The following is a 1,153,433-nucleotide window of genomic DNA, read 5'->3' on the forward strand; positions in this document are numbered from 1 at the left end:
CGGTGTACCGTAGGTCTCTAGAAGAGCGTAGCGTTCCAAAGGATTGGAAAAGGGCACAGGTCATCCCCGTTTTCAAGAAGGGACGTCGAGCAGATGTGCAGAACTATAGACCTATATCTCTAACGTCGATCAGTTGTAGAATTTTGGAACACGTATTGTGTTCGAGTATAATGACTTTTCTGGAGACTAGAAATCTACTCTGTAGGAATCAGCATGGGTTTCGAAAAAGACGGTCATGTGAAACCCCGCTCGCGCTATTCGTCCACGAGACTCAGAGGGCCAAAGACACGGGTTCACAGGTAGATGCCGTGTTTCTTGACTTCCGCAAGGCGTTCGACACAGTTCCCCATAGTCGTTTAATGAACAAAGTAAGAGCATATGGACTATCAGACCAATTGTGTGATTGGATTGAGGAGTTCCTAGATAACGGGACGCAACATGTCATTCTCAATGGAGAGAACCGAAGTAGGAGTGATTTCAGGTGTGCCGCAGGGGAGTGTCATAGGACCGTTGCTATTCACAATATACATAAATGACCTTGTGATGACATCGGAAGTTCACTGAGGCTTTTTGCAGATGATGCTGTGGTGTATCGAGAGGTTGTAACAATGGAAAATTGTACTGAAATGCAGGAGGATCTGCAGCGAATTGACGCATGGTGCAGGGAATGGCAATTTAATCTCAATGTAGACAAGTGTAATGTGCTGCGAATACACAGAAAGATAGATCCTTTATAATTTAGCTACAAAATAGCAGGTCAGCAACTGGAAGCAGTTAATACCATAAATTATCTGGGAGTACGCATTAGGAGTTATTTAAAATGGAATGATCATATAATGTTGATCGTCGGTAAAGCAGATGCCAGACTGAGATTCATTGGAAGAATCCTAAGGAAATGCAATCCGAAAACAAAGGAAGTAGGTTACAGTACGCTTGTTCGCCCACTGCTTGAATACTGCTCAGCAGTGTGGGATCCGTACCAGATAGGGTTGATAGAAGATATAGAGAAGATCCAACGGAGAGCAGCGCGCTTCGTTACAGGATCATTTAGTAATCGCGAAAGCGTTACGGAGATGATAGATAAACTCCAGTGGAAGACTCTGCAGGAGAGACGCTCAGTAGCTCGGTACGGGCTTTTGTCAAAGTTTCGAGAACATACCTTCACCGAAGAGTCAAGCAGTATATTGCTCCCTCCTGCGTATATCTCGCGAAGAGACCATGAGGATAAAATCAGAAAGATTAGAGCCCACACAGAGGCATACCGACAATCCTTCTTTCCACGAACAATACGAGACTGGAATAGAAGGGAGAACCGATAGAGGTACTCAAGGTACCCTCCGCCACGCACCGTCAGGTGGCTTGCGGAGTATGGATGTAGATGTAGATGTAGATGTAGATGTAGATAACATTATGGTCACTAGTGGTGGCGTTCTCTACAACTTTCCACTGCTGGATTAGGTGCGCAGCATTAGGCGTAGCCAAGGTCACATCAATGTTTGTGCCTTGGCCACCTCCCGCAACGTAGGTCGGAGGGTTGCCAGGCTTGTTTGCCACCACCAGCTGCAAGGCCATGATGGCCTCTTCTGCCCTCTCTCCATTTGCGTCCCTGGTGCCGCTGTACCATAGGGGGGATTTGGCGTTTATGTCTGCAGTTGTAATTACTTTCCGCCCCCGCAACGCCGTGACGACTGTGGTAAGGTGTGCCAACTGTCTCTCAATGTCATCACCATACTGAAAGTACATGTTGATGAAAATAGTTGTTCCAGATGGAGACTGCAGCTCCACGACGTTTCAGTGGCTGGTTGTGAACTGTGTTAGAACTGTGGCTCTTAGGAGTTTGTTTGTTATAATTATCGCCAATCTAGGGTCTTCTCCGCTGCTTACAACTTGCCAGGTCGCAGCTGTGAAAGCTAATTTCCCATTTAGGGAGTACGGCTCCTGCAGACAGACCGGATCCAGTCTCCTCTCCTCCACTTCCTTACGTAGCTCCTGCATTACAAGTCTACTGTTATGGGCGTTAAGTTGGCCAATGATGATTTTCGTCATGTGGTTTTATGGGAAATACGTGTGAATTCTGTCGTTAGGCCAAGTCTTGTTCCAGTCAAATGTGATGCGTCCGTTAGCCAAAACTGCTTGCTGTTAGATTTCGCCCAGGTCGAATTTTTCGCCACGTCTTTCAAAGGCTTTCTTAAGTAGGTCCCGCCTTACATACTACTTACCCCAACTGAAACTAACTTACTCTAAGGACAACACACACACCGAGGACCGAGGGAGGACTCGAACCTCCGACGGGGGAGCCGGGCGAACCGTAGCAAGGCGCCTGAGACCGCGCGGCTACGTCGCGCGGTATTGGATAAAGATGTCGAGCGTTGTCAGGAAGTAAATTCCTATCGGTCGCGAAATGGACACTAAAGGGAAATCCAGAAATGTTTTGTTTGCAACACATAGCTACCTCACGGCGTCAACCTGAGCACCATTGTCTACAGCACTGTGAATCTCATGGAAGAACAGAGTGAGCAGAGTTTCACAAGGTCGCTCTTCCGGAACCCATGTTGATTTTGATAGAGGAGATTTTCGTTCTCTACAAATGTCATTATACTTGAGCATAAAAATGTTCAATACTTATACAACAGATTGACGCCAGCAATATAGGCTTATGATTATATGCATCTGTCCTATGACCCTCCTCGAAAACCGGGAATGACCTACGCTTTTTCCAGTCGTTAGGTACCCTTCGTTACTCAGGTGATCTACGACAAAATTACTGCTAGAGTGGGAGCAAGTTCTTTCACATACTCTTTGTAGAATCTTACAGTTGTCTCCACTGGCCCTGATGACTTTCCATTGCTAAGCAGTTGTTGTTGCTTTTCTATTGTGCGATCGGTTATCACAATATCGGTGATTTTGGCGTTCGCACGATGATTGAAAGGCGCGACCGAATTACGAACTTCCACCGTGAAACAAATACGGACGACTGATTCAGTATGCCGGTCTTCTGTCTATTACCTTCCGTTTGGGTGCCTGTATGGTCACTAGGTGGCTGAATAGACGATTACGAACCGCTTATTGATTTTACGTAGGATTATAACCTCTCAGGATTTTTAGACAAATTAGTTGACAAAATTTTATTTGCAAATACCTTGAACACTTCTGTCATTGTTCTCCATATCCTCATTTTCTCTTTGTTCGGCTTCTGTTTGTGAGATATATTGTGACGTCTCCTGAATCGGTGATGAAGCTCTCTTTGTTTACGTGCCAGGTTACTAACAGGCTGTTCTAAATTCACCCGAATCCCGTCGGGAGATGAACCAGATCAGTTTTACAAATCTACCTTGTTCGATGCCGCTGCGATATGACTAAATGCGCTAAGCTTAGCCGCATCTGGGCACTGACGTGTACCAGTGCTAAGAGGTGAAAATTTATGTCGAACTAGGACATGAACCCGGATTTTCCTCATAACGCGAACGGTCGCCTTCACCGTCCCCCTTCCTTTCCGGCGTTTGGTTTGGGTGGTTGTCATATGACAACTCTACAATGTACTGTTTACGTACTGGCTGCGCGCGTTCGCTGTCGAACTTGTGCTTGCTGCAGTTGGCTTCGCGTGTGTAAATTCTTATACACGAGCACTACGACACACTCTTTCGGAAATACCACGCTAAAATTCACATTATCTAACGAGTATGCGAGACTAAAAGTTGATGAAATCGAAAGCTTTCTGCAAGACGAAGTACACGTTAATTGCAACGGGCTTATTGACATCCATTATCAATTTAAGCAGTGTCGTCAAGGCCAAGCTGATTACAGATATTGAACAATGTCAATCGAGGATTAACATTACCACACTCGGACGGCCACATGGGAGCTGTGTCACTGGACGATGCGGGTTTATCCAGGCGCACCGTACGAATCTTTGAACTGTCCTTCGAGGTATCGGAATACCGAAATTGATGGTAACAGACGCATTACGACAATGCGGTACGGTGATCAGCCACATCGCAGAAAAAATGGACAAGTTTCACAACTTATCCAGTATTTAAAGATGTTAGGCAGGTACGGTTTGAGTTGACAAAACATGTGTCCTCATATTTGTACATCGCGGAGAGCCATAGTGATTTACGACGGACAGTAAAGGACCTGTTCTGGGTGTAGCAGCAAGGACCATGTTCGGTCGGAATGCAAGAAGTAGGATTCGACGCGTTCCCTAAAGTTCTTCGATACTTCACGCACAAAACACATCACTCGATCAATAAGAGTGACTCGGTGGTATGGATATGAGGAGAAACACCTGTAACGGATCACTGTTTTTCTACGATCTGCACGGAGTGTGGCAGGCACAATAACAGGACCCGCTCCATCGTCATCTACGCTCTCACTGGCACAGGGAAACGAAAGGAAAGAGCATTGTTTGCACATATTGCTCCTCCTTTTACAAAGAGGTACGACCGCTTTCTTCCCGTCAGTGACATAAACTGCGTTCTGGTTCCGAAAGATCGAACTCCCAATTTCAGTACCTGCAAGGAACTCCAAGTCATTTGCTGGGACATGAACCTGGGTGACACATGGAAATCGACCCTCGAGAATAGGGATTGTTTCACATTTTTAACGGACATTCAACGAGCCTCATTGACCGTATTTATGTCTCCGGTGCACTACAGGAAGCAGCGATTGCTGCTAAAATATGGCTCACGGGTTTTAGTGATCATTTAGCGTACTTGTATACCATCAACCTATCACGTGTGTGAGGACCTTGCTATTGGCAGATCGAGAATGTCATCAGCGAATTGAGAACGTGTGAGACACATATGAGAGAGAACTCCCAGCATACGCAAGCATGACACAATGGTGGCTGGGATGCGCGAAGCCGGCTTTACGTCGCACCCTTGTTACGAAAGCCGAGATAAAACGCAGTGGCCTGGGACACTGTGGAGTATTGATGAACTGTGCTTCGTGAACTGTGATTGTAAATCTCGCCTCCTCACCGTCAGACGGAAGTTAACCGTGTTAAAGAGCGCGTTAAGAAGCTCACGCGACGCAGAATAGAGGACCTGCCTATAGGGCCAGATGCTTGGACGGCATTGCCGCGGAGCCTCCATCAATGCCTCATGTGATACGTAAAAACGACGATTTCGTCGTTCATCGACACATTCCATACCGCGGATGGTCGGCGTCTGAAGTTGCAAAGGGACATAGCTTCAGCATTTTTGGACAGACTTTGTCGGCTGTTCACTGGTGCCCGAACAGATCCCCTGGTGTATGAAGAGATGTTACGACCAGTACATGTGATACTGAACCGGATGGACGAGGAAGTACGCCTGGAAGTGTCACGGAAGGTGAAATATTGGAAGCACTCACAAAAGGGGCAGCAAATAAATCATCGATGGGGCTTTTACAGATTTACTGGAGTCCCAATGGCTAACGATGTACAATGAGTCCATGCAGCCTCACACGTACATGGTATCTCCAGATACCAGCTCGCCAGCTCAATGGTGATTGTAAAGTCTTTGGCCAATTGATGGCGACACGGCTGACGACAATACTTCCCCAGGTCAAACATGTCTTGGAATACGTAGCAACATACAATCGGCGTTCAGCAGCTGTTGACACATTGTTGCATTGGTGACCACCTGCAGACTTAGAGCATCTCTGATCTCTGTCGTTTCTTATCAAGCTTTTGACCGGATTAATCACGACTTCCTAACATCGGTCTTGCACCGCATGGCGTTTCCACCCGTTTTCATTCAGATCATCATGCGGTTGCTGCGGGGTGCAGTCTCCAGAGCGATAGCCAACAGTCGAAATGAGCTCAGTCAAACAGGGCTGCCCGCTACCAACGGTCCTCTTCGCGATAGCGCCTGGACCGCTCATGAACTGGCGCTCACTGGCATGCAGCTGAGGGGTAACACCTTCATCTGTTCGGCGTATGCGGACGATCCGCTGTTTCTCTTGCTATCGGAAGAGGTGGTGCGAATGTCCCTCGATTGGATCACACAGCATGGAGCTGCGGGAAGTACTGTTCTGAAGACGGAAAAATCGCTTATGGACGATGACTGGATGGGGACATCAGCCCATTACGAGTGGTCGAAACGTTGAGATCCCTGGAGATTCCATTCACCCCTGATCTACGGAAGACGCAAATGATGATTTACATACACCTTGTCCTGATGATATGCGTTGGGTGCGAGATAATTCCTTGCGAGTCCTGAACATGATACAAGGCGTGCAGTGTGTCAACGTATATCTGGCGTCACGGTTGACACAAACTCCACAGATATTCCCAGTGTTGACGGGAATTATACATGGCCTACTGGGAGCATTCAGATATTTTGCTAGCCACAGGATGATACTCAAGGCCCGTTACACCACTCTTACCCTCGGCTCACGGGACTGTGGCTTCGGCCTTAGGAAGCTTCGGTGCCGTTCATGCGGGCGATGCTCAGAATATGGCACCGCTGGATGCATATAATGTCGGCACTGTCTGACGATCTACAGCCACGATCTCAGGTGCCGCCTGCTCCAGTAGGCAACATTTCACCGACTCTTGCTCACTGTAGACAACAGCTACGTCCGTCATGGGCTGTCGTCGTCCGCAGAACCGTTGGTGGGAGATATTTATAGTCCCTTAATGTGGTGTAATGACAGGAACGTGATGGGACGGCGATACCCGGTGCAGGCCTGGTTCACCCTGTGCAGGCCCCGCCCGCCTACCCTGCCTCCCCACCCCCTCCCTAATCGGCGGCTCGATCCTCATGTTATGTTCTATATCACAAATATATGACACGGGCTGCAATGCACGTAATAAACGAGGATCCTTCACCCCTATGCACATGTTACGAGCTCACGGACATGGATGATCACTGTTTAGTGTGCACAAAGGCGATGGAAGTGCGGATTCTGACACATCGTATAATAGCGTCACTTAGTGGTACCACTTACACAGAGATCACACCGGCAGTAATTCTTTACCCGGACGTGACGTACTTCCCCCGACAAAAGACCACTGCGATTGGTGGATTGCAGTGATGTCAGTGAGCTGCTTATACGACAACAATAGAATGCTGGTTCTGCAGTTTTGGATGTACTTACATCAGTATCTCGAGGAGATACAGCGTCGAACGAAATATGGAACACATTATGCCAATTTATTATGAAGGGTATTGATGGAGCCTTCCAACATTTGAGGTGTCTCAGTTATCAGAAGTAGTTACTTTTGACTGCACACGTGAACGAACCCTTATGAACTGCGAATTCTGAGAAACCCACATGTCCTTCTCTGTTGGAGAGTTTGGAGCTTCTTATCTTTGACCTAATATTGCAAGTCAATTATTTTCATTTATTGAGGGAGAGAATACCATATTATTTTGTTATAATTTTCTACCTCTGTGACATTTTATAACCTTTTTTGCGTGGGTCCATGTGAAACGTATGCAATAAACTTAAAAATATAAATAAATAAAGATCGGTTAAGGCAAAAAAGGGAGTAGTTTCAAAGAAGCGGTAAAAACAAAAACTAACAAGGGTAGCATCTAGATATAAAAAAAGAGACAAATTCAGTTTAAAAAAAAGTGAGAGATCAGCACTTAAGGAAACCGATTAAGGCGATCGCTCGCGTTAAGTGAAAAATTCGGGTTCGAATCCCTGAATCCCTGTCCAGCAGTAATTTTCGCCTGTTGACATTGAGGCATTTGCGTGCCCCGATATGGTAGTCGTCAAAGAAACCTTTACATAATTCTTCGTGACAGTCACATACGGAGTGGTATAGGACATGCTGCCACATACTGGTGACAGGAAAACATCGGTGTATAAGTTAGAAAATGAGAAACATTATTAGGTGTATTCACTTTTGAAACATCCGCTAAATCCGTTTGGCAGAACATGTGATTAGGATTGTGGAAAGGGCCAAATAAGGTTGGGATCAGTTTCACCTTAATGTTGTAATTTAATAACACATTAACAAAAGGTTATATGGTGCAGAGAAATGGTCATATTCGCACCTTACATGACCTTTACAAATCGCAATGAGAAGCTGAAGATGACACCTAACGTAAACCGACAGTTATGAGAACATTTGCCTATCAATATGTAGTGCAAAAAGGGATGGCAGTCAATCGATGGTGATTAACACACAATTCCTATACAATGCATGTCTTTGAGCGGAAGGTAGAACAGAGAACGCGAGTCGAGTCGCTTTTAGTTTTGTAAAGCCAGCTCCACAAAGGCGTAGCTAAACTGCGCTGCGAGAGTTACGCCGGCGACCATTTAAAGGGGCGGCAGGAAAGAGGACAGCGACCCGGGGCCAGGTGATTCAAGCTGGAGGGCCACCTGTGGTGAGGACATCGGTACGAGAGCAGAGAAGAAGCTTTAGAAAACTGCGTTTCGAAATTCCAACGGGATATGAACAAAAGCAAGTGACACATTTAAGTCCAGCAAGTGTGACTCACGGTAATGTCGATATGCTTCAGGCGTCTAGAATGGGCACAAAACGCCCGATTGGCGGAAACTCCCTAGGAAGGAGAAACCTCCTGAAGTTTCGATGCAGTTTGATAGAAGGGACACTGCAGTTGATAGAGGATGCTTCTACAAAGTAAGAGGAACGCTCGCTCCATTGGTCGGAAAACGCTGTGACATGAAAAAGGAACCCAAGTGGAGGGAGGCAGTTCTGCCATAAGTAGGACAAGAGAGAAATGTAGGAGGGTGACTCTTTTCTGAACTGGTCTAAAGTGCAGAACGGAGCGCGTAACGCTCCGTACAATGCAGAGAAGAAACTGGTGTGGACGCTGCGTTCACAGCAGCTGCACTCCAGCTAAAATTAGCTGTAGCAACGTTTAGCTCCAACTGTGGAGAAACGAACGAGCCAAATTAGTTAGTTGTTCTTGCAAGAACTGAGAGGGCATTATAATATGCACGCTGCTCCAACCATCCTTGTGTATATCGCCACATAATAAGACTAGTGCTGAGTACATGTTTTCTCGCATAACGAGAAACATAGGGAAAGTTTCTGGTGGAAAGTTCGGCAAAGGCCGGAGTAGTTTTGTAGGAATTCAAGTGGGAGAGAGACGCCTTGCAGACAGCAGCTCGTCGCAGCTTAAGGTAAATACTGCGTACACAGGCGTAAACTTTGTTGGTTCACCAGCTTGCGTCCACTTTAAACTCGAGCGGCCTTGGGTAATCTTGCGCTCAAATTTTTCATTTCACTAACCATCCACCGTAGACTTGATTGTCATCCTAAATACTACCGAATTTTGAACCGGAATCGGACGATTTTCGTACTACTGACCAACATCATACCGTATGTATAGGAGCAATTTTGTAAAGAAAGGTCCCATTCATCTTTCTTATTATTGTGCTTAGGATTAGTGTAAAGAAGCTTCCAATTAAACTTTCATAATATTGTGCTTAAGACTAATGTTATTTCAGAGAGTTAATGTTTAACATTGTTGTGTATAAACTTATTTCACTTTTTGATGTTGGCAAGATGCGTTATCCACTGGGCTGTTTTTGTGTTGGCGAGTTGAAAACTGTGTGACAAGCTGTAATTTGGTGAGAAATATTGCGACATTAAACTTGTCATATCACCTCGCACAGTGTTCTCAATTCAAGAATAAGCAAAAATAAAACCCCCGCAACCTTACAAGGTAAAATGATCAGACGATATTTAGTAAAGGACAAGAAAAAGAATCCGTTGCAGAAATCCCGAAGTTACGTGTATGTGACTTTTCAATGAATTCAAATGAGGTAAGGTAGGCTGCATACGAGCTCACAGAACCCAATAAAATAAAGCATGCCTTTTCAGACGATAGCAAAACTGCATTCAAAGTACAGAGCGGCTAGAAAAGTTCGGCGAACGAAAACCAAATTTGTGTTTGAGAAAAGCAAAAGGGCTTTCCTTAGGCAGATGTAATGGTCTTCATAAAACTTATGTGGCTGTCTTCTTTTTCTTGTGGACAAAAGCTATGGAGGATCTTTATTTAATGGACAAATCTCAGCTGATTTTTAATGCAGGTTATTCAGACTGCTACTTGAATAACAAGTCTGCAAGAATAGTTTGTGCTGGAATAGGTAGTAAACCTTTTTATGCTTTAACTTCTGTAGAAAGAGGAAAATTTGTCACCATTTTAGCTTGTATTAATGCCACAGGAAACTTTATCCCCCCCCCCCCCCCCCCCCTGCTCAGCCCCGTCCCTTGAGGTCATATTTGAAAGTAAAACATTCTTACATCAATTTCGGGTCAGTTTTCCAAATGTGTCCCTGATAAAAACGACAGTTTCCGGACGAATTAATGAAGAAGCATTGTACAAATGGTTGAAACATTTTCAGTGTCACCGGGTTCCTGGGCATTGCATCTTACTGTGGACAGTTAGGCGTCTCAAGGAATTTTAGAAACGCTACTGTTTTGAGAAGAAAATAACATAAGTATGATATGCCTACCAAACCGCACAACTCACCACCTGCACCATCAGACAACTTATTTTCAAGTCTCCAAAATCACGCTACGGCTATGAACACAGGCTCTTAATTTGTAACAGATAGGAGCAAGGAAGATCAACAAACCCGCAGTTGGAAACATTTCCAAGGCTGCGTGGATGAGAGTGAGACCACCATCGACTGCGGAAAGTAGATTTCGATCAAGTGGCGTTGAGAAAGTGTACTTGCCGGCTAATACATCGTCGAGCCAAGAAAACACGCCAAATGAAACTGAACATCAGCCTGTGTCTCCTCCGGGCAGCCCACTTCATGGTAGGCCAAATAATGTCACTGCTTCATTCCACGACTTATTGCCGTCTGCAGAGATGTCTACAGCAAAATCATCAGTCAGAAAATGGGAAGCATTACTTCTTACATCATCAGAAAGTATAAACGCAAGATTAGAATAGAAAACAAAAAAAATGTATTCCCAGCCCGGTAGTTTGAAGACACATCATGTTAAGGACAGGCAACATCTACAACATAAATCGCCAGAGTCGGGTTCGTCAGAATCCTCCGAAGAAAGAGATGAAAACCATGACACATGTTGTGAACTCTGCAAAATTAAATAAAGCGATCCAATATCGGCGAAACGCAAGGGACTGTATTCAGTGTCATGGCAATGACAGAGAATGATACCATGAAAATTATGTTGTGCATTGGGGAGAACGAGGTTTATTTGTGGAAAAAAGTGTTGTTAATTTAATGTGATGTGTACATTTTTGTACTGACCGTATTCGCCAGACGTATGACCCGCGTAACCCACGACGTTTCTCATCGAGCCATATACGTTATCTCGCATTTCTAGCTGCTTCTCTAACACAAATAATGACAAAAATTCAGAAATTCAGGATCGCCACCAGCCCAAGCCCACTCCTAACCATTTAGAAAAAAACGGAGCAGTAAAATTATTAGTTTAATTACTTTAATAATTTAATTACAAGTATACAAATTTCTTTAAGTAGGCAGATAAGTAGCACTCGATGTCGTGCATGAAGCAACGTCATTACATTTTACCCACTTACTAGTGGGTAAAATCAACTCCACAGAAATTATCTTTCATGTAGATTATTTATTGTATCTAAGTATTTCGTGGCACATCCTAACTACACGTAACTGGCGCCTGACTAGAAATATTTAAGTAAGAATTACGTGAGAATGTAACAGAGCACAATTTAACTACAGCAAGAAGAAACACAGAAAACGGGGGTGGGAGACAATGATACTGTCATCTCCTTTGCATAAAAATATCTCAGTGAGATTTGCATTACGATACTACGCATGCGCTATTCTGGACAGAGGTTTAACCAATACACGAGGTTGTGCGATAATTATTCAACATACTAACTGCGTCTGCTGCTTGCAAACGGCCAAACTGGAGCACGTTGTGCATTCCGAATCAAACTGTTGTGCCGATTTGTAGAAGGCTCACGAAAGAACAGATATTCTTGCACAAATTATATCTCATTAAACAAGAAAAACTGACAAAATGAAGCCTATTGCGGTGCCGTAGTGGACCAGAAGGGTCATTGATTACGAAACACGTGGCACAAAATCTTCACACAAAGACTAAAGAAACTTCCACAAAATATAACATTAAAATCGCTAAAAGTCATATTCGCTTCGACACAGTATTACACTCACGTACGGTTGAAGTGATCCTAACCAGCTTTTCCTCATCAGATTTACCGTTTGTAATTCTACTTCATCGTTGTTCAAAATGAACAAAGTAACTTCCATAATTTTAACTCAAACACACAAAACTCACCTATTGAAAGAAATATAATTATGGTACATTCGGAAAAATAACTCGCTTCACACGCTTCAGTTAAGGTGAAGTTCTTAAGTATTTCAGCAGTTAAATATAACGAAGTCCTAACTCAACCCGCTTCCTATCACCTGAGACCCCCTTAAGAGCTATGATCCATACTCACCAAGCGTTCACCGAAGAGTGTCGCTTTCTCTTTCGAGATTACCTAGCTCCCCGTGCAGCGGCAGCTACCAGAGGAGTAGCCCTCTGTCACCAACCTCACACACAAAAACAGCCTTCGACTAAGATGGGTAAACCTCTCTGTTCAGGTATTGGAAACCTAAGTTGGTCATCCTGTGCTCTCCTTCTAACGAGAAGCAACGTCGTCTGCTCCCGCAGACGATGACCAACTCAGCGTTTCCCACAAAACAAAACCGAAACCCCACATTAAAACACACATACAATATTCAATAGGCCTTATTTGAGTGCTCAGTCTTTCTGGAAGAGTTCGTGAATTGGGATAAAATCTGATAGTAAAGTGAATAAGTTGCACCGAATTCGACAAGCGTCTTATGAAACGACTTCACAGAGACGTTTCACCCGATTCGCCTAATTTAAAGAAGGTTAATAGGATGACGCAGCTCATTTTCAGATGTTTTTGTGAAACTATGCAGTGTTGCGCTATAGAATTTGTAAGCAAAAGAATATTGCCCTTAAGTATTTACAATTAAAATTTGTTCGTGCGCAAATATTCAGCTGACCTTAGCCTATTAAACCCCGGTGGGTCTTTCCAATCTCTTAAGACTTTGCTCGGAACATATCTGTCTAAGACAAATATGTTGAATTTTTCCATTTCTGCTCCGCATCTTCTTCCTCAGCACTGTAAATGTGATGTTGACAACCTAGTGCTTCCTACTCTATTCTGTGATTTGGGGAGGGACTGCGTGGACGCAGCACTCGGCAGCATATGCACGTGGGCCTCGCGTGTGCGCCAGGATGGAGGAGCAAGGAGAGAGCGAGAGAGAAAGAGAGAGAGAGAGGCAGAGAGCGAGAAGGGGGGGGGGGTAGAGAGGAGGGAGGGGTACGGCACAGGCGGAGCGAATTGCGGCGCCATCAAAGAGCAGCGGAGCGGGCGCCGGCGGTCGCACGTCGCATCTCGCCGGCTGGTGTCCTGGGCGTCTGCCAGGGAGCTGTGGGCGCCAGCATGCGCCTACAAAGAAGCGGCCGCCTTTGATGTGGTGCCGACACCTGCCGCCGTGGCCAATCATCGCTCGCTGCGGGCCCCGCCCACTCCACCCAGCAACGCCCTCTGTTCGGGACTCGCAGAACCTGCTGGGAAAAGTTTCCCTTCATCTCACGCACTTTTGTACAACTTTTTGCTTCCACACCAAAACTTTGCAGTGGTACCCTTCGTTGTGTTCACTGGAACATTTGCTGTAGTTACCCTCATTTCCCCGTGGTGGTAATGTTACGAGGTGTAATTGCGAGGAAGTAATACAAGGTGTTCTAAGAAATCTCATCCGATCTTCTACACAAGCGAAGAATTTTTTTTTTATTTTTTTTTTTTTAGGTTATGATTCTTTTGACTTGTTTGGATGTGGGCAGCCACGAATTCCTCCCTTGTCCCATCCTATTCGCCTCAGAGTGACACTTGCACCCTGCACCCTACGTTTTGTTGGAGATATTCCATTATCTGCCTTCCCCTACAGTTCTCACTACAGTTTCTTTAAAGGGACATCCATCAAGTACGCAAGGCTTCTTTTTTGAAATTTGAACTCGGCTCCTCCCTTGGTGAGATTTGATGAGTTGTGGTAGGACGCTCTTCCTCCCACGCGATGTTTATCTCGGGTGTAAACACGTAAAAATGATTTTTTTTGTTTTAAGCATTGATTAAAACGCTTTATTAGAAATATGTTTTACTTAGAAGCAGACAGACGGGTGTGCTCCAGTCGAAGAAGGGTGGCGCGTTGTTACTTGGCGAGAGGAGAGCTGTTAGCTTTTGGTCTCGCTTTTCAACTCTGTAAGATTGCTTTGCCTTGTCGCAGCAAAGATTACAAAACTTTGGCAGATTTTTCTTTTAGTAAATTTCTGTAGCAGACTTCGATCCGCCGGAAGAGCGCTACAAAAAAGGTGTCGATAAGAAGTGAGCACTCGCTTCTGTATGAATGTCTGTTTGCCTTCAGCTGTGCCTGTATACGCTTTTATTTTTCTAAATCTTAATAGGTTAGCCTTCTCGTAAATTTTCCTTGCTTTATGTATTTTTCGTCCGTGGGGAGCCAACCACGCGGTTGAATATTGGAGTTTGTTGGGCTACCGTCATCACTAACTGTCCGATTTCTTGTTTGTTCTAAAGAATGTTAACTGTTCATGATTGTGTGATGTGATATTGTTGTAACTTGGCTACGATACCTAGATATTGCGTCTCCACAAACCACGTGGGCACGCGGGTGTACCGCGAAACGTGTACCGTTTCACGAGTTATTGCGATCAGTTATCACGCAAAAGCGTTGTATGAATGATTCACACCAATGGTTTTAGGTGTAGATTAAAACGGTGGATGTATCGATGCTTTTCTTTAATGTTTTAGGAATTAATGTTATTAGGAATTGTGTACATGCCTCACATCCATATCTTAGGAATAAATGATTTTATCTACAATTTTCTCTTGTGTTCCGAGGTTACGATTTTGCACCACAGCCACTCAATCGTAGCTTTCCCGTTAGCACATCCAATGCGTTTCCTTACGCACAGGTCCAGTGATTAGTCTCCCCTTTCATTTTATAACAAATACTTTAGATTAAGTCTCATTTTTAGGTGTGTTGCTGGAAGCTGATCTTATGCACAGTGATCATACATTTTCTGTTTGATTTTAAGTGTTTGATTCTTGCGAACAGTGTACGGGAAATACTATTAATTATATCGCATCCACTATGAGCGATATCACAATGTATGCATTTTTATGAGTTTTTGGTCTGTGATCAAATTAATTTATTTTCTGACTCGGCCAAACGTTTGATTAGTTGTATGGTTAGAGTCGGTGGCGACCCTAATCTTAACGTAATAACCCGTATTAACAGGTTAGTTACAACCTGTTTTGACGGATCACTTAGAAACTGACCTTCTATTGATCTAAAGGGCGTAACAAAAATGCACCGCACAAATTGCAGGATACATTCCTCAGACGATGACGAAGAAATTGTGCTGTATGGACACCGGTCAGGAAACCCTTTGTTTCCATGTTACAATTCAGTTTCTCCGACTCATTAAACACGGGAAACACGCAAGAAGAGAACGTTAGAACCACGGGGTATATGCTCTCGTCGTGACGTCTGGTTACGTTGTGTACCGCCGGCGATTTGTGTTGTACGAGGGCAGTTCAATAAGTAATGCAACACATTCTTTTTCTCGGCCAATTTTGGTTGAAAAAACCGGAAATTTCTTGTGGAATATTTTCAAACATTCCCGCTTCGTCTCGTATAGTTTCATTCACTTCCGACAGGTGGCAGCGCTGTACGGAGCTGTTAAAATGGCGTCTGTAATGGATGTGCGTTGCAAACAACGGGCAGTGATCGAGTTTGTTTTGGCGGAAAACCAGGGCATCTCAGATATTCATAGGCGCTTGCAGAATGTCTACGGTGATCTGGCAGTGGACAAAAGCACGGTGAGTCGTTGGGCAAAGCGTGTGTCATCATCGCCGCAAGATCAAGCAAGACTGTCTGATCTCCCGCATGCGGGCCGGCCGTGCACAGCTGTGACTCCTGCAATGGCGGAGCGTGCGAACACACTCGTTCGAGATGATCGACGGATCACCATCAAACAACTCAGTGCTCAACTTGACATCTCTGTTGATAGTGCTGTCACAATTGTTCACCAGTTGGGATATTCAAAGGTTTGTTCCCGCTGGGTCCCTCGTTGTCTAACCGAACACCATAAAGAGCAAAGGAGAACCATCTGTGCGGAATTGCTTGCTCGTCATGTGGCTGAGGGTGACAATTTCTTGTCAAAGATTGTTACAGGCGATGAAACATGGGTTCATCACTTCGAACCTGAAACAAAACGGCAATCAATGGAGTGGCGCCACACCCACTCCCCTACCAAGAAAAAGTTTAAAGCCATACCCTCAGCCGCTAAAGTCATGGTTACAGTCTTCTGGGACGCTGAAGGGGTTATTCTGTTCGATGTCCTTCCCCATGGTCAAACGATCAACTCTGAAGTGTATTGTGCTACTCTTCAGAAATTGAAGAAACGACTTCAGCGTGTTCGTAGGCACAAAAATCTGAACGAACTTCTTCTTCTTCATGACAACGCAAGACCTCACACAAGTCTTCGCACCCGAGAGGAGCTCACAAAACTTCAGTGGACTGTTCTTCCTCATGCACCCTACAGCCCCGATCTCGCACCGTCGGATTTCCATATGTTTGGCCCAATGAAGGACGCAATCCGTGGGAGGCACTACGCGGATGATGAAGAAGTTATTGATGCAGTACGACGTTGGCTCCGACATCGACCAGTGGAATGGTACCGTGCAGGCATACATGCCCTCATTTCAAGGTGGCGTAAGGCCGTAGCATTGAATGGAGATTACGTTGAAAAATAGTGTTGTGTAGCTAAAAGATTGGGGAATAACCTGGTGTATTTCAATGCTGAATAAAACAACCCCTGTTTCAGAAAAAAAATGTGTTGCATTACTTATTGAACTGCCCTCGTATGTCCCTGTTGCTACGCGACGTACTTCATTAGCTGTTTACATGTAACATCAGCTCTTCCAGCGATCAGCACGACCCTTGCAAGCACACCGATTACTAGCAGAGTTAATCACAGACTTGGATCGTGCAATGTGTGCAACAAATGCATGGGTGGTAGATGCATATTTGATGAGAAGGTTAGCTGACAGCATGGCGGTAGCAGTTCTCGCGTTGACGGGTAGGTAGAGATGGACCGATTGCCTGGCCTCCACGCTCTCCGGACCCAAACCCAGTCGACTTCTATGTGTGGGGGGGATTTGAAAGGTCTTATGTATGGAACCACAGTAGAAGCTGGTCAGAGGAAGGCTGTAGGGATACATCAGCGCATCCGAGAATCGCTAAGAAGGAGAGATGATGTACGTATCAGTGCCCACGGAGAACATCTTGAGCTATGGTAAAAATTCCTATTTTAAAGAGCGCGCCGCAGTGCGTAGTGTGAAGCAGTCGCCGTCCGTTTCTGGCGGTGGCGCCGCTGTGGCAATCGCAGCTTTGGTGTCTCCCTCTGGTGGGAAAGGGGAAAGATTGCCTGTTCACGTGCATTTAAGGGGCGCTATGAGATCTCCAGTGAGTCAGTCTGGGTCAGTCTCTCGTCCCCAGCTTGCTAGTCTGTCTCTCATCCGCATTTGTTAGGCAGTAAGCGTCTGTCTGTTGTTCGGAGTGCTAGTATGACTGTCGTTCGGATCAACCGTTAAAACTGGCAAAATGAGAGTCTAACCACTCCGCTAGTAAGAGAACTCAGCGAGTGGTCGCCCGGTCGGGGATAGTTCCTGCACCTGCGAGTTAGGCCGCCAGTCTACTCGAGTTTGCTCAGGCAATGGTCACTGGCGGTTGGATCGATCGGTTGGTAGGTCGCGCACTGAGACACAAGATGACTTGTCCGTCCTGAGTGTCAGCGCATGTGAGTCCAGGGGGCCGCGGCGTATATCGAGGGGTAGTGGCTTCGCGGTCGACACGAGAACAACAGGAGGCAGCCCATGACATCATTCTGGCCGGTGCGAGCTGCGACGCCGTGAGACAGGAGATCGGCGCGCCTTCCTGCGTCCGTTGAAGCGGCTGGCAGCGGACGGTTCGGGAGAACGATTTGGGGGTGCTGCGCCAGGTCTTCTCGAGAAATCGCAGTTTATTAGAAGTCAAGTGATTGGTGATATGTTGTTTGATATACTCTTGCTAAATTCTACTTGTTTTCTTGGTGAGGTCACCAGCCGTTTTGCTTTGGGGTGGTCCCACCATTCTTCTACGTTTCCCACCCGTGGTGAGGTGGTTGTTTATAAATTGGGTGGTCCGTTTTTCCCTTGTGGATTAGCGGCGGGTTAGAGCAACCTGCCGTTCGGGTTGTCCGGTCATCTCCCTATCAATCTACCGTACGTTAGTAGCTGCCTCTGTCATGTTTGTCGGATTTGGTGTGTTAACGAATTTATTGCTTGGAGTGTAACGGCCTAATACCTGAAATATGTTTTGATCTTTGGAAACTTTGATATTATTGCCTATGATATTGAGGGGCGGTATCTGTGTACTGTAGAGCATCTTAACTATTGCTTGGCCAACCTTGTAGAATTTTATATAAGATTGCATTTCAAGGGCTTTTTTTTAAATGATCAGTTTAGCATATAAAGTTGCCACCCTTCCACCGTAAGGCTTTTCTTAGAAGTTAAAATCAAATTGCACCTTCAGTTGCAAGGTTAATATTTTCATTGTTAGTGTTTTGTACCATTTCCATCCCTCCCACGGGGGGTGCATAGTTTTTGTGCTTGCGTAAATTGTTAAAACTCTTAGTTTAAAGTTATCTGGTGTGTTGCAGATTTGCACCAGTGTGGTCTTTCAGAGGCTGTTGTGGGCGGTCGTAACTACGGCCGTGTCAAAAGGGAGCGGCAAGGTTCTCTGCCCGAAAGCTCATACAGTCAAATCTGATTTCTTTCTGCCTTTGAATAAATTGTAACTTTGATATTTAGAGGGTGCTTTCTGATTATAACTTTAAATCTGTTTCTTTTAAAAAATGCTTTTAGGCACTATTAAAGTGAATAAAATTCCTATTTGTTAAAGGGAATTTGGTTATGATTTCATCAGTTACTCCCTGGCAACTACTTCCATGCTTACGTAGTGTGATTGAATGTGTTAATGTTCTTGATGCATCGCTGGTAAATAAAATAAATTCTTAAGAATATTCTTTGAAAATATATCACGGTTTAGAAAAAGTTGATTGTGGGATGGTGGTATGCCGGCCGAAGTGGCCGTGCGGTTAAAGGCGCTGCAGTCTGGAACCGCAAGACCGCTACGGTCGCAGGTTCGAATCCTGCCTCGGGCATGGATGTTTGTGATCTCCTTAGGTTAGTTAGGTTTAACTAGTTCTAAGTTCTAGGGGACTAATGACCTCAGCAGTTGAGTCCCATAGTGCTCAGAGCCATTTGAACCATTTTGATGGTGGTATGTCCTGTTCGTGTGTGTTTCCCATGATTAATGATTTGGAGAAAATGGGTTGTAACATGGAAACAAAGCGATTCCAGACAGATGTCCATGTAACATAATTTCTTCGTCTACGTGTGAGGAATGTGTCCTGCAATTTGTGCCGTAAATTTTTGTAGCATCCTGTATTATGTACATTAAATGTCGTTGAACCTTGACTTACTTTTCAGATGAAAGACCTCATTGTTGTATCGTCTTTTGAACCGTACGATTACGTAGATCAGTCTCTTGGTGAAAAGTGAATGAAATGATCACATGGCATTGATGGCCAGAAGTCCCCACCCGGAGAAGTTCTTCCGCCGAATTGCGTCTTTTCAGGTGACTTCACATGCAGCGACTTGTATGTCGATGATGATGAAATGATGATAAGAACAAGACAACATCCAGTCCCCGAACGGAGAAGAACTGAGATCTGGCGGGAATCGAACCCGGGACCGCTGTAGGGTAACCAGACGCGGTGAGCAATCAGCTAAGGAGGCGGCCTAAATCTCTAGCTGCGTATGATCACTAAGGTAAATCTTGCCTGTGAACTTCAGCTTAGCTTCCATCCACGAACGACTAACTTCTTGCTCGTACGCCTGTTTCTACTTGTCAGCATGCTGCTTAACATAGGCATCGTAAAAGTTTTGATATGTAGTCATGTCGAACACAGTGTGCGTTACAGAATATCACGACTCACTGTGTGACGCACCGTGATTTAGACCGGCGCCGCAGGGAACTCCCCGAATGAAATTTGACATTTGTGCGGCACTTGTTTCGAATTGGGAAGTCCCGATCATGCACGTATGTAAAACGTACAGTTCAGTTCAGAGAGGCTGTAATAGTTGGTGGGTACTTAAATATGCTGTACCCTGAGGATTAATTTTATAAAACAAAATATTATCCGGTATAATAATGAATAATCTCTGAATTTAAAAGTTGGTGTGAGATTTTCATTACCAGCCCGATCCCCGCTTTTAATGAGATTTTGTGAGATTTTTTTCTGGATTCCTCCCACCACCCACGCCCTCAGTTTTGCGATTACGTAATTATGGACGTACCCCAAGTACGATGGGTGTTATTCCTTGATGTCTTATATCCTACCAGCCTGTCTTTTTCTTGCCAATGTTCTACACATGTTTCTCTTCTCGCCAGTTCTGCGAAGAACCTCCGTATTTGTTATCAGTCCAGTTTATTTTCAATACCCGCCTTTACTTGTAGTACCACATCTTATGCACTTTGATCGCTTCTGTTCTGGTTTCCCCACAAACCACGTTCCGCTTACACAACGCCGTGCTGCAAACGAAGATTCTAAGAAATTTCTTCCTCAAGTGGAGGCCGATGATTGATGCAAATATTCTTTTGCCGAGGGAAACCCTCTTTGCCTATGATAATCTGCTTTTTATATCCTATTTTCTCCGTCCGTCATGTGTTATTTCGCTTCCAAGGTAACATAACTCCTTCACTTTGCATACTTCGTGGTCCCCATCTTAGATTTTAAATTTACAGCTTACTTTCGTTTCTGCCATTCTTCATTACTTTCATCTTTCAGAGATTTGCTCTCAATCCATAATGGGCGCTTTTTAATCTGCTCATTCAGTGTAAGAGGCCCTGTAATACCTTCCTATTAACACCGAAGATAACAATGTTATTAGTCAAGCTTACCATTGATATCCTTTAAAAAATCGTCGTTCTTAATCTCTAAAAATTGATAATAAATATTTATTTCTACTACTTGACGTTGTCTTTCTTGTAGGAGCCGATCTGTAATTGTAAATGTTGAAGTCTTCTTATACGAACAGTTTATTAACGAAGATTGCTCTTGTTTGTGAGACTAAACATCGCTGTGCAAGCAATTGTGATCTTGGCAAAAAAGTGTCCGTATAAGAAGACTTCTACAATTAAAGTATTTATTTATTAGTTTATTTTGACGTTGGGCAGCAAAGACCAGATAGCCAACAGTAACTTCAGAAGTGCCGTATTAACATAACTGAATTTCTACAGTTGTTTTTGTTGTTGTGGTCTTCAGTCCAGTGACTGATTTGATGGAACTCTCCATGCTACTCTATCCTGTGCAAGCTTCTTCATCTCCCAGTACGTACTGCAACCATCATCCTTCTGAATCTGCTTAGTGTACTCATATCCTGGTCTCCCTCTATGACTTTTACCCTCCACGCTGCCCTCCAATACTAAAATGGTGATGCCTCAGAAGATCTCCTACCAACCGATCCCTTCTTCTAGTCAAGTTGTGCCACAAATTTCTCTTCTCCCCAATTCTATTCAATACCTCCTCATTACTTATGTGATCTACCCATCTAATCTTCAGCATTCTTCTGTAATATACACAGTAGAAGAATAGAAAGAGTTCAGTGTGCAAACATATGTACCTAATGTAAAAGAAAATCACTAAAAGACGAAAACCATACAGCCCGTAGTTGTGACAACCGTGTCAAGTTAACATTAGTGACATTTGCACAGTTTAAGAATGATAAGAATATTAAGTACAAAGTTAAGTTCGTTTCAACGAAAGAAATAGAGAAACACTAAGGAGAATGACATCTACAGCAACTTTTAATTGAAAGCCTCGATTACAAAAATAAGTTCTTAATGCAAAGTAAAAACACAACCAGATGTCCCAGTTTTCGAACCGGGCTGGTTTCATGGAAGGACAAGAGCCGCATAACTTATAGGTCAAAAATGGATACCGGCGTCTTTTAAATAGTACGTGAGGAAATAATACCTACACAGATCAAACAGGAGAACGTACAGCAATTTCACTTGTAGGGAGGTTGTAGCAAATCGCAACTAATTTTTTGTACCAGGCTGCCCGTGCGGTTGAGTCCTTGGTACATGCCTGTATGACATGAATCAGATCCGCCACCGCCATTGTGTCCTGATCATAGCGTCGAGAAGTAATAATTTTCAACCAGTATTGGTGGTCGGGATAAGATAGGTGTCACAGCCTCATGCGGATGGGAGGAGTCACATGACATCTGCTAAGCCTTATCGAGGTGAAACGTGGCCGTGAAGAGACATTCGGGTAAATGGTTACCGGGTGCCGCTCGCACCATTCTCGTGCTGGGGTAGGTGCCATCCGCAATTCTAATCACGACAAGTACACATCCATGCCCGAGGCAGGATTCGAGCCTGCGATCGTAGCAGTAGCGCGGGTCCAGACTGTAGCGACCATAACCGCTCGGCCACAACGGCCGGCCGCGTGCCACCATAAACGGCTTCGCTGATGGCCAGAAACTCCTCTTTCTGGTCAGACGATTCAGGTGGCTTGTAATGATTTGGTATTTGTCGCTAGAGAGGCTGAAGCAGATCTATTCCATATCTGCTTCTCTTTTTTTTAGAGCCATCCGTATAGATCAAAGCATACTGTGACCAGTGTCCAGGTCCTGATGCATGCTCGTACCCCTTCTGAAATTGGGTGCCAAGCAAGACACCAGGGCTCCTATGAAGAAAGAACCAAACGGAGGGCGGAAGCAAGGGATTTTCGAGTCTTGTGGGAACAGCAGTAAAATATGTAACACTCCTCATAGATGGGAATTAGTAATGGAGTTCGGTTCGTCGTTAGTCTGTGAAGTGCCTGCGCGAGCCTCGAAAACTGAAACGCCACACCGAGGGAGGTGCAATCAGAAATAATCGGACGCATCTGCCAATTTACAGCGAGCATCAATGCAGACGTTTCCACCAACAGTGCGTAGAGGGACGTTGATTTAATGGCTCCAAGAAGAAGACGGAACACCCGTTAAGAGATAACGTAGAGTTTACATAATGTTGCCATGGACAATGCCACCGTAATCGAAGACAGAATGGATCAAGACCTTATAGAGAGTTAAGAGGATTCTCGCCACCGCTCCCCACCAAACACTAGCAAGCAACCACAATGTATTCGCAGTGTGTTCCGCATTGTCCATGAGCTACGCAAGCTTAGGTCTCCCCATAAGTTTGCAGTCAAAGTAGATGCGAAGTAGCTTAGCATGTGACTGAACAGGATGTTTGTGCGGGCCAAGCTGAACTTCAAATGCGAAATAATTGTATCGCTTTCCCCTGATTATCACCACTGTAGGCTCGAATCCTGCCTCGGGCATTGATGTGTGTGATGTCGTTAGGTTAGTTAGGTTTAAGTAGCTCTAAGTTCTAGGGGAGTGATGACCTCATAAGTTCTCCCATAGTGCCCAGAGCCATTTGAACCACCACCACTGCGGAAAATGTTTCTTTGTTATGACCGGTTTCAGTCCTCAGGCCATCATCAGATATCTCAAGACATTTAAAACAGGTTGCATGCTGATATAAAACCTGTGGTGTGAACTAGCATACAATTCATTGTAAGTCACTGTTGTGAACTAATATAATATACTGCATTTGATAGACACCGCTGGGGTTACGGTTCTACTCAATCTAATTTGCTATTGACGTACACTATCATTTCTCAAGGTGCTACCAACCATTACGGTCAAAATATATACGAATTGTATGGTAGGAAATGGAGGAAGGGTTGGCCACAACACGTGCCCTGACAAACATTAATAATTACTAAGTAGTGATGGGGACTAACACCGCTCAGAACAAACATTAGTTCAAATAATTTATTACGGGATAATTAGTGCAGATTCACGTAGCAGTGTGTGATAATTATGGATTACCCGTAGGAAAGGGTCAGGACATGGTCTTACGGAAGAAACCAAATGGATAAGAAACGTGTCCACTGGTGCTAAATAACTATTAACCGCAAAATTTAACTGTTTGTGCCGACTGCTTTGAAAGTTAGTGAATAAATGGATGAGGACCCCAAAGTGCAAACTCATGGCGAGAGATCACCTTAAAGGTGACTGGTCAATTTATATGGAACAACACGTCTGTCATCCTGCATGTTTTTCGTGTACTGTTTCCCTGTGAAACTTAATCAAATGCATGAGACGATGCATGGCGAGGTCACAGGCAGAGCAGAGATGTACTCTGACACGGTGCGCCCCATCTGCTCCACAGAAAACTACTGAGCGTAGTGACGATACAGTTAAATTCAAGTTGCAACGTCTAAGAATTTTTATTTATTTGAACAGTATCGTGTGAAAATCGACTGAGTAAAATGTCGATCTTATACTCAAGATTAGCGTTAAGGAAACATCTATAACTATGTCAGAATGTAAAAGTGTAATTTCTGTGACAAACATTCGCTGGAAGGAGAGACTATTTTGTGAAAATATTAATAATTTTATGACAAGTCAAACATGGAAATGAATGTATGCTATAAATGTCCTGTCGGCAACATTCTCAGGGTGTTAGAACATTTTATTTAAACAATATTAGATCATAGGTACGGAATCCACTATGGATGTTCGACTGCCATTCTTTTGATTGATCTTGGCACGAGCACTGCAAGGGAGGAAAAGAGCGGAAAGCTATAGGCAGTCGCAGTCAAGACGTAGCATTGTATGTATCATGGCATGCCATGTCTGACGATGTGAGCGTTAAATGGTAAAAATTCAGTGTGGAAGTGCTTAATATTTGGTGTGGCAGTGGCTTATAACTCCTGAAGTCGTCTCCCGTTTATTTTGTGTCGGAAAGTAAGAATGTCCGACTGCAAGCAAAATGGAGCCGATGATTCAGCAAGTTAACATGGCTACGGCAAGTGTATGTGAGTTACAAATTAATTCCATCACTGTAGACGTGAAGAACCTATCCAAGTTTTCGTACACCAAGCAACAACTTCAACACCGATTCGACTGCAACCAACAAGGCGAAACATTTTCGTGCTAACCGTCTTTAGCAGTGTATCAGATTGTTACATTCAACCCCATAGTTTCCCAAAGTTTTAATATAGTTTTGCTGAAAGCATTTGTAAAAATCATTGACCCAAAGTCATATACCGATCCAAAGATCCCTGCCCATGTTGTTAAATGTTTTTTGGCATTCTGTACGCTCAAAAGATCGTAGTTAATTAATTTTTGTGTTACGACAAACTTTCAGTGTCGTATAGAAGTAATTTCCAAGAACAATTAGTTACATTCAATTTGAAGAGACAAAAAGTGTGTTCCCTTTGACATGTCATTGTTAAGTTCAACTTTATGAAACTCTCTACCTTTAAATTTCAATACTAGTTATCAGAATATTAACTGTACGTAATTATTCACACTAAAGGTGACCGCTATTGAGCTGTGTAAGAATACTACAGTATGTCTCCATCTGGTTTCCAAGAAAACTTGTTGCCACAAAAGTTGCTAACGAAAATTTGCTTCTAGCACATTTAAAGAAATATGAACTGAAATAAAGTATTGAAGTCGCTCCGTCAGAACTGGCGATCGAAAACTCTTCGCACATATAATTTTCTTTCAGTGGATCTGTTGCAAGGTAAGGCTACATAATTGCAAGCTGTTCGCTGCAGAGAAGCGGATAAAACCAAATCCAGATAGGCCACATCAAGTGTTGTGTGTGTATGTGTAATAACCTGAAATCCTGAAAGTCGAATCCCATTATCCATGCCTCGCTTTGGAGCAAAGTTTAAATCATAAATAGGTGCCTTGCTAATAATAGCATTCTGTTAAGTAATACGTGTCAAAATTTGTTAGATATTACTGTTGATGTCAGAAAAAAAAACAGTGTAATGTTGTGCAGTTTTAATGGAAAAGCTCTGTATTTTTCTGAAAAGCGACACGTAGTCACCGCAGGAGGGACGTAATTTCCTATATTTGTGAGGCAGTCCCGGCAGATAGCGGTACACGCACGGGGTATTGTAAACCTGACCGCCAAACGGATTGACCGTCCATAGTGCGGCGAACGCCGTATTTTCACTTCTGGACCGATACAGAAATTATTTTACACTTTATCACTTCCATTTTAAGCAATTTTAGCGGGTAATACGGCTAAATATTTGCACGTTCCTAGTTAAAAAGCCTTTCTTTCCCTGACACATAACGTTAAAAACGGCTGGATTACACGCGATTCGGACATTTAAAATACAAACTCGAATCGGTCTTATGTGGAAACGGCAGGTTCGGTTAGTGTCCTCTGAATTGCTAACGCCGTGTCGACTGTTTCACTGCAGTTCTAGACGACTGCATCCACCAAACTCTGAACATCAAATCCTTCTGTAACCCTGTGCTCCCTGCTCGTTCGTAGTGCGAGCCCGCCAAAACTGCAGTTAATGGCCAATCTGAGACCACATACCTAGTTCTCCTGATCAGAAAACTTAGAAGGGTCGACGGCATACTTTGCTAGATCGTGAGCGTCAACCTATGACAGCTCCCATTCCAAAGAATTGTGAGCGCCAATCTATGGCAAATGGTTGCTACCAAAGTCGCAAGCCCTGACCAACCAAAAGCCGTAGCACCAGCTCTGAGTAAATTTCCTTTCGCAGTGTTTATGATTGTGATGCCCACAGTCCAGCAGGACGAGACAAAAGACTTGCCTGTGGAGGCGTCCTGTGGTCCCCACACAACAGTGAGTTGTTGACTTTACAAGGCACGCAGCATTGCATGGGTAGGTGAGTTCCTTTCAGAGGAAGCTCCATATTCATATTCGCTACTGCAGTGAGGACTAAGAGCCGTCATGTAACACGTAGCATGGAAGCACCGTCTTCCGCCAGTGTTGCTGATCTGGTGAAAGTCTCACAAAACTCTTATCTGCAGAGAATGGACTGAGGACCTGCTCCCGGGTGGATCAGGTGTGTTGGTGGCACCCCCTGTCCCCCGTCCCCACCCCCACACACAGTCCTGTATCCGGTGACTCGCACCATGTGCTGAGGCCGGCGGAAACGCTGGGCTGTGATTCCACTCCCTGAGAAGTACCAGAGAAATGATCATCGCTCAGTTGTAGATACATTGGAAATTAGAGAGAAAATTGTTCTGTCATTGAGGAATACAGTTTGCTGGGTGACAAGGAATGAAACATGAGCCTATAGCATGGCTATAGCATGACACGTTTGATATAGTCCGTTACAAAATATAGGAACGTCGGAAATTCCAGCTTTAAGTTTCTGATGGCAACTACATGTTACGGAGATGTTTAGCAAACTCAAGTGGCAGACTCTGCAAGAGAGGCGCTCTGCATCGCGGTGTAGCTTGCTAGCCAGGTTTCGAGAGGGTAGCGAACCATACGCGACTGGAACAGAAAAGGGAGGTAATGACCGTGGCACGTAAAGTGCCTTCAGCCACACACCGTTGGGTGGCTTGCGGAGTATAAATGCAGATGTAGATGTAGATGTAGTGAATCGGTCTATTCCGGTCACTACCCATCAGGATGGGTGACAGATATGGTAAGGATGAGAGAAGATTTACGCCACGCGTACAGTCAAAAAGTGGCAGTACCGACAGGTGTTTATTCAAGCAGCCTTATACAGTATTCTGGCCGTCCTCACAGACGCACTGTATTCTTGCAAACTCAGTCAATAGCGGAACGCGCAGACACCTCGATCCGCTGATGACGTCCGTTGTCCTGGGTCATGGGCGGTAACTACAGCGATGCCAATGAGACCACCCGAAGGAACGTCGTCCATGAGGCCAGCGGCGAAGTTGAGTGCGGCACACCGAGGTCTTCAGCTACACACGTCCCCATGTCTTGCCCTTGGGTGCAGTAGCTGACACCAGATGCCTGTTGCCGATTGGCAACGGCCTGGTCAAACATCCTCCCCCCACATCCCTTCGCCGCCGCTGTGACCTTGTAGGCGTTTCAGTCCGGATCCGCGCTGCTGCTGCGGTCGCAGGTTGGAATCCTGTCTCGGGCATGGATGTGTGTGATGTCCTTAGGTTAGTTAGGTTTAAGTAGTTCTAAGTCTAGAGGACTGATGACCACAGATGTTGTGCTCAGAGCCATTTGAACCAACGCACATCCCTTCCCCCTGGTCCAAGGATCGAGCAAGTGTCACAAACTCCCGCCTGCCCAGAGTGCTTTGTCGCACTGTCAACAATACCGTCCAGTGGCTCACCTGATAAGTTCTTCAGCCAGGTTGGCCTCTACTACCTAGCTGCAAAAGCAATAAAATTTTGAAAATTCACAATTCAAGCGCCGAACTTCTCCTACGCACATCAACACTCTACTAATTTCGTTGCGACCAGAAGAAACCAGAGGCGTTGCCATCGAAGCTAGAGTTGGTGTGAGGGAAGCTACTTGACGGGATACTATCAAGTTTACTGGATTGAGTCTACTAAACTTGCACCAGGCCGCTCAGCCAAAAAAAAAAAAGAAAAGAAAAGGTTATAAAGTATTACCCATTTAAAAAAAAAAAGTTCAGATGTGTATGATATCTTATGGGACTTAATTGCTAAGGTCATCAGTCCCTAAGCTTACACACTACTTAACCTAAATTATCCTAAGAACAAACACACATACCCATGCCCGAGGGAGGACTCGGACCTCCGCCGGGACCAGCCGCACAGTCCATGACTGCAACGCCTTAGACCGCTTGGCTAATCCCGCACGGCTATTACCCATTACAATAAACAAAGCTGTTCACACATTCATAGTTATTACACCACTAGCCACTTTCTCAAATTGCTGTCATAATGTCATCCAGTCTTCGCTGTACACTGTGAATCCATCCACGTTGCTGAGCAAGCCCGTCATGGAGTCTGCAAGCAGTGAAGTTTTTGCGAACTGCTGTTCCTTTGGAGAAATCATGTAAGACGATTCAGACTCCTCACTAATCTGATTTTATCGTACCAGCTGGTCTTCGGCCGGGAGTTACGCCCCAGACGGAGCATTGCTGAGAAGCAAGATTTCCCGACCGCTGGCCGGGCCACTTATCGCAGCAGAAAGCAGACGCGGACCATTTTTCTCGGCACAGCCAATTTCAGTTTTAATTCCGCCCCGCGAGGCGGCCGCCGCACGGAAGCAATCAGCTGATGGCGCCGCTGCCTCCGCCGGCCCCACGCGCCCGGTCGATACAAATGATTAGCGATTTATCCTGTTCAAGTTGGCAGCCTTGCTCCGGACTGGCGGTCGGCGTCGGAAGACGGAGCAGACTGTCCCTTCCACCCACTACCGCTGCCAACTCCCGTTTAAGTCCCCCCACCCCACCCTACTCCACATCTCCTCCCTCTCGTCCTTGCACAGCAACGCTCACTACTCGTGAAGCGACGCTGCGCCAAGTTCCTCCACAAGAGAAAAAGGAAGAAGGAAAATCTGAGCAAGAAAAGGTCACACTGCGTTTCCCACATGTTCCAAGTTGGACCTAAGCTACTAGCAACATTCGTATTTTTCCGATACATTGGGGTGAAACAACCATTTCATGTACGTCAGATATTTGTATGTGCATCCTTGTAAGAGATTGCTTCAACGCCTTTGATTCTTCAATATGAAAGAAAAACTACGCTGAGTTAACAAAGTTATGGGATAGCGATGTGTACCTACACAGATCGGGTACACAACACCTGTTGTGACCATAGAAAAATTTAATTTCTATTCTTGCTTTTGTGATCGTAATAGGAGTCAAGGCTCCATAGGCAAACAGCCAGCCGACATTAAGAAATAGTCCACCAGGACGTAGGGACAAGATAAGCAGCGGAGGCTGCCAAGAATGGCTTGATGATCAAATAACTTAGTGTTTGACTTCCTGCCAGAGGAAACAGTACGAATCAAACTTGCGCAATGCAGGATAATTCAGGAAGAGAGAGTGTCAGTCACGACTCGTGTGGAACCAAGTTAAGTTGTGTGCAGCCAGAAACGAAAGTGTCGCGTGGAACCGAAGGCATTCTTGCACAAGCCGACCAATTAGAAACGAGAGTGTCTTGTGCAACCATGGGTATTCTTGTCCAATCCCACCGGCCGGAGTGGTCGAGCGGTTCTAGGCACTACAGTCTGGAACCGCGTGACCGCTACGGTCGCAGGTTCGAATCCTGCCTCGGGCATGGATGTGTGTGATGTCCTTAGGTTATTTTAATTGCGTAGGCTTCCGTGGCCAGAGTCAGTCGACATAAAAGTTTTCTGGGTTTGGTACTGCGATGCGGTACCAAACCCAGAAAACTTTTATGTCGGTTCTTCAGTTAGTTAGGTTTAAGTACTTAAGTACTTCTAGGTTCTAGGGGACTTATGACCTCAGATGTTAAGTCCCATAGAGCTCAGAGGCATTTGAACCATTTTTTTTTTTTTTGTACAATCCGATCACTTAGAAATGAAAGGGTCGTAACTCGTGTGTACCCAAGTACATGAGAAACGAGATAAACGGCCAGGCGGCGAAGCAGCTAGAGGCAGAGATTCAGATGCAGATTCAGAGCCAGTGCCGGCAGTTTGAAGATTCCGCAGCGAGACGCCAGCAGGGCCGAGTTGGCCCATAGCAGCCGATACAGCTGATAAAGACTTCAACTACTAGAAGACGGTGATACTCTGGTGGACACTCAGGAACTGCAGGTCAAGTAGAATTTTTAGAGTTTCATTGGAATAATGTTGAACAGAGGCTGCCAGTCGTCATTGAGGACCTCTCTCAATTACTTAGAGAGATTTCAGCGCTAACCAAGAACAAGTGATTGCTTTGTACTTGTTTCTTATATATACCGGCAATTAGCTTTGAAGTAGCAAGTCCGAATAAATAGACTCTTAGGAAGGGGTTTATGGTCCAACACCTCATATAAGTATATGTGAGAATAAACTTGATATGCCGGCCGAAGTGGCCGTGCGGTTAAAGGCGCTGCAGTCTGGAACCGCAAGACCGCTACGGTCGCAGGTTCGAATCCTGCCTCGGGCATGGATGTTTGTAATGTCCTTAGGTTAGTTAGGTTTAACTAGTTCTAAGTTCTAGGGGACTAATGACCTCAGCAGTTGAGTCCCATACTGCTCAGAGCCATTTGAACCAATAAACTTGATAGAAACTAACCAATCTTTTCTGCCTATTGCAATTCTGTAACCTATTTTCAGGAAACTTATTTGCTTCAAACCATCCCTCTCATCTCCGATATAAAGGTTGATAGCAATTTATAACCAACCCATTGTCGTTAACGTCCTGATCTCGCTACGCAGTTCGCACTTACTTCATTCTGGTATAGTGAGGCTGTGCCGGGATGCGACACATGTAAAGGGCACTGCATTGGTGGAGCTGTCACTTACACTCAGGTGATTCGTGTGAAACATTTCCCACGTGGTTGTCGCCGCACGACGGGAATTAACAGGCTTTGAACCAGAATGGTAGTTTGAGCTAGACGCTTGAAACATTCCGTTTCGAAAATCGTTACAGAATTCAATACTCCGAGATCCACAGTGTCAAGAGTGTGCCGAGAATAGCAGAGTTCAGACATTACCTCTCACCACTGGCAAGGCACTGGCCGACGGCCTTCACTTAACGACCGAGAGCAGTAATGCTAACAGACTACGTGAAATATCCGAAGAAATTAATACAGGACGTACGATGAACGTATCCATTAGGACAGTCAGGCGAAATTTGGTGTTAATGGGTTGTTGCAGCAGACGACCGACGCGAGTACCTTTACTCAAAGCACGACATCGCCTGCAGCGCCTGTCCTGGGCTCGTGACCATATCGGTTTGACTCTAGACAACTGGAAAACCATGGCCTGGTCAGATAAGTCCCGATTTCAGTTGGTAAGAGCAGATGATAGGATTCGAATGTTGCGCAGACCCCACAAAGCCATGGACCCAAGTTGTCAAACAGGTGCTGTGGAAGATGGAGTGGCTTGTGTGGGCAGTGTTTACAGGGATTGGGCTGTGTGCTCTGGTCCAGCTGAGCCTATCTTTGACAGAAAATGATTATGTTCGGCTACATGGAGACCGTTTGCAGCCATGCATAAACGTCATGATCGCAAATAACGATGGAGTTATCACCGACCCATACTTGTTGACGACCGGTTTGAAGAACATTCCGTGCGATTCGAGCGAATGAGTGCCCTACATGAATCCTATCAGATATTTATGGGACATAATCGACAGGTCAGTTCGTTCACAAAATCTTGCACTGGCGACACCTTCTCAGTCATGGACGACAATTGAGTCAGCATGGCTCAGTATTTCTGCAGTGTACTTCCAACGACATGTAGAGCCCATACCATGTCGAGTTGCTGGACTGCGGCAGGCTGAAGGAGGTCTGACTCGATATTAGGAGGTATTCCAAGACTTTTTTCATCTCAGTGTAAAACGTCTGCTCCCGTCTCTTTTGCATGTAACTTATTTACGCAACCTGTTCCTGTATTACACCATCTTCAGGCCTTTTGAGCAGCGTAAAGTGGGCGGAATCCAATCTCGTGAGTGGTCAAAACAGGACTCTCTTTACATCTTCGATTTGCTGGTGGACACCTAAAACAAATTAAAAATGAATTTAACCCGCCCATACCCACCCACTCATGCACGCACACCACACACACACACACACACACACACGCACACACACACACACACACACACACACACACACACACACACACTTGTTGTACAAAGAACCGATGGTTAAAAGGATGAACATAGCTTAGTGGATTCATATAATCGGACATCGACCTCCACAGATGCGTGTCCCTATATATTTCCATGCATTGCAGTGTCTAGAAAGACATTCTACTCCTGATGCATATTCTCTTACGTCATCGACCAACCTATGTCCCAAGAAAGGACTTTGTAGGGCCATCTAATTACCTGCCTATGTTCCTTGTAGTTGCACTTCATTGTCCTGATTCCGTCATCCATTTTATATCCTGACAATTTTGTCGGTTTTGCTGCCTCTCTAGTGATTCAAAAGCCTATTTCTCCATTCTGAAACAACTTAATTGCATTAATAGCCCATGTCTCATGTTAATGCAATAAAACTCATATTTGGATTAGGTCTACGGACTTATAATCTCTTGACACAACTTTTTTTTCTATCCTACTGGTGTAGGTAGAATAGAGTTCATGATCGCTCGTAACTGCAGATACGCACAGGGTGCTGGAACAAAAAGTCATTCGATTATGGCAGAGATAACTATGTGCACAGCTAGCCAGAAGCGAAGTCCAGATTGTAGCGAATGTCTTTAAGTGCCTACCGCTGTGGCAGAGTGGTTATAGGCGCTTCAGTCCGGAACCGCGCTGCTGCTACGGTCGCAGGTTCGAATCGGGCATGGATGTCTGTGACGTCCTCAGGTTAGTTAGGTTTAAGTAGTTCTAAGTCTAGGGGACTGATGATCTCAGATGTTAAGGCCCATAGTGCTTAGAGCCATTTGAATCATTTGTCGTTAAGTCCAGTGAGCGATCTGGAAAAAAAAAAAGTACAGGAAAGGAAAATTTCTATGCAGGCAAGGTCAATATTCAATTATCAATGGCTCAATCGAAGGCTTTGGAGAACTGCCGACATTTGAGGGGTTGTGGTACTTACAGACTCTGTCCCATCGGTGGACATGCTCACCTCACATGCCCGTGAACACCGTGCCCCCTGTGGATGCCGACTACGGCTGTGGTACGAAGTGTTAGTATCTCTGGCTTTTCCATCGTATCAATACTCATATATGGAAGGGCTGGAATGTTTCTAGTTACTGCCCGCCATCCATGTGGACCACGTATTGGCCTCAACGCGGACTTCTAGTACTCAGCCATACACAACTGATATCATCAAAGTGTACGGGCCTGAAGATGGCGTTGACGCAACGTCGAAACTAGTAGCCACATCAATATGAAATCTAAAGTACAGCTGGAGGAGTTTCATTTTTAATAAAAATTATACCAGCTGATGTCCCGCCATCATGGAGTTTAAATATGGATGTACGAAGATACAAGGTATTGGTCATCGCTGACCACTACTTTGTCCCATCTTTCGGAAGGATACGAATACCGTGGCAGAAGAACTGGGCGTCTTTGAAATGATCCATCAATCGATCCAATTTTGCACTTGTTCAAATCTCGGGAGTGGTAGTCAGACAGGCCGCATGCCAATGAGAATACGGGGGATGATGTAGAAGTTCGCTGTCAACATTTCCGACGGGTCCTGTGACACGGGTTTCAGCAATGTAATGCTGCAAAGTCACTTTTTCAACTCTATTGCTCTATTCGGGCCCTTTACCTTGTAGTGCTCAGCTCAAACGCACCAACTGCTTTCAACAACGATCTCCATTGAGTGTGTCCGTCGTTTTCAGTAGCTTCGAAAGAAAACCTTCTCTCTTCCACCGCCATGCTTGAAATCACCGTTCTTGAAGCGTTGAAACCATTCTCTGCAAGTTATTTCACCAGTAGGTAACTCACCATAGATCTTACTCAGAATTTTACCAGCCTCAGTCGCAGATTTTTTCATGTTAAACCAGACGATTAAAACTTACCACAAATGACAAGAGGTGGACTCGTAAGGTGATATTTAGAGCCGAGAATAACTTTAAACAGCAATCACAAATTCAGTAACATTTTCATAACGTTATATGTACAAATGCTTAAGCTTACTTTAAGGTGACAAAAGTCATGGAATACCTCATAATATCGTGTCGGACCTCCTTTGTCCGGCGCAGTGCAGCAACTCGACGCAAAATGTCGCTGGATTTCCGCTACAGAAATATTGACCTATGGTGTCTCTGTAGCCGTCCATAAATGCGTGACTGTTTGCGGTGCAGAATTTTGAGCGCGAACTGACCTCTCGATTGCGTCCTATAAATGTTCTATGGCATTCATGTCGGGCGATTTGGGTGGACAAACCATTCGCTCGAACTGTTCATAATGTTCTTCAAACCAATCGTGAACAGTTGTGGCCGAGAGACATGGCGCATTGTCAGCTATAAAAATTCCATCGTTGTTTGGGAACATGAAGATCATGAATGGCTGCAAATGTTCTCCATGCAGCCCAACACCACCACTTCAGTTGGACCTGAGGAGCCAGTCCATTCCACTTAAACATAGCCCAACTATTATGGATCCACCTGCAGCTTGCTCAGTGCATTGTTGACAAGTTGGGTCGATTGCTTCATGGGGTCTGAGCCGCACTCGAACCCTATCAGCTCTTACCAACCGAAATCGGGGCTCATCTGACAACGTCACGGTTTTCAAGTAGTCTAGGATCCAAGCAATATGGTCATAAACCCAGGGCCGGCCGGGGTGGCCGACCGGTTCTAGGCGCTACAGTCCGGAACCGCGCGACCGCTACGGTCGCAGGTTGGAATCCTGCCTCGGGCATGGATGTGTGTGATGCCCTTAGGTTAGTTAGGTTTAAGTAGTTCTAAGTTCTAGGTGACTAATGACCTCAGAAGTCAAGTACCATAGTGCTCAGAGCCATTTGAACCATTCGAACCATAAACCCAGAAAAGGTGCTGTGGGTAATGTCGTACAGTTAGAAAAGGGACTCACCTCGTTCATCTGGTGTCATAGCCAACTAACGCCAGATTTCGCCGTATTGTCCTAACGGATTTGTTCATCGTACGTCTCACATTGATTTTTACGGTTATTTCACGCAATGCTGTTTGTGTGTTAGCACTGACAGCTCAATGGAAACGCTGCTGCTTTCAGTAGCCAAGTGAAGGCTGTCGGCCACTGCGTTTACCGCGGCGAGAGGAAGTGCCTGAAATTTGGCATTCTCTGGATACTCTTGACATTCTGGATCTCGAAATATTGAATTCCCTAACCATTTCTGAAGAATTTCTTATGCGTCTAGCTCCAACTACCATTACGTATTCAAAGTCTGTCAATTCCCGTCGCCTCACTTGCTCTATGTACTCATCAGACGCACAGGGTGACCTGAGGATTAGTTAAGTTTTACCAAACATTCAGTTTCAATAAAACACTTACGACACTCACAAGTGGTAGGCCTTTTGGATGGATCTTTACCATATGCTGTACGAAAACTACGTTGCACTGTCGTCGGAGGCGTCGAATCTTCAAACCAAAACACACAGTGAGCACGCTTGGAACCGGACAGGGCAGCCATCTTTGCTGCTACTGCCGCTAGCGCTCGCGGCTGCGCGACTCTGTACTAGCGAACCACGTGAGTCAAAACTTGATCTATTTTCCTTCACGATGATACCAGCACCAAGTCTGCAAGTCATATGAATAAGTTTGTATAAATTTTAAAATTTGTTAAGTCCTTTTTGGCAACCCCGTGTAGATGATTTTCTGATTGCTGACTGGAGATTGTAACCTACCCCTCCTTCCCACTTGCGGCTGTTATCCACAATAAGCAAAGCTTTTTGTGAAAGATTTGAGAGGAGTGGAGATTACAATAAACCTTCTAGCTTACTTACCTCTTTGTGTAGAGTTGGCTCCAGTTTTTCTTGTCTAGGAGTCTGATTCTTGAAGCTGAAAATGTCACATTTTAGGTCCCTAGAGTTGCACAGTTCTAAATAAATTTGAAGATTGTTATTGCAGAAGTTTTGTTTTTAGGTTAATATGTTTTGTCACTTTTTAGTACATCATAAAGTATTTTCATTTTTCACATTAACAAAGCCGAAATTACATTGTTCGCACAAAATACAAAAATATGTCAAATCACATCAGAGGCATGATTCCTGCTGTCTCACTCAGCGGAAATAACAATATTGCAAAGAGTTCATAATTTTTCTTGGCAAATGAACTTCTGTCATTTGCTGTTACATTACTACATCTGATTATTATTTCATAAATGAATCCACAAATAAACATAGTAGCCAGTACAGTATTGTGTAATTAGTAATAGAAATTTTAAGTGTGCCAACAGTTCGTATTTTCAAATGTTTCTTAGAAACATAATTTTAACTATACATTCAGAACTAGTACTTATCGATTATAACATCGAAAATAAAGTAATTCCTCCGCATAAATTTTGGCTTGAAATATAACATACTGCGTATAAAATTATATGAAAGTTTTCAGAAAAGCGTTTGATATAATTTTGACCTATCCAAAATGCTAAAAATAATACTGGTATCGACAACTACTGTTGAAGAAAAGTAATGCTAGAGGAGGATGTTCCGTTACAACAAGACCAGTCCAACCCCACCCCTTAAATTCGAACCTTCGAAATTTGTGTGATTATTTCTTTGCAGTACACTGGTTGCCATTAAAAAAGTGAAGCGTCTGGACAGACATGATCGGATTTCAGTTTAACATCCTACGACTACACAATATCGTCATGCATACAATTAACTAGAGCTGCGACTCTCTCAGCCAAGTACAATGACCACTAGAGTTCAATGGTTCTGTTCGTGTTTAGTGTTGTTGCCAGACCTACGTTTGCGTAAGGGGTACGAAAAGTTTCTGATACTGAGCAATCAGTGTTAAAGCGCACGGAAATGTCGCGTAGCTATGTAAAATAACGTTACTAGCATCTGACAGAAATGTGGGTCTCCATTTAGCTAGCTGTTGTAATAGTGCAATATCCAGATTTGTGGGGGATTCGGTTGTAACAGTGGACGACATGGGAACGAGATGGCAAACATATTGTTCGTCAAAATACCGGTGAATTACGTTTGATGCCCGATTATCCTGTGCTTACTGCAACCATTATTAACGATGTCGTTGGATTACGTAGGAGTATTTTGTTGATGATGCTCATGGTCAATAATATGCGCTGAACTGTATGTTCTGAAACACTGCCGCCTGCAGCAGCATTGTATTCTGTCGCCAGATCGCCTGCTATCCTGTTTTATGGGACGTGAAAGCTTCGGACCTCCACGTTCTCTGAAGACGTGCGCTCGTCCAGCACCTGGTCGCCTATTTGTGGTTTCGCCATCCTTCAATTACTTTCCATAGGTAATCACAACTGTAGCACGGGCATAAGCGACCAGGTTCGTCTTTTCCGAGGTGCACCATTTTAGACACCTGGCCACAGCAGTAAGTCCAGTGTCAAAGTTGCTTGTGTCAGTGGATTTCCGCATTCGACCCGTATCGTAACTACAGTGGATCATCGTTCGTGTCTGCATCGCTTATTTACTTTCCTTACAGCATCACCAGCCCACAACGCCACACCACGCATTCACTATTGGAGCGATCAGTGGTCGCAAGACTTTGGCTCATTAGTGTATATTCTGTAGAGGTTATGGCACGAAGCAATGATGGAGAGCTGATAATAAAATATATATCATTGTTAACGACGATAGTTGTACAAAGATTCTAGATCGGAAGTTTTGTCACGTACTGCCTTTCAGTAAAAAACAAGCGAATAATGATCTATCGTGATTCCGCTAACGATTATATAAAAGAATCTGAGAAGAAAAATGGTCTAGAAACGTTATTTAGGAAATAAAATGTAATTTAAAAAATAATTTTTCAACACATGTAGATCAACAAACTAAAGCGTGATTTATCGTTTGTTTATAAATGAGGCTGAAAGCAAACGAACATTTGTGTACTTCGTACTTAAAGGAGTCAAAGGTCACGATACACAGATACTTACGACTGTGTACCTTGTAAACAGGAAAGGGCAATTTTTACGTTCCGAACAAGCAAAGGCGTCTTATTCTACAAAAAGCACTTAAACTTATTAAGAAGTATCAAAAATTATATAACTATATCTATTTTGTCTGCAGTTCGAAATTTAAGTAATAGAGTTGAATCTACATGGCAAATAGTTAGCAAAATGTAAGGTGATACGAGACAGAACAATAAAGATAGCGATCTAGAATTCTCACCTACTTTTTCTTCTGAAATGCAAAAATAAAATCACATATGCAGCTGATTATGCTTTTAGTAAAATATTAATTATGTGTTGTCATTCAACATTGAGCAGTGCGTGGTTTGTGTTCACTCCATCATATATTTTACACCCAGTTTTTGACGTACTTCCACCTCACTACATTAATCTAAATTACTACTGCTACTGAGTTTCTGCTTTGCCTGACCGTTAGCGGCGTTAGCAGCCCGTATCGATATATCCCCTCTCGTAGTATCTTTGCTCGACTGCTATTACTTCCCGATCGTTGTCTGTCGTAAGGCAGTTCGGATAGCTAGTTCGCGTGGCGAGTTCGCGTCTGCCAGTCAGTTGGAACGTGTCTGGAGCGCAGTCCAGGTCTGCCAGTCGGGGAGTTGCTATGCGGCACTAGTGCAGTAGGGGTGGAGCAGCAATGAGGTCTGCGTCGACATGGCTCGCCCAACCATTGCCGCCACGCATTACTTGAGCCGGGTCACGGTCTTCATGGTTCGTCGGTCGGTCGTCCTGCCGGACGACACGTTCTGACTCGCCGATCGTTCATGTATCGGCTGTGTGTGTGTTTGTGTGCATCGACTCCCGATTTGTCTTCGTGCGCGTTTAGTTACTGTTGGGTACCGTTTAGGTCTTCATGCAAGTGTTTGTCAAGTTGTTTGTATAGTTAGCGTTATTTCCTTTGACAAGCGATTTTCAATGTTGTCGGCGTACTGCCTCTGAGAGGTCGGTCGTCTCATCGGGCGACGTGTAACTGGTTCTCTGAGCGCTTCTCGGCCACTTCAATTACCATATTTTAGAACTTGGACCGGTCCTTTCCTGGTGCAGGGATGTCGTTCAGCCAGTGTGCGTGTTTCCTCTGCATGGTTGGGTCTGAGCCAGTATTTCCGCCGACGTGTGTCTGGAAGTGAGTGGGAGACGCACCAGCAGTGCAGTGGCGACGGAGCAGCAGTCGCGGATGGACCAGCAGGCAGTCTGTAGGTTGCTGCGGACCAGGGAAGATATCTCCGTGCGGTGCAGTCGCTGGGTCCGCTGCCGGTCCATGCGCAGTGTCGTAGCGTGTGTGGAGCTGTCCGATCGCTGCGAGCTTGGTGGTTCACCGACCCAGGACGTCAAAATTGAGTGGTTTCAACTACCCAAGCCACGTCCATTCATTTTGTGGTTGTTCGTTTCGGTGGTTTGCTGTTGGGGATGTTTTGTTGTGAGCAACACCGAGTGTTTCTACTGCTGGAATTTAGCCGCCATGCGGTTCAATTAACTATTTTGGCTGACTACAAGTCGAGTGCACCAGTTGAATTTTCTGCCTTGTGGCCGTTAGTGTTCTGGTTACCTGACCTGAACACTAACGTAATTTCAGGCAGCGTGCTTTCCTCACCTATTGTCGCTGTCAAACATGGTGTGTAATTTTGACAGCTAATACATACTCTATTGTGGATTTACACGTTTGTAACCTTTTCTGTTTGAGTTCTCATGTACTGATTGATGGGAAGCAAGTCGTGTCGGTCGGTCCGTGGCTGTCCCCTGGTTGGGTTCCGATGGATCAAGTATACCTCGGCTCACCACCTGTCTGACCTGAGTGAACGAGGGCAGACCGACCTTCCTGGGGGCTTCTGAGTGCCACCGGTGTTTAACTATCTATTTTCAGCTGCTTAAAATTTAAGGCTTATGGTTATTTTTCATTTCTCTTAAAAATTCTGCAAAATTAATTCTTAAATATATCTTTCAAGTTTAAACATTCCAGCCTTCTGCCTTTACGGTAATATCTCTTAAAATTTTGTAGCTTAATTGTGGCTTTCAGCCATTGGTATTGCACCTTGGATATGTTTGTTTTATCTGATTTGGCTTGAACCTTTCCACTTAGCCGTGATATGTTTCATTTTTTATTTTATTTGCCTTTTAATTGCATTTTATCTTGTCGATTTCTAAGACTTCTTTAAAGGTCTACGGTAATATATTGCAAAATTTTGAAACTTAGTAGTGGCCTTCAGCCGTTGGTATTACACCTTGCATATGTTTGGTCTATCTACTTTGCTGTGATGTTTTTTTAAATTATTTTATTGCTATCTTAATTGAATTTTTGTCTTGTTGATTTTTTTAAGATTTCTTGATTGGAGGCATTCAGCCGTGAAAGAGTTGCATTCGGTAAAGATCCGGCTTTGTGCCGCTTTGGTTGTAAAAGTGTTATTAAATTACAATACATTACAATTAGAAGATGAAACTGAACAAAACCTTATTTGGCCCTTTCCACAACCCTAATTACCTGTTCTGCCCAGCGGGTTTAGCGGGCGTATCAGACATATTCTATCTTTCCTAAAATATCTAATGCGTCAGTAAGACCGATAGAATTACAGAAAGAACTGGTGTATTCAATGGACATACCAGTTCATATGAAATGTGACACGAATGATGTAAATAATTACCATCTTCTTTCACTGCTGACATAATTTTCTAAAACATGTTATGACGGTTTGGGCAACTGGTAAAGCTAATTATACATTATGTCACCAAATTTTAAAGGATTGAAAGAAACTTTACTAGTCACTATTTTCTTGTATATGTATATTCGCGTACTTATTTCCCAACATATCACATTTCTCCCAACAACAGACCAGTTTGTCGATGCTGTCCCTCTAGAATGTTTTTCTTTGTTGGCGGAGCCACAACCTCAGTTCTGCTTTCACCGATTCTTCACTATCAAAGTGAAGTCCTCGATGGTGTCTTTAAGTTTTCGGAACAGTTGAAAATCGGATGTGGCCAAGTCGGGACTCTATGGAGGTTGATAGATGAGAGTGAACCCAAGGCGTCGGATTTTGCAGATGGCGCAATGGTGTGGTATTGTCATCCTCAACAAGAGTGTGCTCAATGTGTGGACGAACTCTTGGAATCCGAAACACGATTCAGGACGCTGTTTCTCGCGAACCAATATAGCTACGTTACACATCGTCATGTTACGCGCTAAAATTCGGAGCCCTCTAGCGGCAGAGGGCTGCAAGTACGTGGATTTTAAAAATAAAGATGTAGAGTCATACTAATGCTTGTTTTATTTAAAAAGCTTTAAGTGTTTTCACATAAGGAATTCGGAATGACTGCTTTTCAGCCACCGCTTGTATATGTGTTTCATGCTATATGTTACTGTAGCTCAGATCTTACTTAATAAAAAGCAAACAGCTAAGCGTGTTGAATAACTGAACAATTGTAGATCGCGTACACCTTACTGGTGGTGCGGGGAACCGTTGGGGCCTTACCGTCAACCATAGAGTTTGAGGATGTCATCAGGAACATTGCTGGGAATGTTCGCCACGCAAATGTTAACACTGTGCCACTCTTTTACCGAAAAGGAAAGCTTTGGATGACGCGTTTCATTGAATGTGTAAGTGTAGATCTGGAGTCGCTCAGTAGATAGGGGACATCACACACGGATGTTTCTGGCATTAAGTGACCTGAGCAGCTAATTTTCAAAAGCATTCTGTGTAACTTGAACAGTGTCTATCGGAAGCCTGTGATTTCCAACACTCTCACCGGACCTCTTTTTTGTTACATGTTTACAAAATAAAGAACTGCTAAATAACTATGAACACAGTTGCAACAACAATTGTAAAAACAAGAAATGTGAGCTTGAATACTATAATGGTTAACAATCTAAAATCAAATGGAATTCTCCATCAAAACACATGAAGTTTGTCTGTAAAATCCGAGCTTTTAATACACGACATTCTAAAATCAAACCGTATTTTTGTAGATGTGCTATTCATAATAGAACTTCATCTGGAAATCACGTAAATTGAACAAATCTACCTAGATGGATACAAGTTGGTACCAGATTTCTGAAGTACCAGGAAAGGGGGAATGGCTACACGCAGAAACTGGGTGAAGAACCTATCCTATAAATCTCAGTGAACACTGCATTGAATGGCTATTTGACTGGTGTACTAAATGTGGAAACATAGAAGTTAGCAATTGTAACAAGAAATGTTTTAAACTTCGTTAAGCAATTAGAGGGGCTACTTACGAAACTTAGCAGAAATAACTGGGAAGCACTTGTATGTGGATATTTCAAAACAAATTTCATCTCGAATAGTTCTCATCGAAGAAAAATAGAGCTACTTATGTCCATATTTGGTTCGAATGCTGCTCTAACATTTTCAGAGATAGCAGAAAGACGTAGTGCAATATCGATTAATAATATACACATATGAGCCAGAACATTACGACCACCTATGTAGTCCACTTTTGGCACAGATAACAGCGTTGCGTCGTGGCATGGAAGCAATGCGGCCTTGGCAGGTCGCTAGAGGGAGCTGGCACCGTATCCGCACGCACCAGCACACCAATTGTAACTCGCCATTGTGTTCCTAGTATCATTCCATCACACTCCTGACCAAGTGATATGGCGCAGTATCCTGTTGATTGGAAGCCCTTGGGAAAAATGACCTTCGTGCAGGGGTCTACATGGTCTGCAACCAGTGTAGTATAAACCTTGGCTATCATGTTGCATTGCATGAGGTCCACGGGACCCGTAAGTGGCCACATGAATGTTTCCCAGAGCATAATGGAGCCACCGCCAGCTTGTCTCCGTCCCGCAGAACAGGTGTCAGGGAGCTGTTCCCCTAGCAGACGGCGGAGTTTTGAATTTCCAGGGGCATGATGAAGAACGTATAGGGACTCGAAACGCTCTGCCATTGCGTAACGTCCAGTGCACATTTCAACTGCAGTTTACCGATGTCACGGTGTCAACATTGGCACATGTAAGGGTCGTCGGCTGTAGAGGCCCATCGTTAGGAGTGTTCGGTGCACTGTGTGTTCAGACACACTTGCAAAAAAAAATGGCTCTGAGCACTATGGGACTCAACTGCTGAGGTCATTAGTCCCCTAGAACTTAGAACTAGTTAAACCTAACTAACCTAAGAACACCACAAACATCCATGCCCGAGGCAGGATTCGAACCTGCGACCGTAGTGGTCTTTCGGTTCCAGACTGCAGCGCCTTTAACCGCACGGCCACTTCGGCCGGCAGACACACTTGCATTGTATTGTATTGTATGTTAGTCGGGGACCTAGAAACGACGGAGGTACTCCGTCCCCGCCGCAACCGCAGTGGTCCACAACCCCACGACGACTACCGAGTCCGCCGCTCCACACCGAAACCAGGGTTATTGTGCGGTTCGGCCCCCGATGGACCCCCCCAGGGAACGCCTCACACGAGTGTAACCTCTATGTTTGCGTGGTAGAGTAATGGTGGTGTGCGCTTACGTGGAGAACTTCTTTGCGCAGCAATCGACGACATAGTGTAACTGAGGCAGAATAAGCGGAACCAGCCGACATTCGCCGACGCAGATGGAAAACCGCCTAAAAACCATCCACAGACTGGCCGATTCACCGGACCTCCACACTAATCCGCCGGGTGGATTCGTGCCGGGGACCAGGCGCTCCTTCCCGCCCGGAAAGCAGTGCGTTAGACCGCACGGCCAACCGGACGGGCTCCAGACACACTTGTACTCTGCGCAGTATTACTGTCTGATGCTAGTTCCGCAACAATTCGCCGCCTGTCCTGTTTTATCAGTATGCTATTAGTACCCCTGCCAACAGAAGTGGATATGGACGCAGATAACCTGGCGTGAGACTTCCAGCAGAGTAGTGGAATAAGATGACGCGGATGACGTATGCGAAGCGCTTTAGGGGCAGAACTGCTGACGAGTTGTTTATTTCACGGTTGCGATAAACCGAGCCCTTCAGTTCTTAATCTGCCATTAACCAGCTCAGACTTGGCATTTCCATAATGCCACGCTCTTGGTTCCATGTGCTAGATGTGTAGCGATTCATGCTGGTCGAGTTTTGTACCTTTCTCCATGCCCGTCTCTGCGAGGTGTTCAGATGCTTTGCTCCCACTTAGATTAACTCACGCCTTTATTTTCCTCCAGCTCTCCAGTATCCGCAGTCGAGCCATTGGTGGTTTGCGTAGTTAACATTTGTGCAGACAGGACTGTTTCGTGGCGTTGTCAATCCGGTGCAGACATAAAAGTGCACATGGAGGACATTCTTACATAACTGACCCTTTTCTTTTTCAGAGTGTTCATTTGTGGACATTGTAGAGTTTGCAGTTTTGCAATTTTGGCAGTAACAGTTGCGCCTCCAGGAGCAGCAACGGCAATTGCAGCAGGTTCAGATGCAGCAACTGCTGCAACAGAATGTGTAATTGCTCCGTTCCCGTGTCACCATGGTGGCTGGTGGCTCGGAGCCTACAGAGACGCCTTCCTCCCATCTACCCTGACGCCATTCGCCAGTTTAAAAGAGTCTACAGAAAGATGGGAGAATTACCTGAGCAGGTTCTTGCTGCATTGAGAGGTAACGCGTATTGTCGAGCGAGCTGATAGACTGCCATGTTGTTGTCCAGTGGTACACGGTTTTTAAGAAACAGAGGAAAATTTGAAGACCTCTACTGAGTCCAAGAAACTTAACGTAGAGAGTATCGGTTTGTTGCTCACACAATATTTTGGTCATCAAATCCATGCGGAGGTAGTTTAATCAGCACCACAAGTGCCCCAGACAGTCGTATGTAACGTGAATCGCCGATCTGCAACGTCTCTTGTGTAAGTGTAGTTTCGAGTGTCTCCAATGTGCTACATTGCATGCAGAGTCACTTGTGGGGGACATGATCGTCCGATTAGCACCCGACCCCGAGGTCCAATCTAGGGAGATGGCCTTGTCCACCGTTCTTCAGTTGCCACATGACCTTGCCTACCACTGAGCCGCTGTGTGTTGATGACATTGACAGTTCGAGTGCTGTGACGTCACGCCGCTGACTTTCTTCGCCCGCCTGGAGCTCAAAGGGCACGAGTAAGTCGAAGCGTCGTGATCCCAGCTCGCGAAGTTTCTCGGGTCGTCCGCGTCTTCCGCACCTGTCCCCAGTCGAAGACCAAATCCGTGGTCCTGTACGGATTGTCATTTGGTGCATTCGGAGGCTTCAGTGTGTCTCATGCCTTTGGAGGCTGTTCCCGACGCTCCACAATAATGAGTGGGCAGCCGATTGAGTTTGATGTAAACATCGGGCAATGGACAGACCAGTTAACTTACGCTCGTTTGGCTGAACTGTGTTTCAATGGTTGCCACGTGAAACTGTACTTGTAGTAACAGTACTGTCCACTGTGGGGGCATTTCTTCATCTCAGAACGTTATAAGAATGTGGAAATGCAGCGTTATTAGCGGTTAATTCACCATTGGCGCTCCATTCAGGAAGTTATTCTACAAGTGGCTACACACAAAGAACATTCACACTGGACACAGTGACCGCTTCAGTCATATACCCACCAGGCAGTGGGCATTATGACCAACAGAAACAATTCATACGCCTCTTCCGAAACTGCCGTATGTCTGGTCAGCTATAGACAATAGCTCTCCCCGGTTGTTTTCAGACGGCATCCACGTCCGAACTGCCCATCATGTCTTCTGACAGCCATCTTGAACACTTCAGTTCTTGTGGCCCCTCAGACTTGGCTCGGTTCACAAATCGCTGCTTCATGTCATTCCAGCCACTGTCTAAGACACTGTCTCCAGCCACAGACTTCACTCCTCCGCGTCGGACTGCAAAGCGCCAACTTTAAGGGTCAGTGGAGCGCAGCATACACGAGCAGCAACACCGGCACCAGCTGTCTCGCCTCTTGCCACCGGGAGCATCGGCTTCGGCGGAGGAGGAGACGTGTGAGGTGGATGACTGCGCACACAGGAGAGATGTCAGTAATAACGGCGTCTGTACGTGTAAATGAGTACCAGCACATCAAGGCCTAACTATCTCATCCGCACAAAAACTTCCGACAACTCAGAAACAAAGTGCTGTACTGTTAGACTAGCCTGAAGGCATAATAGAATACAGTGATGAGGAATTCCGTGTAACTACAAAGGTAAAGTAATAGAGCTGAAATACAAACTCACTCATTGTCCAATAACATAAGCAAATCTGAATCGGCAAAAATATACTGAAGTCCCAAAGAAACTGGTATAGGCATCCGCATTAAAATACAGATATATGTAAACATGCGGAATACGGCGCTGTGGTCGGCAACGCCTATGCAAGACAACGATTGTCTGGAGATTAGCAAGAAACTAAACATCTATGGTCCATAGGACGCTAACACGACACCTGCAACACAACTACTACTGGCAACCCCATATGCTCGACCCGTCGAAAAACAGGCAATCGCAGGGAAACCGTACTGTACACAGCACGCAAACCAGCCACACACAGCGCCTAAGCTGTGAGCTGATCTACGGCCGATCGCCCACTAATGTATGACGACCTTGAACTGTTGCAGGGATGCAGCAGCTGCGGCAGGTCCTACAACGAGCATCCGCACGATACCTCGCACTAACATAACCACACCTTGCATGCACTGTCGCAGCTATCAAGTCGCTACTGCCCTTACTACCCGTCCTACAGTCGCAGAGGCTTTTTCCCCCTTGCCGCTTGCCTTGGTACTTTTTTCCCTCTGCCCTTACAAACCGCTATCCTTCGATCGCTTTCGTACACTTTCTGTCTACTGATGGGCCATGTCAATGAGTAATCCTACTCAGACGCATGGACAACATTACAGCCCGCTTCCTGTGACTCACGATTTGAAAACTAACATGTTATATGGAGGTGATAGTAGAACTCTTGGTTTGGTCACCACGTTGGTGTGGGCGTCGAGGGGTCCCATACTTGTTGTTGGCGCAGTTGTTAGATAGGTTACTGCTGCTATTGTGGGAGGTTATCAAGATTTAAGTGGGTTTGAACGTGGTTTTATAGTCGGCGCACGAGCGATGGGACACAGCATCTACGAGGTAGCGATGAAGTGGGGATTTGAAACTTCCTGGCAGATTAAAACTGTGTGCCGGACGGAGACTCGAACTCGGGACCTTTGCCTTTCGCGGGCAAATGCTCTACTAACTGAGCTACCCAAGCACGACTCACGACCCGTCCTCACAATACGAGGCGAGGTACTGGCGGAAGTAATATTGTGAGGACGGGTCGTGAGTCGTGCTTGGGTAGCTCAGTTGGTAGAGCATTTGCCCGCGAAAGGCAAAGGTCCCGAGTTCGAGTCTCGGTCCGGCACACAATTTTAATCTGCCAGGAAGTTTCAAAACGAGCGCATACCCCGCTGCAGAGTGAAAATTTCACTCTGGAAGTGGGGATTTTCCCGTGCGACCATTTCACGAGTGTACCATGAATATCAGGAATCCGGTAAAACATCAGATCTCCGACGTCGCTGAAGCAGGAAAAAGATCCTCTAAGAACGGAACCAACGACGACCGAAGAGAATCTTTCAACGTGACAGAAGTGCAGCTCTTCCACAAATTGCAGCAGAATGCAATGCTGGGCCATCAACAAGTGTCAGCGTGCAAGCCATTCGACGGAACATCATCGATATGGGCTTTCTGATTCGAAGGCCCACTCGTGTACCATTGCTGACTGCAAGACGCAAAGCTTTACTCATGGCCTGGGCCCGCCAACACGGACATTAGACTGTTGATGACTGGAAATATGTTGCTTGGTCGGACGAGTCTCGTTTCAAATTGTATCGAGCGGATGGGCGTGTACGGGTATGGAGACAACCTCACGGATCCATAGACCATGCATGCCAGCAGGCGACCGTTCAAACTGATGCAGTCTCTGTAATGGTGTGGGGCATGTGCAATTGGAGAGATATGGGACCCCTTATACGTCTAGATGCGACTATGATACGTGATACGTACATAAGCATCCTATTTGATCACCTGCATCCATTCATGTCAATTGTGCATTCCGACGAACTTGGACAATTCCAGTAGGACAATGTGACTCCCCACACGTCCAGAATTTCTACAGAATGGCTCCAGGAAAACTCTCATGAGTTTAAGCACTTCCACTATCAACCAAACTCCCCAGACATGAATATTATTCAACATTTCTGGGATGCAATGCAACGTGCTGTTCAGAAGAGAACTTAACCCCCTCGTACTCTTATGGATTTATGAACAACCCTGCAGGATTCATGGTGTCATTTCCCTCCGGCACTACTTCAGAGATTAGTGGAGTCCATTAGGGTGCTTGCAGGGGCCTTACACGATATTAGGCAGATGTACCAGTTTATTTGGCCCTTGGGTATGGAAGAAAAGGAAAATGCCAGGCTTAGTAAAGAAAACAGGAAACAAGACAGTCCGTTCGTTTAGTAGTGTGGCAGCCACTGCTAAATTCGTTCAGACGGTCGTCACAAAGTCAAAGGTGGAGACCACACAAGCTAAGCAAGATAACACAGTATTCATCAAATCCTGGGACAAGGAAGACGTAAAGGAAACACAGGCACCTCTGACAGAGCTAATCGATCTGGAGGAAGCGAAAATGAGACTCAAGAAAGACATCGAACAATGTTGTCATAACTGAGATAGAAACGGAAGAGGAAATTAGTAAGCTGAAATAAAATTCGGAGCTAAATAAAGAAATGATATGCCAGCCACCTAGGAAGCGCGTGGCGTCCCAGCTGCAATGACAGAATGTGATTTAACTGAGTCACTATACGAAGAGAACTTGGAGGGAGAGACAAATCGCAAGCAATTCTTAGAGTAAACATAAATCAAGTTTAAAACAGACCCACAGGTCAAGGTGACAGTAAATTACGTGCTGGAGATAAATCCAAATGTCAGAGCACAACTGGTTACACAGACAAGAATATACATAGCGTTTCGATGAACCACGGTGAAGTACTACGTGTTGCAGTTGCCAAATACTATAACTGCCACAACTATGGGCGCATTGCAAACTACTTAAGGAAAACAAACCGACATCTTCTCACTGTGAAGAGTTTGACCATCCAAAAAAGAACAGTAACAATACCAAACGAGGTCCAGTATGCATTCCAAGTGAGAAAAGTAATAAATGCAGCCAAGAAGTAAAAAGAGTGCGACTTACCAAATGTTCTTGGAGCGGGAAATTCAAAGAACCATATGTGCATTCTGAGCCTTGTGTAATCTGCTGGCGAGCTTCACAGGAAACCGTAGAATAAATACAAAAGCAGCAAGTGTCAGGTGCACAGTCGAAGAAGATGAAACACTGTTCAGGAAGAGAACTATCAAACCCCAGCCCAGTGATCAAACGAATTATAAAGTTACCTTCCATCTCTGTGAGAAATGGAAACGAGAGCGAGATGCAGAAAGAGCCAAAATATTCCTGGCCAAAGTGAAGGGCAGAATGAGAACACACATAGTGACAAAAGCCGAAAACGTGACTAACAGCATAGACAATGCGATAACGCGATAGACAATAAAAATGCCATTAGTAAGAATAATGGAAAGCAGGAGTGAATTCTCTAAAAGTGGCTAAGGAGAAAGAGAAATAACGAATTGGCAGCATGTCTACCTTTAGACAAGAAAGACTTGAAGGACATATTCGTACTTTCAAATTCAGAAAAAGTTGAAAGTGTAGGGTGTGGCATCACGCAAAAAGTAGTGGAGTACAATAGCATGCAAAATAATAGAGGAAGATTATGAAACTACACTGATCATAGAAGCTACAAATGGCAACGGAAATTACGAAAAGAATGCTAACAGTGATGGACACGACATGAGAAGTGGAAGAAGTTTATGGCCGGACCCGCGGCCTGCTTACTAAATGTTTGAAAACGCAATGAGGCTAGCTAAGATGGAGGGTTTGCATGTTCTAACCATAGCAATAAGAACCAAGTTAAGCGCAACCACCCAAACGGCTGTACAAAAACCTTTCCTTTATGGAGGAAGTTAATAATATTCAGCTCAGTGTAAACAACATTCCTACAAATTCAAAGGAACTGCAGATTTTATTTGAAGTCTTAAACAAGAAGCACAAGACACCTCATAGTGAGCATTTGCACAGGCAGTTAGTCATGACATGTGGCAGAATTGTATATGATTACAGATTAGATTGGGCCCATTCCTATATGCTCACTAGGTTCTCGTAGCTTTCACGTATAGTCGAATCGCACGCTAACGACGGTGGAACAGAGACAAATGATTAAAATCGGGCAGACCAATGCGATGCGCAGAGCCATGGTGATGCAGGAACTCGTGAAAGTGTCAGACGTGTAGGACGTACACATACTAAGTGTACAGGAGCCATATTCCAGAAACGGGGCATTACCCCACATGCCGGTTACAGCCCAGATCATAACACCAGGTCATCTCCAAGTGGCTGCGTTTGCGTTGGCAGATAAAGATATAACAGTGCAAAGATATAACAACCGTGTGACGAAAACGCGGTGACAATAGAAATATTGTCCGCCGTAGGAAAATTTCACGCAACTAATCAATATTTTCAGTACAGTCAGCATGTGATTAACAGTTTTGTACCATATATAGCAGTGTTATTAAACGAATGTCTTTTGCAGCCTCGGGTAGTCAAACTTTTGGAAAATCTAGAGCATCACTTTACCAAAACCGAGGGCAAGGAAAAGACCCGAGAACCGAAATCCTACAGGCCGATTTGTTAAATAAATGCTGTAGCCAAGTCCAGGGAATGGTCCTGTGCCGGCTGCCTAAGGGACAACAGACAGTTACTAGGCATGAGCTCCGTGCAGTACGATTTCAGGAAAGGGACATCCACCGAGGATGCGATAAATCACCCAATGAATACTGTGAACACTTCAGACGACAAGTATGTTATAGGCATAATGATTAATACACTACTGGCCATTACAATTCCTGCAACAAGAAGAAATGCAGAAGATAAACGGGCAATCGTTGGACAAATATATTATACTAGAACTGACATGTGATTACATTTTCACGCAATTTGGGTGCATAGATCCTGAGAAATCAGTATCCGAAACAACCAACTCTGGCCGTATTAACGGCCTTGATACGCCTGGGCATTAGAGTCAGACAGAGCTTGTATGCCGTGTACAGATACAGCTGCCCATGCAGCTTCAACACGATACCACAGTTCATCAAGAGTAGTGAGTGGCGTATTGTGACGAGCCAGTTGTTCGACCACCATTGACCAGATTTGTTCAATTGGTGAGAGATAATGAGAAAGTGCTGTACAGGGCAGCAGTCGAGCATTTTCTATATCCAGAAAGGCCCGTACAGGACCTACAACATGCGGTCGTGCATTATCCTGCTGAAATGTAGGGTTTTGCAGGGAGCTAAAGAAGGGTAGAGCCACGGGTCGTAAAACATCTGAAATATAACGTCCACTGTTCAAAGTACCGTCAATGCGAACAAGAGGTGACCGAGACGTGTAACCAATGGCACACCATACCATCACGCCGGGTTATACGCCAGTATGGAGATGAGGAATACACGCTTCCAATGTGCGTTCACTGCGATGTCGCCAAATACGGAGGCGACCATCATGGTGCTGTAAACAGAACCTGGATTCATCAGAAAAAATGACGTTTTACCATTCGTGCAACCAGGTTCGTCGTTGAGTACACCATCGCTTGCGCTCCTGTCTGCGATGCAGCGTCAAGGATAACCGCAGCCATGGTCTCCGAGCTAACAGTCCATGCTGCTGCAAACGTCGTCGAACTGTTCGCGCAGATGGTTGTTGCCTTGCAAACGTCCCCATCCGTTGACTCAGGGATCGAGACGTGGCTGCACGATCCGTTACAGCCATGAGTATAAGATGCCTGTCATCTAGACTGCTAGTGATACGAGGCCGTTTGGATCCAGCACAGCGTTCCGTATTACTCTCCTGAACCCACCGATTCCATATTCTGCTAACAGTCATTGGATCTCGACCAACGCGAGCAGCAACGTCGCGATACGATAAACCGCAATCGCCATAGGCTACAATCCGGCCTTTATCAAAGTCGGAAGCGTGTTGGTACGTATTTCCCTCCTTACACGACGCATCACAGCAATGTTTCACCAGGCAACGCCGGTCAACTGCTGTTTGTGTATGAGAAATCGGTTGGAAACTTTCCTCTTGTCAGCACGTTGTAGGTGTCGCCACCGGCGCCAACTTTGTTTGAATGCTCTGAAAAGCTAATCATTTGGATGTCACAGCATCCTCTTCCTGTCGGTTAAATTTCGCGTGGTGTAGCAATTATAATGGCCAGTAGTGTAGGATCCGACTGCGTGAGAGGCATTAAAATCCTCAATAAAACAGCAACAATTGGCCAAAGACGTTACCAATTGCTATAGTGCAAAACGAACGTACAACAACGCAATATTTCTTCCTATCGTGGGCTACGATTCAAGCTTTTGGGCTCTTACAGTCAGAGAGGTAAGGAGAGAACAGGCCCTCCCGCGAGCACGGAGATGTATACTCCTGCGCCTGACAGCCGCGTAGAGAATAACACCTACGTAGGAGTTGCTGGTAATATTAGGACTGCTACCTTTAGACCTAGCAGCAAGATAGAGTGGTGCAAAATAATGGCTCAAAAAAGCACGAATATTAAAAGGTAAAGAAGATACTGGGCACAAAGCTGTATCGAATAAGGAAATAAAGGCATACGTTGCTAGAGAATGACAAGAATTCTGGGACAGGGCAGAAACAGGGAGGAGAACTTACTAGTTCCTTCCTAATATAAAAGACAGAACCAGAAAGACATACTTCCTTCCGACTAATAGACTTACACACTAGCTACCAGTCCTGGTCCGTTTCCCAGCTACTTACTAAAAGTACTAAAGCACACCACAGACACTTGTGAACGTGGATCAATAGGCCCCTTGGATCACTTCGTCTGGGAATGTGCCGTTAGCCGAGACGTTACAGACAAAGACAGGAACGCATTTGGAAATGAAACAATGTGTACTAGAACAATGAGGAGACCATACGTCACGATAAAGAGACACGCCACGGCATATCATCCACCTACAACAACTTCCTGAAAGCAGTGGGGAGATGAGCCTCGGGGGCGACCAGGAAGGATTTCCTGAGACCCAGACAGCTATTTCCCAAATTCTACACCGTGGGTGAAACTGCAGCGCAACCCCTGTGAATCCTAAGTTGCATCTCAGCGCTCTGGGGAACGACTATCTAGACAAACGAGAAATACACCTCGGAAGATACTGCCCGCAGTTGGCAACGAAACGTCAGGAGGAAGAATTTCTACCATCTGGCTAGGGTTTCTTAGCCCGTAAGTTTTTCTTAATGAAAACGCCTGCCGTAAAAGCCTACACGTTATAAGCTCCTGCCAGTGGTTCCAGCTGCGTGCCATTCGCTGCCCGTCACCAAGCACAGCCCGAGCTACCACCATTCACCTTTGTCACAGCCCTCTTTACCCAGTTTTGATTGGCAACTATTTGCAGGGGCACCGACCATGCAAACAAAACTGCCTTCTGGGAGATGTTGGTGGTTCTAACTGGTGCAGCTAACTGCAATTCACTCTCCATTCTCCAAGCACCAAAGACACAGTACTGATTTCTGTGAGATATTGCCCATTCCAGTGGCTCCAACTCACTCCGACTGCTACCTAAACCTGCCCACAGCAGCACGATCGTGGTGGCTGTTGTGATCACATGACCTGCTCCATCCGCCCTCTACCGGCATGAACGCGACACTTGGAAGGAACCACTGGATACTGGGAGGTCGACTATGCTGTTAGACACTGAACAGTATAATTTTAGATAGATAAGGAGAGTCAAACCATTGTCTACCAAATTTAATGAATTCTCCCTAAATGTGCCCGAAAACAGAGATAAAGCGACGGAACGAAAGAAGCTCCAGCAAACTGCTTTAGATAGGCAATGCAAACCCTACCTCCAGACATCAGTTTTGCCAGATAATCTGTTACAGAGATCACAAAAATCATCAGCCTATTAAGAAGTATTACCTCTTCTATCTATCCTGGTATCATAACCACAATACAAAAATCTTGTTCTGGCTTATAGCGTCATCTTTGACGTATCTTCGTAAACAATCGACGAGTCAAGGCGTTTTTCACGAAAGAATGAAGTTGAAGCAGTAATTCCGACACAAAATTTGAGAGAAGTAACTGACCTCCATTTGTAGATCGATTGCCCTCCTTCCTGAGTTCTGAAAAATGCTTGAGGAGATAGATTACAACGAGTAGTGTACCATCCTTCTGAGAATAACGTTCGAATAAGAGCTCAGTTTGGCTTTCTTAACGACTTCTGTACTGAGAAGGCAATATGTGATCTATGTGTACTTTAACATGGAGTGCTAAAAGTCACTTTTCCTTCTGGTCCAATTATGGTGCCTCTACTTCTTTCAGCATCTCACGAATTCTTTACAACAATTCTGATTGAGGTAAAAGATATGATGTGATACTATTGTGTAAATATCTGACTCTGTAAACTACTGCATACCTAGGGGATGCAACCTAAGATTTTGATCACTGATTCAATGAAATTAAATACCTGACACATACTGAAAGAAAAATTTGAAATTAATCTAGGAAAACTTCTTCTATTATGCGTAATTTTTAATTTATTTAGTGCAAAACTATTACATAGGTGCTCCTGTTTCTGAAGTAAATAATTGATTTCTGTTACGTTGAGTCGTTTGCAAATCGTCATCTTGCAGTTACTACTAAACAAAAATTACGTTAATAACATGGAAGTTGCACATTCCTCATCATTAGGACGTATGTGTATGAATGAACTATGGTTCCTGTAAAACTAACGTATTAGCCATTTTGAATTCACCAATGTAGTACTATGTCTTTGTGAAATCACCGCTTGACTGAGTTTATCTCAGAAGGATTAAAATGAATGTTAGCTTCCTAAAATCTATTCTAATTGCTAGGACGTTATGGTTATTGGTTCCCGGCTATTACCTTAAATAATTTTATTGACTTTTCCTTGCATTTCAGTGAAATTAGTAACAAATTCTGTAATTTTTTTAACTATGTCTAGGAGAATAATATTCATACTGACATGTGGAATAATCGGGTCTACTGCCGGATGTTTGTGTCGCTCAGGTACAATATTTCGGCCACGTAACTCGTTGCCTTCTTCAGGTGCTACCTGAGACTGCCGTATTTGAGGATCTTGTCCAGTATTTATGCCCAGAGGGCGCTGGGTGCTCTCTCTGCCGTCCGCTCCCGCCTGGCGCTGCTTGGTGGACGAGCCGGGAGCGGACGTCCGTGGGATCGCCAGGGCAGGGCCAAAATCTGAGGAGCAGCACCAGGCGGGGGCGGACCGCGAACGGAACGCCCAACATCGGACGGGCCTCAGACAGCTGCCACAGATGGCGACCAAGTCGGGCGCGGACGTCCGAGAGAGCACCGGGGAAGAGAAAACACATTGCAGGCAGCGCCAGGCGGGCGCGGACAGCAAAGACAACACCCAGCGCCCTCTGGGCATAAATACTGGACAAGATCCTCCAATACGGCATTCAGTGCTACAATTGCCAGCGGATGGGGCACATGGCTCGTGCTTGCAAGAACGCTGTAGCGTGTCTGAAGTGCGTGGCAGCGCACGACACGCGCAACGGCCCCAAACCACGTGGTGCCGCCAGCAAGTGCGTGAACTGCGGCGATTCGCACGCTGCTAACTCACGCAGTTGCAGCTACCATACGGTAGCTCGCCGCCACACCGCCGCTCCACGCCCAGCGGCGTCTGCCGCCAAGTCGGCTACCCCGCCCCCCCCCCCGCCCCATGCCCTGGCGAGGGCTGCAAGCCGCGCTGCCTCGAAGCCGCCACTGACCAAGCTGTGGCCGGTTTCTAATCCGCCTTTGCGACCGAAAGGGCTGCACTACCGGAGGAGTTAGTAGCTGTGCATCGCCAGCTCCAGCAGCTGCGTGACGAGCTGCGAGCTCTCACGAAGACGCCGCCGGTTCCTGCCGCCGCCTCCCCTGTGAGTCGGCCAGTGGGGGTCGACGCCACCACGCAGACAACCGCCGCCTCGCCCCCTGCAGCTCTGCACCGTCCGGCTCCTCTCACGCTGAGAAGCCACCACGGAAGGTGAGACGGTGCCTACAACTCCCAGGAGTGCGTGACCTGCAGCCCGCCCTCAAGACGATTGCGGCGGCGCTGCAGGATGGGTCATGAGTCATCATGGACATCCTGTGCCCCTTCACCCCCCCCCCGACCCCGACCAGACTGGCGTGGCTTCTGGGAGGAGGTGGTCACCCAGAACGAGCTCGCCGTCATCAACTCCCACCCCGTATTCAAACCCAGCGACTGGGACATACTGTCCCCCGTCGCGGCAGCCTGGGTGAAGGAAGAATGGCTCTGAGCACTATGGGACTCAACTGCTGAGGTCATTAGTCCCCTAGAACTTAGAACTAGTTAAACCTAACTAACCTAAGGACATCACAAACATCCATGCCCGAGGCAGGATTCGAACCTGCGACCGTAGCGGTCTTGCGGTTCCAGACTGCAGCGCCTTTAACCGCACGGCCACTTCGGCCGGCGGTGAAGGAAGAGTACCGTTCTGGACGCAAGTAGGTAGACGCCGAGGCCAGGGCAGCCAGGGAAGACATCGCACGCCAAAAACGCCAACTTTCCCAACTCCAGTAGCGCAACCTCGAGAGGTCATCACGAGACGGACTCATTGTCGACACCCACCGGCCAGCCACTTACGCCGTTCCTTTTCCTCTTCTCATACTGTCTCCTCTGACTATCCTTTCCTCTTTCCTAAGATCAAAAAAATGCATATGCACGCCGTCATGCCATTCCATACCGCCACGACCCAACTCGCCACACGGCCACGAGGAAGGCGAAGCGCACCAGCGCTAGAACTTCCTAATCACGTCGAGGGTCCACCCTCGCCTGTGCAGCGTTAGAGTCAGCGTCCAATACGGCAGTCTCAGGTAGCACCTGAAGGAGGCAACGAGTTACGTGGCCGAAATATTGTGCCAGAGCGACACAAACATCCGGCAGTGGACCCGATTATCACACATGTCAAGATCTCGCCGGCAAAGCCGGAAGAGTTACAATATTCATACTACTTCGTGAGTAAAAATGACATTATTCTGTCATTTCTTGTTAATGATTTCTCTTCTGACCTGACTCATTAGATTTTTAATGAATGAAACCTGATATATAATTTAGAAATTATGACTGACAGGTACACATGATTTCCCGGCAAACAATGTATGTAAAGTGTATTCAGAAACTGTTTTTACCTACGAACGTCCAGCGTGCTGGAATCTGTATGCTCTGTAACTGTTCATTAGTACTTTGTTGTACGTATATGTATGTTGTCTTGACATACGTCTTGTATTTTGGGAAATTTGATTTTGCTTGTCAGCGGGATTTGGAAATAGATCCCGACCCGAAATTGTTCATGAAGTAAATAAAAGTGAAAGCTGCAGCTTTGGTTATTTTTCACTTGCACTGATTTTACGTACCTAAAATCACACACACCTCGTTAGCTTCGTATTATTCGCAAGTATAAACGAAAAGCATTCAAGAGCATCCCTTTCCCTTCAAACTAGTGAATCTATTACTACTGTAGTTGCCAATATGTAGGAGAATTTCAGTTGTTGGAAAGACTCGCTAAGCAACTGAAAAATAATGTAGCTGACTTGATGTTTTCATCAAGGGCATATACAACAAGGTGTACGAGACAATGCAGCAGTTTTAAGAACACTATAAAAAGTGAGTCGTTTAGACGCGAAATCGTCTTCTGTTTAAAAAATTAACAAAACTGTCAGTGACTGAAGGAAGATCGAAATTAACACCGTGCAAAAATAGCTTTTCTATCAGTAGTGAGAATTTGTATCAACCGTAGATCAACAATAAATTCTTTCTACTTTCAGCGAACGGCGCTACGGCAACTTTTCAAATAGTGACTGGTCTCAGGTTACAACACTTGTTTAACAGACCAGCTGCCTCAAAAATGAACAGCATTTCTCCTCTCACAGAGGTTATTAATTTTGTATAAACCACCACCAAAAGTTTCCGCAGACCCTTCCGCCGCCCCTGAGAACGATTCGGAACGTGAATGTGCTACATTCCTGCGGAAAGTCGTTTAATAATTACGGCGCACCTGCGCAAGTTGTAGTCTGGAGCGGCGGGTGCAGCGCAAAAAACGAAACGAGTTTTCAGCGTAAAAGACTTTTGGATTTGGGCCCGAAATTTCGCCAGCTCTACAGTCACAAGCGGGTAACACTGCCGGCTGACGATAGGAGAACCAATCCCGCGTGGACCTTCATGTACAACTCTCCATTCTCCTTATTTAGGAAAACCATCAAAAACCTAATTAAACAGTTGGTAGATTAACAATAAAACCATCAAAACCATCACACTATAATATGATAACAGGAAATTTTTCTTTTAAGTCATTTATTGTTCGACAGGTATGATGTCATCAGTTTGCTTCATTTTTCCCTACCTTTTCATCTCTATGTAACTAAAATACCCCGTATACTATATAATATCTTGTGTGTGTATTGTTGAATTTCACCACCTGACCTTTACTGTTCCTTTCAGGGCCAACGTAACTGTTTCTGAATCCTGTTGTTTGTAATCTAACCCCTCCTTCCTACTTGCAGCTATTGTCCACATTAGTCTTTTATGAATATTTGCGAGGAGCGAAGATTACAACAAACTTTCTAGTTTACTTATCCTTCCACACAGAGTTGTGTCCAATTCTTCTTGTCTAGAGGTCTAATAGTTGAAGCAGAAATTCTCAAATTTCAGGTCCTCTTGGATCTAATTAAATTTGAAGGTTGTTGTAAAATTTTTGCTGTTACGTTAATATATTTTGTCACATTTTAGTATATCATACAGTCTTTTGATTTTTCACATTAACAAAGCCGAAATTACATTGTTCTCACAAAATAAAAAAATACGTCCGATGACATCAGACGCATGCTTACTACTGTCTCACTCAGCGGAAATAACAATATTCCAAAGGGTTTCCAATTTTTCTTGGCAAATTAATTTCTATTAGTTTCAATTATAATTTCATCAATCGGTTGGGTTGGGTTGTTTGGGGGAAGAGACCAAACAGAGAGGTCATCCGTCTCATCGGATCAGGGAAGGACGGGGAAGGAAGTCGGCCGTGCCCTTTCAAAGGAACCATCCCGGCATTTGCCTGGAGCGATTTAGGGAAATCACGGAAAACCTAAATCAGGATGGCCGGACGCGGGATTGAGCGGTCGTCCTCCCGAATGCAAGTCAAGTGTGCTAACCACTGCGCCACCTCGCTCGGTACTTCATAAATGAATCCAGTAATAAACACAGCACTAAATTTTGTAAGTAAAAATTTAAATTTTAAGTGTGCGAAATAATTCGTAGTTTCAAATGTATCTAAAAAATTAATTTTCACTGTACATTCAGAAATAGTACTTATCGATTATGACATCAAAAATAAGGTCATTCCTTTTCATAAATTTTAACTAGAACTATAACATCGTGCGTATAAAATTATGTGGAAGTTTTCAGAAAAGCAACTGAAATAATATTGACCTGTCCAAAATTCGAAAAATAGCAGTGGTATCGACAGCTATTGTTGAGGAAAAGTAATGCTAGAGGAGGATGTACCACTACAATTTCCTGCTCCATAACCTGTTCCTTCTTGTAGAGAGAGTTATGCATGGTCGCCTTCCTAATGCATTCTTTTTAGTACATTTTTGCTGTCTACTTCTTTTTAGCATTGTATGTCAGAACTATGTTTCAAATGTTTCCACCTCTTTTCCACCAGATTTTCAATGGTTCGCATTTCACATCCATACAATGCAGTACTCCAAAGCATACATTCAAGAACTTTTGCCTTATTTCCGTATTAATATCTGGTATCAGTAGATCTGTTTTGTTCGAGAATTCTGTCTACATCTGCTCAAATCTATTTCTAATATTTTCCGCTGTTATATTGGTTGTTGACAGGATAAATCATTCACAAATGTTTGACATTTCCTCAGTTCTTGGGAGCGAACTGAAAGTTCTTGAAGAATGAATTCAAGGCGACATTAATTACTGCATATAAGAACATCAACGAGTTTCAAAGGTTTGTTAATCACTAGTTAACAGTACTATGATGTGGCAGTAAGATTGTGCTAGCCTAAAGAGTATCACATCACAATCGCCCCAGTAGCCAGTGGAAAATGTCTCCTAGAAAGCAAAAGGCCATGCTTTCCTATCAGTTCTGTCTTTGGGCTCTACTAATGGCTCTCTTTTCTAGTCGAGAAATTATATCTATTCCTTCATCGTCAGAGAAACAAAAACATAGTTGACATATTCCTCTACTGCAGGCAGTACAAAATGCTGCAAAATTTGTTCATATTCTTCCGTATTTAGCGTTCTCGTGGTCATAATATGGCGGTCATATCCTACTCACGGAGACCACCACCATACCATAGCGTCATTTCCTCTCCATTTCACTGCTGGAATTACACTTGTTGCCTTGCATTCGCCGAACCCAGACTCTTCAGTCGGATTGCCACAGGGTACGCAGCGTTTCCAGTTATCCCAGTGGCTTCCCTCTGTACACCATTTCAAACGTCACATAGCACCGAGTAGAGAAACGTGTGGTTTATGAGGAGCCACTCCAGCACTATAGCTCATTCTTCTGACTCCCTGTGCACTGTCCATCATTACATGACGTCTTCCTCATCTTGGTTTATCTGGGGTTGGTTCTTCGCGTTTCCCTTTCATAATCGCAACAGTCGACTTGGCCACTCTTTTTTTTTTTTTTTTTTTTTTTTTTTTTTTTTGAGAGAGATAAGTCTTTTGACTGGTTTGGTGCGGCCCACCACGAATTCCTCTCCTGTGTCAACCTCTTCTTCTGAGAGCAGCACTTGAACCTACTTCCTCAATTATTTGCTCGATGCATTGCGATCTTTTTTTTTCCTTTATAGTTTTTACCCTCTATACAGCTCCCTCTGGTACCATGAAAGTCATTCCCTGGTGTCTCAGCAAATGTCTATCATCCTGTTCCTTCTCCTTGTCAGTAATTTCTACATACTCGTTTCCTCTCCGATTCTGCGCAGAACCTCCTCAGTCCTTTCCTTATCAGTCCACCCAATTTTCAACATTCGTCTGTTCTGTAGCGTCACACCTCAAATGCTTCAATTCTCTTCTGTTCCGGTTTTCCCACATTCCATGATTCACTACCATACAATGCTGTGCTCCAAGTATACATTCTTAGAAACTTCTTCCTCAAATTAAAGCCTATGTCTGATACTAACAGACTTCTCTTGGCGAGAAATGTTCTTTTTGCCAGCTCTAGTCTCCTTTTGACGTCCGCAATGCTCCGTCAGTCTTTGGTTATTTTGCTACCTGGGCAGTAGATATCCCTAACTTCATCTACTTCCTAACTATCAGTCAACATGTTAAGTTTCTCGCTGTCCTCATTTCTGCTACTTCTCTTTATTTTCGTCTTTCTTAGATTTACTCTCAATCCATATTCTGTGCTCCATCTAGTGGATCATGCAATTCTCCTTCACTTTCACTGAGGATAAAAATGTCGTCAGCGAATGGTCAGTTTTACACGGTTTAAAATGACGCTGATAGATTTGTTCTGGGGTGACATCGGGTGACTGTCACCTACGGCTGTTACTCCTTCTCTACTGACAACACAATACTCCACAGCCCATCCCATGCCGCCGGTTCCGATTCTCGTGATGTGCATACGGACGCTCGGATACGTATGGTCAGAAAGATTCTTTGCAGACAGCATTAACGGGTAACTTACTCGCGAGGTTTTTGAATCACAGCAATAACTTCAATGATGTCTATAATACAATCTGGTGCCACCACTCTTCTAGATAACTACACTACTGGCCATTAAAATTGCATCACCAAGAAGAAATGCAGATGATAATGGGGTATACATTGGACAAATATACTAGAATTGACATGTGATTACATTTTCAAGCAAATTTGAGTATATAGATCCTGAGAAATCAGTACCCCGAACAACCACCTCTGACAGTAATAACGGCCTTCATACGCCTGGGCATTGAGTCAAACAGAGCTAGGATGGCGTGTACAGGTACAGCTGCCCATGCAGCTTCAACACGATACCACAGTTCATCAAGAGTAGTGACTGGCGTGCTGTGACGAGCCAGTTGCTTGGCCACTGTTGACCAGACGTTTTCAATTGGGGAGAGATCTGAAGAAGGTGCTAGCCAGAGCAGCTGTCGAACATTTCGTGTATCCAGGAAGGCCCGTACAGGAGCAGCAACATGCGGTCATGCATTATCGTGCTGATATGTAAGGTTTCGCAGGTATCGAATGAAGGGTAGATCCAGGGGTCGTAACACATCTGAAATGTAACGTCCACTGTTCAGAGTGCCGTCAATGCGAACAAGAGGTAACCGAGACGTGTAACCAGTGGCACCCCCTACCATCACGCCGGGTGATACGCCAGTATGGTGATGACGAATACACGCTTCCAATGTGCGTTCACCGCGATGTCGCCAAACACGGATGCGACCATCATGATGCTGTAAACAAAACCTGGATTTATCCGGAAAAATGACGTTTTGCCATTCGTGCACCCAGGTTCCTCGTTGAGTACACCATCAGAGGCGCTCCTGTCTGTGATGCAGCGTCAAGGGTCTCCGAACTGATGGACCATGCTGCTGAAAAGGTCGTCGAACTGTTCGTGCAGATGGTTGTTGTCTTGTAAGGTCCCCATCTGTTGACTCAGGGATCGCGATGTGCCTACACGATCCGTTACAGCCATGCAGATAAGATGACTGTCTTCTCGATTGCTAGTGATACGAGGCCGTTGGGATCCAGCACGGCGTTCTGTTTTACCCTTCTAAACTCACCGATTCCATATTCTGCTAACAGTCATTGGATCTCGACCAACGCGAGCAGCAGTGTCGCGATACGATAAACCGGAATCGCGATAGGTTTTAATCCGACCTTTGTCAAAGCCGGAAACGTGATTGTACGCATTTCTCCTCCTTACACGAGGCATCACAACAACGTTTCATCAGGCAACGACGGTCAACTGCTGTTTGTGTATGAGAAATCGGTTGGAAACTTTCCTCATGTCAGCATGTTGTAGTTGTCGCCACCGGTGCCAACCTTGTGTGAATGTTCTGAATAGTGAATCACTTGCTTATCACAGCATCTTCTTCCTGTCGGTTAAATTTCGCGTCTGTAGCACGTCATCTTCGTGGTGTAGCAATCTTAATGGCCGGTAGTGTAAACCAATTGACGATTAACACTGCGTTTATTATATCTTGAGTTGATGGAAATATCCCTTCATTGTTTTAAAGTCCACTCAGCGTATGTGAACATATACATTATTGCATATATGCATGAGTTAGCCACTGCCATTTCGTTCATGCTTTTGGTCGCTGTTAAGAAAAATACACTGATAAGACAAAAAATTATGATCATTGGCTACCACGGCGTTGGATGTCTCTTGGCGGCGTTGCGGGAACGTGACGCGGTAACGAAAGTATGTAAGCATAGCAGACTCGCACATGGGTCACCATACCAAAGATATGGGATGCAGCTGGGGAAATCTATTGAGATAAACGACTTTGGAAAGGGCTGATTATCATTACACAGAGCCTGTGAATGAGTATCTGGACCGCTACGGTCGCAGGTTGGAATCCTGCCTCGGGCATGGACGTGTGTGACGCCCTTAGGTTAGTTACGTTTAAGTAGTTCTAAGTTCTAGGGGACTCATGACGTCAGATGTTGAGTCCCATAGTGATCAGAGCCATTTGAACCGTTTTTGAGTATCTTAAAAATGGCGAAACTAGTTGAATTTTAACATGCTATTCTGAGCATCTACTGAGCACTCCGTCTTCAGGCCACAAGTGGCCCATCAGGACTATCAGACCGAGGTGCGGATAGGAGGGGCGTGTACTTAGCACACCGCCCTCCCGGTCGTTATGATGGTTTTCTTTGACCGGAGCCGCTACTATTCGGTCGAGTAGCTCCTCAATTGGGATCACGAGGCTAAGTGCATCCCGAAAAATGGCAACAGCGCATGGCGGCCCGGATGGTCACCCACGCCCGACTGCGCTTTACTTCGGTGATCTGACAGGAACCGGTGTATCCACGGCGGCAAGGCCGTTGCCGTGAGCATCTACTGAAGGAGTTAGAAGTATAGTAAAACTACCTCTAGTCGCTAAATGGTTGTACGTCCACGACTCTTCACAGAATGTGGGGTTCGAAAGCTTGTTTGTTCTGTAAAGTAGATTCGATGGTGATCTGGCGAAAGAACACAATGCTGGTGCACGCCCAATAGTTTGAGAACGCACCGTTCATCGTACCCTGTAGAACACGGAGTTCCGCAGCAGATCACCCCTACGTGTTCACATGTTGACCCAGCGACATCGACAAATAAAATTGTAATGTGCACGAGAGCATCGGGATTCGACCGTCGATCATTTGAAACATGTCGGCTCTTCGGGTGAATCACAATTTTGCTACATCAGGTAGATGGTGGTCTCCACAAACGCCAGCATAGAGGTGAACGGCGGCTCAAAATATGTAGCGTGCCATGGATTGAGGCTCGTGGGAGGAGTTTTATGCTATGGAAGATATTCTCCAGCGCTTGCATGGACCTGTAGTAGTAATGGAAGACATGCTGACAGTTGCGAACCACCTGCATCCCTTCATGCTTGATGTATTCCCTGATGGAGATGTTACCCTTCCGCAGTATAATTGTCCGTGTCTTGGGGCCAGAACCGTGGCACATTGGTTTGAGAAGCATTATAAGAAAGTCACGTTGATGCCTTGGCGACCAAATTCACCTGATGTAAATTCCAAGGAACTCGTATAGGTCACTACCGGGCGTCATCACTGCGTACACATATCAGAGGCCCATTATTTACGCGAATTACATGACTTGGGCGTAGACGTATAACGCCACATACCTCCGCAAACATACGAACCAACTGTCGGATACCGAGAGTCAGTTATGTATTTCGTTCGAAAGATGAACAAACAAGGTACTAGGCAGGTGGTCATAACGTTTTGGCTCATCAGTGTGTCTTGTTTCATATTGCACAGTATTAAATCATAGACTAGTTTCTTCACACGCATATTACCGACAAAGACCCCGCACTAAGACTTGTGCTCGTTCACCCCATGAGCCTCAGACTAACTGTCTGCCTGCGTCTTCTGCAGGCGCCAAAAGATCATGTAGCCGAGGGACCACTCTCTCGTCGCCTGTGATCTTGGGTCCTTCTATGACCATTGGCTATGGACAGAAAAAGAAAGTTACAAGTTACTTATAAAGATCTTATTACAAGTCTAACTGCCAAAGAAAAAGATTCTTCATCCGCACAAAGTAACTGTTCTACTAGCCGCTTTGACACCCACAATAAAGAAACGAAATCGTAAAAATAGTTCCAGTTCAAATACAATTTAATACTACTACACAAGGCGGAATTTCGATCTTGCCATAAATAGTCACTCAAGTAATCCTGGATAAGCACCTTCAGAGACCATGTAACCGTCTGGGATGCTGATGACGTGAAGACTTCCAGGGGTCGGCGTGTCGGCGATCGGCGGACTGAACGGTGCCTCGGCCGCTACCAGGGTGTTTCACTCGATGTGAACACGTCCCGCGCCTCAGCGCGGGCTTACACAGTAAGCGCTCCCCACGATACATTTCTGACTATGTTGTGTCACGTATTGTGCGGAAGAAAGTAGAACCGGAAACATCGCTGCCTCTGGTGGCGCAAGTGAGGCCACCTAGTGGCCGCCGATTAGAGTTCGCATACACCGGGGATCCGGCAATGCTAACCCCTGCTCGGTCCGGGGACCCGCTTCACAAGTCTGTTGCGCGGGTGGCCTGTGTTGCAGGCGCCCAGCGTAAGCAAATTAGGTGCAGTAGGGGGTAAAAGGATAAGACTCCGTACCTCGTAGTGATGTTGGTATCTGTATCTTTACAGTTTTATGCGATTCATTTACACACTCATATTGGGCGTAGGCCACCTTATGGTGTGTGTCGGAGAGTTCTTCATGTATCACTATTGCCTCGACGCTTTCCTGTTTAGTAGCCAATGGTGTGCGGGAAGAATGATTGTTCGTAATGCTGAGTGAGAGCTGTAATACGTATGACTGCACCTTAAAGTCTCTTCCGGAAGTATATATAGGATGAAGGGTAAAACGCTGTTTAAGGTCAAGAGTAAACAACTTCTGTCTCGCATCGGCTGCCACTGGAGCTGTATGAGCATCTTTGTACTTGTTAAACAAGCCAGTGACAAAAGGCACTGCTCTTATCTCAATGTTGCCTGTTTTCTCTATGAATCCTATCTGTAGACCTAGGACCTCTTGAAACCAATCTCAACGATATTTTGGAATTTTTCTGTTTATTGTAAGAAACTGAAAAATTTCCTCGAACGCATTCCGAAATAAAGGAACACAGAATCTACCTAGAGGTTGGTATATTCATCATTATGAGTCTCGTGGGCGAACAGAGTGAACTGGTCTTCACAAGATCGTCGTCTGAGGAATCCATGTTGAGTTCTACAAGAGGGAGTTTCGATGCCAGTAATGCTTAAAATGTGTTGCATTGTTCTGCAACAGACAGAAAGCAGAAACATATACTCGCAGAAAGAAACATCGCTATCGCTTTGGATATTCTATAAAACTGGCACCAGACGGTTATATGATCCTCCACCAAGAGAATGGCGTGTATGCGCCTGTCAGTGTCATAGAATCAGCTAAGTAAGACGTGGAAATGTGACGTTAGGAGAACTAAGGTGTCATGTATGGACATGCTCAAGACTACACCGGGAATGAACTTCCACCGTGCGTTAGTGTATCAAAGCAGCCATTCCGACGTGTCTCCAAGGAGTGATATACAATTCGCAGCCGTCTATCGTAGCGTGAGATCTGGGACACAAGAAGATCTTAACCGACATAAACCGGAGACCACTACCACGGCTTGTGACAGAAATTCGGTTTCAAATAGACAGGAATGGCTAGCGTCTGTTAATGAGATTTCCGGTTGAGTGTTGCGGAGGGAAATGCATGTGTTGGTATCTCATAAAGACGATTACTCAGTTAGCACATACAGCTGCCCACCTTCAACAGACCACTCCGCACAGCGAATGGACAGTAGCTGACTGGAACCATGTAGTGTGGTCCGATTTGTGGCAGCTTAGCCTCTTTTCAAATAATTAGAGACGTGAAGTGCACTGAAGACCTAATTGGAAATTTAAACCGCAGTGTGTGTGGAAAGTGTAGTTCAGGCTGAATGTTGTTCTGTTATGTTTCGGACGAGTTTTAATGCCTGATTTGCGGCCACAGATTCAAGTTATCGAGAAGATGCTAGGGAAATTCTATTTCAATATTATCTTTGGCAAAATCTTACCTTTTTTTTTTTTTTTTTTTTTTTTTTTTAGACCACTATGATCAATATGCTGCTGTCGGCCCGGTCTACTTAAATGACGACAGATCTTTTTTTTTTTCTTTATTGATTTTCAATTCCCCCCGAAGGGGGCGGGCTGGCAGCAGCTTACTACACTGCTCTACAGCCTGCAGACTTTTGTTTAAAAAAGGATGAAGAAAGAAACTAGGAAAAACAGGCGATAAAATGGTGATTTAAAGTGTAAAATGGCGTAAAAATGCGGAAAGTTAAAACAGAAAGCAAAAGGGGTTGGCAATGTTGATAAAATACACAGGAATCAGACAAGTAACATAGTAGACACAAAATTAAAAAACATAGCGACGATTTGGTTTCTGTTCGCAAGTGATAAAAAAAAAGCGCACCCAGCGACAGTATGATGGCTGTTCGCTACACTTCCCAAAAGACACAACACGGAGCACGCACTGGAAAAACACACTGTAAAACACTGCACGAAAAAGGCGGCAGAAAGATGGCACTCCCGATCCAAGGCCGATGGAGGGGGGGGGGGGGGCTGGAGTAGGGGGAAAAACAAGGAGGGAGGAGAGGAAAAAACGAAAAGGGGGGGGGGAACCAAGGAGGGAGCGAACTAATAAAGGGGAGAAGGGCAGACGTGAGACGCAATGAGAGGAGGCAGAGGAGGGAAATGTAAAAGGATGCGGGGGAGAGAAGGGGGCAAAGAGAGGGTAGGTGGGGTGGAAAGAGGATGGAAGGGGGGGGGAGAGGGAGCCCAGGAAAAGGACAGAGGAAAGGAGGGGGAGGGAGGATCAGAGTTGATAGGAGGGATAAATGGAGGGAGAGAGGGCATCATCTGGGAGGGGGAGTTGATGGAAGCCACCTTGGGAAAGGAGATGTAGGGTGTAGAGATGGAGGGTAGGGGGGACACAACGGTGAAGACGGGGCAGGGGGCGGGGATTGGAGAGGAGAGGAGCAACCAGGGGGTGAGGGGGTTCAAGACGGTGGGAGGTGTAGAGGATGTGGATATGTTCGAGGAATAGGAGCAGATGGGGGAAAGGAATGAGATCATAGAGGATCCGCGTGGGGGACGGGAGGCGTATACGGAAGGCGAGGCGGAGTGCATGATGCTCAAGGATCTGGAGGGACTTATAGAATTTGGGGGGGGGCAGATATCCAGGCAGGAATGGCATAACAGAGGATGGGACGGATTAAGGATTAGTAGGTGTGGAGGACGGTAGAGGGGTGCAACCCCCATGTCCAGCCGGAGAGGAGTTTGAGGAGTCGGAGGCGGTTGTGGGCTTGAGCGGAGATGAGAGATCCAGGTAAGGTGACGGTCAATGGTGAGGCCTAGGTAGGTGAGGGTGGGGGTGAGGCGGACAGGACGGGCGCAGACAGTAAGGGAGAAATCTAGGAGCCGGAAGGAGCGAGTGGTATGACCTACGATGATTGCCTGGGTCTTGGAAGGGTTGAGTTTCAGGAGCCACTGGTTACACTATGCAGCAAAAAGGTCAAGGTGATTCTGGAGAAGGCGTTGGGACCGTTGGAGGGTAGGAGCGAGGGCGAGGAATGCGGTGTCATTCGCATATTGCAAGAGGTGTACTGGAGGGGGGGGGTTGGGGCATATCTGCCGTGTACAGGAGGTAGAGGAGAGGGGAGAGGACAGAGCCCTGGGGCACACCTGCAGGGGGGTAGAAAGTGTAGGAAGTGGCATTATGGATGGTAGCATAGGAGGTGCGGTGGGAGAGGAAGGAGGCCACCAGACAGATGTAGTTGATAGGAAGGGCGTAGGTTTGGAGTTTAAACAGGAGACCGGGATGCCAGACATGGTCGTAGGTCTTTTCGAGGTCAAGGGAGAAAAAAATGGCGGAGCGACAGGAGTTAAGCTGGAGGGAGAGGAGATGAGTGACGCAGAGGAGTTGGTCATCAGCAGAGAAGGAAGGTCGAAAGCCACATTGGGTGTTTGGGAGGAGGTGGTTTAGGCGGAGGTGGTGATGAATGCGCCGGGAAAGATGGATTTCAAGAGCTTGCTGAACACCGATGTGAGACAGATAGGACGATAGGAAGAGGCATCAGATGGAGGCTTGTTTGGTTTGGAGAACATCAGGATACGGGAGGTTTTCCACAGGTCGGGATAGAAGCCAGTGGCAAGGATGACATTGTAGAGGGTGGCAAGGAGTGAAAGGAACGAGGGGGGGCAGTGTTTGAGGTGGCGGTAGGTAACGCAGTCGTGGCCGGGAGCAGTGTTGCGTTTGGTGTGGAGTGTGAGGCTGATGTCCTGTGTAGTGATGGGAGTGTTAAGTGCAGATGGTGGGGTGTGGCCCAAGTACTGGAAGCTAGGAGCAAGGGGAGGAACAGAGGTATCCGTACGGTCCACAACATCAGGGAAGAGGAAATAATCAAAGTGGGGATCATCTGGGATGGAAAAAACATCAGAGAGGTGGGAGGCAAAGTGGTTGGCCTTACTGAGGTTGTCAGGAAAGGGACGGTCATTAAGGAGGAGAGGGTACTGGGCGGTGGGGCGGTTCCCAATACTTGGAAGAGTTGATGGGGAGCGTGGTGTTGAGATGTGTACATGTCTGGCGCCAGGCACAGCGTTTCTTCGCAGTAAGCAGGTTGTGGATGAGTCGTTGATTGCTCAGATTTTTTTTTTTTTTTTTACTTTATTGTTATTTTAAAACCTGTACAACTCAGGTAGGCTGGCAGCGGCACACTACGCCGCTCTTCAGCCATAGCGTTTTACAAGAGTATAAAACATGGTGAATGACAATGAACAAAGTGACGGGCAAAAGAGAGAGGTCACAGAGACATAAAAAACACGGAGTCGTTCACATGTGACGATAACAACACTGAAAACACGTCGGCACGGCGCACAAAACACTGATGAGTCCGACGGCACAAGTGAACGTAGGAGTGGGACGGCGGACACCAAAAACACTATACGACGTCACACACACGAGACACAAAAGGCGACGATCTCCGGCGCGCGAATGTTCACTATACGTGTGCGAGTCCGGGGACCTGCCAAGAAAGGAGGAGGAGGAAGGGTAGTGGGAGAGCGAGAGGGGAGAGCAGAGATGCCACGGGCAGGGGATTGCTCAGAGCCATTTGAACCATTTTGTAGACTTTCCTGGTTTGAAGAACTTTCGGGTACTCTATCGCGCTTCCGCTGGCCCTTTGAATCATCCGATCTTAATGCGACAGAAAATGTTTGATACTGCGAGAGACATTCAATAAGTAATGCAGCACAATTTCTTTGGCCAATTTCAGTTGAAAAAAAGGTGAAATGTATTGTGGAGCATCGTCGAAACATTCCCGCTTCAGCCCCTATAGTTCACTGCAGTTCCGATAGATGGCGACGCTACACATAGCATTTAAAATGGCGTTGAGTCGTGACGCCATTAGGTTAGTAGACTATTTCGTCTGGCGTCACTAAAGTGCGCATCATTTATGACAGCGGCAGAGTTTAGGTTCGTTCTGCGCATCTGACGTCACAAAACACAGTCAGCCAATGAACAGAAACGACGCTGCCAGAGCTCGACTGCAGTGCAGAGCTCGGACGAGTGTCTTCAGTTTTAGAAACGTTCGGTCATAAATAAAGTAACTGAGTGAAAGCAATGTCTTGATAGCAGACTTTCTTTTATAGAAAGTTTGGAAAAATCATTATTTATACCAATTGCTTCATATTCTATCAATTAATTATACCAAACAAGCAATAAGACTCCTAATTCAGGCAATAGCAAGGATAGGTCTTTGTATCATTCTCACTAACCGCTTTTTCGCAATAAAGACCAGTGGTAATTGTTTATTTCCTATTGTACTTCGACGAAACGTGAGTAATCCATAGTCATACCAACGGTGTTTGTCGGTAGTTTGCGTCCTAGTTTAAACTCTTCCAGAAAGTGTATTGAACGACGAGCTGCGTTGGTGTACTGGATAAAGTGTTTGGCTGCTAAGTGAAAGGTTCCGAGTTCCAACCTTGTTAGAGCTTAGTATTTTCTTTATTTAAAAACAATATCGACGTGTCTTACTTCATGAATTTTATTCGTTTGAATGTAATTTTTTGAAATTTCTAGTGGCAACTTAAATCAACCATACGGAAAGTATAGACTATAGACATTTACCTCTGCAAACTCTTCAAAATTTCGTGCAGTGGTTTACTACTTTTAATGCTGCACAATAACTGCGTTGAACATCGAAACAAAATTAAGTCATTTATGGGGGGAAGGTATCAGTCAAGAAGATGTGTAAAAATCAAATTTTTGGGCCAAATAATTTTTGTGAAATCGAAGGATAAGTGTGTCAAAGCAGTCGGAACACCATGTGTCTCCACAGGCGAGTAGTGCAGTGATGACAAAATCGCGCACAGCGCGGAATGCACGTCTCTGTAGCAGCGAAACGGTTAATGCGGCCGTGGTGGTTTTACTTCATAAACTGCGCACTCCCCCCTAAACGGAAGTTTGCTTGGCGCGTGCAACTGGCAACACAGCAATCTCCCGCGTCTGGGCGGGCATGCGCGAACCGCCAAGATAAAAGAATTGAACTAGGGCTCAAGGGTAGTGTTGACCCGTTGCGAATATCTATGCGGGAGAGTTGATATGTGTGGGTTTGTCCTCAGAAGCTCTTTGCTTGCCGATATACAGGGTGTTTCAAAAATGACCGGTATATTTGAAACGGCAATAAAAACTAAACGAGCAGCGATAGAAATACACCGTTTGTTGCAAAATGCTTGGGACAACAGTACATTTTCAGGCAGACAAACTTTCGAAATTACAGTAGTTACAATTTTCAACAACAGATGGCGCTGCGGTCTGGGAAACTCTATAGTACGATATTTTCCACATATCCACCATGCGTAGCAATAAAATGGCGTAGTCTCTGAATAAAATTACCCGAAACCTTTGACTACGTGTCTGGCGGAATGGCTTCACATGCAGATGAGATGTACTGCTTCAGCTGTTCAATTGTTTCTGGATTCTGGCGGTACACCTGGTCTTTCAAGTGTCCCCACAGAAAGAAGTCACAGGGGTTCATGTCTGGCGAATAGGGAGGCCAATCCACGCCGCCTCCTGTATGTTTCGGATAGCCCAAAGCAATCACACGGTCATCGAAATATTCATTCAGGAAATTAAAGACGTCGGCCGTGCGATGTGGCCGGGCACCATCTTGCATAAACCAAGAGGTGTTCGCAGTGTCGTCTAAGGCAGTTTGTACCGCCACAAATTCACGAAGAATGTCCAGATAGCGTGATGCAGTAATCGTTTCGGATCTGAAAAATGGGCCAATGATTCCTTTGGAAGAAATGGCGGCCCGAACCAGTACTTTTTGAGGATGCAGGGACGATGGGACTGCAACATGGGGCTTTTCGGTTCCCCATATGCGCCAGTTCTGTTTATTGACGAAGCCGTCCAGGTAAAAATAAGCTTCGTCAGTAAACCAAATGCTGCCCACATGCATATCGCCGTCATCAATCCTGTGCACTATATCGTTAGCGAATGTCTCTCGTGCAGCAATGGTAGCGGCGCTGAGGGGTTGCCGCGTTTGAATTTTGTATGGATAGAGGTGTAAACTTTGGCACATGAGACGATACGTGTACGTTGGCGTCATTTGGACCGCAGCTGCAACACGGCGAACGGAAACCCGAGGCCGCTGTTGGATCACCTGCTGCACTAGCTGTGCGTTGCCCTCTGTGGTTGCCGTACGCGGCCGGCCTACCTTTCCAGCACGTTCATCCGTCACGTTCCCAGTCCGTTGAAATTTTTCAAGCAGATCCTTTATTGTATCGCTTTTCGGTCCTTTGGTTACATTAAACCTCCGTTGAAAACTTCGTCTTGTTGCAACAACACTGTGTTCTAGGCGGTGGAATTCCAACACCAGAAAAATCCTCTGTTCTAAGGAATAAACCATGTTGTCTACAGCACACTTGCACGTTGTGAACAGCACACATTAACAGCAGAAAGACGACGTACAGAATGGCACACCCACAGACTGCGTTGTCTTCTATATCTTTCACATCACTTGCAGCGTCATCTGTTCTTGAAAATTGTAACTACTGTAATTTCGAAAGTTTGTCCGCCTGAAAATGTACTGTTGTCCCAAGCATATTGCAACAAACGGTGTATTTCTATCGCTGCTCGTTTAGTTTTTATTGCCGTTTCAAATATACCGGTCATTTTTGAAACACCCTATATATACAGGTTCGCTGGCCAGAGAGAAGAGGCATGAAGTTTGGGGTTCGTCGGTAGCGTGACGACAAGAGGCCGTCACGAGGTCCGAGCAGCCGAAGCCACGAGCTACGCAAGGAGAGCCTGCGGAGAGGAAAGATGCCGCAGCACTTCATTGGGGTCAGCGTCTACTACAAGCAGCAGGCCGACATCCCGTGGGCTGACTGTCAACATTTGTGTCGGACGACCGCTCGTGGCCTGGCTGCCCCCTTCTACCTGGCTGTCATCGGCACCACTCAGTAACCACCGCGACACACGTTGGATCCATGGAGCTACTTGCTGATAAAGGAGAGTAACATTCTGTAATCCTCGTGGTGATCGGTGACATTGTGTACTGGACCTGGTTTGTACCCGACCCTCAGAGTTTTATTCGGTCGGCTCTTTGGTCGTAAACATAGACCGTAGTATTGTACTAGATATTAACCGTCGTTTGAAAATTTCTTCTGATATTGTTTTGGGATTCCTATCTAGTTCGTACCGGATCATTAGTGTTTTAATGAATCAGCTCCTGGTCGGAAATACAGTGGGAACAAATGTACCAAGGCACAGGTTGCCGTTAACAGACGGTGGATTTGTGTTTAGATTTAGATGTTAACCGGCTTAATCCTTTGATTGTAATTATATTTAACATAATCTGAACTACCTGTTGTACTAAGCTGTGCTTTCCTGTCTTTGAAAAATCGGGTCATTATTGGTGTATTTTTCACTGGAACTTGTGGTTCCGACAAGTGTGTTCTCTTGTAATAAGTGCTCATACGCAATGTTTCAAAACCTTCCTTCAGAGCGGCCTTCTTATCTGAGAAGCAACTTTTTATGTATTAACAGCCAACTGTCACCAGGGCTTTAGTCAGAATAAGATTGCCAAAAGGGCTAGGTTGGGATCCAGTCGCACCGCGCTCCTGATTGAAATCAAAAGTTTGCTCGATTTAAAGCAAGCCTTATCATTGTCATTAGTGATTCATGATTTGTTTAAGCTTTAAACATAGGTGCGCATCTTAGCCCCGAACCTTTCGACATACAGTTTCCAAATAAAAAAAAAATTAAAAATACGTCAGTTGTTTGAGTAATTGAGACACACTTGTCATCAATATTACTTGCATTTCTTTCATGATTTGCAGAATGGCATGTAATAAGAGAAACTGTGTCAAGTGCGGTAGTAAACACGTCTGTTTCAGCCGATAACGGGCGGGCTGCACGCCCGGGCCCTTTTAATTATTGTCATGTTGTTCTTGTTTTGATTTCTCACGTAAAAGCTTATTCGTTTTACAAATTTGTTAATTTGTAAGGAAAACAAATTATGATTATATATTATTAAATAAGCAGTTTGTGTGAAAAGGAAGTTACATTGGTGGTGCCTACCTTCCACGTTTTCTTTAATACCAGTGAATAGCACATCTCAGTCGTCTGCAAAGGAGGTTCGTTCCAAGCACAGAGCTATCACTGAGTTTCTTTTTGCGGGAAAGCAGAGCATCGCAGATGTTCACAGCCGCTTATACAATATCTGCGCAGACATGGCTGTGAACAAAATCACGGTGAGTCGTTGAGTGAAGTGACTGTCATCATCAGAACAATGTGGCGCAAACCTGGCCGATCTCCTGCGTGCCGGCCGGCCACACACAGCTGTGACTCCCGCAACGTTTGAACGTGCGGATTCTCTCATACTTGGTGATAAACGAATAACAATACAACGTCTCGCTTCACAACTACATGTCTCTGCTGGTAGCTGACACACTCGTCGGCCAGTTGTGGTACTCACCAGGGGAGGCCACGACGTTTGGAACGCGGATTTACTGCAAACTTCGTTCACTCGTAGGACTCCACGAAGACAACGAAATGTGTAAGCAGTCCCCGTACTTCTCAAGCGTTACTGAGAAAATCACAAGATAATTTCGGTCGTCGAATATATATCTGTGCGTGGCCATTTTAACCATGAATCGGCTGCAGCCGAGTGGTGCCCGCACGGTAGCTCAGCGTGTTTGGTCAAAACGTTAGGTACCTTTTATAATAAAAAATCTGAGAGAACGGATCATAGAACAAACTGAACTGGTGTCATCGGACGCCCGCCCTGAACAAATTCAACGAACAATATAGAACAGTTTTTTTTAAAGAAAAAAAAAGTGTTTGGCGTTCAAGCCGCTGGATCGCTGGATCGAGTTCCGTTCGTCAGTTTATTTTTATTTTCAACACAGTTATTTTCTTTATTATTTATATTACAATTGATATAATTGGGAAGATACGTGTAATCGGATGAACTTTCATTAAATTTACAATGTTATTGGGCAGTCTACTAATTTTTACTATCACAAATAATGTAATATTCATAACTATCGACTAGTAAACGGCCGAAAGCATAAAGTGATACTGAAAATGTGTGCTTGCCCGTGATTTGAGAAATCCTTTATACCTGGGAGGAGCCCGAAACCACTTGTTACCTCCAAGTTTTGACCGGCACAGACGGCTTTCGAAAGATGTACAACTAATCGTCGCTTTCGACATTACGAGTACAAGTTTCAGGATGGTATTTTTCGTAAAAACATGGAAAACATTAAGTTAAAACGGCACCCGCTGCACTGAATAAATGCTAAGTTTCCGCATACGCAAGGTCTTTTGACGTTTTCCGTGGTAAAACAAACCTCGTTAACATTTTCAAAAACCGCTCTTTCAGACGATAGTTTGGAAGCAAACCATGCATAATGCAGTATTTCCTTAAAAATCGGCGCTGATAATTGGTTACGCACTATCGATTGTATTTTAATAACGTCTTTCGAGAAGCAATTTCTCGTTCTCTTTCGATTAAATACGAACAGTTTTGAAGACACGGACAAGCATACATTTTCGGTATCACTATGCGTTTGGTCGTTTACTAGGCGATAGTTATGAATATTATATTATTTGTGATAATAAAAATTAGGACACAGCCAAATATCATTGTAAATTCAATAAAAGTGCCTCCGATTACACGTATTTTTTCCGTTATATCAATTGTAATATGAATAGTAAAGAAAATGCCTGTGTTGAAAATAAAAATAAAACTGACGAACGGAACTCGGTCCAACGTTCCAGCGGTTTGAACGCCAACCATTTTATTAAAAAAAATGTTCTATGCTTTTCTCTGAAGTTGTCCATGGCGGACATACGATGACACCCGTTGAGTTTCTTCGTTCATCCGCTCAGTTTTTTTTATTATAAAGGTAAGCTGATGCACTGACCAAACACGCTGAGCTACCGTGCCGGCACCACTCGGCTGCAGTTGTTTCATTGTTAAAATGGCCACGCACAGATATATATTCGACGACAGAAATTATCTTGCGATTTTCTCAGTAACGATGGAGATGTACGCGCTACTGCTTACACATTTTGTTGTCCTCATGGAGTTCTACGAGTGAACGAAGATTACAGTAAATCTCGTTCCAAACGTCGTGGCGTCCCCTTGCCAGTGGTATGTGCCAACTGAGTTCCTCGTCCCCAAACATAGGAGCAACGAAGGACCATCTGTGCGGAATTGTTTGCGCGTTACAAGGGTGACAGTGACAAGTTGTTGGCGAACATTGTCACAGGTGAAAAAACACAGGTTTGTCACCTGGCACCGGAAATAAAATGGAAATCCATGGAGTGGGGCCACGCCAGTACTCCTCTGAACAAACAGTTCATAGCTGCACCCTCAGCCGGTAAACTCATGGCGACGGTCTTCAGGTACTCTGAAGTAGTTATTCCGTCTGATGTCCTCACTCATGGTGCAACTGTCTACTTGAAAGTCTATTTCGCTGCCGTCAGGATATCGAAGAAACTACTTCAGCGTGTTTCTCGGCACAAAAATGCGAGCGAAGTTCTACTTGTCCACAACAACACAAGGCCTCACACAAGTCTGACCACCAGAGAAGTGCTTCACCGGTCTGTTGTTTCTCATCCACCAGAATCTCGCACGTTTCAACTTCCAGTTGTCATGCCCAGTGATGGAAACACTCCGCGGAAGGCAGTCCGTGCAAGATGGGGATGTTACTAGAGCAGCAAGTTGCTGGCACTGACGTCGACCATTTGAGTGCTACCAACGGGCGACATACAGTCTCTGTAAGATGGAGTAAGGCGTAACACTGAACGGTAATTATGTTGTTCAGCTCGGTTTTATAGCCAGGGGAGTGGGGAGTAATTTGGTGTATTGGAATCCTGAATAAAACCAACCTGCTTTCAGAAAACAGTGTTTCGCATTACTTATTCAGACTCGTTTTTTGTGCTGCGGATAGCTGTAATGTCAGCATCTCCGCAGTTTGGTAGCTCTTAGAGCGCTTGGTGAAGTAGCTTATTTCAGCATATAATACGAGAAAACGATGGCGATTTTCAAGTAGAAGCACTAGAATGTTCGTATTCCGGACACGATAGACCGAGGGCCAATCTAATGTCTGCTCAAGGAGAAGTTGCTGCCAATCAGTAAGAGAATGTAAAAATTCCACGTGAAGACCAGAATCATAAAGAAAGGCCGGAAGCAGCAAATAATAACAGTTCCTTTATTTAAACACCTACTGAATAGAACACCAAGATAAGGACGAATTCCTGTAGTGTGGAAGTCTGTTCAAGCTGCGATAATTCAAAAGAACATAGATAGGGTCCCAGTGGTTTCGAAATACCTGAACACCATACTTTACTTTATGTATGTTAACTGGAGACCCAGGGTTACTGTGCGGTCCGGCCCCCGGTGGATCCCCCACGCAACGTCTCACACCAGACGAGTGTAGCCCCTATGTTTACGTGGTAGAGTAATGGTGGTGTACGCGTAAGTGGAGAACTTGTTTGCGCAGCAATCGCCGACATAGTCTAACTGAGCGGAATAAGGGGAACCAGCCCGCATTCGCCGAGGCAGATGGAAAACCGGCTAAAAACCATCCACAGACTGGCCGGTTCACCAGACCTCGACCCAAATCCGCCGCGCGGATTCATGCTGGGGACCAAGCGCTCCTTTCCACCTGGAAAGCGGTACGTTAGACCGCACGGCTAACAGGGCGGGCACAAACACCGTACTGACTTCTTGTCACATTGAGTAAAATACGTTTGTATTTGCTGTGTAACAGACCACGGTCCCACAGTGGACTACCTGGTCTGAGCCAGAGCTAATTCGGCTTCAGATAGGGCAAATAATTGTCCTCTCAGCATCATGGATAACTGTAGCAGCATTTGATAATACGAGGGCTGTGCAGAAAGTAAGTTACGATCGGTCGCGAAACGGAAACCACAGTGCAGAAACATTTTATTTGCAACAGTTAGGTACACCTTCCACCTACTTCTCTACATAGTCGCCACTCTAACTTCAAGTTTTGTCGTAGTGTTGTATCAACTTTCCAATATCCTCGTCATAGAAAGCAGCCGCCTGTGCTTTCGGCCAGGTCTGCAGCTCGTTGTCTGTCGAAAAATTTTGTCTTCATGGCCAGCGGTTTATGTGAGCAGAAATGAGACTCAGGGGGAGCCAATTACGGACTGTATTGTGGGTGATCAAACACTTCTCATCGGAAACGCTGCAGAAGCGTCTTCATTGCCCCTGCAGTGTGCGGCCGAGAATTGCCTTGAAGAAGGAACTGCTCGACAGTTGTGTTATGTGGGATGCATGACACAGGCGAAATCTCTAACCGGGCCCTCATGCTTGGCGGGAGACGCTATTCCCTACGCATCTTTACGTGCTCAATGTTTCACTCAAAACTGAAAAGAACGTCGCGACACGATTGACGGCCTTACTAGAGACACTGACCAACACATCTGTGCGAAGCTTTACCGGATTTTCCCAGTGGTTTCCATTTCGCGACCGATCGTAACTTACTTTCTGGACAGCCCTCGTAATTGGTGGCCTGCAGTCTCTGTCTGCTTGAGACAACTACGGGTCGCAAAAGGATTGTACCACAGATTACTGGATTGTTCTGAAGGGCGGTCTGTTGAGTGGAGCGCAACATCCAGTAAAATAGTGATACGAATCCCTGTGGAATCTGTACTTTTATGTGTCCTTAGCGTTGAGACTTTGTTAACGACTCCGAACAATAACGCTCAATAGCTAGGGGTCATAACTTATGCCGATGGTATACTGATTGCAGTGCAGACGACTAGAGAGCCAGACTGCAAGCTGCGGTGAGCCTCAGAGGGGTATGTGAGTATCTGGCCACACACTTGGAGGAGAAGCGCAACTGTCCCACTCTTACCTCTCAGATATGTCTGTCAGATATTGGGAAGACGGCCCCGTCGATTTTAAGATCCCATTGCAGCTGCTTTCACTGTACCATTATGCAATCCTCACTGCTGTAGTAAGATTTGCAGAGAGTGCCTGGGTACACAAACTGTGGCGATACAATAGACAGAAGGCCTACAAAGAGGAGTATGCTGCTGAGGCTTTGGGACAAGTCCTGTGCAGGCACGGTGCTCAATAGATATAACTATCCGATGCGTATGTTCTCTTTACCGGCAATCATAAGGGAAATCTCTCCGGATTGAAAGCAACAACCAAATTAGATATAAAATTATGAAACTCGCGTAAGTGGGGAAGATATTGGGACATCATCACAAACGGTCGCTGGATATATGACACACTTCCAAAAATCAAGGATAAGATGCTTGTGAACCACGTAAATCCATCTAGAAGCCTGTTTCGCTGCCTGGCAGGTATTGGATCAGGTCCTGAATACGAGGCAAATTCAGAAAGTAAATGTACTGTGACTACAAGGGGCTGTGTTTTTTTGTGTTTTTGAGTATTGGCAGCACTGACAACAGCGATCATCGCAGGACTACGGTAGTACATGAACCCTCGTTGTAGTGTACAGGTGGGTGAGAGATGTCGATAAGAAATCCAGTAAAGTGATCCGCTTCCTCCTCCGGAGTGCGTATGAGTTGTGTAGGTGTTTAGTATGAAGAACAGAAGAGTGAAAATCCTTCCAGTTTGACTGATGAGTTGGTGCAAAATATCGAGGAAACTTTTCGCGAAGATGGTCGATTGATGGTGGATGAAATTTCTGCGATGTTTCCACAGATGTGCAGAAACGATAGGATACCGGAAATCGTGAAGCAGATGGTTCCCAACACATCTGGCAGAGAACTACAAAAAATCGGATCAGTAGCACCCGAGAGTTTTTTGAACGACTTTAATTGGAAGGTGAGGATTTTCTGAGCTTTGTTGCAACTGGAGATGGAACTTGGGTGGCTCATTGCAAGTCTCAGACAAAAGTCCGTAGTCATTGTGGCGTTACACCAACTCCCCATTTGTAAAAACTTTCGAAATCTCATTTCTGGGCAAAGAAAATCATGGCCTCAGCGTTTTGGAACCGAAAAGGCATCATCTTGGTCGAATTTCTACTTCAGGGGTAGACTATTAATACGCAGCGATATTTTGATACCACAAAAATCTCCGAAGCACTATTTAAAACGAATCAAGGGGAAAGCCGACGAGAGGGTGTGACTGTTGCAGGACAACGACCGCCTTCACACTGCCTTACCCACCATGGCGTTCTTGGACTCATTTCGCTGGAGTGTTCTGGACCATCCCTGGTAGTCCCCCGACTCTGCGCATTCAGATTATCATCTTTTCATCTCTCTGAAGGCACAGATGAGTGAAATTCAGTTTTAAACCGACGAGGAGGTGCAGAAATACGTTCAGAAATGGGGGAAGGAGCTGGGAGGAGATTTCTGAGGGCATAAAAAGCTTGTGCCACGGGTCAGCAGATGCCTCGCGCGGGATGGCGATTATGCAGATAAATAAACGGCAAGCGTATCAACAATATACAGTAATTTTTTTCAAGTACACTTTTCCGAGAAACATACACTACTGCCCATTAAAATTGCTACACCACGAAGATGACGTGCTACAGACGCGAAATTTAACCGACAGAAAGAAGATGCTGTGATATGCAAATCATTAGCTTTTCAGAGCATTCACATAATGTTGGCACCGGTGGCGACACCTACAACGTGCTGATATGAGAAAAGTTTCCAACAGATTTCTCATACACAAACAGCAGTTTCCGACTTTGATAAAGGTCGGATTGTAGCCTATCGCGACTGCGGTTTATCGTATGGCGACATTGCTGCTCGCAGTGGTCGAAATCCAATCGCAGTTAGCAGAATATGGAATCGGTGGGTTCAGGAGGGTAATACGGAACGCCGTGCTGGATCCCAACGGCCTCGTATCACTAGCGGTCGAGATGAGAGGCATCTTATCCGCATGGCCGTAACGGATCGTGCATCCACGTCTCGACCCCTGAACATGCTTCGTATTTATGTATGACACAGAAACTGCCGGCAAAGATCAGTGCATGTGGCAACATTGGTACACCGGACCATATCGCACAAGAGTGCCCAGCCTATGAAGGTCTGGGGACTCAAATGACAGGCATTAGTATAATAAGTGACAGTGTTATAGACGAAGGAAACCGGCACCACGAAAAAGGCTGAGCAAGTAAGATTTCCAAGAGGGAACTTAGAAATATAATTCACTGTAAGGGAATACATAATTGTGTGGTAGAGCATTGATGTGGATGTTGTGAGGACAGTGAATAACACCGAGGGATCACCGACGCCGTAATTAATCTCTACACATATGATGACCAGAAAGAGTGGATATGCGACTAACAACGTGGCAGCTATGGCATAACTGTCAGATGACTAATGTGAGTTTCCTGTCAAACGCAAAATGCAGAGGGTGGTGTTGTGAATCCATTAAGTCCCATTGGCTAACGACGGCACAAGTTCATCTGCGACCTCATCTCAGGGCTGGTATCCTGTGGGTTCGGGACTGCTTGTGAGTTGTATAGGTTTCCTGTAATTCCGCCTCTACAGATTTAGCATGTTGTAACCAGACTCTCACTTGGATAGACGTTAGCAATGTTAGCACAGGTCCTAGACGTTGAACAGGGACTTCTTTTACATTGTCAAAATGGTTAAGATTAGGAACAGCCAGTAAGCCATCTGCTGCGATGGTTTGTAAGATGATCAACGAATTCCGTAGCATGGTTTAAGGGATTTGTGCGTGCTTTCCATACACTACCTGAATAAGTGGCAAAAAAATTAATTTTTTAATTTTTTTTTAGAAAATTTTCTGAAGTTTTCTGAATAAAAATTTTACTTCCAGAAAATTGCACCTAAGGAAGACACGAAATCAGAGAAATTGAAAAGTGCCTCTCTCACATCATGCAGACATTGTTAGGGAAGTAATTACTTCTTGAAACTCGAAATCGCAATGAGAACAGATACCAAAAACTGTTGTGGTGGAATTAAATACTTCGAAAATACGAGTGTTGCATACTCTGCAATGTTTCCATAATGGTGCAGTGTCGAGGTTTAAGCTTGTGGAATTTATGGAAGCTACTGGTTGATTAAATAATCCAAAGAACTATAACTGCCATTAACCTCAGGAGATTCTGCAAAGCAGACATCAGTGTTAGAAGCCAACAAAGAAGCAAGAAGAAAAATAATTCTGAAAAAGAAATAGGAGGGAGAAAAACACCAAAGAGAAAATTAATATTTCCTGGGATGCATTAATATTATGCAGCGGTGGTAGGGGATCAAGCTTTAACTTCAATTTCCCAGAAGTTCCTTTGTTTGGTGTTCTGTTACACATTGGTTAAAAACTACCAAAGATAGAGAGCCAAAATTTTGTGTAGTGTCTTACAACAAACGTAATTAAAAAGTAGACTATTCCTATGACTTAAATTTGAAAACTGATGAGTTAATTATTGAATTCTTTTGAAAATCATCATTAAAAATTGTTTTAAATCATAATACTTGACAGTAACCTTTTCTAAACGTCTGCATTAGGCATCGACATTAAACACAATAGTATAAAGGACTTCCAGAAAAAAAAATCATGCACCTGCATTATTTATGTTTCGAGATATGTGCACCAATATTGCACATGAATAGTTAACATGATTTATTTCATTTGCAACACACAATTCATCAAAAAAATAGTGAGACCAGAAACTTTGTTTCACATATCTGATTGCTCCCAAATTATCTGTTAAATGATAGTACGCATCACATGGGCTTACAACTGTTATTCCTTGAGGTACACTATTTAGAAAACTGACAAATTTTTCAAGATTGTCCCATGTGTTCACGAATCTGTAAATGACATAACAAATCTTGTAGCAAATGTTTGATTACATTTGTAGTCAGCTTTCTGTAGAAATACGACCCGATTTGATTCCAGGTGGCGGTTTTATGTAAACAACAATAAGTAATTTAAAAAAATTCAACGAACGTAGGAGGCTTTTTTTCTCAAACTGAGTCAACTGTAAATTCTTGGTATTAAAGTGAAATCTCCTGGTTACGACTGATAGCACACTGACGGAAAAAGTCACAACACCAAGAAACTATTAATTTAGAGAAATGACATTTCGGAAATACGTTCGTCTGGGTAACATACTTAAATGATTAACACAAGATCGCAGATTAATGTAACAGCGAAATAAGCCATTGCAAATATGAAATGCTGGTACATTTAGTAGGTGTATCCGCTAGATGCAAGCGTGTAAACGTGCCTGTATTGTATTGTATAGGTGCCGGATGTCAGTTTGTGGGAACGAGTTCCATGCCGTTGCTCTTGATCGATCAATACACGGACGGTTAATGCTGGAGCTGGAGCTCCCGTCCGATGATATCCCACACGTTCTAGATTGGAGACAGACTGACGATGGAGCACGCTAAGCCAACACATCGACACAATGTAGAGCATGTTGGAATACAACAGCGGTAAGTAGGCGAGAGTTATCGTGTTGGAAAACACGCCCTGGAATGCTGTTCATGAATATAGCACATCATGTTGAATCACCAGGTGAACATACGGCTTTGCAACCAGGGAGTGTCGGATAACCACGAGAGTGCTCCTGCTATCATACGAAGTCGCTCGCCAAACGGTATCTCCAAATGTAGGTTCAGTGTGTCTAGCACTTCATCTACATCTACATTTATACTCCGCAAGCCACCCAATGGTGTGTGGCGGAGGGCACTTTACGTGCCACTGTCATTACCTCCTTTTCCTGCTCCAGTCGCGTGTGGTTCGCGGGAAGAACGACTGCCGGAAAGCCTCCGTGCGCGCTCGAATCTCTCTAATTTTACATTCGTTATCACCTTGGGAGGTATAAGTAGGAGGAAGCAATATATTCGATACCTCACCCAGAAACGCACCCTCTCGAAACCTGGACAGCAAGCTACACCGCGATTCAGAGCGCCTCTCTTGCAGAGTCTGCCACTTGAGTTTCCTAAATATCTCCCTAACGCTATCACGCTTACCAAATAACCCTGTGACGAAACGCGCCGAGCTTCTTTGGATCTTCTCTACCTCCTCTGTCAACCCGACCTGGTACGGATCCCACACAGATGAGCAATACTTAAGTATAGGTCGAACGAGTGTTTTGTAAGCCACCTCCTTTGTTGATGGACTACATTTTCTAAGGACTCTCCCAATGAATCTCAACCTGGCACCCACCTTACCAACAATTAATATTATATGATCATTCCACTTCAAATCGTTCCGCACGCATACTCCCAGATATTTTACAGAAGTAACTGCTACCAGTGTTTGTTCCGCTATCATATAATCATACAATAAAGGATCCTTCTTTCTATGTATTCGCAATACATTACATTTGTCTTTGTTAAGGGTCAGTTTCCACTCCCTGCACCAAGTGCCTATCCGCTGCAGATCTTCCTGAATTTCGCTGCAATTTTCTAATGCTGCAACTTCTCTTTATACTACAGCATCATCCGCGAAAAGCCCCATGGAACTTGCGACACTATCTACTAGGTCATTTACATATATTGTGAAAAGCAATGGTCCCACAACACTCCCCTGTGGCACGCCAGAGGTTACTTTAACGTCTGTAGACGTCTCTCCATTTAGAAAAACATGCTGTGTTCTGTTTGCTACAAACTCTTCAATCCAGGCACACAACTGTTCTCACATTCCGCAGGCTCTTACATTGTTTATCAGGCTACCGTGCGGAACTGTATCGAACGCCTTCCGGATGTCAAGGAAAATGGCATCTACCTGGGAGCCTGTATCTAATATTTTCTGGATGTCATGAACAAAAAAAGCGAGTTGGGTCTCACACGATCGCAGTTTCCGGAATCCATGTTGATTCCTACAGAGTAGATTCTGGGTTTCCAGAAATGACATGATACGCGAGCGAAAAACATGTTCTAAAATTCTACAACGGATCGATGTCAGAGATATCTACTCGACGACCCTTCTTGAAAACTAGAACTACCTGTGCTCTTTTCGAATCATTTGGAACCTTCCGTTTCTCTAGAGACTTGCGGTACACGGCTGTTAGAAGGGGGCAAGTTCTTTCTCGCACTCTGTGTAGAATCGGATTGGTATCCCGTCAGGTCCAGTGGACTTTCCTCTGTTGAGTGATTTCAGTTGCTTTTCTGTTCCTTGGACACTTATGTAGGTGTCAGCCATTTTTTCGTTCGTGCGGTGACTGAGAGAAGGAACTGCATTGCGGTCTTCCTCTGTGAAACAGCTTTGGAAAAAGGTGTTTAGCATTTCAGCTTTATGCGTGTCACCCTCTGTTTCAATGCCATCATCATCCCAGAGTGTCTGGATATGCTGTTTCGACCCACTTACTGATCTAACGTAAGACCAGATCTTCCTAAGAGTCGGTACATAGAATTTTACTTTCGAATTGACTGAACGCTTCACGCATAGCCCTCCTTACGCTCAAGACAGATTGATTGCAGATCTTCAAGTTACCTGCTTCTAACCAACACAAGGCCATCACTGGTACCTAGGCAGAAACACCGTTCATCAGAAAGTATAACTGACCTCAGCCCTGCCCTTCGATGTACTCTCACTTGACATCACTGAAGTCGTAAACGGCGGTGATTTGGGGTGAGTCGAATGCACGCTACTGGGCGCGTGGCTCCTACCTGTCCTCGAAGTAACCGATTTGTAACTGTTAGTTGTGTCACCGTGGTGATAAATACTGCTCAAATTGCTGCTGCAGATGGCCAGAGCAGTTCCCTGAACACGATGGTCTTCCCTGTCGGCAGTGACAGGTGCCCGTCCACAGCCCGGTCATCTTGCAACCATACATTGTCGTGACCACCTCTGCCAGCAATTACGTACAATGGCTGCTTCCTGCCAAGTCTTTCTGCAGAATCGCAGAAGGAACATCCAGTTCCTCGTAGCACTATTAAACGACTCATTGAGGGGTTAATAATGGCGTCTTTGTCGTCTTAAAGGCAATCTTGTCTAACATCAATTCACCAAGTTGAGTATCAAAGGTAAATAGCACTCACGACGCTGATAAATACTGCTCAAATTGCTGCTGCAGATGCAGCCAGAGCCGTTTCCTGAACACGACATTCCGCGTATTTGAAGCAAACCGGATCTGCATCCTTAGGCGCTACCAGCGCCACTCTTTTGAAACTAGAGCAAAATCTGAATGGACATCATCTTCCGAGTGTAGAAACACGCCTACAGACTTCGGTTTATGCCGATCTACTCCTACTTGTTCTTTGATTTTTTTCCGACTTTGGTTTACGTCGATCTACTCCTTCCTGGTCTTTGATTTTTTTCCCTCAGTCTGGGAACTAGGAGAGAGAGAGAAGTGCCGGACTGCGGGAGGAGACGAGGAGGGGAGGAGGTAGAGCTGCCATGTGTGGACATACGCTGAACGCCTCTGCTCTTGACGCAATCGCAGACGGGGGAACGCGCAGAAGCGTCGCTTCCCAGGAAACCGATCGAGGCGGCACCTAGAGCGACCACAAAGCAGATGATGTGCGGCCTGAGAGAACGTATATGCGTGCACCGACATACGCCCACCCGTACCCACAGCTAGATCCTGTGTCTCTTCTGCGGTCGGCCCCTCATTCCACTGGACACCCTCTCTCTTCTGGCCATCGAGGTACAAAGGCTCCCCGTAATTAATACTCGCCGCTGTGTACACCTGTGGCCGCGGACGTCGTCTACCTTACGTGGTCGACAGCGATCCGATGTTATGTTCGGACATTCCGTACCGCACAAAGGGAAAAGGTACAGAGTCTTCCTCGGGACGATCGGAATATGATAAGTCCCGAATTTAGAAGTCATAATCGCCAATTTGTAACACAACTACAGTATCACAAAGCTGCAGAGAACTGATTCCATTCTACGACTGTTATCTATCTATATGTTTTGTTTATTACGTAAATCTATAATTGCAACCGACGACTATCTGTATTTATTATTGCATTCATTATACATTCTCAGTTTGATACTGTTGAGGATTATGGAGATAGATTACGTGTATAAAAAAGATTATAAGGATTATAAACATTGCGATCCCACACTAGACAGTTTGGTCCAATGATCGTGACCGGGGCAAATATCTCACGAAATAAGTGTCAAATCAAAAAACTACAAAGGACGAAACTTGTCTAGCTTGAAGGGGGAAACCAGATGGCGCTACGGTTGGCCCGCTAGATGGCGCTGCCATAGGTCAAACGGATATCAACTGCGATTTTTTAAAAATAGAAACCCCCATATTTTATTACATATTCGTGTAGTACGTAAGGAAATATGAGTGTTTTAGTTGGACCACTTTTTTCGCTTTATGATAGATGGCGCTGTAATAGTCACAAACATATGGCTCACAATTTTAGACGAAGAGTTGCTAACAGGTATGCTTTTTAAATTAAAATGCAGAACGTAGGTACGTTTGAACATTTTGATCCGATTGTTCCAATATGATACACGTACCTTTGTGAACTTATCATTTCTGAGAACGCGTGCTGTTACAACGTGTTTACCTGTAAATGCCACATTAATTCAATAAATGCTCAGAATGATGTCCGTCAACCTCAATGCATTTGGCAATACGTGTAACGACATTTCTCTCAACCGCGAGTAGTTCGCCTTCCGTAATATTCACACATGCATTGACAATGTGATGACGCATGTTGTCGGTGCATCACGATAGCAAATATCCTTCAACATTCCCCACAGAAAGAAATCCGGGGATGTCATATCCGGTGAACGTGCGAGCCATGAAATATGCTCTTTAATACCGCACGCGAGCTATGTGCCGAACATCCATCATGTTGGAAATACATTGCCATTCTGTCATGCAGTGAAACATCTTGTAGTAAAATCGGTAGAACATTACGTAGGAAATCAGCATACATTGCACCATTTAGATTGCCATCGATAAAATGGGGGTCAATTATCCTTCCTCCCATAATGCCACACCATACATTAACCCACCAAGGCCGCTGATGTTCCACTTGTCGCAGCCATCGTGGATTTTCCGTTGCCCAATAGTGCATATTATGCGGGTTTACGTTACCGCTGTTGAGGAATGACGCTTCGTCGCTAAAAAGAACGCATGCAAAAAATCTGTCATCGTCCTGTAATTTCTCTTGTTCCCAGTGGCAGAACTGTACACGACGTTCAAAGTCGTCACCATGCAATTCCTGGTGCATAGAAATATGGTACTGGTTCAATCGATGTTGATGCAGCATTCTCAACACCGACGTTTCTGAGATTCCCGATTCTCGCGCAATTTGTATGCTACTGATGTGCGGATTAGCCGCGACAGCAACTAAAACAGTTACTTAGGCATCATCATTTGTTGCGGGTCGTGGCTGACGTTTCACATGTGGCTGAACACTTCCTGTTTCCTCAAATAACGTAACTATCGGCTAACGGTCCGGACACAAGGATGATGTCGTCCATGATACCGAGCAGCATACATAGCACACGCCCGTTGGGCATTTTGAGCACAATAGATCAACACGATATCGACGTTTTCCGCAATTGGTAAACGGTTCGTTTTATCACGGGTAATGTATCACGAAGCAAATACCGTCCGCACTCGAGGAATGTTACGTGATACCACGTACTTATATGTTTGTGACTATTACAGTACCATCTATCACAAAGCGAAAAGTGTGGTCCAACTGAAACATTCGTATTTCTTTACGTACTACACGAATATATGATAAAATGGGGCTTTCTACTTTAAAACACCCAGTTGATATCCGTTTGACCTATGGCAGCGCCATATAGCGGACCAACCATAGCGCCATCTGGTTTCCGCCTTCAAGCTAGACGAGTTTCATTCTTTGTAGATTTTTCATTTGATGCTTATTTCGTGAGATATTTGGCCTGGTCACTATCAATGGACCACCCTGTACAAGTAAGTATAAGTAACTACACTGCCTACCAAATGTGAAGAACCTAGACGGCGAGCAGGAAACAAACTGAAATATGACACGATGAGAAGATATATCATGCTATTTCGGTGACTAAAATTAACTTTGAAGTATGACGTTAGTCCTTCCAGCCGGGATGCACGCACTAATTCCACTGGGAAAGTTGTCATGAAGCTGTTGCATCCTCTCTTAAGGCAAACTGGATTAAAACTTTCGTAACAGGTTTTTCATATACTGCATTCTCTAACTGGGATAGACAGCTCATCCCACACAACTTGTATTGGGGACAGATCGTCATTACTGGCCACAGGAGTACCTCTATTAGACGGAGACAGTTCATAGAGACACTATGACTCCCTTACGGACGACAAATAGTCGCGTATCACCGGTGGCGGACTGGCCACAGTAAGCATGAAATTGTGAAGTTGGCCAAAAAGGGGGAGCAACTGGAAGGAGTAATTATGACTCTCTTAATGCTCACATGATGCGTCATATACGGACCCTCTCTATCCACTCCTCAGCATCCTAGCGATGTCGAGTGGATGATGGCTCGCCTAGCCTCCCGGTGGGAAATCCTAGCTCTGGCCTTCTCGTGGCAGGGGTCGTGAGAGGTTCTTAGGAAGAATATGCCTGGGTATAGCTCTTCCAAAGTTCCTCGACAGACAGAGCGGGGTGAATCTTTTGGGGCTTGGGGGTTGCTGCCCCCCCCCCCCCCTGCCCCTGTTTCAGCTGGCCCCAACACAAAGAAGAGAGCAGGTAGCGGTACTCCCACAGGAGACGCCGCGCCAGTTGTTGGCTCAGCATCCGACGCCGCCAGTTCGGGTCGAGCCGCAGTGCCTGCCATCACATGTCCTGAGTGCCACCGGACTTTCACCACCCAGACTGGTCTTGGTGTACATCGTCGCCGTGCCCATCCTGCCGCAGCCAATGCAGAGGTGACCACCGAGAGGGTGAAGGCCAGGTGGTCTAGTGAAGAGCTGCTACGCCTGGCCCACTCAGAGGCAGCACTTACGCTCAAGGGCACCCGGTTCCTAAACCAAGAGCTAGCAAAGGCGTTCCCAAATCGTTCCCTCGAGTCCATAAAAGGACAGCGTCGTGGAACTGCCTATAGGAACCAGGTCGCCGAGTTTGTTGCTGCCCTCTCTGCTGTTGGGGTGGCGACACCTCCATCAGTGGCAGCTGTGGAGCCAGCCGGTTCTTGTGCAGCACCCCCTTCCCCGTCTGCAGCTGCCGATACTGTCGACCAGGCTGTCTGGTCGGCTCTGGCAGCCCTCCCGTCGTCTGGGCCTAAGTACAGAGCAGTCGATGACATCCTGGCGCTTGGGCCAAATACATGGGCCTCAATCATAATGGGCATGCTGTCGGCTGCCCTTGACGTCATTGGCAGCAGGGAGCCATCACAAAATCCTGTTGCCTCCCGCCTGATGTCAGAGCCACGAGGGACGAAGCGGGCCCTGCAGAGGAGGGAGTACGCGCTCTGTCAGTGGGCCTTCTCAAAGAGCGCTGCTCGCAGCATCAGCGGCCTTCTGGATGGAACGCTCCTTCACCCACCACCCCCTATTCCTGGGTTGGTGGAGTTTTGGAAGGACCTCTTCACCCGGCGACCATCTGGTCGGGTGGACCATCTGGAAAGTCGGCTGTTGCCTTCCTCCATCGAGGTTCCCTTCGAACAGCTGTGGGCGCCTATTACGATGGAGGAAGTTGCTTCAGCGCTCCCCCCTCGTCGCTCTGGTGCAGGCCCAGACCGACTGACACTGGCCCAGATTCGCCGTATACCCCATGAGGTCCTCCATAAAATCCTTAACCTCTTACTCTTGACCCGTCGCCTCCCATCCCGACTTCTCCTAGCCCGTACATCCCTGCTGCCCAAGAAGGCCGCCCCAGCATCCCCCGCTGACTTCCGTCCAATCACGGTCTGCTCAGTCCTCGCTAGGGTCTTCCATAAGATCCTGGCGGGCCGTCTGATGCGGACCTGTGTGCTGGACGGGCGTCAGCAGGCTTTCCTTCCTCAGGATGGGATGCTGCACAATACGTTCTTGTTGGACTTGGCGATGACTCAGGCCAGGGCGAACTGTCGCTCCCTCTATGTTGCGTCCCTGGATGTGTCCAAGGCATTCGACTCTCTAGACCATGGTGCCCTGAGGCCCGCCCTGAGGGCACATGGTCTGCCTGACGAGTTCATTGGATACATCCTGGGATGCTATGAGGATGGGGTGACGATGATCTCTGGTCCTGGGAGGTCGCTGGGTCCAGTGCGGCCTTCAAGGGGTGTCAGGCAGGGTGATCCTCTCTCTCCTATCCTCTTCAACCTTTCCTTAGACCTCATGCCTGCTCGCCTCCCAGACTACATTGGTGCCAATGTGATGGGACGACGTCTCAATGCTGCTGCTTTCGCTGACGACCTCCTACTGTTCGCCGGGACTCCAGGATGGCTCCAGGACCTTATTGATGCAGCAACATCTGCCCTTGGGGACCTTGGTCTCCAAGTCAACCCCAGAAAGTGCTTCACTCTCGCCCTCACGGCGTCCGGCCGTGAGAAGAAGATAATGGTCGATGACACCGCGACCTTCAGGGCTGGGTATACCATCCTCCCAGCCCTCGCGATCGAGAGCACTTTCCGGTACCTTGGCCTGGAGTTCTCCACGAGCGGACGCAGCCTCTTACATCCGAGGCGAGAGGTCGAGCGGCAGCTGTCCGTCCTGTCCAAGGCACCACTAAAGCCACAACAGCGCTTGCATGCCCTCAGAACCGTCGTCTTGCCAGGAATACACCATGGCTTGGCCCTTTCGAGGACCCGCCTAGGAGCCCTGTCAGCAATGGACACCACCATCCGCGCAGCAATTAGATCTTGGCTGTGCCTGCCAGCGGACGTCCCCGTTGGTTACTTCCATGCCCCTGTGTCATCTGGGGGGCTGGGAGTGCCATCAGCGCGCTGGCTCAGGCCTCTTCTGCGGCGGAACCGGCTCGCAAAGATGCGGGCATTGGGTGTCCTATCTGACAGGGCAGCAGACGACGTTCTGGGGCGTGAGATTGGGAGGCTTGAGCAGCAATTACGGGGTCACAATACGGTTATACGGACAACGAACCAAATGGGCCGGATGTGGGCTGAACGGCTGCATCTGTCGGCGGACGGTGCTGCCCTTAAGAAGTCTGCCCGAACACCAGGGCAGCATAGCTGGGTCGACAATCCTCGACTAGCGATCACAGGCCGCGACTTCATCTCCTGCATCCGTACTAGGATCAATACCCTTCCAACCCAGGCATGGTTGCAGCGAGGTCGTGCTGGTGACACTAACTGCCGGGCTGGCTGCATCGCTAAGGAAACTGCGAATCACGTTGCCCAGCACTGCTTCCGAAGTCACGACGCTGTAGTGAAGCGACACAACGGCCTAGCGTCTTACATCGCGCAGGGACTTCGTCGCAGGGGCTTCGACGTCCATCTGGAGCCCCACCTCAGGACATCCGAGGGACTGAGGAAGCCGGACATCGTGGCAGTTCGTGGCGATGCAGCCCATATCATCGATGCCCAGGTGGTTGGTGTCAATCTTGACATCGAAGAGTGTCACCAGCAGAAAGTCGCGGTTTACAACAGGGAAGCCGTCCACCAGGCGATTAGGAGTAAGATCCCAGCAGCCAAGAATATCACCACCTCTTCAGCCACCATCTCATGGAGGGGGGTGTGGTCACCCACACCTGCACAGGACCTGCGACAGCTTGGGTTCAAGAACCACCACTTTGCGACGATGTCAACGCAGGTACTCATCTGGACTGTGATGGCAGCACGGCGGTTTGACACCATGACTGCCATAACACGCACGATGCCCCGAACTGGTGTTGGGTGATGGCCCAATTCTACGTTGTCTACGCTGCTGCCTGGCGTCTGTCAACAGGCATAAACCCATCTCTGTTCACGTCTCTTCCTGTCCGTCTAATGTTTGTACTGTATTTGTCATTTGTAAACCCACATTGTGGGTATTTATCTCTATTTGTATGTTCACTTAGACGTGAATAAAGACGGCTGAAATAGCCAAGTGCCTCGCCACCAGACCAAACACATCAGCAGACACTAAGTGCAACTGGCGGGAGTAACTACGACTCTCTTAAGGTATGAAATGCCACGTCACAGAACCAGATACACCAGCAGACACGAGGAGCAACTGGCTGGAATATATATGACGCTCTTAAGTTAGCAAATGCCTCTTCACATGACCCATCACATCACATCAGCATACACGATGAGCAATTTGCAGGGGTAACTATGACTCCCATAAGGTAGCAAATGCCTCATCCCAAGACCAAACACATCAGCAAACTCGAGGAGCAACTGGCAGCACTAACTATGACTCCCTTAAGGAAGACAAATAGTTGCGTATCGCTGCTGATGGACTGGCCGCACTAAGGATGAAAATGTCAAGATGGCGGAAAAGGGGGAGCAACTCCAAGAAGTAACTATGACTCTCTTACGATAGCCAAATGCCTCGTCTCCAGCCCAAACACATCACTAAAAACGAGGATCAACTGCCGGTATTAACTGTGACTCTCTTAAGGTATCAAATGCCTCGTCACCGGGCCAAACACATCAGCAAACACGAGCAGCATATGGCGGGACTAACTATGAGTCCCTTAATGTAGCAAATGCCTCGTAACCAGGTAAAACACATCAGCAAATGGCAGGAGTAACTATGACTCTCTTAACATAACCAAATCCATCGTCACCAGACCAAACACATCAGCAGACACGAGGTGCTACTGTCGGGAGTAACTATGATCCTCTTAAGGTAGGAAATGCCTGATAACCGGAAAAAACACATCAGAAAACACAAGTGGCTGGGGTCAGTATGACTCTCTAAAGGTACCAAATGCCTCGTCACCAGACCCAACACATCAGCAAACATGAGGAGCAACTGGTGGGAGTAGCTATGACTCCTATAAGGTAGCAAATGAGTCGTCACCAGACAAAACAAATCAGAAAACTCGAGGAGCAACTGGCTGGACTAATTATGACACTCTTAAGGTCGGCAATTAGTTGCGTATCGCTGCTAGCAGAGTGGCAACACTAAGGATGAAAATGTCAAGGTGGCCAAAAAGGAGGAGTAACTGGCAGAAGTAAGTATGACTCTCTTAAGATAACAAAATACCTCGTCACCAGACCAAACACATAAGCAAATACGAGGAGCAAATTGCGGGAGTAACTATGACACTCTACTGGGCAAGTGACGCGCAGTACATAGGCCTACCCTCTTTACCTCTCCTTCTCCACGGCTTTCCCCCTTCCCGTGGGCTGGCCGATACGCCAGTCCTCTTTAGGGCTGGTAAGCAGAGTGGAAGTCCGCACCTGGGGCTTTGGGGAGTTACCAGCCCTCCATTGGATAACCCTCAAAGCTGGGACAACACCTTCCGCTGAAGGTCCCGGCCCAACTGTCCCGACTCCTAGCACGCCAACCCTTCCTGGAGTAGAAGTAGCCGAAGAGCCGTGGTTCCACTGCGGCATCTGAAGCCGCGCTTTCCGAAGTAAGATCGGGCTCAAACAGCACCCCCGCCGCGCCCATCCTGAGGTGGGGAATGCGGAAATAACCACCGAGAGGAAGCGAGCTCGGTGGGCGGAGGAGGAGACGCGGGAGCTCCCACTGGCGGAGGCCAGGCTTCTTTGTGCCAGCGACTCGAAGTTCTTATTTGCCAACCAAGAGCTTTTACCCCTGTTCCCGCATCGTACCCTGGACGGCATCAAGTATAGGAGGAGGACGGCGACACACAGGGCCATGGTGCAGCGCGGACTGCACCACCCACCCGCCTCTGAGACGCTGCTGGAGGAGCCACCCTCTCCGCCGGAGCTGGAGCACCCGCCACCGACATCTGCAGTCGACGAGGCAATATGGAGGCACCTCGGCGGACTGCGTTGATCTGCCTCGCGCTTCTCGGCCTTGGACGACCTCGTGAGTTTGGGGCCGGGAACGCCGTCCATGGTGGTCTAGGCTGGGTTTCCAGAGGCCCTCCTCGCCATCGGCTCCGAGGAAGTAGGAAGAAAGAAGAAGAAGGCGCCGCGCCCACCATCCAGGCGGCTGCCTGGTGGTGGCCCTCTGCTCTCCAAGCGGAAGCGCCACCGGTAGGAGTACGCCTTTAGGAGGAACCGTGCGCGTTGCGTGCGAGGCCTCCTGGACGTCGCTCGTCTCCAGCCGCCGCTGGGCTGCTATACTTCTGGCGCAGCCTCTCTACGACGGAGCCACCCTCCACCACAGGCTCCATCCCTGACCGGCTTCTCCATAGCGCAGACTTCGAGCGCCTATGGGGGCCAATCACTGCAGAAGAGGCTGCGGCCGCCTTGCCTCCCAGAGGCTCCGTTGCCGGCCCAGACGGCCTCTCGCCGGTGCAGCTGCGCCGCCTTCCACCGGAGGTCACCACCAAACTGCTAAACCTCTTCCTACTTGCCGGCAAGCTTCCCTCTTCCCTCCTCCGAGCCAGGACCTCCTTGCTGCCCAAAACAGCCGCCCCAGCAACCTCCGCTGACTTTCGTCCCGTCTGTTCGGTGTTAGCCTTCCACAAGGTTCTGGCGACTTGCCTCATGCGGATGTGTGCTGTGGACGAACGTCAGCGGGTTTTCATCCCACGGGATGGGATGCTGGAGAATACTTTCCTTCTCGCCAGGGTGATCTTCGGCGCCGTCCGCCGCTGCCGTTCTGTGTTCGTGGCATCCCTCTATGTGTCTAAGGCATTTGATTCGTTGGACCATGCGGCCCTCCACCCTGTGCTTAAAGCCCATGGTCTTCCAGATGAATTTGTCGACTACATTGAGGGCTGCTATGCGGACAGCACGACGATAATTGCAGAGGGTGGGGACGAGTCCGCTGCTGTGCGGCTATCAAGAGGTGTTCGGCAAGGAGACCCCTTGTCGCCTCTCCTTTTCAACTTTGCCGTAGATTTTGTTCTGGGGCCGGTGTTAGGCCGCCAGGGCAACGCGGCGCCCTTCGCAGACGACATTCTGCTCTTCGCCTCTACAGGGGGACGGGGGGGGGGGGGGGGGGGGGGGCTGCAGTCCCTCACCGACGCAGCAGTAGGAGCCCTCGACCAGCTTGGGCTGCGGGTGAACCTGCGGAAGTGTCTCATCCTCGCGTCGTGGCGTCCGGCCGCGACAAGATAGTGAAGGTTGATGTAGGCGTCACCTTCACTGCCGGCGACACCACCACGCCGGCGCTGAGCGTGGGTGAGACCTTCCGCTACCTCGGACTGCAGTTCTCCTCCTCCGGGCGGTGCCTCTTCCACCCAAGGCGCCACATAGAAGAGCAGCTGTCACGCGGGCGCCGCTGAAGCCACAGCAGCGGCTGTACGCACTCCGTGAAGTCCTACTCCCGGGCCTGTACAATGGCCTAGCCCTGAGCCGCACCCGTATCGATGCACTCAAGGCCATGCATGGACAACTGCATTCGGGCTGCGGTAAGGATATAGTTCCGCCTCCAGGCAGACACTCCCCTGGGCTACTTCCACGCTCCGATAGCCCATGGGGGCCTCGGGATTCCGACTGCCCGCTGTATGGGGCCAATCTTGAGGTGGGGCAGACCCCTTACTGTGTTGCAACTCGAGCCCTCCACCACCGACACAGACCCGGGCGAGGCACGGCACGAAGTGGCGGCGCTGGAACGACACCTCACGTGGGAGGGCCACCTGCTGCAGTCGGCTGCCAAGGTCGGAGAGATGTGGGCGGCGCGCCTGCACGTTACCTTCGGCGGGGCAGCCCTTTCGTCGTCTGCCAGAACATCAGGCCAACATAGCTGGGTAGAAGACACCAGTCGTTTCCCGTCTGGCCTCGACTATGTGGCATGCATCCGCACACGGATTAACGCGCTACCATCCAATGCGCGCAGGAGTCGCAGCCGAGACAGGGATAAGAAGTGTCGAGTGAGGTGTAACGCCGTGGAGACAGCGAATCACGCCGTCCAGGGCTGCGGACTCACCAGTCGAGCTCGTCTGCGGCGTCACGACGCGGTGGTGAAATACGTCACTCGCGGGCTGGCTCAGCGCGGGTTTGACGACTCTCTCGAGGGAGTCCGTATACCCGACATCGTAGCGTCGAAGGACGGCGTGGCGCGTGTCATCGATGCTCAAATCGTCGGTGTCCACCTCGACACCCACTGGTGTCACTGGCAGAAGGCGACGAAGTACGATGTCCCGTCGGTGCGGCGTGCTATCGGCGCTCTCCGACGGGCGGCCAGCAGCATGGAATTCAAGACGGTGACGCTGAATTGGAGGGGCACCTGGGCACCAACATCTGCCTGCCAGATCCTCCAACTGGGATTCCGCAGGCGGGAGCTTAGCTTCATCAACACGCGGGTGCTCGGGGGAACCGCATGGGTCTTCGGCTTGTTTGAAATATGACGTCCCTCAGGCCGAAGTACAGGGATGGCGTGGGTTAGCGAGTCGGTTATTTTCTAGGTTAGTTTGCCCTGACTCTTGGGGCTTCAATATCAGGAGCAATACCGTTCTTTATTCTGTATTCTGTTAATTTGTTTTTGCATTGTGTAATAATCTAAGGTATTCGCGGTTACACCAACAGCGGTAACCGGCACCCCTGTAAGCTCCTCTCGGGGAGTATGGCGTTCTAGTCTTTAAGAAGTGTATACCTTGTGTTATTCACATGTATCATTGTGAATAAAGACGGCTTCATAGACAAATAGTTCCGTATCGCTGCTAGCAGACTGCTCACAGTTACCATGAAAATGTGAAGGTGGCCAAAAAGGGTGAGCAACTGGCATGAGTAACTATGGCTGTCTTAAGGTAGCAAATGACTCGGTACCAGTCGAGACACATCAAAAAATTCGAGGAGTAACTATGACTGTCTTTAGGTCCACAAGTAGTTGTGTATGACTGCTGGCTGACTGGCGTGTCACCTGACAGCTAGAACATGCATAGTGTAAGTTTACAAGCCCAGCTCGGGCTTGGCTAGACCTTGGAGAATAAGGGAGGCGTAAGCTGTTCATAGATACCTACCGTGACGTCGGTATGACGTGTACATGCCATCTTCCGGTCATTTGAAATGTAAATCTACTTCGGTGGTTGTATCGAATTCTGAGAAATGCGAGACTCCATACTGGATTTCGTCAGTTTAGTTGACGGTTGCATTTGACGGGTTTTATATTATACCTTATGTGCTAAGAATATATGCGATTTCGAAGCAGCCGTACATTTCAGTTCTCTCACAGACGCTTTGTGTTGGTAGAATTTGTTGTAATACACGCATGGTAATGACAGATCAGCCGTTAGGGCCTTCGGAGTAGTGGTTTTACTTTGGTGTGAACCCACAGTCATATAAAACTTTATGAAAGCTATAACCACCATATGGCTGTACATCTGGTTTTATCCAGAATCTAGATTTCAGCTTTAGGCTATTTTCAAGTGTTACAACTACAACAGAATGAAGCACAATAAAAGTTCAGACATCAGAAATATAGCAACGAAAACAGTTAAAATAATGCATGGGATGTATGATTAGTTCTCCGAACCTACGTACGAGAAATCATTAGACTTGAGCAGAACACAAGTCATCGTCAAAATATGTATCTTCGGTTGTATACGCCAATTTATCTCCAGGATAAGGGAAAAAAACACGGTTCTTAACTATACGTTTTCACGGCAGCGTAGTGCACAGAGGTGTCGAGTTCAGAAGTGAGATGCAGCTGTTTCGTATCGAGCTAATTTTCTTTCCTTCGATTTTGTAAAAGATTCAGAGCCTCTGTCATTAATTTAATAAAACTAAAATATGTTCTGTAATATTCGACACTATGCACATGTAAGTGCACGCTCTCCCAGGAGTGGGTTGTCATTGTCAGTAATTTACAAATTACGCCTGAATCGCGCAAATGCCAGTAAATATTCGAAACACGTTGCTCATCTGGTAAAAAAAACTACCACTTCGAAGAAAACGCATAGGGTAGACTGACACATTTAAAAAAAAACCTATAAAAGTAACTTGTTCTAAGTCATCTATAATTTGTAAAAGAAAACTGACAAATTAGCAAATTTAGATTCCAGTACGTATGCAGATGAAATGTATTCTGGTGCAGGTAAAGGAATGTTCCTACTGCTGTTTTTATCGTTACTTCACTTAATTTCAAGTGCAGAGGAAGAAGTTTATTTTTCTCCAATGAATTGTAATTTTTCACACAAATTGTGACATAATTCACATGCTCAGCACACAGCCGTGGCGGCCCATATCGCTAGAGCCACTCTGGTGGTTTATCTTCCGTGCCACGGTCAGGGCGGTAAGTAACGCCCTCTCGGGCCTACGCGAGGAGTAACGAGGCGAGATCCTGTGGGGGGTGTGTGCTCCAGGACGTGGTGGAAGACGGTTGTCGGGTTGAGGCAGTGAGTGTGGGACCGGACCTATCGCATGGAGAAATACAAGTTGGCTCTGAATGGAAGGCACCGTAGCAAGCACCGGGAAGTGGGCGTCCTGTAATTGTGTGAAGGAGTAACGATTTTTGCATTGGATGTCCCAGTGGTTCCCGAGAGTTGCGGTGGCTGCTTTCGGAGATGAGAAGAGCTTGTGTCTACGCTCTTTTCCGTACGATGTTGCTGCCTGCCGTTATAAACGGGTGAAAATCAGGCGCTTGTATTGACTATAAGGGAACTGGTGATGTAAAATAACATTTGTGATTGAGTCTCACTTGTACTTTGACAATTTAGAGGCGAAAATTGTGGTGGTTTCATTAGGTCTGGTTCTTTGCTGTGCAACTAAGGGAGTCAGTTATTTGGGGTAACTGAGGGAGCACCATTATGTTGGTCTAAGTGATACGTTCTCTACGTTTTGTCTATGGCTTTGCGAATCAAAATCGTGGTGGAGTACACGTGTGAGTTATTTGCTATTGTATTGATGGTTATGTTGTAAAGACTGTTCTCTGGTGTGTTAAATCACGCGCTGATTTGTAGCCAATCTAACCAGAAGTTACCATTGCTACTTGCTTATGTGCTACTGTCCTTATGATTGGCGTTGTTTGTCTTTTGATTGTGGGTGTGCTCACGTTAAAAAAAGAAAATTACGGCTACTAATCATAAGGGTTGTCTAGTAAGGAAATTGCTTAAAAAAGAAAATTACGGCTACTAATCATAAGGGTTGTCTAGTAAGGAAATTGCTTAAGCTTTTATCATATGCTGGTCTGTTTGCCTATCACATTGGCTTTCTATGCAGTAACTGAAGGAATGTGTGTAGTGGTTCAAGATTGTAGGCTGACTAGTATTTGAACTGGTGTTGAGGTTAAGGGCGAGATCAGCATCCCGCAAACCCGCACGCTGCGCGTGGTTAAATGTACAGCTATTGGGGAGCCGGCTCTCTATTCTTGGATTTTTTAAGTATACCTGATGAGTGCATCGCTGTAGTTTTTCGCGTGCTAAATTGCGGGGTGTCGGTGCCGTCCTAGGGTTAGACTTGTGATGTGTGTTATGTTGAAAGGGAATTAACTGTATCAAACTTAAGAGAGTTTTTAGTTTCTTTTAGCTCTGTACATGGAATGATGTTGATATTTTGTCGATTGCGGCAATAACTTCCTGTGTGGGAGATCCTCTGAGGGACTTGTATTGTACTGTTGCAGTGCAGTCCATCTGAAACGTGCTGCTTAAAACTTGGGACTCAGCTCTCTGATGTTATATATTACTCTTTAACCTTAAAGGTCTTGGATGTAATATGGTTGTTGAGGACTATGTAACAGTTAAATGATTGCTATTTTCCTGTTTAAATGTTGAGTGACTTAAAGGAAAAGAATATTATTTTGTAATTTGTACTGATTGTTCCTTTTGGGTAATACCTGACTTATGTGTTCAATAAATGAGTGTCTAGTCAATGGTGATGCACTGTTCTATTGCTAGCCTACCCCTTCCACTCCAAGGCTTATTGAGCTGCTTTGTGTCGAAATTGTGTTCAGAACACCCCTCTGACCTGACACCTCATTGAGGGGGGGGGGGGGGGGGGTTCAAATGGTTCAAAAGGCTCCAAGCACTATGGGACTTAACTTCTGACATTGTGAGGGAGGAGGAGGGGGGAGCTTATTGCTAAGTTCTTTTCGCAGTATGTAAATAACTAGTATGAAGCTGACAGGTTCTCACATCCAAAGAAGAAAAGGCAGCAGTAGTTTCCAAATTTCCAATGACTGTACCATTTGAACATATAATGTGTTGCTGCTTCAATTCGTGTGCAAGAACAGCTTCCACAGTAGCAACGATACTTCTTATTTACAATCTTTTTACCATTTCAGTAGAGTCTTATTGTAATACTACATACATTCCTGCAGTAGAAGGCACATTTAATTTTGTATAATTAACTGGAGGACTTAAGTTGTGTACATGGTTCTCAAATCAATAAACAGCTGAGTTGAAAGGAAGTGAGTAAAGAGGTAAAACCAAATATGATGAGGCAAGAGAAGAGCTATCCACTGCCTTGTAACCCATCAATACGTTCCCCTTTATTATCACTACCAAGAAACACACAAATATTGTGCGTTTGGGGAAAGAAGTTCTGAAATAAACATTACCCGGTTAGCTATACATTACTTTCATGCTTGGAAATAACTAGGCATTGAAAACAACGAGCAGTCACATTATTGGTGAGAATCACTGTGAAGGCAGCAAGTATACCAGAGGTGACAAGCCACGTTACTTTCATACTATGGTTGGTATAAATCGGCAATCTGTTGCTACAAAACCGTTTCGTGGGTGGTGGCGTTGTTTCACCACGATCGTCGTATTAATGGTATCCGGTTCTTGCTTCTCAGAACTCGATAGTGCCCCCAGTGGTCGATATCGGACATATACACGTCATAGAGGCGTCACGGAGACACATCACGGCGGTGAGATTAACGTCTCCCGGGAGAGAAACGTGACGATCAGATGGAGCGGTAAGAGCATGGTAGGAGGCGAGCGCTGAGCACTAAGGAAATGGAAGGGATTTCCCGAACGAGTTGGGCTGTTTATACAGGGTGGCGCAGGGGAACGGGAAATTTTGAACATTACAGATGGCAGCACTGTTGTGCCGGCAGATGTTCGAAACTTTGCACAATTGATGTGAACGCACTGCCATTTAGTAATCATGGAGAATTGGACTGGTGCTGTGAGAGCGTTTTACAAAAATGGTGATAGTGCGACTGCAGCGCAGAGAACATTTCGACAGCATTACCAACTTGGACGTCTTGGACGTGTCCCATCTGCGCATGCGATTACAACGTGGGTGCGTAATTTTGAAGAAACTGGATCTTCCTTGAAAAAGAAACCTCCAGGTGGCATTCCAACGGTACGTACCCCAGAGAACATTGCAGCTGCTAGAGCTGCAATCGAGAGAAGTCCTCGCCGCTCCGTTCGACAGCATGCATCTTCGCTAGGGATTAAGCGACGAAGCTTACAAACAATACTGCACGAATTAGACTTCCATCCCTTTAAGTTGCAGATTGTGCAACACTTACATGAACGAGGCCCAGCGTCACGTATGGAGCTTAGTAGCCAGATATTGGCTAAAATCAACGAGGACGCGAATTTCCTTGGTAACTTATGGATATCAGACGAAGCCCATTTCCACTTGAACGGATTCGTGAACAAACAGAATTTTCGTTATTGGGCACAGGACAATCCTTGTGAGTTTCACCAGCGACCACTACATAGCGCCAAGGTCACAATATGGTGTGCTGTATCGTGTCACGGTGTTATCGGCCCTTATTTTTTTGAATGTGAGGATGGTAGTGCAGTGACAGTAACATCCGTTCGATATGTTGAAATGCTTCAAACATTCTTTACACCGAGACTGTACGAGCTTAAGATCCCCTGATCTTAGTGTGTGCGACTTCTTCCTGTGTGTACCGTACACACAGGCAAGGTGTACCGTACACGTCCTGCAACAATCCATGAACTGAAGGAGAACATTGAAATCGAAATCACTGCCATTCCCCAAGATTTGCTACACAGCGCACTCCAGAGTTTTCATAACAGGCTTTTAGAGTGTGAACGCCGAATGGGAGCACATCTTAAAAAGTAAAGAGACACTTTTGGACATTTTGATTGTAGAGACATACTGAATAATGGCATACTGAATACATTCACTTTCTTTAATAAATTACTAGTTTTATGAATTTATTCATGGAAATGACGTAATTTCAAAATTTCCCGTTTCCCTGCGCCACCCTGTACAAGGCCCACTGTACAAAGTGTCGCTTTGTAGCTCACAAAAATAATACATGAAAAAGTACTAAAATTGAAGCCAATAGACCTATGGAATAAATGAGGATGTCAGATCGTGCTTGTCGACGTCAAGATTTCAATGCAGCATTAATCGAAATCTAATTCTTGACTGACATTGACTTTTATGAACAATGGCTGAACAAATACTTTAGATACAGTTCGAAATAAGTGCTAATTCACTCATAAATGATGTGTGAAACTGAATCTGAACTCTACAGTAAACGCATACTAAAATACTGAAGAAAATAATTTTGGGTATTAGGCGCGTCATAACAAAACACTGAAGCAACTGAGCATTCGGTGTTTCGACCGACTTTGCAGTGGTCCTCTTGAGGGTAATTAACTGCTTACTACTAACACAGTTTATGTATACCATAGCTGGATCCAGAGTAACGACGAGTTTGGTTAACACTATTCGATTAAATTGACTCGAGTTCAAGGCACTCTTCGGCACATATCAGGGTATCTGCACTTATTACCCTACCCTACTATGTGCCCCGATACCGAAGACATGCATCCACGAAATTAAACATTACGTTATCGGATTGGTGCAGGCGACAAGTTAAATCGGCAGCACTTCAGAATTGGTGAATGTTACATAAGCTAAGACACCACATCGAAGAACAAAAAACTATACACTGCTTTGATGTGACACACTACTGTACATACTCAGGAGTAAAGGTACATGCTTTGAGAGGTGATAGTATTGGTGATTCTGAACAAAACACTTCGTATGGATTTATGCCCTCTGCCAAAAGGTTTCCGAGAGAGAACACATTTAAAGTACATTGGTATTTATTTTCTGCTCAATTCAGACATCGTTAGTGTTCACAGCCGTCTATAAAGTCGCTAAACTACCTCAAACTGGGCTACAAAAGCGACCTAAGCTACGGCGCATGCGCGTCAAGCGAGTTTTTTGATGTCTCCATGCTCTCATGCTCTCTTTGTGCATACCATTAGTCCAAGACCAAAAAATCAATAGGACCTTTTTTGTAGGACGTTTTAGCTGGAGGGTGCTGTTTTGCAATTATTCAAGGAAGTGATATTGCATGCATTCTCTCTCGGAAACTATTCGGAATAGGACATATGTCCACCAGAAGTATTTTGTTCAGGCACAGTAATACTACACTGACCCGGCAAAAAAACTGGTATAGGCTTGCGTATTCAAATACAGAGATAAGTAAACAAGTAGAACATGGCGCTGCGGTCGGAAAAGTCTATATAAGGCAACAAGTGTCTGGCGCAGTTGTTAGATCGATTACTGCTGCTGCAATGGCAGGTTATCAAAATTAAAATGATTCTGAAGGTGGTGTTATAGTCGGCGCAAGAGCGATGGGTCACAGCATCTCCGAAGTAGCGATGAAGTGGGGATTTTCTCCGACATCGCTGCGGCTGAAAAAAGATCCTGAAAGAAAGGGAGTGATGACAACTGAAGATAATCGTGCCAGAAGTGCAATCCTTTCCCAGATTGGTGCAGATTTCAGTTCTGGGCCATCAACAAGTATCAGCGTGCGAACCATTCAACGAAACATCATCGATATGGGCTTTCGGAGCTGAAGGCCCACTCGTGTACCCTTGATGACTGGACAACACAATGCTTTACGCTTCGCCTGTGCCCTCCAACACCGACATTGAGCTGTTGGTAACTGGAGACATGTTGCCTACTCGGATGAGTCTCGTTACAGATTGTATCGAGCGGATAGACGTGGACGAGTATGGAGACAACCTCATGAATCTATGGACCCTGCATGTCAGCAGAGGACAGTTCAAGATGGTAAAGGCTCTTTTATAGTTTGCGGCGTGTGCAGTTGAAGCGGTATGGGACCCCTGATACGTCTAGATACGACACTGACGGCTGACACGTACGTAAGCATCCAATCTTATCACGTGCATCCATTCTTGTCCATTCTGCATTCCGACAGACTTCGGCAGTTCCAGCAGGACAAAGTGACACCCCAGACCTCTAGAATTGCTTCAGAGCCTCTCCAGGAACATCTTTTGAGTTAAATGCTTCTGCTGGCCACCGAAGGTCACGTATATGAATATTATTGTGAGTAACTGTGATGCCTTGCAACGTGCTGTTCAGAAGAAATCTCCATGACCTCGTACTTCTGCGGATTTATGGACAATCCCGCTGGATTCATGGTGTGAGTCCCTTCCAGCACTACTTCAGACATTAGTAGAGTCCATGCCACGTCGTGTTGCGGCACTACTGCGTGCTCGCGGGGGCCCTACACGGTATTAGGAAGGTGTACCAGTTTTTTTGCTTCTTCAGTGTATCACCCCTCGAAGAAGGTACCTTTCCTCCTAACTAAACCTGCATAAATGCTTGACTTCATTTCGTTATTCTTTTTGGCATGACCATGTGAAGAACATTTTTTCTTTCTTGTATTCATGGTTTTGTGTTAATGACTTACTGATTGATTTCTTTTTTAATGGTTTATCTTGGGCTGCTAAAGCCACCTATTAATTTTAACTTCTTCTTTTATGGATTTTGTAAATTCTTGTCAGTATCTTGTTTGTCTTTTTCATATATATCTTTTTTCAACTTGTAGAGGATGTAGAGGGTTTCCATACTCATATTTTGTTAGTTCTCTTTTTGCTTCATTTTCTATGAATATTTTATAGAATTTATGGTTGTATGTATTTGTAAATTTAAGCACTTTTCCACTTCTTTGGTAGTACAACAATTTATTGAATACCTCTAATTTCGCATAACAAAGACTATTTCGTACAGATTTGTTTTTCTACTGGGAAGGGTATGTTGAAAGTTCTGTCTGTACGAACAACAACAAATATTACACACAGTAATTTCAATTACTCTTCTAGTATCTTTCAGCCTTCAGCCGGCGAAATACCTGCTGAAGCGTAGACACCCTGTTAGTATGGATTTGCTGGCCGCTACGGCCGAGAGGTTCTGCGTGCTCCAGTGCTTAACCGCGCGGCCTCTACGGTCGCAGTTTCGAATCCTGCCTCGAGCACGGATGTATGTGATGTCCTTAGGTTAGTTAGGTTTAAGTAGTTCTAAGTCTAGGGGACTGATGACCTCAGATGTTAAATCCAATAGTTCTCAGAGCGATTTGAACCGTTTTCTATCTTATTTGATCTCAAATCACACCAGAGCTCTCTTAAATTCTGATTAATACTGGATCCCCTAAGCCTCTCGTTTCGACTCTAATTTCTTGTCGAGCGAGATGGCGCCGTGGGTAGCACAATGGCCTCGCATTTGGAAGGAAGGCGATTCAACCTCAACCGCTTAAGGCAAATGCTGCGACGGTTCCACTGGAAAGGGCACATCCGACTTTCTTCTAGAATTCGAGCCTCTACTCAGTCTCTAATGACCTCGTTGTCGACGGGATGTTCAACTTGAGTCTTCCTTTTCACTTCCAATTGCTTCTATCACATCACAACAAGTCTTCCTCCTTATAGCGGCCTTCAGTGTTTTCATTCTACCTCCTCTTTTCCTCTGCATTTAACAGTGGAATTCCCACTGTGCTCTCAATGTTATCACCTTTCCTTTTAATTTCACGAAAGACGTTTCCCTCTTACTGCCATTTCCCTTTCGATTTGATCCATCCCGTAGCCATTTGAGTATTTATATTCTTGAAGCAGGAAGCTCTTTGCTCACCAAAAAGAGCAGCATCTTTGTTAGGTGGGTCAGCGTGGATAGCAAGGAGTTCCGGCGCCATGGAAAACTTTACTATGACGAGATACTGTTGCTGTGACGACGAGATAGAGGGGCCTCACTCCTGATGAGCTGCACTTCTAGCTTTAGGAAGGTAATGCCCATTTTTCCTGCACATGTTTCGCGAAAGGACTATTGATCAAGCACTTGCTGGACGCGTTATAGCCATAGAATTTGGATTAGTTGATTTTCGCAAATCTTACTGCGCTTAACGTCCGATCGTTACATCGACACATGTCCTGGTCCACATTTAGGTTCTTACTTCCACCATTCGTTTTTTGATATTTTATTATATTTTACTATATTCATTCTCCCAATGAATTTTCAGTGCTCTGTTGTAATTATAATCGTTGTAAGACTTTGTGAGACTTTCAATTTGGGAAAATGTGGTTACGCACTGCTTGCCTTAAATTTTCGGCCACATGCATACTTCCCTTGTGATTGGAACCCCTACTCCGTTTATGATCATATCAATACAGATTACTCTGAAGTTATGGTTCCTCATTAACCATACAAACTTAATAACATCGCAATACTCGGACTGCCTTTTACCATGGCCTCGATTTCAGTTTTCTGTAATGGATGCTACTTGTGGCATATCCTACTGCATACAACAGTTACATAAATGTTCAGCATGAGAATTAATTTTGTCAGTGCGCGAGTCTGCGAGGTGCAGGATATGTGAAGGAAGAGATGTAGTTGCGAAAGCTAACTCTTGGTACATGTCAGGGCTATGATTTCAGGACTACAAGAATTTCTAATACGTAAAACGTGTGGACATGACTCAGTACATCTACATCTACATCTACATGACTACTCTGCAATTCACATTTAAGTGCTTGGCAGAGGGTTCATCGAACCACAGTCATACTTTCTCTCTACCATTGCACTCCCGAACAGCGCGCGGGAAAAACGAACACCTAAACCTTTCTGTTCGAGCTCTGATTTCTCTTACTTTATTTTGATGATCATTCCTACCTATGTAGGCTGGGCTCAGCAAAATATTTTCGCATTCGGAGGAGAAAGTTGGTGACTGAAATTTCGTAAATAGATCTCGCCGCGACGAAAAACGTCTTTGCTTTAATGACTTCCATCCCAATTCGCGTATCATATCTGCCACACTCTCTCCCCTATTACGTGATAATACAAATCGAGCTGCCCTTTTTTGCACCCTTTCGATGTCCTCCGTCAATCCCAACTGGTAAGGACCCCACATCGCGCAGCAATATTCTAACAGAGGACGAACGAGTGTAGTGTAAGCTGTCTCTTTAGTGGACTTGTTGCATCTTCTAAGTGTCCTGCCAATGAAACGCAACCTTTGGCTCGCCTTCCCCACAATATTGTCTATGTGGTCTTTCCAACTGAAGTTGTTCATAATTTTTACCCTAAGGTACTTAGTTGAATTGACAGCCTTGAGAACTGTACTATTTATCGAGTAATCGAATTCCAACGGATTTCTTTTGGAACTCATGTGGATCACCTCACACTTTTCGTTACTTAGCGTCATCTGCCACCTGCCACACCATACAGCAATCTTTTCTAAATCGCGTTGCAACTGATACTGGTCTTCGGATGACCATACTAGACGGTAAATTACAGCATCATCTGCGAACAACATAAGAGAACTGATCAGATTGTCACCCAGGTCATTTATATAGATCAGGAACAGCAGAGGTCCCAGGACGCTTCCCTGGGGAACACCTGATATCACTTCAGTTTTACGCGATGATTTGCCGTAATTTGCAGTAGTAGAGATAGTGACGATTCTCAACAAGTAAAAGCGCTGAAATGACCTAAAAAGCGTCATTTGTGGTTTTATGGTTATTTGGCTTGTGGTGTAAGGCATATTTTCTGCCTAACGTTTCGTCTTCGAATGTTGGAGACAGCACAAGTGTCTATAACGAGTCAGAAAGCGGTTACAATCTCAAGGTGCTTTCTGAATCATTACAGTGCTGCATCAAGTCTTTAACATTTTAAGACATAACGTTAGATAGAGAAATATGCCTAGTATCTGTAATATCTGTTTGTATTAAATACCTGTTTGGCGTTAGTCAGAGTATATGTTTATCCACTGATCCAATAAAAATTGCAAAGCAAGGAGCATGTATAGTATCAGCGAGGCTGCTACAATTCAGTTGTTTTGTCAATTTGCCTCCACCGAGAAAAAGGGGATATGGATATGGAAAGGGATGAAAGGGACATAGAGCTGATATGGTACTGAGCTATCTGTGGAAAGTTTTTTCTCGATGTCGAAAACCGCTGATATAATTTGTAAATGAAAAAGATAAGAATATCAAAGTTCTCCTGACATTGTTACTTTAACTTATCGACTTTCATTGTAAGTAAATAACTGCATTATGCTTTTTTATGAAAGTTCTGTGTGATGGAACTATTTTTGAGCTCATGGCCTTCTGATTAGGGTCTGCAGTTTTCGAAATTTGTGGTTAGTATTTCCATATTTTAAAAGCAGACTGCAATACACATATTGATGGCAACTAGCTCACAAAAATACCGTACGTTGCGCACCTGAGATATTTCTCCAGTTACAGAATTTACATTCTGCTTGTGTTTACACGTTTACAACGGAACAGATAGTGTAGTCACGTAAAAAAAAATGGACAGAATGCGAATATTGGCATAAGAAAGACTTCATTGTACTATGACCCGTAAAAGGAGATATCCTTTCGCTGCTGTGGGCGTGAATACACGTCCTGCTACGCCGTTTTGATTTCCCTTCACTGCTATAGACATCTGATGCGGATGAGTTACTGCCATATCTCGGTGTATAAGAGAAATCGACTATCTGTCATACAACATATGTGCCTCATTGCCAGATACCATTAGCAGAAAGCCACATTTCTGTATCTTGAAACGTTTATGACATAAGAGGATTGTTATGAGCAGCTGACTCGCGATGCCCACGGACCTGAATGGGCACATCGCGCGTGCAATTATCCTTCGGATATAAAATCCAATAAATGAGGTATCGTTCTGCTCTAATTTGGATGTACAATTTCGATATCTTACCTACATTTCATTGACTGCAACGTATGAACTAAATTCAACCATGTGCCAAGTTTACGTAACGCGTTTTTGTCTCTGCAAAACATTTCAGAATTTCTCTCAATGTTTTACTTAACCTGATGAAGTGCAATAACTATGGCAACAACGAAAACAGAGTCAGGCTTTTATTAAGCGAGAATTACAGAGTGTAAGATATGCAGAAATCAAGTTTAGTCACCCAATAGTTTTCTTAAAAACGGATGATAAGTATTTCATAGCAGCCGGCAAGTCCGCATGTACGGAAGTGGGCGCGTTGCACCCGATCGTTCATCGGATATAAGATCCAATGAGATATCGTCTGCTCTCAAATTTTAATAAAATTTTGATATCTTATCCACATATCATTCACTGAAATGTATGAGCTGAAATCAGTCATACACAAAATATACACAATGTGTTTTTACCTCTGCGAACTCTTTAAAATTTCGTGTACTGTTTTACTTAATTTGATGCAGCGCAATAAAGTATGACGAGTGCCGAAACGAAATTCATTTCTTTACGAGTGAAGATATCAGTATCATGTCGTTTTTGGAAACCCAGAATCTACTATGTAGGTATCAACATGGATTCCGGAAACAGCGATCGTGTGAGACCCAACTCGCTTTATTTGTTCATGAGACCCAGAAAATATTAGATACAGGCTCCCAGGTAGATGCTATTTTTCTTGACTTCCGGAAGGCGTTCGATACAGTTCCGCACTGTCGCCTGATAAAGTAAGAGCCTACGGAATATCAGACCAGCTGTGTGGCTGGATTGAAGAGTTTTTAGCAAACAGAACACAGCATGTTGTTCTCAATGGAGAGACGTCTACAGACGTTAAAGGAACCTCTGGCGTGCCACAGGGGAGTGTTATGGGACCATTGCTTTTCACAATATATATAAATGACCTAGTAGATTGTGTCGGAAGTTCCATGCGGCTTTTCGCGGATGATGCTGTAGTATACAGAGAAGTTGCAGCATTAGAAAATTGTAGCGAAATGCAGGAAGATCTGCAGCGGATAGGCACTTGATGCAGGGAGTGGCAACTGACCCTTCACATAGACAAATGTAATGTATTGCGAATACATAGAAAGAAGGATCCTTTATTGTATGATTATATGACAGCGGAACAAACACTGTTAGCAGTTACTTCTGTAAAATATCTGGGAGTATGCGTGCGGAACGATTTGAAGTGGAATGATCATATAAAATTAATTGTTGGTAAGGCGGGTACCAGGTTGAGATTCATTGGGAGAGTGCTTAGAAAATGTAGTCCATCAACAAAGGAGGTGGCTTACAAAACACTCGTTCGACCTATACTTGAGTATTGCTCATCAGTGTGGGATCCGCACCAGATCGGTCTGACGGAGGAGATAGAGAAGATCCAAAGAAGAGCGGCGCGTTTCGTCACAGGGTTATTTGGTAACCGTGATAGCGTTACGGAGATGTTTAATAAACTCAAGTGGCAGACTCTGCAAGAGAGGCGCTCTGCATCGCGGTGTAGCTTGCTGTCCAGGTTTCGAGAGGGTGCGTTTCTGGATGAGGTATCGAATATATTGCTTCCCCCTACTTATACCTCCCGAGGAGATCACGAATGTAAAATTAGAGAGATTAGAGCGCGCACGGAGGCTTTCAGACAGTCGTTCTTCCCGCGAACCATACGCGACTGGAACAGGAAAGGGAGGTAATGACAGTGGCACGTAAAGTGCCCTCCGCCACACACCGTTGGGTGGCTTGCGGAGTATAAATGTAGATGTAGATGTAGATGTAGATCAGACTGTACAGTAGCAAAAATCAAATTTTTTCATGAAATAATTTTGTATAAATTGGGTAAATATTTCACATCGGCCGGGACTCCGTCTCTCACCACAGGTATCAGCACTTGGCGATCAGTATGGCCATAACAAAAGCCTTCTTACCACGGAATGCAAAGAACACATCTGTCGCAGAGGAAGGGTTAACTCCTTGTGGTTTTTTACGATGGTTCTATGGCATGGGATAGTTTTTAAGCTCATAGCCTTGTGATTAGGGACTGCGGGTCTTCAAAATTTCTGGTTAATACTGCCACCTTTTAAAAGCCAAATAAAAGGTTCTGAAAGTAACTTCTGATCGGTCGCGAAATAGAAACCAGAGTGAAACTCAGACGAAGCTTCGCACAGATGTGTTGGGCAGTGTCTCTAGTATGCCGTCAATCGCGGCACGTCGCTCTTTTCAGTTCTGAGCGCACAGTGAGCACGTAAAGATCCCTAGAAAATAGTGTCCCGCCAAGTATAAGTGCATGGTGAGAGATTTCGCCTGGTGTAACGCAGCCCACATAACATAACTGTCATGCGTTTCGGAGTTTCATTCTTCATGACAATTCTCGGGACTACTGAAGAACGGGATACAACCTGTCAGCTTTGACAAATGACGTCATAATTCACTAGAGATGATTTATTACACTGATTTAACAGCAAAGACGAGTGTTCATAAACAAAGGAATGCAGGAATAAACGGACGGTTGACATATATCACGTCCATTAATATTTTGAACATATCGTTCAAGATATCGCTTGTTTAAGTCCTAGTAATTCTGTAAAAGATAAAGAAGAAAGTAATAGTAGTGACGTTAGCATGGAACATATCAGTTGACATATATATGTGTTGTATCTCGAACTTCAGTCGATCTATATAGATTAATATACACGGGATACAAATTTAACGTACGTCAGTTTCTTCGGTATCGTTAGCATCAGTGTCCTATTCTTCAGTTGTCCTATATAGGTCAGCTGAAGTACAGGATGCAAATTTTACAGGTGTTACTTCTTTCGCCTCCGTTACTACTAGCACTATGTTTTTACATAGATAATATTACTAGCGAAGGGATAAAAACCTGAATACATAATATTTGTAACCCATACTTTAGTTGAGCTATGTAGGTCAACTGTGAAATGCTAATGAAAACGAAGAAATCGACTTACGTAACACTGGCATCCTGTAGCTCATTTGAACTACACAAAGGCGAAAAAAAAGACACATAAAATTTGTATCCCATACTTCAGCTGAATTACATAGGTGAAGTATGAGACACTACTTTTTTTTGCCTTCGTCACTAATTGTATCGACTGAAAATTAGTCTTGCTACTGACGACTAAAGAACTGACAACAGTAAAATTTGTATCCCATTCTTCATTTGAACTATATAGGTCAACTGCGGACGGGAAAATAACGACGTTTATAACATGTGTATCCCATACTCCCGTTGACCTATATAGGTCAACTGAAAAATGGGATACTACTGCTAGCGAAGGCGGAAAAAGGCGACGTACATAATATTTGAATCCTGTTCTCCAGTTGACCAATACTGGTAAATAATAGCAATATTACATATGTTGGTTTTTTTCTTCTAGCTAGTACCAATATCCCGTACTTCAGTTGACCTTTATACGTCAAATGAAGTACGGAATACAAATTTTAACCATGTCGGTTTTTTCTCCTTCAGTAGTGCCAGTATAGACTCGAAAAAATGGTAGTGATACTAGTAATGGAAAGGGAAAAACAGCAACAGCTGCAAAATTTTTATTCCGTACTGCAGCTGACGAACCCATGCTTAACGCAGAACAATATAATACGACATAGAAATAAACCAAAATAGACAAATTAAGTAGAACCTTAAAAAAACTTGCTATACGCAAACTCCTCCGCAAGAAAACCAAAACTCGTCTTGAAAGACATCAAGAAAACTCACATACCCACAAACACAACATCACAAAAAAGGACAAATACATACAAATATACAAAACCAGAAGTTAACATCAACGAGATGAACTAAAATAATTAAAAAACCGACAGAAGCAAATTACCTAACATCAGAAAATTAAGAATTATCGATTAACCCCAAAAAATCCAAATCAACGTTTTAACCATCCCGACCAAACCCAACCAGTTCCTTAATTATCAGCTACCCCCAACCCACCCATTGTTGTTGTTGTGGTCTTCAGTCCTGAGACTGGTTTGATGCAGCTCTCCATGCTTGTCTATCCTGTGCAAGCTCCTTCATCTCCCAGTACCTACTACAACCTACATCCTTCTGAATCTGCTTTGTATATTCGTCTCTTGGTCTCCCTCTACGATTTTTACCTTCCACGCCGACCTCCAATGCTAAATTTGTGATCCCTTGATGCCTCAGGACGTGTCCTACCAGCCGATTCCTGCTTCTAGTCAAGTTGTGGCACAAACTTCCCTTCTCCCCAATCCTATTCAATACTTATCTACCCACCTAATCTTACGTGATCCACCCACCTAATCTTCAACATTCTTCTGTAGCACCACGTTTCGAAAGCTTCTATTCTCTTCTTGTTCAAACTATTTATTGTCCACGTTTCACTTCCATACGTAGCTACACTCCATACAAATACTTTCAGAAATGACTTCCTGACAAATCTATACTCGATGTTAACAAATTTCTCTTCTTCAGAAACGCTTTTCTTGGCATTGCTAGTCTACATTTTATATCCTCTCTACTTCGACCATCATCAGTTATTTTGCTCCCCAAATACCAAAACTCCTTTACTACTGTAAGTGTCTCATTTCCTAATCTAATTCCCTCAGCATCACCCGACTTAATTCGACTACATTCCATGATCCTCGTTTTGCTTTTGTTGATGTTCATCTTATATCCTCCTTTCAAGACACTGTCCATTCCGTTCAACTGCTCTCCCAAGTCCTTTGCTGTCTCTGACAGAATTACAATGTCATCGGCGAACCTCAAAGTTTTTATTTCTTCTCCCTGGATTTTAATACCTACTCCGAATTTTTCTTTTGTTTCCTTTACTGCTTGCTCAATATACAGATTGAATAACATCTGGGAGAGGCTACAGCCCTGTCTCACTTCCTTCCCAACCACTGCTTCCCTTTCATGCCCCTCGACTCTTATAACTGCCATCTGGTTTCTGAGCAAATTGTAAATAGCCTTTCGCTCCCTGTATTTTACCCCTGCCACCCTCAGAATTTGAAAGAGAGTGTTCCAGTCAACATTGTCAAAAACTTTCTCTAAATTAAATGTAGGTTTGCCTTTCCTTAATCTTTCTTCTAAGATAAGTCGTAAGGTCAGTATTGCCTAGCGTAGTCCAACATTTCTACGGAATCCAAACTGATCTTCCCCGAGGTCGGCTTCTACCAGTTTTTCCATTCGTCTGTAAATAATTCGCGTTAGTATTTTGCAGCTGTGACTTTTTAAACTGATAGTTCGGTATTTTTCACATCTGTCAACACCTGCTTTCTTTGGGATTGGAATTACTATATTCTTCTTGAAGTCTGAGGGTATTTCGCCTGTCTCGTACATCTTGCTCACCAGATGGTAGAGTTTTGTCAGTAGTTCTAATGGAATGTTGTCTACTCCCGGGTCCTTGTTTCGACTCAGGTCTTTCAGTGCTCTGTCAGACTCTTCACGCAGTATCGTATCCCCAATTTCATTTTCATCTACATCCTCTTCCATTTCCATAATATTGTCCTCAAGTACATCGCCCTTGCATAGACCCTCTATATACTCCTTCCACCTTTCTGCTTTCCCCTCTTTGCTTAGAACAGGGTTTCCATCTGTGCTCTTGATATTCATACAAGTGGCTTTCTTTTCTCCAATGGTCTCTTTAATTTTCCGGTAGGCTGTATCTATCTTACCCCTAGTGAGATATGCCTCTACATCCTTACATTTGTCCTCTAGCCATGCCTGCTTAACCATTTTGCACTTCTTGTCGACCTCATTTTTGAGATGTTTGTATACCTTTTTGCCTTGTTCATTCACTGCATTTTTATATTTTCTCCTTTCATCATTTAAATTCAATATTTCTTCTGTTACCCAAGGATTTCTACTAGCCCTCGTCCTTTTACCTACTTGATCCTCTGCTGCCTTCACTACTTCCTCCCTCAGAGCTACCCATTCGTCTTCTACAGTATTTCTTTCCCCCATTCCTGTCAATTGTTCCCTTATGCTGTCCCTGAAACTCTGTACAACCTCTGGTTTACTCAGTTTATTCAGGTCCCATCTCCTTAAAAGCCCACCTTTTTGCAATTTCTTCAGTTTTAATCTACAGTTCATAACCAATAGATTGTGGTCAGAGACCACATCTGCCATTGGAAATGTCTTACAAATTAAAACCTGGTTCCTAAATCTCTGTCTTGCCATTATATAATCTATCTGATACCTTTTAGTATCTCCAGGATTCTTCCATGTATACAACCTTCTTTCATGATTCTTGAACCAAGTGTTAGCTACGCCGGCCGCGGTGGTCTCGCGGTTCTAGGCGCTCAGTCCGGAACCACGCGACTGCTACGGTCGCAGATTCGAATCCTGCCTTGGGCATGGATGTGTGTGATGTCCTTAGGTTAGTTAGGTTTAAATAGTTCTAAGTTCTAGGGGACTGATGACCGCAGATGTTAAGTCCCACAGTGCTCAGAGCCATTTCTTGTTAGCTATGAGTAAGTTATGCTCTGTGCAAAATTCTACCAGACGGCTTCCTATTTCATTTCTTAGCCCCAATCCATATTCACCTTCTATATTTCCTTCTCTCCCTTTTCCCACTGTCGAATTCCAGTCACCCATGCCTATTAAATTTTCGTCTCCCTTCACTGCCTGAATAATTTCTTTTATCTCATCATACATTTCGTCAATTTCTTCGTCATCTGCAGAGCTAGTTGGCATATAAACTTGTACTACTGTAGTAGGCATGGGCTTCGTGTCTATCTTGGCCACTATAATACGTTCACTGTGCTGTTTGTGGTAGCTTACCCGCACTCCAATTGTTTTATTCATTATTAAACCTACTCCTGCTTACCCCTATTTGATTTTGTATTTATAAGCCTGTATTCACCTGACCAGAAGTCTTGTTCCTCCTGCCACCGAACTTCACTAATTCCCACTATATCTAACTTTAACCTATCCATTTCCCTTTTTAAATTTTCTAACCTACCTGCCCAATTAAGGTATCTGACATTCCACGCTCCGAACCGTAGAATGCCAATTTTCTTTCTCCTGATAACGACGTCCTCTTGAGTAGTCCCCGCCCGGAGATCCGAATGGGGGACTATTTTACCTCCGGAATATTTTACCCAAGAGGACGCCATCATCATTTAACCATACAGTAAAGCTGCATGTCCTCGGGAAAAATTACGGCTGTAACTTCCCCTTGCTTCCAGCCGTTCGCAGTACCACAACAGCAAGGCCGTTTTCGTTAGTGTTACATGGCCAGATCAGTCAGTCATCCAGACTGTTGCCCCTGCAACTACTGAAAAGGCTGCTGCCCATCTTCAGGGACCACGCGTTTGTCTGGCCTCTCAACAGATACCCCCCCCGTTGTGATTGCACCTACGGTACGGCTATCTGTATCGTTGAGGCACGCAAGCCTCCCCACCAACGGCAAGGTCTATGGTTCCCAAAAAACCTGAAATTTGTCCAACACGTTTAAGGAAATACTTAAATGGGAAATACGTCTGGCTACACTACGCCTCCATGAATATTCATCTATATGTCTTTGTAGTGTCGAAATGCGTCGTTCCCCCTCTCTACAATGTATTTTATGTCAGACCAACAGCCGTCTGCGCTGTCGGTAAAGCCACAGTTGAGGATCTGAACTCAACATTATAATCGACGACAAGATGATGAAAACCTCTATTGTTCAATTTTCTATACACAGAGCGGCAATTGGAAATAACTACAGAACCCTCTGCAACATGATCTTCCATTAATTTCACCAACACATTCTTCGTTCGATTAGAAACTGCTGTGAAATCGGCATTATCGTCCATAGCACTTGAAATTACGGCTATATACGTATAACCTTTTTTTTGTGATATGTTACATTACAGCATCACCGGTCTATTGCGGTCTAACTGTGTTGGTGAGGCAGTAAATTTCCACAGGGCAGTGACTGCATCACTGCAATTCACTTTGGAGGTGTGGCGGTGGGACTTGTAGTCCCGTACCACCCTCTGACAGTGACAATACTACATAAGTCAGGCAGAAAAATTTATCCTACCGTGGGCAGGTATGATTGGAAAGTAATGGACGTAGAATGGGGGCTAGTCCCGCCAAAGGATGCGTCCGTGGTGGGCGTGCCAGACCTGTCGTTAGCCATGGTCGGAATCCGTTTCCTCTAGGATGGTTAGGGGAACCGTATGTCGATGCCAGCGGCATGGAAGTGTGGTCCCAACGTGGCGTAACCCATGGACAGTGTCCCGCAAGGCATCCACTTTCTCATAGAGCCGCCGCGCGTTGTTGCGTATGGTCGTCTTTAGGGGGACGATATCCGCTTCCTCGTGGAGAGTGACAATTCTCGTGAGTGGCGGGGCGTGCAGGCTCCATCTGAGCACCTTGTTCTGCAGGCGCTGCAATGTCCGCATCCTGGTGACACTAATCGTGGCCCATGCAGCAGATCCATACGTGAGGGCAGGCTGGATAACTGTTCGGTAAATGCGGAGATTGGTATGCAGGTTAAGTTCCCTACTGCGAAAGAGCGGGTACAAAGCCCTGGTTAGCTTTTGTCCCTTGTTGGTGACATACTCCGCATGACAGTGGAAGAGCAACTTGTGGTCCATCTGGACCCCGAGATAGGTGGTTGTCGGGGACCAGGGCACCTGCACACCTGCAATCAAGATATTGCGGCGGAGGACTGGGCGCCGTTTCGTGAAGTAAACTGCCGTAGTTTTGGCGGCATTGAGAGCTATTTTGTTTGTCCGGCACCAGGTGATAGTGGCGTCCACCTGTCGCTGGAGGCGGGCGACGACGGCGTCAGTAATGCGGCCAGTGGTGTATATCGCTGTGTCGTCAGCGCATTGTGCAAGGTGGCACTCGGGGATGACCGGCATATCATTGACATAGATATTAAATAGGATGGGAGATAGCACCGATCCTTGCGGAGTGCCTGCCGACAACTGGCGAATGCCAGAACGCATTCCCCGTTGAGCCACTAGGAAAGTCCTACCACGGAGGAAGTCATCCACGATCTTGACATAAATATCCGGTATAGGGGTCTGTGTCAGCATCTTGAGTACGAGGTTGTCTTGCCAGATCTTATCGTAGGCGTTTTGCAAGTCCATAAAAACGGCAGCTGTCGACTTGGCAGTGTTGAAGCCTTTGCTGATGTGTTCAGTGATCCGTAGGACCTGAAGTTCAGCAGAGAGGTGCGAAGTGAATCCAAACTGTTCAGGACGGACCGTCCCAGCTGCTGCAAGAGGTTGGGAAAGTCGGTGAAGGATCACAGATTCAAGGACCTTCGCCATAGTGTTTAGGAGGCTGATGGGCCTGTTGTTGGTGGGGACTGTAGGGTCTTTGAACCTCTTGGGGATCGCAATCAGCTTGGCTTGTTTCCACTGAGGGGGGAAAAGGCCAGATGTGAGACAACAGTTTAAAATCTTGGTGAACAAGATGAGTGGTGTGCGGGGAAGGTGGCAAAGATGTTCATTTAAAATTCCGTCCAATCCAGGGGCCGACCGGCCACGTTTCCGTCGAAGGATGCGCTGAATTTCTGCCATGGACGTAAGAAGGGGAGCAGACTGGGGTGGGCAGTTGCGGAAAGCAGCAACAGCTGTCAGGACTTCATGTTCTTCCTGTAGTTCGTTCGGAGAAAGGTCCTGGACCAGAGGGCGGTTTTGGGCCTCGAATGCATCTGCCAGCGTTTCGACAATTTGCAGGGTATCATATGACAAGCCCGCTGCTGTGCGAATAGGATGGGCAGTCGCTGGCTTAGAACGCCGCAGGGTGCGAATGACAGCCCAGTCAGATTTTTGGTGGAGTAGGAAAGTGGACATCCTGTCCTCCCACTGTTCAGTCCTCCATTCGGCGAGCCGGTGGCTGAATTCGCGTTGGAGGCGTCTCATTTGGCGTTTGTCCTGGGGGTCACGAAACTGCTTCCACCTCCGGCGGTAGCGGTTCTTTTGCACCTTCAGCTCTCGTAACAGAGGGGGCAAGTCGTCCAGAGGTGTTAAATTTCGAGGTGCAGTGGAGGTGGAGAGTTTCACTGCTTTCTGTAATTTGGCGGTAAGGTAATCCACAGTACGGACTATATTGGCCGGTGTTGTCAAATCGAGGTCGTGTCGAGTGGTGTTATTAAGAACCCTGGTAAACTTGTCCCAGTTGGTGAGGGTCGCAGTGGAACGAGCACCAAATGAAAGGGCAGCATTGGTGAGGTGCAAGAGTACTGGCTCATGGTCAGAGGCCAGTTCGTGGATAACTTCCAGCGAAAACTGAGCAGTGATGTTTTTGAAGATGGCCACATCCAGAACGTCTGGCTGGCAGTTAGTACGGACTGGGATATGGGTAGGTTCGTGGGGGCCATAGAATGATAGTGCTAAAGTATCCTCCAGGTCAAGGAGGAGCCGGCCTTTGGGGTTAGACATGCGAGAATGCCAAGCTGGGTGCTTGGCTTTGAGATCTGCCCCAATGATAAGCCTGTTGAAGGATGACAATGTGCGGAGGTCTGCTTCCAGCAGTGGCTTGTTTGGGCTCAATTACGCTGCTGCAAAGGTAATGGCACCAAGGCGTGTGGAGATGGTAACTGCTGTGGCCTCTATGTGTTCCATTGGCTGGAGAATCTCTTGGGTATGGATAAGAGCTTTGTTGAGGAATACAGCTGTGCCTCCACCACGGCGGTCAAGGCGGTCAGAGCGGTAACACATCATATTGCGAAGGCGGAAATCGTCTGCCGGTTTGAGGTGTGTTTCTGTGACCAGTAAAACATCCACACGATAGTCATGGAGGAAGGTGTTCAATTCTGTCTTCATACGTTTTATGCCATTGGCATTAAAAATGCAAGTGACAAGATCCCGAAGGGGCTGGTGGTGGTGTGGAGGTCCATTCGCCATTACAACAATATTTGACTAAGCCCCTCCACTAGGGCGATGACCTTGGAGAGTCCGTCCTCCGACTGACGGAATTTTTGTGCAGTGTCACGAATAACAGCCCAGATGTGGGGTTTCGTGGAAAAGGAGATGACCTGGAGGATTTCACGCATGTCCGCCTGAAAAGACGCATCAGTCTCCACCACTGGGGCAGGGTCCCGTGTGGTCTGCTTGCCCCTACGGCGCGCAGGAGCGGGTGTGGTGGTAGGCAGGGTGGGGGTAGGGGCAGAGGGCTGAGACAGAGCCACAGATGGAGGGAGCTGCAGCTGGTTCCTGTAGTTGGTGAGCAGTGGGAGCCATCACAGAAGACAGACAATGGGGAGGAGACCGGGCTGCAGCAGCAGAGGATGTCGTGGGAGTCTGGGCAGGAAGGTGCACAGGAGCCACCGAACCATCTGGTGCCTGAGTGGCTGGTACCAGAGTGGCTGCTGAGGACAGTGCGCCAGGCTGACCCCGCAAAGCAGGGTAGTTGGTCATGTCCCGTAGCGGTGGGGGAGGTCGACTTGTTCTTGGTTTCTTTTTGGGTGGACGAGAAGACTTCAGTGCCTTCTGATAAACAGGGCACCCCCTCCAGGATGCCATGTGGTGGGGATCGTGCGTCATTCCCGAACATCTGGCACAGGTAGGTTTCTCCAAACCAGGGAGTGTGCAGTTCTCCACTAAATGTGGGCCAGGACACTTAACACACCGCAACGGCAGGGAGCAGTAATTCCCAGTACGTCGTAAACGTTGGAATTTGCGACAGATGGCTGGCCCGTTGCGGCCCTCGTACGATTCAATCCGGACTTTCGTGTACAGAAGATGTCGGATTTGGTAAATCCGCTATATGTCCCCCCTCCGGGAAAGGGAGACGACGTGGGTAGGCCAGGGGATCAATGAAAGTATAACGGTGGGCGACGAATTGATATTCTGACGACCGGCATATACCGACTGCGAGAATAGGACTGTCCGTACTACGAACGATCTGTGTTTTATCGAACCAAAACATTTGTTTTATAGACTCTATGTGAAGGAAATGGAGGGATCGGACGTGTGAGAGGAGGAGACAAATGGTTCAAATGGCTATGAGCACTATGGGACTTAACATCTGAGGTCATCAGTCCCCTAGAACTTAGAGCTACTTAAACATAACCAACCTAAGGACATCACACACATCCATGCCCGAGGCAGGATTCGAACCTGCGACCGTAGCGGTCGCGCAGTTCCAAACGTAAGCGCCCACAACCGCTCTGCGAGGAGGAGACAGATTGTATTGTTGTAAGACTCCATTACGGTGTATAGCAAATGTTCAAGTAGTTTTTTACACAAATTCCAATAACTAACATCAATTATTCTAGGTGTGTATATCTCCATAACGAAATTAGTTTATTATCAAGGTACAGATGTTACGAGACGTAGATAGCTCGGAGGTGATGCTTGGAACGATAGTGCGGACCTGAATTTTCCAAGGTCAGAATTCGTGGAGAGATTATCTCCGAATTAATAAACTTGAACTTGCTAAATTGTTGTACCTACCATCAACCCTCATCAAACAACATAGCACACAGTTGTGCCGTACGATCTGGGTAGCGAGTAAAGGTTTTAAAAATTCCACGAGGAGCAGATAACGACGAGGAATTTCCGCGAGATCGCCGCTGCGGAACACATCTCTTGCTCTCCTGTGGCATTTAAAACGAAATATTTATGTTTCCCAAGTTTTGAGGAGAGTAAAGATGAAAGGAAATAAGGAACTTAGCTAAACCAAATAAAACCAATAGCAAAATCAATAACTACAATAAAAGCACACATAAAGAATATTTATTAATAATAATACATAAATGAAGAATAATTTTAATTAAGTAACCAATAATAATATTTAAACTTACAACATCGAACATAATCAGCAACACGAGTGGACATTTTCAAAAATCGAATGGTTGCCATCATGTCTAAACCCAAAGCCGGCTTTAAGTCTTCAATATTCATGCGAATAGATAAATCCATACTTACAAACAAAAACAAAAAATAAAAAAGTCTTCTCTGTGAAACACTACTCTTCCAAATTATCTAAAACTCACTAAGAGTGAAATTAAGTACAGAATGAATTAGAAAGAACCAATTATTTAAATCAACGAAAAAAATCTACGCAATGTCTAGCGCTGCCTTTTAAAAACACATTCATATATTTCAATTTACAATGATAGCGCTTATCCACAGCAGACATCCGATTTATTATCTTTGGCTCGAAAGTAGGAACATTAATATCTATGAGTAACCTACGATGTTATTGGCCAAAGCCGATGGTGTGTATCCCGTTCTTCAGTTGACCAGAATTTTCGGCTGCACTCTGCAGCGGCAATGAAGATCCTCCTGCAACGTTATCGGTGGGAAGAGTTTGATCATCCACAACATAGCCTATTATTGCCTAATTGCCTCGTCCTGAGTTTCATCTCTGTTCACATGAACCGCTGATCATGAAGACAACATTTTGGCGCAGACAACGAGCAGCAGACGAGCGAATAGAGTTGGCGAAAAGCATTAACGACTGCCTTCAGTGACGAAGGTATTGAAATGTTGGTACAACGCCACGACAAATGGTAGGGTCGCAGCGGTAACAACGTAGAGAAGTTGTTGTAAGGTGTATCCAACTATTGCAAGTAAAACATTTTTGATTTTCATAGTGGTTTCCAATTCGCAACGGATCGGAACTTACTTTCTGAATGGCCCTCGTACAACACACATATTGCTAGCAATTTGCGAGCAGAAGTGCCGTACATTAGACAACGTCTGATATTTCTCCAATCACAGAAGAAGTTACATTCTTCACATAATTACACATTTGTAACTGATAGTGTAGACCATATCTGATCATCCTTAAAAAATGGATGCGAATAATGGCAGTGGGAGTTATTTCTGTACGATTATCTACACTACTAGCCATTAAAATTGCTACACCACGAAGATGACGTGCTACACACGCGAAATTTAACAGACGGGAAGAAGACGCTGCGATATGCAAATGATTAGCTTCTCAGAGCATTTACACAAGGTTGGCGCCGGTGGCGACACCTACAACGTGCTGATATGAGGAAAGTTTCTAACCGATTTCTCACACAAACAGCAGTTGACCGACGTTTCCTGGTGAAACGCTGTTTTGATGACTTGTGTAGAGAGGAGAAATGCGTACCATCACGTTTCCGACTTTGATAAAGGTCGGATTGCAGCCTAACGCGATTGCGGTTTATCGTATAGTGACATTGCTGCTCGAATGGTCGAGATCCAATGACTGTTAGCAGAATATGGAATCCATGGGTTCAGGAGGGTAATACGGAACGCCGTGATGGATCCCAACGGACTCGTATCACTAACAGTCATGATGACAGGCATCTTATCCGCGTGGCTGTAACGGATCGTGCAGCCACATCTCGATCCCTGAGTCAACAGATTGGGAAGTTTGAAAGACAACAACCATCTGCACGAACAGTTCGACGACGTTTGCAGCAGTATGGACTATCAGCTCGGAGACCATGGCTGCAGTTACCCTAGACGCCGCATCACAGACAGGAGCGCCTGCTGAGATGGTGTACTCAACGACGAACCTGGGTGCAGGAATGTCAAAACGTCATTTTTTCGCATGAATACAAGTTCTGTTTACAGCATCATGATGGTCGCATCCGTGTTTGGCGACATCGCGGCGAACGCACATTGGAAGCGTGTATTCGTCATCACCATACTGGCGTATCACCTGGCGTGATGGTATGGGGTGCCACTGGTTAAACGTCTCGGTCACCTCTCTTTCGCATTGACGGCACTTTGAATAGTGGACGTTACATTTCAGATGTGTTACGACCCGTGGCTCTAATCTTCATTCTATCCCTGCGAAACCCTACATTTCAGCAGGATAATGCACGACCGCATGTTGCAGGTCCTGTACGGTCCATTCTGGATACAGAAAATGTTCGACTGCTGCCCTGGCCAGCCCATTCTCCATATCTCTCACCAATTTGAAACGTCTGGTAAATGGTGGCCGAGCAACTGGCTCGTCACAATACGCCAGTCACTACTCTTGAAGAACTGTGGTATCGAGTTGAAGCTTCATGGGCAGCTGTACCTGTACACGCCATCCAAGCTCTGTTTGACTCAATGCCTAGGCATATCAAGGCGGTTATTACGGCCAGAAGTGGTTGTTCTTGGTACTGATATCTCAGGATCTATGCGCCCAAATTGTTTGAAAATGTTATCACATGTCAGTTCTAGTATAATATATCTGTCCAATGAATACCTGTTTAACATCTGCATTTCTTCTTGGTGTAGCAATTTTAATGGACAGTGGTGTATAAATAGTAACCGTACTTCCTTTGACGTATTTCAATTTGCATCTGTAACATCGGCAACGGCTAAAAGAAATAAACGAGTGAAACCAACGCAAACAATTGTCATATATGCACGCACTTAATTAGTATGGAACATTGTCATTGTTTTATAAGCAATATGTGCCCTATTATTACTATTTTCCCATACATATATGTGTCACAATAAAAATCGATTACTTTTGATCTTCATTTTGCCAGTCGGCTGTTTCATTCCTCCGTGAACAGCCCACGTGTGAGACAAAGGCATGCATGGCGCATTTCCTCTGGACGAGCGATCCAACTGAGTCGCAGATAGGATAATATCAAAGGGGGAAGCGCTGACGGTGTCAGAGCGTCGCATCCCATCACATCGCCAGGTGCCTGAGGACAGCGGCCGCAAATTGACAGACGGTTGATATGGGTGGGGCAGAAGGGGCTGGAGGGAGGGTGGGTGGGTAGGATTTCATTAGGGGCCGCGCTGGCGCCGCGTGCCGACTAGCGACCCAAATAGTCGCGCTCCTACCGGCATACAGATGCAGTCCCGCCAGACACGTACCGCTGCACTGGCAGCCAATGGGCGCTGGGTCGCGCACTTTGCTCCAGGGTTCCCACCTACACACGACACATACACTTACACCTACATGTTCGTGATTACTCTGCTATTCACAATAAAGTGCATGGCAGAGGGTTCAATGAACCACCTTCATGCTGTCTCTCTACCGTTCCACTCTCGAACGGTACGCGGGAAAAACGAGCACTTACAATTTTTTCTGTGCGAGACCTTATTTCTCCCATTTTATCGTGATGATCATTTCTCCCTATGTAGGTGGGTGCCAACAGAATGTTTTCGCAATTGAAGGAGAAAACTGGTGATTGAAATTTCATGAGAAGATCCCGCCGCAACAAAATACGCCTTTGTTTTAATGATTGCCACTCCAATTCACGTATCATGTCTGTGACACTATCTCCCCTGTTTCACGATAATACAAAACGAGCTGCCCTTCTTTGTAGTTTTTCGATGTCATCCTTCAGTGCGACCTGATGTGGATCCCACAACGCACAGCAGTACTCCGGAATAGGGCGGTCAAGCTTAGCGTAAGCAGTTTCTTTAGTAGACCAGTTGCAACTTCTAAGTGTTCTGCCAATGAATCACAGTCTTTGGTTTGCTCTATCCACAATATTATCTATGTCATCATTCCAATTTAGGTTATATGTAATTGTAATCCCTAAGTATTTAGTTGAATTTACAGCCCTCAGATTTGTGTGACTTATCGCGCAATCGAAATTTAGCTGATTTCTTTTAGTACTAATGCGAATAACTTCGCACTTTTCTTTATTAAAGGTCAATTGCCACTTTTCGCACCATACAGATATCTTATCAAAATCATTTTGCAAGTCGTTTTGATCATCTGATGACTTTACAAGACGGTAAATGACAGCATCACCTGCAAACAATCTAAGACGGCTACTCAGATTGTCTGCTATGTCGTTAATATAGACCAAGAACAATAGAGGGCCTATAACACTTCCTTGGGGAACGCCGGATATTGATTCTGTTTTACTCGATTACTTTCCGTCTATAACTACGAACTGTGACCTTTCTGACAGGAAATCACGAATCCAGTCGCACAACTGAGGCGATACTCCGTAGGCACGCAGTTTGATTAGATGACGCTTGTGAGGTACGGTGTCTGGAAATCTAAAAATATGGAATGAATTTGACATCCCCTGTCGATAGCACTTATTACTTCACGAGTATGAAGAGCTAGTTGTGTTTCATAAGAACGATATTTTCTGAATCCGTGCTGACTATATGTCAATAAATCGTTTTCTTCCAGGTACTTCACAATGTTCGAATACAGTTATGTTCTAAGACCCTGCTGCAAATCGACGTTAGCGATATGGGCCTGTAATTCAGCGGATTACTTCCCTTTTTGGGTATTGATGAGACTTGAGCAATCTTCCAGTCTTTAGGTACGTATCTTTCTGTCAGCGAGTGGTTGTATATAATTTCTAAACACACATAACTGCTAGATATACCTGTGCCTCTCCATTGTACTCGTAGCCTGAGATCTTTTAATTAGAACCACACCACCGTCACAATAAAGGAAAAGGCATATCGAAGCAGTTACCTACAAAATATCTACCTCTCATCATCTGATCACTGTGTTGTTTAATATTTTAGAACGGACAGGCTAAAATTTCACTTGCAGGTGTTCATATATTGTTACAATAATCCTATTATAAAACGCCTATTATATCCAATCAGTAAGCGAACACAACTTGCATCAGAAAAAAACAAACCAGAAAGCTTACTGCATGCAGTAGTTGTCAACTTCATAACTAATGGGGAACTACACGTGCTCTCTTTCGTTGTTAAGCACCAGCTGACACTTCTGTCCATGGGGTAAACAGCTACAGCAAAGATACAGAAACTTGAATATGTGTGTCCACGGATTGATAAATGTAAGAGACGTAATATACAGTAGGAAAATGGGAAAAGTAGTCCTCATTTTATTTGGAAGTAAATAATTATAAATATAAGTCTTACAGATGGTACAAGATTAGAATTAAAATCTGTGATTATATATATAAACAAGTAACATTTACATTTACATATTATCACCGAAAATAACTTACATTGTGAGTCCAACTACTTATTCTAAAACATAGCTCGCCAGATGGCACATAGACATAAAATTTTATTTCTGACAAAATACACTCTTCTCCCCTTAGTTTATTGCAGTCCATTTTAAGCAGATTGCCCATATATACAAGCTGAGAAAATTTTAAGTTTCGAGATTAATCCACGAAGGAGTTCTATGTTCATAAAAACTAAAAAAGAACGTTTGTAGAAAAACAGGTTTAAGGTTTACTTTCTCAAATTTTACAACTTTTTATCTAAATGGATTTAAAGGACGTTTAAAACTTTCCTGCACCACAATCAGAAGTTTCCTCATGTTCCGTTCCTCTTTTCAATGAGCCTGTGAATTTCCGATGGGTTTTTCAATGCTGCATCAGCCTGATCTACCCGCTCCTTGTCCCGGAATCTCAATGTTTCCAATGCGTGCATCCCTGGATTCATCCCTGAAATACGATACTGAAATATCATGTCTGTCATCCGACATAGGGGAAGCGACTTCCAAGTAAAATCTTCCACCTGTACAGGAATAAACACAATGCATGTGCGAGTACTGGTTGTACACACATGGTTGAAGACGTATGGAACTTACGGGCTGACCGTGTGTAGCGCTTGGATAGCCAAATGGTAAGGCAACCGTGCACAAAGTTTCTTTGTCTTCTTTCCACTATACAGCTGATGGATGTCCATATACTTAACTGCGAGTACATTTCATGTTGTTCCTGTAAGTTTCATACCTTCACTTTTCCTTCAGCGCCGTCGCTATGACATACAACACCTTCTCGTGTTGCAATATGAACAGTTTCAGCACCACAAAATGTAGATTTGGGGCAACTCAGCCAAATTTGACTGCTCAAAATTTCATTACAGACCTATATACCTCCAAGTAAACATCTTTCAAAAACCCTTGGATGTGCAATATCTCTGGACATATTCATCACTCTCATGCTGCCCGCCACGAATTCCTCTCCTGTGCAAACCTCTTCATCTCAGCGTAGCTCTTGTAACCCACGTCCTCAATTATTTGCTGCATGTCTTCCAGTCTGAGTCTCCTCTATAGTATTTACGCTTTACAGCTCCCTCTAGTACGATGGAAGTCATTCCCTGATGTCTTGACAGATAACCTACCTTCCAACCCCTTCTTCTTGTCAGTATTTTCCATATATTCCTTTCCTCATCGACTGTGAGGAGAACCACCTCCCTGCATAACTTATCACCCCACTTAATTTTCAACATTTTTCTGTAGCACCACATCTCAAATGCTTCGATTCTCCTATGTTCTGCTTTTCCCACCACCCGTGTGTGACCATCACACAGTACTGTAATCAGAATGTACGTTCTCAGACATTTATTCCTATGTTTGATACCAGGAAGGCCCTTCTTGCCAGTGTTAATCTGATTTTCATATCCTCCTTGCTCTGTCCGTCATGGGTTATAATTTAAATCACGATATCTTTATTTACAATGGTACCATTTGTATGAAATCAAGCGTACACGTTACCCCAAGTCACGGTCACGTTTTGTATGAAAACCCTACGAAAATTGGTCTAGTAGTTTTGGAGATTAGTATGTTAAGCTTAATTTGTTAAGCTTAACAACCAATGAAATTCAGTTTAAAAGAAGCCTTGAAACATCCCCTTTGAAACATTTATGAATTACCGTGCTGGTAAACCCTTTACGTTATTTCATTTTCAAACAGCTGAGCAAAACTGAACGTACTCAGACATGTCTCTCTTTACTTATTCTGATCATCACTAAACTGACACACAATATTTTTAGCGCAACGCAATCTGACTTTCAATAATCCCTACAAAAGAATGGCCCAGACTAACAATGACCTATACCTTTCACGAATCACTTATCTCACAAAAATCTTCGTTACTCAAACTACTGCAATACAGTGAGAGCTAATACTGCCCGCTAAATAAAAGATTCTAACTACTGAAGGCACTAACTACTGATCGGCATAGTTAGCAAATGAAAGATTTTGATAGAGAACAAACAATGTATTTACCTTAATAATATTCAAAAGCCATATATATATATCAGTTCATGATACCCAATATTACAAATTTACTCTTTCTGATGGACACACGTCCAGATCGTTCGCTCTCAAAATACTGCTATCTCTCTCCCCACATCCACTACTGCTGGCGACTCACCTCCAACTGCGCATCGCTATGCGATGTTCACTTGTAATTGCGCAACACTACAATAGCGAATATTCCAACAATGCAAACCAGTGACAGACTTCACACAGCACAGTCAGTGCTTTTCATATAGAGCGCTATGTGGCGTTACCAACATAAAAACCTAAACAGCCTACTTACAGCCTAAAGGATTTATTGGTGGCCAACTCCTTCTACCCATTTGATGAATTTCGCAGTAGAACCAACTGATTTGAGTGCAATATAACTTCCGCACAATTTCAGTGCAGTAATGTGTTCATTGTAAATAAGTATTATGGTAGCTCTATTACATGTTTATTACCTTATAAATAAATAAAAACTTTTTTATTTTAAATTCAGTGCATTAGTGTTTGTAAAATGATTCTTTCATTCAGTGTTCACTAAAAAAATTACGATCATTCCACTTGGGACCGGTGGAAAGTACATTAGCTTATTTATTTCAGTTGTAAATATTTGTTATGTATTATTACTTTTCTGACATATTCTGCATCCTGGAGGAACTCCTCACTATGGATCAATTGGAATGAAAGTTAAGAAAAAAGCAGACAAAGAGACAGACACAACGGATATACAGTTTTATTATTACTATTAATACAGATTGATTGTAAATACTGGTTTCAAGTGCACTGTACATAGTTTCTAAAGGCAACAAATATTTAAAAATGGTTCAAATGGCTCTGAGCACTATGGAACGTAACTTATGAGGTCATCAGTCCGCTAGAACTTAGAACTACTTAAACCTAACTAACCTAAGGACATCACACACACCCATGCCCGAGGCAGGATTCGAACCTGCGACCGTAGCGGTCACGCGGTTCCAGACTGTAGCGCCTAGAACCGCGCGGCCACCCAGGCCGGCTAACAAATATTTAGTTGCTAAACATAGGGCGTGTAGCAAAATTTATCACCATGTACACTAGATTCCTAAAATGGTGCTTAAGTATCCCCTACAACATAGTAATTATCACTGCAGAAGGTTGAGTGGAGTGCTAATGCGCCCACAGCCATATACACACACGTAAAGATACCTCGTGCGCATCTGTGGTGCGTGCGGCCGAGTGACAGCTGTGGAACCGCCTCGGTGGCAGCCGCCCGCGGATTGTTATTCAGGCTGCCTTCTGGGCGAATTGTCGACATCTTTTCAATAGCCGGTTCTGACAGCGGTGGCGCTCGCGGAAATAGAATTCGTGCGGCGGGCGGCTTACGTCCCGCGGGAAACGAGGAACACTTGGGCGAGCAGTTTAGCCACCTGTGCCGGGAATACGGCCGGTTTCTGCCCTGGTTGCCGTTCAGCTGCACAAAGTGAGACGAGTACAGGAAACAGACAGATGCGAGAGCGTGAACTGAATAACATTCATGAAAGCACGGCTAAGACAGTACTTTCAAACGGGAAACAAAATTGTAGGTGAGAGGAAAACTGGATATAAGAAAACAAGCTGCGGCCAGACAAAATTTCATGATACCGCTACCTGAGTGACACTGCATGAAACACTTTCTAATGTGAAACGCACTGTTAGTCAAGGTGCTTCAGTTGTCGTAAGTTCTAGGAGTCGGAGGGTGGAACGTTAGAAGTTTGAATGTGGTAGGGAAGCTAGGAAATCTGAAAAGCACAATCTCCATCTAGTTATAGTGGGGGGGTCAGGGAAGTGAAATGAAAAGAACACAAGGATTTCTGCTCAGATGAGTATAGGGTAATGACAACAACAGCAGACAATGGTATAACCTGAGTAGGTCTCGTTATGAGTAGGAAGGTAGGACAGAGAGTGTGTGTTACTCTGAACAAGTCAATGATGGGGTTGTTCTCATGAGAACCGACAGAAAACCAGCTCCGACGATAACAGTTCACGTACACATGCTGACATTGCTACCTGATGATGAAGAGACAAAGAATTTAGGATACTGAACGGGTAATTCAGCATATAAATGGAGCGGAAAATCTATTTGTGGTGGGGGAGTGGAATGTGGCTTTGAGGGGAGTAGCAGGAGAAATGGTTACCAGGGAATATGGACCAAGCGTCAGGAATAAGACAGGAGAAAAATCTGCAGTGAATGTCAGCTACTAATAGTGAACACGCTGTTCAAGAATCACAAGAGGAGGAAGTATACTTGGAAAAGGCTGGGAGATACGGGAAAATTTCAGTTGGTCAGGCGGAGATTCCGAAATCAGATACTGGATTGTAAGGCGTACCCAGGAGCAGATATAAACTCAGATCACGATTTAGTAGTGATGAAAGTTAAATTGAGGTTTAAAGAGACTAGTCAGGAAGTATTGTGGTATGAAGAAGTAAGCATGAAGTCATTTTCGGTTATAGATACTGCGATAATGAATAGCTCTGTAGGTATTTTAGTTGAAGAGAAATTGATTTCTGAAAAAAGGGCAAACACAGAAGGTAAAACGAAAAATATAAGTATAAAGAAGTTGAATGCGAAGAAACCATGGGTAACAGAAGAAATAAATCAGTTGCTCTCTGGAGAAATGAAGTGCAAAAATATTCATGGAAATTCAGGAATACTGACATACAAGTCATTTAGGAATGAAATGAATAGGAAATGGGGGAAGCTAAGGCGAAATGGCTACATGAAAAACGTGAAGAAATCGAAAAAGAAATAACTGTCGGAAGGACTCACTCACCATATAGAAAAGCCAAACAACCTACGATGATGTTAAAAAGCAAGGGTGGCAACACTAATAGTGCAATGGGAACGCGAATGATGCCATGGTATACAGAGAAGTTGTAGCATTAGAAAATTGTAGGGAAATGCAGGAAGATCTACAGCGGATAGGCACTTGGTGTAGGGAGTGGCAACTGACTCTTAACATAGAAAAATGTAATGTATTGCCAATACATAGAAAGTAGGATCCTTTGTTGTATGATTATATGATAGCGGAACAAACACTGGTAGGAGGTACTTCTGTAAAATATCTGGGAGTATGCGTACGGAACGATACGAAATGGGCCGGCCGGAGTGGCCGAGCGGTTCTAGGCGGTGCAGTCTGGAACCGCGGGACCGCTACGATCGCAGGTTCGAATCCTGCCTCGGGCATAGATATGTGTGATGTCCTTACGTTAGTTAGCTTCAACTAGTTCTAAGTTCTAGGGGACTGATGACCTCAGAAGTTAAGTCCCATAGTGCTCAGGGCCATTTGAACCATTTTTAGATTTGAAGTGGAATGATCATATAAAATTAATTGTTGGTAAGGCGGGTGCCAGGTTGAGATTCATTGGGGGAGACCTTAGAAAATGTAGTCCATCAACAAAGGAAGTGGCTTACAAAACACTCGTTCGACCTATACTTGAGTGTTGCTCATCAGTGTGGGATCCGTACCAGGCCGGGTTGGCAGAGGAGATAGAGAAGATCCAAAGAAGAGCGGCGCGTTTCGTCACAGGGTTATTTGGTAAGCGTGATAGCGTTACGGAGATGTTTAGTAAACTCAAGTGGCAGACTCTACAAGAGAGGCGCTCTGCATCGCGTTGCAGCTTGCTCGCCAGGTTTCGAGAGGGTGCGTTTCTGGATGAGGTATCAGATATATTGCTTCTCCCTACTTATCCCTCCCGAGGAGATCACGGATGTAAAATTAGAGAGTTTCGAGCGCGCACGGAGGCTTTCCGGCAGTCGTTCTTCCCGCGAACCATACGCGACTGGAACAGGAAAGGGATGTAATGACAGTGGTACGTAAAGTGCCCTCCGCCACACACCGTTGGGTGGCTTGCGGAGTATAAATATAGATGTAGAACTGTTAAATGCGGAGGAGAGAGCGGACAGGTCGAAAGAGTATATTGAAGGCCTCTATGAGGGGCAAGGCTTGCTTGACGTGATTGAAGTAGAAACAACAGTCGAGACGGAAGAGATAAGTGATCCAGAATTAGAAACAGAATTTAAAACTATTGGAAGACGTAAGATCAAATAAGACAAAACATCCCATCAGAGTTTCTAAACTCATTGAGGGAAGCGGCAACAAAAACTATTCACATTGGTGTAGAATATATGAACCTGGCGATATACCATGCGCCTGTCGGAAAAATATTATCCACAGAATCCCGAAGACTGCAAGAGCTGGCAAGAGCGAGACTTACCACACAATCAGCTTAACAGCTCATGCATCCAAGTTGCTGACAAGAATGATGTGCAGAGTAATGGGAAAGAAACTTGAGGATTTGTTAAACGACGATCAGTTCCGCTTTAGAAAAGATAAAGGCACCAGAGGGGCAGTTCTGATGTTTCGGTTGATGACGGAAACAAGACGGAAGAAAAATCGGGACACTTTCATAGGATTTGTCGACCTGGATACAGCGTTCGACAAATGGTGCGACATGCTAGGAAATATGAGGAAAAGAGGGGTAAGCTATAGGGATAGACAGGTAATATGTACAAGAGGCAAGAAGGAATAATAAGAGTGGAAAATCAAGAAAGAAGTTCTCGGATTAAAAAGTATGTAAGACAGGTATGTAGTCCTTCGCCCCTACTGTTCAATATGTACGTCGAAGAAGCCGTGATAGAAATAAAAGAAAGGTTGAAGAGAAGTATTAAAATTTAAGGTCAAAGGACATCAATGATAAGATTCGCTGATGATGTTGCTGTCCTCAACGAAAGTGAAACGAGAATTAAAAAATCTGATGAATGGAACGAACTGTCTACTAAGTACAAAATATGGATTGAAAGTAAACCGAAGAAAAACGAAAGAAATGAGAAGTAGCAGAAATGAGAACAGCGAGAAACTTAACATCGGGACTAATGAGAAGGAAGTACATGAAGTTAAGTAATTTTGGTATCTAGGCAGCAAAATAATCCAATGATGGACGGAGCAAGGACGACATAAGACTCAGACTAGCACTTGCAAAAAATGTATTGCTGGCCCGTCTACTAGCGTCAAATACAGGTCTTAATGTGAGGAATAAGTGTCTGAGAATGTTTGTTTGGAGTACAACATTGCAAGGTAGTGACACGTGGGCTGTGGTAAAACAGTAACACAAGAAAATCGAAGCATTTGAGATGTGGTGATACAGACGATATTGGAAAATTAGGTGGACTGATACGTTTTGCAATGAGTAGGTTCTCTGCAGAATAGGCGAGGAAAGGAATATATGGAAAACACTAACAAGAGAAAGGGGTAGGGTGGTAGGACATCTGTCAAGACATCAGCGTACAACATCCACGATACTGGAGGGAGGGTAAAAGCTGCATAGACAGACAGAGACTGGAATACATCCAGACATCAATGATTGAGGACGTAGGGTGCAAATGGGACTCTAAGTTGAAGAGTTTGGTACAGGAGAGGAATTCCGTATCGAAATTTCTCATCTAAGACAATGTACACTCGGAACTTTTATCACTGATTTTGTCCACATCGACATATTTCATAGCCATACGTATGCATTGCAGTACCAACTGTTAATCTGATCATCGCAGACTTTGAGGATATATAAACAATAGTATTTACTACTATAACATCAGGTAGTTGGTTTGAGATATATTGCAATGAAGGTGTATGTAAATGTTGGTGTGGATGATGTGATGTACAGGTTGGTATGCTATAATGACTATTCTGTTGAAAATTCGTATGGGAAGATGTATCAGGATGAAAATGCTATGACAAGAGGTTGTCTGAAGCAACTGATCATCATATTAGAGAGCTTGGGACGCTAAGACCTTGTGCCTTCAACTGGGGAAACCTAGAATGAGGAGCACTCCGAACCTATAACTGTTAATCTTCAAGCTGTTGATGACGGTCCTTATCACATATGCAGTCCGCAGCTCGAGGTCTTGCGGTAGTGTTCTCGCCTCCAGCGCACTGGGTCCAGGGTTCGATTCCCGGTGGGGTCAGTCATTTTGTCTGACTCAAAATGACTGGGTGTTGTGTGTCATTCATCATCATTTCATCATCATTAACTCGCAAGTCGCCGACGTGGTGTCAACTAAAAAGAACTTGTAATACGGTGGCCGAACTGCCCCGCATGGGGCCTCCCGGCCAACAATGACACACGATCGTTCCATTTCATCAAATATACGAGGGGGAATGTTACGAGCACAACACACTAACGTTCCTAATATGGTGGGAGAAAGCCGTTGGCCTTAAAAAACAGGTTTAAGTCGCCTCGGAATAGATAAATGCAGATCCTGGTCGAATCCTGCCTCGGGCATGGATGTGTGTGATGTCCTTAGGTTTAAGTAGTTCTAGGGGACTGATGACCTCAGATGTTAAGTTCCATAGTGCTCAGAGCCATTTGAACCTGTATGATTTCAAGGGAATATTGTACCATTTTTCCTCCAAACTACTGGCAAGTTTAGGTAACACCGATCACGCACCGTTCTCTCCAAAGTCGACGCTCAGTAATACTGAGATCTAGTCAGTTTGGTGGTCAACGGAGACGCAACAACTCACCCTAGCGTTCACAAAAGCAGTACTGGACAACGCGAGCAATGTGAAGACGGCCCCTGTTGCCGTGGAACACAGTCTGACAAATGTAGTACCGAGATTGTACCGCGGGATGGATCTGATCAGCCAAAACGGTCACACAATCCTATACAGCAATGCGACCTCGCAGAATAACCACGGGGCCGATGGAATACCAAATAATCACCTAACCGATGCTCTTAGAATACAGACTCGGCCAGAAGTTAGAAGAAGTGCGAAACAACACTCATGCGACGAAATGACTTTCACTCATTGCTGTATAGACCAGATGTTATGGCTTCGGCATCGCGTCTTTTTACGGGCATTTCCGTTAATGCTGAGTGGCTTTGGAATCCCAGTTTTCCCAGCCATTTCGTGCTTATGGAACTCCCTTCGTTTTGTTTTGGTGCCGACATTGTTCACCGGTGCGACATCGAATTCTGCAGTGACTTTTGAAGCTGTCGTCCCCTCACTTTTTGTCTCAATTCTCTTCAATGACGGTCCATCAAGATCGCACAACACAAAAAAATGGTTCAAATGGCTCTGAGCACTATGGGACTTAACATCTGTGGTCATCAGTCCCCTAGAACTTAGAACTACTTAAACCTAACTAACCTAAGGATATCACACACATTCATGCCCGAGGCAGGATTCCAACCTGCGACCGTAGCAGTCGCGCGGTTCCGGACTGCGCGCCTAGACCCGCTAGACCACCGCGGCCGGCGCGCACAACACACTTTAGTCCGCAATAGACTTAGCGGATAATGATTTTGCGCGTCCCATGTGTGAAGTATAAGCCTTCGAAACGGTGCCTCTTGAAACATTAACCACTTCGGGTACCTTGGTTACTGAAGGACCCACCATACAATTTGCCTGTGTTCGAATTCACTTACCATCGACGTTATATACTCACAGCTATACAGAACACTGTTCTGAACAAGACTGGCATTTGCAACATTCTGAGCCCATTGCACAGGTCGCTCTTTGTGGTCAAATACAACAGCGCAATCTGCGGGCATGGCTAGCACCTGCATTTATGTTCGAGCATGCACTTATTGTGGTGTATCTACATTTTTTCCAACCTGTATAGCTGTAGTAAGTGCCGTGGACAACTTGACTCTCTCGCTAATGTTGCATTGCAACCTACTGTGTACACAGCACTTACAGCAGGCTGATCCAACTTCCTCGGGAAGGCTCAGCTTGTTTGGCCCTATTATAACCATGCATACGCGCCAGCCACTTGGCCACTCCTGCTAACATAGAGTCCACACAGAATACTGCGGCTTGTAGATGCGCAGTCGGCAGGGCATGCGTTGGCAGAGACGTGGTGGCGAGTCTTGAGGGCACACGCTGTGGGAGGACTACCGAGAGTTGGTGGGGAAGTGCCGCTCTAAACTGAAGCTTATGCTCACATTTTTTTGGAAATATAAGTGGAGCCCCTCCACGTCCACACTTGCATGGTGTCGTCACCTCTGCTTTGAATAGTATCTAAAAGAATTACGCTGATAACGCAGTGATTTATTTTCACTTGGTTTGTTAACCATTTCTAGCTTTCAGAGAAACGTCGTAAATGCAGAATTTTGACTCAAACCTAAAAATTTCTCTTGTTCCCATGCAAAAATTTTCTACTTTTACCAAAACACAACGGATTTCATACGATATCAGCTCTCTAACATGTGCAGACACAACTGCGAAAACATTCTGAAACAGTGGTTTATGAAGTTCATTAAGTGGCTTTATTAAGTTGGGAATTTAGGGAGGTGGGGCCCGGAAAAAGTGAAAGAACCAGAGGTTGTAGAGAGTTTCAGAGAGAGCATTACGGAACGATTGACAGGAAAAAGAAGTACAGTAGAAGAAGACTGGGTAGCTTTGAGAGATGTAATAATGAAGAGAGCAGAGGATCAAGTAGGTAAAAAAACGAGGGCTAGTAGAAATGCCTGGGTAACAGAAAAGATATTGAATTTAATTGATGAAAAGAGAAAATACAAAAATGCAGTAAATGAAGCAGGCAAAAAGGAGTACAAACGTCTCAAAAATGAGATCAACAGGAAGTGCAAATTGTCTAAGCAGGGATGGATAGAGGACAATTGTAAGGAATTAGAGGCATATGTCATTAGGGGTCAGATAGATACTTCTAAAGGAAAATCAGAGAGACTTTTGGAGAAAAGAGAACCACTTGTATGAATATCAAGAACTCAGATGGAAAACCATTTCTAAGCAAAGAAGGAAAAGCAGAAAGATGGAAGGAGTATATAGAAGGTCTATACAAGGGTGACATACTTGAGGGCAATATATGGAAATGGAAGAGGACGTAAGTGAAGATGAAGTGGGAGATATGATACTGTGTGAAGAATTTGACAGGGCACTGAAAGACCTAAATCAAAACAAGACCCCGGGAGCAGACAATATTCCATTAGAACTACTGATAGCCTTGGGAGAACCAGTCATAACAAGACATTATCAACTGGAGAGCAAGACGTATGAGACTGGCGAAATAACCTCAGATTTCAAGAAGAATATAATAATTCCAATCCCAAAGAAAGAAGTTGTTGAAAGGTGTGAAAATTACCGAACTGTCAGTTTAGTAAGACACGTATGCAAATACGAATGGAAAAACTGGTAAAATCCGACCTTGAGGAAGATCTGTTCGGAATCCGTAGAAATTTTGCAACTACGACTTATCTCAGAAGATATATTAAGGAAACGCAAACCTACATTTATAGCAATTGTAGACTTAGAGAAAACGTTTGACAATGTTGACAGGAATACTCTCTCTCAAATTCTGTAAGTGGCAGGTGTCAAATGCAGGGAACTAAAAGCTATTTAGAATTTGTAAGAAACCAGATGGCAGTTATAAGAGTCGAGGGGCATGAAAGGGAAGCAGTGGTTGGGAAGGGAGTGAGACAGGGTTGTAGCCCATTCTCGACGTTATTCAATCTACATACTGTGCACGCAGTAAAGAAAACAAAGGGAAATTTTGAAGTAGGAATTAAAATCCATGGAGAAGAACTAAAAAGCTTTGAGGTTTGCCAATGACATTGTAATTCTGTCAGAGACAGCAAAGGACCTGGAAGAGCAGTTACACGGGTTGGAAACTGTCTTTAAAGGAGGATATAAGATGAACATCAACATAAGCAAAACGAGGATAATGGAATGTAGTCTAATTAAATCTGGTGATGCTGTGGGAATTAGATTAGGAAATGAGCCACTTAAGGTAGTAGATGAGTTTTGCTGTTTGGGGAGCAAAATAACTGATGATGGTCGAAGTAGAGAGGATACAAAATGTAGACTGGCAATGGCAAGAAAATCGTTTCAGAAGAAGAGAAATTTGTCAACGTCGAGTATAGATTTAAGTGTCAGGAATACTTTTCCAAACGTATTTGTATGGAGTGTAGTCATGTATGGATGTGAAACGTGGACAATAAGTAGTTTAGACAAAAAGAGAATAGAAGCTTTCGAAATGTGGTGCTACAGAAGAATACTGAAGATTAAATGGGTAGATCACATAACTAATGAGGAGGTATTGAACAGAATAGGGGAGAAGAAGAGTTTGTGGCACAACTTGACTACAAGAAGGGGTCGGTTGGTAGGGCATGTTTTAGGGCCTCATGGGATCACCAATTTAGTATTGGAGGGCAGCGTGGAGGGTAAAAATCGTAGAGGGAGACCAAGAGATGAATACACTAAGCAGATTCAGAAGGATGTAGGTTGCAGTAGGTACTGGGAGATGAAGAAGCTTGCACAGGATAGAGTAGCATGGAGAGATGCATCAAACCGGTCTCTGGACTGAAGAGCACAACAACAAGTGACGAACTGAGAAAAAGTAAGGTCAACAGCTTATTACTACAGCACACCCTCGGTACAAAATAAACTTGTAACGTCTTCACTTATTTTGTTTCAAAACCCACATCATTTCTCGTTTCACCAGCTATCGATCGCCCCGAAAATTGACATTCTTTCGTTGAAAGAGTCTGTGATTAGTGGAAAAACTCGATAGATAATGAAGTTTTGCATGGGAATCATGTCGTAAAATACTCTCCTCTTCGTGTGCTATCACTTGCCAAACCTCATTTCGATATTTCGAACCTTTACGAAATATGAGGAATGTGGACGAAATTTCAATCTGGGTTTGTAGCTGGAGCGGCGCGATCGTACGTGACTGTAACTACATCGGATCAGCTTTCTCGAGAACGGTGACAGACTTCTCCACACAAGTGTAAGGAGAAATTTCATAGGCAGCGACATATTACTCAATTTCCACGAAAAGCAAAATCATAGCGCCCACCGTTGTTCACTGCAAAATTTTTCAAATTTCACGCAGTAATTTGCTGCCACAATAACTATGACCATTAACGAAATGATAATCACACCATCATGAACGAGACATATAAAGCAAACATGTAACGCAATTTTTTTATGGAATAGTTTCTTTAAAATCCTTTGAGAAAGATTGCAGGGTATGCGGCTCGACACTGTCTGCTTCCTCTTCAAAAACAAAGAAATGAATCCGGCTAGCCCTTTGAACGAAAATTAGTCACTTCTCATCGACCACCTTCTCCTCGCGGACTCCAGTACGGTCGCATAGAGTATTGCTAGGCCGTATAACTTCCCGTACGTCAATTGCTTCCCCACCGCTACCTCCGCATGCCCGCGCACATTCAGCAGCCCGCTAGCTGCAACTGATTTATTGGGTATGCAGAGTCAGTCAGAAGCTGATTTTAATTTGCGCGCCCAACTCTGCAAATAGTACACTATGTGACCAAAAGTATCCGAACACCTGGCTGAAAATGATTTACAAGTTCGTGTCGCCCTCCATCAGTAATGCTGGAATTTAATATGGTGTTGGGCCACCCTTAGCCTTGATCACAGCTTCCAATCTCGCAGGCATACGTTCAGTCAGGTGCTCGAATGTTAGTTGGGGAGTGGCAGCCCATTCTTCACAGAGTGCTGCAGTGAGGAGAGGTATCGACATCGGTCGGTGAGGCCTGGCACGAAGTCGGCGTTCCAAAACATCCCAAAGGTGTTCTATAAGATTCAGGTCAGGACTCTGTGCAGGCCAGTCCATTACAGGGATGTTATTGTCGTTTAACCACTTCACCACAGGTAGTGCATTACGAAAAGGTGTTCTATCGTGTTGAAAGATGCAATCGCCGTCTCTCAATTGCTCTTCAACAGCGGGAACCAAGAAGGTGCTTAACACACCAATGTAGGTCTGTGTTGTGGTAATGCCACGCAAGACGAGGGGTGCACACATCCTCCATGAAAAACACGACCACACCATAACACCACCTCCTCCCAATTATACTGTCGGCACTACACACGCTGGCCGATGACGTTCACCGGGCATTCACCAAACCCACATCCTGCCATCGGATCACCACACTGTGTGCCGTGATTCGTCACGCCACACGACGTTTTTCCCCTGTTCAATTGTCCAATGTTTCCGCTCCTTACACCAAGCGAGCTGTCGTTTGGCTTTTACCGGCGAGATGTGTGACTTACGAGCAGCCACTCGACCACGAAGTCCACTTTTTGTCACCTCCCTCATAACTGTCATAGTACTTTCAGTGGATCCTGATGCAGTTTGGAATTCCTGTGTGATGGTCTGGATGAAAGTCTGCCTATTACACACTACGACTCTCTTCAACAGTCGGCGGTCTCTGTCAGTCAGTAGAAGAGGTCGGCCTGTACGCTTTTCTGCTGTTCGTGTGCCTTCACGTTTCCATTTCCATATCACGTCGGAGACAGTGGACCTAGGGATGTTTAGGAGATGTTATGACACAAGTGACACCCAATCACCTGACCGCGTTCGAAGTCCCTAAGTTCCGCGGAGCCCCATTCTGCTCTCTCGAGATGCTTAATGACTACTGAGGTCGCTGATATGGAGTACCTGGTAGTAGGAGGCAGCACGAAGCACCTAATATGATAAACGTATGTTTTCGGGGGTGTCCGCATAGTGTACATTCAACAAATAGTCAACCCATGTTTTAAGCAGATGTTATACTGACGAGCAAGTGTCGTTTGGACGTGATCACGCAGTAAGTACGCTGACAAGCTCCTGCAGCATCTCATCAATCAAGACTGTTAACGTATCAAGTTCTTACACTCATGCCCCGCAGACGAATTTGCATTGCTTTCTTAGGGGATAGGTTACTTGATAAATTAGATATGTATTTATTAGAGCAATGAAATGTGTGCTTCATGCGAGACGGATCTCGTCATTTCAGTATTAATGACACTTGGACAGGAAGAAATGGACTCGACAGATGGATTGATGGAGGTAGAACCGTTCGTTGCCTAGACGTCCTCTGGACCTAAATCTACAAAGATTTGTTGGGGCATTTGAAAGCTCTTCTGTTCCGAAGGCCCGTACAAGATGCGGAATCATACCCATATTGTGGATGGCGGCAAAAACACACGCAGTACTCCAAGGATACAACAGATCCGGGAATCAATGTGTCTGTGTGTGTGACAAACATTTTGACCATTCCTTGCATGAAAGAGTTTTGTGTGGAACACTGATACTTATTTTTGTGTGTTTCACTTAAACAATGAGATGTGAAAAGTTGCAGAAAATGAGCCTTGACAGAAGATAAGACGTGTGCTAACTCATTTGCATGTAACATGCATATATTCTTCTTCTACGTCTATGAAACGTGTCCTGAACGTATGTTCCTACATCTTGTATGACGAGCAACTGCGGAAAGGAGAAGTTAAGGGAAGCAACAGTTGCAAAAATTAGAGAAAAATGGAATTACATAAGAAGTCGTGGGGGGTGGGGGGAGGGGGGGAGCATCGATATATTTAAAAAGGTTTTTAACGTATAAATCTTCATTCTGATGAAATGTGTACATGACTCAGTTAACCACCTGAAGTACCGTTATGGAGACTGACCTTGGCCATGGACTTATTCGTTTACACAATTCCCTCTTTCTGTACCTCATCCATTTTGGTGTTGAGCCCGCAGTTTATGAGTCTAACTTTCTCACTCAAATGCTGGGCATATCCTGTATAACCGAATACAAATCTCGTGTCTGACGAGGAATATGCTATACACGGTGTTACAAAAAGGTACGGCCAAACTTTCAGGAAACATTCCTCACACACAAAGAAAGAAAATATGTTATGTGGACATGTGTCCGGAAACGCTTACTTTCCATGTTAGAGCTCATTTTATTATCTCTCTTGGAGAATGGCATATTGTATCACAGCCGTCCACAATACGAGCACGAAGAGTCTCTACATTTGGTACCGAGGTTGCGTAGACAAGAGCTTTCAAATGCACCCATAAATGAAAGTCAAGAGGGTTGAGGTCAGGAGAGCGTGGAGGCCATGGAATTGGTCCGCCTCTACCAATCCATCGGTCACCGAATCTGTTGTTGAAAAGCGTACGAACACTTCGACTGAAATGTGCATGAGCTCCATCGTGCATGAACCACATGTTGTGTCGTACTTGTAAAGGCACATGTTCTAGCAGCACAGATAGAGTATCCCTTATGAAATCATGATAACGTGCTCCATTGAGCGTAGGTGGAAGAACATGGGGCCCAATCAAGACATCACCAACAATGCCTGCCCAAACGTTCACAGAAAATCTGTGTTGATGTCGTGATTGCACAATTGCGTGCGGATTCTCGTCAGCCCACACATGTTGATTGTGAAAATTTACAATTTGATCACGTTGGAATGAAGCCTCATCCGTAAACAGAACATTTGCACTGAAATGAGGATTGACACATTGTTGTATCAACCATTCGCAGAAGTGTACTCGTGGAGGCCACTACGTAATGATGTGCTTGATGCTAGTACTGTAGAGCAATGAGTCGCACGTCAACACAAGCACCGAAGTCAACATTACCTTCCTTCAATTGGGCCAACTGGCGGTGAATCGAGGAAGTACAGTACATACTGACGAAACTAAAATGAGCTCTATCATGGAAATTAAGCGTTTCCGGACCGTAGGTGCAACCACAACGGAGGGGTATCTGTTGAGAGGCCAGACAAACGCGTGGTTCCTGAAGAGGGGCAGCAGCCTTTTCAGTAGTTGCAGGGGCTACAGTCTGGATGATTGACTGATCTGGCCTTGTAACACTAACGAAAACGGCCTTGCTGTTGTGGTACTGCGAACGGCTGAAAGCAAGGGGAAGTTACAGCCGTAATTTTTCCCGAGGACATGCAGCATTACTGTAAGGTTAAATGATGATGGCGTCCTCTTGGGTAAAATATTCCGGAGGTAAAATAGTCCCCCATTCGGATCTCCGGGCGGGGACTACTCAAGGGGACGTCGTTATCAGGAGAAAGAAAACTGGCATTCTACGGATCGGAGCGTGGAATGTCAGATACCTTAATTGGGCAGGTAGGTTAGAAAATTTAAAAAGGGAAATGGATAGGTTAAAGTTAGATATAGTGGGAATTAGTGAAGTTCGGTGGCAGGAGGAACAAGACTTCTGGTCAGGTGAATACAGGCTTATAAATACAAAATCAAATAGGAGTAATGCAGGAGTAGGTTTAATAATGAATAAAAAATTGGAGTGCGGGCAAGCTACCACAAACAGCACAGTGAACGTATTATAGTGGCCAAGATAGACATGAAGCCCATGCCTACTACAGTAGTACAAGTTTATATGCCAACTAGCTCTGCAGATGACGAAGAAATACATACAGTTGCGACTTCAGGTAACCCCAAAGCCAATAATCGCACGGACTGAGGTCTGGGGCCTGGGAGGCCAAGCATGACGAAAGTGGCGCCTGAGCACACGATCATCACCAAATGACGCGCGTAAGAGATCTTTCAGGCGTCTAGCAATACTTTTTTTTTTGTTCTAATAAAACCACTGTCATTCCAAGCATGTGTGCTAATTTCCACCTCTCTATCTACATTATTCCGTGGTTTATTAAGTTTTCAAATTTATACTGACTTGTTGATCACCCAGTATATACAACATCAATATTCTCTAAGGTTAAGACACTGCAGATTGATTTGTTTCAACTTTAATTTTTATTGTAAACAATGTAGTAAAATGGTATCCTTGTAATGTATTAATGTACAAGAAAATTTTTGCTATGTTAGTATAACCTGCAACTGTAACATTCTGATGACCATATTTTTGTATATCCATGTATTTTTCCTTTATTTTGTTCGTAGTTCACTTTTTTAAATTAATATGCGCTACATAGGAATGAGGAAAAACACGCCATTTGAGACTACGAGACGAAAAAAGTAATGATGTTTGTTGAGGTAGCCATTTTTCAGAGCACTGTTGTAGTTAGCTACAAAAAAATCTCTTTCCTTCCTATACACGAATTCTTACCTACATATCCGGACAACACGGAATCCTTAGTGGGTGACCTGGAATATTACACAAATAAACACACACAAAAACGAAGCAACGACGCAAAGCATACACGACAACAAGAAAGGACACACAAACACAAGCTCACAAATAAGATAATAAACGTTTTCAACAGAGAAGGCAAAAGACTGCTTTGAAACAGAGAATCCAAAGTTAATCCCAAAAATAGCGAAAGACACGGACCTTTATCTGAAGGCAGGAATACATACGTTTCTACGCAACACATGTGGTGGAGGTATGCAGGACGAACTGCCAGATTATTCAACACGCTGTAGGAAGAAGGTAGGGACAAGCCACTCAGTTTTTGCGGAACATTTAAGAACAATGAATCATAGGTCAGGTAGAAGAGAGAGAGAGAGAGGGAGAAAGGAGAGAGAGAGAGAGACTTGAAAATAAATAATTAGAACAAATAGTGACAAACACCTAATTGCCTGAGAACAAAACTATCACACAAAAAAAAAGAGGCGGGAAAGAAACTAGTATTAAATGACGAAGTGAATATTACAAGTAACTCACTGTTTATTCTAATTAGTTACATGGCAGGGAAACATCACAATAGATCAATAATCCGATTCCTCTCCTAATTTTATAAATAAAAAAACAAAACAGAACTCTTACATGTGACACACACACACACACACACACACACACACACACACACACACACAGACACGCACATGAGGGCGCACATGCTCGGATAAACACACGAACAACAGTAGAGGAAACAAGTACACACAAATATTCGGTGTTACTGGAATTACTTATAGAAACAAATGACACGCAAGAAACCGAAAATGACAGTTGCATTAGTATTTTATTACAAAATTACAGTAGCCTTCATGAAAGCATGCGACTATTAACAGGTTTGCCACATGAGAGAAAAATGTATGAGCTTCAGATAGTAAATAAGATATTTCAGTGCAAGCAAGTTTGTGAACCATTTTGAACCAAAAAATTAAAATTCGAGGGCATCCACTGAGTACGTCTTGTTAAACCACGTCCATATGTATTAATAAAGATTCGTGTGCAGCATTCAAAAGACATGTCTTTGCAAACAATCAGCAATAAAATAACGTACACTTAAAGAGGGAGAGAGAGAGAGGGATACCGCGAGAGAGAGAGAGAGAGAGAGAGAGAGAGAGAGAGAGAGAGAGGAGAAGAAGAAGATGAAAGCAATACATAACGAAGGAATTACCCGCATGGGGCGGATATCGGTAGATGTAGTGTACATTTAAAGACAAACAAATAACTCCAATTTCAGATAAATTTGTATGATTAACTTGAGAAAGAGCTTCACCAACTGTGCAAGTCAATAACGCGTTCGTCCACCTCCAGCCCATATGCTGCTTCGACAGTAGGTTGGTGTTCCACCGCTGTCTGGCCATCATGAGACACATCTTGTGTCTGGACTCTCATTTACTGGAGCAGAATTGTCTTCAGCGATGAGTCCCGCATCAAACTGAGCCCCGGTGAGTGGCGAAGACTTGTCTGGAGATGTGCCGGGTGGCGACGGAACACCATGCTGTCGCCCGCCATACGACCCGACAGTCTAGAGTGAAGGTCTGGGTTGCCATTTATTTTCATAGCACGACCCCTTATGTTGTCACCCGTGGCACCCTTCCAGCACCGCAGTACGTTCTATGCCTTGGTTTGGTGCCCTTCATCGTGACGCAAGCAGTGCCTAAGTTTCAGCAAGATAATGCCCGCCCGCAATCGTTGAGAACTTCTACTGCCTGTCTTCGTGCTTCACAAACCCTACTTTGGCCGGCAAGGTCGCCAGATCTCACCCCGGTTGAGAAAGTTTCATAATTTATGGGCAGGACCCTCCAACCAGCTCGGGATTTAGACGATCTAACTCGCCAATTAGATAGAATTCACCACGATATACGTCAGCAGTAATGGCAAGCTCAATAACTTTTCTCATGAATGCCAGAGAGGGTCCAACTTGCTCAATTTCTGAATCTCCTACTGTCGGATAAATCATTTATTTTCTCTGAAATCGTAACGATTTGTTTGTCTGTACATCTATATCACATCTACCGATTTCCGGCCCTTTCGGGTAATTCCTTCGTGGTGCATCGATTTTTTCCCTCAATGTCTATATATCATTACGAATCTGATTTCTTTATCGCAGTAAAATCTGTTAGAAATGAAGACGATGGACTTGCGTTAAGTCAACAAGGAATTTAGTTTATGTGCTCGATAAATGGCGTCAGCGTGACAATATTATTTCAACGGCGCACAGTTGACGCGGAGAACGCAGGAGGGGCGGGGGTTTCTTGAAAACCGATGGCGTGTAACTTTATCTTTTTCGTAAAAAAACTTTTTCTGATTTACATCTACACCTACATTTATACACCGCAAGCCACCCAACGGTGTGTGGCGCAAGGCACTTTACGTGCCACCTGCATTACCTCCCATTCCTGTTCCAGTCGCGTATGGTTCGCGGGAAGAATAACTGCCGGAAAACCTCCTTGCGCGCTCGAATCTCGCTAATTTTACATTCGTGATCTCCTCGGGAGGTATAAGTAGGGGGAAGTAATATACTCGATACCTCATCCAGAAACGCACCCTCTCGAAACCTGGACAGCAAGCTACACCGCGATGCAGAGCGCCTCTCTTGCAGAGTTTGCCACTTGAGTTTGCTAAACATCTCCGTAACTCTATCACGCTTACCAAAAAACCCTGTGACGAAACGAGCCGCTCTTCTTTGGATCTTCTCTATCTCTTCTGTCAACCTGACCTTGTACGGACCCCACACTGATGAGCAACACTCAAGTATAGGTCGAACGAACGTTTTGTAAGCCTCCTCCTTTGTTGATGGACTACATTTTCTAGGGACTCTCTCAATGAATCTCAACCTGGTACCCGCCTTACCAAAAATTAATTTTATATGATCATTCCACTTCAAATCGTTCCGCACGCATACTCCCAGATATTTTACAGAAGTAACTGCTACCACTGTGTCCGCAGCTCGTAGTCGTGCGGTAGCGTTCTCGCTTCCCGCGCCCGGGTTCCCGGTTTCGGTTCCCGGCGGGGTCAGGGATTTTCTCTGCCTCGTGATGACTGGGTGTTGTGTGATGTCCTTAGGTTAGCTAGGTTTAAGTAGTTCTAAGTTCTAGGGGACTGATGAGCATAGATAATAAGTCCCATAGTGCTCAGAGCCATTTGAACCGTTTATTTTGCTACCACCGTTTGTTCCGCTATCATATAATCATGCAATAAAGGATCCTTCTTTCTATGTATTCGCAGTAGAATACATTTGTCTATGTTAAGGGTCAGTTTCCACTCCCTGCACCAAGTGCCTATCCGCTGCAGATCTTCCTGCATTTCCCTGCAATTTTCTAAAGCTGCAACTTCTCCGTATACTACAGAGGTGGTAATAATGTGAAAGTCTTTGTGAAAAAAATAGTCACATATGTATTCTAAGACATTTTAAGAAGATTCGTTGCAACTGCGTGACTACGAATATTTGATGTGGGTTTGTGTTCTCGGAGTCTTTCGAGCTTTCGAAGTCTATCTCCGCCATTGTCGTCAGGAGTAAAAATACTAACTTCATGGGATGGCACCATTTTCCAGCAACGTTTACGGCCGCTGGCACGAATCAGAGATGGGCGAAACCACGCGTGCACAGAAGGTGAGCAGGGTAGCTCGTAGTAACTCCGGCCCGCCGCTGGATCGAGAGACGTTAGTTGGCGCGTGGGGCAGGAGTCACGTTTGAAACTGCCCCTCCCGACTCCCTACAAGCGCCAAGCATCCGTCGTTGTTTCCTTTCGACATCCAGGGGAACACACTGAGGATTTGAATATGACGAGATACAAGGCTCCACTAAGCAGGTAGCACCTCAAGGTAATTATCGGGCAATCCATGGCAGTGGAGGTTCGTAGCTGTACAGTCTGGTAGATCACAAATTTTTAAATCCAGATAAATATGACAGTGCGAAATTAATAGCGTCTCCCGTGTGACAGTTATGCTGTCAATAATAATAACATGCATAACTTGTCTGAAAAAAATAGAAGATCTGTATTTCTTTTTTTGGGAATTTTGTTGTTTTGTACATAATTAAGTACAGTTGATGGCAAGAACGAGATAATATTTAAACGCTCGCTACTCTCTGTTTTTTATTTTTGTGGGAGTTTTCGCGCTTCTGCACTTTTTCGGACAAAGAATAACATCCCTAACTTACGTATTAGTTAACGAATTTGCTTCTGGGCTGAAAATCAGGCATTCTTTCGTTGCTCCCACACGACAACTTCGCTTCTTAGCTCTTCGCTAATAGTTACGCTTATTTGATTTCGTCACTTTCTCAGACAGCGGATCAGGTCTGGGAGGTCCTAATTCCTTTTGCGGCTTTTCCTAGTAATTTTCTGTTCTGTTAGCGCTTAACAGAGATTTGACAGAGTTCATGTTGACACTGAATAGGAAAGCCGATTTCTGCTCAGTAAACAACCAACTCCAAACACAAACAGCCGTTTGCGGAAATTATTAAACTTAAGTTGTTAATATCTACCAACAAGATCACTTCACTAGAATACAAATGAGGCACTGGGAGCCAAAAGGGGCAAAAATCACACCTTCAGCGACCCCACTTTTATGTGAATATGAGAGAAACCAGTTTATACGTAGATTCAAATGGTTCAAATGGCTCTGAGCCCTATGGGACTTAACATCTGAGATCATCAGTCCCCTAGAACTTACAACTACTTAAACCTAACTAACCTATGGACATCACACACATCCATGCCCGAGGCTGTATTCGAACCTGCGACCGTAGCAGCAGCACGGTTCCGGACTGAAGCGCCTAAAACCGCTCGGCCAGCTTCATGTCAAGTGCGTCTGATGAATACAACAAAGATAACTGTTGCGAGAGCTGTAGCCAGCCAGCTAGCAGTGAGTTGTATTCTGCAACGATCTTGACCCACATCTCACAAACCATATACTGTACCACAACTGACTAAAGCGAACGTCTGCCTCCTGGGTCGGTTCCTCGTTAAATGAGGGCGCTTATAACGTTCCCGCGCTCTTGTACAAGACAAAGTTTTTCAGGTCAATGTTCGGCCTAGTTTGGTGGTGAAGTTTCGAACTGCGATATTAACATAGGCATGGAATTCTCGCGTTTGTCTCATTCATGCATAGAGAACGTATGAAGTCCCTTTTCTTGACCGTATACAAAACGGGTTGCTTTGCGTACCAAACGCTGCTTAGCGGTTTCCGGCCAGAATGTGGCGTTTTAAATCTGCATATCCTTCCCTAACGCAGTGCGGAGTCATACTCCCGCGTTGTAGTGTTGCACTCTAATAACAATCTTTTCCTCTAATAGATGCGTTTATCAACTCATCCTCGCTGCTGTTGCCAATGACTCAGAAGGGCTAACTATTTACTCGCCCCTACATCCGTCGGGGCCACATACGTGCTGCAGACAGCAAGGAAACGGTGACGGGCAGAGACACGTCTATCTCATGTCACGTGGGGTGATCCCGTTGTCGCTGGTGCACGATAAGGCTCCCTGTAGAGTAACATCAAACCAATGACGTATAGTTTACATGCTCACAACATACTCTCGCTACCTTATTGTTGGCGAACTTAACTGGGTACGTGGATTGAATCTGTTGTCTGGCCCTGACTGGATATGTCATAATATTTCCAAGGAATTGCCTTCATTCATGAATTTGCAGCATTGCGTAGTGTTCATATTTTGTGAAATGGCAGCAAACCAGTAGATTGTGTTGCGTGCCGAACACTCAGCCTGTATCAAACTTGTAACTAGCGTTCCCGCTATGATGAAGGGAACAGAACCACTGTCCCAACACTGCGTCGTCTGCTCATGACACATTTTAATTTTAGCAATTAATTTGACCTAAGAGGCGTTCCTTCTCGCTACAGAGAGGATGAAAGGAAACCAGTTGCCGAGATATACGAGGGTTGTTTGAAAAGTAAGGAACGATCGGTCGCGCAATGGAAACCATAGTGAAAATCAAAACTGTTTTCTTTGCACATTTAGCTACACTTCTTTACATAGTCGCCGCTCCGACTTAGACATTGTTGGAGCGTTATACCAAATATCCAACACCATCGTCGTAGAAGACAGCCACCTGTGCTTTCCGATAATTCTCTACGCCGGTCTATAGCGCGTAGCCTGCACCCAAGTCTTGTCTTCGTATCCAGTGTTTCTTGTGAACAGAAATGATAGGACGAGCCAGTTAGGGCTGTGTTGTGGGTGATCGAACACTTCCCATCGAAAAGGCTGCAGGAGCGTCTTCACTGCCCCTGCAGAGTGCGCCTGAGAATTGCCATGAAGAAGGAAGTGCGTGGCAGTTGTGTTAGGTGGGCTGCATTCATTAAGGCGAAGCCTCTCAGCGTGTCCTCCTACTTGGCGGGAGACATTGTTATTCTAGGCACCGTTACTCGCTCACAGTGAGCTCACAACCGAAAATAGCGTCTTGAGGCTACCGAAGAGCATACTAGAGACACTGCTCAAAACGTCTGTGAAAAGCCTCGTCGGATTTTCACAGCGGTTTCCATTTCGCAACCGATCGTTCATCACTTCCCGAACAGCCCTCGTACATGTAGTAATCCAAGAGACAACAGAAGTAGAGATGAGTTAGGCGCATTAATAGCAGTCCTTGACCCTTATAATCTTAATGTAGTTGTTTGTCCAAAACATAACGACACCTGGTTGACTTAAACTCAGATCATGGAAAGCTCTCTGGTTTCCAAACGGATGCCTGTTACACACATCACCTCTAGCAAAGTGAAGAGACATGCGGATAATATGATATCTATACTAGTGGAGTGGTCCGCTCCACCTGGCCTCTGACGGGCGTGTATTGCCCGTCCAGTGGGAAGAAAGTCTCTGAGAGGCTGCAGTGATGTCGCTAGCGGGTGCTCCGTTCACATCTCTGTGCGGGCATTCCAACCGCTGTGGAGCGTAGGGTAAATTAATTAATTTCACTGATAGAAAACGTTCCTACATGTTCTTTACTCAGTGGGATCAGGAACTATGAGTATAAACAAAAGTTTTGACTTATAACTGATTAATATATTCAGTAAAAGTTCATATGCGAAATATGTAATAATATTTCTGATAATAATAATAATGTCACTATCGAAAACAGTTTAAAAGTGACTTCTATGGGAAGTTACAAGTAAAAAATGGTTCAAATGGCTCTGAGCACTATGGGACTTAACTTCTAACGTCATCAGTCCCCTAGAACTTAGAACTACTTAAACCTAACTAACCTAAGGACATCACACACATCCATGCCCGAGGCAGGATTCGAACCTGCGACCGTAGCGGTGTCGCGGTTCCAGACTGGAGCGCCTTTAACCGCTTGGCCACACTAGCCGGCCGGTTACAAGTAAAATGGCCAGTCACTCTGACTTCTAATCATCAAAATTAATTACTCACCTTAGAAGTGGACAATAATCTCGCCACTTGCCACGCTCTTTTGTCAACATTACGAATGGCACACAAGCAGTTACTTCCGTGAACTCTAAGCGATCCAGGACGGTGTATAGGCCTCGCGAGTTCACTTCCTACTTTTAACGAAAAAGCGTTTCGTAACAGCTTGGCTGTGACGTAATTGGGGTCACAACGCACACAGAAATTTGACTGACATGGACAGATTTATATCTCGGTGTGAAATGTCGCTTTTCACTACCTATCTGGCCGTATTATTATAAGGGCGCAGCAGACTGCCAAATGGAACATCTACCATCAACCCCTCCAGGCACATATAGCAGCATCTAAATGGCTGCTTTCTCGGACTCGTATTAATTAATACCTCTGCCGTTTAAAAATTTAAAATCTTCTTAATTTTCATATCACTGGATTTAAGTTGGCTTTAGTTAGTGAAGAAGTATTAGCTCGGCTACATTTAAACTTTGCCGACTAGAATTTTTAGAATGGATCCAACAGTAGAAGATGGCCTTTGAATTCTCTCTTTAAGACTCCTTTAAATTATTGTTGTTTACAGTAAAGTCTTGAAGCTTGGTACAACTGTATTATTTCATCATCGTAATCAAGTGCTATGATTAGAACTTTCTATCACTAATACAAATGATACTTAATCCGTTATGAATAAGGATGTTTTTGTTCCAAATCTCAGTAAATAACTTGAAAACTAATGGAGGTAGCTTAATAGAGCCATGCAGTTAGTGTTTTTGTATCAAACTGGGGCTACACAAGAATTGTAATCTTTCTGAGTAGAATATTTAGCGCCTTCCATTTTTCATACAAACGCTGATTTAGACCAAAATATTGCTCCAGTTAATTTGAGACTTTTAACTTTTGATTTTGATATACGTTTGTACTTTATGAACGATTTTTAGCTTTCTAGCTTCATAATTTAGCGCCTATTATTATTTCTAAATATAATATATTTAGGGAAACATATTCATCAGATCATTCTGAGACTTCACACTTTAACATTAACGTACTCCAGAGTATGAGGGTTGGAACTTGAATAGTGGCAACTATTTATTCACAACCGATATAAAAGAATTAAATGTTTGCACATGATACTGTCCTTCCAAATAGTCATCGCGCTGTTTAGAACCCGTTGCCAGCGATTTGGAAGGCGTAGTATACCGTTAGCAGAGCCTGTTCTGTTGATGGTATGAATGGAGCGGACTTCTGCCTGTTGAATCTCTAGAACAGCTCTGAAGCGAATGCCACTAAGTGGTTCCTTCATCTTCGGAATACAATCAAAGTCACAAGGAGTTAAGTCCATTGAGGATCGTGGATGCAGAGCAGCCACAGCTTGCGTTGTATGCGCCCGCTCAATGTCATGCAAAATATGGGTGGGTTGCACAGGAAGTGTCGCCGCTTCTTTCGCAAAGCTGATCGCAGGTGTTGCTCAAAAAACGAACAGCGACACTGTGCATTGACGGCCTGCCGTGGAGGAACGTAATGTGTTAGGATAACACCATCACAATCGTACACGAGAATTACCATAACTTTCACCATATTGGGGCTCTGACGCACTTTCGACTTTCCCGGTGACCCATAAAGTCGCCATTCTTTGGATTGGCGTTTCAGTTTTGACTTGTACGATGTGGCCCATGTCTCATCCAGTGTTACGATACGGCGTGAGAAAGCCTCTCCTTCGCGCTCATAGCGCTCCAAGTACGTCTGAGTTGCGCCGTAACACATCCATTACTGCATTTCCGTCAAGTCACGAGGAAACCATCGTGATGCAATTTTTCGCATGCCTAGGCGTTCCTTCAGGATGCGAAGCACAGTCGTATGCGCTAATCCGGTTTCGTGGGCGAGCACGCGAATCTTATGGCGTCGATCAAGGCCAACTAACGCGGCAACAACATGCACGTCTTCTTCAGAGACGCTAGGACGACCTGACCGACGCATGTCTGCCACTGTTTTCCGACCTTCGTTGAAGGCTTTTACCCAACGTGCCACTGTTCTGTACGGCAATGCCGATTCCCCGCAGGCCTCTTGAAGACCTTGATGGCACTGTCATACTGTACGACCTCTGGCACAGTCAATCCTGATCCAACTCCGTTGTTCCTGTTTCGAAAACATAGTGACACCGTTACGTTAGACCACTCGCCCACAAGTGACTGTGTTTCCCTCGACTGAGCGCACGCTGGTGACGTGGGACGGGTGAGTCCATTTGCTCGGAGGTAAGGTAGATATGTCAATAACGTGTGCTATCAGCGACAATGGCATATTCCTTTGCATATTGCCTCCAAAGCATTGTTGCCACTATTTAAGTCCAACCTACCTATTAATGTACACTGACAAAATTTGGAAAAGATATTTTAATTTTTAATTTCACTCTTAGATTATGGTGCTATCCTTTGGCTGCTAGGTACAAGTGCATTATGATGACATGGTGCCTGTATAGTGAACTGGGGGAAGTCCCGCGACACTCAGTCACCTCTGTATCTCTTACAATGATACAGCGATTGTTTTTCCACACCGCCTCTTTCTGATAGGACGGTGGTGCTTGCTCTCTCAGCATATTGCTGCTAATGCAGGTGTCCATGCCGCAATTAACAGGTTATCCTTCGTCTCTGTTGATAATATATTCGTGAATCCATATTGCAATGGATTCCTTTTTGATGCTGTCAAACTAGCAGGTTGGTCGGTAATGTGCCTCGGTGTCCTGGAAGTCAAAGGTGTGGTGTTCCTTTAGGAAATGGTCTGCTGTCACTGATTCTTCTGTCTGTCCCCGTCGCACATGCCTAATGTGCTCCTCGCAGCGTTACGAAATACAGCACTACGTTCGCCCAATCTACTCTTGGCCGCATTCACCGGCGATGTTGTGTGTTTCAGGTACGTCATTTTTGGTATGACTTTGGCAGAGCCAAGCCAGTCTTCCGTCTTCGGCTCCTTCACAGCGTCTGGTAGATCTGAGTCCTTTAGCGGAGCACCGTCTAAATTGAAACCTCCATCCCTGTTTGTTATGCTTTCCAGTATCTTTATTTCGATAAATTCGCAAATGATGCTCTCCTGAAAATTTGGCGTTTGCACCACGATACTTGTCTTATCGAATTTCATTTCAGTGTTATATTCAAAATCGTTGTATTCGTCGTGTGTGTCACTACTGTTCATTGAATCTCGGCTTGACGTTTCTGATAGCCTACTGCAATATCACATTTTATTACGAAAATAACTGTGCCAGATACTACGTTGTGTGGGGGAACCAAAGACTTTACTCATTACATAGGAAAAGCGAACATTACCTTTGCATTATCCCTGATTTTTGTTATCTCCGTTGTTGAATTTAATGTTGATAGTTCCGATTTTGTTCGTTCTCTGATAAAGACGAAAGGAACTCCCCCCGCCCGGAACTGTGAATAGTAAATATTACAACTCTTTACTAAGAGTAAAAGTTGTATTCAAGGAAGAAATAAACGTGTGCTTATCTCTGATAAATAATTAGGTGAGACTCGAATTTAAATATTACTCTTTCTAGTCATTCTGATTACTATGGAAAGTTTCAGAGTTGGAGAGACGCTGACGAGATTAGCGAGCGAATCTGGAACGAATATGCAAATAAACATGGCGACTGTCAACGGACTTAAGAGCTCGCAACAAGAAATCTGCCACAGCTCTTTAAAAGTATGTTACCATACGACAAAGCACACCTAAGACGAGTTGAGTTCCAATGTACATTTCAATACACGGTTTGAAAACCAAGAATAAATGCTAATCTTTTCTATAAAACCACAAAACGCAATAAAAATAACAATATACGGTCCCACGTGAGACATACCATATTCACAAGGAATGCGATACATATCTGGCTTTCGGAGACCTTCAACAAAGGTAAAATACCTTCTTTGTAATGTTAAAGACAATCTATGTTGCGTTGCCCATGTTCTATGACAATCTAGAGGGTGATTTTGCTGAGTGGGGACAAACTCCAGCAAACGATTTCAAAGAGCATACAGAGCTAAAAAAGTCATATGGACTAGTCGCTGGGAATGAGTTCTAAGGGAGGTAGGCCCATTTGAAAGTGGAGAAAATCATAACTGACGGAATAGCACTTAGTGACTGAAAGCATGGATGAGAAAACGCCAGGCAAGTGTGAATATTCTGTCCGCACTTTTGTTTCAGTCGTATGGTCGCAGCGAAACACCAGCATCAGTTCAGTCTGTGTGGTCTGGGTAGATGTTGATGAGATTCTTCTGCACGGCAATTCGGAATTCAGCTGGAGTACATAGTGTAGTAGCCACATCACCCTTCCTACCACCAGAGGCATATCTTTCAGACGGAAGGCAGGGATACCCACAGGAAGGGTTGTGGAAGGATTACTAGTCGCAAGAGGGAGTCGCCAACAGTACCCACCCACTTTGAGGCTAAACCGATACTGATTATTCGCTGCCACTATACCATTCTAGCACTAGTATAGGCAGCTCATTCACAACTATTTGAGGTTCTCATGTGTGCTTTCGATCACTGAAACCTACACTCTCAAAAACCTTTCACCTCCGCCTACAGTTGTGTGTATCGCCCTTGGAACGCGCTTCTGGTCATATGTCCAGGTGACCTCTTTTGTTCCCTACAGTCTCAGACATCGTTTGCTGCTGTTTTTCGCCATTTAGCATAATCGCTCTGTATAATTAGTGAGCTTAATCTTCATTGATGGAAGTACAGAGGAAATAAAACGCAAACTGGCAGTAACAAGCAAAACATTACTTAAAAGGAAAAATTACGAGTAAAGCACTGCATGGAAATGGCACGTGGCCAATAAACTGTTCAGAAAGATAACTTTAGAAAATTTTCAAAACATGTCATCGTAGCTCATTAAAGAACTTCCCCGTCAAAAATTACGACAGACATTTATTTTGAACTGCATTGCTGCCAACCTATATTTGGGTGGTATTCACAGAAATTAAAATATTACACGTCTACACTACCAAATACAACATCAATAAACTCTGAGCTGCCTTTTGGCATCTCTCTAAAATCTGTTTATAGACATCTCTCCTCCCACCAGGTTAAGTGGAGTGCGGGCACAAGAAGGAAATACAAACATGAATTTAAAATTAAAATTAACCTGCCTCAAGACTAGTGCAATTTTAATTTATGTCAGTAATAGCTGAAAAAGAGGTTTTCCTTTGTATGTTAAATTTATTTGAATGTATGTTAATATTGTAGTAATCATACCTGCGTTCACGAGTATTTTCACAACCCGTCTGCCATCTTGAGAAAATAAAACAAATGAGAGCACATGAGACATTTGAAGAGCGACAGCACACACTCCAATTCTGCAGAACACGTTATGAATGAGACCACAAACCCACTAACATCGAAACTGATCTATGCTTCCATATACGCAGCAACAGTTTTTACCGAAAACTAATAATAGAAGAAAGTTATTACAAGGGAAAGGCTATAATGGAAGGGAAAAAGTAATAAACGAAAGCGGTAGCGTTCTCGCTTCCCACGCCCGGGTTCCTGGTTTCGATTCCGGGCGGGATCAGGGATTTTCTCTGCCTCATGATGACAGGGTGTTGTGTGATGTCCTTAGGTTAGTTAGGTTTAAGTAGTTCTATGTTCTAGGGGACTGATGACCATAGATGTTAAGTCCCATAGTCCCCAGAGCCATTTGAACCATTTTCGATATCAGAAAAGTGTGCTACAAACCCCACTATACTACTACTACTGCTCATGAGACACAGGTTCAAACTCCCATCTGACTCTTCGCAACAACACACCCTTGACCGCTCTATGAGAACTGACTCAAGACACATAACAGTAAAGCACACATATACACTATGCGATCAAAAGTATCCGGACACCCCCAGAAACATACTCTTTCAATATAAGGTGCATTGTTCTGCCACCTACTACCAGGTACTCCGTATCAGCAACATCAGTAGTCATTAGAAATCGCGAGAGAGCGGAATGGGGCGGTCTGCGGAACTCACGGACTTCGAACGTGCTGGCCGCTGTGGCCGAGCGGTTCTAGGTGCTTCAGTCTGAAACCGCGCTGCTGCTACGGTCGCAGGTTCGAATTCTGCCTCGGGCATGGATGTGTAAGATTAGTTCTAAGTAGTTCTAAGTCTAGGGGACTAATGACCTCAGATGTTAAGTCCCATAGTGCTTAGAGCCATTTGACCATTTGACTTCAAACGTTGTCAGGTGATTGTGTGTCACTTGTGTCATACGTTTGTATGTGAGATTTACACACTTCGAAACATCGCTAGGTACACTGTCTCCGATGTGATAGTGAAGTGGAAACGTGTTGGAACACGTACAGCACAAAAGTATACAGGCCGACCGCGTCTATTGATTGACAGAGACCCCCGATAGTTGAAGCGGGTAGGCAGACTTCTAACCAGACCACCACACAGGAATTCCAAACTGCATCATGATCCACTGCGAATACTACAACAATTAGGCGGGAAGCGAAAAAAGCCACACATCACGCCGGTTAGTGCCAAACGACGCCTCACTTGGTGTAAGGAGCGTAAAAATTGGACGACTGAACAGTGGAAAAACATCGTGTGGCGTGACGAATCACGGCACACAATGTGGCGATCCGATGGCAGGATGTGGGTATGCCGAATGCCCGGTGAACGTCATCTGCCACCGTGTGTACCGCCGACAGTAAAATTCGCAGGGGGTGGTGTTATGGCGTGGTCGTGTGTTTCATGGAGGATGCGTGTGCCCCTCGTCTTTTTTGCGTGGCATTATCACAACACAGACCTACATTGGTGTTTTAAGCACCTTCTTGCTTCCCACTGTTGAATAGCAATTCGGGAAAGGCGATTGCAGCTTTCAACACTATATAACACCTGTTCATGATGCACAGTCTGTGGTGGAGTGTTTAAACGACAATAACATCCCTGTAATGGACTGGCCTGCACAGAGTCCTGACCTGAATCCTATAGAACACCTTTGGGATGTTTTGGAACGCCGACTTCGTGCCAGGCCTCACCGACCGACGTCGATACCTCTCCTCAATGCAGCACTCTGTGAAGAATGGGCTGCCATTATCCAAGAAACCTGACTGAACGTATGTCTGTGAGAGTGGAAGCTGCCATCAAGGCTAAGAATGGGCCAACATCAATATTGAATTCCAGAATTACCGATGGAGGGCGACACGAACTTGTAAGTAATTTTCAGCCAGGTTTCCGGATACTTTTGATCACATAGTGTCCACAAACACACACACACACACACACACACACACACACACACACACACACACAAAGGAACAAAACAATATTTGAGAGACATAAATAATGAACAGAACTGGTCAAAGCTTCCGCTACAATTTTCAAAACCTTCTCGCAATGTACGATATATTCTCGCGACACATGCAATCACTAAGATGGCGTAATGTGGCTTTTTGATTACGAAAAAGGTGTAAATCTTATGTTTTTCAGCGTTTAAGTGCAGCAGAATGCCGTCCAACGAATGTCAGTGTATGACAAACTATGCAACAAGCTAGTACACATTAAAATTTTATCCACAACATTACCGCAAACCCAGTAGTATTTCAATTTCATATTTGTTTACCAACAGCCGTTCATACAGTTGTAGGTGACATGATGTATTTCGAAGAAACGGCAACAGATACACAGAAAATGTGTCAGGAACGGCGCCAACAAACGTAAAAGCCTTGGTGTGACGTGAAGTAAGTAAGGTATTATGAAACTACTCACAGAATACAACATTCGGAACCAGGTAGTACGCATGCAATAACTTTTTATAGTGTAACAAATATCGTATTTTCTGCATGTTTTAGACTTATAGAAACCACTGATGAAAGCGGCATTGTTTCTGAAACTACTTTCGGAGTAAATAAATAAAAAGCAAAAATATTTTGCATCAAGGTGGGTCCACAATTCCATATCGTTAAAATAAATGTAGTTTTTACGAAGATTAAAAGACTGAGATGAGCCAACTGTTTATCTCAAAGGAATTTTCGTGCTGATTCCGAAAGTCGTTTTAGATTGTGAGAGTCTGTAACATTTCCGAATTTATAGCTAACTTCATATCAGGATTTCCATTTTGGTAACTGTAATTCAGCTGATGTTTTTGGGTTACAGCTAGCACGTGATATTGCGTCTGCCAGGATCTGCTGAATAAATGTTACTTTCCAAATCAGCCGTTTAATTTTGATGTCCCATAACAGCTTCCTTTGTTGGATATCTTAATGAGAACTTACTGAATCAAATTAGGGAAAAAAGAAATTGATGGCGCTGCTTCACTGAAAAAAGGGATCAGCCGATAGCGCACATCCTGACATATTAAGGAATAGTGAGTTCGGTAGCGGAGGGAACTGTGGAGATACAACCTGTAAAGAGAGACCTAAGCCTGAATACAGTAAGACGGAAGACGGTTGAAATAGGTGTAGGTTACAGCAGTGATGCAGCGATGAAGATGGTTTCACAGTGTCTGCTACCGTGTATGTTTTGAGGTGCTTACGTCTAGACTAGTCCAATGAAAAAAATTTAATCTCGAGAAAACAATTCACGTTAAACAGAAATAAAAATAAGAACTTTCTTGTGGTGGCCATTCTCGCAACAGCTTTATATAAACTGCAATCGTTCAAAGGAAAAACGCCCTTTGCATAATTATCATTAAGGTTCTTTTATTTAACCTACACATCCAGACGCGTTTCGCCGTAGTTACAAGCCATCTTCCGTGAGTGTCCTGAAATATTCCATGATGTTTTCGATTGTACATATAAATTATAGATTTAAAAGAGTTCCTTGCTGTTTTTGTGATGAAATGGAAAAGTACTTACAAATCAGCACCTAATTCGTTATTTGAAATCGAACTGCTCTCTCTCCTGTGGTAAACTGGCTGAAAGTTTGCGGTTTTCCTTGTGGTCACTGTTTTCGAAATATAGTACTGTTAACTGCCATATTCTTTGTCTAGAGTGTCATTTATTTCTGTAACTGTTGTCAACTTCAGGATTTGCTTCCAGTTGATTTTCCTTAGACTATATGTACTGTCTGTGTATACGTATCTCTCTCTCTCTCTCTCTCTCTCTCTCTCTCTCTGTGTGTGTGTGTGTGTAAATAAATAAATAATAAGATAAAAATGTACACACACGAACACAAGCACACACAGAACTTACATGAACGGACATATAGTCAAAGAAAGCCGGCCGCTGTGATCGAGCGGTTCTAGGCTCTTCAGTCCGGAACCGCGCCGCCGTTACGGTCGCAAGTTCGAATCCTGCCTCGGACATGGCTGTGTGTGATGTCCTTAGGTTTGTTAGGCTGAAGTAGTTCTAAGCCTAGGGAACTGACGACCTCAGACGTTAAGTCCCATAGTGCATAGAGGCATATGAACCCTTTAGTCAAAGAAAAAAAAACAATTGAAAGCAAAACCTTTCGAAGCTCGCAATATTTTCGGAAATCAGTTAAACTCTAGACACATAAGATGGCAGTTACAGTGCTATATTTCCAAAACAGTAACAAGGAAAACTGCAGACTTTCAACAATTTGCCACATTTGGTTAAGGAATAACGAATCAGGTGCTGATCTGTAATTTCTTTTCCATTTTATTATAAGAAAACTGCAATGAACTCGTTTAAATCTGTAACCTTTGTGAGCAAACGATAACCTATGCGCTGAACATGGCTTGTAACCAAGATGAAAGGCGTATGGGTACTTAAGTTATATAAAAAAACTTATTGTGCAGTACGAAAAAGCCGTTTTTTTTAACTACTGCAATTTGAAAACAAAAATGTAGAAACGTATTAAACCTTTGGAAAAGGATACAAAAAACACAACTGCTGAAAGTCACTGGCGATGCAGGCATCTCTGCTATCAGATTTTATTGATACGTCCTCGTGCTTCGGGTTATCAGTGAAAATTTTCTAAATTTGTCAGTGCAGCAGATGCCTTCCTTCCATTTACATACGCTGCTTGGCTATAAATTAAGGATAAGTAAATGCAGTAGCAAATCATAGAATATAAAATGGATGGAGTTATGATAAACATTATCTCGGACTAAAGAACAAAGCCAAGGATGCAACCAGCGCTAGCGCCGTCTGAAGTACCCTGAAGCAAGTTGCAAAGAGGCATGTGAACAACTGAGTCCTGTGGCAGTCTTGCCACAAGAAGCCATAATTTAAATGTCATCAGCAGACGACAAAGGGAAATTACACCAAGAAGTTCACGAATACCGCTCTGCGGTTCACTGCACAGCTTAAGTTAATGCATCGCCTCCAGCCAGCCAGACAAGTCCTTATTAGAACTTGCACAACTTCTCCTCAGACTCTCGAGTTTTCGTCTCCGTCCAGTTCATGGTGTAGCTACTGCTTCCAGGGTCAGACAAATTAATTCATTTGCGTGCCTTAAACGTATCGCACCATACCTGCACAACTTGTTCTGAGAGTTCGTCACACTGTCGTCTACAAGCATTGTGCTATCTGTTCTTTTGTACATCTGTTTCTGTGCATTGTGCCTGTGGGTAGAAAATTTTCGTCTTGGGGTCATTGCTTGTATGCCTGTACTTCTGCATTTCAGTTTGTTTTTTGTTACATGAAAGCAAGCCGGCTATATGAAACTTCTCAAATGGTAATCGTATCAGTGACCTTAGCCGCACAATTCTTTCTGGAATTATGCCTCACCAAACAGAAACTTTATGTCAGACAATGTAAATTTGTAAGATAGTTTGTAACTTTTGTATTTTAGTACTCAACTGTCTGGTAAGGCTCCATTATGTTTTTAACATCAAACGATATTTCAGTAGTATGAAATGCTTACTGAATACATTGACGTTTGCAAATATCCACAGATTCCAACTTGCAATCTCCCCCTTCCTTCCTAATTCCAGTTATTGTCCACAATAAGCAAAGTCTTTTATGAAGAATTTGAGAGGAGCGAGGATTACAGTAAGATTTCTAGTTTACTTAGCTTTTCGAGTAGAGTTGGCTTAAGTTCTTCTTGTCTATGGGTCTGATTCCTGAAGCTGAAATTCTGACATTTTAGGTCTTTATGGCTGAAGTGATATAAATAAATCTGAGTATTTTTGTTGCAGAATTTTTGTTTTTAGGTTAGTATATTTTGTTGTACTTAAGTATATCATACAGTCTTTTAAATTTTTACATTAACAAACCGAAATTACATTGTTCGCCAAAAATACAAAAATTACGTCCGATCACATCAGAGGCGTCTTTACTACTTCTTCATTCTGTAGTAGTAACAACATTCCAAAGAGCTTACTATTTTTCTAGACAAATCAATTTCTGTTAATTTCGATTATTATTTCATAAATTAATCCGGAAATAAACGTAGTAAACAGTACCAGACGGGGTGATTAATAATAGAAGTTATACGTGTGCCAAATAATTCGTAATTATAAATGTTTCTAAAAAATTGTTACTGTACGTACAGAGCTAGAACTTATCGATTGTAACATCGAAAATAAAGTAATTCCCTTTTATAAATTTTAGCCTGAAATATAACATATTGTGTACAAAATTATATGAAAGTTTTCAGAAAAGCAGCCGAGATAATATTGATCTGTCCAAAACTCGAAAATAATACTGATATCGACAACTACTGTTGAGAAACAGTAATGCTAGATGTCCCGTTACGAACTTCACTACATTTCTATTGATGGACTCGATGTTTTTCAAACCTGTTCATCTCCAGTATGTGAAAGATTATACACTACTAACAGAAACTGCAGTAGAATGGCATGCAAAACTTACGGGCGAATAACTTTCACATGATGTGTCACAGCCAAGTAACATCGCTCGATGAAACTTGGACCATACGTAGGAAGAACTGCTACAGTATTGTACAGAAGGAAACTGAAACAAATAGGGAATGAGACAAACAGAAATGACACTTTTATTCAAAGACAATAATTACACCGCAGCCATCGCGATTCGTCATGGGTCTCTGGACATCACATACGGTAGGGCATGGTTCTTAAAAAGGTTTGTGTCATCACCGAAAGCAGTGGACGTTCCGCAGCGTGCTCCAGTGCTGAGCCTCAAGCGGCGAGAGGTGGGAAGAGATAATGTAGCCAGAAACATTGCCGAACAAGATCGTTTTGGTCGTTCTGGCGTTATAGTGTGGACAGACGTAATATTGTAAGGGCGTACTGGAATCCAAATCTTTGAACATGACACACTCACCGACCAGCTTTGCTGTCGCAATGAACTCCTACCCCATGTGCGTCGTTTCAAAGGTACATTAGACTATTACTTCTTTCTCTTTTTTTTATGACAGTGCTTCACCATATCGAACATGGCACGTGGAGGATCTCTTGGAACAAGAGGCTATTCAGCGATTAGACTGGCCAGCCCGTGGCCTGGACTTAAATCTCAGCGCGCACGCGTGGGTTGCACGGGGGAGAGGTTATCAACAGAGGAATAGAACGTCCTACCAACCTCTACCATGGGGACATTCTGCACAGCATGCACTGATATCCGCGGTGATCACACATACTACACTAATGGCCATTAAAATTGCTACACCACGAAGATGATGTGGTACAGACGTGAAATTTAACCGACAGGAAGAAGATGTTGTGATATGCAAATGATTAGCTTTTCAGAGCATTCACACAAGGTTGGTGTCGGTGGGGACACCTACAACGTGCTGAGATGAGGAAAGTTTCCAACCTATTTCTCATACACAAACAGCAGTTGTCCGCCGTTGCCTGGTGAAACGCTGTTGTGATGCCTCGTGTAAGGAGGAGAAATGCGTACCATCACGTTTCCGACTTTGATCAATGTCGGATTGTAGCCTATCGCGTTTGGGGTTTATCGTATCGCGACATTGCTGCTCGCGTTGGTCGAGATCCAATGACTGTTAGCAGAATATGGAATCGGTGGGTTCAGGAGGGTAATACGGAACGCCTTGCTGGTTCCTAAGATGACAGGCATCTCATCCGCGTGGCTGTAACGGATCGTGCAGCCACGTCTCGATCCCTGAGTCAAAAGATGGGGACGTTTGCAAGACGACAACCATCTGCACAAACATTCAGAAGACGTTTGCAGTAGCATGGACTATCAGCTCGGAGACCATGGCTGCGGTTACCCTTGACGCTGCATCACAGACAGGAGCGCCTGCGATGGTGTACTCAACGACGAACCTGTGAGTTAATTAAGTGGTAAGAAATAGAGGTACTGTAATGCAAGAAACACTGACATTACATATCATATTACGTCCATTACTATTGAGGACACTAGGCATGCTATAAGATACGGTTTCAGTTGGTGATGACGCTATTTCATTAACAACCGTTGTTATTAACATTAACAATAATAACTGGTAACATTAGCAACAATAATTATTCGAAGGAGGCTGCATGAAGAAGAGAATGGTTTACAAACTACTCTCTTTGAGATAGGTCTGTACAGTGGCAACATTTCAAAATTCTAACATAGGTGAATGGGGAGCACTACAGCGACGTATTAAATGGATAAATATTGGATAAAGAATGCAGCTTCTTGAATTGGTATAGGCTTCCCTCCTGTCAACAATATTCCTTACAAAGAGTTCGCCAATTTGGCCGTCTTGTAGGCGAGAACAGTGACACAGCTAGAATTACACTTGGTTGTATTTTTCTTAATTTAGTTGTATATGTGATGCTAACTCAATAAATTTTTCCCTGTACCGCAGATATTCTCAAAGAATCTATGTTATGATCGCACATGACGGTCTCAGTGGCAGCAATATGTTTCTTATTTTTCTAATCGGCATCACTGAAATCCCACAAGCACCTATGCAAAGCACAGATATCCAGAAAGCGAATTTTATTCTCCGTTCCCCACTTCATATTTCAATTTGGCTACGCTCAGCGAACACACATAACCTCCAAACTCATGTACCTAGTGTCGCCAAAGTTGGAACACGCCGAAAGTGTTTAGTTTCACCAACGAGTTGCGCAAAAGCGCGGCGCGCATGCGCAGTTGCCGGTAGCGCAGTTGCTTGCAACCTAGTGTCGTCATGTAAACTTGGCTTAAGGAGCGCTAGCGGCAGTTGCGTCAAAGATACCTGACTTCTCTAGACCCGAGGGTGCTAGTAGCGAGTTTTGGTTTGAAGAAGCGAAGTCGGCGACAACAGTTCAGCGTAATTTCTGTACCAAGTACGCTTGTACGCCTATAATTTATGAGTGGCATAAATGTTTTGTAGAAACAGGGTGCTGGGTAACGCATGGGGAATCATCAGGTCGTACAAGCACATCTGACGACGCCGTTGAGTGAGTGAGACAACGTTTTGTCAACAGCCCTTCGAAATCGACTCGGCGTGCGTCTCGCAAACTGCAAATCCACATACGACGTTTGGCGCGTGTTGAGAAACCGTTTGCATCTGAATCCGTACAGATTGAAGATCGTACAAGCAATAAAAGACACTGATGAAATCGATCACAAGAACTTTTGTGTGGATATGCTAAATCGATTACATGAGGATTGACATTTCTTGGACAAAGTCATCTTTCCTGACGAGTCGATCTTGCAGAAGAGTGGTAAGGTTATCATACATAACTGTAGGACTTGAGGCAGTGAAAATCCACATCAAACAGTGCCACATGTTCTTGATAGCCCTACACTGAACGTTTTTTGTGCATTGAGCAAGAACAAAGTGCACGGCCCCTTTCTTCCGTGAGAGGACCAACAGGATGGTGTGTGTGGATATGTTACAACAATTTTTGATACCACAGATCGATGAAAATGACCAAGAACGAAACTTTCACCTCATGCAAGCTGGTGCACCACCCCACTACCCTGTTGACATCCGGGATTTTCTCAGTGAGCGCTTTCTGGATCAATGGCTCGGCCGTGATGCGCCAATTGGATGGCTCTCACGTTTCCCAGACCTGACACAACTCGATTTTTTATGAGGATTCATCGAGGACATCGTGTTTGTACTTCCTGTGTTGGATCCTCTTCCTCAACTTAGAGCAAGAATTTGCTCCGTCATTGAGCAAGTTACACCAGCAACGCTATAGCGCGTTTGGGAAGAAACTGACTTCCGATGTGATGAGTGCAGGATAAGTTTATGGTGAAAACAGTTTATGTGTTTCCCTACAAAATAATCTTAAATCCAGCTCTGTATCTTCTTTCAATAAATTTATGTGAATTTTTAAATCAGTAAAGCCCTCTTCCGTTCGTCAAATTGCGTAATTTTAGTTACATTCTGTACAGTACTGCAGCAGGTTTTCCTTAATATGGTCCACGTTTCATTGAGCTACGTTACTTGGCTGAGACATATCATGCGAAAGTTATTTCCATCCCCACGATTTTCTCAGTAATGTTTATATGCATGAGGGAGGGATGAAGGAAACGAGAAGCAGTTTTCCAGATAATTACGTTCCAGAAGAGCTCTCAACTGCTACTGTACATCCGGAAGGTATAGCGCGTTGTTGGTTTGTAGTGTTGGTGATATTTGCACAACCACAAGTCAACAGACAAGTAGATTTTACGGCTTTACAGTACGTAGTGTATGCAGATCTGAGAACACTAAAGATTGTTCTGGTTTAATTCTCCAGCGAGGAACATTGTTGGCAAGTGTGAATTTATTTTGTTATGGAAAAGAAGCGTAATATGCAACTGCTGCTGGTAAACCTTTCGGGTACGAGGTCGTGGTCCACGAAACTCTGCTCCTCCTAACGTTTCGTACAGAACTGCGCTGGACATCTTCAGAGGCTTTGCTCCTCCATTGAGTCTTGCCGACTAACAAGTCGGACGTGTGAGAGCGGCATATATACTGTAGGAAAAGGAGCGTGGCAGGAGTGAGACGTGATAAGGAGAGATAGTCCTTACCAAAGATAAAACTTAACTCATGGATTGTCGTCTTGCCAAAGATAAAAAAAATAACTGTTTAGCGATTCTGCTGAGCTATTGCCCACATGTCACTAAGTCTCATGGTCTCTATTAAACTTATCCCTAGGTTTATACATTTCTATGGCTTCTCTACGTAGTCGTGGATAATAGTTCGTCGTCATGAGTAAAATTATTGTTCCAGAGAACCGCAGTTGCTGGCTAAAGAGCATGCTTTACTACAGCCGATTTTTCTTTTTTCCTTAGTTGGTAAAGACTTCTTTATTCCTTTAGCCGTATATTCAATTGCTCTTGGTTGTTCCAATATAAACTTTACCAAACGTATACGGAATTTTATACACGCAACATGCTGACAGAGGAGGGCGTTTTTCCTTCACAGATCCGAGTGCTTTTCGTTTGTTGGTTACGAAAGCCTTATTTTACTGTCAATTGTTAGATTGACTACTTAAAAATGTGAGCTGACTATTGCTTAAATAATCCCCAAGGCCAGTTCTGCAAAATGCTGGAGGGTAGGGGAATTCCTTTTCTGCCTTTTCTGCTACAACTGACGTACGTCTCTACTACTGCTCGTATGTCTTTCAAGACTGCTTCTCTTTAAGCAAATGTCTGTCCGTCGGAGTTTCTGCTCGTAGGCACGTACGAAAGTTTGGGCCAGCTGTAGCTTTCATGTAAACAGCACTGGCCACATCAGAAACATTGACACCTTGGTAACACTACAAGTAGCTCGTCGGTAATAAAATATAGTTGTCCCCCCAGGTAAATAAAATGACGGGAAAAAAATCGCAACACTAATAAGGAGTTGTGCGACGTAAACGAAAGTTGTTAGGCGTGTTTCTACATGTTAAAGACGCTGTCTATCCCTATTAAGATGTCCTACGTTAGGAAATTTTACCTCGCACGCAGTTACGTCTTGGAGGCGGCTACAGGATCTGAATACGTCGGCTCGACGGATCTATGAAGCCCTCCTAGGCTGTCCAACAGAGCACAAACTGGAAATGCGGATGCCAACGCTCGTCAGGAAGCAGGTATGGGATAATATTAACAACCCATTCCTGCCATCGGACATCAGTTCGCTGTGGCACAGAGTAGTCAATGACACCTTTCCGAATAAGCAGCGACTAGCAGACATTCGCCTTAGTCAGACGAATGAATGCAGCCAGTGTGGAGATGCCCACACCAGAGACCACCGTATAGAGTGCCGCTACGTGTGGAGAGTATGGGAGTTGTGCCGATTGATGGTGGGACATATCAACCAAACTACACCTTCCAGTGTGACACCAACGTGGATTCTCTTTCCTGACTTTGAACTGCATCCAAGAACGAGGAGCAACGCCGTGGTCTGGCTACTTGGACACACTGCCTACGCCATTTTTGAGTTACAACACAGTGACGTCTTGCAGTACATGGCCTACCTTTGGGAAGGCCATCAACGACTGAACCGTTCACCGAAGTACAGCGAACATTTTGCAAACAGTTTGTCAGTTGCGTTATTGTGTGGTTATCAGAGGATGTTTCAGTTACAGTGATATCTTTGCTAGAAGTATCCATTTGTTTCCATAATTTTCATTAGAGTTTCCATTTTCTTTTACTTTATTACATGATACACTTATTTCAATTGCTTAAAATTCAGAACTCATACACATTTCTTTCAGAATTGTTACCAAATGCACTCTGTGAATAACTTGTCACACCATTCAATTGTTTTTGTTTTCATTCTGTTTTCTTTAAAGGATTTTGATTCTGTGTAATATTCATCTGCTACTCACAATTACATTTCTGTTCATGTATTGCTGTAAAGATGATATGCTGTAATGATGTAATGTTAATAAATAAATAAATAAATTACAAAAAATAAAATCGTGCCAGTCGCATGAGACTGACGCTAGTGGTGCCACTTTGAGAATGAAAATCAGGTTAGCTTTAAATATACGCCGCAACGGTCGTGAGCGTTAGTTACCTTTGAGATTGGACCTGGTGAATTGATGTTAGTCAAGAATGCCTTCAAGGCGACGGAGACGCCATCATGACAGCTCACTGAGATTAACGAGGTCGTGTAATAGCTCTACGAGAAGCTGGTTGTCCTTTGTGCGATATTGCAAAAATGAACGCCGGACGGCCACGTGGCACTGCCGAGAGGGAAGACCATTGTGTTCTGCACATGGTTCTGTCTCATCGTACTCCATCTGCAGCAGCAATATGAGCAGCAGTTGGTACCACGGTAAAACAACGAACTGCTACAAATCGGTTACTTCGAGGACAGCTCCGAACCAGCCTCTACAGCCGCCCATAACTGGGAAAGTGGTGTCCGTGCAGGATTTTGTGCACGAACTACCCTCTCTGAAATGTCCCATAAATGTTTCATGGGATTCATGTCGGACGACCTGTGTGATCAACTAATTCGCTCGAACTGTCCAGAATGTTCGCAAACCAGTCGCCAACAGTTGTCGCCCGGCGACATGGCACATTGTCAACCATAAAAATCCCGTCGTTGTGTGGGAACATGAATGGCTGCAGATGGTCTGCTAGTAGCCGAATATAACCATTTCCAGTCAATGATCGATTCCGTTGGACCAGAGGACTCATTCCATTACATATAAACGCAGCCCACACCATTATGGAGCCACCACCGGCTTCCGGAGTTCCTTGTTGACAGCTTGGGACCATGGCTTCATCGTGTCACACTCGAATCCTACTATCAACTCTTTACCAACCGAAATCGGTACTCATCTGACCAATATAACACCTACAGAGCATCTCGGCGTTGAAAAAACAAAAATAGCTCCCAAATTAGCTCCCATGTTCTCCAAATATCAATTCACAAAATGACGCAAGTCCCTCCACAAGTAGTAATAACAAAAAAAAGAAAATAAAAAAAATGGAGGGAAATATCTAGTATAGAAATCAAAAGAAAAGAAAAGGAAAATTCAATTATAAATTTTAGAAACATAGGAAGGGGGAAAAACAGTAAAAAATATTAAAATATTAGTTATTCCAATACGTAAGAAAACCAATATTATATAGAACGTAGGTCTGGAACACCAAAGATAGTGTTTATTAAAGAATAAATAGCCATACGTTGTAATTACGATACTCCAGCCTCTAGTCTGTTCTAGATCGGAACTTATTTAGGACGTACAGCTTTACAGAACAACAATTGGGACTTTATGAAACGGCGATCAAGAATGGATCGTGGCGAGATTTTTTTGAGGATTGTCAATTCAAGACTTTGGTTCAAATGGCTCTGAGCACTATGGGACTTAACATCTATGGTCATCAGTCTCCTAGAATTTAGAACTACTTAAACCTAACTAACCTAAGGACATCACACAACACCCAGTCATTTCAAGACTTTAATTTGGACATTTAACAGATTAGATAAACGGGAAGGTGAATAGTAATCTCTTTGGCTTTAATGGCAATTCGTGTGAATATTTAAACGCTTTACTGAATAGAGAATTTTAACCGGGTTCGGACTTTGAATTGTGATAGTGGGATACTTTAACTTCACACAACTAGTGATCATAGTTAATGACACTTTGCGGATATTAAATAGAAACAACTTATTTACCGAAAGTGACAGGATATTATCTAACATCTCTCATGCTAGCGGGAATCATACTTAGACATCTAGTTAAAGAACTTCTTTGAATGAGATCGCATCAGTGAAACTATTTATTAATAATTCTTGTCAATAAACTGACGTTGTTAATTTGTATCATAATACAAGTCTTGAACATTAATGTAACTTAGATTAATACACGTTACGGTTACGTGATCTATGCCAAGAACAAACTAGCGATTCGTAACTAAAACAACTGAAGGAAAGGTTAAAGTATGGTAGTCTGTAAACATTGGTAGTGAAGCTACTAAAGATTTTTTCTCTTAGAGTTGAGAAGACCATACGTGTAGTGACCCACGTTTAACATCGGGTTTTAAAAGTAATCCAACTGATACTTAGCCGGGACAATATTAAATAAAAGTAAAACCCTTGAATGACAGTCAATGTGTAAAAAAAATTAAATCAAACTTTCACCCATTAGACGAAAAAGCGAAAACAGAAAAAGGCGTGCTACACCAGTTTGAGGTTTTACAGTCCACTAGGGTCCAATCGATAAGGTCTCGAGCCAGGAGAGGCACTGCTGGCGATGTCATCCTGTTAGCAAAGACACTCGCGTAGATCGTCTGCTGCCACAGCCTATTGACGCCAAATTTCGCCGCACTGTCCAAACGGATACGTCCTCAGGATGTCCAACAGAGATTTATGGGTTTATTTCACGTAGTGGTGCTTGTCTGTTAGCACTGACAAATCTACGCGAACACCTCTGCTCTCGGTCGTAAGGCAAGGCGGTCTGCCACTGCGTTGTCTGTGGTGAGAGGTAAGGCCTAAACGTTGGTATTCTCGGCACGGTCTTGGCAACTGTGGATCTCGGAATATCAAATTTCCTAACGGTTTCCGAAATGGAAACCTACTATTCCACGTTCTAAGTCTGTTAATTCCCACCGTGCAGCCGTAATCACTTCGAAAATCATTCACATGAATCATCTGAGTACAAATGGCGGCTCCACGAATGCTCTGCCCTTTTATGCCTTGTATATGCAATAATATGGCCACCTGTATAAGTGCATATCGCTAGCCCATGACTTCTCTCAACTCAATGTATGATGTAACAGAATTCTGCTCACTTTTCTGGACATATTCGGAAAAATTTTTAATGCCGTTATTTTGTGGCAATGGATTAATCGTCATACATAACCAATCACATACTCACAGACACACACACACACACACTTTCTAATGCCGTTATTTTGTGGCAATAGATTAATCGTCATACACAAGCGATCACACACACACACACACACACACACACACACACACACACACATACATACATACACACACACGAACTTGGTTCACCCTGTCCACACGCTTCATCACAAAGACGGTGGCCAAGAATGTTAAAATTTGTTTAACCAAAAATGTATTTACTTTTTATTTTGGTAGAAAGGCAGAAATTGTTTCATATTAATATTACAGTGAATTTTGTAATATTGAAATCCATACACTCAGATCTTTGTTTTCTTTAAGAAATACATCAGAAAAAACTTTATTTAACACTGTTGAAACGTCCCCTTTTGAAAAATTGTACAAGACTGTGCTTAAACTGACACACATAATTTCTAGCGCAACGCAATCTGACTTTCAAAAATCCCTACAAAAAAAATAGCCCTAACTAACATTAACCTATGCGTTTCACAAATCGCTTACCTCACAAAAATCTTGGTTACTCGAACTACTGCAATACAGCAAGCGCCACTACCGCCAGCTAAATAAAAGATTCAAACTATGGAAGGCACTAGCTACTGATAGGCATAGTTAGCAAATGAAAGATTTTGATAGAGAACAAATGATGTATTTACCTTAATAGTCATAATATATATAGCAGTTCATGACATCCAGTCTTACAAATTTCAAAACTCCGCCATCTCTCTCTCCGCATCCACCACTGCTGGCGGCTCACCTCCAACTGCCGAACGCTATGCGCTGTTAACATCCAGCTGCCCAACACTACAATGGCAGACAACAATGCAAACTGGCCACAGACTGCACACAGCACAGCCAGTAATTTTCATACAGAGCGCTACGTGGCGTTACCAAAAAGAAAACCTAAACACCCTACTCAAAACTCCGCCATCTCTCTCCCCACATCCACCACTGCTGGCCGGTCACCTCCAGCTGCCGAACGCTATGCGCTGTTAACATCCAGCTGCCCAACACTACAATGGCAGACAACAATGCAAACTGGCCACAGACTGCACACAGCACAGCCAGTAATTTTCATACAGAGCGCTACGTGCCGTTACCAATAAGAAAACCTAAACAGCCTACTCAAAACTCCGCCATCTCTCTCCCCACATCCACCACTGCAGGCGGCTCACCTCCAACTGCCGAACGCTATGCGCTGTTAACATCCAGCTGCCCAACACTACAATGGCAGACAACAATGCAAACTGGCCACAGACTGCACACAGCACAGCCAGTAATTTTCATACAGAGCGCTACGTGCCGTTACCAATAAGAAAACCTAAACAGCCTACTCAAAACTCCGCCATCTCTCTCCCCACATCCACCACTGCTGAAGGCTCACCTCCAACTGCCGAACGCTATGCGCTGTTAACATCCAGCTGCCCAACACTACAATGGCAGACAACAACGCAAACTGGCCACAGACTGCACACAGCACAGCCAGTAATTTTCATACAGAGCGCTACGTGCCGTTACCAATAAGAAAACCTAAACACCCTACTCAAAACTCCGCCATCTCTCTTCCCACATCCACCACTGCTGGCGGGTCACCTCCAGCTGCCGAACGCTATGCGCTGTTAACATCCAGCTGCCCAACACTACAATGGCAGACAACAATGCAAACTGGCCACAGACTGCACACAGCACAGCCAGTAATTTTCATACAGAGCGCTACGTGCCGTTACCAATAAGAAAACCTAAACAGCCTACTCAAAACTCCGCCATCTCTCTTCCCACATCCACCACTGCTGGCGGGTCACCTCCAGCTGCCGAACGCTATGCGCTGTTAACATCCAGCTGCCCAACACTACAATGGCAGACAACAATGCAAACTGGCCACAGACTGCACACAGCACAGCCAGTAATTTTCATACAGAGCGCTACGTGCCGTTACCAATAAGAAAACCTAAACAGCCTACTCAAAACTCCGCCATCTCTCTCCCCACATCCACCACTGCTGGCGGCTCACCTCCAACTGCCGAACGCTATGCGCTGTTAACATCCAGCTGCCCAACACTACAATGGCAGACAACAACGCAAACTGGCCACAGACTGCACACAGCACAGCCAGTAATTTTCATACAGAGCGCTACGTGCCGTTACCAATAAGAAAACCTAAACAGCCTACTCAAAACTCCGCCATCTCTCTTCCCACATCCACCACTGCTGGCGGGTCACCTCCAGCTGCCGAACGCTATGCGCTGTTAACATCCAGCTGCCCAACACTACAATGGCAGACAACAATGCAAACTGGCCACAGACTGCACACAGCACAGCCAGTAATTTTCATACAGAGCGCTACGTGCCGTTACCAATAAGAAAACCTAAACAGCCTACTCAAAACTCCGCCATCTCTCTCCCCACATCCACCACTGCTGGCGGGTCACCTCCTGCTGCCGAACGCTATGCGCTGTTAACATCCAGCTGCCCAACACTACAATGGCAGACAACAATGCAAACTGGCCACAGACTGCACACAGCAGAGCCAGTAATTTTCATACAGAGCGCTACGTGCCGTTACCAATAAGAAAACCTAAACAGCCTACTCAAAACTCCGCCATCTCTCTTCCCACATCCACCACTGCTGGCGGGTCACCTCCAGCTGCCGAACGCTATGCGCTGTTAACATCCAGCTGCCCAACACTACAATGGCAGACAACAATGCAAACTGGCCACAGACTGCACACAGCACAGCCAGTAATTTTCATACAGAGCGCTACGTGCCGTTACCAATAAGAAAACCTAAACAGCCTACTCAAAACTCCGCCATCTCTCTTCCCACATCCACCACTGCTGGCGGGTCACCTCCAGCTGCCGAACGCTATGCGCTGTTAACATCCAGCTGCCCAACACTACAATGGCAGACAACAATGCAAACTGGCCACAGACTGCACACAGCACAGCCAGTAATTTTCATACAGAGCGCTACGTGCCGTTACCAATAAGAAAACCTAAACAGCCTACTCAAAACTCCGCCATCTCTCTTCCCACATCCACCACTGGTGGCGGGTCACCTCCAGCTGCCGAACGCTATGCGCTGTTAACATCCAGCTGCCCAACACTACAATGGCAGACAGCAATGCAAACTGGCCACAGACTGCACTCAGCACAGCCAGTAATTTTCATACAGAGCGCTATGTGCCGTTACCAATAAGAAAACCTAAACAGCCTACTCAAAACTCCGCCATCTCTCTCCCCACATCCACCACTGCTGGCGGCTCACCTCCAACTGCCGAACGCTATGCGCTGTTAACATCCAGCTGCCCAACACTACAATGGCAGACAACAACACAAACTGGCCACAGACTGCACACAGCACAGCCAGTAATTTTCATACAGAGCGCTACGTGCCGTTACCAATAAGAAAACCTAAACACCCTACTCAAAACTCCGCCATCTCTCTTCCCACATCCACCACTGCTGGCGGGTCACCTCCAGCTGCCGAACGCTATGCGCTGTTAACATCCAGCTGCCCAACACTACAATGGCAGACAACAATGCAAACTGGCCACAGACTGCACACAGCACAGCCAGTAATTTCCATACAGAGCGCTACGTGCCGTTACCAATAAGAAAACCTAAACAGCCTACTCAAAACTCCGCCATCTCTCTCCCCACATCCACCACTGCTGGCGGCTCACCTCCAACTGCCGAACGCTATGCGCTGTTAACATCCAGCTGCCCAACACTACAATGGCAGACGACAACGCAAACTGGCCACAGACTGCACACAGCACAGCCAGTAATTTTCATACAGAGCGCTACGTGCCGTTGCCAATAAGAAAACCTAAACACCCTACTCAAAACTCCGCCATCTCTCTCCCCACATCCACCACTGCTGGCCGGTCACCTCCAGCTGCCGAACGCTATGCGCTGTTAACATCCAGCTGCCCAACACTGCAATGGCAGACAACAATGCAAACTGGCCACAGACTGCACACAGCACAGCCAGTAATTTTCATACAGAGCGCTACGTGCCGTTACCAATAAGAAAACCTAAACAGCCTACTCAAAACTCCGCCATCTCTCTCCCCACATCCACCACTGCTGGCGGGTCACCTCCAGCTGCCGAACGCTATGCGCTGTTAACATCCAGCTGCCCAACACTACAATGGCAGACAACAATGCAAACTGGCCACAGACTGCACACAGCAGAGCCAGTAATTTTCATACAGAGCGCTACGTGCCGTTACCAATAAGAAAACCTAAACAGCCTACTCATAACTCCGCCATCTCTCTTCCCACATCCACCACAGCTGGCGGGTCACCTCCAGCTGCCGAACGCTATGCGCTGTTAACATCCAGCTGCCCAACACGACAATGGCAGACAACAATGCAAACTGGCCACAGACTGCACACAGCACAGCCAGTAATTTTCATACAGAACGCTACGTGGCGTTACCAATAAGAAAACCTAAACAGCCTACTCAAAACTCCGCCATCTCTCTCCCCACATCCACCACTGCAGGCGGCTCACCTCCAACTGCCGAACGCTATGTGCTGTTAACATCCAGCTGCCCAACACTACAATGGCAGACAACAATGCAAACTGGCCACAGACTGCACACAGCACAGCCAGTAATTTTCATACAGAGCGCTACGTGCCGTTACCAATAAGAAAACCTAAACAGCCTACTCAAAACTCCGCCATCTCTCTCCCCACATCCACCACTGCTGGCCGGTCACCACCAGCTGCCGAACGCTATGCGCTGTTAACATCCAGCTGCCCAACACTGCAATGGCAGACAACAATGCTAACTGGCCACAGACTGCACACAGCACAGCCAGTAATTTTCATACAGAGCGCTACGGGCCGTTACCAATAAGAAAACCTAAACAGCCTACTCAAAACTCCGCCATCTCTCTCCCCACATCCACCACTGCTGGCGGGTCACCTCCAGCTGCCGAACGCTATGCGCTGTTAACATCCAGCTGCCCAACACTACAATGGCAGACAACAATGCAAACTGGCCACAGACTGCACACAGCACAGCCAGTAATTTTCATACAGAGCGCTACGTGCCGTTACCAATAAGAAAACCTAAACAGCCTACTCAAAACTCCGCCATCTCTCTTCCCACATCCACCACTGCTGGCGGGTCACCTCCAGCTGCCGAACGCTATGCGCTGTTAACATCCAGCTGCCCAACACTACAATGGCAGACAACAATGCAAACTGGCCACAGACTGCACACAGCACAGCCAGTAATTTTCATACAGAACGCTACGTGGCGTTACCAATAAGAAAACCTAAACAGCCTACTCAAAACTCCGCCATCTCTCTCCCCACATCCACCACTGCAGGTGGCTCACCTCCAACTGCCGAACGCTATGTGCTGTTAACATCCAGCTGCCCAACACTACAATGGCAGACAACAATGCAAACTGGCCACAGACTGCACACAGCACAGCCAGTAATTTTCATACAGAGCGCTACGTGCCGTTACCAATAAGAAAACCTAAACAGCCTACTCAAAACTCCGCCATCTCTCTCCCCACATCCACCACTGCAGGCGGCTCACCTCCAACTGCCGAACGCTATGTGCTGTTAACATCCAGCTGCCCAACACTACAATGGCAGACAACAATGCAAACTGGCCACAGACTGCACACAGCACAGCCAGTAATTTTCATACAGAGCGCTACGTGCCGTTACCAATAAGAAAACCTAAACAGCCTACTCAAAACTCCGCCATCTCTCTTCCCACATCCACCACTGCTGGCGGGTCACCTCCAGCTGCCGAACGCTATGCGCTGTTAACATCCAGCTGCCCAACACTACAATGGCAGACAACAATGCAAACTGGCCACAGACTGCACACAGCACAGCCAGTAATTTTCATACAGAGCGCTACGTGCCGTTACCAATAAGAAAACCTAAACAGCCTACTCAAAACTCCGCCATCTCTCTTCCCACATCCACCACTGGTGGCGGGTCACCTCCAGCTGCCGAACGCTATGCGCTGTTAACATCCAGCTGCCCAACACTACAATGGCAGACAACAATGCAAACTGGCCACAGACTGCACACAGCACAGCCAGTAATTTTCATACAGAGCGCTACGTGCCGTTACCAATAAGAAAACCTAAACAGCCTACTCAAAACTCCGCCATCTCTCTCCCCACATCCACCACTGCTGGCGGCTCACCTCCAACTGCCGAACGCTATGCGCTGTTAACATCCAGCTGCCCAACACTACAATGGCAGACAACAACACAAACTGGCCACAGACTGCACACAGCACAGCCAGTAATTTTCATACAGAGCGCTACGTGCCGTTACCAATAAGAAAACCTAAACACCCTACTCAAAACTCCGCCATCTCTCTTCCCACATCCACCACTGCTGGCGGGTCACCTCCAGCTGCCGAACGCTATGCGCTGTTAACATCCAGCTGCCCAACACTACAATGGCAGACAACAATGCAAACTGGCCACAGACTGCACACAGCACAGCCAGTAATTTTCATACAGAGCGCTACGTGCCGTTACCAATAAGAAAACCTAAACAGCCTACTCAAAACTCCGCCATCTCTCTCCCCACATCCACCACTGCTGGCGGCTCACCTCCAACTGCCGAACGCTATGCGCTGTTAACATCCAGCTGCCCAACATTACAATGGCAGACAACAACGCAAACTGGCCACAGACTGCACACAGCACAGCCAGTAATTTTCATACAGAACGCTACGTGGCGTTACCAATAAGAAAACCTAAACAGCCTACTTACACTGTATGTGTACTGACTACTTTCTTTATTTTATTTCTCTTTGTATCCTGGGAGGACATTCAGGTGTGCAAATGACGCTGCTGTTTGATTATAGTATTACACTGAAGAGCCAAAGGAACCGATAAGTCTGCCTAATATCCTGTAGTGTCCCGCGAGCATGCAGAAGTGCCGCAACACAATGTGGCACGAACTCGACTATTGTCTGAAGTGATGCTGGAGGGATTTGACACCATGAATCCTACAGGACTGTCCATAAATCCGTATGAGTACGAGGGGGCGGAAATCTCTCCTGAACACCATGTTGCAAGCCATCCCAGATATGCTCAATTATTTTCATTTCTGCGGAGTTTGGTGGCCATCGGAGATTTGTAAACTCAGAAGAGTTTTCCTGGAGCCACGTTGTACCAATTCTGAACTTGCAGGTTGTCGCATTGTCCTGCTGGAATTGCCGAAGTCCTTCGAAATACACTATCGACATGCACTAACACACAATTCAACAAAACCTTACGTTTTAATCTCACAGAACGGGCATATGAATAGTGAAACTGAACAGTTCAAATTTCTAGGTGTTCAGATAGATAGTAAGCTGTCGTGGAAAGCCCACGTTCAGGATCTTGTTCAAAGACTTAATACTGCCATTTTTACTATTAGAACGGTATCAAAAGTGAGTGATACTTCGACACGTAAATTGGTCTACTTTGCTTAATTTCGTTCACATATGTCGTATGGTATCATGTTTTGGGGGAACTGTTCCCATTCTAGAATGATACACTCCTGGAAATGGAAAAAAGAACACATTGACACCGGTGTGTCAGACCCACCATACTTGCTCCAGACACTGCGAGAGGGCTGTACAAGCAATGATCACACGCACGGCACAGCGGACACACCAGGAACCGCGGTGTTGGCCGTCGAATGGCGCTAGCTGCGCAGCACTTGTGCACCGCCGCCGTCAGTGTCAGCCAGTTTGCCGTGGCATACGGAGCTCCATCGCAGTCTTTAACACTGGTAGCATGCCGCGACAGCGTGGACGTGAACCGTATGTGCAGTTGACGGACTTTGAGCGAGGGCGTATAGTGGGCATGCGGGAGGCCGGGTGGACGTACCGCCGAATTGCTCAACACGTGGGGCGTGAGGTCTCCACAGTACATCGATGTTGTCGCCAGTGGTCGGCGGAAGGTGCACGTGCTCATCGACCTGGGACCGGACCGCAGCGACGCACGGATGCACGCCAAGACCGTAGGATCCTACGCAGTGCCGTAGGGGACCGCACCGCCACTTCCCAGCAAATTAGGGACACTGTTGCTCCTGGGGTATCGGCGAGGACCATTCGCAACCGTCTCCATGAAGCTGGGCTACGGTCCCGCACACCGTTAGGCCGTCTTCCGCTCACGCCCCAACATCGTGCAGCCCGCCTCCAGTGGTGTCGCGACAGGCGTGAATGGAGGGACGAATGGAGACGTGTCGTCTTCAGCGATGAGAGTCGCTTCTGCCTTGGTGCCAATGATGGTCGTATGCGTGTTTGGCGCCGTGCAGGTGAGCGCCACAATCAGGACTGCATACGACTGAGGCACACAGGGCCAACACCCGGCATCATGGTGTGGGGAGCGATCTCCTACACTGGCCGTACACCACTGGTGATCGTCGAGGGGACACTGAATAGTGCACGGTACATCCAAACCGTCATCGAACCCATCGTTCTACCATTCCTAGACCGGAAAGGGAACTTGCAGTTCCAACAGGACAATGCACGTCCGCATGTATCCCGTGCCACCCAACGTGCTCTAGAAGGTGTAAGTCAACTACCCTGGCCAGCAACATCTCCGGATCTGTCCCCCATTGAGCATGTTTGGGACTGGATGAAGCGTCGTCTCACGCGGTCTGCACGTCCAGCACGAACGCTGGTCCAACTGAGGCGCCAGGTGGAAATGGCATGGCAAGCCATTCCACAGGACTACATCCAGCATCTCTACGATCGTATCCATGGGAGAACAGCAGCCTGCATTGCTGCTAAAGGTGGATATACACTGTACTAGTGCCGACATTGTGCATGCTCTGTTGCCTGTGTCTATGTGCCTGTGGTTCTGTCAGTGTGATCATGTGATGTATCTGACCCCAGGAATGTGTCAATAAAGTTTCCCCTTCCTGGGACAATGAATTCACGGTGTTCTTATTTCAATTTCCAGGAGTGTATAAACGATGGCTTAGCAAGTGAGGACTCAGCATTTAATCTCTTGTAGGTACGCAATGTTAATATGAGTAGGAAGGACGTATTATATATTTTTCTTCCATTTTTAGCTTCGCCAAGTATTGTGGTTAACGTAGACACAGTCAGTAAGTATATTTAATGTTATAAATCTAGCATTCACTAGCCTAGTACAGAAGGAGCCATACTTTTGCGAAAATACAGTTTTGTTTCTTGTCCGGTGATATCTCTTTTTATTTGGATGGTCCCAAATATGCTTCAAAATTCAGCTAGGATCACTTAAGGTATAGTTTTTCCGCCTCGATTAATGTGACAGTCCCTTTACTAGAACTGAAGTTTCTCATTTTGAGAGTAGTGAAAGGCGATCTATCTAAATTGTAAAAAACGATTCAACAGCCAAGACCGCATAGAATATTTCTTTATTTAAGACAGTTTCAATACACTTTGCTGGCATCTTCAGGTCATAAAATCTTTTTGTTACGAAGCATGTTCATTTTACGACGAGCCTCACGCGCAATATGTCAAGTGGATAAAAATGAGCACATTATAAAAGCTTGTCAATGCTAAAATATTTAAAAGCATAAAGCACCTTGTAAAAAAGTCCATGTAGATATACATATTGCCCATAGATGTTTGTTACATCATACAAAACGTTACAGAACTGCATATCTGTTTACATATGCTGAACATATTCTAAGCAGTGGAACTTGTGGAAAAGGGTCCTGCTTTGTTGGTTACCACGGGTTAAAAGCGGAGCTCCCAACCACCCTCAGCCCAGTCTCCTAAAGTATCAAACGCTACTGCAGACTTAATTCGCCCTGTGCACACATTACATAACAAGGATAGTGGTCAAGTGTGATTAAATTATAAACAGGAGGAGATACCGCAACTACTGAAATAAGAGTCACCTACCAGCTCAGACATTTGTACGAAAAATGTTCAGAGAGACTACATTTCCAAGAACATTCACAAGTTTAATAAATTGTAGAGCACAGAAATGATTGGCAAAAGTTCTGCTTTTGTTGATAATGGGCAGTTAAGGAATTGGCAGACAGCGTTCGGTGAATACTGTCAGTAAGAGAAGGACCACACACTCAACGATCATGGAACAATGTGAATATGGTAGTTGAATATCAAAAACTAAAGGTGAGCTAGAGAGCTTCTCTCTGACGATGGTACTCGGCAGTAGGATTACCTTAGTGAGGGTGGAGAAGCGTCGGTGATCCGAGTGGAGGACACAAGTACGAGATGAAAGCGTAATTACGATCTATCTGTGCGGCAGTGAAATTGTGAACCGTTTTACTCCACCAGATTGCCCAGAAATTCTGCCGCATCAGGCACTCAAGTAAATTGTTACAACATGGTGCCTATGCTGCAGGTAGATGTGGAATGGAAGATGACTCTACCAACGGCAGGAGAAGCGTGTTGCTTGTCGTGTATCAAACCAGCAAACTAATCGCGTACGTTAACGCTATTGATAACATTGGACCCAAATAAAACATCTGATTGCCCATAGAGGGATCATTCTTACAGCCATCATAGATAAGTTCATTTGCATTCACTTTGGATGGTTTTGCAGACCCTTTAGACTGGCAGACACTGATGTCTGGTAACTGGTGAAGCCACCTACATGAGTATCCATCCGCAAGGCATTGTTCTAGTTCCTCACAAGGCTTAAGCATTAGTATTAACCCACAGGGGTTAAGCATAATCTTGATAGTGTGTTTTTTGTTTTTGGGTGTTCTGCCGAGCTGTTGTTCCCATTTTATGATTGCATTAAATGGAGGCAGCAACTTGGCAGAAAGTATGACATCTCAGCAAAATTAACATCTTGATGAATTGGAATAACGGCCCACGAAACTGGTAGAAAAATCTATCTATGTGTATGTATCATCACTGCCTCTTTAACATATCATCTGTCTTTGCATCACAGCTAAAATTAATATTACGAGTTAAACAATCATTACTTCTAGCCTCAAGTGTTTCCTATACTTTAATTACCCTGATATATATATAAACGTTTGAAGTAGGTATGTATATATGCCTGGGACAACCTCCTAAGCCCCTGGATCGATTTCAGTCAAATTTGGCACACTGACAGTAAACTTCACGAGTATCAGCACCATGGGGTCTGTAGCCTCCTAGCTTGAATAGGAGCAGAGATGCTAGCAAAATCGTGTTTTTCATCCCATGCTATATAGGCTACCCTGCATGAGAGGTGTGTAGTTTGGAGACTGCGAAATCAACATGCTTTGCAGGACAGCTTATATGTCAGTGGCAAGAAACGGTTTTCCAGCCTTGATACCTACATGACAAGCATACTGTGTTGCACTAGTATCAGCTTGCCTTATTGGCCTGTTTTGCAGGCGCTACAGGTGGAGATAGACATGGTTGGAACAAAATTGAGATGTATAGCAGATAAGATGGAAAGAGACAAGGGGAGGAGTGGACAGACAGAGAGATTATGGAGGAGGACAAGATGAAAAGAGAGAGGGCTGCAGACTATTTTGACAGGTTACGATGGAACAGACAGAGAAAGAGGGAAGAGGAGCAGCATAAAGACAGGCTTAGGTAGGGATGATCATAACAAGGGGAGGAACAAAATGGACAGTGATGCAGGGGAGGAGAGAGACGCGGGAAGGAAGTGAAATGTGGTGATGAGGCGGACGAGGAAGGAGGGAGGGGGGAGTAGTAGGTGAAAAGAGAGTGGAGCAGATGAAGGTGGACTGAGTGAGGGGCGAAAATACAGTATCTGAGAGAGAGGGTGGAGGAGATGGAGAAACAGATGAGGAATGAGGAGATGAAGAGAGAGAGTGAGTGGTGTGAAGTGAATGGACAGAAAAGATGTGGAAGAGTAGGGTGGACAGAGAGATGGAAAGAGGAAGAGGTGGAGACGGAGCAGGAGTAGATGTGTGCAATATCTATGTCAAATAGTAAGCGGGTGAATCTGTGGGAAAAAGACTTCTCATTTAATAAATTCAACTTGCCCTAGACAGTGCGACTACCCCAAGGGGGAAAGTGTTGGCGGAAAATCAAATTTTTCTTCCAGTATTGGTGCATAATCTGCACAAAGTAATTTATGTAAAATACTGTCTTTAAATTTTTTGGAAAACTTTCTGAATGCTCTAATGTCAGTTTCGTTTAAGGAAGATTTTACAGTGTATTTCACTAACCCGAATCTTTGCTGTTCACACGACCATATTAATAAAGAATCTCTACTTCATTCTGTCAGTTACATGCCTAACGATTGTTAAACAAATTCAAGTCCATAAATAACGGTGTAAGTCTTAATGTGAGGACGACTCATATTATGCAATTCCAAACGAACACAAACTTCATCTAGCACCGAAAGAGACACCAGTGATCATGCAGTAAATGAAAGAATGCCCCAAAAATTCCTTCAAGTCCACCTGTGAAATACGTCAGAATGGAGTCAATATCCTGATAAACTGATAAAAAAGCTCGTTTCAGCACGTTTTTCTCTTAGATACAGCTTTTGTCTTATTGACCTAATGATAAGTGTGTTAGATCATTTTGGGAATTTTTACCATTTGTTATCTTACGGAATTAACCTATGGGGCAATGAACTGAGGCGCAAATAAAGTACTTATGCAACCACAGGCGACCAGTAACAACATCATCAAAAGAAGATAACGTTCATGTTTCAGACAGAGATCCCTAAGGACATATTTTTTTTTTTTTAATGGACTTGTAGTCCGGGGTGATATGTTACAATACAGCATCACCGGTCTATTGCGGTCTAACTGTGTTGGTGAGGCAGTAAATTTCCACAGGGCAGTGACTGCGTCACTGCAATTCACTTTGGAGGTGTGGCGGTGGGACTTGTAGTCCCGTACCACCCTCTGACGGTGATAGTACTACATGAGTCAGGCAGAAAAATTTTGCCTAACATGGGCGGGTGAAGGTGTGGCGGTGGGACTTGTAGTCCCGTACCACCGGGTGATGTACCTAAGGACATTGGATACTTGCAACTCTTAATAAAAGCGATTTTCAATTCAACTGCGACTTCTCACAATCACAGTATAAGACATAAAAATAATCTTAATGGCTCTGCTGGCCTAGGATAAAGACTAGAGTTATAAGGTCATTGCATAAAGGTACTTAGCTACATTGGAAGAACAAATGTTTACTTTAAAACTGCGTCAAAAGAGGTGGTCAACATTACAGACAATTAGTGGTCACTCATTATAGATTTAAGTAACTACTTGTTCCGAAAAACGTCAGAGTAATGAATTAAATATTATGTTATTATGTTACCAATAGAAGGTTGCAGCGATTAATTATAAATGACGGATCATCAGTTTTTGCCAAATTAATTGTTTTGTTACTTACTTATTACGTTTTATCTAACTGGTATAACCACTAATAGCATTAGCCACATTCGTGATTCTATGTTGCCAGTACAATGTACCTGTACAGGTAGAAGTTTAAGAGCTGCATTTCTGTCCCCAGAATGAGATTTTCATTCTGCAGCAGTGTGCGCTGATATGAAACTTCCTGGCAGATTAAAACTGTGAGCCGGACCGAGACTCGAACTCGGGACCTTTGCCTTTCGCGGGCAAGTGCTCTACGATCTGAGCTACCCAAGCAAGACTCACGCCCCGTCCTCACGGCTTTACGTCGGCCAGTACCTCGTCTCCTACCTTCCAAACTTTACAGAAGGTCTACTGCGAACCTTGCAGAACTACCATTTCTTTCAGGACTGCTAGTTCTGCAAGCCTCGTAGGAGAGCTTCTGTAAAGTTTGTGAGGTAGAAGACGAGGTACTGGCAGAAGTAAAGCCGTGAGGACGGGGCGTGAGTTGTGCTTGGATAGCTCAGATGGTAGAGCACTTGCCCGCGAAAGGCAAAGGTCCCGCGTTTGAGTCTCGGTCCGGCACACAGTTTTAATCTGCCAGGAAGTTGCATTTCTATTCTTAGCACAAAGCATAACTTTTCGATGTGTGCGGAAAAACGAAGGATGCGTAAGAAATGCCAAAAGGAATTAAAAGATTATGTAGATTATTTACGCACATCAGTACGACAGACCTCTCACGCCGTTTGAATACCTCTAAAATGAAAAGGTAGAAAAATGTGAAAGTAACTAATTCATCCGTAAAACGACCACGTCATGAACATTTCATGGAAGAACTCCTTTTAGACAAAACACGTTGACTACATCAATGAAAACTTTTAGTAATGAAGCAAGTGAAAAAAGGTCTTTTGAGTATCAGCACTGCTTGACAAGAGTTGCAGTACAAATATAGCATAATTTTCCTGATATGTACAGGAAGTTTCCAAGCTTCTTTCCTATCAACAAAAAGTTTGGCTTTAGTTATAAAATAAACTGTTGGTCAAATAGAAAAATCGAAAGAAGAAATTTCTGGGCGCTTCGAAAATTTAACCTTCATAGCTTGAATCAATGTGAGGGCGCGAGGGATACAGTAAACGGGCAGTGGAGCATCGGATACAAGCTACTTGACTCCCAGGAGAGGTTCCATGCCGTGAACGTAGCTGCACCAGTATCACAGGTGTAAACTGGAATAATGACTCCGACATTGTCAACGACATTTATGCAATAGCCCATAACCCGAATAATGCCAAGACAAATCAGGACAGCGGCATTACTATCTTGGAGAGAATCCGGCATGGAGTGTGCAGTATTCAAACGCGATGCAATTTCCGTGTCGCATCGTCAATATGAAGGATCCAGGGTAACAGTGAAAGGGCAGCGGTATATCGGCTACAAGCTACTGGACTTCCAGGAGAAGTTCCATGCGGTGACCACAGCCGCGCCAGTGTCATAGGTGTTCAGTAGCATAATGACTCCGACATTGTCATCGACACTTATGCAATAGCCCAGAACCTGCCTATTGCCAAGACATGCCCTGAGAGCTCCTTTAATCTCTTGGAAAGAAATCGAAATGGTACCTGTAGTATTCAATCGCAATGCAATCTCTGTGTCACATGGTCAATGTGAGGGAGACGATATTACAGTAAAAGTCAGGGTGCATCAGATACAAGCTACTTGACTCCAAGGAGAGGTTCCATGTACGGACCATAGCCAAAACAATATGAATGATGTACATTAACAGAATGACTCTGGAAAAGTCCTCAACGTGTGTGAAGTGTCCCAGGACTCACCTAATGTCGAGACAAATCCTGAGGGCGGCATTAGTCTCTTGGACAGAAGTCAGCAAGGAACATGTAGTATTCAACAGTGATGCAATTTCTATGGCGCATCACCAAAGTGAGAGTACCAGGGTTACAGCAAAAGGGCAGCGGTGCTTCAGATACAAGCAACTGGACTTTAAGGAAGGGTTCCATACGGTGACCATATCCCAGACAGTATCAATGAAATGCATTCGCATAATGACTCCTGATAAGACCCTCGACGTCTATGCAGTACACTAGCACCCACCTAATGTTGAACAACTCCTCAGGGCGACATTAGTTTCTTTTATAGAAGTGGTAATGGAGCCTGTAGTATTCAGTCGCGATACAATTTCTGTGTCGCACCGTTAATGTAAGGGTGCCAGGGTTACAGTAAAAGGGCAGGGGTGCATCGAATACAAGCTACCGGATACCCAGGAGAGGTTCAATGCGGTGACTATAGCCCCGACAGTATTATAGATACTGCTGGACGTCTATGCAGTAGACCAGCACCCACCTAATGGCGAAACGACCCCTGAGGATCTCATTAGTCTCTTGGAGTGAAGACGGTAGGGTGCCTGTAGTATTCAATCGCGATGCTATTTCTCACAACTCGTCAACGTGATGGTACGAGTGTTATAATAGATGAGCAGTGGTGCATCCGTTACAAGCTTCTGGTCTCCCAGGTGTGAAGCCATGTGGAGTTCGTAGCCTCGCCACTGTCATGGATGTACCCTACCAGAATGACTCTAACAATGTCTTCGAGGCTTATGCAATAGCTCAGAACCCGCCTAATGGTGAGACATCTCCTGAGAGCATCATTAGTCGCTTGGAGAGAAGTCGGCACGGTGCCTATAGTTTTCAATCCCGATGCAACTTCTGTGTCGCATCATCAACGTGAGGGTGATACGGTTACAGTAAAAGGGCAGTGGTGCATCGGATACAAGCTACTGGATTCCCAGGAGAGGTTGCACACAGGGACTAATGCCCCGACTGTATCACAGATGTGCACTATTTGAATGTATCAAACAATGACCTCAACGCTTATGCAGTAGCCCAGCACCCTCCTAATGGCGAAACCACTCCTTCGGCGACATTACTCTCTTGAAGAGAAATCGACAAGGAACCTGTATTAATTAATCGCGATGTATTTTTTGGGTCGCGTCGTCAATGTCAGAGTGCGAGGGTTACGATAAGCAGGCAGCAGTGCATCGGGTACAAGCTACTGGATTCCATGCGGTGACCGTACCCCCTCCAGTATCACAGATGTACTCCAGCAGAATGACACGGACAATGCCCTCGACAATTATGAAACAGGCCAGCAAGCGCCTAAGGCGGGATTACACCCAATGGCGGCATCAGTCTCTTTGAGTGAAGTCGGTATTGATCCAGTACTATGCAATAGCGAAGCAGTTTCTGCGCACATCGTCAATGTGAGTGTGTGAGGGTTACAATAAACTGGCTGAGGGGCGTATGATACAAGCTACTGTACTCGCAGGAGGGGTATCAGGCGGTGGTTAGTTCAAATGGCTCTGAGCACTATGGGACTCAACTGCTGTGGGCATAAGTCCCCTAGAACTTAGAACTCCTTAAACCTAACTAACCTAAGGACATCACACACATCCATGCCCGAGGCAGGATTCGAACCTGCGACCGTAGCGGTCGTGCGGTTTCAGACTGTAGCGCCTTTAACCGCTCGGCCACTCCGGCCGGCGGCGGTGGTTGTAGCCGCGCCATTATCACAGGTGTAAACTAGCATAATGACTGCCACACTGTCCTCGAAACGTATGCAATAGCCCAGTAACCGCTCAATACCAAGAAAAGTCTTGAGTGTGGCATTACTCTGATGGAAAAAAATCGGCATGAAGCCGGTAGTACACAGTCGCGATGCAATATCTGTGTCGCAGCATCAATGTAAGGCTGTCGGGGTTACAGTAAACGGGCAGTTGTACATCGGATTCAAGATACTGGACTCCAGGAGAGGTTCCAAGAGGTGATTGTAGCCGCCACTGTATAATGGATGTACACTTGAAGACTGACTCCGAAATGTACTCGAGACTTGTGCAGTAGCCCAGCACCAGCCAAATCGCGAGACAACTCCTGAGGGAGGCGTTAGTCTCCTGGAGGGAAGTCGGCATGGAACATGTAGTATTATACTGCTATGCAATTTATATGCCGGATCGTCAATGTGAGGGTGCGAGCATTACAGTAAACAGGCAGCGGTGCATCGGATGCAAGTAGCTGGACTCCCAGGAGAAGCTCAATTCAGTCACAATAGCCTCGTCAGAATCTTAGACGTACACTAGCAGAATGGCTCCGAAAATGTCCTCGACGCTTATACAGTATTGCAGAACCCATTTAAATGGCTAGACAAATCTTGAGGGTGGCATTATTCTCTCGGAGAAATCGGCGTGGAGCCTGTTACTATCGATCCCGATGTAAATTCTTTTTCGCATCGTCAGTGTGAGGTTGCGAGAGATACAATGAATGTGTGGTCGTGCATCGGATACAAACCACTGGACTCTCTGGAAAAGTTACATGCGGTGACCATAGCCGCGTCAGTATCATAGGTGTACACTAGCAGTATGACCCCGAGAATGTCCTCGAGGCTTATGCAGTAGCCTAGAACCCGCCTCATGGCGAGACAACTTCAGAGAGTGGCACTAGTTTCTTGGAGAGAAGTCGTCTTGGAGCCTGTAGTATTCAGTCGCAATTGAAATTCGTTGTAGCATTGTATATGTGAGGGCGTGGGGTTACGATAAATGGGCATTGGGGAATCGGATACAGCCTACTAGACTCCCAGGAGAGGTTAAGTGCGGTGATCGTACTCCCTCCAGTATCACAGATGTACACTAGCAGAATGACTCTGACAATGACGTCACGCTTATGCAATAGAAAAGCACCCGCCTAATAGCGAGACAACTCCTGAATCAGACATTAGTCTCTTGGAGACGAGTGCACATGGAGTCTGTATTATTCAATCGCGATGCAATCTCTGTGCCGCATCGACAATGCGAGGGTAGTGCGTTACAGTAAACGGGCATTGGGGTTCGGATGCAAGCTACAGGACCCCCATGAGACGTTCCCGGCAGTGACCGTAGCCACGCCAGTAATACAGATGTACACTACCAGAATGACTCCAACAATGTCCTCAACGCCCAACACCCGCCTAAAGGCGGCATTACTCTCTTGGAGAGAACTCGTCATGCGCCTGTAGTATTCAATCGCGATGCAATTTCTGTGTCGCATCGTCAATGTGAGAGTCAGAGGGTTACAGCAAACGGGCAGTGGTGCATCAGATACCATCTAGTGGAGGAGGAGGAGCTTAGTGTTTAACGTACCGTCGACAACGGGGTCATTAGAGACGGAGCGCAAGCTCACGTGAGGGAAGGATGGGGAAGGAAATCGGCCGTGCCCTTTCAAAGGAACCATCCCGGCATTTGCCTGAAGCGATTTAGGGAAATCACGGAAAACCTAAATCAGGATGGCCGGAGACGGGATTGAACCGTCGTCCTCCCGAATGCGAGTCCAGTGTGCTAACCACTGCGCCACCACGCTCGGTACCATCTAGTGGACACCCAGGAGAGATTCCAAGCTCTGTCTGTAGCCGCGCCAGTATCATAGATATAGATTAGCAGACTGACTCAGTCAGTGACCTCCAGGCTTATGCAATAGTCCAGCTCCCGCCTAATGGCGAGACAGCTCATGTGGGCACCATTAGGATCTTGGAGAGAAGTCGGCATGGAGCCTGTAGTATTCCATCGCGATACAATTTCTGTATCGCTTCTCCAATGTGAGGGTGTGCGGGTTATGGTAAACCGGCACCTGTGCACTGGACACAACCTACTGGACTCGCAGGTGAGGTTCCATGCAGTGACCGAACCCCCTTTCCTATCACAGATGTAAACTAACAAAATGAATCCGACAATGACCTCGTCCCTTATGCGGTAGGACGGAGGCTACTGAGTACATAGCCTTGAGTACTTAGGAAATAAATATCCAAACTATCCATTAGTTATAGGTGAGTACTTTAATCTAGCATCCATCGACTGAGAAAATTACACGTTTATCATATGGGCAAAAGCAAAGAGTCGTGTAAAATTATTCTAGGAGCGCTCTCAACATACACCCTTGAGCAACTGGTTAGAAAACAAACACGAGATGAGAACATATTAGATATCTTGGCGGCCAACAGACCTGATCTCTTTTAGGAAGTTAATCTAGAAGGAGGTATTAGCGACCATAATGTCGTTGTGGCTTCTATGTCAGTGGAAGTTGCAAATGAACCAAAGAAACAACGCAGATTTTTCTTGTTTGGGAAAGCAAATAAAAGTGTCATTAATGAATATCTTCATTGTCAGCTCCAAGCATTCACCGCGGGACACAAAGATATTGAGCATCTTTGGTCGAAATTTAAAGGTATTGTCCACCACGTGCTAAAGAAGTATGTGCCTAACGAAAATGTAGGGTAGGTAAAGGACCCACCTTGGTACAACAAACATAATAGGAAGTTGCTGAGAAAGCAGACAATTTGGCACAGTCGTTTTAAACGTAGTCATTGCCACGCTGACAAACAGAAATTGTGCGAAATAAAAGCAGGTGTCAAAAGGTCAATGAGAGATTCTTTTAACGAATTTGAAAGCAACATTTTATCTGCAAATTCTAAAAATAACCCCAAAAAATTACGGTCGTACGTAAAATCTATGAACACTACAAATAATTCAATACCTCCTCTTGCTGACAGTACAGGTAATGTAACCGATGATGATAAACAGAAGGCCGAAATTCTAAACATAGCTTTCAAAAACTCGTTCACGGTGGAGGATTGCAGCACCATTTCTCCTTTCATTTATCGAATAAACGCAAGGATGCCTGACATAGTGTTTAGTGTATCTGGGATTGTAAAACAGTTAAGATCCTTAGACGCCAGGAAGGCATCTGGGCAGTCGGTATCCCCGTAAGATTATAAGTTTATTGTGCTACAAATATAGCACTATTCTTATCCATCTTCTATCAGAAATCATTGGAACAGCGGAAAGTTCCACGAGACTGGAAGAAGGCCCAGGTCATAGCAATCTATAAAAAGGGGAGAAATTCGCATGCACGTAATTGCCGCCCAATTCGCTGACATCGATTTGTTGTAGAATCATGGAACATATTTTGTGTTCAGACGTAATGACCTTTCTAGACTCTGAGAAGCTCATCTGCAGAAAGCAGCACGGTTTTAGGAAACACCGGTCATGCGAGACACAGCTGGCCCTCTTGGTGCATGATATACAACAGGCTCTAGATACCGGCTCCCAGATTGATGCCATGTTTCTCGACTTTCAAAGGCGTTCGACTCAGTTCCGCACTGTCGCTTGCTCCAAAAAGTGCGCTCTTACTGTCTATCCGAGAGAAAGTTTTCTAACAGACAGAGAGCAATATGTCGTCCTGAATGGGGTGACTTCTATAGAAACAACTTCAGTCATGACCCAGGGCAGTCAGAGTAATAGGTCCACAGCTTTTTACGATTTCATAAACGATAAGGTTGATGATATTGACAGTGGCATTAGACTGTTTGCCGATGATGTTGTAGTCTACAAGAAGATAGTATCACACGAAAGTTGTGAACAAATCAATGAGGATTTGCAGAAAATAAATGCGTGGTGTAATGACTGGCAGTTATCTCTCAATATTAGTAAGTGTAACCTACTGCGAATAACAAGGCGAAAATCCCCATTAATGTACGAGTACAAAATAAATGCCCAGTCTTTGGAAGCGGTGACATCCGTCAAGTATCTGGGTGTGACTATTCGAAATGATCTCAAATTGAATGATCAGATTACACAAGTAACGGGCAAGGCGAACTGTAGATTGTGGTTTATTGGTAGAATCCTGAAGCGATGCACTCCTTCAAAAAGGAAATTGCTTACAATACGTTAGTTCGTCCAGTCTTATTGTTCGCCTGTATGGAACCCGTACCAGTTGGGTCTGATTCAAGAGATTGAGAAGGCACAAAGAAGAGCGGAAAGATTCGTGACTGGCACATTTAGCCATCGCGAGAGCGTTACAAATCTCATAGAAAGTTTGAAGTGAGACACACTTGCAGATAAACGTCGCGCTAAACAGAAGGGGCTGGTCATTAAATTCCGAAATCCGATCTTCACCGAGGCTGTAGAGCATATATTATTACCACCAACTTTCAAATCGCGCAATGATCACCATTCAAAGATAAGGGAAATAAGAGCTCGTACTGAGGCGATCAGACAGTCGTTTTTCCCTCGCGCGATCCGCGAGTGGAACAGAAGGGGGGAAAATATGACTTTGGCGCGAATTCTGCCCTCCGCCACACACCGCTTGGTGGCTAGCGGAGTATATATGTAGATGCAGAGGCTCCTGAGGACGACACTTGTCTCTTGGAGAGAAGTCTGCATAGAGCTTTAGCAGTTTCTGTGTCACATATTCAATGTGAGGAAGCGAGGGTTACGGTAAACTGGTAGCGGTTCATCGGATACAAGCTACTGGACTCCCAGTAAGGGTTCCATGCGGTGACCGTAGCAGCACCAGTATCATAGATGTACGTTAGCAGAATGACTCCTACAATGTCCTCGAAGCTTATGTAATAGCAATGAAGTCGTCTAATACGGAGGGAACTCTTGAAGGCGGCATTGGTGTTTTGGAGAGAATCGGTTTGCCGTCTGTGTTATTTATTGACGATGCAATTTCTGTGTCTCATCTTCAATGTCAGGTTGTGAGGGCTAAGGTAAAATGGCAGCTGTGCATCAGATACCAGCTACCCGACTCTCAGGTAGGGCTCTATGCGGTGACCATAGCCCCGCGACTATCACAGATGTGCACTAGCAGGATGACTCCGACAACGTCCTCGAAGCTTATGGAATAGCAATGAAGCCGTCTATTGGCGAGGGAACTCTTGTGGGCGGCGTTACTAAATGAGCAGTGGTGCATAGGACGCAAAATATTGGACTCCAAGATGAGGTTCCATGCGGTGATTGTATCCACGCCAGGATCATAGATGTACATTAGCAGGATGACTCCGACACGTCCTCGACGCTTATGCATTAATCCAGCACCCGCCTATTGGCGATACAACTCCTGAGGGAGGAATTAGTCTCTTACAGAGAAGTCGGGATGGAACCTTGAATATACAATCGCGAAAAAATTTCTGTGTAAAATCGTCAGTGTGAGGGTGGGAGGGTTACTGTAAACTGGCGTGGCATTAGACCGTAATTCCCTGCTCAGTCTACTGCTAGACTCGGACCACAGGTTTCGTCAGTGTGAGGGGGGAGGGTTACTTTAAACTGGAGTGGAATTAGACCGTTATTCTCTGCTCAGTCTGCTTCTAGACTCGGACTATAGGTTTGGCATAATACAGAATATTGCAGAGGTTCCATTACCTGTTCTCGGGTGGAGGCAGGTGCACATGTGAAGTGGTTACGATGTGCCTGGTGTGCAATACGGCGATCGTGACTTTTCTATGGCACGTTCCCATGCAGGCCAATACCGGCCAAGTGTCACATCCGAATTACCTATAAATGTGGATATTTCAAAAATGAAATTTTCGGCGTGTGTGCTGATATGAAACTTCCTGGAAGATTAAAACTGTGTGCCCGACCGAGACACGAACTCGGGACTCGTGCCTTTCGCGGGCAGCTGCTTTAGCGACTGAGTAACCCAAGCACGACTCACGACCCGTTCCACAGCTTTACTTCCACGAGTACCTCGTCTCCTACCTTCCAAACTTAACGGACTCTCTCCACGAACCTTGCAAGTCGAGTACTCCTGGAAGAGGAGACGAGGTGCTGGAGGAAGTAAAGGAGTGGGGGATTTGTCCTGAGTCGTTCTTGGGTAGCTCAGTCAGTGGAGAACTTGACAGCGAAAGGCAAAGGTCCCGAGTTCGAGTCTCGTTCCCGTACACAGTTTTAAACTACCGAGAAGTTTGAATCTGGATGTTGCAGAATTCTAGCCGTTGGCCAAATGGAGAAACACAATGCGCCCCTTTCAACGCTTTCTCATACAAGTGCGCAGCATCTCCGTTCCCTTCACAGTGATCACTCAACATTTGACGCTGCTCACGCCCTTTATATACAATACCACGCCTGCCAGCGACACTTAACACCAATAGCACCAAATGCACTCTTGTGGCCGTTCCACATATGACAGGGAATTTCTACTCGAATCATTTACATATCCTTCGTTGGCGTGTACATGTCTTTTGGGTGATTCACTCGTTTTGTATGGTGACGTATTTTTATTCTGTTGTATATGCTACGAACATACCAACCATATGATTTTCAAGCTACGTTATGACTACTAGGGACTGCCATCTTATTGCTTTATGCATGCCTGCATGCCGTAGAACTCTAGACACATCTCTTAGCCAGAATCCATAGGCCCCACCATACTGGAGAACAGTGCTATGCAGCCGAGGCCACGGACACTGTCGTCCATGCAGCAGCACGTGACGGTGGGGCTACATGGACGTCTTTTGTCTCCTCCTTTATATTTTCATTAATTATGTTTACATTTTAAAGGCAAAAATACATGAATTCGGAAGAAGAAACTGTAGCCGGCCGGTGTGGCCGTGTGGTTCTAAGCGCGTCAGTTTGGAACCGCGTGACCGCTACGGTCGCAGGTTCGAATCCTGCCTCGGGCATGGATGTGTGTGATGTCCTTAGGTTAGTTAGGTTTAAGTAGTTCTAAGTTCTAGGGGACTGATGACCTCAGTAGTTAAGTCCCATAGTGCTCAGAGCCATTTGAACCATTTGAAGAAACTGTAAAATTATGGAAGATTTTAAGAAGAGAACGAAAAGAAGACAAGAAAGAGCAGATATAGATGCCCCTTTACCAACGTCAACCAGGAAAGAGGAATTGGTATCGGACTTCAAGTCCAGCGTCCCTGTGTGGTGCCACCTATGTTAGTGTTATCCATACGAAAATCACTACCCGCGTCTTCAATACATGCTGGAGTTGTTTGATATCGTGCTCTGTGCGCTGATGTTTGTTAGGTTACAAATCAACTACTAGCAGGTTAGTATGTAACCAATTTTGCATAGCTTTGGGACAATATCCTCCCACGACGCAACCTAAATAAACTATTTACAGATTTTATGTACCTGTAGAAAGAAATTGCAACCCACAAGTAAGGGAATTATTAATCTTGTAAACGCAGATCTGTGTAATGAAAGTTGTTTCTTTGAGTAGTGTTCTTGTTAATTTTACATACAGGGTGACAGTTGCGGAACTATATGAAATAAAATCGCCAAAACTTCTGAACCGTTTGTGTTAGGAGTTCAAACTGCACGGTTGGCCGCGGGGCGTGATTAGACTTAGCATGCGCAAGGTCTGATTTGGTTTAGCGACGAAGCCCACTTTTATTGCATGAATTCGTCAATAAGCTAAATTTGCTCATTTCTGGGACTGAGAGTCCGCTTTTCACGATCAAGAAGTATTTTCACACTCAACAGGTGACTGTGTGGTGTGCAATATCCAGTCACGGAATAATCTGTGCGATATTCCTTGATGGCATGGTGACTATCGAACGGTACGTGAAGGTTTTGGAAGATGATTTCATCCCCATTATCCAAAGTGACACTGATTTCGGCATGATGTGGTTCATGCGAGACGGAGCTCGACTCCATCGAAACAGGAAAGTGTTTGAGTCCTGGACAAGGATTTGGGGAGTGCAGTCTGGCTCTCGGGTACCGAGAGGCCACTGACATGGGCCTAGGTTGGCCACTATATTCTCTGACGCATGCGACTCCTTTTTGAGGGAGTATATTAAAGACAAGGTGTACTGCAATAGCTCCAAAACCTTTGCTGAGCTGGAAACAGCCATTCAGGAAATCATAGATAGCATTGATGTTCCGACACTTCAGCGGGTCCTGCAGAACTTCGCTATTCGCCTGCGCCAAATCATCGCCCATGACAGCAGGACATCCAACACGTCACAACCTAAATCTGAGTATCTGTAGTGATGTTTACCTGTTGAATAAAGTGTGTTCACGCCGTAGTTTGTGGCTAATTTACGTTTCTTTTTCATGTAGTTGAATAATTGTCACCTTGTATATTGCGTAATATCTATGATGTGTAATTTTTGTGTATTAACACTCTCCGGATTCTGCTGTGTATTACATTGAATTATTACGTTTACAATGATGTGTTCATTTATATGATTATTTTGGAATGACGTGCACAGGTTTGACGTGGATTATAGACCAACATCTATCCACAGACTGGTAGAAATACTTCTCCTTTTATTAATATTCGTGGATAGTGAAACATAATTTGCGATCTTCGACTAATGCTCATATTACCTGTTGTTTAATAAGTTTTATGTTTTGGGTGTATTTGTGTGCCTATAATGTGTCAGTGTTCTCACTGTCACTCGTTTCATCGACATTACTGGAGGCACTCGAACTAATAACAATAATAGTTTGTAAATTATGTTCTAAGTGGTTGGCTAGTAAATGTTGCAAAAACGTAAATAAATCAAAAGCCACAAGGAGGAATTACGTACACCACTTATCACACGCTCGTCGAAGTGTGGCGCAATGTGGACTCTGGTAGACAGTGCCGGACATCCGCAGTATACTCGGCGAGCGCGCGAGGGGGTTTTAAGTTAACAGGGCTTCAGAGATGAGAAAGAGCGATAGGTGTATAAATCGGAAAGGGGAAGAAGAACTCTGCTCTCGTTGAGCTACTCGGTCGAACGGCGGCACTTTAGCGTTGGGCGGTAATGAAGCAATTGCCTGCCTGCCGAACAGGGGGCCGGGCTACCGAGCAGAGCGCACGCGAGACTGCGCAGCAGCGCTGAACAGCCGAGCGGAGGAGGGTGCGAGAAGGAAGCGGCGCGCATCTATAACTCACAGTAATAAGATTATAATTTTACAACCGAGCGAACCGTCTCTCACCGCCCGCGGCAGTAAAACAACTTTTATTTCGCCTGCACGGAAGGGCCGTAATAAAAGGATCACACCATTTGAATCCTACTGAGAGCCACGGGGCGCGGCGCGTTAAAATCGATGTATTCCCACCTCCTTTAGCGGCGCCGCTTCCGCCTCCCTCGCCTTGCCACGCCTCCAGAGGGGCAGACGGCACGGAAGGCGTCCTCCGCCGCCGCTGAGCGTATTCCTGGCTGCCGTACCGCAACGCAACGTAACGCGCCCTGATTTAGTGCGGGGGTCAGCGCAGCGCTGTGTTTCGCACCTGTAGGAAATTGCAAGGTAGATTTAGTGCGCCGCGGATGCTTAGCGGGTTGCAGAACCAGCCGGCGACCTGCGAGTAGGACGCCAGGGGCGAAGCGGCAACCACTCATTACGCTGGTGCTAACTGCCGTACCGTCCGTCATCAGCTCGCCGCTTTGTCCGTCGTAACACGTGCGCACGCGGGCTATTGATTGGTAGGTTGGCAGCCCGTACGGGACTCGTAGGGCTCCGGAAATGAGAATCGCCGTATCCCGAGCGGAACTCGCTACAGCAGGTACTCGCATACTGTTGGGTGTGAGTAGGTAATGAAGCCGCAGCTAACCTCATAATGAGCAAACTCCTACACAGCACAGGCTATACTGCTTCGGCTGCCTTTAATACACTACTGCCCATCAAGATGACGTGCTACAGACACGAAATTTAACCGACAGGAAGAAGATGCTGAGATATGCAAATGATTAGCTTTTCAGAGCATTCACACAAAGTTGGCTCCGGTGGCGGCACCTACAACGTGCTGACATGAAGAAGGTTTCCAACCGATTTCTGATACACAAAGAGCAGTTGACCGGCGTTTCCTGGTGAAACGTTGTTGTGATGAGTCGTGTAAGGAGAAGAAACGCAGACCATCACGTTTACGACTTTGATACAGGTCGCATTGTAGCCTATCGCGATTGCGGTTTATCGTATCGCGACATTGCTGCTCGCGTTGGTCGAGATCCAATGACTGTTAACAGAATATGGAATCGGTTGGTTCAGGAGGGTAATGCGGAACGCCGTGCTAGATCCCAACAGCCTCGTATCACTAGCAGTCGAGACGACAGCCATCTTATCCGCATGGCTGTAACGGATCGTGCAGCCACGCCTCGATCCCTGAATCAACAGATGGGGACGTTTGCAAGACAACAACCATCTGCACGAACAGTTCGACGACGTCTGCAGCAGCATGCAGTATCAGCTCGGAGACCATGGCTGCGGTTACCCTTGACGCTGCATCACAGACAGGAGCCCCTGCGATGGTGTACTCAACGACGAACCTCGGTGCACGAATGGCAAAACGTCATTTTTCCGGATGAATCCAGGTTCTGTTTACAGCATCATGATTGTCGCAACCGTGTTTGGCGACATCGTGGTGAACGCACATTGGAAGCGTGTACTCGTCATCGCCATACTGGCGTATCACCATGCGTGATGGTATGGGGTGCCATTGGTTACACATCTCGGTCACCCCTTGTTCACATTGACGGCACTTTGAACAGTGGACGTTACATTTCAGATGTGTTACGACCCGTGGCTCTACCCTTTCTTTCGATCCCTGCGAAACCCTACATTTCAGCAGGATAATGTACGACCGCATGTTGGTGGTCCTGTACGGACCTCTCTGGATACAGAAAATGGTCGACTGCTGCCCTGACCAGCACATTCTCCAGATCTCTCACCAATTGAAAACGTCTGGTCAATGGTGGCCGAGCAACTGGCTCGTCACAATACTCCAGTCACTACTCTTGATGAACTGTGGTATCGTGTTGAAGCTGAATGGGCAGCTGTACCTGTACACGCCATCCAAGCTCTGTTTGACTCACTGTCCAGGCGTATGATGGCTGTTATTACGGCCAGAGATTGTTGTTCTGGGAACTGATTTCTCGGGATCTATGCACCCAAATTGCGTTAAAATTTAATCACATGTCAGTTCTAGTATAATATATTTGTCAAATGAATACCATTTTATCATCTGCATTTCTTCTTGGTGTAGGAATGGCCAGTAGTGTACTAACACATCAAGCAGTACCAATTTTATATAACTGGTTCTCCAGGCTGAATACTAAATGTTGAGTCCTGAGATGAGGGTAATTCACTAACGCTGACTCATCAGGCCATTCTGGCAAGTCGTTTCCCGAAGGCCAAGTATCCGTTCAAAGGATCTGCGAACTATAGTGCTATCAACGCCAGAAAATAAACAATAAATCGAATTAAATGAACATCTTTTGTATTCACTTACATCTGCCACACACAAGTTTTAGCGACCGAGCCAGGATGGCCCAAATTTTCTTCCATATTTTTTTTTCATCTTGTATTTTCAATTTTTCCAATGATCTTTTTATGCGGAAACATTGGTACATTTTTTCAGCTCCTTTGCAGCCAATTCTTAAGACATCTCACTGCTTGCCTATTCGTAAAGAATATGAGCGACAACGGGAATTTTTTAATTCGAAGATACTATTCTATTCAGACGAAATTAAGTGACTGATACAACTAGCTAACAGATAAATGCCTACTCAAAGAGGCATTCCGAACGTAACTCGATCTAGACGTAAGCAAAACTATAAAACAATTTTATACGGACATACATCGACGTAGGTAAGTTATATTAATTGTAACGTGAACAGGTAGATTTGACAATTATATACAAGCCGAAACAAGCTTGTAGTGATGAAATACGACACGCGCAAGCTAAATAAGATATTTTGTATCTAACTGTGCATAAATTTGTGTAAGAAATGTCATATTTTAATCTCATATATGCTGTGGGTTGGCCAGAGAAGAGATTTTCCTGTCTTCTAAACTCAGCTTCGCGGGAAAACCTCACTGCAACAGGAAAACATCGGCTCGGATATATTTCTTTCGGTTGAACGGAAGCTGTTCCGATTGGCCACTGGTACACCAGTCTTCCGCTTTACGCCTCTCGCGACCCGGCGATTTCTTCACGTGCCCTCTTCGCCTTCTGCTTACAGGCTCGTTCAACCGTCGGTTGCGGCCTCGTCTGCACAGCCACGCCCTCCTCTGAAGGCGCGTCTTTAGATTTTCCGTCCAGAGTGCAAAGGCCACTCTACTTGCCAGCCGGAACCTTGCTTCTTGATCAGTTGAGCAACAGCCTCAATCGCAAGCCCGCTTGGTCTGTAAAATATTTATAAACAGCAGAAGATGAAGTAAACGGAAAGGGTGGGTGGGAATCGGTGACTTCCAGCCACACAGAGCATTGTGGTAATGTAATGGTGAAAGTTGAAAATTTCTGCCGCACCGGGACTGGAATCGGAATGTTCCGCTTCTTTAGAATGGTTACCTTCACCGTCTCGGCCATCCGGACACGCTTCTAAATTAGTGCTTCTAAATCAGTGCTTCTAAATTATCGCACGCTGCATTGCAGCGTCCCTCGTCCTTTAACCTCCTGCTCGAAAATTATTCATTCCTGTAGGAGTTCGGACGATAATAGTGCATCTGAATTAAAACTAATGTCAAGAATCGTTGTTTTCTTATGGAAATGTATACAGGGTGATTTGTTCCACAGTGCACAAACTCTAGGGATTGATCAATGAGATGATATGGAACAAAACAGTCTAATGGAATAGAGATCGTTATTTTCAGTGATGCATTGTTACAGAGACTGCGGTGTAATACGCGCTGTACCATACAGACACGGTTCTAGTACGAGTTGAAAATGGATTCATGTGTGTGTGCACCATCGCATGTTCTGCCGCACACGTTCACACTGGCCAGGCTCCATCTGAACATTGTCAATGGCAGTATGAATACGCTGTACCAGTGTCTCCACATCTGGAATGGGCTCTGCAAGCACGATACTTTTGAAATGGCCCCATAAGCACAGATCGCACGGGTTGAGATCCAGTGAATGAGCAGGGCATGCAACTGGACCCCTCGTATGATCCACCTACCAGGTAAGGCACGATTGAGATGCGCCCGGAAGTTAACTGCGGAGTAAACTGGAGCATCGCGATGTGGCAGCCACATAACCCTTCATCAGTGGCACTTCATCCAACAGGGGAGGCAAAGTCACCCGCAAGAAACGCCGATAGTTCCAACCTGTTAGGCGGCTTGAAGGAAAACAGATCGCAAAATAAGGACGCCCATTATGCCTGCGCACACATTCCGGCTGACCGTGGGGGTTCAGCATACAATCCCACAGTTGACTGTTATACGAGGTGCATTCAAGTTCTAAGGCCTCCGATTTTTTTTCTCCGGACCGGAAAGAGAACTGTTTTAAATACTTAAAATGGCTACGTTTTCCTTACTTGAACAGCGTGCAATCATTCGTTTTCAGAATTTGCGTGGTGTGAAACCAATTGAAATTCATCGACAGTTGAAGGAGACATGTGGTGATGGAGTTATGGATGTGTCAAAAGTGCGTTCGTGGGTGCGACAGTTTAATGAAGGCAGAACATTGTGTGACAACAAACCAAAACGACCATGGGCTCGCACAAGCCAGTCTGACGACATGATCGAGAAAGTGGAGAGAATTGTTTTGGGGGTCGCCGAATGACTGTTGAACAGATCGCCTCCAGAGTTGGCATTTCTGTGGGTTCTGTGCACACAATCCTGCATGACGACCTGAAAATGCGAAAAGTGTCATCCAGGTGGGTGCCACGAATGCTGACAGATGACGACACGGCTGCCAGTGTGGCATGTTGCCAAGCAATGTTGACGCGCAACGACAGCATGAATGGGACTTTCTATTCGTCGGTTGTGACAATGGATGAGTCGTGGATGCCATTTTTCAATCCAGAAACAAAGCGCCAGTCAGCTCAGTGGAAGCACACAGATTCATCACCACCAAAAAAATTTCGGGTAACCGCCAGTGCTGAAAAAATGATGGTGTCCATGTTCTGGGACAGCGAGGGCGTAATCCTTACCCATTGCGTTCCAAAGGGCACTACGGTAACAGGTGCATCGTACGAAAATGTTTTGAAGAACAAATTCCTTCCTGCACTGCAACAAAAACGTCCGGGAAGGGCTGCGCGTGTGCTGGTTCACCAAGACAACGCACCCGCACATCGAGCTAACGTTACGCAACAGTTTCTTCGTGATAACAAATTTGAAGTGATTCCTCATGCTCCCTACTCATCTGAACTGACTCCTAGTGACTTTTGGCTTTTTCCAACAATGAAAGACACTCTCCGTGGCCGCACATTCACCAGCCGTGCTGCTATTGCCTCAGCGATTTTCCAGTGGTCAAAACAGACTCCTAAAGAAGCCTTCGCCGCTGCCATGGAATCATGGCGTCAGCGTTGTGAAAAATGTGTACGTCTGCAGGGCGATTACGTCGAGACGTAACGCCAGTTTCATCAATTTCGGGTGAGTAGTTATTTAGAAAAAGAATCGGAGGCCTTAGAACTTGAATGCACCTCGTAAAAGTTGAACATATTGCTCCTCGTAACGGTGGCCTCATCTGTGAATGGGATGGATGACACAAATCCCAGAACCGTGGTTGCCTGGTGAATAAATCAGTGACAAAACTGTTCGCGATATCGAAAGCCTGCACACGCTGTAAGTGATACGGGTAGTAACAGTTGTCATGGAGAATGTTCCACACGGTCGCTTGCGTTACCCTGTACTGATGGGCCAACTGTCTGGTTCTGACATAGCGGTCGCCTTCCAAAGCGTTAATCATATTTTCCTCCAAGCGTGGTACGTCCTTCATGATTTCGTGCTTCCTGAAACGACCCTGTCTCATACAAAAGGCGAAAAACTGTTACAAACACTGAATGCTGTGTTTGTTGTCGACGGGTATCGGACTCCTTATACAACCTTGCTGCCCGCCGCCCGTTGCCATTTGCCCTTCCGTAAGTAAACAGCATGAAGGCAAGCTCTCGATTCGAATACGGAATTACTGTATACAACGCTGTATCACATCCACTACAAGGTGGGTCAGCAAGTGACGTGAATCGTTCACAACATTACCAGTTAGTACGGCAGGAGAGGGCGCTAGGAGGAAACCACCCGGTATATACACTCCTGGAAATTGAAATAAGAGCACCGTGAATTCATTGTCCCAGGAAGGGGAAACTTTATTGACACATTCCTGGGGTCAGACACATCACATGATCACACTGACAGAGCCACAGGCACATAGACACAGGCAACAGAGCATGCACAATGTCGGCACTAGTACAGTGTATATCCACCTTTCGCAGCAATGCAGGCTGCTATTCTCCCATGGAGACGATCGTAGAGATGCTGGATGTAGTCCTGTGGAACGGCTTGCCATGCCATTTCCACCTGGTGCCTCAGTTGGACCAGCGGTCGTGCTGGACGTGCAGACCGCGTGAGACGACGCTTCATCCAGTCCCAAACATGCTCAATGGGGGACAGATCCGGAGATGTTGCTGGCCAGGGTAGTTGACTTACACCTTCTAGAGCACGTTGGGTGGCACGGGATACATGCGGACGTGCATTGTCCTGTTGGAACAGCAAGTTCCCTTGCCGGTCTAGGAATGGTAGAACGATGGGTTCGATGACGGTTTGGATGTACCGTGCACTATTCAGTGTCCCTTCGACGATCACCAGTGGTGTACGGCCAGTGTAGGAGATCGCTCCCCACACCATGATGCCGGGTGTTGGCCCTGTGTGCCTCGGTCGTATGCAGTCCTGATTGTGGCGCTCACCTGCACGGCGCCAAACACGCATACGACCATCATTGGCACCAAGGCAGAAGCGATTCTCATCGCTGAAGACGACACGTCTCCATTCGTCCCTCCATTCACCACTGGAGGCGGGCTGCACGATGTTGGGGCGTGAGCGGAAGACGGCCTAACGGTGTGGGGGACCGTAGCCCAGCTTCATGGAGACGGTTGCGAATGGTCCTCGCCGATACCCCAGGAGCAACAGTGTCCCTAATTTGCTGGGAAGTGGCGGTGCGGTCCCCTACGGCACTGCGTAGGATCCTACGGACTTGGCGTGCATCCGTGCGTCGCTGCGGTCCGGTCCCAGGTCGACGGGCACGTGCACCTTCCGCCGACCACTGGCGACAACATCGATGTACTGTGGAGACCTCACGCCCCACGTGTTGAGCAATTCGGCGGTACGTCCACCCGGCCTCCCGCATGCCCACTATACGCCCTCGCTCAAAGTCCGTCAACTGCACATACGGTTCACGTCCACGCTGTCGCGGCATGCTACCAGTGTTAAAGACTGCGATGGAGCTCCGTATGCCACGGCAGACTCGCTGACACTGACGGCGGCGGTGCACAAATGCTGCGCAGCTAGCGCCATTCGACGGGCAACACCGCGGTTCCTGGTGTGTCCGCTGTGCCGTGCGTGTGATCATTGCTTGTACAGCCCTCTCGCAGTGTCCGGAGCGAGTATGGTGGGTCTGACACACCGGTGTCAATGTGTTCTTTTTTCCATTTCCAGGAGTGTATCTATAATTCTATGACATTTTCAGAGCGGATGCACAACGTAAGTCCGAACTCCTAGGGAATTACACATCTGCGAGTAGAGGTAAGCCGTATTGCGAGGTTGAAACCTGGTAACCAGCACTATTTTCAGGTATTTGGGGAGCTGGCGCCCTCTGGTGTAAGTGTGGTGGAGGTGACGGTCTGGCCAAGGGTTGGCGGGGACTCTTGGAGAGGACAGCACGCGAGGCAGAGCGTATTTGTTTTGAGTTAGCGTGGCTACTTTCCAGGTGTGCACGTGTTCCAGCAGCGACCCCGTGTGTCGTCGTACACGGTATAGATTGCTCTGCAGCAGTTATTGCGGCGTGCTAGCCGTTTCTAGTGTGTTTCGGCAGAACTTTTCGATGAGTAGTTTGGCCGGAAATTCTCCCAGCTTACTTGCCATGCTTGGTTGATGAGAGAGCTTGGGATTTGCTGCTGCCTGTTTTAATGGTTTTGACATTTCTGTGACACTTGTCCTGGCCTGTGTCTCTTGTTTGTGCTGCACTGGTGTAGTGATAATTGACTGCTGCGTGCTCAACTCTCCTCCCTTTTGTAGTCCTTCTTGGTAATGTCTGTTTCTGAACTTTCATCACGTGTGCTCATTCCTCTCTCACAAAGGCTAACTACCGGATCTATTAAGGCTAAGTCCCCTTAAGGGGCTCCGGAACGCCCTATACTTGCAATGTTAAAATAACGCTTATAAATTACATCTTTCCACACAAAGTATTTGAGGTAGGAAGTTGAACTTTTTACAGATTATTTATTGGAATATGGGCTACAACTTAACACAGGGATTTTACAAAATTTTAGTTCAGTTATTAAAGATGATTTTTTTCAATTGTAATGAAAATTCACAACATTTTTTTGCAATTTTTTATTTATATACTCAAAAATATACAGTTTTTTGGAAAAAGGCTGTGTTAAATTATTCAGAAGGTACTGTGTAACATTTACTGAAAGTTTGAAACAAATATGTTTGGAATATCCTTAGAAAACATGTAATTAGTATGAGAAAATAAAAGTTTTGGGAATCGAGCGACAAAGATTGGATTAACTTTTTAGTGCATTCCAGGTCCATAGAATGGATTATCTTCATCCTCTGCAAACTCCTCCTCCAGCTTCCTCTTGTTCCTCCTCCTGTTTACTCTTGCTTGTACTTCTAGACTCTTTACAGCCCTGTCTGCAACCCGAAGGCGTTCCTTGTCTAAAGCAAGCATCGCTCGTACCATGTTAGAACCTATCTTCATTCCCATTTTCTTCAGTTGCAGTTACTGCAACACTGTTCCAAAAGGTGGTCATGTATGAACACTTATCACATTTCAGTTGTATTTCACTAGCAAGTCCTACGTGCTTTATTATGGAGAGTTCCAGACCAACTTCAGTACAATGAATACATCTTACACAGTTTGAAAAAATTCCTTTGAGAACCGACATATCAAATATTTCATTCACATCCGATTCGCCCATAAAACATTCATAGTTTTCACTCATTGAACCAAGCTTCTTCTGTAAAGTATTTTCTTTCCCACTTTGACTGCTATGGGCAGGTGTACTTGAGAGGTTAGGTTCACTCACTTGGTTATCGTCTTTATTGTTTACAGTAATAACACATAACTTTGGCTTTCCAACATTTCTCCTTTTCTTAAAAGCCTTCAGAGGATTTCTAATAACTTTACTTTTACTCATTATTATACTTCAACAAAACAGAGACTCAAGAAACAGAATTAATTACGAATATTTTCGAGATAACGACAGAGTAAATAAACATGAAACAATCGACAATCACACCAGCGATATATATTGAACCATCACAGGTTAGCTACAACACATACTTTATCTCACATCACTAAAATGTACCTGATGAACACGGTCGTTAATAATAACACCATTTGACAGCAGTTTAACAGCGCCGCGTTGGGTCACGCCCATGTGGAACACATTTCAAAAAAAATTTAAAAATAGTTGTAGTCTTCGGAATTGAATAAATTATATATCTATTAAAAGGCAATAGTCTGCAGATTCAGAAAACGCAAAAAAGTAAAAATTCAACTTTTCATGATTTTGAGCCTTTCCGGAGCCCCTTAAACTAAAAAGGCAAATACCGCAGGGAGATCATTTGCGGTTAAGTCTTTAGATTTATTTGTGTATCATTTCCTTCAAAGGGAATTGCCACAAGTATGTATTGCTTTATACTTTAACTGTTCATCTTTTGTTTATCAAGAAGGGAGCTCTTATTAGCACACTAGACTCCCGTTAACGCGAAGCGATTGGGATCGGACCTTGTTCGGATTACCGATTTGTTCGGATTAGCCGGAAATACGGTGACGAGTTTCTAGAATGAAGTATACCAAACAGATAACTAGCTACACCACGGTAACAAACGGGAACAAGTGTGGAAACAATGGCTCACTCTCACTCCCTGCCCTTGTTGTTGGATTTGTTGAGACCTTCGTAGCGTATGAGGTCAGTGCATGCCAGTTGGCTAGCAAAGAGTTTGGTTATGTTAGTTATCGATCGCTGGCATGCGTAACAGTTGTACTCTGTTCGTTCAGGTGTAGTGGTGTACGTATTTTCGTCATGAGTAAACGGAAACATACAACGTTAACTGTCAAAGAAAAACTGAATGCTTTGAAGCAGATAGACAATAGTGAGAATGTATCTAAACTGGCAACGGAACTCGGTGTTAGTAAAGCAACCATTTGTGATTGGAAGAACAACCGAACGAATCTTGAACAGTCCAGTCCAACGTCTTTGGGAAAAACGCTCGAATCTCGGCAGACTTTGAAACAGTCCCAGTACGATAAAGTGGATTAAGCTCTTTTCCTCTGGTTTACACAGGAAAGAGAAAGGGAAACTCCTTCGAGTGGAGCCCTGTTTCAGGAGAAGGCTGTGTACCTGAACAAGTTAATGAATGGTGATGAGTCTTTTAGTGCGAGTACGGCTTGGTTGGACAGATTCAGACAACGTCATGGAATCCAGAATGAATGTGCGCTGATATGAAACTTCCTGGCAGATTGAAAATGTGTCCTGGACCGAGACTCGAACTCGGCACCTTGGCCTTTCGCGTGCAAGTGCTCTACCAACTGAACTACCCGAGCACGACTCACGCCCCGTCCTCACACCGTTACTTCTGCCAGTACCTCGTCTTCTACCTTCCAAACTTTACAGAAGCTCTTCTGCGAACCCTGCAAGACAAGAATTCCTGAAAGAAAGGATATTGCGGAGACATGGCTTAGCCACAGCCTGGGGGATGTTTCCAGAATGAGGTAGTGATTTGTGATTTTTGTCAAGTGTTAGTTACCATTTGCTGAGTAATCTTTCAGACATACTGAAGTGGTTGTTATTGGTTGGCGTGGTTAGCATAAATTTTCTAGACGAGCATTTATTCACGGTTGAGGTAACCGGTGCGTTGCACCTTGAAAAGATCCTTTGCACTGTTTGGCACGTTAATTAACTTTAATGTTTATTTTTATTTATTTATTTATTTATGTATTTTTGAAATTAATGTTTGTGATTTGATGCTGGTCAATTTCTCGTGCCCACTTCTACTCTAGCCTTTTGTACAGTGTCTTTTGTGCCGGCCCAATGAACTGTTGTTTTATTCCTACTGTACTTAAGAGCGGTTTTATGTATGGTGTAGTAGAGTCAGTGTTAACTTCATGACTTGCTGCCGCGGATCGGGTGCCCGATTTCTACCGCAAAGTGTAATGGGCCGTCTACGGACTTCCATCAGGTCTCACACCGGGCTGGTTCCCCATAATTTATTGATTGCCATCTCAGGAACTTTTTTGCTTTACCTGAAATTTTTGAAACATAAAGAGTAGAAACACCAAAGAGCCAAATAAACTGGTACACCTGCACGCCCAAGTGCCGCAACACGTGGCATGGACTCGACTCTCTGAAGTAGTGCTGGAGGAAGCGGACAATATGAATCCTGCAGGGCTGTCCATAAACCCATAGCAGTAGGACGGGTTGGAGAACTCTTCTGAAATGCAGATGGTAGCCAAGCCTGCAGGTAGCGTTGTTGCATTTGATCTCGGACGGCACCTGAGCAACGTCCTCAGTACTTTGCAAGTATCAGCCTTTTGTTCTGAACACTGTTCTGTTTAGTTGGGAGTGCATTATGTTGGAGCTAAGTGAATTCCAACTGGGACATGCTGTTCGTGCTCCTTTGATGAGTGCTTCCATTGCCAAAGTAGTTGAAGTGTTTGGTGTTCTGGAGGCACCACACCGAAGATTTATTACATGTTTGGGGAAAGCGGCGAAACAACATCCGCTAAGCAACAACGCAGACGAAGTGTGTGTTAAAGGATCGTGACAGACGATCGTTGAAGGGACTGTCACGAAATTAAGGGTACGATATATACAAAAGTTACTGCGGAAGTCAATGGAAGCCACGGAGGGAGCTCCATGAACAGGGAATTGGAATTCCAAAACTCCTCATCAGTGATGCAAAAGCCCGTAACAGTCAAACTTCGTGCTGAAGTTGTGAAACCTTGACTATGGAGCAACGGGAGAAAGTAATTTGGTCGAATGAGTCTCGTTGTGCGCTAAATTCTGACCGCGTTTACGTTCCAAAAGTGAAAAATGTCACGGACTCGGTCATGCTATGGGCAGCAGTATCTCGCTATTTCTTGGGCACCATGGGTACTCTGTAAGAATTACTACCAAGGACTATGTTATCACTTGGGCTAATCATTTCCATCCCATTATACAATATTTGTTCCCCAATGGTCATTCTGTGTTCCAAGACGACGTGGCTCCTGTTCACACATGTCGCCTCCCGCAGGACTCGTTTTGTGAGCAAAGCTATGAATTTTCGCATCTCCCTTGGCGACAGCAATTACAAGATTTCGATTTTCTTCAGCCTTGATGGTAAAGTTAACAGAGAAAGGTGAGTGATCGCTGTCCACACCAATAATAGTGTCCACAGCTCTTGGTGTAGTGGCTAGCGTTGCAGTTTCTGCATCATGGGTTCGATTCCCGGCTGGTTCGGGAATTTTCTCCTCCAGGGTACTGGGTGTTGGAATTTTCACTCTGCAGCGGAGTGTGCGCTGATATGAAACTTCCTGGCGGATTAAAACTGTGTGCCGGACCGAGACTCGAACTCGGGACCCTTGCCTTTCACGGGCAAGTGCTCTACCACTCGCCCGCGAAAGGCAAAGGTCCCTTGTTCGAGTCTCGGTCCGGCACACAGTTTTAATCTGACAGGAAGTTTTATATTTATCCAGTCCGAGACGACTGGAAAGTTTTCTGAATGCCAACGGGTTTCCTACACTGTGTTAGGCATGGTGATGTGCTGTCTTCTTGGTGTTTTTGTCCACCCCCTATGTATTGCAGTATTCGTTAATGGAATAAGAAAACCTTGGTCACTTGACTACAGGATCGGCACTCAACCAGTGGAATGAGTCACGTCCCTGATGCACATACATTTTACATGTAGTCGAGGAGAAGGCGGACAGTGGGTTGGGAATTGTGAAAAAAGGACCCAAAGAAGTATGATTCAAATGGCTCTAAGCACTATGGGACTTAACTTATCAGGTCATCAGTCCCCCAGATTTTAGAACGACTTAAACCTAACCTAAGGACATCACACACATCCATGCCCGAGGCAGGATTCGAACCTGCGACTGTAACGGCCGCGCGGTTCCATTCTGTAGCGCCTAGAACCGCTCGACCACTCCGGCCGGCAAGGAAGTATGTTCGGACCATGTAGCACAGTGGGCGCCAATGCTTACGGACCCCTCGGCCGCTTGCGGTCAACATCAAGTAATCTTGTGCCACTTCCCTCCACCCCCCTCCCCCCTCCATCACCCCAGTTCTCAGCCGTATTTAATAATAATATTCATCTAGCGACTAACATCCAAATCCAAAATCGCCAACTTAAGGTAAAAGCTACTTAAGTTTGTAATGTTACTATTCTGTAATACAATAAATACTTACATAGACAGTAATATATTAAGATGTGATTAATTTGAACTGACGTTGGTGAATTCGGTCGTGAGCTAAGTAAAGTTGACCCCTTACGTCATGGCCAGAGCGTTAAGTAGCACGGCCGCTGCGGGATCACAGGATGTTTGTCTTCCACTACTGAAAACGTACAGACACGTGGGACTCGTAGTGACCAGTTGTAATAGTAAATGTTGCGTGACTAGGGCGTATGGTAGGGTAGACCGTTAGCCGGCTGTAAGTCTTTCGATTTGACGCCACTTCAGCGACTTGAAATAATGATGATTAGGACAACACTACACCCAGTCTCTGAGTGGAGAAAATCTCCGACCCAGCCGGGAATCGAACCCGGGCCCTTAGGATGGACATTCTGTCACGCTGACCACTCAGCTACCGGGGGCGGACAGCTTTTATAGTACAAGTTGTAAGTAACCTGGATTCTGGAAGTCGTTCTTCATAACCAACTTCCAGTCCAATTGTATGCCTATAGAGTATGGTCTCAGCTGCGCGACTGGAAAGTCACAGTTCACACTGATTGACGCAAATATCTAGTAAAATAGAAGTGATATCTGGCGTTAAATATGGAAATGTTAAAGGTACACTCCGTTTCCTAATCTATATAAACGATTTAGGAAAACACTCTGAGCATCACTCCTAAATTATTTGCAGATGATGCCGTCATTTACTGTCCTGTAAACTCTTCAAAAGATCAAAACTAATTTCAAAATGATTTAGAAAATATAGTGTAAAACGCAGAAAGTGGCAACTGACTCAAAATAATTAAAAGTGTGAAGTCGTCCTCATAAGGACTAAAAGGAATCCGACAAAAGTAGCTTACACACAAATTCAACTAAATACCTAGGGAATACAATTACGAATAACGTACACTAGAAGGATCAGATATATAATTTTCAGGGGAGGTGAACAAAATACTGCAGCATATTAGCAGAACGCTTAGAAGATGCACCAGGTCTACTAAAGAGACTGCCTACACTACGCTTGTCCGTCCTCTTCTGGAGTATTACGGAGCGATATGGGATCGTTACCAGACTGGATTACTGGAGAACATGGAAAAAGTTTAAAGCAGGGCAGCTCCTTTTTTATTGTTTCGAAATAGGGGAGAGGGTGTCACGGATATGATAGGCGAGTAGGGGTGGCGGTTATTGAAATGAAGGCGTTTTTCGTTGCGGCCGGATCTTCTCATGAAATTTCGATCAACAGTCTTCAGCACTGAAAGTGAAAATACACTCCTGGAAATGGAAAAAAGAACACATTGACACCGGTGTGTCAGACCCACCATACTTGCTCCGGACACTGCGAGAGGGCTGTACAAGCAATGATCACACGCACGGCACAGCGGACACACCAGGAACCGCGGTGTTGGCCGTCGAATGGCGCTAGCTGCGCAGAATTTGTGCACCGCCACCGTCAGTGTCAGCCAGTTTGCCATGGCATACGGAGCTCCATCGCAGTCTTTAACACTGGTAGCATGCCGCGACAGCGTGGACGTGAACCGTATGTGCAGTTGACGGACTTTGAGCGAGGGCGTATAGTGGGCATGCGGGAGGCCGGGTGGACGTACCGCCGAATTGCTCAACACGTGGGGCGTGAGGTCTCCACAGTACATCAATGTTGTCGCCAGTGGTCGGCGGAAGGTGCACGTGCCGTCGACCTGGGACCGGACCGCAGCGACGCACGGATGCACGCCAAGGCCGTAGGATCCTACGCAGTGCCGTAGGGGACCGCACCGCCACTTCCCAGCAAATTAGGGACACTGTTGCTCCTGGGGTATCGGCGAGGACCATTCGCAACCGTCTCCATGAAGCTGGGCTACGGTCCTGTACACCGTTAGGCCGTCTTCCGCTCACGCACCAACATCGTGCAGCCCGCCTCCAGTGGTGTCGCGACAGGCGTGAATGGAGGGACGAATGGAGACGTGTCGTCTTCAGCGATGAGAGTCGCTTCTGCCTTGGTGCCAATGATGGCCGTATGCGTGTTTGGCGCCGTGCAGGTGAGCGCCACAATCAGGACTGCATACGGCCGAGGCACACAGGGCCAACACCCGGCATCATGGTGTGGGGAGCGATCTCCTACACTGGCCGTACACCACTGGTGATCGTCGAGGGGACACTGAATAGTGCACGGTACATCCAAACCGTCATCGAACCCATCGTTCTACCATTCCTAGACCGGCAAGGGAACTTGCCGTTCCAATAGGACAATGCACGTCCGCATGTATCCCGTGCCACCCAACGTGCTCTAGCAGGTGTAAGTCAACTACCCTGGCCAGCAACATCTCCGGATCTGTCCCCCATTGAGCATGGTTGGGACTGGATGAAGCGTCGTCTCACGCGGTCTGCACGTCCAGCACGAACGCTGGTCCAACTGAGGCGCCAGGTGGAAATGGCATGGCAAGCCGTTCCACAGGACTACATCCAGCCTCTCTACGATCGTCTCCATGGGAGAATAGCAGCCTGCATTGCTGCGAAAGGTGGATATACACTGTACTAGTGCCGACATTGTGCATGCTCTGTTGCCTGTGTCTATGTGCCTGTGGTTCTGTCAGTGTGATCATGTGATGTATCTGACCCCAGGAATGTGTCAATAAAGTTTCCCCTTCCTGGGACAATGAATTCACGGTGTTCTTATTTCAATTTCCAGGAGTGTATTTTGTTGACGCTCACCTGTATGGGGAGGCACGATCGTCGTAAAAGGTAAGGTAAATCAGAGCCCGTACGGAAAGATTTAAAGAGTTAGTTGGGAGGTTAAAGAAATAGTCAGAAGGTGGGCCGATGAATCCTCTGGCATTTACTTGAATTGGAACTGGAGAGTATTCTTGTAGACGTGGAAAGCGCGTTATAGACACGGTTATCTTCAAACGTGATTTATGTTGGTAACTACGAATATGAAATTAAATTAAGGCTATTGTAAGACAAGCGTTCAAAGCATTTGGTAAACATTTGTGGTCATGTCTCATAGTGCACAAAATCAAAGTTATTAATAAATTAATGGTCCGCTCACACAGACAACACATCAACACTTCGTCAGGCTGTTGCAGTGCCCCAGCTTTGGAGTCGCTGGGGGTGGCGGCAATCTGAAACAGAGGAAAGTCGACACGGAGGTCTCAGATAGGTGCCGTGCCGACTTACATCGACCAGTACTTGGGTATCGGTGGCCAACTTATCGCGCCGTTACTGTAGCTATACCTATAGCGACTTACGAACTTACGTATGTTACCGGTTAATGCGTTCTGAACATCAGGGGGTGGACAAAAATTCGGAATCACCAAAAACACATTACCATGCCCAGTGCGGTGTACGAGAAACGTTGGTCTTCAAAACAGCTTCCAGCCGTCTCGGAATGACTAAATAAAGGTCATGTATGATTTGCAAGGAATCTTACAGAAATCTATAGGGTGATTCAAAAAGAATACCACAACTTTAAAAATGTGTATTTAATGAAAGAAACATAATATAACCTTCTGTTACACATCATTACAAAGAGTATTTAAAAAGGTTTTTTTTCACTCAAAAACAAGTTCAGAGATGTTCAATATGGCCCCGTCCAGAGACTCGAGCAATATCAACCTGATACTCCAACTCGTTCCACACTCTCTGTAGCATATCAGGTGTAACAGTTTGGATAGCTGCTGTTATTTCTCGTTTAAAATCATCAATGGTGGCTGGGAGAGGTGGCCGAAACACCACATCCTTAACATACCCCCATAAGAAAAAATCGCAGGGGGTAAGATGAGGGCTTCTTGGAGGCCAGTGATGAAGTGCTCTGTCACGGGCTGCCTGGCGGCCGATCCATCGCCTCGGGTAGTTGACGTTCAGGTTTCATAACTAACCTTTTTCGTAGGACTCTCCATACAGTTGATTGTGGATTTTGCAGCTCTCTGCTAGCTCTGCGAGTCGATTTTCCTGGGCTGCGAACAAATGCTTGCTGGATGCGTGCTAAATTTTCATCACTCGTTCTCGGCCGACCACAACTTTGCCCTTTGCACAAACACCCATTCTCTGTAAACTGTTTATACCAACGTTTAATACACCACCTATCAGGAGGTTTAACACCATACTTCGTTCGAAATGCACGCTGAACAACTGTCGTCGATTCGCTTCTGCCGTACTCAATAACACAAAAAGCTTTCAGTTGAGCGGTCACCATCTTAGTATCAACTGACGCTGACGCCTAGTCAACAGCGCCTCAAGCGAACAAATGTACAACTAAACGAAACTTTATAGCTCCCTTAATTCGCCGACAGATAGTGCTTAGCTCTGCCTTTTGTCGTTGCAGAGTTTTAAATTCCTAAAGTTGTGGTATTCTTTTTGAATCACCCTGTATTTTGCGTTCTATACTTTTATATTCCATTTTGCAGTCTTCCTGGAAAATAGTAGAAAGTTCAGGTAATCGGTCGCTGGGGCAGCCCCAACCGCTTAAAAATCGCAATAGACTCGGCGTCGCCCGACACAAACCTCAGTTCGCTAATAACTCGTATGTCGGAACTCTCATCGCCTTATGTCTTATACTGAAGTGCTCTGATATGTATCTGCAGGCCGTATAATTACGATGGAACGCAATTGCCGAGCGAATAACGCTACTATTTTATTTTCATATTTCTAGTTCACTCCGAAGGCGCTATTCGGAATCGTAATGCCAAAAATGGCGATTTTGCATGATAATCCTAAAGCAACATTGGAGATAACGGACGAAAGTGTGAGTAATACTAGTCGTTTTAGCGATGACAGCAGTGACAAAACTGTGACAATGGCCAGTGGCTTCATTCTGTATAATCTGGATCCTATTTCCAACCAGGAAGCCACTTTAAGGCACAAGAGATAGATAGTGGCATTTCTGAAAGCTTTGATTGGAAATCTATGGGACACAAAAAGAGAGAAGAGGGGAAGACCATCTACTTTCAATGACGAGGAGAGACTGCCAAAGCAACCACACTTCACGTGCTCCAACGTAAAGTGTAGCAGTGGGGATTGTGGTGGTAACTGTTTACCGCTTCAACCCAATGTTCCAGAAAATATTACGAAAAGTACCAGACCTTGAAGAAATATAGACTTACGTGACGAAATTCGTGACATGAAAACCGAGCGAGGTGGCGTAGTAGCTAGCACACTGCACTCACATTTGGGAAGACGACGGTTCAATCCCGCGTCCGGCCATCCTGATTTAGTTTTTCCGTGATTTCCCTAAATCGCTCCAGGCAAATGCCGGAATGGTTCCTTTGAAAGGGCACGGTCGACATCCTTCCTCGTACTTCTCTAATCCGACAAAACCGATGACCTCGCTGTCTGGTCTCCTCCCCCAAACAACCCAACCCAACCCATGACACGAAAGACAAAACGTGACATACATTAAATGTATTCGCAGTTGAGCATGTGGATAACCATCGGCTGTATAATGAAAAACAACTATGAAAATTTTTGCCGGACCGGGATTTCCCACTTATTGCTTGCGATCGCCTTACTGTTCGGCTATCCGAGCACGACTCACGTCCCGACCCGAACTTCCACATGTCGTCGACCATGTGTGGACAACATGTACTCGTACCTCCATTACGTATATTCTTGTACAGGGAAGACATTTTACTTGAAACTCACGTGCCCGGTACGGGCGAATAAATACGATACTGCAGTGCCGGTGTTATTCCGAATTACGATGCAATATTCCTTCGAACATGCATGCATGCATGCATGAAAACATGGCATGTTTATAGTATTGCAATGTATATGTAATTTGTTTTATTGTTTAGTTTATAGTTAGTTTAGAAATAATTTTATAATATGGAATAGAGATTCCTCAGGGTATATGTGTTCCGTCGTTAAAACTATAAGAAAATGCGCGTTTTTAATATCAGACGCGTTCCACTTTACTGAAGTAAAGCATCCTCAGTGGCCTGTAATTAAAGATATTTACAATTTGATTTGTTTTAAGATAGAAAAACAGTTAGTTAACATTTTTTTGCATTTTACTTATTGTAATACTTGCTTGGTTTCTCGCCTACGTCAGGAACTGCCGTATGCTAGCACGTCTTTGGCTGGCGCGCTAGCAGACGGCATTTCCTGGTGTAGGCGAGAAACCAAAGAAAGCATTACGATAAGTAAAATCGAAAAAAGAATTTTTACGAACTGTTTTTAAGTATTAAAAACAAATGTAATTGTAAATATCTCTAATTACAGACCACTAATGATGCTTTACTTCAATAAAGAGAAACGCGTTTGGTCATAAAAACGCCCATTTTCTTATAGTTAGACCGGCGGATCAAAAATACGACGGAGACCATGGAAACAGAAACTATGAATTTAATATAGGTTATTTTCAGCGCAAATATTACGTGTGCGAGGGCATTATACGAGGGCTGTCCAGAAAGTAAGTTACGATCGGTCGCGAAATGGAAACCACTGGGAAAGTCCGGTAAAGCTTCGCACAGATGTGTTGGTCAGTGTCTCTAGTAAGCCCGTCAATCGTGTCGCGACGCTCTTTTCAGTTTTGAGTGAACATTGAGCACGTAAAGATGCGTAGGGAATACCGTCTCCCGCCAAGCATGAGGGCCCGGTTAGAGATTTCGCCCGTGTCATGCAGCCCACATAACACAACTGTCGAGCAGTTCCTTCTCCATGCCAATTCTCGGCCGCACACTGCAGGCGCAATGAAGACGCTCCTGCAGCGTTTCCGATGAGAAGTGTTAGATCACCCACAATACAGTCCGTAATTGGCTCCCCCTGAGTCTCATTTCTGCTCACAAGAACCGCTGGCCATGAAGACAAAATTTTTCGACAGACAACGAGCTGCAGACCTGGCCGAAAGCACAGGCGGCTGCTTTCTATGACGAGGATATTGGAAAGTTGATACAGCACTGCGACAAAACTCGAAGTTGGAGTGGCGACTATGTAAAGAAGTAGGTGGAAGGTGTACCTAACTGTTGCAAATAAAATGTTTCTAGTTTTCACTGTGGTTTCCGTTTCGCGACCGATCGTAACTTACTTTCTGGACAGCCCTCGTAGTATGAAAAAAAAATCGAGTGGAAACGGTTAACATGTTATAAAGTCAAAGCGTTGACACTCTCCATGTTATATACATTGATAGGTGTCCTGATGCTTTTGACTGGACAGCATAGTGACCTTACACACAATGATTTTCCTGTGAACACCGACTACTATCGATATAAGCCCGCTCAGGAGACAGCATCGTCACCTGGCAACGAATGACTTATAGTCAGACACACGTACGGTGCACATCGTATTAGTGAGCGTGCTGTCCGTGTGTAGCATGGGGAAGGCACCCTGTGTATCTGAGTTTGACCGAGGGCAGATAGTGATGGCCCGGAGACACGGTTCGAGCATTTTGGCTACTGCACGGCTTGTCGAATGTTCGAGAAGCGCTTTGGTGAGTGTCTTCAACAACCGGCAAGCCCAAAGTGAAACTACATCCAGACGTTGTGGGGTTGGGCGGCCACTACTCATTACAGATGTCGGACGTAGTAGACGGGACAGTTTCGTAGAACAGGACCGGCGGCGAACAGCGTCGTAACAAATATCAGACTTTAATGCTGTGCGGAGTACAAGTGTGTCTGAACACACAGCGCATCTAGCACTCCTAACGATGGACGTTCGGAGCCGATGACCCACGGATGTGCCATTGTTAACACTACACCATCGGCAACTACGACTGAAATGGAAACGTGACCATCGGTACTGGACGTTGGCGCCGGGTGAGAGCGTTGCATGGTATGATGAATCCCGACACCTTTTTCATCTTGTAAATGGGAGGGCGCGAATCCGCTGTATTCTAGGAGAACAGCTCCTTGGCACCTGTTCAAATGGTTCAAATGGCTCTGAGCACTATGGGACTTAACATCTGAGGTCATCGGTCCCCTAGAACTTAGAGCTACTTAAACCTAACTAACCTAAGGACATCACACACATCCATGCCCGAGGCTGGATTCGAACCTGCGACCGTAGCAGTCGCGCAGTTCCAGACTGAAGCGCCTAGAACCCCTCGGCCACATCTGCCGGCTTGACACCTGTTCTGCGGGACGGACAGTAGCTGTCGGTGGCTCCATTATGCTCTGGGAAATATCCGTGTAGGCATCCATGGGAGCTTGTGCAAGGCAGCATCACAGCCACGGAATATGGCTTGGTTCAAATGGCTCTGAGCACTATGGGACTTAACATCTGTGGTTATCACTCCCCTAGAACTTAGAGCTACTTAAACCTAACTAACCTAAGGACAGCACACAACACCCAGTCATCACGAGGCAGAGAAAATCTCTGACCCGGCCGGGAATCGAAACCGGGAACCCCGGCGTGGAAAGCTACCGCACCACCACGAGCTGCGGACTCGGAATATCGTACATTGGTTGCAGACCACGCAAATTTCTTCGTGACGATGATGCCTCCTGACAGCATTGGCATTTTTCAAGAAGACAAACGGTGATGTCACAAGGCCAAGAGTGTCATGAAATTGTTTGAGGACCACAGTGGCAAACGCAACTTGATATGGCGGGCCCCTATCTCGCTGGATCTGAACGCGATCGAACACGGGTTGAACGTTAATGTACGTTGCGTCAGAGCTCAGAGCTCATAGCCTCCCTCTGCGGAGTTTACTGGAATTAGGTGAACTGTGTGTGCAGATGTGGCGCCAAGTCCTTTCAGCGACCCACCAAGGTCTCCTTGCTTCCCTGCGATGACGCGTCGCTGCTGTTTTCTTGACAGAGGTGCCTTTTAGGTAGGTAGTCACAATTCTCTAATTCATTAGCGTATATACTCGGCAGTGCTTATCAGTTGACCCACATCAACATGAACATCACACTCAGCAAGGCGTCTAATGGTGTGTGGCGGAGGGTACTTTCGGTATCACTATCTGGTGTCTCCAACCGTGTTCCACTCGTGAATAGTGCGTGGGAAGACTGATTGTCGGTAAGCCCCTGTAATTGGCTCTCATTTCTCGAATTTTCTTGTCGTGGTCAATACGTGAGGTGTATGTGGCTGTCCTGAAATTTGAATTACAAATCTCTCCGTGATGCACAGCGCCTCTCTTGTAACGTCGGCCAGTGGAATTTGTTTAGCGTCTCCGAAACTCTCTCTCGCCAGCTGAACGATACCGTGACGAAACGCGCCCCTCTTCGTTGGATCTTCTCTACCTCTTCTCTCAGTCCTACCTGATAGGAATCCCAGATAGATGAACAATACTCAAGAATCAAACAAGCGCCTTGTAAGTCACTTCTTTCGTGGATGAGTTACATTTCCTTAAGATTCTTCCGATGAATTTGACTCTGGTATCTGCTTTTCCCACTATCTGTCTTATGTGGTCATTTCACTTAAGGTCGCTCCGGAGAGGTACGCCTAGATATCTTACGGCATAAATAGTGTAGCTGTAAATTGGTGGATTTCTTTCCCTGTGTATGTGAAATATATTACATTTACTTACGTTCAGGGTCTACTGCCAGAGCCTGCACTATTCGTCAGTTCTCTGCAGGTCGTTCTGCAAATTCTTACTATCTTCGGGCTTTGCTGCCTTGGTACAGACAACGGCAAAATCTGCGAATAGCCTTAAAGAACATCCGACGCTTTCAACTATATCATTTGTATACAGGGTGGTCCATTGATAGTGACCGGGTCAAATATCCCACGAATAAGCATCAAACGAAAAAACTACAAAGAACGAAACTCATCTAGCTTGAAGGGGGAAACCAGATGGCGCTATGGTTGGCCCGCTAGATGGCGCAGCCATAGGTAAAATCGATATCAACTGTGATTTTTTAAATAGGAACCCCCGTTTTTTATCACATATTCGTGTAGTACATAAAGAAATATGGATGTTTTAGTTGGACCACTTTTTTCGCTTTGTGATAGATGGCGCTGTAAGAGTTACAAACGTATAAGTACGTGGTATCACGTAACATTCCGCCAGTGCGGACGGTATTTGCTTCGTGATACATTAGCCATGTTAAAATGGGCCGTTTACCAATTGCGGAAAAGGTCGATATCGTGTTGATATATGGCTACTGTGATCAAAATGCTCAACGGGCGTGTGCTATGTATGGTGCTCGGTATCCTGGACGACACCATACAAGTGTCCGAACCGTTTCAGGAAACAGGAAGTGTTCAGCCACACGTGAAACGTCAACCACGACCTGCAACAAATGATGATACCCAAGTAGGTGTTTTAGCTGCTGTCGCGGCTAATACGCACATCAGTAGCAGACAAATTACGCGAGAATTGGGAATCTCAAGAACGTCGGTGTTGAGAATGCTACATCAACATCCATTGCACCCGTACCATATTTCTACGCGCCAGGAATTGCAAGGCGACGATTTTGAACGTCGTGTACAGTTCTGCCACTGGGCACAAGAGAAATTACAGGACGATGACAGATTTTATGCACGCGTTCTATTTAGCGACGAAGCGTCATTCACCAACAGCGGTAACGTAAACCGGCATAATATGCACTATTGGGCAACGGAAAATCCACGATGGCTACGACAAGTGGAACATCAGCGACCTTGTCAGATTAATGTGTGGTGCGGTATTATGGGAGGAAGGGTAATTGGCCCCCATTTTATCGATGGCAATCTAAATGGTGAAATGTATGCTGATTTCCTACGTAACGTTCTACCGATGTTACTACAAGATGTTTCACTGCATGACGGAAAGGCCATGTACTTCCAACATGATGGATGTCCGGCACATAGCTCGCGTAGGGTTGAAGCGGTATTGAGTAGCATATTTCATGACAGTTGGATTGGTCGTCGAAGCACCATACCATGGTCCGCACGATCACAGGATCTGACGTGCACGGATTTCTTTCTGTGGGGAAATTTGAAGGATATTTGCTATCGTGATCCAGCGACAATGCCTGACAACATGCGTCAGCGCATTGTCAATGCATGTGCGAACATTACGGAAGGCAAACTACTCGCTGCTGAGAGGATTGTCGTTCCACGTATTGCCAAATGCATTGAGGTTGACGGACATCATTTTGAACATTTATTGCATTAATGTTGTGTTTACAGGTAGTCACGCTGTAACAGCATGCGTTCTCAGAAATGATAAGTTTACAAAGGTACATGTATCACATTGGAACAACCAAAATAAAATGTTGAAACGTACCTACGTTCTGTATTTTAATTTAAGAAACCTACCTGTTAGCAACTGTTCTTCTAAAATTGTGAGCCATATGTTTGTGACTATTACAGCGCCATCCATCACAAAGCGAAAAGTGGTCCAACTAAACCATTCATATTTGTTTACGTACTACATGGATATGTAATAAAAATGGGGGTTCTTATTTAAAAAAACTCAGTTGATATCCGTTTGACCTATGGCAGCGCCACCTAGCGGGCCAACCATAGCGCCATCTGTTTTTCCCCTTCAAGCTAGACAAGTTTCGTTCTTTATAGTTTTTTCGTTTGACGCTTATTTCGTGAGATATTTGACCCTGTCACGATCAATAAACCACCCAGTATATTGTGAACAGCACACTCCGGATATTATCTTTACATCTCTCGATTTTGTTCAGTTAAGAGCGACGTGTTATCTGCAAGAAAGTCTTGAATCCAATCGCAAGCCTGCTCCGATACTCCTTAAGCTAGTTCTTTTTTCATTAATCGGCAGTGCGGTGCGGCGACAGATGCCTCACTGAAACCAAGGAACACGACGGCACGACGGCATCAAGCTGAGCGCCGTTGTCCACTGCGCTGTGGATCTCATGGAGGAACAGAGCGAGCTGCGTTTCACAAGATCTGTGTTTGCGAAATCCGTCGCCGGCCACACGCTCTGGACATCATATCTGTGGGATGATCGTGGGCCTCAATATATACGAGGTACGTAACGCATTTGAGCTGGTGGTAGTTGGACAGAGGCGGCCGCCTTTAGCGCTGACAGCGACAATGCAGGGTGCGGGGACAGGGGGCGGTTCTCCTCCTCCCTTGGGCCGCTCAGCGCCTCCGCTCGGCTGGGCGGCCATTGATCCGACGTCTGAGCGCCGCGCTCTGGCAGTCCGGCACTTAAAGCCGCCCTAAAGTTGCGCCGTTCGCGGAGAATTTAAACGCGACCGCAGCCGGAATGGGCTCTCTTGCAGCTTGCCTGCCGCAGATAAGGCGCCCTGATTCTTCCCCAGCCACCCCTCAAGACTTGCCACCCTTCACACAGCTACCCGGGCATCGTCACTTATCGTCGCCACTTAGTAGCGGGGTTTGTGGTGCAACTGATCACTGGCGTAGTGCTATCGTACTTAAGCCGACTGAAATAAAAAGAAAAAGTTATGTCTTCAACAGGCATATGGATTAGCCCGCGCCGGCCGAAGTGGCCGAGCGGTTCTAGGCGCTTCAGTCTGGAACCGCGCGACCGCTACAGTCGCTGGTTCGAATCCTGCTTCGGGCATGGACGAGTGTGATGTCCTTAGTTAGGTTTAAGTAGTTCTAAGTTCCATCATGGGACTGATGACCTAAGATGTTAAATCCCATAGTGCTCAGAGCCATTTGAACCATTTTTGATTAGCCCGCTGTCAATGACGTCAGCATTGTGTTATTATACTGAGTAAATTGTCATACAATTAAAGAAGAACCAGACGGACGTAAGATTGCAGAATGGCCATATGGCAGGCACCATTTCTCTAGGCACAAAAAACTGAAGTGACAAAATTCCTTCCTTTTCCTCAGCGTACTGCAGCAATTCGACGCCATATGGACTCAACGAGTCGTGGGAAGTCCCCTGTAGAAATACTGAGTCACCCTGCTTCTATAGCCGAGTATAAATGTGAAAGTGTTGCCGGCGCACGCTGTTGTTCAGAAACTGACCTCTCTACAGGGTCCCATAAACGTTCGATGGGATTCGGGTCGGGCGATCTGGATGGCCAAATAATTTTCTCTAACTTCCGGAATATTCTTCAAACCAGTCGTGAAGAGCTGGGGCCAGTGACATGACTTCGTTGAAAATGGTTCAATGGTTCAAATGACTCTGAGCACTATGAGACTTAACATCTGTGGTCATCAGTCCCCTAGAACTTAGAACTACTTAAACCTAACTAACCTAAGGACATCACACACATCCACGTCCGAGGCAGGATTCGAACCTGCGACCGTAGCGGTCACGTGGTTCCAGACTGAAGCGCCTAGAACCGCACGGCCACGCCGGCCGGCATGACTTCGTTGTTTGGGAACATGAAGACCATGAATGTCTGCAAATGGTCTCCGTTTAGCTGAACATAACCATTTTCAGTCAACGATCGGTTCAACTGAACTATTCCCTGTAAACACAGCCCACAACGTTATGGAGCCTCCACCAACTTGCACTGTGCCTTGTTGAGAACCTGGATCCACGACTTCGTGTGGTCTGCGTCACACTCGAACCCTACCATCAGCCCTCATCAACTGATATCGGGACTGATCTGACCTGGTTATGGTTTCCAGTGTCCAACAAATATGTTCACGAGCCCAGAAGACGCGTTGCAAACGACGTTGTACAACATTGTTAAAGCTTTCGTGGCCACTTGTTGACAAACTACCCTTTTGGCTTCTGTCTCGGGTTCTTCGGCTGACGTTCGTCTGATGATTTTACTGACGTTTCGTCAGGTCGAGTGGCTGGCATTGCCAAAACTTCACCCTGCACTGTCGGTGGTGAACTGGAGCCAAGATCGCGGCCGCAGACTATATGTACCTGGCGCGCCAACGTCCGAGGGCTTCTCGGCAGTCATTTCCGGTGCGGTTCTCCTCTTGCTACCTGCGTCGGTCATCTCGGCACCGCGAAAGAAAGCCGAAGGAGGACATCAACCGCGCTTTCTCCTTCCGCCGTTGGTCAAAGCGTCGGTACAAACTGCAAATCTCTGCCCTGTAGGGGAATCCCGCGAGCTCGGCTCCAGTTCACCACCGGCAATGGAGCGTGAAGCTTCGACAATGCCAGCCACTAGTGCTGGCGAAACGTCAGTATAATCATCAGACGAACGTCGGCCGAACAACCCTAGTCAGAAGCAAAACAAGCAGTTTGTCAGACGGCGTTGTGCTGTTAGCAAAGGCAGTCGCGTGGGTCGTCTGCCGGCGTAGCCCAATAACGCTCAATTTCGCTGCACTAATGGATACGTTCATCGTGCGTTCTACATTGATTTCTGTGGTCATTTCACACAGTGTTGCTTGTCTGTTAGCACTGACGACTCTACGCAAAATGCCGCTACTCTTTATCGTTAACTGAAGGCAGTCATCTCGTGCACACTCTTGACACTGTGGACCTCGGAGTGCGTCCGGCCATCCTGATTTAGGTCTTCCGTGATTTCCCTAAATCGCTCCAGGCAAATGCCGGGATGGTTCCTTTCAAAGGGCACGGCCGACTTCCTTCCCCGTCCTTCCCTAATCCAATGAGACCGATGACATCGCTGTCTGGTCTCCTTCCCCAAAACAACCAACCAACCAACCTCGGAGTGTTCAATTCCTTAACGATTTCCGAAATGGAATGTCCCATTTCCCGTTCAAAGCCTGTTAACTCCCGTCGTGTGGCCATAATCACGTCGGACTCCTTTTCACGCGAATTCACCTGAGTACAAATAACAGCTCCGCCAATTCACTGCCCTTTTACAGTGATCAGCCCGAACATTAAGATATTACGAGGTATTCCATCACTTTTGTCATCTCAGTGTAATTGTGGCTCGACAAATTTTGTCTGCGAAAGGGTCACTCATTGTCCATTTTGAAATTTTATATCGGTTTGCTTTTTTTTTTTTTAATTGTATGACTAGTTACTGAATATGACCGTACAATGCTAACGTCATTGACATCGAGCTAATACCCAGTATATCAATGTATAAAAGTGGCGACTCATTGTGGCATGGAAGGAATGAGGCGTTAGTAAGTCGCTGGAGGGAGTTGGCACCACATCGGCACGCACAAGTTACCTGATTCCCGTCATTCTATTTATTTATTTATTTATTGTTCCGTGGGACCAAATTAAGGCGAAGAAAATATGTACTGTAAGGGCAATGTCAGAATTCCCAGACTATTGAAAAGGGGTCGACAAGAGGTTCTCGAACTTACACCACATATAGCTCGAACAGTCCGTTTTTGAGCCAAAAATACCCTTTTTGTATCTGAAGAATTACCCCAAAAATAATACCATACGACATAAGCGTATGAAAATATGCGAAGTAGACAACTTTTCGTGTTGAAGTGTCACTTATGTCAGATACTGTTCTAATGGTAAATAAAGCAGTATTTAGTTTCTGAACAAGATCCTGCACATGGGGTTTCCACAACAGCTTACTATCTATCCGAACGCCTAGGAACTTGAACTGCTCCGTCTCGCTTATAATATGCCCATTCTGTCTGATCAAAATATCGGTTCTTGTTGAATTGTGAGTTAGAAACTGTAAAAACTGAGTCTTACTGTGATTTAGCATCAAATTATTTTCCACAAGCCACGAACTTATTTCATGAACTATTATTTGATAATGTTTCAATATTACACACAAGATCCTTCACTATCAAGCTGGTGTCACCAGCAAAGAGAAACATTTTTGAATCACCTGTAATAGTAGAAGGCATATCATTTATACACTCCTGGAAATGGAAAAAAGAACACATTGACACCGGTGTGTCAGACCCACCATACTTGCTCCGGACACTGCAAGAGGAGCCGGCCGAAGTGGCCGTGCGGTTAAAGGCGCTGCAGTCTGAAACCGCAAGACCGCTACGGTCGCGGGTTCGAATCCTGCCTCGGGCATGGATGTTTGTGATGTCCTTAGGTTAGTTAGGTTTAACTAGTTCTAAGTTCTAGGGGACTAATGACCTCAGCAGTTGAGTCCCATAGTGCTCAGAGCCATTTGAACCATTTGAACTGCGAGAGGGCTGTACAAGCAATGATCACACGCACGGCACAGCGGACACACCAGGAACCGCGGTGTTGGCCGTCGAATGGCGCTAGCTGCGCAGCATTTGTGCACCGCCGCCGTCAGTGTCAGCCAGTTTTCCGTGGCATACGGAGCTCCATCGCAGTCTTTAACACTGGTAGCATGCCGCGACAGCGTGGACGTGAACCGTATGTGCAGTTGACGGACTTTGAGCGAGGGCGTATAGTGGGCATGCGGGAGGCCGGGTGGACGTACCGCCGAATTGCTCAACACGTGGGGCGTGAGGTCTCCACAGTACATCGATGTTGTCGCCAGTGGTCGGCGGAAGGTGCACGTGCCCGTCGACCTGGGACCGGACCGCAGCGACGCACGGATGCACGCCAAGACCGTAGGATCCTACGCAGTGCCGTAGGGGACCGCACCGCCACTTCCCAGCAAATTAGGGACACTGTTGCTCCTGGGGTATCGGCGAGGACCATTCGCAACCGTCTCCATGAAGCTGGGCTACGGTCCCGCACACCGTTAGGCCGTCTTCCCCTCACGCCCCAACACCGTGCAGCCCGCCTCCAGTGGTGTCGCGACAGGCGTGAATGGAGGGACGAATGGAGACGTGTCGTCTTCAGCGATGAGAGTCGCTTCTGCCTTGGTGCCAATGATGGTCGTATGCGTGTTTGGCGCCGTGCAGGTGTGCGCCACAATCAGGACTGCATACGACCGAGGCACACAGGGCCAACACCCGGCATCATGGTGTGGGGAGCGATCTCCTACACTGGCCGTGCACCACTGGTGATCGTCGAGGGGACACTGAATAGTGCACGGTACATCCAAACCGTCATCGAACCCATCGTTCTACCATTCCTAGACCGGCAAGGGAACTTGCTGTTCCAACAGGACAATGCACGTCCGCATGTATCCCGTGCCACCCAACGTGCTCTAGAAGGTGTAAGTCAACTACCCTGGCCAGCAAGATCTCCGGTTCTGTCCCCCATTGAGCATGTTTGGGACTGGATGAGGCGTCGTCTCACGCGGTCTGCACGTCCAGCACGAACGCTGGTCCAACTGAGGCGCCAGGTGGAAATGGCATGGCAAGCCGTTCCACAGGACTACATCCAGCATCTCTACGATCGTCTCCATGGGAGAATAGCAGCCTGCATTGCTGCGAAAGGTGGATATACACTGTACTAGTGCCGACATTGTGCATGCTCTGTTGCCTGTGTCTATGTGCCTGTGGTTCTGTCAGTATGATCATGTGATGTATCTGACCCCAGGAATGTGTCAATAAAGTTTCCCCTTCCTGGGACAATGAATTCACGGTGTTCTTATTTCAATTTCCAGGAGTGTATAAATAAGAAACAGCAGTGGCCCCAGCACCGACCATTGGGGAACTCCCCACTTAACAGTGCCCCATTGGGACTGAACATCACTACCACTCTCAATATTGCGGAGAATTACCTTCTGCTTTCTGTTCTTAAAGTAAGAGGCGTACCAATTGTAAGCTACACCCCTTACTCCATAATGGTCCAACTTCGGCAGTAATATTTTGTGGTCAACACAGTCAAAAGCCTTCGTTAAATCAAAGAAAACACCTTTGCGTTCGCAACCTTTCATTTAATCCGTCCAAAACCTCACAGAGAAAATAGAATATAGCATTTTCAGTTGTTAAATCATTTCTAAAACCAAACTGAACATTTGACAGCAAATTATGTGAATTTAAATGCTCCAGTAACCTTGTATATACAACCTTCTCGATGGCTTTAGCAAACACCGATGGCATAGAAATAGGTCTGAAATTGTCAACATTATCAATGTCTCCCTTTTTATAAAGTGGCTTCACTACCGAGTACTTTAATCGGTCAGGAAACCGACCACTCCTAAAGGAAAAGTTACTGATATGGCTAAGTACTGGGCTAACATACATAGAACAATACTTCAGTTTTCTGCTAGATACCCCGTCATATCCATGAGAGTTCTTGGTCTTTAGTGATTTAATTATTAACTCAATCTCTCTCTTGTCAGTGTCATGGAGGAGCATTTCGGGTAACAGTCTCGGTACATTTTTTTCTAAGAGCGCTATATGATTCCCTGTTGGGACTAGGTTTCTATTTAGTTCACCTGCTATATTCAGAAAGTCATTATTAAATACTGTACATATTTCCGACTTATCAGTAACACGGACATTCGCACTACGCACTGGGATTGGGGACGATGAGCTCTGACGATCACATCGTCAGATCAGCATATGTGTTCAATTGGGCTCATATCTGGTGAGTTAGGGAGGGGAGGGGCAGCACATCTACTGGAACTCGGCACTGTGTCCCTAGAATCACACTCCTGGCCTTGGGACATGGCGCATTGTCTTGTTGATAATGCCACAGCTGTCGGGAAACATGATCGCCGTGAAGGAGTGTAAGTGGTCTGCAACCATTGTAGGATACACTTTGGTCGTCGTGGGGCCTTGCACGAGCTCCACTGGACTCATGGATGCCCTCGTAAATGTTCCCCGGAGCATAATGAAGCCGCACCAGCTTGTCTCTCTCCACAGTACAGGTGTCAAGGAGCTGTTCCCTGGAGGACGTCGGATTTGCCCTCTCCCATAGGCATGATGAAGAAAGTATCAGCGTTCATCGAACCATGCAACGATCTGTCAGTGTGCCAAATTTCAGTGCCCATGACACATGCAGATGCCGATGTCTCGGTGTTAACATGGGCACATGCATGGGTCGTCAGCTGCAGAGTCCCATTGTAAGGTGCGTTCGGCCCACTGTTGTATTCAGACACGCTTGTAAACTTCCCAGCACTGAAGTCTGACGTTAGTTCCACCACAGTTCTCCGCCTGTCTTGTTTTACCTGTCTGCCCAGTCTACGACGTCTAAGATCTGTAATGAGCGATGGCCGTCCAATCCCACGACGTCTAGACGGGGTTTCTCCTTGGTTTCACCATGTGTTGAACACTCTCATCGTAGTACTGGTCCAACACCTGATAAATCGTGCAGTTTCCAAAATGCTCATGCCGAGCCTCCGGGTGATCACAATTTGCTCTCGGTCAAACTGAGACGGATCGCGCGCTTTCCCCATTCTACACACAGACAGGACGCTCACTGATACTACATGCATCGTGTGTGTGTCTGACTAGCAGTCATTCCTCGCCAGGTGAGGTGGTGAGGTCGCTGTCGCCTGGACGGTTTTTATCGATACAGGTCGGCGGTCATAACAATTTGGCTGATGTGCGTATACCTTGGTACGTGATGCTATCCAGATCTGTATTCGTACAAGTCGCTATCCTGTGACTCTGTCATCTCAGGGAATGTTCATAAATTGTTATAATGATGATATATCTGCCACTGTAGCTGAGTCGCCAGCGCGGCTGAGTATGAGGCAGATGACCTGGGTGCATGGTACATCGCAGTGATACGAGGCTAGAACGGCCGGAATAATCGGTGGTAGCAGAACATTGCTTAAACGAGGGACACGGTATGAAATTTGATGAAACTGTGATAGTTGCCAACATTTCCTGCTTTTGGAACAGTGTTTATAAAGAAGCAATTGGCGGATAGTTTGATTAATAGACAATTGTTTTCCTTGTTCCATAAAAACACGGGAGAACCGCCGGATACCAGTAACTTCCTGCCACGCAGAGTCTTCCGGCCATCTTTAGGTGAATGCCACTGTAGTAGTACTGGCGAGTACGCGCTGAGCTCCGCTATTTAAAGCCTTCTGAGGTGACATTGCGCATGCGCTGCTCAGCGTGCGCGTTCATAACGGCTCCGTGCGCTGCGCCTCGCGCCCTCCACTGCGAAAGCCTGGCGTATCGGTGTCAGGTCGATTTCCATCTTTATGCAGATAACTACGTCGACTACGAAGTTTCTCTATAACAGGATTCCAAGCAGAGCTCAACTGATAACCGCTATCTCGATTGATGAGAGTCTCGTTGTCAGACAATCTTATTTCCACAGATTCATTGATAATCGAGCTTCAAAAGTTTGATGTATGGGCCAAAATTTTTGTGTCGTTGTAATTCATGGTATGGTCTGTGGAAATACAATGTTCGGCGATTGCGGACTTGGTGGGTTGGAGAAGGCGAGTATGCTGTTGGTGTTCCACAATGCGTTCCTGCACAGTTCGTGTTGTTTGCCCTATATATGATTTGCTGCATTCACAAGGAATTTTGTAAACACCAGGTTTACGCAGGCCCAGGTCGTCTTTAACGGATCCCACCAGTGATGAAATTTTGGAAGGAGGGCGAAAGATGACTGTCACTTGATACTTTCTCAATATTCTGCCTATCTGTGAAGAAATATTCCCAATAAATGTTAGATAAGCAGTCGACCTGAAGGCCTCTTCCTCTTGCTTGTTCCGTCGTTTGTAGGTCTTCATCACTCTGTTCACTTGCCTAGGTGAAAAGCCATTCTTCAAAAATACTTTTTGCAGGTGTTCCAGTTCCGCTTGAAGACTGTCGGCGTCAGAGATAGTATGGGCACGGTGGACCAAGGTTTTGAGAACGCCCATTGTTTGTGCTGGATGGTGGCAACTAGTAGCTTGTAGATACAGGTCTGTATGAGTGGGCTTTCTGTACACCGAGTGACCAAGTGCGCCGTCACTCTTCCGTCGCACCAAGACGTCTAAAAATGGCAGACGATCATCTCTCTCTATCTCCATGGTAAACTTTATGTTTTCATGTATGGAGTTCATGTGACGTAAAAATTCTTGGAGATGGTCCAGACCATGAGGCCACACTATAAAAGTGTCGTCAACGTACCGCCAAAATGCTGTCGATTTAAAAGTGGCAGAGTCGAGTGCTCTTTCCTCAAAATCCTCCATAAAAAGATTGGCCACCAGGGGAGACAAAGGTTTCCCCATGGCGACACCATCAGATTGTTCGTAAAATTCGTTGTTAAATATAAAATATGTAGAGGAGAGAGTGTGCTCAAACAACGCTGTAATGTCTGCACCAAACATATTGTCAATGGGGTGTAGTGAGTCCACCAGAGGCACCTTTGTGAACAGTGAAACCACATCAAAACTGACCAATAAATCATTACTTTGCAGTTGTAGTGACTGACGTCGACTGATAAAATCACCAGAATTCTTTATGTGATGTGCACACTTGCCTATCATTGGTTTGAGCAAAGATGCCAAGAATTTTGCTAGGTCGTAGGTGGCTGCTCCAATGTTACTCACAATTGTTTTCCTGTTAGCAGGACGTGGAACCCTGTACTAACCTGTATCAAAACAGAACGTTGTACGGTGCGACCAGTCCGAGTGTTCGAAAATCGCCTCTGAGGGCGACGTATTGTTGCCGCCGGTGCTCTACTAAGGGCGGCACCACCTGCCCCGTCTTGAAGAGCAGGAACTGTGATGGGCGGCACAAGCGCCGTGTAGAGTACGGAGACCTGTATAGGACGTGTATTTGCAGCTTCGGCATCACTTCTCAGCGGGGCTCAGCAGCAGAAGCAGCGTTCTCCTGAATATGGCGAACATTTGTATCGCCGAAATGTTAAATTGAGTTGATTTTAGTATACGGCAACAATCTTCTGGTGCTGTTTCATTTTGATGAGAAAGGTTGATGCTCTCCTTTTCAGTTTTTGAGATAAGTAACGGCCAATCAGTTGTGTTGCAGGTTGACCTGAGACACTTCAACTCCTTCAGACCCTATGTGCATAATTATGAACAACTACTTTAGATTATCTTTGCAAGCGAAAAACACCTTTCTGTGAATTAAAAGTATAGATCATACTATCTTCGACTTCCGTGAATCGATTGTAGACTCTTTTAGCGCCGCCTATGATCGCAGAGAGGCACTAACTGCACTGCAACTCTGTGCAAGCATGGCGGGAAAGAATTCAACTGCGAAAGGTATGTCTTATTGTTTCTGTTACTACGAAGAATATAGGAATTATGTAGTGGTGTTTCCTGTTCTAATATTTAATTAAATGTTGAAATAGGTGATAGAGATCGTAACATCAGTTACACACGCTATAATAACGCTGTGGAAGATATCTGAAAATTGATGTGCATTATTATGCACAAATTGCGTTAATGGTTGTTTAGGACTGGAAGAATGTTGAAGCTATATTGGATCTGTGGAAGTCACAGATTAGTTAGAGATAGTTGTTGACTTATTGCATTTTCAGCTGCAGTGTGCAGAACTATGAAAAGACATAAGAATGTGTGTAATTAGTGTTAATTGCTAATTTGTAAGGCAAATGTAACATAATACAAAACGGAAATCAGTCAACATCTTGACAGATATTTTTGGTCTGAGTAAGGAAGAGGATATTCAGGCTGTGCTTCAACCATTGGAATCTGGTTGTGGCTCTGATACAGATCTCAGTAATGAAGAAGAATGTGGAAACTTACCTGATGTGGATCCATCTTCACGAAACAGCAAACGAGCAGGAGCTGATGAAACTGGGCCTGATGATGTGGAAGATATTGCTGAAGATGTTGTTCCGCAAGTCGCTGAAAATGGCAATTCTGACTATCATGTGGGTGGAGGAATCGTTCATGTGAATAAAGAAGACGGTGATGTACCGGTAATCACTAAAAAGAATAAAGCTGAATGGAAGAAAGGTGTGTTTATCAACCCAGACTCAACATTTCACGAAAACGCAGTGATGGATGATGAAGTTGAGCTATTAAGTCCTCTATCATACTTCAGAAGATATATAAAAGACTATGACTTCGATAATATAGCTGAACGCACCAATATATATGCTCCTCAGAATGGTGATATAAGTTTCAAACCTACAGATTCTACAGAAATTCACTCTATTTTTGTTTTGCACATTGCCACTGGAATACTAGGGTTTCCAAGAGTTCGATTGTTCTGGGACTGAACTTTAGGCATTCAGATGTTCCAGGACGAAACGCCGAGGGACAGACTTTTCAGACTACGCTGTATTCTCCACATTGCAAACAATTTAGAAATTCCAGAGAACTTTAGTGACAGATTGTATAAGGTTCATCCTCCTTACAATGCTGTAAGTGATCGGTTCCTCCAGTTGAAACTAGGAGATAATTTTTGTATTGATGAACAGATCGTAAGATTCAGAGGACATCTTTCAAAAAAGGAGTACATCAAAGAAAAGCCAACACCACGGGGAATAAAAATATTTTTTTGTGGGCAGTCCGGAGAAGCCTACGATTTTATCATTTACCAAGGATCTCTGACAGAGGTGGATAAAGGACTACTAAAAACATTTGGGCTTGGTGCAGCTGTAGTTTTGAAACTAGCAGAAAGAATAGATAAATAGGGACATAAATTTTACTATGATAACTATTTTTCTTCATACCAGCTTCTTCAGGTTCTCAAAAGTAAAGAAATATCTGCTGGAGGTACTGTTCGAACCAACAGATTTTCTAATCCTCCTGTTCTTTCAGACAATGAGCTGAAGATGAGAAACCGTGGCTCCTATGATGAAGTCGTTAGTGCTGATGGAATCGTTCTTGTGAAATGGTTGGACAATCGCAGTGTGTGCCTAGCTTCAAACTTTGTTGGCTCTGGTGAAGAGGATACTGTAAAACGCTGGAGCAAGGAGCCCCGTGATTATGTCACCGTTTGGCGACCAGAAATAGTAAAACTATATAATCATGCTATGGGTGGTGTAGACCTCCTAGATCAACTGATTAGCCTTTATAGGATTTACATTGGTTCAAGGAAGTGGACTTTGCGTCTTATCTTCCATGCAGTCGACTTTGCTATTGTTAACAGCTGGTTGTAATACAGGAGAGACAGTAACAAGCAACGCATTACAAAAAAAAATGTTCTAGACCTTATGTAGTTTTAGCATGAGAGCTGCTGAAGGGCTTATAAAGGTGGGAAAAGTGGTGTCAAGGAAGAGACAGGTAGCGACAGAAATTCAGCACAGGATGGAAAGTCACCACGCAATGACAAGAGGAGGCATGAATCTAAACCTGCTAGAGGAGTAAGACTGGATGCAACAAATCATATGCCACACCTGGATGGAACCGAATAAGGAAAAAGTTGTAAATATGCAGTGTAGCAGGAAGACACTTTTATTGTGACAAATGTGGCCTGCATCTCTGTATAACAAAGTATTGCAATTGTTTTGTTGATTTCCATAGAGGCAAATAAACACTTACCATTTTTAATTGTATTTATGTTTGATTTAGAATTTTTCAAGTGTCTTTTTCCCATTTTCATAAAAAAATAATTTTTTTTGCATTCAACATTGCTTTGTGTTTTGTTGCCTTTGAGACTTTAGATGCACAATTATGCATTTTTTTTAGTGAAGAGAGGTGGAAAAAATTTGAAAACATGTCTAGATATTTCCCTTCAGTGAAATAATATATATTTTGGAGCAAAATATTTTTTTCTCTAACTTAAAGTAGTTCAGATCTGAAGGTGTTAATGTGTTCTGTTCAAAATCAGTCATTAAAACCTACAGGGCGCTTCCCCTTGACCTAGAATCATGAAATTTACTAAGAAACAATGTTTCACACTACAACCAAAGGAAAAAAATCCGAAAACTGTAGATATGGAATTATATCACACGAAAAAAGTTTTTTTTTTTTTTGTCATTTCCTATTCAGCTGTCTGTCTGATCCCCTGTCTGTCAAGATCCATATTTTCAGGAAAGGGCAGACGTAACAAGTTGAAATTAATGTCACATGCTAAGATCTGTGGACTCTTGTCTGTGTAATAAACCATACCTTCTAAATCAATATAGTCAAAAGATACGGCCATTTACGTCACGTACTTTGATACTCGTGAACTCACTCATTAAAACCTATAGGGTACTTATCCTCGACGTAGAATAATGAAATTTGGTAAGAAGAAAGATTTAAAAATACAAGTAAAGGGGAAAAATTAAAAAAATCGTCAATTTTGTAATCATGTTACATGAAAAATATATTTTTTGTTATTTCTTATCCGACTTCAAATTTGAAATTAAAACGTTTTCGAAAGTCTTGGGGTCCGTGGAATTGATATCTTGCCGGTATCGATATCGAAGACAGGGAAAAATCGTCTAGATCTCGATTCCTGTAATGGATGAATTCTCTGTATATGTCATTTAATTTGTCCGGTACCCTCTGTGCACGAGCCCTACTTGCAGGTGAAACTTTTTTTTCTCCAATACTGTCTCATCAACCAAAAAGGCACCTTCAAATTTAGTATTGACAATGCTTCATGACCTATAAAATACAATCAATTAAAAACAATGTTCGTGAGGTGTGGGATCCTTACCAGATATGACTGATGGAGTACATCGAAAAAGTTCAAAGCAAGACAGCAAGTTTTGCATTACCGCGAAATATGGGAGAGAGTGTCACAGAAATGATACAGGATTTGGGTTGGATATCATTAAAAGAAAGGCGTTTTTCGTTGCGACGGAATCTTCTCACGAAATTCCAATCACCTACTTTCTCCTCAGAATGCGAAAATATTTTGTTGACACCGATCTACATAGGGAGCAATGATCACCACGCTAAAACAAGGGAAATCAGAGCTAGACGGAAAGATATAGGTGCTCATTCCTTCCGCGCGCTATACGAGATTGGAATAATAGAGAATTGTGAAGGTGATTCGACGAACCCTCTGCCAGGCACTTGAATGTGATTTGCACAGTATCCATGTAGATGTAGATGAAGATGTAAATATGAAGAGAAAAGGAGGAAGATGTGGTCCCTGTAAGACCGCTGAAGCTGCAAATCCGCCGCTAGAGGGGAATGGTTCCACACCCTCCTGACGGAGGAGCGACCACATGCACGTGTCCACCATCCACTGCACTCAGTCGCGCTGAAAAGAGAGAACTGTAGACTTTGAAAGGAGAGCAAAGTGATGTAGTGCCTTTCCTTACAGTGTAAGGAGTAAACGGAAAGGAAATCTACCTAAGAGCTACCCAATTGTCTGGAGAGCATTGCGTGTCAATTGCAATTACGACAATTAATCCGACTTTTGGGTCAATAACCAATACTCAGTCTGACATCTGGGAAAATGATGCCAACGCTCAATCTGACCTCAGGGCAATGATGCCAACGCTCAATCTGATCTCTGGGGCAATGATACCGACACTCAATCTGAGCTCTGGGGCAATGGTGTCAACACACAATTCGACCTCTAAGGCATTGGTGACACAGTAACTCTCAAGTCTTCAGTAAGGAGGGCATGCACCTGCTCGACACTGGTATTGGAAATTTGGTGTGGTGTTTTAGACAGTGCACCATCAGCCAACAACACCCGTCCTTCCTCGAACGGCTTCAGCCACGTCTTGGCAACTGCAATGACCATGAAGTGCTCTTTGTATACGTGTGCTATTCTTTGACATATTTCCGCTTCCCACATTTCATCTGCTATCAGGAAACGGAAATGCACTACAACCCTAGATCTTCTTTTGAAACCTCCATATCTCTCTCTCTATCCCTTTTTTTTCCTTTAGCACGAATGATTACAGTGACCTTCGACTCGAGTACATGCTCTCTCTGTCGTCTCGTTTTAGTGCTTCCCATGCCCCTCTAGCGATGAGGTAGGGACCTCAGAGCCCTTATGTGGACCACACCTTCTTCCATTGGCAATGACACTACGATGCCGTTCTGAATGATCCAAATATACAGTTATGCGAAAGAACTTACTAGCGATCCTTTTATTGTAGGTCATTGAAGGAACGAAGTGTTCCAAGCAGTTGGAAAGATGAGTAGGTCACTCTTGTTTCAAGAAATAACATCGAGAAGAAAAGCATCGCTACATATCTGCAGGGCTGATGTCAATCAGTTGTCGGATTATGGATCACGTCTTACGCTCGCGTGTTATGACCGCTTTGAAGAGCGAAAATCTCCTCTATAGCAGTCCACATGAATTCCCCAATGATGAGAGATGCAGAGAGCTGTAGGTAGCGACACCCAGATTCACGTCGTATACCCTGACTTCCAAAAGGCACCCGATACAAATGAGCTCTGGTGCCTAGTGAAGTAAATACAAACACACAACTTTCGGACATACAAGCAAATTTTTTTTTGAGTCCTCAGTCCTCTGACTGGTTTGATGAGGTCCGCCACGAATTCGGCTCCTGCACCACCCTCTTAATCTCAGATTAGCACTTGCAACCTACCTGCTCAAATGTTTGCTCGATGTATTCCAATCTCTGTCTTATTCTACAGCTTTTGCCCTCTACGGCTTCCTCTAGCACCATGGAAGTAATTCCTTGGTGTCTTAACAGATGTTCTATCATCCTGTCCCTTCTTCTTTTCATTGTTTTCCACATATCCCCTTTCTGTCCAATTCTTCGAAGGACCTCCTCATTCTTTACCTTATCATTCCACCTAATTTTCATCATTTGCCTGTAGCACCACGTTTCAAATGCTTTGATTATCTTCTGTTCCGGTCCATCTACAGTCCACGTTTCACTACCACACAATGCTGTGCTCCAAATGTACATTCTCAGAAATTCTTTCTCAAAATAAGGCCAATTTTTGATACTAGTAGACTTCTCTTCGTCACAAATAGCGTTTTTGCCAGTGCTAGTTTGATTTTGATGTCCTCCTTGCTCCGTCCATCATTGGATATTTTGATGCCTAGGTAGCAGAATTCCTTAATTTCATCTATTTCGTGACCATTAACCATGATGTTACGTTTCTCCTTGTTCTCATTTCTGCTACTTCTCATTACTTTCGTCTTTCTTCGATTTACTCTCAGTCCATACTCTGTAATCATTAGACTGATCGTTCCATTCAGGAGTTCCTGTAATTCTTCTTCATTTACACTCAGAATAGCGAACCGTATCACAGATATCCTTTCGCTTTTAATTTTAATTCCACTCTTTAATCTTTCCTTTAGTTCCGTCATTGATTCTTCGATGTACAGATTGAACAATAGGCCGAAAGGCTACGTCCCTGTCCCTCACCCTTTTTAATCCGAACCTTTTGTTCTTCGCCGTCCACTCTTATTATTCCCTCCTGCCTCTTGTAAATATTGTATATTATCCGTCTCTCCCTATAGTTTACCCCTATTTTTCTCAGAATCTCGAATATCTTTCACCATTTTACATTGTCAAACGCTTTTTCCAGGTCAACATATCCTACGAAAGTGTCTTGATTTTTCTTTAGTCTTGCCTCCATTATCGATCGCATCGTTGTTGTTGTTGTTGTTGTGGTCTTCAGTCCTGAGACTGGTTTGATGCAGCTCTCCATGCTACTCTATCCTGTGCAAGCTTCTTCATCTCCCATTACCTACTGCAACCTACATCCTTCTGAATCTGCTTAGTGTATTCATCTCTTGGTCTCCCCCTACGATTTTTACCCTCCACACTGCCCTCCAATACTAAATTGGTGATCCCTTGATGCCTCAGAACATGTCCTACCAACCGATCCCTTCTACTGGTCAAGTTGTGCCACAAGCTTCTCTTCTCCCCAATCCTATTCAATACTTCCTCATTAGTTATGTGATCTACCCATCTAATCTTCAGCATTCTTCTGTAGCACCACATTTCGAAAGCTTCTATTCTCTTCTTGTCCAAACTATTTACCGTCCATGTTTCACTTCCATACATGGCTACACTCCACACAAATACTTTCAGAAATGACTTCCTGACACTTAAATCTATACTCGAAGTTAACACATTTCTCTTCTTCAGAAACGCTTTCCTTGCCATTGCCAGTCTACATTTTATATCCTCTCTACTTCGACCATCATCAGTTATTTTGCTCCCCAAACAGTAAAACTCCTTTACTACTTTAAGTGTCTCATTTCCTAATCTAATACCCTCAACATCACCCGACTTAATTCGACTACATTCCATCATCCTCGTTTTGCTTGTGTTGATGTTCATCTTATATCCTCCCTTCAAGACACTGTCCATTCCGTTCAATTGCTCTTCCAAGTCCTTTGCTGTCCCTGACAGAATTACAATGTCATCGGCGAACCTCAAAGTTTTTATCTCTTCTCCATGGATTTTAATACCTACTCCCAATTTTTCTTTTGCTTCCTTTACTGCTTGCTCAATATACAGATTGAATAACACCGGGGAGAGGCTACAACCCTGTCTTACTCCCTTCCCAACCACTGCTTCCCTTTCATGTCCCTCGACTCTTATAACTGCCATCTGGTTTCTGTACAAATTGTAAATAGCCTTTCGCTCCCTGTATTTTACCCCTGCCACCTTTAGAATTTGAAAGAGAGTATTCCTATCTACATTGTCAAAAGCTTTCTCTAAGTCTACAAATGCTAGAAACGTGGGTTTGCCTTTCCTTAATCTTTCTTCTAAGATAAGTCGTAAGGTCAGTATTGCCTCACGTGTTCCAGTATTTCTACGGAATCCAAACTGATCTTGCCCCGAGGTCGGCTTCTACTAGTTTTTCCATTCGTCTGTAAAGAATTCGTGTTAGTATTTTGCAGCTGTGGCTTATTAAACCGATTGTTCGGTAATTTTCACATCTGTCAATGTGAATCGCATCGTAAGAATTGCCTTTCTGGTGCCTTTACCTTTCCTAAAGCAAAACTGGTCGCAATCTAGCACATCCTCGATTTTCTTTTCCAGTTTTCTGTATATTATTCTTGTAAGGAACTTTGGTGCATGAGCTATTAAGCTGATTGTACGATAATTTTCGCACTTGTCAGTTCTTGTAATCTTTGTGTGGATGTTTTTCCGAAATTCAGATTGTATGTCGGAAGAGGCATACATTGCACACTCCACCGTGAATAGTCGTTTTGTTGATTTTATAAATTCAGATGGAATGTTATGTATCCCTCTGCCTTCCTTGATCTTAATACTCCGAAGCTCTCTTAAACTCTGATTCTAGTACACGATCGCCTATCTCTTCTAAACAGATTCGTGCTTCTACTTCTATGTCATCAGACAAATGTTCCCCTCATAGAAGTCTTCAATGTGCTCTTTCCACATATCAGCTCTCTCCTCTACGTTTAACAGTGGAATTCTCGCTGCACTCTTAACGTGACCATCCTTGCTTTTAATTTCACCATAGGTTGTTTTGACTATAGTATACGCTGAGTCTGTCCAATCAATCATTTCTTTTTCGATTTCTTCACATTTCATCTTAGCTCCCATGCACTTCCTGTCTATTTCATTTTTCAGCCACTTGTATTTCTGTATTTTTGAATTTCCCTGAACATTTTTGTACTTTCTTCCTTCATTGATCAACTGAAGTATTTCCTCTGTTACCCTTGGTTTCTTCTCACTTACCATCTTTGTACCTGTGTTCCTAGAATACAGAATTCAGCACGTCCATAACGGAGTGAAGTCGCCATACATAGAGGTAACTTTTGGAGTACACCAAGATAGTTTTATAGGACCAGTACTGTTCACGATATAAATAAATGATTTGGTGCATAAGGTAAGAAAGTCCGCGAGAATATTCTGTTATGTGTCGTATATGGGAAAGTCGCATAAGCCAGTAACTATAGAGACATCTAGAAAGACCTGCACAGGTTAGAAATTCGTAAAGGAAGTGGTACGTGAACTCAACGTGGACAAATGTTGCGTAAAACTGGAGTGATTCCGGTTTTTGCGACTTTAATAAAGTTTTATTTAGATGAACCGCGTTTCATTGCCCACCATGCAAATCTTGAAGTTTCTTACTACGCCCGTCATTTTAATGCCTCTTTTACAAGCTATATGTTCGCCGCAAGACAAAGAATACCGATCGAAACCGTGAATATACGTGACTTTATATTTAAAAATGGGCAGAGTCGTATCCCGTCAAATGGTGGGAGCGGCAGTCAGAGTATCAAAGCACCTTCAGTGCTCACCGCAACAATTATGGTTTTATTTTCAAATTTGTTTTAAGAGCTCATAAACAGTTCCCATGTTTAAAAATAAAATTGCTAATAGTACTGTAGCTTTTTGGCTCTTATATTACAGGGTGTCAATGACTTCCTACTGTCATTTAAAAGAATCGTAGCTTGGAAACTACCAGAGTCAAAGAATCGACGTTTGTTGTAAAATGTTTAGCATATCTCAAAGACATCTTCCTTTCGTCCTTTGTGGCCGATTTGACTTGGAGTGCATCAGAATATGGAGAAATCTAAAGAACGTGCAATGTATCATCTGGTACGCAGAATCTAAATCCGTACTGCGGAATTATGGGCACCAATATAGGACGGCACTAGCGGCAAAGATGAAGCATGATGAACTGGTTCAAAAACTATAGAGACAGGCAGTCATAAAGACGTATCTCACAAAACACATGAACAAATTCAGGATTGCCTGAAAATGTTTGGTGTGGACTAGTGCGCATTAGGGTGATAGGCCATTTCTCTTCGCAGAGAAAACCATAACGGGAAATGTTTACGTGCACATTCTCGAACAGTTATCGTTAACATAGATCAAAGATCTGGATCCATCTATTATTTTCCAGCATACTGGTTGAATACGCACGAAACATTTGGAAGTTTGCCGTAAGCTCTTATGGGACCAAACTGCTGAGGTCATCGGTCCGTAAGGTTACGCACTGATTATTCTATCTTAAACTAACTTACGCTAAGGAAGACACACACATCCATACCCGAGGGAGGAATCGAACCTCAGACGGAGGAGCACGAACCGTGGTTGAAATGGCTCTGAGCACTACGGGACTTGACATCTCAGGTCATCAGTCCCCTAGAAATTAGAACTACTTAAACTTAACGAACCTAAGGACATCACAAACATCCATGCCCGAGACAGGATTCGAACCTGCTACCGTAGAAGTCGCGCGGTTCCGGCCACAACGGCCGGCCACGAACCGTGACAAGGCGCCCGAGACAGCGCGGCTACCCCGCGAAAGCGCAGGATGTGCTGAATAACACATATCCTGAGACATGGAGGGATTGTAATAGTCCCATCCCATGGCCTTCGCACGCTCCCAGTGTCCCACCATTAAACATTTTTTTTTGTGGGATTACGCCAAAGCCGGCGTGTCCACAACACTGGTCAATGACATTGCTACTCTTCGTGCACGTCAATGAAGCAGTCAGAACTGGTTTTGCTGTAGTAGTGACTCGTACATAGCCAGAACTCGAACGTCACTTCTAAGTTCAATGTGAGAAATTCTGCCATAACATAAAAGAATTATTGCTGGTAAACGTTTTACAACAAGACCACAATGCTCTGACTCTAATAATTTCCGTGTTATGAGTTACTGAAATGATAGCGGGACGTTATGAATACTCCGTATTTCCCTCCGTTCTTCTACACACAAGCGTTCGATTTTTAGCACAATGAACTACATTGAAACACAATTTGTTTTTCTTTTGCATGATATTATTTACAACATTCACCTCGTGTTCCCAGCGTACTTTATTTTGATAGTGCAGAATATGGTAAACCTTTAGAATCCTACCCCGAGGAATAGCAGTCGCTCCACAGCCACAAAAACAAAAACAAAAGACGATAGCTTTCCTATCGATCAAAAGAAAGCGCACAAATTACGCGAGGTGAATGTAGAAACATAAAAAGATGCAAACTAGGAAGTCTTGTGTGTCAGAACAGTTCAGTGTGCTAAACTTGAACGTCTCTGCGTGGAAGAACGGAAATACTGTAAGAACCAAGGAAGTGATTACTTACAGTAATTTTCATTTTAAACACGAGAACCGTTTATGATCTCTTAATGGTTCAAATGGCTCTGAGCACTATGGGACTTAACATCTTAGGTCATCAGTCCCCTAGAACTTAGAACTACTTAAACCTAACTAACCTAAAGACATCACACACATCCATGCCCGAGGCAGGATTCGAACCTGCGACCGTAGCAGTCCCGCGGTTCCGGACTGTAGCGCCTAGAACCGCATGGCCACCGCGGCCGGCTATGATCTCTTAAAACGGATTTATGAGCAAAACCACAATTCTTATAGTAGCCACTGAAACTGGTTTAAATAAAACGAAACGCGTCTGGTCTTTATTTTACTATTTTCGCGCTCTCCGTGATAGTGTGCTTGCGCCTTTGTTGGAAAATTTTGTGACTGCGAGAGGAAGCTTTGTGTACAGACTATATTCGTCGGCTAAATGATCGCAGTATTTGAAAAGTACGAGTAATGTAAGCCATCTAATAAAGTCAATAACGTAAAAATAAAATAGTGTGCAACAGAAACTAATATTTTCTGTGTGCATCAAAGTGAGATGAAGAAGAAGATAATTCATAAAATAAAAACAGTAATTTTGTTTCTGTATTTCTCTCGTACGAAATAAGAAGGAAAGTATGTTAATATTATTTTGTTTATGGCGTTTTAATGAAAATATAAAACCTCATTTAAAGGAATTGCTTTCATTTAAATAAAACTTAATTCTACTTTGTAATGTTGACCTATTATCAGCATTAGCTGTGGAGAAAGCTGAAATGAAATTAGCTGCAATGTTGCTGCCGATATAAATTCAGGAAACTAATAGAGATAAATATTAAATAATTAAATTATGTCGTAACAGCGCATAGTTTTTTTTTTATCTTCATCGACTTTATTAATCACCAGATAAAAGTACGGAACCCTTACTACGTCGTTGGATACGCTATTGTAGAGGGACAAAATTGGCAATACTTTTCCCTTCGTGTAGCTGGACGATGCCTGTAACGAAAAAAGTAAATGAAGGAGAAATTCACTATTTATTTTTTTATACTATTACATATATTATACGAACGCGTGGTGTCCGAAACAACAGATTCCACGCGTTCATATAATTTGACAGGCAATAAATCCACCTTCGTCAGTGCGGATGCACAAATACGTCCGACCTCATGCGGGAATGGCAGAGATCGAATATGGAGGAAATGGACATGCGCTGAGGATAGGTGGTGCTCGATGGGAATGTGGATCGTCCGCGAGGCGAGGTAGCCCGTGCAGTTGCGATAACACCGTGTCCCGGACGGCGCAGCGGTTACCGCACCTACCTAGTAAACAGAAGGTCCCAGCTTCGAATCCTTGTCTGGTATACATTTTCCGTCGTCGCCGCTGATGCCGCGTTATGTCCCAATGTAGCTGACAGCACTGTTCCCCACCCTTTACTTTCCTTTATTCTCCTTTCCTCCTCCAAGTTAGATATTACATATATGACGCACTTGCCTCCGGCCAAGTATCAGGTATAAAACTGCAGACTATCGCCTCACAAAATTACTAAAACATTTTACTATCGGCTGTAGGTATACGTAATAATTATAAGAAACAATCTTGTTCTGAGCTTATGTTATGCAGTTCTTATGACTCAAGATGGAGTATAAGAGGTAGTAATAACTTCTGTTGTGGATGTTCTGGTCTTCTCCTGGTGATTTTTTTGAAGGAACCTGGGCAAGAATTCAAGAGACCAAAACAAGTACTATGACTAATGTATATAATCTGTGAAATTTGGCAGCATTTGCATGGGGAGTTAACACATAGTGACAGACACGAGAACAACACATTGTTCGCAAACAGTACTGCAGTGCACGAACACAAAAACTAAACACGATTCGCCCTCTCCCTCTGTCTCTCTTTAGAGTCGGTGGAAAGATAAACTTCCGATATAGTTAACGACTGACTAACGATTATCGTAACAAACTATGCCTTTGATCTTTATACAAATGCCGTAAAGTATGTGTATAAATAATAATTTTTTCAAACAGAGTAATAGGATTATAAGAAATCCGCCGGTAGGAAAGGAGCGATATCGTGATGCGAGTACATGTTCCCACTTTCCTCAACTATTTTAGAAATTCTGATGGAATATTATCTATACGTTCTGTCCCATTTGATCTTAAGTCTTCCAGACCTCTTAAATTCTGGTTCTAATACTGGATGTCCTATCTCTTCCCTATCGTCTCCTGTTTGTACTTCCACCACGTCATGAGACCAGTTCTCAGTCTCATAGTAACCATCAATATACGTTTCCAGCCACCCGCTCTCTCATCTGCATTTAATAGTGGAATTCCCATTGCAGTCTTAAAGTTAACGCCCTTGCTTTTGAGTTTTCCATACGATTGGTCAGTCCTTCCGAAAATCACTCCTTATTCGATTTATTCCAATATCTTATGCAATCTTTTCGCCTTGCTTTCCCTGCACTTCATATTTATTTCATTCGACTTCTGTTTCCGTATTTCTAAATTTCCTCCAACATTTTGTCGATCAACTGCAGTATTTCTTCTGTTACCCATGGTTTCTTCGCAATTACATTCACCATACCTGTATTTTTCTTTCGTAGTTATAAGATTGATCTTTTTAGGGATGTCCATTCATCTGCATGTGAACTGGCTGCTATTCACTACGGCAGTGTTTATAGCCTCAGAGAAAGAGCCTTTTCCCTTCATTCCTTAGTAGTTCCGTAACACACTTTTGTGCATATCGATTCTACCTGTTTAGTCTCTTAAGCATACTCTTCACCATTACTAAATTTATATGAGTCTATATCTGCTCCCAGATACTCAATACAATCTGATTTTGGAACCTCTTCATGACTATGCCATAATCTGACTGTAATTTTCCTGTATCACCCTACCTTATCTTGGTATACCACCACCTCTTGTGATTCTTGAACAGAGTGTTCGCTACTACTAGCTGAAATTTATTGCAGAACTCAATTATTCTTTGTCCTCTCTCATTCTTATTACCAAGCCGTTATTCTCCCGTAACTCATTCTTCTACTCTTTCCCCTACAACCACATTGAAATCCCCCACGAATATTAGATGTTCATCTTCTTTACATACTGAATTACCCTTTCAATTTTCTCATATACTTTCTCTGCCTCTTGATCTACTGGTTGCGCCGCCGGTATGAAGGCCTGAACAACGGTTGTCGGTCTTGGTTTGTCGTCGATTCTGTTGAAAACAACCCTATCACTGAACTGTTCATAGTAACTCACTCACAGTAACGATTGCCAGCGAAATTGGAGACGCTTGTTAATCTCAGTGACACTTTTCCGTGATGTTTCAACGACGTGTACATGTCTATCAACATTCGATGTCGTATTGAGTTCTGAGGAGTGAGAGAAGCCAAATTAGATTTTGTCACTTTGTTGAACCTCATATTTGATTCGTTTTTAATTAGGACTTGTGTCCTCTGAATTTATGCTGTCTGAAATATTGAAAATCTCTGGAGTACGCATCCTTATTGATACAATTTGTTGTAACTGAAAGTAAGGCATAAACACAAAAAGTGTTCGACGAGCTAAGACGCAAGAAGAGTCACATATTGCAAGAGACCACAAGAGATAAGTCACAAATAATGATTTGTCCAAAAAATAGATAAACTTTAATTTTGACGTCTCAGTCGTCAGAAGAATCGGGAGACAAATTTCATCTGCCTGGCACAATGGCTGGCATCGCTTTCTTCGAAGGGAAGGGGGGAGGAGGAGGACGAGCGTGGGGGGGGGGGGGGAGAGGGAAGGTGCAGCACTGTGCAGACATCTACTGCCGATTCTGCCAGCGCTTGGTGATTCTGCAAGCTATTGCAGCTCCTAGCTTTACTGAGATGTCGAGATATGAGACGGTAGAGATGGTGGAACTTGTTACAATTGATACGTGGAAGTTTACATTTGGTAGAAATTCCGCCAGACCGATCTCTTTTGATGTGGAAACGTTTCTAGAAGAAGCACACTGAAGTGACAGAAGTCACTGAATATCTCCTAATATCGTGTCGGACATCCTTGTGCTCGGTGTAGTGCAGTGACTCGACGTGTTATGGACTCAACAAGTCGTTGGAAGTCTCGTGCAGAAATGTTGATCCATGCTGCCTCTACAGCCCTGCATAGTGGCTAAAGTGTTGCCGGTGTAGGATTTTGTAAGCGAACAGACCCGTCGATAATGTTCCGTAAATGTTGGATGGGATTCCTGTCGGATGATCTGAGTGGGTAAACCATTCTGTCGAATTGTCCAGAATCTTCTTCAAACCAATCGTGAGCAGTTGTGCACCGGTGACTGGGCAAATTGTCATCCATAACAATTACATCGTTGTTTCGCTGCAAATGGTCTCCAAGTAGTTGAACATTTCAAGTTACATTCAGTGATGTTTCAGTTGGACCAGAGGAGCCAGCCCACGATAGTATAGAGCAACGACCAGCTTTAACAGTGCTTTCTCGGCAACTTTGGTCCATAGTTTCGCGTGGTTTGCGCCACACTCGAATCCTGCCATCAGTACTTACCAACTGATATCGGGTCTCATCTGATCTGGGTACGGTTATCCAGTCGTTTAGCGTCCAACCAATATGGTCACGAGCGCAGAAGGGACGCTGCAAGCGACGTCGTGCTGTTAGCAAGGGAACTTGCGTCGACTCTCTGCTGCCACAGCCCATCAACGCCTGATTCCGCAGCTCACTCCTAACGGTTACGTTCGTCGTATGCCCCACATCGATTTCTGCGGTTATTTCACTCAGTGTTTCTTGTGTGCTTGACAATTACACGCAAACGCCGCTGCTCTCGGTCGTTAAATGAAGACCGTCGGCCACTGCGTTGTGAGTAGTGAGATGTAACGACTGGAATTGGGCATTCTCGGCACATTCTTGACACTACGGATCTCGGATTATGGAATTCCGTAACGATTTCCGATATGGAATGTCTCATTGGTCTAGCTCCAGCTACAATTCCGCGTTCGAACTCTGTTAATTTCCGTCGTCGGAAACCTTTTCACACGAATAACCTGAGTACATAGGACAGTTTCGCCAATGCACCGCCCTTTCATACCCAGTGTACACAATACTTGGCTCTAAGCACTGTGGGACTTAACTTCTAAGATCATCAGTCCACTAGAACTTAGAACTACTTGAACCTAACTAACCTAAGGACATCACACACATCCATGCACGAGGCAGGATTCGAACCTGCGACCGTAGCGGTCGCGCGGTTCCACTGTAGCGCCTGAAACCGCTCGGCTACCCCGGCCGGCCTACACGATACTATCGCCATCTATACAGGGTTATTACAAATGATTCAAGCGACTTCACAGCTCTACAATAACTTTATTATTTGAGATATTTTCACAATGCTTTGCACACACATACAAAAACTCTAAAATTTTTTTAGGCATTCAAAAATGTTCGATATGTGCCCCTTTAGTGATTCGGCAGACATCAAGCCGATAATCAAGTTCCTCCCACACTCGGCGCAGCATGTCCCCATCAATGAGTTCGAAAGCACTGTTGATGCGAGCTCGCAGTTCTGGCACGTTTCTTGGTAGAGGAGGTTTAAACACTGAATCTTTCTCATAACCCCACAGAAAGAAATCGTATGGGGTTAAGTCGGGAGAGCGTGGAGGCCATGACATGAATTGCTGATCATGATCTCCACCACGACCGATCCATTGGTTTTCCAATATCCTGTTTAAGAAATGCCGAACATCATGATGGAAGTGCGGTGGAGGACCATCCTGTTGAAAGATGAAGTCGGCGCTGTCGGTCTCCAGTTGTGGCATGAGCCAATTTTCCAACATGTCCAGATACACGTGTCCTGTCAGGTTTTTTTCACAGAAGAAAAAGGGGCCGTAAACTTTAAACCGTGAGATTGCACAAAACACGTTAACTTTTGGTGAATTGCGAATTTGCTGCACGAATGCGTGAGGATTCTCTACCGCGCAGATTCGCACATGTTTGTTCACTTCACCATTAAGAAAAAATGTCGCTTCATCACTGAAAACAAGTTTCGCACTGAACATATCCTCTTCCATGAGCTGTTGCAACCGCGCCGAAAATTCAAAGCGTTTGACGTTGTCATCGGGTGTCAGGGCTTGTAGCAATTGTAAACGATAAGGCTTCTGCTTTAGCCTTTTCCGTAAGATTTTCCAAATCGTGGGCTGTGGTACGTTTAGCTCCCTGCTTGCTTTATTCGTCGACTTCCGCGGGCTACGCGTGAAACTTGCCCGCACGCGTTCAACCGTTTCTTCGCTCACTGGAGGCCGACCCGTTGATTTCCCCTTACAGACGCATCCAGAAGCTTTAAACTGCGCATACCATCGCCGAATGGAGTTAGCAGTTGGTGGATCTTTGTTTAACTTCGTCCTGAAGTATCGTTGCACTGTTATGACTGACTGATGTGAGTGCATTTCAAGCACGACATACGCTTTCTCGGCTCCTGTCGCCATTTTGTCTCACTGCGCTCTCGAGCGCTCTGGCGGCAGAAACCTGAAGTGCGGCTTCAGCCGAAAAAAACTTTATCAGTTTTTCTACGAATCTGTAGTGTGTTGCGACCATATGTCAATGAATGGAGCTACAGTGAATTTATGAAATCGCTTCAATCATTTGTAATAGCCCTGTATATGTGCATATCATTATCCTATGACTTTTGTCAGATCAGTGTAGAAAAACCGAGTTCTTGATGCAGTCCGAAAACAAAGGAAGTAGGTTACAGTACACTTGTTCGCCCGCTGCTTGAATACTGTTCACCGGTGTGGGATCCGTACCAGATAGGGTTGATAGAAGATATAGAGAAGATCCAACTGAGAGCAGCGCGCTTCGCTCCAGGATCATTTAGTAATGGTGAAAGCGTTACGGAGATGATGATAAACTCCAGTGGAAGACTCTGCAAAAGAGACGCTCAGTAGCTTGGTACGGGCTTTTGTTGAAATTTCGAGAACAGACCTTCACCGAGGAGTCAAGCAGTATATTGCTCTGTCCTACGTATATCTCGCGAAGAGATCATGAGGATAAAATCAGAGATATTAGAGCCCACACACAGGCATACTGACAATCTTTCTTTCCACGAACAATACGAGACTGGAATAGAAGGGAGAACCGATAGAGGTACTCAAGGTGCCCTCCGCCACACACCGTTAGGTGGCTTGCGGGGTATGGATGTAGATGTAGATATTGTTCGCATCCAAATGTCCGTGGTGTCAGCGTCGTATTTGTTAAACTGAATACGGCTAATTCATGTGATAAAGTGGTTCAGTCCTGTGGCGGAACCGTAATCTTCAAGCATAGTGATGCCAACATTTGTGACATGAATGTTATCCATTCCAGATTTGACATCAATGCGATTACAATTTTCGAATGACTCTTATATGTGCCCGTCGACAAAATAAGTGCAATAGTATACACATACGGGGAAGTCCTTACTAATACTGGGGAGTGCTGGTCCAGTTCCGACAAGGTCGAAGTTTTGAAAGGTGTCCGAGAACTGAAGGTCTATCTCCACAAGCGCATCCCGTCACACAAGTACGTGTGCGGGTACCGAGCCATAGTTTTGTATGGCGGACAGCCTTACAACCGCGCGGCCTGTGGCGCAGTGTTTACAGAAGCGCGTGGCTCAGTTGGCTGCAGTCGCGGCCACACAGCCTGGAACTGTCTCTTCTTTGCCCCTGACGAACGCGGCGGCTTCTAAACACTGAGACCACACTGAGGCCCGCCACTGTACTCACCGAAACGACTGCCGGCGCAAATGTCACTGACAAGAATACTCCCATGGAAACTATTAACGCGTAGAAATCAGCAACCGTAGATACAGAAATGACCGGTAGTAAAAATAAAAATGGTTCAAATGGTTCTGAGCACTATGGGACTTAACTTCTGAGGCCATCAGTCCCTTAGAACTTAGAACTACTTAAACCTAACTAACCTAAGGACATCACACATCCATGCCCGAGGCAGGATTGGAACCTACGATCGTAGCGGTCGCGCGGTTCCAGACTGTGGCGCCTAGAACCGCTCGGCCACCATTAAAGTATGTATCAACTACGTGGCGCAGGTGATACCCATTCCTTGGGACACGGCTGCGGGAATTATTACGTCGGCCTTAGGTTAATTTGTAACCCATGGAAACACATTCAGAGTTAAATTTGACATTTTCCCTGCAGAAATCAGTGGAATAAACCTTGTGAACGTTACCATACACCCTTATTCGTCTGTACAATGTGCGAATTATGGAAAATATAGTACAACAGCTCAACATTTCACTTACCCAACGGAATTACTCCAGTCATTGTGAACCCGCCTATGTCCGAACCATATGAAACAATCTTTAATCGGAATCATTTATCTACACCGTTCATACAGATAAACATTCCGGCAAATAATATGAAGAAGACGGGGGAAATAAATCTTAAAATTATGGAAAACAAAAGTAAAAATGAGATATAATTAAAATAACCCGGCCTCAGATTGGAGAGCCGTTTGAAATAATATCAGCTGTAGGTATCCATCATCATATGTGAAGAAACGCACCATAAAGCAGCTAACATAAAGTTATCGACCATCACAAGATTTTACGTTGTCAGCTGGCCATTGTGGCAGAGCGGTTCTAGGCGCTTCAATTCGGAACCGCGCTGGTGCTACGGTCGTAGGTTCGAACCCTGCCTCGGTCATGGATGTGTGTAGTGTCCTTAGGTTAGTAAGATTTACGTGGTTCTAAGTCTAGGGGAGTGATGACCTCAGATGTTTAGTCCCATAGTGCTTAGAGGCATTTGAACCATATTACGTTGTCCATCTAGCAGACTCACCATCATAAAGTTATCGACCATCACAAGATTCTACGTTGTCAGCTGGCCATTGTGGCAGAGCGGTTCTAGGCGCTTCAATCTGGAACCGCGCTGGTGTTACGGTCATAGGTTCGAACCCTGCCTCGGTCATGGATGTGTGTGTGTAGTGTCCTTAGGTTAGTAAGATTTACGTGGTTCTAAGTCTAGGGGAGTGATGACCTCAGATGTTTAGTCCCATAGTGCTTAGAGGCATTTGAACCATATTACGTTGTCCATCTAGCAGATTCACCATCTTGTTCGTCTTGTAATTTAGTCGATAGCGAAGAACGCAAATTTGGGTGTAAAAAAAAGGAACTGAAGTTTCGTAAGTTGTCAGGTAGTACGTAGCGAGTATAGAAACAACAGCTCCTAAATATATTATACCAGCAGATATTGTAAACCCAGAAGATCGACCATATCCTATCACGAAACGTAATACTCTTAAATCGATGAAAACTCATGCAATACAGAACATACTGAGAGAAGCAAATAAGAGCAGCGAAGATTCCTGGATTCCTACGCAGGATCATATCCCAAGGAAACCCAAAAAACAAATAAAGAAAAATTCGCAAATTTCTTAAGCCTTACAATCATGTAATGAAAAAAGGAACTCACAGAAATCGACTGGAAAAAAGAACTGAATGAAAGTTTCAACAGATATCCACAAAACTGATGGTTCAACGCCAATGGATTTAAATTAAATGTTGATGACATTTTGCTCGCTCAGACCCCGATGAAAGAAACAGAAAGTGTATTCCCCCAAGTATCTATACATAAGTGTGAAATTGTTACCCTGTGTACAACAATTCATAAACTGACCATTTTTCTTTCAAGTGTTACTGTGATGCAGTTGTGTAAAGTTACTTTGTTTCCGGGAAAAAAGGCAGAAGAAGAAGACGAAATTGGGTAGAGACGTCATTTGAAATAGTGAAGAGTAGTTTGGCAGCTGCTTTCCTGTTTCTTCTACTTCTTTTTACGTCCTCTTTTCTAAAAGCACTTGGTTATTAATTTAAGAAAATTGTGTTCTGTAATACTAAATGTTATGTACATATAATTGTGCTTTCTCCCAAGAGTGAGTTGTCATTGCCAAGTATTTACAAATTAAGCATGAAACACACAAATGAAATAAAGTATTCCAAACGCGTTCATTATCTGATAAAAGAAACTAGGTACCACTCAGAATAAAAAGTACAGAAAAGACTGATGCATTTGAAAAACAATTAAAAGGGAACTTAATCTATGCCATCCTTAAAGTATAAAAGAAAATTTACAGAGTAGTTATTTTTGGAGACTTTGTTTCGAAACAAACTGCATAAATAGATGAAATGTATTGTGGCACTGGTACAGGAATATTTCTGCAGCTGTTTTTTGCCGTTGTTTCAGTGACATTCAAGTGCAACGGAAGACGTTCATTTTTCTCACACTAAATCATAGTTTTTGGCACAAATTAGAACATTCTTCACACAACTATCTCGCATTTACCATTGTGGGAGGTTACTTCTAAGTACTTTTCACAATACATATGAAAATAAGGAGTATGAAGTAGGTAGATTCTCACTTTCAAAGGAAGAATAAGCAGCTATAGTTTCGAAATTTGCAGTGAATGTACCATTTGAGGATATGGGTTGCTGCCGTAATTCTTGTGCAAGAATAGCTACCACGGTCACAAGTATAATCGGTATTTACTATTTTTCATGGTTTCAGAACAGGTGTAACTAGACGACAAGCATTATGTATATGGTCCTAAAATGAATAAACAGAGCTGTTGAAACGAGGCCAATAAACAGGTCAAATCGATTAAGATGAGGCAATATGTGAACTACCCTCTGATGCGCATCCTGTAAATAAGCTTCCATTTATTAATACTAATGAGGCACACGCAGTGACTGTACATTCCCAAACAGCATTTGTCAAATGAATATATTGAGGTTAGCCACCCTTTCATGATTGCAAATAATTAAGTACCGAAAACAGCAAACAGTCATGAGAACCATAAAATTGAAGCAGCAAGTATACCAGATGTGAGCTTCATGCCACGGGAGCGAGAGATTTACGCCGGTGACTTGATACAACCACGAAAGTCCCTAGACATCGCCGAAGGTCCAAACACAGCACGTGCAGGTCGTAGTAACGTCACGGAGAAGTGCCAACGAGTTTAATCTAGCGTCTCCTCAGCGTAATAACAAAAATTTTGAACACAATAAACTCTGATATAAGGAATAATGTATAAGTGAACTTGAATCTTTAAAAGAAAATATTTTTTATAAAGTAATGTAAGTGGAACTTCTGTGGGAAATTGTTAATGTATAAGGAGGGAAATGAATTTGAATTAAAAAACTGTGTTTTGTTAGCCTCTTTATTTCGTATAATATACGAAAGAGGAATGTTAATTTTATTAATACGAGGGTGAGTCAAATGAAAACCTTAAATATTTTTTAAAATATTATTTATTGTGCAGAAGTGGTACAAAGCTGTATCACTTTTCAACGTAATCTCCCCCACGCTCAATGCAAGTCCTACAGCACTTACAAAGTGCATTTATTCCTTTAGAAAAAAATTCTTTTGGTAATCCGAGCAGCCACTCATGCGCCGCGTGGCGTACCTTTTCATCAGAACGGAACTTCTTTCCTCCCATTGCGTCTTTGAGTGGTCCAAACATTTGGGAATCACTTGGGGCAAGGTCTGGTGAGTACGGTGCATGAGGAAGACACTCACAATGCAGGTCTGTGAGTGTTGCAACTTTTGTACGGGCAGTGTGGGGCCTTGCATTGTCATGTTGCAAATGGACAACTGCTAACAGCAATCCACGTCGCATTGATTTGATTGCAGGCCGCAGATGATTTTTTAGGAGATTTGTGAATGATGCACTGGTGACAGTGGTCCCTCTAGGCATGTAATGCTCCAAAATGACGCCTTTTTCGTCCCAAAAGAGAATCAGTATAGCCGTCCCTGATGATGGTTCTGTTCGAAACTTCTTTTTTTTTTGTGGTATGGAATGGCGCCATTCCTTGCTCGCTCTCGTCGTTTCCGGTTGGTGGAAGTGAACCCAGGTTTCGTCCCCAGTAACGATTCTTGCAAGGAAGCCATCATCTACTCGTTCAAAGCGCCGAAGAAGTTCTTCACAAGCATCAACACGTCGTTCTGTCATTTCAGGAGTCAGCTGCCGTGGCACCCATCATGCACAATGTGATGTGCTGACCCATGACTAATCTGTAAACATGCTGCAATGTCATTCAGGGTCACTCGGCGGCTTTCCTTCACCATGGCTTCAACTGCTGCAATGTTCTGTGGAGTCACAACTCGTGCCTGATCTGGACGTGGAGCATCTTTCACTGAAGTCACACCATTTGCGAACTTTCTACTCCATTCGTAGCCTTGCTGCTGTGACAAACATGCATCACCGTGCTGAAACTTCATTCGTCGATGAATTTCAGTAGGTTTCACACCTTCACTACGCAAAACCCGAATAACAGAACGCTGCTCTTCCCTGGTGCAAGCCGCAAGTGGGGCAGGCATTTTTATACTGATACTGCGACGGTGTTTGTACATCTGCACGATACTGTCACCTAGAGGCTATTCTGCACGCTGTTTGTAGTACGCTTACCAACTTTCAGGATAATGGCGCGAAATTTCGATTTGCTGTTAGAAATTTAAGGTTTTTATTTGACTCACACTCGTATTTGTGCCTTAAAGTAAGCATAACAAGTAACTTAACGTTACTGTATTCTTCTATATAAAAGTTTATCCTTCTTTCTAATGCTGACCTGTTGTCGGCGGTAGTTGTAGAGAGAGCTGAATAGAGATTACCTTTCTCAATTTCATGAGATGTAATGATCTTGAAGATATAAATTCAAGAAATAAATTGGTACAAGTATTAGGTCAGAAGACTGTGAAAATTATGTCGTGGCAGTGCACAGTTTTCATTATCTTCATCGACTTTTGTAACCAACAGATAAAAGAATCAGTTCCTTTGTCACGTTAGTGGTAAAAGGAACACGCAAACTAGTAAATAAGCTACTTTCTGTGGTAATACTTCCCCCTTCGTGTAGCTGAATTAAGCTTCTCACGAAAATATTAAACAGAGCTGGGAGTCACTATTTCTTTTCTGTTGTTTAACTAGACTTTTCCTTGCCGCTTCTCTAGAGTAAGCATTCGACACTTATATTTCACATATTCCACATAAGAGCCATAGAAACTGATACACCTGCCCAACATTATGTAGGGTCCCCGCGAGCACGCAGGAGTGCCGCAACACAACGTGGCATGGACTCAACTAATGTCTGAAGTAATACTGGAGGGAATTAACCCCATGAATAGTGCAGGGCTGTTCAAAAAACCATAAGAGTAAGATGGGGTGGAGATCTCTTCTGAACAGCACGTTGCAAGGTGTCCCAGATAATGTTCATGTATGCGGAGTTTTGTGGGCAGCAGAAGTGTTAGAACAGTGTTCCTGGAGCCACTCTGTAACAATTCTGAATGTGTGGGATGTCGCATTGCCCTTCAGGAATTGCTCAGTTCTGTCAGAATGCACAGTGGACGCGAATGGATACAAGTGATCAGAACGGATGCTTACTTACGTGTCACATCACGGAGTCGTATCTAAACGTACCGGTGGCCCATATCACTCCTACTGCACACACCACACACCATTACAGAGCCTCCACTAACTTGAACAGTCCTCTGCTGACATGCACGGTCCAATGATTCAAGAGGTTGTCTCCATACCCGTACACATCCATCCAATCGATACAATTTGAAACGAGACTCGTCCGACCAGGCGACATTATTCTGACACCATGACACTGTTGACGGGTCCAAGCGAGGTGTAACTTTGTGTAGGTCAGTCATCAAGGGTACACGAGTGGTCCTTCGCCTCCGATGATATTTCGATAAATGGTTAACACCCTGACACTTGTTGATGGTTCACCATTGAAATCTGCAGCAATTTGCCGATGGATTCCACTTTTGTCATGCTGAACGATTCTCTTCAGTCGTCGTTGGTCCCATTCTTACAGGACCTTCTTCCGGCCGCAGCGATGTCGGAGATTTGATGCTTTACGGGGTTCCTGATATTCATGGTACTCTTGTGAAATGGTCGTGCGGGAAAATCCCCACTTCGTCGCTACCTCGGAGATGCTGTGTTCCATCGCTCATGTGCCGACTATAGCACCACGTTCAACGTCACTTAAATCTAGATAACTTGCCATTGTAGCAGCAGTAACCGATCTAAGAACTGCGCCAGACACTTATTGTCTTATATAGGCATTGTCGACCGCAGCGTCGTACTCTACCTCTCCACATACCACTGTATTTAAATACTCATTCCTATAACAGTTTCTTTGTCGCTTTAGTGTATTTCCTCCTCCTCCCTTCTTTGTGTCCATTCTTCCTCTGCCATCTCTCTGTCCACCTCACCCTCTCATCTCTACCTGTCCTCCTCCTCTGTCTACCTGTCTCTCCATATGCTCTTCCTTCCCCCTCTCTATCCATCTCCTCCCTATGTCCACATCTTTTCTCGTGGCCTCTTTCCTCTTCCCCATTTTCCATCTATCTCCAGCTCCCTATCTCTCTGGCTATCCACTTCTTCCCCCTATGACTGTCTCCTTCTTTCCCTTCTTCCTGTCTTCCTGTCTTTCCTCCCTCTGTCCATCAAATCTTCATCTCTATCTCTCTCTGCCCATCTCCTCCTCCCATTTACTTATTTCTCCCTCTGATCCTGCCTCACTCCCTATCCATGTTTCTCATGTCATCCTCTCGCTAGTCCTCCTTCTCCTCACGCTATACATCTCCTTCATTCCCCATCTCAGGAACGATATCCTCCTCCCACACTCTATATCCATCTTCTCCTCCTCCTAGTCTCTTTGTCATCGCACCTTTTTCCATTCGTTCTCACCTCTCTCTGTCCATTCACTTCTGCTCCTCATTGTCCATACCCTCCTGCACTCGCTGTCCACCCCCCCCCCCCCCAAGTGTCCCATGTCTCCAACCTCCTCTATCCATCTCAAACTTTACCCAGTCAAGTCCATCTCGCACATATAGGCCCTGCGAAACAGGTCCATAAAGTAGGTCAATACTACATTCACAACACATTTGTCGGATTAGGCAGCCTATATGTCAGGGGGTTGAAAAACATTTTTCTTTGCTCTTGACAATTAGGCTGTCCTCTAGTACTCCAATACAACACATGTGTCATTTATGGCAGCCTTAATGTCAGGGATTGGTATACCATTTTTTGTGTCTGATGTGTACACTGCAGTCCAAAGCATGTCAGGCTGATACACTTCCCACACAACATGCCAATTGTACAAGACATCTTATTTGCCAGGGGATGGGAAAACCACTTCTTTCCCATATTTGCTTTTCTCTTGGAGCTAGGAGGTTATAAAACCCACAGTGATGACACTCTCAACGCCTGCTGTTTGAGGAGATCCTGAACATACACAACTGGTCATTCAAATTGCTGCACCAAGACGAAACGCAGATGATAAACGGGTATTCATTCGATAAATATATAATGCTAGAACTGACATATGATTACATTTTCACGCTATTTGGGTGCATAGATCCTGAGAAATCAGTACCCAGAACAAGGACCTCTGCCTGTAATAACGGCCTTGATACGCCTGGGCATTGAGAAAAAACGGAGCTTGGATGGCATGTACAGGTACAGCTGCCCATGCAGCTTCAACACGATACCACAGTTCATCAACAGTAGTGACTGGCGTATTGTGATGAGCCAGTTGCTCGGCCACCATTGACCAGACTTTTTCAATTGGAGAGAGATCTGGAGCATGTGCTGGCCAGGGCAGCAGTCGAACATTTTCTGTATCCAGAAAGGCCCGTACAGGACCTGCAACATCGTGCTGAAATGTAGGTTTTCGCAGAGATCGTATGAACGTTAGAGCCACGTGTCGTAACACATCTGAAATGTAACGTCCACCGTTTACAGTGCCGTCAATGCGAACAAGAAGTGGCTGAGACGTGTAACCAATGGCACCCCAAACCATAATGCCAGGTGATACGCCAGTATGGCGATAACGAATAAATGCTTCCAATCTGCGTTCACCGCGATGTCGCCAAATACGGATGCGACCATCATGATGGTGTAAACAGAACCTGGATTCATCCGAGAAAATGACGTTTTGCTATTCGTGCACCCAGGTTCGTCGTTGAATGTACCATCGCAGGCGGTCCTGTCTGTGATGCACTGTCAAGGGTAACCACCACCATGGTCTCCGAGCTGATAGTCCATGCTGCTGCAAACGTCGTCAAACTGTTCGTCCAGATGGTTGTTGTCTTGCAAACGACCCCATCTGTTGACTCAGGGATCGAGACGTGGCCGCACGATCCGTTACAATGCGGATAAGATGCTGTCATCGCGACTGCTAGTGATACGAGGCCATTGGGGGTCCAGCACGGCAGTCTGTATTACCCTTCTGAATCCACCGATTCCATATCCTGCTAACAGTCATTGCATCTCGACCAACGCGAGCAGCAGTGTCGCAATACGATAAACCGCAATTGCAATAGGCTACAACCCGACAACCATCACGGAAACGTGATGGTACGCATTTCTCCTTCTTACACGTTAATCCGCTCGTGGTCGTGCGGTAGCGTTCTCGCTTCCCACGCCCAGGTTCCCGGGTTCGATTTCCGGCGGGGTCAGGGATTTTCTCTGCCTCGTGATGACTGGGTGTTGTGTGCTGTCCTTAGGTTAGTTAGGTTTAAGTAATTCTAAGTTCTAGGGGACTGATGACCATAGATATTAAGTCCCATAGTAATCAGAGCCATTTCTTACACGAGGCATCTCAACAACGTTTCACCAGGCAACGCCGGTCAATTACTGTTTGTGTATGAGAAATCGGTTGGAAACTTTCCTCATGTCAGCACGTTGTAGGTGTCGCCACCGGCGCCAACCTTGTGTGAATGCTCTGAAAAGATAATCATTTGCATATCACAGCACCTTCTTCCTGTTGGTTAAATTTCGCGTCTGTAGCACGTCATCTTCGTGGTGTAGCAATTTTAATGGCCAGTAATGTAGTAATTATTGCCGAAACTTCGTCGGTATCCATTAATTAATGATTTATAAAGCGGCAAGAGTGTGGTGGTGTACGAGTTTGTATTCCGGCTGGCTACGTACAGCCCCATAACTGGACACAAGGAATTAATGCCAGCACTACAAGGACGTAACAGAAAAAACCGCCGTCGGTATCTTACGCGAATAACCAGCGAAGTGAAACGGACGTTTAACTGCTCCGTGCCAACCAGCGTGGATTTCGAAAACGTTGTTGGTGTGAAACTCAACTCGCATTTTTCTCACATGGCATACTGACAGCCATGGATCAAGGCAGTCAGGGAGATGCAGCATTCGAAAAATCATTTGTCTAAGAACCACATCAATGCATTTTATGAAAAGTACGTTCGTATGGGATATCAAGAGAAATTTGCCACTGGACTGAGAATTTTTTGGTAGGGAGAACGCAGCAATATATCTTGGATGGAGGGTCATCAACAACAGCAGAAGTGACTTCGGCTATGGATCAGGTGAGTCAATTGGGATACTTCCTGTTCATACTGTATGTTAAAGACCGTGCAAACAATATTAATAGTAACTTTAAACTTTTCTCAGACGACGCAGTTATGAATAATAGTGTCAAAGAAGCTGTGCAAATAGTCAGATCTTGTAAAATTTGTAAATTTCTGGTCAGATCTTATGGGACCAAACTGCTGAGGTCATCGGTCCCTAAGCTTACACACTACTTAATCTAACTTTAACTAACTTACGCTGAGGACAACAGACTCATGCCCTAGGGGGGACTCGAGTTTCCGACGGAGGGAGCCACACAGACCGTAACAAGGCGCCTTAGCCGACGCGGCCAGTCGTATCTTGATAAATTTTCAAAGTGGCGGAAAGACTGACAACTTGTTTAAACGTTCGGTAATGTAAAATTCTACACAGCGTAATTTGTTATCCTATGATTACAGTATCAATGAGTGAACTCACACAAATAGCTGGGTGTAACAATACATAGGGATATGAGGTGGTACGATTACATAGTCTCAGTCACAGATGCAGCAGGGGACAGACTGCGGTTCAATTATAAGTGGGTCGTCCAATAAATAAGTTTCCCTATTTTATTTCTCTGTAATACAGACTGTACCTGTAACGTGTGAGTTCGACTGGCATTTTTTGGCAACGCTCACGCCGGTTTACGATGTATACTGCACTAACTTCCCAGCATGCTGCCAGTTTGTTTGGAGTTACCAATATAAAGTGTGTCTGCTTGTGAGTTGCGCTCTGTCATTCGTTCCTTCGTAGAAAAACAACTATCTGCTGTCGATAGCCATCGGGAGTTAACCTCTGTCTATCCGGAAGGCTGTATGGACATTCAAAAGGTAATGAGATCTGAGTCAATCATTCGATCACTGAGACAAAACATCTAAGCATGTAGGGGAAGAAACCTGGCTAAAATGTCCCAAATAAGGCAAAGGCCATACATTTGAAAGGGAAAGTTATGCCAACAGTCTTTTGGAACTGTCAGGGAATGTTACTCGTTCACTGCTTGTCTAGCAACACCACAATGAGAACCGAGAGGTACTGCAATGTCTTGAGGAATCTGAAAACTCCCATCAAAAGAAAATTTGCAGGACTTTCGTCTCGCAAAATTGTCTTCCTTCATGATAAAATTCGGACTCACGCAGCTCGAATGACCCACGTAGAGCTTGGAAGATTCAACTCGGAAGTGTTGCCACATCATCCATATTCACCAGAGTCTGCCCCAAATAGTTTTACCATGCTGCCCCAACTCAATGGTAATGGAGGAGATAAGCGCTTCAATACCGATTATGCAGTCAGATCAACAGTGATCAGCTGCTTACAGGATTAAGACCCGACATGGAGCAACATGAGTTTGAATAAACTTGCATTCCCAAAAATGCTTGGAGAAATAATGCCACTTTGCAGAAAAGTAAGAGAAATATTGAATAATGCCAGTAAACATGATAAATTGAGTGTAATGATTTTTATAAAATAGGGGTACTTACGTAGTGGAACTCCCTTGTAGAATACTAGGAAATTTTTGGAAATTTGTGGTAAAGTCTTTTGGGACCAAACTGCTGAGGTCATCGGTCCCTAAGCCTACACACTACTTAATCAACGTGAAACTAACTTACGATAAGGACAACACACACACCCATGCCCGAGGGGGGACTGGAAACTCCGATGGGGAAAGCCGCACGGACGGAGATAAGGCACCTTAGACCGCACGGCTACCTCCCGCGGCCAGAATACTAGGAAAATGCAAGAAGTTTAAGAAGGCAATTGCATACAAAACACTTGCAGAATATCGCTCAAGTGTGTGTGATTCGTACCAGACAGGACTCGCAGAGGATACTGAATGAAAACAAAGAACAGCGACATTAGTGTTCACTGGTTTGTTCGACCAATGGGAGAGTGTAACGAAGATCTTGAAGAAAGTGAAATGTCAGACCCTTGAACACAGAGCAGCCTCTCATGTGAAAGCCTACTCAATAAGTTTCCAGAACCAGCTGTAAGTGATCAATCCGTACATATTATAAAAATGGATGTACTTATATATGTACGTAAAATGTATGTACATTGCACATCTCCTCCTAAACTACTGACAAAAATTGGTAAACGTATCCTTTATTTTTTGGAAAAACTCGTTGTCGCTTAAGAACCACCTGCTTATCAAAATGGTGTGCGTGGGTTTGAAAAAGAAGTGTAGCTCACGACGTGCAGATACCTGTACTTTAGTCATTCAGTATTTTACAATTAGAGCACCAAGTGAATTGCAACAAGCTACACGCATAAAACCTTTAACAAACTTTTTCCCGCTTACAGCGCCCAAAAGACGGTGACTGGAAAAAGTTTACCGTTGTCTACATTTCCACTGGTCATGTGTTAAAATTACCACATGAAGCATGACTTTTATTTATTACTTCTGTACTTCTAACTGTGTTCGAAACACAAATTTCACAACATTTACATATACCCCTGAATGTACTATCAAAATTCTATCATTGTGCCATACATAGTTCACGAGATATGCCGTGCCTCGTGATGACTGGGTGTGCCCTCGCCGGCCGAAGTGGCCGAGCGGTTCTAGGCGCTTCAGTCTGGAACCGCGCGACCGCTACAATCGCAGGTTCGAATCCTGGACGAGTGTGATGTCCTTAGGTTAGTTAGGTTTAAGTAGTTCTAAGTTCTAGGGGACTGATAACCATAGATGTTAAGTCCCATAGTGCTCAGAGCCATTTGAACCATAGATATGCCGTCATAAGCACTGAGATGAGTGAAAAAGTTCTGCATCCTGCAAGACGTTTAAATTTCTTACTTCGTTGCTACTTGCTCTATTCACAACACATTTCGCAGAAAGTAATCGCATATACCGCTGGAAGTACCAGAAAAATTGCATGATTGGACAGCAGACAGTTCATAAGATACGACGTCGTAAACATTGAGCTGCTTGAAAATGAAAATGTTGGGCAAAATTCGACAGAGATGCGTGTGGAATGTGTGTACAAATAAATATAACATATGTTGACTGTTTGTGAAATACCAAGGCTATACGGAAAGTAAAGACGATAGGTCGCGAAATGGAAACCACAGTGAAAATCAGAACTGTTTTATTCGCAACGGTTAGCTACACCTTCCAGCTATTTCTCTACACAGTCGCAGCTCAGACTTAGGAATCTGTCATAGCGTTGTACCAACTTTTCAATTTCCGCGTTATAGAAGACAGCCGCCAGTGCTTTTCGTCAATTTTCTACTCTGGACTGCAGCTCGTTGTATGTGTCAAAATATTGTCTTCATAGCCAACGGTTCTTTTGAGCAGAGATGAACTTCAGGGGTAGCCAATTATGGGCTGTATTGTGGGTGACCAAACACTTCCCATCGAAAACGCTGCAGGAGCGTCTTCATTGCCCCTGCAGAGTGCGGCCGAGAATTGTGTAGAACGAACCGCATGACAGCTATGTTATGTGGATTGCATAGCTGTAGGCGAAATCTTTCGCCAGGCCCTCATTCTGGGCGGGAGACGCTGATTTCTAGCCCTCTTCACGTTCTCACTGTGAGCTCAGAACTAAAAAGAGGGACATGATGCGATCGACGGTCTTACTAGCAACAATGACCAACGCATATGTGCAAAGCTTCATCAGATTTTCACTGCATTTTCCATTTCGCGACCGATCGTTCCTTACTTTCCGCATAACCCTCATATATTTGACATGTGTGTACGACGGCAAAGCCACGGGTAAGAAGCTCATCCTGAACCCCTGGAACGAGTTAAAGCACATATGGTATGGATGTTAAGTTACAATCTGGAAAGAAATACTGTGGGAGTAAGAACAACTAGCCTCCTATTGAGGTTTGAATGATAACTCGGGGCGGGAAGGGTGGGGGGGGAGGTATAGATGGACAGACAGTGATGGGGAAGGAAGTGACTGATGCAGATAGATAGAGGAGCAGATGAACAGAGGAAGGGCGAGGTGGAAATGGACAGAGAGAAGAGAGAGGAGGAGATGAACAGGGGAGGAGGAGGAGATGGACATACAGAGAGGGGAAGAGGAGATGTAAAAAGGGAGGGAGGAAGAGAAAGAGGTGGAATTGGAGGAGGAGATGAAGGGGGAAAGGAGAGAGAGGTAAGGAGGAGATGGACTAACAGAAGACTGGAATGAACATACACTCGAACAAAGCCATGTATTCAGTCACTCTAGAAATACTTTAAAACACCGCTGCATGTCACTCCACAAGGGTTTATGCAGCCAACGTTAGAATAATTATATTTTGCGCAGAGGCATTCAACCTGTCATTCTTCTAGCGATTGATACATGAAAGGAATAGGCGAAATCCATATAACTGGTACAATGGGATGTAGCCTCTGCCGTGCACGTCCCAGTGGTTTGCAGAGTATAGATGTAGAAGTGGGCCTGTAGGTATCTTGAAGATGAAAACTTGTCATTTTAACTACAGTTATTTGAAGATCATGATATGAGGGCAATTTTGAAAGAGAAGTGCAGTAGATCGAGAAATGGAAACGACAGTGAAAATCCGATGAAGCTTTGCACTTATGTGTGGGGCAGTGTCTGTAGTGAACCTGTCGATGGCGTCATTTCCGAGTACATAGTGAGCACATAAAAATGCCTAGAACGGTAGAGTCTCCCTCCAAGTATGGGTGCCCGCTGAGAGGTTTCACCTGATTTCATACAACCCCACATAACGAACCTGTCATGCATTTCCTAATTCATGACAAGTCTAGGCCGCACACTTCAAGGGCAATGTGGACTCCGCTGCAGCGTTTTCGATGGAAACGGTTTGATTACCCACCATACAGCTCGTATTCGGCTCCCTCTGATGTTCATCTCTGCTCACAGCAACTGCTGGATATGAAGACAACATTTTCGCACAGACAACATTCTGCAAACGAGAGCAGAGAAGTGGCGGAAAGCACAGGCGGCTGCCCTTTACGACGAGGGTATTGGAAAGTTGGTATAAAGCTATGACAGTTGTATAAGTCGGAGCTTGACTATGTAGAGAAATAACTAAGAAGTGTAGCAAACTATAGCAAACAAAACATTTTTTTTATTTTCACTGTGGTTTCATTTTCACGACCGATCGCTCCTTACTTTCCGAAGAGCCCTAGTATAGCATCAAAATGGTTCTGAAACACGTAATGTGTGCTGGCAATTCCATATTACAACAGTCCTTAATAAATGAAGTTACTTTCCAATAGGTATGTGGAATACGCTCAACGACTGTGATATTTCCAAAATGACAGAGAGCAGCAATCAGTCGTCCTTTTCCTTTCAGGTTTTATTAAAGCAAATCTAGATTTCGGATGGTAAATAGCAATTATCAAGTCTTGAATGAACTGTGACAGGGACCCGAACAACTAGGGATTGACGTACTAGGGCATGCATTAAATCTCTTAAATATTGCACTGATAATGGCTAGTTACTTGTCGAACTTTACATTTGCTTTAATAAAGCCTAAAAGGAAAGGCAGACTGACTTCTGTTCTCCCTCATTTCGAAAGTTTATGATAACTTTCCATAGCTGTTCATATTTAATACACGTATCTATTTTGTATGTTTAAGCAATGAAAGAGTTTTTCTTTCAATTATCACGATTTTGATATCAACTGAATGTCATGCAAGCCATCTCCTGTTGGCGGAACAAGAGAGCTCGAGCCGTGAATTAAATAAATAAAGAACAGGAAAAATAATACGTTGTGGCTGATAAACAATCCTGCTGCCGCATAAAATATGACGGCAGCTTCCAGTGTGCTGGCAAATGAAACTAATTATTAAATTTGTGAATTCGATAATTACAATAATTACAAGCATGCGTCAAAAGACTAGCGAAAGAGCAGTGCAGTGAAAGCTGTTACATTTATTCGTTTGGGGCTGTCTCCGCTAATTGGATTTTCCTATATATGACGCAGCACAGCTCTCCCTGGCCTAATGACGTTTTTGAATAAAGTTATTCACATTTTTCTTCAATATGAAGCAATGTGTGTACTGCAGTCACCTCGTAACTTAAATTGTTCAGTCATTCGCCGTTTACTCAACTGTTCATACAATCCAAACTAATGTCCATTCGTGAACTTAGTTCCTGAACTACTCCAAAATTTCGCGAAAACAGCGCTGAGAATGAAGAACTTTTACTCATTTATTTGTTTATTGTGATTTTTGGCCTGTAAGCCATACAGCCAAAGGGGTCATTTCCCAGTTAGTCACCTATGTTATAGTTTGCAAAGACACATTACATTCAATCATTACACAAAAGTGATTTGTATATTTATAAAACAAATACTATGGGAAATTTTTTTATGGAGGGCTTTCAGTGTCATATCATAGCAGTTATGAAAAAGTTTAATGATCCATTGGTATTTCATTAAGCAGTCCGAGTGATGAAGTTCATAAACCTCTTAGTAATAAAAGAAGCTGTTAGCCAAGGCTGCAATTTGTCACTAGTACTAATCTCTTTCTGAATTTATCATACTGTTCGCTGTTGGAAAGCAGAGATATCTCCTCAGGTTGAGAGAAGTAAACATTAATCTGATTAGCCTCGATTCTCCAAAGATGAGCTGCAGAAATCGGCAGCCCCCATAAGCAAAATTATTGAATAATGTAGTTGCAAAATCTCGACGGCAAAAGATAACGTCGGGGAAAAAATTTTAAGTCAGAAATCAGAAATAATGAATAAATATTTCACAGAGTTCCTTCCTTGTAAGTTTGTTAATTTTGAACTTTCGACGACATCCTCCTTAATCGCCGTCAGGAGATGTACGTCACCGAGCCATGGGACTTTCATATGCTACCACCAGAGACTACTGCGAAGTCTTTCAGCTTCAAGTGCATTTTCCATGCCTCACTAATGGTGTAGGAACTGTCTCGGTTAAGGTTGTGGTTACACATACTGAAAGGCAGCAGAGAAATCAGCTGAATCATCCAGAGTCTAACGAAACCAGCATTGCTACCACAGATATCGACATAGTCTCTCACAGTATATAGAAGTTCCATGACCCGTGACCTCTCCATGACATTATTCGGACAAGTGAAATACCTTAACGGTCTGCTGAAATGTTTCCTGTCAACGACTACGGAGAAAGTCGTCGGAAGCTTGAGATTAGTCAATGTTAATGAATGACACGTGCCAGAAAGAGATACACCATTAAACTGGAGCAGTACGGATGGCCCAGGCTGTCAAGGTGATGACGATATTCACGTCTTCAGTGTCGTCCGGTCATTACATTAATTGATACTGGAATTGGCTGTGAATGAAACAAACGGCCAGAAATCTTCAATCTAATATTGTCAAATTGAAAGGGAAATAAATTTTTCCTGTGAAAAGGGTATAAGCGTGAAGATTAGTGTATTTTTCCAGTAAAAGCGGTATGTAAAGTTCTAGTAAACAGTATCTATCGTGACATATTAGCTTTTAAAAATTGTGGAATATCTCTGGATCTGAACCATAATTCGAAATTCTCATACTGTACATTACCTCAATATCCTCACTAATATGTACTGCATTTCCATTTTGGTATCAATCCCATCAGGACGGGATCATTGACGGGATAGTAGACAAGCCTGTATTTCTCTGAATCCTTAACGAGAGTTCCAAACTGGCTGAAGCAATGATCTGTCTACAAATGCAGATAAAACGAACCACTAAGTTATTTCTACTAGTTTGCCTGTATTTTTCACAACTCAACTCTTAGGTTTGTTTGAATGAATGGGTGAAGTATCTGACACTGAACTGACAAATAATCTGATTTATTCAGAAACGGTAACACAATCACAGCGAGACAAAATCCATTAGAGCCAAAACAAGAATCAGGTACGGGAAGCATTATGACTAGGACTCCAAAATGAGGTCGCCGTACCGAAATAACAGAGATTCCCAAAGCAGCAGGCCTCTAACAACCCAAGTGTCACAGCCTAGGAAGGTTTCGCAGTCGGTTGGGCGATGTGACAAGTCAATACACGATTCGAAATGTCATGGCCGATGCTGCTCCATAAACACTGGTCACGAATCACAGTTGAGGGCACCACCGGACGTGTTGCCAGCGTCTCCCAACACCTTGATAAGGTGGTGGTGTACGTCAGCGACTGTGTGGTCTCCACTGCGACGTCAATCGGGTCCTGAGTTACATTTAGGCCTGAGTATAAGCAACATAAAAATGGTTCAAATGGCTCTGAGCGCTATGGGACTGACTTAACATCTAAGGTCATCAGTCCCCTAGAACTTAGAACTGCTTAAACCTAACTAACCTAAGGACATCACACACATGCATGCCAGAGGCAGGATTCGAACCTGCGAACGTAGCGGTCGCGCGGTTCCAGACTGTAGTGCCTACAACCACTTGGCCACCACGGCCGGCTGTATGCAACGTAATTTCAGTTTAGTCTGCATACCCTGAAATATAGTACACTGCTGGAAAAAGGTTATTACGTCAGGAGAGACGACGTTAATTTTGATCCAGTGAAGGAATGTGCCACATGGGAAACAGTAGATGTTCTGATAATGGTTTGAACGTCGTTCGGCAACAGAGGCCGTGGTGACAAAGCTAGCAGACACCACCTGTATCTGTTCTCCAATAGAGAATCCTCAAAGTCAGAAGGCTCAGTGAGTCAGAAACGTATGAAGCAAGCAGGCAATCATGCCAAGGAGACACACTCGTGCTTCCTACACCCAACTGAGCGAGTTCTTAAAGGGGTCAATATGTGCTCTGTCGAGGGGTGGCGTCGTCATTTCGGAGAATTGCAGTTGGTTGTGCTGCATCAGTTGTGCAAAGATTCTGGTGTCAGTGGTCACGTCAACATTCTCACATCCGCAGCCGACGTTCTGGACGTTGACGCAGCACAGACGCCCGCCAGGATCGTCGTATTGTAAGTGCAGTAGTGACAGGTAGTACAGCTACCACAGCGCAGATAAGAGGGTTGGCGAACCCAGGCATTTCAATACGAACTGTTGCGAACTGATTATTACTAGTGTGACAACAGGCAACACCTCTAGTTCACCTTCCATTCACGCCATAGAATCGACGTGCACCGTTCAATTAGCACCCTTAGAGGATCACTTGAATGGTGGAATGGCGCGCCACGGTCATCAGCAGTGAAAGAAGATACTGCGTGCACGCAAGTGGTATTCGTTTGCGCGTACGAAGTACACTTGATGGGCGCTGTCTCGAAGAGTGTATTCATCCAAGACACACTGGCCCCAGCTAGGCCTTATGGTCTGTGCCGCGAAAAGCTACAACTCTCTTTCTCCTTTGGTCTTTCTGGGGGCACGCTAAGCAGCGCTCGGTACGCACAGAATGTTGTTGGCCCCGTTCTTTTCTTTTCTTTCTTTTTTTTGCCATTCTTGTTGTTCCAACATGATAATGCTCGCTCACACAGTGCCTGTTAAACTCCACGTATTCTACAAGACGTACAACAACTTCCATGACCAGCAAGGGCTCTGGCCTTATCTCCAATCGAGCACTTGTGGGATATGATGGGAGGAGAAGTGATTCGTGCGACTCGTCAGCTAACAGCTCTTACAGAACTACAAGCACAGGTCGAGCAGGCGTGGAATCACGTATCGCACAACAGTATTCGCCATCTGTACGATGATCGGCTGGATGCCAGACAGAGCGCCTGCATTGTCGCCCGTGGAGGCTACAGCACGAACTAACATGGGTGTCTCAGCATGGGTCGATACCTGGAACTTCAGAACCGCTTGTGGTACTAATCTGTAAATGTTGTCATTTCATGTACTGCATATGCACTGTTGCAACAACGCAGCACATATGCCAGCCAAGATAGTCGTGTTGTAAGGGCAGCAGTGGCAAATCGTACAGCTACCATGGTGCAGACAAGAGGGATTGTGAGCTCAGACACTTCAACACGAACTGTTGCGAACTGTTTGTTAGTAGTGTGACAACAAGCAACACCTCTAGTCCGTCTTCCACTACGTCTAACACTTTAAAGGGGTCTACTATCTTTTTTTCGACAGTGTATTTCTGAGGCTCTTTGGACAAAGGTTCGAGAAACAGTCATCCGATATGGATATTTATTGGAGAGGGGATTAACATTTCTTTTTACCCTGAGTGATAGCCGTGTCAAGAGGATGCAAACTTGATTGTCAGTGATACAAGAGCCCACGCATGGCTACTGATTTGACTTTGTCTGCCAGCATGGAACTGACGGGAGTGAGTGCCTTCCTAATGCACACCAATTATGTTGATACACAGTACATCTACAGCCACATCTACATCTACATCTGCTCTCCGCGAGCTACCTTACGGCGTGTGACTGAGGTAACACTGTGTACCACCACAACTTCCCGCCTTTTCCGGTCTCGAATGGTCCGCAGGAGGAAGGATTGTTGGTAAATCTCCACGCGAACTAAATCTCTAATTTTACTTCCATGGTCCTTCCGTGTAACAGAGATTAAGATAGGTTTTTCTTGGCCTAAGTGTAAGCTAAATATTATTGGCTTGATTTTAATGGTAATGACTGACTGCAGTTAAGCCCAATCAATAATTTTCATGCATAATTGTCCTGTTCCTCTGACTACAAATCATCATGTAAGTACTGACATTATGAAAGTCATACATTTTGTTAGTGAAAAGATCAGAAGGTTCTTGTACCACTTCTGCTGTTAACTATTACAGCTAATAGTTCGACTTAAAACGATTATCTGTTTTGCCTCGATGTAATCAGTGTTTAAGGAACGAAATTTCGCGTCAATAAATTAAGTTCTCAGCGTCTGATTATGACTATGCCACTATGAAAATGTGGCTAAGTACATACTAAGGAGTGACTGTCAGTTCATTGGCGTTAAGTAGAGACAGCAAGTTTTACATAGTATTTGAAGGGAGAAACCAATGTTTTGGTCTTAACAAGATGGCGGACAGCATCGCCCACTGGCTTTGGGAAATGGCTGGTCTCAGCATAGGTAGCGCCGTGTCCCTTTATTCTTACCTCCATAACCTGACTATTCCACTCCTCACTCCTTCATGATATTCATAAGCTGATTTCTCCTTGGCGATTTGTTTCCATACTAATAGTTATTAAGAATAAGGGACTTTTATGTTATTAAGTGTTGAATGATATATTGTTCATTCATATAGTGTTCCTTGGTTGTTACTCATAATAAAATTTGTGAATTAATGAAATCCGTTTGCCGAAAATAATTCTACCATAACTCGCTTTATTTCCTCCGACAAAAATTATCTGTTCATGAAAAGATTGATAGAAACGCTTGTGACAGGCCATAATAAAGTGCAAGATGATCTTACAGATAATGCAAATCATGTGTTGTCACGTTCGATCAGACCGAGCGTTTTCTTTGCTACTAATTCAAATCAGGGTCGCTTTACTGTTTCAAATCCCCATTGAACGCCAACAACATCCAGAAATGACGTCTTGCAAAGTGAAACACTGAGTATTTTATGCAATACAATGTTGTGTATTAAAATCCGTTTACTGTTAGTACTTGCCACTTCTGTCAAACTGGATCTATCTGCTATTTGTAATTTTTTGTGTTATAATATGCCGGATGGCGTTTTGGTGAGTGCAGTTGCAGGAAATTCTTCTTATTCTTATTCATCTCCTTCCTACAGCTGGAATGCACTTAATCAGCTGTCGATCTTCGACTTTAGATATTCTACGGCTCTGCGTTCGCTCAGATAGGGGATACGTTAGAGGACACAGAGATGGTAGCAAGTAGCAAAACTTCTTAGTCATCATTGTATTCCTTTGAACATCAGGTGAAAATTTCTATTGTTTATACTATTTATAATTGGTAGCCAAAGATCAAAAGCATATAAAAAGTAACTAATGAAATGTACATTCTAGAATATTTTATTCAGTGATAAATAGAAGAAGAAATACGCGAACAGAATGACCTCGGTAGCAAGCAGCATTGATTTTGTGATCTCGCGCGACTGGAATCGAGAGTCGCGCGGCGCAGCAGAACAAAAAAAGCCACAGAAAGCGGAGAGCCCCTCTATCTGTCTCACTTTCAGGCTAATTATTTGCTGTCAAAACACTCTCATTACGCGCCCGGAGCTCCATCCAATTACCGGCTTCATTAAAGGAAGCATTTGGCAGCGTATAATAGCTTAACGTAATCCGTCAATGAGATTTTCCTTGTTTTCTGTGGAAGAAGATTAAATGCCACAAGAGATGGCATATTGTTTTTGAGGGTCCAATTGTGCGCTGGTATATAATTCAGTAGGAAGGTTGAGCTGCATAAATGAAACTTTCACAGAAATATCAGCGCTTTATACGCTACCAATTTACAGAGGGGCCTCACTCGCCAACTATAAAGTGTCCAGTCGGTGAGCCTATCAGTTTTTGTAAATAATGAGACGTCAGCAATTTACAGAATATCGATCTGCAACTATGGGGGTTCGTTCTTTTACCCGTCTTGTATACGGGAGTCATCCGAGATTTACTTTGTTCGCTTTGGACACTTTTTACCTTTTTTTAAAATTTCAGTTTACTGGCTTTCAGTTCGTGCACATTCAGCCGCATCAGTAATGGAAAGACGATACGAGGCAATTTTTTTGTCAGTTACGACGACAAGAATGTAAGGACAATGCAACACCCAGTACTCAAGCGGAAAAATATCTCCAAGCCGCCCGGGAATCTAACGCACACCCCCGTGGTTAGCAGTCTGTCGCACTGACCACGGAGCTACGGAGGAGACCATTGGGATATTCAGCTTAGTGACAGATTCACGATATATCAAAGCTAATTATAGAGACCTTCTAGACGAGTACCCTCTGTAATATTAAATTGGGATTTTATCCGGACAGGACGACTTGATTGTTGTTGTATATTGATTAGATAGTGTGAGGTTTGAGGTGGGGGATAGGTAGCTGTGGGCTTATATTACAAAAACATTTATTAATGACATAAATATTTCTCTACAATCAACACCACAGAACCACTTTGTAGACTAACATCGCGCAGTTTGGATACTCACACACATAACCTACCGTTTGAAATGTACCCTTACTTATTCAATTTTATTTAATCGTATTGCTAGGGCTCCCCGTCGGGCAGGCCGTTCGCTGGGTGCCGGTCTTTCAATTTTACGGCACCTCAGCGGCCTGCAGTCGATGAGGATGATAGGATGATGATAGCACAACACCCAGTCCCTGGGCGGAGAAAATTCCCCGACCCAGCCGGGAATCGAACCCGGGCCCAGAGGATTGACAATTCGTCACGCTGACCATTCAGCTACCGAAATGTACACTGGTCAGTCAGAATACGTTGGTTGTCCAGAAATTGTCTATCCGTCGCGAAATGGATACTACTGAGAAAATCCGGTAAAGATTTCCACAGATGTGTTGGGCAGTGTCTCTAGTATGCCCGTCGATCGTGCCACGTCGCTCTTTTCAGTTCTGAGTGAATAGTGAGTGCGTAAGGATGCGTAGGGAATAGCGTCTCCCGCCAGGTATGAAGGCCTGGTTAGAGATTTCGCCCGTGTTGTGTAGCCCACATACCACAACTGTCGAGCAGATCCTTCTTCATCCCAGTTCTCGGCCGCACACTTCAGGGGCAATAAAGACGCTCCTGCAGCGTTTCCGATGAGAAGTGATCACCCACGATACAGTCCGTAATTGTCTACCCCTGAGTCTCATATCTGCTCACAATAACCGCTGGCTATGAAGACAAAATTTTTCCACAGTCAGCGAGCTGCAGACCAGTGCAGATAACTGGCCGAAAGCACAGGCGGCTGCTTCCTCTGACGAGGATATTGGAAAGTTGATACAAGACTACAACAAAACTCGAAGTTGGAGCGGCGACTATGCAGAGACGTAGGTGGAAGGTGTATCTAACTGGTGCAAATAAAAGGTTTTTGGTTTTCAGTGTGGTTCCAAATTCACCACCGATCGGAACTTATTTTCTCGGCAACCCTCGTATTATGACCACCGACCTATTGTCGATATAACCCGGTCCAGGCGACAGCAGCTTCACAGGGCGAGGAATGACTGCTCGTCTGACACACGCACTGTGCATGTAGTATCAGCGATCGTGCTGCCTGTGTGTAGAATGGGGAAGGCGTGCGATCTGTCTGAGTCTGAACGAGGGCACATTGCGATGGTTTGGAGGCTCCGCTCGAGCATTTCGACAACTGCACGACCTGTCTTGGTGGGATGGGTTCCACTCATTACAAAATGGTTCAAATGGCTCTGAGCACTATGGGACTTAACATCTGTGGTCATCAGTCCCCTAGAACTTAGAACTAATGAAACCTAACTAACCTAAGGACATCACACACATCCATGCCCGAGGCAGGATTCGAACCTGCGACCGTAGCGGTCACGCCGTTCCAGACTGAAGCGCCTAGAACCGCTCGGCCACACCGGGCGGCATCCCTCATTACAGATGTCGAACTTCGTAGGCTTGGCAGACTGATAAAACTGTGGCGGAACTAACATCAGACTTTAATGCTGGGCAGAGTACAAGCGTGTGTGAAACACGGTGCACCGAAGGCTCCAAACGATGGGCCTCTGCATGTTCCAACGTTAACACACTACGACACCGGCTACTACGACTGAAATGGGCACGTGACCATCGGCACTGGACGTTGGCGCAGTGGCAGGGCGTTTCATGGTCTGACGGATCCCCATACTTTCTTGATCATGCCGATGGGAGGGCGAAAATTCGTCGTGTTTCAGGGGAACAGCTCTTTGACATCTTATACTGGTGGACTGGCGGCAACTCCATTATATTCTGGGGAACATCTGCATGTGCATCATGTGGAGCTCCTGTGAGGCACCATGACACACTAGGAGCATCGCACATTTGTTGTAGATCACGTACACCTCTTCATGACGATCATGTTTCCCTAAGGCAATGGCATATTTCAGGTAGATAATGCTTCGTGTCTCAAGGCCAGTGGGGAGTTCCAATTGATCTACTGGCCTCCCTGCTGAACCCAATGGAGCACATCAGGGAAGTGACTTGACGTGGCGTCAGAGCACATCGTCCTCTCCCCGGAATTTAGGGGAATAAGGTAATTTGCGTGTGCAAATGTGGTACCAACTCCTTCCAGCGAACTACCAAGACGCCACAGCATCCATTCCACGACTCGTCGCCGCTGTTATCCGTGCCAAAGTGGTCTTCGGCTATTAGGCATGTGGTCGTAATGTTCTGGCTTATCAGTATATCTGCTCTTGGTCATAATTATCAGAGACAGACAGTAGCCTCCGATTGTATCATGTGAGAAGGAGATTGAAAAATTAAAGTGCGTTTCTATCCCCATTCATTATTATTCAAAACGATAAAAAAACATTTTGTACGACATATTTTGATATCTTTGCTGTTTTTGTACGTAGTTTACTTTAAGATTTAAACACTTGTCGTAGCATTCATAAGCTTTCCTATGCCTTCTGCATTCTCATTCGCCTTTAAATTTTTGAACCCAGACACTGTCGTCCCCTTTCAGTTTACTGCCCTTGTAATAATTTTCGTCCAAAAAATCCTTCAACTCGAGAAAAATATGGTAACCATTCGGATCCAAGTGGAGACTATAAGACAAATGTCAGAAAACTTCTCACCTAAGCTCTTTAGTTCTGCCGTTGATCAACAATTCGCGCCGTTTGGTTTCAACGACGCGGCGTAGTCGGTGAGGGGCCTGAAAGCTAATTTCTGGATGTATGGTCTCTCCTCTACTTGTGAACGCGATGAATAGGATGCTCTTTCAAGACCATAGGACTGTGGCGACAATACTTTTGCTGGTCAGAATTTGTTTGTCTTTTATAGGTTTTGTTGGGGGCCGTGAACGACGCCTTTCCATTGATTGGCGTTTTCGTTTCTAGACTTTTATCTGAAACCCATACCTCGGCGTCAGTAACATTGTGAGAAGTCGTTGCAGCTGCCGTCTTTTTTTTTTGCCTGAAGCCGAGGAACACACCGGGTATACACTTGTTCCTATAGCTCCAACCAACACTAACAAAAAAATGGTTCAAATTGGATCTGTGCACTATGGGACTTAACATCTAAGGTCATCAGTCCCCTAGAACTTAGAACTACTTAAACCTAACTAACCTAAGGACGTCACACACATCCATTCCCGAGGCAGGATTCGAACCTGCTACCGTAGCAGTGGCGTGGTTCTGGACTGAAGCGCCTAGAATCGCTCGGCCACCGCGGCCGGCACCACCACATTAGGAATGAAGCTTGATTCGCCACATTTCTTTAATCTACGGTTGTCTGTCTGCAAATTTCGATACGACCGACTCTTCCTGCATCCACAAACCGTCCTACAATACGGATCTCATACTTGGAGGGAAATTTAATTTTGCCATGCATTCTAAAATCACGCATATACGACGGGCGTTCAATGAGTAACGCACGACCAATTTCGGTTGGAAAATGCTGAATTTGCTCTGGGACATCATGAAATGTTCCCTCTTCAGCTCATACAGTTTCGTGAAGTTTCGATAAACGGCGGCACTATACGTACTCTTCAAATTGGTGTCTCTCACAGAAGGTCCGTTCCAAGCAGAGAGCGTCACAGATTTTCATAGGCACTTTGGAATGTCTACGGAAACCTGGCAATGAACAAAAGAAGGGAGAGTCGTTGGGTGAAGCACATGCCATTATCGAATCAGTTCCCGCGTGCCGCCCGACTGCAAACTGCTGTGATCCCTGCGCTGCTGGAACGTACGTCCACTCTCATTCGAGGTACACAAACAACTTGCTGCACAAGTGGACGTCTATGTTGGTAGTGCTGACAGACTCGTCCTTCAAATTGTTCCTCGCACCTAACAGAAGATCATTAATAGCAACGAAGGATCATCTGTGCGAAGTTGCTTGCTCGTTGCAAGGATGATCGTGGCAATTTGTTATCGATCCACCTTAAATGCTATGAAACACCATTTGGAACAGTGAAAAGCGGCAGTGAGTTCGATTGTGCCACACGCTCCTCCAAAGAAAGAAGTTCTAAACAGCACGCTCATCCGTAAAGTCAAGGAGGCGGTCTTCTGGGAGTCTCTATGGGTTGTTCTGTTTGTTTTTCTCCCTCACTGTGCCACAATTAGCTTTGAATTGTATTGTGCTATTGATGAAACGACTTCAGCGTGTTCGTCGACATAAAAATGCAAACGAACTTCTCCTTCCCCATGACAACGAATGGCATCACACACGTCTGCGTATCCGAGACGAGTTCCTAACACTTCACTGGACAAGACTTCCTCATCCGTCCTACAATACAGATATCGCACCTTCTGACTTCCACCTGTTTGGGCAAAAGAAGGACATACTCTGCGAGGAACGGTACTTGTACGATGGGGAGGATACTGATGGAGCAAGACTTTTGCTCCGACGTCGACTAGAGTGGTACATTGCGGGCATAGAGACCCTCCTAGTAAGGAGGCGTAACACCATTGCATTGAAAGGATATTATGTTGAGAAACAGAGTTTTGCCAAAAGAGTGGGGAATAATTTTATGTACTGGAATTCTGAATAAAACCAAAGTGCCTCCACACACAAAAAAGAGATGTTGCATTGTCTGAGTTAACGAGCATTTCGCTGTCATTTAGGTATATGGCAGAAACAGTCAACCTTCAGGAATTGTGAAGCGAACCCTGTCGTCCAGGACAATGGAACAACATTCATCTTTATATCAATTTTTATTATAATACTATTTAATAATTTTATAGGATTATTTACAGATGCCACAAAGGGCGCAGATTCACCACGAGATGGGGAAACTCACAGGCGTCTGTTGTCTATTGAGGACTAAGCGCTGCAGTGTTTGAGTGAGACAGACGAGAACCTGCATCATAGGGAAACACAGTAGAAGGCTTTTGTGGCCAAGGAGACGTAGCAGTGTTAAATATGGCGGACCAAAGATCGGCCATAAAGGGAAAAATTTATGAAAACTAGTACAGGGAAGTAGTGCAGGGAATCAAGCCACAGTAATTTTAATCTGCCATCCTCCATAAATTTTCATGGTGATCACAATAAATCTTCTATATTGATCATATCTATGATAGTTCAAGATTTACTGCTAAAGTGAAATTAACAAGTTTTGTAAAAAAGATCTGAATGCTAAAATCTGAACGCTGTGGTCGATCTTAACGATCGATATATCATGTAGAAGCGCATCATTAAAATGACAATCATTGTAAATATCAACTTTGTAACTTTATTTGTTTAAAAGATTTAGTAAATTTAAGTTATTAGTATTTTCAGTTAAGCATCAGATCATCATTTCCTCCACACATAACACACTGAACGATGACAGCATGACACTTTATTGAATCATTAGGTAACAGAATATTTGTTGTAAAGTTTGGTCCGTAATAGTTACTTTTATTCTTTAATTATTTATCAGTAAGCACACTGGTGCAAGGCTACTGGCCGTGACATTCAAAATTAAGACGGAAATTGTATTGGTTTTATGTAAATAATTTAACGTTTATTATGTAATGGATATTATTGTTACTTTATTTAGAACGTGAAAGTGGTCAAGCTTTGATTGTTTAAATATGTTAAAATGTAAGGTAATGTTGGAATAAGCTGTAGCCATTCAGATGTACATCTTCAGGAAAGGAATAGTGCACTATTCAGTTGAGCGAAGATGTTCGGCGCGCGGAAACGCGATCGGAGACTGGCAGAGGGCAGTTCTGGTCGAGACACCAAAGGGAACAGTTCGGATGGAGACGCGAAAACGGAGACAACATAGGGGACAGTTCGTATTGAGACGCGAAAGCGGACAGTCGGTCTTTAGGCAGCTAGGAAGTGAAACGACTTAGAAAATTTCTCGTTGTGTGGTATCGCGGGACTTAAGTGTCTGAGCGGTGAGCAGCCGCGCGCCTGGTGTGAACTAACTATTCGTGTGGAGTATCGGACTTGTGTTTCACTATGAGATTGTGAACGATCGAAATGTGTCTTATGAATATGCGCTAGAGTGTAACAGTAACTCTAAACGCGACCACTTTCGCTGTTAGTTTACTTTTTGAATAAAAATTATTCGCTGGCCGGGGTGGCCGAGCGGTTCTAAGCGCTACAGTCTGGACCGCTACGGTCGCAGGTTCGAATCTTGCCTCAGGCATGGATGTATGTGATGTCCTTAGCTTAGTTCTAGGGGACTGATGACCTCAGAAGTTAAGTCCCATAGTACTCAGAGACATTTGAGCCAAAAGTTATTCTAACCAAGTAGCAACTGTGCGGCCTACATAATTTATGGATCGTTAATTTAGTTCCCGATATTATTAGTTCTGTTATTATATGTCATATTAACTTCGTATTTCACAAACTTGCAATCAGCCACACAATTTAACCATAGGGTCACAACTGTCTAATTTATGGCGTGTACTGCGACACGTGCGGTTCAATCCCTAGACGAGTTTGAGCCAAGATATTTCGGTGAAGGGGAACCGCATGTGAGCCCGAACATGTTTGAGATGTTAGGTCGCGATTGCTTATTGAACGCACTTCGCATATATTAAATGACCATCCAGTTCGCTCTTAGTTCCACTATTAGGAAAGTCTATGATACGGTAGTTGCGGTAGGGGGTAGGGGCAGGGGGAGGAGAGAGCAATGCGTGGCTTGTCAGATCAGAACCTTCTGTATTCTTAGAATGACTTTCCCATTGTAGACCTATTGCAATCCTATGCTAGTGTGCCAGAGATTGTCCGAGGCATTGGTGATAAACTATTCATAAAACTTCGAGAAGAAACGTAACTGTCGCCGACTAGTGAAACTTCTGAGGTCTTCTCCGATTTTGGCGCCGCTTGTCTCTTCGCAGTCTGGTAATGCGTGCCGTTCGCAGATCAGCCGACCCAGTGACGTATATAAGAAGGCATCCCCCATGGCGCCTGGGATCAGAGCAGCTCAGGCTAGTCCCATTGGGCGGCAGCCTTGGCCACAGTCCGCTTATCCGCGATGCGAGCCGGCGTCCTCCGAACTTCTTGGCCGCAAACAAAACCACTCCTTGGCTGCCAGAGCCTCCTCCCTCGCAGACCGCACAGCACGGAGTGAAAATGTTTTATTCGCGAGGGCCGCAGAGGCGCAGTTGGAGGAAGTTAAAATACACAGGCCGGCCGTATCTCGGAATATAAAGGAGGCGGCGTGCATTATCTCTGGGGCGGCGCCTTTATATTTCACGGTGCAGCGCCGCCCGTAGCCGGCTCTCGGCGGACACACAACGGAAGCCTCGGTGGTGAGAGGTCATCTGCAGCTTGCCTTGATCTCATGTTGGCTAACTGATGTCACATTCGATAAACGATGAAATCAGCTCGGTTCACCTGAAGAAACGTGACGTCTTGTTGAGGCAACGTTTCGATCAGTTTCGTACTCTTCATCTTCAGGAAAAGTTTTTTTCAAATGGTTCAGATAACTCTGAGCTCTATGGGACTCAACTTCTGAGGTCATCAGTCCCCTACAACTTAGAACTACTTAAACCTAACTAACCTAAGGACATCACACACGAAACGTCCCCTTAGAAAATTTTATGAATTACTATGCTGATAAACCTCTTACATTATTTGATTTTCAAACAGCTGAGCAGAACTGAACGTAGACATTTCGCTCTTTACCCATTCTGATCTACACTAATCTGACACACAATATATTTAGCGCAACGCAATCTGACTTTCAATAATCCCTGCAAAAGAATGACCCTGACTAACATTAACCTATTGTTGTTGTTGTGGTCTTCAGTCTTGAGACTGGTTTGATGCAGCTCTCCATGCTTCTCTATCCTGTGCAAGCTTCTTCATCTCCCAGTACCTACTGCAACCTACATCCTTCTGAATCTGCTTAGTGTATTCATCTCTTGGTCTCCCTCTGCGATTTTTACCCTCGACGCTGCCCTCCAATACTAAATTGGTGATCCCTTGATGCCTCAGAACATGTCCTACCAACCGATCCCTTCTACTGGTCAAGTTGTGCCACAAACTTCTCTTCTCCCCAATCCTAGTCAATACTTCCACATTAGTTATGTGATCTACCCATCTAATCTTCAGCATTCTTCTGTAGCATCACATTTCGAAAGCTTCTATTCTCTTCTTGTCCAAACTATTTATCGTCCATGTTTCACTTCCATACATGGCTACACTCCATACAAATACTTCAGAAATGACTTCCTGACACTTAAATCTATACTCGATGTTAACAAATTTCTCTTCTCCACAAACGCTTTCCTTGCCATTGCCAGTCTACATTTTATATCCTCTCTACTTCGACCATCATCAGTTATTTTGCTCCCCAAATAGCAAAACTCCTTTACTACTTTAAGTGTCTCATTTCCTAATCTAATTCCCTCAGCATCACCCGACTTAATTCGACTACATTCCATTATCCTCGTTTTGCTTTTGTTGATGTTCATCTTATATCCTCATTTCAAGACGCTATCCATTCCGTTCAACTGCTCTTCCAAGTCGTTTGCTGTCTCTGACAGAATTACAATGTCATCGGCGAACCTCAAAGTTTTTATTTCTTCTCCATGGATTTTAATACCTACTCCGAATTTTTCTTTTGTTTCATTTACTGCTTGCTCAATATACAGATTGAATAACATCGGGGAGAGGCTACAACCCTGTCTTACTCCCTTCCCAACAACTGCTTCCCTTTCATCTCCATCGACTCTTATAACTGCCACCTGGTTTCTGTGCAAATTGTAAATAGCCTTTCGCTCCCTGTATTTTACTCCTGCCACCTTCAAAATCTGAAAGAGAGTATTCCAGTCAACATTGTCAAAAGCTTTCTCTAAGTCTACAAATGCTAGAAACGTGGGTTTGCCTTTCCTTAATCTTTCTTCTAAGATAAGCCGTAAGGTCAGTATTGCCTCACGTGTTCCAGTATTTCTACGGAATCCAGCCTGATCTTCCCCGAGGTCGACTTCTACTAGTTTTTCCATTCGTCTGTAAAGAATTCGTGTTAGTATTTTGCAGCTGTGCCTTATTAAACTGACTGTTAGGTAATTTTCACATCTGTCAACACCTGCTTCCTTTGGGATTGGAATTATTATATTCTTCTTGAAGTCTGAGTGTATTTCGCCTGTTTCATACATCTTGCTCACCAGATGGTAGAGTTCTGTCAGGACTGGCTCTCCCAAGGCCGTCAATAGTTCCAATGGAATGTTGTCTACTCCGGGGTCCTTGTTTCGACTTTGGTCCTTCAGTGCTCTGTCAAACTCTTCACGCAGTATCGTATCTCCCATTTGATCTTCATCTACATCCTCTTCCATTTCCATAATATTGTCCTCAAGTACATCGCCCTTGTATAGACCCTCTATATACTCCTTCCACCTTCCTGCTTTCCCTTCTTTGCTTAGAACTGGGTTTCAATCTGAGCTCTTGATGTTCATACATGTGGTTCTCTTATCTCCAAAGGTCTCTTTAATTTTCCTGTAGGCAGTATCTATCTTACCACTACTGAGATAAGCCTCTACATCCTTACATTTGTCCTCTAGCCATGCCTGCTTAGCCATTTTGCACTTCCTGTCGATCTCATTTTCGAGACGTTTGTATTCCTCTTTGCCTGCTTCATTTTTATATTTTCTCCTTTCATCAATTAAATTCAATATTTCTTCTGTTACCCAAGGATTTCTACTAGCCCTCGTCTTTTTACCTACTTGATCCTCTGCTGCCTTCACTACTTCATCCCTCAAAGCTACCCATTCTTCAAATCAAATGGCTACGAGCACTATGGGACTTAACATCTGTGGTCATCAGTCCCCTAGAACTTAGAACTACTTAAAACTAACTAACCTAAGGACACCACAAACATCCATGCCCGAGGCAGGATTCGAACCTGCGACCGTAGCGGTCACGTGGTTCCAGGCTGAAGTGCCTAGAACCGCACGGCCACACCTGACGGCTACCCATTCTTCTTCTACTGTATTTCTTTCCCCCATTCCTGTCAATTGTTCCCTTATGATCTCCCTGAAACTCTGTACAACCTCTGGGTTCTTTCAGTTTATCCAGGTCCCATCTCCTTAAGTTCCCACCTTTTTGCAGTTTCTTCAGTTTTCATCTACAGGTCATAACCAATAGATTGTGGTCAGAGTCCACATCTGCCCCTGGAAATGTCTTACAATTTAAAACCTGGCTCCTAAATCTCTGTCTTATCATTATATAATCTATCTGATACCTTTTAGTATCTCCAGGGTTCTTCCATGTATACAACCTTCTTTCATGATTCTTAAACCAAGTGTTAGCTATGATTAAGTTATCCTCTGTGCAAAATTCTACCAGACGGCTTCCTCTTTCATTTCTCTGCCGCAATCCATATTCACCCACTGCGTTTCCTTTTCTCTCTCTCCTACTCTCGAATTCCAGTCACCCATGACTATTAAATTTTCGTCACCCTTCACTATCTGAATAATTTCTTTTATCTCATCATACATTTCTTCAATTTCTTCGTCATCTGCAGAGCTAGTTGGCATATAAACTTGTGCTACTGTAGTAGGTGTGGGCTTCGTATCTATCTTGGCCACAATAATGCGTTCACTATGCAGTTTGTAGTAGCTTACCCTCATTCCTATTTTCCTATTCATTATTAAACCTACTCCTGCATTTCCCCTATCTGATTTTGTGTTTATAACCCTGTAGTCACCTGACCAGAAGTCTTGTTCCTCCTGCCACGAACTTCACTAATTCCCACTATATCTAACTTTAACCTATCCATTTCCCTTTTTAAATTTTTTAACCTACCTGCCCGATTATGGGATCCGACATTCCACGATCCGATCTGTAGAACGCCAGTTTTCTTTCTCCTGATAACGACATCCTCTTGAGTAGTCCCGCCCGGAGATCCGAATGGGGGACTATTTTACCTCCGGAATATTTGACCCAAGAGGACGCCATCTTCATTTAATCATACAGTAAAGCTGCATGCCCTCGGGAAAAATTACGGCTTTAGTTTCCCCTTGCTTTCAGTCGTTCGCAGTACCAGCACAGCAAGGCCGTTTTGGTTAATGTTACAAGGCCAGATCAGTCAATCATCCAGACTGTAGCCCTTGCAACTACTGAAAAGGCTGCTACCTCTCTTCAGTAACCACACGTTTATCTGGCCTCTCAACAGATACCCCTCCGTTGTGGTTGCACCTACGGTACGGCTATCTGTATCGTTGAGGCACGCAAGCCTCCCCACCAACGGCAAGGTCCATGGCAACCTATACCTTTCAAAAAACACTTACCTCACAAAAATCTTCGTTACTCGAACTATTGCATTACAGCGAGCGCCTCTACTGCCAGCTAAATAAAAGATTCAAACTACTGAAGGCACTAACTACTGATAGGCAAAGTTAGCAAATGAAAGATTTTGATAGAGAACAAACAATGTATTTACCTTAATAGTGTTCAAAAGTCAAAATATGTATATGAGTTAATGACATCCAGTGTTACAAATTTATTCTTTCTGACGGACACACGTCCAGATCGTCCGCTCTCAAAATTCCACCATCTCTCTCCCCACGTCCACCACTGCTGGTGGCTCACCTCCAACTGCGCAAAGCTACGCGCTGTTAACAGCCAACTCCCCAACACTACAACAGCAAATTCCAACAATGCAAACCAGCCACAGACTGCACACAACACAGTCAGTGATTTTCATACAGAGCGCTACATGAGGTTACCAACATAAAAACCTAAACAGCCTACTTACAACACTTCCGTGCACGAAGCAGCAGTCGAACCTGCGACCGTAGCGGTCGCGCGGTTCCGGACTGTAGTGCCTAGAACCGCTCGGCCACTCCGGCCGGCTAAAGTGTTTTCACCTCCCCTGAAGGTGAAGAGGAGGAACGTCGTCGAAATGTTGCCACAACACGACGCCACATTTCGGCTGATAAGCCGAGTAGATTTCATAGATGATATTCGCAGAGAAAACCTGCACTCCCTTACATTTATAATATTCTCGTCGGGTTGGCAGTGGCGGTGTCAGTTATCGCTGAAACAATCGGTTTTCAGTCATATCCGTTTTTTCAATGCCAATTTGACCTGAGTGTTAAAACCGCCCGAACTAATCGGTTTCTGAAATAATTTTTATTAAAATTTTTTTCCTGTAATGTACGTAGAAATAGAAACAAAGATTGTAATATTTTGACTCTCTTAGTTTCAAGATACATAGAATCAAAATTTAAACTAAAGAGGCAAAAAAGATGAAAGTCTATCCACCATTCGCTGCTTTTCTCAAATGCTACAAAAATCACATGTCCGCTTATTGATTCTAACTTTTTGAAAGTCTGCTCGAGTATCATATTGTAATCAAGGATAGTACCACTAGTGACGTTGAAGACGTCTGTTTTTGATGTTAATTTGTCTATTTTCAAGGGTCACAATCAGATAAAGGGGTACCATGTAGACACAGGCAACAGGTCAGCTACTTTTTGTTTCTGTTGTAAACTACACTGAAGAGAAAAAGAAACTGGTACACTTACTTAATATCGCGTACGGCCCCACGACCACGCAGAAGGGCCGCAACACGACGTGGCACGGGCTCGACTAATGTCTGACGTAATGCTGCAGGACACTGACACCATTAATCCTGCAGGACTCTCCATAAATCCGTAAGAGTACGCGGGGGTGGAGATCTCTTCTGAACAGCACGTTGTAAGGCATCCTAGATATGATCAATAATGTTCATGTCTGGGGAAGTGATAAATTCACAAAAATGTTTCTTTAGCCACTCTGTAGCAGTCCAAGGCGTGTGGTGTGTCGCATTGTCCTGTTGGAATTGTACAAGTCCGCCGGAGTGGACAATGGACATGAATGGATGCAGGTGATCAAAAAAATGGCTCTGAGCACTATCGGACTTAACATCTATGGTCATCAGTCCCCTAGAACTTAGAACTACTTAAACCTAACTAACCTAAGGACAGCAAACAACACCCAGCCATTACGAGGCAGAGACCCCTCCGGGAATCGAACCCGGGAACCCGGGCGTGGGAAGCGAGAACGCTACCGCACGACCACGAGATGCGGGCGCAGGTGATCAGACAGAATGCTTACGGATACATACGTGTCACCTGTCAGAGTCGTATCTGGAAGTATCAGGTGCCGCATGTAGCATCTGCACACGCCCCACACCATTACAGAGTCTCTGCCAGCTTGAACAGTTCAATGCCGTCAAGCAAACATGTTTCCAATCATCAACAAACAGTCCGTTGCCGGTATTGACGGGCCCAGGTGGACCGTAAAGCTTTGTGCAGTTATCAAGGGTACACGAGAGGCCTTCGCTTCCTATAGCCCATATCGATGATGTTTGGTTGAATGGTTCGCACGCTGACACTTGCTGATGGTCCAGCATTGAAAACTGCGGCAATCTGCGGAAGAGCTGCACTTCCGTCACGTTGAACGATTCTCTTCAGTCATCATTGGTTCCTATCTTGCAGAATCTTTTTCCGACCGCAGCGATTACGGAGACTTGATGTTTTACCGGATTTCTGATATTCACGGTACACTCGTGAAATGGTCGTACGGTAAAATCTCCACTTCATCGCTGCCTCGGAGATGCTGTGCCCCATCGCTGGTGCACCGACTATAATACCACATTAAAACTCACTTACATCTTGATAACCTGCCATTGTAGCAGCAGTAACCGATTTAATAATTGCGCCAGACATTTTTTGTCTTATATAGGCGTTGCCGACCGCAGCGCCGTATTCTGCCTGTTTACATATCTCTGTATTTCAAGTTTCTTTGGCGGTTCAGTGTACTATCTGCCAGTGCCATTACAATCGACACTGTTCGAACAGCAACACGCAGGGGCTACTGTGTCTCAACATACGTCATTCTGTGTCCCTCTGGTGGTCAGTACTCCGACGTCGCACGTTTATCAGGTTGTAGTGATCGCGTGTCGCGACGTTGCCAGCATATATGTCATGAACGGCGAGAATCATGCAGCAAGTATAAGTTTCCCCTCATTAGCGGAAGATTCTGTGAAGTCCCAAGAGGCAAAACACAACGCACACCAACACCACACAAATACAGAAACATAAAATTTTAGTTTCTCTCCGGAAAGCATTGTTCCAGAAATATCTGAAAATAGTTCCAGTCTCCAGGTTTTTTGGGTTGTTTCTCTTGTGCATTTTTAGGAGGTGCTGCCCCACAGCTGGTAAGCATTTGAAAAATGTCGTGATCACCATGTCGAGCTCCTTATAAAATTCTTTATTTCAAATCAGTTTCGGTCGACAGACTGTCATCAGCTTCTTCAAAGCATATACGGCATCACATTAAGCTAATACAAAATCATTGGTGTCACATAGTAAAACCATGAATTAAAATTACATCTTCAATGTATAATCTATGGTAGGCACTGGACGCTTTCATGTTACACCAGCAACGCTATGAAGCGTTAACGCCGATTGCTGATGTAACATGCTGATGTTACATGAAAGAGCACAGCTTTTATACTGACGATGGAAGTAGTATTACGGTGCGACAACAGTGACAAATACATGGTTTTACTGTCGGGCGTCAGCGATTTCATACGATGTTGTAAATGGTTTTAAGAACCTCATGATGATCTGTTGACCGAAGGTGACTTCTAAATAAAGAATTTTATCAGAAGTTAGAGGCGGTTAATCATGACATTTTTGAAAGATTTCACTTGGTTATCAGGCAGATACCTCAACTTGAAATTCTCTCCCAACTACTACTCCTTCTGCTTCATTTCCAGCTTGCATGATATTTGGCTAAAAATAACACCACTCCCTGGTTGGAGAAATGTAAATGAAAAAAGAAGCTTTCTCACTTGAATATGGCATCCAGGCGGACCACTAGAATACTGCATCAAGATGACTGCACGATACGACTGCAGACTCGACAAAAGTGTCTTCGTTGATCCATTATGCATAATGATTTGATTCACGGATCCAGTTCCGTGGCTCCATCCGTGTATAGCGATTTTACGCCTATGACGTGTGGGGCCTGAAGATGGCATCAATGTAGTGACGAAACTGGTAGTACGTAAGAAGTTTATAAAATAAATTTCTACAATACATACGACTGTTGGTAAATTATTGCATCAATAAACGACAAATATATTGTCAGTTAATACACAGGGAAATTTTATGCAGTCTTATGATACCAGGAGGCCCGTAGGAAATTTTCGGACTTCTATAGTTTTAAATAATGACAGTACGTGCAATTAGTATAGTCGTTGGGTTATAGCAAGGTTGTGGAAATGAAGAGCAAAATTGATTAATAATTAACCGAACGTCGTGAAATAACAATCATGAATTTATGCACATAATTTTGAACAAAATTCTTTACAGAGCATTACAATACTTCGATGTAAACGACATTTGACCTAAAAAACTAAACTTCGTGTACTATTTGTTTTTCACTTTCTGTAAGGGGTACAAAAATTGATTTAATTACCCTTTAAAATGCTACATACAACTGTCCGTGACTAAAGACGGCGTCTGGTAAATACAGTCCTGCTCTTCGAAGCGTTTGTCGCAGTGACTAATTCGTAGTGATACGACATGCAATATTAATAATCAACTACCTTCTTTATTAAGTTTATCCGTTGTGTTACAACAGCTTTCCCAGCGTAAGTCAACAGATGATTAACCGCAACTTCATTGAGTTTTGTTCAAATGGTTCAAATGGCTCTGAGCACTATGGGACTTAACATCTGAGGTCATCCGTCCCCTAGAACTTAGAACTACTTAAACCTAACTAACCTAAGGACATCACACACATCCATGCCCGAGGCAGGATTCGAACCTGCTACCGTAGCAGTCCTGAGGTTCCGGACTGCAGCGCCTAGAACCGCACGGCCACCGTGGCCGGCATTGAGTTTTGTTACAACCATGCGTGCTTCACTGACTAAGCCTCATGTAGCTTTCAGGTTTCTTATCAACATGACAGTGTTTTTCTTTAGTATAAGTTCATGTGTCGGTAATCCTGACTGATCTATGAATGAATGTAAAAATTCTACAGGATACAAATGCTTGTCAGTCTCCTCGTCGGACTTGACGGAGTCAGAACCGCACTGAATCCTTTAATGCCCCTCCCCCACACCCCCCGCCCCCCCCCACACGCACAAAGTTATTCACAAGTTCATTTTTTGGGTAGAATACTGATGTGCTGATAAATTGCTTCATATTTTCGTTGAGTAGAAATACTGTCTGTTCTATTTCTTCGCAGTATTTCCGTCGAATCTTGACGGTGTCCGGTGACAGTTCTTGTTGGACGTCAAGTTGTTCTTTGCCTAGTAGTTTGTCGTTTCGGGAAGAATGTTCTTTAGAGAAGACAAATGATACGACAGGCAAAGATAATGGGCTACCGCAGTGTTAACTGTTATTATCTATGACAATGCTGTATAGCAATTATCCAGTTAATAAGCACTATCAAACAGATGAAATGGTATTTGTATTAAGATAATTTGAAAAGGGAGTCTCTTATTCGTGATTAATAAGCTATGGAGCTAGTCATCTATGATGCCCTTTTGCCTATGATAGTTAAAAGTTCCTCTTACGTTAAAATTTTCCACAAATAGTAAGTTTTAGTGCAAAACCGGTATTATTGGCAGAAGCTGGGCTGATTAAAAAACGTTTCTAACGATACCTCACTCATTCTTGTTTGATTAGTATATGTTGAAAAAAAGGGATGCTGACATGAGAAATAATACAGCGATGAGTCACTACGTTATGTCCAGCTTTTCAAACACAGTACAGCAGCGATTGTGTTTGGCTTGGATGCTACAAGTCCTTGATAGGTTTCCAGAAGAATGTGGCACCATATGCCGACTCAAAGGTCACTAAATCTCTGGAAATTACGGGACGGTGGTTTATGGGCAAGCGGCTGGCGTCCGATATGTGGGTACAGATCAGGGGCATTTGATGGCTAAGAGTTCTATGTGAGTTCACTATTACGACCCTCAAACCACTGCAGCACTATTCTGAGCATCTGTCTCAAAAAGGTATCTGTCTCAGAGAGTTATTTCTGCTTGCACCGCTTCATCACTAACAAAGTGAATTCCTCGTAGGTGTTCTGTAAGTTTTGGAAGCAGATGAAAATCGGAGGGGGCCAGGTCGGGACTGTGTGGACGACGATGTGGAAGACGTCATCACCGTCAGATTACACTTCAAACATGGTTTTTTGGTGGTCCGCAATAATGTTCGCGTAGTTCACTGGTGTCAGGCTGTCTTCAAGAACTACAATAGCACCCCATTGCATAGTTCTGCCTCGCCCACCTGCACTTTTGGCGCAGTGCACGTTTCAAGCAGCCATTCGCCTGGATGAGACGTATAAGGACACAACCGTCGACCGGATCTAACAAGAAATGCGTTCGTGCGACAGGCGACACGTTGTTATTGAGCCACGGTGAAAACTCCGTGACGCTGCGCCCATGGTAGTCATGGCTTTGGATCAACACAGATACACTTAGGAGTCGTGTAATGGGGAGATCCATGTTCAACAATGGCCTATGAACGGTGTGCTCCGAAACACTTGTGCGTGACCAGTGTTGTAGTCTGTCGTTCGATCTGACAGAGATCGCTGCCTGTCCTCGATTACACACTGGAGGACATTCCGACCTCTACGTTTAATGATGATACTTGATCGTCCAATAACACATGGCCTACTCGTTTCTTCGACATCCTCCAACCACTGGCCATAGGTACTTGCGACGGTAGTACGTTAACAAGTCACCACTTTCTCCGTTTCAGAAATTTCCAGCCGCAAGCCCGGAACAATGCCCCCATTGTCAAAACCGCTTATACCAGTGGATTTCCGAGTTTCCGGCCCGCATCTTCGCTACAATTCGCTCTACTGACTGCCCACTCGTCTCTATTCCGCTTACATTCTTTCCTTACTGCTTCACGTGCCCGCAGCACCACCAGGAGGCATTCAACCCCGCGGTGGGCAGCGGTCGTAATGTTTTGGCACATCAGTGCATGCATGACGAATGCAACTCAATTTGTGATGGCACAGGTGTCGGGAAGTGCACAAATATACCAGAGGTCCTACGTTCAAACACCGGCTTATACGTATAGATATGTCCTCTATCTGAATTGGTAAATGTAGCAATAAGTGCTTACTGAAATGAAAAATAAAGCTATACTTGGTCGATAGATGGAATACCGGAGGACCTGATGCGATACCAGCCAGATTCGATTCAACTTACACTACTGGCCATTAAAATTGCTACACCAAGCAGAAATGCAGATGATAAACAGGTTTTCATTGGACAAATATATCACGCTAGAACTGACATGTAATTACATTTTCACGCAATTTCGGTGCATAGATCCTGAGAAATCGGTACCCAGAACAACCACCTCTAGAGTAATAACGGCATTGATACGCCTGGGCATTGAGTCAGAGCTTCGATGGCACGTACAAGTACAGCTGCACATGCAGCTTCAACACGATACCACAGTTCATCAAGAGTAGTGACTGCGTATTGTGACGAGTGAGTTGCTCGGCCACCATTGACCAGATGTTTTTAATTGGTGAGAGATCTGGAGAATGTGCTGGCCAGGGCAGCAGTCCAACATTTTCTGTATCCAGAAAGGCCCGTACAGGACCTGCAACATGTGGTCGTGCATTATCCTGCTGAAATGTAGGGTTTCGCAGGGATCTAATGAAGGGTAGAGCCACGGGTCGTAACACATCTGAAATGTAACGTCCACTGTTCAAAGTGCCGTCAATGCGAACAAGAGGTGACCGAGACGTATGACCAATGGCACCCCATACCATCACGCCGGGTGATTCGCCAGTATGGCGATGACGAATACACGCTTCCAATGTGCGTTCACCGTGATCTCGCCAAACACGGATGCGACCATCATGATGCTGTAAACAGAACCTGGATTCATCAGAAAAAATGACGTTTTGCAATTAGTGCACGCAGGTTCATCGTTGAGTACACCATCGCCGGCGCTCCCGTCTGTGATAGAGCGTTAGAGGTAACTGCAGCCGTGGTCTCCGAGCTGATAGTCGATGCTGCTGCAAAGGTCGTCGAACTGTTCGTGCAGATGGTTGTTGTCTTGCAAACGTCCCCATCTGTTGACTTAGAGATCGAGACGTGGCTGCATGATCCGTTACAGCCATGCGGATAAGATGCCTGTCATCTCAATTGCTAGTGATACGAGGCCCTTGGGATCCAGCACGGCAGTCTGTATTACCCTCCTCAACCCACCGAATCCATATTCTGCTAACAGTCAGTGGATCTCGACCAAAGCGAGCAGCAGTGTCGCGATACGATAAACCGCAATCGCGATAGGCTGCAATCCGACCATTATCAAAGTCGGAAACGGGATGGTACGCATTTCTCCTTCTTACACGAGGCATCACAACAACGTTCCACCAAGCAACGCCGCTCAACTTCTGTTTGTGTATGAGAAATCGGTTGGAAACTCTCCTCATGTCAGCACGTTGTAGGTGTCGCCACCGGCGCCAACCTTGTGTGGATGCTCTGAAAAGCTGATCATTTGCATATCACAGCATCTTCTTCCTGTAGGTTAAATTTCGCGCCTGTAGCATGTCATCTTCGTGGCGTACCAATTTTAATGACCAGTAGTGTAGATTCACAGATCATCGGGACTATCACTTACCAGTCCATCAACGCAGAAATTCGTCGACAGATTCTTAAAGCAGATCGTTTCCTCTTGTCTATCATTTCCAGAGGTCTCTCCGGTATCTCTAGCCCTATTTATCGCAACCTTGGATTTTTTCTTCCACACGTCAGGTGAAGTGCTGATTAAGCTCCATCTGCTTATCTGTATCCGTTACTCACTTCCCGCCCAAATCGTCATCTAGTTTCCTAATGATATTACTGGTGAATAACATGACATTATTTATTGCGCGAGCAAAACACACACACACACACACATACACACACACACACATACCCTTGAATAAATACGAGGTAGTGCTAAAAGTAACGTCTCCAAACTGTTTTTGTGAAAAGTCCTGAAGCTTTCTAAATATAACAAACATTATTAACATTATACATCTTTATTCTTCATGTCTACCTGTTTACTTCTCAACATAGTCACCCTGGCGACGAACACATTTTTCACAAAGAGAGGCCGGTTGGTAGTTACCGTCACGGTGTGGAGTGTGAATTTGTTAACGGAGCCAAAACATCATTTCTGCTTGCACTGCTTCATCACTAACAAAGTTAATTCCTCGTAGGTGTTCTGTAAGTTTTGAAAAGAGATGAAAATCGGATGGGGCCAAGTCGGGTCTATGTGGACGATGATCGACGACAGCCGAGCTAAGCCGTCGGATTGTTGCAGATGTCCCAGATCTCGTGTGTGGTCTGGCATTGACATGGTGAAGGTGAGCGTTATATGTGTGGACGAACCCTTCGAATTCTGAACTCGACTACAGCACACTGTTCATCACGCATCGATATAGTTACATTACGTACTGCCATGTTCCATTCCGCAATTCGGAGCCCTTCAGACGCAGAAGGCTGCAAATATGTAGACACGAACAATAATGATGTGGAATGTTTATAACGTTTCTTTTATTTACAAAGCTTCAAGACTTTTCACAAAAACTAGTTTGGAGGCATTGCTTTTCAGCACCGCCCCACAGGATTACTTTTCGATATATACAGAAAGTACAGATAATTGGCGACCAAAAATCCTGTTCCATATTGTGTTTGTGAAAGCGTTTTGTTTGTAGGTACACCGTTTGCAAATAGAATGTGGCTGGGGCAGGGAGCTACACATGGATTTCCGAATAGACAGACACACAGGGGTGTGTGCGACAATACTCAGGGTATTCACAGAGGAATAATTATGCACATTCGTCAGATAAGGTTTAAGTAGCTCTGTTGTCCGGATGAAGTAGGTGTTTTCAGTATTATTACTCTCTTCCGCTTGAATCACTACTGAAATGTCTCCTAATTTTGTGACCAACATATTTAGCTTAGACGAAGCTGCTCTATGTCACCTCCATGATGTGGTAATATTATGTCTAAAATAGTTAATTGTATGGAAACGGAGGCTGCAACACTCTAGGGGGATACTAATTTAGTATTTCACCCTAAATGCTACCCCTTTACCAGGATTTAAAGTTGTCGTGATCACGTATGCTAATGGAAAGCGATCGGACTGCAATTCATCTCCCGAGGGATTAAATTTCGAAAGGATATAAATTTATCCCAGCGGGAATCGAACCAACTGTATTGTAATTGAGAAGTAAAAGCTGTGGTCATGCAAATGAATAAAGTCACCATCCTAATGAGACAAAAGTAATTTCATGTAAATGAATAGCAAACATGGTAACTAACTGCTGAATTAAACTTCAATTAGCAATGTGTATAGTAATCGGACCCAAAAAACATCAACAAATATCAGCAAGGTATTCAGCCATGAACTATGCTGCTATTTGTTTTGGCACGGCGGTAACGAACTACATATTTCATCCTATCATACACTACTAGCTTTAGTATGTAAAGAGTAATACTAATAACACTGTACTACTGAACAGGGCATAATTTGGGTATGAGAGTACTCTAAAACTTCGCTATCGATAACCAGTAATTTTGATTTCGTTACCAAACTTATTTTAGCTAAAACGAACGCCAGTTAAATCCTCTGGCATCTTGTGAACCACAGCTCTTAACAGTCTCTGAATCTGTTACCACTTGGGAGAATTATAGAAGTCATAAATTTAAGAACGCAAATCTTTCGAGAATGTTTAACGAGTCATACACGAACTTTCACTGTAGTTGTGCCAACAAACAACACACTGATTAAACAGGACTGGGCCATGAAACTGTTTCGTCTAAATGACTTAAACCATACTTGAAAGTTAACTCTTTTTCTAGAGAGTTTAACTAAAGATTCTTTTACTAAGAGCTGAACTTAACGATCTTTAACAACCACGTGGAGCAGTTCACATAAAAGACTGCTTGCTAAGCCAGAAATTATTGCTCCACAAAAATGAACACTTCTTTCCATTAATATAATTTCTCAATTCGTTATATTACGTTTGTTTCAGAACTCTGAATACTCTCGTAACAGGAGTGACTGGGGATAAATAAAGATTTGTGACACGAAGTTAATGTAAGCACTATAATTTGAACACTTCAATAAATTCTTGTTCATGCAAGTGGGTACAAAACGTGTTTTACTTCAACTGCTGAAAACTTACTCAGTGTTCTTAAGCTGCTGAGTGAAACTGAATGCACGTGTCAGTTTGCTATTCTTAATCATTTCAACACTGACCAACAGAATTTGCCCTGACAAACAGAACTCAGACTTTTCCTATTCATTAATTACCCACAATATTCAACGGTAACGCGATCTGACGGCTTAAAAATCATAACTTCAAATAATTAATACAAAAGAACGGCCCCGAATACGAAGAAATCGTAACAATAACCTATACATTACATAAGTCACTTACCTCACAAAAATCTTCATTAGCCGAACTACTGCTGTATAGCAAGCGCCAGTACAGCCAGCCAAATAAAAGATTCTAACTCCTGTAGGCTCTAACTACACTACTGGCCATTAAAATTGCTACACCACGAGGATGTGCAACAGACGCGAAATTTGACCAACAGGAAGAAGATGCTGTGATATGCAAATGATTAGCTTTTCAGAGCATTCACACAAAGTTGGCGCCGGTGGCGACACATACAACGTGCTGACATGAGGAACGTTTCCAACCGATTTTTCATACACAAACAGCAGTTGACCGGCATTGCCTGATGAAACGTTGTTGTGATGCCTCGTGTAAGGACTTTGATAAAGGTCGGATTGTAGCCTATCGCGATTGCGGTTTATCGTATCGAGACATTGCTGCTCGCGTTGGTCAAGATCCAATGACCGTTAGCAGAATATGGAATCGATGGGCTCAGGAGGGTAATACGGTACGCCGTGCTGGATCCCAACGGCCTCGTGTCACTAGCAGTCAAGATGACAGGCATCTTATCCGCATGTCCTAACGGATCGTGCAGCCACGTTTCGATCCCTCAGTCAACAGATGGGGTCGTTTGCAAGACAACAACCATCTGCACGAACAGTTCGACGACGTTTGCAGCTTCATGGACTATCAGCTCGGAGACGATGGCTGCGGTTACCCTTGACTCTGCATCACAGACAGGAGCGCCTGCAATGGTGTACTCAACGACGAACCTGGGTGCACGAATGGCAAAATGTCATTTTTTCTGATGAATCCAGGTTCTGTTTACAGCATCATGGTGGTCACACCCGTGTTTGGCGACATCGCAGTGAACGCACTCTGGAAGCGTGTATTCGTCATAGCCATAATGGCATATCACCCGGCGTGATGGTATGGGGTGCCAGTGGTTACACGTCTCGGTCACCTCTTGTTCGCATTGACGGCACTTTGAACGGTGGACGTTACATTTCAGATGTGTTACGACCCGTGGCTCTACCCTTCACTCGATTCCTGCGAAACCCTACATTTCAGCAGGATAATGCACTACCGATGTCGCAGGTCCTGTACGGGCCTTTCTGGATACAGAACAATGTTCGACTGCTGCCCTGTCCAGCACATTCTCCAGATCTTACCAACTGAAAATGTCTGGTCAATGGTAGCCGAGCAACTGCCTCGTCACGATACGCCAGTTACTATTCTTGATGAACTGTGGTATCGTGTTGAAGCTGCATGGGCAGCTGTACCTGTACACGCCATCCAAACTCTGGCTGACTCAATGCCCAGGCGTATCAAGGCCGCTATTACGGCCAGAGGTGGTTGTTCTGGGTACTGATTTCGCAGGATCTATGCACCCAAATAGCGTGAAAATGTAATCACATGTCAGTTCTACTATATTTGTCCAATGAATACCCATTTATCATCTGCATTTCTTCTTGGTGTAGCAATTTTAGTGGCCAGTAGTGTACTAATAGGGATATCGTTAGCAAAGGAAAGATCTTGCTGCAAAGCAAACAGTGTATTTTTACCTTAATAATGTGACAACGAGTTCAAAAATAATATAATCGTCCATGACATCCAGCTCCAAAAACTATATAATCATGAATAATAATCTGTCTCCAAGTTGGTCACGTCCAGATCATCCGCTTTTGCTAACACTTCAAACCTCTAATCTCTACCAATGCCAACTACTCATTTCCAACCTCCATCACTGCTCGCTGTTCACTTCCAAGTGCCATCACCGCTGACTGTTAACTGGCAACTGCTAGTGCGACCAGCAAAAGAGTCTCTTACATAGTGCGCTCAGCGCTGTCAGAGTTATTAATGCAGAGCGCTACATGGCGCTGCCAAAATACAAACACATTAACAGCCTGCTTACAAACGGAACATTACTGTGCCTGCAGGTGGATGTAGTGGTCATCTTCTGTAGGTGAAACTGTGTCACATGACGCAGCCATGGCTCTTTATGGACTGCCCTCTGAATATACTCTAAGCCAAACAACCGAAGCACCACGAAATAATTTTGCGAATGGGATGGGAATAAGTAAATGTGATGTACATGTACAAATGATTACAGTTTCAGAAAAAATGGATGTTTCATTCAAGTGAAAGCGCTTCACAAACTGAGAAGGTCAACAACGGGTTGGTCCATCTCTGGCCTGCATGTAAGCAGTAATTCGGCTTGGCATTGATAGAGAGAGTCCTGACGGGTAATGTGCCAAATTCCGTCCAACAATTAGTTCGTCAAAATACCGAACCGGTTGGAGGGCCCTGCCGATAATGTTCCAACCGTTCTCAATTGGGGAGACATCAGGCGGCCATGTTGACCAAGGTAGGGTTGGGAACGCACGAAGAAACTTTCGCCGCGCGCGGGTGGGCATTATCTTGCTGAAATGAAGGCCCAAAATCGCTTGCCATCGAAAGCAACAAAACGAGGCGTGGACCATCGTCGAGGTACCGCAGTACTGTAAGAATGCCATGGGCGACAATCAAAGGGGTTCCCGCCATGAAACGAAACGGCACCGCAGACCACCAGTCCTGGTTGTCGGGCTTTATGGCCGGCGACAGTCTACTTGGTATCCCACCTTTGTCTGGGGCGTCTCGTGACACTCTTCTCTGGCCATCAAGGCTCAGTTCGAAGCGGGACTCATCAGTGAAGATACTTCTGCTCCAGTAAATGGGATTCCAGTCCGAGGACGTGTCTGGAGACGTCCCAGACGGTGGTCGGATACCAGCCTGATTGTAGGCATGTAGCCGTGCTGTCTGACAATCAGGAGTGATGGTCTAGGGTGCCGTTTCACTTCATGGCGATACCAATTTGATTGTCATCCGTGCCATGCTACATCACATTCTGACGTCGACGATAGCCTACGACCTGTTTTGTGAACCTTAATGGCTTGTCATCCTGAGCTAAAATTTCAGCAAGATAATTCCCGCCCGCACACGGCTAGGGTTCATAATGCTTGTCTTCGTGCTAGCCAAACCCTATCTTGGCCAGCGAGGATTTCTCCCATACTGAGAACTTTTGGAGTATTACGGACGGGGCCCTCCAGCCGGCTCGGGATATTGACGATCTGAAGCGCCAATTGGAGAGAATGTGGCATTGTATCCTTAAAGAGGACAGGCAACAACTCTGCCAGTCAATACCAAGCCGAGTAACTACTTCCTTAAGCGACAGCGGTGGATAAACTCGTTATTCACTTGCTCAGTTTGTGAAGCTATATCTCTTGAATAAAACACCCAATTCTCCGTAAACTGCAATCATGTCTTCTTTTTTTCCGGTGTGCATCACACCTACCGATTTTCGTCCCATCAGAGTAAGTCCTACATGGTGCGTCGGTACTTTTTTCTGTCTTGAAGTGTATTTGTTTGAAATTTCATATGTCAGAGCCCTTCAACAAATGTAATTATTTTTTAAAGATGGCTGCGTTTTTAAGTGACCGTTTATAAATTAAAATTGAAACAAATGAGCCATCGATCACAATTTTTAGTCTATTAACCAGATTTCGACACTTCTAAGAGTGCCTTCTCAGAATTTAAACTTTAAAGTGGCCTATAACATAATTACAAATTTATGGGAAAAGAAATTTTTTATATAAAAGTGTAAGTACTGACTAACAATACAAGGCAGAGGCAGTACTTAAATGTCACGTATAAAATAAATAACCGGCCAAAAGGGCTTCAGTTGCAGTTTAAAAAAAAAAAAGAATGCATGAAGGCAAGCCACTACGGACTGCTCATACCTGTACAGCCACAGGTTGCAACGGACTGTCTTGTATTGTCATTCAGTACTTACACTTTCACATAAAAAATTTGTATTCCCATAAATTAGTAATTATGTTATAGACCACTTTAAACGTTTAAATTCTGATGAAGGAACTCTTAGAGGTGTTGAAACCTGGTTAATAAGACTAAAAATTGTGTCCGAGGGCTCATTTGTTTCAATTTTAAATTTCATTTTGCCATAACTAGTAACAGTTCATATTGGAGACATATTTAATCCACTTTTCCAGAAATCCTTACGCGGCCTCACTGGCTACCCGCAGACTATCTTTAACACAGAAATCTCACGCCACTTCCCGCTTATCACTCTTTTACATTCTCACCTAAACCTGTCCATTGGGGATGGACTTTGCTACAGTTTTTCTGTTTCATACTGGTTCTACATTCCCTAGGCATGAACCATTTACATATGTTACAATTTAGTACATACAAAACATAACTTAGCTGCAGAAAAGAGATTTACAAAAATATTTCTGTTATTGAAATTACAACATAAGCAAATCTATTTACATGCATCTCAAGTTAAAGAAGTTAAAGGGTACAGATGTTACAGTAGCAGTAATCACATATGTGGTACACGGTTTTCTCGGAGAATTCAATTGATGAAATTTGCTTAGGTAACAATTGAGTCGTTGCGTGAACTGTCGCAACTTTTAGACGAGTTTCCAATTGGTCATCGCTGGCGAACTATCGATCTCATGTCCAGTTTCTCCTTTAAAGCCTCTGGATCACAGACTGCGCAGCCGAGGACCCAACTGGTGATCTAATCGTGTACCTCTGGATGAGTTGTCAGAGCTTGTGGGAGAGGGAGGGTGGGCTTGGCAAGGTGGCGTGGCTCCCAGAAATCTGATGCTATCTCCTAGTAATTTCCGGGTATGCAGCCGGATCCCGTCGACATTCTGGCACGATATTTCGGCCCAGAGACGTCCGGCCATCATCAGGTGAGTACACAACTACTGAAGAGCCCACGTGCAGTCGCGGTATTTATGCCGAATCTCGCGCATGTGAAATGTACTGGCATCCCACAGTACATGCGTCAGGTGTTGACATGTGCAGCATAGCCGAGTTGTACGCGCTGCCCTCGGTGGTGAAAATAAAGGTTCATCTAGTCATTGAGTATCGAACGACACTGTCGATTCCGCTGTGATTGTATAATTTTAATAACAGGATTCCAATTTTTATCCAGCTGAAAGCCGTTGTCACGATTTATAAGATTATTGGCAAGACGTATTTCCACTGATTCCTTGATTACGGAATCCCAAAAACCGGAAACCGGGGCTAAAATTTTTGTTCCATTGTATTCCATTGAATGTCCCAATGAAATACAGTGCTCTGCTACTGCCGATTTTGACGGTTGCCGCAGACGGGTGTATCTTTCATGTTCTATACATCGTTCATGGACAGTTCTTGTCGTCTGGCCAATATATGCAGAGCCACATTCACAGGGAATTTTGTAGACGCCTGCTTTCTTCAGTTGTGAATCGTCTTTAACGGATCCAACCAGTGCCCAGTTCTTTGCTGGTGGACGGAAGATAACCTTGATTTTATTTTTCTTTAGTAATCGGCCTATTTTCGAAGACACGTTCCCGGCGTATGGAAGGAACGCAGTTGATTTAAAGTCGTCATCTGCGTCCTTAGTGCGTTGCTTCTTGTTATGATAGTTGCGCATGGCTTCCTTATTTGGCGAGGAGTGTAGCCATTCTCTTTGAAAACCTTCTCCAACTATCATAACAAGAAGCAACGCACTAAGGACGCAGATGACGACTTTAAATCAACTGCGTTCCTTCCATACGCCGGGAATGTGTTTTCGAAAACAGGCCGATTACTAAAGAAAAATAAAATCAAGGTTATCTTCCGTCCACCAGCAAAGAACCGGGCCCTGGTTGGATCCGTTAAAGACGATTTACAACTGAAGAAAGCAGGCGTCTACAAAATTCCCTGTGAATGTGGCTCTGCATATATTGGCCAGACGACAAGAACTGTCCATGAACGATGTATAGAACATGAAAGATACACCTGTCTGCGGCAACCGTTAAAATCGGCAGTAGCAGAGCACTGTATTTCATTGGGACATTCAATGGAATACAATGGAACAAAAATTTTAGCCCCGGTTTCCGGTTTTTGGGATTCCGTAATCAAGGAATCAGTGGAAATACGTCTTGCCAAGAAACTTATAAATCGTGACAACGGCTTTCAGCTGGATAAAAACTGGAATCCTGTTATTAAAATTATACAATCACAGCGGAATCGACAGTGTCGTTCGATGCTCAATGACTAGATGAACCTTTATTTTCACCACCGAGGGCAGCATGTACAACTCGGCTATGCTGCGCGTGTCAACACCTGACGCATGCGCTGTAGGATGCCAGTACATTTCGCATGCGCGAGATTCGGCATAAATACCGCGATTGCACCTGGGCTCTTCAGTAGTTGTGTACTCACCTGATGATGGCCGGACGTCTCTGGGCCGAAATATCGTGGCAGAATGTCGACGGGATCCGACTGCATACCCGGAAATTATTAGAAGAAGAAATACGCCGGGAAAATTTCAGAAGTCACATCTGATGCTATCTGTCTGCTCTGCCCACCGTCTCCGCGGCTTTCATACTACAGCATTCCTGACATATTTTACTAACGTCTTATTCCATGCAGAGCTCGTTTGGAACCCGCTGTCCCGGCTGACAAGCACGTCATGTAGTCGTATTTCCACTGCCTCTTCAAAGACCGAATCTCAGAAAGTGTCAGCGTGAACACCTTCGCTTTTTCGAAAACAAATATGTGTCCTTCAACGATGCTGTGGTCTGTCACTGCAGACTTGTGAGTATGGACGAAGCAAACAGCGCTGTGAGATGCACCGTCCCATCTGGTAGATGTACTGCATGTTACACCCAGCTGATAACTAGAAAATATTTCGTCAAAGGTAGATTTCTGTTCTTCCGACTTGTCATTTGTGAGCTACAGGTAAGTCGGTACTCTTGAGTAAATATTGATTTGCATGAAAAAATTATTAGCCAAAATATTATGATTCTACAGGTCCTCGCTATGGTTTCGGAGATGCGTGGCAACAATTATGTACGCACAAGGCTCGTAATTCACGCAAACTACAGGCCGATGGTTGCTCTGCGCGAATCTGGCGCCAAATATCATCTCACATGCGTCACATCGGATTTCGACCAGGCGAACTTGGTGGCCAAAGCGTCGACGTCAGTTCACGATAACGCTCTTCAAACCATTGTAGCTCGATTCTCCTATTGCGATATGGACAGTTGTCCTATCGGAGGATGGCTGTGATGTAGGGGAGTACGTCAAGATTCGTCGTGGTGGCTTTAATTACCAGTACAGAACGCACAGAAGTACAAGTGGTCGTCTTCTGTACCATAATTCTGCCTTTCTTGTGTCCGTCCGTGACGTGGTGCTTTTCCTAGCAGCAGTACTCCTGGAAGACGGCGGATCCGAACTCAACCATCGAGCAGGTGTAACAAGATATGTGTTTCTGCCGAGCAGGAGACACGTTTTCATTGATCCACGGTCCAATTTTGATAATATCGCGTTAAATGCAATAGTAAATAATGATGATCTTGGGTCAACATGGCAACATTTGGCTGTGGCTTTGCTACTGAGCCCTATGTGGAACAATGTTCGCTGAAAGGTGTGCTGCTATACCCTTGTGCGGGTAACAGCTATGTAGGTCGTCAGATTTGCCCAGGTTCGCCTCACGTACATCTTCCTCGTCGCAAAGCACACCATACATGCCACCCGCCTTGGCTTCTGCACAATCTGAAACGACCAATTACTGTCATTTTATTGTAACAAATCACACCTACAAGGAAGCAGTTTCGAAAGATCTTATACAAAGTATGCCATAAGTAGAATAAAGAAAAAAGGATGCGGACTGTCTTTCATAAAATACGGAGCCTCTAAAGTTCTGCTTGTGACGTAACACCGACACCACGTTTGACAGCCCACGTTCCTCCCCACGAGGCAAAAATCTGAAGCGTCAGATTCTTAACTTCACGTTTCTCTGTGTGGTGGAACGTGAAATTCCAAGCTGTGACGTCAAAAACTCCTCGTACACGTATCATTATCACGTCCCGTGAAAGGACGGCTTTACTCACAGTGAAAGCCTCCGACTGCCTCGTTCTGTTAATATGCAGGGACGTCCTAGCCCTTGTCCCATTCTTGCGGTTTCACCGTCCTTTAACCACATTACTGACATAGTCAGGGCATTAGCACAGGAATAGCCAATCAGAATCACTGTGTCAGAGATTTTAGTTTCCAAGCGCTGGCTCGCCAGAGTCTGCCCTAAGTCGTTGGGTTTGCCTATCTGCAGCCCACATCGTCACTAAAATGATTTCCTATTGTACTCTGCTCCGCTTTTATGGGGTGATACCGTCGTTTGATTTCCAGTGCAGATCTAAGACTCACACTTTATATTACCGCACTCAAGCGCACATTTCGGTGGAATTAATTATCCTGTGTCGAGCACACACGCGAGATACAAGACTTATTGGCACCAGAGATACTTCAGTCTACTCTGGCTACTTCTATACTCCGAACGATGCGCCGTGCCAAGCTGCCGAGGCTCTGACGATCGAGTATCAGCAGTATAACTGCTAAGGTCGAGTGCAGAGGAAATTCTGCCTCAATACTCAACACCCATTTAATGAGAGAGCTTTTGCTGGTAAGTCCCATCACTCTTCTTATATGCTCTGGATTCGTAAACAAATGGTTCAAATCGCTCTGAGATCTACGGGACTTAACATCTGAGGTCATCAGTCCCCTAGAACTTAGAACTACTTAAATCTAACTAATCTAAGGACATCACACACATTCATGCCCGAGGCAGGATTGGAACCGACGACCGTAGCGGTCGCGCGGTTCGAGATGAAGGGCCCAGAACCGCTCGGCTACACCGGCCGGCGATTCGTAAACACTCAGTCCCATTTCCCAAATTTGCCTCAGAAAGCAGGACGGATTTTCTATGACGACTCCAGCTATAGACAAGAATAGACAAGAACAAAAGAAATGGATATCTAGAAAAGTAAGGTTAGCTACTAGAAATGCAAGAAGAATTGCTTACAAAGGAGAACAAATTGCGATGATGTTCTGCAGAACCACAGGTAGATTTTACGGCTGTTCCAGAAACAATGTGAAAGACAATAAGTATTATGCAAAATGTATATTATTCTATAGTGGAGTACAGCAGAAAGAAAGAGCATGTAAAGATGTGCAATATGCATAAACGGCAAATGGGAAGAATATATCAAGAATAATGCATATATAAACGAAAGGTTTATTACAGAAACGATAAATATAGAAAGAGAGAACCAAGCTTTGATTGCAGTTTATACACCATGGTACGGTTAGATTGAAGAATCAGTTACCATGTACGACACTCTTCAAAAAACTACGACTCAATATAATCAAGAACATCAAGTTATTCTAAGTGCAAGGGTTGGAAATAGTACAGTACATAATGTTGGTAGAATGACCGAGAAAGCGACTTGTAATCAAAAGAGACGATTACTTAAAGATTTTTCTACTTTTTAGGATTTAGAAGTAACTAATGCCTTTTTAAAGTAAAAGATATCACAAGTGTACTTGAAATGGTAGAGGATACAGTCAGTTACAGATTATGTAGTACTGAATAGATGAACATATGGCGAAGTAAAAGAAATACAAGAGTATAGAGAAATTTCGATATCGGGACTGATCACTATCTAGTAATACGTGAAACTGATATTTCTGCCAAGTGCTAGCTGAAGAAACCTTTACCACAAGGAAACTAGAAGAGTTCTTCTTATTCAAAAGTGCCTGTATCAAAATACAGTAAGAAAAAATTTGAACCCTTAGCTACTCGGGAAGTATTGAAAATGACAATACTGAAAATAAAATATAAATACAAATATTCAGGAAGCAATTTAAATAGCTGCAAATCAGGTATTAGAAAACAAAAAGGACTATCGTCGAAGGCGTAGATTGCAAATGGAGTCAAAAGGAATTGCGGGTGCAGTACAACGAAAACAAACAGCATATAAAATATATCTTTCAAAGCTCACCCAGGGAAATAAGCAGATAAATAACATAAAAGGATTACACAACAGGAATACTGAAGAGAGCCCAAAAGCAGACCTAGGATAGACACATTAGTAATACAGAACATGATATTCATTATCACCAACGGATATCACAAAAGGCTTTGAAAACATGAAATTGAAAACAAATGCAAATAATTCATTCACAATAATGTTATGAAACTTGAATGTATTAAATACAATACATACCTTCGGTATGACGCTCATTCGGAAACGAAGAAAGAGGAAAATCCGGAAACAGAAGAAAAAGGCTAGATGACAGTACAATAAAAGAACCAACAGCATCCTTGGAAACCACAAGAAGTCGATAAGCAACACATTCGGACAAAATTAATGCAGAGTCAATTAAATATGGAGGCTTATTGTTACATCTGTTTTAACATGTGGTGGAAGCAAAAAGAAGTACTGTGAAACTGGAAGAATGCAAAGATAATATAGCTGAATAAGAAAGGACAGAAATATATGTGAAAACTGCATGAATACTACAGATAGATAAGCGTACTTGACGCAGCATATAAACTTAAGTAAGAATTTCGAACATAGCTAAAAACAATAGCAGAGTATTTGTTAGCGGAAGAACAGGTCGGATATAGAAAGGGACTATCAATAGCAGACGTCGTTTTTGTTTTACAACAGTTTATAGGAAAGCAGGAAGAGTTTAGCAAAGTCGTCCATATTGCATAAAGTTTTGAGAAAGCTTCTGATAATGTGATCACAGAAAAGTTATAGACAGAATGCAGCACAGACGTTACCTTTTAGAGTTTATATCAGCTATCAAAAGTATATATAAAGAAACCGGTACAAATAAATAAAGGAGTGAGCCAAGGCTGTAATTTATCCTCTACGGCGTTCAATATTTACGATGACGATGCAATTCCCATATGGAAGTCCAGGATAAACATTGGGCTACAACCAAAAATTCGGCAGAGCTAAAATCACTCATATATGCTGATGACCGTTCATTGATTTTTTTCCAGAGAAGACGGTTTAAAAAAAGAAACTTATCAACCAAATAAAATATCTGCAGAATATGATATGAAGGTATCTTCTAGTAAATCTAAGTCAATGGTGTTTTGTGAAAAGTACTCAGTTGTAACTAAGATATTAATTGATGAGAAGCAGTAGAACAAATGAAATATTTCAACTCTTGAACGTAAAATATCGTATGAATATGAAGAATAATTTGAATAAGTTTCAAAGTATCTGTGAAAAAATTGACAGAAATTTAAAGCATAAATCACTTAAAGAAACACGATTGAAATTTTATAAAACAATCGAATTGCCAACCCAATTATATGGAAATGCGTTTGTGTATTGGATGAAACACAGGACAACAATTACAAGGAGCATAAATAAGATTTCTCAGAACAATGAAGTGATGTCAAAGAGTAGATTAAATTCGAAATGAAGATATTCCAAATTAGTTGAAAATTTGCAGTGTGAAAGAAAAACTGAATGCGAAAAAAAAAAAAATGGAGCATGTACAAGCAATGGATTTAGAGAAACTAAAAAAAATGTTCAAATGTGTGTGAAATCTTATGGGACTGAACTGCTAAGGTCATCAGTCCCTAAGCTTACACATTACTTAACCTAAAATATCCTAAGGACAAACATACACTACCATGCCCGAGGGAGGACTCGAACCTCCACCAGGATCGGCCGCTCAGTCCATGACTGCAGCGCCCTAGACCGCTCGGCTAATCCCGCGCGGCTTTAGCGAAACTACCACGTCAGATAAAGAACTATAAAACAAAAGGGGAGGTCCTATCAGACAGAGAAAGAAGGGAATCGTAACAAGCCAAAATTCGCGTAATGTGGAAAATATAGAAGAAGAACGCTCCGAATTATTCTTGCTCTGTATACTCTCAGATTCTACTAACAAAATAATTCAACAGTGCAAACACTTGTCTGCATAATGAACGACGCCTCCGACTACACATAAAGTCACTGCATGATCGCCATAAAATTATTTTACTTTGTAGGGCACGTCATACAACAAAATAATAAACGAAGAATTCATCTTGAATTATATACTGCCTCAGGACCTGTAATACTATCTGCTGAATGCACTGAATACAGATTTAACGCTCTGTATAGCCTCCCATCCTTAATTAAAAAAGTAAAACCGTGTGACTGAGTGTTGGGAGTGAAGAAGAATGGAGCTGTAGCTTTTTGTTGACTGAAATTTAAGAGTTTGTCTCACATTGGCGAATAATGAGGGGTCACTTGGTGACAAACAGTTGCTCCTAACGTGTTAACAACCGTACGGGGTGCGGCAGCCACACTGTTTAAATTTGTATCTATGCTGCCTACTGCAGGCACCTCCATCAGCATCCATGTTGGATGTCTGCTAGACTGCCTCGATCAGATTTAAATAACTTCGAAGCTAGCACGCGAGTTTCACCTTGGTTTATACGTTTAGCGCTTTCTGATATTCTGCCACTACCAGCTTATTATATTGTCTGAGCTGAACGTAACGGCAGGGTTCTTTTTATCGTGTTCCAATAAATAGACCGTCTCTCTGAAGTAAACTAAGCGGAAATCAAACGGCGCTGACAAACTCGCTGTATGCGCAGCTGTGGCAAATCTATTTAATATCCGCTCGAGGAGAAATTTTCAGTATACCTTGCGGAGCTCATAGCACGTACGACGGTAGTCAGAAAATGTTTCAATTCTTCGTCTCTGTCAAAATTTCTTGTAGAGATTATCCCGGTAGTGGTTTCAATTGTGGTTTCGGAACTGGATTTTAAAATCTAACGCATTTCCAGGGGAAGCAGTGGACCCTGACAGCAATTGGTTACGAACTGTAGATTAAAACTGAAGTAACTGCAAAGTACTAGGTAATGATGGAGATGGACTATGCATAACTCCAAAGGAATAGATGTTGTGGAGAGTTTCAGAAGGAGTATTAATTAACGATTGACTGAAACGGGAAAAGGAACACACTAGACGACGAATGGGCAGCTTCGAGAAAAGAAATAGTGAAATTAGTCGAGGACAAGGTAGGTAAAACGACTAGGCTTAGTAGAGAACCTTGGTTATCAGATGAGAGCTTTACTTTAACGTATGAAAGGAGGAATCGAAATTCAACGAATGATGCGGGCAAAAATGAATACATAAAGTGTATCCTCTGATGCGAATATGGAAAAACCATCTGCTGGAAAGTGGAATGACGACAATTGAAATTTTTGCGAGACCAGGACTCGAACCCGGTCTTCTTACCGTTATCCTATACGAACACGACTGACGACCAAACCAGAACCTCCACACGTGGACCACCCTGTGATTACAACCTGCATTGGAGGGTCTTAGGAAAACAGAAGAAGGGCTTCAGCCACAAAGGGTGCAGGCCGAAAACTTGAAGAACGTAGATACAGAACAATCGGTATAACAGTTGTAAATTGTCATAGCTATGTTGGAAATGTACCAGGGCTCCTAGATCTAATAGAAAGCCTCATGCTCAAATCATTATAGGCAGTGTAAGCTGGCTAAGGTCGGGGATAAGCTCAGCCAAAATTTTTGCGAAGAACCTAACGGTGTTCCGAAAGGATAGGCTAAACACAGTTGGCGGTGGCGTGTTTGTTGCTGTTAGAAGTAGTTTATCTTGTCTCGTAATTGAAGCAGATGGTACGTGTTAGCTATTATGGGCAGGGGTCATTGTTGGCAACCGGAATAAAATAATACAGTTGCAGAAAGTTTCAAAGGGAACTTGAGTTTGATGTGGAACACTTACCCGACTCATACGGTAATAGTTGGTGGTGACTTCAATTTACCGTCGATTTGCTGGCGAAAATACATGTTCAACTCCTGAGGTATGCATAAAATATCATCCAAAATTGTGCCTAACGCATTCTCTGAAAATTATTCCGAGCAGATAGTTCATGAGCCCACGAGAATAGAAAACGGTTGTCAAAACACACTTGATCTCTTAGCAACAAATAATCCTGAGTTAATAACGAGCATCAAAAACGGATACAGCGATTATGGAACACAGGGTTGTCGTAGCGAGAATGAATTTTGTAACTCCTAAATCCTCCAAAAATAAATGAAAAATATACCTATTCAAGAAAGCAGATAAAAATTCACTTGACGCCTTCCTGAGAGACAATTTCCACTCCTTCCAAATTAATGATGTAAGTTATGACATCTTCACGGCTTATCAGCCGTGTTGCGTCATCTTCTAGTCGCAACGTTTCAATGGACTGCGTATCCATTATCTTCAGATGAAGATGGCTACGCAATCCATTGAAACACTGCGACTAGAAGACTACTCCACACGGCTGGTAATCTGTGAAGATTTCATAGATGAAATACGCTCAGAAAGCATGCAATCGCATATAATGATATAAGTGTAGACCAGATGTGGCTTGAATTCGGAGAAACAGCATCGGTAGCAATTGGGAGATTTATACCAGATAAATTAACGAACGACGGAGCTGATCCTCCTTGGTACACAAAACGGCTCAGAACACTGTTGCATAAACAACGAAACAAACATGCCACATTTAAACAGACGCGAAATCCCCAAGATTGGCGATCTTTTACAGAAGCTCGAAATTTAGCGAGGACTTCAATGCGAGATGCCTATAAAACTTTCCATAACGAAAATTTTGTCTCTAAACCTGGCAGAAAATCCAAGGAGATTGTGGTCGTATGCGAAGTATGTTAGCAGCAAGAAACAATCAATGCCTTGTAACTCTACAGGCTTTCCCGGCGAGATGTTGACATGTGGAAAAATCGGGTCTACTGCCGGATGTTTGTGTCACTCTGGCACAATATTTCGGCCACGTAACTCGTTGACTTCTTCAGGTGCTACGTGAGACTGCCATGTTGGAGGATCTTGTCCAGTATTTATGCCCTGAGGGCGCTGGGTGCTCTCTTTGCCGTCTGCGCCCGCCTGGCGCTGCTTGTAATGTGTTGTCTCTTCACCGGTGTTACTTCGGACGTCCGCGCCCGACTTGGGCGCCATCTGTGGCAGCTCTCTGAGGCCTGTCCTGTGTCGGGCGTTCCGTTCGCGGTCGCGCTCCTGAGGTTTTTACCCCTCCCTGGTGCTCCCACGGACGTCCGCGCCCGGCTCGTCCACCATCTGTGGTCGTGGCAGTTGTCTGGGGCCGGACCCGCATGTGGCGTTCCGTTCGTGGTCCGCGCCCGCTTGGCGCTGCTCCCGAGGTGTTGGCACTTCCCTGGTGCTCCGACGGACGTCCGCGCCCGCCCAGTCCACCATCTGCAGTTGTGGCAGCTGTCTGAGGCCCGTCTTGCGTCGGGGGCTCTGTTCGCGGTCCGCACCCGCCTGGCGCTACTCCTGCAGTGTTACTACTTCTTGAGGAGTTTGTTGGTTCATTTCGTTGATCCCTAATAAGCTCCAGAGCCGGACTCCACGCCGAGCTAAGCTGGTAACCGCTGTCTCGGTTTATTAGGTTGTCAGTGACCTTTATCTCGATAACCTCCTTTATGACACTGTCCCAAAATCTTGGCGTATGTGTCGCAATTTTGGTGTTGTTGTAGTCCATTGAGTGGCTGAGCTCCAGACAGTGCTCCGCTACGGCAGATTTTGTTGCCTGTCCGAGTCTGGTGTGCCTCTGGTGTTCTTTGCACCTGACTTCCACCGTCCTGGTTGTCTGGCCAATGTTTGACTTTCCACACTGGCACGGGATGTTGTAAATGCCTGGTTTACATAGCCCCAGGTCGTCCTTCACACTCCCTAGCATGGTCCCAATTTTGGAGGGTGGACAGAAGATACTCTTTATATTATATTTGGAAAGAATTCTGCTGATCTTTGCAGAAATAGGTCCAGCATATGGCAGGTATGCCACCTTCTTCGCCTCCTCTGGCTCCTCTTGTGTACCCTGTGGTTGACTGGTACTACGAAGTGCCCTTTGGATGTCTGTGGAGGAGTATCCATTTCTGCTGAACACCAGCTGTAGATGTTCTATCTCTGTGGTCAGACATTCCTTATCTGAAAGAGCTCAAGCCCTGTGAACTAATGTTTTCAAGACTCCATTCTTCTGTGCCAGGTGGTGGCAGCTACTGGCTCGAATGTATAAGCCAGTGTGGGTGGGCTTACGATACACACTGTGCCCCAAAGTGTTCACAGGGCTCGAGCTCTGTGAAAAGTCATACATTGGCCAGACAACCAGGACGGTGGAAGTCAGGAGCAAAGAACACCAGAGGCACACCAGACTCGGACAGGCAACAAAATCTACCATAGCGGAGCACTGTCTGGAGCTCGGCCACTCAGTGGACTACAACAACACCAAAATTGTGAGACAGACGCCAAGATTTTGGGACAGTGTCATAAAGGAGGCCATCGAGATCACTGACAACCTAATAAACCGAGACAGCGGTTACTAGCTTAGCTCAGCATGGAGTCCGGCTCTGGAGCTTATTAGGGCTCAACGAAATGAACCAACAAACTCCTCAAGAAGTAGTAACACTGCAGGAGTAGCGCAAGGCGGGTGCGGACCGCGAACGCAACTCCCGACGCAGGACGGGCCTCTGACAGCCGCCACGATCGCAGATGATGGACGAGCCGAGCATGGACGACCGTCGGAGCACCAGGGAAGTGCCAACACTGCAGCATCAGCGCCAGGCGGGCGCGGACCGCGAATGGAGCGCCCAACAAAGGATAGGCCTCAGAGAGCTGCCACAGATGGAGACCATGTCGGGCGCGGACGTATGAGGCAGCACCGGGGAAGAGACAACACCTTACAAGCAGCGCCAGGCGGGCACGGACCGCGAACAGAGCCCCCGACGCAAGACGGGTCTCAGGCAGCTGCCACAACTGCAGATGGTGGACTGGGCGGGCGCAGACGTCCGTCGGAGCACCAGGGAAGTGCCAACACCTTGGGAGCAGCGCCAAGCGGGCGCTGACAACGAACGGAACGCCACATGCGGGTCCAGCCCCAGAAAACTGCCACGACCACAGGTGGTGGACAAGCTATGCGCGGACGTCCGTGGGAGCACCAGGGAGAGGTTAAAACCTCAGGAGCAGCACCTGGCGGGCGCGGACCGCGAACGGAACGCCCGACACAGGACAGGCCTCAGAGAGCTGCCACAGATGGCGCCCAAGTCGGGCGCGAACGTCCGAGGGATCACTGGGGAAGACACAACACATTACAAGCAGCGCCAGGCGGGCGCGGACAACAAAGAGAGCACCCAGCGCCCTCTGGGCATAAATACTGGACAAGATCCTCTAACACGGCAGGTAGCACCTGAAGAAGGCAACGAGTTACGTGGCCGAAATATTGTGCCAGAGCGACACAAACATCCGGCGGTAGACCCGATTTTTCGACATGTTAATCAATGCCTTCTTTGCACAATAGCGATGGAGATACCATTGAGGACAGTGCTTCCAAACCAGAGTTACTAAACACAGCCTTCTGAAATACCTTCGCAAAAGAAGACGAAGTAAATATTCCAGAATTCGAATAAAGAACAGCTGCCAACTTGAGTAATGTAGAAGTAATTATCCTCGAGGAAATGAAGCAACGTAAATCACTTAATAAAACCAAGTTTTCTGGTCCACACTGTATATTAGGTTCTTTTCAAAGTATGCTGATGCATTAGCCCCATATTTGACAATCACATACAACCGTTAGCTAAACGAAAAATCTGTACCGAAAGACTGGAAAGATGCACAGGTCACACAAATATTCAAGAAAGGTAGTAGGCGTAATCCACGTAATTACAGGCCCATATCGTTAATGTCGATATGCTGCAGGACTCTGGAATATACAGGGTGTTACAAAAAGTTACGGCCAAACTGTCAGAAATCATTCCTCACACACAAATAAAGGAAAGATGTTATGTCGACATGTGTCCGGAAACGCTTAATTTCCATGTTAGAGCTCATTTTTGTTTCGTCAGCATGTACTGTACTTCCTCGATTCACCGCCAGTTGGCCCAATTGAAGGAAGGTAATGTTGACTTCGGTGCTTGTGTTGACATGCGACTCATTGCTCTACAAAAATGGTTCAAATGGCTCTGAGCACTATGGGACTCAACTGCTGAGGTCATTAGTCCCCTAGAACTTAGAACTAGTTAAACCTAACTAACCTAAGGACATCACAAACATCCATGCCCGAGGCGGGATTCGAACCTGCGACCGTAGCGGTCTTGCGGTTCCAGACTGCAGTGCCTTTAACAGCACGGCCACTTCGGCCGGCATTGCTCTACAGTACTAGCATCAAGCACATCAGCACGTAGTATCAACAGGTTAGTGATCATCAAGGACGTGGTTTTGCTGTCAGTGCAATGTTTACAAATGTGGAGTTGGCAGATGCCCATTTGATGTATGGATTAGCACGGGGCAATAGCCGTGGCGCGGTACGTTTGTATCCAGACAGATTTCCAGAACGAAGGTGTCCCGACAGGAAGACGTTCGAAGCAATTGATCGGCGTCTTAGGGAGCACGGAACATTCCAGCCTATGACTCGCGACTGGGGAAGACCTAGAACGACGCGGACACCTGCAATGGACGAGGCAATTCTTCGTGCAGTTGACGATAACCCTAATGTCAGCGTCAGAGAAATTGCTGCTGTACAAGGTAACATTGACCACGTCACTCTATGGAGAGTGCTACGGGAGAACCAGTTGTTTCCGTACCATGTACAGCGTGTGCAGTCACTATCAACAGCTGCTTGGCCTTCACGGGTACACTTCTGCGAATGGTTCATCCAACAATGTGTCAATCCTCATTTCAGTTCAAGTGTTCTCTTTACAGATGAGTCTTCATTCCAACGTGATCAAATTGGGAACATGTGTGGGTTGACGAGAATCCGCACGCAATTGTGCAATCATGTCATCAACACAGATTTTCTGTGAACGTTTGGGCAGGCATTGTTGGTGATGTCTTGATTGGGCCCCATGTTCTTCCACCTACGCTCAATGGAGCACGTTATCATGATTTCATATGGGATACTCTACACCTTTACAAGTACGACACAACATGTGGTTCATGCACGATGGAGCTCCTGCACATTTCAGTAGAAGTGTTCGTACACTTCTCAACAACAGATTCAGTGACCGATGGACTGGTAGAGGCGGTCCAGTTCCATGGCCTCCACTCTCTCCTGACCTCAACCCTCTTGACTTTCATTTATGAGGGCATTTGAAAGCTCTTGTCTACGCAATCTCGGTACCAAATGTAGAGACTCTTCATGCTCGTATTGTGGACGGCTGTGATACAATACGCCATTCTCCAGGGCTGCATCAGCGCTCGCTAACGGAGGTCATTTTGAACATTTCCTGTAACAAAGTGTTTGAAGTCACGCTGGTACGATCTGTTGCCGTGTTTGCATTCCATGATTAATGTGATTTGAAGAGAAGTAATAAAATGAGCTCTAACATGGAAAGGAAGCGTTACTGGACACATGTCCACATAACATATTTTCTTTCTTTGTGTGTGAGAAATGTTTCCTGAAAGTTTGGCCGTACCTTTTTGTTGTTGTTGTTGTTGTGTTGTTGTGGTCTTCAGTCCTGAGACTGGTTTGATGCAGCTCTCCATGCTACTCTATCCTGTGCAAGCTTCTTCATCTCCCGGTACCTACTGCAGCCTACATCCTTCTGAATCTGCTTAGTGTATTCATCTGTTGGTCTCCCTCTACGATTTTTACCCTCCACGCTGCACCCTGTATACTGTGTTCGAACATTATGAATTACCTCGAAGGAAACGGTCTATTGACGCACAGTCAACATTGGTCTAGAAAACATCGTTCTTGTGAAACACAACTAGTTCTTTATTCGCATGAAGTGTTGAGTGCTATTGACAAGGGATTTCAGATCGATTCCGTATTTCTGGATTTCCAGAAGGCTTTTGACACTGTACCACACAAGCGGATTATAGTGCAATTGCATGCTTATGGAATATCGTCTCACTTTGAGACTGGATTTGTGACTTCCTGTCAGAGCGGTCACAGTTCGTAGTAATTGGCAGAACGTCGTAGGGTAAAACAGAAGTGATTTCTGGCGATAAACGATTTGGGAGACAATCTGTGCTGCTGTCTTATGTTGTTTGCAAATGACGCTGTCGTTTATTGAGTAACAAAGTCATCAGAAGATCAAAACAAACTGCAAAACGATTTAGGAAATATATCTGATTGGTGCAAAAGTTTGCAATTGACCCTAAATAACGAAAAGTGTGAGGTCATCCACATGAGTGCTAAAAGAAATCCTTAAACTTCGGTTACACGTTAAATCAGTCAAATCTAAAGGACATAAATTCAACTAAATACCTAGGAATTACAATTACGAATACCTTAAATTGGAAGGAACACATAAAAAATGTTGTGGCGAAGGCTAACCAAAGACTGCGTTTTATTGGCAGGATCTACTAAGGAGACTTAATACACTACGTTTCACCGTCCTCTTTTACGATACTGCTGTTCGGTGTGGGATCCTTACCAGATTGGACTGACGGAGTACATCGAGAAACTTCAAAGAAGGGCAGCACGTTTTGTATTATTGAGAAATATGGGAGAGAGTATCAGTGAAATTATACAGGATTTGGGCTGGACATCATTAAAAGAAAGGCATTTTTCGTTGCCACGGAATCTTGTCACGAAATTCCAATCACTAACTTTCTCCTTCGAATGCTAAAATATTTTTTTGACACCGACCTACATAGGGGGAAACGATCACAACGATAAAATAAGAGAAATCAGAGCTCGTGCGGGAAGATATAGCTGTTCGTTCATTCCGTGCGCTATACGAGGCTGGAATAATAGAGATTTGCGAAGGTGGTTCGATGAACCCTCTGCCAGGCTCTTAAATGTGATTTTCAGAGTACCCATGTAGATGTAGATGTAGAATCATTATGTATATTCCTGTTCAGGGGAGACATTTCAATTGAATGTCACTTTCCCGGTGTTGCCGGATAAATACGATTATGCTGTGCCTGTGTTATTCCGAATTACTATGGAATATTCCTTCGGAAATGCATACAAGTAAGAAGGAGCGTAGCATCTTACTTTTGATCAACACAGGCACCGTAATATCGTAAGACGGAATAGAGACGTCTATAAAATGAATCTGATGCGAAGTACAAAGTGACTAAGCAGAAATGGCAAGATGACAAATACATAGCTATAGAAGTATATGTAGCTAAGGGAGATATAGATATTGCTTATAAGGAAATTAAATAAGCCTTTAGAGAAAGGAGAAGTAGATGTATGAATGTTAAGAGCATAGATGGAAAACCAGTACTAAGGGAAGAAGGGAGAGGTGCAAGTTGCAAGGAATATATACAGGGCTATACAAAGAAAGCGAACTTCAAGGTAATAATACAAAAAGGAAGAGAAAGTAGCTAAAGATGACATGTATGATATTTTACTGCGAGAATAAGCTGACAGAGCATCGAAAGACATACGTGGAAGCAAGATACCTAAAATAGGCAAAGTTCCCTCAGAACAACAGATATCCTTGGGAGCGCCAGCCTCCAACCACACAATTCAATGAGTTTGTGATCATTCTAATGCCAAAAACAATAGGTACTGATAGGTGTGAACATTACCGAATCATCTGTCAGGGCTGCAAAAAGCTGACACTAATTATTTACAGAACAATGGCAATACCGATAGAAGCGGACCTCGGGGAATATAAGTTTAGGTTCCTGAGAAATGTAGGATCAAATAAGGCAAAACTGATAAAAACTCCTCTCGTACAATATAGATTACGGATAGCCAAACCTACGCTAATAGCATTTGTAGACCTATAAAAGCTTTTGACAATGTTGACTGGAATACACTCTTCGAAATATAACCACCGAAACATTATTTACAACATGTACAGGAACCAGAAGCCAGTTTCTAGAGTCAATGGCCATGAAAGTGAAGCAGTGGTTGAGAAGGGAGTGAGACAGGGGATGATAGTCAGTCTATACCTTGAAAGAGCTATAAAGGAAACAAAGAGAAGTTTCGAGAAATAATTAAAGTTCAGGAAAACGAAATAAAAACTTTGAGAGTTGATGCTGCTGCTCAGAGACAGGAAATGACTTGGTGAGCAATTGAACGCTATGGACAGTGTCTTGTAAGGCAAGAGCAAAACGAGGACAATGAAATGTTGTCGAATTAAATCAAGGGATTCTGAAAGAACTAAGTTAAGATATGAGGCACTGAGATTAAGAAAGTAGAGAGAATATAGCATGTAGACTGGTAGTAGTTATTAATGATAAGGAGGCTTGTACAGAAATTTCTATCATAAACTGGATTCTTGTATTATACCGAAGCGCCAAAGAAATTTGTATAGGCATGCGTATTCAAAGACAGAGATATGTAAACATGCACAATAATACGCTGCAGTCGGCGACGTCTATGTAAGACAGCAAGTGTGTGGCGCAGTTGTTAGATCGGTTAGTGCTGCTACAATGGTAGGTCATCAAGATTTAAGTAAGTTTGAATGTGGTGCAATAGTCAACGCACGAGCGATGGAGTGGGGATTTTCCCGTACGATCATTTATCGAGTGTACCGTGAATATCAGGAATCCGGTAAAATATCAAATCTCCGACAATACTGCGACCGGAAAGAAATCTTACAGGAATGAGACCAATGACGACTGAAGAGAATCGTTCAACGTGACAGAAGTGCAGCCCTTCCCCAAATTGCTGCAGACTTCTGCGCCCCATTCACTGAAACATCGTCGATCTGGGCATTGGGAGCCGAAGGTCCACTCGTGTACCTTGATGACTGCACGACACTAAGCTTTACGCCTCCCCTGGACCCGTGAACACCGACATTGTATTGCTGATAACAGGAAACATGTCGTCTGGTCGGACGAGACTTGTTTCAAATTGTATCGAGCGGATGGACGTGTACAGGAATGACGACAACCTCATGAATCCATGGAACCTTCATGCCAACAGGGGACTGTTCAAGCTGGAGGAGGGTCTGCAATGGTGTGGGACTTGTGCAGTTGGAGTGATATGATACGTCTAGATACGACTCTGACAGGAGACACATACATAGGAATCTTGTCTGATCACCTGCATCTTTTCATGACCATTGTGCATTACGGCGGACTTGGGAACTCCAGCAGAACAATGCGGTATCCCACACGTCCAGAATTGCTACAGAGTGGCTCCACGAAAACTCTTCTGAGTTTAAACACTTCCGCTGGCCACCAAACTCCCCATACATGTACATTACTGAGCATATCTGGGATGCATTGCAACGTGCGGTTCCTAAGAGATCTCCACCCCTCTTACGGATTTATGGACAGCCTTCAGAATTCAAGACGTCAGTTCTTTACGGCACTACTTCAGAAATTAGTCGAGTCCATGCCAAGCCGTGTTGCAGCGCTTGTTGCGCAAATGTACCAGTTTCTTTGGTTGTTCAGTGTATACGCATGGTGTGTAACTGGAGTTTTACTTTTTCTATGGAGCCAGATAATATTACGTAAGCATAAACCCCATTCACGAATTAGGACTTAATCGAAGTCCGAGTGGCCGACTTTCCCTGCAAGACATTTGATTAGCATGCTGTGGCCGTGCGGTTCTAAGCGCTTCAGTTTGGAACCGCGTGACCGCTACGGCCGCAGATTCGAATCCTGCCTCGGGCATGGATGTGTGTGATGTCCTTAGGTTAGTTAGGTTTAAGTAGTTCTAAGTTCTAGGGGACTGATGACCTCAGATGTTAAGTCCCATAGTGCTCAGAGCCATTTGAACCATTTGATTAGCATGCTACCAGTCTTCTACTGACAGCAGATGAATTTTAATGTTGCCACTCTTTCATAATTCAACCACTTTCTCACTGGGCCTCACGAGGATGCGTAGACCCCGTTTCATATCTCTGTATCTCAGAAAAATTCTGGGAGCTTCCTGGAGTCGAAACCGAGATCTTCCGCACCAAAGGCAGCGGCGACAACCTTTTAGTTATGGAGACGGCTTTCCGGATGATAATAACAATTATAACGTTAATAATGGTAGTAACAATACTGTGTGGTTCAAAGGCCTGTTGTGAGTCTTTCAATTGGACGTCCTTTCAGTGACTTGCGTATCCTTAATTTATCCCAGCAATCCTAATAGCGTAAGAGGACCTACTGGTTAACCAGGATTCCGTTCCAAAGGCCTTCTCTGGCGAATTTCCACATCGTTGAGATGTGAAGGTTACGTTGCAGCCTGACTGAAACATTCCGTGGTCTGACTGGGATTAGATCGCCCCAACCAATCGGGTTCTAAGCACGTGCTTAACGTTTTTTTCTGAATGCGTGGACAGATAACGAAAGTATCGTCAAGAAAGTGCGTCAGCGTTTTATTTGCTACGGTACTCAATGATGTGCTGACATGAAGAAGTCTTCTTCCCCATCAGTATTACGTACGCTGATGAACGCCATATGCGGTAGTTTATTCACTATTTTATGATGTGATGCGATATAGAAGAATTTTATGCAAACTGGTTCTCATGGCAAAGCCAACAAACGTCATTAGTGTACTTCTTCAGTAAATCTTTTTTAAAAATAGGATAGAATCGTCGTTTGGTGACTATCATGACAGTTGTTTTGTTGGATTTATTGCTTGGCACATATATGGGACTATGACCATTTGAGACGGTCGTAACCCTATAATCACTTAAAGACCGATAACAATGAAATGTTACAACAAAGTATTAGATAGTCACGGATCAATGTTGCAGTTCTACTGGAATGGAAACTATAAAATAACAACAGTGCCTGCTGTTAAAACGGATGATTAAACTGTTCATTAGTGAAGAGCGTATGGATTTTAAGAGTATCGTTCAAGTAAAGGCGCAGTCTTAATCTTTTTTTTTTTTTTTTTTGTCATCAGTCTACTGACTGGTTTGATGTGGCCCGCCACGAATTCCTTTCCTGTGCTAATCTCTTCATCTCAGAGTAGCACTTGCAACCTACGTCCTCAATTATTTGCTTGACGTATTCCAATCTCTGTCATCCTTTAAAGTTTTGGCCCTCTACAGCTCCCTCTAGTACCATGGGAGTCATTCCCTCATGTCTTAGCAGATGTCCTATCATCCTGTCCCTTCTCCTTATCAGTGTTTTCCACATATTCCTTTCCTCTCCGATTCTGCGTAGAACCTCCTCATTCCTTACCTTACCAGTCCACCTAATTTTCAACATTCGTCTATAGCACCACATCTCAAATGCTTCGATTCTCCTCTGTTCCGGTTTTCCCACAGTTCATTTTTCACTACCTTACAATGCTGTACTCCAGACGTACATCCTCAGAAATTTCTTCCTCAAATTAAGGCCGATTTTTGATATTAGTAGACTTCTCTTGGCCAAAAATGCCTTTTTTGCCACAGCGAGTCTGCTTTTGATGTCCTCCTTGCTCCGTCCGTCATTGGTTATTTTACTGCCTAGGTAGCAGAATTCCTTAACTTCATTGACTTCGTGACCATCAATCCTGATGTTAAGTTTCTCACTGTTCTCATTACCTTCGTCTTTCTCCAATTTACTCTCAAACCATACTGTGTACTCATTAGACTGTTCATTCCGTTCAGCAGATCATTTAATTCTTCTTCACTTTCACTCAGGATAGCAATGTCATCAGCGAATCGTATCATTGATATCCTTTCACCTTGTATTTTAATTCCACTCCTGAACCTTTCTTTTATTTCCATCATTGCTTCCTCGATGTACAGATTGAAGAGAAGGGGCGAAAGGCTACAGCCTTGTCTTACACCCTTCTTAACACGAGCACTTCGTTCTTGATCGTCCACTCTTATTATTCCCTCTTGGTTGTTGTACATATTGTATATGACCCGTCTCTCCCTATAGCTAACCCCTACTTTTTTCAGAATCTCGAACAGCTTGCACCATTTTATATTGTCGAACGCTTTTTCCAGGTCGACAAATCCTATGAAAGTGTCTTGATTCTTCTTTAGCCTTGCTTCCATTATTAGCCGTAACGTCAGAATTGCCGCTCTCGTTCCTTTACTTTTCCTAAAGCCAAACTGATCGTCACCTAGCGCATTCTCAATTTTATTTCCCATTCTTCTGTATATTATTCTAGTAAGCAGCTTCTATGCATGAGCTTTAAGCTGATCGTGCGACAATTCTCGCACTTGTCAGCTCTTACCGTCTTCGGAACTGTGTGGATGATGCTTTTCCGAAAGTCAGATGGTATGTCGCAAGACTCATATATTCTACACACCAACGTGAATAGTCGTCTTGTTGCCACTTCCCCCAATAATTTTAGAAATTCTGATGGAATGTTATCTATCCCTTCTGCCTTATTTGACCGTAAGTCCTCCAAAGCTCTTTTAAATTCCAATTCTAATACTGGATCCCCTATCTCTTCTAAATCGACTCCTGTTTCTTCTTCTATCGCATCAGACAAATCTTCACCCTCATAGAGGCTTTCAATGTATTCTTTCCACCTATCTGCTCTCTCCTCTGCATTTAACAGTGGAATTCCCGTTGCACTCTTAATGTTACCACCGTTGCTTTTAATGTCACCAAAGGTTGTTTTGACTTTCCTGTATGCTGAGTCTGTGCTTCCGACAATCATATCTTTTTCGATGTCTTCACATTTTTCCTGCAGCCATTTCGTCTTAGCTTCCCTGCACTTCCTATTTATTTCATTCCTCAGCGACTTGTATTTCTGTATTCCTGGTTTTCCTGGAACATGTTTGTACTTCCTCCTTTCATGAATCAACTGTAGTATTTCTTCTGTTACCCATGGTTTCTTCGCAGCTACCTTTTTTGTACTTATGTTTTCCTTCCCAACTTCTGTGGTGGCCCTTTTTAGAGATGTCCATTCCTCTTCAGCTGTACTGCCTACTGCGCTATTCCTTATTGCTGTATCTATAGCGTTAGAGAACTTCAAACGTATCTCGTCATTCCTTAGTACTTCCGTATCCCACTTCTTTGCGTATTGATTCTTCCTGACTAATGTCTTGAACTTAAGCCTACTCTTCATCACTACTATATTGTGATCTGAGTCTATATCTGCTCCTGGGTACGCCTTACAATCCAGTATCTGGTTTTGGAATTTCTGTATGACCATGATGTAATCTAATTGAAATCTTCCCGTATCTCCCGGCCTTTTCCAAGTATACCTCCTCCTCTTGTGATTCTTGAACAGGGTATTCGCTATTACTAGCTGAAACTTGTTACAGACCCCAATTAGTCATTCTCCTATTTCATTCCTTGTCCCAAGCCCATATTCTCCTGTAACCTTTCTTCTACTCCTTCCCCTACAACTGCATTCCAGTCGCCCATGACTATTAGATTTTCGTCCCCCTTTACATACTGCATTACCCTTTCAATATCCTCATACACCTTCTCTATCTGTTCATCTTCAACTTGCGACGTCGGCATGTATACCTAAACTATCATTATCGGTGTTGGTCTGCTGTCGATTCTGATTAGAACAACCCGGTCATTGATCTGTTCACAGTAACACACCCTCTGCCCTACCTTCCTATTCATAACGAATCCTACACCTGTTATACCATATTCTGTTGCTGTTGATATTACCCGGTACTCATCTGACCAGAAATCCTTGTCTTCCTTCCACTTCACTTCACTGACCCCTACTGTATCTAGATTGAGCCTCTGCATTTCCCTTTTCAGATTTTCTAGTTTCCCTACCACGTTCAAGCTTCTTACATTCCACGCCCCGACTCGTAGAACGTTATACTTTCGTTGATTATTCAGTCTTTTTCTCGTGGTAACCTCCCCCTTGGCAGTCCCCTCCCGGAGATCCGAATTGGGGACTATTCCGGAATCTTTTGCCAATGGAGAGATCGTCATGACACTTCTTCAGTTACAGGCCACATGTCCTGTATATTCACGTTCCGTGTCTTTAATGCAGTGGTTTCCATTGCCTTCTGCATCCTCATGACGTTGATCATTGCTGATTCTTCCGCCTTTAGGGGCAATTTCCCACCCCTAGGACAAGAGAGTGCCCTGAACCTCTATCCGCTCCTCCGCCCTCTTTGACAAGGCCGTTGGCAGAATGAGGCTGACTTCTTATGCCGGAAATCTTCGGCCGCCAGTGCTGATTATTTATCAAAATTTAGGCAGTTGCGGGGAGCGAACTCGAGACCGAAGGCGTTTCGATTATGAATGAAAGACGCTATCCCTAGACCACGGGTTCGCATAATCATCTGACACATAAATCAGAAACGCAGGAAACTGAAGTGTCATTGCCAGACACTGAACTGAGGAAATCACTGCGGTGGAAAACGTGGGCAGAGGAAACCAAAAACGACGCCAAGTCCGTAGCCTAAAAGGCAATAGATACAACTAATAATGTCAGACAGAGTAAATACGGATGAAGAAATCCCTCATTTCTCTTACAATATGCCACACGCTGCAACTGCGTTATAAAATGTCCACTGCTTCATACGAAGACGTGACAGCAACTCTACTGTAGCTGTCACGTCTTCGTATGAAGCAGCTGTATAATGATTGGAATTCACAATATCGTGTGATTTATGGTGCTATACCACAAGTTCGTTTATTTGGATATAACCATATGGGACCTGAAGATGGCATAATGAAATGCCGAAACAGGTTGCTTTCACAATGAAATAATATACACTCCTGGAAATGGAAAAAAGAACACATTGACACCGGTGTGTCAGACCCACCATACTTGCTCCGGACACTGCGAGAGGGCTGTACAAGCAATGATCACACGCACGGCACAGCGGACACACCAGGAACCGCGGTGTTGGCCGTCGAATGGCGCTAGCTGCGCAGCATTTGTGCACCGCCGCCGTCAGTGTCAGCCAGTTTGCCGTGGCATACGGAGCTCCATCGCAGTCTTTAACACTGGTAGCATGCCGCGACAGCGTGGACGTGAACCGTATGTGCAGTTGATGGACTTTGAGCGAGGGCGTATAGTGGGCATGCGGGAGGCCGGGTGGACGTACCGCCGAATTGCTCAACACGTGGGGCGTGAGGTCTCCACAGTACATCGATGTTGTCGCCAGTGGTCGGCGGAAGGTGCACGTGCCCGTCGACCTGGGACCGGACCGCAGCGACGCACGGATGCACGCCAAGACCGTAGGATCCTACGCAGTGCCGTAGGGGACCGCACCGCCACTTCCCAGCAAATTAGGGACACTGTTGCTCCTGGGGTATCGGCGAGGACCATTCGCAGCCGTTTCCATGAAGCTGGGCTACGGTCCCGCACACTGTTAGGCCGTCTTCCGCTCACGCCCCAACATCGTGCAGCCCGCCTCCAGTGGTGTCGCGACAGGCGTGAATGGAGGGACGAATGGAGACGTGTCGTCTTCAGCGATGAGAGTCGCTTCTGCCTTGGTGCCAATGATGGTCGTATGCGTGTTTGGCGCCGTGCAGGTGAGCGCCACAATCAGGACTGCATACGACCGAGGCACACAGGGCCAACACCCGGCATCATGGTGTGGGGAGCGATCTCCTACACTGGCCGTACACCACTGGTGATCGTCGAGGGTTCACTGAATAGTGCACGGTACATCCAAACCGTCATCGAACCCATCGTTCTACCATTCCTAGACCGGCAAGGGAACTTGCTGTTCCAACAGGACAATGCACGTCCGCATGTATCCCGTGCCACCCAACGTGCTCTAGAAGGTGTAAGTCAACTACCCTGGCCAGCAAGATCTCCGGATCTGTCCCCCATTGAGCATGTTTGGGACTGGATGAAGCGTCGTCTCACGCGGTCTGCACGTCCAGCACGAACGCTGGTCCAACTGAGGCGCCAGGTGGAAATGGCATGGCAAGCCGTTCCTCAGGACTACATCCAGCATCTCTACGATCGTCTCCATGGGAGAATAGCAGCCTGCATTGCTGCGAAAGGTGGATATACACTGTACTAGTGCCGACATTGTGCATGCTCTGTTGCCTGTGCCTATGTGCCTGTGGTTCTGTCAGTGTGATCATGTGATGTATCTGACCCCAGGAATGTGTCAATAAAGTTTCCCCTTCCTGGGACAATGAATTCACGGTGTTCTTATTTCAATTTCCAGGAGTGTATCTTGAAATATACGGCTGCTGGTGCATTTGATTGACACTGACGATTACTTACCCGCCGATGTCCCTTGACCATGATGGACCAATAGTGACTGATTGTGTAAAGACGCAACTAAGTGTAATGACCTGAAGTTCGACATAGGCGCGAAATCTGTCGAGCTTTAAATAAACTGCTTTCAATTGTAAGTGGTAGCACAATTACACTTTGAAGGAAGACTCAGGAAGCTCGACAGAACCCATTACGGATAACTTGGTGTTTTGGTTGTTTCAAAATATCAGGTGCCCTTTATACAAAGAGGAGTGAAGAAGTGTACTGAAATATTCAGTGAATTTACTAACAGCGAAGGAAAGAGATCGGACGTAAGCAGATATGCAGGACCGGAGTCCTTACATTTGAGCTGGGGGTGGCTGGGAGGGGTTTTGTCGCGGGGACCGCGAGACTCCAGGTGGCGCTGCTCACACGCCGCGCTGCGAGCAGAAGACGACCGCCATCAGCGGGAAATCGGCCGCTCTCCGTCTTGCGGCCTCTCGCCGCTGCGCCCCACTGTGCCCACGGCTGCCAACTACCTTTCTCAAAAAAGAATTGCCGGCGAGAGGTGCAAATGGCGCCCGATTACGCAGCCCATAAACTTGCCTCTGCTGGAGAATTACCCGCAGACGGCTGCGTGGACGCGGGAAGATTCGTCTGCCTCTGAGGAGAAGAGTGGAGAGAAGAGAGGTGCATTGTGCACGTGGGAAATACACAGCACTGCCAACGTGGAGCCCTTACACGTTGCGAAAGAACGCGTGCTTAGGACAATAGCGGGAGTCTTTCTTGCTTACCGCACAACACTGGTTTCCGTCAGTTGGGAAAAGTCACGGAACCAGTACGGCTCGCTGGGGAAATATACAGGGTATAACGAAGAGGTACGCCACATGCAAGAGGAAAATGTGCAGTACGGAAATGAGTCCAGCAACGATCTATTTCCATATTTCGACTCATTTTCTAGAACACATAATTATGTATTAATGACGGGAGACATACAAAAACAAAGTGAACACCTCCAGAATGAGATTTTCACTCTGCACCGGAGTGCACCCCCCACAGATTTAGTTTCAAAGTGAACACCTTTCATAACGCCACGCGGAGTGGCCGCGCGGTTAAAGGCGCCAAGTCACGGATTGCGCGGCAGGTTCGAGTCCTGCCTCGGGCATTAGCGTAAGTAAGTTTCAATAGTGTGTGACTCTAGCGCCATCTGGAGTCTCGCTGTCCCCGCGACAAAACCCCTCCCAGCCACCCCCTGCTCAAACGTAAGGACTCCGGTCTTCCATGTCTGCTTATGTCCAATCTCTTTCCTTTGCTGTTAGTAAATTCCCTGAATATATCAGTACACTTCTTCATTCATCTTTATTTAAGGGCCACCTGAAATTTTGAAACAACCAACACACCAAATTATCCGTAATGGGTTCTGTCGAGCACCGTGAGTCTTGCTTCAAAGGGTGATGCTGCTAGCACTCACAACTCAATGCAGTTTATTTAAAGCTCGACAGATTTCGCGCCTGTGTCCAACTTCGGGTCATTACACATACAAGGGAACCCTCCCATCTCACCCCTTGTTTCAGTTTCAAAGTGAACACCTTTCTTAGCGCCGCACGGAGTGGCCGCGCGGTTAGAGGCGCCATGTCACGGATTGCGCGTCAGGTTCGAGTCCTGCCTCGGGCATTAGCGTAAGTTAGTTTAAATAGTGTGTGACTCTAGGGGCCGATGACAGCAGCAGTTTGGTCCCTTAGGAATTCACACACATTTCAACATTTCAATCCTTTCTTAGCCTTTCTTGCATGTAACCTAAAACTGCTCTCCGTCAGAATCGATGCATGAACCAATCGCCGTCGCTTTGACGCCAGGATGCGCTTAGGCAATAAGTAGAACTGCGCCTGTATTTGCAAACTTCAACAATACGGGAACTAAACTGTCTACATAAATTCTCCCTGGGTGGAAGGTAAGGAGAGGCGTTGGTAGTCACCAATATTGACCCAAATGATGAAAGAAACTTTTTGTTGGTGGCGTGATTAAACAGTTCGTGAGGAATCATGTCAACCCATAGTTGCCGCATGTGAGAAAATGTAATTCGTTCCCTTTGTACCGACGCTTGTCCCGTGAATTAAAATCAATTGCTAAATAGTACCTACATACATTGTTGAAGGTAATGGACATGACAAGACATCGCGTAAAACACTTTATATCCACATCTACATTCCTAGTCTGCAAGCCAGTATATGGTGCGTGGCGGGGGCATCCTGTACCACTACCAGTCACTTACTTTCTTGTTCCAGTTCAACTCATAGCGCGGGGAAAACGACGCCTTACAGGCCTCCGTAAGAGCCTTCATTTCTCGTGCCTTTGTGATCCTTATGCGAAATGTTTGCTGGAAGCGGTATAATCATTATGTAGTCAGCTTCAAATACGGGCTCTCTAAATTTTCTCAAGAGTGTTCCGCGAAAAGAACGTCTTCTTCGCCCCAGGGATTCCCATTTGAGATCAGGAAGCATCTCCGTAAAACCCCCATGTTGATGAAACCTATCGGTAACAAACCTACAGGACCTCTTCTGAATTTCTTCGATGTCTATCTTTCGTCCTACCTGCTGTGAATCCCAAATACTCGAATAGTACACAAGAATGGGACGCACTAACGTTCTACATGCGGTCTACGTTATCGACGGAATCCTCCAAAAAGCCTGAAGTCGGCCATTTGCCATCTCAACTGCCATCCTTAAGTGATCATTCCGTTTAATGTCACTTTGCAGCTTTACGCACAGATATTTAATCGACGTGACACTATCAAGAAATGCGCTACTAACGCTGAATTCGAACATCGGAATAAAGAATTTTGCAACCAATGCCCACGTAACATAATGCCTTTTTCTGTATATGAGGAAGTCTCCCGAAAATTTTTTGTTACTTCCTGTGTAACAAATGAGCTCGATTTTACAACAGCAGGGCTGCACAAATCTGCCACATTTAAACCTGATGCTCTGAGGCAGTTTGTTCATAGCAGGCGCTGGCCGTAGTGGCCGAGCGGTTCTAGGCACCACAGCCTGGAAACGCGCGACCGCTACGGTCGCCGGTTCGAATCCCGCCTCGGGCATCGATGTGTGTGATGTCCTTTGGTTACTTAGGTTTAAGTAGTTCTAAGTTCAAGGGGACTGATGACCTCAGAAGTTAAGTCCCTTAATGCTCAGAGCCATTTGAACCATTTCCATAGCAGGCAAGACGATTTTTGAACGTAGGATGGCCGTTGGTAATGCAAAAGTAAGAGCAGCCAGCTAGGATAGGGCACCAATGTGTCAAGCCTTCATTTACTGACGCAGTACCAGGAACCGAACAGCGATGCCCAACGCAGTCACAGTTTGGCCGCTGTTTTTCCTTCTGGTGTTCCGAGGTTCGACAGCCAGAGCCAAACCCGGCCAACCACTACAGCACTCGCATCGACTACCTAATATGCGGTTCCTACGTTACGTAAGTGATATCACCAGACACGTGAGTCATGTGCACAGCTACATCACACCAAGTCTGCTTACGCAGAAGTCTTATCTATGACTAAAATCAACTGTAGAACAGTGGAGGACCTTCAGATTCACTGAAGGAACCTATTTCAGCTAGGACAGTCACAGAATAACTGTTCTGATTTAGAGAAAAGACCCGTCGTACCACAATAGCTCGGATGCCTTGATTCTGCGTCTATGTCAGCGTATGAGTACCTAGCAAATATCCATGCATTCAAATAATGTAGCGAAAACAGAAAAATTTCTGATGAGAAATTATGAGTGGATTCTCATTGGGTCCCTTTTATGTTTAGTGTAATAAATGTCTTACTATGTATGAAACAGAGTTAGTGCTTTTTGCAGATAACTCGTTGTTGTGATTAATGGTGTTCAGAAGAAAGAAACCGAAGAGAGTGTCAATAAAGTTTTCATAGATATGTTACGTGGTATTCTACCATAGTAGTCTTCTCTGATTTCGAAAACATACGTAATATACACGCAAAAAAAAAGTTCTGCATCACTTCGGTTCCGAGAATTCCGGAACCTGTACAGAAAATTGGAATAGAGATCAACATAAACTTCATTTCCGGCCTTGTTATTCCTCACGAGAACCACACATTGCATATTGTACCACCACACAGCGAGACCTTCAGAGATGGTGGTCCAGTTTTCTGTACACGCCAGTACCTCTAATACCCAGTAGCACGTCCTCTTGCATTGATGCATGCCTGTATTCGTCATGGCATACTATCCACAAGTTCATCAAGGCACTCTTGGTTCAGATTGTCCCACTCGTCATCGGCGATTTAGCGTAGATCCTCAGAGTGGTTGGTCGGTCACGTCGTCCATAAACACCCTTTTCAATCTATCCCACGCAAGTTCGATAGGTTTCATGTTTGGAGAACATGCTGGCCACTCTAGTTGGGCGACATCGTTATTCTGAAGGAAGTCATTTACAAGATTTGCACGATGGGGTCTCGAAATGTCGTCCATGAAGACAAATGTCTCGCCAATACGCTTCCGATATGGTTGCAGTATCGCTCGGAGGATAACATTCACGTATCGTACAGCCGTTACGGCGGCATCCATGACCACCAGCGGCGTATGTCTGCCCCACATAATGCCACCCCAAAACAACCGGGAACCTTCACCTTGCTGCACTCGCTGGACAGTGTGTATAAGGCGTTCAACCTGACCGGGCTGACTCCAAACACGTCTTCGACGATTGTCTGGTTGAAGGCATATGCGACACTCATCGGTGAAGAGAAGGTGATTCCGCAATTTCTTGGGCCCATCTGTACCGCGCTGCACGGTGTCGTGGTTGCAAAGATGGACCTCGCCATGGACGTCGGGAGTGAAGTTGCGCATCATGCAGCCTATTGCGCACAGTTTGAGTCGTAACACGACGTCCTGTATCTGCACGAAAAGCATTATTCAACATGGGGGCATTGCTGTCAGGGTTCCGCCGAGTCATAATCCGTACTTAGTTGTCGTACACTGCAGTAGTAGAGCTTGGGCGGTCTGACGAAGGGATGTCATCGATAGTTCCTGTCTCTCTGTATCTCCTTCATGTCCGAACAACATCGCTTTGGTTCATTCCGAGGCGCCTAGACACTTCCCTTGTTGAGAGCCCCTCCTGGCACAACGTAACAATGCGGACGCGATCGAACCCCGGTATTGACCGCCTAGGCCTGGTTGAACTACAGACAACACGAGCCGTTTATCTCCTTCCTGGTCGAATAGGCGCATTATTGTTTACATCTTTGGCCGGGTTTAGTGACATCCCTGAACAGTCAAGGGGACTGTGTCTGAGAGACAATATCCACAGTCAACGTCTATGAGTTCTGGAACGGCTGTACCTATAATTACGGTAGAGGCTGTTTAACTGAATATTTTGGATAAGGAATCAATGGTAATAAATTTATTCAGGTATTGTATGAGCAATCCATGTTACAACCACATCAGTAGCCTGAAAACCACTGTGAAGTGCATGGTAGAGGGTACTTCTCATCGATAGCTTCTCCCTGCTCCTTTCACCTTTGTACGCGGTAAGTGATTGGTTAAACACCTCTGTGTCCGCTATAAGTGGTCTACTCTTGCATCAAGTTTCCTGCAGGAGCGATACGTAGGTGCATCTTACACCTTCCTCGAATCTTGAAATTTTGTTAGTAGACTTCCTTGGTCTAGTTTGCGTCTGCCTTCATCCATTTGCCAGTTCATTTCTACAGCATCTCCGTGACGTTCTCTCAAGGATAAAACACTCCGCTGAGCTGTCACTGCGTCTGACTGCCGTGGGGTGGGCCTGGGTTAGAGTCTCGGCCAGGATTTTCTCCGCTCGCGGACTGGGCGTTATGTTGTCCTCGCCATCATTTCTCCGTCATCGACACGCAAATCGCTCATTGTGGCATCAACTGAAATGGCTTTGGAACTTGGAGGCCGAACTTCCCGAGATGGGGACTCCCCGCCGTCAGTGGCATGCGATCGTTCATTCATTTATAGATAAAACAAACCCGTAGCTTTTCGTGCTGCTTTCTTCATGCACGAACGTTCGATATCCCCTGTTAGTCCTGTTGGGTAAGGACCGTTACACACTTGACCAGTCTTCTAAGGTAAGTTGCAGGAGTGTCTTGTAACCAGTTCCCCTTGAAAACTTATTACGTTTCCCTAGTATTCCACCAATGAACCGAAGTCTCCCACCTGCTTTGTCTACGACCGTGCCTACGTGGTCGTTCCATATATTTTACCTACATAACTGTTACATTCGTGTACTTGTATGAGCCGACCATTTCAAGATTGCCTCATTCATTCATTCATTTTCTAGTCGCAGTATGCTCTGTCCTTTCCAATTTTTGAAGTGCAAAAATTTGTATTTCTGAAAATTTGAAACAAGGCGACAATCCCTGCAGCACTTTGAAATTTCATGGAATTTTGATTGAATATTTTTGTAGGGCTTCTTTGCCCAGCCGTACTTCATTATATATAATTTCTTTATCTGCAAACAGTCTCAGGTCACTATTAATATTGTCTGCAAGGTCATCAGGATACAATATGAACAGAAAGGGTGTCAACAGAGCTATTTCTGCATCTATCCATGCAAGATAACATGCAGCACTCTCCCTACCAAGGAATCCTCCCATGTCCCTAAATAGCTGATATGATCGTATAGTGCAGGCAATTGTTTTTAAACTGTTTATGGCTGTGGATCAACCTACAACGGAAAGCAAAAAACAATCGTCTGTCATGTGTCCACAATTGGCCTTTTTTCTTTGGGCAGTAGAAGAAAATGGTTCAAATGGCTCTGAGCACTATGGGACTTAACAGCTATGGTCGTCAGTCCCCTAGAACTTAGAACTACTTAAACCTAACTAACCTAAGGACATCACACAACACCCTATCATCACGAGGCAGGGACAACCCCTGACCCGGCAGTAGAAGACAAATGGTTTACGTAAAAGACTGCATTCAGTTTGGTGCTTTTAAAAATGATTTCAATCCATGTCGCAAATATTTTCTATTCCACACATGACTAATTTCGAAATCCGAAATCTAACTAACCTAAGAACATCACACACGACCATGCCCGAGGCAGGATTCGAACCTGCGACCTTAGAAGGGCGCGCGGTTCGAGACTGTAGCGCCTAGAACCGCTCGGCCACTCCGGCCGGCATTCCAGACACAGCGCCGCTCAGTATCAACAGAAATACGCCTCAGGAGGTGGCATAAACCGCGCCAGTGAAATCGCCCGTTCCCTTTGATCTTTGATGCCCAGCACATTTCGAGGTCGAAAACGACAGATTGCATCGTGGACCTGCAATTCCACTGGACGGGATCGCACTCCTTTGGAGTGTACCGCGGTAACAATTTTTGCTCTGGTGTACAAGGTGGAAGCACAACAGAGCGTTCAAAACCAATCGACGAAATTTGACCATTATCCGAAGAAACAAGTGTATTTGCTTTCTCAGCCCTCTTGTGACATCACCGTGGGAATGGGGCAGAGGAGTGTGACATTGACAAATGCGTAAATAAAATGGCAAAGGGTCTTCCCAGTTCGGAAACACCCTCGTGCTACCCGTTCACCTTCTTTGAGAACTTCAAAAATGTCTCTGAACAGAGGCAGATGGTCGTTGATTCCTATACGCAGCTATGACAGGCAACCATTTCGACAACCTCGAGCTGAGTAGTGGTAGAACATCGTTGAACTAGCGCCTGCTGGTCGTATGCGAAATCTAAGGGACTTCGGAAGTGATGTCTACATATCAACGACTGCCTGTCTCTGTGCAGGCATGTTTATGAACTGCTCAGCAAAGAAGTGCGGGTGTTGCTGAATTGGTGGACCTTTGACGGATTCTTTCACGTTTTATACAACAAGCGAGCGTGTATCAATCTCGCGATTCTCCCCGCCCCCCCCCGTCCTCCCCCCTCCCCCCCCCCCCCTGTCCACCCAACACAGCAACTCCCATGCTGCTTATGATCACGCCACGGGAAGACGGGAAACAGTCTTTGCTGCTTCAGATCACTTTCAAATTTCGTAGAATACTTTCGAATTGTACCATGTGGTTCTGTCTTCTAAACCATAAAAAACAGTGTTCGCACTACACTGTAACACATTCAATGAGGAACGTATTGAGACCTCTGTGAGGGACGGGGAGGCGGGGGGGGGTGGGGGGGGGGTGAAATGACGTTATCCACAGTGTCCGACATTGTTAATAACATCGTCATGTTTCGCATCGCACTGCGAACTCTCTTCCGTAGACTTAAAACACTACCGTCCGCTACTGCTATACCATAACCTCAAAGCTGGAGGCAGGTCATGAAATAAAACTATCTTGTTAAAGTAATTATGGTATAAATCAACAGAGCAGTGTTATCCATTGAGAGGAATTTTGTTATGTTGACCGAGTTGTACCTAACGGAGGTGGCTTATCGGAAATAAAAGTCTGAATTATGTAAATATTCGAACAGTAACAAACAACATTTTTGCCTGTCCACACTGTTTAAAGAATAAAGAGAACTGTCACCAGCCTAATCAGGCAAGAGAATGATAACATTCTTGTTTAAGAAAAAAAGGTGTGGGTAACTTCAACGGGCAAACACAACCTATATTTTGCCACACGCGAGTGCAATGAACTCTGACACCTGCATATTTTCGCGGTTAAGATTGGAAGCTGACAGAGCAGGACAGACTATTTGTATAATTATAACCGATAACGGAACACACTATTACTTTCACGGCTTATTCAAACCGAATAAGTTTTATAACATTACTATTAATATTCACTGCAGAATCATAAATTGGAGATAGGTTAATTATTATTTTTCAAACACTTTCCTAGTTGACATAAAATTATAAATGTAGTTCACTGCAAAATTACGAACTGGTCACAGGTTAAGTCTCTCTCAGTTAAATACTTTACAATTTAAAATGAAAGTTAATTGGAATTCACTAACAGGTTACTTCTCACTGTCTTTTGAATATATAAATTATTGTTTTCATAAATAGTGGTCTTTCTGTTTAATTGTTATTTGACATGGTCATAAAGGATAATCAGTGGATCCTATTACACTATTATTATGCACTTTCATTAACCAAAAGAAACAAGTAGTTAGCATGCATGAGTATATAACTTCCCACTATTGCAGTTTTCCACTTTCACTACAGTGAGACACAATGTTGACAAATTTGCAAGGAACTGACTCACCTTTTAAAATTTACTGCAGCCAGCACTATGATCATTAACTAAGCAAAACTTTATAACCCTCAGTTTTAAGAACTTTTAATCTTTAAAAGAAACAGCAAATTGTCTTTATTACCACAGTCTTCTACTTTCAAGTAAATGATTAAATAGGTGACTTTGAAACTTCACAAAACTTTAAATTAGACTGTTTCCAATACTGGGAGGTTTTCACAAAACTACATTTACTACCTCCCACAATTTCACTAAATCCGCAGTAAATCTGAATACTCCCTTCTTACCAAAGATCAAACAACATTATTTAATTAACTATTTGGCTTTGAGGCCTTAATTTTTTCCACAAACTAGGACACTCGGTAATCATAGTTCAAATGGAGAGGAACCTGGGAGGTGTTGTGATAGGGAAAAAATCAAGGTAGGTACATGAATTCAATTATAGGTTACCCTATATTTGAGCACTCTAACACATCCAACAAGCTGATCCTTCACTGTACATTATTATAGTATTCCGTTACAGTGATTGCGCAATGTGGTGGCAACTGCATGTTGGTAGGTGGATTTGCTGGCAGAATTGCTGGACCCCGTCATTTCTCGGTGGCGATGATAGACATGAATTCCAGACTAGTTCCAGCTATTTATCCATCCATCCGAGGCATTGGAAAGCGGCAGGAAAAGCCTCTCTCGGAACCAGCGCAATATACAACGTTTACATGGGCAGTGCACAGTTTGGTAGCTCGTTCCCGACTGACTGTTTGTTCCACCTTTTCTACCTAGGCCAAACACAATTTGCGCGCGCTACTCAGTTCCGTTCCTGAGGGGAGACACACTGCCTTATACATACAAAACAACTAAGAATCCTAAGTGAGGGTCAGCAGTTTACATAACAGAGAACAAATATTTTAAATAAAACAGAACCTTTGCACATACTGACATTTCTAAAAAAAATTTTCAAAAAAATTACAAATATATACAGTAAGAATTTGAATGACAGATACACTACATTGCATAGAATCAAATCATGATATCGAAGTTTTAACAAAGAAAGGAGTATACAATTTTGTGTTATCGATTCAAACACATTTACAGGAGCTCAACAATGTAACATTAAATAAAACAAAAGGGAAAATAAATTAGTAGAGCATTAGAGCTTTGGTGTTACAGACTGAGTGGAATTCGAATGCTTTCAGTTTGCAATAGACATACTAATGTCCATGTAGTAATCATTAGAACATTTGAAATGCAGTTCTCATTTACTATTACAAAAATACACATCTTCGCGGAAATTTTTCCCAAATTAATTAATTACAGTATTCTATATTTATGCGATAATAATCCGTTCTCGTCGTTCTGGAGTTGTATAGGTGACGTGTTAAGTTTCTTACGCACAATGTTGATAACTGAACCCCACTACCAGGCATATCTAATGAGATTTCATATTTATTACCATAGACGATTTTTACTTAACCGTTGCTGTCTCCTTTGAGGTATGTGTCTGGTGTTTATACCTTCTGTACCATGACAAATAAATGCGACTGATAATTTTATGGTAGGTCAGATGTACTGCTTTAAATATGATCTCAGTTCAGTTCCAGTGCGTTGTATATATGGTTCATGTATCGTGACGTTCCAGTGAGTTTAGAAGATATAAAAGTTCTGACAGAGAAATAAGGCATTAAATAGCCGACAAGAATAAGAAACTGTGTGTCCTTTCATCATGGGGGTAAAAGTAAGCTTTTATGACAGCAGGCTGTGAAACTGTTATAAGTTTATAGACTACAGGCTCGAGAGGATGGTACGCGATCCTCGCATCAACTCTGAGTAAAATACAAAACAATTCTGACAAATAAAAATCCTAATCGTATTAAATGGATTATTATTCACCAGAAGCAAAGCTCACGTTACTGTTTTAACTATATCCAATGGTGGATTTTTTTTTCTCATTCTCCGGGGGAATCCAAATAGTATTTATTTTACTGAAACATTTTTTTCCACACAAGAAATCTGATACTTTTTCATACATGATCATTAGCTAAGAGCTACGAGTTTCAAAGTCGTAAAAAGGATGTGAGAACACTCACTTTCACTTTCGCCGTGTATCGGTTTCTTCAGAACTCTGAAAGCTCAAACAACCAACAATGAGTATTTCCGCTTCGTATTCTCGCGTTTCATGCAAAACCGCGTCGATATTTTGCAGAATAGAAAGGTAGCTATTATTTTTATTTATTTTTTAGTCTTTTTAGATACTATAGGATTGATGTGTGTGTGATTTATTTATGGTGTACCTTTCCGCATGTGAATACTTCCATTATCATTACACAGTTTTATACAATGTGGAAAATCACCACTGCACACTGTACGATTTTTCCAAATTCACTGTAAGAGTTCTCAAATTTCCGAAGAATTTTTTCCACTCATAATTTGTTAATGTCAGTTTGCTTTTACAATATCGTGGTGTTTTCAAACACAATGCCAGGACTGAAATCAAAGCTTCGTATCACTGCTGTTCACTCTGTATATAGTGTGCGTTTCGAGTCATTACTGGTTAAACTATACGTAACGTAGGATCTGCTCTCGTTGTCAGCGTGTAATCCACATCATAATTATTTTATCGTGAAAAAATTTTTCCTCTGCACGAGACGTACAGTTTTCATCGTACAGGAGCTTTAGCTGAGAACGCTATTAGGTTCACTGTTAAAAACAGCAGGTGAGGAGAATTACAGGTGAAAGCTTGTTTTATCTTTAGTACCGTCACATACCTTTCTCGTAGAATTTATCAGCGTAGTTGAAAAAAAAAGGAAGCTTTATTGAAAGCCGACTGTGACATCGTTATAAATTTATAAACTACAGACTCGACACGGCAGTGCACGACAGCTGTATCATCTCTGACTAAAATAAACCCACTGCCGAGTCTTCCACAACATGCATCGTGGTTATTTTTTTTTTATCGCGGAACATCCAGCAAGCGTTATTTAGAACTTTTCCTCTAGTGCTGACATGCATGAGTCTTCTGATCAGCGTTATCTATTGGTATACAGAATTCTTACTTTTCGTCATGTAGGGTCGTTAGCTAGGAGCGCTATTAGGATCACTGTCAAAAACAGGAGGTGAGAACGAAGCTTTCACATCATTACTGCAGCATGGTGAAAGCAAATGGTATTCGCCTGTCTACTTCCACATCGAAGAGTGTCACCAACAGTTGCCGCGCTGTGTATTTCCATGTTCCATCGTGGCTTCGCTTACTGTTAAAGACGTACGGCTTGTTAAACGTTATACGTTAGCCATAAAGTGATGAAGTGGGAGTATGCACGTCGTGTTGCACGCACTGGCCTTTGAGAACAAATAGCGCGTGACAGAGCTAGATTTAACAGACGTATCGAAAAATTGGAAGAAATCTTAATACCTATGTCAGAAACGTCTCACAGAGGGATTACATGGATTAAATTACAGGAATCTCAAAGCGCTAGAGCTTAACGCAATACACACACATGCCTGAGACCTCAAAACACTGCAGTATAGAGCAATTGGTGTGAAATTACGTGCAAATTAACCAATTTAGACACAGAAAAGAGCACAATTACGCCGTTTTTAAGTAACATGCAATTTAAGCTATTTACATTTAAGTAACATGCAATTTAAGCTATTTACACAGAGTAATTAGAGATAATTACGCTGCCTTATTACGATATTTAAAGTTGAAAGGGGACGCTTAGGTGGCGGGAGGGGACGGTGGGGTTATGAGGGAACTTTTGGGGGGAGGGTGCTTGGGAGGTGGGGAACTGGGGCTGTAAAGGTTCGCACAGCTGCTTACATTAAACTTTGTTGCGAAATGTCAGCCAGAACATTGTGACCACCGACCTGGTATTGATTTAAAGCATTCCAGGTGATAGCAGCATCACCTGGGGAGGAATGACGTGTAGTCAGACACATGCACGGTGCATGTAGTATCAACCAGCGTGCTGTCCGTGTGTAGAATGGAGAAGGCGCACGATCTATCTGATTGTGATGGCCCAGAGGCTTGCCACGAGCATTTCAGAAGCTACATGACTTGTTGGGTATGCGAGGAGTGCGGTGGTGAGTGTCTTCAGCACGTGCCAAAGAAAGAGATGAAACCCTCTCCAGACGCCGTGGGGCTGGGCGTCCCTACTTCATTACAGATGTCGGACGTCGTAGGCTCGGCAGACTGGTAAAACACGACAGGCGGCGAATAGTGGCGGACCTAACATCAGACAATAATGCTGGCAGAGTTCAAGCGTGTCTGCACACGCAGTGCATCGGAAACTCCTAACGATGTGCCTCAGTAGCCGATGACTCATGAATGTAAAAATGTTAACACCACGACATTGACATCTACAGCTGAAATGGACACGTGGCCATCAGCACTGGACGTTGGCGCAGTGGCAGAGCGTTGCATGGTCTGGTGAATCCCGATACCCACTGGGTGGGCTTGAATCGCTTGTTTTCCAAGGGACTAGCTCCTTAACAACTGTACCACGGGATGGAGACAATCTGGCGGCGGCTCCATTATGCTATGGGAAACATTCACATGGGCATCCAAGGTCCCGGAGGAGCTCGAGAAAGGCACCATCACGGTGAAGGAGTGTTTTACACTGGTTGCAGAGCACGTACAACCTGTCAAGACGATCATGTATCCAGACGGCAGTGGCATTTCTCAACAAGGTAATGCGCCATGTCGCCATAACAGGAGTGTGAAGGACTGGTTCGAGGAACACAGTGGCGAGTTTCAGTTGATGTGCTGGCCTTCCAGTTCACTAGATCTGAACCTGAACGAACACATCTAGGATGTGACTGAAGGTGACGTCAGAGGTCATCGTTCCCTACCCGGAATTTGCGGGAATTAGGTGACTTGTGTGTGTGCTGATGTGGTTCCAATTCCCTGTGGCGACTTACCAAGGCCTCATTGCTTCTATGCTACGATGCGTACCGAAGTGGCGCAGTGGTTAGCACACTGGACAAGCACTTGGGAGGACGACGGTTCAAACCCGCGTCCGGCCGTCGTAATTTAGGTTTTCCGTGATTTCCCTAAATCTCTTCAGTCAAGAGCCGGTATGATTCCTTTGAAAGTGTGCGACCGACTTCCTTCCCCATCCTCTTCCCCAACACGATGGGATCAATGACCTATCTGTTTGGCTCTCCCCCTAAACCAACCAACCAACCAAGACGCACCGCCGCTCTTATCCGTGCTAAGGCTGGACATAACGATTGTCAGGTAGATGATCATGATGTTCTGGCTGGTCAGTCTATACGCCACAAGCAACGTGTGTGCCGGGATGTAGTTCTCATAGCACTGCCGTTTTCCAATTATCTGCTCCACTCATAAAAGGGGACAGTCGGCAAGTTGCCGTTGTTGTTGCTGCGCTCTACTCGTACTGTATGAAGACCAGTCTGACGCACCCTCCTCGATTGTCTACGCTGTGCAAGCCTCTTCATCTCCGAATTACTACCGATGCCTACGTACACTTGAATCTTCTCACTGTACTCGTTTCTCCTATCCCTTCCATAATTTTTACACCCCACGTGTTCCTCCCGTACAAAAGTAATGCAGACAATCTTGTAGGTGGGGCAACCATAGTTATTAGTATTCACCTTGGGTATTACAAAGAGCTTCATCTGTATGTAGTCCTTTATTATTGGATCACAAGGGGTTTTCGTGGCATTAAAGCCACATCTTCAGGTGAACGTAGAACTAAAACATTAGAGCGGGATAGCTCGGAATCGTTTGACCCAACGTTCATGATCCGTCAAAACCAAACACCTCTAAAAGACAGCATATTACAAAATAAAAACAACCATATTCCAATACAGTGGATGGGTCCTGTCATGACAGAGCAAGCCGCCCGGTCCCCTGTACGCAGTTCCGTATGGATCGGAGAACCGATCACAATGGTACGATTTCTTTAGGACCCATCCACTATATTGGAATGTGGCTTTTTTATTCTATGACACACAGTGTTTTAGCGATATTTTGGTTTAACTGGCAAGGAATGAAGGTAAAAAGGTTCCGAGCGTTTCTGGTTTGATATTTTAGTCATATGTTCACCTGAAGACGTGGCTTTTCTTACCACGAAACCGCTAGAAACAGCTGAAGTGGTTATTAATACCCAAGATGACTAAATTAATGATTCCTTGAAGTCTCTGAATGGATTCTGTCAAAGGATGCCTTCATTTAGTAGAGTTACGCTACGGATTTCTGTACTCTCCAATTCTATACAGTACTTCCTCATCAGTTGACCGATTTGCCCATGTACTTTACTGCATTCATCTGTAGCACTACATTTCAAAAGCTTCTATTCTCTTCTTGTCTGACTTGCTTCACTTCTGTACAAGGCTAACCTGCAGACAAATACCTTCAAAAATATTTCTCAACATTTATATCTGCATTCGCAGTTAACAAATTTCTCTCTTCAGAAACAATGTTCTTCCCATTGCCAGTCTACATTTTATACCGTCTTCACTTCGACAATCATCAGTTATTTCGCTGGGCAAACGGAAGAACTCATCTACAACTTTTGTGTCTTATCTGCTGAGATAATACACTCAGCATCGTCCGATTTACCTCGACTACATTCCATTACCCTTGTCTTGCTTTTGTTGATGTTTATCCAATATCCTCTTTTCAAGACATTGTCCATTAAGTTCAGTTACACTTCCAAGTCGCCGGCCGCTGTGGCCGAGCACTTCGAGGAGCTTCTGTCCGGATCCGCACTGCTGCTACGCTAGCAGGTTCGAATCCTGCCTCGGGCATGGATGTGTGTGATGTCCTTAGGTTAGTTAGGTTTAAGTAGTTCTAAGTCTAGGGGTTTGATGACCTCAGATGTTAAGTCCCATAGTGCTTAGAGCCATTTGAACCACTTTGAACGTCCAAGTTCTTTGTTGTCTCTGATCGAATCACAGACAAACCTAGTAGTTTTTATGTCTCCTCCCCAAACTTTAATTCCGTCTCTAAAGTTTTCTTTGATTTTCTTTGCGGCTTACTCAGAGCACAGGATAATTGACATAGAGAATAGAATACAAATCTCGTTTCCTTTTCCATCATTGCTTCCTTTCGTGCCTTCGACTCTTACAAATGCCGTCTGATTTCCGTACAAGTTGTATGTAACCTTTCCTTTTCTGCATTTTACCCCTACTACCTTCAGGATTTCATAGACTGTATTCCAGATAATAATGTCAAAACTTCTTTTAAGTATTGGACTACAATAAACGAAAGTTCGCCTAGAGTGATAATACATTTCTTAGGAACATTTATCTAGTTTCCCCGAGATCGCCTTCTGAGTTTCTCCATTCTTCTGTAACTAATTCGTGTCAATATTTTCTTGTAGCTAGTAAAGCGATAGCTCAGTAATATTGTTACCCATCAGCTGCTCTTGTTTCTGGAATAGGGAATATTACTTTGTTCTTCGAGTCTGAGGTTATTTCGCCGCTCTTATACTGTAACATCTCCTTAGAAACGTTAGTGAATTACTATGCTGATAAACCTCTTGCGTTATTTGATTTTCAAACAGATGAGCAGAACTGAACGTACTCAGACATTTCTCTCTTTAACTATTCTGATCAACACTGAACAGATACACAATATTTTTAGCGCAATGCAATCTGACTTTCAATAATCCCTACAAAAGAATAGCCTTGACTAACAATAACCTATACCTTTCATGAATCACTTACCTCACAAAAGTCTTCGTTACTCGAACTACTACAATACAGAGAGAGCCAATACTGCCAGCTAAATAAAAGATTCTAACTACTGAAGACACTAACTACTGATAGGCACTGTTAGCAAATGAAAGATTTTGATAGAGAACAATGTATTTACCTTAATAATAGTCAAAAGTCATATATAGCAGTTCATGATATACAGTATTACAAATTTACTCTTTCTGATGGACACACGTCCAGATCGTCCACTCTCAAAATTCTGTCATCTCTCTTCCCACATCCACCACTGCTGGCGGCTCACCGCCAACTGTGCAACGCTACGCGCTGTTCACATTCAACTGTCCGTCACTACAAAAGCGAATATTCCAACAATGCCATTCAGCCACAGACTGCACACAGCACAGCCAGTGATTTTCATACAGAGCGCTATGTGACGTTACCAACGTAAAAACCTAAACAGCCTACTTACATTGCCCCCCATTCTCCCCACAAAAATTTTAAGAATTGTTTTGGGCAGTGTCCAACACAGATATCAAATACACACACTTATTGATACACTGTTGGCGAAAAGCAAAAATTTTCTCACAGTTAATAAAGACATTCCTGATCATTCATCACAGTAGTAATTGCAGTTTTTTTCTCAAAGCCTGAGCAGTAAAATAAAATGCACATGGAAGTAGTGGATTTCCATGCAGTCTTGAACAAGTAGTGTTTTCCTTCCAACGGAAAGACAATGCTGACTCTTGACATGCAGGCGGGTAATGGGCCACAACAGAGCAACCCCACAGCAGAGTCAGTTGAAGTTTTGAAGAATATTGGTAGGTAGATCATCACAGTGCTGACCTACTGTAGTCTTGGTAGAGAGTATGGTATTGGTGGGCCATCAAAGGTGTAGACCCACTGCAGTCCTTGTAGAGATGGCCAGCAGCCATCTGTTGCGACTGTGCAGGTGCACAATCACCATCGAAGAGTCTTGCAGACAATATAGCAAGTCGATAAACCAACACTTGTGCACTCACAAAAGTTTTGGAATTGTCTGTAGAACGAGCCACACTGTTAACCAGTCCCTTGCTGAATTATCAACACACTTGTGAGCACTAACAGTCCCTTTTTTTCGCATATTGTGCATATACTATAATCAACAGAAACGTGTGCAATAAAATGAAACTTAATTTGAAGAACTGGTGCCTGTACAATTATTAATTTACAACATGAGATTACAATTACAAAGGTACAGAATACGTCATTAAAGAACATACCAATACAGATAACATTTGTAGTAATACTGGCTTTAGAAAAGAATCGAAATAGCACTTACATCAGTGTTACAGGAATTATGACATAAGTAAATACATAAAAGATCAGAATAACTTTCGAAACGTCAGCTTCACACATGAGCATTAAAACAAAACAGAATAAATAATGTTTAAACATCTTTACAAAGTAAATAACATATTATTAGAAAAATTCTGCAACATAACTCTTATCAGATAAGCACATAAAGACAGGAAGAACACAAAACACAAGTGTACACAAACACATAGCGGAATAACACAAAAGAGGACAGGGTTTGTTTTACTGCAGTATTTTGGAAACAAAATTTTCTTTACCTTTTGGAGATCTCCCTTCGTTCATCATTATTCCCAAAACGTCCTATCTCTACTTGCTTTCTGTATTCTATTCGTATCCTCTTTCCAAATAATTATTCTTCATTGTAAAGTACCTTTTCTTTTTACAAACTTTTTCCATATAACTTCTCAATGCATTTCTTCCAATTCATCGTAACTCATTCTCTTATATAGCGTATCCACTCTTAAGCTAACTTAAATCTACTGAGCTCAGATGCATAAATTAAGGAACGAAGCAATGCAGCAGCACGAAACAATTAACTCAAACAGCAATGACAAAAAAATGCAAATTGGCAAAGTTGCCACCAATAAATATAAATTAGCAAAGCAAATGCAACATTACAACTAATATGAGACAATGTGCAGCAACAAGAAAAATAAATCAGTAGAAAACTGTCTCAGCAGAGTCATACAAAGTGAAATTCATTAGAACTATGCCTAGCAAACAACAGCTGCAAACGCAATAACTTATACCTAAACATGACAAAGCTCAAGCAGAAAAAATAATACACTAAAGACGACAGTGCAGATAAGGGAAATGTCTATACACATCTTAATGTCTATTTCATTAAAATGGTGCACCAAAACAACTTATTCAAAAAAAAAATTAACAAGTACTTGAAAAGAAAATTATGTATGCAGTTACTGTTATTAGTCCCTTCTTATTGTTCTTTCCTTTCCAAGTGCTCCTTTTCTGACAAATGTGGATCATGAAATTATTAATTAACAGATCTGTTGACAGAAAGTGTTCACATTAGCAAATGCATTTAATTTTATTTTATAAAACCAATGCTGCAACACAGCTGGAAACCAGATATCAAGTGAAATAAGCAACTATGTACAAAGCAAAGCATAAAAACGTCATTCAATATACATGTGGCATTTCATAAGTCAGTAGAAATTCTCTCAACTCTCATTGAAAGACACTTGTCATAATCAGATGTGCAGATGTAAGAAAGTTTCCCATCAATTCATAAGCATTTCAGTAAGTAGCACAAACTATGAGCTCCACAGTATAATCATATGTTTCCAAGTAATAGCATGTCATATTTGCGATGATTTGTGTGGTTAATGTCCTCTTTTTTCTCCACCTAATGGGTTTTTCTCGAGGCAACTGGCACAGCTGGGCACCCACAACGCATTATGTCAAGGTCACCTAGCTTTCTTACCCAAAAATTTACGACACCAGTTTCAACTACAGTGATAGTCTCATATATAAAAATTTCACAGACCTAAAAATTACTGTAAAAATGTGTAGAAACGAAAGCTCATGAATAGCAGAGTTGTGATACATTAACACATGGACACACAAGTCATAACTCTTAATATACAATTCTTGGTTTCCAACATCCTTTTTCACAAGCAAGAGTCCCTAACTTCTATTCATTATTCATATACATATAAACACGTAATCACATTCCCCATATATGGTAGGATCAGATTGTTGATCATAAACATACCTCAACAGCATAATACACATCGTCATCGTAATAACAACATCACAAAACCTCAGCCAAATCTAAAAAATGTCGTAGTTTTCTGCAATAATTTCAAAACCTAAACGATTATATCGTCTGTTGTCATGTCGGTAGATTCCATAGTTTCATTCTTGTCGATCACGTGGTGGAGAATGTATCCCTGAATCGTAACTGCGCTCTGAACTGTTGGTCTGAAGTTATTCTGTCTCCCTTGATAATAATTGTTTTGGTTCCCATATTGTCTGTTTCTATGGTTATCTCTGTCATATACATTACTACAGAAATGCGATCTTTCTCTGTAACTATTATTCTGACAACGGTTGTCATACGGGTGGTGTCTGTTTTGGTCACGATTTGCGTTGTAAGAATAGCCTTGTCGTGTCCAGTTATTATTTCTTTCATCGCGGAATTGTGACGGATGTGACCTGTAATGATTGTTTCCCTGTTTTCGCATCCCACGACTGTCTGTGTCAATTTCTAATTCTTGTAAGAGTCCCTGATAAGCTTCAATGTCGTATTTGCAACGTCCTGCCAAAATAATATGTCATAAATGTTCAGTCAATTTGATTAAGCAAATGCGGATGAGTTCTGAGGGGCTGTATGGGTTTGACAGATACTGATTCTTATGCAACATGTCTTCAAAATATTTCACAAGACTGTAAAATTCAGATTGTTCGAAATGTTTCATCATTATGATGCTATGTTTCACTCGGTCTTGTGTAGCTTGAGGCCAATATGCTAACAGGAAAGCGTGATAAACTTCCCCTTCACTGTGACAATCGTGAATGACCGATCGCATCCTTACAGCTGGTTCATTCTCTAAGTAACCACAAATAAATTCTAACCTGTCCTCCAATGACCAGTTGGGGGGTAAACAATGAGAGAATTGATGAAGCCACGCTTGTGGATGAATGTCGTTGCCAGAATTCTTAAATGTTTTGAATTTACGTGTAGTAATGAACAGTTTATAGTCAAAATCATCGTGTCGGCAGGTCGCATATCGGTCATTGTTACGTCGTGTCGGCGGTTCCATCTCAAAATTCGGTGCACCTGGCCAATTTCTTTAATAATTTCCGAAATGCCCTGTGTTATTATTTTGTGGCTTTTCCGTATTTCTAAGTCCTTCTTCCCGTGTTGGAGCGCGAGTGTCCTCTGAAATACGTAATTCTTGTATTACTTGTGCCAACTGACCTTGTACTTCTCGGATTTCTCTTTTGTGTTGCGTGTTAATTTGATTCTGATTTTGTTTGAATTTCCTAATTTGTTCGTACTCTTCTGTGTCATTAAAGACTACCGCTGTGTGTCATTCACATTATTATCTACCTTCGCAGATAAATTATTTAGCTGACTACTTTCTCTGATAATGAACTAATTTCTTCCATGTGTCTTTCTGAACCAATGTTCAGAGTATCTACTGTGTCCTTTAAGTTTTTTTGAGTTTTTGCAAGCTACGTAACTGAATCGGTAGATGCAACTGAGTCAATCTTATTCTGCAATGTCTCGTCATTTTCAGGAACAATACTTATCAGTTCTTTTACGGCTGCTTCGTGATTCTGTAATGCATTTTTATGCCGCGAAAAAAAGGCTGAAAATGCTCACAAATTTGTATTTTTACGTCATTACAGCCTTTTTGACATTTAGATTTAATTTTAAGTAACTCTGCAGTTAAATCTTCACGCGTTTGTTCGAGCGTTTGTTCCATTGAGTCTAACTTTTTAACTGTCGCTGTGTTTGTCTATGATTTTGTCCCATTGAGTCTAACTTTTGAAGCCGTCGTTCAATTTGTTCCTGATTTTGTTCAAGCGTTGTGTCTAACTTTTGAAGCCTTTGTCCCATTTGTTGCATTAATTGTAATAGCAATGCACTGGTGTCTGAAACCTGTTCCTCAGTGCTATTCGGCAGTGCATTTTAACCGACAATATTCGTATTTTGAAAAGCAGTAAATGTGTATTGACTTATTTGAGAAAACGGTGAGGACGCCAAATCTGAATCTACAGTATTTGAAAGACCGTGTCCTGTCATTTCGGATTCCTGAGGCCAGCTGTTGCCGACCGATCGATCGATAATGCTTCCCTATTCACTAATTGGTTCACTGTCTACACAGTTATTTGCCGCCTGCTCCGTTTCCCTATGCACAAGTACCAAATTACTTCGTTGATTGTCTGTTAATTCATTACACAGTGGTGCTAATAAGCTACGGCCGTCGTCACTATCATTTGTCAATTTACTTTGGAGAACAGTGATACTTTTTCACACGCCATAATTGTCACAATATTTCACACGATGACACAGAAAAGATCAATTTGAAGAGTTAAATAAGAAAACACATAAACATACCACTGAAAATAACATCTAGTTCATTGCAAGCGCAGCTGCGAAATACTTGGTGCAAATCTACATGCATGCCACAACTGTTTTACTGTACAACAACCAAAAACTACAACTACAAAAGAGATTCTCTCTATAACTACGCGTTAGCAATAAACAATAGCTACCCTAATTACACAAACTACAAGAAAAAATCAGAAGATTCCAGTGAGGTATCCTTGGCTAAGGGTCCACATATGTAACATCCTCATAGAAAAATTAGTGAATTACTGTGCTGATAAACCTCTTATGTTATTTGATTTTCAAACACTGAGCAGAACTGAACGTACTCAGACATTTCTCTCTTTACTTATTCTGATCAACACTAAACTGACACACAATATTTTTAGCGCAATGCAGTCTGACTTTCAATAATCCCTACAAAATAATAGCCCTGACTAACAATAACCTATACCTTTCATGAATCATTTACCTCACAAAAATCTTCGTTACTCGAACTACTGCAATACAGCGAGCGCCAATACTGCCACCTAAATAAAAGATTCTTACTACTGAAGGCACTAAATACTGATAGACATTAGTTAGCAAATGAAAGAATTTTATAGAGAACAAGGAATGTATTTACCTTAATAATATTCAAAACTCATCATATATATATATATATATATATATATATATATATATATATATATATATATATATATATATCAGTTCACGATATACCCTATTACAAATTCACTCTTTCTGATGGACACATGTCCAGATCGTCCGCTCTCAAAATTCTGCCATCACTCTTCCCACATCCACCACGAAACCCATACTTCAGTGTAAGAACAGCAATTAATTTAAAAAAGTTCACTATGTCAGTCGACAGATGTAGTCATTTATTTACATGTTACTTTAGCTTATTTGTACCACGACATCATAAATTTCGCTTTAATACTTTTGATACTACTGCTTGGGTCCACGTAGTTGCCATGATCCTATATTGTAATTAAAAGGGTTGGGATTACATTGAAAATGAACAATATTTAACTACATGTCCAATTCTACTAAAGTTCTGTTGGAAATCTTGCAGGTGTGGTTTAAAAATAGCGACGTTGACAGGAATTGTAGAAAAAAGGCAGGGCTTTATAGTTGTGCTCTAGCGTACCTTACTGGGGGAAGGGTGATAGTTGTAATGGCCATATTCGGGAGTGATTTTTGCTGCAAATGGAAAGTAATGCACTTGCATGTGTGTTTGTGTGTATTTGGAGGGAGGAAACTTGGATTTCATGGTCGAGTGGCTGCTCATAAGCAACACATCACGCCGGTAAATGCCAAACGACACCTCGCTTGGTCCAAGGAGCGTAAACATTGGACCACTGAACAGTGTAAAACGTTGTGTGGCGTGACGAATCACGGTACACAGTGTGCCGATCCGATGGCACAGTGTGGGTATAGCGAATGTCCGGTGAACGTCGTCTGGTAGCATGTGTAATGCCAACAGTAAAATTCGGAGGCGGTGGTATTATGGTGTTGTCGTGATTTTCATGGAGGGGTCTTGCACTCCTTGTTGTTTTGCGTGGCACTATCACAGCACAGGCCTACAATGAAGTTTTAAACACCTTTTTGCTTCCCACTCTTCAAAAGCAATTCCGGGATGGCGATTGCAGCTTTCAAAACGATCGAGCACCTATTCACAATGCACGGCCTGTGGCGGAGTGATTACACGACAATAACATCCCTGTAATGGACTGGCCCGCACAGAGTCCTGACCTGAATCCTACAAAATACCTTTGGGATGTTTTGGAAGGCCGACTTCGTGTCAGGCCTCACCGACCGACATCGATACCTCTCTTCAGTGCGGCACTCCGTGAAGAATGGGTTGCCATTCCCCAAGAAACGTTTCATCACTGTATTGAACGTATGCCTGCTAGAGTGGAACCTGTCATCAAGGCTAAGGATAAGCCAACACCATATTGAATTCCAGCATAACAGATGGAGGGCGCCACGAACTTGTAAGTCATTTTCAACCAGGTGTCCGGATAGTTTGTATCACATAGTGTATCAGTGTCACTTTGAAGTGTAGTGTAGCATTTAGTGAAACTCACTTGGCTTGACAGAATCACGGGTAACTTAATTTTTGAAGTATCTTTATAAAATGACATTTTTTTCGTTATGTCTGAACACATGCCCTATCATACCATACATTCTTCTTTTCAGTTTGACCCCCTTACTATACTCCTCGTTTCCTCATTTCCTATTTTATTAAGTTACCTAGTTTTCATTATCCTCCTATAATGCAACATCTCGAACACTGATTCTGTTCTTCTTCGGGTTTTTCACAGTCCATGTGGAACAGATGTATACGAGTTATTATTATTGCTATTATTATTATTGTTATTATAATCATTATTACACCTGAACCGGTGGAACGCTTTTTCGAAAAGGGATAGTTTAAAGAAGACTGTGCTCGTATAGCGTAATACAGAATAAATGAGGGTACCATAAACAGATACAGGATTTGATCGCATTTTTCACCAACGCTCACACCCAGCTGGGCTTGTGTAAAATATATAACTACTGTTGAATCCGCCCAATAAAGTCCTTAACATATCTGGTATAACCGCTGATGCTCATAAATTAAGGATAATTGCAGAATGTGGTGCCATACAACGTGGCACTACACAAAACTGGCGCTAATAGCGCCACACACGACACAGATCTGTAAGTTCACGGTATTGCTGATAAGTTGAGAAAACCACCCCGAAACACATGTGCTACAAAAAGCCACTGTGTTACACAAGTAACGGGTAAGGCTAACTCTAGATTGCGGTTTATTGGTAGAATCCTGAAGCGATGCAGTCCTTCAACAAAGGAAATAGCTTACAATACGTTAGTTCGTCCAGTCTTATTGTTCGTCTGTATGGGACCCTTACCAGTTGGGTCTGATTCAAAAGATTGAGAAGGTCCAAAGAAGAGCGGCAAGATTCGTGGCTGGTACATTTCGCCATCGCGATAGCGTCACAAATCCCGTAGAAAGTTTGAAGTGGGACACACTTGCAGATAAACGGCGCGCTAACCAGAAGGGACTGCTCACTAAATTCCGAAATTCCATCTTCACCGAGGATGTAGAGCATATACTATTACCACCAACTTTCAAATCACGTAATGATCATTCAAAGAAAAGGGAAATAAGAGATCGTACTGAGGCGTTCAGACAGTCGTTCTTCCCTCGCGCGATCCGCGAGTGGAACAGAGGGGGGAAACATAACTTTGGTGCGAATTGTGCTCTCCACCACACACCGCTTGGTGGCTAGCGGAGTATATATGTACATGTAGATGTACTGCGCATATACCCCGACATCAAAACGGGAGGTGATCACTATGCAGACGCAGGCCGCACAACGGGTTGGTATACTCTGGATCAGGTGGTCGAGCAGCTGCTGGAGTATAGCCTCCCCTTGTTGCACCAGTTCTTGTCAGAGCTCCTGAAGTGTCCTAGGGGTATGAAGACGTGCAGCGATACGTCGACTGAGAGCATCCCAGACGTGCTCGATGGGGTTTAGGTCTGGGGAACTGGCAGGCCACTCCATTCGTCTCATATCATCTGTTTCAAGGTACTCCTCCAGAATGGCAGTTCGATGGGACCATGCGTTATTATCCATCACGAGAAAGGTGGGACCCACTACACCACTGAAAAGGCGGATACTGGTGCAAAATGACGTCCCGGTACACCTGACACGTTACAGTTCCTCTGTCAAAGACATGCAGAGGTGTACGTGCACCAATCATAATCCGACCCCACACCATCAAACTACGACGTCCATACAGGTCCCTTTCAAGGACATTAAGGGTCTGGTATCTGGTTCCTGGTTCACGCCAGATGAAAACCCGACGGGAATCACTGTTCAGACAATACGTACTCTCGTCCTTAAACGTGACATGGGACCACTGTCTCCAATGACCATGTACTGTGTTCTTGACACCACGCTCTACTGTGACCAGGGGTCAGTGGAATGCTCCTTTTATGCCTCCGGGCGAATAAACCAAGTCTGTTTAGTCGTCTGTACACTGTGTGTCTGGGGACAACTGTTACAGTGGCTGCGGTAAGGTCCCGAGCAAGGCTACCTGGCCGTCTGCGGGCATTGTTAATGAGATATCGGTCTTCTTGTGGTGTTGTACACTGTAGACGTTCCGTACTGTAGGCCCTGGACACGTTTCCTGTCTGTGGCACACGGAGGGCCCGTGCTACGACATGCTGTGTTTGACCAGCCTCTAGTCGCCCTAGTATTCTACCCCTCATAACGTCATCAATAGATCGTGTTCTTTGAGCTATTTTCAACACACAGTCACCATTAGCACGTCTGAAAACGTCTGCACACTTACTCGCTAGCCGGCCGGAGTTGCCGTGCGGTTCTAGTCGCTACAGTCTGGAGCCGAGCGACCGCTACGGTCGCAGGTTCGAATCCTGCCTCGGGCATGGATGTGTGTGATGTCTTTAGGTTAGTTAGGTTTAATTAGTTCTAAGTTCTAGGCGACTGATGACCTCAGAAGTTATGTCGCATAGTGCTCAGAGCCATTTGAACTTACTCGCTACACTGTACTCTGACATGCACCAACACACCTCTGCGTATGTAAACTGCTGCAAGCGCCACCGTGCGACGACCGCAGGTCAAATGCACCGCATGGTCATATACCGAGGTGATTTAATCCCGCAAACCGCCAACCAGAGCGTTGTTTCATCATGTATCAGCATTATCCTTAATTTATGAGCATGTGTGTCCAACAGCAAACTTTTAAGGTTAGCACGCAAGCATGTAGTTACTAACGCACTGGCATAATACACGTTGCAAAAAATGGACTTGATTCCCTTTCTAAAACTTACGACGTAAGGGGATATTAACCAGGATGGATTCGTTCGTGGTATCGATAACAGATGAGCGCAGTAATTATAAAGAAAGGGGATTTAGTTGTACATAAAACACGATGGTAATGTAAGTATTCGATATGCAAGGACGCAAACGTCTTCAGCACAGAAACACACTGAACACACTGTTAACAAGAATACTAATGTAATCTTTATCAAATGGACTATCAATTCATTTAGAGGGAAGACGATTACGGATGTGGGATTCTGTTACAGAAATAGTTAGCCTCAGCTAAGTGGCAGGCGCGCGGGATTAGCCGAGCGGTCTGGGGCGCTGCCGTCATGGACTGTGCTGCTGATCCCGGCGGAGGTTCGAGTCCTTCCTCAGGCATGGGTGTGTGTGTGTGTGTCCTTAGGATAATTTAGGTTAAGTAGTGTGTAAGCTTAGGGACCGATGACCTTAGCAGTTAAGTCCCATAAGATTTCACACACATTTGATCATTTGAAGTGGCGGGCGATTGGGCCTCTGAGCAGAAATAGTCATGTTAGGGATCGATGTGTGTCAAACTTTCGTAGTAAAACCCAAGGAAGGATAAACGGGGAAAACTCAGGAATGTTACAAGGCAGATACCGTAGTGGTGAAAACTACATTAAAGTCTACAAATACAAAATGATAAACAATTATTTAAGCCTGTTGAAACTCTTCTGCACATAATTTCATGTACTGTAGTATGGAACATAGTATTACCCACAAGACGCAAAATAATGGACACGTGGTACAGTCTTCTGACCACGACCTTGTATTTCTTTTGAGTCATCAGTCTTCTGACTGGTTTGATGCAGCCCGGCACAAATTTCCTGTCCTGTGTCAAACTCTTCATCTCAGGGTAGCTCTTGCAAGCTGCATCGTCAATTATTTGCTGGATGTATTTCAATCTCTGTCTTCCCTCTAGTTTTTACCTTCTACAGCTCCCTCAAGTACATGGAAGTTATCTTCTGACGTTTTAACAGGTGTCCTGTCCTCCAGTCCCTTCCTAACTTCCCATACATTCCTTCCCTCTCTGATTCTGAGCACAACCTCGTTATGCCTTACCTTATCAGTCCACCCAATTTTCGACGTTATCCTGGAGCACGACATCTCACATGCTTTCTTCTTTTCCGGTTTTCCCACAGTCCATGTTTCACTATCATAAAATGCTATGCTCCAATCGTACTTTCCCATAATCTTCCTTCCCAGATTAAAGTTAATGTTAGATACTTATTGACTTCTCTTGGCCCATAATGCCATTTTGACAGTGCTAGTCCGCTTTTTACTCCCTCCCTGCTCCGATCGTAATGGGTTATTTTGCTGCCTAGGTAGCAGGATTTCTGAACATTTACTTCGTGCTCACCAATCCTGATATAAAATTTTCGGTGTTCTCATTTCTGCTACTGCTCATTACTTTCATCTTCCTTCGATTTACTCTCAAACGATATTCTGCTCATTAGAACGTTATCTCCATTCAGCAGATATTGTAATTCTTCTTCACTTTTTATTGAGGATAGCAATGTGACCAGTGAATTTTATCATTGATATAATTTCACCCAGTATTTTAATTCCACTTTTGAACGTTTCTTTCATTTCCGTCATACTTGAACAGTAGGGGTGAAAGACTACTTTCCTGTATTACACCATTTTTTCTGAGCACTTTGTCCTTGGTCTTCCACATTTTTGTACATATTGGATATTACCAGTCTTTCCTAATTTTCTCGGAATTTTCAACATCTTGCACCATTTTACATTGTCAAACCATTTTTCCAGGCAGACAGATACTATGAACGTCTTCTGATTTTTCTTTAGTCTTAGTTCCATTATCAAACACAAAGTCAGAATTGCGTCTCTGGTGTCTTTCGTTTTCCTAAAGCCGAACAGATCGTCATCTAACACATACTCAATTTTCCATTCTTCTGTGAATTGTTTTGGTGTCAGTGACAAGTATTTCAGTCTTCGGAGTTGTGTGGATGATTTCCTGAAAGTCAGATGGTATATCGGCAGACTCATACATTCCACGCTAATATGAATAATCGTTTTGTTACCACTTCACGCAATGATTCTGGAAATTCCGCCTTATTCGATTCCAAGCCTTCCAAAGTTGTTTAAAGGTCTGGTTCTAATACTGGATCCCCTATCTCGTTTATATCGACTCTGCTTCTTCTCCTGTCACGTCATCAGATAAGTCCACCCCCTCATCAAGGCCTTCCTTTTCTATCCTCTCTGCTCTCTGCATTTAACAGCGGAATTCCCTCACGCCCTTGCTTTTTATTTCACCTAAGATTGTTTTGACTTTTCGATGTCCTGAGTCAGTCCTTCGGACTATGATTTCTTTTACAATTTCTTCACATATTTTATGCAGCCATTTCGTCTTACCTTCTCTGCACTTTGTGTTTATTTCATTCCTAAGCCGGCCGGCCGTGTGGTTCTAGGCGCTGCAGACTGGAACCGTGAGACCGCTACGGTCGCAGGTTCGAATCCTGCCTCGGGCATGGATGTGTGTGATGTCCTTCGGTTAGTTAGATTTAACTAGTTCTAAGTTCTAGGGGACTAATGACCTCAGAAGTTGAGTCCCATAGTGCTCAGAGCCATCTGAACCAGCCATTTCATTCCCAAACGACTTGTATTTCAATATTTCTGAATTTTCTTCAGCTTTTTGCACTTGCTCCTATGAGCGATCAACTTAGGTACTTCTTCTGTTACCCATAGTTTCTTTGCAGTTATCTCTATTGTACTTATGTTTTTCTTTCCAACTTCTGTGATGACCCTTTTTAGAGTTGTTCATTCCTCTTCAACCGAACTGCCTACTGAGCTCTTCCTTATCGCTGCATCAGAGAACTTCAAGCGTATCTCTTCATTCCCTAGTACATCCGCGTCCTACTTCTTTGCACATTGATTCTCCTGGACTAGTCTCTTATACTTCAGCCTAATCTTCATCACTAATAAATGGTGATCTGAGTCTATATCTGCTCCTGGGAGCACCTTACAATGCAGTATCTGATTTCGAAATCTCTCCCTGTCCGTGAATTAATCTAATTGAAATCTTCCAGAACATCCTTCTCTTGTGGTTCTTGAACAGAATATACACTATTATTAGCTGGAATTTATTGCAGAACTCAACTAGCCTTTCTCTTCTCTCAAATCTAGTACCAAGCGTATAATTTCCTGTATCCCTTTTTCTATGCCTTCCCCAACAACCGCTTTCAGACCCCCGTGACTACTAGATTTTCATCTCCCTATACGTACTGAACTACACGATCAGTTACCTCATATACTTTCTCTATCTCTTCCTCTTCGGCTTGCGAGCCCGCGCATGTATGCCTGAACCAGTGCTGTCGGTGTTAGTTTGCTGTCTATTCTGACGATAACAACCCTATCACTGAACTGTTCACAGTATCTCATTCTCTGCAGTGACTCCCTATTCATAACGAATCATACCCCCCTTACACCATTTCCTACTGATATCGATTACCCTATACTCATCTGACCAGAAATCCTTGTTTCTTCCACCCCACTAGCATTTTCCTTTCCACATTTCTAACTTCCTACAACGTTCAAACTTATGATGCTCCACACCCAGACTCGTATAACGTTTTTCTTTCATTGTTTACTCAGCCTTTTTTCTCATGTTTACCTCCCCCTTGGCACTTCCCTCCTGGGGAGTCGAATGAGGAGCTATTCCGATATCTTTTGCGAATAATGTATTCAACATGACACTTGTTTTTCAATTACAGGGCACATGTCCTGTGGATACATTGCTCTCTGTGTCTTCACACCATAGATCATTGCTATTCTTCGGTTTTCAGTGACAGTTTCTCGCTTAAAGTGCAAGAGAGTGCCCTGAACCTCTATTCTGTCCTCCACCCTGTCCGACGAAGCCGTTGGCTGAATGAGGGTGACTTCTTTTGCCGGAAGTCTTTGGTAGCCATTTCTGACGAGTTTTACTCAAAATTTAGGCGGTGGCGAGGTTTTCACCCGTGACCGAGATGATTTTGATTACTAATCAAAGACGTTACCCCATACTCCCCCCCCTTTTTTTTTAGAGAGTTGAGTGTTGAGTTGTTGAGTGGTCTGTTCTGGGCAGGGGGAGACAAGGCGGCGGGCAGAGGTCGATACCCAAGGCCTTGCCGCGATGCCTCCCCCATCCAGCCCCTGAATCACTCCCTCAAGAAGCTTTTTTTTTTTTACCGGGAACAGGGTAAATAAACAAAATAACTTTGTTGGTAGAAGCTTATATATTACAGAAATGTCATCCTTCTGGCGGAAATAGCGCGAGACATTACACTCGAACAAGGGGAGCCAAGTTTTTATTAACAACGTGTCGGAAAAAACTGACGTAAGCTAAGAGGTGTGAAGCAATAGACAGTAGAGTTGGGTGAGGCGTAAAGATCGTGTAGGTAACTGATGAAGAAGACGCGGTAGCGCGGTCAGTGCTCGACTTCACTGTGGGCGGTTTGTAAGTACCGCCAGAAGTTAAGGCGCGATTTGTCGCCATCATTATACATGTAGGTAATCGTCCACCCCTTGACCCATACAATCGCATGATTTTTAGTGGCGGAGAAATAAGTATCCTCAGGATGGATAAAAGTCCATGGGTCAATCTAGTCCGACGGAACGCGGAGGTAGCAGGCAACGAACAGTGGCCAAGTTTCCAGACGTCACTGGTGGCAGCACAAGTCAGTTGGTGGACATCATCATCCATGGGGCGGCAAATGGAACAAAGTGGAGAGTCCGTTAGTCCGATGGCGTGAAGACGTTGATTTGTGGCGAATTTTCCACTTGCGACGTGGTACAATGTTGCACGGACGTTGGAGGGAAGGAAAGGCTGATGGATATGACGTCAAACCGTGGGCCATCGATTGCATGGATCTCTGAGTTAGATGTTGTTGCTGGATATGTAACGAAGCAGTGGGGTGTAAAAATCCTTAGGTCGAGGAGAACCCATGCTTGGCAAGAGTGCGTGAGCATAACTGTGGTCGGTGATGAAATCAGAAATGTGCTTCAGATGGTGCCTGATGTGTCCGACTGGTACTGGTGGCGTTATGGTCGTGAGCATAGGAATTTCCAGCAAGGTGCGTGTAAGCGAGGTGCATGGTGCATGGTGGACATGTACAAGGACGCCGCTCGGAGTCGTACATCGCCAAGGCCGAGGCTTCCCGCTCACGGGGGAGGGTGAGCGTTTCGTAGCGGACCTTAAAGAGCGTATCGGCCGTATCCGACAGCAGGTTGGAGGCTGCGACCAATAGTTGATGACAGCAGGAGTACCTGCGCGATGTGGACCATTCTGGACGCCACATGTTGATTGAGGTATTGGACACGTTGTAAGGAATCGGGTCGGCGGAGGAAATTTTGTCGCATCGCCGTGCGGATAATTAGGAGTACACGCCGAAAGTTGATGGTACCGGAGCGGCGTACGGTGACGGTACGTACGGAAGAGGCTCTAAGTCGTCGTGTGAGAGGCCGCGTCCAATGGACATCGCCATGGATTTAGCCACATTCGTGTTACTGCCTGCAGCAGTTCAGTACGTTGTTATCAAATCAAGCACCGTTTCTGTGTTTCATTCCGTGAGCGGACCAAGAGTGGGAGGTATGGCAAGAAAAAAGGAATAAAAGTGAAATAGTGTTAATACTTTCATCCTTCTTTAGCTCCTCTGCATGACTGCAGATGACGTGTCACTGAGCACATTTGTACTGTGCATGCAGTACACGTGAGGTGCCTAGTTGTCTCCACTGCCCTGTGTGGAATTCGTAAGTTCTTTTTCACTTCACTAACCTGCTGCCTTCATGATGATGATGTCCCCAGCGCAGAAAACAGCACGCAGGTCGTGGATTCTTTTTCTTGAGGCTGAAATTAACTTCGCAAGGAACTGCTGCTACGAATAAATTATAACTCATTTGGGATGCTACTCGCGTTTTTATTGATATAGACACGAGAAACTATTCTTGATCACAACGTATTGAACATATCTTTCCACAGTAATTATATCTGGCTAAAACAACACGAAATACATCCTGCCACAGACAACATGTCTGTCTACTGGAACCATCAGAACTGGAGAATCAAATTACATGAATCAAATACTACTATTACAGACAACATGTCTGTACCTAGCGACGGTCAGAACTGTAGTAAATAAAATTGCATGAAACAAATACTGCTGTAACAGACAACATGTCTGTCAACTGGAACGGTCAGAACTGGATAGCTGGACTGGCCGAGAAACTTCGCGCGCCAAGCCAGCAAGGCGTGACCAGAACACCACCGAAGTGCATCGGCAGTAATATCGTCAGTCTTTTGTTTTAGTAATACTTTGATTTTAATAATTTTGAAATGACTGATTGACAGCTGGCTGTTGAGAGATGTTTATTTAAAAAAATTAACCAATTTGGATGACAGGTTTAATTAACGTTTTGGTGCCCTACCGCCGAACACAGCAGCCAATCACAGAGCAGCAGCATCATGCAGGCGGTCTTTCTCACGGGAATGGTACCGAATCTAACGTCTGTCACCGGTACCTCATCCCACATTGCGTCATCTCTATGCTTCTTGCGTCTCCACTGCCCTGGGAATAGCTTCCTGGAGCCTAATATGATGGCTGAATACGCCAGAAATACTACAGAGGTCGTCCGCATACGCACGACACCGAAACCTGTGCTGTCGCGAATTGAGACCAGAAAGATGACTCGTCAGACTCACGATGAGTGGCTCCAGGTTTATGGCATAGACTAGGGTCGAAAGTGGACAACCTTGGCTTACGGAACGCTGCATCGCCACTGGTCCCGCCACACGGCCATTCATCTGATTCAGCGATTTGGCAGTGCCGTACAGGCGCCGGATGACATCGATAAAGCCGGGTGTAAAGCCCACTCGGCTCATCACTGAGAACAGAAAACGGTGCCACACCTTGCCGAATACGCTATCAAAATCAATGGCAACCATTGCGGCGCGGAGTCTACAAGCTGCTGCCAGTGCAACTAAGTCATGACATTCTCCTTGGGCTGTTTGTATATTAACTGTGCCACCCGGAGTTGTCTGTTCCGCGGATCGAATTCTAGGTAGGATATTGCGACACGGCATCGCCAGGAGTCGTGTAAAAATTTTACAATCTGAGTTAAGCAGATTCATGGGACGGTAATGTGCTGTAGTCATTCCCTGAGTCTGATTGTGCATGCGTATAATAATTCCCGTGATAAAGGACGGCGGTGCGGCGTTCCCCATAGTCATCAGTTCATGAAACATCGTCGTCTACCGTGATGCCATTAGTGCGAGGAAAGCGCGAGAAAATTCTATCGGCAATCCTCGACACCAGGTGACTTATTCAGAGCTGCTTCGTTGATTGCATCGTGGACTTCGTCACGCGTAGCTGGTTCCATCAGCTCGTCCGCTTCGTCGCTGCCAAAGGTTCGAGTTACGTGTGGTACCACTGACTCCTCAGCATGGTTGTTGGTAGTCTCCTCCTGGTACATTGTGCCGTAGTGGTCTACAAAAGAATTGAAGATTTCGGCCTGGCAAACGACTTGCTGGGCGCGACAGATGTAGAACTCAGTGAGGAGTCGTTGTTGTCGGTGTTTCCTATTGGAGGTGATGTGATGCATGCTGGGATGTTCTTGTTCCGCCGAATCTTGACGTCGGATCCGCACCATCGAACCCTGCAGTCTACAGCGTGTCAGCGTTACAATTTGTGCCTTAATCCTGCTGCGTTCCCTCTGGGTGTCAGGGGTGGGCGGCTGGGCGTCCAGGTCGCGGAGAACGGCGTAGAAGTAGCCGGTAGTGTGTCGGCGCCACGCAGTTACTTCCTTGTTACACTGAATCAAGCTACGTCGAGTGGCAGGTTTGGCACATTCCAGCCACCAAGTAAAAGTCGCGGAGAACGGCGTAGAAGTAGCCGGTAGTGTGTCGGCGCCACGCAGTTACTTCCTTGTTACACTGAATCAAGCTACGTCGAGTGGCAGGTTTGGCACATTCCAGCCACCAAGTAAAAGTCGTGCGGTACTTAGGTAAGCGACGTTCACAGGTGGCCCATGTATCGGTAACACGTAGAAGACATGTCCATTATAATTATCCGGGCTGTTATGCCGTGGTCGGTTGATGAATTCTGAGGTGATTTTTCCTGCCGATATTTTAGAGCTGTTTAAGTGTTGTTTGACGACCACATACTTCAAGTGGAATGAACTGTTTTATGAGCAAACGGATGGCGTGGCTATGGGAAGCCCCCTAAGTCCCGTAAAATTGCAAACTTCTTTATGGAGAAATTCGAAGAACAGGCCTTAGGTACTGCCAGCAAATGTATGGTTCCGATACGTGGATGACACGTTTGTGTTGTGGAGACATGGTAGGGAGGTACTAAGCCGGTTCCACGAACATCTGAACAGTATAAACTCAAGAATTCAGTTTACTACGGAGGAGGAGATAGACGGCAAACTACATTTCCTCGATGTGCTTGTTTTTAGAAACGAAAATGGTAGTTTGGGCCACTCAGTGTACCGCAAACCCACGCACACGGACCGTTATTTGCACCGGGATTCGAACCACCACCCACAACAGAAGCGGGGTGTTATCAAGACGTTAGCGGACAGAGCTAGAAATATTTGTGAACCTGAGTTGCTCGACGCTGAGATGGAACATCTCCACAATGCACTAACGAAGAGTGGATATTCGTCCGCCGAAATAAAACGTGCGTTGAGGCAGCCACGCAGAAATCATACTGACGTACAGGCTACTGCAAAATCTAAGGTTTTCCTGCCGTTTTTTAAAAATGTAACGGAAAGAATAGGGAGGATCTTGACGAAGCGGAATATTACCGTAATTTACAAGCCCACCAGGAAGATACAGGAATACCTTAGGCAAACCATTGGAAAAATCTGGAGTGTATAGGATCCCATGCAGCTGTGGTGATGTTTATGTGGGTACCACCAAAAGAACTGTTTCTAAATGTTTGGAAGAGCACAAGGGAAATTGTAGAAGAGGAGAAACGGAACGATCAGCTGTTGCGGAGCAAGCGTTCCAGCCAGGGAACCACAATATTCGTTTCGAGGAGACGCAAGTACTAGCGGCCACGAGCGGATACTACGAAAGGCTCTACAGGGAGGCAATCGAAATCGCTAAACACCCAAATAATTTCAACCGAAAGGAGGTGGGCGTCAAATTAAACGGTTTATGGATGCCGGTGTTAAAGAAGATGTGTACCACTCGTCCACTACTGGGTGATGGCAACGGCGATCGACGGCGACAGACATCGGCCAATTGCACTGGCGTTTTCAAAACACGTGGCGTCACGCCGCGGCGCGGGGGCGCACGGAAACGGAATTTAGCGGCAGTCAGTAGCGAGCCAGTGTGTGTGTTGGACCTTCCACTAAGCTACGGACCCCCTTGAAGATGTCTCCCGCAGTCGGAGACGAAACGTTGGGAATTATAATGGACATGATATTTCCGGCCGTGAAAGTTTACATTTTAGTATAATACGTAGAAGACATTCGGGATGATGAGAGGTATCTATCTTCCACGGTGCACGACTGCGCCAGACCACTTGCTGGGGGAGGAGAATGTTGCAGATGCAGGCACAGCGATCCGAAATGGCAAAGGGCCAAAGTTCTGCACCTTGAACAGCAGCTGTGAGTTCCCGAGAGACGTAAATCATATCAAAGCGGCTCGAATAGTGACTCGTCTGGTAAGTACGTCTAGGCGCATCGTCGTGCAGAGCTTCCCTAGTGTCGCGGCGCAGCAGATCGAGGATGACAAGATGCAGTTCTTGGCTAATGTGGTAGTGGGACATTTGATCCTTAGGATGCAGGACATAATTAAAATCGCACCCAAGCAAGTAATGGTCACAGCGTCCAAGAAACAAAGGGGCGATTTCTTCTGAATAGAAGAGTGCCCTGTCGCGTCTGCGGGTGGAGCCTGACGGAGCGTAAATGTTGACAATACTCATCCCCATGTCGGTGACGCCATGCCTCTGGCGGATAGAAGGTTTGTGATATCGGCCACTGGAATGCCTTCTCGGGCGTAGATGGCGTCCCAGGTGGTCACCAGCTTTTTTTTTTTTTTTTTTTTTACTTTATTGTTACTTTGACACCTGAACAAGCAGGTAGGCTGGCAGCAGCACAATACGCCGCTCTTCAGCCGAAGAGAGTACAATGATATAAACAAAGAAGAGACATCACTTGGAAAAACGGCGGGAAAAAACAGTAGACACATGAACATAAAAACACAAGAAGACGTTCACACTCGAAGACAATTCACACTACGAACTGTTGACACGACGCACAAACACTGAAGAAGACGATGGCACTGGTGAACAATGGAGTGTGACGGCGAAACTGAACACTAAACATGACCAGGAGCGGTGTTGCGTTTGGTGCGGAGTGTATCAATGAGATCCTGTGTAGTGATAGGGGCATTGAGTTCCGTGTGTGCAATGTTGTCCAAGTACTGGAAACCAGGAGCGAGGGGAGGGACGGAGGTGTCAGTTCGATCGCGGATATCCGGGAAGAGGGAGTAATCGAACTGGGGATCATCGGGGATGGAAAAGACATCGGAGAGGTAGGAGGCCAAGTGATTGGCCTTACTAAGGGTGTCAGGGAAAGGGTGATCATCATGGAGAAGAGGATAGTGGGGGGAGGGTTTAGTTCCGGTAAGGCGACGGAAGGCTGACCAGAACTTGGACGAGTTGATTGGTAGGGTAGCATTTAAACGGGTGCATGTCTGTCGCCAGTCCCGGCGTTTCTTAGCCGCGAGCAAATTACGAATGTGTCGCTGGAGTTGCCGGTGGCGTCGTAGTGTGTGCGGGTCACGCGTGCGGAGGAAGGCACGGTAGAGACGATGGGATTCACGGAGGAGGAGAACGGCCTGTGGGGATAAGGCAGGACGGTGGGGGTGGATGGCGACAGTAGGGACGTGGGCCTCCACGGCCTCAGACAAGGTCTGCTGGAGAAAGGAGGCGGCATGGGTGACATCGTCAGAGTGGCGTTAGGTGAAGGGGTGGCTATCGACCTGGGTGGAGAGGGTATCCCGGTAGGTATTCCAGTCGGCTCGGGAATAGTCGTGGACATACTTAGGGGGAGGGTCAGTACGAGGGTCGGGGTGGGGGCGACGACCGTCTGAAACGGTGAGGAGGACAGGGAGATGGTCACTACCAATAGGCTCCAGGACATCCACCGTTATGCGACCAAGGAGGTTGGGGGAGGAGAGAATAACATCAGGAGTGGAGTTGGATTCGGGACGGGTGTGCAGGGGGATGGGGATGAGATCGCCTTGAAGGGTGGAGAGGAACCGATGCCACCGCCGTAACTGGGCAGCGGAACGACTATGGATGTTGAGGTCGGCGGCGATCACGTAGGAGGAGAAGGTCCGATCGACGTGGGAGAGGAAGTCGAAGGGAATATGAGCGTTGGGGCGGACATAGATGGTGGCGCAGGTAACAGTAAGGCCGGGGAAGAAGAGACTAAGGATCAGGTGTTCGGTGGGGTCGGGATAGAGAGGTTGGAGCCGAACGGGGATCTGGTGGTGGTGACCAATAGGAATTCCGCCATGTGGTCACCAGGAGAAGGATAAGTGTTATATCCCGCGACGCCTGGAAGTGTAGCCAAGTGTACTTCCTGCGAAGTCGACGTCCGATTCCCATATCATCTCTCGCAGCAGTTGAAGTTTCACGGGAGAGCTAATGGTGTTAATGTTGATCGTCACTACTCGGTAGGTTTGGAGCCGTACCCCGCCGTGGAGGGGGACTCCATCAGCGGAGGGTGACGAGGGGCGAGGCTACGGCGAGTCATGCCGTACGCCACCAGACGGCGTTATCGGAGGCGTACAGTGCCACCTCTTGCGCATTTTAGGTGAACGTTGTTTGCGTGTGTCTCCCTCTGTGTCGGAAGACCGAAGGGAGTCGCGACGCTCTGGGAGGAAGGCCGTTGCGGGAGCGATGAGTGAAGGGGCGTCCATATCATCAGGAGGGTGGGAATAGGAAGTCGTCGCTTTTGGTAGGGGCCCCGGAGTAGCGTCACGTTGTGAGGGTGACGCGTCGACCCTGGCGGTATCCGTAGCAGAAAGAAAGGGTCACCGGTACACGATCCAACGGGCGGCGGCCGGTGGTTGGAGAAGAGACAGCCGATGCGTAGGTAATTGACAAAAATCGGAGGCGCCACGGTAGCTACTGGCAATAGGGTGATTCGTCGCTGAAGACACTCAGACCTTAGGTGATATTCTTTGCAGCACCAGGAATAGGTCTTGGGTTGGCCGTCGTATATGACCGCACGGCACCCTCCTATTTGCAGGTAAAATGACACGTGACGATGGAGATCGATGGTGATCTGTCGTACACCGTTAATAACGGCAGTGTGGCCATATACAGTGCAATAGGGTCTACGCTTACATTCCTCAGAACCCCGTTGTCTCACCGTTAGCGAATTGTGGCCGTGCACTTCCACCCGGAAGAGCAAAGGAGCACACAGCACTACACTGAAAAGCCAAAGAAACTGGTTCACCTCCCTAATATCGTGTAGTTCCCCCGCGAGCACGCAGCAGGGCCGCAGCACGACATAACATGGACTCGACCAATGTATGAAGTAGTCCTGGAGGGAATTGACACCATGAATCCTGCATCCTGCAGGGCTGTCCGAAAATACACGAGAGTTGGGGGGGGGGGGGGGCGGGAGGGGGGTGCAGATCACTTCTTAACAGCACGTGGCAAGGCATCCAAGATATGCTCAATAATATTCGTGTCTGGGGAGTTTGGTAGCCAGCAAAAGTTCAAATGGCTCTGAGCACTAAGGGAGTTAACTGCTGAGGTCATGAGTCCTCTAAAACTTAGAACTACTTAATCCTAACTAACTTAAGGACATCACACACATCCATGCCCGAGACAGGATTCGAACCTGCGACCATAGTGGTCGAGCGGTTCCAGACTGTAGCTCCTAGAACCGCTCGGCCACTCCGGCCGGCCCAACGAAAGTGTTTAAACTCAGAAGAACGTTCCTTGAGCGACTTTGTAGCAATTCTGGACGTGTGGGCTGTCGCATTTATTGCTGGAATTCCGCTATTCAGTCGGAATGCACAAGGGACATCAATGGATGCAGGTGATCAGATAGGATGGTTACTTACGTTCCACCAGTCAGAGTTGTATCTAGATGTATCAGGGGTCCAATATCACTCCAACTGAACACGCCCCACACCATTACAGAGCCTCCACCAGCTTGAATAGTCCCCCGCTGACGTGCAGCGTCCATGGATTGATGAGGTTGTCTCCATACCCGTACATGTCTATCTGCTCGATACAATTTGAAACGAGACTCGTCCGACCAGACAACGTGTTTCCAATCATCAACAACCCAATTTCGGTGTTGACGGACCCATGCGAGGCTTAAAGTCGTGCAGTCATAAAGGGACTTCCGCTCGATAATGATTCGTTGAGTAGTTCGCACGCTGACACTTGTTGATGGCCCCGCGTTGAAATCTGCAGAAATTTGAGAAGGGGGCTGCACTTCCGTCACGTTGAACGAATCTGTTTAGTCGTCGATTATCACTTTCTTGCAGGAATTTTTTTCCAGCAATAGCGATGTCGCTGATTTGTTATTTACCGGATTCGTGAAATGGTCGTACGCGAAAATCCCCACTTCATCGCTACCTCGAAGATGCTGTGTCCCATCGCTCGTGCTCCGACTATAACACCACGTTCAAACTCGCTTAAATCTTGATACCCGGACATTGTAGCAGCAATAACCGATCTAACAACTGATCCAGACACTAGTTGTCTTATTTGGCCTAGCCGAACGCAGCGCCGTATTCCGCTTGTTTACGCGTCTCTGTATTTGAATACGCGTGCATGTACACTCTTTGACATAAAACTCGACCGGCGGCCGGCCGCTGCAGAGGCTAAGTCCGCGCCGATCGCGACATGGGACAAATAAACTGGCCAACTCGCAAATTCTCTAAGTCCGGCAATCTGCACAATCTGGCAACACTGTAGACTACGCCACTTCCTGGAAGAAGTCTTGTCCCATATAAGATAAAAAATACACTGTTTATGCCAGTGGTATAGCGGTACCGTCCTTTGTTTCCGTCTACACTGTCTGTGGCTCGAAAGTAGCTGGCACAAAAGAAATTTTATGGCCTCTTCCAGCTGAATGTTGAAGACATGAATGTAATGGTTATGCAGATTCAATCTGTTTCACTTTCTATCACACCGATAACAAACTTTTATCCAGTAGCCATTTTGCGGCATATTTGTTGCAGAGTGTCCTCCTCTGGACGCCGCATGCGGCAAAGCTCCGGCATCCATTTGCTGGCTACTGGCAGCGGCCGTGGCGACACCAGAGGCGCTGCACTCCCCCGTTCATTATCGAAAGCGCCTAGTACCGCTCATCGCTTTTGATGATTTAAAACGTATTATTATTATTAAATGTTGCTCGATAGAATATTTCTACGATTTCCATTCACACTCGGAAGCAACATAGACCGACGCCCTGATTAGTGGGTGAGTACTGTACTACATTCAAAAATGTTCAAATGTGTGTGAAATCTTACGGGACTTAAATGATAAGGTCATCAGTCCCTAAACTTACACATTACGGAACCTAAATTATCCTAAGGACAAACACACACAAACATGCCCGAGGGAGGACTCGAACTTCCGCCGGGACCAGCTGTACAGTCCATGACTGTATTACATTAATCGGCAAGATCTGCGTATGGTCCGAAATTAATTTATAAATGTTACATACATCATTCTTTTCCTTTCAAAGTCCATTATTTGTGCAACTTTTGGCCAATATTCGGATGTTTTCGTCAAGCCAGAGTGAGCGTCTGTAGTGTAAAGTGTATTACAAAAATGGTTCAAATGGCTCTGAGCACTATGGGACTCAACTTCTGAGGTCATTAGTCCCCTAGAACTTAGAACTAGTTAAACCTAACTAACCTAAGGACATCACAAACATACATGCCCGAGGCAGGATTCGAACCTGCGACCGTAGCGGTCTTGCGGTTCCAGACTGCAGCGCCTTTAACCGCACGGCCACTTCGGCTGGCAAAGTGTATTACAGTTTTTGTTTCATTCCTTATGGTAATTCTATGCGATAAACTGTGTAAATACCTTCCAATGCATGCTCTGTAGCAGTGCAGGAACACTGCACATTTGGAGTCCCATGTATGGATTCATAAACGTTGATCGGAAGTGATAGCTAACTACATGAAATTTAAACCAGAAAAAGTTATCGATTTTGAGGTTTGATAGAATGGAAAGGAATTGCTAACGCCGGTGTCACCAAACGTCTGCAGTTAAATGCTATTGCAAAATTTAGAAGAGAGGCACTATATTTATCTACAAGTTCACTTCATTAACAACCTCCTGACATGTTAGACCTATATGACGAAAAAAGCTCAAATTTGAATCGTTGACAGTAGGTTTGAATCTTTTCGGAAACTGTTTTACAGTGAAGCACCTTGGCATTTGCAAAACAGACACTCATGATATTAACATAATTTACTAAGTGGAAATTGCATAAGATTTAGGTGTAAAGGCATTCTTCAGATTCAGCAATTAGAAACTCCATTAGTTAAAATGGAAAATAAAACGTTGTGCTCAGTGGCCTTTACCGAGATTGGAACTGCCATTTCGTATAGCACCAGCATCCCAACGCATAAGCGAATCGCTGAGCTAACGACACACTGGCGGCAACAGGCTGACTACAGTCATTGCGATGTTGCCTGAGCCTCAAATGCAACATTAAACACACAAACAGGTGTTACTTATGTGAAGAATGCCGTTCTTTGAGTCCAGAAATTAAATATACTTTCTAAGTGTCTCATCTTACGGTGGATTATATCGTATGAGTCTTCGACGTGAAAAACGAATTCCAAGTGAATTTAGCGAGGTAATGCCGCGCTACACCCGGAAGTAAATGCACTCTCACAGTGTTGACAAATACTTGCTACGACGCTGCTGATTCTCAGCTACCTTACGAAACAGTGTTTAGCGAAATGCTTGTCGTGATTGTCCGATACGGTTCTTCAGAGGATAGACGCGCGCGCACGTTTGGTTTTTGTGCGGCGTTCTCCCCTGATAGTTTCTGACGTCGCCTTGTGGGCTATGTATACATTTGAGGCATTCAGTTATCATTAATCCAGAATGAATTAAGTTTCAACTTCCGGAGTGCAAGAAGGCTTTTGACACCGACATTATATCATTACAACGCAGGGAAAGCAAAACGGATGATTCAGTGTTTCTCATTCAGCATGGAGCATGTGAGATAATCTTCCGTAGCGTTCATAATCATCTCAAAGTACAAACGAAGTAAAAATACATCGAAAGCTTATTTTAATTGAATATAATGTAAGATATCAAACACTTTGAACCTCGATATCGAATGTGTCCACGAGCAATCTTTTGCAGCATACATATAGAATGTCATGATTACCATGAGAATGAAGAAATATTATAGTAGGGATGGAAGCAAGAAGGGACGCAGTCAACAAATATTCTATTCCACATGGCATTCATTTCATTTGAGATTTAAGAAGAAGTAAAGCGGGATATTACTTTCGTTAACAAGAAAGATAAGCCGCACATATGGACAACGAGGAAATCTGTGTCTTCATAAGTTTCCTCCTTGAAATGTGTATGCTCTATTACATACTAAGTAGCCTGATCATGGTTTCCGTGATGTTATCCTCTTGTTTGGCCCCTAAACAATGAACAGATTCCAAATGCATGTCTCTGCATGAAAGTAGTTGTTCCAACCCTTCCTGAGTTGTTTTTTGGGTATTTGCTTGGAATTTATGATGCAGACCGCTGTGCCTCTTCCCCCCCCCCCCCCCCCCAAAATCCCTCGACAGTTAGGTTTCAAACTAAACCGTTTTTTATCCACTGGCATAATTATTTATTCAGACAGCATCATCATAAGACTATCAAACATAGCCTTCGTTTAATATCTTGCCTAATGACTGTCGTTTCTTTGTTAATAATGATCCTTGACAAAACATTTTAACGATGATTATATTTGTGTGTGACAGATAACTGAAAAAAGATATTCTTTTATTTTGTCACTCTTCCTTTCTCCACTGAATTGTAAATGTTTATCTTTATAAAACGCGTATTAGCGTCAGAAGGGCAACTGTCGCAATGCGGTCGCAGTGGAATCGAGAGTAGATTGCGTGTGGTCGCACTGACTGAGCATGGCAGCTATTCGGCATCAGAACCTGGAGGAAAGTGTGGAGTACCGGCAAGAATATCTAGACGCTGGTGGAAAGAATACAAGGAAAGGGGCTATATAGGGCGGGAAAGAGGAAGTAGACGGCTCCGTGTGTCTACTGCAGCAAATGATCAATGTTTTTTTGGAGAATATACGTGCTAATCCATTCCTCAGTAGCCGTGCCCTGAAAGAGCTATCTCAGTTTCCCGGCAGCGGAAAGACTGTTACGAGGAGACTGAAAAACGTCGGATTATATTTTTCGGAGAGCTGTTATAAAGCAGCAATTAACCGATTATCAGAGGGCTGACCCCATGGCTTTTTCAGCAGAATATATCGACTTTGACTGGAGTAGAGTAATCTTTTCGGATGATAACATATTTTCTTCCTGTAGCGACGACCTGTTCAACTGAGACGAAGTTTTCTCCATAAGTTATCAGTTTACGCTGTTAGTGACTTTACATTTGTTGTAGGCACAAAATAATAAATATAAACAGTTCCATATATCATGATTTTAGTAGCTCATCCCTCATCTGATAAATAAATGTGACCCACGAATTTGTGAATATTTGCAATAACACGCAAATGTTTTTAGCGTTTGGTAAACCGCCCACGAGGACAATGCTTCCAGCCATTACATTTTCTCTTCTTAGGCTTCTCTCCACAGTTAATTATTATACGACTCTGCGATTCGTTTCTGTCTCCTTCTACCTTGTTTTGGTCATTTTCCGCTACATTCAGTATCCTGTGACCTGTAGGCGGACCATACTTTATTTTTTCAGATCCCAAATTCCACTTCGAAAGAAAAGAGTACTCCACATCATCCATTTTGCAGTGTGTTTCTATATTTCTATCACTTGTATGTTTACTTCAAAGAATATTATTCGTAAACATAAAAGGTTTGCTATCGCTGTTCTTTGCTTTACTTTTGTTAAGCACCCATTTCTCTCTCATTCTGGTCCTGACGTGTTGTACTTTTAATACCATCAGTTTTTATTGCTGTGTTCATATTGAAAGACGTATGTATTCATTACCAGCGATGGCGAGGCATGACAGAATCTCTGACCAGAGAGTTATTTATCGTTGCTAGTCTGCGCTTGACCGCGCGAGACGACAGTGCTACTAGTGTGTGGGGAGTCGGCTGAGGGAGTAGTCAGTCGGCAGTAGTAACAGCGAGTGGACGGTTGTACTGAGCAGGCGTCGGCATGCGTCGACGGCGTGTTCTTCTTGCGACTCTGGTCAGGATTGTGGTGGACGATGAGTATTGTTGTAGAAGGTAATGAAGCAGCATTGCGCACATCTAGTAATGTATGTTAATTGTAATTAATTTGTTCAAAAAATGCCCCAATAATAATTTTTTTATAAAGTAACTCTTTTAAAGAAAAACATTCATTTCAATTTAAAGAATATTTCCTATGCACTTCCTCCAAGAATCAAAACTAAATATACGCCGGCATTGCACGAAGCTGTGTCCATAAATAAGAGCAGACATAGATGCAGTTTTTTATTGAGGTAAGAATTTTTGCTTTTTTATTCAGAATACAGGGTTGAAGGTCAGCGCTGCTGTCCTTATAAAATTTATCAGGTTTAATTATTTCACAGGGCCGAAGTTCAGCGCTGCTGTCCTTATAAAATTTACCAGATATTATTATTTCTGTTAGGAGGTTACATTTCCTTCATGGTTCATTATCTAATTAATATTATTGTGTGGTTTTTGGTCAATTTTCAATTATCAATTTTGTGGAGAGTTTAAGCTTGGTACCATTTCACATTTTTTATTAAACATTATTTTGTTGGGAGGTTACGTCTGGCAACATTTGCCTGATTTTTCATTTAAAATTTCTGTGGCGACATCCGGACCAGGATCGTATTTCTTTTTGAATCTTCTGAGAAGTAGTCATATATCTGCTCTTATTTACTTAAATAGAATTAGCATTTGGAGCAACGCATTTACTAATTTTGTCACTTTCTTTCACAGATCATCGGCAATTCGTTGCTCTTTGTTGTATTTGTGTTTGTTGCTTTTTGCATTGTGCTTGTTTCAATTGTGATTAATTTGTTTTGAGAAAAATGCCGCGAAAAACTGTTAACAGTACATCGCGATGTGTCATGAGTGAAATAGCTGATTCTAATAATTTGACCGATAGTACTTGTGACACACAGTGTAATGATGACAATCCTCCGTTTACTGACAATCAGTGCGTACCGACCATCAATAATGATTTTTATCTTAACGTTGAACAAACGAATTCAGTTGTGTCCTCTGTTAATCTGACGACAATTGATGACGCGGGGCGTTCTGTTGCAATGAGCGCTGCCCAGCTTAACACAGTCGGTTTGCAGGATTTGCGTGACGAACGAACAGATTTTTTTAATGAGAACGAACTGTGTAATCAGAATGCGTCGGATTTATTTAATTCCGAGGTAGTGACTAACAGTGCGCATCCGATGGGCAAACCTTTTGGTGAATCACAGAATGACCAAACGGTCACACAAAACGTGACAATTACAGGTACGCCATCACACACCACGGAGAATAGAGCCGATAATTTTGGCTGGGGTCAAGTTATGGCATTTTTACGACAAATTGATGAAAAACAAAACAACAGTTTCAAGCAACAGAGTGAAAAATATGACAACCTTAGTGAAAAATTAGACAACAATTCCAAACAATAGAATGAAAGACAAGACTACAATCACAAACAACTTATTCATGAAATTAATGAAAAACTAGACAACAATTCCAAACAACTTAATGAAAAATTAGACAACAATTCCAGACAGCTTAGTGAACAGATTACAGCCGTTGCCGCGCAATGTCGTGATACTAAAAAACAATTACGTGAGGAAATTGAGGCTTGCGCTAGGAAAAGTAGTGAAGAAATTAGATCTGTTGTGCAAGAATTAAGGGATATGCAAACAGTTGCAACAGATTCACTTAGAGACGAAATTGGTGCAGTCGGCAAACAATGCTCGGAAAAAGCAACACAGTTACGCGACGAGTTTAAATTAATGACAGCAGAACTTTCGCGCACACTGGATGCAAAGGTAGACGTGAAATTCGACCAACAAAACAGTCAAATTGACGAGCGTTTTAATCACCACCTACAAAACAGTGATACGCGTTTCCGTAAATTTATACAGGAACAAAATAAAGTAAAACGACAAGTCATGGAAACAATTACTGCACAGAGACAGGAAGATAAACGTAAATTGTTTGCGAAAGCAAAAACATACGTAGACAACAATATTGCTACAGTATCAGACGAAATTAATACAATCAAACAGTTGAACACCGAATTGCGTGATGAAATTTCCGATCTAAAATTAAAAACAGATACACACACAGTAGATTTTCAAACAGTGACTGACAGACTCGAACAATTACAACTAACACAGGATTCCGATGTCATCAAACCTGACATTAAAAAATTGAACGAAACCACACGTAAAATACAAAAACAAATTAATGCTTCTGACACTAAAAACGATGATCAGGTAAAAATACTGACTGAAAAATATGATGAATTGGCCAGTCGTATTGACGTTATTGAAAATAATAATGACAGCAAATCAGACGATACTTCACCGGTTTCGTTATACTTCACCGGTTTCGTTTAACCAAACACCTGAAATCCAAAATCTACTGCAGACAATCAGTGAGATAGATTCGTCTAATAATACATTGCGTAGAAAATTGTCAACTTTACAACAAGAAGTGACAGAGATAAAAAATATTGCAGTTAATAACACGTCACAACATACGGCATATTCCGAACATTTGTCACATTCACACAGCCAGTGTAACTTAGGCAATTTACAGAGACTACGTGACTTAGATTCCGAACAGTCACAGGCAAATAGATTCTCATACAATCCTGAACCTGTTCAGACGTACAGAGACGATAATTTTGATTACAAACATTTTCTATCCGTGAGAAAATTTAAAGTATTTAAAAATGACAGAACACAGATTCACCCCCTGGATTGGATACAACAATTTAGCTTTGCTTTTCCACCGACTTGGCCTGTAACGCACAAACTTGAATTTATTTGCAGTTTTTTGGAAGGCGAACTGGCAACTCGTATGAGACCGATGGCGAGACAGTGCTACTCGGTAGAAGAATTTCAGAATGCTTTTCTGTCAGCATACTGGTCGAAGACGACACAGCGCGGAATTAAGGATCAACTAATTAGTTTACCAAATTATGAAAACTCGAATTTTTCCACTGTGACGCAATTTTTTGAGCACATGGTTCAACAAAACCAGTACTTAAGTGAACCATACAGTGAATCTGCACTTATACAATTATGTATTTCTAAATTACCACGATCATTAAGAGTGCCACTTTTAACGGGTCAGCAGAAGGAAAATATTTCGGCATTTAGAGATCTGTTACAGCTTTTGGAAGTGTAACAATAGGATTATTCTTTTATAAACAAAAATTTTTCGTATAATAACCAAGGTCAACAAACATACAGCAATTACGATCAGCCACGCAATTTCAATAGCAAAGCTAATAGACGGTTCAGGAACGATAACTGCCAGAACTTTAATAACAGACAAAATTTTAATTATCAGTATCGACAAAATTATCAGAGAGAGGATCCACATTTTGGTAACAATAGAGGTTTTTCTCGGCAACAGCAACAAAACCAACCAGTTAGCATACCTAACCAACAATGTAATGTACAAGGTTAACCTAGCTTTAATGTTTCGCCGCGTACGCGTATAGCGTCGGGTCCGACAAATAGTAACGCACGGCAGCAAAGGAACAACTACGTACAGAAAACACACTATTTCAAATCCTATCGCAATGCACCGTATAGAAATGACTATCACGACAGACGTAAAAACAATGAGCACAATGTTAAGCGTACGTTTAATAACAGTCGGTTTTACCAACAGCAAAATCATCCGCAAGAACTTATTATCATGAATGAGCCAGACAGAAGGTATCATCCAGAGCGTAATACGTGTGGAAGAAATAACAGAACAGTTCAAATAGTCGAAATGCCACAGAATCCTCCTGAAAATAATAACACGTCAGATAGAATTTGACTAGATTCAGTACAGGTTGCATCTTCCAGCAACGTAAGCAATACTTCAGACACACAGAATGTTGTTCATGAAAATGTTATTACTTTTGACGACATCCGAGACATTCTTTTACAGGAAAGACCAGTTGTTCAAAAAACCATTTCACACCCTATCATCGAAATTTTCAGCAGTAATCGATTCTGGATCACCTATGTCAGTTATAAATGAAGAAACTTTCAACGAGTATAACAAAGAGAATACCTATCCTACGTTACCATTAGGCAAAACGAAAATAAAAGGAGCAGTATCGAGTAAAGGAGTAGATGTTAAATTACAGGCACATTTATCATTTTGTATTGCAGGTCATACGTTTCACTCAAATTTTTGGATTGTTTCCTTACTGACAACAGACGTTATTCTAGGTACGAATTTTCTGGTACAACACGACGCAATTATTGACTTTCAAAATTCCTATTTAATGTTAAAGGATCGAAATGTACAACTAGCTTTAGAATTTCAGCACTCTTTATCTGCAGAAGAACCAACAATTAATCGTACAGAGGTCATTTCCGCATTACGTAACATAGACTGTAATTTCACATTGTTCACAGATACGTACGTACACAACTATAATACTCCAGACGAAGCCGACTATGACGTAATACGGACAATTTCTGATAAAGTTAAACAGAGTAGTGCAAATACAGACGACGAACGCACGCAACTACACAAAATTCTTTTACAGCAAGCTCCAGTTTTTGACAACGTTCCTGGTATTATGTCCGGTTTTATGTATGGATTTCAAGTCAAACAGCACGACACATTTAAAGCCAAGCATTATCCCATTCCATATATTCATAGAGAACAGGTTAAGAAAGAATTGCAAGCTAGGCTTGACCAAGAAATTATTGAACCGGCAGTTAGTCCGTACATAAACCCGCTCCATATTGTTAAGAAAAAGGATGGCTCACTTCGCCTCGTACTTGATTCGCGTCACATCAATGACATTGTTATTAATGAAACAGATCGGCCACAGACACTAGAAGAACTACTACAGAAATTTCACGGTACTGCTATTTATTCTACATTAGATCTGAAATCGGGATTTTGGCAAATTCAGCTCCATCCGAACTGCAGAAAGTACACAGCATTTCTCCGTTTCGGTGACTGTTATCAGTTTTGTAAATTACCATTCGGTTTAACTATTTCTTCTGCAGCTTTTATTCGCGGTTTGAATACAATACTTCCGACAGAACTTAAAGACAGAATCACAACGTACGTAGACGACATTCTTATTGCAGAAGCTAATTGGTCTGAACACAATCTGATTCTAGAACAACTGTTGCAAACTTTTCGTGCACAAGGACTCACAGTTAATCTCAGTAAATCGCACTTTGGTAAAACTTCTATAAAATTTCTTGGACATGTAATTTCAGCAGAAGGCATTGCGCCTGACCCGGAAAAGCTTCAAGCTTTACGTGACATTACTGTTCCTACGACAAAAAAAAAACAACTACGCAGCTTTTTGGGTTTAATTAACTTTTCTCGTAAATTTATTCATTACTCTGCTTTAGACACCCCTAGATTATGTCAATTGACAGGTAAAAACACTATTTGGTCCTGGGACAAGCAAGCACATTCTGAATTTATGAACCTGAAACATGCTTTGTTGAATGCACCACTTTTATCGCACACAGATCTTACTAGAAATTTTTCCATTGCCACCGACAGTTCTAACACCGCTTTAGGCGTACATATTTTTCAGGAATTTGAAGAAGATGGTTCAACAGTAATTAAAAACATCGCATTTGCAAGTCGCGTTCTATCACCTGCTGAACGAAATTATTCCGTTACAGAACTTGAAACATTATGTGTTGTATGGGCTTTTACCAGATTTAGGCATTTTCTGTATGGAAGACACACGACAGTTTACACAGATCATAGAGCGATACAATTTTTACTTTCGGCTAAATTTACACACGACAGATTAAGCAGATGGAAACTTTATTTGCAGGAATTTAACTTTACAGTTGTTCACATTCCCGGCACACAAAATGTTGTAGCAGACGCACTTTCTCTTTCTCTTAGCAACAATCAGCAAGATATCGCAACCAACTTCTGCAAAGCAAATTTCAGCGTCATGTACATTCAAAAAGTTGCATTTGAAAATTTCATTTCGTCGTCATTACAAGACATAGCACAAGAGCAGAGTAAAGACAACGTATGGAAAGAGATTAACCATCTTTGGCAAGATAGGAATAATGTTACCAATAGAAACCATTACACTGTACGCAAGGACATTCTGTTTCGCTGCTGTCATCCTGACAGCAACAATTGGTTATTATGCATTCCTGACGAACTTGTTAACAAATTAATCTGGTATACTCATTTAAGTTACGCACATTACGGAGCTAGAAAATGTTTTCTTATACTGAGACAGAACTGTTATTTTTCGAACATGGAGAAGCGTATTCGACGAGTTTTAGCGTCATGTAAAATCTGCCAGAAAGCCAAATCAGACACGACTTCACATGTTCCTCCATTACATCCCTTGTACCTGTTAAATTGAGACATATGGCCGCTGTAGACATTTTGGTCCGATTCCCAGAACTAATAGAGGTTTTTGCTACATCTTTGTCGCTGTTGAACTCACTTCAAAATTTGTTACCTTCACTCCATTACGCAAAGCTACTGCTAAAACTGTTTCGAAAGCATTTGTAAAACATTTTCTATTTCATGTAGGGCATGCGTTGAAAGTAAATTCCGACAATGTGTCACAGTTTCGATCCGCTATATGGACACATATGTTACGAGCTAGAAACATTTCTCCGATCTATATATCCAGGTACCATGCTTCTTCGAACCCTTGTGAACGATTAATGAAAGAAATCGGTAAACTGTGTAGAATATACTGCCATAAAAGACATATTGATTGGGACACCCACATATTCTCATTCCAGGATGTAATTAATTCCATACCAAATGAATCCACTATGCTATCTCCGTCTGTTATACTGAAAAATGTTGAACCACCTAACAAAATTAAAGAATTAGTAAACTTTCCTACATCCCGTCTACTACGACACCATGAAATAATTGACATTGCGCTGAACAACATCAAATGTGCCGCAGAGCGCAGGAGAAGACAGGAAAAACAGGTTTGTACACGCCGTAACTTCCACATTGGACAGAAGATATTAGTACGTACACACTATTTATCCAATAGAGTAAAAGGTAGGTGCAGTAAATTTGAACTTATATACGCAGATCCATATCGGATTCGCAGCATTCCTCACCCCAATGTTGTACACGTCGAAACTTTGGGAACCAGAAAAACCAAAGGAAACCACCACATATCGAATATCAAACCTTTCATTGAATGAAGATACTTTATGATTTAACATGCTGTAATGCCATTTGCTAATTTTTATGACGACTTGTGCAATTACATTCACATGAATACTTACTGATGATTATCGTATTTTCTCTGGGCAAGTGCCCAGCAGGGTAAAGTTAGCAGGTCACTCTTCTTGTCGTCACACATCAGACCGTGCATATTTTTCCAGATGAACTTACACATTTTATGACCATTTATGCAGTTATATTTATATGACTACTTACTGATGATTGTCGTATTTTTCTTGGCAAGTGCCCGGCAAGGTAAGGTTAGCAGGTCGCTCTTCTTGTCGTCACACATCAGACTGTGCACATTTTTCCAGATAAACTTACGTATCTTATGAATAATTATGCAATTTTATCTAGTGACATATTAATTTTATTAAATTCTCTCTCCATTAAAGTCTTTAATTCTCGCCTCTATTAACTACACAACATACAAGCTGAACACAAAGAAAGTCACATTTCTTGTCATCATTTTTTATGCATGTACGATTGTTTTCCTATTTTGTTTGTATGCACTATGAAATAGTTAAGATATAGCAAACACCAGTTGACTTTGACATTTTGCCTTATGATATCTCAACATCGTGACTACTTTACTTCTTTTTTTTTTTTTGCTGCTACATTGTAATACACTGGGTACATTTTTGTCTCTGAACACTATGTTTTTGAAGTATTACGTTTTCTGGCATGCTATGCTGTATGCTCAATTATTCTACTATAAACCAGTTTTTATCTAATGGGTATATGAATTGAATGCAAGACATTAATCTTTGTTCATCATTTTCAGAAACAAATAACGTATATACGAAATAAATTAAACATAAATATGAATTTCACCTTCGGAATGAACGAAAGAGGATACAATACTTCGTGATGAGGAGTAAATGGATCAGGATTAACAAGCATTAACAAGAATACTATACACATCGTAGAATAGCAGTCTTAACTAATTTTTTTCTTTCAGAATACAAGGCGATTGATGCAGGCTGTCAGACAGAACTACACATCTTAGTTTTAGTGATGAAATATGCTAGAAATAAGGAATAGTTGTGTAATGAGTAATGAAGTGACTTTTTTGCAGATGATAATGAATGCGATGAATAATGATGAAGAATATGCTACTATGGATAATGAAGTTTTTCTTTACAGGTGATGATAATAATGGAGTTATGATAATATAGATAATGAAGTGATGGATAATGAAGTTTTTTTTTTTCTTTGCAGATGAAAATAATGATGAAGTTTATATATTTGCTGTTAGTTAAGAGATGCTATGCAGTTATTTAAGTATTTGTTGCAGTTCTTTTTGACAGTATGTGTTATATTGCATAGTATGATGACTGAAGGTTTTGGAAAGGACAGCTAGGGACCACATTTTTTTATACACATTTCACTACCTGTTAATTCGAAGTTCACTACTTTTCAGCATAAAATGCGTTTCTTCTTTTAGTTTAATAATCAATTTTTGTATTTTGCAGGAGAAATTATTTATGAAATTACTGTGCTATAAGCAGTTGTTCATTAAACGTATGTCATTTATGAATGTGATTACATATACTCTACTTGTTTCATAATCTTGCTACAGCTGACTCATGGCGAATGACGTTACACATCTTCATTTGCAGCAACAACTCAAAAGCAAATATTTTCGTTCTTCAGTAATTACCCAACGCAATGCATTGCTTAAATATATATATATATATATATATATATATATATATATATATATATATATATATATATATATATATATATATACACTCCTGGAAATGGAAAAAAGAACACATTGACACCGGTGTGTCAGACCCACCATACTTGCTCCGGACACTGCGAGAGGGCTGTACAAGCAATGACCACACGCACGGCACAGCGGACACACCAGGAACCGCGGTGTTGGCCGTCGAATGGCGCTAGCTGCGCAGCATTTGTGCACCGCCGCCGTCAGTGTCAGCCAGTTTGCCGTCGCATACGGAGCTCCATCGCAGTCTTTAACACTGGTAGCATGCCGCGACAGCGTGGACGTGAACCGTATGTGCAGTTGACGGAATTTGAGCGAGGGCGTATAGTGGGCATGCGGGAGGCCGGGTGGAAGTACCGCCGAATTGCTCAACACGTGGGGCGTGAGGTCTCCACAGTACATCGATGTTGTCGCCAGTGGTCGGCGGAAGGTGCACGTGCCCGTGCGACTACATCCAGCATCTCTACGATCGTCTCCATGGGAGAATAGCAGCCTGCATTGCTGCGAAAGGTGGATATACACTGTACTAGTGCCGACATTGTGCATGCTCTGTTGCCTGTGTCTATGTGCCTGTGGTTCTGTCAGTGTGATCATGTGATGTATCTGACCCCAGGAAAGTGTCAATAAAGTTTCCCCTTCCTGGGACAATGAATTCACGGTGTTCTTATTTCAATTTCCAGGAGTGTATATATATATATATATATATATATATATATATATATATATATATATATATATATAATGCTTTGTAATTAGGCAATGAGTGCCAATGTTCTCTGTAAAACGACTCATGAACATTATTCTGTAATACTATGTCATTTATTAGCTCCTGTTTTCAATGATGACTTCTGATGGTTTATAATTAGGCAATGAGTGCAAATGTTCTCTGTAAAACAACTCATGAACATTATTCTGTAATACTACATACATGGTACAGAAATGTTCAATAACTGGGCAATGAGTGCCACCAGCTATTAGTGTAATTCTTAATGAAGACTAGTATGTGACTTAATGTCCTTCACTTTCTGGCCTAATTACCTGGAATTAGTGCAATATCCGTTTGTTCTGTATATCCTCATGATCATGGAGCACTATATTTGGTTTTTGCACTAGTTCTACGTTGGTGTACCTTACAAGAACGTGGTGTTGACACGACATGCTGTCCACCACCGTGAGCAATGGAGCTGCTATTATGGTCCCACTGTTTGATGTACCTAATGTACTACCAGAAAGATAACATGGAATATTACTACGACATTTCAGTGTCTTGGCTACGCTGATTAATACTTCTGGGAAAAGAACTTAAGATTATCTCACTTCGTGTTGTGCTTTTGTAGAAAGATATGGACTTTCAGTGCAGCTACGTGCAACCTAAAGTGCTACAACCTTGATACCATCCTTCCCTTTCCTATCCTAATTCTTGTAACATAGTGAAAATCATTTATGCTAACATGATTTGTATTCATGACCTATGCATTTTTTTGGTTTGCTGATATGTTCTGAACTACAGTGTATGTGCACTTATGTCATTTGTTAATATGTTTTGTACTCATTATATATATATTTTGTCATTATCTGATATTTTCTGTACTCAGTGCATGTGCACTATATTTTATTTCATGTTCTGCACCTATATATATGTACATATTCTGTGATTGTAAAAGTTAATTAATTTAAAAGAATTTGTTGCTCATGGCAAGTCCAAATGACTCACCATCGCTGCCAAATTTTTGCCCCCCCCCCCCCCCCCCCCAGTGGAGGGTTATGAAAGACGTATGTATTCATTACCAGCGATGGCGAGGCATGACAGACTCTCTGACCAGAGAGTTATTTATCGTTGCTAGTCTGCGCTTGACCGCGCGAGACGACAGTGCTAGTGTGTGGGGAGTCGGCTGAGGGAGTAGTCAGTCGGCAGTAGTAACAGCGAGTGGACGGTTGTACTGAGCAGGCGTCGGCATGCGTCGACGGCGTGTTCTTCTTGCGACTCTGGTCAGGATTGTGGTGGACGATGAGTATTGTTGTAGAAGGTAATGAAGCAGCATTGCGCACATCTAGTAATGTATGTTAATTGTAATTAATTTGTTCAAAAAACGCCCCAATAATATTTTTTTATTAAGTAACTCTTTTAAAGAAAAACATTCATTTCAATTTAAAGAATATTTCCTACGCATTTCCTCCAAGAATCAAAATTAAATATACGCCAGCATTGCACGAAGCTGTGTCCATAAATAAGAGCAGACACAGATGCAGTTTTTTATTGAGGTAAGAATTTTTGCTTTTTTATTCAGAATACAGGGCCGAAGGTCAGTGCTGCTGTCCTTATAGAATTTATCAGGTTTAATTATTTCACAGGGCCGAAGGTCAGCGCTGCTGTCCTTATAAAATTTACCAGATATTATTATTTCTGTTAGGAGGTTACATTTCCTTCATGGTTCATTATCTAATTAAAATTATTGTGTGGTTTTTGGTCAATTTTCAATTATCAATTTTGTGGTGAGTTTAAGCTTGGTATCATTTCACATTTTTTATTAAACATTATTTTGTTGGGAGGTTATGTCTGGCAACATTTTCCTGATTTTTCATTTAAAATTTCTGTGGGGAGGTTACATTATGTTTATTACTTTTTCTCATTGCCATTACCATTTGTTGTTGTTCTCACATTCCACTGTTATTCTTTTCTCGACTTTCGGATAATACCTGCAAAATGTTGTTTATTCTGTCTAAATCTGGAACTATCAGGAAATTGTTAACAAATGTGACGCAGCGTATCTTTTCACAATTGAATTTAACTGTTAATATTTCCTGTTCCGTTGCTTGTATTGCCTCTGTAATATATATATACGGTGTTAAGGAAAGTGGTACTCCATACTTTGCGAGTCGGTAGTATGGACCAAAAGAAGACAACCTGCATATTGTAGGAGCTACACGCACTTCTTCAGTATAAGAGAAGTGTTTTAAGTAGAACAACAGATGTGTTTCACAGTAGTAAAAGTGAAGAAGTGCTCATAGCTCTTAAGATATTGATTTCAGACTCATTTCTCTTGTTTAGTGGATATGTTTGTCTTGTTTCTGTCCATCCTATCAGCTCTCGAAATGTGGATTACTTGTTTTTAATACCCTGTATTCGAAGCAGATATGTAGACAAAGAACGTCCAAACTCGTTTCCAGACGTTTTATTCCTATTTTATTTCCATTTGTATTTGTTATTGGGCTCTAATGTATTCAAAAACTGGAACCAATCAACTCAGTCCAGGCCAGTTTTTTATAATAGTAAAACTACACTTGCCATTTCGGACCATTCCTATATCAATGAAGGAATTATTTCTTTATCAGTTCATTTCTTCTCTTTTAATTAGCAGCACATATAAACCTGTAACTGATTTAGTTATTGTTATTTTGTTCCCTAATAGACCTGCCCCAATAAACCTATCTATATTTCCTTTTATTATAATTGTACGGTATTCGTATGTTTCTTGGAGGCATGCTGCACTTTTCACTGTTGAATGCCTTGGCCGACTTTTCCTTTAAAGTTAAGCATAAGATAAAATATACTTTACAGTACTTTACTAACAGTTCAATCATAAACTATAACATATCCCCCAAGGTATACACTCTTTTTCTCCAGGTCACTTCTCGAAACTTAGAATATAATTGCGCAGTAATGTTCACATGTAAAATTAAAATGTGTTCAACGTTTCGTGAGTGTATTTCCTCACCACCTGGCATGGGTGAATGATAACACATCTGTCAAACAGGAGAGGCGAGGTCTGTATCACCTAATCCCGGGTCGTTCGCGCTCTTTTCTACCATCCACTTTGACATGGGAAGTGCCTGATGGCGGGGCTAGGAATCGGAGAGTGAACGTACTGGTGACGTAGTTTGAGGTTCCTGGTGTCTCAACCTAAAGCCGTTCACCCTAGTGTGCTTTCTGTCAGGAAATATCGTCCTCGGAAAGTGGACAGGATGGTTTTCCCTTCCTTTGAAATTGTGAGATAGCCAAATCAGCACGTATCCAAGATAGCACACAGTTGTTCACAATATTTGTTTCTCGTAAATCTTTTTCTTTATTCCTCCTTTACATTCAATTTTGATTAAAAATTATATGACAAAGAAACAAATTGTTTTCATGAAACTTCCTGGCAGATTAAAACTGTGTGCCCGACCGAGACTCGAACTCGGGACCTTTGCCTTTCGCGGGCAAGTGCTCTACCAACTGAGCTACCAAAGCACGACTCACGCCCCGTACTCACAGCTTTACTTCTGCCAGTACCTCGTCTCCTACCTTCCAAACTTCTGCTAGGTTCGCAGGAGAGCTTCTGTAAAGTTTGGAAGGTAGGAGACGAGGTACTGGCAGAAGTAAAGCTGTGAGTACTGGGCCTGAGTCGTGCTTTGGTAGCTCAGTTGGTAGAGCACTTGCCCGCGAAAGGCAAAGGTCCCGAGTTCGAGTCTCAGTTGGGCACACAGTTTTAATCTGCCAGGAAGTTTCATATCAGCGCACATTCCGCTGCAGAGCGAAAAGCTCATTCTGGAAATTGTTTTCATGTTTAATATTCCGTAGGCGCATGCAGATATATGAATTTGGTTACGATTTACAAATTTTATGATCTTAGTCATAGCAGCAACGCAGCATACACTAATTGTTCTTGAGCAATGAGAATTACATAAAGATACGTACTCGTAGTGGTATTTAGTTCTCACTAGTATAAAGGGATGACTTATTTCACTAACATTCATGAAATCAGCTGTTTTTTCTCAACTGTAGGCGTTTACTCCGAGTGCGGGCCGTGTTGACACGAGGAGTGAACAGGCGTCAGCGGCCACGGTCTCCTTCAGTAAATGCAACACATTGAACGAACGAGCACGTGTAAAGTCCGTAGAGAATATCTCGCCATAAAACACATTTCTTTCTTCTATATATCTTTGTCAGTGGAAAGATAGAAAAAAGAATTGCATAGCGAAGGCTAGCAATCGTTTTGAATAAGCGAAGCAGATTAGCTTTACAACCATGCAACAGAGTCCAACAGTTCAACAGACTGCTGCACTGTATTGAACAACTTACACCCCACCTCATCATTACCAAAGCATATGAGGAAGGCATATTCTGAAATAAGTCCTACCTGCGTCTTATAACTGACGCCTTAAACTATATTCTGATCCCCGTCCCAGCACCCTCCCCTTGTCAATGTAGGTTTTTGTCAACAGCTATCAGCAAAGGATTTTGCAATGTGGAATCCTCCGAATAATTTATAAACCTGCAGCTGAGACTACACAGCCAATGCAGTTGTCGAATTTTTTCACGGTATGGAAATTCACAGCATTAGTCAGAAGTATTTAATTTCTAAGTTAATGATGGATGATCATTTCTTTACAGGACCATAGCCCGATTCATAATAGCAGAGCCGTCCAGAACTGGTTCCAAGGTCAGCAGAGAATAAAACATCTTCCTTTCGTGCCAAAATCACCAGACCTCAACCCCACTGAAAATATGTGGTTCAAAAATGGCTCTGAGCACTATGGGGCTTAACATCTGAGGTCATCAATCGCCTAGAACTTGGAACTACTTAAACCTAACAAACCTAAGGACATCACAAACATCCATGCCCGAAGCAGGATTCGAACCTGCGACCGTAGCGGTCGTGATGTTCCAAACTGAAGCGCCTAGAACCGCTCGGCCACAATGGCCGGCGGAAATATGTGGGCGGAGGTTACGAGATCGTTACCACCTGGCTCAAGGAATTCAGAACCTCTGTGGGAAAATGTAGAGAATACATGGTGGGAGATAAACGATCATCACAATCTCTCGATGAATGTAGCCTTATCATTTCCCCGACGCCTTCGAGCAATCATAGACAACGAGGGAGGATAGGCAGGGTACTGAAAGAAAGATAAAATCCAAACCAGTTGCGAGGTCCTCAAGTGTTCCGGAAACCTGCTAATGCTATATGGTCCATGTGTATTCTGATTAAATGTGTCACTACGTGATTCTTACACATAACAACTACTAATTAAATTCTTTACTGAAAGAAATAAATAAACAAATGAACGTGCAACGGATAAATGTTTAATTTTGTAGTATTAACCCCAAATTTGGTACACTGTTAATCACCCGACTGTGTTTAAAGAAAATACGTGAGTAACAGGAATCGTAACTGGGCCTGCATAATAACTCCTCCTCCGTTCTGTAAGCCATTTCTTTTCATTCTGTCTTACTTTCATCTCTCAAAACATAATAACAGTATTACCGGTAACATACAGGATAAAATTTCATAACAGCTGATCTTGTAACAGCACATATAAAGATATTTTACATCCTATGGTTTCTCACCGACGGGAAGGAGTGTAGCCCACAATGCTTGATTCATAACGTCACAGCAACACACTATCACTCTTATTACCATTGGGCAAAAACAATTAACCAGAATCATCAAATTAAATTGACCATTACTAAAAAGAATTATGGTAAATCAACACATTCCTACTTATAAACTAATGGTTCCTAGCACTCAGTCATGCACTTTTCATCATTTTCTTCATCAGCCCCACATGGTGAGTGCCAGGTTTTTAGACAATAACAGCTCGTCACATGTATCTTATATCTGTCGTACCTGCTTTGCAATTGAATTCTAACACTTTACTGGTCACCGAATTACTCAATCGAAATATCAAATTTCGTTAACTTTCAAGTTACTCTTCGCGGTCGCGACATACTATTCTCACATTTGCCTATCTTTTACCTGTCTATAAACAGTTTGGTTCCCTCAAAAATATTATATCAAATTAAATATACTCTGAAAGAGAATGTTGACACGTAAGGTGGAACATTAGAGCCTTAAATAACTCATTTCCTTTCCCTTTGCGGAGAGCATTTTGCTCCGCCACTTCCTCAGTCCATCCGGCTGCTTCTGTCGTCCCCAGGCAAGTGCCTTTCTCTTACCACGCTACCGCTCTCCCCCTGCCTACGGCAGGGTGGTGTGCACCCTGGCCAATCAAGGCTCCAGAATTTCAAGCATCTGAAACTCCCGGCTGTCTTCTTCCCAGCACACAATGAAATCTGCCCGCATTTTTCTACTCAATGAGTTTAACGTAAGAATACAGACAAACCTAGCCCCCTTCTCTCCAATGTCAGAGACAGACTACCTCAGAAAACTCTCATGTCACTGCATAACAATACATCATTGCCTTCCCATGATTCTAATAATTTCGTTTCAATATTCACTCCCATTCTACCCACAATGCGTACTATTTACCTTGCTCTCAACCCAATCGTGGCCTATTTAGGGCAAGATAAGTGGGGAAAGTGGGTTTTCATACATTATACCAAAATAATAAACTTATCCAGTTGCTCTGATCAATTTCCTAAACACAGCAGGCTGATTCAATAAAAATCAACAGCTCAGTTCGAGCGTCTGATAACAGATATCTGATACCCGACGTAGCAAGATATTCTAGCAATTGCGTGTGGATAGTAATTCCCGTGACAATAGGCTGATATTTTTGAAGTACAGCGCCTGTGGGCTATCAGGAAGTAAATTCGGAAGAATACGGCCAAATTCAGGGCGCTGCGTTGACGGTGCCCACGCTCGGTATGATGAGCCTGCTTCTCTTACTGTTATTTTGTTTCTTTCGTTCTGAGGTGTACCACGAAATAAAATTCTCATCCGCTAAACGATTTTCCCTTCTATTCGAAAAGCTTCTTGAGTAATCCCGAAGTGAACATTACCTAGAGATGATACTTCTAGTTTTTGAAGTAAAGGCATATGTTTAAGGATAACGAACTGCAGTCGAAGTTAAACCAGATGATACTGAAGGAATTAGGTTATGACATGCGACAGCGAGAGTGGTAGCCATTGTTTGCTATGTGGGAAGCCAGAAACCTAAGGCCTTCAGTAGTAAAATGTATGTAAAATTCAATAACAAGAAATCCTTTTTGATGGGGTAAGGATGCTAATATCATACATATCTGACGCTCAGGAAACCTTATCTGAAAGTATATGACAGGCTTCCTGCTATTATGTTATGTCGCTTGCTTTCAGTAGACGTATAACTAACCCATGGTAGAGCTTTCTCGTCGTCCGAATCACACAAATGGGAATAACAGTCAGAGGGTGTTTACTAAATTGTAGGCACATGGCCACACCGTATATCTAAAATTGGAAAAGCAGACTCTCTCGCGATAGATTGGATGTCTGGATCCTATCATAAAATATTCAGGCTACGAAAACACATTCTTCTTGCTGTCAGTGTGGTCCAGACTGCAACGTTGTAGGCATCCTTTGCCAACCCTGTTGGCATAACAATGATTTGCAGTTGTGGGACGGATTTATCCTGCTAAATTCGCCTGACATTTTCTTGTCATCTGTATGAAATACTGTAAATATTCCCTAGGATGATATCTTATTGAGTTAGTAATATTTTGTGAGTACAAGGTCATTTCGTGCAGAATCTATCTCTTGTCTCATCCTTCACATTGTGAGTTATCAGTTATCTACTGCAGCCGCGATTATGGCAATGAATGAGTTTATGCAGGAATTCCTTGGCATCACAATTGTAAAGCAGTGACTTTATAAAACGGTGGTTGCCTCCGAAAGCAGTTCCAGCTTTGCTGCAAAAGATGTGTCTTATCAATTCCTTTCGGTAAGTTTTAAATCATGTGCTACCTGTCACATGTAAGTGTGTCCTAGCAAACTCGCAGGAGTTGCCATGATAGTAGACCTCACTAATCTTAAGTCACATCAAAATTACTGATAAAATTACTGAACAGATTCGAAGCATCTATGAGAGTCACGAATTTTATTTTGTTCATCAACTCGGTCTGAAATAAGAGGGCAAAAATTACAGGGACAATGACCAAGTTTGTTAGTATGCATTATCTGTGTTAGATCTGGAGGTGGAAACGTACGAAAATGCGCACCTGCACTTTTGCGAACTTGTGTTTTATTTTTGCATCAATATTGTTGTGAACCCATCATCTGGTATCAACGCTTTACATTAGCAACCATTATATCTAATCATTTTGATAGTACACCTGATAATATAGATGAGTAGGACACAAGACAGAACGTAGATAATGTCCGTTTGACGTCAAAAGTGTGTAACATTTTACTTTTTTGAACAGGACAGTCATTTGAGGTTTAGTTAAAATAAGCTTACGCTGCAAGAGAATTCGCTGTATTTTTCAATCTGTGGTCTGTTGTCGGTTTGAAGGCCTTCAACTACATCGGCAACTTAGTGCAGCTCAACCGAGGGCTGTCTGGAGTGGGGTGGAGATGGCAATGTGAAGGTGGCGAGCTGTCGAAGACGATCTTCATATTGTTAGTGCGATTGAGACTTCGTATATTCTTGACGACGTTTAACACCTTTGCGGTCAGTCACCCAATTTCAGAATTCATGTTGAGTAATCCTGCTAAATTGTCATGATATTGTCTTTTTGTATTGATGAGTCATCTGGTTGTCGACATGTTCAAGTGCCATCTACAGCGAAAATTTAATATTACGATCCTCGGAACTAACCTGCAATATGTTTTGTATTTCATAATCAGAACTATCTACATTAACCGTCATCAGAACAATGTCAGGGAGCAGAACCTTGATAACTACTTGGGGACCCGCTTGAGTCGTGTTGTAAGAAAAGGGTAGTTGCTGGTTCACATTATATTACACCATCGAGAAGTAGCGAATTTTCGTTTTTCTCTGTAAACATCCGGAACTAAATTCAGTATCAAAATGCTAAGAAGATATTAGCATTGAGCGAGCTCAACGATCAGCCTATTTTTATAGATTTTTATTTTCTTAGCTATTCTCGTTCTCCATTGCAATAAACTTAATTCATTACTTGCTTGTTCTTGTTACGATTATTATTGTCGTTCCCACACGCGCAAGGGTTTTCACATCCCTATTTGGTATCGATGCACATGAAGAGTGGCTATGAAAGGAGGGAATGATGAACGTTACGTCATGCAGAATACACTTATTTACTTCGGCACCTCGTGATCAACGCTTCAGAAGAAATAAGATACATGAAGATGTCAATAGGAGGACATATACGCTGCCACAACTCTGCAACTACTCCTCTTGATTTAACAGCGTTACCAGATAAACTGGTGGTGCGGAATCAAAAATGTAGTACAGAGTATGCCACAGTAGCAGAAAGCTGCTAATTTCGGACCATGACCGTGAATTACTCTTGGGTCAGCTGCTGGTTAGAGTGTTGCATCTGTAAATGGAAAGCTTTGTCTTATGTCTTGCGATGATTCTGTCTGAATAAGTTGTGCCAGTGGATAAAAAACGGTTTAGTTTGGAGACCTAACAGTCGAGGGGGTCTGCTTAATGAATTCCAAGCAAATACCCAAAAAACAACTCAGGAAGGGTTGGAACAACTACTTTCATGCAGAGACATGCATTTGGAATCTGTTCATTGTTTAGGGGCCAAACAAGAGGATAACATCACGGAAACCATGATCAGGCTACTTAGTATATAATAGAGCATACACATTTCAAGGAGGAAACTTATGAAGACACAGATATCCTCGTTGTCCATATGTGCGGCTTATCTTTCTTGTTAACGAAAGTAATATCCCGCTTTACTTCTTCTTAAATCTCAAATGAAATGAATGAATGTGGAATAGAATATTTGTTGACTGCGTCCCTTCTTGCTTCCATCCCTACTATAATATTTCTTCATTCTCATGGTAATCATGATATTCTATATGTATGCTGCAAAAGACTGCAAGTGGACACTTTCGACATCGAGGTGCAAAGTGTTTGATATCTTACATTATATTCAATTAAAATAAGCTTTCGATGTATTTTTACTTCGTTTGTATTTGGAGATGATTATGAACGTTACGGAAAATTATCTCACATGCTTCATGCTGAATGAGAAACACTGAATCATCCGTTTTGCTTTCCCTGCGTTGTAATGATATAATGTCGGTGTCAAAAGCCTTCCTCCACGCCGGAAGCTGAAACTTAATTCATTCTGGATTAATGATAATTGAATGCCTCAAATGTTTACATAGCTTACAAGTCGACGTCAGAAACTATCAGGGGAGAACGCCGCATAAAAACGAAACGTGCGTGCGCGTCTACCCTCTGAAGAACCGTATCGGACAATCACGACAAGCATTTCGCTACAGAACTGTCTCGTAAGGTAGCTGAGAATCAGCAGCGTCGTAGCAAGTACAGGGCTATTACAAATGAGTGAAGCGATTTCATAAATTCACTGTAGCTCCATTCATTGACATATGGTCACGACACACTACAGATACGTAGAAAAACTCATAAAGTTTTGTTCGGCTGGAGCCGCACTTCAGGTTTCTGCCGCCAGAGCGCTCGAGAGCGCAGTGAGACAAAATGGCGACAGGAGCCGAGAAAGCGTATGTCGTGCTTGAAATGCAGTCATAACAGTGCACCGACACTTCAGGACGAAGTTCAACAAAGATCCACCAACTGCTAACTCCATTCGGCGATGGTATGCGCCGTTTAAAGCTTCTGGATGCCTCTGTAAGGGGAAATCAACGGGTCGGCCTGCAGTGAGCGAAGAAACGGTTGAACGCGTGCGGGCAAGTTTCACGCGTAGCCCGCGGAAGTCGACGAATAAAGCAAGCAGGGAGCTAAACGTACCACAGCCGACGGTTTGGAAAGTGTTACGGAAAAGGTTAAAGCAGAAGCCTTACCGTTTACAATTGCTACAAGCCCTGACACCCGATGACAATAGTCAAACGCTTTGAATTTTCGGCGCGGTTGCAACAGCTCATGGAAGAGGATGCGTTCAGTGCGAAACTTGTTTTCAGTGATGAAGCAACATTTTTTCTTAATGGTGAACAGACACAATGTGCGAATCTGGGCGGTAGAGAATCCTCACGCATTCGTGCAGCAAATTCGCAATTCACCAAAAGTTAACGTGTTTTGTGCAATTTCACGGTTTAAAGTTTACGGACCCTTTTTCTTCTGCGGAAAAAAACGTTACAGGGCACGTGTATCTGGACATGCTGGAAAATTGCCTCATGCCACAACTGGAGACCGACAGCGCCGACTTCATCTTTCAACAGGATGGTGCTCCACCACACTTCCATCATGATGTTCGGCATTTCTTAAACAGGAGATTGGAAAACCGATGGATCGGTCGTGGTGGAGATCATGATCAGCAATTCAGGTCATGGCCTCCACGCTCTCCCGACTTAACCCCATGCGATTTCTTTCTGTGGGGTTATGTGAAAGATTCAGTGTTTAAACCTCCTCTACCAAGAAACGTGCCAGAACTGCGAGCTCGCATCAACGATGCTTTCGAACTCATTGGTGGGGACATGCTGCGCCGAGTGTGGGCGGAACTTCATTATGGGCTTGATGTCTGCCGAATCACTAAAGGGGCACATATAGAACATTTGTGAATGCCTAAGAAACTTTTTGAGTTTTTGTATGTGTGTGCAAAGCATTGTGAAACTATCTCAAATAATAAAGTTATTGTAGAGCTGTGAAATCGCTTCAGTCATTTGTAATAACCCTGTATTTGTCAACACTGTGAGAGTGCATTTACTTCCGGGTGTAGTCCGGCATTACGTCGCTAAATTCACTTGGAATTCGTTTTTCACATTGAAGACTCATACGATATAATCCACTGTAAGATGAGACAGTTAGAAAGTATATTTAATTTCTGGACTCCAAGAACGGCATTGCTCACATAAGTAACACCTGTTTGTGTGTTTAATGTTGCGATTTGATGCTCAGGCAATATCGCAGTGACTGTAGTCCGCTTGTTGCCGCCAATGTGTCGTTAGATCAGCGATTCCCTTATGCTTTGCGATGCTGGTGCTATATGAAATGGCAGTTCCAATCTCGGTGTAGGCCACTCAGCGTAACATTTTATTTTCCATTTTAACTAATGGAGTTGCAAACTGCTAAATCTGAAGATTGCCTCTACACATAAATATTCTTGCAATTCCGACTTACAAGGGGAGGCCGCCAATTGTGAAATTCAGATTCGATTCATACTGCGCATAAAAAAAGCTCATGGCCAGAGGTGTAATGTGGCAAAGCACCAAGATGCACTTCTCAGCCGTTGTCGAGAACATCGACAGTTAAAAGAAACCGTTGCGGTGAAATGCTCTCGACGATTTGTAATATTCTACAGCGTCATGGCGCAGCGGTAAGCGCTCGGGTTCGTAATCCGATGGTCGCCGGATCGAATCTCGCGCCATGCAGTTTTTTTATTATTAGTTTTTTGTAACACACATTAAGTATTAATGAATTGCTTATGCATGTTGGTGAAGGCGGATCGCTCTCCAATTGTACCGCCTCCATTTTCCCGTTCGTTTGTTTAACAGGGTGTACCAGAGCTGTCCCGTCCGAACTGATTTTCGACGATGTTATAAGTTGCGCTAGGGACCGCATCTACCTTCTTTCGAAGTTAGCAGGCAACTACGCTGTTATGGGACGGCTCGTTTCGGCCCATTCAACATCTGTCCTTCATGTGTAACGAGCAAGTAACGGAGTTTATATGTCATACCTGCCACAGCAAGTTTGTGTTCGTGGGGTCTCTGTTCTAATTCGAACGTTTGACTTAAGCTATACGTATTCGTTTCTACGTCTTCCGTTAACTATACGTGGTTAACATTATGAAGACAATTAATAACATTTGTGAAATACAACTTTGTTTGCGGAAAACATAATGATGTTCGAAGTCGCCAGTTTTTCCACGACAAACGACTTTCAACAACTTATTATATGCATAATTGTTGTAACTGATTGCCGGGAATTATATAATATATATATATATATATATATATATATATATATATATATATATATATATATATATATATATATATATATATATTACAAAAAACAAATACTAAAAAAAAGTTGCATGTAGCGAGATTCGATCTGGCGACCTTCGGATTACGAACCCGAGCTCTTACCGCTGCACCACCACGCTGTAGAAAATTACTCATCGTAGAGAGTATTTCACGGCAACGGTTTCTTTTAACTGTCGATTTTCTCGACAACGGCTGAGAAGTGCATCTTGGTGCTTTGCCACATTACACCTCTGGCCATGAGTTTTTATTATGCACAGTATGAATCGAATCTGAATTTCACAACTGGCGGCCTACCCCTGTTAGTAAATTATGTTAATATCATGAATGTCTGTTTTGCAAATGCCAAGATGCTTCACTGTAAAATAGTTTCCGAAAAGATTCAAACCTACTGCCAACGATTCAAATTTGAGCTTTTTTCGTCATATAGGTCTAACATGTCAGGAGGTTGTTAATGAAGTGAACTTGTAGATAAATATAGTTCCTCTCTTCTAAATTTTGCAATAGCATTTAACTGTAGACGTTTCGTGACACCGGCGTTAGCAATTCCTTTCCATTCTATCAAACCTCAAAATCGATAACTTTTTCTGGTTTAAATCTGATGACGTTAGCTATCACTTCCGATCAACGTTTATGAATCCATACATGAAACTCCAAATGTGCAGAGTTCCTGCACTGCTACAGAGCATGCATTGGAAGGTATTTACACAGTTTATTGCATAGACTTACCATAAGGAATGAAACAAAAACTGTAATACCCTTTACACTACAGACGCTCACTCTGGCTTGACGAAAACATCCGAATATTGGCCAAAAGTTGCACAAATAATGGACTTTGAAAGGTAAAGAAAGAGGTATGTAGCATTTATAAATTAATTTCGGACCATACGCAGCTCTTGCCGATTAATGTAATATAGTCATGGACTGTGCGGCTGGTCCCTGCGGAGGTTCGAGTCCTCCCTCGGGCATGGGTGTGTGTGTTTGTCCTTAGGATAATTTACGTTCCGTAGTGTGTAAGCTTAGGGACTGATGACCTTATCAGCTAATTCCCCTAAGATTTCACACACATCTGAACATTTTTGAATGTAGTATAGCACCCATCCACTAATCAGGGCGTCGGTCTATGTTGCTTTCGAGCGTGAATGGAAATCGTAGAAATCTTCTATCGAGCAACATTTAATAATAATAATGCGTTTTAAATTATCAAAAGCGATGAGCGGTAGCATGCGCTTTCAATAAAGAACGGGGGAGTGCAGCTCCGCTGCTGTCGCCACGGCTGCTGCCAGTAGCCAGCAGGTGGATCCTGGAGCTTTGCCGCATACGGCGTCCAGAGGAGGACACTCTGCTAGAATTCTGCCGCAAAATGGTTACTGGATAAAAGTTTCTTATCGGTGTGATAGAAAGTGAAACAGATTGAATCTGCATTACCATTACATTCATGTCTTCAACATTCAGTTGGAAGAGGCTATAAAATTTTTTTTGCGCGAGCTACTTTCGATCCACAGACAGTGTAGACGGAAACAAAGGACGGTGCCGCTATACCACTGGCATAAGTAGTGTATTTTTTCTCTTATATGGGACAAGACTTCTTCCAGGAAGTGCCGTAGTCCACAGTGTTACCAGATTGTGCAGATTGCCGGACTTAGAGAAATTGCGAATTGGCCAGTTTATTTGTCCCATGTCGCGATCGGCGCGGACTTAGCCTCTGCAGCGGCCGGCCGCCGGTCGTGTTTTATGTCAAAGAGTGTACCAGTTTCTTTGGCGCTTCAGTGTATTCTACAGTATCAATAACCGGCCACAGGCGATTAATGGTAAATTTTGTATCTCTGGCTCTCTCGGTGTTCACTGCTGTCACCAACGATCAGAATATTGTAACTTGTATAAAGCTCAGACATACAGTGCTTATCTCTCTGGTACACGGTGGTGGTGTTAAAGTAGATTCATCTATTTGTTCAGTCGCTCAGAATAGTGGACAGGTTAGCTAATATTTATCAAATAGTTATCATTAAGTACCAAATGAACACTTTTTCGTTTGCATCTTTTCTCCGGAGGCCTGTCACTATTCTAAAAGAATGACATTCAGTGTCACTCACGCGTTAATAACATACTCGGACAAATTGTGGGATATGGTACTGACAATCCTGTTCCAAATGGTTCACTCCTATACACTTGTGCCCTATAAATGTACTTTCCCGGAATTGTCTTTTCCAAAATGAGGTCTATTTTTGGCACTTCTTTTGACCCCCTCTTTTCCAAGGATGGATGGATTGATATGGTGTTATATGCGCTCAACAGTGTAGTCTTTAGCGCCCGAACGAAAACAATAACGGGCGAGTGTCATTAAAAAGCAGCAAGTGCAAAAATAAGACTAAAATTAAAGGTGACAGTCTACATAGGCAGTGTGCACGTCAACAGCTGCAAAGTGGAAAGCAGCATGTAAGGAGGAGAACTGCAAGAGAACGTAGGGGAAGGGGTTAAAATGAAACACATAACACATGTTTGGAACTGGCCTACTACAAGAATAAAAAGGAGTGGTCAGCCACTCGGCAACACACTAAAAATTCCAATCTAAAATTTTAGGCTGAAGCTCAGAAACATCACAGTACCTCAGAACTTTCTTGACATTCGCCTCGTCATCGGCTAAAATCGAGGGCAGATCCCCACTAATATTAACTTCCGCCCTGACACAACGATATAAATCACACTCAACTAAAATGTGGCGTACAGTGATTCGAACGCCACAGGCATCACACAGCGGGGGTTCCTCTCGCCGTAGTAAGAAGGCATGCGTAAGAGGACAGTGCCCTATGCGAAGACGTTTAAGGGTCACTTCGTCCCGCCTAGGTGACCGGCAGGAGGAACACCACGGCTGGATGGTGGGTTTCACCAACCGCAACTTGTTTTCCCTCACCACCAGCCATTCCTCCTCCCACAATTGCATAGACTTCCGCCGCAGCACAGAAACGACACCCTGCAAAGGAATAGAACATTGTGTCACCTCCTGTAATCTGCAGGCGTCCTTGGCAGCTCGATCAGCTTGTTCATTTCCTCGTATGCCCACGTGCCCCGACAACTAGCAAAAGGACACTTGCTTGCCCTGTCGTTGTAGGATGTAACGTTGGTCATAAATCAGCTATTCCAACTTCTCCGCTGGGTACAAGTTCTTCAGTGACTGTAATGCGCTCAGTGAGTCAGAGCAAAGTAGAAAGTGTTTGCCCTGAGTACACCGTATCTGCTCCAATTCCTTCAGGATCGCGTGAAGTTCTGCGGAAAAAACAGTCTATTCCTGGGGAAGGCGAATCCTGATGACACGTACGGTGAACACTACTGAGCAGCCAAGAAAATCCCCCTGTTGGGATCCATCAGTGTAGACTACTGTAAAATCATGATGCCTATCTAAAATATTAAAAAACAAAGATTTGAAAGTAAAATCTGATGTACTGTCTTTCTTAAAATTTGCCAAATCTAAAATCAGTCTGGGCCTCTGGAGGAGCCAAGGTGGATATGTGCTCCAACCTCGACGTGAAACATTAAAACCAGCCACACCCATCTCTAAAATGCAATCCTTTGCACGAATCCCATAGGGCCTTGTGGCTCGTTGCCGGTTGCGAAAAAGCCTTTCCAGTGGAGGCCGAGCAACAGTGTGGTATGCAGGTGTGTATGGTGTGGATAATGTTTGATAGGCCTGGCGCACCATTAGTAGACGCCGCCGGAGATGAAGCGGCGGTTCACCTGCCTCCGCACAGAGGCTCGGTATGGGGCTCGTTCTGAACGCCTCAGTGGCCAACCGAATCCCCTCATGGTGCACCACATCCAACAGCTTCAAATAAGTAGGTCTTGCAGACCCATACACCGTGCATCCATAATCAAGCCGGGACCGCACGAAGGCTCTGTAAAACCGGGCAGACAAGTCCTGTCTGCTCCCCATGTGTGGTGACTAAGACATTTTAAAATAGACAGCGCCTTAAGAGACCGTTTTCTCAGTTCCTTAATGTGTGGCAGCCACGTAAGCTTAGAATCAAAAGTGAGGCCCAGAAACTTCATCGTGTCTTTGAAATTCAGAACGGTGTCCCTCATCCTCAGCTCAGGCAAGTCAAAAATGGAACGAGGACGGTTAAACAGAACACATACTGGTCTATTAGTTGAAAACTTAAAACCACCTCTTCTGTGCCCATTTATCCAAACGTCGCAGAGTGAGTTGCAACTGACGGGTCGTCGTTGCAAGGCTTGAAGAAGAGCAAAATACAGAGAAATCGTCCACAAACGAGGAACACTGCACAGGACTTTTCACAACAGGTGTAATACTATTAATAGCAATGGCAAAGACCGTCACACTTAAAACACTACCTTAAGGGATACCGTTCTCTTGTTCAAAGCGACCAGACAGTACGTCTCCGACTCGGTACGGAAAATAGCGTGGAGACAGGAAGGACCGAATGAAATTGGGAAGACATCCACGAAAACGCCATTCGTGGAGCTGCCTGATGATAAATGCCTCCAAGTAGTGTCGTATGCCATTCCAATGTCAAAAAATATTCCCAAAAGCTGATGCTGGCGCAGGAAAGCCTGTTGTATAGCTGCCTCCAGGAGAGCCAGGTTATCAAAAGTGGAGCGATACCTGCTGAACCCACACTGGAAGCGACTAAGGAGTTGTCTGGATTCTAACATCCAGACAAGGTGGTGGTTGACCATCCGCTCCAAGGTCTTTCTCACGCAGCTAGTGAGGGCAACACTACGGTAACTACCCGGGCACGTGCGGTCTTTCCCAGGTTTTAAAAGAGGAATTAAAATTGCTTCACGTCACGAGTCGGGGAAGTAACCGGACATCCAAACAAGATTAAAAAGTCGGAGGAGGATTCTATCCTGACCAGGGGATGTATCACGAGCCCCACACAATGCAGAATCCAGTTCCCACATGGAAAATGGGCACTTGTACTCTTCTGTATTGGGCGAGCGGAAGTCAAAACTGCTCCTCCCAGCAGCCACTCTGTGGGGCTGGAAAGCTGGATTCCGACTGGCGGTTGCAGTAATAGCTGCAAAATGAGCCGCCATAGACTGGCCAATATCTTTTGGAGTCGTTTGGAGAGTACCATTCCACATTAATGCAGCCATAGGGCACCTCCCTCCTCTCCCAGAAATCCTCCTGATGGTCTCCCATTCAATGGAACTTCGTGTAGAACGATTAATGGTGCTCAGGAACTGCTGCCACAACCTCTTCTTGCTCTCTAGTATAATACGACGACACTAAACCCTCGACACCCGAAAGGCTGCAAGGTTCTCTACAGTTGGCCGGCATTTGAACCTACTCAGAGCTGCCCGCCTAGCCCTGATTGCATAGCGGCATTCCACTAAGGGACAGGCTGCCGCTTCGGTTGTCCCGTGGACTGTGGGATGGACGCTTTACTGGCGTGGTGGATCACTTCAGTAATATGATCCACCCATTCCTGGATACTGACCCGATGTTCAAACTGGGCTAGCTGACTATACAGTGCCCAGTTGGCTCTACCGAGCACCCATCGAGGCGGTTTCCGGTTCCACTGCATGTGGCAGGTGAATCCAGATGGCGAAGTGATCGTTGTCGTGTAAGTCATCAACCACTTCCCATTCAGCAGTGTGCGCAATGGCTGGAGAGCAAAGCGATAGATCAATAGCAGAGAACGACCCAGAGGCAATGGAAAAATGCGTGCTTTGACCTGTATTTAGCAAATAGGCACTGGAAGACAGAAGAAGCCTCTCGATTGCTCTACCCCTGGGGCAAGTACTCACAGAGCCCCAAAGCATGTTCTGTGCATTAAATTCACCACAGAGGATTAAAGGGTGGGGGAGCTGTGTAAGAAGATCACTGAGAGCTTCTTCGTCGAGCACATCATGTGGGGGAGGTAAAGCGAACATACTGTTAGCATATGACGCACATGTGCTAATATTGCAACTGCCTGTAAATTCGTCGTGAGGGAGAAAGGCGAGGAGTGGTAGTCGGTGTTGACGAAGATACCTACTCCTCCTCGAGTTCTCTGTCCACTCAGGTCGTCCTTTTTGCGGGGGACATAAGCCACGTAGCTCAGGGGTGTATGTTTCACTGAAATTTGTATCTTGCAGACATACACACATAAGTCTATCCTGAATCAGTAGACGTAGTTCCTCCACATGTGTCCTGAACCCTTGCAGGTTCCAATGTAATATGGGAGCCATCACGGCGGTTGTATTTTCTGTCTCTCTGTCCGCCAGGGTGGGGAGACTGCTGTGGGTGGAGGCTCAGTCTTGGGGCGAGATGATTGCCCCAGATTCTCCATCAGCTCTGGGGAAGAGTCTGATGAAGCGTCTGGTGGGACCACATTAACATGATCCGAGGGTTTACCAGCCGATTTAATCTGTTGGTGCTGCTTGACGTGTGCTTTCCTTTGTTTAGGTGGCTTTGCTGGAACTGGAGCTGGGGTGTTTATGACCATGCTGGGCTTTGGAACAGCCTCAGCCATCGGAGATGCCTGGGGCTCTTCAATGTTAGCTACTGTACTTTTCTCTGCTGTTCGAGGAGGGGCTACAGGCTCTGATACACCTGCTGCCTTGCAAGTGAACTGACATGTGTAGGCGTTCGTGCCAACACTAACAACCTCCGTCTGTGCAGATGCATCGACTTTTGGAGGCGGCTTCTGAACAATGGAGGCAAGAGACGTAACGAATGTGGGGGGGCTGCATGGCCTTAAAGATCCTTTTGGCTTCACTGTAGGGGATACGCTTAGTTGTTTTTATTTCTTGTATTTTACGTTCCTCTAGGAAGATTCTACAGTCCCTACTCCAAACAGGGTGGCTTTCAGAACAGGTTATACATCTGACAGGAGACGAACACTCAACTCCGTCATGGGCAGCGTTACTACAGTTGCCACACATCGCTTCTCCTTTACACCCTACAGTTGTATGCCAAAAATGCTGGCGCTTAAAGCAGCGCATTGCGTTTGGGGCATACGACCGTACGTTTAGGTGAAGAAATCCTGCCTTGATGTGTTCTGGGAGTTGCCTCAGGGGGTTCAGCATTCATTTGCTGGGTACGGTCTTGGCGAACGCGGGGTCCTCGAGCTGTGGACTGGTGTGCGCCGGCAGTCTGCTGACACCGTAAGCTCTGGGCATGCTTCAGCGACCACCGTGTGGCGCAACGGTGGAACGTTGTGTGTCGTAGGGACCGGGGATCTTGGCTTGATTTCCTGGATCGCGAGGACGGTACATACCTCTATAAAAAAACCTTCAATCTTAAGGTGTGCTGCGCGCCGATAAGATGCATGGATGTTGAGGTGGAACAGTCACTAGAAGGTTTCGCCATGCTATATCCAAAAGGGTCTAGAAGGAATAGCTGGAACTTTAAAATCAGTGAAGCGTTTCCGGAATGGGACACTGCTTGTTGAAACATTAACGTCTCAGCAAGCAGTTAACCTTCAAACAGCTAAAAACTTGAGGGAGTACACAATCGATACAAAGCTTCACAGCACCCTGAACTTCAGTAAGGGCGTTGTGACCTGTAGGGATCTTGTTGACATTCCTGTAGAAGAATTGAAGAGTGAATGGACTCAGGAGGGAATTGTTGGCGTTCAGAACATCATGAAAAGGGTGGATATGAACCTGGTGAAATCTGACTCCTTCATTCTTACTTTCAATACCCCCAAACTCCCTCTTTTCCAGTGCTACCCTACTTTCTTTCTATGTCCTCCTTGCTTCTAGCGTCTTACGCTATTTTGCTTCCAAGGTAGCAAAATACATTTGCATTGTCTACTTTGTAGTTCCTGTCTTGATGTAAAGTTTAACAGTAATAGCAGTTCTACTACTCTTTAATACTTTGTGAATGAAGTTGTGGCGTCACGAGATGTAACAACTCACGACAATTTGAATTAGCGCTAAGGTGACGCGCACGAGACGGCAGGCAAGTGTTCCGCTGGGTTTCGCCGAGTGGTGGCGCTCATACAGATCCTCCAGAAAAGTGTGCTCTGGAAAACAGAGCTTTTCGGATGGGTACCGAGTTCTTGAATGCATAATCAGCTGCGCCATTCGGAAGAGATGATTTGGTGGATGACAGCAACGGGCAGTAGGAGGGTAATCTCGTGGGTCCTTGGATTATTGTTTTGTTTCACTGCGTCTGTGGTCGGTATTTCGCATAAAGGGCCGAGAAGCTGTTGGTTAATCGGTAGCTTCCTGTACGTAATTACTGAATTGAATTATCACCTTTAGCACGATGATGTAGCAAGATCTTAACCTGAGCATTCAATGATATTTTAATTGATGAGTTAAAACTGTGGCTGGCGGAGCCTAATTGGGGTTACTGGGTATATGATGGGCCGGTTATTTTTTTTTTTTTTTTTTTTTTTTTTTTTTTTTTTTTTTTTTGTCATCAGTCTACTGACTGGTTTGGCTAACCTATTCATCTCAGAGTAACACTTGCAACCTACGTCCTCAATTATTTGTTTGACGTATTCCAATCTCTGTCTTCCTCTACAGTTTTTGCCCTCTACAGCTCCCTCTAGTACCATGGAAGTCATTCCCTCATGTCTTAGCAGATGTCCTATCATCCTGTCCCTTCTCCTTATCAGTGTTTTCCACATATTCCTTTCCTCTCCGATTCTGCCTAGAACCTCCTCATTCCTTACCTTATCAGTCCACCTCTCAAATGCTTCGATTCTCTTCTGTTCCGGTTTTCCCACAGTCCATGTTTCACTACCATACAATGCTGTACTCCAGACGTACATCGTCAGAAATTTCTTCCTCAAATTAAGGCGCCGGTATTTGATATTAGTAGACTTCTCTTGGCCAGAAATGCCTTTTTTGCCATAGCGAGTCTGCTTTTGATGTCCTCCTTGCTCCGTCCGTCATTGGTTACTTTACTGCGTAGGTAGCAGAATTCCTTAACTTAATTGACTTCGTGACCATCAATCCTGATGTTAAGTTTCTCGCTGTTCTCATTTCTACTACTTCTCATTACCTTCGTCTTTCTCCGATTTACTCTCAAACCATACTGTGTACTCATTAGACTGTTCATTCCGTTCAGCAGATCATTTAATTCCTCTTCACTTTCACTCAGGATAGCAATGTCATCAGCGAATCGTATCATTGATATCCTTTCACCATGTATTTTAATTCCACTCCTGAACCTTTCTTTTATTTCCATCATTGCTTCCTCGATGTAAAGATACCGGGTGGTTATAATTGAAGTGCAGCTATTCACAGAGGTGAAGTGTGGGCTGTAATTATCGTATGCTGGGGAAACTTGGCAGATACGCCAATGCTTTAATTTGGAACCGATTTACCCCGGAAAAAATTAGTTCCCACTATGACCATCAGGTGCAAATCTGGGGCTGTGAATGCAACAAACACGTATAGAAATATTCCCATATGCTGTGGATTAGGAAAGGGACTTGGGCAGTGAAAGTCAAACAGGTGACAAAGGCATAAACTGTTCGCGAGATGCTGCACCCGTAAAGCGACATGATGGACAGTTGCTTGCAGCAGTTCCGGTGGAATCTGAGCAAAGTCTTCCTTTAACTCAAGGTCTTCAGATCGGGTAGAGCCAAATGTCGCACGGATTCAGATCAGGTGATCTTGCAGGCCATGCCTCTGGAAAATCTCTGGAGATAACACGTTCGTGGAAAGTTGCCTAAAGCAGATCTTTCAGCAGGCGAGCTACATGACGTGTTCCACCATTTTGCATGAAAACAGTGGTTCCACACAGTTACACTCTTCCGAAGCAGGAATCGCATGCTGCAGAAGATCGTCTCGGTAAGGTGCAGACTTCGTGGTACACAGACAATCGCTATGGGTGTGTACTCTTCAACGAAGACCGAGGATGAATGTGTCGGCCGGCCGAGGTGGCCGAGCGGTTCTAGGCGCTACAGTCTGGAACCGCGGAACCGCTACGTTAGCAGGTTCGAATCCTGCCTCAGTCATGGATGTGTGTGATGTCCTTAGGTTAGTTAGGTTTAAGTAGTTCGAAGTTCTAGGTGACTGATGACCTTAAGTCCCATAGTGCACAGAGCCATTATTGATGAATGTGTCTGTGAAACCAAAACAGAGTCACATGCAACGATTGCCATGGATCGTTGTGCACAAAACGCGGTTTAACAGTATCCTAAATGCGACATTTATGTACAGTCACTGCAACATGGAGCGTAAAATGTGCCTCGTCAGTCCATAGAATACTTCCCGGTTACACGTCATCAACATCGATCCGTACCAGAAACCGAAGAGCAAATGCAGAACGTTGCTGCAGATCATGAGATTTCAGTTTCTGCAGTATAACATAGACAACATATTTTCCACACTGTTGACCATGGGATGGTCAATGGTCGTGATACAAGACGGGCACTAGCACTGCTTCCCGCTGTATATGCTGTAACAGCAATCTCTTGCACCAGCATAGTACGCCACATCTAATTCAGCCGTGTTTTTGAAATTCTTTACCACCTTCTTAAAGTATTTAATGACGTCGGGCCTCTGCTCAGGCCTATCAGTCGGTGAAACTCTCTCAGTGCAGCGCTTTAATTGATGCCCTTCACATAAAACCGTTTCACTAAAAGCGCAAGGTCTCTCTTTTCGACAGCCAAACCGTTCACTCTTATTATAGCTGTTAAAAAATGACGAAATTCCTCCAGCTGTATTAAGGTGTTGGTTTTATTGGCAACTAGTTTCGATGTTGTTACAACATCATCTTCAGGCCCATACTTGTTGACAGCAACCGTATGTGTCTAACCCTAGTAGTGAGTGGTGAGATAGGTGTGTTCCATGCGGAGGGCAGGTAGTAACTGATATGAAGTTCCAGCAGTTACTACCTGCCTTCCGCATTGAACACTCCTATCTCACCACTGACTACTAGTGTTAGACACATACGGTTGCTGTCAACAAGTATGGACCTGAAGATGATGTAACAATATCGAAAGTAGTTGCCAATAAAACCAACATCTTAATACAACTGGAGGAATTTCGTCATTTTTTTAACATATATTGTATTAGCTGACGTCCCAATTCGTAAACAGGTTCTGCATTATTTCATTAGCATATTTACCAAGTTTCCTTTCCATATGGTAATTACAGCCCACGCTGGACCTCCGTGCGTAGCTGCACTTTAATCATAACTACCTGGCATTAGTTGTCTTAATTATCTTGCCCGAAGATTGCGCTGTAGGCTTGCAATCATGTGAAGTTACATAGACAGCTAAGAGGGCAACCACTTTCCGGACAAGCGGGATTTTCCACGTGTAGATTAAAATTGATGTATGTTACAGAAAACACAGTGTACGTTATCGCGCGCCGCTGCTGATGAAACAACCGGAGAATCGAGTAACTGGCCACTAGCGGCTGTCTCTTTGGCGTCTACATCATTCTGTTTTGGCTCCAATTCTGTTTAATATACACACGAACGACTAGCCTATAGCCCCAATCACCTTGAGCTACTTATGTGAGGAGACCTCGCTCTAGCCACCCAGAGCACAGATTTTGAATCAGTGGACGACAACCTCACGAATGACCTTGAAGATCTATCCAGATACCACAACATAAACCAGCTTAAACCATTTTCATTTGACAAACAAGGAAGCCATTCTCAAGTTCAAAATAGTATGGTCGGGGGTCGAACTGGAACACTACGAGACTCCAAAATACCTAGGAGTGGCACCAGACAGACTTCTCACTTTCAAAAAGCACTGCATTAAATGCAAGTCAAGAGTCTCCACCAGGAACAATCTCCTACGGAAATTGGCCGGATCACAGTGGGGTAGTCAAGCTGAAACAATCGATACATCTGCAATGGCACTATGCTATTCTGCGGCAGAGTATGCCTGTCCTGTTTGGTATAATTCAGGTGGATGCAGCTCTCAACGAAACCTGCAGAACAGGTTGCTTGAAACCGACTCCAGTCAAACTGCTTTACCACCTCGCAGGAACAGTTCGAAGAGGGATAGCTGCGAACAAGGAAAGAAAAGCAGTTGAACAGAAAATTACCCATCCTCTCCATGGGCATGAACCGAATCCGCAACGACTGAAGTCAACGAGGAGCTTCCTTAGGGCATCAAAGAAACTTAAAACCACTGCTGAAAAGCTAGGGTACAACTGTGGAGTGCTACGATATACCTTCCCCCTGATTGAAAAAGAGTTGCTTAAGCTTTACATCCAGGCCATGGCAGGGAATGGACAACTTGGATCAATAAATTGAGAACCGGAGTTAGACGATCAAAAGTTAACTTGGCAGGATGGGGACACACTGATACAAATAATATTCGGCGTAACTGTGGAGGAAACCAGACAGTTCGGAATATACTGCTATGTCGACTGTACCCAGCCTCCTGTACAGAAGATGATCTTAAACAAGCGACAGAAAATGCACTGGAAGTGGCCAAGTTGCGGTCAAAACTAATTTAATCATACTTGTGTAAAATGTATGTACAGTCGTGCTCAAAAGTATCCAAACGCCCTGAATTGCATTTCGCCTGATTCGAATGCAACCCATAGGGCAGCTGTCTAGCAGATCCTCTATTCACCACACGTTACAGTCGTTTGACTATTGAAATAGGTTCCAACAAGTCACCACTAGAAAACACTGATCTGTATCGCAATAACTCAAAATGTAAAGTAATACCAAGGTACTACGAATGTCAGGGAACATCTTATCACAGATAATACGGTTCTTCAGGCTTGTAAGATCACATTTATTACAATGAATGACATACATGAAATGCTACCACTCTCATTATTACGTCAGATAGGTAATTCACGTAGTAAGTTCGTCGTATTCATGATTTCCTCTTCAAAATTACATACCGTACTTATTATTTAACACAAAATTACATTAAAAATTTAAGTTATTCACGAGCACCTAGTTGAGAATATGTATGAACATCAAATGACACGACGAACCGTCTCGTTCTGCATATGGATTCAAACCCAGGTCATGCAGACTAAGCAAAGACTTCGTGACAGACGGAAACTAATAGTCATTCCTGACTAGGCATACAGAGAGTGATATACCTCGATTTTAGACAGTATCAGTTAGCAAATATCAACTTTAAATTACATAACGTAAACATTGTTAACGGACGCGAATTCCTACCCAGCATCTATTGTCCTAGTTAACGAACTACGAGAGATGTTAAATATTGCTTCACCACAAGTGACTTGCTTGAAAAGCCGTGAGGTAAAGCTTTGTGTTGGACAGGGATTCGAACCCAGAACCTAATTAGATTGTCATCGAAGCACAATCAAGTGTGACATATCGGATTTTCTCGGCAGTGGCTAGATGTTGTAACTGAAATGACAAGACGAAACATTAATTTTTTCTTTCCCAGGACTCCAACCTGGCACCTATCGCTGTTATATTCTAGAGAAAACGACCGCTAAAAATGGGATTGTTACACCAGCAGCGACATGTGAGCATGTTTGAACTGGAAATAATATGACGAAGAGTGCAGTGCTGACTGGGAATCGAGCCCCACACACATCGTTGTTGACTGCACACAAAGAGACGTCAGCTACCGAATTTTTCTCCACCAGCAGCTCGGAGTAACATCCTTGAATTTACAATGATTTCGCAAACAGTTTTGTGTCTCACTGGGACTGAAAAACGTCAGTAACGTTAGTGTTGACAACGAATGAAAATACATTGAAAATAAAAATTATTACCCACTAGCAGATAGCTTGATAATACATAATGAAAGCTTTAGTGCCGGGCCAGGATTCGAACCCTTTCACGCGCAATATGTGGAAATGTTGAGGAATCTGCAGTTTTGAACAAACAACAAATTGCAGTCGAGCTGTGTTGTCACGAAGGAATCAAATTCCGCGTTAAGGGCGGTCTGATTTGCATTCCCAGATCAGAACCAATTTTATCGTCATACAGAAGCTCAAATAAAAGATGGAATAAGAGTCCTGTGACCCTACATAGCGTTTGTTTCGTCACTAGAAATAAATAACTAGTATAAGAAAGGTTACTGTTGATAGAGTTTCTATGCGTCGAGACTCCTGACTTTATTGTGGTTCAACGTAATGTCTACTTGCCAGAGAAGGAATAGCATGTTTAACATGAATATCAGACCACAATGTCATTATACCTTCTTCACTTGGCGTAGCCAGAAGAGAACAAAATCTGTCTCTCCTCAACAAAACATCATCAGCAGAAGTTGGACTCGAACCCAGACCATAAGTATATAAACATAGCATCAATCCAAGAGACCACCAAATTTTCGTCCCTATCAATCCCTTTTCTATCATAACTATGGTGCGCCACACTGGATGAGATTTCTGACACACAGACTATCTATAGTGGTTTGCAGCAAGTTCAGTACATTCAATTACTTGGTTGACCGAATCACCATGAACTAGCTGCCTCGGCTACCCAGTGCATACATTCGACTCTATTTTGTAATCACCGAAATAAAATCACGTAACTGACACCTACACAGAACTGCCAACAGTGTAGGATGCAGAAATTTAAACAGGAAGTCTTCCTTTCGACTTGAGCTACTCTACTGCGCTATCTGTTTGTTAAAAACGTCGTGCAGTGCAAAAGAAAAGCTGTAACTGTCTGTCTCTCAGAAGTCTATATCCGGCCATGAGCATTATCTCGCAGCACTGTGCAATGCGCAAGTTCTGGAGGAATTGTTGTTGAGTTCTGGAGGTGTTGTGTCTGCGTGTCAGCTAGTAGCGTAACGGTTAGCGTCGCGCAATGTTGGTAAGACGTCGCGAGTTTGGGTACATTCACTACTACATTTTTTAAAACGCCATACTGCTGTCTGCTGAAGTTACCGATCTAATGGAACTTTGAACAAAATTCCCTTCACTTCTAAACCCAAAATAGTCGCGTGTGGAAAAATGGGTAACTTCTGCGAAATTTTGTTCATTTCAGGTTGAATAGATGGCAAGGCTACAGATGCATCTCGAAACTTTTGTATTATGTATGGGGAGAGCGCATCGTGCCAAAATACGTCAGAAAAGTATTTTCTACATTAGCTGTCATGTGGCAGTGGCATTTTATTTTTCATAAAACCGTGTTTGACAGCGTTAACTCACAACAAGTTTTCTACATGCATGTAATCAATAAACTGCATGTGCATTGTCAGACTGTTATAGATAACATCAGAGAATTCGCATACATCGTTGATGATTAATTTCTCTCTCACGTTAACTAATGTTTTAACAACACTAAAAGAAACCGTACGAAAATTGTGCACTGTATTATAAGAAATGAAATAAAACTACCCACGATAACCTTACGACGAAAGTCTGTTTCAACAAAACTGAGTATCTGAACACTATCGCGCCTCTGTCGGTACAAATTAGTAAAATACTAATCACTTAGATTTCGATTGGGTCTGTGTTTGATTGGTATGCTGTGTCACACACAAGTGGTATGCAAATGGGGCATTTCATAAATAAAGTTATGTATTCCTAGAAACCCAAAATTCGTTTGTCAGCAGCGGGAAGAGGCGTTACCTGTTGTGCAGCACTGTAAGTTTTTCACCATTGCACTACGAGCCGAAAGTATTTTCTTGCGATTTCGTTATCGATGTGTGATCTGACTGCTTGTAGCTCTTTCACAGAAGGGATAAAAACGGTACAGTCAGCAAGACTGCAACCGCAAACCATAACAGACGCTTTCTTTCATTTTAGCACGTTTCCAATGAGCTACGCAAAAGGCATGCGTGTAGGTCTCCTCTTACGAGACCACTAGTGGCTAGAACTCGTAAACCGCTATTTAAAGGACGAGATTAGATGCCATTTTCACGTAGAACGACTTTCCTGGGCTGAAAACCGTAAATTTACTATCTTTTGTTACAGCTCAAGCGTTAATAATAACTCAGATTATTCAATGGAAATGACAGGAAAAATCAAGTGAACTTTGAGGCTTAATTCCGTGCACACCAGGAAGTAACTGGTCGATCACAGAGTTGTCAAATATACCTTGCCTTGTTGCCAAATTTCAGTTACATTACCAGCAGGAAGAAGACGAACTGATGTGATCCTACAGTGGCCTGGGAAGTGACCATAGCTGACGTCTCATAGACGCGGCTGCTACGGCCTGGAATACGTAATCCGTCTAATTCACGTTTCTGTAACTGGGTTTAGGGACTGGAGCGTAGTTACTAATAATACTCAGAACTGACTGCAAACTAAGCTTCATAAATCAGTAACTCTCATAGTTGTTTTTATATATATCTTTCGTAAGTGCACTCAAAACTAAGAAAATCATTGACGAACGTTTTCGTGCCTCGCCGATAGTCGAGCACAACAAACAAATAAAAATAAAAAAAGACTGTGTGCGTGTGTGTGTGTGTGTGTGTGTGTGTGTGTGTGTGGTGTGTGTGAGAGAGAGAGAGAGAGAGGGAGAGAGAGAGAGAGGGAGGGAGAGAGAGAGAGAAAAGAGGGCGAGAGTGAGGGAGAGAGATAAAAATAAAAAAGGATGAGAGAGAGAGTAAGAAATTGTTGCAAAGAAACTGAATCATGCTATGTAAAGAAATCTTTCATTAAAATGACACGTTCTACATCATTACGAAATGTCGTATTCATGATCCATGGAAAAAGTATTAATCTAATCTAATCATATCATATTGCTGACTAGTCATGAAGAGGCACGTATTACAGAAATTTTCGCCAATATCAGTAACCAAATCTAAACTTGAAAAAAAAAAAAAAAGACTACAGTTTTGTAATAAACCTGGACTCCTGTAAAGACCCTTTCGTCCCTGTTAACTAACCACGAAAGATGTGTGATATACATCCATTCAGAAGGAACAAAGTGTTCATGCATTTAAAGATGAAGCGCATGATGTTAAGTTCTGTGACGGAGATACGAACCCAGTACGCAATCGGATTGTTAACTAATTAAAATCAAATGTTACGTATCGGTTTTTCTTACCAGCTGCTAGATATTTGAATCTACAAGAAAGATAGAAATTTTTGTGCCTGCGCGACAATCGAACCGCACACCAACCATCCTCCTTTATCATCCACGAACATATCTTAAGTAACACTTGCTTACTCACCAACAGTAAGATGTGTGCGTGTTTGACCAGAAATAACGACACCTATTGCGATTGTTGGCAACACATGAATAGACATTAAAAATGCATGTTAATTTTCACTAGCAGTCTGGTATGCACGTGATAGGGCTTGAAATTAAATTATGAATATTTTTGTACTGTATCAAGATTCGGACCCACATACTTACCTTTGGAGGAGACCTGGAGAAGATTGCAGTCTTGGGAAAAGGAACGAAATGATTGAACTATACTGTTCCGAGGGATTCAGATCCTTGAAAGATGAGATCCGAATTCGAATCACAGTCCAGGACCAAATTTTTCACGGTCTCTAGTTCAATCAATTACAAGAAAAATAAGAGCCCGGTTCCTTTAAATAACTATCGTTTCATCAAATAAAACAAAATTTTCTTCTGTAAGTAAGTTTACTGGAGACAGTATTTCAGTTTACCATGATTTCCGCCTATGTCATTTCCCAACGTAAACCGGCTCTGCCCAATTGGTAATGAAGGAACGTGATGTTTAACGCGGATTCTGGATTATAACGTCTTTCTCTTGAGCTTACCAGAGGTAAAGTAAATCTGTTTGTGCCTCTTAAAAGTAAATGCCCGAACCCACGCATTGCACCTGTGATAGTTCGTTCCACTTCTGTATACAATTTGCCTGACCTAAACGGGCCCTTTATCATTACAGGCCCTGGGCAGTGCAACATCATTCTGACAACAGTAATGTGCTTATGCTGACAGCCTCACTGTTCGTTTTAGCTGATTTTGTAATCATTTAAATAAAACAACATGGCCTTCCAGTGGGAGACATTTCGTCCCCCTTTTCCTTGGGTGAAATTTGTCAGTAAGCTTTTTGCCTTCCAACCAGCGAAATGCGGCAGAGTACAGCCAGTAAACGATTCACATAACACGATTTAGTGCCGTTTCTTTAAACATTGTCGGAGCTGAAGGAATTTAGTTTCTTCTTAAATCGTCTTATGCAGCAACGTTCACAGATTTTTCAAATAGGAAAAGCTCTTTATCCAGGTACGAAGGTTGTGAGACAAATTTCCCACAGTTTGTGTCAGGTTGATCTTTTCGTCTTCTAGCAGTGCATAAGTATTTTGTCTAAGAGGTATCACAAGTAGTGTTCCTGTAGCTGTGGGAATCATTGGTTGAAAACGAGTTTAACGCCAATGGGTACAGTGCTGCAAAATATTCCTTGAGTGGGCATTACCCACACGTATACAATACTATGAATACCTCGAACGCTGTAGCTAACGTTGCTCTAATAAAATATTTTGTTTTGTTAATTTTTCTGGGTGTTCAGCGTGCAACATGTGTTGTAAATACAGTCTTTAAACAAAAAAATTGTCCGTAAGCTGGACAATACAATCGTGCTGCCATCAGAATTCTATGTCCGGCAATATGCTCGATCTGGCTACATTGTAGGCTGCGCCACTTCCTGGAGAAAGTCTTGAGTGCAGTCTGAGTGTATCGTTTTCCACTGCGACTGTAGTCTTGAGGTAAAATGCATGATTAGCTACTACGACGTCTGGCAACCGAAAGCACACGTCGACATAATTTTTATCACCCCTTTTCTCTTGGTGCTGAATCTATGAGTGTATTTCAAGTGAATCTACAAAATATTTCGCTTTCTGTCACATTGGTAATAACAGTTTGGTTCAAAAATATTTTAGCGAGAGATTTCTTGGCCGACCACCCGCCTCTGTGACCCGTTTGCTGCCTACCGGTGGGGGCTGAGGCACTGCGCTGCCACGCCTTCTGCCGGCAACGTCTGTCCCCTCCTCACTCTCGACGACGTGAAATGCTTTAATGTTGTTGAGTGGTGGCCCATAAAATCTGTCTACATTTTGTGTTTCACACTCTATTGCAACGGAGGCACAAAACCCTTTTTATTTGGTGAGTATTTTATTTCACTAGTATGCAGTACATTAATGTGGCACAGATTTAATTGCATTGTGATCCAGTGCGCTATAATTAAATTGTCATATCCTGTTCTTTTTCCTTTCACAAGAGATTCTTCAAATAATTTATTTTTTTCATGGATTCATAGGTGTTAGTCAAGGCACAGAGAGTAAATGCAGTATAAAGTGTTTGGTTCCTTTCTTTGATTCCTTCTGGTAAATGGATGCAAAACACAGTGTCAATACCTTTCACAACCCGCTACATAGCTACTCAGGCACAATGCTTGTTTTGAGGTCAATACACTAATTAATGGAGAAGTGAACGCTGTTCAGAAGTGATACTTAAAATATTCAATTGGATTTAAGGCGCCTAAATTTCCCATATTTGAAGCTACCCAGAGGAAAAGTAAGTCGCTAGAGCCACTGTTAGTAAATGTCTGCAGAGTGTTCCTAACTGCTACTGTGGAAATTTAGCATAGAGGCCCTACAGTAATCAAGAGGTTCATTCCCTTCATACTAATCACCTTGGCATGTAAGTCTTTTGTGAAGAACAGGATTGAAATTCGTATCGTTGACGGGCGATTCAAATTTCTTCAGAGACGCTTGTATTGTGAAGCAGCTTGACAGTCAGAAGGCCGAGATCTATGACCATTAACACAACTTACTGGGTCGAGTTACCAAGAGGACTTGAAGTGTAAAGGTTCTTCGTGTAAGATAATAAAAGTTGTCACTTATGTGAAGAACCTTTACACTCCAAGTCCTCTTGGTAGCTTGACCCAGTAAGTTGTGTTAATGGTCATAGATCTAGGCTTTCTGACTGTCAAGCTGCTTCACAATACAAGCGTCTCCGAAGAAATTCGAATCGACCGTCAAGGATACAACACCTCCAGAACTCAACAACAATTCCTCCAGAACTTGCGCATTCCACAGTGCTGCGAGATAATTCTCATGGCCGGATATAGACTTCTGAGAGACAGACAGTTACAGCTTTTCTTTTGCACTGCACGACGTTTTTAACAAACAGATAGCGCAATAGAGTAGCTCAAGTCGAAAGGAACACTTCCTGTTTAAATTTCTGCATCCTACACTGTTGGCAGTTCTGTGTAGGTGTCAGTTACGTGATTTTATTTCGGTGATTACAAAATAGAGTCGAATGTATGCACTGGGTAGCCGAGGAAGCTAGTTCATGGTGATTCGGTCAACCAAGTAAATGAATGTACTGAACTTGCTGCAAACCACTACAGATAGTCTGTGTGTCAGAATTCTCATCCAGTGTGGCGCAACATAGTTATGATAGAAAAGTGAGTGATAGATACGAGAATTTGGTGGTCTCTTGGATTGATGCTATGTTTATATACTTATGGTCTGGGTTCGAGTCCAACTTCTGCTGATGATTTTTGTTAAGGAGAGACAGATTTTGTTCTCTTCTGGCTACGCCAAGTGAAGAAGGTACAATGGCATTGTGATCTGACATTCATGTTAAACATGCTATTCCTTCTCTGGCAAGTAGACATTACGTTGAACCACAATAAAGTCAGGAGTCTCGACACATAGAAACTCTATCAACAGTAACCTTTCTTATACTAGTTATTTATTTCTAGTGACGAAACAAACGCTATGTAGGGTCACAGGACACTTATTCCATCTTTTATTTGAGCTTCTGTATGTCGAAAAAATTGGTTCTGATCTGGGAATGCAACTCAGACCGTCCTTAACGCGGAATTTGATTCCTTCGTGACAACACAGCTCGACTGCAATTTGTTGTTTGTTCAAAACTGCAGATTCCTCAACATTTCCACATATTGCGCGTGAAAGGGTTCGAATCCTGGCCCGGCACTAAAGCTTTCATTATGTATTATCAAGCTCTAGCATGAGAACACCTATCTGCTGGTGGGTAATAATTTTTATTTTTAATGTATTTTCATTTGTTGTCAACACTAACGTTACTGACGTTTTTGAGTCCCAGTGAGACACAAAACTATTTGCGAAATCATTGTAAATTCAAGGATGTTACTCCGAGCTGCTGGGGAAAAAAAATTCGGTAGCTGACCTCTCTTTGTGTGCAGTCAACAAAGATGTGTGTGGGCTCGATTCCCAGTCAGCACTGAACTCTTCGTCATATTATTTCCAGTTCAAACATGCTCACATGTCGCTGGTGGTGTAACAAACCCATTTTTAACGTTCGTTTTCTCTGGAATATAACAGCGATAGGTGACAGGTTGGAGTCCTGGGAAAGAAAAATTTTATGTTTCGTCTTCTCATTTCAGTTAAAACGTCTAGCTACTGCCGCGAAAATCCGATATGTCACACTTGATTGTACTTCAATGACAATCTAATTAGGTTCTGGGTTCGAATAGCTGTCCAACAAAAAGCTTTACCTCACGGCATTTCAAGTAAGTTACTTGTGAAGAAGCAATATTTAACATCTCTCGTAGTTCGTTAACTAGGACAATAGATGCTGAGTAGGAATCCGCGTCCGTTAACAATTTTTACGTTATGTAATTCAAAGTTGATATTTGCTAACTGATACTGTCTAAAATCGAGGTATACCACTCTCTGTATGCCTAGTCAGGAATGACTGTTAGTTTCCGTCAGTCACGAAGTTTTTGCTTAGTCTGCATGACCTGGGTTTGAATCCATATGCAGAACGAAACGGTTCGTCGTGTCATTTGAAGATCATACGTATTCTCAACTAGCTGCTCGTGAATAATGTCATTTTGTGTTAAATAATAAGTACGGTATGTAATTTTGAAGAGGAAATCATGAATACGACGAACTTACTACGTGAATTACCTATCTGACGTAATAATGAGAGTGGTAGCATTTCTTGTATGTCATTTATTGTAATAAATGTGAGCTTACAAGGCTGAAGAACCGTCTTATCTGTGACAAGATGTTCCCTGATATTCGTAGTACCTTGGTATTACTTTACATCTTGAGTTATTGCGATACAGATCAGTGTTTTCTAGTGGTGACTTGTTGGAACCATTTTCAATAGTCAAACGACTGTACCGAGGGGCGATTAGAGGATCTGCTAGACAGCTGCGCTATGTGGGTTGCATTCGATTCGGGCGAAATGCAATTCTGGTCGATCGGATACTTTTGAGCACGACTGTACATGCACCTGTACGTTTCCGACACGCGAATAATAATCATTCTTGCCCAGCTGTCGGCTGCACGCTGCTAGGGGCCAGTTACTCGGGCACCGGTCGTTTTATCAGCAGCGGGCCGCGCTGCATTACTTACACTGTGCTTTCTGCAACATATACCAGTTTCTAATAACACATGGAAAATCCCTTTTGTTCTAAAAGAGGTTGCGATCTCTGCCGATTGCATAACTTCACATCATTATTTGACTACATCACGCGATCTCCGCGTAAGGTCATTTAATACGGCCGATCTAGTGGATCCGTTACAAGTAACAACCTTCATGATTACAGTATGGTGCAGTTTTAAATAATTTTAGATCGCTGTTAAGTGCAAGTTCGTTCTCAGTGACTGGACAAATTAATGTAGAGTTAGTCTATTTTGTTTACTATACCTCAGCTAATTAAGGTTTAATGTGTTTCACTTAGTGTTACGCACGTTCACCTGGAATTAATTTACCTTCAAATAACTTTTGACACACGAAGCTTGAGCACTCAACCACGAAATCATTACTGTTCCTTCCTTTGATCCTTGATACTTTTGTGTGGATTAAGTATGTATGTTTATGAATTACAATCAATCATAGCCCAGCGCACACCTAACACTTCCTTGCTCAATTACAGAAGTGGTAAACAGTTCCATCTGAAGAGAATTTCTCTTGTGCTTCCATGGCAATGAATTCTCCGTCACAGTGTGATGGAAGAGGCGTGGCGCAGCGTGGCAATGGGAAACTGAGGGAGGAAAGTAACTAGCAGCAACATCTGATGGCAGTCAAACGTTAGCGTATGTCCAATGGAACCCCGCCCCTACTTCAGACCTCCGTCCCTACTATATCGGCTTTCCTCCATAGGGAGGAGGCATTTGGAATTCGAAAGCCGGCGCTCATCCATCAGGGCCGATGCGGTATTGCCACTTCCTCTTTATGAGACTTTTATCCTTTGTTCGACTTCGCGGGGTCCTTTCTCCACACGCTCACGCATGCGCACACACACACCTACACACACACGGGGATGCTATGGCTCTTGTCTCCGCCGCAGGGACGTGATTCTCCGAGACTAACGTAGCACAGGGTGGCTACAGAGGTAGGGTAGGGGCGTACAAGCGGCGACGATGGCTTCGCTCTCCCACTAACACCAGCCCCTCGCAGATAAATTAGCTCATAAATATTAGACCGGCTGCTTCGGTAATGCGACTTCCCAGCATGCTCCACATGCCGTCCCCCAGTATGGAGAGCGTTTGCCTAGAAATAGGTGTGGCAGGCTCGCTTCAGAAACGAGATTACCTGGCGCTTACCACTACACAATTGATGAAGTGCGTGGCTTGTAGCAGCTACATCATGTTTCAAATAGTCCACCGATTTCATCCTCCTGAAACCGGAAACGGAACCGTAGATAGACTGATGGACACCCATATGAAACCATAATGAAATAAACTTATTTTTCGTAAGTACTGAAAACTTTCTACGGAGATCAGTTATTAATTATACTACAGTTGATGATGCTTCTTTTCTCTCCCACTATATATGAGGGTGTACATTTACTTTCCGATTCACAGACTATTACACAGTCTAACTGTAAATCAAGACGAGTACAACAATAGAATAATTCTAAAACATTTATCAACGTGTAACAGCTATAAAACGGATGTCATTAATATTCATAAGAAATTACTTAAGAAGATGATGAGAAGCTGATAAACGGAGAAGAAAGCTAAATTCGTCGTATTGCTCTACAGAGGAAAAGGATAAAATGAGTGAAGTCTTCCATACTGACGATCAACTTTGGCACTACACATGTGTCAAAGAAAGCGTACATCTTGATTAATACTCAAAGAGAGATGTTTATGGTTCAAATGGCTCTGAGCACTATGGGATTTAATATCTGAGGTCATCAGTCCCCTAGAACTTAGAATCACTTAAGCTTACCTAACCGAAGCACATCACACACATCCATGCACGAGGCAGGATTCGACCCCGCGACCGTTAGCGGTCGCGCGATTCCAGACTGAAGCGTCTACAACCGCTTGGCCACACCGGTGGGCCCACAGATGTTTATATGATGAAATAGGCTCATGTGTGAAATTTTACATAAGCCAGATGAGTATACCTCTTGATCTTCGCTTTAGAGAGTATTGTAACATAGGTAGTAACAAAACAGCTTTCGCTTATTATTTTCAAAAACGCGAGGATAAATTACGACACAACGATCAATATTCGTAAAGAACATAATATAGATTTGACTAAAAACCACGAAATATTTACCAGTTGGAAAGATTACTTTCAACTATTGCTTAAACTGCAAGGCGATTTCTGTAACAAAGCCTTTATGTAGTAGTGTATGATTTATCTTCTCTCTGCACTTGCTGTCTTCTTTATTGGTCTTCCTCTTTCCTCGTTGCCTGGCAGTAGCTAGATTTAACAGCAGTTTAGTACTGTTACCACTCGCACATCATGTCACTAGCAGGGTGCCTCACCTGCACCTGTGATTGAGTAATTTATTTCCAATTTCCACTTTGGGATCTTATAGCTCACAATCAATAGGATATTGTGACTATTTATTTCTATTTCCCACTTTCACGTGGGTAGCACTAAATATCTACGGCCACTGGGCAGCTTGTCTGGCATACCAGTAATTTTATTTGTGGGACACTGCATGGAGGTATTATTAAAATTCAGTGAACTATATTAGATAACTGAAAATCACTTCTTGTACGTAACTTAAACGTTTTAAACGGTACACACTAGGAAAGTTCTTACAGGACATGAATGTTACCTACACATCAAAAAAAGTTCTGCATCATCTCGATTCCGAGAGTTTCGGAACCTCTACAGAAAATTGGAATCGAGATCAACATCAACACCATTTCCGCCCTTTTTATTGCTCACGAGAACCACACATTGCATGTTGTACCACCATACAGTGAGACCTTCAGAGGTGGTGGTCCAGATTGCTGTACACACCGGTACCTCTAATACCCAGTAGCACGACCTCTTGAATTGATGCATGCCTCTATTTGTCGTGGCATACTATCCACAAGTTCATCAAGGCACCGCTGGTCCAGATCGTCCCACTCCTCAACGGCAATTCGGCGTAGATCCCTCAGATTGGTTGGTCGGTCACGTCGTTCATAAACAGCCATTTTCAATCTATCCCAGGAATGTTCGACAGCCTTAATGTCTGGAAAACATGCTGGCCTATCTAGTCGAGCGATGTCGTTATCCTGATGGAAGTCATTCACAAGATGTGCACGATGGGGGCGCGAATTGTCGTCCATGAAGACGAATGTATCGCCAATATGCTGCTGATATGGTTGCACTATCGGTCGGAGGATGGCATTCAAGTATCGTACAGCCGTTACGGCGCCTTCCATGACCACCAGCGGCGTACGTCGGCCACACATAATGCCACCCCAAAACACCAGCCGGCCGGAGTGGCCGAGCGGTTAAAGGCGCTACAGTCTGGAACCGCACGACCACTACGGTCGCAGGTTCGAATCCTGCCTCGGGCATGGATGTGTGTGATGTCCTTAGGTTAGTTAGGTTTAAGTAGTTCTAAGTTCTAGGGGACTTATGACCACAGCAGTTGAGTCCCATAGTGCTCAGAGTCATTTGAACCATTTTGAACCCAAAACACCAGGGAACCTCCACCATGCTGTACTCTCTGGACAGTGTGTCTAAGGCGTTCAGCCTGACCGAGTTACCGTCAAACACGTCTCCGACGATTCTCTGATTGAAAGCATATGCAACACTCATCGTTGAAGAGAACGTAATGCCAATCCTGAGCGGTCCATTCAGCACGACGTCCTGCGGCTGCACGAAAAGCATTATTCAACAAGGTGGCATTGATGTCAGGGTTCCTCCGAGCCATAAGCCGTAGGTAGCGGTCACCCCTGCAGTAGCAGCCCTTGGGTGGCCTGAGCGAGGCATGTCATCGACAGTTCCTGTCTCCGTGTATCTCCTCCATGTCCGAACAACATCACCTTAGTTCATTCCGAGACGCCATGACAGTTTCCTTGTTGAGACCCCTTCCTGGCGCAAAGTAACAACGTGGACGCGATCGGACGGCGGTATTAGCCGTATAGGCATGGCTGAACTACAGATAACACAATCCGTATACCTCTTCCCTGCTGGACGACTGATCGGCTGTCGGACCCAGTCCGTCTAATAGGTGCTGCTCATGCACGGTTGTTTACATCTTTGGGAGGGTTTAGTGACATCTCTCAACAGTCAAAGGTACTGTGTCTGTGATCCACAGTCAACGTCTATCTTCAGGAGTGCTGGGAACCGGGGTGATGCAAAACATTTTTCTGATGAGTGCATTATTGTCGTTTTGAGTGACCATCCCGTGTGCGTTGCGCCCGTCTTACGGCTGCGCCGACCTGTAGATGCAATCGGGTAGCCTTATGCTTATAGCCGGCCGGAGTGGCCGAGCGGTTCTAGGAGCTACAGTCTGGAACCGCTCGACCGCTACGGTCGCAGGTTCGAATCCTGCCTCGGGCATGGGTGTGTGTGATGTCCTTAGGTTAGTTAGGTTTAAGTAGCTCTACGTTCTAGGGGACTGATGATCTCAGAAGTTAAGACCCATAGTGCTCAGAGCCATTTGAACCATTTATAACGTCTGTGGCTGACTGGAAGGACCTCTTCTCTGGCCACTGGACGGCAATCGTATCTTTTTCACAGTGGTGCGAGATTTTAATTCATGGCCACTGGACGGCAATCGTATCTTTTTCACAGTGGTGCGAGATTTTAATTCATCACAGATGCACCAATTTCCACTAAATATTTACGAGATACATACGCACGCCTTCCTTGCGGATCAGTCCATCTAGTGATGAATCAGTACTCAAATACCAACACTAGTTCTTGAAATCAGGCCAAACATACTGGCAGGAACTGCGGTGGGGGGCTTTAATTTTCGTTTGTGTAAAATAGATAGAAGGAAGAAGAAATACGATTTAAGAGTGATCAATGATTCACAGTTATGTGACTAATTATAGCCTTCGTTTCCAATCAACGGAATGCTTAAATGTTTATACTGTGAACGCAGCTTTTTGTATGTGAAGTAGTGCTTTTACGAGTCACCAAGTAACGTGTTAAAGTGCGGCTAGTGAGTACAGGAGTCAGTTTGGATTTTTGATTTACTTTTCTAGTACTTTTATACACCTATTTACATTGTTCACTGCTTCTTATACAGATCGTCTGACTAATTTGCTAAGGCGGTTTTTGTATAAGACAATGTGCTTCGTCAGTGCTATTATTCGTTGTATCGAAACATCTAGAGCCACACCCTCATAGATTTGGTGTGAACATAAAAAAATAATATGTATTAAAAGTTCGGGACTGTTAGATTGGTTCTTACACAAGACATTCAAAATCAATGGCGGTACAGTTGCAATCACTAGTTCCCGTGGAAAGTAAGATCTACATATTCCACACGACTTTATTTCCAGAATTAAATTTCCACTCTGCAGTGGAATGTGCGGTGATATGTAACTTCCTGGTGCCGGACCGAGACTCGAACTCGGGAAATTTGCCTATTGCGCGCAGGTGCTCAACCAACTACGCTACCTAAGCTGACACGTGACCCATCCTCGCACTATTACTTTCACTATTACCGCATCTTCTACATCCTGAGTTCAAGTCTCGGTCCAACACACAGTTTCAATCTGGTAGTAAGTTTCAGTACTTTATTTACCATCTTGGAGAATCATTTTTTTCAAATGGTATGCAGCCTACTTTTTTGTTATAGACTTTAATGACACTGTTTTCTGCATTTGACTTCTTTCATTGCCTTTCTCAATGTCTCTGAACACTTTACTCACGGCTTCATAATTCTGCCTACAGTTAGTTAAATGTTCTGAAACACCTGATGTCTTCGGCTTACAGATGACTAGGACTGTTTTATCGGATGAAAAATACACGTTGTTACTGTGGTGGGTTCGTAGATTTTCTTCTGTAGGGGATCAAGGTGATAAGACGACACTACAACATCTACGAGATAATAGAGGGCAGGGCAAATAAAAGTGGTCCGGACGAGTGGATACGACTGAACGTGAATGTATGCATATAACCACAACCCGCGACGTGCACACCATGTGTGCGGCGTCCACGTGATCCACGCCGTTTCCTTGGATCATATTTACGTAATCTTTACGCTTCACGGAGCTGTTTGCAGAGATCGGTCCAGTCGTGGCCCTCGCTGGCCATTCAGATCACCTGATCTGTCAGTATGCCATTACTGTGTGTGGGGTGCCCTCAAGTCTAAGGCGTACCGTAACAACCCTCATTGTTTTCAAGAACTGCAGCAGAACTTTCCGGATGAGACTGTAGCAGTTCCATCAGTGCAGCTTTGATCCGCCTTGAGCAGCTTGCTGACCAGGGCCCAAAAGTGCCAAGAGATTAATGGTGGTCACTTTCTACATCCGCTATAGTCAGGTTAGAACAGTATTTCCTTTCCTCTGCAGTGTTCGTTTGTACACTGTACTCAACGGGCCGCTTTTATTTAGCCCACACTGTATAATATCAGCTCACTTTATTACAACTTGAACAAGACGAAATACTTAAATTTGTGCAATACATGTGAATATAAGTATCATATTCTTTCTTACTGTCATTGAACCGTAATGTGTCAATTGATATAGCACAAGACGCTTCCATCTTTCCACAAAATATACACTACTCGTCATTAAAATTTCTACACAAAGAAGAAACGCAGATCATAAACGGGTATTCATTGGACAAGTATATTATACTAGAACTGAATACATTTTCACGCAATTTGGGTGCATAGATGCTGAGAAATCAGTACCCAGAACAACCACCTCTGGCCGCAATAACAGTCTTGATACGCCTGGGCATTGAGTCGAACAGAGCTTCGATGGCGTGTACAGGTACAGCTGCCCCTGCAGCTTCAACACAATGACACAGTTCATCAAGAGTAGTGACTAACGTATCGTGACGAGCCAGTTGCTCGGCCACCATTGACCAGACGATTTCAATTGGTAAGAGATCTGGAGAATGCGCTGGCCAGGGTAGCAATCGAACATTTTCTGTATCCAGAAAGGCCGTACAGGAACTGCAACATGTGGTCGTGCATTATCCTGCCGAGATGGAGGGTTTCGCAGGGATCGAATGAAGGGTAGAGCCACGGGTCGTAACACATCTGAAATGTTACATCCACTGTTCAAAGTGCCGTCAATTTGAACAAAAGCTGACCGAGACGTGCAACCAATGGCACCCCATACAGTCATGAAGGGTGATACGCCAGTATGGCGAAGACGAATACACGCATCCAATGTGCGTTCACCGCGATGTCACCAAACACGGATGCGACTATCAGGATGCTGCAAACAGAACCTGGATTCATCCGAAAAAATGACGTTTTGCCATTCTTGCACCCAGGTTCGCCTTTGAGCACACCATCGCAGGCGCTCCTGTCTGTGATGCAGCATCAAGGGTAACGGCAGCCATGGTCTCCGAGCTGATAGTCCATGCTGCTGCAAACGTCGTCGAACTGTTCGTGCAGATGGTTGTTGTCTCGCAAACGCCCCATATGTTGACTCAGAGATCGAGACATGGTTGCACGATCCGTTACAGCCATGCTGATAAGATGCCTGTCATCTCGACTGCTAGTGATATGAGACCATTGGGATCCAGCACGGCGTTCCGTATTACCCTCCTGACACCACCGATTGAATATTCCGCTAAGAGTCACTGGATTTCGACCAGTGAGAGCAGCAATGTCGCGATACGATAAACCGCAATCGCAACAGGCTACAATTCGACCTTTATCAAAGTCGAAAACGTGATGGTACGCATTTCTGCTCCTTACACGAGGCATCACAACAACATTTCACCAGGCAACGCCATTCAACTGCTGTTTGTGTATGAGAAATCGGTTGGAAACTTTCCTCATGTCAGCACGTTGTAGGTGTTGCCGCCGGTGCCAACTTTGTCTGAATGCTCTGAAAAGCTAATCATTTGCATATCACAGCATCTTCTTCCTGTCGGTTAAATTTCGCGTCTGTAGCGCGTCATCTTCGTGGTGTAGCAATTGTAATGGCCAGTAGTGTAGTTGACTGTAACTTTTATGCAGAGTTCTGTCTAAAGCAACTCTCACACTGCTGGATCGGTAGAGAGACGATTCTGTCTTCTTCTGCGATGACTGTTAGCAGGACTGAGTGACATTACGTTCAGACGTAAGTAAGCGAGGAGATCCGGTGGCGTGTGGAAAATTTCTCAGCGCTTCTACGCCACCATCTCTCATTCCTCGTTGCTTCCATGACAAGGTACAAACCTTGCCTTGGCACCTCGACTTCGGGACGATACTACATTGCTCTCCCAACCTCTTCCCCCCTCCCCACCGAAACTCTCGTCATCGCCATGTAATGCTATGTCACGTGACGATGGTCAGGAGGAGGGGGGGCGGGGGAGGAGGAAGGCATGAATGCAGACATAGATGGGTGGCTGGGAGTGACGGAGTGGAGCGACAGCCGACAGCAGTCCCCCTCCGCACCCGGTTATATCGGGTGATCAAAAAGTCAGTATAAATTTGAAAACTTAATAAACCACGGAATAATGTAGATAGAGAGGTAAAAATTGACACACATACTTGCAATGACATGGGGTTTTATTAGAACAAAAAAAATTTTTTTCACAAAATATCCGTCAGATGGACAGCAAGACGTCAGTAACTGCTACCGTGACGGGTGAGAGCTACGCCGATATGTTACAGAATCGCATCATCCCCAGCCTGGCTGATAAACATCTGCTGGAACGTAAGATGCTTATGCAGGATGGCGCTCCACCCCATATTGCTAGACACGTGAAAGATCTCTTGCGCGCGTCGCTGGGTGATGATCGTGTGCTCAGCCGCCACTTTCGTCATGCTTGGCCTCCCAGGTCCCCAGACTCCAGCCCGTGCGATTATTGGCTTTGGGGCTATTTGAAGTCGCAAGTGTATCGTGATCGACCGACATCTCTAGGGATGCTGAAAGACAACATCCGACGCCAATGCCTCACCATAACTCCGGACATGCTTTACAGTGCTGTTCACAACATTATTCCTCGACTACAGCTATTGTTGAGGAATAATGGTGGACATATTGAGCATTTCCTGTAAAGAATATCATATTTGCTTTGTCTTACTTTGTTATGCTAATTATTGCTATTCTGATCAGATGAAGCGCCGTCCGTTGGACATTTTTTGAACTTTTGTATTTTTTTGGTTCTAATGAAACCCCATGTCATTCCAAGCATTTGTGTCAATTTGTACCTCTCTATCTACATTATTCCGTGATTTATTCAGTTTCCTAATTTATACTGTCTTTTTGATCACCCGGTATATCTAGACAGTGACCGAGAATATTGGCCGAGAAACAGGCCACACGGTGAACGCCTTCGTTCAGTAACGCAGCTGCTATCGTCGGGTAGGTACTAAGACGACCTTTTGGGATGGTGTGATGGACGTCTGGGGGTCGCACCTCCATGGACACTGGCACAGATTTCAGAACCAGCTACGGTGGCAGCTGTACGCGGGCAGCGTTTATCTCCTTGGGCAGTAGTATAGACGGTGGCTGCTTCAAGTGACGGAGAAGCAGAGACGACTGCTGCAGTGACAGTGGGACGTCAGTCTCCATGGTCACCACCGTGGGTCTTGCCGGCGACGTCTGGCGAGGATAACTACCCTTATGAATGGTGGGCTCCATGTGGTTCCCAAGTCGTGCAGCGACCGTTAACCATAAAATTACCAAATATACAGCAACCAGGCACCGATGATGGCTGTTAATCAGTTGAAATCGATTTCAAAAATTGTTCAAATGGCTCTGAGCACTATGGGACTTAACTACTGTGGTCATCAGTCCCCTAGAACTTAGAACTACTTAAACCTAACTAACCTAAGGACATCACACACATCCATGCCCGAGGCAGGATTCGAACCTGCGACCGTAGCAGTCGCGCGGTTCCGGACTGCGCGCGTAGAACCGCTAGACCACCGCGGCCGGCTGAAATCGATTTGCAAAAGTGAATACATAAAACATGATTTTGCGACTGGTTGTTGCATATTTGGTAATTTTAGAGATTACTACTGTTGCAAAACCCAGCGACGTGCTGATTCTGTGGGCAAAAATTCTGTATCAGAATCACTGACACTCTTGTAAGAGCAGCACAGCTGGATTTTATGACGCCGATACAGCTCGGCGGAACCTTCAACAGCGTATGAAGAACGTCTTAAGGCTCTTGTTATAACACCACGCTCCAAACACTGTTTCTTCCCAAAAACATTAAAGAAAGCTTTATCCTGTGCTGAAACTTTGTCTCGTTTAGCAGAACGCATTGTTAATGCAGTGAGTGCAGAAAATGGGACAGGGTACGACTGCGATGACCATTTAATAAGTCTGCCAGCATGTTCCTGACACATGGCAGGAAGTAGTGAGGAGGAATGAATATACCACATGTTCTACTTCACCGTTAGGTTGAAACGTTGAATTAGCCGACAGGTGTGAGAATTATCGCACACACAGCTTAACGGCTCAAGAAAATGTTCAAATGTGTGTGACATCTTATGGGACTTAGCTGCTAAGGTCATCAGTCCCTAAGCTTACACATTACTTAACCTAAATTATCCTAAGAACAAACACACACACCCATGCCCGAGGGAGGACTCGAACCTCCGTTGGGACCAGCCGCACAGTCCATGACTGCAGCGCCTGAGACCGCTCGGCTAATCCCGCGCGGCTTAGCGGCTCATGCATCCAACTTGCTGCCAAGAATAATATACACAAGACTGGAAAAGAAACTTGGGAATGTGTCAGGTGACGATAAATTAGGCTTTAGGAAAGGTAAAGGCACCAGAGTGGCAATTCAGACTTTGCGGTCGATAATGGAAGCCAATAAGAAGCCGTCCTTTACATATAAAAGTGGGAACCTCGCTAGTTCACGACAGTCAGTTTTAGCCCTGACGACGACCATGGAGGTAGTGGTCGAAAGCTCGGAGATTTATTCTGATTTGACGCGGCATGTACACCGAGAAGTTTTTACTCAGGAAATACGTCGCGAAAGACTTCGTAGCCAAGACTAAAGAAAAATCGTCATAGGATCTATCGGCCTGGAAAAAATGTTCGACAATGTGAAACAGTGTAAGATGGTTGAAATTGTGTGAAAGGTTGGATTTAAGCTATAGGGAAAGATGCGTAAATATATAATATCTGCAAGGACCAAGAAGGAATAATAAAAGTGGAAGTTCATGTGCGAAGTCCTCCGATTGAAAAGCGTGAAAGAAAGTGATGTATTCTTTTACCCCCACTGTTCACCAGTGTTCTAAATCTACCTGCCTGTAGTTTGTCATATCTGCTAATTTGTAATGAGTCCCACTGCCCGAAAAAAATTTGTACACCAAAGACGACGTCGATTTTGATCCGATGACAGCATATGCCACCTGGGGAATAGCAGATATACAGATATTGCCGTCGTCTATCAACCGATAGCGTAGTGGCCTAGCTACCAGAGGGCCACATGTCTCTACCCTCGAATAAGGAATGCTTACAGCCAGAAGGCTTGGTGTGGTGCAAACATGTGAAGCAATCAGGCAACTATGAAACGTGTGAATCAAGCAGGTAACCATGCAACAGAAATACACTCGTGCTTCCTACAGCCAAATGAACGAGTTTGAAATGGGTCATATTGTGATCTTCTGACAAGGGAAACTCCCGTTGCACTCCCTCAGATTTTGTGGCAAGAAGGCCTAGTCCATAGCCCGTCACAAACTGAGCAGAGATCAGGTACGAAAACAGGAAGAAGGTGTACTAAACTGAAGCAAAACAGAAACAGTGGACGGTCCAAGCTCAAGATGTGTCAACGGAAACTGTTACGAACCGCTTATTAGTAGTGGGACTACAGGCACGCACGCCTCTACCCCGTCCTCCACTCACGCCACACCATCGAGTTGCACAGCTCGACTAGCGCCGTCATAGGATCACTTACAGCACAGGCGGGCACAGATAAGCTCAATGACCATCGCTCCAGCTCAGGTAAGAAAAAGAGCAGAGTTTGCGCTCTGGCGGGAGTTAACCTTGTAGGTGCTTGCACAGCTTGCTGTAACAACTGGAGAAGGGACGTGTGTAAAACCAGATGTAAATTTGTGACATTGATGTGATGTCTAATGTCTCGTTCTATTCAGTGCAATAGATTACGGTGCTAAATAAATACGTTTAATTATACTCCTTTTATTAGATTACGCGTAGGAAACAAAAGTAATTACTTTGACATCTGATAACTAATTACTCCTTCGACTATCGATACTCACGAAAATACAGTAGGCCAAAAAAAAGCCTATATGAAGTACGGCATAACCAATGAACTACAAACTAACTCATGTTAAGCACAGAAATAAATTCATCGAGGAAATAAAAAGAGAGGTTCATAAGTGGAATTAAAATTCAAGATGAAAGGATATCAATTATAAGATTCACTGATGACATTGCTACGCTCGGTAAAAGTGAAGAAGAATTACATGATCTGGTGAATGGAATGAACAGTCTAGTGAATACAGAATATGTTCTGAGAGGGAATTGAAGAAAGACAAAGACAACGAGAAGTATCAGAAATGAGGTCAAAAACTTAAAATCAGGATTGGTGACCACAAAGTAGGTGAAGTTAAGGAATTCTGCTACATAGTCAGCGGACGAGCATGTAATACATCGAAAGCAGACTAACGCTGGCAAAAAAGGAATTCCTGCCCAAGAGAAGTCTACTAGTCCAACCTTAATTTGAGGAAGAAATTTCTGACAATGTACGTTTGGAACATATACTGTGTGAAAACTTGGACAGAAGAGAATAGAAGAATTTGGGATGTGATGCTACAGATTAATGTTGAAAATTAGGTGGACTGTTAAAGTAAGGAATGAGGAGGTTCTGAACAGAATCGGAGATGAAAGGAGAAAGAACAGCCGGCCTCGGTGGCCGAGCGGTTCTAGGCGCTTCAGTCCGGAACCGCGCGACTGCTACGGTCACAGGTTCGAATCCTGCGTCGGGCATGGATGTGTGTGATGTCCTTAGGTTGGTTAGGTTTAAGTAGTTCTAAGTTCTAGGGGACTGATGACCTCAGATGTTAAGTCCCATAGTGCTCAGAGCCATTTTTTTTTTAGAAAGAACAGGATGATAGGACATCTATTAAGACTTCAGGGAACAACTTCCATGGTACTAGAGGAAGCTGTAGAAGGAAAAAAGTGCAGAAGAGAACAGAGGTTGGAACACATCCAGCGGATAATTGAGAACGTACAATGCAAGTGCTACTCTGAGATGAAGACGTTGGTGCAGGAGAGGAATTCGTGGCAGGCCACATCAAACCAGTTAGAAGACTGACGACTCAAAAAAAAAGAAAAAAAGTCACTTGATGCATGCCTCTGGCAGCACAAAACATGAAAATCAGCTGACGAGAACTGCAATCCATTGTCTGAGACAAGGGCTTCAGGAAGACCATTGAGATAAAAAACATAAGAGAAAGCCAACACCGAATTTGCAGCACTGGTGGACGTCACTGGTACGACAAAAGGAAATTTGCTGTGTACATCTACCACCAACAACTATTGCTTGGACATAAGGTACCTGAGAAATCAATATGGGTGTTTGCCATGGCCCAGGGCCGTGGCTACTCAAGCAAGCATGGTAGTGGAGCTGATTGACGTTCTACACAAACATTGCACTCAGAGGTCATTTCCTTTAACTGGCTCTCGATGCCAAGACAAGTACAACGATGTCAGGCGAGTTGCTTTGTGCAAAATAACCACATTGACCTAGTTGTAAAAAAAGAGAAAATTTCCCACCGGAGGCAGTGAGGAATCACAACATGTACATCATCATTCTCTCTTTTATGCAACAGCAGAAAATCTGACCGTGGGGATATTACATGCGATATGAAAAATAGCGTCGCGACAGTGGGTGTGGAATTTCTTTCAAGTTGCGTGGTCACCCATGGTGCACGTATTGGTAAAAAACCTGCAGAGCTGGGTTAGAAGTAGTTAGTGTGGCAATACGCCGAAAATCGAGAGGTAAATTGTGAAGATTATCAACATCATGAGTAACGGTTTGATGACATAGCTCCTATGACTAGCCAAACACTAGAGTCGATATTGACAGGTAACCGAGACAACACGCCAGTGTTTGAATATTGAGCGGTACAACAACTCATACTGATAATAAAACAATATCAGAGGCCAACGTTGCAATTTATGAGCCATCACTGGTAGGACAGGCGGTGGAATGAGTGAACATAGCTTTGAAAGGCTGACAGTTTATAAGCAAACAGAACTTCCTACGATACAAGCATTGGTGTGGCTTGGATACACCATGTACAATGGTGAGCGCCTCTTTTTCAAGCTCGCTGGAAACACGCTGCGCTTTGTTGAGAATTTTTTAGGCAAAGGCAATAGACTTACAAGCAAAAAAACTTCTATGGGAGGGAACACTCCAGTCCCATAAGATGATGCGTTCTCAACTAACAAAAGAGGTTTAGTGGAATCAAACGTTGTGTCCTTCGATTGCTGAAACATTTCCTGACATTCTTGGGACCACATACAGGAAATACCTTTCTGGCAGAGTTGTTTCAGTGGAGCGGCAATTAGTGCAGCGTTCGCATCTACATCTACATGGTTACTCTGCTATTCACACTTAAGTGCCTGGCAGAGGGTTCATCGAACTACACTCCTGGAAATTGAAATAAGAACACCGTGAATTCATTGTCCCAGGAAGGGGAAACTTTATTGACACATTCCTGGGGTCAGATACATCACATGATCACACTGACAGAACCACAGGCACATAGACACAGGCAACAGAGCATGCACAATGACGGCACTAGTACAGTGTATATCCACCTTTCGCAGCAATGCAGGCTGCTATTCTCCCATGGAGACGATCGTAGAGATGCTGGATGTAGTCCTGTGGAACGGCTTGCCATGCCATTTCCACCTGGCGCCTCAGTTGGACCAGCGTTCGTGCTGGACGTGCAGACCGCGTGAGACGACGCTTCATCCAGTCCCAAACATGCTCAATGGGGGGACAGATCCGGAGATCTTGCTGGCCAGGGTAGTTGACTAACACCTTCTAGACCACGTTGGGTGGCACGGGATACATGCGGACGTGCATTGTCCTGTTGGAACAGCAACTTCCCTTGCCGGTCTAGGAATGGTAGAATGATGGGTTCGATGACGGTTTGGATGTACCGTGCACTATTCAGTGTCCCCTCGACGATCACCAGTGGTGTACGGCCAGTGTAGGAGATCGCTCCCCACACCATGATGCCGGGTGTTGGCCCTGTGTGCCTCGGTCGTATGCAGTCCTGATTGTGGCGCTCACCTGCACGGCGCCAAACACGCATACGACCATCATTGGCACCAAGGCAGAAGCAACTCTCATCGCTGAAGACGACACGTCTCCATTCGTCCCTCCATTCACGCCTGTCGCGACACCACTGGAGGCGGGCTGCACGATGTTGGGGCGTGAGCGGAAGACGGCCTAACGGTGTGCGGGACCGTAGCCCAGCTTCATGGAGACGGTTGCGAATGGTCCTTGCCGATACCCCAGGAGCAACAGTGACCCTAATTTGCTGGGAAGTGGCGGTGCGGTCCCCTACGGCACTGCGTAGGATCCTACGGTCTTGGCGTGCATCCGTGCGTCGCTGCGGTCCGGTCCCTGGTCGACGGGCACGTGCACCTTCCGCCGACCACTGGCGACAACATCGATGTACTGTGGAGACCTCACGCCCCACGTGTTGAGCAATTCGGCGGTACGTCCACCCGGCCTCCCGCATGCCCACTATACGCCCTCGCTCAAAGTCCGTCAACTGCACATACGGTTCACGTCCACGCTGTCGCGGCATGCTACCAGTGTTAAAGACTGCGATGGAGCTCCGTATGCCACGGCAAACTGGCTGACACTGACGGCGGCGGTGCACAAATGCTGCGCAGCTAGCGCCATTCGACGGCCGACACCGCGGTTCCTTGTGTGTCCGCTGTGCCGTGCGTGTGATCATTGCTTGTACAGCCCTCTCGCAGTGTCCGGAGCAAGTATGGTGGGTCTGACACACCGGTGTCAATGTGTTCTTTTTTCCATTTCCAGGAGTGTATTTTCATACCACTTCTCTACCATTACACTCTCGAATGGCGCGTGGGAAAAAGGAACACCTAAATCCTTCCGTTCGAGCTCTGATTTCTCTTATTTTATTATGATGATCATTTCTCCCTACGTAGTTGGATGTCAACAAAATATTTACGCATTCGGAAGAGAAAGTTGGTGATTGATATTTCGTAAACAGATCTCACCGCAAAGAAAACCGCCTTTGTTTCAGTGACTGCCACCATAACTCGCGTATCATATTAGTGATACTCTAACAACTTTGCGCAATAACACGAAACGATCTGCGCTTCTTTGCACTTTTTCCATGTTCTCCGTCAATCCTACCTAGTAAGGATCCCATACCGCGCAGCAGTATTCAAGCAGAGGACGGACAAGTGTAATGTAGGCTGTCTCTTTAGTGGGTTTGTCGAATCTTCTAAGTGTTTTGCCAACAAAGCGCAGTCTTTGTTTCGCCTTCTCCACAATATTATCTGTATGGTCTTTCCAATTTAAATTGCTCGTAACTGTAATTCCTATGTATTTAGTCGAATTGACAGCCCTTATATTTGTGTGATTTATCGTATACCCAAAATTTATCGGATTAGCTTTAGCAACCATGTGGATGACCTCGCCCTTTTCTTTGTTTAGTGCTAATTGCCACATTTCGCACCATACAAAAATCTCTCTAGATAATTTTGTGATTGGAATTGATCGTCTGATGATTTTACGAGTCGGTAAATTACAACGTCATTTGCAAACAATCTAAGGGGGCTGCTCAGATAATCACCTAGATCATTTATATAAATGAGGAACAGCAGAGGGCCTATGACACTATCTTGCGGAACACCAGGTATCACTTCTGCTCTACTCGATCATTTACCGTCTATCACTACGAATTGTGACCTCTTTGAGAGGAAATCACGAATCCAGTCACACAACTGAGACGATACTCCATATGCACGCAATTCGATTAATAGTTGCTTGTGAGGAACGGTATCAAAAGCCTTCTGGAAATCTAAGAATATGGAATCTATCTGAGATCCCTTGTCCACAGCACTCATTACTTCGTGGGAATAAAGAGCTAGCTGTGTTGCAGAAGACCGACATTTTCTGAATCCGTGTTGGTTTCGTATCAGTAAGTCATTTTCTTCAAGGTGATTCATAATGTTCGAGTACAGTATAAGCTCCAAAATCCTACTGCAAATTCAGGTCAGTGATATGGATCTGTACTTCAGTGGGTTATTCCTATTTCCTTTCTTGAATATTGGCGTGACCTGTGCTACTTTCCAGTCATTAGGAACAGACCTTTCGTGAAGTGAGCGGTTGTATACGATTGCTAAGAAAGGCGCTATTGTGTCTGCATACTCTGAAAGGAACCTGATTGGTATACCATCTGGACCGAAAGACTTGCCCTTCTTAAGTGATTTGAGTTGTTTCGCAACACCTAAGATATCTGCTTTTTTGTCACTCCTGCTAACAGCGGTTCTGGTTTCGAATTCTGGAATATTGGCTTTGTCTTCTTTCGTGAAGGAATTATGGAAAACTGTATTTAGTAACTCCACTTTAGTGGCAGCATTATCGCTAACATTCCCATCGCTATCACGCAGTGACGGTATTGACTGTTTTTGCCACTGGTGTACTTTACATACGACCAGAATCTCTTTGGGTTTTCTACCATATTTTGAGACAATATTTCATTGTGGAAACTATTAAAAGCATCTCGCATTGACGTCCACACTAAATTTCGAGCTGAAACTTAGCCAGTCTTGGAGACTTTGCGTTCTTCTGAATTTCGCATGCTTATTTTCATTGCTTCTGCAACAGTGTTCTGACGTGTTTTGTGTACCATGGTGGATCAGTCCCGTCTCTTATTAACTTATGCGGTATGAATCTATCTATTGCTGTCGATACTGTATCTTTGAATTTGAGACATATCTGGTCTACACTTCCATAATTAGCTAGGAAGGAATGGAGACTCTCTCTTTGGAAGGCATCAAGCGAATTTTTATCTGCTGTTTTAAATAGATATATTTTGCGTTAATTTTTAGTGCTTTGGTTGATATGGTTTTGAGACTCGCTACGCCCTGTGTCCGTCATGACGCTCTCTATTAGATCAAGATTATTTGTGGCTAAGAGGTCAAGTGTGTTGTCGCCACCATTTACAATTCGTGTGGGCTCATGAACTAATTGCAATGAATTTAATACAATAAGTAAGCTTCACCTTGACAGCTTGAAGTTCTTTTAGATTATGAAGTGCCGCCAGATCATTAATCGTAGAAAAATGTGGATGAATACTCTGAGCATTTATGACATGTCCTAAATTTTTCAGAACGAAAGGAACATTTTTTCTTATTGTACTTTAAGCCAGCTGCAGAAAGAGCTTAAAGCAAGCAATCTAAATTTGCCAAATTTACAGCAAGTATACAATGCATGACAACAATATCGTCCAAATAGTTTGTACAAGAAGTGACTTTTGCTATTAATGTTTCAGGGACCATTGAGAAATAGCAGAAGCCAAAACTCTTCCAAACGGTAGTCTTTAAAACCGGAACAACCCAGCTGCGCGCTGAAAGAAAAAAGCTTTGAATGCTCGTACAGCGGCAATGGTAAGCTTCCCTCACGTGTCACTTTCGGAAAAATATCTGCCCTGTTCCAGTCTGTCCGTTAACACATGCGATCGCGGGTGGTGAACGGAATCAATAATAGCTCGTGAGTACTGTTGCTGTACACAGATTTAAACCTGCTAACGGATTTTTGAGAATGACCAAGGGCGGTGCCCATTGCCTTGTAGAAACGGAATGGATAACCCAGAGGCCTTGTGTGAAAAAACCGCGGCTGTGCATTGTCTTCAACAGTAGTGCATAATGTGCACTTCAAAATCTTTGCCGACTCAAAATCTGGTTCAGACAGTTCACTGTACTTAAATGCGAACATTTTTAGGTTAGGCTTTACCGTGACTGTTACTGACATTAAATGAAACAACAAGTTTACTGTTACCAGTCACCGTTTTATTTACCATAAATATTGACAGCCGCCAAGAGTACAAGAGATTGACCTCATTCACAGATAATTCATCACACCAACAGCTTGTACCCCCTTTCAGCTTAAAACTGTATGTACATCGACTACTGGCACAAATGTATATCTATCTGCATATTTTATAACATTAACCAGTGTATTACCCCAGCCTTTAGGCAGCTAATATATGCAACATGTAATCTTAAGGCTCCTTGCCATGTAAATGTTTGCTCTCATATAATCACTCCTTCCTCTCTCTCTCTCTGTCTCTCTCTCTCTCTCTCTCTCTCTTTCTTCAAAGAGTGTCATCTATGTATGATTTTACTGCTGTAGCCAATATGATCATTGTAATTCAAGCCTGTAACATTTTACCTAATTGTTATTAGCAAGCATGAAGTTTAAGCCATCTTAACATTTCACCTGATTGCATAAACGAGTACGAATGTTTAGCTGTTTTAACCTTTCAAAATTGGATTTATATACCACCTGAAGTACACGCACATATATTTGGCACCTCAAAACAAACACCTCCAAATGGTTTAAACGATTATTCTGTAATAATGTTGTTACAATGTATATTCTTTGCACTTTGCGATTATGTCTTCTCTTCTGCTGTACGAACCTTGCACCAAGCTGATTCGAGACGCCATATTTGTTTACAAATGTGGCAGTATACATGTGAAGTGTTACGACAGAAAAAGGAACCTGTGACCACTGGAGGTACTCTAGTTTACTTATTAAAGTTTACCATTAAATATCAGTTTAATTTTTTGTCAAAAGTTATTCAAAACCATATTCTGAAATAGTGTCTTGTTTCTCCACTAGCCAGTGCCACAAGTTCCTCCAAATGTCGTAACACAACATACACACGTATGTAATACTAACTAATGTAAATCCACCCGATGATGGAGGTTTAAACCTTCGAAACGCGTCGTGGAAAAAATAAAACGGTGACTGGTACCAGTAAACTTGTTGTTTCATTTAATCACTGTACTTACTACACAAGTGGGAAACATTAGTGTGAGGCAGTGAGATGATGATTTGTAACGCATTCTCTTGTATGACACAGTTTAACAGATCAAACAAGTCTAAACCAAAAGTATTTGCACTATTCCTAGAACTGAGTACATGAAATGAAGCCTTCGTTTCCCCGCCCGGTTGGCCGTGCAGTCTAACGCACGGCTTTCCGGGCGGGAAGGAGCTCCTGGTCTCCGACACGAATCCGATCGGCGGATTTGTGTCGAGGTCCGGTGAACCGGCTAGTCTGTGGATGGTTTTTAGGCGGTTTTCCATCTGACTCGGCGAATGCGGGCTGGTTCCCCTTATTCCGCCTCAGTTACACTATGTCGACGATTGCTGCGCAAACAAGGTCTTCACGTACGCGTACACCACCATTACTCTACCATAGTGGTTACACTCGTCTAGTGTGAGACGATCCCTGGGGTGGGGGGGGGGGGGTTCCACCGGGGGCCGAAGCCCACAATAACCCTGGGTTCGATGTGTGGCGGTGGAGGGGTGAAGTGGACTGCGGTTGTCGTCGTGGGGTTGCGGACCACTGCGGCTGCGGCGGGGACGGAGCCTCTACGTCGTTTCTAGGTCTCCAGTTAACAATACATGAAATGAAACACATTTCGTAACACGCGTAGGCTACTTCTTGAGACGGAAAAAATTAAATCTTGCTGCACCCATCAGCACCTCAGAAATCTTCGTTGAGCAGCCTAACAAGTTCGTGATAATTAATAGTTTCTAGACGAGGATCGCGCTGCATTTCGAAACATAGACGGTATACTTCGGCTATGACTGTCGAAAGAACAAAGGCATTGGGCTCCATACCTATAATGCTGTAATCGGCGAAATGGACCTCAGTCTGCGCCAGATATTCTGAACAATCCTCATGGTTACCACCGAACGAGCGAAACTCTGGTCCATCAACGGGTGGCGGTACTGCTTTCTGCGGTAGTAACTATGATTGGTGGACACTGAGCAGCGGACGTTCAATCTGCTGCGCCTAAAACTGAACAACATTATTTAGAGACGATTCCTACGGCTAAAATTGATAGCCAAACCTTTAGTTCTTATTTATTTTGCACAATTCGCAATTATTTTCGGTCAATGACCATTACCAAGTTTCTCTGGCATAAACGTCAAGGAAGTTGTACAATAATTTGTGCCCATCATAGTATTTAAAAAAATTCTCACAATAATAACCGTGTACGATAATTGTGGTCAAGAAGCAAGTCGACGTACTACGCTGGGCTTAAATCATATACAACCGTTCGCTCTACGAAAGATCAGTACCCAAAGACTGGAAAACTTCCACAGGTCACACCAGTATTCAAGAAATGTAGTAGGAGTAATCATCTAAAATACAGACCCATATAATTAACGTCGAGATGCAATAGGATTTTGGAACATATGCTGCATTCGAATATTATGAATTACCTCGAGGAAAGCGGTCTATTGAGACACAGTCAACTCGGATTTAGAAAACATCGTTCTTGTGAAACACAACTAGCTCTTTATTTGCATGAAGTGTTTAGTGCTATTGACAAGGGATTTCAGAACGATTCCGTATCTCTGGATTTGCAGAAGGCTTTTGGCACTGTACCACACAAGCGGCGTACAGTGAAATTGCGTACTTACGGGATATCGTCTTACTTACGTGACTGGATTTGTGGCTTCCTTTCAGACAGGTCACAGTTCGTAATAACTGACGGAAAGTCATCGAGTAAAACAGAAGTGGTTTCTGGCATTCACCAAGGTAGTGTTACAGGCCTTCTGCTGTTCCGTATCTATATAAACGTTTTGGGAGACTATCTGAGCAGCCGTCTTCGGTTGTTTGCAGATGATGCTGTCGTTTATCGACTAATAAAGTCATCAGAAGATCAAAACTGTGGTGTCACCGCCAGGCACCACACTTGCTAGGTGGTAGCCTTTTAAATCGGCCGCGGTCCGCTAGTATACGACGGACCCGCGTGTCGCCACTGTCAGTAATTGCAGACCGAGCGCCGCCACACGGCAGGTCTAGAGAGACGTACTGGCACTCGCCCCAGTTGAACAGCCGACTTTGCTAGGAAAGGTTCACGGAGAATTACGCTCTCATTTGCCGAGACGATAGTTAGCATAGCCTTCAGCTAAGTCAATTGCTACGACCTAGCAAGGCGCCATTTATCCTTTGCTATGTCTCTAATGAAGCATGTACAGTAACAAGATCAATGTTCACCAATTGTGGATTAAAGTTAAGTATTCCAGCAGCTACGTACTTTTCTTTATAGCATTCATTACGTATCCTGTTTCAGACCTCACGCCACTCTGCGTGAGTTTAAGCGCGTGCCTTTCGGTTACCCGTCACTGTGAACTGGCTGTCTTGTTAGTCCACAACAAAAACAATCTTCAAACCGATTTTTTAAAAAAATTTCTGAATTGTGCGGAAAGTGGCAGTTGACCCTAAATGACGAAAAGTGTGTGATCATGCACATGAGTACTAAAAGGAACTCGTTAAACTTCGAAAATGGTTCAAATGGCTCTGAGCACTATGGGACTTAGCAGCTATGGTCATCAGTCTCCTAGAACTTAGAACTACTTAAACCTAACTAACCTAAGGACGGCAGACACCACCCACTCATCACGAGGCAGACAAAATCCCTGACCCCCGGGAATCGAACCCAGGAACCCGGGCGTGGGAAGCGAGAACGCTACCGCACGATCATGAGCTGCGGACCGTTAAACTTCGGTTGCACGAAAAATGAATCTAATCTAAAAGCCGTAAATTCAACTAAATACCTAGGTATTACAATGACGAACAACTTAAATTGGAAGGAACACATAGAAAATGTTGTGGGGAAGGGTAACCAAAGACTGCGTTTTATTGGCAGGACACTTAGGAAATGTAATAGATCTAATAAGAAGACTGCCTAACTATTCTTGTATGTCCTCTTTTAGAATACTGCTGCGCGGTGTGGAGTCTTTACCAAATAGGATTGACACAGTACATCGAAAAAGTTCAAAGAAGGGCAGAACGTTTTATATTATCGCGAAATAGCGGAGTGAGTGTCACTTAAATGATACGGGATTTGGGATGGACAACATTAAAACAAAGGCGTTTTCGTTGCGGAGGAACCTTCTCACGAAATTACAATCACCAATTTTCTCCTCCGAAAGCGAAAATATTTTGTTGACACCGACCTACATAGGGAGAAACGGTCACCATGATAAAATAAGGGGAACCAGTGTTCGTACGAGAAGATACAGGTGTTCATTCTTCCCGCGCGCTATACGAAGTTGGTATAGTGTAGAATTCTGAAGGTCGTTCGATGAACCCTTTGCCAGACACTTAAATGTGATTTGTAAAGTATCCATGTAGATGTAGGTGTAGAATATATAAATATAGAGAGGACAGAGACAGAGATGTAGAGGAAGGAAGAAAGAGGTAGGGATGGAGAAAGTGTGTGTGTGTGTGTGTGTTTGCGAGAGAGAGAGAGAGAGAGAGAGAGAGAGAGAGAGAGATTGAGAGAGAGAGAGAGAGAATATTAATTCCGTTTTCGCCTTTTGAGGCCACTGATAATGTTAGATCGGAGCTCTGAGAACAATGGATAACGTGAATTACTGCTTACAGCAAGATTCTTGTCGACATCTCGTGATTTCTTAATCGCCTTCGCTACCGTCTCGGGCGGCTATTGTTAACGGAACGGATGGAGTCGGTCAGCGCGTAGTCGAGCAGGAAGAGAGCAGTCTGCGCTTTGAGCGCTGTAAATCTGGCGCGCCCGTCCGCCGTAATTACTATACCGTATTTCCAGGCGGGCTTATCAGCTGGCCGAGCACCGGTCGCACCCTGCCTAAGAATGAAACGAGCCCGGCCGGGCCTTACCGGCGCAGTGAAAGCGCACGCAACGCGTCTGCTGCTGACGTCATCACGCACAAAGGAGGCCTCGGGCGCGGCCGGAGCCCCTCCCAAGCGTGAATACGGCCTCCCGTCCGTGTCGGCGTCTGAGCCCGCCGGCCTGCCTGTCTGTCTGTGTCGATGTGTCGCTGGCGATACGCACGCGCGTCGACCGCGGCGCGCGGCATCTGTTTTTGATGTGGGCGGCGGGGCGGCGGTTCCTCCGTCTCTCTCGCGCAGCCCGCGTGCTACTCGCTCGCGGTCGAGTGAACTAGTGCCGCTACGAAATTACGGTACGGCTTCTCGCATTTCGCGCTAATGGAATAGCTCATCCCCCACCGCCGCCCCTGCCGTGCTGTGGACGTGTGTGCGTCCGGCCAGTGCTGAAATCTGCTCCGGCAGAAGCTGCCTCAGAAAGCATGTGTGTGTGTGTGTGTGTGTGTGTGTGTGTGTGTGTGTGTGTGCCGCTGGCGGTGGGAGGACACTGCCGTCCCGGGCTTAAAGCGCTCTGGCTGTAGTGCTGGAAATACCGCAGGGCCGTGTCCTCCGCTGGAGCTCGTGCTGGAGATACTGTCGATGAAGTACTCACTATCAGAGCAAAGACTCTAAGCTCTCACTTGTGCTTCAATCTAGATTTCCACGTTGGAACACTGTATGGCATTAGTCGATTACCTGGCTACGTATTTAGCTCAATCTTATAATCGAACTATCCCCTAATAACACAGGGACGCTGAAAATTGTGCTCTACGGTCACTTCCATCCCTGTTCACACTTTAAGAAAATGACATCTCTTTTCTAGAGACCAAATGTACAAAATATAAACTCAGTCTTGAAACCAAAACAGTAATTACTAGAAATAGACCGAGCGAGGTTGCGCAGAGGTTAGCACACTGGACTCGTATTCAGGAGGACGACGGTTCAAACCTGCGTCCTACATCTTGATTTAGGTTTTCCGTTACTTCCCTGAATCGCTTTAGGCGTTGAAAGGGTACGGCCGACTTCCTTCCCCATCCTTCCGTAATCCGATCGGACCGATGACCTCGCTCTTTGGTCCCCTCCCCCTCTCCCCTCCCCCCAGTCAATCAACCAATTAAAAATAGTTGTGGAGCTCGTTGTAAGGGACTTTGAAAACGCAGGCGTTTTTAAATACACCTTGTAAGTGCATATACCAATCTGTTGTGCATAGCCGGCCGGAGTGGCCGAGCGGTTCTAGGCGCTACAGTCTGGAACCGCGTGACAGCTACGGTCGCAGGTTCGAATCCTTCCTCGGACATGGAGGTGTGTGATGTCCTTAGGTTAGTTAGGTTTAAGTAGTTCTAAGTACTAAGGGGACTGATGACCTCAGAAGTTAAGTCCCATAGTGCTCAGAGCCATTTGTTGTGTATACCAAAAGTAACAATGGGAACTGATGCAGAAACAGCTGACACAAGTCCTACACTCGTCTTACATTTATCAAGAAATGACAAACATAAAACTCAAAATAGCATTTTCTACCGAGTAATAAAACTGTCCAGTAAATTGCCGTAGGAGATTAAACAAGATCACTCAAATGAGGTCATTTAAAGAATCCAGTTAACAAGTAGCCGTTAAACAATATGTTCTAAGGAATGAAGGATTACTTAGATGAAACAGAGCAGGGGTCTGGTAAAGAATGTGACACAAATAAATACGAACGATAATAATAAAAATTCTATGCTTTTTCCCTTCTTTTTTCCTTTTCTTGAGTTTTACTTTCCTTGAAAACCTTAATGTCAATATATAGCGTGATTCTAATTGATGTTAAAAAACCTCCGAATTTATTAAGACAGACAGAGTCGCAACTGTCTTTAAATACCCAAAAAATGGATGAGAAATGTTGAAAAATGGTTGAAATGGCTCTTGGCACTATGGGTCGTAACTACTGATGTCATCAGTCCCTTAGAACGTAGACCTACTTAAACCTAACTAATCTAAGGACATCACACACATCCATTCCCGAGGCAGGATTCGAACCTGCAACCGTAGCGGTCACGCGGTTCCAGATTGTAGCGCCTAGAACCGCTCGGCCGGCGAGAATTGTTGAACATGTGGAAACATAGCATGATGTACGTCCTCGCAGTGGTTGTCGCATCTGATCATCCCAATCCGAATGAAGTATTCTCGTCTTTGTGGCTCTGGGCCCAAGTGTGTGACTTAAGCTCGTGGACCTCAGGTTACGAGCCTTGCGCCTGGGTGTGCGTGTGTGAATTCTTAAGAGACCACACTGCTGAGATCATCAGTCCCTACACTTACACACTACTTAAACTGACTTAAACTAACCTATGCTAAGAACGACACACACACACCTCCAGCAGGAGGGGCCGCGCAATCCGTGAAATGGCGCCTCTGCGACTGGCACTCAATATATTTTTCATTGCGTTAGTCAGTTATGTGTTTTTACTGTGGTAAGATTCATTATTTTATATACCAGTTTCGCGGTCTCCGCTGGTTTATTGCAAAGTACAGTGCAACAAAGCCTGACGTATTGGATCAAAAGTAAATGGCTATAAGTTTCCGAATTGCGTCGTTAGGAGCCAAATACCTACGATTTCTTTACTAAACAATGTCTATAAATAAAAAAAGAAGGGACAAAAGTAAAGGAACACGCAATGAGAAGAGCTTTAACGTTGTTACAGCGACGGCAATGATTCTGTAACTTCTACGTAGACAACAGAGCACATTTACAAAAGGTGTTCGAAATTGGCACCGTTTGCTAGAAAACAAGCACTGTATCGCCCAATCATCCCATCAAGCCCAAGGCCAACCGCTGCACGTGCGGCAAGGTACGTCATCTCCTGATATGAAATGTTCACTATTCCCATCCAGTTTTGGTATAGTTCCCGACATTTGCGGCTCCATGTTTCTTGAATTAATTTATTCGTCTCAGCGTTATCTGCGTCGCTTCAAGGTTTTTAGATGTTAATATTTATACACAGGGTGAATCACCCAAATCTTGCACCGCCAATATTGCTACTGATGTGCTGTTTCAATAGAATGGATTGTAGTCACGGGCTCATATTGTTAGCCAATCAACAGATTGTAATAATACTTCTAAAGTGTATCTTTTCGCAAACATAAACTTCTTTGGTTCAAATGGCTCTGAGCACTATGGGACGCAACTGCTGTGGTCATAAGTCCCCTAGAACTTAGAAATACTTAAACCTAACTAACCTAAGGACAGCACACAACACCCAGCCATCACGAGGCAGAGAAAATCCCTGACCCCGCCGGGAATCGAACCCGGGAACCCGGGCGTGGGAAGCGAGAACGCTACCACACGACCACGAGATGCGGGCTTCAAAATGGTTCAAATGGCTCTGAGCACTATGCGACTTAACTTCTGAGGTCATCAGTCGCCTAGAACAGAAATAATTAAACCTAACTAACTTAAGGACATCACACACATCCATGCCCGAGGCAGGATTCGAACCTGCGAGCGTAGCGGTCGCTCGGTTCCAGACCGTAGCGCCTACAACCGCACGGCCACTCCGGCCGGCTTAAACTTCTTTAAATGGAACAATTTATCCTAAGTTTAATTTCTCAATATCAATAAACTTCTTTAAATGGAACAATTATTGATATTGAGAAATTAAACTTAGGGTAAAACAGAACGTCAGTGGCGTTTGTTGCAGGATTCTAGGGCGAGTCGTTTACGGGATATGGTACTTTGAATAGTTACCACACACTAAAGAATAGCACAAGTGTATATACAAGTTACGTCGATTCTGAACAATAACGAGACAGTTGAAAACGACAAGTTGTGTTCAAAACGATCACCCGCAGCGGCAATACACGCTTCCTTTCGTGTATGGAATCTGGCATGGAACGAGTGCTGCACACGTGCTAGCGTTTCAGAAGTTATGTCAGCACAGGTTGCAAATAATACGCCGTTGCATATTGTATCTACAGTTGTCAAATCTGGTAATGGGCCGGCCAAGGTCCTCTGTGTCCAATACAACGATTGGGAAAAAATTCGTGAAGACATGCTGTAGTAGTTGGTGCACTGTGGGCTTGATAACCATGATGTTGGTACCACAGGTCCCTCCTAGTCTGCAGAGAAACGTCTTCTAGCATCCGACGCTGCGATACATGTGTGCGTTCATGGTTCCGTCTACGTGGAACGGGCCACACGTTTACACTCCCTGTACACAAACTTTCCACCTGAAGAAGCCAACGGAAATTGTCAACAGACCAGTAGTGCATCTTTCGCCGGTTTACCTGGTGATGATTGGTAAATGTAGTTTCATACTAAACAAGACATATGATACATCTGCAGGATCCTGTCTTAATGCGCATGTATTGAAATTAGCACGATGATCATAATAGGTTTCACGCAGATTTTCATGTAGAGAGATGTGATAGGGAAGGAGTCTGTTTCGATGGAGAACGCGAAGGACGCTTGTCTGACTGCCGGCCGCAGTGGCCGTGCGGTTCTAGGCGCTACAGTCAGGAACCGCGAGACCGCTACGGTCGCAGGTTCGAATCCTGCCTCGGGCACAGATGTGTGTGGTGTCCTTAGGTTAGTTAGGTTTAAGTAGTTCTGAGTTCTAGAGGACTGATGACCTCAGAAGTTAAGTCCCATAGTGCTCAGAGCCATTTGAACTTGTCTGACTAATGTCACGTCCTCGTGCAATTTCGTGCGAACTAACGTGCGGATCAACTGCAACCGCGGCAAAAAACATCAAATTCCCCCTTTTCTGTCGTCACTTGTTTTCTTTTGTTACGCTGCCTGGATGTTACACTATCGCATTCACGTAATTAGTTGAAGATGTTGGTAATTAATTGCCGAGACGGTTGACGTCTATTGGTAAATCTTGCATTCTTCCTACACTCTCCATACACCACGAGCATGTCGGCTATTTCTGCATTGTTAAATCCCATCGGCCACTCACGACCTACTGCTTGGACTATCACACACTAACTGACTAGCCAGTTGCAATGCACTCAAGGAAAACACAAGCACAGTAATTAAACATAACAAGATCACACCTAGTAACTGCGTGGGCTGAATGCCAGAAATAAATGTCATTGTGGAATCTTTTCAAAATGCGATACACCATAAACGACCCCCACTAGAATCCTGCAACAAACACCACTGACATTCTAATTTACCCTACTTTTAGTCTGCCAACGTTTGCACAAGAAATACACTTTCTAAATATTTTTAAAGTATGTTCACTGGCCAACAACACTACCCCCCTTATTCCCTATCTATTCTGTGAAAACCATATGTCAATAGTACTTTCCATTTTCAAAATTCTTGTGTAAGTTTTAGCTGATTCTTACTCAAACAGTGTGTGCCAAAATGTTACGTCGGACTTCGAAATGCTGTAGAGGGATTCTAGAGGAACAAATCGAATATAGGGACCAGTGTTTTGAAACGTCATCCAAAGACGTTAAAGGGCATCGAAGCAATAGGCAATGGCGCCTGCCCTAGGCCACCTTTTCGGTAGCAGATGTGACTTTGTGCGCTGATGGACTGAAGGTGTAGCATCTCGCTACGTTGTTTGTTCTTCATTGATCACGACTGTCTGCCACACTCGTCGGTGGAGAAGATGGAGCTAGCTGGTGCGTAGAAACTCCTTGTCTCCTATGAATGCAATGCTCTGTTTCCTTGGTGGGTGACGGTTTCAGACACGGGTTTCCATCTGCAGTTTATTTTTCTCCTGGATAGCTCTAATATCTCGAATGTTTTTCGGTATACCTGAGAAATATAAACTGCATATTTAAACTGATGTCTGAAACGGTCATCTCCGGCCGGAGTGGCCGAGCGGTTCTAGGCGCTTCAGTCTGGAACCGCGCGACCGCTTCCGTCGCAGGTTCGAATCCTGCCTCGGGCGTGGATGTGTGTGATGTCCTTAGGTTAACTAGGTTTAAGTAGTTCTAAGTTCTAGGGGACTGATGACATAAGATGTTAAGTCCCATAGTGCTCAGAGCCATTTGAACCATTTGTGAAACGGTCATCCAGCATGACAGCAGAGCATCGCATTCGCAGGATACAAGGCCTATCTGTCCAGCAGCTAGATTCTCTTCTCCACTGGCGACCACGAGAATCAGTTGCGATCACTGAAGAACAAACAACATTACCAGGCGTTCTACGTACGATCCGACAGTGTAAAAAGTAACGTTTGGTGTCGAAGAGGTAGGCTATCGGCAGGTACTATTCCCAATCAATAATCAGTCACGTTGGACCCGAGGACTCAGTCAATTCCATGTAAACACTTCCTGCACCATTATGGAGCTACCACCAGCTTCCACAGTGCCTTTTAACAGCTTGGGTTCATGGCTTTACACGCGAACGCTAGCATCAGCTCTTATCAACTGAAATGGGCTACGGTTTTTCAAACGTCTGGGGTCCAACCGACATGTTGATGAGTTCAGGACAGGCGCGGCAGGCGATGTCGTTCTGTTAGCATATGCACTCGCGTCGGTTTCCTGCTGCCGCAGCTCGTTAACGCCAAATTGCACATCACTGTCCTGATCGCCTGACGCCCAACACGGAATTCTGCGGTTATTTCACGCAATGTTGCTTGTCTATTGGCACTGACAACTTTACGCAAACGTCGCTGCCCTCACTTGTCAAGTGCAGGCCGTTGGCCTCTGTTGTCTGTGGTCAAAGGTAACGCCTCAGATTTGACATTCTCGGCACGCTGTTGACACTGTAGATCGCGGAATACGGAATTCTCTAATGTTTTCCGAAAATGAATGTCCCTTGCACCTTGCTCTAGAAAAGATTCGATGTTCAAAATCTATTAATTCCCAGAGTACAGCCGTAATGGCGCCGGACATCTTTTCACATGAATCACCTTATTACAAATTACAGCTCAGCCAACGCGGATAGGCACTTGGTGCAGGGAGTGGCAACTGACCCTTAACATAGACAAATGTAATATATTGCGAATACATAGAAAGGAGGATCCTTTATGGTATGATTATATGATAGCGGAACAAACACTGGTAGCAGTTACTTCTGTAAAATATCTGGGAGTATGCGTGCGGAACGATTTGAAGTGGAACGATCATATAAAATTAATTGTTGGTAAAGTGGGTACCAGGTTCAGATTCATTGGGAGAGTCCTTAGAAAATGTAGTCCATCAACAAATGAGGTGGCTTCCAAAACACTCGTTCGACCTATACTTGAGTATTGCTCATCAGTGTGGGATCCGTACCAGATCGGGTTGACGGAGGAGATAGAGAAGATCCAAAGAAGAGCGGCACCTTTCGTCACAGGGTTATTTGGTAACCGTGATAGCGTTACGGAGATGTTTAGCAAACTCATGTGGCAGACTCTGCAAGAGAGGCGCTCTGCATCGCGGTGTAGCTTGCTCGCCAGGTTTCGAGACGGTGCGTTTCTGGATGAGGTATCGAATATATTGCTTCCCCCTACTTATACCTCCCGAGGAGATCACGAATGTAAAATTAGAGAGATTAGAGCGCGCACGGAGGCTTTCAGACAGTCGTTCTTCCCGCGAACCATACGCGACTGGAACAGGAAAGGGAAGTAATGACAGTGGCACGTAAAGTGCCCTCCGCCACACACCGTTGGGTGGCTTGCGGAATATAAATGTAGATGTAGATGTAGAACGCACTGCTCATTTATATTTAGTGTATGCGACACTACCGCCATTCATATACATGTGCATCGCTATCCGAAGACTCAGTGTACTATGGGTATATCACAGTGGTTGGTGCTACTTGGGACACGATTCACTACGTGTATGGAATATCAGGAGGGGGGTACTGAGATGGTACACCCAGTAATTGTGATCAGGAAGTTTAAAAACAGACATGGCTCTGTTTGCATGTCCTGTTGTGACGTTAGGAACTGGGGCGGCCTCACTGGCGTGTGTTTTGGCAGCCTAGAAGGGGGGGTCTTCACAGTCCAGTAGCTACAAGAGATTTGCGGTGTCATCAATAGACGGCGGCACCCTTTGAGTCTTGGTGATTGGCGGATACTCTGTGAGAATTACCAAGAGCACAGATCACATGCTCCGGTCGCGGGAGAAAACCAACTGTTGGCGCCAAACATGGCTCAGTTGAGTTTACAGAACAAATAAGACTTAATACAAGAAAACCTCAACTCAACTACGAGGGTGAGTCAAATGAAAACCTTAAATTTGTAATAAAAAGTCGATATTTAGCGCTTTTATCCCGTAAGTAGGTAAGCGTGCTACAAACAGCGTGCAGAATGGCCTGTAGGTGGCAACATAGTGCAGGTGCACACATACCGTCACAGTGTCAGTATAAAGATGGCCGCCCCACTTGCGACTTGCACCAGGGAAGAGCAGCTTTCTGTTATTCAGGTTTTGCGTAGTGAAGGTGTGAAACCTATTGAAATTCATCGACGAATGAAGGTTCAGTACGGTTACGCATGTTTGTCACAACAGCAAGTCTACAAGTTCGCAAATGGTGTGACTTCAATGGAAGATGCCCTCGTCCAGGTCAGGCAGAACGAGTTGTGACTCCACAAAACATTGCAGCAGTTGAAGCCATAGTGAAGGAAAACCGCCGAGTGACGCTGAATGGGTCAGCACACCACATTGTGAATGATGTGCTCCAGTTTCACAAAGTGTCTGCAAGATGTGTGCCACGGCAGCTGACTCCCGAAATGAGAGAACGACGTTTTGATGCTCGTGAAGAACTTCTTTGGCACTTTGAATGCGAAGGTGGTGGTTTTCTTGCAAGAATCGTTACTGGGTACGAAACCTGGATTCACTTCCACCAACCGGAAACGAAGAGAGCGAGCAAGGAATGGCGCCATTCCTCATCACCAAAACCAAAGAAGTTTCGAACAGAACCATCAGCAGGCAAGGTTATGCTAATGGCGTCGCAACTAGTGCGCGATCGCCCATTTGTCTGTTAAAAGCTTTACTTCAGAATGTATGTGGGCTGCAATGTAAGCCGGTAGAGTATTATACGGTCAGTAACAGACGAGTTGTGTCCTGCAGACTGACGTCACGACCATCTGTTGCAGCTGAGCGTGTGAAAGCAGTGGAGTAGTGCCGGCAGGCCACTTACATTATATTAATAACTAATAAAGGAATAATCTGAGGAACGTAATATTTGATGTTCATTCTTCTGTTGTGAAAACAAACAATATGTCAAGGTCTGAGATCAAAAATAGTTGTATTTTGAAAGTTAGTAAAATTCCGTAAAAAAACGTAAATTTCCGACAGTCAAGAATTTAAATAAATACAGTGATGTAATGCTTCACCTTCAGTGACTATGTACGATGGTCTGATAACACCTTCAGTGTTCATATATAAATTTGGAAAGTTTTTACTTTCAGAAAACCTTTGTGACTTTCCTATAATATTTATTTCAAGAATTCTAAGTAAATATGTGTATTGTGTGTTAGGGTGCGTCTGAATGAGAATGCGTGCGTGAGAGTATGTGGGACGTTCGGCATTATTAAAAATCATTCATGTAATACTCTACAGGAACTGGCAAGTGTTCCAACTCTGTACCGTGGGAACGAATCCACTAGTGGTTCCCCTACTAGTGAATGAATGTCGGATGTCCAAGTATGTATGCTTATGCATAAGACAGCCAGAACATTCTCTACTACATAATAAATTTCCAGATGTAGAGGTAAGCTTATAGTTCATTTTGTTTTGTTTATTTAATTAGAGAGTTTCGTGTTACTTAATTTGATGACGTCAATGAGCCTAGAGAAGTGGTTGGTGCTTGCCAGATTTTGGCGCGAACCGCGCCCTGGAAGTGAGTTCTCATTGGTCGTACGTGCTGACAGCCAATGAGAAGCGAGACGGTTGGCCACCTAGCAAGGAGATATAGTTTTGAGTGTGGGAGAGTGAGAGGAGAGTCGCGAGCTAGCTTTGATTGTAGGCGGTTATGCTGGATGTGACTTTTCGCATTATGTGTAAGATGAAGTCTTGGGATGACTTCCGCGTTATGGTCCAGTGTTAATGGTATCTGGTAGTGACCAGAAACTGTTTATGAAAACTTCAGAGTGTTGTGATAATTCGTTCCGACGAAAATCGCGAGTGAACTTTGAACTATATAGCGTGGCGGTACTGAGTATATTCTTTTTGAGTATTTTATGGCGAGCATAAACTTTTACTAAAGACAACCACTGAATAGCGTGTGCAGAAGTAATTTGCCGATCATTGATTGTGTTACAAGTAATTGGTTTCGGAATTTGGGAAGGTAAAAGTTCTGGCTGTTTGAGGCATGGTGATAACTTTGAGCAGAAACTTTAGTAATTTTCGTAAATGTGGGCTGATGATCTTGCTTAACGGCAATAAAGATCTATTGAAGCTTTAAATTTGAGCTTCCGCTTTCCGAATCATTTCTTTAAAGTACACAGACAATTTTCAGCAAATTTTACTTATAGCGGCCTCCGGTGTGTAGCTATGAGGTTACAGTTTCCTCAACACTGCTTTTCTGTGATCTCGTAAGTAGCTGCAGTCAGGAGTTTACGTGCGAAGATCTACCGCTGTAAAGAGGTAGGTGAACAAAAATTTATAAAAGAAATTGCATTGCAGCAGCAACGTATAATCCGTCGCAAATGGAGCATCGCACGCACGCACGTAAAAAGATCCGTCGCATGCTGACTCTCTTTTGGGACGAGAATGGCGTCATTTTGGAGCAGTACATGCCTAGAGGGGTCACTGCCACCAGTGAATCATACACAGATCTCCTAAAAGATCATCTGCGACCTGCAATCAAATCAAAGCGACGTGGATTGCTGTCAGCAGGCGTCCTTTTGCAACATGCAAATGCAAGGCCCCACACTGCCCCTACAACAGTTGCAACAATCACAGACCTGCATTTTGAGTGTCTTCCTCATCCACTATACTCACCAGACATTGCCCCAAGTGATTTCCATATGTTTGGACCACTCAAAGACGCAATGGCAGGAAAGAGGTTCCGGTCTGATGAAGAGGTACGCCACCCGGTGCATGAGTGGTTGCGCGGACTACCAAAAGAATTTTTTTATAAAGGAGCTTATACACTTTATAAACACTGGAGAATTTGCATTGAGCGTGAGGAGATGATATTGAAAAGTGATATAGCTTTGTACCACTTATGCACAATAAATAATATCTTAAAAAAATATTTAAGGTTTTCATTTGAATCACCCTCGTAGTTATGGAGAACGATTGTATGGGTGGAAACACTCCCTCTTAACTAAGAGTAGTTTTTGACATATTTCTTGTTAGATGTTTTATGTATAAAATGAATTTTAAAAATTGATGTCTCGACAAGAGCTTAACCCACTTTCACGAACAAACTGTCTACGAGCACGTCTCATTGAGCACTATCGGCCACTGTAGACTTCTAACAGACGCAACTTATTTTGAATTACAGGCTAGAATGTACCTCCTGCATATAAAAACATCAATTTTTACGGCAGTAATGAATAAAATATTAAACTTGGTGTCATCATTACAAAGCAGACACAGATAGTGTAGTATTAATGTACTTGATGATAGTCGTTTATATTTCTAACTAACAGAACAATGTAAAATCATTACCTCCGAATAAATATTTAAAATAAGAACAGCAATATAAACCCGAGGAAATTTACGTACAGATTCATGTATGATGTATGTACGAGATATTTAATTTATAGTTTCTTAGTGTGTATCAGGAGTCAGAAGAGTGTGTGCCTGGCACATCACGGTGAGGGCTTAAACAGGGGGAACCATCTAGGTGTGTTGCTTTACGCTTTGCAGTCGTTCTGCATTCGTGTTTGCGATCTGGAACAGAAAGTAGATATGAGCAACAGTAGGCGCTTCTAAAATGTGTCAAAATTGTTACAAGTCATGGACTTCTGATACTCACATGTGTCGCTAGCAGATACTTCAAAACATTTTCAACTTGGGAACTTGGAATATTTCGCATCAGGTGAACTACGCTGAAATGTAAAAGCTTTTCTGCAGTTCTTTTTGCGAGTGATGTGCACTCGGGACGTAGTTAGTTCCCTGCTATGGGACTTTCGCTTTAAACATGCCCCAAAGAATGTTTGACTATTTTTCGGAAGTTTACGGGAAGTAAGATACTGTTTAGCTTTGTTCAGGCTGTCGGTCAGGAACTGATTAGGTCAATGTTAAACTAGTATTTCCTTGCGATGAATGATACAGTACATCGAAATAATCTCAGTTTCGTTAAAATTTAAAACACTGAGCAGAGAACTTTAGATTTCGCTGCAAAATTTCTGTCTGCATTTGTTGAAATTTGTGACGAGTTTTCTATAGGGTTAATGCTAAAAATGGGTCGGTTGGCCCACAGACTGTAGGGTAGCCAACACCTAACACTCCAACCGCGTATTTGGAGGCCCTATAAACCACGACTTTCTCACTGGCAGTTTATTACTTGTAGTGATAGATATGGCGGCTCATGAACCATGGACCTTGCCGTTGGTGGGGAGGCTTGCGTGCCTCAGCGATACACATAGCTGTACCGTGGGTGCTACCACAACGGAGGGGTATGTGCTGAGAGGCCAGACAAACGTGTGGTTCCTGAAGAGGGGCAGCAGCCTTATCAGTAGTTGGAAGGGCAACAGTCTGGATGATCGACTGATCTGGCCTTGTAACACTAACCAAAACAACCTTGCTGTGCTGGTACTGCGAACGGCTGAAAGCAAGGGGAAACTACGGCCGTAATTTTTCCCGAGGGCATGCAGCTCTTCTGTATGGTTAAATGATGATGACGTCCTCTTGGGTAAAATATTCCGGACGTAAAATAGTCCCCCATTTGGATCTCCGGGCGGGGACTTCTCAAGAGGATGTCGTTATCAGGAGAAAGAAAACTGGCATTCTACGGATCGGAGCGTGGAATGTCAGATCCCTTAATCGGGCAGGTAGGTTAGAAAATTAAAAAAGGGAAATGGATAGGTTAAAGTTAGATATAGTGGGAATTAGTGAAGTTCGGTGGCAGGAGGAACAAGACTTCTGGTCAGGTGAATACAGCGTTAGAATCGAAAAATCAAATAGGGGTAATGCAGGAGTAGGTTCAATAATGAATAGGAAAATAGGAATGCGGCTAAGCTACTACAAACAACATAGTGAACGCATTATTGTGGCTAAGATAGATACGAAGCCCACGCCTACTACAGTAGTACAAGTTTATATGCCGACTACCTCTGCAGATGACGAAGAAATTGAAGAAATGTATGATGAAATAAAAGAAATTATTCTGATAGTGAAGGGTGACGAAAATTTAATGGTCATGGGTGACTGGAATTCGGTAGTAGGAAAAGGGAGAGAAGGAAACGTAGTAGGTGAATATGGATTGGGGCTAAGAAATGAAAGAGGAAACCACCTGGTAGAGTTTTGCACAGAGCACAACTTAATCGTAGCTGATACTTGGTTCAAGAATCATAAAAGAAGGCTGTATACATGGAAGAAGCCTGGAGATACTAAAAGGTACCAGATAGATTATATAATGATAACACATAGATTTAGGAACTAGGTTTTAAATTGTAAGACATTTCCAGAGGCAGAGGTGGACTCTGACCACAATCTATTGGTTATGACCTGTAGATTAAAACTGAAGAAACTGCAAAAAGGTGGGAATTTAAGGAGATGGGACCTGGATAAACTGAAAGAATCAGAGGTTGTAGAGAGTTTCAGGGAGAGCATAAGGGAACAATTGACAGGAATGGGGGAAAGAAATACAGTAGAAGAAGAATGGATAGATTTGAGGGATGAAGTAGTGAAGGCAGCAGAGGATCAAGTAGGTAAAAAGAAGAGGGCTAGTAGAAATCCTTGGGTAACAGAAGAAATATTGAATTTAATTGATGAAAGGAGAAAATATAAAAATGCTGTAAATGAAGCAGGCAAAGAGGAATACAAACGTCTCGAAAATGAGATCGACAGGAAGTGCAAAATGGCTAAGCAGGCATGGCTAGAGGACAAATGTAAGAATGTAGAGGCTTATCTCAGTAGGGGTAAGATAGATACTGCCTACAGGAAAATTAAAGAGACCTTTGGAGATAAGAGATCCACTTGTATGAACATCAAGAGCTCAGATGGAAACCCAGTTCTAAGCAAAGAAGGGAAAGCAGAAAGGTGGAAGGAGTATATAGAGGGTCTATACAAGGGCGATGTACTTGGGGAGAATATTATGGAAATGGAAGAGGATGTAGATGAAGATGAAATGGGAGATACGATACTGCGTGAAGAGTTTGACAGAGCACTGAAGGACCTGAGTCGAAACAAGGACCCCGGAGTAGACAACATTCCATTGGAACTACTGACGGCCTTGGGAGAGCCAGTCCTGACAGAACTCTACCATCAGGTGAGCAAGATGTATGAAACAGGCCAAATACCCTCAGACTTCAAGAAGAATATAATAATTCCAACCCCAAAGAAAGCAGGTGTTGACAGATGTGAAAATTACCGAACAGTCAGTTTAATAAGGCACAGCTGCAAAATACTAACACGAATTCTTTACAGACGAATGGAAAAACTAGTAGAAGTCGACCTCGGGGAAGATCAGTTTGGATTCCGTAGAAATACTCTAACACGTGAGGCAATACTGACCTTACGACTTATTTTAGAAGAAAGATTAAGGAAAGGCAAACCTACGTTTTTAGCATTTGTAGACTTAGAGAAAGCTTTTGACAATGTTGACTGGAATACTCTCTTTCAGATTCTGAAGGTGGCAGGAGTAAAATACAGGGAGCGGAAGGCTATTTACAATTTGTACAGAATACAGGTGGCAGTTATAAGAGTCGATGGACATGAAAGGGAAGCAGTTGTTGGGAAGAGAGTAAGACAGGGTTGTAGCCTCTCCCCGATGTTACTCAATCTGTATATTGAGCAAGCAGTAAATGAAACAAAAGAAAAATTCGGAGTAGGTATTAATATCCATGGAGAAGAAATAAAAGCTTTGAGGTTCGCCGATGACATTGTAATTCTGTCAGAGACAGCAAAGGACTTGGAAGAGCAGTTGAACGGAATGGGTGGTGTCTTGAAAGGAGGATATAAGATGAACATCAACAAACGCAAAACGAGGATAATGGAATGTAGTCGAATTAAGTCGGGTGATGCTGAGGGAATTAGATTAGGAAATGAGACACTTAAAGTAGTAAAGCAGTTTTGCTATCTGGGGAGCAAAATAGCTGATGATGACCGAAGTAGAGAGGATATAAAATGTAGACTGGCAATGGCAAGGAAAGCGTTTCTGAAGAAGAGAAATTTAGTTAACGTCGAGTATTGATTTAAGTGTCAGGAAGTCATTTCTGAAAGTATTTGTATGGAAGTGAAACATGGACCATAAATAGTTTGGACAAGAAGAGAATAGAAGCTTTCGAAATGTGGTGCTACAGGAGAATGCTGAAGATTAGATGGGTAGATCACATAACTAATGAGGAAGTATTGGATTGGGGAGAAGAGAAGTTTGTGGCACAACATGACTAGGAGAAAGGATCGGTTGGTAGGACATGTTCTGAGGCATCAAGGGATCACCAATTTAGTATTGGAGGGCAGCGTGGAGGGTACAAATCGTAGAATGAGGCCAAGAGATGAATACACTAAGCAGATTCAGAAGGATGTAGGTTGCAGTAGGTACTGGGAGATGAAGAAGCTGGTACAGGATAGAGTAGCAAGGAGAGCTGCATCAAACCAGTCTCAGGACTGAAGACCACAACAACAACAACAACAATGAACTAGAAACGTGTTGAACCACAATTTCGTGAAGACAGTCATAGGCTATAGATTTTCTCATAATTTACCCATCACATCGCATGTGTTGGTCCCTATTCGATTAACCTAGCCTTTTCTTATCATATCATTTCACACTCTTCAAATATTTTGCTGCAGTTTCATTGTCTTCCTCCCTTTGCCTTGGTTGACCAATTCTTTGTGAACTATGAGAAACAATTATATAAACAAGGCACTTGATGTTCTCGAAGTACAGAAACGTTCTGTATAGATAATACCTGTTGCCCAACCTCTAACTTCATCTAGGAAACTGTTTGAAAAATTTGGTATTTTAACAACAGTCTCATAATGCATGAATGCATGAACGTAATGAGGGACAAACAATAACAGCATACACAAACATAAAAGCAATAACGAAAATGCACGCAGTTATTCACAACTTAAACCTTAATCTCCAACAGAAAGGCCCTAACTATCCTATCAGAAAATCATTTGATTAGTTCCCATGTGCATTAAAAGTGGTGGCAGAATTTGAAAGTCAGCAAAAATTGAAATCATTTCTACTAGACAACTCGTTGTACTCCTTACATGAACATTTAACAGAGAGTATGTGTTTAGTTACATTAAAGGCTTACAAAGATTTCGGTATGTTAATGTTCTACGATGATAACCTCGTGGGTAGAGCGCCCATAAGCTCTTTCCAAGAACGATCTAAATCTAGCCATGTTTACATGGAGAGAAGTTATCTTTTTTGTAAATGTGTTGAATGTTTCACATATGGCAAGCAGTTGTAAATATGTATCACAGAACACATAAAAAGCTGAAGTAATCAAACATACACTTGCGGATACATCTCCGCGAGGTTTGAAGCGTGACCAGAGCACAGGTAGAGAATACTCCCACCTGAAGTCCTGCGTAGCTGTTTAGCTAGAGTACCTCTTATCATACGGTCAATCCTTCCTTCTGGCGTAAGCCTTGGAAGCCGAAGAGTTATTTCCATTCTACTGGCTGCGATGTCCACGCTATACCAGCGCCATGTACTAAACTAATTAGGAAGGATACGTGCCCCGTAAACAGGACCCGAACGGGCTACCCTAGAAATAGGGCTACCCTATACAAACGAGGTGTCCTGAACTTGACTGCACCCTATCACTCAACATCACTCCAGGGGACAGCAGCCTGGAAAATTGAGTGAATTCCGGAAACTTTAAATCTGATGTAGTTTTCTGAATATTAAATGCAGTGTCAAAGTGATATACATGTCACTGGTGTGCAAAACTCAATGACGAAGGTAACTGTCACACGATGAGTCACTGTCAAGTAACAGACCACTGAAATTTGGAACATAAATGAAAAACAAAACTGCTGCAATATAATACAGAAAGGTACCGAACGAAATACGCAAAGGGTAACAGAAATTGCATTTTTATTCGAAGAACAATTACAATGAAGTCCCCGTGATTCATGTAAGTCACCTGGACATTACAAACGGCGGGACATGGTTCCTGATAGGGTGTGTGATCACGGCGATGTTTTTGTGGTAGGACGTTATATTCCTCCTCCAGCAGTGCATGTGGGAGAACTGTATGAGGTCTCTCTAACGCATCCCACACGTGATCGATGGGATTTATCCCTGGTATGCATACTCTTGGTCCAACGGACCCGCAGAGAGCTTTGACTTTCAATTACTATATGAAAGACTTAAAATTGTTGCCCAACTCGCAAGTTATGCTCTCTTGCGGTATTCTGTAACACATTAAAGATACCATTAGAAATCTGTATCATTAGCTTTAAGTGTCACTTACGTTTTCGTCTTTATACCACACGATTACAAAACCTGGTTCCGATGGACCCCGTGGTTTATGTTGCAGTATTATCAGACTAGATAGGGTTGTAATTGACTACATTTTGTTGGAATTCAGAGAATACACATTGTTGTCATTGCAGAAAATATGGTGTTACAACTCGCAACTCTGTTCAACTGTCAGATAGCGTACTCCTGTGTTGTGCAACAGAGCGGAATAGTAAAGATGTAGGAGTTCGCTGTACAGCATTGTTGTGTTTGACTTTCGATACGAACTCGGAAAAAAGGTAAGTGTCATTTGTATCACTAAACAATAAAATGAAAAGCAGTTACATCCCTACAGTCGACAGAAAAAGAAAGTAATGAGGTTATTTCTTCACATTATTTTTTTCATATAGAATGTCAGAATCTGCATCCAAAAAAAATGAGCAGGAAAGAAGACATCATACGCTTATCAAGCGCAAATTTTGAATCAATTGTTTGACAATGAGTAGCTGAAGATGATGATTTCCTTTCGGATATAAGTACTGCTTCAGATGAAACCCATGAAGTTGTTCTTCAAGCAACGGGATGCAACACTTTGAGTGAAGAACAAAATAGTAGTGGTGGTGGTGGTGATGATGATGATAGTGATGATGATGACGATGACGTAGGTAATATTGGCTCAGGACAAATAAACAGTGGAAATGCTAACATACATCTTGTTCCAAATGGTATGCAATGGATCAAGTGCACCCCAGTGCAAAATAAAATATCTGCACACAATTTGGTGAATTTTATTCCAGGCCCAGCAAGGGGCATAATCGCTTACACCCCCAAAGATGCTTACGATTTATTTGTTCCTGTAGCCCTTGTGGATGAAATTGTGAGAAGCTAAACCTAGAAGCAAGAGGAGCTTGTGTATCAATAAAAACAAACTTGAATGATTTAGCTAGAAACGAGATGTTCGCCTTCTCGGGAACTTTACTTCATATTGGAGCGGATAAGGGTTGAGATGTTCCCATCAGGGGACCTTTTTGTGGGAAAGTTTTCCAATCCGTTATGCAGGGCTTCAATGTCAGTGTGTCGGTTTGAGGCAACAAGAAGATTCGTTAGATTTGATGACAAAAGAACAACAGAGGCTAAGCTACAAACTGATGATCTTGCTGCTGTATCCCATGTATGGAAAATGTTTACAGGACACTGTAAGAAAATAATGATACCTAAAAGTGGATGAACAGCTAGTTCCATTTAGGGGCCGCTGTGAGTTGCAGCAGTATACTCCAAAGAAGCCTGGAAAGTATGGTCTGAAAATATTCTGGATGTGTGAAGATGAAACTGGTTATGCCATTGACAGGATTGTGTACATGGGACCAGAACTACGTGAACCATACCAAAAAAATTTGGACCTTACCACAGTGAAGACCCTTGCAGGCAATATTGATGGTACAACTAGAAATGTTACCGTAGATAATTATTTTACAAGTGTATCATTGGCAGAACATCTGTTGAGTAAAATCCTAACTGTTGTGGGAACAGTGAGGATGAATAAAAGAGATATTTCAAAAGGCATGAAACCAAAAGGAGCAGAACAGTAAGTTCAAGAAATAACGATGGTTAGTTTTTCGCCAAAGAAAATAAGTGTGTAATACTCCTAAGTACCATGAATCATGATAAATCTATAGATGAACGACGTCCAAAATGGAAGCGTGAGACTGTGAAATTTTATAATGAAACGAACGGTGGTGTGTATGTTATGGATCAACTAGTGAATAATTATATATGCAAAAGACAAATTAAACGGTGGACAATGGCTCCCTGGTACAACATAATGAATGTATGCACTCTAGATGCCTTTATTCTTCACAAAATACAACATCTCTCTTATCACGAAGGGTTTTTCCACAAGAGGAGACTTTTCATCAGGGACCTTCCAGTGGAGATGGTCTAACCGTTTATGATCAGATCGTCTAATCCCTTCTTACAGAAATCCATGTACCTGCATGTGGAAAAGTTCGTTACTATTCCTAAAACACGAAGCAGCAGTAGTGACAACAACACCACAGTGAGTCTTCAGAAGAGAAGCTGTTCATTGTGTCCTGATTCAAAGGACAGAAAAACAAAAACAGTGTTCTGTATGTTCACAAAATATGTGTCGCAGGACCACAGCAGTATGGTGTGTAACAACTGTAAAAATTAATGTCATCCTCGTTTGCTTAATGATTTGTTCTTTGTGAATACCATAATCGACAATCTGATAACAGTTTGTGATAATACTGGTGGCTTATGTTTCACTTTTTATAATGTAATTTATTAAACGAAAATTATTCAGGATTAAAAATGCAATTTAATAAAAGTGTTAAAAATTATCACAGCTGTCTTATAATATGCTGACGAACCTTAAAGCAAAATATTCGTGCATGTTAATATCCACAAAATACTTTTTCGTTTAAATTCTCGAATTAGACATAACGGGTAAAATGGACCCAGGGTGCGTAAATCTGGAAAAAATATAGGTCATGCACAGAAGGGTTAAATCTGTGGAACGGGCCAGCCAGCACAGTCGCGGAGTATGATTGCCTTCCGAGAGATACACCGTCTGCACAGTTCAATCTGGTGGCAAATTATCATACACAAAAATGAAGTCAGTGCCGAATGCACCCGTGAATTGACGAACGTGGAGAAAAGGTACGGTGTCGTAACGAAGTTAACTGGTGAGGGCACCGCGTTCAAATATCTTAAAGTCCTTTCACTCATACGGCGTTATGCCTGAACCACCAAAACGATCGTGCTCGACAGTGTTCCTGGCTGTATTACCTGTTCCCACCTCTCGCCAGTTGGCAGTACGAGCGGAATATTAGTTGAATAAAGTTTCTTCAACTTCCCACCAGCAGTCGGATGGTTCTATATAGGTACGTATTATAAAAACCGATGTATCTATTTATGTATGTATGTGTCTGTGTTTCACATCTCCTCCTAAATCATTGGGCCGATTTCAACCCTTGGTACGCATATCACTTGCTCTCTGATAGGAAGTGCTGTGGGGATAAGAATCAGTTACCTATCAAAGGAGTAGGGCTGAAAAAGGAGAGTAACCCAAGACATGTGAATGCCGATAGTTTTGTCACCCAGTATTTGAGACTGGTAACAGCAACTTTTTACAAACTTAACACATAATTTAAAACCATTAGGAAACTCTTTCTCGCTGACAATCTCCACAAAATCAAGAAAGTAAAGATATTTGTCATTTACTTCCATATCGTGCAATAAAACTGAAGCAGGAAACATGACGTTTTAGTTTATTACTTCTTTACTCCTAAGTATATCCACAACGCATTGCGCAGATAGTAGCCACTTGTACCACTGGATGTACTTGTAAAATTATTTAATTGTGCAGCATATAGTTCAGGGGAAACTACATCATAAACACTGAGTTACATGAAAATATCCTGAAGAGCGAAATTCGCTAGAGATACAGGTGGAATATGTATACAAATACATATGAATTGTGTTAAATATATGTGGAATATATTTGGCATGTGCGTATGCGTTGGGCCGAAAAGCTCATCATAAGCCCCTGAAACAATTTCAACCAAATTTGGTACACATTTAGTTACTATCTGGAATGAAATACAGTAGGGGTACGAACCACCAGTCTCCTAATGGGGTGATCGTGATAATGAGGAGAGAGAAGGGTGAAGGTGGAGAAGGACACATATGGGGAGGAGTAAGTGGGCAGTGAGAGGAGAATGAGGTAGTGGACAGAGAAAAGAGAGAGGCGAAGATCAGGAAAGGAATGAGGAGGACATGGACAGAGACATGGGCTGGCAGAGCTAGGCAGAGCGAAGGGGCAGGAAGACATGAAGTGAGAGAGAGGCGGGGAAGGAAACGAGCAGAGAAACGGAAGATGAGAAGATGATCAGAAAGGGGGAAGGAAGAGATGGACAAAGAGAGAGAGAGTGGAAGGAGATGAACAGAGAGTGGGAAGAAGGCGATGGAATTAGGTGGAGGGGGATATGGCAGAGAAGGAAGTAGCAGATGAACAGATGAAGGCGGCGGCAATAGTTGGACAGAGAGAGGGGAATGGATTAGTTAGACTAACAAAAGACTGAAATCAATACATACCCGAGTAACGCCCGCTGTAAATAAAAACTTAATATTCTGTTCTGCATTCCTCCAGATGGTACAGTGTGTATTTGCATTTCGTAGTGACTGCAGATACTACATGGACTTTTTCCATAGTTACCTAAATTAATTGATATAAACTATCTGCTTAAGATGGACAGTACAATAAAGTCATCGTCATATGAATAAGTTTCCCGCAGTAGCCTAAAAATTTGCACACGTTACGCAAAATGGTGACTTACGTCACGCCAACAAGTGCCACCTACAAAACCCTCCGTTTGACTGCTATGTATGCCTCAGAAACGAAATTCTGTTACGTTACCTTTTTCAAAAGATATCTCCAGCAGAAGAAATTTTAAATGTTGAAAGAGTTAACAGAAAAGTGCACCTGCGTCTGACTCAGAAATTTCCGACAGAGAAAAAGAAATGTGACGTCAGTGACAACACATATTTGAAATCCCTGCTGTGAGGAATTCCAGAAAGAAATTCGGTGTCTCTTTTACGTATTTTGTGCGTTGACTGTACGCCGTTCGTACCTTGCTGCAGCACGTAATTTCACGTTACAGGCGGACAAAACTTTCCCCTTGACTTACCAGGAGCAGCCATGTGTAAAAGCTTCCGCCCTGTGCTAACACTGGTTACAGCAACTGCGCTTGTTCTTCCCCTGCTGCAGTTCCACGTGAGGTACTTCTCGTGGGTTCACCGCTGCCCACATGTTCTCTGCATAGTCAGTAAACTCCACTTTGACATTCTCCTTAAACATTCCATTTAAGCCGTTACAATATACGAGGCTTCGTACCTCACTGATCTTTCTCGAGCAGCTGGCTTATTCGCCACACGTTTGCTTATAATACCCACGAGGCGTTTATTACAAAAGAATTTTTTTTCAGTTATAGCTGAAAACAAACTTCAGTGTCCACCAGTAAGCAGAATCCAACTGTCTGCAGTTGACAAACAGTTGTCTTTCCAACTTGGAGAACATAATTGTAGGCAGGATCTCAAACCACAACAAGAATTGGTAATGGAACACAGAGACTCAGCTGTCGCTGCATATACTATAGTATCCGTCGATATAGTTAAAAAAAAGGATTACCCAGCACAGTTTATAATTTAACTGCGCAAAACTATTAAAAAGTAAGTCAATCGTCAATGAAACTATTTTCTTTTACCTGTACACAATCATTGTCTTTATGGTGCGGTTTTACGTGCGGTTACTTGAAACATAGGTAAGTGGGCTATGCACAGTTTAGTTTAAAAAGAATTGCTCGATGAAATCAAAGGGTCGAGATGCACCCATCTGCATTCATCCATACAGCGAAACTTCTGAAGATAATAATGCGTAACTTTGATCCTGCAGTGAAATAATCTGTGAAGTGATAAAATAATCAGAAATATTAAATAAAAGATAGGAGAAAAGTTAAAGAAATGGTTCTATTAATTATGTCTTAAATAGATGTAGACGACACTCGAGAATAAACAGAGAGTGGTCGCACAATCACCAATTATAAAACACCCAGAAAGATTATCTTATTACAATGGAATAAACTTGAGTTAAGCGCGCTACAAGAATGGTCTTTTATTACGCTAGTTATAGAGCCGTCCAAGACGAACAAAGAACCAAGTCCATTTCAAGATAACAAAACACGAAATGTTGGTCAGCTCAGATTAATTCATAGTTCAGTACGACGATTTGCAAATCAACACATGAGAAGTATACAGTAAAAACTAAAGCTCTGTCTAATTTTAATTCCGTAATGCAAGCAGAAAAGTAAATGTTCTGCACTGGTGCATATCCAGACGTCGCGAGATTTAAAGTACCTTCAGATGTTAAAGTTTCCTAACAGCTGTTCCCGCACTAGAATTCAATAGTTAACATGCAGCTATGTGTAATCAGTAGCTGCAATTGTTAGCATTTGAATTTATTGAATCAGCGATACTGGTTACATATATGCCCTAGCTATAGAGTAATGCATGAGTGGGTTTAATATTGAATAAAAAAAATAGGAGCATGGGTAAGCTACTAAAAACAGCATAGTGAACGAATTATTCTGGCCAAGATAGATACGAAGCCCATGCGTACCACAGTAGTTAAAGTTTATATACGAATTAGCACCGCAGATGACGAAGAGGTTGGTGAAATGTATGATGAGATAAAAGAAATTATAACGAAGGAAGACGAAAATTTAATAGTCATGGGTGACTGGAATTCAGTAGTAGGAAAAGGAAGAGAAGGAAACGTAGTAGGTCAATATGGAATGAGGGTAAGAAATCAAAGAGAGCCTGGGAGAATTTTGCACAGAGCATAACTAACACTTGGTTCAAGAATCATGAAAAAATGTTGTATACAAGGAAGAGGCCTGGATACTGGAAGGTTTCAGATAGATTATATATTTGTGAGACAAAGATTGAGGAACTAAGTTTTAAATTGTAAGACATTTCCAGGGCCAGATGTGGACTCTGACCACAATCTATTGGTTATAAACTGTAGATTAAAACTGAAGAATCTGCAAAAAGATAAGAATTTAAGGAGATGGGACCTCGATAAACTGACAGAACCAGAGGTTGTAGCGAGTTTAAGGAAAGCATTAGGGAACGATTGACAAGAATGCGGGAAAGAAATACAGTAGAAGAAGAATGGGTAGCTTTGACGGATGAAATAGTGAAGGCGGCTGAGGATCAAGTAGGTAATGAGACGAGGGCTAGTAGAAATCCTTGGGTAACAGAAGATATATTGAATTTAATTGATGAAAGGAAAATATATAAAAATGCAGTAAATGAAGCAGGCAAAAAGGAATACAAACGTCTCAAAAATGAGATAGACAGGAAGTGCAAAGTGCCCTTACAAATGTAAGGATGTGGAGGCATATATCACTAGGGTTAAGATAGATACTGCTTAGAAGAAAAGACTTTTGGAGAAAAGGGAAGCACTTGTATGAATGTCAACCCAGTTCCAAGCAAAGAAGGGACTGCAGAAAGGTGGAAGGAGTACACAGAGGGTCAACACAAGGACGATGTACTCGAGGACAATATTATGGGAATGGAAGAGGATATAGATGAAGATAAAATGAGATATATGATACTGCGTGAAGAGTTGGACAGAGCACTGAAAGACATAAGTCGAAACAAGGCTCCAGGAGGAGACAACATTCTATTAGAACTACTGACAGCCTTGGGAGAGCCAGCCCTGACAAAACTCTACTATCTGGTGAGCAAGATGTATGAGACAGGCGAAATACCCTCAGTCTTCAAGAAGAATATAATAATTCCAATCCCAATGAAAGCAAGTGTTGACAGATGTGAAAATTACCGAACTATCAGTTTAATAAGACACGGCTGCAAAATACTAACGCGAATTCGTTAGAGACGAATCGAGAAACTGGTAGAAATCGACGTCGAGGAAGATCAGTTTGGATTCCGTAGGAATGTTAGAACACGTGAGGCAATACTGACCCTAAGACTTATCTTAGAAGACAGATTTAAAAAACGCAAACTTACGTTTCTAGCGTTAGTAGACTTAGAGGAAGCTTTTGACTATGTTGCGGTCGGAGGTTCGAATCCTGCCTCGGGCATGGCTGTGTGTGATGTCCTTAGGGTATTTAGGTTTAAGTAGTTCTAGAGGATTGATGGCCTTAGAAGTTAAGTCCCATAGCGCTCAGAGTCATTTGAATCATTTTGACTATGTTTACTGGAATACTCTCAGATTCTGAAGGTGCAATGGGTTAAATACAGGGAGTGAAGGGCTATTTACAATTTGTACAGAAACCAGAAGGCAGTTATACGAGTTGAGGGGCATGAAAAGGAAGCAGTGATTGGGAAGGGAGTGAGACAGGATCGTAGCCTATCCCCAATGTTATTCAATCTGTGTATTGACCAAGCAGTAAAGGAAACCAAGGAAAAAATTCAGAGTAGGCATTAAAATCCACGGAGAAGAAATAAAAACTTCGAGGTTCACTGATGACTCTGTAATTCTATCAGAGCCAGCAAAGGACCTAGAAGAGCAGTTGAACAGATAGGACAGTGTCTTGAAAGGAGGATATATGATGAACATAAACAAAAGAAAAACGAGGATAATGGAATGTTGTCGAATTAAATCAGGTGATGCTGAGGGAATTAGATTTGGAAATGAGACACTTAAAGTAAATACTGGATTTTTGTTATTTGGGGAGCTAAATAACTGATAATGGTCGAAGAGGGAGGATATAAAATGTGGACTGGCAATGACAAGGAAAGCGTTTGTGAAGAAGAGGAATTTGTTAACTTCGAGTATAGATTTAAGTGTCAGGAAGTCGTTTCTGAAAGTATTTGTATGAAGTGTAGCCATGTATGGAAGTAAAACACGGACGATAAATAGTTTGGACAAGAAGAGAATAGAAGCTTTCGAAATGTGGTGCTGCAGAAGAATGCTGAAGATTAGATGGGTAGAACACATAACTAATTTGGATGTTTTGAATAGAATTGGATAGAAGAGAAATTTGTGGCACAACATGACTAGAAGAAGGGATCGGTTGGTAGGACATGTTTTGAGGCATCAAGGGATCACCAATTTATTATTGGAGGGAAGCGTCGAGGGTAAAAATTGTAGAGGGAGACAAGAGATGAATACGCTAAGCAGATTCAGAAGGATGTAGGTTGCAGTAGGTACTGGGAGATGAGGAAACTTACACAGGATAGAGTAGCATGGAGAGCTGCATCAAACCAGTCTCTGGACTAAAGACCACAAAAACAACAACAACATAGAGTGCTGTACTGGCCTAAGTTATTTGCGTAAATACTGGATGCTTCCAGGTCGGTACCAGCACTTACTATACATCTATACATATATAGATTTTGATGCAGATGCTTGCATCGTAATATTCTCATGGTCTGTACGCTTATTAAGCATTGTTGGTAAATGTCTTCTTTTCTTATGAGTCACAAGGCATATTATAGACTTTGTTCTGCTAAAGAAACTTATTTGGTAACTCAACTAGCTTTCTGTTTGCACCAGATCTGATGATGGCAGTGACCGAGACTAGTAATTGTGAATTGTACAGTTTATGTGAGCAACACAGACCTGTAAAAGTAAAGCGTTATAACATGATTGTAACTTAGTTTACATACTTTATGTCTTTGATTGGTAAATGGTTTATGCATCAATGGAGGATCATTACAAGTTGAATATAACGGTAAAGTAACAGAAGTTGATGTATCTGTCAAAACAGCTCACAACTGTTAAATTTTAGAAATTGTGACAGCAAATACTTCTGCAGCAGTTCATTCTTAACTGACTATATTTTCTGGCCGGAAAAGCTTTACTTGTAGCTGACAGCTGACGATTTAATATATTTCGAACATAAAATCGATTAACAGTGGAGAAAGAGCGGAGAATAATGTCGATTAGATACTAAAACGGCTCAGTATACGTAAAATTGAGTGACATGCAGTACACAAAACAACATAATTTAGCTTTCCATGTCGCAGCAGAGTGTGAAAACGTAGGTATCATAGACAAAGTACGCTGCATTCAAAGTAAGAAATGTATTAGTGTAACACATTAGTGAGGGGCAAAATTACACTGACTTCATTTGGAAAGCAGTAGTGATTCGAGCAAAGCAGGAAATGCAAGTAGGAAAGTATTGAAATATTTTCGTGGAGAAGTATGTTTTGCAATTAAGGTAGGGCATTAGCTGGAGAGGTTTGTGTAGATAGTCAAGGATGTGAAGTATTTAAAAATTAGGAAAGTATACAAGCAAATGCAGAACTCCTTCGTACCAGTCGAATGAAAGAAAATGACAAAAGAATTACGCTTCTCTCAAAATCTATCAAAATTTAGTTTTGTTTTACTTTATAACGACAGTAGTTATTGAAATAGTATGTGCTACCTCTTACTCATACGGGATGTCCCGCAATAATGTATACACTATTGGAAACGAAATTAATTCTTCATAAAAACGAATACAAATTTTTTTTTCTGGATGGTAGTTCCGAAGGCAGCCAAACAATTAGCAACGCTATCATTTGTTGCAAAATTTAAAAAAGAAGATGTTATCGATGGAAGAATTGAAGTGGGTGTGAAAGAGGTACGGAGAACTAAGAATGTGTGTAGGATTTGATGAGTTTGAGAGATGAATTTGGAACACCATCACGATCACGATTAACAGCTACAAGAATTGGAGACATGTCCATGGAGCGGTACGCGATGTGAAGAAGGTACGAAGGGGAAGAAACAGACGTTAAACTGACAACGAAAGTGTCGATGCTGTGATTTATGCAAACACACAATCACCCGAAAAGTTTCTGGAGCATTGCTCTCGTGGGACTTGGATCAGCGAAACCAGCGTTCACCGAATTTTCCAGGCTCAAGATCCGGAAGCCTTACATTCCATTGCTTCTCAGTCTGCTCAGTTGAGATATGCCATTACTTTTTTAATGCGAATAGGCCATTTGATGACGTTCCAGTCTCAGTTCTTCGTTCTTTGTTCTTTTCTTTTCTTCCAGCATACTTTCATCTGTTTACTACGTTTCTTCTTGTTGCCTTCAAACCCTTTAGAACCAGTCTTTTTAGTTATCCCGGTTCGAAATTCTTCTATTTTCAGTACTTCTACCCGAAAGGCATCTCTGTTGTTTATGTCTTCTGGTTTTATATTGTTTCTTCCTAAATTCTTTTTTAACTTCGGTGACCCAGCTTGTTGTGGACTTCATACCCCACAAATATTGAAAATTTTATTAGTTAATCTACTGTCTTGCGTTCAAAATAAATGTCCAAGAAGTATGAGTCTTCTATTTCTCATTACGTTTAAGATATTCTCTGTATTTTGGTGTATTTTAGCATTACTTAGTAATTTACAATCTTTTGCTGTTTTTTGTTCCTAATATTTTCCTTATAATTCGCCTTTCTAAAGCTTCTAATCTATCTAAATTTTAGATGAATGTCACCCATTCGCCTGCATATAGGCATTCCGGCTTCACAACTGTGCTGTAATGGTTTATTTTTGCATTTTTGGATAGGTACTATTTATTGGAGAGGTCTCTGGCGATACCATATTCTCTCCCCATTTTTTGCAACCTTTCCTCTATTGCAGACTTCTCCAAAGCATTTTCTAGGATTATCTCCTCTAGATATTTGAATTCTTCTCCACTTGGCAAGCACCTGTTTACAGGTATTTTGGAGCCTCCTTAACATTTGTTACCAATTTTTTTTTTTCAGAGAAATTCTTAAGCCATTTCTGCTGGCAATTTCTTTCAGGAGATTTATTTGTGTTACAGCGGATGCCACATTTTCAGAAAGCATAGAAGAAATATCTCCAAAAGCAAGACAGTTGATTTCAATCTTTTGGCTTCTTCCTGCTAACTTTATAGGCGAGATGTTGAGTTCAGTAAGTATTTTGTTCTAAATTTTCACTGTTTTCTCTAACACACTATTAAAAAGAATTGAGGATAGGCCGTCACCTTGTTGTAATCCTGTTTTTATTTGGAAAGGCTGTGAAATTTCTCCCATAAATTTTACATTACACAATATATCTGCCAGTATTTCACGAATTGGGTTTGCAAGTTTAAGACTTTGCGCCATGTTCTCGAATTATTTTATCTATAGTTTCTCTGTAAATAGAATAAAATGCCTTTTTGAAATTGAGAAACATAACTAAATATTTGCTCTGGGCATGATCTTCCATTTCTAAAACTATTTGATATTCACCTAAATGACTGCCTAGTTTTAGTTTTATTATGCTTAATAAAATCTTGGAAAACAGTTTGTAAGCCACTGGCGGTAGAAAGGTGCCTCTGTAATTGTTCACATCCTGTTTATTACCTTTTCTTGTGGCGTGGATGTATCAAGGGCATTTTCTATTCCTTTGGGATGTTTTCTAGATTTCTTCAAAGAATAAATTTAGCTCATTTGCTATATTTGGCAATAACCAATTGAAAACTTCAGCTGTTATAGAATCTTCTCCACTAGGTTTGTGCCTTTTGACGAATTACTTCTTCAATTTCTTCTATAGTTGGTGTTAAATCTTCGGCCATATGTTCATTAATATCTAAGAATTCCAATTTATGATTTTGTTCAGGACAGTTTAGAAGCTAATGAAAATATCTTGCTAGTATTTCGTAATTTTCAGAATTGCTTAATCAAATTTCGACGTTTTCATTTTTGAAACAGACATTTGGAGTTTGGTACTCCTTTGAATTGTTCTTAAAAGTTTGATAAGTCATGGGAGTTATTTTTTTACAAAGTTTTTGTCTATTTCCAAAAGTTTCTCCTTTTCGTAAGGTCGTTTGATATTTCAGATTATTACTTTCTTTGTTATTTAAATGGATCATAATCAAATTTCCTTGACTATTTCCATTTTTCCAATTTTTAGACCTCTCTGCTATGGCTTCTTCATATATTTCATTCCATCATATTTTCCTTTTATTTTTTAGTGACCCAAATGTTTTCTGTGCAGCATTATTAATTGCTTACCGTTTTGAGCCACTTAAGTTTCGTCATGATAGTTTTTAATTGATTCTTTTGTCATAAGTCCATCTACATTATGTTTTATTGACCTCTGCGTCTTTCTTTGTTCTTTGTTAGGTAGAAGTTAGACTTTAATTTTAGAGAATAATGATCAGAATGAAATTCATCATTTCTTACTACTTTCACATTCATAACTTCAGTTGCACTTTTTTTGTGAAATAACCACATGACATAACTGAAAATCTCATATTTGATTGGGAAATATCCACTTTTTAGCTTTTCTTTGGAGTTTCCCAAAGAAGGTTGACATTAGTTTCAGGCGAGAGCTTTGACACAAACTGATTAGCCTCATCCATTTCCATTGGTTCTTCTAGGACCTGGTTATTGTCCTACTACATTTCTAAATTTCTTTTCTAGTTGTGCATTAAAGTCGCCTAATAGTAATATGGTGTTCATCTTTGGAATTTTGGATATTTCAGTTTCTAAAATATGCCAGAATTCTTGTTTTTTGTGGATTAGTCTGCTGTCTTCATTTGTTGATGCATGGAAATTAAGAAGTGTGTATATTTTGTTTTTGGATTTAACTGATTGGAAATACACTCCTGGAAATTGAAATAAGAACACCGTGAATTCATTGTCCCAGGAAGGGGAAACTTTATTGACACATTCCTGGGGTCAGATACATCACATGATCACACTGACAGAACCACAGGCACATAGACACAGGCAACAGAGCATGCACAATGTCGGCACTAGTACAGTGTATATCCACCTTTCGCAGCAATGCAGGCTGCTATTCTCCCATGGAGACGATCGTAGAGATGCTGGATGTAGTCCTGTGGAACGGCTTGCCATGCCATTTTCACCTGGCGCCTCAGTTGGACCAGCGTTCGTGCTGGACGTGCAGACCGCGTGAGACGACGCTTCATCCAGTCCCAAACATGCTCAATGGAGGACAGATCCGGAGATCTTGCTGGCCAGGGTAGTTGACTTACACCTTCTAGAGCACGTTGGGTGGCACGGGATACATGCGGACGTGCATTGTCCTGTTGGAACAGCAAGTTCCCTTGCCGGTCTAGGAATGGTAGAACGATGGGTTCGATGACGGTTTGGATGTACCGTGCACTATTCAGTGTCCCCTCGACGATCACCAGTGGTGTACGGCCAGTGTAGGAGATCGCTCCCCACACCATGATGCCGGGTGTTGGCCCTGTGTGCCTCGGTCGTATGCAGTCCTGATTGTGGCGCTCACCTGCACGGCGCCAAACACGCATACGACCATCATTGGCACCAAGGCAGAAGCGACTCTCATCGCTGAAGACGACACGTCTCCATTCGTCCCTCCATTCACGCCTGTCGCGACACCACTGGAGGCGGGCTGCACGATGTTGGGGCGTGAGCGGAAGACGGCCTAACGGTGTGCGGGACCGTAGCCCAGCTTCATGGAGACGGTTGCGAATGGTCCTCGCCGATACCCCAGGAGCAACAGTGTCCCTAATTTGCTGGGAAGTGGCGGTGCGGTCCCCTACGGCACTGCGTAGGATCCTACGGTCTTGGCGTGCATCCGTGTGTCGCTGCGGCCCGGTCCCAGGTCGACGGGCACGTGCACCTTCCGCCGACCACTGGCGACAACATCGATGTACTGTGGAGACCTCACGCCCCACGTGTTGAGCAATTCGGCGGTACGTCCACCCGGCCTCCCGCATGCCCACTATACGCCCTCGCTCAAAGTCCCTCTACTGCACATACGGTTCACGTCCACGCTGTCGCGGCATGCTACCAGTGTTAAAGACTGCGATGGAGCTCCGTATGCCACGGCAAACTGGCTGACACTGACGGCGGCGGTGCACAAATGCTGCGCAGCTAGCGCCATTCGACGGCCAACACCGCGGTTCCTGGTGTGTCCGCTGTGCCGTGCGTGTGATCATTGCTTGTACAGCCCTCTCGCAGTGTCCGGAGCAAGTATGGTGGGTCTGACACACCGGTGTCAATGTGTTCTTTTTTCCATTTCCAGGAGTGTATATTCTCTCTGAGGTGGATTTAAAGTATGTTGGACTTCGTATTATACTTTTATGAACATAGAAAGCTGTACCCATTAATGACATCTGATTCATAATTCTGATTGCTGATTATTCTTTGAAGATTCTTCTACTACATTTTCATCTAGGAATCTTGTTTCTTGAACTGCTAAAATATGAATTTTGTTTTTCTCTAATAGCCGGCCGCGGTGGCCGTGCGGTTCAAGGCACTTCAGTCCGGAACCGCGCTGCTGCTACGGTCGCAGGTTCGAATCCTGCATCGGGCATTGATGTGTGTGATGTCCTTATGTTAGTTAGGTTTAAGTAGTTCTAAGTTCTAGGGGATTGATGACCTCAGATGTTGAGTCCCATAGTGCTGAGAGCCATTTGAACCATTTTTTTTCTCTAATTGAATTTCTAGTTCCTTTTGTTTACCAGTCTTGATTAGATAATTTACATTAAAAGTGCCTTCTTTTTGAATTTTATCTCAGAAGAATACCAAGGTTTCTTATATTCAACATTTTGATTGCAGTTGTTGGAACTTCTCAGAACCCTTGGTCCGAATGCTTTGCATGACACAATGGTGGATTTCTCCCTCGAGCTACCACGTGGAGTAGTACATTCATACTGAGGACTTTGAATACTGTAATTGAAATTGTATTACATACAAAGTAAGGAACTGGATTCCACGATAACATCGGATTGTCAGTCCTAAATTTGATTTTTTGTTCGTGGGTCACTCCATTATCCTCTTCCATTCTCTCCACTGTTGGGAACTAGATCTGACTTCCTGTTCTGCTTCCAAGACCGTTGGCTGGGTTTCACCCGTAATCCTAGTCAGGCTCTCACAGGGTACTACCATCCGGAGCCAGATCGGCCCTGGCTTTTTAACGAGGTTGTTACTCCTCCCCGTCTTACTACCCCCATCATTTGCTATACGGGGCTCCAGTTTTGGGACCAGTAATAGCAAAGTTCATAAGGCTCTTATTATAACGGATTTTCGTAATAAGTTTCTTTTGAGTACAGTTACAGTACTTTACTTTTAAAACAGGAGTATTAAATTTAAGAGGTCGAGCTCGAGTGGAAACGACAACAGGATTCTTTGCAACTGAATGACAAGCTTCAGATACTGTTTCACAGGATTTTAATCCGAAAATTCCTCTAAAATCCTATTTTTGTTAGTTAATTGTAAGAAAAACTTCCCTGACTGCACCAGCAACACAGTTTCTGCCTATAGGTTTTGATAGTGTTTCCTTTTATTAATCAGTGTTTTCTTTCCCGTATGTCATCTACGTTATATGACATATGGAAACTTATCTGCATATATGCACACTGAGGTGACGAAAGGCATGGGATAGCGATATGCACATATACAGATGGGAGTAGTATTATTTACACAACGTATAAAAGGGCAGTGCATTGGTGGAGCTATCATTTGTACTCAGGAGATTCATGTGAAAAAGTTTGCGATGTGGTTAAGGCCGTGCGACGGAAATTAACAGACTTTGAAAGCGGAATGGTAGTTGGAATTAGAAGCAAGGGACATTACATTTCGTAAATCGTTAGGGAATTAAGCATTCCGAGATCCATAGTGACAAGAATATTCGGAGAATACCAAATTTTAAGCGTTACTTGGCACCATAGATAACGCAATGGCCGACAGCCTTCGCTTAACCACCTTGAGCAGCAGCGTATTAGTAGAGTTGTCGTTGCTGACATACAGGCAACACTGCGCGAAACAACCGCAGAAATCAGTGTGGGACATACAACGAATATCTGCGATAGGACTGTGCGGCGAAATTTGGCGTAAATGGGCTATGGCGGCAGACCATCGACGAGAGGGCCTGTGCTAACAGCACATCACCTACAGCGCCTCTCCTCGTGACCACATCGGTCGGAACCTAGACGACTGTAAAACCGTAACACAGTCAGATGAGCTGATTGTGGGGCTTGAGCGTGCCACAGACCCCACGAAACATCGACCCAAGTTGTCAAAAAGGCACTGTGCAAGCTGTTGCTGGCTCAATAGTAATGTGGGCTATGTTTACATGGAATGGAGTGGGTCCCCTGCTGTTCGGCTACTTGAAGATCGTTTGCAGCCATTCACGGGCGTTACGTTCTCAAAAAGCGACGGAATTTTTATTCGTGAGAGTTCGCCATGTTGCTGGGACGCAACTGTCCGGAACTGGTTTGAAGAACAGTCTGAACATTTCGAGAAAATTCTTTGGCCACTCAGATCGCCCGATATGGATTCTGTCGATCATTTATGGGACATAATCGTGAGGTCAGTTCGTGCACAAAACACTGCACCGGCAACACTTTCGAAATTATGTACGGCTATAGAGGCAGCAGCTCAAGATTTCTACAAGGGATTTCCAACGACTTGTTGAGTCCACACCATGTCGAGATGCTGCAGTACTCAGGATAAAAGAATGTTCGACACGATATTAAGGGGCATTGCATGACTTTTTGTCGTCTCCGTTTGTAATACTGTGTAATACTGTACATGTGTCGTTTTTCTTGTATAAAAAGAGTGCCCAATGAAATTAAAATAAGTCAGATGAACAGGGAGTAGAGGCAGTTGAAGGATAGAAAGCAGAGAGCAGAAATGGTGTTTTTTGGTCGGGTTCGACGCACGATGTGTGAGAGGCGAAAAAATTGCAGTGAAAGAAATTGATCATCAATTACTACACTGAAAAACCAGAGAATCTGGGCCTACCTAATATCGTGTAGGACGCCGTGAGCACTCTCAGAAGTGCCGCAACACGATGTGGCATGGACTCGACCAATGCCTCAAGTAGTGCTGGAGGGAACTGATCCCGTGAATCCTGCAAGGTTATCCACAAATCCGTAAGAGTACGAGGGGGCTGGAGATCTCTTCTGAACAGCACTTCGCAAGGCATCGCAGAAACGCACAATAATGTTCATTTCTGGGGAGTTTGGTGGCCAGTGAAAGTTTTTAAACTCTAAAGAATGTTCCTGGAGCCACTCTGTAGAAATTCTGGATGTGCGGGGTGTCGCACCGTTCTGCTCGATTTGCCATAGTCCGTCGGAAAGCAAAATGGACATGAATGAATGCAGATGATCAGACAGGATGATTACACGCGTATCACATGCCAGGATCGTATCTAGGCGTACCAGAGCTCCCTTATCACTCCAACTGCACACGCTCCACAAAATTACAAGGCGTCCACCAGCTTGAACTCTCCTGACGACATGCACGGCTTGTGGATTCATTATTTGTCTCCAAACCCGTACACTTCCATAGGCTCGATACAGTTTGAAAAGAGACTCCTCCGACCAGGCAACATGTTTTCTTTCATCAGCAGTCAAATGTCAGTGTTGACGGGCCCAGGCGAGACGTAAAGCTTTGTGTCGTGCAGTCATCAAGTGTACACGAGTGGGCCTTCCGCTCCGAAAGCCCATATCGATTATGTTTCGTTGACTGTTTCGCATGTTGACACTTATTGATGGCCCAACATTGAAATCTGCAGCAATTTGTGGAAGGGTTGCACTTCTGTAACGTTGAACGATTCTCTTGAGTCGTCGTTGGTCCCGTTCTTGCACGATCTGTTCCCTTCCGCAGCGATGTCGGAGATTTGATGTTTTACCTGATTCCTGATATTCACGGTACACTCGTGAAATGGTCGTAGGGGAAAATCCGCATTTCATCGATACCTCGGAGATGCTTTGTCCCGTCGCTAGTGCGCTCACTATTACTTCGAAGTCAAATCTTGATAACCTTCCATTGTAGCAGCAGTAACCAATCTAATAACTGCACCAGACACTTGTTGTCCTACATAGGCGTTGCAGACAGCAGCGCCGTATTCTGCCTGTATTTTAATACGAAGGCCTATAACAGTTTCTTTGGCGCTTCAGAGTGTGTGTGTTTACGGTGGTGTTAAGAGGGGCAGCATGTTGGAGGTCATGCTGAAATGAAATGTTTAAAAAAACTGCTACACTTATTGAGAAAAGGAATGTTACGGTTTGGAGGGAGCATTATATAAATAGTGCTTAGATGACGGACTGATAACAATCTGCCGGCCAGGGTGGCCGAGCGGTTCTAGGCGCTACAGTCTGGAACCGTGCGACCGCTACGGTCGCAGGTTCGAATCCTGTCTCAGGCATGGATTTGTGTGATCTCCTTAGGTTTAAGTAGTTCTAAGTTCTAGAGGACTCATGACCTTAGAAGTTTAGTGCTCAGAGCCATTTGAACCATTTGATAACAATCTCAGAAAAAAATGGATGATTTATTGAAGAGAAAGAGATTCAAAAATTGAGAAAGTCAATAAGACATTTCCTCCTCTGGCCGTTAAGCAAGCAGTTATAGGGCTCGGCATTGATTGATAGAGTTGTTGGATGTCCTCCTGAGGGATACTGCGCCAAATTCTGCCTAATTGGGAAAAAAGACATTCACAATCCCGAGCTGGTAGAACGGCCCTTCCCATAATGCTCCAAACGTTTTCTGTTAGGGACAGAACTGCGGAGACTGCTGATCAAGGTAGGGTTTGGCAAGCATGAAGACAAGCAGCAAAATCTCACGGTGTGCTGGCGGTCATTCTCTTCCTGAAATGTGAGCCCAGGATGGCTTGCCATGAGCAGCAACAAAACGAAGCATGGAATCTTGTCAACGTACACCTCGGCTGCCGAGGATAACAACCAAAGAGGTCCTGCTATGAAGTGAAAGAGCATGCCAGGCCGTATGGCAGGTGGCACTCAGGTTCTTATACCGCTGCTGGTCAGGGTGTGACCACGACACGTCTTCGCTGGTCACAGTTGCTCATTTCTAAGGGGAATACGTCGCTGAAGACATTTCTGCTCCATCCAATGAGATTTCAAGCCGAATGTAAACGACACCACTGCAGGCGAGCTTGTTGGTGCACAGAGCCCAATATCAATCAGCGCAAGGCTCGGTGTAAGCTCATCTCCCTCAGCCACCTATTAATAGTTCTCGTGATCACTGAAGCACCAGTTGCACGTCGGATTGATGATAATGATGGATCCGTGGCTATGAATGCCTTCCTGAAGACTCCTCGGTCTTCACGTTCTGTCGTCACTCCAGGTCGACCGCTAAATTTTTGACACTGTTCATTCGCGTTTCAACCATTCCTGCCAACATTGTCACACACTGGCATCGCTCCTATTCAAATGTCGAGCGATTCGTCAATTACTCCAACCAGTTTCCTTCAGCCCAGCTACACGTCTTCTCTCAAACACTGACATCTGTGTATATTATCCACGCTGTAGAGGGTAAGAACTGTAGAAGAAGTCAGAGATTGGACTACAGCCAGCATATAACTGCGTCAGTAAGTTGCAATGATAACTAAATATAAGAAGTAAAAGTAAATATAAATGAAAAAGATGGTTTGGGAGGAATCGTCAAGTATTTATGTACAGAGTTTAGTATTTCGTATGAACGAAAAGGTTTTACCAAGTCTTCCGAGAAACAGCTAGGGGTGATGGATCACCTAGTGGAAAACACCTTTTATTAAAGGAGAGTGTTCGCTGACGCTTTCCAAAGGCGCTAGGCAGCCTTTACATTCGATGACGAAATTTCAGCGAACTAACAAGGTCTACTGACCAGGTACGCTACATACTTTCAACCCCGGTGAATTGAAACAGTGATTTTGAGCAAGAAACTTTGAGAATATGCGTTTCTAACAGGAGAAATGGATTTTAGACGTTATTTTCCAGCTGAGTACACAGAACGTTTCGAGGTGTTCTCCGTTTTTACTATCTTCGCCAGCTGCGTGATGAAACTGCGTTGTAGTGTCACAAATTCATCCATTGGCCGCCAACGTCCACAGTTTCGCATTTTCCGTCAGTACCTGTAAGAATATCAGTTTGTGATCAATTTGCAAACTCATTCGTGGTGTGATTTCAATATGAATGAATATTGAGGCTAATCCCTTGTGGGCAATATATGAACGATGTCCATTTGCTTGGATCTAAACTGAGCGTGCAAGTTGTATGAATGTGTGGGGACATCAGCGCTAGCGACACCACTGATCAGAGAGTTTCCTTGGCGGTGAGGAGTATCCGTGAGCGGCACGAGCAAGGTTGTTCAGTTTAGAACCTGGTGTAATGTTGTTGTGATGAAATGTTGTTCTCTTTATCAATAAAGAAGTTCAAAATGGCTCTGAACACTATGGGACTTAACTACTGAGGTCATCAGTCCCCTAGAACTTAGAACTACTTAAACCTAACTAACCTAAGGACATCAGACACATCCATGCCCGAGGCAGGATTCGAACCTGCGACCGTAGCGGTCACGCGGTTCCAAACTGAAGCGCTTGGAACCGCATGGCCCCACCGGCCGGAAATGAAGATGTATTGCTCTATATTACGTCCGCTACATGAATGGCACATCTCCTAATACTAATCAGGGAAATCTATCACACTGATGAATCGCGACTGCCGAATCAACCTCGCCTACTGCGTCAACCACACCGACATAAGTTTTCCTTCCGTTCGGAGACCACGACCGCTGTTCGAGAATGCTACAGCCATTTAAAGTGCAAGGCACTAGTCTCTGCACTACCCAGACGCCATTATGAGATCTAAAACCGTTCTGTAAGTGCTTCATTACACCTCCTCCATGTTACCATATTGCTGTCCGCCGGATAGCTGAATGGTTAGTGTGACGGACTGCCATCCTAATGGGCCCGGGTTCGATTCCCGGCTGGGTCGAGGTTTTTCTCCGCTCAGGGACTGGGTGTTGTGTTGTCTTCATCATCATTTCATCCCCATCCGGCGTGCAGGTCGCCCAATGTGGCGTCAAATGTAATAAGACCTGCACCAAGGCGGCCGGCCGAAGTGGCCGTGCGGTTAAAGGCGCTGCGGTCTGGAACAGCAAGACCGCTACGGTCGCAGGTTCGAATCCTGCCTCGGGCATGGATGTTTGTGATGTCCTTAGATTAGGTTTAACTAGTTCTAGGTTCTAGGGGACTAATGACCTCAGCAGTTGAGTCCCATAGTGCTCAGTGCCATTTGAACCATTTGCACCAAGGCGGCTGGACCTGCCCCGTAAAGGGCCTCCCGACCAATGACGACAAACGCTCATTTCCATACCGTATTGCTACCCAAGCTACCTCCATATCGACCGGAACAATTGACCCTTCGGTTTTAGATGTGTATTTTCATCGCCATGTCACAAAACCAGGAGCGTAACAGAGTGCTTCGAGGTACACAGTGGCGAATTCCAATGGATATGCCATCCACAACTCTTCAGATCTGGATTGAACACATCTGGGATGTGATTGAACATGGCGTCAGGGCTCATCTCCTCTCTCCCCGCAGTTTATGAAAATTAGGTGTCTCGTGTGTGCAGATATGGTGCCAACTCCCTGCAGCAACCGACAAAGACGTCATTGCTGTCATGCCACGATGCGTCGCAGCGTTATCCGCGCCAAAAGTGGCATATTAACTATCAGGTAGGCGGTCGTAATGTTCTGGGTGATCAGTGGATTTCCATCGACAAGAATTTAGGACCACAAGTTTGTGACACTGATCTGTCACTGGCCGAGAACGCTGAAGTCGTCATATTCATGTCCACCGCTCACAGTAAATATGCAACGGTCAAATCCATCGAACGGAACAATCGGTACTATGATTTCAGATGTGTACATTGATCGGTGAGAACATTATGACTACAGACCTAATATCGCTATAAACTTGTCCGGGTGACAGCAGCGTCACCTGGTGAGGAGCGACTGGACAGTCAACGTAGTGTCAGGGTGTGTGCTGTCTGTGTAAGAATGGGGAAGGCGCAGTATATGTCTGAGCTCGACTGAGGGCAGATTGTGGTGCTCCAGAGGCTCGGAACGAGCATTTCGGAAACAGCATGACTTGTCGTGTGTTCGAGGAGTGCCGTGGTGAGTGTCTTCAACACGTGGCGAAACCAAGGTGAAACCACGTCCACACGTAGTGGGGTTGTGTGGCAGCCCATCGTTTGCAGATGTCAGACGTCGTAGGCTGGGCAGACTGGTAAAGCAGGACAGGCGATGAAGTGTGACGAAACTAACATCAGACTTTAACGCTGGCAGAGTACAAGTGTATCTGAACACACAGCGCACAGAACACTTCTAACATGGACCTCCTCAGCTGACGACCTGTGCATATGCCAATGTTAACACCACAACATCGGTAACTACTACTTAAATGAGCACGTGTCCATCGATACTTGACGTTGCTGCAGTGACAGAGCGTTGCGCGGTATGATTAATCCTGATACCTTCTTCACCATCCCGATGGGATGGCGCGAATTCATCGTCTCAATTTGATTAACAGCTATTCGACACCTGTATTGTGGGATGGAGACAAGCTGGCGGCGACTCCATTATGTTCTGGAGTACATTCATACGGACGTCTGTGGGTCCTGTAGAGCACGTGCAGTGCACCATGACGGCCAAGGTACATCGTACACTGGTTGCACGCCACGTGCATTCCCCTCATGACGATCATGTTTCCCAATGGCAGTGGCATTTTTCAACAAGATAATGCGCCATACCACTAGATCTAGAGTGTGATGGAGTGGCGAGTTCAAATTGAATTGCTGTTCCCAACTCTTCTGATCTGGAATTGATCGAACACATCTGGGGTGTGATAGAACGTGGTGTCAGAGTTCATCTTCCCCCACCCCAGAATTTATGGGAGTTAGCTGACTTGTGTGTGCAGATGTGGTGCCAACTCCCTCTAGCGACCCACAAAAATCTGATTGCTACAACGCCATGATGCATCGCTACTATTATCCGTTCCAAAGGTGACATACCGGCTATTAGGTAGGTGGACATAATACTCTCGCTGATCAGTGTCTTTTCATCGCTAGGAATTTCGGACAACAACTCTGTGACGCTGGTATGCCACCTGGACAAGCACCCTGAAATTATCAGTGACATCATACTCGTGCCCCCTCTCACGAGAAATATGTAAGGGTCAAACCCACTTTCCTTCAGAACCTATCTTGAACCCTGGAGAAACAGCTTCGACAAGCAGTCTACGACATGCAACTCGCTGATACGACAGTGTCTCAGCTCTGGGGCTAACTTTGAACATTAATGGGCACAAATCTGAAGCTGGACACCACGTTATGGATGGACGCTTTGGACTGTCAAACTTCTGCCTCAACTACAGCTTGCCATGTGTCCACAGAAAGCAGAAGTTCTCGACAAGAAGATCAGCCTAGACATGATGTTCACTGTACTGCAACATAGGCTGCGGATTAATTGCGAGGACACTGCCTCCCTGTGGAACGTTAGATCTCTAACTCCCACCACACGTGCTGAACTATTCTGACTCAAGCTGACGACAGTCGATGATAACGTCTTCACCTCCAGCCCAGATGCTGTCCTGTGGGCTGACTCCATCAATTAACTTCTTATAACTGGGAGTCAAAGTCATGTAGAATTTTATAAAATACATCATATTTATGCCAGTGACTGTAAAACTTTTTTTATTTCACGATTGCAATTTAGTTTAGTTTAGTGCATAAGTGATTAGTGATGGGCTAACCAATATGAGTGTCTACAGACTATGTCGTTTTATGACATACGGATATGTGTGCTCGCAATATGTAACAGCATCACGAATGTATTTAATAGTAATGACAACGACATATAAATGTGTCAGGTCATTTTAAGTTGACATGGCTTAAAGCCACAAAAATCTGCACTTGATAATGGCCTAAGGCCGAAATTGCAATCGTGAAACAAAGAAAGTGTTACAGTCACTGGCGTAAATATGATGTCTTTTATATACCACACCATGATTAGGCAACACCGCACCGGCCGCCACTGTGCCCTCAAGGTCACAGAAACTACAAGGTCACTGCTAGCCAGTGACACAGCACGTAACTGTCGGTCTCCCTGCAGCTTTCTAGACTCCAAATGCTGGCCTGCATAGGTGCACTGGCTTGCTCTGCTATGTCAAGTAGCCTTCGTCCATGCTGCAAGGGATGATTATATTTCCTTGCAGCCCAACTTGATGAATGGAAGACTTTATATTCTTGACCACACTTCACATGTGTGTATCCTCTTCAGTACAGGGTCGAACATCAGCCCATCAGACTTTGCGGCTGGTCCTGGCGTAGGTTCGAGTCCTCCCTCAGGAACGGGTATGTGTGTGTTTGTCCATAGGACAATTTAGGTTAAGTAGTGTGTAAGCTTATGGACTGATAACCTTAGCAGTTAAGTCCCGTAAGATTTCACACACATTTGAACATTTTTTGAAGTTATCCCAATCTTTTCTGGCAACCACCAGGAACGTGAGAGGCATCTCGAGCTAGTTCTCGATGCTCTGTTAACTGCAGGTATTGTCAATGATGAAGATAAACCTCAATTATGACAACCGAAGCGAACTTTTTAGACACATCCTCAATGGTGATGGCATGAAACCCACGCCTTAACGAACAGAAGTTATCCAGCAGTTACGGCCTCCACAGATTTACCATGATCTACGACGTTCTCGAGGCATCTTCAACTTTTAGACATCACCTGTCGTACTTGGCAGTGACCAGACTCCCCTCACTGACGCCCTCGTGAGGTTGAATAGGCAGCTGCATTCGACCGCCAAAGACTGCCCTGGCACACCCAGTACCAGACAGAACTCACTGTCACTGCAAACGCTAGCAGTTCGGCCGTCGGGGCGGCCCTGCATCAAGTTGTAATAGGCGAAACGCAACAACTTTGCTTCTTCTCAGGAAAACTCACGCCTTCATAATCAGAATTGTTGTGTCACCGCCAGACACCACACTTGCTAGGTGGTAGCATTTAAATCGGCCGCGGTCCGTTAGTATACGTCGGACCCGCGTGTCGCCACTGTCAGTAATTGCAGACCGAGCGCCACCACACGGCAGGTCTAGAGAGACTTACTAGCACTCGCCCCAGTTGTACAGCCGACGTAGCTAGCAACAGTTCACTGACAAATAAGCTCTCATTTGCCGAGACAATCGTTAGCATAGCCTTCAGCTAAGTTATTTGCTACGACCTAGCAAGGCGCCATAATCCTTTACTATATATATTATGATGCCTGTACCGTCAGACCACTGTTCACCAATTGTGGATTAAAGTTAAGTATTCCAGCAGCTACGTACTTTTCTTTATAGCATTCATTACGTATCCTGTTTCAGACCTCACGCCAGCCTGCGTGAGTTTAAACGCGTGCATTTCGGCCTTCTCTAGCAACACAGTGTTGGCTCTTCTGCCAACACTACAAGAATGATCCACGTTCTATCGTGAGTTACTTGCTGTGTACGAAGAAGTTCGATTTTAAGGGGAGGACATCAAAGACAAACATATCGTTATCCAGACAGATCACAAGCCAGTGGCCGATGCAGTATGTCACCAATGAGAGGATGTCAGCCCTCGACGAATTAGACACCTTGACCTCATCGCACAATATACAGGTGACGTCCGTCAGTTACATGGAGCCTACAATATCGTTGCCAGTTACCTTTTAAACAGTTCTACTGGGTGGCTTTCAGAAAAACGGCCACGAGTAAGGACTGGTAGCCAGTTATGCACGGATTGTTGCTTGCCACGATCAGATACAAAAACCAACAGATAAACATGTTGTACTGATATGATGGGCAGGCCGGTTCTAGGCGCTACAGTCTGGAACCGCGGGATCGCTACGGTCGCAGGTTCGAATCCTGCTTCGGGCATGGACATGTGTGATGTCCTTAGGTTTAAGTAGTTCTAACTTCTACGGGACTGACGACCTCAGCAGTTAAGTCCCATAGTGCTCAGAGCCATTTGAACCATTTGATATGATGGACATCTTGGACAGTTTCCAATACTGATATGATAATTTGATAATAAGAAATAACAAATAAGCTAATGCAAACGTACATAGTTACTGAACTGATAACAGGTTGGCGACAGTGAACAGTCTAGCACTCGGCGCCGGTTTTTCGTGCACCAGCCGGAAAGCCACTCCACCGCAACTTCACCAAGAGGATGGAAGAACAAGACCATGACCCATCCATCACGGACTTACTCAAGTATAATCGTTATACCGAATGGTGAGTGACTCCTGGCACTTAAAGCCTTCATCCTCTTTAATGTTTTGCAGAACAATATCTGACCTCTCATCCCGATTTCGATGTGCCACTTGATCTTGGACTAGCTTCTCAACCTGGTTAACCTAGAAGTTCGGCCAACAGTACAGCTGGTAACCCAATGGTTTGTTTCCAAACGTCAAACATGACTGCCGTCCCTGATGACAGGCTTGTTTGGCAACTGAACGCAGGAAGGTTGGCCGGTATACACAACCTCCTTTCAGTCACTTCAGTGTATTGTGAGCCCTATTTCGGCATGTACACTTTGACCCCGTTGCCCCCCTCCTGGAGTCTGAAGGCCACAATTACCTATTGTCAATAACTGATCGAATCTCACGCTAGGTTGAAACCGTTCGTACCTCTGAAAGATAACAGAGTAGAATCCACTGCTCGAACTGTCATGGACAAGTGGGTATCTCGCTTCTGTTCCACTTAGTTTCACAAGGGTACGAAAAAAGGCATTGGTCCAAGGTCTGCTAAGGGTCTGGAGAAAAATGATTACAAAATCTGAAGGTTCTTTTGAAGTGCAATGTGGCAGTGGGAGAAAATCAGTTGATTAGAATTTCAGGAAGGGTCAAACAGTGGCGTCCAAACATAAAGTGCTGAGGGAATAGCCCAAACGCTGCACATGCCTGCGAGCACTGTGCACAAAATCCTACTAAACATCCTTAATTGCTATCCATACTAAATAACTCCTCTTCAGAAGTTGTTTTCTGCTTACCAGCTGCCGTGCAGGGTAGCCGAGAGGTCTAGGGCGTTTTGTCACAGTCAGCGCGGCTCCCCCCAGTCGGAGGCTAGAGTCCTCCCTCGGGCACGTGTGTGTGTGTGTGTGTGTGTGCGTGTGTGTGTGTGTGTGTGTGTGTGTGTGTGTCTGTTGTCCTTAGCGTAAGTTATTTTAAGTTATATTAAGTAGTGTGTAAGCTTACGGACCGATGACCTTAGCAGTTTGGTCCCATAACACATTACCACAAATTTTCAATATCCTGCCTATCAGTCAGCAGGAAAAACGTTCGCGCTGGAATTTCTTACTCGCATGGAAGTGGTCAGTTAATGTCAGTTAATGGGACACTGTTTGGACAGACAAAGCACATATCCATCTCCAAGGACATGTCAATACGCAGAATTGAAAAATATAGCCAACTGAATCCACACATTGTAAAGGAACTTAATAATTATTTCTTATTGATAAATGGAGAGATAGTTATTCGATTCTCATAACAAAGATTAATGTGAAAAGTATTTAACACTGATGGACAAAAGAAGCTTTACGCTCTTCGTTTATTAGTTTTAGTATTAGCTACCTTTCGTTCTTCTCCTGTCCTGGTCATAAGACGTGTTGTGTAATTTTAAAGTGAAATGGTGTTATACAATGAAAGCAATTCATGGTCAATATGATTTTCTGATTTTAGATTCCACGGATCCCAGCTTCTGTATCTCTGGGAGATTATTATTATTTTAATTTTATGTGGAGAAGTTAGATGGAGAAGAGGACATTTTCTTTCTTAGATGAATAAATGCAATTTAATCACAATTCTTTTTATCAAGGCCACGGGGGAAAGGTAGTACTTAGAACGTACGTGCCTCTATCCCGATCGTACGTTGGCACACAACTGAGCGTGTACCGACGGAACTATATTTGTGACCCATTTCCTTTACGGTATTAATTCTTATTTTGAACCACTCACTCGCGAATGTACGTGCCCCGTACTTTGTGGAGTCAGTCGGGCGTATTCTATAATAATGTTACTTGTAATATCCAGTGGCTTAGCTTCCACAATTGACCTATGCCTGTGTCGCAACGGCGCATCTCGCGAAATACTTATTACGCGACCACCATGACAACTCTCATTTGAAAATTACGACACCGGATGACTAAGCGTCCAACAATTTAACAGAGCGGTTACAACATACACATCAACCAGAACCACTTCATTCTGCATCGTTCGAGATAGAGACGTATTTTTTCGAAGAGTCCTACGGGCTCTCTTACCTGTACCGTCTTTTGCACACCAACGTCATTCCAACCGTTCAACAGCTTGGATGTGAGGGTAGGGTCATTTTTATGCAAGATGGCCCTCCTTCGCACATTCCACAGTCAGAGAAGCAGCTGCTGCAGAGGCATTTTGGAAATTCTGCAATTGTCAGTCGTCATTTCCCTGCAGCCTGAGCGTTCAGAATACCTCATCTTAATCAGTGTACACTCTGACTATGGAGTTATCTGAAAGATGTTGTCTTCAGTGATCCGATTACGAACGCAGCTGAACTGAAGGCACGTATTGCGCAACGCATTCTCAAAGTGAAACACAACAGATGGGAGATCTGCTGTGTTTCTCGATTTCAACTTGTGGCAGAAAACGGTGGACAGCATATCTAACAAGTTTCATCAATCTTGCGGCAGTTATAAACCGGTGTCATTTTGCTTTTTTTGGTGCTTTTGGCCCCAGGACAATTAAAAGCCTATGTAATTTTGCTTTACATGCGAAATTTGGCCTCAGAACACTTAAAAACCGAACATTCCCATCCAATGTGGTACGACCTTGCCGTGGTGGATGATCTTACCTACCTAACAAAGCGACAACTGTTGACTGCCGAAGTAGTGTAGTCACGGTCACTGAATATTACGGATGATGTGATGTGCAACTCAAACCATAGTCGTCATATTGCGATTCATCTGTCAATTGTAGCCGACCACATTTACGTTAAGAAAAGTACAGTGTCCTCCATTGGTAAAAGCTTCGTTCCAAGTCGCTTCCGCCTGAGTCAATAACATACTCTTCGGTTTTGATGACATTCTGAGCAGTGGTTCTCTTTCTACAGCGTTTTAAAAATGGAACTTTAATTATTGACACCCTCTACATTGATACCCTTCAGCCGACAGCATTGATACCCTTATAACGAACAGAGAAACGTGGTCTGTGTCTGAAGATTAAGCATTCGCTTCAGAACTGTTCCAGAGATTCGACAGGCAGTAGACCGCTCAATTCGCATCGTCAACAGAACAGGCTCTGCTAACGGTATACTACGACTTCCACATCGCTGGCAACGGGTTCTACTCAACGCTGGTGGCTACTTTGAAGGACAGTAACAGGTGCAAACATGTAACTCCCTTGTATCGGTTGTGAATAAATAGTTGTCGCTATTTAAGTTCCAACCCTCGTACATACCAGTGCGTTATATGTGTGATGTGAAGGCAATTTTGCCACTGAAGTAAAGACACGTAGTGGAAGAACATTAGCAAGGAGGTAAAAATAAATAAAGAATTCAAATACGCTGAAGCGCCAAAGAAACTGGTATAGGCATGCGTATTCAAATACAGAGGTATGTAAAGAGGCAGAACACGCCGAAGCGGTCGGCATCGCCTATGCAGGGTGCTCCATTAATCGTGACTGGGCCAAATATCTCACGAAACAAGCGTCAAACGAAAAAACTACAAAAAACGAAACTTGTCTGGGTTGAAGGGGAAACCATCTACGGCGCTACGGTTGGCCGGCTAGATGGCGCTGCCATAGGTCAAACGGATATCAACTGCGTTTTTTTAAATTAGGAACCCCCATATTTTATTACATATTCATTTAGTACGTAAAGAAATATGAATGTGTCAGTTAGACCACTTTTTCGCTTTGTGATAGATGGCACTGCAATAGTCACAAACATATGGCTCACAATAGTAGACGAACAGTTGGTAACAAGTAGGTTTTTTAAATTAAAATACAGAACTTTTTGCCGGACGAAGTGGCCGTGCGGTTAAAGGCGCTGCAGTCTGGAACCGCAAGACCGCTACGGTCGCAGGTTCGAATCCTGCCTCGGGCATGGATGTTTGTGATGTCCTTAGGTTAGTTAGGTTTAACTAGTTCTAAGTTCTAGGGGACTAATGACCTCAGCAGTTGAGTCCCATAGTGCTCAGAGCCATTTTGAACAGAACTTTTTATTTCCATTGTTCCAATGTGATACATGTACCTTTGTGAACTCATCATTTCTGAGAATGCGTGCTATTACAGTATGATTACCTGTAAATACCACATTAATGCTCAAAATGATGTCCGTCAACCTCAATGCATTTGGCAATACGTGTAATGACATTCCTCTCAACAACGAGTAGTACGCCTTCCGTAATGTTCGCACATGCACTGACAATGCTCTGACGCATGTTCTCAGGCGTTGTCGGTGGATCACGATGGCAAATATCCTTCAAATTTCCCCAGAAAATGAAATCCAGCGACGTCAGATCAGGTGAACGTGCGGGCCATGGTATGGTGCTTCGACGACTGTCAGGAAATATGCCATTCAATTCCGCTTCAAACGCAAGCGAGCTATGTGCTGGACATCCATCATGTTCATCTAGTGAAACATCTTGTAGTAACATCGGTAGAACATTACGTAGGAAATCAGCATACATTGCACCATTTAGATTGCCATCGATAAAATGGTGGCCAATTATCATTCCTCCCATAATGCCGCACCATACATTAACCCGCTAAGGTCGCTGATGTTCCACTTGTCGCAGCCATCGTGGATTTTCCGTTGCCCAGTAGTGCATATTATGACGGTTTACGTTACCGCTGTTGGTGAATGACGCTTCGTCGCTAAATAGAACGCGTGCAAAAAATCTGTCATCGTCCCGTAATTTCTCTTGTGCCCACTGGCAGAACCGTACACGACGTTCAAAGTCGTCGCCATGCAATTCCTGGTGCATAGAAATATGATACGGGTGCAATCGATGTTTATGTAGCATTCTCAACACCGACATTTTTGAGACTCCCGATTCTCGCGCAGTTTGTCTGCTACTGATGTGGGGATTAGTCGCGACAGCAGCTTAAACACCTACCTGGGCAGCATCATTTGTTGTAGGTCGTGGTTGACGTTTCACTTGTGGCTGAACACTTCCTGTTTCCTTAAATAACGCAACTATCCGGCGAACGGTCCGTATACTTGGATGATGTCACCCAGGATACCGAGCAGCATACATAGCACACGTCCATTGGGCATTTTGATCACAATAGCCACATATCAACACGATATCGACTTTTTCCGCAGTTGATAAACGGTCCATTTTAACACGGGTAATGTACCACGAAGCAAATACCGTCCGCACTGGCGGAATGTTACGTGATTCCACGTACTTATACGTTTGTGATTATTACAGTGACATCTGTAACAAAGCGAAAAAAGTGGTCCAACCAAAACATTCATTTTTCTTTACGTACTACACGAATATGTAATAAAAACGGGGGTTCCTATTTAAGAAAACGTAGTAGATATCCGTTTGACCTATGGCAGCGCCATCTAGCGGGCCAATCATAGCGCCATCTAGTTTCCCCCTTCGAGCTAGACGAGTTTCGTTCTTCACAGCTTTTTCGTTTGATGCTTATTTCGTGAGATATTTGGCCCAGTCACTATCAATGGACCATCCTGTATAAGAAAACAAGTTCTGGCGCAGTTGTTAGATCGGTTACTGCTGCTACAATGGCAGGTTTCCAGGATTTGAGTTAGTTTGAACGTGGAGAATGTCACACGAGCGATGGGACACAGCATCTCCGAGGCAGCAATCAACTGGCAATTTCCCCGTACTACCACTTCACTAGTGTGCCGTAAATATCAGGAATCCGCTAAAACATCAAATCTGCGATATCGCTGCGGCCGTAAAAGATCCTACAAGAACGGAACCAACGACGACTGAAGAGAATCGTTCAACGTGGCCGAAGCGCGACCCTTCTGCAGATTTCAGTGCTGAGCCATCAGCAAGTGTCAGCGTGCGAAGCGTTCAAGGAAACATAATCGATACGGGCTTTCGTAGCATAAGGTCAACTCGTGTACCGTTGTTGATTTCACGACACAAAGCTTCATGCCTAGTGTGGGCCCGTCAACACCGACATTGAAGTGTAGATGACTGGAAACATGTTGCCTGGTCGGGCGAGTTTCTCTTCAAATTGTACCGGCGGGATGGACGTGTACGGCTATAGACCGTGCATGTCAGCAGGGGGCTGTTCAAGTTGGTGGAGACTATGTAATGGTGTGAAGCGTGTGCCGTTGGCGTGATATGGAACCCTTGATACGTCCAGATAAGACTCTGACAGGTGGCACGTACGAAAGCACCCTGTCTGATCACCTGCATGCATTCTTGTCCGACGGACTCGGGCAATTCCAGCAGGAGAATGCAACACCCCACAGGTACAGAATTGCAACAGGGTGGGTCTAGGAACACACATCCGAGTTTAAACACCTCCGCTGGCCACCAGACACGAACAATATTGAGCTCATGTGGGATGCGTTGCAAGGTGCTATTCAGAAGAGATCTCGACCCCCTCGTATTCTGACGGGATTTGTGGACTGCCCTGCAGTATTCATAGTCCGTAACCCAGCTGCTGCTACGGTCGCAGGTTCGAATGCTACCTCGGGCATGGATTTGTGTAATCTCCTTAGGTTAATTAGGTTTAAGTAGTTCTAAGTCTAGGGGACTGATGACCTCAGATGTTAAGTCCCAAAGTGCTTAGAGCCATTTCTTTGCAGTATACATGGTATCAGTTCGGTTCCCTGCAGCACTACTTCAGACATTAGCCGAGTCCATGCCACGTCATGTTGCGGCACTTCCGCGTGCTCGAAGGGGGCCGTACACGATATAGGCAGGTGTACCAGTTCCTGAGGCTCTTCATTGTATTTTGTAGCAAGTAGTAAACTCATTTATGACGAGTGTCGTAATGACTCAACTCAGAGGAAGGGTTTGAAAATATGAAAATTCTACAGGACCCATTAGCATACCGGGTGATCATTAAGTCGGTATAAATTTGAAAACTTAATAAACCACAGAATAATGTAGATAGAGAGGTAAAAATTGACACACATGCTTGGAATGACATGGTGTTTTATTAGAACCAAAGAAGAGAGAAAGTTCACAAAATGTCCGACAGACGGCGCCTCGTTAGGTGATGATCGTGTGCTCAGTCGCCACTTTCGTCATGCTTCGCCTCCCAGGTCCCTAGATCTCAGTCCGTGCGATTATTGGCTTTGGGGCTACCAGAAGCCGCAAGTGTATCGTGATCGACCGACATCTCTAGGGATGCTGAAAGACAACATCCGACGCCAATGCCTCACCATAACTCCGGACATGCTTTACAGTGCTGTTCACAACATTATTCCTTGACTACAGCTATTGTTGAGGAATGATGGTGGACATATTGAGCATTTCCTGTAAAGAACGTCATCTTTTCTTTGTCTTACGTTGTTATGCTAATAATTGCTATTCTGATCAGATGAAGTGCCATCTGTCGGACATTTTTTGAAATTTTGTATTTTTTTGGTTCTAATAAAACCCCATGTCATTCGAGCATATGTGTCAATTTGTACCTCTCTTTCAACATTATTCCGTGATTTATTCAGTTTTCAAATATACTGACATTTTGATCACCCGGTATATAGGGTGAGTCACCTAACATTACCGCTGGATATATTTCGCAAACCACATCAAATACTGACGAATCGATTCCACAGACCGAACGTAAGGAGAGGGGCTTGTGTAATTCTTTAATACAAACCATAAAAAAATGCACGGAAGTATGTTTTTTAACACAAACCTACGTTTTTTTAAATGGAACCCCGTTAGTTTCGTTAGCACATCTGAACATATAAACAAATACGTAATCAGTGCCGTTTGTTGCATTGTAAAATGTTAATTTTACTCCGGATGTAATTAACATTTTACAATGCAACAGCCGGCCGAAGTGGTCGTGCGGTTAAAGGCGCTGCAGTCTGGAACCGCAAGACCGCTACGGTCGCAGGTTCGAATCCTGCCTCGGGCATGGATGTTTGTGATGTCCTTAGGTTAGTTAGGTTTAACTAGTTCTAAGTTCTAGGGGACTGGTGACCTCGGCAGTTGAGTCCCATAGTGCTCAGAGCCATTTGAACCATTTGAACAATGCAACAAACTGCACTGACTACGTATTTGATTATATGTTCAGATGTGCTAACAAAACTATCGGGGCTCCATTTAAAAAAACGTAGGTTTGTGTTAAAAAACATGCTTCCGTGCATTTTTGTATGGTTTGTATTAAACAATTACACTAGCCCCTCTCCTCACGTTCGGTCTGTGGAATCGGTTCGTCAGTATTTGATGTGGTTTACGAAATCAGCGGTAACGTTATGTGACTCATCCTCTATATGCAAGTGCATTATACGTGCGCTGTGAATGCAATTTTGCCACCGTAGTAAAGAAACGTAGCGGAAGAACATTAGTAAGGCGGTAAAATTAAATAAACAATACAAATACAATTATAGAGCCCTTTGATCGGACATACGTTCATGAGGATATCAGTAATTGTGCGTTACCAGCTTCCTTACCCATTGATTTCACAGCAGAATTCGTGTCTGCTGTCCAATGACCTTGTGCCTAACCTCTACCCGTCTATAACCCGCTGGAGAGAAACAGTCAGTTGCCGGCAACAGCTGGAGTTCGGAACATGGTGTCACTGCGGCCTGAATAATTGTGTCACGGGGTGACAATCGCCCACGCATCGACAGCCTTTTGTCGGCAGCAGCGTTCGCGGCACTGGCGCCATTTCCTGGTGCAGAGTTTTCGCAGAAGAGTGGTGCCATAATGGGAGCGGACAGTCGCGGCGGCTGCACACGCGACAGCCAGCGGTTCGCGGCCCACACAGGCCGCACAGTGCTGGGAACGGCCGGCCGTCACGCCACCCACCGAGTAAGCAGTAATCTTTTTGTCTCTGCCACTCGCGGTCGGCCTGTTGATTATCTGCCCCGCACGCTAGTACGTCCTCTCTCTGCGAAAGCCGCCAGCGATCGCGCGCTAAGCACCGTAACCCCTCTGGCGATGCGCCAGATGAAGGAGAGCACTGCTCGCAAGGAAAATCATAAGTTGGCTTACAACCACGCATGAGGCTGTTAGGCAAACACTTAAATTGTTCTCGAACAATGTGACAGTGCAAGAACTGAAAGACGCACATCACTAAAATTAGATTCGTTACTGTAAATGATTTACATATGTTATTGAGAGGAATACCACTGATATTCTTGGTGTGACCTTCTATACAGACCACCTTTCTGGCCACGTTAACACACAATGCACACGACTGTGGCCAACGGAGAATCCTCGTGCTGTGACTGAAAGGCCATTGCATCATCAGAAAATTGGAGTGTGGGTAGCAACATAGCGACGGCGCTTTATTAGACCTTCATTTGTTTAAGAAACCGTAAACAGTGATCGCTACTGTTGAATGTCCCACGACTTCACTAGTTACTGTCACTGTCACTAGTCACTGTAGTGTATCACAATTGGTTACGTACGCTTTGTGACTTGCATACTGAAAGAACTGCGTACGTTAGAGATATATGACAATCATACACTCCTGGAAACGGAAAACAGAACACATTGACACCGGTGTGTCAGACCCACCATACTTGCTCCGGACACTGCGAGAGGGCTGTACAAGCAATGATCACACGCAAGGCACAGCGGACACACCAGGAACCGCGGTGTTGGCCGTCGAAAGGCGCTAGCTGCGAAGCATTTGTGCACCGCCGCCGTCAGTGTCAGCCAGTTTGCCGTGGCATACGGAGCTCCATCGCAGTCTTTAACACTGGTAGCATGCCGCGACAGCGTGGACGTGAACCGTATGTGCAGTTGACGGACTTTGAGCGAGGGCGTATAGTGGGCATGCGGGAGGCCGGGTGGACGTACCGCCGAATTGCTCAACACGTGGGGCGTGAGGTCTCCACAGTACATCGATGTTGTCGCCAGTGGTCGGCGGAAGGTGCACGTGCCCGTCGACCTGGGACCGGACCGCAGCGACGCACGGATGCACGCCAAGACCGTAGGATCCTACGCAGTGCCGTAGGGGACCGCACCGCCACTTCCCAGCAAATTAGGGACACTGTTGCTCCTGGGGTATCGGCGAGGACCATTCGCAACCGTCTCCATGAAGCTGGGCTACGGTCCCTCACACCGTTAGGCCGTCTTCCGCTCACGCCCCAACATCGTGCAGCCCGCCTCCAGTGGTGTCGCGACAGGCGTGAATGGAGGGACGAATGGAGACGTGTCGTCTTCAGCGATGAGAGTCGCTTCTGCCTTGGTGCCAATGATGGTCGTATGCGTGTTTGGCGCCGTGCAGGTGAGCGCCACAATCAGGACTGCATACGACCGAGGCACACAGGGCCAACACCCGGCATCATGGTGTGGGGAGCGATCTCCTACACTGGCCGTACACCACTGGTGATCGTCGAGGGGACACTGAATAGTGCACGGTACATCCAAACCGTCATCGAACCCATCGTTCTACCATTCCTAGACCGGCAAGGGAACTTGCTGTTCCAACAGGACAACGCACATCCGCATGTATCCCGTGCCACCCAACGTGCTCTAGAAGGAGTAAGTCAACTACCCTGGCCAGCAAGATCTCCGGATCTGTCCGCCATTGAGCATGTTTGGGACTGGATGAGGCGTCGTCTCACGCGGTCTGCACGTCCAGCACGAACGCTGGTCCAACTGAGGCGCCAGGTGGAAATGGCATGGCAAGCCGTTCCACAGGACTACATCCAGCATCTCTACGATCGTCTCCATGGGAGAATAGCAGCCTGCATTGCTGCGAAAGGTGGATATACACTGTACTAGTGCCGACATTGTGCATGCTTTGTTGCCTGTGTCTATGTGCCTATGGTTCTGTCAGTGTGATCATGTGATGTATCTGACCCCAGGAATGTGTCAATAAAGTTTCCCCTTCCTGGGACAATGAATTCACGGTGTTCTTATTTCAATTTCCAGGAGTGTATTTGCAGAAACTGTTTTCAAATGAAATTAAGCTGTTTCAACTTAGATTGCCGCATCTGTACGATACTTCCAACCAATTTTATAACTCCACAGCAATTTTATGTGTTTTCGGCCATTCCGTCAGTGAGTCTTCACCATTGGGGGTGCATCTATGGGAATAAGGAAAAGGATTCTGTAAGCTTGTGTGTGACCCAACAAGTTGCAACAGAGACAAGTGTTACTGAGAGTGAGGTACAGCAGAGAAAGTTGCTATTACTCATTCCCTGAGATTCGCTGAGCTGACAAACTTACAGTTTTATTAACCGTTTTGCATGGAACAGGAAAAGAGCGAGAGAGAAATTGATAGTAATTACAGTTATTGAAGCGAGAGAGCAATCACACTGGTCAACCTAAAACAGGAGAGTGTAAAGTAGTTAGCTTACGACAAACGTAGCGAACTCGAACCATTTTGCAGAAGTTCAGAAAGAATACAGCACACAGAGCTGCGACTACTAACAAGCTCTGATCGCGACCAGCCAGCAGTATGCCAGTAAGCTGTTCCATTGCGTCTCACTGCCATTGCCTCGTGATACAGCTGCTCAGCGCGTTCCCTCCGGTCAAACACCTACAACGCTTCCAGACTGCAGCTCGTCCCGTCTTCAACTCCTAATCATTCGCTCCAAAACTTTCGCGATAAGACATACTTTCTGGCGCACATGCCTGCCAATCACAGGTCTAGGCTATGGGCGTAACACAACTGTCCAGAATTCTTGCACTAAAAGCGTGCCCTACGGATTCGTTCTTTACCCGTTTTAACTGGCATTTTCAAGAAAGATCTCGAAGCTTCTACCACGAACTTCCAGCAATCGATGGAAACACTCGCCCACCAATTCAGTTGGGAACGCTCGTTCCACCTACGCGCTCCGTGTCGCGTACGCCATGGAATGGATACCATTTCTCTCCTTAGAATGAAATTTTCACTCTGCAGCGGAGTGTGCGCTGATATAAAACTTCCTGGCAGATTAAAACTGTGTGCCGGACCGAGACTCGAACTCGGGACCCTTGCCTACGTAGGAGACGAAGTATTGGCGGAATTAAAGCTGTGAGAACGGGGCGTGAGACGTGCTTGGGTAGCTCAGTTGGTAGAGCACTTGCCCGCGAAAGGCAAAGGTCTCGAGTTCGAGTCTCGAACCGGTACACAGTTTTAATCTGCCAGGAAGATTCATTTCTCTCCTTGTTCTTTGATCCTCCCCTAATGTCCTCTGCATTCCAATGATTCAGCCCTCTATTTTCAAGCTCGGAGAGAGCAAAATTCACCTTATCTCACAGCCAGACGTAAAGACCGAATTTCGTGCAAGGCAGATAGTGTCCATAAAATAGAGGCTGCTGATCACAAAGGCATTGGTCCCAGTAGTTACGGAAAAGATGGCATATAAAAACTATAAAGTGTCGTACCTAGTTAACAGCGTATAATCTAACGAAAGATGTACTTAAATAAACGTACGTTTTTGACGCTCCTTCAGTGAATTATTGTGTTTATTGTATTGCAAGTCATTTAGTTCACTATTTTACAAGAGCAGGACACAAAATATCAGACCGGCAGGAAGAATTCAGTTTTTAGTTACATCGCTCACTTTCTAGTTTCAATACTACACAGTTTTCAGACGATTGTATCAACAGCACATGTTAAATGTTTAATTACGCTTTTATGCGAAACGATTTTCGTTACTATTCATAAGGACTTATTTTTTATGAATTTCGCTGAGTGTACTACGGATGCAGAAACAACATCAACATAAGAAACACAATACATTGGGAAACAATGATAAGAGAAAATTCTTGAAGTGAGATAGATATTAACGTTCTGTCATCTAAAAATCTTCGTCATTTATCGCAACAGAATGGAACGAATTATTACATCCTTTCATGCAAGTTTCCGTGCAACCAAACGCTGTGCAACATTTCACCATTGCGATAGCGAAACATTTACTGAAAATACTAGAATAAAGAAAAATTGAAAAGTTTTCCAAAAGTCATGAGCAAATGCACGTCGCCACTACTACTCTTAGCGAGTTGTTGGTTTCAGTGTAATGAGGTCATGCGCAGTCTTATTTATGTGCGATCTAAGGCCTGAAGCTACAGGATTTTCTTTATCCTTTAAAACCGCTGACCGTACCACTGCGCATGTTGCCACAATAGATATGCGTCAGAGACGTTATTCAGCGGCAAACAACTGTTGCTTCCACGACTCCGAAGGGACGATGAACTGTTTTCCTCTAGTCAGCAGTACGGTGACGTAGAAGAGGCGTCATTAATCCAAAGTCCAGACACTGTGAAGCAGGAAGGGGTATTCACACTGCAAGAGTACTCATTCAGGACGCTGACTGGAGGACAGCAAACAGAGCTCCTGAAACGCAAAGTTGAGAAACCTTGGGGTTGTTGCAGGGCTCTGGAGGGGCTGACCAAATAAGAAGTCCAGAGTAAAAGAAACCATCGAAGGCTCCAATTTTCTGTGAATTCCGGGCTGGAACGACTGCCGTTGGATGAATACTTACCAGCTGTCTCATATATACTCCCCAAACTTTGACCCTCACTCTCAGATGTTCCCAGGTATTCGCCGACGTTCTTTTTACACGACAGCGTCCGAGTGTGTACATGATAGAGTTCGCCACAGTATGTGCTCGCCGTTGATATTGAGACGAAGACCAGTACTGTACCAGAGGGAGCAACCAGCCACGTTCCACGGAATTTCACTCCAGTAGCTATAAGCCTTCGCCTGAGTTCGTATGCGGACAACGTGGTTCCCCACGCACTGATGGGTCACCTGCAACGTGCCTTCCTTCTGATGGTGACCACATCCCTGGTATGCTGCGTGTTTGCGTCCAAGCTGGGGGTTGCCTGGCTACAGTGCTGCTTTTCACTGACCCCTGTGAGCTATCATTGCTGATTATCATTGCACAGTGGGGGAAGATCAGTTTGGATTCCGTAGAAATGTTGGAAAACGTGAGGCAATACTGACCTTACGACTTATCTTAGAAGAAATATTAAGAAAAGGCAAACCTACGTTTCTAGCATTTGTAGACCTAGAGAAAGCTTTTGACAATGTTAACTGGAATACTCTCTTTCAAATTCTGAAGGTGGCAGGGGTAAAATACAGGGAGCGAAAGGCTATTTACAATTTGTACAGAAACCAAATGGCAGTTATAAGAGTCGAGGGACATGAAAGGGAAGCAGTGGTTGGGAAAGGAGTGAGACAGGGTTGTAGCCTCTCCCCGATGTTATTCAATCTGTATATTGAGCAAGCAGTAAAGGAAACAAAAGAAAAATTCTGAGTAGGTATTAAAATTCATGGACAAGAAGTAAAAACTTTGAGGTTCGCCGATGACATTGTAATTCTGTCAGAGACAGCAAAGGACTTGGAAGAGCAGTTGAACGGAATGGACAGTGTCTTGAAAGGAGGATATAAGATGAACATCAACAAACGCAAAACGAGGATAATGGAATGTAGTCAAATTAAGTCGGATGATGCTGAGGGAATTAGATTAGGAAATGAGACACTTAAAGTAGTAAAGGAGTTTTGCTATTTAGGGAGTAAAATAACTGATGATGGTCGAAGTAGAGAGGACATAAAATGTAGACTGGCAATGGCAAGGAAAGCGTTTCTCAAGAAGAGAAATTTGTTAACATCGAGTATAGATTTATGTGTCAGGAAGTTGTTTCTCAAAGTATTTGTATGGAGTGTAGCCATGTATGGAAGTGAAACATGGACGATAACTAGTTTGGACAAGAAGAGAATAGAACCTTTCGAAATGTGGTGCTACAGAAGAATGCTGAAGATAAGGTGGGTAGATCACGTAACTAATGAGGAGGTATTGTATAGGATTGGGGATAAGAGAAGTTTGTGGCACAACTTGACTAGAAGAAGGGATCGGTTGGTAGGACATGTTTTGAGGCATCAAGGGATCACAAATTTAGCATTGGAGGGCACCGTGGAGGGTAAAAATCGTAGAGTGAGACCAAGAGATGAATACACTAAGCAGATTCAGAAGGATGTAGGTTGCAGTAGGTACTGGGAGATGAAGAAGCTTGCACAGGATAGAGTAGCATGGAGAGCTGCATCAAACCAGTCTCAGGACTGAAGACCACAACAACAACAACAGTGGGGCTATATACCATCAACATCGGACACGCTGGCTATTAGTGTTTAAAAACGCCGAGTTAAAGGTGGCGATCATGTGATAGCCAGTCTGCGCCTACCATATATCGCAGGTGGCGTGCACCCGCCATCAGTCTTTCACAGCCTCACTGATGTCAAACCTCACTACTAGTAGCAAATTCTGCTCCCTGGCAGGGCGTAACTGACATCAGCATGCCGCACGTCCGCGGCCAGTACACCATCAAGGGCAAAAACCATCCAATTAGCAGCGATCCCGTCTCTGTGCCTAAGGTGAATACACTGAGGTGAGCAAAGTCATGAGATACCTCCTGATATCACGACGAACTTCCTTTTTCCCGGTATAGTGCAGCAGCTCGACGTGGCATGGATTCAACAAGCCGTTAGAAGTCCCCTGCAGAAATATCGAGCCATGCTCTCTCTATACTGTCCATAAATGGAGAAGTGTCGCCGGTGCCGATGTTGTGCAAGAACTTACCTCTCGATTATGTCCAACGAATGTTGGATATGATTCACGTCGGTGAATCTGTTTGGCCAGTTGATTAGAATGTTCTTCAAACCAATCAGGAACAAATATAGCCCAGTGGCACGGTGCACAGCCATTCACAAAAATCCCATCTTTGTTTGGGGACATGAAGTCTCCAATTAATGGGATAAGACCAATTCCAGTCAATTATCAGTTCAGTTGGACCAGAAGACTCAGCCCACTTCACAATGCAGCCACCACCTGCTTCCAGAGTGCCTTGATGACGAATAGGGCCCATGGGGTTTGCGTCTCACTCGAATAATACCATCAGCTCTTACCAACTGAAATCTGGACTCATCTGACCAGGCCAGGCTTTTCCGTGTTGTAACCGTCACAGGAATTGTCGTGGGGTTGCCGCTAACGGAAATGCGGTGGGATCAACGGAAGCGGCCCACGAACAAACAAGACAGACTAACGGGATTGGAAGGACGAACATGACGACAGACAACCGAGCAAGACACCACGATTAACAACAAAGTATTAAGCAACAGGGTCAAAAGAGACGACCACACGAAATCAAAACAACCCCCACTCGTAAACGGGAAGCAAGCGCACGCAGCGTAAACATGATGTCTGTAAGCGAGATGTCAACTGAACCAACGCCAGTATCAGACTGCCTCGCTGAGTGAGATGCAGCCGCCTAAATACACGACAGGGTATGTCGCTATTGGAAGCTGGGACCACGTGCTGCACAGTGGCGCCCCCACGTTAGACTCGGGAGGAGCTCGTGCAGCCATGGCTTACAGCACGACTGCTGCAGCGAGTTCCATGCCGTCTGGCGCGCATACGAAACCCGCGGCGCTCGGTACCAGATTCCGGTGGCCTAGGATCCAACCAATATGGTCACGAGCCCAGGAGCAGCGCTGCAGGAGATGGCATACTGTTGGGAAAAAGCCAAATTTCGATGCACTTTCCTAATGGATAAGTTCGTCGTACGTCCCACATTGATTTCTGCGACTATTGAACGCAGTGTTGCTTGTGTGTTAGCACTGAAAAATCTACTCATTGCTTCGACTGCATTGTTCATGGTTAGAGGTAAGGCCCGAATTTCGTTTTTTTTTTTTTTTTTTCACACTCTTCACTCTGTGGATCTTGGAGTATTGAATTCCGTAACGATTTCCAAAACTGAATACCCCATGCGCCGAACTACCATTCCGCGTTCAAAGTCTTTAAATTCCCGCCTACGGCCACAATCACGTCGAAAACCTTTTCACATGCATGAACTGAGTACAAATGACAGCTCCGCCACTGCACTCCCCTTTTATACATAGTGAAAGCGATACTGTTGTCATTTGTATATTTGCGTAGCGATATTCCACGACCTTCGTGACCTCATTATAAAGGAATATTACATTTAGAGGTGTTCTACTAACGGTACACCATGTGATTCAAATGGTTCAAATGGCTCTGAGCACTATGGGACTTAACTTCTTTGGTCATGAGTCCCCTAGAACTTAGAACTAATTAAACCTAACTAACCTAAGGACGTCAGCCACATCCATGCCCGAGGCAGGATTCGAACCTGCGACCGTAGCGGTCGCGCGGTTCCAGACTGTAGCGCCTATAACCGCTCGACCACTCCGGCCGGCCCATGTGACTCCAGTCAACACCGTCTCCTCGCCCACTTCCAGGCGAATCACCGATACCTACCCCGCTCTTGTGGTGACTTTCCAGCGTTAACAGAGCAACGCATAAATTCAATCATTGGCTACATGGTTGATCCATGCTGTGATGTCTTCGTATCATTACCAGATACACTCAATTAACAAACACTCATATTCAGAAGAAACATAACACCTTGCACGACTAGAGATAGGACGTTCATATTCACAGGACATGCACATTAGTACAAGCTGTACAATTTTGCTTCCGCCGTTTGCCGCAGACGTCAGGCAGCTATCTTGGATCTCGGTCACAACTTTGCTTCCGCCGTTGCCGATAGAAGGCGACAACGTTAAGTAGCAGTCAAAAGAAACAGACCGTAGACGTCAGGCAGTTATCTTGGATCTCGTTCACAACTTTCCTTCCGCCGTTTGCCGATAGAAGGCGACAACGTTAAGTAGCGGTCAAAAGAAACAGACCGTAGACGTCAGGCAGTTATCTTGGATCTCGTTCACAACTTTGCTTCCGCCGTTTGCCGATAGAAGGCGACAACGTTAAGTAGCGGTCAAAAGAAACAGACCGTAGACGTCAGGCAGTTATCTTGGATCTCGTTCACAACTTTGCTTCCGCCGTTTGCCGATAGAAGGCGACAACGTTAAGTAGCGGTCAAAAGAAACAGACCGTAGACGTCAGGAAGTTATCTTGGATCTCGTTCACAACTTTGCTTCCGCCGTTTGCCGATAGAAGGCGACAACGTTAAGTAGCGGTCAAAAGAAACAGACCGTAGACGTCAGGCAGTTATCTTGGATCTCGTTCACAACTTTGCTTCCGCCGTTTGCCGATAGAAGGCGACAACGTTAAGTAGCGGTCAAAAGAAACAGACCGTAGCCGTCAGGCAGTTATCTTGGATCTCGTTCACAACTTTGCTTCCGCCGTTTGCCGATAGAAGGCGACAACGTTAAGTAGCGGTCAAAAGAAACAGACCGTAGACGTCAGGCAGTTATCTTGGATCTCGTTCACAACTTTGCTTCCGCCGTTTGCCGATAGAAGGCGACAACGTTAAGTAGCGGTCAAAAGAAACAGACCGTAGACGTCAGGCGGTTATCTTGGATCTCGTTCACAACTTTGCTTCCGCCGTTTGCCGATAGAAGGCGACAACGTTAAGTAGCGGTCAAAAGAAACAGACCGTAGACGTCAGGCAGTTATCTTGGATCTCGTTCACAACTTTGCTTCCGCCGTTTGCCGATAGAAGGCGGCAACGTTAAGTAGCGGTCAAAAGAAACAGACCGTAGACGTCAGGCAGTTATCTTGGATCTCGTTCACAACTTTGCTTCCGCCGTTTGCCGATAGAAGGCGACAACGTTAAGTAGCGGTCAAAAGAAACAGACCGTAGACGTCAGGCAGTTATCTTGGATCTCGTTCACAACTTTGCTTCCGCCGTTTGCTGATAGAAGGCGACAACGTTAAGTAGCGGTCAAGAGAAACAGACCGTAGACGTCAGGCAGTGATCTTGGATCTCGTTCACAACTTTGCTTCCGCCGTTTGCCGATAGAAGGCGACAACGTTAAGTAGCGGTCAAAAGAAACAGACCGTAGACGTCAGGCAGTTATCTTGGATCTCGTTCACAACTTTGCTTCCGCCGTTTGCCGATAGAAGGCGACAACGTTAAGTAGCGGTCAAAAGAAACAGACCGTAGACGTCAGGCAGTTATCTTGGATCTTGTTCACAACTTTGCTTCCGCCGTTTGCCGATAGAAGGCGACAACGGTAAGTAGCGGTCAAAAGAAACAGACCGTAGACGTCAGGCAGTTATCTTGGACCTCGTTCACAACTTTGCTTCCGCTGTTTGTCGATAGAAGGCGACAACGGTAAGTAGCGGTCAAAAGAAACAGACCGTAGACGTCAGGCAGTTATCTTGGATCTCGTTCACAACTTTGCTTCCGCCGTTTGCCGACAGAAGGCGACAACGTTAAATAGCGGTCAAAAGAAACAGACCGTAGACGTCAGGCAGTTATCTTGGATCTCGTTCACAACTTTGCTTCCGCCGTTTGCCGATAGAAGGCGACAACGTTAAGTAGCGGTCAAAAGAAACAGACCGTAGACGTCAGGCAGTTATCTTGGATCTCGTTCACAACTTTGCTTCCGCCGTTTGCCTATAGAAGGCGACAACGTTAAGTAGCGGTCAAAAGAAACAGACTGTAGACGTCAGCAGTTACCTTGGATCTCGTTCACAACTTTGCTTCCGCCGTTTGCCGATAGAAGGCGACAACGTTAAGTAGCGGTCAAAAGAAGCAGACCGTAGACGTCAGGCAGTTATCTTGGATCTCGTTCACAACTTTGCTTCCGCCGGTTGCCGATAGAAGGCGACAACGTTAAGTAGCAGTCAAAAGAAACAGACCGTAGACGTCAGGCAGTTATCTTGGATCTCGTTCACAACTTTGCTTCCGCCGTTTGCCGATAGAAGGCGACAACGTTAAGTAGCGGTCAAAAGAAACAGACCGTAGACGTCAGGCAGTTATCTTGGATCTCGTTCACAACTTTGCTTCCGCCGTTTGCCGATAGAAGGCGACAACGTTAAGTAGCGGTCAAAAGAAACAGACCGTAGACGTCAGGCAGTTATCTTGGATCTCGTTCACAACTTTGCTTCCGCCGTTTGCCGATAGAAGGCGACAACGGTAAGTAGCGGTCAAAAGAAACAGACCGTAGACGTCAGGCAGTTATCTTGGACCTCGTTCACAACTTTGCTTCCGCCGTTTGCCGATAGAAGGCGACAACGGTACGTAGCGGTCAAAAGAAACAGACCGTAGACGTCAGGCAGTTATCTTGGATCTCGTTCACAACTTTGCTTCCGCCGTTTGCCGATAGAAGGCGACAACGCTAAATAGCGGTCAAAAGAAACAGACCGTAGACGTCAGGCAGTTATCTTGGATCTCGTTCACAACTTTGCTTCCGCCGTTTGCCGATAGAAGGCGACAACGTTAAGTAGCGGTCAAAAGAAACAGACCGTAGACGTCAGGCAGTTATCTTGGATCTCGTTCACAACTTTGCTTCCGCCGTTTGCCGATAGAAGGCGACAACGTTAAGTAGCGGTCAAAAGAAACAGACCGTAGACGTCAGGCAGTTATCTTGGATCTCGTTCACAACTTTGCTTCCGCCGGTTGCCGATAGAAGGCAACAACGTTAAGTAGCGGTCAAAAGAAACAGACCGTAGACGTCAGGCAGTTATCTTGGATCTCGTTCACAACTTTGCTTCAGCCGTTTGCCGATAGAAGGCGACAACGTTAAGTAGCGGTCAAAAGAAACAGACCGTAGACGTCAGGCAGTTATCTTGGATCTCGATCACAACTTTGCTTCCGCCGTTTGCCGATAGAAGGCGACAACGTTAAGTAGCGGACAAAAGAAACAGACCGTAGACGTCAGGCAGTTATCTTGGATCTCGTTCACAACTTTGCTTCCGCCGTTTGCCGATAGAAGGCGACAACGCTAAGTAGCGGTCAAAAGAAACAGACCGTAGACGTCAGGAAGTTATCTTGGATCTCGTTCACAACTTTGCTTCCGCCGTTTGCCGATAGAAGGCGACAACGTTAAGTAGCGGTCAAAAGAAACAGACCGTAGACGTCAGGCAGTTATCTTGGATCTCGTTCACAACTTTGCTTCCGCCGTTTGCCAATAGAAGGCGACAACGTTAAGTAGCGGTCAAAAGAAACAGACCGTAGACGTCAGGCAGTTATCTTGGATCTCGTTCACAACTTTGCTTCCGCCGTTTGCCGATAGAAGGCAACAACGTTAAGTGGCGGTCAAAAGAAACAGACCGTAGACGTCAGGCAGTTATCTTGGATCTCGTTCACAACTTTGCTTCCGCCGTTTGCCGATAGAAGGCGACAACGTTAAGTAGCGGTCAAAAGAAACAGACCGTAGACGTCAGGCAGTTATCTTGGATCTCGTTCACAACTTTGCTTCCGCCGTTTGCCGATAGAAGGCGACAACGTTAAGTAGCGGTCAAAAGAAACAGACCGTAGACGTCAGGCAGTTATCTTGGATCTCGTTCACAACTTTGCTTCCGCCGTTTGCCGATAGAAGGCGACAACGTTAAGTAGCGGTCAAAAGAAACAGACCGTAGACGTCAGGCAGTTATCTTGGATCTCGTTCACAACTTTGCTTCCCCCGTTTGCCGATAGAAGGCGACAACGGAAAGTAGCGGTCAAAAGAAACAGACCGTAGACGTCAGGCAGTTATCTTGGACCTCGTTCACAACTTTGCTTCCGCCGTTTGCCGATAGAAGGCGACAACGGTAAGTAGCGGTCAAAAGAAACAGACCGTAGACGTCAGGCAGTTATCTTGGATCTCGTTCACAACTTTGCTTCCGCCGTTTGCCGATAGAAGGCGACAACGTTAAGTAGCGGTCAAAAGAAACTGACCGTAGACGTCAGACAGTTATCTTGGATCTCGGTCACAACTTTGCTTCCGCCGTTTGCCAATAGAAGGCGACAACGTTAAGTAGCGGTCAAAAGAAACAGACCGTAAACGTCAGGCAGTTATCTTGGATCTCGTTCACAACTTTGCTTCCGCCGTTTGCCGATAGAAGGGACAACGTTAAGTAGCGGTCAAAAGAAACAGACCGTAGACGTCAGGCAGTTATCTTGGATCTCGTTCACAACTTTGCTTCCGCCGTTTGCCGATAGAAGGCGACAACGTTAAGTAGCGGTCAAAAGAAACAGACCGTAGACGTCAGGCAGTTATCTTGGATCTCGTTCACAACATTGCTTCCGCCGTTTGCCGATAGAAGGCGACAACGGTAAGTAGCGGTCAAAAGAAACAGACCGTACACGTCAGGCAGTTATCTTGGATCTCGTTCACAACTTCGCTTCCGCCGTTTGCCGATAGAAGGCGACAACGTTAAGTAGCGGTCAAAAGAAACAGACCGTAGACGTCAGGCAGTTATCTTGGATCTCGTTCACAACTTTGCTTGCGCCGGTTGCCGATAGAAGGCGACAACGTTAAGTAGCGGTCAAAAGAAACAGACCGTAGACGTCAGGCAGTTATCTTGGATCTCGTTCACAACTTTGCTTCCGCCGTTTGCCGATTGAAGACGACAACGTTAAGTAGCTGTCAAAAGAAACAGACCGTAGACGTCAGGCAGTTATCTTGGATCTCGTTCACAACTTTGCTTCCGCCGTTTGCCGATAGAAGGCGACAACGTTAAGTAGCGGTCAAAAGAAACAGACCGTAGACGTCAGGCAGTTATCTTGGATCTCGTTCACAACTTTGCTTCCGCCGTTTGCCGATAGAAGGCGACAACGTTAAGTAGCGGTCAAAAGAAACAGACCGTAGACGTCAGGCAGTTTTTTTGGATCTCGTTCACAACTTTGCTTCCGCCGTTTGCCGATAGAAGGCGACAACGTTAAGTAGCGGTCAAAAGAAACAGACCGTAGACGTCAGGCAGTTATCTTGGATCTCGTTCACAACTTTGCTTCCGCCGTTTGCCGATAGAAGGCGACAACGTTAAGTAGCGGTCAAAAGAAACAGACCGTAGACGTCAGGAAGTTATCTTGGATCTCGTTCACAACTTTGCTTCCGCCGTTTGCCGATAGAAGGCGACAACGTTAAGTAGCGGTCAAAAGAAACAGACCGTAGACGTCAGGCAGTTATCTTGGATCTCGTTCACAACTTTGCTTCCGCCGTTTGCCGATAGAAGGCGATAACGTTAAGTAGCGGTCAAAAGAAACAGACCGTAGACGTCAGGCAGTTATCTTGGATCACCTTCACAACGTTGCTTCCGCCGTTTGCCGTGAGAAGGCGACAACGTTAAGTAGAAGTCAAAAGAAACAGACCGTAGACGTCAGGCAGTTATCTTGGATCTCGTTCACAACTTTGCTTCCGCCGTTTGCCGATAGAAGGCGACAACGTTAAGTAGCGGTCAAAAGAAACAGACTGCAGACGTCAGGCAGTTATCTTGGATCTCGTTCACAACTTTGCTTCCGCCGTTTGCCGATATAAGGCGACAACGTTAAGTAGCGGTCAAAAGAAACAGACCGTAGACGTCAGGCAGTTATCTTGGATCTCGTTCACAACTTTGCTTCCGCCGTTTGCCGATAGAAGGCGACAACGTTAAGTAGCGGTCAAAAGAAGCAGACCGTAGACGTCAGGCAGTTATCTTGGATCTCGTTCACAACTTTGCTTGCGCCGGTTGCCGATAGAAGGTGACAACGTTAAGTAGCGGTCAAAAGAAACAGACCGTAGACGTCAGGCAGTTATCTTGGATCTCGTTCACAACTTTGCTTCCGCCGTTTGCCGATAGAAGGCGACAACGTTAAGTAGCGGTCAAAAGAAACAGACCGTAGACGTCAGGCAGTTATCTTGGATCTCGTTCACAACTTTGCTTCCCCCGTTTGCCGATAGAAGGCGACAACGGAAAGTAGCGGTCAAAAGAAACAGACCGTAGACGTCAGGCAGTTATCTTGGACCTCGTTCACAACTTTGCTTCCGCCGTTTGCCGATAGAAGGCGACAACGGTAAGTAGCGGTCAAAAGAAACAGACCGTAGACGTCAGGCAGTTATCTTGGATCTCGTTCACAACTTTGCTTCCGCCGTTTGCCGATAGAAGGCGACAACGTTAAGTAGCGGTCAAAAGAAACTGACCGTAGACGTCAGACAGTTATCTTGGATCTCGGTCACAACTTTGCTTCCGCCGTTTGCCAATAGAAGGCGACAACGTTAAGTAGCGGTCAAAAGAAACAGACCGTAAACGTCAGGCAGTTATCTTGGATCTCGTTCACAACTTTGCTTCCGCCGTTTGCCGATAGAAGGGACAACGTTAAGTAGCGGTCAAAAGAAACAGACCGTAGACGTCAGGCAGTTATCTTGGATCTCGTTCACAACTTTGCTTCCGCCGTTTGCCGATAGAAGGCGACAACGTTAAGTAGCGGTCAAAAGAAACAGACCGTAGACGTCAGGCAGTTATCTTGGATCTCGTTCACAACATTGCTTCCGCCGTTTGCCGATAGAAGGCGACAACGGTAAGTAGCGGTCAAAAGAAACAGACCGTACACGTCAGGCAGTTATCTTGGATCTCGTTCACAACTTCGCTTCCGCCGTTTGCCGATAGAAGGCGACAACGTTAAGTAGCGGTCAAAAGAAACAGACCGTAGACGTCAGGCAGTTATCTTGGATCTCGTTCACAACTTTGCTTGCGCCGGTTGCCGATAGAAGGCGACAACGTTAAGTAGCGGTCAAAAGAAACAGACCGTAGACGTCAGGCAGTTATCTTGGATCTCGTTCACAACTTTGCTTCCGCCGTTTGCCGATTGAAGACGACAACGTTAAGTAGCTGTCAAAAGAAACAGACCGTAGACGTCAGGCAGTTATCTTGGATCTCGTTCACAACTTTGCTTCCGCCGTTTGCCGATAGAAGGCGACAACGTTAAGTAGCGGTCAAAAGAAACAGACCGTAGACGTCAGGCAGTTATCTTGGATCTCGTTCACAACTTTGCTTCCGCCGTTTGCCGATAGAAGGCGACAACGTTAAGTAGCGGTCAAAAGAAACAGACCGTAGACGTCAGGCAGTTTTTTTGGATCTCGTTCACAACTTTGCTTCCGCCGTTTGCCGATAGAAGGCGACAACGTTAAGTAGCGGTCAAAAGAAACAGACCGTAGACGTCAGGCAGTTATCTTGGATCTCGTTCACAACTTTGCTTCCGCCGTTTGCCGATAGAAGGCGACAACGTTAAGTAGCGGTCAAAAGAAACAGACCGTAGACGTCAGGAAGTTATCTTGGATCTCGTTCACAACTTTGCTTCCGCCGTTTGCCGATAGAAGGCGACAACGTTAAGTAGCGGTCAAAAGAAACAGACCGTAGACGTCAGGCAGTTATCTTGGATCTCGTTCACAACTTTGCTTCCGCCGTTTGCCGATAGAAGGCGACAACGTTAAGTAGCGGTCAAAAGAAACAGACCGTAGACGTCAGGCAGTTTTTTTGGATCTCGTTCACAACTTTGCTTCCGCCGTTTGCCGATAGAAGGCGACAACGTTAAGTAGCGGTCAAAAGAAACAGACCGTAGACGTCAGGCAGTTATCTTGGATCTCGTTCACAACTTTGCTTCCGCCGTTTGCCGATAGAAGGCGACAACGTTAAGTAGCGGTCAAAAGAAACAGACCGTAGACGTCAGGAAGTTATCTTGGATCTCGTTCACAACTTTGCTTCCGCCGTTTGCCGATAGAAGGCGACAACGTTAAGTAGCGGTCAAAAGAAACAGACCGTAGACGTCAGGCAGTTATCTTGGATCTCGTTCACAACTTTGCTTCCGCCGTTTGCCGATAGAAGGCGATAACGTTAAGTAGCGGTCAAAAGAAACAGACCGTAGACGTCAGGCAGTTATCTTGGATCACCTTCACAACGTTGCTTCCGCCGTTTGCCGTGAGAAGGCGACAACGTTAAGTAGAAGTCAAAAGAAACAGACCGTAGACGTCAGGCAGTTATCTTGGATCTCGTTCACAACTTTGCTTCCGCCGTTTGCCGATAGAAGGCGACAACGTTAAGTAGCGGTCAAAAGAAACAGACTGCAGACGTCAGGCAGTTATCTTGGATCTCGTTCACAACTTTGCTTCCGCCGTTTGCCGATATAAGGCGACAACGTTAAGTAGCGGTCAAAAGAAACAGACCGTAGACGTCAGGCAGTTATCTTGGATCTCGTTCACAACTTTGCTTCCGCCGTTTGCCGATAGAAGGCGACAACGTTAAGTAGCGGTCAAAAGAAGCAGACCGTAGACGTCAGGCAGTTATCTTGGATCTCGTTCACAACTTTGCTTGCGCCGGTTGCCGATAGAAGGTGACAACGTTAAGTAGCGGTCAAAAGAAACAGACCGTAGACGTCAGGCAGTTATCTTGGATCTCGTTCACAACTTTGCTTCCGCCGTTTGCCGATAGAAGGCGACAACGTTAAGTAGCGGTCAAAAGAAACAGACCGTAGACGTCAGGCAGTTATCTTGGATCTCGTTCACAACTTTGCTTCCCCCGTTTGCCGATAGAAGGCGACAACGGAAAGTAGCGGTCAAAAGAAACAGACCGTAGACGTCAGGCAGTTATCTTGGACCTCGTTCACAACTTTGCTTCCGCCGTTTGCCGATAGAAGGCGACAACGGTAAGTAGCGGTCAAAAGAAACAGACCGTAGACGTCAGGCAGTTATCTTGGATCTCGTTCACAACTTTGCTTCCGCCGTTTGCCGATAGAAGGCGACAACGTTAAGTAGCGGTCAAAAGAAACTGACCGTAGACGTCAGACAGTTATCTTGGATCTCGGTCACAACTTTGCTTCCGCCGTTTGCCAATAGAAGGCGACAACGTTAAGTAGCGGTCAAAAGAAACAGACCGTAAACGTCAGGCAGTTATCTTGGATCTCGTTCACAACTTTGCTTCCGCCGTTTGCCGATAGAAGGGACAACGTTAAGTAGCGGTCAAAAGAAACAGACCGTAGACGTCAGGCAGTTATCTTGGATCTCGTTCACAACTTTGCTTCCGCCGTTTGCCGATAGAAGGCGACAACGTTAAGTAGCGGTCAAAAGAAACAGACCGTAGACGTCAGGCAGTTATCTTGGATCTCGTTCACAACATTGCTTCCGCCGTTTGCCGATAGAAGGCGACAACGGTAAGTAGCGGTCAAAAGAAACAGACCGTACACGTCAGGCAGTTATCTTGGATCTCGTTCACAACTTCGCTTCCGCCGTTTGCCGATAGAAGGCGACAACGTTAAGTAGCGGTCAAAAGAAACAGACCGTAGACGTCAGGCAGTTATCTTGGATCTCGTTCACAACTTTGCTTGCGCCGGTTGCCGATAGAAGGCGACAACGTTAAGTAGCGGTCAAAAGAAACAGACCGTAGACGTCAGGCAGTTATCTTGGATCTCGTTCACAACTTTGCTTCCGCCGTTTGCCGATTGAAGACGACAACGTTAAGTAGCTGTCAAAAGAAACAGACCGTAGACGTCAGGCAGTTATCTTGGATCTCGTTCACAACTTTGCTTCCGCCGTTTGCCGATAGAAGGCGACAACGTTAAGTAGCGGTCAAAAGAAACAGACCGTAGACGTCAGGCAGTTATCTTGGATCTCGTTCACAACTTTGCTTCCGCCGTTTGCCGATAGAAGGCGACAACGTTAAGTAGCGGTCAAAAGAAACAGACCGTAGACGTCAGGCAGTTTTTTTGGATCTCGTTCACAACTTTGCTTCCGCCGTTTGCCGATAGAAGGCGACAACGTTAAGTAGCGGTCAAAAGAAACAGACCGTAGACGTCAGGCAGTTATCTTGGATCTCGTTCACAACTTTGCTTCCGCCGTTTGCCGATAGAAGGCGACAACGTTAAGTAGCGGTCAAAAGAAACAGACCGTAGACGTCAGGAAGTTATCTTGGATCTCGTTCACAACTTTGCTTCCGCCGTTTGCCGATAGAAGGCGACAACGTTAAGTAGCGGTCAAAAGAAGCAGACCGTAGACGTCAGGCAGTTATCTTGGATCTCGTTCACAACTTTGCTTGCGCCGGTTGCCGATAGAAGGTGACAACGTTAAGTAGCGGTCAAAAGAAACAGACCGTAGACGTCAGGCAGTTATCTTGGATCTCGTTCACAACTTTGCTTCCGCCGTTTGCCGATAGAAGGCGACAACGTTAAGTAGCGGTCAAAAGAAACAGACCGTAGACGTCAGGCAGTTATCTTGGATCTCGTTCACAACTTTGCTTCCGCCGTTTGCCGATAGAAGGCGACAACGTTAAGTAGCGGTCAAAAGAATCAGACCGCAGACGTCAGGCAGTTATCTTGGATCTCGTTCACAACTTTGCTTCCGCCGTTTGCCGATATAAGGCGACAACGTTAAGTAGCGGTCAAAAGAAACAGACCGTAGACGTCAGGCAGTTATCTTGGATCTCGTTCACAACTTTGCTTCCGCCGTTTGCCGATAAAAGGCGACAACGTTAAGTAGCGGTCAAAAGAAACAGACCGTAGACGTCAGGCAGTTATCTTGGATCTCGTTCACAACTTTGCTTCCGCCGTTTGCCGATAGATGGCGACAACGTTAAGTAGCGGTCAAAAGAAACAGACCGTAGACGTCAGGCAGTTATCTTTGATCTCGTTCACAACTTTGCTTCCGCCGTTTGCCGATAGAAGGCGACAACGTTAAGTAGCAGTCATAAAGAAACAGACCATAGACGTCAGGCAGTTATCTTGGATCTCGTTCACAACTTTGCTTTCGCGGTTTGCCGATAGAAGGCGACAACGTTAAGTAGCGGTCAAAAGAAACAGACCGTAGACGTCAGGCAATTATCTTGGATCTCGTTCACAACATTGCTTCCGCCGTTTGCCGATAGAAGGCGACAACGTTAAGTAGCGGTCAAAAGAAACAGACCGTAGCCGTCAGGCAGTTATCTTGGATCTCGTTCACAACTTTGCTTCCGCCGTTTGCCGATAGAAGGCGACAACGTTAAGTAGCGGTCAAAAGAAACAGACCGTAGACGTCAGGCAGTTATCTTGGATCTCGTTCACAACTTTGCTTCCGCCGTTTGCCGATAGAAGGCGACAACGTTAAGTAGCGGTCAAAAGAAACAGACCGTAGACGTCAGGCGGTTATCTTGGATCTCGTTCACAACTTTGCTTCCGCCGTTTGCCGATAGAAGGCGACAACGTTAAGTAGCGGTCAAAAGAAACAGACCGTAGACGTCAGGCAGTTATCTTGGATCTCGTTCACAACTTTGCTTCCGCCGTTTGCCGATAGAAGGCGGCAACGTTAAGTAGCGGTCAAAAGAAACAGACCGTAGACGTCAGGCAGTTATCTTGGATCTCGTTCACAACTTTGCTTCCGCCGTTTGCCGATAGAAGGCGACAACGTTAAGTAGCGGTCAAAATAAACAGACCGTAGACGTCAGGCAGTTATCTTGGATCTCGTTCACAACTTTGCTTCCGCCGTTTGCCGATAGAAGGCGACAACGTTAAGTAGCGGTCAAAAGAAACAGACCGTAGACGTCAGGCAGTTATCTTGGATCTCGTTCACAACTTTGCTTCCGCCGTTTGCCGATAGAAGGCGACAACGTTAAGTAGCGGTCAAAAGAAACAGACCGTAGACGTCAGGCAGTTATCTTGGATCTCGTTCACAACTTTGCTTCCGCCGTATGCCGATAGAAGGCGACAACGTTAAGTAGCGGTCAAAAGAAACAGACCGTAGACGTCAGGCAGTTATCTTGGATCTCGATCACAACTTTGCTTCCGCCGTTTGCCGATAGAAGGCGACAACGTTAAGTAGCGGACAAAAGAAACAGACCGTAGACGTCAGGCAGTTATCTTGGATCTCGTTCACAACTTTGCTTCCGCCGTTTGCCGATAGAAGGCGACAACGCTAAGTAGCGGTCAAAAGAAACAGACCGTAGACGTCAGGAAGTTAGCTTGGATCTCGTTCACAACTTTGCTTCCGCCGTTTGCCGATAGAAGGCGACAACGTTAAGTAGCGGTCAAAAGAAACAGACCGTAGACGTCAGGCAGTTATCTTGGATCTCGTTCACAACTTTGCTTCCGCCGTTTGCCAATAGAAGGCGACAACGTTAAGTAGCGGTCAAAAGAAACAGACCGTAGACGTCAGGCAGTTATCTTGGATCTCGTTCACAACTTTGCTTCCGCCGTTTGCCGATAGAAATCGACAACGTTAAGTAGCGGTCAAAAGAAACAGACCGTAGACGTCAGGCAGTTATCTTGGATCTCGTTCACAACTTTGCTTCCGCCGTTTGCCGATAGAAGGCGACAACGTTAAGTAGCGGTCAAAAGAAACAGACCGTAGACGTCAGGCAGTTATCTTGGATCTCGTTCACAACTTTGCTTCCGCCGTTTGCCGATAGAAGGCGACAACGTTAAGTAGCGGTCAAAAGAAACAGACCGTAGACGTCAGGCAGTTATCTTGGATCTCGTTCACAACTTTGCTTCCCCCGTTTGCCGATAGAAGGCGACAACGGAAAGTAGCGGTCAAAAGAAACAGACCGTAGACGTCAGGCAGTTATCTTGGACCTCGTTCACAACTTTGCTTCCGCCGTTTGCCGATAGAAGGCGACAACGGTAAGTAGCGGTCAAAAGAAACAGACCGTAGACGTCAGGCAGTTATCTTGGATCTCGTTCACAACTTTGCTTCCGCCGTTTGCCGATAGAAGGCGACAACGTTAAGTAGCGGTCAAAAGAAACTGACCGTAGACGTCAGACAGTTATCTTGGATCTCGGTCACAACTTTGCTTCCGCCGTTTGCCAATAGAAGGCGACAACGTTAAGTAGCGGTCAAAAGAAACAGACCGTAAACGTCAGGCAGTTATCTTGGATCTCGTTCACAACTTTGTTTCCGCCGTTTGCCGATAGAAGGGACAACGTTAAGTAGCGGTCAAAAGAAACAGACCGTAGACGTCAGGCAGTTATCTTGGATCTCGTTCACAACTTTGCTTCCGCCGTTTGCCGATAGAAGGCGACAACGTTAAGTAGCGGTCAAAAGAAACAGACCGTAGACGTCAGGCAGTTATCTTGGATCTCGTTCACAACATTGCTTCCGCCGTTTGCCGATAGAAGGCGACAACGGTAAGTAGCGGTCAAAAGAAACAGACCGTACACGTCAGGCAGTTATCTTGGATCTCGTTCACAACTTCGCTTCCGCCGTTTGCCGATAGAAGGCGACAACGTTAAGTAGCGGTCAAAAGAAACAGACCGTAGACGTCAGGCAGTTATCTTGGATCTCGTTCACAACTTTGCTTGCGCCGGTTGCCGATAGAAGGCGACAACGTTAAGTAGCGGTCAAAAGAAACAGACCGTAGACGTCAGGCAGTTATCTTGGATCTCGTTCACAACTTTGCTTCCGCCGTTTGCCGATAGAAGACGACAACGTTAAGTAGCTGTCAAAAGAAACAGACCGTAGACGTCAGGCAGTTATCTTGGATCTCGTTCACAACTTTGCTTCCGCCGTTTGCCGATAGAAGGCGACAACGTTAAGTAGCGGTCAAAAGAAACAGACCGTAGACGTCAGGCAGTTATCTTGGATCTCGTTCACAACTTTGCTTCCGCCGTTTGCCGATAGAAGGCGACAACGTTAAGTAGCGGTCAAAAGAAACAGACCGTAGACGTCAGGCAGTTTTTTTGGATCTCGTTCACAACTTTGCTTCCGCCGTTTGCCGATAGAAGGCGACAACGTTAAGTAGCGGTCAAAAGAAACAGACCGTAGACGTCAGGCAGTTATCTTGGATCTCGTTCACAACTTTGCTTCCGCCGTTTGCCGATAGAAGGCGACAACGTTAAGTAGCGGTCAAAAGAAACAGACCGTAGACGTCAGGCAGTTATCTTGGATCTCGATCACAACTTTGCTTCCGCCGTTTGCCGATAGAAGGCGACAACGTTAAGTAGCGGACAAAAGAAACAGACCGTAGACGTCAGGCAGTTATCTTGGATCTCGTTCACAACTTTGCTTCCGCCGTTTGCCGATAGAAGGCGACAACGCTAAGTAGCGGTCAAAAGAAACAGACCGTAGACGTCAGGAAGTTAGCTTGGATCTCGTTCACAACTTTGCTTCCGCCGTTTGCCGATAGAAGGCGACAACGTTAAGTAGCGGTCAAAAGAAACAGACCGTAGACGTCAGGCAGTTATCTTGGATCTCGTTCACAACGTTGCTTCCGCCGTTTGCCAATAGAAGGCGACAACGTTAAGTAGCGGTCAAAAGAAACAGACCGTAGACGTCAGGCAGTTATCTTGGATCTCGTTCACAACTTTGCTTCCGCCGTTTGCCGATAGAAATCGACAACGTTAAGTAGCGGTCAAAAGAAACAGACCGTAGACGTCAGGCAGTTATCTTGGATCTCGTTCACAACTTTGCTTCCGCCGTTTGCCGATAGAAGGCGACAACGTTAAGTAGCGGTCAAAAGAAACAGACCGTAGACGTCAGGCAGTTATCTTGGATCTCGTTCACAACTTTGCTTCCGCCGTTTGCCGATAGAAGGCGACAACGTTAAGTAGCGGTCAAAAGAAACAGACCGTAGACGTCAGGCAGTTATCTTGGATCTCGTTCACAACTTTGCTTCCCCCGTTTGCCGATAGAAGGCGACAACGGAAAGTAGCGGTCAAAAGAAACAGACCGTAGACGTCAGGCAGTTATCTTGGACCTCGTTCACAACTTTGCTTCCGCCGTTTGCCGATAGAAGGCGACAACGGTAAGTAGCGGTCAAAAGAAACAGACCGTAGACGTCAGGCAGTTATCTTGGATCTCGTTCACAACTTTGCTTCCGCCGTTTGCCGATAGAAGGCGACAACGTTAAGTAGCGGTCAAAAGAAACTGACCGTAGACGTCAGACAGTTATCTTGGATCTCGGTCACAACTTTGCTTCCGCCGTTTGCCAATAGAAGGCGACAACGTTAAGTAGCGGTCAAAAGAAACAGACCGTAAACGTCAGGCAGTTATCTTGGATCTCGTTCACAACTTTGTTTCCGCCGTTTGCCGATAGAAGGGACAACGTTAAGTAGCGGTCAAAAGAAACAGACCGTAGACGTCAGGCAGTTATCTTGGATCTCGTTCACAACTTTGCTTCCGCCGTTTGCCGATAGAAGGCGACAACGTTAAGTAGCGGTCAAAAGAAACAGACCGTAGACGTCAGGCAGTTATCTTGGATCTCGTTCACAACATTGCTTCCGCCGTTTGCCGATAGAAGGCGACAACGGTAAGTAGCGGTCAAAAGAAACAGACCGTACACGTCAGGCAGTTATCTTGGATCTCGTTCACAACTTCGCTTCCGACGTTTGCCGATAGAAGGCGACAACGTTAAGTAGCGGTCAAAAGAAACAGACCGTAGACGTCAGGCAGTTATCTTGGATCTCGTTCACAACTTTGCTTGCGCCGGTTGCCGATAGAAGGCGACAACGTTAAGTAGCGGTCAAAAGAAACAGACCGTAGACGTCAGGCAGTTATCTTGGATCTCGTTCACAACTTTGCTTCCGCCGTTTGCCGATAGAAGACGACAACGTTAAGTAGCTGTCAAAAGAAACAGACCGTAGACGTCAGGCAGTTATCTTGGATCTCGTTCACAACTTTGCTTCCGCCGTTTGCCGATAGAAGGCGACAACGTTAAGTAGCGGTCAAAAGAAACAGACCGTAGACGTCAGGCAGTTATCTTGGATCTCGTTCACAACTTTGCTTCCGCCGTTTGCCGATAGAAGGCGACAACGTTAAGTAGCGGTCAAAAGAAACAGACCGTAGACGTCAGGCAGTTTTTTTGGATCTCGTTCACAACTTTGCTTCCGCCGTTTGCCGATAGAAGGCGACAACGTTAAGTAGCGGTCAAAAGAAACAGACCGTAGACGTCAGGCAGTTATCTTGGATCTCGTTCACAACTTTGCTTCCGCCGTTTGCCGATAGAAGGCGACAACGTTAAGTAGCGGTCAAAAGAAACAGACCGTAGACGTCAGGAAGTTATCTTGGATCTCGTTCACAACTTTGCTTCCGCCGTTTGCCGATAGAAGGCGACAACGTTAAGTAGCGGTCAAAAGAAACAGACCGTAGACGTCAGGCAGTTATCTTGGATCTCGTTCACAACTTTGCTTCCGCCGTTTGCCGATAGAAGGCGATAACGTTAAGTAGCGGTCAAAAGAAACAGACCGTAGACGTCAGGCAGTTATCTTGGATCACCTTCACAACGTTGCTTCCGCCGTTTGCCGTGAGAAGGCGACAACGTTAAGTAGAAGTCAAAAGAAACAGACCGTAGACGTCAGGCAGTTATCTTGGATCTCGTTCACAACTTTGCTTCCGCCGTTTGCCGATAGAAGGCGACAACGTTAAGTAGCGGTCAAAAGAAACAGACTGCAGACGTCAGGCAGTTATCTTGGATCTCGTTCACAACTTTGCTTCCGCCGTTTGCCGATATAAGGCGACAACGTTAAGTAGCGGTCAAAAGAAACAGACCGTAGACGTCAGGCAGTTATCTTGGATCTCGTTCACAACTTTGCTTCCGCCGTTTGCCGATAGAAGGCGACAACGTTAAGTAGCGGTCAAAAGAAGCAGACCGTAGACGTCAGGCAGTTATCTTGGATCTCGTTCACAATTTTGCTTGCGCCGGTTGCCGATAGAAGGTGACAACGTTAAGTAGCGGTCAAAAGAAACAGACCGTAGACGTCAGGCAGTTATCTTGGATCTCGTTCACAACTTTGCTTCCGCCGTTTGCCGATAGAAGGCGACAACGTTAAGTAGCGGTCAAAAGAAACAGACCGTAGACGTCAGGCAGTTATCTTGGATCTCGTTCACAACTTTGCTTCCGCCGTTTGCCGATAGAAGGCGACAACGTTAACTAGCGGTCAAAAGAATCAGACCGCAGACGTCAGGCAGTTATCTTGGATCTCGTTCACAACTTTGCTTCCGCCGTTTGCCGATATAAGGCGACAACGTTAAGTAGCGGTCAAAAGAAACAGACCGTAGACGTCAGGCAGTTATCTTGGATCTCGTTCACAACTTTGCTTCCGCCGTTTGCCGATAAAAGGCGACAACGTTAAGTAGCGGTCAAAAGAAACAGACCGTAGACGTCAGGCAGTTATCTTGGATCTCGTTCACAACTTTGCTTCCGCCGTTTGCCGATAGATGGCGACAACGTTAAGTAGCGGTCAAAAGAAACAGACCGTAGACGTCAGGCAGTTATCTTTGATCTCTTTCACAACTTTGCTTCCGCCGTTTGCCGATAGAAGGCGACAACGTTAAGTAGCGGTCAAAAGAAACTGACCGTAGACGTCAGGCAGTTATCTTGGATCTCGTTCACAACTTTGCTTCCGCCGTTTGCCGTTAGAAGGCGACAACGTTAAGCAGCGGTCAAAAGAAACAGACCGTAGACGTCAGGCAGTTATCTTGGATCTCGTTCACAACTTTGCTTCCGCCGTTTGCCGATAGAAGGCGACAACGTTAAGTAGCGGTCAAAATAAACAGACCGTAGACGTCAGGCAGTTATCTTGGATCTCGTTCACAACTTTGCTTCCGCCGTTTGCCGATAGAAGGCGACAACGTTAAGTAGCGGTCAAAAGAAACAGACCGTAGACGTCAGGCAGTTATCTTGGATCTCGTTCACAACTTTGCTTCCGCCGTTTGCCGATAGAAGGCGACAACGTTAAGTAGCGGTCAAAAGAAACAGACCGTAGACGTCAGGCAGTTATCTTGGATCTCGTTCACAACTTTGCTTCCGCCGTATGCCGATAGAAGGCGACAACGTTAAGTAGCGGTCAAAAGAAACAGACCGTAGACGTCAGGCAGTTATCTTGGATCTCGATCACAACTTTGCTTCCGCCGTTTGCCGATAGAAGGCGACAACGTTAAGTAGCGGACAAAAGAAACAGACCGTAGACGTCAGGCAGTTATCTTGGATCTCGTTCACAACTTTGCTTCCGCCGTTTGCCGATAGAAGGCGACAACGCTAAGTAGCGGTCAAAAGAAACAGACCGTAGACGTCAGGAAGTTAGCTTGGATCTCGTTCACAACTTTGCTTCCGCCGTTTGCCGATAGAAGGCGACAACGTTAAGTAGCGGTCAAAAGAAACAGACCGTAGACGTCAGGCAGTTATCTTGGATCTCGTTCACAACTTTGCTTCCGCCGTTTGCCAATAGAAGGCGACAACGTTAAGTAGCGGTCAAAAGAAACAGACCGTAGACGTCAGGCAGTTATCTTGGATCTCGTTCACAACTTTGCTTCCGCCGTTTGCCGATAGAAATCGACAACGTTAAGTAGCGGTCAAAAGAAACAGACCGTAGACGTCAGGCAGTTATCTTGGATCTCGTTCACAACTTTGCTTCCGCCGTTTGCCGATAGAAGGCGACAACGTTAAGTAGCGGTCAAAAGAAACAGACCGTAGACGTCAGGCAGTTATCTTGGATCTCGTTCACAACTTTGCTTCCGCCGTTTGCCGATAGAAGGCGACAACGTTAAGTAGCGGTCAAAAGAAACAGACCGTAGACGTCAGGCAGTTATCTTGGATCTCGTTCACAACTTTGCTTCCCCCGTTTGCCGATAGAAGGCGACAACGGAAAGTAGCGGTCAAAAGAAACAGACCGTAGACGTCAGGCAGTTATCTTGGACCTCGTTCACAACTTTGCTTCCGCCGTTTGCCGATAGAAGGCGACAACGGTAAGTAGCGGTCAAAAGAAACAGACCGTAGACGTCAGGCAGTTATCTTGGATCTCGTTCACAACTTTGCTTCCGCCGTTTGCCGATAGAAGGCGACAACGTTAAGTAGCGGTCAAAAGAAACTGACCGTAGACGTCAGACAGTTATCTTGGATCTCGGTCACAACTTTGCTTCCGCCGTTTGCCAATAGAAGGCGACAACGTTAAGTAGCGGTCAAAAGAAACAGACCGTAAACGTCAGGCAGTTATCTTGGATCTCGTTCACAACTTTGTTTCCGCCGTTTGCCGATAGAAGGGACAACGTTAAGTAGCGGTCAAAAGAAACAGACCGTAGACGTCAGGCAGTTATCTTGGATCTCGTTCACAACTTTGCTTCCGCCGTTTGCCGATAGAAGGCGACAACGTTAAGTAGCGGTCAAAAGAAACAGACCGTAGACGTCAGGCAGTTATCTTGGATCTCGTTCACAACATTGCTTCCGCCGTTTGCCGATAGAAGGCGACAACGGTAAGTAGCGGTCAAAAGAAACAGACCGTACACGTCAGGCAGTTATCTTGGATCTCGTTCACAACTTCGCTTCCGCCGTTTGCCGATAGAAGGCGACAACGTTAAGTAGCGGTCAAAAGAAACAGACCGTAGACGTCAGGCAGTTATCTTGGATCTCGTTCACAACTTTGCTTGCGCCGGTTGCCGATAGAAGGCGACAACGTTAAGTAGCGGTCAAAAGAAACAGACCGTAGACGTCAGGCAGTTATCTTGGATCTCGTTCACAACTTTGCTTCCGCCGTTTGCCGATAGAAGACGACAACGTTAAGTAGCTGTCAAAAGAAACAGACCGTAGACGTCAGGCAGTTATCTTGGATCTCGTTCACAACTTTGCTTCCGCCGTTTGCCGATAGAAGGCGACAACGTTAAGTAGCGGTCAAAAGAAACAGACCGTAGACGTCAGGCAGTTATCTTGGATCTCGTTCACAACTTTGCTTCCGCCGTTTGCCGATAGAAGGCGACAACGTTAAGTAGCGGTCAAAAGAAACAGACCGTAGACGTCAGGCAGTTTTTTTGGATCTCGTTCACAACTTTGCTTCCGCCGTTTGCCGATAGAAGGCGACAACGTTAAGTAGCGGTCAAAAGAAACAGACCGTAGACGTCAGGCAGTTATCTTGGATCTCGTTCACAACTTTGCTTCCGCCGTTTGCCGATAGAAGGCGACAACGTTAAGTAGCGGTCAAAAGAAACAGACCGTAGACGTCAGGAAGTTATCTTGGATCTCGTTCACAACTTTGCTTCCGCCGTTTGCCGATAGAAGGCGACAACGTTAAGTAGCGGTCAAAAGAAACAGACCGTAGACGTCAGGCAGTTATCTTGGATCTCGTTCACAACTTTGCTTCCGCCGTTTGCCGATAGAAGGCGATAACGTTAAGTAGCGGTCAAAAGAAACAGACCGTAGACGTCAGGCAGTTATCTTGGATCACCTTCACAACGTTGCTTCCGCCGTTTGCCGTGAGAAGGCGACAACGTTAAGTAGAAGTCAAAAGAAACAGACCGTAGACGTCAGGCAGTTATCTTGGATCTCGTTCACAACTTTGCTTCCGCCGTTTGCCGATAGAAGGCGACAACGTTAAGTAGCGGTCAAAAGAAACAGACTGCAGACGTCAGGCAGTTATCTTGGATCTCGTTCACAACTTTGCTTCCGCCGTTTGCCGATATAAGGCGACAACGTTAAGTAGCGGTCAAAAGAAACAGACCGTAGACGTCAGGCAGTTATCTTGGATCTCGTTCACAACTTTGCTTCCGCCGTTTGCCGATAGAAGGCGACAACGTTAAGTAGCGGTCAAAAGAAGCAGATCGTAGACGTCAGGCAGTTATCTTGGATCTCGTTCACAATTTTGCTTGCGCCGGTTGCCGATAGAAGGTGACAACGTTAAGTAGCGGTCAAAAGAAACAGACCGTAGACGTCAGGCAGTTATCTTGGATCTCGTTCACAACTTTGCTTCCGCCGTTTGCCGATAGAAGGCGACAACGTTAAGTAGCGGTCAAAAGAAACAGACCGTAGACGTCAGGCAGTTATCTTGGATCTCGTTCACAACTTTGCTTCCGCCGTTTGCCGATAGAAGGCGACAACGTTAAGTAGCGGTCAAAAGAATCAGACCGCAGACGTCAGGCAGTTATCTTGGATCTCGTTCACAACTTTGCTTCCGCCGTTTGCCGATATAAGGCGACAACGTTAAGTAGCGGTCAAAAGAAACAGACCGTAGACGTCAGGCAGTTATCTTGGATCTCGTTCACAACTTTGCTTCCGCCGTTTGCCGATAAAAGGCGACAACGTTAAGTAGCGGTCAAAAGAAACAGACCGTAGACGTCAGGCAGTTATCTTGGATCTCGTTCACAACTTTGCTTCCGCCGTTTGCCGATAGATGGCGACAACGTTAAGTAGCGGTCAAAAGAAACAGACCGTAGACGTCAGGCAGTTATCTTTGATCTCTTTCACAACTTTGCTTCCGCCGTTTGCCGATAGAAGGCGACAACGTTAAGTAGCGGTCAAAAGAAACAGACTGTAGACGTCAGGAAGTTATCTTGGATCTCGTTCACAACTTTGCTTCCGCCGTTTGCTGATAGAAGGCGACAACGTTAAGTAGCGGTCAAAAGAAACAGACCGTAGACGTCAGGCAGTTATCTTGGATCTCGTTCACAACTTTGCTTCCGCCGTTTGCCTATAGAAGGCGATAACGTTAAGTAGCGGTCAAAAGAAACAGACCGTAGACGTCAGGCAGTTATCTTGGATCTCGTTCACAACTTTGCTTCCGCCGTTTGCCGATAGAAGGCGACAACGTTAAGTAGCGGTCAAAAGAGACAGACCGTAGACGTCAGGCAGTTATCTTGGATCTCGTTCACAACTTTGCTTCCGCCGTTTGCCGATACAATGCGACAACGTTAAGTAGCAGTCAAAAGAAACAGACCGTAGACGTCAGGCAGTTATCTTGGATCTCGTTCACAACTTTGCTTCCGCCGTTTGCTGATAGAAGGCGACAACGTTAAGTAGCGGTCAAAAGAAACTGACCGTAGACGTCAGGCAGTTATCTTGGATCTCGTTCACAACTTTGCTTCCGCCGTTTGCCGATAGAAGGCGACAACGTTAAGCAGCGGTCAAAAGAAACAGACCGTAGACGTCAGGCAGTTATCTTGGATCTCGTTCACAACTTTGCTTCCGCCGTTTGCCGATAGAAGGCGACAACGTTAAGTAGCGGTCAAAAGAAACAGACCGTAGACGTCAGGCAGTTATCTTGGATCTCGTTCACAACTTTGCTTCCGCCGTTTGCCGATAGAAGGCGACAACGTTAAGTAGCGGTCAAAAGAAACAGACCGTAGACGTCAGGCAGTTATCTTGGATCTCGTTCACAACTTTGCTTCCGCCGTTTGCCGATAGAAGGCGACAACGTTAAGTAGCGGTCAAAAGAAACAGACCGTAGACGTCAGGCAGTTATCTTGGATCTCGTTCACAACTTTGCTTCCGCCGTTTGCCGATAGAAGGCGACAACGTTAAGTAGCGGTCAAAAGAAGCATACCGAAGACGTCAGGCAGTTATCTTGGATCTCGTTCACAACTTTGCTTGCGCCGGTTGCCGATAGAAGGCGACAACGTTAAGTAGCGGTCAAAAGAAACAGACCGTAGACGTCAGGCAGTTATCTTGGATCTCGTTCACAACTTTGCTTCCGCCGTTTGCCGATAGAAGGCGACAACGTTAAGTAGCGGTCAAATGAAACAGACCGTAGACGTCAGGCAGTTATCTTGGATCTCGTTCACAACTTTGCTTCCGCCGTTTGTCGATAGAAGGCGACAACGTTAAGCAGCGGTCAAAAGAAACAGACCGCAGACGTCAGGCAGTTATCTTGGATCTCGTTCACAACTTTGCTTCCGCCGTTTGCCGATAGATGGCGACAACGTTAAGTAGCGGTCAAAAGAAACAGACCGTAGACGTCAGGCAGTTATCTTGGATCTCTTTCACAACTTTGCTTCCGCCGTTTGCTGATAGAAGGCGACAACGTTAAGTAGCGGTCAAAAGAAACAGACCGTAGACGTCAGGAAGTTATCTTGGATCTCGTTCACAACTTTGCTTCCGCCGTTTGCCGATAGAAGGCGACAACGTTAAGTAGCAGTCAAAAGAAACAGACCGTAGACGTCAGGCAGTTATCTTGGATCTCGTTCACAACTTTGCTTCCGCCGTTTGCCGATAGAAGGCGACAACGTTAAGTAGCGGTCAAAAGAAACAGACCGTAGACGTCAGGCAGTTATCTTGGATCTCGTTCACAACTTTGCTTCCGCCGTTTGCCGATAGAAGGCGACAACGTTAAGTAGCGGTCAAAAGAAACAGACCGTAGACGTCAGGCAGTTATCTTGGAACTCGTTCACAACTTTGCTTCCGCCGTTTGCCGATAGAAGGCGACAACGTTAAGTAGCGGTCAAAATAAACAGACCGTAGACGTCAGGCAGTTATCTTGGATCTCGTTCACAACTTTGCTTCCGCCGTTTGCCGATAGAAGGCGACAACGTTAAGTAGCGGTCAAAAGAAACAGACCGTAGACGTCAGGCAGTTATCTTGGATCTCGTTCACAACTTTGCTTCCGCCGTTTGCCGATAGAAGGCGACAACGTTAAGTAGCGGTCAAAAGAAACAGACCGTAGACGTCAGGCAGTTATCTTGGATCTCGTTCACAACTTTGCTTCCGCCGTTTGCCGATAGAAGGCGACAACGTTAAGTAGCGGTCAAAAGAAGCAGACCGTAGACGTCAGGCAGTTATCTTGGATCTCGTTCACAACTTTGCTTGCGCCGGTTGCCGATAGAAGGCGACAACGTTAAGTAGCGGTCAAAAGAAACAGACCGTAGACGTCAGGCAGTTATCTTGGATCTCGTTCACAACTTTGCTTCCGCCGTTTGCCGATAGAAGGCGACAACGTTAAGTAGCGGTCAAATGAAACAGACCGTAGACGTCAGGCAGTTATCTTGGATCTCGTTCACATCTTTGCTTCCGCCGTTTGCCGATAGAAGGCGACAACGTTAAGCAGCGGTCAAAAGAAACAGACCGCAGACGTCAGGCAGTTATCTTGGATCTCGTTCACAACTTTGCTTCCGCCGTTTGGCGATAGAAGGCGACAACTTTAAGTAGCGGTCAAAAGAAACAGACCGTAGACGTCAGGCAGTTATCTTGGATCTCGTTCACAACTTTGCTTCCGCCGTTTGCCGATATAAGGCGACAACGTTAAGTAGCGGTCAAAAGAAACAGACCGTAGATGTCAGGCAGTTATCTTGGATCTCGTTCACAACTTTGCTTCCGCCGTTTGCCGATAGATGGCGACAACGTTAAGTAGTGGTCAAAAGAAACAGACCGTAGACGTCAGGCAGTTATCTTGGATCTCTTTCACAACTTTGCTTCCGCCGTTTGCTGATAGAAGGCGACAACGTTAAGTAGCGGTCAAAAGAAACAGACCGTAGACGTCAGGAAGTTATCTTGGATCTCGTTCACAACTTTGCTTCCGCCGTTTGCTGATAGAAGGCGACAACGTTAAGTAGCGGTCAAAAGAAACAGACCGTAGACGTCAGGCAGTTATCTTGGATCTCGTTCACAACTTTGCTTCCGCCGTTTGCCGATAGAAGGCGACAACGTTAAGTAGCAGTCAAAAGAAACAGACCGTAGACGTCAGGCAGTTATCTTGTATCTCATTCACAACTTTGCTTCCGCCGTTTGCCGATAGAAGGCGACAACGTTAAGTAGCGGTCAAAAGAAACAGACCGTAGACGTCAGGCAGTTATCTTGGATCTCGTTCACAACTTTGCTTCCGCCGTTTGCCGATAGAAGGCGACAACGTTAAGTAGCGGTCAAAAGAAACAGACCGTAGACGTCAGGCCGTTATCTTGGATCTCGTTCACAACTTTGCTTCCGCCGTTTGCCGATAGAAGGCGACATCGATAAGTAGCGGTCAAAAGAAACAGACCGTAGACGTCAGGCAGTTATCTTGGATCTCGTTCACAACTTTGCTTCCGCTGTTTGAGGATAGAAGGCGACAACGTTAAGTAGCGGTCAAAAGAAACAGACCGTAGACGTCAGGCAGTTATCTTGGATCTCGTTCACAACTTTGCTTCCGCCGTTTGCCGATAGAAGGCGACAACATTAAGTAGCGGTCAAAAGAAACAGACCGTAGACGTCAGGTAGTTATCTTGGATCTCGTTCACAACTTTGCTTCAGCCGTTTGCCGATAGAAGGCGACAACGTTAAGTTGCGGTCAAAAGAAACAGACCGTAGACGTCAGGCAGTTATCTTGGATCTCGTTCACAACTTTGCTTCCGCCGTTTGCCGATAGAAGGCGAGAACGTTAAGTAGCGGTCAAAAGAAACAGACCGTAGACGTCAGGAAGTTATCTTGGATCTCGTTCACAACTTTGCTTCCGCCGTGTGCCGATAGAAGGCGACAACGTTAAGTAGCGGTCAAAAGAAACAGACCGTAGACGTCAGGCAGTTATCTTGGATCTCGTTCACAACTTTGCTTCCGCCGTTTGCCGATAGAAGGCCACAACGTTAAGTAGCGGTCAAAAGAAACAGACCGTAGACGTCAGGCAGTTATCTTGGATCTCGTTCACAACTTTGCTTCCGCCGTTTGCCGATAGAAGGCGACAACGTTAAGTAGCGGTCAAAAGAAACAGACCGTAGACGTCAGGCAGTTACCTTGGATCTCGTTCACAACTTTACTTCCGGCGTTTGCCGATAGAAGGCGACAACGTTAAGTAGCAGTCAAAAGAAACAGACCGTAGACGTCGGGCAGTTATTTTGGATCTCGTTCACAATTTGCTTCCGCCGTTTGCGGATAGAAGGCGACAACGTTAAGTAGCGGTCAAAAGAAACAGACCGTAGACGTCAGGCAGTTATCTTGGATCTCGTTCACAACTTTGCTTCCGCCGTTTGCCGATAGAAGGCGACAACGTTAAGTAGCGGTCAAAAGAAACAGACCGTAGACGTCAGGCAGTTATCTTGGATCTCGTTCACAACTTTGCTTCCGCCGTTTGCCGATAGAAGGCGACAACGTTAAGTAGCGGTCAAAAGAAGCATACCGAAGACGTCAGGCAGTTATCTTGGATCTCGTTCACAACTTTGCTTGCGCCGGTTGCCGATAGAAGGCGACAACGTTAAGTAGCGGTCAAAAGAAACAGACCGTAGACGTCAGGCAGTTATCTTGGATCTCGTTCACAACTTTGCTTCCGCCGTTTGCCGATAGAAGGCGACAACGTTAAGTAGCGGTCAAATGAAACAGACCGTAGACGTCAGGCAGTTATCTTGGATCTCGTTCACAACTTTGCTTCCGCCGTTTGTCGATAGAAGGCGACAACGTTAAGCAGCGGTCAAAAGAAACAGACCGCAGACGTCAGGCAGTTATCTTGGATCTCGTTCACAACTTTGCTTCCGCCGTTTGCCGATAGATGGCGACAACGTTAAGTAGCGGTCAAAAGAAACAGACCGTAGACGTCAGGCAGTTATCTTGGATCTCTTTCACAACTTTTCTTCCGCCGTTTGCTGATAGAAGGCGACAACGTTAAGTAGCGGTCAAAAGAAACAGACCGTAGACGTCAGGAAGTTATCTTGGATCTCGTTCACAACTTTGCTTCCGCCGTTTGCCGATAGAAGGCGACAACGTTAAGTAGCAGTCAAAAGAAACAGACCGTAGACGTCAGGCAGTTATCTTGGATCTCGTTCACAACTTTGCTTCCGCCGTTTGCCGATAGAAGGCGACAACGTTAAGTAGCGGTCAAAAGAAACAGACCGTAGACGTCAGGCAGTTATCTTGGATCTCGTTCACAACTTTGCTTCCGCCGTTTGCCGATAGAAGGCGACAACGTTAAGTAGCGGTCAAAAGAAACAGACCGTAGACGTCAGGCAGTTATCTTGGAACTCGTTCACAACTTTGCTTCCGCCGTTTGCCGATAGAAGGCGACAACGTTAAGTAGCGGTCAAAATAAACAGACCGTAGACGTCAGGCAGTTATCTTGGATCTCGTTCACAACTTTGCTTCCGCCGTTTGCCGATAGAAGGCGACAACGTTAAGTAGCGGTCAAAAGAAACAGACCGTAGACGTCAGGCAGTTATCTTGGATCTCGTTCACAACTTTGCTTCCGCCGTTTGCCGATAGAAGGCGACAACGTTAAGTAGCGGTCAAAAGAAACAGACCGTAGACGTCAGGCAGTTATCTTGGATCTCGTTCACAACTTTGCTTCCGCCGTTTGCCGATAGAAGGCGACAACGTTAAGTAGCGGTCAAAAGAAGCAGACCGTAGACGTCAGGCAGTTATCTTGGATCTCGTTCACAACTTTGCTTGCGCCGGTTGCCGATAGAAGGCGACAACGTTAAGTAGCGGTCAAAAGAAACAGACCGTAGACGTCAGGCAGTTATCTTGGATCTCGTTCACAACTTTGCTTCCGCCGTTTGCCGATAGAAGGCGACAACGTTAAGTAGCGGTCAAATGAAACAGACCGTAGACGTCAGGCAGTTATCTTGGATCTCGTTCACATCTTTGCTTCCGCCGTTTGCCGATAGAAGGCGACAACGTTAAGCAGCGGTCAAAAGAAACAGACCGCAGACGTCAGGCAGTTATCTTGGATCTCGTTCACAACTTTGCTTCCGCCGTTTGGCGATAGAAGGCGACAACTTTAAGTAGCGGTCAAAAGAAACAGACCGTAGACGTCAGGCAGTTATCTTGGATCTCGTTCACAACTTTGCTTCCGCCGTTTGCCGATAGAACGCGACAACGTTAAGTAGCGGTCAAAAGAAACAGACCGTAGAAGTCAGGCAGTTATCTTGGATCTCGTTCACAACTTTGCTTCCGCCGTTTGCCGATAGATGGCGACAACGTTAAGTAGCGGTCAAAAGAAACAGACCGTAGACGTCAGGCAATTATCTTGGATCTCTTTCACAACTTTGCTTCCGCCGTTTGCTGATAGAAGGCGACAACGTTAAGTAGCGGTCAAAAGAAACAGACCGTAGACGTCAGGAAGTTATCTTGGATCTCGTTCACAACTTTGCATCCGCCGTTTGCTGATAGAAGGCGACAACGTTAAGTAGCGGTCAAAAGAAACAGACCGTAGACGTCAGGCAGTTATCTTGGATCTCGTTCACAACTTTGCTTCCGCCGTTTGCCGATAGAAGGCGATAACGTTAAGTAGCGGTCAAAAGAAACAGACCGTAGACGTCAGGCAGTTATCTTGGATCTCGTTCACAACTTTGCTTCCGCCGTTTGCCGATAGAAGGCGACAACGTTAAGTAGCGGTCAAAAGAAACAGACCGTAGACGTCAGGCAGTTATCTTGGATCTCGTTCACAACTTTGCTTCCGCCGTTTGCCGATAGAAGGCGACAACGTTAAGTAGCAGTCAAAAGAAACAGACCGTAGACGTCAGGCAGTTATCTTGTATCTCATTCACAACTTTGCTTCCGCCGTTTGCCGATAGAAGGCGACAACGTTAAGTAGCGGTCAAAAGAAACAGACCGTAGACGTCAGGCAGTTATCTTGGATCTCGTTCACAACTTTGCTTCCGCCGTTTGCCGATAGAAGGCGACAACGTTAAGTAGCGGTCAAAAGAAACAGACCGTAGACGTCAGGCCGTTATCTTGGATCTCGTTCACAACTTTGCTTCCGCCGTTTGCCGATAGAAGGCGACATCGATAAGTAGCGGTCAAAAGAAACAGACCGTAGACGTCAGGCAGTTATCTTGGATCTCGTTCACAACTTTGCTTCCGCTGTTTGAGGATAGAAGGCGACAACGTTAAGTAGCGGTCAAAAGAAACAGACCGTAGACGTCAGGCAGTTATCTTGGATCTCGTTCACAACTTTGCTTCCGCCGTTTGCCGATAGAAGGCGACAACATTAAGTAGCGGTCAAAAGAAACAGACCGTAGACGTCAGGTAGTTATCTTGGATCTCGTTCACAACTTTGCTTCAGCCGTTTGCTGATAGAAGGCGACAACGTTAAGTAGCGGTCAAAAGAAACAGACCGTAGACGTCAGGCAGTTATCTTGGATCTCGTTCACAACTTTGCTTCCGCCGTTTGCCGATAGAAGGCGAGAACGTTAAGTAGCGGTCAAAAGAAACAGACCGTAGACGTCAGGAAGTTATCTGGGATCTCGTTCACAACTTTGCTTCCGCCGTGTGCCGATAGAAGGCGACAACGTTAAGTAGCGGTCAAAAGAAACAGACCGTAGACGTCAGGCAGTTATCTTGGATCTCGTTCACAACTTTGCTTCCGCCGTTTGCCGGTAGAAGGCCACAACGTTAAGTAGCGGTCAAAAGAAACAGACCGTAGACGTCAGGCAGTTATCTTGGATCTCGTTCACAACTTTGCTTCCGCCGTTTGCCGATAGAAGGCGACAACGTTAAGTAGCGGTCAAAAGAAACAGACCGTAGACGTCAGGTAGTTACCTTGGATCTCGTTCACAACTTTACTTCCGGCGTTTGCCGATAGAAGGCGACAACGTTAAGTAGCAGTCAAAAGAAACAGACCGTAGACGTCGGGCAGTTATCTTGGATCTCGTTCACAACTTTGCTTCCGCCGTTTGCGGATAGAAGGCGACAACGTTAAGTAGCGGTCAAAAGAAACAGACCGTAGACGTCAGGCAGTTATCTTGGATCTCGTTCACAACTTTGCTTCCGCCGTTTGCCAATAGAAGGCGACAACGTTAAGTAGCGGTCAAAAGAAACAGACCGTAGACGTCAGGCAGTTATCTTGGATCTCCATCACAACTTTGCTTCCGCCGTTTGCCGATAGAAGGCGACAACGATAAGTAGCGGTCAAAAGAAACAGACCGTAGACGTCAGGCAGTTATCTTGGATCTCGTTCACAACTTTGCTTCCGCCGTTTGCCGATAGAAGGCGACAACGTTAAGTAGCGGTCAAAAGAAACAGACCGTAGACGTCAGGCAGTTATCTTGGATCTCGTTCACAACTTTGCTTCCGCCGTTTGCTGATAGAAGGCGACAACGTTAAGTAGCGGTCAAAAGAAACAGATCGTAGACGTCAGGCAGTTATCTTGGATCTCGTTCACAACTTTGCTTCAGCCGTTTGCCGATAGAAGGCGACAACGTGAAGTAGCGGTCAAAAGAAACAGACCGTAGACGTCAGGAAGTTATCTTGGATCTCGTTCACAACTTTGCTTCCGCCGTGTGCCGATAGAAGGCGACAACGTTAAGTAGCGGTCAAAAGAAACAGACCGTAGACGTCAGGCAGTTATCTTGGATCTCGTTCACAACTTTGCTTCCACCGTTTGCCGATAGAAGGCCACAACGTTAAGTAGCGGTCAAAAGAAACAGACCGTAGACGTCAGTCAGTTATCTTGGATCTCGTTCACAACTTTGTTTCCGCCGTTTGCCGATAGAAGGCGACAACGTTAAGTAGCGGTCAAAAGAAACAGACCGTAGACGTCAGGCAGTTATCTTGGATCTCGTTCACAACTTTGCTTCCGCCGTTTGCCGATAGAAGGCGACAACGTTAAGTAGCGGTCAAAAGAAACAGACCGTAGACGTCAGGCAGTTATCTTGGATCTCGTTCACAACTTTGCTTGCGCCGGTTGCCGATAGAAGGCGACAACGTTAAGTAGCAGTCAAAAGAAACAGACCGTAGACGTCAGGCAGTTATCTTGGATCTCGTTCACAACTTTGCTTCTGCCGTTTGCCGATAGAAGACGACAACGTTAAGTAGCGGTCATAAGAAACAGACCGTAGACGTCAGGCAGTTATCTTGGATCTCGTTCACAACTTTGCTTCCGCCGTTTGCCGATAGAAGGCGACAACGTTAAGTAGCGGTCAAAAGAAACAGACCGTAGACGTCAGGCAGTTATCTTGGATCTCGTTCACAACTTTGCTTCCGCCGTTTGCCGATAGAAGGCGACAACGTTAAGTAGCGGTCAAAAGAAACAGACCGTAGACGTCAGGCAGTTATCTTGGATCTCGTTCACAACTTTGCTTGCGCCGGTTGCCGATAGAAGGCGACAACGTTAAGTAGCAGTCAAAAGAAACAGACCGTAGACGTCAGGCAGTTATCTTGGATCTCGTTCACAACTTTGCTTCTGCCGTTTGCCGATAGAAGACGACAACGTTAAGTAGCGGTCATAAGAAACAGACCGTAGACGTCAGGCAGTTATCTTGGATCTCGTTCACAACTTTGCTTCCGCCGTTTGCCGATAGAAGGCGACAACGTTAAGTAGCGGTCAAAAGAAACAGACCGTAGACGTCAGGCAGTTATCTTGGATCTCGTTCACAACTTTGCTTCCGCTGTTTGCCGATAGAAGGCGATAACGTTAAGTAGCGGTCAAAAGAAACAGACCGTAGACGTCAGGCAGTTATCTTGGATCTCGTTCACAACTTTGCTTCCGCCGTTTGCCGTGAGAAGGCGACAACGTTAAGTAGCAGTCAAAAGAAACAGACCGTAGACGTCAGGCAGTTATCTTGGATCTCGTTCACAACTTTGCTTCCGCCGTTTGCCGATAGAAGGCGACAACGTTAAGTAGCGGTCAAAAGAAACAGACCGTAGACGTCAGGCAGTTATCTTGGATGTCGTTCACAACTTTGCTTCTGCCGTTTGCCGATAGAAGGCGACAACGTTAAGTAGCGGTCAAAAGAAACAGACCGTAGACGTCAGGAAGTTATCTTGGATCTCGTTCACAAATTTGCTTGCGCCGGTTGCCGATAGAAGGCGACAACGTCAAGTAGCAGTCAAAAGAAACAGACCGTAGAGGTCTGGCAGTTATCTTGGATCTCGTTCACAACTTTGCTTCCGCCGTTTGCCGATAGAAGACGACAACGTTAAGTAGCGGTCAAAAGAAACAGACCGTAGACGTCAGGCCGTTATCTTGGATCTCGTTCACAACTTTGCTTCCGCCGTTTGCCGATAGAAGGCGACAACGTTAAGTAGCGGTCAAAAGAAACAGACCATAGACGTCAGGCAGTTATCTTGGATCACGTTCACAACTTTGCATCCGCCGTTTGCCGATAGAAGGCGACAACGTTAAATAGCGGTCAAAAGAAACAGACCGTAGAAGTCAGGCAGTTATCTTGGATCTCGATCACAACTTTGCTTCCGCCGTTTGCCGATAGAAGGCGACAACGTTAAGTAGCAGTCAAAAGAAACAGACCGTAGACGTCAGGCAGTTATCTTGGATCTCGTTCACGACTTTGCTTCCGCCGTTTGCCGATAGAAGGCGACAACGTTAAGTAGCGGTCAAGAGAAACGGACCGTAGACGTCAGGCAGTTATCTTGGATCTCGTTCACAACTTTGCTTCCGCCGTTTGCCGATAGAAGGCGACAACGTTAATTAGCGGTCAAAAGAAACAGACCGTAGACGCCAGGAAGTTATCTTGGATCTCGTTCACAACTTTGCTTCCGCCGTTTGCCGATAGAAGGCGACAACGTTAAGTAGCGGTCAAAAGAAACAGACCGTAGACGTCAGGCAGTTATCTTGGATCTCGTTCACAACTTTGCTTCCGCTGTTTGCCGATAGAAGGCGATAACGTTAAGTAGCGGTCAAAAGAAACAGACCGTAGACGTCAGGCAATTATCTTGGATCTCGTTCACAACTTTGCTTCCGCCGTTTGCCGTGAGAAGGCGACAACGTTAAGTAGCAGTCAAAAGAAACAGACCGTAGACGTCAGGCAGTTATCTTGGATCTCGTTCACAACTTTGCTTCCGCCGTTTGCGGATAGAAGGCGACAACGTTAAGTAGCGGTCAAAAGAAACAGACCGTACACGTCAGGCAGTTATCTTGGATCTTGTTCACAACTTTGCTTCCGCCATTTGCCGTGAGAAGGCGACAACGTTAAGTAGCAGTCAAAAGAAGCAGACCGTAGACGTCAGGCAGTTATCTTGGATCTCGTTCACTACTTTGCTTCCGCCGTTTGCCGATAGAAGGCGACAACGTTAAGTAGCGGTCAAAAGAAACAGACCGTAGACGTCAGGCAGTTATCTTGGATCTCGTTCACAACTTTGCTTCCGCCGTTTGCCGATAGAAGGCGACAACGTTAAGTAGCGGTCAAAAGAAACAGACCGTAGGCACTTATCTTGGATCTCGTTCACAACTTTGCTTCCGCCGTTTGCCGATAGAAGGCGACAACGTTAAGTAGCGGTCAAAAGAAACAGACCGTAGACGTCAGGCAGTTATCTTGGATCTCGTTCACAACTTTGCTTTCGCCGTTTGCCAATAGAAGGCGACAACGTTAAGTAGCAGTCAAAAGAAACAGACCGTAGACATCAGGCAGTTATCTTGGATCTCGTTCACAACTTTGCTTCCGCCGTTTGCTGATAGAAGGCGACAACGTTAAGTAGCGGTCATAAGAAACAGACCGTAGACGTCAGGCAGTTATCTTGGATCTCGTTCACAACTTTGCTTCCGCCGTTTGCCGATAGAAGGTGACAACGTTAAGTAGCGGTCAAAAGAAACAGACCGTAGACGTCAGGCAGTTATCTTGGATCTCGTTCACAACTTTGCTTGCGCCGGTTGCCGATAGAAGGCGACAACGTTAAGTAGCGGTCAAAAGAAACAGACCGTAGACGTCAGGCAGTTATCTTGGATCTCGTTCACAACTTTGCTTCCGCCGCTTGCCGATAGAAGGCGACAACGTTAAGTAGCGGTCAAAAGAAACAGGCCGCAGACGTCAGGCAGTTATCTTGGATCTCGTTCACAACTTTGCTTCCGCCGTTTGCCGATAGAAGGCGACAACGTTAAGTAGCGGTCAAAAGAAACAGACCGTAGACGTCAGGCAGTTATCTTGGATCTCGTTCACAACTTTGCTTCCGCCGTTTGCCGATAGAAGGCGACAACGTTCAGTAGCGGTCAAAAGAAACAGACTGTAGACGTCAGGCAGTTATCTTGGATCTCGTTCACAACTTTGCTTCCGCCGTTTGCCGATAGAAGGCGACAACGTTAAGTAGCGGTCAAAAGAAACAGACCGTAGACGTCAGGCATTTATCTTGGATCTCATTCACAACTTTGCTTCCGCCGTTTGCCGATAGAAGGCGACAACGTTAAGTAGCAGTCAAAAGAAACAGACCGTAGACGTCAGGCAGTTATCTTGGATCTCGTTCACAACTTTGCTTCCGCCGTTTGCCGATAGAAGGCGACAACGTTAAGTAGCGGTCAAAAGAAACAGACCGTAGACGTCAGGCAGTTATCTTGGATCTCGTTCACAACTTTGCTTCCGCCGTTTGCTGATAGAAGGCGACAACGATAAGTAGCAGTCAAAAGAAACAGACCGTAGACGTCAGGCAGTTATCTTGGATCTCGTTCACAACTTTGCTTTCGCCGTTTGCCAATAGAAGGCGACAACGTTAAGTAGCGGTCAAAAGAAACAGACCGTAAACGTCAGGCAGTTATCTTGGATCTCGTTCACAACTTTGCTTCCGCCGTTTGCTGATAGAAGGCGACAACGTTAAGTAGCGGTCAAAAGAAACAGACCGTAGACGTCAGGCAGTTATCTTGGATCTCGTTCACAACTTTGCTTCCGCCGTTTGCCGATAGAAGGTGACAACGTTAAGTAGCGGTCAAAAGAAACCGACCGTAGACGTCAGGCAGTTATCTTGGATCTCGTTCACAACTTTGCTTGGGCCGGTTGCCGATAGAAGCCGACAACGTTAAGTAGCGGTCAAAAGAAACAGACCGTAGACGTCAGGCAGTTATCTTGGATCTCGTTCACAACTTTGCTTCCGCCGTTTGCCGATAGAAGGCGACAACGTTAAGTAGCGGTCAAAAGAAACAGACCGTAGACGTCAGGCAGTTATCTTGGATCTCGTTCACAACTTTGCTTCCGCCGTTTGCCGATAGAAGGCGACAACGTTAAGTAGCGGTCAAAAGAAACAGACCGTAGACGTCAGGCAGTTATCTTGGATCTCGTTCACAACTTTGCTTCCGCCGTTTGCCAATAGAAGGCAACAACGTTAAGTAGCGGTCAAAAGAAACAGACCGTAGACTTCAGGCAGTTATCTTGGATCTCGTTCACAACTTTGCTTCCGCCGTTTGCCGATAGAAGGCGACAACGTTAAGTAGCGGTCAAAAGAAACAGACCGTAGACGTCAGGCAGTTATCTTGGATCTCGTTCACAACTTTGCTTCCGCCGTTTGCCGATAGAAGGCGACAACGTTAAGTAGCGGTCAAAACAAATAGACCGTAGACGTCAGGCAGTTATCTTGGATCTCGTTCACAACTTTGCTTCCGCCGTTTGCCGATAGAAGGCCACAACGTTAAGTAGCAGTCAAAAGAAACAGACCGTAGACGTCAAGCAGTTATCTTGGATCTCGTTCACAACTTTGCTTCCGCTGTTTGCCGATAGAAGGCGACAACGTTAAGTAGCGGTCAAAAGAAACAGACCGTAGACGTCAGGCAGTTATCTTGGATCTCGTTCACAACTTTGCTTCCGCCGTTTGCCGATAGAAGGCGACAACGTTAAGTAGCGGTCAAAAGAAACAGACCGTAGACGTCAGGCAGTTATCTTGGATCTCGTTCACAACTTTGCTTCCGCCGTTTGCCGATAGAAGGCGACAACGTTAAGTAGCGGTCAAAAGAAACAGACCGTAGACGTCAGGCAGTTATCTTGGATCTCGTTCACAACTTTGCTTCCGCCGTTTGCCGATAGAAGGCGACAACGTTAAGTAGCGGTCAAAAGAAACAGACCGTAGACGTCAGGCAGTTATCTTGGATCTCGTTCACAACTTTGCTTCCGCCGTTTGCCAATAGAAGGCGACAACGTTAAGTAGCGGTCAAAAAAAACAGACCGTAGACGTCAGGCAGTTATCTTGGATCTCGTTCACAACTTTGCTTCCGCCGTTTGCCGATAGAAGGCGACAACGTTAAGTAGAGGTCAAAAGAAACTGACCGTAGACGTCAGGCAGTTATCTTGGATCTCGTTCACAACTTTGCTTCCGCCGTTTGCCGATAGAAGGCGACAACGGTAAGTAGCGGTCAAAAGAAACAGACCGTAGACGTCAGGCAGTTATCTTGGATCTCGTTCACAACTTTGCTTCCGCCGTTTGCCGATAGAAGGCGACAACGTTAAGTAGCGGTCAAAAGAAACAGACCGTAGACATCAGGCAGTTATCTTGGATCTCATTCACAACTTTGCTTAAGCCGTTTGCTGATAGAAGGCGACAACGTTAAGTAGCGGTCAAAAGAAGCAGACCATAGACGTCAGGCAGTTATCTTGGATCTCGTTCACAACTTTGCTTCCGCCGTTTGCCGATAGAAGGCGACAACGTTAAGTAGCGGTCAAAAGAAACAGACCATAGACGTCAGGCAGTTATCTTGGATCTCGTTCACAAATTTGCTTCCGCCGTTTGCCGGTAGAAGGCGACAACGTTAAGTAGCGGTCAAAAGAAACAGACCGTAGGCGTCAGGCAGTTATCTTGGATCGTGTTCACAACTTTGCTTCCGCCGTTTGCCGATAGAATTCGACAACGTTAAGTAGCGGTCAAAAGAAACAGACCGTAGACGTCAGGCAGTTATCTTGGATCTCGTTCACAACTTTGCTTCCGCCGTTTGCCGATAGAAGGCGACAACGTTAAGTAGCGGTCAAAAAAAACAGACCGTAGACGTCAGGCAGTTGTCTTGGATCTCGTTCACAACTTTGCTTCCGCCGTTTGCCGATAGAAGGCGACAACGTTAAGTAGCGGTCAAAAGAAACAGACCGTAGACGTCAGGCAGCTATCTTGGATCTCGTTCACAACTTTGCTTCCGCCGATTGCCGATAGAAGGCGACAACGTTAAGTAGCGGTCAAAAGAAACAGACCGTAGACGTCAGGCAGTTATCTTGGATCTCGTTCACAACGTTGCTTCCGCCGTTTGCCGATAGAAGGCGAAAACGTTAAGTAGCGGTCAAAAGAAACAGACCGTAGACGTCAGGAAGTTATCTTGGATCTCATTCACAACTTTGCTTCCGCCGTTTGCCGATAGAAGGCGACAACGTTAAGTAGCGGTCAAAAGAAACAGACCGTAGACGTCAGGCAGTTATCTTGGATCTCGTTCACAACTTTGCTTCCGCCGTTTGCCGATAGAAGGCGACAACGTTAAGTAGCGGTCAAAAGAAACTGACCGTAGACGTCAGGCAGTTACCTTGGATCTCGTTCACAACTTTGCTTCCGCCGTTTGCCGATAGAAGGCGACAACGGTAAGTAGCGGTCAAAAGAAACAGACCGTAGACGTCAGGCAGTTATCTTGGATCTCGTTCACAACTTTGCTTCCGCCGTTTGCCGATAGAAGGCGACAACGTTAAGTAGCGGTCAAAAGAAACAGACCGTAGACATCAGGCAGTTATCTTGGATCTCATTCACAACTTTGCTTAAGCCGTTTGCTGATAGAAGGCGACAACGTTAAGTAGCGGTCAAAAGAAGCAGACCGTAGACGTCAGGCAGTTATCTTGGATCTCGTTCACAACTTTGCTTCCACCGTTTGCCAATAGAAGGCGACAACGTTAAGTAGCGGTCAAAAGAAACAGACCGTAGACGTCAGGTAGTTATCTTGGATCTCGTTCACAACTTTGCTTCCGCCGTTTGCCGATAGAAGGCGACAACGTTAAGTAGCGGTCAAAAGAAACAGACCATAGGCGTCAGGCAGTTATCTAGGATCTCGTTCACAACTTTGCTTCCGTCGTTTGCCGGTAGAAGGCGACAACGTTAAGTAGCGGTCAAAAGAAACAGACCGTAGACGTCAGGCAGTTATCTTGGATCTCGTTCACAACTTTGCTTCCGCCGTTTGCCGATAGAATTCGACAACGTTAAGTAGCGGTCAAAAGAAACAGACCGTAGACGTCAGGCAGTTATCTTGGATCTCGTTCACAACTTTGCTTCCGCCGTTTGCCGATAGAAGGCGACAACGTTAAGTAGCGGTCAAAAGAAACAGACCGTAGACGTCAGGCAGTTGTCTTGGATCTCGTTCACAACTTTGCTTCCGCCGTTTGCCGATAGAAGGCGACAACGTTAAGTAGCGGTCAAAAGAAACAGACCGTAGACGTCAGGCAGTTATCTTGGATCTCGTTCACAACTTTGCTTCCGCCGTTTGCCGATAGAAGGCGACAACGTTAAGTAGCGGTCAAAAGAAACAGACCGTAGACGTCAGGCAGTTATCTTGGATCTCGTTCACAACTTTGCTTCCGCCGTTTGCCGATAGAAGGCGACAACGTTAAGTAGCGGTCAAAACAAACAGACCGTAGACGTCAGGAAGTTACCTTGGATCTCATTCACAACTTTGCTTCCGCCGTTTGCCGATAGAAGGCGACAACGTTAAGTAGCGGTCAAAAGAAACAGACCGTAGACGTCAGGCCGTTATCTTGAATCTCGTTCACAACTTTGCTTCCGCCGTTTGCCAATAGAAGGTGACAACGTTAAGTAGCGGTCAAAAGAAACAGACCGTAGACGTCAGGCAGTTATCTTGGATCTCGTTCACAACTTTGCTTCCGCCGTTTGCCGATAGAAGGCGACAACGTTAAGTAGCGGTCAAAAGAAACAGACCGTAGACGTCAGGCAGTTATCTTGGATCTTGTTCACAACTTTGCTTCCGCCGTTTGCCGATAGAAGGTGACAACGGTAAGTAGCGGTCAAAAGAAACAGACCGTAGACGTCAGGCAGTTATCTTGGATCTCGTTCACAACTTTGCTTCCGCCGTTTGCTGATAGAAGGCGACAACGTTAAGTTGCGGTCAAAAGAAACAGACCGTAGACGTCAGGCAGTTGTCTTGGATCTCGTTCACAACTTTGCTTCCGCCGTTTGCCGATAGAAGGCGACAACGTTAAGTAGCGGTCAAAAGAAACAGACCGTAGACGTCAGGCAGTTATCTTGGATCTCGTTCACAACTTTGTTTCCGCCGTTTGCCAATAGAAGGCGACAACGTTAAGTAGCGGTCAAAAGAAACAGACCGTAGACGTCAGGCAGTTATCTTGGATCTCGTTCACAACTTTGCTTCCGCCGTTTGCCGATAGAAGGCGACAACGTTAAGTAGCGGTCAAAAGAAACAGACCGTAGACGTCAGGCAGTTATCTTGGATCTCGTTCACAACTTTGCTTCCGCCGTTTGCCGATGGAAGGCGACAACGTTAAGTAGCGGTCAAAAGAAACAGACCGTAGACGTCAGGCAGTTATCTTGGATCTCGTTCACAACTTTGCTTCCGCCGTTTGCCAATAGAAGGCGACAACGTTAAGTAGCGGTCAAAAGAAACAGACCGTAGACGTCAGGTAGTTATCTTGGATCTCGTTCACAACTTTGCTTCCGCCGTTGGCCGATAGAAGTCGACAACGTTAAGTAGCGGTCAAAAGAAACAGACCGTAGACGTCAGGCAGTTATCTTGGATCTCGTTCACAACTTTGCTTCCGCCGTTTGCCGATAGAAGGCGACAACGTTAAGTAGCGGTCAAAAGAAACAGACCGTAGACGTCAGGCAGTTATCTTGGATCTCGTCCACAACTTTGCTTCCGCCGTTTGCCGATAGAAGGCGACAACGTTAAGTAGCGGTCAAAAGAAACAGACCGTAGACGTCAGGCAGTTATCTTGGATCTCGTTCACAACTTTGCTTCCACCGTTTGCCGATAGAAGGCGACAACGTTAAGTAGCGGTCAAAAAAAACAGACCGTAGACGTCAGGCAGTTATCTTGGATCTCGTTCACAACTTTGCTTCCGCCGTTTGCCGACAGAAGGCGACAACGTTAAGTAGCGGTCAAAAGAAACAGACCGTAGACGTCAGGCAGTTATCTTGCATCTCGTTCACAACTTTGCTTCCGCCGTTTGCCGATAGAAGGCGACAACGTTAAGTAGCGGTCAAAAGAAACAGACCGTAGACGTCAGGCAGTTGTCTTGGATCTCGTTCACAACTTTGCTTCCGCCGTTTGCCGATAGAAGGCGACAACGTTAAGTAGCGGTCAAAAAAAACAGACCGTAGACGTCAGGCAGTTATCTTGGATCTCGTTCACAACTTTGCTTCCGCCGTTTGCCGACAGAAGGCGACAACGTTAAGTAGCGGTCAAAAGAAACAGACCGTAGACGTCAGGCAGTTATCTTGGATCTCGTTCACAACTTTGCTTCCGCCGTTTGCCGATAGAAGGCGACAACGTTAAGTAGCGGTCAAAAGAAACAGACCGTAGACGTCAGGCAGTTGTCTTGGATCTCGTTCACAACTTTGCTTCCGCCGTTTGCCGATAGAAGGCGACAACGTTAAGTAGCGGTCAAAAGAAACAGACCGTAGACGTCAGGCAGTTATCTTGGATCTCGTTCACAACTTTGCTTCCGCCGTTTGCCGATAGAAGGCGACAACGTTAAGTAGCGGTCAAAAGAAACAGACCGTAGACGTCAGGCAGTTATCTTGGATCTCGTTCACAACTTTGCTTCCGCCGTTTGCCGATAGAAGGCGACAACGTTAAGTAGCGGTCAAAAGAAACAGACCGTAGACGTCAGGCAGTTGTCTTGGATCTCGTTCACAACTTTGCTTCCGCCGTTTGCCGATAGAAGGCGACAACGTTAAGTAGCGGTCAAAAGAAACAGACCGTAGACGTCAGGCAGTTATCTTGGATCTCGTTCACAACTTTGCTTCCGCCGTTTGCCGATAGAAGGCGACAACGTTAAGTAGCGGTCAAAAGAAACAGACCGTAGACGTCAGGCAGTTATCTTGGATCTCGTTCACAACTTTGTTTCCGCCGTTTGCCAATAGAAGGCGACAACGTTAAGTAGCGGTCAAAAGAAACAGACCGTAGACGTCAGGCAGTTATCTTGGATCTCGTTCACAACTTTGCTTCCGCCGTTTGCCGATAGAAGGCGACAACGTTAAGTAGCGGTCAAAAGAAACAGACCGTAGACGTCAGGCAGTTATCTTGGATCTCGTTCACAACTTTGCTTCCGCCGTTTGCCGATGGAAGGCGACAACGTTAAGTAGCGGTCAAAAGAAACAGACCGTAGACGTCAGGCAGTTATCTTGGATCTCGTTCACAACTTTGCTTCCGCCGTTTGCCAATAGAAGGCGACAACGTTAAGTAGCGGTCAAAAGAAACAGACCGTAGACGTCAGGTAGTTATCTTGGATCTCGTTCACAACTTTGCTTCCGCCGTTGGCCGATAGAAGTCGACAACGTTAAGTAGCGGTCAAAAGAAACAGACCGTAGACGTCAGGCAGTTATCTTGGATCTCGTTCACAACTTTGCTTCCGCCGTTTGCCGATAGAAGGCGACAACGTTAAGTAGCGGTCAAAAGAAACAGACCGTAGACGTCAGGCAGTTATCTTGGATCTCGTCCACAACTTTGCTTCCGCCGTTTGCCGATAGAAGGCGACAACGTTAAGTAGCGGTCAAAAGAAACAGACCGTAGACGTCAGGCAGTTATCTTGGATCTCGTTCACAACTTTGCTTCCACCGTTTGCCGATAGAAGGCGACAACGTTAAGTAGCGGTCAAAAAAAACAGACCATAGACGTCAGGCAGTTATCTTGGATCTCGTTCACAACTTTGCTTCCGCCGTTTGCCGACAGAAGGCGACAACGTTAAGTAGCGGTCAAAAGAAACAGACCGTAGACGTCAGGCAGTTATCTTGGATCTCGTTCACAACTTTGCTTCCGCCGTTTGCCGATAGAAGGCGACAACGTTAAGTAGCGGTCAAAAGAAACAGACCGTAGACGTCAGGCAGTTGTCTTGGATCTCGTTCACAACTTTGCTTCCGCCGTTTGCCGATAGAAGGCGACAACGTTAAGTAGCGGTCAAAAGAAACAGACCGTAGACGTCAGGCAGTTATCTTGGATCTCGTTCACAACTTTGCTTCCGCCGTTTGCCGATAGAAGGCGACAACGTTAAGTAGCGGTCAAAAGAAACAGACCGTAGACGTCAGGCAGTTATCTTGGATCTCGTTCACAACTTTGCTTCCGCCGTTTGCCGATAGAAGGCGACAACGTTAAGTAGCGGTCAAAAGAAACAGACCGTAGACGTCAGGCAGTTACCTTGGATCTCGTTCACAACTTTACTTCCGGCGTTTGCCGATAGAAGGCGACAACGTTAAGTAGCAGTCAAAAGAAACAGACCGTAGACGTCGGGCAGTTATCTTGGATCTCGTTCACAACTTTGCTTCCGCCGTTTGCGGATAGAAGGCGACAACGTTAAGTAGCGGTCAAAAGAAACAGACCGTAGACGTCAGGCAGTTATCTTGGATCTCGTTCACAACTTTGCTTCCGCCGTTTGCCAATAGAAGGCGACAACGTTAAGTAGCGGTCAAAAGAAACAGACCGTAGACGTCAGGCAGTTATCTTGGATCTCCATCACAACTTTGCTTCCGCCGTTTGCCGATAGAAGGCGACAACGATAAGTAGCGGTCAAAAGAAACAGACCGTAGACGTCAGGCAGTTATCTTGGATCTCGTTCACAACTTTGCTTCCGCCGTTTGCCGATAGATGGCGACAACGTTAAGTAGCGGTCAAAAGAAACAGACTGTAGACGTCAGGCAGTTATCTTGGATCTCGTTCACAACTTTGCTTCCGCCGTTTGCTGATAGAAGGCGACAACGTTAAGTAGCGGTCAAAAGAAACAGATCGTAGACGTCAGGCAGTTATCTTGGATCTCGTTCACAACTTTGCTTCAGCCGTTTGCCGATAGAAGGCGACAACGTGAAGTAGCGGTCAAAAGAAACAGACCGTAGACGTCAGGAAGTTATCTTGGATCTCGTTCACAACTTTGCTTCCGCCGTGTGCCGATAGAAGGCGACAACGTTAAGTAGCGGTCAAAAGAAACAGACCGTAGACGTCAGGCAGTTATCTTGGATCTCGTTCACAACTTTGCTTCCACCGTTTGCCGATAGAAGGCCACAACGTTAAGTAGCGGTCAAAAGAAACAGACCGTAGACGTCAGGCAGTTATCTTGGATCTCGTTCACAACTTTGTTTCCGCCGTTTGCCGATAGAAGGCGACAACGTTAAGTAGCGGTCAAAAGAAACAGACCGTAGACGTCAGGCAGTTATCTTGGATCTCGTTCACAACTTTGCTTCCGCCGTTTGAAGATAGAAGGCGACAACGTTAAGTAGCGGTCAAAACAAACAGACCGTAGACGTCAGGCAGTTATCTTGGATCTCGTTCACAACTTTGCTTCCGCCGTTTGCCGATAGAAGGCGACAACGTTAAGTAGCGGTCAAAAGAAACAGACCGTAGACGTCAGGCAGTTATCTTGGATCTCGTTCACAACTTTGCTTGCGCCGGTTGCCGATAGAAGGCGACAACGTTAAGTAGCAGTCAAAAGAAACAGACCGTAGACGTCAGGCAGTTATCTTGGATCTCGTTCACAACTTTGCTTCTGCCGTTTGCCGATAGAAGACGACAACGTTAAGTAGCGGTCAAAAGAAACAGACCGTAGACGTCAGGCAGTTATCTTGGATCTCGTTCACAACTTTGCTTCCGCCGTTTGCCGATAGAAGGCGACAACGTTAAGTAGCGGTCAAAAGAAACAGACCGTAGACGTCAGGCAGTTATCTTGGATCTCGTTCACAACTTTGCTTCCGCTGTTTGCCGATAGAAGGCGATAACGTTAAGTAGCGGTCAAAAGAAACAGACCGTAGACGTCAGGCAGTTATCTTGGATCTCGTTCACAACTTTGCTTCCGCCGTTTGCCGTGAGAAGGCGACAACGTTAAGTAGCAGTCAAAAGAAACAGACCGTAGACGTCAGGCAGTTATCTTGGATCTCGTTCACAACTTTGCTTCCGCCGTTTGCCGATAGAAGGCGACAACGTTAAGTAGCGGTCAAAAGAAACAGACCGTAGACGTCAGGCAGTTATCTTGGATCTCGTTCACAACTTTGCTTCTGCCGTTTGCCGATAGAAGGCGACAACGTTAAGTAGCGGTCAAAAGAAACAGACCGTAGACGTCAGGAAGTTATCTTGGATCTCGTTCACAAATTTGCTTGCGCCGGTTGCCGATAGAAGGCGACAACGTCAAGTAGCAGTCAAAAGAAACAGACCGTAGAGGTCTGGCAGTTATCTTGGATCTCGTTCACAACTTTGCTTCCGCCGTTTGCCGATAGAAGACGACAACGTTAAGTAGCGGTCAAAAGAAACAGACCGTAGACGTCAGGCAGTTATCTTGGATCTCGTTCACAACTTTGCTTCCGCCGTTTGCCGATAGAAGGCGACAACGTTAAGTAGCGGTCAAAAGAAACAGACCGTAGACGTCAGGCAGTTATCTTGGATCTCGTTCACAACTTTGCATCCGCCGTTTGCCGATAGAAGGCGACAACGTTAAATAGCGGTCAAAAGAAACAGACCGTAGACGTCAGGCAGTTATCTTGGATCTCGATCACAACTTTGCTTCCGCCGTTTGCCGATAGAAGGCGACAACGTTAAGTAGCAGTCAAAAGAAACAGACCGTAGACGTCAGGCAGTTATCTTGGATCTCGTTCACAACTTTGCTTCCGCCGTTTGCCGATAGAAGGCGACAACGTTAAGTAGCGGTCAAGAGAAACAGACCGTAGACGTCAGGCAGTTATCTTGGATCTCGTTCACAACTTTGCTTCCGCCGTTTGCCGATAGAAGGCGACAACGTTAATTAGCGGTCAAAAGAAACAGACCGTAGACGCCAGGAAGTTATCTTGGATCTCGTTCACAACTTTGCTTCCGCCGTTTGCCGATAGAAGGCGACAACGTTAAGTAGCGGTCAAAAGAAACAGACCGTAGACGTCAGGCAGTTATCTTGGATCTCGTTTACAACTTTGCTTCCGCTGTTTGCCGATAGAAGGCGATAACGTTAAGTAGCGGTCAAAAGAAACAGACCGTAGACGTCAGGCAATTATCTTGGATCTCGTTCACAACTTTGCTTCCGCCGTTTGCCGTGAGAAGGCGACAACGTTAAGTAGCAGTCAAAAGAAACAGACCGTAGACGTCAGGCAGTTATCTTGGATCTCGTTCACAACTTTGCTTCCGCCGTTTGCGGATAGAAGGCGACAACGTTAAGTAGCGGTCAAAAGAAACAGACCGTACACGTCAGGCAGTTATCTTGGATCTCGTTCACAACTTTGCTTCCGCCATTTGCCGTGAGAAGGCGACAACGTTAAGTAGCAGTCAAAAGAAACAGACCGTAGACGTCAGGCAGTTATCTTGGATCTCGTTCACAACTTTGCTTCCGCCGTTTGCCGATAGAAGGCGACAACGTTAAGTAGCGGTCAAAAGAAACAGACCGTAGACGTCAGGCAGTTATCTTGGATCTCGTTCACAACTTTGCTTCCGCCGTTTGCCGATAGAAGGCGACAACGTTAAGTAGCGGTCAAAAGAAACAGACCGTAGACGTCAGGCACTTATCTTGGATCTCGTTCACAACTTTGCTTCCGCCGTTTGCCGATAGAAGGCGACAACGTTAAGTAGCGGTCAAAAGAAACAGACCGTAGACGTCAGGCAGTTATCTTGGATCTCGTTCACAACTTTGCTTTCGCCGTTTGCCAATAGAAGGCGACAACGTTAAGTAGCGGTCAAAAGAAACAGACCGTAGACATCAGGCAGTTATCTTGGATCTCGTTCACAACTTTGCTTCCGCCGTTTGCTGATAGAAGGCGACAACGTTAAGTAGCGGTCATAAGAAACAGACCGTAGACGTCAGGCAGTTATCTTGGATCTCGTTCACAACTTTGCTTCCGCCGTTTGCCGATAGAAGGTGACAACGTTAAGTAGCGGTCAAAAGAAACAGACCGTAGACGTCAGGCAGTTATCTTGGATCTCGTTCACAACTTTGCTTGCGCCGGTTGCCGATAGAAGGCGACAACGTTAAGTAGCGGTCAAAAGAAACAGACCGTAGACGTCAGGCAGTTATCTTGGATCTCGTTCACAACTTTGCTTCCGCCGTTTGCCGATAGAAGGCGACAACGCTAAGTAGCGGTCAAAAGAAACAGACCGTAGACGTCAGGCAGTTATCTTGGATCTCGTTCACAACTTTGCTTCCGCCGCTTGCCGATAGAAGGCGACAACGTTAAGTAGCGGTCAAAAGAAACAGACCGCAGACGTCAGGCAGTTATCTTGGATCTCGTTCACAACTTTGCTTCCGCCGTTTGCCGATAGAAGGCGACAACGTTAAGTAGCGGTCAAAAGAAACAGACCGTAGACGTCAGGCAGTTATCTTGGATCTCGTTCACAACTTTGCTTCCGCCGTTTGCCGATAGAAGGCGACAACGTTCAGTAGCGGTCAAAAGAAACAGACTGTAGACGTCAGGCAGTTATCTTGGATCTCGTTCACAACTTTGCTTCCGCCGTTTGCCGATAGAAGGCGACAACGTTAAGTAGCGGTCAAAAGAATCAGACCGTAGACGTCAGGCATTTATCTTGGATCTCATTCACAACTTTGCTTCCGCCGTTTGCCGATAGAAGGCGACAACGTTAAGTAGCAGTCAAAAGAAACAGACCGTAGACGTCAGGCAGTTATCTTGGATCTCGTTCACAACTTTGCTTCCGCCGTTTGCCGATAGAAGGCGACAACGTTAAGTAGCGGTCAAAAGAAACAGACCGTAGACGTCAGGCAGTTATCTTGGATCTCGTTCACAACTTTGCTTCCGCCGTTTGCTGATAGAAGGCGACAACGTTAAGTAGCAGTCAAAAGAAACAGACCGTAGACGTCAGGCAGTTATCTTGGATCTCGTTCACAACTTTGCTTTCGCCGTTTGCCAATAGAAGGCGACAACGTTAAGTAGCGGTCAAAAGAAACAGACCGTAAACGTCAGGCAGTTATCTTGGATCTCGTTCACAACTTTGCTTCCGCCGTTTGCTGATAGAAGGCGAAAACGTTAAGTAGCGGTCAAAAGAAACAGACCGTAGACGTCAGGCAGTTATCTTGGATCTCGTTCACAACTTTGCTTCCGCCGTTTGCCGATAGAAGGTGACAACGTTAAGTAGCGGTCAAAAGAAACCGACCGTAGACGTCAGGCAGTTATCTTGGATCTCGTTCACAACTTTGCTTGGGCCGGTTGCCGATAGAAGCCGACAACGTTAAGTAGCGGTCAAAAGAAACAGACCGTAGACGTCAGGCAGTTATCTTGGATCTCGTTCACAACTTTGCTTCCGCCGTTTGCCGATAGAAGGCGACAACGTTAAGTAGCGGTCAAAAGAAACAGACCGTAGACGTCAGGCAGTTATCTTGGATCTCGTTCACAACTTTGCTTCCGCCGTTTGCCGATAGAAGGTGACAACGTTAAGTAGCGGTCAAAAGAAACCGACCGTAGACGTCAGGCAGTTATCTTGGATCTCGTTCACAACTTTGCTTGGGCCGGTTGCCGATAGAAGCCGACAACGTTAAGTAGCGGTCAAAAGAAACAGACCGTAGACGTCAGGCAGTTATCTTGGATCTCGTTCACAACTTTGCTTCCGCCGTTTGCCGATAGAAGGCGACAACGTTAAGTAGCGGTCAAAAGAAACAGACCGTAGACGTCAGGCAGTTATCTTGGATCTCGTTCACAACTTTGCTTCCGCCGTTTGCCAATAGAAGGCAACAACGTTAAGTAGCGGTCAAAAGAAACAGACCGTAGACGTCAGGCAGTTATCTTGGATCTCGTTCACAACTTTGCTTCCGCCGTTTGCCGATAGAAGGCGACAACGTTAAGTAGCGGTCAAAAGAAACAGACCGTAGACGTCAGGCAGTTATCTTGGATCTCGTTCACAACTTTGCTTCCGCCGTTTGCCGATAGAAGGCGACAACGTTAAGTAGCGGTCAAAACAAATAGACCGTAGACGTCAGGCAGTTATCTTGGATCTCGTTCAAAACTTTGCTTCCGCCGTTTGCCGATAGAAGGCGACAACGTTAAGTAGCAGTCAAAAGAAACAGACCGTAGACGTCAAGCAGTTATCTTGGATCTCGTTCACAACTTTGCTTCCGCCGTTTGCCGATAGAAGGCGACAACGTTAAGTAGCGGTCAAAAGAAACAGACCGTAGATGTCAGGCAGTTATCTTGGATCTCGTTCACAACTTTGCTTCCTCCGTTTGCCGATAGAAGGCGACAACGTTAAGTAGCGGTCAAAAGAAACAGACCGTAGACGTCAGACAGTTATCTTGGATCCCGTTCACAACTTTGCTTCCGCCGTTTGCCGATAGAAGGCGACAACGTTAAGTAGCGGTCAAAAGAAACAGACCGTAGACGTCAGGCAGTTATCTTGGATCTCGTTCACAACTTTGCTTCCGCCGTTTGCCGATAGAAGGCGACAACGTTAAGTAGCAGTCAAAAGAAACAGACCGTAGACGTCAGGAAGTTATCTTGGATCTCGTTCCCAACTTTGCTTCCGCCGTTTGCCGATAGAAGGCGACAACGTTAAGTAGCGGTCAAAAGAAACAGACCGTAGACGTCAGGCAGTTATCTTGGATCTCGTTCACAACTTTGCTTCCGCCGTTTGCCATTAGAAGGCCACAACGTTAAGTAGCGGTCAAAAGAAACAGACCGTAGACGTCAGGCAGTTATCTTGGATCTCGTTCACAACTTTGCTTCCGCCGTTTGCCGATAGAAGTCGACAACGTTAAGTAGCGGTCAAAAGAAACAGACCGTAGACGTCAGGCAGTTATCTTGGATCTCGTTCACAACTTTGCTTCCGCCGTTTGCCGATAGAAGGCGACAACGTTAAGTAGCGGTCAAAAGAAACAGACCGTAGACGTCAGGCAGTTATCTTGGATCTCGTTCACAACTTTGCTTCCGCCGTTTGCCGATAGAAGGCGACAACGTTAAGTAGCGGTCAAAAGAAACAGACCGTAGACGTCAGGCAGTTATCTTGGATCTCGTTCACAACTTTGCTTCCGCCGTTTGCCAATAGAAGGCGACAACGTTAAGTAGCGGTCAAAAAAAACAGACCGTAGACGTCAGGCAGTTATCTTGGATCTCGTTCACAACTTTGCTTCCGCCGTTTGCCGATAGAAGGCGACAACGTTAAGTAGCGGTCAAAAGAAACTGACCGTAGACGTCAGGCAGTTATCTTGGATCTCGTTCACAACTTTGCTTCCGCCGTTTGCCGATAGAAGGCGACAACGGTAAGTAGCGGTCAAAAGAAACAGACCGTAGACGTCAGGCAGTTATCTTGGATCTCGTTCACAACTTTGCTTCCGCCGTTTGCCGATAGAAGGCGACAACGTTAAGTAGCGGTCAAAAGAAACAGACCGTAGACATCAGGCAGTTATCTTGGATTTCATTCACAACTTTGCTTAAGCCGTTTGCTGATAGAAGGCGACAACGTTAAGTAGCGGTCAAAAGAAGCAGACCATAGACGTCAGGCAGTTATCTTGGATCTCGTTCACAACTTTGCTTCCGCCGTTTGCCGATAGAAGGCGACAACGTTAAGTAGCGGTCAAAAGAAACAGACCATAGACGTCAGGCAGTTATCTTGGATCTCGTTCACAAATTTGCTTCCGCCGTTTGCCGGTAGAAGGCGACAACGTTAAGTAGCGGTCAAAAGAAACAGACCGTAGGCGTCAGGCAGTTATCTTGGATCGTGTTCACAACTTTGCTTCCGCCGTTTGCCGATAGAAGGCGACAACGTTAAGTAGCGGTCAAAAGAAACAGACCGTAGACGTCAGGCAGTTATCTTGGATCCCGTTCACAACTTTGCTTCCGCCGTTTGCCGATAGAAGGCGACAACGTTCAGTAGCGGTCAAAAGAAACAGACTGTAGACGTCAGGCAGTTATCTTGGATCTCGTTCACAACTTTGCTTCCGCCGTTTGCCGATAGAAGGCGACAACGTTAAGTAGCGGTCAAAAGAAACAGACCGTAGACGTCAGGCATTTATCTTGGATCTCATTCACAACTTTGCTTCCGCCGTTTGCCGATAGAAGGCGACAACGTTAAGTAGCAGTCAAAAGAAACAGACCGTAGACGTCAGGCAGTTATCTTGGATCTCGTTCACAACTTTGCTTCCGCCGTTTGCCGATAGAAGGCGACAACGTTAAGTAGCGGTCAAAAGAAACAGACCGTAGACGTCAGGCAGTTATCTTGGATCTCGTTCACAACTTTGCTTCCGCCGTTTGCTGATAGAAGGCGACAACGTTAAGTAGCAGTCAAAAGAAACAGACCGTAGACGTCAAGCAGTTATCTTGGATCTCGTTCACAACTTTGCTTTCGCCGTTTGCCAATAGAAGGCGACAACGTTAAGTAGCGGTCAAAAGAAACAGACCGTAAACGTCAGGCAGTTATCTTGGATCTCGTTCACAACTTTGCTTCCGCCGTTTGCTGATAGAAGGCGACAACGTTAAGTAGCGGTCAAAAGAAACAGACCGTAGACGTCAGTCAGTTATCTTGGATCTCGTTCACAACTTTGCTTCCGCCGTTTGCCGATAGAAGGTGACAACGTTAAGTAGCGGTCAAAAGAAACCGACCGTAGACGTCAGGCAGTTATCTTGGATCTCGTTCACAACTTTGCTTGGGCCGGTTGCCGATAGAAGCCGACAACGTTAAGTAGCGGTCAAAAGAAACAGACCGTAGACGTCAGGCAGTTATCTTGGATCTCGTTCACAACTTTGCTTCCGCCGTTTGCCGATAGAAGGCGACAACGTTAAGTAGCGGTCAAAAGAAACAGACCATAGACGTCAGGCAGTTATCTTGGATCTCGTTCACAACTTTGCTTCCGCCGTTTGCCGATAGAAGGTGACAACGTTAAGTAGCGGTCAAAAGAAACCGACCGTAGACGTCAGGCAGTTATCTTGGATCTCGTTCACAACTTTGCTTGGGCCGGTTGCCGATAGAAGCCGACAACGTTAAGTAGCGGTCAAAAGAAACAGACCGTAGACGTCAGGCAGTTATCTTGGATCTCGTTCACAACTTTGCTTCCGCCGTTTGCCGATAGAAGGCGACAAAGTTAACTAGCGGTCAAAAGAAACAGACCGTAGACGTCAGGCAGTTATCTTGGATCTCGTTCACAACTTTGCTTCCGAAGTTTGCCAATAGAAGGCAACAACGTTAAGTAGCGGTCAAAAGAAACAGACCGTAGACGTCAGGCAGTTATCTTGGATCTCGTTCACAACTTTGCTTCCGCCGTTTGCCGATAGAAGGCGACAACGTTAAGTAGCGGTCAAAAGAAACAGACCGTAGACGTCAGGCAGTTATCTTGGATCTCGTTCACAACTTTGCTTCCGCCGTTTGCCGATAGAAGGCGACAACGTTAAGTAGCGGTCAAAACAAATAGACCGTAGACGTCAGGCAGTTATCTTGGATCTCGTTCACAACTTTGCTTCCGCCGTTTACCGATAGAAGGCGACAACGTTAAGTAGCAGTCAAAAGAAACAGACCGTAGACGTCAAGCAGTTATCTTGGATCTCGTTCACAACTTTGCTTCCGCCGTTTGCCGATAGAAGGCGACAACGTTAAGTAGCGGTCAAAAGAAACAGACCGTAGACGTCAGGCAGTTATCTTGGATCTCGTTCACAACTTTGCTTCCGCCGTTTGCCGATAGAAGGCGACAACGTTAAGTAGCGGTCAAAAGAAACAGACCGTAGACGTCAGACAGTTATCTTGGATCCCGTTCACAACTTTGCTTCCGCCGTTTGCCGATAGAAGGCGACAACGTTAAGTAGCGGTCAAAAGAAACAGACCGTAGACGTCAGGCAGTTATCTTGGATCTCGTTCACAACTTTGCTTCCGCCGTTTGCCGATAGAAGGCGACAACGTTAAGTAGCAGTCAAAAGAAACAGACCGTAGACGTCAGGAAGTTATCTTGGATCTCGTTCACAACTTTGCTTCCGCCGTTTGCCGATAGAAGGCGACAACGTTAAGTAGCGGTCAAAAGAAACAGACCGTAGACGTCAGGCAGTTATCTTGGATCTCGTTCACAACTTTGCTTCCGCCGTTTGCCAATAGAAGGCCACAACGTTAAGTAGCGGTCAAAAGAAACAGACCGTAGACGTCAGGCAGTTATCTTGGATCTCGTTCACAACTTTGCTTCCGCCGTTTGCCGATAGAAGTCGACAACGTTAAGTAGCGGTCAAAAGAAACAGACCGTAGACGTCAGGCAGTTATCTTGGATCTCGTTCACAACTTTGCTTCCGCCGTTTGCCGATAGAAGGCGACAACGTTAAGTAGCGGTCAAAAGAAACAGACCGTAGACGTCAGGCAGTTATCTTGGATCTCGTTCACAACTTTGCTTCCGCCGTTTGCCGATAGAAGGCGACAACGTTAAGTAGCGGTCAAAAGAAACAGACCGTAGACGTCAGGCAGTTATCTTGGATCTCGTTCACAACTTTGCTTCCGCCGTTTGCCAATAGAAGGCGACAACGTTAAGTAGCGGTCAAAAAAAACAGACCGTAGACGTCAGGCAGTTATCTTGGATCTCGTTCACAACTTTGCTTCCGCCGTTTGCCGATAGAAGGCGACAACGTTAAGTAGCGGTCAAAAGAAACTGACCGTAGACGTCAGGCAGTTATCTTGGATCTCGTTCACAACTTTGCTTCCGCCGTTTGCCGATAGAAGGCGACAACGGTAAGTAGCGGTCAAAAGAAACAGACCGTAGACGTCAGGCAGTTATCTTGGATCTCGTTCACAACTTTGCTTCCGCCGTTTGCCGATAGAAGGCGACAACCTTAAGTAGCGGTCAAAAGAAACAGACCGTAGACATCAGGCAGTTATCTTGGATTTCATTCACAACTTTGCTTAAGCCGTTTGCTGATAGAAGGCGACAACGTTAAGTAGCGGTCAAAAGAAGCAGACCATAGACGTCAGGCAGTTATCTTGGATCTCGTTCACAACTTTGCTTCCGCCGTTTGCCGATAGAAGGCGACAACGTTAAGTAGCGGTCAAAAGAAACAGACCATAGACGTCAGGCAGTTATCTTGGATCTCGTTCACAAATTTGCTTCCGCCGTTTGCCGGTAGAAGGCGACAACGTTAAGTAGCGGTCAAAAGAAACAGACCGTAGGCGTCAGGCAGTTATCTTTGATCGTGTTCACAACTTTGCTTCCGCCGTTTGCCGATAGAAGGCGACAACGTTAAGTAGCAGTCAAAAGAAACAGACCGTAGACGTCAGGCAGTTATCTTGGATCTCGTTCACAACTTTGCTTCCGCCGTTTGCCGATAGAAGGCGACAACGTTAAGTAGCGGTCAAAAGAAACAGACCGTAGACGTCAGGCAGTTATCTTGGATCTCGTTCACAACTTTGCTTCCGCCGTTTGCTGATAGAAGGCGACAACGTTAAGTAGCAGTCAAAAGAAACAGACCGTAGACGTCAGGCAGTTATCTTGGATCTCGTTCACAACTTTGCTTTCGCCGTTTGCCAATAGAAGGCGACAACGTTAAGTAGCGGTCAAAAGAAACAGACCGTAAACGTCAGGCAGTTATCTTGGATCTCGTTCACAACTTTGCTTCCGCCGTTTGCTGATAGAAGGCGACAACGTTAAGTAGCGGTCAAAAGAAACAGACCGTAGACGTCAGGCAGTTATCTTGGATCTCGTTCACAACTTTGCTTCCGCCGTTTGCCGATAGAAGGTGACAACGTTAAGTAGCGGTCAAAAGAAACCGACCGTAGACGTCAGGCAGTTATCTTGGATCTCGTTCACAACTTTGCTTGGGCCGGTTGCCGATAGAAGCCGACAACGTTAAGTAGCGGTCAAAAGAAACAGACCGTAGACGTCAGGCAGTTATCTTGGATCTCGTTCACAACTTTGCTTCCGCCGTTTGCCGATAGAAGGCGACAACGTTAAGTAGCGGTCAAAAGAAACAGACCGTAGACGTCAGGCAGTTATCTTGGATCTCGTTCACAACTTTGCTTCCGCCGTTTGCCGATAGAAGGCGACAACGTTAAGTAGCGGTCAAAAGAAACAGACCGTAGACGTCAGGCAGTTATCTTGGATCTCGTTCACAACTTTGCTTCCGCCGTTTGCCGATAGAAGGCGACAACGTTAAGTAGCGGTCAAAACAAATAGACCGTAGACGTCAGGCAGTTATCTTGGATCTCGTTCACAACTTTGCTTCCGCCGTTTGCCGATAGAAGGCGACAACGTTAAGTAGCAGTCAAAAGAAACAGACCGTAGACGTCAAGCAGTTATCTTGGATCTCGTTCACAACTTTGCTTCCGCCGTTTGCCGATAGAAGGCGACAACGTTAAGTAGCGGTCAAAAGAAACAGACCGTAGACGTCAGGCAGTTATCTTGGATCTCGTTCACAACTTTGCTTCCGCCGTTTGCCGATAGAAGGCGACAACGTTAAGTAGCGGTCAAAAGAAACAGACCGTAGACGTCAGACAGTTATCTTGGATCCCGTTCACAACTTTGCTTCCGCCGTTTGCCGATAGAAGGCGACAACGTTAAGTAGCGGTCAAAAGAAACAGACCGTAGACGTCAGGCAGTTATCTTGGATCTCGTTCACAACTTTGCTTCCGCCGTTTGCCGATAGAAGGCGACAACGTTAAGTAGCAGTCAAAAGAAACAGACCGTAGACGTCAGGAAGTTATCTTGGATCTCGTTCCCAACTTTGCTTCCGCCGTTTGCCGATAGAAGGCGACAACGTTAAGTAGCGGTCAAAAGAAACAGACCGTAGACGTCAGGCAGTTATCTTGGATCTCGTTCACAACTTTGCTTCCGCCGTTTGCCAATAGAAGGCCACAACGTTAAGTAGCGGTCAAAAGAAACAGACCGTAGGCGTCAGGCAGTTATCTTGGATCTCGTTCACAACTTTGCTTCCGCCGTTTGCCGATAGAAGTCGACAACGTTAAGTAGCGGTCAAAAGAAACAGACCGTAGACGTCAGGCAGTTATCTTGGATCTCGTTCACAACTTTGCTTCCGCCGTTTGCCGATAGAAGGCGACAACGTTAAGTAGCGGTCAAAAGAAACAGACCGTAGACGTCAGGCAGTTATCTTGGATCTCGTTCACAACTTTGCTTCCGCCGTTTGCCGATAGAAGGCGACAACGTTAAGTAGCGGTCAAAAGAAACAGACCGTAGACGTCAGGCAGTTATCTTGGATCTCGTTCACAACTTTGCTTCTGCCGTTTGCCAATAGAAGGCGACAACGTTAAGTAGCGGTCAAAAAAAACAGACCGTAGACGTCAGGCAGTTATCTTGGATCTCGTTCACAACTTTGCTTCCGCCGTTTGCCGATAGAAGGCGACAACGTTAAGTAGCGGTCAAAAGAAACTGACCGTAGACGTCAGGCAGTTATCTTGGATCTCGTTCACAACTTTGCTTCCGCCGTTTGCCGATAGAAGGCGACAACGGTAAGTAGCGGTCAAAAGAAACAGACCGTAGACGTCAGGCAGTTATCTTGGATCTCGTTCACAACTTTGCTTCCGCCGTTTGCCGATAGAAGGCGACAACGTTAAGTAGCGGTCAAAAGAAACAGACCGTAGACATCAGGCAGTTATCTTGGATTTCATTCACAACTTTGCTTAAGCCGTTTGCTGATAGAAGGCGACAACGTTAAGTAGCGGTCAAAAGAAGCAGACCATAGACGTCAGGCAGTTATCTTGGATCTCGTTCACAACTTTGCTTCCGCCGTTTGCCGATAGAAGGCGACAACGTTAAGTAGCGGTCAAAAGAAACAGACCATAGACGTCAGGCAGTTATCTTGGATCTCGTTCACAAATTTGCTTCCGCCGTTTGCCGGTAGAAGGCGACAACGTTAAGTAGCGGTCAAAAGAAACAGACCGTAGGCGTCAGGCAGTTATCTTGGATCGTGTTCACAACTTTGCTTCCGCCGTTTGCCGATAGAAGGCGACAACGTTAAGTAGCAGTCAAAAGAAACAGACCGTAGACGTCAGGCAGTTATCTTGGATCTCGTTCACAACTTTGCTTCCGCCGTTTGCCGATAGAAGGCGACAACGTTAAGTAGCGGTCAAAAGAAACAGACCGTAGACGTCAGGCAGTTATCTTGGATCTCGTTCACAACTTTGCTTCCGCCGTTTGCTGATAGAAGGCGACAACGTTAAGTAGCAGTCAAAAGAAACAGACCGTAGACGTCAGGCAGTTATCTTGGATCTCGTTCACAACTTTGCTTTCGCCGTTTGCCAATAGAAGGCGACAACGTTAAGTAGCGGTCAAAAGAAACAGACCGTAAACGTCAGGCAGTTATCTTGGATCTCGTTCACAACTTTGCTTCCGCCGTTTGCTGATAGAAGGCGACAACGTTAAGTAGCGGTCAAAAGAAACAGACCGTAGACGTCAGGCAGTTATCTTGGATCTCGTTCACAACTTTGCTTCCGCCGTTTGCCGATAGAAGGTGACAACGTTAAGTAGCGGTCAAAAGAAACCGACCGTAGACGTCAGGCAGTTATCTTGGATCTCGTTCACAACTTTGCTTGGGCCGGTTGCCGATAGAAGCCGACAACGTTAAGTAGCGGTCAAAAGAAACAGACCGTAGACGTCAGGCAGTTATCTTGGATCTCGTTCACAACTTTGCTTCCGCCGTTTGCCGATAGAAGGCGACAACGTTAAGTAGCGGTCAAAAGAAACAGACCGTAGACGTCAGGCAGTTATCTTGGATCTCGTTCACAACTTTGCTTCCGCCGTTTGCCGATAGAAGGCGACAACGTTAAGTAGCGGTCAAAAGAAACAGACCGTAGACGTCAGGCAGTTATCTTGGATCTCGTTCACAACTTTGCTTCCGCCGTTTGCCAATAGAAGGCAACAACGTTAAGTAGCGGTCAAAACAAACAGACCGTAGACTTCAGGCAGTTATCTTGGATCTCGTTCACAACTTTGCTTCCGCCGTTTGCCGATAGAAGGCGACAACGTTAAGTAGCGGTCAAAAGAAACAGACCGTAGACGTCAGGCAGTTATCTTGGATCTCGTTCACAACTTTGCTTCCGCTGTTTGCCGATAGAAGGCGACAACGTTAAGTAGCGGTCAAAACAAATAGACCGTAGACGTCAGGCAGTTATCTTGGATCTCGTTCACAACTTTGCTTCCGCCGTTTGCCGATAGAAGGCGACAACGTTAAGTAGCAGTCAAAAGAAACAGACCGTAGACGTCAAGCAGTTATCTTGGATCTCGTTCACAACTTTGCTTCCGCCGTTTGCCGATAGAAGGCGACAACGTTAAGTAGCGGTCAAAAGAAACAGACCGTAGACGTCAGGCAGTTATCTTGGATCTCGTTCACAACTTTGCTTCCGCCGTTTGCCGATAGAAGGCGACAACGTTAAGTAGCAGTCAAAAGAAACAGACCGTAGACGTCAGGAAGTTATCTTGGATCTCGTTCCCAACTTTGCTTCCGCCGTTTGCCGATAGAAGGCGACAACGTTAAGTAGCGGTCAAAAGAAACAGACCGTAGACGTCAGGCAGTTATCTTGGATCTCGTTCACAACTTTGCTTCCGCCGTTTGCCAATAGAAGGCCACAACGTTAAGTAGCGGTCAAAAGAAACAGACCGTAGACGTCAGGCAGTTATCTTGGATCTCGTTCACAACTTTGCTTCCGCCGTTTGCCGATAGAAGGCGACAACGTTAAGTAGCGGTCAAAAGAAACAGACCGTAGACGTCAGGCAGTTATCTTGGATCTCGTTCACAACTTTGCTTCCGCCGTTTGCTGATACAAGGCGACAACGTTAAGTAGCAGTCAAAAGAAACAGACCGTAGACGTCAGGCAGTTATCTTGGATCTCGTTCACAACTTTGCTTTCGCCGTTTGCCAATAGAAGGCGACAACGTTAAGTAGCGGTCAAAAGAAACAGACCGTAAACGTCAGGCAGTTATCTTGGATCTCGTTCACAACTTTGCTTCCGCCGTTTGCTGATAGAAGGCGACAACGTTAAGTAGCGGTCAAAAGAAACAGACCGTAGACGTCAGGCAGTTATCTTGGATCTCGTTCACAACTTTGCTTCCGCCGTTTGCCGATAGAAGGTGACAACGTTAAGTAGCGGTCAAAAGAAACCGACCGTAGACGTCAGGCAGTTATCTTGGATCTCGTTCACAACTTTGCTTGGGCCGGTTGCCGATAGAAGCCGACAACGTTAAGTAGCGGTCAAAAGAAACAGACCGTAGACGTCAGGCAGTTATCTTGGATCTCGTTCACAACTTTGCTTCCGCCGTTTGCCGATAGAAGGCGACAACGTTAAGTAGCGGTCAAAAGAAACAGACCGTAGACGTCAGGCAGTTATCTTGGATCTCGTTCACAACTTTGATTCCGCCGTTTGCCGATAGAAGGCGACAACGTTAAGTAGCGGTCAAAAGAAACAGACCGTAGACGTCAGGCAGTTATCTTGGATCTCGTTCACAACTTTGCTTCCGCCGTTTGCCAATAGAAGGCAACAACGTTAAGTAGCGGTCAAAAGAAACAGACCGTAGACTTCAGGCAGTTATCTTGGATCTCGTTCACAACTTTGCTTCCGCCGTTTGCCGATAGAAGGCGACAACGTTAAGTAGCGGTCAAAAGAAACAGACCGTAGACGTCAGGCAGTTATCTTGGATCTCGTTCACAACTTTGCTTCCGCCGTTTGCCGATAGAAGGCGACAACGTTAAGTAGCGGTCAAAACAAATAGACCGTAGACGTCAGGCAGTTATCTTGGATCTCGTTCACAACTTTGCTTCCGCCGTTTGCCGATAGAAGGCGACAACGTTAAGTAGCAGTCAAAAGAAACAGACCGTAGACGTCAAGCAGTTATCTTGGATCTCGTTCACAACTTTGCTTCCGCCGTTTGCCGATAGAAGGCGACAACGTTAAGTAGCGGTCAAAAGAAACAGACCGTAGACGTCAGGCAGTTATCTTGGATCTCGTTCACAACTTTGCTTCCGCCGTTTGCCGATAGAAGGCGACAACGTTAAGTAGCGGTCAAAAGAAACAGACCGTAGACGTCAGACAGTTATCTTGGATCCCGTTCACAACTTTGCTTCCGCCGTTTGCCGATAGAAGGCGACAACGTTAAGTAGCGGTCAAAAGAAACAGACCGTAGACGTCAGGCAGTTATCTTGGATCTCGTTCACAACTTTGCTTCCGCCGTTTGCCGATAGAAGGCGACAACGTTAAGTAGCAGTCAAAAGAAACAGACCGTAGACGTCAGGAAGTTATCTTGGATCTCGTTCCCAACTTTGCTTCCGCCGTTTGCCGATAGAAGGCGACAACGTTAAGTAGCGGTCAAAAGAAACAGACCGTAGACGTCAGGCAGTTATCTTGGATCTCGTTCACAACTTTGCTTCCGCCGTTTGCCAATAGAAGGCCACAACGTTAAGTAGCGGTCAAAAGAAACAGACCGTAGACGTCAGGCAGTTATCTTGGATCTCGTTCACAACTTTGCTTCCGCCGTTTGCCGATAGAAGTCGACAACGTTAAGTAGCGGTCAAAAGAAACAGACCGTAGACGTCAGGCAGTTATCTTGGATCTCGTTCACAACTTTGCTTCCGCCGTTTCCCGATAGAAGGCGACAACGTTAAGTAGCGGTCAAAAGAAACAGACCGTAGACGTCAGGCAGTTATCTTGGATCTCGTTCACAACTTTGCTTCCGCCGTTTGCCGATAGAAGGCGACAACGTTAAGTAGCGGTCAAAAGAAACAGACCGTAGACGTCAGGCAGTTATCTTGGATCTCGTTCACAACTTTGCTTCCGCCGTTTGCCAATAGAAGGCGACAACGTTAAGTAGCGGTCAAAAAAAACAGACCGTAGACGTCAGGCAGTTATCTTGGATCTCGTTCACAACTTTGCTTCCGCCGTTTGCCGATAGAAGGCGACAACGTTAAGTAGCGGTCAAAAGAAACTGACCGTAGACGTCAGGCAGTTATCTTGGATCTCGTTCACAACTTTGCTTCCGCCGTTTGCCGATAGAAGGCGACAACGGTAAGTAGCGGTCAAAAGAAACAGACCGTAGACGTCAGGCAGTTATCTTGGATCTCGTTCACAACTTTGCTTCCGCCGTTTGCCGATAGAAGGCGACAACGTTAAGTAGCGGTCAAAAGAAACAGACCGTAGACATCAGGCAGTTATCTTGGATTTCATTCACAACTTTGCTTAAGCCGTTTGCTGATAGATGGCGACAACGTTAAGTAGCGGTCAAAAGAAGCAGACCATAGACGTCAGGCAGTTATCTTGGATCTCGTTCACAACTTTGCTTCCGCCGTTTGCCGATAGAAGGCGACAACGTTAAGTAGCGGTCAAAAGAAACAGACCATAGACGTCAGGCAGTTATCTTGGATCTCGTTCACAAATTTGCTTCCGCCGTTTGCCGGTAGAAGGCGACAACGTTAAGTAGCGGTCAAAAGAAACAGACCGTAGGCGTCAGGCAGTTATCTTGGATCGTGTTCACAACTTTGCTTCCGCCGTTTGCCGATAGAATTCGACAACGTTAAGTAGCGGTCAAAAGAAACAGACCGTAGACGTCAGGCAGTTATCTTGGATCTCGTTCACAACTTTGCTTCCGCCGTTTGCCGATAGAAGGCGACAACGTTAAGTAGCGGTCAAAAGAAACAGACCGTAGACGTCAGGCAGTTGTCTTGGATCTCGTTCACAACTTTGCTTCCGCCGTTTGCCGATAGAAGGCGACAACGTTAAGTAGCGGTCAAAAGAAACAGACCGTAGACGTCAGGCAGCTATCTTGGATCTCGTTCACAACTTTGCTTCCGCCGATTGCCGATAGAAGGCGACAACGTTAAGTAGCGGTCAAAAGAAACAGACCGTAGACGTCAGGCAGTTATCTTGGATCTCGTTCACAACGTTGCTTCCGCCGTTTGCCGATAGAAGGCGAAAACGTTAAGTAGCGGTCAAAAGAAACAGACCGTAGACGTCAGGAAGTTATCTTGGATCTCATTCACAACTTTGCTTCCGCCGTTTGCCGATAGAAGGCGACAACGTTAAGTAGCGGTCAAAAGAAACAGACCGTAGACGTCAGGCAGTTATCTTGGATCTCGTTCACAACTTTGCTTCCGCCGTTTGCCGATAGAAGGCGACAACGTTAAGTAGCGGTCAAAAGAAACTGACCGTAGACGTCAGGCAGTTATCTTGGATCTCGTTCACAACTTTGCTTCCGCCGTTTGCCGATAGAAGGCGACAACGGTAAGTAGCGGTCAAAAGAAACAGACCGTAGACATCAGGCAGTTATCTTGGATCTCGTTCACAACTTTGCTTCCGCCGTTTGCCGATAGAAGGCGACAACGTTAAGTAGCGGTCAAAAGAAACAGACCGTAGACATCAGGCAGTTATCTTGGATCTCATTCACAACTTTGCTTAAGCCGTTTGCTGATAGAAGGCGACAACGTTAAGTAGCGGTCAAAAGAAGCAGACCGTAGACGTCAGGCAGTTATCTTGGATCTCGTTCACAACTTTGCTTCCACCGTTTGCCAATAGAAGGCGACAACGTTAAGTAGCGGTCAAAAGAAACAGACCGTAGACGTCAGGCAGTTATCATGGATCTCGTTCACAACTTTGCTTCCGATGTTTGCCGATAGAAGGCGACAACGTTAAGTAGCGGTCAAAAGAAACAGACCGTAGACGTCAGGCAGTTATCTTGGATCTCGTTCACAACTTTGCTTCCGCCGTTTGCCAATAGAAGGCGACAACGTTAAGTAGCGGTCAAAAGAAACAGACCGTAGACGTCAGGTAGTTATCTTGGATCTCGTTCACAAGTTTGCTTCCGCCGTTTGCCGATAGAAGTCGATAACGTTAAGTAGCGGTCAAAAGAAACAGACCGTAGACGTCAGGCAGTTATCTTGGATCTCGTTCACAACTTTGCTTCCGCCGTTTGCCGATAGAAGGCGACAACGTTAAGTAGCGGTCAAAAGAAACACACCGTAGACGTCAGGCAGTTATCTTGGATCTCGTTCACAACTTTGCTTCCGCCGTTTGCCGATAGAAGGAGACAACGTTAAGTAGCGGTCAAAAGAAACAGACCGTAGACGTCAGGCAGTTATCTTGGATCTCGTTCACAACTTTGCTTCCGCCGTTTGCGATAGAAGGCGACAACGTTAAGTAGCGGTCAAAAGAAACAGACCGTAGACGTCAGGCAGTTATCTTGGATCTCGTTCACAACTTTGCTTCCGCCGTTTGCCGATAGAAGGCGACAACGTTAAGTAGCGGTCAAAAGAAACAGACCGTAGACGTCAGGCAGTTATCTTGGATCTCGTTCACAACTTTGCTTCCGCCGTTTGCTGATAGAAGGCGACAACGTTAAGTAGCAGTCAAAAGAAACAGACCGTAGACGTCAGGCAGTTATCTTGGATCTCGTTCACAACTTTGCTTCCGCCGTTTGCCGATAGAAGGAGACAACGTTAAGTAGCGGTCAAAAGAAACAGACCGTAGACGTCAGGCAGTTATCTTGGATCTCGTTCACAACTTTGCTTCCGCCGTTTGCGATAGAAGGCGACAACGTTAAGTAGCGGTCAAAAGAAACAGACCGTAGACGTCAGGCAGCTATCTTGGATCTCGTTCACAACTTTGCTTCCGCCGTTTGCCGATAGAAGGCGACAACGTTAAGTAGCGGTCAAAAGAAACAGACCGTAGACGTCAGGCAGTTATCTTGGATCTCGTTCACAACTTTGCTTCCGCCGTTTGCCGATAGAAGGCGACAACGTTAAGTAGCGGTCAAAAGAAACAGACCGTAGACGTCAGGCAGTTATCTTGGATCTCGTTCACAACTTTGCTTCCGCCGTTTGCTGATAGAAGGCGACAACGTTAAGTAGCAGTCAAAAGAAACAGACCGTAGACGTCAGGCAGTTATCTTGGATCTCGTTCACAACTTTGCTTTCGCCGTTTGCCAATAGAAGGCGACAACGTTAAGTAGCGGTCAAAAGAAACAGACCGTAAACGTCAGGCAGTTATCTTGGATCTCGTTCACAACTTTGCTTCCGCCGTTTGCTGATAGAAGGCGACAACGTTAAGTAGCGGTCAAAAGAAACAGACCGTAGACGTCAGGCAGTTATCTTGGATCTCGTTCACAACTTTGCTTCCGCCGTTTGCCGATAGAAGGTGACAACGTTAAGTAGCGGTCAAAAGAAACCGACCGTAGACGTCAGGCAGTTATCTTGGATCTCGTTCACAACTTTGCTTGGGCCGGTTGCCGATAGAAGCCGACAACGTTAAGTAGCGGTCAAAAGAAACAGACCGTAGACGTCAGGCAGTTATCTTGGATCTCGTTCACAACTTTGCTTCCGCCGTTTGCCGATAGAATGCGACAACGTTAAGTAGCGGTCAAAAGAAACAGACCGTAGACGTCAGGCAGTTATCTTGGATCTCGTTCACAACTTTGATTCCGCCGTTTGCCGATAGAAGGCGACAACGTTAAGTAGCGGTCAAAAGAAACAGACCGTAGACGTCAGGCAGTTATCTTGGATCTCGTTCACAACTTTGCTTCCGCCGTTTGCCAATAGAAGGCAACAACGTTAAGTAGCGGTCAAAAGAAACAGACCGTAGACTTCAGGCAGTTATCTTGGATCTCGTTCACAACTTTGCTTCCGCCGTTTGCCGATAGAAGGCGACAACGTTAAGTAGCGGTCAAAAGAAACAGACCGTAGACGTCAGGCAGTTATCTTGGATCTCGTTCACAACTTTGCTTCCGCCGTTTGCCGATAGAAGGCGACAACGTTAAGTAGCGGTCAAAACAAATAGACCGTAGACGTCAGGCAGTTATCTTGGATCTCGTTCACAACTTTGCTTCCGCCGTTTGCCGATAGAAGGCGACAACGTTAAGTAGCAGTCAAAAGAAACAGACCGTAGACGTCAAGCAGTTATCTTGGATCTCGTTCACAACTTTGCTTCCGCCGTTTGCCGATAGAAGGCGACAACGTTAAGTAGCGGTCAAAAGAAACAGACCGTAGACGTCAGGCAGTTATCTTGGATCTCGTTCACAACTTTGCTTCCGCCGTTTGCCGATAGAAGGCGACAACGTTAAGTAGCGGTCAAAAGAAACAGACCGTAGACGTCAGACAGTTATCTTGGATCCCGTTCACAACTTTGCTTCCGCCGTTTGCCGATAGAAGGCGACAACGTTAAGTAGCGGTCAAAAGAAACAGACCGTAGACGTCAGGCAGTTATCTTGGATCTCGTTCACAACTTTTCTTCCGCCGTTTGCCGATAGAAGGCGACAACGTTAAGTAGCAGTCAAAAGAAACAGACCGTAGACGTCAGGAAGTTATCTTGGATCTCGTTCCCAACTTTGCTTCCGCCGTTTGCCGATAGAAGGCGACAACGTTAAGTAGCGGTCAAAAGAAACAGACCGTAGACGTCAGGCAGTTATCTTGGATCTCGTTCACAACTTTGCTTCCGCCGTTTGCCAATAGAAGGCCACAACGTTAAGTAGCGGTCAAAAGAAACAGACCGTAGACGTCAGGCAGTTATCTTGGATCTCGTTCACAACTTTGCTTCCGCCGTTTGCCGATAGAAGTCGACAACGTTAAGTAGCGGTCAAAAGAAACAGACCGTAGACGTCAGGCAGTTATCTTGGATCTCGTTCACAACTTTGCTTCCGCCGTTTCCCGATAGAAGGCGACAACGTTAAGTAGCGGTCAAAAGAAACAGACCGTAGACGTCAGGCAGTTATCTTGGATCTCGTTCACAACTTTGCTTCCGCCGTTTGCCGATAGAAGGCGACAACGTTAAGTAGCGGTCAAAAGAAACAGACCGTAGACGTCAGGCAGTTATCTTGGATCTCGTTCACAACTTTGCTTCCGCCGTTTGCCAATAGAAGGCGACAACGTTAAGTAGCGGTCAAAAAAAACAGACCGTAGACGTCAGGCAGTTATCTTGGATCTCGTTCACAACTTTGCTTCCGCCGTTTGCCGATAGAAGGCGACAACGTTAAGTAGCGGTCAAAAGAAACTGACCGTAGACGTCAGGCAGTTATCTTGGATCTCGTTCACAACTTTGCTTCCGCCGTTTGCCGATAGAAGGCGACAACGGTAAGTAGCGGTCAAAAGAAACAGACCGTAGACGTCAGGCAGTTATCTTGGATCTCGTTCACAACTTTGCTTCCGCCGTTTGCCGATAGAAGGCGACAACGTTAAGTAGCGGTCAAAAGAAACAGACCGTAGACATCAGGCAGTTATCTTGGATTTCATTCACAACTTTGCTTAAGCCGTTTGCTGATAGATGGCGACAACGTTAAGTAGCGGTCAAAAGAAGCAGACCATAGACGTCAGGCAGTTATCTTGGATCTCGTTCACAACTTTGCTTCCGCCGTTTGCCGATAGAAGGCGACAACGTTAAGTAGCGGTCAAAAGAAACAGACCATAGACGTCAGGCAGTTATCTTGGATCTCGTTCACAAATTTGCTTCCGCCGTTTGCCGGTAGAAGGCGACAACGTTAAGTAGCGGTCAAAAGAAACAGACCGTAGGCGTCAGGCAGTTATCTTGGATCGTGTTCACAACTTTGCTTCCGCCGTTTGCCGATAGAATTCGACAACGTTAAGTAGCGGTCAAAAGAAACAGACCGTAGACGTCAGGCAGTTATCTTGGATCTCGTTCACAACTTTGCTTCCGCCGTTTGCCGATAGAAGGCGACAACGTTAAGTAGCGGTCAAAAGAAACAGACCGTAGACGTCAGGCAGTTGTCTTGGATCTCGTTCACAACTTTGCTTCCGCCGTTTGCCGATAGAAGGCGACAACGTTAAGTAGCGGTCAAAAGAAACAGACCGTAGACGTCAGGCAGCTATCTTGGATCTCGTTCACAACTTTGCTTCCGCCGATTGCCGATAGAAGGCGACAACGTTAAGTAGCGGTCAAAAGAAACAGACCGTAGACGTCAGGCAGTTATCTTGGATCTCGTTCACAACGTTGCTTCCGCCGTTTGCCGATAGAAGGCGAAAACGTTAAGTAGCGGTCAAAAGAAACAGACCGTAGACGTCAGGAAGTTATCTTGGATCTCATTCACAACTTTGCTTCCGCCGTTTGCCGATAGAAGGCGACAACGTTAAGTAGCGGTCAAAAGAAACAGACCGTAGACGTCAGGCAGTTATCTTGGATCTCGTTCACAACTTTGCTTCCGCCGTTTGCCGATAGAAGGCGACAACGTTAAGTAGCGGTCAAAAGAAACTGACCGTAGACGTCAGGCAGTTATCTTGGATCTCGTTCACAACTTTGCTTCCGCCGTTTGCCGATAGAAGGCGACAACGGTAAGTAGCGGTCAAAAGAAACAGACCGTAGACATCAGGCAGTTATCTTGGATCTCGTTCACAACTTTGCTTCCGCCGTTTGCCGATAGAAGGCGACAACGTTAAGTAGCGGTCAAAAGAAACAGACCGTAGACATCAGGCAGTTATCTTGGATCTCATTCACAACTTTGCTTAAGCCGTTTGCTGATAGAAGGCGACAACGTTAAGTAGCGGTCAAAAGAAGCAGACCGTAGACGTCAGGCAGTTATCTTGGATCTCGTTCACAACTTTGCTTCCACCGTTTGCCAATAGAAGGCGACAACGTTAAGTAGCGGTCAAAAGAAACAGACCGTAGACGTCAGGCAGTTATCATGGATCTCGTTCACAACTTTGCTTCCGATGTTTGCCGATAGAAGGCGACAACGTTAAGTAGCGGTCAAAAGAAACAGACCGTAGACGTCAGGCAGTTATCTTGGATCTCGTTCACAACTTTGCTTCCGCCGTTTGCCAATAGAAGGCGACAACGTTAAGTAGCGGTCAAAAGAAACAGACCGTAGACGTCAGGTAGTTATCTTGGATCTCGTTCACAAGTTTGCTTCCGCCGTTTGCCGATAGAAGTCGATAACGTTAAGTAGCGGTCAAAAGAAACAGACCGTAGACGTCAGGCAGTTATCTTGGATCTCGTTCACAACTTTGCTTACGCCGTTTGCCGATAGAAGGCGACAACGTTAAGTAGCGGTCAAAAGAAACACACCGTAGACGTCAGGCAGTTATCTTGGATCTCGTTCACAACTTTGCTTCCGCCGTTTGCCGATAGAAGGAGACAACGTTAAGTAGCGGTCAAAAGAAACAGACCGTAGACGTCAGGCAGTTATCTTGGATCTCGTTCACAACTTTGCTTCCGCCGTTTGCGATAGAAGGCGACAACGTTAAGTAGCGGTCAAAAGAAACAGACCGTAGACGTCAGGCAGTTATCTTGGATCTCGTTCACAACTTTGCTTCCGCCGTTTGCCGATAGAAGGCGACAACGTTAAGTAGCGGTCAAAAGAAACAGACCGTAGACGTCAGGCAGTTATCTTGGATCTCGTTCACAACTTTGCTTCCGCCGTTTGCCGATAGAAGGCGACAACGTTAAGTAGCGGTCAAAAGAAACAGACCGTAGACGTCAGGAAGTTATCTTGGATCTCATTCACAACTTTGCTTCCGCCGTTTGCCGATAGAAGGCGACAACGTTAAGTTGCGGTCAAAAGAAACAGACCGTAGACGTCAGGCAGTTATCTTGGATCTCGTTCACAACTTTGCTTCCGCCGTTTGCCGATAGAAGGTGACAACGTTAAGTAGCGGTCAAAAGAAACAGACCGTAGACGTCAGGCAGTTATCTTGGATCTCGTTCACAACTTTGCTTCCGCCGTTTGCCAATAGAAGGCGACAACGTTAAGTAGCGGTCAAAAGAAACAGACCGTAGACGTCAGGCAGTTATCTTGGATCTCGTTCACAACTTTGCTTCCGCCGTTTGCCGATAGAAGGCGACAACGTTAAGTAGCGGTCAAAAGAAACAGACCGTAGACGTCAGGCAGTTATCATGGATCTCGTTCACAACTTTGCTTCCGATGTTTGCCGATAGAAGGCGACAACGTTAAGTAGCGGTCAAAAGAAACAGACCGTAGACGTCAGGCAGTTATCTTGGATCTCGTTCACAACTTTGCTTCCGCCGTTTGCCAATAGAAGGCGACAACGTTAAGTAGCGGTCAAAAGAAACAGACCGTAGACGTCAGGTAGTTATCTTGGATCTCGTTCACAAGTTTGCTTCCGCCGTTTGCCGATAGAAGTCGATAACGTTAAGTAGCGGTCAAAAGAAACAGACCGTAGACGTCAGGCAGTTATCTTGGATCTCGTTCACAACTTTGCTTCCGCCGTTTGCCGAAAGAAGGCGACAACGTTAAGTAGCGGTCAAAAGAAACAGACCGTAGACGTCAGGCAGTTATCTTGGATCTCGTTCACAACTTTGCTTCCGCCGTTTGCCGATAGAAGGAGACAACGTTAAGTAGCGGTCAAAAGAAACAGACCGTAGACGTCAGGCAGGTATCTTGGATCTCGTTCACAACTTTGCTTCCGCCGTTTGCGATAGAAGGCGACAACGTTAAGTAGCGGTCAAAAGAAACAGACCGTAGACGTCAGGCAGTTATCTTGGATCTCGTTCACAACTTTGCTTCCGCCGTTTGCCGATAGAAGGCGACAACGTTAAGTAGCGGTCAAAAGAAACAGACCGTAGACGTCAGGCAGTTATCTTGGATCTCGTTCACAACTTTGCTTCCGCCGTTTGCCGATAGAAGGCGACAACGTTAAGTAGCGGTCAAAAGAAACAGACCGTAGACGTCAGGAAGTTATCTTGGATCTCATTCACAACTTTGCTTCCGCCGTTTGCCGATAGAAGGCGACAACGTTAAGTAGCGGTCAAAAGAAACAGACCGTAGACGTCAGGCCGTTATCTTGAATCTCGTTCACAACTTTGCTTCCGCCGTTTGCCAATAGAAGGTGACAACGTTAAGTAGCGGTCAAAAGAAACAGACCGTAGACGTCAGGCAGTTATCTTGGATCTCGTTCACAACTTTGCTTCCGCCGTTTGCCGATAGAAGGCGACAACGTTAAGTAGCGGTCAAATGAAACAGACCGTAGACGTCAGGCAGTTATCTTGGATCTTGTTCACAACTTTGCTTCCGCCGTTTGCCGATAGAAGGTGACAACGGTAAGTAGCGGTCAAAAGAAACAGACCGTAGACGTCAGGCAGTTATCTTGGATCTCGTTCACAACTTTGCTTCCGCCGTTTGCTGATAGAAGGCGACAACGTTAAGTTGCGATCAAAAGAAACAGACCGTAGACGTCAGGCAGTTGTCTTGGATCTCGTTCACAACTTTGCTTCCGCCGTTTGCCGATAGAAGGCGACAACGTTAAGTAGCGGTCAAAAGAAACAGACCGTAGACGTCAGGCAGTTATCTTGGATCTCGTTCACAACTTTGTTTCCGCCGTTTGCCAATAGAAGGCGACAACGTTAAGTAGCGGTCAAAAGAAACAGACCGTAGACGTCAGGCAGTTATCTTGGATCTCGTTCACAACTTTGCTTCCGCCGTTTGCCGATAGAAGGCGACAACGTTAAGTAGCGGTCAAAAGAAACAGACCGTAGACGTCAGGCAGTTATCTTGGATCTCGTTCACAACTTTGCTTCCGCCGTTTGCCGATGGAAGGCGACAACGTTAAGTAGCGGTCAAAAGAAACAGACCGTAGACGTCAGGCAGTTATCTTGGATCTCGTTCACAACTTTGCTTCCGCCGTTTGCCAATAGAAGGCGACAACGTTAAGTAGCGGTCAAAAGAAACAGACCGTAGACGTCAGGTAGTTATCTTGGATCTCGTTCACAACTTTGCTTCCGCCGTTGGCCGATAGAAGTCGACAACGTTAAGTAGCGGTCAAAAGAAACAGACCGTAGACGTCAGGCAGTTATCTTGGATCTCGTTCACAACTTTGCTTCCGCCGTTTGCCGATAGAAGGCGACAACGTTAAGTAGCGGTCAAAAGAAACAGACCGTAGACGTCAGGCAGTTATCTTGGATCTCGTTCACAACTTTGCTTCCGCCGTTTGCCGATAGAAGGCGACAACGTTAAGTAGCGGTCAAAAGAAACAGACCGTAGACGTCAGGCAGTTATCTTCGATTTTGTTCACAACTTTGCTTCCGCCGTTTGCCGATAGAAGGCGACAACGTTAAGTAGCGGTCAAAAGAAACAGACCGTAGATGTCAGGCAGTTACCTTGGATCTCGTTCACAACTTTGCTTCCGCCGTTTGCCGATAGAAGGCGACAACGTTAAGTAGCGGTCAAAAGAAACAGACCGTAGACGTCAGGCAGTTGTCTTGGATCTCGTTCACAACTTTGCTTCCGCCGTTTGCCGATAGAAGGCGACAACGTTAAGTAGCGGTCAAAAGAAACAGACCGTAGACGTCAGGCAGTTATCTTGGATCTCGTTCACAACTTTGCTTCCGCCGTTTGCCGATAGAAGGCGACAACGTTAAGTAGCGGTCAAAAGAAACAGACCGTAGACGTCAGGCAGTTATCTTGGATCTCGTTCACAACTTTGCTTCCGCCGTTTGCCGATAGAAGGCGACAACGTTAAGTAGCGGTCAAAAGAAACCGACCGTAGACGTCAGGAGTTATCTTGGAACTCATTCACAACTTTGCTTCCGCCGTTTGCCGATAGAAGGCGACAACGTTAAGTAGCGGTCAAAAGAAACAGACCGTAGACGTCAGGAGTTATCTTGGATCTCATTCACAACTTTGCTTCCGCCGTTTGCCGATAGAAGGCGACAACGTTAAGTAGCGGTCAAAAGAAACAGACCGTAAACGTCAGGCAGTTATCTTGGATCTTGTTCACAACTTTGCTTCCGCCGTTTGCCGATAGAAGGCGACAACGTTAAGTAGCGGTCAAAAGAAACAGACCGTAGACATCAGGCAGTTATCTTGGATCTCATTCACAACTTTGCTTAAGCCGTTTGCTGATAGAAGGCGAAAACGTTAAGTAGCGGTCAAAAGAAGCAGACCGTAGACGTCAGGCAGTTATCTTGGATCTCGTTCACAACTTTGCTTCCACCGTTTGCCAATAGAAAGCGACAACTTTAAGTAGCGGTCAAAAGAAACAGACCGTAGACGTCAGGTAGTTATCTTGGATCACGTTCACAAATTTGCTTCCGCCGTTTGCCGATAGAAGGCGACAACGTTAAGTAGCGGTCAAAAGAAACAGACCGTAGACGTCAGGCAGTTATCTTGGATCTCATTCACAACTTTGCTTAAGCCGTTTGCTGATAGAAGGCGACAACGTTAAGTAGCGGTCAAAAGAAGCAGACCGTAGACGTCAGGCAGTTATCTTGGATCTCGTTCACAACTTTGCTTCCACTGTTTGCCAATAGAAGGCGACAACGTTAAGTAGCGGTCAAAAGAAACAGACCGTAGACGTCAGGTAGTTATCTTGGATCTCGTTCACAACTTTGCTTCCGCCGTTTGCCGATAGAAGGCGACAACGTTAAGTAGCGGTCAAAAGAAACAGACCGTAGACGTCAGGCAGTTATCTTGGATCTCGTTCACAACTTTGCTTCCGCCGTTTGCCGGTAGAAGGCGACAACGTTAAGTAGCGGTCAAAAGAAACAGACCGTAGACGTCAGGCAGTTATCTTGGATCTCGTTCACAACTTTGCTTCCGCCGTTTGCCGATAGACTTCGACAACGTTAAGTAGCGGTCAAAAGAAACAGACCGTAGACGTCAGGCAGTTATCTTGGATCTCGTTCACAACTTTGCTTCCGCCGTTTGCCGATAGAAGGCGACAACGTTAAGTAGCGGTCAAAAGAAACAGACCGTAGACGTCAGGCAGTTATCTTGAATCTCGTTCACAACTTTGCTTCCGCCGTTTGCCAATAGAAGGTGACAACGTTAAGTAGCGGTCAAAAGAAACAGACCGTAGATGTCAGGCAGTTATCTTGGATCTCGTTCACAACTTTGCTTCCGCCGTTTGCCGATAGAATACGACAACGTTAAGTAGCGGTCAAAAGAAACAGACCGTAGACGTCAGGCAGTTATCTTGGATCTCGTTCACAGCTTTGCTTCCGCCGTTTGCCGATAGAAGGTGACAACGGTAAGTAGCGGTCAAAAGAAACAGACCGTAGACGTCAGGCAGTTATCTTGGATCTCATTCACAACTTTGCTTCCGCCGTTTGCCGATAGAAGGCGACAACGTTAAGTTGCGATCAAAAGAAACAGACCGTAGACGTCAGGCAGTTATCTTGGATCTCGTTCACAACTTTGCTTCCGCCGTTTGCCGATAGAAGGTGACAACGTTAAGTAGCGGTCAAAAGAAACAGACCGTAGACGTCAGGCAGTTATCTTGGATCTCGTTCACAACTTTGCTTCCGCCGTTTGCCAATAGAAGGCGACAACGTTAAGTAGCGGTCAAAAGAAACAGACCGTAGACGTCAGGCAGTTATCTTGGATCTCGTTCACAACTTTGCTTCCGCCGTTTGCCGATAGAAGGCGACAACGTTAAGTAGCGGTCAAAAGAAACAGACCGTAGACGTCAGGCAGTTATCATGGATCTCGTTCACAACTTTGCTTCCGATGTTTGCCGATAGAAGGCGACAACGTTAAGTAGCGGTCAAAAGAAACAGACCGTAGACGTCAGGCAGTTATCTTGGATCTCGTTCACAACTTTGCTTCCGCCGTTTGCCAATAGAAGGCGACAACGTTAAGTAGCGGTCAAAAGAAACAGACCGTAGACGTCAGGTAGTTATCTTGGATCTCGTTCACAAGTTTGCTTCCGCCGTTTGCCGATAGAAGTCGATAACGTTAAGTAGCGGTCAAAAGAAACAGACCGTAGACGTCAGGCAGTTATCTTGGATCTCGTTCACAACTTTGCTTCCGCCGTTTGCCGATAGAAGGCGACAACGTTAAGTAGCGGTCAAAAGAAACAGACCGTAGACGTCAGGCAGTTATCTTGGATCTCGTTCACAACTTTGCTTCCGCCGTTTGCCGATAGAAGGAGACAACGTTAAGTAGCGGTCAAAAGAAACAGACCGTAGACGTCAGGCAGTTATCTTGGATCTCGTTCACAACTTTGCTTCCGCCGTTTGCGATAGAAGGCGACAACGTTAAGTAGCGGTCAAAAGAAACAGACCGTAGACGTCAGGCAGTTATCTTGGATCTCGTTCAGAACTTTGCTTCCGCCGTTTGCCGATAGAAGGCGACAACGTTATGTAGCGGTCAAAAGAAACAGACCGTAGACGTCAGGAAGTTATCTTGGATCTCATTCACAACTTTGCCTACGCCGTTTGCCGATAGAAGGCGACAACGTTAAGTTGCGGTCAAAAGAAACAGACCGTAGACGTCAGGCAGTTATCTTGAATTTCGTTCACAACTTTGCTTCCGACGTTTGCCAATAGAAGGTGACAACGTTAAGTAGCGGTCAAAAGAAACAGACCGTAGACGTCAGGCAGTTATCTTGAATCTCGTTCACAACTTTGCTTCCGCCGTTTGCCGATGGAAGGCGACAACGTTAAGTAGCGGTCAAAAGAAACAGACCGTAGACGTCAGGCAGTTATCTTGGATCTTGTTCACAACTTTGCTTCCGCGGTTTGCCGATAGAAGGTGACAACGGTAAGTAGCGGTCAAAAGAAACAGACCGTAGACGTCAGGCAGTTATCTTGGATCTCGTTCACAACTTTGCTTCCGCCGTTTGCCGATAGAAGGCGACAACGTTAAGTAGCGGTCAAAAGAAACAGACCGTAGACGTCAGGCAGTTATCTTGGATCTCGTTCACAACATTGCTTCCACCGTTTGCCAAGAGAAGGCGACAACGTTAAGTAGCGGTCAGAAGATACAGACCGTAGACGTCAGGCAGTTATCTTGAATCTCGTTCACAACTTTGCTTCCGCCGTTTGCCGATAGAAGGCGACAACGTTAAGTTGCGGTCAAAAGAAACACACCGTAGACGTCAGGCAGTTATCTTGGATCTCGTTCACAACTTTGCTTCCGCCGTTTGCCGATAGAAGGAGACAACGTTAAGTAGCGGTCAAAAGAAACAGACCGTAGACGTCAGGCAGTTATCTTGGATCTTGTTCACAACTTTGCTTCCGCCGTTTGCCGATAGAAGGCGACAACGTTAAGTAACGGTCAAAAGAAACAGACCGTAGACGTCAGGCAGTTATCTTGGATCTCGTTCACAACTTTGCTTCCGCCGTTTGCCGATAGAAGGCGACAACGGTAAGTAGCGGTCAAAAGAAACAGACCGTAGACGTCAGGCAGTTATCTTAGATCTCGTTCACAACTTTGCTTCTGCCGTTTGCCGATAGAAGGCGGCAACGTTAAGTAGCGGTCAAAAGAAACAGACCGTAGACGTCAGGCAGTTATCTTGGATCTCGTTCACAACTATGCTTCCGCCGTTTGCCGATAGAAGGCGACAACGTTAAGTAGCGGTCAAAAGAAACAGACCGTAGACGTCAGGCAGTTATCTTGGATCTCGTTCACAACTTTGCTTCCGCCGTTTGCCGATATAAGGCGACAACGTTAAGTAGCGGTCAAAAGAAACAGACCGTAGACGTCAGGCAATTTTCTTGGATCTCGTTCACAACCTTGCTTCCGCCGTTTGCCGATAGAAGGCGACAACGTTAAGTAGCGGTCAAAAGAAACAGACCGTAGACGTCAGGCAGTTATCTTGGATCTCGTTCACAACTTTGCTTCCGCCGTTTGCCGATAGAAGGCGACAACGTTAAGTAGCGGTCAAAAGAAACAGACCGTAGACGTCAGGCAGTTATCTTGGATCTCGTTCACAACTTTGCTTCCGCCGTTTGCCGATAGAAGGCGACAACGTTAAGTAGCGGTCAAAAAAAACAGACCGTAGACGTCAGGCAGTTATCTTGGATCTCGTTCACAACTTTGCTTCCGCCGTTTGTAAATAGAAGGCGACATCGTTAGGTAGCGGTCAAAAGAAACAGACCGTAGACGTCAGGCAGTTATCTTGGATCTCGTTCACAACTTTGCTTCCGCCGTTTGCCGATAGAAGGCGACAACGTTAAGTAGCGGTCAAAAGAAACAGACCGTAGACGTCAGGCAGTTATCTTGGATCTCGTTCACAACTTTGCTTCCGCCGTTTGCCGATAGAAGGCGACAACGTTAAGTAGCGGACAAAAGAAACAGACCGTAGACGTCAGGAAGTTATCTTGGATATCGTTCACAACTTTGCTTCCGCCGTTTGCCGATAGAAGGCGACAACGTTAAGTAGCGGTCAAAAGAAACAGACCGTAGACGTCAGGCAGTTATCTTGGATCTCGTTCACAACTTTGCTTCCGCCGTTTGCCGATAGAAGGCGACAACGTTAAGTAGCGGTCAAAAGAAACAGACCGTAGACGTCAGGCAGGTATCTTGGATCTCATTCACAACTTTGCTTCCGCCGTTTGCCGATTGAAGGCGACAACGTTAAGTAGCGGTCAAAAGAAACAGACCGTAGGCGTCAGGCAGTTATCTTGGTTCTCGTTCACAACTTTGCTTCCGCCGTTTGCCGATAGAAGGCGACAACGTTAAGTAGCGGTCAAAAGAAACAGACCGTAGACGTCAGGAAGTTATCTTGGATCTCGTTCACAACTTTGCTTCCGCCGTTTGCCGATAGAAGGCGACAACGTTAAGTAGCGGTCAAAAGAAACAGACCGTAGACGTCAGGCAGTTATCTTGGATCCCGTTCACAACTTTGCTTCCGCCGTTTGCCGATAGAGGGCGACAACGTTAAGTGGCGGTCAAAAGAAACAGACCGTAGACGTCAGGCAGTTATCTTAGATCTCGTTCACATCTTTGCTTCCGCCGTTTGCCAATAGAAGGCGACAACGTTAAGTAGCGGTCAAAAGAAACAGACCGTAGACGTCAGGCAGTTATCTTGGATCTCGTTCACAACTTTGCTTCCGCCGTTTGCCGATAGAAGGCGACAAGGTTAAGTAGCGGTCAAGAGAAACAGACCGTAGACGTCAGGCAGTTATCTTGGATCTCGTTCACAACTTTGCTTCCGCCGTTTGCCGATAGAAGGCGACAACGTTAAGTAGCGGTCAAAAGAAACAGACCGTAGACGTCAGGCAGTTATCTTGGATCTCGTTCACAACTTTGCTTCCGCCGTTTGCCGATAGAAGGCGACAACGTTAAGTAGCGGTCAAAAGAAACAGACCGTAGACGTCAGGCAGTTATCTTGGATCTCGTTCACAACTTTGCTTCCGCCGTTTGCCGATAGAAGGCGACAACGTTAAGTAGCGGTCAAAAGAAACAGACCGTAGACGTCAGGCAGTTATCTTGGATCTCGTTCACAACTTTGCTTCCGCCGTTTGCCGATAGAAGGCGACAACGTTAAGTAGCGGTCAAAAGAAACAGACCATAGACGTCAGGCAGTTATCTTGGATCTCGTTCACAACCTTGCTTCCGCCGTTTGCCGATAGAAGGAGACAACGTTAAGTAGCGGTCAAAAGAAACAGACCGTAGACGTCAGGCAGTTATCTTGGATCTCGTTCACAACTTTGCTTCCGCCGTTTGCCGATAGAAGGCGACAACGTTAAGTAGCGGTCAAAAGAAACAGACCGTAGACGTCAGGCAGTTATCTTGGATCTCGTTCACAACTTTGCTTCCGCCGTTTGCCGATAGAAGGCGACAACGTTAAGTAGCGGTCAAAAGAAACAGACCGTAGACGTCAGGCAGTTATCTTGGATCTCGTTCACAATTTTGCTTCCGCCGTTTGCCGATAGAGGGCGACAACGTTAAGTAGCGGTCAAAAGAAACAGACCGTAGACGTCAGGCAGTTATCTTGGATCTCGTTCACATCGTTGCTTCCGCCGTTTGCCAATAGAAGGCGACAACGTTAAGTAGCGGTCAAAAGAAACAGACCGTAGACGTCAGGCAGTTATCTTGGATCTCGTTCACAACTTTGCTTCCGCCGTTTGCCGATAGAAGGCGACAAGGTTAAGTAGCGGTCAAGAGAAACAGACCGTAGACGTCAGGCAGTTATCTTGGATCTCGTTCACAACTTTGCTTCCGCCGTTTGCCGATAGAAGGCGACAACGTTAAGTAGCGGTCAAAAGAAACAGACCGTAGACGTCAGGCAGTTATCTTGGATCTCGTTCACAACTTTGCTTCCGCCGTTTGCCGATAGAAGGCGACAACGTTAAGTAGCGGACAAAAGAAACAGACCGTAGACGTCAGGAAGTTATCTTGGATATCGTTCACAACTTTGCTTCCGCCGTTTGCCGATAGAAGGCGACAACGTTAAGTAGCGGTCAAAAGAAACAGACCGTAGACGTCAGGCAGTTATCTTGGATCTCGTTCACAACTTTGCTTCCGCCGTTTGCCGATAGAAGGCGACAACGTTAAGTAGCGGTCAAAAGAAACAGACCGTAGACGTCAGGCAGGTATCTTGGATCTCATTCACAACTTTGCTTCCGCCGTTTGCCGATTGAAGGCGACAACGTTAAGTAGCGGTCAAAAGAAACAGACCGTAGGCGTCAGGCAGTTATCTTGGATCTCGTTCACAACTTTGCTTCCGCCGTTTGCCGATAGAAGGCGACAACGTTAAGTAGCGGTCAAAAGAAACAGACCGCAGACGTCAGGAAGTTATCTTGGATCTCGTTCACAACTTTGCTTCCGCCGTTTGCCGATAGAAGGCGACAACGTTAAGTAGCGGTCAAAAGAAACAGACCGTAGACGTCAGGCAGTTATCTTGGATCCCGTTCACAACTTTGCTTCCGCCGTTTGCCGATAGAGGGCGACAACGTTAAGTGGCGGTCAAAAGAAACAGACCGTAGACGTCAGGCAGTTATCTTAGATCTCGTTCACATCTTTGCTTCCGCCGTTTGCCAATAGAAGGCGACAACGTTAAGTAGCGGTCAAAAGAAACAGACCGTAGACGTCAGGCAGTTATCTTGGATCTCGTTCACAACTTTGCTTCCGCCGTTTGCCGATAGAAGGCGACAACGTTAAGTAGCGGTCAAGAGAAACAGACCGTAGACGTCAGGCAGTTATCTTGGATCTCGTTCACAACTTAGCTTCCGCCGTTTGCCGATAGAAGGCGACAACGTTAAGTAGCGGTCAAAAGAAACAGACCGTAGACGTCAGGCAGTTATCTTGGATCTCGTTCACAACTTTGCTTCCGCCGTTTGCCGATAGAAGGCGACAACGTTAAGTAGCGGTCAAAAGAAACAGACCGTAGACGTCAGGCAGTTATCTTGGATCTCGTTCACAACTTTGCTTCCGCCGTTTGCCGATAGAAGGCGACAACGTTAAGTAGCGGTCAAAAGAAACAGACCGTAGACGTCAGGCAGTTATCTTGGATCTCGTTCACAACTTTGCTTCCGCCGTTTGCCGATAGAAGGCGACAACGTTAAGTAGCGGTCAAAAGAAACAGACCATAGACGTCAGGCAGTTATCTTGGATCTCGTTCACTACCTTGCTTCCGCCGTTTGCCGATAGAAGGAGACAACGTTAAGTAGCGGTCAAAAGAAACAGACCGTAGACGTCAGGCAGTTATCTTGGATCTCGTTCACAATTTTGCTTCCGCCGTTTGCCGATAGAGGGCGACAACGTTAAGTAGCGGTCAAAAGAAACAGACCGTAGACGTCAGGCAGTTATCTTGGATCTCGTTCACATCGTTGCTTCCGCCGTTTGCCAATAGAAGGCGACAACGTTAAGTAGCGGTCAAAAGAAACAGACCGTAGACGTCAGGCAGTTATCTTGGATCTCGTTCACAACTTTGCTTCCGCCGTTTGCCGATAGAAGGCGACAACGTTAAGTAGCGGTCAAGAGAAACAGACCGTAGACGTCAGGCAGTTATCTTGGATCTCGTTCACAACTTTGCTTCCGCCGTTTGCCGAAAGAAGGCGACAACGTTAAGTAGCGGTCAAAAGAAACAGACCGTAGACGTCAGGCAGTTATCTTGGATCTCGTTCACAACTTTGCTTCCGCCGTTTGCCGATAGAAGGCGACAACGTTACGTAGCGGTCAAAAGAAACAGATCGTAGACGTCAGGCAGTTGTCTTGGATCTCGTTCACAACTTTGCTTCCGCCGTTTGCCGATAGAAGGCGACAACGTTAAGTAGCGGGCAAAAGAAACAGACCGTAGACGTCAGGCAGTTATCTTGGATCTCGTTCACAACTTTGCTTCCGCCGTTTGCCGATAGAAGGCGACACGTTAAGTAGCGGTCAAAAGAAACAGACCGTAGGCGTCAGGCAGTTATCTTGGATCTCGTTCACAACTTTGCTTCCGCCGTTTGCCGATAGAAGGCGACAACGTTAAGTAGCGGTCAAAAGAAACAGACCGTAGACGTCAGGCAGTTATCTTGGATCTCGTTCACAACTTTGCTTCCGCCGTTTGCCGATAGAAGGCGACAACGTTAAGTAGCGGTCAAAAGAAACAGACCGTAGACGTCAGGCAGTTATCTTGGATCTCGTTCACAACTTTGCTTCCGCCGTTTGCCGATAGAAGGCGACAACGGTAAGTAGCGGTCAAAAGAAACAGACCGTAGACGTCAGGCGGTTATCTTGGATCTCGTTCACAACTTTGCTTCCGCCGTTTGCCGATAGAAGGCGACAACGTTAAGTAGCGGTCAAAAGAAACAGACCGTAGACGTCAGGCAGTTATCTTGGATCTCGTTCACAACTTTGCTTTCCCCGTTTGCCGAGAGAAGGCGACAACGGTAAGTAGCGGTCAAAAGAAACAGACCGTAGACGTCAGGCAGTTATCTTGGATCTCGTTCACAACTTTGCTTCCGCCGTTTGCCGATAGAAGGCGACAACGTTAAGTAGCGGTCAAAAGAAACAGACCGTAGACGTCAGGCAGTTATCTTGGATCTCGTTCACAACTTTGCTTCCGCCGTTTGCCGATAGAAGGCGACAACGTTAAGTAGCGGTCAAGAGAAACAGACCGTAGACGTCAGGCAGTTATCTTGGATCACGTTCACAACTTTGCTTCCGCCGTTTGCCGATAGAAGGCGACAACGTTAAGTAGCGGTCAAAAGAAACAGACCGTAGACGTCAGGCAGTTATCTTGGATCTCGTTCACAACTTTGCTTCCGCCGTTTGCCGATAGAAGGCGACAACGTTAAGTAGCGGTCAAAAGAAACAGACCGTAGACGTCAGGCAGTTATCTTGGATCTCGTTCACAACTTTGCTTCCGCCGTTTGCCGATGGAAGGCGACAACGTTAAGTAACGGTCAAAAGAAACAGACCGTAGACGTCAGGCAGTTGTCTTGAATCTCGTTCACAACTTTGCTTCCGCCGTTTGCCGATAGAAGGCGACAACGTTAAGTAGCGGTCAAAAGAAACAGACCGTAGACGTCAGGCAGTTATCTTGGATCTCGTTCACAACTTTGCTTCCGCCGTTTGCCGATAGAAGGCGACAACGTTAAGTAGCGGTCTAAGGAAACAGACTGTAGACGTCAGGCAGTTATCTTGGATCTCGTTCACAACTTTGCTTCCGCCGTTTGCCGATAGAAGGCGACAACGTTAAGTAGCGTTCAAAAGAAACAGACCGTAGACGTCAGGCAGTTATCTTGAATCTCGTTCACAACTTTGCTTCCGCCGTTTGCCGATAGAAGGCGACAATGTTAAGTAGCGGTCAAAAGAAACAGATCGTAGACGTCAGGCAGTTACCTTGGATCTCGTTCACAACTTTGCTTCCGCCGTTTGCCGATAGAAGGCGACAACGGTAAGTAGCGGTCAAAAGAAACAGACTGTAGACGTCAGGCAGTTATCTTGGATCTCGTTCACAACTTTGCTTCCGCCGTTTGCCGATAGAAGGCGACAACGGTAAGTTGCGGTCAAAAGAAACAGACCGTAGACGTCAGGCAGTTATCTTGGATCTCGTTCACAACTTTGCTTCCGCCGTTTGCCGATAGAAGGCGACAACGTTAAGTAGCGGTCAAAAGAAACAGACCGTAGACGTCAGGAAGTTATCTTGGATCTCGTTCACAACTTTGCTTCCGCCGTTTGCCGATAGAAGGCGACAACGTTAAGTAGCGGTCAAAAGAAACAGACCGTAGACGTCAGGCAGTTATCTTGGATCTCGTTCACAACTTTGCTTCCGCCGTTTGCCGATAGAAGGCGATAACGTTAAGTAGCGGTCAAAAGAAACAGACCGTAGACGTCTGGCAGTTATCTTGGATCTCGTTCACAACTTTGCTTCCGCCGTTTGCCGATAGAAGGCGACAACGTTAAGTAGCAGTCAAAAGAAGCAGACCGTAGACGTCAGGCAGTTATCTTGGATCTCGCTCACAACTTTGCTTCCGCCGTTTGCCGATAGAAGGCGACAACGTTAAGTAGCGGTCAAAAGAAACAGACCGTAGACGTCAGGCAGTTATCTTGGATCTCGTTCACAACTTTGCTTCCGCCGTTTGCCGATAGAAGGCGACAACGTTAAGTAGCGGTCAAAAGAAACAGACCGTAGACGTCAGGCAGTTATCTTGGATCTCGTTCACAACTTTGCTTCCGCCGTTTGCCGATAGAAGGCGACAACGTTAAGTAGCGGTCAAAAGAAACAGACCGTAGACGTCAGGCAGTTATCTTGGATCTCGTTCACAACTTTGCTTCCGCCGTTTGCCGATAGAAGGCGACAACGGTAAGTAGCGGTCAAAAGAAACAGACCGTAGACGTCAGGCAGTTATCTTGGATCTCGTTCACAACTTTGCTTCCGCCGTTTGCCGATAGAAGGCGACAACGTTAAGTAGCGGTCAAAAGAAGCAGACCGTAGACGTCAGGCAGTTATCTTGGATCTCGTTCACAACTTTGCTTCCGCCGTTTGCCGATAGAAGGCGACAACGTTAAGTAGCGGTCAAAAGAATCAGACCGTAGACGTCAGGCAGTTATCTTGGATCTCGTTCACATCTTCGCTTCCGCCGTTTGCCGTTAGAAGGCGACAACGTTAACTAGCGGTCAAAAGAAACAGACCGTAGACGTCATGCAGTTATCTTGGATCTTGTTCACAACTTTGCTTCCGCCGTTTGCCGATAGAAGGCGACAACGTTAAGTAGCGGTCAAGAGAAACAGACCGTAGACGTCAGGCAGTTATCTTGGATCTCGTTCACAACTTTGATTCCGCCGTTTGCCGATAGAAGGCGACAACGTTAAGTAGCGGTGAAAAGAAACAGACCGTAGACGTCAGGCAGTTATCTTGGATCTCGTTCACAACTTTGCTTCCGCCGTTTGCCGATAGAAGGCGACAACGTTAAGTAGCGGTCAAAAGAAACAGACCGTAGACGTCAGGCAGTTATCTTGGATCTCGTTCACAACTTTGCTTCAGCCGTTTGCCGATAGAAGGCGACAACGGTAAGTAGTGGTCAAAAGAAACAGACCGTAGACGTCAGGCAGTTATCTTGGATCTCGTTCACAACTTTGCTTCCGCCGTTTGCCGATAGAAGGCGACAACGTTAAGTAGCGGTCAAAAGAAACAGACCGTAGACGTCAGGCAGTTATCTTGGATCTCGTTCACAACTTTGCTTCCGCCGTTTGCCGATAGAAGGCGTCAACGTTAAGTAGCGGTCAAAAGAAACAGACCGTAGACGTCAGGCAGTTATCTTGGATCTCGTTCACAACTTTGCTTCCGCCGTTTGCCAATAGAAGGCGACAACGTTAAGTAGCGGTCAAACGAAACAGACCGTAGACGTCAGGCAGTTATCTTGGATCTCGTTCACAACTTTGCTTCCGCCGTTTGCCGATAGAAGGCGACAACGTTAAGTAGCGGTCAAAAGAAACAGACCGTAGACGTCAGGCAGTTATCTTGGATCTCGTTCACAACTTTGCTTCCGCCGTTTGCCGATAGAAGGCGACAACGTTAAGTAGCGGTCAAAAGAAACAGACCGTAGACGTCAGGCAGTTATCTTGGATCTCGGTCACAACTTTGCTTCCGCCGTTTGCCGATAGAAGGCGACAACGTTAAGTAGCGGTCAAAAGAAGCAGACCGTAGACGTCAGGCAGTTATCTTGGATCTCGTTCAGAACTTTGCTTCCGCCGTTTGCCGATAGAAGGCGACAACGTTAAGTAGCGGTCAAAAGAAACAGACCGTAGACGTCAGGCAGTTATCTTGGATCTCGTTCACGACTTTGCTTCCGCCGTTTGCCGATAGAAGGCGACAACGGTAAGTAGCGGTCAAAAGAAAGAGACTGCAGACGTCAGGCAGTTAGCTTGGATCTCGGTCAAATGGTTCAAATGGTTCTGAGCACTATGGGACTTAACATCTGTGGTCATCAGTCCCCTAGAACGTAACTAACCTAAGGACATCACACACATCCATGCCATAGCCTTGAAATTGTTCAAATGGCTCTATGCACTATGGGACGTAACATCTGAGGTCAGCAGTCCCCTAGAACTTAGAACTACTTAAACCTAACTAACCTAAGGACATCACATACATCCATGCCTGAGGCATGATTCGAACCTGCGACCGTAGCGGTCGGGCTGTTCTAGACTGAAGTGCCTAGAACCACCCGGCCACTCCGGCCGGCTCGCTCAACATAACCTCATTCAGACATCAGTGGATTTGTGTCTGCATCATCAAGTAGTTCTTGATTGAAAATGTCAGTTTACGAGCTTGATTCTCGTCATTTGCGGGAGGTGTTACTGTTTTGTTTCATTATGAACAACAGCTGAGTCTCATCGAATGCTCTCAAGTACGTATGGTAAGGTCGCTATTAGTGAAAGAACACGTTGTCAGTGGTTTCAACGCTTCAAAAACGATGATTTTAACGTCGTAGACCGGCAGAGTGGTGGTAGAGAGAATGTTTTCGAAGACGCAAAATTGGAGATACTGCTGAGTCAAGACTCGCGTCAAACTTAAGAAGAATTCACACGATTAGTAGGAGTGACACAGCAAGCCATTTCAAAACGTCTCAAGCGTATGGGCCGGTCGGTGTGGCCGAGTGGTTCTAGGCGCTGCAGGCCGGAACCGCGCTGCTGCTACGTTGCCCGTTCGAATCCTGCCTCGGGCATGGATGTGGGTGATGTCCTTAGGTTAGTTAGGTTTAAGGGGACTGATGACCTCAGATGTTAAGTCCCATAGTGCATAGAGCCATTTGAACAATTTCAAGGCTATGGCCATGATTCGGAAAGAAGGAACTTGGGTCCCGTGTGAGCTGAAACCAAGAGACGTTGAACGGCGTTTGTGTGTTTGTGAACAGTTACTTCAGAGGCAAAAACGGAAGGGATTTCTGCATCGCATTGTGACTGGGAACGAAAAATGAGTTCATTACGATAACACCTAAACGCAAAAAATCATGGGGATATCCGGCCATGCTTCCACGTCGACGGCCAAACCGAATATTCCCGGCTCCAAGATCATGCTCTTCATTTGTGGGACCAGCTCGGCGTCGTGTACTATGAGGTGTTAAAACCAGACGGCCGCTGGTGGCCGAGCGGTTCTTGGCGCTTCAGTCTGGAACCGCGCGACCGCTACGGTCGCAAATTCAAATCCTGCCTCGGGCATGGATGTGTGTGATGTCCATAGGTTAGTTAGGTGTAAGTAGTTCTACGTTCTAGGGGACTGATGACCTGAGATGTTAAGTCCCATAGTGTTCAGAGCCATTTCAACCATTTTTCGTTAAAACAGAGTGAAACAATCACAGGAGCTCGTTATCGAACGCTATTAATGTGTTGGAGCAGAGTATTAAAAGAAAAACGGCCGCAATACAGCGAGAGGCACGATAAAGTTATTTTTTAGCATGACAACGCTCGACCCCACGTTGCAAAAGAGGTCAAAACGTACTTGCAAACTTTAAAAAGGGAAGTCCTACCGCAGCCGCCGAATTCTTCAGACATTGCTCCCTCTGACTGTCACTTTTATAGATCAATGGCGTATGGCCTGGCTGACCAACACTTCCGATCTCATGAAGAAGTCACGAATGGGTCGATTCGTGGATCGCTTCACAAGATTAACAATTTTTTCGACGCGGGATTCGTACACTGTGTAACCAACTTGTTTCATTAAAGCCTCAAATGTTTGGAAAAAAAATGGTGGAAGCAAATTTGTATCTTCTGGCGAAATGATTAGCATCTGAAGAAGGTCACCATCGACGTCGCGGCGCAACACGACCTACCGGTAAAATGTGCTTGCGGCTCTTCTTGTTGCTATAAACCGTAGGTAATGGAGCAATGTGACTTGCGGGATGCCTAGCAGACATAAACGTGAACCGTACCGACAAAAAAATGGCTCTGAGCACTAAGGGACTCAACTTCTGAGGTCATTAGTCCCCTAGAACTTAGAACTAGTTAAACCTAACTAACCTAAGGACATCACACACATCCATGCCCGAGGCAGGATTCGAACCTGCGACCGTTGCGTTCTCGCGGTTCCCGACTGCAGCGCCTAGAACCGCACAGCCACTTGGGTCGGCCCCGTACCAACAAATCAATGAGTTTCAAAGGAGGCGCACTATTGGCCTGAGACATATGACACATCCATCCGGGAAATTGCTTCTCGTGTGGAACGAAGGGTTTGGGTGCGCATCGAGTGTCAACAGAGTGAATGCTTCAATGAAGGTCGTAGATCACGAAGAAATACGTCAGGTCGCACCACCAGACCGCACCCCCTACAACCCCTACCCGAGAAGATCGACACTTACGAGTGGGCATTGCAGGAGGGATCTGCGTGCTTCTAGGCTCTGGTGCAACAATGGAACAGTGGAACACATTGTACACAATCAGGGGTGACAGTCCGTCTCTGTTCATTACTGCATGGGTTACGTGCGCGTCGTCCACTTCTCCACCTACCTTCGACGAACGTGCAGAAACTTGCTAGACGGCAGTGGTCTATGGGACGTCGTCACTGAGGACAGGAATGGCATGATATAGTGTTTTAGGACGAACCCATGTTCAATTTGTTTTAAAATAATAGCGGCATTTTGGTTCGCCATAGACAGGGGGGCCGACAACACACTGACTTCATTCGATCAAGACATATAGCACCAACTCAAGGCGTTATGGTGTGGGGTGCTACTGGGTACAACAACAAATCACTGTTGGTGTGTGAGCTGTGGTAAAAATTGCTGTTTTTAAGAGCGCGCCACAGAGCGTAGTGTGAAGCAGTCGCCCTCCGTTTCTGGCCGTGTCACCACTCTGGCAATCGCAGCTTTGGTGTTTCCCTCTGGTGGGAAAGGGGAAACGTTGCCTGTTCACGTGCATTTAAGGGGCACTGTGAGCTCTCTAGGGGTTAGTCTGGGGTCAATCTGAGTCAGTCTCTCGTCGCCAGCTTCCTAGACTGTCTCTCGTCCAAATTTGTGAGGCAGCTAGTTCTGCCTGTCGTCCAGAATGCTCGTATGTCTGTCGTTCGGATCAACATTTAAGGCCGGCAAAATGAGAGTCTTTCCACTCCGCCAGTAAGAGAACTCAACGAGTGGTCGCTCAGTCGGGGCTTAGTTCCTGCATCTGACTCTGCGCCTTAGGCCGCTAGTCTGTTCGATTTTGCTCAGGCAATGGTCAAGGCGGTTGGAACGACCGGTCGGTCGCACACTGAGACACAAGATGACGTGTCCGGCTGGGGCATCGGCGCATGTGAGGTCGCCACGTGAGTCCAGTGCGCCGCGCCGTATAGCGAGGTGGTAGTGGCTTCGCGGTCGACACGAGAGCAACAGGAGTCAACCCACGACATTGGTCTGGCCGGTGCGAGCTGCGACACCGTGAGACGGGAGATCGGCGCGCCTTCCTGCGTCCGTTGAAGCGGCTGGCAGCGGACGGTTCGGGAGAGCGATTTGGGGGTGCTGTGCCAGATCTTCTCCAGAAATCGCAGTTTATTACAGTTTAAGTGATTGATGATATGTTGTTTCATTTACTTGTTAAATTCTACTTGTTTTCTTGGTGAGGTCACCAGCCGTTTTGTATCGCGGTCTTCCCACCATTCTTCTCCGTTTGCCCACCCGCGGAAGGGTGGTTATTTATGAAATGGGTCGTCCGTTTTTACTTTGTGGTGTAGGGACGGGTTAGAGCAACCTGCGGCTTGGGTTGTTCGGTAATCTCCCTATCAGTATACCGTACGTTAGTAGCTGCCTCTATCATGTTTGTCGGATTTGGTGTTAACGAATTTATTGCTTGAGGTGTAACGGTCTGATTCCTGAAGTCTGTTTTGATCTTGCCTATCATCTTGAGAGGCGGTATCTGTGTACTGTAGAGCATGTTAACTTGTCGGGCCAGCCTTGTATTATTTTATATAAGATAGCATTTCATGGGCTTTTATTTAAATGGTCATTTTTAGTATATAAAGTTGTCACATTGTCACCGTAAGACTTTTCGTAGAAGTTAAAATCGTTGCACCTTCAGTAGCAAAGTTAATATTTTAATTTTAGTGTTTTGTACCATTTCCATCCCACCTATGGGGTACAGTTTGTGTGTTTGTGTGAATTGTTAAAACATTTAGTTTAAAGTAATCTGGTGTGTTTCAGATTTGCACCAGTGTAGTCTTTCAGAGGTTGTTGTGAGCGGTCGTAACTACGACCGTATCAAAAGGGAGCGGCAATGTTCTCGGCCCGAAAGGTCATACAGCCAAAAATTTGTTTCTTTCTGCCTCTGAATAAATTGTAACTTGATATTTAGAGGGTGCTTTCTGATTATAATTTTAAATCTGTTACTTTAAAAAAAGCTTTAGGCACCATTAAAGTGAATAAACTACCATTTGTTAAAAAGGAATTTGCTTATGATTTCATCAGGTACTCCCTGGTAACTACTTCCATTCTTACATAGGGTGATTAAACGTGTTAATGTTCTTGATGAATCGATAGTAAATAAAATAAATTCTTACCAACATTTTTTGAAAATAAATCACGGTTCAGTGTGCACCACCAGTACTGTGACCACTGTGATCTACGTGAATGACATCCTGCGTCCCGTAGCCACACCCTTTCTGCACAACACCGCATACCCTATTTTTCAGGAAGACAATGCACGATCACATTTTGCTGCTTGAACACGTACCTTCTAAGTGTCCTGGCCTGCCAGACCAGCAGACTTGTTGCCAGTCTGAAATGAGTAGGATATGGTGCAACAACAGGTGCGATCGCTGTGACGCAATGTGAACCACCACAGGTAAATCTTGGAACCAGGTGAATGCAGCATGGTTCAAAAATGGTTCAAATGGCTCTGAGCACTATGGCACTTAACATCTAAGGTCATCAGCCCCCTAAAACTTCGAACTACTTAAACCTAACTAACCTAGGGACATCACACACACATCCATGCCCGAGGCAGGATTCGAACCTGCGACCGTAGCAGTCGCGCGGCGCCGGACTGAATGCAGCATGGATGGCTATACCACACTACACCAGTCGCGCCTTATAAGCGTCGATACCATCACGCATGGAACAAGTAATCAGGGCTCACGGCGGACCCTGTACCGAGTAGGCAACACATGCTGAACCGAGGTGACTGGAATGATAATAGTTTCTGCAGAAATTAATGTATATGTCCTGTGAATATCTCTTATATAATCGTTCAAGGCGCTCTGCTTTTGTGAACATGAGTGTATTTGCGGGTTTGTAAAAACAAAAACAAAAAAAAAAACAAAAAATAATTGGAGTCATTGCTTTTCCAGGCTAAGATCGCTATCTGTACTATTTAAATTTTTCCTGCAGTTTCCTTCACCACCGACTTCCGAATCAGCGAAATTAACCCTACAACTTCGACGTTGTCATATAGCATAGAGGGACAGGTGCAAAAGGAGTGTTCTGTCAGAGACGATTTACTATAGTGCTAGAACCCGACCTTGAGCTCGGTGAAAGACGGTTCGATGCTCCGCAGGTCTGTGTTTTATAAGATATCCTGCGAGTGTAGCCTTTCACACATCGGGATGACAACGTTACAGCATGAAAGACGCACAGAACGCTGAATGTACACCCCGCTCTCACAGCCCAGTATATCCACTGTGGCAGAGCTCTGCATCAGCATTCGTTAGTCTTCGCAGTACGAAATGTACAAATTCTACCGTCTCCTTCATCTTTTCGGGACTCGGAGGTGAAGAAAGCAATGGAAACCGTCTGGCGAAGAATTTTATTACTCATTCATAGCGTTTTTAGCGTGGACAAAATAAATGGATCCGGCGCAAAACCGTCACTTCAGTGAAACTGCTAAGTATGCTCCGATAGCCCAGCATGGATCAACGTTGTGGGCAGAGATTCAATTTATGTTTAGTTATTTGACAGAATTACTTTTCTAGAGTGGGAATATCCGCACACGGTATCACTGGTGTCACGCAAGCCAGCAATTAAGAATCGCAATATGGCCACGAGCACAAAGGACGTGTAAACAGCTGTTTGTTTACTGACAAAACAGTCGTAGGAAATGGGGATCGACTGATGCAGCTACGTTACCTCTTAGGTTTCGACATAATGGTTAATACAAACGTCGTATTTTGATGTAATTTCTCGTATAGCAGGCGGAACATACAAGGAAAGGATCATGTGTAATTACAAGCAAAACTGTAAAAATCTTACGTATTTTTTCTTTTGTGCTGTATGTAAACCTAAATAATTAAATTACAGTTTGTCTTATCTGATAAACTGACTGTGTTTAAATAGCTCACGTATATTTTGCAGGGGTTTAATCTGTATAGTTGTAACAGACGTAGGTTAATGATGTGCTTTTCTTCAAATAGTATATTCGTTATGAAAATGCTCTTATAATAGAAAGCGCTATTTATCGTTGATAACAAGTGCCTATTCATTTAAGTGTTGCTACGGAAACTACAGTTTGCTTTAAACGTAACATGATGTTCTCATAATACGATTCTACAAAGTGTGTGTTAAACTGAAACAGTATTCAAATATTTGATCAGCTGCAGAACTTGTTTAGACCACCTCGCGAAGTTTAAAAAGCCATTTAGTTTCAGAAAATCGTTGTACTACCATTCACAAACTTCCTGATCCGCCATCTTACCTCAACAAACATCAAGCTCCAGTAAAACATCTCTGGCGCTTGTGTATCTGTGGCCGCGGTCAGAGGGTTAAAAAGACAGGTTGGGCGCTGCAGCTTAAGTCTGTCGGTTAACTCAAATATAACCGAAAGGTATACCGCCCAAATAGTGTCCTGTAACCTGTAGCCAGTTAAATTCACAGCCAGTGAAATTTGCAGATAGAAGAGTAGAGACGCTCCCCCCCCCCCCCCCTCCCGGCCTGCCCTTTGGTATGCTGATGAGATGACTGGGGATGTTCGAACACAAACTGTAACGCCCAATTTTTTACAATCAGAAGTGATTATAATATTATTTACTTACCACCAACCGTTCAGAAAATACGACGAGAAACATTAAATCGGAATTACAAAAACGAGTATTAAAAATCGTATCTCTTCCACTCGACATCAAAATAAAATATGTTCTATACGCTCGGACCACTACATGGTACATGTAAAATACATAAGACGTGTTGTCATTCTAACAAAGAGGCCGTTGCGCATTATACAGGGTGAAACGCCGACAGCATTTAGGATGTTGTCCGGGGATCTTTTCCGAGTTTGGTGTAAGGGACTTGTGGTCTCTGGTGGCTCGTTAGAGAGTAATTACATTTCATTTGATATCTTACTCCATGTATCGGTATTACATGGAAAATATTTTCACGACTGTGTGTCTTGTTTGGAAAAAAATATTGTTCCGATCACTCGTGGTACTTGCTATTGGCAACAGTGAGGCCTACTGTGCAATTTGTCCTCATTGAGTATTGCTCTGACCGGTCTGGGGTTGTTTGTTCGGCAGTGTTAGTTGTACGTTAATAGCGCTGCACAACACTACGGATACGATACTATACTGCAGTGCCTGTGTTATTCCGAATTACTGTTAAAATTTCCTTCTGGACATGCATGCATGCCAAAGGAGCAAGCACTGCAGCGACTAGAACCGCTAACAAATATATTAAATGTGTTCGCAATTGTGAGTATGGCCAACCATCAGCTGTAGTATGGAGTGACGACAGTGAAAATATGTGCCAGCCGGGAATCGAACCCGGGATTCCCGCCTATTGCGGGCGGTCGCCTTTCCACTTCTTTATCTCATTATGTTCGTGACAGTTCGTTCCATTTGTTCGGGGCGGACGTCCCATGACGCTTGTTCAAATCCTCTGACCGTACACGCTGAGGTACCGTGCCAGCATACCATTTGGCTATTCAAGCACATCTCATAGCCAGACCCAAACTTTCGTATGTCGTCAACCATGTGCCTACAGGCCTTACTCATACATCAATTATGTACACTCCTGGAAATTGAAATAAGAACACCGTGAATTCATTGTCCCAGGAAGGGGAAACTTTATTGACACATTCCTGGGGTCAGATACATCACATGATCACACTGACAGAAGCACAGGCACATAGACACAGGCAACAGAGCATGCACAATGTCGGCACTAGTACAGTGTATATCCACCTTTCGCAGCAATGCAGGCTGTTATTCTCCCATGGAGACGATCGTAGAGATGCTGGATGTAGTCCTGTGGAACGGCTTGCCATGCCATTTCCACCTGGCGCCTCAGTTGGAGCAGCGTTCGTGCTGGACGTGCAGACCGCGTGAGACGACGCTTCATCCAGTCCCAAACATGCTCAATGGGGGACAGATCCAGAGATCTTGCTGGCCAGGGTGGTTGACTTACACCTTCTAGAGCACGTTGGGTGGCACGGGATACATTCGGACGTGCATTGTCCTGTTGGAACAGCAAGTTCCCTTGCCGGTCTAGGAATGGTAGAACGATGGGTTCGATGACGGTTTGGATGTACCGTGCACTATTCAGTGTCCCCTCGACGATCACCAGTGGTGTACGACCAGTGTAGGAGATCGCTCCCCACACCATGATGCCGGGTGTTGGCCCTGTGTGCCTCGGTCGTATGCAGTCCTGATTGTGGCGCTCACCTGCACGGCGCCAAACACGCATACGACCATCATTGGCACCAAGGCAGAAGCGACTCTCATCGCTGAAGACGACACGTCTCCATTCGTCCCTCCATTCACGCCTGTCGCAATACCACTGGAGGCGGGCTGCACGATGTTGGGGCGTGAGCGGAAGACGGCCTAACGGTGTGCGGGACCGCAACCCAGCTTCATGGAGACGGTTGCGAATGGTCTTCGCCGATACCCCAGGAGCAACAGTGTCCCTAATTTGCTGGGAAGTGGCGGTGCGGTCCCCTACGGCACTGCGTAGGATCCTACGGTCTTGGCGTGCATCCGTGCGTCGCTGCGGTCCGGTCCCTGGTCGATGGGCACGTGCACCTTCCGCCGACCACTGGCGACAACATCGATGTACTGTGGAGACCTCACGCCCCACGTGTTGAGCAATTCGGCGGTACGTCCACCCGGCCTCCCGCATGCCCACTATACGCCCTCGCTCAAAGTCCGTCAACTGCACATACGGTTCACGTCCACGCTGTCGCGGCATGCTACCAGTGTTAAAGACTGCGATGGAGCTCCGTATGCCACGGCAAACTGGCTGACACTGACGGCGGCGGTGCACAAATGCTGCGCAGCTAGCGCCATTCGACGGCCAACACCGCGGTTGCTGGTGTGTCCGCTGTGCCGTGCGTGTGATCATTGCTTGTACAGCCCTCTCGCAGTGTCCGGAGCAAGTATGGTGGGTCTGACACACCGGTGTCAATGTGTTCTTTTTTCCATTTCCAGGAGTGTATATTAGCGTACAGGGGAGACATTTTATTTGAAAGTCACTCGTCCTGAGTCGGCGTATGAACACGATACTTTTATGTATGCACGTCCAAAGGAACTTTGCATCGTAATTCGTAATAATACAGGCACCGCAGCATCGTGTTTATCCACCGACCGGGCAACGTTTCCCCTCTACCGGAGTATACGCCTATGTAATGGATGTAGATGCATGGCTGACCATGAGTCGTTCTTGGATAGCCAGATAGGAAGACGACCGCTCGCGATAATTGCGAAATCCGGTCTCGAGGCCCGCTTCGGCACAAGTTTTCATTGCCGTCATTCCCTTCCACAGCTAATGGTCGTGCACATTCGCAATTCCGAATACATTTACTGTACAGTATGACTAGGTTTACTGACGAAGAGTAGACCGAGCGAGGTGGCGCAGTGGTTAGCACACTGGACTCGCATTCGGGAGGACGACGGTTCAATCCCGTCTCCGGCCATCCTGATTTAGGTTTTCCGTGATTTCCCTAAATCGCTTCAGGCAAATGCCGGGATGGTTCCTTTGAAAGGGCACGGCCGATTTCCTTCCCCATCCTTCCCTCACCCGAGCTTGCGCTCCGTCTCTAATGACCTAGTTGTCGACGGGACGTTAAACACTAATATCCTCCTCCTACTGACGAAGAGTCAGCTGATGTACATCTCGTGGTTGGGTTCACTGTATGTAATGGAGAAACGGCACGACGACGGTGTGGTGACCTGTTCCAGTAGCGTCGGCCACCACTTAACAACAGTTTTGCATCTGTACGTAGGCTCCCACGAAAAACTCTACCCTTCCGTGTTATTACGTTTTGGTGAGTCGATATTACAGGTTTTTCACTGTTGTAAAAATATTTTCGCGGAAACAAAGTAATTCTGATTACAAAGCCTAAAAAGCCGTAATTACATTCTTTCTTTGCTATGACTCACCGGAGACCAAGGGCCGCCTACATCAAAATACTCAAAAAACATTCCTGTAAATGGTCTTACGTCTTGTCTGCGGACTTCTGGTTCGTCCTGTATAGGTGGCTTCAGTTGTACCTAGGTGTACGAGTGTCTCTATGTGACTTGAAACATGAAAACAATTTCCTTTACAGCAATATTCTACATCTACGTCCATACTGTGAGAACCATTGTAAGAAGGTGCATGGCAAAAGGTACATCTTATTATACCAGTTATTAAGGTATCTTAACTTTCCGTTGAAAAATGGAGACCGGGAAGAATGATGGCTTAAACCCCTCAGGGGGCGCTGTAAACAGTCTAAACGTGTCCCCGTGACCTCTTCGGGACCGATACAGGGGTGGTGTATTTTAATCCTAGATTCTTCATTGAAACTTACTAACTAGGCTTCCTCGAGATAGTCTCCCTCGATCTTCAGACGTCTGCCATATGAGTTTCGTCAGTATCTTAGCGACGTTCCTTTACTGATGAAACAAACGAGTGCACTCTTGCTGCCTTTCCATTTTTCGTCGAATACCTCACGTTAGTTCTTTTGGTACGGGTCCCAGATACTTGAGCAATATTCTAGCATAGGTTGTACGAGACTTCTGTGTGCAGCATCTCCTGTAGAATGATTGACTCTACCTTACTACCCTACCAAAGTACCGGAATCTGCTCCCTGCTTTACCTACGGCTGAGCCTATGCGGTCGTTCCATTTCATATCTCTACAAATTGTTACGCCCAGTAATTTGAATTGATTGGCCGATTCCAATTGTGACTCGATATTGTAGGATACCACACTGTTTTCGTTTTCTAAAGTGTACAATTTTGCATTTCTGAACATTTAAAGCAAGTTGTCCATGTTTGTAGTGCTCTGAAACCTTACCAAGATCTAACTGAAAATCTGTGCAGTTTTTTCTCAAATGCCAGGTGTAGAAGTATTAAACAGGAATTTCCTTATAGATGGTGCTACTCGTCACTACAGGGTCCGTGAGACCGCATGTGCAGCGCCATATGCTTCCTGTAACGGCCGGCGACGAATGTCAATACACACTAACCCAAGTTCCATACATCGTATCTGTTTCAAACCCGTAAACATGTCGAGTTTTGTGCCGACGAGCTACGATTTGCGGACAGCGTTGGTTTGCTGTTATTATTTGAAGAAAACTGCTGCAGAATCGCATCCAATGCTTGCCGAAGCTTTCGGCGAGAATGTTCTTGGGAAAAGATAATGTTTCGAGTCGTTCAAGAAATTCAAATGAGGTGCTTTTAACGTCAGAAACGAAGAGAGCGGGAAACCTAAGAAAAAGTTCGAAAACAACGAATCTGAGGTCATATAGGATGTAGATGATACTCAAACTCAACAGCAACTCGCGGACAATTGAATGTGACGCAGATAGCCGTTTCTCTTCGTTTTAAAGCTCTAGGAAAGGCGCAGAAATTGGGAAAATGGGTTCCGCATGAGCTGAGTGAAAGAGAGAAAGCAACTAGAAAGGCCACTTGTAAAATGATGCTTGCAAGATACATAAGAAAGTCGTTTCTCCATCGAATAGTAACAGGTGACGAAAAATGGATCCTGAGCGTCGTAAATCATGGGTGAATCCAGGCAAACTATCGACATCCACTGCAAGACCAAATTGCTTTGGAAAGAACACAATCCTCTGTGTTTGATGGGATCAAAAGGGTGTCATTTATTATGAGCTGGTGAAACCGTTAACACTGGTCGTTACCAACAGCAAATGACAGATTAAACTCGAGCATTACGTGAAAAATGACCGGAATACGAAAAAAGTTTGCATCACTGAGACACGCTCCCGCTGAACAACGCTTCAATTCGTACGAAAATGTACAAAAACGACTCGCTAACTGGTTCGCTTCAAAAGAAGGTTTCTTTTTTGCGTGGCATTCAATTCATAGTCTGCCGGAGAGGTGCGATAAATATATAATACCAATGGAGACAATTTTGAATAAAATGTTGTTTATCAGTTTCAAACAACAGGCGTGTAATTATTGCAACCAAATTCCGGTTTCATAGTTCTACACCTGGTAGAAATTCATTATAGATAACTACATTGCCTGCGAAAAGTCTTAGATTACTGAAATGTTGTCTCCAAAATGATTACTATAGAACATTAACAACACACCTCCCTGGGGAACACTTGAATTTAATTTTACATCTGTTTATGACTCTCCATGCTAGAAAACTTGCTGCGTCCTCCTTTAAAAAAAATAATAATAAAAAAACATGCGCACAGTTCAGTAACAAATTTTGATTGATATCCCAGATGATCGTACTTTTGATAATATGCGTAAATGAGATACTGAGTCAAATGATTCTCGAAAATCGAAAAAGGCTGCGTCTACGGGACTGCCTTGATCTATGGCTTTCAGGAAATCATGTGAGAAAAACTGTCGATGTTTTCTGAACTTACACTGTTTGGCATGGAGGCGATACCTCGTTACGTTCGAGCACAGAATATGTTCTAAGACACCACAACGAATAGGTCTCAAGGCTACGAGTGTTTTCGTCCAACAACTGAGCACCGTTCATTGTTCGACGGATCTGTGAAAGACTGTGATTAGAAAATAGCGTAACTGTTCCCTCTGGAACAGTGGATGTTATCCCCTGATGTCTTAGCAGATGTCCTACCATCCTGTCCCTTCTTATTGGCAGTGTTTTACAGATATTCCTCACGGATTCGTGGAGAACCTCCTCATTCCTTATTTTATCAGACGACCTAATTTTCAACATTCTTCTGCAGCGTCACATCTCAGATACTGCGAATCGCCCCAAGGTCCATGTTACACTGCCATACAATGTTTGTATTGCAAACGTAGAGTCCCGGAAATGTGTCAGCAGGAGTGGCCGTGCGGTTCTAGGCGCTACAGTCTGGAGCTGAGCGACCGCTGTGGTCGCAGGTTCGAATCCTGCGTCGGGCATGGAGGTGTGTGATGTCCTTAGGTTAGTTAGGTTTAATTAGTTCTAAGTTCTAGGTGACTGATGACCTCAGAAGTTAAGTCGCATAGTGCTCAGAGCCATTTGTACCCGGAAATGTCTTCGTATTTAAGGCATATGTTCTAGTAGACTCCGCTTGGCCAGGAATCTACATTTTACGAGTGCTTATGCGCTTTTTGTGTCCTCCAAACCCGTTCATCAATCCTGATGTTATCTCCTCCTTGTTCTCATTTCTGCGAATTCTCGTCTTTATTCAATTTACTCTCAATCCATGTTCTGTACTCATTAGACTGTTTATTCCATCCAACAGATCACATAACATATCTTCATTCCCACTCAGGATAGCAATGTCGTCAGCGAGTCGTATCACTAACATCATTTCACCTTGAATTTCCTTTCTTTCATTTCCATCATTGCTTTTTCGATGTACAGATTCAACAGTAGGGACGAAAGACTACGTGCCTTACACCCTTTTTAATAGGAGCACATCATGTTGAGAAAGTACGCCAACTTCTGGAGGACCCTGCATACAGAATTCTGGAGTGTGACCCCACAGACAAGGTGGCCAAGAAGACTAGTGCTCTCTTGAGGGAAACAGGGATGCCCGATAAGATCATCAGACAACTACGGGAAAAAGCGCCAGTGCCACCTAGACTGTATGTTCTGCCTAAAATACACAAGGAGGGTGTGCCCCTACGTCCCATTGTCAGTAATATTGGGGCACCTACGTACACAACAGCCAAGTACCTGAAAGGTCTCCTGGCTCCATATGTGGGGAAATGTATTCACCACATCCGCAACTCAGAATATTTCCTGCAACGCTTCAAGCAACTGCACATCACAGATTCGGACATCATGGTTAGTTTTGATGTGGTATCGCTGTTCACCAGGGTCCCACTGAAGGACTCACTAGAACTGATTGCAGAGAAATTTGATGGTGCTCTGTTGGACCTGTTCAGTCATACACTGACATCCACGTATTTCCTGTACAGAAACCAATATTACGAGCAAACTGAAGGTGTAGCTATGGGCAGCCCACTGTCCCCTGTGGTTGCCAACATGTTTATGGAGAGTTTTGAGGAGAGGGCATTGGAGACAGCCACATTTAAACCCACATGCTTCTTTAGGTATGTGGATGACACCTTCGTGATCTGGCCACATGGGATGGACAGGCTCTATGAGTTTCTTGAACATCTTAACTCATGCCACCCTAATATCAAGTTCACCATGGAACTGGAGAAGAATGGCCAGCTGTCATTTCTGGATGTACTAGTCCAGAGGAAAGCAGATGGATCAATTGGCCACAGTGTGTACCGAAAACCTACACACACTGATTTATATCTGCAGGCCAGCAGTTGTCACCACCCTGCACAGAAGAATGGGGTTCTGAAGACTTTAGTCCACAGAGCACGTGCCCTATCAGACCAAGAGAATCTACCCATAGAGATAGAACGTCTCAAAACAGTTTTCTCCAAGAATGGATACGTGGACAGACAAATTGAGAGGGCACTCCGACCAGCCTCTATACCACAGGTTCCTGAAGAAGACCAAGATGAAGCAAGGAAGGTGGCATATCTGCCCTATGCTGGCTCTATTTCTGCCAGAATCAGTAGGATCCTGCGTAAACACAATATCAAGTGTGTTTTCTGTCCATCCAACAAGATCGGGGGACTACTGGGGAGTGTCAAAGACGACCTGGGGTTACGAAAACCAGGGATTTACAATATACCTTGTCAATGTGGCATGTCCTACATTGGCCAGACGACAAGAACTGTGGAGATCAGGTGCAAAGAACATCAGAGGCACACTAGATTAAGACAGGTGACTAAGTCAGCCATTGCTGAACACTGTCTAGAACTAGATCATGCCATGAAGTATGAGGATACCAAGATTCTAGCACAAACACCCAGATTTTGGGACAGTGTTATAAGAGAATCGATTGAGATTAAAATGGCTGACGATCTTATGAATCGTGACACAGGGTACCAGCTAAGCAGAGCCTGGGATCCGGCTCTGGAATTGTTAAAGGAGCAACGGGGCCAGCTGCAACACTACACAAACAGAGGAACCAGAGACATGGAGATGGTAAACGAGACCCTGACGGACTGCCAGGAGCACCAGACCGAAGATGGAACACCCAGAAGTGGGACTGGTGGACGCGGACCGCAGAGGGAACATCCAGAGCCGCTGCAGACGAAAAACGGAGCGGCAACGCTCCAACAGGTCGTGGTGAGCGGGCGCGGACCGCAGGGGGAACGCCTGGTACCCCAGACCGTAGATGAAACCGCCAGGAGCGGGTTTGGTGGGCGCGGACCGCAGAGGGAACACCTAGAACCGCAGCGGACGGAAAACGGAGCAGCAACGCTCCAGCAGGTCACAGGGAATGGGCGCGGACCACAGAGGAAGCGCCTGCAGCCGTTGGTGGAGGGGGAAGGCCATAGGCATAAATACTGGACCAGGTCCACTCGAGGAGCAGTCTCAGGTAGCACCTGATGAAGGTCTCGAGCTACGTGACCGAAATATCGTGCAAGTACGACGCTGATATCCGGCAGAACACCCGACAACACAAGATGCCTTCAATGTTATTTTACCACCTATCCGCTATGTCTTCTGCATTTAACAGTGGAGTTCCAATTGCACTCACAATGTTACCACCGTTCATTTTAATTATTCACATTACGTCACTTTATTGCTTATGAAGAAGATACACCTAGTGGTATAGAAGCTGGTAAATTTTTATGCTGCCGGTTTGGCTGTATACCTCATTTATTGAAAGTTTTCGGTTGCAGCTGTCAGCTATGTTTAAAATTGTATTTTTGATCAGTTTATGTAACCAGTCAGGCGGATATTTGCACAGTGAAGGCATGTCGTGTGACTAGGCCTCCCGTCGGGTAGACCATTAGCCAGGTGCTAGTCTTTCGATTTGACCCCACTTCGACGGCTTGCGCGTTGATCGGGATGAAGTAATGATGATTAGGACAACACAACACTCAGTCCCTGAGCGGAGAAAATCTTCGACCCAGCCGGTAATAGAACCCTTAGGATTGGCATTCTGTCGCACTGACCACTCAGCTACCGCGGGCTGCCATGTGTTGCTGTTGTTGTTGTTGTTCTGGTCTTCAGTCTAGAGACTGGTTTGATGCAGCTGTCCATGTTACTTTATCCTGTGCAAGCTTCTTCATCTCCCAATACGTACTGCAGCCTACATGCTTCTGAATCTGTTTAGTGTATTCATCTCTTAGTCGCCCTCTACGATTTTTACCCTCCACGCTGCCCTCCAATACTAAATTGGTGATCCCTTGATGCCTCAGAACATATCCTGCCAACCGATCCCTTCTTCCAGTCAAGTTGTGCCACAAACTCCTCTTCTCCCCAATCCTATTCAACACCTCCTCATTAGTTATGTGATCTACCCATCTAATCTTCAGCATTCTTCTGTAGCACAACATTTCAAAAGCTTCTATTCTCTTCTTGTCCAAACTATTTATCATCCATGTTTCACTTCCATACATGGCTACACTCCATACAAATACTTTCAGAAACGACTTCCTGACACTTAAATCTATACTCGATGTTAACAAATTTCTCTTCTTCAGGAACGCCTTCCTTCCCATAGCCAGTCTACATTTTATATCCCTCTACTTCGACCATCATCAGTTATTTTGCACCCAAAATAGCAAAACTCCTTCACTACTGTAAGTGTCTCATTTCCTAATCTAATTCCTTCAGTATCACCCGACACCATTCGACTACATTCCATTATCCTCGTTTTACTTTTGTTGATGTTCATCTTATACCCTAGTTTCAAGACACTGTCCATTCTGTTCAACTGCTCTTCCAAGTCCTTTGCTGTCTCTGACAGAATTACAATGTCGTCGGCGAACCTCAAAGTTTTTTTTTCTTCTCCATGGATTTTAATAACTACTCCGAACTTTCCTTTTTTTCCTTTACTGCTTGCTCAATATACAGATTGAATAACATCGGGGAGAGGCTACAACCCTGTCTCACTCCCTTCCCAACCACTGCTTCCCTTTCATCTTTGATGCCCCTGGACTCTTATAACTGCCATCTGGTTTTGTACAAATTGTAAATAGCCTTCCGCTTCCTGCAGTTTACCCCTGCCAACTTCAGAATTTGAAAGAGAGTATTCCAGTCAACATTGTCAAAAGCTTTCTCTAAGTCTACAAATGCTAGAAACGTAGATTTTCCTTTTCTTAATCTAGCTTCTAAGATAAGTCGTAGGCTGAGTATTGCCTCACGTGTTCCCATATTTCTATGGAATCCAAACTGATCTTCTCCGGGGTCGGCTTCTACCAGTTTTTCCATTCGTCTGTAAAGAATTCTCGGTAGTATTTTGCATCCGCGTTTTATTAAACTGATAGTTCGGTAATTTTCACATCTGTCAACGCCTGCTTTCTTTGAAATTGGAATTATTATATTCTTCTTGAAGTCTGAGGGTATTTCGCCTGTCTCATACATTTTGCTCACCAGATGGTAGAGTTTTTTTAGGACTGGCTCTCCCAAGGCTGTCAGTAGTTCTAATGGTTTGTTGTCTACTCCTGGGGACTTGTTTCGACTTAGGTCTTTCAGTGCTCCATCAAATTCTTCACGCAGTATCATATCTCTCATTTCATCTTAATCTACATCCTTTTCCCTTTCTATAACATTGCCTTCAAGGGCGGACATATAGACACTGTAATAGTACGACTGTGTAATATGGGAGTGACACCGGTTGATATACTTAATGCTTATGGAGAGATACCTCGTCACCCACACGTATGACGTGCTATACAAGTGTCGTTATCGCCGGATGTCTGTGTGACGTAACCCGTCCACGACACTCTGGCGCGTACGGAGGTTCCGTCGGTGCCGGTGTCTGTGGCGCTGCCCCTGCCGTGACGAGTCCATCAGATTGCATTCAGATCGGCGGCGCAGGTCGCGCTAACGACCCCCTGAATAATGTAACGCGCGTGGGCGGCGAGCCGGGTGCAAAAAGGGCGCGCGTGCGTACGAGCCAGCCCAACTCCATCCCCCGACCACCACTACCACCACCACCACTTCTCTTTTTAACACACGCGTACATGGCCCCACCACCCCCTTCCACCCGGTCGCCAACATCTGCACTAATTGGCGCGAGGCAAGTTTTTCTCTCTTTGTACATCTTAATTAGTCAGCCCGGCTGGCGTACGCTAAGTGCGGGATTATGGCGCAACCTTTGAAGCTGCTTCTGTGCGTTCCTGAAAAGAAGGGCGGACGGCAGGAGACGGATTTTGATAAACAGCGGACACGTCACGAAGGGAAACGTTTCTTCACACGAACGCACGGTAATTTGGGTACAGTCGTGAACAGTGTTGAAACGCATTAGAGTTGGTGAATACCTCTGGGAACTGCTTATTATGTTACTGGGAATTAGTGGTTGCAAAGATTAAACTGGTATTTATTTACAAGTCATTTCAGTATTTTCCTCTATCATAAATACCCTTAGTCCTCTTTTTTTATTATTTTTTTATTTGTAGATACAGTCCTGTTGTGAGAAAATGAACACACTGATGGAAAAAAAAACAATTTGAAAGGGTACAGTACCGCCCGACATTGAAAATAGGTACAACATTCTTCGTTATTCTTGTCAGAACAACATATTTTTTCTAATAATAACTCAATTTCAATTAATACAGCGAAGCTGGATACCATTGTGGGAAAGAATGACGATTTATTTATTTAATTGATCACATGTGCACTCCCACAAAATAAATCCCTACATCCAGTTTGGTGAGACTGTGAAATGAATGAATGTATGGTCGTCTGCTAACCGCAGATAGTGAATGTGAATATATGATCATCTATGAGACGGTACTTGGTTCACCTTTGGTGGGACCAAAGAGATGAAATTTACCTGTGCTCTGAGCGCCTGAAATGTGGCTGACCAATACGGTAGGAAGGTGCTCCCCCACTTCGGCAGAGGTGCGAGAGGACCTGAAGAACGGACATGTTTCAGCACTCTGCCGCTGGATCTAGTGTTGGTAAGACCTGTCTTAGGCGTGCTCCGTAAGGACAAAAGAGTGGAGACATGGTATGCATGTGAAATACTTAAGAGTAGTTTAGAATAATAATTTCTCTATTTCAGGAACTTTTGTGGGGAGAATTAAATGTCAGGAAGGTAATATGAATGGGATCATAGTAATCTTTGGAAGTTAGCAACGGTCACAATGAAACCACGTGTAGCAATAAGTTGAAATACTTCCGAGTGCTTAAGTTAAGCTGAATTACTAGCGTGTGTACTATAAGTTGGAAATATTTAAGAAATGGCGTGTGCAGGACTTGAAATTAGGGACGAGTACTTCCACGTGGGGAGTACTGTGTGAGTCTCAATCTGTGTATGAGACAAAGGATAAAGAGAAGTACTCGTCCATGGTATCAGTTGAGGACTCGCGTGTATGATGAATATGTTCTTAATATTACTTTGCGTGTTATGCTTCCGTGAGACGCTTGATTCAAACTATAATACTCTGAGAGAGAAGCAAGGTGAGTCAGCCGTCTATCCAGCAACGCCACATGGCTTGCATTGCACAGGAAGACGTGCATAAATAAGAATGAATTCACTCGCTTGGCAGACCACTCATCTTGCAGGCCTGACTGATTGATGCCACAGTATGAGCAGGGCATGTGGGTGCCTCTCAAATTAATTTAGAGTAATGAAATTTCGGGAATTTAATTGTCTAGGTAAGATATTACGAGATTAACACCACGAGATAACCGGTTAATGTAACAGCGAAATGCTGGTATATTAATAACGGGAGACTCATATGCCCCAGATGTGCGTGTGAGGCCCTGAGTAACGTTCACGCGGTTCAGATGTGCCGGTATGGGCCTCGCCCCGTCAGAAAGTGAACAATACCATGGCCTATATCTGCGTACTTCAACTTCGATCGTTCCAGTACACTGGGGAAGCCCTCAGCTGGTCGTCTTCCACTCCCATTGACTTGTGTTAAGGCGCCAGTTGTACAGTTGACGCAGTATTCCCCTGCCTTTTCACGCCGCTGCTCTGTGGCGAACTGTGAATGCAGTCTCCAGAACCAGAGACACAAGACATCTGCTGACGTGCTGCCGAAGACACCATTCTAACAAGGGAACCTCCCCATCGCACCCCCCTCAGATTTAGTTATAAGCTGGCACAGTGGATAGGCCTTGAAAAACTGAACACAGATCAATCGAGAAAACAGGAAGAAGTTGTGTGGAACTATGAAAAAATAAGCAAAATATACAAACTGATTAGTCCATGTGGAAGATATGCAACATCAAGGCTACTGTGAGCACGGGAGCGCCATGGTCCCTTGGTTAGCGTTAGTAACTGCGGAACAAGAGGTCCTTGCTTCAAGTCTTCCTTCCAGCGTAAAATTTTATTTTTTATTTTCAGACAATTATCAAAGTTCAGGCACTCACACATAATCAACTTCGCTCTCCAAAATTCCAGGACATGTTCAGATTTGCTTGCACATATGCAGGATTTGACGGTCTACACACGGAAAAATTTGAAAACGTTAAAAACATATGTTTTGACAGAGCACAGGGAAAAGTGTGGGACTGTGAAACTGTTGGATTCATTTGTTGCAGTTTATGTGACAAACTCTCATGTTTTCATCACTTTTTTGGGAGTAATTCTCACATCCACAAGAAAACCTAAATCGGGCAATGTAGAAGAATCATTTTACCCATTCGCCAAGTGTACAAGTTAGGTGGGTCGACAATATATTCCTGTCATGTGACGCACATGCCCTCCCCTGTGTCGTATAGAATACATCAGACGTGTTTTCCTGTGGAGGAATCGGTTGACGTATGACCTTGCGATCAAATGTTTTCGGTTCCCTTTGGAGAGGCACGTCCTTTCGTCTACTAATCGCACGGTTTTGCGGTGCGGTCGCAAAACCCAGACACTAAACTTATTACAGTGAACAGAGACGTCAACGAACGAATGGACAGATCATAACTTTGCGAAAATAAAGAAAAACTTTTCACTTCAAGGGAGACTTGAACAAAGGACCTCTCGTTCCGCAGCTGCTCACGCTAACCACGGGACCACGGCGCTCCTGAGTTCAGATTATCCTTGATGTTGCCTATCTCCGCATGGACTACTCGGTTTGTATATTGTGCTTATTTTTTCATAGTTCCACACAACTTCTTCCTGTTTTCTCGATTGATCTGTGTTCAGTTTTTCAAGGCCTATCCACTGTGCCAACTTATAACTAAATCTGAGGGGGGTGCGATGGGGAGGTTCCCTTGTAAGCAGAATGCTCCCCAAGGTCCTCGCCTTATGGTGTTTCTAAAGATCACTAGACACAGGCGGTGCTCCCAGACACTTGCTCCAAAGCAAATTATGGCGTCGAAGAGAGCTGTAACGTACGCTAATAGCGTCCTCAAAGGTAGTCCGCGCTGTGTAATGTATAGCCTTGGGCATTAGTAGCGTCGCTTTGTCAATTGTCAGCCTGGTGTGGACACTGAAAGTACGTCGTTCGTTAACATGTATCCTTACTTATCGTGTTACTCGTTTCCTCCTAAAGTTTATGTTATCCAGTTTAGTAACGGGATTCCGCTTCAGTGGAAATGAGTGTATGGTATCGTTGGCACGGAGGTCCCATGCGGGGAAGTTCGGCAGCCAAGTACAAGTCTTATTTCAGTCGACGCGACCTGCATGCCGTTGATGAGGATGAAATGATGACGAGAACAACACAACGCCCAGTCCCCAAGTAGAGAAAATTTCCATCCCGGGCGGGAATCGAACCCAGGCCTGCTTGTACGGGAGGTGAGCACACTACCACCCAGCTAAGCAGGGCCCCATAGGTAATAGCTGTACTTGTTTGTTTTCTACTATTTTGAGGTTGTTTTGGCTACAGTATTTACTAACACCACGACGGTGTAGGATTAGCCCAAAGAGTAGCCTGTGTAATTGTAGTTGATCGCAAATGGGCCCCTTCTGTACCTTAGCCAATGTGTTTAGGAGGCTGATTGGTCTGTACGTTCTGTGGTCAGTAATGTCCCTATTCTCTGACATCTTAATAACGGTCACGTTGGTTATTTTGCAAAGAGCGGGGATTATTCCCTGTTGTAGGACGTCGTTTAGCAACTCCGCTACAAAGGGATAGTATTTTTAAGAATTTCCTTATTAAGTCCAACCAGGCCAGGCGATGTTCTATTTTAATGTCTACGTATCGCTAGAGCTACTTCTCTACAGACCAAAGCAAAAGGGACAGTAATACCTCCATTTGCATAAATACCGTTCTTTTGGTCACGTAAGAGCTTACGTCACTGGTCGTGTAATGTCACTTGGGAGGAGAAGGCTCGAAGAACTTGAAACGTCCCCTTTGAACAATTATACAGGACTGTGCTTAAACTGACATACAATATTTTTAGCGCAACGCAATCTGACTTTCAAAAATCCCTACAAAAGAATGGCCCTGACTAACATTAAACTATACCTTCCAGAAATCACTTACCTCACAAAAATCTTCATTACTCGAACTACTGCAATACAGCGAGCGCCACTACTGCCAGCTAAATAAAAGATTCAAACTAGGGAAGGCACTAACTACTGATAGGGATAGTTAGCAAATGAAAGATATTAATAGAGAACAAACAATGTATTTACCTTAATACTCATAATATATGTAGCAGTTCATGACAAATTACAAAACTCCGCCATCTCTCTCCCCACATCCACCACTGCTGGCGGCTCACCTCCAACTGCGCAACGCTACGCGCTGTTCACAGCCAGCTGCCTAACACTACAATGGCGAGTATTACAACAATGCAAAGCAGCCACAGACTGCACACAGCACAGCCAGTGATTTTCATACAGAGGTGGCGTTACCAATAAAAAAACCTAAACAGCCTACTTACATAGCCCCCATGCTCCCCACAAAAAATTTTACAAATTGGATTGGGCAGTGGCCAATACTGATTTGAAAAAATTTTTCATAATTACAATAACAAAGAAATCAAATGCACACACTTATTGATACTATGTTGGTCAAAAGCTCAAATTTTCTCACAGTCTATAAAGACAGTCCTGATCGTTCATCATGGTAAAATAGTAGTGTTTTTCTCAAAGTCTGAGCAGTAGAAGAAAATGCACACGGAACAGAAGTAGTGGATTTCCATGCAATCTTGAAGAAGTAGTGCTGTCCTTCCAACGGAAAGACAGTGCTGACTCTTGACATGCATACAGGTAATGGGCCACAACAGAGCAAACCCACAGCAGAGACAGTCGAAATTTTGAAGAGTATTGGTAGGTAGGTCACCACAGAGCAGACCCACTGTAGTCCTGGTAGAGATTACGGTATTGGTGGGCCACCAGAGGTGCAGACCCACTGCAGTCCTTGTAGAAATAATGGTATTGATGGATCATCAAAGATGTAGACCCACTGTAGTCCTTGTAGAGATAATGGTACTGGTGGGTCATCAAAGATGCAGACCCACTGTAGTCCTTGTAGAGATAGCCAGCAGCCATCTGTTGTGACTGTGCAGGTGCACAGTCACCATTGAAGAGTCTTGCGGATAATATAGCAAGTCCATAACCACCACTTGTGCACTCACAAAGTTTTTGGTATTGTCCTTAGAACCAGCAATGCTGTTATCCAGTCCCTTGCTGAATTATTAACACACGTGCAAACACTAACAGTCCCTACTTCTCACATATTGTCCATATACTATGACCAACAGAAACGTGTGCAGTGAAATGTAACTTACAAGTTAATAATATGATGAACTGGTGTCAATTACAATTTTATAACATAAGAATACAATTACAAAGGTACAAAATACATCATTAAAGAACATAACAATACAGATAACATTTGTAGTACAGGCTTTACAACAGAATAGAAATAAACATATACATCAATGTTACAGGAATAATGAGATAAGTAGATACATAAAAGATCAGAACAACTTTTGGAACATCAACTTTACACATGAGCATTAAAGCAAAACAGAATAAATAATGTCTAAGCATATTTACAAGGTAAATAACATATTATTAATGCCAATTATATTTGAGGATAACAGTATTCCTCATCATAGTGAATGTAGCTTAGTATTAGAAGAAGAAAAAATCCTATGAAACTACACAGAGACAGGAAGAAAACAAATACACAAGGGTACACAAACATATAGTGGGATAATACAAAAGGAAAGGACAGGGTTTGTTGTACTGCAGTATTTTGCAAACAAAACTTTCTTTACTTCTTGGAGATCTCCCTTCATTCATCATTATTCCCAAAAAGTCCTATCTATACCTGCTTTCTGTATTCTATTCATATTTCTTTCAATATAATTATTTCTCAGTGTACAATATTCATTTTGGCCCAAATCTTTTTCATATAACTTCGCAACGCATTCTTTACCTACTCTCCATAGTCAGTTTCTTATATAGTCTACCCCTCTTAAGCTAACTTAAATCTACTGAGCTCAGATGCTTAACTAAGGGACGAGGCAATGCAGCAGCACAAAACAATTAATACAATCAGCAATAAAAAAATGGAAATTTGCAAAGCAAGCTACAGTAAATCTAAATTACCAAGCAATTCAACTTTACAACTAATATGAGGCAATGCGCAGCAAACAAGAAAAATAAATCTGGCTTAGCAGAGTAACACAAATTAAAATTCAGTAGCACAAAAATGAAATAACTTATATCTAAACATGACATAGCTCAAGCAGAAAAATATTACACTAAAAATGGCCATACCTAATACCTATGTCACATCTTAACACTAGAGTGATGCATCACAAAAACTTACTCTGCAAGAAAGTTACCAAGTCAATAAAAAAATTATTTATGCAATTCCTGTGAAAGGAAATGTCTATTTGCGCTCTCTTTTCTAAGAAAGTAGTAAGTAGGCTGTTTAGGTTTTTTTATTGGTAACGCCACCTCTGTATGAAAATCACTGGCCGTGCTGTGTGCAGTCTGTGGCTGCTTTGCATTGTTGTAATACTCGCCATTGTAGTGTTAGGCAGCTGGCTGTGAACAGCGCGTAGCGTTTCGCAGTTGGAGGTGAGCCGCCAGCAGTGCAACGCTATGCGCTGTTCACAGCCAGCTACCTAACACTACAATGGCGAGTATTACAACAATGCAAAGCAGCCACAGACTGCACAAAGCACAGCCAGTGATTTTCATACAGAGGTGGCGTTACCAATAAAAAAACCTAAACAGCCTACTTACAAACTTTCATTCCGAGGCTCCTCCTCACAAAATTGCATATTGTTTAAAGTATACTTTACAAAGACAGCAACACATTTTTCGTCTTATTACTTGTAGACAGAAGTATACTCTCTTCTTTACATAAAGGTACAATGTATTTCCTATACAAATTTATTTTCTGGATAAACTATCTATCAAACGAAAAATGTAGTTTATTAAGTTATTTAAGGAATACTGTACTCAAGGAGCAATGAACTACATTCTGTTCCTACTAACAAATTTACGACCATAAGTGTATTATTCATGTAAGGCTACAATTCATATATTCCAAGTATCAGATCCTGAGTAAGTCTGTATGATACCATACAATATAATACATGTATGTAAGGTATCGCACATAGTATACCACAACTACCAACAATCAGACAAACAAACAACTACTCAATATCATGTAGTGCCCTGACATGCAATATTCCAAGTAGTTTATCAACACACGAAAGTATAACAAACGTACACAGGCGCAAACCATTTCAGATGAAAATAGTTCGAAGTTCTACGAGATCTCCTCACGTGAAATAGGCGGAATTAGGCTGTTATCAATCAACAAGCTACTTAGACTATATTAAACACCCAAATATACTATATCACTTCCCTCTACATATTGCAGCTTATTTTCACCACAGTTACTGCATTAATTTTTTTTTGACATTTGAATTATATAAATTATTTTCTCCTCAGCTAAGCACAAACAAATTATATACAACCACATAAACAACTGCTAAGGATTCAATTTTTTTGCTCTGAGCACTATGGGACTCAACATCTGAGGTCATCAGTCCCCTAGAACTTAGAACTACTTAAACCTAACTAACCTAAGGACATCACACACATCCATGCCCGAGGCAGGATTCGAACCTGCGACCGTAGCGGTCACGCGGTTCCAAACTGAAGCGCCTAGAACCGCACGGCCACACCGGCCGGCAAGGATTCAATTCTCTGTAAGCTTAGAGAAATGTTTATATATTATGTTCTGAATATTATTTAAAATAGCATTAACAACTGCATACCAACAATACTGTAATAAGAAGTCTTTGGTGTTAGATTTAGAAGCATCCGACCCACCTTACATTCCAAGGCGGCGGGCTACTCCGTACTGTTAATGAGATGAATTAATGAACTGATCGTGTGTTAGTTCGTCATCAGCGAGGAGTTTGTTCAGCAGATACTCTGCCGAGCACCTCTAGCCCTTTGTAATCTACTGTCTACTCCTTTTAATGATGATGTCATAGCTGTTAGGGTCTTAATTCGTTTCACACTGTACAGTATGTACAGGACAGTGTTCATTGTCTGTGGACGCTGAAAGAATTGATTTCTGTCCATAAAGAGGGGGAAACTGCATTGACCACTGTTAATAGGCTTCTGGCTACTGCTCAAAGTTGCAGCAACATTAGAGAACCGGACACGAGACATGCAAAACCTTTGGAGCCGTTGAAATCCCCTGGTGACCAGATTGTCGCCGCTACTTCCGATATGCCGCATCTGACCCTTCTGCCTTCACTTGAGAGTTAGTGGCGGACGGTGGTGAGTTCACGTGTCTCTTGGTGGAAGGCGAACTGGCCACATAGCGGACTCCTTACGCTGTAGCGGCAGGTACGTGTTGCTTCCCATTGTTGATAACACTTCTGAGCCATTACGGGACGGCTATGCTGTTGGCCCAGTGGCTGACTTTTCTACCCACTCCGAAGAAATGTAGACGTCAGGTGTACTAGTCATTGGGAGCTCTAACATTAGGGGGAAATAGAAGGTAGGTCGGGATAGAATGCCAATATGCACTTAGTATAGTTGTCAGGGGAATCATCCGAGATGTGGAGGAGGCCCTTCTGGAGGCTATCGAGTGCACTAGGCGCAACCCGCTGCAAATAGTGGCACATGTCGGCACAAATGATGCCTACCACTTGGGTTCCAAGGTCATCCCCAGTTCCTACAGACAGATGGCTTATTCGGTGAAGACAGCTAGCATCACGCATGGGGTGCAGGCTAAGCCGAAATCATACCTAAGGTTGACTGCAATCCGACGATTTGGAGTAGAGTGGAAGGTCGAAACCTGAGGCTCAGGCGAACCTGTGACCGTATTGGATACGAATTTCTCAACCTCCGCAATCGGGTGAAGAGTTAAAGTGTTCCCTGTTCCCCTCAACAGGTGAGGGCAGCGCTACACGCAGGAAATAATTACTATGGCAGCATAATAGTTGTGTCGTGTTCATTATATATTTTTGAGGTTAGAGGAAACTCCCCCATCCCGTGGGATCAGAGATGAATTACAAGCCCATATCGAAGAAAGATCAGCCAATTTGTTCTCAGAGAATGCTCGTCCCCGTGGACGGAAAATAATAATAAAAAAAATATTGTTGGTGCTAGTAAACTGCAGGAAAAACGTGGTAAGCTCTCAGAATTAGTACCGCTTATTGAATCTTATAGTTGTGTTATAGTGTTGTGAACAGGAAGTTGGTTGAAACCTTAAGTGAATAGCTACGAATTTTTAAACTCAGATTTGTCGTATTTATTGCAGCAAAGAATTCGATAATATCTATAGCGGTAATCATAGATTCCGAATGTGAATTAATGTGGGTGATCTTAAGCATCAAATATGGTGAAAACGGTAATCGTATGCTTTTATAGACAGCCAGCGACAGGCGCAGTTTTCGTAGAGCGCAATGAGGGGAAACTTGATGAATTTCATGAATAAGCCGAAACAGCCTGTCTAGCCTGTCGTAAATAAAGATTAACTACAGTAAACACCCATTTGGTGTATGTACTCAAGCAATCATGTCGTAATAAGTTTCTTGATTGTGAAATAATTACAGGGGGTGACTTCAGCTTGCTTGGTATAGTTCGGGAGAGTCATGCTATCAAAACTGGTGCCAGAGATAGAGATTTATGTGAAATTATTCTGAATGTCTGGTCCGAAAATTAATTCGAGCGCTTCGTTAGGGAACCAACTCGTTAAGGGAACGTCTTAGACAGCCTAGCACAAACAGACCTGAACTTGATCATAGAATGAAAGCTTTCACGGCAGGTGTTGTCATCATTTAGTGAGGCGACCGTCATAGCAAAGACGTCGCATTATTATGCGCGAATGTACAGAGAGGCTATTGAGACTGCCAAACACTGCAATAATCTTAATAGAAAAGATGAAGGCATTAAGCTGGATAAGATATGGATGTCAACATTGCAGCAACAGCGTGACAATCGATTAATTTCAATTTAGGAAGTTGCCAATATCAGAGATTATAGCACAGCCGACGTCGCGTGATTGACAACGGCGCCCTCTGGGTGTTTTATATATACGGCGCTCACTCGCGCTCTCGTTGCAGTTCGCCGCTTGTCCTCAGAGGATGCCTTCCGCAGTCGGAGGCGAAACGTCAGGGGAGAGTTTTATGTATGGACCACGGCATCTCAGCCCGGAAGTGTTAAGTGAAGGCCTGAACTTCTCTAATCAATTATCCTAGAGGAGCGTATCAGTCATCATAAAGCTGTGATAGCGCCTATGACTATGAATATTTCAAGGAATGCAAAGAAAGGTGGGAAAATACTTCTGCTTAACAAGAGTGACAGGATATAAATAGCATACTGTCTGAGTAGTCAACATCAAATATTCATTGCTGGATACGAAGAAACAGAACTCAAATGGGAAATATTCAAAGGCGTGGTTCAGTATGCCCTGGACAAGGTATATTCCGAGCAACGTCTTTAAGTGTGGGAAACACCCGCCGTCGTTTAATATTCGTTATAGAAAATTGCAGCATGAACAAAGATGAGAAAAGCGCTCAGTGGCTCTGAGAATAAAATTTTGCCAACCGATCTGGCTAAAAACCCAAAGAGGTTTCGGTGTTACGTAACATCAGTACCAGGTTCGAAACCATTCTGTTCAGTGTCTCAGTGACCATAATGGCAAATGCAATATAGGACGTCGAGATACTGAATTCGGTCTCCAAAATTGTTTCACCGGAGGAAACCGTAACACAGTCTCTCCTTTCAATGTTCGCACTAACGTCCAAATGGCAGATAATGAGGTAAGGGATCGCGGAACAGGAAAGGAACTACAGTCGCTTAGCAGGGAAAGGGTTCAGGACCAGGTGAGATACCTACAAGGCTCTTGCTCTCATCCCATCAGCATTTTATTGTAGATCGCTAGTGCAACGAGGGGTGCCTAGCCACTGCAAAATATCGTGGGTCAGTTCTGTTTCCAATAAAGATCGTAGGGGAGATGTGCATAATTAAAGGCTTATATTGTTGACACCTATTTATTGCAGAATTATGAAACTTGTTTTATGCTCATGTATTATGACGTTTTTGGGGAAAGAGAACCGCCTCTATCGACAAGGATTCCGCAAACAGAGATCTTGCGAAACTCAGCGTTATAGACATCAGCGCCCTGACTGGTGCTGTTTTTCTCGATTTCAGGAAGGCATTTAACTCCGTCCCACACTGCCGTTTAGTGAAAAAAATAGGGGCTTACCGCGTATTGGACCGCATTGTGAACTGGATTCAATACCTCCTTGCAGACAAAACTCAACACGTCGCTCTTGACGGAGCCAAATCGACATATGTAAAGATAAGTTCGGGAGTACCCCAGGGAAGTGTGATAGGACCGTTACTGTTTGCAATATACGTAAATGATCTAGCAGATTGCGTCCGAAGCTCTTTACGCCGGTATTACACTATTATATTTCTTTGACAGAGAAATATGATCAAATATTCGTCAAATTTATTTGAAAAGATTTTTGATGTGACGCTTAAAAGCGATGTTACACTGTCGTCAAATTTCGAGACGACGAACAATAGCTTGTTTCTATGCGTTGCAGTTGCTAGTACCACAGTTATATTGTGTGTGCATTCGGAAGAAAAGCGGAGGAAAAAAAGGAAACATACTTCGATGAAGCCGTAGGTTTTACGTCGAGATAGTAATATCATTCAGCAAAATTTGTTACGAGAGCTGCAAGTGGAGGGCGTGAAGTCTTATAATCACATTATCTACTCCGGCTTGCTGAAAAGCTGGCTGGATGTTTCCAGATGTAGAAGTGGATGGTTGTAGCGGTGCTTGTGGACACGAAGTTGCCTGCAGCATATTCCACCTGCCCATCAACATACATTTAATAGCATGCTCGTGCCCCTTCCGTTATATTTCACATTGCAGTGAACAGAAGACGAACGACTTTTATGATCAAATTTTTGGGCGGGGCTATAGATTTGATTAGATTTATCTGACCATAGGCGAGATCTGATAAAGATCCGTATTGAGCCATCAAATTTCTTTCACATAAATATTTAACATATCAATTTTGCAAAGAAATATAATAGTACAATACCGCGCGTAAGGCTGTTCCCAGGTGATGTGGTTGTTTGTAAGATAGTAGCAACGCGAAAAGATTGTAATGATTTCCAGGACGACCTACAGAGGACTGATGAGTTGTTCCGGCTGCATGAATGTAATTTAAAGCACATACATAGGTAAAGAAACCGACTATTGTACAATTGCACTATCGATGACAAACTACTGGAAACAGTTACCACTGTCAAATATCTAGGATTATGTGTCTGGAGCGACCTTAGTATTGGAACGACAGGGGCATCATTCCAAAGTACCGTTATCCAAGATGGCGTCCGTGACGTCACAGACACATCCCCTGTGACTTCATCCAAGATGGCGGCCGTGACGTCCCAAAAACACCCCCAGTGACGTCAATCAAGATGGCGGATTTTGGCGGGAAGTTTGAATTTTGGTGGGAAGAAGGTCAGTTGGGCTAGCCCCACTAACCTAACCCCCCTCCCCCAGAAAAATGGCGCTAAGTCCTCATTCCAAAATTATAATGCGTCACACCTAGGAAAATGGCGGGAAAAATGGTCTTGTCTTTATTATTTAACCAATTTCAAGCATTTGTGTTCGCTATTGGGTCTGGACTTAGTTCATATCGTCGCCACCAGAGAGCGTCACTGTGACGTCAGATCATGACGCAAGTACCGTTATTCAAGATACCTGCACCCAATGTATCCACCACGTGGCTTGGCACACAGAGGACGCTGTCGTGACGTCAGCTTATCACGCGAGTACCGTTATTCAAGATTGCTCTGACATCCCGAACACGCCACGCCGTTCGACATTTCGCGACCACGTGGGGGCTTTTGACAGCTGCCACGTCGTCTGACAGTTACCGAACACGTGGGACTGCCCGGTCGCAGCAGCCGGCGCATGGGCCCCAGCTAATAGCGCGCAGTGCTCCAACCTGCTGCGGCAACGTAACTGTACATCAGCGTATCACCCCACAGCCTCAAGCCCGCGCCTTTATACTCGCGCCGTACATAGTGTTCTGCAAACATGGTAACTAAAGCAACACCTACATCGCGCATCTAACCTACCAATTACCTAAGTACTTAATTCCATTTCAATTTTAATCATATCCAATAATTCAATTTACAGTTTAAATATATTCAATATTCAGTGAACAAATGAGAAGTTCGACATTTTCCCACTATCAACCCTAGAATGCTGCATTCTATTGGCCACGTGATTCGACTTCATATATGTATGAAAAGGTGTTCACTATACTTTCAACTACCTAGTTATATTTAAATATAACCTCGTAAATTGTCAAAATAATAATCCATCTAAAAGACTCTGCTTGCTAATCGTCAACTGTTGAAATCATACACCAGCGTCTACTTAAATAATTAGAGGCAGCACCACCACCCAGTGTATTCGCCACTGAGTCCATAGCCCAACTGACTTAGTTCGTATCCATGCCACTAGAGGACACTGTATTGACGTCAGGTGATGTCGCAAGTACCGTAATCTAGGTGGGTTCACCACGAGCTCCAGACCCCAACTGTCTTAGAACTGTCTTAGTACATTTCGTCACCACCAGAGGAAGCCTCTGTGACACCAGCTGATGACGCAAGTACAGTTATCCCTGATGGTTGCAAACCGAGTGTTCTCCACGAGATGTAACACTCAGTATCACCAGGAGAGAACACTGTCATCCTTTTCGTGACGCAAACCAAGATGGTGAGGGAAAAATGGTGGGAAAACAACTCAGCCTGCTCTAGGCTGCTGGGGAGAGTAAGGATGGTGTGCACTCTATTTATTTTCAAACAACTTATTTAACGATAGAATATATCTATCCCTCTGATACAAAAGATCTACCCTGATGTGTCTGGGGCCATGTTGCACGGAAGAAGAACGAGGTCGCCCTAAAGATAGAGCAGCAGAACTACATATCGATAAGCACCGTTGCTGCCACTAGCGGACAGGCAACGCTTAGGAAACCGAGTGGCGCCAGTGAACACGAGAAGCAGACAAACAACGCAACCATGCCAACTAAACGGTACGGTCTGGCAGAAACCTACACACGGCACCGGCGAGCCGCAGCACGGCTCAGATCTGTGTGTAGGTGCCCACTTTTGTTAATTATGCTTCGTTCATCTTGACAAAGCCTGTACGCAGCATCTGCAGTATACTGTAGCATGGCCATCGATACCGTTTCAACTAAGGTGAATGAACCGTTGTGCTATCGGTATGTCGCGCAACACTCTCTAATTGAACATGTTTGCCTTAGGTGGCCGAGGTTCGCGCCGGGATCGGACGCCGGTGGGCAGTGACGGTGAGACCGGGAAGGTGAGAATAGTTCGCTCGGGGAGAGGTGGCCGAATTGGATCCTGGCGGTGAGGCGAGTACCGTGCCGAAAGTTACGTCACCGGCTTTGAGCGTAAGAGCGATACCAGGAAGAGACAGTGAGCCGGTTTCCTGGATTGCCAGCTACAGTTACCTTGGTTACGCCCGGATGCAAGCCTCTGGACGTGTGGGGCGCGTACTGAGGAAACGAGCGTGTTGTGAGCTTCAGCGACGGCCCGGACCTGGAGGTGCGCGGCGGACCGCAGCTATGTTGAAGTTGCGTGTCGACTGCGAGCTGTCATTCCTGGACCATTAAACGGGTATGTCTGGTGAGCTTCCGATTTGGTTTCTCGGATGCGAGTGAGCTGAGCATCGGCATTTAGCACAGCTAGACATAGAACCGAAAATTGAGAGAGCCATAGAGAAACTCCGACAATGGTGCCACAATACTAAAATGACAATCTCACCCAGCAAATCCACATACCTGCTGTTAAAAGGACATCTAATTAGAAATCCCACTGTCAGAATTGACGGCTCACCAGTTCTCCGGCGACGCGAGACACGCTACCTAGGAGTCACCATTGATGAGAGGTGGAACTTCGGGAAACACATTGACACTGTAACCCAGAGAGCTCTGCAGATATTAAACAATCTTATCTCGATAGGAAGCAAGAGATTCCATGTTCCCCCACACACCTTATCAAACTTTCCCATAATAGCATCCTAACCTCAGCAGTGGGTTACGGCTCGGAAGTCTGGGCGCACAGGCTCACGAGGGTTATGCCCGCCATGACAGTGAGAAGGGTCCAGAGAAGTATGATACTGAGATCTGTGTGGGCCTACAGAACATCTCCAGGGGGTGCCCTATTAGTAATAATGGGGCTTTGCCCACTGAACATCAAGATAAGGGAACAAGCGGCTTGGTACTGGGCCAAAAAAGCGAATTTTTAGAAAATTGATCATGCGCGTGAGGGTGGAGAACAAAAGGGAAATAAGGACAGGGGTCTTGGGAGGTAGAAGAAACTGGATGTAGAGCTTTCCAATTCATACCAGATGTGAGGGAGCGCTTGGACATGAAATACTTTGAGCCAACACGAGGACTGATCCATTTTCTCACTGGCCATGGACCATAACTGACATACTTAGTCGGTTTGGGAAGAGGGCTACACCCGTGTATGACTGTGGCGTGTCAGAGGGTACTCCCGACCATGTGGTTTACGAGTGCCCCCTCTTCAATGATGTTGCGACTACACTACGAGACAGACTTCCGAATCATGACACATATCAATTGCTTAGACGTGAAGACACTTTCCAACTGCTAAACACGTTGGCTAACGAGGTATCACGGAAAGTCTTAACAGAATACCTGAGGGACATAACTAAATAACGACTGAGACAACCAACACCGATTGCGTCTAGAGCTCTATTCCCATACCGCCTATGCGTGGACTGGCCGACTTTCCATCATAGTTGGAATCCGCCACGTGTAGGACTAGGGGAAGTGGGGATCAATGCTACCGATAAGGTCATGCACCGGATTTGACGTAGGGTAAGTCAGTTTGTAGGACTTAGTTCAGGGAAATTAAGTAATGGAACTGCAGCGATTAAACATCTTGGCCTGCCCAGTGCCAGGGGCACGCTCTTCGGGTTTAGCTCGATCAGCAAGGCTACTAAGGTAGGTTTATATCTTAACTGGCACACATGTGACGCTGCAGGCGATAGGAACTAGTTATAAGAAATACGTAGATATAAGCCGTAGGTATCTGATATTAAATGCCTATAGTTTGTAATTCAAACTAGCTCACTTGAAAATTGTAATTAGCTGCAACATAATTATAATAGTTGTATAATTATTATGACCCACTAATCAGATAAGGAGGTGCGTTAACACTGTATAATTATTATTGTTTTGTAATAAAGAATTTTAAAAAATTTGCACAGCTATAACGGACATTTCCCGTAACAATACTGTGACTGTTTAGTTAGCGCCTTGTCACGGTTTGGTGCCACCCCCCCCCCCCCCCCCACGTCCCCGTCGGAGGTTCGCGTCTCCCCCCGCTGGGCTTGGTTGTGTGTGTTGTCCTTAGCGTAAGTTAGATAAAGTGGTGTGTAAGCCTCAGTAGTTTGCACCGATAGGAACTTAAGGAATTTACCAAGAAAAAAAAAACTGTTTAGTTCGGTAGTTTTCCGGTTGTTCGCTCAAAATCGATATCAGATTTCTGCTTACTGATCTCGCCTCTCTCTCTAGGCAGGAAAGTTGCGTGTGTGGTCCTATAAAACTACTGAATTTGTTTCTTTATTTAATGCATCAATCTGTTATTTGCCAAGTTCTGCCTCAACTTCTTAATTGCTTGCTGTAAGTCGTCGGATTTGATGCGCAGCTCATTTATATATTTATTGTGTTCATTTCACGTATCACGCCCTGCGTATACTGTTACTGGAGTGCAAAGTTTTATTTATTGTCTGATTAGGTGTTAATACTATCATGCTTGACATCGTCTTTTTATTGTATCTAAGGGTGTGGACTGTTACTCTTAATTATGAAGTCTCTCTCAGCGAGGACTTTATTTTGCTTTTGTTACTTAAAGTAGTAACGGAGTTTTGCTATTTGGGGAGCAAAATAACTGATGATGGTCGAAGTAGAGAGGATATAAAAAGTAAACTGGCAATGGGAAGGAAAGCGTTTCTGAAGAAGATATATTTGTTAACATCGAGTATAGATTTAAGGTATTTGTATGGAGTGTAGCCATGTATGGAAGTGAAACACGGACGATAAATAGTTTAGACAAGAATAGAATAGAAGCTTTCGAAATGTGGTGCTACAGAAGAATGCTGAAGATTAAAAGAGGAAAATCACGTAATTAATGAGGAGGTATTGAATAGAATTGGGGAGAAGAGGAGTTTGTGGCACAACATGTCCTGAGGCATCAAGGGATCACCAATTTAGTATTGGAGGCATCGTGGAGGTTAAAAATCGTAGAGGGAGACCAAGAGATGAATACACCAAGCAGATTAAGAAGGATGTAGGTTGCAGTAGGTACTGGGAGATGAAGAAGCTTGCACAGGACAGAGTAGCATGGAGAGCTGCATCAAACCAGTCTCAGGACTGAAGACAACAACAACAACTACTACTATCTTATACATAGCTGTAATGTAATATTATGTTCTTTGTGCTGTCAGTCAGTGGTTCATTAGCCAACCGGACGCGTTTGTTTGGGGTTTAGCGGTCCTCTCCGCGTGGCGGTTATTTGTTTATCCCTCGCCCACGTGGGGCGAGTTTGGTACAGTTTGTGGTTGGCACTCCTGCTCGGTAACTATTTTTGGAGCCGAGTTTAGGCTTCGGCCCCCTCACAAGGTTAATTGATCCGTCTCCGTTAACGCACTGAAAATTTATATACTGGTTTTTCCTGTTGCTGTAATTTTGCGGCGGCGTTCGGTATACAGTAGACGCCTGACCCAAATACCGTACCCGCGTTAATTGGTGGGATTTGGGTAAAACTTGGCTGACCGGCCTAGCAGGCGCAGCGTCCGAAAGCGGAGCGAAGTCCGCGCTCGACCGAATGGCCAGCCGTTTGCTTGTGGTCCGGCACCGCTTAATCTTTCCTAGCCCATTACACCTTGCCAAGACAGGATTGTATAGCACGACAATGTATTTATATGTTTCTTAATCACTGCGCTCCTAATGCAGCTCTCCTTTTAATTTTTTTTAATCCTAGCTTATGTAAATTGTTGAAGTGTTAACCGGCTAATTTGCCAATTGAGTAATTACTAGGTTTATTTACTTAAATTTGTTATGCAAGTGAGGCTTGGCCATCTGGATGTTTATTAATCTTATTCCTTGCATGCACTGTTAGTTTTTGAACTGGTCAAACACTACGAAATTTAAATCTGTTAATTTCACAAAGGTTTTCACTGACTATTTGTACCATTCATGACGTAATATTCAACTTTTTCTGCATATTTCTCCTGTGTGCTTTGCGCATTTCTGCTAACTGGTGGTATAGTAATTCTCTTATATGATGCTTATTTGCGGAATATAATTTTGGATTGAAAATCTTGAATGTTTCCTCCTAGAAGCAATTATTTAGCTCTTTCATTGAATTGTTACAGTTTTTATTGATATATTTAATGTGTTTGCTATTAATCAGTCTAGTACAATTTTACAGTCATAAATTGTTCTGTTCTTAGCAGTCAGTACCACTGGAGGTGCTTTTCAAATAAATGTTCAATAAATCTAACTTAGAGTACATATGGTGTTCAGTTTCCCTTTGGTCCTGTCCTTCCTATCACCAGTAAATACTTTAAGGGCTGACGGATACATGAACTTTTCTGGAAACTGATTCTATAGTACTAACGGGTACTGCCTCAGGCTTTAATTACGAACACGATATACATACATATCTCAGGTTCAGATGCCACTACTTTGCCACGTAAATAATCGCCCCGATGGGAGGAATGCAGCTCTTTCTTTAAGCTTGAAATCGGGGTTGTCAATGGCGTAAATCGCTGACCTTTCGTCTAAGGCTACGTTGGACACCTTCGGAGGTGCTCCTGATTGTCGAAGAGCGGAGAAAGACAATGCAATATCCTTCTTGGATGTCTTCGTCATGAGACAGACTGATGGCAGCTTGAAGCATAAAGTCTTTCCGAGGGTTGCACATACCGGCAGATACTTGCATGAGGATTCCAATCATCATCTACAATAGAAAAGGGGTGTCATTAAAAGTCTAGCGGACAGAACTAAAAGGAATTGTACGCCGGAACACCAGGACGCCGTGTTAAAACATCTAAAGTACGCTTTTGAGAAGAATGGGCACTCTCGTAAGGAAATAAAAAGTTTTGCGACCGAATAACAGGAGGCCCAAGGACAACGATAGGACACAGCGATGGAATAACAAGGTTGTCCACCGTTCATGAAAAAGGTAACGGATCAAATCGACCGATTTTCAGACCAACTAAGAAAATAGGCCAAGCACTTCGTTCCGTTAAGGATAAACGTCGCCCTCTGTCTGCAAGTGGTGTATATTAGATTCCGTGTACGTGTGGCAAGGTATACATTCGAACTAAAAAGTTAAGTGGCAATACACGGTTGAAGGAACATAAAAGTCTTTGCCGACCAGTGAAAACAGACAACTCAGCCGTGGCGGAACATGCTCTTCAATCAGGTGATCACGTAGTGAAATTTTCTGAAAGTGAAGTTTTACGTACTATGACGAACTATTATCCACGGCTATATAGAGAAGCCATCGAAATATATAAACAGAAAAGAAGAAGCCATGAAACTCAGTGATATATGGACTGTGGCGTTACAGAATCGATGAGAAGTTTTTATCTTTGACAATGTTTATCTCTGCTATCACGTGAAATCCAGACCACGCCCACTTTCCACGGTATTTAGGCCGCTCTTCGACGTCCGACTCGTCAGTCGGCAAGACTCAGCACAATCAGGAGCACCTCCGAAGCTGTCCAACGTAGCCTTGAGAGTTCCATGGACCACGGCCATAAAACCCGGAAGCATTCTCTGCAGTTAAAACATACGGTCGTGAAAGCCTTCATTGTATGATTAGGCGTAAATCGTATTTCAAATTTCACCGACAACATCGAGAAGAGGATATAATGGGGTTCTGTGGTGAATTAACTATTATTTTCCTTTATCGATCAGATTGAATATGACACTTTAGTGCATGAGGAGTCCACAGCAGAACGTAAAAAATCGTCCTGCCTTGAGATTTATGTTAGGTATCATCGATATCATAAAAAAGACCAAAACTTCGTTAATGCAAAAGATTTATGTAACTGACCGTATCCCATGGTCATGGGGGAGCGGGGTCATGTAATCTTCTAAAATTTAACGTCACACACAAGGAGATGTATGGAATTACGCAAAGATGTAATCATGAACGTACTCTGGGCAGAGAGCCAAGCATATGTGAGAGAACAGACCTCATCTCCAGCATGTGAGCTGGTTATCACAACATACACATCGGTACAAGTACAAAGATATCGTAATCCTGGATGAATATACCGTATGTGTACGTAATCATATACTAGTATTTACTTTTCCGGTTACATTGGGGATGTTCAACAAAGATTCAAGCACATGCAAATTCGCGCTTTGGGTAGAATGAGGAGGGGAGGGGTAGCTCAAGTTACATAATGGTGCGAGGATTAGTTAATTTGGAAAGGTCATAAATATAATCAATGAACTGAGCACGTTTGCTTAACTAGTATACGACAGCTGAGGCAGGCAAATTCAATTGGTAAAGCTTCAATTTCTGAGCACGTGGTGTCTGGTAGCACTCACTACAAGCAAGCACAGTGGATCGGATAATTCAAAAAATGGATTGAAAAATACGGACGTATTTTACAATGTTCATTGCAGACTACAGAAGGATACCTAATATTCACAGTTCTAATGAGGTAGAAGACGGGGAAGGGGGGCTGTTGAGGGCCCTGAATAAATCAGAAACCAGACATGATATGCAGATCTGCTACACACGAGTCAATTTAGCATCAGATAACCTACTGAATGTACTTTAGTTACACGTGGTGACAGATGGTCCAAGGTTCAGTTAAATTTGTATCGTTCTACGAGGGTAATCCAAAAAGTAAAGTCACCTATTTTTTATTAAGTACATAGGCCTGTTTATTTCTACAATGGTTTACATCAGTTTATAGATCGAACATTTAACTATTTTTCGACATAATCACCATTTCCGTCGATGCATTTTTATAGACGCTGTGGCAGTTTTTGTATGCCCAGAAGTTATGAACCTCTTCTTTCATCTTGTCGTCGGAGTTGAATCACTCGGACCACAGTTAACGTTCACAGGTACTCTGAGACTCTGAAAAAACTCAAATGGGCAATTCAGAACTGTAGAAGAGGAATGTTGATCAACGGCGTACACATTCTCCATGACAACGCTCGCCCACACATCACTCAGCAAACCATTGCTCTCCTGCAACAGTTTCAGTGGAACATAATCACCCACCCACCCTATAGTCACCGAGCGAGGTGGCGCAGTGGTTAGCACACTGGACTCGCATTCGGGAGGACGACGGTTCAATCCCGTCTCCAGCCATCCTGATTTAGGATTTCCGTGATTTCCCTAAATCGTTTCAGGCAAATGCCGGGATGGTTCCTATGAAAGGGCACGGCCGATTTCCTTCCCCATCCTTCCCTAACCCGAGCTTGCGCTCCGCCCCTAATGACCTCGTTGTCGACGGGACGTTAAACAACACTAACCTAACCTAACCTAACCTAACCCTATAGTCCTGACTTGGCGCCCAGTGACTATCACCTGTTCCCTAGGTTAAAAGAACATTTGGCCAGAAAGCGATTCAGCTCCGGCAACGAGGTGAAAGAAGAGGTTCATAGCTTTCTGAACAGCATGGCTGAGAGCTGATATGACATGGGCATACAAAAACTGCCACAGCGTCTACAAAAATGCATCGACACAAATGGTGATTACGTCCAAAAATAGCTAAATGTTCAAGCTGTAAACTGATGTACACCGTTGTAGAAATAAACAGGTATATGTACTTATAAAAAATAGGAGACCTTACCTTTGGGATTACCCTTGAATAATTCTACAGATCGACTGGAAAATACGTGCATGCATTTCACTGTTGACTTTATAAAGATATATGTTACTCAGTGCAAAGTGGCTGAGTGAGGTAGCGCGTCCTCTGAATACTCGTGGTGGTTAGAGATCCAACATTTAACTAAGAGCGCACAAAGACAACTTCGCCGAAATTCGTTAAAAAGTGCAGATAATAAGCGCTCCACGAAAGATATGCACGGAGGATCTCATTCCACATCATAGTCGTAACCATCGTACTGGTGTAAGCACTTGAAAGCCTCTTGTTTAACGGTCATTCTTAGTGATCTAAGACGGTCCTACTGCAATTCCATAAACTCGCGAAATTATATCAGAATTACAACCCGAATTGAAATCCATTACAAGAGGCTGTTACGAAGAACTTAACTTAAAATTGACACAACTTCAGAAAACCTTTTGTCGAACAATTAGTGCCAGCAAGATGCATCCAGCACAGTGCAGGCTGTAAGGGTGGGGAAGGGGGGGGGGGGGGGGCAGGGCCAATCTCCGCACCTCGTTACGAAAGCGGTGTCTCTGACCTGTCCCAACCGTCCAAAGGTCAGAAAGTCAGAGTGGTTTCTACTAGCTCGCATTTAACGATACTGACTGCCTGCTAGAGAGCGTATTTAAGAAACATTCATACTTTCAGAACTGTACAGAAACTCCACCTAAAGGAAAAATGAAGAGGAAGGGAGCTATATCTTGAGATGGACTAAAAATAGATGGAGGAAGACGTATGCACTCTGTTCTACACGCAGACGTCTGTGGCAGAAGAAACATTCCAGTGCAGGACTCAACTCAATGCCGCTAATACTATTACGTCGAAACGGCGTTCATTTCAGACGAAAGTGGATTTTATTGACCGCTTTCAGTGTTAACGCAGAAGCTGATCGTAAGTGGTAATGCGACCGCACTGTCCCATTCCTTCGGCAGGCTGAAGTGTCCACGTATTGGCCAGAATCCTAACACTAAAGCAAGGATATTTCAATGAGGCAACAATGGAGAAGCCTTAGTGAACTCAGTGTCTTCATGAAAATGTTTGTTTGTAGCTGGGTCGACAATCGTCCAACTCAAACAGCAGGGAGTGTTGCATAGCGCTTCACATTTACTTGTGGGCGTGTCATCAAATGATTTCGAATCACTCATTTGAAATGAAGTTGGTTTCGTGATTCAGTGGTAAATTTCCATATTACAGGGGGTCGGTTTAGATCCTGGATCCGTCGTGGTATTATTGCCTGCCACTTATTACTTGCACTTTGGTTCAGAGACCACGTTAAATGTGGTTCCCCTTTAACTGGCTTGTTAAATCAGCTGGAAGGTCTGACAGCTTCAACTTTAGATGTGGATAGGTGTAAACTGTTAATAATGACGTATTTCTTTATTTTTGACTATTCATTTCGACCTTATTGCACTCTTCATCAGATGCAGTATGAAGAAGGCTTACATTATAACTGTTGATGATCTGAATCCAAATAATATAAAGAACTTTTTAATTCTTCACAAAATTGTCCTATGTCATTACAGTAAGCGACGAATACAAAAACAGATTGGTGGAAAGTAGACAGTCACTTATTTTAAAGAGGTGTTTTCAATTTTGGATGAAATATCAAATATTTTCGTAAAATTAACATTTGTTATCATAGTAAGCAACAAAAACAACAAGAAGCTGGCAAAAAGGAAGCAATTACTTGTTTTAATTCTGTTGTTTCATTTTTGGAGTTTTCAACCACTCATAATTTCATGCAATACATTCAAAAGGAATTTTGCTTTTGCCCTAGACACGATCCCACATAGAGAAATTTTCATGACCTCATATTGCCTACTAAAACAAACTATAGTCGCAAATGAGAAGCCAAAATGGGCCGAAAATTTAATAAATAAGCCGGCCGGGGTGGCCGAGCGGTTCTAGGCGGTACAGTCTGGAACCGCGCGACCACTGCGGTCGCAGGTTCGAATCCTGCCTCGGGCATGGTTGTGTGTGATGTCCGTAGGTTAGTTCGATTTAAGTAGTTCTAAGTTAATGGGGACTGATGAGCTTAGAAGTTAAGTCCCATAGTGCTCAGAGCCATTTGAACCATTTTTTAAAAATAAAGGAAATCAGAAGTGAGTACTGCTCCTGCAGTTTCGAAGCCATTCATGGCTGCAGTAATAAGTAAAAACTGAAATTTGCAGATTACGTTACAGTACCCCACATATAATGACTTTCATTGTCGATGATCTTCTCAAAATGCTAATTGTTGCTTTTAATGCTCTAAGTCAGTGCTTCCCAAACTGTGTTCGCGATCCACTAGTGGGTCTATCTTACGGTCTGAAAATATGAAATCTTATTTCAAGAAGCAAGTTTTATAATCTGAACAGTTTTATACAAAATAATTCTGAGCAAGAAACTACTGTGGCTTAATAACAGCACAGGCACAAGACTCATCGATATTTGTGATAACGCAACACCACGTTCCTTCCACTTGCGACAATGTGACTCATGACTGTGAGAGCGTGTTTTATTTGTTTTTCAGTATAGTGTGTGCATGCGTGTTTAGTGTGGCGGCTTGTTTCATTTTATTTCACTATGGACGCGTGGATTAAAACAAGATCGTGGCGTAAAAGACGGACTTCATGTAATTACGACGAACCTTTCACATCCTGTACCAGTGCATCATGTAACACACTAAAAGGTGACCGTGTTGTGAAGTTAGTGAACTGAACTACCAGACGAGGGCAAAATTTTGCTTTCGTAAATACAATGATGAGTATTTGAAATATGGGTTCATTTTTTCTGGCACAGATCAAAATTCGCTTCCGCAGTGTTTTGTGTGCTTTGAAGCACTTTCTAACGTGAGTATGAAACCCTCAAAACTGAAAAGAAAGGTATCAAAGAAACATCCAGAATACATAGGAGAGTCAATCGATTTTTTCCAAAACAAAAACGAGAATTTTTGAAGTTAAAATTGGTGATGACAAAATCGACTTATGGGGAACAAAATAAGCAAGCTACAATCGCTTCATATCGACTGTCATTACTGATAGTCAAAAAGGGGGCAGTGCACAGGAGAGGACATTATTTTACCAGCGGTCAAAATAATATCTGTCACCTTATTTAGCGAAAAGCACACAAGACTAGTGGACGAAATACCCATATCAAACACAACCGTGAAGACTAGGATCGATGAAACGTCGGAGTTTGTAAAACATTCCATGATAACAGTTTTCAAACAAAGTGACTACTTTTTGCTTCAGCTTGAAGAAAGCACAGATATAGTAGGCGAGGGTATTCTTTTACCTTTTGCTGTGCTTGAATTCGATAGGAGTTTACATGAAGAAATTCTGTTTTGCAAATGTTTACCAATGACAACAAGAGGGAAAGCTATTTTTAAATTTGTTGATGGCTTTATGGTAGAAAATGAAGCAGAGTGGACGAAATGTGTCGCACTGACTACTGATGGTGCCTGTGATATGTCTGGCGTTTACTGAGGTTTGATTGCCTGCACCGAGAGGCTCTTGTATGTAAGGGCCTGTCTGAAAGTTGAAACACAATCATTAATGACGCAGTGATAATTTCATTAAATCTAGACCTAAAAATTCAAGATTGCTTGCCATACTGGATGATGAGGTGGGCAGTCAGCACAAAACACCTCTCCTGCAGTGTGAAGTACGCTTGTTGTCAAGAGGAAAAGCGATATCAAGATCTTTTGAGCTTCGAGATGAGCTGAGAATCTTCCTGCTGGAGCACAAAAGTGATGCGAAATCTGTGAGAGTTCTTTGGATATGATACATGACGAAAACTGGCTAATACGTCTTTCATATTTTCGTGACACATTCAGTGCTCTTAATAGCCTCAATTTATCGCTGCAAGGGTAGGATGTCCACAAGTTCTATGATCAAGAGAAAATAGAAGCAACTATTAAGAAACTTGAAAGATGGTCCAATGAAGTGAAAGACGGCTGTTTTGATGATTTCCCACTCCTCAATGATTTCTTGGAAACATAAGTAATCAAAGTTAACGAGGGAGTAGCAGCTGCCGTGAAGGCACATCTCGAAGCACTGGCCTCTAGTTTCAGGTACTTATTCTGAAATAATTTTATTAGTAATCACTTACAATTAGATTTGAAGTACTCCTTATTAAATATTTTTATAATTTTCACGTTATTGTTTTTTAACCAGTACAGAAAAGTAACAATTAGGTTCAACAACCTTCAATTTCAAAATTATAGTTAGGGTGTCACAACGTTTTTTTTTTTTTTTTTTTTTTTTTTTTTTTTTTTTTTTTTTTTTTTTTTTCATCAGTCTACTGACTGGTTTGATGCGGCCCGCCACGAATTCCTTTCCTGTGCTATCCTCTTCATCTCAGAGCAGCACTTGCAACCTACTTCCTCACTTATTTGCTTGACGCATTCCAATCTCTGTCTTCCTCTACAGTTTTTGCCCTCTACAGGTCCCTCTAGTACCATGGAAGTCATTCCTTCATGTCTTAGCAGATGTCCTATCATCCTGTCCCTTCTCCTTATCAGTGTTTTCCACATATTCCTTTCCTCTCCGATTCTGCGTAGAACCTCCTCATTCCTTACCTTACCAGTCCACCTAATTTTCAACATTCGCCTATAGCGCCACATTTCAAATGCTTCGATTCTCTTCTGTTCCGGTTTTCAAAAGAATCTGACAGTTTCACGTTGATCCCACTGACAGTTGTTTCCCTATTCAAGAGTGTTAATTAATAATGATTTCTTGTTGTAGGTATTACTTTCCAAGAACTCTCGATAAACTGCTATGGATAAGAAATCCGTTTGAAGGGGACCAGTTTAAAAATTTAAAACTGTCGGCAACTGCGGAGGACTCGCTGATAGAACTATAGTGTGATTCTTCTTCGAAAACTTTATTTGAAGAATTACGCCTAATCCCATTTTGGATGAAATTAAAGGGAGAATATCGAGTGCTTGGAAATGTAGCTTTGAAGGAACTAATGGGATTCCCAACTTCCTTACTTATGTGAAATTGCTTCTTCTAGCTTTTTTTTTTTTTTTAAGAAACAAATATAGATACAAACTTTGCATGGAAAACGATTTACAACTGAAACAAGCTTCAATCCAAATATAGAGAATGTCATTAACACCAAGACTACACAGTACTACAAATCTCATTAAGTTCTCCATTTTATTTGCGGGAAATAAAATTCTTATGGGCCAAAATATTGTTTCTTTGCTTTAATTATGTTCCCTTCACCATTTTCAAAATTATTACTCAGAAAAGCATTTTTCATACCATACTAAGTTCAGTTTCATATTATATATAATTTTATATTACTAATAACTACTGCATAGTGACTGCAGTGGTAGAGTTTTCATATGTATATACTGGGTCACGAAAATTTTTCCAGAAAAATAGTGGGTCGCATTACAAAAAATTTTGAGAACGACTGCTGTTAAGTGATTGTTACAATACACTACAATCGTTGAAGTACCTCAGTATACCACCGCATTTGTCTGTCTCGCAGTAGCCTTGATGGTTCCATGCTAGAGACACTGGTACTTTAGGAAATAAAATTAAATAAACAAGAAATAAAAGTGATACAAAAGTAAAAAACGGAAGAAATGATATGTATATGTGGTGTCCGTTCTTTCGGACACGTCCGGAGAATCAAGGCACAAGGGAATTAATGATAATAGCTACCAGAGTGCACTGATTCATATCAATGGAACAAGTCGTAAATTTGCGCCGAACCGGAATTAGAGCTAGGATCTCCTTCTTACTAGGCAGATGCGCTGTTAACAACGTCTTCAGGACACACTGGCCATCGCAGCTACACGGACTACCTTAGCACGCTTCCCTCTCAACGTATGCCACAACTATTGACTAGCGCCCCTGCTCATTAGCCTTTTTACTCGTGTCGTCTCGCCGGTCCCATTAAGAGTTCGAGCCTGGTGTACATCTGTACTGAAGGGACAGCTCTCGCCTTGATTATGTACGTGGTGTCTTTTCTTTCGGACATACAATTAAGGCGAAGACGGCCAGTGATCCCTTCAGTTCAGATTCACAGCTCTTACGGGAATCAGCAAAATGCTGCGAGTAATGAGGCCGATGAGCAACACACTACATCAGTAGTCTGTAGTATGAGTTCAGAATTTGGGGTCGACTGGAGGCGCGTTAGGGTAATACATGTTCTGTGGTCAGTGTATCTACCTAGTAAGCAGAAAACCCGGGTTCCATTCCCAGGCCGGCACAAATTTTCAACATGTCCCATTGATGTAATTCGATGTCGACTGGCAATTAATTCCTTTATTTCCTTTGCGTCTTGCTTCATAGTGGCTGTAGGATCAAATTGGTGTCTGCTGCATCAGACATGTCCAAAATAACACATATCACATATATGATGCTGTGATCACTGTGTTGGGATGGTGTAGTGGTCAGCGGATAAGCCAAGAAAGCGGGAGAGCTGGGTCGTAATCCAAACCGGTTCAAATTTTGAAATTGCCCCATATAAATTAATGCTCACAGCCAGCTAATGTCTCCTGTTCCTTTGTATCTCGTACAATAAAATGCTGGTTTGAGACAGAAACCTCAGCTGCTCAAAGGGTTGCAGCACCTATATGACTACAGGTTGTTTCAGTGATTTGAGAAAAGGAGCACAGGCGGCTTCGCCGCCGATTACGACAATTTAATAAAAGTACTACAGATAGATGGCGAAGCCCAAAAATACCAGTGCCACACTAAAGCCGCCATTGGCACCAACACTAAAATCAAATGCTTGATTAACCAATGCACAGTTACAGACACAGACGTTGCCTTCAGCATCTGCTCAGAGTAAATTCTTGGGGTTCCCCATGGGTGGCTGGCGATTAGATCCACATTCGCGTTCACGTTGCCATGTAGAACAACTTATAAGTCTCTGGCCCGAGGTAGGGCCGCTGCTCTCTCTACAAGCAATTACCGGGCGTACGGCCCGTCCAGCGGTTACTGGATCCGCAAGATCGGTTTTGGAGACGTGCTGTAACCACCTGTGTCCCGCTGCCTTCGCGGGGCGAGATTAGATTAGATTAGTACTTGTTCCATAGATCATGAATACGACACTTCGTAATGGTGTGTAACGTGTCAGGTTAATAAAAGGTGTCTACACAAGATATTACATTACACAAAATATTACATGACACTTAATATTTTTTTCATTTTTTTGTGGGGGTTGGGAAAATTACCCACTTACTATATCCAAAAATTCAGCTAATGAGTAGAAGGAGTTGCCATTAAGAAATTCCAAGAAATTCCCTTAATTTCCTTTCAAATGCTGTATGGCAATCTGTCAGACTTTTGATGCTATTAGGTAAGTGACGAAAGACTTTTGTGACAGCATAATTTACCCCTTCTGAGCCAAAGTTAGATTTTAACTTGAGTAGTGAAGGTGAATATATATATATATACATATATATATATATATATATATATATATATATATATATATATATATATATATATATTGTGAGGCTACAGTGAAGATCCCTAGCTCTTTAAATAAGTGTCTGCAGGATGATCTTGGATGAGCTCCAGCAGTTATTCTGATTACTCGTTTTCGTGCTATGAACACTCTTTTACTCAATGATGAGTGACCCCAGAATACGATGCCATACGAAAGCAGAGAATGAATATAGGCGCGGCAAGCTAATTTACTGAGCTGTATATAGCCAAAATTTGCTATGATCCTAATAGCGTAAGTAGTTGAACTCAAACGTTTCAGCAGATTCTCAGTGTGTTTTTTCCAGTTCAACCCCTCATCAATGCATACACCTATAAATTTTGAATATTCTACCTTAGCTACCGATTTCTGATCGAAATCTATATTTATTAATGGGGTCATTCCATTTACTGTGTGGAACTGTATATACTGTGTTTTGTCAAAGTTTAATGAGAGCCCATTTGCAGAGAACCACTTAATGATTTTCTGTAAAACGTCGTTTACAATTTCACCAGTTAATTCTTGTCCGTTGTGTGTGATACCTATTCTTGTATCATCGGCAAACAGTACCAGCTTTGCATCTTCGTGAATATAGAATGACAAGTCATTAATATATATTAAGAACAGCAGAGGACCCAAGACCGAACCTTGCGGCACTCCATACTTGATTGTTCCCCAGTTTGAGAGATCACCAGTTTTTTGCATATTATGTGAACTGCTTATTTCAGCTTTCTGCACTATTCTAGTGAGATATGATTTAAACCATTTGAGCACTGTCCCATTCATACCACAGTACTTGAGCTTATCTAGAAGAATTTCATGATTTACACAATCAAAGCCTTTGAGAGATAACAAGAAATCCCAACAGGTGACTTCCGGTTACTCACAGCGTTTAATATTTCATTAGTGAAGGTATATATAGCATTTTCCGTTGAAAAACCCTTCTGGAAACCAAACTGATATTTTGTTAAAACTTTATTTTTAGAAAGGTGTGAAGCTACTCCACAGTACATTACTTTTTCGAGAATTTTGAATAAGGCAGTCAGAAGAGAGATTTGACGGTAGTTGTTGACATCAGACGTATCCCCTTTTTTATTCAGTGGTTTATCAATGGCATACTTCAGTCTATCTGGGAAAATACCCTCCTTCAGAGAGCTATTACATATGTGACTAAGAATCCCACTTATTTCATGTTAACAAGCTTTTATTATCCTGTTGGAAATGCCATCAATCCAATTGTGAACTTTTATTCTTGAGTGAGTTTATTATCTTCCTAATTTCAGAAGGAGAGGTGGGTGGAATTTCAATTGTACCAAATGGTGTGGGTAAGGCCTCTTCCATTGTCTGCCTTGCTTCTTCTAATGAACATTTAGATCCTATTTTCTCTACAACATTTAAAAAAATGATTATTCAAAATGTTTTCGACTTCCGGCTTGTTGTTTGTCAAGTTTCCATTCGCTTTGATGGTAATGCCGTGGAAGGCCGTACAGTGGAGCAAATCGACGCGTCATGGACTCAAAAAGTCGATGGAAGTCCCCGTATAATATCACTGATATTTAAAAAAAAAATAAAGCAGTTTTATAAAACATTTTAATGACTTCTTTTGGTGGCAAAGCTCCTGAACTGGTAGAGTGGTGCATAGAAAATTTCCACCTGTTTAATATTTTGCATTTCGCCATCCAGCACCAGATTCCCAACACACCGACGACAGCGTTGACCAACCGTACTGTTTAAAGCCAGTGACCGATCTCAAAATTACGTGGTTTGCGTAATTACCTTGCCCGGATACTGATAGGAAAGATCGGTAAAAGAGATCTGAGGCACGCTGTAATAAAAGTTTGATAAAGTAAATAACGATTGAAAACTAGTAGCGTAGAGCTGTGGTCACCAAACAATTCGTCGGCAACTCTCCTTCGCTGCAGGCTGAAAAAGTTCTAAAATGCAACTTAATAAACTGAAATGTGGCGTTATGGTAAGGGAAAGTTGTTTCTTAATTAAAACACGGCTTTTATAATAAAAATAACGTAATTCTTTAACCAAACGTTACAGATACGAGAGCGAGACTTACATTTTATGAAATAGACATCGAAAACACACGAGAAAAGAGAGAGAGAGAGAGAGAGAAAGAGAGAGCGAGGTCACAGCCCCTGCTTTTATTTAGTCCAAAATTACGGCGACTGCCTTCAACTTGTTTTGCAGAGCAATATATCAACATTTTTGTGGAAAACTCTTTATCGGAACAGCACAAAAATACATTCATTACATTAAATAATAACCTTTTCTCCTTACTTTACAGATCTATTTACACCGAGAAAATTTATTCTTAATGTATTTTAGCCCTAATCAAACGTTTGGGCATATCCTATTAATTATTCAGAAAGCAACATTTTACCCTGCAGAAATATTGAGCCATGCTGTCTCTGTAGCCGTCCATAGTTGCGAAAGTCTTGCCGAGGCAGGATTTTCTGTACAAACTGACCTCTCGATTATGTCCCATAAATGTTCGATGGCGCCGTCCGGGGTTACCGAGCGGTTCTAGGCGCTACAGTCTTTTCGCGGATGATGCTGTAGTATACAGAGAAGTTGCAGCATCAGAAAATTGTAGCGAAATGCAGGAAGAGCGGATAGGCACTTGGTGCAGGGAGTGGCAACTGACCCTTAACATAGACAAATGTAATGTATTGCGAATACATAGAAAGAAGGATCCTTTATTGTATGATTATATGATAGCGGAACAAACACTGGTAGCAGTTACTTCTGTAAAATATCTGGGAGTATGCGTGCGGAACGATTTGAAGTGGAATGATCATAAAAAATTAATTGTTGGTAAGGCGGGTACCAGGTTGAGATTCATTGGGAGACTGCTTAGAAAATGTGAATCCATCAACAAAGGAGGTGGCTTACAAAACACTCGTTCGACCTATACTTGAGTATTGCTCATCAGTGCGGGATCCGTACCAGATCGGTCTGACGGAGGAGATAGAGAAGATCCAAAGAAGAGCGGCGCGTTTCGTCACAGGGTTATTTGGTAACCGTGATAGCGTTACGGAGATGTTTAATAAACTCAAGTGGCAGACTGTGCAAGAGAGGCGCTCTGCATCGCGGTGTAGCTTGCTCGCCAGGTTTCGAGAGGGTGCGTTTCTGGATGAGACATCGAATATATTGCTTCCCCCTACTTATACCTCCCGAGGAGATCACGAATGTAAAATTAGAGAGATTAGAGCGCGCACGGAGGCTTTCAGACAGTCGTTCTTCTCGCGAACCATACGCGACTGGAACAGGAAAGGGAGGTAATGACAGTGGCACGTAAAGTGCCCTCCGCCACACACCGTTGGGTGGCTTGCGGAGTATAAATGTAGATGTAGATGTAGACCTCTACGGTCGCAGGTTCGAATTCTGCATCGGGCATGGATGTGTGTGGTGTCCTTAGGTTAGTTAGGTTTAAGTAGTTCTAAGTTCTAGGGGACTGATGACCTCAGACGTTAAGTCCCATAGTGCTCAGAGCCATTTCCACCATTTGGGAACTTGGTCCATGGCTTCAGGACGCCTGTGTCACACACAAACCCTACCATCAGCTCTCAGCAACTGGAATCGGGGCTCATCTGACCAGGGAACGGTTTCCCAGTCGTCTACGGTCCACCTGATATGGTCATGACAAGGAGAGGCGCTGTTGAAGACGTCAAGCTGGTTAGCAAAGGCGCTCGCGTCGATAGTCTGCTCCCATAGACCATTAACGCCAAATTTCGCCTCACTATCCTAACGGATGCGCTCGTCTTACGTCCCATATCGATTTCACACGTTGTTGCTTATCCATTAGCACCGATAACGCTACGCAAATGGCGTTGCTCTCAATCGTTAGATGAAGGTCGTCAGCCGCTGCACTGACCATGGTGAGAGGTAATGCCTGAAATGTAGTATTCTCCACACACTGGAACACCGAATTCTCTAACGATTTCCGAAATGGAATGTTCATGCAGCTAGAAACAACAACCATTCGGTGTTCAAATCTGTTAGTTCCCATGGTGGGTACATGATCACGTCGGAAACCGTTTAACATCAATCACCGGCCTACATTTGACAGCTCCGCTAATACTCTGACCCTTTATACCTTGCGTACGCGATACTACCGCCAACTTTATATCTGCACATCGCTATCTCAGGACATTTGTCACCTCAATGAGCAGCAGGGGCTGCCGTTCAGCAGGGGCTGCCGTGTCCACCTAGACACAGCTTTTAACACTGTTAAACACTGCATTCAGTCGGGAGAATCAATCGTGTGGAAAATTTGTTCCTTTTACGAAAGATTGCGAATTCCAGATGCGTACGAAGCCTTTTTGGACGATTCAACACAGACTCAGTGATTGCAGGCTCTCTTCGACACAGCTGAAACTTCCCCAGTAATTACAGGGCCAACGTGATCATCAAATGATTCAGAAAAAACTCATTCGTTCATTCACTCCGGAACAAAAAAAGTCACAACCCTTATTTATGAAGGAAATTGTGTATTAAATCCATTTCCATTACACGTCCAGATCTCTTAATTTTTTTCCGTTTACAGTCTCTTTCTATTCAAACAAACCGCTAGCGGCACAAATGTTAATTGGCTCGCTTTAGCGAGAAGAAAAGCAGACTATGTATCTCTCAGAAACACGTCAATCCCTCCGTCGATACTCCAGAAGCTGTCCTAGTTACCCCTCTCTAACAACCATGGAGAATGCATATATGCATCTCTGTTATTTCAAAGAATAAACGCACTAGAAAATACTTTGGCGTCGTAGAGCTGTCGCCGCATATGTTACGAGAAAATCAGATCAGATACTTTTCCAAAGTGAATGAATGTGGATGGTTTGATTGACAATGATTAATTGGTGCGTGGTAGAGGGTATTTTCTGTGGGGACATTAAAAGCTACCTACCAGACTCTGGTACCATGGCCTCACGTGTACACATAAATTTCCAGTTACTACAGAGTGGTGGAAATTCAACCACTGCCGCTGTGCACAGCAGTTACTCCGCATTACCATAGCAGCATCTCCACTTAAAGACCATAATGATGTGGAAGACACTTATTCCTTTTCGTGAGTCAACCGCTGAGACCTCACATCTCTACTGCTAAGGAACATTGCCCTTGGGAAATAACAGTTACTAACATCCGGGCGAACATTATTACCAACCAGAGACTTAATATGGTATGAATAACTTCATTTCATTGTGGAGCCGTAACGAGAAATACGTACTAATTTATGAAATTTACTTTGTGCATTCTCAGTATGGTGTTTCAAGTTGTTTTCACTACTGTTCTAGTCATCATCATTAGCTTTTGTATTCTGAAAATGGTTTTCTCGTCTATACCAGCACAGCACATTCTTCTTGTTCTAAGTAAGAACCGTTATGGACTACGGTTATTTCAACTGTTTCTCCTTTCCGTTCTTCCACATGCCTCCCATCATTTCTCAATGTTTCTCTCTGCTTTCTTCTGTCCAAGCGGTTCCAGTCATTCTCTTCGGTTTTTCATGGAAACCTTTGCAGTTACGTAATTTATTTCTGAGTGGCAGTCCTTCCTCAATATCTGCTGGAGTAAATCGGAGTTCGTCCATGTCCCTTCAGACTTCTTTGTAACACTTGTTAATTATATTTTCTTTACAAAAGCAGGTGAACAGTCTCCGTGTCTGTCTGTTGGGATTCATCCTTTAGGTGTGGCCGTAGAAAATTATTATTCATTTTCTAATCACTTCTGTAATTTTTTCAATATTTGTATGAAGTTCACTATAATGACGTCTTCTCTATCGTATTTGCTCTCTAACTGGTCCCAAAATTTTCCTTAGTATTTTTCTTTTTGTGATTTCAAATGCTTCCAACATCGCCTTTTTGTTCAAACATATCGCTGCATAAAGTGTTTCCGAGTGAGTTACTGCGTGTATCAGTTTAGCGTGGATGGATATTGAGTTCTTATGGTATATGTCGTTGGTGAGATGGTGTCCTGTTTCCATCTGATTAATTCTTGCTTCAATAACTTCTTGTTCAGTCATTTCTCTTAGATATTTAAAGTTAGTTCTCTCATTTTTTTCGATATTTAGATTTCATTATGTCTGGGACTTCCTTAATGTATCTCACAAATTTGATTTCCTCAAAGGAGATTTGTAAGCCTGCTTTCTAATCTTGTTCTTTAAGAATTCTGTTTGTCTAGTGCATGATTTCAAAGAGTCTGAAAAAGTAGCTGGGTCATTCACGAACGCCAAACAGTGTATTTTTAAGTTGTACCTTTTATAGCCTTACCTAACTCACTCATTAATTTGGCTCTCTACTAACGAAATTTTTCCTTTCTTTATGACTTCTTCTAATACACAAAGAGCATGCGAAGAATAACCACATGCCTGCTTCACTTCAACTTTGATCTAAAAACTTGCAGAAATTTCACCTCTAAGTTTCACTGTGGAACTTATGTTTGTTAGCGTTTGTTTAATTAGAACTGTGATTTTACTAACTAAGTCGAGTACATTGCGTATTTCAAACACCGACTTCGTATCAACTGAGTCATAGGCTTTCCTGAAGTCAACAAAAGTGATTAAAATTATTTTTTATTTTCTTCCCACGTACATTATTATTGACGCTGAAAGGTCTCTGTTCGATTCCTTTCATTTTAATTTCTTAAATCTTCATTTACGGCATACATTCCACTTCTAAATTTACTGTGGTGTTTCTGATTTTATCTGTGAGGAAACTGAGCAGTGTAACGTGTTACTTTTACGCATAAACAAGAACTATCTGTCACACTACTACACTTTAAGACACAGTGTACATGTAATTCATGTCACACAGTCTCATATGGAACCTACATCCGCTTTCTTTTATATAGTGAATAAGATAAGATAGTCCGCCCCTGGTGGTCTCGCGGTAGCGTTCTCGCTTCCCGAGCACGGGGTCCCGGGTTCGATTTCCGGCGGGTCAGGGATTTTTCCTGCCTCTAGATGACTGGGTGTTATTGTGTCGTGTTCATCATCATCATTCATCCCCATTACGGTCGGAGGAAGACAACGGCAAACCACCTCCATTAGGACCTTGCCTAGTAAGGCGGTGCGGGTCTCCCGCATCGTTCCCCTACGCTCCGTAAAGAAGCATGGGACTGCATTTCATCAGTTTTCATCATGATAAGATACTGTCATCCCCCTTCCCTTCTGTGTGAAAGGATGAATGATCAAACGTATTTCTAGTTGCATGCTTGATGGCAGCAGACTAGCAACGTCGGAACAGGTAGCTATGCTTCCTGAAACCAAAGAGGTTTCTATTCTTGGTATGGTCCTGTCCGTCCCTTGTCATGTTGGTATAGGAAGCTGCCTCTCTGGTCACTTCCGATTGTATCTTGGAGGCACCCTTGGTATGGGCCCATGCCAGTCAGTCTGCGGCAAGTGTCTGAAGTGGTAAGATCTTCGGCTAAGCGTGTCTCTGCTAAGTCCATAGGTCAACGGATTTCTTAAGTTCAGCTAAACTGAAAATTTAATCACCTTTGTTTCAGGTTTAGATCTAAAATATCTTATGTTATCCTAAATTGCAATGCAGTGTAATTCGAGTGTGAAGTTCAGAATATCTTCCAGTAGTTGCTTTGTCACTACCTTGTGAGCAAAGTGGACCCACGCGTTGATGATCCGTAACTCTAACTAAGATCATCAATCTTAAATGCGAATGTGCATGAGATTATAACGTCTCATGTTGAAAATATATATATATATATATATATGTGTGTGTGTGTGTGTGTATGTATGTATTAAAAGATTGTAATTAATGTTAGTCTGGTTGGCAATTTGGTAAACTAGACCCGATACCTGGTGAAACAGTCGCTCAGTAATGCAAGGATAACTTCCCCATATAGCTCACAGCTTTTGACCCGCTTTTATATCTTGAATATCAGCACCGCTTTCGGAACAACTTAATGCATCAACTTTACAACGTCAAGTTGAGAATTTATTATTATTTATAAGTTGACAATTTATAATTTTTAAAACCACATCAACACTTACCAATTTGAGAGTCGAGTTGTAGCTCCGCCCTAGCTGATGCTGCTATCGATAACACTTTGTAGGCAACGCAGGAGAGTAGTCGTCACCACAAGTTTCATCACAAATTTTGTGCAGTGTGGATGGAGTCTTCAGGAATCTCTTCTCCTAATCAATTATTTTGTACAATTACAGTTAGTTTGCGGAAAAATTTGTTATTTGAATGGTTCCCAATTCCTTGCAGTTATAAATCCTCCCCAGGTGCTACATTGTATTTGAGAAATTTGATGAATATACCAATTCTATGTAATTCCGATTTATTTACAATGGCTGATGGTATGTACTCAACTAAACTAATCTTAACTCTGTCCAAACAGGTCTCGGAAGACCCTGACGGTACTGACAGACCGCCGTATCATCCTCAGCCTTAAGCGTCACTGGATATGGATATGGAGGGGTATCCGCCCGTTCTCAGTTTTCGTGACCGGAGCTGCTACTTCTCAGTCAAGCAGCTCCTCAGTTTGCCTCACAAGAGCTGACTGCACTCCGCTTGCCGACAGCGCTCGGCAGACCAGACCATCACTCATCTACGTCCTTACCAAGACCAACAGCGCTTAAGTCTAGTGATCTGACTGGAATCGGCGTTACCACTGCGGAAAGGCCGTTGACATGTGCGTAAAGGTCAGTAAAAAAGTTAAGAAGAAAAAATTGCCATTCTATGACATTCATTTTCTATTGGAAATCTACACTTTAAGCAATTTTGTTAGAGACAACTTTGTGCTGAATGAGATTTTCACTCTGCAGCGGAGTGTGCACTGATATGAAACTTCCTGGCCGATTAAAACTGTGTGCCCGACCGAGACTCGAGCTCGGGACCTTTGCCTTTCGCGGGAAAGTGCTCTACCATCTTTTATTTTTTTTTTTTCCAATGTCAGGCTTACCACCTTTGCTGACATACATGTTGTTGTACGATCGCATAAAGAGTGTCTACAAAGTCCATATGTTGACAAATAGTGGCTAATTAGAAAATTAATTAATTAAGGAAATGAATAAAACTGAAAATGCCCAAATGAAAGACATGAAGACATTGCGGATAGTACAAATACAAAAGAAACATTCTCCTGTAGCAATGAAATGAAATTCGTGTCGGGGGCGACACCTGCTCACGACCCGACGGTCGATAGAGCAAGAGAGCCATCTATCGACTCGTTCTCCAGACGTTGGTGTAAGACTGGGTCGTCTTCTCGAAATTAACTAAGGGTCCGTAAGTGTGATCGATGTCTATCTCGGCTTCTTCGTCTATCTCATCTCTCACCCGTCACACCCTATCTGGCCGGCGGGTCGGTAAATGTAAGTCGCAAGTAATTAGCGAAGTCTTGCCTATATTTCTTATGCTGTTGCAGCTTCGTGTGTCCATCTAGGAGAAAATGCCAAAAATCAATTTTGTCCTTTTCCGATTTGTTATACACGTAGCCCACCACCATTCCCCGCACCCATGTCACTGCATTGGTTTTTTGGACCGGGAAATAAGATTCTTGGGGGAAAAAAAGTGTGTCTGATGAAATTGTGTGAGGGGCGGAGCGTAACAGGAACGCCAATATCTGTTGTGCCAAGTGCCACACTGGAGCCGTCCCACTACACGCTAAACGATGTTCATCAGTGTCCACTGTTGCGCAGCCTAAACATAGTGGAGTGTCTGCCAAATGAATCGCGTGCCGCCGTTGATTCGTTGCGAATTTCCTATTTATCACTACATACCATGTTGAGCGTACCAACGTTGGGAGGTAAACGTTCCGTATAACGCGCCATATCTGTCGCCAGTTCTTGTCTGGGTACTTCTTTTCCAGGGTATTCCTGGGGCACCGCCGCAGTAAGAGTTGGTATACGTCTCGCGTCGTCGGTAGTCGTGTTGTTGGGAAGGAATCTCTGACATAGCTAAGCTCCAAAAAAAAAGACTTGAAATGTGACAGCTTCGGTGAAATATGGCCCACATCGACTGGGGGCAGCATTGAAGTGGGCGCTAGTACATCGGCCAACGCACCCGAGATATTGTGAAATTGACCGCGCCACTGTCGGAACATCGTACTGACGAATAACGCCCGTGCCTTTTCATATACGTTAACTAGACCAAGTCCACCCTCTCCAGGTGGTAGCGTAAGCGTTGTGTATCGGATCTTAAACAGGTGTCCCACACTCACGTAGGTTCCGAAAGTTGCTTGTATCCGTAATGCCATTGTGCGCGTTAAAGGCAGGACATGCGCTACGTGAGTGAGTCTCGGTGCTAGGTATACGTTAACATAGGTCACCCTCTGAATCATATCCAACGCTCTTAATTTCTGTAACAGCACCATTGTCCGCATCAGCTTCAATATGCGTCGGTAGTTATCCGCTGCTGTCCGCTGCACATCCGTGTGGAACGTAATACCTAGGCATTTTATGGTCTTAATTAAGGTGAGCGGGCCTTCCTGCCCCGGTTGTAATCCTCGTCCGACATTCATGCAGCGTGATTTTTGTAGATTAAGCACGCTTCCTGCCGCCATCCTGTATCGCTGTATCCATGCCAACGCCGTACGTACTTCTTCGCCGGTCCGTGCCACCAGCATCACATCGTCAGCATAAGCGCGGCAATGAAAGGTCAGTTGTGGCAACGGCACTCCCTCCAACCGTCTTCGGAGACCATATAGACAGGGTTCCAAAGCCATTGCATACAAAAATATCGAAAGGGGGCAACCTTGACGAACTGACCTTGAAATAACAATGTAGTCAGTGCCCCGCCCATTCACCGAGACCTTTGATCGTACGCCGTGTAACAGTCGCATGATCACTAGGATGAAGGCCTGTGGAATTCCCAATCTGCCCATCACCGCATGCAAAAAGGTATGATCCACTCTGTCGAACGCATGATCGAAGTCAATAGCGACGAGTGCCCCACGCACTCGGCATGCCGCTGCTAATGCGACGATATCTCGGTAGTCACTGAGCGCCGTATGTACGTTGCTCTTACCGCCGAGGCAAGTTTGATCTATGAGGAGTCTATCAGAAAGTGAAGACCGCAGGTGAGCCCCAAGGATGCGCGCGAAAATCTTATAGTCGCAGTTCAAGAGAGTGAGTGGTCTATAATCTCCTGGATTTCTGCCACCGCGTGGTTTGGGTATTGGGATGATGATACCCTCCGTGAATTCGGCAGGTATCTCAGTCTGCGGTAACAGGAGTTCGTTGTACATCTGAATCCAGGTCCGTCCCATGAGGTATGCAAAGGCACGGTAAAATTCAATTGGGAAGCCGTCCTGTCCTGGGGACTTGTTCAGAGCCCCCCTGGCAATTGCGTCTGTCAGCTCGTCCTCTGTTATCGCCGTGATGAAAGTATCTGCATCCAGTGGTGGTCCTCTGTCTGGCATTTCCGAGATGACATCATGTAGTGTCTCGTGGTTCACATGTACAGGTCCATATAACTGGCGGAAATAGTCGGTAAACACATGCGCAATATCACGCTGGTGCACAACTTGCTGGCCAGTTTCAGAGATTAGTTCCCTGATCAATGTCCTGCGTCGTCGTTGGCCTTCACGTACCACGTGGTGCATGGAGGGGGTTTCGGCAGCAACTGTGTCCGCCAATCTCGCCCGGACCATTATACCTTCCATTCTTAGTCTCGTCAGCTGTAATAACTTGGCTTTTATCCGGCGCATGGCCGTGTGCCTTTCCGGCGATGGTTGTTGGGTCAGCAGCTCCCTCAGGGCTGTAAAATAAAAATCAGCCGTTGTGCGGTTCCACTGCGATTTGTCCTGCCCGTATCGTATCAACGTTCGCCGTAACGTTGGTTTTGCGCATTTAACCCACCACTGGAGAACCGAGGTGTACGCTCGTTGGCGGCGAACGCAGGTCTCCCAGGCCGCCTCTATCGACCGGTGACATTCAGTGTCACGTAAAAGTGCACAATTCATTTTCCAGTGACCTTTACTCCGCCATATCTTCTGACGCGTTAGTGAAATCGTACAGACGTACGCCATATGATCCGTAAAAGCCGCTGGCCAGATTTCGGCATCCAGTATCGTCGTCCGTAGAGCTCGTGTCACGTACACTCTATCAAGTCTACTCGCCGAGTGTCCCGTGACAAACGTATAACCCAGTCTGTCACCATGCTGCAGTTCCCAGGTATCCAGAAGCGCCATTTCGGTAATCAACGCACGCAGTTCCATGCATGGCACATAATGAGGTACTTGGTCCTTTTTGTCGACGATACAATTAAAGTCGCCGCCCACTATATAGTTATCAAAGCGTCCAGCGAACAACGGTGCTATCTCTTCGGTGTAAAAAGCCGCCCTTTCTCTTCGTTTTGTGGAGCCAGATGGTGCGTATAAATTGATGAAACGAACGCCGTCGACAGTGATCGCTATGCCGCGTGCCGAAGGGAGAGACCTGACGTCCTCCACTCCTATTCCTTCCCTGGTGAGAATCGCCACACCGCATCCACTTTCATCGTGCACTGAATAATGTGCCTCGTAACCGTAGAACTCTGGCGGCGATGTGAAACACACTTCTTGTAGGAGTACAATATCCACGTCCGCAGCGCGTAACATATCTTTCAGCATTTGAATTTTAAGCGGTGTCCGTATGCCATTAATGTTTATCGTGGCAATGCGGTACGCCTGGCTTGTGTTCATCAGTTGTAGGGCGGTGTCATTAAGCGTCCATCTGCACCCCCGGCGCTCCTCAACACACTAAGTTGGTCAACATTTCCCGACCCCTCCCGGCCTCTGGGCAGGACTGTCCTCAATCGTCGCGTTCGTATTTTCATCCTGTTCCTGTTGGTCCATTTCTTGCGCCCAGTCCCCCAGCATATTTCCGGAACTGGTCGAAGGATGGGAGGTAACGTTGTCATCGCTCTGATGTTGGACAGTTGTCATCTCCACTTCCGCCTTCCGGTCACCAGAAGGAGAGTTCAAGTTTTCGCCGCTGTGTAGTTCCTGCGTCGTCATCTCGGTATCTGTTGAATCCACTGGTCTCAGGTCGATACTGTCGTTGTCGTCCACTGTCCCCTCGGGACTATGGCTATCGTCAGCAGAAGTCAGTCGACGCTTCTTTCTTCTCTTCGGCGAACGCTGTTTCCGTTGCCTTGCTTCCGCATCGGCTGTTGGGGTTGCGTATCCTCCGTCTTGGGCCTAGCCTATCACGCTCTCGGTGGGAGCACTGGCAGCCACCACGGATGAGCCTGGAGCGGCCGTCAGCTGCATCTCTTGTGCGGTGTCCTGTGTCTGCTGTGATGGAACCGGTGGTCGGAGTTCCAGTCCGTTGGTGTCCATGTTCTCTATAGGGGGCAGCTGCTGGTGCCCAACGGAAGTCTCCCTCACGTCGCCTCTCAGGGCTTCCACAAAGGTCAACGGTAAGACAGTCGTCGGCTGTGGCGCCTGAACGTCATCCCGTGGAGTCTGCACTAAACGTCGCTGGAGGCATTCCGAGCGGACGTGACCTTCTTTCCCGCACCCCGAGCAAGTGCGAGGTTGCCCATCATAGATTATAATCGCTCGACAACCTCCTATGTACAAATAAGAGGGGACGTGCTTGAGCAGTTCTATCCGTATTTGTCTCACCCCATTTAAAACGGGGTACGTGGTAAAACTCGTCCATTTTTCGGCCACATGGGATAGAACTTTACCGTATGGTCGAAAGGCGTCGGTAACAAGTTCAGACGGGACCTCAAACGGAAGTTCGAAGACTCGTATAGTGCGGATCCCCATTCCCGAGTGATCGACTGTAACCGCACCAACATTCCCGTCGGCATGACAGAAACGATACCCGTTCGGTGATCGTTGTAGAAGTCTTTCGCAAGCAGCCTCGTCAACAAGCTTGACATAGACGACGCTTGAAACGAGCGATAAATTGATTCCCACGATTTCCTGTGGATCGATTTTTACCTCTTCTCTGAAGAAACGTTCAATCTCGTGTGCCTTTGGTCGTGTATAGTCGTTCGCAAAACTGAACTTCAAAGTCGTTTTTCTGTACGAGTGTGCCATCTCGTTCTAGACTCACAACACCGCACACGCGAAGCTGCTCCGGCGTAAACAAACAGGCGCGCGCACCACAGCGCGGCCGGCAGGCAACACGGTCCGCACTGTGTCACTGCCGAAGGCAGACTGCGCCCATCTGAGCTACCGAAGCACGACTCACGCCCGGTACTCACAGCTTTACTTCTCCCAGTACCTCGTCTCCTACCTTCCAAACTTTACAGAAGCTGCGCAAGGATCGATGCCGTGAACACCAGAGGCGGTCGCTGAACATTGTTTGTCGGAAAATCACGCTATTGAGTATGAACGCACGAGGATTCTGGTTCAGACGTCGAGATACTGGGACAGCGTTGCTAGAGAGGCCATCGAAATTCGCACCAATGACGACCTCATAAACAATCACTGTGGCTATAATCTTAGCAAGGCTTGGGAACCAGCGATTGGGTTAATCAAGAGTACATCGAGCAAACATATAGTTGTGACGACCACGGAGGACAGAGCCATCACTCCGACGTCATCTCAGACGCCGTCGCAATCTGTTCCACCGCGCGACCGTGGTGTGGGACGCGGACAGCGGAGGGAGCGCGCCGCGGGCGGAGGGTATTTAAATCGGCCGCCGCCGCGACCGAACCCAGTTCCCTCTGAGCAGCCATAGCGTACGGATCTCCGTGCCGGCACGTTCACAGGAGCTCAGTCCGTCAGTTCACCTGATGATGGCGACATGTATGATCGCCGAAATATTGTTCCCGTTGGACACTGTAGACCGGCAGTACACCCGTGGATATTTTGATTATCAGGTTTGGAGTTCAATCAGCTTGTACCTCATTGCTGGGGATAATTCCTATTTTGTCTCGTTTAACTTAAATTTGATTTCGTAAATTCATAATTTCTTTTATAAAGTCCGCCTGCTTAGCTGGGTGGTAACGTGCTTGCCTCCCGTGCAAGGGGGCCCGGGTTCCATTTCCTGCCGGGTTGGAGATTTTCTCCGGACGAGGACTGGCTGTTGTGTTGTCCTCATCATCATTTCATCCTCATCACCGGCACGCATGTCGCCCAATGTGGCGTCATTTGAAATAAGACTTGCACTTGGGGGCCGAACTTGATGGGGCCACCCGGCCAAAGATACTACACGCTCATTTTCTTTTCCTTTATAAAGGGCTTTCTGTGATTCTGTTGGATGACTTAGGAATTACCGCGAGTATTTGAGGGCTGGAGCTATTCTGATTGGCTTTCTAAATCATCAGGCAATAGGAATTAAGCATCTCCCGCGCTTTAAATATTGCATTGTGCTACAGTTCCGAGTCTCCTGGAGTGGCTCTGGAACCGTATTACGGTCTACATCATTGTTTAACGGCGTTACACATTTGTGCGAATATGAAGGAATCTTGCATTTAGTCGCTTCTCGTTTTACAGTTGTAAAGTAATTACAGTATTGAACATTTTGGTCTGGATATATCAAGTGGTTTTGTTTGGAAGCTAATTGGTTGTGAACTTTCTTGTCGTAATTAAGCTCTAGGTGTCGTGTTTCGTGAAAATCACAAGAATTGAAAGCGACCAGTTCTTTTTAAGAAGTCCACTAAACGTTTCGATCTAATAACTTGCGAACAACAGTGGTTCAGTAACTGTATGGAGCGTTAAAATCATTTGAGTGGAACTGGTGAAATCGGTGTTTTTGTGAGTAGAACTTGCAGTAAAACGTTCATTAACTTGCATCAATAATAGTTTGACAGCAAATACGAACTTGATAGTTATTTAAAACATATCCTCAAGGCAATAAAGCCAAATTAATTGAACTTTATAATGTTTTCGAGCAAGTTCTTTAGAATCCTGACAGATTCTGCCTCCAAACTGGAGTTATGTGGCCATTGTTTGGTAGGTACGTAGTCGGTGTTTCCTCAGTGCCGTTTCTCATCGGCTGAGCGAGTCTCTACCAGCACAGAGCGAAAGGAGCAGACATCAAGAAGCTTACTGACGTAGGTGACAAGATATAATTCGCCCCGCCGCAAGCAGTTGAACATAATTTTGAGCCGGCCGCTGTGGCCGAGCGGCTCTAGGCGCTTCAGTCCGGAACCACGTGGCTGCTACGGTCGCAGGTTCGAATCCTGCCTCGGGCATGGATGTGTGTGATGTCCTTAGGTTATTAGGTTTACTTAGTTTTGAGTCTAAATCACTGATGACCTCAGATGTTAAGTCCCATAGTGCTTAGAGATATTTGAACCATAATTTCGAATAAATTTTGCACCCACACTTCCACCTAGTTTAAGTAATTATAGAACGTCTACAACGTATAATATTGGATGCCAGTCCCTATTATAAAATTACGGCAACTACGAGAGTAGCCATAAATGAGCTTTTCTTTCCGTCTGGTAGTATTCAGTACGACAACAACACCCGTCTTATCTACATCTGCATCCATACTCCGCAAGCCACCTGACGGTGTGTGGCGGAGGGTACATTGAGTACCTCTATCGGTTCTCCCTTCTATTCCAGTCTCGTATTGTTCGTGAAAAGAAGGATTGTCGGTAAGCCTCTGTGTGGGCTGTAATCTCTCTGATTTTATCCTCATAGTCTCCTCGCGAGATATACGTAGGAAGGAGTAATATAGTGCTTGACTCGTCGGTGAAGGTATGTTCTCGAAACTTCAACAAAAGCCCGTACCGAGCTACTAAGCGTCTCTCCTGCAGAGTCATCCACTGGAGTTTATCCATCATCTCCGTAACACTTTCGCGATTACTAAATGATCCTGTAACGAAGCGCGCTGCTCTCCGTTGGATCTTCTCTATTTCTTCTATCAACCCTATCTGACGGCAGTTTAGACGGATAAGCTTTCTGATTATTGTGGGCTTTAATCGGAATATTCTGAATGTTTCAATCTGACACGTGAAGTAGGTTCGCCGACGAACAAAATGAAAATTACTCTGAATAGCAGCTCTCAAACTCTAACCTTCCAGATAAGATCACGGAGATTGCAGTTAAATTTTGAGAAAACCACGGCTGAATAACTATCAGCATTTCTTAAGTACGAGGCGTGTTTTTTAAGTAAGTACCGTTTTGAAATTTAAAAAAGACGTGCTAAGGTATCTCAATAATTTTATTTTTACGTGAAAGCCTGTACCTTAATCTACTTTTCTACATAATTTCCGTCAATATTGAGGCACTTGTCATTACGTTGTACCAGTTTTTGAATACCCTCCTGATAGACGTCTGCCGCCTGACTGTTAACCACTGCGTCACCATTGTTTTGACTTCGTCATCGTCTTGAAGGCGCTGACCGCCCAGGTGTTTCTTCAAGTGCATGAACAGATCGAAGTCACTGGGCGCAAGATCGGGGCTGTACGGAGGATAATGTAAAGTTTCCCATCGAAAAGATGTAATGAAATCTTTTGTCTGATTCGCCACATGCGGACGGGCATTGTCTTGCAGCAAAACGATGCCCTTGCTGAACTTCCATGGGCTGTTGCTTTGATTCTGGTGTGACGTAGGCCACCCATGTTTCATCGCCCGTAACAATTTGGCTTAAGAAATCATCAATGTCGATGTGGTACCGCTCAAGGAAAGTCAATGTACTGTCTAAACGTTTGGTTTTGTGCACATCCGCACATGCGCACAATTTTCTGTAATTCAAGCGCTCGGTCACAATGCCATACAAAAAACTACGAGAAACATTAGGAAAGTCATCCCGGAAGGAGGAAATCGTAAAGCGTCTGTTATCTCTCACCTTATTGTCCACTTCCTGCACCAAACTTTCATTAACTACCGAAGGACGCCCACTGCGTTGTTCATCATGCACAATTGTGCGGCCATCTTTAAATGCTCTCACCCACTTCCTTACCATTCCATCACTCATAATGTTTTCTCCTATCCCACGATGAATATCGATCGCATTTAGTCCTCTAGCACTAAGAAACCTTATAACATCCTGTACTTCACAGTCGGCGGGACTTACAACCATCGGAGGCATCTTAAACAAACAGTACACCACGTAAACAAGGCAGAATCAGACTGTAATGGCGTCAGTGCGTAGATTGAGGCTTTCATGTAAAAATAAAATTATTGAGCCTCGTACTTCAGTAATAAGTATCGGTAAATAATACATAGTTATAAATAAACTCACACCATGGATTCCTTTATTGATTTCAGAGTTACATTACCTTAGAATGTATTCCGCGTAATTACCCTCACAATGAGACGTTGAATCTTCAGCATGACATAAGTCATGAGATTTATTCTAATTAGTCGACTCAGTAAGCGCCAATGCTGTAGTGAAACCTAAGCGAGATCTGAGGCAGAAGAGTGATACGTCGTACTTGCTGGAATTAAGGAATACGTGGAAGGGAAGACTCTCTAATATAGCTTGCTTTTCACACAACCTGTTTATTTAACTGTGGTGTCACCGCCAGACACCACACTTGCTAGGTGGTAGCCTTTAAATCGGCCGCGGTCCGTTAGTATACGTCGGACCCGCGTGTCGCCACTGTCAGTGATTGCAAATGGTTCAAATGGCTCTGAGCACTATGGGACTCAACTGCCGAGGTCATTAGTCCCCTAGAACTTAGAACTAGTTACACCTAACTAACCTAAGGACATCACAAACATCCATGCCCGAGGCAGGATTCGAACCTGCGACCGTAGCGGTCTTGCGGTTCCAGACTGCAGCGCCTTTAACCGCGCGGCCACTTCGGCCGGCGTCAGTGATTGCAGACCGAGCGCCGCAACACGGCACGTCTAGAGAGACTTCCTAGCACTCGCCCCAGTTGTACAGCCGACTTTGCTAGCGATGGTTCACTGACAAAGTACGCTCTCATTTGCCGAGACGGTAGTTAGCATATCTTTCAGCTACGTCATTTGCTACGACCTAGCAAGGCGCCATTATCAATTGCTATTTATCTTGTGATGCATGTACCGTCAGACCGATGATCACCAACTATGGATTAAAGTTAAGTATTCCTGAAGCTACGTGCTATTTTTGCTACTATAAAGACCTTGTCCTGTTCCAGACCTCACGCGGACCGAGCGAGGTGGCGCAGTGGTTAGACACTGGACTCGCATTCGGGAGGACGACGGTTCAATCCCGCGTCCGGCCATCTTGATTTAGGTTTTCCGTGATTTCCCTAAATCGCTCCAGGCAAATGCCGGGATGGTTCCTTTCAAAGGGCACGGCCGACTTCCTTACCCGACATTCCCTAATCCGATAAGACCGATGACCTCGCTGTCTGGTCTCCTTCCCCGAAACAACCAACCAACCAGACCTCACGCCATCCTGCGTGAGCTTAAACGCGTGCCCTTCGGCCTCCCGGCCTAGTGGATTGGCTGTCTTGCCAGTCCACAAAATTAACAGTATATAAATTGTGTTTTACAGGTAATCGAAGCATTTAACCATAAAATTTCCTTTAACAGAATGAACAAATTTGTCAAATTCTTTGACCTTAAACTGTAAGCTGAATAAGCTTTTGATCTTTCCAAAATAAATCGCAAGTACTGTATTGCAAAACAGCAAACAATATGACAATGGTTACAAGACGGTCGGACCTTTTGCCTGCCCGTTATCGGATGAAACAGCGGTGTTTACTACCGCGCTGGACACAGTCTGTCTTATTACTAGTAAATTCCCTTCTGCAACACATGAAAAATATATTAGCACCATTGTTGACAAGAGTGAACCAGTTACTCAAAACACATGACTTAACTTCTAATATGAAAGCTGTATGTCGAAAAGTTCGGGGTTAAGATGCGCACCTGTGTTTAATGGTTAAACAGATTAGCAAAACAAAATGACAATGATAAGGCTTGCATGAGGGCCACCAACCTCGTAAATTCAATGGGCAATCTAGGAGCGACTGGATCCCAACCCGTCCCTTCTGACAATTTATTTTGACCAACGCCCTGGTGGCTGTTTGCTGTTAATATTTTCAAAGTTAAACTGATTGCCAGTTACTAAGACCGCTCTGAAAGAAGGTCTTAAAACATTACTTGTGAACACTTACTACAAGAGAGCTCACTCGGCGAAACCATAAGATCCAGCTAAAATACACCAGTAATGACTCGGTCTTTCAAACACAGAAACGAACATCTTAATACAATACGTTGTACAGATTATAACTATTGACTGAGAAATGAAATTACAATCAAAGAATTGAACCGATTAACAGCTAAATCTAACAACTCTCTTTTGATTAAAGACAACCTATACCTTAGTACAAGTGTTCCGGCTGTATTTACAACCAACAGCTGATTAGTTAGAGCATTAATGATCGGGTACAAACCAGAAAGGAAAGAGAATATAATAGGGGGAAAAGTTTTCAGACAACTACTAGTGTCTGGGTGCAATACTACTGTAGGTAGGCTGCTTATGTTTTCTTATTGGCAACGTTACGTAGCGCTCTGTATGAAAATCACTGGCTGTGCTGTGTGCAGTCTGTGGCTAGTTTGCATTGTTGTCTGCCATTGTAGTGTTGGGCAGCTGGATGTGAACAGCGCGTAGCGTTGCGCAGTTGGAGGTGAGCCGCCAGCAGTGGTGGATGTGGGGAGAGAGATGGCGGAGTTTTGAAATTTATAAGACTGGATGTCATGAACTGCTATATATATAATGACTATTAAGGTAAATACATTGTTTGTTATCAAAATCTTTCATTTGCTAACTATGCCTATCAGTAGTTAGTGCCTTCAGTAGTTTGAATCTTTTATGTCGCTGGCAGTAGTGGCGCTCACTGTATTGCAGTAGTGCGAGTAACGAAGATTTTTGGTGAGGTAAGTGATTTGTGAAAGGTATAGGTTAATGTTAGTCAGGGCCATTCTTTTGTAGAGATTTTTGAAAATCAGATTGCGTTGCGCTAAAAAATATTGTGTCAGTTTAAGCACAGTCATGTATAATTTTTCTAAGGGGACGTTTCACTACTACCTATATTTACGACCAAAGAGCCGACCGAGTAAACCTCTGAGGGTTGGGTACAAACCAGAAAATACTAACAAGGGATCCTCCCCATCGCACCCCCTTCAGATTTAGTTGTAAGTTGGCACAGGGATAGGCTTTGAAAAACTGAACACAGATCAATCCGGAAAACAGGAAGAAATTGTGTGGAACTATGAAAAAATAACCAAAATATACAAACTGAGTAGTCCATGCGTAAGATAAGCAACATCAAGGAGAACGGGAGCGGAGGAGCGCCGTGGTCCCGTGGTTAGAGTGAGTAGCTGTGAAAAGTGAGGTCCTTGGTTCGGGTCTTCCCTCGCGTGAAAATTTTACTTTCTTTATTTTCGCAAAGTTACGATCTGTCCGTTCATTCATTGACGTCTCTGTTCACTGTAATAAGTTTAGTGTCTGTGTTTTGCGACCGCACCGCAAAACCGTGCGATTAGTAGACGAAAGGACGTGCCTCTCCAATAGGAACCGAAAACATTTGATCGCAAGGTCATAGGTCAAACGATTCCTCCACAGGAAAACACGTCCGATATATTGTATACGACACTGGTGACGGCGTGTGCGTCACATGACAGGAATATGTTGTCGACCAATCTAACTTGCACACTTGGTGAATGAGTAAAAAGAATCTTCTACCTTGCCCGATATTAGGTTTTCTTGTGGATATGATAATCACTCCCAAAAAAGTGATGAAACCATAAGAATTTGTCACATAAACTGTAAAAAATGAATGAAACAGTTTCACAGTCGCACAGTTTTCCCTGTGCTCTGTCAAAACATGTTTTTTACGTTTTCAAATGTTTCCGTGTGTAGACCGTCAAATCCTGTATATGTCCAAGCAAATCTGAACATGTCCTGAAATTTTGGAGAGCGAAGTTGATTATGTGTGAGTGCCTGAACTTTGATAATTGTCTGAAAATAAAAATTAAACTTTTCACTCGAGAGAAGATTTGAACTTAGGACCTCTCGTTCCGCAGCTGCTCACGCTAACCACGCGACCACGGCGCTCGTAAGCTCACACGTTCCTTGATGTTGCCTACCTTGCACATGGACTACCCAGTTTGTATATTTTGTTTATTTTTTTCATAGTTCCACACAACTTCTTCCTGTTTTCTCGATTGATCTGTGTTGAGTTTTTCAAGGCCTATCCCTGTGCCAAATTATAACTAAATCTGAGGGGGGTGCGATGGGGAGGTTCCCTTGTAAGGAGGGCAGGTAGACAATGAAACAAATCACCATGTGGATTACAGAATGTTAGAACACTTTATCAGCAAGCAGTTCCATGGATCTACGGTGCGTCGCAGCGGTTACTGAGTGGTGCCAATGAAAGCCATGTAGACGGGGTAGCCAGGACACGAGGGGTCGTCGGACACGAATGTTGACAACCAACCTACGGGATGTAGTCCTGCTACTTGTAGTCGACACTGCCCCAGTGAAGTCCGCCCCGCTAGCTGAGTGGTCGGCGCGACAGAATGTCAATCCTAAGGACCTGGGTCCGATTCCCGGCTGGGTCGAAGATTTTCTCCGCTCAGGGACTGGGTGTTGAGTTGCCATCATCATCATTTCATCCCCATCGACGAGCAAATCGCAGAAGTGGCGTCAAATCGAAACACTTGCTCCTGGCGAACGGTCTACCCGACGTGAGGCCCCAGTCACACACACATCGCGGTGAAGTCCTGCGGTATCTTCGCTCTGCACAGCCCTTCCTTATGTAGCTCGGACCTCGTGACCACGTCTTGTCCCGACGCTACCACCAATCCCCAAACCTTGTGCTCCCTCTTTCTCGGGCAATTTTTTTTTTTGTTTTGCTTTATTGTATTTCTTTACAACTTTTTTCCGCCATGTACCAGTTTTAAACAGTCACCGTTTTACCACCTCTTTTATTGTTGTGCTGATTAAAAACACTTAGAAAATGGACAGGCACAATAAAAAAACACGACAGTCTGGTTTCTGTTTGCAACACTTGAAAACGGGGACGCACAACACAGTCTACTAATTCAATGGCGCCACGGCTCAAACAGGGCTACTGCAGGTGTGGGGTTCCCGTAGTGACCGTTGTGTTTTCTACAATTTCTAATAGTGAGCAGTAAAACGAAAGTGACTACACCGATGTTTGAACCACCCGCCCAAATGTCTCTGGAATCTTAACTCGATCGACAATCGGAGATATGGAACACGCAAAAGCAAAAAGAAAAAAAGACTCGAAATATGATGATATGTTATAAGCAGATGCGGTTTTTGTATGTAGTACTCCCTTTATTACTAATCGGCACTAATGTTTTTTCCCAACCTACTCCATCTGTTCGAGATCCGATACGCTGGAGAACCCATTTCTTTTTCAGCCATTTCAGTGATTTCGGAACAATGCAGAGGAATTTGCAGTTGGAAATATCATGGAGGAGGTTATCGGTTCCGAGTGTTGTGTTTCAGTAAACGGGCACTTCGAGAATACCCTCCAGGTGACTGGAACTATTTGTAAATTTCATTCTTGCGAGATCCTGCAAAGGCATCATTCTGTGAGATGAATTAAAAATTGGTAACCAGATTGCAAATTAAGGACAAAGAAAAAAGTTGGCCACATGCTAATAGGATTCGCACCACGAGGGTTCCATGCAAACATGTTCCATGTATATATTTAGTTTTTCCATCCTACGAATCTAGAATCTCAACGACTTTTGCGTGTTATTGAGATCGATACTGGCAAGATATCGGTCCTGGGAATTCCATTACTATACCAAAATGTCTACAGTAATTCCTCACATTAGACCACACATACAAAAAGAAACGAATGGGGACTACACTTTGTGAATGTCAAGAGAGAAGATGTATTAAAACATTATTACTTGTCACGAATGTTTTTATAAGGCCTGTGAACATGTTTCGGATTAGCAATGTCACAATGGCACAACACAGATATAGCTCACTGCTCACACTCGCAGATATTGCACTATCCTGGTATCAACAAGTATTTCTGGCGTATTAATGCTGCTGTTCGCTCTGTAGATGATTACATCCGGTTCATTTTAACATGCAGTGGGTGCGCTAATTCAAGCAACTGCGCATAGCTGTCCACCTCTTACGCATTCAGGGGCATACGAGATGCGTCGGTGCGTCCTCGTAAAGACCTACGGGACTGGTCACCTTAAATATGTTCTCCAATGGCGGAGATACAATTGCGGGGAACTTTTCTGTAATTTACAGAGTTCCTAATCTATCTTTTTCTAGGGGTACTAGCTTACAAAAACATGACCACAAGTTACATTTTATGTTTCCATACAGTAATGTTTGTCTATTATGCTTCTGACGAATTATGAATGCAATGTGTGTTCAAGTCCCAAAAGATCTTTAAGCGATATAATCACAGTTTGTAAGATGGCAAGAACTATGCCCCTTACATGAAGTCATTATAGATCACCTAACTCACGTTGAGCGAACAGTAGGGCTGAACAAAAATGACTGACAAGGCACAATGCATCTTGTAGATGGTATAGTATTGACGTATTGGAATAATTAATGTCGGGTGATGGTTTTAAAGTAATTCACACGACATGAAAACTTTGTGGAAACGCGTCAATTTACTGGAGGCTAGTTTATCCCAGGGAAGTACTCGAGTTGACCGCGGCCGCGTAGTGGCGCACGGCTGGGGAGCGGCAAAGGCAAGTGACAATTGGCAGCTTAGGGCGGCTCAAGCTCTGAGAAAGCAGTAACGGGACGCGGCCTCCAGCTGCCTTAAGATGAGTGACAGTGAGTGGGTGGTTGACCCCATGCTGGTGTACTGGGAAGCAGATGGAGAACTTGTACACCTGTTGATAAATATCCGTCGTCCCAATTTCAGTGAAACATGCGAGTAAGCCATGCAAAGCTACAGTGGTGCAGACAACAGAGGCCAAAGGATGCGTGTTCGTGACTATAGCAACTTCATGATGAATTCACGGTCCGCAGAGTCTGAAGTAAATCACGTGAAAAGCGACAGAATGAAATACGCCGGCATCCGATGGGAACATAGGACCAAGAAATTTGAAGTACTCTCCTGGGAGTCAGAATTCCGGAAAAATTGGTGTTTTGTGCAGACACTAACCTTCATGGGTGGCCTGGGAGGAGCTAAAAATCAGAATTTGAGAGGAAGGGAAATTTTGTGGGAATTTGTTCACTTCCCAGAGCAGGTATTGGTCAGCGCTGGGAAGCGACACATAATTAGTGCGACTTGCGCTGTAATTGGCGTAAGTGATTTTGCTGGAGGGGAAACCGAGGTGAAGAGCAGACTGGGAGAAGTCTCCGTAGCAGTCTTCCGTTCCCAGCTTGCCTGGAGTGCGGACGTGGCATTCTTTACGCAGCTTGCCTGAGAAAGAGTGAGAATCTCCACAGTTTAGGACTTAGCAAATGGAACGATTGAGCTTGGAGATAGAAAGTTATGGTCAGCTATGTGCTGAGCAAGGTAGCTAGGAGTGAAAAGATGAGCGCAGCCTTGCAGCACCACGAGGTCGGCCGACGTCTGCACAACGACGACGCTCCACCATGCTGTATTCGGTGATATTGCGCCTGCTCTGGCCACTGATTGATTTCTTGGATCACGTCAGCAGAGTTTCCTCGAAGGTTTTGTGGGCCGTGCATTGTAGAATTCTTCTTACACTTCACATTATGCCTGGGTCAGTCGGTAGGAATTACTTTTGAGTTATCGCGCTTTACTATACACAAACACAATTTATTACCACTGCCTGATAGGAGAGTCTTGTAATGTGATGATTGAAGGTCGGTAGTTAAAATAAATTTCTGCTAATCTACTGGATCTGTTTTCAATCAAGTAGTTGAAATCCCAAGTCACTTGCTTGGTTAATTTTATGTTCAACATTTACATCTGGTGTTCAATAGCTGAATATAACATCATTTTGCACCCCTTTTTAATTAAAAGTGATCAATTCTGAATCAATTAATGTCAACACTGCCACCACAGTTCAATCAGGAGTCACAGGGCGTTATTACTTTTTTTGCGTTATCCGATATTGCGGCAGTTTTGCACTCTCTGTTGATCTGTTTGTCAATTAGCTGGGGCGAACACAGGCCTAAACAAGATAAGTTACAGGTGGGGTGTTAGGTATGGCGACCCTGTCAGGATACGATATACTTCTGCATTTGCTAGGAAGTAGTCTTGAAAAAGGAAATATTTCCACGCATTCCATTGCTTAGCCACTTTTAATTGAAAAATGGGTAGCATTAGTTACAATAAGTTACATTGTCATCTTCATGTGCTGTCCTTTCAAATTGACATCTATAGGTGCCTGTGCATTGTATTTGTGATTTGTTGGAGTACTTACAATGTGCAGTGCTGTAATGAGCCGATGCTGAGCACACAGAACACAATCATTGGTACTAGCCTTTTTGGGGGAATGCTTCATGAACTGTTTGATGGGTCACTGCTCACACTCAGTGTATCAATTTGTGTCCTGATATATGTTTTGCGTTGTCTAATTTTTGAGTGTAAGGGGTACCTGCGTTTTGAGTTTTCATGTAACATAAAAGTACAAATGATAACGAGGGGAAAAGCCAAGACAACGGCAAAATATAATCAGACTGTTACTCGGGAGAACATGGGTGATAGTAGGAGAAGCTCTACCAATGAGTATGACGATCGCGAGCTGCAACTTCCTGAAACTGGGTCTCACAACTGGTTTAGTCCACCGAATAGCAAGGACGTAGATTCAGGGAGCAATACTGAGGGCTCGGGGGATGCAGGGAGTACAGAATTAATCCATGAGTATGGAAGATCCAGCCTAAGAAGCCAGAGTCTGTTGGAACAAAACGGTGTCTGACCATTATCAAACGATTCATTCACAAGTGATCCGATGGGGGCACGGAGATGGTTGGCTGGTTCAAATGGCTCTGAGCACTATGGGACTTAACATCTGTGGTCATCAGTCCCCTAGAACTTAGAACTACTTAAACCTAACTAACCTAAGGACATCACACACATCCATGCCCGAGGCAGGATTCGAACCTGCGACCGTAGCAGTCGCGCGGTTCCGGACTGAGCGCCTAGAACCGCTAGACCACCGCGGCCGGCACGGAGATGGTACTTGTCTAGATATCGAAGGGTTTCTCAGAACAGAGGAGAAGAGTCGCATTTTCAATCACAAAAGAACGAGGATCAAAATGCGGCTACTCTCAAAAGTATTACTGACCTGTTGCAACAGATGCAAACGGTGAACTTAGAGGAGAGCGCCAACCTTAATGCCGAAATTAAAAAGACGAATTCGGTGTTGAAAGAGCAAGTAAAAGAGAAGGTAAAGAATCTCGGCGTCAAAATAGAGAAAGAGATTGCCCTCCAAAGCCTGGTCCATCCCACCTTAATGGGAAGGATTACAAATGACTTAACCAGAGCACGGACGTAGTAAATATAGGCTTAGAATAAGGATTTTTGCTAAAGTTTCTTGTTTGCTTGTGTAAGTACTGGTCTTTGTGGTAGAATGTCTCGTTTATATGTGCCAATTTTTTGTGTTTTTATTATTAATAATGATATCTCGCCTCTCGTTGTTGTGAAAGTGAAGTGCACTAGATTGTTTTGTAAAAGCACATGATTAAAGAATGGAATACAAGTATTTCTGGGCGTACCCCTAGAAAAAGATAGATTAGGAACTCTGTAAATTACAGAAAAGTTCCTCGCAATTGTATCTCCGCCATTGGAGAACATATTTAAGGTGACCAGTCCCGTAGGTCTTTACGAGGACGCACCGACGCATCTCGTATGCCCCTGAATGCGTAAGAGGTGGACAGCTATGCGCAGTTGCTTGAATTAGCGCACCCACTGCATGTTAAAATGAACCGGATGTAATCATCTACAGAGCGAACAGCAGCATTAATACGCCAGAAATACTTGTTGATACCTAGATGGTGTAATAACTGTGATTGTGAGCAGTGAGCTATATTTGTGTTGTGCCATTGTGACATTGCTAATCCGAAACATGTTCACAGGAATTATAAAACCATTCGTGACAAAACGGGAAGAAGATAGAGGAGAGAAGAAGTGTCGCAATAGAACACTACAAAGGACGCTATCCAAACTTCCAACAAAAATCTTGGTAAGACTGACACATGTCTAAGTTTGTTGTGTTTTATACATGTTCGCAGGCACAATAAGAGGGACGTCTGCCGCATAGGGAATTCAGAAGAAAAAACAAGATTAGAGATAAAAAGTAGTAAATAGTAGGTATGTAGTCGGGTTGGCCATCACCGTGTTAGTCGTAGGAATTGCCAGTTAGAAATGGTGATGGGATCCTGTCCAGATAATCTTGTGTGAACGACTGTGAAGCAAGTTGTCTTCTACATTTTTATGTTTATGTATAAAAAAGTTCTGTTACATTTCTATTTTAATTGATGCTGAAGTTGATTTACAAACAAGTAAAATTATTCCTTTTGTAGTGAAACAAGTTCATTGTTTTTAAAAAAAATATATGGTACTGATGGTTAAACATGAGCACTTTCCATGTACTAAACTTAGTTGCCTTAGCGTGTTAAGGTGGCGTAACTTAGCAAGAGGGAGCTGAAGCTACGACACCTGGCACACCACACACGAGCTGACAAGGAACGAGGACGACAGCAATGAGGGGAGCACACAGCTGACGTTGGTGATGGCATGCAGACCACGCCCTGAATCGACGGGGACTGTGGTCAACTCAGCAGCCAAGGAGAGGTGACATCCAGCAGCTCTGTGTACGACAAAGAGGTCGGTCCTGGTCTCTGTACACGGTACGGATCGGGGGCAGCAATGAAGAGGTCCAGGAAGGTTTCTATATTTGTTGCTCGTCACGCCAGGTGGAGCGACAGCCTGTCGGACGAGATGTCAACAACGAGCTCTTAGGTCAGAGCCATCCTGCCTCAAGAAGATGCGGGTGCCTGTGGCGCCATCTCGGTAATCGACATTGCTCTCTACTCAGCCATTAGACATCCCTCAACTTGCTAGTCAGAGCTAATGTCACTTCCGTTCCTGCAAGAAACTTGTGCTGTGTGTGTGTGTGTGTCAGAGTGGATTCAGATGAATAACATGCACCTCAACGAACGTAAAGTACTCATTTGGTCTGTTTATGAATATGTTATAAGAAGGTTATGATTTTATAAATGTGCCATTTGTTAAAACGTCATGTATTTGTCATGCCACGTCTTTTTGTGTTAGAATAAGATTTCATACTTATACCTTGTTACAAATACACAACAGTGTTTGCTCAGTACACAAAGATTCTTGTCATTTTGGTTGTGTTATATATATATATATATATATATATATATATATATATATATATATATATATATATATATATATATATAAAGGTACATGTGTGTACACAATCCAAACACCGGACTGCCCTGGACCTTATTGAATAGTGTAAAGATGACACTTACACCATGCACAATATAAACGTCCAGAGGCAGTAAGAAACCAAAAAAATAAACCTTTATTTATAAAATGTCAAACGTCCGTTAACATATAGTTGAATAAGAGCATCCACTATCAACTTCACAAAATGTTACACGAATATTGTTCATGTATGTTTTTAGTAATTTAAGTCGAGTAGGGATGGACAACTGAGAGTGAATGGACCTGAAGTTATAATTGCGGGTCTTGCCATTCAAATGACAAGCACAGAAGTATTTAAACATGTGTATTTGCCCTTTGCGACGTGTGCCCTTGTAATATAATTGTAGTTTTCTTTTGAGTACTCTGACCAATAATTGTCTCAGGAATCGGCAGAGATTAAAGTAAAATTAAGACTAAGTAATGACCAAATCTTTACCAGTAAATCCAGTCATTGGAGGCAGGTACCCTAGGAATGATGGGAGTTTGCATCAGAGAGGAGGCAGTGGTAATCAATCGCCCGTAACTAATCACATGAACGAATTAAAAATACTAGTTAGGGAGATATTAATTTTGTACCACAGGTGGTAACACCCTAGGAGTCATCACCTGCACTACAAAATTGATTTGAAGAGAGGGGCTATGTAAGATGACAAGAAATATGCCCCTTACATGAAGTCATTAAAGATCACCTAACTCACGTTGAGCGAACAGTAGGGGTGAACAAAAATGGCTGACAAGGCACAATGCATCTTGTAGAGCGTATAGTATAGACGTATTGGAATAATTAATGTCGGGTGATGGTTTTAAAGTAATTCACACGACATGAAAACTTTGTGGAAACGCGTCAATTTATTGGAGGCTAGTTTATCCCAGGGAAGTATTCGAGTTGACCGCCGCCGGGTAGCGGCGCGCGGCTGGGGAGCGGCGAAGGGAACCGACAATAGGCAGCTTTGGGTGGCTCAAGCTCTGAGAAAGCGGTAACGGGGCGCGGCGTCCAGCTGCCTTAAGATGAGTGGCAGTGGGTGGGTGGTTGACCCCATGTTGGTGTACCGGGAAGCAGACGGAGAACTTGTACGCCTGTTGATAAATGTCTGTCGTCCTGTTTCAGTGAAACATGTGAGTAAGCCGCATAAAGCTACAGTGGGGTGGTCAACAGAGGCCAAAATATGCATGTTCGTGACTATAGCAACTTCATGCTGAATTCACGGTCCGCAGAGTCTTAAGTAAATCACGTGAAGAGCGACAGAATGAAATACGCCGGCTTCTGATGGAAACATAGGACCAAGGATTTTGAAGTACTCTCCTGGGAATCACAATTCCGGAAAAATTGGTGTTTTATGAAGACGCTAACCTTGATGGGTGGCCTGGGAGGAGCGAAATAGCAGAAGTTGAGAGGAAGGGAGATTTTGTGGGAATTTGTTCACTCCCCAGAGCAGGCATTGGCTCTGAGCACTATGGGACTTAACAAATGGTTCAGATGGCCCTGAGCACTATGGGACTCAACATGTTAGGTCATAAGTCCCCTAGAACTTAGAACTACTTAAACCTAACTAACCTAAGGACATCACACACACCCATGCGCGAGGCAGGATTCGAACCTGCGACCGTAGCAGTCCCGCGGTTTCGGACTGCAGCGCCAGAACCGCTAGACCACCGCGCCCGGCCTGGGACTTAACATCTGAGGTAATCAGTCCCCTAGAACTTAGAACTACTTAAACCTAACTAACCTATAGACATCACACACATCCATGCCCGAGGCAGGATTCGAACCTGCGACCGTAGCGGTCGCGCGGTTCCAGACTGAAGCGCCTAGAACCGCTCGGCCACTTCGGCCGGCTGAGCAGGCATTGGTCGGCGCTGGGAAGCGACACATAATTAACGCGACTTGCGCTGCAATCGGCGTAAGTGATTTGGCTGGAGGAGAAACCGAGGCGAAGAGCGGACTGGGAGAAATCACCGTAGCGGTCTTCCATTCCCAGCTTGCCTAGAGTGCGGACGTGGCGTTCATTACGCAGCTTGCCTGAGAAAGAGTGAGAATCTCTGCAGCTTAGGACTTAGCAAATGGAACGACTGAGCTTGGAGATAGAAAGTTATAGTTCAGCTATGTGCTAAGCAAGATAGCTAGGAGTGAATAGACGAGCGCAGCCTTGCAGCATCACGAGGTCGGTCGACGTCTGCACAACGACGGCGCTCCACCATGCTGTATTCAGTGATATTGCGCCCGCTCCAGCCACTCATTAATTTGTTGGATTACGTCGGCAAAGTTTCCTCTAAGGTTTCATGGGCCGTGCATTGTAGAATTCTTCTCGCACTTCGCAATTTGCATGTGTCAGTCGATAGGAATTACTTTTGTGTTATCGCGCTTTACTCCACGCAAACGCAATTTATTACCACTGCCTGATAGGAGAGTCTTGTAATGTGATGATTGAAGGTCGGCAGTTAAAATAAATTTGTGCTAATCGACTGCATCTGTTTTCAATCAAGTAGATGAAATCCCAAGTCACTTGCTTAATTAATTTTATGTTCACCATTTGCATCTGGTGTTCAATAGCTGAATATAACATCATTTTGCACCCCTTTTTAATTAAAAGTGATCAATTCTTAATCAATTAATGTCAACACTGCCACCGCAGTTCAATCAGGAGTCACAGGGCCTTATTACTTTTTTTGCGTTAAAAAATGGTTCAAATGGTTCTGAGCACTATGGGTCTTAACAGCTGTGGTCATCAGTCCCCTAGAACTTAGAACTACTTAAACCTAACTAACCTAAGAACATCACACACATCCATGCCCGAGGCAGGATTCGAACCTGCGACCGTAGCAGTCGCGCGGTTCCGGCCTGCGCGCCTAGAACCGCGAGACCACCGCGGCCGGCTTTTTGCGTCATCCGATATTGCGGCAGTTTTGCACTCTCTGTTGATCTGTTTGTCAATTAGCTGGGGTGAACACAGGCCTAAACCAGATAAGTGACGGGTTGGGTGTTACAAGTTTACCAAGCTTCAGATTTTCGTACTTTACTTGTACTGTGAATCCTTCCTTCCTGCCGAATTACATGATTCTAGATGAAGGGCAAGTGCCCTATAGATTTTGATAAGTGAGTTTTCTAGTATCAAAATATGTGACATGAATCACGAAGTCTGTTGACAGCATTGACTTAAAGCTTAATTTTTTTTTACACTAACAAGGGATCATACAGTTAAGTACGTGTCATACATTTGAACTTGATACGCCAACCTGTTCCAAAGAAAGAGGTGTCTTACAAACCGACAGACAGAGAGACGGAAAAAAATTACAAAATGAGATTTTACCGTGTAATACAAATTAATAACGTTCCGATCTTTTCCTTTACGTGTATTGCGAAACTTTGTTTATTGCCAAATTTCGTGATTCTAAGTCAGTATGAACCACCCTATAGGTTCTGATGTGTGAGTTTTCTAGCATAAGAATATGTGATACAAATGGCTGTATCTCTTGATTGCGTTGACTTACAAGATTAAAATTTTTACACAGACAGGGGACCATTGACCTTAGAATGTGTCATAAATTTGATCCTGATGCCCCAGACTGCTTTTCGTGTCATATAATTATAAGTTAACGATTTCCGGATTCTTCCTTTCCTTGCTTTGTTTTCTCCAAGAATTCTTGTAATAGATATTTATAACGTGGACATGAATCAGCTTTCAGAAAAATCCTAGCTGTTCCGTAATTACCGTGAGAACTCGGCACTGCCGAAAGAACTACTGGCTGACATATTAACTGTCGTTTCCCCCTGTAAATACATCTTGATAGATATACGCAATGAAACCATATTTGCATTATTTCTAAAAAGAAAAAGTAAGAGTTCAGGATTCTAGCAAGTTGCTGTATGGAAAAGCCCATTTTCTCAACCATGTGTACATTTTATCTAAGCTTGTAGCAGAAAAAAGTGAACTCAATCAGGTTTGGGGAAACCGTATTCAGTTTAATACTGAGAGAGGTAAGAAAATCCCAGTGAGTGTTCAGAGAAAGTACGGACTTCGCGTTAGTTTGTTCTTTCCCTTATCGCGATGCAGTGCCGCAGCAAGGAACTGCGAATACACACTTCTCCCTGGCGATGCCGTAATGCACGCCGACATCGCGTGCTGAACGGAACAGAGCCAGACAGTTCATTCCGTAATTAATGCTATTTCGCGTCGCGCCAGCAGCGGCGCCTTGTAACGCCCGGCTAACAGGATGCTGCCCAGGAAACGTTTTAGCCAATTACATAGACGGTACAGACTTTTGACACCTCTTAATTAATTAGCCGTTTAATTAATTAACGCCAGTCGCCGTGCGTGTCCTTTGATAGCCGCCGCCCACCACCTAGCCCGGTGGTTGTTGGTTCCTAGCACACCACGGCCCTGCAGTCTGCACACTGCGAACGCCCACGGTAGGAGAGCCGTCGCGCCTCTAATTAGGAGGCGGGCACACAGGGTGCCGCTCTTTAGATTATGTCCCGGGAGTGACGGCGGGAACCTGCTATGGCCTTTACACAACTGGCGAAGCGCTGGAGCACTTTGACGCGCTAGTATACCATGCAAGGATCGCGTACGAGCTGACGAACTCGAGCCATAATAGTGTCGCACGTGAAACCAATGTACGGTTCTGACAGTCAACCTCTGACGCACGGTTCACTCAGTCTCAGCACGTGATTACCAACGCCATCAACCTTCTACAACTGCAGCTACATGATTACTTTGCAGTTCACACTTCGTTGTTTTTTAGAACTACTTATAGACTATTTAGCGACCGGACCACTCTCGAATAATCCATGGGAAAAATGAGCACCTAAAAATTTTTCCGTGCGAGCTCCGATTTCATTACGATGGTCATGTCTCTCTTTGTATGTGGGAGTCAACAAATTTTATTTGGTATTCCGAAGAGAAAATTTATGACAAATTTGGTGAATAGATCCCACCACAATTAAAACCGCCTTTACGTTAATCGCTGAGACCGCCAACTCGCTTATCAATCTGTGACACGTTCTCCCTTATTTCGTGATAATACCAAATGAGCTGCCCCTCCCCAAACTCTTTTGATTTCCTCCGTCAATCCTCTCAGGTAAGAATCTCATACCACTCAGGAATACCCCGAAAGAGGACGATTAGCTGTAGTATAGACTGCCTCCTTAGTATACTGGTTACACCTTCTAAGTTTTATGCCAGTAAAACATACTGGTTACATCTTTTAAGTGTTCTGCCAGTAAAACGCAGTCTTTGGTCCCCTCCCGAAAAACATTTGATATGATACAACAAATTCAAGTTCCTCGTAATTTTAATCCCTAAGTATTTAAACTACTGGCCTTTAAAATTGCTACACCAAGAAGAAATGCAGATAACGGGTATTCATTGGACAAATATATTATAATAGAACTGACATGTGATTATTTTCATGCAATTTGGGTGCACAGATCCTGAGAAATCAGTACCCAGAACAACCACCTCTGGCCGTCATAACGGCCTTGATACGCCTGGGCATTGAGTCAAAAAGAGCAGGTATGGCATGTACAGGTACAGCTGCCCTTGAAGCTTCAACACGATACCACAGTTCATCAAGAGTAGTGACAGTAGTATTGTGACGAGCTAGGTGCTCGGCCACCATTGACCAGACGTTTTCAGTTGGTGAGAGATCTGGAGAATGTGCTGGCCAGGGCAGCAGTCGAACATTTTCTGTATCCAGAAAGGGCCGTACAGGACCTGCAACATGCGGTTGTGCATTATCCAGCTGAAATGTAGGGTTTCCCAGGGATCGAATGAAGGGTAGAGCCACGGGTCGTAACTCATCTGAAATGTAACGTCCACTGTTCAAAGTGCCGTTATTGCGAACAAGAGGTGACTGAGACGTGCAACCAATGGCACCCCACACCATCACGCCGGGTGATACGCCAGTATGGCGATGACGAATACACGCTTGCAATGTGCGTTGACCACCATGTCGCCAGACACGGATGCGACCATCATGATGCTGTAAACAGAACCTGGATTCATCCAAAAAAATGACCTTTCGCCATTCGTGCACCCACGTTAGTCGTTGAGTACACCATCGCAGGCGCTCCTGTCTGTGATGCAGCGTCAAGGGTAACCGCTGCCGTAGTATCCGAGCTGATAGTCCATGCTGCTGCAAACGTCGTCGAACCGTTCGTGCAGAAGGTTGTTGTCTTGCAAACGTCCCTACCTGTTGACTCAGGGATCGAGACGTGGCTGCACGATCCGTTACAGCTATGTGTATAAGATGCCTGTCATCTCGACTGCTAGTGGTACGAGGCCGTTGGGATCCAGACCGGCGTTCCGTATTACTCTCCTGAACCCACCGATTCTATATTCTGCTAACAGTCATTGGGTCTCGATCAACTCGAGCAGTAATGTCGCGATACGATAAACCGCAATCGCGATAGGCTACAATCCGACCTTTATAAAAGTAGGAAACGTGATGGTACGCATTTCTCCTCCTTACACGAGGCATCACAACGTTTCACCATGCAACGCCGGTCAACTGCTGTTTGTGTATGAGAAATCGGTTGGAAACTTTCCTCATGTCAGCACTTTGTAGGTGTCGCCACCAGCGCCAACCCTGTGTGAATGCTCTGAAAAGCTAATCATTTGCATATCACAGCATCTTCTTCCTGTCGGTTAAATTTCGCGTGTGTAGCACGGCAGTTTCGTGGTGTAGCAATTTTAATGGCCAGTAGTGTAGTTGAATCGGCAACCTTTAAATTTTTGCGATATATCGTGTAACCAAAATTTAACGGAATTTTTTTTTAGCTCTCATCTGGAGGATCTCAAATTCCTGTTTATCGTCAGATGCGACTTTTCCTACAATGCAGACATTTCATCTGCGTCATTTTGGAAATCGTTTTGATCTTCTGGCGAATTCACTACACGGTGAGTGACATTGTCGTATACAAACATTCTAAGAGTGCTGCTTCGATTTTCTTCTTAATCGCTTCTATATTTTAAGAGAAGCAAAGGATGCAGAACGTATCCTTTGAGAAGGCCAGATATCACTAATATTTCATTAAATGATTCCCCATCAATGACTGCAAACTGTGAGTTTTCTGGTAGTGAATCACGAATCCAGTCGAACAACTGGTACGATATTCCGTAGACACGAAATCTGATTGGATAATATTTTTTACTCGTGAAAATACCTCAGTGACTGAAACTCTGTGCCGGACCGAGAGTCGAACTCAGTATCTATGTCTCGGTATCTTTGTATTTCGCAGGAGACTGCTCTACCGACTGTTCTAACCAAGCCCTCCTCACGACCCATCATTGCAGTTTTATTTCCCACAATACCTCATCTTCTACATTCCAAACTTGACAGAAGTTCTTCTGTGAAACTAGCAGGACTAGCACTCTTGGAAGAAAGGGTACTGAGGGTACATGGCTTATCCACAGCCTGGCGTATGTTTCCAGAAGGAAATGTTCACTCTGTACCAGATTGTGCGCTAATATGAAACTCCATGGCAGATTAAAACTGTACCGAATCGAGGCTTGATCTCTGGACCTTTGCCTTTCCCAACTTCAAATTGTGTTACCACAAATGTTTGGTAAGCAACGTTCCAAACTTGTAGTCAGTGAACGTAATGCATTTGTCGTTAACAGTCGTAAGTTGCGACCAGAACCGATGCTTCAGGAATTTTTATTGATAAATATGTGTAGAATGAAACAACTAATTTACGGTTAACAGTCGCTGTTTATTTACCTCCATGAAGCGTTTCGACGTTTTAAACACCTCCATTATCGGGTGGATTTACATTGGTTAGTATGACATATCTGAGTTGTCTTACGATTCTTTGGAGGAACTTGTGGCGAAGTCTAGTGGATACACAAAACACTATTTCTGGACATTCTTTTTGACTAAAATCTAAACGTGTATCCAACGGTAAAAATTGAAATAAGTAAGACAGAATATCTCCAGTGGTCCCAGGTTCATTTAACTGCCGTAACACATCACATGCATGTAAGGAACCTATGACCACTGGAAGTATTCTGTCTCACTTATTTTGTTTTTACCGTTAGATATCCGCTTAGCATTAAGTAAAAAAAAAAAAGACCTGAAACAATGTTTTCTTTCTCCACTAGACAACGCCAAAAGTTCCTCCAAAAATCGTAACACATAACAGATTTGTCATACTGACCAATGTAAAACCTCCTGATGATGAAGATCTAAACCTTCGAAACGCATTGTGGAGATAAATAAACAGCCGGCCGAAGTGGCCGTGCGGTTAAAGGCGCTGCAGTCTGGAACCGCAAGACCGCTACGGTCGCAGGTTCGAATCCTGCCTCGGGCATGGATGTTTGTGATGTCCTTAGGTTAGTTAGGTTTAACTAGTTCTCAGTTCTAGGGGACTAATGACCTCAGCAGTTGAGTCCCATAGTGCTCAGAGCCATTTTTTAGATAAATAAACAGTGACTGGTAACAGTAAAGTTTTTGCTTTATTCGATGTCAGTAGAAGTCACAGTGGTATGACTCTATACAATAGTAAATGTAGTAGATGGCAGTGGGTTCTAACATGACTACTGTCCGCCATACGGCCCTACAACTAGGAGCGATGGTCTTTTCATACCAGGAACCCTCTCGTTGTTACCCGCTGCAACCCTACAGCACAGCGGTACGTCAACGATATTCAACGCCACGTTTCGTTGCCCTTCACGATAAGCCCTCCTGAGGTTACATTTCACACGGCGAGTGTGTCTACTGCTTCTCTTCGTGCTTGCCAAACCACAACTTGGCCAGCAAGGTCGACGGATCTGTCCCCAATTGACAACGTTCAGAATATTATTGGCAGGGCTCACAAATCATCTAGGGATTTTGACGATCTGTCTCGCCAGCTGGACAAAATTTTGAAAGATACCTCACGCACACAGCCGAAAACTCTGTCAATCAATGCAAAGATGAACCACTGTTTGCATAAGGACCAGAGCTGGTCTAACGCGTTACTGGCTTGCTCAATTTAGGAAGCACTTTTTCATTAATAAAAATTCCACTTTTGCTTAAAGTGTCTGTACTTGTACATCACACTATGCCGATTTCCGTCCTATTTGGGTAATTCCTTATTTTTTTTATATTTTTAGAGTGTGCATGAGTGGTGTCTGTGAGCACGCCTCCGCTTAAAATGATTTAAGTGCGGATGCACATTACGTCCGAACTTCTCTTGGAATCAAGGTGAGCTGCCAGCAGGAAGGGAATAAACAGGAACGCAACTTGTTTACGAAAGGACTTGAGTTTGGCGCGTATGGGAAGCGGGCAAGCCGGCCGCGGTGACCGAACGGTTCTAGGCTTTTCAGTTCGGAACCGCGCAACTGCTACGGTCGCAGGTTCGAATCCTGCCTCCAGCATGGATGTGTGTGATGTCCTTAGGTTAGTTAGACTTAAGTGGTTCAAAGTTCTAGGGGACTGATGACATCAGATGTTAAGTCCAATAGTTCTCAGGAATTAAGTTGAAGATGTTCTCAGAGGCATTTGAACCATTTTTGAAGAGTGCCAGGATAGCCGAGGTGGTCTAGGCGACTGCTCCAATTAAGCGGGAAATTCGGGTTCGAGTACCCGTTAGGCACAAATTTTCATCTTTCAACTTTGCACCTGTTTCAAAGGCCGAATGCAGCTGATGTCATTGGTTTCTGTTAATTCAAGCGGAATTGGATGACACATGATATAAATTTTAGTGTCGATAAGTCTTTCCTGAAAACATTTGCGTAGAATGTATACAGGGGTGTAATGCGGACAGTAAGCAGTTCAGTCAAGAAGAGAATAAAGGTTTTGAATTGTGGTGTCACTGAACAATGACGAAATTACATCGACTAACTACTGATGTGGTACCGAGCTGAAATAGGGAAAAAATCAGACAGTGGAACAACTAGACTAAAAAAATGAATTGGCGGATGGGACACATGCTGATTCATTAAGGAATGAGGAAATTGGTAACGCAGGTATATGTGGAAGGGGGAGGAGGGGGTGAAAATTGTATAGCACTGTAGATGAATATCTACATCTACATCCATACTCCGCAAGCCACCTGACGGTGTGTGGCGGAGGGTACCTTGAGTACCTCTATCGGTTCTCCCTACTTTTCCAGTCTCGTATTGTTCGTGGAAAGAAAGATTGTCGGTATGCCTCTATGTAGGCTCTAATCTCTCTGATTTTATCCTCATGGCCTCTTCGCGAGATATACATAGGAGGGAGCAATATACTGCTTGAATCCTTGGTGAAGGTATGTTCTCGAAACTTCAACAAAAGCCCGTAACGAGCTACGGAGTTTCTCTCTTGCAGAGTCTTCCACTGGAGTTTATTTATCATCTCCGTAACGCTTTCGCGATTACTAAATGAAACTGTAACGAAGCGCGCTGCTCTCCGTTGGATCTTCTCTATCTCTTCTATCAACCCTATCTGGTACGGATCCCACACCGGTGAGCAGTATTCAAGCAGTGCGCGAACAGGAGTACTGTATCGTACTTCCTTTGTTTTCGGACTACATTTCCTTAGGATTCTTCCAACGAATCTGTCTGGCATCTGCTTTAACGACGATTAATTTTATATGGTCATTCCATTTTAAATCTCTCCTAATGTCTACTCCCAGATAATATAAGGAATTAACTGCTTCCGGTTGCTGACCTACTATATTGTAGCTAAATCATAAAGGATCTTTCTTTCTACGTATTCGCAGCACATTACGCTTGCCTACATTGAGATCAAATTGCCATTCCCTGCACCATGCGTCAATTCGTTGCAGATCCTCCTGCATTTCAGTACAATTTTCCGCTGTTACAACCTCTCGATATACTACAGCATCATCCGCAAAAAGCCTCAGTCAACTTCCGATGTTATCCACAAGGTCATTTATATATATTGCGAATAGCAACGGTCCTACGACACTCCCCAGCGGCACACCTGAAATCACTCTTACTTCGGAAGACTCCTCTCCATTGAGAATGACATGCTGCATTCTGTTATCAAGGAACTCTTCAATCCAATCACACAATTGGTCTGATAGTCAATATTCTCTTACTTTATCAATAAACGCCTGTGGATATCTGTATCAAACGCCTTGCAGAAGTCAAGAAACACGGCATCTACCTGGGAACCCGTGTCTATGGCCCTCTGAGTCTCGTTGACGAATAGCACGGGCTGGGTTTCACACGATCGTCTTTTTCGAAACCCATGCTGATTCCTACAGAGTAGATTTCTATTCTCCGGAAAAGTCATTATACTCGATCGTAATACGTGTTCCAAAATTCTACAACTGATCGACGTTAGAGATATAGGTCTACAGTTCTGCACATCTGTTTGTCGTCCCTTCTTGAAAACGGGGATCACCTGTGCCCTTTTCCAAACCTTTGGAACGCTACGCTCTTCTAGAGACCTACGGTACACCGCTGCACAAAGGGGGACAAGTTCCTTCGCGTACTATGTGTAAAATCGAACTGGTATCCCATCAGGTCTAGCGGCCTGTTTTTCTATCCTTCTGTCGTCTATTTCGATATGTACCATTTTGTCATCTGTGCGACAATCTAGAGAAGGAACTACAGTGCAGTCTTCCTCGTGAAACAGCTTTGGAAAGAGACATTTAGTATTTCGGCCTTTAGTCTGTCATCCTCTGTTTCACAACCATTTTGGTCACAGAGTGTTTGGACTTTTTGTTTTGACCCACCTACCGCTTTGACATAAGACCAAAATTTCTTAGGATTTCCTGCCAAGTCAGTACATAGAACTTTACTTTCGAATTCTTAGAACGCCTCTCGCATAGCCCTCCTCACACTACATTTTTCTTCGTGTAATTTTTGTTTGTCTGCGAGGCTTTGGCTATGTTTGTGTTTTCTGTGAAGTTCCATTTGCCTCCGTAGCAGTTTTCTAACTCGGTTGTTGTACCACGGTTGCTCTTTTCCATCTCTTGCGATCTTAGCGGGTTCAAATGCATGTAGGTTGCAGTAGTTATTCAGATGTGAGAAGGATGGCGCATGACAGACTTACGAGGAGTGCTGGATGAAGCAAGCCTTCGGTCTGAATACGACAACAAAACGTAAGCGAGTTAGATTTCCAGTTGATATTGTCTTGACTGTTGCGGATCTAGAACGAATTCAACAACCGATGAAGAAACTGAAAACAACTAGTGCGAAATTCGGTCAAAATCAATGTACAACATGTATGCCAATAGTATAATAAGCAAAGATTAATGATGATGATATGGAAACCGTTGATCAGTTTGTATATTTAGGGAAGTCGAGAAGAAATAAACCAGAAGACAAATATGGCTCGAAGCTGATTTAGAAAACGGAGTGCTGTACTCTATAGTAAACTTGCAATATGCCTTATACAGAACGTCAATATCCAGTGCTAACTGTTCTAAGTGACTGAATTGGAACTTGGATCTTAAATCTGCAGTTACATCTGTTTACATATTCCGCAAGGCACTATATTATGCATGAAGGGTAGTGTTATGTATGACTGCTAGTCCTTTGATTTCCTGTTATACACGCAAATCGTAAAGAAACGATTATCTCAATGGTTCCGTACCAGCCCTGGTTTCTCCTATCTTGTCTTCGCGGTCCTTACATGATATATTTATGTTGGTGACAAGTAAGATAGTTCCTCAGCGTGTGGCAAGTGCCTCGACAGTGTTTCCTGAAAAGAACTTCATCCCTCCAGGGATTCCCATTTGAATTCATTGAGCATTTCTGTCGATCGGACCTACCGATAACAAATCCGAAAGCCCAATATTTGATTTGTCTCGATGTCCTTCTTTAATCTGACCTAGTGGGGATCCAGGTCGAGGTGTATAGAAGAATGAGTGGACATAAATAATATGTACGCAGTCTCCTTTTTAGACGAGCTCCACTCATCAGGAATTCCCCCAATAAACTGAAGTCGACCAGTCGCCTTCCTCACAACTGACGTGAGACGGTCGTTCCATTTCATATCGCAATGCAGCGTTATTGCCTAAACACTTACTCGAAGTGACTGAGTTAAGGAGCACACCACAAGTACTGTATCCGTACATTACAGAACAGTTCTTCCTGCCCAATTGCATTAATGTACATTTTTCACATTTAGAACAAGCTACCATTCATAAATTCAAATAGAAGTTTTATGTAAAACATGATGTAGCCTCGTACAGTCGCTCAACGACGACACTTTCCGGTACACAATAGTTGAAATGGCTGTGAGCACTGTGGGACTTAACTTCTGAGGTCATCAGTCCCCTAGAACTTAGAACTACTTAAACCTAACTAACCTAAGGATATCACACACATCCACGCCCGAGGCAGGATTCGAACTTGCGACCGTAGCTGTCGCGCGGTTCCAGACTGTAGCACCTAGAACCCCTCGGTCACTCCGGCCGGCCCAGTACACTATAGCATCACTCGTAACTGTGGGCACAACGACACTCATGGTGAAATTTAAGTGGTAGAATCGTCCAACCTCCAAAAGAATATACTGAAACCATTGCAGTAAATCCGAGGAAATAGCTAGATATCAAAACTAGACCGTGGCCATCCGAAGAGCTGCAACAACAGAAAGACAACACATGGGCGATCTGTTTATTACAGTATTCCTAATACAATGCCCGACAAGAATGTGGCTCATAAAGAAGGGGAGAACCAGACGAAACGAAATTTCATGGGCCCAGAAGGTATGTGCAGTGATTAGAAAATAGAGATAAATTGCATGCAACATGGAAGCATCCGCCCACTCACCAGTCTGACGCTTCAGTCCAATTGTCCTGTATGTATGTATTGATTCGACTGAGAAGGATGTCCTGAAAACGTTGTGTCCTCTCCTGCAGCTGTTGGAGCACAGCCGTTGTATCTCATCCTTGATATCCTACAGACAAACACTGGAATGCAGTTGATGTACGAGCTGTTCCGCACATGCTCTATCTGGAAGAGATCTAGGGATCTAGCTGGCCACACGAGTACCTCAAAGTCACGCAGACAGTTCATAGAGAAACTCGTCCATGTTTGGAGGATTTTTGTCCTGTTGACAAATGGCACTTCGGTACTGAACCACATATGGACTCAGGATGTCTCTGACGTACCACTGTGCCCTCAGTCTAAGCATGGAACGATTACTGTCTAGTCTCACTGCTGCTAGTTTCCGACAAAAGATGCCGGATGACACAAAATGTTGATGGCAGTCCATTAGTTGCTCTTGGATGCCAGGCTCAGATATGAAGGGAACTGATGCACAATAGGGTGATCCAACCTTCTGGTGGTCAGACGTGTTCGACCGGGACCTTTACCTCGTGTTCCCATGCGGTCCTACATCGAGACACCACCACATCGGAACGCCCCACAAATCTGGATATAGCATTATTCGAACATCCGGCGTGACTGAGTCTCCCAATGAAACTCCTTTCAAAGTCTGTCACGTGCTGATGACATTGTCTGTCATGACTACGCGCACCTCTGTGTCAGTCATAGTAATCAGTCAATATTTAACTCTTTTCGAGGTCTTACTAGACGTAACAACAACACGAAGGACGCTAATGCAAACCTGTCAAAGAGGACTGAAACTGTAATCATTTACGAGGGTTGGAACTTTTAGTGCCAACTATTTATTTACAGCTCGTAAAAAACAGACACGTGTTTCAAAGTTTTACTAGCCTTCAAAGTAGTCACCAGCATTGCCTATAACCCGTTGCCAGTGATGTGGAAGTCGTAGAATACTCTTAGCAGTGCCACTTGTGTTGACAGTTCGAGGGGCGCGGTCTATTGCCCGACGAATTTGTAGCAGGAAGTGTCATGCAGAATGTGTCATCACTGCTGTCTCTAGGCTGGTCGAAGGTGGTGGTCCAAAAAGGAACAGCACAGAGACAGAAGTCATGACACTTTCTGCACGACCTGACCACCATTTTGCAGGACAATGCTCAAGCACGTACAGTACAAGCTCTTACTGATTTGTTTCACTGATGGGGCTGCTAAGTGCTATACCACCCACTGCACTCCCCTGACTTAAGCGCTCGAGAGTTCAATTCGATTTCTAAACTGAAGGAAACACTTCACGGCATTCTCTTCAGAACTGCTACAAATTCGTCGGGCAATAGACTGCGGTGCTCGAACTGTCAACACAGCTGGCACTGCTAAGAGTATCCTACGACTTCCACAACGCTGGCGACGGGTTATACACGATGCTGGTGACTACTTCCAAGGTCAGTAAAACTTTGAAACACGTATCTATTTTATACGAGCTATAAATAAATAGTGGACACTATTAAAGTTCCAACCCTCTTATGGTATACCCGCCGATGGCCAGTATGTGTTTGTTTACATAGTTACAATTACATCCGACAATGTACTCTGGCTGCTTCACTTTTCCTGCCGGGTAGTGTACATGCAGATAACTTCGTCGTCAATCAGTTCGCAAGAGAAAATGGTATCAACATCCCACCGTATTTCCTGAGATTAGCTATCACATACAAACAGAGGGACTCAGAGGGAGATTTTAATATATGACAAAATGGTTCAAATGGCTGTGAGCACTGTGGGACTTAACTTCTGAGGTCATCAGTCCCCTAGAACTTAGAACTACTTAAACCTAACTAACCTAAGGACATCACACACATCCATGCCCTAGGCAAGATTCGAACCTGCGACTGTAGCGGACGCGCGGTTCCAGACTGTAACCCGTAGAACCGCTCGGCCACCTCAGCCGGCAATATATGACATGTAAAAGAGTTAACATATTCATATTCTTCATAACTTTTCTTACTAAAGCCAGCTTACGTTTTAAAGCTCTACTTTGCCCATCATCAATTACCTTCCTGCAGAAAGAACAAAACTCATCCACTACTATTAGTGTTTCATTTTCTAATGCCATTCCCTCAGCATCGCCGAAGTTAATTTCACAAAATTCCATTACCTTTGTTTTATTTTTGTTGATGTTCAACTTACAAACTCCTCTCAAGGCGCTACCCATTCCATTCAACAGTTCTACCAACTCCTTTGGTGTCCCTGACAGAATTACAATGCCATAGACTAACTCCAGAATGTTATTTCTTCTTCCTGAACTTTAAGTCCCTTTCCAAAGTTTCCTCGGTTTACTTCACTGATTGCTCAATGTACAGATTGAATAACACTTGGTTTATGCTACAATCCTCTCCCAGTCTCTTCTCAACCACTTTTTCCCTTTAATGTCCTCCGAAGCTTATAACTGCAGTCCGGTTTCTCTACGAGTTGCAAAGAAGCTTCACCCCTCTTACCTTCCGAGGTTCAAAGAGTTTGTTGCAGTCACATTGTCAAATACTTTCTCTAAATTTAAAAGTTCTGTAAGAACTTCTAAGATAAGTCGTAAGGTCAGCATTGCCTCGCGAGTTTGTACATGTCTTCGTAACCGAAACTGATCTTCCATGAGGCTGGATTCCAAAATCTTTTCTTCTATAACTAATTGGTGTCAGTATTTTGCAACCATGACGTATTAAACTGATGGGTCCGTAGGTTTCCCATCTCTCAGTAAATGCCTAATTTGGAACTGGAATTACTGTATTCATTCTTAAATCGGAGGACGTGCCCGTCCCTTACTGTCATTTACACAAGGTGGACTAGCTTTGTCATGGCTAGCTCTCCCAAGGATATAAATAATTATGACAGAATGTCGTCTGCCCCAGGGGATTTGTTTCCGTTTTCAGAGCTGTCAGATTATTCTCTAAGCATCATATCTCCCACCTTATCTTCATTCGCTTGCTCTTTTCTCTAAATATTTCTTTGTTTCTCCTATAACATGAATCTATCTTTTCCATAGTCAAGCACGCTTTTGCAACCTTTATTTCTCGTCTAGCCATTTATGCTTCTCTAGCTTGCACCTCCTGTCAGTCTAGCTTTTCACGGCTGTATTCTTCTCGTCTGCTTCATTTGCTGTATTTTTATATTATCTCCTTTTGTCAATTAAAATGATGTAGCTCCCAGAAGAAGCAGACCTCGTTTTAATGGGAAGTAATGAGCAATACCACGTCGACAAAAGAAGTATTAAATTTTTCTATGATTTCGACACCATCTTGAACGTCAAGGTTGTTGTTGTCTCTGTTCTTCCACCCCAACTCAACGGCCACTATCATATGTTTTATGAATGCTATTTATTTCTGTCCCCGCCGAGTTAATTTGGACCAACTAATAAACTAATAAAAGGAGAGTTCCAATGATCGAACGCTAATTACATAAACGATCTGTACCAGAAAAAGTGGCTGAAGGTGGAAAAGGGGCTGCTAAATTTTGACATGCCGAGAAAAAACAGATGTGGACGGTAATAACTTGTTAACTGATACTTCCGTCACTTCTTGGTAGTATAACGTAATTCTAAATGAAAAGCACAATTTTTTGTTTTATATGACTGATTTATTTATATAATCAGTTGTAGTCTCACAAGACCATCATTAGACTATAAATGATTGTCACCGTGAGGGAAGTTACATCCCTGGAAAATATGATTCACATCTAGACTCAGGCAGGAACACAAAGAAAATATACTATGTTCGTGCCTCATTAAATATTAACATTCAAAATTTCGTTGTTGCGGGCAAAGAACCAGGTAAGTAAAATTTTCAGAGGAAAGGAGGAGGAAAGTCTGGATTGATTCATCTGGCCACGAGACAGCAGAGCAAACAAAATACTGGTGCAGTCTCACCCCCCAGTAAATAGGAGTCAAGGAAAAGCGAAAAGAAGGTGTCTGACTGCAAAGAGTTTGCGTAACGTGTATTCCTGCCAAATATAGCAACTAATGACGCTAACTTGGAGCTTAAACTTTTGATGTATTCCTTCAATACATAGGCAACAGATGAATTCTTTTTTACGTTTATCCTCAAGGCTTTGTTAAAAAGGGTGCAAATGAAGTAAGATCATCACTTTTCCATTTCATTACTCATGTCTTCTATGAGGACATTGTAGAGCGCTATACGGAGTGCTCACGAGGAATTGTCCAGATTCAGAAATATGACAGGAACGATCATTCTAAGCGAAAACGTCTAGTACACATGGGCTGTAAAATGCCTATCATTAGAGTTATGAGTTCTTGTTCAGCAGACGAGATGTGTTTCACATAACGAAGACGATCAAGTGGTCATAGCTCCTAAGGTGTACTCTTCAGTGTCAATGTTCAGTGGACTTCTTATTTTCTTTTTTCTGGTCCATACTATCTCCGCTAAAAATATGGAAAGCAAAAAGCTTGCAATAGAAGAGCTTTGTTTCACAATATGGAAGACTAAGTGTTCATAGCTCTTAAGGGACACATGTTAGAGCCCATCTTTACTATACATTTTTTCTTCGAATGATCCTTCGTATCTTATCGTCGAATATTAACCAATCCCCAGGAACATCAGGTGTACTCACATTTTGTGATTCTTCTAGTCGTCAAAATAAAAACTTCACTGTTTCCCCCTTCATTCATTATGTAAGTCCCAAATTAGTGGTTTGAAGAATATCTTTACATTCCTTGTGCGTGGCCATTTGTAATTACAGTGCGATAAAATTTTTGGATTATGGAACTCGAAGACACTGGCGGATCACCTGAAGATTTCAGGGAAATGATCAAAGCATCCAGATTTAAGCCACCCATTTTGACTGTGATCAGTGCTGACCAAGAGATGGAAAAACACTGTTGTATTCAAAGGACACTGCAAAATGCCCTCTCCAAACTCTACTGAGATGATGTCATCTGACTGCAGCCACTGCAGTATACTGGAGTATCAAACGACTTATCGCGAGGAATGCAAATTAGCATTATACGGACAATGTGATAATGTCAGCCAGTGGATGGGCTGTTTGGACTGCCGATATCTGCTTATAATGGTATGTTTAACTTCAGAATTTCTTGTCTAGTGCACAATTGTTTTGCCGCTATCTTCCGTTCGCTGTAATCTACACTCCTGGAAATGGAAAAAAGAACACATTGACACCGGTGTGTCAGACCCACCATACTTGCTCCGGACACTGCGAGAGGGCTGTACAAGCAATGATCACACGCACGGCACAGCGGACACACCAGGAACCGCGGTGTTGGCCGTCGAATGGCGCTAGCTGCGCAGCATTTGTGCATCGCCGCCGTCAGTGTCAGCCAGTTTGCCGTGGCATACGGAGCTCCATCGCAGTCTTTAACACTGGTAGCATGCCGCGACAGCGTGGACGTGAACCGTATGTGCAGTTGACGGACTTTGAGCGAGGGCGTATAGTGGGCATGCGGGAGGCCGGGTGGAAGTACCGCCGAATTGCTCAACACGTGGGGCGTGAGGTCTCCACAGTACATCGATGTTGTCGCCAGTGGTCGGCGGAAGGTGCACGTGCCCGTCGACCTGGGACCGGACCGCAGCGACGCATGGATGCACGCCAAGACCGTAGGACCCTACGCAGTGCCGTAGGGGACCGCACCGCCACTTCCCAGCAAATTAGGGACACTGTTGCTCCTGGGGTACCGGCGAGGACCATTCGCAACCGTCTCCATGAAGCTGGGCTACGGTCCCGCACACCGTTAGGCCGTCTTCCGCTCACGCCCCAACATCGTGCAGCCCGCCTCCAGTGGTGTCGCGACAGGCGTGAATGGAGGGACGAATGGAGACGTGTCGTCTTCAGCGATGAGAGTCGCTTCTGCCTTGGTGCCAATGATGGTCGTATGCGTGTTTGGCGCCGTGCAGGTGAGCGCCACAATCAGGACTGCATACGACCGAGGCACACAGGGCCAACACCCGGCATCATGGTGTGGGGAGCGATCTCCTACGCTGGCCGTACACCACTGGTGATCGTCGAGGGGACACTGAATAGTGCACGGTACATCCAAACCGTCATCGAACCCATCGTTCTACCATTCCTAGACCGGCAAGGGAACTTGCTGTTCCAACAGGACAATGCACGTCCGCATGTATCCCGTGCCACCCAACGTGCTCTAGAAGGTGTAAGTCAACTACCCTGGCCAGCAAGATCTCCGGATCTGTCCCCCATAGAGCATGTTTGGGACTGGATGAAGTGTCGTCTCACGCGGTCTGCACGTCCAGCACGAACGCTGGTCCAACTGAGGCGCCAGGTGGAAATGGCATGGCAAGCCGTTCCACAGGACTACATCCAGCATCTCTACGATCGTCTCCATGGGAGAATAGCAGCCTGCATTGCTGCGAAAGGTGGATATACACTGTACTAGTGCCGTCATTGCGCATGCTCTGTTGCCTGTGTCTATGTGCTTGTGGTTCTGTCAGTGTGATCATGTGATGTATCTGACCCCAGGTATGTGTCAATAAAGTTTCCCCTTCCTGGGACAATGAATTCACGGTGTTCTTATTTCAATTTCCAGGAGTGTAACTTGAAAAATTAAATTCGTTAGTCTAGATCTCCTTCCAATCTCAAAGCTAAAATACATTATTCGAGTACTGTCGTTGTATTATCACAATTACAAATTCATTTATTCGTAATTAGTATGGAATTTTTTCGTCAGTTTCGCTTGACTTACCTCTTTCTTTCCGCTGACATGGTGGCGTTTCACTGCATTTTGGAAACTTGTATGTTCTTACATACTTCTGAAACTATAGTTCAAACACTGAAATCACTTTTTCTCTGGTTTTCAAAAAATTACCTTACCTGTTTTTCTCCTGACCCTTTATTTGTTAAATAATAACTGAGAGATGTAATAGATATAACAGAATATCAAACGCCATTTAATAATACATTTTATTAATGAATTGTATCAGTGCTACTGTACTTCATAACGTATAACTTTCATGAGCGCTGTGTAGTAGTACCACCAGGCAGTTTTCACCTAATGCTTCGACGCGTACAGTTAGTCAGTTTGCACTCAGATGACATCATTCGATGTACATCAGATATTTTGTATCCATGTTTGCCAAATTCAGTTAGGTTTTACATGTGAATGTGTTGTATGTATTGTAGTGAGTTCTACCTCTCTTTGATTTTTACGATATGCATTTCAGATAACTCTACCAATGTTTTTCTAGGGTTATGTTTCATGTATTTCTCTCGTAGAGCCTTTGAGAATGGCGTAAGGCCGAAACGCGCAAGGGAGAATAAAATTAATGAATACAGTGGTCAAGACTAGCATCAATTTTTGAGTGCATTAAAAATGGCCGCAACATCTCACAAAGCATACTAACATTTTGCTGCTTAGTTGAAACAAGCGGTAAGATTGAAGAAATATCTCTTTTCTGTTTTGTCACAGCGCACCGATTTATGTTCATTCACACATACTTCATTCTCAAACAAGTTCCAATTAAAGAATGAAAAGTGTTTAGTGTTAATGTACTTGTCCATTAAACCTCGGAGAGAATAATTGCGGTATCATTGTAATAACGTGTGGATGTGGCGCCGCAGGATTAATGTTACATGAGCTGATTAATTATCTACGCTACAGAAAACTAGTCGTTATAATTTACACATTTCACTGACCGCAATATACGCAGACGTAATTCAACTGCGCTTTTACTGCTGAGACGAATACTGTCAGATACCAGGACGCCGGATGATTACGTAACAAAGTACGGGCCACATGATTGGGTACTAACGTCTGAACCCTGAGTAATCTTGTCAAGTGCTGTGTCAGAACGGCAGTGGATTAATTTGTGTGTTTAAAGCACTAATAGCTCTCCCTCTGACTTGTTTAAAAAATGGCTCTGAGCACTATGGGACTTCTGAGGTCATCAGCCCCCTAGAACTTAGAACTAGTTAAACTTAACTAACCTAGGGACATCACACACATCCATACCCGAGGCAGGATTCGAACCTGCGACCGTAGCGATCACGTGGTTTCAGACTGTAGCGCCTAGAACCGTTCGGCCAATCCGGCTGGCAGACTTGTTTATCTAAGACAAAAATTCACTCGTTTAACTCCTATGTGACCTTGTATGTGAATAACAACTGCAGAAATGAACATCGACACAGCCCCCTAACGATATACTACACAAATGTACAAGTCACCAGCGGGCAAACAGGCCTACTTCTTACGAAACCAAAAGCGATGTTTCTATTTTCTGGAACTGTAATTCTTTCCGATAGGATCTCTATGGATTTTCCGCACTTTCCTAACGTAGGAGGCTAGTAGATCACGATTACGATGTTGCCGTAGCAATGGGGCGACAAGACTTATAAATAATAATCGGCAGTTGCACTCATAATCCCTTTAGTCCAAATACGGAAATATATTCCAGAATATCGCCAAGTCCTCTGGATATTTGCTCGCAACACAGATTTTATTTCTCAATAAATTCTTATTTTTCAAGAAGTTAATATCATTTCGGCAAAGACTCTTTAGCTGGAATGAGCATTTTAGTTTATTACCGACTATCCGTCCGTTACGTCATGCCTTAGAATATCTTTACACTAGGTACACGCCAGGAAGTAAAGTAAGTGGCAATTAGATAGGCATGCACAACAAGTAAATCATGTTAATTTTGAAATGACCCCTTTGGAAAATTATGTATTACTGTGATGGTAAACCTCTTACGTTATTTGTTTTTCAAACAGCTGAGCAAAACTGAACGTACTCTAACATATCTCTCTTTACTTATTCTGATCATCACTAAACTGACACACAATATTTTTAGCGCAACGCAATCTAACTTTCAATAATTTCCACAAAAGAATGGCCCTGACTAACAATAACCTATACCTTTCATGAATCACTTACCTCACAAAAATCTTGGTTACTGAAACTACTGAAATACAGCGAGCGCCAACACTGCCAGCTAAATAAAAGATTCTAACTACTGAAGGCACTAACTACAGCATAGGCATAGTTAGCAAATGAAAGATTTTGATAGAGAACAAACAATGTATGTACCTTAATAGTGTTCAAAAGTCATCATATATGTATTTATCAATTCATGACAACCATCTCTACAAATTTTCTTTTTCTGACGAAGACACGTCCACATCGTCCGTTCTCAAAACTCTGGCATTTCTCTCTCCACACTTCAGTCTGGAACCGCGCGACTGCTACGGTCGCAGGTTCGAATCCTGCCTCGGGCATGGATGTGTGTGATGTCCTCAGGTTAGTTAGGTTTAAGTAGTTCTAAGTTCTAGAAGACTGATGACCTCAGATGTTAAGTCTCATGGTGCTAAGAGCCATTTGAACCATCTCTCCCCACATTCACCACTACTGGCCGCTCAACTCCAACTGCCCAACGCTACGCGCTGTTCACATCCAACTGCCCAACACTACAAAAGCGAATATTCCAACAACGAGTCCAGTCAGCCACAGACTGCCCACAGCACAGTCAGCAATTTTCCGACAGTGCACTACGTGGCGTTACCAACATAAAAACCTAAACAGCTTACTAGCAGTTTGTTAATTTTGTCCTGGTTAAAAAAAAAAAGAAAGAAAAGGAACAGTCGTACTGCATTGTTGGATGCGAATCTGCGAGGGGGAGACTATGAATAAGGTAAGTTGGGCAGATGCGTAGGAAAAAAATCTTATAATGTTTGAATACAGTGTTAGTGGTGAGCTGTCTGACACAGTCAAGTCGACTAAATACCTAGGCGCAACGTTATGGAGCGAAATTAGAGAGGGACCGAGCGGATGACGTCTCTGCACGATGTCAGGAACCGTATGGAAGCTCTCGTGGCGCTAAGAAAACACGATTATTCAGTAAATCGTTTATTTCGACAACTCTTACGGAGAGTGGTGTACTGCTGGCCATAGCTGCCTCCTGCCCTGGTCACGGACAGACTTTCCGTGTCGGACGCTGCGCCAGTCCTTGTGCCTGCGTTCTTGAGAGACGTCGTTCCGCTTGCGTCAATACGGATGCTTAGCCCAGCCTGCTACTGCATGGATAGCTGCTACCGGCTGAGGCAGTGTGCTCGATCCCACTCCGTGCCTCTTCTTCCCGGGACCACCCCATCCGCGGTGTGGTGTAGGCGGCAGGCGTTGAACCCAGTACGTTGATCCAAGGAAATGCTACACGTTGGACAAGTACACGAGTAATTTTTTGGCTGTTAATGAGTGAAAATGTAGAACAAGTGACGTACTGGGTGAAGCCTGATTAATTGCTTGTAAAATTGGACATGAGTTCTAATGCAGAATATTATCTGCTCACTCCCGTGTACAAGTCCTAGAAGGAAGTAACGGGAATTTCCGAAAACCCTGTCATTGTCCCTATTACTTATCTTTACTTTCAGATAAGAATAAATCTTTTACACTACTGGCCATTAAAATTGCTATACCATGAAGATGACGTGCTACAGACGCGAAATTTAACCGACAGGAATAAGATCCTGTGATATGCAAATAATTAGCATTTCAGAGCATTCACACAAGGTTGGCGCCGGTGGTGACACCTACAACGCGCTCACATGAGGAAAGTTTCCAAACGATTTCTCATACACAAATAGCAGTTGACCGGCGTTGCCTGGTGAAACGTTGTTGTGATGCCTCGTGTAAGGAGGAGAAATGCGTAGCATCACGTTTCCGACATTTATAAAGGTCGGATTGTAGCCTATCGTGAATGCGATTTATCGTATCGCGACATTGCTGTTCGCGTTGGTCGACATCCAATGACTGTTAGCAGAATATGGAATCAGTGGGTTCAGGAGAGTAATACGGAACGCCGTGCTGGATGCCAACGACGTCCACTAGCAGTCGAGATGACAGGCATCTTATCCGCATGGCTGTAACGGATCGCGCAGTCAACAGATGGGGACGTTTGCAAGACAACAACCATCTGCACGAACAGCTCGACGACGTTTGCAGCAGCATGGACTATCAGCTCGGCGACCATGTCTGCCGTTACCCAGGAGCGCCAGTGATGCTGTACTGAACGACGAACCTGGGAGTACGAATGCAAAATATTATTTTTTGGATGAATCCAGGTCCTGTTTACAGCATCATGATGGTCTCATCCGTGTTTGGCGACATCACGGTGAACGCACATTGGAAGCATGTATTTGTCATCGCCATACTGTCGTATCCCCCTGCGTTATGGTATGGGGTTGACGGCACTTAGAACAGTGGACGTTTCATTTCAGATGTGTAACGACCCGTGGCTCTACCCTTCATTCGATCCCTGCGAAACACTACATTTCAGCAGGATAATGCACGACCGCATGTTGCAGGTCCTGTACGGGCCTTTCTATATACAGGAAATGTTCGACTGCTGCCCTGGCCAGCACATTCCCCAGATATCTCACAAACTGAAAACGTCTGGTCAATGGTGGCCTAGCAACTGGCTCGTCACAATACGTCACTCTTGATAAACTGTGGTCTCTTGTTGAAGCTGCATGGGCAGCTGTAGCTGTACACGCCATCAATCTCTGTTTGACTCAATGCCCAGGCGTATCAAGGCCGTTATTACGGCCAGAGGTGGTTGTTCTGGGTACTGATTTCTCAGGATCTATGCACCCAAGTTGCGTGAAAATGTAATCTCATGTCAGTTTTAGTATAATATATTTGTCAAATGAATACCCGTTTATCATATGCATTTCTTCTTGGTGTAGCAATTTTAATGGCCAGTAGTATATTTTTTATTACTTGATAACTGATATAGCAACTGAGAGAGGATGTCTACAATTGTAAAGCAATATTTCCTGATTGATTTGTAATTTATCCTGTTAGTTTTCATTAAGTTCAAAGTCACTTCATTGCACACTGGAGGATTTACCTACTTCTTCCTTGTTGTGGTGTTTTACCTGCGATTGCAGTGTGGTTAACATAAGCAGAAATAACTTTTCCTTCGTGTCTAGCATTCAAGTGCAGCATATTTAAAGGTGCAAATACACTGATGAGCCAAAACATTATGTCTACCTACTTAAAAGCATGTTGGCCGACTTCTGGAACGCAATTCAAATGTTATTTAGTCTACCATAGATTCGACAATTACTTGAAAGGTTTCCAGAGGTTTATGGCACCAGATGCCTACGCACGCGTCACGCACTTTCCGTGATTTACGAGGGGTTGACTTGTGGGCACACAGTTGGTGCCCGATAGCATAGCGACCCAGATGCGTTTCGTCGGATTCAGATAAGCCGAATTTGACGGCCGTGACATCAACGTGAGTTCACTGTCGCGTTCCTCAAACCATTGCAGCACTATTCTGGCCTTGTGACACGGACAGTTCTCCTACTGGAAGACGGCATAGCTGTTGAGGACGCATAAGGGGCTACAAGTGACACCTAATAATGTCCACAGCAGTCATGGTGCCTTTGATTAATACCGCAGGTCCCATAGAAACCCAGAGGAATGTCCCCCATAACGTAACATTGTTCCCATTGGTCTACGTGCGCTCGCACGCTGCATGTTTCAAGAAGGCGTTCGCCTGGCTGGCGGCATATCTGGAAATCACCATCGACCTGGTTTAACAATAAACGGCATTCATCCGACCAGGCGACACGATTCCACTGATTCACGGTGCAATCCCGATGATCCTGTGCCCAATGAAATGATAACTGGCGGTGTTGTATGGTTGACACGGGGACTTGTGGGGACCTCTGCTGCTGAACGGTGTGCTCCAAAACACTTGTGCCCTCCCCACCACACTATTCTATCGTCAAATCTGCCACCGATCCCTACCTATAATGCATTAAAAAGCGGTCGAGCTCTCGATCCCTATGTTCTGTGATGAGGTATGGACGTCAAAAAATGGTTCAAATGGCTCTGAGCACTATGGGACTCGACTGCTGAGGTCATTAGTCCCCTAGAACTTAGAACTAGTTAAACCTAACTAACCTAAGGACATCACAAACATCCATGCCCGAGGCAGGATTCGAACCTGCGACCGTAGCGGTCTTGCGGTTCCAGACTGCAGCGCCTTTAACCGCACGGCGACTTCGGCCGGCTATGGACGTCAAACTTCTTGTCGCCTACTTGTGGTTTCAACATTCTTCATTCTTCAACCACTTTCCGCAAATGCTCGCGACAGCAGCACGCGAACATCCGATCGGCTTCGCCGTTTCCGTGATACTCGCTCCAAGGCACCTGGCCATAAAAATCTGGTCTCTTAAGTCGGCGGATTTCCGCATTTGCGCCACTTATCATTGCCAGAATGATTCCCCATTCGAGACGCCACCAGGCAGCACACAGCCTCACCGTAGGCAGTGACCAATATCTCTGGGTTCATCAGTGTAAAATGCCTGCCAAAAGTGGTGAAGCCCACGGAAAGGGAGGAGAAAACAGAAATGAAACTTCGAGGTGTTGACAGGGTATGTGATGTTATTCAGTTGCCACAAAATGGAATGAAATTTATGAATAACTTGGCAGTATGCGTCCAACTAGCAGTATGAAGTTGCTCCTTCTCTAACCTGAATGCACGCACAGATTAGGTTGGGAAGGGTGTCATAAAGTCATTTTATCTGCTCCTAAGGCAAGCTGGCCCACAACTCTTGTAGCTGATACTCGAGATCCTGCATACTAGCAGCAGGTCGACCGACATTTGATCATGGATTTAAGGGAGACTACCAAAGTGTGACTATGATTTGAGGATGGCTCAACTGCACAACTACATCGCATTTGCCTGGAATGGGTGGAAATGGAGATATAAAGCACTACCGAACTATCAGTTTAATAAGTCACTACTGCTAAATACTAACACGAATTCTATACAGACGAATGGAAAAACTGGTAGAAGCCGATCTCGGGGAAGATCAGTTTGGATTCCGTAGAAATATTGGAACACGTGAGGCGATACTGACCTTACGACTTGTCTTAGAAGAAAGATTAAGGAAAGGCAAACATATGTTTCTAGCATTTGTAGACGCAGAGAAAGCTTTTGACAATGCTGACTGGAATACTCTCTTTCAAATTCTAAAGGTGGCAGGGGTAAAATACATGAAGCGAAAGGCTATTTACAATTTGCACAGAAGCGAGATGGCAGTTATAAAAGTCGAGGGGCATGAAAGGGAAGCAGTGGTTGGGAAGGGAGTGAGACAGGGTTGCAGCCTCTCCCCAATGTTATTCAATCTGTATATTGAACAAGCAGTAAAGGAAACAAAAGAAAAATTCAGAGCAGGTCTTAGAATCCGTGGAGAAGAAACAAAAACTTTGAGGTTCGCCGATGACATTGTAATTCTGTCAGAGACAGCAAAGGACTTGGAAGAACAGTTCAACGGAATGGACAGTGTCTTGAAATGAGGGTATAAGATGAACATCAACAAAAGCAAAACGAGGATAATGGAATGTAGTCGAATTAAGTCGGGTGATGCTGAGGGAATTAGATTAGGAAATGAGACACTTAAAGTAGTAAAGGAGTTTTGCTATTTGGGGAGCAAAATAACTGATAATGGTCGAAGTAGAGAGGATATAAAATGTAGACTGGCAATGGCAAGGAAAGCGTTTCTGAAGAAGAGAAATTTATTAACATGGAGTATAGATTTAAGTGTCAGGAAGTTGTTTCTGAAAGTATTTGTATGGAGTGTAGCCTAGTATGGAAGTGAAACATGGACGATAAATAGTTTGGACAAGAAGAGAATAGAAGAAATGTGGTGCAACAGAAGAATGCTGAAGATTAGATGGATAGATCACATAGCTAAAGATGAGGTATTGAGTAGAATTGGGGAGAAGAGGAATTTGTGGCACAACTTTACGAGAAGGGACCGGTTGGTAGGACATGTTCTGAGGCATCAAGGGATCACAAATATAGCATTGGAGGGCAGCGAGGAGGGTAAAAATCGTAGAGGGAGACCGAGAGATGAATACACTAAGTAGATTCAGAAGGATGTAGGTTGCAGTAGGTACGTGTATTGCGCACAATGCCCCATGCAGTCCAAGAACACTAAGTCACTGTCACATCCGAATGCCCCACTAATCTGGGTACTTCACGATTCGGACTGCTGGCGAAATGGAGACTCAGAATAAGGCCCGATTCAAACTTCGTCATATGTCGATAATGCTGTGTCAGATGAGTACGTGGCATTTCCATGTCTCTCACACAGACCACTTATCATCTGACGTATACAAGCCCCTTATACAGTCATTAGCCAGAACATTACGACCACCGATCTGCTATCGACGTAAACCCGCCTAGGCGATAGCAGCCTGGCAAACAATGACTGCTAGTTAGGCACACTCACGGTGAATGTAATACCAGTGAGCGTGCGGTGTGTGTGTGTGTGTGTGTGTGTGTGTGTGTGTGTGTGTGTAGACTGGGGAAGCGGCGCGATCTTTTTGAATTTGACCGAGGGCAGACTGTGACGGCCCGGGCACTCGACACGAGGATTTTGGAAACTGCACGATTTGTGGAGGAGTGCTGTGGTGAGTGACTTCAACGCGTGGCAAACGAAGGTGAAGCCAGGTCCAGACGTCGTGGGGTTGAAAAGCCACACCTCAGTACAGATGTCGGACGTCGTACGCTTTGCAGACTGACAAACCACTTCAGACCGAGAACTGTGACGGAGCTAACGTCAGACTTTGATGATGTGGGAACAGTGCGCCGAACACTCCTAACAATGGGCCTCTGTAGCCGACGAGCCATACATGTTCTAATGGTAACACCACGACGCCGGCAACTACGATTGAAGTGGGCACGTGACCTCCAGCAATGGAGATTGGCTCAGTAGTGGAGCATTGCATGGTGTGATGAATCCCGATACCTTCTTCACCAGGCCAATGGGAGGAGCGAATCCGTCGTCTTCGAAAGGAACAGTTCCTCGACATCTATACTGCAGGGTGAAGACACGCTGACAGTGGCTTCATCATGCTCTGGTGCTCTGGGAAACATTCACGTGGGCATCCATGGGTACAATGGAGCTAGTTCAAGGCACCATGACGGCCAAGGAGTATCGTACACTGGTTGTGGACCTCGTACACTTCTTCATGATGATCATGTCTCCCGAAGGTAGTGACATATTTCAACATGATAATACGCCAAGTCACGAGGGCTGGACGGTGATGAAGTCTTTCGTGGAACACAGTGGCGATTTCCAGTTGATGTGCTGCTCCCCTCCAACTCGCCAGACCTGAACCCGATCGAACACATCTGGGATCTGATTTAATGTCGTGTCAGAGCTCTTCCGCCCCCTCTCTGGAATTCATCGGAATTAGGAGACATATATGTGTGCAGATGTGCTAAAACTCCCTAGAGGACCGAGCGAGGTGGCGCAGTGGTTAGCACACTGGACTCGCATTCGGGAGGACGACGGTTCAATCCCGTCTCCAGCCATCCTGATTTAGGTTTTCCGTGATTTCCCTAAATCGTTTCAGGCAAATGCCGGGATGGTTCCTTTGAAAGGGTACGGCCGATTTCCTTCCCACTCCTTCCCTAACCCGAGTTTGCACTCCGTCTCTAATGACCTCGTTGTCGACGGGACGTTAAACACTGACCACCACCACCACCACTCCCTCGAGCGACCTACCACGGCCTCATTGCTTCCATGCCACGACGGATCGGCGCTGTTATCCATCCCAAAAGAGGACATACCGTCATAACGGTCTGGCGGAAGAGCGTATACCCTACTAGCCCCAGTAAAAAATTCATGGAGAAGAAATAAAAACTTTGAGGTTCGCCGATGACATTGTAATTCTGTCAGAGACAGCAAAGGACTTGGAAGAGCAGTTGAATGGAATGGACAGTGTCTTGAAAGGAGGATATAAGATGAACATCAACAAAAGCAAAACAAGGATAATGGAATGTAGTCTAATTAAGTCGGGTGATGCTGAGGGAATTAGATTAGGAAATGAGGCACTTAAAGTAGTAAAGGAGTTTTGCTATTTGGGGAGCAAAATAACTGATGATGGTCGACGTAGAGAGGATATAAAATGTAGGCTGGCAATGGCAAGGAAAGCGTTTCTGAAGAAGAGAAATTTGTTAACATCCAGTATTGATTTAAGTGTCAGGAAGTCATTTCTGAAAGTATTCGTATGGAGTGTAGCCATGTATGGAAGTGAAACATGGACGATAAATAGTTTGGACAAGAAGAGAATAGAAGCTTTCGAAATGTGGTGCTACAGAAGAATGCTGATGGGTAGATCACATAACTAATGAGGAAGTATTGAATAGGATTGGGGAGAAGAGAAGTTTGTGGCACAACTTGACCAGAAGAAGGGATCGGTTGGTAGGACATGTTCTGAGGCATCAAGGGATCACCAATGTAGTATTGGAGGGCAGCGTGGAGGGTAAAAATCGTAGAGGGAGACCAAGAGATGAATACACTAAGCAGATTCAGAAGGATGTAGGTTGCAGTAGGTACTGGGAGATGAAGATGCTTGCACAGGATAGAGTAGCATGGAGAGCTGCATCGAACCAGTCTCAGGACTGAAGACCACAACAACAACAACAACAACAACAACCTGGTGACAACGTTAAACACCGTCCTTTTTGTCACATACTTGGTGATGGTGTACACGTGTACAAAGTTACATTGAAATGTGGCGAATATTCCGGGTGCTCCGTCTTTTTTTTTTTAGGAAGTGTAGTATTATAACTCGTTTCATACGTCTGTCACCTGCTATCGAACCTCTTGGAGTCTTTTTTTTATTTCAAGTCTCAAATTTTTTTCTTGCAGCTTTAGCTCGTCTTTGCTTCTCTCGTCCTGTAGTTCACTGCTTTTGAGGCGTCAATACACCTCCGACTAAACTCATCAGGATTCTGACAAGCATTTGCCGTAGATACAACTTTCGCTGTTAAGTCTGATACATTATGTGTTTCATGATTCTACCTCCCGCCGACACACCTGCGACGTACTGACGCCCTTGTACTTGAATACAAAAGCATCGTAGGAAATTAAAGCCTGCCAATCCACCAGAACATTGAGGCTGGAAACACTAATAGGCTTCGATCTAGGAACCCTCCAACAAGAACAGCAAGGACCTGTGTACGAGAAGGTTTCAGTATCACAAACGCATGGGCTGAAAAATGGAACGCATGGCAAAATCATGACATGCCTTGCATCACACAGAAGCCACCTGGTTTTGACCTACCACGCAAAACGTGGTCCACTCTAAATAGGATTCGAACTCGTCATGGCAGATGTGCTTACTCCCTGTATAAATGGGGTAAAATACCATCACCTCAGTGTGACTGCGGAGAAAATCAGACCATCAGCATCATTGTTGAAGAGTGTTCCAGAAGAGCCTATAATGGGAGCCCCGACGGCTTCCTGCTCACAACTTCAGAGTCTACTAATATATACTTGATATTTGTTTGTAATCCTTAAACATCGTTATGTTAGTGATGTTTGTTTACAATTATTAACGTTTGTTATAATAGTGATTTGTCTGTTCCTTCCTTATGTGTCTGTATTGCCAAACGATAAATAAATAAATAAATAAATAATATCAAAGCTGAGCTCCGTCTCATTCCGTACATTCAGTTTCGTCTTCCATAATTAGCTAATGCATCCCCTTCATTTCCTTATAACGCTGTGATTCAGATTTTCGGTTTGTGAAACATTTCGCCTAATTTGAAGTCCATTTTTGATACAAACAGATTTATTTCGTTTAAGAACGCTTTCTTCGACCGAGACAATCCGCTACGAAACACCTCACCTGTTGCATGAAAAAATCACGAATAGGGACAGTTTATATCACTATATGCCTCTAGAAACACACTCAGCAATGCTAGGAACACAACTAAAATTAATTTCCGTGTGAGAGAATTCTCTTTAAAAGTAATCTAATGAATTCTTTGGCATCAGGTAATGAATTTAACTTTGGTTTGGAGTTAATTTGAAATTTAAAACAACTGCAGAATCACGTAATGGAATCAATTAATTTGAAAAGAACTGCAATCCATTTGAAAGATCAAAAGAGCACGTGTGGCTTTTTCTGTGTTTCACATTAATCGTATTGCTGTAACCGCAAACTAATACCGCTAAAAAGAGCTTCATATGTAATGCTGTTGCTAGGGCCGGGTATATTTATCAGCTCGCTTATAAAAGATTTTTTGGCTACAGTTTTTTGTTTTGTGTCAAGGATTATTCGCGTCGATACGGCATTACTTGCCCTTCAAAAGTTTTCCAGATGGATGGTGCTTTTTGATGTTGTTAACGAAATTATTTTATGTGATTCGTATGCTACACATAATGTCATTTCCCCTTGCTCCCATATTCGTTTTGTGAGAATGATTATTATGACGTTAGTGAGGAATTTGTGGTCTCCATAATCATAGGGCAAATGTTTTCTGTATGTAGTCAATCGTAGCACCATCTGACTGCAGTACTTATTGATGTTCCATTTTCATTTTTCTTGTGGATAATGGACGTACACCTCTTGTACATTATTTGTCAGTAACTGAATTCTGTAGCAAATAATCTTCACGGTTCTTAGGCATCAGACAGGCGCAAAGACTACAACAAATCACTGCAGACAATGTTTGATTTTCATTGGAGTGAGGATAGGCAACTAGACGTAGTGGAATACCTGTAAGCACGAACTCCTGGCAGAAAGCGACCGCAGCTACTTCTACGATTCCAATATTCCTCACAGTTAGTACCTTTATAACCCATGTAATGTATGATGTGCTTCCGTTCCTTTTTTACTGTCTAGTGGGATGAAGTTGAAGAGAAATTATGTTTTTAGTTCAGCGAAGAACCCTGTAGGTTGTGGAGACGAGTGCCTATGTTGTGGAGACGAGTGCCACCGTGGATCATGATAGTCTCCGACTACATATTTGTTAGGCACACATTCCGTAATTAATCTGCACAGTTTTATCGAAATAATGTGAGAAGAATGTGTTATTAGGTAATTTGTACACGATTAAGTAAGAATGAGCATATAATCTTTAATAATAGTCATGTAAAATAGGTGGTGCTCTTAAATTTAGATCTTTTGCGTAATAAATTACATGACTTAATTGCAAATTATTTTTTTGGAAGAGAAGGAGTCGTCAAAATGAAATTGTTGAAGTTCAGATTTTAAGTTAACCTTGCTATCCCTCAGTCATTCTATACTGAAGCGCCAAATAAACTGGTATAGGCATGCGTATTCAAATGCAGAGATGTTTAAACAGACAGAATACGGCGATGCTGTCGGCAACGCCTATATAAGACAATAGGAGTCTGGAGCAGTTGTTAGATTCGTTACTGCTGCTGCAATGGCCGGTTATCAAGGTTTAAGTGAGTTTCAACGTGGTGTTATAATCGGCCCACGACTGACTGGACACACCATCTCCGACGTAGCTATGAACGTGCAGTTTTCCCGATCATTTCACGATTATCACGAATCCGATAAAACATCACCGACATCGATGCTGCCGGAAAAAAGATCCTGCAAGAATAGGACCAACCACGACTGAAGAGAATCGTTCAACGCTACAGAAGTGAAAGCCTTCCGCAAATTGCTGCAGATTTCAGTGCTGGGCCATCAACAACTGCCAGCGTGGAAGCCATTCAACGAAACATCATCGGTACGGCCTTTCGGAGCCGAAGGCCCACACGTGTACCCTTGATGGCTGCACGACACAAAGCTTCACGCGTCCCCTGGGCCTGACAACACCGACGTTGGACTGTTGATAACTGGAAACACGTTGCCTGGTGGGACGAGTCTTGTTTCAAATTGTATCGAGCGGATGGAGGTGAACGGTTATGGAGACAACCTCAATGGATCCATAGACCCTGCATGTCAGCAGGGGACTGTTCAAGCTGGTGGAGGCTCCGTAATAGTCTGGGCCGTGTGCAGTTGGAGTGATATGGGACTCCTGATAGTCTAGATACGACTCTGACAGGTGGCACGTGCATAAGCAACTTATCTGATCACCTACATCCATTCATCTCCACTATCTCTTCCGATGGGCAATTCTAGCAGACATTAGTCGAGGCCGCGTCATGTCGTATTGTGGTACTTCTACGTGCTAACGGGGGCCTTCGTGATATTAGTCAGGTATACCAGTTTCTTTGGCTCTTTAGTGTATGTTGTTGTGTAAATCGAACATTTCTCATTGACTGTTGACCTGCATCCAGAATCACTGACAGCCTTGGTTATAAAGTTTTTCATTTAGTGCAGCAGTTGTGGACATCACTGACATCACTAATCCTGTCAAATTGTGTTGGATTGTTTATGGCGGATTTTACACACGCACGCACACACACACATACACACACACCCACACACACACAAACACACGTGTATTAATGAGTGGTTAAGATACCTAACCCTTGCAGATGTGTCTACTCGACTCGATAGCTGTACAATACACACAAGTCACTGTTCGTTTCTGTGCAACTAATACAACCAATAATTCTTTGTAGGTTATGAACTACACGCGAAATTTATGACACAAATGTTCAATGTGTGCAAACATGAAATACAGGTTAATAAGTTGATTTGTTCATCTCTGAAATAACTAACTGTACCTACAGCAAAATTTGCTGAACTTGGTCGTTCGAGCAGTTTGTTAATACTTTTCTTACATTTAAAGCTTATATTAGTTTTTTCTTGCTCTCGCTTACAGTCCGAAGACAGATTTGATGCAGCTCACCGCCCTATACAGTGCTGTTCTTCATCTCCTGATAACCACTGCAACCGACATGCATTTTTTTTTTTTTTTTTGTGTTCATCTCTTGGTCTCACCTCTTTGATTTTCACCCCACCCGTCCTCCACTTCCCTCTAATGATTCCTTGATGTTTCAGAATATGTCCAGTTATCCATCCGATCTCTTATTCAAGTTGTGCCACAAATTTCTTTTCTCCCCAGTCTGACATAGTACCTCCTCATTATTTATTCTATCTACATATCAAATCTTCAACATTCTGCTGTAACACCACGCTTCGAAAGCTTCTGTTCTCTTCTTGTCTGAACTGCTTATCGTCCACGTTTCACTTTCATACAAGTCAACATTCCAGACAAGTACCTTGAAAAAGGTTTCCTAAGACTTAGATTAATGTCCGATGAAAAATAATTTATCTTCTTCAGAAACGGCTTTCTTGCCTTTGCAAGTCTACACTTTATACCCTCTCTATTTAGGTCATCATCAGTTACTTTACTGCCGAAATAACAAAATACATCTACGACTTTTAGTATTTTATTTCGTAACCTAATTCCCTCAGCATCGCATAACTTAATTTGACTACACTCCACTACCCTTGTTTGCTTTTGTTTACGATCATCTTACAATGCCTTTTCAAAACGCTATCCATTCTATTCAACTGCTCTTCCAAGTCCTTTGCTGTCTCTGACGGAATTATTGCGTCGTTGGCAATCTTCAAAGCGTTTATTTCTTCTCGCATAACTTTAATTTCTCCTTCAAATTTCTCTTTAGTTTACTTTACTGTTTGCTCAGTATACAGACTGAATAACGTAGGATATAAGCTGCTGCAACCCCATCTCAGTCCCTACTCAAAGAGTGATGTCTTGCCCTTCGACTCTTAAAACTGCGGTCTGGTTTCTGTATAAGTTGCAAATAACCTTTCGCTTCCCGTATTTTCCCGTGCTTCCTTCAGCATTTCAAAGAATACATTCCAGTGAACATTGTCGAAAGCATTCTCTAAGTCTACAATGGCTATAAGATTTGCCTTTCCTTGACGTATGTCCTAAAAGAGGTCTTAGAGTCAGTATTCCCTCACGTGTCCTTACATTTCTCTGGAACCTAAACTGACATTCGCCATGGTTAGCTTGTAGCAGCTTTTCCATTTTTTGTAAACAAAACGTGTCAGTATTTTACAACCATGATTTATCAAATTGATAGTTATGCAATTTTCAAATTTTTCAACACCTGATTTCCTTGGAATCGGAATTAGTACACTCTTCTTGGCGTCTGAGAATATTTCGCCTGTCGCATACGTCTTGAACACCAGGGGGAATAGCTTTGGCATCGGTTTCTCTCCCAAGGATATTTATGACGAATTGTCGTCGACTCCAGAGACCTTATTTTGACTTAGGTCACTCAGTGCTCTGTCAAATTCACCTCCCAGTATCGTATCTTCAATTTTTGCTTCTTATGTTTCCTCCTCCCTTTCCATAATACTGGCATCAAGTTCATTTGTCTTGTATAGCTTCTCTATACGCTCTTTCCACCATTCAGCGCTGTCCGTGATTGCCATACAACGGGCCCAGGTCCGATTCCCGCTGCGGTCGAAGATTTACTCTGTTCAGGGACGATGTTGTGTTGTTCTCATCATTTCATATTCGTCATGCAAGTCGCCAAATGTGGCGTCACCAGGAAAGACCGGAAACTTAGCGCCCAAACTACCCCGGGCGGGGTCTCCAGGCCACCGATGCCATCAGATTATTTCATTTCATCCTCTTCTGTTTTTAGGGCCGGTTTTGCATCTTAGCACTTGATATTCATACAGCGAGCGGCTTGTTCTTCGTCCAAAGGCATCAAATTTTTCCATAGGCGGCATCAATTTTTCCCCGACTTATTCATCCTTCTAAGACCTTGCATTTCTCTTCTAGCCATTTCGACTGAACCATTTTGCATTTTCTGTTAGTATAATTTTTTAGTCGACTGTCTGCCTAATTTGCAGCATTTTTGTATTCTCTCCTTTCGCCATTTAAATTTAATGACTGCCAAAAAATATCCACTATATCTGGTCTTTTTATCTACATGATCTTCTGCATCCTCACTATTTCATCTCTCAAAGCTAGCCATTTCTCCTCTACCCAATTCCTTTCCTCTGTTTCAGGGAATAGTTACCTAGCGCTCCCTCTGAAATTTTCAACACTCCCTAGTTCTTTCAACTTATCCAGGTCCCAGCTCCTTAATTTTATGCTTTTACAGTTTCCCCCAGCGTTAATCTACGGTTCATAACTAACAAATTGTCGTTATTACCCACGTCTGTCCTAGAAATGCCTTACAGCTTAAAATCTGGTTGCGAAATATAGGTATTACCATTATACAATCCATCTGAAACATTCCGTTGTCCCCGGGTTTCTTCCATGTATTCAGCTTTCTCTAATGCCTGTTATACCAAGCATAAACGAAGAGAAAATCATTATCTGTGCAAAAGTCTGCCAGGCGGGTTCCTTTGTATTCCTTTCCTCCAGTCCATCTTCACCTACATTCCCTTGCTTTTCCTGTTACTGAGATCATGTCCCTCATCACAAATAAATTTTTCTCTCCCTTAAAAATCTAAATAATTTCCTTTACGGCATAGCATAGTCTTTCAGTTTCTTCAGCATCTGCGGTACTAGTTCGTGCAGAAACTTGTGCTACATTGGTGTATGTTGACATTTTATCTATCTTTGCTACCTTAATACGGTCACTATACTGTCCGTAGATACATAGCCACATTGCTTTTCCCTTATTCATTATTAGACCTACTCCTGCATTATCCCTGTCTGAATTAGTATTTATAAGCCTGTACTTACTGACCAGAGATCCTGTTCCTACCGATATCAAACTGTAGTAATAAGTAACTTCAACATACTTCCCTTTTTGTTGTCGACTAAGGAATCTAACATTCCACTTTCCAACCAGTAGATAACAAGGTCTGTTTTTCCTGATGGCCACATCCTCCTGGATAATCCCTGTCTGGAGGTCCGGATGGTGATTATTTTGCCTCCGGAATACTTATGCTGATTGGTGTGGCAAGTCCAGATCAGTTAATCTTGCAGGTTGCCCATGTTCAGGAGCCACATGTTTGTCTGGCCTCTTCGTTGTGGTTTCACCAACAGTATAGCTATCTGTGTCTTTGAGGCACACAAGCCACCCAAGATTTGCAAGACCCGCTTGATACCCAGAAAGTGAGGAACATTCTACCTCAATTATTTACTCCTGTTCACGTGTTGCATTAATTGCTGGTGTAATTCCATTTGTTGTACAGAACTGAATATACCATTTTCTCCAAAAAAACATGGTGATTGGGGGTGAGGTGGGGTCAATGGAAAATCCTATGTTAGAGAATCACTTTTCTCTGAAAAAAAAGAACAATTTCAAACGAAGGTAAATTTATGTGATTAAGTGAGCTATGTTTAACAAGCAATGACTGCATCCATTCCTTGAACACAAAACTGTAATTAATGTAATTCACTGACTCACACGGAATAGTATACAGTTTTTAACATGCCAGCACTGTGAGCCACAAAAAAATTGGAGTCTACACAGATGATAAATAACACGATTATTGCATGTGTAAAATTTAGGAATTGAAATATATTTACAATCAAAATGAGCACTTATATTTTGTTGTACAAAGTCTTCTTTGCTTTGATTGTGGATCATAGCGTAGGTACTTGTATTTAGAGTGACAGAACCAGTCGTACACTTTTAAGGAAATAGACTGTCGTTGGTAACATGACTCGAACCACTGTTCTGTAAAAACTCTCTCTCGTTGCTTTGTTCGTTCAACGTACGCTCTAACTCGTATCGCTGTTCAAAGACAAAGGTTACAAACATATGCAAGCACTTGCAGATTAACTCGTAGAGTCTAATTGGTTGCCTCTAACTCTGTCGTCACCAAACACAGTACTCCTGTCACTGCTGGTTGTGGGCTGGGACGTGACTGGAACGCAGCCTGGCGTGAAACTGACCGCGAGTCCGTTCAGTCTTTTTCAAGACAGACCGACGACGGTGGTGTGTAGAGCTTCTTGCTACTTCTGTTTCATTGGTGTGGCCAGTGATCTACATCTACACCACTACTCCGCAAGCCACCTGGCGGTGTGTGGCCCCAATAGCAAGGATCATCTTCGTCCTGTCAATAGCAGGGCCAGCATTACATTTGTCGACTACACCACAATTTAAATGGTAAAATGTCATAAAATATTATGTGTTTATTATTATCTTCATATTATATCCAGTCTAGCGTTTCAAAAATGGTTCAAATGGCTCTGAGCACTATGGGACTCAACTGCTGAGGTCATAAGTCCCCTAGAACTTAGAACTACTTAACCCTAACTAACCTAAGGACATCACAAACATCCATGCCCGAGGCAGGATTCGAACCTGCGACCGTAGTGGTCGCGCGGTTCCAGACTGTCGCGCCTAGAACCGCTCGGCCACAACGGCCGGCGGGTTATTTTCCTGGAGTAATTTCTATGAATCCTTAAATGAAGTATTCTGAGGGATGTGTGACCTATATAGATGTCAAATACAACCAAGTTGTGTGTATGTATTAGCCGGCCGAGATGGCCGAACGGTTCTAGGCGCTACAGTCTGGAACTACGCGACGACTACGGTCGCAGGCTCGAATCCTGCCACGGGCATGGATGTGTGTGATGTCCTTAGTTAGGTTTAAGTAGTTCTAAGTTCTAGGGGACTGATGACCTTTGAAGTTATGTCCCCTAGTGCTCAGAGCCATTTTTTGTATGTATTAAACGCGGGGATCTAGAAACGACGAAAAGGTTTTGTCCCGGCGTGGTTTACAACCCCACAACAGGCCACAGCAGTCCGCCCACCCCACTGCCACCACGCACCGAACCCAGAGTTATTGTGCTGTTCGGCCCCCAGTGGTTCCCCCCGGGAATGTCTCACACAATACAAGCGTAACCCCAAATGTTTGCGTGGTAGAATAATTATGGTGTACACGTAAGTGGAGATGATGTTTGCGTAGCAATCGTCGACACAGTGTAACTGAGGCGGAATAAGGGGAACCAGTCCGCATTCACAGAGGTAGATGCAAAACTGCCTTGAAAACCATCCACAGGCTGTCCGGCACACTGGACCTCGACACTAATCTGCTGGCCGGATTCGTGCCGGGCACCGGCACGTATTATCACACGGGAAAAACCGCGTTAGACTGCGTGGCTAGTCGGGCGGGCTATAACACTAACTTAGTTAGTAGGCAAAAGGTTACGACTCAAAGTGTATCGCTTCATAAACTTTCGTTGGAAAGCCCACGGTCAGGATATAGTTCAAAGGCTTAATACTGCAATTTTCACTATTCGAACTGTGCCTGAAGTAAGTGATCGTTCGACTGGAAAATTAGTCTACTTTGCTTATTTTCATCCGCTTATGTCATATGGTATTAAATTTTGGAGTAACTTTTCCCATTCTAAAAGAATATCTTTGGCTCAGGAACGGGCAGTTCGGGCAGTAAGAGGTGTAATTTCGCGAACCTCTTGTAGTCCCCTGTTCACTAGTCTGGGTATTATGACATTGGCCTCTCAATCTTTACAGGGTGGTCCATTGATAGTGACTGGGCCATATATCTCATGAAATAAGCACCAAATGAAAAAACTACAAAGAACGAAACTCGTCTAGCTTGAAGGGGGAAACCAGATGGCGCTATAGTTGGCCCGCTAGATGGCGCTTCCATACGTCAAACGGATATCAACTCCTTTTTTTTTAAATAGGAACCCCCATTTTTTGTTACATATTCGTGTAGCACGTAAAGAAATATGAATGTTTTAGTTGGACCACTTTTTTCGCTATGTCACAGATGGCGCTGTAATAGTCACAAACGTATAAATACGTTGTATCACGTAACAGTCCGCCAGTGCGGACGGTATTTGCTTCGTGATACATTACCCGTGTTAAAATGGACCGTTTACCAATTGCGGAAAAGGTCGATATCGTGTTGATGTATGGCTACTGTGATCAAAATGCCCAACGGGCGTGTGCTATGCATGCTGCTCGGTATCCTGGACGACATCATCCAAGCGTCCGGACCGTTCACCGGATAAATACGTTAGTTAAACACACGGGAAGAGTTAGGCCACATATGCAACGTCAACCACGACCTGCAACAAATGATGATGCCCAAGTAGGTGTTTTAGCTGCTGTCGCGGCTAATCCGCACATCAGTAGCAGGCAAATTGCGCGAGAATCGGGTATCTCAAAAATGTCAGTGTTGAGAATGCTACATCAACATCGATTGCACCCGTGAGATATTTCTATGCAACAGGAATTACATGGTGACGACTTTGAACGTCGTGTACAGTTCTGCCACGGGGCACAAGAGAAATTACGGGACGATGACTAATTTTTTGTACGCGTCCTATTTAGCGACGAAGCGTAATTCACCAACAGCGGTAACGGTAACCGGCCTAATATGCACTATTGGGCAACGGAAAATTCACGATGGTTGCGACAAGTGGATCATCAGCGACCTTGGCGGGTTAATGTATGGTGCGGCATTATCGGAGGAAGGATAATTGGCCCCCATTTTATCGATGGCAATCTAAATGGGTGCAATGTATTTCCTATGTGATGTTCTACTGATGTTACTAAAAGATGTTTCCCTGCATGACACCATGATGGATGTCCGGCACATAGCTTGCGTGTGGTTGAAGTGGTATTGAATAGCATATTTCACGACACGTGGATTGGTCGTCGAAGCGCCATACCATGGCCCGCACGTTCACTGTATCTGACGTCCCCGGATTTCTTTCTGTGGGGAAAGTTGAATGATATTTGCTATCGTGATCCACCGGGAACGCCTGACAACATGCGTCAGCACATTCCCAATGCACGTGCGCACAATACGGAAAGCGAACTACTCGCTGTTGGGAGGAATGTCGTTACACGTATTGCCAAATGCATTGAGGTTGACGGACATCATTTTGAACATTTATTGCATTAATGTGGTATTTTAATTTAAAAAACCTACCTGTTACCAACTGTTCATCTAAAATTGTGAGCCATATGTTTGTGACTATTACAGCGCCATCTATCACAAAGCGAAAATAGTGGTCCAACTAAAACACTCATATTTCCTTATTTACTACACAAATATGTAATAAAAATGGGGGTTCCTATTTTTAAAGAAAGCAGTTGATATCCGTTTGACCTATGGAAGCGCCATCTAGCGGTCCATCCATAGCGCCATCTGGTTTCCCTCTTCAAGCTAGACAAGTTTCGTTTCTTGCAGTTTTCCTTGCAGTTTTTTCGTTTGACGCTTATTTCGTGAGATATTTGGGCCGGTCACGATCAATGGACCACCCAGTAGATTCTTTACATTCTTTTCTTGTTAACAATATCAGCTTATTCTCAAGAATTAGCAGCTTTCACTCAGTTGATACTCGGCAGAAATCCAATCTGCATATGGGTCACACTTCTTTAACTCTTGTGCAGAGAGGTGTGCAGTACACTGCTGCATCCATTTTCAGTAAGCTACCACAGGAAATAAAAAATCTCAGCAGTAATTCACGCGCTTTCATTTCGAAACTGAAAAGTTTCCTCATGGGTCTCTCTTTCTATTCTGTTGAGGAATCCCTTGAAAAATTAAGCTCATTCTTACGTTGCATTGTTGATTGCGTTTACTCAAACTGATGGCTTGACCTTTTTGGTTTGTAAACATTTTATTTTCTCTGTTATTACTTTTATGTTGTAATTTACTGTACTGGCACCTTCCACGACCTTGGAGATTTGCTCCGCAGTTTGGTCCTGCGTAACGATAACTGTAAATAATACATGACAGCAGTTTCTGGAGAGGTCCTTGAGTAGACCGACAAGACAAGGGTATTAAAATTAGAAGCCTGTGTTTGGAGAAACATTTCGACAATCGGGACGAATCCTGTCGAACACTTTTCAGTGAAGGTGAATTTTCTCCTAACGACTTAAGGATCTCGTCAGTGTGCGTACTCGAATCATAAGATAGAGCAGCAATGCATAAACTTGTAAAGCAGAGAGAATGGGTGATAAATGGTATTTGTGAAAAGATGAAAACGTGGAGTACTTAACAAGACGTGTCCACGGCTGGTTCGTACCGTTCCAGGACAGAAATCGACCCTTAACCATGGACCACACTCGGGTTGACTATAAGCAATCATAATGACAGATATTGTGAAGATAGTGTAGCAGTCCACGACTGTCTGATAATATACAGAGTTTTCCCATAAGAGTAGTAAGGCGCATTTTCTCTGGTGTTTGGGCAGATTTCTGCAATTTCGTTTTTGCATTGTGTAGCTGAGATCATCCCAGACAAATAGCGCTCATCAACTTCAGATAAATTTCGGGTGTGCAGCCGGATCCCGTCGACATACTGCCTCTATATTTCGGCCCAGAGACGTCCGGTCATTTTCAGGCGAGTAGACAAGTACTGAAGAGCCGAGGTGCACTCACGGTATTTATGCCGAATCTAGCGCATGCGAAATGTGCTGATGTCTTTCGACGCATGCGTCAGGTGATGACATGCGCGGGGCAGCCGGTTTGCGTGTGCTGCCCTCGGTGGTGGAAGTAATAGATGGTCTAATCACTGAGTATCGAATGACCCAGTCGATGCCGCTGTAACTGGGTAATTTTAGTTATAGGATAAGACACTCAAGGGAACCTAGTAAAACAAAAAGTTTAGCTCCAGTTTCCTCTTTTTGGGGTTCAGCTGTCAAAGAATGCGTGCAAATACGTCATTCCGATAATCCTGACAATGGCCTTCAACTGGATGAAAATTGTAATACTACAATTAATAGTGGCAACGCAGTGGATACACCGGTTCCCGTGAGATCATCGAAGTTAAGCGCTGTTGGGTGACCATCCAGCCGCCATGCACTGTTGCCATTTTCCGGGGTGCACTCAGCCTCATGATGCCAAATGAGGAGCTACTCGACCGAATAGTAGTGGCTTCGGTCAAGAATACCATCATAACGACCAGGAGAGCGGTGTGCTGACTCCACGCCCCTCCTATCCGCATCCTCTACTGAGGATGACACGGCGGTCGAATGGTCCCGACGGGCCACTCGTGGCCTGAAGATGGAGTGTGTACGAATAATAGTATCCAGTCACAGCGGGATGAACGGGGTCATTCTACATTCAGTGATTAAATCATCTCTTACTTCCATCACCGAGGGCAGCACACACAACGCGGCTGTTCCGTGCATGCGCCGAAAGATGCCAGCACATTTCGCATGCGCGTCATTTGATATGATTACCGTGAGTTCACATGGGCTCTTCAGTAGCTGTCCATTCACCCGAAGATGACCGGACGTCTGTAGGCCGAAATATCGTAGCAGATAGTTCATCGGAACCCGGCTGCGCATCCGAAAATTATTAGAAGAAGAACTACGCCGGGAAAATTTCAGAAGTTACGGTGCTTGTGAAGTCTTCCCTGGGACGCTCGTTGCCGACGAAAAGCATCGACTTGTCTCCCTTTACAAACAAAATCACTTTTAATGAGGAATTTTACGTGCCCATCAGGTAGAGCGGTTCCAGGTTAATTAGTGCGACGTTCGTCTTAGCGATATGCATTAACATAGACACTAAAACACGAAGAGTAACCAGAATTCCAGCCGTGACTGCATCGCTCCGCCCCATCTTGACTCTTATCGACAAGCCTCCACCGCTACTGAGTCGCTGACATATTTCTGTTTGTTCTTCGTGTTTTACAGTTCCAGTTAATACATATCGACAAAACAAATGTCGAACTAGTCTAATTCGGGAGCGTTCTATCTGTAGGGAAGCAGCCTACTCACGCCATATAGAATTCATATGCTTTCCATTGTGTGCCAGCCTAGCCCGCTGTAACTAGCCATGACGTCACAAATGTTGCGAAATACCTTTAAAGTAAAGTAAATAATCTGAAAATTTAATAGCATGTCAGGAATGATGCTAAAATGATAATGTGTTAAGTTTCAGTTTAGTAACTTTAACAGTTTTCGCAATTTGGACATTTTACGTAAAAATCATTGGCGCAACAGGAAGGAGCTAGAAACTTCAAAATTTATATCCGGATTCCTTTTTAATTGTAATTTAATGAAAACAGCATGCTGGATCTCACAAAGTAATATTTTGGTTGAAATTCATGATTTTCTGTTTTTGTGTGCTAAAAGTACGGAAGCAAGACACATTGAGTAAGTGATTAGATAATTTTACGATGTTTAGATTTAGGTTGAATGGAGATAAGCTATAATAACAAAGATGGGAGAAGTTTCCAAAAAGTAGCTATAAAACTACAGCTGTAGCGTCTCTCCAAAGGACAAGTTCAGAGCTCATCTAATGCGTGCAGTGGAACTAAAATAATTCTCTCTACAAAAGTATTTAACCTAGACACATCAGAATTTTATTACAGATACTTCCATGTGTGCTGATAGCGCAATTAAACTGAGAGCTTCATTGGCCTTCAGCGAATGAAGCAATTAATTATTTAGTAACTTGAAGTGGTGCTTTACTAGCCTGAGCGGCTAGTTCGGAAGGCAAGTTTTGTAGGCTGCGCCTTCGGTGGTCCGCACTTCGGCTATATAAATCAGAGTGCTGCGAGCTAGAGTCAGGACCCAGTTCCCTTCTAGATTCGTATCAGCGCGCACGCCGTGTCGGAAGTACGTTGCGTCGGTGCAGGTGCAAGGAACACCCTTGGATGCCGTATTAATTAACTCGGTATGCACGTAACAATGAGTTTGCATTGGGGTAAAGTGTTAATTGCGGAATAACTCCAGTGATTTATTCTCAGTTTGCGTATGTCGTTTTTTCATGTGTCACCGCAGGACAGACCTATCATTAAAAGCGTGGCGTTTGATGGGTATTAACATAAAATTTTGGCGAGCATTCATTTTGAACATTTACATCGATAACGGTTATTAAACAGTTTCATTATCTAGGGATAATAGGATTCGCGCAATAGACTCTGAACAGCTCTGATAGTACAATAGTTGATAGTAGCATTACTTGGTTAAGCATATATTTGTCTGGAATTTTACACTTTATCGTTTCCAGAATATAGTGAAAACTGTTATAGTAAACTACATTTTCTATGAATCCCAGACATCCTAAATCCTCAGAGTTATGAACTTCAATGATCAATGAATTTAATTCTCCATCAGAGTGGGCACAGTGAACTCTAATTACAGGCATCACGTTTTAGCTAATCATTTTCTGGTTGCCCACATTGTAGTTAGAGAACCTGCGTTGAGAATGGCAACAATACATTAGAAATAAAAATTTTCCACCCACCGCCCCACATATCGAAAAATTCCGATGTAAAATGGTTTTGTTTGTAACAGGATATAAAACGACGCTTCCTGTTGCTACTTGGCGTCGGATTAAAGACGTGACAGGTAGTATTTGTTTGGGCTGGCAATGGCTACACACGGCAATAAAAAAGAATAGAAAATACCTGCCAAAACACTAGACAAAAACCTCCTGGCGACTCTTAAGAAAGACACGCAGTTTATGAAATAAGATACGAATTAGCAATGTCTGTGTTATCGCTGTCATTCCCAAATATCTCAATAAGCGAAATACACATTCAAGGTGTAGTGAAAAGCAGAAGAAAGTACTTATGGGAACCATTTCGGATTACATTCATATCTGTGACTGAAATACAACGTTTTTGTAGCTGTTATTCGCAGGAACCATACTTCCTGGTTAACACAATGTCTAAAGATGACCAATGGAATACTTCTTCGTTAACACAGTGTCGAAAAACGACCAATGGACGGGTGTTCAATACGACACAAAACGAGTGGTTTCCAGAAGTCCATGGCCAAGAAAATGTTTGCTACTTCTTTCTTTTGTACTGAGATAAAGCAAGGGATATTTCTGCATTGAGGTGAAACTGCCAATGGCGGATTTTGCGACGAAATTTTGAACTGGAGCTATAAATGCCGTATAAAAAAAGACGGTATTTGAGTGTTAAATCCTGCCTATATCATCAAATATGGGGAGTCTAGGAAACATGCTTTCTCGGATCGCTAGACAACATTCAAACAAATCGTATTAATGAGTTCTATCACAAAATAAAAAAATACAAAACATCGTGTTACACATATGTATCGCTAGCAAAGGGCGACAGATAAAATACGAAATTTGTTCAGTATAACAATACCCATGTCCGTGCTGCATAGGCATTACAAACAAGTGATTAGAGTGGACGCTTTCATCCAACTTGGTAGTCTTGAAGCTGCTGTACAACCGGACCGAGACCAGTCGGGCGCGGCGCTTATGTCCTCATCGTCTAGGTGCTGCTGCTGACGCGTTGTGCCAGCCGCTTGTAGCCGAGCGGTTCTAGGATCTTCAGTCTGGAGCCGCGCGACCGCGGCGGTCACAGGATCGAATCCTGCCTCGGGCATAGATGTGTGTGATGTCCTTAGGTTAGTTAGGTTTAAGTAGTTCTAAGTTCTAGGGGACTGATGACCTGAGATGTTAAGTCTCATAGTGCTCAGAGCCATTTGAACCATTTTTTTGGCGCGTTGTCGTCCTGGAGAGGGATCGGTCAACGTGCAATTGGCTGACCTCTTCTCACAGCCGTCTCTTCTCCTTCGTTCCCGACTAGCATGCCGGCGCTTCACTTTACGCCGTAACAGTGAGAAAACTGAATACTCTGATTTTGAAAACTTTCTCCTCGTGTAACATGGGGTTTAGACAACATATTCCACTGTCGAGCAAAACTGGTTGGCCCTGTGTTGCGCTTGTGAACAGTATCATGAAATAAAACTCTGAACTCCACGAAATACTAAATTTGAAATCAGGAAAATGGATGTAATTAAACGCCAAAAGAAACTAATTGTGTGCTCAATGAAAACTATATACACTACTGGCCATTAAAATTGCTACACCAAGAAGAAATGCAGATGATAAACGGGTATTCATTCAACAAATATATTTTACTAGAACTGACATGTGATTACATTTTCACGTAATTTGCGTGAAAAGATCCTGAGAAATCAGTACTCAGGACAACCACCTCTGGCCATAATGACGGCCTTGATAGGCATGGGCAATGAGTAAAACAGAGCTTGGATGGCGTGCACAGGTACAGCTGCCCACGCAACTTCAACACGATACCACAGTTAATCAAGAGTAGTGACAGGTGTATTGTGACGAGCCAGTTGCTCGGCCACCATTGACAAGACGTTTTCAATTGGTGAGAGATCTGGAGAATGTGCTGGCCAGGGCAGCAGTCGAACACTTTCTGTATCCACAAAGGCCCGAACAGGACCTGCAACATGCGGTAGTGCATTATCCTGCTAAAATCTAGGGTTTCGCAGGGATCGAATGAAGGGTAGAGCCACGGGTCGTAACACATCTGAAAAGTAACGTCCACTGTTCAAAGTGCCGTCAATGCGAACAAGAGGTGACCGAGACGTGTAACCAATGGCACCCCATATCATCACGCGTGGTGATACGCCAGTATGGCGATGTCGAATACACGCTTCCAATGTGCGTTCACCACGATGTCGCCAAACACGGATGCGACCATAATGATGCTGTAAACATAACCTGGATACATCCGAAAAAATGACGTTTTGCCATTTGTCTACCCAGGTTCGTCATCGAGTACACGATCGCAAACGCTCCTGTCTGCGATGCAGCATCAGGGTAACCGCAGTCATGGTGTCCGAGCTGATAGCCCATGCTGCTACAAACGTTGTCGAACTGTTCGTGCAGATGATTGTTGTCTTGCAAACGTCCCCATCTGTTGACTCAGGGATCGAGACGTGGCTGCACGATCCGTTACATCCATGGGGATAAGATGCCTGTCATTTCGACTGCTAGTGATACGAGGCCGTTGGGATCCAGCACGGTGTTCCGTATTACCCTCCTGAACCCACCGATTCAATATTCTGCTAACAGTCATTGGATCTCGACCAACGCGAGCAGCAATGTCGCGATACGATAAACCGCAATCGCGATAGGCTACAATCCGACCTCTATAAAAGTCGGAAACGTGTTGGTACCATTTCTCCTCCTTACACGAGGCATCACAACAACGTTTCACCAGGCAACGCCGGTCAACTGCTGTTATTGTATGAGAAATCGGTTGGAAACTTTCCTTATGTCAGCACGTTGTAGGTGTCGCCACCGGCGCCAACCTTGTGTGAAGCCTCTGCAAAAAGCTAATCATTTGCATATCACGGTATCTTCTTCCTGTCGGTTAAATTTCGCGTCAGTAGCACGTCATCTTCGTGGTGTAGCAATTTTAATGGCCAGTAGTGTAAGTGAAACTCAGTATCGAAGCACGTTATAAATGATGCGTGATATGAAGTTCAATGTTAGATTGCGAATATCCACAAAAATAAATTACTGCTCCACCCAGAGGGAAATAACCGTTTGAAATTAACACTGCTCACTGAAAATTAATATATCTGCCAACAGGTCACCTGACGGTCCTGACTGTACACTAGATCCGTCCTGAGATTTATCTCTTCCTCAGCATGTTGTTTTTGTGTTTGGAGTACTGATGTTCGCGAAAGCAAATACAAATCAGCAGATGAAGCAGCTTTAAAATACCTCCAAAATCTTCTCCATCAACATAAAGAACTACAGAATTACGCATCAGTCTCCATCTCCATAATAAAATATTCTAGAGAGATTCTCCCATATTCACAGAGAACAGGTCTCATTCTTAGAAAAACTCGATGGCACGTTACTGTGTCTCAAATAAGAATTCCCCAGTGCTGCACAACTGACTGACAAGCAACTCAACCACACATAAACCTAAACACAGAATCAGGGATCTTATTCATTCCTTCTACAGTGCGCTCATTAATCTTTGTTCCAATACAGTAAAGGTGAAATACCGACAATAGCAGAACATATATGAGAATCTTACAGATTCTGTTCCAAACACGACGTGTTCGCCTAGAATGAGCAACACTCTCATTAGCCCAACAGTATTTCTCCTCCTGTCCTAATAACAGCTCCTTGTGTGACTTTTCTTTACAAAAATTCTGAGACCATGCTAATAAATATAAATGGACGGTTAATGAACTGAATAAGAAGCATTAAAAGTCGCTTGGTGAATGGGGAATACAGTATCAACTTAGATGTGTTGATTTTTTTGAACAACTAACTTCATTAAAAGTTATTTATTTTAAAAGCAGCGCAAATAAAATACTGTATTACACACCATAATTGTATGATTTTACCGACTTATATACGCTATGAAATGATTAATGGGTTTGATATAATTTCCACCACAGGGGAAAGAGCCGCGTGGGATTAGCCGTGCGGTTTAGGGCGCTTCAGTCATGGACTGTGCGGCTGGTCCCGGCGAAGGTTCGAGTCCTCCGTCGGGCATGGGTGTGCGTGTTTGTTCAGAGGATAATTTAGGTTAAGTAGTGTGTAAGCTTAGGGACTGATGACCGTAGCAGTTAAGTCCCATAAGATTTCACACACATTTGAACATAGGGGAGAGAGCGATCCTAACCATACACAAACAACATACCAACATCCACTCTCGATGTGTTCTCGTGCGCAACCAACATTGTAAAGCCTAGTTTACACGACGACACTGGCTGGCACCACTCGCTACGTTACACACCTTACAACAAACCGTATCCGATCTCTTATGAAAAAAGCGGAGGAGTAGTCAGGCTGTAGGGATCGCAGTACAAAAAGCTTGATAATCAAGAAGGAGTTTCGATTATTGGCAGTACACTCTTTAAAATCTCGCCCAAGAACCGCCATCAGTACAGTGTAGTTACAATGGTCTGTTCATCGTTAAGCTGAATGTGGCTATTAACAATGCGCTCCTTATTTCACTGCATATGTTACTACCTGATTGGACTCACCTTCTCGGGTACGATCATAAAAGTTTACGCTGCAGACTCGCTGGTGCCTCGTGCTCAACACACAGTGGCGACGATGGAATAAAGCAGATGATTATACTGCGTCTAAAAGTAGTTGCGACTTTTGACAGTACAGTACGTAGCGAGTGGAGGGAAGCGGACTTGCCAGCGTGTGCTGGGCGCGTCAGCAGTTGACCACACACAGTATGGTATAATGCTAGGCTTGCTCGGCGCGGAGCCTTTCTTAACCTTGATAGTGAGGAATGTTGATAAAGATATAGTTCTGAATGAACGACTGTTAACCAACCTACATTGAGTCACTTGCTCTACTACGTCAACAGATGCACGCAGTCAATATGAGATGTTTTTACTTATTACCGATCACCCAGTTTCAAGAAAATACACCAGTTGTAAATAAGAGGCCTACCGTATCCGGCGATGTACTTGAGGACAATATTATGGAAATGGAAGAGGATGTAGATGAAGATGAAATGGGAGATACGATACTGCGTGAAGAGTTCGACAGAGCACTGAAAGACCTGAGTCGAAACAAGGCCCCGGGAGTAGACAACATTCCATTGGAACTGCTGACGGCCTTGGGAGACCCAGTCCTGCCAAAACTCTATCATCTGGTGAGCAAGATGTATGTGACAGGTGAAATACCCTCAGATTTCAAGAAGAATATAATAATTCCAATCCCAAAGAAAGCAGATGTTGACAGTTGTGAAAATTACCGAACTATCAGTTTAATAGGTCACAGCAGCAAAATACTAACGCGAATTCTTTACAGACGAATGGAAAAACTCGTAGAAGCCGAACTCGGCGAAGATCAGTTTGGATTCCGCAGAAATGTTGCAACACGTGATGCAATACTGACCCTACGACTTATCTTAGAAAGTAGATTAAGGAAAGGCCAACCTACATTTCTAGGATTTATAGAATTAGAGAAAGCTTTTGACAATGTTGACTGGAATACTCTCTTTCAAATTCTAAAGGTGGCAGGGGTAAAATACAGGGAGCGAAAGGCTATTTACAATTTGTACAGAAACCAGATGGCAGTTACAAGAGTCGATGGGCATGAAAGGGAAGCAGCGGATGGGAAGGTAGTGAGACAGGGTTGTAGCCTATCCCCGATGTTATTCAATTTGTATATTGAGCCAGCAGTAAAGGAAACAAAAGAAAAATTCGGAGTAGGTATTAGAATCCATGGAGAAGAATTGAAAACGTTGAGGTTCGCCGATGACATTGTAATTCTGTCAGAGACAGCAACGGACTTGGAAGAGCAGTTGAACGGAATGGACAGTGTCTTGAAAGGAGGACATAAGATCAACATCAACAAAAGCAAAACGAGGATAATGAGATGTAGTCGAATTAAGTCGGGTGATGCTGAGGGAATTAGATAAGGAAATGAGACACTTAAAGTAGTAAAGGAGTTTTGCTATTTCGGGAGCAATATAACTGATAATGGTCGAAGTAGAGAGGATATAAAATGTAGACTGGCAATGGCAAGGAAAACGTTTCTGAAGAAGAGAAATTTGTTAACATCGAGTATAGATTTAAGTGCTAGGAAGTCGTTTCTGAAAGCATTTGTATGGAGTGTAGCCATGTATGGAATTCAAACATGGACGATAAATAGTTTGGACAAGAAGAGAATAGAAGCTTTCGAAATGTGGTGCTACAGAAGAATGCTGATCAATAGATGGGTAGATCACATAACTAATGAGGAGGTATTGAATAGAATTGGGGAGAAGAGGAGTTTGTGACACAACTTGACAAGAAGAAGGGACCGGTTGGTAGGACATGTTCAGAGGCATCAAGGGATCACAAATTGTATTGGAGGGCAGCGTGGAGGGCAAAATTCGTAGAGGGAGACGAAGAGATGAATAAACTAAGCAGATTCAGAAGGATGTAGGTTGCAATAACTACTGGGAGATGAAGAAGCTTGCACAGGATAGAGAGGAATGGAGAGCTGCATCAAACCAGTCTCAGGACTGAAGACAACAACAACAACAATCGTATTCGGTACGAAAGCGTTATATGTAAAACACAAACGTAGCACAAGGCGTTGCGCCAGTTCCTGTTCTACGGAAACAGCAAGGAACAGACTGCTGGACACCAAAACAGCATCAGGCGTCCCGTGTTTCCACCCTTCGGGACCATACACTCGTGTTGTCTGCCGACAATGTGTCCACCGCTACCAAGGCGAAGCCTGTCCTTTACGGCTGGTCCACAACATCGTGTATTGCAGTCATACCAGGCCATCGTAGTTTTCCCTAGACATGATGGCGTTGCGCAGCTGCCGACTGCGGCGCCATCCCGTACAGAACGGGAGAACTGCAGGAGACTTAGCGCCAGTATATAGTTTCGCGGTACTTTCAACCGCCACGGACGTGTGACGTCTCGTGAGAGCACATTCTCCCCGTCACGAAACACAAAGAATGGCTGAAATCTCACACAGGTCTATTGACAATCATGTAATTATGCCGTATAGAAGACAGAAGTATAAAATACCGGGCAGCACAGTTTAAACAGCCTGTGTCATTAAATACAATAAAAAAAGAATATTACAAGTACCAGGTCACTAAAGTATAGAATGAGAATTGACAAAATGCTGTCGACCACTTCAGGTGGTACCAGGCTACATTGTTAGCACATTATAAGACAACGTTCAACTCTCACGCCGGCCGGGGTGGCCGAGCGGTTATAGACGCTACAGTCTGGAACCGCACGACCGCTCCTGTCGCAGGTTCGAATCCTGCCTCGGGCATGGTTGTGTGTGATGTCCTTAGGTTGGTTAAGTTTAAGTAGTTCTAAGTTTCTAGGGGACTAATGACCAAAGATGTTAAGTCCCATAGTGCTCAGAGCCATTTGAACCATTTGAAATGCTGAGATCGCAAATGCCCACCTGTTCATCAACCAAATCTGCCTTGGCCTCCCAAGGATACAACTATGATCTTAGTTATCAGTTTCTAGTTGTTTTTAATACGTCTTGACCTTTTCTAATGTAAACAACACTGCCGAATGCTCATGTTCATACACAGACTAGCTTCCACAGTGGTAATACCCTGAGATGCATGAGCCACAGACCGACCCCTGTTGGAGTTTCTTGATAAAAGACATCGGCAAATGCGTGTGTTTGCACAGTAAATTATGTATGTCCGAAAGTCGGGCATCAGCAGTATAGAACTGCTTGCCAGGGCCGTCTTCAGAGCTTCATATTAGCCCGCTGGGACGAACATCACTCAAATTTCCTGCCTCTTTTCCTGGGCTCATTAAATGGCGCTCCTAAGTGGCCGAAATTCGAGACACACTTCAGAAAAATGTTCAACGTGTCTGTGAAGCAAGCCACGGCCTTCAGTTGGGCAGTCGAGAATCATTTCTGAGCACCTCTGGTTATTGCTGTCTCTGATACGTGAAACTAAATGCGCTAGAGGGGAAATCTTGGGCCAGGCGAATTTTATTTTAGATGGCTTAACGGTATATCCTAATTCTCGCAAACGTTTAAGAACCCCTATAACATGGTCCAAGCGCTCCTGCAAATTTTGACTAAATGTAGTAAGATCATCTAAATAGTGATGTGTACAACTACATATTAAATTTGAAAGACATTATTCAAAATACAAGAAAACATCGACACTCCTGTTAATAGGCCGAAGGAAACCCAGTTGTATACGAAATGATTCCACTCAGTCACAAAAGCGCTTATTGCTTTTACTCTTCCACTTACGGCGGTTGAAAATTAGCTCGATTAACATCAAAAGTAGCAAACACTTTTGCCTCGTAAAACCATGAACAGCATGAACGAAATTAGGTAACAGGCTGGATTGTAAAACTAGCTTCTTATAGACGCTGTTCGAAGTACATCGCCATTCTGCCAAGCAGTGAAACATCTTGTAGTAACATCGGCAGAACATTACGTAGAAAACCAGCATACATTGTACCATTTAGATTGCCATCGATAAAATGGGGGCCAATTATCCTTCCTCCCATAATGCCGCACTATACATTAACCCGCCAATGTCGCTAATGTTCCACTTCTCGCAGCCATCGTGGATTTTCCGTTGCCCAATAGTGCATATTATGCCGGTTTACGTTACCGCTGTTGGTGAATAATGCTTCGTCGCTAAATAGAACGCATGCAAAAAATCTGACATCGTCCCGTAATTTCTCTTGTGGCCAGTGGCAGAACTGTACACGACGTTCAAAGCCGTCGCCGTGCAATTTATGATGCATAGAAATGTGGTACAGGTGCAGTCGATGTTGATGTAGCATTCTCAACACCGACGTTTTTGAGATTCCCGATTCTCGCGCAATTTGTCTGCTACTGATGTGCGGATTAGCCGCGACAGCAGCTAAAACACCTACTTGGGCATCATCATTTGTTGCAGGTCGTGGTCGACGTTTCACATGTGACAGAACACTTCCTGTTTCCTTAAATAACGTAACTATCCGGCGAACGGTCCGGACACTTGGATAATGTCGTCCAGGATACCCAGCAGCACACATAGCACACGCCCGTCGGACATATTGATCACAATAGGCATACATCAACACGATATCGACCTTTTCTGCAATTGGTAAACGGTCCATTTTAACACTGATAATGTATCACGAAGCAAATATCGTCCGCATTGGCGGACTGTTACGTGATACCACGTACTTATATGTTTGTGACTATTACAGCGCCATCTATCACAAAGCGAAGAAAGTGTTCCAACTACAACATTCATATTTCTTTACGTACTACACGAATATGTAATAAAAATGGGGGTTTAAAACATCGCAGTTGATATCCGTTTGACCTGTGGCAGCGCCGTATAGTGGGCCAACCTTAACGCCATCTGGTTTCCCCCTTCAAGCTAGACGAGTTTCGTTCTTTGTAGTTTCTTCGTTTGACGCTTATTTCGTGAGATATTTGGCCTGGTCACTATCAATGGACCACAAAGACGAAAACAACCATGCAAGCACAGTGCCTATGCGGTGCCTATGCCTATCGGTAAGACAGCCGATCAGTTCCAGTCGTAACACTAGGAAGGAAATGTTGGCTGTAGTTCCATTTTGCCCAGGTGGTCAATTCCGAAGTTTCGATTCGAGGGTTGGATTCCCTCTCTTCTTCATCGAAGAGTTTCACTGCCTGGGCTACTCTCAGGGTGCACCTTCGACGTGGAAGATCCCCGCCGTTTCCCTGCCGTGTCGTCTGCTTGCCGTCCATACTGCCTGCCGGTGCTCGCCGCCGCCGCCGCCGCTTGGTCGCCGCCGCCGTCGCCGCCTGCCGGGGCTCGCCGCCGCCGCCTGCCGGTGCTCGCCGCCGCCGCCGCCGTCGCCGCCGCCGCCAGCCGGTGCCCGCCGCCGCCGCCGCCGCCGGTGCCCGCCGCCGCCGCCGCCGCCGCCGCCGTCCGGTGCCGCCTGGTCGCCGCCATCGCCGCCGTCCTGACGCTGGTCTACGGCCGTCTTCGTCTTCATCCGTCTTCGTCTTTGTCTGTCCCCAGTTTCTGTCCTTTCCTCATCGTTCTGTTCGTTCTTGTTTCTCTCTCCCGTCATGTCCGCCCCCACCACCACTTTCACTACTACCACCACCGCCATTGTCTATACCTCCCCTTCCGCCGCCTCCACCACTATAACTTGATGTGCCCAGTCCCACCCCCCTCCTTCCATTCCGCCTCTCCTCACTCTCCCTTCACCCTCTACCTTTGTCGCCCCCCCTCTCGCTTCTTCCTCCCGCTCCTCTCGTTCTGATCCCTTCCCCCCACTCCCCCAGCCTGTCACTGCAGCTCCGGCTCGGGTGGTGGCCCGTCGGGCCACTGCCCACGCCCAGTTCTCCCCGTCACCTTCGCCATCACCGCCGCCACTGCCACCATCATCGTCACCGCCGCCGTCGCCTTCGCCTTCACCGTCACCGTCACCATCTCCGGCGCCGACTCCGGCCCCGGGACCTGCCCCTCCCCGCCACATTCCCGTTGTTCCCGTCCCCCACACCTCCTCCTCCGCCGTCAAGCGCCCCTGTGGCACTCCTGCTTCCTCTGCTTCCAAAAAGGCTGCGCCTCGTCCTCCTTCCCCCACCCATGATGCCATGGAAGACTCCCCGCCTGTCCCTGCCCCCTCATCCTCCTCCTCTCTCCCTTCCTCCTGCCGCTACCTCCTCTCCCGTCCTGATCCCTCTCTCCTTGAAGCCCGGAACCTCACCCTCTTCCTTCGCCAGCATTGTCCTGGTGCCCCCATCTCCCTCCTCACTCCTCGCCGCGATTCGGTCCTCATCTCCTCCCCCAGCCCAACCCTCCACACCTACCTCCTTTCCCGCATCCCTGTCACCCGCTTTGGCCCTCATGCCTCTCTCACCCCAGCTCCTTCACCACCTCCCTCCCGCCAACCCCAACCTCCGCGTCGCCCGCCAACTCTCACCGCCGTGATCACTCGGCTTAGTCCAGTGATCACGGAGGAGGAGGTGTTGGCGGAGCTCCAGGCGCATCCCCATTTGGAGGTGCGTGCGGTTCGCCGCATACATAACGCTGCCGGCCCCACCCGCCTTATGCGGGTTTTTTCTGAGCACGGCCCCTCCATTGACCGTCTCCTGAAGGAGGGTGCCCTCCTTTTTAACCAGCGGTACAAGGTCGACCCCTCCCGTTCCCCTCCTCAATCCCTGCGCTGCCAGAGGTGTCTGCGCTATAACGCACACCCCACAGCTGAGTGCCGCGAGGCCCCCACCTGCCCGCATTGTCGGCAAGCGCACTTCCTCAGGCAGTGCCCTAACCTCCAATCCCCTCCTTCCTGCAATACCTGCAATCTCCCCCATCCCACCTACTCCCAAAAGTGTAAAGCCCGACCCCTCCAACCACTCCTGAACTCACCGTCCCTGTCCGTCCCCTGGACGCCCCCACCCCTCCTGGCAATTCCCTTCGTCCCCCCCCCCCACCGCTGAGGACATCATCAGGTTCCTTACCATCGTCCTCCAGAATGTTCATCCTCTTCAGCGCCCACACACCCTCCAACAGATCTCCCTCGCCGCCCGTTCCATATTCCAACTCAAGATGTACGCCACCTACTCCAACAACCAGGCCCATTTCACCTTCTCCCGCCTCGACACCCTCGTCTAAATCCCTATCATGGCGCGACAGCAACGTATCCTTTTCAACAACATCCGCTCCCTACCCGCCAACAGGAACCTCTTCCTGCACACCCTTGCCACCCACCGCGTGGATGCCTTCCTCCTTAATGAAACCTTCCTCCAACCCCACCACACCATTCACACTTCGCCCTACCTCCTCCACCGCTCCGATAATCCCCTCCCAATTGCGCGTGGCGGAGTTGCCATTGGTCACCACCGCCAGATCCCCGTTCGGCTCCAACCTCTCCTTCCCGACCCAACCGAACACCTGATCCTTAGTCTCTTTTTCCCCGGCCTTCCCGTTACCTGCGCCACCATCTATGTCCGCCCCAACGCTCCTATTCCCTTCGACTTCCTCTCCCACGTCGATCGTACCTTTTCCTCCTACGTGATCGCCGCCGACCTCAACATCCATAGTCGTTCCGCTGCCCAGTTACGGCGATGGCATCGGTTCCTCTCCACCCTTCAAGGTGACCTCGTCCCCATCCCCCGGCATACCCGTCCTGAATCCAACTCCACTCCTGATGTTATCCTCTCCTCCCCCAACCTCCTTGGCCGCATAACGGTGGATGTCCTGGAGCCTATTGGTAGCGACCATCTCCCTGTCCTCCTCACCATTTCAGACGGTCGTCGCCCTCGCCCCGACCCTCGTACTGACCCTCCCCCTAAGTATGTCCACGACTATTCCCGAGCCGACTGGAATGCCTACCGGGATACCCTTTCCACCCAGGTCGATAGCCACCCTCTCACCTACCACCACCCTGACGATGTCACCCATGCCGCCTCCTTTCTCCAGCAGACCTTGTCTGAGGCCGTGGAGGCCCACATTCCTACTGTCGCCATCCACCCCCACCGTCCTACCTTACCCCCACAGGCCGTTCTCCTCCTCCGTGAATCCCGTCGTCTCTACCGTGCCTTCCTCCGCACGCGTGACCCGGACGCACTACGACGCCACCGGCAACTCCAGCGACACGTTCGTTATTTGCTCGCGGCTAAGAAATGCCGGGACTGGCGACAGACATGCACCCGTTTAAATGCAACCCTACCAATCAACTCGTCCAAGTTCTGGACGGCCTTCCGTCGCCTTATTGGAACTAAACCCTCCCCCTACTATCCTCTTCTCCACGATGATCACCCCTTCCCTGACACCCTTAGTAAGGCCAATCACTTTGCCTCCTACCTCTCCGATGTCTTCTCCATCCCCGACGATCCCCAGTTCGATTACTCCGTCTTCCCGGATATCCGCGATCGAACTGACACCTCTGTCCCTCCCCTCGCTCCTGGTTTCCCGTACTTGGACAACATTACGCACACGGAACTCAATGCCCCTATCACTACACAGGATCTCATTGTTACACTCCGCACCAAACGTAACACCGCTCCTGGTCACGATCGTGTCACCTACCGTCACCTTCGTGAAGCTCCTGTCTCTTTCCTCTCCACCCTGGCCAGGCTCTACAATGTAGTCCTGTCCACCGGTTACTACCCCGACCTGTGGAAAACCTCCCGTATCCTCATGTTCCTTAAACCTGGCAAACCGCCGTCCGCCGTCTCCTCCTACCGTCCCATCAGCCTTACCTCGGTCTTCAGCAAGGTCCTGGAATCTATCCTCACCCGTCGCATCCACCAGCATCTCCACCAGCACCGCCTCCTTCCCGTCACCCAGTGTGGCTTTCGGCTGTCCTTCTCTTCCGACGACCTTCTCCTTCACCTCACTCATCTCCTTTCCGAACAGCTTAATTCCCGTCGCTCCGCAATCTTCCTCTCCCTGGACCTCGAACGTGCATATGACCGCGTATGGCATTCCGGTCTCCTCTTCAAGCTCCAAACCTTCGCCCTTCCCATTAACTACGTCCGTCTGATCGGCTCCTTTCTCTCCCACCGTCCTTCCTATGTCACCATCCATAACACCGATTCCTACACCTTTTTCCCCTCCGCCGGTGTGCCCCAAGGCTCCGTCCTCTCCCCCCTTCTGTACCTGTTGTACACGGCGGACATGCCGCCGCCGTCACCCCCCGTCCACCTTCTCCAGTTTGCCGATGACACCGCCTTCCTTGCCCTTGCCCCCACCCTACAGCGCTCCCAACGCCTTCTCCAATCCCATCTTGACCGGTTCACCGCTTGGTGCAACCAGTGGTTGCTCAAGGTCAATCCTTCCAAAACCCAGGCGATCATTGTAGGCAAAACCACCCCTTCCTTCCGCCTCCTTGATTTCTATCTCACCGTCTATGGCCGTCCCATCGCCCTCACTCCCACCCTTAAGTACCTTGGCGTCACCCTCGATCGTCCCCTCTCCTGGACTCCCCATCTCCAGACAATCCAAGCCAAGGCACGTTCCCGCCTCCATCTCCTCAAGCTCCTTTCCGGCCGTACGTGGGGTCTGGACCCCTCCACCATCCTCCACACCTATAAATCCCTCATCCGCCCTATCCTTTGTTATGCCCATCCAGCATGGATCTCCGCTCCCCCTACCTTTTATAAATCCCTCCAAATCCTTGAACGCCATGCTCTCCGCCTCGCCTATCGCATCCGTCTCCCCTCCCCCATGCGGATCCTCTACGATCTCATCCCCTTCCCCCACCTCCTCCTTTTCCTTGAAAGGATACGGATCCTGTACACCTCCCGCAAACTCGATCCTCCTCACCCGCTCGTCTCCACGATCCTCTCCCACCCCCGCCCGCTGCCGCGCCTGTATTCGCACGTCCCACCCGGTCTCCACCTCTCCACCCTCCTTACCCTCTCCCAAGGTGGCTTCCGTCAGCTCCCCCTCCCTGATGATGCACTCCTCCCTTCCATCTACCCCTCCTACCAACTTTGATCCTCCCGCCCTCCTCCTGTACTTATTCCTCCATGCACCCTCCCTCCCTCCTCTCCCTTTTCCCTCCCTCCTCCTTTTCTCCCCCCCTCCTCCCCCGGGCCTCCCCTCCCCTGTTCCTCTCCTCCTGCCCCCGAGTCCTCAGCCATTGGCATCCTTTTTCTCCCCTCTCCCCCACCTCCCCCTTCTACCCCTCTTGGCAGGTCCCCGGACTCGCACACGTTACGTGGACTTTCGCGCGCCGGAGGTCGCCGCCATCAGTGTTTTGTGTGTTTAGTGTTTAGTGTTTAGTGTTCACCGTCCCCTCCATCGTTCACCAGTGCCATCATCATCTTCAGTGGTTGTGCGTCGTCTCATCAGCTAGCAGTGTGGATTATCGACGAGTGTGAACGGCTCCGTGATTGTCTCTATGTGTCTCCTGTTTTATTGCCCACCGCTCTGTGACTTATGTGTCTTCTCACTGTTTTTGCTGCTTGTGTCTTCTATGGCTGAAGAGCAGCGTAGTGTGCTGCTGACAGCCTGCCTGTTGTACAGGTTTTAAAATAACAATAAAGTAAAAAAAAAAAAATTCCGAAGTTTGATCATATCCACATTGTTACGTTGCGTCAGGAAGAGCTCTCTTTGAGAGAAGTTTTCAGACGTCTCAGAGTGAACCAAACGATATTGTTCGGACATGGAAGAAGCATAGAAGTACAGCAATTGCTTATGACTTGCATCGGCCACGCCGCCCAGATGCTACTACTCCAGCTAATGACCACTCTCTGTTGAAGCTTGAGAGGAATGCCACCATGCTAAATAATGATTTCAGGGCAGCCACAGAATGCCGTGTTTCGACTTAAACTGTACGTAATAGACTGCATGGTGTGCCACTTCACTCCCGGCGTCCATGGCATGGTCTAATTTTGACATCTTGCCACCATGCAGCGCGGCACAGATGGCCACGATGTTGAATGGGCTGGTCAGAACTGGCATCAAGTTCTATTAACAAATGAGACTTGCATCTTTCTTCAACAAGAGAATTGTCGGAGACGTTTTTGAAGGCACTCTGATCAGCCTGAACTTCTTACATATACCGTCCAGGGAATGGAGCAAGGTGTTAGCTGCCCGATGTTTTGGTGTGGCATTGTGTGGGGGTCATCGTACGCCAGTGGTGTTCACTGAAGGCAATGAAACGGCTGGCTATACGACACAGGGATGACAGCCCTTACGAGGTGCGGTCTCTCAGACTGCAGAGCAGAATTTTACAAGTCACTCTCGTAGGTCAAGTATGGCGGAACGTTTTTATGCGCCTCCTACCCTCTTTTAATCACCAACCGTACAAATTATAATTGTCAGTTGCGTTATCGCCTTATTTGATTGATGTTGACATGTTGACATGTTGACATGTGATGCCGTCTCCGGGACCGCTCCTCGTGAACTACGCACCTGCTTTCGTGAATTCAGTACAAAATATGTTATCGAGAATGTCAGTATGTGGAGAATGATGTCAATGATGTACAACAAGAAATAGACTAAGAAGACAACGACTTTTCAATAGCCAGTGATCATAGTTCTGCTACCGAAGAAGAGGACCATTCAGAGGAAGAACTTCAGGACAATAGTGATGAAGACCTTTCGGTTGTTCCAACAAATTACTTAGTTAAAATTAAATGTGTTCTGACTTATGGTAAAGAAAGACGTAGATCTCGGAACTGAATATTAATTTGCAGCCTTCCTTTTTCTGGCTATCGCGTTCAGTTTCAAATGTAAGTTTAAACCCCGGAAATTGTTTTATGCGAAAATTTGCTTTCAACAGAGACACCTTAATTTTTCAGAACGCAAAATTCAGTTCTCTAACTGTTTGTTTTGTGGGTTATTGAAAAATATTCTCAGAAGTATGTGATTTTTGCTTGATACAGAAATAAAATACTGTTGGCTTTATTTAGCGCAATAATATCAACAAGGAGTATTTAAACAACACATTCATAGTTGTAACCATAAATGTTATACAACATAACTTAAATTTTCAAAGGATTTACAGTTTACATCTTGGTTTAAGGGTAGGGGTCTCAGATATCACACACCTCGTAGTATACGTTACAGAAAAGTAACCTCGTGAGTTAAGGGTTATGTGGGGCCATCGTACGCCAGTGGTGTTCACTGAAGGCAATAAACCGGCCATACGATACAGGGATGACATAATTCGACGTATAATGCAACAATATCGGCTGCATTCGTCTTTAAATATTCAAGACTATCATGCTTTTTTGAGCTTATTATTTATGATAACTCGTGTGTGCCTTCTATATCGCGTACCGTCCCAGAGTGCTGCAAACGCCCTAGTCAAGTGGAACACCGTTAAAGATTTGAAATCTTACACGAACGATGACTGGCTATTCTTCTGTAGTTACGTTTCCTGTGCTTTTCTAATGTAGTGTGGTAATTACGGGTAGATTATCAATAAAAATTCCTTCCACGGTACTCGTCAAAACTAATAGTAATGACGAGTTGCTACGAATCTTTTTGCCTCTTAAATGTAATCTAAAAGAGATTAATAAAGGGAAAGGTTTACATTAAAAATCATTAAACCTAGTGTGATACCGTTTCCAGTGCCCCAGGTAACTCTATTAGACGTTCACGTAACGGCGAGAGGAATGTTTCTGTTCCTCAAGAGGATCCACTCGTGTATTATTCCTGTTTTCGTTGATCAACATTCTACCGCAACGCTGTTTTAATTGGTGCGTCTCTTCCTTACATCAGGCACTCTCTAATTATCTTTCCGCTACTCGTTTTCTGTGTCGTAAACTTCTTTCTAGTTTCGGTTTCGGGGAACGTTCTCTTCCTCTTCAAATTGAGTTTGCTGTTCGTCTTGATGGTGGAAGAGTGCCTTGACTCTTAATGAATCCATGCTGTTACGTGGGAAGGTAACATAAACGGCAAGTAAAATCTGGACTACGTTTAAATAGCAGAGCCGCGTTGTTTTGCGTATTTTCTCATGCTTTAATTGCCACAGAATTCGTGTAATTAGATTAAATTGGAACTTTATTATCACTTAATATGCTATGTGAAATCGTTTGGAATAGACATTAGCGTCAAAGGTGCTATGGTTAAATTACTACAAATCTATTTTGTATTTGTACGATGCAGAAAATTTCTCGTAGACATCTTTTAAGAAATACTGTTTGGTTATACACTTTCATTTGTAGGGAAATGTATGTTTAATACACAAAAAATTCATTAACACTTACAATTTTATCTATGTATTCTCATCACTGTTGAGTTACTTTCTACGGTAATGACTCAGAATTTTTGAATGTCTTTTGAGCTGCTTGCGGTACATACTTCATATTGGTTGCTAATTTTTTTGAAATCTTTCAAGGATACTTAATGAGCGTAAAATGATTTGGGTCGTTTTTTTTTGAGTAATTAGTCTTTGATACGGCCCGCCACGAATCCCTCTCCTGTGCCAACCTTTTCAAATCAGAGTTGCTCTTACAACCTACATCCTCAATTATTTGCTGAATGTATTCCAGTCTCTGTCTTCCTCTACAGTTTTTACCCTCTACAGCTCCCTCTAGTACCATTGAAGTTACTGCCTGATGTGTTAACAGATGCCCTCTTATACTCAACCGTCTTCTTCTCAGTTTTTTCCATATATTTCTTTCCTCGCCGATTCTACACAGAACCTCTTCATTCCTTACCTTATCAGTCCACCTAATTCTCAACGTTCATCTGTAGCACTACATCTCAGATGCCTAGATTCTCTTCCGTTCCGGTTTTCCCATAGTCCATGTTTGATTACCATACGATGCTGTGCTCTAAGCATACATTCTCAGAAATTTCCCCCTCAAATTAAAGCCCATTTTTGATACTCATAGACTTATCTCGGACAGGAATGCCTTTTTCCCTGTGCTAGTTTGCTTTTGATGTCCTACGTTCTCCTCGCTTTGTCTGTCATTGGTTATGTTGCTGCTTCGATACTAGAATTCTTTAAAGTCATCTACTTCGTGACTATCAATGCCGATGTTAAGTTTTTCGCTGTACTCAGTTCTGCTACTTCTCTTTATTTCGTTTTTCTTCGCTTTACTCTCAGACCATACTCTGTATTGATGGAACTGTTCATTGCATTCAGCAAATCATGAAAATCTTTTTCAGTCTCACTAAGAATATCAATGTCATCATAAAATCATATCGTTGATATGTTTTCACCTTGAATTTTAATTCCACTCCTGAACATTTCTTTTATTTCCATCATTGCTTCTTCGATGTATAGATTCAACAGTAGGGGCGAAAGACTACATCCCTGTGTCACACGCGCTTTAATCCGAGCACATCGGTCTTCGCCTCCCACTCTTATTGTTCCCTTTTGGTCCTTGTACATATAGTGTATTACCCGTCTCTCTCATTAGCTTATCCCTATTTTCTAACATCTGGACTATTTGACGTTGTCGAACGCTTTCTCCAGGTGGACAAATCCTATGAACGTGTCTTGATTTTTCTTCAGTATTTCTTCCATAATCAACTGCAACTTCTGAATTGCCTCTCTGGTGCCTTTACCTTTCCTAAAGCCGAACTGATGTCGTCTAAGAGATCCTCAGTTTTGTTTCCCATTCTCCCGCATGTTATTCTTGTCAGCAAATTTGATGCATGAGCTCTTAAGCTGAATGAGCGATAATTCTCGCACTTGTCAACTCTTTCAGTCTTCGGAATTGTGTGGATGATATTTTTCCAAAAGTCAGACGATCTATCGCCAGACACGTACATTCTACACATCAACGTGAATAGTCGTTTTGTTGCCACTTCACTAAATGATTTTAGAAATTCTGATGAAAAGTTAACTATTCCTTTTGCCTTGTTTGACCTTAAGTCTTTCAAACCTCTTTTAATTTCTGATTCTAATACTGGATCACCTATCTCTTCTAAATCTATTCGTGTTTCTTCGGTCACATCAGACAAATTTGCTCCTCACAGGGCCTTCAACGTACGATTTTCACCTATCCGTCTCTCCTCTGCATATAACAGTGGTATTCCCATGGTGTTCTTAATGTTACCACTCTTGCTTTTAATTTTGCCGAAGATTGTTTAGACTTTTTTGTATAACTAGTCAGTACTTCCGACAGTCATTTCTTTTTAGGTTTCTTCACATTTTGCATGCAGACATTTCGTCTTACATTCCCTACGCTTCTCAGTTATTTAATTCCACAGCGACTTGTAGTTCTGCGTTCCTGAATTTCCCTGAACATATTCGTACTTCCTTCTCTCATCGATCAACCGAAGTATTTTTTCTGTTACTCATGGTTTTTTTGCAGTTAACTTCTTCGTACCAGTGATTACCTTTGCAGCTTGTATGATGATTCTTTTGAGAGATGTCCGTTCCTCTTCAACCGCACCCCCTACTTAGGTATTCTTTAGTGCAATACCCACAGCGTTAGGAATCTTCAATCGTATCTCTTCATTCTTCTTAATTCAGTGTCCTGCTTCTTTGAGTACTGATTCATCCTGACTAATCTCTTCAGCTTACTTTTCATCACTACTACATTTTGATCTGAGTATATCTCTGCTCCTGAGTACGCCTTACATTCTGGTATCCGATCTTGCTGCCTATTCCTGACCATGGTATAGTCTAATCGAAATCTTCCTGTGTCTACCGTCCTTTTGCAAGTAAACCTCCTCCTCTAGTAATTCTTGAAGAGAGTGTTTGCTATTACTAGCTGAAATTTATGACAGAGCTCAGTTTGTCTTTCTCCTCTCTCATTTCCGTAACTATTTCCTCTGCTCCTTCCCGTACAACTGCATTCCAATCACCCATGACTGTTAGACTTTCATCTCCCTATACGTACTGTATTACCCTTTCAATACCCTATCTCTTCGTATTCGGCTTGCGACGTCCGCATGTATACCGGAACTATCGTGGTCTGTGTTGGTTTGCTGTCGATTGTGATAAGAATAACCGTATCACTGAACTGAACACAGTAACTCACTTCTGCCCTACCTTACTATTCATAACGAATTTTACTCCCGTTACACCGTTTTCTGTTGCTGCTGATATTATCCTATACTCATCTGACTATAAATCTTTGTCTTCTTTCCATTTTACTTCACTGACCCCCGCTATATCTAGATTGAACCTTTCCATTCCCCTCTTCAGATATTCTAGCTTCCCTGCCACGTCCAAGCTTCGTTGACTATACAAATAAATTTTGATTCGTGATCACAAACTTGATTTGCCCTAAAATGCGCAATTATAGCTCAAGCAATGTTTAATTCAACATTCGTGTCTTTAATCCAAGTATCCAAAGTCCTTGAGATGTCTGGAAAAAAGAGAATATTTTTGGGGAGATTGTGATTATTTAGACGTCTCTTGTTCTGGTTTAACATCGCATCCCAACATGCATCTTATTGATTTACACATCACGCAGTCGGTTAAAACGTAAGCAAGAATCTTTCAAAACTGAGAACAGTACATGTTTCATTTCGTGCTGATCAACGGTTAGGATTCATATAAGTGAGGGACGCTAAAAAATTGCAAAACAGTAGCTAAATTATTTACTTCAAGAAACGGAGTTTGTATGTTTTTCTGAAAAAGGAATATTGTAACAAAAAACGTTAGAAATCTTCTGTGTTCGGCCAAAAGTATACGGACATATACTGGTCGACAATAATATGTGGTGTGTCCACATTTCGCCTTTACGATTGCTTGACATCGGCTCATGACGCTTTCAAGGAGGTGTTTGATGTTTGGAGGAATGGCAGTCCATTCTTTATATTTAAAATGAAATTTCCTGACTGATTTACTGACTCATGATTACCCAGCCCAAAGCGCTAAGTACAGACACATGAAATTTGGAGAGGATTTTGATCTAATACTGTAGGCATCGTTTAAGAAAGGATTTTTCGAAATTCCATCACCAAGGATGTGAAGTAGGGGACGCAAAGCTTTTCGAAAATGTGTTGCTGTTTAGGCATTTTTTGAAAATATGTCGCTCTTAAGGCAATATTGAAGCGAGGACTACGAAAAGTTGTTTTTGGTTTCTCGGTCAGAAATAAAAAAACCTGTTTCAGCATTTTTGGGAATTCCACCCCTAAAGAAATGAAATTGTGCCGTGAAAAAATTTCTTTAAATAAATCGTAAATCATTATTGAATAACTACTATAACATTTTTAAGGCAACGTCTACGAAAACTGGTATTTAACGGCTCGGTTATAAATTTAAAAAAAGAATGTTTCAGTACTTTTGGGAATCCAGCCCCTGAGCGGGTGAAATAGGGGATGACAAATAAGTTTGTCTGCGTGACCACTCTCTTCAGGTTTTATTTACAAAGCAAATAACAGAGGATGAAACGTTTTATGAAAATATTACATTGTGAAATCCCTGTCAACGCCAAATCTATGAAACTTTGTATTTGGCTTTTGGGTCTGAAATAAAAAAGGAAGCGTTTGAATGATTTTGCAATTCAGTCCTTAAGGGGGAAGGGGGTGGGGGGAGATACGGGGTTAAAATTGTTATGAAAATATTTAACTACGAAAAATTAATTTTGATCAGAAGTACATTCGGAAACGGAAACGCTTCTATGGTCTCATTTAAATTAAAAAGTTTGGAAGGTGTCACAATCTGCGAAATAAATCAAAGAAAGCTACTAAACAGCAACGACGACAGACCGGTTTTGTCTGTATTGCATACAAAAAGAAACAGATTTTTAACACATTAATTTTTCAGTAGACCTAGTACATGTTTGAAAAATTATTTTTGTTGCTGTTACAACGCAAACTAATTATTACTGGTGAAAAAGAAGATACCCAGAATAAATGCCATTTAATGGATAGGAATATCCGTTTTAAATGAGACAAATTGGTACCGGGGGTAAGACTGGCGCTAATAGCTAAGGGGACAACTTATCCGATATGTCTTTTTTTGCACCTCACTGTATGAAATTAAGTTAAACCGATAGGAACACTGTAACTGTGCAAAGACAGAAAGCCATGTGAAGGATTAATAACTCTTTTATTGTGTCTGCATTTACACATGAGCAGTGGGCGTTACAACACAGAAATAGAAAAGGAAAAGGAATCCGTGCAGACCACACAGTGTACGCGAGCGAAGCAGCCGGCACTAGGCTAGTCTTCCCAAAGATCCGAAACCAGTGAAGCTAGTGAAGTTAGACACTGTGGTCTGCAATGCAGCCGACTTTCAGACTCATCTAGGACGTGTTCAAAAATGATCCAAATGGTTCTAAGCACTATGGGACTTAACATCTGAGATCATCAATTTCCTAGAACTTAAAACTGCTTAAACCTAACTAACCTAAGGACATCACACACATCCATGCCCGAGACAGTATCCGAACCTGCGACCGTAGCGGTCGCGCGGTTCCAGACTGTAGCGCCTAGAACCGCTCGGCCACACCGGCCGGCTAGGACGTGATCAGGTGGCTCATAGATGCAGAATTATCATGCTGATAACTATCAAACATCGTCTCCGAAGTGTTCCTCTACGGTATGCAGTATGGAATAACGTCTTCACATCGCTCAGCATTTAACGTTTTCTTAAGCGCAAGAAGGACTTCTCTGTTGATGTCAGGCAACGTTCCCCAGACATTCGCCTAACCCAAACTCACTGTCCGGTTGCTCCGCTCCATACACCAACTCAAGCGTCGGTTAACGCTGGCTACAACCGAGCGAAGTGGCGCAAGGGTTAGCACATTCGGATTCGGGAGGAGGACGGTTCAAAACCGCGTCCGCACATTCAGAATCGCTCTAGGCAAATGGAGCGATGGTTCCTTTGAAAGGACATAACTGATTTCCTTCCCCATCCTTCACACAATTCGAGCTTGTGCTCCTGATCTGACACCGTCAATGTCGACGGGACGTTTAACAAAATTGTCCTTCCTGACACTGACTACAGAAATGGGTAGCTTCAGAGGGCCTGAGAAATTTTGGTAACATTTTTGGAAAACAGCTATCTTGTAATCTGTAAAAAATCAGTGAAAAAACAGACTAGATCGCGATGGACATTTTATTAAATTGACCGCTTTCGGCCTAGGCTTAGACCATGTTGAGACAGTAACACCAGATGGTCAGGTGACACCAGTCGCTGAAACTGTCGCCGTTAAGAAGTTTCAGCGACTGAGGTCAACGCATCATCAACTCCAGCAGATGGTGCTATCTGAAGATGGCCTAAGCGTAGGGCGAAAACGGTCATTTTACACTGAAGAGCCAATGAAACTGGTACACCTGCTTAAATCTTGTAGGCCTCCCACGAGCACGCAGAAGTGCCGCAAACCGACGTGACATAGAGTCGACTAATGTCTGATGTATAGCTGGCGGGAACTGACACTATGAATCCTGCAGGGCTGGCTATAAATCCGTAAAGTACGAGGGGGTGGTGATCTCTTCTGAACTGCACGTTGCAAGATACCCCAGATATGCTCAAAAGTGTTCATGTCTGGGGGATTTTGTGGCAAGCGGAAGTGCTTAAACTCAGTGTTCCTGCAGCCACTCTGTAGCAATTCAGGACATGTGGAGTGTCATGTTGTCTTGCTGGAGCTGCCCAAGTCCGTCGGAATGCACAGTGGCCATGAATGGATGCAGGTGATTAAACAGGATACTTACGCATGTGCCACCTCTCAGAGTCGTATCTAGACGTATGACGGGTCCCGTATCACTCTAACTGAACACGTCCCACTCGATTATATAGGCTCCACTAGCTTGAAAAGTCCCCTGCTGATATGCAATGTCCATGGATTCATGGGATTGTCTCCATACACGTACACGCCCATCGGTCGATACAATTTGAAATGAGACTCGTCCGACCACCCAACATGTTTCTAGTCATCAACAGTGTCGGTGTAGACGGACCCAGACGAGGCGTAAAGCTTTGTGTCGTGCAGTCATCAAGGGTACACGAGTGGGCCTTCCGAAAGCCCATATCCATGATGTTTCGTTGAATGGTTCGTACGGTGACAATTGTTGATGACCCAGCATAAAATCTGCAGCAGTTTGCTGAAGGGTTGCACTTTTGTCACGTTAAACGATTCTCTTCAGTTGTTTAGGCCCCAGCGATGCCGGAGATTTGATATTTCAGCGGATTCCTGATATTCACGGTGCACTCGTGAAATGGTCGTACGGGAAAATCCCGACTTCATCGCTGCCTCGGAGCTGTTGTGTCGCATCGCTCGTGCGCCGGCTATAACACAGCGTTCAAGCACACTCAACTCTTGATTACCGCCGCTGTAGTAGCAGTAACCGATCTAACAACTGCAGCGGACACATGTTGTCTTATATAGGCGTTGCTGACTGCAGCGCCGTATTCTGCCTGTTTGCATATCTCTGGATTCGAATGCACATTCCTATTCCAATTTCTTTGGCGTTTCAGTGTAATAAAATAACCATCGCGATCTAGACTGTTTTTTTCCCTAATTTTATTCAGGGGAGTGTTTTATATGTGCACCGCATTCTTTTTATATTGAAACGCGCGGTAATTGTACTGGGTGGCCTGCTGATAGCGTTTTGGAACCCACGAGCAGTAGCTCCCGCTAATTTCACGCGATTTTTTACAAGCATCCCACGCAAGGGTTGCGGTACGAGACTGTCAGTACATTAGATCCGTGGTTGGTTGCTGTGATTCTTTTTTTCTCGTTTCCACTTCACAAACACTGCAGTCGAATAGATGGAAGCTTTACAAGGGTAGACGGATTTGTTACTCAGGTGACATCTAATGACTAGCCCACGTTCTACTGGCAACACTGAACCGTGGTAAAAACTGATGTTTTGAAGAGCGGGCCGCAGCGAATAGTGTGAAGCAGTCGCCCTCCGTTTCCGGCGGTGGCGCCGCTGTGGCAATCGCAGCTTTGGTGTCTCCCTCTGGTGGGAAAGGGGGAAGGTTGCCTGTTCACGTGTATTTAAGGGGCGCTATCAACTCGCCAGTCGGTCAGTCTGGGTTAGTCTCTCGTCCACAGCTTGTTAGTCTGTCTCTCGTCCGCATTTGTTAGGCAGTTATTGTCTGTCTGTCGTTCGGAGCTAGTATGACTCTCGTACGGATCAACCTTTAAAGCCGGCAAAATGAGAGTCTTTCCACTCCGCCAGTAAGAGAACTCAGCGAGTGGTCGCCCGGTCGGGGCTTAGTTCCTGCATCTGAGTCTGCGCGTTAGGCCGCCAGTCTGCTCGAGTTTGCTCAGGCAATTGCCATTGGCGGTTGATCGATCGGTTGGTCGGTCGCGCACTGAGACACACGATGACTTGTCCGTTTTGAGCGTCGGTGCATGTGAGGTCACCACGTGAGTCCAGGGGGCCGCGGTGTATAGCGAGGGGTAGTGACTCCGCGGTGGACACGAGATATACAGGAGTCAACCCATGACATCAGTCTGGCCGGTGCGAGCTGCGACGCCCTGAGACGAGATATCGGCGAGCGATCCTGCGTCCGTTGAAGCGGCTGGGAGCGGACGGTTCGGGATAGCGATTTGGGGGTGCTGCGCCAGGTCTTCTCGAGAAATCGCAGTTTATTAGAAGTGATTGGTGATATGTTGTTTGATTTACTCTTGTTAAATTCTACTTGTTTTCTTGGTGAGGTCACCAGCCGTTTTGCTTTGGGGTCGTCCCACCATTCTTCTCAATTTCGCCACCCGCGGTAAGGTGGTTGTTTATAAATTGGGTGGTCCGTTTTTCCCTTGTGGTGTAGGGGCGGGTTAGAGCAACCTGCGGTTCGGGTTGTTCGGTCATCTCCCTGTCAATCTACCGTACGTTAGTAGCTGCCTCTGTGATGTATGAATGCAGAGTCTCGCGGCGATAACATTGAATAAAATGTTCTCGGGTTCCCATCCGCGTCAATTGGTTAAAACTACACGAGCTTTCGGCCAAGCACTCCTTGGCCATTGTCGAGTGTTATGACACTTGACAATGGCCAAGAAGTGCTTGGCCGAAAGCTCGTATAGTTTTAAAAAATTGACGCGGATGGGAACCCGAGAACATTTTATTCAATGCCTCTGTGATGTTTGTCGGATTTGGTGTGTTAACGAATTTATTGCTTGGAGTGTAACGGCCTAATACCTGAAATATGTTTTGATCTTTGGAAACTTTGATATTATTGCCTGTGACCTTGAGAGGCGGTATCTGTGTACTGTAAAGCATCTTAACTATTGTTTGGCCAAGCTTGTAGAATCTTATATAAGATTGCATTTCATGGGCTTTTATTTAAATGATCAGTTTAGTATGTAAAGTTGCCGCCCTTTCACCGTAAGACTTTTCTTAGAAGTTAAAATCAAGTTGCACCTACGGTGGCAAAGTTAATATTTTAATTGTTAGTGTTTTGTACAATTTCCATCCCTCATACTGGGGGGTGCATAGTTTGTGTGCTTGTGTAAATTTTTAAAACTCTTAGTTTAAAGTTATCTGGTATGTCGCAGGTTTGCAGCAGTGTAGTCTTTCAGAGGCTGTTGTGAGCGGTCGTAACTACGGCCGTGTCAAAAGGGAGCGGGAAGGTTCTCTGCCCAAAAGCTCATACAGTCAAAACTTGTTTCTTTCTGCCTCTGAATAAATTGTAACTTAGATATTTAGAGGGTGCTTTATGATTTTAATTTTAAATCAGTTTCTTTTAAAAAATGCTTTTAGGCACTATTAAAGTGAATAAAATTCCCATTTGTTAAAAGAAATTTGGTTATGATTTCATCTGTTACTCCCTGGCAGCTACTTCCATGCTTACATAGTGAGATTAAATGTGTTAATGTTCTTGATGAATCGCTAGTAAGTATAATAAATACTTAAGAATATTCTTTGACAATAAATCACGGTTCAAACACAATACTCCCCGCCACCATCTATACTGGTGGGGAGGAAGGGGTGGGAGGGTCTGCCTCTCGTGACGTCAAGTAGTCAATGACCATTGAAACACAAGTGTTCGGTCACTTATGACCAGATAGTACATGATTTAGAGACTTACGTGTTACGTCAAATATGACTGAAGTGCTGCAACTAGCGTTAGGTGAAAGATCACTGCAACAAAAGGGAATGCTCATTTTAACGCTTTTCGATTAGTTGTACCCCTCAGCTCCTCAGGTTTTTGTCAGACAGCAACGCAACTTTAGATACTCGTCGAGTAGCACTCAGAATGAAAATTATTACCTACAGTCTGAAAAGAGAACCTAATTTTGTCACGTCTTCCCAAGAGACTCAACAAAACACAAACTTTCTAAATCACTAATCTACACTCACCTATCAGAGTAATCTGGGAAAATCCACGTTTATAAATTCATATCCCATTTTAAATGGAGATCTCGTTTGCCTTTACGATGTTTTATGGTTTGCTTGGGTCCAGATGCTGAGTGGCCCGTACTAGTTTCTCAGATATACTTCTTATCAAACAGTTAAACTGTACAGATGTCCGACGAATAGATGAGGAATTCATACAAGTCAGTGATAGAAAATACTTTTCGTGACTTCTTTCTGTACAGTGATATTTCTTCTTCTTTTCCTCTTCTCTAATGTATAAAAATTTAAGCGAAATTCATGTTTTTATTTTTAGTTTCTTTACAAGCAGTAACATAACATCTATGCGTCTAATGATGCTACTTAACGCTTCGTCTCTGACGAATAATCTATATTTCATTTCAGATTTACAAGTATCGTTACTAATAAAAAAACAAAGTATTAAGATTTTTATGTACGACAGCTATATCTCCGTTCATTCCAAGTGAATTTTTAAGCTGCACAATGAAAATGGCAGTTTATCTGCAATACTACATCCTTGGTGAAATATCCCTTTTGCCTTTGTCGCCAACTCCGCGAGATAGTGACATAAACTGTCATGCATATACACAAATAATGATTTATATATTGCACTACCTCCTTCAACTTTTAAATACCGCATGTTTCGTTCATACTACACGGGGAAATGCAAACGAATTATCTTGTTTCGTTGCCAACTGATACGAACGCAAATGACAGGACGCAAAACTATGACGTATTACTGCCTTGGAGAAGTCTACTTATGAATGGATTTCCATTTAGTATCTCCAACGTTTTACGAAGTGTTTAGTGTATGGGGTAGACTTATGCTTTTCTTCCTATGGATAAATACAAACTATCAACTAAATAGGTCATCCATCCAATTATTGACTGGAAATATATTATACAATAGAATGTAAGTCCAAGTTTCCTTTAGGAAAGATAAAAGCAACAGAAATGAAAGCAATTCTAGAGAAAAAGAGGACTCATACAGAATATATTTAGACGTAGAAACAGCTTCAGTAAGTTATATTTGGAATCCTTATAGAATCGACATGGACTATGCTGAAAGGTAAGTTGTATTATGTAAAAGAAACAGGAGATAATAAAAAATGGAAGATCAAGATAAAAAAGAGATATGTGCTTCCATCTCTATTGTACAACCTGCATTTCGAAGGAACGAGCTAACAATTAAAACACCGGATCATAAGTTGGATTAATTTTGAACGTTTCATCAATTAATTTCATTGATCATATTTCTATTCATGAAAGTGAAGAGGAATTACAAGCTCAGGTTGAGATGTACAGCCTGTTGATCGAGGAATAATCTTTAATGGTAACCCAAAGAAATGCGAAATACTGAGAAGTAGCAGAAAAAATTTTAACAACAAACTTAGCATTTAAATTGACGATCATTGGTCGAAAAGGACCTGTGGTTCTGGTCGTCAAGGCTGGTAAGTCTGGTACAAGTAGTTCAAAGGCACGACCGGAAGAAATGTGGGTAGATGTTAAATAATTTTAAGTAAGAGTCGTCTGTACACGAAACTTTGATACTAGGTTGTCTTTTCTGTTATTGTAAATATCTCACTGTTTACGGTTACGTAGTACACTGGGATTTTTCTTGTTGAAGACAGCAAAGTAATTATCGAAAATAGTGGAGAGCATTGAGGTTAATAGGTTGGTAACTGTTCTTAGTAAACTGCATTTTACCAATTGCATATCCTTTGGTTAAGTATCTGTACATGATCGCGTGAGAAGCTGATCAACTTTTTAGGAAAGCTGATCTAGTTGCTTTAGAGACCTTTGTAAATCTTATCAGGGAACAAGAGTGGCAAGATGTTTATAGTGCTGACACAGTAGAAGATAAATATAATGCTTTCCTCAAGACTTTTCTCGTGCTCTTTGAAAGTTACTTTCCGTTAGAACGTTCAAAACAGGGTACTAGCACAAACAGGCAGCCTGGGTGGCTGACTAGAGGGATAAAACTACCGTGTAGAACAAAGTGGCAATTATATCAAAACGTCAGACACAGTCAAAATCTAAATGCAGCACCCCATTACAAACAGTATTGTATGGTGCTTAAAAAGTTATTAGGAAGGCAAAAAGTATGTGGTATGCAGATAGAATAGCTAAGTCTCAGGATAAAATTAAAACCATATGGTCAGTCGTAAAGGAAGTGGCTAGTCTGCAGAGACTGGTCGAGGATATATAATCAGTGCGTAGTGGGAATGTCCGTGTTACTGACAAGTCGCATATACGTACAGTATTTAATAATCACTTTCTGAATATAGCAGGTGAACTAAATTGAAACCTAGTCCCAACAGGGAATCATATAGCGCTCGTAGAAAAAAGTGTTCCGAGACTGTTACCTGAAATGCTCCTCCATGATACTGACAAGAAGGAGATTGAGTTAATAATTAAATCACTAAAGACCAAGAACTCTCATGGATATGATGAGGTATGTAGCAGAATACTGAAGTATTGTTCTATGTATGTTAGCCCAGTACTTAGCCATATCTGTAACTTTTTCTTTAGGAGTGGTCGGTTTCCTGACCGACTAAAAAAGTACTCGGTAGTGAAGCCACTTTATAAAAAGGGAGACAGGGATAAAGTTGACAATTATAGACCTATTTCTATGCCATCGCTGTTTGCTAAAGTTATCGAGAAGGTTGTATATACAGGGATACTGGAGCATTTAAATTCACATAATTTACTGTCAAATGTACAGTTTGGTTTTAGATTTGGTTTAACAACTGAAAATGCTATATTCTCTTTCCTCTGTGAGGTTTTGGACGGATTAAATAAAAGGTTGCGAACGCTAGGTGTTTTCTTTGATTTAACGAAGGCTTTTGACTGTGTTGAACACAAAATATTACTGCAGAAGTTGGACCATTATGGAGTAAGGGGAGTAACTCACAATTGGTTCGCCTCTTACTTTAAGAACAGAGAGCAGAAGGTAATACTCCGCAATATTGAGAATGGTAGTGATGTTCAGTCCCAATAAGGCACTGTTAAGTGGGGCATTCCCCAAGGGCCGGTGTTGGGGCCGCTGCTGTTTCTTATTTATATAAATGATATGCCTTCTAGTATTACAGGTGATTCAAAAATATTTCTGTTTGCTGATGACACCAGCTTGGTAGTGAAGGATCTTGTGTGTAATATTGGAACATTATCAAATAATGTAATTCATGAAATAAGTTCGTGGCTTGTAGAAAATAATTTGATGCTAAATCACAGTAAGACACAGTTTTTACAGTTTCTAACTCACAATTCAACAAGAACCGATATTTTGATCAGACAGAATGGGCATATTATAAGAGAGACGCAACAGTTCAAGTTCCTAGGCGTTCGGATAGATAGTAAGCTGTTGTGGAAAGCCCATGGGCAGGATCTTGTTCAGAAATTAATGCTGCTTTATTTATCATTAGAACAGTATCTGAAATAAGTGACAGTTCAACACGAAAAGAAGTCTACTTCGCATATTTTCATACGCTTATGTCGTATGGTATTATTTTTTGGGGTAATTCTTCTGATTCAAAAAGGGTATTTTTGGCTCAAAAACGGGCTGTTCGAGCTATATGTGTGGTGTAAGTTGGAGAACCTCTTGTCGACCCCTATTCAATAGTCTTGGAATTCTGACATTGCCCTCAAAGTATATATTTTCTTTAATGTCGTTTGTTGTTAGCAATATTTGCTTATTCCCAAGTGTTAGCAGCTTTCACTCAGTTAATACTAGGCAGAAATCAAATCTGCAGGTGGAATGCACTTCCTTGACTCTTGTGCAGAGAGAAGTGTACTATTCTGCTGCATCCATTTTCAATAAGATACCACAAGAACTCAAAAATCTTAGCTGTAGTCCAAACGCTTTTAAGTCTAAACTGAAGAGTTTCCTCATGGCTCATTTCTTCTATTCTGTCGAGGAGCTCCCGGAAGAGCTGAAAAATTAAGCAAATTCCAGTGTTACATTGTTGATTTTCTTTATTAAACTTACGAATTACCGCCTGAATACGTTTCTTGTATTTCATTTTATCTGTTTCTACTATCGTGTTATAATTTCATGTATTGACTCGTTCCATGACCATGGAGACTTCTCCTTAATTTGGTCCCACGGAAGAATAAATAAATAAATAAATAAATAAAATAAATCATTTTCTGTGTGAGGTTTGGTTAAATTGTTGTTATCAAGTGCTCTCATACGTGCTTTTGACAGACTGATTTAATTAATGGAAATTTTATGAGAAGTGGCCTCTGGAATTGTTAGCTTATAAATTATTATAAAAGAACTGTCTTCATGCCCGACCGGTTAGCCGTGCGGTCCAACGCGCTGCTTTCCGGGTGGGAAGCCGGTATCCGACATGAATCCGCCCAGCCAGTCTGTGGATGCTATTTAAGGCGGTTTTCCATTTGCCTCATCAAATGCGGACTGGTTCCCCTTATTCTGCCTCAGTTCTACCTATGTCGGCGATTGCTGTGCAAACACTATCTCCACATACGCATACACCACCATTAGTCACACCGCAAACATTGGGGTTACACTCGTCTGGTGTGAGACGTTCGTGACGGGGGCGGAGGGCATCCACAGAGGACCGAACCGCACAATAACCCTGGGTTCGGTGTGGGGTGGCGAAGGAGTGAAATGTTCAAATGTGTGTGAAACCTTATGGAACTTAATTGCTAAGGTCATCAGTCCCAGACTTACAGACTACTTAACCTAAATTACCTAAGGACAAACACACACCCATGGTCAAGGGAGGAGTCGAACCTCCACCGGGACCAGCCGCACAGTCCATGACTGTAGCGCCTTAGACCGCTCGGCCGAAGGAGAGAGTGGACTGCTGTAGCCTGTTGTGGAGTTGTGAACCACTGAGGGCTATGGTGGGGACAAAGCCTCTCCGTTGTTTAGAACCAACCCCAGTTCCATACAATACAATACAATACTGTCTTCATTAAAGTAGCCAACGTGCGACAACTTTGGGCGAAAACTGATAGTTATCTGAATCAATTTTTAATAGCTAAATGCGGCTACGTGCGCTGTGCACACTGAGTCGCTTTGCTTCTGGTATTGTCTGAGCTTTTTGTAGTTTCATCTGAAGGAACTGAAATACAACTTTGTTCCATGGAGGTTGTCTTAGAAAATTGTTTCAGCATTGTTGTTTAGATTTTTTGGGTATTGTCTTTGCATAAGCTTTTGTAAATGAACGTTAGAAAACAAAAAGAACGATTTCAGTTTAAGATGGAACCGATAAACTAACAATTTATGGATCGTAAATAAACGAAGTGACTAACATTTGCCTTTAACAAAATAAAAGATTTGGTTGGGAACTGTGTTGACTATTCAGCCTATGCTGTTGCACTTCTGAAAATTATTAAAGTTTGTAATAAGGAGTGTTCGACTTTCTGTGTACAACCCGTCTGTTCCACATCCCCACTAAATCCGTGTCTCTGCCATTCAACTTCCTCAACTGAAATGAACCTCTGTTTAACAGGAATAATACATGTCTGAACATGTGACGAAGCAAGCTGGGAAATTTTTACTTCCCTTCGTTTTGCCATCTGCCTCCATAAAATTCATTTCTTTCATTTTTTAACTAATTACCATTAACATACATGAATATAATCTATATTTTCATAAAAGAGAAAGGCTGGCCCTCAGTCTTCAATAGTATACCACCAGATCTAATTTTGTTCTTAGTTTTAGGTATGTAATTGATTTCCTAATTTATTGCCATTTTGTCATAGTCTGTGCTTCTGTATCTGCACATGGAGTGTACTAATGTGTAAAAACTTTGCTTACCACTTATTGCGCAAATGGATGAAACATCTGAAATGTCTTCTCAAGCCTAGAGTGTTAAACGGACATTCTAAATAAATATGAACTTGGCCCTTTAAGGCAGCTAATATCATGTGTGAATCATAACAAAATCATTAAAAATGCTGCTGTCACTTAACTAGAATGCGGGAATTAATAAAAGTGAAAGTTCGGGGTCTATTCTAGAAAGAGGAAAAGCTATTCCCTTTTTCTATTTTACATATAATTTATCAACTACACTTTCAGGGGTCAAGTGTTACAAAACAATCATGTTCAATTACTTTTGACACTCAGTAACAAAATATTTAACTCTTGGAGATATCGAACTGATGATTATTGAAATTGTTATCTCTACACACATAAATTTTGTATCACAGGAAAGAATGATTAAAAATCTTCATCAACTCATTTACATCTACATTTTCATAGCTGGCCATTGCACTGACTTGGTGGAGAATAAATTTACTTTTTGTAGCAACGAAAAACTCTCATGTACTCAGTGTGAGTGCAGGTTAGTATTCTAGTTTTTGATATTCAATGGTCAAAGCATATGCAAGTTGGAGAGAGCAATTCTAGACCCAGCTTCTCCTGTGACGGTACTCTGGCCTACTTCTTTGCTGTCTGTCGCCATGATAGGTGAAATGTATCGTCCCCACTTTGCAGAAAGCAAAGCTCTCAACACCCTTGTTTATTTCCACACACTTGTGCAGTCCACCGAGAGACAAGAGAAATATCTACAAAATTTTAATTCTCAAAATGCTTTTGTATAATGTGGATCTCCCCACCATCACATCTGCATCGCCCATTGTGGCTTCATCCACTGTATCGCTAGAGGTGAATTTTATTTTTCTTGCTGAGTCGCAGCCTTGCCCTGTTAATGCCAAGCAGCCACTTACCGTCAGCCCTGGCCATATTTACATTAAAGGGAATAATATGTTGTTCTGGGCTTATACTTTCTGCGCTGATGCTCGCCATTCTCTTGTTAAATGAGATTTCTCGATGCCATTAACCACCTGCTTGGTTCGTCTCCAAGATTGTTTTGTTAGTTTTCAGTCCATGAGATTATCTGCAATTGCCTTTTGTTTATATAATGTAATTATTATTTTCTGAGGGTCTCATAGTGTATTGTACTGTTGTTATGGATGAAGCTCATGTAAAGTTTGTAAAATCTGGATGCCTCACATACGTAAAATTCATTGTTTGCATTTCTGAACTAATGACTATTAACATATGTAAGTATAATCTGTATTTTCATAAAAGAGAAAGGTTGGTCCTCAGTCTTATACCACCAGGTCTAGGTTTGTTCTTAGTTTTATGTATGTAATTGATTTCCTCATTTATTTAGACTGTTTCTAGTTAATATCTTTTGTTACCAGATTTTTCAAAAGCATTGTTTGCGTAACTATGTTATTTTAATCATTTTAACAAATAATTAAGCCTAACCCTTGTAGTAGAAGAAACTGTTTGAAAGAAGGCGTTTTTCAATGTATTCAGTTAATTTAATGACTTATATTTTAACTGTAATTTCTGTAACTTTAACACTGGCCAATGTATAATTTCAGTACCTATTATCGTGATGATATATAAAGGCCCAATTTTTGGGCTCGAATCAGTCAGTCCACTGCCGATGTTCAGACGAGAAAGTCGTGCTGGTTAGGTCAAAAACAATGCATCAACTTAACTGTGAAATAAGTGTAAGGCAAATAGGCCATGTATTAAAGCAATGACGTGCCTTGTCAAAATGTACCGCAATGTTTCGCAAGAGCTATAAGGTTAGGTTATTACTGCTTGTAGATATTTAACACTAAACTATTGTAGCAGTATGTTGGTGTTTGCTTGCAACCTGTTGATGAGGCATATCAAACCTAACCAATAGTGTACTAGCCACATTAACTGTGTATATAGGGGAGTTGTGAACAGTGAAAGTAAAGAACTGTGAAAGACAACTGTGCACCTGTCGGCTACAGCATTTACAGTAAGTAGTCAGTACTGAAATCCCACCCCCTCGTTTTCAGACAGTATCTTAGCGCAGTATGTAGACACTGAGGACCATCAACGAAAAAATAAGAATATTCCTGTCAAAGACGCAAAACAGTGAAGAGATACGACTAAAATATTCACTGGTGGTGCACATAAATATCTGTGTTTATTGGGACAAGTGCCTAAAGTATTTGCCCGTCAGTAGTTTCGTCCGAAGAGTGAGGTGCCAGATTACAGTTGGTACCTCACAACGGCACCGCCGCTTAAGGACAGTCTCTGCCAGACGCAGTAACGGAGGAGAGGCGTATGCGCAGACACACCTTCAGTTGGTTTCACCGCTGCCGGAATACTGCTTACGTCAGAGCGCATCGCTGCTCGGCCCACTCTGTACGCGTAATCAACGCCTAGGGTGATAGCTCTTTGCTAACTCAGATCCGACAGTGACATAACAGAACTGTTGCTCGGAACTGTGTATCACAGTTTATAATCGATTGAATATTGAGGTGCGACAAAAACACTATACTTTATCGGTTGAAACAGGCACAGTGTTCAGCGACAGTAACAGAGACTTAGTGACGTGGATTTTTCTGAGTTAACTATTTTAGACTGGCCAAATTTTAATGAACCAGTCTAATATTTTGTATGTGTGTATCCGTTCGAGCTCCACCAGAAGTCATTCTAGGTTGCTACGACACACTGCACCTTGCTACCCCTCCTTAGTAGTGCTGAACAACTCCCCATGTCTTTGCCAACTCACTCAAACGTGCCACCTCCTACCTCCCTGTCCCCCTGTCCAACACACTCATATACCCAGACATACAAGTGTTTCTATAAGAGGGTGCAAAAATGTAAAGGGTCACAGAGAACACTCCAGTAAACAATTTCAGGTAGGGAACCCGGGGTAGGAGAAGCCAGCTTAAACAGATATGGAAGTATGCTTGTCTAGCGCTTTGTCTGTCATAAGTGTTTTCCAAATTAGTTACAACCAACAATCACAGGTTTACACGGTACTGTGCTGTTTATGTACACGCACTTTTAATATTTCCTCAAAAGAAACGAGGAGGACGAACCTGATCACTAGGAAGACACGATGCAGGTTTTGTTTACTTTTCTTGTCCATAAGCTGTCTCTGTAGCACCGTATCTACGTTATCCCATGACAGAACGAGCTATGAATCAATGAGAGACCAATTCATTACTCAGTGCTACTCAGAGATGTTCACTAAAACACGAAGGGGCAGTAACGGTACAGTATTTCCTGGTCGCTGGATTTGAAGTCGTATTCCATGGCCTGCAAGGTCATTTGATCTGAATCATCTTGATTATTTCCTATGGGGATATTTAAAGTCACTTGCGTATGACACACCAGTGGATACAGAGTTGTCGTTAGAATTTTAGCTGACTGTGATGCCATTCGAAGTACACCAAGGATATTTGTAAACCGGACGGCGTGTGGCCGAGAGGTTCCAGGCGCTACAGTTTGGAACCGCGGTACCGCAACGATTGCAGGTTCAAATCCAGCCTCGGGCATGGATGTGTGTGATGTCTTTAGGTTAGTTAGGTTTAAGTAGCTCTAAGTTCTAGGGGACTGATGACCTCAGAAGTTAAGTCCCATAGCGCTCAGAGCCATTTGAACCATTTTGAACCTCACAGAGAAAAAAAAAAATCACATTACAGTTCGTGACTTTTGTTAGATTTACTCATCTTCCAGCACAATTATGGTCTTGCAGATGACAGGCTACTTAGTAACCCGCCAGGATAGCCGAGAGCGCTAACACGCTGCTTCGTGCACTCGGGTAGGCGCCCTGGCCCCGGATCGAATCCGCCCGGCGGATTAACGACGGCAGCCGGTGTGCCGGCCAGCCTCGATGTGATTTTTAGGCGGTTTTCCACATCCTCGTAGGTGAATAGCGCGCTGATCCCCACAACCCGCCACAGCTACAAGACTCGCAGACATTTGAGACACATTCACACTATTTTAGGATTTACACTAGACACAGACAGCTGGGGTCCGCTAATTCCGTCCCAGGGGGTATGGGCTGGCGGCAGGAAGGGCATCCGGCCACCCCCAAAACCTAACCACGCCAAATCCGTACATAACCCTGCCCACCCTGCGCATAATGCGGGATAAAGGCTGTAGCAATAAAGATGACAGACTACTTAGTACACACCTACAAATGTGTTAGGGACAACGAAAAATAATCGGCTTCATTTTCGACAGCCACTGTAATTTTCAAATATTTGACAATATTTTATGAATTTTGAGAGTGCTGGAAAATGTTTCGATGCAGAAATAGAAAAATGCATTCTTTGCAAAAACAGGCTGACTCGTTCTCATAATAAATTCATTATATACTGATGTACTCGTAGTATCCGAAGATTGAGATTTTGCCTTGAGAATACAGAAGAGTAAGAGAAAAATCGAAATATGTATTTCTATTGGAGCACTAGCAACAAAGACCAGCTCAGAAACATTAACGCTTAATCAGCCCAAAGGAGAAACATTTAAATAGTGCTGGGATTAACCAATTTATCAGCAGAATTTACTGACAATCCTATTTTGACGGATTCTTGAAGGATATGCTATTCTAATTCAAGTGTACATTTTATAGCAGCTGGCTGTTCATTGTCGAGTGTGAAGTGTAGCACAGTTAGTGAACAACGTGTATGGTTTTCTTTGCGCAAGAGCTTTGGACCGGAAAACGTTTGGCAAAACCACCAGCAATATCTGCGATGGAAAATTTGGTTGTAAAAGACCGCGGAACGGGCCCTGCAGCAACTAAAAAGCGTTGCTACCTGTAGAGTGTTTCGAACACAAGGAGAGCCTGCAAGAAAATCCGGTAAAAAGTCCATTCTTTTATCGAAGCTGGAATTAAAGGGATCGTCGTGTCGAATCATTATCAAGAAGGACCTGCATTGTATCCTCATAAATTTACCACTGTGTTTGCATTAAACTTTCGCGTGTTTTCTTCGTGGGTTCTCAATGGAATGAAGGTGAGTTGTTCGGTGAGTTGAGGACAGTCAGCAGAGGCAGTGCAATATCCTGGACTCCTCGACTGCCTAATCTCTCCCCAAGTAATGTTTATCTGCGAGGCAAACTGAAAGGTCGTGTATACTCAAATAATCCCCACACACTGGAAGATCTACAGCAGAACATTGAAAACAGCTACTGCTACTATCGTTCAGGTAGACCAACGAAGTACGTCTCTCAGTTTTAAGAACCCCGCACAGCGTTTAATCTGTCTCAACAGCGATCATTGCTAAGATTTTCTGTGACTTCCATTACCAAGGGTAAGTCTTATTGTAAATTTTTTCCAGACGAGTATCATTTTGCCCAAATCGTACAATTTCTCTTTCGCTTTGAATGAATGACCTGCCGATTTAGATGAATATGGTTCTTATGCTTGGTGGAACAACTACAACATATACTTGATGGTTCATTACGATTCCATAAATATGCCTAACTGACGGACGATGAAGTAAACAACAAACTTCGCTCAAGTGGAAATTAACATTCAAATTTCCTGTCTGCTCCAAAACGAAACAGAGAGAGGTGGCGCAGTGGTTAGCACAATGGAATCGTATTCGTGAGGACGATGGTTCAGACCCGCTTCCGGCCATCCTTATTTAGGTTTTCCGTGATATCCCTAAATCGCTTCAGGAATATGCCGGAATGGTTCCTCTGAAAGTCGGCCGAATTCCTTCCCCATCCTTCCCATATCCGATGGGACCAATGACGTCACTGTTTGGTACCCTCCCCCAAATCAACCAACGAACCAATCCTAAACGAAGAGTTGCCGCCTAAGTGCCCATCACCCGTCGACATGGAAGCAGGGATGGGAAAAACCGACCGGATAAAATCGATTCTAGTCTTTTTAATAACAGGCATTTTTCGGTATTTGTTTGGTCTCGGCTGTAATAGGCAATCGCCGGCCGGAGTGGCCGAGTGGCTCTAGGCGCTTCAGTCTTTATCCGCGAGACCACTACGGTCGCAGGTTCGAATCCTGCCTCGGGCGTGGGTGTATGTGATGTCCTTAGGTCAGTTAGGTTTAAGTAGTTCTTAGGGGACTGATGACTTCAGCAGTTAAGTCCCATAGTTCTGAGAGCCATTTAATAGGCAATCTTTTTATAATTTTTTACTAATAACCGGGTAAAGAGTTCAGTTAGCCACGACAGCAGTGGTAAAATTTTCGGTTTTTATACAAACCTTTTTCTAAAAACTAGTGATTTTTATTTGCAAAATTTCCATTAGTTAGAAATATTCCGTTATTATAGGAAACACGAAAAGCGACCAGTGCTACTTTAGTAAGAGTACTTACAGTAATGAGCAACAAACATTTGGCTTAACAATTTGTACAGAATTTCTGAGCGAAAGACATACCGGTTACCATATGGCGTGGCTTACTGGATGGTACGCGTGTTTATAAAGTGGACGAAACTTGCCTTCTCGCTCAATATGGTACGTTCTCGCTGTTGTAGTTGAATATTAGTGGTATTACATATGCCAGCATCCCTAGTATGGAAATATTTTACGGAGTGCTGTGTCAGTGAAGTACAATATCCATATACTTTAGAAGGTTAACAACGAGAGGAGCCACAACAACCTCGTGACGTCATAGGATAAGAAGAAAATTTAAAACTTAACAATTCATTCAAAGCTTACAATAAAAACAGGAAGAAGCTGATCTATTGCTTATGTCTACTTAACTTTCCTTTAGCTGCTTTTAGCCCTTGAAAACGGACAAGTTAACGCGAACAATAGAGTTGTTCTACCTCAGTTTTCAGGCTTTAGCACTCTCTATTCGAAAAGGCCAAACAGTAGTAACGTTTACAACATGATTTATGAGCTGAATTTCAAAAAATTATAATCAGTAGGTGAATACTGGTGTTATCTTTTCATTTTAGTATTCAGTTATCACTTCTCGAGAATAGCAGCAAGCTTTGGACGGACTAAGTATTCTTTTATTTGGCTATTTAATTTTTGTTCTGCGTATCTTGAAACTGAGGGAGTCGAAATTTTTTTGTCTTTCATCGATTTCTACGTTTATTAAAGGAAATAATAGGAATAAAAAACCGAAATTCGGTTATTCCAGGACCTGGTTATTTTGATGGGTTTTAACACTCGGGTTTAAATGGCGTTGGAAATAACAGATATAATCGAAAACCGGTTGTGTGAGTGATAACCACCATCCGCAGATGGAAGTAAGAAGCTTTAAAGGCTAGTGTACGGCAGTGGGGATCATGCTGACGTAAGCAATTGAAACAAAACAGCAACAACAATTAGTTTTATAATACCAGGGTAACATATGCATATTGTTCCAGTGGGTATATGTTACTGGAAGCACGCAATTTTAACATGATTTCAATTCAGATGAAACGTTTGATAATTTGTCGGCTGTGTAAATTATTCGTAACCCATTTACGCTATGGAAAACTCGTCCACAATCATTTTGTTGGCGACCATAGATGTATAATTTACCCTTGCAACTAGCAGAAATACTTTTGATACGAGATGGTTTCCCATCAAGAGACAACGATAATATGCTTACGTACTGCGCGAACTACAGATTCTGTCAGTATCGAAAACCATTACATTCCATTTCCTAGTTGTAGTTAGCAGTATCCACTTTGCAGTGAAAATAGCATCTCTACAACTTAGATTCAGTCAGACCTGGGTATACTGGAGAGAGTTAATGTGTTAGTCGTTCGTGTAGCGCCAGTCTTCGGAGTTAATCACGCGGAACAATACACAGCCATTTGTGCGATTCCGTTTGGGGTCGGAAACAATTCAATATCAATTATCCGCCGGCGCAAATTTCGTAAATGGCATTCGATTACCGCTAAGCATGCCATAACTCTGAACATTTCTGCGGTCTACAGAGCGGAAGCGAGTATTAGGTAATTTACAAAACGTAACTTCTCAGTGTCGTCACTGACCACACACAAAACTTCCATTAGTCAATACGGAGCAATTCGTCGTAGTCAGCACGTTAATGGGTTTCCTGTCGAAACTGAAACGCGAATGACATTTAGTTGTTTTAGTATACAGTTCGTTATGCGACGAAAATGGTCAGTTCACCGTGTACAACTCGACAAGTTTTTAAGTACCTAGTATAAGTGCCTGGTATTAGCGCTTCCTCAGGACGAGAGAGAATCTGGTTTGTCCACAGCACAAAAATTTAACTACACCCAGGGCACGCAACTTAAGTTGAAAATGGCTCTGAGCACTATGGGACTTAACATCTGATGTCATCAGTCCCCTAGAATTTAGAACTGACGGCTGAGGACCTTACTGGCAATAAATTAAGAATTGTTTCACTGCTGAAGCCCTTACTGGCAATAAATTAAAAACTGTTTCACGGCTGGAAGCCTAAGTGCCAAAAACGGCAATCATTAAAAAAAATTAACAATCATACTGACAAACAGCAATGCAATACCAAAAGTCAATTTAAAAGACAGGCAACTGATCACCAGACAGGTGAGACAAAATGATAGTAAACTTGCTAGCACAACCGCTTAACTTGCTGTAACGCCAAGAATGGCAATTATATTAAAAAATTTAGAACATACAATAAAATAGCAAATATGATAACAAGGTTAATTCAAAAGAACAAGCAACTGATCCCAAAACAGGTGAGACAAATGATGGTAACTTGATAATACGGTAATAAAATAATAACACAATAGTAAAACACAAGGGCCAGTCACAGACGGTGCTCCAGGTATCGACCTCTGAGTAGATCAGGCCAAGAACAATTTCGCGAGCAATGAGAAAGGCAGCCAAGTGTTGCATTCACATCACAAGATGGTAACTCAAAAGACTAATGGCAGTCTAACAAATGACATGATAATCTGCTGAAGCTACCTAGCGTCCGATAACCAATGCAACGATGGAACAACACGCCAAGGCCGGAACCAGCGGTCAGCGCTACGTCCTCAGAATGCTGTGTTTAGAGAGTCCGAAAGGAGAAAGGAACCACTACTACCAGAGCAGAGGAAACACCAACCGACCTTCAAGTCAAGGAAACTGTCAAAACTACAAGCCCTACCGGACAGCAGCGGCAAGGCGAGGAAACGTACACTGTTGTTACATACACTAACCTCCAGGGCAGGTAACTGGGGCATCAGCGGCTACTAGGCAGGAAAAATACCGCTGATTGAACTCAACAAACAGTAACACATAAAACGCAGCAATTAGCAACAAGAAGTCGAGGAAAGCTAATTAGATCCGCCTTCCCCAAGCATCCACTCGCTGCTCTTCGTCTCGACGACACTGCGAGCAGCAACACGAACTCAAGTCACTGGAGAATAGCGAGATCTCATAATGGTAGAAGTTTCACTACTCGGATTAAAATCCATTCAACTTAAGGCTTGTTGAGTCCGGTTGGCGACTAGGTCGTGTATCCTCGCGACACAGCCCTTCCATCCGGCAGTGCATACGTGCCGCCAGCGGTCCCAGCGTGTTCCCTCACTGCCCTCTTGGCTCGTCCGGAGTTCCAAACCGAAATGCTCACTCACACGACCTGGAAGAACAACGACGTCACCCCATATACATCGATAACGCGGCTGCTGCCATTAGGGGACAAGCTACGTTTGCGAAACCAAGTGGCGCCAGTCAACACAAGAAGAAGACAAACAACCGCAACCATTTCAACTAAACGAAACGAAACAGTCTGGCCTCCAACACAGGATATCTACAACAGCACCAACGCGAGCCGCAGCACGGCTCACGTCGTGTGCATGATGCTACGGCCATCTGCATATGTGCATAACGCCCATAAGTTTTGACACCTCATTGCAGTACTGCAGCACCGTAGCACGCCACTAGAAGATACCAAACCAAATGATGCATGCCACTGATAAGGTATAGTGCACATGAAAGGATTAGTCATGTCGACCTAATTATCACTACGATAAAATAAATTTCCGTAATCAGCATAATCTTGAACATAGCTGTTAATAGCAACTGTGAGTTAGCTTCAGTTGATAAAGTGAACAGGCAATCAGTTAAGGAAGTTTATTTTTTTTTTTTATTTAAAAAAAAAAATTCTTTATTAACAACAATATTAATTATACATATTTAGCCCACCTCCTGATATGATTAGTGGGCCGTAATTGTTACATGAATCAGAAGAATATTTTTGCAGCTAATATTACAATTTGTGTTAGTGCGCTACATTTAAGTTCCTAAGCTAGTGTTGAATTTCTACAGTAACTATGGACACTATAATTTTCTACAATTTGTGTTAGTGAACTACTACTTGTTAAGTTCCTGATCTAGTGTTAATTTCCTATGGTAGCAATGGGCAGTTAATTTAACCTACTTCTAAACTAAGAATGACTACTAACTGCAGCGTCACAGGTGTGCCAGTAAGTACAAACCTACTTGGAAAGGCCTGGCTCCCCGAGCTAACCCCGAGGAGCGTGCCCCTGGCACTGGGCTGGCCAAGGTTAGTAATCGCTGCAGTTTCCTATGTTAGTATTCTAATCTACGTCCTACTCTACTAACTTAACCTACGTCATAATTGGTGCATTGTCATAGTTGGTGTGATTGATCCCATCCCCCTAATCCCGTACGTGGCGGTTTCCAACTGATGCAGTCGGCCATTCCACGCACAGGCGGTATGGGATTGGGATCAGGTCTTAATCAGTTGGTTGGTTGAAAATTTGATATTTACTCTTGATCCCTGAGGTACTCTATTAGAACTTTCCGTGATACCTCTTCTGCCAGAGCATTCAAGGTCTGAAAAGTGTCTTCCTGTCTTAGAAGGTCGTATGTCACGTTGTGTGGAAGTCTATCTCTATATGTTGTCGCCACGTCGTTAAAGAGAGGGCACTCGAAAACCACATGTTCGGGAGTTCCTTCCGCTGCGCCACAGTCGCACTCGGGGGTTGCCCTTTTCCCAAACCGACATAAGTATGTCGGATAGGGTCCATGACCAGTGAGAAAGTGGATGAGTCCTCGTGTGGGTTCGAAATAATCCATGGTCCCGCGTTCTTTAACATTAGGTAGAAACTGGAATGTTCTTCTCCCCGTTTCATCTTCCTCCCAGTTCCTCTGCCACAGTTCCTCCCCTCTGTTTCTTATCTCCCTCTTATCCTCTACTCTCACACCCATAATATCTGTTATTTTTCCTCCATCTCCCTTTTTCGCCCAATACCATGCGGCTTGTTCTCTTATTTTGATATCTAACGGGCAGAGCCCCATTATAACTAACAGAGCTCCCCCTGGTGATGTCCTGTAGGCCCCTACTGATCTTAATATCATATTTCTCTGGACTCTTCTCACTATCATGGCGGGCACGACCCGCGTGAGCCTGTGCGCCCAGACTCCCGAGCCGTAACCCACTACTGATGTCAGGATGCTATTATGATAAAGTTTGATGAGGTGAGGGGGGAGATGAAATCGTTTATGACCAATGGAAATGAGATTGTTTAATAACTGTAAGGCTTTCTGTGTTACGGTTTCTATGTGTTTTCCAAAGTTCCATCTCTCGTCAATTATGACTCCCAAATATCGCGCCTCACGTCGCCGAAGAACTGGTGAGCCATCAATTCTCACTGTAGGATTTCTAATAAGCTGACCTTTTAGTAATAGATAAGTAGACTTAGTCGGAGAAACTTTCATTTTCGTTTTGAGGCACCATTGGTGCAGTCTGTCAATTGCCCTTTCAATTTTCGGTTCTATGTCCTCTCGGCTACGACCACCGACCAGCAGGAGGAGGTCATCTGTGTAGGCTATCACCTCTAGCACTTCTTCACTCTGTTGCAGTTCGTCTAGTAAGGGTTCCATATGCACGTCCCAGAACAGGGGCCCCAATACGGAACCTTGGGGACACCCCTTAGTGATTACTTTTCCGATCCTTCCGCTAGGGGATGATAACCAAACCTCCCTATCCTTACAATAGCTCCTCAAACACCCATATAGCGGCCCTGGACACTCTTTCTCCCGTAAACAGGAGAAGAGCGAAGGCCACCACAGGTTGTCAAAGGCGCCACTGATGTCCACCATGATGCCGACGACATACTTATGCGGGGTCGAACCGCAGACCTCGGCCGCCAGAGCGATGGCATCAGATGCCGACCGCCCCGGCCTGAAGCCGAACTGCCTGCTGCTCATCCCCCACAGTATCCGGTGAGCCGTCAATCTGTCAGCCAGCAGTTTCTCCAAGAGCTTCCCAAATAGGTCTAATAGACATATTGGTCTGTAGGATTTGACTTCAGTTGGATCTTTCTCTGGTCCTTTTTTAATTATAATTACGTTAGCGGTTTTCCACTTCTTGGGAAACTTTCTTTGTTGGAGGCATTCATTGAAGAGGTGAGTTAGCGGTGCGACCAACTGGGGTGCCAGAAATTGCACCACCTCAGCCACAATGCCGTCTGGTCCTGGAGCTTTCCCTCTTTTGAGGGATTTTATTTGCGCAGCCACCTCCTCTTCCGAGAATGGGTAGACTGCCGTGTTGTTGTTGTAATCCATTAAATATGCATTACGCAGTTGCTTTTGGTCTTCAGTTTCCCCATCCGCATTGTCGTCAGGCAACAGGGACTGGAGAAGGACCTCAGCAGTTTCCTGCCAAGACTCCGTCATCCCGTCCCCTCGCCTGACAGTTGATAGCTCCAGGGGAGAGCGGATTTTTTCCCGTACCAATTTATAAGGGAGACCCCACGGATCTAAGGCTAACTGGTTCAGCACATAGCTTTCCCAGCTACGTAGTCTCACCTCGCGTAATTCCTTCTGGAAACTTTGCTTTGCCTCCCTGTATCGTAACTGCCATCTTTGTCTCTCCAGCCAGACGACACTGCGCTGGTAGTTTCTTCTTAGCCTTCTAACAGACTGACGTAACTCCTCTAATTCGGGCGACCATGGTGCTGGCGAGGCCGCCACGGCCTTCCTCCTGGTTGGTACGGCAGCCCTCACCGCTCTATGTACTGCGGCCACCAGTTCCTCGGCTCTTTTGTCTATGTCTATGTCTTCATGTCCATCACCTTCTGGTAATGCAGGAATGTCGCAGTCCCTCGCTAAAAGTTCCCAGTTTGCTTTATTATAATTATACTGCACCTCCCACCCCATGGCCCAGCGGCACTCTCTTTCACTTAAGGTAAAGGTTATTAAGTTGTGGTCGCTCGTGGTGGCATTACTTATAACTGTCCAATTCCTTATTAGATTGGCTGCATTGTGTGACGTAAGGGTAACGTCTATATTCGTGCCTTGTCCTCCCCCTGCTGTGTAGGTAGGAGGATTACCCGGCTTGTTTGCTACCACGAGCTGTGAGGCCATTAGAAAGTCCTCCACTTTATCACCATTCGCGTCTCTGGTGCCGCTGTACCATAGGGGGGATTTTGCGTTAATGTCAGCTGTTATTATTATTTTTCGTCCCCGCAACGCCGTGGTGACTCTTGTCAGATGTTGCAGGTGTTCTTCTATTTCATCTCCATATTGAAAATACATGTTTATGAGTATAATTACTCCCATTGGTGATTGGAGCTCCACGACGTTGCAGTGACGAGTTGCGAATTGTGCAAGCGTAGTTGTCCTCAGGAGTTTATTTGTTATTACTATCGCTGCTCTAGGATCCTCATTTCCGCTGACAATCTGCCAAGTTGTAGCAGCAAAAGCTATTTTTCCAGCTTGGGAGTACGGCTCCTGTAGACAGAGCACGTCTAGTCTCCTCTCCTCCACCTCTTTACGGAGCTCCTGCATAACAAGTCGGCTGTTATGCGTGTTCAGTTGTCCAATTGTTATTTCTGTTGTCATGGAAAATATGTGTGCATATGGTCGTCCGGCCAGGTCCTACTCCAGTCGAAAGCAATTCGTCCATTTGCCAGTACGGCCTGTACGTAAATGTCCTGAAGGTCAAACTTTTCACCATGTCGCTCAAAAACTTTTTTCAGTAAGTCCCGCAGGGCTCCGAAATCAGTGGGGAGATTCACTGACTTGAGCTGTATTCTATCTACAGCCTCCATTACTGAGAAGGTTACCTTTCTTCCCTCTTCGTGTCCTACACGGACCACATGCCGTAAGGCAGTGGCCAGGATAATCGGCTCTTCCAATCTGGCCAGTTGCATCGTGCACTCGATATTGGGATATACCCTTACCGGGTCCACGGGTGGCAATCTGACCACAGGAGTGTCTTGCAATGTGGGCTTCGAGCTTGTGCTAGTGACAGCACTGTCTTGAACGGGTTTTTCTCTAGATTTTATGTCGGATATTTCTGTCCTAGGATGCTCTTGCCGCTTTGGATGGAATGTCGGCTTTGTTTCCCGTCGTCGAGGGGCGGGATCTATGTTCATTACTGGAGGATCTGTTTGTATATTTTTATCTATCATATAGGGCTCCGTTTGTATGGCCTTGTCTACTATTTCTATCTTAGTTGCACTTGAAAGCGCCACTAGGAAGTTCTTGAACTTAGATGCCCTCATAGCGTCCCGCCTCCTCTTACTTGGGGATTTATGTTTTGGCATCCTATTTGGTGGGCTTTGATCAGCCATAATCGATTTTCGAGATAAGTCGTTGTTCCAACATTCTGTATGTTGGGCAACTTCGCCCCGAGGCTCCGCACGACTTCTTCCCTCGGTTTTTGCACGGGACGCAGACCGCAGCTGCTTTGCAGTCTTTGCGGTTGTGTCCACTTGTGCCACACTTAGTGCAAGCCGATTCCCTGGTGCACAGCCTTAGGATGTGATCCAGGTCACCACAGTTGTGGCATCGAGGTACCACGATATAATCTCTGACGTTGATGGAGTGGAAACCTATGTATAATCTGCCCATTGCCGTGATTTTTCTCCACATGGGTGCCGTGACCTCAGCTACGTGATGCACCACATCACGCCCCCGAGGCCCCGTCTTAAATCTCAATTTAAAACTTTTTCGGAATTCCTCCTCATTTATGTCGTCAAAATTCTGTTCTTTTATAGTGTTCGTCAGTTCGTCATCTGTCATGATAGTGGGTACATCATAGAGAATTACTAGGGGATTCCTTTTCTTAGGTGGTTCGCACTTGACTAGTGAGCTTAATTTTTGATTATTCAATATTTTATCTTTGTCCTCTTCTGATGCTACTTCTACTATTACTGAGTTTCTACTGGGTTTGATTCGTTTTATTTTGATTTTGTCTTTGGCCGGGTTTATAGTTTTAGTGAACAGCTCTTGTATTTTCTTCACACTGGTGTCTTGCCCAGGGAGTGACCTGAGAAAGACCGCAGTGTCTGTTCTTTTGGTTGCTTTGTCAATGCTTTCTTTTGTTGTGTGCGGCTTGGTTGGCGCCTGCGCCGCTACCGCCGCCCATGTCTTGGTTGGTTGGTTCCTTAATCTGCTATTTTCTTTTTCTAGTTCTTCCACTCTGCCCTCTAATTTTGCGTGGGCGATGGCCCATGCAGTAAGTTCGTTTTTAATGATTGTTAAGGCCGCTTGGCTTATTTTCCCATTTTTTACGTTCTGCTCTAAGAGCAGTGAGATTCTACCATGTCTCTGTGTGACTGATTCACCTTCTACCTGTCCCATCTCGTCCTGGGGAGAGGGATCAGGCGGAGCTGAAGCGCGTTTGGTCGCACAAGAATCACTCGCTTCTATTGTCGCCATAGTGAGTAACGAGTGATAAAAAGATGGGAGCCCGTCTCTTACCCCGGACCGGCTCCTCTGGCATGGGGGGGGGACTGTTGCAGCTCGCCCACCGACCTCGCCCCTAGGTCAAGGGCACTCCTGAGCTGCAGGGTTCAACGCGCCGTCGCCAGCGCACTGGTCCCCATCGATGGCCTCGTCGCCGACGATTTCACGCGACGCTCCTCGGCAACTGCACCCCGCACTCCGGAGAGGCGGATGCACCTCTCGCCCTTCGCCGCCTACTTGCCCGAGTTTCCACCTGAAGGCCAAGGACCCACTCCTACTCAGGTGGTGGGTCGGTCCCCCAGTCGTTCGGCGGTCTGGGCCCATCTAACCTAGCCCAGGCGATGTCACCACCTCCTGGGTTTGGCAGAACACGCCCCGGTTACCCAGGGGCGCGGCGAAGCACCCTTGCCGACTCGCGCCGCGATCCCACGCCGACAAACGAGGTCGCCGGCATGCAGAGCACCTGCTGGTCTGTGCCCTGCGAACAGAGAGGGACTGGTGTTCGGTCCCTTGACACAGCTCCCCCTGTGCCACGCACCCTTCGCTTTCGCATCGGGTTGGGTTGCAGCTCTCCCTTTTGTCGCAAGGCAGAACGCCGAGCTTAACATCTGGCACCACGGGAAGGCGGAAAGAGCCACTTGGGAAGGAGAGGCTATGAGAGACGCTTCACTTCCCCTGTGAGGACTGCCGCGGCACACCCGACTGGAAAGCGATACGCCCCAGTGCGAGCTTCCGTGCCCTACGGCGCGCCGGCAGCGGGCGGCCCCGCCCCGAAACGCGCCGTCAAACGACTGACCAAGGTTTCAGTACTTACTGTGGTGTCACCGCCAGACACCACACCTGCTAGGTGGTAGCCTTTAAATCGGCCGCGGTCCGTTAGTATACGTCGGACCCGCGTGTCGCCACTATCAGTGATTGCAGACCGAGCGCGGCCACACGGCAGGTCTAGAGAGACTTCCTAGCACTCGCCCCAGTTGTACAGTCGACTTTGCTAGCGATGGTTCACTGACAAATTACGCTCTCATTTGCCGAGACGATAGTTAGCATAGCTTTCAGCTACGTCATTTGCTACGACCTAGCAAGGCGCCATTATCAATTGCTATTTATCTTGTGATGCATGTACCGTCAGACCGATGTTCACCAATTATGGATTAAAGTTAAGTATTCCACCAGCTAAGTACTATTTTTGCTACAATAAAGACCTTGTCCTGTTCCAAACCTCACGCCATCCTGCGTGAGCTTAAACGCGTGCTCTTCGGCCTCCCGTCCTAGTGGATTGGCTGTCTTGCCAGTCCACAACACTTACTATTGGTATCTTCTTCAGAAGTATTTGATGCTACTTGTGTTACACGAATAAGTAACATCATATACTTCTGAAGAAGATACTCATAATACACAACTGTTTGAAAAAGTGAAAAACCATCATCGAGAGATTTGATCACAGTGAAATTTATTCCACCGATTAGGGTTCAAAAATGGTTCAAATGGCTCTGAGCACTGTGGGACTTAACTTCTGAGGTCATCAGTCCCCTCGAACTTAGAACTACTTAAACCTAACTAACCAAAGGACATCACACACATCCATGACCGAGGCAGCATTGGAACCTGCGACCGTAGCGGTCCCGTTGTTCCAGACTGTAGCGGCTAGAACCGCTGGGCCACACCGGCCGGCCACCGATTAGGGACGTGACACTACACAAATGATTTGATTTACGGAACTCTACATCCTCTGTGACTCTGAAAATTCAGTACGGAGTAGCGTCACGACTTTCTGCAGTCAGAACCACAGGACATGGTGGCATGGAATCATTGAGCGCCTGAATATGCTGCTGGGGAATACCCTGCAACGCGTTTTGTAGGCGCATCCACGAAGCATCAACTGCTGCTGCAGGACACCTCAACGAACAAGTTGCTCAAATGTTCAAATGTGTGTGGGACTTAACTGATAAGGTCATCAGACCCTAAACTTACACACTACTTAACCTGAATTATCCTAAGGACAAACTCACACAGACACCCATGCCCGAGGGAGGACTCGAACCTCCGCCGGAACCAGCCGCACAGTCCATGACTGCAGCGCTCGAGACCGCTCGGCTAATCCCGCGCGGCGAATAAGTTGCTGACGACAGTATCCCACACATGTCCGATGGACGACTCGCCAGGCGAATGGACAGACTGGGGAAGCATTGATACCCGCCATCCTTCGCATGAAGCTGGGCGTTGTCCTACTCAAATTTGGCATTTGTAACTGTGTGCAGGAGGGCAGTGCCTCGGGTTATAGAATTTCCCTGATGGAGTGGTATGTGTACAGATTTCCCTCAAGACATAGGAGGAGTGACTGCGTGTTACACTCAGTGACGCCTCAAACCATCGCAATTGGCGTTGGTCCGCTGTTCCTCTCAAGAATACAGTGTGCCCGATTGCGTTCACTACTGCGGCGTCGAACATATATGCGGCCATCACTGTGAGGCGTAGCGCCTTCGTATTGCTCCTATTACTTGTTAGAATGATATCGTTATAGGCTTGAGTCATCGACAGATGTCACCAGCTGACATGGACATGAGTTACAGAGCTGCACGTAGTCGTACTAGTAGGCGGCAGAGGTCGGCAGTTGACGGACAGTGGTAGCAGTCGTAGTCAAAACAATGTTGTAAAGTTATGTATGATTAATATTTAATGAATTTGCCTAATTATAATTGTATTATATGTGTAGTAATTAGCAGTGTGAATGTTGGATGAGTGAAGAAGAACAGAAGTAAATGAAAATTCTTTTGTTTATTCACGAAGTACCAGTTAAACCATACAGGGGATTTACTATAATTAAATTAGCAGTCAGTTTATGGTACTAACAAATTGTGAGTAGAACACAAATTAATCGGTAATTTCAGAAGGATTAATTTTATATTTTATACTTTTCTAAATTTATTTATTTAGCAATTGCCGTAGAAAGAAATGTTTTACTATGATTGGTCATTGAAGTAAAGCGCGGGTTAGCGGGGAATAATACTGCAACCAGATTTGCTATTTGTGATATCAGCCAATCAGAAAAATGCAGGCTCGCGCCAATCTATGCGGGGAACAAGGCCTCTGGTGTGATCTAGGGGGGGTCGGGGCTGAGGGTTCGAACTGGTAACATCTCATTGAAAGCAGCTCCGACGAAAGAACTGTAAAATCGCGGAAAAATTCTAATTACGAGTTCGCGAAGTAGTACAAAGTGTATATATGTGAACGGTATAGTGGAAGTCGTGTGGAATTTCGGACGGAATATCAAAATTATTGCTTTTGACTGTTAGTTAAAACCGCGTGGCATGTTGTGCGATCTGAGACTGGAACAGGTGTTACGTGTAGAGCAGAGTGCACAACGCATTTTCATAACTAAACGATCCGGTGAACTCTATTAACTTCGGTAACGGGTGTAAATACCACAAACTGGCTATGTGTGTGATTGTGGTGTGCGCGTGAACTTTACATTGTGTTGCCACTTAGTACGGACTTGGCAGTATTAACTGTGATCTTTATCGTAAAGTACACCTGAAAATTTACATTGCAAAGTTAAAACTTTTATTTCAGTAGCTAGCCACATCCCGTTTACCGGAAAATTCTATGTATGTTGCGACCTGCAATAGACAGTAGTGGTTTAGCATTTTCTACTACAGCTCTTAGCTTAGCTAGACAAATGAACATTGCAGGACACTGGCAGGGCGGTAAAAAAGTAGCGTGCCGCGCCGCAACTGTAGGACAGGTTGTAGCGGGATTTGTTCAAAAACACTACACTTTGCCACTCAGCACGCCAGTACTGGAGTTTAAGTGCCCACTGCAGTCTGTGGCGATTTTGCGTCCTGTTCAGTGGAAGCTGAGGCAATGGCATGCATGCCACCAGTCGAGCCTACAGAAGGCGGCATTGAACCGTCGACACCGACATATTCCAACGTCACACAGACATGTTACAAGGTCGCGCCAACACTGTGGACAAAGTTGTTCTGTCTGCAACTGCCAAGAGGGCAAGATGGCGGCCATCTCGTGCTGTGGTCACACTGTGTCGTCCAGTACTCTGTCAGTGCTCGTACGGCCATCTTCTCTCCATTGTTTCCACATACGCCTCACCGTTGAAGCAGCTTGTTGTGTACAAGCCGTAACGTCACGGAACGATGGACCTGTATCCCAGAGACCAATCATTCGGCCCCGTTAGAACGCACTCCCATGCCGATATTCCACCCTGTGATGTCGCCGAGGTATAGTAGCACTTGGTTACACGTTTACACTTCGTATGACGGCTTCGCACCGACAACGTGCGCTGTTGGGCCTACGTGGACGCCATTTCTATTATATTTAAATCACTTATTATTGTCCCGCTGGTCTATACGTCTTCTTATCATGGAATGTTGCAGACCACTCCTTGTGGGTGAGTTCAAATGGCTCTGAGCACTATGCGACTCAACTGCTGAGGTCATCAGTCGCCTAGAACTTAGAACTAATTAAACCTAACTAACCTAAGGACATCACACACATCCATGCCCGAGGCAGGATTCGAACCTGCGACCGTAGCGGTCACGCGGTTCCAGACTGAAGCGCCTTTAACCGCACGGCCACGCCGGCCGGCACTCCTTGTGGGTGTTTCAGTTTTTACAAACATGTAGTATCGACGCCATTGAAGTTTAAATAAATGCACTTCCGGCAACTGATAGGCTGTTTACTTTATTATTTGGATGTTTCGCAATTATATTTCTCAAGCATTGTCTGGAGTACAAAATGATACCTTCCGCCTCCGCGTCATCAGTGAGCTGCGCCATTTTGCTATTGTTCCTGTTGCGAAGTGGTGCAGTACTGTGGCCCGGAGATTTAAATGTGTACGACAGGAGATATGCACCTGCGAAAAAATTAATTACGTAATTTCATTATTCCTGGTTGGCGAGTAAAGCTTTTGTTACTCATCATAAACTATGTGATCAAAAGTATGCGGACACCCTCCAAAACACGTTTTTCATATTAGGTGCATTGTGCTGCCATCTACTGCCAGGTACTCCATATCAGCGACCTCACTAGTCACCGTGAGAGCAGAATGGGGCGCCCCGCGGAACTCACGTATACGTGATTGGGTGTCACTTGTGTCATACGTCTGTACGCGAGATTTGCACACTGCTAAACATCTCTAGCTCCACTGTTTCCGATCTGATAGTGAAGTGGAAAGGTGAAGGGACACGCACAGCACAAAAGCGTACAGGCCGACCTCGTCTGTTGACTGACAGAGACCGCGGCCAGTTGAAGAGGGTCGTAATGTGTAATGGACGGACATCTATCTTGACCATCACACAGAAATTCCAAACTGCATCAGGATCCACTGCAAGTACTATGACAGTTAGGCGGGGGGTGAGAAAACCTTAATTTCATGGTCGAACGGCTGCTCATAAGCCACACATCATGCTGGCATATGCCAAACGCTTGGTGTAAGGAGCGTAACCATTGGACGACTGAACAGTGGAAAAACGTTGAGTGGAGTTTTGAATCACGGTACACAATGTGTCGATCCGATGGCAGGGTGCGGGTATGGCGAATGCCGGGTGAACGTCATCTCCCGGCGCGTGTAAATCCTAGAATAAAATTCGGAGGCGGTGGTGTTACGGTGTGGTCGTATTTATCATGGAATGGGCTTGCACCCCTTGTTATTTTGCGTGGCACTTTCTCAGCACAGACCTACACTGATGTTTTAAGCACCTTCTTGCAGTGATTTCCCTAAATCACTTCAGGCAAATGCCGGGATGGTTCCTCTGAAAGGGCACGGCCGACTTCCTTCCCCATCCTTCCCTAATCCGATGAGACCGATGACCACGTTGTCTGGTCTCCTTCCCCAAACCAACCAACCAACCTTCTTGCTTCCTATTGTTGAAGAACAATTCGGGGATGGCGATTGCATATTTCAACACGAGCGTGCACCTGTTCATAATGCACGGCCTGTGACGGAGTGGTTAGACTACAATAACATCCCTGTAATGGACTGGCCGGCACAGAGTCCTGATCTGAATCGTATAGAACACTTTTGGGATGTTTTGGAACTCCCATTTCGTGCCACGCCTCACCGACCGACATCGATACCTCTCCTCATTGCAGCAATCCGTGAAGAATGGGCTGCCATCCCCAAGAAACCTTCCAACACCTGTTGAACCCTGCGAGTGTGGAAGCAAAGGCTATGACTGGACCAACACCATACTGTATTCTAGCATTAGCAATGGAGGGCACCACGAACTTGTAAGTCATTTTCAGCCAGGTATCCGGATACTTTTGATCTCATAGTGTATCAGTGGTGTGAAGAGTATAATAATTTTGCGAGACAATTGCTTATTGCAAGTCTTTCAGTCGGATGCCATATCAGCGACTTACGGTTCCCTATGTAAACCCTGTAATGGTACCTTGAAAAAGGAGCTACAGTTTCAAGTGGGATCAGAACCACATGTCGATGCTGAACAATATTCCCGTAACTGTTTAAAGCCAGATTGAAAAGTTGCCGTTGTTCAACCAGGATTCGATGACGAGATCTCCAGGCATGTGAGGATGAGGAGTTTTTGGTGAGTCAAACAAAAGTTGATTCTGGAGCCCACGCTGTTACAGTCTTTCGTGTTCAGTAAGTGAGAAAATGCGATGTTTCTCACCGGATCTCCATTTCCCTAACATAGTCGCTTAGTTTAGCCAGAACAGTCATAAATACCCCAAATGCGGTATGGAGACTGCAGCCAACGTAACGCTGTCAATAACACGTATGTAAAGCTCGTTTACGATGGATGAAAGTATTATTTTCGAATCTCTCGATCACTAGTTTCAGATGGTAGCCTAAATTTGAATTACAGATTGTTTAAAACGCAAATATTAGGCATCACCGATAGCGGGGGAACAATGATTGCAGTAGGCAAATAATATGCGCATTTCGCAGTTCCCGAGAAAAGCGCTTTCAGATAGGCCGTGTCTCACGCTAGCTTGCCGAGCTCCATGGAATAAAGATGAAATCAGGGAATGCTAGGGTATGGTCGTGTAGAACCATTTACATTTTCGCAATAAATGCGTTTGGTCACCGAAAGTAACAAATAGTTTTGTGATATTTTTGTATTGTTTTTAAGAACGTTATGATTTATCGCACTTCCCATTTTACGTGTTAACATAAATGAATAATGGTTTAAGTCAGTTGCTAAATACGTTTTAATTATTAGCATTTCACATGACCATCTTATAATTCAACGTGTCTTTCAGTATCGATCGACCGTCCATCGGTGTGGACTAACATCTCTTCTGGCATCAACAGAAAGCTCTGTGAATCCAAACATAAACGTACCCCTTGTAATACTCTACAGCCATATCGTTTCTAATGTAGATAGAGGCTTTAGCGTGACCATACTGTAAGTATAATGCGACTGTATTTGAAAGCTTTCTGTTTTCAGAGTGTAAAATCTAAATATCTCGAAGGACGGCGTCGTTTAAGTAGTAAGTCTAGGGACCGATGACCTCAGCAGTTTGGTCCCTTGGGAATTCACACACATTTGAGCATTTATCTCGAAGGTGCTGTGTGTGACGTAAAGACGTAAGGTTGAGAACTAAAATTTTTACAATAGAGCAATGTTGTATATTTGTGTTCTGTCACAACAGGACGGAAGACGTAAAATTTTAATTATCACCTCGAAAACATCAATATATAATCATGAAACCTGTTGGCGGCCCTTGTCAACATCTTTCTAACGACAGATGACCACGTTTCAGGTAGCAAGTGTTCGCATTTTAGCCGTTCAAGAAATGTGACACCACGAACGTTACCTCGCCGGCATTCTGGAAATTCCTTCCACGTAATTACTTCTACATCGCAGGAAAGAGGAAGAACTCCTTGGGTGACGTACTAGGAGAATACGTGAGATGAACCAAAATTTGGTGGTCCAAAGAGGAAGCTGACATGACTATGTGGTCTGGGTATTGTCTAAATCTAACACTCCACTGCACATCTTATCGCGACACATCGTTTTCACAGCTCTCGTACGCCCGTCAGGAGGTTTCGGTAGTATCCTCTTTGACTGTTACCACTCAGGAGTATAGACTGTTACCACCATGGAAGCTTGAAAACCACTGGGCACCATCTTGCACAGGTGGGACTGCTAAAGCGACTGTAGCTGTGAAAACGTTATGGTTATTGTATAATCCAGTCAGGGCTGGTACAGGTCCTGTATCTGGGTTAGTGTAAGCACTGCAGCTAGAGATATTTGGAAATTGTGGTAAGGTCTTATGGGACCAAACTGCTAAGGTCATATAGGTCCCTAAGCTTACACATTACTTTTTTTTAAAAAAATCTATATTTCCAAAATCTTAATAATTATACACTACTTAATATAACTTACACTAACTTACGCTAAGAACGACACACACAACCATTCCGAGGGAGGACTCGAATCTCGGACGGGGGAGCCGCCTCAGAGTTAGCGGCTACTCCGCGCGGCGAGAGAAATTAAGAAAAAATTAATAAAGAATGGAAAGAGCAATAGATTGTGGGAATCTGGATGGACTCCCCAGTCATGATGTCTTGAGACCACGATGAAATTTTTCCACTTGATAAGATTTAAAAATATGCAGAAGCAGGGCAGTGTACAAAAAGGGTTCATACAGGCCAGTATCGTCAAACACGAGAACGGAGCACGTATCATTCTGTTGCGTAGGTCAATTTTGTTCTCCATAGAATAACGAAGGCTCTAGACCACTTAGTGTGTTCTGCGTGTCAGTTGTTAACGATTCGTAACTTGGTAAGTTGGTATGCTGAGGAGTTCACAGGAGCAAATCAGATGGTAGTTCAAGGAAGCCGTGCTGTTAAGTCCTCCGTTCCACGTAGTGGAGCAAAAAGCTGCTCACCAATGGGATATGGAGTGACAAAAGACAGAATTAGCCACGACCCAAACCGCTGCATGGAACCAAGCACTATTGTGGCTGGAAAAGAGAAAAGTGTAAACAGTGTGAAATATCAAGTGTTTCCATGAGTGAAGTTGGAAATGCAAAGCGTAAATATTTGTTAATAAATAAACGCCTACGCTACCAAATAATTTTCAAAGCAGTTCAGAGGGCGGGTACATGTTTGTTTTAGATAGGAGGGATTGTAACGGTATGAATTATTGCAATACTTTGTTAGGTCTTTGCCATTTTAGGCAGTGGTGAAGCCACATGGTTCCATTGCTCCCTTTCCCCTTTTGTTTTGGGCTCATAGTGATTGTAATGTACCTTCTCTCTTATTGTTTTTTGTTATTGTTTTTTGTTATTGTAGTTGTAGAGATATGAAATTGTTGTAGCGATTTGCTTAGTCAGCCGTACTTCGGAATTTTTTTGACATTAAATGGAGCCTGAAACTTGCGTGAAGTGCGATTTGCGGCATAAACAAAAATTAATTGTGGAGATGCAATCCACAGAAAAGCTTTAGAACAATGCGCACGACTGACTAGACACATTCAGAGGGTACGTACATTCGCGTACGAGTGGTTGCGATCTGATGAGGAAGATCTATCTTAATTTTTTTTGTGTAAAATAATTACGTCGTAACACACTTGGAGATTGCGAACTTACAATCAGGGTAGAGACACGTACTTTCTGTCATTCCCCGCGGCCTGGGTAAAAGAATTGCAATTATTTAAATTTAAGAATATTTCTTTTTCAATCTGACTCCTATTTTTATACGAAAAGGAAGATTGCAGGTTCTGAATGTCTCGGCAAAAACACATCGAATTTAATCTTAGCGGCCACCAAAGGAAAGTAGTGAGCAGAATCACGTACCTCTATTGTTGAGCAGCACCGTCGTAAAGATCGTCGCCTCCATCTAAAATTCGCCTTCTCGAATTAACAGAGTAATTTGTACTCCACTGGTACGGGATTTAGGCTTGATCTTGACAGAAATTATAAAACACATTTTTCATCATTTAACACCTTCATTTAACACACACATAGACATGAAACTATACAGTACGTCTTTACGCCAGCACATCAGAACAAAAAGGTAGTTAATACTAGAAGTAATAAAAGAATCTCGAAATTAGTCCTTTGTCTCTCAATGGTAAAGTTTTTTAGAGTATTCCTCTGGTACGACAGTCGAACAAATTTTCTTCTTGTATTTTTGAGATTAAATTACACTATTTTTTAGTTCCTTTTCATGGTACACTTAGAACTCTTTCATGGCGAGTAGCCTGCTGAAGAGGTCGTCTGGTTTCGCCTGAGACAGCTACAATATTTGCACTGCTTTCTTGGTTCTGCGCGTTTTCTGAATGAGTGTGAGTAGTTGCGGAACCAACCACGAGATGAACTACATAACCTGTTCAAAAGTCTTACAAGATGTTAGAAAGAAACCCATGATTTTTTGTTTACTTTTCCCTCTATGCCCCGACATAGCCTTCTCCTGCGGTTGCAGTTTCTTCACAGCGTCGCATCCGTGCACAGTTTTGTAGTGCGGTCGGTACATTGACGACAATCTGAGGATTGTTTGAGTGTCCACCTTTATTGTTGGAGATGAGAGGGAGAAAGCTGTCCAAGGTAGAAGTGGGTGGTTATTGGTTGCAGTGGTAATCTTTTTAGGATTAATGGCAGGATGGGTTTGCTGAAGAGTTCAGTACTCATTTAAGTAGTATCTTTATTCTCGTTGATAACTTGTAAAACAGGTGCCACTTCCTAACCTCTTTCTGTATTACTTGTCAGACTCAATTTATTCTAATCAACAGGCCACTCTCCTAAGCTTACATGAGACAATGACTATTCCGTAAATTGTTCCTGTTAATTACGAAGCTACAAATGCTAGCTGTTCCTTGAGACCAAGACAGATCGTTTATGTTCAGAGCTATTCCCCAGAACAGATAATGATTACTTATCTAGCAGCTGATGTGCGTGTCTCCAGATCTGATCACCGACTTCTCGCTGCGAATATTACTTCTGCATACTCAGGTTGTGTCTGACGCGTACTACTGCTCTAGGACTCCTCCGTCAGACTATTCCATCAGAATTCTCCATCAGATTGACTCTTCTCATTTTATCTCTTGCTTATATACTGTCTAAGTTGCGGCTGACTCTCGATAACAGCCTTTCGGGATTTTACCATTAGCTGTCTCCCTTGCCACATAAATACTGTAATGTTGGATTTCTCCTAGAGGTATCCGGTTGATGTTACCACTATTGTACACTGTAAAGTTTCCGTTGACGTCAGGGCTTGTATCCCTTGGCGCAGTCTCTAATAGACTACTGGCCATTAAAATTGCTACACCAAGAAGAAATGCAGATGATATACGGGTATTCATTGGACAAATATATTAAACTAGAACTGACATGTGAATACCTTTTTACGGAATTTAGGTGCATAGATTCTGAGAAAGCAGTACCCAGAACAATCACCTCTGGCCGTAATAACGGCCTTGATACGCCTGGGCATTGAGTCAAACAGAGCTTGGATGGCGTGTACAGGTACAGCTGCCCATGCAGCTTCAACACGATACCACAGTTCATCAAGAGTAGTCACTGGCGTATTCTGACGAACCAGTTACTCGGCCAGCATTGACCAGACGTTTTCAATTGGTGAGAGATCTGGAGAATGTGCTGGCCAGGACAGAGTTGAACATTTTCTGTATCCAGAAAGGCCCGTACAGGACCTGCAACATGCGGTCGTGCATTATCCTGCTAAAATGTAGGGTTTCGCAGGGATCGAATGAAGGGTAGAGCCACGGGTCGTAACACAACTGAAATGTATCGTCCACTGTTCGAAGTGCCGTCAGTGCAAACAAGAAGTGACCGAGACGTGTAACCAATGGCACCCCATACCATCACGCCGGGTGATACGCCAGTATGGCGATGACGAATACACGCTTCCAATGTGCATTCACCGCGATGTCACCAAACACGGATGCGACCATCATGATGCTGTAAATAGAACCTGGATACATCCGAAAAAATGGAGTTTTGTCATTCGTGCAACCAGGTTCGTCCTTGAGTACACCACCGCAGGCGCTCCTGTCTGTGATGCAGCGACAAGGGAACCGCAGCCATGGTCTCCGAGGTGATAGTCCATGCTGCTGCAAACATCGTCGAACTGTTCGTGCAGATGGTTGTTGTCTAGCAAACGTCCCCATCTGTTGACTCAGGGACCGAGACGTGGCTGCACGATCCGTTACAGCCATGCGGATAAGATGCCTGTCGTCTCGACTGCTAGTGATACGAGGCCGTTGGGATCCAGCACGGCGTTCCGTATTACCCTCCCGAACCCACCGATTCCATATTCTGCTAACAGTCATTGGATCTCGACCAACGCGAGCAACAATGTCGCGATACGATAAACTGCAATCACGATAGGCTACAATCCGTGATGGTACGCATTTCTCCTCCGTACACCAGGTATCACAACAACGTTTCATCAGGCAACGCCGGTCAACTGCTGTTTGTGTATGAGAAATCGGTTGTAAACTTTCCTCATGTCAGCACGTTGTAGGTGTTGTCACCGGCGCCAACCTTGTGTGAATGCTCTGAGAAGCTAATCATTTCCATATCACAACATCTTCTTCCTGTCGGATAAATTTCACGTCTGTAGCACGTCATCTTCTAGGTGTACCAATTTTAATGGCCAGTAGTGTAGTTCCATCACGTGTTTAATCCGTGATCTGACGGACTACTGCAGGTCCCTACGTTACATAACATATAGAAAAGTTCTGTTGTCGTCCAACTGCGGTTCAAATAATGTCTTAATGTGCGTGTTTTGATCGTATGCCTCCTATCTCTCTCCCCTTAACAAATATCCTCTACTATGGTTTCTCAGTGCTTAAACTCTGAGGCTTCTAACTGCATGAAGTGACAATTCTTCTCCGCTCATTTCATTTAACATGAAGCACATTAAAAAATTACAAGCTCTAGAGATGGACTTTTGGAGAAGATCGGCAAGAATCTCCAGGAAAGAAAAGATAAGGAACACCGAAGTAATAAGGAGAATGGAAATAAAAGAAAGAATATATGACGTAATGGATAGGAAGAAATTACAGTGGTACGGCCATGTACGACGAATGGAGAAAACCAGAATACCAAAATTGGTACTGGAGTGGGAACCGGAGGGGAGAAGAAGGACGACCTATGGCAACCTGGCTCCAAAATGTACAGCACATAATGAGGAGAATGGGCGTAGAGGAAGAGGACACACAAGATCGAAACACCTGGAGAAATATTTTGAGATTATAGTTTAAGAACGTTTATTGTTTGTATTGTAATTTCCAAGTAAATTATTATGTTGGAGATAAGCCTCTGTAATGAGGAAAAGCTCAAAATAATAATAATAAATTTCATCTGAGAAGTATTGCTTAATAAAGTCATTATTATTTTTTTCTTGGGCTTGAACAACAGAGAGACTGTGTTATGATCAGACGAAACTACAGTCGCCTGGCCATAACTGTGGGTATTTGATTGCTCTGGGAGGTGGCTCTTTCTAGCTACGACATATGAAATTTTCATCTTGCTGTTGATGCTCTTTTGTCCATGTTTAATAGCAATTTTTTTTTTTAAGGGATCTGCCTTGAGCAACACACAATTTTATCTTTCTTTCTATTTCCCAGATACCTTTCGGTGAAGTTTCAGCTTCATCAGCAGGCTTTTATTTGCTGCCTATTAAACAGGAACAATTGCTCTTTACTACGTCTGAACACGTAAATTTGAGTTTTTAAGACAGTATTTACATTTTGTGAAACAGAAAAAGTATTGCGTGTACACCTAGTTACCACAGTCCACCATCGGACGGGGAGAGGAGCACCGTCATCCCCAAGGGCCGACAGCCCTCGAGATGGCAGAGGAGGCTGCGGTGGACCACAAAGGGGACAAAGCTGGGTGGTGTCCTTCCGGCACACTGTTCCATCGTCGAGGGTGACTCCCGCCATAGCGTGGCCGATGAGCGACGAGACGCTGGCGGGGACTCACTTGGGTTGACGCCGGGTAGACACCAGCCCCCAGACCGGATCCTGTAGAGAATAACGGAGCCGTGTCGAACGCAGAGGAGCGGGGAGAAGACGGAAACATGAGATGCGAGGTCGACCAATGAAGAGGGCCGTGAAGTTTTTCAGCTGGGGTTGATCCATCCTGAACAGTGGATCGACAGGAGGAAAGAGAGATGATAAGGGCGTCGTCCAGGTAGTGTTGGGGACGCAATTTCGACATCTGGACTTCCAATGTCGGGACAAACCGTTCAGATAATCTGTTAGATGCAGATTGAAAGGGAGCAGTGCGAATACTGCTCATCATGCGACGAACGTGGTCGATGGAAAACGTCGGTTTCTTTCCTGATACTGACAAATGGAATTTTACGAGGTCATTCGATAGTGCAGTACCAAATTAGTCTTGTGCAATATTGTTTTCATCGACGTGTATTAACAGGGACAGGTAAAGACGAAGAGCAACTACACCGAAGCGACAAAGAAGAGCCGGCCGCTGGTGGCCGAGCGGTTCTAGGCTGGAACTGCGCGACTGCTACGGTCGCAGGTTCAAATCCTGCCTCGGGCATGGATGTGTGTGATGTTCTTAGGTTAGTTAGGTTTAAGTAGTTCTAAGTTGTAGGGGACTGATGACCTGAGATGATAAGTCCCGTAGTGCTCAGCGCTATTTGAACCATTTGACAAAGAAGGTAGTGAAGGCATGTGATTACAAATGAAATGGAAATGAAGTCCCATGCTTGTTTACAGGGCGTTATAGAGATATTTAAACAGGCGGAATCCAACGCTGCGGTCGGCAACGCCTATATAAGACGAATTGTCTGGCACATTTTTTAGCTGCTGCAGTACCATGTTATCAAGATTTAAGTGAGTTTGAAAGTGATGTTGCAGTCGGAGCAGTAGGGATGGGACATAGCATCCCCGAGGTAGCAAGAAAGTGGGGATTTTCCCGTACGACAGTTTCGCGAGTGTACCGTGAATATCAGGAATCCGGTAAACATCAAATCTGCGACATCGCTGCGGCCTGAAACAGATCCTGAAAGAACAGGACCGACGACGACTGAAGAAAATCGTTCATAGTGACAGAAGTGCAATTCTTCCGCAAGTTGTTGCAAATTTCAATGCTGGACCATCAACAAGTGACAGCATGAGATTCAACGAAACAAAAGCGATATAGGCTATCGAAGCCGAAGGTCCACTCGTGTGACCTTGATGACTGCACGACACAAAGCTTTACGTCTCCCCTTGGCCCGTCAGCACCGACATTGTTGAAGACTGGAATCAAGTTGCCTGGTCCGACGAGTGTCATTCAAACCGAATGGAGTGGATGGACGTGTACATGCGTGGAGACAACCTCATCAATCCGGGGACCCTGCACGTCAGCAGGAGCCTGTTCAAGCTGTTGGATGCTCTGTAATGGTGTGGGGTGTGTGCAGGTGACAAGTACGTAAGCATCCTCTCTGATCACCTGCATCCATTCATGTCCATTGTACATTCCGACGTTCTAGGGCAGGGGTTCACAACATACGTGCTCGCGGAGCAAGCTGTGAGCAGCAAGGCGCGACCACGGAGCAGCGCAAGCACGCTACCCCCACTACCGGACCAGAGCGGAGAGTGGGGAAAGTCACGTGGGGCACACAACAGCTGCCGCCAGTCAATGTAAATCCGCGGCCACCTGCAGGGATATCACTCACGAATTATTACTGCGACAAATGAAACAAATAAAGGAGAATGTACACATGCCACATAATTTTATTAGCTTAGTGTATGCCTCTACATTCGCATTAATTTGTGAACTGTTACACAATAAAAGGTGTCACTGAAGTGTGGGATTCTCGGTTATCCTGTACTTTTTGCCCTTTACAATTGCATCTATGTTCGGAGTAATTGTTCTTGTGCATTTTAGGCGCAGCGTGCAGATTAAATTTCGATCAGACAATGCGTTTCTCAGGCGCGTCTTGTTACATTTCATTGCAGAGAACAGTTGTTCACAAACATACGTGGAACCGAACATTGATATTATTGTAGCCGCCAGTTTGTGCAGACGAGGAAATCTATCCTGAGGGAAGTGTCTGTAGAATTCTAAAATGTTTTTCTTGTTCTGAAATTTGTGTCTGTATTCTCTGTCACACTGCAGGTCAATATTTTCTTGCTGCAGCTCATGACGAATCTCTTCAATATTCGCTAAATATGGGGAGGAGAACAGATCAAAATCACTGTCTAGTGCTGTCAGATCTTGAAAGCGCTGATCAACTAAACTATGTGAATAAAGTTCACAGTCTTTGTGAACATCTTGCATGGATGATAATTTAGGAAAATGAGCTAGGTTTCCTGTTTCCAGCTGACTCACCTAAAGTGTCAATTTCATTTTAAAAGCTCGTATTCGATCTATGAAATGAGTAATTAGCAGATCTTTACCTTGTAGTAAAATGTTCAAAGCATTCAGATGGCTAGTTAAATCTGCTAAGAACGCGAGATCACATTCAAACGTACGCGCGCATTTCCCCTCCCTCCCCTCCCTCCCTACTCCGCGACCTTGCACCTGCTCGCGAGCACGTGCCTGAGCAGACGCGAGTACTCGCGCTCAAAACCGGCCAGTTGTTATAAGCCCTGTTCTAGGGCAATTCCAGCAAGACAATGCGAAACACCGTAAGTTCAGAATTGCTACAGAGTGGCTCCAGGAAAACTCTTCTGAGTATAAATATTCCCGCTGGCCACCAAACTCCGCAGACGTGCACACTATTGGGCATATCTGGGATGCATTGCGACGTGCCGTTCAGAAGGGATCTCCATGAACAGCCCTGCAGGATTCTTGGTGGCAGTTCCCTCCAGCACTACTTCAGACGTTAGTCGAGTCCCTACCATGTTGTGCTGCGTCACTTCTGCGTCCTCGCGGGGGCCGTAGACGATATTAGGCATGGTTACCAGTTTCTTCGTACTATAGCAGCGGCAGCTCCGCTCTGGTCCACGCTGACTGCTACCACCATGCTTCTGCGCTTCTCAGTTGCTGCTGGAGTCTGGTTGTCCTTCGTATTTTACTGCCCCTCTTAATACATATCGGTAAACCGAAGATGGATCCGTGATCTCTCTGTCGAATCAGCACTTATTCCGCTTAACAGAATTTTGTTTATAATTGTAAAATTTCTCATCACCAGTCTCAGCACCAATGTCCTGGATTAAATTGCAAACCTCTCCGCAGTGTCTCATGTGATGCGGACATACGACACTGTTCATGGTGATCCGTCCGTCGGGTGGTTCGTTAAGCTCAGCAACGCCCTCCGTGATATTCGACAGGAGAAGAGTAAGTGTTGGCACCGAGTTTCACCCTCTCCCTTCCTTTCATCCTTAAGAGTTGCATACCAATTGGGGGGGGGGGGGTGAGTAACTGACCCCAACGAAGTTTTTACGCTAAAACTCCTGTCATATTCAGTAGTTTATTTAATAAATACATGACATTTATCGTAATTATAATTGCTGCAATAAGAACAGCTTTTGGTTTAAACTCATTGTTGAGTTATAGCGATTGTTATAACTGAAGGTGTAGCAAGTCAACAATCACCACTCGCAGTCAACTGGTAAACAGTGTGGTGAGTGGAAGGTAATATCTTTGTGGCATTTGATAGAATGTACAAGAAGATGAAATTGACAGATGACGAAATTAGAAATTTGCTTGAGAATTCGACCAATGAATTTAGTGGTGAACTATCCGAAAGCTCAAGCAATGAAACTGAAGATGTAGTCATGGAAATTCCAGATCAAGTAGTTTCTGACACCAGAGAGTTGGATGAAAGTGAACAGGGTAAGTATTGATTTTTTATTACTTTTCGCAGATATTTTGGAGTATATTAGGATGTGTGTCTCTGTAGAGTGCTTAGTTCGCTAGTGTTCGGTTCTGTTTTCATTTTTTTTATAGATATTCAACCAACAAGAAGACGACTCAGCCCGAAAGCACAAATTGTTCAACTTGAAAAAGACATGGTGGCCCCATCAAGTATGATATGGAAGAGAAGCCCTTCATAAATCAAAGGAGGAGGTATGTTGCTAACGTAATGAGAACCCCGAAAGGAACAAAGCCAGGGATAAAACCTTTTCTCATGTATTTCGATCGAAACATCTTGGATAACATTTTGATGTGTACCAATCAACAGATTGGACATCTTAGGGAATCATCTGAAGATATTTTCATAAAAAATTCGAAAGCATTTGAAAGGGAAGAAATTGTGTCAGCAATTGAAATTCTATTGAACTGCGGAGTCCATAGACAGAACAAGGACAGTTTAGGTGAAATATTTAGTAAACAAACCTTTCCGATGTACCGAGCTTCATTTTCGGAGCATAGACTGGGGCTCTTACTGAAGTGCTTGCGTTTTGATGATACTCTAACTCGAGCAGCTAGAAAACAGACCAACAAATTTGCTCCTATCAGGGATATATGTAACATGATAGTTAGTAAATTTCCTGAGTTTTATAATCCTAGTGAGTCAATCACAGTGGATGAAGAACTTGTGACCTTCCATGGGCGATGCCCATTCAGGCTGTATATTCCAACAAAACCAGGAAAATATGCAATAGGGGTGAACCTGTTATGTGATTCAGACAAGAAATACTGCTTCGCTGCGGATCCCTACGCTGGAAAGCACGCTAATGAGAAGAACCATAACAGTGACCCTGAAATAGTTAGAAGATTGATTGAAATGTCTAACTTGAAACAATCTGGAAGAAATGTTACCATGGAAAGAAAGTTCCCTACCGTTCCACTCGCATCTGATCTTTTGAAAGAGAAAATAACTATAGTTGGTACTATTCGAAGTGACAAACGCGATGTTCATACAGAATTCCGTCCTGTTTCTCTAAAAAAAGCTACACCGGGAACATTCCGATTTGCCTTTAGTGATGATGCCACTTTAATCAGTTACGTGGCTAAGAAAGGAAAGGTTGTTACAGTATTGCCAGCCCAATATCATGATATGAATGTGACAGAAGGGAAGCCAGACATCATCCTATTCTGCAACTGTACACAGACAGGAGTGGATACATTCGATAAGTGTGAAAGAACGTACAGCTGCCGTCGAGCAACGCGTTGATGGCCAATGGCGGTGTTAACTTGATTGACATTGCAGCATACAATTCATATGTTGTATTTCCAGATACACACAAGGAATGGACAAAGAATTACCCGACAAAGACTTATGGAAGAAAAAAGTACCTGAAAGATACTGCTCGTGAACTTTGTGACCTCTACATAAAAAGACGCGCTCAAAATGCTGTAGGCCTACACTCAAAATACACTACAGCGTTATCAACTTTTGGGTATGAGTGTAATCAAAATCAAGGTTCTGTGAGCAGAGGAAACAACGTTACGGAGCCGCGACGGAAAGTAACACGTGGAGCTGTGCATAGTCTGCCAAAGAAAGGACGCTGTTACTTATGCGCCAGAAGCAAAGACCGTAAGTACATGAGGGCTTGCACTTCTTGCAGGAACTATATCTGCCCTGCACACACCAAGAAAGAAGAAGTAGTTCGTATTGTAAAGTGTTCTGAATGTGAATCTGAGTAATCCTTGTAATCGTGAAATTAATACAAATAAATGTAAAAAAAACTATTTACTTTTTACTAAAAATGTCCCACAAACCCTTTCCCAGTAATAATAATCATCAACATTTTAATCTTCTAATCTGCCAAAATTACGGAAATACGTAAGTAATGTGATTTATCCTAGATAGAGAATGTGTGATGGTTTTGGGGTCAGTCGCTGACGCCTCCCATTGGCGTTGGCCAGTGCAACATACAGCATTGGTATGCAACTGTTAACATCACAAACCTGACATAACACTGTACAAGCACGAATCACAGTCGTCACACGACACAGGTACACACTTGACCCCAACAGGTAGGAGGAAGACAATGGCAAATCGCCTCTACTAGGATATGTCCACGACGGCGATGCAGGATGCATCTGCTGTCCTACGTTCACTTCTCAAGTGTGACACTATGATGATGTGAAACTCGTGTGGTAATGGTGAGAAATACCAAAGAATAAGTCAAACTAGGCTTTTGTAAGGTACTTTTGTAAGCAACCTTTTTCGTGGGCGAATAATTCCTTAGCAAGCTTACAATAATCTTCAATCTGGCACCCGCTTTTCCAGCAAGCAGCCAAACGAGGCTGATCCATTTACAGGGTCCATGAAATATTAGGCGATTGGTGTATTTGATCACCAGTGGCATAAGAACAAAGTAACGAGTATTTCTTCCTAGATGAATTGCATCAACGTGAATAATGAACTGTGGTAAGCCGAAACGTTTTAGATGTAACGTTACAAAAGGATACTGGAGGCTCAGTCATCTCGTGAGAAATTAAGTGGTTCTAAAGAATCGATGACGATGGGGACACCTAGATAGCACCAAATATAAGAAGAGGCAATAAGTTAGGATGCGTGAAGACATGATGCCATAGCATGCACGGAATTAATAAAAGCCGTTGTGCTAGTGAAGGAATATACAGAGCAAATAATTGAGAACAACGTGTATTATTGCTAGTGTGGACTGAAGAGGTCAGAAAGGAGAGAAAACCGTTGCAGACCACAACAGAAGAGTTCGAATATTAACAGAAAGAAGATACTAATGACTTATTACTGAGTTTTATTTGCTTGAAACTGTTGAACGCAGTAACAAAACGTATCTGACAATTTGTGCACTCAGTGTGAGAAACTATCCAAACCTTTCCGGTAGTCAAGGAATTTGGCACCATTCTGCGTGCCCTTATTTTATGACTTCTGGGACTCGGGGACGAAAAATGTCGGCCGACCTCATTAAAATCCTTCTGGGTATATTGGCGCACCATGCTCCAAAATACATAAAATTCTAAAATGCTTAAATAAGTCTACGTTTTGTTCGTCACTCGGCGGAATTCTACGAGGTAGTCATTGCCCTGAGGGAGGCCGCTCAAACACGGCTGAACCGTTGGCTTTTTCAGAATTTTTGTAAGATTACATGGTTGAATGATTTTAATGAGATCGGCGCCAGCCGCAGAAACTTACGCATTTTCATCAGTGCCATCTTTCACAAGAACCGCATTTGAGGAACTGACGCTGTCGGAGGGCACTTCGTGCCCCATTTTGAGAGGGATCACAGACGCTATACAAGCACACAGGTCCGATGGTGACATCATTACTGAAAATTAGAAACGTTAGGAATCAATAATAGCTAAAAACTTTTGTTTCTAAATAGCTTCGTTTCCGATCAATGTTTGTTGTATGACTTGCTCGCTGACCTTATTTTTTTGCCCAATAAATTATCGAGGATTCGAAAATAATTTACTACCCTTTGATCTGGCTTCCACAGAATGTATAGTTACGGGTTCGAGATAGCGTCGATACAAAGTCGATTACCTGGAAATGCATTTGTATTTGCTCGTTGTCAGAGGCACCTTCTAAATAATGAGCTATAACTGGCTTTTCTTGTTTGTTGTTACTCGCTGGTACCGAACGCACGACGCGAGGCAATAAAGGCGCATCCCACAGCACGTTTAATGAATTGTTCAGTGTATACATAACGAAGAAACAGCTTTCACCGCTAAAGCACCACTTCCTGTAATCGACTGCAAATGGCATCTATTACGGTGCTATCAACGAACAGTGAAGATACTTACATTGGCTGTGGGCTTTTGTTGATTGCTTTAATGAACTTATCCGGGAAGGAGTACACAATACCAAAGAAACTTATTAACATCGCTGCACTTCTAGACTATTTTAATCAAGATTGGTGACCTGACCTTGTGAAGGACTGCATGCTGTTATTCCTGCCCTAGTGTCGTACTCATGCTCTTTTTGCTAAGAAAAAAAGATTTATCAAGAAAGGCAAAGGAAATTAATGACTGTACAAATACTGTGAAGCAGTTTTCTAATAATTTTTTTTTTGTTCAAATCCACACAGGAAATTCTTGACGTAAAACCACGTACTTATAATCTTATCTCTTATAACACGCTCCTGTACTGTGGAAATACCATCTTTGTTGAGTTTCCGAAAAAAACATTCATCATAGCATGTAAATACTGATAATAAATTATTTTATTCATTTTCAGTGCACCTACAGCAGTAATCAAGCGTACTGCCAATGTAGCTGATCTAAGGAGATTTATTAATCCGTGAGTGTGAGTTCAAATGGTTCAAATGGCTATAAGCACTATAGGACTTAACATCTGAGGTCATCAGTCCCCTAGACTTAGAACTACTTAGACCTAACTAACCGAAGGACATCACACACATCCATGCCCTAGGTAGGATTCGAACCTGCGACCGTAGCAGCAGCGCGGTTCCGGACTGAAGCGCCTAGAACCGCTCGGCCACAACGGCCGGCTGAGTGTGAGCTTTCCAGTTAATTTTCTGCCTTTAAGAACTTAACGATTACAGTGCAGAAAATTTCGTTGTCTGTGTACGTTGTGAGCACACTTTTACTAACTGAATGTTATTAACATTCAATGATAATCCATGTGTTTTGAAACGTCTCTTCATATTTATAAATATTTCATTAACTGACATTCCAATACGAAGACTGACACTACTTTTTATCGTTGTCGTTGTGTAATATTCCTTCTCACTTGCGTATACGATTTTTAGAAAGGGAACATTACATTGATAGTATTGATAAAATTTTTGTGATTGTATCTATTACTTGCACGAAATCTGAAGATAGTTAGGACTGCATGCATGTTGCCTTGACTTCCGAATGAAAAAATCTTTCTTTTAATTAATGAACCAAATAAATGCAGTATGACCTCACATTCGACATATTTGAGCGGTTATTATCAAGACGTAAATAAATAAATAAATAAATATATATATATATATATATATATATATATATATATATATATATGAGTATGTGGTCACTGTTACTTTGCACACGAAAATAACAATATGCATTTTGTAGTATTCGTAGGAAAACAATCATCCGTCTTTATTAGGACATTTATTTACACTTTTCGTTATTTTCTTTAATAGTATTCCAAAAATCCAATAATTTACAATAATGATATCACTCCATTTTTAAACTTCCATTCACATTGTTAAGGAGGGAAATGTGGTCAATTGCACGAAAAATCACTATTCAACAAGTTGGAAACACCAAGAAACTTCAAACTGAAACCTACTTCCTCACACTGATGTGTACTATTTATTCTCTTGTCATTTCAGTACAAACCTTTTCTTTTATACACCAAACAGCAGCTAAAAATAGAAGATAGCAATGCTGATAACAACGCTGTTAAATACACACTTTGCATAGAGACTATGAAAAAGCCATGTAAATTATAACATTTCACGATAGTGTATGAAATTTACGCTCAATTTTTTGTTAACTAATTATTGGTTTACAATTAGGAAGAAACGAAAGTGCCTAATTTTAGATATACTACTAGAAAGTAAAAATCCTTTAGTCTAATGTAAGATGGCTGGAATAATTATTGTGTATAATGGTCAGAAAACTTAATAATAATTCTTTAATAATCATTACACTAAAGTTTAGAGATTTATTAATACTATTCTAAGTCCGAATACTGAGGATGCAAGCAAGGAACCTACGCAGCGTGCCGTAGGTTAATCAGTGCTCAGGTAACAGTCCAGAATAATACTAATCTTAACTGCTGAACACTGCTCACACCATTTACACATATATTTACCACTTTGCCTCACAGTGTTGAGACGCTGCGCCAAGCAGATTAATCCCATGTTGTATTACGCCTCTTTATACTGGTAGCTCTCACATGGCACCTAAATTGCACCAAACACCACTTCGTCTTTCAAGTACAATACCTTGTAATGTACCATGGAGCTGTATGTCTTCTTCTTGCAGCACAGACCCATAGAAATGTTCACTCGAGGCTTTGCTTTAAATGAGCAGATCTAAAGCCACGTCTTTTTTTCATTAATCCGTAATATCGTTCAGTAAAGTACCACAGCGAAGCTTTACAGACTATCAGCTCATAAAATGAATATTGTTGTCAGATTGTCACGACTCGCCTGTACTAGAACAAAGATGTTGCCTGAGTGGCAGATTCGATTGTAAATAGGAGCGCCAGGAGGTCAGTAGCACCTGCCGTTGTCTTCTGTTATAGGTGGGATGTAAGACTTAAAGCTAGTGGCTAGCTGTGAGAATTTAGTTGTTGGTCTATGGACGAAGCCTAACACATTTTTTGTAAAATGAAATGATGAATCATATTATTTCTGCTCACACATAGCTAGTAAGTGTTAGATCATAGTTATTCCTATAAAAGTGTAAAATGGGTATTATTAATTTGTAAGGCTATAAGATTATCAAGAATTGGAATGATAATGATCATTAACAAATATTGACCATTGTCCATGGCAATTAAAGAACAGTAATGAATATATACTGTAACTCAAAGGGAAATCAACTGAAACAAATATGTAAGGTCATGATATTTTTTATATTTAGTTTTAAGTATGCAGCAACGCGACATGTGTGTTTCGCCCGACTTTACAGTACTGACCCATGAATGTAGGAACCGGGTGTTTCCCATCAGATTTAATGTATAGGTTGATTAGGTGTACCCGATTTGTAATATTTTGGTGTTCCGTAATCCTGATTCAGGGAAGTTAAATTTTGATTTTATTTTGTCAAACGATGTCTGACTTTTCCTCATGTAATAACCCAAGTGTTTTAATTACGAAAGTAAGTGATAATTGTAGAACAGTTGAAAAGTTCACTGATTTTTAAGTTAATGTAAAATGTTTCATATCAGATTTTGTGAAGGAGAAAGTTTATTTTCAATACGATTTTCGAACTGAAGCATTCGATCTTAGCATATTCCCTTGCCAGTGGCTCATGCTCTTCCATCTCATGTTTATTTAAATACAGTTAATATTGTTTTAAAAGAAGTCATTTTCCAGTGAGATTCAGAAAAATATTAATGTGCCAGTTTCAATGCGGGCAGCAATGCACAGCAGCGAACCAATATCCAGTATTTTCACTGAACATTTTCTGGGTCGTTCATTTATCAGCTAATCGACTGATAATATTTGGAAGAAGCTATTTTACGGCCAGCATTGCACTTCAATGTGACAAGATTGAATATTTTCTATGCTTACTGTGGAGAGAACAGAATTCCAAGATTACATCCGTTGCGTCACTAGAGCTAAGGAAAATTTATTTTATTGTTAATTTGCGCACTGAATTTCGTCAGTTTATTGCACAGGGCCATAACATCGGTGCTCACGAGACTGTGTAAGTTTCAGACGGATTGATTTCATTGTAGGCATTGCGTACGGGGTTTCCTGATAAATTTAAATTTTTTTTTTTTTTATTACGGTAAAACTGATGTACACGATTTTCTCAATAACACATCACACAGTAAATTTACATGACATGAACATTAGGCATTTCCTATTCACGAACAAACAAACACGTTACACTTTTTAAAGGACGTTAAACATCATGTTTAATAAACGTTACAACGTTTTCCTTTGTTTCCCTTTGCTAAGACTTTCTGTAGACACTTTACGTTGACCAGCAAAATTACAGTAATGGTTTCAAAACATCATGCAAGAAATGTAATTAATTTCTAAAAATTGTCAAAAAATCAACTTTTACAAAATTATCTTACAGACATGAATCAAATGATCAAACAAAATATTATCTGCACGTGTGTGAAGAACGTGTGACACATGTGGCAGTGTTAGAGATGAATTAAAAACAGCTAAAAACAGTTACCTGTGCAAAGTTGCCATTTATCAAGTGCGATTTCGATGAACTGTGGAGAAACGACGAGCTGCTATGCGCAGCTGAGTCGTTGAAGACCCGTCAAATAAGAATGTAAGGCCGTAGCGAGTGTGAATATGTGTTGGTAGCGTTACTGCACACCGTTGCAGCACTTGAGTGTGCGCTCTGATCAGTCTCCAAAATATGGGTTTCTTGTGTTGCTATGAACTGTGAACAAAAAAGCTCTTACCTTTCCATTCATCTCAATTATGATCACAGGATGTTTCATTACACGTAAAATGTACCTTTGTGTGCAGAACTGCCGTACACATGTCCATTTGTGTTCTGACGCGTTTGATGCAGCTCGCCACGAATTCCTCTCTGCGCCAAACTCTTCATCTCAGAGTAGAACTTGCACCCTCAGTCCTGAATTGTTTGTTGTATGTATTGTAATCCGTCTTGCCTTAAATACTTTTTCCCTCCACAGCTCCCTCTAGTGCTATAGAAGTTATTTCCTGAAGTCTTACCACGTACCCAATCATCCTGGCCTTCCTTCTTGACAATGTTTTCCATGTGATTATTTCTTCGCATATTCTACGGAAAACCTCCTGTATTCTCATCACTTCAGTAATATACTCTACGCTAAAATACTGTGCACCAGTACGGAAAAACTGTGCAACTCTTCACAAAGTAGATGTTAAACTAATGGAATTTAGAATAAGCTACGAAATCATAACAGCTTCCTCGGCTGCATGTATTATGTAATATTCCACAACCACTAAGACGAGAAGCATCAGTTATAAGAGAATTGTAGAAGATGCACCTCCTGTCCATGATGTGTGCCAAGCAAGGAAAGTGGTTTGTCAGAAGTTTCCTCTAGAGAATGATTGCTTAGTTATTAATCTCACTAAATGTGTGAATGGATTTGATCTTCTCAGAAACTATGGAAAGCTCTCAATACGTCCCATGCAAGGGTGTGAAAGGTGTGTTGCCTGACTGTATGAATGGGGTCCAAGGATGACCTGACCAGCGACTCTGTGGCTGCTGTGCAAACTATGCGGTACCTGACTGAAGGTTGTTTATTACAAAAATTTCCTGTTGTAGTTAGTGAACTGTATTTGAAGTAACCAAGCTCAGTGGATTAGTTAAGAGATCTACACATTCAGTTATAAAATTTTTGTGCGTCTATTTGTTTATATTATGTGTCTCATATAAGGTGGTCTGTAACAATGTAAAATGAACATGTAACTAATACTGATACTAATAATAATAATAATAATAATAATAATAATAATAATAATAATAATAGAAAAAATATTCAAAAGTTGACACTCACTTGGTTTTAGATTTTGTAAAAATAGCGCTGGTTTAAACGTATGCAATACTACTTCATAATGTTCTACCAGATTTACATGTTGTTTTTAGAATATATAATGCGTAGCAAAGATAGAATCCCAACGAGTGTAGATGGTGCTGTGTTGAGAGGGAATAGAGCAAAATTTGGACATTACTAAAAACATTTATTAAAATCCTACCATTAACACAGTCCAAGAATGTTTGGCCACTTTACTTGCTCCCATAAGTGAATTTTCAGTCAGAAATTGCCAAGCCGCTTTAGCACAACTAAAATACTGAATCAAGCCGAATACGTATGATCATACCCAGACACGCCTCAGCAACTGGTATGTAACCAGTTTCACTTATCTAAGCATTACCTAGATGCAATATACATAAAGCTCCAATAGCAGATGTTCCTCGTTTGTCTCTTTCTCTACCAAATTTCGTTACTTACATGTTCATCAGCAACCTTACATTCATTAGATTCGCCAAAAACTTAAATAAATGACACTATAGTAGAAATTTTAGAACAGAGAACATTTCTTTTATACTTAGTTAAAGCAGCAGCTCCAAGACCTTGTTCTTCAACAAACACACATAGTCGTGCCCCTTACTGACAACAAAACCTCACTAATTCAGGTCGCACTTAGCATAGTCAAGAAAGCTCATAAGCGAAGAACAGATAAACATATATAGTTATATATAGGGTGATTATAATTAAAGTTAAACTTTCAAACTGCTGTAGAAATAACTCGCTACTGGTCAGAATGACGTCAAATTGCAACGGAATGATATTGGAGACGGGGAAGGGGGGACGTAGGGTAGAAGAAACAAAAATTTACAAAATGTAGCAATAGATGGCGCTGTAAGCATCAAAAGTTAATGGTGGTCGACTACAAATGATAAATGAATCATACAGCGATGCTTAAGGTGTACGTTAAAAACACTGTACTACTCAGTGTGCATGGGTGTACAGGTGTGATACTGTTAGTTACGTAAGCCCATCCACTGAGGCATGGTCATATCACATCGGAAGGGAAAAAAAGGTTGTTAATTGTCCCGAGGCCAAAAACTGCACACAAAACATAAATCACATTATCTTTCATTGTCTTGAGAACAATAAACGCATAAAAAGCATCAATCGTTCGGTTTTTAACTATCCTGAGGCCAAAAACCGATAAAAGCGTCAATCAAAATCAAATCGGATTATTAATTTTACGTATGACTGGCGCAAAACAAGTTCGATATGCTGTCCACCGCTTTCTGCAACAAGTTCAAACCGAGGAACAGCATGTTCTACAACTGATCGAAGTGTTTCAGAATGTGTTGCGCAGTGCGTGCCCTCAGTGCAGCTAAGTTTGCAATCGGAACACTGAACACTTCTTTCAGATTGCCCCACAGCAGAAGTCACACAGATTAAGATCAGGCTGCAAGGAAATGGCAACTGATACTTCTAGCATTTCCGAAATGGCGCTTCAGCAGCTGCTTAACTGGATTTTCAATGTACGGAGGTACGCCATCTTGGATGAAAATGATCCCATCCACACATCCAAGCTGTTGGAGAGCTCAAATGACGTGGTTGCGCAAAAGACACTCATAGCGCTTACCAGTGACGGTACAGGTAACACCTGTCTCTTCGAAAAAATATGGTCCAATGATAAATGATGCCGTAAACCCGCAACACACAGTGATCTTTCCAGAATAAACTGGTTGTGGTTGATTTGCGTGTGAATTTTTCGTTGCCCATATTCGACAATTCTGTATGTTGACATATCCTTTCATATGTAAGTGGGCTTCGTCTGTCCACAAAATCTTCTACGGCAAATCAGAGTCCATCGCCATGCGAGCAACAAATTCTAAAGCAAAGGCCTCTCTTGCTGGCTGGTCAACAGGAAGCAACTCGTTCAAATCGGTAATTTTGAGTGGATGGAAAAGGAGTAGTTTCGTAGGATTTTACGCACCGTGCTGACGGGTATGTCCAATGTTCGAGCAAATCTCCGTGCACTACACGTTTGCACACCACCACTCGTCTCCTCCTGCATTGCCGTGGCCACTGTCTCCCCTGTCGTCGAATCAATTGGTTTCCTCACTTTACCAGGCTACACACCAAAACAATCTGTCTTTTCGAATTTCCTAATCACTTTCCCCAGACCCACAGCAGACATCGGAGCAGCGCCTTTTTTCAAACCCTTCAGGGTCCGGAATTAATAGAGAGCGACCGGTGCACAGTCATCATTCTTGTAATACAGTTTTACAAGCAGAGGGCGAACCTTGTATGAGACAGTCATGGCGAACGTCGCAGACCCGAAAGTGGGAATAGCCGTGTACCCGGAGTATTTATACCAACTTCAATGGGTGGTGCGTGTGACAGGTGTTTTCATTTACGTATTCTGACACACACACCGCCATCTATTGATCAGTTTTCACACAATTTTTTTCTTCTGCCATACGTTTTTGCCCTTCTCCGATAATATTCCTTTGCAATTTGACGTCATTCTAACCAGTGGTGTTATTTCTAACTTTAACTTTAATTACAACCACACTGTATATCGACTCACAGGAAAATCGTGGAACGGCCATCAGCAGTTTATTGAAGTATTTCCTCATGTAGGCTGTACTACAGACAAAACAACATGACTGGCGCATGGACTACGGAGCAAATGTGCATTTTAGTAGAGCTAACTTGGGGATTTAGCACGTCCGTTTCGTTAACAGTGAGATATACGGGTCTGATACTGACGAGTCGCGCTGCGATCGCCTGTACATTGTTGAGACACATGAACTCTTCGCGCAAGTTGCATCGTTTCACACAGTTCAGCTGGATGTTGAGCTGGGCTCACTCAACGGTGACGTTCGAAAGCACGTCCGTGTGCTGACGGCTTGACGTTGTCACCCAACAGTGGACCACAGCACCCTCTCCAAGCGACGACTGACCCACTGATCACAGAAAAATGGTTCAAATGTCTCTGAGCACTATGGGACTTATCTGAGGTCATCAGTCCCCCAGAAGTTAGAACTACTTAAAATGGTTCAAATGTCTTTGAGCACTATCGGACTTAACTTCTGAGGTCATCAGTCCCCTAGAACTTAGAACTACTTAAACCTAACTAACCTATGGACATCACACACATAGATGCCCGAGGCGGGATTCGAACCTGCGACCGTAGCGGTAGAGCGGTTCCATACTGAAGCGCCTAGAGCCACTCGGCCACTCCGGCTGTCGGTCACAGAAGGCCTGCATGAACAGGCCACCAGCGAAACGTCGCCCCCCCACCTTTCCACCCCCCTCTACATTCGACGATGCTTTACAGTCAGCAGCCGCCCATCATCTTCCCAGGTGTTGCCTTCAACTTTCAACCAGTATGCCATCGGTGCCAAACTCGTAAATAACTGCTGCAGTCGCAGGTTCGAATCCGGCCTCAGCCATGGATGTGTGTGATGTCCTTAGGTTAGTTAGGTATAAGTAGTTCTAAGTTCTAGGGGACTGATGACCTAAGGCATTAAGTCCTATAGTGCTCAGAGCCATTTGAACCAACCATTTGATTTCGTAAACAGGCTTCCAGTAACACTACCTCGATTCTCTGCCAGGCACTGCAAGTTTATCAAACTTTCATCTCGGTTTCTTATTGTTTGATGTTAAATCTTCCATATTAGTTTTCGTCTCATAGTAAGCACGGGCTGGTTTTGTGGTGGTATAAGCTGGCGTAAGCACACCTGGCGGTAAAGAGATCGTGAGAAGGTCGATTGAGGCCAAGGACAGATTCGCAGGAAACGTACCGCCAACGCCCTCTGAGTCGCCAGTATTTAGATCGCCGCCGTGGACCCGAGAGCCCCAGGCAGTCGTCCAGTAGCAGCCCAGTGGGAGCAGCAGTCGCAGTTAGCTCAGAGTCAGGCAACACGTAGCCACCAGAGAAGTATACATACTGCGACTTTGTACTTCACCAGCAGTGAAGCTAACATCGACTATTACGGAAGAGCTGGTACCACAACAACTAGCTTAAGTTAAGTAGCTTTTATGAATAAAGAACTCTGTTAATACATGCATGCAGTTGTGTTACATAAAAGATTTCCTGCCACCAAACAACATCCTCTCCTTGCTTCCCATGGTACAAGCCTACAGTGACAACGAGACTACACAAATGTTTCGTAGTATTGTGTTCGTGATTTCACTTCTTGTATGTATTTCACTCTTTGAATTGCATATTGAATATGTTACTCGTATTCTGCTTGATTTTTGCTCACACCTGTAATATTTGGTGGAGCAAGTATCTGTCTGCAGTACCTGTTGATAATGTGTGAACTCATCGCCGCAACTATTGTTCCATTTTTGGCATTTGCAAGGAAAAATGCTTTAGTCACTGGTAGTACAAAGCATACTCCGTGGCAAGAAGCGACACCATTGAAAGCAGAAATGCATAGTCATTGGTAAAAAGATGTAATAAAGACGAATACTAATTCTATCAAAAGCTGCTGACATGCAGTTCTAAAGATTAAATGTGGAAGAATACGAAAAAAAAGGATGCGAAATAAGGTAAAGGGGCGGTCTGTAAGTAATGCGACACATTTTCTTTTCTCGACGAATTTCGATTGAAAAAATTTTTAACTTTTTGTGGGTCATCGCGGAATATTCCCGCTTCAGCCCCTATAATTTAATGAAGTTGCGATGGCGCTAAATGTAGCCTTCCAAATGGTGTCAGTAATGGTGCTGCGTTCCGAGCAGAGAACGGCCATTGAGTTCCTTTTGGTGGGAAGCCCGAGCGTCTCATATATTCATGGGCACTCTACAGAGACCTGGCAGTGAACAAAATCACAGTAAGTTGTTGGGCGAGCGTTTGTCATCATCGCAACAAGGGCAGCAAACCTGTCCAATCTCCCGCATGCAAGACAACCGCACAAAGCTTTGACCCCTGCATTGTTGGAACGTGCGTACATCTCGCTGCTAAACTGGACCTCTCTCTTGGTACTGTCAACACCGCTGGATCTCTCATCCAACCTACAGCCCAGATGTCGCACATTCCAGATTTCATCTCTTTGGCCGAATGAAGAATGCACTCCGCGGGAAGCAGTGCATGCGTAGATGGTGGGGAGGTAACTGATGCAGCAAGATGTTGGTTCCGACGTGGACGATTACAGAGGCACCATGGGGGCAAACAGACACTACAACTAAGGCGGGTAAGGTCGTGGCACTGAGCGGAGATTATGTTGAAAAATACGATTTTGTAATCAAGAGAGTGGGAAATAATATTGAGCATTGGAATCCCGAAATAACTAATCAGCTGTCAGAAAAAAATGTGCTGCTTATTTATTGAACGCTCCTCGTATTTACAACACATTTAAATCGAGCGGTACACACTAGAGATGGGCAAAGTCGTTCATCCTTGGGAACTAGTTCACTGGTGATCGTTCTTTTCTGCGAACCGTTCATTTTTACTCGTTCATCGTTCACTGCGCATGGTATAATGTTCTTATGAAAAACTGAAAATTGGTAGCATTGGTGACTGAAGATGGAAGGCGCCAAGAGGGTGCACTTGCTTCCCCCCCTGGAGTACAGAGATTTTATTCACAACAGAATTCTCACACACTTGTAATTTTCGTGATTTTGCAAAACATCTCGTTTAGCCAACTGCAGCGTTATGTTGCTCATCGCAGTGGAATAATGTAAGGTGGCGCACGAGAAACCGGCCCCGAGTACAGACTGCTCGCCAGTTACGCATTATTTGTTGACCGCTACGAGCAGAATAGATAAGCGTGTAATAATTAGGCAGTGAAGAAATAACGAATAAGCTAATGCAAACAACTTCGAAACAGATGACGATTGGTAAGCGACAATGAGAAGTCTAGTACTCGGGGCCGATTTTTCGTGCGCTACACTGTTCTACTGAAATAATATTGTAGAAGTTATCATATTCTCTTTACAAAAAGTGACACCATACACTAGATTACGAATCGGGGACTTCATTCGGTTGCAAGTCGGTCTGCCTTCCATGACAATGAATATGCTCTTTTACCTTGGATCAAAAAAAGACGGAAAATGGCCACTCGTGTGTGCTATGCCGACGTCCTTTGCATGTGGAATAACAAAAAAATCTTGCCTTTTTACATTTCTTCTGCTGTTTATCGAAATAGTGAAGTAAGCTGATACGCCGTTTTGTTACCTGAAAAGATGTATGCATCACATCCCACGTAATTTTTTGTAATTTACGTAATTATAAAATACATTTTCATTACCGGTCGTGGACGCTGGACTGACTACGAAAACAACCAGAACTTCAGAGTTCAAAAAAGGTTTGAAACAGATCTAGAATAGGCGTGCGAAGCGAATGAAACGAACAACAACAACTCGATACTGAACTATGAGTAGTTGGAAGTGGAACGGCGACGAGTTGCCGAGCGAAGAAGGACAAGTCCAGCTGAGCGAGACCGAGACAGACGGGAACGGGACCGAGGCTGGAACGAGACCGGCCGACGTGCCGTTGCGGGAACGAGACCGACCGTTTCCCGTTCCCAGCAACTATAAGTAGAAAGCTGCGACCGAAGTGAACTACGAAAGACCGTTCCTTAGAATTCGTTCCTGTCTCGTTCCGTTCATCTTGGTGAACCGTTCCTTCGGACCCGTTAGTTCGCGAACGACCCACCTCTAGTTCACACAGGATTCGTAAGTAGGAACAGATGTACCAGAGTTCACAGAACACGTCGCGGTAAAACCAACTTCTGTTCACGTCATGTCTGATGACTGACGTTTTGATACGTCTATTAAAGCGCAATTATTTGCTCGTGATAATTGTCACATGTTCGGGATTATAATATTGGATTTTACAAATTAATAACTGTACAGATAACAGGCGACCACAACGACAAAAAATGGTTCAAATGGCTCTGCGCACTATGGGACTTAACTACTCAGATCATTAGTCCCCTAGAACTTAGAACTACTTAAACCTAACTAACCTAAGGACATCACACACATCCATTCCCGAGGCAGGATACGAACCTGCGACCGTAGCAGCAGCGCGGTTCCGGACTGAAGCGCCTAGAACCGCTCCGTCACTCCGGCCGGCCCACAACGACAGTTACACAAGTTTACATGACTGTGAATCCCAGATATGTGAAGCTCATAATTGAGTAGGGTTTCTGGGATACATTTCTTTGCAAGGTCATAAAAACCTTCCAGTTTCCAGCCACGCACTTCACTGCTATACTACTAGGCCCACCCATGAAGCATGAACGACAAATATTCTCACGTAAACCGCGTATTTCGAGAATTTTCGAGCCATGTTTTCTCCGTTTGAACGTTCACTGCAAGGCCACTACGACCGCCGTTGTCCTCTGCTTCAGGGGCCTTGCACCACGTTTATTTTGGTCTTCAGTGCAGTCTGCTGCCCGACGCAATACGCCTTCCAGTTGACACGGCCGCTCGTTCCTCAATAGCGGTAGCGTTGCCAAGCCTGATTTCACGCTCCGCGCGCCCTCTGTAGCAGTGGGCAGGAAACACCAGCCTCGGCGCCAATCGCCGAGCGGGACGAGGCTAACTGTGCCACGAACTCACATCTAGAGTTATAAAATTGGTTATAAAATTGCCAGAGGGTACCGTAGACTATCGTAAGTAAGCATAGATTACGATAGTTTTATTAGCACTTTGGACAGCTAAGGTCATACCAGCGTTGCCTGTTCATCAGGTGTGTTGCATACACCCCTGGCGTTACCACGTAACGATCGCTTTCTTCACGTGTGCGATCAGTGTCTTGCTGGATGCCCGTAAAAATCTAACTCGGTTATATACACTCCTGGACATTGAAATAAGAACACCGTGAATTCATTGTCCCAGGAAGGGGAAACTTTATTGACGCATTCCTGGGGTCAGATACATCACATGATCACACTGACAGAACCACAGGCACAGAGACACAGGCAACAGAGCATGCACAATGTCGGCACTAGTACAGCGTATATCCACCTTTCGCAGCAATGCAGGCTGCTATTCTCCCATGGAGACGATCGTAGAGATGCTGGATGTAGTCCTGTGGAACGGCTTGCCATGCCATTTCCACCTGGCGCCTCAGTTGGACCAGCGTTCGTGCTGGACGTGCAGACCGCGTGAGACGACGCTTCATCCAGTCCCAAACGTGCTCAATGGGGGACAGATCCGGAGATCTTGCTGGCCAGGGTAGTTGACTTACACCTTCTAGAGCACGTTGGGTGGCACGGGATACATGCGGACGTGCATTGTCCTGTTGGAACAGCAAGTTCCCTTGCCGGTCTAGGAATGGTAGAACGATGGGTTCGATGACGGTTTGGATGTACCGTGCACTATTCAGTGTCCCCTCGACGATCACCAGTGGTGTACGGCCAGTGTAGGAGATCGCTCCCCACACCATGATCCCGGGTGTTGGCCCTGTGTGCCTCGGTCGTATGCAGTCCTGATTGTGGCGCTCACCTGCGCGGCGCCAAACACGTATACGACCATCATTGGCACCAAGGCAGAAGCGACTCTCATCGCTGAAGACGACACGTCTCCATTCGTCCCTCCATTCACGCCTGTCGCGACACCACTGGAGGCGGGCTGCACGATGTTGGGGCGTGAGCGGAAGACGGCCTAACGGTGTGCAGGACCGTAGCCCAGCTTCATGGAGACGGTTGCGAATGGTCCTCGCCGATACCCCAGGAGCAACAGTGTCCCTAATTTGCTGGGAAGTGGCGGTGCGGTCCCCTACGGCACTGCGTAGGATCCTACGGTCTTGGCGTGCCTCCGTGCGTCGCTGCGGTCCGGTCCCAGGTCGACGGGCACGTGCACCTTCCGCCGACCACTGGCGACAACATCGATGTACTGTGGAGACCTCACGCCCCACGTGTTGAGCAATTCGGCGGTACGTCCACCCGGCCTCCCTCATGCCCACTGTACGCCCTCGCTCAAAGTCCGTCAACTGCACATACGTTTCACGTCCACGCTGTCGCGGCATGCTACCAGTGTTAAAGACTGCGATGGAGCTCCGTATGCCACGGCAAACTGGCTGACACTGACGGCGGCGGTGCACAAATGCTGCGCAGCTAGCGCCATTCGACGGCCAACACCGCAGTTCCTGGTGTGTCCGCTGTGCCGTGCGTGTGATCATTGCTTGTACAGCCCTCTCGCAGTGTCCGGAGCAAGTATGGTGGGTCTGACACACCGGTGTCAATGTGTTCTTTTTTCCATTTCCAGGAGTGTATATAAAGGGCCAGGTTCTACATAGCTTTCCTCTTCTGTTATTGAAAAATTAACGGTATTCATAGAAAAATCGAACGTGTCATTGTTTAATTTTGGTTTCATTCGAAAACTGTTAATTTTTAATGTAAAACAGAGCGAATTAATAGTATAATCTACAACACCGATTTATCATTTACCGAAAGAAAACGCAATTTCGTCAACAAAAAGGTAGAATTATAAAAATAGAAAAACATTATATCAAACATCGCTTCAGTATTGCATCGAACTTAACATAAAACATTCTTCTGTGGCCGGCCGGGGTGGCCGAGCGGTTCTGGGCGCTACAGTCTGGAACCGCGCGACCGCTACGGTCGCAGGTTCGAATCCTGCCTTGGACATGGATGTGTGTGATTTCCTTAGGTTAGTTAGGTTTAAGTAGTTCTAAGTTCTAGGGGACTGATGACCTTAGAAGTTAAGTCCCATAGTCCTCAGAGCCATTTGAACCATTCTTTTGTTTTTCAAAAACAACTTTTGAATTTATCAACAACAACAGGAAACTCTTGCCCCTCCTCGTGATGAAGAAGATGCTATTGAGTACAAAATAACAGCAATAATTATATATTCCTTTATACCTGTGCATACAAATTGTACTTAGATCAAAAATAATTGCTTTGCTAACACAAAAACACAGAAGTTACGCGCTTAACTAACTTTTATTACTTACATTATACAATTTATCTGCCGCAAGGATACAAAATACACAATGGACCAATACTGAATGCTTATGTGCAAAACAAACAAACAATAAAGAGAAGTCGTCGGCTCCCAGTTTCTCTCTTACCCATTCATTTAAGTTTCTTTCCAAACCAATTCTACCGATAACGCGACTAATCTTACCATTTTGTATCTTCAATTGTGTAGTGTACCGAAACTAGTGAACTCTAATAACAACAAATCTTGTTTATTCACAGTCCAAGATACACTTCCTGTACAATGTTACGTTTCAAATATTCAGTCTTAGAAATGTCTTTACAAATTAAGGCATATTTTTGTTACCAGTAGACTTCATTTGGCCATAATGCCCTCTTTGCCGGTGTATTTTGCTTTCAAGACAGGAGAAATCCATTACGTCCACTTCGTGGCCGTCAGCTTTGATGTTACGTTTGCCACTAATGACATTTATGTAACTCTTCATTATCTTCATTACGCTTGTCTTTCTTCATTTTATTCTCATCCATACTCTGCACCTTTCCACTGCTTACTTCATTCAACAGATCCCATATTCCTCCCTCGCTTCCACTGAGGCATGCAGTGTGATCAGCGAATCTTATGACTTATATCGTTTCATACCTAATATTAGCCCTGCTGTTGAACCTTTCTTTTATTTCTGTCATTTATTCCATGTATAGATTAAACCGTAGAGACTAAAGACTCCATCTGAGTCTTATACTTTCCGATCATTTCGTTCTTGTGCTTATAATTTTATTGTTCTCTCTTGGTTCATTTACGCGCTCTGTATCATCCGTCTTTCCCCGTAACTTACTTCGGCTTCTCTCAGAATCTCGAACATCTTGACAGTTTTACGTAGTAGAAAGCTTTTTCTAGGTCTATAAATCCGATAAATGTATCTTGATTATCCTTAAGCCCTGCTTCCAGTATCAAGTGCAACATCATAACTTCCTCCCTAGTGCTTTTACGTTGCTAAAAGCAAAATTGGTCGTCGTCTAACAGATTGTGCGGTATTTCTCGCACTCCTCTGCCCTTGCTATCTTCGGGAGTTTATGGACAACATATTTCCGAACGTCTAATGGTGTGCCCTTACGCTCACGGATTGTGCACGATACGAAACATCGACATGAAGTGGTTTAAGATTCACTCTGTGCTTTTCAATCGCACAGCAAGCATCACTTAACGCGTGGCGTTTTGTGTTTGAAAATGACACAGTTTCAGATTAAGATACACTCCTGGAAATGGAAAAAAGAACACATTGACACAGGTGTGTCAGACCCACCATACTTGCTCCGGACACTGCGAGAGGGCTGTACAAGCAATGATCACACGCACGGCACAGCGGACACACCAGGAACCGCGGTGTTGGCCGTCGAATGGCGCTAGCTGCGCAGCATTTGTGCACCGCCGCCGTCAGTGTCAGCCAGTTTGCCGTGGCATACGGAGCTCCATCGCAGTCTTTAACACTGGTAGCATGCCGCAACAGCGTGGACGTGAACCGTATGTGCAGTTGACGGGCTTTGAGCGAGGGCGTATAGGGGGCATACGGGAGGCCGGGTGGACGTACCGCCGAATTGCTCAACACCTGGGGCGTGAGGTCTCCACAGTACATCGATGTTATCGCCAGTGGTCGGCGGAAGGTGCACGTGCCCGTCGACCTGGGACCGGACCGCAGCGACCCACGGATGCACGCCAAGACGGTAGGATCCTACGCAGTGCCGTAGGGGACCGCACCGCCACTTCCCAGCAAATTAGGGACACTGTTGCTCCTGAGGTATCGGCGAGGACCATTCGCAACCGTCTCCATGAAGCTGGGCTACGGTCCCGCACACCGTTAGGCCGTCTTCCGCTCACGCCCCAACATCGTGCAGCCCGCCTCCAGTGGTGTCGCGACAGGCGTGAATGGAGGGACGAATGGAGACGTTTCGTCTTCAGCGATGAGAGTCGCTTCTGCCTTGGTGCCAATGATGGTCGTATGCGTGTTTGGCGCCGTGCAGGTGAGCGCCACAATCAGGACTGCATACGACCGAGGCACACAGGGCCAACACCCGGCATCATGGTGTGGGGAGCGATCTCCTACACTGGCCGTACACCACTGGTGATCGTCGAGGGGACACTGAATAGTGCACGGTACATCCAAACCGTCATCGAACCCATCGTTCTACCATTCCTAGACCGGCAAGGGAACTTGCTGTTCCAACAGGACAATGCACGTCCGCATGTATCCCGTGCCACCCAACGTGCTCTAGAAGGTGTAAGTCAACTACCCTGGCCAGCAAGATCTCCGGACCTGTCCCCCATTGAGCATGTTTGGGACTGGATGAAGCGTCGTCTCACGCGGTCTGCACGTCCAGCACGAACGCTGGTCCGACTGAGGCGCCAGGTGGAAATGGCATGGCAAGCCGTTCCACAGGACTACATCCAGCATCTCTACGATCGTCTCCATGGGATAATAGCAGCCTGCATTGCTGCGAAAGGTGGATATACATTGTACTAGTGCCGACATTGTGCATGCTCTGTTGCCTGTGTCTATGTGCCTGTGGTTCTGTCAGTGTGATCATGTGATGTATCTGACCCCAGGAATGTGTCAATAAAGTTTCCCCTTCCTGGGACAATGAATTCACGGTGTTCTTATTTCAATTTCCAGGAGTGTAGATTCAGATTCAGATTCGTTGTCACAGTGTCTGGGAGTGCTTATCGGTTTTTCATAGAAAAAAGAGCATGAACAGCAATAGATACTTTATACAGCGCCACATTAAAATAAAAAAGAAGAAGTCATAGCCTAGTGGGAACGATTAAGAGCATTTCTGCGTGCTGACATTGTGGGACAACTCTATTCTTGGTATAATAGTTTCGCGGTTTAGAGAAAGAAAGGTATAACCGCCGCTGAAACTCTTCCAACAGGACAGTAATTACCAGTTTGTTAATCTTCTTTATCTTGAACTGGATTCTGCAAATAGCTGAGGATGGCACTGAGGAATAGAACCGAGCGTTCAGGAGAACCACATGGCGATTCCCAATTAACTTTCCCGTAAATTGTTGAAAAAAGTTGAGAATGTATTATTGATGGACTTTGTTCTTCGTATACTACAGAAAAAAATTGACAGACCAATCATAGCGCTAAAATGTAGACTCGTCACAGGAGCAAATTCTGTAAACTCAACATAAAGAACAATTACAGGATATTACGAGCAGATTAATATCAAAGGTGATCTATGCAGTGAGAAGCCTTTTCTTTAGCATTATTCAACTCCGTGTTAAAACTGAAAGGGAACTCCAGATTCGCCAAGCTTAAACAATAACTGTATACAGAGTAATCTGTCAACCGTGACTACAAGGAGAGGTTGTCACTTTTACGAAGCACCCAAATCTTTATTGAACTGGATGTGATAAACAGAGAGATTAATCTAAACAAAGGTTATACATCAAGGATGAGGATTAATAAGGTGAATAATTGGAAGGACGCTTTTCGTGTTCCTCTCTGGCATTTAAAAAAAATGAAAAACAAGAAATTAAATAAGAGCAACTGAGTAGCAATATTCATGAATGTGATAATAGGAAACTTACAGCAACGGTTGCGACAGCTAATAAAGTTTTTTTTTTTGCAGCAGACATGCAGTAAAGCAGGTCACTCGTGAAAAGATTAAAAATTTGTTGTTCTCGACCGCAGAAAACTACAAACGAGACTAACAATGGATGTGAACCAGGTAGGGCTAATAATAGGACGTTTGATGTTTCCAATACATAAAAGGTGTACTAGGATCAATATTCCTGAAAGAATGTGTGTTCACTGACGATGCTGTTAACGACAGGGGAGTAGTACAAATGTAAGATGTTAAGGGAACTGCAGAAACGCTTGGACAAAATTTTCACCTGGTGTGACGATAGGCAGCTTTCTTTAGACGTGGATAAATGCAGGAAAATGTATCCACCAAAGAGAGATAATGGTGCAATATCAGACTGCAAGAATGCCGGCACACTTTAGCACGTAAAACCGTATAAGCACTTAGAAAAAATACTAAGACGCGATATGAAATCGGACGGTCACGTAAAATCAATGTACGAGTGAGAGAGAAATCTGTTGGAAGAGGTCTCGGAAAGGATAGGGCAAACAAGACACTATTGCGATCGATTAGACGAGGGTGAGTAAATGAAAACCTTAAATTTGTAATAACACATCGAAATTTCGCACCGTTATCCTGTAAGGTGGTAAGCGTGCTAGAAACAGCGGGCAGAATGGTCGGTAGGTGGCAGAATAGTGTAGATGCACGCATACCGTCGCAGTATCAGTATAAAGACGGCCGCCCCACTTGCGACTTGCACCAGGGAAGAACAGCGTTCTGTTACTCGGTTTTTGCGTAGTGAAGGTGTGAAACCTATTTAAATTCATCGATGAATGAGGGTTCAGTACGGTGATGCAGGTTTGGCACAGCAGCAAGTCTACAAATGGAGTAGGAAGTTCGCAAATGGTGTGACTTCTGTGGAAGATGCTCCTCGTCCATGTCAGGCAAAAAGAGTTGTGACTCCACAGAACGTTGCAGCTGTTGAAGCCATAGTGAACGAAAACCGCCGAGTGACACTGAATGACATTGCAGCATGTTTACAGCTTAGTCATGGGTCAGCACACCACGTTGTGCATGATGTACTCCAGTTTCACAAAGTGTCTGCAAGATTGGTGCCACGGCAGCTGACTCCTAAAATGAGAGAACAACGTATTGATGCTTGTAAAGAACTTCTTCGGCGCTTTGAACGAGAAGGTGACGGCTTCCTTGAAAGAATCGTTACTGGGGACGAAACCTCGGTTGACTTCTACCAACCGGAAACAAAGAGAGCGAGCAAGGAATGGCGCCATTCCTCATCACCAAAACCAAAGAAGTTTCGAACAGAACCATCAGCAGGAAAGGTTGTGCTGACTCTCTTTTGGGACGAGAAAGGCGTCATTTTGGAGCATTACATGCCTAGAAGGACCACTGTCACCCGTCCATCATACACAGATCTCAAAAAAAGTCATCTGCGCCCTGTAATCAAATCAAAGCGACGTGGATTACTGTCAGCAGGTGTCCTTTTGCAACATGACGATGCAAGGCCCCACACTTCCCGTACAACAGTTGCAATAATCACAGACATCCACGATACTCACCAGACATTGCCCCAAGTGATTTCCATATGTTTGGACCACTCAAAGACGCAATGGGAGGAAAGAAGTTCCGTTGTGATGAAGAGGTACGCCACGCGGTGCATGAGTGGTTGGGCGGACTACCAAAAGAATTTTTTTCTAAAGGAATTTATGCACTTTGTAAGCGCTGGAGGAGTGTGGGGGAGATTATGTTGAAAAGTGATACAGCTTTGTACCACTTCTGCACAATAAATAATATTTAAAGATATATTTAAGGTTTTCATTTGACACACCCTCGTAGAATATCGTCCCAGGGTTTAGAGTCTTCGTCAAGTAGGCATGACAACTGATTTCTATAGAATTCAGAGGCATAATTCTCGTGAAATCCTGTTGGCTGAATTTACAGGAGCACTATTCGAAGAAAAGTATGTGACCATTGCTCTACTACCAACCTACATCCCTCTTAGGTATATTCAGAAAAAGATATCTATGTGTTGTTGTTATGGTCTTCAAACCTGAGACTGGTTTGATGCAGCTCTCCATGCTATTCTATCCTGTGCAAGCTTCTTCATTTCCCACTACCTACTGCAGCCGACATCCTTCTGAATCTGCTTAGTCTATTCATCTCTCGGTCTCCCTCTACGATTTTTACCCTCCACGCTGTCCTCCAATACTAAATTGGTGACCCCTTGATGCCTCAGAAAATGCCCTATCAACCGATCCCTTCATTTAGTCAAGTTGTGCCACAAACTCCTCATCTCCCCAACCGTATTCAGTACCCCCTCATTAGTTGTGTGATCTACCCATCTAATCTTCAGCATTCTTCTGTAGCACCACATTTCGAAAGCCTCTATTCTCTTCTTGTCCAAACTATTTATCGTCCATGTTTCACTTCCATACGTGGCTACACTCCATACAAATACTTTCAGAAACGACTTCCTGACACTTAAATCTATACTCAATGTTAACAAATTTCTCTTCTTCAGAAACGCTTTCCTTGCCATTGCCAGTCTGCATTTTATATCCTCTCTACTTCAACCATCATCAGTTATTTTGCTCCCCAAATAGCAAAACTCCTTTACTACTTTAAGTGTCTCGTTTCCTAATCTAATTATCTCAGCATCACCCGAATTAATTCGACTACATTCCATTATCCTCGTTTTGCTTTTGTTGATGTTCATCTTATATCCTCCTTTCATGACACTGTCCATTCCGTTCAACTGCTCTTCCAAGTCCTTTGCTGTCTCTGACAGAATTACAATGTCATCGGCGAACCTTAAAGTTTTTATTTCTTCTCCATGGTTTTTAATACCTACTCCGAATTTTTCTTTTGTTTCCTTTACTGCTTGCTCAGTATACAGATTGAATAACATCGGGGATAGGCTACAACCCTGTCTCACACCCTTCCCAACCACTGCTTCCCTTTCATGTCCCTCGACTCTGTAACTGCCACCTGGTTTCTGTACAAATTGTAAATAGCCTTTCGCTCCCTCTATTTTACCCCTGCCACCTTCAGAATTTGAAAGAGAGTATTCCAGTCAAATTGTCAAACGCTTTCTCTAAGTCTACAAATGCTAGAAATGTAGGTTTGCCTTTTTTTAATCTAGCTTCTAAAATACGTTGAAGGGTCAGCATTGCCTCACGTGTTCCAATATTTCTACGGAATGCAAACTGATCTTCTCCGAGAACGGCTTCTATCAGTTTTCCCATTCGTCTCTAAAGAATTCGCGTTAGTATTTTGCAGCCGTGACTTATTAAACTGATAGTTCGGTAATTTTCACATCTGTCAACGCCTGCTTTCTTTGGGATTGGAATTATTATATTCTTCTGGAAGTCTGAGGGTATTTCGCCTGTCTCATACATTTTGCTCACCAGATGGTAGAGTTTTGTCAAGACTGGTTCTCTCAAGGCTGTCAGTAGTTCTAATGGAATGTTGTCTACTCCCGGGTCCTTGTTTAGACTCAGGTCTTTCAGTGCTCTATCAAACTCTTCACGCAGTATCATATCTCCCATTTCATCTTCATCTACATCCTCTTCCATTTCTATAACATTGCCCTCAAGTAAATCGCCCTTGTATAGACCCTCTATATACTCCTTCCACCTCTCTGCTTTCCCTTCTTTGCTTAGAACTGGGTTTCCATCTGAGCTCTTGATATTCATGCAAGTGGTTCTCCTTTCTCCAAATGTCTCCTTAATTTTCCTGTAGGCAGTACCTATCTTACCCCTAGTGAGATAAGCCTCTACATCCTTACATTTGTCCTCTACACATGCCTGCTTAGTCATTTTGCACTTCCTGTCGATCTCATTTTTGAGACGTTTGTATTCCTTTTTGCCTGCTTCATTTACTGCATTTTTATATTTTCTCCTTTCGTCAAATAAATTCAATATTTATTCTGTCACCCAAGGATTTCTACTAGCCCTCGTCTTTTTACCTACTTGATCCTCTGCTGCCTTCACTACTTCATCCCTCAAAGCTACCCATTCTTCTTCTACTGTATTTCTTTCCCCCATTCTTGTAAATTGTTCCCGTATGCTCTCCCTGAAACTCTGTACAACCTCTGGTTTAGTCCGTTTATCCAGGTCCCATCTACTTAAATTCCCACTTTTTTGCAGTTTCTTCAGTTTTAATTTACAGTTCATAACCAATAGATTGTGGTCAGAGTCCACATCTGCCCCTGGAAATGTCTTACAATTTAAAACCTGGTTCCTAAATCTCTGTCTTACGATTATATAATCTATCTGAAACCTGTCAGTATCTCCAGGCTTCTTCCACGTACACAACCTTCTTTCATGATTCTTAAACCAAGTGTTAGCTATGATTAAGTTGTGCCACCAGGCGACTTCCTCTTTCATTTCTTACCCCAAATCCATATTCACCTACTATGTTTCCTTCTCTTCCTTTTCCAACTACCGAATTCCAGTCACCCATCACTATTAAATTTTCATCTCCCTTCACTATCTGAATAATTTCTTTTATCTCATCATACAGTTCTTCAATTTCTGCGTCATCTGCAGAACTAGTTGGCATATAAACTTGTACTAATGTGGTAGGTGTGTGCTTCGTATCTATCTTGGCCACAATAATGCGTTCACTATGTTTTTTGTAGTAGCTTACCCGCATTCCTGTTTTCCTATTCATTATTAAACCTACTCCTGCATTACTCCTATTTGATTTTGTATTTGTAGTCCTGTATTCACCTGACCAGAAGTCTTGTTCCTCCTGCTACCGAACTTCACTAATTCCCACTAAATCTAACTGTAACCTATCCATTTCCCTTTTTAAATTTTCTAACCTACGTGCCCGATTAAGTGATCTGACATTCCACGCTTAGATCTGTAGAACGCCAGATTTCTTTCTCCTGATAACGACGTCCTCCTGAGTAGTCCCCGCCCGGAGATCCGAATGGGGGACTATTTTACCTCCGGAATATTTTACCCAAGAGGACACCATCATCATTTATCCATACAGTAAAGCTGCATGCCGTCGGGAAAAATTACGGCTGTAGTTTCCCCTTGCTTTCAGCCGTTCGCAGTACCAGCACAGCAAGGCCGTTTTGGTTAGTGTTACAAGGCCAGATCAGTCAATCATCCAGACTGTTGCCCCTGCAACTACTGAAAAGGCTGCTGCCCCTCTTCAGGAACCACACGTTTGTCTGGCCTCTCAACAGATACCCCTCCGTTGTGGTTGCACCTACGGTACGGCTATCTGTGTCGCTGAGGCACGCAAGCCTCCCCGCCAACGGCAAGGTCCATGGTTCATGGGGGGATATCAATATCACGCATATATACCGTAGTCATTTCTTCCTTCCTCAGGATGCGAATAGAATGCGACAAAAAACTAAAAATATTGGTACAATATACTCTCCACCACGCCATGTACAGTGTCTTGCGGTGTGTCTGCGGAGATGGAGATCCATCCATATTCTAACAGTGTGTATGTATTTGAGCTACTCATGTATCTTTCTTGTGGAGCAATATTGTTGTGTACGACTTCATACACAATAGTAAGGAGAGGTGGACTGCAGAGTGGTGCGGCAACTGTAGTTGTAGGAAAGCCGGGAGGAGCAGAAATGATTAGTAAACAACTATCACACAAACAGAGGATTTACTTAACTTGTACGTCTCCGAACATACGAATACTCTATATACGCTGCGACTAGGCGGTGTCTGCATAGCTTCATCTAGCGAGTGGGCTGAATCCTGCCGCCATAAATTCTGTATCGTGGCAGCAGAGATCGCTCGTCGTACCGGGCCGCTAGAGGCGTGTCTCAGCGGGCGTGTTCCATGGCGTTGGCCGGATCCCGCAACACCGCTGTCGGTTGGTTCGTCGATTTGGGGGAGAGCATCAGATAGTGAGGTCATCGCTCCGATGAGATTTGGGAACCATGGGGAAGGAAGTCGGCCATGGTATTTCAGAGGAAACATCCCGGCATTTGCTTCAACCAAAAGTGAAATAACTTCGACCATTGTACAATAGCCCGGAAAATTTTATTAATTGTGACAATTCCGGACGGGAAAGCTCACGTTTTACGATTTAGGGAAATCACGGAAAACCTAAATAAAGATGGCCAGACAGGGGTTTGAACTTTCGTCCTCCCAAATGCGAATCCACCGAGCTAATCATTGCGCCACGTCGCTTGGTCGCTATACCCGTCGGCGCTGAATGGAAACTTGCTATTCCTTCGCCAACTTGATACGCTGGTAGGGTGGTATCGATATGTCATACCACAAATATTGCCTAAGCAATTAGCAACATCTGAAAATAGGCACAAAAGACCTCACATTTGTGGTAAGAATGATTGTTGGCCTCTTCTGAACAGCCATTACATCATTCGTGTAATTCAGAGGACAACTATCAGCTTCTTAGTAATGTATTAGAAAAACATGGCATTTCTTCTCCAAGCATTTTCATCGCTCGGCCTCTTTCCCACTTTTCCTCCTCAGTTTTAACGATATACTCTGTACGCCAAAATACTGTATCCTTCCTTGAAGACTAAACACAGTCCGCCGTGATTTCCGTCCTCTATGATCATCCTAATATTCTGGTTAGTGACTTTTAGAGCTTTGCGACAAAACGACGTTTAAGTGCCAGAATGTGATTTTCACTCTGCAGCGGAGTGTGCGCTGATATGAAACCTCCTGGTAGATTAAAACTGTGTGCCGGACCGAGACTCGAACTCGGGACCTTTGCCTTTCGCGGGCAAGTGCGCTATCATCTGAGCTACCCAAGCACGACTCACGCACCTTGAGGTACCAGACGAGGTACTGGCAGAACTGGAGCTGTGAGGACTGGGCGTAAGTCGTGTTTGGGTAGCTCAGATGGTCGAGCACTTGTCCGCGAAAGGCAAAGGTCTCGAGTTCGAGTGTCGGTCTGCCACACAGTTTTAATCTGCTAGGAAGTTTCGACTTGTAAATGGTTTTTGTCATGTGCTGGTATAAGAATATTACAGAAGCGCGAAGGTACTAGAAAATCGACATTTATTGGCAAATCCTGGCACCCGTTCTTGTAGTAACAAGCCGTGAAGAAGTGTGTGACCATCGAGATTTGGGGATGGTCCAAAGCGACTGTGTAAGTCATTCACAACTACAATCGTTCCTTCTTCGGAAGTAGGTGGAACACACACTAATGGCAGGGAACATTAGATTCCACTTTTCCAGCTCTATATGTCACGGAACCGTGAAAAATTAGGATATAACATGGCTGCTGACAAGTCCGAGTATGTGCTCCGTCTGCAACAGTCAGGTTTAGTGTACCAGCAAGAGGCACCCAACCTCTGATGAAAGTTTTACGCAGGTGTGTAGCTGAGGTGATGACAGCGTCTCCAGCAAAAGGCACGTTGAGTCCTGACTACAGACCGCATCGGCCACGCAATAAGTTCAGTCAAAATTGTGAGTAGAAAAATACGTTGTGATGGATATTGTCATGAAGAAAGAGACAGGTTTAAGTCTGCGGTAGCGTTCTTTTGCACAAATAGAAACTGTAAGCTAGAACTGGCATTCATACCCTGCATGACAGGTGACTAAACCCACTGACTGTATAAGTACTATAAAGCACTATTAAATCTGGTCAACGTTTGGTAGATTTTCACTTTCCAAACAATTTCAGTTTATTTAAGACAATGTCTCCTATTTCAGTTTTATGTATACAACGTATCACACGAAAAACTCAGGTATGCATTCAGTGAAGGTTGAGAAATTGTTATTTACGGTTGGAAGGACACGTATTAAAAGGGTTGGGAGTATCTCACCCATTAAATTAAGTTTCAGTAATTTTTAGGAAACGTCAATCCTGCTTATCAACATTTTCAGGACATGGCATCCCACAGTCTCTAGGTATTTATCTAAAATCGTATTATACTTAACACAGCTGTTACGATAATAGTTTGTCAATGCCATCAGCTTCGACTGTCGCAAATCGTTACCAGGCTAGGAAGTTTATCAATCACTGCGTTGATAAGCAGATGATGTTCAACGGGAGCCTACATACTGGAAAAAATCTAAATGAATAGCAGAACTTCATACATAAATTCTGGACTTTGCTCAGATGATCCATAATACTGAAAAATACACGAAATTTCTGATTACTTGTGAAACTGTAGAAATGTCACTATTAGCGTTGGAAGTGCGCCTGGTGATTTTCCATTTCGTTATTTGGCCATTTAATTACCAGCATCCTCTCACTAATCCCTAATAACAAAGCTCCCAAATCAGTCTGAAAACTCACGAATCACGTTATACTCTTATGCATTGCCGTTCACCATATGCATACTTCAAGGAACATTTTTGTAAATTCCATATGGAGGTTGGACAGTATTTTCGTGATGAAAGCGTACTTCACTTCTTACACCTTTCTTTCCAGCAATTTCTTAACCTTTTCCACAGATTACGTATTCCTCAAATTTTATCTACTGTATATTCGCCGCTGTCTTTTCTGTAACATGTAAGCATTAGCATTTTTACTACTCTTAATTACTATCGTTCTAACATTGTATACGCTCAACACATATTCTGTGCAAACTATGTTGTCCATCCCATTCATCACATTAGAGCGTTCCTGCTGATTCTAACCAGCTACAGACTGCGAAATACGACGTTCCGCAGACAAATTTATTGAACTTACTGATTTTTTTTCCACGTGTCTCCCCCATTTATTATTATGTTTTTATTGACATTTAGAATATATACTTATTACACATCACAAACCAAAAGCCTTTAGCAATATCCATTTGGATGTATGCACACATATAATTTAGAGCACACAATCTCAAAATTTGGCCTCAAGGTTGAATTTTATGCAGAAATACAATTCCAGAACATGTAAACTGGTAGCTAACCACGTCCTTGACGTAAAATATTTGAGTCCTTTCATTGTAACAAATATCTTTTAGACATTTATTTATTCTTGTGCTATAAACCTGGTAATGGTGTCATTGGGAAGCCTAGCTGTTCGTGCACAATCTGTGGCAGCGCAAAGTGGCACTCAGTGACTGAGGCTCGAGAGCTCCTTCAAAGATCTGACTTCGCTGTCCTCATACCACGCACTGAAACATAATGTGATTTAAATCATCAACCGTTACGTCGTAACACTGACAACAGGATTTGTCCAATATGCCAACTTTATGCAGCTAAGTGGGGAAATATATGTGCCTCAGAGGATTCTCAAAACGATCGTTATTACTTTCCACGAGTTTATTGAATCTGGGAACTATGTGTTGGTAAGAAGGCTTTTAGCTTTAATTTTATCTCTTGTTACTCGACTTCATCCCTATTCCTCTTGCAACAAGAGATTCGCTGGTTGTTAGAGTTTCAGGATGTAGTTCATGGCTGGTTCAAATGGCTCTGAGCACTATGGACTTAACTTCTGAGGTCATCAGTCCCCTAGAACTTAGAAGTACTTAAACCTAACTAACCTAACGACAGCTGGCTGTCTTAAATGCCCGTAAATGAACCTCTAAACTCCTGGCAAAAGACTGGGCTGTTACCACCAGTACTTTCACTCTCTATGATCTTCCTTATGTTACGATATTTTACTTTTGTTGAATGGAAATGTCATGGTCTGGTGCGCTGGCCCACATTAACCAGGGCTCTAAATTCAGTACATTGACCCACAACGCTGAAAGACATCTTTCAACTTTACGGATAAGTCGAGCTCAACATACGCACGAGTAAGAATAAAAGTGAAAGTTTCTTGCTTTTTCTACCGAGATATTGATGAGATAAATAAAAATCAACTATCCGCCCTCCAACAACATGTAACAACACAGGCAGAGTCAGTTAAGCAGAAGGTAGCTGAGGCAGTTTATTGTTTGAAACTGTACTGGTAGCAGTTCTATGTCTACCAGACCATGAGGACCCTTGAGGAACGTTGTACAGTGCTTGTCATACATGTTTACAATAGCCAGGCAAATGAGTGACGTCATAAGTTTGTATCGGTAACGTTCGTCTGATGTAATACAACACAGAGATTCTGATTTGCATTTCCAGGTACTGGATATATCGTTAAGGAAACAGTTGAGTTTAAATTAGCAGGTAACGTTACTAATGAAGGCAGAGATTTGTTCTTAAATTCTATTTGAAATCCTACTCTCTCCCTGACCACACAACGGAAGGACAGAGTGAGTGCTGCTTGTTCAAACGGAAATTAATAATTCCATACCCATGGCATCTGACGTTTGTTGTGTGATGGCGCCAGTTTTTTTTTACCGTCTTTGTTGTCTTCCAGCATAAGCCATCTCTTTTCCTCACTGACATAGCTTCCGCCCACCGATGGCTTAAGTTCCATGCACGGCCACCTCTCGTTCCATTTGTGCCTTGAAACTGACGGACATTTCACCTGTCAAAATGTCGGCGGTTGTCGAGGACGTTATACCCGTATGCATTGCCGTAGGTTGTTTTTTGAACATTCGATACGCCATGGAGAATCTCATGTTTCATATTTCCTGCTGTCAGTGTGGAATATAGACAGGGTCGTACCGATTGCGTGCCTGCGTACCCTGTAACCAACTTACCCGCCCCCCCCCCCCCCCCCCGCCCCCAACTTGCCGAAGAGGCAGGTATAGTCGAGACCCAAAAACTGACCGGAAGAGAAGTGAGAAACAAAGAAAGAAGGTTTGACAATTAGAGATAAGTGGGTTTTCTCAGCCCACGTATTCCTACAGTCTCCCAACGAGGAGAAACCTTTTCTCCTACTACAAACACGCAGTTCCTGCAGTATCTTATTCTCTAAGTAGCATCAAACAAACGCTACTACCGAACAGATGTCTATCACCAACGTGGTTTACGAGGCAACAGTGTGTTTGGTTTACACAGCTGCCACTTACATAACTCGGTAATGTTCAACAATAGAACTCTCGTTGCTGTTTCTTTAGGTTGATATGATCTCAAAGTTTGTGATCGGCTTCTCCTAGTTTTTTTACGAACGGGCTACAGTGCTTCGGAGTGCCTGAATCGTCCTGTGAACGCAGTTTTAGCCAGTTGGACGTGATAAAATTGTACCATGGGAGTAAGCAGTTTTTCAAAGTTTACTTTTTTGTCAGTAGACTATCACAAAGCTGCTAAACTTTACCTCAACTGTGTAATCAATGGATCTGCTTCGCTCAAAGCAAGGCAATACGAAGTAAAATTATAATAAAAACAAATTTCCCCGAAATACGTGCTTTCGTAACTATTAGCTATACAAATTTTTCTTTACTTCGTTATGCACTACTAAACGCTCATAAAGGACACATAACGTCAGCTATATACTAGTGAAAGGTGATTCCAGAGCACACAGGCTGCTGGAGAGGTAGGAGTAAGCCCAACTGAGGATACAAAATTTATTTAGAACTTTATTTTTAAAGTTATAGTACTGAACACATACACTGGTGACAACATGTATAAATTTCATCAAGATAAATTAATTATAGCTGTCACTCACTTGAGGATTGTGCCCTCAGAAGATATGGTTTTAAAATAAATATACCGAAATTTACAAAATGGGAAAATGGTGGACAGATGGTTTGAAGAATGTCAACCACACTTACAGTAAGCTACTGCACCAAAATCATTTACAGATGAACCGTACTCTCAAATTAATTGCAGCAAGTTAATCAGTAAGCAAATCTTCGCTTTAATTACAAGAGCCGGTCAGAAATGCTAATATTCACTAATATGCTTCAAATAAATTAATAAACTAGAGAAATGTATGACAAGAATTTAGATCAGCTCACAGTGAACACTTTCTTCAGAACTTCATGTATTACACCCAATTTGGCCTGGAGATCCAAAAAAATTAATAAATAAATAAAAATAAAAAATTAAAAAATTAAATAAAATACTTAAAACTTTCTAAGAAGAATTAAAACGCACGAATAAGGTAAAATTATAGTATTTTTATGGTTGTGCACGCCTTACAGTGCGCCTTACAATAGCAAGGAAACCCTCATGACTATTCTCGTGGCAAGAACACCAGCTACAAGCTACAGTTGATGGCTCTCGATCTTCCAAAATAATCGAGTCCATGAACATGAGGTGGCAAATATGAGGTAGCCAGGGAGGTGGAAACGTGGGTTCCACTACGCCAAGACTGCTTGGTAGTTACAACAGGAAAACACAATTAATTATCAGCAGTACAAGATAAGAAAGTATTTATTACTTAACTTCGCTGTAGTCCATGTTCAGTTGGTTGACAATTATAGAAGACGCGACTAGACTAAGCGACTGTAGAAAGACATAATTTACAAGTCACAAATCTTGCAGTGACGAATTAATCTCTCTTAATCTTGAACCCGGTGAATTTGAAGACTAACTTGGAACTGGGCCACAAAACTTGATGGCAACAATGACAGCTGAATACGATGACTAACATCGGCGGTGGCTGACCACTGAGCGCGGCTACGAACTGTAGACTGCCACGACTGCACTACTCTCCTGCTGTACATGAAGTGGCGTACTGGCGCCACGCGGCGAGCTTAAGTACTGCGACTTGCTGTGTACTCTTTGGCTAGCACAGCCGTTTTTCTGTTCCGTTTATCGAGAGAATCGCATCCGGCGGATCGATCTTTCAGGCGGCGGTGTAGTCGTATGACTGACGACATCACAACAGTGTCATACACACAGGCCAAATTACATGTGTTGTGGCGTAACAAGACAGCTACGCCACACTGAAGTAGCCGAAAGGCACGCGTAATCTCAAGTAGGCTAGATAGAGGTCTGAAACAGGATACTTATTAATGTTATAAAGAAAAGTATGTAGCTACTAGAACACTTAACTTTTATATCGTCCTTTGGTATACAGCATTATTGGTGATACAAGTGAGACTCTATCTTGAGGTACATGCAATGTTACAAATGGTGCCTTGCTAGGTCGTAGCCATGGACTTAGCTGAAGGCTATTCTAACTGTCTGCTCGGCTAATGAGCAATGCATGCTAACTATCTGCTCGGCTAATGAGCGATGCTTCGTCCGTGTAGTCGCTAGCAATGTCGTCTGTACAACTGGGGCGAGTGCTATTCCGTATCTCGAGACCTGCCTTGTGGTGGCGCTCGGTCTGCGATCACGCAGTGGCGACACGCGGGTCCGACATGTACTAAATGGACCGCGGCCGATTTAAGCTACCACCTAGCAAGTGTGGTGTCTGGCGGTGACACCACAACATGTACTGTGTAACATAAGCAATAGATATTAATTACAAGCCAAAAGCGTTGACTTAAGCCGTTACAGTTAAGGAAGGACAGGAAATAATGTTACACCGGGTTATGTAGGTGGAAGACAGTATTAGCTCTTTAACAGTGACAGTAAGCTATCTGACTGCATGACCATATAATCGCGGCTACTTTGAACCTGCAAGCCAGTAACTACTCGTGATATTAAAAAAGGGCAACTAAGTTCTTAAACGAAAACCAGTGGTTCTACAAATCTAGATACATAAATGCATTTATCCGCAACTTAGTGCAACGCAGAACAAATTAAGCAATATTAGGAATCGTAATCTGGCAATGAGAATTTTAATTTCATTAGAAATAACATTTAATAAGTAGCAGAGAAGTTATTGATTTTCTCAAACAGTTTCAGTAAATACGTGCCTCTTTCTCGGGTAACAGAAATATCGCAAAAAACACACACACACACACACACACACATGCGCGCGCGCGCACGCGCTCGCTGACAATTGACTGACGGTTCGGCTTTGAACAGACCTGAGCCAAATGACAATCAGCTTTGCAAATACTGACACCTTGAATAAGCAGTCACCACCACGTACCACAGTTTTGCAGTCTTATAGTAGCGCGACAAGCTCGAGAGCTCACCGTTCGAATAGTCCCCAAAGGCGCAGCTATTGCGAAGGTGTCAGGCGCGGCGTACGGTTGCAGGCGCCAAATCGGCGGGTACCAGCACCGATGGCCCATGGAGAGCACGGCTCCTACCTCGGCCACTGCTTAACCCATTCTGCAACAACAGGCAGGCCCCTTATATCCGCCGTCCAAACAGCTGAGTTCCATGCTACATTGCTTCCGCCTCTCACTTGGCAGCGCTACTCCTCAGCGAATTCCCAACCCAGCCGCCGCGACACCGCCCTCTCGCAGTTAGCACGGGCACACCCTCCGCCATGCCGTTCTCCCCGAAATTCAGCCCCCGTAAACGACCACTTCCTCCTTAAACAGAAAGTGTCCGTCAGTCGCGAGCCGTCAAAGATGGCTTACAAGGGGAGGCCGCCAATTGTGAAATTCAGATTCGATTCATACTGCGCATAATAAAAGCTCATGGCCAGAGGTGTAATGTGGCAAGGCACCAAGATGCACTTCTCAGCCGTTGTCGAGAAAATAGACAGTTAAAAGAAACCGTTGCGGTGAAATACTCTCTACGTTTAATGGTTTTCTACAGCGTTGTGGCGCAGCGGTAAGCGGTCGGGTTCGTAATCCGAAGGTCGCCGGATCGAATCTCGCGCTATGCAAATTTTTTTTATTATTAGTTCTTTGTAATTCAAATATATATATATATATATATATATATATATATATATATATATATATATATATACTATTAATGAATTGCTTATGCATGTTGGTGAAGGCGGATCGCTCTCCTATTGTACCGCCTCCATTTTTCCGTTTTTTTAACAGGGTGTACCAAAGCTCTCCCATCCGCACTGATTTTCGACGATGTTGTAAGTTGCGCTAGGGGCCGCATCTACCTTCTTTCGAAGTTAGCAGGCAACTACGCTGTTATGCGGCGGCTCGTTTCGGCCCAATCAACATCTGTGCTTCAAGTGTAACGAGCGAGTAACGGAGTTTATATTTCATACCTGCCACAGCGGATTTGTGTTCGTGGGGACTCTATTCTAATTCGGAAGTTTGACTTACGCTATACGTATTCGTTTCGGAATATCGTTTCTACGTCTTCCGTTAACTATACGTGGTTAACATTATGAAGACAATTAACAACATTTGTGAAATACAACTTTGTTTGCGGAAAACATAATGATGTTGGAAGTCGCCAGTTTTTCCACGACAAACGACTTTCAACAACTTATTACATGCATAATTGTTGCAACTGATTGCCTGGAATTATATATATATATATATATATATATATATATATATATATATATATATATATATATATATCCGGCGACCTTCGGATTACAAACCCGAGCGTTTACCGCTGCGCCACAACGCTGTGAAAAAAGTTGTTAATCGTAGGGAGTATTTCACCGCCACGGTTTCTTTTAACTGTCGATTCTCTCGACAACGGCTGACAAGTGCATCTTGGTGCTTTGCCACATTACACCTCTGGCCATGAGCTTTTATTATGCGCAGTATGAATCGAATCTGAATTTCACAATTGGCGGCCTCCCCTTGTTAGCCGAAAAGAGTGGTCCCACAGCCGGCGTCAACGAGGATCTATGGCGCCACAGCTCAGCTATACAGGGTGGTCCATTGATCGTGACAGGGCCAAATATCTCAAGAAATAAGCGTCAAACTAAAAAACTACAAAGAACGAAACTTGTCTAGCTTGATGGGGGAAGCCAGATGGCGCTATGGTTGGCCCGCTAGATGGCGCTGCCATAGGTCAAACGAATATCAACTGCGTTTCTTCAAATAGGAACCCCCATTTTTTATTACATATTCGTATATTACGTAAAGAAATATGAATGTTTTAGTTGGACCACTTTTTTTGCTTTGTGATAGAAGGCGCTGTAATAGTTACAAACATATGGTTCACAATTTTGGACGAACAGTTGGTAACAGGTAGGTTTTTTAAATTAAAATACAGAACGTAGGCACGTTTGAACAATTTATTTCGGTTGTTCCAATGTGATACATGTACCTTTGTGAGCATCTCATTGCTGAGAGCGCATTCTGTTACAGTGTGATTACCTGAAAATACCACAATAATGCAACAAATGCTAAAGATGACGTCCGTGAACCTCAATTAATTCGGCAATACATGTAACGACATTCCTCTCGACAGCGAGTAGTTCGCCTTCCGTAATGTTCGCACATGCATTGACAATGCACTGACACATGTTGTTAGGTGTTGTCGGTGGATCACGATTCCAAATATCCTTCAACTTTCCCCACAGAAAGAAATCAGGGGACGTCAGATGCGGTGAACATGCGGCCATGATATGGTGCTTCGACGACCGATCCATCTGTCATGAAATGTGCTATTCAATACCGATTCAAATGCACGCGAGCTATGTGCCGGACATCCATAATGTTGGAAGTACATCGCCATTCTGTCATGCAGTGAAACATCTTGTAGTAACATTGGTAGAACATTACGTAGGAAATCAGCATACATTGGACCATTTAGATTGCCATCGATAAAATGGGGGCCACTTATCCCTCCTCCCATAATGCTGCACTGTACATTAACCCGCCAAGGCCGCTGATGACGATGGCAAATCAGAAATTCTTCACCACTATTTTTCTAGCCAAATTACGGCTGTAAATGCGAATCTACATAGCCATTCTCTGTGTTGAACCTTTCTTGGTTTTTGCCGTCCTTATCTGTCGATAGCTCTGTCGCACGGCGCTGCTGTCAGTTATTACAAATGGCGGTTGTGCTTCACACGTCAATGGCGTTAGAGCAGCGGAGTGTGATTCGTTTTGTATGGAGCAAGGTTCGAACGCCCATCGAGTTCTACAGGGAGATACAGCCCAAATATGGGGAAAACTGTCTCGCTTTGAGAACTGTGAAGTGGTGGTGGTGTGAGTTCGTCAAAGGCCGTAAAGTCTTGCATGACAATGTGCGGTTGGCGAGGCCACGTTCGTTGCTGTTTGACGACAACATTTCCTGCATGGATGCAATGGTGAAAGCAAATCGGAGTGTGCATATCACGACCATTTCTCGGGAGCTTGGCATATCCTATGGAAGTGCAGTCATTCACAAGTAACGATGAAGCCAAGACAGCAGTTCGTCTGTGGTTACGTGGTCAGTCGGACGAGTTCTACTGCAGGGCATTTCAATTTTAGTGCTGCTATGGGACAAACGTGTGAGTAGATAGTAGGACTATGTAGAAAAGTAGTGTAAAGTACGTAGAACAGGACGTATATTTGCGATTACCTGTGTGTATCTTACTTTGACTAATAAAAAAGGGGACCAAAGACTTCCTTATTTGCTGTGAACCGTCAATTAGCGCCGTTTACAAACAACAACTCAAGTACACATGTTATTCCAAAAACGTTATCGTGGACGTAGGGGCCAGGACGTGCTGGTGAAATAACACACACTGCTAAGGTTATCTTTTTATTTTAAAAGCTTTCTCAATAATAAACATTTAAATCTAGCATTTAAAAAAAACGATCTCGAATAGCTGACAAATTTTCTTTATGAAATGGAGATTGCCAGGTATGACGTTAACAACTTCCCAACAGTAATATTTTAACTTGACATTATATATATATATATATATATATATATATATATATATATATACAGGGTGTTACAAAAAGGTACAGCAAACTTTCAGGAAACATTCCCCACATACAAATAAAGAAAAGATGTTATGGGGAGATGTGTCCGGAAACGCTTAATTTCCATGTTAGAGCTCATTTTAGTTTGGGCCCCATGTTCTTTCACCTACGCTCAATGGAGCACGTTATCATGACCTGTGCTGCTTGAACATGTGCCTTTACAAGTACGACACAACATGTGGTTCATGCACGATGGAACTCCTGCACATTTCAGTCGAAGTGTTCGTACACTTCTGAACAACAGATTCGGTGACCGATGGATTGGTAGAGGCGGACCAATTCCATGGCCTCCACGCTCTCCTGACCTCAACCCTCTTGACTTTCATTTATGGGGGCATTTGAAAGCTCTTGTCTACGCAACCCCGGTACCAAATGTAGAGACTCTTCGTGCTCGTATTGTGGACGGCTGTGATACAATACGCCATTCTCGAGGGCTGCATCAGCGCATCAGGGATTCCATGCGACGGAGGGTGGATGCATGTATCCTCGCTAACGGAGGACATTTTGAACATTTCCTGTAACAAAGTGTTTGAAGTCACGCTGGTAGATTCTGTTGCTGTGTGTTTCCATTCCATGATTAATGTGATTTGAAGAGAAGTAATAAAATGAGCTCTAACATGGAAAGTAAGCGTTTCCGGACACATGTCCACATAACATATTTTCTTTCTTTGTGTGTGAGAAATGTTTCCTGAAAGTTTGGCCGTACCTTTTTGTAACACCCTATATACTCCTGGAAATTGAAATAAGAACACCGTGAATTCATTGTCCCAGGAAGGGGAAACTTTATTGACACATTCCTGGGGTCAGATACATCACATGATCACACTGACAGAACCACAGGCACATAGACACAGGCAACAGAGCATGCACAATGTCGGCACTAGTACAGTGTATATCCACCTTTCGCAGCAATGCAGGCTGCTATTCTCCCATGGAGACGATCGTAGAGATGCTGGATGTAGTCCTGTGGAACGGCTTGCCATGCCATTTCCACCTGGCGCCTCAGTTAGACCAGCGTTCGTGCTGGACGTGCAGACCGCGTGAGACGACGCTTCATCCAGTCCCAAACATTCTCAATGGGGGACAGATCCGGAGATCTTGCTGGCCAGGGTAGTTGACTTACACCTTCTAGAGCACGTTGGGTGGCACGGGATACATGCGGACGTGCATTGTCCTGTTGGAACAGCAAGTTCCCTTGCCGGTCTAGGAATGGTAGAACGATGGGTTCGATGACGGTTTGGATGTACCGTGCACTATTCAGTGTCCCCTCGACGATCACCAGTGGTGTACGGCCAGTGTAGGAGATCGCTCCCCACACCATGATGCCGGGTGTTGGCCCTGTGTGCCTCGGTCGTATGCAGTCCTGATTGTGGCGCTCACCTGCACGGCGCCAAACACGCATACGACCATCATTGGCACCAAGGCAGAAGCGACTCTCATCGCTGAAGACGACACGTCTCCATTCGTCCCTCCATTCACGCCTGTCGCGACACCACTGGAGGCGGGCTGCACGATGTAGGGGCGTGAGCGGAAGACGGCCTAACGGTGTGCGGGACCGTAGCCCAGCTTCATGGAGACGGTTGCGAATGGTCCTCGCCGATGCCCCAGGTGCAACAGTGTCCCTAATTTGCTGGGAAGTGGCGGTGCGGTCCCCTACGGCACTGCGTAGGATCCTACGGTCTTGGCGTGCATCCGAGCGTCGCTGCGGTCCGGTCCCAGGTCGACGGGCACGTGCACCTTCCGCTGACCACTGGCGACAACATCGATGTACTGTGGAGACCTCACGCCCCACGTGTTGAGCAATTCGGCGGTACGTCCACCCGGCCTCCCGCATGCCCACTATACGCCCTTGCTCAAAGTCCGTCAACTGCACATACGGTTCACGTCCACGCTGTCGCGGCATGCTACCAGTGTTAAAGACTGCGATGGAGCTCCGTATGCCACGGCAAACTGGCTGACACTGACGGCGGCGGTGCACAAATGCTGCGCAGCTAGCGCCATTCGACGGCCAACACCGCGGTTCCTGGTGTGTCCGCTGTGCCGTGCGTGTGATCATTGCTTGTACAGCCCTCTCGCAGTGTCCGGAGCAAGTATGGTGGGTCTGACACACCGGTGTCAATGTGTTCTTTTTTCCATTTCCAGGAGTGTATATAAAGACAACAATTAAAAAGAACTCTTTTAAATAGCTGGCAAATTGCTCTATTACAGGATATTAAAAGATATTGCTATTTATGACGTTAACACCTTCCTCATAATAAGATTGTAAACTTGTCATATCTATAAGAGAACAATTCCTTTAAAAATATCACCTTTAAGTAGCTAGTTTGTACTAAAGCTAAAATAGTTGTCTCTCGCCTGTTAAATAACTTATGTTACACCTGTCAGCTGTTACAAGATAAATGTGAATAAGCCACCAGACAAACCTTCACATTAATGGCAGTTAGCAAAAAAAATTTCCTTGGCTCAGTGAGGGAGTGACACGTGTAAAGGGGCCCAAATCACAATAGACGGAATAGTTACTGGTGGCCTACAGGGCCACAGCAGATCAGCCCCAAAACTTCCGTTACAAGCCACCACCACCCCGAGTTACCCAAAACCAGGAGATGTAGCAAGGGATGCGCCTGCACAAACTCCGAACCACAGAGAGACGCGACACCGACCCTAAATAACCCAGTCGAGGTGTGAGTGAAACGGCCGGACCAAGAAGCAATTACCACATTCCCGCGGACAGGCAAACGAAAACTGTGATGGGAAGACTCCAACAAAACCACTGGTGAAGAAACTCATACACATCACTGGAACTTGAAAAACTGTTACATAAAAACAGTACTCAACTTCTCACACTCCGCCACAGCGCCAGGAACACGTTGCACTTCCAAATGCTCGTCAGAGCCAACCTCTGACAGTGGTTTCAATGGCCGATAAGTAGACATAGGGTCCCACGCGCTGATCTCCTGCACCACGGCTTCTAAGCTTCGTAAGCCACGTACGTGCGGGTAAGGCAGACTTAGCCCCTGACAGCCAAGAGGTCGGCCAAAGCGCGTGGCGAGCAGTTGACGACCCCCAACAACAGGGCCCCGCTCACGCCACCACCTCTCTCGGTCACCGCCCAGTACGTACTTCTCGACTGTCACGCGACCGTACACTTGCTCCACCTCCCGCCAGAGGGCGGTAGCGATCCAAACAGCGCGCCAAACCGAAAGCGCCACTAGACGCGAAGCGAAGGCACTCCGCCTGACACGCTTTTCGAAGAGCCGGACACAACTACGGCTCATGCTCTCTCATCGTACTGAAACCAGTTTACAGAATCTGCCATGAGAGGCAGATGTTTTACCTTCAGTTCTTTAGAAAATGTACTAGAGCCCAACTTCCCTTGGCTTTGCGTGAGTCACGCTGTCTACAGCCGGACAACATACCTGGCGTAGGAGTAATTTGGTTTATGGGATACTGCGAGCAATTACGATTAAAATTCAGAGAGTAACGTTAGGTAACTAGGTATCATCACTTTCATATTACTTAAAATGTTTATCACCGCACACAACGGAAGTTCCCTGGAGGCACGAATGTTACCTGCTCCGTATTTAACTGTAGAGAGCCTATTTAACTGACGCTTGGAGTGACATCTCGTGGTAAGGCTGTGAACTACCGCGGCGCACAGTATTCCGGACTGCAGCGACTGCTTGGCGCGAGCTACTGCCTCTCGCCGCAGCTCCAGTGCAGTGCGAGCTGTATTTTCTGTGCTACCTTTCCCCATATTTCCCTTGACAATACTTGAGCGTTAACCATTTACCAAGAAACATGTTCTGGCGAGCTGAATGTCTTGTATCACAAGTCTTTTAAAATGTAGGTACTAGATCTTGCTGGGCTCACAGCAGTGATAGCTTGCACTAGACTGGCGCTGCAACTCGGCTGCCTTATGCCTGTCTCCTCGACCACAAATCTTCTTTGTGAACCAATCTGTCAGTGAAAACTATATTGAAATCTCTACAGAAATTCCTCAGATAAACCTTCACATACCGACAAAATCGCGGCAGGCGACTTTAATTTATAACAAATATGGATGATTCTAAGAAGTTACGCCATTCTCTTCTAGATGCCAATGGCGTCATTTTCGTAACAGGAAGGCACTAAACTTGATCATAGTTTAGCCATGTTGCACGAAATATTTGTAAATTACGTATAAAAACCATCCTTGTGAATCAGTCTATCAGCAGAAATAATATCAAATCCCTACAGTAGTTCCTAGTTCATGAGATTTACCTGAACATCCAGACAGAAACTGCAGTGGGAAATTTACTCATATGTAGAAGAAGAATAATAGAGAATAGACAGACGGAAGATTTAATTAACACTACTGGCCATTAAAATTGCTGCACCAAGAAGAAATGCAGATGATAAACGGGTATTCATTGGACAAATACATTAAAACAGAACTGACAAGTGATTACATTTTCACGCAGTTTGGGTGCATAGATCCTGAGAAATCAGTACCAAGAACAACCATCTCTGCCCGTAATAACGGCCTTCGCACGCCTGGGCATTGAGTGAAACAGAGCTTGGATGGTGTGTACAGGTACAGCTGCGCATGCAGCTTCAGCACGATACCACAGTTCATCAGTTCATCAAGAGTAGTGACTGGCGTATTGTGACGGGCCAGTGGCTCGGCCACCATTGACCAGACGTCTTCAGTTGGTGAGAGATCTGGAGAATGTGCTGGCCAGGGCAGCAGTCGAACATTTCCTGTATCCAGAAAGGCCCGTACAGGACCTGGAACATGCGGTCGTGCATTATCCTGCAGAAATGTAGGGCTTTGCCGGGATCGAATGAAGGGTAGAGCCATGGGTAGTAACATACCTGAAATGTAACGACCACTGTTCAAAGTGCCGTCAGTGCGAACAAGAGGTGACGGAGACGTGTAACCAATGGCACCCCATACTATGACACTGGGTGATACGCCAGTATGGCGATGACGAATACACGCTTCCAATGCGGGTTCACCGCGATGTCGCCAAACACGGATTCGACCATCATGATGCTGCAGACAGAACCTACATTCATCCGAAAAAATGACGTTTTGCCATTCATGCACCCAGCTTCGTCGTTGAGTACACCATCGCAGGCGCTCCTGTCTGCGATGCAGGGTCAAGGGTAACCGCAGCCATGGTCTCCAAGCTCATAGTCCATGATGCTGCAAACGTCGTCGAACTGTTCGGTCAGATGGTTGTTGTCTTGCAAACGTCCAGCAGGACGTTCCGTGTTACCCTCCTGAACCCACCAATTCCATTTTCTGCTAACAGCCACTGGATCTCTAACAACGCGAGCAGCAATGTCGCGATACGATCAACCGCAATCGCGAAGGCTACAATCCGACCTTTATCAAAGTCGGAAACATGATGGGACGCATTTCTCCTTCTTACACGAGGCATCACAACATCGTTTCACCAGGCAACGCCGGTCAACTGCTCTTTGTGTATGAGAAATCGGTTGTAAACTTTCCTCATGTCAGCACATTGTAGGTGTCGCCAACGGCGCCAACCTTGTGTGAATGGTCTGAAAAGCTTATCATTTGCATACCACAGCATCTTCTTCCTGTCGGTTAAATTTCACGTCTGTAGCATGTCATCTTAGCGGTGCAGCAATTTTAATGGCCAGTAGTGTATTTAATACAAATATATGTTTAATTTGCTGTGAACAACATTGGTTATCAATATAGCGCGCTACAGAATTAAAAGATCACTTTTTCGAAACTCCGTAATTGTGTTTCATTCCAACGCAGAATTTCGAAATCTGGGTCAAATGTGCGTATAACCTTCCTCTAATGGTGGCGAAACCTCGTGCCGCCCTGCGACGTCAACCTCCGGTTGCACGACGCTTCGAACAGCAACGTGTTGACACACGCGGAAAGAGCAGCCACAGCTCACAAGTTCATGTAACGTGTAAAGTGGTTTAACGATGTTACATTGGCACCAAACTTTACCGGAAGTTTGCCCAACACCACCATGGCTGTGTCATCTGATAGGAATAACGTAACAGCCCTTCTCTTGTTGCCTCTGCGATCGAAGTTAGAAACGCTGAGATCACAGAGTTTTCTTGTGAGTGATCGAAGAAAAAATTTCAGACATCCTGCCTCCCAGAATGGAAACCAAACGGCCTCAAAACAGGTGGTATAAATGGCGTTGATGATAGCACCCGTTTTCCTTGGGACACACTTGACGGGAAAGAATGACTGTTCACAGTGCGATGAGCAAAAGTAAGACTTTCTTTGCAACTTTTAAAATTCACGATGAAACCTTCAGCTATCATTTATTTTTGCACAATTCGCCACTAGTTTCAGTCAATAACCATTATCAAACTTCAGATTACAATATAACTTTATTGAAGTTTATGCCAGCGAAGCTTGATAAATGTGATTGACTGAAACTAGTAGAGAACTGTGCTGAATGTTTCACCATTAATTTTAACAATTAGTTTCCGCCTGAATATCACCACCTGCAATCGTATATATGCTTTTGACGAGTGCTGGTACTGTTCATATCTACTGGCTGATCAAACCTTTTTTAATAGACGTCACACGGCTGAAACTCCACTGAATGTGACTAGAATGTAGTGTAGCCACAATTTTTTGCTCTGGTGTAGAGGGTGGAACCATTAGGGACCGTTCAAAACCATTCCACGAAATTTGAATGTGATTTGAAGCAGCATAGGGCCTTTATGCTTGTTCAGTGCTCTTGTTTCAAACACTCCTGTGGCGTGATCATGGAGGGGTGTGGCACTGACACGTGCGTGATCAAAAACTGTCAAGGGTCCGTGTAAGACCCACAGTTTGGCGAAACCGTCGATGGCACTCGCCAACATTTATAGAATATTTTTAAAGCATACCTTTACAGAGAAATGCCGGAAAATACTCGTAGGCGCTGGCAGATGGGCAGTGGTCTTGGAGGTGAGTCAAGTTGCCTACCTGCAGGCACTTCAGGCTACTTGGCTCAAATGGTTCAAATGGCTCTGAGCACTATTCGACTTAAATTCTGAGGTCATCAGTCGCCTAAAACTTAGAACTAATGAAACCTAAGTAACCTAAGGACATCACACACATCCATGCCCGAGGCAGGATTCGAACCTGCGACCGTAGCTGTCGCTCGGTTCCAGACTGTAGCGCCTACAACCGCACGACCACTACGGCCGGCTCAGGCTACTTGGCAGGTTTTATTTTTAGAGGTACGTTTTTAAAATTTTCAAAAATGTGGGAGCTGCAACCGCGGGTTTCGCCGAATAGGGTGGGTGGGGGGGGGGAGGCTTAGAGGGATCCTTTGCTGTTTTTTAGTCGCATATGTCAATGTACGACCCATTTGCGACCATGCCAGTGGCACTGGAGGACGATAAATAGAAGCACTGAAAAAGCATAAGGACCGCTTTGCTACTTCACATCACATTCAAATTGGTCGAATGGTTTTGAACGGCGCCTAGTGGTTTCAACCTGTACATCAGAGTAAAATTTGCGGTCACAACATGGACGCAGCCCCCCAATGTCCAGAGAGAAGAGCTGTAACGTCCGAAAATTTCAACAGTGTCAAAGATTGTCTGGAACGTCTTCCTGATGCTATTCGCACTAGGAACTGTCGTTTTCGACCACGAAATCCCCGGGAATAATCATCACAAGGAAATGAGTTGTTTCATTGACCACCTTTACGTCCCTCCCCTCCACCCCCCCCCCCCCTTCCCCCAATTAGGTCGTTTTTCTTCTGTTCTGAGCGGTCGTGTGTCTGAAATATATTCCTCGACCGTCCATAAGGAAACAGTCTTATTTCCTCGTAGGGCATCGCGATGCTGACTTCCATTGCAGAGGCGTGGTCCAATGTGGGTAAGACTGTGGCGTTGCGCCGAACTGTGGTGAAACTTGGTGCCCATGAGACATCGTTAACCCACCTCACATGGACTTCTGAGTCCGGCCTTTTTTCCGCAAGTGTCAGCAGCTTTTGTACCATTACAGAGGAGGGCTTAGGCAGCTTTGAACGAAATTTCAAACACACTCGTCGAAACGGGTTTAGAAAAAGTGATCCTTTAATTCTGTTGTGCAGCGTACTTTATTTGGTACTTCTTTTTTCAAGAATCCTCTGTTTCTGTTAAAACTACTGTCAAAACATTGCTAAATCTACGTAGGAAAAATTACAGAAAAGTAACTTTGCTGGTTTTCTTTTTACAGGAACGTTTTTTAAATTTAAAAGAAACGTGGAAGCTGCAGCCGAGGGTTTCGCCGAATGGGGGAGGGCGGGGGGGGGGGGGGGGGGGGGGCTTAGAGGGATCTTTTGTAGTTTTGTACTCGCATAAGTCAATGTACGACCCATCTGCGACCATGCCATTGGACGACGAGAAACAGAAGCTCTGAATAAGGGGAAATTAGGGGAGTGGGGGGGGGGGGGGTGTTATGGCAGCTTTTGCAGTTCTACCTCTGTGTGGCTCAGGCAGGGGCGAAAAGAAGTGAAACTGTGCCGGTAGAGCACATTTGGCAGGAGCAGGATACGACCAAAAAAAATTCCCGTCTGCGCTGGCGAGAGCGCAGCCTGTGGACAGTAGCCCACGGGACCCTACTGCCGCCTAGCAGACCGCACAATTATGTAACGGTGGCCGCCGACGCTGTTGAGGTGAGCTGAGCTGAGCTGAGGGGCCGTGCGGGGCCGGGCCGGCGGTAATTACTTGTCGGTCGACAAACCGCCGCCACATGACAAATCGATGCGGTATCGACGCGAGCTATCGACTGCGGCTCGCACGCCCGACCGCACACAATCCGGCCGCGCCCGCTCGTGACAAACGCGGCAAGACCGTCGCCGGCAGGCGGGCCGGCCCGTCTGCTAACCCCGCCCGTTCCGCTGCTCTCCGGCCTCCCAACAGCTGTCGTTCTCCACAGAAACCGCAACCTTTTCGTCTACTGCTGACCCGATATTGCGACGTATCAGATGAAATAAATCACTAAACCCTTCACTACCTGCTAATTGTCGATAAGCGCACTGTAAACTGCTATTCACGCAAGTTCAGAATAAACATTTATGCTATGCCTTGAAATATGCGCCCGAACAGAACAAACAGTTGAGGTAGTAGGAGGCTGGCCTGGAAGGTGCTGGGAAAACCTACACTACTGGCCATTGAAATTGCTACACCAAGAAGAAATGCAGATGATAAACGGGTATTCGTTGGACAAATACATTATATTAGAACTGACATACTACATTTTCACGCAATTTGGTTGTATAAATCCTGAGAAGTCAATACCCAGAACAACCACCTCTGGCCGTAATAACGGCCTAGATACGCCTGGGCATTCAGTCAAACAGAGCTTGGATGGCGTGTACAGGTACAGCTGCCCATACAGCTTCAACACGATACCACATATCATCAAGAGTAGTGACTGGCGTATTGTAACGAGCCAGTTGCTCGGCCACCACTGACCACACGTTTTCAATTGGTGAGAGATCTCGAGAATGTGCTGGCCATGGCAGCAGTCGAACATTTTCTGTATCCGGAAAGGTCCGTACAGGACCTGCAATATGCGGTCGTGCATTACCCTGCTGAAATGTAGGATTTCGCAGGGTTCGAATGAAGGGTAGAGCCACGGGACGCAACACATCTGAAATGTAGCGTCCACTGTTCAAAGTGCCGTCAATGCGAAAAAGAGGTGACCGAGACGTGTAAGCAATGGCAACCCATACCATCACACCTGGTGATACGCCAGTATGGCGATGACGAAAACACGTTTCCTAAGTGCGTTCACAGCGATGTCGGCAAACACGGATGCGACCATCATGATGCTGTAAACCAGGGGTGGGCAGGAATCCTGCACGTGTGCGGTGCACTTGCATGCGTGCAGTTAACAGGTGTTCTGCGTGCACACAGGGGGAAGCTGGCCACCCGCTTACCCCCCCTCCCCACCATACGTTCTGTCCACTCCTTCCTCTGTAATGCGTTTTGTTTCCTAGTCTGCTGTATTGAATGATGGAATAAGGTTAGTAGGAGTGCTTGAAAGAAATCATGGTTTGAAAGAGTACCTATTAACTATGTTACATTTTATTTAATTATCATAGGTGGCGTTTATAATACGTTTAATACCTGGAACAAAATTTCTACGTTCAGACAAGCGCAAACAGTTACGTAAATTTTCATCACTTATGTTTGCTCTTAACCGAGGCTTATTAATTCAGCAAATGGTTTTCCAGCTCTCGCGATATTAGGCGCAATTTTATAACAAGCACGTACCGCTGGGCTATTGTTGTTATCGTCCTGAAAAATTGAAAACAGTGCTCCATAAAATGTTAAATCAGTTAGATGAGAGACACGACGAAGTCGCAGATCTCTCGTGACTACAGCAACTAGGACAGATTCATCAAATATCGTCAGATCGCTCTTCTTAGGCTCAGTCAATTTCCCCATCCGCTCAGAATCCGACAATAAATTGTACTCGTCCTTGTGAAATTTATTATAATGGGCTTCAATACTAAACATCCGCTGACCAGCGAGAATACTGCCATATATTAAAAATTTCGAATTTTCACGTTTTTGCACAAAAAAATGATTCTCCCATTACTTTTTAAAAGATAGCAAATCTCCACTTCTCCGTTTCCTTGTTTCAGTCTGCATTTTCCGGTTCTTGAAATACAACATTCACTACGTAGTGGTCGCTTCCCATCAGCGTCCGCGACTTTTAGCCTGGCACTACACTGCCGCGACCTGCCGGCTGTCACCACTGTCCCATTCGACGATTGCACACGAGCAGCACACGTGCAGCGCAGTGCGCTCATGAGCCGCGTGCAACGTTTGCCCGCCCCTGCTGTAAACAGAACCTGGATTCATCCGAAAAAATGTCGTTTTGTCATTCGTGCACCCAGGTTCGTCGTTGATTACACCATTGCAGGCGCTCCTCCGTGATGCAGCGTCAAAGGAAACCCGCAGCCGTGGTATCCGACTTCATAGTCCATGCTGCTGTAAACGTCGTCGAACTTTTCGTGCAGATGGTTATTGTCTTGCAAACGTCCCCATCTGTTGACTCAGGGATCTAAACGTAGCTGCACGATCCGTTACAGCCATGCGGATAAGATGCCTGTCATCTCGACCGCTAGTGATACGAGGCCGTTGGGGTCCATCACGGAGTTCCATTTTACCCTCCTTAACCCACCGATTCTATATTCTGCTAACAGTCACTGGATCTCGACCAACGCGAGCAGCAATGTCGCGATACGTTAAACCGTAATCGCGATAGACTACAATTCGACCTGTATCAAAGTCGGAAACGTGATGGTAGGCATTTCTCCTCCTTACACGATGCATCACAACAATGTTTCACCAGGCAACGCCGGTCAACTGCTGTTTGTGTGTGAGAAATCGGTTGGAAACTTTCCTCATGTCAGCACGTTGTAGGTGTCGCCACCGGCGCCAGACTTGTGTGAATGCTCTGAAAAGCTAATCATTTGCATATCATAGCATCTTCTTCCTGCCAGTTTAATTTCGCCGCTGTAGCACGTCATCTTCGTGGTGTAGCAACTTTAATGGCCAGTTGTGTAATAAATTATACTGGAACAGAAATTTACTATAACGGAAATTTACTGGAAAGCAGTTAAAGTTTTTACAATGATAAAATTCTCAGAAACAATCCTTAAATACATGAGAGAATCTGACAAAGACAGATGACGTTGGTGTCACGGATTTACTTCCGTCTTAGTTTACCTTGGCGCAACGGCTTTCCCGCAATGGATACACCGGTTCCTGGCAGATCACCGAAGTTAAGCGCTGTCGGGCGAGGTCGGCGTTTGGATGGGTGACCATCCGGGCCGCCATGCGCTGTTGCCCTTTTTTCGGGGTGCACTCAGACTCGTGATGCCAATTGAGGAGATACTCGACCGAATAGTAGCGGCTCCGGTCAAAGAAAACCATCATAACGACCGGGAGAGCGGTGTGCTGACCACACGCCCCTCCTATCCTCATCCTCAACTCAACATCATACGGCGGTCGGATGGTCCCGATGGGCCACTTGTGGCCTGAAGACGGAGTGCTGCTTTTGTATACCTTTAGCAGTCCATCAAAACTGAATGATGTGCTTGTAATAAGGTGCACTAACCTGGCTATTCCGAGAAAATCTCAGTACAAGCTTCATGCATCTGTTATGAGGCTTATGTATCTGTGCTTAGGGGCTGTATATCAGAGTTCATGGTGGTGAAGTGATTAGCATTCCAGCTCCTTAAGTCGAACGTGTATGAGGCGACGGTACGATCGTCGCTCAAACTTAATTCTCTCTCTTTTTCATTACTGGTCATATTATTTAATTTATATCACATTTGAGAGGTAATATAATGAAATATGAAAAAAACCACGTGTATTTGCATGAGGTATTTCCACGAAGATTCAGTTTATGTGTTCTATGTCTGTATGACAAATACAATCCTGCAACGTGTGATGTCGAGAGTGCATTCGACGAGTAATTGCACGTTACTCTAGTGGTCTGGCGTTAGTAGTTGGGATTAAAATCCATGGAGAAGAAATAAAAGCTTTGAGGATCGTCGATGACATTGTAATTCTGTCAGAGATAGCAATGGACGTGGAAGAGCAGCTGAACGGAATGGACAGTGTCTTGAAAGGAGGATATAAGATGAACACCTAAAAAACCAAAACGACAATAATGCAATGTAATCGAATTAAATCTGGTGATGCTGCGGGAATTAGATTAGGAAATGAGACACACAAAGTAGTAAAGGAGTTTTGCTATTTGGGGAGCAAAATAACTGATGATGGCCGAAGTAGAGAGGATATAAAATGTAATGGCAAGAAAGCGTTTCTGAAGAAGAAAAATTTGTTAACATCGAATATAGATTTAAGTGTAAGAAAGTCGTTGCTGAAAGTATTTGTATGGAGTGTAGCCATGTATGGAAGTGAAACATGTACGATAAATAGTTTAGACAAGAAGAGAATAGAAGCTTTCGAAATGTGGTGCTACAGAAGAATGCTGAGGATTAGTTGGGTAGATCACATAACTAATGAAGAGGTATTGAATAGAATTGGAGAGAAGAGAAATTTGTGGCTCAACTTGACTAGAAGAAGGGATCGGTTGGTAGGGCATGTTCTGAGGCATCAGGGATCACCAGGTTAGTATTGGAGGACATCGTGGAGGGTAAAAATCCTAGAAGAATACACTAAACAGATTCAGAAGGATGTAGGTTGCAGGAGGTACTAGGAGATGAAGAGCCTTGCACAAGATAGAGTAGCATGGAGAACTGCATCAAACCAGTCTGGACTGAAGGCCACAACAACAACATATCACTGATTGTGAATAACTTCATTCGCGTCATTATTTATCGAGGTTTGACTTGGGCTTTCCTAGCCTGCCCCTCGCCCTTGAAAATTTAGTTACAAATAATAAACAGTCAAAACAAGAATCTCACTACAACTTTATGAAAATGTGCGTTGCTTTTTTATTATATTTCCTCTATAGTGTCATAAATTAAAATAATAATGTTATCACTGCTAATAAAATATAGATTAAAATGTGGTTATCGGATTCAAACGGTCACCTGGTCCATAACTCTTTTGCTTAGTGGGAACACTAATCTTTTTCTTCTGTTGATCTCATTTTGCTCATTATTGTTTGGGCCGGACGTACTATGACACAATGAGTTACCTTGCCGACACCACTTTACCATAATTACTTCCTACCACCTGTGATTTCGCACAGATACGTCACCTTCATAATAGACGCGCAAAAGTTCTCTTGCAATGTTTTCAGAATTGCCAGTGTACTGCACCTTACTGCTTGCACATTACATTTTTTCAGTGGTCTTATTAAAGGTGTACAAAGTTTGAAGTAAATCCATGATCCCAACGTCGTGTCCTCTATACTATCCCTTCCTTTCTGTGGCTATTAATTATTATTATTAAGTAAACACTAGGAAGGGATAATATGAGAAATATACATATGTATTGCCAGCCAGGGTGGCCGAGCGGTTCTAGGCGCTACAGTCTGGATCCGCGCGACCGCTATGGTCGCAGGTTCGAATCCTTCCTCGGGCATGGATGTGTGTGATGTCCTTAGGTTAGTTAGGTTTAAGTAGTTCTAAGATCTAGGGGACTGATGACCTCAGAAGGTAAGTCGCATAGTGCTCAGAGCCATTTGAACCATTTGAGCCATACGTATATATTGTAGGTGGCCAAAGATAAATATTAAATTATGTTTCAAATTAGCGCGAGGCTCCCTACAAATTATTTCAAATGCTTTCGGCGAAATGTAATGCGGCTAAGTTCACTGATCTAGAATAAATCGTACCTTTGAAAGTATGCATTTTTTGACGAAATAAAATTAGTGGAGCTTTGCACTTAAGTTAATTGAATAACTTGAAATGATTCTTTCTGCTCCGGCTGTGGTGATATGTTACACCAAAACATAAATTTAAATACCCCACGTAATGGCGGCCATTTGTTGCCAGTCAAAGATCACCGCTGTTTGCTTCACAGAGACTGAAAAAATGCTAAATAACTTCTTGCAATTATTAATTCAGAAAGAATTGTTTGCATGGGTTCTTTAAGTAAGTCAACACACTCAGTTTTTGTAAATATATTTCCGCTAAGCACAGAATACACACTTGAATTATTCGCTACGTACGAGAACAAATACAACAAATAGCAAGCGTACCTTACATACAGCAGAAGAAATTATGTGACTCGAAGTGATTTTAAATATCTTTTTTCTCTTATATATAACGACAAAGATAATAATGTTAGTTTCGAGAACGTTATTCACTATGATCTCATCTAATATAAATAATGTCTTTTTATTACATTGCAATCGATATAGTCTCTCTTTGAAGCTAATTTAATACACTTTCATAATTAATTTGTCGTTTATGTCCATATAATATTATTCACAGTCCTTTTATTGTTTACTTCAGTTAGATCGGCTTGAATATTTCAAAAGGGACACTATACATCCACTTGTGAATGTACTTAGAAAATACAAAAACAGGTTAACGCCCAATGATAACTATCTTTCACGGCGAAGTCAAAGTAATTTGAAATTGTAAGTATCTGCTACACACTAGGTTAACAAATAATTACAGATCAAGACCAATTGAAAAAATATCCTTGGCAGCTGTGCAAACGGCTTCAGGCACAATGATAGGTATTTACCATGACAAAGCTATTTCAAGTAATACAATTTTACATACACTCTTCATTAAGAATACAATGACCAGTTTATCAGTTACACCAATCAAATTTAAGTAGCAGCAATTACACAACAAAGAACTTTAATAGCATTTAGACCAATAAAGGGTAACACAGTTAGATGTCAGCGGCCCTGTAACAACTTAACAATTGGAAAAACTTGTAACTTAAAGGCTTGGCTTGGCTAACTCTTTCCATAAAAATGCAGTACCACCCTCAAGGTAATCTGAATTCTGAAATAACTGCGCAATTGAACTTAGAAAGAAATTCCTGGCCCTAAATTGTACTTTTACTTACCTCGTGTCTTCAGAAATATTATTGTAGATTTGATGGAATCTGCACACAGCTTACAGCAGCAAAGCAACATTAAAAACTGTGACTGAAAATTCTGTATCACAAAGTGCAACGTGCATAGGTACATAAACTGAAGGTTGGAAATTTGACTTGTGACAAAATTCAAAATAAACTCTATTCAAATGAAACGCTTGCAAAATGAACTGAATGTTCACAATAGTATTTACATGACACGAATTTAAGAAATAACTATAAGCAAGAGGAATCCTATTTTCCTATCGGGCTAGTACATATAACAATCCTACTACCTGAGCTATGTTACTACAAGCTCAGTTACACAAAACAATGCTACGGACTTGCACGCTTACCTCAACCTCCCAACATTTCAAAAAAACTCACAAATGATCATCTCCTTAGCTTCTCTCTCCCTAATTGCATCTAAAACTTTCGTCCTCCGATTCCACCAATCTCATACCATACTTATAAACACAATTTACTGGCCATTCTGCAAAATACGTCTGCTACTCAACATTTTGCAACTTGCAATGCATGTACTTTGCTAGCACTGTCAGGCAAAGGCAGAGAAACAGCACGAAGATATTGTAGCAATAGCCAGAGATTACTCAGCTACATGGTTTTACTGTGTGTGAGCAATGCAGGTTGGTAGTGATATAAGAAACAGAATTTACAGAGTGACCAAAATAATATGCATTGCCTGCAAGGCACGTCAGGATCTACAGAAATCATTAACTACTTTGGGGGATCTTTAGTTTAAACACAGAGCCTTACAGCGCGGTTTAATTTATGCTAGAACTCGCTTGCAGATGGTGTAGCATAGATGTGCTGAAACGGGATTTGGAAAAACAAAATCAGTTGTATACATCATCTACAACTGACATGTAAAACACTAAAGGAAATCAACCGTTTAGTTTCAGAGGTCACAGAAAAAATAAACAGCGGCAGGTGCCGAACGAAATACATAGACGACGTCAATTACGTCCAGCGCGCAGCAGCGGTAAACAAACAGATGACAAGATAATTATCGCATGGGCGACTAGTTCGAAATCTAGCAAATGACAGTAGTGCTGACTTGATGTTATCAGGTGGCTGGCTGTCTTATAAAAATAGATACCTTTTCCACGAGTATATTACAAAATAGTTTCGTGAATGTTGCCAGATCGACCAAAGCATGCAGTGAGATTCGTGATAAATAATGCATTACAATGACTCATCTGTCCTGTAACACACACATATAGGCAGAATTTAATAAAGTTCTAGTTAAGTATAAAACCACTGCATAAAAAACTTTTGACAAGTACTGAAAGCGTTGAACAGTTTTCTAACAAAATACAGGAGGTAATGAGTAAGGCCAACTGGGCAAGTACTAAGAGCTCTATTTTAATCAAAATCCAAAAAGTCAGTAAATTAAAGACGGATAGACACTGAATAAAAACCAATCCCATAAGATACAAGATACTAGATAATGTGAGAGGCAGGTAGTTTACAGTTAAATTTAACAGTAAGTACCGTGAACAGTAATAAAATACAAGAAGGAGGCTGGCAATCACGACAAAATTGAATCAGGGTATGTAATCTATAGAACGATATGACAGAAAGCGCGTATTGCGCACACAGAAATCCACCCACGCTGGTCAGTAACACGGCGAGTAGACAGCAAAATTTTAAATTTAATGCACGTACATCACAACTGAGAATATGTCCAGTAAATCGACCAAACGCGTCCAGATGTGAAAACACAAACGAGCACACTTTGCTTACAACAACATAACAGAGGAACGACACAAACATCCAGTAGGCCCCGAAAGAAACCAGGATGTAGTCATTCACACGCACATTGGAAACAAATTTACTGCTCGCTACAAAAAGGCCTCACCATAAATAGCTCGCGTCATGTTGGAAGGCGGCCCTATTTTTAACAATTCTGCGCATCCCCCACCATTAACTGCCAGCTAGCCGCGAGTTGCAAACTGGACCTCGAGAATCTCTCTCCCACGTGCTGCTCTGTTGCCGTATTTTGTGACAATGCACTTTCAGTCACCGAATTATTCACTCAGATGCTGATGCTACTTTCTTGTTGCAGTATAGCTGTGAATGTGCATCTGTAAACGTTTTAGTGTGATTTCCAAATGAAAATGTCATGTGAAGGCAATAAACGCCAAGTTACTCACGAGCAACTTTAATTAAATTGCGTGCCTATGGAGCGTCGTCTTAGTCATGCGACGGATTTCGTGGTTTCCTGTCAGAAAGGTCTCTCTATGAAGTAATCGACGGAAAATCATCGAGTAGAACAGAAGTGATAGAAGTGATGTCTGGCAAGGAAACCAAAGACTGCGATTTATTGGCAGCTCACTTAGAAAATGGAACAGGTCCTAAAAAGAGACTACTTACACAATGCTTTTTCGCCCTCTTCTGGAGTATTGCTGTCAGTTGTGGGATCCACAGCAGATAGAATTGATCATAAAAGTTGGGCAGCTCGTTTTGTATTTTTGCGAAATAGGGAAGAGACTGCCATGGATATGATACGCGAATTGGGGTAGCAATTATCAAAACAATGGCGTTTTTCGTTGTGGCAGGAGTTTTTCACGAAATTTCAAGTCTCCGAGTGTGAAAATACTTCATTGGCACCCACCTACAGAGGGAGGAACGTTTATCGTAATAAAATAATGGAAATTAGAGTTGGCAAGGAAAGATAAAAGCATTCGTGTTTCCTGCGAGCTTTTCGAGAAGGGGAACGGTGGAGAAACCGCTTGAAGGTGGTTCTATGAACGCTCTGGCAGGCACTTAATTGTGAATTGCAGAGTAATCATGTAGATTTAGATGCTTCACAAGCAGTCGAGGCCGTTTATGTCCCGCATTTATAATTTCTTCGAATTTTTGGACATTTTCAAGACTCAAGAACAAACTGCAGAAGCACCTGTCGGCAAGAGATCTGTACAAAGAATATTAAACAAAGGTGTCAGATCTGTTCAGAGAATAGTAAACAAAACTGTCGGAGCTGTAGAGAACTCTGGGTATCTTGTTTCCGTGTCACCTGAAAATCATCGAAGTCGCAAGAAAGCTGTCGATAGTATTAATAAAGATGTTTTAATGCGCTCCGTGTTTGAAATGTATATAAGAAGGGAGTATCCAAATCACAAACCTTTTAACAATAATGCCTGAGAAAATTGGCTTCAAGTGTAGCGCTTCGTCAATATAAATAATTTTCAAGTACATTGGTTTTAAACTTGTTAAGAAGAGAGTCTTTGATTGAAAGAAGTGACATAGAAGCAACAAGGAGCATGTCCGTTATAAAGACGCACGATACAAGAGGAGGAGGTATAATCGATTCACCATAAGAATTAATTTGATGTAAACAAACACAAAGGCAATGATTGGTCAGAAGCCGTAGCACACGTAAACTGGTGTTCTTACGCTCTTGGAACGTTTATCTTGATCACGCTTTAGCTAAGAAGTTTTTATTTCAAAAATCGTGTACAGTCACAGCCCCTGCAGCGTTGTGCTCTGATTGTCGTGCTGATAATGCGCAGAATGAATATGGCTGAGGATGATTTCTGTTGCGCAGTGAAACACGCACTTGGAACACTGTTAAAAAGTGAAGAGAAATAGGCTGTTCTTAATATTTTTCATCAATTTACGAAGATAATAGGTATTGAAGTATTCTCAGTGTTGTACATAATGCAATGTTTACGTCAGGTTTATTCTTATGGTGAACGGATTATAGTTCTATTGCGCATTACCTTGATGAAACATGGGTGAATCAGAATCATTCCATGAATACCTGCTGGAAAATGTGTGATGGTACTGACGGTTTTAAAGTTCCCTTAAGAAACGTTCTCGGATACTTATTCTCCATGCTGGCTCTTCTTCTGAGTTGGTTTCTGAGGGTAAAGTTGTAATTAGATGTAAGAAAAACATTAGTGACTACCATTCGAAAAATGAACGCTGCCACTTTCAAGAAATGATTGAACATTTCTTGCCATACCTAGCTCCAAAGTCGGTCATTGTTATTACCATGACAGTTATCATTCAGCTGTTACAGAGAAATGACCAAGAACGAGCAAAAGGCAACAGTATGGGGGATATTGTGCTCTGCCTGAAAAATAAAAATATTCCAGACAATGTAAGCCAATAAGCCAGACTCGTGCTGAACTCTTAATTTATAAAAGTCACGCGACAGAATGTACAAAATCGTCTTTGTTGCATGTGAATGTGGTCAAACAGTTTTGCGTTTACTCACATATTACTATCAGTATAACCCGATAGAATCAATTTGCTCGCAGGTTACAAGCTATGTGGGGAAAAAAACATTCAAGAAAACAGACACTGAAAGGCTTGTGCTTGAAGCAATGGACAGCATCCCCCTTCACACTGAAAAGTTTCAAAAATAAAACTTTCACAGGGAGGTTAAGATGGATAAAAGCCTTGAAATTATCATCCTAAATTTACGATCAGATGGTTCGGACATGGACTCAGATAGTAGACAATATTGCGATGTAGACATTGATACAATGCAATGAACTTTCTTGGTTTTAAAGACTCATGATTTAAAAACATTTTTGTCACTATATCAACTGCATACACTGTGCATGATAACTTTCTAGCTTTTATTGGTTAGGAATATGTAGCCTGTGAAGTAATGAGACTATAATGTTCAACACATTGCCCAGTCTGTTGAATTACTTGCGAGAATGGGTCTGGATAAATTCGTCAAAACTCCAGTATTTCGACACGTAACTCCTGTCGTTTTCATGGCACGAATTGGAAAATGCCTCAAAATGTAATCGAGGGCTATCTGTCGAGATATAGGTGATTTTCGACGTTACCGGCCAGCGTTATTCACATTAGAAGCTTAAATGTTAGCTTGTTCAAATGATCATAAATGCGTTCTTCTACTGTAATGTCGAACCAGTTAGTTTAAACTCATAATGCCTGTTGTGGCCGAAAAATATGATAATGTTCTGACAATTTTTACGATAGTCTTTTGCACTTGGGTTTGCTACCAGTAATTCTTTTTTATGCATGGTGGTTTACAATGAACATCAGTGAAACACACCCACATACACGCATTATACACATTCAAAAAATTGTATGGAGTAGAACCAGTTGTCATATATAATGATTTCGGTTTGAGTTTGAAGTTTATTATGTTATGTATTACGCTTTTACTTATAATACAGTCCAAATCGCAAAAAATGGCAATTATTGCCAATATTATCGATGATCTTGTCGCAAGACAGTCGTCGTTTTGAGACAAACTGCTCTTGACATCTTCACAAAGCTGTATCAGCTGGTGGACACAACCTTAAGACTCCAAACTAAGATTTCTCTCATGTAGAGGAATGATCGAAAACGGTTTTAAAATGTACTATACCCTCATAGGTTTGAATGTATAATACGATTACCGAAGGCAAATTAACATGATTGTAGCCCGCAGCAACACAGTTCGGCAACACAGACTTCGTTTGCCTGCTCTCTACAACTACGCATGCACAAACCTCACCGCCTCCACGCTTCCCTATAGCTCTGCCTCTATGGGCGTAAGCGCCGTCTTACGTGAAGCAGGCTATAGTCCACAACATGGACATGCAACAGTTCTCCGAGCAGGATCGCTTGCTTCGACGGTCCAGTAGCTCGCGTTTAAACTTCAGTCGACATGATGGTGCCAAGAACATACCACAGGGCAAGGTGCAACCATCACGCTCTGTTCGACCCAACTAAGCCCTCAGTTTTCGTCGGTAAACAAGGACCGCCAACTGCCCGCCGCTGCACCAAATCACTGCTCCTTCGCTAGGCGAGCACGGTCCTACAGGGTGTTTCAAAAATGACCGGTATATTTGAAACAGCAATAAAACTAAACGAGCAGCGATAGAAATACACCGTTTGTTGCAATATGCTTGGGACAACAGTACATTTTCAGGCGGACAAACTTCCGAAACTACAGTAGTTACAATTTTCAACAACAGATGGCGCTGCAAGTGATGTGAAAGATATAGAAGACAACGCAGTCTGTGGGTGCGCCATTCTGTACGTCGTCTTTCTGCTGTAAGCGTGTGCTGTTCACAACGTGCAAGTGTGCTGTAGACAACATGGTTTATTCCTCAGAACAGAGGATTTTTCTGGTGTTGGAATTCCACCGCCTAGATCACAGTGTTGTTGCAACAAGACGAAGTTCTCAACGGAGGTTTAATGTGACCAAAGGACCGAAAAGCGATACAATAAAGGATCTGTTTGAAAAATTTCAACGGACTGGGAACGTGACGGATGAACGTGCTGGAAAGGTAGGGCGACCGCATACGGCAACCACAGAGGGCAACGCGCAGCTAGTGCAGCAGGTAATCCAACAGCGGCCTCGGGTTTCCGTTCGCCGTGTTGCAGCTACGGTCCAAATGACGCCAACGTCCACGTATCGTCTCATGCGCCAGAGTTTACACCTCTATCCATACAAAATTCAAACGCGGCAACCCCTCAGTGCCGCTACCATTGCTGCACGAGAGACATTCGCTAACGATATAGTGCACAGGATTGATGACGGCGATATGCATGTGGGCAGCATTTGGTTTACTGACGAAGCTTATTTTTACCTGGACGGCTTCGTCAATAAACAGAACTGGCGCATATGGGGAACCGAAAAGCCCCATGTTGCAGTCCCATCGTCCCTGCATCCTCAAAAAGTACTGGTCTGGGCCGCCATTTCTTCCAAAGGAATCATTGGCCCATTTTTCAGATCCGAAACGATTACTGCATCACGCTCTCTGGACATTCTTCGTGAATTTGTGGCGGTACAAACTGCCTTAGACGACACTGCCCGGCCACTGCCCGGCCACATCGCACGACCGACGTCTTTAATTTCCTGAATGAATATTTCGATGATCGTGTGATTGCTTTGGGCTATCCGAAACATACAGGAGGCGGCGTGGATTGGCCTCCCTATTCGCCAGACATGAACCCCTGTGACTTCTTTCTGTGGGGACACTTGAAAGACCAGGTGTACCGCCAGAATCCAGAAACAATTGAACAGCTGCAGCAGTACATCTCGTCTGCATGTGAAGCCATTCCGCCAGACACGTTGTCAAAGGTTTCGGGTGATTTCATTCAGAGACTACGCCATATTATTGCTACGCATGGTGGATATTTGGAAAATATCCTACTATAGAGTTTCCCAGACCGCAGCGCCATCTGTTGTTGAAAATTGTAACTACTGTAATTTCGAAAGTTTGTCTGCCTGAAAATGTACTGTTGTCCCAAGCATATTGCAACAAACGGTGTATTTCTATCGCTGCTCGTTTAGTTTTTATTGCCGTTTCAAATATACCGGTCATTTTTGAAACACCCTGTATTTCCACGTCTGTAGCTGCTTACACGCCCTCTTGCGGCAATGCGCCCTCTGGTCTCGCAGCAACTGGCCAGAGACGAACGCAGTTCAGAGACGGTCGGTAGTAAAACACCGAAGATGGTGCGTTCGCACAGCACAGCAGTTCCTAAAGGATAACGCGATCTGTGGAGAATAATACACTACTGGCCATTAAAATGGCTACACCAAGAATAAATGCTGATGATAAACGGGTATTCATTGGACAAATATATTATACCAGAACTGGCGCGTGATTACATTTTCACGCAATTTGGGTGCATAGATCACGACAAATCAGTAGCCACAACAACCAGCTCTGGCCATAATAACGGCCCTGAGACGCCTGGGCATTGAGTCAAACAGAGCTTGGATGGCGTATACAGGTACAGCTGCCCCTGCCGCTTCAACGTGATACCACAGTTCATAAAGAGTAGTGACTGGCGCATTGTGACGAGCCAGTTGCCAGGCCACCATTGACCAGACGTTTTCAATTGGTGAGAGATCTGGAGAATGTGCTGGCCAGGGCAGCAGTCGAACATTTTCTGTATCCAGAAAAGCCCGTACAGGACCTGCAACATACGGTAGTACATTATCCTGCTGATATATAGGGTTTTGCAGGTATTCGATGAAGGGTAGAGGCACGGGTCGTAACACACCTGAAATGTAACGTCCACTGTTCAAAAGTGCTGTCAATGCGAACAAGAGGTGACCGAGACGTATAAGCCAAACACGGATGCGACCATCATGATGCTGTAAACAGAAGCTGGATTCATCCGAAAAATGACGTTTTGCCATTCTTGCACCAAGGTTCGTCCTTGAGTACACCATCACAGGCACTCCTGTCTGTGATGCAGCGTCAAGGGTAACCACAGCCATGGTCTCCGAGCTGATAGTCCATGCTGCTACAAACGTCGACGAACTGTTCGTGGAGATGGTTGTTGTCTTGCAAACGTCCCCATTTGTTGACTCAGGGATCGAGACGTGGCTGCACGATCCGTTATAGCCGTGCGGATAAGATGCCTGTCATCACGACTGCTAGTGATACGAGGCCATTGGGATCCAGCAGGGCGTTCCGTATTACCCTCCTTAACCCACCGATTCCATATTCTGCTAACAGTCATTGGATCTCGACCAACGCGAGCAGCAGTGTCGCGATACTATAAACTGCAATTGAGATAGGCTACAATCCGACCTTTATCAAAATCGGAAACGTGATGGTACGCATTTCTCCTCCTTACACGAGGCATCACAGCAACGTTTCACCAGGCAACACCGGTCAACTGCTGTTTCTGTATGAGAAATCGGTTGGAAACTTTCCTCATGTCAGCAAGTTTTACGTGTCGCCACCGGCTCCAACCTTGTGTGAATGCTCTGAAAAGCTAATCATTTGCATATCACAGCATCTTCTTCCCGTCGGTTAAATTTCGCGCATGTAGCACGTCATCTTCGTGGTGTAGCAATTTTAATGGCCAGTAGAGGAATAAGGAGAGTGATCTTGCACAAAAATGCAACAGCAGGTGGATCATAATTGAAATCATGATGCCTCTCTGAACGTTGAACATTAATTCTGTGAATAGTGAGCTCTCAAATAGCCTCTGTAAGCTACGAAAAAGTGCATTACTATCGGTTGGTAATAATTGTACAACAAACTGTGAAGTTCTGTTGTCAGATATAGTTATAAGTGCAACTTGTTTGTCCCACTGCCTGAAGACCTTGGAGACAAACTACATCATCAAACTAACCTTACTACCTGAAAAGTACTTGCGAGTTATGAAAGAGAAGTTCAAAGGAAACATGCTAGTGCAGTCGGCCCAGTATATGATTTCTACAGATTGCATAGGTTCATTAAGCGGTTTCATTCAGAATTGGATGCGATGCCACAAGGCAGATTTGTGGCTCATGAGAAGGCGAAATTAACAAATGATTATAGGCAAACTGAACTGGTTGGTGTTATAACTGAAAACGGAATCAGTTCAGCCTTTTTGGCAGTGTTCACAAATCAAAATGAACTAACCTTAAATGTTCTTCATACATTGTCTCAAAAGCCAAACGACAGAAATAATATTCCAAATGGAGTAAAAATATCATTTACAGTAAGGTAATCTCTGCGCCCGTCACTTCAGGATAGTGATGTCCATGACTGAAAAGGATTTCGGACCACACATACCACATAAGTGATAAATCGAACAAAGACTCGTGTTTAGCTCTCAAAATTACAAATTCAGTAATCCTGCAAGCTTCATTTGAACATGAAACAAAGCGCAATGCGCACACCTAAATGCATTAACCAGTTTAACTGGATGTCTGCTGCTCAACAGCTTCCATCTTATGTACTTGACACAGGTCTGAATATCTACTTGATATGGCTAGCTGGAGCTGACTGAAATAAGACCAGCTAAGAGGAAGAAGACGATAGAGTGCTTGTGCTACCAGTCATTTGACAGGAACCAACCAAACCTACCACCTAACTTTCTAACTGGGTGACTTCAGTTCAAATTCCTTAGCATCTTAGTAGAGATCATCACATTTTCGTATGAGGACAGATGCACTGAACATCAGTTGCAAAGTCGACACAATGAGAAAACAAATGAGAAACATAATGCTTATTCCAGATTTTGGAGGAATGGGAAGGCGTTCCTCTTCACTTGGCCGCCTTCCGCCATCTGTCCAACAAACTGTTCATCCTCAGAAGAAAGGATACCAATATCACTAACGCCACCTGAAGCCTTAACCGTGGAGTCAGGTAGCGAGGAGAAGAATCCACAAATTTTATCAGGAACCCCACATCTATCTGAAGCCACTCGGCGATGATTAGATGACGTAGAACTACGAAATTGCGGGGATTGTGTTTGGTATCCTATACTCGTTGTTCCAAACAGTTTCAGCCGTTTCCTTTGGGACAGAGAGCGTGTGGCTTTGAGGGCCATTTGAGAGATGGCTGAGTAGCCAGAAACGAATGCGTGCAGCCCTGTGAACATGGATGTTGATGCACAAGAAAGGTCAACATCTGGGCATTGTGAACGAGGAAATAATCATCAAGGTTAAAGTTTATTGTTGCTTGAATGAGTGGGGCAAAAGCAACAAAGAATTTCTTGCACGCTTGATTACACCCTCCACACACTGTGCGTAGAAAGCTTCCTTGAGCCATCGGTGCACTTTACGCCTTGTATAATTTCAAAATAGACAAAATTAAAACTTATCGGACCACTCTTCAGTGCCCCAATCAGATAATGTCCACCCTGTGTGTAGTTTGTCCCACCGAAGAAGTGCCTCTTTCGAAGCACGTACTCGACACTTGATGTCCATTGCATGCAGTTCGCTTTCCAATGTTCGCTTGGAGAGTGGTTGAGTTGGGACTGCGTTCATTGTCACCAGCATTTCATGTTGGGTTTGAAACAATTTGACACTAGTGTCACACATGTCCTCTGATCCCTGCTAGTGTCAACAGACACGTAATTTCGCAATAGTTCAGTAGGAAGTACCGTTGAAGAGGAATGAACATCTCTAAAATTGGTAATCGCAGAAATTGGATGAAAAGCGTACGTAAAAACAAGGTAACAGCGAGGAAACCATGGGTAACAGAAGAAATACTTCAGTTGATCGATGAAAGAAGAAAGTAGAAAAATGTCCAAGGAAACTGTCGTAGCTACGTTGGGAAAGTAGCAGAGCTCCAAGCACTAATACAAAGCACTGATGCTCAAATCGCCATAGGCACTGAAAGCTAGCTAAAGCTGGATATAAACTCAGCCGAAATTTTTGAGAGGAACCTAACGGTGTTCCGAAACGATAGGGTAAACACGGTTGGCGGTGGAGTGTTTGTTGCTGTCAGAAGTGGTTAATCTTATCGCGAAATTGAAGTAGATACTTCCTGTGAGTTAGTATGGGCAGAGGTCATTGTTGGCAACTGGAATAAAATAATAATTGGAACCTTTTACCGACCCCCCAATTCAGATGATGCAGCTGATGAAAGATTCAAAGAAAACTTAAATTTGATTTCAAACACATACCCGACTCTTACGATAATAGTTGGTGGTGGCATTAATTTACCCGCGATATGTTGGCGAAAATACACTTTTAATTACGGAGCTACGCAAAACTTTTTATCCAAAATTGTGGTAAACGCATTCTCTGAAAATTATTTCGAGCACTTAGTTCATAAGCCCACGCGAATAGTAAATGGTTGTGAAAACACACTTGACCTCTTACCAACAAATAATCCTGAGTTAATAACCAGCATCAAAACCGATATAGGGATTAGTGAACACAGGGTTGTCGTAGCGAGATTGAATATTGTAAACTCCAAATCCTCTGAAAATAAGCGAAAAATATACCTATTCCAAAAAGCAGATAAAAATTCACTTGACGCCTTCCTGATAGACAATCTCCACTCACTCCAAATTAATAATATAAGAGTACACCAGATGTGGCATACAAGGGGAGGCCGCCAATTGTGAAATTCAGATTCGATTCATACTGCGCATAATAAAAGCTCATGGCCAGAGGTGTAATGTGGCAAAGCACCAAGATGCACTTCTCAGCGGTTGCCGAGAAAATCGACAGTTAAAAGAAACCGTTGCGGTGAAATATTCTCTACGTTTATCTATTTTCTACAGTGTCGTGGCGCAGCGGTAAGCGCTCGGGTTCGTAATCCGAAGGTCGCCGGATCGAATCCCGCGCCATGCAACTTCATTTTTATTATTAGTTTTTTGTAATTCAAATATATATTTATTAATGAATTGCTTATGCATGTTGGTGAAGGCGGATCGCTCTCCAATTGTACCGCCTCCATTTTTTCGTTTGTTTAACAGGGTGTACCAAAGCTCTCCCGTCCGCACTGATTTTCGACGATGTTATAAGTTGCGCTAGGGACCGCATCTACCTTCTTTCGAAGTTAGCAGGCAACTACGCTGTCATGCGGCGGCACGTTTCGGCCCATTCAACATCTGTCCTTCAAGTGTAACGAGCGAGTAACGGAGTTTATATTTCATACCTGCCAAAGCAAATTTGTGTTCGTGGGGTCTCTATTTTAATTCGAACGTTTGACTTATGCTATACGTATTCGTTTCGGAATATCGTTTCTACGTCTTCCGTTAACTATACGTGGTTAACATTATGAAGACAATTAGTAACATTTGTGAAATACAACTTTGTTTGCGGAAAACATAATGATGTTCGAAGTCGCCAGTTCTTCCACGACAAACGACTTTCAACAACTTATTATATGCATAATTGTTGCAAATGATTGCCGGGAATTTTATATATATATATATATATATATATATATATATATATATATATATATATATAATATATGAATTACAAAAAACAAATACTAAAAAAAAGAGATTGCATGGCGCGAGATACGAATCGGCGACCTTCGGATTACGAACCCGAGCGCCTACCGCTGCACCACAACGCTGTAGAAAATTATTAATCGTAGAGAGTATTTAATCGCAACGGTTTCTTTTAACTGTCGATTTTCTCGACAACGGCTGAGAAGTGCATCTTGGTGCTTTGCCACATTACCCCTCTGGCCATGAGCTTTTATTATGCGCAGTATGAATCGAATCTAAATTTCACAATTGGCGGCCTCCCCTTGTTAGATTCAAAGGAATAGTATCAGCAGCAATTGAGAGGTATATACCAAATAAAGTAACAAACGACGGACCTCATCCTCCTTGGTACACAAAACGAGTTAGAACACTGTTGCAGAAACAACGCAGCCGGCCGGAGTGGCAGAGCGGTTCTAGGCGTTACAGTCTGGAACCACGCGACGGCTACGGTCGCAGGTTCGAATCCTGCCTCAGGCATGGATGTGTGTGATGTCCTTAGGTTGGTTAGGTTTAAGTAGTTCTATGTTCTAGGGGACTGACGACCTCAGAAATTAAGTCCCACAGTACTCAGAGCCATTTTTGAAACAATGAAATAAACATACCACATTTAAACAGACGCAAAATCCCCAAGATTGGCGACCCTTTTCAGACGCTCGAAACATAGCGAGGAGTTCGATGCGAGACACCTATAACAGATCCCACAACGAAACTTTGTCTCGAAACCTGGCAGAAAATCAGAAGAGATTCTGGTCGTATGTGTAGAACACCAATAAAAAAAGCAGATCATAAACGTGTATTCATTGGACAAACATATTATACTAGAACTGATATGAGATTATATTTTCATGCAATTTGGGTCCATTGATCCTGAGAAATCAGTACCCAGAACAACCACCTCCGGCCGTAATAACGGCCTTGATACGCCTGGGCATTGAGTCAAACAGAGCTTGGATGGTGTGTACAGGTACAGCTGCCCAAGCAGCTTCAACATGATGACACCGATCATCAAGAGTAGTGACTGGCGTATTGTGACGAGCCAGTTGCTCGGCACCATTGACTGACTTTTCAATTGGTGAGATATTTGGAGAATGTGCTGGCGAGGACAGCAGTCGAACATTTTCTGTATCCAGAAAGGCGTGTACAGGACCTGCAAAATGCGGTCGTCCACTATCCTGCTGAAATGTAGGGTTTTGCAGGGAATGTAGGGTAGATCCACGGGTCGTAACTCATCTGAAATGTAACGACCACTGTTCAAAGTGCCGTCAATGCGATAAAGAGGTGACCGAGACGTGTAACCAGTGGCACCCCATACCATCACGCCGGGTTCAAAATGGTTCAAATGGCTCTGAGCACAATGGGACTTAACATCTATGGTCATCAGTCCCCTAGAACTTAGAACTACTTAACCTAACTAACCTAAGGACATCACACAACACCCAGTCATCACGAGGCAGAGAAAATCCCTGACCCCGCCGGGAATCGAACCCGGGAACCCGGGCACGGGAAGCTAGAACGCTACTCACGCCGGGTAATACGCCAGTATGGCGATGACGAATACACGCTTCCAACGTGCGTTCACCGCGATGTCGCCAAACACGGATGCGACCATCATGATGCTGTAAATAGAACCTGGATTCATCCGAAAAAAATGACGTTTTGGCATTCGTGCAATCAGGTTCGTCGCTAAGTACACAATCACAAGCGCTCCTGTCTGTGATGCAGCGTCAAAGATAACCGCAGCCATGGTCTCTGAGTCCATGCTGCTGCCAACGTCGTCGAACTGTTCGTACAGATGGTTGTTGTCTTGCAAACGTCCCCATCTGTTGATTCATGGATCGAGACGTGGCTGCACGATCCGTTACAGCCGTGCGGATAACATGCCTGTCATCTCGACAACTAGTGATACGAGGCCGTTGGGATCCAGCACGGCGTTCCGTATTACCCTTCTGAACCCACCGATTCCATATTCTAACAGTCATTGGATCTTGACCAACGCGAGCAGCAAAGTCGCGATACGATAAACCGCAATCGCGAAAGGCTACAATCCGACCTTTATCAAAGTCGGAAACGTAATGGTACACGTTTCTCCTCCTTACACGAGACATCACAACAACGTATCACCAGGCAACGCCGGTCAACTGCTGTTTGTGTATGAGAAATCGGTTGGATACTTTCCTTATGTCAGTACGTTGTAGGTGTCGCCACCGGCGCCACCCTTGTGTGAATGCTCTGAAAAGCTAATCATTTGCGTATCACAGCATCTTCTTCCTGTCGGTAAATTTCGCGTCTGTAGCACGTCGTCTTCGTGGTGTAGCAATTTCAATGGCCCGTAGTGTATGTTAGCGGTAAGAAACAGCCGGCCGAAGTGGCCGTGCGGTTAAGGGCGCTGCAGTCTGGAACCGCAAGACCGCTACGGTCGCAGGTTCGAATCCTGCCTCGGGGATGGATGTTTGTGATGTCCTTAGGTTAGTTAGGTTTAACTAGTTCTAAGTTCTAGGGGACTGATGACCTCAGCAGTTGAGTCCCATAGTGCTCAGAGCCATTTGAACCATTTGAACCGGTAAGAAACAATCAATACCTTCTCTGCGTGATAACAGTGGAGATACTATCGAAGACAGAGTTGCCAAAGCAGATTTACTAAACACAGCCTTCGCAAAAGAAGAAGTAAATATCCTAGAATTCGAATTGAGGGCAGCTGCTAACATGAGTAATGTAGAAGCAAACATCCCCGAAGAGGTGGAGCAACTAAAATCACCTAATAAAAGTAGGTCTTATGGTCCAGAATGTATATCAATTGGGTTCCTATCGGAGTATGGCGATGCCTTAGCTCCATACTTAACAACCATATACAACCGTTCGCTCGCCGAAAGATCTGTACTAAAAGACTGGAAAGTTGGAAAGGTCAGACAACTATTCAAGAAAGGTAGTAGGAGTAATTCACTAAATTACAGGCCCATATCGTTAACGTCGATTTGCAGCAGGATTTTAGAACATATATTGTGTTCGAACATTATGAATTACCTCGAAGGAAACGGTGTATTGACACACAGTCACATCGTCGCTGTGAAACACAACTAGCTACAAAATGGTTCAAATGGCTCTGAGCACTATGGGACTCAACATCTTAGGTCATAAGTCCCCTAGAACTTAGAACTACTTAAACCTAACTAACCTAAGGACATCACACACACCCATGCCCAAGGCAGGATTCGAACCTGCGACCGTAGCAGTCCCGCGGTTCCGGACTGCAGTGCCAGAACCGCACTGCCACCGCGGCTGGTCACAACTAGCTCTTTATTCACATGAAGTGCTGAGTGATATTGACAAGGGATTTTAGATCTGTTCCGTATTCCTGGATTTCCGGATGGCTTTTGACACTGTACCACACAAGCGGCTCGTAGTAAAATTGCGGTCTTACGGAATATCGTCCCAGTTATGTGACTGGATTTGCGATTTCCTGTCAGAGAGGTCACACTTTGTAATTGATGGAAAGTCATCGAGTAAAACAAAAGTGATTTCTGGCGTTCCCCATGGTAGTGATATAAGCCCTTTGCTGATCCTTTTCTATATAAACGATTTGGGAGACAATCTGAACAGCCGTCTTCGGTTGTTTGCAGATGACGCTGTCGTTTATCGACTAATAAAGTCATCAGAAGATCAAAACAAACTGCAAAACGACTTAGAAGAAATATTTGAATGGTGCGAAAAGTGGCCGTTAAACCTAAATAACGAAACGTGTGAGGTCATCAGTATGAGTGATAAACTTCGGTTATACGATAAATCAGTCTAATCTAAAAGCCGTAAATTCGACGATTTACCTAGGTATTACAATTACGAACAACTTAAATTTGAAGGAACACACAGAAAATGTTGTGGGGAAGGTTAACCAAAGTCTACGTTTTATTGGCAGGAAACTTAGAAAATGTAACAGACCTACTAAGGACTCTGCCTACACTACGCTTGTCCGTCCCCTTTTAGAATACTGCTGCTCGGTGTGGGATCCTTACCAGGTAGGACTGATGGAGTACATCGAAAAAGTTCAACGAAAGGCAGCACATTTTGTATTACCGCGAAATATGGGAGAGGGTGTCACAGAAGAGATACGGGATTTGGGCTGGAAATCATTAAAAGAAAGGCGTTGTTCGTTGCGACGGAATCTTCTCACGAAATTCCAATCACCAACTTTCTCCTTCGAATGCGAAAATATTTCGTTGACACCGACCTACATAGGGCGGAACGATCACCACGATAAAATAAGGGAAATCAGAGATCACACGGAAAGATTGCGGTTTATCGTATCGCGACTTTGCTGCCCGCGTTGGTCGAAATCCAATGACTGTTAGAATATGGAATCGGTGGGTTCAGAAGGGTAATACGGAACGCCGTGCTCGATCCCAACGGAAGATATATTCCTTCCGCGCGCTATACGATATTGGAATAATAGAGAATTGTGAAGGTGGTTCGATGAACCCTCTGCCAGCACTTAAATGTGATTTGCAGAGTATCCATGTAGATATAGATGTAGATGTAGAAATTCAGGAACACAGAAATACATGAAATAAATAAGAAGTTTAGGGAAACTAAGACGGAAAGGCTGCATGAAAAATGTGAGGGATTTGAAAAAGAAATGATTGTCGGTAGGACTCACTCAGCATATAGGCAAGTCAATACAGCTTTCGGAGAAATTAAAAGCAAGGTTGGTAACATTAAGAGTGGAACGGGAATTCCCCCGTTAAAAACAGAGGAAACAGCAGATGGGTGGAAAAAATTCATTGAAGGTTTCTATGAAGGGGGGGGAGGGGATTTGTCTGATGTGTTAGAGGAAGAAACAGTATTAGATTGAGAATTAGGGGAGGGGGCTGTGTTACACTAGGAGTTTAAGAGAACTTCTGAGGATTTAAGAACAAATATGGCAGAATGGATCGATAACATTATATCAAAATTTCTAAAATCATTGGGAGAAGCGGAAGGAAAAAAAAAAAACAGGACACATTCATAGGATATGTCGACCTGAAATCCGAAAAAAGCGTAGCATTCGCCAACGTATAATAGGGGTGAGCTATAAGGAGATACAGATATAAAATTTGTACAAGAGCCAAGAGCGAATAATATAATAAGAAATGGCGATCAACGAAGTGCTCGGATTCAAAACGTTGTAAAACAGGGATGCAGTCTTTTGCCGCTATTGTTCAGTCTGTACAACGTAGAAGCAATAAAAAAAGGATATCGATGATACTATTCACAGATGACATTGCTATCCTCAGTGAAAGTGAACAATAAATATAAGTTGCTGTTGAATGGAATGAACAGTCTAATGAGTACAGAATACAAATTGACAATAACTGGAAGGAAGTCGAAAGTAATGAGAAGTAGCAGAAAAGAAATCAGCGAGAACCTTAACATCTGGATTGATGGTCAAGAAATAGATGAAGTTAGGGAATTCTACTACTTAGGCAGCAAAATAACCAATGACCGTGGGCGCAAGGACATCAAAAGCAAGAAGGGCCTTCCTGGCCAAGGCAAGTCTACTGCTATCAGGCATAGGCCTTAATCCGAGGAAGAAATTTCTGAGAATGTACGTTTGGAGCACAGCACTGTATGGAAGTGAAACATGGACTGTGCGAAAACCGGAAGAGAAGGGAATCGAAGCATTTCATATGTGGTGTTACAGACGAATGTTGAAAGGTAGGTGGACTGATAAGGTAAGGAATGAGGAGTTCCTGCGCAAAATCGTAGAGAAAAGGAATATGCGGAACACACTGCCAAGGAGAAGGGACAGTGTGATAGGATATCTTTTCAGATAGGGAATGACTTCCATGGTACTAGAGGGAGCCTATAGGGTGAAGAAGATTGGAATACATCAACAAATAACTGAGGGTGTAGGTTGCAAGTGCTACTGTGAGGTCGGCACAGATGAGGAATTCGTGGCTGGCCGCATCAAACCAGTCAGAATACTGATGACTGATAAAAAAACAACCTTTACTTGGTTTGTTAACCAGGATTTTTGTGTACGCAGCGCTGTAATGTAATTTCACTCGTTTTTTACTGTGTCTTTGTCCATTGTAAGGATAGGGTGATCCTATTTGGGCAATAAAGACGTGTAATAAATTGTAAGTACAATAAATGGGTAATAAAAATTAATTAGAAAGTGATACGGCCATAATGGCATCGTCAAAACATATAAATATAATCAGCATAGCATCGTCACATGGATCTAAAATATGGTGTAGAATAGAGTGCTGCAACGCTCAATGTTTGACCGGTCACGGATCGCCTGTCGATGAGGGGATCGAGCCGCTCGTCTCCGGCCCCACGTGGCTCGGTCACGTACTCGTCCCATGTCTGTTGTCCGGATTCCGGACACGCGAATTACCGAGCATGACCGGTCACCGCTGACGTCTCACCTCGCCTCGCCCCGGCTTACTGCTCTGTAATGTACAAATCCAACGCCTGTCTTTCTGTCTCTCTCTCTCTCTCTCTCTCTCTCTCTCTCTCTCTCTCACACACACACACACACACACACACACAAAACGTATTTATCTCTGTCTCTCTCTCTCTTTTAATACAAAACTAACGTTTCCAAGAACGGGTACGTGACACAGCTAAATTCATAAAGCACTTTGAAAGTAAAATCAGATTTCAATACAATCGCGGATAGAAGACGAGTCTCATTTCCAAACAGAATATATATTTTTCCTTTCATTAATAGGAAACATTAAATAAGTACTATCCCTGAAATCTAGAAGACAACCATCTTCATAAAGAAAACTTACAAAGAACATTAAACAGACGTAACTTGTCATACTTTTCACTTGTTTGCAACAGAAACAAAATCACAGTTCTGCTGATCAGCAGTAAATCACTAACGCGTTCCGGATTTAATTGGCTGCGGCGATTTGTTAGTAACATGCCGGCTTTACTAAAGCATCTTTCACTTGGTGCGTTTGTTGCTAGGATACATAAAATACGTCTTGCAACTGCAGCCAGGCCTGGCACAACTGTTTTACGTCCGCTCCACCAGTTAGAGATGTCATCACCATCTCTGGGGTGCATTAAAATGGAGAGATCTACGAGGTGCATTCAAGTTCTAAGGCCTCCGATTTTTTTTTCTATTTAATTACTCACCCGAAATCGATGAAACTGGCGTTATTTCTCGACGTAATCGCCCGGCAGACGAACACATTTTTCACAAGCTGACGCCACGATTCCATGGCAGCGGCGAAGGCTTCTTTAGGAGTCTGTTTTGACCACTGGAAAATCGCTGAGGCAATAGCAGCACGGATGGTGAATGTGCGGCCACGGAGAGTGTCTTTCATTGTTGGAAAAAGCCAAAAGTCACTAGGAGCCAGGTCAGGTGAGTAGGCAGCACGAGGAATCACTTCAAAGTTGTTATCACGAATAAACTGTTGCGTAACGTTAGCTCGATGTGCGGGTGCGTTGTCTTGGTGAAACAGGACACGCGCAGCCCTTCCCCGACGTTTTTGTTGCAGTGCAGGAAGGAATTTGTTCTTCAAAACATTTTCGTAGGATGCACCTGTTACCGTAGTGCCCTTTGGAACGCAATGGGTAAGGATTACGCTCTCGCTGTCCCAGAACATGGACACCATCGTTTTTTCAGCACTGGCGGTTACCCGAAATTTTTTGGTCGCGGTGAATCTGTGCGCTTCCATTGAGCCGACTGGCGCTTTGTTTCTGGATTGAAAAATGGCATCCACGTCTCATCCATTGTCACAACCGACGAAAAGAAAGTCCCATTCATGCTGTTGTTGCGCGTCAACGTTGCGTGGCAACATGCCACACGGGCAGCCATGTGGTCGTCCGTCAGCATTCGTGGCACCCACCTGGATGACACTTTTCGCATTTTCAGGTCGTCATGCAGGATTGTGTTCACAGAACCAACAGAATTCCCAACTCTGGAGGCGACCTGTTTAACAGTCATTCGGTGACCCCCCAAAACAGTTCTCTCCACTTTCTCGATCATGTCGTCAGACCGGCTTGTGCAAACCCGTGGTTGTTTCGGTTTGTTGTCACACGATGTTCTGCCTTCATTAAACTGTCGCACCCAAGAACGCACTTTCGACACATCCATAACTCCATCACCACATGTCTCCTTCAACTGCCGATGAATTTTAATTGGTTTCACACCACGCAAATTCAGAAAACGAATGATTGCACACTGTTCAAGTAAGGAAAACGTCACCATTTTAAGTATTTAAAACAGTTCTCATTCTCGCCGCTGGCGGTAAAATTCCATCTGCCGTACGGTGCTGCCATCTCTGGGACGTATTGACAATGAACGCAGCCTCATTTTAAAACAATGCGCATGTTTCTATCTCTTTCCAGTCCGGAGAAAAAAACTCGGAGGCCTTAGAGCTTGAATGCACCTCGTACTTCATCTGCTGCGGATGATCTGTTGTTCCTCGATTCTTTGAAACGATCTCGCTTTCTGGGTGGTGATGACACAGTACTTGAAGGATATATGATAATAAACAAAAGAGAGAAGTAATACAGAACTGGTGTGGAAATCATCAAAACGTTCCCGTAAAAACGAGGTGTTTTACGGTAGTGAAATATTATACGAGTTTTTAACATAATAGCTTTTGCATTCTTAGTGGATAGTGTATTATAGAGAAACGGGAATGTTATGATTGCATGTTGTGCCTGCATAAGTAGCACACATTTGCGCTTTTAACTGCAATAATTACTCACCTGACAGTCAGTGTCATTGACACTGCAAATTTTTTGCAGTTTCTGAAACCAAAGAAGAACTAACTGGATTGTCGGTTCTTTTTCGTCTTCTAATTCATCTATGGCCTCTTTAAATGTGTAAGTAGGCTGTTTAGGTTTTTTTATTGGTAACGCCACCTCTGTATGAAAATCACTGGCTGTGCTGTGTGCAGTCTGTGGCTAGTTTGCATTGTTGTCTGCCATTGTAGTGTTGGGCAGCGGCAGCTGGATGTGAACAGCGCGTAGCGTTGCGCAGTTGGAGGTGAGCCGCCAGCAGTGGTGGATGTGGGGAGAGAGATGGCGGAGTTTTGAAATTTGTCATGAACTGCTATATTTATATATGATGATATCAAGGTAAATACATTGTTTGTTCTCTATTAATATCTTTCATTTGCTAACTATCCCTATCAGTAGTTAGTGCCTTCCATAGTTAGAATCTTTTATTTAGCTGGCAGTAGTGGCGCTCGCTGTATTGCAGTAGCTTGAGCAGCGAAGATTTTTGTGAGGTAAGTGATTTGTGAAACGTATAGGTTAATGTTAGTCAGGGCCATTCTTTTGTAGGCGTTGCGCTAACAAAATATTGTGTGTCAGGTTAAGCACAGAGCCATATATAAATTGTTCAAAGGGGACGTTTCATATGTCGACCCTTAGCCGAGGATACCTCACTGGAATCTTCTGATTTTTCTTGTAGTTTGTGTAATTAGTGTAGATTTTGTTTATTGCTAGCGCGTAATTGTAGAGAGAATCTCCTTTGTAGTTGTAGCCTTTCATTGTTGTACAGTAAAACAGTTGTGGCATGCATGTAGATTTGCACCAAGTATTTCGCAGCTGCGCTGGCAATTAAGTAGACATTATTTCCATTGCTATGTTATTTTATTTTGCTCCTCAAATTGTGCTTTTCTGTGTTATCGTGTGAAATATTGTGACAATTATGGCGTGTGAAAAACGTAATACTAGGCTCCAAAGTAAACTGAGAAATGACAGTGAAGACGAAGGCAGTGTGTTAGCGCCGCAGAGTAATGAATTAACTAATGTTCAAAGTAGTAATTTGGTAATTGCGCATAGGGAAATGGAGCGGGCGGCAAACAATGGTGTAGACAGTGAAACAGGTAGTGAACAGGGAAGCGTTATCGATCGATTGGTCAGCAACAGCTCGCCTCAGGAATCGGGAATGACAGAACACAATATCGCAAATACTGTAGATTCAGGTTTTGGGTCATCACCGTTTTCTCAAATAAGTCAAGACACATTTTCTGCTTGTCAAAATGTGAATGTTGCCGGTGCAAATGCACTGCCGAAAAGCGTAGAGAAACAGATTCCAGACACTAATACATTATTATTGCAATTAATGCAACAAATGGAACAAAATCAGAGACAAATGGGACAAAATCTTAAAAAGTTAGACACAGTGGAACAAAATCTTAAAAAGTTAGACACAATGGAACAACACCAGAGACAAACACAGCAACAGTTAGACGCAATGGAGCAAAATCTTCACACCACACTTGAACAAACACGCGAAGATTTAACTACTGAGTTACATAACATTGAATCGAAATGTCAAAAAGTCTGTAATGACGTAAAAACACAAATTTGTGAGCATTTTCAACCTATTTTTTCGCGGCATGAAAATGCATTACAGAATCACGAAGCAGCCATAAAAGAACTGCAAATTATTGTTCATGAAAATCATGAGACCTTGCAAGCTAAATTTGACTCAGTTGCATCTACCGATTCGGTTACGCAACTTGCAAAAACTCAGGAAAACTTAAAGAACACAGTAGATTCGATTTCAACACAAATGGACACTCTGAAACTTGGTTCAGAAAAACACATTGAGGAAATGTGTTCACTATCGGAGAAAGTAGCCGAACTTTCGGATCAGTTCACTAACTTATCTACGAAGGTAGATGATAATCTGAACGACACAAAACCGGTAGTCTTTAATGACACTGAAGAGTGCGAACAAATTAGGAAATTCAAACAAAATCAGAATCAAATTAATACGCAACACCAAAGAGAAATCCGGGAAGTACAAGATCAGCTGACTCAGGTAATACAAGAATTACGTATTTCAGAGGCCACTCGCGCTCCGAAACGGGAAGAGGGACTTAGAAATACGGAACAACCACAAAATAATAACACAGGACACTTCGAAAGTTATGAAAGAAATTGGCAAGGTGCACCGAATTTTGAAATGGAACCGCCGAAACGACGTAACAATGACCGATATGCGACTCGTTGCCATGATGACTTTGACTATAAGCTGTTCATTACTACACGTAAATTCAAAACATTTAAGAATTCTGGCAACGACATTCATCCACAAGCATGGCTCCATCAATTCTCGCATTGTTTTCCTCCCAACTGGTCGTTAGAACACAGATTAGAATTTATGTGTGGCTACTTGGAGAATGAACCAGCTGTAAGAATGCGATCGGTAATTCACGATTGCCACAGTGAAGGAGAGTTTTACCATGCCTTCCTCTCAGCATATTGGTCTCAAGCCACACAAGATCGAGTAAAACATAGCATCATGATGATGAAACACTTTGAACAATCTGAATTCTCCAGTCTTGTGAAATATTTTGAAGACATGTTGCACAAGAATCAGTACCTGTCATACCCATACAGCCCCTCAGAACTCATCCGCATTTGCTTAATCAAATTACCTGAACATTTACGGCATATTATTTTAGCAGGACGTTGCAAAGACGACATTGAAGCTTTTCAGGGACTGTTACAAGAACTGGAAAGTGACACTGACAATCGCGGAACGCGAAAACAAGGACACAACAATTACAGGTCACATCCGTCACAATTCCGTGACGACAGAAACAATTACCGGACACGACTGGTCTATTCTTACAACGCAAATCGTGACCAAAATAGACACCACCCGTACGACAACCGTTGGCAGAGTAGTAATAATTACAGGGAAAGATCACCTCTCCGCGGTACTGACTATCACAGAGACAATCAGAGAAACAGACAATATGGGAACCAAAATAATTATTATCAGGGGAGACAGAATAACTTCAGACGCAACAGTTCAGCGCGCAGTTACGATTCAGGGAGAAATTCTCCACCACTTAACCGACAAGAAAGAAACTACAGGAACTACCGACATGACGACAGACGATGTGATCGTAACGACAGACCTGAATTGCATCAGAACTGGCGGGATTCAAACAGAGCAGGGCCCTCTCGAGAAGGTGAATTTGTAGAAGTTAGGTCTCCAAATCCCAATAACGACGCGCACCAACAAAGAGACAGACAATGACTCGCACAGCAGGCAGCCGCGTGCGCCCGCTGGCTCCGAGAAAAATAACATAAGACGCTAGCCTGGAGAAAAATTTTAGCATTCTTTACCGATGTATACAACATGATAATTGCGTTGAAGTTCAAACTCTGTGTACTAGGAAGAGTAAAGGTTTACACCACATTTCACATGTAGAACCGTTTATTGAAAGATAATCTGCTTTTTAACTTTGTCATTGCCATAAAACTTTTCACTTTACATTACTAGTATGCTTGTCAGACTTAGAATCTGTTAACATGCAACAATGTTTGAAGTTAAATATCCAGTCAGAACCAAGAGAACTTATTTATACAGAAATTACGAATGCATTGTTATTGTGAAGAGACGTAACAGTGGTATTGTGTGTGTACATTCTTGCTTGTTAGTTGCACGATTATGGAACGACTATAAGGCTTACATACTTAGAACATTTACCAGTACTGCTAATGAGATTTTAATGCAACATTTTGGTTTACTTGAAAATATATTCTGGATTTAAAGTACTTTCAGTGAGATACCAGATGGCACAGTGGTTAGTTTATGTGACAACTACACGGTTTTATCACGACGCTACTAATGAGTGAAAATTTACAATGTTGCTTTTGCAGTGTTTCTGTTTTATATCTGCACAGTTTTCTGAATTCTTCTAGGAAGAAAAACATGTTTTAGTAGTAACTTTTGTGGTATAGCAACAATGAGACAGCCTTTTTCGTGGCATAACAATACGTTACTGTACAGTACTTTCTTCATCACAACAATAAGCGTAATAACTACGATATCTATATGCAAAGCATTTCACTTTTGTGTATTATGAGGTAAGTACATTGACTTCTGCAGAACTTAGCTTTTGGAGGACGATAACTACGACACTTCCACAGAGATTATGTTGCAACAAGACGCACATTTAGCGCTACAGGACACGCATTTGAGTGATTAATTTTGTACTTTAAAAATTTATTTTTTAAGATATTTGAAGTACAATGATACGAAGTTTTTCCATGATACATTTCATTCCATTGCTGTAATCTGTAACACCTGAGGGTATAATTACATTAATCCTCAGGGGGGTACATGCCTACTTTGTGTACCATGTGTTTGGCAAGCACAAGGAACCCTAGCTAATATGGTATTTGCTTGTACAACTTTACACATCGGTACCATATTTCTCTAACACACAAATTACACAGCTATCTGATCATTTAATTGAGAGAGACAAACATTTATTTTACTACATCAGTGACACATGTTTACGCAATTACACAGTTGGATAACTTCACACTTATGAAACTGTATTTTGTCTGTACTTTGTAAACTGTTCATATTTTTTGGAACCATTGTGATACTATGAGAGCTTTGAATGATGTATTTGGTATGAGATCATAATTTTTAAAGTACGTTTGAGGTAGATGACACTATTTAAATGAGCAGAGAATTCTTTTTAGGCTTAGAAATTATTGGAGGAAGTTACGACGATTTTGAGATTTGACTGAGGTGTTATGATATTATTACGACGACGATGTGTATTATGTTGTTGAGGAATGTTTATTATGCTACGTATTTCTCATGATGAAATATTGAAGAAGTGTCGACGAATATGTATATGTAATAAGGTAAGGAATAATGAGTAGTGGTGACTCTGATTTGTGGAAAAGGTTGTTGGAAACCAAGAATCGTACTTTAAGAGTTATGAAATGTGCGTAAATTCGTGACTGTATCACAATGCTGACGAATATTTTATTTGGACACTTATATTTATAGGATTTTCTTTCTACAGAATTGCAACGCTAATTCTTGACCAGTGAAATATTTTTATGTGAGACTGTCACTGTAGCGGAAACTGCTGTCGTAAGCATTTCCGTAAGAAAGTTAAGTGGCCACCTGCACGTAATGCGTCGCGGGCACCCACCTGGGCGACAGCCGCCTGAAAAAAAGCCATTAGCCTTACAGCGGCACAGGTAAAAAAAAAAAAAAAAACACACAAAAGGGGGGGCCATTATACTCGCTATTGACATTTCCTTGTCGAAAGCATACTGTGGAGCTCGTAATTTATGATATTTACAGAAATGCTTATAAACTGATGGGAAATATTCTTACATCTGCAAACCTGATTATGACAAGTGTCTTTCTATGAGAGTTGAGAGAATTTCTACTAACTTATGAAATGTCACATGACTACTGAATGATATTTTTATGCTTTGCTTTTCATAGTTGCTTATTTCATTTGATATCTGGTTTCCAGCTGTGTTGCAGCATTGCTTTTATAAAATGAAATGCATTTGCTAATGTGAACACTTTCTGTCAACAGCTCTATTAAATAATTATTTTATGATCCACATTCTTTAAAAAAGGAGCACTTGGAAAGGAAAGAACAATAAGAAGGAACTAGTAACAGTAACACATAATTTTCTTTTCAAGTACATGGTAATATTTCTTTTTACAATCAGTTGTTGTGGTGCACCACTTTAATTACATAGACATTAAGATGTGATTATACATTTCCCTTATCTGCATTGTTATCTTTAGTGTACTATTTTTTCTGCTTGAGCTATGTCATGTTTAGATATAAGCTGCTGTTTGCCACGCATAGTGCTACTGAACTTTAATTTATGTTACTGTGCTAAGCCAGATTTATTTTTTTGTTGCTGCACATTGGCTCATATTAGTTGTAATGTTGCATTGCTTGGTAATTTAGATTTACTGTAGCTTGCTTTGCAATTTTCCAATTTTTTGGTCATTGCTGTTTGTGTTACTTATTTTGTGCTGCTGCATTGCCTCGTCCCTTAGTTTAGCATCTGAGCTCAGTAGATTTAAGTTAGCTTAAGAGGGGGTAGCCTCTAAGAGAATGAGTTGCGATGAATTGGAAGAAATGCATTGAGAAAACAGGTTTAGGTAGGATTTTCTTGGAAATAAATGTTGAGGTGAGAAACGTGTGAACATATAAATACAGAAAGCATGCTTAGATAGAATTTTTTTGGTGGAAACAAAGGATGAAATAAGAGGAAAGATATATGAAGTTTTGGGTTGGACTGCAGTACCAAATGTGACACTGAAAACGAACCCTGTCCTTTCCTATTGGTGTTATCCCACTATATGTTTGTGTACCCTTGTGTATTTGTTTTCTTCCTGTCTCTGTGTAGTTTCATAGAATTTTTTCTTATTTTAATATTAAGCTACATTCACTATGATGAGGAATACTGTTATCCTCGAATATAATTGGCATTAATAATATGTTATTTACTTTGTAAAGATGTTCAGACATTATTAATTCTGTTCTGTTTAATGCTCATGTGTGAAGTTGATGTTTCAAAGGTTATTGTGATCTTTTATGTATGTACTCATGTCATAATTCCACTGATGTATATGTCTATTTCTATTCGTTTGTAACGCCTGTTTTACTACAAATGTTATCTGTATTATTATGTTCTTTAATGATGTATTTTGCACCTTTGTAATTGTATTTTCATGTTGTAAATTTATAAAATTGTAATTGACACCAGTTCATCTTATTATTAACTTGTAAGTTACATTTCACTGCACACGTTTCTGTTGGTCATAGTATATGGACAATATGTGAGAAGCAGGGACTGTTAGTGTTTGCACGTGTGTTAATAATTCAGCAAGGGACTGGATAACAGCATTGCTGGTTCTAAGGACAATTCCAAAAACTTTGTGAGTGCACAAGTGGTGGTTTATGGACTTGCTACATTCTCCGCAAGACTCTTCGATGGTGAATGTGCACCTGCACAATCGCAACAGATGGCTGCTGGCCATCTCTACAAGGACTATAGTGGGTCTGCACCTCTGGTGGCCCACCAATACCATTATTTCTACAAGGACTGCAGTGGGTCTGCACCTCTGGTGGCCCACCAATACCGTAATCTCTACCAGGACTACAGTGGGTCTGCTCTGTGATGACCTACCTACCAATACTCGTCAAAATTTCGACTGACTCTGCTGTGGGTTTGCTCTGTTGTGGCCCATTACCTGTATGCATGTCGAGAGTCAGCACTGTCTTTCCATTGGAAGGACAACACTACTTCTTCAAGACTGCATGGAAATCCACTACTTCTGTGTGCATTTTCTTTTACTGCTCCGACTTTGAGAAAATTACTGCTATTCTCCTGTTATGTACGATTAGGACTGTCTTTATGGACTGTGAGACAATTTTAGCTTTTGACCAACATTGTATCAATAAGTGTGTGCATTTGATTTCTTTGTTATTGTAATTATGAAAAAAAAATTTTCAAATCTGTATTGGCCACTGCCCAATCCCATTTGTAAAAATTTTTGTGGGGAGCATGGGGTCTATGTAAGTAGGCTGTTTAGGTTTTTTTATTGGTAACGCCATCTCTGTATGAAAATCACTGGCTGTGCTGTGTGCAGTCTGTGGCTAGTTTGCATTGTTGTCTGCCATTGGGCCATTGTAGTGTTGGGCAGCGGCAGCTGGATGTGAACAGCGCGTAGCGTTGCGCAGTTGGAGGTGAGCCGCCAGCAGTGGTGGATGTGGGGAGAGAGATGGCGGAGTTTTGAAATTTGTCATGAACTGCTATATTTATATATGATGATATCAAGGTAAATACATTGTTTGTTCTCTATTAATATCTTTCATTTGCTAACTATCCCTATCAGTAGTTAGTGCCTTCCATAGTTTGAATCTTTTATTTAGCTGGCAGTAGTGGCGCTCGCTGTATTGCAGTAGCTTGAGCAGCGAAGATTTTTGTGAGGTAAGTGATTTGTGAAACGTATAGGTTAATGTTAGTCAGGGCCATTCTTTGTAGGGAATTTTGAAAGTCAGATTGCGTTGCGCTAACAAAATATTGTGTGTCAGGTTAAGCACAGTCATGTAAAATTGTTCAAAGGGGACGTTTCAAATGGTCTCAGGAAATGCGCAGTCTTTCCTGCAAGCTCATTATTACATACTTGCAATCTGTGAGAGGAGTCCTTTTCCGTCAGCAAAGCAGCAACTTCGTTATACTGAGTGTGTAAGGATTCCACCATAGTGTACAAGCTATTCCAGCGTGTGCAGACCTCTTGTTTCAACGATGAAATTCAAAGACTGGCATAGGCAACTTTTCTTAATGTACCTTACAATGCATTTTGCAGTATTTATTGTTCGGGGCATGATTTAACAAGAAGTTATCTTCATCGAAAGTATGGCTAAGTGCTGTGTTTATACAATGAGCAGCACAAGGAACCCTTTCGTGATTTTCCAAAGCCTTTATTACATTGGCACACTGGTCGGAGACAAAAACAAAACTGTGCAACATGTCTGGCGAAATGTCCCAGTCAGCCATCCTCTCTTCAATTTATTTCATAATATTTTCTCCCGTCTTCTTAACTCCCGGGAATTTTGTTGTAAATAAAACTTTGCTCACAAGAGACCAATCCATGTTAATGTAATGTGTTGTAAGCGTCAAATAGTGCACCAGATTATGGGAATCAGTCCACATATCAACTGTCGCAGCACCATGTGTTATTAATAACTTCCGCAATTACAGAAGGTATTATGCTGTTTCGTATTGCATAAGCGTGTTCTTTGACATGTCTGCTTATAGTAGAGGAATGTGGCATGACATCTGCCACGTTAACTTCTCCATAATACGAACCTAGCTGTATTAATTCTTGGCCTAGTTCTCTGAAACCTTCATCGGAAACATCATTAAAAAGTCTTATATCTTTAGCACATATTGCAACACACTTTGCTGTAATACTATTTTTTATTACTGCCGGTATCACTGAAAGAGCTGTATCTTTGTGAGGTTTCTTGCAACTGTGTTTCTTTAAATGAGTGGTTCCCGACTGGAAAAACAATAATGTGGAGCGGTTTATGCACGATACGTACCCAGCAGACGCACTGTTTTCGTCTACAACCAACAGAAATGTATTCCATACTTGGCTTTTTAGACCTTCCCGTTTCTTCAATGTGTAAACATTAGTTTCAGTCTTACGTCTTACTGCACTGGCTTCCTCGCGCTGCATGATTACAGAGAGAGACACTCAACAAATGAGAAGCCCGTACTGGCTGCTGTCTCACACGGATAATGACACGTGTAAAGTGTTTGAAGTTACCCGCTACGTATTCGGTCAAGGGTTCAATGCCCGGTCACTAGAACTAGTGCGGGCAGCCTATCCAGTTAGGGTGTGCTCGCCCCATCTCGTATTTTGTGGTCGCTTACTCGGTCATGCAGGACTCTAGAATAGAATAGGCCACATCGTCCTCATAGTGATTATTGCCAACTACCTACCGAGCGATTATGTCGCAGTTGGTGAAATATATATGCATTTTGCGTCATTGTAGACCAGAAAATGGTCAGCTTTTTCCTTTTCGGCTTATTCGGGTTTATGCATTTATTTCGATATGAACGGTTTTCTCTGTAACTTCATCCTGTTTCGAATAGTACCGTCTATTCTCAATTGCAATAATCATCAGGTCACCTCTAATACATATTTTCTGTAGTAATGAGATCCCTGAAAGTGGAGATCCTTTGCACCTAAGAACTTAAAAATGCTTATTATATTGCAACGTAAGTTTAAATAAGGTTTTGGATGTCCAGTTTCTGCATCCTCAGTGCGCTCCAGCCAAATGTGAACCCAATTACACCACTTTTAATTACTTTTCCCAGCACGTGTATTGCGAGTTCTCTGAATTCACTCTTAAGTGGCCACAATAGTTCATTCTAAATTCCCCAAAGGCTTTCTAGCGAACAAGAAATATATTTTTAATGTTATGTTAATATAAAACCTACGTGCCTCAAAGAAGAAGTTCCCTTGCACCCCGCTCTTTCTATTTAATATGCTCCTTCTTTTCTCAGCCAATTTCTGTTCAGAAATGTAGAATTTGTCGTGTAATATTCCCGCTTCGGCCCCTAAAGTGTCATGGGATGCTATTTTGCCTCACTCTTTTGTAAACAATACAAGGCGAGTGGTACTGTAGGTTCGAATGTTCACTCCTTCAGCACAGTCTTTTTGTGTAAAAATGACTGTCGCTAACCGCTATCACGAAAGTAAATAACCAGAGACGAACATAAACAACTTTCAGTCGACCACAATATTATTGCTCCTGTGACGGTTCTTTGGCCGGCTTGAAGTGAATTTTTATACTGATGTTTCAAGAAGACATCCTAAACCAGTTGACAGAACATGTACAGATGTCTTGAAATCATTTACTGTGCAATGCGATTTTCCTTTATCACCACTGTACTTATTTACGGCGACGTCACCGAATGTTTCCGATGACGGCTACGAGAGCCAAGTGCAATAACATCGTGGTCAGGAAACTACACAAAATAACCGATGCCGCACAACAACAATGCTTTTGAGACCACCTCTCTGCAAGTATCAGCTTTCAGTATTTGTCCAACGACGATAACGCACCAATAGCAGCTTAAGGAATTTTATCTAGTAATTCCACTTCCCAAGGAAAATGTGTGGGAAAATGGCCTTTATAAGTGAATGCAACACTGTCTTTATAAGTGAATGCGACAGTGTCTTTCAGCGGTGTTCCATCATCCAGGAACACCAACGGAATTCTCTAGAAGATGGTTACAGAGGGACCGAAACGTCGACCACTGAAGAAGCTTTAAGTGGAATATGACGCGGCCTAGCGACTCAGAAATTTTTACTATCGATATGAACCTGGTATAAGCTCTGAGAGACCCTTAAAGACATGCTGTCAGTCGGGACAGTTTCATGATCTTCTGGAACTACTTTGTAAGAAGAACTTTATGTGTCTGATACGCATTTTCCCTGGAAATAAAGATTCCCAGCTACGCTTCTGTATTGTTTTATTTCTGATTGCTAGTGCTCTGTGGGATGCATCGCCGTTCTCGAACACTAATTCTCATTAAAATCAACCAAGCCGTCACGTTGCGAACTGATATCGTTACTGCGCTCAAAATTGCAAAGAAAAATGTGCAGCTATGGGACATGTTTCAAGGAAAAAGACTGAACAGTGCAACGAAGTCGCATTGTAGTGTTCACGGCGGGATTCACCGTGAAATCCATTGACCTGCTATAACAACGCAGGTTTTGTTTGAACGTCGAACGTAGCGGTTTCCTTTGTTGGATAGAGCATTCAGAAAGTGGGCTCCGATAAAAAAAAGAAATAGGGTAAACTATGCACGTTATGAGACAGATGGAAAACTTTCTGATTAGTTAAGAAAGCACTGAAACAACAGGCAAAACGTGGTACTTGTGTGAGGAGACAAAGAGACGTGTTGCCAGTTTGAAATGTGCGAAATGTTTTGAATTAAGAGAGGCATCATATCTGCACAAAGTAGTCCGCCGACAATATTTGAGAGAACGCTCGTGCTGATTGGAAACACCAACATGTCCCAATCGTTAGTGGACTGGATGTTGAGTCTGCATAAGACTCTTATGAAGAGTGCTTAGGAGTTCGGCGAACAGCCTGCATGCCCGTCATCTACGAGAACGCAAGTCCCGTTTATCAAACCGTCAGTCTCTGAACCAATCACTTGACAAGAACTCTTATTCTTGGAAGTAAAAATGTGTAAAAATGGCGTAAGACAGTGATAAAGTATTTTCCCCTGCAGTTCAATCTTGACATCAAAGTAAAAAGAAAAGGAAATGAAAGAAAATATCACGAGTGTTATTAAAATTGAGGGTGAATGTATTTCGGTGGTAAGATTCGCTGATGTCGTTGCACTTCACGAAAGGCGTATAAAATAACAGCTGTGGTGACAAAAGTCATGGGATACCGATATGCACATATACAGATGGCGGCAATATCGCGTACACAGGTTACAAAAGGCAATGCACTGGCGGAGCTGTCACATGTATTAAGGTGTTACCGACATGATTATTTCCGCATGACATCAATTAACAGACTTTGAACACGGAATGGTAGTTGGAGGTAGATGCATGGAACATTCCATTTCGGAAATCCCTAAGGAATACAGTATTCCCAGGTCCAAGAAAGTGCCGAGAATACCAAATACCATTGATTGTCTCCCGCCACGGACAACGCAGTGGTCGACGGCTATCACTTAAAGGCCGAGAGCACCGGTGTTTGCGTATTGTCAGTGGTTCAAAAAAATGGTTCAAATTGCTCTGAGCGCTATGGGACTTAACATCTGAAGTCATCAGTCCCCTAGAACTTAGAACTACTTAAACCTAACTAACCTAAGGACATCACACACATGCATGCCCGAGGCAGGATTCGAACCTGCGACCGTAGCGGTCGCGCGGTTCCAGACTGAAGCGCCTAGAACCGCTCGACCACAACGGCCGGCTATTGTCAGTGGTGACAGACAAGCAACACTGCGGAAAACCAATGTGGGACGTACGACGAACGTATCCGTTAGCACAGTACTGCGAACTTTGGCATCAATGGGCTATGGCAGCAGACTACCGATGTGAGTGCCTTTGCTAAAAGCCCGACATCGTCCGCAGCGACTCTCCTGGACTCGAGACCACATCGGTCGTACTCTAGACAACTGGAAAACTGTCGCCTGGTCAGATGTGTCCCGATTTCAATTTGTAAAAGCTGATGGTTAGGTTCGACTGTGGCACAGTCCCCACGAACCATGGACCGAAGTTGTCAACAAGGGACTTTAAGAGTTGATGGTGATTCCATAATGGTGTGGACTGCTTTTACATAGAATGAACTGGGTCCTCTGGTCCAACTGAATGGTTCATTGAATAGACAGATTATGTTCAGCTATCTGGAGACCAGCTGCATCCATTCATGGACTTCATGTTCCCAAATGGCGGTGGAATTTTTATGGATACCAATGCGCCTGTCACCGGACCACAATCGTATTTGGTTGGAAGTACGTTCTGGCCTGTTCGAGCGAATGATTTGACCATCTAGATCGTCCGACATAATCCTATCGAACGTTTCTGGGACATAATCGAGAGCTAATTCGTGCCCAAACTGCTACACTGGGAACACTTTCGCAGTTATGAATGGCTGTAGAGGCAGCATGCCTAAATATTTCTGTAGGGGGCTTCAAACGACTTGATGAGTATATTCCACGTGGGGCTCCTCAACTACTCTAGGGAAAAGGAGGTCCGACACGGTATTAGGAGGTATCCCATGAAGTTTGTGTGTTCCACAACAGTGACGCACTAAACAACAAACATATATCAAAAGTATTTATGTAACTAATGCTTTTATTTTCCGTGAATGATCTGTTATTATGTTTTTTGAGATGTGAAATCTCTTCTATAGAGACAAACATGTATCCCGCAAACTTGTGGTATACAGTTCGCTCTCTTCATTCATTAAATGCAGAGCGCAGTAGATAGAGTGATGCCGTGTGTAATAACAAGGTATGAGCTTACCGAGTAGCGGAACCGATTTGACACCGTATTCCAAACTCTCTAATAGATAAAACTCAGTTCTTCATTCTTAACGGGGCGAAATATACATATGTTAATTTCTGGAGAACCTCATGTGAGTGTTGTAGACCCATTACTGTTTACAGGGTACTTAATTCTACTGGACGACGTGGTAAGTTCGATGAGGCATTCTGCAGTCGATGCTGTTGTCTATAGGCAGGTGGTAACGCCAGAAAACTGTAGCGAAATGTTGAAAGACCGGTCGTGTTTCGGCGATTGCGACAGGCATTAGGAGTTGACCCAGGACATAAATTAATGTAACTTATTGCGCGCTAACAGACGCAGAAATCCATTACTCTTAGATTAAGATTTTGCTGACGAATGACTGTATGCAGACACTATCGTAAAATACGTAAGAGTAACCACCGGAACGACGTTAAGTGGAAATATTAGACAGAGCTAACTGTAGGGAAAGCAGATGCCACGCTGAAAATCAGTGGAAGAATCTTGAGGATATGTAATTCATTCACGAATCTTAAACACTTGTTCGAACAATCCTTCAGTATTGCATATCAGTCTCGGACCCTCACCAACTAAGGTTAACATAAGTGATACGGAAGATCCAAAGAAGAATGGTGCGTTCGGAGTCAGCGAGAGAGCGTTAGTGAAATGCTCAACGAATAACAGTGGAAGTCACTATAACTAGTTTTGTATCAGGGAGAATTACTAATGAAATTTCGAGAGCGTTCGTTCGAAGAAGAATCAGGTAACATTTTACACTCGTGGCCATTAAAACGAAGATAACATGCTACAGACGCGAAAATTAACCGACGGGAAGAAGATGCTGTGATATGCAAATGATTAGCTTTTCAGAGCATCCACACAACGTGCTGACTTGAGGAAAGTCTCTAATCGATTTCTCATATACAATCAGCAGTTGACCGGCGTTGCCTAGTGAAAGGTTGTTGTGATGCCTCGTGTAAGGTGGAGAAATTCGTACCATCACGTTTCCGACTTTGATAAAGGTCAGATTGTAGCCTATCGCGATTGCGGTTTATCGTATCACGACATTGCTGCTCGCGTTAGTCGAGATCCAATGACTGTTAGCAGATTATGGAATCGGTGGGTTCAGGAGAGAAATAAGGAACGCCGTCCTGGATCCCAACGGCCTCTTAACACTAGCAGTCGAGATAACAGGCATCTTATCCGCATGGCTGTAACGGATCGTGCAGCCACGTCTCGATCCCTGAGTCAACAGATGAGGACGTTTGCAAGACAACAACCATCTGCACGAACAGATCGACGTCGTTTACAGTAGCATGGACTATCAGCTCGGAGACCATGGCTGCGGTTACCCTTGACGCTGCATCATATACAGGAGCGCCTGCGATGGAGTACTCAGCAACGAACCTGGGTGCACGAATGGCAAAACGTCATTTTTACGGATGAATCCAGGTTCTGTTTACAGCATCATGATGGTCGCATCCGTGTTTGGCAACATCGCGGTGAACGCACATTGGAAGCATGTATTCGTAATCGGCATACTAGCGTATCATCCGGCGTGATAGTATGGGGTGCCATTGGTTACACGTCTGGGTCACCTCTTGTTCGCATTGACGGTACTTTGAACAGTGGACGTTACATTTCAGATGTGTTACGACACGTGGCTCTACCCCTCATTCGATCCCTGCGAAACCCTACACTTCAGCAGGATGATGCACGACCGCATGTTGCAGGTCCTGTACGGGCCTTTCTGGACACAGAAAACGTTCGACTGCTGCCCTGGCCAGCGCATTCTCCAGATCTCTCACTAATTGAAAACGTCTTATCAATGGTGGCCAAGCAACTGTCTCGTCACAATACACCAGTCACTACTCTTGATGAACTGTGGTATCGTGTTGAAGCTGCATGGCCAGCTGTACCTGTACACGCCATCCAAGATCTGTTTGACTCAATACCCAGGCGTATCAAAGCCGTTATTACGGCCAGAGGTGGTTGTTCTGGGTACTGATTTCTCAGGATCTATGCACCCAAATTGCGTGAAAATGTAATCACATGTTAGTTCTAGTATAATATATTTTTCCAATGAATACTCGCTTATAATCTGCATTTCGTCTTCGTGTAGCAATTTTAATGGCCAGTAGTGTAGTTCTTCGCACCTACGTCTAGCTAAATGACGACGACGAAGTCAGACAAATTAGACCACAAACGGAGGTTTGTCGGCAGTCGTTATTCCCATGCACTGTCCCCTGGTGGAATGGGAAGCTTCAAAGTGGCTTTTGGTGTACACAGGTAGATGTAGAAGAATGTGAATACGCAATGTGGCTTGCGGAGTATATATGTAGATGCACAAGTGTGTGTCTGTGAGTAAATTTATTTTACCTAAATGTGTCTGAGCGTTGTCCCTGGGACTCTTCAGTCGGCTTCTATCGTCACTACGTCGCTGTTGTCCTCTCTCCGTTTTTCCGTAGAGAACAGGAGTTATTAGCAAAAGTGTCGGTACGTCTTACTTTGGTAGACCTCCCTAAAACTCACTAGGGAAAAATTTTGCTTAATACTGTTGCGACGAATTCAATGTACGAAGGGTGCTCTACAGGTAAGGCAACTCAGTTTTCTTCCCATAGCAGGTTGGTTTTACTCACTATTCCCCACTAATTTGGCTACAAAACCTTACTTTAAAACATAATCTCTATTCAATGTCACTGCCTTACGCCGCCTTTTTGGGAGGGCCAGTGTGCCCGCGTGGTTTCACGACACTTGTCGACGTCAGAGACAACGTCGATTTACATCAATGGTCTCCTCCTAACTAACATACTGCTACCTGCGGAGTACGTCATAATTGGGAAAGACAGAAGGAAGTCTGAAGATGTCAAATCCGATTTGTAGCTGGGTGAGGTAGGACAGTTCAACAAACTTTTGTGAGTTCCTCTCGGATGTAAAGCCTTGCGTTGCCATGGGGAAGAAGAAATTCGTTGTATTTTTGTGGCGACGAACTCGCTTCTCTTTCTGTGAGTAACACAGTACACTTCACAGCTGATCGTACCATCATGAGATAGGACATGTAATGTTATGTGAGTCTCACTTGAAGTGAAGTGAAGCGCAGCCGGACAGCAACGAACTCTTTAGAGCGCAATCCCCGCAGCGGTAGTAGTTGTGAATCTAGTATGAACTAAAGAAAAAGACAATTGATTTATTATAAAAAAGGAGGACTGTTAATCTATGTCTTATGGAAAAAGGACGTGTTGCTAGACCGTCGCTTAGAACGTATTGTTACATTTAATGAAAATTAATATTTTAGTGATAAAACCGAGTTTAGTATACGTAAGAGTTGCTAAAGATTTATGTATACAAATTTTCTGGAAGTGAAGAACAGAAATATCTTCTTTCGGGAAAAGGAGCTGAACTTCATTGTCGTTGCCGTCTATCAATCGACAGAATTGTAAGTGTACAAAGTTCACTAAAATACACGAAAAGAAATGCATTCTCTTTAGTTTTCATTCAATAAGTAACAACCTCTCATAATTTCTTAATTACAGTAATTGGATTATGTTCTTGTACAATAGTATGGTGCTGAACTCCACTGACCAATTTTGGTGTAGCACGATATGTAGTTTGAAGGAAGTTTGTGTGCCAAGCAATCTCCTTTTCTCACGAAAAGCAGATTGCTGTTTAATCTTATTTACTTACAACAATGGTCCCTTAGGTATGAAAAGCTACGAAAACTTGGGCTCAAAGCTATCCGCAATACGGCCAAATAACTAACAGAGTCGTATTTTAAACCTTTAAGAACAATAACTTCCTCCAAATTGCAATACGGCAACAACTGGTGCAGAAGCTGATCATTCAAGGAGGCAACAACCTAAATTCAGGTACCAGTTACGAATTAAAGTAAAAATCTCAATCAAAAATCAGTCTCTCTCTCTCTCTCTCTCTCCCTCCAAACACATATATAAATATTAATATTATTAAAAAAAGTCATTTTATAGACTTCAAACAGAATAACCCCTTCAAAGGCCCACGAGACCATCGTCGCGTCTTTACCAGCTGAGCGTGCGGCTTTGAACACTTTTTCCGGAGCAGAGGTGGTGTGGCGACACTCCAGGGACTGCCATTTTGTTTCCATCTCGAACTCATAAACCCATTTTTCATCGACTGTGACAATGTTTTATAAAAATCTTTGAGTACCCCAACTGGTGAACGAATGACTCAGCACTACCAACAGAAATGTCCAGTAGTGCAGCGAGATGTTTGTGTGATCCGCCCCTCACCTCGAATGAGAGTGTCCACACGTTCCAGCAATGCAGGAGTCACACCTGTGCGCCGACGGCCGGCCCGTGGTTCGCGCGACCGTGTGCGATGACAGGCGCCCCGCCCAACGTCTCACTCTGCTTTTGTTCACTGCCGTGATATATCCGTGGATATTCTCCAATCGCCCGTGATTATCTGCAGTGCTCTGGTTGTCAGCCAGAAGAAACCCAGTGGCAGCTCTCTGCTTGGAACGCACCTGTGGTACAGGTGCCATTTTGAAGGCTACGTAAAGCGCCACGACCTATCGGAACTTCATGAAACTATTGGATCTGAAGCGGGAATATTTCACGATGTCTCACAAAAAACTCAGCATTTTTTTAAACTGAAAGTGGCCGAGAAAAAAAAAGTTTTGCATTACTTATTAAACATCCCTCGTACAATAACAGTAGCGTTTGGTCTCACTGAAACTGTTCCGGTAGCCGTCAATCAAGTCCGCTACGCAGTGAGTATTTTTCTGAATTTGCACTTTAATTCTTGGCTCATAGATACGTTGTGTATCCGAAACGTCATGAGGTAGGTCGACTTTCTTACGAGACGTTTCAGTTTTAACACAGGACAACATGGTTACATGCAACATGACGACTGTACAAAAATAAATAAATAAATAATTAAAAGAATAGTGGTTCCTATCGCTTGTCCTTGATTACAACCGACGTTAAACGGTCGTTTCTCTGGAAAATTGATACTTCAATACACAGATGTGGGTACTACTGGTCAGTACACTAAGCCAGTCACGTACTTGTATATACACGGCAATGATTTTGTGGCATTTGTAAAGGCAAATTAAATAGTTTTTAGAACAATGAATATACACATTAATTGGGTCTCGACGTTTTAGTAAGAGCGAGGTAACGGAAGCATGTAGATCCACGGCGCTATTAAAATTACAACTACGAAGTACAATATAACACTGAAGTGTATTAAATGGTGTGAGGATAAAGAAACTGACATGAGTAATTCTCATATTAACACGACCATTTGACGTATATTTATTGATTTATTTACTTATTAACTGTACAGAGCGATCCAACGCCTTGGGAAGTATGGTGGGTCGTTTACTACTAAAAACTAATAACGAAGTTGCAGAGAGAGACTCTTCATGTTTTTCTGCAGCTTCTCTCAGTGCTGTTATTTGCATTCCCTTTTACATAAATGCACGGATAATTAAATATGCTTGCAGTACATAAAATACATTTTGCAAAACGCAAAATTCTATGTTCTTAAGAAGAAAATAATGGATGATAAGGGAGATTCAGACAGCAAAATGTGTGTGTGTGTGTGTGTGTGTGTGTGTGTGTGTGTGTGTGTGTGTGTGTGTGTGTGTGTGCCATGAGAATTTCTCCATGTGTCGTGTACTTACTGTAATTACTTTTTCCATTTGCCCCCACCTTAAGCGGGAGATGAGCCTCGGAAGAATGGCCTCTAGCCTTGCCTCCCCGAAAGACATTTCTTATCTCTCTTGTGCGTTTGCGTTAGTGTCGATGAGTCTTACTATACTGCATATGTATTTATATGTACAATATTAAGAAGAATATAATAATTCCAATCCCAAAGAAAGCAGGTGTTGACAGATGTGAAAATTACCGAACAATCAGTTTAATAAGCCACAGCTGCAAAGTACTAACACGAATTCTTTACAGACGAATGGAAAAACTAGTAGAAGCCGACCTCGGGGAAGATCAGTTTGGATTCCGTAGAAATACTGGAACACGTGAGGCAATACTGACCTTACGACTTATCTTAGAAGAAAGATTAAGGAAACGCAAACCTACGTTTCTAGCATTTGTAGACTTAGAGAAAGCTTTTGACAATGTTGACTGGAATACTCTCTTTCAAATTCTAAAGGTGGCAGGGGTAAAATACAGGGAGCGAAAGGCTATTTACAACTTGTACAGAAACCAGATGGCAGTTATAAGAGTTGAGGGACATGAAAGGGAAGCAGTGGTTGGGAAGGGAGTAAGACAGGGCTGTAGCCTCTCCCCGATGTTATTCAATCTCTATATTGAGCAAGCAGTAAAGGAAACAAAAGAAAAATTTGGAGTAGGTATTAAAATCCATGGAGAAGAAATAAAAACTTTGAGGTTCGCCGATGACATTGTAATTCTGGCAGAGACAGCAAAAGACTTGGAAGAGCAGTTGAACGGAATGGATGGTGTCTTGAAGGGAGGATATAAGATGAACAACAAAAGCAAAACGAGGATAATGGAATGTAGTCGAGTTAAGTCAGGTGATGCTGAGGGTATTAGATTAGGAAATGAGACACTTAAAGTAGTAAAGGAGTTTTGCTATTTGGGGAGCAAAATAACTGATGATGGACGAAGTTGAGAGGATATAAAATGTAGACTGGCAATGGCAAGGAAAGCGTTTCTGAAGAAGAGAAATTTGTTAACATCGAGTATAGATTTAAGTGTCAGGAAGTCGTTTCTGAAAGTATTTGTATGAACTGTAGCCATGTATGGAAGTGAAACATGGACGGTAAATAGTTTGGACAAGAAGAGAATAGAAGCTTTTGAAATGTGGTGCTACAGAAGAATGCTGAAGATTAGATGGGTAGATCACATAACTAATGAGGAGGTATTGAATAGGATTGGGGAGAAGAGAAGTTTGTGGCACAACTTGACCAGAAGAAGGGATCGGTTGGTAGGACATGTTCTGAGGCATCAAGGGATCACCAATTTAGTATTGGAGGGCAGCGTGGAGGGTAAAAATCATAGGGGGAGACCAAGAGATGAATACACTAAGCAGATTCAGAAGGATGTAGGTTGCAGTAGGTACTGGGAGATGAAGAAGCTTGCACAGGATAGAGTAGCATGGAGAGCTGCATCAAACCAGTCTCAGGACTGAAGACCACAACAACAACAACAACAACATTATAATACTGACATGTTTTACAGTTTGCATCTTATACAGTTTACATACACTGAAGCACCAAAGAAACTGGTATAAGCACGCGTATTCAAAAACAGTGATATGTAAACAGGCAGATTACGGCGTTGCGGTCGGCAACGCCTATATAAGACAACACATGTCTGGCGCAGTTGTTAGATCAGTTACTGGTGCTACAATCGCAGGTGAGTTTGAACGTGATGTTACAGTCGCCGAACGAGCGACGGGACAGAGCACCTCCGAGGTAGAAATGAAGTTGAGATATTCCCGTACGACCATTTCACGAGTGTACCGTGAATATCAGGCATCAGTTAAGACATCAAATCTCCGCCGGAAAAAGATCCCGCAAGAACGGGACAAGGACTACTGAAGAGAATCATTCAGAATTGCAACCATTCCACAAATTGCTGCAGATTTCAAAACTGGGCCATCAACAAGTGTCAGCGTGCGAACCAGTCAACGAAACATCATCGATATGGGCTCACGGAGTCGAAGGCCCACTCGTGTACCCTTCATGACTGCACGACACAAAGCTTTACGCCTTACCCGGGATCGTCAACACCGACATTGGACTGGTGATGGCTGGATTCGTGTTGCCTGGTCCTACGAGTCTCATTTCAGATTGTATCGAACGGATGGACTTGTACGGGTATAGAGACAACGTCATGAAACCATGAACTCTGCATGTGAGCAGGGGACTGTTCAACTCAGTAATGGAGTGGGGAGTGTGCAGCTGGAGTGATATGGGACCCTTGATACGTCTAGATACGACTTTGACAGGTGACACGTACGTAAGCAGCCTGTCTGATCACCTGCATCCATTCATGTCCAATGTGCGTTCTGGTGGACTTTGGCAATTCCAACAGGACAATGCGACACCCCACACGTCCAGAATCCCTACAGAGTGTCTCCAGAAACCCTCTGCTTAGTTTGAATAGTTCCACTGGCCACCAGACTCCCCAACCATGAACATTATTGAGCACATCTGGGATTCCTTGCAACGTGCTGTTCAGAAGAGATCTCCATCCCCTCGTACTCCTAAGAATTTGTGGACAGCTCTGCGTGGTTCAAGGCCTCAGTACCCCTAGGACTACTTCAGACATTAGTCGAGTCCATGTCACGTCATGTTGTGCCACTTCTGCATGCTCGCGGGAGCCCTACACGATATTAGTCAGGTGTACCAGTTTCTTTTGGTTCTTCAGTGCATTACAGAATTACATGTTGGGAAATAGTGATCCTAAGAACTAAAGAAAAACTTGTTTTCTTTTTCAGAAACAAGAAAATTCTTTGTTTTATTCTTATTACTAACTTATTTCTTCATTCCTTGCGTATATTACTAGCAGTGATGTTGCAGCCGCGTTCTCTCTTACTATGACACATATCTACATCTACATCTACATTTATACTCCACAAGCCACCCGACTGTGTGTGGCGGAGGGCACTTTACGTGCCACTGTCATTAACTCCCTTTCCTGTTCCAGTCGCGTATGTTTCGCGGGAAGAACGGCTGCCGGAAAGCCTCCGTGCGCACTTGAATCTCTCTAATTTTACATTCGTGATCTCCTCGGGCGGTATAAGTAGGAGGAAGCAATATATTCGATACCTCATTCAGAAACGGACCCCCTCGAAACGTGGACAGCAAGCTACACCGCGATGCAGAGCGCCTCTCTTGCAGAGTCTGCCACTTCAGTTTGCTGAACATCTCAGTAACGCTATCACGCTTACCAAATAACTCTGTGACGAAACGAGCCGCTCTTCTTTGGATCTTCTCTATCTCCTCCGTCAACCCAACGTGGTACGGATCCCACACTGATGAGCAATACTCAAGTATAGGTCGAACGAGTGTTTTGTAAGCCACCTCCTTTGTTGATGGACTACATTTTCTAAGGACTCTCCCAATGAATCTCAACCTGGCACCCGCCTTACCAACAATTAATTTTATATGATCATTCCATTTCAAATCGTTCCGTACGCATACTCCCAGATATTTTACAGAAGTAACTGCTACCAGTGTTTGTTCCGCTATCATATAATCATACAGTAAAGCATCCTTCTCTGTGAGGCGATAAGATTTTGACACCATACATTTAATATTCTTTATGTTCTTGTCGATTTATATTAATAGTAGATCATTGTTTATGACACACAATCGGATTATTAATAATTTCATTGTCTGATACTGGCTAGCACCATGTAGTAACAATTTCTGTGGTACTGTATGTCTGGGAGTTAGAGCTGGGCACTGACAGAAAGGACTATGTGCGCCACAAGTTCCGCAGAAGCTGTTGTCGACGAAAAAGGGGCTGGAAAGAGAATTGTCGTGTTTTTCAGGGGCAGACATTTACTACTCTGCAAGAGAGCCTAATGAGACGACAGATTACAGTGCTGGAGGACACAGAACTTCCATAGCGTGGACAGTGCAGGTGGGAGCCTGGACTGGAAAAATATCAGGACAACGTAGCTGAAGAGAGAGTGTCAGGGTTGCAGCCGGGCGAAAAGACATACTTTTAGTATGAAGGTATGCGCGAAGGTCAAATGGTTCAAATGGCTCTGAGCACTATGCGACTTAACTTCTGAGGTCATCAGTCGCCTAGAACTTAGAACTAATTAAACCTAACTAACCTAAGGACATCACACACATCCATGCCCGAGGCAGGATTCGAACTTGCGACCGTAGCGCGAAGGTCACAAACGAAGGTCGCGAGCTGAACTCCAAGCAATTTTCACACGGAAAGTGATGGACATGCTTTCTGCCGAAAAGCAGAAATGCACATTTGCTCGACGAAGGGCTGCGGATGTAGGAGGAGAAATACAAACTTTCAGAAAATCTTCTAAAATGAGTATGAGCTCCAGTTGATTGGCAGGTAGATACATGATCCATGTAGTGAGAGGTAATGTTTTTGCAGCAGCCACTGGGATTTGCCAACTAAGCACAAATGTAGATACCACGTGTCTAGTAGGGAGTAGAGGGGCACTTCCCTCTGGAGATAGATGGAAGACACTTCCCTGCAGGGAACGATTGGAAACACTTCCCTCCAGGTATCGACCTCGAGACTTCACTGGTGAGAGCCACAGAGGAGAATCTGGATTTTAGATTTTGAGAAAATTTGCTTGCTGCACAAGGGGCACGTGAAGTCTTTACTCTGTGAGCTGGGTTGTTATTTGGTTCACTCGACTAATTATTCTTTAGCTCTTTTTGGAACCTGATGCGCAATGAAGTGCTTCTTTACAGAAGAATACCTGAGTAGAATTTCTGTTCTTGGCTAGTGATCAGACAGAAATCTGGACTCATATTCTATCTTATACTGAAGTAAATTCTGGCCTAAGACTTTGTGGTCGGGATACTGCTATCGTTATGTAAGCAGATAGTTTGAGGTACGTCACGTACATTATCTGCACAGCAGCTAACGAATCAACGAGCAGATCATCGGTGCAGTACAACAACTCTCTGTATTTAAATAAGTGATATGCACGCTCCAGTGGGTATAGAGAAACACTCACTCTAAATGTGTTGAGTTTCATTTGCTTGTCCACTAAGCTTTTTCTAAAAGTGAGTCTGGGTCTTCCGTTTCCTGCAGATAATCAGACTACATATTTTTTCATAATAAATAATTTAAGATATGAAGTTGTGATTCATTCAAGTAGCAGGCCGACAGGAATGATGACTCTTAATGAAGTAAACTGAAGTAAAACCATAATATCATGCTTCGTTTTAAGGAAATCCCTAGGTGTGGGTCGTCAGTGCTACGGTCTTTTAATCATTTGGGGGCGTAGGAATTCCATTGTGTAGACAGCATTAGGCAACCACAAATACACACACGCCATATCTTACATACACCACAGAATTTTACAGCTGGTGTGTTCATGTCATCATGTGTGTCTGTATGTTCATCTGTTTCCATACCAGTGTTTGAATCTCTGTTGCCTCACGTATCTTGTTGTGACATAGGGTATGTGTGTGTGGTCGTGATCTTGTGTATGGTCGTTGCTACTTGTAAGCCTTCTATAGCGCTATTGCTGTTTCATCGGTGACGCGATTAACTAAACTCCTTTTATCTGGTCTCTTAAAGCTTGACCTATGTCTTCAAATTGTGTCAGCGGTTTTTCGTGTGTGAGTCTGCCGCGACGTAATCTTGTGTGTTCGCGGGACCCATGTTCCCCACATTCGCATGTTGCACTTTGGTTAAACTCAAAGAGGGGCAGGCGATTATGGTACGGGCGCAGCTTCGTCCGGAAGTGTACATCCGCGACTTGGGTCAATGTATCGCAGCATCAACTGTTCCCAGATGTTAGGGAACATGGAGAAAACCCGACGGCCCTTGTCAGATGTTTCTCATTTTAGCAATGTCTTAACTTTAAAATTCGTTTTTCTGTAATATGCCCCTCTGTTATCTCTTGCAGTTTTACGAACAAATCAGGCCACTAGACACCTTTGAAGGAGCCTGCTATATTGCTACTGCTGTTGCGTATTTTTCATGTGTGTTCTGCATTATTTCCAGAGCGCGGATAACTGCATTGCCTATTGAGCTTTTGGTTCCAAAGCCATACTGATGTAGACTAAGGCCGAAGAGCCTCCTGTGTGACAGCTGTCGGTCACAGGGTAGCCAGAGTGTTCAAGATGGGCCCGTAAGTCTTTGGGTCTGTTGTGTTCCGATCCTCCGACCTTTTTGATGATTTCGTAGTTTTCCACATGTCAGGGACCCTACCTTGAAGCAATGCTTCATTCAGTGACTGTATTTTTGCTTGTTTCTGAGTTCATGCCGTCTGGGCCGTGAATCTCCTTTATTCTTTAATTGTTTAATTCCTAATGCTACTATTCGTTTGTTTACTTATCAGCTACTTCTTCTTGGGCAATTGGAACAGTAAGGGGGTCGTTTGTGTAGGTGTCATCCATTTGTCTTCGTAAGTCAGTGTGATGATGCTGGTCATTCGTCTTTACGTCATCAGGGAAAAGCTGGATCAGCTAGTACACTGCTGCACTTTTCGAGCCTCCTGTACTAGTGCCGTCAGTGTGCCTAAGAGCTGACTTTACCTTATGTCTTTGAACCTTGTATGGTCCCTTCCATACATAGTTTTCCAAAGCTTCTATCTGTCATTGTACAATCGTTTGTATATTTTTGCTTTGTATCACGGTGTGGTTCCAGTCTTACTTCCCCTTCTTGTGCTGTTTTTCCTTCTTGGAAATATTTTCTTTTCTCTCTAATGTCTTACCTTAGGCTTGTCCACTCACTGGGACAGGGGTGTTTCTGATACGGAGCACGGTTGGTGTTTCAGACATCTAAATGTTATGCTTTTCAAAGAGGGTTCGCCACAACACGTGCTTCGTAGTCTATGCTGTCGTTAGCTTCAAATTCATCAGCCACGTCCTTTCTTTTTTGACAATCAGCCTTGCTTAGAAGAAGTCGTTGCTTTTGTTGTTGTGAATTTGGTGTATGCCAATGTGTCTGTTTGGATCAATATAACGTCATGGTAGATATGGTAGATATGACACTGCGTGAAGAGTTTGACAGAGTACTGAAAGACCTAAGTCGAAACAAAGCCACGGGAGTAGGCAACATTCCAATAAAACAACTGATAGCCTTGGGAGAGCCAGCACTGACAAAACTCTACCATCTGGTGAGCAAGATGTATGAGACTGGCGAAATACCCTCAGACTTCGAGAAGAATATAATAATTCTAATCCCAAAGAAAGCACGTGTTGACAGATGTGAAAATTATCGAACTATCAGTTTAATAAGCCATGGCTGCAAAATACTAAAACGAATTCTTTACAGACGAATGGAAAAACTGTTAGAACCCGATCTCGGGGAAGATCAGTTTGGATTCCGTAGAAATTTTGGAACACGTGAGGCAATACTGACCTTACGACTAATCTTAGAAGGAAGATTAAGGAAAGGCAAACCTATGTTTCTAGCATTTGTAGAGAAAGCTTTTGACAATGTTGACTGGAATACTCTCTTTCAAATTCTAAAGGTGGCAGGGGTAAAATACAGGGAGCGAAAGGCTATTAACAATTTGTACAGAGACCAGATGGTAGTTATAAGAGTCGAGAGGCATGACAGGAAAACAGTTGTTGGGAAGGGAGTGAGACAGGTTGTGGCCTATCCCCGATGTTATTCAATCTGTATACTGAGCAAGCAGTAAAGGAAACAAAACAAAAACGCGGAGTAGGATTAAAATCTATGGAGAAGAAATTAAAACTTGGAGGTTCGCCGATGACATTGTAATTCTCTCAGAGACAGCAAAGGACCTGGAAGAGCAGCTGAACGGAATGGCCAGCGTTTTGAAAGGAGGATATAAGATGAATATCAACATAACCGAAACAGGGATTATGGAATGTAGTCGAATCAAGTCGGGTGATGCTGAGGGTATTAGATTAGGAAATGAGACACTTAAAGTAGTAAAGGAGTTTTGCTATTTGGGGAGCAAAATAACTGATAATGGTCGAAGTAGAGAGGATATAAAACGTAGACTGGCAATGGCAAGGGAAACGTTTCTGAATAAGAGAAATTTGTTAACGTCGAGTATAGATTTAAGTGTCAGGCAGTCGTTTCTGAAAGTATTCGTATGGAGTGTAGCCATGTATGGAAGTGAAACGTGGACGATAAATAGTTTGGACAAGAAGAGAATAGAAGCTTTCGAAATCTGGTGCTACAGAAGAATGCTGAAGATTAGACGGGTAGATCACATAACTAATGAGGAGGTATTGAATAGAATTGGAGAGAAGAGGAGCTTGTGGCACAAGTTGACTAGAAGAAGTGATTGGTTGGTAGGACATGTTCTGAGACATCGATGGATCACCAGTTTAGTACTGGAGGGCAGCGTGGAGAGTAAAAATCGTAGAGGGAGACCAAGAGATGATACACTAAACCGATTCAGAAGGATGTATGCTGCAATAGGTACTGGGAGATGAAGAAGCTTGCACAGACTTGATTAGCATCGGGAGCTCCATCAAACCAGTCTCTGAACTGAAGACCACAACAACAACAACAACAACAACAACGTCATGGTCACTACGTGTGGCGCTATCTTGTACTTTTCATTTGTGGATTGTATTATGGACTTCGCTTTTACTACTGAGATGTCAGTTTTGCTGTTCCCTCCTGCCTTACTGAAGTATGTAGGTGTATGGCCCGCTTTTTGCAGAACAAAGAGTCTGCTTTCATTTATTGTGTCAACTACGATTTTTCCCCTGTTTTATGTTCTGTCTGCATGCCACAGCGTCGACTATGTACTGATGCCAGTAAGTGTGAGTAGTCTTTTGTCACTAGAAAATTGGGCTATATTTCTCATTTGGAAAGTAAAAGACTGTGTCACAGGAATAATGTGCATACATGCATGTGATAACCCAAGATTCTCGTCCATGCGTTAATTTCAGCTATGGCTACATGTTCAGAACAGATTTATGTTATTTTTGTTACTGTATAATTTTTATTCTCTATTACCATCGCAGCCTTCGCATTTTGGGTCCCAGTATTTGCTATGAGAGTTTGGAAAGTTTCTCGCCATACATATATGTCTCTTGTAAACATACAGTATTTGCCTGTACCCCCTTAAAAACTCTACCCAATTCTACTCCAACCAAAGTACACCTACTGCAGTTTAGTTGGAAGACTATCACAGCGGGTATCTAGTGAAGAGGAAACAAGTGTTGCCTCTTTAGGGTCGAAATAAACGCGCCCATGAGCCCCTACGAAATCCTTGTGCACAATCTTTCCCTAAGAGTCTACAAAGCTCACGATGGCCACTTTGCAGGTTTTCTGTCCTAATAATGATTCTACCGCTCTGCCCGTTGTCGGGAAACTTGTTTCTCCCCACGCCGGGTGACTGAACCGTACAGCAACGAAATTCCCCTTAGCCGCGTACCAAATAACAAGCTAGAAGTATTGCCCTGCGTGCATTCTGAAAAAAGAAACCTTGCCTCAGCCTGAGCGTTGGCCGCCGCTCTCCATAGTCGCTGTAGGTTCTCAAAGCCTTGTGGGCTAACAGTGAAAAGTGGGAATTTTGTACTGTCGGTTATCGCATATTGACTGTTACAGTATCGCGTTCTCTGAGACGAAATTTGGGGAACAGCACAGAATCAGACAACGGTCGTATCAGATCACGGTCGTTAAGTAGCCATCGGTTTCGATTTGTGTATGGTTCACATCCCAAGTTCGAAAGATGGGGCGTTATGCGAACGCTAAACAAGCAGGTCATTGTGCAGGGTAACATTTATTGATCTATATGAAGTAAAGTTGTCATAACTTCTGATTGGTTTGCGTTGGGAAACTGAAACTGCACGGTTCGCAGTGGGAAACGATGGGCATTAGTATGCTCATGCGCACGCGCATTTTTGTTGGCGGCCGTTTGCATGTGAAAATGTCACGTTACAGCGTACCTAAGCGTATATCGCATTCGAAGGCTTACTATGCGAGCAATAACCTAGCTGCCGCTCAAAGGAAATTTGCGACCGAGTTAAAGCTGAAGAGAACCGGTCCGAGTGTGCTAACAATCAAGAACTTGATTCGCAAGTTCGAGAGAATGGGTAGTGTTCGTGATGACATTGTTGGCAATGTCGGTCGTCCAAAATGGGTGAAAAAGCCTGAAAACAGTGAGAAGACACACGCTATGTTTCAAATCGGCCCCAGCAAATCGATCAAACAAGCTGCGCAGCAGGTGGAAATCAGCCGGGAGACACTGCAACAAGTTGTTGTTGAAAACCTACATCCCTTCCCATACAAAATTCAAACCCAGCAGCCATTAAGTCCCAGGGCCATGTAACAGCCGTTGCGTTTCGCCAACACTGTTGTCCACAGAAATGAACAGGACTTTGATGTGAATATGGTTTAGCGACGAAGGCCATTTTGCTATGGATGGGTTCGTCAATAAGCAAATTTGGCGCATTTCGGGCTCTGAGAATCCGCATTTCGCAATTGATAACGGAATAATCGGTGGGATATTACTTGATGGCACGGTGACTACCGAACGGTACATGACGGTTGTGGAAGACGATTTCAACCCCCTTATCCAAAGTGACTCTGACTTCGACAAGATGTGGTTCGTGCAAAGCGGAGATCGACCCCATCGAAGCCGGAGAGTGTCGGATGTCTTGGAGGAGCAGTTTTCGGACCGCACTCTGGCTCTGGAGTACCCACAGGCCACTGGCGTGGGCCTCGATTGGCCGCCATATTCTCCGGGCCTGAACACATGCGACTCCATTTTGTGGAGCAATATTAAAGACAAGATGAACAACAATGACCCCGAAACCATTGCTGAACTGAAACAGCCATTTAGCAGGTCACCGACAACATCGATGTTCCGACACTTGAGCGGGTCGTGTAGAATTTCGATATTCGTATGCTCCACGTCATTGCCAATGATGGCAGGCTTATCGAATATGTCACAACCAAAATCCGAATGTCTGCAGTGACGTTTACCTGTTGAATAAAGTGTGTGTGAGCCGAGACGGGACTGGTGCCAGGGCTATCTTTAGTTAGGCACTATCGATTCCCTCTGGCAGAAGTTTGTCTTTGGAGCCTGGGCCGGCTCAGAATATAGCAGGCAGTACGGAGTGGAAAGGCACAATAACGTTGCGCACGGCACGGGGAAGTGCGCGTATTAGCGAGACGTTGGAGAGACGACAGCGAGCGCGGTGTGCCAGAGTACGGGCGGCAGTCGGCGCTTGATCGTACTGGGGTCAGTAACAGCGGGCCGGCGCTGTGGCTTCTTGGCAACCTCATGAAGCTATACATGTGCTCGCTTCCGTGAAGGAACACGCTGTTACTATCGGACTAAGCAACGTCTGGCGTCTTCGCCACATCGATCCAGCAGCTGGCATCAAGTTAAGTAATTCAAGTCGTACCAACGATTAGGGAAATATAATGATGATTGATCTTGAGGCAGCAAAGCGTAGCAAGGACTGTGATAAGATATTTCGTGCCTCTGATTAAGTGTGTGCTTAGATCCTTAATAGTATTGTTCTTACTTCAGCTGGCAAGTGTCTAAAACATTACGTGTCCGCAGCCTTACCGAACGATCTATATTCCGTGTCTAAAGACTGCCGTGTGGTAAGTTACAGGCCCACATAAGGTGCTCCACGTGATGCTTGGGTTTTAATGAGCCAGTTCAGTTTGTATCATTCGTGTACGTGGTTCTGCTTAAAGGAATGAAATCAGTTTTATTATTGCCAATTTTATCGAAGTAGTTTTCTGTATAAGTTTGAGTATTACGGTGAAGGAAGGGTTGTTTGGTTCCCTGTTGTCGCTTCTGATTTACGTTCCAGAGATCGGAAGCCGTGGGCCACCGAAGTGCATAGCCTCCCCTTTTAAATTACTAGCGGGCGTACGGGCGGTGGACTTCGCCTGAGCTCGCGTGTGCTGTTTGGTTCCGATTTCGGTGTTCTGAAGTACAAACGGAGTCCACATCTTAATTCGAAGACAAGTACTCAGTCGCCTCCACCGTCCGTGGCCAAGTCGCGGCCTCACAATCTCCGGCCTCAGTTATTGTATAAGCAGCAGTTTTCTAAAACTTGTGGTGGCTCTGCAAGGTTGCCCGGGTGAAATGTTTTATACATTTGTCTTAAGGGATTTCTAGAAGAATGTGTATTACTTCAAACCGTTTTCTATAATTGCCTTAGTGGCGTATGTCAGTTTTGATGCGGAAATAACTGGGTTATAATTGATCAAACTGTCTATAACCTTGTAAAGTTCTTGGTAATATCTCACCCGGGAGGGGCGGTTTTCAATCTATGTGGAAGTAATAATTGATTTCCTTGTTATTTGATGTAAAGTTTATTTTAAATGATTTACTTGGCCCGAGTGGCGCTTTTTTAAATGTTTGCAAAGAGATTAATTCATTTGTGGTTTTGTATAACAAGCAGTTTGTAAAGTTCGCCTGAATGGCGTTTCTTGAAGAAATTATTATCTGCAGAATGAGATTTTCACTCTGCAGCGGAGTGTGCGCTGATATGTAACTTCCTGGCAGATTAACACTGTGTGCCGGACCGAGACTAGAAGTCGGGACCTTTGCCTTTGCGGGCAAGTGGTCTACCAACTTTTTTTTTTAATCTCATTTTGTTCGATTTTGTTCGTTGCATTTGTTCGGGGCGGGCGTCGTAAGACATCCGTTTAAGTTGGTTATTGATGGATTAACTCAGTTTATTTTTTTATTACAGAGGGAACTAACCCTCTGACCGAACACGCTGAGCTACCGTGCCGGCTACCAGCTGAGCTACCCAAGCACGACTCACGCCCCGTCCTCACAGCTTTACTTCTGCCAGTACCTCGCCTCCTACCTTCTAAACTTTACAGAAGCTCTCCTGCGGAGGTCCCGAGTTCAAGTCTCGGTCCGGCACACAGTTTTAATCTGCAAGGAAGTTTCAAATTATTATCTAATTTATGACTGTAATTCTCTTAATGATTTATCTATGATGCAAATAAATATGGTGAAATGAAATGGTCAATATATGGATCAAGTCCTTCGAGTCCCTTTATATTAAAGGTTAAGGAAATTGCAGTTTAAAATAGAAATAACGTACCAGTGTGTACGCCGTAGTTTGAAAGTAATTTTAGTTTTTTTCATATAGTTCAATAATTGTCACCCTGCAGGTAACGTGAACAATATTAATTAAACGAAAAGAAAGAAAGAAATGTAAACCTGCCAGGAAATTTCGGAGTAATTTATTTCCGCGGGTTTTTGTAGGGACTGGTATTAACACAGGCCGAAGGTCGGGGAGTTAATTCTCCGGTTTCCGCCGCTTCGCTCCTCCGGGCTGCGTCACTGCCGGCAGTAGGTAGCGTCCGTCCGGCTATTGGCCGGTGCTCCGCCGCGGCCGTGTCGGCCCGGCCTATTGCCGACGTGATTGCCACCGGGCGCGCCTCCTCGCGCCCAGAACAAACACCTGTCGCCCCGCATCGCCGCCCTCGTCCGCCAAGCCAAAAAAACAATCTCCCCTTCCCTTCTCCTCAACCCCCCCCCCCCCCCTGCCACTTTCATCTCAATCTCCTCACTCCTCTCGGGGAAACTAAGCGTCTCCTCACTTCCTTCTGCGACGCTGCCACAATTGTTTTCGCAAAAGCTGGGGCGGGGTGGGAGGGGAAGCGGGAGCACTTGTCTCCTCCTGGAATCTGGGTATAACCCTTTTGTCCGCTACGGATTTCTCTAATTACGCTAATACAGGGTGGCGCACGAAATGTGATACCAATTGTTTCTTTCACAATTTACTACGCACATTAGATATCCCGCTGGGATCTCTACAGCAGTACCAGCAGAGCTTGGAAAAACAAATGAGCTACGAAGTGACGTGTAATTCATGATACTGCCTCTAGGAGACTAGTAAACAGCAATGGCTGACAATGGAAGACTGACGACACAGCAACGATCGGCAATTGTGTTACTTTTTCATGAAACGAAAATCCTTGTTGTGACTCGGAGGCGTTTTCGACAACAGTTTAACACACGATGGGTCCCTTGCAAGAGGACCATCCACAGGTTGTACAATAAATTTGTACAGGAGGGAACAGTATTGGAAGCGAAGCGACCTCGGCCTAAACCTGTTTGTTCGCCGGACAATATTGAAGCGGTACGAGTTGCTGTACAGGGAAGTCCCTGGAAGTCGTGTAGAAAGGCAGCAGTGCAACTGGGAATATCCAGAGGCTCCGTTCAACACATTCTTAAAAGTGACCCGCATATTTACCAATACAAGAGGACCTGTGCACAGAGGCTCACTAAAGAACACAAGCAGCAGAGACTACTGTTTGCTCAGTGGGCGGAGGATAGGGAAGGAACTCTCAATAACGATTGGTTTTCAGACGAGGCGCATTTTCATTTAGTCGGTGTGATTACAAACAAAATGTGCGTTTATGGGCCACTGAAAACCAAAAGTGCTTGGTGAACGACAACATTATGGTCCGAGGATTACAGTCTGGGCAGCAATATCCAGTCACGGACTTATTGGACCCTTTTTCTTTGAAGAAACTGTGAACAGCGAGCATTATTTGAGCATGCTTTGCAATAGCTTCATTCCACAGCTTCTTGCTACTGCCTTGCCCTTCAACACGCAGTAGTTCATGCAAGACGGAGCAATGCCACATACTGCAAACACTGTGTTGGAGTTTTTACACGAGCATTTCGACATGCGTATCATTTCATTCAGGTTTCCAGGTCGCTTCAATGACGGACAAAATTGGCTCCGCCGATAGTCCAGACCTCAATCCATGTGACTTTTTTCTTTGGGGGTACCTAAAGGAAAAAATTTTCCCGAAACGTTCACGTGATTTAATGGAGCTCAGAAGACTTCTTCTTCAATCTTGCAGTGAAATTACGGAAGACTTGTGCCGTAGGGTAATCACTAACTTCAGTGTTCGTTTGAAGGAAGTTAGGAAACGAAATGGTGGACATATTGAGCATGTGCTGAGTTAGAACAAATCTCCGTGGACGGCTCTTCATTGTAGTATATCTTCCTTTCAGATTGTATTGACAGTAAAGTTTATATTCAAAAACAAACTGGTAACACATTTCGTGCGCCACCCTGTACATAGAGGGCGTTTCAATAATTCACAAGAGAAAAGTACAGCCCAAAAGTAGCTAAACAGCTCCAATAAACATGGGTCCACAAATCAACCGTTGCCGAGGTACCGCATTAACTGAAGTTGGGAGTCAAACGTAAATCCCCCTGGATACCGCGGTATTTACGTTGGTGTCCTAACGTTTGTGATCGATTATCTGTTTCATTATGCTTGCGAAACTACTTCCCTTTCCCCCTCCGTGCACTGAGACGTACCGGCCACACAATCAGTTACGAACTATGGACAGAGGTTACACCAATGAAGAGTACGCTGACATACACTTCATGTACGGCAAAGCGAATGGCATTGCCCTTGATGCTGCACGATTGCAGGCAGCCAAACAAGCGGTCATTAAGCCGGTTACATCATCGCCTTAGAGAATCCGAGAGTTTCGCACACCATGCACGAGAAAGATGACCCAGATCAATAACACGATGTTGAGGAAAGGATGTTACACTTTTACATGAACGTCCGAGTACTTCAACAAGGAGGATGCCACCCAAGAGCGTTTCCTAAGTCGTGTTGCGTATTTTTCATCGGCAAGTACTCTATCCACATTACCTCCATCAAGTGTAAGCCCTCAACAATGCAGATTTCCCTCTTAGTCAGAATTTATGCCAATGGGTGCAACAACAGTGCACCCTGAATCCCCTGTTTGTAAACAGTATTCAGTTCGCGGATGACGCTGGATTTACCTGTGACGGTATTTTTAGCTACCATAACTGTCACATTTGGGCCAATGTTAGTCCTAATGCAACATACATGTCTCTACATGAGCAGCGTTATTCGTTGAACGTGTGGGCAGGACTACTCGGAAACCACACTTCGTACCACAGAGACTAACCGGACGACAGTACATGCGGTTTCTGCAGGCTGTACTTTCAGATGTACATGATGTCACACTGAACCAACCCCTAAACATGAGGTTCACGCATGATGGTGCTCCAGCACATTTTCATTTACGAGTGCGCCGGCTTCTAGCTCTGACGTATGGTCAGGTAGAGGAGGGCCTGTTCAAAATGGTTCAAATGGCTCTAAGCATTACGGGACTTAACATCTGAGGTCATCAGTCCCCTAGACTAAGAACTACCTAAACCTAACTAACCTAAGGACATCACAGACATCCATGCCCGAGGCAGGATTCGAACCTGCGACCGTAGCAGCAACGCGGTTCCGGACTGAAGCGCCTAGAACCGCTCGGCCACAGAGGCCGGCGGAGGGCCTGTGCCATGGCCTCCAAGGTCTCAGGATTTAGATCCCATGGATTTATGTGTGTGGGGTCATGTCAAAAGCCTGGTCTACGCTACCGAGGCCAACTCTCTTGACGAATTACGCTTCAAAATTGGAGCAGCCTTGCAGATTATACAGAATTCCCCAGCAATCCCTGAAAGGATTCGCACCTCATTTCAGATCCTAGGTCAGTGTTGCATCCAGACGTATGGACAACATTTCGAACATCTACATTGACGTATAGAGATGCGATGCGGCTCTTCGACACTGATGAACCGCAACACACACACACACACACACACACACACACACACACACACACACACACACACACACGCACAGAAGCCCGCGCGTGCGTGCAAACCTATTTCACACACACATGACCACAGTCTCTGGCAGTCTGGCTCCAGCTGCCAGAGACTGGTCATGTGTGTCAGTTGCGTTTGTTTGAAGTTTGTTTGTGTGCCTATTTTCGACAAAGGCGTCGTTCGCCGAAAGCTCGTTTTCCGACAGTCTTTTTGTTGCGCATATCTGCGACTCAGCATTTCCGCTATGTGGTGAATGGAAACGCTTAATAATTATATAGTTAAAATTAAAACAATTTGTATACGAAATACAGTTCATATGTCGTAATACGGTGCTTAAAATCACTGTTGTTACCAGATGTAACACTTATCTGTCCATCTTTCTCTCAGAGCTCCTACAGATAAGCGATGCTGATAAGTAATGTGAAAGTGAAAGACAATCAGCCGACTTACCCAGAAATACTTCACAGTTAGTTTCAGTTGTTCTCATAGTGTAGATGGAAGCGCACGAGACTGCTCATCGTTTGGCTCTAGTTCGATCCTTACTACCGTCCTATATTCACTTCTTGTATCGCTCTTCTTCGGTTTCAGGAAAGCAAACGGAGAAAATCTCCGATTACGCCGTCTCTGGCGGGACACTTGAACTGAGCGTGCAACGACCTGATCGGCTAACATCAACGCTGTTGGACTCAGAAACGACACAACGCATCGAATGCTTTTCTTGTTTATCAGCGCAGTCTACCCTGCAACCCCCTTACAAGTTTTTCAGAGTGATTACTCTGTATAAAGAGGTATCTACTGAAGAACTGTGCCCCCCTCTTGGAAGAAGTCTTGCTGTCACCCTACTTTCCACTAATTTGTGTTACTGTCGACAAACACACAGAGTGAAAAATGAGGGTGATTTATGAAAAAATGATGGAACTTTTTACGGTACGCCTGTAACACATCGGGATGATGACCTACATTGAAAAATGTATATGGCCATGTAATCAAATGCTGATCGAATGTTACATTACACTGAGTTACCTTAATTGTGTCTGTTTAGAATTAGGAGTATTTATTCCACTTTTATGATTCTGAGATGTAAGAAATGAAATTAAATTCTCTGTACAACTCAGAATCAATGAATCTTCGCTCAAATGCTCACTTTGTATCTTTACACAAGCATGAAACAAGCAGGAACAAGAAAATTACATGATGATCATTCTCCAACATTAAACGTAATTCCCACAAGTGCATAGTACCAATGTTTTCCAATAAAACACTGAAGCGCCAAGGGAACTGGTATAGACATTCATATTCAGAGATATGTAAACAGGCAGAATACGCCGCTGCAGTCGGCAACGCCTATATAAGACAACAAGTGTCTGGCGCAGTTGTTAGTTCGGTTACTGTTGCTACAATAGCAGGTTATCGAGATTTAAGTCAGTTTGAACCTGGCGCTATAGTCGGCGCACGAGCGATTTGACACAGCATCACCGGCGAAGCGATGATGTGGGGATTTCCTTGTACGACCATTTCACGAGTGCACCATGAATATCAGGAAAGCGGTAAAACATACTTCCTACATCGCTGCGCCTGGGAATAGATCCTGCAAGAACGGGACCAGCGACGATTCAAGAGAATCGTTCAACGTGATAGAAATGCAACCCTTCAACAAATTACTGCAGATTTCAATGCTGGGCCATCAACAAGTGTCAGCGTACGAACCATTTAATGAAACATCATCGATATGGGCTTTCCGAGCCGAAAGCCCACTCGTTTACGCTTGATGATTGCACGTCAGAAAGCTTTAGACCTCTCCTGGGCCCGTCAGTACCTACATTCGACTGTTGATGACTGGAAACATGTTGCCTGGACGGACGAGTCTTGTTTCAAACTGTATGGAGCGGACAGTGCCACAATGCGACATCGCACACGTCTAGAGTGGCTCCAGGAACACTCTTCTGAGTTTAAACACTTTCGTTTGCTACCAAACTCCCCAGACATAAACTTTATTGATCATATCTCGGATGCCCTGCAACGTGCTCTTCAGGAGAGATCTCCACCCCCTCGTACTCTTAGGGATTTATGGACAGCCCTGCAGGATTCATGGTGTCAGTTCCCTACAGCCCTACTTTAGACATGAGTCTAGTCCATGCCACGTCATGTTGCGGCAGATGACCAATTTCTTTGGCTCTTCAGTGCAGATATGCATACACGTAGAAATGGATTCAGTCATTGAGAAACACCGTCACTTCCAACTCATGCAGTTCACATGTTATTGTAAGAAAACAAGTCCAAAAGAAGAGTTCGTCCTATCAGATCTGAGCACAGCGCCTGCCGCTGTTCTCGATCAATCAGAACGAAGCATATTTATGACAAATTTGCACTTCGGCTGTATTATGGCGGTTTGCAGGTCTGATCACTTCCCAATTTAAATTATTTTACGAGAGAAATCATAAACTGCGGAACATGGGAAATGTACAGAGCAAATAGGAGTAGAGAGATTACTATCTTAAAAATTATCAGCAAAATTATACTCGTAGATGTGGAGCAAACACTACTTTCGTAAGTTAGCACTGTTCTTGCAATTCGCGACAATACTCTCGATCTGTGAAAGTACTGCAAGTGGAGCAACATCTTTTTAAAGTGAAAGCGACACATAACTTTTGGCACAGAGAACCTGCTCCTATTTATCAGTCGGTTTCCGAAATCTCTGCTTCGTCTGTACGTTACTCCGTTACAGGATACCTTCCCTAATCCGGTGAGACAGTTTGAAATAGGCCGCACTGTCGTATTTACGGAGTTTATTCGTCTGTGCAATGTTCTACTTCTTGGCACATGCGAAACAGAAGACAATCGGGGCGCCTGAAGTGCGGTGCTACAGAGAGATGTTGAAAGTCAGGTAGAGTGACAAGATCAGGAAGGTGAAGGTTCTCTGCGGGATCGACAATGAAAGTAAACACTGAAAAATGGGACAAGATGACGGGGCATGTGTTGAGGCATCAGGGAAAAACTATGATACAAGAGGGAACTCTATAGGGTATAAACTGTACAGTAAGACATCAACTGAAATAGAGCGAACAAATAATTAAGGATGTAGGGTGCAAGTTCTACTCTGAGATAAAGAAGTTGTATGAATAACCCCTCCCTCTCGCCCAATAAAAACAAGGAAATAAGTAAAATAACATCCTATACGGTGGTGAACGATCGGTATTTATGTCCCTGGTGAATTTTGTCTTATGGGAAAATTAGGAGAAAAAGAATCAGAATTTCTAACTTTTCTGAGTCATTTTGCTTCTAATACAAACTTTGCTGTGAGTAAACGAAGGTAAAATGCAGTGGATGTAAAGATATTTAGAAATACAGACAGAATTATAGTGCTCTAAGTATTCAGAAAGGCAACTCAGACGGAACATACTTTCATATAGATCACAGTTATTGCCTGAACCAGAAAAGGATTGTCACTATCCATCCTTTTATATCTGCACAGTGAATGTACTAACCTGTGCAAACTTAGCTTACCACTTACCGCACAAATGGACAAAACATCTGAACTGTCTTCTCAAGCCCAGGGTGTTAAACAGACATTATAAATAAATATAAACTTGGCCCTGTAAGGCAGGTAAGTCAGGTACAGATCATAACAAAAATCACTAGAAATGCTGCTGTCACATGACTAGAATGCGTGAATTAATAAAAGAGAAAGTTTGGGATCTATTCTAGAAAGACAAAGCAGCTATTCCCTTTCTCATTTTACATATAATTCATCAACTGTGCTTTCAGGAGTTAAGTGATACACAACAATCATGTTCAGTTACTTTTGACGCTCAATAACAAAATATTTAACTCTTGGACATATTGAATTGACGATTATTAAAATTGTTATCTCTATATACGAAAAACTTTTATCATGGGACAGAATGATTAAAAATCTTCATCAGCTCATTTACATCTACGTTGTCATGGCTGGTTAATGCACTGAGTTGGTGGAGCATAAATTTACTTTTTAAACCAATGTAAAACTCTCATGTACTCAATGTGAAGGTAGGTTAGTATCCAAGCAAGTGATATTCAATGGTCAAAGCGTATGCAAGTTGGAGTGAGCAAAATCTAGACTCAACATTTACTGTGGCCTAATGTGCGATGGTACTTAACTAAGTGGCATCTGCAATGACGTTGTCTCCATGTTGGATCTGAAACTCTAATTCCCTACTATAAGAGTGACTGAATTCAATCAGTCTCAACTTTCCTGCATCCCGTAGAATTCTAATGTTTCCCTGGCCCTGTTAATGCCATCAAACCACTTACCCACGTCCCCAGCCATATTTACGTTAAAAGGAATAATGTATTGTTCTGGACTTATCCCTTTCTGCACTGATGCTTGCTGTTCTCCTGTTAAATGGGGTTTTATGATGCCATTAACCACCAGCTCAGTTCGTCTCCAAAATGTGTTTCACTTTAACTTGTTTATTAATGCTCCTGTCCATATATTGGTAGATATTGTTTTGTTAGCTTTCGGTACATGATATTACCTGCAATTGCCTTTTGTTGATATAATATAGTTATTATTTTCTGAGGATCTCATACTGTATCGTACTGTCGCCATGGATCAAGCTTACGTAAGGTCCGTAAAATCTGAACGCCTTGCAGAGTGGCCAAAACTTTGTTTCACCAAGCTAAAGGAATCTGTGGACCACAGTACTTGGAGGACGAGCTCGATCATTTAAAAATAACTTTCAGAAGCAACGACCACCATGACAAATAGGTAAATAGGGCAATTCATCCTGAAATATCTGGAGTTTCTAAGAAAAAAAAAGAATGAAAATAACAGCAAAGTTTTCCTCACATTCGTAAAAACCGTAGCAAATTGCATCTACGCTGTACTAAAGAAACACCATGTTGACACAGGGTTTAAACAACAAGAAAGATACGTAAATATTTGAACATTAGAGTGGTTTTGCTGTCAGCCATTGTCACAGCTGGAGTACATAACAAAATGGCTCTGAGCACTCTGGGACTTACAATCTATGGTCATCAGTCCCCTAGAACTTAGAACTACTTAAACCTAACTAACCTAAAGACATCACACAACATCCAGTAATCACGAGGGAGAGAAAATCCCTGACCCCGCCGGGAATCGAACCCGGGAACCCAGGCGTGGGAAGTGAGAACGCTACCGCACGACCACGAGCTGCGGACAGTACATGACATCCCTTGCACATGTATAGGTATTACATGGCAGTGCAAGCAATGCTAGAGCAATTTTCATCTTCGAAATATGGATAATTTGGCTGTACCTTATAATTGACTGGTAGCAGGCTGATAGTTTCTTTGATAGTATGGTTTTCTCTAGATACAATTATTACTGCTGGAATAGGGTATTTGACTGCTTTTCTGAAAATCGTCCAACATAATTATGTCATTTTATGCTCCTAACATGCTTTTTCCCTGTTAAATTTCAGTATTCTTTTATAAAATCGAAAATGAAATTCAAATAATTTGAACGCCCAGTAAGACTCCATTCTACTCATGTGTTTCCTATGACGTCACTGGCTAGCTCGCTGCTCCTACTGTCATAACACTAATTCACAATGGTGTCTTGTTTTGGAACTTACATTCCGGAAAATGGGTTAAACTGGTGTTTACTACCATACCGCACAAAAAAAAAAAAAAAAATCTTGTGAACACTTGCTTTCGAGTGTTCCAAAGAATGAGAAGATGCGTAAAACGTTGTACTGTACCGGCAAATTGCCACCACGTCGACGCACATGTTCACTAAGTTGATTTAAACTTTGTTGCCCTGTGTAGTTAATATTAATTACTCTCCGAGATATGCTATTCCACTGTTACAACAAATGTTTACGTCATTCAACGAAATTTAACTCTTAGCCAAAATTGTCGCTTTATCTAACTAGACCTTAATTGTTCGGTAGCTTAGTTCTTAGAGTGGTAAACCGTCGAGTTTTATAAGACGATGTCGATAGATCGCTCGTTCGAATCTAGCGTGAGAGAACATTTTAACTTGTTTGTAAAACGACTTGACAGTCCTCTCATATGAAAAACAAATCACAATTTCAAAATTTCACAGCACCAATCAGAAACCGAATATTATTGTGTTTTCCTTGCTGTTTACACACCTTTACATCTGCAATGGCTGTTCACATACCTCACGTTCAAAAAGATACTTTCTGGTTAATGTGACCACACACTTTTTACTTTATTAGAAACAATGTTTTATCTTCATACTGTCTAGCTAGGATCCTTATTGTTTAAACTACGGCAGTTTCATCACCTTACATAAAAATGAAGTAGGTCTGTTTCGGACGCTAACATTAGTTCACACTCACAAACATTACAGCCCTTATGTTTGTGTCACCTGCATATTGTACAACTTTTTTATCACTCCGTAGAACTTCGTCATCCTACACCTCGTTGTACTGTGGACGTTTGGTGATATCTTCACTACTAGCAGTGCTTTCCAAAGAAAGTGAATTCTTTGTTCACAAAGTAAATGCATTTACCCTCTGTTGTCTGTTTCACAGATTAAGATTAACGTGATACTATATACAATAAATCCCACAATCTAAACAACTGCTGCCGTCAATTCTTGGTAACACTACCTTCGCATTTCGTCTAAAACTTCTAAAAATCTCTGCCAGGATACGAACACGTAATCAGTTTTTTTACTGAAATCGAGTGAGGTACCCATTACTCAACAGAACGCCTGCAATTGCTGTATCTCTGCTAAGTGTCTTCTATACAGGGAATCAGCACTACGTTTCACCAATAATAATGTTGTTGTGCTTTCGGTCATACTTCATGACTGACATTCGACAATCTAGTTGTAATATACCGATCCATTTGCAAAATTTCTGCAGTTCCTTAGTTTTGAGCGAGTTTAATCACGCTGAAGAGAGCACGTTTCACATGTCACTGCTATAAATAGATTGAGCATAACGCATCAACTTTCGAAAGGCTTCGGCTATCAGCGTTCACGAAATTCCGGTCTACTGTTACTTGAAAATTATAATTGCGTTTTCCATCTGTTTGCATTAAAAGGACACAACAGCCTCCTAACTTCACGTTACGATCCTGTAACACAAGTATAACTCCGTCTTACTCGTATCACCGGCCGGCGTGGCAGAGTGGTTCTAGGCGCTAGAGTCTGAAACTGCGCGACCGCTACGGTCGCAGGTTTGAATCCTGCCTCGGGCATGCATGTGTGTGATGTGCTTCGGTTAGTTATGTTTAACTAGTTCTAAGTCTAGGGGACTGATGACCTCAGAAGTTAAGTCCCATATTGCTCAGAGCCATTTCAACCATTTTTTTACTCCTATCCCACGACGTCACCAGAGCATTAGGTAATAACCGAGCGTTTTCGATCACTTGACCAGATCTACGTATTTAATGATGTTTAAGTTTTAATTAAATAAAACTAACAGATGTTTAGTGAGATTATTGACAGTAAATGTCATTTAAACGTTATAATCAATCAGAATAACAACAATCCGAACGACATTTTTAACATAATAAAATAGCCTATTATAACGAATTCATAGAAACTGAAAAGCACTGAACAAATTTAACAGGAAATAACGATTTAAATTAGGCAAGTTAGGAGGCTTTGAGTAATTTAAAGCAAACAACGACAACCCTTCCTACTAAATATACAAAAGACGTCAGCGTGACTCAGTACGGTGTCATGACGTTCAGCATGAACATCTGAGTGTCTATAGCTTCTGATAGTGTCTGTAGCATTAGGAGACGAAAAGTTAAGCTGTAGTTCAAAGCATATCAATACACGCCTTGGACTATGGCCTAAAGTCCATGACAGATAATTCAACAATGACACATATCGGTACTGCGAAATCAAAGTAGTACAATTAATTAACAAAGGCATTTTCTCGGAGGCAGTAATTTCTTTAAGTTGCTTCGGTTAAAAAATGGCTCTAAGCACTACGGGACTTAACATCTGGGGTCATCAATCCCCAAGACTTAGAATTACTGAAACCAAACTAACCATAGGACATCACACACGTCCATGTCCGAGGCAGGATTCGAACCTGCGAACGTAGCAGCAGCGCGGTTCCACACTGAAGCACCTAGAACCGCTCGGTCACAGCTGCCGGCTGCTTTAGTTATTATATATATAAAAAATTAGTTTCGCACATACAGCGACGGCATCATCGTGCCTAGTTCGGAAGTAAGTTCTCACACCGCGTACGTCAACCGTCTATCGCTGTAGCACGTCAGCTGTTTCTGATCCACCTGGTAATAAACGAGGCTTCGCTACATACAGCACTGTCATGTACGTCTGTTTAAATAAAACTGTTGAGCTGTGATGAAAGTAACTTATTGCCAGACGATGTGAAATAAATAAAGTAGCTGGGTCAAAGTGTTAGTTCTGCTGAAGAAAACACCACAAAGCGTCTGGTCCTTGAAATATACGACTGGCGTTCAATAGGAAACGCAACACATTTTTCTCCTGAAATTAGGTCGGATTTATTCAGGATTCCGATACACCAATGAAACGTCAATTAGGGTGGTTCACAAACAACTCAAGTACACATGTTATTGCAAAAACGTGGAAGTAGGGACCAAGAGGTGCTGGTGAAATAACTCACACTGCTAAGGTTATCTTTTTATTTTAAAAGGTTTTCTCTGTTGTGTCTAGACAAGACAGCCAAGACACAATGAGAGGAAGCCGAAAGGCACGCGCTTAAACTCACGCAGGCTGGCGTGAGGTCTGAAACAGGATACGAAATGAATGCTATAAAGAAAAGTACGTAGCTTCTGGAATACTTAACTTTAATCCATAATTGATGATACATGCTTCATATAATAAATATCAATTGAATACGGCGCCGTGCTAGGTCGTAGCAAATGTAGCTGAAGGCTATGCTAACTATCGTCTCGGCAAATGAGAGCGTATTTGTCAGTGAACCTTTCCTTGCAAAGTCGGCTGTACAACTGGGGCGAGTGCCAGTACGTCTCTCTAGACCTGCCGTGTGGTGGCGCTCGGTCTGCTATCACTGATAGTGGCGACACGCGGGTCCGACGTATACTAACGGACCGCGGCCGATTTAAAGTCTACCACCTAGCAAGTGTGGTGTCTGGCGGTGACACCACATTCTCAATAATAAATTTTTAAGTCTGGCATTTAAACAAAAAACAATTTCAAAAACAATTTCGAATAGCTGACAAATTTTCTTTGTGAAAAGGAGATTGCCAGGTATGACGTTAACAACTTCCCAATAGTAAGATTTTAACTTTATATATATATATATATATATATATATATATATATATATATATATATATATATATATACATAAAGACAAATATTAAAAAAAACTTTTAAATAGCTGGCAAATTTTCTCTATGTACAGCATATTACAAGGTATGACGTTAGCAACTTCCTAATAATAAGATTTTAAACTTGTTGTATCTATAAGAGGACAATTCCTTTAAAAAAAACACCTTTAAGTAGCTAGATTGTACTAACGCTAAAATACTTGTCTCTCGCCAGTTAAGTAACTTATGTTACACCTGTCAGTTGTTACAACATAAATGTGAATAAGCCGGCAAACAAACCTTCACACCGAGCGGGGTGGCGCAGTGGTTAGACACTGGACTCGCATTCGGGAGGACGACGGTTCAATCCCGCGTCCGGCCATCCTGATTTAGGTTTTCCGTGATTTCCCTAAATCGCTCCAGGTAAATGCCGGGATGGTTCCTCTGAAAGGGCACGGCCGACTTCCTTCCCAATCCTTCCCTAATCCGATGAGACCGATGACCACGCTGTCTGGTCTCCTTCCGCAAACCAACCAACCAACCAAACCTTCACATTAATGGCAGTTAGCAAAGAAAATTTCCTTGGCTCAGTGAGGGAGTGACACGTGTAAAGGGGCCCAAATCACAATAGGCGGAATAGTTGCTGGTGGTCTACAGGGCCACAGCAGATCAGCCCCAAAACTTCCGTTACAAGCCACCACCTCCCCGAGTTACCCAAAACCAGGAGATGTAGCAAGGGATGCGCCTGCACAAACTCCGAACCACAGAGAGACGCGACACCGACCCTAAATAACCCAGTCGAGGTGTGAATGAAACGGCCGGACCAAGAAGCAATTACCACATTCCCGCGGACAGGCAAACGAAAACTGTGATGGGAAGACTCCAACAAAACCACTGGTGAAGAAACTCATACACATCACTGGAACTTGAAAAACTGTTACATAAAAACAGTACTCAACTTCTCTCGCTCCACCACAGCACCGGGAACACGTTGCACTTCCAAATGCTCGTCAGAGCCAACCGCTGCCAGTGGTTTCAATGGCCGATAAGAAGACATACGGTCCCACACGCTGATCTCCTGCACCACGGCTTCTAAGCTTCGTAAGCCACAGCCACGTACATGCGGGTAAGGCAGACTTAGCCCCTGACAGCCAAAAGGTCGGCCAAAGCACGTGGCGAACAGTTGACCAGCCCCAACAGCAGGGCCCCGCTCGCGCCACCACCTCTCTCGGTCACCGTCCAGTATGTACTCCTCGATCGTCACGGTACTGTACACTTGCTCCACCTCCCGCCAGAGAGCGGTAGCGATCCAAACAGCGCGCCAATCCGAAAGCGCATCCGCAAACACTAGACGCGAAGCGAAAGCACTCCGCCTGGCGCCCTTTTCGAAGAGCCGGACACAACTACGGCTCAACCGTATTATTCCCTATTCTTTTGACGATAAAACCTTGTTTTTCAACGTAGTCTCCGATCAGTACGGTGTGCTCACACCACTTTACTGGGAGGGCGGGATGCCCGCATGGTACCAGTCTTCTCGTCTACGTCGGTGCCAGTGTCGTGATGCGTCAACAGCTTGCCCATCATCTACATACGCCTTCCAAGGGAGTGCATCTTTCATTTGGCCAAACAGACGGAAGTCTCAAGGTGCGAAACATGTTCAAATGTGTGTGTAATCCTATTGGACCAAACTGCTGAGATCAGCGGTCCCTAGACTTACACACTACTTAAACTAACTTATGCTAAGAACAACACACACACACACATACACACACACACACACACACACACACACACACACACACACACACACACACTCCCATGTCCGAGGGAGGACTGTAACCGTTGGCAGGAGCGGTCGCGCAATCCGTGTCATGTCGCCTCAAACCGGGCGGCCACTTCCCGCGGCGTGCGAGATGCGGGCGGCACAGTGGATGAGGAAGGACAGCGCAGTAGAGTTTTGTAAACTTCTCCCGCCTCCACAAACTAGTTGGGGTCCTTTCGCTGTCATGGAAAAGGAACAGTTCCATTCAATTTTTGTACCGATAAACACGCTGAAATCGTGTCTGTAATTTCCTGATGGCACGACATTTTACTTCTGAGTTGATCGTTTCACAATGAGGGAAGACATAAAACCGAATAACCCCTTCAGAGTACCAGCTTACCGCCTGAGGGCCTTGAAGTTTTTCTTCGGAGGAGAGGTGAAGTGCCACCACTCCATCGATTGGCGGTTTGCTTCGGTTCGATGTGACGAAATCATGTCTCATCGTCTGTGACAAATGTTCGACCAATAATTCTCACGATAAGTTTTGTAACGAGCAAGAAATTCTGCACAGATCTTCGTTCGTCGCTCTTTATGGTCTTACGTTAGGCACGAGGAACCAAGTGGGCACACACTCTTGAGTACCCCAACTGGCGGACGAGTGTGTGAGTAGTATAAACAGAGACATCTAGTTGAGCAGCGAGGTGTTTGATTGTGATCCATCGAACACCTCAGATGAGAGAGACCCCACCTTGCAACATTGCAGAAATCACAGTTTAGTGCGGCCGGAGATCTGACAGATCTGCGCGACCTTGTTTCGATGATGACAGAAGCCTCGCCCAACGACTCGCCGTGCTATTGTTCACTGCCAGGTCTCCACAGACATTCTGCAAGGGCCTACGAGTTTCTGCGATGCTATGGTTTAAAATCCACGGAGAAGAAAGAAAAACTTTGAAGTTCGCCGATGACATTGTGATTCTGTCAGAGACAGCAAAGGACTTGGAAGAGCTGTTGAAAGAAATGGGCAGGGTCTTGAAAGGAGGATATAAGATAAACATCAACAAAAGCAAAACGAGGATAATGGAATGTAGTCGAATTAAGTCGGGTGATGCTGAGGGAATTAGATTAGAAAATGAAACACTTGAAGTAGTAAAGCAGTTTTGCTATTTGGGGAGCAAAATAACTGATGATGGTCGAAGTAGAGAGGATATAAAATGTACACTGACAATGGCAAGGAAAGCGTCTCTGAAGAAGAGAAATTGGTCAATATCGAGTATTGATTTGTCAGGCAGTCGTTTCTGAAAGTATTTGTATGGAGTGTAGCCATGTATGGAAGTGAAACATGGACGATAAATAGTTTAGACAAGAAGAGAATAGAAGCTTTCGAAATGTGGTGCTACAGAAGAATGCTGAAGATGGGTAGATCACATAATTAATGAGGAGGTATTGAATAGAATTGGCGAGAAGAGGAATTTGTGGCACAACTTCACTAGAAGAAGGGAACGGTTGGTAGGACATGTTCTGAGGCATCGAGGGATCACCAATTTAGTATTGGAGGACAGCGTGGAGGTTAAAAATCGTAGACGGAGACCAAGAGACGAATACACTAAGCAGATTCAGAAGGATGTAGGTTGCGGTAGGTACTGGGAGATGAAGAAGCTTGCACAGGATAGAGTAGCATGGAGAGCTGCATCAAACCAGTCTCAGGACTGAAGACCACAGCAACAAACAATGGTTTTCTTCCAAAACGAACTCAATGACAGCTCTCTGCTTGGAACGCACCTGCGTTACAAAAGCCATTTATAAGGGTAGGTATAGCGTCACAACCTATCTGACCTTCAAGAAACTATTGGAGATGAAGCGGGAATATTGCACTACCTCGCACAGCAAATTCCGCAGCTTTTCCATGCTAACTTTGTCGAGAAAAAGAAAATGATTTGCGTTACTTATTGAATGTTTCTCGTACATGTTTGGAAATGGTTCTCTTTAATAGTAATTTAGTATTTCGTGAGAAGAAATTCCCAGACAGGTTCAAGTCGAAACTGTACAGCTCTGCAGTGTGCCCAGTTGTGCTGTGCAGAATGTCGTTGCGCAACACAAGAAGCAGGGCAACGACTTGCTGTAACGGAGACAAAATACACTACTGGCCATTAAAATTGCAACACTATGAAGATGACGTGCTACAGACGCGAAATGTAACCGACATGAAGAAGATGCTGTGATATGCAAATGTTTATCTTTTCAGCTTGGCGCCGGAGGCGACACCTACAACGTGCTGACATGAGGAAACTTTCCAACCGATTTCTCAAACAGCAGTTGACCGGCGTTGCCTGGTGAAACGTTGTTGTGATGCCTCGTGTAAGGAGGAGAAATGCGTACCACCACGTTTCCGACTTTGATAAAGGACGGATTGTATGTAGCCTATCGCGATTGCGGTTTATCGTACCGCGGCGCTACTGCTTGCGTTGGTCGAGATCCAATAACTGTTAGCAGAATATGAAATCGGTGGGTTCAGGAGGGTAATACGGAACGCCGTGCTGGATCCCAACGGCCTCGTATCACTAGCAGTCGAAATGACAGGCATGTTATCTGTATGGCTATAATGTATCGTGCAGCCAAGACTCGATCTCTGAGTCAACATATGGGGACGTTTGCAAAACAACAACCATCTTCACAAATAGTTCGACGACGTTTGCAGCAGCATGGACTATCAGCTTGGAGACCATGGCTGCGGTTACCCTTGAGCTGCATCACAGACAGGAGCGCCTGCTATGGTGTACTCAACGACCAACGTGGGTGCACGAATGGCGAAACGTCATTTTTTCGTATGAATCCAGGTTCTGTTAACAGCATCATGATGGTCGCATACGTGTTTGTCTACGTCGCGGTGAACGCACATTGGAAGCGTGTATTCGTCATCGCCGTACTGGCGAATCACCCGGCGTGATGGTATGGGGTGCCATTGGTTACACGTCTCAGTCACCTCTTGTTCGCATTGACGGCAGTTTGAACAGTGGACGTTACATTTCAGATGTGTTACGACCCGTGGCTCTACCCTCGATCCCTGCGAAACCCTACATTTCAGCAGGATAATGCACGACCGCATGTTGCAGGTCCTGTACGGGCCTTTCTGGATACAGAAAATGTTCGACTGCTGGCCTGTCCAGCACATTCTCCAGCTCTCTCACCAACTGAAAACCTCTGATCAATGGTGGCCGAGCAACTGGCTCGTCACAATGCGCTAGTCACTACTCTTGATGAACTGTGGTATCGTGTTGAAGCTGCATGGGCAGCTGTACCTGTACATGCCATCCAAGCTCTGTTTGATTCAATGGGCAGGTGTATCAAGGCCGTTATTACGGCCAGAGGTGGTTGTTCTGGGTACTGATTTCTCAGGATCTATGCAGCCAAATTGCGTGAAAATGTAATCACATGTCAGTTGTAGTATAATATCTTTGTCCAATGAAATGAAATGAAATGTCGTGTGGCTAGGGCCTCACCCGTTTACCATTTGCATTTCCTCTTGGTGTAGCAATTTTAATGGCCAATAGTGTACTTCGGTGGTCATCGTTCCTTACGTTTCATGATCATAGGACCAATGACGAAATTCGCAGGCGGTACGAAGCGGCGCATATCGTTCACAAGATGATGGGGAAGCTGTCTACGGTGTGTGGATAGGTGCTCCGAACAGGCCGAAATTCAATGGCAAAATGCGGATTATCGTTGAAAGCCCGTGGTGAAGGATCTACTGGAAGACTGAGACAAAGTTGGCTGTACGCCCTCCATGCAGATCTCCACCCTGACCAAACACAAAAGCGCGTCAGGTGGAGACAGAGAGCCTAAAGGGAGTACTACAACCGCATACAAACACCAAGGAAGAAGAAAACGGCATTACAGAGGGTCCTGCTTGTGAGTGAGGTTCGCCTAGCCGATAGGTAGTCGGTCTGTGGACGTGCAAGAGAGACCGATGGAGAATTGCTGGCCGATTACTTGGTAATGGTCAAGAGATAATTGGGCAACTCTCTGTGTGATGAAATCTGTTATTTGTTCTGCCAGTGAGCTTGCGTCGACTTGTTGCGGTATGGTCTTCGTAGTGTTCCAAGCGTTTTGGCTTACTGGCTTAGGGTTTGTGTCTAAGCTCTTTGCGCGGTGCAGAAATTAGCATTCTGTTCCGCCGAGTTAGCTTTGATTTGTCATCGTTCTGTTCTGTTGCAGTGCCAGCCTGAAAATAGATGCAGCACAAGGGGGGGGGGGGGGGGGCTAGTCCTCTGTTTTCACTTCAACATGGCTCCATGATGAGTGGAGAACCAATTTGGATTTAAAAAACAGTCGTTATGTTACACAGTATTCTTTATTAACTTAAGAACAAGTCATTAAAGATTATTGCTCAACATGTGACTGTTTCTTTTTAATAGTACCAATAGAAGCTTGCTGTACCACCACGCTAAGATCGAATGAAATAATTTTCAATTTTTTGGAGTCAGTTAAGTTATACTTCGTGGTGAGATTACTTACGGTGAGGATCTGCCATCACAAACTCATAGAACTAAAAGTGTGATATCTGCCCGTTCCAGGACTATTTCACTGACGTCTCTTTTGCCGGCTTTTTTTTAAACATGATACAACTGTGTTAATCTCAGCGTGATTAATTTTGTTTAATTGTTTTCCTCCTTTAATAACTATTTCATTATATGTTTGTTTTGTTGTCTACTTGGTGAAACAGACGCTCACTTTGTAGAGTAAGTTCAAAAATATCGTGATAGTGCTTAAGTGGTTTCTATTGCACAGTCGATCCCGTAAAGAACAATGTTTTACTATCTTCCTTGCATAATTTTAGTTAAATTCTCTTATGATGAAATAATAAGCAACCAGTTGCATATTTCTTGATCAGTTTCGGGCACTAAGTGCCTTTATTCAGAAGTCTGTGCACAAAAAATACACCACAAACAAGTATAACTCAGATAAGAATGCTAAAATTAAGGGCAAAATGTTTAAAAGATATTTCAAAAAATTAAAGATAAGGAGTGGTACATACTTATGCCTGTCGAATTATTTGGGAGTGTCAATAATAAAATGTATACAGCACAATACCTTGGTCCTAAAAAAATTTATGCAGGAGCAATAAGTAATACAATACTGAGTCCATTTATCCAATAAGAGCTCTTAGATACCTGCATGTATTCACAGTGTCTACGTAAAACTAGCACAAAGAAGCGAAACAAAAACTATTTTAAATTATTTTAAGGTATCTTTAAGGGGTTTGTCCCTTTATTTGCTTGAAAGAGAATTCTGTTTCACTTAATAAGGCCGTCTCGTGCAATGGAGTCGGTTTTATTTAAGGGGCTTTGAAAGAAAGTTATTCTATTGTGGTGTCATAAGTTGCCTCCTCTGTTTAGATGACCAGCTGGTTTGAAAGTGTATTTTACGCTACGTAACTGATGGCGGCTGCTGTTTGCCTTATATTCTTATGGGACTGGCTGACCCTGTTCTCCTGAAATCAAAATGGATGAGGATTTGATTTTGTCACATGCTTGAAGATTGCTTAATGATTATTTGTACTCTAGCACTTGTAATAAAGTGCGGATTTGTTAAGCATATGGCCCCTGGATTCTGGTTCTAGTGCTCCTGGTATTGAACGTAAATTGTTCTTCTGTTGTTTCGATAATTATCTGATAAAGTGCCTTTTAACTCTCTTACTTATTATTAGCTTATTTTGCTGAGCAGTATCTACACATACATAAGCTTTAAATTTTAAGTTTGTTCTAGTAATACTTTGGTTATTAAAGAGAGGGACAGTTCACCTACGATCGTCCATAAAGTCAGAACCGACTCAATTTTCAACGGACAGGTACAAAATTCTTGTGAAGGAAACTTTATAATTAGATGAAAACGGAATTCGCGACCATTAACAAATTTACAGTACTGATTGTATATCTGGGACAGGTGAAAAGTCTGTATTCTGGATCTACCGGGTACTTCGTGAAATGAACTACAAACCCGTTGTTTTGTCATAGTCTGCCGATAACACTGAAAATTATTGCGTTGCTCGTAGTTGTTTTTTTTTGTGCATTTTATCAACACGAAACAGACCACAAAAAGTTAAAAGTCGTTCTCTCACAGAAAAGAGATTGAGACGTAGTTGATGTATTTAATTGTTCCAGTAAGAGCGGATCTCAATGTGGAACTCCCAGAATTACCCGACTGATGCGAGTGGTATTCTAGACAGAAATTTAAGATGGGGGAACTACTTCCACGCAGAGATGAACTGTAGGCCAACCACTGAAGGTACAAATTGCAGGTAGCTGTTTGCAAATCGCTGGGCACACGCTCGCTCCGAAGAAAATGCCTTGGCTTACCAAATGAAAGGGGCTTACAGGGGAACAGAAGGGCAGGAGCTGAAATGCGAACCCCAGCGTAAATCGGAAGGCAAATTATACGTCTGCCGTCTGCAGCCAAGTGCCCGCGTCCGCAAGCCGGCTTTTGTTCCGTGATGGAGGCGAGAACGTCGAGGCTGCCGACTAGATGGAGGAGGCGGGAGGGGGATCGGCGGATGCAGACAGGTGGCTCACTGCTGCCAACATTACTCCTCCGTGAGTCAGCCGCCGAGTTCAATCAACCGGCACTTGCAGGGCTTGCGTGTCCTCCCTGGTTATCTTGTTCTCCTTGTTTATCATATTTCAAGCGGAGTTATCATTTAAGATAAAAAATCGTTTTTATACGGTTTCATCCGGTAGATTTGGTATGACAAATGTAATGCATGTACAAAGTATTGAATAAAATATTCGCTTTCAGTTATATGTCGTAGATTTTTTGAAGATGTGGTTCACGTTTCCAACCAGGTGTCGCCGGCCGGAGTGGCCATGCGGTTCTAGACGCTACAGTCTGGAGCTGAGCGACCGCTACCGTCGCAGGTTCGAATCCTGCCTCGGGCATGGGTGTGTGTGATGTCCTTAGGTTAGTTAGCTTTAATTAGTTCTTAGGCGACTGATGACCTCAGAAGTTGTCGCATAGTGCTCACAAGGGAACCTCCCCATCTAACCCCCCTCAGATTTAGTTATAAGTTGGCACAGTGGATAGGCCATGATAAACTGAACACAGATCAACTGAGAAAACAGGAAGAAGTTGTGTGGAACTGTGTGTGGAATATACCAACAATGAAGGTATAAGATATTGGCGGTGCGTAAACGTAAACAAGAACTGTAAAGGAAGACTATCCACCAGAAACAACTTAGTTTTAGGCGAAGGCAGCCGCACTTGTATTCCGGACGTCGCGGCTAATGAAATGCGAAACCACGTGTCAAACGCCCAAAAGGCGTGCAAAAGAAACGGACACTTCAGTTTCCTCTGTTTATGCCTAAGAAGTAGGGCCGCTGTGCAATCAAGGATACGACATCGTCACATCACTGTCGTCACACAGGAGTGCAAAACGATCGCTGCAACGCATCGGGCAAAAAAGCATGGGATCTACACAAGATACGACCGATGCGGCAGGAATATTTCTGCAAGAACATTATTTGCTAATGAATGATGGGAGCAAATTTTTACTTGCAGATGACGACAGAGGACCAAATGATAGGATATTGGTGTTCGCCAGCGAAAGGGGAAAATCCTGTTTAACAGACTGCAATTCGTTCTTTGTCGATGGAACGTTCAAAAGCTCCAGCCAGCAGTTTGGACAGTTATTTATTGTTCATGCGGATATTTCTAGTTCTGGGGAGGAAACAAACACAGTTCCTACCGTGTATGCCTTGCTACCAATGTAACCTCCCCACAAAAATTTTGAAAGAAAGGACAATATTTAATAGAAATGGGAGCCAAGCGTAACCTCCCTAGCAATTAAATTTAATGACAATAAAAATGAGAATCGCAATCTGACTCAAGGTGTAAACTCTCACGAAAATAATGAGAGACAATTCAGTGCTAATGAGACTTCAGTGACAATGAAAATTCAATTAAACCGAAATATCGGTCTTTGGCCCTGTGCAAAAAAAATCATAATTAATTTCTTACCTCATTGAAACTGCATGTCAAATTTCTGCTCTTATTGTTGGCCACGGCTTGGAGGAACTGCATTGCAAATAATTTTTTTTTTTTTTTGAAATTTATCTGAAACTTTACTTTAAAAGAAATGGAAGGAAATCGTTGGTTCAATTTAAATGCTTCTTTTGTAAAAAAAATTGCTTTGAAATCAAAACTATTATTGGGGCGATTATTGCACAAATTAGTTACAATTAATTTACATTATTAGCTGAGCCCATTTAAAAATAATATACCTCATTCTGAATCTTGACCAGAATGCCATCTCGACGCCCGCCGACTCCTCACACACAACTGCACTGGGCTGCTACTACCGACATACTGCACTGCTCACAGACTGCCCACTGACAGACTGCTCGCAACTGTACTGCACGACGACTACTGACCGTCTGCACGACGACTATTAACAGACTGAGTACCGCTCGCAACTCTCGCGCGGTCAAGCGCAGACTAACCACGATAAATGGCTCTCTGGTCAGAGACTCTGCAATGCCTCGCCATCGCCGCCACACAACATACGTGTTTCATAACCCTCCACTGGGGGGGCAAAAATTTGGCAGCGATGGTGAGTCATTTGGACTTGCCAAGCGCGGCAAAATTTTTTTCTTTAATTAATCAACTTGTACAATTTACAGAATATTTAGATACATGAATTAAATGTTGGGCACATGCACCGAGTACAAAACATTTCAGACAAAGACAAGATATGAGTACAAAACATAGTAGCAAATCAGAAAACTGTATATACAAATTATTTGACAGATAACAAAGTGCACACGCACTGAAAAAATTCTTTAGCATTTTCAGAACAAATAAACAGAGTGGCAAAAAATCATGTTGACAAGTGACATGAGTGCACATGCACTGCAGTTCAGAACATATCAGCAAATGACGAAATGTATATACAATGATTAACAAATGACGTAAGTGCATACGCACTGAAGTATTGAACATACAGAATGAGTACAAAATATATTGAAAAATGAGAAAAGTGCACAGGCACTGAAGTTCAGTAGAAAACATATTAACATATAACATAAGTACACATGCACTGTAGTTCAGAACATATCATCAAAATAAAAATGTATATACAATATAAAAGACAAGAGTGCACATATACTGTACTTCAGAACAAATCGAAAAAATGTCTTTAGCATTTTCACAACAAATAAACATAATGGCAAAAAAATCATGTCGACAAGTGACATAAGTGTACTCGCACTGGAGTTCAGCAAATCGAAAAAAATGTATAGCCCATGAACATAAATGATGTTAGCAAAAAAATGATTTTCATTATTAGCATAGGAAAGGGAAGGATTGTATCATGGTTGTAGCACTTTAGATTGCACACAGCTGTTCTGAAAGTCCATATCTTTCCACAGAAGTACAACACCAAGTGATACAATTTGAAGTTCTTTTCCCATCAGAATTTATCAGCGTAGCCAAGACACTGAACTGTCGTAGTAATGTTCCATGTTCTCATTTTGGCAGTACACTAGGTACACCAAACAGTGGGACCATAATAACGTCTTCATCGCTCACGGTGGTGGACAGCATGTCGTGTCAACACCACGCTCTTACAAGGCACACCAACGTAGAATTAGTGCAAAAACCAAATATAGTGCTCCATGATCAGGAGGATGGACAGGACAAATGGATATTGCAGTAATTCAGGGTAGTTAGCTCATAAGGTGAAGGACATTAAGTCACATAATATTGAGAATTACAGTAGTAGTTTGCGGCATTCATAGCCCAGTTATTGAACATTTCTGTACCAAGTATGTAGTATTACAGAATAATGTTCATAAAATTAAATTATTGGCATCATGGGTAATCGTATTACAATAAACAGTGGCAGTCCTTGGCCAGTTACAAAGCATATTTAGTATGACAGAATAATGTTCATCAGAAGTCTTAATTGAAAAGGAGAGTCAATTATTGGCCTAGCATTAACATAATACATTGAGTGATACAAATTATTGGCACTCATTGGCCATTTACCAAAACATGAAAAGTCAACATTGAAAACAAGAGCTAATTAATGGCATAATTAATAACATAATTCATTTAGTGACATTAGTTATTGGCACTCAGTGGCCAGTTATAGAACATGAAAAGTCATAATTGAAAACAGGAGTTAATTAATGGCATAATTAATAACACAATTCATTTAGTGACTTAATTATTGGCACTCATTGGCCAGCAAGTATTGAATAGTATAAAACATTGTTCATCATTCAGTGTTATTCAGATCATTAAGAAGTCATTATTAAAAATCAGTTAATTACAGTCACAGCATTAATAATCAGGGGCATTATAAGTAGTCTCATTACAATAAATAGTGGCAGTTATTAGCCAGTTACAAAGCATTATTTTATATATATATTTTTTGCATCATTAAGAAGTCATTACTGAAGTGACAAACTATTCAGAGCTGATCAGTATTATTCAGAACTGTCCTAAACTAGTATCATTACTTGGGACTGGTAATACATTTTTTTGTTAGCAATGCATTGCGTTGGGATCGATAATTAATTGCTGAGGCATAACAATATTTGCCTTTGACCTATTGCTGAAAATGAGGATAGGTAATGTCATTCGTCATGAGTCAGCTGTAACAAGGTTATGTAACAAGGCAGTATATGTGATCACATTTATAAATGATAGACACAAATGAGTAAAAAAAATAAAATGCAAGTACTAGAACAGGTATAATAAGTAACAGGTTTAGTAAGTATCATGAAAAGCTTCTCCTGGGAAAAAAATACAAAATGGATTATTGAGCTGAAAGAAGAAACGCATACTATGCTGAAAAGTAGTGAACTTCGAATTAACAGGTAGTGAAATGTGTATAAAAATGTGTTCCATAGCTGTCCTTTCCAAAACTTTCCGTCATCCTACTATGCAATATAACACCTGCTGTCAAAGCAAACTGCAACAAATACTTAAATAACTACATAGCATAAATACATAACTTCAACATTATCCTCATCTGTAAAGAAAAAAACTTCATTATCCATCACTTCATTACTTATATTATCATAACTCCATTATTATCATCACCTGTAAAGAAAAACTTCATTATTCATAACAGCATATTCTTCATCATTATTCATCAGCATTCATTATCATCTGCAAAAAATCACTTCATTACTCATTACACAACTATTCCTTATCTCTAGCATATTTCATCACTAAAACTAAGATGTGTAGTTCTATCTGATAGCCTGCATCAATCACCTTGTATTCTGAAAGAAAAAATTAGTTAAGACTGCTATTCTACGATGAGTATAGTATATTCTTGTTAATGCTTGTTAATCCTGATCCATTTACTCTTCCTCATAAAGTTATTGCATCTTCTTTCGTTTATTCCGTAGGTGAAATTCCCATTTCTGTTGAATTTATTTCTTACACGCATCATTTCTTTCTGAAATTGATGAACAAAGATTAATGTCTTGCATTTAAATCATATACCCACTAAATAATGACTGGTTTATGGTGACATAATTAACCATACAGCATAACATGACAGAAAACGTAATATGTCAAAAGCATAGACAGTGTTCAAAGGCAAAATGTACAGAGAATATCACAATGCAGCAAAAAAAAAAAAAAAAAAAAAAAAATGTAGAGCAGTCACGATCTTGAGATGTCATAGGGCAACAAAAATGTCAAAGTCAACTGGTGTGTGTTATATCTTCACTATTTCACAGTGCATATAAACAAAACTGGAATACAATCATACACACAAAAAAAATGGAAAATGTGCACGGTCTGATGTGTAACGACAAGAAGAGCGACCTGCTAACCTTACCTTGCCGGGCATTTGCCAAGAAAAATACGATAATCATCAATAATTAGTCATGTGAATATAATTGCATAAGTGGTCATAAAAATTAGTAAATGGCATCATAGCATGTTACATCATAGAGTGGTTTCATTCAATAAACGGTTTAATGTTTGAGATATGGTGATTGCCTTTCGATTTTCTGGTTCTCAAAGTTTCGACGTGTACAACATTGGGGTGAGGGATGCTGCGAATCCGATATGGACCTGCGTATAGAAGTTCAAATTTACTGCACTTACCTTTTATTCTGCTGGATAAATAGTGTGTACGTACTAATATCTTCTGTCCAACGTGAAAGTCGCGGCGTGTACAAACCTGTTTTTGCTGTCTTCTCCGGCGCTCTGCGGCACGTTTGATGTTGTTCAGCGCAATGTCAATTATTTCGTGGTGTCTTAGTCGACGACATTTAGGGAAGTTTACTAATTCTTTAATTTTGTTTGGTGGTTCAACGTTTTTCGGTATAACAGACGGAGATAGCATAGTGGATTCATTTGGAATGGAATTAATTACATCTTGGAATGAGAGTATGTGTGTATCGCAATCAATATGTCTTTTGTGGCAGTATATTCGGCACAGCTTACCAATTTCTTTCATTAATCTTTCACAGGGGTTCGAAGAAGCATGGTACTTGGATGTATAGATCGGAGTAATGTTTCTAGCTCGTAACATACGTGTCCATATGCCAGAACGAAATTGTGATCCATTGTCAGAAATTACTTTCATCACATGCCCTACATGAAATAGAAAATGTTTTACAAATGCTTTCGAAACAGTTTTAGCAGTAGCTTTGCGTAACGGAGTGAAAGTAACAAATTTTGAAGTGAGCTCAACAGCGACAAAGATGTAGCAAAAACCTCTGTTAGTTCTCGGAATCGGACCAAAAATGTCTACAGCGGCCATGTGTCTTAATTTAACAGGTAAAATGGGATATAAAGGAGGAATATGTGAAGTGGTGTCTGATTTAGCTTTCTGGCAAATTTTACAAGACGCTAAAACTCGTCGTATACGTTTTTCCATGTTGGTAAAATAACAGTTCTGTCTCAGTATAAGAAAACATTTTCGTGCTCCGTAATGTGCGTAGCTTAAATGACTGTACCAGATTAATTTGTTAACCAGTTCGTCAGGAATGCATAATAACCAATTGTTGCTGTCAGGATGAGAGCGGCGAAACAGAATGTCATTGCGTACAGTGTAATGGTTTCTAATCGTAACATTATTCCTATCTTGCCAAAGGTGTTTAATTTCTTTCCACACGTTGTCTTTATTTTGTTCTTGCGCTATGTCCTGTAATGACGATGAAATAAAATTTTCAAATGCTACTTGCTGAATGTACATGACACTGAAATTTACTTTGCAGAAGTTGGTTGCTACGTCTTGTTGATTGTTGCTCAGAGAACGCGATAGTGCGTCTGCTATAACATTTTGTGAGCCGGGAATGTGAAATATTGTAAAATTAAATTCTTGTAAATAAAGGGTCCATCTGCTTAATCTGTCGTGAGTGAATTTAGCCGAAAGTAAAAATTGTATTGCTCTGTGGTCTGTGTACACGGTGGTATGTCTGCCATAAAAAAAGTGCCTAAATCTCGTGAAAGCCCATACAACACATAATGTTTCAAGTTCTGTAACAGAATAATTTCGTTCAGCAGGTGACAAAATGCGACTTGCAAATGCGATGGTTTTAATTACTGTAGAGCCATCTTCTTCAATTTCCTGGAAAATGTGTACGCCTAAAGCGGTATTGGAACTGTCGGTGGCAATGGAAAAATTTCTAGTAAGATCTGGGTGCGATAAAAGTGGAGCATTCAACAAGGCATGTATCAGGTTCATGAATTCAGAATGTGCTTGCTTATCCCATGACCAAATAGTGTTTTTACCTGTTAATTGGCACAATCTGGGTGTGTCTAAAGCAGAGTGATGAATAAATTTACGAAAAAAGTTAATTAAGCCCAAAAAACTGCGTAATTGCTTCTTCGTCGTAGGAATAGTAATGTCACGTAGAGCTTGAAGTTTTTCCGGATCAGGCGCAATGCCTTCTGCTGAAATTACGTGTCCAAGAAATTTTATAGAAGTTTTGCCAAAGTGCGATTTACTGAGGTTAACTGTGAGTCCTTGAGCATGAAAAGTTTGCAACAGTTGTTCAAGAATCATATTGTGTTCAGACCAGTTAGCTTCTGCGATAAGAATGTCGTCTACGTACGTCGTGATTCTGTCCTTAAGTTCTGTCGGAAGTATTGTGTTCAAACCGCGATTAAAAGCTGCAGAAGAAATAGTTAAGCCGAACGGTAATTTACAAAATTGATAACTGTCGCCAAAACAGAGAAAAGCTGTATATTTTCTACAGTTCGGATGAAGCTGAATTTGCCAAAATCCCGATTTCAAATCTAGTGTAGAATAAATAGCAGTTCCGTGAAATTTCTGTAGAAGTTCCTCTAATGTCTGTGGTCGATCTGTTTCATTAATAATAATGTCATTAATGTGACGTGAATCAAGTACAAGGCGAAGTGAGCCATCTTTTTTCTTAACAATATGTAGCGGGTTTATGTACGGACTAACTGCCGGTTCTATAATTCCTTGGTCAAGCATATCCTGCAACTCTTTTTTAACCTGTTCTCTGTGGATATATGGAATGGGATAATGCTTTGCTTTAAATGTGTCGTGCTGTTTCACTTGAAATTCATACATAAAGCCGGACATAGTACCAGGAATGTTGTCGAAAACTGGAGCTTGCTGTAAAAGAATTTTGCTTAGTTGCGTGCGTTCGTCGTCTGTAATTGCACTGCTTTGTTTAACCTTATCGGAAATCATCTGCATTACGTCGTAGTCAGTTTCGTCTGGAATATTATAGTTGTGTACGTACGTATCAGTGAACAATGTGGGATTACAGTCTATGTTACGTGACACGGAAATGACCTCTGTGCGATTAATTGTTTGCTCTTCCGCAGATAGTGAGTGCTGAAATTCTAAAGCAAATTGTATATTTTCATCCTTCAACATTAAATAAGAATTCTGAAAATCAGTAACTGCGTCATGTTGTACCAGAAAATTCGTACCTAAAATAACATCTGTAGTCAATAAAGGAACTATCCAAAAATTTGAGTGCAAAGTATGACCTCCAGTACAAAATGATAAATGCGTCTGTAATTTAACATCTACTCCTTTACTCGATACTGCTTCCTTCACTTTTGTTTTGCCTAAAGGTAACGTCGGATAGGTATTCTCTTTGTTGCACTCGTTAAAAGTTTCTTCATTTATTACTGATATAGGTGATCCGGAATCGATTACTGCTGAAAATTTCGATGAACCAATTTTAATTTCGATAACAGGATGTGAAATAGTTTTCTGAACAATTGGTCTTTCCTGCAAGAGAGTGTCTCTGATATCGTCAAAAGTAATTACATTTTCGTGAACAACATTTTGCGTGTCTAAGGTAGTGCTTGTTTTACTGGAAGATGCGATCTGTACAGTATCTAGTCAGATTCTATCTGATGTGTTACTATTTTCAGCTGGATGTTGTGGCATTTCTACTATTTGAACTGTTCTATTACTTCTTCCAGACGTATTACGCTCTGGATGATACCTACTGTCGGGTTCATTTATGAGAATAGGTTCTTGTGTATAATTTTGCTGTTGGTATGTCCGACTGTTGTTAGATGTACGCTGAAAATTGTTCTCATTATTTTTACGTCTGTCGTAATAGCCATTCCTATACGGTGCATTGCGATAGGAATTGAAATACTGTCTTCTTTGTACGTAGTTATTTCCTTGCTGCCGTGCGTTACTATTTGTTGGATCTGGGACTATACGTGCACGCGGCGGAACATTAAAGCCTGGTTGACCTTGTGCATTCCATTGTTGGTTAGGTATGCTAACCGGCTGGTTTTGATGTTGTTGTTGTGAAACACCTCTATTGTTACTAAAGTGTGGTTCCTGTTGCTGAAAATTTTGACGATATTGATAATTAGAATTTTGGCTGTTATTAAAGTTTTGGTAGTTGTCGTTCCTAAAGTGTCTGCTACTTTTCCTATTGAAATTGCGTGACTGATCGTAATTACTGTAAGTTGGTTGGCCCTGGTTATTATATGAAAAATTTTTGTTCACAAAAGAATAATCAGATTGCTGTACTTCTAAAAGCTGTAACAGATCTCTGAATGCCGAAATGTTTTCTTTTTGTTGACCCGTTAGAAGTGACACTCTTAATGACCTTGGTAGTTTAGAAATGCATAATTGTATCAGTGCAGATTCATTGTATGGTTCACTTAGGTACTGGTTTTGTTGCACCATGCGCTCAAAAAATTGCGTGACACTAGGAAAATTCGAGTTCTCATAATTCGGTAAACTAATTAATTGATCTTTAATTCCGCGCTGTGTCGTCTTCGACCAGTACGCTGACAGAAAAGCATACTGAAATTCCTCTACTGAATAACATTGTCTCGCGATCGGCCTCATACGAGTTGCCGGTTCGCCTTCCAAAAAGCTGCAAATAAATTCCAGTTTGTGCGTTACGGGCCAAGTCGGTGGAAAAGCAAAGCTAAATTGTTGAATCCAATCTAGCGGATGAATCTGTGTTCTGTCATTCTTAAACACTTTAAATTTTCTTACTGACAGAAAATGTTTGTAATCGAAATTATCGTCTCTGTATGACGGAACAGGTTCATGATTGTAAGAGAATCTGTTGATCTGTGGTTGCTCGCAATCTAAGTCCCGTACTCTCTGAAGATTACCCAAGTTATACGCGCTGCGCGAGTCTGACAAATGTTCACTAACTGGCGTCTGCTGTGATGTGTTATTAACTGAAATATTTTTTATCTCTGTTACCTCATGCTGTAAATCTGACAAATTTCTACGCAAGGTGTTATTAGATGAACCGATCTCATTAATTGTCTGCTGTAAATTTTGAAATTCTGGTGTTTGACTGAATGAAACCGGTGAAGTATCGTCTGATTTGTTGTCATTACTACTTTCTATAACGTCAATACGACTGGCCAATTCATCACATTTTTCAGTCTGTATTTTTACCTGCTCATCGGTTTTAGTGTCAGAGGCATTAATCTGTTTTTGCAATTTACGAGTAGTTTCATTCAGTTTTTTAACGTCAGCTTTGACGACATCTGAATCCTGTGTTAGTTCTAATTGTTCGAGTCTGTCGGTCACTGTTTGAAAATCGGTTGTGTATGTGTCTGTTTTTGATTTAAGGCCAGAAATTTCGTCACGTAATTCTGTGTTCGACTGTTTGATAGAATTAATTTCGTCGGACACTGTAGCAATATTGTTGTCTTCATATGTCTTCGCTTTCGCGAACATTTTCCGTTTGTCTTCTTGTCTCTGAGCAGTGATTGTTTCCATGACTTGACGTTTGACTTTATTTTGATCCTGAATAAATTTGCGGAAACGCGTATCACTGTTTTGTATGTGAAGATTAAAGCGTTCGTCAATCTGAGTGTTCTGTTGGTCGAATTTCGCGTCAATCTTTTCATCCATTGTGCGCGAAAGTTCTGCTGTCATTGCTTTAAACTCGTCGCGTAATTGTGTAGCTTTTTCAGAGCATTGTTTAGCGACTGTACTAATTTCCGCTCTAAGTGTTTCTGTTGCGGCTGTTTGCATTTCCCTTAATTCCTGAGCAACAGACCTAATTTCTTCGCTACCTTTTTTTGAACAAGCCTCAATTTCCGCGCGCAACTGTTCCTTAGTGTCATGGCACTGCGCGGCAACGGCTCTAATTTGTTCACTAAGCTGTCTGGAATTGTCGTCTAATTTTTCATTTAACTGTCTGGAATTGTCGTCTAATTTTTCATTTAACTGTCTGGAATTGTCGTCTAATTTTTCATTTAAGTATTGTTTGAGTTTTTCGTTACCTTGTTTGTTATCTTCCCTAAGTTGTCTGAAATCTTCACTCTGTTGTCTGAAATTGTTGTCTGTTTTCTCACTCTGTTGTTTGTTTGATTCAAGGATTTGTAGCAATAATGCCCTGATTGGATCCGACACAAAATTATCATTTCTATTCTTCGTGTTGTTTAGTGGTGTACCTGGAATTGTCTCGCTTTCCGTAACCATTTGGTTATTCTGAGATTCACAAAAAGGTTTGTCAGTCGGATGTACACTGTCAGACATTATTTCGGAATTAAATAAATCCGTCCTACTTTGTGTAATCTGTTCATTTTCATTAGACAAATTTGTCTGTTCTTCACGTGAATTTAGTAAACCGGTTGTGTTAAGCTGGGCAGCGCTCATTACAATAGTGCGCCCCGCGTCATCAATTGTCGTCAAATCAACACAAGACACAATCGAGTTCGTTTGTTCATCATTAAGGTCTACATCATTATTAATGGTTGGAACGCACTGATTGTCAGTGAACGCAGGATTGTCATCATTACACTGCGTGTCACAATTACTATCGGTCACGTTGTTTAAGTCGGTAATTTCGTTCATAATACCTCGCGATACACTATTCACAGTCTTTCGCGGCATTTTTACAATAGTCAAAATCATTCACAAAACAATAAGCACAATGCAAAAACAACACACAAATACAACAGAGCAACGAATTGCCGTTGACCTGTAGAGACAAAGTCACAAGATTAGTAAAAGCGTTGCGCCAAATCCTAATTATACTTAAGCAAATAAGAGCAGATATCTGACTGTTTTTCAAAAAATTCTCAATGAAATACGATCCTGGACTGGGTGTCGCCAAGTGTAACCTCCCCACAGAAATTTAAAAGATATTATTTTAAATGCTAATGGACATTGTGCTAAGTGTAACCTCCCAGAGAAATTTTGAAACACAATAATTGAATGTTAACTAGAATACAACCTAATGTAACCTCCCAGCAAATAAATTTAATGACAATGATAATGAGAATCGCAATCTGACTCAAGGTGTAAACTCTCAGGAAAATAATGAGAGACAATTCAGCGCTAATGAAAATCTCAGTGATAATGGTAACTCAATTAAACCGAAATATCGGTCTTTGGCCCTGTGCAAAAAATCATAATTAATTTCTTACCTCATTGAAACTGCATGTCAAATTTCTGCTCTTATTGTTGGCCACGGCTTGGAGGAAATGCATTGCAAATAATATTTTTTTTTTTAAATTTAACTGAAACTTTACTTTAAAGGAAATGGAAGGAAATCGTTGGTTCAATTAAATCGTTCTTTTTGTAAAAAATTGCTTTGAAATCAAAATTATTATTGGGGCGATTATTGGACAAATTAGTTACAATTAATTTACATTATTAGCTAAGGGCATTGCTGATTGATTACCTTGTTTTAAAAAATAATATACCTCGCCCTGAATCTTGACCAGAATGCCATGTCGACGCCCGCCGACTTCTCACACACAACTGCACTGGGCTGTTACTACCGACAGACTGTCCACTGACACTGCTCGCAACTGTACTGCACGACGACTACTGACCGACTGCACGACGACTACTAACAGACTGAGTACCGCTCGCAACTCTCGCGCGGTCAAGCGCAGACTAACCACGATAAATGGCTCTCTGGTCAGAGACTCTGCAATGCCTCGCCATCGCCGCCACACAACATACGTGTTTCACCAATAAAAAGCGAAGAACGTACGATCGTTTTTTCACAGCTGTTAAGAGCAACGTACCTGGATGGAATCCTACAGCTATCATGATAGATTTTCAAGCTGCAATCATCCGATCAGTAACACATTTGTTTCCTGATGCTAAGACTAATGGCTCCAACTACAATTTTAATCAGTGCTTGTGGAGGCAAGTACAGAATTGCGCCCTTGTTGCTGCCTACAAGGAAAACAAAGAAATTCGTTTTCACATAAGATTGTTTTCCGCTTTGGCTCACATTCCCCTGGACATGTTAGACGATGGGTGGCTATGCATTAAGTAGAGCACGCCAGATAATGAAAAACTGCAGGATTTTTATGGCTATTTTGTTGAACAACGGCTGGATAATGAAGACATGCCAAGGGATATATGGAACTGCGCAGGAAGGCGTCACCGCACCAACTATGTTTCAGAAGGATGGAATAGGAGGATAAATACATTAATTTCGAAGGTTGATCCAAATTTTTACTCCTTAGTAAAAATTCTCAGAGAGGACGAGAATATCATGGGTACCAACTTGAACGACTAGTTTTAAATCTAGGTGGGAAAAGAAGAAAGAAGTCCGCAATTAAGACAGATGAGATAGTTTCTAAGGACCTTACGAGACTCCAAGTTGACGGCAATATAAAATCATTTCTTACTTGCGTGGCCTATGCACAGAAATTACAATGAAAAGGAAATGGCTGAAGCTACAAAACACTCGATCGCTCTATTGTAAAAATTGTAAATAAATAATGATCCTGTAAATATTGTAAATAAGTATAATGGGAGACGAAGGGAGACTACCTCCTCGTGGTGTTCCCTGGAAACGACGCAAAGTCAGCTAAATGTCTCTTGCAAATGAAGTCTGGAAAGTCATAGCTTTTCTAACAATCGCAGTCAGCATTTATGTGTAGAGAATTTTAGAAATAATGTCTGTTTGAGTGGACCATGAATACATCTTGTTTGAATACATAAATTGCATTCCTTAATGCTAATTGCTAACAGGACTCACATTAGACCTCAGTATACTTCCCCGCGTGGTGCGGGAAAATTGAGGTTTATTTCCAAATAATTAAAGAAAAATGTTTTTACCGAGAACCAAATTCTTTAGATGGCTCCTCTTAATATATGGTAAAAGTTTGCCATTCCTATCATGCCAAATTTTAGGTTACGGGTTGAAAGATGGAAAACATTTTCGGTTTTTATAGTTTATGTAAAATACATCGCTAAGTATGAGGTTGAGCGAAAGTTATGCCGTGTATAAGATTAATCAGAACAAAAATTCCAATGAAAAAGGTCTTAAGCATAACTGTGCTGCAACTAATGGTTGAAATCGTGTAGGCAAAATCAGCTCCGATTTCTAATTTGGCTAAGGCCACTCTTCCTTGCCCAAAAACATTGTGAAATAATGTAACCTGGCTGCACTGGAGAAGTTTGAATGTCCCTCTTCAGCTGCCCGGGCCGGCACAAGACGAGCGCTCAGTCACGCCAAGCGGCAGCAGGTGATGGCCGAGCAGGTAGTGGCCGAGCAAGTAGTGACGCAGCATTTGCGACACACCCTGTGTCGGTCCCTCAGTATTCCGGATTTCTCACAAGTGTCCCCACATTCCAGTTTCTCGCAAGTGTCGCTTCTCACAAGTGTCTACAACTCGTATAAAACACAACACGTGTTCGTTACACTTGACATTCTCAGGAACGCGAACAGAGGAAGACTAGTTTTTTCCTGTATCTTGACTTACGAAATGTACTCAACTCTTACATGCCAAACCATAGGGACACTTTCAAAGAAAATAACGTGACATTTGATGGAACCTGCAATCTAAGGGTATCGTCTTTGACTAGTTACCAGAAACGTCGTTGGTACGGGGTTCGAATCCGCCACTGCTTAAGCTTTCAACAAAAATCTTCAGAAATGGTGGCCGAAGATTCCGGGTATAAAGAGTCACCCTCGTTCAGTCAGCGCCCTTGTCAGAGTAGGTACAAGATCAGAGTTTCGGAATTATCTCTTGCCCTTGGGGTTGAAAGCTGCCCCTGGAAAACTCGTTTCAAACGTTTCTGAGACCATTGCCCCTGAGTGTAGCCGGATATTAGCTAGTATTTTCCACCCTTTGGAATGAAATTTATCAATCATACTTTACCATTTCGTAAGAAACACAATGCATTCCATGAATTAACTATGCCATCCAATAAAGATTAATTCACAGTTTCATTTCCTATACAACCCCCATTTATGGTTCGAATGGCATAAATGAAATGTAGCACTGAGAAACATAAAAGCAAAAAGCACAGACATGAAGTTTTGAGAAAAACACATGTTTGTGAAAATGACATTTGTAGACAAACCTAATGTCTCTTACGCATCAATTGTTTTAAACCAAGTCCAACAACTTAAATTTCATATCAAAAAATAGTGTACCCCCTTTATGTTATGAAATGTTAATTAATATTTAGCATTATGTTTAATATTAATTAATTAGTAACGTTAATTCACAACCTTCCCATATAAAGGCTAGTTGTTGCTTTTTCTATTAGCTGGACTCTGGTTCTTGGTCTAGTGAAACAAAAAGAATGAAGAATTAAATTTAAGTCCTGTGCCTTTCCATTCAAGCATAATCATGAGATAAAATGAATGCATCAGCCTTTTTCATCAGGTACGAAAAAGTCACACTCCGAGACAGTATCAAGAACATGAGGAAGCCGTAATGGACATCATTAAAAAGGAAAGTTGATATATTCAATCTGTATCGTATCACTTAAGGACCGCGACCGTGTGCGAATGCTGGTCGCTGTTGTGAACAAAATTATTGGTTTCTCGTCTTTCAGGAAAGGGGCAACTGTTCTCACGCCTTTGGACAAGTGTCCGGTCCTTGGCTACTCTGTCTAGAGGGTGGCTGTCTGGCCCAGTCTTGTGGTTTTAAAGGCGCGTGTTTCCCACGGCATACCCTTTGAGAAACTATTGAAAGTTTCGGCAGAGGGCAGCACTTTACAGGAGTATCACCAATCATAACAGGAAATGGCCAGTTTCAGTGCCTACTTTCTGCTCTGGACACTAATTACCCCATAGGTCTGCACGTTCAAATAATTTCGCGGAGCTGGTAGCAGCTCGGGAGATGGAGTAATCGGGTAGTAGACCTGGTGGATTGAAGGGTTCAAATTTGCAGCTCTCTGGACCGGAAGTGTCGTTGCGGTGTTTATTTCGGAAGTTTATAGTCATGGATCAGTTCTTCTCTTTGTGCGGGAACTTCACAAAGTGTTCGAACAAGTGTGATCCCGTGCGCGGGCGTGGGAAATGTCTTAGTTAGTTGCCTATTTTCAAGGCGGGTGTTACCCTATAGCGGGTGTATGCGAACAGTTTTGGAAGAAGGTGTCTGTCTAGTAGAGTACGGAGCTGGAAGTGTTTTCTAAAAAACCGAATTCAGCGAGCGTTATTATAACATAATAAATTTCGTCCTGTTCGAACAGACATTTAAAGTGTGATATTCTTGTGCCTGCCCTTATCCTCTTTACTGTGGGCTGTGATCATGTGTAGTTTACAGAAGAGGTGGTAGAAACATCCTGGTAACGGTGTAGTAACTGGCTGCTATGTTCGTTGTCCAGTTCAGTGATCAGTCTTAGTGACGTGCAAGGTTACTGCATATATTCAATAGGGGTCAGCAAGTACAAGGCTACTACTCCTACAAGGCTACTTAACATCTAAGGTCATCAGTCCCCTAGAACTCAGAACTACTTAAACCTAACCTAAGGACATCACACAACACCCAGTCTTCACGAGGCAGAGAAAGCCTCGTTTTACAGGAGACACTTAATCCCACGGGACTGTCTACGACTGAGCGTAAGTAGTAATGCAAGCTGCCATTTGTCATGGACTTTGATACTTGGCCTGGGGTACCGAAACGAGGAAGCAAGTAATGAATGTAAATTTCGTTTCATTCTTAGCAACCTTGCACGCCATGTTGTCGGTCTGAGATGCTTTTCAACCTTTATCAAGGCCCTGATATTAAACTGCTCGATGATTCGGTCTCGGTAACGCGATTCCACTTCACAGTAATGACATTCTCTTTCCAGAGAATCTCTTTCTGCTTGAAATCTAATTAGCATCTGACTTGAAATCTATAGCTTTCGGGGTAACGTTTGGAAGATGTGTGTGTACGTGGCAAGGGTAAACATCTGAAAGGCGACTCTGAATTTACTACAATGATTGATAACCCACATGTAATACGTAACAAAACGTTACGTCAACAATAATATCTTTATTTTCCCTCATTTGTAGAAGTCAGGCTTAAATGAAGTAACAAGGGTGCACCGGCGCGGATGACCTTGGAGGTAATGACATGGAAACTGGGAATCTATGCAAGAGGGGAGAATAACCTTGGATTGATATTAAAATACATACACGCAACATATTAACAGAAAGGAATAGAATTTCCACCACAGTTACTGAATCGTAACGGAGAACAAGTTGATGCTACAGAGGGGCTTAATGTAATATATTGATTATTCCTCGCTACTGTGATCTTGAAGCTGTGAGAAAGTAGGACAGGCGTTCCAAGACGCGGAAGCAGAGACGATGCTGAGGGCAGACGAAATTAGGAGAGATATTGTTACATGAAGTAAACTGCAAGAGGAAAGCATTGCAAAACTTAAGACGCCCCCAGACGCGGTCCCATGGCGTTACTCTTCAAGGAATTACATGTAACTTCATATGTCGTCTAGACGCTGTTGTAGGTTATCACCGTAGAACTTTGTAACCAACAGGCACGTACTAGTGTACAAAACCAGCTTGATACCAGCCCTGAGAACAGCAACGTCAGTAGCCTCACAGGGGCCAGAAAGAGAGCGAAAACGCAAAAAACTGTTGACCTAGCAGTCCCTACTCCAGGGAGCCCGAGGGGCGGGGATAAATGACGTATAACAATAATGTTGCAAGCCTTATTTGGCAGAGCAGTTACGTTTAGCCTTCAGCTGAACAATGTTGATACAAAATACGGACTTAGTGCAACTGCATTAACATACCTACCTTGGGAGCAGTAGAGGGGACATAACTAAACCATCATTGGCAGCAGGCACCTGCAAGAGACCTACGGGATTGGCTGGGTGGCTTTAAGTGGGAAAAACAGTGTCCCCACGCGACTCTTTAAAACCCCTAGATTCCGCATTTTGGCAGAGTTCTCAGTCAGACGATCTGGGCGCCGAATCCGCGACCGTCGGTTCCAGCCTCGGTCCAGCTCCGCGTAAGTCTGCTCTCTCACTTGGAGTGCCTCAGTGAACAGTGTCATATTCAGTATGTTTTGTTTTGCAACTAAGTTGTTGCCTTAAGATGCTGCTAATGTTTGCTACTGGGGGCATCAACTCCTGGGACTTCTGCACTGGCTTCTGTTGTAACAGTGCTATTCATGCTTTTCCTAATCTTAGAACTAGCCTCCAGTGTATTAGTTTGTCTTGTCTGGAATAAACAACTATTTCAAAACCCTGTTTGTCCAAGGGCCTCCACAACGAGTTCCCTACCGAGTCTCACCACCTGCATTCCTAGTAAATGCCTGTATCAGTGTTGGCTCAGATAGAAGAAAACAATCAAATGCCTTCACTGTGTCTTGTCTTTCTGCCTTCTGCTCTATACCGCTCGGGAGCGCGGACTAACCAGTAACCCCTTGTTTTCCCTCTCCCACCTATGTCAGGGCATGACATTAAGTCGAAGTCAAAACTTTCCCACCAAACTTAATAAAATCCATTACTTTCGAGCTATTTGAAAAATCTGTGCTACAGTGTAGAGGCAATTCGTTGATTAACGTTGTTACCAAAAATCTCGCAAAATTTAATTAATTTTCTGATAGGTGTAGCTAAACATTCAGACTCACATGCGCCACACTTTTCTTTCACAATCTAACAACCCTACCACAACAAAAGTCAAAATTCAATAATTATTGCGGTGTTGCTCACGCTGCTAAACACTGCATTTTCGGGCAACAACGAAGTTATTATGTAGCAGGTGTCATTAGAGCACCGTTATTAAAGTCATTTCATGTAATAACGAATAAACTAGGCGCTCATATTTCCGTCTTTCCAACGCTCGTTTCGTTGTAAAATCATGGATCAATCGTCGAAAATCTAGGTGGTGATGACTCCAAGCTCGGATGCAAAGAGGCCTAGGTTTTATTATGCTATATTCAAAAGTTTTACAGATGTGTTTCACAAACCATTCTTGAAGACTAAACCTTTCAAAGTTAGCGCAATGGTGATGTAAAAAAATAATCAGCACTCCGAATTTAAGTTACACCTCTTTTTTATTGCTTTCGTTGCGATAGTAAGCAACACACAAAACATCACTTCACAATACAAAACATACTTGAAAACATATTCCTCACTGTTAAAGTTCACATTTTATAAACTGGCTACAATATGCGTCTTTCCAACATGACGTCCAAGACTTGACTTTCTCAAGGTCCGACTCTAATTCACTAACTAATAATCGCTTACGCGCCCAAAAATCAGGGATACAAGTACGTCAAAGATCATAGTGACAAAAGAAAGAATACACATAAGAATAATATCATTGCAATATCACAAATGAAATCAAATCTGAATGTTATCTCAAAAATATGTTAAGTAGTTAACAGAAACACAGTAGAATATCGCTGGTATCGAGGGGTTGAGTTGAGATGCCGTAATGGTTACGTATTTCAAGTACCATTACAACAACAATGTGTAGGTTTTTTGTAAAAATAGACTGTGAGAAAGAAAATGTTCTCCTACGCTATACTGAGAAATGTGCAGTTTCATTTTCTGTCTAACAGTCAGTTTTGAGCACTACAGCAGTTTAAACTACTAGACAAATCGTTTCTCCCACTTATACATTTTCCCTTTATATATTAACAACTATGTGCTGCTTGTTTTTTCCACGAAGTCGGTTTTAACAGAAGACAGGAAAGTTTTATTTACGGGTAATCGGCTTATGACTGGAGTGCAACTACAGTTCTGCACCGTCAAAAACTATGTAATTGCACCCGTTTGCATATTACTACTGTGCTAAACATTTCAGAGGGGGAAATTAGTGTTCAACGTCCCGTCGAAACGAGGTCATTAGAGACGGAGCACAAGCTCGGTTTAGGGATGATGGAGAAGGAATTCGGCAGTGCCCTTTCAGAAGAACCATCCCGGCATTTGCCTTAAGCTATTATGGAAATCTCCAAAAATCTAAATCTGGATGGCCAGATGCGAGTTTGAACCGTCATCTTCCCGAACACGATTCCAGGGCTCCAAAGACTGCACTACCTCGCTCGGGGCTAAAAATGTCAATGAGGTTACTGTCGTCACAGACCTAGCCGCAGGAGAGGTGTCTCATATCCCACATACATGGTCCTAATCGGTGTATCCATTCATTTTGGGCGACTTCAGTTTGCAATCAAGGTTTTGTTGGCAGTGTCAGTAAACGAGGCTTAAGGTCAGAATGTAAGAGGAGAGCAGAAGAACTGAAACTTTGGGGGGGGGGGGGCAATTGGACATGGATGGAGAGAAGGGGAGGGGGCAAGAGATAGAGATAGATAGGAGGGTGGAGCAGATGGACAGAGAATGGAGGAGGAGGAATTAACCAGAGAGGGTTGGAGGAGGTAGTGAATAGAGAGAGGAGGAGAAGGAGGAGATGGACAAAAAGAGGGTGGGGAGGAAATGCGCAGAGAGGGGAGGAAGATGTAGATTACGGCGTATATCTAATTATTGTATATACTTAGCAATTGCGAAGCATTGCCAGGTTCGCTAGTCGTATAAATTCCGGTTCGTTGGGCACAGTTTTCTTTATTCCACTCATAGTCTTTTCTTGATGTACGTGAGGCGGTCGAGCCACGCAAAAATGCTTGATCCACCAATAAAGAAACAAAATTCAAACCAAACACACGTTTCTCTTCAAGATTACGAGATAATCGCTGAAGCCTAGAACTCTGACCAAGCAGACACAATCTTTTATTTGGTTCTTAACGACGCTTATTACTCGAAATCCATCACCAGCTTATGCCATGTAGTAAATTTTGTTTCGGTATCGTTATGCTGGCGATTTTAGAGCAGCACTGTGCTTAAACGGTTCGCTGTGTTTCTCAAGTGACGAATCGACTATGCTGATGGCACCTGGCCCACGCTGGCATAAACAAAGAGAGAAATCTAATTTAAACACCATCCACGAGAACTGATAGAAAAGAACGCCGCGATTCGAAACGAAAAACACTCCCGAACGCTTAATGAAATAAACGAAACAGCTCCCTAACCGAAATGAGTATCTAACCTCAACAGCCAAAAGACAAAAATGTATCAAAACATGTTACGAAGGAACATTATGCTTACAACACCAGCGTCCGGACCAAGACTGAGTAACCCGAGGTGCCGGCGAGTGGCTGATGCTACGGGGACCCGCTGCATTTTTGAAGGACAGTGTGAACGATAGCCAATGGCTGCTGGGGATGGAAGAGCAGGAAACGCTCTGATTCGCAGAGCATCAGACTTGATTAACAGTTCAGGATAGGCCAACCAATGGTGGCTGCTGCGAAGACCAGTCTTCTTAATTTTAATTTTAATAATCAACAGCCTCAGTTGCACAGTTTACTAGAATTTACCTAAGTTTCAGTCGGGATAACCTAACCTTTGTTAGAATAACAGTAACAACCGTTTGTCCATAGTGGACATCGTAAGCTAAAAATACAAATCAATAAATTATCATCAGACCATAAAAACGTATTTGAAACTGCCTCGGCCCCACTTTCGCGACCGCGAACTGTGTGTTTATGTGAACAAGACATAGCAGAGACAACATTTGTCATCATGGATTTCACAAATGTGGATTAACATTTTAAAACAGGTACAAAATCCTAAAGTTACACAATTCGTTAACTTTCTTATCGCTGATATTCTCTTTTGCACAGTATTGCGCTTGAAAAATGTCTTTTTGTTTCAGATATAACGTCTTTTCACGGCGTGTTGTGGTCCACAGTTCCATAAACCGAAAACATACGATGACATTATAAAGGTGAGCATTGTTTATGGCAGTTAAATGCCATTGTTCGCAGTTTTGTTACAGATTCGTGTGCCCGATCACTGGTAGCACAGTTTATATTTTTGCACTGGTTACACTGTTTATTTAGATTGATGTCACTGCTGTTTTCTGTTAGATTGAAAATCGCCTGATTAGAAGACTGGTGGAGTCCCAGACCATAGCATATTTTCGTGAAGGCATGGAAGCAGAATCTCGGACGGCACGATGTTGGTGTCGATCATCGTTTACACAGGTAAGAGCGTCCGTCACTTCCAAGAACATTTCCGCCACCCGTCGAGTGGTCTTCTGCGTTTTGAAACAAAGCGACCGTAGGTGCAGTAGCGAACCATTTCCTGCTATTCAGACTTGCAGAGATACAGAGATGCAGTTCAGAAAATGTCAATTTGGGATGCACCCAAAAGTGTCGGAGCGCTTCACTATGACAGTTTCTTCACGCACTCAGTTTGCAGCTGATATAACCATATTCGTACACAAGTAGTTGTGAAGTAGAAAAAATGTTCGTTGACAAGTCTTTACGCAAGCTATTCGTAACAAGACTTTACACTAACAGTTTAAAAACAAATTTCAAACATAAATAGTTCATCACGTCTATATACACTACTGGCCATTAAAATTGCTACACCAAGATGAAATACAGATGAAAAAACGGGTATTCATTGGACAAATATATTATACTAGACATGTGATTAGATTTTCACGCAATTTGTGTGCATAGATCCTGAGAACTCAGTACCCAGAACAACCATCTCTGGCCGTAATAACGGCCATGATACGCCTGGGCATTGAGTCAATCAGAGCTTGGATGGCGTGTACAGGTACAGCTGCCCATGCAGCTTCAACACGATACCACAGTTCATCAAGAGTAGTGACTGGCGTAATGTGACGAGCCAGTTGCTCGGCCACCATTGACCAGACATTTTCAATTGGTGAGAGATCTGGAGAATGTGCTGGCCAGGGCAGCAGTTGAACATTTTCTGTACCCGGAAAGGCCCGTACAGGACCTACAACATGTGGTCGAGCATTATCCTGCTGAAATGTAGGGTTTCACAGGGGTCTAATGAAGGGTAGAGCCACGGGTCGTAACACATCTGAAATGTAACGTCCACTGTTTAAATTGCCGTCAATGCGAACAAGAGGTGACCAAGACGTGTAACCAATGGCACCCCATACCATCACGCCGGGTGATTCGCCAGTACGGCGATGACGAATACACGCTTCAAATGTGCGTTCACCGCGACGTAGACTAACACGGATGCGACCATCGTGACGCTGTAAACAGAACCTGGATTCATCCGAAAAAATGACGTTTTGCCATTCGTGCACCCAGGTTCGTCGTTGAGTACACCATCGCAGGCGGTCCTGTCTGTGATGCAGCGTCAAGGGCAACCGCAGCCATGGTCTCCAAGCTGATAGTATATGCTGCTGCAAACGTCGTCCAACTGTTCGTGCTGATGGCTGTTGTCTTGCAAACGTCCCCATCTGTTGTCTCAGGGATCTAAACGTGGCTGCACAATCCGTTACAGCTATGTGGATACGATGCCTGTCATTTAGATTGCTAGTGATACGAGGCTGTTGGGACCCAGCACGGCGTTCCGTATTACCCTCCTGAGCCACCGATTCCATATTCTGCTAACAGTCATTGGATCTCGACCTACGCCAGCAGCAATGTTGCGATACGATAAACTGCAATCGCTATAGGCAATCCGACATTTATCAAAGTCGGAAACGTGATGGTACGCATTTCTCCTCCTTACACGAGGCATCACAACAACGTTTCACCAGGCAATACCGGTCCACTGCTGTTTGTGTACGAGAAATCGGTTGCAAACTTTCCTCATGTCAGCACGTTGTAGGTGTCGCCACCAGCGACAGCCTTGTGTGATTATTCTGAAAAGCTAATCATTTGCATATCACAGCATCTTCTTCATGTCGGTTAAATTTTGCGTCTGTAGCACGTCACCTTCGTGGTGTAGCAATTTTGATGGCCAGTAGTGTACATAGCAATATATCACGAAGATCCTTTTTCAATTATTCGGTTTTGCACACCAGTTTTCTCGTAGTTACAAGTTCAGTGACGTATAGTAAACGTCCACAAATAGCTTCAGGTTATGCAAGTCTCATTACTTTTCCCATATGGACATTTGTAACAAGTACAAAAAACATATACAAGTGAGCATATATGATTTAGCCTTACCTAAATACAGGTAAATACATAGAAGCATGTTACATATAGGTATTTTTAGATAGGTTCAAATACATAGAAACATATTACACATTGGCTTTGCATAAACATGGAAACATATTTCTCTTATCTTCACACAAGTATGATTGGTCACATTGTAATATTTTTCATATAGATTTACATAAGTTTACAATATTTACAGTGTTTAAAATCACTGCAAGTTTAGATCTATATTTTGCTTTTGCAAATGATGTCACCTGAAATAGAGGAGGAGTAGACACGACATCCCACACCAGCAATACGACCAAACGCACAACTACATATAAGCAAATAACAAAAGCAATGAACTAACATCAAACACAAAAAATTCTGGCGACGCGAGTGTAAATTGTAAGCGTGGCCCCAGCTACTCGAAAGTGTATGTGTTCAATGGTGAGATGCGTATCCAATCAGTTTCAAGGTGAAAGTGTAAGGGTGTAGAATGATTAAGTATTCACGTCAATCAGTCGTTAGTAGTCGAAAACTGACGGTGCAGATAGTCCGTCTCGTAGGCTGAAAATATATTTTCATCACACCTGAAACGAGCCGCTGAACCCACAGGACACGACGGATAGGAGTGTACGGAGCTTCATAAACATTCAGCTTGTTGTGTACCTCTTCAAATAAAGGCATATATGTTACCCAGTTGGTATCTTTGGTAGAAATGTAGGTTCTTATAAACCTGTTAATCTCACGGGACACACGACAGTGGGATTACACTGGGAACTGCACCTCGATATAAAATTACTCTTAATACTACTGTCTTTGAGAAATTGACGCCACTTGTACCCAGTGTAGTATGCAGTATTGTCGGATAAAATAGCTTTTGGTTTTCCCACGTGAGGAATGTAGTCACATGAGAAACGACGAATGATGGGAGTGGCAGTAGCACCTCCTACAGCATACATCTTGGAGAATAAATCGTAAAATGCAAGAATATATTTCACACCATCACTGCTCGTGGGATGTGGACCACTGATGTCAGAACTTACACTTTAGTGGGTACAATAGAATACAAATCAGTTTTCGTAGACAATTTCAGCGGTTCAGGTTTTTGAAAGATCGCACATGTTTTGAGTATACTGTTATCTTACATCTCATGTTGCTAAAGTAACAGTACGTACTAAGCTTTGCTAGACATTTATTGGCACCATAATGACCCCAAACAAAATGTGTGTGCCAAATTAGGTTTCGTTCAGAATCCTTATAAATACAAACACACAAAGTAGTGGCTTCAGGATGGCGGCGATAAAATAACACATCATTATGTATTAAATATCGGTTGGACAGTGGAAACTCTTACCTTATTCGAGGGAGGATTAGATTTCTGCAACGTTGACATATTTCTACATAAGTCGATATAATACTGGTGATATAGCTTATCCTGCATAAAAAGTATTCGGTAATCATTCCCATTCTCCAGGTTGGAATTACACTCATTCAAGCATTGAAGTAAACAAAGGGTCGGCAGTGATGTCTCTACAATTAATACATACAATTTCAAAGGAATAGTTTTGCAGAGTGATAATCTGCGACGCACAAGCTTACAAGTTAACCGAAATGTGCGAGCTTGGTGGTCAGTACAGATTTTAGTGTGCTTACCATACAAATAATAATTGATTTTCTTAAAGACCCACAGTATAGAGGGTGTTTCAAGTTCTGTGGTAGAATATATGCGTTCATGTTCACTAAGTGTGCGGCTCGTAAACCTAATAATTTTCGCATGTTCTTGTTCTCAATTCCTTACAAGTAGGAACAAACAACAGCCTAAGCCATAGGATGAGGCGTCACATGTCATACAAAAATCTAAATTAAAATCAGGGTGATCCAAAAGGTTTGTGTTAACCAAAGCATGCTTAATACTATCTAAGTCTCTCTGACACTGGTCAGACCATATCCATATCTGATTCTTTTTGAGTAGGTTCCATAGGTATATGCTATTTAAAGGTTGGTGTCGTAAAAATCGTCGAAAGAAAGAACGAAGTCCAGGGAAAGATTTCGATTTTTTTATAGTCCGTAGACTAGGAAAATTCCTGATTGCGTCTAACTTACCTGGTTCCAGTCGTATACCTCGAGCATTAATATTATGTCCAAGGTACTTAATTTCACTGCAAGCAAATTTCGACTTTTGAGATTAGCTGTCATTCCAGCTTGTGCTAATTTAATCAGAATCTTTTGCAAAGTATCAATGTGTTCAGACTAAGTCTTACTAGCTATGAGCAGGTTGTCAATGTAGTGAGTAACCAGGATTCCCCCCCCCCCCAAATATAAATGCAGTATACTTACAATAGTATCTGGCGTGATTTGAACCTGCCAAAACGAATTGGTCAGATCTATCGTAGAAAAATACTTAGAATACAAAAATTTCTTGAGTTGCTCCTCTAAATTCTCAGGTTTCGGGCAAACAGGTAAAAATAATCTCATTAATTGCACGAGCATCCAAAACAACTCTGATATTCACGTTGGGTTTCTTACAACAAGTAAAGGGATGCAGTAAGGCGAAGTGGAAGGTTCAATGATTATCCACTCTAACATTTGGTTCAACTCGTGCCACACAGCGGGTCGTTGGGATAGTGACACATTATAGGTTTTGTGGAAAAAAATCTGGTGAGGCTTAACTTCTATTTTATACACATGTGTGTTGATCACATCGGGTCGTCTGCTAAATATTTGTATACACTTAGACAAAACATCATAAAGTTCATTACGTTCGTCATGTGTGACAGCTGTGGTTTCTGATAACTTATTACTAATTAAAGCTTTCAAGTCCTCAAACTCGGCATCAGGTGCGTGTGTCTGTGTGTCAACATCATCAATGTCCTGTATTAACTGAATTATGTACCTTGTACCATATTTATCGCGCTTCAGAGTCAACTGAAATTTCACTGCCCTTATCTCCAAGTATACATTTACGTTGGGAAAAGTCAATAGTGCTGTCCTTTCAATAGTGCTGTGCTTCTCGCGCAACAGATCTAAACCTAAAATACAGCTAGTGACCAGGTTTTGGACGACGAGGAATGGTCATTGGACGATTCCATTACCTATGTTGACTCTCACAAATACCTGTTTCTTAACACTAGAAGACTTATTGCCTACGGCAGTTAAAATTTTACAGTTCTGGACACGATACTCTGGTATTGGTTCAAACTCACACATTTTCTTGTAAAAATCATAGGACTAACAGTCGCTCCTGTGTCCAGAATAATAGTAGTTCGAATACCACCCACAACACCAGTAGATGAGGCCAAAACAATTTCATTGGTCGATGAGCGACATTATGTGTTCCCTTGTAGCAGTTCATCAGACAAGTTTTCGTCATTATTATACCTTATGAATAATAATGGTTGCTGTAAACAACTGTCAGGTACATGATCATTGTGCCGTTGCAAAGTGGGTGTGTCAAATAATAAATTTAAATTGCAGTCGTCCCCCAAGTCTTCCACAGCCACGACCTGGGGCAAAGTAGTGACTGTCTTTAGTTTGACGTCGTCACATGTGTAGTGGGTTCAGGCACAGACGGAGGTGGAGTATCACTAGTTACTTCGATAATGTTTGGATTTGGTATTGTTTATTCCAGCCTCCTAACTGTGCCGGTCGTAGCGTTTTCATGTTTTGACTCACCTGCGGGTTCGTAGATGGATTCCAGTTTAGAGTTTGCATTTGCGGTGGCGGCTATTGCCACTGGCCTGTATTATTGTTCCGCTGTGGTGGTGTCGCAGTGATTTGACAATGGATAGCGTAGTTGTCGTTACACCAGGTCTGTTGCTGGTTTGGTGGGGATTGATAGTCATTTTTGTTTCTCTTAAAATTTTTGTTACCATTGTGATAATTATTATTACCATTGTAGTAGTAGTAGTTGCTTTGTTGCGCTGTCTCTTATTTGGATTATCGCCAGTGGATTTTGCTGTTTGTGCTGTGTTGTGCATGTGGGTTCTGTTGTGTAAATACATTTGCCATGTGATGCGGTTGATTCTGTGGGATTGCGTGTCAGACAGCAGCCGGCGCGCCAGAATTGAGTTGGCTAACCTGAGTATTTTGCATGGAGTTGGTGTAAACATTATAGCAATTGTTTTGCCGTACGGAACGCTGGTCCTCGTAAAGCATATCATCAGAATCAAGCACTGTGGGAATATACTCATCGTCTTTGTCTGGGATGTGCAGAGGTTTTTATTTGATATTAAACGGCAGTCTTGCCTTCAATGTGCGGAGGATAGAGCGCGCTGCAACCGGCTCTTCAAGCAAATGTCCCATATTTAAGTACAAATTCTGAACAAAATTGAGATATAAAGTTTCGGACTTCATTATACGCCCATACAGCTGTGTCGCCTTGTATACAGGGTGTTACAAATAGGTACAGCCAAACTTTCAGGAAACATTCCTCACACACATGTGTCCGGAAACGCTTAATTTCCATTTTAGAGCTCATTTTAGTTTCTTCAGTATGTTCTTCCACCTACGCTCAATGGAGCACGTTATCATGATTTCATACAGGATACTCGACCTGTGCTGCTAGAACATGTGCCTTTACAAGTACGACACAACATGTGGTTGATGCACGATGGAGCTCCTGCACATTTCAGTCGAAGTGTTCGTACGTTTCTCCACAACATATTCGGTGACCGATGGATTGATAGAGGCGGACCAATTCCTGGCCTCCACGCTCTCCTGATCTCAACCCTCTTGACTTTCATTTATGGGGGCATTTGAAAGCTCTTGTCTACACAACCCCGGTACCAAATGTAGAGACTCTTCGTGCTCGTATTGTGGACGGCTGTGATACAATACGCCATTCTCCAGGGCTACATCAGCGCATCAGGGATTCCATGCGACGGAGGGTGGATGCATGTATACTTGCTAACGGAGGACATTTTGAACATTTCCTGTAACAAAGTGTTTGAAGTCACGCTGGTACGTTCTGTTGCTTTGTGTTTCCATTCCATGATTAATGTGATTTGAAGAGAAGTAATAAAATGATCTCTAACATGGAAAGTAAGCGTTTCCGTACACATGTCCACATAACATATTTTCTTTCTTTGTGTGTGAGGAATGTTTCCTGAAGGTTTGGCCGTACCTTTTTGTAACACGCCGTATAACCGACAACATAAGATATCCTCTTACGGTAACTCCCCGTATGAGGAAATGCATTTCTGAAGGCTTTAAGGAAGATGACAGGATGTACGGTCCTTTTTTAGGTATAAATGATTGAAATTGTGCCTCTTCCTTGGTATTATGGTAAGGAAAATGTTGTTGATAATTACCAAGACTGCAATTCAGTGGCCGACCGCTGTGGCTGAGCGGTTCTAGGCGCTTCAGTCCGGAACCGCGCTCCTGCTGAGGTCGTAGTTTCGAATCCTAACTCGGCCATGGATGTGAGTGATGTCCTTAGGTTAGTTACGTTTAAGTAGGCATAAGTCTAGGGGACTGATGACCTCAGATGTTAAGCCCCATAGGGCTTAGAGTTAGAGCCATTTGAAGCATTTTTTTTGTTTTTTATTTTATTTTTATTTATTTTTTTGCAATGCAATGTGTCATGTCGAGGTGCGTACTGTTGTTGTGGAGAGTACGTAGTGTGCGCTGTGTATGCGTCGTAATAGTACTTGTATTCATTGCAAAACTGTGTGTTTTGGTGGCTGTTACCGTCATTGCACACTGGTTGTAAGTAACTGTCAAACTATTTCGATTGCGCAGCGGCGGATTGTGCTACATGACTGATTACGTGTTTGTTATTATTTATAAATTCCGCGACAGTGTCGTGGACAACAGCAGGCAATTTTTCTTGTAAGCACTCGTGAAAATATTGGTATTTTTGCTCTATCCAACTGTAAAATTCTCTACTGATGCATGAGAAATGGTTGTCAGTGCGTAGTCTTACTTTATCAAAAAGCTGTTTGTCAGTTGTGTCAATCTTGTTTTCGACATCGGCAACACGCGTTTTTATATCATCATGCACTGCCGGGTAAGATTCCATCTGAGTGACTGCAGACTCGCATGTTTTACTGAGATTGTTTACTTGTGCTTGGATATATGTAACATATTTATTTGTGTTTTCTTGTTGTAATTAAAGTTCTGAAAATTCCGCGTTGAGGTCGGACACTTGTCCAGTCAATCTATTATTTATCTCCTCAACACGGTTGCACAAAATGTCCTTCGACGTTTTAAGTGGAGCTAAATCTGATTTAATATCATCATGTCGTGTTTTCATCTCGTCATGAGCTGTTTTCAAAGTGGCGCGTATAGACGTCATCTGTTGGTCGATACGTGCGTCTCTGCCCTGTTTATTTTGTGTCATTTGTTTCGTAATACCATCGAACATTCTGGCAATACTAGTGATGTGCAACTGTTCTGCCCCCGCCACGTCGTTAGACATGACGTCAGGCACTAGAATGGATTCGGAACTAAATTTAGGCTTATTACTGGTGGACGGTCTATTTTCTAAACTTGCGTCACCAGAATAGTCAATAATATGTCGGTCGTTAGTATTCGAGTCAACTGTAACGTCACTTTCATTATTTAATGGCATGTCAGAGTCGGATTCCGTCTGTTTGCCGTCTCTGGTTCTCCATTTCTGCTAAATGTTTTCTGGTCTGTACAATGCCACACGTAATGTATGACATAATAATAATTTAAACACGTATGTGTAATTAGAATAAACGTAAAAATTAATCTCGTTGTGCGACAATGTCTGAACATGAAAATAATTGTCGTAAGTAATGGTGGAATTTTGAACACTAATGGCTGCACGGCATATTACGTCGCACAGAACTAAAGTCGGCCATATTGTGAACTGATAAAGCTGTATTGTTGCACTGTATGAATAATGAAAATAATTTTGGAAATCGCGATGTAGCATAAAATCACTGCTACGGAAACGGAAATTTGTGATATATCTACCAAGCAAGCTACGATAATACAAAGCACTTTGGGAAGATCGCTGATGTAAGCATGCGGTGCCTTACCTGGTATCCGCGATTGCAGCGTAATTTCAGGTGTCGATATACAATCCAGTGATTCGTCTTATTTCAGTGTATTCCAGTCTGGCATCCCGTTTGTAGTTTCCAATAAACATGTAACAAAAGGAAGACAATATACTACATGTAACAATGCGTCCAGACACGAAGTCGCCAGTTGAATTAATTTTTTTTAATTCATTCGTAACTTGATCGAGTCAATACGATGAATTATAGTAACGAATATCAAAAAATTCCATACAAACTCTCGGCGATTGAGCATGGCCTTCTTTTAAGTCACTACTCGAAGACTACAGTGGATCAAGCTGGACGACTTTACCCTTAGGTGTACGGAACCTTTTGCCATGCCAAGTCACCGAACAATCTTACAATGACTAATGATACGAAATAATACATACATAGGTTAGTAATAATGTATATTCTGAAATAAAAGCACGCTTAAATCTGGAACACTTACATTATGCCATTATGAGTGCCGTTTGGTTGCAACTCGTTAATATACACTACTGTCCATTAAAACTGCTACATCTCGAAAATGACGTGGTACAGACGCGAAATTTAACCGACATGAAGAAGATGCTGTGAAATGCAAATGATTAGCTTTTCAGAGCATTCACACCAGGTTGGCGCCGGTGGCAACACCTACAACGTGCTGACATGAGGAAACTTTCCAACCGATTTCTCATACACAAAAAGCAGTTAACCAACGTTACCTGGTGTAACGTTGTTGTGATGCCTCGTGTAAGGAGGAGATATGTGTACCATCACGTTTCCGACTTTTATACAGGTCGGATTGTAACCTATCGCGATTGCGTTTTATCGTATCGCGTTGGTCGAGATACAATGACTGTTAGCAGAGCAAGGAATCGGTGGGTTCAGGACGGTAATACGGAACGCCGTGCTGTCTCCCAACGGCCTCGTATCACCAGCAGTCGAGATGACAGACATCTTATCCGCATGGCTGTAACGGATCGTGTAGCCACGTCTCGATCCCTGAGTCAACAGATGGGGACGTTTGCAATACAACAACCACCTGCACGAACAGTTAGACGACGTTTGCAGCAGCATGGACTATAATCTCGGAGACCATGGCTGCGGTTACCCTTGCCGCTGCATCACAGACAGGACCGCCTGCGATGGTGTACTCAACGACGAACCTGGGTGCACGAATGGCAAAACTTAGTTTTTTCGGATGAATCCAGGTTCTGTTTCCAGCATCACGATGGTCGCATCCGTGTTTGACGACATCGTGGTGAAGGCACATTAGAAACGTGTATTCGTCATCGCCATACTGGCGTATCACCCCGCGTGATGGTATGGGGTGCCATTGGTTACACGTCTCGGTCACCTCTTGTTCGCATTGACGGCACTTTCAACAGTGGATGTTACATTTCAGATGTGTTTCGACCCGTAGCTCTACCCTTCATTCGATCCTTGTGAAACCCTACATTTCAGCAGGATAATGCACGATCACGTGTTGCAGGTTCTGTACAGGACTTTCTAGATACAGAAAATGGTCGATTGCTGCCCTGGCCAGCACATTCTCCAGATCTCTCACCAACTGAAAACGTCTGGTCAATGGTGGCCGAACAACTGGCTCGTCACAATACGCCAGTCACTAGTGTTGATGAATTGTGGTATCGTGTTGAAGCTGCATGGGCAGCTGTACCTGTACACGCCATCCAAGCTCTGTTTGACTCAATGCCCAGGAGGTGGTTGTTCTGGGTACTGATTTTTCGGGATGTATACACCCAAATTGCGTGAAAATGTAATCACATGTCAATTCTAGTATATTTATCCAATGAATACCCGTTTATCATCTGCATTTCTTCTTGGTGTAGCAATTTTAATGGCCAGTAGTGTATATAAATAAAATAATATGGTATTAATGGCGGTGCTTCTAAAAGCGTCTGATCTGGACGAGACCTAGCAAAAAAAAGATGACTCTTAAACATATGACGATCAAAAATCTTTAAATGTTTCCAGCGGTTCATACAACACATATAAAGCTATGGACTATATCTACTGCACCAATTAATTCTTTTTTATTGCTTATAATTACATTGTCTGCTAATAAAAGCTCAGCATGCAGATGTGCCTTTAAAGTTAGGAAATGGCGTCAGAGAATGCACTAATATAAAACCAATAAAATTTTGTAATTGTGGGGATCCAAAGCCTCTAGATGTTTAATAAACGTAAACATCGTCCGTAGTAGGCAGTAACGTGATTTTTATTTAATCGCGGGATTAGATAATTTCGACTACTTGACCAATATGGGAAAGTACTACACTGTCGGCATGCATCGCATGTACAACTAACACTTTACCACATCTCATATTAAGATAAAACGTTATTGCAAAAAAATGGCTCTAAGCGCTATGGGACTTAACATCTGAGGTCAGCAGTCCCCTAGAACTTATAATTACTTAAATGTAACTAACCTAAGCACATCACACACATCCATGCCCGAGGCAGGATTCGAACCTGCGGCCGTAGCGGTCACGCGGTTCCAGACTGAAGCGCCTAGAACCGCTCGGCCACAACGCCCGGCAACGTCATTGCACAAATATCTTACAACCACTGACAGTAGCCGGAACAAATTTGGGCAGTAATGTTTTGTCTTAATGTGAGGTGTGTAAAGTGTTAGTTACACATGCGATGCATGCATGCAGACAGTGTAGTGCTTTCCCATGTTGGTTATACAGGTAGTTGACAATGAAAAGTAGTCGAAATTAAATAATCGAACGATTAAATAAATATCACGTTACATCCTACTACGGGCCTTGTTTACGTTTAAAAACCAATAATTGCAAACGCGGAACGATATCGTTTCGCCGGAATAAGAAGACCAGAGACCTCTCGCTTCCAGCTGCTGTTCCACGTTCTTTGGAACTCTCACACAATTGCAACTCCATCAGAAAACGCCCTAGCTTTTATTTCGTCTGTCTGAAATTTAGTATGAACAGTACTGAAGCTATTGAATGAAAAGTTCTCGGATTTCCAACCGCATTCATTGCTTAAAAAATAATAATAATGCATTGCACTTCCTCGACGTCCTCGTCCACCGTAAACTAAATGGGTGCCTTGGCCACAGCGTCTACTGAAAACCTACCACACAGACCTCTACCTGCACGCCACCAGCCATCATCATCCAGCACAGAAGCGCACAGTATTACAAACATCGGTGCATCGTGCAAGAGTAATATCAGACGACGATAGCCTGCCCCATGAACTGAGCCAACTACGCAAGATTTTCAGGAATAATGGCTATAGCGCCCATCAACTGAAATATATTTGGGGAATATCAGAATAAGACCACCGACGAAGAGTAGGATAAGTAACTTGCTTTGTTCACATTCTGTGGCTCTGTGTCGAGCAAGTAAGCCGCCTGTTGAAAAGACGATCAAATCAATCTTCAGGCCTCCAACGAAAATCCGTCAATCACTGAGACCAGTTAAAGACTCTGTAGGTCTCAGAACACCTGAAGTCTACGAAATACCTTGTGAGTGTGGCCAGAAGTGCATCGGATAAACAATGCGCGCTGTGGAACAACGCACGAAAGAACATGAGAGGTATTATCGCCTGCGCTATCCAGAGAAATCTGCGTTAGCTGAGCATGCGTTAGAAAATGTTCACACATAAAATTTGTCGATACATCTGTCGTGGATCTCACTAACGGCTTTTGGGACAGTTTAATAAAGGAGACTATGCAAATAAAAATTACCACAAACACCTTGATTAGAGACGGTGGCTTGCAGCTCAGGGCTGCGTGGGATTCAATGATCGCGCGGTTGAAGAGGGCACATCGAACGCCGACTCAAAACATGCCCATATATGGCAATGTCACGGGCACCAGTAACGTGACAGACGGCAGCTCGCGTATACAGGGTATTACAAGAAGGTATGGCCAAACTTTCAGGAAACATTCCTCACACACAAAGAAAGAAAATATGTTATGTGGACATGTGTCCGGAAACGCTTCTTTCCATGTTAGAGCTCATTTTATTACTTCTCTTCAAATCACATTAACCATGGAATGGAAACACACAGCAACAAAACTTACCAGCGTGACTTCAAACACTTTGTTACAGGAAATGTTCAAAATGTCCTCGGTTAGCGAGGATACATGCATCCACCCTCCGTCGCATGGAATCCCTGATGCGCTGATGTAGCCCTGGAGAATGGCGTATTCTATCACAGCCGTCCACAATACGAGCACGAAGAGTCTCTACATTTGGTATCGGGGTTGTGTAGACAAGAGCTTTCAAATGTCCCCATAAATGAAAGTCAAGAGGGTTGAGGTCAGGAGAGCGTGGAGGCCATGGAATTGGTCCGCCTCTACCAATCCATCGGTCACCGAATCTGTTGTTGAGATGCGTACGAACACTTCGACTGAAATGTGCAGGAGTTCCATCGTGCATGAACCACATGTTGTGTCGTACTTGTAAAGGCACATGTTCTAGCAGCACAGGTAGAGTATCCCGTACGAAATCATGATAACGTGCTCCATTGAGCGTAGGTGGAAAAACATGGGGCCCAATCAAGACATCACCAACAATGCCTGCCCAAACGTTCACAGGAAATCTGTGTTGATGACGTGATTGCACAATTGCGTGCGGACTCTCGTCAGCCCACACGTGTTGATTGTGAAAATTTACAATTTGATCACGTTGGAATGAAGCCTCATCCGCAAAGCATTTGCACTGAAATGAGGATTGACACATTGTTGGATGAACCATTCGCAGAAGTGTACCCGTGGAGGCCAATCAGCTGCTGATAGTGCCTGCACTCGCTGTACATGGTACGGAAACATTTGGTTCTCCCGTAGCACACTCCATACAGTTACGTGGTCAACGTTACCTTGTAGAGCAGCAACTTCTCTGACGCTGACATTAGGGTTATCGTCAACTGCACTAAGAAATGCCACGTCCGTTGCAGGTGTCCTCGTCGTTCTAGGTCTTCCCCAGTCGCGAGTCATAGGCTGGACTGTTCCGTGCTCCGTAAGACGCCGGTCAATTGCTTCGAACGTCTTCCTGTCGGGACACCTTCGTTCTGGAAATCTGTCTCGATACAAACGTACCACGCCACGGCTACTGCCCCGTGTTAATCCATACATCAAATGGGCATCTGCCTACTCCGCATTTGTAAACGTTGCACTGATTGCAAAACCACGTTCGTGATGAACACTAACTTGTTGATGCTACGTACTGATGTGCTTGATGGTAGTACTGTAGAGCAATGAGTCGCATGTCAACACAAGCAACGAAGTCATTACCTTGGGCCAACTGGCGGTGAATCGAGGAAGTACAGTACATAATGACGAAACTAAAATGAGCTCTAACATGGAAACTAAGCGTTTCCGGACACATGACCACATAATATATTTTCTTTCTTTGTGTGTGAGGAATGTTTCCTGAAAGTTTAGCCGTACCTTTTTGTAACACCCTGTATAAGGGCGCACCAACAGCTCACTGGCAGTCATAACACTTGACAATGGCCAAGGAGTGCTTGGCCGAAAGCTCAAAAAAAGTGTAATTTTAAGCAAATGACGCGGTTGGAAACCCGAGAGCAATTTATTCAATGTTATCGCCGCGAGACTCTGCATTCATACAGTATTGAAGCTAGTTTTCTTCGCCGGCTGGTGTGGCCGTGCGGTTCTAGGCGCTTCAGCCTGGAACCCCGTGACCGCTACGGTCGTAGGTTCCAATCCTGCCTCGGGTATGGATGTTTGTGATGTCCTTAGGTTAGTTAGGTTTAAGTAGTTCTAAGTTCTAGGGGACTGATGACCACAGACGTTAAGTCCCATAGTGCTCAGAGCCGTTTGAACCATTTTTTGCTAATTTTCTTCCCTTATTTCCTCGATATGTTTTTGAAAGCAAATTGATCTTCTAAGAGTGCAGCTTCACCTTTTCCCTGCGCCCGGGTTCCCGGGTTCGATTTCCGGCGGGGTCAGGGATTTTCTCTGCCTCGTGGTGACTGGGTGTTGTGTGATGTCCTTAGGTTAGTTACGTTTAAGTAGTTCTAAGTTCTAGGGGACTGATGACCATAGATGTTAAGTCCCATAATGCTCAGAGCCATTTGAACCATTTCACCTTTTCGCTGCATCTCGGTTGAGGACAGCGGTTGTTATTTTTGACGCGTGCGCAGGCATCAAAGGATCTGAGCCCCGTAATGATATTCATAGCATGGCGCAACACAGTGGAGCTTATTCAGCGGGGCCTCTTCCCTTTTGCCTTGGCGGCTTTTCCTCACTCTCTTTTGTCCTCTTCTTTCACGTCTCACCTCATCTTCCTGTCTGTCACTGTCTCTCTCTCTCTGTCTGCCCCTTATTAGCAGATCCGTATACTTTTAGCACCGGCTGTAGAGCAGTACGACGTCGCCGGCGCCAGAGTGGCGGATAGCGAGGTTCTTGTTGTGGGCACCTGCTGCTGGGCGCTGCTTGTGCGCGGTCGCGCCGCTCACAGGAAACTGTCAGAAAGAGGACCCCGTCATTAATCAGGCGGCCGTGGCGGCCGGAAAAGCCCGCAGAGTGCTGCCGCCCGCTGAAAAGCCGAGGCGAGCTCCTTATTCTTGGGTACACAGCTGGGGCCAACTCTTGGTGACGTCACATCGGTGGAAGGGAAGGGGGCAGAAAACGTTTGTGATGGGCAGGAGCTGGGGATCCGGGGCGGAGCAGATCGAAACTTCATTAAATGCCCCCGGGGTGGAGGTGAGGTTTGCTTTGACGTCGCCGCTACCCTTCGGCAGGCCTGGCCACGCGCCTGCCCCTGTGAAGCGGCTCGCCTCGGCTTCCTTGAGAATGCCGCAGTGCTGCGAAACGACGTTATCTCGGAATTCTCCGGCCAGACCCGCCTGCAGGGCCCGGAGTTGCCGCAGTTTAGCAACTCCCGACACCCTTCGGGCGCCCCGCAAACAGCGCCAGTGGTACTAAGCGACCGCTAAGGACTCGTCTGCAACTACTCCTGGTCAAAGGCCAAGTGCCCTCGCCCGCCCGGGGGCGCCGTCTCCCTGGGGAGGACTTAGCCCGCTGTTGCTTGTGTTGCCGAAACAGCGCCAATTACCGTGTTCTACCGCTGGGGGTTCTTCGCTTCTCGCTCGTATTTCGTTGCTTCTGTGCCCAGAATTTGTTTAAACACTGAAGCCCACGGTTTTTGAATACTTGATCCTCTGTGGAAATTATTACTCGAAAGATTGCACCGTAGACACAGCAGTAGCTTGCTCAAGTGACAACTACGTCACAGTCCACAGAACAGTAATTATGAAGTCTATGGAACATTTCAGAAAGTCGGAACAGACAACTGGCCAAGAACAACGCAACATATAATACAGTGACTTTTACAGGATTTTCTACAACGTTTATAAATTGTAACGAAGATAAAGTACACTACTGCCCATAAAAATTGCTACACCAAGAACAAATGCAGATGATAAACGGGTACTCATTGGACAAATGTATTATACTAGAACTGACATGTGATTACATTTTCACGTAATTACGGTGCACAGATCCTGAGAAATCAATATCCAGAACAACCACCTCTGGCCATAATAAAGGCCTCGACACTCCTGGGCGTTGAGTCAAACAGAGCTTGGATGACTTGTACAGGTACAGCTGTCCATGCAGCTTCAACACGATACCACAGATAATCAAGAGTAGTGACTGGCGTATTGTGACGAACCAGTTGCTCGGCCACCATTGACCAGACGTTTTCAGTTGGTGGGAGCCCTGGAGAATGTGCTGGCCAGGGCAGCAGTCGAACATTTTCTGTGTCCAGAAAGGCCCGTACAGGACCTGCAACATGCGGTCGTACATTATCCTGCTGAAATGTAGAGTTTCATAGGGATCGAATGAAGGGTAGAGCCATCCGTTGTAACACATCTGAAATGTAGCGTCCACTGTTCAAAGTGCCGTCAGTGCGAACAAGAGGTGACCCCGAGACGTGTAACCAATGGCACCCCATACCATGACGCCGGGTGATACGCCAGTATGGCGACGACGAGTACACGCTTCCATTCTGCGTTCACCGCGATGTCGCCGAACACGGATGCGACCATCATGATGCTGTAAACAGAAACTGGATTCATCCGAAAAAATGACGTTCTGCCATTCGTGCACACAGGTTCGTCGTTGAGTACACCATCGCAGGCGCTCCGGTCTGTGATGCAGCGTCAACGGTAACCGCAGCCGTGGTCTCCGAGCTGATAGTCCATGCTGCTGCAAACGTCGTCGAACTGTACGTGCAGATGGTTGTTGTCTCGGAAACGTCCACATCTGTTGACTCAGGGATCGAGACGTGGCTACACGATCCGTTACAGCCGTGCGGAGAAGATGCCTGTCATCTTGATTGCTAGTAAAACGAGGCCGTAGGGATCCAGCATGGCGTTCCGTATTACCCTCCTGAACCCACCGATTTCATATTCTGCTAACAGTCATTGGATCTCGACCAACGCGAGCAGCAATGTCGCCATAAGATAAACCGCAATCCCGATAGGCTACAACCCGTCCTTTATCAAAGTCGGAAACGTGATGGTACCCATTTCTCCTCCTTACACGAGGCATCACAACAACGTTTCACCAGGCAGCTCCGGTCAACTGCTGTTTGTGTATGAGAAATCGGTTGTAAGCTTTCCTCATGTCAGCACGTTGTAGGTGTCGCTACCGGCGCCAACCTTGTGTGAATGCTCTGACAAGCTAATCATTTGCATATCACAGCATCTTCTTCCTGTCGGTTAAATTTCGCGTCTGTAGCACGTCATCTTCGTTGTGTAGTAATTTTAATGGCCAGTAGTGTAAGTGTTACGCCCTGTACAGAGAGTCTCGGTGGCAGGATCCCTGGGACTTTTAACATCCCTTGTGCGGTAGCAGTTTCATCGGTCAATCATCCGCATCGTTTCCGATCGCTGAGCAAAACTTCGACGGCATATTAAAAATCGAGAACCGGAGAAACCTGTAGCTACTGAGCGCAGCCTCGCAAACAAACACAAAATGCTATTTGACGAAACAAAAGTTCTGTCCCAGTATCCTACGTAAAGGGGTTCTGTAATTAAAGAGGCTGTAGAAATAAGAATGTGCTGTAGGAACTCGAACCGCCACTGCGGATATAATCATGGCGGTGCATGTAAGCGAGGTCTCGATGCACGGAAGAGGCAGAGATACTCGTTGTGATGTTTACGGTACTATGGGAGTGGTGGCGACAGCAGGACTGATGTTTACACCATATGCGACAGCGTTACCAGCCAATCGGAAGCCGTCTGTGCAGTATACACGGTGTTTCCGTAAGACAATGCAATAATTTAACGGATGCTCTACTGAACAATTTGAAGTACGGTACCTGCAGTCGGAGAAGCCAGTGTAAGCAGATAGCAGGAATAAAATCAAATTATTGTGTTTTTCTTGGCTTATATTAGTAACAGTTAATTGCAAGTAGCATCACTGATACAATGAGCATACCAATTGTATTGTATCCTACAAAACGTGACACTGACAGCAATCAACACCAAATGCATGGATGACGTCGGTGAACAGGATTCTGATACACCCTCACAAATATCCCAGGTGTGTTTCAGGCAGCTACAATTCTGGCAACTAATTCTACGTCTGTATCCCCTGGGGTCTCATACACAAGTGGCTTTAGAGATATGCCGGTGGGAAATAATCAAGGGGATTCAGGTCAGGTTACCTCGCAGGCTACGGAATAGGACATCCCCTTTCAATTGAGCGACCTGGAAATATAGTACTGAGATGGTTGCGGATGTCCACGCCGAAGTGCGGTGGAGCACCGTCATATTGTATCCACATCCTCTCACGAACAGCTAAGGGTACGTTGTCCAAAAACTCAGTTCAAAATCTTTGCACGAACCTCAAATACAGGCAGTCATTGAGACAGCCAGGTAGAAGATATGGCCCAATGAGATTGTCGCATACAGTGCCAGCCCAGGTAATCACAGCAAAACGTACTTGATCGTGCGACTCTACTACAGCGTGAGGGTTTTCCTCGTCCGACACATGGCTGTTTTTCGAAATACCGTCACGATCAAATGGGGCCTCGTCAGTAAACAGCATGCTTTGGAGGCAGTCTTGTCGATCAATCCACTGTTAGAGCAAGCACTGAGACAATGCGACCCTTGGTGCAGACTTGGTCACAAGCACTCCATGGACCCGTTGTGAGTGATATGAATCAAACTGTTGTTCGTGGAGTGTGTGCAGCACAAACGTAACGTGCAATGCCACAAATACTTGTAGTGGGGTCCGCTCCAACACGTAACAGCACCTCCTCTTCAAAATCGGGTGTGCCAGTGGTCCTTATGGTGCCAGGTCCCATGTTTCTTCTTTCCAATGAGCCATCTTCTGCATTCGTCGATCGAGAGAATTAAACCGTGACGGATGATGCATGTTAGGAAGTCGTTCCCTTAACAGCCTTTCAGCAGCGAGAGCACTGCGACGTACACTACTGGCCATTAAAATTGCTACACCAAGAAGACATGCAGATGATAAACGGGTACTCATTGGGCAAATGTATTATACTAGAACTGACATGTGATTACATTTTCACGCAATTGTGTGCATAGATGCTGAGAAATCAAAACCCAGAACAACCACCTCCGGCCGTAATAACGGCCTTGATACGCCTGGGCATTGAGTCAAGCAGAGCTTGGATGGCGTGTACAGGTTACAGCAGCCCATGCAGCTTCAACACGATAACACAGTTCATCAAGAGTAGTGACTGGCGTGCTTTGACGAGCCAGTTGCTGTGCCATCATTGACCAGACGTTTTCAATTGGGGAGAGATCAGGAGAATGTGCTGGCCAGGGCAGCAGTCGAACATTTTCTGTATCCAGAAAGACCCGTACATGACCTTCAACATGCGGTCGTGCATTATCCTGCTGAAATGTAGGGTTTCATAGGGATCGAATGAAGGGTAGAGCCACGGGTCGTAACACATCTGAAATGTAACGTCCACTGTTCAAAGTGCCGTCAATGTGAACAAGAGGTGACCGAGACGTGTAACCAATGGCACTCCATACCATCACGCCGGGTGATACGCCAGTATTGAGATGACGAATACACGCTTCCAATGTGCGTTCACTGCGATGTCGCCAAACATGGATGTGGCCATCATGATACTGTAAACAGAACCTGGATTCATCCGAAAAAATTACCGAGCGAGGTGGCGCAGTGGTTAGACACTGGACTCGCATTCGGGAGGACGACGGTTCAATCCCGCGTCCGGCCATCCTGATTTAGGTTTTCCGTGATTTCCCTAAATCACTCCAGGCAAATGCCGGGATGGTTCCTCTGAAAGGGCACGGCCGAATTTCTTTCCCATCCTTCCATAACCCGATGAGACCGATGACCTCGCAGTCTGGTCTCCTTCCCCGAAACCAACCAACCAACCATCCGAAAAAATGACGTTTTACCTTTCGTGCACCCAGGTTCGTCGTTGACTACACCATCGCAGGCGCTCCTGTTTGTGATGCAGCGTCAAGGGTAACCGCAACCGTGGTCTCCGAGCTGATAGTCCATGCTGCTGCAAACGTCGTCGAACTGTTCGTGCAGATGGTTGTTGTTCTTCAAACGTCCCCATATGTTGACTCAGGGATCGAGACGTGCCTGCACGATACGTTACAGCCATGCGGATAATATACCTGTCATCTCGACTGCTACTGATACGATCCAGCACGGCGTTCCATATTACCCCTCCTTAGCCCACCGATTCCATATTCTGCTAACAGTCATTGGATCTCCACTAACGCGAGCAGCAATGTCGCGATACGATAAACCGCAATCGAGATAGGCTACAATTCGACCTTTATCGAAGTCGGAAACGTGATGGTACGCATTTCTCATCCTTACATGAGGCATTACAAAACGTTTCACCAGGCAACGCCGGTCAACTGCTGTTTGTGTATGAGAAATCGGTTGGAAACTTTCCTCATGTCAGCACGTTGTAGGCGTCGCCACCGGTGCCAACCTTGTGTGAATTCTCTGAAAAGCTAATCATTTGCATATCACTGCATCTACTTCCTGTCGATTACATTTCGCGTCTGTAGCACGTCATATTCGTGGTGTAGCAATTTTAATTGTCAGTAGTTTACTTCCCCATACCAAGGTGCATGTCAGGGAGTTCTGGGAAACTGCACCGGTACTGCTCCATCCTATTGTTCTGTATGTCTCTGAATAGCACTGAGTAATTAATGGCTCTGTCGTTGATTCATAGCACGTTCTGTCATGATTCAAATGGCTCTGAGCAATATGGGACTTAACCTCTGAGCTCATCAGTCCCCTAGAATTTAGACATACTAACTAATCTAAGGACAACACACACATCCATGCCCGAGGCAGGATTCGAAGCTGCGACTGTAGCGGTCGCACGGTTCTAGACTGTAGCGCCTAGAACCGCTCGGCCACTCCAGCCGGCTTCTGTGATTGGACAATGAGAATACGCTACAACAAAACCTGCATGATGGCATTCCCAGTAACCAGACTCGTCCTCCTTGTTTCCTTGCAGGAAGTAGGAATGTACATGGAAATAAACAGCACAGTAAGTGTAAACTTGTATGTAAGTTGTAAATAAGTCGGGAAACAGTAATGCTAGACAGAGCGGTAGACAAGTTTACTTCCGTATCTCCTTCAGCTGGATTCTCCGATCCCAGGTTCTCTACCTCAAATTGTTTAGTGGAGCATTCTCTATGTCCTGTTACTTTTTGCACGATCTTACCGAAACACAATGTATAGGTCCACCACAGCAGCTGTTTTGACAGTCACTTGCTCCCGAAGAAGACGATGGAGGTAATCGTCGAAAGATTGAGATTTTATCATGAATTGACGCGGCAAGAAGACCGAGAATGTTTTGTTCTGTAATATTTATAAATGTTCGATGTGTCCATCCTTCATCATACGGTACACCCTTCGTCCCAGGGAACACATCTAATCTGTGGTGCAGTTCTGCCCATACCCGACCCAGAATATCATCAGTGACGGTAGACCAGCTGCTGCGATGCGATGTTTTGAATCTCTTCGAAGTTCTGTGGTAGAAATGGAGCACAAGCGGTATCCCTGATGTAATTCAAAAATAAAAAATTGCAATTTTGAAAAGATAAGACCGCTTTAGATGTAAGTTCTTTATTTATATGCACGACCTGTTTCGCAGCGCAGCATTATCAGGCACATTCTGTACAAAATGATACATGAAGACTCGTGTAAGAGAAAAAAACGTAACTTAAATGAAAAATTATGTACATGATGAAGATACTGAGAAAATCAAGTCATGTTCCGATCGAGAAAACAGAATGATATGACCCAGTCTTCAAGGTCTGCAATTTTCCGCTTAGCAGCGGACGTCGGTCATAAAATAACATAAAACGCTCCAGAGATACGCTTCCGTGATACCGATAAAGGACGAAAGGTGATAAGAAAAAATTTCCAATGAAAGACTGACTTTCAGATACGCCGGATACTAATAAATTCCTCTCAGCATGAGTAAAAGTATCTGCTCCCCCCCCCCCTCCCCCGCTATACAGGTTGGTCCATTGATAGTGACCGGGCCAAGTACCTCACGAAAAAAGCATCAAACGAAAAAACTACAAAGAACGAAAGTCGTCTACCTTGAAGGTGGAAACTGGATGACGTTCTGGTTGGCCCGCTAGATGGCGCTGCCCTAGGTCAAACGGATATCAATTGCGTTTTTTTAAATAGGAGCACCCATTTTTTATTACATATCCGTTTAGTACGTAAAGAAATATATGTTTTACTTCGACCACTTTTTTCGCTTTGTGATAGATGGCGCTGTAATAATCACAAGCGTATAAGTACGTGGTATCACGCAACATTCCGCCAGTACAGACGGTATTTGCTTCGTGATACATTACCCGTGTTAAAATGGACCGCTTACCAATTGCGGAACACATTCGAGGGTTGGATTCCCTCTCTTCTTCATCGAAGAGTTTCACTGCCTGGGCTACTCTCAGGGTGCAACGTCGACGTGGAAGATTCCCGCCGTTTCCTTGCCGTGTCGTCTGCTTGCCGTCCATACTGCTCGCCGTCCGGCCCTCCTCGCCGCCGCCTGCCGGTGCTCGCCGCCGCCGCCGCTTGGTCGCCGCCTTCCGGTCCTCGCCGCCGCCGCCGTCGCCGCCTGCCGGGGCTCGCCGCCGCCGCCTGGTCGCCGCCTGCAGGTGCTCGCCGCCGTCGCCTGCCGCCTGCCGGTGCTCGCCGCCGCCGCCGCCTGCCAGTCCCCGCCGTCGCCGTCTGGTCGCCGCCGCCGCTCTTCTCGCGCGCCGCCGCCATGTCCCAACCCACCACCACCACCACTATCATTTTCACCTCTCCCTCCGCTGCTCCAACCACCATCACATGGAGCTCCTCCTCCACCCAACTTCCCGTCCTTCCTTCTCTCCCTGTCCACCCCACCCCTGCACCACTTTCGGCTGTAACCACCCCCAACTCCTCCTCCCCTATCACTGTCGCCCCATCGACAGCTCCTGACTTTCCGCCGCTCCCCGCACCGCCTCCAACAGGCTCCAAGCCAGCACGGATCTCTGCTCGACGTTCCACAGTCTCAGTGACACCCACGCCCCCTCCGTCTGCGTCATCCACTGCTCAGGGTGGTCCTGCCCCCCGCCATCTCCCCTTGCAACCTGTACCCCTGCCCCCTCTCCACCCGGTCGTGCCCACGAAACCTTCAAAGCGCCCGAATGTTGACCCTTCCCCCGCAGTCTCCTCCAAAAAAACCCCCAACCCCCGTGACCCACCCACCCCCATGGACGCGGCTCCGACCCCTGCCCCCACCCCGCCTGCCACCCACACCTTTGTCCTCTCTAATCCTGACCCTCAATTCCTTGATGCCCGCTCCCTCACCCTCGCCATCCGGAAATACTACCACAATGCTCCCATCTCCCAACTGATTCCTCGCAAGGACTCGGTCCTCATCAAATCCCCCAGTGCTTCCCTCCACACCGATCTCCTCTCCCGCATCCCCCGTATCCAATTTGGCCAACGTGCAACCCTCACCCCCTACCACACCCCATCCTCTCCCCGTCAGCCTCAACCTCCCCGGCGTCCGCCAACCTTCACCGCTGTGATCACGAAGCTTAGCCCCGTGATCACGGAGGCTGAGGTGTTGGCGGAACTCAACTCCCGGCCCGACATTGAAATCCGCTCGGCCCGTCGCATCTTCAATGATGCCGGGCCGACTTTTCTCATGCGGATATTCACCGAATCCTCCTGCTCCATTGACCGCCTCCTCACCGAGGGAGCCCTCATCTACAATCAGCGCCATAAGGTGGACCCCTCCCATTCCCCCGTCCAATCCTACCGCTGTCAACGCTGTCTCACCTACAACGACCACATTACCTCTGCCTGCAGGAACCCCCCTACTTGTCCCCACTGCAAAGCTTCCCACTTCCTCAAGCATTGCCCCAACCTCACCTCTCCCCCCTCCTGCAACACTTGCAACGAACCACATCCTACCTACTCCTCAAAGTGTAAAGCGAAACCTCCACCAGTAACCCCTGAGCTCACCGTGCCTGTCCGTCCTGTTGATGACCCCATCCACCCCAACAACTCGCTCCGCCCTCCCCCTACTGCTGAGGACATCATGCGTTTCACCACCATTGTGCTCCAAAACATCCACCCCTTCCAGCGCTCACACACTCTTTCCCAAATCGCCCTCGCTGCCCGTTCCATCTTCCAACTTACCACCTATGCCACATACTCCCACAACCAGGCCCACTTCACCTTCACCCCCCTCACCACCCTTGTCTAACTCTCCACTCCCATGGTACAACAACCGTACCGTATCCTGTACCACAACATTCGCTCCCTGCCCACCCACAAACTCCTCTTCCTCCACACCCTACGTCAGCACTGCGTGGATGCCTTCGTCCTAAATGAAACCTTCCTTCAACCCCGTATCTCCGTCTCCACGGCTCGTTACACTCTACACCGCACCGATAACCCGTACCCTCTCGCGCGTGGCGGAGTTGCTATAGCCCACCTCAAGCACCTCCCTGTCCGGCCCCAACCTCTCCTTAACAATCCTGCCGAGCAACTCACCCTCAGCCTCTTCTTCCCCACCCTTACCATCACCTGTGCCACCATTTATGTCCGCCCTCGCACCCCCATCCCGTACGATTTCCTGGCCCACATTGACCGCACCTTCTCCACTTATGTGATTGCCGCGGACCTCAATATCCACAGCCGTGATCCTGCCGACCTCCGGCGGTGGCATCAGTTTCTCACCACTCTCCAGGGAGACCTGGTTCCCCTGCCTCAGCACACCCGGCCCGAATCCAACACCACTCCTGATGTGGTCTTTGCCTCTCCAAACCTCCTTGGGCGCATCACCGCAGATGTCCTTGACCTCATTGGCAGTGACCATGATCCTGTCCTCCTCACTATCTCTAACGGTCGCCATCCCCGCCACGCTCCTCGCCCTGACGTCCCTCCTAAACTTGTCCATGATTACTCCCGTGCCAACTGGGATGCCTACCGGGATTCCATTCACACCCAGGTTGACGGCCACGACCTTACCCTCCAGTCTCCTGATGACGTCGCTCGCGCTGCTGCCTTCCTGCACCAGACATTGTCTGACGCCGTCGCCGCCCATATCCCCACCAAAGCCATCCACCCTCACCGCCCCACCCTGCCTCCACAGGCCGTCCTTCTCCTTCGAGGGTCCCGCCGCCTCTACCGCTCTTTTCTCCACACTCGTGACCGGGATACACTTACCCGCCACCGGCAATTACAGCGACACATCCGTAACCTGCTTGTTGCGAAGAAACGCCGAGCCTGGCGCCAGACATGTACACAACTCAACACCACGCTCCCCATCAATTCTTCCAAGTATTGGTCTGCTTTCCACCGCCTCACTGGGAACCGCCCCACCCCCCAGTACCCTCTCCTCCTTAATGACCGTCCCTTCCCTGACAACCTCAGTAAGGCCAACCACTTTGCCTCCCACCTCTCTGATGTTTTTTCCATCCCCGATGATCCCCACTTTGATTATTCCCTCTTCCCTGATGTCATGGACCGTACGAATACCTCTGTTCCTCCCCTTGCTCCTTTTCTCCTTGGGCCACACCCCACCTTCTGCACTTAACACTCCCATCACTACACAGGACATCAGCCTCACACTCCGCACTAAACGCAACACTGCTCCCGGCCACGACTGCGTTACCTACCACCACCTGAAACACTGCCCTCCCTCCTTCCTTTCCCTCCTTGCCACCCTCTACAATGTCATCCTTGCCACTGGCTTCTATCCCGACCTGTGGAAAACCTCCCGTATCCTGATGTTCTCCAAACCCAATAAGCCTCCATCTGATGCCTCTTCCTATCGTCCTATCTGTCTCACATCGGTGTTCAGCAAGCTCTTGGAATCCATCCTTTCCCAGCACATCCATCTCCACCTCCACCAAAACCACCTCCTCCCAAACACCCAATGTGGCTTTCGACCTTCCTTCTCTGCTGATGACCAACTCCTCCGCCTCACTCATCTCCTCTCCCTCCAGCTTAACTCCCGTCGCTCCGCCATTTTTGTCTCACTTGACCTCGAATAGGCCTACGACCGTGTCTGGCATCCCGGTCTCCTGTTTAAACTCCAAACCTACGCCCTTCCTATCAACTACATCCGTCTGGTGGCCTCCTTCCTCTCCCACCGCCCCTCCTATGTTACCATCCATCATGCCAATTCCCACACCTTCTACCCCTCTGCCGGTGTGCCCCAGGGCTCTGTCCTCTCCCCTCTCCTCTACCTCCTGTACACGGCAGATATGCCCCAACCCCCCCCTCCAGTACACCTCTTGCAATATGCTGATGACACCGCATTCCTCGCCCTCGCTCCTACCCTCCAACGGTCCCAACGCCTTCTCCAGAATCACCTTGACCTTTTTGCTGCATGGTGTAACCAATGGCTCCTGAAACTCAATCCTTCCAAGACCCAGGCAATCATCGTAGGTCATACCACTCGCTCCTTCCGGCTCCTGGATTTCTCCCTTACTGTCTGCGCACATCCTGTCCGCCTCACCCCCACCCTCACCTACCTTGGCCTCACCATTGACCGTCACCTCACCTGGATACCTCATCTCCGCTACATCCAATCCAAAGCCCACAACCGCCTGCGACTCCTCAAACTCCTCTCTGGCCGGACATGGGGGTTGCACCCCTCTACCATCCTCCACACCTACAAATCCTTCATCCGTCCCATCCTCTGTTATGCCAGTCCTGCCTGGATAACTGCCCCCCCCCCAAATTCTATCAGTCCCTCCAGATCCTTGAGCGTCATGCACTCCGCCTCGCCTTCCATATCCGCCTCCCGTCCCCCACGCGGATCCTCTATGATCTCATTCCTTTCCCCCATCTGCTCCTATTCCTCGAACATATCCGCATCCTCTACACCTCCCGCCGTCTTGAACCCCCTCACCCCCTGGTTGCTCCTCTCCTCTCCCATCCCCGCCCCCTGCCACGTCTTCACCGTTGTGTCCCCCCTACCCTCCATCTCTACACCCTCCATCTCCTTTCCCAGGGTGGCTTCCGTCAACTCCCCCTCCCGGATGATGCCCTCTCTCCCTCCATTTATCCTTCCTATCAACTCTGATCCTCAATCCCCCTCCTTTCCTCTGTCCTTTCCCTGGTCTCCCTCTTCCCCCCCCCCCTTCCGTCCTGTTTTCTCCCCACTAAACCTCTCCCTACCTCCCTTCTCCCCCCCAGTCCTTTTGTATTCCCCTCCTCTGCCTACCCCACTCCCTGTCGCGTCTGCCCTCCACCCCTCTTATGGGTCCTCATCCTCCTTCAGCTCCTTTCCCGGCTCCCCCCTTCGCTTTTACTCTCCTTCCCCCCTTTTTTGTTTTCCCATTTTCTGTCCAGTTTCCCCCCACTTGCTCTCGACTGTGGTGTCACATTTGCCAACTTTTTAGTGCAGTGTTCCAGTGACTATTCAGTGTTGTTTGTCTTTCTCGTGTTGCGAACAGAAACCATGCTGTCGCTAGGTGTGAATTTTATGTCCTTTGCGAACAGAATCCAGACTGTCGCCGTGTTTTTTTTAATTGTCTATTGTTTTCCCTGTCTGCTTCGTATGTATTTTTATTAGCGTCATCATCCCTGTGTTGTTGTTTTAAGTTCCACGATTTCTTTTCGCCTTGTTACTCCCTAAGTCTCCGATTTTATCGTCTGTTTTTTATTATTTGTTCTCTTGATCTTTGTCACAAAATCTGTCGGCTGAAGAGCGGCATACTAAGCTGCTGCCAGCCCGCCCCCCTTCGGGGGGGAATTGAAATTCAATAAATGAAAAAAAAAATTGCGGAAAATGTCGATATCGTGTTGATGTACGCTGCTCGGTATCCTGGACGACATCATCCAAGTGTCCGGACCGTTCGCCGGATAATTACGTTATTTAAGGAAAAAGGAGGTGTTCAGCCACATGTGAAACGTCAACCGCGATCTGCAACAAATGATGATGCCAAAGTAGGTGTTTTAGCAGCTGTCGCGGCTAATCCGCACATCAATAGTAGACAAATTGCCCTGGAATCGGGAATCTCAAAAACGTCGGTGTTGAGAATGCTACATCATCATCGATTGCACCCGTAGCACATTTCTATGCACCAGGAATTGCATGGCGACGACTTTGAACGTCGTGTGCAGTTCTGGCACTGGGCACAAGAGAAATTACGGGACGATGACAGATCTTTTGCACGCGTTCTATTTAACGATGAAACATTATTCACCAAAAGCGGTAATGTAAACCGGCATAATATGCACTACTGGGCAGCGGAAAATCCACGATGGTTGCGACAAGTGGAACATCAGCGACCATGGAGGTTTAATGTATGGTGCGGCACTATGGGAGGAAGACGGCATTCTAAATGATGCACTGTATGCTGATTTCCTACGTATTGTTCTACCGGTGATACTACAAGATGTTTCACTGAATGATAGAATGGCGATGTACTTCCAACATGATGGATGTCTGGCACACAGCTCGCTTGCGGTCGAAGTGGTATTGAATAGCGCCGGCCCGTGTGACCGAGCGGTTCTAGGCGCTTCAGTCCGGAACCGCGCTGCTGCTACGGTCGCAGGTTCGAATCCTGCCCCGGGCATGGGTGTGTGTGATGTCCTTAGGTTAGTTAGGTTTAAGTAGTTCTAAGTGTAGGGGACTGATGACCTCAGATGCTAAGTCCCATAGTGCTCAGAGCCGGTTTTTGAATAGCGTATTTCATGACAAGTGGATTGGTCGTCGAAGCACAATAATGGCCCGCACGTTCACCGGATCTGACGTCCCCTGATTTCTTTCTGTGGGAAAAGTTGAAGGATATTTGCCATCGTGATCCACTGACAACGCCTGACAACATGCGTCAGCGCATTGTCAATGAATGTGCGAACATTACGGAAGGCGAACTACTCGCTGTTGAGAGAAATGTCGTTACACGTATTTCAAAATCCATTGAGGTTGACGGACATCATTTTGAGCATATATTGCATTAATGTGGTATTTACAGGAAATCACGCTGTAACAACATGCGTTCTCAGAAATGATAAGTTTACAAAGGTACACGTATCACATTGGAACAACCGAAATAAAATGTTCAAACGTACCTGCGTTCAGTATTTTAATTTAAAAATCCTACCTGTTTCCAACTGTTCGTCTAAAATTGTGAGCCATATGTTTGTGACTACTACAGCGCCATCTAGCACAAAGCGAAAAAGTGGTCCAGCTAAATCATTCATATTTCTTTATGTAGTACACAAGTATATAATAAAAATAGGGGTTCCTATTTTTAAAAAAATACCAATTGATATCCGTTTGACCTATGGCAGCGCCGTCTAGCGGGCCAACCATAGCGCCATCTGGTTTCCCCTTCTAGCTAGACAAATTTCGTTCTTTGTAGTTTTTTCGTTTGACGCTTATTTCGTGAGATATTTGGCCCGGTCACGATCAATGGACCACCCTGTATACTGAAACAGTGGTCAAAGCATAGACCCTATCTCATCATCTTGGATTTATGTAAAATTTTAGCAGCTCGCTGTTCCTCATTTACCTAAAATGTTAAATTGTAGTTATTCCCCCCCCCCCCCCCCCCTCCCAAAAAAATGCAGTGTAAAAATTTTTTAGGCTTACCACGAAACTGACGTGAAGTAAAACGGAACGAAATATCGTGTCGTACCTGAACATTTTAAACGACAGAAAGCAACACATTCCGAAATCAGATCGAAAGAGGCCGAACTTACCCACAGCAAGCGCGGACACTGGATTGTGTACCAGAAGGCAGTGTGTTAAGACGCAACTGCGACGCGTGGAACGCGCATGCGCATCTGCGGATAACAAACAAATAGAATTAAAGCTGAGCTGATGGAAAGGCTGGGTAATCACTTACAGTGTGTTATAGCCAACGTAAATTCGTAAAAAGTATTATTAGTCCTACCGTTCTCGTCGCATGAGACACAATATTCGCCAGTAGTACTAAATTTGTCTGAAACCTTCTGTTCTTTATGCCTGTAAACCAGCAAGGTGTCAAGAACAGCGACCATGCTAGCCACTCCTGTAGAAGCCAGGTCAGCGACTGCAACATGGCCTATCCTGTGACGTAGCAGCGTCTCATTGAGGCAATCTCCTACTCGACCTTGGAAAATGCAGGGGCTTTTACCTTGCTGGAAGATAAAATCCCTGCTGTCAGTTTCAACTGCAGCACATCGAGGAATGTGACAACATCGACAGTTCTCTCAGAAGAAAGAGGGTCCACAGACTGTTTTATTGAACACGCCACAGAACACGATGACTTTCTCGGTGGTTTTGATCACGTCTGTGTGTATCCTCTGTCCCCGAGATGGATGTATTGCGTCGCCTGACCTTTCCCAAACGACAAAAAGTGGGTTCGTTGCTGAAGATTAATTTGCTTTGGCAGACACCATTTTCAAAATGGTTCTCCATATCAACGCAAAGCTACATACGGTGCAGTTTGCAGTTTTGGCTTATGCCTTGCAGGAGCTCCAGTTTGTAAGGCTGAGAGATCTTCAACCCAGCCTTAGTTCAATAGGTAGACTGTGTGGGACATTCCAGAATTAAATCTTTGTATGTCCATCCTTGTAGTACCTGCAGCCGTGTCTTCTGCATTTAATTTATTTACGCAATCAATTACGGTGCTCCATTACACAATCTTCAGGCCCCTTGACCAACTGGGAGGAATCCTATCTCGTGTTCAGTGATAATAAGATCCAATACTAAATAACCGGTGTCTGTGGTTTGCACTATCACATCGTTCGTCAAACTACGACTTCTGCGTGCACCGGTTATTTAATATTGGCTCCTGTTATCACTGTATACGAGACAGGATCCCTACCAATTTACGTTGGTCAGGGGGCGTGAAGATTTTGTAATGGAACACCTAGACTGGTTTTGTAAATAAATTAAACGCAAAAGAGGCGCCTGCAGCTGTTTCAGTTTTCATTTTACTCCAAAACCACGACCCTCACACCGTCCACTGTCTGTCCTGAATCGCCCGGTCGGCCCGAACCTTTTGCACGACACAGATAACTATCATCGTCGAATTTATTGTATCACTTTGTTGCGCTGTTGTAAACTGGTGGAACTTGCGAAACCTGCCACAGAAAGTTCTTTTCACACTCACTGCCGATCTACAGTTGTTGAAATGTAGCACAGAAATGCTTACTGTACCTGGTTGGCCGCCGATTTCAGAAACTGCGATCGGCAGCACCGCTGTCGGCGGCTTTCCAAACTAACATGCCGGTACAGCTAAAAACAAGAAACAAAAAAAAAATCCTGGAACAGTTTTGCTTTCTTCCTGGCGGATTAAAACTGTGTGCCGGACCGAGACTCGAACTCGGGACATTTACCTTTCGCGGGCAAGTGCTCTACAAACTGAGATACCCAAGCACGACTCACGTCCCGTCCTCACAGCTTCACTTCTGTCAGTACCTCGTCTCCTACCTTCCGGCACACGGTTTTAATCTGCCAGGAAGTTTCATATCAGCGCACACTCCGCTGCAGAGTAAAAATCTCATTCTGTAGTTTTTCTTTCACTTACATAATCATTTATTACGTTATATTTAGTCATTTATGTATAACTATGCTGTCAGACCTGCAATTAATGGGCGTCCGCCGGCCGTTGTGGCCGAGAGGTTCTAGGCGCTTCAGTCTGGAACCGCGCGACCGCTACTGTCGCAGGTTAGAATCCTGCCTCGGGCATAGATGTGTGTGATGTCCTTCGGTTAGCTAAGTTTAAGTAGATCTAAGTTCTATGGGACTGATGACCTAAGATGTTTGGTCCCACAGTGTTCAGAGCAATTTGAACCATTTAATGGATGTCCACCCTATTGCATGGACGAGGGACTTCAGTCCCACCACAGCTGTATCTTGAGAATGTCTTAATGGTGTCAAACGATTAGTTTCGGCGGCGCATTACCTCCATCCTCAAGTCCCACCAATGCCAAAAGAGTATTTGATTTCCTTGGCGCATTTACTGTGGAATCATTGTTACTAGCACACGTGGGCTAGCTTTCACCAAGAGACAGCATGGTGTCGATGAAGGGTAGATCGCGTATGCTAGTAACAAGGATTATACGGTAAATGCCGCACGGAAATTTAACACTCTTTTGGCAGTGGTAGGGTCTGAGGATGGCGGCAATGCGCCGCCGAAACAAGTCGTGTGATACAATAAAGACATTCTCAACATACGGCTGTGGTGGTACTTTTCCTCACATAATCTGCAATTACATGTTGATATTACGTTTCCACATTGCCGGCATCCGAATTCGAACTTGTGTCGTACCATGCCACAACCTTCTCTAACCCTTCACCAAAGAGCGGTTCCGCCTGCTGCTTCAGCCAGTTATTGACACCATCTGCGGTATCATTGTCGTTCTTGTAGGCTAAGAAAATGTTTCAAATGGCTCTGAGCACTATGGGACTCAACTTCTGAGGTCATCAGTCCCCTAGAACTTAGAAGTACTTAAACCTAAGGACATCACACACATCCATGCCCCAGGCAGGATTCGAACCTGCGACCGCAGCGGTCGCGCGGTTCCAGATTGTAGCGCCTAGAACCGCTCGACCAGTCTGGCCGGCCGTCGTTCTTGTAGGGGTGAGCAGCCAGAAAGGCCTTCATCTTGTGGAAAATGTGAAAGTCAGTTCGTGGACAGGATGTTGGGAAAGTCAGAGTGTTTCCATCGTTCGTTATGCAGTGTTGGGTCGCGCACTGTTCTGAAGGATAGCGCTCAGGTGTTATCACCAACAAATTTCACAAAATTACCTACAGGTATGGTGGCTGCTGTTAGCTCGCATGGAAAGATGTCGGAAGGACACTTTGAAACATTATTTATAACTGACTGTCGATGGAATATAGACCAAGGAACTGTACTTCTTTTTATACATAAAGTACTGATAAGGGTTAATCAACTTTGAATCGAGTGGTAACTGGTAACGAAACAACGAACTATCCTTCTGCCCCTGAACATTTTTTTCCTATTTTGTCAACTGCAGAGTTACGTTTGACGAATTTATTAGTTCCTCCTACTCTGTTTTGAAACTGGTGAACCCTACGTATACTATAAATTGTGGCTATCAAAATTGTGTTCTTCAGTTTGCAGTCAACTTCCGTCTTGGGAAAATTCACGTTACGAAGTAGAAAGTAGCAAATATAAATACTTTCTGTGTGACCCTTTGTCGAACATTCACGCAACGTGTCCTCTGAGAATGGCAAATGGAACCATTGATGCAGAGGCGTTGGGAGCTACAGTTTATTCAAAATGTGCAGCCACGGTCCACCTATCGCGCTGTTGGGACGCGTTTCTGTATTCGGACGGAACTGTTATTTAATTTGAAATGCGTATTTTCTGACAACAAACACATTGTGTGTGTGTGTGTGTTGTGTATGTGTGTGCGCTTGTACGCATTTGTCTTCGTGCTTGGATGCGCATTTTAGGTAGTGTCTTTTGCTTGTATTTTACTGTCGTTTCAGCGTAAATAACAAAATTTATAAGGAACACTCGTTCTGTGTTTTGCATAGTTGAAAATGTTTCAGTTTTTTGGCGGAAGGTCGGTACAGATGGAAACACGAAACAAACGAGCTATGCGTCAAAGACCGAGTCTGTTTTTATCTGCAGGGGGATGTTTTATAGTCTGGGCGGAGTGTTCAGAAAAGCAGGTCGACCCCGCAACCTGTATAGCTTCCACAGTCGGCATCTCTATTCATGTGTTACATTAGTTTTATTGCAAACGATTTTAGGTAGAGCAAAAAATTAATTAAAAACAGTATAGGACAGTTGTGTCCGTTGCTTGCTACAAGTTATTTTCTTCTGACCTTATCAGCACTAAAAGCATTCCACATAGATTCTTAAGGGGAATAACACATACTTTTAAGTCATCTTCAAGCAGCTCCATTTATATTTATTTATGCAGTCAACGATCTGTGGATCTTACCGCCATGGGATGGATTCCGACCTCCTCGATTCAGATAGCTGAAAGTAAAGCCACATGAAACATAGTATGTATGGAGAGGCTAGATAAAACATCGTTCCTCTTGAGGGGTGGTGGTCTTTCCAGCACCTACAAAGACGAAAGTCTAGATGATTGTCTCATTTTGTCCTCTAAAAATAGCGAAAATATAGTCTCCTAAATTATTAAATTATTGCTCCGCAGGGGAGTGGGGGAGGAAGGGGGCTTAGTTACGGGCACCATAATTCGAGTAAGGGGCGCGTGAGGTGAGGCAAACTGACTTTAATGATCTATTTAAAATGTGTTGTTATATTCAGTTTAGACATGGAAAGTTATTAAGGGGAAGCGAACAAAAGTTTTCCAGCAAACCTTTCGTTCCATGCCTTGCTTAACATTAATGAGAATGCTGCGACGTCTCGCAGCCATCACCACAGGCAGTTCATAAATTGTACTAGTTCTGTGTTTCTATACAAGCAGTGACCGGTACGCTAGGCAGCGCTCTGTAGTGCATTGCTTTGTTCGTTATGCATTTCCTTCATTTGGCGATGACAACAATACGCTCTGAGCCGTGTTGTGGCTCACGTTGGTGCCGTTGATAGGGTGACATCGTGTAATAGTGATAGTGGCGTCTCGTTTTCTTCTTGTGTTTACTGGTGCCACTATGTGCTGGTATTGTCTGTCCGCTAGTGGCAGCAGCAGCAGCAGCGGTTATCGATACCTAGTACCTTGGTACTATCTTTGGAAGGACTTCAAGTGTTTTCTGGGTCGGAGTGTGTAGGGGAGTTCGGTTAAGATGGAGCAGCGCTGAAGTCCGGCAGCGCGAGGACATGCCGGGAGCGTTGGCAGCACGCAGGCACTGCCAGATCGAGGGGCTGTAGTGGCGAGGGCCACAACCTTGTTGTCCACAAGACCAAGGACGTTTCAGTTGAGTGAACATTAACCCAGTAGTTAAACCTCAACTATTTTGAGATCACGCCGTTTCTTCGCCGTTGCTGCTCGCAGGGTCGCTGAGACAAAGAGTAGTGAGTGGAGTATTTGTTGAATGGCGAAACTAGTTAGCTGTCCTCCACGTCTTTAAAAAATATTTTAGTATCTCTTGGAGAAGTTTGACTGTTCTTAAGAATTGCTATCCGTGCCTTCAGCCGTCAAATTGTTTTTGAGTTATTACTGTCGGGGTCTTCAGCCGACAGATAATTTGAATTTCTGGTCAGTAAGGCCTTCAGCCGCGAATGCAATCGGTCTTAAGAATTTTTAATTAGGTATTGTCTCTTAATAGAGAAATTTTGATGATAGTTTCTTTTTTAAAAAAATATTTTAGTATCTCTTGGAGAAGTTTAAGTGTTGTTACGAATCTGCTATCCAGGCTGTCAGCCATCAAATTCTTTTGAGATATTACTACGTGGGCCTTCAGCCAATAAACAAAAATGGTTCAAATGGCTCTTGCTGTATGACAGAGTATACGCGCACGACGAACAAGTAAAGTCATTCACTGGAGAAGGCGACGTGTTTCCATTGACACGCAGTCCAGTCTCCACGATCCCGTGCTCACTGCAGTCGTAACTGACAATGTTGTTGCATCAACATGGGAACACTTAGATGTCGTCTGCAAAATGGTTCAAATGGCTCTGAGCACTCTGGGACTTAACATCGGTGGTCATCAGTCCCCTAGAACTTAGAACTACTTAAACCTAACTAACCTAAGGACATCACACACATTCATGCCCAAGGCAGGATTCGAACCTTGCGACCGTAGCGGTCACGCGGTTCCAGACTGAAGCGCCTAGAACCGCACGGCCACACCGGGCGGCTAGCCAATAAACAATTTGAATTTCCGCTCAATAAGGCCTTCATCAGTGAGTGCAGCTTGCTTAAGAATTTTTTTTATTGGACATTGTGTCTTAACAGTCAAATTTGATAACTGTTCCTTATTGTCAACTTTGTTTGCAATTGGTTCCAAATAAAGTGTACGTAATTAAAAAAAAAGAAAACTGAGCAACCAATGGTAACTGAGTAAGTCCCCGTCCACACCAAATCCTGCCTTTCCGTAAGTCCCATGCTTCAGTGGTAGCAGAGCGTGGTTTTGATTGTAATATTGCCATTACGGTTACCGTTGTTTCGAATTGTAACTCTGTGTTACACGATATTTGTCTTTGCTGTTTGGTTGTTTCAGATGACCAATTCTACTGGCGGTCAGGCAGTGCCCAGGGATCGGTCTGTTGAGGAAGGACCACCTCAATTATGAGCTGGCAATTTAGCGCCAGCCTATTGAGTGTAGTGTTCCGGACTTAGCCGCCCGTTTACGTGCTACCGTTCTTCAGCCGGTTGACGTCATGCTGGATGTTGTGGGTGAGACAGAAGCAAACACTGAGTTTTTATGTAAAGCTGTTGGGCGTCTTGAGGACACCACCGGCTTTTTGGAGGGCACTCAACCTAGTTGCAGTCAGTCAGGCAGAGTGCGGGCACAGTTAATACATTTAAACAACTGGATAGCGAATTTAAGGATATTAAAGTTAGAGGACCGTTATAAGGAATCACCCGCTGAATTGGGGTCCTTGATAAATGAATTGCTGTTTAGGATTACATGTTTAGAGCTTGATGGGAAGAGGAGCAGGACATTCTGTCTTCAGGGGGGGGGGGGGGAGCCAGCCCAGGGATGATGCACTTATGTCTCCCGAGAGGTTAGACGTAGCGTTTGCTAAACAGCCAAATCCCCTGTTGGATCTCTTTGGGGACATCACAGAATTAATTATAGACCGACTCAAGCAAACTGAAAGGTTATTATGGTTGTTTGTTCGCCTTGAGCAACACGCTGATGCCTTTGGCGTTTCGCATCAAGTAGTTTTGTCGCTATTGTATCCGTTAGCTAGAGGCGAATCGAGGACCTGGTATCCAGAGCCATGGCAGAGGGTTTTCCTTGCTGCGGTTGAGGGAGCTTGTAATTAACAAACGCTTAACCATGGGAGTTCGCAAACAGCTAGAGTGTCGCTGTCTTTGGCAGATCCAGCAAGATAAAGAGGAGTTACATCAACGTGTGGACAGAGTCAAGACGGCCTGCTTGGCCTTGTTTGTCGACTTGCCAGAACGGGAATGCGAGCGGCGGATAGGTCACACAGCAGGCCTCTGAACTAGGGGATTTGTTGCAGAGGTCCCCCGACCTTATCTGTGATAGACTGGGGGTTACTATGTTCTTGACTACCTTATAAGTCTAACTGACCACATTCCCGTCCAGAAGTCCCCATATCGTCTCTCACCGCCTAAGCTGAAGATACTACGAGGAAAGATCAAGGAGTTGTTAGACCGTCTACATCTGCTTATGCTTAATCCATATTCCTAGTTCCTAATGATCAGGGGCGGAATTTTCGGCCTGTCATTGACTACCGGCGCCTGAACACCAAGGTTGTCCTCGAATCAGCTCCTTTAACTGATCTTCATAACTCTTTGTTGCCGGTGCTAATTGGTTCACCGTGCTCGATCTGTATCAAGATTATTATCAGATTTCCTTAGCCGAAGAATGTAAACGAGCTACAGCGTTTTGTACTGATTGGAATCTGTTTGCCTTTAACAGGTTTCCATTTGGTTTGGCTACTGGCGTGGCCGTTCTTCCTCGTTTGCTAGATAATATTCTTGGACATATTTGCTGTTAAAAACAGTCTTGATTTATTTATCAAGGTGATCGGTTTCGACCACTGCTACGGTCATCTTCAGACCATTAAGTAGGAACCTCTTTCTGTTGGAGAATCTCCAACAGAAAGAGGTTCCTACTCAATGGTCTGAAGATGACCGTAGCAGTGGTCGAAACGGTCACCTTGATAAGTAAATCGTGATCAAGACTGTTTTTAATAGTAAATATTTGGTAACACATTGATAAATGCCACTCCCATAATGTATTCAAAAGTAATTAAAATATTCTTGGGGACTTAAAATTAATCTGTGTTTATAATTACTTGGACGACTTGGTGATTTATAACCGTTCGTTTCAGGAACATTTGGAACATATCCAGCAAGTTTTTGCTATGTTGCAGAGAGCCGGTTTGACTGTTAAACCCAGTAAGGTGACATTATCCAGGCATCAGGTATCCTTCTTAGGTCACTTAGTATCAGGCGAGAGTATTCACATTGACCAGGAGCGGACTAAGGTATTGAGAGCTCTCCCGCCGGCTGCTGATAAACGCGGGATTGCCAGATTCATAGGCATGGTGAATTATTTTAGGTGTTTTCTCCCTAATTTTGCTCAGTTGGCGGCTCCTTTAAATTAATTGCGCCGAAAAGGAGGGCGTTTTGAATGGGGACCTGCCCAAGAGGCCGCGTTTGAGCACATGAAGGCATCTGTAGCCAACCCTCCGGTTCACGGAGTGCATTTTAGTAAAAAAAAATTATTTTACAAACCTACATCTATCTACATCTACGCATCTAATGCGGGGATTTCGGCCGTCCTCTTACAGGAGCTCGACGGTCAAAGGCAGCCATTAGCGTACGCGTCTCGTCGGTTAACCAGTGCAGAACTTAAATATTCCGTTTACGAATGTGAGGCATTGGCCGTCTTGTTCGCGCTGGAGGAGTATCGCTTTTATCTCGAGCATAGAGTATTTCAGCTAGAAACCGACAATCAAGCCTTAAGCTGGGCGCTAGCCAGGCCACTTAAAACTGGTCGTATCGCCAGGTGGGCAGTACACATTTCAGGGTTTCACTTCGAGTTTAGACATATTAAGGGGACTGATAATGTGATTGTGGACGTCATCAGCCGTATGTTCACCTAGCATCGATCTAGTGAGCGTGCCGAAGGAATGGAGGAAGGCAATTTCAGTAGTGTGGTACTGGGCGGTATTCATCATTTGTTTGGCGACGTTGCCGGCCGAAGTGGCCGTGCGGTTAAAGGCGCTGCAGTCTGGAACCGCAAGACCGCTACGGTCGCAGGTTCGAATCCTGCCTCGGGCATGGATGTTTGTGATGTCCTTAGGTTAGTTAGGTTTAACTAGTTCTAAGTTCTATGGGACTAATGACCTCAGTAGTTGAGTCCCACAGTGCTCAGAGCCATTTGAACCATTTTTTTTGTGACGTTGCCGACCATCAGGATCAGGACCCCACTTTGGGACCGGTTAAGGATCGGCTGTTGGCGGGGGAACCTTTGGATGGATACGTCATCAGGAAAGGCATTTTGTGTAAAAAGATGGGACGTGCAAAGGAGTTGATCTGTCTAACAGCCAACCTGGTACGCCCCGTTTTCCATTACTTTCACAACTCATTGATTGGATGGCATTAAGGGACCTATAAGACCTTGCAGAATATTGCGCAGTATTTGACTTGGCCGTCTATGGACCGAGACGCTAGAGAGATGGTTTCTCGGTGTCGGTTGTGTCGTGTGGCCAAGGCTAAGAACGCTCTTCAACAGGACTCCTTGACTTCTGATCGCGAATCCTGCCCCACGGACATAATCTTTATAGGTTATGTCGGGCCTTACCGCGCACCAAATGAGGCCATCGGTATGTATTGGATATTATTGACGTGTTTTCGAAGTTTACCTGGCTTCTTCCTAGTATTAACGTGACTGCTGCTACTACTATTGCGCATTTAACTAACGTATTGAGTGTTTTTGGTCCCCCTAAGCAAATAATACGCTGGCCTTTCTTTCGGCTCCCTTCAAGGCTTTCTGTTTTCAAAGCGGAGTGAAGCACGTTTCCAGCACTACGTATTACCAGCAGGGCTCTTTCGCGGAGAGGGTCAACGCAATCTCACATCCGCGCTGATTATCTTCCATCAGAAGACTCCCTGTTAGTGGGATACTAGACTCCATTGGCTTAGTTTTGCCTTCAGTACCGCCAACCATGAGGCTTTAAGCGCTACTCCTGTTTCCTTTATCTTTGCTTATCCTGTTAATTGTCCCCTTTCGAACTTATGGGGAATTAAAGATCTAATCGCAGCGGATATTAACCCTCACATCGTCAAAGAAAACTGAAACAGTGCTAGGCGCAATATTCTCAGGGACCAACAAGCTACGACGTTTTAAGGGTAAATCAGGAGACCAGGTGTATATCCGTAATTTTCCAGAGGGGGGGGGGGGGGGGGAGTTACCTGCCGTCTAGAGTGGCTAAGCGGTTCTAGGAGCTACACTCTGTAACCGCGCGACCGCTACGTTCGCAGGTTCGAATCCTGCCCCGGGCATGGATGTGTGTGATGTCCTTAGGTTAGTTGGGTTTAAGTAGTTCCAAGTTCTAGGGGACTGATGACCTCAGAAGTTAAGTCCCATAGTGCTCAGAGCCATTTGAACATTTTTTTTTTTTGGGGGGGGGGGGGAGATGCGTGTTGGAAATCTTGTTAAATTCACTCCCCAGTTACTGGGTCCGTGTACTGTTATGTGTATTTTAGGCCCAGTTAATCGTCTGCTTAAGGACAACTGCACCGGTAAGCAATACCGGGTCCCTCTTAATCAAATTAAGTTTGGTCACACCATTTGTTGGGTTACCCCCAGGTTGGTGTTTGAGGGGGGTGGGGGGGGGGGAAGTTGAGACGTGATGCGGCTTGCGTTGCTGCCATTGCTACGTTGGCATCGTGTTATAGGGGTAGTGGCATCTCGTTTTCTTTTTGTGGTTACTGGCGCCACTAAGTGATAGTGTTGTCCGTCCGCAAGTGGCAGCAGCAGCTATTATCGATACCTAGGACTGTGGTACTATATTTGGAAGGGCGTCAAGTGTTTTCCGGGTCGGAATGTGTTGGGGAGTACGGTTCGGACGGAGCAGCAGAGCGGTCCTGCAGCACGGAAACATGCCTGGACTGCTGCCGGTACACGGTCTCTGCCACATCGAGGTGCTATAGTGAAGAGGGCCACAACCTCGTTGTCCACCGTACCCAGGACGTTCCAGTTGAGTGAACACTGACCGAGTAGTGAAACTTCCACTATTTTGAGATCACGGCGTTTCTTCGCCCGTTGCTGCTCGCAGGGTCGCTGAGACGAAGAACAATGAGAGGAGTGTTTGGGGTTGGCGAAATTAGTTAGCCATCCTCCACTTCTTATTATTAATCATTGAATTTCTTGTGTTTATTGGTGGAGTTCAACCAGCGGTATTCTTCTGCTTACTGGCCGCTAACGCCCCAGTTACCTGCCGTGGAGGTTGGCGAATATTCGCGGCAGTGTCCCTTTCGTCGCCTTGCCGCTGCTGTACGGTAAGGCGTGTAGTTAGACAGCCTCCTTGATTGTGGTTCGGATATCGTGTTTCTGTTGGACGGCTTTGGTCGTAGTGGTTCCTTTTGCTTCTGGATGTTCTAAACTCCGGATTCTGAAGATGCAGTACTGTCCGCCGGTTCCGCCTTGTCTGGGTTATTCCATCGTTGTATAGGTTATCAGACATTAGGGAGAATTTACAAGGGTGTTTGTCTGCGTATAAACTGTCACTAGTTTGAGTTGCCATCCGGTTAAGTGAATACATCTCTTGGCTGCCTGTCTCACTGGTTACGAAGTTGAGTGACTTTCCCAGACTGATAAAAAAAATGGCTCCGAGCACTGTGCGACTTAACTTCTGAGGTCATTAGTCACCTAGAACGTAGAACTACTTCAACCTAACTATCCTAAGGACATCACACTCATCCATGCCCGAGGCAGGATTCGAACCTGCGACCGTAGCGGGCGGGCGTTCCAGACTGTAGCGCCTAGAACCGCTCGGCCAACACGGCCGGCTCCAGGCCGATTCTTGGAGCACTGTCTGAGGCTCACTTCTCTCTTGGTTTGATCAGGTTGTGATGATTGTTTTTAGAAAATAATATTTTAATTTTGAGTTATCACTATTGTTGCCTTCAGCCGACAAGTAATTTGAATTTCTTGTCAATAAGGTCTTCAGCTGTGAATGCAATTTGTCTTAAGAATTTTTAAATAGATATGGTCTCTTGATAGTGAAATGTTAATGATTGTCCTTTCTTTAAAAGATATTTTAGTATCTTTAGGAGAAGATTAACTGTTCTTAAGAATTGCTATCCACGCCTTCAGCCGTCAAATTGTTTTGAGTTAATTACTATTGGGGCCTTCAGCCAACAAACAGTTTGAATTTCTGGTCAATAAGGCCTTCAGCCGAGATTCCAACTTGCTTACGAATTTTATTTATTAGAAATTGTGTCTTATCAGTCAAATTTGATAATTGTTCCTTATTGTTTGCAACTGGTTCCAAATAAAATGTACGTGATTAAAAAAAAAAAAAAAAATTGAGCAACCAACAGTAACTGAGTCCACATCGAATCCTGCCTTTCCCTAAGTCCCATGTTTCAGGCTCTCCTACAAGCAATCCCTTAAATTGTTTTGTACCATTGTGACGGATGCAGCAGTGTTATAGTGCAAGTGAACTGGTAAGAAAAGCGATTCGGCCTTTAAAATTGTGTAAATCAGTTACGCGTGAGGTGCAGTTTAATTCCTCTTCCTATAAGCTGTGTTTACATTTATATAAAACATATTGCTGGTTATTGTTGTATGGGCTGCTGTTAAACGTCTGCATTAAGTTAAAACTACGATGTCTATAAGTAGATCTTATTTAAGTGGTACTCAAAAGAGGAAGTTAAAAGCCTGCCTGGACGAAGAAGTTGATAAGACAATGGAGACAAATATAATCCTCAAGCGATCGGCAACACGCCCAGAACAGATGTGTAGTAGAAATACTACTGAAACTGCAATCGGGGAAAAGAATGGTTATTTAGAAGTTGAAACTGGAAGTCGATAAGTCGATGCAATTGCATGAACGAAACGGGGTTAGTTTCCGATGGTTTGTAAGCTCATAGACGACACGATACCTACTGTGAAAGTGTATCTGGTATTAATTCTCGAGATGCACAATTTGAAGACGAACCGTCGACAATAGACGCCAATTCACCACCAAAACACTGCTCTTCTCATCTTTAAGGTAACGAAGAAAATGTGCGTTTTAGCACTGATAGATAATTATTCCAGTGTAAACTGATTGAAGAGACTAAAGTAAAAATTATGGACAGCAGGTCATGAATGTTTCAGGCTCCTTTCCGTAGAGACAGTAAGACCAAAACATTGTTGATCTGCGATTATTATTATAATCATACGGAAACAGGACAGAAAACTGAACGATTATGGCAATGACATTCCCATACTTTAAGTGCAGTACAGGGTTATTACAAATCATTGAAGCGATTTCACAGCTCTACAATAACTTTATTATTTGAGATATTTTCACAATGCTTTGCACACACATACAAAAACTCAAAAACTTTTTTTAGGCATTCACAAATGTTCGATATGTGCCCCTTTAGTGATTCGGCAGACATCAAGCCGATAATCAACTTCCTCCCACACTCGGCGCAGCATGTCCCCATCAATGAGTTCGAAAGAATCGTTGATGCGAGCTCGCAGTTCTGGCACGTTTCTTGGTAGGGGAGGTTTAAACACTGAATCTTTCACATAACCCCACAGAAAGAAATCGCATGGGGTTAAGTCGGGAGAGCGTGGAGGCCATGACATGAATTGCTGATCATGATCTCCACCACGACCGATCCATCGGTTTTCCAATCTCCTGTTTAAGAAATGCCGAACATCATGATGGAAGTGCGGTGGAGCACCATCCTGTTGAAAGATGAAGTCGCCGCTGTCGGTCTCCAGTTGTGGCATGAGCCAATTTTCCAGCATGTCCAGATACACGTGTCCTGTAACGTTTTTTTCGCAGAAGAAAAAGGGGCCGTGAACTTTAAACAGTGAGATTGCACAAAACACGTTAGCTTTTGGTGAATTGCGAATTTGCTGCACGAATGCGTGAGGATTCTCTACCGCCCAGATTCACACATTGTGTGTGTTCACTTCACCATTAAGAAAAAATGTTGCTTCATCACTGAAAACGAGTTTCGCACTGAACGCATCCTCTTCCATGAGCTGTTGCAACCGCGCCGAAAATTCAAAGCGTTTGACTTTGTCATCGGGTGTCAGGGCTTGTAGCAATTGTAAACGGTAAGGCTTCTGCTTTAGCCTTTTGCGTAAGATTCTCCAAACCGTCGGCTGTGGTACGTTTAGCTCCCTGCTTGCTTTATTCGTCGACTTCCGCGGGCTACGCGTGAAACTTGGCCGCACGCGTTCAACCGTTTCTTCGCTCACTGCAGGCCGACCCGTTGATTTCCCCTTACAGAGGCATCCAGAAGCTTTAAACTGCGCATACCATCACCGAATGGAGTTAGCAGCTGGTGGATCTTTGTTGAACTTCGTCCTGAAGTGTCGTTGCACTGTTATGACTGACTGATGTGAGTGCATTTAAAGCACGACATACACTTTCTCGGCTTCTGTCGCCATTTTGTATCACTGCGCTCTCGAGCGCTCTGGCGGCAGAAACCTGAAGTGCGGCTTCAGCCGAACAAAACTTTATGAGTTTTTCTACGTATCTGTAGTGTGTCGTGACCGTATGTCAATGAATGGAGCTACAGTGAGTTTATGAAATCGCTTCAATCATTTGTAATAGCCCTGTATGTTGCGTAGCGCGCTTGTTATTCGGAAGCGGAGAAAATGCATGGCGTGTTGTACAAATTACTGAGATGAGTACATCAGTAGATGTTGTTTCGCTTTTAAGCTCAGTTATGATGAGTGAATGTATAAAATTTTCATATTTGTTCTTAGGAGGTTTATTAATAAATAACTCACCAAAACTCAAGTCACGATACTGTGCAAAGTACTCTTCCTCCGTTGGTCTGTGGTACTATTAAACGCAAGTGGAAGCAACAAATATTATGCTGTATTCTATAGGCATATGCAGCATTGCTCGTGAGAAACTCAGTGTGGCCTTTTCTCTCATGATATACTGAGAACTATGGATGAAGGACAAAAGATATTCAAACAATTTGACAGTGCTCCTTTGCGGGCTGTTAACTAAGGTACGAGAATATGGAATAAGTTCACAGAATGTGAGTGGCTAGAAGTCTTCTTAAATAATAGAACCCATTATGTTGCCCTCGAGAGTGAGTGTTCATCAGAGACAAGGGTTTCGTCAGGAGTGCCCCCGAGAAGTGTGACAGGAGCATTGTTGTTCTCTATCTACATAAATGATCTGGCGGCAGGGTGGGCTGCAACCAATCTGCGGGTTGTTTGCTGATAATGCGGTGTTGTACGCTAAGGCGACGAAGTTGAATGGCTGTAGGAAGATACAAGACGACTTACATTAAACTTCCAGTTGGTGTAATGAATGACAAGCCGCGCTGGGTAGCCGCGCGGTCTGACGTGCCTTGTTACGGTTCGCGCGGCTCTCCCCGTGGGAGGTTCCAGTCCTCCCTGTGGCAAAGGTGTGTGTGTGTTGTTCTTAGCGTAAGTTAGTTTAAGTTAGATTAAGTAATGTGTAAGCCTAGAGACTGATGATCTCAGCAGTTTGGTCCTACAGGAACTTACCACAAAATCAAATTCATGAGTGGCAGAGAACTTCAAGTACCTGGGAAGCATGATTGAAAGTAAGGGGGGAAACGCAATGAAAATAAATGAAAGGTGCAGAAAAGCAGGGCAGTTGTACAAATGCATTAGGGGGCTTATTTGGAGCAAGGAGGTGCCACAGAAATCCAAGGGAATTATATACCGAACCTACTTTGTCCCCATATTGACATACGGAAGTGAGACATGGGTAATGCACAAAAGCGACAAAAGTAGAATACAGGCTAGTGAAATGAAGTTCCAGAGGAGCAGGTTGGGTGTAACAAGACGAGACAGATTGCGAAATTTGTATGTGAGGGAAAGACTAAAGGAGGAACCAGTACAGGACAGGATAGAAAAATCAAGACTGCAGTGGTATGGACACATGAAGAGAATGGATGAGGGAAGAATTCCAAATAGGATGTTTGATCTGCAACTGGAGGGGAAGAGGCCCAGAGGAAGACCAACAGATAGATGGGTGAAGGGAGTGAAGGAATGTGTGATGAGAAGAGGAGAGAACTGGACGAAGGTGGAAGAAGGGGAATGGTGGAAAGACAGAACACGATGGAGAGGCTTGTGTTCCCGACAGACCCAGCTAGTGGCTGGAAACTGTCCAAGATGATGATGATGATGATGAGTGGCAGGTAGACCTAAATGTAGAAACTGTAAGGTTGTGCGGAGGAATAGGAAGAGCAAACCTGTAATCTTGGAATACAGTATTACTAGTGTCCTGCTTGACAGTGTAAATCCATTTCAATATCTGGGCGTAAAGTTGCAAAGCGATATGAGGTGGAACGTTCATGTGTGAACTGTGGAAGGTTCAAATGGTTCAAATGGCTCTGAGCACTATGGGACATAACTTCTGAGGTCATCAGTCTCCTAGAACTTATAACTACTTAAACCTAACTAACCTAAGGACATCACACACATCCGTGCCCGAGGCAGGATTCGAACTTGCGACCGTAGTGGTAGCGCGGTTCCAGAATGTAGTGCCTAGAACCGCTCGGCCATCCAGGCCGGCAACTGTGGAAGGGAAGGTGAATGGACGACTTCGGTTTATTGGCAGAATTTTAGGAAAGACTGGTTCACCTGTAAAGGAGACTACATATAGCACTCTGATACGACCTATTCTTGAATACTGCTCGAGTGCTTGGGATACGTACCTGGTCGGACTGAAGGAAGACATAGCACCGATTCAGAGATGGACTGCCAGATTTGTTACCGGTAAGTTCGAACTACACGTAAATAGTACTATATGCTTCGGGAACTCAAATGCGAATCCCTAGACGGTAGGCGACGTTCTTTTCGAGAAACGCTATTCAGAAGATTTAGAGAACAGGCATCTGAAAAATGGCTCTGAGAAGTATGGGACTTAACATCTGAGGTCATCAGTCCCCTAGAACTTAGAACTACTTAAACCTAACTAACCTAAGGATATCACACACATCCATGCCCGAGGCAGGATTTGACCCTGCGACCGTAGCAGTCGCGCGGCTCCGGACTAAAGCGCCTGGAACCGCTCGGCCACACCGGCCGGCACAGACATCTGAAGCTGACTGCCGAACGACTGTACTGCCGCCAACATACATCGCGCGTAAGAACCACGAACATAATGCTACGAGAAATTATGGCTCTTACAGAGGCATAAAGATAGTCATTTTTCCCTCCCTCTATTTTCGAGTGGATGGCTCTGAGTACTATGCGACTTAACTTCTGAGGTCATCAGTCGCCTAGAACTTAGAACTAATTAAACCTAACTAACCTAAGGACATCACACACATCCATGCCCGAGGCAGTATTCGAACCTGCGACCGATTTTCGAGTGGAGCAGGAAAAGAAATTAGTAGTAGTGGTAGAGGGTACACTCCGCCATGCGGAGTATCTACGTAGATGTAGATGTACCGGATGGTACAACTAGGAGAGATCTACTCGTAGGTTTTTCTCTGAAGAGAAAACAAATCTGGTGTCCTGCATTAATCTTCTTCAGTTTCATAATTTTGTTACCGTATCATGTGCGCAACGCCACCAGGACTCATTCAACGTCGCGGTGGGCAGTGGTGGTAATGTTTTGGCTTATCAATGCACGTTCCTAGTGGCTCCAAATATGACAAAGAAATTGAAAAAAATTTTTTTTCATTACGTGAAATGAGTTGATTATTTGTTTGTGATGGAGGGCTGGAGTTCTATAGTGGGAGAAAATAGAGGGGAAACATAGAATGTGGACTGGGGGAAGAAAAATGTTGTGTCAACTTACATATTTTCAATAGTAAGCGTCACAAATCTGAAAAAAAGGAGGGTGTTCTGAGGATACTGGAGCGTAGCAGGTGTGTAAAGAAGAAGAAATCTTTTTTTTTTTTTTTACCCGCAGTTGCAGATACAAATTGACAAAATTAACAGAAATAATAATTGTATAAGGTTCTATCAGTACGTGAATAAACATTGCCTCTCTGCAAGAATTAGTTGGAGGCTTTAGAGTTAGTGGACCAATAGTAACAGTGCTGAATTTCTTACAATGAATCATTTAAAAATTACGAATACTTTTTTCAGAAAAAGGTTACTCGTAAGTAATCGTGGAGTGCAAAGAGTCTTTGATCATGAGAGATTATTTCTCAATAGATGACAAAGAATCTGCTTAGTAGACTTCAGCAACTGTTGCGGATGTGAAAATAGTTCATAATGTTATACATTGACAGTCCGGTTTTAATTATGGATAAGACTGGGACACAAACCATCAAAGGAACATCCAAATGATGAAATGTTCAAAGTGCTCTTCCTACAGGTAAATGTGTATGGGAACTCAAGTTTTGATCACAGAATCATTTCTGTTACATCTATATAGGTTACCAATTGATTCACTGACATGGCAATTACTGTTCACAGCGTTCTTTCCTCACTTTATCTTGATCTGCTTATAGAGCAGGGAACATGCTTTTTAACATTAATCTGTTGCAACACGTGAGAAAAGCTTCTGCTTTATTAAACTCGGCCATTCATGTTGCCAACATGTCGCATCCATATCATGCCGTGGGTCAGCTGGTTTTCTTTCAGGAACATCTTAACATCTTTCTGTTCACTGGAAATACTTCTTTCGCTAAGAAAGCTATCTCCAGCTGAGCCAATCTGCTTTACGCTATGTGATCAAAAGTATCCGGACACCTCCAAAACATACGTTTTTCATATTAGGTGCATTGTGCCGCCATCTACTGCCAGGCACTCCATGTCAGCGACCTCAGTAATCATTAGACATTGTGAGAGAGGAGAATGGGGCGCTCCGCTGAACTCACGGACTTCGAACGTGGTCAGGAGACTGGCTGTCACTTGTGTCATTTGTCTGTACGCGAGATTTCCACGCTCCTGAACATCCCTCGGTCAACTGTTTCCGGTATGATAGTGAAGTGGGAACGTGAAGGGACACGTACAGCACAAAAGCGTACAGGCCGACCTCGTCTGTTGACTGACAGAGACCGCCGACAGTTGAACAGGGTCGTAATTTGTATTAGGCAGACATCTATTCAGACCGTAACAAGTGAATTCCAAATTGCATCAGGATCCACTGCAAGAACTATGACGGTTAGGCGAGAGGTGAGAAAAGTTGGATTTTATGGTCGAGCGGCTGCTCATAAGCCACACATCACGCCGGTAAATGCCAAAGGACGCCTCGCTTGGTGTAGGGAGGGTAAATATTGGACTACTGAACAGTGGAAAAACGTTGTACTAAGTGAGGAATCGCTTTACGAAATTAGGACATCAACTGATATAAGCGATTTTGACAAAGGGCAGATTGTTACGTCCCGGTCCCTGAGGACGAGCATCTCAGAAACGGCGAAACTAGTAGACTGTTCAGGTATTAATTCGGTGAATCAAAGGAAAGTGGTTGTAGGACGGCCAAACCACGTGTGTCCGACAAGGTACAGGACGTCCATAGCTCATCACAGAGTAGGAGTCTGAGGTTTGCATACAAAGCAGGGCACTCGGCGATACGTTGCAAATCTCGTGATAGGGCAAAACATTGACGTTGACTAAAGTGATTCGGAACCCACCGTTCTGTGCATATTCTTGAAAGTGGGGCTCTCACAACAGACAACCCCACTGTGTTTTTATTATGACCCCAGGACATCGCCAATTACGATAGCAGTGGGCACAGTAACACCGATAATAGACCGTGGATCAATGCAAACTTGTCACCCGGTCAGATGAATGTAGCTCACGTCAGGTGGATGGTGGTGTTCGTATACGCCGTTATCCATGCGGACAGCTGCTCAAAACATGCATCGTTCCATGAACGCATGCCGTTTGGGCCAGCATTGTGCTGAGGGTACATATATCTGGGCTACGATGGGACCTGTAATGTTAATCGAGGGCACAGTGCCATCTGTGAACTACGTGGAAATTACTGTGGACCCATGCATCCGTTCATGTTTAATGTCTCCTACGTTCGGCTTGGTATCTAACAGATGGAAGGCTATCCGTTTCACACGAACAGATCCATACTATAGCGGTTTGAGGAGCATGATAATGAACTCACGTCGATGCCTTGGCCGTCAAATTCGCCTAATCTAATGCCGCTGGAGCACGTCTGAGATGCTACTGGACGCCAGCTCTATGCCCACAAACCACCGGACCATATCCCAACATGGGCACGCATACAAGGTATCATATTCCTCCAGAAACCTATAGAGTACTTGTTGAATCCTTCGTTCACCAAAAGTGGTCATTATGTTTTTGGTAATCGGCATATACTGAAGAGCCAAAGAAACTGGTGCACCTGCCTGATATCGCGTAGGGCCTTCGCGAGTACACAGAACTGCCGCAACACATCGTGGCGTGGATTCGACTAATGTCTGAAGTAGTGCTGGAGGGAACTGACACCGTGAATCCTGCAGGGCTGTCCATAAATCCGTGAGAGTAAGAGGGGGTGGAGATTTCTTTCGAACTGCACGTCCCAAGGCATGCCAGATATGCTTAATAATGTTCATTTCTTTGGAGTTTGGTGGCCAGCGGAGGTGTTTAAACTCAGATGGGTGTTCCTGGAGCCACTCTGTCGCAATTCTGGACTTGTAAGCTGTCGCACTGTTCTGCTGAAATTGCCCAACTCTGTCGGAATGCACAGTGGACATGAATGGATCAGACAGGATGCTTACGTACGTGTCACCTGTCAGAGTCGTATCTAGACGTATCAGGTGTCCCATGTCACTCCAACTGCACACGCCCCACACCATTACAGGGCCTCAACCAGCTTCAATAGTCCCCTACTGACATAGTTTCATGATGTTTTTCTCCATACCCGTACACGTCCATTCGTTCGATACAATGTGAAACGAGACTCGTCCGACCGGGCAACATGTTTCCAGTAATCATCAGTTCTTTGCTGGTGTTGACGGGCCCATGCGAAGCATAAAGCTTTGAGTCGTCCAATTATCAAGGGTACCCGAGTGAGCCCTCGTCACCGAAAGCCCATATGGATGATGTTTCGTTGAATGGTTCGCATACTGACGCTTGTTGATTGTTGATGGCTCAGAACTGAACTCGGCAACAATTTGCGGAATGGTTGCAATTCTGTCACGTTGAACGATTCTCTTCAGTCGTCGTTGGTCCCGTTGTTACAGGATCTTTTTTACAGACGCAGCGATGTCGGTGATTTGATTTTTTACCCGATTCCTGGTATTCATGATACACTCATGAAATGGTCGTACTGGAAAATCCGCACTTCATCGCACCTCGGAGATTCTGTGCCCCGTCCCTCGTGCGCAGACTATAACGCCACGTTCAAACTCACTTACATCTTGATAACTTGTCATTGTCGCATCAGTAACCGCGAAAGACACTTGTTGTCTTATATATAGACGAAGGTGACCGCAGGGCCGTAGTCTGCCTGTTAACATCTCTCTCTGTATCTCAATACTCACAACTGTAACAGTTCCTTTGACGCTTCTGTGTGTCTGATCATTGTAACAGAATTATGGTTCCTGTATATATATTCTGTTATGCTGTTTTCGACTTGAAACAATGCTCTGCAGCGGATATGTTGGTTAATCGTATCACGATGTGTCTGTCGAGTATTAATTACGCAGGAAGTCGTGGAAAACAGTTGTGACGCAGTTCGTCACAGAGAGTGTGTGGGGACAAACTGGTAGGAAGTTAATTACTAGCACTGAATAATTACCCTGTTGCGCTAGGATTTAATCATCGAATGTACAAGATTAAATTCTAGAGCAAGGACAGAAAATAGTATATGCTGTGTACTTGGTTTATTACCGAAGTAGAGCATCCGTGGAGTTAATACGTAACAGTAATTATACTGCGTTGCGTAGTGAACATCCATCGGGACAGAATCTACAAGAAACTTCAGCGCTACTCACATAGCCACGGTATACATCTGCACCAATATCCGCCGGTGTTTGTGCTATATAGTAGTACTGATTTAACAATGCAAGTTGACATTAGTTCAAAATATACGGATGCAGAATTAATTCTGTTTTTTGAGACGTCAGACATCGTGATTGTGCATTTTCTTCGTATACGTGCAGCTCATAGTTTGATTGCAAGATTTCATTGCATAGACTGTTTTACATCATTGGCTGAGAGAAAACTGAGATTATTTCTTACCCTCAACAGAAGTTATATACATCCAAATCGGATATGCTAAATCAGGGCAAGGATTTATTTAGGAATGAACATGTTAAATAGTAGATTTCTCAGCCCAGCATTTCTGAAGTCTTAGTCCGTCTATCTTATCCTACGAGTGTGAATTTTTAAATGAATTGTATCCACAACCATTTGAAACGCCTGTCTCCGAGTTATTTCCTCCATTTATAGTAACATATTTTGTTAGTTCCAAGCTGGGAGCCATTACTTTTATAAGCTCTGTGTTAGAAATTTTAATTATGCAGTCATAAAAATTTTTATGTTGTCCATCTTAAAACTAACTGCACTTAAGAACAGCATTTGCATCAGTTCTGTATAATAGGTCGTAACATGCCTGCCTCTGCTGACATGTTATATAATCGATCGTGATTAAGTGCACCTATATAATTTGCCGGAAAGGTGCCGATGTTGAAGTTGCTCGACTGAAATAAAGTGGACAAGTGTACAGGTAATTACCGAAATGGCCATTGGTCAGCTGTCTTAATGAAGACTTTATTAGAGCATAGGCAAGTATTTACAAAAATCTATTTCGATTTGTTAGGTTAATCCATCATTATTAAAATTTGTATTACAGTGGAATTTCAGTCATGCACTATAAGAATTCATGCGTCAGCCCTACGTGGACAATCCGTTACTCAAATCAAGTGGCTATAATCAGACTTCTGTTCACGTGACAATCTCTTTCACATGTGCTGATGAAGTCAGTCATTACATGTTCATGAGTAACTTCTCGTTTTCAGGAGGTCAAAGAAATGTAGTTACCGGAAATCAAAGTTTACACTCACAATTTTAGAATTCTTTCAAATAATGACAGACATAATGAAAACTACATGGATTACAGTAGCACGCGACATGATATTAAAGATACAGTGTGACCTCGCTATAGACTTTACATTCACGAATTTTGTGAGACAAGCTTTTCCATATACTTAAAATTCAATCTCTATACTACTTCACTGAAATGTTAATTAGTACAAAGCAACAGCAAAACACCTTGACCACAGCGGAAATCAGTGGCCAAGACAAGGAAAGAGAAAATTACCAAAAGTTACAGAAAAATAATTAACAGCAATGATTTACCAGATTTACTGGTTTCAAAAGGTTCTTTAAAAGTGATATTCTAAAGTTAGTCGTCACTGAATATTTGTTGTGCGTCCAAGTCTGAAGCTTCAACAAATTCTACCAACGCATTCTGTCGTAGTAATAATCTACCAGAGATGTTTTTTAATTTTATTTTCCCGTGGCACATGGATTGCCTTAATTGCTCGCATATACTAGGCGTCTGAAGTGTGGTATCGACAGCTACGATGCCGCGGAATAGTTTCTCAAGTTGGTACTACGAGAGACACAGACGACAGTGCCCTCTAGCTGGTGCTGTCGAGGTCTACGAGCTCCGCCACAGATTCAGCCCATTTGATCAGGTGGAACCAGCCAGGACACTTCGCTTCAGCATTGCACCTACGTACAAAGTTATCGATAAATGTATTATATTCTTTCTTATTTAATCTTTCTTTTCACTAATAATAAAGAAAGATTAAATAATATAATAAATTTAAATTTCACAGATTCATAAAAAGAGCTACAAATAAATTTTAACATTTCACCCTACAAATCTATATTTTAACCCTAAAAATATAAACAACTGTTTTAACCAATAATATTCACTTGTATCAATCGTATAACCGCGGCTGCTGGCACGAATTATGCCGATACTAAATCAATTGCTAAATCCAAAATCACTTGATAATTAAAACAAATTACTGCAAAAAGAACATTTAGTTTAACGAAACTTACATATAATACAAAGAAAACGTGAATAAACAAGCAAGAATAAAACTTTTGGAAACAAAAATTAGAAATTTGAAAATTTATAAAATTAAGAAAAAATAAAAGATTCAAATATTTAAAGAAAAAAAAAGAAAATAACCACAAGCAATGACAAAAAAAAAGAAACACGCCTATCACCTTGTTTTTGCACCAGCAAACCACTTTCTTGCAGTAGCGACTTGGAATAACTTTTCCCGTTCCTACCCACGCGCCGCCTCCCAGACGGGATACTAAATTTTGGCGACGAGGATGCCGCATTTCATCTCCTATCATTTCCTTTTTTTTTTTTTTTTTGCTCGGCACTGCTTTAGCTTTTTTTTTGTGATTTCACAGTGTGACCGTGTGGGTGTATGACTGTTTGCCCCAGTTGCTATAAAACTTTCATTTGTGTACACCATGGCTTCGCCATAGGCACATTTTTCGTTGTCCGATCTTGTCCGTTTTCAGGCTTAGCAAATGACGCAGCTGCTTGTTGCCATAAATGGACAGGTCGCACTACAAACTGCAACTACTTCGGCGCCTCCGACGCCACCGCCTGTACCGACGCCGTCGCCGACGGCGCCGCTATTTCGTGCCTTCAATCCAGACGTTGAACGCTGGCCAGAATACATCGCCCAGCTCGAGGCACACTTCGCAACTTACAACGTACTACGTACAGAGCGGCTTGCTTTTCTTCATTGCCAACGCGGGTGTTGTGTTGTACCGTGTGCTCATGAAATTGTTCCCACCACCCGCCCAGAAACTATAACTTACGACGAAGGGATTGATGCTTTGAACTCCCAATTCCGTGACAGTGTAAATGTGGTAGCTGCACGTTACAAATCCTTTCTCCTTCTGCATGACCCTACTCAGTCGAATAAATCTTGGTTAGCGGACCTTCAGGGACTAACTTCTGATTGTGACTTTAATTGCTCGTGTGGACGCTCATATGCAGATATAATGATTAGAGACGCTATTGCGCAGAATGTGGCGGATCACCGCATCCGTAAACAAATCCTCCGATTTAAAAACCCGTCTTTGCAGGAAGTAGTGGACTTGATAGACAGACAAGATACTTCCGCTTTCGATGTGTCCTCCCAGCCAGCCACGCCGCACCGCTCGCGCGCACGTAAACAAGGTTTAAACCAGGCACCCACTAAGAAACTGCAATCATGTCCAAACTGCTTTCGTGCCCACCCACGGGACAGTTACCCATCCCGTCACGCACAGTGTCCCTTTTGTAATAATAAAGGACACGTGCAAGCTGTGTGTAGTAAGAGAAATTCTAATTCACAACTTGTCTCCCGTTTGCGTGACTCGCGTGGGCGTCACCGCAACGGCAGTCGCCATTATCGTGATTCACATCAGCCAATGGACGTTAATGCCATTTATTCAAAGCCTTCTGCTTCATGTGCTTCTACAGCTCGTCGTGTTAATCAAGTTTTGCCAGACACTTCCTCTCGCATTCCGCGCGATGTGAGGAAACTTTTTGCGGCATTGAACATTTGCGGACGTTCTTCGCTTAGAGCTGGACACTGGTGCGTCAGTTTCTTTACTGAACAAATCTACGTATGACTTGCTTGGTTCGCCCCCGCTTCGTCGTTCACATTCCACACTGACTGCATTTACTGGACAGGAAACCTCAATGCTCGGAGTGTGTAGTCTGCAAGTCACGTAAGGTGCAACGACCAGTACAGTGTCTTTCCATGTGCTCCGCTCTAGTGATGCTACGAACATTTTCGGCATGGACGCATTTGAACTCTTTGGCATCGCAGTTCAGGACAACGTACTTTGCATCAACGCTAGTGACCATGCAGACAGTGTTGGCGCACTATGTAATGAATTTGCTGAACTCTTTTCTGATGGCCTTGGTTGAGCCACAGACTTTGCAGCGCAAGTTGTGGTTAAAGACAATGCCATGCCTGTTTTCCGGCGCACACTCGCGGCACGCACTGCGCGACGCCGTAGCCGCTGAACTTCGGCATTTGCAAGACATTGGTGTCATTGAACCTGTTTTTGCTTCACCATGGGCTCCGCCTATAGTGTGTGTGAAGAAACCAAACAGTCATCTCCGCATTTGTGCTGACTTTGTCTACAGTGAATCCTCAGGCAGTGGTAGCTACATTTCCCTTACCGCGACCAGAAGACATTTTTGACAAGCTTGGTGCGGGAAAATTCTTTTCCGCGATTGACTTACGGACGCATACTTTCAGCTTCCGCTCTTCGGACAGTCGCAGCGCTATTTTGTGATCAACACCCACCTGGCTTGCTCAAGTTTCGCCACCTTCCGTTCGGTTGTGCTTCGGATCCCGCTATTTTTTAGCCTTATTTGCAGCAGTTGTGTGCCACTGTCCCTGGTTGTGCCAATTATCAGGTCGCACCCCTGATGAACATTTGAAGAATGTGCGTGCCTTGTTTACTGTACTTTTTCAGGCGGGACTTAAGTGTAACAGGGAAAAGTGAAAATGTTTTCAAACTGAGATTCAGTATTTAGGACTTGTGCTTAACGGACAGGGTATCCACCACTCGCAGTCACATCTTAGTGCAATTAGAGACTTGCCAGCACACAGGAACTTCAAAGAACTTCAATCTGTGTTGGGCAGAATCACTTACTACACTCCTGGAAATGGAAAAAAGAACACATTGACACCGGTGTGTCAGACCCACCATACTTGCTCCGGACACTGCGAGAGGGCTGTACAAGCAATGATCACACGCACGGCACAGCGGACACACCAGGAACCGCGGTGTTGGCCGTCGAATGGCGCTAGCTGCGCAGCATTTGTGCACCGCCGCCGTCAGTGTCAGCCAGTTTGCCGTGGCATACGGAGCTCCATCGCAGTCTTTAACACTGGTAGCATGCCGCGACAGCGTGGACGTGAACCGTATGTGCAGTTGACGGACTTTGAGCGAGGGCGTATAGTGGGCACGCGGGAGGCCGGGTGGACGTACCGCCGAATTGCTCAACACGTGGGGCGTGAGGTCTCCACAGTACATCGATGTTGCCGCCAGTGGTCGGCGGAAGGTGCACGTGCCCGTCGACCTGGGACCGGACCGCAGCGATGCACGGATGCACGCCAAGACCGTAGGATCCTACGCAGTGCCGTAGGGGACCGCACCGCCACTTCCCAGCAAATTAGGACACTGTTGCTCCTGGGGTATCGGCGAGGACCATTCGCAACCGTCTCCATGAAGCTGAGCTACGGTCCCGCACACCGTTAGGCCGTCTTCCGCTCACGCCCCAACATCGTGCAGCCCGCCTCCAGTGGTGTCGCGACAGGCGTGAATGGAGGGACGAATGGAGACGTGTCGTCTTCAGCGATGAGAGTCGCTTCTGCCTTGGTGCCAATGATGGTCGTATGCGTGTTTGGCGCCGTGCAGGTAAGCGCCACAATCAGGACTGCATACGACCGAGGCACACAGGGCCAACACCCGGCATCATGGTGCGGGGAGCGATCTCCTACACTGGCCGTACACCACTGGTGATCGTCGAGGGGACACTGAATAGTGCACGGTACATCCAAACCGTCATCGAACCCATCGTTCTACCATTCCTAGACCGGCAAGGGAACTTGCTGTTCCAACAGGACAATGCACGTCCGCATGTATCCCGTGCCACCCAACGTGCTCTAGAAGGTGTAAGTCAACTACCCTGGCCAGCAAGATCTCCGGATCTGTCCCCCATTGAGCATGTTTGGGACTGGATGAAGCGTCGTCTCACGCGGTCTCCACGTCCAGCACGAACGCTGGTCCAACTGAGGCGCCAGGTGGAAATGGCATGGCAAGCCGTTCCACAGGACTACATCCAGCATCTCTACGATCGTCTCCATGGGAGAATAGCAGCCTGCATTGCTGCGAAAGGTGGATATACACTGTACTAGTGCCGACATTGTGCATGCTCTGTTGCCTGTGTCTATGTGCCTGTGGTTCTGTCAGTGTGATCATGTGATGTATCTGACCCCAGGAATGTGTCAATAAAGTTTCCCCTTCCTGGGACAATGAATTCACGGTGTTCTTATTTCAATTTCCAGGAGTGTATATTCGGTTTACGGGGTGGACGAACGGTTCTAGGCGCTACAGTCAGGAACCGCGCGATCGCTACGGTCGCAGGTTCGAATCCTGCTTCGGGCATGGATGTGTGTGATGTCCTTAGGTTAGATAGGTTTAAGTACTTCTAAGTTCTAGGGGACTGATGACCTCAGAAGTTAAGTCCCATAGTGCTCAGAGCCATTTTATATTCGGTTTATACCAAATGCATCGCAGGTTGCAGCACCCTTGCATCGCCTTCGGCGTAAGAACGTTCCTTTTGTTTGGTCTTCGGAATGTCACACTGCTTTCCACAAGCTCAAATCTGCTTTGTTGAGTGATCGCTGTTTGATTCCTTTCGATCCCTCCAAACCAGTTGTTTTGTCTGTCGATGCATCTTCTCACAGCATCGTAGCGTTTCTCTCGCACCGCATTAATTCTGTCGATCAACCGATCGCTTTTGCGTCTATATTGCTCAATTCTGCCCAGCAACACTATTCTCAAATCGTGAAAGAAACTTTAGCTATTGTATATGGAGTGACTAAGTTTCATGATTTTTGTACGGTCGAAAGTTCTAATTGGTCACCGATCATAAGCATGATCAGTCTCTTGTGGCTGTACGTCGTTCGTTGTAATCGGAAATCCTCCGTTTACTGCACGCTGGTCATTGGGTTATAGTGCCGACGAAGCAAATAGCGTGTCGTCACTGCACTCGGGTCGGCATTGATAGATAAATCGAGAATTTGCTTGCTAACTGCCGCTCTTGCGCGGAGCATCAATGTGCTCCCCGCCAGCACTTCTTTGCGTGGCCAACTCCTACTGCGTCTTGGCAGCGCGTTCACATTGATTGTGCGGGTCCTTTCTGGGACACTCACTGGTTGATAGTTATTGATGAGTACAGCAACTTTCCTTTTGTTGTACCTATGTCCTCTACTACCTCTGCCAGCATTATTCGGGGTTTGACGTCTATTTTTTGCATTGACGGCCTTCCTGAAGTTATTGTCTCAGACAACGGCCGCAATTCGTGTCCTCAGAGTTTGAAGCGTTCCTTGCTGCTAATGGCATTCTCCATTTGACCTCCGCCCCAGTCAAACGGCGAGGCTGAACGTTTGTCACAGATGAGCAAGTTGCGCGCCACGCACTCTCGCGAGCGTGCGCTCTCGACTTTCCTCGCTTCCTATCGCTCTCAGCCACGCGACACCCATTCCCCAGCGGAATTGCTACACGGCCGCGCCCATCGGTCCCTCCCGCAGCTACTACACACGCCGACGCGCGCTCCCGCTGCTTTGCCTCGTTCTGGCTTGGGGCCGCATTTTCTCTGGCAGGAAGCCCTGGGAGCAAGGGGGCATTCTTCGCCAGCTTGGCCGCGATTTATTTATTTCTGGTCCCTCTGAAACTGTGAAGCGACACTGAAACCAGGTTCGTTTGTGCCGTCCTCGGTTTTCTGCCGCTGGTTGTTTTCCGACAGAATTGGAGGCTTGGCGGCTTCCGCCGCCTCAGCACACGACGCCACCGAATGTGCATCGGCCGCTCGCGCCTCCGCCGTGGGCGCGCTTGCCGTCGCCGCCGCTGTTGGTCCGGGCGCCTGCACCGGGCAGGCGGCTCTAACAGCCGCCGCCGCCGCCGCCGCCGCCGCCGCAACCGCAACCGATGGACGCTGAGGCTGCCATCACGCCGCCGCCGCCGCCGCCGATGGACGCTGAGGCTGCCATCACGCCGCCGCCGCCGCCGCCGATGGATGCTGAGGCTGCCGTCACGCCGCCGCCGACGCCACCGTCGTCCATTGAGGTCGTTGCTCCGCCTACGCCACCGCCGCCGCCGCCACCACCGCCAACTCCTCATCCGATTATACCCAGTGTCGATGCGCGACCTGGGCAGATTTCCCACGGGACGTTTTCCTCGCCAACCCCCTCAACACCCACCCTCACGAGGAATTCGAGGTCGCGGGTAGACACCGCACCCGGGCAGTTCAGCTGTCCGCCCCCTCAACTACGATGCACCTGGGTTCCTCCACTCATCGCCGGAAACCATACTCAACGACAGCGCGTCGATTCAGGGAGGAGGGATAAGGTATCGACAGCAACGATGTCACGGAATAGTTTATGAAGTTGGCACTACGAGACACACAGACGACAGCGTCTTCTAGTTGGTGCTGTCGAAGTTTCAGGGGGGAGAGATGTGGTATCGACAGCAACGATGCCACGGAATAGTTACTGAAGTCTTCACTACGAGACACACAGACGACAGCACCCTCTAGCTGGTGCTGTGGAGGTTTCAGGAGGAGGGATGTGGTATCGACAGCAAAGATGCCACGGAATAGTTTCAGAAGTTGGCACTACGAGACAGACGACAGCGCCCTCTAGCTGGTGCTGTCGAGGATTCAGGAGGAGGGATGTGGTGTCGACAGCGAAGATGACACGGAATTGTTTCTGAAGTTGGCACTACGAGACACACAGACGAAAGCGCCCTCTAGCTGGTTCTGTCGAGGTTTCAGGGAGAGGGATTTGGTATCGACAGCAACGATGTCACGGATTATTTTCTGAAGTTGGCACTATGAGACACACAGACGACAGTGACCTCTAGCTGGTGCTGTCGTGGTTTCAGGGGGGAGGGATGTGGTATCGACAGCAACGATGCCACGGAATAGTTACTGAAGTTGGCACTACGAGACACACACACGACAGTGCCCTATAACTGGTGCAGTCGAGGGTTTTAGGGACGAGGGATCTGGTATCGACAGCAACGATACCAAGGAATAGTTTCTGAAGTTGGCACTACGAGTCACACAGACGACAGCGCCCTCTGGCTGGCCCTGTCGAGGTTTCAGGGGGGAGGGATGTGGTATCGACAGCAACGATGCCACTGAATAGTTACTGAAGTTGGCACTACGAGACAGACGACAGGGCCCTCTAGCTGGTGCTGTCGAGGTGTCAGGTGGGAGGGATGTGGTATCGACAGCAACGATGCCACGGAATAGTTACTGAAGTTGGCACTACGAGACACACACACGACAGTGCCCTCTAACTGGTGCAGTCGAGGGTTTTAGGGACGAGGGATCTGGTATCGACAGCATCGATACCAAGGAATAGTTTCTGAAGTTGGCACTACGAGTCACACAGACGACAGCGCCCTCTAGCTGGCCCTGTCGAGGTTTCAGGGGGGAGGGATGTGGTATCGACAGCAACGATGCCACCGAATAGTTACTGAAGTTGGCACTACGAGACAGACGACAGCGCCCTCTAGCTGGTGCTGTCGAGGTGTCAGGTGGGAGGGATGTGGTGTCGACAGCAACGATGCCACGGAATAGTTTGTGAAGTAGGCACTACGAGACACAGACGACAGTTCCCTCTAGCTGGTGCTGTCGTGGTTTCAGGGGGGTGGGATGTGGTATCGGCAGCAATGATGCCACGGAATAGTTTCTGAAGTTGGCACTACGAGACATACGACGGCGCAGTCTAGCTGGTGCTGCGAGGTTTCAGGGTGGAGGGATGTGGTATCGATGGCAACGATGCCACTGAATAGCTTCTGAAGTTGGCACTACGAGACAGACGACAGCTCCCTCTAGCTGGTGCTGTCGAGGTCTACAAGCTCCGAGACTGTTTCAGCCCATTTCATCAGGTGCAGCCAGCTAGGACACTTCGCTTCAGCATCGCACTTACGTATTAAGTTATGTAATAGTTTAGCACCTTGTTTTTGCACCAGTAAACCACTTTCTTGCAAATGGCTCTGAGCGCTATGGGACTTAACTGCTGGGGTCATCAGTCCCCCAGAACTTAGAACTACTTAAGCCTAACTTACCTAAGGACATCACACACGTCCCCGCCCGAGGCAGGATTTGAACCTGCGACCGTAGCGGTCGCACGGTTCCAGATTGTAGCGCCTCCACTTTCTTGCAGTACCGACTTAAAATACTTTTTCCCGTTCCTACCCACGCGCCGCAATGAGCGAGGTGGCGCAGTGGTTGTTAGCACACCGGACTCGCATTTGGGAGGACGACGGTTCAATCCCGTCTCTAGCCATCCTGGTTTAGATTTTCCGTGATTTCCTTAAATCGTTTCGGGCGAAGGCCGGGATGGTTCCTTTGAATGGGCACGGCCGGTTTCCTTCCCAATCCTTCCTTAACCTGAGCTTGCGCTCCGTCTCTAATGACCTCGTTGTCGACGGGACGTTAAACACTAACCACCACCACCACCACCACCACCACCACGCGCCGCCTCCCAGGCGGAATACAAAATGCAGTATCTGCTGAAATCCTTCTTGTAAGCGCTGGCGAAGAATGTTAAGATTCCAAGATGTTGCTGCTACATTATCTATCCATTTAACTGGGTAACGCTGATTTAAAGTTATTCTTATTTGCCGAGGAAACCGAGGTGATAACAAGGTGCATGAACCACATTTTCTGATGAAAGTTTAGTGATGTCTTCCAGCAAAACATTTAAATGTTCCATTAAAACTTCACTATGTGATCCTCCGGTCATTGTTCCGTGGAAAACGAAGTTAATAAGTCTGTAATTATGCCACCCATACACTAATGCTAAACTATTGCTGATATCTTGTTGCCTAAATTACAAACGGACTCTCATCAACCCGAACGTGAGTGTTGTGAACATACTACACTCCATTGCCGATAAACTTAGCTTCATCATTACAGAAAGCGTTGGTCCTCAGCATAAATCCTAGTAACCAAGCACAAAATGTTTTCAGAGGGACAATAAGACATTGCAGTCTCTGAACAAGGCATGCATTAAGGAAGTGTTCTCTTATAACTTTACATACTGTCACATGAATCAAATTAGCAGTTTTTGCTATTTCCCTGTTTGGCGTATTTCTAAAATTACTGTTTCCTATATGATGAATCAGGTCTCTTAACACTATTTGGTCTTCCTCAATGAAATGAAAGCCTTTCTATGCAAGACGTTAACACTTAGAGTTTTTTTTTATTCGGTAAATGGCTGTTACGAAATTTCACCTTGCAGACACCTGGTTTCAGACGCATTACGGGTTGAAAGTCCATACATCAGATGCATGTACACTATGTGCTGATTACAATACATTTAGCCGGAAATGTATAGAACACAATAGTTCATTAGGTCCAGCCGAGCAGGCATCAATCCCGTAACCCTAAGTCAGACATAACGCATCGGTCTGCATTTCGCTAACAAACACTTTTTCTGTGGTACCCACCTCGTAAATAGCCGGTTAAATGGTTCAAATGGCTCTGACCACTATGGGACTTAACACCTGTGGTCATCAGTCCCCTAGAACTTAGAACTACTTAAACCTAACTAACCTAAGGACATCACACACATCCATGCCCGAGGCAGGATTCGAATCTGCGACCGTAGAGGTCGCGCGGTTCCGGACTGAGCGCCTAGAACCGCTAGACCACCGCGGCCGGCAAATAGCCGGTTAGATTCCTGTTTGGAGAAGAGTGTTCAGTACATACTAGACACAAGTCATTAGGACCTGTAGAGCAAGTTTCCACGACTCAATTTATTTGTAAAACTGAAATTATTTGTTTATTCACTAATAACGTGGCAACTAAGATGAACGCGGCAACTAAGATGAACATAAGAAGGCTTTGATTTAACAAATCCAAAAATAAAATCTGAGAAGGAAAGGTACCTGTAGAACCAAGCTGAAAATTTGAGAAGAAAAATACAGAAACGATGCAAACATATAACAACAAAAAAGTATCTGAAGTATTGAAATGAAAAGATGACCGTAATCTACATACTTTTCCTTGCTTTCAAGTTCTGTAATACTCCTTCAGAGGTTTCCCACTTACAATGCAAAAGTAAGCAGCGTGGGCTAGGGGTGGCGTCGTTGATTAATGATCAAAATGTCCATGGTTCCGGGTTAAAAACCGGCGCCGCTTAAATTTTGATTTATAATGAACATTGGCGGCCGAAGACTTCCTACATAAGTCACCCTTATTCTGCCGCCGGCCTTGACAAAGAGGACGGAGGAGTGGACAGATGTTCAGGGGACTGTCTTGTTCTTAGCCCGGGAAACTGCCACTAAAAGGAGGAAGAATCAGCGATGATCAACGGCATAAGGATGCAGAAGGCAATGGAAACTACTGCATTAAAGAAATGAGTTCACATTATATGTGGCTTGTAATTGAAAAAGTGTCATGATGATCACTGCATTGGCAAAAGATTCCGGAATAGTCTCCCATTCAGATCTCTGGGTGGCGACTTCCTGAAAGGGGGGGGTGGGGAGACGGGGTGAAAAGGATTGTATAACAAAAGAAAGGATAACGTTCTAAGAGCCGGGGTGTGCAATACAGAATTTTGAAAGTGGTAGGAAAGCTAGAAAATCTGGAAAGGAATTGCAAAGGCTCAGTCTAAATATGGTAGGGATCATTCAAATACAATGGAAAGAAGACAAGGATTTCTGGTCAGATAAACAGAGGATAATATCAATAGCAGCCGAAAATGATAAAATGGGAATACGATTTGATATTATTAAGAAGGTAGGGCAGAGAGTGTGTTAATATGAACAGTTCGTTGATAGGGTTGTTCTTATCGAAGTCGGCAGTAGAACAACACAGACAACGATATTTTACTGAAACACCCGTTAACCCCGCTGGGCAGAACAGGAGACAAGGGATGGGCTATGGGCGGCCGGTGTGGCCGTGCGGTTCTAGGCGCTTCAGTCTGGCACCACGTGACCGCTACGGTCGCAGGTTCGAATCCTGCCTCGGGCATGGATGTGTGTGATGTCCTTAGGTTAGTTAGGTTTAAGTAGTTCTAAGTTCTAGGGGACTGACGACCACAGATGTTAAGTCCCATAGTGCTTAGAGCCATTTGAACCATTTGATGGGCTATGATCGCGCTCGAGAAACGCGCGACGCGAAAGCAGTTTCGCGAGAATGTCTCGGGTACGCTCGAGAAGTTTCTCTCTGAGAATTTGCGCAAACCTTCAGTACACGAAGCACTGAGCCGCAGCGGTCGTACTCGTCTTACGTACGTGCACGGAAAACTTTGTAATTCTGTGATTGATATCAACTGTATTACCGTTATTAATGCGTACTGAAGTATTAGTATGTGTCTCACAACATAAAATTCATAGAATTGTTGTTTAAAACAAAGCACAGAATTCACAAGAAACAGAAACTTTATTCTTACAAAATAAATTACCTTGTACATTCTGCATATATACATGCTTGCTTAAACGTAAAAGAGAAATGCTATAACATTTTATATACAGAAACTGCGTACATGCGTTTACTTACTGAAGAAAGAAAGCAGAAGGCATTTTTACATCCCATTGCTGCACTGACGCCGATTTTTGTTTAGAAATGATTTTATTAACCAACTGGCCTGCTTGTTTGTTTGTAAGTAGTCCTGTTTTCGAAAATATTCTTTCACTAGGAACAGAAGTTGCAGGTATTGCAAGGTATTCTTTTGCCTCGACAGCTAGACCTGGGTAACTGTTTTCATTTTTTTTTTTCAGTAGTGCAAATAATTACCCGTGCGTTGTAGGTGCAGTTCTTCCAAATATTGATGTACCTCCAGGTCTATGATGTCACAACCGCTTTTCATTAGATTTCTATTGGAAACCTCTTCATCGAAAGAAGCCCATAAGGAACTATTGGCGCTTTGTACGACATGGTACTCGTGGCTAGTGTCGTTAGCAATCGAATGAGTATATCGTACGGTCTCTACCACGTTTGTGCACTGTGCAAGTAGGCTTGCAACGGCATGTTTTGAATGAATGGAATTAGTAAATGGTATCGTTTTGAGTCTTGGGTCGAGAACTGTGGCAACGGCATGTACTTTGTTTCTATTAATCCTAGCCGGGCTATTAGTGAGTTGTGCAGATGTTGCTGTAGCTCTTGCGCTGTCATGTTAGCCCACTTCCCATTGCATACGGTTATGATTAGCTGTCTGATTATTGGAATAGCTTTCGAAAGAGAGGTATAGTTTTCAGTTGAGATTTCGCTTGTTACCACTTCAAACGGCTCCAGTTCACATAAACATTCGCTCAAAATTCGCCACTCGTCAGCTGTGAGGTTCTCTGCACCCGAATACAAAGATGATAAACAGGCTGTACTGCATTCCTTTTGCTCCACTAAACGTTGTAGCATATAAAACGTACTGTTCCATCGCGTTTCGGTTTCCTGAATCAATTTATGAACAGGGTTTTTCATTAGATCCTGGGTCTCATGGAGTTTTTCATTAGCATTGCAGCTTGTTTTAAAATAGCTAACAACTTTTCTGGCCTTTTCCCGCATTATGCAGAGCTCACTGTTGCTGTTCAAAGAACTTTTCACAACCAAATTGATGGTATGTGCTAAACAAGGCATATGTTCCATATCTACGTTGCCACTGTGAATAAGTTGTACGGCTGCTGTCATTTTACTGGCGTTGTCAGTTGTGATGCTTGCAAATTTGTTTTCAATGTTCCATTTTGAAACCAGGTTATCTAACGCCACAATACTATGTAGCGCTGTATTCTTTTCCGGGAAACGGAATGTCTCGAGAGCTAAAGCTTTCAGGCACCGGTAAGTGTTAATGAAATGACCAGTTACAGCAATATATGCCTCACTATTGAGTCAGGTCCAAATATCGGTCGTTAAAGAAACACAAGTAGAGTCTTTCACGGCCAAGTTTACAGCCTCTTTATGTTTATGGTAATCGTCCTCAATCATGAGGCGCAACTTTTTTCGATTAGGTATCGAGTATTGTGGGTCCAACAGTGAAACAAAACGTCGAAAACCAGTGTCCTCGGCGATTGAAAGCGGTTGAAAATCGTCTGTTACCATTGCCACTAGTGCTTCATCTAGCTGTTGTTGCCGTTTACTTCACTCTATGAAGAGAATCGTAAGATTTAGATCAGTGCTTCTGCAAGGGGATACGTTATGCTCGACAACTGGTCCAATAAAATTACATATCGTATCGTGCAAACGCTAGAATAGTGTAGGTTTGATTTTGGGGTATGTTGTATGTTATCGGAGTACGATTAAAAAAATCAATGTTTTTTAAGGGTGGCGGACCGCTTCGGACACTATCCGAACTTTTGCACGCAATTCACCTTTTGTACCATACGACCCTGGGTATTTTGTCTGCCTCGCACTATTGGAAGAATGAGCCGCTGTATCCACGGACGTCGTTGTTTTATTGCTCGATAAATTGTGCAGTTTAAGATGTCTAATCATGCCCGTTGTATTTTTTGACACATTACGGAGATTTTTATGACAAATGTTGCAAGTAACGTTACCTCCATTCTCCGTAAAGTATTGCCAGCATCATGATGTTCATTTTCCAGTGTCCGTATTGATTTGAATAACAACTTTACTCGAATGAAACCTGAGACGTACTAGTTACGAGCGCAGCGAGCAGCGAGCGTGTTTGTGTAGCGGCGGCATTCAATTCATAAAACAGCGGAGCGGCGTATGTTGTCGCAGCCAACTGGCGCGCAGCGGCACACGTCGCCGAGCCGTTTCTCGTGAGCTTCTCGAGAATTGCTTGAGAACTAGAGGCTCGAGGAATTCTCGGCGCGACTGCCGGAGTGGCCGAGCGGTTCTAGGCGCTACAATCTGGAACCGCGCGACCGCTACGGTCGCAGGTTCGAATCCTGCCTCGGGCATGGATGTGTGTGATGTCCTTCGGTTGGTTAGGTTTAAGTAGTTCTAAGTTCTAGGGGACTGATGACTTCAGAAGTTAAGTCGCATAGTGCTCAGAGCCATTTGAATTCTCGGTGCGCTCGAGTCGCCGCACCTCGCCATCCCATCACTGCAGGTGACTAGGATTGTGGAAAGGGCCAAGTATGGTTGGGGTCAGTTTCACCCTAAAATTGTAATTTATTGTAATTTGATAACACATTTACAACCGAAGTGGCACATAGCCGAACCTTTACCAAATGCAACTCTTTCATGGCTGAAGGACTCCAAACAAACCATCTTAAAATCAATAAGATAAAAACGCAGTTAAAAAGCAAATAAAATAATTAAAATAACATATATCACAGCTGGGTGGAAAGTCTCAAGGCAAAGTAGGTAGAACAAACATACGCAAGGTGCAACACAAATGGCTGAAGGTCACAATTAAATTACAAAATTTTAAAATATATTACCATAATCTTTTAAAGGCAGATTGCCACTGTGGTGTCACCGCCAGACACCACACTTGCTAGTTGGTACCCTTTAAATCGGCCGCGGTCCGTTAGTATACGTCGGACCCGCGTGTCGCCACTATCAGTGATTGCAGACCGAGCGCCGCCACACGGCAGGTCTAGTCTAGAGAGACTCCCTAGCACTCGGCCCAGTTTTACAGCCGACTTTTCTAGCGATGGTTCACTGTCTACATACACTCTCATTTGCAGAGACGACAGTTTAGCGTAGCCTACAACTACGCCATTTGCTACGACCTAGCAAGGCCCAATATTCAGTTACTATATGTCTTCTGAACAGATAAATTGTGAATCATGTACCGTCAAGAGCGACGTTCATCATTAATGGATTAAAGTTAAGTATCAAACTTGCTACGTTCGCTTTCTGAATTCTCATTCCTTGTCATGTTCCAGACCTCACGTCAGTATAGTCCTTCCCTCCTCACGCCAGCCTGTGTGAGCTAAACGCGTTCATTTCGGTCTCCTCTAGTAACACGGTGTTGGCTCTTAAGCCAACACTACAGACGCAAATGTTTAAGCTTGAAAGATAATTTTAAGAATAAGGTTGCAAGGCTGAAATCACACAATCAATTTTCCAAAAGTTTTAAAAATAATATAACCATAATCCTTAAATGATAAATAGCTGGAAACAGACAATCAAACACCGGTGGGAAAGACAATAAAGACAACGGCACTCAGAAGCCTCCAGGAAGGTCGGTCTGCCCTCGTTCACTTAGGTGAGACAGGTGGTGAGCCCAACTACGCTTGATTCATCGGAACCCAACGAGGGGACAGCCACGGACTGACCAACACAACGACTTGCTTGCCATCAATAAGTGCATGAGAACTCAAACACAAAACCTTACGAACGTGATAACCCACTATGATGTATGTATTAGCTGTCAAAACTACACACCATGCTGGACAGCGAAAACAGGTGAGGAAATGACGCTGCCTGAATTTACGTCAGTGGCCTGGGCAGGTAACCAGAACACTAACGGCCACAAGGCCGAAAATTCCGCTCTTGCACTCAAATTGTAGTCAACCAATATAGCTAATTGCACCGCATTGTAGCTAAATGTCAGCATTAGAAACACTCAGTGATGCTGACAGGAAAACCTCCCCAACAGCGAACCACCGAAACGAACCACCACAACATGAATGGACGTGGCTTGGGTAGTTGAAACCACTACTGAACTTTGACGTCCTGGGTCGGTGAACCACGAAGCTCATAGCGATCGGACAGCTCCACACACGATCCGACACTGCGCAGGGACCGCCAGAGGAGCCAGCCGACTGCACCACGCAGAGATAACTTCCCTGGTCCTCAGCAACCATCGGACTGGCTCAGTATGCCGACAACACCTAAAATAGTCGTCAGTGGAAATAACGCCAACGTGACAAACACTGCACGAAGACCTGAACGATACCCAACAGTAACTAAGCTCGCACGAAGACAAATCGGGAGTCGATGCAAACACACACACACACACAGTCGACTCATGAACGATCGGCGAGCCAAAACGCGCCGTCCGGTAGGACGACCCATCGACGATCCACCAAGACCGTGGCCCGGCTCAAGTGATGCGTGGTGGCAATGGTCGGGCGAGCTTTGTCGACGCAGACCTCACTGCTCCTCTAATCCGACTGCACTAGTGCCGCATTGCAACTCCCTCACTGGCAGGTCATGACTGCGATCCAGAGACGTTCCAACCGACTGGCCGCCCCAACTCGCGACCCTAACTCGCTTACGACAGATAACGACCGGGAGGTAATAGCAGTCGAACAAAGACACTACGAGAGGGGATATATCGATACACGCTGCTAGTGCCACTCACGGTCAGGCAAAGCAGCAACTCAGTGACAGTAACACTTTAAATTAATTTAGTGAGTTGGAAGTACGTTAAAAACAGGGTGCAAAATACATAATGGCAGGTATACGAGCCACACACGGCCTATTTACGTATACGTGCCGACGTCGCAAGTTGAAGAGCAAGAGATAGAGAAAGTATACGAGGGTACTGAAAAGGTAATTCACTGCGTAAAAGGAGATGATAATCTATTAGTCTTGGGTGACTGGAATGCAGTTGTAGGGGTCGGAGTAGAAGAAAAGGATACGGCAGAATATGGGCCTGGGACAAAGATTAAGAGAGGACAAAGAGAAATTGAGTTCTGTAATAAACTTCAGCTAGTAATAGCGAATACTCTGAGAAGGCATATACTTGGAAAACGCTGTTTGACATGGAATATTCAATGAACTGTGTATTACATGCGTTGAGCGAATGTTATAGTGCATTGACAATGGCTAAATTCTAGCCGAAATCTAGATCTGCACAATAAAATTAAAAAAGGACGACTGATCTATAATGTACAAGTCAATATAACAGTCGCTGAGTGCAACAGCTTTCTGATTGGAAGGTAACCTGTTGAACAACTTTCTTCGTCCAGAACTTGAAAGCCGTCAAATGAACATGAGAGACATATGGTTTCAGCAGGATGGTGCCACAGCTCACAAGGCTAGAGCGTCCATGGAAGTGGTTCGACCAATTTTCCCAGGACATGTTATTTCGAGATATGGTGATGTTTACTGGCCCCCTCGCTCACCCGATTTGTCTATATGTGACCTCTTTTTGTGGGGATATTTAAAATCAAAAGTCTACATGAACAAGCCTCACACAATCGATGACCTGAAGAACTCCATTCGTCAGGAAATTGAAGCCATGCCGAATGAAATGTTGGAGAGAGCCATGCATAACTTCCGAGAGAGGATCCAAATTTGTATTTAGCAAGAAGGACGTCAAGACATTATTTTTCGAACCTAATTAAAGTATGTATATTTCAGAACTGCACTAAAAAATCTATCACTTAATGCTTGTTTTTTATTATTTTTATCAAACAGTGCCCCTGTCATTCAATAGTTAAAAACATGCGTTTCCTTTGTTCCACCCTGTTATATGGTCATGACGCCAATAAAAGGTCCAAATTAATTAAGAAGATATTTTCATCTTTAATCGTCTCTGGTTTTTGGGAAATGCGACGACGGAGCTATTCTTTTGTTTGCCGTTTCATCACTCTCCCTAAGAAGACCCCTGGAGTGGTCACCTATCATCGAAGGATTCCAATGGCCTTGGTAACAGTGTTCCATGGTAAGTCTTGGTGAAAGCGTTCACCATGCTCGTCGCTCCCAAATTTTCTGGGACGAACTCAAAGTGAGAATGTAAGAAGTGAGTTTTAAGCGAAGTTCTATACCCCATGGTCTTATAGTTGTCCAGTTACCCAAAAAGCTCTACACAATTGCCTTAAAAGAAGACTAAGCAGCTCACGGGATATCTGTGTCCGCCCCAATAGCTGAGTGGTCAGCGTGGCGGATTGCCGTCCTATCAGTCCGGGCTCGATTCCCGGCTGGGTCGGAGATATTTTCCGCTCATGGACTGGATGTTGTCTTCATCATTTCATCCCCATCCAGCGCGCAGGTCGCCCAGTGTGGCGTCGAATGTAATAAGAACTGCACCAAGGCGGCCGGACCTGCCCTGCAAGGGGCCTCCTGGCGAATGACGCCAGATGCTCGTTTCCATTGGATATCTGTGAATTTTTTATCAAAGGTTGGGTCTTTCAGCAATTTTATTATTTGTGGTCCAACAAATATACCCCCATTCAGCTTTGCCTCCCTTAATTTGGGAAAGTTTTCTTTTAAGTGATTGAAGGCCTCAGCTTCTTTATCCAGAGCTTTTACAAAGTTCTTGAAAAGGCCCAAATTGATATGAAGGGGAGGCAAAATGATTTTATTGGGCTCAACCAATGGGGTATGATCACATTACGTTTCCAAGAACATATGACTTCCTTATAGGCCATTCCTTGACTGTGTAGTGGTTCTTGCTGACACGGCTGTCCCAAAGGCACAAAAGGCGGCAGTATTTCGTGAATCCTGCCGGTAAACCTGTAAATAGTGCAACAACTTTTAAATCACAGCAAAGCTGCTATTCATGATCCTTATATTTGATTGCCTCCAGCAGCAGAGCCATGGTTTCATAAGTTTCTTTCATGTCTACTGCGTAAGTCAAAGGTACTGATGGAAATGCATTGCCGTTATGCAGTAGTACTGCTTTCAAGCTGGTTTTACTGGACTCAAGAAACAGTCGCCACTCCTGAGGATTATGTTGTACACCTAGCCGCATCATCAGAGCATTGACGACATACACATGTTGAATTCTGCAAATCGAAATGTTGAGCCAAGGAAGCACATCTTGATCTGAAACAGGAAATTTTTGTACCTGGAGCTAGAAGGTTCCGTTGTTGCAGTCGCGACCCCAAGAGTTCAGCTTGCTGTTTCGAAAGTTTTACATCGCGTACCAAATCGTTCAATTCCTTTTGATTAAGGTGCTGAGGCGAAGTGTCACGATATTGAGGGCAGTACTCGTCTCTATGTTCCGTGGACTTTATGTTACAGACAGGAACAGGTAACCCCTCATCATGTGGCACAAGTAAATGCACTGAAGATACATTTGGATACTCTATTTTCTGTCTAGTTTTGCTTGAATGTCCCGAAATATTTGTAAGACAGAAGTAAGTCTGAATAATGGGCTTAGGGCTCAAACCACATCATCGGAACAGCGAATGGCATGGCTCGGCGTTTTCCTTTCAACCACTCGGTTTAGGTTGTAGTACAGTTTATGCAGGCAATACGAGGAGCAAAAGTTTGATCTTGATCACCAACAGCACAATCAAAATAAATTTATATGCCTTCTTAACCAGATCAATGATTGGTTTTTTTTGGGCTTTTGTAATGAATTTCCCACACACATAACAACAGTTGTCGGAGTGGTTTAGACAGCAACGACATTTACTAGTTCCCATTTTTCTCAGTGTAAGTTTTAAACACAAAAGTTTGCACCATCTTTCACAGGAAACACTCACTGAGGATCTTTTTTACACCACTGGATTACCACACCAACCATTTACTGACGATTTGTAGATCTTCTAGCTCTCCTCTGCAAATCAAAAACAAACAATTAAACATCAAAACAGAACAATACTGAATACGAAAAATAAAAAACCTTTAAAAACTCAAAAAATGGTACGTACTAGAATATTTTGAAAGGTATATTCAGATTCTACACACCAAACTACATACTACGTGATGTATCACATCCCAGATTCAAAATGACTGTTGACTAGTGTAACCAAAGACGGGTGGAGGAAATAGGATATTAAAAGTACATTAGCACTGACAAAAAGGGCTTTCCTGGCCAAGAGAAGTCTACTAGTATCAAACGTAGACATTAAATTGAGAGAGAAAGTTCTGAGAATGTATGCCTGGAGCACAGCATTGCATTGACTGTGGGAAAACAGGAACAGAGAAGAATCGAAGCATTTGAGATGTGCTGCTACAGACGGATGTTGAAAATTAGAAGGACTGCCAAGGTAATGTCAGGAAGTTCTGCGCCGAATCGAATATGTGGCAAACACTGACAAAGAGACATCATGGAATTACTTCCATGGTACTAGGAGGAGCTGTAGAGGGGAAAAACTGTAGAGGAAGACATAGACTGGAATACACCCAGCAAATAATTGAGGACATAGGTTGCAGGTGCTACTCTGATATGAAGCGGCTGGCACAGGAGAGGAATTCGTGGCGGACCGCATCAAACCAGTCAGATGAATGAAGTAAAAACAAAAAAAATCCTACAGCTGTCTATTTGATGCGCTACGGGATGTTCACTTGTCAAGCTTATTGTGCAGGCTTAGCATCTGTATGTCGTCACAACAGTAAAAGGAAAGCTTTCTCTATGCTCTGATTTTAGGTAGAGCGTGAGTTTCGTGCACGGTTTAGGAAAGACCATATAAGAATAACATAGGTGGTATCAATAGTTCGTGGAAAACGGATCCCTTTGTTAGGCGAAGAGTCCTTATCGACCTCGTCTGTCCGATACAATCGTCGAAAGAGGGCAACGAGGACTTTCACGGAAGTCCTCGCAAGTCGCTTAGTAAAGCAAGCAGGGAATTGTTCATTCCAAAGATTACAATGTGTTAGGTGTTGCGTAATCAGATATTTTTTAAACGATACAAAGTGGGATTAGAGCGGGATTTACACCAGCAGACAAAGTGAGAGGTATGCGTTTTGTGGAGAACCGCAGTTAAAAATGGAAAACGCTGATTTTGCAGAAAGTGTCAGCGTCCGAGATGAAAGAAACTTCTATAGGCATGCTTATTCAAATACAGAGATATGTAAGCAGGCAGAATACGGCGCTGCGGTCGGCAACGCCTCTATAAGACAACAAGTTTCTGGCGCAGTTGTTAGATCGGTTACTGCTGCTACAATTGTAGTCATCAAGATTTAAGTGAGTTTTATCGTGGTGTTATAGTAGCCGCACGAGCAACGGAACACGGGATGCCCGAGGTAGCGATGATTTTCCCGTACTACCATTTCACAAGCGTACCGTGAATTTCAGGAATCCGGTAAAACATTAAATCTTCGACATCGCTGCTGCCGGAAAAATATCCTGCAAGAGGATCGTTCAACGTGTCAGAAGTGCAGCTCATCCTTAAATTGCAGCAGGTTTCAATGCTGGACCATCAACAAGTGTCAGCATGCGATTCACTCAACGAAACATCATCGATATAGGATTTCGGAACCGAAGGCCCACTCGTATACTCTTAACGACTGCACAGCACAAAGCTTTACGGCTTGCCTGGACCCGTCAACATGAACATTGCACTGTTGGTGGTGGGTAACATGTTGTCTGGTCGGACGAGTCTCGTTTCAAATTATATAGTGAGAATGGACGTGTACGGGTATGGAGACAACCTCATGAATCCATGGACCCTACATGTCAACAGGAAACTGTTCATGCTGGTCGAGGCTCTATAATGGTGTGGTGTGTGTGCAGCTGGAGTGATTTGGGACCACTGATACGTCTAGGTAGACTCTGACAGGTGACAGGTGACAGGTACGTAAGCATCCTCTCTGATCACTTGCATCCATTCATGTCCATTGTGCATTCCGATAGACTTGGGCAATTCCAGCAGAACAATGAGACAACCCATACGTCGAGAACTGCTACAGAGCGTCTCTAGGAACACTCTTCTAACACTTCCGCTGGCCACCAACCTACCCATACATGAACATTATCGCGCGTATCTGAGACGCCTTGCGACGTGCTGGTCAGAAGAGTCTCCACTCGCCCGTACTCTTACGGATTTATGGACAGCCCTGAAGGTTTAGTGGTGTCAGTCCCCTCCAGCAGTACTTCAGGCATTAGTCGAGTCCATGCCATGTCGCGCTGCGACACTTCTGCGTCCTCGCGGGGCCCTACACGAATTAGACAGGTGTACCAGTTTCTTCGGCTCTTCATTGTATTTAAAAATGGCATACTGCTGTTCATCTCTTCGTAGCAAACATTTCTGTGGCACACATTTTTTTTTCGCTTCTGGACAAAAACTTATTTGGCGTATGTATGTTAATCTGGTTATTCACAATGTGAATGCAGCTACTGACGTTAAGGTGACTGAGGGTGCAAGTTTTATTCTCCATGAATCCATTAATAATAAACGGCATAGTAGTGCAAACTGAATTTTATCTACAGCAATTATTAGCTGCCACCGACAGCTCATAACTGTGATAATCTAATTATCGCTAGAGTGTGCAGACATGCAGTCTTCTTGGTCGTTGTTCTTGCGTCTGCAAGGCATCTCACCTGTTGACAATAAATGTAAGCACTGATGCTTACTGTGGTATAGATAGCTACGATGCCACGGCTTAGGTGCAAGTTCTTAAGTTGGCTCTACGACACCGACACCGACGACAGCGCTCTCTAGCCGGCGCTGTGGAGCTCTACGTGCGCAGCTCCGGATTTTGCCAACCTAATCAAGAGCAGAGGGCCGGGACAGTTCGCTTCATATAGAGACTTTACACTACTTACGACAGGTGTAAGGCTTGCTCATCATTGCAAAGTTATGTAACCATTTATTAACTTGTTTTTGCCTATAGGAAGCGCCTAGAATTTGACACGCAGTACCCATGTGTTTTACCTTTTCCTGATCCTACTCACTTTCGTCATTCGGCCAACCTTTCAGTTTGCAGGAGCCTTCCAGGCGGGACACAAAAGTTACACCTCGGTGAATCAATTCGTGGTACGCCACATAGTTGCTGTTCCACCAGGTGCCCAACACTGTCTTTTATGAATGTGTACAGCTCCTTCTATGGGAAGTTGCTACTTTGTTTGGGCTCAGTCATTCCTTTCATTTCGTTAGGTTAGCATAGAGACACCATTTCTCGTCACCAGTAACGATACAGTATGGGAATGGACGGTGATATTCGCGAGTCAATTGACGACGAGCAAGGAGAGATGTACATATGACTACAAGCCGACTTTGGTGACTTCGCCTAAGAGCATGCAGTACCCATATTCCCGACATTTGAACTTACTCCACTACATACAAATGTCGCTCGATGGTGCAATAATGACAGTTCATCACATTTGCCAGTACAATGTCATGCATCGTTGTGAATTAATCCGTTCAAACGATCTTGATAAAACTCCGAAGGTCTACCTGAACGTGGAGGGACACTAAGGTCAAAGCGATCCTCGTCAAAATAAGATTTTCTTGTCGTGCTCTGTCCAACGGCATTATCGTCATATACGGCGCAAATGTTTCTGGCTATCTCAGCTACTGTTACCCCTATATTGAACTCAGACAAAAGAACATGTCGGAAATCTCGCGATTTCTCCATTTGGCACTCTACCTTCTAGAGTCCATAGCTCTCCTCACCTTCTCCGAATGACAAAATGACAATTGGTAAATTCATACAACAATAGTGAACTACAAATAAAAAACGACAATCGGTAAATATACTCATATCAACGGAACACCACCGTGCAAAACAAAACGTACGAACTTATGCAGCAACCTATTAATATGAAGTGCTGAAAGGCCAGAAATGTGTTCACGAAGTATACAGCAACTGTAAACAGCTTTAGTACGACACATGCCAATGAGAGGAGTACAGACGTCGTGCAGGGTGCACTGAGAACTGCTGCCGTTATTCACTTATTTGGGGCCTAGATTTATCCGGTGAGCAACCGACCGTGGCTAGCATGGCGGGTTATTCCTGGCGACCTTATTTAATTTTCATCACCGCTGCAGGGGGTGGCTCTTCGGCTGAAGAACGTTTCCGGCCTGCGTGTCTAAAGTGCAGGGAGAAATAGAATTCATTCATCTTACGCGGTGACAGCAGTTTTATGAGTATAACTTTGCCCGCTTTTCGACGGTCATAAAGAGACTTTCAGATGCATACTTCGTGCCGTTCCCGCCGTGAAACGTTCCCAGCGACCTGAATAGCAAGTAACGGCTCTACACTGGCGAGCAAAGAATAGCACATTCGAATGTGCCGAGAAAGTGGGAGAGGTGCCATTTCTGAATGAGAAGCGTGAGGAAACGACAGGTGAGCGGGTGGTTTGGAGCGACGGAACGAGTACAATAGTTGAAGCCACCCTCAAGGTTGCTGAAAGGTATACGGAGTACAGAGTTTATGCGGCTGCATTGCAGAAATTTGATGGAAACAGTGGGTAGTTCAGTTGAGAAGCAATGGACATCTTTTAAAGGCGTAATAACAGATACTGGACCGACATACATAGTTGCAGGAAATGTGACTCCATGACAATGTTGGTAACAGAAGAAATACAAGTACTTCAACTGATCGAGAGAAAGTAATACAAAACTGTTCACAAAAATTAAATACAGTGCAATGAAGAACTTACGAGGGTTGCCCAGAAAGTAATCCACAGCATTTTTTCTTCGTAAATTCTTTATTGAACATAATTAGAATTATACACACGATAGAATGGTGTTCTATCTACCCACCCTATTTTTCCACGCAATCTCCATCCCGATCTATGACCTTCCTACAGCGCTAAACGAGGGTGTGTATGGCCTGTCGGTACCAATTATTGTCCTGGTGCCGGAGCCAGCATTTCACTGTGTCAATTCCTTTGCTGATTGACTGATGCAGCACCAAATACCGACTAGTAATGCATCTGTCCTTGCGAATGACAACATCAGCTCGCTGCAACATGTAAGGTGTGACAGCCGTGGATGGTCTCCCCAACCGCTGTAAATCGTGGAGCTCTGACGAACAGCCTTCTGATGACATCATCCTCGGTGTCCAGCGACTAATTGTACTCTTTTGCGAATATTCCCCACAGTTTCACACATTGCAGTGAGAAATTCAATGACGGCACGTTGTTTGTAACATGCATCAACTACAGACGCCATTTCGAAACCGTCCTGCAGCTACGCTATCTGTAGGAAGTGGCGGAAACTTGTCGCGCTCACTCAGGAGATTTCGGATAAAATCGTACGTAACGTTTCGCATTCGTAGTATCCTTTTCGGCTGACGAAAAAAAAAATGCTGTGCATTACTTTCTGGGCAACCCTCATAGAAACAGAATCAACAGGAAATGCAAGGACGTTGCTTTCAGGCAGAATGTGAGGAAAACTAAAAGGAAATGATCGTCGGTAGGACAGATCCAGGGTGTAGAAAAGGCGAAATGATTCCTCCGCGAAACTAAAAGAAAAGGGCCAATACAGTGATTGCAAATTATTACAGGTGGAAATAGTGCATTGAAGGCCTCTACGAGGCAGACGAACAGTCTACTGGCATCGTAGAAGAGTAAATGGGTGTCGATGACACAAGGAATTCAGCATTAGTCAGTGTGCGACCCGACTTTGGAGGGCTAGCGACCCCAGAAGGCAGAAGACCTAGATATCATCTCCGAGAAATTTCAAAATTATTTGGGGAAAGGGGTTATCAAACGATTTTTTAAGTTAATATCTACAATCTATGGCACAAGAGAAATATAACAGAATTACCGGAAGAGTACCCCGAAGACAGCAACGCGAGAACTATCGGACAATAAGCTTGAAAGTTCAGAAATTAAAACCAGGGAGCAGAGGACTATTAAAAGAGTGGAAAAGGAATTTACAGATTTGTTACTTGATTAAAAAAAATTGCTGAAAATTAGGGGGACTGATATGACAAGAGATGAGGAGTAACTTCCCAGAATCGTAGAGGAAGGATATATTCCTAAATACTGAAAAGAAGGAGGGATAGGCTGATAGGACATGTTTTAATGCATCAGGGAATAACTTCCATGGTGCTAGAGGAACCTGTAAAAAGAAAGAACTGTAGAGAGAGTTCAAATGACTCTGAGCACTATGGGACTCAACTGCTGAGGTCATTAGTCCCCTAGAACTTAGAACTAGTTAAACCTAACTAACCTAAGGACATCAGAAACATCCATGCCAGAGGCAGGATTCGAACCTGCGACCGTAGTGGTCTTGCGGGTCCAGACTGCAGCGCCATTAACCGCACGGCCACTTCGGCCGGCGAAAGAACTGTAGGGAATGGCAGAGACTGGAATATATCTAACAAATAACTTATGACGTTGGGTTCAAAAATGGCTCTGAGCACTATGGGACTTAACATCTGAGGCCCCCTAGAACTTAGAACTACTTAAACCTAACTAACCTAAGGACAGTACAGACAGCCATGCCCGAGGCAGGATTCGAACCTGTGACCGTAGCGGTCTCGCGGTACCAGACTGAAGTGCCTAGAAACGCTCGGACACTCCGGCCGGCTATGACGTTGGGATGTGCTCGTCTGGGGTGAAGTGATCGACGCAGAAGAGGATGTCGTGGCAGGTTCGATCAAACCAATCAAAGGAATGATGACAAAAAAGGTGATTAGTTTTGTTTCTTAAAACGTAAAGCATGGAAGAAGCAGTTATGACAATACAACTAGTTGTGGAAACAAGATTTTTAAAAATCAGGGTACTTCCATAGTATAGGTAATAAGAAGAATGTAAAATGTTTATTATTTGAAAAGTAATCGCCCTGACTGTTTATTTGTCTATCTCACTGAGAGACAAGACGGTCATTGGCTTCACGAAAAATTTCTTGCAGTTGCCTAAGGGACCACCATGATTGTACCCAGGCTTACCTCTCTTCAAATGGCTCTGAGCACTATGGGACTCAACTTCTGAGGTCATCAGTCCCCTAGAACTTAGAATTACTTAAACCTAACTAACCTAAGCACATCACACACAGCCATGCCCGAGGCAGGATTCGAACCTGCAACCGTAGCGGTCGCGCGCTTCCAGACTGTAGCGCCTAGAACCGCTCGGCCACGCCGGCCGGCTGCCTCTCTTCGTCCGAAGCAAATCGAACTGCCGCGAATGTCTTCCACCAGGGTTCCATGAACATGGAAATAGACGGGGAGATATCAGAATGGTATGGACGATGTTAAGCGCTTCCCAGTGAAACTTCTGCGCCGCAGTCGAAACAACCGTGGCATGTGGGCGGGCATTACCCTACGACAACGGGAGGCCATCCGTCAACATTCCACGGACTTTGGAATTAATGGCGCGCATCAGTGTTTACACTGTGTCTATGGACCGCTGTGTAGTAGTTGTGACGCCGCGTTCCAGAAAGTTAATAAGCAGCGGACTCTTGCAGGCGAAGTAAAATATCATGATGACTTCACCGGAGCTGATGTGGCATTCGTTCCGGCGACGAAGCAGAAACTTCGCTGGGAAGCTATTTCATATCTTCCGTACAGTTCCGATCTCTCCCAGAGCGATAACCTTACTTTTGGAGCCTTGAATAAAGAAATTCGTAGTCGTCGATCTGCTTCGGATCAAAAGGTGCACACCGGTGTACAAACATGGTTCCATAGGCAGCCGCAAACTGACCAAAATGTCCCGTAGAGGGATAAGTGTATTTACAGTTATGATTATTGCTTTTGAAACAATAAACATATTTATTTTCTTCCCTCTATCTCGTCCTCATTTCTCTGCCCCTTGTATTTGGTGATCAAGAAAGAGAATGCGAAACATGAAGATGTGCATGGTGTTTGAATTTCTCAGAAGAGTAGATATACGCTGTAGGGAAAGACGACAAACAAACAAGGATAAGAAATATCGCTTATGACATTGCTGTCCTCAGCGAAACTGAGGAAAATTTACAGGGCCTGTTGAGGAAACGAATTTTCTTCTGTGCTCAGAATACGAAACGCGAATAGAACAAAGAAAAGCGAAAGTATTGAGGAGTATCAGAACTGGGGACCACATAGCAGCTGAACAGAAGAATTTCGCTACCTGGGAAGTAAAATAACGCCTGGTGGACGAATCGAGATGAGAAGAAGAAGAAGCAGATAATCACAGGTACAGAGCACACCCAAAAAAAATCTCTTGCTAACAAACCTAGGCCTTGGCCTTGGGAAAAAAGTGCTTCATTCATCCTACAAGTCCATACCTTCCCGTTGTTCTGCTATCCAACCACGATTTCAGTGTGTCCACTGAAGTAGTAATTGGCGATGTCACTCGGTCAACAAGGGCGCATGTAGAGGCCGTCCGCTACATAGCTACATGTCCTACAACATGCTCTGAAAGGTATGCTCCGTGGCCTTTCTTCCTGTACTAGCACTGAAAACTCTGGCGTCATATCTACCACATATGGTCGCCTATCCTGCTTTACGGACTGAACAGGCAAGCTTCCGACTATTACGTTCTGTGACGAGGCGTTGAGGTCCAACACTTGTACTCTGTTCATCGTTCCACCATCTATCAACCACATCTGTAGACGTTCACGACAGTCGATGACCTCCTTCGTTTTACAGATACTGTCTTTCTGTATGGTACTGTTTTCTTTTTTTTTTCTTTTGATGCAATCACTTATTGGTGATATAAAGGAAGTAATAAGTTACAATAAGTCAATTTCTGCAATATCTGTTCTTTGCCATAGTCGCATTTATCAGTAGGTTTCCATCTTATGGACCGTATTGTCACTAGAATGATTTTCCCATTCGCCTCTGCTGCGCGTATATACCTCCTTTACCTCTTTACGCGACGGCAATGCCGCCGTCACTTGGTGGGCAATGGTCGTAATATTTTGGATATTCAGTGTATGCCACAACAAACAGATAACATCACTTATTGGTGATATAAAGGAAGTAATAAGTTACAATAAGTCAATTTCTCCAATATCTGTTCTTTGCCATAGTCGCATTTATCAGTAGGTTTCCATCTTATGGACCGTATTGTCACTAGAATGATTTTCCCATTCGCCTCTGCTGCGCGTATATACCTCCTTTACCTCTTTACGCGACGGCAATGCCGCCGTCACTTGGTGGGCAATGGTCGTAATATTTTGGATATTCAGTGTATGCCACAACAAACAGATAACATCCGAGGTTCCCGTGATCTCTCAGGTGAATAGAATGGAAACTTGGACTTGTGGTGTGCTTCCGGGTATTCTGCCAATTTGGCAGGCTGATTCATATAGCTAGCTACATTTGTATATGGAGTGGCGGTCGGTGGCTCGGAAGAAGAAAGTAGCTGCTCTTCGGATCCGAAATTTCTCTCCAGTGACGTCAGTGAGCAGAATGAACATATCAGTTAAGCGTGCAGAATCAGCGCCCACACTGTGTGTTTAAATAGTTCCTAAAGTATAGACCACTGTGGGAAGAAACTTCTTCCAGATCTCAGAAAATTATTCTATAGATGATGTGTATGTATGTATTTACATACCCTACTCTTGTGGACAGTTTTCGTCAAGCCATAAAAGAATAGAAACTGAGAGACAACAGTTCTTTACAACCTTACATTAATGCAGGAACATTTTCTCGCTTGAATATGAGAGCGTGCTGAAAAGACAAACCTCCGAATTCTTCATGTGAAAACGCTTAAGGCTTTTTAAATAAATCAAACATTATTAGCATTCTACATCTATTCTACATCTTTATTCTTCATGTCTACATATTTATTTATCATCATACTGTATGTGATCAAAAGTATCCGGACACCTGTATGAAAATGACTTACAAGCTCGTGGCGCCCTCCATCGCTAATGCTGTAATTCAATATGGGGGTAGCCATCCATAGCCTTGATGACAGCTTCCCCTCTCGCAGTCACACGTTCAATCTAGAGCTATAAGATTTTTTTTTTTTTTTTGGAACATATCACCCCGGTCTACAAGTCCATTTAAAAGAAAATTAAAAACAATTAAAAAAGGCAGCCTATGGTTCACGGTTTCTGCTCTTTAAATGAGTATCGTTGTCGGTCGGTGTGTTTTATAGGATTCAGGTCAGGACTTAGTGCAGGCCAGTCCATTAGAAGGATGTTACTGTCGTGTAGGGCCCAGGAAATGACCTGGGGGGGGGGGGTTGAGACTCTGGCATAAAATGGGGTGAAACGCGATTACAAGAACTCAGCAAGAGAGTTCTCACAGCCTCTGTCACCTCAATTCTCCAACTTCCTACCTACACGTGGTGCCTCCGTTAAGCCGAGCAACTCAGTGGAAGGTTGGGTAACCAACCCCAGCGGGAAACTGAGTCGGTGAGCAGATAGGAGTTGGAGGACAGTGGAAGGCAACGGGAAACCACCACTGAACTATCCCAAGAAAACCCCATGGCTTCGCTCAGCTCAAAATGTTCCGAAGTTTCAAGTTCCCCGATCGGATCTCCGGGGGGAACCAGGTTAAGAGGAGCTTCACGAAGAGTAAGATGGTGCAAAGAGAAGCACTGCATAGGACATGGAATGTAAGATCCATGTATCAAGGAAAACTAGACATAGTGAAAAGAGAAATGTAGAAAACTAACATCGACATATTGGGAATAAGTGAAATGAGGTGGACTGGCATGGGAGAATTTGCTTCGGATGGCCATATGGTGTATTATTCTGGGCACGATAACAACAGAAGTAATTGAGTAGCCTTCATAGTTAGTGATAAAGTGAGAAAAGCTGTGATGGGATGCAAATATAAAAATGATAGAATGATGTCCATCAGACTTCAAGGTCAGCCCCTCAACATCACAGTAAGTCAAGTTTATGCACCAACAACCGATGCTGAAAAGGAAATTATTGACCAGTTCTATGGAGATTTACAAGAATTACTACTGTCAACACGAAAAAAGGATATCGTCTTCATAGTTGGAGATTGGAATGCAAAAGTGGGAAATGAAGCTGTAGAAGGTATAACAGGGAAATATGGTCTTGGTACAACAAATGAAGCTGGACAGAGATTCCTAGAATTCTGCCAAGAAAATTCATTGATAATTACTAATACACTGTTTCAACTACCAAAACGACGCCTATATACCTGGACTTCGCCAGATGGCCAACACCGGAACCAAATTGATTACATTCTTTGTAACCAGAGGTGGAAGAGCGCGGCTCAGTCAGCTACAACAAGACCTGGGGCTGACTGCGGATCAGATTATGAGCTCCTGATTGCAAAATTTCGGCTGAAACTTCAGAATGTAGCAAAAAGTATCCCAACTTGCAAATACGGCCTTAACTCTATACCCTCCGACTATGCTGTAGATGTACAAAACAGATTTAATGTATTACAGCTGGAGGACAAAAGCTCGCAAGAGATGTGGACAGAAGTAGCTAATACTGTCAAGGAGGCCGCAGAGAAACACATTCCCAAGAAAAGGAACAGTAAGAAGGCCAGATGGCTATCAGTTGAGGCACTGCAAGTTGCAGAAGAACGAAGGAAAGCAAAAATCAAGGGAGATAGATCAGCTATGTTTGAATTAAATAAAGATTTTCAGAAATTAGCAAGAAGAGATAAAAATATATTCTTTAATGAACAGTGCAAGGAAGTTGAAGATAGTAACGTAATGGGGAAGACAAGAGATCTTTATAAGAAAATTAGAGAAATTAAAGGAAAATTCCGGGCAAAAATTGGAATGATAAAAGATAGAAACGGGAAAGATCTGAGTGAAGCAGAGGATGTTAAGGAAAGATGGGCAAATATGTAGAAGACCTATACAAGAAAGAACTGCATCATGACAGGGCTCCTACTGCTGATGTTAATGTTAATTTAGAACTAGAGCCAGATATTTTGGAGAGCGAAATCCAGTGGGCCCTTGAAAATATGGCTGATAACAAAACTAGTGGACATGATGAAACACCAGCAGAATTGTTTAAAGTCGCTGGAAAAGATGCAGTGAAAGTGCTGCACTCAATATGTCAAAAAATATGGATCACGCAGCAGTGGCCAGAAGACTGGAAAAGATCAGTATTCATCCCAATTCCAAAGAAGAAAAGTTCTAAAGAATGCTCAGATTACCGAACAATCGCACTTATTTCACATGCTAGCAAAGTTATGTTGAAAATCTTACAAAATAGACTTCGCCAATATCTAGATCGAGAGCTGCCAGAAGAACAAGCTGGATTTAGGAAAGGAAGAGGAACTAGAGATAAAATTGCTAACATTCGGTGGATTATGGAAAAAGCGAGATAATTCCAGAAAGATGTGTACCTCTGCTTTATTGACTACGCCAAAGCCTTTGACTGTGTCGACCACAACAAATTATGGAACGTACTGAAAAACATGGGTGTCCCAGATCACCTCATTCATCTGATACGGAGTTTATACCTTGACCAAGAAGCCACGGTGAGAACTATGTATGGAGCAACGAAATGGATAAATATTCAGAAAGGGGTCCGGCAAGGCTGCATACTGTCACCGTACTTATTCAATCTGTATGCAGAACATGTCATGAGGATTGCGAGGCTAGATGAAGGAGAAACAGGAATTAAAATAGCTGGAATAATTGTAAACAACCTCAGGTACGCGGATGATACGATCCTGTTGGCAGAAAGTGAAGAAGAATTGAGAACACTTTTACTGAAGGTGAAAGACGAAAGTGAAAAGGCTGGTCTTATGCTGAATGTGAAGAAAACAAAATTATGGCAACTAAACCTACCAATTCGTGGGATATAGCAGGAGAAACCATGGAGGTAGTGACCACATTCAGTTATCTCGGTTCCCAGATCTCTGCTGACGGTGACTGCAGCCATGAAATCCGGAGACGCCTGTTGCTCGGTAGACAGGCGATGTCAAACCTTGACAAGGTTATAAGGTCCAGAGATATAACACTAGCAACAAAGATCCGTATTGTGAGGGCTATGGTCTTTACAGTTGTGATGTATGGATGTGAGACCTGGACCATTAGAAAGGCTGAACGGCGAAGAATTGACTCCTTCGAATTGTGGTGTTGGAGGAAACTTCTTAGAGTTCCATGGACTGCAAAGAGAACCAACAGATCAATATTGGAGCAAATTAAACCAGATTTCTCCCTGGAAGGTCTAATCTTAAAACAAAAGCTGACCTACTTTGGACACACAATGCGAAGGCATGCCTCGCTGGAAAAAACATTAATGCTGGGGAAGATTGAAGGAATTAGAAGAAGAGGACGTCAGAGGATGAGATGGATCGATGGCATCACAGAGGCAATGTGTTCCAACCTGGAAGGTCTACGGGAGAAAGTGCAAGACAGGAAAAAGTGGCGTGATTTGGTTCATGGGGTCACGAAGAGTCGGAACCGACTAAACGAATAGAGAGAGAGAGACTGTCGTGTAACCATTCCACACAGGCCGTGCATTATGAACAGGTGCTTGATCCTGTTGAAACATGCAATCGCCATCCCCGAATTGCTCTGCAACAGTGGGAAGCAAGAAGGTGCTCTAAACATCAATGTAGGCCTGTGCTGTGATAGTGCCACGCTAAACGACAAGGGGTGCAACCACGCTCCATGAAAGACACCGTAACACCACCGCCTCTGAATTTTACTGTTGGTACCACACACGCTGGCAGATGACGTTCACCGAGCATTCGCCATTCCCTCACCCTGCCATCGGATCGCCACATTGTGTACCGTAATTCGACACTCCACACAACGTTTTTCCACTGTTCAATCGTCCAATAATCTCGCTCCTTACACTAAACGAGATGTCGTTTGGAATTTACCGGCTTGATGTGTGACTTATGAGCAGCTGCTCGACCATGAAATAATAGTTTTCTCACCTCATGCCTAACTGTCATATTACTTACAGTGGATCCTGTAGTAGTTTGGAATTCCTGTGTGATTGTGTGGATAGATGTCTGCCTATTACACATTACGACCGTCTTCAACTGTCAGCGGTCTCTGACAGTCAACAGACGAGGTCGGCCTCTACGCTTATGTGCTGTACGTGTCCCTTCACGTTTCCACTTCTCTATGACATCGGAAACAGTGGCCCTAGGGATGTTTAGGAGTGTGGAAATCTCGTGTACAGACGTCATGACACAAGTGACAACCAATCACCTGACCACGTTCCAAGTCCGTGAGTTCCGCGGAGCCCCATTCTGCTCTCTCGAGATGTCTAATGACTACTGAGGTCGCTGATATCGAGTAGGTGGCAGCACAATGCACTTAGTATGAAAAAAGTATGTTTTTGGGGGGTGTCCAGATACTTTTGCTCACATAGCGTAGTGACCCTGCCAAGCAACACGTCTTCAGACGAGAGACCAGTTCGCTGATACTGCCACTGTAGAATGCCTGACCACAAACTCACCTCTGTTTGCACAGCTACATCATTATCCAAGTGAAATCCTTAAAAGTATTCTTTAGGTTTTGGATTTTTTCAGATGTCGCAGCGCTAGTGACTGTCTGGAATTGTCTTGCTGGAGGCGAGCATGCCCCATGTGTGGGCGTACTTTTTCGAATTCGAACCTCGATTACAGCATGCCATTTCCCACACACCGTCACAGAAACGTTGCACATCATCATTATACCCGGTACAGTTCGGAGCCCCCTAACAGCAGAGGGCTACAAATACGCAAACATGAAGAATAAAGTTAACAACGTTTGTTTTATTTAGAAACCTGTAAGAGATTTCACACAAAAAGTTTGGAGGACCTCGTTTTCAGCACACCCACGTATAATTGTCCTTAAAAATAATGAAACAGATGTTATAAGAAGTAATGAAAAGAATTAATATTATGCATTTCGAACATCTAATGTAATGAAGTGCTGCAGAACACTGTGAAAGTTACTGCAGGAATTTGCTATTTCACTGAGAAGACTCTGAGGTGATTTCCATATATTCGCAGTTATTCCATCAGATTTAGCCTCTCGCCTTTGTCTAATGTTCACAGTGACTTTAGGTTTTCTACTCGAGAAACTGAGTTACTGGAATTGAACGTATTTGAACTGGCGATTAACCTGTAATTAGTAAACTACTGCAGTTTATATTACCATCAAAATATCACTCATGATATCTGTATTTCTGTGTAGTTCTGTCATTGGGGAAATTGATAGTTTAATTGAAATCAATGAATTTAAGCTGACTAGAACTCCTGTCCCTGGATGTTCAGAGGCGGAGAGAATGAGGGATTAAGATGGGCTGCACCTGCAGGAAGTGATTATTATGATATGTCAGATGTCCTCAATTCATCATTGAACAGTCGTCTGAGATGGCTACATCACCAAATCGCCCATTCAAGAGTCTGATTTGCTACCATGCTCCGTGGACACTCACCTGACCTAGAGACAGAGCAACAGGCGCCGTATAATCAAACAGCTGTACGATATCCATGGCGACCCTGGCCTGATGGTAAACTATAAAGGCTACCTATCAACAAGGCAACGATGGACATCCCCCTTTTCATCAGAAGTAACACCTCATCCAGCAGCTTGACGAACTAGCAATATGGTGTGTCGTAGAACTAAATTCTGAAGCCCAGGTCTTATAATTTGTTCAGTTAATGTTCCAGTGATACCAAATGACTGCTACACCATAAAACTGTTTAATTCTCTTGTCCAATGCAAATGCAAATTAATGATGCATTTATTTTAATGTATATCATTCTCTATTAGCAGCTTCTCCTGTTTCGAACTCTATGAATTTTACCCTTGCTGGTTCACCTGCTGTGGACAGCCGCCCAAGTGTCACTAAAACGGCGAGTAGAACACGAATATCGTAACACTTCTGCAAGAGTTCTCCATTTCTTACAGATTAAATAAATTAGTAACTGGTTTTCGCCGCAATTTAACACCATTCCGCAGTATGCAACAGTGTATTTGTATGGTTTTACTCACAGGAAACTTCAAAGTCTCATGTTCTTCATACATCCATCTTCTGGGGGATATTCGGAAATAGCTGTTATTTTATCATAAATGCAGACAGGATAGCACCATCAGCTGTATTTACTAGTTTCATTTATATATAACCCGTGTCCGAGATACAATACAATGCAAACTGCTGCAGATTTCAATGCTGGGCGATCAACAAGTGGCAGCGTCAGACCCATTCAATGAAATATCATCGATATAGGGTTACGGAGCCGAAGGCCCACTCGTGTACCCTTGATGACTGCACGAGACAAAGCTTTACCCCTCGCCTGGGCACGTCAACACCGACATTGGACTGTTAATGACTGGAAACTTGTTACCTGGTCGGACGAGTCTCGTTTTAAATTGTAATGGGCGAAAAGACATGTACGGGTATGGAGACAACCAGATGAATCCGTGGACCCTGCATGTCAGCAGGGGACTGTTCTATCAGGTGGAGGCTCTGTAATGGTGTGGGGCGTGTGCTGTTGGTGTGATACTTGACCCTTGACACGCGAAGATACGATTCTGATAGGTGACACGAACGTAAGCACCCTGTTTGATCACCTGTATCCATTCATGTCCATTGTGCATTTCGGTGGACGTGGGCATTTCCAGCAGGGCAATGCGACACCTCACATGATCAGAATAGCTATAGAGTGGCTCCAGGAACACTCTTCTGAATTTAAATACTTTCGCCGGCCACAAAACTTCCCAGATTTGAACGCTATTGAGCGTATCTGCGATGCATTGTGCCGCTCATAAGAAATGTCCACTCACTCGTATTCTTAGGGGTTTATGGACAGCCTGGCAGGATTCATGGTGTCAGTTCCCTCCAGCACTACTTGAGACGTTAGTCGAGTCCACGCCATGTTGTGTTGCGGCGCTTCTGCCTACTCGCAGTGTCACTATATGATATTAGGCAGGTGTACCAGTGTCTTTTGTCTGGTCAGTGTAGACAGCCGTTAACATCACAACCAAAATGGCCGCCCGGGAACTACGGACTGCTGGTGAATGGCATCACATTGTGTTCACCGTTCAGTCGTTGTTCTGCACTACCCGGTTGACCGTCGTCAGTGTGTATAGCGAGGCATAGCGGTGGTATTCTTGGTGTCACGGTGTGGGTAGCCACTGGGTATGACTTCAGGTCATAGCTGGTACTAATAGACGGAATTCTATGGCACAATGGAACTTCTCGGAATCGTGGGTCCTCATTTGTTATCTCTCATGCGACAGTATGGCGGTCCCATTGTTCAATGGGACGAAGCTCGTCGACACGTGCAACGTGTCTCTATGAGCTGTCTGTGTGATGTTGAGGTTCTCCTGTAGCCAGCACGATCAGCTGATCTCTCCGTGACAGAACATGTGTGGCAGCACCACGGACGTCAATTCTAAGGAAGCTTGAGCTAAAGTCCCGTCGACATCGAGGTCATTAGAGGTGGAGCACAAGCTCAGATGGTGGCGAGGATGGGGAAGGAAATTCGTCGAGCCTTTTCAAAGGAGTCACCTCGGCCCTTGCCTCACGTGATTTAGGGAAACCACAGAAAACCTAGCCGGTCGGCGAGCGGTTCTAGGCGCTACAGTCTGGAACGGCGCGACCGCTGCGGTCGCAAGTTCGAATCCTGCCTCGGGCATGGATGTGTGTGATGTCCATAGGTTAGTTAGGTTTAAGTAGTTCCAAGTTCTAGGGGACTGATGACCTCAGAAGTCCCATAGTGCTCAGAGCCATTTGAACCATTTGAACAGAAAACCTAAATCCGGATGGTCTGTAATGGGTTTGAACCATCACCCTCCCAAATGGGAGTTTATTGTGCAAAGCACTGAGCCGTTTCGCTCGGTACGTCAATTCTGTCGTAGTGGCAGTACTGACGACATCAAGGACCAGTTGCAGTTTTTGTGGACCAGCTTGCTCAGGAGAGGGGTTTCATTTGGTTTTTCCTCCTCTCACTCTTGTTGCTTAACTTATTCTGTCAGGCACTGCATATTAACATCATTTCGCCCATTTTTTATGGAAAGAGGTGATAAGGTGATTAATAAAGAAAGAAAAACTGTCGCCAATATCCTGGGTCACTCCGAGGATGACCGGAAGATAGTTGGCTCAGACATGAGTGGACGAGTTGGAATCTGCACGGTTGCCTTTCACTCAGTATGATAACTTTTGATCCAAAGAAATAAGCTTATTGCATTGGGGTTTTTGTATTATAAAAATACTTACTGCAATGTTTTGTAATAATGATACGTAAGTATAGCACAAAATTCATGTGGTGACCTATCGTTTGTTTTCGGATGCAATGTTTGTCCTTAACTCAGTATATATGTGTTTCATCTTGTACTATAGTTCGTTGGTGCAAACATAGCACAATTCCCAAATTTCAGTTCATATTCTAAATGTTTCGTTTCGTCCTCTAGGAGCTTCTGACAGTGTATGTTATAGTCCAGTGCAGTAAATATTGGTCCGTGGTCATATTATATAGTAATAACAGGACACTTTTTCTCAAAACTTTTCATTTATTTTCTCTAGCCGTTACAGGTTGTTAGAAATCTCTTCACAGTAACCAGCTGTGATTCACATATTAACTTCAGACCGCACTATTCGATGTTACCATCCGAAAATGGTATTAAAACTTTCACAAGGATTTTGCGTCATTCTTTTCATTTCCGTATAAACGATTTCTTGAACAATTTTTCTGTTACTACTGATAGTTTATTCAAAATCTATTGAAACAAATAATGTCTGTTATTTATGTGCAAACATTAATTTTGTAAGAGCTGTAATAAAAGTTCCGCGTACTGGCCCTATATGAGCCAATCGAGTCCGACCGACCGCCGTGTCATCCTCTGCCAAGCGCGCCAGTGTATGTGGTACTGAGGTGCATATGGTCGACATGGTGCTCTCCCGGTCGTTGCCAGATTTCTTCACCTTGGAACCGCCACTAACCAATTGAGTAGATTCTCAGTTGGCCTGCACCAGTCCTCCCACCAAGGAAAAAACTCTGCCAGTACCAGAAATCGAAACGAGGTCAGCCACACTGACCTCTCAGTTACATAGGTGGACAAGAACTGTAGCGAGCAGAAAATACACTACTGGCCATTAAAATTGCTACACCAAGAAGAAATGCAGGTGATAAAATGGTATTCATTGGACAAATATATTATACTGGAACTGACATGTGATTACATTTTCACGCAATTTGGGTACATAGGTCCTGAGAAATCAGTACCCAGAACAACCACCTCTGGCCGTAATAACGGCCTTGATACGCCTGGGCATTGAGTCAAACAGAGCTTGGATAGCGTGTAAGTGTACAGCTGCCCATGCAGCTTCAACTCGATACCACAGTTCATCAAGAGTAGTGACTGGCGTATTGTGACGAGCCAGTGTCCCGGCCACCATTGAACAGACGTTCTCAATTGGCGAAAGACCTGGAGAATGTGCTAGCCAGGGCAGCAGTCGAATATTTTCTGTATCGAGAAAGGTCCGTACAGGACCTGCAACATGCGATCGTACATTACCCTCCTGAAATGTAGGGTTTTGCAGGGATCGAATGAAGGGTTGAGCCACGGGTCGTAACACATCTGAAATGTAGCGTCCACTGTTCAAAGTGCCGTCAATGCGAACAAGAGGTAACCGAGACGTGTAACCAATGGTACCCCATACCATCTCGCCGGGTGATACGCCAGTATGGCAATGACGAGTACACGCTTCCAATGTGCGTTCACCGCGATGTCGCCAAACACGGATGCGACCATCATGATGCTGTAACCAGAACCTGGATTCATCCGAAAACATGACGTTTTGCCATTCGTTCACCCAGGTTCGTCGTTGAGTACACCATCGCAGGCGCTCTTGTCTGTGATCCAGCGTCAAGGGTAACCGCAGCCATGGTCTCCGAGCTGATAATCCATGCTGCTGCAAACGTCATCGAACTCTTCGTGCAGATGGTTGTTGTCTTGCAAACGTCCCCATCGTTGACTCAGGGATCGAGACGTAGCTGCACGATCGATTACAGCCATGTGGATAAGATGCCTCTCATCTCGGCTGCTAGTGATACGAAGCCGTTGTGATACAGCAAGGCGTCCCGTATTACCCTCCTGAACCCACCGATTCCATATTCTGCTAACAGTCATTGGATCTCGACCAACTCGAAAAGCAATGTCGTGATACGATAAACCGCAGTCGCGATAGGCTATAATCCGACCTTTATCGAAATCGTAAACGTGTTGGAACGCATTTCTCATCCTTACACGAAGCATCACAACAACTTTTCACCAGGCAACGCCGGCCAACTGGTCTTTGTGTATGAGAAATCGGTTGGAAACTTTCCTCATGTCAGCACGATGTAGGTGTCGCCACCGGCGCCAAGCTTGTGTGAATGCTCTGAAAAGCTAATCATTTGCATATCACAGCATTTTCTTTCTGTCGGTTAAATTTCGCGTGTGTAGCACGTCATCTTCGTGGTGTATCAGTTTTAATGACCTGTAGTGTAAATAATAATCACACAGAAAATTATATAATTCAACTTGGTAAAACGAAACATTTTTAACTCATAGGCCAAGCACAACAGAGATATGTATGAAGGTGATAAAAATTAGTAATGGCAGACACCTTATCCTTTTCGAAGAAATCTTCCATACACACAAAGTATTAAACGGAAATACATACTTAAGGCAAACCTTTCTTTCTCATTCCTCACTTTTTCTCACTGTACTCCAGCTGTTGCTCAACATCCATTTTCCTCCGATACAGTCTCCAATCCACTACTTTCCATTCGCTATTTAATCATCTCAACACCCCCCTCCCTCTGTCTTCCTATCTTATCCGCTCCTCTCGCCGCAACGTCCCCCCTCTCCCTACCAAGCCACCATCTACTTATCATTATACTTCAACTCCATCACTAAACCTCTATTGCTCTTTCTTTTTTTTTTTTTTTTTTTTGAGTCATAAGTCTTCCGACTGGTTTGATGCGGCCCGCCACGAATTTCCCTCCTATGCCAACCTCTTCATCTCAGAGTTGCACTTGCAACGTTCGTCCGCAATTATCTGCTGGATGTATTCTAGTCTCTGTCTTTCTCTACAGTTTATGCCCTCTATAGCTCCCTCTGGTATCATGGAAGTTAGTATCTGGTGTCTTAACAGATGTCCTATCATCTATACCTTCTCCTTGTCAGTGTTTTCCACAGATTCCTTTCCCCTCCGATTCTGCGCTGAACCTCCTCATTCCTATTCCTATTACATACGCAATAATATATGACACATATGATAAGCAACAGAGAAATAATACATTTTTAGAGCAAAAAATAAACGATTGTTAAAGTTGGTAACACTATACAAAACACAGGAGGCAAATATAGCAAGAAAAATACTAACAGACAATAGAGGTAATGCATTGCGGTGAGTTTCGAAAGGAGAAAAAGTGTAGTTCTACGAAGAAATAGGGGATTAGGCCAGACTCAAGAGTGTCAAAAGAAGGAATAACCCCAAAGAACAAGCAGCCAGCATGTGAGCGAAAACCAGGAATTAAATACTGTGTTTAAGATTGATATCTCTTTTAACGAACAGAAAGTCTGTGGATTTGTAGATATTTCCCATTACAGTCAAGGTTGATGTTTTAATTCAACAAAACAGGACTTTTTGGTGACAAAGACAGGCATTTTCTTGAAACATCTTTGGTTTAGGTGATGCAAATACGAGAAAGTAAACGTGGTAACGGGTTGTTTACTAATTGGGAATCGTGTTGTCCGGTACTACCTGATATGGGCAGCAGCGTTAGGTCGTAACGTATTTTCTTTATTGCTGCATCCTAAAAAGTGTGATGCGAGGTTCTACCTACGGCTTGGCTGCTTCTCGGCTGCTTTCTCGCCGCCTCACGTCGTGGCCTTTCCTCAGACAAAACCGGGGCCGTCTTTTCAGCTTCCCGGACGGTGAAGCCCCATATGTGCGGCCACATTCCGCTGACCGCCAGCATTTCACCGGCCGCGCTGTAAACTCGGCTCGCCGGCCGCTGATTGGCCGTTTCCCGGGCGGCCATGGCCCTCAGCCACTGCTGCCTTTCTTGCGTGGCCCTCGGAGGCCTCTGGCCCGGCCGAACACACAAAACGGCGGTCAGTCCGCCCATTGTAGCCCTACAACTTCCCCGCCCCCGCGCTCTCCTCTGGGAATGCGGCAATAAAAAAGAGGACAAGTGCTCCGGATTCAGTAGGCTCTCAGGCGTTGCGTAACGGCAAGAGTAAGGGGGAAGGGATGGAGAGAGAGAGAGAGAGACGGGGCTAAGGTCAGACAGGGTGAGAGAGGTAGCGGGTTGGGGGTGGCCAACCCTTCATCGCAGGATTACCGGTCAGGCCGCCGTGTTACGACCACACCACTGCCCTCCGACTGGCGTGTTCCCGAGAGTAGTTAGGAGCGTTGGGTAGCGGTTACGTCGAGTGGGAATTGTGGCTATCGATTTGCCGCGCGCGAGCGGGCCAGGTGTATCACGGAGAGGGGCGGCGTCCACACCGCGAAGGGCCTGCTGGAGCATGTTCCACGAGATGACTGCAGTCCTGGAAACTGGTACAAATCAGGGGCAAGTCATAGAGGGAGTTACGTCGGAGAGACACAATACTTATAGTATAAGCTAATCTTTCCTGAAAGGAAAAGTTATATTGCAACACAAGTTTGACTGCGTTCATTATGTTCTCAATATTGACTGAAGCGTGTAGATGTGGCACGTGCTCTTCACAGCGCCAGCTCCGCGCACAGTGCAAACAACCGTGAAACAGTACGCTAACCAGCAAATGCTGTCCACACCGCGCTACAACTCAATCGCGAAGGTCTTGTCCGTCGCGTGAGGCTACTTGTTATGATCGTGGGAAGTGAGGACGCGTGCAAGCTATCTGCTTGCACCGCGAAACAGACCAGCAGTCCACGATCGCGAATTTCTCAGTCTGTACACAGTGTCTCGTCTAAGACACACGCTGGGCACCTAGCACACAAACTAGCAGTGCCTGTGACTCACATCTGTACAGCGTGAGGACAGTAAATTTTCTGTGCGTGTGAATATTGCTGAGCACGACGTGCGTTGAAGTACTCGTTCTTCAGTTCCTTGTTAAATCGTGAAAGAAGTGATTTGCTAGGCAGGCCACATGCGCAAAAGTCGCATGGTGTGTTTGCAACGTACGATAGTTACGACATTCCAGTGATCGTTGTTTACATCCTTCCTACTTCTTATCACAGATATTTACCATTTTTCGCTCACGTGGCAGTGCAAACATTTTCAGATTTGACTCTTTTCATTTGTTTGGACTCTGCTCTCAGAACAACGTACTTTTTGTCAGTTCTTTTGCAGCTAGTGTCAGTGTGGAAAGCTCTGTACAGACTTTCGGTCATTGTTTTCTGACGGAGTAGGAAAAGCGAACAGTTTTGCGGCGCACATTACGATGAAAGACAAAGGGCGGCCGCACTTTTCAAGGGACGCCCTTTTCCGCATGCACTTCGCTAGAGGGTTGCGCACGAACTTCAAATATTGCAGGAAAATGCTTGTATTTCTCCGGTTGCTGCCAATCAAAGGCCATCACACAGTGTAATTTACAGTCCGCGGCTCGTGGTCTTGCAGTAGCGTTCTCGCTTCCCGCACACGGGGTCCCGGGTTCGATTCTCGGCGTGGTCAGGGATTTTCTCTGCCTCGAGATGACTGGGTGTTTTGTGTTTTTCATCATCATTTCATCCTCATTCACTCACAAGTCGCCGCAGTGGCGTTAAAGAACTTGTGGAGCGGCGGCCGAACCGCCCCGCGAGGGGTCTTCCGGCCACCAATGCCATACGCTCATTATTATTATTATTATTTAGTATAATTTAAAAAAAGACCATCACATAGACTCGCTGATTTCAAGTCCAAAGTGAACCCACAGATAGCGATAGAGACTTTTCCGTTGTCGCACCTGAAAGAACTTATGGACAAATTGCGGAACAGAGGCTTCTTCTAAAAGACCGATTTCCGCGACGCCTAATTGTAGACTCCAATTGATTAACGACTGCAACAAGTATTTGTTATCAACATTGACCTTGGCTAGTTTAAATTTTTGCGTCTGCCGTTTTGCAGCTCATCGGCGCCTGCCATATTTCAGCGCTATTTGTAGGAGCTGACGGCAGCAGTTCCATTTTGTTATATCTTAAAGATCTTGTCGCGTCTTGTTGCACGCCTGCTGAACATTTGCCAAACCTTCTATCCCACTTTAGGAGTTATTTGACGCAGGGTTGAAGTGTAATAAGGATAAATGTGTAATCTTTCAGTCTGGAGTTCCTTGGACATGTCAGCAATTCGCAGGGTGTTCATCCCTACCAATTGCACTCGCAGGACGCTAAGCGCTTCCACCTCCGTGAAATGTACCACAGTGGCAGTTTGTGGTGGGAAAATTAACACATTACATCTAAATAATTATATCGCTAGCCACCAATCGGTATGTGGCGGAGGGCACAATTCACGCCAAAGTCGTATTTCCCCCCTCTGTTCCACTCGCGGATCGAGCGAGGGAAAAATGACTGTCTGAACGCCTTTGTACGAGCTCTAATTTCCCTTATCTTTGAGTGGTAATCATTGCACGATTTGAAATTTGGTGGTAACAATATATGCTCTACATCCACGGTGAAGATCGGATTTCGGAATTTAGTGAGCAGCCCCTTCTGTTTACCGCGCCGTCTATCTGCGAGTGTCTCCAATATCAAACTTTCTGTGAGATTTGTAACGCTCTCGCCATGGCTAAGTGTTCCAGTCACGAATCTTGCCGCTCTACTCTCGACCTTCTCAACCTCTTGAATCAGACCCAACTGGTAAGGGTCCTATACAGACAAACAATACTCTAAGACTGAACGAACTATCGTATTGTAAGCTGTTTCCTTTGTTGAAGGACTGCATCGCTTCAGGATTCTATCAATAAACCGCAATCTACAGTTGACCTTACCCGTTGCTTTTGTAATCTGGACATTCCATTTGAGATCATTTCGAAAAGTCACACCCAGATACTTGACTCCGTTTCATTTCAAACACCGCTCAAATCGTGGCCCGCTTGCATCGGCTCCACTGAAAGAACATTCCTTTTTTTTCTTGGTCGCAGCAATGTCAGGATGCCTTTCCGAAGTTGAAAGATGCTTTACTTCATGATCATTGTCTAGCACATTTTAACCCCACAAAGCCTGTTGTTTTATCTGTTGATGCCCCTTCTAATGGCATTGGGGCCGTTCTCACGACCATTCTATTGCCTTTTCTTCGAGACTGCTGACAGTTGCTCAGTCGAGTACTCTCATACTCAATACTAAGCCCTTGCCATAGTGTATGGTGTAACAAAATTTCACCAGTACTGGTTTGGTCGTGAATTCTTCCAGGTGAGAGACCACAAGCCTCTGTAAACGTTGTTTATCCAAGACTATTCCACAGAGCACTGCACAGAAGCTGCAATGGTGGGCTCCTTTTTTTGTCCAATTATCAATACGAAATTTTGTATTGGCCCATGTCTAACATGCCAACGCCGACACACTTCCTGCCGACCCTGATTCTGATTTTGATACTTCGGCTGCTTTCTGGATGTTTAGGACTCAGATATGGTGCAGCAGTTTCCTCTTGTTTATTTCCAAATTGCTCTTGCCATGGCCTCTGGTCCTACTTTGCGCAATTCATTTGGAATAGTTGGCCATGTTCAACACGCCAGGTCCAAAACTCTTTGGTTCGCCTCTACTTTGCTCGCCAGCACGATTTCATAGTCCCCCGAGTGTGATTTTATTGTGCATGGACTCATGTGTTGATTCCTTCTCTTCTTCAGCAGTCAGTTCACTATCCTCTCCATCAAGGGCACTAGGGTGTTGTTCACATGAAGCAGCTGGCACATCGTCACCGCACGGCTCACGGCGTTGATCACCATATTTAATAGCCGGCCGGGGTGGCCGAGCGGTTTTAGGCGCTACAGTCTGGAACCGCGCGAACGCGACCCTCACAGGTTCGAATCCTGCCTCGAGCATGGGTGTGTGTGATGTCCTTAGGTTAGTTAGGTTTAAGCAGTTCTAAGTTCTAGGGGACTGATGACCTTAGAAGTAAAGTCCCATAGTGCTCAGAGCCATTTTTGAACCATATTTAACAGTTGACTGCTCAGTGTTACGCTTATGGCCAAAATTTACTCTTCAGCAGCGTGCTGAAAAATGAACACTTAAATCTACCCGTGCGAGCTCTGATTTCTTTTATTTTACTGTGACGGTCATTTTTCCCTGTGCAGGTTGCCGCCCAAAAAAATTTCGCATTCGGAGGACGACGTTTGTGACTGAAATTTCACGAGAAGACCGTGTCGCACCGAAGGAAACATCTGTTTTAATTACTGAACCCTCAATTCGCGTATCATATCCGTGACACTCTCTCCCCTATTTCTTGATATTAGAAAACAAGGTAGGCTTCCTTGAATTTTTTCGATGCCCTCCGAGAATGTTATCGCATGTGAATCCCTCACAGCACAGCAGTAGATCAGAAGAGGACGGGCAAATGTAATGTAGGCAGTCTGCTTAGTAGACCCGTTACATTTTTTAAGAGCCCTGCCAATAAATTGCAGTCTTTGGTTCGCTTCCACTACAACATTGTCTGTGTGATCGTTCCAATATAAGTTACGCGTAATTGTAATAACTAAGTTCAAATTTGTGATCTATCATGAATCGAAATTTAGAGGATTTTTGCTAGTACTCCTGTGGATGATAACAATCTAAGAGGGCTTCTAAGACTATCCCCTGACTCGTTAATATAGATCGGGAACAGCAGATAGCTTAAACTACATCCTTGGAGAACACCGTAAATTACTTCTGTTTTACTCGATGACTTTCCGTCAGTTATTACGAACTGCGAGCTTTCTGACAAGAAATCAGAAACCCAGTCGCACAAATGCGACGATAGTCCATAGGCACGCAATTGTATTAGAAGGCACTTATGATGAATTGTGTTGAAAGCGTTCTGGAAATCTAAAAATACGGAATCAATTTGACATTCCCTGTCGGTAGCACTCACTGCTTCGTGAGAATAGAGAGCTAGTTGTGTTTCACAACAAAGACATTTCCTTAATAAATGAGCAAGCAACTCATTTTATTACAATATTAGTAATAAATATGACCAGAATTTGTTTTATGCAAACGGCATTCTATCAACTTTTAAATATTTGTTTTTTATTTTTATTCTTTATTTCAAGTACTGCTTGTGCGGCGTGTGACAGATAGAGTTCTACAGTAGAAATTCGTACGTCACAGCAGTTGCTGCATGGAGATACCAACGCCGTACAGAGTGCCAAAGGTAACCTCAGAGCCCTACGTCACTATGTACTTCAACGAAGATGCCACACAACTGGACTGATGTTAACGAATGAACAAAATTCTTAATGGAACAGATAGTTTAGTATGGGCTCAGCTACTGCTCAAACGAGATGCTTCTACACACTTACACAAAAACATTCATCATTATCTACAAATGGTATAAAGTAATTTGAAGCAAATAACGAAGGAAGATAATGCAATACTAATTTATTGTGATTAAAGAAGACTTTTACTACTGAAAATGCAGCAGTAATCGGAGAAACAAGATAACATAAGAAGTTAATAGTTGATAAATTTCACACGGTTGTTGGTTTGGAAAAGTCAGTAAGAAGAGAAAAACATTTAAAATACTCATCGCTTGCTTTTCTACTCCGACCCTGTTCATAATTTAACCACTTAGCATGGCGATCTTGGTGAAGAGAACTGAATCTGCGAAAAGTTGAAAATTTAGGTTACGCCGGTATAGCACAGTGTTTGTATGTTGTTTTCTATTAGTGTTGTATAGGAATTCAAATTTGTGAAAATCCAAGGAACGGTAGTAAACCCTGTCTTCTCGACTAAAGTCACGCACTTTCTTTTTCGTTTTTAGTCATCAGTCTTCTGACTGGTTTTATGTGGCCAGCCAGGAATTCCTCTCCTGTGCCAACCTCTTCATCTCAGGTTAGCAATTGCAACCTACGTCCTCAATTATTTTCTGAAAGTATTCCGATCTCTGTCTTCCTCTACAGGTTTTCCCCTCTACAGCTCCCTCAACTACCATGGAACTTATTCCATGATGTCTTATCAGCTCTCCTACTTCCCTGTCCCTTCTTTTTCTCAGTGTTTTACACATCTACATCTACATCTACATCCATACTCCGGAAGCCACCTGACGGTGTGTGGCGGAGGGTACCTTGAGTACCTCTATCGGTTCTCCCTTATATTCCAGTCTCGTATTGTTCGTGGAAAGAAGGATTGTCGGTATACCTCTGTGTGGGCTCTAATCTCTCTGATTTTATCCTCATGGTCTCTTCGCGAGATATATGTAGGAGGGAGCAATATACTGCTTGACTCCTCGGTGAACGTATGTTCTCGAAACTTCAACAAAACCCCGTATCGAGCTACTGAGCGTCTCTCCTGCAGAGTCTTCCACTGGAGTTTATCTATCATCTCCGTAACGCTTTCGCGATTACTAAATGATCCTGTAACGAAGCGCACTGCTCTCCGTTGGATCTTCTCTACCTCTTCTATCAACCCTATCTGGTACGGATTCCACACTGCTGATCAGTATTCAAGCAGTGGGTGAACAAGCGTACTGTAACCTACTTCCTTTGTTTTCGGATTGCATTTCCTTAGGATTCTTCCAATGAATCTCAGTCTGGCATCTGCTTTACCGACGATCAATTTTATATGGTCATTCCATTTTAAATCACACCTAATGCGTACTCCCAGAAAAGTTGCTGACCTGCTATATTGTAGCTAAACGATAAGAGATCTTTCTTTCTGTGTATTCGCAGCACATTACACTTGTCTACATTGAGATTCAGTTGCCGTTCCCTGCACCATGCGTCAATTTACTGCAGATCCTCCTGCATTTCAGTACAATTTTCCATTGTTACAACCTCTCGATATACCACAGCATCATCCGCAAAAAGCCTCAGTGAACTTCCGTTGTTATCCACAAGGTCATTATTGTATATTGTGAATAGCAACGGTCCTACAACACTCCCCTGCGGCACACCTGAAATCACTCTTACTTCAGAAGACTTCTCACCATTGAGAATGACATGCTGCGTTCTGTTATCTAGGAACTCTTGTATCTAATCACACAATTGGTCTGATAGTCCATATGCTCTTACTTTGTTCATTAAGCGATTGTGGGGAACTGTATCGAACGCTTTGACGGATGTCAAGAAACACGGCATCTACCTGGGAACCCGTGACTATTGCCCTCTGAGTCTCGTGGACGAATAGCGCGAGCTGGGTTTCACACGATCGTCTTTTTCGAAACCCTTGCTGATTCCTACAGAGTAGATTCCTTTTCTCGCCGATTCTCCAGAGAAACTCGTCATTCCTTACCTTATGAGTCCACCTAATTTTCCACATTCGTCTGTAGCACCACATTTCAAATGCTTCGGTTCTCTTCTGTTTTCGTTTCCCCATCGCCTATGTTTCACTACGAAACAATTATTTGCTCCAAACATACAGCGGCAGCTGGATGTGAACAGCGCGTAGCGTTGCGCAGTTGGAGGTGAGCCGCTAGCAGTGGTGGATGTGGGGAGAGAGATGGCGGAGTTTTGAAATTTGTAAGACTGGATGTCATGAACTGCTATGTACGAGGCCTGTTCAGAAAGTAAGCTCCGATTGATTGCCAAATTGAAACCACAGTGAACATCAGAAATGTTTTACTTGTAACAATTAGCTACACCTTTCAGCTACTTCTCTACGTAGTCGCCGTTCTGACTTAGACTTTTGTCATAGCGTTGTACCAACTTTTCAATAGCCTCATCATAGAAGGCAGCCGCCAGTGCTTTCCGCCAATTCTCCACGCTGGCCTACACCTCGTTGTCTGTGTCAAAATGTTGTCTTCAAAGACAGCGGTTCATGTGACCAGAGATGAAACTCAGGGGGAGACAATTGCGGACTGTATTGTGGGTAATCTCACATTTCCATTTGAAAACGATGCAGGAGCATCTTCATTGCCCCTGCAGAATGCGGCTGAGAATTGTCTTGAAGAAGAAACAGCACGACAGTTATGTAATGTTGGCTGCATAGCTTCAGGCGAAATTTCTCACCAGGCCCTCATACTTGGCGGCAGACACTATTTTCTAGACATCTTTACGCACTCACTGCGAGCTCAGAAATTAGAAGAGCGACGTGATGCTAACTGGGGTTATACTAGAGACACTACCCAAGACATCTGTGCAAAGCTTTATCGGATTTTCATAGTCGTTTCCATTTCGCGACCGATCGGAGCTTACTTTCTGAACGCCCCTCGTATATTATGAGTTTTCGACACTATTAAGGTAAATACATTGTTTGTTCTCTATTAAAATCTTTCATTTGCTAACTATGCCTATCAGTAGTTAGTGCCTTCCGTAGTTTGAATCTTTTATTGAGCTGGCAGTAGTGGCGCTCGCTGTATTGCAGTAGTTCGAGTAACGAAGATTTTTGTGAGGTAAGTGATTTGTGAAAGGTATAGGTTAACGTTAGTCAGGGCCATTCTTTTGTAGGGATTATTGAAAGTCAGATTGCGTTGCGCTAAAAATATTGTGTGTCAGTTTAAGCACAGTCTTGTATAATTGTTCAAAGGGGACGTTTCAACTTTCACTAAGGATATCAATGTTATCAGCGAATCTGGTCACTGATCACCTTTCACCTTGATTTTTGAGTCCACTCTTGAACCTCTCTTTTGTTTCTGTCATTGCTTCTTCGATGTGCAGATAGTATAGTAGGGGCGAAAGAGTACATCGCTTTCTAGTTCTACCACTTCGTTCTTGGTTTTCCACTCTTAGCGCTCCCCCTTGGCTCTTGTGGATATTGTATGTTACTAGTCCCCGTAACTTACAACTATTTTCCTCAGAATTTCGAACATCTTACGCAATTTGACACTGTCGAACGTTTCTGCCAGTTCGGGAAATCCTATGACCGTGTCTTGAGTTTTCTTTAATCTTGCATCCACATCAGCGTCAGAACTGCCTCTCTGGTGGAAACACCTATTATAAAGCCAAAGTGATCGTTACGTGACACATCCTTAAATAGCTTTTCCATTCTTCTGTGGATTGTTCTTGTCATAAGCTTGGATGCATGAGCTGTTAAGCTGATTTGCGATAATTCTCGCACTTGTTGTTTCTTGCAATCTTGAGATTTGTGTGGATGATGTTTTTCCGAAAGTCAGTTCCAGTTCCATACATTCCACCCACCAACGAGAATAGTCATTTTCTTGCCACTTCCCTCAGTGGTTTAAGTTTCTAGATATTCTGATGGAATGTTATCTATCCCTGCTGCGTTATTCGATCTTAAGTCTTCCAAAATTCCTGTACATTTTGATTCTTATATTGTATTTGATGTGTTGGCAAATGTGCAACACCTTGTAGATAGAGGAGGCCGAAATGCACGCTATCTAACGCAGACGGGCGTGACTTCTGGAACAGGATAAGTATTGAATGCTAATAAGAAAAGTATGCAGCTCCTCGAATACTTAACTATTATTTATCCTTGTTGTGAATACAGCATTCTTGATGAGACATTTCATACGATAACTATCAAACTATGTAAGGCTAATGGCGCCTTGCTAAGTCGTAGCCATGGACTGAGCTGAAGGCTATTCTAACTATCTGCTCGGCTAATGAGCGATGCTTCGTCCGTGTAGTCGCTAGCAAAGTCGTCCGTACAACTGGGGCGAGTGCTATATCGTATCTCGAGACCTGCCTTATGGTGGCGCTCGGTCTGCGATCACACAGTGGCGACACGCGGGTCCGACATGTACTAAATGGACCAAGGCCGATTTAAGCTACCACCTAGCAAGTGTGGTGTCTGGCGGTGACACCACAGTATCCCGTATCACTTCTATATATAGTCCCGTTTCCTCTTCTGTCACGTCATCAGACTCGTCTCCCGCCTCAGAGGGGCCTCCAGTGTACTCTTTCCACCTATCAGCTCTCTCCTTTACATTTAACAGTGCATTTCCCAGCGCACACTCTGTTAAAAACCATGTGCCGACTTTTACAGTGTCCAGAGGCCGATCATACATCGCAGTGACTTCAGTGTAATTATTGTCTTCCAGTACAAGTGTAATTTCTGTTCGTCTCACTGCACATTTCTTTCAGTTACCTTCTATTCTACAGTGTAGCAGTAATTTCTATATGTGGTCCTAGATTCATTGAACTGAGTAGCTATGTTACTTGGCAGTGACACATCACGCGAATTTTACTATACACACACACACACACACACACACACACACACACACACACATACACTGACAGAGAGAGAGAGAGAGAGAGAGAGAGACAGAGACAGAGACAAAGACTAAATTCAAATTTGACTCGAAGCTCACTTGAGAACAAGTGGACAGCAACTGAGACTCGACACACTATGTAAACGTTTACACTGTGTTCCGGCAGACTGAAAGGTGTCATTTACAAACGAAATTCTGCTAAATAAGTGTAGTATTTGTGTGTGGTTTTCAATAACTGGCAAGAACGCAAATGGGAAAGGATACAGTAAATCTAAACAAGTAATAGCAAATATAGGCGTGAAATATCTTGACACAGTGAAATTTCATTCAGATATAAAGCGATGTGTCTACTCACCCACCAAATTTGTATTAACATCATTCCGCTGCAGATGACAATCCACCAGCACATGAGAATGTACAGAGGCTACTGCATAACCGTGCAAGTAAAATTAATGCAATGAGAACAACAAATAAGAAGTGTCTTTAGGACTAGTTTTCGTAAGTTAGTTATCACTTAAAATGTATTCATATTTGACAGATTTCAATAAATAAAACCCACTGACGCAGTGAAACACGTTTGGATCATACGAAAGCGTTTCACCTTACAGGCATCGTATCCAATTATTTCGGCCAAAGGTTTTGCACACTAGCGTGTGTATGGAATCTTCTCGAGCACTATTGACTTGGTGGGCAAGTAACTCGTTCTCCAGGAAGCAACAGGGGCAGAGAGAGCATTGTGCACGCTACACGTGTCTAGCATCTGGCTATTCACCTCCAGCAGTGGAGACCAGCGATGGATGAACTTACATAACAGCTACACAGAAGCGGCGGAAGGGGCCTACACCAACTGTAATTGGGGTTAACTTTATCAAAAAGCAGTAGTTTCTCTTCAAATAAGAAGCAGTTAGAAACTTCCTGACAGATTAAAACTGTGTGCCGGACCGAGACTCGAACTCGGGACCTTTGCCCTTCGCGGGCAAGTGCTCTACGAACTGTTTTTTTTTTTTTTTTAATTCTGTATTATGTTGTGGGTATTCCTGATGCATCAGCAGTTTTCAGTCAGTATTCATCTTGCAGCTACACGTATCTTAGGGGGCCAACTGAGCTACCCGAGCATGACTCACGACCCGTCCTCAAAGCTTTAATTCCGCTAGTACCTCGTCTCCTACCTTCCAAACTTCACAGAAGCTCTTCTGTGGACCTTGTAGAGCTACCACTCCTGGAAGAAAGGATATTGCGGAGACATGGCTAGTTCTGCAAGGTCCGCAGAAGAGCTTCTGTTAAGTTTGGAAGGTAGGAGACGAGGTACTGGCAGAATTAAAGCTTTGAGGAGGGGTCGTGAGTCGTGCTCGGTAGCTCAGTTGGTAGAGCACTTGCCCCCGAAAGGTAAAGGTCCCGAGTTCGAGTCTCGGTCCGGCACGCGGTTTTATTCTGCCAGAAAGTTTAGTATCAGCGACACTCCGCTGCAGAGTAAAACTTTCATTCTAAGATGCAGTTTATGGTACATTCTATAATTAATTTTAGTTCATACACTGACGTGGTTCTGTGAAAGTCAGTTGTACAGTGGAACGTGTTAGACGAATTTCAATTTAGAAAGTGAGCCTGGCCATTGAATTTCATTTTTTTGTGGGTGGCTTAGATAAACCAGACGAATACTAGCTCTTTTTACATTAACGTGGCCACCTTTCAAAAGCCTGAATAACCACCTTTTGTGGCTCTGACGTGCAGCAGCAGAGTCAATAGGGTCCGACAGGGATGTGGAACCATACCACCTCCCGTGCCGTGGGCATCTGCTCTGGGTTTCTCAATTGAGGATCCATGGTGCGTATACCCCGACCGAGGCTGTCTTACAGGATCTCGATTCGTTTCAAAACCTCGGATTTTGGTAGCCAGGGGAGTACGGGAAACGTATCCCGGCGCTCTTCAAACCACACTCTGCGACCTGTGTGACAGTTCCATTGTAATGTTGGTAGATACCATAGTAACGAGAAAAAAACCAAACTGCATGGAGGAGTAGAGTGGTCCTCGAGGATACTTTTGTTGATACATTGTGCCCTCCAACGTGACGAGATCATCCAGGGAATACCACGAGAACATCCCTTGCGCCATATCACACCCTCCTGCGTCCTGGAATCTTCTGACGGTTGTTACAGGGCCGTATACGCCAACGGATATGTGTCCTATGGAGCATAAAAAAATTGTTCAAATGGCTCTGAGCACTATGTGACTTAACATCTCAGGTCATCAGTCCCCTAGAACTTAGAACTACTTAAACCTAACTAACCTAAGGACATCACTCACATCCATGCCCGAGGCAGGATTCGAATCTGTGACCGTAGCGGTCGCGCGGTTCCAGACTGAAGCGCCTAGAACCGCTCGGCCACCAGAGGCCGGCGATCGAGCATCAAGCGTGATTCATCGGAAAAGGCCACCCATCGCCACTCAGTGAACGTCCAGTATTGTTTATGTTGTGCAAATTCCCGCCTTCGTCGCTATTGAACAGCACTCGGCATGGGTGCATTAAGATGCCTGCTGCGGAGACCTGTATAGCGTTGAGGAGACACTGTTCTCCTGGGAAGTGAGTTTCCATCAGCTGCACATCTATTGGCAGCCGTTCTCCACCACTCTCATCTACGGTCCGTGGTGCAGCACACTTGTATCGGCGACGATTTTGGACAGCACCGTGAAAGGTATACTTTAACTACGGCGCCAGGCGAACAGTTTACAAACTGTTTCGGAAGTGCTTCCACCCTTGGCTCGGAAGCTAATGATGTGCCCTTTTGGACGTGAAGCGAATCTTTCCTTTTCCGCGTTACGACATCAACTGCAATGTGTCCCACGTGGTCCCTCTCTCCCCCCTCCCCACCCCTTACGACATGCAATACATATCCTCCACTGTTAGTGTTGCCACCTGTCGTCCGTGAGTAGTTACTAACCTGCCGTCTGTGATGGGTATTGAACGTTCATGTCGAGCGTAGGCGGCGAATGTGAGTGGACCGTGTATGCTTCTACATCTCCATCTATATCTACATCCATACTCCGCAAGCCACCTGACGGTGTGTGGCGAACGGTACTTTGGGTGTCTCTATCGGTTCTCCCTTCTATTCCAGTCTCGTATTGTTCGTTGAAAGAATGATTGTCGGTATGCAACTGTGTGGGATCTAATCTCTCTGATTTTATCCTCATGGCCTCCTCGCGAGATATGCGTAGGAGGGATCAATATACTGCTTGAATCCTCTGTGAAGGTTTGTTCTCGAAACTTCAACAGAAGCAAGTATCGAGCTACTGAGCGACTCTCTTGCAGAGTCTTCCATTGGAGTTTATCTACATCTCCGTAACGCTTTCGGTATTACTAAATGATCCTGTAACGAAGCGCGCTGCTTTCCGTTGGATCTTCTCTATCTCTTCTATCAACCCTATCTGGTTCAAAATGCTCTGAGCACTATGGGACTTAACATCTGAGGTCATCAGTCCCCTAGAACGTAGAACTACTTAAACCTAACTACCCTAAAGACAACACACGCATGCATGCCCGAGGCAGGATTGGAACCTGCGTCCGTAGCAGTCGCGCGGTTCCGGACTGAAGCGCCTAGAACCGCTTGGCCACCGCGGCCGGCCCCTATCTGGTACGGATACCACACCGGTGAGCAATATTCAAGCAGTGGGCGAACAAGTGTACTGTAACGTACCTCCTTTGTTTTCGGTTTGCGTTTCCTCAGAATTCTTCCAATGAGTCTGGCATCTGCTTTACCGACGATTAATTTTATATAGTCATTCTGTTTCAAATCACTCCTAATGCTTACTCCCAGATAATTTATGGAATTAACTGCTTCCAGATTCTGACCTGCTGTATTGTAGGTAAATGATAAAGGATCTTCTTTTCTATGTATTTGCAGCACGTTACACTTGTCTACATTGAGATTCAATTCCCATTCCCTGTACCATGTGTCAATTCGTTGCAGATCCTCCTGCATTTCAGTACAATTTTCCATTGTTACAACCTCTGGATATACTAAAGCATCATCCGCAAAAAGCCTCAGTGAACTTCCGATGTTATCCACAAGGTCATTTATGTATACTGTCAATAGCAACGGTCCTACGACACTCCCCTGCGGCACACCTGAAATCACTTTTATGTCAGAAGAGTTCTTTCCATTGGGAATGACATTCTGCGTTCTGTTATCTAGGAACTCTTCAATCCAATCACACAATGGGTCTGATAATCCGTATGCTCTTACTTTGTTCATTAAACGACTGTGGGTAACTGTATCGAACGCCTTGCGGAAGTAAAGAAACACGGCATCTACCTGGGAACCCGTGTCTATGGCCCTCTGAGTCCCGTGGACGAATAGCGCGAGCTGGGTTTCACGCGATCGTCTTTTTCGAAACCCATGCTGATTCCTACAGAGTACATTTCTCCAGAAAAGCCATTATACTCGAACATAATACGTGTTCCAAAATTCTACAACTGATCGACGTTAGAGATATAGGTCTTTAGTTCTGCACATCTGTTCGACGTCCCTTCTTGAAAAATGGGGTGACCTGTGCCCTTTTCCAATCCTTTGGAACGCTACGCTCTTCTAGAGACCTAAGGTACACCGCTGCAAGAAGGGGGCAAGTTCCTTCGTGTACTCTGTGTAAAATCGAACTGGTATCCCATCAGGTCCAGAGGCCTTTCCTCTTTTGAGCGATTTTAATGGTTTTTCTATCACTCTGTCATCTATTTCGATATCTACCATTTTGTCATCTGTGCGACAATCTTGAGAAGGAACTACAGTGCAATCTTCCTCTGTGAAACAGCTTTGGAAAAAGACATTTAGTATTTCGGTCATTGGTCTTTCGTCCTCTGTTTTGGTCACTGTGTGTCTGGACATTTTGTTTTGATCCGCCCACCGCTTTGGCATAAGACCAAAATTTCTTAGAATTTTCTGCCGAGTCAGCACATTGAGCTTTACTTTAGAATTCATTGAACGCCTCTCTCATAGCCCTCCTCACACTACAGTTTGCTTAGTGTAATTTTTGTTTGTCTGCAAGGCTTTGGCTACGTTTATGTTTGCTTCACAATCATCTTGTTATCTTCGAGGAGACTGACCATCACAGCTTTCAAAAAGGAAGAAATCGAAATAGTTTTGTAGCCGATGTCACACGTAGAACATAGAATCTGAAACAGGGAAGAAATATTTTAGGTAGTAGATAAAAGACTGCTTTAGTTAGGTTCCCAATTAAATGAGACAATGGAGAAACCGTATAAAAATGGAATTATGGTTTAGATAATCGAATTGACTTGGTGGAAGAAAAAGGCGGCGTCATTTAGCCTGCTGGTATCATGGTGCTTTCGATTACTTCCACAGATCCTATAGAAATGGAGGTGAGTGTCCCCCATAGCAAAATGAGTCTACCACTGGCCAACGTTTGTAGCTTGGTGCATGTTTCGAGCTCCCGTTCTTTTGGTTGTCGGAGTACCTGACTCGAACATCGACCAGGTGTAACAAGAAAAGTAATTCACCCGGCCAGGTGACAGTTTCCATCGATCCACACTTCAGTCTCGATGATCCCGTGCCGACTGCAATCGTAACTGACGATGTCGCTGGGACACTGTGACATAACGTAGGGGTCGTCTGCTTCCGTCTGCTTCAACAATGTGTGCTGAACAGTGTTCTACGAAACACTTGTGCGTGCACCAGCATTGTACTCTGTTGTAACATGTGCCACACATTGCCACATACACAGCTCTTTACTGTTAGTGACCTCCACGTTCTGTGGAGAGTGTGGCGGAACAGGTTAATAGTATTTCGTGACTTTAATTACTTATAAATGATATTTCAGGTAGATAAAAAAAATTGAAACCAGTTACCTATTTTCAGTGTAACAATTAGTTTGGTCTCAAAAATGATTATTCCGGCTAATATTTGTCACTCTGCTAAAGAAATCTCCACTTGACGTTGTAGTCACAACCCCGCGCACAACACTGACGTATGTATCCTATTAAAATATTTCATGTAAATCGTCAGAAATAAGTAGGCTTTATACATCAGCAAATAAGAAATTGATATTACGTACCCGGCTGGTGTGGCCTAGAGGTTCTAGCGGCATCAGTCTGGAACTGCGCGACCGCTACGGTCGCAGGTTCGAATCCTGCCTCGGGCATGCATGTGTGTGATGTCCTTAGGTTATTTAGGTTTAAGTAGTTCTACGTTCTTGGGTACTGATGACCTCAGACGTTAAGTCCCATAGTGCTCAGAGCCATTTGAACCATTTGATATTACGTAACGTGCTGTGAACACTATTTTTGAAAATTCAATCTGAGTTGAATTCTGTCTTTTAAAGTAGATTCGGTTCCACCGGTGCACATTTATTTCCATTCCTTTATATCTAACAACATTTATGTTTGTTAAAATTCTCGATTTAAAACTGCCGCGGACATAATTTTCCTTAAGTGGCGGCAGGCAGACGATAGTCAATTTGTCTATTGTTATTCTCGATTCCTTTTATATCGAGTTAATATATTTAGATAAAACTCTTTAAGCCTTTTATTTCTATTCTTTAGCATTTGAAATTATTCTCAACGACAAATGTTTCATATTTTTTTATATCAGCTACTAGTAAACTCCGCTGTAAGATACTATCGCCAATGGCTGCTCTCCTAATTGCGGAGCTGAAAATTAACACTTGAATACATTAATTAGATTGGATTATAATTGAAATAAATACAGATCCACGTCTAGACAATAGTGACTCTATTTTTCAAATAATAATTAACAATATCGTTACAAGCTTTCTCTTTACATACCTCACACGTCTCACGTCCGAACAGTTCATTGGTTAGCACAGGAAGAACAACTGAACAACAATTATCACAGATATTAAAAAAACAAAAGATCATAATTGTCATTGCCTATGAATGTAGTTCTCTGATAATAGTTTCAATTCACACAGAAATTAAATTATTACAGAAATAATGAAATAATTATCGTCATTTTTACACGATACAGTCATTTTATACGTAGTATCGATAATATTTGTTGAAGTTTGTACACTTAGTTCATTTTAATATCTCGTGGCTACAACATAATGTCACGGATATTACAAGGGCCGTGCCCATCCAGCACCTTGTCACGTAACGTCTTTCCACCATTTTTCGTAGAGGTCCGAAACAACACCTACCACGCATTCATATAACTGACTCACCTCGACTGGCAGTTAGTCGGCAGGCTTCATGCGGATGCTAATTTGAGTTCGATGTCCAGCGGGAAACGTAAATAGGCGAGCGTGGATGACAAGGATTGGGACTGCGGATAGATCGCGCTAGCTGGGAGTGTCATTCGGCCGAGATAACTCCCACGTTGGTGATAAGTCAGTGTTTAAGTAAGCAGAAGATCCCAGATTCTTGTTCCAGTCCAGCACACATTTTCACTCGTCGCCACTGGTTCCGCATTAAGTCCAGACGCAAGTGATGCCATTACTTCCTTCCCTTTCATTTCCTATTCTTTCTCCTCTCGTCCATCTTCAGTTTATATAATCTGGCCTTTGTCAAAATCATTGTATTTCCCCATTTGTGGTCCATAACTCATTCTTAAGACGTGTAGTCGTAATAGTATGTGTTCTCATCATAGCGTGTGTACTACGTACAGAGAATGTGGCCACAAAAAATTTCGAGAATAGTATTACAAAAAGTAACGGCTATTCCGTAGCCAAGTGTGGTACGATAAGACGGTTTCGAACAAGAGTAGTGTCTGTTCGAATGCTCACAGTAGTCTTATAACCTATGAAAACTGATTGATAGTTGGAATCGATCACGAAAAGAACGATTGACTGTAAAATGAAGTAAGTCAGACTTGTATACGTGTTTATCAGTGTCCCTAAAAAGTTTCCATTAGAGAGCCATACTAACTTCTTCCCTAAATGTCGGTGCTTATATACCCGCATCGGAATGGAGCTCGGTTGCATGTACGCTGCAGCGACGCTGGCAAAGGGAAACGTTTTGATCGCCCGATATGCAGGGTGAGTCACCTAACGTTACCGCTGGATATATTTCGTAAACCACATCAAATACTGACGAACCGATTCCACAGCCCGAACGTGAGGAGAGAGGCTAGTGTAATTGTTTAATACAAACCATATAAAAATGCACGGAAGTATGTTTTTTAACACAAACCTACGTTTTTTAAATGGAACCACGTTAGTTTTGTTAGCACATCCGAACATATAAACAAATACGTAATCAGTGCCGTTTGTTGCATTGTAAAATGTTAATTACATCCGGAGATATTGTAACCTAAAGTTGACGCTTGAGTACCACTCCTCCGCTGTTCGATTGTGTGTATCGGAGAGCACCGAATTACGTAGGGATCTAAAGGGAATGGTGATGGACCTTAGGTACAGAAGAGACTGGAACACCACAATACGTCCACATGCTAACACCTTTTCATTGGTCTTTTTCACTGACGCACATGTACATTACCATGAGGGGTGAGGTACACGTACACACGTGGTTCCCGTTTTCAATTACGGAGTGGAATAGAGTGTGTCCCGACATGTCAGGCCAATAGATGTTCAATGTGGTGGCCATCATGTACCGTGTGTACCGTGATGTGCCTACAACCCCAGAGGACATGAAACAATGTATTGTGGCAGCCTGCGGCGACATTACACCAAATGTACTGCGGCGTGTACGACATTCATTACGCCAGAGATTGCAATTGTGTGCAGCAAATGATGGCCACCACATTGAACATCTATTGGCCTGACATGTCGGGACACACTCTATTCCACTCCGTAATTGAAAACGTAAACCACGTGTGTACGTGTACCTCACCCCTCACGGTAATGTACATGTGCGTCAGTGAAAAAGACCAATAAAAAGGTGTTAGCATGTGGACGTAATGTGCTGTTCTAGTCTCTTCTGTACCTAAGGTCCATCACCGTTCCCTTTGGATCCCTACGTAATTCGGTGCTCTCCGATACACACGATCGAACAGCGGAGGAGTGGTACTCAAGCGTCAACTTTAGGTTACAATATCTCCGGATGTAATTAACATTTTACAATGCAACAAACGCCACTGATTACGTATTTGTTTATATGTTCAGATGTGCTAACAAAACTAACAGGGTTCCATTTAATAAAACGTAGGTTTGTGTTAAAAACATACTTCCGTGCATTTTTTTATGGTTTGTATTAACCAATTACACTAGCCCCTCTCCTCACGTTCGGTCTGTGGAATCGATTCGTAAGTATTTGATGTGGTTGACGAAATACATCCAGCGGTAATATTGTTGACTCACCCTGTATATCACACACCTTATAGTTTGAAATACGAGAGGTGTCCCGTAACTAGTGCAACACATTTGCTTCCTGAAAGCCGGTTGGTTTCATTCAGGATTACAAGTTTCCCACTCTTTTGGATACAAACTCGTGTTTTTCGACATAGTCTCCGCCCCATGTGACGACCTTACGCCACTTAAGTGCGGTGGCCTGTATGCCCGCGTGGCACCACTCTGCTGATCACCGTCGAAGCCAACCTCTCGCTGCTTCAACAATTTCACCATCACCCACGTACTCCTTCCCGCAGAGCGCACCTTTCATCGTGCCAAACGGATGGAAGCTGGAAGCTGCGAGACCCGGGCTTCAGGGTGGATCTACATCTACATTTATACTCCGCAAGCCACCCAACGGTGTGTGGCGGAGGGCACTTTAAATGCCACTGTCATTACTTCCCTTTCCTGTTCCACTCGCGTATGGTTCGCGGGAAGAACGACTGCCGGAAAGCCTCCGTGCGCGCTCGAATCTCTCTAATTTTACATTCGTGATCTCCTCGGCAGGTATAAGAAGGGGGAAGCAATATATTCGAAACCTCATCCAGGAACGCACCCTCTCGATACCTGGACAGCACGCTACACCGCGATGAAGAGCGCCTCTCTTGCAGAGTCTGCCACTTGAGTTTATTAAACATCTCCGTAACGCTATCACGCTTACCAAATAACCCTGTGACGAAACGCACCGCTCTTCTTTGGATCTTCTCTATCTCCTCTGTCAATCCGACCTGGTACGGATCCCACACTGATGAGCAATACTCAAGTATAGGCCGAACGAGTGTTTTGTAAGACACCTCTTTGTTGATCGACTACATTTTCTAATTTTATATGATCATTCCACTTGTTCCGCACGCATACTCCCAGATATTTTACAGAAGTAACTGCTACCAGTGTTTGTTCGCCTATCATATAATCATACAATAAAGGATCCTACTTTCTATGTATGCGCAATACATTAAATTTGTCTATGTTAAGGGACAGTTGCCACTCCCTTCACCAAGTGCCTATCCGCTGCAGATCTTCCTGCATTTCGCTGCAATTTTCTAATGCTGCAACTTCTCTGTATACCACAGCATCATCCGCGACAAGCCGCACGGAACTTCCGACATTATCTACCAGGTCATTTATATATATTGTGAAAAGCAATGGTCCCATAACACTCCCCTGTGGTACGCCAGAGGTTACTTTAACGTCTGTAGACGTTTCTCCATTGAGAACAACATGTTGTTTTCTGTTTGATAAAAACTCTTCAGTCCAGCCACACAGCTGGTCTGATATTCCATTGGCTCTTACTTTGTTTATCAGGCGACAGTGCGGAACTGTATCGAACGCCTTCCGGAAGTCAAGGAAAACAGCATCTACCTGGGAGCCTGAATCTAATATTTTCTGGGTCTCATGAACAAATAAAGCGAGTTTGGTCTCACACGATCGCTGTTTCCGGAATCCATGTTGATTCCTACAGTGTAGATTCTGGGTTCCCAGAATTGACATGATACGCGAGCAAAAAACCTGTTCAAAAATTCTACAACTGATCGATGTCAGAGATATAGGCCTATAGTTTTGCGCATCTGCTTGACGACCTTTCTTGAAAACTGGGACTACCTGTGCTCTTTTCCAATCATTTGGAACCTTCCGTTCCTCTAGAGACTTGCGGTACACGGCTGTTAGAAGGGGGGCAACTTCTTTCACGACTATGAACAGTCCAGTGAATTTTTGTGAGGTCCTCACGGGTGCGTAGTCTTGTGCGACGCCTTGCGTTTTCATGGAGAAGGAGAAGTTCGTTTGTATTTTTGTGGGCACTAACACGCTGAAGTCCTTCCTCCAATACTGCAGGAGTTACAGCTGTGTGCGGTCGGCAGGCACGCTTGTGAACGGGCGGGTTTGTGCGACCTTGTTGCGATGATGCCAGCCGCCTTGCCGAACGACTCACCGTGCTTTTGTCCACTATGAGGCCTCCGTAAACGTTCTGCAAGGGCCTAGGAATGTCTGTGATTTTCTGATTTTTCCGCCAAAAGAAACTCAATGAGAGCTCTCTGCATGGAACGCACGTCCTTTACGGACGCCGTATTGAAGGCTATACAGGGTTATTACAAATGATTGAAGCGATTTCACAGCTCTACAATAACTTTATTATTTGAGATATTTTCACAATGCTTTGCACACACATACAAAAATTCAAAAAGTTCTTTTAGGCATTCACAAATGTTCGATATGTGCCCCTTTAGTGATTCGGCAGACATCACGCCGATAATCAAGTTCCTCCCACACTCTGCTCAGCATGTCCCCATCAATGTGTTCGAAAGCATCGTTGACGTGAGCTCGCAGTTCTGGCACGTTCCTTGGTAGAGGAGGTTAAAACACTGAATCTTTCACATAACCCCACAGAAAGAAATCGCATGGGGTTAAGTCGGGAGAGCGTGGAGGCCATGACATGAATTGCTGATCATGGTCTCCACCACGACCGATCCATCGGTTTTCCAATCTCCTGTTTAAGAAATGCCGAACATCATGATGGAAGTGAGATGGAGCACCATCCTGTTGAAAGATGTCTCCAGTTGTGGCATGAGCCAGTTTTCCAGCATGTCGAGATACACGTGTCCTGTAACGTTTTTTTCGCAGAGGAAAAAGGGGCCGTAAACTTTAAAGCGCGAGATTGCACAAAACACGTTAACTTTTGGTGAATTGCGAATTTGCTGCACGAATGCGTGAGGATTCTCTACCGCCCAGATTCGCACATTGGGTCTGTTCACTTCATCATTAAGAAAAAATGTTGCTTCATCACTGAAAACAAGTTTCGCACTGAACGCATCCTCTTCCATGAGCTGTTGCAACCGCGCCGAAAATTCAAAGCGTTTGACGTTGTCATCGGGTGTCAGGGCTTGTAGCAATTGTAAACGGTAAGGCTTCTGCTTTAACCTTTTCCGTAAGATTTTCCAAACCGTCGACTGTGGTACGTTTAGCTCCCTGCTTGCTTTATTCGTCGACTTCCGCGGGCTACGCGTGAAACTTGCCCGCACGCGTTCAATCATTTCTCCGCTCACTGCAGGCCGACCCGTTGATTTCCCCTTACAGAGCCATCCAGAAGCTTTAAACTGCGCATACCATCGCCGAATGGAGTTAGCAGTTGGTGGATCTTTGATGAACTTCGTCCTGAAGTGTCATTGCACTGTTATGACTGACTGATGTGAGTGCATTTCAAGCACGACATACGCTTTCTCGGCTCCTGTCGCCATTTTGTCGCACTGCGCTCTCGAGCGCACTGGCGACAGAAACCTGAAATGCGGCTTCAGCCGAACAAAACTTTATGAGTTTTTCTACGTATCTGTAGTGTGTCGTGACCATATGTCAATGAATGGAGCTACAGTGAATTTATGAAATCGTTTCAATCATTTGTAATAGCCCTGTATATGCCGCCACCACTCGTTCGGGACTTTATGAAATTATAGGGGCTGAAGCGGGACTATTCCACGATGTCGCACAACGAAGAGTGCATTTTTTAACTGAAACTGGCAGAGAAAAAATATATGTTGCATCTACTTATTGAATGTCCCTCGTGTATCGGCTGGTAAATGGAAATGAGCGTTTGGCGTCATTGGCCGGGAGGCCCCTTACGGGGCAGGTCCGGCCGCCTTGTGCAGGTGTTATTACATTCTACGCCACATTGGGAGACCTGCGCGCCGGATACGGATGAAATGACAATGAAGACAACACAATACCCAGTCCCTGAGCGGACAAAATCCCCGACCCAACAGGGAATTGAACTCGGGCCCGTAGGACGGCAATAAGACAGTCACTGACCACTCAGCTATCGGGGCGGACATCAGCTGCTAGAATAGACATCAACAGCCACGACAGCAGATTTTGTGAAGACGGAAGTGAAGAAATGAGATACACTAGTGGCCATTAAAATTGCTACACCAAGAAGAAATGCAGATGATAAACGGGTATTCATTGGACAAATATATTATACTAGAATTGACATGTGATTACATTTTGACGCAATTTCGGTGGATACGTGCTGAGAAATCAGTACCCAGAATAACCACCTCTGGCAGTAATAACGACCTTGATACGCCTGGGCATTAAGTCAAACAGGGCTTGGATGGCATGTGCAGGTACAGCTGCCCATGCAGCTTCAACACGATACCACAGTTCATCAAGAGTAGTGATTGGCGGATTGTGACGAGCCAGTTGCTTGGCCACCATTGAACAGACGTTTTCAACTGGTGACAGATCTGGAGATTGTGCTGGCCAGAGCAGCAGTAGAACATTTTCTGTATCCAGAAAGGCCCGTACAGGACGTGCAAGGAGGGGTAGTGCATTATCCTGCTGAAATGTAGGGTTTCGCGGGGATCGAATGAAGGGTAGAGCCACCGGTCGTTACACATCTGAAACGTAACGTCCACTGTTCAAAGTGCTGTCAATACGAAGAAGAGGTGACCGAGACGTGTAACCAATGGCATCCCATACCATCACGCCGGGTGATACGCCTCTACGGCGATGACGAATACACGCTTCCAATGTGCGTTCACCGCGACGTCGCCAAACACGGATGCGACCATCGTGATGCTGTTAACAGAACCTGGATCTGAAAAAATGACGTTTTGTCATTCATGCACCCAGCTTCGTCGTTGAGTACACCATCGCAGGCGCTCCTGCGCCTGACGCAGCGTCAAGGGTAACCGCAGCCATGGTCTCAGAGCTGATAGTCCATGCTGCTGCAAACTGTTCGTGCAGATGGTTGTTCGAGACGTTGCTGCACGATCCGTTACAGCCATTGCGGATAATATGCCTGTCATCTCGACTGCTGGTGATACGAGGCCGTTGGGATCCAGCACGGCGTTCCGTGTTACCCTCCTGAAACCTCCGATTCCATATTCTGCTAACAGTCATTGGATCGTGACCATCGCGAGCAGCAATGTCGCGATACGATAGACCAATATCGCGATAGGCTACAATCTGACCTTTATCAAAGTCTGAAACGTGATGGTACGCATTTCTCCTCCTTACACGAGGCATCACAACAACGTTTCACGAGGCAACGCCGGTCAACTGCAGTTTGTGTACGAGAAATCGGTTGGAAACATTCCTCATGTCAGCAAGTTGTAGGTGTCGCCTTCGGCGCCAACCTTGTGTGAATGCTCTGAAAAGCTAATCATTAGCATATCACAGCATCTTCTTCCTGTGGGTGAAATTTCGCGTCAGTAGCATCTCATCGCTGATGGACCCGTGGTCTAGGGGTACCGTCTTTGATTCATAATCAAAACGTCTTCGGTCTCGGGTTAGATCCCCGCCACTGCCTAAATTTTGATAAATAATCAGCATTGGCAGCCGAAGCCTTCCGGCATAAGAAGTCAGCCTCATTCTGCCAACGGCCTTGTCAAAGACGGCGGAGGAGCGGATAGAGTTTCAGGGCACTATCTTGTCCTAGGGGTGGGAAATTGCCCCTGAAGGCGGAAGAATCAGCAATGATCAACGACATGAGGATGCAGAAGGAAATGGAAACCTCTGCATTAAAGACACGTAACGTGTATCCAGAGGACATGTGGCCTGCAATTGAAGAAGTGTCATGATGATCTCTCCATTGGCAAAAGATTCCGGAATAGTCCCCCATTCGGATCTCCGGGAGGAGACTGCCAAGGGGGAGGTTACCATGAGAAAAAGATTGAATAATCAACGAAAGGATAACGTTCTACGAGTCGTGGCGTGGAATGTCAGGAGCTTGAACGTGGTAGGGAAACTAGAAAATCTGAAAAGGGAAATGCAAAGGCTCAATCTAGATACAGTAGGGGTCAGTGAAGTGAAGTGAAGGAAGACAAGGATTTCTGTTCAGATGAGTATCGGGTAATATCAACAGCAGCAGAAAATGGTATAATAGGTGTAGGATTCGTTATGAATAGGAAGGTAGGGCAGAGGGTGTGTTACTGTGAACAAATCAGTGACCGGGTTGTTCTAATCAGAATCGACACCAGACAAACACTGACAACGACAGTTGAGGTATACATGCCGACGTCGTAAGCTGAAGATGAACAGATAGAGAAAGTGTATGAGGATATTGAAAGGGTAATGCAATATGTAAAGGGGGACGAAAAGCTAATAGTCATAGGCGACTGGAATACAGTTGTATGGGAAGGAGTAGAAGAAAAGGTTACAGGAGAATATGGGCTTCGGACAAGGAATGAAAGAGAAGAAATTGAGTTCTGTAACAAGTTTCAGATAGTAATAGCGAATACCCTGTTCAAGAATCACAACAGGAGGAGGTATACTTGGAAAAGGCCAGGAGATACGGAAAGATTTCAATTAGATTACATCATGGTCAGACAGAGATTCCGAAATCAAATACTGGACTGTAAGGCGTACCCAGGAGCAGATACAGACTCAGATCACAATATAGTAGTGATGAAGAGTAGGTTGAAGTTCAAGACATTAGTCAGGAAGAATCAATACGCAAAGAAGTGGGATACGGAAGTACTAAGGAATGACGAGATACATTTGAAGTTCTCTAACGCTATAGATACAGCAATAAGGAATAGCGCAGTAGGCAGTACAGTTGAAGAGGAATGGACATCCCTAAAAAGGGCCATCACAGAAGTTGGGAAGGAAAACATAGGTACAAAGAAGGTAGCTGCGAAGAAACCATGGGTAACAGAAGAAATACTTCAGTTGATTGATGAAAGGAGGAAGTACAAACATGTTCCGGGAAAATCAGGAATACAGAAATACAAGTCGCTGAGGAATGAAATAAATAGGAAGTGCAGGGAAGGTAAGACGAAATGGCTGCAGGAAAAATGTGAAGACATCGAAAAAGATATGATTGTCGGAAGGACAGACTCAGCATACAGGAAAGTCAAAACAACCTTTGGTGACATTAAAAGCAACGGTGGTAACATTAAGAGTGCAACGGGAATTCCACTGTTAAATGCAGAGGAGAGAGCAGATAGGTGGAAAGAATACATTGAAAGCCTCTATGAGTGTGAAGATTTGTCTGACGTGATAGATGAAGAAACAGGAGTCGATTTAGAAGAGATAGGGGATCCAGTATTAGAATCGGAATTTAAAAGAGCTTTGGAGGACTTATGGTCAAATAAGGCGGGAGGGATAGATAACATTCCATCAGAATTTCTAAAATCATTGGGGGAAGTGGCAACTAAACGACTATTCACGTTGGTGTGTAGAATATATGAGTCTGGCGACATACCATCTGACTTTTGGAAAAGCATCATCCACACAATTCCGAAGACGGCAAGAGCTGACAAGTGCGAGAATTATCGCACAATCAGCTTAACAGCTCATGCATCGAAGCTGCTTACAAGAATAATATACAGAAGAATGGAAAAGAAAATTGAGAATGCGCTAGATAACGATCAGTTTGGCTTTAGGAAAAGTAAAGGGACGAGGGAGGCAACTCTGACGTTACGGCTAATAATGGAAGCAAGGCTAAAGAAAAATCAAGACACTTTCATAGGATTTGTCGACTTGGAAAAAGCGTTCGACAATATAAAATGGTGCAAGCTGTTCGAGATACTGAAAAAAGTAGGGGTAAGCTATAGGGAGAGACGGGCCATATACAATATGTACAACAACCAAGAGGGAATAATAAGAGTGGACGATCAAGAACGAAGTGCTCGTATTACGAAGGGTGTAAGACAAGGCTGTAGCCTTTCGCCCCTACTCTTCAATCTGTACATCGAGGAAGAAATGATGGAAATAAAAGAAAGGTTCAGGAGTGGAATTAAAATACAAGGTGAAAGGATATCAATGATACGATTCGCTGATGACATTGCTATCCTGAGTGAAAGTGCAGAAGAATTAAATGATCTGCTGAACGGAATGAACAGTCTAATGAGTACACAGTATGGTTTGAGAGTAAATCGGAGAAAGACGAAGGTAATGAGAAGTAGTAGAAATGAGAACAGCGAGAAACTTAACATCAGGATTGATGGTCACGAAGTCAATGAAGTTAAGGAATTCTGCTACCTACGCAGTAAAATAACCAATGACGGACGGAGCAAGGAGGACATCAAAAACAGACTCGCTATGGCAAAGAAGGCATTACTGGCCAAGAGAAGTCTACTAATATCAAATACCGGCCTTAATTTGAGGAAGAAATTTCTGAGGATGTACGTCTGGAGTACAGCATTGTATGGTAGTGAAACATGGACTGTGGGAAAACCGAAACAGAAGAGAATCGAAGCATTTGAGATGTGGTGCTATAGACGAATGTTGAAAATTAGGTGGACTGATAAGGTAAGGAATGAGGAGGTTCTATGCAGAATCGGAGAGGAAGGGAATATGTGGAAAACACTGATAAGGAGAAGGGACAAGATGATAGGACATGTCTTACCTGGTACTAGAGGGAGCTGTAGAGGGCAAAAACTGTAGAGGAAGACAGAGATTGGAATACGTCAAGCAAATAATTGAGGACGTAGGTTGCAAGTGCTACTATCAGATGAAGAGGTTAGCACAGGAAAGGAATTCGTGGCGGGCCGCATCAAACCAGTCAGTAGACTGATGACCAAAAAAAAAGCATGTCATCTTCGTGGTGTAGCAATTTTAATGGTCAGTAGTATATTACAAACGCAATGAAGTTATACTGCACACATTTGGAAGACTCTTTTACAGAGACTGAAATGTATCAAATGAGACGCAACAAAAGTTAAGAAGGCGTGAAAGCGTCATCTCATGAGTGAGAACCGCAGTTTATTTTGCTACAACAACTGTTTATCTTATTAGAGCAGTTTCTATTGAAAGGGCCGTGGAATTAACACATCTGTTTGTTACGAGGACTACCGTTTCTAATTTATTCGGCGAACAATGGACAAAGAGGACGCGCTTCGTTCCAGGGGGATCATTTGTTTTCTTTTGAAGGTGTACACGCCGTGACTGAAAGGAATACTCGGCGGCCATTGAGCCGTGTGACGTGACAGAAAACCATTAATCAAACCAACGACGGCCTCGCGGCACTGCCTCAGCGCCGGCGCTGTCGTTATTAAAGCGGACCGCCAGCTTTTTGTACGCTGTTGACACTGCCGGCGGAAACGATTTCTCTTCCGCGGAACGCGGGTTTAAACCCGCGGCGAAGTGTACATCGACTTGTTAGGCACGTAAATGAGAAATTGAGGGGTAAGAACGGCAGGAGTGGTTACACGTTTATCTTAAGCGATGAGTTTGCGTGATTATTCCTGTCGTCAATGTAGATTCACGTTTCACAAACCAACAAGCAAGACGATATTTTCACACAAAACAGGGTTTAATGAACTGTAGCGCTCCTGCGAATATACTATTTGGCGTTCACACAAAATACGGCTGAAAATCGTAAAATTCTGAATATTGGCCCGTCATGGATATTTCTCCACATACTGCTATGAAATATATCTTGAACTTTCCGGAAATGTTCTTTGGTTCAAGCCACTATGTTGCCCAAGAGTGACGGTAGACATTGCAGTATACAAGGCGACAATTATTGAAATACGTATATGAAATGAAATTGTTATGTCCGCACTATAACACAACAAATATTCCGTGATAACCAAATTTATTTGACCTTCTGCCACTCAAAACAAAACTTAAGTTCGACTACACAACACTTCGCTGGCTGTAGCGCCAAGCAGAGTCACTAATAGAGAATACAAGTCCAAACCACTGCCAACCAGTCGATACCGACGCGTCGCAAGTTTCCAGCCAGGGAGTCCACAGTACGGTTCGGTCGTCGTGAATCCAGCAGCCGGGTAGTAACACAGTCATCGGCGGAGATTGAACTGGTTAAACGGGCTCAGGGAGCTCGCTTAAATCCGCAGGTCCGGACAATCAGAGTGTTGGTAGATGGCGCCCTTATACGGTTACTCACTCTGGTGGCAAGGGCAGCGCCGCCAGGGTAATCTGTTTCGATAGTGGTGTGTACGCTGCCGCTAACCCCGCGACGACGCGCTCACTTGCGCCAGTTGTTGACATCGTATGTGGCGCCAGCGGTACTCGCTGTGTGCCACGCATGTTGTAGCACGCCGCGCCGAGTTGACGGCTGCTGTACGGCGGCCGATACGACAGAAATCGTCATAACTTCTAAACGGTTTACGCTAGGACGTTCAAACTGCACGGTTGGTCGCGGGACATGATGGAAATTAGTGTGCGGTTTAGTTTAGCGACGAAGCCCATTTTATTTGGATTGGTTGGTCAATGGCCAACGGCCTTGTCGCGGTGGTAACACCGGTTCCCGTCAGATCGCCGAAATTAAGCGCTGTCGGGCTGGGCTAGCACTTGGATGGGTGACCATCTGGTCTGCCGAGCACTGTTGGCAAGGGAGGTGAACTCAGCCCTTGTGAGGCAAACTGAGGAGCTACTTGATTGAGAAGTAGCGGCTCCGGTCTCGGAAACTGACGTACGGCCTGAAGAGCGGTGTGCCGACCACATACCCCTCCAAATCCGTATCGAGTAACGCCTATGGGCTGAGGATGACACGGTGGCCGGTCGGTAGCGTTGGGCCTTCATGCACCGTTCGGGAGGAGTTTTGGGTTTCTTCAAAAAGCAAAATTGGGGTAGTTGGGGGATTGATAATCCGCATCTCGCGACCGAGAAGTCTCTTCACCCTCAACAGATGACTTTTGGTGTGCTATGTCCAGTCACGGAATAATCGGTGCGGTATTCCTTGATACCACTGTGACTACCGAACGGTACGCGAAAGTTTTGGAAGATGATTTCATCCCCATTATCCAAAGTGACCCTGATTTCGACAAGATGTGGTTCACGCAAGACGGAGCTCGACCCAATAGAAGCAGGAGAGTGTTTGATGTCTTTGGGGACCGCATTCTGGCTCTGGGGTACCCAGAGGCCACTGGCATGGATCTCCATTGGCTGCCATATTCTCCGGATGTGAACACATGCTACTTCTTTTTGTGGGGCTATATTAAAGCCAAGGTGTACAGTAATAACCCCAAAACCATTGCTGATCTGACAACAGCCGTTCAGGAGGTGATCGACACTATCTACATTCTGACAGTTCAGAGGGTCATGCAGAATTTCGCTATTCGTCTGCGCCAATGATGGCAGGCATATCGAACACGTCATAACCTAAATCCGAATATCTGTAGTGACATTTACATGTTGAATAAATTGTGTGCGCTTTGTTGTTTGTAACTAATTTGCGTATTTTTTTCATATAGTTCAACAATTGTCACCCTGTGTGAAGCTTGTTAATACGTTAATACCAGGTGGTTATAATTAAAGTGCAGCGACTCACGGAGGTTCAGTGCATGCTGTAATTATCGTCTGGCTGCGTCACTTGGCTGATATTCTAAATCGTTAATGAGCAAACGATTTACGCTGGAAACAAAAGTTCCGGCTTAACCCACCAAAAGTGACTCTGGTGATGTGCAGCAATTCGTCGACGTCTCCATTGCTCATATTGAACAAATTGTGTAAGTGATGCTTAATAATAATATCAACATTATGCCTTTATCACTTGTTGTACTATTTCTGCACACGTCCCGTTCCTAATGTATTACGTATGAAAGCATTACTATACGTTTTCCTTGAATTCATAGCGCCAGATTTGCATCTGGTGGCCAAACCTAAAAATAATTTTTTCTAGGGTAAATCGGTTCCACATGAACGCATTAGATTAGAATATCTACCATGTGGTTAGGCAGCGTCCTTGTTAGGTGCACATCGTTCGGCACTGCACTTGCGACTGGAATCGGTGCCTCTACCCTACAGTCGTAATGAGCGAATATTCAGCGTAGCAATAGGTGGCTGCATTGCCTGGGCTCGAGTAATGAACCGGCGGGTAGAGGGCGGTGGCTGGGGCTGGTGACTGCAGTGGCTCGGAGGTGAGAGGATGTTAGATCTACTGCAGGCCCATCCAGGCTGAGGCTGAACATCCAGCTAGAAACCTCGTCGAGATGGTGGAAGAACATTGGTTTCCTCACAGCGGAAACCAACACACACCCAGAATTTAGCGACATGCCTGACCGAATTGCCATCTTTTCTGCACTTAAAGGCAGGTTTTGTTTTGACTTAAGTCACCTAAGCTGCCAATCGGGCATTTGTGAGGTTTCAAAGTTAAATTCATTGTATGTTGTTGTCCTTGAGGTATTAACACTACTGGCCATTAAAATTTCTACACTTAGAAGAAGTGCCGATGATAAACAGGTATTCATTGGACAAATATATTATACTAGAATTGACATGTGATTACATTTTCACGCAATTTGGGTGCATAGATCCTGAGAAATCAGTACCCACAACAACCACCTCCGGCCGTAATAACGGCCTTGATACGCCTGGGCATTGAGTAAAACAGGGCTTGGATGGCGTGTGCAGGTACAACTGCCCATGCAGCTTCAACACGATACCACAGTTCATCAAGAGTAGTGACTGGCGTATTGTGACGAGCCAGTTGCTCGGCCGCCATTGAACAGACGTTTTCAATTGTGAGAGATCTGGAGAATGTGCCGGCTAGGGCAGCAGTCGAACATTTTCTGTATCCAGAAAGGCCTGTACAGGACCTGCAACATGCGGTCGTGTATTATCCAGCTGAATTGTAGGGTTTCACAGGGATCGAATGAAGGGTAGAGCCACGGGTCGTAACACATCTGAAATGTAACATCCACTGTTCAAAGTGCCGTCAATGTGAAAAGAGGTGACCGAGACGTGTAACCAATGGCACCCCATACCTTCACGCCGGGTGATACGCCAGTATAGCGATGACGAATACACGCTTCCAATGTGCGTTCACTGCGATGTCGCCAAACGCGGATGCGACCATCATGATGCTGTGAACAGAACCTGGATTCATCCGAAAAAATGAAGTTTTTCCACAGGTTCGTCGTTGAGTACACCACCGCAGGCGTTCCTGTCTGTGATGCAGCGCCAAGGGTAACCGCAGCCATGGTCTCCGAACTGATAGTCCATGCTGTTGCAAACGTCATCGAACTGTTCGTGGAGAACGTTGTTGTCTTGCAAACGTCCCCATCTTTTGACTCAGGGATCGAGACGTGGCTGCACTATCCTTTACAGCCATGCGGATAAGATGCCTGTCATCCCGACTGCTAGTGATACGAGGCCGTTGGGATCCAGCACAGCGTTCCGTGTTACTCTCCTGAAGCCTCCCAATCCATATTCTACTAACAGTTATTGGATGTCGAACAACGCGAGCAGCAATGTCGCGATACGATAAACCGCAATAGCGATTGGCTACATTCCGACCTTTATCGAAGTCAGAAACGTGATGGTACGCAATTCTCCTCCTTACACGAGGCATCACAACAGCGTTTCACCAGTCTGCGCCGGTCAACTGCTGTTTGTGTATGAGAAATCGGTTGGAAACTTTCCTCATGTCAGGACGTTGTAGGTGTCGCCACTGGCGTCAACTTTGAGTGAATGCTCTGAGAAACTAGTCATTTGCATATCACTGCATCTTCTTCCCGTCGGTTAAATTTCGCGTATGTAGCACGCCATCTTCGTGGTGTAGCAATTTTAAGGTCCAGTAGTGTAGTTTATTTTAGTAACGGTAACGTGCACTTTAACGCAATTGTAATTTATCTGTTTTTTTTTTTTTTTTAATTTACTTCGCGCGCGCCTGTGCGTGGTGGAGAACGCTTACGGACACGCCCAGCGGTGTACAGGCTGTCGCCTCGACGTCTGGTGGTATCGGAGAATGGGGCGCTTCGCGTGAGACCCCGCAAGTATCGCTGGTTATTGCACCAGGACACGGGCTATAGCTGCTGAATAACTGGGATGGAGTAATTGCTGAGCTGAGCTGAGCTATCGTGTATTAGCAAGCGCCTGTATTTCGGCATTGCCTCCTGACTTTTTCCCGATACATTTTAATCAGATCTGAAGATGTTCAACTAACTTACGGGAATGCAGCTGGATTACGTCGTCGACAACCGCCTTTATTTCGACAGTAGCACATCCTGCCATTTGAAAGGCGAAACTGCAACGAGAAAGTGCTGTGCAAGCGAATATAAAACTTCGGTTTTCACAGAAACTCCATGAAAGTGAAACACAGACACACACACACACACACACACACACACACACACACACACACACACATACATATATACACACACACTGTAAACACTAGCGCCATCACGAACCAAAGATAACTGACGTCAGAAGTTACTGATAGCGAAATTAATAATCAGCACGTGAGGTAGCATAAACTCGGTCCCTCCGTTTTTTGAGAAGTGAGAGAGCAGGCTTCCAAGCAGAATTCAAACAAACAGTACCACTTCTATTTACAAAGGTACTTTCTAACTTAATTTCAACAGCTTCCTTAATAATACTATTGCAATAGCTGGCAAATGGAAATGAGCCTATGGCACCGTTGGCCGGGAGGCCCCATCCGGGGAAGTTCGGTTGCCAAGTGCAAGTCTTATTTCATTCGACGCCACACTGGGCGAGCTGCACGCCGCTGATGAAATTGATGGTGAGAACAACACAACACCCAGTCCCCGAGCGGAGAAAATCTCCAACCAGGCCGGGAATCGAACCCGGGCCCGCTTGCATAGGAGGCGAGCACTTTATCACCCAGCTAAGCACGCGGACAAAAGCTGGAAGAACATGCCAGAATCTCCGTGTTGTTATATTCCATATAATGACTGCTGCCAAGGCCATGTCTTCTATTTTGCGGCAATATTATGTGAAGTGTGTTTTTAGACCACCATCTGTGGTGTGTGTACCTTTAGACTACGTGAAGGATGACCTTGGTTTGCGTAAGGCACGTGTATGCCGTATTCCTTGCAGCTGTGACATGTCATATGTTGGTCGGACTATCAGGACTGTGGTGGATCGTTGCACTCAGTATGAATGGCACACACGCTTACAACACCCGAGCAAATCCGTCATCGCGGAACATTGTCTTGCCACCGGCCATCCTCGTCTGTCATCATTGTTTTGTGATATCGCTACTGTTTGTATCGTGTGTGTGTATGTGTATTTTACTTTTGCAGAGTTTCTGTGAAAACCGATATTTTATATTCGCTTGCACAACGCTTACTTGCTCCACTTATGCCTTGGAAATGGTGGCGTATCCAAATACAGGAGATCTTTCTGCCGGATCCAGTAGTTTGCATGTAACAAATTACACTGAAAAGGAAGTAAACATCTTCACTATGATATATAATTAGCTATTCACGGTAGTGGTGCTATCACTGCTTTTATGTTCTTGCCACTACTGGGAGAGAGGAGGACAGGGCAGGGATGGCTTATGTTGGCTGCTTCTGTGACCGCAGCCCCACTCCGACGTGAGCTGTAGCCTTGTGGCACAGTGGAGACAGCCTGCCGACCTGAATGGTATCGGTCACATCCACATGGAGCCAGCTTTGTGCCACCATGGTCAGTGACGGCAAGACTTCTGGTTTGGTGCTAGGCCTGGCATGGTGCTCCTACAGAGCTTGTTGACGTTTCAGACACGACTGGGGCAGGTGTTGACTAATGATAGCAGCGCTCTGGAGATTGTGGTACCCGCAGTTGTCATCGGAGTGAGGAAGGAATTGGAATCAACCAGGAAAATCAAACTTCTCTAGCAAGTTGGATCACGCGAGCAGCCGTCTGGCGGTGGAGGGGGATGGTCGGGTAGGGGAGCATGAAGCTTAATGAAGCAGCGAGGCAGGTGGGCTGTTTAAAGGTTGATAGTGATTGTGGCTCGCTGCCAACACGGGGCACCGTCCCGGATGGAGCAGCGGACGGTGTCTGACCTCGTGTGTCCAGGGGCACAGTGCAGCTGTGGCCGAGAGAGTGCTTCCCGTAGAAAACCTTCTGTTATGACAGAAGAAAAGGTTTTTGTGTCGAATAGTGTGATACTGTCAAAAAAACAGTTGAGTGAGTGCTGGCCTATTTAAATTACCAAAACATTGCATCTGTGAAACATGACGAGGCCACTGTTTGGCTTGGAATTTGTAGAGGAGAGCTCTTTTTGACTGAGTTATCTGTAGGACGATTTTTGTCACTTTTATCTGTAGCTTTAATGCTTTACTATTGACTAATGGTTCCATTTCGTGTTAACTTACGGTGTCGGCTTTGGCTGGATGCATTTAATGAATATGTACCGGCCTATAATGCTTTATTATACTGTGTTCTGCTGTTGCTTTGTGTGTTGTTGTTTTGGCACACTTATTTTTGCGGCCTTTATTGCTAAGTTTTTTATCTGAGAGGGGCTACATCATTACCTCTGGGTACTATTGCCTCAAGCTAATGTTCTATTATTTTGATATACTTACCGCCGCCCAATTTGGAAAGTTAATTAATTTTAGTACGACAGGTATATCGCAGTGTTTTATGTTCTTGTAATATTATACTGAGCTCCTCGAGTCATTTGATAAACTGAGCGTGGGTTTGAACCGTAATATATTTTCAAAGAATATTTTAAGAATTTATTTTATTTACTAGCGATCCATCAAGAACATTGACACGTTTAATCACACTATGTAAGCATGGAAATAGTTGATAGTGAGTAACTGATTAAAAATGGTTCAAATGGCTCTAAGAACTATGGAACTTAACATCTGAGGTCATCAGTCCCCTAGACTTAGAACTACTTAAACCTAACTAAGGACAAAACACACATCCATGCCCGAGGCAGGATTCGAACTTTAGACCGTTGTAGCAGCGCGGTTCCGGGCTGAAGCGCCTAGAACCGCTCAGCCACAACGGCCGGCAGTAACTGATGAAATCATAGCCAAATTCCTTTTAACAAATGAGAATTTTGTTCACTTAAATAGAGCCGAAAAGGATTTTTTAAAGAAACAGATTTAAAATTATAATCATAAAGCACCCTCTAAATATCGAAGTTACAATTTATTCAGAGGCAGAAAGGAACAAGTTTTGACTGTATGAGCTTTCGGGCAGAGAACCTTGCCACTCCCTTATGACGCTGCCGTAGTTACGTCCGCTCACAACAGCATCTGAAAGACTACACTGGTGCAAATATGCAACACACCAGATAACTTTAAACTAAGAATTTTAACAATTTACAGAAGCACACAAACTATGCTCCACACCCCTCCCCCCCGTAGGAGGGATGGAAATGGTACAAAACACTAACAATTACAACATTAACCTCGCCACCGAAGGTGCAACTTGATTTTAACTTCTAAGAAAAGTCTTACGGTGAAAGGGTGGCAACTTTATATACTAAAATGATCATTTAAATAAAAGCCCTTGAAATGCAATCTTATATAAAATTCTACAAGGCTGGCCAAACAATAGTTAAGATGCTCTACAGCACACAGATACCGCCTCTCAAGATCATAGGCAATAATATCACAGATTCCAAAGATCAAAACATATTTCAGGTATTAGGCCGTTACACTCCAAGCAATAAATTCGTTAACACACCAAATCCGACAAACATGACAGAGGCAACAACTAACGTACGGTAGATTGACAGGGAGATTACCGAACAACCCGAACCGCAGGTTGCTCTAACCCGCCCCTGCTCCACAAGGTAAAAACGGACCACCCAATTTATAAACAACCACCTTCCCGCGAGTGGGCAAAACGGAGAAGAATGGTGGGACGACCCCAAAGGAAAACGGCTGGTGACCGCACGAAGGAAGCAAGTAGAATTTAACACGAGTAAATAAAACAACGTATCACCAATCATATAACTTCTAATAAACTGCGATTTCTCGAGAAGACCTGGCGCAGCACCCCCAAATCGCTCTCCCGAACCGTCCGCTGCCAGCCGCTTCAAAGGACGCAGGAAGGCGCGCCGATCTCCCGTCTCACGGCGTCGCAGCTCCCACCGGCCAGACCGATGTCGTGGGTTGACTCCTGTTGCTCTCGCGTCGACGGCGAAGTCACTTCCCCTCGCTATACGCCGCGGCCCACTGGACTCACGTGACGACCTTACATATGCCGACGCTCAAGGCGGACAAGTCATCTTGTGTCTCAGTGCGCGACTGACCAACCGATCGATCCAACCCCCAATGACCTTTGCCTGAGCAGACTGGCGTCCTAACGCGCAGTCTCAGATGCAGGAACTAAGCCCAGACCGGGCGACCAGTCGATGAGCTCTCTTACTGGTGGAGTGGAAATACTCTCATTCTTCTGGCTTTAAAGGTTGATCCGAAGGACAGACATAATAGCACTCCGAACGACAGACAGACACTAACTGCCTAACAAATGCGAACGATAGACAGACTAGCAAGCTGGGGACGAGAGATCGACCCAGACTGACCCACTGGCAAGCTCATAGCGCGCCTTAAATGCACGTGAACAGGCAACCTTCCGCCTTTCCCACCGGAGGGAGACACCAAAGCTGCGATTGCCACAGCGGCGCCACCGCCAGAAACGGAGGGCCACTGCTTCACACTACTCGATGCGGAGCGCGCTTCAAAACAGCAATTTTTACCACGGCTCAGGTTCATTGTTCATCCTATGTACGCACCCTTAGTTGTTATACCGATTAAGAAATTTAACTTGTATTTTGTTAAGAATTTCTACCCAAACAATCACCTGCCAGCTTGCACACTCACTGTTCCCTGCGCCACACTACAGGTTCTATAGTTTTCAATGGGGTTCAGATGTGAAATATACTGAATTATAATGCACTGGCACTATGGAGACGCCAGTGCATTGACGCCGCTTATTTAAAAGATATAAACTAAGGATGAGGAGAGGGAAGAATGAAGAGCTAATGGCTTTAGTGGGTGAGCAGGCGGCGTGGGAGGCAGGTGGGCCCGTCCGGACGCCGGCCCAGTTGTGTAGCGGCGGCCATGTATTATTCATGCGACGCCGCCCCCTGGGCTGCGGCCGGGAGTGCCGGGGGCAGAGGACAGCGCCGCCGCCTCCAGGACATCGATCCCTGGGGGCGACGCTGTCTTGGCGACGGCCAACTTAGCAGCTCTGACTGAGTGCGTGCGCGGGCGCCCAGATGCACGGCTAACCCCGGCTCACCCCGCGTGTCAGCGCCGGCCGCCCAAATGTCAGCGTGCCCTCTCTGGGGCCCCTGCTGAGTAGGCTGCACTCTGCGCTCGAACCTCTTTGGAAGCCCTCGGTAGTTCATACCGAAGGCACCAACCGTGCAACTTCGTCCGCCTTGGTAGCTGCGGGGTCAATGTCGCATATTACTAACCGATGAGGCCCCTGTTGGTTTCCCGATTGCGCCTGAGATTTTCTCCACTCGGGGACTGGGTGTAAGCCTAACGTTCGTATCGTTACGACTGACATGTAAACCGCCACGAACACACTCTCATACTGTCGTTTTACTGTAGGCATAAATCGAGAGTCAATAAAAAAATAAAGAAATGAAACATGTAGCTATCAGCATGTACTAAGCGTAGCCTTCGGGGAAGGCGGTTGGTAATTGTACAATCATTAAGTTACAATCGTCCGAATTCGAAATCGGACATACTGCTAACTAGAAAGCATGTCTGCGGCAGTTGGCTTTCTGAAGATTGAACCGTGAATTTACTTTCAAAATCATTTTTTAAAGAATTTACTTTATTTACTGTCGATTCATCAAGAACATTGACACCTATAATCACACTAGGTGAGCGTGGAAGTAGGTGCCAGGAAGTAACTGATGGAAAATTAGCTTTAACTAATGTGAATTTATTCCTAAATGCTTTTTCAAAATAGGTTTACAGTTTTATTTAGAGGCAAGAACCACATTAACGGTAGGAGCCTTCGGGCTGAGAAGCTTTCCTGCTCCCTTTCAACACGGCCGTAGTCATGACCGTTCACAACAACCTCTGAAAGAGTACACTGGTGCAAATCTGCAACACAACAGATTACTTTAACCAAAAACTTTTAACTGCTCATACAAACATATAAACTATGCACCCCGTAAGAGGAATGGAAATGGTACAAGCCTCAAATTATTTGCCACCGAAAGTGCAATTTTTTTTAAAAGGACTCGTACGGTGGAAGTGTGGCAAGCTTATAACCTAAAATGTCTATTTAAATAAAACTCATAAAATGCAGTCTTACATAAAAAGTGCAACATGCTACATTACACATATACCACCTCGCAAGACGACAAGCAAGATTGAAACATATTTCAAGAATTCGACCTTTAAGCAATAAATTCGTTACTAAACAACCCGAACCACAGATTGCTCTATACCTCCCAATTCCACAAGGGAAAAATGGACCACCCAATTCACAATAACCACCTTCCCGCGGGTGGGTAAACGGAGAAGAATGGTGGGACGACCCCAAAACAGAGCGGCTGGTGACTTCACCAAGAAGACAAGTAGAAATTAACAAGTTAATAAAACGACATATCTCCAATCACTTAACTTCTAAAAAACTGCGATTTATGGCGGAGACCTGGCGCAGCACCCCCAACGCTCTCCCGAGCCGTCCGCTGCCAGCCGCTTCAACGGACGCAGGAAGGCGCGCCGATCTCCCGTCGCACGGCGTCGCAACACGCACCGGCCAGACCGATGTCGTTGTTCCACTCCTGTTGCTCTCTTATGGACCGCGAAGCAACAACCCCTTTCTATACGGCGCTGCCCACTGGACTCACGTGGGGACCTAACACGTTCCGACGCTCAAGGGGCACAAGTCATCTCGTGTCTCAGTGCGTGACCAACCAACCGACCAATCCAACCGCCAATGACCGTTGACCGAGCAACTCGAGCACACTGGCGGCCTAACGCGCAGACTCAGACGCAGGAACTCAGTCCCGAACGGGCGACCACTAGCTGAGTTCTGTTACTGGTGGAGTGGCAAGACTCTCATTTTCTGGCTTAAAGTTTGATCCAAACGACAAACATACTAGCACTCCGACGACAGACAGACACTGACTGCCCCACACTGATCCAGCTGACCAACTGACCAGACTCGCTGAGACTGACCGACTCCCCTTTACCGAGCTCATAGCGCCCCTTAAATGCACGTGAACAGGCAACATTTCCCCTTTCCCACCAGAGGGAGACAGCAAAGCTGCGATTGCCACAGCGGCGCCACCGCCAGAAACGGAGGGCGACTGCTTCACACAACGCGCTGCGGCGCGCTCTTCACAACAGCAATTTTTTTTTACCACGGCTCAAAGATGTCAAATGTGTGTTTATTATTTTCCCACCTTATTGTCATATCCAAGAAATGTATTTGCTTTTGTGTTTCTTTTTCCATAATCATACGTGCTTCAGCTAACCACCCACAAAATCAAAAATTAGCTGCCGTATGACACATCTTAACAGGCTAAATAACACCCAACTCAGAGAAGAAAATTATGAAATTACAAACAATACAATTCATAGCCTCAAACAATGGATACAGCACCAATATAGTACAAAAACTCTGTCCAACAATTAAAACACAACTAAAGAAAAATCAAAACAAGCAGAGAGCACAGAACCCCACAGACACTACAGCACACACGGAAACACAAAACAGTAACAATCACGACATGAATAACAGAAAAAATGGTACATTTTACATACCAACACGAAGCAACCCACAAGATAGCAAATATACGAAAGAAACACGGTTTACAAATAGCTTACAGAACAACAGAAAAACCAGATAAATACCAAGGAGCAGGTATATACCAGCTAGAGTGCCAAAAATGTAAATCAGTGTATCTGAGGATGACAAGCAGGTACTTTATAACTAGGTATAAAGAACATATAAGGAGTTTGCGATATGAAAACAGCCATTCTACCTTCGCCGAACACCTGATAAAACATGGACATGAACCATCCAACATAGAATGTGACATGACAGTTATCAGAGTGAATAAACACAACAAAAAACTCCTGACATTGCGAGAAAACTTTCACATACAAAGAGCCATTACAATGGAAAAGAAGGTACTCAATGACCAAATCCATATAAACAATAACTCCCTGGTCACGCAAGCCACCAAAACAACAACAAGCCGAAATGTAACCAGGATAGATATAAATAATCTCCCTCCCTCTTCTCTCACCCCCCCTCCTCCAACACACAAACAAAGCACATAGATAAATGAACTGACATTTACTTTAAAAAAGTAACATTTGCTCACACACACACTCATAATTATAAGAACAAAACAAATAGCAATAATAATAATACATTTGCACACAGCAAATTACACACACACACACACATATCCACACACACACACACACACACACACACACACACACAGACTCATATTTAAAAACAATATTTGTACATAGCAAATTATGAACACACACTCTCACACACACCCACACACACACACACACACACACACACACACACACACACACATATCTGTTAAAAAATAAATAATAATAATGCTTTTGCAGACAGCACATACACACTAACGCACACACACACACACACACACACACACACACGCGCGCGCGCGCGCGCGCGCGCGCGGCGCACACACACAGTCACACAAACACAAGAAATGAAAAACGTCAAATACAACAGAAACAAAAGACAGACAAACACACTACAGTTTTCATATAACTTCCGGGAATTCAGCCAGGAGCCAGGTAACACTTTCAGCAACTGCCGATATTTTGGCGGGAGAACACCTCGCCATTTTCAAGGAAAACTGCAACGAACAGGAAACGTACATGCAAATTTAAAACCTCGGTTCTCGGACTGATGCAGGAAAGATAACACACACACTGAACATTAGTGCCACCAAAGATGACCAAAGTAAGAGATATCGATAGTTTGACTACGAACTCGCAGGTGAGGTAGCATTGACTCTGTCCCTCTGTTTTTTGACAAGGGGGAGAGCCGGATTCCAAACAGAATTTAAACAGAAACCTCCATCCCTGTTAACGAGGTTCCTTGCTAATTTAATCTCAACTGCTTCCTTAATAACACTGTCCTAGTAGCTGGACGTGGATTCCAATATCTCGGTGTTATTATATAACATGGGGTGTACCGTATCCAGTATCCGAGCAACCTCGTTAACAGGGATAGAGGTTTTTGTTTAAACTCTGGAATCTGATCTGCTCTCCCCCTTGTCAAAAAACATAGGGACAGAGTCAATGCTACCTCACCTGCGAGTTTGTAGTCTCACTATCGGTAGGTCTGACTTTGGTCATCTTTGGTGCCACTAGTGTTCAGTGTGTGTGTTATCTTTCCTGCACCAGTCCAAGAACCGAGGTTTTAAATTTTCATGTACGTCGCCTGTCCGTTGCAGTTTGCCTTGAAAATGGCGGGGTGTGTTCCCGCCGAAATATCGGCGGTTGCTGAAAGTGTAACCTGTCTGAATTCGGAAGTTGCATACGCAAGGAGAAACTCAGGTCTCACACAACAACAGTTTGCAACACTATACACCAAAAACACTTATATGTTGATCACTAAATGGAAATGAAAGTGAAACATGCAATATGACAAGTGCATATGAAACAACGCCAGAAGTAGGCCAGCTGGAGTATGATGAACAACAAATACATCTCCAGGAACACACTCGGCACTGGAAATGGTAATTAACACCAAACGATACATTCACAATACGAAACCTGTGCTACAAAACTTGCTTCTAACCTAAAAAGCAAGAGAAAACATGAAAAAATGAAACATATCAGTATATTATATCTATCACATAATACGTGTATAAAAAGAGTAATGTATTTCAGGCCACTAATGATTCTTCCCACATAAATTAAGTGAAACGTGTACGGCAGCAAACAAACTGCCTTCATTTAGTTGCACAGATGGTATATACCTAAACAAATTTAGAGCAGCTAAGGGAAAGACGGAAAACAGTTAAAAATGACAGGAGAACGTTCCTGGAGCAACTCTGTAACAATTCTGGACGTGTGACGTGCCGCATTGTCCTGCTGGAATTGCGCTACGCGCTTTCGGAGCCGAAAGTCCTCTCGTGTACCCTTGATGACTGTACCACACAAAGCTGTACGCCTCGCCTGGGCTCCTCAACACCGAAATTGGTCTCTTGATGACTGGAAACATGTTGCCTGGTCGGACGAGACTCGTTCCAAATCGCATCGAGAGGATGGACGTGTACGTGTATAGAGACAACCTGATGAATCCGTGGGCCCTGCATGTCGGCAGGGGACGTGTATAGATGCAGGCGATGAGATAGGATGCTTACGTTCGTGTCATCTGTCACAGTCGTATCTGGACGTATCAGGGGTCTCATATCACTCCAGCTGTACATGCCCCACACCATTACCGAGCCTGCACTGTTTTGAACAGTCCCCTGCCGACATGCAGGGCCCACGGATTCATCAGGTTGTCTCTATACACGTACACGTCCATCCTCTCGATGCGATTTGGAACGAGTCTCGTCCGACCAGGCAACATGTTTCCAGTCATCAAGAGACCAATTTCGGTGTTGAGGAGCCCAGGCGAGGCGTACAGCTTTGTGTGGTACAGTCATCAAGGGTACACGAGAGGACTTTCGGCTCCGAAAGCGCGTATCGACGATGTTTCGTTGAATGGTTCGCACGCCGACACTAGTTGATGACCCGGCATTGAAATCTGCAGCAATTTGCGAAAGGGTTACACACCTGTCACGTTGAAAGATTATCTTCAGCCGTCGTTGGTCCCGTTCTTACAGGATCTTTTTCCTGCAGCAGCTGTGTCGGAGATTTGATATTTTACCGGATTCCTAATATTTACGGTACACTCGTGAAATTGTCCTACTGAAAAATCCTCACTTCATCCCTCGTGCGGCTATAATCACGTCGGAAACCTTTACACATTAATCACATGAGTACAAATGACAACTCCGCCAATCCACTGCTCTTTTATAACTTGTGCACATGATACTACCGCCATCTCTATACGCATTTGATACGGAGATGCTGTGTCCCACCGCTCGTGCAGCGACTGTAACACCACGTTCAAACTCACTTAAATCTTGATAACCTGCCATTGTAGCAGCAGTAACCTATCTAACAACCGCACCAGACACTTGTTGTTTTATCTCTGTATTTGAATCCGCATGCCTAGACGAGTTTATTTGTCGCTTCAGTGTATAATGACGTGGTACATTATCAACTTTGCAGGTTCGTTGTATCTGTAATTATGTTGAAGGAGATTTAAATACCTGTCGTAAATGTGGAAACAACGATTTTCTTTTACGTGCTGATAACTCTTTACTCATTGTTTCCAAAGATTTTCTTAGAGCCTCTTATACATAGCACATACTAAGCTTACCTTTTAATGCAACGTAATGTTTCATACTTTCCGTTAAGCTTTAGGGGTGTATTGCCTCAATAGCAATTTAAATCATCAGTATACCAATTAAGGTTTTATACAGCGAGTATCTAAATTCCACTTACAGACTTTGAGAAAATGTTCCTTCCACGAGAATGAGGCATAAATGTCCAGCAAACATGAGCTCTAAAATGCATCTCCGCTACTGTGAAAAACATCTTTTCCATTGAAAAAGTGGTCATAACTCTTAAGGTATGCATTTTAAGGAACATGCACTTTGTAAACAAGAGTTTCCGGACACCTGGATGAAAATGACTTACAAGTTAGTGGCGCCCTCCATCGGTAATGATGGAATCAATCTGGTGTTGGCCCAGCCTTAGCCTTGAAGACAGCTTCCACTCTCGCGGGCATACATTCAGTCAGGCGCTGGATGGTTTCAACGGGGACTGGCAGCCCATTCTTCAAGGAGTGCTGCACTCAGGGGAAGTATCGATGTCGGTAGGTGAGGCCTGGCACAAAGACAGCGTTCTACAACATCCTAAAGGTGTTCTACAGGATTCTGGTCAGGAATCTGTGCAGGCCCGTCCATTACAGGGATGTTATTGTTGTGTAACTACTCATCCACAGGCCGTGCTTTATGAACAGGTGCTCGATCGTGTTGAAAGATGCAATCGCCATCCCCGAATTGCTCTTCAACAGTGGGAAGCTATTAGGTGCTTAAAAGATCAATGTAGGCCTGTGCTGTGAAAGCGCCACGCAAAACAACAAGGGGTGGAAGCCCCCTACACGAAAAACACGACCATTCCATACCACCACCGTCTCCGAATTTTGCTGTTGGCACTGTACACGCTGGCAGATGACGTTCACCAGGAATTCGCCACACCCTGCCATCGGACCGCCACAATGTGTACCGTGATTCGTCACTCCACACAATGTTTTTCCAATGTTCAATCGTCCAATGTTTACGCTCCTTACACCAAGCGAGGCGTTGTTTGGCATTTACCGGCGTGATGTGTGGCTTATGAGCAGCCGCTCGACCATGAAATCCAAGTGTTCATGTTGCCTGCGTGGATCCTGATGCAGTTTGGAATTCCTGTGTGATGATCTGGATAGATGTCTGCCTATTATACACTACGACGCTCTTTAACTATCGGCAGTCTCTGTCAGTCAACAGACGAGGTCTGTTTGTAAGCTTTTGTGCTGTACGTGTCCCTTCACGTTTCCACTTAACTATCACAACGATAACAGTGGACCTAGGAAGTGTGGAAATCTCGCGTACAGGCGCATGACACAAGTGACACCCAATCAGCTGACAACTTTCGAAGACCGTGAGTTCCGCAGAGCGAACCAATCTATTTTGTCACATGTCTAATCACTACTGAGATCGCTGGTATGAAGTACCTGGCAGTAGGTGGCAGCACAATGCACCTCATATGAAAAACGTATGTTTTTGGAGGTGTCCGGATACTTTTTATCAAATAGGGTATTTACTGTACATTTCTTTCTTGTTTTGGTCCGTAATATCTCCTCCGAGTATATGGAAAGCAAAGAGCTTGCATTAGTGTTTCAGACTATGAAAGGTGAACAAGTTTTCATAGCTTTAATGTATGCATTCTGGAGCCCATATTTACCAGATCTTTCTTTCTTATTTTTCTGTAAGAAATCGTCCTCAAAGTATGTATAGGGAATTTAGTAACACACTGTATACGGTGTAATGTGATTCACATATAAATATTTTGAAAGACGTCAAAACGGATGGTTTCCTCAGGTTCCACATTATCAAAATTTGAGATGCAAATTATAAATTGAATTAATTGGATTTGAAAATAGCGTATTCCTTTACATTTATCAAAGATTATCTGATAGTGATTGCTAATGCATGAGGTACCTGTAGGAGTTTTACTTCTTGAGAATTTTGTTTGGCGGGACTGGAAGTTTCACAGACAGGCAACATATCAAAGAGGGCCGAAGGGCACCATTAATTTAATGCTGGTGGTGAAAGGTGACGTCTTGACAGGAGAGAGTTCGCCGAGAGCTGTTGCTTGTACTTACAGGACGTGGGCACGCACATCGCGAGCCGATACAATGCAGACAGCAGAGAACGCCAACGGCGTCCAGACGGCAGCAGAGAAGTCGTTTGAATTTTGCAAGACGTGACCGCCGCTGCTAAGTTCCTGAAGCGTTTCTCCGCGGTGAGGACGTCGTGAAGTACAGAGAAGGTCCCGGATGGCAGACAACAATGCGCTTTTGGTGGAGAATACAGAGAAGACGGCGCCAATCTGCCGACAGGAGAGCAATTTGCCGCTGGCACACTATGCCGGCTCTGAGAAAACTACAGGTAATTAAAGCTCTACGCTCTGGGCTAAATATTGGAGGCGAGGTGTGAGGCTTGTGTAAGTGTGAGACTGCAACTTTCTAATCCCAAAATCGTGTGTAGCTGGCGCCTCATATACACTGTAGTACCAAAGAAACTAGTATAGGCATGCCTATTCAAATACAGATATATGTAAACACATATAATAAGGTGCTGCTGTCGGCAACGCCTACATACGACTGGTGCAGTTGTCAGATCGATTACTGTTGCTTCAATGGCAGGTTATCAAGATTTAAGTGAGTTTGAACGTGGTGTTATAGTCGGCGCAAGAGCTATAGGACACAGCATCTCCGGCGTAACGGGATTTTCCTGTACGACCATTTCACGAGTGTACTCTGAATATCAGGAATCCGGCAAAATGTCAATATCCGACATCGCTGCGGCCGAAAAAAGATTCTCCAAGAACGGGGCCGACGACGATTGAAAAGTGCAACCCTTCCGAAGATTTCTGCTGATTTCAATTCTGGGCCATCAACAAGTGTCAGCGTGTGAACCATTCAACGAAGTATCATCGATATGGGCTTTCGGATCCGAAGGATCACTCGTGTACCAGTGATGACTGCACAGCACAAAGCTTTACCCCCTCGCCTGGGCCAGGGGCCAGTCAACTCCGACCATAGACTGACATTGCCTGGTTTGAAGAGTCTCGTTTCAGATTGTATCGAGCGAATGAACGTGTAGGGTATGGAGACACCCTCCTGAATCCAAGAACCCTGCATGTCAGCAGGGGACTGTTCAGGCTGATGGAGGCTCTGTGATGGTGTGGGGCGTGTGCCGCTGGAGTGAAATCGGACCCCTGATAAGTCTAGATACAAATCTGACAGGTGACAGGTACGTAATCATCCTATCTGATCACATACATCCATTCATGTCCATTGTGCATTTCGATGGACTTGGAAAATTTCAGCAGGACAATGCCACACCCCATGCGCCCAGCACTGCTACAGAGTGGCTCTAAGAACACTCTTCTGAGTTTAATCATTTCCGCTGGCCAGAAAACTCTCCAGACATTAACATTACTGAGCATATCGGGGGTGCCTTGCAATGTGCTTTTGAGAAGATATCTCCACCCCCTCGTACTCTACGGATTTACGGTCAGCCCTACAGCATTTATGGTGTCAGTTTTCTCCAGCACTACTTCAGACATTAGTCCAGTCCATGCCACGTCGTGTAGCGGCACTTCTGCCAGCTCGGTGGGGGACGGAGGGGTGCCCTACATGACATTAGGCAGGTGTAGCAGTTTCTTCGGCTTCTCAGTGTGTATAAAGCAGATACCAATATTAGGAAGGTCGTGGGAAACAACATGCTAACGTGCCCGAGACAGCGACAGGACAGAGCCAAAACAGATTCCTTTCTTTAGGTGTAGGCCTCTGGGCGATAAAGTATGGAAATTTCATTGGTAAATTTGGTCTGAAGTAGTAGTTTTGGAAAATTACTGAGATGTGGGAGACTGCTGCAGGAGACTTAACACATGTCTTTGGATGACTGCTCGTGAGAGGCTAGGACTGACTCTTGAAGAAGGGGCGAATGTTACGAAGGAAGACAGGAGGAACTAAGGCGTCATTTGTTCCGCTGCTAGCTAGAGAATCGCTTCGAATTAAGCTCGCAGAATTCGGTGTGAGAAGCAGTCGTTTCACTTTGCCGCTCCAACTGGAGCATGATGTAAAGTTTGCGTTAGGTAGCTTTCCGGGATTCGCAGGAATGGCAGACACAGTTGTCGCCGACAGGTGGGCAACACAACGATGCTGTTAAAGGAGTAGTAAGATCCGCAATCGGCTTCGGCTTGTATAGATCGCAATGTACTCGGTAACCGTTAGCGTTGAATAGGAGGAAGACGGCTTTCTAGCATGCATGATTTTATGAACTCAAATTTTGGCAATCGTTGTCCTCAGATTGCGGAAACGGATCAGTGCGCTAATCATGCAGTAACGTATCTAACTGTTCCTTGTCTTGAACCTACGCCGACCTTAGTTACTTATTATGTTCTTGTGACAGTTTTTCAGCGAATAGGGTTTTCGTGCTATACTTCAGAGCAACTACTACATTCTTTTTGTGTGTGGATGTATAATAAACAATAGAATTTACGGTAACTTTGACTTTCGTTACATACGTGTCTCACCTGGTCACAAAATTAAATTACATTGTCACTATTCCACCACCCTTATGAAGTCTTAGGGCTATAATTTAGCATTAATAAAAAAATCCTTGAGCAAAAAGTTCTCATTTACAGTCTCCATTGGGCATCTACGTACCCACGCATGTTAATTATCTAAAGGTGTAGGCGGTGGAGTAGTAACATTTTCAGAGCGATATCGTTTGTTAACTACCCGTAAAGAAAGATATACACTTACGACGTTACAAATTACATTCACAAGAAACAAAACAGCTTGAGCGACACGTACAACATGATACATGATGGTTGCTCAATAATTCAGTTTCATTGCAAATGAAATTAAGTTAATACAACGAAACCAAGGGTTTCTCACGTTGCGACTGCTGGTTGTCATCTAAGTTGTGGCGATGGCTGAGGTCAGCGTAGTTGGTTGCTGCAGTGAAGATATTGGCTGTCGTCAAAATGGCGCGTCGTTCGTGCGCTCCACAAGAAGCAGATATAAAAAAGATTTGTAAAGTACGTTTTAAGCACAATTTCATGACACACGAATGAACACACTTCAATACACGTATTTAAATACACAATCTACACTCCTGGAAATTGAAATAAGAACACCGTGAATTCATTGTCCCAGGAAGGGGAAACTTTATTGACACATTCCTGGGGTCAGATACATCACATGATCACACTGACAGAACCACAGGCACATAGACACAGGCAACAGAGCATGCACAATGTCGGCACTAGTACAGTGTATATCCACCTTTCGCAGCAATGCAGGCTGCTATTCTCCCATGGAGACGATCGTAGAGATGCTGGATGTAGTCCTGTGGAACGGCTTGCCATGCCATTTCCACCTGGCGCCTCAGTTGGACCAGCGTTCGTGCTGGACGTGCAGACCGCGTGAGACGACGCTTCATCCAGTCCCAAACATGCTCAATGGGGGACAGATCCGGAGATCTTGCTGGCCAGGGTAGTTGACTTACACCTTCTAGAGCACGTTGGGTGGCACGGGACACATGCGGACGTGCATTGTCCTGTTGGAACAGCAAGTTCCCTTGCCGGTCTAGGAATGGTAGAACGATGGGTTCGATGACGGTTTGGATGTACCGTGCACTATTCAGTGTCCCCTCGACGATCACCAGTGGTGTACGGCCAGTGTAGGAGATCGCTCCCCACACCATGATGCCGGGTGTTGGCCCTGTGTGCCTCGGTCGTATGCAGTTCTGATTGTGGCACTCACCTGCACGGCGCCAAATACGCAGACGACCATCATTGGCACCAAGGCAGAAGCGACTCTCATCGCTGAAGACGACACGTCTCCATTCGTCCCTCCATTCACGCCCGTCGCGACATCACTGGACGCGGGCTGCACGGTGTTGGGGCGTGAGCGGAAGACGGCCTAACGGTGTGCGGGACCGTAGCCCAGCTTCATGGAGACGGTTGCGAATGGTCCTCGCCGATACCCCAGGAGCAACAGTGTCCCTAATTTGCTGGGAAGTGGCGGTGCGGTCCCCTACGGCACTGCGTAGGATCCTACGGTCTTGGCGTGCATCCGTGCGTCGCTGCGGTCCGGTCCCAGGTCGACGGGCACGTGCACCTTCCGCCGACCACTGGCGACAACATCGATGTACTGTGGAGACCTCACGCCCCACGTGTTGAGCAATTCGGCGGTACGTCCACCCGGCCTCCCGCATGCCCACTATACGCCCTCGCTCAAAGTCCGTCAACTGCACATACGGTTCACGTCCACGCTGTCGCGGCATGCTACCAGTGTTAAAGACTGCGATGGAGCTCCGTATGCCACGGCAAACTGGCTGACACTGACGGCGGCGGTGCACAAATGCTGCGCAGCTAGCGCCATTCGACGGCCAACACCGCGGTTCCTGGTGTGTCCGCTGTGCCGTGCGTGTGATCATTGCTTGTACAGCCCTCTCGCAGTGTCCGGAGCAAGTATGGTGGGTCTGACACACCGGTGTCAATGTGTTCTTTTTTCCATTTCCAGGAGTGTAGTTAGTGGTCGACATCATAATGTTTTGGCTCACAAGTCTATGTTAAAGCAACCGAATGCTTTAACGTAGACTTGTAGCCCGAAACATTATGATATTAATCAACCGCGAGTTTAAATGGCATCTTGCGGCGTTGCTGACACCCGACGAGATAGGGAAAGCGATCAAATGCGAATGGGGAATCTTCCCTGGGACGATACGGGTCGTAAACGGAGGAGTCCACTGACTTAAGCGAGTCTGTCAAAGCACTGATCTTATGGCACAGTGACGGAAGACTGGCATTTCGGAAAGAGCGAAGTTGGTTAGCTGTTTCCGTGCTACCTGAAACGCCTGGTTAAATCTGCAGGAGAGAACGGGTAGTTGGAATTGTGGAAAGGGGCCAAAAATGAGCTGCTGTCAGTTACACTGGAACACATTTAACTTTATTTAGTTTCCGAAACATTAAAGCGCAAATGCCCGATCTTAACTATCGACTGAATATGTCACACAACCTCTTTCAATTTTAAAACGGCGGAAGGCCCATGATTTAGAACACAACTTAAATAAATTTTCAAAAGGCAGAAAGTGCAAGGTTTTATCCTTAAATAATATTTCCAATGAGGCTGAAGGCCCAAACAATTTAAGACTTGACAAGTAAGGAATATTAATTTTAAAACGTCTGAAGGCCCATGATTTAAAAACACAACTACAATAAATTTTCAAAGGCATAAGGTCCAAAGCTTTATCGGTAAATAACTGAAGGCCCAAACAATCTAAGACTTAACAATAAGGAATTTTACTTTTAAAACGGCTGAAGGCCAATGATTCAAAACACAGCTACAATAAATTTTTACAAGGCAGAAAGCCCAAGGCTTCATCAAAAAAATTAAATGAGGCTGAAGGCCGAAACAATGCAAGACTTGACAAGTAAGGAACTTTCAATTTTAAAGCGGCTGAATGCCAATTATTTAACACCCAACTAAAAGCATCCAAATTCAAACCATCGGCAATAATCCATTAAAATGCACAATTAAACACCAATAAGAAAAGGCAGTAGAGGCAGCGGCTCTCAGAAGTTCCTGGGGATCAGTCTGCACTTTAAATATTGACGTTCGCTTGGCGGAGACACGTAGTCGTCCCAACTATATCCGATCCACCGGCAACCCAACCAAGCGACAGTCAAGGGACCCACCGACAAGATGACCTCCTTTCTAGCCCACCAGTACACAATGACCTCCAAAGCCAAAACGTAAAAGGTGTAGCCGCACACAACCAAGTATGCATAAGCTGTCAAAACTACATGAACCGATAATTTGCTTTCGAAACTTTTTCTTAATAATTTACTTTATTTACTAGCGATTCATCAAGAACAGTAACACATTTAATCACACTATGTGAGGGTGGAAGTGGTTCCCAGGGAGTAAGTGATGAAATCAAAATGAAACTGCTTTTAACAAATGGGAATTTTATTCGTATAAGCTTTTTTTTTAAGAAACAGATTTAAAATTATAAGCCGAAAGCACACTCTAAATATCAAGCTACAATTTATTCAGAGGCAGAAATAAACAAATTTTTGAGCGTATGAGTTTTCGGGCTGAAAACCTTGCCGCTCCCTTTTGACACGGCCGTAGTCACGACCGCTCACAACAACCTCTGAAAGACTGCGCAGGTGCAAATCTGCAACACACCAGATTACCTTAAACTCAAAGGTTTAACAATTCACACAAGCACACAAACTATGAACCCCGTAGGAGGGATGGAAATGGCACAAAACACTAAAATTGAAAGATTAACTTGCCACCGAAGGTGCAACATGATTTTAACTTCAAAGAAAAGTCTGACGGTGGAAGGGTGGCAACTTTATATACCAAAATGACATTTTAAATAAAAGCCCATGAAATGCAATCTTACATAAAATTATACAAGGTTGGCCAAGCATGCTGTACAGCACACATATACCGCCGCTCAAGGTGATCGGCTAGATAAAAACATATTGCAGAAATTAGGCTGTTACACTTCAAGCAATAAATTCGTTCTCACACCGAATCCGACAAACATGACAGAGGCAGCTATTAACCAATGGCAGATTGACAAGGGGATTACTGAAGAACCCGAATCGCAGATTGCTCTAATCCTCCCCAACTCCACAAGGGCAAAACGGACCACCCAACTCACAAATAACCACCTTCCCGCGGGTGGGCAAACGGAGAGGAATGGTGGGACGAACCCAAATCAAAGCGGCTGGTGACCTCACCAAGAAAACAAGTAGAATTTAACAAGTAAATGAAACAATATATCCCCAATCACTTAACTTCTAATAAACTACGATTTCTGGCGAAGACCTGGCGCAGCATCCCCAACGCTCTCCCGAACCGTCCGCTGCCAGCCGCTTCAACGGACGCAGGAAGGAGCGCCGATCTCCCGTCTCACGGCGTCGCAGCTCGCCCTGGCCAGCCCGATGTCGTGGTTTCACTCCTGTTGATCTCGTGCCAACCGCGAAGCCACTACCCCTTTCTATACGGCGCGGCTCACTGGACTCGCGTGGGGACCTCACATGCGCCCGCGCTCAAGGCGGACAAGTCATCTCGTGTCTCAATGCGCGACCGACCAACCGACCGATCCAACCACCAATGACCGTTGCCCGAGCAACTCGAGCAGACTGGTGGCCTAACGCGCAGACTCAGATGCAGGAACTAAGCCGCGACCGGGCGACCACTAGCTAAGTTCTGTTACTGGCGGAGTGGCAAGACTTCCATTTTCTGGCTTTAAAGTTGATCCAAAGGACAGACATACTAGCACTCCGACGACAGACAGACAGTGACTGCCACAAAAATGCAAACGAGAGACAGACCAGCAACTGGTGACGCGAGACTCACTCCGGCTGGCCCACTGCCGAGCTCATAGCTCCCCTTAAATGCACGTAAACAGGAAACCTTTCCCCTTTTCCACCAGAGGGAGAAGCCAAAGCTACGATTGCCACAGCGGCGCCACCGCTAGAGACGGAGGGCGACTGATTCACTCAACGCGCTGCGGCGCGCTCTTCAGACAACAAATCTTTTTTACCACGACTCAGTGGGGTTCAGATGCAGACGACCTCTAAGTGTTCCCATGTTGACGAAATGTCAGATACGACTGCAGTGAGCACGGGATCGTGGAGACTCGACTGTTTGTCAATGGAAACATTCGCCTTCTCGGGTGAATCACGTTTCTCGTTCTTTGTGCGAGCATGCTCTGTCATCCAGGCAAATGGCTGCTCGAAACATGCGCCACCCCACCCACGCATGTCGTTGGGAATAACTTTGTGTTATGGGGGACATGCACCTTGGCTTTCATGGGATCCGTGGTAGTAATGTAACACTGTTGACTATGTATAAATTATTGTGGTCACGAGCGTCCCTTCATGCTTGATGTCTTCCCCGGCGGCGTTGCCATCACCCAGCAGGGCGAGTGCCCGTACAAAAAACCCAGAATCGTGCTGCAGTGGTGTTTAGAGCCATGATAGTTAAAAAAATTCACCAGCTCGTAATTTAAGAGAGTTGCATGAGCTGTGCGTAGACTCCAGGTGCCACTAAATGGCTCTGAGCACTATGGGACTCAACTGCTGAGGTCATTAGTCCCCTAGAACTTAGAACTAATTAAACCTAACTAACCTAAGGACATTACAAACATCCATGCCCGAGGCAGGATTCGAACCTGCGAGCGTAGCGGTCTTGCGGTTCCAGACTGCAGCGCCTTTAACGGCCACTTCGGCCGGCCAGGTGCCACTTTCCGCTGGGAATCTGCCAAGAACTTGTCGAAACCATACCACAAAAAAACGCTGCGCATCAGGTTCTAGAGGTGGACCAAAGTACTGTTAATAAAATCGTGACAGTGGTTTTACTCCTTAGTGTATATTGTGTATATTGCTTATTGAACCGGGGATATACGAGTAGAAACCCCACAACAGGCAACAACAGGCCACCCACGTTACCGCCGCCCCACAGCGAACCCAGGTTTATTGTGTTGCAGATCGGCCCCCAGGGCCTCCTCCCCCCCCCCCCCCCCCTTTGGAAAGTCTCATACCAGACGAGTGTAAAATAGTTCAAATGGCTCTGAGCACTATGGGACTTAAAAGCTAAGGTCATCAGTCCCCTAGGACCTAGAACTACTCAAACCTAACTAACCTAAGGACATCACATACATTCATGCCCGAGGCAGGATTCGAACCTGCGACCATAGCGGTCGCGCGGTTCCAGACTGTAGCGCCTAGAACCACTCGGCCACTCCGGCCGGCCCAGACGAGTGTAACCCAAATGTTTGCGTGGTAGAGTAATTATGGTGACACGTACGTGGAGACAGTGTTTGTGCAGTAGTGTAACTGAGGCGAGATGACTCAGCCGCATTCGCCGAGGCGGATCGCCTTGTAAAACATCCACAGGCTGGCTGGCACACTGGACCTGGGCGGATTCGTGCTGGGGACCGGCACGCCTTCCCGCTCGGGACGCAGCGCAATGTATCGCGCTGCTAGCCGTGCGGGCTACACACACCAAAAAATGTTTTGCATCACAAGGAAGAGTTTCGGAACCTGTAGAGAAAATTGGAATAGAGATAAACACAAACATCATTTCCGCCCTTTTTATTGCTCATGGAAATTAAACATTGCATGGTGTACCACTGTACAGGGAGACCTTCAGAGGTGGTGGTCCAGACCGCTGTACACACCGGTACCTGTAATACCCAGTAGCATTACCTCTTGCATTGATGCATGCCTGTATTCGTCGTGGCATCCGATCCACAAAATCATCAAATCACTGTGAGTCCAGATTGTCCCACCCCTCAACGGCGATTCGGCGTAGATCCCTCAGAGTGGTTGGTATGTCATGTCGTCCATAAACAGCCCTTTTCAATCTGTCCCAGGCATGTTCGATAAGGTTCATATCTTGAGAACGTGCTGGCCACTGTAGTCGAGCGATGTCGTTATCCTAACGGAAGTCATTCACAAGATGTGCACGATGGGGGCGCGAATTGTCGTCCATTTAGACGAATGCCTCGCCAATATGCTGCCGATACGGTTGCACTATCGGTCGGAGCATGGCGTTCACATATCGTACAGCTGTTACAGCACTTTCCATGACCACCAGCGGCGTACGTCGGCCACACATAGTGCCACCCCAAAACAGCTGAAAACCTCCACATGATGCACTCTCTGAACAGTTTGTCTACGACGTTCAGCCTGACCGGGTAGCCTCCAAACACGTCTCCGACAATGGTCTGGTTGAAGGCATATGCAAAATTAATCGGTGAAAAAATGATGCCCTCCGTGAGCTGTCCCTTCTGCATGTTGTTGGGCCCATCTGTACCGTGCATGGTGTCGTGGTTGCAAAGATGGACCTTCCCATGGATGTCCGGAGTGAAGTTGTGCATCTTGCAGCCTATTGCGCACAGTTTGACTCGTAACACGGCGTCCTGTGGCTACATTATTCAACATGGCGGCGTTGCTGTCAGGATTCCTCCGAGCCAAAGTCCGTAGGTAACGCTCGTTCACTGCGGTAGTAGCCCTTGGGCGGCCTGAGCGAGGCATGTCATCTACTCCAAGTTCGAACAAGATCGCTTTGGTTCCCTCCGAGACGCCTGGACACTTCCCTTGTTGAGAGCCCTTCCTAGCACAAAGCAACAATGCGGACGCGATCGAACCGCGGTATTGACCGTCTAGGCATGGATGAACTACAGACAACACGAGCCGTGTACCACCTTCCTGGTTGAATGACTGGAACTGATCGGCTGTCGGACCCCCTCCGTCTAATTCGCGCTGCTCATGATGCATGGTTGTTTACATCTTTGGGCGGGGTTAGTAACATCTCTGTACAGTGAAAGGGACTGTGTCTGTGATACAATATCTACAGTCGACGTCTATCTTCAGGAGTTCTGCGAACTGGGGTGATGCAAAACATATTTTGATGTGTGCATTAAGTCATCTTAACTGTATCAGGCGGAAAGCGTCGTGGTGGGAAAGCTCCAGCATCGGACGACGCTACTAAAAGCATCTGAAGGACGAGTCGGGAAAGACTAAGGATGGTGAATCGCTGAACTGCGGGAAAGGCAGTCTTGCTTGCAAAGCATCGCCATAAAAGTAATCCGGCATGGTTGAGACTATGGCGTGAAGGCGACAGAGACATGGATTATTCAGTCAGGAAAAATGACAGTGAACTCATGAAGACAAATATGCTTTGATCGTCTTTGGCATCCTAAATGTACGAGTAGTAAATACTGCCACCCATAATGATGCCATGTTGTTCACTTCGGCATGGCGTTCGATATAATGTCTCACGGTTACATTATTTAAATAAAAATCATCTTTGAATATACCATGTTCTTAAATATTTCGTATCCCATACAGGTACCTAACCGCATTCAGATAACCCTGAAAATTCTCGTAAGATTTAAAACGCAAAACAGCGGTGCATGCCATATACACTGAGGTGACAAAAGGTATGGGATAGCGATATTCACATATGAAGGTGGCAGCAGTACTGCGTACCCAAAGTATACGAGGGCAGTGCGTTGGCGGAGATGTCATTTGCACCCAGGAGATCCATGTGAAAAGATTTCCAAAGTTATAATGCCCTCACGACGGCAATTGACAGACTGAATGCAGAGTAGTAGTTGTAACTGCACGTGTGGAACATTCCACTTCAGAAATAATTAGGGAATTCAGTTTTCCGAGATCCACAGCTTCAAGAGTGTGCCGGGAACACCAAATTTCAGGCATTACCTCTCACTAGAAACAACGCAGTGGTCGACGGCCTTCACTTAATGACCGAGAACAGGGGCGTTTGCGTAGAGGTGTCAGTGCTAACAGACAAACAGCACTGCATGTTGTTTCATGTGGGACACACCACTGATGTATCGGTTAGGCGAGTGCGGCGAAATTTGGTTTAGTGGGCTATGGCAGCAGACGACCAACACGAGATCCTTTGCGAACAGCACATGGTCTCGTGACCATATCGGTTGGACCCTAGACGACTGGAAAACACAAACACCCAGTCACCTCGAGGCAGGTGAAAATCTCTGATCCCGCTGGGAATCGAACCCTGGACCCCGTGGTCGGGAAGCGAGACCACGTGCTGCGGACTCCTCTGGTTCACTTTACTGACTGTAAATGGCTGTGTTTGGCTACTTGTTCCGAAGCAGAGATGGAATTTTTACGGATGATAATGCCTCAGTTCACTGGGCACCAGTTGCTTGCGATTGGTTTGAAGAACGTGCTGCAACAGTCGAGTGGATTATTTGGCCCCCCAGGTTGCTCGACAAGAATCCCATCGAACATTTCTGGGATAAAATGAAGAGGTCAGTTCGTGCACAAAATCCAGCACCGGTATTACTGTCACAGTTTTAGACGACTATAGGAGCAGAGTCTCAATATTTCTACAGGGAACCTCCAACGACTTGCTGAGTCAGTGCAATTCCACGTGGAGTTGCTGCACTACGCCGGCAAGAAGGAGATCCGACACGACATTAGCGGGTATCCCATGGATTTTGTGACCTCAGTGTATAAGAGTAAGGAGCTGAACTCTTCATGAATCAATTTGTAAGCAGGGTAACAGTAAGGAGATGAACTATTCATCCTTCATTCTCTATTGGCTCTGAGCACTATGGGACTTATCATCTGTGGTCATCAGTCCCCTAGAACTTAGAACTACTTAAACCTAACTAACCTAAGGACATCACACACATCCATGCTCAAGGCAGGATTCGAACCTGCGACCGTAGCGGTCACGCGCTTCCAGACTGAAGTGCCTAGAACCGCACGGCCACACAGGCCGGCTCATTCTCTATTCCATGCGTCCCATAATTATCATTTCAAATATTACAGGCATTTCCATAGCTACTAAAAATCACAATCACAAATGGTCAACACCATCTGTATGGGCTTAGAAATCTATTTGTGGATACGGGATATTTTTCAATCTATTTAGTCCGATTTAAAATCGTGGTATATTAAAAATGTATTTTGGTTTCAATAATTATTTTCTGCTTGTTAGTCGTGTGCGTCAGCGAAATTTTATATATATATATATATATATATATATATATATATATGTGTGTGTGTGTGTGTGTGTGTGTGTGTGTGTGTGTGTGTGTGTGTGTGTGCGTGTGCGTGTGTGTGAGAGAGAGAGAGAGAGAGAGAGAGAGTGTATGAGTGTGAAATTTCAGCTTTTCTTTTCAGTTTCTCTTCATCTAACCCAACCAGTATACTACTTCCTCCTACATGTGTCTCAAAAGACTGAGGAGTTAAAAATTAGTGGAATTTGAGCTGGCATAGAGGCTTACCAGCAATCATTCTTCCCGTGAATCAACTACAGCTGGGAATAAGGAGAAAATGGTAGTGTTCATGAAGTTCATTCCACCACGCACCACGCAAGACAGCATATTAATATTACAATGTTATTCAGTTCTGCACTACTGGCTCATCAGGAAATGGCAGTGACTGACTAGCGTTTAAAATTTCAAGTCTCAATTTCATTGAGTGGATTGTTTGAAATCATTTGCAAAATTTTTACGGAGATGATGGATAGGAATGCGATATTCATCTCCTCTTCCCCTCTATCCCCCGCCTCCCACCCACCTTTCCTCTCTCCCTCGCACTGGTCAGCCCTGTCCCGCCACCCACCTAATACCTGGAGCGCATACTGCCACCACCTGCGAAACACATTGGTCCTGCAGTGAAGGTGAGAGATGTGAGCAGTTACCAACCTTTTCCACATCCTCCCCACCAGTCTGGATCATGCAGACAGGAGATCAAGTGAAAAGAAAGGAGTTAATATTGCATTGTCGTCCAGTTCTGAGCTGTGTTTAAAATTCCAAGTCTGCAACACAGGAAGCATATCTAAAATCAATTGCAAAATTTCTGCCAAACAGGCAGACAGACAAGAGAGAGCGACCTAATAAAGACTTGATAAAAATACGGTTTTACAGAACATCAAGCCTACTTTGGATTGCAGATTTCGCAGTCAAGAGAGGTCAGTGTATGGTTCTTAAAGAGAAGAAATTGTAATACTTAGTGCAACACAACTATCACTCTTCACGAATTATGTAAATGAAAAAGCGTTGTAGACAAGTACTGTAGGACAGTGTCCTGTTCTCTTGCTCCCACAGTACCACTGTCGAAACCTCGACTGTGGATGAAATAAATCGAGAAAACATTCTTGGCGGACTGTTGTTTCTGAAAAATATTGTGTAAGAATAATAAAATTCTTAGAAACACAGATATATGGGTTAGGTCAACACTGAATAAAGACAACAAACCAGAGAGAACAATAAGTATATATATATATATATATATATATATATATATATATATATATATATATATATATATATATATTGTTGTGGTCTTCAGTCCGGAGACAGGTTTGATGCAGCTCTCCATGCTACTCCATCCTGTGCAAGCTTCTTCATCTCCCAGTACCTACCGCATCCTACATCCTTCTGAATCTGTTTAGTGTATTCATCTCTTGGCCTCCCTCTACGATTTTACCCTCCACGTTGCCCTCCAATACTAAATTGGTGATCTCTTGATGCCTCAGAATACGTCCTACCAACCGATCCCTTTTTCTAGTCAAGATGCGCCACAAATTTCTCTTCCCTCCATTCTACACCTCTTCATTAGTCATGTGATCTACCCATCTATCTTCAGCATTCTTCTGTAGCACCATATTTAGAAAGCTTCTATTCACTTCTTGTCCTAACTATTAATCGTCCACGTTTCACTTTTTTACAAATACTTTCAGAAACGACTTCCTGACACTTAAATCTATACTCGATGTCAACAAATTTCTCTTCTTCAGAAACGCTTTCCTTGCCATTGCCAGTCTACATTTTATATCCTCTCTACTGCGACCATCATCAGTTATTTTGCTCGTCAAATAGCAAAACACATTTACTACTTTAAGTGCCTAATTTCATAATCTAATTCCGGCAGCATCGCCCGATTTAATTCGACTACAGTCCATTATCCTCGTTTTGCTTTTGTTGATGTTCATCTCATATCCTCATTTTAAGACACTGTCCATTCCGTTCAGCTGCTCTTCCAGGTCCTTTGCTGTCTCTCACAGAATTCAAATGTCATCAGCGAACCTCAAAATTTTTGTTTCTTCTCCATGTATTTTAATTCCTACTCCGAATTATTCTTTTGTTTCCTTTACCTTCAGAATTTGAGAGTATTCCAGTCAACATTGTCAAATGCTGTTTCTAAGTCTACAAATGTGAGAAACATAGATTTGTCTTTCCTTAATCTATTTTCTAAGATGAGTCGTAGGGTCAGTATTGGCTCACGTGTTCCATCATTTCTACGGAATCCAAATTGATCTTCCCCGAGGTCGGCTTCTACCAGTTTTTCCATTCATCTGTAAAGAATTCGTGTTAGTATTTCACAGCCGTGGCTTATTAAAGTGATAGTTCGGTAATTTCCACATCTGTGAACACTTGCTTTCTTTGGGATTGGAATTATTATATTCTTCTTCAAGTCTGAGGGTAATTCGCCTGTCTCATACATCTTGCTCAACAGATAGTACAGTTTTGTTAGGCCTGGTTCTCCCAAGGCTGTCAGTAATTCTAATGGAATGTTCTCTATTCCCGGTGCCTTGTTTCGACTTAGGTCTTTCAGTGTTCTGTCAAACTCTTCACGCGGTATCATAGCTCCTATTTCATCTTCATCTACATTCTCTTCCATTTTTAAAATATTGTCCTCAAGAACGTACTCTTTCCACCTTTCTGCTGTCCCTTCTTTGCTTAGAACTGGGTTTCCGTCTGAACTCTTTATATTCATGCAAGTCGTTCTCTTTTCTCCAAAGGTCTCTTTAATTTTCCTGTAGGCAGTATCTGTCTTACCCCTAGTGTTATGCGCCTCTACATCCTTACATTTGTCCTATAGCCATCCCTGCTTAGCCATTTTGCACTTCCTGTCGATCTCATTTTTAGACGTTTGTGTTCCTTTTTGCCCGATTCATTTACTGCGTTTTTATATTTTCTCCTTTCATCAACTAAATTCATTATTTCTTCTGTTATCCAAGGATTTCTATTAGCCCTCGTCTCTTTACCTACTTGATCCTCTGCTGCCCTCATTATTTCATATCTCAAAACCACCCATTCTTCTTCTACTGTATTTCTTTCCCCCATTCTTGTCAATCGTTCCCTAATGCTCTCCCTGAAGCTCTCTATAACATTTGGCTCTTTCAGTTATCCAGGTTCCATCTCCTTAATTTCCTACCTTTGTGCAGTTTATTCAGTTTTAATCTACAGTTCAAAACGAATAGATTGTGTTCAGAGTCCACATCCGCACTTGAAAATGTCTTACAATTTAAAACCTGTTTCCTGACTCTCTGTCTTACCATTATATAATCTATCTGAGACCTTCCAGTATTCTAGGCGCTCAGTCCGGAACCGCGCGACTGCTACGGTCGCAGGTTCGAATCCTACCTCGGGCATGGCTGTGTGTGATGTCCTTAGGTTAGTTAGGTTTAAGTAGTTCTAAGTTCTAGGGGACTGATGCCCACAGACATTAAGTCCCATAGTGCTCAGAGCCACCCAGGCTTACAGTATCTCCAGGATTCTTCCGTGTATACAACCTCCTTTTATGACTCTTGAACCAAGTGTTAACTATGATTAAGTTATGCTCTGTGCAAAATTCTACCAGATGGCTTGCTCTTTCATTCCTTCCTCCCATTCCATATTCACCTACTACGTTTCCTTCACTTCCTTTTCCTACTATCGAGTTCCAGTCACCCATGACTATTAAATTTTCGTCTCCCTTCACTATGTGAATAATTTCTTTTATCTCATCATACATTTCATCAAGCTCTTCGTCATCTGCTTAGCTAGTTGGCATATAAACTTGTACTACTGTGGTAAGTGTGGGCTTCGTATCTATCTTTGCCACAATAATGTGTTCAATATGCTGTTTGTAGTAGCTTATCCGCATTCCTATTTTTTTTATTCATTATTAAACCTACTCCTGCATTACCCCTATTTGATTTTGTATTTATAACCCTGCATTCACCTGACCAGAAGTCTTGTTCCTCCTGCCACCGAACTTCACTAATTCCCACTATATCGAACTTTAACCTATCCATTTCACTTTTTAAATTTTCTAACCTACCTGCCCGATTAAAGGATCTGGCATTCCACGCTCCGATCCGTAGAACGCCATTTTTCTTTCTCCTGATAACGACATCCTCTTGAGTAGTCCCCGCCCGGAGATCCGAATGGGGGACTATTGTATCTCCGGAATATTTTACCCAAGAGGACGCCATTATCATTTAACCATACAGTAAAGCTGCATGCCCTCGGGAAAAATTACGGCTCTAGTTTCTCCTTGCTTTCAGCCGTTTGCAGTACCACAACAGCAAGTCTGTTTTGCTTAGTGTTACAAGGCCAGATCAGTCAAGCATCCAGACTGTGGCCCCTGCAACTACTGAAAAGGCTGCTGCCCCTCTTCAGGAACCACACGTTTGTCTGGCCTCTCAACAGTTACGCCTCCATTGTGGTTGCACCTACGGTACGGCTATCTGTATCACTGAAGCACGCAAGCCTACCCACCAACGGCATGGTCTATTGTTCAAGGGAGGGGGGGTTGCAGGAATCAGTCGTCCTTTTTAGATCTTATTATGGAAATCCAGATTTTAGATAGTAGCTAGCCATTCCTAATGCGCTATTTTTTATTCTCAATGCATGTAAGTCCCTGTTGTTCTGGCGTCAGTCACAGTTCATTGAATCTAGCTACTAGCCGAAACCTGAATTTGAATAATAAAATCTAAAAAGGACGATTGGTTTCTGCACTCTATAATTTAAAAGTCACACACAGTCGCTGAATGCATCCACTGTTCGAATGGAAGGTACCCTGAGGAAGTAACAGTGATGTTCTCAGATTAATAAGAGCGTAACACTGTAACGCAATCTTTCTCGTTTGGATGTATGTCGGGGAAACAGAGAAAGAAATGAAAGAATGCTTGTGGAGTGAATTGAAAACTCAAGCTGGGAGAATATCAGAGATAAGTTATTTCAGTGTCCTCATGCGACTGACGTCGGTATTTCTCTTTGACCATGTAAGATGAAATGAAGGAATTCATACCAAAATGAAATATAACACACGGCAGACGAAGCGATGAAGGTATATGAAACAGAATACCACATTTATACCTCCATAAAAGTTGGGTACTAGTATCAATAATCAGCCTTTATTTAAGAAACAAAAATTTCAGTAAGTACCTCTGGAACACAATACTGTTTGAAAATGTATCACGGCCTGTGGGAACAGCAGAAAAGAAGATAATCTAAGAGTTTGAAATCTGTTGTTAACTACTGATGCTGAAAATTGACCGGAATGATGTTTTAAGGAGCCAGGTTTTCCCCTAATCGGCGAGGAGGGAAATAAATGCAAAACATTAAGAAGATGAAAGATGGAACCGTATTTATAGACGTCAGGGAATATATTCCGTGGTATTACAGGCTACTGTAGACGGCAAAGATTGTGGGCACAGGCAAAGAATAGTAGTTCTATAACAAATAATTGAAGTCTTAGTGCGTGTAACTCTGATATGAAGAGACTGCCACGGTAGAGTCGTGGTACGCCTCATGAAACCAGACAAAGTATTGATGATCTAAAATAAGAAATAGTAACCTGATGGATAACGCCAGAACCTGAATGAGTATTTATAGAATACAGCTTGCGCAGCTTTGACACTCCTGCACTGCCAACTATATCCCATATATTTTCAGCTGTACGGAACTGTTAATGACACTCAAAAGACTGCGCCTGTGATTTCTGTAACTTCAACAAGCAGCTATCACGTCATCACTTTGCTTTGGAGTGATATTAAGTGCAGCTACCGACGAAGAAGCAACTTTACATATGCCATGAGCTCTTCAAAAGTTCGCTACGTATATAGTACCATTACAGTTAAGCTAATTATACGTACGTTCTAAGTTTTATTGATTTTCAGAACATATTCTGAGTTCAAACGCTATGAGGTAGCCGGAACAGAATGTCTTCCTCAGTGCCAACCAGCATGAATCGTGGAGCATTGACCATGTTAAACTAAACTCGCGCTTCTCTCACACGACATCCTAACATTTATTCAGATTGATTCAGCATTGTTTGATTACCGAAAGGCTTTCGCTTCAGCACTACACTTACGTGTATAACGGACAGGATTACTTTTCGGCGTGTTAAACGAAATGTATGACTGGACTGAGGATTTCTTGGTAAGGAGGACGAAGCATGTTATCTTAGTTTCATAACAACAGATGTGGCAGTAGTTTCAGCTGTGCCACAGGGAGCATGTTGGGATATTTTATCGCAAGCCTTCCAAATAATTTATTCCTCCGTCACGTCCGCAGACAGCCCATCATCCACCTAAAGATCTTCATTGAACTCTTTTAACGTATGACACATCCGGTCTCTCCTCCGCGTTTAACACAGGAGTTCTCTTGCAGTCTTTATGTTGAGACCTTTTAATTTATTTGCTATATGGTGAACCAGTCTATCTGACAACCATTTCTTTTGATATCTTCGTATTTTTCCCGCTGCCATTTTGCCTTGACTTCCCTGCACTTGCTATATACTTTAATACAGTGAATTATATACCTACATTCCTGTCTTTTTCTTAATAGTACTTCCATCTTTCGTCGATCAGTTGAACTTTTCTCTGTTACACTAGCTTTCTTCGCAGTTACGTACCTTCCACATATATTTGTATGACTAGCTTCTGTAATTGCCTGTTTCAGAGATATCCATTCCACTTCAGCTGAAATGTCTATGGTTTTCGTTATCGGAGTGTTTACAGCTCCACAGCACTTTAAGCGCATCTCATCGTTCAGCAGTAATACAATAAGCCACTTCTTCCGTCACCAGTTCTTCCGGACTATTGTCTTAAGCTTCAGTCAAGCTATCATCGTCAATTGTAATCTCAGTATACATCTGCTCCTAGGTGCCCATGAGAATCCAATACCTGTCCGATCATGTAACCAGCTGGAGTATTCCGATGTCTTACTTTGGCAGTGTGTTCAATAGTGCTGGCTGAACCTTACTGCAGAATGCAGTTTGTCATTCTTGCCTGTCGTTCCTACTGCTAAGCCCGTAACTCTGTCTTCTGTTCCTTCCCCTACTACAGTATTCCATTCACTCATGATTATTAGATTTTCATCTCCCTTTAAACACTGAATTACGTGTTAGGTATCCATATCATCTTTTGCTCATGACGTCATCATTTATATCTGCTCTTTTTACATATTGGTTTACTAGTGCAAAGTATCAGTAACTTGGCCTGATGAGAATAAACCACAGCATATAATAAACCCAATTGTGAGCCGTGTAATTTATTAACAAACTTCAACGAAATAATTCAAATTTAGCTGACCACAACACGCTTACAAATAATCGCCCAACGTAGAAACAGGAGGACATAGAAACAAATCATGCTCATGCAGTGAATATAAAATTAATGACCAAAGATTTTAAATGAAAGGAAGTATGTAAATTCCACATGTAAATTAAATCAAACGCATTTGGCCAGTATATTACATAGCCTCTTAGCAACCTTTAGACACATTGCCCGTAGACCTGACATGCACACAACAAAAGCAACAAAGCCCATTAGGAATGCAAAACATTTAATAAATCAGAGGGAATACGTGAATAATTGAGCTGCACTGCTTTTCGCACTAAGTGATTGAATTCGGGTTCGGCACCACAGCTTCCAACTACAGACCTCTTACGACAATGCAATAGTAATGGAATGCCAAACACAATTCCACTCGCGACAAACATAGGAAGTTAACTATTTAAATCTTCGAAATTCTGCCAGCTCGTATACGTAACTAAAACATTTTGAAATTACAGTGAAATTAATACCCCTAGCTGCATACAGGCGTTGATATAAGAAAACGGGAACAGTTGAAAATGTGTACCACGACAAGGACTCGAACCCGGGATCTTTTGCTTACATGGCAGACGCTCTGTCCATCTGAGTCACCAAAGACATAGAGGATAGTGCGACTGCAGGGACTTATCTCTGGCACGCCTCCCGTGAGACCCACATTCGCAACTTATTGTCCCGCACTATATTCATAGTGCCCGTCCTTCCCCTCCGGGTATACGAATGGTGGTCTAATCTAGGGAATTTTTCCAATGTAGAAATCACCATGAAACTTTTCCAAGTTATGAAAATAGGTTCTTCCGCTAGTATATAAGAAATAAAGTTTTCCTCATTCAGCATTCAGCAAAAAACCCTGAGGAACGCCATTTGCAACAGTGGCCAAAATGTTGGAGAATCTTATGTATTGACAATGCGGTAACATACCCTGAAGAAGTTTATTGACATTGGGAAGTTGCTTTAAATGTTGAGAAATTAAGAACTGAAATTTGTGTACTTCACCGAACAAATACCATAGTATTTATTGTATGATTACAAAATCAATGAATCACAATTGAAACCTGTGAATTTACACATATTTCTGGTTGTACCGATTTGTAAAGATATGATTTGGAACTACCATAGGGGTTCAGTCACAGGGAAAAGTTGTGACATACTTCGGATCTTTAGTAGTTTTATATGAAAACAAAATCAGTCTTCTAATGAGATTGCCTATGAAACACTAGAGTGACCCATCCTAGACTATTGCACAAGCATGCGAGTCCCTTATAGGTACGATTTTCTGAGGATCTTGAACGTATACAAAAAAGGGCTACACGAGCGGTCACAGGTTTCTTTGACTCTTGGGAAAGCGTCGCAGAGATTGTGAAAAAACTGAAGTTGAATGCGTACTTACAATGATCCAAGAACCAATTGCTGTGAGCGACTATTATAGGAATGCACTGCAGCCCCTCACTTACCACTCCCGTGGGAATCGCACAGACGATATCAATTACATAGCGCACTGAAGCGTTTTGACAGTCCTTCTTCCCGCGCCCCTTACGTGAACGGATCCGGAAGAAGCCCCAATGACTACTGCAATGGAAAGTACCTTTACCATGCACTTGACAGTAGTATGTAGAGTGTAGATATAGATTTAGCTGCAGATGTAGGTTACCTCTTCTGGGACATAGTTTTCAGCACCAGAACTGAACATTTCGTAAGATACTGCGTTTTATCTTCACTTCGTTGTTAGGATTTATAAATTCTACCACAATCTGCGCGTAGTTTATTACAGTATATCCAGATTGCTGCACATCAAAATTTATATTTAAGTTTAAAGGAAATTTGAATAAAGCTAGATGAAGCATGAGTTGGCGGAAAGGAATGTTCATTATTAGCTATTATTTCATTTCAATATAATCACTACTGTGCGCTGCTGAGGAAGAATGGGAACAAAAGATGGACGCCAGTGCCATCATAAACATACAAGACAACAAATTTGTCACTCCCAGAAGACGTCACCTTGCCCTGTAACACCAGACATTGTCACTGGCCCCATTTCAGCAAGGAAGAGTGTCCACAAGTTAAGGTAAGCTGATAAAAGTCACTACATGAAATGGTGCTTGGTGCAGCAACAAAATATTCACTACCTGACAAGCACTCGGAAGAGAGGGTCGGATGTCAATGTCATTTCATAACCCTATGCGCCATCAGTGGGTTAATAGTACTTTCTGTTGTTACCAGTAGTGATAGGGTATAGAAGCGGAGTGAACACTGTCAGATGTCCATTGATCGCTGTGAAAAACACGGAGACGCCGCGTGTGGTGTATGCGCGCTGCGCCCCTGCATGTTCGGCCACCACGCTTACATCCATACTTCGCAGGCCAGGTAGAGCCCCCACCTGACATTGGGGATTGTCAACAGAAGAGTCGCTGAGTTGCATACCGTCAAGGCTCCCGCAGGCGCTACAGCATCTAGGGGCGCAAGCCGTACGAATAGGAGGCAAGCAGGATGCAGTAAACGGCGCTGCAGTCGCAGACACCTATCCACGTCCATGCAGTCACTTGTTCACGTGACACAGCCCTTATAAGGTTCCGCGGACGCGTACTTCGATCATGCATCCACCTCTAGAGAGGCAGTTACGCTACGGGCTCTAACTGACCAATAGCAGCCATGAATCTGTGATACAGACTTAATGCCTACCGCTGCCTCGTTCCACCTATATGTTGTTTAGCCCTCAATGTGAAGCCTGTACGACGCAGGACTTCCGTCAGCCACTCCTGAGGGCACTACTTTTCAGTATCTCCATGTTGACTGTTCACGAGCACACCATCACATATGTTCATTTCATTGCTTATTCTCCCTGATCTTCACCACAGTGACATTCATTGACTTCGTCCAAGTCAAAACCTATTAGGGATCATCAAGAATCTACATTTCACTTGTCATCATGTTGTGTGGGCATTCGTCCTCGGAAGCTGTACCTAGTTTAGTTCGTGGCACTAAATAAACAATTCTTATTTGCAGAGCGTGTGTTTCAAATTGTCAATTACTCCACTCTGCTGATGGACGTAATCCCGCCCACTCTTGTGAGAGAGCTGACAGACTTTGAAAAGTACCTCACTGTGGGCCGTCATTTGTCCGAATCATTGTTTGTGCAATGTCCAGATACATGGTGCACTTGTATATAAAAATAACCCAGTGTTGGGCGGCATGGGAACTCGTAGTTCACGTTCCGTCTGAACACAAAAGAAGAGAATCGCAGTGTTGTCCACCAAACAAATCACAGTCCTATTACATCTGTGTCCCCCATTCAAAAGCAATTAATGGACTCCTACAACATTATGTCTCTACCCGCAGCATTGGTCGAAGGCTACTAGCAACTGAACTAGAAAATTACTGTCTCATGCATAAGCCGCCGTAACCATCAAGATACAGACTGATGCATTCGGTGTGGTGACTTGACTGGGAAGCATAGAGTTATGACAAATGGCATTACATTGTGATCAGCCATGATTCACAGTTCAACTGTGCCCCCATGACCATCGTCAGCTAGTATGGCAGCGACCGTGAGAGGGACCCATTTTTACAGTGTTTTGAGGGGTTTGGGGAATCTTCGGGTAAAACTGAAGGTCACAGCTGGTAGTGACTGAGGGAATACTGCATAACCGTACATCATGGACACCCTGCATCCTCATGTGATACCTCTCATGTGGTACCATTTTTCAACACGACATTGCTCGTCCACTTGGCATATATCTTAATAAAGTGTTGAGGCACTCCCATTGCCAGCAGGAGCCCCAATAGACCACGTGTGGCACTAGCTAGAACGTAAACTCCATCCCAGAGCCAGTTTAGCGAATGTCAAGCACCAGTTACATCAGACGTGGGTCAGATTGTCACAGCAGAGGATGCAATGGTTTTTTGACGTCCTTCACAACCGAATCAATGCATGCATCCAGGGCACAAGAATCCCAGTATTCTTCTAGATAAATTGAAGTTTTATTGGATTGACGTTTTAGTCAACCAATGTATAATGTCGTATCTGACCGGTGTGGCCGAGCGGTTCTAGGCGCTTCAGTCTGGTACCGCGCGACCGCTACGGTCGCAGGTTCGAATCCTGCCTCGGGCATGAATGTGTGTGATGTCCTTAGGTTAGTTAGCTTTAAGTAGTTCTAAGTTCTAGGGGACTGATGACTTCAGATGTTAAGTCCCATAGTGCTCAGAGCCATTTGAACCATTTTTTAACCAAAACAATGCTGAAAGTTGTTCTCTGCAGTTCAGCCCATACTGTCCGGTGACGTAATTCCCGAAGACTGAATCTCAGGCCTGCTATTGTTCCATAAATATTTAAACCATATTCGATCTAATACACAACAAGCAGACTATTTCTTTTTGCTGATGATTCTAGTATTGTAATAAATCCAAGCATACATAGACAAACGGAAGAAATGGTAAATAATACATGTCAATTTCGTTTCGATAACGACGCCTAGTTGCCATTAAAGTGTTCGAAATGGAATGCAGATAAAGTAAAGAACTAACGCAACTGAATGGAAAAATAATATGAAAAAGGGTTGTGTGTCCCAGCGGAATCCAGCGGCAGGACAGTACGCCATTTTCTTGCTGTAACCTAGTCTTTAAATACGAACAGCCACGTTGATTCAGCTACACTTGCGTCAGTTTTGTGGAGAAAGTATCGGTTGACAGGACACGTACTGAGGCATCAAAGAATAGTGAGTAATGGAAGGAAATGTAAAAGGTAAAAAGTAGCTTCAGAAAGTTGTGGGTTGCAGTAGCTGAACAGAACACAGACAAAGAGGCTTGCACGGGGTGTATTAGCGAGGACAGGTGCGTCACACCAGTCTTCGGACTGAAGACAACAATTGATAAAACCCGGGTAAATGTAAAATCAATGATGTATTAATACAACTACGAGTACTGAGATGTAGCAAGTTCAAGTGGTATCTGAATAGTGGTAGGGCTGTGCTCACTATTATCATTACGTAGCTCTGTTCTGAAAACGGTTGATGGCAAATTTCTCTGCACATATTCTTCATCTCTAACTTTCTCCTTGCTCTAACGCATTTCAGCACCTCAGTGACAGGGAATAAGTGTTCCACCAAACAAGTTACGTATTACGAGGGTAGTTGAATGAATAATGTGACATACACTCCTGGAAATGGAAAAAAGAACACATTGACACCGGTGTGTCAGACCCACCATACTTCCTCCGGACACTGCGAGAGGGCTGTACAAGCAATGATCACACGCACGGCACAGCGGACACACCAGGAACCGCGGTGTTGGCCGTCGAATGGCGCTAGCTGCGCAGCATTTGTGCACCGCCGCCGTCAGTGTCAGCCAGTTTGCCGTGGCATACGGAGCTCCATCGCAGTCTTTAACACTGGTAGCATGCCGCGACAGCGTGGACGTGAACCGTATGTGCAGTTGACGGACTTTGAGCGAGGGCGTACAGTGGGCATGCGGGAGGCCGGGTGGACGTACCGCCGAATTGCTCAACACGTGGGGCGTGAGGTCTCCACAGTACATCGATGTTGTCGCCAGTGGTCGGCGGAAGGTGCACGTGCCCGTCGACCTGGGACCGGACCGCAGCGACGCACGGATGCACGCCAAGACCGTAGGATCCTACGCAGTGCCGTAGGGGACCGCACCGCCACTTCCCAGCAAATTAGGGACACTGTTGCTCCTGGGGTATCGGCGAGAACCATTCGCAACCGTCTCCATGAAGCTGGGCTACGGTCCCGCACACCGTTAGGCCGTCTTCCGCTCACGCCCCAACATCGTGCAGCCCGCCTCCAGTGGTGTCGCGACAGGCGTGAATGGAGGGACGAATGGAGACGTGTCGTCTTCAGCGATGAGAGTCGCTTCTGCCTTGGTGCCAATGATGGTCGTATGCGTGTTTGGCGCCGTGCAGGTGAGCGCCACAATCAGGACTGCATACGACTGAGGCACACAGGGCCAACACCCGGCATCATGGTGTGGGGAGCGACCTCCTACACTGGCCGTACACCACTGGTGATCGTCGAGGGGACACTGAATAGTGCACGGTACATCCAAACCGTCATCGAACCCATCGTTCTACCATTCCTAGACCGGCAAGGGAACTTGCTGTTCCAACAGGACAATGCACGTCCGCATGTATCCCGTGCCACCCAACGTGCTCTAGAAGGTGTAAGTCAACTACCCTGGCCAGCAAGATCTCCGGATCTGTCCCCCATTGAGCATGTTTGGGACTGGATGAAGCGTCGTCTCACGCGGTCTGCACGTCCAGCACGAACGCTGGTCCAACTGAGGCGCCAGGTGGAAATGGCATGGCAAGCCGTTCCACAGGCCTACATCCAGCATCTCTACGATCGTCTCCATGGGAGAATAGCAGCCTGCATTGCTGCGAAAGGTGGATATACACTGTACTAGTGCCGACATTGTGCATGCTCTGTTGCCTGTGTCTATGTGCCTGTGGGTCTGTCAGTGTGATAATGTGATGTATCTGACCCCAGGAATGTGTCAATAAAGTTTCCCCTTCCTGGGACAATGAATTCACGGTGTTCTTATTTCAATTTCCAGGAGTGTATTTTCTCTCAGAGCCACTTTCCGTTGCAAGAACTTGCAATTTGTTATAGGAGATTGCGGAATGCTCCCTCTTCAGCCTCTATAGTTTTATGTAGTTCTGGTTGGTGGCAGCGCTATGCATCGCCTTCAGAATGGTTATTGTAAAGGAGGTGCGGTACAAGCGGAGAACTGTCACTGAGTTTCTTTTGGTGGAAAACCAGAGCATCGCAGAAGTTTATAGGTGCTTGCAGAATGTCTTCGGTGACCAGGCAGTGAACAAAAATCCTACGAGTCACTGAGCGAGGCGTCTGTCATCACTGCAACAAGGTTGCACAAACAGTCCGATTTCCCACATGCCACACACTGCTGTGACTCCTGCAAAATTGGAACGTGCAGACACTCTCTTTCGAGGTGATCGACGAATCACAATCAAATATCTCAGTGCACGATTCGATGTCGCGCTTGGTAGTGCTGGCACACTCGCCCACTACTTGGGGTACTCAAAGGCGTGGGCCAGCTGGATTCTCCGGCGATTAACACAAGACCGTAAAGAGCAACGAATGACCATCCGTGAGGAATCGCTTGCGCTTTACGAGGCTGATCGTGTCCAATTTTTGTCCCACATCGTCTCAGGCAGTGAAACATGGGTTCATCACCTCGAACTGGATACAGAGCGACAATCTATGGACTGGCGACAGAGAGGCCCTCCTCCGAAGGAAAAAGTCGCATCATCGGCGGCTACAGTCATGGGACTCTGAAGGGGTTATTCTGTTTGATCATCTCTGTCTTGGTGCAACAAACAACTCTGAAGTGCACTGTGCTACACTAAGTAAACTGGAGAAACAGCTTTAGCGTGCTCGTCGTCATAAAAATGCAAACGAAATTCTCCTTCACAAAAACGCCAGACCTCAAACAAATTTTCGACCCCAGGAGGACCTCAAAAATCCATATTCAACTGTTTTTCCTCGTCGATCCTATAACCAGATCTCCCACCTTCCGTTTTCCACCTGTTTGGCCCAATGAAGGATGGACTCCGCGGGAACCACTACGCGGATGATGCGGAGCCAACTGATGCAGCAGGACGTGGGCTCTTACGTCGACAAGTAGAGTGGCTGCCATACCAGCTCTCTCAGTAATATTCCGAAAGGGATTTTGTTGCCAAAATAATGTGGAATAATATGGTGTATTGGAATCCTAAATGAAAGCAACCTACTCTCAGAAAGAAAAATGTATTCCGTTACTTATTGAAAGACACTCGTATTTCTCTCGTATACACCTATCGAAATGACCATGACAGGTAATCAGAGATCTTCAAGATCGCAAGCAGACTAAGAACGAAATATTCCGATTATGGCTGGAACAGTCTTTCCTCCGTACTGTTCAATCCATGCATCGACGAAGCAATGACGCGAATAAAAAATAAGTTCACGAGTGTGATTGAAATTTAGGGCTAAGGAAAACCAGCAATAAGATTCGTTGATGATCCTGCTAGAATCAGTGAAATCGAGAAAGTATTACAGGCCACATTGAATGAAATGAGAAATCTGCGAGCTCAGAATACGGTTTAGAGTGAGACGAAAGTAGCAGAATTGAGATTAGGGATGAACTTAATGTGAGGATTGCCAACTATGAACTTGAAAAAGATATTATGCTCCCTAATATGGGAAATAACGTATGACAGTCGAAGCAAGGACATAGAAACGGACTAGAAGCAAAGAGGGCATTCCAGGGAAAAAGCAGTGGACTAGCCTCAGATTTTGACCTTGATTTGAGGAAAAATTTATGAGAATGCACGTCTGGAGCACAGCATTGTATCGAAGTGAGTCATGAGCTGTGGGGGAACCAGAAAAAAAAGAGAATCGACGAGTCTGAAATGTAGTTCTACAGAATGAAGCTGACATTAGGTCAACAGATAAGATAACAATCACGAAGGTCTCTGCAGAAAAGTCGAGGAAAGATATACGTTGAGAACAATGACAAGAAGAACGGACAGGAAGATACCGTAGGTGTTAATGCATCTGGATATAATTTACAATGTGACAGACGGAGTTGTTGACGATAAAACCTGTAGCGGAAGACAGAGATTTGAGTAATCCAACAGATAATTGAGGGCGTAAGGCACAATTGTTACTATGGCACAGAAGACGTGGTGAGCCACATCATACCGGACAGATGCTGATCACCTAAGAAAAGAAAAAAAAAAAAAGAGGTTACCGATAGTCATTGGTCCCACACACCATTTTAGATTAAAAGAAGGAAAAAGGGGGCCGTGATAATACGCATACCCTGACTATACACTCTAAGGGGTACTGCGAAGTAGCTGTTAAACATGTAGACTTCCATCATTTTGACGAAATAAATCTCGGTTGAAGAGCCTGGTATGAGTGTGCATAGGACACAATATTTCGGCAATCAACAACGTTGCCATCATCATATCGTGTCCTATGCACACTCATACCAGGCTGTTCACCCGAGATTTATTTCGTCATAAAATACGCCTGGATTAATTGAAGAATCACTTCCTTCATTTTGTCATAGTTGGGTACAGGAAACAGAATAGACGTTATTAGCGATAATACTCTGTGTGATTCATCCTTTTGGTCCTTGTGTTATCTTGGAGACTAGACGTCAGATGGTATTTCTAGTGACTACACAAGTTATCGAGATGCCTCTTGCAGCGTCGGAGACAGCAGCGGATTTACCCACCATGGCGCTCACACGATCGGAAGGCGTTGCGCTCGATAATGTCTGCGAAATTACCCGATAACGGCGGCCCCGAGCGCCGCGGCAGCCCGGCCGCTAAATCTCCCTCGCGTTCCCGCCCTCTCACCCTCTCGCCATCTCTCACCCTCTCAGCTGCTCGCCACACTCGCCTCTCAACCTCCGGCCGCCGGCCGCAGCCGGAAAGCGTGACGTGTGTCAGAGTTTAGAATCCGTGGCCGAGGCTTTCGTTATTTCGCACAAGACGGCTGCACAGGCGTACCGCAGTTTAACGAAGCAGGTGAGGCGCCTAGGTTCTCTTGATTCCGATAAGCGAAAAAGCCAAGGTCTTCGTACTGTATCATTCTTTCTAGTATCTTCGTATCACACGTTTCGATTTTCCTGACGAGGACTTCTTCTGGAAACTGACTGGCACGGATGCCGTAAATTACGATCTCGTGACTTTTTCGGCGCGTCACGGTTCGAAAAATGTTTCGCTAGTCATCGTAAAGAGATACTGTGACAGTTGATAATCCGTCAACCGCAGAGGCGTTATGTCGCAACCCCAAAAAAGACATGTTTTTGCTAGTCACTGGCATTTAAGGGAATTCAGCACACTTATTTCTGTTCAACCGTTTATTCACCGTGTTCATTACAGCTATAGTTACAGTTATCAGAGGGCAGCACCTCCTGCAGTTTTACATAATAAGCCAACAGATGTTGGAAAGTCCCTTACTTTCCGACAGATGCTCCGATACCGGATTCGATACGGTAATAGGTATCGACACAAGTGTCTAAATTGTATCATTACGACGTAATATGGGAACAAAAGCAATGATACCGACAGCATCTAAAACATCGGCAAAATTTGTGCTTATTTGTCTGGTGCTTTCCTAGAATATTATTCTCGCGAACGGGATGCTGGGCATCAGTGAAATAAGACGGGAGCACCCTTTCAGGGTGTCCCAATGTTGATTACCGCAGTCAGCTGAAGGGCTGAAACCAATCGGAATTCCCCATCGGATGTCAGTGCAGTATAGTGAAAGTGGTTTGCGTCAAAGTGATATAAGCTCAGAGGGGTGTAACAACTGTTGAAGATTTCCCGCGACTAAGGCGTTCTGTTTGTGCCGTGAGGAAGAGCGACATTGCGAAAGTTAATGAACTGATTCGGGGAAACAGGCTTATTACGGTGAGTGATAGCGCGGAAACTATCAACATTAATGCAGTACCAGCCCACCATATTGTTCATGAGGTAATGATGTTCATAAAAGTGTGTGGGAAGTGAGTTCGAAAAACATTTGACACAAGGAAAGAAAGAAAAGCGCGTGGATGTCCTGGGAATCGAAAAGGTCATCTGCTTGCCCCAGCCCCATATTGTCCGGGTCTGGCACCTTCAGACTATCAAATGCTTAAGCCACTATAATAAGCGCTTAGTGGCTCGTAGCTTCCATATGGTGAGAAAATCCGGGCAGCAGTGGATGACTTGTCATGCATACACCCCAAGTATTTATGTGGAACTGAGAAGCTTGTAAAACTCTGGCATGAGTGCATAGAATGCGACGGGGGTGACGTTGACAAGTAAGTGTTGCATTTCAACCTCATAATAAATCTTAAAAAGTGGAGGGTTTTTATTGAATAACCCTTACATATTTAGGTAGGGACAAGTATTCCACGGCGAAACAAAAGATACTGGCTGGCAAGCCGAGCGGGGTAGCTGTGTGGTCTTGGGCATCCTGTCACGGTTCGCGCGACTCTCACCGTCAGAAGTTCGAGTCCTGCCTCGGGCATGGGTGTGTGTGTTGTCCTCAGCGTAAATTAGTTTAAGTTAGATTAAGTAGTGTGTAAGCTTAGGGACCGATGACCTCAGCAGTTTGATTTCCTTAAGGCCTTACCACAAACAAATAAAAACTGCCTGATACAAATTTTATGCTGTACCACTAGTGATGGGGTATTCGGGAGACTGACACATCTGTCACAAGCCGCTACGGTTGATCAATTTTGCCATAGAATTGAAGCATCTAGATCTAAAAATTTATTCGTCTTTTCCCCATACCATACTCCATACGCACGATAAATAAAATTTCCTTCACTTCCTGGTGCTTTAGTATTAATGGCTACAGTTTAGCTGAAGCTTCGATGTTTTCTTCACTGGCGTACGTAGCGCCTTAAGATTTTTCGTTGTCCATTTATTTATTTATGTTTTATTTACTTTTTTTTTTTACTCATCAGTCTCTCGACCAGTTAGACTCTGCCTGCCACGAATTCCTCAGAGCAGCATTTGTACCGTAAGTCCTCAGTTATTTTTAGGATTTATTCCAGTCTCTATCTTCCTCTACGGCTTTTCCCCTCTACGGTTCTCTCTAGTACAGAGGAGGTTATCCGCTAATATCTCAACACAGGTCTTACCTTCCTGTCCCTTCAGTATTATCCACATGTTCCTTTCTTCGCCGATTATGCGGAGAACCTCCTCACTGGTTATTTTATCAGTGCACCTAATTTCCAATATTCTTCTGCAGCAACACATCTCAAATGCTTCATTTACCCTCTGTTCCTGTTTTTCCAGTGTCTTTGCCTTACTACCATCCAATGCAAACATACGTTCTCAGAAAGTTTTTCTTCGAAATAAGACCTCTGTTTGACAACAGTGGACTCCCCTTTGTTAGTAATGCCCTCTTTGCCCGTACTAGTCTGCTTTTTATATTCTCCTCGCTTCGTTCAAGGGTTATTTTGCTATCTAGGTAACACAATTCCTTAATTTTATCTACTTCGCGATCAGGAATTCTAACGTTAAGCTTCTCGCTGTTCTCATTTCTACTGTTTCTCATCAATTTCGTTAGTCCTTCACTTTCTGATGCTGCAGTATTAATGGCCAGCAGCTTAGTTAACGTTTCGATGTTTTTCTTCATTGACATACGTCCCGTCTTCTGTTCCTTCTCACCACACATTCAACACTCATTAGATTAATCATTCTATTCAGAAAATCACGTAATTCTTCTTCACTTTCGCTGGGGAAAGCAACGTCGTCAGCGAATCTTATGACTGACATCCTTTCACTTTGAATATTAATTCCATCCTTGAGTCTTTCGTTTTTTTCCGTCATTGCTTCATCTATGTGTAGACTGAAGTTTGGGGGCGAAAGACTGTATCTTTGTCTTACACCCTTTTTAATCCGAGAAGTTCGATATTGATTTTCGAATCTTATTGTTCCCTCTTGCGTCTTGTACATATTCTATATTACTCATACTTCCCTATATCTTACTCCACTTTTTCTTAGAATTTCGAACATCTTACATCATTTCACACTGTCGAACGTTTTTTCTAGATCGACAAGTCCAATGAGAGTGCCTCGATTTTTCTTCAGTCATGCTTCCATCATCAACCACTTCATCAGGACAACCTTCCTGGTGCTCCTACCTGTCCTGAAGCACAATCTGATCGTCATCCAACAGATCCTCAATTTTCTTTTCCTTTCTTTTGTATATTTGTTTTCTCTTCAACTTTTGCCCCAATGTTTTTAAAAATTCTGGTGGAAAGTTATCTATTCTTTCTTCCTTATTTAACCTCAAAACTTCCAAATCACTTTTAAATTCTGATTGTAATACTGAATCAGCTCTTTACTCTGCATTTAAAAGTTGAATTCCCCTAATTTCACAGAACGTGGTTTTCGCTTTCCTTTACCCTGAGTCAGTCCTTGCGTCAATCATTTCTTTTTCGATGTCTTTACACATTGCATGCAGCCATTTAGCATTAGCTTCCCTGCACTTCCTATCTACTTCATTCCTAAGCGACTTGTACTTCTGTATTCCTTAGTTCCCTTAACATTCTACGACTTCCCTCTTTTATCGATCAGCTGAAGTATTTCTTCTATAACCTATGGTTTCTTCGCAGTTACCTTCTCCGTACCTATTTTTTTCTTTCCAACTTCCGTGATTTCCCTCTTTAGAGCTGCCCATTCCTCTTCGACCTAACTGCCTGCTGAGCTACTCCTTATCGCAGTGCCTACAGCCCTGGAGAACTTAAAGGGTGTCTTTTTATTTCTTAGTACTTCCATATCCCACTTCTTTGTACATACACTGAAGCTCCAAAGAAAATGGTAGAGGCATGCGTATTCAAATACAAAGATGTGTTAACAGGCAGAATACTGCGCTGCGGTTGGCAATGCCAATATAAGACAACAAGTGTCTGGCACAGTTGTTAGATCGGTTACTGCTGCTAAAATGGCAGGTTGTCAAGATTTAAGTGAGTTTGAACGTGGTGTTATAGTAGGCGCAAGAACGATCGGACACACCATCTCGGAGGTAGAGACGAAGAGGGTATTTTCCCGTATGACCATTTCACGAGTGTACCGTGAATAACAGGAATCCGGTAAAACATCAAATCTCCGATATCGCATCGTTCAACGTGGTAGAAGTGCAAATCTTCCGCAAATCGCTGCAGATTTCAGTGCTGGGCCATCAACAATTGTCAGCGTGCGAACCATTCACTCTTGTACCCTTGATGACTACACGGCCCAATGCTTTACACCTCGCCTGGGCCTGTCAATACCGACATTGGACAGTTGTTGACTGGAAACGTATTGCCTGGTCGGACGAGTCTCTCTTCAAATTCTATCGAGCGGATGGAAGCGTACTGGTACGGAGACAACCTCATGCAGCCATGGACCCTTCATGTCAGCAGGGGACTGTTTTAGGTGGTGCAGGCTTTGTTATGGTGAGGGGCGTGTGCAGCTGGAGTGATATGAGACCCCTGATACGGCTAGATACGATTCTGACACGTAACACGTACGTAAGCATCCTGTCTGATCACCTGCATCCAGTCATGTCCATTATGCATTCCGACGGACTCCAGCAATTCCAGCAGGACAATGCGACACCCCACACCTCCAAAACTGATACCGAGTGGCTCCAGGAACACACTTCTGGGTTTAAACACTTCCACTGGCCAGCAAACACGCCAGACATGAACATTATTAAGCATATCTGGGATGCCTTTCAACGTGCTGTTCAGAAGAGATCTCCACCCCCACGTACCCTTACGGATTTATGGACAGTCCTGCAGGATTCATGGTGCCAGGTCCCCCATTTATTACTCCAGACATTAGCCGAGTCCCTGCCACATCGTGTTGTGGCCCTTATGAGTGTTCGAGGGCGCCCTAGACGATGTTGGGCAGGTATACCAGTACTTCCTGACTAGTATCTTAAACTTCGGCCAACTGTTCACCACTATTAAATTGTGACCTGGGTCTATATCTGCTCTTCGGTACGCTTTACGATCCAATATCAGATTTCGGAATCTCTGCCTGACTGTGATGTAACGAACTGAAATCTTCCCGTATCTCTGGGCCTTTTCCTAGTAACCATCCTCTTGTGGCACTTGAACAGAGTATTCGCTATTACCTGATGAAATTTATTACAGAATTCACTTTGTCTTTCTCCTCCCTCATTCCTGGTACTTAGCCTATGTTATTCCGTAACAATTTCTTCTACTTCTTCCCCTGTAACTGCATCCCAGTCCCCATTGACTATTAGAATTTCATCTTCCTTTACCCACTGAATTAACCGTGCAGTATCCTCGTATACTTTCTCTATCTGTTTATCTTCAGCTTGCGACTTGCATGTATCTGTGAACTATCGATGTCGGTTTTGGTTTGCTGTCGGTTCTGATGAGGATAACCCTATCACTGAACTGTTCAGAGTAACTCACTCCGTACGCTACCTTCCTATTCATACCGAGTCCTCCTCATGTACTGTTATTTTTTATTTATTTATTTTTGTTGCTGCTGATATTACTCTGTGGTCATCTGACCAGGAATCCTTGTCTTCTCTCCACTTCACTTTACTGAAACCCTGCTCTATACAGATTGAGCCTTTGCATTTCCCTTTTCAGATTTTCTAGTTTCCCTACCACGTTCCGAATTCTGACATTCCACACCCCGAGTCGTATATTGTTATCATTTCGTTAGTTATTCAGCCTCATGGTGACCTCCACATTGGCTGTCCCCTCCCGGACATCCGAATCGGGAACTATTCCGCAATCTGTTGCCAATGGAGAGATCGTCTTTGCCTATTTTCAGTTACAGTTCAAATTCCCTGTGGATACACATTATGTATATTTAATGCGGTGGCTCCCATGTCCTTCTACACCCTCATGCCGTTGATCATTCCTGATTCTTCCGCCTTTTGGGGAAGTTTCCCACCTCTATCCGCTCAGCCACCCTCTTTCACAAAGCCGTTGGCAGAATGTGGGTGACTTCTTATGCCGGAAGTCTTCGGCCGCCAATGCTGTTAATCAAAATTTAAGTGGTGGCAGGTTTCGAACCCGGGACCGAGAACGTTTTGATTACTAATCGAAGGCGCTACCACACATTTGTATCTCATTTTGTTCGTTATTGTTCGCTACATTTGTTCGGGGCGGACAGCCAGGACACACGTTAGAGTTCATCGTTGATCCATTCACTAAGAGTTTGTATTACTGAGTGCAGGTAACCCTTTGACCGAACACACTGAGCTACCTTGCCGACTACTACTAGACCAAGGGTGAACTGTAAAGGGATTACATGATTGTGTTCCTGTCTTTCTCAGAATATTTTTCTACTTCCTCCCTTCGTCTGCCAATGATTCACTTCCTCTGTTATCCAAGATTTCTTCGCAGTTACCTTCCTTGTACCTATGTCTGCTTGTACAACATCGGTGAATGCCCTGTTTCCAGATGTCAACTGCTGGCTACTCTGGTATTTCTTATTGCAGTATCCACGTTCCTAGTTAACTTGAAACGCGATTCATTATCCGTCAGTTCTTCAATATCCCACATCATTCAACACTGGTACTTGAGGACGATTCTCTCAAACTTCAGTGTACTATTCAATATTACTAAATTGTGATCCTAATCCGTATCTGCTCCTCGGTATGCCTTACAATCCAGTATCTGATTTCTGATTCTCTGTCTGAAGATGATGTAATCCAGCTGGAATCTTCCCATGTGTGAAAGTCATTTCAACTGTACCTCCTCCTCATGTGATTCCTGAACGGAATATACGCTGTTACTATCTGAATTTTATTACAGAACTATATTAGCCGTTCTCTTCTTCCACTGCTACTACCAACTCCACTTTCTCCTGCAAAACGTTCTTCTATTCCTTCACATAACTATATCGTTGCCGTCACAGTGCTGTTACATACTGAATTACACGCCAGCATCCTCATATACTTTCTCTATTTCTTAGCCTTCTTATTTAGACGTCTCCGTGTATACCTGAACGATCGTAGCCGGACTTTCTCGAATCTGATAAGAACATTGTCACTGACCTGTCTACATTAGAGCACTCTCAGTGATACATTCATATCCGTAACAAATCCTACTCTCGTTATACTTTCCATTTCGCTTCACTAGTTGCTGTTACAAGTCGACTGAGCCTTTGAATTTCCCTTTTCAGATTTTCTAGCTTTCCTTCGAAGTTGAAAGTTCGTACATTCCGTGTTCAGAATAGAATTTTTGCTACGGTCGCAAGTTCGAATCCTGCCTCGGGCATGGATGTGTGTGATGTCCTTAGGTAAGTTAGGTTTAAGTAGTTCTAAGTTCCAGGGGACTGATGACCTCAGCTGTTAAGTCGCACAGTGCTCAGAGTCATTTGAACCATAGAATTTTTGCAACTGATATCACATGGTAGCTCCAAAACTAATTTTCTTCTTGTGATATAGGCCTAACATTGCATGATCAATAATTTACGGACAAATGTGGCCACTATACACTCATTTATCTGAGGCGGTAGTGGTGTGTTTTGGGTCTGTTCATTTGTGGCATACCACACTTCCATCCCAGGTAACAGTTATGCAGCTTACTGTGAATAAAAATAGCTTCCCATATCCTGTTATTAAACTTGTATCTCTGTTTACTCCTGCACGTTGCACAGCAAGTAAGGTATCATTAATAATTTATGTCAAGCCTTTGCTTGTTACGGGGAATGGAACGCTGGTAATAAATTTACAGCCACATTTTCAAGTACAGTCCAGTGCGCTGCTTTCAGGAGCAGATACGGTGATGAAATGTGTTACTGCAAAGGGGTGTTATCGTGTCTGCTGTAGAAATGAGTGCGTATGCGCGTAAACAGCAACCGATAGGAGGACAGCGGGGCACGTTATTAATCTGAAACTAGTTTTCTGTGTAAAAGCGCCATTACCAAACGACCGTAGCTGCAGCAGATTACAGAAACGACATTGATACGCTCGGACATCGATGCTGGTTTAAATTATCCTGGGCGTGACACACGATAAGTGCAGTGCGCCCGAGGACACATCGCTGGCACTTGGAACGTACGTTGCGGATATTACTTTCCCACTGGGACACAGAAGCTACAATCTGCTCTAGGAATCCCTAGCTACAATTTGGGTTTTATGCCCCGTAATGTCAGCGTTTGCAATGTGATCCATTTCAGGCAGTGTATTACTTCTTTGTTTCTCGTTTGAGGGAGTACTGCAAAATTACTATACCAACCGGGTCTGGGAGAAAATTTCCAGTTGTATTGCACTAATTCCACTATCTATGTAGTTTTTTATTCTGTTTCTGTGAAGTACAGCGGACGTAAGTTCAACCCTTGGCTAACAGGGCGTACAAGGCGTGATATGAAGGTTCCATGGCTGGGAACTTATGGTGTGGTCCTCATAATCTATTTTAAAAAGGTGTCTGCGTAAGGAAACATAGGTGGCAGCTAGAGTGGGTTCGGAATTGTTTCATCGATCATTTATGCAGAAAATAGGGACAGTTTTCGCAATGGACAGTGGTGTTAAAATGCCACCTTTTAGTAGAGTATCGACGGAATGCACAGGTCCTACAATTTTTCAGAACTTCGCCTATCTTAACAATGCCAGAAAGTCTAACAAATACTTAATGTTTGAATGAACATTAAAACGTGAAATTTCATCCAAAATTAATTGCAATAATTCAGCATAGTTTCGCCTTGTATATATAAATGTTTTTGTTTAAACAATTGAACAATTACTGGTGTTAAAAGTTATCAGGTCTGCTATATAGATTGTCATGTCTGTGTCAATACCAAAGTTAATACTAACAGCATTAATTTCAGATTCTGTATCGCAAAAACTATATAGAAATTATTCGAGATCGAATCAGATAGTCATTGTAAGATACATAGAATTTTTAAAACGTTAATATGAATGATTCCTGGAAAAGCTGGGAAACAGTGTTGAATTACCATGGATAGCTGTCACATATTTCCCATTTTCATTTAACAAAACATCTGTTTAATGAAGCCTGTAGAATTATTTCTGACTGAGAAGCAAGGCAATAGTGCTTAAATAGCATTCAGTACGTAGACTGAGTATATGAACGTCAGAATCTCCTATTTCTATTTAGAGATTTATTTTTGATCAGTTACGTGTTCTTTAGTGGTCATTAATTATACACGCACTTTAATCATGTGCCTAAAAGTGGCACTTTGGTTTCTTAAGTCGTAAATTAACTGCATTATCGATATACGTAGGCTTTTGATATCGGTTGTATTACATTAGTTGCTACTGTGCGTGTGAAAAGGAAATTATGGTTTTATAATTGATTTCAGCATTTATCCGAAATAAATGTTTATCTCGGGGCTCTAACTCTAAACGCGACAAAGAACACTCAGAAAAGAATCTGCCCCTAGTTGAGTATAATATAAACAAGAATAAATTAATATTGACAAATAAATTTCATTCAGAATCAATTCTCAATAACATGAGCACAGTTCTAACACGAGTATATTCTACAAGGTCAATAACAGGTTCCATTCTCAAATGCATCCCATAAATCTATTATAATGTAATTTCCTTACGAACATTTTGTGCTGAAAAAGACCTTTTAACCCTGTCCTAGTTAAACTCTGTAAGGAAATTATCTTAAAGAAATTACGAAACCGTCAAAGTTGTACAGAAGTTTGTTTTTATTTAAAAGGCGACCAGTTTCTGACCTTAGTTCGTTATAAGGACATCCACGTAAGTGCTACCATAATGTATGCACCCTGGCCACATTATGGTAGCACTTACGTGGATGACTTGATAGTGGACTAAGGTCAGAAACTGGTTGCCATTGAAATAAAAACAAACTTCTGTGCAACTTTGACGCCTTCTTAATGCCACTGAATCGTTGTTAGTTGATGCCTATTGCCATCCAGTGTGCTGGAAGTGAGTACTTATGTTTAAATTTTCAAGGTATAAAAAACTGAGCTTTGGAATTTAAACTCAGTTTTCAAGTGCACTTAGATACGATTTTCTTTCTGTTCATTAGAGTTAGGTTGTAAGTGTTGGTGGCTAGTAGGTGTTTATATGACGTTTGCGATGTGATGAACACTAATAATCAAGAGCATTTTCTGGTGGTAGTAATTTAGAGGACTAGCAGTTTTATAGTAGTATTACATCGTTCAGCTACTTCCTTTGAACATGTACAATGAATAGTCTTTTGTAAGAATCTTATACATAGACAAAAAGCTTTGACCTAGTAATATGAATAATTTACAATCCTCGAAAGAGCTGTTTTCTTCACACCTTTACCACATAGTAAGAGATTACAGAAGAGAAGACGTAGACTGATTTTCGAATCCTTGGAATGGGGCGGAACTGCACTTCTTAGAGAATAGATTACGGAAAGGCAAACCTACGTTTCTAGCATTTGTAAATTTAGAGAAAGCTTTTGACAATGTTGATTGGAATAATCTCTTTCAAATTCTGAAGCTGGCAGGGGTAAAATACAGGGAGCGAAAGGCTATTTACAATTTGTACAGACACCAGATGGCAGTTATAAGAGTCGAGGAGCATGAATGGAAAGCAGTGGTTTGGAAGTGAGTGAGACAGGGTTGTAGCCTCTCCCCGATGCTTTTCAATCTGTATACTAAGCAAGCAGTGAAGGAAACGAAAGAAAAGATCGGACTAGGTATTAAAATACATGGAGAATAAAAACTTTGAGGTTCGCCGATGACATTGTAAATCTGTCAGAGGACCTGGAACAGCAGCTGAACGGATTGGACACTGTCTTGAAAGTAGGATATAAGATGAACATCAACAAAAGCAAAACGAGGATAATGGAATGTAGTCGAATTAAGTCGGGTGATGCTGAGGGAATTAGATTAGGAAATGACACACAAGTAGTAAAGGAGGTTTGCTATTTGGGGAGAAAATATCTGATCATGGTCGAAATAGAGAGGATATAAAATGTAGACTGGCAACGGCAAGGAAAGCGTTTCTGAAGAAGAGAAATTTGTTAACATCGAGTATAGATTTAAGTGTCAGGAAGTCGTTTCTAAAAGTATTTTTATGAAGTGTTGCGATGTATGGAAGTGAAACGTGGACGATAAATAGTTTGGACAAGAAGAGAATAGAAGCTTTCGAAATGTGGTGCTACAGAAGAATGCTGAAGATTAGATGGGAAGATCACATAACTAATGAGGAGGCAATGAATAGAATTGGGGAGAAGAGAAATTTTTGGCACTACTTGACCAGAAGGAAGGATCGGTTGGTAGGACATATTCTGAGGCTCAAGGGATGACCAATTTGGCATTGGAGGGCAGCATGGAGGGTAAAAATCGTAGAGGGAGACCAAGAGATGAATACACTAAACATTTCAGAAGGATGTAGGTTGCAGTAGGTAGTGGGTAGGTAGTAGGAGACGAAGAAGCTTGCACAGGATAGAGTAGCATGAAGAGCTGCATCAAACCAGTCTCAGGACTGAAGACCACAACAACAACGTAAATCTGTTACCAAAAAATTCAGAGAAATGGAAAAATAAGAGGTAAAAGACTGGAGTGGTATTTTATATTTTTCTCCCATGAATGCCTTTTAAGCATGACTTCCCATCATCGTGGAAACTACAACACACCGTTAAATAGTGTTGTCGAAAAGGCGTACATGGTTACCAGAAATGGTGGAACTAATTGGACTGTGTATGACAGAAACAGTTTGTTTCACGTAAAGACGTCTTTCCATGATATAATTTCCGTTATGACATATTTACAGGGCAATATGGCATTAAGAACAAGTGAAAAAATTATTTCCTAAAAGAAACTGTTATTAGGCCAATTGATGATTTACTGGTTTTATGGACGAAGCAAATACGTTGCATTCCTAGCGTAATTATGGTGTATGTTTGTACAGGAAACGAAAGACATGAGCGCTAGGTAAAAGTCTCTCTATTTAATGACACCTCAGCTACCGAAGTGCAAGTCCCCACAGACTTTTCCTTTCAGCAGCAAGACGCTCGGCGACCACATCGATGCGGCGACTAATCAGGCAGCCATTTAGCTACGGGCGGGGCTGTTAAAAACGACATGTTGCGGCCTACTTAATGCGGACGATCCATCAGCCGGGGCCGAGATAAGGGCGGATGGCCGGCGATCTTGATGGAACCATAAATCACAGAGCTCGCGGCGCCGTACAAAAGCTGCCGAGGGCAGCGCAGCTCGCGCGCGCCGGATAAATCATGCGAAATATGCGTGCGCTTGCCCGCTCGTGTGCGCCGCGTGCGTACGTGTGGGGCCCAGTAATTCGGGCCAAGGGTGGATGCAGCTGCCTGGATACACACCGCCAACAAAGGCAGGCCCCTGAAGCTGCTGTTATTACTCGTAAATCTCGCCGCCGCGCTCTAGCAAAACTGCGGCCGTGAAATATGTCTCGTCCCAAAAAGCTAGGAGTCGATGCTGGTTTGTTCAATAGTTCCGAGTTGTCACGCTGCGTTATGACGTTGCAGTGATTGATTAATTTCTCGCTCTCTTCATTTACCACTAATGTCGGACTTCATTCCGAATACATCGGAAGAAAAGGAATCGCAACACAAAGAAGGAATTGTGCGACATAAACAAAACTTGGTAGACTTGTTTCTACATATGAATGAAGACGTTTGTTTAAATTTCGTGCTCCTCGTATAAGAGTGGCGGAGTAGCAGCACTATGAAGTTCTAAATCAGGTTTTCTTTTAACCCTTTCGTGGGAAAAATTATTGAGCAGTTTAATGAATGGAGAGCAGATAGTAGTTAAGAGATAGGTATATTTATCATACAGAATATCAAATTTGCTGCAACAGTGAAAGTGAGGTCACTCAACAAAGTGGGAAGTTTTGTTCCCACTGTCGTTCCTTAGAGTTAAATGACAAGAACAACTTTTTCAATGTATGTCATATTTATTTGACAAATTTACTTCTCTTGTTACAATAATTGTTCACAATTACTTGCCATGAAATTTTCTGAAACATGGGTCTATGCAAAGTGGTATTTAGCAATATGTAAAAACACAGCGAGTGCTCCTTTCTGCAGCTTTGGTACTACAATGACGACACGTCCAGTAGGTTTCTTCTAAAATGGGTTGATGCTACCCTACAGCCACATGACGAAAATCTTCAGGTACTTTACCCCTTTTTGCCAGAAAGACAGGTTTTTGTCCACGCCTTTTTTGTGATGAGAAGCCAGCGATCAATTGTATGGCTAGATGGATCCTGTATGTGAACTGATCATGCTGTCCACTTTCTCTTTCACTTATTTTCCACAGGATAAAACTGTCCACTGCAGCAACGTCCACCAGGAAATAAAATATTCTGTGCCACCATTTTACAGAACGTCTGCCAATAGCATACCCTTCTCGTAATTGATCAAACTTATCGACACCAACCATTATTTTGTTGTACTTCAGGACAAGAAATCTCTGTACTAGTACCATCCTTGTTTTTCCTTTTCACTGTGGCTGTTTCTCATGGGTCATGAATTGAGGACAGGAAAGTGACTGGACGGTTTGCCATTCATTTTACTGCAGAAATGGCTCCTCTTGTTTCAAACTGGAATTCTCCTCGTCCCAATTTCACGTTTTACTTCATAAATTTGGGTAAATCAAAAGTATTTACCTTATACTATAGCTTTGAGGAAAAAATCACAAAATGTCACGCAAACAGCACTGAAAGGCTCCTCTACGGAGCAACATTCAGCTGTACAATGCCTCTGCGCGAAGGTACAGCAAAAACGGCGGGAATTTTGATTGGAAGTAGTCCCTATACTGTTCACTACATGGTAGCACCGTACAGAGGTGGTAACTGCGCATCCCACGGGACTGGGAGCGAGTTCATTGAAGTGGGAAGCATGTTTCCCACGGCTCACGAAAGGGTTAACACACGCTGTAAAGATCGTGAGCATTAGTTACTCTAGAGAATGGACGTGATGAGTTGATGTTAGTCAAGAATGCCGTTATCCCGACAGAGATAGGACTGTAGCCACTGTACATGATTGCTGACAGCGGTGGTCACGAGAATGTGCTGTCACAAGAAGAAGACCGGACTCCAGTGGGCCAAGTGGTACTACTGAGAGGGTCGACCATCGTGTTTGCCGTGGAGTCCTGGCATATCGTACTATAACTGCAACCCTCCCCCCCCCTCCCCCCAGGGGGATCATCACTCTTTGGTGGGTTCGTACTTGGTTACCACGCGACCCCAGCCTTTGCAGCATTTTTTCCTTTGCGTGCTGCAAGTCTATCCTCTTGCTACTCTTTCATGTCTGGGGTATTCTTGTGAATGTTCTGCATTCTGTCGCTGACGTGCAAACAGACTTACCTTTGATTTTTGCTCCCTTTTCCTTTCTATGTTTCCCTTATCCTCTCGTTCGTCCGCTTCGGCGTTTGAGGACTCTCTTTTTCCTTCTTCCTCCCTGTGCATTCCTGAAGGCCGTCCCACGCGTCTGAAGCGTAACAGGTGACTGGGTAACGCGTAATTCCGAGCCCCGGGTCGACAGGTAGGGTTTGTTCGTGCTTCCTGGTACAGGCCAGGCCCAGGGAGGGATGACTGCCTGAGCTGTAACCTTCCCAAATTGCCGATTGGTCCCTCCGTCAGGAGTTCTGGAGGTGTGACCTGAGGTGTAAACTATCACTTAAGGCGGCCACTTCTGATTCTCAAGCACAACAACTGCTTGCAGCCTCGCTTCTCCACGGCTATCCTGTTCGTGTCAAGGCCCATAGAAACTCGAATTCTTCCCCTGGTGTAAATTACACCAGGCTGCTCGACAGTCCAACCGAGGCCGAAATACAATCTTACCTCTCAGATCAGGGTGTCATTGCCGTTCATCATCTAATGAAAAAGGCAGATACCTTCTTAGTGCCCACCTGCACTCTCTTTCTAGATTGATAGAGCTCAAAGCAGGCTACTAAATCATCACTGTCCGGCCATACAGTCCATACCCAATGCGCTGCTACCATTTTCATCGTTTTAACCACACTAGAACGTCTTGTCGACATCCAGCCAAATATGTCACCTGTGGTAGGGATGCGCATGACGGTGGTTGTCCACCTCCTTCTCCCCACTGTATAAAATGCAATGGCGGCCATGCCGCTTCCTCTCAGGAGTGACCAGCGTATCTTGATGAGTGGGCTGTTCAAGAGATTTAGGTAAAGGAAAATGTGCCTTATACAGTTGCTCGCAAGTTACTGCCTAGTCACAACTCCTGTGTTCTCCCGTCTGGTACCAATACTTCTTGTTACCCCTCGCTCCATGAAGGACATGGCCACGCAGACACGCGATCTCCAGTTCAGCCCTGAGGCCGTGAAATCGGCCAGTATCAAGGTAGCATCGCCATCCCCTGTTCAGACGTTAACAAGCCGTCAAACTCTTGCCTCAAGGGGAAAAACAACCAGCTACACAACTAGTGTGCTGGAAAGGAGTACTCTTGTGAAGACTTCCTCCATCTCTTCACCCAAACAACACCTGAGTCTTCATGTAACCGGAAAGGCTCGAAGAAGTCCTCCAAAGGCAAATGGTCTTCTCTTCGCCACCTCGAAGATCCTCTGGTGTCGGCACGTTCTACCTCAGCCCAGCCAGCCTACCTGTCGCCAGTGCTCACCACAACCGTTTTTCGTCGTTGGACTCCACAGACCAACTGCACAAGCAAGCTGATGCTTCTGTGGACCCCATGGAGGAGCATCCTCCTGCTTATGTACCCTGTGGTAACACCTCTTCCCCAGCTGTCACTCAGCACCTGCCAAGGTAACATCCCCACGTCTCTTCATCATGACTCTCCTCCAATGGAACGTTCGCAGCCTTTGGTCCCACAAAGAGGATTTACGCCTGTTTTTAGCGTGGCAGCGTGCCCTTGTACTCTGCCTTCAGGAAACGAAATTGCGTCCTCACGACCGCTTTGAGCTTTCACATTTCTTACTGATTCGTTTTGACCTTCCCCCCTGAAGTCGGCATTCCCTCTCATGGGGGCGTCATGCTGCTCATACGGGATGATATTCATTGTCAACCCATCTGGCTGACTACCAATCTTCAAGCTGTGGCAGTTCACCTTTTCCTTCCCCACCTGACTTTTTCCCTCTGTACTATGTATGGCCCTCCATCATCCACTGTCACTGTTCCTTCAACTTCTTTGGCAGCTACCTCCCCCATTTTTGCCAGTCGGTGAATGCACATCTCCCCCTTTGGGGTTCTCCCAGTACCTGCCAGTGAGGTGCCCTCTTGGCTGACCTTCTTAACCAACTTAACCTCTTCTGCCTTAACATTATAGCACCCACTTTCCTTTCTGACTCCTTGCACATCTATTTCCATTTGGACCTACTGCACCGCCGAGCTTGCCCATCATCCTGAATGGTCCTTTCTTTCTGACACCCACTGAAGCGACCATTTGCCATGAGCTATCCATTTGCTGACCCCTATTCCATCCGCGTCCACACCTAAATGGCAGCTTCCTAGGACTGACTGGCAGCTTTACTCCCACCTGCGACATTCAACGAACGAAATTTCCCCAGTTGTGATGATTAGGTCGAATATCTCACAAACGTTATCCTTACTGCTGCAGAACGATCCATCTCCCGCACTTCCTCTCTACCACGTCGTGTTCCAGTCCCTTGGTGGACTGAGGCTTGCCACGAGGCAATTCGCGCAGGTAGACGTGCTCTCCACCTTTTTTAACCGACACCAAACGCTGGCAAACTGCGTTCATTATAAACAGATGCTTGAAAAGTGTCGTCGCGTTCTTCGAGATAGCAAAAGAGTTAGCTGGATTCACTAGTTCCTTAACAGTTACACACCCTCCTCTGTCGTGTGGGCCAACCTTCGACAGCCCTCTGGAACCGAGATCCATTCCCCAATTTCCAGCCTGACAATCGCTATCTCCAACGGCTTGGGGCGCCATTTTGTGGATGTTTCGAGCTCTTCCCACTATCACCCTTCCTTCCTCTATCGGAAACGAGCGGAGGAGGCTAGGGCGATACCCTTCTCCAAATCGTGAGCCGCCTTTACTAAGAGGGAGCTAGATCATGTTCTCAGTTCATCCCGATCCTCCGCCCCAGGGTCAGACGCCATCCAAAGTCAGATGTTGCAGCACATTTCTCCTGCGGGCAAGCACTTTCTGCTTAACACGGACAACCACTTCTGGGCAGAGGGCACATTTCCTGGACGATGCCTTGAAGCCACCGTCGTACCCATACCTAAGCCCAGTAAGGACCAAAACCTTCCTTCTAGCTACCGCCCCATCTCTCTTACCAGCAGCTTTTGCAAGGTGATGGAATGTATGATTCGTGCCCAGATGGTGTGGGGGCTCGAGTATCGACATTTACTAACAAATGCGCAATGTGGTTTTCGAGTGCGGAACACTGCAGTTGACCATCTCGTTACTTTGTCCACCACTGTCATGAATGGTTTTCTGCGGAAATCCCAGATTGTGGCCGTGTTTTTCGATTTGGCCTCTTTTCTTCAGGCATTTTTCAAGATCGAGTTTTCAAGGTGCGTGTAGGTTCTGCCTTGTCGGACACCTTTATCCAGGAAAATGGTGTGCCTCACGGTTCCGTCCTGAGCGTCGTCCCCTTTTCTATCGCCATTAACCCTATAATGGCCTGTCTCTCACTGGGCATCTGAGGCTCTCTTTTTTAGACGATTTCTCTATCTAATGCAGCTCTCCACGGACCTGTCTCACTGAGGGGCGTCTTTAGCGCTGTCTTGATCGTCTTTACTCCTGGAGCATCGACAATGGCTTTCAATTTTCTCCTGACAAATTCGTCTGTATGAATTTCTGGCAGTTGAAATGGTTTCTCCCACCATCTCTACATCTTGGGCCTGTTGCAATTTCACTACAAAATTTCTGGGGCTCATACTCGGTAGTAAACTCTCTTGGTCCTCCCATGTGTCTTACCCGGCAGCCCGCTGTATGCGGTCGCTCACTCTCCTACGTGTCCTTCCTGGAATACCAATGGAACCACCCTCCTCAGTTTGCACCAGTCCCTTGTCCGTTCCAAACTCGCCTATGGGTGCTTTGTTTATGCGTCTGCACGCCCATCACTCTTACGCTGTGTCAACACTATCCACCATCGTGGCATCTGGTTGGCCATGGATGCCTTTTACACCAGCCCAGTTGAGAGCCTGTAAGCTGAAGCTGCTGAACTACCACTGTCATACCGCCGAGACTTTCTTCTAAGCAGGTATGCACGCCGTCTGTCCGCCCTGCGTGGCCACTCCTCCTTTGTCTCCTTCTTTGATGTTTCATTTGACCGTCAGTATACGGCTCGTCCGGCTTCTCTGTTACCTCTTGAAGTCTGCTTTCGCAACTTGGTATGGCGGCTTAATTTCACACTACCTGAAAAACTCCCAGTGAGTGTGAACCCTTCACCACCTTGGCTTCGTGAAGTGGCCCACGTTCACCTTGGCCTTCATTCGCTTCCTAAGGACACTACACCAGCCTCGGTCTATCGCCTCCAGTTTCACGACCTTCGCATAGAACTTCGCGATAGTATCTTTGTCTACACTGATGGCTCTCTGACTGACCGTGAGGTCTGGCGTGCCTTCGTCATTCGCACCCGTGTCTTTCGATATCGGCTTCCGGCACAATCATCAGTATTTACAGCCGACTTCTTCGCCTTATATCACGCCACGGAGTACGTCCGGCGACACAGCCTTTCCAGTTGTGTCCTCTGCTCAGATTTACTCAGTGCCCTTCAAAGTCTATGCACACCGTACGCTGCTCATTCCTTGTTGCAGCAGGTCCAGGAAAACTGTCACTTGCTCACTCTTCGTGGAGGCAATGCCATGTTGCTGTGGGTCGCTGGTCATGTCGGTCTGCCAGGCCACGAGGCTGCTGACGCTGCTGCCAAGGCTGCAGTCCTCGTAGCTCAGCCTACGAGTACCTATATTCCATCCGATGATCTCTGCGTTGCCGTCTGTCAGGAGGTGGTGTCCCTTTGGCACCGCCAATGGTCCTCCCTCCACGATAATAAGTTTCGGCTTGTTAAGCCTTTCGCAGCGCCTTGGACGACCTCCTCTCGGCCCTCCCGCCGGGAGGAGATTATTTTAATGTGGCTGCGTACTGGGCACTGCCTTTTTAGCCATCGTCATTTGCTGAAGTGGCTCTACCCCAACACTTTGTACACATTGCGCCCAAATTTTAACTCTCCGCAACTTCCTGCGGGAATGCCCCTTTTCTAACAATTAACGTTTCATCTGGGGTTTTCCGTCTGATTTATCAGCCGTTTTGGCGAATGACGGGCGTGCTGTTGGCCGCATTTTACTTTTTTTTCCGCTGAAGCAATATGGCGAAGGCTATTTAATTTTTAGGTTTGGACCTCCATTTCTGCATGGTGTTTTTTCAGCCCTTTTTCCACGTGCCTGTGTCCTTTGGGACTGACGCACAGTTGCTGAACTCCTCTCTGTGTTCGTGTTCTATAGCTTTGACTTGGGCGCGTATGACCCCCATTTCTTTTTTTTTTGCGCCCTAAGGCAATACAGAAAAAAAACTACACCTGCAGCAGTAATTTGAGCAGTAGTTGACACCACAATGTCACAACGAACTGTTACAAATCGGTTACTTTAAGGACACCTTCGTGCCTAACTTGCATTCCACTGCCGGCCGGAGTGGCCGAGCGGTTCTAGCCGCTACAGTCTGGAACCGCGCGACCGCTACGGTCGCAGGTTCGAGTCCTGCCTTGGGCATGGATGTGTGTGCTGCCCTTAGGTTAGTTAGGTTTAAGTAGTTCTAAGTTCTAGGGGACTTATGACCTGAGCAGTTAAGTTCCATAGTGCTCGGAGCCATTTGAACCATTTGCATTACACTGAATCCAAACCACCGCCATTTGCTCCTGTAGTGACGTCGAGCTGTAGCGCATTGTGGGACAGAGTGCAGGTCTGTTGTGTTTCCTAATGAAAGCTGTTTCTCTTTCGGTGCCACTGATGGCTGTGTGCTAGTTCGGAGAAGGCCAATTGGAATCCTGCAACCAACCTGTCCACCTGCTGGACCTGACTGCAAACCTGTACGCCAATCCACTGATTCGACCTGCTGTGCTTTCATTCATGAAAATTCCAGCGGGTGTTCTCTAACTAGATACCCCTCGCCCATATAACGCTACTGTAACAAATGCGCAGGATAGCAAAACGAGGACAATGGAATGTAGTCGAATTAAGTCGTGTGAAGCTGAGGGAATTAGATTAGAAAATGAGACAAAGTATTAAAGGAGTTTTGCTATTTGGGGAGCAAAATAACTGATGATGGTCGAAGTAGAGTGGATATAAAATGCAGACTGACATTGGCAAGGAAAGCGTTTCTGAAGAAGATAAATTTGTTAACATGGAGTATAGATTTAAGTGTCAGGAAGTCGTTTCTGAAAGTATTTGTATGGAGTGTAGCCATGTATGGAAGTGAAACATGGACGATAAATAGTTTAGACAAGAAGAGAATACAAGCTTCAACTTGACTAGAAGAAGGGATCGGTTATTAGGACATGTTCTGAGGCATCAAGGGATCAGTACTGGAGGGCAGCGTGGAGGATAAAAATCGCAGAGAGAGACCAAGAGATGAATGTACTAAGCAGATTCAGAAGGATGTAGGCTGCAGTATGTACTGGGAGATGAGGAGGCTTGCACAGGATAGAGTTGCATAGTGAGCTGCATCAAACCAGTCTTAGGACTGAGGACCACAACAAAGACAACAACAACAACAAACAATGCGCTACAGAGTGTCGACGTCTTACCTCGGCCTGCTCGATCATCAGATCTGTTACCAATAGAGCACATAATAGGGCCATAATCTGACTACAACTCCAAGATCATCCACAATTAGCATTAACTGTCCCTGTATTAACCGACGAAGTGCAATAGGCATGGAACACCATCCCATAAACTGACATCCGGCACCTGGACAACATAATTCAAGCACGCTTACGTGCTTGTATTCAACATTCTAGTCATTACAGCGGTTATTAATGCATTTCACATTTGCAAGGCTTATCTCTGACGTATCTTAATCTGGGACCTTGCAAAGTTAACCACTTAAACACTTTACCTAGAATAACTTACTCCTGAAATTCCATTACTGTACATTAATTATTTTTGGTGCTGTAATTTTTCTGTCAGCGTAGTTACCTGCTATGCTTTTTTCCAAAAGGACAGTGCTGGCGACTATGGTTTTGGTAATTCTAAAACTGTCCATTAACTGATATAAAACTAGAGTTAAAAGGACCAATCGAATCGGAATAATCAATCGTCATTGATGAATGAGATATCTATGAGTAGCAGTGATTGTCAGTACTTGATTAACGCAGATGTTCACCTAAGTAAGAGGCCACTATGGGAGCATATTGAGCTGGACTGTAGAGGAGCACGTGCACAGCAAGTCACGTTAGCCAGTCAGCGGAGGCTGCTCTCAGGCGAATTCTCAGAAGGACTCTCCGGCAACTGCAAAGGTCGCATGCCACTTGGTGAAACTCGACTTTGCATTGAAGAGTTGCCCTACTGCGCTATACGGCAGAAGTCACTAAGCAGATAAGATCTCCCATAATGCAGGGCCACCGTCAGAAACTCTGTATTTACATCTTTTTAGAGATGGTTTCGGGACTCGGCTTTATCTGTACGAAATGTCAAATCAAACACCTTTCAGCCATCTAATTTCCAAACTGCCATTTTATTGGGCTACCAGTTTTGGCGATTTGCTACGCCATCTTTAGGCCCCCTGACCGACGTGTAGGAAGATTCCTACCTCGGTTACGGTCAAAACAGGGGTCAGCATTCAAGGACTGGTAACTGTAGATTTCTGCTTGAGACAGCGATCACTTCAACAGTCATCTGCTGCAGTCATCTGCTGACTCGGTCAGGGGGCCTGTAGATAGAGTAGTAAATCGCTGAAACTGCATGCCCAATAAAATGATAGCAAACTGTTCGATATGACGTAACATCAGAGTCTGTTTTAACGACATGCATGTGGAAGGAGATGCGCGATTTTGGTGAGGCCTGGAACGATGATTTTGTGATCAGAACATAGAACATAACACTTCTCTGAAATACAATGACTTCTACAAGTATCATCGGAAAATGGGGTGAGTAGCCAGGAATTAGGATACAGAGACCTGGCAGTAGTCAAGGGCAGGCAGGGTTCGGTTACGATTGTGGACCGGGCCGTAATCAGTTACTATTGGTTGCGTTTTACAAGTACACACAATTTATTTTAAACCAGTAATTCCAGACTCAACAATAAATAGAAAATCCGGACGTTATTAATGAAGGAATAAATCACAGTGTAAATAAAAGTATTTTCAATGAGTTACAACTCAGCAAATCATCATTAAACACAGATACAACAGATAATGTTTTAAAAGAAAGCCACTGTGATCTGGGCAGAAGGCCTTACACGTCAGGAATGGTAATAAATTAAGAATTGTTTTAAATTCGCTGCAACTTACACATTACTGGTATTGAAATATTAAAGGCAAGTAGCCACAAACACAGCAAACGGCATCAGACACCAGGAATTGCAGTAAATAAGGATCTAAAGGATAACTGCGTAAATACCAACACCAAATTAGCATTTTAAGGCAAGCGACCACAGTCACGGCTGAAGTCCTTCCAAGCCAAGAATAGCAAAAAATTAAGAATTGTTTAAAAACTGCTGCAATTTGCAACTTACAGGTATTGAAATACTAAGGTAAGTCGCCACAAACGTAGCAGAAGGCACCAGACGCCAGGAATGGCAGTAAATAAGGTTTTAAGGCTTACTCCTAAAATACAAATACCAAATTTAAATTTAAGGCAAATGACCACAATCACGGCTGAAGGCCTTACACACCAGGAACGGCAATAATATAAAAAAAAATTGAAACCTGCTGTAAAACAGCAAATACAATAGCAAAAGTTAATTAAAAAACCAAGAAATTGATCCAGACGGTGCTCCAGGAATCGACCTCTGAGAAGGTCCGGCAACAAACACTTCCGCGAGCGATGAGATAGGCAGCCAAGAGCTGCATTCACTTCATAAGGTGGTAACTCAGACTAGTGGCAGTCCAACGAATGACTAATGATAATCTTGCTGAAGCTATTTGACGTCCGATAAACAAAATTCAAAGATGGAACAATACGCCAAAGCCGGAACAGACGGTCTGCACTACGTCCACAATACTGTGTTTAGAGCCCTCGAAACGAGAAGGGAATCATTGACACCAGACTAGAGGAATTACCAACCGGCCTACAACCAAGAAGGCTGTCAAAACTACACGCCTTACCGGACAGCAGCGGCAAGGCGAGGAAATTACACTGCCGTTACATACACTAACCCCCAGGGCAGGTAACTGGGGCGTTAGCGGTCACCAGGCAAGAAAAATTACCTCTGGTTGAACTTAACAAATTGCAACAAGTTGAACGCAGTAAGTAGTAATGAGAAGTCGAGGAAAGCTAATCAGATCCGGCTTCCCCAAGAAATCCACTCGCTGCTCTTCGCCTCGGCGACACTACGAGCAGCAACACGAACCCAAGTCACTGGAGAATCGCGGGATATCACACTGGCGGAGATTTCTCTATTTGGATTGAAATTTACTCATCTTGAAGCTTGCTGGATCCGGTTTACGACGAAGTCGTGCTCCCTCGTGACCATAGCCCTTCCATGCGGCAGTCCATGCGTGCCGACAGCGGTTCCGGCGCGTTGGCGTACTGCACGGACGTGGCTCCTCCCGAGTCCCCAACCAGACTGGCGCACTCACACAACCCGTAAAAGACGACGTCGCCCCAAAAATAGGGCTACAGTTACTACATATCGATAACCGCGGCTGCTGCCACTAACGTACAGGCACGCTTGCGAAACCGAGTGGCGCCAGTCAACACGAGAAGAAGACAAACAAGAGCAACCATGCCAACTAAACGATACCGTCTGGCCTCCAAAATAAGGCGGAAACCTACAAACAACGCCAACGCGAGCCGAAGCACGGTTCAGATACGTTTGAAGGTGTGGGGTACCACCGAGTTCAGGCACTAACAAACAAAAAGATTAACACAATGTCAGAACATCTAGGACTGACTGTAATAAATAATTTAGAAGTTAGCGAAACTCGACTGTGCAACCAAGTTCCAACTACACTAGCCATAGACAGCGACAAAAAGACGGCAGGAGGAATCCCTTCAGCAGCAAGTGTTCGGGAGTGTGTTACTGGTTAACCACTGGAGACAAGAGTCCGTCAGTACTGATCCAAAAGCAAATCAAAATTACAACAACTATATACACAGTTATGAAACTTCCTGGCAGATTAAAACTGTGTGCCCGTCCGAGACTCGAACTCGGGACCTTTGCCTTTCGCGGGCAAGTGCTCTACCATCTGAGCTACCGAAGCACGACTCACGCCTGGTAATCACAGCTTTACTTCTGCCAGTACCTCGTCTCCTACCTTCCAAACTTTACAGAAGCTCTCCTGCGAACCTTGCAGAACTAGCACTCCTGAAAGAAAGGATATTGCGGAGACATGGCTTAGCCACAGCCTGGGGGATGTTTCCAGAATGAGATATCCACTCTGCAGCGGAGTGTGCGCTGATATGAAACTTCCTGGCAGATTAAAACTGTGTGCCCGTCCGAGACTCGAACTCGGGACCTTTGCCTTTCGCGGGCAAGTGCTATACCGTCTGAGCTACCGAAGCACGACTCACGCCCGGTACTCATTCTGGATATATACATTGTTGTTCACAACCTACATCTGTCTTGTGTCACTCACAACACAGCACGTCGTTACAGCCAGGGAGGCGCTAGACCGGCAGGCGGTGACCAGCAAAGAAAAGATGCTGACAATTGAACTGACGGGTGTCGCTAGTGTAACATGTATACTCTTTCTTAAAATAATTTATGTGATAAGTTACAGTGTTCTAGCTGAAAAGTGGAAGAAAATAAACTAATCACGTGTTTACAAGATTATCTGTAATAATCAATTAAAGTAGACTCTAATTTTTCTTATAGTGTTAATTACACAATGTGCTTATGTAAAAGATGGCTGTGTAATATAGTTACCGCAAACTGGTGTAGAACAGATTACTTAAGACAGTATTTAACAGTTCACAATATCCACAAAACAAGCACAAAACCACTAAATTTTAAAAAAAATTTAACAGATTATAAATATTAAAAAAGCAGGGGTAAAACAATTACCGTCTGGGCCTCTACAGTGTCATTAAAGTAGCAGTGTAAGCTGTGGTTACGCCCAAACTAACAACAATGTACTCAACAATAACATAGTAGAAGAGAGAATAAGAAATAAAAATAAAAATGATGTTTTTACTTTTTTTTTAAGATGTGGAGATATGGTTTTCAGCAGGGCTTACACATGTATTCAGCGCAATGATCCATGCTGCAGCAAAATCTGAGTGAAAACCATGTGAGCCAAAAAGGAATAATTACAGCAACAATGTTAACGCACTTAGTTCACCGTGGTAGCAGTAGATTGCCGAATCGGTCACCTACTTCAGAGACACAGTCTGCTCACACACACTATAGTGCGAATGTTAATAACGTATAATAGCTCGAAAGGAATGACATCAACAATTATAGATAAAGGAATGTATGGCGAAAGGTTAGGGGCCATATACCATCATGCATTTCCTGTTACCTTTTCCTCTCGTCTTTTTATTTTATTTTATTTATTTCTTTTTTTTTTTTTTTTTTTTAGTGATTAGAATTGTGCCTGGTTTGATGCGGCCCACCACGGCAACACAATTCCTCTCCTGTGCCAACATCTTCATCTCAGAGCAGCACTTGAAACCTACATCCTCAATTACTTCCAGAATGTATTCCAGTTTCTGCCTTCCTCTACAGTTCTTGCCCACTACAGTTCCCTCTAGTACCATGGAAGTTATTGCCTCATGACTTTACAAATGTCCTATCATCCTGCATCTTACCATTGTTTTCCGCATATTCCTTTCCTCTCCGATTCTGCGCAGAACCTCCTCATTCCGTACCTTATCAGTCCACCTAATTTCCAAAATTCGTCTGTAGCACCGCATTTCAAATGCTTCGATTCTCTACTGTAACGGTTTTCCCACAGTCCATGTTTCAATACCATACAAAACTGAGCTCCAGAAGTACATTCCCAGAAATTTCGTCCTCAAATTGAGGTCTACGTTTCATACTAGTAGCCTTCTCTTGGCCAGGAATCTCTTTTCACCAGTGTTAGTCTGCTTTTTATATCCCCCTTGCTTCTTCCGATATGGGTTATTATGCTGCCTAGGTTGTAGAGTCCCTTAACTTCATCTACTTCGTGACCATAAATCCTGGTGTTCAGTCTCTCGTTGTTCCCATTTCTGATACTTCCCATTGCTTAGTCTTTCCTCGATTTAATCTCAATCCATAATCAGTACTCATTAGACTGTTAATTTCATTCATCAGATCACGTAATTCTTCTTCACTTTCAATGATGGTAGCAATATCATCAGGAAATCATATCAGTGGCACACCTTCTCCTTGAATTTTAAAGCCACTCCTGAACCTTCATTTTATTTCCATCATTACTTCGTCGATGTTGTGATTGAACAGTAAGGACGAAAGAATACATGCCTGTCTTAAACCGTTTTTAACCTGAGCACTTCGTTCTTGGTCATCCACTCTTATTATTCCCTCTTGACTCTTATAGATATCGTGTATCACCCGTCTCTCCCTGTAGCTTACACCTATTTTTCTCTGTATTTCGAACATCTTGCACCATTTTACACTGTCGAATGCTTTTTCCAGGTCGACAAATCCTATGAACGTGTCTTGATTTTCTTTAGTCTTGCTTCCATTACCAACCGCAACGTCAAAATTGCCTCTCTGGTGCCTTTACCTTTCCCAAAGCCAAACTGATCGTCATCTAACACATCCTCAATTTTCTTTTCCATTTCTTTGTATATTATCCTTGACAGCAACCTAGATGCATGTGCTATTAAGCTGGTTGTGTGATAATTCTCGCACTTGTCAGCTCTTGCAGTCTTCGTAATTGGGTGGTTGATATTTTTACGAAAATCAGATGGTATATCGCCACACTCATATATTCCACACACCAACGTGAATAGTCGTTTTCTTGCCACTTCCCCAAATGATTTTAGAAATTGTGATGGAATGTTATCTATCCGTTCCGCCTTATTTGATCTTAAGTCTTCCAAAGCTCTTCTAATACTGGATCGCCTATCTCTTCTAAATCTACTCCTGCTTTTTCTTCTATTATACCAGGTAAACTTTTTCCCTCATAAAGACCATCAGTGTATACCTTCCAGCTATCCGCTCTCTCCTATACATTTAGCAGTGAAATTCCAGTTACACACTAAGTGGTACCACCCTTGCTTTTAATGTCACCGAAGATTGTTTTGACTTTACTGTGTGCTGTGTCAGCCCTTCCGACAATCATTTCTATTTCGATTTCTTCATATTTTTCGTGCAGCATTTCGTCTTAGAATCCGTAGACTTCCTATTTATTTCGCTTCTCAGTGACTTCTATTTCTGTGACCCTGAATTTCCTTGGACATTTTTGTACTTCCTTTGTTCATCGATCAATTTAAGTATTTCTTCTGTTACTCATGGTATCTTCGCAGTTACCTGCTTTGTACCTATGTTTCTATTACCGTGACTGCCCTTTTTAGAGATATTCATTCATCTTCAAGCCGTTGACAATTGCTGATTCTTCAGCCTTTAGGGCAGTTTCCCACGTGAAGTACAGGAGAGTACCCTGAACATCCGTCTGTTCCTCCGCCCCTTTTGACAAGGCCGTTGGCAGAATGGGGGTAACTTCTTAAGCCGGAAGCCTTCGACCGCGAATGCTGACCATTAATCAAAATTTATGCGGTGGTGGGCTTCGAAAGTGAGACCGATGACGCTTTGATTATTAATCAAAAACGCTACCCCTAGACCACGTGTGCAGGATCGTTACTACATTATAGACATAATGCCTCCGGAAGAGGTATACCGTTGGCTATCACAAATTCTGTTAATTACAATACAGATTAAGATATCAGACCTCAATAACAGGGATATAAAAACATGTAGACCCTGATTAATAAGACTTTCAGCTATCCCAAATTATTAATTAGCCCTTAATTTAATTAAAAGGGAATAGGCAAGTCTTCAACAATAACAGCTTCAGTTAAGTAAAATTACGAAATAGAAAGCGGACAGGTATTCAAGCTTAACAGCTTTAGTTAAGCAAAATTACCACATGCAAAACCAGGCAAGCCTTCAATAATAACAGCTTTATTTATGTCTTTCCTGAAGTCACAGGGCTAAATCATTCCTACAGTCCTTATTGGTTATATTCCTAAATGATTTCAATTTCTGTGTGCCTTTCGAAATGTTTCTCTTTGTCGTCAGTGGAATTATTTCTAGTGTTCCGGCGTAACCACAAGCGCCAGCAAGAGGATGAAGAAAGCAGGAGCAGAGTAGGCTATGAGACGACATCAGCCAATAGCCCGCTTACTAGGACCCCACCATGACAGGAGCGACCTCTATACAAAGAGAATATAAGCTCCGCTCCTGCCGGGGTCGACCACACAGGAGTAGACCGGCTCTAACAGATCAGGACAGTAATAGACGCACACTATAGTTGAATTCTTTTATCTTGGCGGCTCGCGCATGCCTGCCCAGACGCGGGAGATTGCTGCGTTGCCAGTTGCACACGACGCACGCGCCAACAGAAACAGCGCCATAGTATAGCATAGTTCGCAAGCTTACGTTTAGGGGGGAGCGCGCAGTTTATGAAGTAAAGCCACCACAGCCGCATTAACCCTTTCGCTGCTACAGAGACGTGCTCCCCGCATTCCGCGCTGTGCGCGATTTTGTCACTGCACTGCTCGCCTGTGCTGACACATGGTGTTTCCGACTGCTTTGACACACTTATCATTCGATCCCACAAAAACTATTTGGCCCAAAAATTAGATTTTTACACATCTTCTTGACTGATACCTTCCCCCCACTTCCTTTGACTGACTGAAGTGCTTTAAAATAAAGCCAAACGCGCCTGGCGTAAATAAAACTTTTATTACAGTCGCGAAAGACGGAATATTTCTCAATATTACATACGACATCTATGTGGTACTTAAATTAAATGAGATATTGTTATACAGTAAATTTTATATGAAATTTAATTACCTTGTCCACATTTCATTCTCAACATTGTGGCAACTAAAATCGACCATACGGAAAGTATACCCTATGGACTTTTAGCTCTGCAAACCCTTCAAAATTTCGTGCAATGGTTTACTACATTTAATGCTGCACAATAACTGAGTTGAACATCGAAACAAAATTAAGTCATTTATGGGGGGAAGGTATCAGTCAAGAACATGTGTAAAAATCTAATTTTTGGGCCAAATAGTTTTTGTGAAATCGAATGATAGGTGTGTCAAAGCAGTGGGAACACCACGTGTCTGCACAGGCGAGCAGTGCAGTGATGACAAAATCACACACAGCGCGGAATGCGGGGAGCACGTGACTGCAGCAGCGAAAGGGTTAATGAAGAGACAAAGCTCTAGAAATTTCAAAAAATTGCATTCAAACGAATAAAATTCATGAAGTAAGACACTTCGATATTGTTTTAAAAGAAAAAAAAATATTTAGCACTGCACAAGGTTTGAATTCTTTCCCTTTCGTATACCAACCCAACACCTTAGCCGTTACACTGGCGCAGCTCGTTGTGTAATGTCTCTACATAAGGACTCTAACACGTCACGCAAAATTCTGACAAACACTGTTGGTATGCCTATGAATTACTCGCACTTCGTCGAAGTACAATAGGAAATAAACAATTACCGCTGTTCTTTATTGCGAAAAAGCGGTTCGTGAAATTGATAAAACCACCTTTCCCTGCTATCGCCTGAATTAAGAGTCATATTGCTTGTTTGGTTTAATTAATTAATAGAAAATGAAGCAGTTGGTATAAAGAATGGTTTTTCCAAACTTTCAAATAACAAAGTCTGTTATCAAGACATTGCTTTTGTTCTATTACTTTGTTTATGACTGAACGTTTCTAAAACTGAAGACACTCGTCCGTGCTCTGCTCTGCAGTCAGATCTGGCAACGTCGTTCTCTGTTCATTGGCTGACTGTATTTTTTGACGTCAGATGCGCAGAACGAACCTAAACTCGGCCGCCAAGATATATGACGCGCAATTTAGTAGAGCCGTCATCCCGACTGTTAGATTTGTGCCTTATATTGACTGCTTGGATCGACATTGTATATAGAGAAGGACACTGACTATTTGCGTGTTGCCTGTCGCTTGCGACAGCTTGTTGTAAATACAAAGTTAAGTATTGTCAATCTATTTTATTGTAATAAAAACCATTAATGTGATTTGCTTGAATTGTTGTATAGCTATCCGAGAAAGCAGCATCCCATACGCACCCTATAAAAGACGAATGGGCAGGACCTCCCTGGTAACGCATTTTTGGCTACGAAACATTTGTCACTGCCCTTTTTAGTAATGTCGATTTCTCTTAAGCTGGGATGCCTAGTGTGATATTCATCATTAGGAACCGGATTCTGATGACCTAAATAATAGAGAAATATTCAAATACTTACGAAGTAAAAGTTATATAAATACGGCTGTAAAAAATAAAATACGGCGAGTATGTAAGTTTCATTAAAAACATTCTAGTTAATTTTTTATATGCTATGTAATACAAAATTCACTTCTGAACTAATTGTGACTATAGTACATACTTTTGTCAGGGTATGAAACTAACATGCACTCAATTTTGATATGTCTACATGTGTCTGAAAAAATACTATTTATGCTGAAAACAATAACACCTAGCCACACAATAATACGACGTTATGTTTCTGCCCACTACTTGTTTAAAATTTGCAAATTAACTTGTCCCATCAGTCTTTAGTTTGTGTAGAGTTGCGGTGGACCACAAGGTGCATTTTCAGGTTTTCCAATTTCCAAGATCAACGCTTGCCACTGAGAAAGAGTTTTGTTCTTGTAAAGCTCATCTTCACATCACAGGACGTCACTGGAGCGTATTTGATTGTGGCGGGATCACTGCAAGCCTGCTTTGGTTCAATATCTACGAATGTTGTGTCATTCCCAGAATGGGTACAATATCCAGGATTCCGCTGGAGAACACTTCGCAATTTATTGTTCACTTGCTCAGTCACGTGAACACAAGCTCGACTTAAAATCACGCTCCAAATATTGCACAATATCCAGGGGCGTCTCACTGTCAACTGAAAAGTTGGCGTTGATGTATGCCAAGTTTCTAGACAAGATGTCTGTCAAGACTGCTTTCATAGTTTTGACAACACTTGATTCATTGCCATTGTGATCACATAAGATTGTCTTTATTTCGGTGTAGATGGCGCAATAATACTCAGCAGCATCAGCAGCATTAAGTTAAGAACCCCATCGTGTAAGAACAGAAAGAGCACGGAGGGGCAGTGAAGGTGCTTGTTCCTTGAATTTCTCTAACCGTAATGGGGCATTCAAATAGATTTTCTTGCGCCAGGAAATTAATTTGTCCAAGCGCCTCGCCTGCTCTAGCCATGTATGAAGCACCATCTGTTTCCCCAGCAGCAAAACGTTGTCTTTGTTCACACCACCCGGTCACAGTCGCTGCATACAGTTCTAAAAAAAATAAAATAAAATAAAATAAAATAAAGAAATAAAAAATAAAAAGAAATGGCAGTTGTCTTTTACTCTTTTGAGAGCATCACGCATTACGAGGAACATTTGTCCAGGACCATCAACTTTTAGAACACCAATAACAACATCTGCAACGTCAAGACCACCCAAATTGTTTGGTTTTAAAGCATTTCATGATGATGTAGAGGCATCCGTTCCAGAAATGTACACTCAGTTTGGTCCGTCTGCATCAAACGTTCAGTCGCAGAGGGAATTTTCAGTGTTGGTGGGGACAGTGTATAAGGAAATATTACGACACTTCACTACCAGACGGCTCTCGCAACTTCCTGCAACTAACAGAATAGCACTGGCCTGTCGTCAATTCGTTTTATATTTCAGAGGACGACGAAGATTGTTCAAGACTGATTTTTAACATGAAATGGGGAGCATGATGCTGAAGAAACTGATCTTTCACCCCCTGCATATTACACAGGGTGTTACAAAAAGGAACGGCCAAACTTTCAGGAGACATTCCTCACACACAAATAAAGAAAAGATGTTATGTGGACATGTGTCCAGAAACGCTTAATTTCCATGTTAGAGCTCATTTTATTTTCGTCAGTATGTACTGTACTTCCTCGATTCACCGCCAGTTGGCCCAATTGAAGGAAGGTAATGTTGACTTCGGTGCTTGTGTTGACATGCGACTCATTGCTCTACAGTACTAGCATCAAGCACATCAGTACGTACCATCAACAGGTTAGTGTTCATCACGACCGTTGTTTTGCAGTCAGTGCAATGTTTACAAATGCGGAGTTGGCAGATGCCCATTTGATGTAAGGATTAGCACGGGGCAATAGCCGTGGCGCGGTACGTTTGTATCGAGACAGATTTCCAGAACGAAGGTGTCCCGACAGGAAGACGTTCGAAGCAATTGATCGGCGTCTTAGGGAGCACGGAACATTCCAGCCTATGACTCGCGACTGGGGAAGACCTAGAACGACGAGGACACCTTCAATGGACGAGGCAATTCTTCGTGCAGTTGACGATAACCCTAATGTCAGCGTCAGAGAAGTTGCTGCTGTACAAGGTAACGTTGACCACGTCACTGTATGGAGAGTGCTACGAGAGAACCAGTTGTTTCCGTACCATGTACAGCGTGTGCAGGCACTATCAGCAGCTGATTGGCCTCCACGGGTACACTTCTGCGAATGGTTCATCCAACAATATGTCAATTCTCATTTCAGTGCAAATGTTCTCTTTACGGATGAGGCTTCATTCCAACGTGATCAAATTGTAAATTTTCACAATCAACATGTGTGGGCTGACTAGAATCCGCACCCAATTGTGCAATCACGTCACTAACGCAGATTTTCTGTGAACGTTTGGGCAGGCATTGTCGGTGATGTCTTGATTGGGCCCCATGTTCTTCCGCCTACGCTCAATGGAGCACGTTATCATGATTTCATACGGGATGCTCTACCTGTGCTGCTAGAACATGTGCCTCTACCAGTACGACACAACATGTGGTTCATGCACGATGGAGCTCCTGCACATTTCAGTCGAAGTGTTCGTACGCTTCTCAACAACAGATTCGGTGACCGATGAATTGGTAGAGGCGGACCAATTCCATGACCTCCACGCTCTCCTGACCTTGACCCTCTTGACTTTCATTGATGGGGGCATTTGAAAGCTCTTGTTACGTAACCCCGGTACCAAATGTAGAGACTATTCGTGCTCGTATTGTGGACAGCTGTGTTACGCCGTTCTCCAGGGCTGCATCAGCGCATCAGGAATTCCATGCGACGGAGGGTGGATGCATGTATCCTCGCTAACGGAGGACATTTTGAACGTTTCCTGTAACACAGTGTTTGAAGTCATTCTGGTACGTTCTGTTGCTGCGTGTTTCCATTCCATGATTAATGTGATTTGAAGAGAAGTAATAAAATGAGCTCTAACATGGAAAGTAAGCGTTTCCGGACACTTGTCCACATAACATTTTCTTTCTTTGTGTGTGAGGAATGTTTCCTGAACGTTTGGCCGTACCTTTTTGTAACACCCTGTATACCTGTTTTAAACTGCTGTCAGGAAATAGTAAAGCGGCTGAGTTACTTTTGTTGAGTTGGACAGAATAATAGTGAAGATTAAGAGCAAACTAGAGAACAGGAAACAAGATAAATTATTAGGAAATAATGTGCATGAAATCATGTAAGAAACACTAAAATCGCAAAGGCTGGGTTATGAAAATGACGCACAGTCTTTCGTGCCACACGCATTGGATATTTGTCACAAAACTACGACAGTTCTTAAAACAGTGTTTTTAACCTGTTCACAAGATTTTCGCTTAAAGACCAAGAAGATTTTCGTTTACAGTGGCAGTATGCTTTATCTGTTACCAAACAACTGAATCGCAACATGTATGAACGTCAGCTACACAATGAATTCTGTGATTTTTGGAATACATATTCTGGACTTGATAAAAGTAAAGACGAGCAGATTTTATTAAATTTCTTTAAGCAGCTAACTAGTATTGACATCTCCCATTTGAAATTGTTATGCCTTATATCATACATAATTTCAGTAGAAAGCAATCGGATGTCCATAGCCTTAGGGAAAAGAGGAAATAAAAGTGAGCTTTCGTAAATGTTGTGTTGAATTCGTGAACATTCTGAAAGAGAGGAGAGACAGTAAAGGACAACTGAAAGGAGCAAAGAGCAACAAAACATATGCATTCAAAAATAGAAAACAGTAATCATGTTATTGTTGGATATTTTATTGAAGGTTTTTTATCTCTCTTTCATATCTGAACTTTGAATTGAACTTATTATATTGCCTGTATATGTGCACTTAAAAGTGTATTTTAAATTTAAATGACAAAGGCGTACATTACAAATAAGAGTGAAGAGGAGAAGACTTTCTTTTATTATTTTTCTGTTAACACAGTATTAATACAAAATTCTGATACGTTTAGAATTGTACGGACTACAAGTTTATTATAAATCATAATGATATTAGTAATATATCATTAGCATTTTCTTGCATATTTGTTCCCTCTATGCAACTAAATGATAGTTTTTTTGCCATTGGCGTTTAGTTTCTTTCGTTTATGAAACATCTTGAGTTGTGGGTATTTGTGCGTATCTTACTCTCTTCCTACACACACGCACACACACATACATACACACGCAAAATAAATGAGAAATATCAAACCACATACACTACACAGACAAAAGACGGAAGATAACTTCACAGTGACAGTTGGCAACACTACACACTGTAAACACACACATGATGATCACACAATGAAAAGTGCAGGTATGTGTTGTAATAAATGTGGGTGAAAAAAAGCCGGAAATCGTCCAGGTGGAGTATGGGGACCGAATGAACACATCTCCATGACAACACACAAGGATTAGCAACATTGTAAATCGTACGTAACATCAAACGATAATTTAACCTTATGAAACTTGAGCTACTAAAGTTGTTTCTAATCTGAAGAACAAAAGAAAAACATGAGAAAACGTAACACATAACATATTTGTAAATACTGCATAATTCACTTATGTACATTACATAGTATGCTTCATAAGTAAAAAGGCGAAACGTGTATGACAAAAAACAAACTAGCTTTCATTTTGTTGCGTAGGCGGAAATAACTTCCACGAATTTTAAAGCAACTAAGGAACGACGGAAAACGGATCAAATGACGACATTAGCATTTTCTTCATTTCGTATGATTGAGAGGTCGTCCAGCCCAGGGTTTCCTGAAAGGCGGCATTCCTGCTCCTGCATGCTCATACCACTGATCACTGCTTTCCTACCTTCAGAACAAAAAAGTTATCAAACTTCTGCTCGCTTCTCCCTCTTTCACAAATCCGTTGGCAGAATGGTCGTGGCGCTTTACACCGGAAGTCTGATGATTTTTATTCAGTAGTTGAGCAATAAGCTGAGAGGGAACCCGGCACACACGGAATTTTGATTACTAGTCAAAGACAGCACCCTTACTCGTCAGAGTGGCAGTTCTGAAATTCCGCTTGATAATGGAGCAAGCCTGCAGGAAAAATCAATACCAAGAGGAATTCGCATGGATTAAAAATGACAGCGAACAGTCTTTCACCCCTACTCTTAAGCCTGTACAATGAAGGAGCAATGGCTCAAGACAAAAAGAGCTTCAGGAGTTGTATTAAATTTCAGGGTAGACGGACATTGTTGTCCTCAGTGAAAATGAGGTTCAGTCACAGAACCGCTTGATCGGATTAATCATTCCAATGAGAGCAGAAAATTGATTGAGAGTAAAAGAAAGAAATACGAGTAACAGAAATGAGACTAACGATAAACGCAACACCAAATCTGGCGATGATGTGTTAGACAAAATGGAGACATTCTTCTACTTTGGAATATTACAAGCAAACTAAAAGAGGTAAAGAAGGAGTTCTTTGCCAATACGAGGTTACTAGTGACAAACATAGGGCGGAGTTAAAGAAACGTCCGGGGGACGGCGCTGTTGGGAGTGAATCACTGACTGTGGGTAAACAGAAAAAAAGAAAAGAATTGAATGTCTCAGATGCGTAGTTACATAAGGATGAGGAAATATTAACTGGCTGATAAGATGAGAAATGAGGAGGTGCTTAGCAAAATCGACGAAGAGAGTATGATATTGAAAACATTGCGTAAAAGATTCGGGATACTAGGACATGAGTTAAGATATCAAGAAATAATGTCATTCTACAGGAAGGAACCATCGAGTGCATAAATTGAAGGGAAAAGAAACTGGAATATATTTGCGATGTATACAACAAACAACTGAGGATTTTATGTATATAGTGAACCGTGAAAATTTATTTTCAAAATCTTTTCTTAAAAAATTTACTTTATTAACATTAACACACTATGTGAGCGTGGAAGTGGTTGCCAAGGAGTAACTGTGGAAACAAATTAAATTTCCACCAATGGAAATTTTATTCATAAATGCCTTTTCAAAAACAGATTTGAAATTTATAAGCAGAAAAGCACCCTCGAAATATCAAGTTACAATTTAAGAAATGTGAATTTTATTTCTTAAAGATTTTCAAAACAGTTTTAAAACTATTAGCAGAAAAGCACCATCGAAATATCAAGTTACAATTATTCAGAAGCAGAAAAATAATTTTTCTTTTGTTACAGCAGGAGCCTTCGGGCTGAGAAGCTTCCGCCCCCTTTCAACACGGCCGTAGTCACGACCGCTCACAACGACCTCTGAAAAACTACACTGGTGCAAATCTGAAACACACCAGATTACTTAAAACTATAAATTTTTAACGACTCACACAAACACGTTAACTATGCACCCCGTAAGAGGGATGGAAATAGTACAAACACTCACACTAAGAATTTATTTTCCATCAAAAGTGCAATTTGTTTTTAACAGGGCTCTTACGGTGGAAGGGTGGCAACTTTATAAAAATGACTATTTAAATAAAACCCATGAAATTCAGACTTACATAAAGTGTACAACATGCACTACATCACATATATACCGCCTTGCAAGATAATAGGCAAGATAAAAACATATTTCAGGAATTCGGCCCTTACCTTAATTCTATAAATTCGTTAACACCGAATCCGACAAACATGACAGAGGCAGCTATTAACGTATGGCAGATTGACAGGCGGCGGGGGGGTTACTAAACAACCCGAACCGCAGGTTGCTCTAAACCTTCCCAATTCCACAATGGAAAAACGGACCACCCAATTCACAATAACCACTTAACCACTTTCCCACGGGTGGGCAAACGGAGAAGAATTTGGGACTACTCCAAAACAAAGCGGTTGGTGACCTCCCCAAGAAAACAAGTAGAATTTGACAAGTAAATGAAACAACATACCTCCAATCACTTAACTTCTAATAAACTGCGATTTCTGGTGAAGACCTGGCGCAGCACCCCCAACGCTCTCCCGAACCGTCCGCTGTCAGCCGCTTCAACGGACGCAGAAAGGCGCGCCGATCTCCCGTCTCACGGCGTCGCAGCTCGCCCCGTCCAGCCCGATGTCGTGGTTTCGCTCCTGTTGCTCTCTTGTGAACCGTAAAGCCACTATCCCTTTCTATCCGGCGCTGCCCACTGGACTCAAGTGGGGACCTCACATGCGGCGACGCTCAAGGCGGACAAGTCATCTTGCGTCTCAGTGCGCGACCGACTACCCGATCGATCCAACCGCCAATGACCGTTGCCCGAGCAACTCGAGCAGACTGGCGGCCTAACACGCAGACGCAGACGCAGGAACTCAGCCCCGACCGGGCGATCACTAGCTGAGTTCTGTTACTGGCGGAGTGGCAAGTCCCTCATTTTCTGGCTTTAAGGTTTGATCCAAACGACAGACATACCAGCACTCCGACGACAGACAGACACTGACTGCCCCACATTGAGCCGGCTGACCAACTGACTAGACTCGCCTCGACTGACCGACCGTGCTCTACAGAGCTCATAGCGCCCCTTAAATGAACGTGAACAGGCCACCTTTCTACTTTCCCACCAGAAGGAGACACCAAAGCTGCGATTACCACAGCGACACCACCGCCAGAAACAACGTGCTGCAGCGCGCTCTTCAAAACAGCAAAATCTTTTACCACAGCTCATGTAGCCTAAATCGGTGAGTGAAAATTTGTACCAAAGTCTCAAATCGAACCAGACTCTCCTGCTTATTAGGCAGGTGCGTTAGCCACTAAGCCAGCTTGACACATCAGTTCAAGCACCTGCAGGGATTACCCTGCCAAGCCTCCCTCATCGATCCAAATTCTCGCTACCGCCCCCCTCTAAATTTCCCCATACACACGAACAGAATTACCGAGGCTCTCCGCGTTCTGGAACGGCAGCTCAACATCGTATTTAAATGAGGGACCCAGCCATATGATTAAATAAAAAAAATTTAGACAACATAATTGTGTGGAGATAACAGCGATTAATTTGCTTATGATCAATTATTCAAAATGACAATCACAATCGCATTATTTACTTTGCCGCCAACCGGTTTCAAATGACAGTCACAATCGCATTATTAATTTGTCGCCAACCGGTTTCAACCCGCGATGGGGTCATCTTCAGGGCAATTTACACCATTTGGTCGCTCGCTGGAGTCGTCACCCTGCCTGTGCGCGGATGGTAACCGTGACGACTCCAGCGAGCTACCAAATGGTCTAAATTGTCCTGAAGATGACCCCATCGCGGGTTGAAACCGGTTGGCGGCAAATTAATAATGCGATTGTGACTGTCATTTTGAATAATTGATTATAAATAAAAAACTGAGACTTGTGTCTTATATTAATTGCTTGTATGAAAATTGTATATACTGAAAGGCATTGATTATTTGCATGTCGCCAATTGCTTGCGACACCTCATTGTAAAAACGCAAGTTAAGTATTGTGTATTCTATTACTGTAATAAACTCCACTAAAAGATGGCTTGTATGATGTTTAGCTATCAGAGAAAACAGCTTCCTAGGCACCCTATAAGAGACGAGTGTGCACATGCGAAGTCTACGATTTTAAGCATCTGAACAGTTGAAAGGTGTCAGCGCCACCTTGACATCTTATCACTGACTGACCTGATATCGGTCCAGTTGCTCTATCTTTGGAATGTCATTACAGATAAACGCATCATCTCCAAAACGTCTGATTTTCGTATCAATATTGCCTGGTAATTTATTACTACACAACTTGAACACACTTCCCTGGTGCATACGTGAAGTTGCTTCTATGGTATCCCAAGTGAGCACACATTCATTAATAAGCTTGACTGAGATAAAAGACTTCTGGAAGTGCAGGAATGCTGCAGCGACCTGACTTCTTTGACCCAGATATTGAAATTTCCTTGTGGAACGAATTTCGCTGTCAGGCGGTTCGTCTTTAAATACTGGTCATAAGTCTGGCGTATACCAGTGGGATTATCTGTTTCACGCTCGACTGTACCACAGCCTTATTCAGAGTTCTGGTGGTTGATCCTCATTCAGACCGCACACATCCGATCACATATAAAACGATAAAAGTTCTCGTAAAAGTGTACCTGGCTCCACGATTCTTTTCAGTATTCTTGCCGATACAGAAAAAAGCAGTAAACCTCCGATTCCCCAAAAAAGTCGCACTCTCGTGTATAAAACATCTTCTAGCTTTTAGTTTACAAATGAGTTAATACGTTAAATGTTTGACGTTAAGTACGTGAGCGAAAAAAAGTTTAGAAAAGGTTTGAAATTTTGTAAGGTTTATTGGAAATCACTTCTCTCATTATCAACCACTGGATAGGTATAGTCTGGGTAATTTCTGCTACGTTTTACGAAAAGTTAGTTTTTCACGCATTTCCATGTTTATGACGCCATATCTCTTGAAGTATTTACCATGTCGCGAAATAATTTTACAGATGCATTCAGTGCCAAATGTGGATCTGTGCGCAAAATGTGTGATGTATAAAGATAATAGTAAAGAAGTAACAAATTACAATGTCATGCCTGATGCTGCGGCTATACTGAATTAACAGCGAAAATGTAGTAAGCAAGAAACTTTTCTCATTTTATCATTTAGGTTTGGAATTACGTGGAAGTTTTGTTGGAAGTGGTAAGTGCTCTCATTTTCAAATGTGGGATGAATATAACCTGCGTACTTTGCACGTCCTGAGTTACGCTGCGTCAAGACACTCTCGGACTTCAAAACTGTAACAATTTAGTTTAGTGTGTTAAACTCTTAACATAATACTATACCTCCTTATGAGTAGATTATGACAGCAATTTATTTGTTTAAAAATTCTATCAATAATTACACGAAATACTGAAAAGAAAGTTTTTAATTTCCGTAGAAGATATTCGTTAGGCAGCCATTAAAAGGAGTTGGGTGACGGTACACCGATTTAATAGCTTAGTAGTATAGGTAATTGTACTGTTGATTTCTCCGACAGGAACAAATAGTTTGTGTATGCACTTTACTACGCCATCTCTGCAACAGTCACTCAGGGAGAAAAAAATGGTTCAAATGGCTCTGAGCACTATGGGACTTAAACTCTGAGGTCATCAGTCCCCTAGAACCTAGAACTAGTTAAAGCGAACTAACCTAAGGACATCACACACATCCATGCTCGAGGCAGGATTCAAACCTGCGACCGTAGCGGTAGCGTGGTTCCAGAAAGCAGCGCCTAGAACCGCTCGGCCACCGCGGCCGGTTACCGCCAGGATTCCTGTAGTAAACTTATCTCTGTGGAAACAGAATTCTTCGTAATGTAAACAGGACTGTAACACTCCAGAACGAACAAAACGGAGACTTTTCGTTCTGCATCATTGATTCAAAATTAATTTTTAAAAATTCTTAGAGACATCAGGTAGGTAACTATATGAACAAGAAATCCCAGAGGATGAACGGTTCTGGTAACACAGGAATCTACATGCGCAACAATGGCGCAGCCTGTCACATCAGTTCGGTGAAACTAATAGTAATTCGGCGTGATTCTGGTAACAGAAACGATTGTAGCCGTCCAAGTAATTTAGTATCAGTGCCAATGCGACGTACAAACTTCGTCTAAAAAAATGGTTCAAATGGCTCTGAGAACTATGGGACTTAACATCTGTGGTCATCTGTCCCCTAGAACTAAATTACCTAAGGACATCATGGCGACTGAAGCGCCTAGAACCGCGAAGCAACACCGGTCGGCGCAAAACTTCGAAAACTTCGTGTAAGTACGAGTCATGTTTCTCATGAGATCATCGTCCGCGGAGTTTCCATTAGCATTCGACAATGTCATCAGTTATTTACGTGTTGAAAGACTCAGTAGTTACCAGAAACAACTCGACCACAAGGAAGAGTTACCAGAAACAACACGACCACAAGGAGGAGTGTAGGACACCTTTTCATACTTTACATCCGTTTCACGGGAATGGAAGGTTTTCGAAATGGGCTCCATTAGAAGAAGAAGTTATGTAAGTTTTGAAAGATGGAACAGACCCTTGTACTTTTTAATCGAATAATCGTAAACCTAGAAATTTGTTTCTCCAATTTCGCCATGCAAATAGGTGCATCTGTGTGATATCATGTCGAATCGATTATCGAAACCAAAAAAGCCTAAGAAGCATCTCTTGAAACAAAAGCAAGCGTTTTGAAATATGTGAAATTTTACTTTTTGATAATATATATATTCATGGCAAGAGTACAATGATTCTGATCGCTTGGTGGCTCCACTTACGCAAAATAGTCCTCCCGCAGTTGTATTATAGCAGTGAGCGCTCCAGCTTTCTTCGTGAGCGGTAGGAAGTAGCAGTTTTAAAAACATTTTCATTAGCTTTTAATAAAAGTTTTGCATAAAGTATTTGGAAAGTAATTATTTTTATATGCCTTAAGTTATCGTAAGTCTCCGATATAAACTTTAAAAAGTAAAGTTACTTACGTACTTCATAAATGACTATTACTATGGAATCGGTAGGCGGTTCGAAAATTTTATTATTAAGCAAGACACAAAAATCGGCAATAGTCAATAAAGGGTGACTACGCATGTTTAATAGGACTGTAAGACATCCCCGTTTCGAATACTGAAATCGCTTTAATATATTACCTTCTCCATACTTTGCAACCGAAAACGGAGATCGACAACAACTGAAGACCATGCAGAATAATTGCTTTAATGGGAGACCAAATTGTTTAGTTGCTTTCAAAATTTTGTACCGCATGAATAAAGGAAACTATTGGACAGTATTCACCTTCCGTTAGATTGAAAAGCAACATTTATTCCAGCACATACTGGAGGAGAAAGAATGATGATTTACGCATACATCTGTAATTCAAACGCATCAGTTAACTGATGTTTAAATATTTAAGATGGCTTTATAAATAAATTTTAGTAATTTTAATTTTATTGAAAATTTTTCGGGGTATGATAATGCACTCATGTATGGTGCAACCATATTAATACACATTAAAACAGATTTCATATGCAACAGAGTAATTGTTGTAAGTTAGTACAAATACAAAGGAAAAACAGGTATCCTTCATTCGGTCTAATTCTCTTACTAAATATTTTGTGTAGTTCGTTTTGTGAAATCACGTGTATATAAATGCATTTTTTGTAAATGCAAAATTTCACTTTAGAGTCAATTTACAGGGTGGAGCGCACTAATTTTTTTTGAAAAATATAGTAACCAACCGATTTGTAGTACTCTCGCGCGGACGTGTTCCTGGACGGCAGTCAATTTTGAATTGGATAAATGCATTCAGAACAACAGGGGATGTGTCATCTATACGAAGAGGACCTGAGAGGAGCGCTACAACACCACAAAATGTCGAACGAGTTAGAGCTGCAGTTCTACATTTGCTATACACTCCATTCAGAAGGGCTCACTTGCTCTTGGCATTTCAGGACGTTCTCTCCACCGGATTCTTCATAATGAACTGAATTTTCACTCCTATAAAATATGCGTGATCTAGCAATTGTCAGTACGGGATTATGTAACACGAAGAACATCTTGTGAAGACAAGCTTGCAACCATAACCCTGTGACGTAAATGTGTTCTTTCCTGATGAGGCACATTTTCACCTCAGTGAGTGAGTAAACAAACAGAATATGCGGTACTGGAGAGACACGAACCCAAGTAAATTCATCAATGACCCCTGCACTCAAACCGCGTCTGTGTGGTGCGCCATATCACGAGCAGTCATCATTGGCCCTTCCTTTTACCAGGAAAATCGTCGTGCTGTAACAGTGAATTCGTATTGTTACTTAACTATGCTGCAAGAGTTTTTCCAGCCGGCAGTGCAGTTACAAGATACCTGGTTTCAACAAGGCGGGTATTACAATGAATTTTGTGAGGCAAATGTTTCCTGGAGGGCTTGTCTCTCGGATGGGGGATCTCAACTGGCCCGCACCACCATCGGTCTTACCCCCTTGGGGTTCCCTGAGGTGAAAGGTGTACTGCAACAGTCCCAACGCCCTGGAAGATCTACAGAACAATACTGAGCCTGAAATTACTAGAATACCAGAAGACATGCTTGAAAGAATTCATGAGAATTTCAGAATACGACTGCGGCAGTGTGTGGCTTGTGAAGGTAGACATTTGCCAGATATACCAATTAAAACATGTGGTTAGAAACTTCCATTGAAACTTCCTGGTAGATTAAAACTGTGTGCCGGGGCCGAGACTCGAACTCGGGACCATTGCCTTTCGCGAGCAAGTGCTCTACTTGTTCGAGTCTCAGCCCGGCACACAGTTTTAATCTGCCAGGAAGTTTCATATCAGCGCACACTCCACTGCAGAGTGGAAATCTGATTCTAGAAACTTCCATTACTGTCCAGTTTGAGAAAAATAAAAATGTAAGTTTCTAAGTGTTCATTATTTTTTATTTCATCCCCAAATCAGCAGTTCACCGTGCTCTACCTCTTTATTGAGGTACGCCATGTGGACATCATTTTGCGATTTCTTTTATAAAGTCTAACCATTTGTAGAATGGCATCAGTAGTAAACATGCCAGATGATAGTTATATGCGACTTAGAGCAGTTGTTTCGAAAATAAGTGCTGAACTACGAAAAGCTATTTTTATTATTTATATGTAAACTTTGGGAGCTGAGGCCTGGAACCATGATATCTGAACGATCAAATCTACAAAATTCATGTGGGAAGTACTGATGCTATACTGAACGGGGACTCAGATAGACAACAGCACAACTGATCGTGCAGTGGTTTCCAAAAGCCAGTCCCACGTGAAACGCCCCAAGTTCAAAGCTCATACCAGGCAATCTCTACAGATCACGGAAAGGCGATTTCTGTGATCTGTAATTGCAGTCGATTGGATACGGTCCATACATTGTGGTTATTGGGGAAAGGAAGCAAGAGGTCATACATTTAGGAGCCCGATGGTGTCAAATTACGTTAATTAATTTACTGACTTAAGGTTAAGACGATTATCGTATTGAAAACTCTCACGTCCGAGAAATAGATATTTCATGCAAAGGGTCTAACGAAGCAGTGTCCTCTCCTAGACTAGAAAAGATCGTTTTTACGCAAAATTTCATTAAAACTATAAAAGTGATCTCCCATATAAAAACAGAATCTGAACAAAAATGTAGGAGGAAGACGAAACCTGACTCATTAACACTATAATGAGAGTAAAATCTCCCGTACGTAATTTTGGAAAAATGAAATTGTAAAAACCATAATATAAAGAAGATAAAATAATTCATTGCATATTACACGCATTTCGTCTGACACTATTACTCATATTCGTTGAAGAAAGTAAGCAAATTCTCATTTTGGCTTTGTAATAGTAAGACAAGTTCTGAGATGTTAAGAATCTCTACGTCAATACGTACGTGTCAAGCTTGGTGTTACGTCGCCGTCTAAACGTTTCACCAACTACAATATTCCGACTATTTCCTCTTTATTTGAGCTCAACTGGCATAATGACAGATCCTACTCGACATGCGTATCGTACCAACATGCTGCACACAATACCACAAACACCGACGTGAATGTTCCGTAAACGAATAATGGAGTAACGCTGATAAATACTGTAAATACACATTCATGAGAAGTAAACTATGAAGAAAACTGGAACTGAAGGAATTAAGTGTCAGCACAGAAAGGTAAATCCATAAGAATGGAAGCAATATCAAAAAGAAGGAGTTCACATCGAGATTTTATGTTAATATCAAAAGCAGTGACAGATATAGTCTCAGTTTCGTTTTCTGAAATTACTAAAAGAGACTGAAAAGAACTGGCATCAAAGGCAGATAACCATAGTAAGAACGCCTACACGTAAAATCAATTGAAGAAGTACACATTTCGTACTGAACCTTTTTTTAATATTTTTTATATAGATTACAGAATTCGAACTTCCCAACAGAAATCCAGAATGAAAACAATTCTCAGAAAAGGCGTCACGTAAACCATATTCCAATAGCGTAGTGTGTATTAGAGAGCGAAATCTGAGACGATTCCACAACCTTGAAGTGAAATTTTGTGTGTGTCAGTCGGAACGCTTGGTACTGTGTGACGTTCTTCATGTGAAAGTTCGCATATACACAACAAAGTTTGGATTTATTATCCAAGGTAAGAAATGTCAACAATTAACAACTCAAATCTTTGACATACTAAACATGACAGTTCCGTCTCCTTTCGTCCACGTATATTCAGAGAACTTCTTGAACTGTTGTGCCACAGAACTGCAGCACTGAGTGGCTCCACCGCACAGCGCTGTCGACTCCAAGGAACTACTGACGATGACGCAAGAACGTCGAATGCATGTCTTTCGTCGCCACATGACGCTCCGGGAGCATCTCAAACGTAAAATAGCAAACAGCCAAAATTCCAAAGTCATACTAATATCTGAACTAATAATACGCAAAACTACCTGGTCGCCACACACACGATTACTCGATTACACATGTGCTCGCAAGGGTACAGCTGTTCTACTCATGCATTCCAAGTTTGCTAAATATACACTACACTTACAAACTGTAATTTTCTTCTCGCACTGGCCATTTATAGGTAGTTGTAAAGTATGTGTTCTTTACAGTGTCTGCGACGATTTTCTCCAGTGTAATTACCGTAGTAAATTTTATCATTGATTTAATATTTTAACACAAGCTCAGACATGGTATCTGTTGTAACTTTCTCTTAGTATTCGAATGTTACGTGCGTGTATATGTCAGTTGTATTACATGCAAGATGTAATTTAAAATTCTGTGTAATATCGATTGTAAGTAGAAAGCACTGTGGCCCAGTGGTAGGGAAGTTGGTAGTGGGAAGATAGACCGAGATGGGCGCTGTTAGAGAACGAAGGCCTGCTGAAAAGTTACGCCTATGAATTTCTTTATGTAAAACTCTTAAAACTTTTTAAATAAAGTCAGTTATTGCAGTTGATAAATTTACTGTTTATAACATAACCCAGAGAATCCTGATCGCTGAACCTCATCTTAGGGGATATCATGCAAATTACCTTTTGGATCGGCTGTTCTGAACGAGAATATATTTATTTTTTCATAATTTCAGCACTTGAACATACAATACAATACAACGAAACATCTGCCAAGCCAGAGCTCAGTGATCCTCACCACAAGCCATTGCTGAGTCATAGCTCAGTCATAGCTGAGAGAGAAAAGCAAACTGTACACCTTTGCTGAAACCATTTTCACGTTAAACAGATGAAGAAGTGCACACACGAATATAATGACACGTCATCGATAGTATTGTGATATAGGCAGTAGTGAAGTAAATTCGACCGGAGTCAGCTATACCTAAAGTTAATGACAAAATTACATAAAATTACATAATTCTGTTACTCAGAAATGGCTCCAAGCACTATGGGACTTAACATCTGAGGTCATCAGTCCCCTAGACTTAGAACTACTTAAACCTAACTACCCTAAGGACATGACACACGTACACGCCCGAGGCAGGATTCGAACCTGCGACCGTTGCAGGCGCGCGGTTCCAGGCTGAAGCGCCTAGAAGCGCTGGGCCACAGTGGGTGGCCATTCTATTACTCAGAGAAAGGTTTAGTTACTACTCCCAGTCAGGTCTTTTGCACTAACTTACATAATCGCTCTAGTAGGACCACAAGATAAGGAAGGAGAAGCTATAGATTGATTTGGTCCTGACAAGGTAATATGGCTTGTGTCAGTTGTTAATTCGGTGCTGATTTGTTAATGGTACATATAGTGAAACACCGCACTTTATATCACTCTGCCTAAATCGAGACCGGTCCAGTTTACCTACCTAATATATAAATGCTATTGTCATACACTTCTATCTGTTTATGTATGAATGGTTTGGTCGTGAGAGAGAACTAACATCTACCTTCTGTTACCAAGCGAAGATGTGAGACTTTGGCATGTATTAGTTCACAGCTGATATTTATTCCAATCTGGTTCATTTCTACAGAACAGTAAGCAGAGGAAAGAAGGCCATTCGAGGTTTGGTTAAGAAAAGGGACCGTGAGATTACCATTCATATACATACATAGTGAATGTAGAGTACTCCAGTGCTAGATGGTCAGATATTGTATTTCATTCACACATTTTAATCGGTTTACCTACTTGTATGTTGAAGTAAATATAGTCGAGAACGTAGAACTAACACCCTGTTTGCTAACTTCACTGTACTCAATAAACATTACTCATCAGTATTCAAACGTTGTAGCTTTCGTATAATTTTCTGAGTTATCAGTTTTTGATTTGAATATCTTGATTCATAATTACCTCTTGTAAATTACAGATTGCAGCGATCAGTCTTCCTTTTTTAAATTTTGTCGTCAGATCTAGATTTCAGCTACAACCCAGCCATTTTCAATGCACTATTATTTTTGCTGAATGCATATAATGCCTGTTGGTCGGGCTCCATCCACAGCTCAGTCAATATTCACTGAGTATTCAGTGAGATGTGAATGAAGCCCGACCAACAGGCATTACATGCATTCAGCAAAAATAATAATGCACTGAGAATGGCTAGCTTCTAGCTGCCAATAAAATCGCTGCGATCTATAATTTACAAGTTAATGTAACAGTCGCTGAGTACAACAGCTTTCTGAATGGAAGGTAACCTGATAATTACGTCTGTTCGCACTTGTGCCATCGAAAACAGGCGCTACGGATCTGCTGCTACAGACACACCATTCCTTCATTTACCAGAAAAAAATATCTTTCTACTATTGGATTCAAACTGTTACTGATGCACACTGCTACCGATCGGTATAATATTTAGCTTTCTCTCCTGCAGAACATTTTTTTTTTTAATTTCACCTTTTGAACTGTCTCACTCTGATGCGTAATTTACATAAAATTTCCAGTTGCGATTGTCTCTTCCCTACTGCCAGCCTGCTGGGATATCTGGCACTGATGAAGTCCTACAACATTCCATCCTGCTCTCACGAGCATAAATATCTTCTACGAAAAACAAACTATATTTAGAGCATGTACGCCTGGCTTTTATTTTATGTAGGTAGCACATTGTTCGAGAAAAAAATTGAAAATAATTCCTACTCTGCGGTTTTGACGAAAGATTGTGGAAAGTTTTTCTTCGTAGTTGGACAAATCCTAGAACTAGAACCCTCTCCTAAATCAGATTTGGACTCGTTCTGTCCTATTACTAGCTTGTATGGTTTTTTGCCGAAAACGATGGGTAGTTACTCCAACATCCCACTCTGTCGAATAAAAAAAGACGTACATATTTGACATATATTAGGACACGAAGGCAAAAAATATATTTATGGCATTATAGCATTCACAATTTTCAACAATTTTCTTAGATGTTCTAGTCCTCAAATTTAATGGTTCAGTGATCACTGCACTTGATCATGCAGACTTCCCATAGTGAATTTGTTAAGATGACATTCTTCATGAAGAATAAGAAGACCTATAGAGCTCTCAGAAATGTCTTGGCCCTTGCACAGAAATGCATTCAGTGGTGACTGCACTTGTACGTGCAAATTTTCCATAGTAAATTTAATAAGCTGACCTTCTTCATGAAGAATATGAAGGCCTATAGAGCTCTCACAAATGTCTTGGACCTTGCGCGGAATCGCATTCCCTTTCTGTGCTCCGAAAGGGAAGCCGCGTCAGTTGTCTGTCGCCTGCCGACTTGTACACTTCCAATGTTTTCGTTGCTTTTCCTTGACAACGAGGGTACACTAAGAAGTAAGGCCTCCGATTTTTATGTGAAAATCCTTAAAGCTTTTTAAATAAAAGAAACATTTTTATTCTTCGTGTCTACATATTTGTTACTCTACATAATCATCCCGGCGATGAACACGTCTCTCCCAATGAGAAACCAGTTTATCGGTACGGTCACAACTGAATGTTTGACTTTGTTGATGCAGCCACAACATTACCTGTGCTTCGATTCATCCCTATCAAAGTGAAGTCTTTGAAGGTGTTAAGTTTGGGAAACAGACGAAAGTCGGTTGAGGTCAAGTCGGGGCTGCATGATGATTGATGACAGGGAACTCAATGAGTCGGATTGTTGCAGATATACAGCACTTGTATGTGCTCTGAGGCTGTCATGCTGAATGCCAGTTGGTCCGTGTGCGGATGAAATCTTCAAATTCAGAACTCGGTTGCAGAGTGCTCTTTCTGACGTACCATCACAATCACGTTACACAGTACCTCCTTAGACACTACAGTTTAGAGCACTCTAACGGCAGAGGGCTCCAAATGTATAGACATGAAGAATAACGAATTAGGACAATAACGACTGTTTTATTTAAAAAACCTAGCAGTTTTCACATGAGAAATTCGGATGCATTACTTTTCAACACATCATTATAGACAGCTTGGCGTGGCAGTCTTCATGCACCGTGGATATGGGGAAATTTCTTCACAATCAGATGCACGTGATTACACAGAGTGCGGCGCTTAAATCCGGACAAATGAAACTTTTTTTAAAGCAAATTTACTAAAACAAAACACAAATGACAATCAAGATCCTTTTACACGTAAGTAGTGGTATCCTTCAAAAGCTTCAAGAGTAACAGTACTCAATGTAACCCTCCTCAGCCGCAATGACTGCCTCCAGTCTCGTCCTGAACCTATCGCAAACACTCTTTCAAACAGTGCAGTCAATGAAACTTCCTGGCAGATTATACCTATGTGCCGGACCGGGACTCGAACTCGGGACCTTTGTCTTTCGCGGGAAAGGGCTCTACCATCTGAACTACCCAAACAGGACTCACGCCCCGTCCTCACAGCTTTACTTCTGCCAGTACCTCGTCTCCTACCTTCCCAACTTCACAGAAGCTCTCCTGTGAACCTTGCAGTACTAGCACTTCTGGAAGAAGTAGGGAAGGTATGAGACGAGGTACTGGCAGAAGTAAAGCTGTGAGTACTGGGCGTGAGTCGTGCTTGGGTAGCTCAGTTGGTAGAGCACTTGCCCGTGAAAGCTGTGAGGACGGGTCGTGAGACGTGCTTGGGTAGCTCAGTTGGTAGATCACTTGCCCGCGAAAGGCAAAGGTCGCGAGTTCGAGTCTCGGTGCGGCACATGGTTTTCATCTGCCAGGAAG

The 1,153,433-nt window shown here is 44.3% G+C and overlaps 1 non-coding gene and 1 pseudogene across 1 annotated transcript; both read left to right on the plus strand.

Annotated features, from left to right (window-relative positions):
• Positions 1-47,904: 47,904 nt before the first annotated feature.
• Trnas-cga lies at positions 47,905-47,979 on the plus strand. The gene has a single exon. It is a non-coding gene; the product is annotated as a tRNA-Ser (tRNA).
• Positions 47,980-1,056,593: 1,008,614 nt separating this feature from the next.
• Positions 1,056,594-1,056,711, plus strand: LOC124790437 (annotated as a pseudogene).
• The last annotated feature ends 96,722 nt before the right edge of the window (positions 1,056,712-1,153,433 follow it).

The sequence above is a fragment of the Schistocerca piceifrons genome, chromosome 3 (genome assembly GCF_021461385.2).
Source record: "Schistocerca piceifrons isolate TAMUIC-IGC-003096 chromosome 3, iqSchPice1.1, whole genome shotgun sequence".
Taxonomy (NCBI): Eukaryota; Metazoa; Arthropoda; class Insecta; order Orthoptera; family Acrididae; genus Schistocerca; species Schistocerca piceifrons.